Below are 1,153,433 nucleotides of genomic sequence, written 5' to 3' on the forward strand. Positions count from 1 at the left end.
CTCAGCTCTTGTCAGGATGTGGTTGGATTTCAACTTTCTGACCCAGCCTCCAAATAATTTAAAACATTGATTGAATATACAATTTTCCTTGCAAGAGTAACATGCTCTGTGGTAGTTCAGTGCATATGGAGCTCCTGCTCAGGTATAAATGGTTATTCTCACTATTAAAAAATGTTAATTTACAATTTAAATAAACATGCTCTCAGAGACTAAAAAATAAGTAATCAAGTAATTTCTTTCCAATTACAAAAGTAATATGCGTATTATTTTACTGATATTAAAATTGACCTTAGGACTCAAACATACATTACACTTAGAAAACATAGCAGTTTCAATATGTTTAACTTTTAATTCAATAAGCTTACTTATATTTCCTACGAAACTATTATATCTGCCTAAAAATGGTTTGCTGGTTGAACAGTGAACATGATATATTGCATAATCAGAATGACAACTGTTTTTGTTGAATGCAAACAATAGATTCAAGGTTCTAAGCGTGGAATTTGACACGTGGTAGTTTACTTGACACTCTTTGTTTAAGAATTAAGCTTTACTATGTTTGCATTAATATTTAACCATCTACTAGAGGTGATAGAATTATTAAAGAAAATTACTCCGGTCAAAGATTTAATACCTGAGTTTAACACACTGTGGACGAGATCAAAACTTTTAAAACAGAATCATATCTTTTTGCCTGAGCACAGAATAAGAGAAAGTGGAGAAAGTTATTTCCATTCATTTTTAAATAAAGGTGGTTTTTCAGTTGTGCATTTCCTTAGCTGTACATATTCTATCACCCTGCATTTGAAACAGAATACAGTTGCAAGACTTTCCAGTCTTCTAAGATTTTGATACCTCCTGACTAGTGAATTGAAGGAGAAATAAAGTAAGAATGGCTATACTGGGACAGATCCATCTAGCCCAGTATCCTGTCCTCTGACCAGATGCTTCAGAGAGAATAAATAGAACAGGACAATTTTGAGTGATCCATCCGTCCAGTCTCACCACCTGACGATTGGAGATTAGGGATACCTGAAGCATGGGGTTCCATCCCTGATCATCTTGGCTAATAGCCATTGATGGACCTATCCTCCATGAACTTCTCTAATTCTTTTTTGAACCCAGGTATACATTTGGCCTTCACAACATCCCCGGGCAATGAGGTCCACAGGTTGACTGTGCATTGTGTGAAGAAATACTTTCCTAAATTGACTCACTGAAAGTTTGTGGCCATCTCTCTTTCAGGTTCAGTGATGTGTTGTATATCTTTTGGTGATGTAAAAGCACTGCCACCATCCTTTGTTCCCTCCAACGGACAACAAGGCTCAGCCAAGGGAGTGTGACGCTCTGTTTGGAAAAGCATTCTAGCAGGCTGCCAGGGCTGAGTTTAAACTTCGGCCAGAATTTCTACGACTGAAACAATAATAAATCATTAATACCGATTTGTCACTTTCTCCTGCACTCCCTGAACTACCTCTGTGGCTCCTGCACTGATAAGGCCTCCCTTCCAGGGATATAATGCTACAGTTAAAGTCTAGGCAAATGTGGTCAAATGGACAGTTCATAACTTGTTCCCATAATCAAAACTAGAAAGCTGAGCAGTGCTTTATATACACTTGGCTTACTAGTTGCTTCCCACTACCAGTGCTGCACATGCTCTATTACAGCTATTAGAGCATCACCCTCGCCAGTTATAGGCACTCTGCTGTTTGACAGGAAAGTTTGTGTTTTGTTTAAAGATAAGGATCCTCAAACATGACCTTAAGTTATTACATTGAATTTTACTCTCATCAGTCCTTCAATAATCATCAATGTGCTGATACTACACAGTAGTATATAATTTTTTAAAATACAAGTGAGGGGTATTAACGATAAAAATTAGTAATCCACTGGCCAGAACATGCAATGATAAATGTTACTTTTATGCTTAGATATGCTGTACTAGCTATGCTGTACTATCTTTATTTAGTGATATTCTTTCTGAAATTCTGCCACTAAAATCAGGTAATAACATTTACAATAAATTGTCTTCTCCAATAATGCCATGGGTAGTTTGGAAAAAAAGGCGGGGGGGAGGTGGGGGACCTGACTTTGATGTTATATTTCACAATTTCTAAACTGGCTAGGCTGCATTTTAGCCCATTATCCTGCTGATTCACAACCCACTTTGAACTAAGGCAAGATGAATGTGCTGATTATTAAGGCAGAGATACATCTGGATTCTCAGATAGCAGCAGTGGTCAAAAGCCCGATAAACATATTTTTTTCTCTAGACATGCATCTCACCATAGGCATCCATGTCTTTGTCACCTCTAAGATTGGACTGTTGCAACACACTCTGCCCTAAGCTATTGTTAAAGACCAATCAGTAACTACAGCTACTACTGACATACTTAGTGTTGCCTTATACAGGGAGCATGTTATATCTGTTCCCTGAAAACTACATTTTGATAGAGTGGAAGCATCAGTGGGAAAGGGAGAGTCTAACACACTAGGAAAATTCAGGTGTCCATTGCTGCTCCTGCATTTGTCCATGTGATTGTACATACTGGAGTAGGCTCAACAGACTACTACTCATCCAGAATTGATGCACCCGTTTGGGCTTGTTTCCTCTCCTTTTTGTGACTGTGGAGCAGCATTACAGACAATAACTCAGGTGGTGGAAGAGTCCTCAACTTGACATTTGCAGAGAGTGGTTTACAATCCTAGTCTCCCTTCAGAGACTGTCCTCTGATTACAGAACCGGGATATTGAGCTCTGTCGTCTGCATAGAAGAGGAGGATAATTGTTCCCTAAAATCTGCCATGGCTATGACTGTTTTGGGGGTGGGAGAATTAGCTACCTGAGAAACAGCTGGTTTGCATATGGACTTTCAGAACAGCTCAGAGCACAGGACAGTGCTTTTGTTTATAGGTCCTAGATATAAACCACGAAGGAATGGAGGCAGGGCACTGTTGACAAAAGACCATTGGCTTTGGTATTCCCCTGTTGGTCTAACAAAGTCTGTCTGTTGATCTCCCATCCTGTAAAGCTCCTCTATTTAATCAGAATATTACCTGAGGGGATTGAAGATAGTTAAGATTTCCAAGCTGACCTCTCGGAAGTGGAAGGCTTTTGCTGTCATATGGACTTGTGTTTTTGAAGCATTTGTCCATATACTCACAGTGGCTTAATGGGCACTATTTATTAGTGAATAACTGGTCTGGCACTCAGGTGCTAACACCATATCAAAGATCACTTATTCCCCATTCTTAGGTTGGCAGGAAATGGCATTGCTGTGACGAAAGCAACTCCTGTGCTGATAGGAGCCAATCCTAAAAATGTAGCTGGCACATCTTGGATGGATGACCTACATTTTACATAGTATACTCTCTTTTACGTGCCAACATAGAGAAAAGAAAATCACAAAAGGCAAAATGATTCCGGCAAAAATGAATAGGAACCATTTGTCTTGATCCATACCCAAATCATCAATTTACGTAGATGGCAGAAGACACAATGATCAAAAAGCATGAAACCGGAAGTTTTTAACATAGTTGTCAGAAATATCACTGGCACTATAGTCAGATGTCAGGCAAAGCTCACGATTGTGGAAGCGAGGTAGGGGATAGCTGAGATTTGGTACCAGGAAGATTGTGCTATGAACACATTAGCTGGTTATTTATGTTAAAAATCAGCAATAAAATAGTTAATATTGATATAAAATTCTCATTTAACTTTCAGAGTTGGAGCTTTATATCACTCAGAGCTATCATTTAAGGTTCTTCTCAGACTCAGTTATACAACATTCATCTGTCTGTTCTCTGTTCATGAAGTGTAGTTGTATCCTCAGACTGACACAGCTACTAGAGAGAGACAACGAAGGTGAGGTAATATCTTTTACTGAACCAACTTCTGTTGGTGAGAGACAGAGACTTACCAACAGAAGTTGGTCCAATAAAAGCTATCACCTCACTCACCTTGTCTCTCTAGACTGTTTAGATTTTCAGGGTTATGATAAGGCTAGAAACCAATTTTTGTTTAAAATGACCACTTAGATTCTGCAATACAATTCTATTGCAAGGAGTGCAGAATCCCCCAAAATAGAGAGGGTGCTAGCTCTAAGCATCTACAAGTTTGGGGTTTTGCTCAGGCACACTCTGTGTACCTTAGAAAGATGACCACACACTAAATTGTTGGACTCTATGCAAAGCCAGCAAGGAAAATCTGAAAATATAAGGGAATAAGCCAGCGTGTTAATAGAGTAGTTGAAACATTTTGTATGTTATAGACTGAGAAAAATAAGAGAGAGCTAAAAGTGTCCAGAAATAGGGCCAAACACCCAATAAGTTGTCTGAAAAGTCACTTGAGAAGGATTTCAAATTGTATTCAAAATAGTGTTACATCCTACAACAATGGTAGTGATATTTTAATAATGAATAGATCTTGTCTCTACTTTACAATAATGCTATTAACAAATCATAAAAACCAATTCTGCTATAAATTATTCAACTTAAAAAAAAACTTTTAGAACAAGCAATATATTGCTATGAAGATGCATCATGTACCTGATGACTTTCCTATCACAATTCACAGCTTTGTTAAATATCAATAATAAAGTGAAAAGTAAATTATGAAAATATACCAAAGCCAAAAATCTGTTAACATACTAAGTGTCTCTGATGTCTTTCTTGATGTATAGCTGCCAGTGTCCTCTCTGTATTATGGAGGTCAGAGACACAAATAGCCACAGATCTTCAAGTTTCAGATGTAGTGATCTTCATCCTTCATCTGGGCTTGTGGCTGTGCAATGCCCAATAAAGAAGCTTCCTGAATGTTATTCTAACAGAACTTGCAGAATTCATTGCTGAAAACACAAAAAGGTTCTGTACCTTCATCCACTTCTGTCAATCAGAGATCACACATCTTATCTCTTCTCTTTCGAGCTTAAATTACTGACATTCTATTTAATTGTTTGCTCACATGTTCATTTATTTGAATCTTTCATCGGTGTTATATAGGGCCAAGATGTGTTAAAGACCTCTTTCTTGAGCTGTGCTCTGACTGCCATATTGAGCACTGATATAGTTTATCTTTTAGGAATCCCACTATTGTGTGTGTGTTTGAGGTCAGACAATGCTCATGCCTTTCCCAAAAGATGCCTAAAAACACCACCACTGTTGGTCCTCATAATATTTTATAAAGCACTTAAATCAACAGCTTAAGCAGTTGACTAGCAATAATTAGCTTAATGTGGGCTGCTCCACGAGGCATACCTTGAGTCAGTCCAGAAACTGAAGCTAGTGCAGAATGCAGCTGACCTTTTATTAGTGCGACAGCACATACCAGTGCTCCTTAGACTTCTGAAACTCACTGCTTGTCTGCCAGTTTTCAGCTGAACTCAAGGGACTCAAGAACAGGCATCCTGACAGTGGTAATCAGAGAGCTGTTTGCCCTAGAAATCCCTTAGTTGGGGCTGGGGGGAAGGGGCAAGAGGAAAGAGGAGAGGAAGACAGTGTGCTGGTATTTTATTCTCCATTAGGAGCCCTCATTTGTAGTGCTCACTGTCTACCTCTTGACCACCAGAGCCTGGTATTTGTTAATCTTTCATGTTTCCCCTCAGGTGTTCTTGGAGGGAGTGGGTTAAGGACTACGGGATGGGCAAATATGGGATTATAAATATACATCATGATGGGCCCTGATCCTGCAGTCTCACCAAGTTCATTATGTCTGCAGGATTGGGTAATGTGGTGAGCAAGTGCTATAATATTATATGGTTAGTTCATTACACATGCAGTGACTTTTTCATTTTGTATTATACTTTTTAATCTTGTAAAATCACCTAGGGCCACAGAGAGGTGCTTAACAGACATGTAAATACTGAGAATGACAGATAGTAAGTAAAATTGTTATGCAGGTTTATAAACTCATCAAGTTTACTCCTTAGTAAATTTCAACTGCATCTAAATTCTTTAAATGTTGTATTCATTTAATAGAGCATCTGTTTAACTTTTCACACTACATGTTGATGTGAATTGCTCCTCTGTCCCACACAAAGCATTGTGGAATGCAATTGCATTGGGTCATGTACTATTTCATTGCCCTGAGATCTTATTTTTGGTGGACATCAGACAATAGGTCTCAAATTAATTTACAGTGTCAAAAGATGATATTTGACAAGCCATTCACACCTCTCTACTTACTGTAAGGTCTACGCAGATTTTAATGTCAAGACACATCCAACTTATACTTTAAGAAGTTCACATCCAGCTGGTATAGACTAAATTCTGTATACACCAAAATCCCTAACATATGCATAAACTGCTCTTAACTAAATTCATTACTTTCACCTCTAAAAAAGGTCAGTCACCAGTTTTTTGAGGCTACCAGAAATCACCACCACTCCATATTAAAAAAAGAAAAGTATTTCTAAATCAAGTAGTTTTTGGTGTACTGTCAACTTGGCTCAAAACTTCCATAAAAATTCTACTCCAGCATAAGATCATAATGGAAAATTTCAGGGAGACTGATCTACATTTTGTAGAGAATTAGGGAAGTCAAAACCAGACTTATGGTAAAAGTTAGCTACCACTTCACCATGGACTGACACCAGCATAATCAATTAAAAAAAATTAATGATCAACTACCTGAGAATTGTTATGTAGTTTTACAAAATGTGGGAAATTTATCTTACAAATAAAATGTAACAAAGCAAGCTAAAATGGAAAATTTAATTCTTAATGACTAGGAAAGAGGATTAAAACCAATTCTGTATTAAACTTTTTATTAAAATTGAGTTTTTACATATTTAAAATATTTTTATCCAAATTACACAATATTTAAGAAAACAATTATATGGAAGCACTTGCATAAAATCTGTAAAATAATAACTGAGCAATATATAGCAATATATACCATGATCCAAAAATGTAGGTCAGGACACTAGAATACCTGAGTTTTCAATAGGCTGGTTTTCCAGATGTCACTGATTCTTACAGTTTTATTTCATAATGTATCTGATCTCATATAAAGAACACTTCTTTGGTTGGCAGAAACTGCACTGAAGAGGAAGATCAATCAGAAATATATTCAAGGTTTATCTTCAGAATCTTCTCCCAAATGAAGATCCACTGTTTGAGATGTCAGGAAGGACTCCCAGGTAGCAAGGCACTTAAAGAAAACAGATACTTATGAATAAGGAATATGGGTTCTTGGTAAAACTGGTAGCTAAGGAGAAAATAAGAAAAGACCTATATCTATCTATATCTACTACAAACAGCTTCTTGAGGAGTTACAGTGAGTAATAAATATGGTTTCTTAGACCGATCAAGGATGTACTGTTAGCCAACATGCTGAGCTACAAATAAATATCACTCTTAGATAATGACAAGCATACACTGCAAGCATCATAAGCGTACATATTAGCATAAGGGATAACACGGTAAGGAGTCTACCATTAATTATGCTCTTTTTTAATCTCTCCCTTTACATACAGGCAAAGATATCTTCCAAATAGACTCCATCAAATTAAAAGGAATGCAACATCAAACTGTAAGTTATAGTTCCTTATCAATCTCTAAGGATTCATACTTGGAGATCTAATATCCTTTCTCAGTTAAATTAAATCAAATCCATTTGTTTCTAAACACTCGAAGTCACAGATTTTTCTGTGTACTAAGGAATAGAATCAAAGGGAGGAGGAAAAATGTAGCTTTTCTAGGACAAACATATACTCCTCATGATGGCAAAACTTATTTTTAATGTTGAAAACAGTTTTTCATTTTAGGAACCAATGTTATACATATTCGTATCAAACTACTTTGATAAACCTTTTTTGGCTCAAGTTGATTTGTATGAATGTCTGTAGCTCAGAACACAAAGTTGCTTGGCAAACCATCTGAAACTACAGGTGAATGTTAAGATGTCAGTTCTCAGAGAAAACCCATGATTAATGATTGTTGTGTGCACCGTCAGTTACTTCCCAAAGCTTTCAAACTTTTCACGTTTGTCACCTAGAGTGAGCCATTACAAAGGTGCAAAACATTCAGTGCTGCCACTATGTTGTGGTAGCTTTACCACTTTTGATGCTACAGGAAAACATGAAATTGTGCGTGCTTTAATGAAATGTAGTTTTCTTACTCTTCTGTATTAACAGATATTTGGGTAACACACCTTAATTACTACTTCCTGTACACAATCTTTTCAAGAAGAATCTGCAAAACTGATATTAAATAAGTCTTCTGAACATCTGTAGGAAAAAGCACTTATATTAAATACCGAACAGCATGCTCCAATTATTCAAACTTTGTGTTAATTCCAATTGCCCTGAAAATGACATTGTTCCTTGTGTGAAAAACTTTTGGAATAAGCTATTTAAGCTACAGTAGTTTACTATACCTGAATAAAATAAAATACATAACATTCATCATTGCTTGGCAGAAGTAAAAAGATCAACAATAAGCTTTTGTCTTATCTGACATATGTATCGGAAAAAACTTCAAAATTCAGCCATGAAATCTCTATTTATTAATAGTGATAGATGTGTCTTTGTCACAAAAGCCCTGGATTCCATGATTTTCAGGGTTGTTTTTTTTTCTTTTAAAGTGACCAAATCTTGGTATTCCTCAACACCTGCATTAAAGCAAGTACAGACGCTCCCAGACTTACGCAATCATTCCAGTCTGGAACGCCTTGCGTAACTCGAATTTTGCGTAAGTTGGAAACATATACCTGACCATTATGCAAAACCCCCCCACTGTTTCTAGCTTATGGAACTTTTTCCGTAAATGCAGATTTGCCTAAGTCGGGTCTTGCATAACCCGGGGAGCGTCTGTAGGTGGGATGGTGAAAAGATCACAAGTAATCTTGACAGAAGATCCCAAAGGTGAGGACACAGGGAAGCACAGGAGGACAAAGAGCACGGGATGAATGACAACACAAGGGACCAGAACCATGGATTCAAGAAAAATGAAGGAAACCTTGGCTCAAAAGAATGACACTAAGATATAAGGCTTAGTATCGAAATGCCCAAGAGAGCAACAAAAGAAAACATTTAGAAGCCTTATTCTGTATGGATCCTTGGTTACTACAGAACATGTCAGTGACTCTATGGTTTGTATTTATTCACAAGGTGGCTTAGATCATCCCTTGTGCTAAAGAACCCTTGTGTTCAGAGACCCTCTGACCCTTTCTTGGTCATTCCCTGCTGACAAAATCCTCTACTGATTCCCATTTTCTCTGCTGCAAGCGGTAACCCTGTATCTCCACTCAGGAGATAGGCACCTCAGTTTCAAAGGAGGGAGGGGAATGAAACCATAAAATAGGATTCATGTGAAGAGCTGCATTTCTGTACTGAATGACTAGATTGGGGAAAAGGTTACTTTGAGATGGCGAAAGAGTGCTGAATATGAGGAGAGAAGCAGCAGAACTGTGCTAAAGGGGAGCAGTGGGTGCCAGTTGATTTATGGGTGGAAATTAAGGTTGGTTTTGACATTCTGTAGAGAGAGTCCCAAATAAATGGAGTTGTTATAGATTCTCTCTCTCCCCTATATATAATATCACAGCAGCTGAGAATATCTGAGATAAAACTTGAGTTGGAGGCTTCCTCTTGGTGTAAACTGACCAAGGGGTGGCTACTTGCTGGGTGCTTTCCAATGATGATCCTAGATTCTGGGATTTGTTTCCCCACCTTGGTTCACCAGTGCCAAGACTGGCTTATCTTCATGTAATGTTGCAAGGCACATCTATTTTCCTAAACTTTTTCTGGGAATTGAGAAGGGTGCTCAGTCAGGATGCGTGCTGAATGCTGTTTGCTGAAAAGTTTTTTGTTTTTTTTTTTAATACTAGATAACTGCTTTTTGAATTGTTTTAGATTTTGTCCATGTGACTAAAGACTTCACAGTTCACACATTTGAATCATTTAAATAAAAATAGCAGCGCTGGTTGGAAGATGAGTGACATCGTATTACCACTGCAAACTGAGACAAAACAGGTTTTTAAACTAATTCATACTACATTTGCTCATCATTTTTACAGAACCAGTTCACTGAAGTCTTTTCAAGCAAAGATATAAAGATCTTTTGTATGTTGTTCAATTTTTAATTTATTCTCATTTATATAACAAATTCATTTCCCAAAATATAGGAATTACTGTGGCTCATTTTGTTGTCAGACATCACTGTGGTGCTACAGCTGACAAGATTTATAATTAACCAACACAAAACTAGGTCTCTGTGCCTTAGGCTCGTGCTTTTTATACTGTGAAACATGAACTACATAAAATCACATTACTTTAAAAATATGTACTTTAACCATTCTTCTAGACTTATTTAGTTCTTCTGGTAGAGAGAAAAAGGATGATCCTTTATTTAGAATTTCAACAGGCTTCAACCAGGAAGACAGAAAAAATGTTAATAGGAAATTTAATTTGTACATATAGGCTTGTCATTTCGAGTGCAATTATTCATAAAACTACTGTAGATCACAGCAAAAAGCTAAATATGCAAAAATGAAGCAACAAGATCTTAAGTAATGCTACTTTATCTGAAGCTAAAATGAATGTGTATTTCATTAGAGCAACTGCCGAGTTACATATTTATATTGAATTATTTTTAGCAATAACACTGAAAAGGTCTCCACACTGCACAGTTGCATGTCTAATTCACGATAAAATATAAAAAACAGATTGCACAATAATAATGGCAGAAACAGCATGAAGTATTTAAAGATGCATAATTGTTTCCATTCCCATCCCCCTTATTTTCAGTGTCTAATGACGTTCTTAAAAAATCATTTTCGGGAAGTGATGTTCTCTAGGAGGAGTTTCTATTTCTTTTTATAGAGGATTGAGCGTGTACAGTTCAGCAGTTCTTGAGCACAAAAAAAAAAAGTGAGGGAGACAGAGGGGTAGGAAAAAGCCACTTTCCATTATAAACAAAAGAGCTTTGCTTTTAATTCCTGTAGCTGAAATGACTGGAGGTTGGAAGGTGAAATCTGTCATCCAAATTGCCCTCTTAGAGGAGAGTACCTTGTCTTCTGGAGGAAAACAGATTTTGATTTAACCAACTTTGGAAATTAAAAAAAAAAAACCACCACACACAATGCATTTGTTACGCTTATAAAGTGGAGCTCCTAAGGTAGGATGTGAAGCACGTGCATGTGCCGCTAACATAGCTGTGCCAGGATATGACTAGCCAAATGTGTCAATATGAAGACATTCAGGGTGCACTACAAATCAATCCATTTTTCAAAGGTTTTTCCTAAGAGGAGGAGGTTGAATAAAGTTTTGGAGTTGGAGAGAAGAAGTTACTTTGTTATGTATGTGGCTTTTTTGGCCCATTTCTGCACGTGTTTGACTGTACAGCACCTTGGGTTGGGGACAGGAACTTTTTTATAAATTTGAATCAATAAATAAGATGCTAGCTTAGAAAACTACTTAAATTCTCTGAGAATAGCAAGCAATGTTTGCACTGGTAAGGATCTCACTATGCTATCAAAGAAACTAGCTCTCCTTCTGACTAATCTGCAAAGGCTGAACAGGACTACAGTAGTCTGACACATGAAAAAGGTGAAATTAGAAGCTATCTTTTAAAAGAGAGGCTCACTCGTGCAGAAGAAAAAATACTTTTCGCTTAGTGCCAAAAATTAATTAAATATCACTTGTCACTGTACATTATGAACGGAATTCTACCTCTACTCAATGGAGTGTTTAACACACACTGGAAAACACAAGCTCTAGGACATACAGTCATTTGGCTCCACAAAGCCCAAATTTTTCTGGCCTTCAGGTTTTATTGCAAAGCCCAGCCATTTTACTCAGGCTTTTCTAGAAGGAATGGGTTACCAAGGCTCTTTTTCTTTTGATGGTGGCAGTTTTGTTAATGTGTTTTTAATTTTGTTGGTACTAGCAGAGATTGTGAGAAAAAGCATGTGAGGAAAACAAATAGGAGCAATCACAGTAGTTCTTTGAAGCCAGCGTTCAGTACTTCCAGTTATCTGCTTTGCTTTCACTAAATTGTATCATGTGATCTTTGAATTTTAGATGTATTAGTAACATAAAATAAAATGTTGTGTAGTGACCTTTTGTATCTTTCAGAGTAACAGTCGTGTTAAGTCTGTATTCGCAAAAAAAAAGGAGTAATTGTGGCACCTTAGAAACTAACCAATTTATTTGAGCATAAGCTTTCGTGAGCTACAGCTCACTTCATCGGATGCATACTGTGGAAACTGCAGAAGACATTATATACACAGAGACCATGAAACAATACCTCCTCCCACCCCACTCTCCTGCTGGTAATAGCAGGTATTAGCAGGTAATAGGAGGTATTGTTTCATGGTCTCTGTGTATATAATGTCTTCTGCAGTTTCCATAGTATGCATCCGATGAAGTGAGCTGTAGCTCACGAAAGCTTATGCTCAAATAAATTGGTTAGTTTCTAAGGTGCCACAATTACTCCTTTTCTTTTTGCGAATACAGACTAACACGGCTATTACTCTGAAACCTCTCCTTACAATGTGTATGATAATCAAGGTGGGCCATTTCCAGCATAAATCCAAGTTTAACCAGAACGTCGGGCGGGGGGGGGGTAGGAAAAAACAAGGGGAAATAGGCTACCTTGCATAATGACTTAGCCACTCCCAATCTCTATTTAAGCCTAAATTAATAGTATCCAATTTGCAAATGAATTCCAATTCAGCAGTTTCTCGCTGGAGTCTGGATTTGAAGTTTTTTTGTTTTAAGATAGCGACCTTCATGTCCGTAATTGCGTGACCAGAGAGATTGAAGTGTTCTCCGACTGGTTTATGAATGTTATAATTCTTGACATCTGATTTGTGTCCATTTATTCTTTTACGTAGAGACTGTCCAGTTTGACCAATGTACATGGCAGAGGGGCATTGCTGGCACATGATGGCATATATCACATTGGTGGATGTGCAGGTGAACGAGCCTCTGATAGTGTGGCTGATGTTATTAGGCCCTGTGATGGTGTCCCCTGAATAGATACGTGGGCACAGTTGGCAACGGGCTTTGTTGCAAGGATAGGTTCCTGGGTTAGTGGTTCTGTTGTGTGGTATGTGGTTGTTGGTGAGTATTTGCTTCAGGTTGGGGGGCTGTCTGTAGGCAAGGACTGGCCTCTCTCCCAAGATTTGTGAGAGTGTTGGGTCATCCTTCAGGATAGGTTGTAGATCCTTAATAATGCATTGGAGGGGTTTTAGTTGGGGGCTGAAGGTGACGGCTAGTGGCGTTCTGTTATTTTCTTTGTTAGGCCTGTCCTGTAGTAGTCGTACCAAAAGGACTGAAGGTAAAAAATCCATTGCAATCTACATAGCACACAGACTATGCTGACAGTTTGTGCCACATGCTCTCAAAGAAACTGCGGAATCACCTGATCAACATCCTCTACAGAAAACAGGGAAAGATTAAGAATGAGCTCTCAGAACTGGATACTCTCATAAAAAACCAACCTTCCACACAAACTTCCTCGTGGCTGGAATTTACTAAAACTAGACAAGCCATTTACAACGCACACTTTGCTTCTCTACAAAAGAAAAAGGACACTAAACTTTCTAAACTACTACATGCTACAAGGGGCCACAGCAATGGTTCCCTCAACCCACCCAGCAATATTGTTAACCTATCCAACTATACTCTCAGTCCAGTAGAAGAAGCTGTCCTATCTCGGGGCCTCTCCTTCTGCCCCTCCACCCCCACGAACATGATACAGTTCTGTGGTGACCTAGAATCCTATTTTCGACGTCTCCGACTCAAGGAGTATTTCCAAAATACCTCTGAACAACATACTAATCCACAGAGGCCTCCCTACCAACATTACAAAAAGGATTCTAGGTGGACTCCTCCTGAAGGTCGAACAGCAGACTGGACTTCTACATAGAGTGCTTCCGCCGACATGCACGGGCTGAAATTGTGGAAAAGCAGCATCACTTGCCCCATAACCTCAGCCGTGCAGAACACAATGCCATCCACAGCCTCAAAAACAACTCTGACATCATAATCAAAAAGGCTGACAAAGGAGGTGCTGTTGTCATCATGAATAGGTCGGAATATGAACAAGAGGCTGCTCGGCAGCTCTCCAACACTACTTTCTACAAGCCATTACCCTATGATCCCACGGAGAGTTACCAAAAGCAACTACAGCATTTGCTCAAGAAACTTCCTGAAAAAGCACAAGATCAAATCTGCACAGACACACCCCTGGAACCCCGACCTGGGATATTTTATCTACTACCTAAGATCCATAAACCTGGAAATCCTGGGCGCCCCATCATCTCAGGCATTGGCACCCTGACAGCAGGATTGTCTGGCTATGTAGACTCCCTCCTCAGGCCCTACGCTACCAGCACTCCCAGCTACCTTCGAGACACCACTGACTTCCTGAGGAAACTACAATCCATCGGTGATCTTCCTGATAACACCATCCTGGCCACTATGGATGAAGAAGCCCTCTACACCAACATTCGACACAAAGATGGACTACAAGCCATCAAGAACACTATCCCCGATAATGTCACGGCTAACCTGGTGGCTGAACTTTGTGACTTTGTCCTTACCCATAACTATTTCACATTTGGGGACAATGTATACCTTCAGATCAGCGGCACTGCTTTGGGTACCCGCATGGCCCCACAGTATGCCAACATTTTTATGGCTGATTTAGAACAACGCTTCCTCAGCTCTCGTCCCCTAACGCCCCTACTCTACTTGCGCTATATTGATGACATCTTCATCATCTGGACCCATGGAAAAGAAGCCCTTGAGGAATTCCACCATGATTTCAACAATTTCCATCCCACCATCAACCTCAGCCTGGTTCAGTCCACACAAGAAATCCACTTTCTGGACACTACAGTGCTAATAAACGATGGTCACATAAACACCACCCTATACCAGAAACCTACTGACCGCTATTCCTACCTACATGCCTCCAGCTTTCACCCTGACCACACCACACGATCCATCGTCTACAGCCAAGCTCTGCGATACAACCGCATTTGCTCCAACCCATCAGACAGAGACAAACACCTACAAGATCTCTATCAAGCATTCTTAGAGCTACAATACCCACCTGCAGAAGTGAAGAAACAGATTGATAGAGCCAGAAGAGTTCCCAGAAGTCACCTACTACAGGACAGGCCTAACAAAGAAAATAACAGAACGCCACTAGCCGTCACCTTCAGCCCCCAACTAAAACCCCTCCAACGCATTATTAAGGATCTACAACCTATCCTGAAGGATGACCCAACACTCTCACAAATCTTGGGAGAGAGGCCAGTCCTTGCCTACAGACAGCCCCCCAACCTGAAGCAAATACTCACCAACAACCACATACCACACAACAGAACCACTAACCCAGGAACCTATCCTTGCAACAAAGCCCGTTGCCAACTGTGCCCACGTATCTATTCAGGGGACACCATCACAGGGCCTAATAACATCAGCCACACTATCAGAGGCTCGTTCACCTGCACATCCACCAATGTGATATATGCCATCATGTGCCAGCAATGCCCCTCTGCCATGTACATTGGTCAAACTGGACAGTCTCTACGTAAAAGAATAAATGGACACAAATCAGATGTCAAGAATTATAACATTCATAAACCAGTCGGAGAACACTTCAATCTCTCTGGTCACGCAATTACGGACATGAAGGTCGCTATCTTAAAACAAAAAAACTTCAAATCCAGACTCCAGCGAGAAACTGCTGAATTGGAATTCATTTGCAAATTGGATACTATTAATTTAGGCTTAAATAGAGATTGGGAGTGGCTAAGTCATTATGCAAGGTAGCCTATTTCCCCTTGTTTTTTCCTTCCCCCCCCCCCGACGTTCTGGTTAAACTTGGATTTATGCTGGAAATGGCCCACCTTGATTATCATACACATTGTAAGGAGAGTGGTCAGTTTGGATGAGCTATTACCAGCAGGAGAATGAGTTTGTGTGTGTGGTTTTTGGAAAAGGGGGGGGAGGGTGAGAAAACCTGGATTTGTGATGGAAATGGCCCACCTTGATTATCATACACATTGTAAGGAGAGTGATCACTTTAGATAAGCTATTATCAGCAGGAGAGTGGGGTGGGAGGAGGTATTGTTTCATGGTCTCTGTGTATATAAATGTCTTCTGCAGTTTCCACAGTATGCATCCGATGAAGTGAGCTGTAGCTCACGAAAGCTTATGCTCAAATAAATTGGTTAGTCTCTAAGGTGGCACAAGTACTCTTTTTTTTTTGTATCTTGTTTTATTTTACTAAATATTAGTTTTTTTCCAGCATGGCTGTGAAGAACTTTACACGCCAGAATGAGAAAATATTTAACTGACACTTCAATAGGCCATAATCAGTTCTAAGCTATAGGTGACTTGCCGAGCTTTTGGACATGTTCGTTAACAACTTTATGTTTCCAGTATTTTGCAACTCGTCTGCAATCTAATACATGATACCTAGGTGGCTCCTGTGCCCAAGTCAATGGAGATACATATCGGTGCAACAAGTCTGCCTACATTGCTCCAAATGCAGGATCAGGGCTCTGTCCACTGATCCCACCTATATAATTTCTTAAAAGAAAAACAGTGATTTGTTACAATTCAGGAATAAAACTACTGTAACAAAAGATTTTTTAAAATATCTGTTATAGTTTCAGTATCTCCATCTAATGGAGAAAAATCTCTCTACATTAGACCTGCCATTTTAGTGATGAAAATTTGTAAGTAGTTTACATTTTGTAATTAGATAGAATGATCTGAGTATTTCATTGCACCACACTTTTCCACAACTAGTAACATCAAAAAAAAGTGCCAAATGTCAAAAGATTAAGCTCAGGCACTTCTGCTTTGCAACTATAAACATGCTTAAAACTTAAAGTTTTGCACTCTTCACTTCTCTTTAATGATATACTAGGCGGCTGTAAGGGTAATTTTATTTTTAAGTTCTTTGTTGGTTTATGACATTAGAAAATACCCGGCTCTGACTTTCCTGTTTTTGATGAAAGAACTAGGTTCAATATTTTGAGGACCTGGATGTTGATTGGATTTGGACTTGCTATAAATGTTGTATACAAACCTCACCCCCCTCATCCATCTCTCTAAATAAATTCTTTCAGGCATTATAATGAGGCAGAAAAGGGTACACAAACCATTTCAAAAATATAATTTGCAGGTCACCAACAGTGGTGCATTTTCACTAGGACATCTTCACAGGAGAGGAAAAGTGGCTTACAGATTCCTGTATGCTTCAGATAGCCACATGCTCCTCATCCCACCCAAACTTCTCAAACAAATCAGGAAATTTCTGTATAAAAAGAGCTTTGTGAGAAATTACCTAAAAAAGCCCTATTTGTTCAGTTGTATCAGTTTGATGATACTTGATAGAGGCCTTTACAAAAACTGTCTGTGATATTTAAATATTTAAATTAAAGTCCTAACTAAACTGAGACCATTTCTTTTCATAAAAGAAACTCTAGGGACTGTATCTGTGTCTCAATTTATCCAGAAGTTAACTAGATATTCCTTTATGGTTAACATTTGAACATATTCTTGATGTAGTCAGAAGTCACAAGATGATTGAAAAACAAGAGGATACCAAAAAACTTTAATGTCTGATTTCAGCAAATACTTTGATCTTAATATATAATGGCAGACAGTCAATGTCCAGGCCTCCCACGGACAATATGTTAATTAAGTGGACCTGATTATCATGAGTTCTGTCTTTTCAATTACATTCTATTGCGACGATTTGTAAAATCAGGACACAGTGATCCATTCAGAGTAAGCCACAAAAAGCTCAGAAAAAGGAGACTGCAAAGTATCAAAATTGTATTAATAAAGGATACAAATGATTTCTTTCCCAATTGACAAATAGCTTATTGGGCTGCAGCACATTTTTCAAAGTAAAGAGACGCTTTTAAACAAAAACAAAAAACAAAAAACAAAAAGATGAAAAAAAGCACTCAAATTTCTAGCCTACCAGGATTCTTACAAAATGTACACTAACAATACCATTTTTGATCATGAAGAAGCTTCACAGAACACGCTGCAAACCCTGTCAAATATTTTCTAGTTCCCCTTATAAATAAGTATATACACTCTGTTTAATCAGAAAGTGTATACACTTGTCAAAGGCATCATTACAAAGACTATTAGAAACCATACATTTGCTGATAAAAGTCTTGGGATGACACCGTTTGCTCTCTTTTTAGATTAAGGGAGACTTCAGTTATGCAAAGTCCCAAAGTATCTATTTGTTGTACACCATTAATATAAAAAGGACACAGCTTTAGTAGACTTTAAAAAAAAATTAAGTGTATAATACATTCTCCCTGTAATTTTCCCAAAACTTTATCATCACTATTTTGTGTTGATTTTGTTGCTTGTTTGCAATTTGAAGGACATAAGAGATCTTTCCTAGTTCATCAAGTACTGGGAATAAAGTTAATTTTAAAAGATGAAAGAAAAAAAATTAATAGTTTTCTTTTATACAAAATCATTTACATGAGTGAGTTTTCAGGGAAGCATCCTCATGCAGCCCCAGTAAAAGGTTTTCCCAACTGAAACACTATAGCTCACATTGAACAGAAAAAAATATATGTTCAAATTTTTGTGCTTAGTAAAACAAGACTGCCCTCTGTTGATGATGAACTTAGGATCAGCATGCCTGGGCTCAGGTAAAATACAGACCATGTGTACTGGCCAATTAAAGACCCATTTGACAAAAATAAATATTGAATTTGAACTTAACACGTTCAAATGAGGATACAGACAATTATTTTTAAAAACAATGCACTGACTTCTAAGAGGAACTGAAATAAATAAAAAGTAATAAAAATAAAACAAAAAGGTCTGTTTTACCTGTTCATAATAGTGGATATTATTTTCGGTCACATTAAGAAATGCTGTTTTCATATCATGTTGCATGTTTTGTTTCCATCTATCCCAGTCAGCTTTCAGAGCGTTATTGGCACATTCCACTCTATCTTCAAGATTTCCAATCTCTTCTGTAAGCTAAGTAAGTTATTTAGAGACAGTCATTATTTAAAACGTGCTTGAAACCTACTGGTCACAGTACAGTAAGATGAAAAGAATAGAACAGAACATAGCATAATATTAAACTCAGGGTGAAGAAAGTCCTGTGCTTTGTTGTTAATCTTAGATTTTATACAAATTTAGTACCTCAATACAATTTCTAAACTACTACTATGACACAAAATCCAGAAAAGAATTAAATGTTACCAAAAATAATCTTGTCAATTGTAAAGTTAGTCTTTGGTACCACATTATTTGCACTTAAGAACAGAAATGCATTTCCTCCTTGCCAAAAAATACAAAACACAAAACCACACCCACCACCACACCTCTGCGGGATGCAGAATGCAATTATCCAAACTGGAGTTTTGGCCAGGCCATCTGAGAAAATTGTGCTGGGGTCTTTAATGATCTATATTTTCTGAAAGACCATTCAGAGGGAAGGCAATGGAACTTTTATGCAGGAACTTTCCCCTTTCCTGTATTGCACTTTACAATCTGACTGAGGAACTAATCAGTGTGGGAGAAAAAAAATTAAAACATGGGTCTTTGCTGCAGGCTAACTTTTCATTTCTGCAGAAGCCTTCTCAGGGAGCCTGGATCTGCAGCCTTCAGGCTGGCGAGCCGATAGTTTCTTCTAATTACTATAGATGCCAAAACCGAGTGTTGAGCCTGGTGAAATATGAGACATTTAATGGGGTAAAGTCCTCTACCTAATGAGCCATCTAGCCCTTCCAATAACTGCTCTTACCTTTGTACCTATTGCAATTTCTGAATCAAGCATGATAAATCTGGCTGGCAGCAAATATGGAAACTGATAAATCTTCCACAGTCATGGAGCAAATTACTGTTCTGGGATTGCACAATGACCATTGGTAATATAGTCTCTTTTCTGAAGAAAGGATTTGTTGTTGTTGGGTTTTTTTGTCTAAGAGATTAGGTGCAAGTTCTTATCTTGATAGAATTTTTTTCTGCCAATTCTTCAATGCGCAAAGTGACAAGAATCAGAAAACTGAACACAGTAACTGGAACTTACTGAAGGAAAACAAATATACAAGTTACCCCAGTAGACCCTAATGAGCCAATGTTCTATATTTAGCAGGAGCACAGATGAAGAGCAGCTCTATAGTGGCTTAGCTGCAATTCTGCAAGACTGAAACTCAGCTGTGCCCTATGGACCTGGGAAAGTCAGGCTGAAATATTGCTATAATGCAGCTGGTAGTTTCAGCCAGTACTGGGGGAAACTCCACCTCCTTCTGTTCCCTTTACAAGGGCCCAGATGCTATTTATCAGGCATCCTGCATCTCAAACACTCTGCTCTGTTCTCAGGTCAAGAGCGCCATTGGTGTAAAGTTGAATAATTCCCCTGAAGCTAAACAGCTCAAAGGGCATAAGCTCTTGTTAATCTGAACCTCCAAAAGTTTGCAATAACCAGTGAGGCCTTCAGATAATTAGGGTTCAACTGTAATTTAACATGCAAAGAATGCGTATGAATCAAAATTCAGACCACACCACAGAGTATGGAGAGCTTAAGATATGCACCCACTGCTCTAAACAAGCCAGGAAGGACGCTGTTCCGAATTAAGTGATGCCTGTGGCACAACATACTTCTTTAGAACCTCAGAAAGTGTCCCTGTTTAATACCCTCACAGACCAAGAGACTGCATCTGCCATCCTAAGACTCTGTGCTGTGTCCATTGGTGCAAGTAGCTCATGAAAATCCCTTGCTGTAAGAAAAATACTGCCTCTGTAACCAAGCGGAGACAACCTGAATTAGTCAAGCAGCCCACTACCTGGAACATTTCCATTACAAAAGACTATGTGGAAATTTCTCTTTGCTTCCCATGTATTTTCAGCATGCACTTCACCAGTCCTTTATGATACAAATGGCTGGGCACATTATGAGACTGCTACCATCAATGCTCTCATGATTTCGCCACTTGCTTCAACCATCTCAAATAATCAGTAAAACCAAGATGACCTATGAGGCAATGCCATAAAGAGGACATTTAGAGCTATTGTATCAATAGTCATGGACATGATTCTAAAGCCAATCAATCCATCATTTTGCTGGGAAGACAGTACATTCCCTAACATTATCTGGAATCTATCAAGTTCTGTCTCGGAAACCAGACCATCAAAACAGGTCCTTCTTCCTGATGGATAAGAGCCCCCCAGGACGAAACTGTAGAACATAAAGGTTGATATGTGTATTAAAGTATAATCCTCACCTTTCTGACCTCCAATCTCAACTCAAAAGTAGATCCACAGTGGGGCAAGCTATAGGAGTAGAACCATATCGCCGCTCATAGCAGCCATAAACGCCTGGAAGGAACATCTTCTGAGAGGACATTGACATCACTAAGCCTTACCAGCCACTTCCCCTTGCATATCACCTTTAAGCCTATCCTTTCCCCATTCCAAGATTTATACCTGGGATGAATGTACTTAATTATATCCAGTTTCCTATGCTGGAGATTGGATCCTTCTACCCAGGCTCCTCTTGGTTCATGACTCACTAAATACCCAGCCAACACCAAGTACATAAATAATAGTTTTACAGGACTGAACACCCACCCTGTTCAAATAATGAACAGCAGTAAGAACGAACAGCAGTAATTCTATAGACCACCAGCCTTGTATTCAGCAGCATGAAGCAAAACAAGACCACAGTCAGTTAATAGCCTAGCTTCCAAAACTTCAATATGTGGTGAAGCTCAAGGAACCAAAATTACTCTTTTGGCCATATCCTGTATGATCCAATTGTGTTTTTCAAAAACACTAAAGTAGACTGCCTTAGAAATTAAAATATAGGTAGAAACTCTTGGGTTTTTTTTTTTCTTCAAAATACCACACATTTTTAATTGGTGGTTGCGTTACAGGAAGACAGTTTAATGAACTGGGCAACATACCTGCAAAATGAATTTTCTATCTCATATGTAAGCTGGGCAGAATTCAGTTAATTTTATTTGTTTGTTTGTAATTTCAAGAGTTAATATCTATTTTTATTTTTAAGCTTTTTTATTTTTATTTTTTAAATTTTCTCAGTTGTATGATATTATGGGTTTTAGGCATTTTTTTATTTTTATCAGTCTGAATTTTCACAGTTGAAAGAGGAGGTGTCAGATAGTAACTGTTTAATGACAGCAGAAGCTGTATGTAGTGATCTCAAAACGTAAAGCCACAAAGCAGGGAATGCAGAACTGCAGCTTCATCTCCAGTCCTAGGCATCACAGAACAGACTGGTCCAAACTCATTGTCCCACAGACATCAGCTGGAGTTTTGTTGATGGAAGGAGCAACAAACTGCTGCAAGATAGAGACTGTTTATCACACATTGTTCTGAGACATCCTGGTTTCACCGCAGCTGCACTGGGACTGGTAGCACGAATCAGCAAATCTTTAGTCTTTACAATCAGGATTGGTAATAGGAATATGCTGGGGGATGTGACTCTAGGATACAAAATAGGGTGCTGAGAGGCCACCCCACCACTGAGTGGCTCTGGCCCGGCATGGCAGATGGCCCCCTGCACTCCCAAGCCAGTGAATGAGTGCGGCTGTGACCACAGGGCAGCATGAGACTCCTTGGGTGGCCAAGGGGCCTGAGGTACCACATCCGTGTGGGAGGCTGCAGTTCTGGCTGGGTAGAGCAGAGACCCCTAGCCACAGGGAGGCCAATCCACTGCTGAATGGTTCCAGCCCAGGGGTGGTGGATGGCCCCTGCAACTCCCAGCTGGAGCATGAGTGAGGGGGGCCATGACAGGAGCATTGCAGGGGGCTTCCTGCCCAGCCTAGGCTCCAGGATACCACATCCCTGCAGGCACTAGGTGATGGGGGGAACTGCACTTGCCAACTCTATTGATGAGTATTTTTTTTCTTCAACTTGTGTGTCAGTTGAAAAACATGGTTTACTGACAACTAACAATTTAAACAGAATCCTTCCAAAACTAGAAGTTTTAGGTGCAGCAGCTTAGGCTGTCCTGGCTATCTGTGGCTGATGATATACCTTCACTTGTGTGGCACTTTCTAGGAAAGCATGTTGAATATTCTTGCAGTAATACATTTGCAGTCTTCACTGCAAATAAAAGGTGTGTTCTTAAATCAGGTTTGCTAACTTGCATTAGCAAACTTGGGTTAAATCAGCAGTGAAAACACAGAAATTCAGCTTTTAACTCGGGGTTAGTACCCCAAATTCAACCCCAGGCCTCCACTAGGCTTTCACTTGAGCTGCTAACCCAAGTTAAAAGCAGAGTTGTCATATCTTCACTTTAACCCGAGCCAGCTGAACACTGGTTAAGAACACACCCTTTTTTTGCAGCGAGGACATACCCTTAGACCTATATTCTGCCTCCAGATATGCAGTATACCCATCTTCCAGTGACGTCCATGGAAGAGTCGGAGCTGCAAGTGTGTCGAGGCCAGAATTTAGACCTTAAGGCAGTATGTTCCATTTTATCATTTTGGCTACGAAGCTTAGAATCTATTTGAAACATACCAGAAAGTAAACCAAGAACCACCACTCACTTTAGCAGACAAATTCTGAAGCCAAACAAGCCGGCCATTACAGTAGAAATCAGGGAATAAAGGCCTGGTCTCTAAACAGTAACATGCACATAGCATGGTGCTGATCTACAGGATACTTTCTTGCTGTTACAATTTATCCCCACAATAAAACTTGCCTATGAACATATTTTGTTTTGCCAGCCTTACTGAAGCAAGTAGTTTGATAGCTTAAATCTCTTACAGAGTGATCCCAGCAGAAAAAGAGTTAAACAGACGTTGCATTACTCACCAAGAACTCATATTCCAGACTATGGCCAGGGGAGAAAGCAATGGTTACTCCCAACAACAAAACAATGGTTACTCCCAACAACAAAAAGTCTTTATTTGAACTACAAGTTTCCACAGCAAAGCCACAACACACTGAAGAATACATTATGCACACTCAGCTAACCCAATTATAAACACACAATATAGCTTTCTTCTGACCCAGCATTTCTCAATAAAATTCATTTATTTCATTCAAGAGTTACATGAATTTCTATTTAGCTTTAAGGGTAGCATGTAAATTAGAGAAAATGGTTTATATTGCATACTAATATTAAACCCTTCCAGCCTGGTATTAAAGTAAAACACACAGCCCAAATACAAAAAAAAAAAAAAGGAATGTCAGGGAGCTATAAAGCCTCACTTCTGTGTTACTAGTTCAAATCCAGACCTGAACAGTAGAACCACAAAGTATCATTTAATGGTTATTTGATGGTCTAGGTTAAGTAAATTTCTGGTGTCAGTTCAGGCCAAACTAACTCCTCACGAAGTAACAAGGTATACTAATTAGCACATTTGTTGGTAATTCCAGGAAAGAGGCCAGGAATTACATAGGTATGAAGACTGAGGTCATCTCTCCAGAACAAGGCTGAGTTACGTTAGAGGGCATGACAGGGACAACTGCCAACATCTGTAAATTCTACAAATAAACTTGGATTCTGAAGGACACCACGTTCCCAGCCAATAGTGGGGTTACATGCCCTCTCTTGTTAATTAGAGGTTTTTTAAAATAATGCAAGTCTTTAGCTTCCAGGGCCTAAAATCTTAACATTTTTCAGACTGTTCCTAAAGCTCTGTTCTCCTATCAGAACAGTACCCCCCTGAATCCTATATTTTGTTGCAATGCAATGTTGCATCAATGTGTTTTTTCATCATGCAATGAAAAAATTCAAAACACCAACAAAGGTACATATAGTGCAACTGAGCACAGAATGGGACCCAGTCATATTATGCTATTCCTGTAGGGTTCCTTGTTCTCTTTGCCCAATATTGTCCCAAGAGGTTTCACATTTTTCTATCCCTACTTCCTCATTTGGTCAAGTGCGGTGGTGCACGCCTGTAATCCGAGCTACCTGGGAGGCTCAGGCTGGCGGATCGCTCAGGGCTTCTGGGCTGCCGTGCCCTATACCAATCAGGTGTCTGGTGCCACTGATATTCTGGCCAGCGGGTGGCTGAAGGACTGGCTAGAACACCACAAATGACGTGTTGGGACTGGCGCTCTCTCCGTGACGGCTGATGAACAAGGTGATCAAGGTGACTTCCTCATCTAGTGCCTCAGTTCCACCTCTTAGTGAAAGAGAGAACTAAACTTGTTGTGGCTAGTAACTGCCTAATGGCCAGTGGAACACAGTTGCCAACTTTCACACAGTAAATAAGCACCCTGGCTTTCACAATAAGCCAAAAATCAAGCTAATCCCATTTCAAAAGAAGGCCAAAACAAGCCAATCGCTAAGAACCACAACACTATGTGACTAGATCCCCCGGCATCCAATCTGGGACTGTGGTGGGCCTGGTGTGCTCCCCTGACTCTCTCTCCTGCTTGCCACTGGGAGCCGATCAAAAAAAAAAAAAAAGCCAAAAACTAGCCAACAAGCAATTTACAAGCCAATGAAGCCAAAACCAAGCCCAATATCTGTGTTTTTTCCGCGGGTTTGGCATGTCTGCAGTGGGATCTATTATCGACCACCTGACCAGGACAGCGATAGTGACAATGAAATGCTAAGGGAGATTAGAGAGGCTATCTAAATAAAAAACTAATTAATAGTGGGGGATTTCAATTATCCCCATATTGACTGGGTACACGTCGTCACCTCAAGATGAAATGCAGAGACAAAATTTCTCGATACTTTAAATGACTTTTTTGGAGCAGCTGGTACAGGAACCCACAAGGGGAGAGGCAACTCTCGATCTAGTCCTGAGTAGAGCTCAGGATCTGGTCCAAGAGGTAACTATAACAGGACCGCTTGGAAATAGTGACCATAATGTAACAACATTTAACATTCCAGTGGTGGGAAGAACACTGTGGAAAAACAGCCCAACACTGTGGCATTTAATTTCAGAAAGGGGAACTATGCAAAAATGAGGAGGTTAAACAGAAATTAAAAGGTACAGTGACTAGAGTAAAATCCTTGCAAGCAGCATGGACACTTTTCAAAGACACCATAATAGAGGCTCAACTTAAATGTATACCCCAAATTAAAAAACACAGTAAAAGAACTAAAAAAGAGCTATCGTGGCTTAACAACCATGTAAAAGAAGCAGTGAGAGATTAAAAAGGCATCTTTTAAAAAGTGGAAGTCAAATCCTAGTGAGGTAAATAGAAAGAAGCATAAAACACTGCCAAATTAAATGTAAAAATGTATTTAGAAAAGCCAAAAAGGAGTCTGAAGAACAGCTAGCCAAAAACTCAAAAGGTAACAAGAAAATGTTTAAGTACATCAGAAGCAGGAAGCCTACTAAACAACAAGTGGGGCCCCTAGACAATCGAGATACAAAAGGAGCACTTAAAGACAATAAAGTCATTGCAGAGAAACTAAATGAATTCTTTGCTTCAGTCTTCACGGCTAAGGATGTTAGGGAGATTCCCAAACCTGAGCCGGCTTTTGTAGGTGACAAATCTGAGGAATTGTCACAGATTGAAGCGTCACTAGAGGTGGTTTTGGAATTCATTGAGAAACTTAACAGTAACAAGTCACCGGGACGAGATGATATTCACCCAAGGGTTCTGAAAGAACTCAAATGTGAAATTGCAGAACTATTAACTATGGTTTGTAACCTGTCCTTTTAAATCAGCTACTGTACCCAGTGACTGGAAGATAGCTAATGTAACGCCAATATTTAAGAAGGGCTCTGGAGGTGATCCTGGCAATTACAGATTGGTAAGTCTAATGTCAGTACCGGACAAATTAGTTGAAACAAAAGAAAAGAATAAAATTGTCAGACACACAGAAGAACATAAATTGTTGCGCAAAAGTCAACATGGTTTCTGTACAGGGAGATCATGTCTCCCTGATCTATTAGAGTTCTTTGAGGGGGTCAACAAACATGTGGACAAGGGGGATCCAGGGGACATAATGTACTTAGATTTCCAGAAAGCCTTTGACAAGTTCCCTCACCAAAGGCTCTTATGTAAATCAAGTGGTCATGCGATAAGAGGGAAGATCCTTTCACGGACTGAGAACTGGTTAAAAGACAGGGAACGAAGGGTAGGAATAAATGGTAAATTTTCAGAATGGAGAGGGGTGTTCCCCAACGGTCAGTCCTAGGACCAATCCTATTCACCTTATTCATAAATGATCTGGAGAAAGGGGTAAACAGTGAAGTGGCAAAGTTTGCAGATGATACTAAACTGCTCAAGATAGTTAAGACCAAAGCAGACTGTGAAGAACTTCAAAAAGATCTTACAAAACTAAGTGATTGGGCAACAAAATGGCAAATTAAATTTAATGTGGATAAATGTAAAGTAATGCACATTGGAAAAAATAACCCCAACTGTACATACAATATGATGGCGGCTAATTTAGCTACGACTAATCAGGAGAAAGATCTTAGAGTCATCATGGATAGTTCTCTGAAGACGTCCATGCAGTGTGCAGTGGCAGTCAAAAAAGCAAACAGGATGTTAGGAATCATTAAAAAAGGGATGGAGAATATCTTATTGCCCTTATATAAATCCATGAATACTGCGTACAGATGTGGTCCCCTCATCTCAAAAAAGATATACTGGCATTAGAAAAGGTTCAGAAAAGGGCAAGTAAAATGATTAGGGGTTTGGAACGGGTCCCATATGAGGAGAGATTGAAGAGGCTAGGACTTTTCAGCTTTGAAAAGAGGAAACTAAGGGGGGATACGCTCGAGGTATATAAAATCATGAGTGGTATGGAGAAAGTGAGTAAGGAAAAGTTATTTACTTGTTCCCATAACATTAAGAACTAGGGGCCACCAAATGAAATTAATGGGTAGCAGGTTTAAAATTAATAAAAGGAAGTTCTTCTTCACTCAGCTCACAGTCAACCTGTGTAACTCCTTGCCTGAGTCCTTGTGAAGGCTAGGACTATAACAGGGTTTAAAAAGAGAACTAGATAACATCCATGAATTTAAGTCCATTAATGGCTATTAGCCAGGATGGGCAAGGAATGGTGTCCCTAGCCTCTGTTTGTCAGAGAGTGGAGATGGATGGCAGGAGAGAGATCACTTGATCATTACCTGTTAGGTTCACTCCCTCTGGGGCACCTGGCTTTGGCCACTGTCGGTAGACAGGATACTGGGCTGGATGGACCTTTGGTCTGACCCAGTATGGCCATTCTTATGTATAGCTGAATCAAATACCACAGTAGTAAACTGAAACAAATACAGACATTATACAACAAAGTGAAAAAGTGAAGTGAGAGAATGATGGAACACTTAAAACAATTCACTTACCACAATTAAAATTATAAAAGACTTATGTACTTCCTAAAAATGGTTCTCTGTAAAGTTGAATGTAAAAATTACATCCACAAAAAGAAAAAAGAACAGACATGTCAGGAGTTCTCTAAACATACACATAAGACCCGAAAGCCTACCAATATTTAGGCATTGAAGTAGTAGACCTGTCAGGGTTCCCTCCCCACTCTGAACTCTAGGGTACAGATGTGGGGACCCACATGAAAGACCCCCTAAGCTTATTTCTACCAGCTTAGGTTAAAACTTCTCCAAGGCACAAATTCTTTGCCCTTGGAGGGTGCGCTGCCACCACGAAGTGATTTAACAAAGAATCAGGGAAAGGACCATTTGGAGTTCCTATTCCCCCAAAATATCCCCCCAAGCCCTTACACCCCCTTTCCTGGGGAGGCTTGAGAATAACATCCTAACCAGTTGGTTACAAAGTGATCACAGATCCAAACCCTTGGGTCTTAGGACAATAGAAAATCAGGTTCTTAAAAGAAGGATTTTATTTTTAAAAAAAGGTAAAAATCACCTCTGTAAAATCAGGATGGAAAATAACTTTACAGGGTAACAAAAGATTCAAAAACACAGCAGAACTTCCTCTAGACTTAGTTTCAAACTTACAAAAAACATGAATAAACCTCCCTCCAGCAAAGGAAAATTCACAAGCAAAACAAAAGAACCTAACACGCCTTGCCTGGCTTTTACTTACATTTTTTGTCATATGAGAGACTTTTAGGATGGTTTATAGGAGAAGGAGTTTTCTGACCTGATGTTTCTCTGCTTCCCAAGAGAACACACCAAAAAGCCTCGCCCCCCCGCAAGATTTGAAAGTATCTTTTTTCCCCATTGGTCCTTTTGGTCAGGTGCCAACCAGGTTATTTGAGCTTCTTAACTCCTTACAGGTAAGGAGGAATTCTAGGCTACCCTTAGCTGTATGGTTATGACAAGATTTAACAGTGGTACTCATGTACTCAAGGACTTGATCCTGTAAACACTTACACACATGAGCAATCAATGAGACTCAGAATGAGATTGCTTTAACACATCCATAAGAATCAGGGCTTTAAACAAGACATAATGTATAGCGATAGCACTCTTTTCTTTCCCCCCTCAGTGACTACAGCAAGAGATTTCTGGGGAGGGGTGCAGGGTGAGAGAGGAGAGTATTATAGCATTTGTCATATTGCAATATTAGAAAGATGTGAGAGTATAAACTGAAACTCTACTCATAATTTATCAAATTAAAAACAAAACCTACATTAATGCAAACAGAAAGACAGCACAATTACATTTACAAAAAAACAAACCGAAATACTCGGTGCTAGAAGTGCTAAAATTAGCGTTGCCACAGCAAGGTTCACAGGCACACTGCACATATGAAACAATTTTCTCCCCATTTTTGTAAGCACATGATTATGTTATTGTTTGTATATTTAACTATATGGCTGCCAAATAAGTAAGACGTATCGTGCAATTTGGGGAACACTGTAGGAACCTTAGCTTTCACATGTCATGGGTGAAATCCTGGATCCATGACTTAATTTGAACTGTGCATCCTTAAATGTTGTATTCATAGTTTTGCTTTCAATTTTTTTTTTTTTTTTTTTTAAAGAAAAACCCCTACAATATTGTCTGTGGTTAACATTAGCATTTAAATGGTCCAAATTAATTACCTCAGTGGAACTGAACAGGGTGGAGGTATGTTCATGGCTTTGCCACTGCTATTTGGCTGAAGACAATTTTTTGTAAAGCTATGTTTGGAAAACAGCAGCACAGGATCACGCTGTGATACCTGAATTTCTGTAGCAGAATGGCAGAAAATTAATACTTTTAAAATGAAAGCTTAGAATCTGCAAAATATTGTAAAATACAGCAAAGGTTAGAAGAGGCATACTACTGAAGGATTTCTGATTTCCCCCTTATTTCCCACCTCAAAACTAAGCATGCAGAGTTAACTACTAAATAACTTAAACCTGGGATAGGTGTGTATTGCTATGTTCTCTACAAAGTACAATTCACTAATTATGAAATGACATATAAGGAAGTATACCAGAGCAATACCTTTTTTCTACCTTATGAAACTTTGATTTCAGTAAATTGTATCATGTTTGGTAATGTGTGACACTAAAATCTAGTTTGTGAAGGAGGAATAATCCACTTGACAAAAGCATTGCAAGAGACGGGACTGTCCCTCAAAAAAATAAACAAATAATGCAATGTTTCTGGTTTAAAAAATACAGTATTTTGAAGGTGCTGAATCAGTTGCTAAGCAAAAGGGATGAGGACAAGACAAAGGTGGTCTAAAACTACAGACTATCATGAAGATACCACAGAACCAATCAACCAATGAACAAATAAAAGGGGTGCTGGAGTGCAAACATCTGAATCTCACACATTTTACAGAGGAAAAGAAATGGACAATAAAATCCAAATAGCTACTGTTGAAAGATATAAAAAGTCAAGTCTAGAAACCCTGTAGGGCCCAGCTACCTTTAGTATATTACTGTTAATGGGAAAAAATATTCTACTGTAACTCTGAATTCTAAGCTAAGAAACACAAAGTTAACAGAAGTAGCCACCAGAATATTTCTGCTTTAAAACAATTGTCTTTTAAATGAGTTACCTTAAGGGTTATATGCATTCTTAGCTTTAAAATGTATTCATTTAAAGAAGTTTAATATGTTTAGCAAAGATTACAGATAAAGAGATCTTTATTCGGTGTATTGAATGAAATATAGATGCTTGAAAATTAGGCCTTAGAAATCTAGAACATTTACTGGCTAATTAAAAAAATATAATAAATACTATACTTTACCTGCAGTACCTTTAATAAGCATATTTATATAACACACTAAAATCAAATAGCGTAAGACTCCATAACATAAGTGATAAAATTAAGAATTATGATTATTTCAGTGGAACTGACAAAAACATCTGATGCACTTCCTCAGCTGGGTTCATAACATCATTGAGAGGTCTGTCATCTGACTTAACTCTTTCTAGCCTCTTTATATTTCAGGCCATGTCTTTTTGGCATCAGTCCATCAGTGGATATAAACCACAGAATAGTGGCAGCAAAAGCTAATTCATTTGTTCCAACAAGATTTATAACCGCAATTTCAGCATTTTAGATTTGTTTTCCAGATTTTTTTGAACAGTTATCTCACAATAAACCTTATGTTAAATCCCACACTTAAGCTGAATTCAGTTCTCTCTTGTATGAGAACACAGCTGGGGCAGCAATAGTCTATACTATTGGCTTTCTTTAGCTATATGTCAAATCCCATATTGTTATGCAGAGAGACAGGGTTAAATAAAATGAGTTTGTGTTCTTGATTTACTCAAACAGAAAACCTTAATGTCATGAAGTTCACTTTGTGACTCAACCTATTTGAATGAAATCAGAAAGCCTCAGCAGTAACAGCTGTATTGACCTCAAAATATTTTGTACCCTTTATAACCTCTTATTTTTTAAGCCATTCAGTGACAAAGAACAATTTAACAACTCATATAAAGATTTTGCACTAGCCTTTTATCAGCACTAACAGCAGTTTGTGACTCGACATGTATGGCAGAAATGCTTTTCTAATTGGATTAGAGTTCATGCCACTCATTGTCAGCAGAATTTTTGACCACTAGATTGCACTGACAAATTCAATCTGACATCTGAGTTGAGATCATCAAAAGCTATATAATATCTGCTTAAAAATAAATTTTGAAAACCATACAAAATGGAGCCAAGCTCAGTGGTGAATATTAATTATAATGAAAGCAGCAGGGTAAGGTGCCTTCTCAATCATAAGCTTCTGCTTTCAGGCACTTCTTTTTAACAAATAAACAAATTATTTTATGCTGAAGTCCCTGTTAAAAACTTTAACATTTTTTTTAAACATAGTAAAAGTCTTAACCATTTAAAATTCATCTGAATATGAAAAATGTTTCATAGATTTTACAAAAAGAAAACCGTTCCAAAAAGTGTTATGCCTCAATATGCTAAATCAGTTTAATTTTAAAACTTCAAACTTGTCATTGACTTAGTTTCCATTGACAGGCTGAATGATTTATGTTTGTTTTATTTAAAAGTAAGGCAAAGTTAATCATGGGTATTTTTAGTAAAAGTCATAGACAGGTCACGGGCTGTGAATTTTTGTTTATTGCCTGTGACCTGACCATGACTTTTATTATATAAATACGCCTGACTAAAACTTAGCAGCTCCTAGGGCCTGGGGTGCTGCTGCTCTGGGGGGCACCAGGATACCACTGCTGTGGGGGGCCGGGGGCTGACTGCCTCCAGTCACCCCTGCTCCAAGGCCCTGGGGACTGCTGCTCGGGTGCTTCTCCCACGCCAGCCGCCTGAGCAGCGGCTGGTGCGGCTGACCCTCGGCCTGCTGCTTGGGCATTCCCTGGGGCTGCCCCTAGGCCAGCTGCCCCAGACTGCCCAAGCAGCAGTCAGTGTGGCTGCTGTGGGGTGCCAGAGCAGCTGGCCTCGGGATCAGCTGCACCGGCCCTTGCAGGTGTGAGAGTCATGGAGGTCGCAGACATGACTTCCACGACCTCCGTGACAGAACTGCAGCCTTATTTATAAGGGTCCAGCTCAAGTCCAAATGCCTGCACCACAATTTCACAGCCCAAGCCCTGTGAGCCCAAGGCAGCTGAAACAGGCCAGAGTGGGTGTTTTATTGCAGTGTAGACAAACCCATACTGTACCACTGAAGTCAATGAGAATATTACTGTTGACTTCATGGAGAACAAAATCAAGCCCGGTGTGTGCTTAATTTTCCTGTGAAATGAAATTTAGTGGAAAAAACATTTATACAGACCCTGAAACGTGGTAGGTGCTCAACAGATAAATAAGATTAGGTCCCTGACCCAAGGGATGGGAGAAAAGGGATGCGACTAAAAGCAAAACTGGTGGAGTAGCGAAGGTTAGCACACATCTTGTTCGTTTTACTACTATGCTTATTTATTACAGAATGGTTGGGCACAGAACATATATACACCTTATCAGAAAATACAAAGTTGTGGTTCTCACAGTAGTCATAACTTGGTAAGTTGCATGTATATTACAGGAGAACCTCAGTTAGGAACAGCTCAGGAATGATGGTTGTTTGTAACTTTGAACTGTTCGTAACTGAACAAAACTTTATGGCTGTTGTTCAAAAGTTTGCAGCTGAACATTGACTTAATACAGCTTTGAAACTTTACTATGCAAAAGAAAAATGCTGCTTTCCCTTTATTTTTTTAGTAGTTTACGTTTAACACAATACTGTACTTGCACTTTTTGGGGGGGGGGCGGGGGGGGTCCTCTACTACTGCCTAATTGTGTATTTCTAAATGAGGTGTGTGGTCAGTTCATAACTCTGAGGTTCTACTGTATATGTCCTAAATTTACTTAGCATAAGCCATATTGCAAGTTATTACACATAATCGTAGCCAAGGAAAAGAACCTATTTATGACTGTTTCAACAATCATAATATTGAATATTTTGATTTGTACATAGAAATTCAACAATAATGTTCTAATACTACCTCTGCTAATAGCATGTTACTACTATTATTTTAAGTTTGACTCTAGGGTCAACAAAACAACAGTGCACCAATTTTTGTAGCCAAGACTACCTTCAAGAAAAAGGCGTTTAAGTTCTAATTAAGAAAAGTTCTTGAAAATACAATTGCCACTCAATTAGATAACATGGAATTTCAAGATCAGATTAGATCTGAAGGACATCTGTGCTAAAGCTATAATGAAACTGCAAAGCAGAAATAAGAGATCAGCAACATGATCTTCTAAAATGTGTGAGAAATAAGAGGATTCAAAGAAAGAATCAGAGGCCTGAACGCTGATTACCACACTGCTCGAGGCATTTATCTGAATTAAAATTAGGAAACAGAAATAGAGGAAAAGAACAGGCTGTACACAGGATTATCTTGAAAAATTTATTTTAAACAGAATAGAAATGATCACCACTATGATGCAACATTTTAACTACAAAAAATTACCCCAGTATAATCAATATTGTGATAAAGAAAATCTTTCCTTTTTATTTATAAATAGCTCTAATGCTCACAAATTCAACAAAATTGAGTTTGTTGGGCTACAAGTACCATTTTAGTATGTTAGAATACTTAATCAGGTTTTAAGAAAAATATAATCTTGAAAGAAAAAATTGCATGCATGGTTAGCCAAAGCAGCATGAATTTATGTATGGCTATACAGGGAATTGTTCTTAAACACAGAAAATACAATAAGCATTTGAGCATAATTCTGAGTAATATGACAATCAGGAAGCTGACGGGTATGTCCACACTATGAAATTAGGTCGATTTTATAGAAGTCGATTTTTAGAATTCGATTTTACAATTGATTGCATATGTCCACACTAAGCGCATTAAGTCAGCAGAGTGCATCCTCACTGCCGTGGCTAGCATTGACTTACGGAGTGATGCACCGTACGTAGCTATCCCACAGTTCTTGAAGTCTCTGCTACTCTGGGTTAAGCTCCCAATGCCTGATGGGGCAAAAACATTGTCATGGGTGGTTTTGGGTACATGTCATCAGTCACCCCTCCCTCCATGAAAGCAACAGCAGACAATTGTTTCGTGCCTTTTTTCCTGGGTTACCCATGCAGATGCCACACCACAGCAAGCATGGAGCCTGCTCAGCTCACTGTAACTGCTGCTGTTGTGGGAAGTCTACTGTGGGGGCTGCTGTGATCCAAGTAGCCAATGCAATCATTGATGTTGTGTTATCAAAGGTAGTGACTCTGGGAAATGTGCGGGGCCTTTTTAGATTTTAGGTGCATCATATTCCTGTCCTTTGTCGCTGGTGAAGGAGTCTTGCAGCCGTACATTCCAGTCCTGTCGGCACTGTAACACCCCATAGCACTTCTGTGGTTGACACATGTAACAGCTCCAGGGCTCTTGCTCTTTTGCCTTGGCCGAGGTACCTTGCTCTCCAAGCATTTGACACAGAAGCACCTGCAGCAGCGGTCATTGCTCATCGGACATGTAGCTTGGCCGGGGGTCCTGGGAACATCTTCCCTGCCCGGCTCCTAGCAACCTCCAGCGCATGGTGTATGTCTCCACCGCTTCAACTCTGCTCTCCTGCGAGCTGGGGGCTTCTGCCTCAGGCTGCTCTCCCAGGCGGCAGCACCACGCAGTCACGCCTACCCCAGCCTACCCCTTGCTCCCATGGCTCATGAAGCCTGGATAGTAGTAAGGAGCAGTTCAACCATAGGCTGAGCAAGTGCAGAATGGTGACAGAATGTGCCTTTGGACGTTTAAAAGCTCGCTGGCGCTGTTGGTCAGACCTCAGCACAACCAACGTTCCCACTGTTATTGCTGCTTGCTCTGTGCTCCATAAGATCTGTGAGAGTAAGGGGGAGACGTTTATGGCAGGATGGGAGGTTGAGGCAAATGGCCTGGCGTCCAGTTTTGAGCAGCCAGACACCAGGGTGATTAGAAGAGCACAGCAAGGCATGCTGTTCATCAGAGAGGCTTTGAAAACCAGTTTCATGACTGACCAGGCTTCGGTGTGACAGCTGGTGTGTGTTTCTCCTTGATGCAAACCCACCCCCTTTGTTCCTTTTAATTCCCTGTAAGCCAATCATCCGCCCCCCTTCGAAATAAAGTAATTATTGTTTTGAAACCATGCATTCTTTCTTTATTAATTAAAAAGAAAATGAGATAACAGACAAGGTAGCCCAGGTGGGGGAGGAGGGAAGGACAAGGCCACATTGCTTATTGTAGCCCCACTAAAAATCAAACTGTTTGAATGAGAGCCTTCTGTTGCTTGGACCATCCTCTGGAGTGGAGCTGCTAGGTGCCCAGAGACTCCCTCCCCCACGTTCTTGGGCATCTGGGTAAGGAGGCTATGGAACATGGGGAGCTACTCTCTATACAGTAGATGCAGCAGGCGTCTGTGCTCTTGTTGGCTTTCCTGCAGCTCCAACAGATGCTTCATCATGTCCGTTTGCTCCCCCATCAGTCTCAGCATCGCGTCCTGCCTCCGCTCTTTGCTCACTTAATTCTTTCCTGGCCTCTGCCACTGAATGTCTCCATGCATTAAGCTGTGCCCTATCAGGGCAGGAGGACTGCATGAGCTCAGAAAACAGGTCATTGCGAGTGCATTTTTTTTGCCTTCTAATCTGCGATAACCTCAGGGATGGAGATGATAGGGGGAGCGTAGAAACATCCTATGCACTACCATTCTGGGGGGACTGCATGGTCACCTGTGCTGCCGAGTTCACCAAGCTGACCAAACAGGAAATGAAATTCAAAAAGTTCCCAGGGCTTTTCCTGTGTACCTGGCTAGTGCAGAGTTCAAAGTGCTGTCCAGAGCGGTCACAATGGAGCACTCTGGGATAGCTCCCAGAGGCCAATACCATCAATTTGTGTCCATACTACCCCAAATTCGACCCAGCAAGGTCGATTTTAGGACTACTCCCCTCGTCGGGGAGGAGCATAGAAATAGATTAAGTGTCCTTTAGGTTGATGGAACGGGGTTGGTTGTGTGAATACAGTCATTTTTAAATCAACCTAATGCGGCTAAATTTGACCTAACCCCATAGTGTAGACCAGGGTGAAGTGAGAAACTAGTTTCTAACCAGCTTTAGTTACTCATCACTGTTAAAAAAAAAAGTGGCATTTAAACTTTACATTTTAAATATTCTATTTTAGGATTTTGCACAGTTGTCCATCAAATTTTAATCATCGGTTTCTCTTGACTGTTAGAGCAAGTTAGCAACTGGCTTGTGATCCTTTGAATGGGCATGCACATTGCCAACATCACAAATGGCATCCATTTGGCTGAAAATCAATGCATTTGTTCAGACATACAATTTTAATTGGAATTTTTTAAAAAATTCCATCAGGGAATTTATTTGCATAACAGCTAATTATATAAGCTCCTACAACAGGGTTGAGGGAAAAAAGGTGCAGTTTTCCTTTATTTTTTTCCTCTTTTGAATATGGTTCTTTCCTCACTCTTCCCTTTTGCATACTATTTTTCTCTGTACTTCCTATTGGCAATTCCACTATAGCACAGAGCAACTTGGGAAAGAATTAAAATTTCATACAACTTATAAAGGAGAGGCAGACAATATTTCTGTGCAAGAAGATTAAATGTATTTAGGCCCCAATTCAGGACTTCAGTAGTCTCACTGATTTCAAGATGTGCATTGACTTCAAAGGCACAATTCATATATGTGCTTTAAACACATAAGTACCAGACAGCGGCGTATTAACCCCTAGGCCAACAAATTTGCAGGGGTGGCAAATTTATAACAGCAGCCAGAGGCTGCTTCCCCCAGTGCCAGTTCGCATCCTCTGCCCGCCCCAACTCCACCCCTTCCCCGCCCCCCCCGCTCCTATTGGTCTCCTTCCCCAAATCCCCACCCCCCTCTCCTGAGCTTGCCACGTTCCCCCCTCTCCCCCCTTTGCAAAGCTCTTTTGCGCACAAGCACTGGCAGGGAGCGGGGAGAAGCAGGACCTGGCAGCGCGCTCAGGGGAGGAGGTGGAGTCGAAGCAGAGGTGGGCTGGGGTGTGTGTGCGTGTGTGTGTGTGCGCGCACACGCCAGCGCTGTACCGTGACTGCACGAGCCATGTTAAAGCACTGCGCAGCAGCGTTTTAATGTTGCCAGTGAATACATGCCCTCAGGCAGGTTTCGGTTAGATCACCTGCCCAGCTCCTCAGCAGCCTGGGCTTTCAGGCTCCCACCTCCTCAGACTAACTTCCCATTTCGGCAGCCCAGGCTCACAGAGCTTCCAAGATCCATGGCTCTGAAGCAGCCTGCTAGGTGGACGGCTTAGAGTCTGGGCACCCAGGGCTTCCCACCATTCATTTTCACAAATAATTTCTAAAGGTGGGGGGTTTGCCGCAAATCAGAATGAAACCAAATTTCAAAATAGTGAAGTCTTCCACACAATGAACTTAGCTTTCGCCATACAGCTCTAATAAACAGCTTCCTAAAACTTAGGCCTTAAGGCCTGATCCAAAGTTCACTAAACCAACAAGTCTTTCCATTTACTTTAATGATCTTGGACTAGGTTCTTAATCAGCAGCACCTCTAGTTTCGAAGTAGTTTTCATCCAGGTTTGTTCGTTCAAATATAGTAAGGATCATATAACAGTCTAGAAATTGTAGACTTTGCTGTGTCCAAGCAATTGCAGTAAGCTGAAGTTCATGCAACTACTCCAGTCACTGAGCATACTAGGATTTTTTTTGTTTACATTCCTCTATATTTTTAATGGCATACAAATTTGCTGTGTATACTAAGGAGAGAAGACAAGAGAAAGGAAGTACAGAGCAGATCAAAGACAGATGAAAACACACAGTGGCAGCAAAAGGAGGACAGTAAAAGATACAAGTAAAATAAATTCTTACTTCATGAAAACCAAATATATGTGTTGTCTCAAAAGCCTCCAGAGAGGCTAGAGTTCAGTTACAAACTACATAATAAAAAACATATGTACCTCATCCCAGAATATGATATCGTAGGTATCAAACGACACCAGATAGCAATATTTCATTATGTTTAGTTCACTGACAAGAAATCAAATGGGGAATACAAAAAAATACACATTTCAAATGTCAGAACAGTTTGAACATGAGACTTCTCCCAGTTTGTCTTTACATTAAACATATTATGAGACGTCTAACAGAAACCACTTGTGTCAAATCTTTGCTGTGCAGACACAAATGTTGTAACTTTTTAGTATTATTTTTATATACCGTTATACTGTACAGTATTTCATGCAAAAAACTACATGAAAACATTATTTAGATTGCAAAGTCAAGCACTCAAAAGGTTAGGAAATGCCAGAATTACGTTTCCAGCGCAACCTTAATTTTGCCCCCTTGCACGTCCATCCTGTGCACTGATTGAGACATGGGTCCTGTAGGAAAAATCATGTAAGCAAACAGTATCATAATGCAGCCATACACTGGGGCAGAATTAAAGTAGCACTGGCAACTATAAATCTGGCATCTCCTCACTTTCAATTGCTTTCACATGTCCCCAGTGGCCCATGTCCCCTCTCGGGGCACCACAAGGGGTAGGGGCTGGCCCCCCAACAAAGCTTCTGCCTCCAGAAGCCCAACTCCCCTGCATTGCATCACATGGGGCTGCAGATCCCTCAACTCTGAGGTGAGGGGTGGGTGAGACAGACCGTACCAGAGGTAGGCTTTTTCTTTTCCAGCAACCATCCCCACATCCAGCACCCAGCCCTCCAGTTTGGAATAACAGCCTAGACCTGTTGACAGCTACTGCACTTAGCCATGTAGCCCAACTAGTAGCAGTCTGATATGGGTCCTAGGTAAGGAACCCAGTTCAGCTCTCTTCCTCCACCTGCTTCAGGTGCTCTGGCAGCTCCCAAGTCTTCCCAGTGCCGTGTCTGCTGATGCTCCACTTAGGTGCACTTGCAGAACAAGCTCCACTTGGAGAAGGGGAGCTTAAAAAGATGGAAGAGGAAGTTTGCCCAGGTGCCGGAGAGGCTGCTAGGGACTGCTAATGTGATCCAGTAGCAAGGGGAGCCCTGCCTGGGATTGTAGCTAGCTTCCCCTTTTCCTTCTGTCATGTTTTTTTTTTTTTTTTGGGGGGGGGGGGAGCAAGGGCAAACAGACACTGGAAGCCTCATATAGGCAACAGGCTAGGGAGCACCACCAGGGACTACACTAGAGGGAATTGAACTCAACAGTGACCCTGTGAGTTAGCTGAACTCCTGCTGGGAACAGTGAGATTGCGCAGGAGTCGGGGCCTCCTGTTGGGGACCCAGGCAGAGCTGGCTAGCAGGGTAATTGCCTAGGCCCCACACCACAGGAGGCCCTCTGAAGCTATGTTGCTTGGGCTTTGGCTTCAGCCTGGGGCAGTGGGGCTCGGGCTTCAGCCTCAGTCCCGGGCTCCAGCGAGTCACTTAGTCTCACTGTGCCTTGGTTCTCCATATGTCAAATTGGAAAGGGCATCATATAAGTACTTCAGATAAACAGAAGCCTATCACATCATTCTTCCTTTCAGTAAGACATAATAAGCTCCAGTACATCCCCCTTCTGCACTAGCTTGCTTTTGCTAGTCACCCTTCACTGCAAAGAACAAACTGTGCTACCCTTTTATTGCAATCCTTCAACCTTTTCTACCTATTATTTGCTCATATAAATTAGCAATACTCATATCCTTTACAAAACAGTAATTTCTATCAGGATCACTGGTTGATCATTTGGACATTAAAAATAGTTTGGCTTGCCTGCTAATTTCCTGGCAATTCTAAAAACCTGTGTTATCTGGAGGAAGGCAGCACAGAGCTGTCAGTCAATAAGCAATTTAACACTTACTCCCCCATCTTCTTGACTGCACATAGCCTAAGCAAGGTCTCTGTAGCTGCAGAGTATACTAGAAAAGCAACTACCAAAACAAACAGAGCCATAACAAGAACCATTTAGAAAACCCATGGAGACAGATTGCTAGACATGTCCTCAGTAAAGAAATAAGCTAAATCTGGGTCAGCCATCTTGTCTGCCCTACAATGCAACTGCTCACATATTCTGAGGCAGTGAAGCAAAAGGAGCAAGATCTCAAAGTACACCAGAAATTAGATTAAAAATATAAAACCTGAAGTTCATTGCTGGAACCAAAATTAAGTTATTTATATTAAAGAACAAGCCTGAGAAGTGGCAAAACAGTAGCAGGAGCTTGGATACTGTTCTTCCCCTTGTTTGACAGCTATCTACTACCCACTGTCACTACCCTGCAGGAGGAACAACCCAATCATTCAATCTTGATACTCACAGAAGAAATGCTCATGTCATCTGACTGACTGTTTTGAAACCAAATATTAGGATTTTATGCAGAATACAAGAGTGGCTTGAAAATAAAATTTCTAGACTAACTTGTACTTTTTGCACTACAATTAAATAGCTGTCTGGGTTGGTAAATGATTCTTGAATTGAAAGTAATTAAGTTTTCAATCACAATTCTCTCTCAAAGCATAAAACTATCAGCTGATTTTTACATTATAGGATTGTTCTTGTTTGCAATATGCAAAATGGCACTGCATCAGTTTAGTATATGACACAGTGGGCCTGGTTTTCAATCTAGGCCTTAAACAGGCCTCTGGTTTGCACCTACAATTTTGCACAAGCTGTTATTTACACACCTAGGTATTTGACTGTCTCCCCAAATCAGGTACTTAAGATTTCCAAGTAACATCAATTGCACCCTCAAATTTATTACCAACTGCAAACATAAGAAAGCTGATCAAGCTTTCACAATCTTATCTAGTGTCAAAGGAGGAGATCTTACAGTCATTTTGTTAGAAACTATTTAAGACAGACATTTTCCCATTAAAGTCATAGGATGGGCTTTTCAAAAGCACTCAGTATTGGCCTAACTCTGCTCCCACTGAAGTCAACAGGGACTCTTACCAATTATTTCAATGGGAGCAGTTAGGCTGATGTCAAGTGCTTTTGAAATGCCCACAAATATTGTCTAAAACAAAATGAAAACCTATCAAGGAAATAAGTCCAAAAGTACATTTTTAAGGTCATTCCTTAAAAGTGATAAACACGAACTACTGTAACACTGATGCTGCTGCAGACAAAGGTAGCTAGAAGCTGCTGGGTGACACTTGGCCAGGCTCACAAGGTAAACAGATTGACACTAAAATGTGGAAGTCTAAAGGAATAAATGGCAGTCTTACAATGATAAAGTCACTAACTTACAGCTTTATTGCCAAATGTCAAACTCTGGCCCCTTGTTAGGGAGAAGCAACAAGCATGGAGATGCCCCACCAGTTCTGGTGACAAGAGCTCAATTAGCTTCACCAGAAGGGCAGGATCCCTCCAAAACAAAAACAAACAATGCACGTTTAAAAAAAAAAAAAAAAAAAAAGCATAAACAAGGACAGGTTTGACCATCCTAACTACCTCTTCTAGGGCACTTCCGCAGCTGTATCAATTCTTATTTCCTGTGCAGTGCATGAACAAATTTTTTTAGAATCGGTTAGGAAGTGTGCAGCCCCAAACCATGGCTTTTCAGGGCTTATTTTTGTCAGGGGAACTCCTAATTTTTAGTCAGAATAGGGTCCTTAGTGATAAAATTTAACATTCAGGAAGATTTACATACTTACCAGATCCTTTTCTGCCTTTTTATTGGATAAAGCATCAACTTTGGAATCAAGCTCTGCCTGAATTTGGTCTCTTCTTTTCAAGACACCCTTTAAAACATTACGATGAAATAGATTGTATTTAATTGTAATAATCTGTTTACAAAGACATCTTGCAATCAAGAGTACTTAACACTTTAGAGATTATGCCTTCACTAGAATTCTCAGATTTAAAAGGTTTTACTTAGATAACTTTAAAGCATCTATTGTAGGTTTGTTTTTATTACCTCCATTTTTTTTTTAAACTGAAAAATTGTTAGGAATCCTACCAAACCCAATGCTATGATAATCTGTCAGGCTATGTAGCTGTAAATTATAAAGAATTCTACAGTAAGTCAGTCTATGAAATAGTCATATTATTTTAATCCATTACAAGAATCATGATTTAGAGAAGTCCCAATATTGGAAGTATTTTATTTGAATAAAAGCAATAGCATAAGAGATAGGACTCAACTAAAATGATATACCAGATACTATAGGAAATATCAATGTAAGTCTGCTATTTATGTATTATGTACCACAGTCTGGTGGTAAAGGAAAAGGAAGATTATCTTCAGATAAAGAATTTTGATCGTCAGCTAAATCTATCAATGTTAGCAAGCCCACTTTTATTTAAAGTTAAGGCTAATTCAATAGATTTGATTCTTAGTAGAATGGCAAAAAACTAACATAAAAAAGGCAGGGAATATTGTCATAATTACTGGTCCTGTAGTCTGACAAGTTATATTCCAAACTGCTGTGGATTTGCTGTGTAACATCAAGTCAGTCAGTGAAAAGGTCTGTGTCTCAGTTTCCCCATCTGTAAAACTGAAATTAAACTTCTCTCATAGAACTATTGTGAAGCTTGTGTCTTTTTAAGAGGACTCAGAAGACAGACAGTATGTAAATATAAATTCAAAAACTCTTTGATAATCTTTTATTTTACCTTGTCCCAACAACTTTTACTCTTTAATTTAGGTATGCTTAGAGATTTACAGTATTCATATTTAGTACAGTTCATGTTGAACAGTATGGGGCATAACCAGTCCTAGTTAGAAGTTTATTTTACATCATGCTAGTTGCCAAAACGTTAATGTTGAAGAGGAAATACACTGCCACCCTGACTGGTACACATTGATAAATCATTCTCAATAAGATAGCCTTTAAAAAGGTATCTTTTGAAACAGACATTACACAGAATTTTTAGTAACAGTATTTGGTCAATTATAAGTAATACAACTATAGTACATACTTATAACAAAACTTGCCATTCGGTACCTTAAAGTATCTCCTGTCTGATTACAAATATAAAATATAAGGTTATAAGAGTAAAATTGAAACAAGAAATGGGTTAATATTCTTTTGTGTATTTTTTTTCCCTTTTACTTCCTCTTTTATCCTATATAGATCTACAGGAGAAACTATTAGAAATTCTCTGTTTGTCCGCCATTATAACAAATATCTATTCTAATTCCAAGGTAAAACTAATAATTTCAGTACTAATATGTGTATTATGTGTTCTTATTCACCAAGACAAAGTAAAGGTTTTCCTAGTTGTCTCCCACCAATGGGAGAATCTGTAAGAGAAACTCTTAGAAGGGCCTTGAATGGAACAGAATGCACAGTACTAGGCCCTGGCATAACATCTGCATGTCCATATGGCAGATGCATATCTATTAAAGAGGTTCATTGCTATTCTGGAAAAGTGAAGTCAGGATCTTAAGGTTTAGAAAGATCTCAAAGGAGGGAAAAACCTTGCCTTACCTTGTGTATCAGTCTCCATTCCTAGATGAGTCAATATTTTGACAGAGTGAAGACAGTTCTTCTGTATTAATCTTCATCATGAGTTGTAGTTCCTTGAACCCTTCTACAGTAAGGACAACTATTCTCTCCACTAGCATGTAAACCTTTCCTAAGGTGCGACAATTTCCAGGGAAAGGGACACACAACCCCTCAACCATTAATGTTGCTGTTATGGGGAGCTAGCTGCAGGAGGAAACTGGAGAGGAATCGCCACAGCGAAATAAATCATCTTTTTGAGACTGGACACATCTTACCTGATTAATAGGGGAGCCGGGGGGGGGGGGGGGGGGAGGAAGAGGGAGGGGAGGATTTGGTGCAAGAGGGCAGCCATTCTAAGGAAAATTATTCTTGCTTTAAAAAAAAAAAAAGCTTTTTTCCACTTTAACTCATTTGTTATGTTCTCAATTAGCAGCAGAAAGAAACTGTAGCCCTCAAAGAGTTAATGCAGTGTCTGCAAAATCAATTACATATAAAGCAGATTCTCTCTTCAAAGGTCACTTAATACACTGGTGTAAGCAACCTTTATGGTCTTACCGTTAATATTTCACTGTAGAGAACATATTCATGTAGAACAGGCAGCAAGTTTTCTGATAGTCCTGCCATCCGATTCTCAGTAGCTTTGCAGCACTTGTCAATGCAGCTGGCAACACCTTTTAATGAATCTACTAGATCTTCTTCTGATGCACACCAAAGAGTATGGATTGGACCATATTCCTTCATTTCACAATAATACCCTTAATACGAAGATTAGTGCATATTAGTACTCAAGTCAATGATAGATGCAAAGCACAGAAACTGAGGCTAGTTTCAAAATCTGGCCAAATGATCCTCAAAAAGATGTTGTTACAGGAAAAAAAGCTTTCTTCTTTTTTGTTATTTTTGGTCAATGGAAATATCTCAAACTTGTACTCATTAAGCTATTACCAACATATTGCTAAAAAACAAATCAATCAGTGAAAAATGATCTTTTTGAAATAATTGTATATGCACAATAGGTTCAGTGTGTGCGCTTAAGTTCATTCCAGTTCTGGAGTTGTCAAGGTTCCTCCCCCACTCTGAAGTCTAGGGTACAGATGTGGGGACCTGCATGAAAACCTCCTAAACTTACTTTTACCAGCTTAGGTTAAAACTTCCCCAAGGTACAAATTAATTTTATCCTTTGTCCTTGGAATATCCACTGCCACCACCAAACTCTAACTGGGTTTACTGGGAAACGTAGTTTGGACACGTCTTTCCCCCCAAAATCCTCCCAACCCTTGCACCCCACTTCCTGGGAAAGGTTTGGTAAAAATCCTCACCAATTTGCATAGGTGACCACAGACCCAAACCCTTGGATCTGAGAACAATGAAAAAGCATTCAGTTTTCTTACAAGAAGACTTTTAATAGAAATAGAAGTAAATAGGAGTAAAGGAATCACCCCTGTAAAATCAGGATGGTAGGTACCTTACAGGGTAATTATATTCAAAACATAGAGAATCCCTCTAGGCAAAACCTTAAGTTACAAAAAAGACACACAGACAGAAATAGTCATTCTATTCAGCACAATTCTTTTCTCAGCCATTTAAAGAAATCATAATTTAACACACACCTAGCTAGGTTACTTACTAAAGTTCTAAGACTCCATTCCTGGTCTATCCCCAGCAAAAGCAGCATACCAACAGACACAGACCTTTTTGTTTCTCTCCCTCCTCCCAGCTTTTGAAAGTATCTTGTCTCCTCATTGGTCATTTTGGTCAGGTGCCAGCGAGGTTACCTTTAGCTTCTTAACCCTTTACAGGTGAGAGGATTTTTCCTCTGGCCAGGAGGGATTTTAAAGGGGTTTACCCTTCCCTTTACATTTATGACAGAAGTACTGCTTTATTACTACCACTCTGGAAGTATTTTTAAGTACAGGAAATCTCTTCAGAAAACAATCATTAGCTCTGTAGCTCAATATAACTTTGTAATTGTGGCCACGGTATTCTCTCAGAAAAAGTAAGGTCCAGACACTGCCACTTTTATAGACCTTTACTCTGTAGCAGTCTCATTAATTTCAGTAAGGCACTAAAGATGAGGGAGGCAGAATATGGCCCTATACTGTGTGTTCACATTAGCAATGTTCATGTGTTATGGGCCAAGGTAAACTGAAGTGGCTATGATGTTGGATCAAGTCCACACTGCTCTAATGTGTCTTTCTAATTTAATTCTGACTGTTGAGGTTTTCACAGTCCCTCCGCTTTTTCTGCCCTCTACAGCTTGGTCACAGTTGACTTTATACTGAAGAAACATCCAACAAAGAGACACATGAAGTAGTGTATGCAGAGAGGGATGCTCGTTTTGAGTTTAGTTGGTCTAAAAAGCCTCTGGAAACTTAATGGAAAATCCCAGATTGGGTTACAACTAGCAGGAAGCATTACTGCTTGACGAATGGTTCACTGCTGAGACAAAATCAGCTTTGCACATGACAAGTGTTCTGCAGGTTACTGCTGGGAAAGGCTAGACGTAAACAACATCTGGCAGCACTTGAGAGTGAATAAAACTCTAGGAGGCTTTACCACCAGTATTTTGGTGCTGGTGCTTTAAATGTATACCCAGGAACTTCTCTTCACTATATACCGACTACTTCTAGTGGAATGAACTGCTAAGACAAAAAAAAAAATCCCTTTGAGCAATATGCATTTCTTTTATGCAAGGAACGCCCAATTTAGTCAGGGCATGCAGAGATCTGGACTGACAGAGTAAGCTAAAGGAAACAAAGCCTTGGTTATTATGGAACACAGCGCAGCATTTCAAAGTATTTTTACATGCAAGAGAAAACCCTAAAGTATTGACCAGTGAGATTTTTAAAACACAGGATCAGCATCAGATCAGATTCAAGCTCAGAAAAGTAAATATATAATTTAAAGATTCAAGTAAGTACATTCTATTCAGAACAAACTTTTCTTGAAAATCAAGGAAAATTCTAACAAGAGCATGAAGTTCAAACAAACCCATCTGACAGATGTTATGACCAACAAGAAAGGTAATATTTTTTTAAAAGAAGAAAGAGAAGAATGAGGGGGGATTTGATAGCTGCTTTCAACTACCTGAGAGGTGGTTCCAGAGAGGATGGTTCTAGACTATTCTCAGTGGTAGAAGAGGACAGGACAAGGAGTAATGGTCTCAAGTTGCAGTGGGGGAGGTTTAGGTTGGATATTAGGAAAAACTTTTTCACTAGGAGGGTGGTGAAACACTGGAATGCGTTACCTAGGGAGGTGGTAGAATCTCCTTCCTTAGAAGTTTTTAAGGTCAGGCTTGACAAAGCCCTGGCTGGGATGATTTAATTGGGGATTGGTCCTGCTTCGAGCAGGGGGTTGGACTAGCTGACCTCCTGAGGTCCCTTCCAACCCTGATATTCTACGATTCTATGATTCTCTTTCATGTGACACCGAATAAAGATGTACAATCAACCAAAAGAACAGATGTGATAGCGTTACATGTTGAGATTTAAGAAGGCATGTCAAATAAATAGAACTTCAACTGTGTTGGCTAAGACAGACAATCAATCAGTACTTACAACAACACTTTACAGAATACAGAAAGAAAAGTATACTTTACCAAACCTTCCAACTGGTGAAGAGTTGGGAGCTTGTTCACTTCCAATTAACTTCCCAATATTCATTACTTACATATTGGTTTAGGGCAAACAAAATTCCTTTGTGGGGGGGAAGGAAAAGCAACTTTCCCACAACTTATTCCACTGTGTTCAGTTTTTGACATTTTTATTTGCCTAATTATTTACTATGTCACGTTACATGACTAATAAGCTAAAGGAATTTCTAACGCAATCATATTACTAACACCTGGTGACAATAAGCAATTCCTAATGAGTTACAAATATACTTCAATGGATCATTCATAAATCACATAAAAATCTGCAGCAAATATTCCTTATTAATCACAGAACATATTTAGATTGTAAGCACCCTTCATCAATTACACCATATTGTTAATCACAACACATCTACAGTAACAGACATCCTTTGATAGCCATCAGGGATCCCTTCCTTAACATCTCAACATTTTCTTTGTTGATTCTATACCGGGGTCGGCAACCTTTCAGAAGTGGTGTCTGCCAGCCTGGGATTCCGTTCACCTAGGCCAACAGCAGGCTGAGCGGGGCCTGCAGCCGAGACCCCAGCTGGGAAGGGGCCAGCAGCCAGAACACCAGACCGGCAGTGGGGGGCAAGGCGGAGAAGAGTAGGCTGGGGCGGGTAGGATTTTTAATGGCATACTGCTACCTCCTGGGGTCCTGGCCACCGGCCCCACTCAGCCCGCTGCCGGCCTGGGTTTGGCAGCGGGCTGAGCGGCGCCAGCATCTGGGACCTGGCAGGCAGCAGGGGGCCATTAAAGATCAGCTTGCATGCCGTCTTTGGCACAGGTGCCATTGGTTGCCGACCGCTGTTCTATACGCTCCAGTATTTGGCTACACACACAGACTAAGGTTCAAAATAAGTACAAAGAACTTCTCAGTTTGACAGGTACAGAACACTATATCTGTAGATACAAAAAACTTTATATACGAAAGGGATTCTGGTTAACAGATATAAGAATTTGTAGGGGTTTGAATATCTACAAACAACTGGAATTCATAGTGTGATTGTCATTAGGAAATAAGTGTTTATATTTCCCTTTAAGTAGTAGTCATCTGTACACAACAAAAAGCATTCATAGTGTTCTTCCAATTAGTATGGTGAAAAACCAGCCAAACTTCTAGGTTTTCTTAGTTTTCAGTTTCTTGTCAGCATAGTTAAACTACCGTCCCTATTAATATATTATTTATGCTGATTATGTCTGAGGAAGTTCCAGGTATGACTCAGTAACAAGGAAGAGAAAGGTGAGGTTATCAGCAAGTTATTTTCCTTCTCTCGAGAGATAAGCATGCTACCTCTGCAGTCATCCTAACTTCAAACCAATGAAGAAGGCTGCCAGATGTGGACCTCTAATCCCCACATAGTTGCACACTGATCTGCCAATACGCCGAGGATTAGCCGTTGAAGGAAAAGAAGTTTCTTGTTCTCCAATTCTCTTGCTAGAAAGCAGCAATTTGTGCAGAACAGTGAAAGCAAACTAACTTTTCACAGTAATTTACTTGTTCAATATATTACTTTCTGAAGTCAATAAAACAAGCTTGTGTTCATCATTTCTACTTACCCCTTTCTTCCTTGTAAATTCTTTGGGATATTCTGTCTATCAAGTTTATTTTCTGATTAAATGTTTCCATATAGTCATTTATATCTGTAAACATATGAGGACGATTTTTAACTCCTCCTCCTCTTACTGAGGATGCTACAGCTCTTACAGTTTGTCCCATTCTGCTAAACAAGCCAGGGCCCTGCTTCTTGTGAGATGAAAGTTCCTGCAAGAACAACATACCCTTGTAAATATTTTAATGTTTTCTACCCATGGTTTAGAATTAAAGCAAAACAAAAACAATAAAACTACACAGGCATTTATAAAACAAACTACTTTAGGTTTTCATTTGCTGCCTAGATCTTATTGTAAAGTTATTAAATATGTAGCAATAAGACTCTCTTTCCCCACCATCCCTTTACTAATTTTCCTTTTTATATTTTGATTGAAGGTTGTATGGTCAAGGACAACCATTCTGTGTCATAGGCTAGCCACACTCTACTGAAGCAGGGAGCATGCAGGGTTAAGGATTAAGACCATACAAGCCTCTTCCCCTTTCAGTCTTAAAGCAGAGTCAGCCAGTATGCAGACTTTTGGGAAAGAAAACAGAGGCAAGCATGTGCAGAGAGAAGTCATCCATTGGGGAAAATTATGTTCTTACTGTAGAAAGCAGCCTCTCCCCTCCCCGCCTCCGTTTCCTTTCCCTGCACTTCTATAAACTGCTAGTGAAACATTTGGTTAAGTTCAGAACTATGCTCTTTGGAAGACAAAATTCTTGCTTTCTTTTCCAGTGAATACATTCTGCACAGCTACAGTGGGAAATTAAATGGTGGTTTATTGGCTGCATTGTCAATGAACAGATTATTACTATTATTTTTAAAGAATAAGGGCAAAAAGAGAGAAATATCAAAACAAAATAATTTAAAATCACATGCATTATATAATCTTAGGCATTTACATGGGATAGCAAGAACAGCCAGGATTAGAAGAGTGAGAATAGGAGTTTTGGAAGGGATACTAACCCTCATGCTTCAGAGCATAAAAAACAAACTCTGATGGGTATCAGAAAGAAATTTTTCCTATGGGCAAGTTATTCAATAGCTGTCTACTGCAGGATTCCTTGCACCTTCCTATGATGCTTCTATAACTAGCCATGGTTGGTAGGAAGATATTGAACTATGCAGGACCCTAGTAAGGCAGTTCATAATTTCTTATAACTATAAATCAGGAGATTTTTTTACCCAGGCTTGTGCAGTAAGAAATATTTTGAAGTCTTCATTAAAAGTCAAAGTTGGATGCTCAGCAATTCGGTTCAAAAATTTATGCAATGCTTTCCTTCGAGTCTCAATGAATTCATCACTAAATCGTTCCACCATTCCTTTCATTATAAATTTTTCAGGCAATGGCTGAGGGGGAAAATAAATAAACAAAACATTGTATAACATTGCATATTACATATATTACAAGTAGTCCTACTACCCAGGAGACGGTAGACACATTCTTGTACAATTCACTACACAGAAAAACTATAAAATTAACACAGTAAACACAGTGTTTCAATCTGATTCTAGCAATAGATAATGCATCAGAATAGATATAAAATCAAGAGAAAGGAAATGAACGGAGAATAGGTTAAGAAAAAGCGAAATGCCCTTATTTTTCTCTGAATTTTGCACATACACATAAAAGATTAATCAAACTACATTAGCTTCTTAATGGTTGGTAGAACCCAGAACCCTGAAAGAGACTTCTCCAAAGCTCACTACAAATAAATTTAAAACAAAAAACCAAATGCAACACAAAAATCTAGCAAGCCTACAGGAATAATCAGTGTTGGATGTGCTTCCTCAAGTCTGCTCTTCAACCAAAGGAAATCTTGATATCGTCTTCGAACTTCATATTCACTGGAGTCAAACTCACCACGAGATGTCTGAAAATCATAACCACAAAATTAAGATGGAAAAATCTAAAAGTATGTCTGCACTGCAGGTGGAAGGTGAGATTCCCAGCTTAGGTAGACAGATATACACTGACTCTGCTCGAGCCAGCATGCCAAAAACAGCAGTGTAGTGGGGACAGCACAGGAGCTGGAGCTAGCCTGAGTACCAACCCACCCAGGCTCCCTAGATACATACTTTGGGAGCTAGCTTGAGCCACCACTTGTGCTACCCCAACTACCTGGCTATTTTTAGCACACTTGCTCAAGCAGCACTATGCATGACTGTCTACCTCCCAGCTGCAACAGACATATACCCTAAGAGGAGTACTAAACATATATAATAGTGTAGATTGACCATTTTGGAATAAAAATGAGATCTCTGAGGGAAAATAGTTAATGTCATTCAGAACTTACCAATTATAATTTTTAGTAAGGTGATCTAACCTAGTAAGAGATGAAACAAAGTGAACTTCTACTGTGAAAAAAAAGCAAGTGCCCAACTGTGCATAAGAAGTGTCTTATAAGAATTGATCTAGTACAATTTTTTCCAAAGGGTTTCAATCATTACTTTAATGTGAGATTTTCCTTCCAGTTAAGATAGACGTGTTCTAAATTTAGGTTGGTCTCTTTAAAGTGATGACAAATCTGAGTTTAAGAAATGCCCATGTTGTAGTATTTGAATAAACTGAAAATAATTGAAGCATGTCTCTGATATCAGCTGCTATCAATCACCTAGCCACATGTTTCAGCCATGAAAACCCTGTCATTTCATACAGACCCTGGGTGCCCTGCCATTTCATATAGACTATGGCCCGCAGTCCGTAGGCAGCCCTCCAGAGCATTTCATAGATACCACAATATACTAATGGCCGATGATAAAATACTAATGAATCATGTTTACACCATTTGAGTTTACACAGGTGTGTAAATAGACAATACTGTACATACGAAACAAGCTGAACTTAAAATATAAATCAATACAGGTGAATTTAAATCTTATTAAAATATGTAGAATCTGTTTGGTCCACACAAGGTTGTTCTTAGATTGAGACCTGAGACCTGATTCATGATTTCTGAACGCTTAGGGTTGACAGAGCTGTTGTATCATCATGAATTTATACTTCAAATTAAATCACGGATAGGAGAGAAGGCAGAAAACATCCCTCCCCTTCCCCATCATTCTCCCCTCTTCCTACAAAAACCCTATTCCTCCTGCATAAACAAAGGGAACATTTTCATTTGAAAATTTGTTGTAAGTTAACCTTCTGCAAAAAAAAGTCAGAGTAAAATAAATGAATATAGCAGGTCTCAAAATGTAGGCTGTGAAGTTAAGGTTGCCAGACGTCTGGTTTTCGACCAGAACGCCCAGTCAGAAAAGGATCCTGGCAGCTCCGGTCAGCACCGCTGACCTGGCTGTTTGAAGTCTGGTCAGCAGGGCTAAGGCAGGCTCCCTGTCTGCCCTGGCTCCGCGTGACTCCCAGAAGCGGCCAGCATTTCCCTCCAGCTCCCAGGCAGAGGTTCAGCCACAGGGGCTCTGCACGTTGCCCCTGCCCCTACTGCCAGCTCCACTCATCCCACTGGCCGCGCTTCTGCCTAGGAGTCAGAGAGAAATGACGGCCACTTCTGGGAGCCACCTGAGGTAAGTGCCACCCGGAGCCTGCACCCTGAGCCCCCTCCCGCACCCAAACACCCTCCCAGAGCCTGCACCCCTCCTGTACTCCGAACCCTTCATCCCCAGCCCCACACCCTCAGCTGGAGCCCTCACCCCCCCACACACACACTCCAACCCCATTGCCTAGCCCAGAGGCCCCCCTGCACCCTGAACCCTCATTTCTGGCCCCATGCAGGAGCCTGCACACCCCACCCAGATACAGTACCCCCTCCCCTAGCCCAGAGCCCCCTCCCACACACCAAAACCCTCATTTCTGGTCCCACCCCAGAGCCCATACCCCCAGCCAGAGCCCTCCTGCACCCCAACTCTTTGCCCAGCCCAGTGAAAATGAGTGAGGGTCGGGGAGAGCAAGTGACAGAGGGAGAGGGGATTGAGTAAGTGGAGGCAGGGCCTCTGAGATGGGGCAGGGCCTCAGGCAAGGGTGTTTGGCTTTCTGCAATCGGAAAGTCGGCAACCCTATGTGCAATACTTGCTGATAATCCCCAGGGAACTGGCTGGTCTCATAATACTGGCTTTCCTCCACTCCAGCTGAGAAACTGAATTCAAAGACAGCTGAAAACACATTAAATAAATACTTTCCTAATATTACCTTTTCATTTAAGAAATTGCTGTAGCCATAACAAAAATGTTATTAACTGTGAATGGAAGGAGAACTTTTCTTTGTGCTAGCAAACAATCCAATTACAGGAAAGCAGAATTGAGAGGGGGTGTGGTGAGCAAGGTACCACATATTGACAGCCAAGCATAACTCCACTTCTCTATGGCCTACCCATGCTCGACAAATACTTATGCCAATATAGTACTTTTCAACTGCATCAGCCTTCCTCTTGTTTCATGTTCTTGTCAAGAGACACAACAGCAAATGCCAATTTCACACGAAAGACTGCTTTTGCAATCATTAAAATAACTTCAGCTATTCCTTAAATGATCTCTACAGCACTCAGTCATGCAAATATACACGAGTAACCTTAAAAGCGTTTTTTAGAATCTAACCCTGAGTTGGAAATAATTTGACTAAGCTGTTAACTCGCTGCAAAATCAGGATATAAAATTTTGAAATGTTAGAAAGGTTATTATTTGAAATCCTTTAAAACACTAACACTTGTATAGTTTTACTTTACACTTAAACTATCAGGACGATTAACAAACACTTACCTCTGTAACAACTCTATAGGTAACAAAAGTCTCAATGGCAGTAATGTGACTTTCAGGATCATCAACACTAATTAAGAGATCCCTTAATTCTGGCTCATCTTCAAACTTGTACTGGTTTATCATAGAAGAGGGGGATGTTGGTATCAAAGGACTGAATGAATTTGCCTCAGTCAGTGATGTATCCTATAGATAGATAAATAAGACATTTGAAGAAATTCTTAACATATAAGGGTGCAGGTTTCAGACATCAAAAACAATAGCTCTGAAGCAGTGGTGGGCAACCAGTGGCCCGCACACAGCCCATCAGGGTAATCCGCTGGCGGGCCGTGAGATGGTTTGTTTACATTGCCCATTAGCAGACACAGCCACCCACAGCTCCCAGTGGCCTCGGTTTGCCGTTCCTGGCCAATGTGGTTGCCCACCACTGCTCTGAAGTGAACAGTTAAGATGGTAAAAGAGATAGCTGATAAAACTGCAAAAATATACCACAAACATCCATGTCATCCTCTTCTCCTTTTCAGTGCTCAATTCAATGAATGGTTAAAAAAGAAAAAAAGAACAAGACCGATGAGAGAAAAGCAGAACACTACACTTGACAACATCATGGATGGCTGAAAACAGAAGTCACCTACAAATACCCAAACCAGTTAAACCAAGCACCCACTATACTGTACAGGACACTTACCAACCTAATTAAAGTTGTTAGAGGCCAGTCACCCAGGATTTGAAATCTAAATTCTCTCTTGCAAACTGACCAAGATAGCTACCCTCTTTTCCTTTCAGATGTTTTATGAAATTATATCCCCTTGTAATTTAAAGATGTTTATTATTAAAGACCTTCAGTATAGTTTATAATTGAGGAATCCTTGACGATGCAGAATCAGCAGTATAAGAACTAAGTGTGGTTTTTTTTTTAATCCAGTGGTAGTAAGGTTTATGAATTACAATTATATATACACATACACACACACCTAGGACAGAAAAAACAGCTCTCTCTGGAATTACGATAGTAGCTATTAAAAACCAGCATGCAGCTATGCTATGGTAAATAACAGTTTAGGACAAAGATGGAATGACACTATGCCCTAATAAAAAAAAAAATTTCTCCCCAATTTTAGTTAGAAAAAGTTTTATTATTCAGAAAGATTTAAGGCAGAAAGTCAGGACTGATTTGTCTTATCCTTGCCAAAAGAAAAAAAAAGTGCCATGCGTGTTTACAAGGTCACAGGTTGTCCGCTGGGACCTTAGTTTTAAGCCTCATCTGAAAGACAGCACTTCCAGTCACAAAATTACCTCCAACACAATACTAGGGCATCAGTTTAATAATGATTCAGAGAAAGGAGCACATCTACTAAATATCCCTTCCACCAAAATACAAGCCACACATGAGACTACGCTTATGTTAAGAAATCAGACAATACTGATACAACAAACCTCACACTCATTCAATGCTCAAACCAAACCATCAAGGTTTATGAGGTTCTTACAGCAAAAGGGAAGCATCTAGTCCATATTTCTGAAGTTAGATGTACACTGAGCACCTTTCTTCAGAAAGTGATAAGGGTATAAAAAAAAAATCACATTTACCACTTCCGTTGTCCGGCTATACAGGAAGACAAACAGGAGACAACAAGATGTGGTTTAATTGGGCCACAACTTTATTTCTAAATGCTAGGGAGTAACCAGCAGATAAAAGCACACAGTGCAGGTAATTCTAAAATCAATCTACCTACATCGGGGGGTGAGGGTGCGCTGCCAGCCCTCCTCCTTTACTCATCCTAATCCCCAGCCCACCCACTACTGGGACCTTGCTACTCCCACCCCGCAAATGAGGGCTAAGGGGGGCTATAAAGAAGGGGATTAGCTCCCTGCTGTACCAGTCATAGGAGTCCTGAACCCCCATTTCCATTCTTTTAAAGAATGCCTCCCTTAAATCCTTTCCCAATTCATTCTATCTGATCACTTTATCCCTTCCCTATGGAAAACCTGCACTGGACATCTACCACAAGGAGGCACCAGCAATTAGCTTGGCTGCCTCCCCGCATGCAACAATAATACCCTCTTTGATATCAGCCAAACAGTGTCAGCTCCCAAGTCTGACAGGTGGACCCCATCCTCCTGCTGCAGCAAGTCATTCTGGCCATCCAACCCTTAGGTTCCTGGGTTACTGTTTTTGTTGTGTGGTTGCTGGTGATTATTTGCTTCAGGGTGGGGGGCTGCCTGTAAGCAAGGACTGGCCTGTCTCCCAAGATCTGTGAGAGTGATGGGTCATCCTTCAGGATAGATTGTAGATCCTAGAAGATGCATTGGAGAGGTTTTAGTTGGGGGCTGAAGGTGATGGCTAGTGGTGTTCGGTTATTTTCTTTGTTGGGCTTGTCCTGTAGTAGGTAACTTCTGGGTGCCCTTCTGGCTCTGTCAATCTGTTTCTTCACTTCAGCAAGTCACTCTCACAGATCTTGGGAGACAGGCCAGTCCTTGCTTACAGACAGCCCCTCAACCTGAAGCAAATACTCACCAGCAACCACACACCAAAAACACTAACCCAGGAACCTATCTTTGCAACAAAGCCCGTTGCCAATTGGTGTCCCCTGAATAGATATGTGGACACCATCATAGGGCCTAATCACATCAGCCACAACATAAGAGGCTCGTTCACCTGCACATCTACCAATGTGATATATGCTATCATGTGCCAGCAATGCCCCTCTGCCACGTACATTGGCCAAACCGGACAGTCTATACATAAAAGAATAAATGGACACAAATCAGCCGTCAAGAATTATAACATTCAAAAACCAGTCGGAGAACACTTCAATCTCTCTGGTCACTCGATTACAGACCTAAAAGTGGCAATTCTTCAACAAAAAACTTCAAAAACAGACTCCAACAAGAGACTGCTGAATTGGAATTAATTTGCAAACTGGACACCATTAACTTAGGCTTCAATAAAAACTGGGAGTGGATGTGTCATTACACAAAGAAACTATTTCCCCATGTTTATTCCCCTCCCCCCCCCCCCAACTACTGTTCCTCACATGTTCTTGTGAACTGCTGGAAATGGCCCACTTTGATTATCAGTACAAAAGGTTTTTGTTGTTGTTGTTTTTCCTTCTCTCCTGCTGGTAATAGCTCACCTTACCTGATCACTCTCGTTACAGTGTGTATGGTAACACCCATTGTTTCATGTTCACTGTGTATATAAAATCTCCCCACGGTATTTTCCACTTAATGCATCCGATGAAGTGAGCTGTAGCTCACGAAAGCTTGTGCTCAAATAAACTTGTTAGTCTCGAAGGTGCCACAAGTACTCCTTCTCTTTTTGCAAATACAGACTAACACAGCTGCTACTCTGAAACCTGAGTTTAACTGTGTGTCTCGTATAGTGATTTTACTGACTTTACCTAGTCTCTTTCCAGACAATTCTACTTCATTGAAGAGCATACTGCCTTCAAAAGCATTCTATTTACTCTGGCACCTAACCAGCATTGGTTGGAAGTGTGGGGGAAGAAATAAGAGTTGTGTTTTTATAGTTGCATAACTCCATTTGGCTATGTATGGTAACTTACATTCAGAATGAAAGCCATTTCAAAATATGCTAGATCAGGACACTAGCACAAAATGGCCACGTGCTGACACAATTCAAGCCTTTTGGGGAGGGGAGAAGAGCACATCACCACAGAAAGGATTTGAGTAACCATGTAGTTGAAAGGGATGTTCAGTTTGTGGACCTAAAATTAGACAGCCAGCTGTGTTTTGGTTGGCAAGTTATGTTGTCATCACTCAGCCTACTTATAAAAGAACACAGGCAGACTATTCAAGTATGTAACAATTCTGCTGTAGGAATACAGAAGGAATATTACACATGTGAAAACTCTGTTGACTCACAGGAAAATAGGAAGGGTGAAGGGACAACAAAGTTATCCAGGATTATGAAACAAACAGCAACTTAGAGTTATTATTGTAGGGTAGTTTTAAAGTTAAAGTCATCGTCAATTTTGGTAGGCAAATATATCCTCCTTCAAAATCTACAGTTTTCTTATTTCATCCTCCTAAAGCTTTTTATTTCAGTTGACTCCCTAAAGTCTCTTTAAAGTCAGGTAGTACGATCACCCAAATATTACAACATATTGGAAATTGCACAGCAGATGTGCTTACAACAGGAGTGCAATCAGAGCCAAGCATCTGGAGCTTGCAGTCTGCCTCACACTACATGCCTGCGGATCTGGAGGGAAAAGAAGCTGCCATTAGAGGCCTCTGCAGATTAAGTGTTTGGGACTAGAGAAGCAAGAAAAAAATCATCATCAGTGGCCTGACCAACTGTTCTACTAAAAAGGAGTGCTGGTGACAGGCTACTTAAATACCTGGCTTTGTCCATATCAGATGTTTTGGAGATTTGGAAGTTTTCAGTAGCCATTTCAGGTATAGGATTTGTATAGAGCCTAGGGGAAACAAGTTCAGGAAGATATTGGCAATATGGAGGAAAATGTATGTAAACCAGTACTGGGGAGTTACGAGCAGGATTCACAAGGAAAAGTAAACATTGGCCTGGGCCTTTATGGTTTTACAGGTGTGACGTTATCTGATTAAAATATGACCATATAGATCATTATTGCAACCACTGTTCTATATTTGCAACAAATCTTGTACAAAATGTGGAACGTAAGATGTCTGTGGAAAGGTTATGATTTGCTGAATATAATTATGCTATTTGTATACATGTATTATTTTTGCATTTGAAGTTATGAGTATTGGCTCTATACCTGTATTTCAAATGTTTGCTCCTTGGGTAACGCCCAGAAGGCGGTTAGCCAGCACATCTTGCAGGGACTATTCAAATTGAGTGGCCCATCAAAAGAGCACAACTCACAATGGACTATGGGAGACACCCATCTACACTGAGTAGACATTGCATCTGAAATATAGGTAATGACTTCCTGCAATGACTAAGCGAAATCAGGCATGCACAGACGACTTACCCATGTGACTCCAAACTCCCATCTTGTCATCTGTAATTTTCCACTAGCTGTGCTGAGGGCTTTGTTTGAAACAATGGGTTTCCCTCCACATGGCAGAAGATGTAAAAGTTCCTGGAAACCCCTCCATTTTGCCTCTTTTCTGCTCCAGCCTCTGGACCATGAATTTATATTAATGGAAACATTCTAACCAAGGAACTGAGGACCTTCCAGTGATTTGGAAGCAGCCAGAGACTTGACTTAAGCCAGCAGTTTATTCCAGTTTATTGCTACAAGCCTGAACCAAGAACTTTGCAATTTTTGTATGTATTTGATTCCTTTAACCAATTTCAACTAATCTCGCCTTTTTATAAATAAACCTTTAGATTTTAGATACTAAAGGATTGGGATCAGTGTGATTTTGGGGTAAGATCTAAGTTATATGTTGACTTGGATGTGTGGCTGGTCCTTTGGGATCAGAACCACCTTTTATTTGAAGAGATTGGTTTTAAAGAACCACTCATCTCTAAGTCTAGTGTTTCTGGTGATAATACAAGGACCGGAATGAAAGGAAACTGCTTTTATGACTTTTTGTTAGTGTGGCAAAACAGAAGTTTACTTTTGTTGCTGGTTTGGTATATCCTATGGGGGATTAGCCACCAGTCTTGGGGTGTATCTGCTCTACTTCTCAGTAGTTTGTCCTGAATTTGACATCCTCAGCTGTGACCCACTGAGGCACAGTTGCAGAGGGAAATTACTGAAGCCACAATTTTGGGGAAGAAGCACAGAACACTAGGTTTTTTCATGATGTATGGGTAAGGGGCTGGTGCTTCTGGCCTTTAGGGGTGAAGAAAGAAGCAGGTTCTGATCCTGAAAGGGAGGGGGAAAAATCAGTTCCTGTGCACTAAATATATAAAAATAGAGCGTGAGAGAAAAGAGCATTTTAACACCCACATCGATGAAGATACAGCCATAAATGAAATACTGTTCCTTGTAGAGGAGTAAGAGAGCATACAGGTTTTTCAAGATGCATGTGAATTAGTGATCATACCATACCACATTTCGCCTCTGATCCACCCCAAGTAATCAAAGACAAACTGGAGAAGCAAGCTGTATAAACAGAAAATGAATTTACTTTGTATGTCAGTTTGAAGCTTAGTCAACTTCAGAAACGAGCTGAATGTTGCCAGTTTGTGACTTTGCAGTACTTTCTCTTTTTAATGTTTTCTTCCTTGTTACTGTACAAACAGAGGAATACTGATTAAAGCCCTGATCTGACACAGATGTCCCAATAAATTGGTGCATCCACTTGTACGAGCGGGGCGTAAATGCTATCTAAAATACTAGTCACACCATGACTTGTTAGTTTCACTGATTATTCAGGTTAACTGATGATGTGAGGCTTGATATTCTTATTATTTGTAAAGTTAACCTATATCTAACTTAAAGATGCATTTTCTCGCTAAAGGCCCTGTCATTTCTTTGCCATATTTTCTCAAGGCTTATCTCACTATTCAGATTGTTAAAGTAGCACAAAGACTATTGGTATTTTTTCAAGAATATAAATGTTTGTAGGTTATAGACATGGTGGTCTCTATGTGGCAATCCATCAAGATTTTATTTGTTCACAGCTTTCTGCAGGACGGGACACTTAGAAGAATACGGTTTGTAGTCAGTCCCTTTAAAAAGCCGCCAAATTAACAAGCAATTTATGTTAAGAAAGAATTGAATGTCAATAAGGAGAAATATTATGCATACATAAAACTGATTAACATCACAGTTAAACATATGACTATTGACAAATGCGATGTCTATGCTAGTTAACTGCTCAGAGATGTCTTGCTTTATTATTTCCTTAGATTACAGAAAATTTGAAAAACTATATTTTTTGTAAATAATTTTTACCAAGACATCCAATTCTAAAGACTCATTGCTGTTTCTTACTACAGCCATTTAACTTGATAGTTGTCACTGATAAAAGTTTTGCAAAAATTTTCAGATGTTTTTCTGAATTCCAAATAAGAATCCTTAATTTCTTTGCATTTCCATCATATACCTTTCACAAAAATCACCTCAAATAGACAAGGTTACTCAGTTCCACATTGTGTATTTACATGAAGAGTATCAAACTCCTACAGAAAAATCTTGAATATGTACATGGGGTAGATCTTCAGCAGCTTTAAACTGTCAGAGATGCTTGATTTACTTCAGCAAATTTATGGCAGTTTACGCCAGTTGAGGATCTGCTAAGAACTCAGGTGGAAAATTAACCGGTTGGGTTCAGTTTATAGATGACTGTTCCAACAACTAGTGAAGTGTAGTGCAAGTTTCAATACATAAGAGTATTTCCTGTCTCAATGTAAATTTCAGACTATTTGATAAAATAGATCACTCCCCAGAACAGACAGTCGGAACGGAATAGATTTTCCAAGCTCTCACAGAATCTGTGGCTGACAGAGAAGATTTCTCCGAAGGGGTAGACCTGGCCAGGCTTAGTGAAGTTTTGAGAGGAGAACTTGGTCAAGAATCTGAGTTGGTCAATAACCAAAGTCCTGGCGGCTCTGGTGAAAGCTATGTCATCCCATTATAACGTGGAACACAACTGACAGTATGGAGTATCACGTGTATCATGAAATTCAAGAAAGCAGAGGATGAAGGGAAACTGAAGACAACACTTTGATTTGACTTCACCTGACAAGTTGCCCTCTCTGGAACAAGTTTCAGCACTCTTTTTAACCATTGTAACAGAGGTTAATGTAAAAAAGAACAAGTCCTGCATCTTGAATATTACACAATGCCCAATCAGGCTGACAACACTGGGTGCTGGCCTTCGATATTCTCTCGCCAGATATTGGTCAAGGTTTCTATATTAAAGGGACTGAGACATGGCATGATTAGTAGCACGCTGTTCACTAATGCTCTCCAGCATGAAGAAGGCCACAAGCTCAGCTATGAGCAATTAAACCCTTTCTGTCGGGAATTATGAGCACCAGGGTAGTAATTACTGGGCTAATGATGTAATTGAAAGGATTTAAGCAGAAGCAAGGGGAAGCTCAGAAGGAAAGCTCAGAGGGTGAGTCTGGGCTGAGGAGTGAGGACTGTGGGGAAGCCTCATCTTGCTGTAAGCCTACATTATACCGTGATATTTTGCAAGGGAAGAATAAATACACAAGTGGTGAAAAGGTAACAACCTGGCGTCTGCGAGAAACCACAGGAACTGGTTATGCAGTCAAACACTGGGTAGTGACAGAGACGCCCTGTGACATGGACACTGTCAAGCTAAACATCCATGTGGTTTTTTACAAAATAAATGCTGTGTGTTTATATTCTGAGTAATATCTTTAGATTCTTAATTGTCAACTTTAATCTTTTTTCACCATTTAGCTATTTGGCCTATTTTCATTGCCTCAACTGAATTAAATGAAAAATGAAGTCAATTTCACTTTTAGATACTCATGTTTCAGCACAACACAACATTATTTAGGCTACAAACTCCACAGACTATATGTAAAGGAAAAAAATCACAGCTACTTTGCAGCTAGTTATTTTTATTGGGACCATTTTATAGATTTTGGAACAGTAAGTTTTCCATAAGTTAAATCTGAAACCAAAATCTGCCTCATACTTACCCCTTTAACAGTAGGTATAGAACAAGTACAAGGTATAATTCAGGACCAGCCAGTTAACAACACAGGTAGCCTGAGAGACTGGAAACAAGCAGCAAGTTGATTTGAGAATCAAGTAAAAGGGCCTGATCCTGCAAAGATCTGTGCGTGCACAACACCCACTGGCTACAGTAGAAGTTGAGAGTATTAAAAACCTTGCAGGAGACTTTCACTACCACAGAAAATCAGATCCCAAATTTGCATCTTAAGTAAATGGTCTTCCTCACCTATAAACAAAAGCAGTAAGTGTAAATGTTCAAGACAAAAAAGGGATACCATGCTTCCAAACATAGTGTGAAATGTTTTGTTTATAGAAATAGTTACCACTTTGCATACCTTTTAACAGCTGTTATGTTTTCTCTTTGATATAATTAGGGAATACATTTCTGCCACTTAGATTCTTAATTATAAAGTTTTTATTGCAATCTATATTTAAGGATAGCTATCCATATTTTATATCAAGTTTTTGATATAAGGTACCTTATCTCTTTCATAAGCAAGCAGCAGTATAACTGAACTAATTACAATGGACCAACAGGTATAGGGTATATCTACCCAGGGATAAAAGCTCTACGGCATGACTGTGGCTAGCCAGGGCCAGCTGACTCAGGCTCACAAAGTTCAGGCTGCAGGGCTAATAATTGCAACATTCGGGCTTGGGCTGGAGCCCGAGCTCTGGGACTCTCCACCCTTGCAGGGTCTTAGAGCTCAGACATCTACACAGCAATTTTTCAGCTCCAGAGCCCGAACGCCACAAGCCTGAGTCAGACATGGGTTTTTTTTTTTTTATGTCTACCCAGGGACAAATGAGTATTACTTCCTGAATAAATTTCCTAGCTTAGACCAGCAAAGCCAAAAGCCAAGATCACACAAATAAAAGTCAAATAACTCTTTATGTTTTTGCACTCTTTTGCACTAAATTGTTCAAATGGATTCTCCATTTCTTGATGTCCTCAAATCAGGATTGGACATCTTTCTGGAAGGTATGTGGTAGCATAACTATTGGGCTCACTACAGAGGTAAACAGCATGGTGTGGCATACAGGAGACAGACTAGGTGATTTAATGGTCCCTTCTGGCCTTACTTTATTAATATCAAGATTTTGCTTCAGTACTATCAAACACATAACTGTTTCATAGTAAATGTGAAGTCTCTACAGCAGTGATTCCCCAACTTGTTCCGCCACTTGTGCAGGGAAAGCTCCTGGTGGGCTGGGTTGGTTTGTTTACCTGCTGCGTCCGCAGGTTCGGCCGATTGCAGCTCCCAGTGGCCGCGGTTCGCTGCTCCAGGCCAATGGAAGCTGCTGGAAGTGGCGACCAGTACGTCCCTTGGCCCGCGCCGCTTCCAGCGGCTCCCATTGGCCTGGAGCAGCAAACCGCGGCCACTGGGAGCCATGATTGCCTGAACCTGCGGATGCATCAGGGGCTCTCTCTGCACAAGCGCAGAACAAGTTTGGGAACCACTGCTCTACAGTTACCATTCTAATATATTAATTTCTTCCCAGTCCTCTGTGCCCAGTGCCTATTTACAGAAACACTGGAAATGTGTGCTCAAGTAAATAAAAGTTGAATTACAATCCAAGTGCTACAGAAGTACATGCAACATCAATGCCAAATGAGTTTGTACTTAATTAGAGAGACAAGATGGGTTAAGTAATCTCTTTTATTGGACCAGCTTCTGAAAGAGAAGCTTTTGAGCCACACCGAGCTCTTCTTCAGGACGAAATATTTGCTGCTCCTACCACTGTACTCTTAGACATTCCATTGTTTCATTTCAGAGAGTTAGCAATCTATTGGGTTTACTTAAGAAGCCTCAGAGGGTAGGTGGTTTTCACCCCACATTCTATTTTTTGGAACCTGTTTGCTTTATCAAGACTGGCTCAGTGTATGCTCTATTCTTTATCAAGTTTGAGGGTCTGCTTGAAAAGGAAGATAACAGCAGACCTTGCTTTTACCAAATCAGACATAAACCAAACTATTACCATAACTGAGTCATATTTAGTGCACCAATACACAGATCTTCATATAGCAGTTGCAATCTTGGAAGAATTAAAGAATACCAGGTTAAAAAAAAATTACTTAATGAGATGGAGGGGTAGCCTATTTGTACTTCAACACATATGTCCGCACACACTTCTATTATTTCCTCTAAATTTATGTATTAGTCTACACTTTAGAACAAGCACTGGATATCTTTGAAAAACTATAATAAAACATACCAGTCAAGGCAAAAATAAATTAATCCATTTTTTATCGTTGATATTCAGAATGGATTAAGGTGATTTAAATCACCAAGTGGAAAAGCCTCAATTTAAAATCACCTTTCCTTTTGTATTTCAGTTATTTTCTAAAGAATGGTTATATCAATCAATGAGAATGCACCTTTCAAATTTGTTGATTTACAACAAAAAGAGAGCCTTTACACTAGATTTGGTAAATCTTTTTGCTACCTAGGAGGATACACTATAACTTTATACATTTATTTAAGAAATTATAAGGCCTAATATCATCATAGTCTTATTAACTGTACATTTTAGTATGTTAAGAAACAGTGAATGATAGATTGCTTATTTACTAGATAATTTACTTTGTGCTCATATTTGGATCAAGCTGCATAAGGATGGTAACTGGAATTTAAGGAAACACACAAAACAGTATATAAAATTTATTTCTATTAAACAAAACAAACGTTTTATTAAGAGACGATTATGTATCACAACATCTTGCACTTACAATTAAACGATTTATAAACAGAGGGATTAGCTGTATTCAGTGAAGTAAACTGAAAACTTTCCCAGACTGACCTGAACTAATCAAACATGTCTAAGCCCTGGTCTACACTAGGACTTTAGGTCGAATTTAGCAGCATTAAATCGATGTAAACCTGCACCCGTCCACACAATGAAGCCCTTTATTTCAACTTAAAGGGCTCTTAAAATCGATTTCCTTACTCCACCCCTGACAAGTGGATTAGCGCTTAAATCGATGTTGCCGGCTCGAATTTGGGGTACTGTGGACACAATTCGATGGTATTGGCCTCCGGGAGCTATCCCAGAGTGCTCCATTATGACCGCTCTGGACAGCACTCTCAACTCAGATGCACTGGCCAGGTAGACAGGAAAAGAACCGCGAACTTTTGAATCTCATTTCCTGTTTGGCCAGCGTGGCAAGCTGCAGGTGACCATGCAGAGCTCATCAGCACAGGTGACCATGATGGAGTCCCAGAATCGCAAAAGAGCTCCAGCATGGACCGAACAGGAGGTACGGGATCTGATCGCTGTTTGGGGAGAGGAATCCGTGCTATCAGAACTCCGTTCCAGTTTTCGAAATGCCAAAACCTTTGTGAAAATCTCCCAGGGCATGAAGGACAGAGGCCATAACAGGGACCCGAAGCAGTGCCGCGTGAAACTGAAGGAGCTGAGGCAAGCCTACCAGAAAACCAGAGAGGCGAACAGCCGCTCTGGGTCAGAGCCCCAAACATGCCGCTTCTATGATGAGCTGCATGCCATTTTAGGGGGTTCAGCCACCACTACCCCAGCCATGTTGTTTGACTCCTTCAATGGAGATGGAGGCAATACGGAAGCAGGTTTTGGGGACGAAGAAGATGATGATAAGTAGGAGGAGGAGGTTGTAGATAGCTCACAGCAAGCAAGCGGAGAAACCGGTTTTCCCAACAGCCAGGAACTGTTTCTCACCCTAGACCTGGAGCCAGTACCCCCTGAACCCACCCAAGGCTGCCTCCTGGACCCAGCAGGCGGAGAAGGGACCTCTGGTGAGTGTATCTTTTAAAATACTATACATGGTTTAAAAGCAAGCATGTGAAAGGATTACTTTGCCCTGGCATTTGCGGTTCTCCTAGATGTAGTCCTAAAGCCTTTGCAAAAGGTTTCTGGGGAGGGCAGCCTTATTGCGTCCTTCATGGTAGGACACTTTACCACTCCAGGCCAGTAACACGTACTCGGGAATCATTGTAGAACAAAGCATTGCAGTGTATGTTTGCTGGCATTCAAACAACATCCGTTCTTTATCTCTCTGTGTTATCCTCAGGAGAGTGAGATATAATTCATGGTCACCTGGTTGAAATACAGTGCTTTTCTTCAGGGGACACTCAGAGGAGCCCATTCCTGCTGGGCTGTTTGCCTGTGGCTAAACAGAAATGTTCACCACAGGGAGGGGGGGAAGGTTGAGGGGGTAGTCACGCGGTGGGAGGAGGCAAAATGCGACCTTGTAACGAAAGCACATGTGCTATGTATGTAATGTTAACAGCAAGGTTTACCTTGAAAGACTGTAGCCACTGTTTTATAAAATGTGTCTTTAAATACCGCTGTCCCTTTTTTTTCTCCACCAGCTGCATGTGTTTCAATGATCACAGGATCTTCTCCTTCCCAGAGGCTAGTGAAGCTTAGAAAGAAAAAAAAACGCACTCGCGATGAAATGTTCTCCGAGCTCATGCTGTCCTCCCACACTGACAGAGCACAGACGAATGCGTGGAGGCAAATAATGTCAGAGTGCAGGAAAGCACAAAATGACCGGGAAGAGAGGTGGCGGGCTGAAGAGAGTAAGTGGCGGGCTGAAGAGAGGGCTGAAGCTCAAATGTGGCGGCAGCGTGATGAGAGGAGGCAGGATTCAATGCTGAGGCTGCTGCAGGACCAAACCAGTATGCTCCAGTGTATGGTTGAGCTGCAGCAAAGGCAGCTGGAGCACAGACTGCCACTGCTGCCCCTCTGTAACCAACCGCCCTCCTCCCCAAGTTCCACAGTCTCCACACCCAGACGCCCAAGAACGCGGTGGGGGGGCCTCCGGCCAACCAGCCACTCCACCACAGAGGATTGCCCAAAAAAAAGAAGGCTGTCATTCAATAAATTTTAAAGTTGTAAACTTTTAAAGTGCTGTGCTTAAAGTGCTGTGTGGCATTTTCCTTCCCTCCTCCACCACCCCTCATGGGCTACCTTGGTAGTCATCCCCCTATTTGTGTGATGAATGAATAAAGAATGCATTAATGTGAAGCAACAATGACTTTATTGCCTCTGCAAGCGGTGATTGAAGGGAGGAGGGGCGGGTGGTTAGCTTACAGGGAAGTAGAGTGAACCAAGGGGCGGGGGGTTTCATCAAGGAGAAACAAACAGAACTTTCACACCGTAGCCTGGCCAGTCATGAAACTGTTTTTCAAAGCTTCTCTGATGCGTACCGCGCCCTCCTGTGCTCTTCTAACCGCCCTGGTGTCTGGCTGCGCGTAACCAGCAGCCAGGCGATTTGCCTCAACCTCCCACCCCACCATAAACGTCTCCCCCTTACTCTCACAGATATTGTGGAGCACACAGCAAGCAGTAATAACAGTGGGAATATTGATTTTGCTGAGGTCTAAGCGAGTCAGTAAACTGCGCCAGCGCGCCTTTAAACGTCCAAATGCACATTCTACCACCATTCTGCACTTGCTCAGCCTGTAGTTGAACAGCTCCTGACTACTGTCCAGGCTGCCTGTGTACGGCTTCATGAGCCATGGCATTAAGGGGTAGGCTGGGTCCCCAAGGATACATATAGGCATTTCAACATCCCCAACAGTTATTTTCTGGTCTGGGAATAAAGTCCCTTCCTGCAGCTTTTGAAACAGACCAGAGTTCCTGAAGATGCGAGCATCATGCACCTTTCCCAGCCATCCCACGTTGATGTTGGTGAAACGTCCCTTGTGATCCACCAGAGCTTGCAGCACTATCGAAAAGTACCCCTTGCGGTTTATGTACTCGGCGGCTTGGTGCTCCGGTGCCAAGATAGGGATATGGGTTCTGTCTATAGCCCCACCACAGTTAGGGAATCCCATTGCAGCAAAGCCATCCACTATGACCTGCACATTTCCCAGGGTCACTACCCTTGATATCAGCAGATCTTTGATTGCGTGGGCTACTTGCATCACAGCAGCCCCCACAGTAGATTTGCCCACTCCAAATTGATTCCCAACTGACCGGTAGCTGTCTGGCGTTGCAAGCTTCCACAGGGCTATCGCCACTCGCTTCTCAACTGTGAGGGCTGCTCTCATCTTGGTATTCATGCGCCTCAGGGCAGGGGAAAGCAAGTCACAAAGTTCCATGAAAGTGCCCTTATGAATGCGAAAGTTTCGCAGCCACTGGGAATCGTCCCAGACCTGCAACACTATGCGGTCCCACCAGTCTGTGCTTGTTTCCCAAGCCCAGAATCGGCGTTCCACAGCATGAACTGCCCCATTAGCACCATGATGCATGCATTGGCAGGGCCCATGCTTTCAGAGAAATCTGTGTCCATGTCCTGATCACTCACGTGTCCGCACTGACGTCGCCTCCTCACCCGGTATCGCTTTGCCAGATTCTGGTGCTGCATATACTGCTGGATAATGCGTATGGTGTTTAATGTGCTGCTAATCGCCAAAGTGAGCTGAGCGGCCTCCATGCTTGCCTTGGTATGGCGTCCGCACAGAAAAAAGGCGCGGAACGATTGTCTGCCGTTGCTCTGACGGAGGGAGGCGCGACTGACGACATGGCTTACAGGGTTGGCTTCAGGGAGCTAAAAATCAACAAAGGGGGTGCCTTTACATCAAGGAGTATTTCAGGCAGGACTTCACGGAGGGTTCCAATAAGAAATAGTGCACCTAAGTTATTGTTCTTATTGGAACAAGGAGGTTAGCCTGGCCTCTGATTGATACATGGCTAGATTTACCTCGCTGCACCTTCTCTGTGAGTGACTGCAGTGTGACCTAGAGGAATGAGTCCCCTAGACAGGGGAGGAGGCAAATGAGTACAAAACAAATCTGGTCTATTTCTTGTTTTGATCCACTCCATCTATCTTTTACATCTTTGGCTGGCAGCAGACGGTGCAGAAGGACTGCATGCCATCCACATCTCATGGCTGCTCGGCAGAAGATGGTACAGTACGACTGCTAGCCATCCTCATCTCTTGCCTGCCTGGCAGAAGATGGTACAGTACGACTGCTAGCAATCCTCATCTCTTGCCTGCCTGGCAGAAGATGGTACAGTACGACTACTAGCAATCCTCATCTCTTGCCTGCCTGGCAGAAGATGGTACAGTACGACTGCTAGCAGTCCGTATCGCCTGCCCGCTCACCATAAGACGGTTCAATAGGACTGACTGCAGGACTAAAGAGAATGGCCTGGTCAAGTCACTCCAAATTTAGTCCCTGCGCCCATGTCTGCCCAGGCGCTCCCAGCCGATGTGGCCAGGAGCACCTCGGACACGACGAGGACGACTACCAGTCGTATTGCACCGTCTGCTGCCAGAAGGCAATGGGTTGCTGCTACTGTGCAGCAAAGCTGTACCGCGTCTGCCAGCGCCCAGGAGACATAGGGTGACGGTTACCTGAGCGGGCTCCATGCTTGCCGTGGTATGGCGTCTGCACAGGTAACTCAGGAAAAAAGACGCGAAATGATTGTCTGCCCTTGCTTTCACGGAGGGAGGGAGCGAACGGGGGCCTGATGATATGTACCCAGAACCACCCGCGACAATGTTTTAGCCCCATCAGGCATTGGGATCTCAACCCAGAATTCCAATGGGCAGCGGAGACTGCGGGAACTGTGGGATAGCTACCCACAGTGCAACGCTCCGGAAGTCGACTCTAGCCTCGGTACTGTGGAAGCGCTCCGCCGAGTTAATGCACTTAATGCACTTAGAGCATTTTCTGTGGGGACACACACACACTCGAATATATAAAACCGATTTCTAAAAAAACGACTTCTATAAATTCGACCTTATTCCGTAGTGTAGACATACCCTAAGAGAAAGTGACTTAAGTTCCTGGTTTTGCCTAAGTCTTGAAAATGGTAATCTCCTAAATTACTCAGGCTGATTTATTGTGCCATATTTATAAAGCTTGTCCTCAAAAGTTAGAAGCAGGGGTAAACATCTAAGTTTTTGACAGAGGCTCATGGATTCAGCATATTTATATTTTATGTAAATGTTTTAAGAGAAATTTAGGCCTTAACATATTTTGTATTAAATTCAGATTTTATTTTACACGGGTTTATTTTAAAAAAGAAAAATATAATTTAATCAAAAGAGTCTAAATAAAACAATCCAATTTTTCATTTTTTTTAAAAAACACAATCATTGCTTTTTAAATCCACCTTTGTGATATTTTAGTCAACTTTTTTTCTTTTTAAAACAGATATCTACCTAATGTAAGGCGTCAAAGATTTTTTCAAAGCCCTAGTCTTACAACTGGAGCCATGTGAGTGGACACCAAGAGGATACAGAGGTCAACTAACGGATCGCCATATTTGGAGTCAGAAAGGAATTTCCCCTCAGATATTAGCAGAGGCCAAGAAGGCCAAGAATTGCGACTTGCATTTCTCTTCAGCACAGGGCATGGGTCACTTGCGAGTTTAAACTCGTGTAAATGGTGGATTCTCTGTAACTTTAAGTTTTGAAATTATGATTTGAGGACTTCAGTAACTCATCCAGAGGCTATGGGTCTATTATAGGAGTGGGTGAGACTAGATGATCATGATAGTCCCCTCTGGTCTTAGGCTAGGACTATAACTCTCATGAATCCAAATGCAAGATCAGGGCCCAAAAGCCAAGGAATTAGGCCCTGAGCCCACATGCATGCTTAACTCTATCACTATTGCCAACATCAAGAGTTCCAAAATTGTGAGTCAGACCTCAAAAATGGCTTAAAAGTTTCTGTTTTTAACAGAGTTCATTTTATTTTCTGGCTTCTAAGCTTCCACCATAGAATCATAGAAGATTAGGGTTGGAAGAGACCTCAAGAGGTCATCTAGTCCAGGGGTTTACAAAATTTTTTTTCTGGCGACCCAGTTGAAGAAAACCGTTGATGCCCGTGACCCAATGAAGCTGGGGATGAGGGGTTTGGTGTGCAGGAGGGGATCAGGGCTCTGGGCTGGGGGTGCAGGCTCTGGGTGGGGCTGGAGTGCAGGAGGGGGCTCTGGGTTTGGGGGGGCTCTGGGTGAGGCAGAGGGTTGGGGTGTGGGAGGGGGTCAAGGCTCTGGGCTGAGGCCAGGGATGAGGAGTTTGGGGTGCACAATGGGGCTCCAGGTTTGGGGGTGCTCAGAGCTGGGACAGGGGATTGGGGTGCAGGCTTACCTCGAGCGGCTCCTGATCAGTAGCGCAGCAGGGGCACTAAGGCAGGCTTCCTGCCTGTCCTGGCACTGCAAACCGCATGCGCCCCAGAAGCGGCCAGCAGAAGGTCCAGCTCCTAGGCTTCTAGTGCGCAGTGGCCAGCAGCAGGTCTGGCTTCTGGCCGCTACTGGGGCACAGCACGGTGTCAGAACAACTAGCACCGCCAATGGGACTTCTAATGGTCCGGTTGGCAGTGCTGAGCAGAGCCACCATGACCCAGTGCCTTCCATTCCACGACCCAGTACTGGGTCACAACCAGCTGTTTGAAAACCACTGATCTAGTCCAAGCCCCTGCTCAAAGCAGGACCAATCCCTCATAATCATCACAGCCAGGGCTTTGTCAAGTCATGACTCAAGTCATGTTTTCACATCTTTTTCCCCCACAACCATGAGGGCTAGAAACTTGTTTTAAATAAACACCTGTGAGAATCTCACTGTTGGACTTCAGAAGCTGTGGTGTTAAGAAAAACAATCACAAGATTCATCATAGTTCAGAGACTACTTCCATGCATGTAGTTAATCATGTGTGATAATGTTTGCCCAATCTAGGTCCTATACCAAGTTTCAGATACTAATCATTTTATTCCCTCCTCTATCAAAATAGATGTAAATTTAAATAAAAGAAGTACTTGTGGCACCATAGGACTGCGTGCATCCAGTGAAGCGAGCTGTAGCTCATGAAAGCTTATGCTCAAATAAATTTGTTAGTCTAAGGTGCCACAAGTCCTCCTTTTCTTTTTGCAGATACAGACTAACACAGCTGCTACTCTGAAACCTGTAAATTTAAATGATACCTATTCTCCATTTGATTTTCATACACAACAATGGTACACCCTCTCAAACTGTTTTGAATAAACTCAAGTTTGAAACTTGTATACTGGTGAGTATTTTTCAATATATTACTATATATAAACCATGCCTGTAGATTAACTATTTAGATATTATATTTGTTCTGTATTTTATTGGTACACATGACATATTACTGTAAATTTCAAGGGCTGTGCTTAAAGATAATAACTAGCGCTTTGATACTGCAATAAGATCTATACAGACAGGCCTCTGCCCCCACTTTAGGACTGTGCACTGACCCATGCACATCAGCCTGCAAGACTGGGGTTCTAGGTCAGTTGCCTGCACAATAATAGATTGGTGTTTGCCCCCACAGACAAATTTAGCAAACATTTTTACCTAGTTGCTTAATAATAACGACAAATGCCAATCATTGGTTACTGAGGAAAAACTGCTGATAGAGAGTCAGAACACACAGATTTCCAATATCCAAAATTACCATAACAGTTCCCCTATTACAAAAAGTGTAACAGCTGAGGATACTTTGATCATACAGCTGTCATAGAATCATAGAATATCAGGGTTGGAAGGGACCCCAGACGGTCATCTAGTCCAACCCCCTGCTCGAAGCAGGACCAATTCCCAGTTAAATCATCCCAGCCAGGGCTTTGTCAAGCCTGACCTTAAAAACCTCTAAGGAAGGAGATTCTACCACCTCCCTAGGTAACGCATTCCAGTGTTTCACCACCCTCTTAGTGAAGAAGTTTTTCCTAATATCCAATCTAAACCTCCCCCACTGCAACTTGAGACCATTACTCCTCGTTCTGTCATCTGCTACAATTGAGAACAGTCTAGAGCCATCCTCTTTGGAACCCCCTTTTAGGTAGTTGAAAGCAGCTATCAAATCCCCCCTCATTCTTCTCTTCTGCAGGCTAAACAATCCCAGCTCCCTCAGCCTCTCCTCATAACTCATGTGTTCCAGTCCCCTAATCATTTTTGTTGCCCTTCGCTGGACTCTCTCCAATTTATCCACATCCTTCTTGAAGTGTCCAACCCTATTACCGGCACAAACTGAATAGAAACTTAAAAATTAGCAACTTTTCTCTGAAAACTCATCCTAAAACTAGTACAGTACTTAATGGACGGTGAATCCCCATTGGGGAAAAAAACAAACACCTCTATGCATGCCAGAGAGCCATGAAATGCCAATTCCTGGGGAGGGGGCATCTTTCTCCTTGTTTTTAAGTGGTTGTTTGAAACATGAGTGGAAAAAACGACAGCTGTCTACAAGAATTAGAACACTACGTGCACTTTAACTTTTTATCTTCCCTTTATCTACTCAATTTACAATCCCTATTTTCTGCTCTTTAACATAAACTAGATGGTGACGACTCAGGTTAATGTGCATGCAACGCTTTGAAGAGGAATAGTGCTATTTCTCTGCCAAGCTTTTATTGCCATTACCTAGAGCCATTAACAACCTGCAGGACCGTGCCCAGGTAGCAGAGGTCACTGTACCAGGATTGTTGCTCCGACTACCCGTCCACAGGAACCTGCAGATAAGTGCAACGCTCCCCCTCTCCCGGGCACCTGACTCCCCGCCGCGCAGCAGGGTGACGGGGGAAATCACGTTAGGGCCGGGCCGGGCCGCCCCCGCGCGGGGTGTCTGCCCGGTGCAGGCTGCCCTGACCGCTTCGCCCAGCCCGAAGTGCAGGGGGCGATGAGACGCGCCGGGGGCAGCTCCAGGGCGCTGGGCGGGGGAGCCCCGCTTGCCCGTCACATCCCCGCCGCTCTGCAGACAAGCCCTGGCAGCGGCACCCCAGACGGGGCAGCGCCCGAGGCAAAGTGCAGCGGGCGGGGGGGATGAAGGGCGCGGGGCGGGCACCTCTCCCTCCCCCACTGCTCCGGCCCTTCGGAGCCCGGCCGCGGCGGGCAGGGGGCTCGGGGCTGCTCGGCGGGGAGCGGGGCCCCGGGCCGTACCTTGCTGAACACCTCCAGGTCTTCCTCGTCGTCGTCAAAGGCCAGCTCCTCCGGGGCGGCGGGGGGCGGCGGGGCCCGCGCTGCGCCGGGGGCGCTCGGCCGGGGCGCAGCAGCAGTAGCTCCACCCTCGCTGCCAGCGGGGGAGCCGGAGAGCGGCGGCGGCCCCGGTACCCTGCTCTCAGCCTCCATCCCTCTGCGGCAGCCCGGCCGGCGGCCTGTGCGATTGGCTGCCGGAGCCTGCCCCGCCCCGCCCCGCCGGCCGCACGCGCAGTGCGCAGGACGGGAAGCGGCTGCAGCCGGGGCGGGGCCGGGCCGGGCCGGGGCCGGGGAGCGGCGCGGGCGGGGGGAGGAGGGGAGCCGCCCCGCGGACTGGCGAAGCTGCTGCGTGTGGGCGTTGCACTCTGGCGGCTCCCCGCGGGCTGGTGGAGGCGGCGGGAAGTAGCTTCCCACCCCGCCTGGGCTGGGCTGCAATCCGGGAGCCCGCGGGCGGCAGGGCTCCCCGAAGGGTGGGGTGCAGACCGCCGCCCTAGCCGCAGGCCACTCCCAGCCTCTGGCGTCTGTGCGCTCCAGGCGTCCCGAGCCTGAAGCGTCTCTGCAAGGGCTGGCGGGGTGAATGCACCAAGCCAAACGGCGAAAGGCCAGCGCGAAAGCTGCTATAAAGCCTTACTGAAGAAGAGCGCAGCGCAAACGTGAAAGCTCGTCTCTCACCGCCAGAAGTTGGGCCAATGAAGATGTTGCCTTCCCGCACCTTGTTTCGCTAATAAAGCCTTGCAGGCAGAAGTGCCTCTCCTTCATTAGCGCCAGCTATTTCTCACGTGCTCTCCTGTGCAAAGTTTACTTAACGAGCAAACAGGCTGAAAACACAACGTTCGTTCTGTAGTTTATGGATAAATACAGCTAATGTTGCATGTTTGGTCCAAGCAGTTAGCTAATATTTGGGGTCTTGTTAGGGCTGTTTCAATTAGGAGGAAAAATTGATGCAAGTGAGGGGGGAGGGAGGTTGGTGTAATTTTATTTACGAAAAATGTGAACGCCAAGTCATGTTTACCAAATCACCAGTAGAAACAAACATCAGGAGGCATCTTCTTTGCTCAGAAATCCCCAAGTGTGCTTCCCGGAGCTCTGTGTCTACGAAGCCCTATTTCTTTTTCATCTCAGCGTCACAGTCACATCTGTTTCTCTGGCTTTCTGCCACGAACACAAACAGGTTGGAAAACCATTGCCAATATTCTTGTCCCTGTGTTTGCAATTTTAAAAAATACCCTTGTCCCACATGGTTGAGCTCTGACCTGCTATGTGCTTTGGGCGATCCCTCTACTGTTTGAAGCTGTCTCTATTGTGTGAAGGGCTTCCCTATGAGCCCAGAGAGTACTTGGCAAAATCACTGACTTTAGGAGGTCAGGTGTTCTTTAGATCAAAGACTCACTTGATAGCTGCCAGCCATCACCACCTTTCAGTATAATAATGTATTACACCCAAAGAAGGATATTAACATGAAGGTTACAAAGTCCAGCACTCCAAAATTAGAAAATGCCAGTATTAAGGTTACTCATGCAACCTTAATTCAGGCACCTTTTGTGCATGCATTATGATATAGTCTTTAATTATATGCTGCTTTTCCACAGGTCCCCTGCCTCATACAATGCACAGGTTGGATGGTGCTTTGGGAATGAATCAGGATTGTATTGAGGAGGAGGCCATTGCCTATAGAACCCCTGCCTCATATGTTGCAGGTGTTAGAAGGTCTGAAATGAATAAGACAGAGGACCACAGGAAAAGAAAGGGTGGTCTCAAGGTTAATGAAGTTAAATGCTGCCCTGTAGAATTGGAATCTCTCTCTCTTTTCCATAGGGTTCCTATATGATGCTATAAGGAAAAGCACTTAAACCAAATTTCACTGCTGGCCACAGGCCACTAATTGCATGTGACTCATTTGCTGGATGCCCAGACACTTGGCCAGATTTGTAGAAGTCCTGAGCACTAACAACTGCAACTGAAAAGTGGAGTGGATTGGAGCTGTGTTTTGAACACATGAAGGGCTAGAAAAAGATGAAGTACCCTAAATAATTGGGCCCTAGATATCGCAAGTTGTGCACCCAAAATTAGTAAACATTTTTCACCGTTTTTGCCTTAACACTCTTGTGCCTCAGCTATAAAATGGGAATAATAATAATAGTACCTGATCTGATGGGTATTGTGAAGATAAGTTATTCATATGTGATGCACTCAGTTATTATCGGGAGAGTACCATAGGAAAGACGTGAGGAAATTAATAATTCTGTATTCAGTAATGTGTATTAAATATTATCTTGAGCCACACAGTGAATGAAAAGAATAAAAATAAACATTGAATAAAACTCAGTGAGATAGGGGTCTGTAGAAAAAATAGTGTGACATCATGTAATTGGAGACTGTATCATAATGCAGACTCACGTTTAATTCTGGCATTTCCTGATTTTTGATTGCTTGACATTGCAGTCTTAACCGTGTCATTTTAATGTAGTTTTTAATGTAATTTCCTATTTAAAATAAACACACAAATGGACAAAAAACCCTCAGAAATTCTACCATGTGGAAATATATTGACCCTCAACTTGGGTCATGAACAAAGTTCAAACTTTTATACCCACAGCATAGACCCTTTGAGCTAGACAGAGGAATAATTGGTAGTAGTAGTAGGTGGTTGTCCTCTATGGAACAACCACTAGAAGGGAATGAGACACATTTTTTTCAGGGGGTTTCACAACTAATTGCTGACAGCAGAGAAAAGTAGAGTCTCAGGACTCCTAGGTTCAGTTCCAGGTTCTGGAGGGGAGTATAGCTGCCCCAGGTCTGCTTCCCTTCCAGTCTGCTCCTGATCCTGTGGTTCTTGCCCCTCTGCTCCTGCCTAGACCCCAAGAGCTCCTTCTCTTATGTTATTAGCCAACATCCCCCAACCCAGCTACTGATTAAAGCTGGCTAATGCGAGCAGGATGTTGGAATATTCCATCTTATTCTTTTCAACCTTATCCTTCCTGCATCAATGATAAGACAAGTTATAGCTAGTTTATCATCTGTTCATTTCTCTTTAATATGAGTGGTAGGTGAGTTTTTTGTTTCTTCTTCAGTTTTCTTTTCATTGGTGTAGAATACATTATACTGTGCCACATGCCTGTATGTCTTCTGTACAAAGAAAGTACCTACATGCTGTGTTATGCTATAATTACTAATTTGTTTATATTCAGAGATTATGCTGTGAGACAATATAAAAAATAATAAAAATAAAGAATTCCAGGCACAACACATCAGCAGTTGAGAAGCCTAATAAACTAGGGGACAGTCAATCAGTGAGAGTATAAAACTGATATAAAGTAGTCTCAAATACTAAAGCTATCATGTGTATCATTCCAATTTTTCAAAGTTTTACCAGTCTCTTTGGTTCTTTATTTCTGTTTGACAGAAATTTCACAAGATATTTTAATTGGATTTTTTTGTATTATAGCTTTTTTTATTATCTCATTAATCAAGTTTAGCAAGAGATTATATTTTAAAATTCCTGACTGGTAGCAACCACACACCGCACAACAGAACCACATCAAAAATTATAACATTCAAAAACCAGTCGGAGAACACTTCAGTCTCTCTGGTCACTCGATTAGAGATATAAAAGTGACAATTCTTCAACAAAAAAACTTCAAAAACAGACTCCAACGAGAGACTGCTGAATTTGAATTAATTTGCAAACTGGATACAATTAATTTAGGCTTGAATAGAGACTGGGAGTGGATGGGTCATTACACAAAGTAAAACTATTTCCCCATGTTTATTTCCGCCCCATCCCAACCCCCACTGTTCCTCAGAGGTTCTTGTCAACTGCTGGAAATGGCCCACCTTGATTATCACTACAAAAGGTTTTCTCCCCCCCCCCCCCGACCCCACTCTCCTGATGGTATTAGCTCATCTTAAGTGATCACTCTCCTTACAGTGTGTATGGTATCACCCATTGTTTCATGTTCTCTGTGTATATAAATCTCCCCACTGTATTTTCCACTGAAAGCATCCGATGAAGTGAGCTGTAGCTCACGGAAGCTTATGCTCAAATAAATTTGTTAGTCTCTAAGGTGCCACAAGTACTCCTTTTCTTTTTGTGAATACAGACTAACATGGCTGCTACTTGAAACCTGACTGGTAGTGTTTATCTTTCTAGATTTTATCTGTATTTGAAGTACATTCTGCGAGGAAAAGGTATTCATTGTACTTCACTTGAAGAAATTGTACTTTCCCTGTACTTAAAACAGTTGTTTGAATTTTAATTATCATTTTAATCACTGATAAAAATCCAGAAGCCATGCTACCGTTGCTGGCTCCATGCCTGCTGTGATCCCTCAAAAAAGGGGTCACAGAATGAGGAGTAAACATTAATTTAGAGCCATATCAACTTCACAGATGTTACCACTGGTATTTCCTCTGAGTCAGATGGGAGCCTGTTACACAGAGCAGCAGTTCCCTGGCTCCGTCCCAACCCATGCAGGCCCAGCCAGGGTTTGTGGGAACGAGCTTCTACGGATTCCAGAGGAGGGAGGAGTATGCTGCAAGTTTGCTATCCTTCTGTACTGGGATGACAGACTTCTAACTTTGTATGGCAGAATGATTGTGTTATTCAGATATACTGTAGATAACATAAACAGAGAACTGCATTCAGCAGAAAGGATTTATGAGTTTCTGATGCATTGTTATTCAAAAAACACATAACTGTGGATCTTCACTCTTCATCAACCAAACTATTCAGTTTGTTTGCACAGACCCACTTTCAGTAGGCTCCTTGTGTTCCTCAAGTACCTGGGACCTTCATGATTAATTTAAAATCACAAATTCCTGCTGTGAACATCATGGAATCAGTTTTGGAAACATTTTCAGCAAGATGGTATCATAGCTGTCAGGAAGAATTCAGAATGCCAGAATTACGCCCCATATTCTTCATAGAGATATGCTTATGATATTAACATGGCATAATTAAGATATGTTTTATGCAAGGTGGCTCATGTGAGGTTATTGGAAAGGTTATGAATTTCTGAATGTGATTATCCAATTTGTATGCATGTATCATTTCTGTATCTGGAGTTACAAATATTGACTGTATAATAATTACAACTGCTTTCACCTGGGCAATGCCCACCAGACAGTATGCAAACAGCCTGGATAGGCCATTAGGAAGGACAATAGGACTTTGAAGATATTAATCTCCCTCCTTCCTGAAAAGTTTTCTGGGATGCTGCTTTGACACTGCAGGGTCATGTTATCATGTCGCATTGTACCGGATACCATCTTGAAATGCTGGTATTTTTCCACTGGAAGAGGGTGGGGGTCAAACTAGGAAACAAAGAATTCCCGCCATATGTAAATCCTATTTAAGGCTGGGGAGTGAGTTAATCTTGATTCTTCTCCACTGCCTCCCCTCCCAAGAAGGAAGACTGCTGAAAACACCTGAAGAAATAAAGGAACTAAGCTGGGGTAGGGCAGGGCTGAGCCCGGGCTGGGAATGGTGTCTGGCCCGTGAAGGATGTACCTGGAGTTTTAAGCTGCAAGCAAGAACTGCCTGTCCACAAAGAAATTCTGCAACCTGCTTAAAACAACATTTAGGGTGAGAAATTATTATTTGTAGCCAGTATTCTGTAGTTTATTAAGCTTAGTTTGCGTGTTTATTTACTCAGTGATCTGCTTTGCTCTGTTTGCTATCCCGTCTAATCACTTAAAATTTACCTTTGGTAGTTAATAAACTTGTTTTTTGTTTATTCTAAAACCCAGTTTGTGGAAATCATAACTGCAAGGGGGGAAGCTGTTCATATCTTCCTCCACATTGAGGGAGGGAATGAATTTCACGAGCTTACACTATATAGATCTCTATATAGCACAAGACAATATAATTTTGGGTTTACACTCCAGATGGTGTGTGCACCAGAGTGCTGGGCAATCCCCCAAGCTGTGACTTCACACCCAGAGTTGATTGCGGACTCTGTGTGATTCTACAGGGTGTGTGTGTGTGGCAGCAGGACAGGGTGAGGGAGCCCAGGCTAGTGGAACAGGCAGGCTCAGTGGGACTCCAATACATTAGGTGGCACCCCAGAACGGGGGTCCAACACATCACGTTTGTATTTTAAATTAAAGTTCTGAATAATTTGTGTTAAATATGTACTTTGTTCAATGCAAATTTTGTATCTGCAGCATTTTGGAAGTTAAATGTATTTTCCCTTATATCACCAAAGTGATTTTAGATATGCTGCTGAAAGGGCCAATCTTATATAAATAGTAAACCATAATTAATAACATTACTGATTCTATATTCAATTGTCTAAATCTATATCTGTGTAGTTTCTGTATAGGTTTTCTTTGTCAACCTGGAGTCTTGTTTTTTCTCCTATTAAGTATGCATCCTACCTCAGGTGATTAATAAATGCATCGAACATTCCCCCTCAATTGCTTGAAAATTAAAAAATGTTCTCCCTTTGCAGGGTGAGGGAATCACAGCCCCCTTCCTAGGCCTAGAGATAGTGAAAAAGAGATGGAGTCTTAGGAAGCAATAAGAGGTGGCTATGTAGAGGGGAATGGCCAAAGAATATTAATAGAAGACCTAAAAGATGTTCATCCAACAAAAGGACAATAAATCAGACTTATTTTCATGTCATGAACAGTATTATTTCACTGTGTATTTAGAAAGATATATTTATGCATTGAGAAAAGATACTCAACAGTATTTTTAAAATCAATGTTAATATTTTGTAATATATATAGGTTTCTTAATTGCTGTAATGGCACTGTGAAATGTCCAATATCTTTAGGTCCTCCTATCCCTGAACACAGAGTAGAATGCAATTGTGATTACTGAACCAGCAGTGCCTACCCCTTTTATTTGTTCACCAGCAAAACTATTTTGTATAGCAATATTGTCAATATCACTCCTACTTGCATTTTCCCTCCCAGCTGAAATGGAGTTCATGCCAGCTAGTAATCCCTTCCAGAGTTTTTGAACAAATTAAATTCACTAACATTCAAGCAGAACCAAACTATTCCTTCTTTTTCATGTGCAGGCTGCATGTGATCCCTTTAGGCCACAATACCACTTTGAATACTTAATGTTGACTTATCAGGTTTCACTGACTGTTCAGGTATATGGGCAGGGTTAAATCTTGTTTTATTTTATCTGCTTTCTAACCAGGAATAGGAGGCTATAGCGGGATCAAATTGTTTCACTCTCTTCCACTGTTGAAGTGCAAATAATAAGCATATTCTTAAATCTGTTGACATTCAGCACCTTTCGGATGAGAAAATGTCCCTAGATTTGAAATACATTCAGAAGTGGAATTCTTGTCAGGGATCTGTACAGTTCAAACAGAAGTCATTATGTTTGCACCAACAACTATTGCAGTGGATTAAGACCTGACCTTTATATTGTGACATTTATTATGGCCAGTTCCATCTGAGGTTTCAAAACAAAGTTAGTTATTTGGGCTCAGCCCTCAAACTAAAACTGGAATGGGATAGTTGAAGCTCTCTAGCAAGTTGTCAGCATGCTCAGATTTTGAACTACCAATTATGTTTGAGTAGAAGGATAACCATCCAACCCTTTATTATTATTATTATTATTAAAATTGGTTTAAGATTGGAAGGTTCTTTAACTGGGACACTATAAAACAGTTAACCTGTCAGGCAATGGGTAACTTCAAGGTTTGTTTGTTTTTCATATTTTATTTTTCATTTTTCAATTTATACAAGAAAAAACATTAACAGACAGCCTGCATTTTTCTTACTGCCTGAGGGACATTTTAATGCATTGTAGCATAATCATGTTATCTGTTTTATAGCTGCAGATAATTTTTATGACACTGTAGATGTTTAAAGCCTTTGTTGAATCAATATCTCGAAGCTTACCATCCTTTTAAGTTATGTGACGCTGCCAAATTTTAGACATGAAAGTATTCCAGGTAAAACGTTTTTAGGTTCTATAATTTTAACAAGATCTAAAAACAGTTTCCAAGCTCATTGGAACTGAAAACATTGATTTTTGTAATGGTTGACACTTTTGTCAAATGGAGTCCATCCATTTAAATCCAACATCTGCTCTGCTGCTGAAGGAACAGTTTCTTGTGTCCACGTAATTACAATTCTCCTAATTTTTTGATGAATACTATGTTTTGTAATCTATACATTCGATCATGAAATATAATGTTGTCCTCCAGTCCAGAAGGTACAAAGATATCGGATAACAATATTAATACTTAATGTGTTTTAAATGGTTTATACAATTTACTTGATTCAGATTACAATATGTATACAGACACACATGAAAGAGTTCCTTCCCGCTTTTTTACATGTTAGAGACATCACTGTTTATGTTATAAACTGTTGTAGTTGGATGTAGATATGTCCTGTGATAGCATCCTACAATTTAATATTTGAGTAATTTCAAACACCTGATTCATGAGATTAAGCATTATGTTCTTGCAGTACAATTGTAGAAGGTGTCAGGGCATTTTTAGTCTGCACACAATGTAGCTCAACCATTTAAGTAAAATAAAAGAGCTTTGAATACTGTAGCTCAATTTAACACATCTAATTAGGCTCTTGTTAGTCCAGTTTGCTACAGCATGAAAAAGAAGACCCAAAAAGTGATTAATATTATTTATTTAGACATGTTTATTGATATTAATCACCAAGAATGTCAGTGCTTTGCGTCTGTAATGAAATTATGGAACAGCAAAATACAAGACTTTGTACCTCAGTTCCAGTAAAGCACCCCACATCTTGCAGCCACACTCATTCCATAACAAAATCCTCCAGCCAAACTAAAAGCTATGAACAGATTACAAATTAAGTCTTATACTGGGCCCTTAGTTCCAGGGAAACATTGGAGAAAACAGGTTCTGGAGGTGTAGGCCCTGCACCAAGAATGCTCTGCCATAAGCTAAGGGGAATTTGACAAGAGATACTGACAGTGAGAGCAACCTGCTGTTCCTACAATAAGAAAATAGGCAGTTTCTGAAATAACCGGTTTCCAAGCCATTTAGTGCTTTTCAGAGCATAACCACCACCTTGAATTGCACTCTGAAATGAAAATGTAGGCAGAGTATGAGAGTGGAGAACAGGTGTTATGTGCTTACAATGTCTCACCCCTCACTCAAAAGTGAGGCTGCTGTATTCTACTAGCTGAAGTCTTCAGGAATTTTTCAAAAGGAGACGTGCATTGCAGATATAGCTTGTTTGGAACAGTAGAGAGAATGGATGGCCTGTGGGTAAGGCACTGGAGTGGGGCTGCATTCAGTTCCTGTCTCTGCTGCAGACTCCCTGTATGACCTTGCACAAATCACTTAGGGCTTGGCTACACAAGAAAGTTTTACCAGTTTAAATGGTGTAATTATACCTGTATAACTCCTTTGTGGACACTCTTATTCCAGTATGAGTTGCATTTTTTCAATTTAGTTTAAATCCCTTTCCCACTCAACATAAGCTGAACCAAAAAAAAGACCCCCAATACCCTCTTTTATACTAGAATTTAGTTCTTCTTCTGTTTGTAAGGTTTTTGCAATCTTATGGTTTATGCAAATTTGTTTATTTGAAGTTGGTCAACATATAGTTTTAATGAATATATCTAAGCTATTGATTAGGCCTGTATGTCAGTTGCTAATTCAGTGCTCAAAAATCCTTATGCAAACTCTTTGACCGACCATCTTTGACTGGATGACCCAACCTACTTTTACCCAGAAACTGAATTTCATTTACTCAGAACAAATTTCTCTTGGTTAAAATAATATTGCCTACTGACCCAAAATATGCTGTAGGAATATTTATACAAATAAAATGTTAGTCATACAAGACCACTCACAAACAGCAAATAAAAAAGGAAGACTAGGCTGAATTGAAATCTAGTTTCTCTCATGAACTATTGACAGACATGATTTTACATTATTCATCCAGTTCTGATTGCAGTATTGCAGTAAAGTAACTTTGAAGTTACAAAGGTCTGGATCACTATGGTAAGGTCTGTAGTAGATGGAAATGGTCACAGCTTCTGCCAGAAATACATAAAAAAGGCATTATGTCAGTGGTTCTCAAACTAGGGGTGCCGCTTGTTCAGGGAAAGCCCTGTTTGTTTAACTGCTGTGCCTGCAGGTTCGGCCAATCGCAGCTCCCTCTGGCTGCGGTTCGCCGCTCCAGGCCAATGAGGGCTGCGGGAAGTGGCGCGGGCTGAGGGATGTGCTGGCTACCCTTCCCGCAGCCCCCATTGGCCTGGAGCGGCGAACCGCAGCCAGAGGTTAATGTAAAATCATGTCTGTCAATAGTTCATGAGAGAAACTAGATTTCAATTCAGCCTAGTCTTCCTTTTTTATTTGCTGTTTGTGAGTGGTCTTGTATGACTAACATTTTATTTGTATAAATATTCCTACAGCATATTTTGGGTCAGAGGGTTACCACTGGTTGTTTTAGGGTCACTGGCAAGCTGTCTTTACAAAATTCTCTTACAAAGATTTAACAGTTTGCTATATTACTGTCCACACCCATATTTAATTGTCCTAACAGATTTTACCAAAGATGTGTAGGTGTTGGTCGATAAGCTTTGTAAACCAATCTGAAACCAATCTGAAAGCCACAATAATGGTCCAATTAAAACCCCAGAAGTTATGATTTTTAAAAAAATAGTTTTTCAGACAGAATCACTATATGCCCCTTTTCAGGCTCTAGATTCGTGGAGGTTAGCTCTTTAGAATCCATGACCTTTTTGCATTCAAATCCCAACTTTGTACTTTAACAGTCAACATAAAATTGGGGTACTACAAGTGACCTAATTAATGTTTTAAGCTTCACTTATAATAATGGAAAAATATGAGTGGAGATATTGGTATCAAATAATAGATGCTTTATCTCCTGTAAAATGTGTAAAGAGCATATCTCACAAGACTACACTGCCCTGAAATCTCTCATTTTTAGGCTCAGCCTCAGTAAAATTTCCTCTTCCCACCCAAACATAAACAGTATCAATTGTAAACAAAAGTAGTTAGAGGTCACACTTGCTAAAAATTTAACCTTTTTTTCTATAAGACCAGATTTTTTTAAAGTCAGTTCTAGATAATATGTTGTGAACTAGAGACTAGAATGTGAGCTCTTCAACTGATGAGTGGAATTTCAATGTAGTATAAATGAAACTGCCAAAATGAAAATTGCAGTTGAAGGAAGTGAGCCAGCAGTTGAGCTATAATCAATACCCAGTTTAAGTAAACAATTGTCATCTCCCACAGTTAGAACAAGATCCACATAGTCTGACAGAAGTAAAATTTCTTGATATATAAATTCTGAATATACCTCATGGACTCCTTAGAGGCCATTTGCAACAAATAACTCTCATTTTCACATCTTCCAGGCAATGTCTTGTGTAAGTTTATGCTGAGACAATATCCAGTCCTTCCAAACAAGCTGAGCATTTTGGAAACATTGGAAGCTATGGAACGATGTTCACATGAAGTGAAAAGCGCTGAGGTTCAGAAGTGACCAAAAGGAGCTGCTTATATTACCAAATACACAAGATACCACAGGTAACCCTAACTGTAAAGGCAAATCAGTGGTGTCTGCAATGTTTCAGTAAGTAGTACCTTAATTAATATATAAAGTATTAAAAATGTTTCTCATGGAGTGAATTACATGAAAAAATTACAAACTCCTACATTATAAAAATGCCACTTCAGCAAAACAGAATGTTACATTTTTTCATGTTCTGTGTGTATATAAATCTCCTCACTGTATTTTCCACTGAATGCATCCGATGAAGTGAGCTGTAGCTCACGAAAGCTTATGCTCAAATAAATTGGTTAGTCTCTAAGGTGCCACAAGTCCTCCTTTTCTTTTTGAAATTATAGTTTTGTAGAAAAATATTTCTGGTTTTCACATGGTCCACATTTTGCAGAAAGGCATTTTTTTTAGTAAATTAACTGTGTTTAAATCAAATTTCTAAAATGTGATTGAATTCTGCTGTTTTATTATGAGATTTGCTAAAATTGTATAAAATATTACCAATACAATTTAAAGAAATGCTGCCATGTTGATATTCTAATGGAAAGCTTATTAGCTTTAGGCTTGATCTTACATTCCTTACTTGGGCAAAAGTATCATGAAGCTTCCAACTGCTTCCAGTTCTCCTCTCTGTGGATCAATATATGTGTAAAACAGAAAGTTTATGTGCGCAGCTTGTTTTCCAGCTCTTATCCTGTTCTAACCCAGCAAAACAGCTTCATACTTTAAAAATGGCAGTTGATCCTGATTGCATTTTTCTCCTCTCCACTGGCAATGGAGTGCATTCCAGCCAATAATGCTTTCCAGATTTTTTGAACAAATGAAATGTATATGTGTCTAATGCAGAAGCAAACTGTTCCCTGTTTCTTGTGGGTCATGCTGAATGCAATTTCTTTGGACCACAGTTCTCTGACTATTAATATTGACGATCAGATTTCAGTGACCATAGTTATATGGATTATGTGGACACAAATAATTCTTATTTGATTCTATTTGCCATGTAGCCAGGTAATAGCAAGATACAGTGTGGTCTTATGGCATTGCTCTCTATTTCATTTCTGAAATGCAAGAGATCAGTACGTTAGTAAAGCAGCTGACATTCTGGTAAGAATTCTCCCGAGATTGTCTAAACAGACACAAGTCATCAGGGGCAGGTATTTCTAAATACAAAATATTTCATCTGAGTAGATTAAAAATGGAACATTTGTTGTTCCTCTTACTAAAGTTAAGTGAGTTTGGTGATTTAAGTCCATTCTCAAAACCTGCACTAAGAAACAGTGTAACATATACAAGATTCAAACTGCATAGTAAGTACAGTAAGTAATCAGTATGTTGAGAAACTAACAACATTGTATCTCTAAGGGTCTGATCCTGCAGTCTGTAAGCAAAATTCCCACTAAAAGTCTTGCATTAACAAGTTTTTACTCTTAATGTATCAGCTTTTAAAAATTTGGGATGTTTTCAGTCTAACATCAGGAACAAATATTACCAAATCCCAGGAAAGAAAAGTTGCCAAAACTTATTATATTTAAGGGCTTTATACTAAGACAAAACCGAAGCCACAGTGCAGGTTGAGACAGGCCTATGAGTCGGCAGCTGCAAGAGCTCTAGGTCAGATTGGAAACGGTGTATTCCAAGAGGTGGGTCTAATTTATTTTAAAGGTGGAAGCACTTGCACCCAACCCCAGAACAAGTACCAGCAGTTCTGCTGCCAGGGGTAAGCGGAAACTGGAAAGACCACAGAGACCCAGCTGACTGGGAGCCCATGTAACTAGGCCCAGTTTTTTTTTCTTGAATCCCCCACCCTATGAGATTTTTGTAGGCTCTACCCCACTGAGGATGCCATCCATGTCTCTGAGGGGTGATGTAGTAGAGAAGCACCTAAGAGGCCTTTCACACAATGTGATTGCTGGAGAATTGACTCTGAATGAGAAGTCCATAGACCAGTCTTGATCTCTGAAGCACTTTCTTGTGATGTACAGCCCCATAGTACTGTCTCTCCTTGTTTGCAGCTGGGAGGGAGAATGAAATGAAAAGCAAAGGTGGCTAGTGTAAAAAGTATTTTTCCCAAAAGGACAAAACAGATAGATAAAAATACATATATGCTTTCTTTCCCTTTATTACTTTTTCTAGTAAGCAATTGCTGTGGTGGCCACAGGGATGTTACACCACTGTGAATGTGGAAAGGGATCCAAGGGAACCTGAATGGTCCAAAAAAGCAGAACCTATACTACAATGTATAGTGTTCCACACTGACATGGTTTGGGAAGCAGACAGGTCAGTTCCTTCCATTTTTAACTTATAATTCTGCTTTCCTTATCTGTAAAGAAGAGCCACACACTTTTCTGCTTGACTGATCTTCTGAAACCTAGCAGTACATTTCTTCCATGTCATATCACTTCAGACAACAAATGACTATCTACCATGTTGCATTTTCTTCAGCCTGTGGCCATCTTTGCTACAGTAGTTGATTTTAAGTTGGGAAGGAATCCTCTTTAAGTGGATTTAACAATCTACACTGGAGAATTATTCACATTTTTTTAAGTTTTATATTAAACTGCAGAAATAGGCGAGAATGTTAGATCAATATTCTGTATAAGATATCTGAGGAAAACAGCCATTTATTAAACACAACAATGAACAGAGAGCAGCTGGTGTAAAGTGTTCATTTTCAAATGCAACATCTTTGAGAACAACTTCTGGTTTGCCTAACAAGACAGTCTGATTTATATTTCCTAAAGTTTCTCAAGTTTAGGGGGCCTGAATTTTGGTGGTAGGCCAACTCTGCTGGATGCCGTGCCCAAGGAGATGGAGCAAAGGTAGCTATAATACCACCTTTGTACCCTCTCCTATCTTGCAGTCAGCTGGGGGTCATTTCAGCCTGTGGTACGTGTTAGAACAGCATTAGCAATGCCTTACTTTGTGCTCAGTTGTCTGTGCCCCAAGGAGCCTGTCTAGCAGCCAGCAAGGATTGTCCAGTGGTTAAAATGTTAGTTTGAGCTCTGGGAGACCCAAATACAACTCCCCTTAGCATGAACATCTGGTGTAATTGTGGACAAATCACCCTGCCTCCGTTTCCCATCTGTAAACTGTACCCTACTTCACAGGGACCATGTGAGAATAAATACATTACAAATTGTGAGGTGGTCAGATACTTTGGAGAATGGGGCAGCAATGAACTGGGTCTATTGTTTTCACAGGAGTGTACCACTGCAATGGCTGTCCCTTAAACCTGCAAGTCTGATAATATCAAACATTGTTCTACTTACTGGGGTTGAATGCAAAACAACAGACAAGAAAAGCAAACATGTCAGCCATGAACCAAAATGCTTTGGGAGAAAAATGACTATTATTTAGTGTATTGAAAAAGATACAGACTTTGTAGCTAATAGAAAAGAGTTTCTCTTTATTATTTTTATAGTACAAAAAGCAGATAATATATTTATGACTTCAAAGAAGATGCAGAAGGAATAGGTCTGAAATATAGGAAGGACCTGCACTCTTAAAACCAACCATGCCAGCTTACAATCAAGCTTTATAGGCAACCAATCTGCCACTTTATAGGCAAGCAATGTAAAGGGTGGAATGTGGGCACTTATACTCACAGCTGATCAAATCAGTGACTAAGAAAATGTGTGATTGCATCCTGAACAAGCTGAAAATGAGGAACTGAGAACTCTGTGAAGACAGAATTATAATAACCAAGCTTTGTGGTCATAAAGTGACTTTCTGACATTGTCAGAAGGTAAGAGCAAATTATACAACTGGAAAAAAGACTTTCATACCATGTTCAGCATGTAGGAGCTTGTCTTGAAAAGGCTTAATGCAGGGGTGGCCAACCTGAGCCTGAGAAGGAGCCAGAATTTACCAATGAACATTGCCAAAGAGCCTCAGTAATATGTCAGCAGCTCCCCATCCACTACCCCGCTTCAGCCCCCAGCTCCTCCTGCCCACTGGCAGCCCCGCCAATCAATGCCTCCCCTTCCCTCCTGCCCACTGCAATCAGCTGTTTTGCAGTGCGCAGGAGACTCTGGTGGGGAGGGGGGAGGAGCAAGGGCATGGCAGGCTCGGGAGAAGGGGTAGGGGCCTTGGGAGAAGGAGTGGAGTGGTGGCAGGACCTAGGGCAGAGCAGGGGATTGAGCAGTGAGCACCCCACAGCACATTGGAAAGTTAGCATCTGTAGCTCCAGCCTCGGAGTCAGTGCCTGGGCAAGGAGCCGCATATGAACCTCTGAAGAGCCGCATGCAGCTCCGGAGCCACAGGTTGGCCACCTCTGGCTTAATGTGACAGTGAGATTCTTAATCTGATCCATTACCTCCAAGTAAATTAACAAAGAGGGGTACTGGACTAGACAGACCTCTGGGCTGTCTCAGTAGGGCAGTTCTTATATGCCTAATGTAATCCTCAGAGTTAAAGCTCTCTGCTCCCTCTATAGGAGAAACATGAAAAAATAACTCTGGGGCTATGTCTGAATTGCAGTTAAACACTCCTAGCTGGCCCGTGTCAGCTGACAAAGGCTCTCGGTGTTCTGGCTAAGGGGCTGTTTTAATTGTGGTGTAGATGCTCGAGCTTGGGCTGGAGCCTGGACTCTGGGACCCTGTGAGTGGCGAGGGTCCCAGAGCTCAAGCTTCAGCCCAAGCCTGAACAGCTGCATTGCAGTTAAACAGCTCCTTAGCCTGAGCCCTGTGAGCTTGAGTCAACTGACTCGGGTCAGCCATAGGTTTTTAATTGCCCTGTAGACATACCCTAATAGGCTTAACTTACATAATTATAATTTTGCCCCAGTTCATTTCTGTGCGATCTTCTTTAAGTATTAGTTGGAGCTTGTTTGTGTTATGTTTTCAAAATGATGATCTCCTGCACATAAATGTATTTATATAAGGGGCAAAATTGTGAAAGGCATCGCCTGAGATAAGTGGGTCACCTGAGGTGACGGATAGTGAACTCTGATTAGCTAGGCAGCCCAGATTCAACAAGGGGAGTGGATGGGTGCTGTCTGAGGGGCTCGGGACTCTGTTGGAAAGATTGGGAATCTATCCGGGGTTTTCCTTTCCTCTGGGTTTCCTGCCTACAGACTTTCAGACAGCCCTACATAGAGCTAACTTTGTGGGGCAGGACTGGGCAACAGTAGAGCTGATTTTGTGCGACTGAACCAAGCAGTAGCAGAGCTGAAGAGAAATGCATCTTGACATCTACTTGGTCATCACTGAGTCTAATGGGATTCAGGAGTGCATCTTGTTTTGTAAATCAAATTTCTCTGGGCCTCAGCAAACTGGCAATTACTTACTGGGACTGTGCGGTTGTCGGACTCCTCACACAGTTTGGGTTTGCTAATTTTATTTTATGTAAATATATGGTTATTGTACATTTTTTTTCCAAATAAGAGGTAAATATGGCTTCGTGTTCCCAAGGACAACTAAGTACTTAAGAGTGAGGAAGAAACACTGGTAAACATCATGGTTGTTTGTTTTGGGTTTTTTTGCGGCGAGGGGGGGAAGGAGGGGTAAATTTTAAGTTCCTTATATCTGGGAGTGGATGAGTATGTGGGTGAGGCTTGAGTCAATCATTTTATTTACTTAGAAGAGATCCTTAGATAGCATTAGAATCTTAGAATCATAGAATATCAGGGTTGGAAGGGACCTCAGGAGGGCATCGAGTTCAACCCCCTGCTCAAAGCAGGACCAATCCCCAACTAAATCATCCCAGCCAGGGCTTTGTCAAGCCTGACCTTAAAAACTTCTAAGGAAGGAGATTTCACTACCTCCCTAGGTAACACATTCCAGTGTTTTACCACCCTCCTAGTGAAAAAGTTTTTCCTAATATCCAACCTAAACCTCCCCCACTTTGAAACTTGAGACCATTACTCCTTGTTCTGTCATCTGCTACCACTGAGAACAGTCTAGATCCATCCTCTTTGGAACCCCCTTTCAGGTAGTTGAAAGCAGCTATCAAATCCCCCCTCATTCTTCTCTTCAGCAGACTAAACAATCCCAGTTCCCTCAGCCTCTCCTCATAAATCATGTGTTCCAATCCCCTAATCTTTGTTGTTGCCCTCAGCTGGACGCTTTCCAATTTTTCCACATCCTTCGGGTAGTGTGGGGCCCAAAACTGGGCACAGTACTCCAGATGAGGCCTCACCAATGTCAAATAGAGGGGAACGATCACGTCCCTCAGTCTGCTGGCAATGCCCCTACTTATACATCCCAAAATGCCATTGGCCTTCTTGGCAACAAGGGCACACTGTTGACTCATATCCAGCTTCTCGTCCACTGTCACCCCTAGGTCCTTTTCTGCAGAACTGCTGCCTAGCCATTCGGTCCCTAGTCTGTAGCGGTGCATGGGATTCTTCCATCCTAAGTGCAGGACTCTTCACTTGTCCTTGTTGAACCTCATCAGATTTCTTTTGGCCCAATCCTCTAATTTGTCTAGGTCCCTCTGTATCCTATCCCTACCCTCCAGCTTATCTACCTCTCCTCCCAGTTTAGTGTCATCTGCAAACTTGCTGAGGGTGCAATCCACACCATCCTCCAGATCATTTATGAAGATATTGAACAAAACTGGCCCCAGGACCGACCCTTGGGGCACTCCACTTGATACCGGCTGCCAACTAGACATGGAGCCATTGATCACTACCCGTTAAGCCCGACAATCTAGCCAACTTTCTATCCACCTTATACTTCTTTAACTTGCTGGCAAGAATACTGTGGGATACCGTGTCAAAAGCTTTGCTAAAGTCAAGGAACAACACGTCCACTACTTTCCCCTCATCCACAGAGTCAGTTATCTCGTCATAGAAGGCAATTAGATTGGTCAGGCATGACTTGCCCTTGGTGAATCCATGCTGACTGTTCCTGATCACTTTCCTCTCCTCTAAGTGCTTCAGAATTGATTCCTTGAGGACCTGCTCCATGATTTTTCCAGGGACTGAGGTGAGGCTGACTGGCCTGTAGTTCCCGGGATCCTCCTTCTTCCCTTTTTTAAAGATGGGCACTACATTAGCCTTTTTCCAGTCGCCCGGGACTTCCCTTTACTACTTTCCCATTGGCCCTTTACTACTTCTAATGGCACCTGGTAGAAGGACTATACTTATATGGACTACCTTTATCCATCATCCAGCCTTCTGTGTCACTAGGGTTGAGAATGCAAGCACTGTGCCAGAGAAAAGACTGAAACTGCAGGGGCTATGGTGCAAGAGAAATACAGCTACATGCCTTCTGCAAATTGGTGATACTCCTTTTTAATTACGCCAGCATCAACAAAATAGACTCCAGGCTGTATGAGGAAGTGAACACGTGTGGAGCAGTATGTTCCAACCCTTTAGCACATGCACACAGCTTACCTTTTTGATCCAGTAAGTAGTTTTACATCAGAAATCCTTATACTGTTGAAACAGTGCTCAAAAATGGACTCTAGAATAATCTCCTAATCTTTGTAATTGGTGACAAGTTTTTATATAGTATATAACATAATTTTAATAAATTAAAAATAAAACACTGATTTAGAATTTGTTCATTAAAGCTGGTTTAATTTTTCAGTTTTCCTGAAATTAAACGTGCAGTTTTTTGACAGTCTGTAAATAAATGTTGTAAGAGTTTCAAATATACTCCTCAAAGGAGTGGTTTCATCAGTGTTATCAACTGAGGGGGTGAATGTATCATCTCCAGAAGAATTATTCCACATCATTGGCGTCTCTTGGCAGGCTGACATGTTTTCACTTGACATTGCTATAACCCCTGGGAAAGTAAACAAGACCTGCCTTGGCATGAATAATTAATCACTGGGAATTCACATTGACTAAGAGTACGTCCCTTTTTTTTTGGGGGGGGGGGAATCAAATCCCTGCAGTCAATTCTACTATTGTCTTGTCTATCCCTTTGAGCATTCTTCCATTTGGGGAGTGCACAGGGAGGGACTTTCAGCAAAGAGCTAACCCCTGCATCGGTGGTCTATAAATTAATCCTCATTATTTTTCACTGGATTCTGGGGCAGCCCAGTGGAAAGATGCTGACTTACTGAGGCCCTGCTGTGAACATTGGATTGTCTGTAGTTGGAGCAATGTCTGGAAAATGGACTCATTCTCAGAAACCCAGCTAAGATGCAGAATTTTTCTGATTTGTAAAATGTGCAAAAATATCTGTTAATCGTATGGTAGACTCATTGTTTTATTACCAGTGACCACAGGGACTGCATGATACACAGCTGGCAGATGTAGATAAAACACTGTTAGGACTATGGCAGGGATGGTCAAACTTACTGACCCTCCAAGCCACATACAACAATCTTCAGAAGTCTGAGAGCTGGGGCACACCTGCTGGAGCTCGGGGCTTCAGCCTCATGGGAGGTGCCTGCCAAGGCTTGGGGCTTCAGCCATGCTCCTGCTGAAACCCCAAGTCCCCACAGGCATGCCCCATGGGGCTGAAGCCCCGAGACCCCCCCCCCAAGCACACTGGGAAGAAGCTCTTACTCCACCACCCCGCTGCAAGGCAGAGGTCCTGAGCTCTTGCCCTCTTCCCCCAGTCTGGTAGGTGGAGAATGGGTAGGGGGGTGCAGGGGTCTCCGCAAGCTACACTTTAACTGTAAAAGAGACTCATGTGGCTCGCGAGCCATGCTTAGGCCACCCCGATCTATGGACTTCTTTATTCTAGAGAACTTGGATCTACTTATTCAGTCATACATTAAAAAGGGGACATTTAAATTGATGACCAACATGGTGACACCCCATCAGTCTGGCTGATTTCAAGTTTTCCCTACCTGTCTAACTTCTGCAGGTCTTCCAGTGTGAAAAATCTGTATTTTCCATGTAACTGGCTAACATCCCTGTAAACTCTAATGAGTTTATGAATTCTAAATTTCAGCATTAGACCAACTTGTATTTTTCTTATTTTAGCTCATTCTTTTTTAATGTGGCCATTTTGAAGGTATCACATATTTTCTACCACTGGCAGATTTTCTAATGCTTTTTGTTTTGTGTCAACAGGAGATATTTGACTCTTTTCTGTTTCTTCTAATATTTACTTTGTCTTGTCTGCTAAAAAAGTCAAGCTATCTTTTAAAGAATTTACTCGATAACAGGCAGCTGTGAGCTTTTTCCCTTATTCTTATGTATAGCATCTCGTATTCTAAGGGTCCTTTAGTGACCTCTTCCTCTAAGAAGCTCAAAGAATTTCTGGTATTTTTTTAATCTGTCAGAGCAGAGGTTGCTTCTGAATTTATCTTAGTATTTCTGCCTGAAACAGCTGTGCAGTCTATGTTTCAAATTGCCAGCGTTAAATCAACATTGTTTTCCTAGTCACTCTTCATCAATTTGTCATATAGATAAGCCCACTACCTGCACTAGCAATCTTCCATTATCCACAGTTCTTGCTGTTTTTCCACATTCTTTTATCAACACCCACAGAGGTTCTTTACCCCCAGATATGTTCTGTCTCTTTTCTTGTTGCTTTTTCACTGAGCTACCTAGGGAGACATCATCAAATACCTAATAATTCTAAAAATGGAGCCTGTCATGTGACTTATTTTGCTGGTGAAACAAGTACTTGAGAGCAAAAAATAAATAACAAAATTAAAATAACACAGAATAGGAAAAAACCCTAGACAATTTAAAAATAAAACAAGAGGGACCCAGACCCAGTTTTAACTATGGCTATAGCTGTGTGAGGTGTTTGCAAGCACACACTTTAAAAGAATGATTTTTTTCCTTCTTCAAATAGACAGGAGATGCTGGTTCCCTCTGCTTCCCTATGGCTGTTTCTGCCCCAAGGCATTTTGCTCTGTTGCAGCTGTGCTCCCCTGAAGTAAATAGCGCTTCCTGGAGATCACATCTTTAGTTACTGGTACAAGAATCATTGTAATGTGCAAGGAAATATTTTAAGAATAATTTCAAATGACTATTAAAACACAACACTGCATAATAAAATCACAACTGCACCATGCAGAAATAGCTCCTGAAGACACAGGATCCTAAACTATTCCCTTCAAGGGGATGCTGCTACAATACAGAAAAAATCTCAGTGCAGCAAAGAAATGGTGCAAAAAAGAGACACAGTGGTATGGCCTATCCCTTGTCTCCCCCCTGCCCACCACGCCTTCCATTTATCTATTTTGGGCCACTATCTCTCAGCACTAAGCTTCCACAATTCAACACAATATGTTGTCTCATATCACATAGGATGGTCATTCCTGGTAGAGGCAACATATGTTATCAAGAAATCTGCTGTCTGGACATCAGGGAAAGTATGTTCCAAAACCAATCTGGGTCTTCAAGGACACCTTTTTTTCTTGATAAAATATGGCGGGGGGTGGAGCGGGGCAAGAAACCATGCTCTAAGACTCCTTTCATCTTTTTTTTTAAAATGTATCCATTAAACAGTAATTAAATAATAAAATAAAGGTCTTTCACAAAAATTGACTATTTTATAATAAAGCCAAAGGAATTTCATTATATTTTGAGTCTGCTATAGACCACCGGACCAGGGGGATGAGGTAGATGAGGCTTTCTTCCGGCAGCTCACGGAAGCTACTGGATCGCATGCCCTGATTCTCATGGGTGACTTTAATTTTCCTGATATCTGCTGGGAGAGCAATACAGCGGTGCATAGACAATCCAGGAAGTTTTTGGAAAGCGTAGGGGACAATTTCCTGGCGCAAGTGCTAGAGGAGCCAACTAGGGGGGGCGCTTTTCTTGACCTGCTGCTCACAAACCGGGTAGAATTAGTGGGGGAAGCAAAAGTGGATGGGAATCTGGGAGGCAGTGACCATGAGTTGGTTGAGTTCAGGATCCTGACACAGGGAAGAAAGGTAAGCAGCACGATACGGACCCTGGACTTCAGGAAAGCAGACTTCGACTCCCTCAGGGAACGGATGGCCAGGATCCCCTGGGGGACTAACTTGAAGGGGAAAGGAGTCCAGGAGAGCTGGCTGTATTTCAAGGAATCCCTGTTGAGGTTACAGGGACAAACCATCCCAATGAGTCGAAAGAATAGTAAATATGGCAGGCGACCAGCTTGGCTTAATGGTGAAATCTTAGCGGATCTTAAACATAAAAAAGAAGCTTACAAGAAGTGGAAGGTTGGACATATGACCAGGGAAGAGTATAAAAATATTGCTCGGGCATGTAGGAATGTTATCAGGAGGGCCAAATCGCACCTGGAGCTGCAGCTAGCCAGAGATGTCAAGAGTAACAAGAAGGGTTTCTTCAGGTATGTTGGCAACAAGAAGAAAGCCAAGGAATGTGTGGGCCCCTTACTGAATGAGGGAGGCAAACTAGTGACAGAGGATGTGGAAAAAGCTAATGTACTCAATGCTTTTTTTGCCTCTGTTTTCACTAACAAGGTCAGCTCCCAGACTGCTACGCTGGGCATCACAAAATGGGGAAGAGATGGACAGCACTCTGTGGAGATAGAGGTGGTTAGGGACTATTTAGAAAAGCTGGACGTGCACAAGTCCATGGGGCCGGACGAGTTGCATCCGAGAGTGCTGAAGGAACTGGCGGCTGTGATTGCAGAGCCATTGGCCATTATCTTTGAAAACTCGTGGTGAACCGGGGAAGTCCCGGATGACTGGAAAAAGGCTAATGTAGTGCCAATCTTTAAAAAAGGGAAGAAGGAGGATCCTGGGAACTACAGGCCAGTCAGCCTCACTTCAGTCCCTGGAAAAATCATGGAGCAGGTCCTCAAAGAATCAATCCTGAAGCACTTGCATGAGAGGAAAGTGATCAGGAACAGCCAGCATGGATTCACCAAGGGAAGGTCATGCCTGACTAATCTAATCGCCTTCTATGATGAGATTACTGGTTCTGTGGATGAAGGGAAAGCAGTGGATGTATTGTTTCTTGACTTTAGCAAAGCTTTTGACACGGTCTCCCACAGTATTCTTGTCAGCAAGTTAAGGAAGTATGGGCTGGATGAATGCACTACAAGGTGGGTAGAAAGCTGTCTAGATTGTCGGGCTCAACGGGTAGTTATCAATGGCTCCATGTCTAGTTGGCAGCCGGTATCAAGTGGAGTGCCCCAAGGGTCGGTCCTGGGGCCGGTTTTGTTCAATATCTTCATAAATGATCTGGAGGATGGTGTGGATTGCACTCTCAGCAAATTTGCGGATGATACTAAACTGGGAGGAGTGGTAGATACGCTGGAGGGGAGGGATAGGATACAGAAGGACCTAGACAAATTGGAGGATTGGGCCAAAAGAAATCTGATGAGGTTCAATAAGGATAAGTGCAGGGTCCTGCACTTAGGACGGAAGAACCCAATGCACAGCTACAGACTAGGGACCGAATGGCTAGGCAGCAGTTCTGCAGAAAAGGACCTAGGGGTGACAGTGGACGAGAAGCTGGTTATGAGTCAGCAGTGTGCCCTTGTTGCCAAGAAGGCCAATGGCATTTTGGGATGTATAAGTAGGGGCATAGCGAGCAGATCGAGGGACGTGATCGTTCCCCTCTATTCGACATTGGTGAGGCCTCATCTGGAGTACTGTGTCCAGTTTTGGGCCCCACACTTCAAGAAGGATATGGATAAATTGGAGAGAGTCCAGCGAAGGGCAACAAAAATGATTAGGGGTCTGGAACACATGAGTTATGAGGAGAGGCTGAGGGAGCTGGGATTGTTTAGCCTGCAGAAGAGAAGAATGAGGGGGGATTTGATAGCTGCTTTCAACTACCTGAAAGGGGGTTCCAAAGAGGATGGCTCTAGACTGTTCTCAATGGTAGCAGATGACAGAACGAGGAGTAATGGTCTCAAGTTGCAGTGGGGGAGGTTTAGGTTGGATATTAGGAAAAACTTTTTCACTAAGAGGGTGGTGAAACATTGGAATGCGTTACCTAGGGAGGTGGTAGAATCTCCTTCCTTAGAGGTTTTTAAGGTCAGGCTTGACAAAGCCCTGGCTGGGATGATTTAACTGGGAATTGGTCCTGCTTCGAGCAGAGGGTTGGACTAGATGACCTTCTGGGGTCCCTTCCAACCCTTATATTCTATGATTCTATGATTCTATGATATAATTAAAATCAATATGATAAAGGAAACAGCTAAAGCAATTGCAGTATAGAAATCTGGCAGAAATTCCCCATTTCTATTCCCGAATGCATCACTGCATTAACACGGACAGAATTAACCAAAGGTAGGTAGTACATCCTAATCAAACATACCTTGGCTACTCAGGGCCTGATCTGTAACTTGCTAAACAGCTTCTGCTAAGTGCTTAGAGCCCTCAATCAAATTAACTTCAACAGGGGTTGAGGACACATAATTAGCAGAATCTGATTTTTTTTTCTGGGGTCGGGATGGCAGGGATACTTTTTGGGGGGTGTAGATTGTCAGATACCTTTAAATACAGGAAGCATTTGATGTCAAACTTGCATTTCAATTTTTATTTTAGAAACTTAGGTTGAAATCCTGGCCCCATTGAAGTCAATGGGAGTTTTGCCCCTAAAGTCAACAAAAAGGCATAGCTATGTTAAACACCAGGATTCTGGGGATATCTTTCAAGCAGATTCTATGCCCTCAAAAAGATGAGAATTCAGGCCTTTCCCAATAAGCGCCTTTCTTTAACACTGCCCCATCACCAGTGAAACTCCCTCATGTACAATAGACCTTCTACAGGAATTCTTCTCTCCGTGTTTTTGTGATAGCTGGCCCTTTACATTTTGGCAGACAAACATTTGCAGCTATAAAATGGACCTTTGGCAGCTGGCTGATGCTTGATGCATCTCACTCCATCTGCCAAGTATTCCCATTATGTTTCTCCTTTTTCTCATAATTGAAAATGTGATACATCCTCATGCAGATCAAGTACCTGCCTTCAAATTTGTTTTATTGCTAGGTTTCATTGCAATTTTCAAATACTCAAAAATCAAGACATTCCCAGTTTATGGTTTTTTCTAATAATTCAACCTCATCTATACTACTTACAGAGCTGAACAAATAATTCATAATGAATAATTTTACATTCCTTATTTATTTCTTGTTGAATTGATTCAGAAATAATCATGATTATCTCAAAATTATTTGCTTACTTTTTTTGTAACTAGGTCTTGGTCTGTAGCTAGTTTGAGAGCAGCTCACCGGAGTATTTGAATTTTGAAATGTATACTGCTTTGCTTAAACACACATCATATGCCATATTTCCGTACCCTGACTGGATGAGAGTCAGGTATCAAGCAGGAATAATCACAAATTCAGAAAGGGCACTTAACTTGCATTTTGTTTCTGCTAAGTCATTCCACCAGTTTACAGAGAGTTTTGCCTGAGTAAGAACTACAAGATCAGGCCCTAAATACTCTTGCAGTCTAATAGTTCTAATATATATATGTAGAACATTCATCCTTCAAAACAACCTAATTAGTTTTCCTAAAACTTGGATGGATTAATAATTCTCAGTGAAATTCATGAAACAGGCAAGGTTAGATGCTTCAACCATTCTTTTGAGTTATTTGAAAGAAAAAATCCTGACCAGAACACATAGAAAAAGTATATTGTTTTCACTCTCCAGTAATTTAAATGTATCAATTAATTTCATTCTAACTTCCCCAAAAATAAAACCTTTTGTACTTGAAACAAAGTATGGACAACTCAGTCTAAAGGAATTTGCTTGAGAAATGTATGAGCAACTGAGAAAGGGATTGTAGAATGTTATTCACTTTGCCCATACTAGTGACACAAACAACTGCATTAATATTGATACCTATACCTATCTCCTCCTGATGATTCATGGCAGTCTGGAAAATACTGTGGTTTTAAAGGTTAAATCCTTTTGTGGAGTTGTTGAAATCCTAGATGTTTGTGAAATAATCTGAATTATGCCTTCTATATTTAACTGGATAGACTGCTTTTCACATGCAGTACTGCACCCAGCTGAAAAACAAGTGCTAATGTGACTATCTATACAGGACCAAATTTTATCTGAAATCTAGGGTGTTACCATGGCAATTCCAATTAATGGAAAAATTTCCCTTTTGTGTTTCATTCTGACATTACATTGTGAAGTGATGGTTATGAAGAAATACACAATCCAAAAGAGGAAGAAGCAAGTCACACTTTACATTAAATCTGATTTTTATGAAATGCTGCATGTGTGAACAGGTTCCTGTGTGCTCCTGTTCTTTGTTGCCTTCATGCACATTTTTATTTTTCAGCTTGTCAAAATAATAAAAAATAATAAACAGTTCAGATGATAAAATCCCATTTCCTATTAAAGGGATTAATTTCCAATATACTGTACTATAATGCTAACATGGACATCAATATTACTTCCTTCAGTAAAACTACGTATGTGAGGGGCAACACATTATAGTTAAAATACAAATTTGCCAGCATTATATTTATTTACATATACCATATAATCCACCATACAGTCAACATATTTCATAACACTAAGTGGAACAATCATTCCATTTCTAAAAAGAAAAGGAGTACTTGTGGCACCTTAGAGACTAACCAATCTATTTGAGCATGAGCTTTCGTGAGCTACAGCCCATTTCTAGTTATAGTTGTCTTTCTATTCTACCAACACATCACACTAGCAGAAAGTTCAAAGAGATCTGAGATATTCCTTACTAAACCTTACTAAATCTTTAATACACAATAAATACTATATAGAATGTGGACTTTATATGTCCAACAAAGAAAAAATTGAAAGGGTAGAGCTAAGATTTGTGTAGTATTGTGAATCAGATGGGGTGAATGATGAAGAATTTTAGTGTTTAGGACTTCAGGACAGACACATTGGTCATCAGCTGAAAAATCACACACATGCATCATGGCGAAGAAAATCACAATCTTCTTCAAAGTTATTAACAACAACCAGAATCATGCACTTACATTGCACTTTTCATCTAAGGACCTCTAGGTGCTTGACAGTGGTAGGGAAGCATTATTATTCATATTTTAAAGATGGGGAAACTGAGGCACGGATCAGTTATGTGACTTGCCCAAAGTCAAAGAGCAGCACAGTGGAAGAATCTGGAATGGAAACCAGGTTCTCTTAGTTCCAGTCTGGTGCCCTAACCAGTACAATGTTGCCTCCTATGGTCAGAAAACTATAGACCTGTCAAATTTGATCTAAAAGAAAATCTTTGTTAGCCAGGCCAGTTATTAAAAGATAAGATAATCACAAGCTGATAAACATTACAGTACATCTGACATGCAGTACTGTGTGGTAGTGCACATAAAAAGCTGTGTGAAATATTCACAGCAAACGAACCCGCTGAATTTGAGTTATAGACTTTGTGGAAGGACTTTTGCATAGTGTAGATATTCATTAAAGCCATCATTTTACATTATGAGGCTCCATCCCTAGGACCATTAACAAAGACACCAGAAGGCTGCCACTCAGTTCAGGCATTATTAGCAAGGGGAAAGGCCCATTATACTCCCTTAAAGAGAACTGTGGGGGTTCTGTAGTTTACTGGTGAGTGGTCATGAAGTGTAGGTTGATGTCTCTGCTGTGGGAGAGGCGGGAGTGGGATGTGTTGCTGGAGGTTTAAGACTCACTGCCACCCCTTCACAAATGGAAATGGGGGGAGGGGTGGTTCAGTTTGCCAACAATATGATTAGAGCAGAGTAAATGATTAATATTGAAAAAATGTACTTCGTGACTTTACTTTTTTCTGTTCACAAACTGTCCAGGAACAGCCTACAATTTCTATGGATTTATTCATTATTTGAAATTATTCAATAGTTCATTCTTTATTTAGGTACTCAGATTTATATACAGCATGCACGACACCAGGGATCTAGGTGTAGCAAAACTACAACCAAACTAATAGAAACAAAAATATTAGGAATACATGTAGAAGCCTCCATAAAACCAGGACAAGGAAAATAACATCAATCCAGCCTTCAGTCACAGAGCAAGACAGTGGAAAAATCTGGAATGGAAGCCAGGTTGGCAACCTGATAAACACCCAGGGAAGTAAGCAAGGTTCTTCTTTTCACATGAGCAATTAATCACTGAGCGTTCACACTGAGCACAAGTACTTCCCCTTTGGGGGAAGACCAAAGCCAGAGAGCTAGTGTACTGCTGTTTTGCCCACCAGACTGCTCATGTGCATTCTTTCACACAGGGATTGTGGATCATTACTAACTCTTGCAGTGCTACATTGCTGCTCTATAAATAAATCCACATTGTTTCTTTATTGGCCACTGCAGAAAGTTGCTGACTCGGTGAGGCCCTTCCTGGAAATGCTGGATTCTCCAAAATCTGGTAAAATACAGGAGCCTTCACAAATTGAAGAAAGGGGTGAAAAAAACCTCTCTCTAATCAGAGGTCAGTCCTTGATGCATAAATCTCAGCCCTCAATTTATGCTTTTCCTTCTCAGTAGCTTGGGAGATGAGCTTTGCAATGTGCTCTGAAGGTCAATGAATATGGGCCATATACAACCAAGGGAGACAGGCTTCAATTTGCTGGCATAATTCACTATAATTTCCTAGTGAACTACCTGCTGTGGCTAATGCTTAGAATATTTGTTATTCATAATCCTTTTTATGCTGTTCAACTGGTCTCTTCACTGCTGTTTCTGTTTCCTGATTGGATGCGGGATCTGATATTTCTATGTGACCAACAAGATTTAGTGTATAACATTAAAAAAGCAAATCTTATCAAGATGTGCACATCCCAAAATAGGGTGACCATATAATCTTATAATAATTGTAACCTTTATTCTTCTTTAACACAAACTCCTGCTATTGCTTGTTACTCTCACTTGTTATATCACACCCAAAATTAGATTACAAACTCTTCTGGGCAGAGACCTTGTATCTTTGCTCTGTAAAGTGCATAGCAAATTATTGGGTATTAGATAAACAATAATAACTGAGGGCCTGCATTTCAGGACTCAATAACTGGCCTATTGGTTTCCTGAGTCTACCGTTCCTCCAGCAAAAAATGACAGAGACCAATAGAAACCAATGGAGTCTGATTAAATATTTCTAATGGTGTAGACAAGAATTTTCACTTTCTCTTGAAATATCTTAGACAAAGGGTCATACTAGATAGTGCTTTTAATAAGAAACCTTAGGTATAGCCACACTGGATCCGTCAAGAAGATGATGAGGGCTAAGAGTTAACAAAAGGTGGTTTAGGGCTAGGTGATCACTTTGGCAAAAGGTTTTACAAACCTACTGATGTCACAGGAATTTAACATCTGAACTGAATTTGAATCTCATGGGTTCAAATCTCGGCAGTCTTGTGATTGACCAAGTCTTGGGATGAACATCTCAAAGCTGTTCACTGTTGGCTGCTTTCATAGATATTTTACTCTTTCCTTTTGTTATTACTTTGTCCCAGGGTCATGTCCATCGTTGGACAGGCATCACTATATGATGATGTTTACCAAATGTTGTGGCTAAGTCCTGATCTCAAATCTGTTCAGGCCATGTACCACTGATATTGCCAGCCAGAAGTTTCAGTTGGTGCTAGAAAACAAAGTTCTTATATTTTAAATAAATATCTATATATCTTGACCAGTAGATATACATACCTGCAGCCCCTAGAATCTAAACTGAGACCATATTGGCCATTTAAGGAAAAAATCAGCAATGAGCTCAATGTTTTTCTAAAGTAGAGAAACTGACTGCTTCAGAATCACTTAGAAAAGAAATGCTTACTGACAATGTATTTTCATGTGTTCCATAGAGCACCTCGAACACTTTCAGCCACTATAAAGTAATAAGAAGAAAATACTTACCAGTAGCAATCATCTAAGTGTTGAGAAATGTAAGCAAAGGTTGAGATATATTTTATAGTGGCCAATGTGATGAAGTTTCTCATGCTGGATGGAAGTGGCTACAGCTCTTTGGAATACATGTGAATGTAGACTAATGAAATCCCTGAGATACATAGCAAAGACCAGGACTTTATGTGACTATGATAAGGAAACCTACTAACTGTTAACTGATTGCCTCTTTAGATTCCTAGAGACTTCAAAACTAACACACACAAATTCTGGCCAGTTCCTGGTGCATACACATGGGAGGAGAAGGGTTCAAGGACTGAGGGCTTAATAACTGTTATATACGACTACAGCTTTACTTTATTTCTCCCAAAGTCCACACTTGGTTAAGTGTCATATTGGTGTCACTACTAACTATTTTATTTTTTCTGCTACTATGACAAAAGATCTGATGTTACAGTGATGTATAACATTAGAAGTTATTACTTTAAATTGTTTTAGTTTATGAAATTCAATAAAGCACATTTCTTTTTTTTATTGTAAAAGGACAGTATCTCCCAGTATCCATCTTCCTGTTAGGCAACTAGTTTGAGCAGTGTCCACTAGATGACACTGTTGTATAAGGGCATGTTCAGGATAATGGCTTGAATAATTTACCTTGGGAACATATATGTATATAATTAGATATTGGCAATATCTTTTCTTTTAAAATAAAGTAAGTTTAACAAATCCAACTGGTTACATCCGATAAGCTGGACTTAACTGGGTAGAGTGATGCTACCAGTTTAAAATATGGCAAAAGCTACATTTATGTCTGCTCTCATAGTTTTCATTTTTTAGTTCTTACAATAAATTGATATGATTACAAATTTTAAACTGATGTTCTTTCAAATTGGAATCACATAAATGATTGTGTTGTCACTGTGGTTTTACGGCCATTGTTTTTATTGTGCTAGCTTTGGCAGTAATATCTCTTGCTTAATCTCTCTCTGTCTCTCCCTTATCCTAGTGATTCTGATCTTAGATCTGCACATTCTTAGCATCAAAAACTGAAGTAATCTATTTAAAGGGCCAGCAACAGCCTCTGCACAGGACTATAGCTCTGCCATGACACTGCAGTCTTTCAAATAGTCAGTGATCCCTGATTAATGCACCAGTGCTGAAAGCCACATTTGAGAAACAACTGATTTATGTTATTTTTTTTACACATATTTCCCCTAACTCACATTCTAATGGAAAAGCTAAAGTGTACAGATATAATTCATCACTGGCCTAAATGGACACAGCTCACATTGCTTTCCACAGGCATTTCATTTATGCCTGAATTCAGTTTATCATAGGAATTCGTGACAGAGCATAGAGAATTTTGTCTCTATAAGCCAATTAAAGGATTATGTTTACCCATTTGTATTGTTTTCACATTTGTGACAGATTAATATGGAAGATATTCCTCATTTAAGCCTTGATTCTGCAAACACTTCCAATTTTACTTTTGTGAGTATTTCCATTGGTCCATTGCTGCAGATATCTTAAACTTGAACCAGATATGATTTTCAGAATTGGCCCTGAGTACTAAATATTGCCATGATCTCTCAAATACAGATTAAAGTTCCTAGAACAAGCAATTTTTGCAACACTACATTGCAAAACAATGTCAGAAGAATTTTCAAAACATGATTTACCCAATATCTCAAATGTGGCTTTTCTAAATTATCTCACATTTGTGCAACATTTTCTGTCTGTTCACATGCAAAATATGATGTGGACATTTCCCTTCTTGAGGATATTATAGCAGGATAAAATCACAATCTTAATTATGGAGAGTAGGCATATTCTGCAAAACATATCTCATTATTGAGCAGAGCTGGGTGAAATTGTTTTGAGAATTAAAAATTTTGGCAAAAAACATCAAAAAGATCTACTATTGAATGTTAATGCCTTGATATAAGGAATTCCCTATCACCTAAGTCATTAAAATACAAATTAACCTATAGAGACAGATGATTTACATGGAATATTTGTGTGAATGTAATAGCTTCTTCTTGTATGCTATCACCTGATATAACTTTCAGAACACCATGTTTGAGAGAGAAGATATGGATAGAATGAAGAAGTAGAGATAATCACAATGGAAATAACTCATACAGAATGTGAGAGAACATTGCAGAATTTTGCTGCATGAATTGAAAGATGTGTCACACTGTTTTCTTTAGCTGAGACATGCTTTAGCTAATCAGCTAGTTGAGAGGTGTGCTTCATGTCAGAAAATGCTCCAACCCTAAATGGAAATTTTCTGAATACATATGTCAGGTTACAATAGTATTTTCTGAGTTTTATGTCATTAGAGATTATTGCAACAATGGTGAATAAGATATGAGAAATGGGGACAAATGGGACATACATGACAGTCAGGCCAGATGGGATCAGATTTTCTGATCTGAAAAGGGATTGGTATTCAACCTCTGATTAAGAGTTCTGCATCCACAAAAGACAAGAGCAGAGATTTCTCGTAGAGTTTGACCTACTGTTCTGTAAGTGATAACGGAGAGTCCAGTACAGAGTGTCTTGGCAATTCCTTTTAATAAATGAAGCTGCATTGATATAGCAGCTTGTGTAGTTTCCTCTGATCTGTACCAATTCTCTGCTGTGTTCATTCATGTGTACCTCTGTGAATTGCTGATGCACCTGGCCAATGAGTTTTCTGGGACTTCAAAACCAGATCTTCACTTTGCCTTGTATAAAACATAACCAGAGGCTGGGTACTGAAGAAAACAAACTGGAAAAGATTACTTACTTTAGATATAAGGATAACCTGAGAAAATGCTTTCCTAAAAAGCATACCAAAGCCTTTCTTTTCTTCATGATATGTTTTACATAGCCTTTTGGCTCTGTCACCCATATCAATCAAAACAGGAGACTTCTATGGTAAAACGATTGGCGCTATATAAATAAGTAGGGTAGCCGAGATTAAATCCATCTAAAACTGTTGGACTTCATTGATGCAGAGCTAAGGGACAAGAAGAGGTACCATTAAGAGCGAATGCTACTTGCTACTCCCTGGATAATCTAGGAAGCTAGATGAAAACCAGTTTGGGTCAGTCTTCAGAAAAAGGATAGGCAGCCATGTTGGCAACCATTGGCTTTTCCTAAAACTGTCAACTAGCCATCAATGACGCTAATGTAAGCAAGTTTGTTGGCTTTGATGATGTAAGTCACAGCGTGACTTTGTACATTGCTCTGGCAAACTAGTAAATTGGGACCTAGGGTAAAATGTTCAAGAGATCTAGGAGTCTATGGACTGGCCTGCACAACAAAGTTAGGGAAATCTAGCTATGTCACTCAGCGGCATGAAAAATTAACTCTCCGGAGAGACATAGGTCAGCTTAAGCCCGCACATAGGCACTGCTATATCGACAGAATAATTCTTCCATCAACTAACTACCTCCTGGATTTACTACAGCAATGGAAGGGATTCTTCCACTGCTTAGTAAGCATCTACACTGTAGTGTTTCTAGTGTACACATACGCTTAGTTTTATTGACTTTCAATGATGTTTAGGCTCCTAAGTGTCTAAGTCACTTTTGAAAGTGGGACTTGGGCTCCCAGTCTCTTAGCTGATTATTTCTAAATGACCCCTAGTAAATACAGTGCAACCCCATTTATTCAAAATGATACATGAATTATCCAAGAGCATTCAGATAAAATGGGTAATTATTTGGGCAACTAATTCAAATTGGGAAAAGGAGACAATCTAGATTTGGATAAAAGGGATTTTCAGGTTAAAAGGATTCAGATAAGTGGGTTTTACTGTGTAATGGCTGAAATCCAGCAAGGTATTTAAGATGGTGACTAACTTTAAGCATATGAGTAATCTTATTAAAGTCAACAGGACCACTTGTGTATTTAAAGTTGACACCTGCTTAAGTACTTTGCTGAATCACAACCTTAGGAATCTGTGGTCTCCAAATTATGGTTTTGTCTATCCTGGCAAGTGAAAGACAAAACTTTTGTCATTCTGAGGTGTTAAAAAAGCACCCCCCTGAAAGACAAAAGTTTTGCTGATGACAAGCACCGGTGTGAACAGCGCTTTGTCAGCAGGAGCGCTTTCCTGATGACAAAGTTAATGCCGCTTGTTGGGATGGAAGTTTTTTGTGGGCAGGAGAGCTCTCTCCTGCCGACAAACAGCAGCTACATTGCGCACCTTGTACTGGCACAGCCATGTTGCTAAAAGCTAAAAGTAGACATAGCCTATCTGTACCTTTTCTCTTGTTAGCATCCAATTTTTGTCACATGACCGACTCGTTAAAGATCAGCTTCCTAACTGTTTGGAACCAGCTCCTGTTTCCCTCTGCAATGGACCTTTTTCACTAATGGTTCATAAAGGTTTTTTTGTTTTTTGCAATAAGTCCAAGGAACCTAAAAAAAACCCCAATTTCTTTTTAGCTAATAAGTTATTCCTCAATTTTAATAATAAACAGGAAATTTTAGAGTTATTCCATTTTGAAGATAAGAAATGATGGACTTCCTCTCACTTACACAATTTTTAGACCAGTGTAACTATTGACTGCAGTAGATTTACTCCTCACTTACACCAGTGTAAATCAGAGGAGAATGTGACTGTATCAGAGATGAAGGAATAGTGTAAAAATTTGTCTATGAATATTCCTATTAATTCAGAAATGAATTCCAATTTGGTCATGTTTATAACCCTTTGTGTTCATTTTCTGTGAATATCCAAACACTCGAGAATTACTAGCATGAATATTTGCGAGAAGCAAATATTAAGTTTGAGCATTGAGATATATGTTGCTAGTGAACTTCAAAGTGCTGATAGTGCAAGCTATTCCACATGAGCATGTTGCTGCACATGTGTGGAGCCCCACTGACTTCCGTATGGGTCCATTAATGCTGAACAGTTGTCCTCCAATCTGAGAACAGAAACAATACCACAAGACTCCTGTAACTAAGCAACAGATTGTGAATTTCAACTTTCTACATCAGGGGTTTCCAAAGGTTTTTATACTGTGGAAGACATCTTAACACAGAGTATGTCTCCTGGACCAACCTCCCCTCCCATTCGTGGTCATGCAACCTCCTCTGGCAAGCACAACAATTGCTCATCCGGAAAATATTAGGAAAATATTTATGTTTTTAAACCATCTCAAAACACAAGGTCAAATATTCAAACTGAGTTTCTTTAAGTTAAGCAACTAAATCCATTTTTAACATATAATTGAAGTAGTCCACTTTTCAGAGGTGCTGAGCATTTTCAGCTCATAGTGATCTGAGTGCAACTAACCAACAGAGCATGCAAACAGTGAGTATTCCCAACTGTTTTCAAACAATCTGCAAACCAAAAATTATTTCACTGAAGAAATTTGGTGAATCATTAAAAATATCGAATAGATTTGAGAATTTCCCAATCTGTTTGTGGACTATTTACAATCAAGGAAAAATGGTGAAATGTATTGAATGCATAATTTGTTACAAATTATTCACTCACCTCTAGTCTCTATACTACAGGATTGAAAAAATGCCTTGAAGGCATATAAGGCTCGGGCTCTGATCTATATTAAAAGCTAGACAATATGATAATGCAGTTGTACTGCATATTCAGTTTTGATATGTAACCTTTGAAATAAATTGGAATATGCTTTTCTCCTATTCTGGCACACACTGAAAGATCATAAACAATAATCTTGTAAAGGTCACTTGCTCAGTAAACACAGCGCATGGCAAGAACTGTATAGGGCTATTAAAGGACTCTTTTTCTGTGGGTCTTAATTTTTTTTTTAATTGCTTCAAGCTCCATCAGACACACACGCTCTGTCTCCTTACATACTGTGGACCCAACTGTGCAAACTTTATGCACTTGGGGCCCTATTATGTCATGCTCCACATGTATTACTTTGTCCCACAAGTAGCTCTATCCAGTTCAGTGGGACTACTTGCAGAGTAAGGTACTACTCTACCTGAATTTGAATGGCAGAACTGATCCCCAAGTGAGTAAGGATTGCACAGGTAGACGGATAGCACGGAAGGCTATAGAGTTGGTATCACTAGAGTGTCAAAGCAGCCTGGAACTAGGGCTGTCACACTCCCTGGCTTGAAGTGGATTCCATTCCATGCCGTGTTTACAGTTTGGTTCAATGGCTTTCAGCAGCACCCCCACTATACAAATTGTGCCAGCACCCCAGAAAATGGTCTTCTCTTTTCATTGTCTTCTGTAGGCTGTGGATCAAGCCCTAAGTGCTTACCAACATGTAAGTGCTCACCAGCATAACTAAGGATTGCTCAACCAGGCCTAATTAAACCTGCAAAAGGTCCCAGATGGGGCCTCTGCACTCAGTAAAACTCCTGAGCTAAACAGCTCAGTATTTGTCTAGTGGCAGTTACTCTTCTATTCCTAGTAGATGCTAAGTTTGGCTGTGGAATCAATTTATATTGGTTTTATGGATACCTCCCCCAAAATGCATATCGGGATGGAAAACTCCAGTGAATGTGCCCTAACTGTCATTGTGTCAAGGCCAGGTTGTAGAGAGCCAGAGTGGTCAGAGCCAGAGTCCACAGTCTGGAATCAAGAGTCAGGCAGGGTCAGGATACTAGAGATTCAGAGGTCAGGAGCCAAGCCAGATCGAGATGCTGGGCAATCAAGCTGTAGGCACTGGAAGCAAAAGGTACCCCATCCAGAGCAAGGGGGATCCCAGTTGTTCAGAAAGCTTCCTGTTCCTGTTGTTGGCTTAAGCAGGGCTAGCAGGCCAATGGGCTGCTCCGGGATTCTGCCAGTAGGACATCAGGGGTGGAGCTTCAACTTGGAGTGTGTTTCATGGGTCCTATGTCAGCAGTTGTCAGCAGGCTGCTAAGTGGAGGGTTGAAGCATGGCTGCTCCTATGGACCTGGGTTCAAGGCCCATGGGTCATGGCAGTTTGTATCTTGCAAAACTTTTATTCCCATACATTAGTCTCAGATAAAAGTCAAGAATACCTGTACCCTCTGGTACCCAGAAACAAAGACATGTTTTGCTACAAACTAACCTTGCACAATACCTGCTGGGTCATTTTGTTTTCTGTCATAGGCAAGATAGCCTCAGTCAATACTCTTCTATTTTCAGACATCTATTACTTGAAGGAAATCTGCAGCTGTCTTGATGAGAGACAGCACTGGGAAAAATCATTCCCCCTTGTAGTGACATCAGAGGACTCCCTAAGTAGGCTAACCGGAGTCTATCTACTGCCATTAAACTGGACATATGTATATGGCATTCAAACAGTTCTGTACGAGGGGATAGCCGAGCAGAAGGCTAGAGTTGGCATGTTTTAACTGAATGAGGAGATAAAAATGTCATTTCAATCCACTGCTGTAAAGCCATCAAAATTCAACAAGCTTTAAAAAGGGACTGTACATTTATATGGATTTCAAGAATATCCCAAGTAGCCATAATTAATGGCAGCAAAGATTTTAAAACAGATATTAAACCTCATGCATCCTGGTTTAAGCTAATCTCTAGAGATCTGGATGAGACTCCTATGGGAGACAGATTATCCCACATCTGCCTGCTGTGAGGTTCATCAATCTTCCTCAGAAGTATCTGGACTAGATGGGCCTTGAGTCTGATTCAATATGGAAGTCCCTGTGTCCTAAAATCCTGAATCATCTCAATGAAGCCCACAAAATAATTGATATACAATGATTTCATTTCTCTTTCTGTGATAAATCCCTTGCTGTATGATTCAAAGCCCTTGTTTTCTTTTCAGGTTAGGGTCACAATCCTGCATCAGTCTGTACACAAAATTCCCATTGACTTCAGTGAGAGTTGTATGCACCAAACAAGGGGGAAGGTGGACCTGAGCATTTAAATCAACCAGAAGATTCTTACTGCCCTAGCAAATCTCTTTGGTACCGGTGTGGGGCAAGCCGATAAAGAATCAACATTTCCCATTTGTAAAACACAAATAAGAGTTTGCTGCTAGCACTTACTGTATGAGCAGAGAAAATCCTTTTAACAGATTATCCATTTTATGAGCATTTTTATATCTCTTGTAAATGTTACCATAGTCACATGTCAGAGTTTTAAGAACAGAAAGACATAATTTAAATGGCATAATAAAAATTGGTATCTTTATGTTTGGTTTCTCTTTAAGATCATAAAAATAAAATAATCTAAGGTTATATTTGCCCCACCTCAGTCCCCAAACCATAGCAAATTGATTTCTTCTGAAACTAAATGCAGCATATTTGGTCACAGTTTTGGCACCTTAACAGAACCTGATGTTCCTTTATTGGGGCTGACCTTACAGCTTTTACACAGGCTATATGCCCCTGACTCAGAGGGAGTTTTTTCTTAAGTATGAAACTACGTCATCTATACCATAAAGACAAGGACTTTGATCTCAGACAAAGGAAAAAAGTATGACAAGATATAGCTCCCATATGACTGGGAAAAAACCACAACATACAGTACATTTAAATGGATTATTCAGTGAACATTAGGACCTGTGGCTAGAAACTGTCAAAGGTGGCAGTTGAAGCAATTCAAAAAGGGGTCAGAAAATGAAAAGAATATCAAGTGCAGCCTACTGCAAGAAGAAAGTATGAAAATTCATAAATGAAGAATGCAAAAAGATTTTTTTAAATGTCAAGTTAGCAAATTAATCTTACTGAAATTGCCTTTAGTTTTGCACAGAAGTCTTCTCTGCAAAAGATTATCAAACGTTAACATTTTCTGCAAAAGGCACTAACTCTGCTTTCAATATAAAGGTTAATTTTTACTGTTAAGAATGATCTCTTCATGAGCATGATCTCAGGTGTATTAGGCACAAACATCATGCAAACATGTTTTATTGTTCCATCTACTTTTTAAATTACAAAAACATTGGTTTTGGAGCCAATATAGACAATATGAAATTTCTGTGAAGACTACTATATGTCTGAGTGTGTAACTAGTATACTAGAGTATACTAGCTCTTTAAGGCAGAGCAGAAAGTCTCAGGAGCCAATTTAACCCATTCCAGGAGTTCAACTTCAGACAGAGACACAGAGAATGACAAAGGCAGATACTGGAAGTGATCCCAGGGTAACAATTGGTGTCTGAATTAAAACACTGTTCTATTTGGGGCCTGGGACCAGGGCCTGGTAGTATAGGATTGGCTTCTCTCTCTCCGAGCCAACCAGACCAGGCTCTAGGAAAGAGGGCAGTATATGATCTGCTTCTTCCTTCATTGCAAGGGAGATTCTGGTAGGAAGAGGATGGGCTACTAGCTCTCCCATGGACAGGGACAATGAGAATGAGAGCTGACGGTATGGACACTGTTTTCCAAATCTCCTCAGCAGTCTGGAGCTAAACCCTGCCCCAGCAGCACAGGTTGAAAAGAATCCCATCAAGGGACACTTCTGAGGTGTGTAGTTTTCTTTCAGTTGTCTGTGCCTGTTAGATTTTGTTGCCATCCCAGGGAGCATTATGGTGGTAGAGATTATTTAAAGTGCCCACAGTGTGAGGCTGGCTGTGGGCTGGAGCTGGCTAGAGTTCCTCTGTTTCTTTTATTCTATCAGTGGACACTGATGCACTGCACTACCTTTTAAGTGTCTGTTATTCTGATTCTTTTTGTTACATAGATAGGAGGCAGACAGAATATTCTGAGCTATCAGTTACATGAGTAGGTTTCTGTATTCTTCCATTGCATGTTAGTGAGACCTATCACGTACATTCTACATGTTACACTGTGCCTTAAAACACAGCCCTGAGCAAGGAGTGGTGTGTGAACTGCTCTACCGCAAGAGTGGCCCTGTGGGTTACTGTACTCCAATGACATCACTCTGAGCACAGTTCCCTTCTTGCTTCTCCCTTGTTCTAGGGGTTAGTAATATGTTGCTGGCCTATACCAGCAGCAAATAGGACACCCACACTCACACTGGATCAGCATGTTTTGGGGTGGAAAAGTGTCAAAGCTATGCCCATTCTCCACTCCCCCGCTCTGTGGAGGAGTAAGCAGCACCCACTTACACTTGCTTGCCTGGAACAAGATCTAGGTAGGCCATGCAGCGGTGTAATGGTATTCTCCCTCAACTGCTCAGGCAGTAGTTTACGTTAACAGTCTAGCTCTACATTAGCTCTTGTGCAGTTACCTTATATAGCTAAAGGAAGTAGAGCCAACTTTTTCAAACTTAGGCACAAATCTATATTTAGGCACCTAACTCATTATCACACAGCTATTTAGCATGACATCTGAATGCAAAATCCATGCATCTACAAAATATTGCATATCTTGTAACCTTAAAATGTCTCATAAATATTTCTAACTAGTCTCACAAGCTAAATTCTCCAGTCTACTCTCTATGTATCTTTTATATGGACCCATCTGTGAGACCGTACCTTAGCAGTTAAACAGCATGCCATATATATCTCTCCAGTGATCATCTTCAGTAACTAGCCCTGTAACTAGAGGAAGAACAGGACTGAGAATGAATAAGAAATACAGAAGATAGAAGAACAAGAGCATGGGTTACATATTCTCCCTTTCCCTCCCTCATGCAAAATTTGGCAGGGAATTTGGTAAGGAGCTTGTTGGCTTTTACAGGAGAGACATAAACTTGGACCACATCGTCTCAGATTCAGCCAGCTTGTCATTCAGCAGATGCATTCAAGATGCTGTTCATTAATAGCAATCCCGGATGGTTAGGGGATATGGGTCTTTCCACCTAGGCAAAATAAGCCTCTTGGCACTAAGAAGTGCAAAAGAGGCCCATACAGGAAGAAAATGCACTCAAGAATTGGTCTGGACAGTCTCTGCACAGATGCTGCTGTGCAGATGCATATTTCATATGTTCCTTTTACTCATTAGCATGCAGCAAACACACCTGGTTTGCTGCCTAGAGGAATCACATTAGAAATGAAGAAACACCTGCATGAGCCAATTTTTTTCTCTTTATGATGCCAAGGTTATACAAATATCCACTGATATCTTTTCAGCCCTATTTCGCTGACTTGCATGGCCTTATAAACACACTTCTATATTTTTAGTATACTTCATACATGCTAAGGTGAAAGGGTGAAATCTTACCAGAAGTGTGCAAAGTAGGGAAGAGTGGGGAGATAATATGGAGTGGTCTTATGGTAGAAGCGCTATTGTATTGGTGGGTAGGAGGATGCATTGCCAGGACCAGTGTTGAAAAGTGTGCAATCTGACTTGCAAATGCTCCATGCTGCAGTGTACGTGCTGGACAGCTTGGAGCTTAGCTATGAACACCACGTCCGGGGCCATCTCCCCTCGAAGCTGCAGTGAGCTGGCTACCAGCCATGTCTGGATCCTCATCTTTGTGCTCCCTTGCATGCTACGGAGAGATCCTGCATGAACATGGGGAAGAGACTCCCTTTGCTCTTTCCCTCTCTACCCCACTCCAGCAGACCCCCATTGCATAGAGTAAGGTTTGGTCTCAATCATATGTTTTATGACATGATTCAGATGGATTACCTACATATGTGTGGGTGCGTGATGTAATTCACGGGGTGAGCCAGGGTTTGCTAGATGCTTTGCTGTTCTGCACAGGGCACATGCGTAGTCTGCGCTTTCAATTTTCAAAATTGAGAGGTTTTTTTCTGCTCAAGCTATTGCTTCTTCAATATGTTCCATATCTGGAGTTTGCAAAGTGCTCCAATGAACTCTAATTATGGGTAGAAGAAATGGTACCACTAAAATAAGCAAACCCCCTGAATCTATGGCCAATACTAGCAGCCAGCTGAACTCAAATGTAAACATGTTGGGAAGTTCAGTTAACCTAAAAAAAATTGCACACCTCTGCATTTCTTGATTTCTGGCAAGGCTGATGGCATGCATCCTGAAATACTACAACAAAAAAACTGTTCCTACGATATTCCTGGCCCAGCAAATACCCAGCATAAACCCGATCTTGTGAGATATACAGACTAAAAGAGTCTGGATATATTTTGATATGCATCTGGATTTTTGAATGCTCCTCTGAAATAAAACATCCGAAAAAATTGAGTTTTGCCCATCAGTACGTTTTTAAAAAAACCTCCAAATATTTTCTTGAGAAAACAATCTTCATAATTTATTAAAACTGAGAACAGTTTACAATCAGAAATCTCCAGTTTAATCCGAGATCTAAGATGGATCACACTGCAGTTAGTAGAGCCTGCTGTCTGATTGAAAACTGCTGTACGAGACATTTCTGACTCTAACACCAAGAAAGGAAATGCACGGCAGATAGGCCCTCTATTTTTCCTTAATCTGTCTAAATCAATTTGGCATTTGAGTTGTGGTGGTGTATTTCCAGGAAGCTTCATGGCTTTCTATTATCCACATAACAAAAATAACCATATCCTTTTGAAATTGTAAAGGAAAAGGAAAATGCATCCCACTGAGCTGATGCTGTGTGTGTTATATGCAGAAACGTATGAGTAATGAAAGATGAGAAATTATGGATCAAATAATGATGTCGAAGCCACTTTCATAAACGATGAAGAACGTTTTGGATAAACTCCAAATATCATTACTATGGTTTAATTTCAACTCCAGTCCTGCCTCTGCCTAGGCTAGTGTCAAAGATAATAATTTCACCAGGCAGATACAAAATACACAACTAAAATTACATAGCTCAATTATTCTGTTTACTAGTGGTGTTAAACCACAGGTTTCTATCTGAATGATTCAAGAGAGCTATGGTTTTACCCTTTAAATTCCTTTGAAATGCAGTAGTTTAGTATCAATACCTATTTCTTTCCAAATTATGTTGTACCAGTGAGTTTGATAGAAATCACCATGGTGAGGAAAGAATAATGGAATTTCAGGTAAGAGTTCTTCATAATGAATTCATTTCTAACATCTTGTTGACACCCACACACAGAATTATGGACCTTTGAAACACAATGCTGCAATTTACAAGAAATCACAAAACACCAATTATAGAATTGGACTGAAATTGGCTGCCAAATCATCTATCCCCAGTAAAAGAGAGAGAGACAAAAACATGCCTGCATATTTTAGCTCCTTCACTAAAACTTCATTTCTGCATGTTGTGTACTTTCCTGGTGGTATGTAGGCAGAATGCAAAGCCATGTGTATGACATGAAGGGCAAAAAAATACCCTAATATTTTATTAAGAATCTGGAATATGAACTTAAATCAGATATTCCTTATTACAATTTAACATGAGTTCATTGACTTTAATGGCATTTCTCCTGATTTACACCAGTGAAAGAGAGAGGAGAAGCAGTATCTATCTGTTTATGTTTGGATTTGGTAAAGGAAGGAAAACCTTTAAAGACTCAAGTGAAAGAAACGTGCACCAGAGGTTATTCAACTGAAAATGTTTTTAAAACACAGTTAACATTCTATGAGGAACTCCTGAATTCTAAGGATGAGACTTGTCTATTTTTACTGGTAGCAGAGCACCAAATGCTAAGCAGAACTGAGCGGGATCTGCTTTTCCATCACTGACAGTTAATAATTAAATCAAACATTATATTCAACAATAGAACATATGCATCAGCTTCTTTCAAATTGCATTTCCTTCCTGTTAGGTCCATTAGTGTAAACCAGACTGCCGTTAGAATACCCCTTATTGCTGCTGTCTTTCAGCGCAGTTCCTGAAATGGATAATGTGGTGCATATTATGGGCAATTACACAGAACTCCCTAGTGATAGGGTTTTAGAGTTTCAGAATAAAACAGCTGGAACCACAAGGCTGTAAACTAATCTGAAAAAGAGACAATAGTAAGACATTCAATGCACATTGTTAGAACATGGACAAAGACTAGACATGAAATACTGCATGGCCTTTAAAGATATCATACTTACCATATCATAGAAACAGCACAGACACTAACAAGTCTCATTTTTATGCTTGAAAGCAATGATAGTCCAAACCTAAGGATTTGACTATGACTGAAATAAATATACACATGCTCTATACACCTCAAGTAAATGGTGAGCATAAAGGAAACAAGGCCTGATACAAAGCTCAGTCTTTCAGTTGATCTTAATGGATTTTGAATCAGACCTACACAGACCATTTCCCCATAAACGTCTCCTAAAAGGGAGAACCTACTAATTAGTGGCAATATTCCTAAGTATTCCTAGGGCTATTTCTCCAGTCCATTTTCATAAGGTTTCATAAAATGCTTGAGATCTAGGATCCTCGCCTCACATTTATGTCTGGATATTTGAAAAATGGCCCTGAAGATTCGGGCGGGTTGATCCTGCCTCTGTTGAAGTCCATGGCAGAATTAAATATGTCATTGATTTCAATAACACAGGGCCAGAATTTCAGAATTGTACATGCATAATTTGCAAGCACAATTACCATGATTAAATGTGTAATCATGGTAATTGTGCAAAGTGTGACTGGTTTGGTATCTGACTGCCATTCAAAAATCAGTTACTTTGACTACTGGTGCAAATTCTGAGAATGGAGTATGAAAAATCTGTGTCATTGTGTTTGCCATCAAGATAAAATAGAAATAAAATCAGTCTATACCAATATTTGCATGGGATAGGGACATATATAATTTTGTTGTTGTTGGAGCATGAAAAACCAATAAGAAAATAAGGAACTAAACTAGCTGAAGTGTTTCATGTGGCAAGTGAAAATGGCAAATTCTGATTTTCAATCTTTGAAAAACACAATTATTTTCATTGGTGCCCTTTTTTGGTGTGTTTTCTTATCTGTGGAGACCAGTTGCTGTTGGCAAAAAGTGAATCTTTTGCAACGTTATAGCAAAATGACTGAACAAATGGAAAGTGATGGCTTGGCAATAAAAGGAAACAAAACCAAGTAGAACTAAACACTATAAAAACATTCAGAAACCACTTTTTCCGTTTTTTAAACTAGTCTACATTTTTTTTCTTTTTTACTGGAAATATTGCATAACCTGGAAACCAGATGTTTTGACTAGTTCTAGTTAAAATGCTATCCTTATATCTCAAAATATTGATTTTTATAGTCATAACAGTACATATAAATACATTTTTATACATAGTGGTACGGTTTCAAGAGCTATCCTTTTGTTCAGCAAAATGGCAGCAGGAGAAAATTTGACATAAAAATACTTTATCCAGCTGTCCCTTACAGTCATTGCTTCCTTTTGCCCTTGAAAGCAATTATTCTGATTTCCTTTTCCAATTAAAGCTTTATTACTGTGTGTCAAATTGAAACAAGGAGATATACAAATTGGACCTGATTGTGTAACATTTACTCTCTGGAGTAGTTTCACTGAAATCAGTGGGGTTCTTCATGTATGTATTGCAGGATCAGGCACAAAGCTAGTATAAGGAAAGAAAAAAAGATGAAAATTAACAGTGAGAACATGTCCTTTCACTGTAAGGGAATAATAATCACTGACATATAATAAAAATACATTTGTTTACATTATTGAAAATAGCATGATGATATTCTTTGGGGCAAAGGGGGCAGATTTTAGTCCTTTTGCCACTTACTTGTGTCACGCTGGCAATGCAAAGAGACTATATTGGCATACGGGAATTCCTACATCATACAGAGCCAGCCTGGGCTGGTTTGTCCTGGAGAGTTCCATTTGCACTCTCACCTTGCCATGCGGGGTCCTCTCTTCTCTGTCCATTTCATTCAGAACTGCCATTTTGGTCTTGTGTGTCCCTCCTCAGTATATACATGCCACTGCTACCCTACCTTATGACATCTGAATTGACAGCTCAAAGAGCTGACACACGCCTCAGAAAATGTAATGCTGCTCTCAGGTAACTGCTCGGGTGTGTTCATTAGCAATGAAGCACATATGCTTCCCCAAAGGATGAGAACATGAGTTCTAGCCACTGTCTGCCAATTTGCAAGAGTCCCAAATTTAGCATGAAATGAAACTGGCTCTTACACATGGCAGAGTAATACATGGTCTACTAAACTTTTAGCTGGTACTACATTGCACAGTGCTAAAATAGTCATCCAGAGTTTTTTACTGAGCAACATACACTGTATTTTCCAGAGGGGGAAAAAAGTACAAGTTGCTTGGATGGTTGTAATAATAGAAATATGTACAAGCTGCCAAGTTCAGACCGAGATGCTGACCATCCCAAATTTGGTGGGCTGGTGATGTTTGGGTGTTAAGTCCATTGCAGAGATTGGGACAAATAGTCAATTCAGATACAGATCTGGGTTTAGACTCTAACTAATCTTCATCTCAGAGTTTACAGTGTTTGGTTCTGGGTTTTAATTTAGGCCATTTATTGTAGACACACAAGGTTGCTAGGCAAAACACAGTCAGCTTTTAAAGTGAAAACTATATGCAACAATTCTGACTTGGTTACTGAATACATAGCTGGATGAGCATTATGAAATATGTACTTTGCTGTGTGAGTTCTCTATTAGAAGCACCAGCCAGTCGTGCAAGTTGAACATTCTCAGTACCACTTTTGTGAAAAGAGATGTAACCTTGTGTAACGGCATAGGAATGGAATGTGTCATTGTCACTGTTTGGAGAATTCCTGAATAGTTTTTTAAAACTTGCTAAAGTATTTGAATTACTTCTAAAAGTCTGAAAATTCTTTATTATGTATATGCTGATAATTGAAACAGATTTTTCTCTCAGTTACATTAGGGTAGATGTTGAATAACTTCATTTACACCAGTCAGAGGAAATTTCAGGTAGGGACATTCAGCGAGGCTACCTTCAGTCAACTGTATTGTTAATGCAAGTTGCATCAGGTGTGGACTGAGTTCAGTATAAAGCATTAAGTATCCCTTTATTCCTTTATTAATAGTAAAGGTCTGTCTACAGTCTTGGACCCTTAAAATCACACCTGTTCTGTAGGGAAGGAGTGTCTTGGATACAAGATTTCAGCAGTATTCAATGGCATTCACCCTATAAGGCAGTAAATCCCCTGAGAGCAAGAGGAATTTAGAGCTGCAGGACTGCAAGTGAGTTGCAAAATTTTCTGAGAACAGTGCGTACAGACACTTCAGCATATTTGTCTGTTATTGCTAGGTAATATGCCATCTCTAGAAATGTGGTGGCACCTTATCTGTTAATTCGAACATGAAAGAAATGAAGCTAAAACAGAATTTTCAACAGTATTTAATTTAAATATTATACTAAATGCTAACTAGCTCACTAATTGAATTAATGCAGCTCTCCAACTTGTTTTTTACTATAAAAAACTGTGTGGAAAATTTTAATACCCACAGATTGCTTTTGATACTGAGCCATGGATGGCATCCCACTCAATGTAAAATTATATGATAAAAGTTCTTGGAAGACCATTTTATATTAGCATTATTGAACTTCATATAGCACCATGAGAACTTTAGCTGCCATGGACATTGCAATCATGGAAGATATGCTAGCGGACAAGGGATGTGGTATGCTGTAAATCAAATAAATGTTCATTCTCCAAAATGTATATGTGTGTGGGTGTAAGTTTCCATCTACTTACGTTCAAGTTTGTTTTCCACAACAATATGGGTTGAAAAAACCTCAGTCCTTCCCACTTCCTTAGTTGTGGTACTGAGAGGTGACTATTTCTTATCCCTGTGACACTTGATTACTTTCAGAGTGGTAGCTGTGTTCGTCTGTATCAGCAAAAAAACCGGGGAGTACTTGTGGCACCTTAGAGACTAACATGCAATGGGTTTTAGCTCATGAAAGCTTGTGCTCAAATATATTTGTTAGTCTCTAAGGTGCCACAAGTACTCCGCATTTTTTTTTGATTATTTTAGTTATTCCGCAAATACAGGGGCAGATCTTCAGGCCCTCCTCTTATCTAATGCATATTGTACAATCAAAATAAGATAAAGTGAGCTACGTTTCAGTGTGTATACTAGGCTCTAATTATAATACTGCACAAAGTGGCTCGAATTATCCCTGAAAGAAGGCTTTTGAACTGGAGAGTATTTGCTGAGAAAGATCAAAGCTCAACGTTCCCGTCCTGGACCTGAACTAGTAAAGTCCTGAGCACCTCCTGCAACATGCTGAGCACCTTAAGTTGCCAGTGCAGTTTTATATAAACACACAGAGTTAAAATATGTCTGGGTCTGTGCAGGTGCATTATGAGGGGGAGAAAGTGAAAGGAATTTCCATTTGGAAAATGCATGCACGGGGTAGCCATTATTTGGCTGCAGGTGCTGGGGAGCACAATAGGGTATATGACAGCCAGTACTACCTCCAGTCCTCACGGCCTCAGAGGAAGGTCATGGCCCAACAACTTTGTACATCAATGTGCTGGCAGAATACTTGAGGGAGAGGAGAAAGATGCACCTCTTTAAAGGTACAGCAGATCTCGCAGTTCACTGTGCTCCCCTGCATCCATTAGACCAGAGGTTCTCAACCAGAGGTCCGGGGCCCCCTGGGAGGCTGTGAGCAGGTTTCAGGGGGTCCACCAAGCAGGGCCAGACTTGCTAGGGTCCAGGGCAGAAAGCTGAATCCCTACCGCATGGGACTGAAGCCTGGGGCCCTGAGCAATGTAGCTTCATGGGGCCTCCTGTGGCATGGGACCCCAGGCAATTGCTCCGCTTGCTACCCCCTAATGGCGGCCCCAGTTTTTATGTGCAGAAAACCAGTTATTGTGGCACAAGTGGGCTGTGGAGTTTTTAGAGCACGCTGGGGGGCCTCAGAAAGAAAAAGGTTGAGAATCCCTGCATTAGACAATAGAAAGAAATAATACATTCTTACACTGCAGCTCTCCTCTCTCCTCACGGCAGCTCTGCCTCAGAAGAAATGTAAATCAATCCATTTCAGGTTCCATCTACACTGTAGTACTTTTTCCATAGTCTTTTCTTTGTGTTTATAATATATTACTCTTTAATTGAGAAAGGAGGTGAAAGATTAGGTTTGACATTGTGCTTCTGCACTATAATTTTTACTATTATAAGAATGTGGCAAAGGTATAATAAATCCAGGTAATAATAATTCATGTAGCACCACTAGCAATAGTATTTGATGAGGTAGGTATCCTTATAAATACTTGTTTGTGACCATGTGATCATGCCTGATATTTTATCGTATACTATTTGTAACTTTGTCGTTAACTGCCTAAATTTATACATTAAATACACTGCTATAATTCATTTTGTTAAGATTATCTCACGCAGCATTAAACATAGTTGTGTAAATTTAGCTCAATAAGGCTATGTTTGCTCTTGTTAGTCACCAAAAGTCTGGTTATTTCAGTTAATTATCTGAATTTCTGGGCAGATAATAGATTTAGTCAGTGGTGTAGTGGTAAAAAAAAAAAGAAGTGGGTAAATTAAACTCCATATTCCCCAAATGAGAAACGGTAAACTATGTTTACCCATGTTTCAGAGTAACAGCCGTGTTAGTCTGTATTCGCAAAAAGAAAAGGAGTACTTGTAGCACCTTAGAGACTAACCAATTTATTTGAGCATAAGCTTTCGTGAGCTACAGCTCACTTCATCAGATGCTTTCCCTTGATTACACTACTGGATTGACTAGAAACATGTCAGGCATAAAAGACCTGACTGCTTTTTAAACATAACTATTTTGGAAGCGATTTATGGATATTTTCAACTGTGTTCATTAAAGGGAAAAATATTTTGAAACTATAGGCTCTATCCTTTTATCCCTTTTTCGCCTTACAGGCTGAATTGCAACCCTTTGATGTCTTTTTCACCAAAAAATAAAAGTAGTTATGAATTTATTTCTCAAAAGCACTTTTATTTTGTATCAGTTTGCCATTTTTATTTCCTTTCTGGCAGCCCAAATTACTGTATTTTGAGAAGAACTAGAGCCCATGGTTCTGGGTTTTCAGACCATGAGGATGGTTTTCTGGCTGCTGAGATTCTGCTGCCACTGCTTTTTTCCCCCCTTTTGTTAATAAAAGCTTAATAAAATGTATTCATACTTTGTTTAGCTGCTTTCTAAAGCAACCAACCCCATTAAAGGTTATCCAATCTAAATTATTGGAAGCCACTCAAATTGAGAAAGTTGACGTACATATTATTAATCTGCCCCAATAGGCATTAGTTATTGTAAGGACTCAGACATGAAAATCATTTAGGAAGCCAGATTCTACTATAGATTTAGGCATCAGCCCTGCAAATATTGATGCACCTGGTTGACTTTTCAGACTGGAAATCTGCTCCTGCTCCTGTGGATGTCAGTGGTAAAGCAGGTCCTTGGTGCCACCTTCAACACAAGTGAGGTCAATGGGAATCTTTCTGGTGACTTCAGTGGGCATTGGATTAAGCTGATGGAGTAGTCCCAAGTGATTGCAGGATTATTTAATTTATACGAAAAAGTGTATAAGCCATAAGGAAAATTCCAAGATTTGTGCATTTTTATCACTTCTGAAAAATATGAATCTCAACACAATCTGAAAACCAGCAGTCCTTGCTCAGCCAAAGCTCCCATGAAGTCTAGACGTTAAAGTCAATGGGAGTTTTGCCTGAATAACGACTATGGAACTAACTATGACAGTGCTCTTCCTTTCCAAATAATAGCAAGAGATAGAGAGGGAGAGATGGAGAAGTAGGAGAATCAGACAAAGAGGAATGCAAGGCTTTTCAGTCTCATCCTTACAAGGATGCATTTAATTTTAGATCAGAATTACTTATTAATTTAAGATCAAAATTACTTAATTATTTTGTGACCAGTTCAGCAGAGGAAAGACAGCTGCAAGTAACATTTTAAAGATTTTTATTGAGCTCACATTTCAAATGTTATATAATAAATTAAAAACCAATAAGTCAAAACTAACACAAGCCAAGATATCTTTATAAACAATACAACACAGCTGAAATTAATGTAGATATCTTTATAAAGAACACAATGTAGCTTACATCATTAATTCTTTTACGTCTCTATTTTTGTTCGTATATGAACAGGTTTGCACTAGTTTGTATTAATTAAATTTAAGTAGGATTTCTGAGACCAGATCACCATTAATTCTGTAGCCCTGAATTAAATCTGCAGTAAAACATTTCTCCATTTAGTCTGGTGCTTTTTTGTGTCATATTTCATATACTAGTTGTCTCTTAATTAAATCCATGATGGCCCACCAACACAGACTATTAAAATAACTGTACTTTGCAGTTGACATATTTATGAGACAGATTCATAAGAGTATAGACTGATACTTGAACTACTCACTGAGAAATGCTAATAAGATTATGATGAAGGTAAGATTAGAACATTCGTCTCTTTTCTCTTCTCTTTTTAGAGATTTATTTTTATAACTGCAATTCACTTTTTCTATTTCAAAAACATTGATGTTGTTGTACACACCAAGAGCTCTTTGAATGTGGAATTGCTGTGGAAGTGAAACTAGCTAACTTAATTTATAGCAGATCAGGAAAATACCTAAGTATAAATATATTCTCTTCTCATCCTGTTCCTGGAAATACAAATGTTTACAGATAGCGGTAAAATCTTCATATGGTTTGACATTTTCAAGATATTGTATATTAACAAATGAGATTACCTAAGGGGTTGGGCTGAGATAAAACATTTATTGTTACCTAGTGCCAAATTGCTTCTTGAGTAGTCCTGTTAAGGCTCATTCTAGCCCTGAGTGAGGAAGGACCTAACAGTTATAATGAACTAAATCTTTTGCTAGATATCTAAAACCTGTACAGTGCACCTCTTTTGTTTTCAAAACAGAACACACATTGGGATTTACAATCTATTATATGGATTTTGAATATTGTTTTAATGTTTTAAATTTTAAAACTGTATAAATGCACCCAGAGCATGGATTGGTACTTACAAAAAATAATGAGACAAATCAATAAAGTTGTATGACTTTAAGGGCGGCTTGACATATTTCTTACAATCTGACTTGTGTACATCTCCAAATACCCTTCTTTGTTACGGGCATTCAGTGATATTTCTGTTGCTATTTGTTTTAGAACTGCTGGAATACTAAGGATTTTGAGAGGGCTGAGTTCCAGACTTGGGCATTTCTGATTGGTTATTATAATTCAAGTGGGAGCAAAATAGATAGAAATAGAGATGTGGTTTAATTAAGTCATTTAAAAACAGCATGGCTATATCATAGTAGAAGTAAGACATTCACCGCAATTGTGTGCATCTCTCTCTCTCTCTCTCTCTCATATATATATATTAGATTTATACTCACTTTAAGATCCCTTTAATCTCTATATATGGGCCTCAATCACCTTTATATTAAGGGCCCTTAACACCACACTGGCAGAGTAAAGAGATCTTAAAGTGAGTATAAATGTAATTACAGCCCTTTACGTTTGTGTCCACATTAAGACCCCTTTGCAATGTCAGAGTGATATAATGGGGCTGTAGTATAAATAAGAAACAGGCCCATGTGTCCTTAAATCGTAATACACTCTCACATCATTACTTCATACCAATTTCCACTAATAAAAATGTCAGAAGTATTGAAAGTTGGACTTTCACTTAAAAATAAAAATACTTACTATATACTTCATCAGCTACAGTTAGGGAGCTTCACTAAACACATTAAATCTAAATAAAGCAGCCACACATACTCCTGACACTAGTAGTAATTAAAATAACTTGTTTCAGAAAATTGGTCCTATACAGGAATACTTACTGGCAATTATTTTTATGTTCTTCAAACCAAAGCTAACATAATTTAATTCACATGCAATGTTCTCATAAATGTGGTTCATATTGGGTTTTATATGCAGCTTAAGACTGTTAGTTGCCATTTTGAGCCTCACAGTAAAATAGAATTCAATATGTTGCTTTTTCTAAAGCATTGAGAAATGTTTGAGAAATGCTTGTCTTGGTCTAATCAACTGTGAATAATTTACATTCTGAGTCCAACTTCTCAGTATAAGTGAATCTGACTTTTCTCAAAGCTTATAAAGTCTAATTAACTTGTTACATTCATCTAATTAAAGAAATCAGTTGCAAACTTCCAGGCATGATTTCATACCAAAAAGCTTTTTGTTGTGCAAAAGTCACACTTTCATCATGGTTTTGTTTTGTTTATTTATAATGTCAGGCCACCTCTTCCAAAAAATTAATATATGATCTTATAATTCTATGAGTCAATGTATCTAACTAAAAATTATTTTTGGATTCTCCTACCTCCTGATGGACACACTGAATAGCTCTCTAACTTTATACAGATGCAGCTTTCCTGGTGGTTTTTTTTTAGGTTCAGAACAGCTCTCACTTCTGAAACAGATTACAAATATGTGAGAACAAATGTTCCCCTCCATTTTGAAGAGTGAAAGGATGTAATAAAGGAGTTACATACAAGAGTGTGGATAAAAGCATTACCTTATTTTCTGGCCCCAGTTCTCTGAAATAGGTAACAAAATGTTAATATTGATGTCACATGGCACAAGTCAGTATCCACTGACTCCAAAATTACAAAGAGGAGCACAAAGGTGCAAATTAAAGGGGTGGAAAGGAATTCCAGAACATGTTCACCTATCCCACAACCCAAGGAAGTCCTTCTGGGGACAGCATGTTCTGCAGATGGGGAGGAACAACTGATCTCTGTGGCACTGAATGAACATCTTGGTATAATTTAGCACTCACAATAACAGATAGGATGTGCTGGTTCCCCTGTCACACTTTCAGTTCCTTCTGATGGGGGACTGAGGGGTTGGGAGAACTGGCAAGCCAGAAATACATGTTAGCACATCTCTTGCAGCAGTCAGGCTGCCATGGAAGCTACTGAGAGCTGGGAGGTCAATGAAGACAATAGAATGTCCAGGGAGATCTCCCAAGATCCTCAGGTTTCAGGGGCCAAATCTCCTGCCAGTTCCTTATGTGAGAGACCAACCGCACTACCCAATGGACACATTAGACAGAAACTGTATAAGTGCTCAATCTGCCATTTCCCTACCTGTGGAAAATCCTTAATAGCAGACAATTTGGTTCATAAAGTGGACATATACCAACTATTGCTCAGCACATGCTCAGCTACATTACTTGTTTGTTGAAGAGCACAGAGACATAAAGAATTGTGTAGCACAATATAACTGAAAACTGCTATTTGTGTCTATGAATGCTAGGATTGCACTGCCATTCTGCTTTGCACACGGTCTTATGGATGGGAAAAGAGGGACATAGACTAGGTAACCTTGAATCGAATCATTTGCCTATTAAGCATCCTTTTATATGAGAATCATTTTAGATCCATGCATTATTGTCCAAACAATGAACTTATGCTTATATACTCTTTTTAACTCTAATTGATGAGAGAATATTTTCATGTACATATTGGACCCACACAAGCATCGTAGGCCTGATAGAATAGAACCACTAGAAAAATTCTGTTTATATATTTGTTTTGCCCCTTCGTTTTTTGATGATGGCAGCACTCTAAGTTGAAGCAATAACTACATAGAGGCATAAGTACCATCAAATGCTATACTAACAGTAATTGATGGGATTTACCACAGACATCTGGAAAACATCTGGAAGAAGCAGAGCAAGTGTCTTCAGCAGTATCAATAACTAGGGACATACTTAGCATTTGGAGATGACCAAGAGTATACAGAAAGACCCCCGGAAAAAATTGCAAAAATTATATATGTATAAATAAAATTATAAATGTATAAATGTATAAATTATATATGTATATTTTACAATAAAAACATGAATTCATTTCATTAGTCTCTGTGATTTCTTTTGTTTACTTTCTGCAAACATTTATAGAACTAAATATTTCTGAAAAGATTTTCATGAAGAGAAAAAGTCTTGACATTGCAAATGCTCATGTGTTCGTCTCAGAATTTTTAGCAGCCATCTTGAAAGCTCTTTGTGAGTTTGGGACATATTTACTCAGGGAGCATAAACAACATCATGTGACTTAGGTGGCCAATCAAACAGCAGAGCTAGCAAATAATCAAACCTGTAACCATGGTAAATTGTTCATAGATTGCATTATATTAACACAAACTGTTCATTGACTAATTCTAAACAATAAAATCAGAATTTCAGACAGGAATGGGGCTAAACTAGTCTAAAATATTTGCTGTAAATAGTGGGTGCAGCACTAAATGGGGATAATACCCTCTAGAACTGGGGCAAAGAGAAATCTAAAAGATAGGGAGGAGAGAACATAGAGCAAAAAGGCAAGAAGGCTGAGAGAAGGCAATACAAGCTGTCAGGGTTCCCTCCCCACTCTGAACTCTAGGGTACAGATGTGGGGACCTGCATGAAAGACCCCCTAAGCTTATTTCTACCAGCTTAGATTAAAACTTCCCCAAGGCACAAATTCTTTGCCCTTGAACGGTACGCTGCCACCACGAAGTGATTTAATAAGGAATCAGGGAAAGGACCACTTGGAGTTCCTGTTCTCCCAAAATATCCCCCCAAGCCCTTACACCCCCTTTCCTGGGGGGGCTTGAGAATAATATCCTAACCAAGTGGTTACAAAGTGATCACAGACCCAAACCCCTGGGTCTTAGGACAACAGAGAAATCAGTCAGGTTCCTAAAAGAAGGATTTTATTTTTTAAAAAAAAGGTGACAATCACCTCTGTAAAATCAGGATGGAAAATAACTTTACAGGGTAACAAAAGATTCAAAAACACAGCAGAACTTCCTCTAGACTTAGTTTCAAAGTTACAAAAAACAGGAATAAACCTCCCTCCAGCAAAGGAAAAATTCACAAGCAGAACAAAAGATAATCTAACACGCCTTGCCTGGCTTTTACTTACATTTTTTGTCATATGAGAGACTTTTAGGATGGTTTATAGGAGAAGGAGTTTTCTGACCTGATGCTTCTCTGCTTCCCAAGCGAACACACACACAAAGCCTTCCCCCACCCCAAGATTTGAAAGTATCTTCTTTCCCCATTGGTCCTTTTGGTCAGGTGCCAACCATGTTATTTGAGCTTCTTAACCCATTACAGGTAAGGAGGAATTCTAGGCTACCCTTAGCTGTATGGTTATGACACAAGCCATGTAATTTTGTATGAAATAGAGCATTATTTTGTACAGCACCTTGCAAAACAAGGACCTGGTCCATGACTGGGGCTCCTAGGTCTAGCACAACACAATTAATAATTAATCATAATAATAATTAATAATTAATACATGTCAGCCTGCAGTAAGTAGAAGGGATAAAGTGTGGGGACATGAAGGAATATGCTCACTATGAAACAATGTTTTAAGGTTGTCTCATTCCTTAATAATCAAAATGTCAGTAAACATTCTATATGTAAAATCTTTTCCTGAATTCACAAGCATCCACATTATCATTCACTTCAAGCACAGACTTTAAATTTCTGCTTATTCCTGTATTATCACAAGCACTTTTTCATATTTTCTTTGTTATTAAGGAAAATTATTTGCTTCCATGTGAAACACAACATGTCTAGCAAAGCTCTTGGGCTGAATAGACCATCTCCTTATATAGCACCTGATGGTTTTGACCTACATAATTGTACCTATTTTCTGAATTCATGCAAATATTCCTTCTATATTAAAATGAAAACTGTTAACCAGAATTAATTAAAAAATGTAGAATTTAAGAGTAACTTGGCCTATTCTAGTCTAGTCTATATAGCTTATTCCACCCTTATCACTGTAGTATCTGAAAGCCTTCCAGTAGTACATAATAGAACTTGGCTCGTGTTCATAAAGTCACACACAGAAGCATGGGGACAATAAGAACTTGTTTGTCACTCGTTTAACGTGGCTATTGAAATTGCTAATTTTTTTTGTATCTATAATCAGATCTTTATGCAGACAACTTTTATTTGTTCGTTCTTTAACTATCAGCATTCCTGACTTGGGAGAATACATTTAAGATTATCATCACTTGAATTTATTGCAGAGGGATCTCATGCACAGGTGACTCTGTCTCTTCCAAATTCTCTTCAAAGGGTCAGTCAGGTTCAGATCTCAGATTCATGGCACACATCATTATGTAGCTATGTGAGGATAACCGTACTTCTACTTCATGTCCATTTCTGCTCCAGTCACAGGCTCGGTCTCCACATACTTTATGAGTGAGGTTGGTGAAAGAATGGATGCTACTTCTCTGAAGCACTGGCTAGAAGAGCCTTGACTCTGTTCTGCAGTAGTGTCCATCGATTGTTGGATGATATCAAAATCACCAAAGCTGTCATTTGCAGGAGATTCCTTCCACTAGTTGATTAAAATGATTTATTAGTCACATAACACCATTGTTTTCCCAAAGAGCAGCTTATGCCCATTGTTTGTTTCTATTTGCATGCTTTTTAATAAATATAAAATGTAAATAATTGGTGGAAAAGGTTCAGAGAAGAAGTGAGATCAGAGCAGGGGAAGGGCGAGTGACTGGCACACAGGAATGGGAGCCACACAGAAAAAGGCACAAAGATGAGAATGGGAGAAGAAAAAAAAAAAAAGAATGTGTAAGCAAGGAGGCCTGTGCAAAGGGAAGATAGCAAAGGGGAAAGTAAGAGGAAATGCAAGTAAACATGTGAGCAGTTAATACTTTTAATATAAAACCACAAAACCCACTGCTATCTGACTGTCACTGTTGTTATAAAAGTTACTCTAACAATAGATAGAAATATCAGGTTTTGATTTTTCTAAACTGTCCATTGTAAGGCTTCAGTTAAAATAATGTAAGTGTACTGTATCTGATCCCAAAATGCCAGACAATATTAGGTTAGAAATAAAATCTTGCCTCATCCTCTAGTCTTATATGGAAAACTGAAAAAGTCTGAGTACTCTAAGTTAATCTATTGCATGTACATGCACATCTGATGGTTGCATAGTAAAGAACATTAGTCTTTAATCTCAGATTGTGCCACCCTTACTCAGGCTAGTCATGTGTAAATCACTTTGGGCTAAATTTCAAAAGGTATGTAGGTGTCTAAAAAGATGGGCACCTACTGGGATTTTAAAAGCGCTTATGCACCTAACTCACTTTGAACTTCTGTATTAAGGAGCACACAGCAAACTTAATTCAACTCCTTGTCATATCCATGAAATTCAGAGATGGGTCTAATCAGCAAAGTTCATATTGAAACCTGTATTTTTTTAAAGTTCCATTGGGGGTTGAATCAGGAGTTTAGTTCATTCTATTAAAATAAAGCTTAGAAGCTAGCCACAGAGTTTAAATCTGGCCCAACATTTCCAAAGCGTGAAGCTGTTCAGTGGTATCTCATTATAATAGGTCCTTTCATTACAGAATCAGAAAGTATTGCGCAATGTGACCTAGTATTCAGCAAATATTTATTTTGTAAACATAGGTTACTCAATAATTTCAATACAGTTTCTTAGTTCTATGGACACATACAGCAATCTGAGAAAACATGGCAAAATCTGTGTAAATGTTACACAGACAAAATAGTTATTATTCTTTACTTTAAAAAAATAAATAATAGATTATTAGTAGATGCAAGCCTAGGAGAGCGTGGCTAACATTTGCATGTTAATGAAAAACCATTAATTGCATATTATTTGCTATGTAGAGTAGTAGAACTATATATATATATATATGTTAGTGGCCATAAAAGCTGTCTCTTTCCTAAGACACACATGAAATCACCCTCTGCAATACCGCGGGAGGAATCCAACTCTTTAAAACAGCCTCAAAGTAAATGAGATAGATTTGTCTATGCTGCTTTGCAACATGGAAGTATGGCAGCTCATTTTAAATAAAATAGTTTTAATAATGTCACTACTAATGTCTATTTGGTCATTTCTCTGAAAAACTGAATTTTAATATGAATGTTTCATTTTAATAAATGACAGAAGAAGCAGGTTGCCCTGAGTCAGCAGGAAGTGGCTATACACCAGAGAACAGACTGATTGTGTTAGATTCATCCAGAACATTGAACAGCACACAGACAGTCCAAGAAAAAAACAACTGGCTTTATTCGAATGATTAGTCTTACTGCTGTTGTATAGTGCAGATTCACACATTCTTCTATCATTCCTTGACCTTGGGCCAAAAACTCCCACTTGAAGCAATAATTAGAATTAGTGTTTCCAGTGCATGCCTCCATCTACCAAACAAACAGTAATGAAATGTGGCTTTTATAAAATATGCAGTTAATTAAACTTTTTTTCTTTTGTTTGATTAATACAGTTCAACTGTACTAGCCCACTATTATGCCTGTCTATGTCTGCCATATGTTGTTAAATCACAACACATGCACTATTAATAATACTAGTGAGGTCTCAGAAATTTACCCTTTAAAACTACTTATGATATTTTTTTCTTTCTATTTGTCTCTTTTTTATTAATATAAAAAACTTGGAATAAACTGGAGAGGCAGCATGATTTAAATAGTTTATTTAATATTTAAAAGACTAACATAGTACCTGTATTATATAGCTATTGTGCAAATACACTTCATATGAAGATCAAGAACATACATACTAAACACTTTAAGACAAGTGGATGTCTGAGTGTGCCATTTAGAAACTGTAATATAGTTTATATGTGGTTCAATACTATACTGCATTATAACACTGTGCAAATAGCAATTCTGCTTCCATTGTTAATTATACTATTTCATGCTTTTTTAGTGACCACTCTAATCATCCCATTGCTGAAAAAGTCTAGTTTCTGATTGATTGAGAACGCCACACCCCAGCAGATATGCAGCTTCAAACTGTTAGTAATATAAATCACTACATTTTATAACTTAACTACTGTATGATCAGAGATGACATACATTGTTAGCTTGAATATGCATTGATCCTTAGTTATGAACATGTTAGGTCTAAATTCATTCACTCTGTTTGGAGAAATATAACCGCCTTCACATTAAGAAACTAATACATTTTAAATAAGCAATTCTTTAAAGCAACTGGAAATAATCATAATAGTCTTCTCTTTGCAATCTGCATTAGTGTGAGTTATTTCATCACTTAAGAGAAATCCTTTTAGACAAAAACAATAAAAAAAAGCCTCTGACAGCTAAGAAACTGTGGATCAGCCATTTTAGTAATGAGCCACAGTTTGCCCGACTTGTGAATTTCCAGATGATACGACAGGAAGCAAGTTACATCTTGGAGAAATTGCCCTCAGGAGAGAGGGAAAACTATTGCCAGGTTGATAGCACAGCCTTGTACCAGCACCATTTTCTTTCCCTAGTGGTTCAAGGAGTTCCAAGCACCCTTCTGTAAATCATCATCTCCCATCTATTTATTATCTTCCAGCCCAGTGCACAACACTATCAGTTACACACGGATACCGGCAATATTACAAGGTGGGCTCCAGGGATAAGAGACAGCAAGCACTGTACACCTCTTATTTCTGAGTCACACCCAGTATAAAGATAGGTTCTGTTCATTAAGTGCTTACTATTGTCAGCAATTAAATACTACAAAATATTATGTTTCAGAGGCATTTTCTTTAGTGATTTCCAGAACTGCTTGATCCCAACTGCTGATGCCTTTGTATTCAAACACAGAGCCAAAATTTATCAGCATAGCAATAGACACCAGGGCTATAAAAGTAGTGTTGTTCATTCAGTGACTTTTGGTGTCTTTGAAGGAGGCAATGGTTACACTCTGTAACACTTGCTCTGGAATATACAGAAATAAATAAGCTTACGTTCTAAACATTGAAAATGATTTCTTCAGTGGATGGCTCAAAATCACAGCAAACTTTTTTTTTTAATATTAAGATCAATGCCCCAGATTATCCCTTCAGTTTATTTTGAGCAGAGGAGATTCATAGTAGGCCTGGAATTTCCCTGGGCATTCAGAATGGGGGAGGGCCACACTGGGTCCCTCATCTCTGTGTCTGGGATCCCAAAACAGCCCCTCCTGGGGCTCACCACAAGGACTGGGCACAGCCTTTTGGAAACTGGTGTGACCTTGAGCGACATTAACTCCCATGGAGTTCCACCTAGAGCTACGGCTGTGCAGCTGCAGAGGACTCAGCCAATGGTAACATGGTTCCTGTGACAATACAGTGCTCCCAGGGTGTAGGTGAAGGAGCAGTGCAAAGAGGGAGCTCCTCCATTTGACTGTTTTTCTTATCAAATGAGGCTCCTCTCCGAAGGATTCCTATGATTCCTGAGATCTGGATTTCATGCCTCCTCCCTGTTCTGTGCCCATTGCCCAAACTCCATCTTCCTAGTAGGATGATTTTATGGAAACTTCACAAGGGCAAACTTATGGAATTTCCCAGCTCTGTCTCCCCCTTCAGTAGGTTCCTCCATAGTAAATGACTGAGCTCATTAGCCTGAGTGGCATGACGCATTGTAGGCTGCAAACATGAAGCCTACAAAGAAAATTGATAAAGATTAGATGTCTTTCTCAAAGACATGCTCTAGTTCAACCACAGGTTGTTGGGCTCCATACAGGAATCACTGCGTGTTATGTTAACCTGCATTTTCCAGGAGGTCAGACTAGATGATTTTAATCCTCCTGGCCTTAAACCATGAAATTAGCCGAAAGCTAAAATGCAGTACAGTCCTTTGTATTCTAATAGTACAATTGTGTTACAAGAGCTAAAATGGTAACATCAGAAGTCACTCAGGTACGCCTAGTCAGAAGGCCAGAAGAACAAGCACTGCAGGTATGCAGTGCTCTGTCTGATTAGAAAACAGCATGGCACAGATGTGATTTCTGCTCCATATATCAAGTAATGGCAGGCTTTTGCTGTTTCATCATGAAAGCATCTGAAGTAAAATAGGTTTTGGAACATAAAGAATGACAAATTTGGAAACAATATCTATATGCCAGATGGGAGTAGGAAGAATCCTTGTGGCAAACGTATTACAAAGGGAATATGCATGAGGAAAGAATCTGTGCCCAGCTTCTCAGAGGATGGACAGACAAGAATGTAACATCTCTCTTGCTCTTACTCTTTCTAATGCATTCGCATCTAATTTCATTTGTTTAATTACATTTCATCAAAACACAGATTATCTAGGACCCATATACAAGAATTTTAATGTATGCAGAGTCAGGACGAGCTCCACCCTGACATCTAGTGGTGTGTTGTGGCAAGTTGTGGAAAAGAACTTCAGGGGCTGATCTCATTTGCATAGGCACACCCACCCCACCTAGCATGAGCCCATAGCTGCCCAAATGGTCACTTTGGCTGCTGTGGGATCTCCAGTGTCTCTGTTATTGGGGCAGGAAGAATAAATTGTTATTATCCTGATTATGTGAATCAAGGACAGTGGAACTGTACTCGGCCTTTTGTTATGATGGAGGGACTCTCCATCAACTAAGTAGCACTCGCTAGGCAAGGGACATGGGTTCCAAAACCCAGTGAATTGAGAAAGACTGGGGACAAGTATTAGTACCTGGTGGTGTGGGTCTTTTGTGAGGGCCTGAAACATCAGTTGCACCTCTTTCTCTCTCCACTGTGGAATATCAGAGCTAATTTTGGGTCTATTAGGAGTCTAGCTACTGGTGCTGAGCTGAATTTGCTTTAGACTTGTGGTGCACCAGCACTGAGGCTCCCACTACTACAAGCTGAAATCACTAAAGAGCTAAAATTACTGAGCAATGTGTTAAGTAGTGGGGAGCCTGAAGATATATTGCTGGACAGTGAGCATAGCGGAGCAGTTTGTGGGATGGTGAAAGGAGTGGAGCAGTTTGTGGGCCGACTGGAGCGGCCCATGGACCGGCTGGTGGAGCAGTTCACGGGACGGCGGGAGCTGCTTGTGGGATGGCTGGTGGAGTGGGGCGGAGCGGAGTGGCTCGCGGGACAGCTGGCGGAGCCGAGTAGTTGGTGGAGTGGATCGGAGTGAAGCCCTATGGAGTGGCGGGGCAGTCAGCTTCGGATCATGTAAGGTGCCCCTTACCTCTTACACACACACACACATTTTTACCCAGACTGGGGAGTAACATTCTGAAGATGAATTTTTGAACTCTGGGGCTGGGCTTTTGGGTTGTTGGACTTTTGGGACTTCGGGTGATCTTTGGGTTGCTGGACTCAAGAACCAGAGGAAAAGGACATGGCCCAATCTGCTGGGGTGGGTCTTTGCTCATGGTTTGGTTGATGAACCTAGTTGTGGTGTTTTCCCAATTTAATGCTGATGTTATTAAAGATTTTCTGCTACACCAAGACTCTGTGCTTGCGAGAGGGGACGTATTGCCTCTTTGAGGCACCCGGGGGTGTGGGTAAGATTTTCCCAGGTCACTGGGTGGGGGCTCAAGCCGTTTTGCATTTGCTTTGTTGAGAGGGAACCCCTGTGTGCTGAACCCGGCCCTTGCTGCTATCAACTCGGCCTGGCAGAAGGGTTACATTAAGATTCATCAGGGTTTTGGCAAGATCATATGATTTTCTCCACTGTTGGCAGTTTTGTTTGCTTTGGGGGCTTGCAGGTCAGAGTGACCTCTCCACTGAAGAACGGCTGGTATAAACAGATGAGGCTTGTGCTGTGCTACGCAGGAGGCAAACATGACATGATCCTGTTCTCCTTTGTCACATATTTCCATAAGTGGGGACTCCAAGAATGCCTTATCTGCAGGTTTTATCCCAGAGCTGCATTATACCTGTTGATTGCAGTATGCTACTCATTGCACAGAAGAATATTTTTAAATAGAATTTATTTACTCCATTAGGGGCTTTGGAAGACATCCTATAATGAATGGAGTGCTACTTTAGTTAATGAAGCACCTGTATTATGTAGTCTCGTCTACCTGTTCCACTTAGGAGACAGGCTGCCACATTCTGGACCAGTTGCAGTGTCTCTGTGTCTTCCACTCAGCCCCAGGTAGAAAGCATTACAGTAATCCAGTCTCAGAATAACAAAGGCATGGCCAATGCTTTTGCCTGGAGGATCTGATGCAGTTTTCTTGTCAGCTGGAGTTACTGTAAGACATTATAGCTAGTTAAAGCACAAAGTCAAATCCAAGGAGGTCTAGTCATTTTAATTCTTTCTAGATATGGATGAATACCAAATTTGGATTAATATATACATGAATCCAGTGATAGCGAAGGTGTTCAAAAGCACTAAAAAAAAAAAAAGAGGGAGATATTTAGGATGTTATGATAAGGTTTTATGTCCATGTCTGATGTGCCAAGTCCCACGATTGATTTTTCGGTATTCAAAAGCAGCCAATTGAAGAGGGTTTTCCATGCAAGCTTACTGTTTTATTTTGCTTGGCACTCATGAGATGAAAATAATTGTAGTATTATCAAAGAGATTCGTCTGTAACTCTGATCTTGCAAAAATGTGCTTTAAAGTGAAGTAACACACTGTTGGACTACCCCACATTATCCATAGATAAGCCTGTAGAAATAGGGCATTTTAAGATTTAGGAAGATACTATGCAACAGACGTTGGAGCAACGTGTGTTTACAATAGCCAGGCAAACAACAGCCAAGCTTCTGAGAGTTCTAAAGAGGAATGGACATTCCAGAAGAGGCTATAGAAAATAGTTCTCCAGAGGCAATGAGACCTTGCACTGGATTAGGTGACCTGATGGGATGATTTGTGTTTTGAGCCATTTGTTAAACTATTGAAACCTTGTTATCCCAGGTACAAACAGAAAAGCTCAAGAGCAAAGAAAATTCTGATAAATCTGCAAAATGCTATTTATTTTTTGCAGATTTAAAGGCACAGAGCAACATTACACAGTGTTTTTGAGGGCTAACAGCACACTGGATAGCCAAGGAGTTTGTAAGAAGAGCAGTTGATCAGCAATTAGATTTTTGACAGCAAACACACAGTGTGATCTGTCTTTTATACACTGTTTTTTAAAAATCTCCTTGAGGGAAACGATTATCTTTAATCTATTAACAGCAGCCTGTTAGCACTAACTGTCAGTGCTAAACAGATTGCATTATTATTAATAATAACAACAATAATAATGCGATAACAAATGTAAGTTTGGAGGCATTTCTAAGCATACTTAAAGATGGCAGATTGCCAGAGAACCCATCCATATGGTGGCCCAAGACAACAGAACTGATATAATGAGAGGTTGCAATGACTGTAATACTTAAAAGTTTGCTGATCCTGGGGTGGACATCAGCAAGGCCAATTCCTAGGGTTTAATTAGAGCATTGCAGGGATCATTGGAGCAACATGTGTTTACAATAGTCAGGCAAACCACAGCCAAGCTTCTGAGAGTTCTAAAGAGGAATGGACATTCCAGAAGAGGCTATAGAAAATAGTTCTCCAGAGGCAATGAGACGTTGCACTAGATTAGGTGACCTGATGGGATGATTTGTGTTTTGATTACATTACATTTGTGTAATGATCCCTCCAGGCCCACAAACATGATACAGTTCTGTGGTGACCTAGAATCCTACTTTCGATGTCTCCGACTCAAAGAATATTTCCAACACACCTCTGAACAACATACTAACCCACAGAATCCTTCCTACCAACACTACAAAAAGAAGGATTCTGCGTGGACTCCTCCTGAAGGTCGAAACAACAGACTGGACTGCTACATAGCGTGTTTCTGTTGACGTGCACGGGCTGAAATTATGCAAAAGCAGCATCACTTGCCCCATAACCTCAGCTGTGCAGAACGCAATGCCATCAACAGCCTCAGGAACAACTTTGACATCATAATCAAAAAGGCTGATGAAGGAGGTGCTGTCGTCATCATGAATAAGTTTGAATATGAACAAGAGGCTGCTAGGCAGCTCTCCAACATCACATTCTACAAGCTATTATCCTCTGATCCCACTGAGGATTACCAAAAGAAACTATACCATCTGCTCAAGAAACTCCCTTTAAAAAGCACAGGAACAGATCTGTGCAGACACATGCCTAGAATCCTGAGCAGGGGTATTCTATTTGTTACCCAAGATCCATAAACCTGGAAATCCTGGATGCCCCATCATCTCAGGCATTGGCACCCTGACAGCAGGATTGTCTGACTATGTGGACTCTCTCCTCAGGCCCAAAGCTACCAGCACTTCCAGCTATCTTCGAGACACCACTGACTTCCTGAGGAAACTACAATCAATCGGTGGTCTTCCTGAAAACACCATCCTGGCCACTATGGATGTAGAAGCCCTCTACACCAACATTCCACACAAAGATGGACTACAAGCTATCAGGAACAGTATCCCCGATAATGTCACAGCAAACCTGGTGCCTGACCTTTGTGACTTTGTCCTCAACCACAACTATTTCACATTTGGGGACAATATATACTTTCAAGTCAGCGGCACTGCTATGGGTACCCACATGGCCCCACAGTATGCCAACATTTTTATGGCTGACTTAGAACAACGCTTCCTCAGCTCTCGTCCCCTAATGCCCCTACTCCACTTGCACTACACTGATGACCTCTTCATCACCTGGACCCATGGAAAAGAAGCCCTTGAGGAATTCCACCATGATTTCAACAATTTCCATCCCACCATCAACCTCAGCCTAGACCAATCCACACAAGTGGTCCATTTCCTGGACACTACTGTGCTAATAAGCGATGGTCACATAAACACCACCCTATACTGGAAACCTGCTTACCACTATACTTACCTACATGCCTCTAGCTTCCATCCAGGATACACCACCAGATCCATTGTCTACAGCCAAGCTCTAAGATACAGCCGCATTTGCTCCAATCCCTCAGACAGAGACAAACACCTACAAGATCTCTATCAAGCATTCTTAAAACTCTACAGTAACCACCTGCTGAAGAGAAAAAAACAGATTGACAGAGCCAAAAGAGTACCCAGAAGTCACCTACTACAGGACAGGTCCCACAAAGAAAATAACAGAACGCCACTAGCTGTCACCTTCAGCCCCCAACTAAAACCTCTCCAGTGCATCATCAAAGATCTACAACCTATCCTGAAAAATGATCCCTCACTCTCACAGATCTTGGGAGACAGACCAGTCCTCGCTTACAGGCAGCCCCCCAACCTGAAGCAAATACTCTCCAGCAACCACACACCACACAACAAAAACACTAACCCAGGAACTTATCCTTGCAACAAAGCCCGATGCCAACTCTGTCCACATATGTATTCAAGTGACACCATCATAGGACCTAATCACATTAGCCACACCATCAGGGGCTCGTTCACCTGCACATCTACCAATGTGATATATGCTATCATGTGCCAGCAATGACCTTCTGCCATGTACATTGGCGAAACCGGACAGTCTCCACACAAAAGAATAAATGGACACAAATCTGACATCAGGAGTCATAACATTCAAAAACTGGTAGGAGAACACTTCAGCCTCTCTGGCCACTCAGTAAAAGACTTAAGGGTGGCAATTCTGCAACAGAAAAGCTTCAAAAACAGACTCCAATGAGAAACTGCTGAGCCTGAATTAATATGCAAAATAGATACCATTAACTTGGGTTTGAACAGAGACTGGGAGTGGCTGGGTCATTACACATATTGAATCTATTTACACATGTTAAGTATCCTCACACCTTCTTGTCAACTATCTAAATGGGCCATCTTGATTATCACTACAAGAGTTTTTTTTCTCCTGCTGATAATAGCTCATCTTAATTAATTAGCCTCTTACAGTTTGTATGGCAAATTCCACCTTCTCTGTATGTATATATATATATATATATATATATATATCTTCTTGCTATATGTTCCATTCAATGCATTGATGAAGTGAGCTGTAGCCCATGAAAGCTTGTGCTCTAATACATTTGTTAGTCTCTAAGATGCCACAAGTACTCCTGTTTTTTTTGTAAAAGTTTGGGACCCCTTGTATCTCTGTAGCAAGGGTTCATTATTACATCAATAATCAATGGGGAATTTGATTGCAATTAGCCAAAAGTTAAAGGAAAGTATTTCAAGAACTCCTCTGTAACTATCTTCAAGTTTCAAAGCATACAGAGAGAATTAGACTTCTCGGTTACTCAGCTTCTACAAGATATCATGCCCAGATGGAAGTCCACTTGCCCAATAAAAAATAAACATGCTCTCCCTAACTAGGTGAGTCCATTCGAGTGGAGTCTTAAAATGTAATTCTAGTTCTCAAGCTATTTGAGGTGCTAACCCACAAGATACCCTCTGACCAAGTCAGCATATTTGTGCTGATCAGTCAGTTCAAGCAATGAGAGCTGACCTAAACAGTCAAGCCCATGCTTCTACAAAAGCTGTCACACTGAAACTGGCTAAGGAAAACATGTACTGAGACTGCTGAATTGGAGATCCCTCCAAAACAAACTACGAAGAACTGTCCAGCAACCTACAAAGGAAAGCAGAGAGGATACTACAAGTGCATGCAACTGCTAGGAAAATATATGAAATGATTCCCAAGACGACCTTCTCCTCTGATTTCCACCAGTTTTAGAGGTTATAACTCCATTAACTTCAGTGGAGTTATTCCAGATTAACAGCAGTGTAAGAGGATAGCCAAGAGCTCAGTGTCCAGTGTATGAAAATGCTATAAGCAAATGGCATTCTCCATAGCTGACAGATGACCGTAATATGTGGATCAAACTCCATAGAGAGCTGGAAACAAAACACAATCAGACTTCCAAATTTATTTGGTCATAAACTTTCGTGGGCTAAAACCCACTTCATCAGATGCATGCAGTGAAAAAAATCAGTAAGCAGAATATATATTATAGCAAATGAAAAGATGGGAGTTGCCTTACCAAGTAGGGGTTCAGTGCTAACGAGCCAATTCAGTTAAGGTGGAAGTGGCCTATTCTCAACAGTTGACAAGAAGAGGTGAATACCAAGGGAGGGAAAATTACTTTTGTAGTGCTAACGAGGCCAATGCAATCAAGGTGGTGCATTTCCAACAGTTGACAAGAAGGTGTGAGTATCAGCAGAGGGAAAATTACTTTTTGTAGTGACCCATCCACTCCCAGTCTTTATTCAGGCTTAATCTGATGGTGTCCAGTTTGAAAATTAACTTCAATTCTGCAGTTTCTCATTGGAGTCTGTTTTTGAAGTTTTGTTGCTGACGAATTGCCACCTTTAAGTCTGTTATTGAATGTCCAGGGAGACTGAAGTGCTCTCCTACTGGTTTTTGAAGTTACAATTCTTGATGTCTAATTTGTGTCCATTTATTCTTTTGCATAGAGACTGTCCGGTTTGGCCAATGTAGGTGTCAGAGGGGCATTGCTGGCACATGACGGCATATATCACATTAGTAGATGTGCAGGTGAATGAGCTCCTGATGGTGTGGCTGATGTGGTTAGGTCCTATGATGGTGTCCCTTGAATAGATATGTAGACAGAGTTGGCAACAGGGTTTGTCCAAGAAACTGCAGAAACTGCAGAACTGGAATTAATTTTCAAACTGGACACCATCAAATTAGGCCTGAATAAAGACTTGGAGTGGATGGGTCACTACAAAAAGTAATTTTCCCTCTGCTGATACTCACACCTTCTTGTCAACTGTTGGAAATGGGCCACCTTGATTGCATTGGCCTCGTTAGCACTACAAAAGTAATTTTCCCTCCCTTGGTATTCACCTCTTCTTGTCAACTGTTGAGAATAGGCCACTTCCACCTTAATTGAATTGGCTCATAGTACTGACCCCCCCACCTGGTAAGGCAACTCCCATCTTTTCATGTGCTATAATATATATTCTGCTTAATGCTTTTTCACTCCATGCATCTGATGAAGTGGGTTTTAGCCCGAGAAAGCTTATGCCCAAATAAATTTGTTAGCCTCTAAGGTGCCACAAGGACTCCTCGTTGTTTTTGCTGATACAGACTAACACAGCTACCACTCTGAGACTTCCAAATGTTTCTTATATCGAGCTGTTTTTAGATAGCTCTGAAAACAACATACCCTTAAACTGTGCCAAGAAAATCTATGCTGCTCACAGAAGCATATATCTCCTATACACTGCAGAAAGGTTAGTATTCTTAACATGTAATTTGCCAGTACATACATTCCAATATTAAATGCTATTATGCCTTTCACCTTTATCATTACTTATTGCATAATCAGTTGGGTTGAAATCCTGGCCCCACTGAAGTCAAAGACAAAACCCCCATTGATTTCAATGGGGTAAGGATTTCACCCTTGGTATGTAGTGTAGCTTTACTGAATTGCTCTTAGTGCACTTCTAATATGTCACTCCTGTTCAGTGCAAGTCACAGATGTGTGTGCATGCTTGCAAAGGTGGCTTAAAGTTCACCTTTACGCTTTGCTGATCCTGGGGTGGACATCAGCAAGGCCAATTCCTAGGGTTTAGTTACAGCATTGCAGAGTGGTGATCCCCTCTGTAACTGATTTTCTGTTCCTGCTTTGAGGGAAACGTTCACCAAAAGTGCATTCCAAAGCAACCACAGCCCACCTGAGGCTCTGGCCCACTGAACTTACAAATTAAATGACTTCTCTGGTGGTTTATTCCTTTTTCTTCAGTGCTGATGAACTGTAGAATTCATCATTTTTGCCCTGGTAAGCTTTAAAATGTGTTAATGTCCTCAGTGATTGACATTGTTTTTTTCCTTTCCCATTGCTATTGAGTTGTCTATAAAGCAGAAATGCTCCACAGACCTTCAATTGGTCATTTAAGCAGCACAATAGATTTTTTTCTCAGCTTCTGAAGAAAATGCAATAAGAAACATTTGGATTACCAGTTCTCTGAACTATTATGGAAGCAAATATTTTAAAGATATTCCATTCAAACACAAGAATCATCAGCAAATTCAGTGGCTTCTAAAACCATTACATTTTTGATTGACTGTTTGTTTTACATGCAGTCTTGGCATGCTTTCTAATTTTATACAGTGGCCAATTTATTCCACCTACAACACACATTTCTAACACAGGGTTTTCTCAAAACTAAAGATAAAGTACATTATACATCTTCCTGATGTGCCAGGTTACCATCAATCTGGTTCTATTTTCTGGCAATGGAAAAAACATCCCTTTTGCAGCCTCATTCTGCTCACTTTAAAGCAAAATTCACTTTGATTCAATGGGATCATGGTCTGGCTTTTTATGGATAATTCTACATGGTGGCTATCCAGATTGGAACAATATACCTAACAATGTGATATAAACTAGGTAAAGCAAATTGAAATGCAATGCTTTGAAAAATTGTAATACAATTATTATCAACTACAAGAAGATATTGAATGTTTCAAATGGAAATGCAGGAAAATATTATTATGCTGTAGAGGGTTTATGATAATGTAATGTTTGTAAATTCCTACAACAAAATTCTGAATTGTGCCAGCAAATGCTGAATAAGTGCTCAGGTTCCATATTACAGCTTTGATTTTTTTTAAAGGGCTCCCCTAGTGATTTTCTTGGGAATTTCTGCTTAGAAATCAATGCATGATATACCTCTAAACTCTTGTTTTTGCCAAAATGATACAAGAAGGGCCATTATTTTATCAAGTCATTCTTTTACAAATAGACATGGGTTGCTCAAGGTGAAAGGGGGCAACAATCATGCCATTTTAGGAAAAATATTAATAGTAATGGGTTTTGTTTTTTTACCCTGGATAACTTTTCCTGGCCTCTCCCTCCTTCCCCACCTCCAACCCCCTATATTAGATCAAACAACTAGAACTCTGTTTGTGGGATGATAACAGCAGACAGATTTGAATGTACTAGAGTAACGGCCTAGCCTAACTCTCCACATTTAGTTTTGAAGTCTTTGAGGCTGGAATGGTAATTTTCACAGAGAAGTCACCAGTCTGATCCTGTGTCATTGCAGTGTTGCCGCTGAATTCCTGCTCTCCTGTGCAGCCCAGGATGTTATGTGGCCATTCTCAATATATTCGTTTAAATTGGTTCAAGTGTTTACCCTCATGTCCACCTACCCCTGTGCACAGAATCCAAAGTAATAAGGGTCAGGGATTTTAAAAAACAAACCATGAAGCTCATGAACTCCATGGCTCCTTTGAGAGTCATAAATAAAAGGCAGCCACAGAAACAGTGACATTTAGCAACTGGTGCAACTAGAGGGTGGTTCAGAGCTCCACCACCTCAGGGAGAGCTCCTAAGCAGTTGGGTGCCCAGCAAGCGCTGCTCCCAGCTGTGCTCCCAGCCTGCTTTCTGGGGCTGATAGGGTAGGGAGAGAGAACAGTGGACCCACCTCCTCCCTGACTCTCCCTGTCCTCTATGGGGCATATGGAGGGAGTAATATTTGCAGTTTCCAAAGTGCAGGAACTTGACTTGTGACTGGTTTTTCTGCAATCCATGCAAGTAGGAGGGAAGGCTCCTCATACTCTCTCTGCTCCCTCTCCCGCATGCATCCACGTAAGGGTTAGCTACAATTTGGCCCTAACTTGAGACTGTGGAGCACAGTAGTTACAAGCTTAATAATGTTATTTGGAATGTTTAGGTACTGATCAGATTCCCATTACTAGAGGTTGGTGGTAGAACATTGGGTCTCCAGGAGGGTTCCTGAGCACTGCAACAGGCTACCACTCCTGAAAATAGCCATGGGGTAAATGGGACTTGGATTCCTATGTCAGTTAAGCGCTATTGAAAACTTTCCCCTAGTTCTGTTGTCCTTCAGAGCATCCTACAAGCTGCATCTGTTTGCATAGGCTGCCGCAGAGGATAAGGGTTAGAAGAGAGTTTTGTGTTCTGCAGGCTGTTGGGGAGTGAATAGCTGTTTTATTTCACTTCTGTTCTCGTAACTTGTGTCAGAGTTGGCATGAGCCTGGGATATGCCCGCCCCCTCTTTATTACTGTATAACTCTAAAGAAATTAAATAAATAACACCACAAGAAACTTGCAGATTGTATCCATGGGGATGATGAATAACAGCACAATGATCTACAACTTCATCCAAACCCAACTGAATTTGATGGGGAATTGTCTATTGAATTCAAAGGAGTTGGGTCAGGCCAAAATTGTTAAAAATGCAGCACCCCTCCTTCCTAAGGTCCTACTTTCAAGAAATGTTGTCACTTGTTGTGGCTAATTGGAATTTCTCATGTCTGAAATGAACATTTTAAAAAATGCCAGTACTCTCAGTAACAGCAGTAAAACATGTCAGTATTCACCCCCACTTGGAAGAGACATGGGCAGCAAAACATACCCTGTCATCTCTCAGGCATTCAAAGGCATCTCTTTTGTCCATCCTAAGTGCCTACATCCCTTTTGTAAATTATATTTAGGCTCCTAAATCAGTTAGGCATTGTGATGCTGAGCCCAGGAACCCCTATAAGCCTTTGAAAATCTGATTTCAGACCACAGCCCTAGCAGGTTTTCTAAAACATGATTCTTCCAAGAAGTCCTGATTTATTAAAATCGGTCTCGAAATTGAAGAATGCTTATCTGTCTACGTACCTGGCTTTCTATGGCATTTATAATGTGCCCATCTCCAGGGTAACTAAGTGTAAAACAGGGTGCTAGCTGCCTGAACGTAGTATTGAAAGGAAATGGGGAAAAAATGGGCCTCGTTCCATACAGTTCTTGCCGGAAGCAGCTGCCGAGTCAGGCCTTTACTGGTAGGGTTATTGGGCATCGTCTGTAAATGTATTTTTCACTTTTGCTTTATGTTGATTATCCAAACAGATTCAGAAAATTATGGGTCTCTCCTTGCATTTGGGGTGTGTAGATTCCCATTAAAATAGAACTGCACATTTTTCTGCCTTCTATATTTTGGGTAAGGGAATAGAAGGCAGGAAAACAAGGCTTTGGTAGCCAGGCAAAAGTCACAGCATTCATTTCATGATACATCTGGGATCTCACCACCTGGGTAGGCTTGAGAGACAGCCCTGCAAAATAGAAATAGAAGGATATTAAACAATAACAGCAAAAGCACTAGGAAGATATTTCTAAATGTACAGCTTAGAGAAGTAAAATCATGATTTCACAATATAAAACTCTGATTGGTGGAGAGTAGGGGAGTGTGGATGTGTGGGGGAGATGGCTCAAAAAGAAATCAACTCCAGAGAGCAAATGCAAAAACTGTAGCTACGGAAGCTAAGTCTGCTAGAAGACAGGCCAAATTTATGCATTTGTTCTGTATCCAGGGTTCACCTCCATGCTATTCAGGAGTCATTGATTAACTGACATTCATTTGAAATGGGGCAATTAGACAGCACAAAATGTCTACAGCATAAATTATACAAGGAAAAAGTGCTTAAAGAGAGCATCCTCTTTTGTCTCTAAGTCTTGCCAGCTGTTTCTTTTCCTTCCCCCATGAGTGTTTCTTACCTTTTTAGATGTGCATATTCCTCTTTTCCCTAAATTACTCTTACAAAACTGTATTGACTATATATCAAAAAAAATATAGCGATAAGACCATATACATTTTGAAAGTCTCAGCCAATTCAGTGGCACAACAGCAGCGAATTGTCCGACCATAAGATAAATTTGATCAGAAGCCGATAACACTGTGCCAGTACCTGCTACAGACATAGCGCCTGACATTTTTGGGTTTTACATCTGTGCTTAAGCCCCATGGGAGTCAATGGAACTTCAGCATGTGCTTCAAGTTAAACATGTGCCTAACTGCCTGGTTGAATCAGGGCCTCGGCCTTATATTGTGGTAAACTTATTTAACCATGAAAATTACACGTCATTTGAAGCCCTCATATTTATTTACAGGGAGAAATTCAAATCAAATAAAGTTGCTAATCTGCCCTCCTGGAAAAAAGAGAGCCTTGTATATCAATGCTTGGTTGCTGTGTTGACTAACTGCTATTACTACTGTGATAGACCCAGGCCAGTTGGGTACAACAAAGTAGTCCTATTGGGATCCAAAAAGTGGGCGGGCAAAGCCTGCCTACTGCTAAAGGATCCCCCAGCCCCCAGCCTAAGAGGGGGATCCACAGGACCTGGAAGCCAAATAAATACGGGGGACAACTAATGAAATAAACAGGGACAGGAGTGCGGTTAAAGGGTCAAACGAAGGGAACCAGATGGGGCCACCCAGCAGAGAACCCCGGACAGTGCCCACTGCTCCTCAAAGGCATCAAGGGAGTCAGTGGACGCCACCCAGAGGAACTCTGCCAGGATACATGAACGGACGGAGGATCGGAAATAGGCCCCCACAGTCACAGGAGACTCCACTGGCCAACCTCCTCACCCTGGTTTTATTGATGGCCACTTTAGCTAGGGCTTGGAGGAAGTTAACCAGGAGGTCCCATAACTTTGTGGGGCCATGGATAGGGAGTGCATAGATAAGGAGGTGAGGGGAAAGTGCAACCAAAAACATAACAAAATATTCGTGAGGAGGTGGAATAGGGGCTGCAGCATGGCACACTCCAAGTATATGTGTGCCAGGGTTTCCCTCAAGCCGCAAAAGGGCAGGTGTCTGGGATAGGGGTGAACTGCTCCAAGTACATGCCTGTGCTCATGGCCCCATGAAGGAGCCGCCAACTGATATCCCCAGTGGGCCTCGGGACCACGGTGGAGTATAGGCTGGCCCACCGGGGCTCCTCACCCTCCAGAGGTTCAGAAGGTCCCGCCATTTTGTGTTGGGGTGGGATGCGAGAGTGAGGACATGAAGGGTGTGGAGCATGAGCGTGTATAGATGTTTCCTTGGCACGGTCTGGAAGTGGACCGGCTGCAGATTGTGCAACCGGCTCACAGTGAAGGGGCGGGGGGGGGGTCGGTTGGGTCCACAGGGCAGGGGCCCGATGAAAAGGTCTGGAGGGCCTGGGGTGGAGGGTGGGCGGGGCGCGTCCTCATGCAGGACCCGGTCGAGGTAAACCCACACAGCAGGTGGCAAAGTGGCCCTCACCTCCTGAAGTACACGCTGGGGAGTTCGAGGCCTGGAGAACTTCATGCATTGAGCGAGCATCAGGGGATCCAGCCAGTCTCCCTGGTCATAGTCCAGGAGGTCTCCAACTCTTGTTACTTCTGCCAGGACCAACCTCTGGTACACTGAGGGGGACTCCGCCACCTGCACACGGAGCTGGGGGTTGTGTAGCACGGGCTCCGTGAGGAGATCTGCCCCCACAGTGGCTGCCATGGACCTGGTCACTGAGAACAGTTTCCAGGTCCGGAGGAGGTCCTGGTAGAAGACTGGCAGCCCAGAGAGGTCTCGCGGAAGACCTCTTGGATGGAGATAAAGGAGCTGCTGGTCATATCGGAGCCCTTGGAAGCGGTGCAGGAAGGTGTGCACCAGTATACTCCATGCAGGACTACCTGCACCATAAAGGAGCCTCTGCAGGGCCTGCAGGCAGAAGACATAGACCTGAGTGTGTAGACACTTCAGGCCCTGCCCTCCCTCCTCCTGTGGTAGATGGAGAACCCCTGCAGAGACCCAGTGCAGTCCTGACCAGAAGAACTCCAGAATCGATGTCCGGAGGTTGGCCAGGAAAACTGGGGCTGGGACCAGGGTGTTGAGCCTGTACCAGAGCACGGACAGGACTAGTTGATTAAGCACCAGCGCTCTCCCTTGAAGGGAGAGGCACCGGAGTAGTCCTGTCCATTTCCGGAGCTGCTCTGTCACCCTGCCCTCTAAATCATGCCAGTTCTCCAGCAGAGACAGATGCGTGGCAGAAAGGTAAATGTCGAGATAGAGCAGCGGACCCGTGCTCCACTGGATAGCCTGAAGCATGGGTGGGAGGGAGCTCGCTTGCCACCCATCTCCGACCACCAGGCCAAAGCTATTGACACAGTTGACCTGGGCAGAGGAGGCTGCCGAATAGATGGCCTGGCAAGCCTCCACCCATGCCAAGTCACCGGGGTCCTGGACCACAAGAAGCATATCATTGGCGTATGCTGACAGGACCAGCTGCAGCTCCAGCTCCTGCAGCACCAACCCCGTCAACCTCCTATGGAAGAGACAGAGGAAGGGCTCGATCGCCAAAGTATACAGCTGGCCCGAGAGGGGGCACCCCTGCCATACTCCTCATCCAAAGCTGACTGGTTCGGTCAGGGTCCAGTTGAGCCTGACCAGACACTCTGCAGAGGCATACAGCACCCGGAGAAAACCCACAAACTGGGGTCTGAAGCCAAACGCTCACAGAGTGCTCAGGAGATACCCATGGTCCACCCTGTCGAATGCCTTCTCCTGATCCAAGGACAGGAGGGAGAATGATAGACCATCCCTACACCCGAGTTCCAAGAGGTCCCGGAGCAGATACAGGTTTTCAAAGATAATGCAGCCTGAGATAGCGTAGGTCTGGTCTGGGTGGACCACGTCCGCCAGCATGAACCCTAGCCGCAGCGAGATGGCTTTTGCTACAACTTTGTAGTTCGTGCTGAGGAGCGAGACGGGACTCCAATTTTGTAAATCATGGAGGTCCCCCTTCTTCGGCAATAAGGCGAGCATGGCTCGCCTGCACGAAAGAGGGAGGACCCCATTCTGCAAAGAGTTGGCCCAGACAATGACTAAGTCTGGGCCGAGGACGTCCCAGAACACGTGGTAGAACTCCACGGTCAGCCCGTCCATGCCCAGAGATTTATTGGTGGGCATGCAGCGGAGGGCTTCCAAGAACTCAGCCAGCGTGAGAGGCAGCTCTAGCTGGTCTTGGTCGCCCACGCTGATCACAGGGAGTTTGTCCCAGAGCACTCTGCAAGTGTTAGGATCAATCAGATCTGGGGAGAAAAGGCTTGCGTAGAAGGCCCTGGCTCTCCTGCACATCTCCGCTGGATCTGTGAGGGGGGTGCAGTCCTCTGCCAGAAGGCAGGTGACGTGCTTCTTGGCCCCCCCTCCTTTTCTCCAGGACATAGAAGAAGCAGGAGCCGCGATCCATCTTCAGAAGGAGACAGATGCGGGATCGAACAAAGGCGCCCTGGGCCAGATGATCTTCAAGGGCCTGGAGCTCCTCCCATTTCTCCCGGCATGCTCTGCAGAAGGATGGATCCTCGGTCCTGGCAGCCAGACGCCTCTCCAGCTCTAAGACCTCCCGTTCCAACTGCTCTATTGCTGCATCCCTTCGTCAGCTGGCGCCTTGGTTGTAGTCACGGCAGAAGAGCCGGGCGCGCACCTTCCCCAGGTCCCACCACCGCTGTGCCAAGGAAAGGGCATGTTGTTGCCCTCACCAGGCCAGTCAGAACTCCTGGAAGGACATCATGAAGTGCACATCCTCCAGCAAGCTGTTGTTGAAATGCCAGTAGGCCGGCCCCAGCCTCTCCATGCAGAGAGAGGCCGTCACGGTGGCTAAATGATGATCAGAGAACGGGGCCGGCCAGATGCTGGAGGAATGGGCCTGCGAAAGGTGGAAACGTGATAAATAGATGCAGTCCAACCGGGAATGGTGCAACCGATGGGCCTCCACCTGGACAAAGGTGAATGTCAAGATGTCATCCGGGTGATGGTCATGTCAGATGTCCACCAGGGAGTGATGTTAGTTCGACTATCTCCCGGAGGACTTCCACAACGGCCGGGCACTGCTGTTAAAGTCCCCACCCAGGACCAGGCACTCATGAGTATCCAAGGTGCCAAGGAAGGCGGACGCCTGCTGATAGAAACGCAGCCGCTCTGGGCACAATGTCGGGGCATAGATGTTAACGAGGTTGACCACGAGCCCATCCATGCAGACCCGGAGGTGCAGCAGGTAGCCCAGCACAGCCTTGGTGACCCCCAGCACCTTGGGCCATAGGTCGGGGGAGAACAGGGTCGCCACTCCAGCCGTACGAACTTTGAGATGGCTAAAGTAGACCCTGTCCCTCCATTCCAGCCGCCAGCTGTCTTCGGCAGCTGGATCCGTATGGGTCTCCTGCAGAAAAACCACAGAAAACTGTATGGGTTATCTGCTGGAAAAGGGAAGGAGACAGCACTAGGGATGGCAATAACATTGTGGGAGGTGGAGGGAATAGGGACGGGATCGGCATTAGGGGCAGGGCCGGGATCAGAAATAGAGGCAGGGCCAGGGTCAGGGCCAGGGAGAGGGGCAGAGGCGAGATTCTAGGCTCCAGAAGCTGAGAAACTAGGTAGTGGCACCTCCTGGTCAGAATCAGGGGTTCGGGGGGTGGGAAGGGGGCTTACAGCAATGCCAGGCACAGGCTCCATGGTGGATTTGGCAGCCACGGCATCAGGAGGTGGACTATCTTCTGTTGGGCCCCCACCCAGGAAGGAGATCGATTGCTCCACCCCAACGAGGGGTGCCCCTGGTGGCTCAGGTCCCGGCCGCGTGGCACTGGCCGTCGCCTCAACAGGCTTGGCGGCCGTCAGCAGGGTGCCATCTGTAGCCAGGTTCGTGGAAGAGTCCAAGGGTTCGTCGGATGCAGGATCGGAAGCAATGGTTAGGGGGAGGGAGCATGGGGAAAGGGGGGCTGGAGTGAGGTCACCCAGATTGAGGTCCGCTGGCAGAGGGTCGTCCTTCCTCTGGGTGACCAGGGTCAGACCCAGGGCCTTGATCTCCTCATAAATGGAGGGGAGATCACCTCCGCCACCCCAGGGTTCTCCCCACCGGTACCCAAAGCAACAGTTGTCTCGGGGCTCATAGGGGTTTCAGATGGTGCCGGGGCAGGAGGGGCTCCACTGGGGAACTCGGAGGGAAGGGACTCCTGTGGAGGGGCGATACTACCTTCCGATGCTGCCACGTCTTCCCCAGTCGGGACCGGTGGATGGAACACACCCATGGGCAAAGCGGAAGGTTCGGCATGAGTGTCCCCCTTTCTGGTCTTCTGGGGGGCCTCTGCATCTGATGGAAGGAGTGGAGCTCGAGCCTTCCACTTGCCCCACTTCCCCTGTACTAGGAGCCAGCACTCCATGGCATCATCTGGGGACTGGCTCAGGTCGGGGTCGGGTCGGGGGGCAGGGGCGATGGCTCAGGGACTCTGGGAGGTAATGGTGGGGCAGCATGAGGTAGGGAAGATTCCCCCTGGGGCGGGCCATCTCCTATGCCCAGCGGTATCCCTGCCGCACCCTCCTCCACAGGCCCTGCCAGATTGCAAGCAGCAGAGGCGGAGCTTTCCCGCTCATCTGGGCATGCTGGGGGAGGTGCCCCGTGGACCTGAGGGGGAGTGATGGTGGGCTGGGAAGGAGGAGGGGTGGCTCCGGGCAGCAAGGGGCACCGGTGATGATGGGGCCGGCGCCCTGCCGGGGCTTAGGGGTCCTGGATGTCCCTCCTTGCTGGGCCAGGGGGCACTCCCTCCGGACGTGCCCCATCGCCCGGCAGAGGTAGCACCGGGCCTCCTCGTAGAGTAGTGCACCCAGTAACGGGCCCCCGGTAGGGGACCAGGAAGGACCTCTTGAGCGCCTCTCCATCACGCGCCGCCGGCAGCAGTTGAAGCTGCACCTGCCAGCGGAACGAGAGGACATGACAGAGGGCAGGGTTTTTGCAGCCCAGTGGGAGAGGGCTGACAACGGAAATGGGCTTCCCCTGGGTAGAGAGGGCGGGTAATAGGGCGGCTTTGGGAAGGAAGGGAGGGACAGAGGTCAGGACCAGGTCCTCTAGTGGCTCTAGAGGGACGAACATGCCCCCCACCGCCAGGCCCTACTCCACCGCCTCCTGGGCGGCTGCCTCCAATGCTAAGAAGAACACGACCTTTCCATACATTTTGGAGGCCACCACGATGGCTGTGGGCCCCACCACCCTCGCCAATGCCCACACTTAGGTCTCCGTGGGGCAAGGTGGGCACCAGGAGGCAACGGATGCCGTGTTTCCTGGTCAAGGTAGCGAAGGGGCCCTGGCCGCTATAGGTGGTAGCAGAGGCGGTGGGCTGGAAAGATGATGTAGCGACAGGCGGGGGGGGGGACTGCCACCACCTGGGCATACGCCCAAGGGGCACCCGTAGAGCTGGTGGAGGGAGCAGCGGGGAGGGATGCCATGGCCAGTGGCGGGGCCGCAGCAGTGGGGGCAGCCCCTGCCATGGAGGGCCTGGTCTTTTTAGCGGGGCCCTTCCCCTTCTTTTTACCCTGGCTCTTCCTGTTGGCTGGAGGGGCTTCCCCAGAATCTGAGGGGGTGAGGGATGTGGCAGCAGCGGAAGTCACCCCATTGCCTGCCAGTGCCCCAGCGGGGGTGGTAGCAGGTGGTTCGGCAGCGGCGGTTGAGGTAGAGGCTTGGGGGGTTGATGGAGGGACAGGCAGGGGAGGGGCAGCTGGGTCTGCTGGAGGGGCCCCACCCACCTTGTTCCCCACCATAATGAGCAGGGAGGGAGGGGGAACACCAGAAAGAGGAAGGGAAAAGGGGGAAGCAGGTCGACCACTCCTCCTCGCTAGGCTTCAGGCAGGGAAGGAGGGCGCCAAATGGGGTGGGCAATCAAGGGCTAGGGATCAGTTACCGACGACTCCTCTAGCTGCACTAGGGGAGGGGGGAATACAACAACATTGGGGGGTGCAGTGAAGGGGGTTCAAACTAAAATGGGGAGGGGCACAAGTGCATGGGAGGGGGCATGAGAGCATGGAGTGAGGGGCTAGGCAGGCTGGAGGTAGGACCGGGAAGACAAAGGGCCAGCTTCAGAGGCTGGGGCAGGGCAAACAATCAAAACCTGCAGAGGGAAAAGGGCAGGGCAGGCAAACAAACTGAAGCTAGTAAGGGGGGCTGGGGCGGGAAGGTGAGGAACAAAAGGCTGCAAGGGGCAAATGGGGCAGGTAGCAAGGGGCAAAGCTGTGGGATGGGCAATCCAAGGTGGGGGCACATGCTCCCACGTGCACTTGCACAAAGAGTCTGTTTAGGCTGGCTGCTGCTTCTGGCCCAAATGGTGGAAACAGGGCATGGCAAGCCAAGTAAGCAGCTGAGTCCAGAGGCAGGAGCTGAGTGAGATGGTAAACAGCTAGTGGGGGTGGTGGAGGGGCCAGCGGTGGTGGTGGGGGGGTCACAGATGGATCGGGGGGCAGGTTCCACACCACACCCCCCTGTGTTCCCACAAACACAGTCAAAACTCCCACCACAAGAGCACAGTTCAAAAGATACTCAGTCCACGATGGCCCCCTCCATGGTGGTCTGCAGAGTCTCTAGGTGCTCCCCCAATGGCAGATGGTCCTCTTCTTCTCCTCCTTGGGGCTCCGGCAGCTCCTCAGCAGCACACACAGCAGCAACTCCAGGCAGCAGTCCGGTGGCCAGGCAGGAAGGACCCCTCACAGGTGGTGGTGTCTGCAGCAGCAACAGGGAGGGCTAAAGTCCCTCACTCTCCTCCTCTGGGGAGCGGGCCAGTGGGCCCCCCACCAAAGGGGCTGTAGTTGGAGCAGTAGCAGCAACTGAGGGTTGTGGGGGGGTCCAGCAACCAGGTAGTAGAGAAGCGGGGGCTGGGGAGGGCAGCTGGTATCTGGCCCAGCCAGGGGAGGAGCAGGAGCCCGAGCAGGAGCAGGAGTCTCTCTCCAGACCAGTTGGGTACAGCAGAGTCATCAAAGGCAGATATACTAGCCACTGAATTAGCAGTTTTCTGTTCCCTGACTGACCAGAGCAGGGCCTGCTCCAGGCTAATGAGAACACCTGACTCCAATTAACCTGCAAAGAGTCAGTGTGAGGCCATTAAGGTAATGTGAACACCTGAGTCTAGTTAAGGCCATTCTGATGCTATAAAAGGGCTCACTCCAGTCAGGCTGAAGAGAGAGCTAGGGAGCCAGAGGAGAGGAAGTGCAGCTGAAGAGCTGGTTAATGAAGACCCCCCTCAAGCCATCGGTAAGGGTGAAGAAGAGAGAAGTGGGAGAGCTGTGGGGAAGTGGCCCAGGGAAATGTAGCAACTCTGGCAGTGAAAGGTCAGCTGCTAACATCTGCTACCATTAGGGTCCCTGGGCTGGAACCCGGGGTAAAGGAAAGGCCCAGGTTTCCCCCCAACCTGCCACTACAGAAACACCTCCTGGGAGGGCAAGACAGGCCCCGTCAGGACAGGAGGCTAAACTGTTCTGAAATAAGCCCCAAGGGACAACAGAGACTGAGGCAGTTCTCTCACCAACCTCCTTGCTGGCTTATGATGAAAAGGGCTCAGTAAACAGTATCCTGGCCCTAGAGAGAGAAGGGCTATGTGGAGGGTCACAGTGAGCCACTGAGGCTAGCATAAACCGCCTAGAAGCATGGGACCCATGGGGACAAGGTCAGAGCTCTGCCATAACTTGTGTTACGGGTGGGATCGTGATTGTTCACAGCATGGCGGAACAAAGAGGTTTTTTATTTAAAAAAAAAAGTGCCCTGGGGTTTTTGTTGTTGGGTTTTTGTTTGCACCACAATGGAGGAGGTGGTTAGAGCGCTGGTGCAAGCCACGGCAGCCCAGCAGGAGGCAACCTGGGTTCAAGCAATGGCGCAACAGGAGTCCATGGGGTTACAGCAGGAAACCAACCAATTATTAATGAGCCAGGCGACCCACGATTGAGCCCTCCTGCGTGAGGTAGTGGACCAGTTGAAGATCCTCACTGCCCAGGCCCGGGGGTCCGATGGAACGCAAACCCTGAGGGCCACTGGTTGTCTGCCAAAGATGATGGCAGAGGATGACGTAGCGGCGTATCTCTTCTCATTTGAAAGGACTGCTCAGTGTGAGGCATAGCCTAAGGAGCAGTGGGCCAGCATTCTCACCCCTTTTTTATGTGGAGAGGCTCAGAAGGCCTACTTTGATCCACCCACCAAGGATGCTGCTGACTATTCCCGGCTGAGAGCAGAGATCCTATCACAATTGGGGTGATGGCAGCGGTACAGGCCCAGAGGTTCCAGGAGTGGAAATACAGGGAGAACAAACCTCTGAGATCCCAACTATTCAACCTCATACACCTCGCTTGGAAGTGGTTACGGCCCGAGGCATGCAGCCTGGAAGAGATTTTAGAGACTTTGGTCATGGACCATTACATGCAGGGACTGCTGCCAGATCTCCACAAATGGGTATGCCAGAACGATCCGTCCACCTATGACAAAATGATCACATTGGTGGAAAGACGGATGACAGCCAGAGAATTAACCCAACTACCCAAGGAAGGCCCCTCACGAATCAAACACTTGACCATGACCGTGGAGCGTAGGGTGGCCAAACCCCAGGGAAGTCCTAGGTGGAAAAAGAGGGAGGCCGAAAACCAGTTGGGAACCCAGAAGGAAGGGAAAGGCCTGAGTGTGTGTGTTGGGTGGGGGGGCACCCCCCGACTAAACCCCCTAACCCATGTGATAGGGGAGTGACTAGAAGCAATTATAGGTGTTACGGGTGTGGGGAGTTGGGGCATATAGCTGCCTAGTGCCCCAATGTCGTAGAGCCAATACAGTGTAACCTGGGGGACGGGGCAGACCCATGCAGCCTACTCAATCTTGTAGGGGTTGCAGTCACCCCACATAAATATACAAGGCAGGTACAGTTGAATGGAGCATTGCCAAAGAACTAGTGGCAATCTTCGCCCGGGCAGGGCTACCAAAAGAAATCCTCACAGACCAGGGAAAACCATTCATGTCCAAGTTGATGAAGGACCTGTGTTCCCTGCTCCATGTCCAGACCCTGCGGACCTCTGTTTACCATCCACAAACTGATGGTCTGGTGGAAAGGTTTAACCGGACCCTCAAGGCCATGATAAGAAAGGTGGTAAGCAAGGATGGGAAAGATTGGGACAACCTACTACCATACCTCATGTTCGCCATCCGTGAGGTCCCCCAAGCATCCACTGGATTCTCCCCCTTTGCTGCTATATGGACACAACCCCCGAGGCATCCTGGACATAGCCAAGGAAATTTGGGAGGAGGAACCCAGTGAGGGGAAGAAAGTAATAGAGCATGTGCTCCGGATGAGGGACTGGATAGCCCGGGTCACTCCCATAGTGAGGGAGCACCTAGAGAAGGCCCAAGAATCCCAAAGAACCTACTACAACCATTAAGCCAAGGTTTGTCAGTTTCAACCCGGTGACTGAGTAACGGTACTGGTACCCACAGCCGAAAGTAAGCTGTTGGCCCAGTAGCAAGGGCCCTATGAAATAGTTGAACCCGTAGGGGAAGTAAATTACAAGGTGCGACGTTGGGACATCGAAAACTGGAGCAGGTATACCACGTCAACCTTCTGAAACCCTGGAATGCCCGAGAGGCATGCACAGTGGTTTGAGAAGATCTGCACCCAGGGAACAAAAACCCTGAACAAGTGAGGGTGTCTCCCGATCTAACGACAGCCCAGATGTAACCCGGATCGAACACTTGGGGTTGCACATCTGGGACATACCACTACGAACCCTGGGGCCAGAGTAATTATGAGGCCCTACAGGTGCCAGCAGCCAAAAGGGAAGAAATAAAGAAGTCAGGAAAATGCTGGAGATGGGGATCATTGAAGAATCCTGCAGTCAGTGGTCCAGCCCAATTGTGTTGGTGCCCAAAACTGATGGCACCACGAGGTTCTGCAAGATTTCTGTTGACCAAACAAGGTTTGATGCCTACCCTATACCCTGCATAGACTAACTAGTGGACTGTCTGGGGAATGCCCAGTACTTGACAACCCTAGACTTGACAGAGGGGTACTGGCAGATTCCCCTAGCTGAAGATGCAAAGGAAAAGATGGAGTTTTCTACACCAGACGGTCTCTTCCAATATACAGTCCTCCCTTTTGGACTACATGAGGCCCCAGCTACCTTTCAGCACCTCATGGACAAGTTATTACGCTCCCATGCCAGTTACGCTGCAGCCTACTTGGATGTGGTGATTCATACCCCAGACTGGGAAACCCACTTTCTTCAAGTGGGGGTGGTCCTTGATACCTTCAGGCAAGCTGGTCTTATGGTGAACCCTGTTAAGTGAGCCATGGGGTTCACAGAGGCCAGATATCTTGGCTATATGGTAGGAAAAGGTTGGGTAAAACCCTAACTGAATAAGTTAGAGGCCATCCAAAATTGGCCATGGCCAGGTCATAAGAAACAGGCCCAAGCATTCCTAGGGGTGGTGGGGTATTACTGGCATTTCATCCACCATTTTGCCACAAGGGGAAGTCTCCTAACAGACTTAATGAAGGCCCATGGTCCTGATCCAGTCAGATGGTCCTACGCAGCAGCGAGAGCATTCACAGACCTACAGACTGCTCTTGCAATAACGCTGTATTGATAGCCACGGATTTCACCAAGGAATTCATCCTGCAGATGGATGCATCCAAGGTGGGGTTAGGGGCCATCCTGCCGCAGATGGTTGGGGAAGAGGAACACCCAATTCTCTACCTCAGTAGGAAACTCCTTCCGAGGGAACAAAAATACACAGTGGTAGAGACAGTGCCTCACCATAAAATGGGCCATGGAAACATTGCATTACTACCCGCTGGGGCGCAGATTTGTCCTTGTGACTGACCATGCCCCTCTTCAATGGATGCAATGGAACAAGGAAAAGAACACAAGGGTAACCAGATGGTTCTTATCCCTCCAACCTTTCCAGTTCCACATACAGCACAGAGCAGGGAGTTGCCATGGCAACACGGATGGCTTATCACATGTACACTGTCTGGTGTCCCAAGCTGCCCAACCCCTTGGTGTTGAGCAGGGAGAAGGGATATGTGATAGACCCAGACCAGTTGGGTACAGCAGAGTCATCGAAGGCAGATATACTGGCCACTGAATTAGCAGTTTTCTGTTCCCTGACTGACCAGAGCAGGGCCTGCTCCAGGCTAATGAGAACACCTGACTCCAATTAACCTGCAACGAGTCGGGGTGAGGCCATTAAGGTAATGTGAACACCTGACTCTAATTAAGGTCATTCTGATACTATAAAAGGGGTCACTCCAGTCAGGCTGAAGAGAGCCAGGGAGCCAGAGGAAAGGAAGTGCAGCTGAAGGGCTGGTTAATGAAGACCCCCTCAAGCCATCGGTAAGGGAGCCCTAAGGTAAGGGTGAAGAAGAGAGAAGTGGGAGAGCTATGGGGAAGTGGCCCAGGGAAATGTAGCAACTCTGGCAGTGAAAGGTCAGCTGCCAACATCTGCTACCATTAGGGTCCCTGGGCTGGAACCCAGGCTAGAGGGCGGGCCCGGGTTCCCCCCAACCTGCCACTATAGAAACACCTCCTGGGAGGGCAAGACAGGCCCCTGTCAGGACAGGAGGCTAAACTGTTCTGAAATAAACCCCAAGGGACAACAGAGACTGAGGCAGTTCTCTCACCAACCTCCTTGCTGGCTTATGATGAAAAGGGCTCAGTAGACTGTAACCCTCAGTAGCCCTAGAGAGAGAAGGGCTACGTGGAGGGTTGCAGTGAGCCACTGAGGCTAGCATAAACCGCCTAGAAGCATAGGACCCACGGGGACAAGGTCGGAGCTCTGCCACACTACAAAGCAAGGATTCTTAGCTGTTAACACAGTATGCCTGTCTACAATGGAAACAAGAAAATTCTTTCTGTAAAACAAACATTTTTAAAAGGAGACTGGCAGGAAGCTCTTCTCTTCTGTGTTGTACAGTGCTGCACATTGTTGGCACTCAGCAAGTAATAACCTCTGCCTAAAGAAACACCTTATTACTCCCTTTGGGCTGTATATTTGAACAGACATCCTTTTATTCTATTTTCTTTGGTGCAATGGGTCCTTTCCATTTCGAAAGGCTTCCTTTCTAAGAGCATACTATTGCCAATGCTCCCCATCATTCAGCCTTATCATCCATGTGGCGTTTATGGCACCACTTCTCAGTCTCTTGATAACTGCTGTTGTTTTCATAGTGTTTTAGTTATAGGTCCTCACCCACTTAAATATCTTCCAAAAGTCTCTAACAAATGGTGGCAAAAGCCTGAACTGATCTTTTGCACAAAACTAAACACAGTCCTTATTAGAGACAGGCACAAGCTGCCATTTTCTGATGTATATTTCATAACACTTTCCCTTTTCCAGATCCAAAGGTGCTCAGATCGGGGGTTTTGATTACATCCATTTTACTATTACCTCCAAGGGATCAGTTGCAAAATCCCGATTGCTGTTTGCATTTAAATATCTCACAGCATTCAGGGGGATTTAGATCCAGAGTTTTGGGAATCTCCAGGCATAGGGGAACCCCTGAGTAGTGCAAGCTGACAAACGGAAGCTGACTATCCGTACCGGTTTCCCCCTGGGAGAGGAAGGCAGGATTTTAGCCTTTATCTGTCTCAGTAGCAGTAGGAAAGAAGGAAGATCAGAAGCCTGTACTATGCAATTATAGGTTGTGGACTGGCATTTTTTAAGTGAAACATGTCTTACATGCTAGTTTTCCAATTCCCCTTAATCACAACAGCAGACTTATGCAGACCCTCCTCTGTGCTGTGGCGTCAGCATCCTCTGTGATGGTTGCTACTTGAAGTGGCTTTTCCCCTCTTCTAGCATGGGTTGGGTCCTGGCTTTTTTTTGTGATGCTTGGTGCCTCCACCCAAAGTGATGCCTCACTGTGCTTGGGACATAAGGAGTGCAATCCCTTGGGGAAATGAATAATGCTACTACTGCTAGCAAGGAATGTAAAATCCAGGACACATGAAACAAAGTATATCAACATAAACCCCAGCAACGACATAATGCACTCAAAAATAACAGTATAATTTAATTCAAAGTTCCCCTGAGCCAATGGTTTATCAGGCTGATGCAGTTAAGGCAGATCAGTTTAATAGACAGCAAGGGAATGATATGTCCAGCATCACATCCATCAGGTTAGGGCAGTCAAAGGTGGTTGGATCAGGTACTTATTTTGCAGCAGGGTAAATTGGAGGTGGCCTTTACGTGTGAGATTGACCAAGACTCAAACCTATGATCTTCAGGATTGCGGTTGACTTCCCTCAAACAGGCTCTGGGATTAGGATTAAATAAGTACTAACATATCCACAAATCCCCCCCATCCCAACACTCCCCACTCTTCCCAACCCCCAGCTTCTTCCCAGGGATTGTACACTGAGGATGAGTCTGGAGACATGTTCTGCAGTGCTGTGAATGTTGGCTGGCTTAAACTAAAAATAAAAAGGGTCCTCTTATAATATCTTTCCACCTTGATGGGGGGTAGGATCCTTTTCTGGCTCTCTGGTCTGGAATCCTGTGGAGGTCTCGGCTGGCACTATGTATCCAGTGCTGGGTCAGATCTCGGTCATTCTGGACAATTATCTTCACAGGGCTGGAACTGCCTGATCTGTGCAACTTTGCCACAGCAGTTCAAAGACTCCCTTTGTGGAGAGTGGGAATTAATCAGACTCCCTGAGCTGTTCTGCTTCTCTCCCAGAAGATCTCTCTCAAGAGTTCCAAGCTCAAGCCTGAAACTAAAACTACTAATCTCTTTGTCTCTGAAGGTACATCTACCACTTGCAGTGCTGTGTAGAGTAGAGACAGTGCATGCCTAGTTCTCCTGGGTAGAAATAGCAGTCTTGATGGTGAGGCCCAGTTTAGATGAGGAGAATAGACTGCCCTACATGCCTGACCCCTAGGGTACATTCCTTACACATCTCTCTACACGCCCAAGCATGCCTCCCTCATCTACACTACTGTTTTTAGCAGTGTAGTGTCCTGCTGCCGCCCCGCTGCAAGAACCTTTTCCCGCCCCAGTGAAAGGCTCTGGCAGGGAGGAGGCAACAGAGAGAGGCACCAGCAACTCCCTGCTGCCAGAGCTTTCACTGCAGTAGGTAGGTACACACCACAGTGACAAGTGCAGATGCAGCTTGCTTTCACTGTGGCGTGTAGCTACATATGTAGTACCTATACTCTACACACCACCATAAGTGTAGACAAGGCATGAGTCTGGTGGTTCCCACCCAGTGAGGGGCTGACCAGCCCTGGCTCATCATTGCCCTGCAAATGGCTTCATCAAATCAGCCCATGGAGAAGCTTCCCTCTTGGCCCTAGCAGGAGTTTCCACCCCATTCTGTCCCCACCCCTCACTCCAAACATGCTGAGAAATAGTGTCCAAGGAGTGTGGTAGCCATTATTGTTGTAGTCCATAGGATAGGAGTCCCTAGAGGCTCAATTCAGAGTGCCAGGAGCTGGCAAATTCCAAGTGGTATGCTGTAAAATCTTCCGTCCGCATGAAGATGCGCAGTCTAAAGAGCAGGCAAAGCCAGTGGAGAACTGATTTTTCACAAAGAACAAGCCCTGTACTTCTGTTTACAAAGGGAAAATCAATAATATATTTTAACATTTAAAGTAGCTGGGTTTTTTTCTACAGAATATTTAAGCATGCATACAGTTATTCACTTATGCTGTATTTAGTATTCTAAATGGCTGAGCTTGTATTGAGCCGTCTAGCTGCTGGATGCTCTGTCTCACGTTAGCTTTTCTCCTCTAATATCCTGCAAATAGTCCTCATCTTCCCAGTGACATTTTTGTCCAGCCCCTTTTTGAAACTTCCTATAAAAGGGCCTGTGTTACCTTGATTCCTACAGAGTTTAAATAAATCTGGACACTGGTCTGAGGCTCATCCAAACCCTCTGACACATCACACATACAGCACACATGCATCACCCCTTCTGGAGGTTCAGGTGCCATCAGCTGCTGTACTAATTGAAAACTGCACAGAATTCAGATTTTATTGACAGGGTCCTTTAAAAGTCTGGGTTTTATGAGGATCAGCACTTCATCACAGTTATCAAAGTTTCATGTGTAATACAGTTAGCCCAACACAGTTAAAGCCTTGGGAGGAAATGAAATACACAGGTAGCCAAATACTATTTACACTTATTTCAGTATCAAGTTTGAGAATACATGTTCATGAGACACCCAGTTTACATTTTACAGCTGCATATCAAATTGCATATCAAAGCCTTCAGAATTACAAATTCATGACTGCATAATAATATTTTCTCTAAGCTAATGGGCTTTTAAAATAAAATGTAATATCTCACAATTGTGTTAAAAGATGTGTCCACTTATCTCTTCTAGTCCCGTCTGAAAGGGAAAAAATGCAGTTTTCCTTCAAATAGTCTAATTAAAATAGTCCGTAGAAAAGATGTGAGTTGTCCCTATAAACAAAATATAAATCCCAAGAAAAATGCATAGTAATCTAGTCCATTGTGGCTATATATAATATCTGTGCTTGTGTTGTAATTCTTTAGCTATATGAAGCATTTGTGCAGCCTTCAAAATATTTGAATATCACATGCAGAGCATGACAGTTTTGTACAGCGAACTCTCTCTTCTATGGCTCATTTGAAGTGAACCTGTCAGTCATCATTAATGGTCTGTGAAACCCTATCCCAAGCTTGTGCCAAGACTTTCCCAGATAATAGTTACATGGTGATAAGCTCAGCTGTGTTGCACTGTAAATCAGGGAGTTTCACAATGAAGTTACATGGTAAGCTGTGCTATATTAGACAGTAAATAATTGTGCTGAACAACAGTAACAAACTAAGCTCCCTTCGTTTCTCTCTTCCGCCCACCCCACTTCCCTCTCAGCTGCCGCCACCACCACCTTGCACACAACTTATGCTTCTGTATGTATGCTTCTCAGACACTGGAGACAGGGCCTAGGCTATGTGCACCTGGGCACAAGATTTAATATTTGAGTCTGGAGATAGCAGAAGACAGGGATAGGACAAAAGTGGCACATCCACATTTGGGAGATATCACTGGGAATGAGTTCAATTAGAAAGTGAGGCAAGACTCCAGTGGAGCTACACTGATTTACACCAGCTGAGTATCTGGTCCATAACATGTAGTGAAACTGTACTTAGCTTCCAGTAACATGTGCACAACAGATTCATTTAATATGTAAATATAAATATTCACTTTGTACTTTCTTGGTTCTCCTCATTTCATTCTTTCTCTTATTCAGCTTCTCCCTGGAGAGCTCCTCCTCCCCTTTCACACTCTACGGTGTTGTCTCACACAGGTCTCTTTACAGCCTGGTTCTCTCTACACATTCCCCTTATGTGACCAAACCTGCTGCCATGCCTTCCAGTACCATTGCTACCTTGATGACTCCCAAGTTTACCTATTTACTCCTTATCTCAGTCCACTTCTCCAGTTTCACATCTTTGGCTGCCTCCCTGAAATCTCCGCCTTGATGTTGCATTACTCTCAGCAGCTCTTCAGGGTGAAAACTGAGCTTTCTGTCTTTCATCTCAAACTCTTGCCACTCCATCCCTTCTCCACCAGCTGCTCCTTTCCTTGTCACCCAAGCTTACAAACTTAATATTGTATTTGATTTCTTTCTCTCCTTCTTCCCTCCCCTTTTCTCCATATCTTCTTTAATTTCTTCCTGTCTCCTATTCCATTGTCAACTGTGCCAGACATCTAATTTGTATCCTCCTTCCTTCTACTTAGTATTGTCTTTGATTCCACCCTTTATGTTTGAAACTCTCTCCCTGATCCCCTTGATAGCCCATCCTACAACATATATCTTCTGCAAAGCCTTTCAATGATAATCCAACCAAGATCTTTTTTTTTAAAAGCACCATTTCAGGAATGGACCTTTATATATATATGACCGTCAGTGACACAGATTGCTGGGATTGTGTCCTCCTCATAAAGCACAGAGGACCTTAAGTGCTCAGTGAATCCAATAATCCTGCCCATATAATGTACCATATGATTAAACATAATACTGTGTATATCAAAACTGTAGGGGCCAGATCCTCAGTGTAAGTAAATACGAGAAGTTCCATTGACTTCAATGGAGTTGCCCCAATTTACGTAGGGTATGGACCTGGCCCTATATGTTTAATATATATGTACCCAAGGAAGTGGCTAATTAGCCCACTTCATCCCTGGTGTAACTCTATTGATGGTATAACTTCATTGAACTTGACCTGACTTGTTCATGGAAACATTAGAGAATGGAGTTTGCAGCCTCTGAAAAAAAAAGGGGGGGGGGGAGAAAGAAAAGAAAAATCTAGACACAGTTCTTCTGCTTCATATTGTTTGTATTTCTGCTCCTTAATTTATTAATAAATCTTCATGAAAATAAAACATTGCTTCCCATGGGCTTATGTGATCCTGCTATTTACTGAACCCTCAGATAGGGAGAAACATGTTAGTACAAAGGATTGACTGGGCTGCTTGCATTCTGCAAAGTAAAAAAGCAGGGAACATGACCAAGTTTCTGCCTTTAAGATTGTTACAGCTTCTGAGACAGACATCCTAGGGAAGGAAAGTTTGCCATTCCTTTTTGCTGTACATGACTACCATTTTTTCTATGTATAGACAGTATATTTATGCATGTTGCAAGGGCAGGAACAAAGGAGAAAAGGTCACAGATGTGAAATGCTTGCTGGTCCACACTCAAGCAGCTCTTTTGGTGGTATGTATCACTAGTTTAAAAGCCCTTAGGAGAGTGCTCCAGGGCTCTAACATGGGCTCTAGTAATATGTTCATGCTCTAGGGCTCTTGATGAACTTTTAATCAACCCTTGCTTCCCTTACTTTAATTGTTCTAAGCAACATTCCAATATTTATTTACACTGATTTAATAATTCAAATTTGTATAAGTTATTATTAAGGTCCAAATTTTGAAAAGACTCCCCCATAGCCTTTATCTTGTCCTGGTAACTCATGTGAAAACTTCAAGCTGCCTTGTCTTCACCAGGATCAGCTAACTCAAGGTAAGTACACACTTTTTCCCCCTACTGTAGCTGGATCTTTTCATATAACATTCTTGTGATAATGTTGGGATCAAGATGTAAACTCATGAGTTACAAAAGTAAGACAGTGACTGCTTCACCAAACCAAGTAGCAGATAGAATAGTCATTCCTCTGATGGTACATTTTCTTAATAAGCTACAAGAAATATTATATAACCTGATTTTTTTTTTCACAAAAATGGGGGGCCTAATATTGTGTTTAAAATGGAATGTCAAAAAACTTGCTTTTTTGAATAGTTTTGCATTTCATTTGGCATACTTCATACACCTCTAGTAATTGCTGAGTGCCAAACAATCCTGATTACTACTGGAAGAATAAAAGACTCTAAATGTTCATTTAAATGAATTTAGTAATTTCATTTTGTGTAGTTTTTCACAGTCCCAGTGTTCAATTTGACAGAGTACAGGTGTTCACTTATTAAGTAAGGTCATATATACCACTATCCTCTACAAGACTTTCAACAAAGAAGTAGAAATATTTTCTTACTAAAATATATTAATGAATTCAGAGCCACCAAATCTATGTATCCTTGCAAGCATGGGTACAATCTGATGTTCCTCAAATTTTGGAGGAAGGTGAGATCTACCAGACAGATTTGAAATGAGTCACATTAGAAAAGCTCATATTTAGAAGAGGAACTGAATGGAACTCCAAGTCCAAAACTACACAAAAAGTGCAATATTTGAATTAACTGACTTCCTCAAAGCCACATTCTAACTTTCATGTTCTCTATGTGCACTTCTAGCAAAGAATTCCTGTGATACAGAATTACACAATTAAGTAAATGAGACGGTCAAACCAAGCCTATAAAGGTTCACCCCAGTAAGTTATTAGGTAAAATCATGTCATATTTTCCAGGGGCAGATCTTGTTGACCTGGGAGGTTGACCCCTGCCCAATTTATGACCTCAAAATTCTTCTCACTTGAGGGGTCATTTCCCAGCACTTTTGTTTCCCTCCCCCATTCCTGTGAATTTGTCTATAGGAAAGGGATGATCTAACTTCTAAGTGTCTCCATAATGAGCTTTGAGTTTGGAAATTTTACTCGTGCAGGGAGAGCTGACGTTCGGGTATTTGTTGTTTTACCTAGATCTGTAACTGTTGTGTGCTGCCCAAGAGTGAAGAGTGTGTCTCAGCAAAGCCTATGTTCTTTGCTTTAACCGCCATGTTGTCCCTGAAGAGCTGAACCATAGTTCAACTGGGGGTGGGGCTCTGGGGGAAGCATGCATAGGTGACTGGGAAGATTTAGGAGGTTCAGCACTGTCTCAGAGCCTAGGGCACTTGGACTGTGGAGGCCCACACATTAAAGAAGCGGGGGGAGGGACAGACAAGGATTCTGCACACAGGTGTGTGCCTTAAAGGCCTAAGACATGATTATATTTAAAAATCTTGCTGATGACACCTTGTAGGTTCTTTTGACTCTTTCTGGTTTATTTAATATTGTAATGCAGTTACCCTATCATGATGACTTAGAATCAGATTCTTTATTGTATGGTCCTGGAGAAATTGTTCCATTGGGCTCACAGATATGTAAATAAGTCCTCACTGATCAGAGAGTGGTGTGGGGAAGCTATATAGATAGTTTTCATCTGCCAACATGATTTTTAAAAAAAGGTAATGTTGGGTCACTGTATAATCTGGCCTATCACTCAGACGATGGCTGTTTTTTTATCAGACTAAGACACAGTTTCTCTCCCTCTACCCCAAGGTGCCCTTGAAACCTTTGCCCAAAACTCCAAGGAAACCTGTACTGAACATTTTTTGTGATTTGAAAATGTTCACTTAAATTGCCTCTCTCTCCATTTTGTATTACTATCTGCACATCTCCAGCTGACTCCAGACCCCAAAGTGTGGAAAAGCCATGAGAATGTCTCTTCTCCTGAGATTTGTGGCTCCACTCTGCAGAAGCTAAGAAGTTTGAAAAATAAACATCCAAACTTCTAAATGTTTTTCCTCTAACAGACCACAATTTCCAATCCTTTCAGGTTCACTCATCACTAATCACTAAAGAATTTCTATCTCCTTTTCCCATCTATCATCACTTAGGGCCTGATTTTGTTCCCACTTACTCCAGCATCAATCATGATGTAACCAGTGTAAGAGAGGAGAATCAGTCCCATCAAGTTTATGTTCTGTGTAAAATTCCTCTACCATTAGTTGTTGATGAATCATCTCCTCCATTGGGGCACAGTATCTCAAGAGGCTATGGGACCAATCAATCAATAAGAGAAAGGTCTTGTGCTTTCAAATGTCCATTTTGTTTTTTATCACTGACTCTCTCAAACATCTTCAACAAAGAGGTAATAGGGGAATGCTAATTGAAATGTTTGTAATAAAACTATGGAATCTTTCTTAGGGAATCTGAAATCTGCTCAAATATTTTGAGTTTGAAATGTACAGACGGAGGGTTGAGCTCTATTTACAATGCTGTTCCTTTTAGATCCAGTAGGTGTGAGGGATCATGAGACAATTTACTTTGGCTCAAATCATCCAAACAAATGGTAGCAGGTAGGTTAAGAAGTGATGTGTGGGTGTGGAATTTCTGGAGTGCAGGAGAGAGAGAGAGAGACTGGGTGGGGCTTGGGTTGGGGAAAGTGAGTGAAAGAAAGATGTACTGTCATGCAAGAGTAAAATTTCCAAACTCAAAGTTCACTACTGAGAAACTTTGAAGCTAGATCATCCCTTTCCTATGGAGAAAGTTACAGGAAGTGGGGAAGGGAACAAAGATGCTGAAAAATGATTCCTCAAGTGAGATTGGGCAGGGGCTCAGGCTGCCAGACTCACAGGTCAACAGGATCTGGAGGGAAGGGAATCCATGGATGCATGGAGACAGAGGGAGAGATGCTCCTGTTCTATCCCCAATCCATCTGGCAAGAAGGCTCCAGTAGGAGCCATTCTGCCATTGGTAGAGTCTGTACGCCTGCCCATTAGGTTCTCACCCAAAGTCCAATATAGTCCATAGAAACATTCCCCCTGACTTCAAGGGATTTGAGTCAGGCACTAGCAGCTGTAGAGACAGCTCCACAGGAATCCCTGCTGCTTCAGGGGACATGAGCTCCCACGGAGATACTTGCTCAGATGTCCACAGAGATGATTCTGCAGCAAACAGCTCACCCTCACATTCTGCTCCTCCGGTCCATGTCGGAAAAGACCATGGAGGCCTATCTCCATTATGGCTCTCTGGAGGGACTTGCCTCCCTCCAGGGCTGCCCAGAAGAGTTCCACCAAACTTGGACTCCATCTGTTTTCATATGCAGAATGGGGTAGAGGACTATCATATACACCCCATTAAATAAAAGGCAAAATGGGAAAAGCTCAGGGGCAAAGAAGGAGCCCTACTAATCAGAATTCTGATAAGGAATACAATAAACATTACAAAACCTCTCCAACACAGTGGTAGATTGGTTTTCCCAATAATTTTGTTACATTCTTAAGATTGGTATTATTTTTATAATGTCTTCCCAGGTTAAGGCCTCAGAAATGTAAATGGCTTTAAAAACGGTGCACAGACCCTGTGAGATTCTGTGTTGTATTTATCTCTTAAGGAACCTTGTCATTAGACTCAAATTAAAAATGAGCTGTCGGATTCTATTAATAATTAATGCTGAAATGTTAGCACTTTGAAAGACTTTCAAATGCAACACATTCCATTTAATGTTGAACAGTTTTATATTTACTGTAATTCCACCTTTCATCCCTTAATGTCAACCTCTAAATCTTTAATGCTTTAATCACACTTCTTATTTTGATATCCCAAGTGAGATGTTCTAACCTACGTCCACTCCTTTTCAAGAAGGGGCACATTTTATACAGGAAGGTTAGACAACAGCAATTGTTAATTATTAAGGAAAACAAAATGCTGCTGCTGGAAAATTGTGTTTGTTCCCAGCAGTATATGTTACCTTTAATCTGTATTGACAAGAAGCAAGAGGAGTCATAAAAAAATCAGGGAAGCCAGGAGATAGGATTGTTTGAGAAGAATATTACCGAGCAGAAATTTAAAGGATCTTGATTTGATTCCATAAATGAAACTAATTAGTGGATAATGTATTATTATATGGAAACAACATACCTGTAATGCACATAGATAAAATTAAGTACTGGTAAATACAAAAGCAAATGGTTTAAGCTTCAGAGTTTTGCTGCATTCTACATGTACATTTAATCCATCTTTGCGGACATAGATTTCTTGCCTTTTTAAATCATTTAAAAATAATTTAAACTACCATACAAAAATGTAGACCTGAAGATCAGCTCTGTGCAGCTCAAAAGCTTGTCTTTTCCGCCAACAGCAGTTAGTCCGGTAAAAGATATTACCTTACCCACCTTGTCTCTCTCATATCCTGAGACCAACATGGCTACAACAACACTGCAAACATATAAAAATGTACATTGATTTCTGTATTGCCTACTTGAACATAGAGGTTGTGGAGGGATACAGAGAAATACATCAACTAATCGTTTTAAGATCTTTTTTTCCCTGTGTGAATTCTTCTTGGAATTTTTTAGTCAATTGAAAATATCCCAATATATGACATCATACACACTAGAAGTCTTATTATGACCCATGCAATCAGCGGTAGTTGTGATGGGGTATATTAATTGAACAGCACCTGCGGGATTTCTTGAAAGGGAAGAGTTTTAAAATGTGTAGTTTTAAAACTTATTCCTGTGATTAGCTCAGTTTTCATTTTTGCTCTGCCATTCCTCTTTAAAATGACGTGTGAAAGCAGTGCAGCCTTTAACAAAATCTCAATGGAACAACACATCATAGCTGCTGGATATACAGTGTGCCCAGTATATACTGTCATAACATGCAATTTCAGCAGAAATATCATGTATAGCAGTTATAGTGGATAATCAAGTGTGTAATGGCTATTTTTTCTCTGTGGTCATTGAAAGTGGATATTCAGAGTGTTTTAAGCTAAAAATCAAATCATTCATTATTGAGTCTATGGCAGATAATGACATTCATAGTGAATATTATTTATCTTGTCTTTGGCTACACTTTTCCTGTTTTATAGGACGTGCATGGTTCTTCTTCCCCTCACTAATGGGTAAATATATAATGAGTATAGTTAAAAAGTAATCTTTTGCCCTTTTATTGATAGTGTAGCACAAATGGCCCATTAACTAAGTCACAGTGAGTAGCAACTTACTACATAGGTTGTCCCATATAAATCAATGAGACTGTACATGTACTAAAATGCTATTCCTTGTAAATAAAGGGTGAAACAATTGGGCTTAAGATGCAATTGGTTCTAGAGTTCTACCCCATTATGGACCTGATCCAAAGTCCATTGAAGTCAATAGCAGCCTTTCCGCTGACTTCAAGGGATTGTGGATTATGCCCTATAAATTTAGAATTTACCGGTCAATCTAATTCAAATAAAAAACTTTAAATTGTACCTACTAAACATATTTTAGGAATTTATCTGAGATTTAAGAGGACTGACACAATCCAAAAACCATAGGAGTGGATTTTTCACTGCCCTGTATCTTGTGTAGGCATTTACACCTCTGCAAATTGAATGTAAAACACTGCCATTCTGATCTGGTAGCATTTTGCACCCTCTTTGCACAGATGTAAGTGAACACATAAGGCGGAAAACAATGAAGTATCAGGATCATATAATGCTGATTCTGCCATCAGCTACACCCAGAATGCCGCATTTACTTCAGAGCGATTGTATTGGCATAAGACAGAATTTTCCACATCTCTTCTCTGTATGCTGGCTTGTTAAGTCTCCTCTATATTTTTGCACACTTCTATTATCATGCTTCCATGGACTCTGTGTTTTTTTCATAGTTGCATGGACAGTGGATAAAGTCCTCCCAGGCTGAACATGATCAGAATTTTACCACACTGATTCTTCCAGTCCATGCTGGCTTGCAGAACAGGCAGTCCGTGTTTACTGTTAGGAATCCCAAATCCAGCAACTTGCACATCAAAAAAGAAACAAAAAATTCCTGCTGCTGCATTATCATGCCAGCTTCTGAAACCATCCCTACACTCTGCAGAGACACATACTGTTCGAGAAAGCATTAAAGAATATTTATAAGATGCCCAACAGGACAAAAAATAGACATATATAATACGTGTACGTTGTTCGTTTTAAACATGGTTAGTTTGTATATGTAATGGATGTCTTCTTAAAGCACAGTGAGTTCTTGAAGTTTACAAGTTTGTTATGAATTGATTTATTCATGAAATGCTTTGTTTCTATGACAACTTTATTGGTTTGCCTGTGGTCTAAATACATATAGGCATGGCAGGAATTCCACAGTACAAAACAAATTACACACTACCACCTGAATTGCTTGCTGCCTTTAGGGAATGTACAGAATCAGGGTAGAAATCACCATATACTGTGCCAGTACAAGAATGATTACCTAGTGAAGAAAAATACTTAAAGTCCTCCACCGTTTCCAACTCTGTGTTTAAAAAAAAAAAAAAAAGCAACGATGGACATGAGGAAAGGCATCTTGTGGAAAAAAGATAAAAGGGACCCAAACCCTAGCTGCAGACATACTAGCATATGCAAGCAAAAGCCACAGATCAAAGATCAGCGTTCTTTACCACACATAATAGCCCTTACAGGAGGCCATTAATATTCATAACAGCTCTATAGCGACAAAGAAACTGGAGAGCCAATGTTTAGAGAAAAATTATTATGAAAGTATGGGACATTAGTTGATAAAAGGACAGAGAGGCTTATAGGGAAGACATACAAAAAGGATCTGAGAGCAAAAGTCAATAAAGGATCAAATGACAAAGGGACAAGTGCTAAGGTGAAGGAGTAATAATTGAGAGGTAGAGCAGGAATGGGAGTAAGAAGGCAGCAGTCTGAGGAAAAGGGATATAAAAAGTAAATTGGAGGGTCAAATGAAAAAGGCATGGAAAATAGAACTGAAATATAACATGGATAAAAGAGACCGGGGGAGAAGCCTCATTTCACTCACATTACCTTTGATTTTATCTTTAAAAGGGTAAACTAAAAATTTGTTAAAATAATGGTGCACTTTTTTACAGTAGGCTTGGTTCTTTTGTCCTATTTAATATTCTGCAACGATTCTTGAAAAATGAAATGCAAGAACAGTGAAGTCCATTATACCATCTTTCCCCTGATGCACAGCTTCTTTTTCCATGGTGCCTTCTACTTCTGAACGCCTTGAACATCAGAAGAAAATTGCATTTCTGAATTATGCATAGAAGTTATTTAGTAAATTCATAAAACAGAGCCATACAATATTCAGGATCAGATTTAGGAAAGTAAAGTGTAAATTTCAAGAGAAAAACAATAATTTACCTTTGGTCCCCTATTATTGCAAGCCATATTGAAGTCAATATACTATATATTGTCCTTAAATACCCAGAATGGAAACTCCTTAACATGGTGTGCTTCAGGGGCAAAATCGTGGCCCTTTCTCTGAAGGCACTGAGAGCACTGGGGGAGCAGAAGCAGTAGTGTTGCAGAATTGCTGAAGCAAGGGAAAGGAGTACTTGTGGCACCTTAGAGACTAACCAATTTATTTGAGCATGAGCTTTCGTGAGCTACAGCTCACTTCATCAGATGCAAGGGAGTCTTTATTCCCTATGTGTTGTGGACCTCAACGCCACATGCATTTCCACTGCTTCTCTGATTGGGACCTCATTGCACAGACCATACTTATATTGGTGAGCACTTATGCTGTTCTGTTCAGGTTCTTATACCATGCCCATCACCATGGTGTCTGAGCGCCTGCATAGTAATTTAGCACTACAGTTTAAGGGCCTTTAATAACACTGGCTTCAATCGTTTCTCATTGTTGTGAGTAACAGGTGCACAGTTTGGCCCTTGTGGAATTTAGAGGTGAGGTATAGACAGGTTTGGGAGGAGTGGGCATTGGGCTGGAGGTTCTGCCATTACAGGGCCCTGCTTCCCCTGCTCCCTTCATCACTACCATCATGTGGCACTCCCTTCCCCGTCAAACTTAGCTAATCAGTTTTTGTGTGGGGTAAGATTTCACCCAGGAATGCAGCATATGAGTAAGTCAAATAAACTTGATTTTCTCATTTATTAACTGCCCCCCCGACCCCTCCCCACACACACCCAAGTGAATTAAGCATAGATCACTTGAACTCTAAGGTTGCCAGGAAAAAAACAAAGATGGCTGTGTCCTAACCAAGGTTTTCCTGAGTCCAGGAAGCAAATAGATGAAAAGGAAATGTCCTCACTTGAAGTCACATGAGAGATTCAGCTGGGGCAGACACACTTTAATTCCATCCTGCAAGAACCTAAATCATTTTAGTAATTTGACATGTAAGCACTAATCAGATAAAAAGCTCATACTTGCCTATCCTATTAGTGCTTATTCTACATTATTTCTGACTCACGTTCTGACCCAATCTCATCCATATTCCCTGTAATCTATATTGTACTGATTAAAATCCTCTCCACATGTTTTTATTGTCTCTATTTTTTTGAAAAGATGGTGGGAACTTGTCAGTATTAACCTAATCTATTGAATGGAAATTATTGTATTATTTTAGCTGGTCAAATTCTATTTAATATTTACAAAAACATTCACATTAGACAGAGGGAATTGTCATCTTTATAGATATGTGGGGCCTGATTCTCATTTATTCTAGGACCCACTTTATCCACTATGCCAGTGTAAATGGGCCTTAAGGTAAGCATAAATTAGTTCCACCTACTTTAGGGCTCTTTTATAGCACCATAATGGTAGCTAAGAATCAGACCTATGATTTCTACAAAAGTAAAGTGCATCGATAATTAAGCCTATATTGCCCTTCTCCCCAACCCCAAAGTTCCCATATCTGTGTATATATACCATAGGAGGAGGGAAATGAATTGACTAGGAGCTTAACCACTTGTTTTCTCACTCCACTACTTTTGAACAGAGTAACAGATTTTGATTGCAATTGCATTGGTGCCACATCCATTGGCTTCAGTGAAGTTACTATACATTTACCCAAGTGTAACTGAGATGTGAAAATGAACTATCTCATTATGAGCCTCTGTGCTCAGACAAAGTACTTAAAAGTCTGCCAGATTATGTCCTCCTAACTGCACATTGTGTGTTTGGGGGGATGGGGGGCGGGGGGAGGGCGAGAGGGCATGTCTAGCCTTGGTTGTGGCTTCAAAACCTACAAGGTATAAGGTTATACCTACAGAAATCTGAAGTGCATGGGTGCTTCTAATTATGCATGATGGCCCTAATCCTGTGAACTGCTGAGTATTCACATCATATGTAAGTCATTGAATCTTCTCCCTAAACCAACCCTTGCAAACATCATCACCATCTTTTCAGTTAGATGTTTGGTTAGATTATTCTTTTGTTAGTATTATAGGACCTAATTCGGAATTCACACAAGTTTTACAGCAGTGTAATTCCATTGATTGCAATGGAATTGCTCCTGTTCTATACAGGTTGTAAGCAAGATCAGGATCAGGCCTGTGGATTCTAAATGATTGGTGAGCTACTATATGTAGCTCTCTAACTGAAAGGAAATGTTGTTATTCAGTGTACTGTACTTTTAAATGTAGAGATGCTGCCTGCCTGCTGCAAGGTAGCTGCCATTTTGTGTTTTATTTTGGATGCAAAATGCTACAGGAAGGTCTTGTTTTCTCTCTCTAACAGACACTTGATCATTATTTTTTCTTTGTTGGTTGTGGTACAGTTCCCGATTTCTTTAACTTATTTATTTTGACCATATATAAAGACCAAACAGTGTCATTTTTCACTTCTGCTTGTTTTTATTTCAAAGTAAGGAATCAGCAAAGGCAGTACAAATAGTGAGCTAAGGAATGTATTAAATCTCAACTGTGCTAATTCAGTGTTGCAAAGCAGACCAAAACTTGCCCTAAATGGCGAGTGGAGGATTCTCCCAGGAACTATCTGGGGTCTTAGGGCCACTGTAGTAGCTTCTATGAAACCCTATAAGGCCACCAATGGAGCGGGGGGGTAGGGGGACAGAATGACCAGGAAAAAGAGAGTATGTCCAGTATGTCCCTGAGTACAGCTGATCCCTGGCTGCCAGAATAGCCCTCATGGGCCTTGGCAGCTGCCCTAAGAATAGCATTTAGCTTGCCCTGTGTTGTGTAGGGAACAGACCTGCACCTGTGGCCCCAGAATGCAGAAGACAGCCTGTGTTCCATATATGAGACCATTCCTTTTGTTGCAGTTCTTGACCTGTGCTTCTTTCCCATTTCCCTTTGATTTTCACCAGTACCAGGGAATTCTAAACATATTACATGACAATGTATTGCCTGGTCCATTGCCACCTGGAGATCTTCAAAATCAGCAAGTTTAGGATTCACATAACGCACGTCTCAGAAATTCCAGTTGTCCCACTGCAGTACAGGCTCCGATACCCAGACCTGACACTTCCTCTGTGGAGGTGCTGTTCTCTCACAGTCAGCACATGAAAGAAGGGAAGAAGAACACACTTGCCTGAGGAGTTACAAACGACATTAAAGTTTTCAGGAGAAATAAATTGCCCCCAGCTCATAAATGCTTCTAATGCTCTTGTGCTATTGCTGAGGTACATTATAAATTGTCGTAGTTTAGCCCATAGCTGACCACAATATTCAATTATTTAATGATGGCTATAAAACATGTGTAACACAATGAAAACTGCTATGAACTTTCTTGACACGGTATACTCTTCAGATGCTTGCTCTTTATCTGACACACCATCATTTACACCTCAGAGGATAGTGGGGAAAGTGAACTATCACTGTGTTAAATGAAAAATCAGAGACAAGGAAAGCAAATTATGACATTTCAGAAACAATGGTTTGCTTTATCTGTTGCTTGGCACGTCTAATATTCAGTGAAAAGTCTGGAAGGGAGAAATTAATGCAGCTCCAGTTTCCATGGCAAATTATCAGATTGTGTGTAGTGTGTTACATATGTGCATCTGTACGTACCTATATATAGATACATACACATCTCTATGACAGACATATCACACACAATTCGATGATTTGATATGTAGTCTACAATGAACACACATGTACAGACGTAGGTCACTTGCTTAATAAAAAGTACCCTTTTACATAACCTCTCTAGGCTGGTGATTGTTATGTCTCTGTGTGTGCGCGCGTGTGTGTGTGTGCGTGCATGTACAGAGGTTATGAACAAGTACCTTTTTCATTAAGCAAGTGACATTTTCATGCGGGTGCAGCATCTATCTATCTTCTTTCTGGCAAAGCCGTCTGCCTTTCAGTCAGCATCTGACTAAAAGATCAATGAGAGAAAGCTTTTTGAAGGTGCTTTCAGGTCCTGCAGCAAGGGAGAGGATCAGAAAGCTGCCATAAGCTTCAGACCCACTTGACAAATGAGGAACTATTCTGGTGCTCTGTAAACTGCTGTCACATCATTTACCAACACTAATTAGAACTACTTTGCTATTGAAAGTGTCCAGTGCATTAAATACCATTTCTGCTTATTGCAATTATCTTATCCATTGACTTACACTTCATACCACAAGACTATCAAAGATGGAAATGCATAAGGGATTATTTAATAATGTATAAGTTAAATTAGGGCTGAATGGCAAATAGCTTTTGCCTGCTACCTTTGACCTTTCATTCCTTATATGGTATGAAGCTCACACATGAAAATGTGCTTATCCTAGTTTTTGTCTAATTGGACAATAGACAACACCTCAAGATATATCAATAGTAAACAGCTGGTTTTTAGCCTTCTGTTCCTCAGGATGACATCTGGATCAAGTGATATTTGCGGTTTTTGTGAGCTAATCAGCCATCAAAGCCATCATGATATCATGCAGGCTGCAAACCAAGAAGATTTTATGCTCTTCCCCATACTGCTCCCAATAATGGTTCTTATTATGATAAACTGGCAAGACTTTATTAAACAGTCCAGAGCGTGTTGATTTCTCAATAGATTAAAAGGCTTTTTAATGTCATTTTCATTCTTACACTGGGGCAAATCTGCCGTTCAGAAAATCTAGTAATAACTCAATTTATTAGTAAAGTCTGAGACAAAATAATCTCATAATTGTTTTATTTTTAAATTAAATTCCCAATTTTAGTGCTTCTGTAGGCTTCACAAACCAGAGAAATGGTGGCTAAAGTGTTCATATCGTACATTAGTAGACTGGTACTGAGGCTTGTTATGCCCAAAACATCTTAATTCTTCCATTCTTGTTCACCTTTTCGGGGGGTTATAGAAGGAGGAAAACATCACATGTTCTAGGTTCTAAAGAGCTCAGCACTTCTTAAAAAGTTATTTCACAAAACATAAACAGCCCTAAAATAGTCTAAGGTAGGAATAGAAACTAATCTGAATATGTTACAAATATATTTTTTCTAACTAAATGTGATCTGAATAATAAACATCAATGACGAGGCCTTCTTTTGCCTTGCTTACTGTTATTAACTGCCAGCCAACCCAGGAGCTGGTAGCTGGGACCAGGACTACCTATTGAGTGCCTGCCTCTAAAGGGAATAGTCCCACTGGCTGACTGTTGCAATACAACAGCCTAGAGGATGTGGATCTCATTCCAGACCCTGCCCCACTATCCTACACTGGCAGGGAAGGCCAGCATGCCTAATTTAGCAACAGTATTTATTCTGAGTTCTCTGTTTAAAATTGCCTATTTCACTCTCCTGCCAGTACAGCTGTGAGTTTGGGCAGGTGGATCGTTGCATCAATAGGAAAGGGGTGAGAAGAAGATAGTTCATCTCCCAACGGTAATACAGCAAATGATTTTTAAGTTAGGGTCCAAGTTTCAGAGCTGTGTGAATAATGATGTCCAGAGGCTGCAAAATTCCCTGCCAGCTGCAGCTCCCAGTGTCAAGTGGGGAAGAGGAGCCTGCTGGGGTTTGTGCCCAGGTAACACTGATGGGTCCTTCTGAGTCTGGTGGGGAAGCAGGGATTGGTTAGAAACTTCTGTTTTACACCTTGTGGGCTGAGATGTAACTGGCTGCTTTGGGGAAGGAGCCTCAAGGGTCACCTGTGGGCAAACAGTTAAGAGTGTTGTGGCTTTTCACTATAAGCACTGGTTTTCATTGGACAGAGAGATTAGGTCATTGAGTATATAAATGGATGGTCTAGTCAAATGAGCACAAGACTTGGCGCCACGAATTCCTCCGTTCTAGTCTTACCTCTCTCACCCAGGATAAGGCAGTTAACCTCTGCTTCAGAGTCTTGCTCCTAAAATAAGGGTATTAATGCCTGTTTTACTTACCTATTTCACAGGGGTGCTGTGAGGATTAATCTGTTAATGTTTGTAAGGTGTTCTAAAGATACATCCAGTGTTGTTGTTATTATATCTTTGCTTACATTTTCATGAGGCTGAAATTCAGTTTATATGTTATTTTCCCATATGATTTTTTTTTTGTGAAATTGTATCATAAGGCAACCAGACCACCTTCTGAGTTTCACCTTCAAACACTAATATTGTAGAGCTACATAAAAACTCCTTTCTATCAGCTTTCATTAGAAGTCCCAGACAGAAGACACAAAGCAGCAACAGGTGATTTTCCTCTAAAAGCTTTTAATGCAAAACCCCTTCAGAGATCCAGCTCTAAATCTATTAAACCTATCCTGACTTAAAACCTCTTAGTATGCTTGCCTGAGTAGATTGGAAGAATTACTTCTTGTGTCCTGCTTACAACATGTCTGCTAATACATCCCAGAATGATATTCATTTTTTATAGCAGTATTACAACGTTGTCCCATATTTAGTTTATGATCCACTGTAACCCCCAAATCCTTTTCTGCAGTACTCCTTCCTAGGTAGTCATTTCCCATTTTGTATCTATGCAAATGACTATTCCTTCCTAAGTGTAGTACTTTGCGTGAAGGAGAGGCTACAAATAGTAATTTGGGTAGTGTCTCACCTAAATTCTAGCTAAGTTTATTTTCTTTTAATATACACATTTAAATCCCATTAGTATCAACAGGTGAAAACCGTGTTGCCATTTTAAGTGCTATCTGTTCAAAGGTCTTCCCTCACTATAAACCCCTGATGCAAAACAGCTCACACTCCCTTCCTCAGCCTTTCACTCTCTAGAGTTGTTTAATGAAGTTTTGTCTCAAACTCGCAACAATCCTGAAAACAGTGCAAACCAGTTGGGTAGTTTTTTCCCTATCTTAGTTTACTTCACCATACATTGTTTCTGTTGATAATGTAGATGCAACACATAGTCAGCTAAAGGCCAAACTTGAAATGTGTTTGGAAAGACCATTGATTCACTGGTTTCAAAGGAACAGCCGTGTTAGTCTGTATTCGCAAAAAGAAAAGGAGTACTTGTGGCACCTTAGAGACTAACCAATTTATTTGAGCATGAGCTTTCGTGAGCTACAGCTCACTTCATCAGATGCATACCGTGGAAACTGCAGCAGACTTTATATATACACAGAGAATATGAAACAATACCTCCTCCCACCCCACTGTCCTGCTGGTAATAGCTTATCTAAAGTGATCAACAGGTGGGCTATTTCCTGCATAAATCCAGGTTTTCTCACATCCTCCCCACCCCCATACACACACAAACTCACTCTCCTGCTGGTAATAGCTCATCTAAACTGACCACTCTCCAAGTTTAAATCCAAGTTAAACCAGAACATCTGGGGGGGGGGGGTAGGAAAAAACAAGAGGAAACAGGCTACCTTGCATAATGACTTAGCCACTCCCAGTCTCTATTTAAGCCTAAATTAATAGTATCCAATTTGCAAATGAATTCCAATTCAGCAGTTTCTCGCTGGAGTCTGGATTTGAAGTTTTTTTGTTTTAAGATAGCGACCTTCATGTCTGTGATTGCGTGACCAGAGAGATTGAAGTGTTCTCCGACTGGTTTATGAATGTTATAATTCTTGACATCTGATTTGTGTCCATTTATTCTTTTACGTAGAGACTGTCCAGTTTGACCAATGTACATGGCAGAGGGGCATTGCTGGCACATGATGGCATATATCACATTGGTGGATGTGCAGGTGAACGAGCCTCTGATAGTGTGGCTGATGTTATTAGGCCCTGTGATGGTGTCCCCTGAATAGATATGTGGGCACAATTGGCAACGGGCTTTGTTGCAAGGATAAGTTCCTGGGTTAGTGGTTCTGTTGTGTGGTATGTGGTTGTTGGTGAGTATTTGCTTCAGGTTGCAGGGCTGTCTGTAGGCAAGGACTGGCCTGTCTCCCAAGACTTGTGAGAGTGTTGGGTCATCCTTTAGGATAGGTTGTAGATCCTTAATAATGCGTTGGAGGGCTTTTAGTTGGGGGCTGAAGGTGACCGCTAGTAGCGTTCTGTTATTTTCTTTGTTAGGCCTGTCCTGTAGTAGGTAACTTCTGGGAACTCTTCTGGCTCTATCAATCTGTTTCTTTACTTCTGCAGGTGGGTATTGTAGTTGTAAGAAAGCTTGACAGCTTGACAGAGATCTTGTAGGTGTTTGTCTCTGTCTGATTCACTGAGTCACTCTTCTACTAGGGCAGCGCTTCCCAGACTTGTTCCGCCACTTGTGCAGGGAAAGCCCCTGGCAGGCCGGGCTGGTTTGTTTACCTGCCGCGTCCGCAGGTTCGGCCAAACACGGCTCCCAGTGGCCGCGGTTCACTGCTCCAGGCCAATGGGAGCTGCTGGAAGCAGCGGCCAGTATGTCCCTCGGCCTGCGCTACTTCCAGCAGCTCCCATTGGCCTGGAGCAGCAAACCGCGGCCACTGGGAGACACGATCGGCCGAACCTGTGGATGTGGCAGATAAACAAACCGGCCCGGCCTGCCAGGGGCTTTCCCTGCACAAGTGGCAGAACAAGTTTGGGAACAACTGTACTAGGGTATAATTTTCTGCATTTGATCATCATGTCTAAATATAATACAATGTTATTTCAATTCACATTTCTGTTTCAAAGCAATTGTAGAATAAATGTGTATATAAATAACAAGATACCGTAGTAAAATACTAGAAAATGTCAATGTAAGTGGGAGGAGTCACAGGCAGTAAACTGTGTTGTAGAGTATCATTACTATTTGCTAACAGCTATCCTACTTTTAGATAAACAAAATGAAAATAAATGAAACTTTGAAACCATCATTTTTGTGCCACTCTTAAAGATGGCCTGAAAAATAAAAATAAAAGTGGCTTTGTGCCTTTCATACTTCTTTACGAATGATGTACAAATGCTGAGAGGCTATTTGTTTTGCTTTGTTTTCTTTATTTTCATTTTCTGCTTATTTTTACATTAACTTATTTTTCCTGGAAGACTCTAGACAACTGGATATACTGAGGCCTTGTCTACACACCAAGTTCCACAGGTTTATCTATTAAGTCCAATATAAATTAATCAAGAAATACAGAAATGAACTTGAATGGAAAGTAGCACATGGCAAGCATGCAGGATCAATGTATTGTACACAGAATATCATTTAAATTATTTCTTTAAATTCTCCCCCACCACTCTCATTATTAATTTTAAAGTGCCAGTTAGCTGATGAATTTAGAACATCCGCTTGTAGCATACCTGCTGTTGGGCAAAATACTGTCTTATCCTGAGGCAGCTACATAAAAAGGACAGCTGTGGGTAGGCAGCTACACATCTGATACAAAAGCCGCCCTGCTGTTAGGACTTCGTGCTGGCTGCTACTTGCAGTGCAATGCTGGCTGCTGGCTACTGCTCCTCTAAGTAGAAACTTTGTCCATGCCTATTGGTACCAGCCAGTGCATCCTGCCCAGAGTAGCATATCCTCTTACTGGCTGGGCTCCTGAAAGTGCCCTAATTTGAAGATTACATTCCCTTCAGCTTGTGGCAGTCAGGCCAAAGAGTTAGCAGTACTGAACTCTTGGTGCTCTCTTGAGAACTATGACCCTGCCTTTCTATTTCTATTGCAGAACAAGCTCTTGTGTGCCATCATAGCAGTGAATGGGATTTTGCCTATTGTGGCACTTGGGCATGTGTAACTATATAGTAATATTTTTTCCTGTATAACTTTGGTATATTTTACCAAAGTATATGATTAAATTTAAAAAATGCTATCTGCTTGGTATACAGAGTTCAATTTAAAATCCATCTGCGATCAATTATTTTATGTTACGAAGGAGCTGTGTTGCAGATTTTTGAGGAGTTGGCTTTGGAATACAATTGTTAATTGGAAATGGAATAAGTGGCTTAAAATTTCTGTAGATGCAGCAATTCTAGTTAATATTTTCTAAATGGTGCTTGAAAATAAATGTGTATCAAAAATACTTGATAAAATAAAAAAATTGCTAGTGCATAAAGATCTATAGATGCAATGATAGACTGATAGCCAATAATTTACAACTAATAAGTCCTAAAAAGTAGACGACAGCAAAGTGTTATATAAACCATTCTTCTTCAGTTGACACGCAGTTGGATTATGTGAACTGACTCACCATTTAAATGGGACTAGTGAGACTGGTGTGCTATTGATTCAGACAATCCTTGGCCTTAGGGATAACACTTGCTTTAGCAGAGGAAACTGGCTTTTAGGCTAGAATTCACTGTCTCTCTGTTATTTGACAACAGTGAAAACAAAAAGATTAGGAAAGCAAAGGACGAGCTAATACCGGCAAAGTCACACAGCTTTTCTTGGGCTGCACTTCTAATGAAATAGTGCCGATGTTCTTTCATAAGAACATTCAAGAGATATCGGGAGTTTACATGGTGATTCTGATCCTACATTGTGCCCCAATTTACCTTTTCTTTTATATTGAATTTTATTTTATTTATATCTATTTAATGTTGTTTTTTATTATTTACTAGAGTTATACCTGAGCAAAGATCCAGACCTAAGAGTGTAAAACCTCACATACATGTTTAACTTTAAGCACTCTTGTAAGTCTTTGCAGGATCAAGCCTAAATTAGGATTAATGCTTCATATCTTTATAATGGCCCACATCAAAGACCTACATGTGAATGCTCCCAAACATTGGTGTGGGGTTCAAAGTCTGGGTGTGAACCTCAACTTCTTCAAACTTTGGAGTGTTTGGATTAGGCCCACTGTGGAGATAGGTTTCCATTGTGAAATCATGTCTGGACCCATGGGTATAGTTTAAGCCTATAACTACTGTTTACAGATAAGCACAAGGTAAAAAGTGGCAAGCTAGATGGGTAATAGAGGAAAATCTGATCCTGCATTAATGAGAGCTGCTGCATGATAGCTAACTTACTGCACCCTTGTAGAAGTAAGGTCAAAGAGGAAAGCATGTAGCTATGCAAGGATTGCACTTGAGCCCATGACTCTTCAACCACACATCTATTTGCAGCACATGGGGCTTGATACTTACTTATGCTCGGTACAGAAGACTAATTCAAGTTACTTAATGTTACTTGTGCCCACCACAAAGTCAGCCCCATTGCTTTCACTGGGTTTACACAAGTTTAACTGCTAGGAGCTTGGTCTCTTAGCAGTGTTTTGTCCTGCAGGGCTAACAGGAGTAAAACCAGTAACATCTAGACAGCAGATAGGGCTCTGAATACTCTACACACAGGGAGCAAAAGGCGATGTTTTTAAACATAGTCACTTTGCTGTGGAATTTCACTTTAAGGGGCTGCATAGGACATTATGGCTAGGATTTTCAAAACAGCTTAAGGTAGTTGGGTGCTCAGTACCCACTGGATTTCTGAGAGATTTGGGTACCTAATTCCAATGGGTTCTTTTGAAAATCCCAGCATATGGGCCTGATCCAACATACAACAAAGTCAATGGAAATACTACTATTGACTTCAGTGAGCACGAATCAGGTGATATGTGGGCCCTTTGCATTGCAGTGAACTACACATGTAATGAATAAACAAAATAGCAAGAGCTGTTGCTCACAGTCTAAATGAATTTGAAACTCAGAACCTTGTAGGATTCTCCCATCCCAGGTCCTGGATGTGGTACCAGCACTGCAATCTACCTGCCATTCATCAGGTTCCTAATACTTATCAATCCCCAAACCTTAAGTGGTTAGTCTGGCATAACTCCAAAAGGTACCATATAATGCTGCAGCTGCTGAGCTAAGTACATTTTGTGGTATAGCAAAGTGCCTACTACTGAGAACATATTTCTATAGAAGGCCAAACCTCAGAAGATTAAGCAATAGTGCTACTTATCTGACAAAGCAGAGTATGGCCAAATAACATAAACCCTGTGAAAAAAAGTGAAAAAGAAAGAAAAGCTTCAGGTCCTGTTGGTCCCACATTACATTAAGTACTACAAAAATACATTAACTTGTACAGCCATGCAGTATAATTCATGTTTAATTTATTATAATGGAAGGCCCAAAATGCCACACTGCTGACACACAATGATTCCTGGATTAGTAGAAAATTACCGTAGAGCAGTTTAAGAGATTTAAGAAGTTGAGGTGGGAGTTTTACCTCTGGTTGCCATTATTTCCAGTTGATATAATGGCTCCCTGTTACTGAGAGCTTCTTTTTTCTATTTTTTTGTTGGTGTTCATGGCACATTTTTATGCATGCCATACTGCACTAATAAGGAACAGGTCACGTCTCCACTAAGTTAAGGTTCTCTCATTCATTCCATTATCAAAGCTTATTTTCTAGCTTTCATTTGTCACCCATTTCAAATTGCATGTTGCAAATTGTTTGAGTCATTTGTAGTTATAGGAGAACAAAACAAAATGCATCTGAATTTTTTAAAGCAATTATATTTCAAGTTTTTTCTAAAAAATGCAAACCAGTACAAACACCCACTCCTCACACCACACACGTGTATACCACAACACCCACTCCTCTTTTATTATTGTACGCAGACAATATGTCCATGTTATTGAAATCAAGCATAAGAATAAATCATTTAGAGGCAGATACTGATGTTCTTATTCCCAGTGACTAGTACCTTACTCTGTGAGTAGCAGCACTTATTGCAATGGGACTGCACACAGAGTAATGCAGTGTTTAACCTGAGTAAGGGGTTCAGAATTTGGCTTCTAGAGATTCACTTTTCTGACAAAATCAACATTCAGCTTTTTTATGCGCGTTTCCCAAATTCTTTGAAGAATGATTCCTGGCAATACTTATGTATAATTTTCTTTAGTCTCCAAATCTCACTGTAAATGTTTGAGTAGGACAATAGAACAAGTCCAATTCTCCCATAATCAGTCATATCTCCGCTATGTTGGGAGAGTTCCACTCATCCACACTGGAAGTAATGTGGCCAAATGACTTTATCTCTAGTTTGCAGATGGTATCCTGAAAAGATATTGTCTAGTAACTTCAGCAACTGCACATGGCTGTTTGAGATTGACATTCATTCTTTAAACAGTAACTGACACAGCTTTGAAACATTAGAGCACCATGCTGCAGGAAGCAGTCTAACATGGCGCACTGCAGTCCCCAGGTGTTCCACCTTCTGTGAATATTCCCCTTGCAGTTTCAGATAACTCCTTTTTGATCTCTTAGACATTTTGCTTTTGAGTTCTTAAAGTTTTTCACAATAGTCAAAGAGGGAGAGCTCTTGTATTAGATGCAACTTTCATTAAACAGATTAACTATTAAACAGTTTTATGCAGCTTTAAGATGGAGCTAATGATCCACTAGTGATGAGAGTGTGATGCCAAAAAGTTTATGAAGAATCAGTCTCACAACACTGTGTAGTAATGTCACGTGCACAAAGCATACTGATGATATTCCCCTCTCAAGACCTAGAATTCAGTTTTCCTCCTGGACAAATGGTGTCATCTGTCAAAGAAGAGACTGCCTCATGCCCTGATAAATTGCTGGACATGCCCAGAGAGGGATCTTTAACTCAACTCAAGTTACAGTTAGACAGTGTAGGTTAAGTATATTTTTCTGGTAGCAAAAGAAATCCAGTAACTTCTTTACAATTATTCCTAGACAGCTCAACATAGCATAAAAATAGCAGTCCACAGATCAGTATGAGACATATTTGAAGCTGAATCCATGCTGACAGAGAAATACTTTCACCAGCAAACGATTCAAGCATCTTGTTTCCTACAAGCTAGATTATCTTTTCATAAATTGTGGACAACAGATAAGATGAGTTTAGCCCCTGCCTTTGTTGCTGAACATGGCAGGCTGATCTGTGAGTAATGGACCAAACAGACCAATCTGTTCCAGAGCCCACAAGAAATTTTCCATTGTTTGGAGGAACGAATCAGTCCATTCTCTGAATGAAAGGGAGAGTCATGCTCAGGAACTTGATTTGTTACAATGATCTTCCTTAATGCATTGCACTAATAGTGACATTCCAACTGCTATTGAGGTCCTTTGTATCAGTTTTATTTTCTCGCCAGGACACTGAAGTGCCCATGTATGTAAAAAAATCAGCTTTTGATACTTTCAGGTGTAGAGGTGTGCATCCTAACCTGCTTCAGCTCAAAGAATACATCCACTGAAGGTACAGAACCAGATTGTGAACAGTTTACTAATTCATTTACCCCGTTCTTCCTGAGGTACCCCCTTATCTTAATGGGACCCATTTCGTTCTCTGGAGCACCAGGATTCTTTACTAGGTTGCTTATGACTACTGCTGTGTGAGAGATTTGCCCAGAAGCCAGGCCCACCCTTCTACAATGAACCGGGCTCAATAACAATATCAATACCTAGCTATGGTACAGCCCTTTTCATCAGTAAGTCTCCAAGTGCTTTACAGAAAAGGTCAGTACCACTTTCTCCAATTTGCAAGTGTGGAAACTGAGGCATAGAGCAATGCAGTGACTTGCTCGAGGTCACCTAATGGTGCCTTATGCAGAGGCCTTGTTGAACTAGGGGATATGGTATGGGGATTCATGAGTTAAATCCCAGCAGAGATTTTCCAAAGCTGGAAGTGCCTCTCTGAGCTGATGTAATCAGGCAGCAGCAGCTGAGCCTAATTGGGCTCAGCAATTTATAAAAAGGCTGTGCTCTAGTCAGGGCAGGGAGAGGAGGCTGCTGTCTAAATAGTGGAGGCAGAGATAGAATGGTCTATTTGTTAGTATTTAAAGATTTAAGCACATAAACAGCATGTACACAGACTGTTGGACGTATAGGGTTAGTTTATGTTTTTATTTCACAAGGAGTTTCTTGGAATAAACCTGAAATTATAGAGAGGAATTCCCCCTCCCCCCACCCTTAATCTGTGAAGTTTCTCTCCAGCTGTACAGGCCCAGGCCTTGCCACAGCTCCGTCACAGGGACAGAAGACAGTTATAAAATCTGGATCCCAATGTGAAAGCTTTCTCAAAAGTCAGGGTTATTCAGGCCCAGGTTTAATTGACCTAATGAGCATCAATTTGGCTGTGCAATGTGATTCACCATTGTACTTGAGCTAAATTAATTGCCCAGGTTTTTTTGGCAGTAACTTTCCTGTTCAGTTGAGATTGCATTCTGCAAAGGGTCGTTCAGCAGGGCCGAGTCCCCCAAAAAGAAAATTATTGAACTGCTTAGAAAAGCCATGAAATTGTATATACTGGATGCAACCCCAGGAGACCAATCCAGCTCCAGCTGCTGTCACTCTTAGATTTGTGTTTCATTCAATAAGTCATGAAGCTATAGATTATTTTTTTCCAGAAAAAAATCATTATTTTACCATCATTCTGAGTAACTTTCCATGAAGGCAAAATCTTTCAATAAAGCTCTGAAAATTTTGTGAAATACCTAGAATTTTTCAGAAAGGGATTAAACTGATTGTGAATTTAGTCTCTCTCACCTGCTTGTCATTTTTATTCACATTTAATCAAGACATAAACGTGCCTATTTACTCTGTATTTTATCTGTGGATTCCCTCATAATCCTGCCAAGATATTTCTCTACTTTAAAGGTTTCTTGCTGCTTATTGCTGTCTGAAGAATGCTGTCTCATTTTCTTGCATCTCCCAATAAATAGGAATGCAGGGCTATGACTCTTCTTCTAAAGCATGCAGATTCCTACATACTGTGTCAGTGTGTATATATATATATATATTTCTTTTTACCGGTATGTTTAGTACAATATCTGAAGCAGATCATGGCTTATTCTTCGTATCGGAGCTGTGTTGTCCTTGCCATTATCCCCTTTCCCAGTAAAGTAGTGCAATTCAGAATTGACTCTAGTTGTATTGCACTGCAGCAAATTAACAAAAGATGATTGTTGCATTATCAAAGCCTTCTTTGTTGCTATAATACCAGAATCAAAACCACCTGTCTTTCTCTTCTCAATCAATACTGCACCTGAGTTACATTCTCTTGGAAAACGCTTTAAAGATGTCCACTGCACGTTACTTAGATTTAACAAATGCATTATTCAGGCTCTCCATTTATTTTGATTACTAGAGATTGTTCTGACATCCTGGTGAGTTATATAGAGCCTGATATTAGATGCCACAGTAGACTAGTATGTCAGTAGCAATATCAAGTGACTTTTCTTTTGCAAAACAACATGACAGCTGAACAAGTACACTTTGTAAAACACACAGGATGGATGTGTGATCAACAGGGATGTTTCATTGCACTTCTCAGAAAAGGCAAAACAGGGCAGAGGGCCTTAGTTAATGGTTGGTGTTACAGAGATACTTAATTGGAAGCAGATTTTGAAAACATAATAGTTGTTAGATTTTAGAGGCTAAATTTTCAAAAAGATGAGCCAGTGTTGCATTCCTAAAACTGTCAGTTGTGTGCCTAATTGGGCATGCTCTTTAGTATTTTCAGCAGGCTGTGCTTAAGATCATAAAATTTACTGCATGTCTCCATAACAGTCTAAAAACTATTAAGCATCTAATAAGAACACAGAAATAAGTGGGCAGATCTAGAGACATGACCATGGTTTTAAAGAGTGTATTTACATATTCACTGAACACCTAAAATGAGTAGATTTATTTGGATGTTTGTAAATAATTGTAATTTATTTCATAATAATCCATTTACAATTCTTTGATTTCCTTTTCCTGCAAAATTAAATTACTGAGGGGTAAGTAAAAAGAAAAGGAGTACTTGTGGCACCTTAGAGACTAACAAATTTATTTGAGCATAAGCTTTCGTGAGCTTGATTTTTCAAGACATTTTGTTTTTTAGTTCCCTTCCATGAAGGCTTTGCCAAGTTTAATATACCAGCACCAAAAACTCAGCCATCTGTGACATGACATAAGAAAACAAACAAACAAAAATATGTATAACAGTATAAGAAATACAAAAGAATGTAAGACCATAAAGAACACTGTCACTCCCACTAACCATGGTCATAATAAATATACCTTCTCCATGGCCGATCTATTAAAGCAGAATTATTCAGAGTTTTTTGGAGGGTGACCTTCACCCATGCTCAGAGGGTAGGGCTAAGGCCCTCTATACTAATCAAGCTCTGTATAGAGACATATATCCAAGGTGGGATGAGGTGGGCTGAGGCCTGAGCGACTAGCCAGAGGTACAGCCACATGCCCGTATGCCATATAAAAGGTCTCCATGCTGGTCTTGCATTGACTGGCAAGAAAGACCACACTGATGGTGGGCCAGGAGGAACTGCAGATAAATGGCCTGAGAGAGACTGTGGCTGCTATTCCAGGCCATACGCTGAAGTAATTGCCACAAAGGTGGGGAGGAGTGAGAACTGCGTGGAAACCTCATACCCTGGCAATAGAGGAGGGTTGTTCTCACGTCCCTGTCTCATAGACGATCCATCTGGCAGAGCCCAAATATACTTGTACTTTATGCAGGTAGAGTGAATTTCTCCCAGAGAGAGAACCCAACATTCAGATTATACCTTGCACTTCAAATAAATACAAAAACACTCCCAAATCTCTCTCTGAAACCCCTAATGATCTTCTAAGTTGTCATCACACGTACTGGGGAAAATGAGAGAGAAGAGAGACAGCACTTTTAAACTTTTATTAGTGCTTAAAAGCATGGGGTTAAGGTCCAGCCCTGCGAGGTTCTGAGTGACCTCTACTCTGATTGAAATCAATGTCTGATAACTCATCTGTACGAGCTCTAGCCCTTTTCCTATGAGTTCTTCATGTCCTTATAACACTAATATAAGAGCTCTCCCACTGCCAGGCACAACTTGTGTTAAACAGGTTAAGTGTTCAAAACTACCTCTTCATAGCAAGTGCTCAGCAACTTGCTGCACTGAATCCTTCGGTCCAAATAATGTTCAAACTTGTCTCCCTAAAATTAGGCACCAGAGACACATTTAGACAGGGCTTTGGAGAGGAGCCCGCGGAGCAGCTCTGGAGCAGTGGAGCTGCAGGTTTTTGCCTGGAGCTGGAGCTGTAGCGGAGCCAGAGCACAACTCCAAAGTCTTGCATTTAGACTCCTTAATTAGTGGCCTGGTTTTCAGAGTTTCCAGTGCCGAGCACCCTCAACTGTTGTTAGTCGACAGGAGTTTTGCTTGCATGAGGACTGCAGATGATGGGCCAAATTCTGACCTCGCTCACACAGATATAAAATCAATGGAATAGCTCAGGATTTGCACTGGTATAACCAAGATCAGAATGTGGCCCAACGTCTATTTTGTGTTACAAAAGAATTTGGAGAAAACAAACTGGCCCCTATTTTGGTTGCAGCATTAGTAAAAATAGCATTTTGCCTGCTTCTCTTTGTTTAACTTTTGTTTATAAAACCTGTTATTTACTGGACTGGAGGGGAAAGCACTACGTAGGCCTTATACACAAGAATTAATTCTGATGCCATTGGTCACTGTGCAGTTACAACCACAAAACCTTTCCCCTTAATTATATTTTTTTAATCTTGATACTAATTTCAGTGCATAGTTGGCACCCCTGGTTTGAACTAGGTAGTGTGTGCATTTGGGCACACTATAGGGCATGCTTTGCTTGTTCGTAAATTATCTTATTCTCTACAACATGTCAGAAATGCATACCTTGCGCATCCAAAATAGCAGATTGTCAGTGAGATGTTGGGATGCATAAAAATAAAGCAGAGGCCTTAAAATTAAGCATCTTTGGGAAACTTAGGGCCTGATCCACATGTATCCGTAAGCCCCCGAAGTCACACTGAAGTCAGTGGTACTCACCCCTAAGGACTAAATTCTATCCTTGAATTCAGACATGGGACTCCACTGAGATTCATGGGAAGCAGAAGCACATATCCCATCTAAGTCTGGCCTAAAGATATACTTGCTAATGATGGGAAATGCTCAAAATGCTCAGAAGTCCAGTCTAGCCCAACTGAGAACACAAGAACTGGGATATTTACCTGAAGCTTATACAACCTCTCAGTACTCCTTCATTCGCCCATGCTGAACTGGTAACTTCATGAGGCCAGGCTTTCTTGTGAGGTCTTTGTACTCCCTATTCCCAATCATGAACTCATGGATCTCTGCTTCCAGGAGAGTTTTAAAAAATGGCATATTGAAGATTCCACTTCTGACTGCAGCCAGAGCCAGGGGAGAGCATAGGCACAAGAAAATCAAAACTGATGTGAAAGAAATGAAACTTCCCAAGGACTCACCTTAGGGTTGGTTTGAGTTTCAGGTGAAGAGTCAAGTTTATTCTTTTCTGTCTGAAGCAGCTTTGTCCATCCATATTCTCTTCTATCTCAGATTTTCTCTTATACTCATCACCATAGTACCAGAGAGCTTTTCTGAGTAGAAACATACAAATAGGATAATGCATCTACTTTAGTTCATTTCTGTTCCTCCCTCTTCCCCTGCCCCACCATGAATGCTGAGTAATATCCTGTGTTGTCGTGTGGCAAAGCAAGGTTGCATAGGTGGATTTTTACATTTGAACCTGAGAGCCATGATGTTCTTGGTTATTCCAGCATCCTGAGGAAGTCTTTCTAATTACCATAGTTGCTGGTTAGCTCCATCCTTTAACACCTTCATGTAAACTAGCAAATGAGTGAATACCTGGAGTCATAATTGGATTTTTTAAAATATTTTCCACCTATTTAAAATATGCAAGAACATTTCACCAGTGATTTTAAGAACCTGTGCTAACCCATTGGTTTGCAGCAGAAATTCTTTCTACTGTGTGTAAATTAAGCCATTGAAATCATTCTAGGCTAAATGTAGCTACATGTAGTAAATCAGTTAGTTTATGTCCTATTAAATTCCATCATTTTATGTTTGTAATTAAATCCACATTGGCCCAAAAGACTTTAACTGGCAGCCCTCTGTGCGTGTCTTTAGAAACAGCTAACCTTCCCCAAAGTCAATGTATTTTTGTTATTATTTTACAGTGATAGGTGCCTCACAGTGCAGGTAATAAATATTGCTATTATAGTAATGACTAGAGGCCCCACCCGAGATGGGAGCCCTGTTGTGCTAATCACCATACAAATGCATAGTAAGGGACAGTCCCTGCCTTGAGACAGGTTGTAAATGGCCCCTACTCTGAAGAGCTAACTAGCTAATTCCACATAACATTTTAACAAAGTATTTTTCCCCAGGAGCTCCCAGTCTTTCCTTCTTCAGTACTAAATCCTTGTGCTTTGAAGATGCACATGCTTAACTTTCCAGTTTGTGACCAAATATTCAATCTTCTGTTCACGCAGCACAGAATATGTCCCTCTGTATGCAACCAGGGCAGAAGCAATCACACCAAATTCTGCTCTTCATTTCCACAAATACACTAATGATTACCTGGTTATGGCTTCCATATTTACACGTCCGCCAGGCCTAGCTAGGGACAAATTCTGCTTCATTCCAACCCAGGAATCACCAGTGGCTGGGTTGCAGGGGTGACTGAAGACAAGATTGGCCCTTATAGTGTTTGAACGTGTAGAGATCTAAACACATGAACGTTAGAGTTACATTTTCTCAGGAGGTTGCTATAGGGACACACCAAAAATATCCCATATACACATACATATTTCCCCCACAATAACTTATATTTTCATACAAATGGATGTTTATAGACATAGACTTGGGTAATTGTATGCTTAAGTGCTTAGTTGTGTTTGCAAATGAAAATTTTTCAGCTATGTTATCAAAGGAGCCCCAGCTCCTTTGATAACAAATATGAATATGAAATATGAAAATACTTGTGGGGACTTTCAGAGTGTTCCTGTCAGTGACAGTGAGAGTGATTGAATTTAGTGTTCTTTGCCCAAAAAGAGTGCTATTTAAAACTAAGATAATATACTTGGTTATATTGGAATAATTGCAAGGGGGTTGTTTCATCTCATACTATTTAGGCTTCTGCTACATATGTGGCACACTATATCCTGTGACTGCAGACTCTGATTTTGAATTTAATATGAACCAACCCAGGCTGCAAATAAATCCAAATCCTCAGAAGGAGATTTTCTTCACTTTATCCAAACTTTGCATAATTATTTCTGTTCTGCTGTTCTAACATCAGTTCTTCCACATTCATTGAATTGCTCTCAGGTCCTTTTTTTGTAATCCACAAAATAGGAATGATGAATGAATGCAGGAATTCATTCATGCAGGATTAATGCATACAACAATGTCAATTTTTGCTGACCTCTAACTTCCTTTTTGGGAAGCTTCCATTACGTACATCAAGGACATACCTGTCTGGACATCCATGAATTTTTTAGGACAGTGGAACACTGGCAAACAAATGTTCCAGCTGGAGACTAGCACCAGTGCCTCAAACACATAACTTTCTTGTTTTCGTGGAAAGCAGTGTTGGTCCCTTAAAGGAAAATCTGTCCTTTTAAAGAGAGCTGAGTAAACTATGCAAAAATGATGCAAATATTAAAGCACATGTTTTAATTTTAGCTTTTTAAAAACATGAGAGTAGCTGATTTTCACGGACAGTTTTCTTGGCAGCCAGTTGATTGCAAAAATGCACATTCGAATATTTGTGAAAACTGAATTTTAAATTTGCATGTGTAAGTATTTAACCCAAAAGTGTGGGGGGGGTTCAACCAATCAAACAGTCAAAATCAATGCCACATGACATACCCAGCCAATCACAACTAAGCAGCCCACCTTGAATTTAAAATATTCTTGATTAATTAGAGTAAAAATATTAAAAGAAATTTGCTGAATATATTTGAATAATAAATATATTCAAGAAGAACATGATATACTTATGGATATTCCCTGAGCAGAACGAGGCTAAACTAATCAAATAAATTATTCATTGTGAATTATTTGTTAGCTCTGTTTACAAATGGAGGGCTAATGCTGATGTCTGTACTTTGCTGTTGCAGTAACAGATTTCTAGTATCATGTATCATATGCTACCAATAACCATTACTTTGTTTTATGCCTGGCTTCTTCACACAAGTTCATTGCATTTGCAGTGATAATGTAAAAAGAGTTGCTAAAAGCAATTAGTTCTTGATTAGGATGCACCAAAATCCTAACATGCTCATAGACCAAAAGGGATTATAAATTTAATTTTGCCCATTTGTACTAAATTATTACTGCATAAATAGTGCCACTCTATACGTTATGTGTTCTTTGGCCTTTGAACAGAGATGGATCTAGGTGAAAGTGCATCAGTACAATTATATGAAGAAGCACTCAATATAGCTACCCTTATTGTACCACATCCACCTAGCCTGTATTTAAATAGAGGAGTTCATGCCTCTACTCCTAGAAGTCCATTAACCTTTACTACATTTATTTTCACTACAAAAACCAATCAGTGTGCTCTTTATGTGATACATACAATAATTAAAATATCAATTGACTTTCTTTTGACAATGTAATAGGTGGATATTATTTTGGTTCAACTACATACTCATCTCAAGTTCACATAGTACAGAAACAGATACAAGCACACAGAAAATTACAGCATTTAAATACATTGCAATCTTCTGGAGTTAATAAAACATTTGATTGTACTTTAATATGAATATTTAGCTTTCATATAGCATTCTGTGTCTCCAGCCTTGGCATAAATATGAATCAGTCTTCCCAAACTCACTCGTCAGGAAGTTCAGTATTATTGCTTCAGTTTTACGGATGTAGAAGTTGAGGCAGAGTTGATAAGTGATTTTCCCAATGTAGTATCAGTACTAGTCCCATTGAAGTCAATGGAATTTTTGCCAATGACTTCAATGGTAGCAAGATTGGACCCAGTGAATCAGTTACAGAACTGGAAGTTTCACGGGACCACTGTGATCATCTAGTCTGACCTATTGTATATCACAGGCCATCAGACTTCCCTGAACTAATTCCCATTTGAACGAGAGCAGAAAAACATCCAGTCTTGATTTAAAATTTTTTAGTGATGGACAATACACCACAACTCTTGGTAAATAGTTTTGATATTTAATTACTCTCACTATTAAAAAATTGTCTGATTTCAACTTCCAGGCATTAGATCTTATTATATCTTTGTCTTCCAGATCAAAGAGCCCTCTACTGTAAAATTTCTGTTCCTCATGTACACACGTATAGACTGTAGTTATGTCACACCTTAACCAACTTTTTTGTTAAATTAAGTAGATTCAGCTCCTTGATTCTATCACTGTATGGCTTGTTTCCCAGCATTGCGTGGGAACTCATGCTCAGCTGAATATTCATCATGACTCCCAAATCTTCTTCAGAGTCATTGCTTCCCAGGATAGAGTCGCCTATTCTGTAAGTTTGGCCTACATTCTTTGTTTCTAGATATAGAACTTTACATTTGGCCATATTAAAACACATATGGTTTGCTGGAGCCCAACTTACCAAATGATCCAGATCGCTCTGTATCAGTAACCTATCCTCTTCATCATTTATCATTTCCCCACTCTTTGTGTCACCTGCAAACTTTTTTCAGTAGAGATTTTATGTTTTGCTCCATGTCATTGATAAAAATGTTAAATCGCATAGGGCCAAGAACTGATTCCAGCAGAACCCCACTAAAAAGATACGCAGTTAATGATGATTTTGTATTTACAATTACATTGTGAGACTTATCAGTTAACCTGTTTTTAATCCATTTAATGGGTGCCATGTTGTTTTTGTATCATTCTAGTTTGTTAGCGCCTACTCTCATACTTGGTCCATTAGACCACATCTATAACTACAGCATAATACTTGAGGTTTAGAATTTCAGTTGCATAAAAGCCAGAAATCACACCAGTGTTATGGAGTAAAACACCAAGATTTTAAGAATCATACTCTTCATCTGCCATGAAAAAGCAGTGAAATGAAAATCAATGCTGCATAACAAGCTCACCGAGGAGAATTTAAAGTACACGATTTTCTGTCTCTGCTCCCAGGTCTGTGTGCAAAGTTCAGCTCTTTGCTCATTTGTGTGCCAATAGAAAAAACAACACTGCCAATAATAGTGTTGGTGTCTGAGCTCTGGAAACAGACTAGTTCAGCATACATGCTCATCCAATCTTTGGCTTTGTTGAGACTGTCAGCAAGGATGTCAATTGCAGTGATGTTTTTTTGTGATGAGAACACCCAAAAATGGAATGGCACAGCCAACTTGTTTCACAAAAGCCACCAGATGATACTAATTTAATTGCCAGACTTTACTGGATTTGAAACCAAAAATCTAAATACCATTATCAGTCCCCTACAATCATATTTTTCACAGTATGCAGAACTTGCTCTGCTCCATATGTGTAGGGATTTTTAAATACCACTCAAAAGAGTGAGTGAAAAAACTCAGTGGAATTGTAGCATAATAATAGTACTTTATGCAAAATAGTGCTTGCATGCAATGGTCTCAAAGTGCTTTACATAGGTGGGAATATTCCCATTTTACAGGGTAAGAAACCGATACCTAGAGTTGCCTGTGAATAACATACAGTGAACAAAGTGAAGAATGTGTGCTGATCTCCAATACTCTACCCTAGCCATTAGACACAGTGCCTTTTTCATTGAGAATATTGCATTCTAACTACTTCATTAATGATCTTTTATTTCGCCAATCAAAACACAATCTCGTTAACCAATCATTTTCAACAGAAAAGATACTGTGGAAACCATTTTTTCTGCTTGCTCTCCTCTGCTCTCCAGGACATCCCAAAATGTCTGGAGCATGCTGGTAGCATGGCCAAGATTTAAAAGTAAAAATTCTGCATGCCTGCAAGAAAATGTATTCTAAATTAATTTATCCTTGATCCAATTGGTGTCTGCATAAAATCCATATATCTGCAGGTCTATGCTATAAAAATGGTTAAAAATGTGTGTACAATGATTGGATCTTTCAGGATTTATATGATTTGGAAGGAATCATTAAAACTTTAAAGTTTTGTTTAGACAGTTAACACAGAGACAGGTTCTGAGATGCAGGAATTAAATAAATTGTTGATCAAGGGATATTGAGGAAAACCTTCATTTATGGGTTATTGGATCCTTAAGGGTTATTGGATCCTTCCAGTTCATCAATACACACATTTATTCCTGCACATGGATGTTAAAGAAGACTTAGACAGAAGCCAGGAGCAGAAAGCTTCTTGTGCCAATAGATTAATTCTACATCTGCTGCCTATGGATAGATGGGATACAGGCCAAGTATATGTTGGTGTGAAGCAGCTTGCTGCTTCTGTTTTGGGAAAGTTCAGAACTGTAGAAATCTTGGACAAATTAGATTCTGAATTGAAATAGAGAGGGAACAATAGAGTTCAAAACTTCAACGGTACCAAAAATTCCATTCTAGATCATTTCATACCCTCCCATTTTTTGCTTTTTTGTGAAGTTTTGGGACTGTTTGGGGTGGATTGGGCTTTTCTGAGGGGTTTGGTTTCTTGTTTGTTTTTGCATTGAATCACACAAAAACATGCAAAACTCATTCCTCTCAGAGTCCCAACCCCCCCCCCCCCCCCCCCCGGAAATGTCAAGTGGACATGGAATTGGTCCCTTTTCTGGGTTTCTTTTAATGTAATTCCTGGGGGAAAATGGAAGTTAATGAGATGTACAATGCAGGATACATGGACAAAGTTGCCCTAATCACACACTGACTGGTCAGGGTCATAGAGCTGATAGAAAGAAAGGAATGGGCCACCCATTCATCTATAGATTTCATCTTGTGCAAGAGATTGCATGCAGTATGTGATTTCTGGAACCTGTGCATACTCATGTGAAATCCTACTGGATGCTACTCTAGTATTGATGACCTTCTTCTGGTCAAAGCTGAGCAAGTGGGCATTAACAGATTTAGTCCTAGTAATCTAACAGGTCCACCTGACCCTAGTAAGCCAATTATGGCTGCCAAGGTAGCTATATTGCACACTTAGACTTGACTCCTTGGGTCTGGCTATGGCTCCTTGTGAATGGTGCTTTCATGGAGAAATGCCTTTTCTTTCAGGAGTGCAGAACTCCGTCTATCACTGCTACTACTCCTGGTCCTCTTTATTAATGAGGAATGCCCATGATCCCACAGCTGCAGAGACTTTGCTCATCTTTCACATGCTCTATAGAACAGTATGCTAATAGTTAATGTGAATCTTACTGAGACTCTTAAACACTGGAAGAGGCAACCAGTTAATTCTGATACTACTCGGTCCATCAGTCAATGCAGACACCATCAGTGAAAAGGTGACCAGGGTGACCTGGCAATAGTCAGCAAGGTTGCTTTAAGAAGGCTGCAAAATTAAGAAAGATGCAATAATTTCCCTGGCTGTAAATCAGGTGAACTAAACAGAGGTAAGAGAAGCCTCAAAGATCTCTCAGTAAGATCCTCCTTGCGAGCTGTGTGCCCTTGGGCTCATACCCTCTCCTTTCCCTGATAGCAGGGGGTTGGACTAGATGACCTCCTGAGGTCCCTTCCAACCCTGATATTCTATGATTCTATGATTCCTTTAACCAGAGGCTACTGCTGAGATGCCCCCTGAACCAAGGACTCCAACTATGAAGGGGAGGGCAGCAGAAAGATAATACTGACAAGGGCCCTGATTCTGCAACTGGCATGCGGAACAGATCCCTGCAACTTCAACTGACTGATTCACCCTTGTTGATCAGTTGCAGGAACAGGGCCTGGCCTCCATACAGTTGATGGAAGAATAATCCATGTTCCCTTGGCCTGCCGTCTCCTCCCGTGTCCCCACTCCCTTCCAACTTCTGGATCACTGGACCTGCAAAACAACCCCCTTGGGGGTTTTGCCACAGTGATGAGGACACCTCTCCATGTGTGGAAAAGTGGGTTGATCTGCCTGGTGCACAGATGAGCCCAGGGATACTAGGCCTGTATTAATAACGCATGTTGGATGGCTACTCGGTTTAGAATATGACACTCTGTGAGGGGATGAACAAATGTGAAATAGTCATTTCCCAGTTGACGAGGTCCAGATCCCTGCCTGGCCGACCACTGGCACAAGGGACAGTGAGGGAGTAAGGGTAGCACCTTCTCTCCCTGTGGCACCTTAGAGACTAACCAATTTATTTGAGCATGAGCTTTCGTGAGCTACAGCTCACTTCATCAGATGCATACCGTGGAAACTGCAGCAGACTTTATATATACACAGAGAATAGGAAACAATACCTCCTCCCACCCCACTGTCCTGCTGGTAATAGCTTATCTAAAGTGATCATCAGGTGGGCCATTTCCAGCACAAATCCAGGTTTTCTCACCCTCCACCCCCCCACACAAATTCACTCTCCTGCTGGTGCTAGCCCACTTTGGATGGGCTAGCACCAGCAGGAGAGTGAATTTGTGTGGGGGGGTGGAGGGTGAGAAAACCTGGATTTGTGCTGGAAATGGCCCACCTGATGATCACTTTAGATAAGCTATTACCAGCAGGACAGTGGGGTGGGAGGAGGTATTGTTTCAGATTCTCTGTGTATATATAAAGTCTGCTGCAGTTTCCACGGTATGCATCTGATGAAGTGAGCTGTAGCTCACGAAAGCTCATGCTCAAATAAATTGGTTAGTCTCTAAGGTGCCACAAGTACTCCTTTTCTTTTTGCGAATACAGACTAACACGGCTGTTACTCTGAAACTTCTCTCCCTGTGTTAGTAAACGGCACCACTGCTTCCTGTGTGCTGAGGTGGAAGTAGGCCCTGCAGAGCAGCTGTGTTTCCCATTCATGACACTGGGCAGGAAGAGTCAGCCAGGAGAGTGACTGGAGCCTAGACTCCTCTCTACTAGCGTGCTTGGTGGCATAGTTATGCCACATGGCAAGGAGTGTCGACTGAAACATATGTAGACCCAATGCAGCTTACTTCCCCCCCAGAGCAGCCGAGAGTCATAATCTCCCTCTTGGGCTGCTCCAGAGGCTGCCCTTTCTCGACAGGCTAGACTCCAAACTGACAACACAGCCCTCCGAGAGACAAAGTGGGTGAGGTAATATCTTTAATTGGACTAACTTCTGTTGGTGAGAGAGACAAGCTTTTGAACCACACAGAGCTCTTCCTCAGGTCTGACACTGCTAATGAAAATCAGGACAACAGTACAGGCCCCGTGGTTATTTTATAGCAGAGAGAGAGCTGCCTAACTGCAGCCCTTCCATCAGAGAGAGAGAGAGAGAGAGAGAGAGAAAAATTGGCTTCTGCTTAATCTGCAGACCACCTGGGGTACGCTCAGCAAATCCAGCCTGAAACAAAATGCACTGTGGAAAGTGGCATTGAAGTTTCAGACATTCAGTGAAAAAAATGGTCATGCCCAGCTTTGTCAGAATGTCCATAAATTGAAATATTTTGCAAGAAACCTTAACATAAGTGTGGGCAACTATAGTGGGTTTTCAATTGCTCTGCAAATATTTAGCTGACTTCTAATTGTGAAACAGGGAGTGTTTTGCTAAAATGGAATCACTTGTTTCCCCCAAATGATATTAGCTTAAGTATACTTTAGTATGATTAAGTTGTGTGTATTTATTAACGGGATTCTATCAATTAGAGGCCAATTGATAGCACAGAGGTGTGTCAACATGGGCTTACAAGAAAAAAAAAGAATTGATAGCTTATCGATGTTATGGTCTGGTTATTATCTTTATTATTATAATCTAAAATTAACATTGGGCAAGTTTTTCAAGCACATTTTCTTTTTGACCTCTGCACAGTCATCTGGTGATGATGCCTCCGTAGTTTACATTTCCTTTCCCTTAGCTAGAAGGGATGCATAGAATAGTCTCAATTAATTAAATGTTTAAAAACATGATTTATCAGTTTGCTTTTTTCACTGTCAGAATGCCGGAGAGCTCCGCACAGACGGTCCTGTTCCATTTGCAATGGGGAGTTGCCAGTAGTCCTTGCTCAGTTTTCAGTGGTATATTTGTTGATTCTATTCCAGGGTATACTCTCGCTTCTCCTCCCAGCTATTTCACTTTAATCTGTGCACTAAATCAAGCACAACCAGTGGCAGTTCAGTGCAGTAGATCACAAATAGTGAAGATTATGCAAATCTAAAATAATATTTTCTGGGAATCTAAGGGAAAGCCAAATATTTATGGACCGGTTCATTAAAAATTGACTAAGCACATGAAAAAGGAACATCATACCTCTTTTTTCATCCAACCTCTCTGCATTTCCTGAGTGATTCAGAATAAAAATTATGCAGAGACGTTCCCTGATAAAAGGGCAGATTGTTTTCTGTATCCATGCAGATGCACAGAGGGGCAGGAGAAGGGAGGTGGGAAGGGGGAAGGTTTCTGTACGCTTCTCCTGCCCCAAATGAACAACACAGGCATTGCAATTATGCCTACTATCTGTCCTAAGCACAGGGACTGCTCCTTGAAAGCAGATAGCAAAATACAGACCTTGCCCCAACACGCTCACAAGCTAAATAGACAGGATGGACCAAAGGTAGGAAAGAGAAAATATCATTACCCCCATTCTATAGATGTGCAGCTGAGACCTAGAGTGATTAAGGGATTTGCCAAACATCAGACAGGAAGCCTATGGTAGTGTCTGGAACTGAACCCAGTCACCTGTCTCCCAGTCCATTTCCCTAGCCCCAAGAACACCCTTCTCTCAAGGCACAACCTGACCTCTGCTGGTTTGGGCAGATAACTATCTGTGAAAGGCAAATGTGTAAATTAGCCCTCTAGAGCCACTCAAACAGTGTGCTGATGTTGCTGCCACTTCTTTGTGTCTATTCAATTGTGCATTACATTTGCCTCTCAAATTTTAATAATTGTAGCTATTTTAATTTCACTCCTTTCTTGACAAGTTCAATGTACTGACAGGTAAAGGAGAAGTGAGATGCTCAGTCAGGGCAATAACAGTATGGAATAGCAAGCAACTAAAATCTAGAGAGTATGGAAAATGTTAATATAACACATATATTGTTTACCCAGAGAAAAAGAGTATGGCATCTGCTCGATTAAAAGGGGTGAGGAATCTGAATCAGACAGTTTGCAGCCAAGCACATTTGAGCATTTTGACCTGACCAAAGGGAATTTATAAGGGGACAAAATAAAAATGTTAAAAATTCACTTCTAGGGCAGAAAATTGTGAATATTCTGGATGTTTCCATCATAGACTTGAAATACAATAGAAAAAGCATTTTGGAAAATGATTTGCATAGATGCTGATAATCATATCAACTAATCTTCATTATTTAATATTAAAAAAAGGAATGGCCAGTGTAGTAAAGGGTTAAGCAGAAGGAGTAAGGCAAGTGCAATCCAGCTGCACAGAGTGGCTTACCAACTCTGTACCATGCACACGTTTGTCACGATGTACTCACACCTCCTGTGCTGCCTGATCTTTCTGGCTGTACCACCTTCAAAAAACCATGGAAAAAGTGTGTTTTTATTTTTATAATATATCAAATAGGTGCCAATCCTGTGCTGCTTTATATATGGGGAGAAAAGTGGGTGTGGCTTGGATTTCTCCCCAGTACAGGTCTGCTAACACAAGTATGCAATAGGCATCTTTAATTTTAAAAAAAGCTCTTCTAGTCATAAGGAGCTAGGCTCCTACTCCAGTCTCAGAACTGCAGGTAACTACCCTGGTGTTGGAGAACAAAGGTCTGATCCTGAACTCGGATCAACGTGGGTGAAGCTTTGCACTCACAAAGAGTTGCTTTGACTTCAACTCAACTAACCAAACAGATCCAGTCGCAGGATCAGGGTCTCCAAGTATGCAAATAAGGCACAACACACACATGGTCATATCACCCTGTCTCCTATGCCGCTTGAATCCCAGTCGGCATGCTGTGCCATCGTCAGGGAGTCAGCCCAACCAATTATACTTAGAGCAATATCCAGCCCCTTCCTTCACAGCTACAGATGTTATTTTTGGTATCGCTAAAAACTTTAAAAAAGAAAAAATTGGATGGATAAATTAAAACTGCCTCAGGCAGTTCTAACTTGTACAACAACACACACAGTACTTAGCACCCTAGATTTCATTATTTTTAACAGCAGCACTGGAGCCCTATTTTCACACATTAAATATTCTTGGATCCTTTTCCCAATGTCTGAGCAGAAAAATTATCTTCTGTTTTCTCTTTTTCTTCCCAGAAGAGCACATATTAGTTTTATCCATGATAAAGAAAGCTCCAATGCCCAATCCTGCAACCACTTATGCATGTGCTTAATTTTACTTCTGTGAGTAGTCAAGCTGTGTCTTTTCTCTCTACACCACATTAATAATATGAGGGACCCACAAGGATAGAGCTGGGTTCCAAATAACCATGTTTACTAACTGTGCAAACATACAAGGCTTAGCTACATATGTGCTTTTGTTGCTCTATTGGGATCAGGTGGCTTCTGCAATAGAACCCAGAAAGGACCACTTGAGGGATCCCAAATTGTTGTTCTGGGACGAGTTCCACTTAAGATTCAAATGTCATAATAAAGGCTGCATTATTTTCATGGTTGTCCAGCATTTCATGGAAAACATTAAATATGACCTTTCTGTGGAAAAAAATCAGAATTTCTTGGGGAGAGATGGGAGCACAGAAGGCAGGTGGGGGTAGGTTTGGGCCTTGGCTGGAGCAAGCTGACATGTTATTGAGCTTTCTCAGACAGCCTGTAAGGCAGTGAGCACAGCAATGGAATAAGGGGGAAAAGAAATTTCAAAAGCTTAGGAAAAAGGAATGGATAGTGTTATGGGGGCGTGGGGGTAACAACCCATTATTGGAAGGGAGATTGTGATGCATCCTGGGAGATGAACCCTGGTGGCCTTCCCAAATCAAAATATTTCAGTTTACAAATTTTCCCTGAAAAGTCAACATTTTTCATGAGGGAGGGGGAACCCACATGTTCTGACCAGCTCTAGCCAGCAGCAAATTACAAATAGCGAATGTTCTGAGAAGCAGTTGTGAATAATTTGCAAGCAATCTCTATGCTGGGGTGGGTTTGCATAAAGCATTCACTGAATAATTTCTGAGAACAAGAACACTGTAAAATGTGAAAGCCTGTGTGCATGGATAATTTGAAAACAAGAAAAGGGCTAACGTTGTCAAATAGCCTGTTTGCTGCCACTGGTTCTCCCAGCTCTGTCCTATGCAGTTGTGTATTTCGGATGTACTTTGGAACAAATACTCAGCTAGCAGAGCTACATGACCTGTAGAGGAAAAACAAAAGACATGTCAGTTATAAACGCTAGAGAATCAAGCTGGAATTCTATTACAAATGTATGTCGCTGTCAGTAGTGATCATTTGTAGAATATCCTATTTCAAGGGGAAGCATAGAGAACTGGAACATTACAATGAAATAGTCTTTTTTACTTGTGACTTTAGAACAGAAGCTACCCTGCCATTATTAATGAATGATGACAGTTGGATGAGGATTGTTGTTTTCAGGGTTTGGCATATGTTAGGGCTGTCGATTAATCACAGTTAACTCATGTGATTAACTCAAAAAATTAATTGCGATTAAAAAAATTAATCACAATTAATCACTGTTTTAATTGCACTGTTAAACAATAGAATACATTGAAATTTATTAAATATTTTCGATGTTTTTCTACATTTTCATATATATTGTATTCTGTGTTGTAATTGAAATCAAAGTGTATATTATTACAAATATTTGCACTGTAAAAATGATAAACAAAAGAAATAGTATTATTCAATTTGCCTGATACAAGTACTGTAGTGTAATCTTTGTCCTGAAAGTGCAACTTACAAATGTAGATTTTTTTTGTTACATTAGTGCACTCAAAACCAAAACAGTGTAAAACTTCAGAGCCTACAAGTCCATTCAGTCCTACTTCTTGTTGAGCCAATTGCTCAGACAAACAAGTTTGTTTACATTTACAGGAGATAATGCTGCCCTCTTCTTATTTACAGTGTCACCAAAAAGTGAGAACAGACATTTGCATGGCACTTTTGTAGCCGGCATTGCAAGGTATTTACATGCCAGATATGATAAACATTTGTATGCCCATTCATGCTTTGGCCACCATTTTAGAGCACATGCTTCCATGTTGATGATGCTCATTAAAAACATTGCATTAATTAAATTTGTGACTGAACTAATTGAGGGAGAATTGTATGTCCCCTGCTCTGTTTTACCCGCATTCTGCCATGTAGCAGTCTCAGATAATGACCCAGCACATGTTGTTCATTTTAAGAACACTTTCACTGCAGATTTCACAAAACGCAAAGAAGGTACCAATGTGAGATTTCTAAAGATAGCTATAGCACTTGATCCAAGGATTAAGAATCTGAAATGCCTTACAAAATTTGAGAGGGATGAGGTGTGGAACATTCTTTCAGAAGTCTTAAAAGAGCAACACTCCAATGCAGAAACTACAGAACCAGAACTACCAAAAAAAAAAATCAACCTTCTACTGGTGGCATCTGACTCAAAAAATGAAAATGAACATGCATCAGTCTGCTCCGCTTTGGATTGTTATCGAGTGGAACCCATCATCAGCATGGACGCATGTCCCCTGGAATGGTGGTTGAAGCATGAAGGGAAATATGAATCTTTAGCGCATCTGGCACATAAATATCTTGTGACGCCAGCTACAACAGTGCCATGAGAATGCCTGTTCTCACTTTCAGGTGACATTGTGAACAAGAAGTGGGCAGCATTATCTCCTGCAAATGTAAACAAACTTGTTTGTCTGAACGATTGGCTGAACAAGAAGTAGGACTGAGTGGACTTGCAGGCTCTAAAATTGTACGTTGTTTTATTTTTGAATGCAGGGGGGTTTTTGTGCATAAGTCTACATTGTTAAGTTCAACTTTCTTTATGAAGAGATTGCACTACAGTATTTGTATTAGGTGCATTGAAAAATACTATTTATTTTGTTTTCTTTAGAGTGCAAATACTTGTAATCAAAAATAAATATAAAGTGAGCACTGTACACTTTGTATTCTGTGTTGTAAATGAAATCAATATATTTGAAAATGTAGAAAACATCCAAAATATTTAAATAGTATTCTATTATTGTTTAACAGAGCGATTAATTTTTTTATCATGTGATTAATTGCGATTAATTTTTTTATCGTTTGACAGCCCTAGTTTATATACAATAAAGATGAACAGAGCTAAAATGTGTTCAGTGATGTGTGAGGATGAAGTCAAGATCAGAAGTACAATTTCCTAATTTTTATTTTCATTCAAAGTCCGTTCCTTTGTATTAACTCCTGCAGATATTTAATGATTGCTCAAAACCGCACACCGGTGTTTAAGGGTTCAATGCATTTTGCCTGGGCAATCTAATGAAAAGACTATCTGGGGGGTGGGGATCAAAATAGAACTTTCAGAATACCTACTGTATGTCTAAATACAATGAATATTTTGCACTGTACAGCTGGATTCACTCATTTTAAAGACTTCATTTGCTTTAGTTTTTATTATATTTTTGAATTGTGATGCATTAGATAAAGACTGTATTACTGGCTGTTTGTGATTCCATAAAATCCCTCAATTGTTTGTACAAAACTGACTGATCTACAGTTCATCTTTAAGATTAGAATTTTACATTTAACTCAACCTGTAATGTGTACATAGGCCCAAATCCTGCTTTCACTGAAGCAAATTAGAATATTGTCATTGATTCAAAGTCATAAAGTTTTGGCTCATATCTTGGATTACAGGATATACTGGGTATCTCATATTTAGAATTTGACCATGTATATGTTCAGTTATGCACAGAAGCAGTCAGCAGAAAATAAATAGCTGATATAAAATGAATATCTCAAAATATTAATTTCAAACTGCTGATATAAGGCCTGGTCCTCAGCAGGGGTAAACGGATCTTTTGACATCAATGGAGCCTAAAAGATTTAACAGATTAATCTCTACCTCACTGATCAGACTTGCATCTTTTGCTGCCTGTCCAATAGCTCCTTCTGGATGTTCCTGCTTAGCTCTTAGTAGTAGGGAGAATTATGACTAAAAAAAGTAATACAAGTGTCCAAGAGTGACACATCTCTCCTTTTTCCAGTAAGACTGTCATGGTTACTCCAGTGCCCAAGCTTATGTGATGCTTCCACTTCCTGATTACCCGGAGTTTTCTGTCTCATGTATAGTTTTTTTCCTTCCATTATTAGATTATAAGACTCTCAAAGCAGGGACTGTCTCCTTTGTGCTCTATGCAGTACTCACACCTTATCAGTCTAATAGTAATAATAATAATAATAATAATTAATAATAATAAATAATAAATGGGAATTATGCCCAAACAAATTTATAGAAATTCCAGATTTTTCCAAGCACACAAGAGCTGCAAAATCTCAGGATTCTCTGCTTCATGGTCCTATTGTGAACATATTATTTTATTTGATAAGCATTAGGCCACCTAAAAGCCAGCTCAGTGTAGCAGAGAAACAGAGATGAGTGTGAGTTGTGTTCTTAAACATCCCTCAGAAGGTATTGGGGGGGATTTTTTCGGTTTAGTTATTTGTTTGTTTGTTTGTTTGTTTTTTCAAAAAGTGTCCAGGAGAAAGAAAGAAAGAAAGAAAGAAAGAAAGAAAGAAAGAAAGTGCACTGAACAATAAAATGTTGACAAAATAGGTCTGCATGAATATATAAATATTCACATATTTGAGTTTTCCCATCTTCTGATCCTGAAAGGTGAAGGAAGGTTCATCTAAAAGCTAATGTATTGGACTGGGTCTTGATTGATCTGAGTCCAATTCCTGTCTCTGCCACAGATTTCATCTGTGACTTTGACCAAGGAACTTAATTTCCCTGTGCCTAATACTTGTGTACCTAAGAGAGGTTGTGTAGGAGGAGAAGTCTATTAATGATTGTGAGATGTTCAGATGCTATGGTGACAGGGGCTGTTTAAGTACCTAGGTAGGTAGGCGTTAAACATGCTTTGTATTTTCCCAAATGGACATAGATTAATTTCACCCAGGATTTAAGAACATTCCAGGATTATGGAATATTCTTTTTAGAACATGAACTTTTTTCTTAGGCAACACATATCACCAAGCGTGGTCAGCAAGATGAGGGATAGTTTTCAGTCCCCTATCTTCTTTTGGCCTTCTAAAACTGTGCAGGCAAATCTTGGACGTGGGCATCAGCAGATACCATTGACTTCAGCTGAGTTGTGGTTGCTCATCTCTTCTGAAAAGCAGGTACTTAATGTGCCTAAAAATGACATTTGAAAGCATAAATGGTTTAAGGAGATACGTTGTCATCTAAGTAAAATTCTTCTGGGAGGGGACTCTTTCTGTCTACATGGTTAGCTCGTGTATAACATGGTTTAGGTGCTACCTCATTATACATGTGGGCTTTGTGCGTGTGAGAAATGGCTCCACATGGAAAATTTGGGGTGTGAATTTAGAGGCATTTTTGAAAATGTTTCCAAGGATGTAGATTATCTACACTACTAAATATAAAGAAAACAGATCATTCAGCATGTGAAATAAATCAATAACATGAAACCTCACAAACAGAAAGGAGAACAGCACCAACTTCAGATCCACAGAGGGAAGTTCTAGAGACATGTTTTATATAATTAGTCTGAATTCTAATAACTAATCCTACTTTGCATAACTACAAGGGCTTCTAGCTAAGGCTTTACACTTCTCCATGTTCGCAATTTACAAACAATAACTAATGCCCGCAATGGGGCAAACCCTGGGGCCAGTGTACAGCCTGCTTACGCCACTGTGCACCAGAAATTGTACTGAAGAGAAGGAAGACAGGTATCTTCACCCCAGGCTGCAGAATTGTTCTCCTCCCTCAGAGCTGGAGCTTCTTGGATCACTGCTGCACAAACACATCCACATGCTGGGAAATAAGGCAAGTGGCTTATTCACACAGCAAGGTTTCAATAGAGCCATAACCTGAACCCAGATCTCTGGACTCCCCGTCCTCTGATGTAACTCCTTGACAACACTTCTTCCATGCTGGGCTTACCCTGACATACTTGAATATGTTGTTTTGTTTTTTCCAATGAATAAAATTCTCTCTGTTCTTTCATAATAATAAAAATCTGTGGTTCTCAATCTGATCCATGGGGCACCTACGGCTGGTCTGTGAAGAGTTGGTTGGTCATATAATGCTAACTGTCCTTGTTTCCAGCTGCTCATTATACAAAAAGACAGCTGAAAGAACTTTCAATACTCTGCTAATACTACTTTTCCACGGAAACAATAACTGTGCTTGCACCAAGGATCGCCAAGGGGAGGGCAGGTGGTCCGCAGGACTGCACATGACTCATGAGACAATTTGTACTAAGAACATGAGAATGTCCATACTCGGTCAGACCAAAGGTCCATCCAGCCCAGTATCCTGTCTGCCGACAGTTGCCAATGCCAGGTGCCCCAGAGGGAGTGAACCTAACAGGTAATGATCAAGTGATCTCTCTCCTGCCATCCATCTCCACCCTCTGACAAACAGAGGCTAGGGACACCATTCCTTACCCATCCTGGCTAATAGTCATTTATGGACTTAACCTCCATGAATTTATTCAGTTCTCTTTTAAACCCTGTTATAGTCCTAGACTTCACAACCTCCTCAGGCAAGGAGTTCCACAGATTGACTGTGCGCTGTGTGAAGAACTTCCTTTTATTTGTTTTAAACCTGCTACCCATTAATTTCATTTGGTGATCCTAGTTCTTATATTATGGGAACAAGTAAATAACTTTTCCTTATTCACTTTCTCTACACCACTCATGATTTTATATACCTCTATCATATCCCTCCTTAGTTTCTATTTTTCCAAGCTGAAAAGTCCTAACCCAGTGGTTCTCAAACTAGGGGCACCGCTTGTTCAGGGAAAGCTCCTGGTGGGCTGGGCCAGTTTGTTTACCTGCCATGTCCGCAGGTTCAGCCGATCGTGGCTCCTACTGGCCGCGGCTCGGCGCTCCAGGCCAATGGGGGCTGCGGGAAGGGTGGCCAGCACATCCCTCAGCCCGTGCCACTTCCTGCAGCCCCCATTGGCCTGGAGCAGCAAACCAAGGCCAGTGGGAGCCGCAATCGGCTGAACCTGCGGACGTGGCAGGTAAACAAATCGGCCCAGCCCGCCAGGGGCTTTCCCTGAACAAGCGGCGTCCCTAGTTCGAGAACCACTGTCCTAGCCTCTTCAATCTCTCCTCATATGGGACCCGTTCCAAACCCCTACTCATTTTAGTTGCCCTTCTCTGAACCTTTCTAATGCCAGTATATCTTTTTTGAGATGAGGAGACCACATCTGTACGCCGTATTCAAGATGTGGGCGTACCATGGATTTATATAAGGGCAATAAGATATTCTCCGTCTTATTCTCTATCCCTTTTTTAATGATTACTAATATCCTGATTGCTTTTTTGACTGCCGCTGCACACTGCGTGGACGTCTTCAGAGAGTTCTCCATGATGACTCCAATGATGACTCCATGATGACTCCAAGATCTTCCTCCTGATTAGCCGTAGCTAAATTAGCCCCCATCATATTGTATGTATAGTTGGGGTTATTTTTTCCAGCATGCATTACTTTACATTTATCCACATTAAATTTAATTTGCCATTTTGTTGCCCAATCACTTAGTTTTGTAAGATCTTTTTGAAGTTCTTCACAGTCTGCTTTGGTCTTAACTATCTTGAGCAGTTTAGTATACTAAGATGTGCCCTACACAATGAAAACATTTCAGGCCACCTCTATGGGTGAAATGTATTCCATTCAACCTACTGCCGTCATGGCCTAGTTCACATGCACCCACACCCACACACACACCTTTATTCCTGCACAGCTCCTCTATTAATTTCAATACTTTCACATATTTTTTGACCTCTATTCCTTACTATCAGCTTCACATGAATTCAAGATTAGTTATCATACACTGATTACCTAGACTAAATAATTATATGAAGAGAGGAGGGAATGGAGGAAGCATGTTTCTAGTTCTGCTATAGATACCAGCTTGGAAAATATTGTTTCCAAGGAGGCAGGGGAGTTTTTGTGATGTAAGTGTCTAAAGTGAGGAAACAACACTGTGATGCTCTCTCACTGTATTGTCAAGCTATGTTTTAACATTCCCAATTAACTTTTGGAGCACTTTCACTACAATGTCATCAGCCACATAGTTGTCTGGGGAAAAGTCTGCACGGTTAATGCACGGAGCAAAAATAACATGTTTTCTTCAGATTTTCAAAAAGTGAGAAATGTTAGCTTCATCTGGATTTTTTTTTTTTTTTACTGTATAGCACATGATCATTGTTATAGGTGACAATGTCTCTTTTAAGGTTCACTTCTGCCTTTGTAACCCCAGTGAGATGTAGCTGAAGACAGAATTTGAAACTTAGTAGTTATTCATTAACTGACAGTTCACTACCATTATATATCACATATTATCAGAACTAGGAGCTGTAGTGCCATCAAACTAAGGCAGGCTTGTAATTTTTCATGTTCTTATCCATCTTTTCCCCTTCTTTCTATGATTTACTAGTAACCACTACTTCAAACAGGATTCTGACTTAACCCCTCAGAGGTTTATATTTGTTCAGACAGGACCTGGTCATTTCCTTAGCAGATCCAGAATGGTGCCCATTATGTTCAAGACCCATGTGAAGTCATTCTGTTTACTTCAGTGCAAGATTAGGGTGCTTCAGCATAATATAATAAGTGCTCAGCACTTTCCAGGATCTGTCAAATAGTCTCCGGTTAATTTGATCTAAGACAACTCAGGGCCAAATTCATTGCTAGCATAATGGGCACAGCTACATTGACTTCAGCTCAGTTCCCACAGACCTGACCCCTCAGTTTGCAGTAGTATAACCTATACAGTTATGGCATAGCTCCAGAGTACGTGTGTTATCAAAGCAGAATCTCCAAGGGGCTGCAGCTAAATTCAGATCCTGATATTTGTGAATGCTACCCAAATGGAAACATCCTTCTGCTCACATAGATGCTTCTTCCTGCAGAAAATTTTCATAATCCATTTGATAGGATGGACGCTAGCTAAGATTATCAAACTGTGCCAATATTCTTTTTATCAAGCTAGCATCTCATGTCAAAGAAACAGCCCTTGATTAAACCCTGCTGAGCTGTTCCCCAAGTCCAGCTCTTTGAGTAAACTCTTATGCACAATATTGCCCTTCACATTTTTTCAGTCTTCACTCTTTACTGTAGGCTTAATCATATCACTTTCTATTTTTTATTGATTGGCCTCCAAATGCCCTCAGACTTCCAGCCAGTTTTGCACCCATATTTAATTGGTCCCACATATTGGCGCTTGGCCGTAATTTACTGCTGGTGCAAAATGCTAGGATTTAGCCAATCAACTCTCTGATTCAAGGGGGCAATGTGGTAATTAGATATGTAAATCCTATCCTTTGTGCCAGGAATGTAGAGGCCATCTTCCATAATCAGGCATTTAGTATTCTCCTTGATTAACTTCTGACCTCATTGAAAATACTCCAGATTTACACCAGTGCAACTTAGTTCAGAATCAGGTCGAACAAATGTTTTCCAATGAGTAATGTACTGTATCATTCTAAGTTCTTAAGACTTCCTAAACATTCAGTTTAATGAATGCAACTGTTCCACTTGAGTCCTTACTACCACTTTCTGTCTCTACCCCCATCTTCATGAGTTTCTTCTCCAAGTGAACCTTCTTTATTCCAATTTCTTTCTGTGTTCAGCTGGAAGCATTAACAAATGGTGCAGTGTGATACTGTCGCTCCAGTGCTATGTGTTGCCAGGCGATCAGGGCAGAAATAATTAACACACGAAAGTGGTTTGCCAGTATTCTGCTGAATGAAATTGGAAAGAGTTCAAATTAAAAAAAGATTTCTTAGCTTACCACTTCTGACCTGCACATACAGCAATAACCATTTGGAAGGACAACTGCCAGCTTCCATTCCAAGCTGCCTGACAACACTAACTACAGCATTGTATTATAAATTTTGAGTTGGGTCCTGTTTAACAAAGAAAATATTTGCTGTATTACTTCTAGTATCTTTCTCTGAGCAGCATGCATAGCTCCCATTGCTAGAGGTAATAACAGAGGGGGCTCTTAGAAGAAATATGATACCATCATGTATTATTATTTGTTTATTTATTGTGCATCCAAAAGTATGCTAGGCAACTCATTTTGATCTGAGTTCTGTTCCCCCATCTTCCCAACCTCCCCAGCTCTGTTTTAATTTTTCGTAACGGTCTATAAAGTCATGATCCTGCATTTAATGAATATGTAACCATGCTGACACAGTGGTGCTCTTTGTCCCCCTCTAGTGGCTAGGCCACTGTCACAGGGTAGCTAGCACCTGTAAATGAAAAAGGTCAACCTCCCCTTGCCAAAACAAGTGCTTCCAGTTTGTCCAATTAAGAAGTTGGGACAGCACCTGAGGCTATAAAGGATCAGGGAGAATACAAAGGGAGAGAGATCTGGTACGAGAGAGTCTTGCAAGCACAGACAGATGCAACAAAGGAGCAGCTGAGAGCTGCTTGGGTCAGAGAGAATCTGTGGGGAGTGGAAACCTCTATAGGTCCTCCCTGGGAAGCGGGAGGAATTGGCGGGGGAGCAGGTTGAGGGGTTTCTTTGCTTGCTGTCCTGAGCCAGTGCTGGGAGAATGAAAAGGATGGAGAGGTAGAAGCCTGTGGACCTTCTTGAGCCAGAGCTGAAAAGGGCTGAGAGCTAGGAAGCCAGTGGAGGGGCTAGCCTGCTGACCTTCGTCATCAAGACAGCCATGGCCTGAGGGCTGAAGGCTGAGAGCAGCTGAGGCAGATTTCTGTTGGTTTTCAGAGCAGGAGAGCTGCAGTCAAAGAGCCAGAGAGGGCTGTAGGCTGGAAATAAGGTGTGGTGAGGGATGCCGGAGCCGTACCGGAGAGGCGGGGCTCAGTGAGGGATGCCAGGGTTCTACCTGATGTGCTGCCTAGACTACGGTTGTGGGACTCGGTGTTGGGTCTTGTCTGTTAGGATTAGTTTATACACACAGGGCTCTTTTTTGTAATAAAGTAATCCCACAAGGGCCATTTTGTATTCAGAAAGACCATTTGAACTATTTCTTGGGTCACTGAAGGAAAGATACTGATGCAGGTGCACGTGTCATGCTGCTTTATGATTCAGCTCCAGCCATTGTGCTAAGGAAACTGGTTCTTTGGCTCAGGTAGCAGAGACTGATGTTTTTAAAACCAGAGGTCCCAAGTGCAGTCTACATTGAAATCAGCCTATCCAGGGTTAGCTAATGCTGTTAGTGTAAGTTGCAGAAACAGATGTTAAATTCATTTCAAAAGTCTCCTACCCAGCAAGCAGGGAATTTTCATCCCATCAAGTCTGCAATTAAAGGCAGGGAGGGAATTCCGGAGGTTCTTTCTTTAGATGTATTCCAGATCATTATAGATTGGCATCAACTATGAATTTTGCCTTCAAATTAAGGAACCTTTTCATAATATAATTTTTAAATTCTTTTGTTTCTTTTTTTGTTTTCCAGAGCAGCTGCACAGCAGTAGGACTGTTCTGTAATTTTGTATGGACAGAGGTTGAGCTCCTCACTGCCACTTTAGCCACTTCATGCCTGGTAAAAAAAATTTGTACTGACATAAGTGGGGGTCAAAGTGCTGAATCTGTCTGGGAAAAATTCCTGTGGTGCAGTCACTGCAGAAGACAGTCATAAGGCTCCTTCCAAAGGCCCCCTCATAAGTCATGGTGTAGGAGCCAGGCAAAGGTGGTGCTGGGAGAGGATGAGGTGGGTTGGAGGCTGGGCAATAGCATACAGCACAGCAGAGATTCTGGCCAGCACAGCAATCTAGACAGGAGCTCTGAGAGGTGGCTGTAACTAAGACAGGTCCTCAGGATTGTTTAAGTTACATCAGGCTTCTCTCCAGTCCCTGTAGCAGTCCAGATCAGGAGAGTGCAGAGATAGCTGAAAGGCACCATAGTTTCACTCTCCATGAGTGTGAAGTGCATTTTACACGGAGACTTTCCAAGTCAGTAGGTATGGTTGTATAATATTGAGTCAATTATATTTTTAAGGAGTAGATCTTTTCTGTTGGAATACCCCCCTTATGCCTTTTCAATTCCTCAATAAGGTTTTAGTTCCCTATTTTTATTTTATTGATTTATTATTATCTTATTATTTTATTTTGTAATTAGGTTTTAGGCATCTAATCCCACAGGAAATGTAAATATGTACTGCCACTCAAACACTCAGCAGCACTCCACCATGTTCTATGAGACAGCATCTTTCTCCAGGCACTCCAAGCCAGGGCTTTCCTGGATGATATTTCATCCCAAAGCTTCTATGGCACACTTTCTGTGTTTGATGATGTAGGAGATGAAATATGCCAAAACTCCCATGGCTTATCCACTATAAACTGTGTATCTATGATGGTAGATTTGCAGTTCTACACTAAATTTTTTGCAATTTATGTAGAGCATGGACCCTCTCTATTACCTTAATCTACCTTGTGTGTTATGTGATCAGAGGGCATCACCTGATTTCTTGTGTGCACAAATCTATAATATGCCTTGTGTTTTGATATTCTCAGGAATATCAAGTGACAGAGGTAGAGGAGAGTAGGTGCCTAGAAGGAGTGGAAGAGGAAGAAATGAAGTAAAACCTGCTCCTGTGATGTTTACCTTCCTCAAAATGTTTGGGAGCAGAGGAGATGGCAGTACTTATGGCAAGGCTAATATTATTGAGTTGCACTTGCCAGTTTGTACATACAATTAATTTTTCTTCCTGGAAAATTGTTCCTACTATCTTCTGATTCTTGGGAACTAGGTAGCTCTTCTCTGAGCCTGATCTTACCAATCATGAGTGTGAGGATGGTGTTACCTTTCTGGAGAAGGGGAGAAATTCTTGCCCTGTAAAAAGAGACTCAAAAGAAGGGGCAGGGAGAGATTGGAGTGTGGTTCATTTGGAAACACCCTATTCATAAACGTGGAGGAGATGAGATTATTCTTCTTCTTTGATTCCCATCTCTCAGTTAGCACTATGATGGGGACAAATTAAGTCTTTTCCATTCTTTGTTTGGTTTCTATGGCCTAGTATTCACCAAGTTTTTGACTGGCACTCCTTAGCATGCACTTGGAGGGCCAGACATGCCCTTCACTAACAGTTGCTGCAGCTGTTAGCTGCCCTCCCCACATATCCTGACCTTGCCAGTTCAGGCAAGGTCAGGGTATGCAGTGCATATGCAGCTACTTAGAGCCACTCCTGAGAATTGAGTGAGCTGCAGGATCAGCTGCAAACAAACTATCCTTATGGGTGCAATTGTCTGCTATGCAGAGGAGCTGCCTGTTAAATTCATCCTACACACCTTGAAGATGAGATTAACACCCTTTACAAGGCAGTGTTTTTCACCCATATCATACTGTTTGTTTTTACAGTGGGAACCCTAGGAGGTCTTGGCTTTTTAGGGGAGGAAGTGATTGGTGGGTTTTATTTGTCTGTTATTGGATGTGTGTGCTTAAAGTTAAGCATATGCTTAGGTCTCCTCCTAAAATGGGGCTACAATTATCACTCTCTATGAAGTATCTGTCTTTAGACTTTACTAACATTTGCCAACAGCTCTCCTTTTTCCAAATTCAAAACAAGCACATATATTTGATCTTTTATCATGTATTCTGGATTCAAGTTTTAAAACAAACATTGTTTAATTTGACCACATGCAGCTAATTTATCATCAGTCTGCATTTATAAACAATGTTAAACTGAGAACATTTCCTTTTTTCTACACAGTACCTAAGCCTCCTGGAAAGTACTAACCATTAAAAATGGGGATGCCTAGAGAATCTCCAAGAAAATAAGTGAACTTAATATAAATATTTGTAATCATGTCAATTTCACGTTTTAAGCAAATTCTTACAGCAATTTGCTGTAACTGCTAGTCCAGAAGCACAAAGGTTAGGTTAAGCTTTCATTAATGATTTGGCTCAATGCACCCACCAGTATAATGTATTTTATGAGTGGGGGAAATTATATTGGTTTGAGAGGTTTCATGTAACAGTCATATCCTGTCCAAATGTAATTTTGAAAACAATCAGAGCCATTATGGCTTACACAGAAAGAAAGATAAAGACAGATAGCAGTTTATGGGTTTTTAATAAGTAATTCACCCTGGGTCTTGAAACATCAGATTGCCAAGTAATATTGTTAATGTATAAGCATGTTCGTAAAATCATGTATTCTTTTCCATTGGTTGACTATAGATATGTCTCTGATGCAAATATCTTGTAAGTGTATTGAATCCAACTTATGTAAATAGACTATATAATACATCCATCAAGTATTTTACTTGATTATTTCACACAGTAGATAGCATTTTCTGGCATCAATCTACATTCTGCCTAAATATCACATTTTTCATCAATGATATTGTGCATCATTTGCTGTATATTTGATACTAATTGCTTAACGTATCGATCACCTGTCATTCTCTGAGTTTAGTGAACTTTGCAATGTGTCCTAGTAACTTAAAAGTTAAAAGGGCAGCTTCCTATTATTAGTAATACTTATGGCAAAGATTTCCTAGATGGCTCTGAAAATCTCACCCTGTACAGGTAAAGAAGTTAAATGAAAGACAAGATCCAACTAAAGTTGTACTGCAAAATGGAAAGTTCCAATTTTCACAGGGAGCAGGACATAATGGTATATAAACACACTGCAAAGAGCAAAGAATTTCACCTGCTAAAGGCCTACTCTTAAGTAGCAATTTATTATTAAAGGGACAGATTGTGGCCTAACCAATGGCATAGAGGGGCTGTAAGGTGCCCCCTTACACCAATGTGCCATACCACTGTTTCCTGTGTGCAGGGGGAAACAGGCTCTGCAGAGCTGCTACATCTCCATTCTTTCCCTTCCAGCTGTGCTAGGAGGAGGAGGTAGTACAAAGTGGGCAGAGCTTTGACTCCACACACCCCTAAAATGCACCCAGCAGTGTAGTTATAGATGGAGTATGACAGGGTATAAACCTTCCTTGGAGCTGTACGCATGCTGAGAAGGAGATTTTGACTTCCTAAGTCATGGTCTCCCTCCCAGGTGGCTCCAGGCACAGAGCAATAACATGCTGTCCTTGCAATGTGCTAGATCACAAGCTGATGATTCTTAAATCAGTTGGGCTGTTCACATGGGGCCAGACTCTGATATCTTTGCTCACACTGAGTAGTATTTTACTCCTCAATTAATGCCACTGAAATCAATGGAACTATTGAGGAGTAAGGTGTACTCCTCCCTATGAGTAAGGATATCACCATTTGGCCCATGAGTTAGGTGCTAATAAAAGAAAGTAAGGGTTGCAGAATAAAGCTCTACTGAACGATACTTTTCACAGTGAAAAATTTGTCTACTTTTCTTTAGCAAACAGCTATAAATTAGCAAGATATAGATTATTGACTCTTGGCTCTTATTTTAACTCTTTATTGCAGTCCATTCCACCAAAGAACAAACATGCCTAGAACAATGAATAGGAGCAATCTATCTGTGAATTTCTAATGCATCCATCATTGTGGCATCCAGGTGTAACATGAAGATATTACTGTTCAACTAGGACAACATTTTCTGCCTCACCTTTGATATGCTACAGATCATTCTTGGGTTCTGATTATGAAGGGAAAAGTTTTGGCAGCTTCCTTTGGCAGCCTCTGTACCAGATGATTGGTGCATAACTAAAGTAAAGCTGATTTAAAAAAAACACAAAAGTTTCCAGAGGCAAATCTGGCAATTACAGGCCAGTAAGCTTAACTTCAGTACTAGACAAATTGGATGAACTTATAGTAAAGAACAGAATTATCAGACACATAGATGAACACAGTATGTTGGTGAACAATCAACACGGCTTTTGTAAAAGGAAATCATGCCTCACTAATCTATTAGAAGTCTTTGAGAGGGTCAACAAACCTGTAGACCAGGGTGATCCAGTGGACATAGTGCACTTGAATTTTCAAAAAGCCTTAGCCAAGTTTCCTCACCAAAGACTCTTAAGCACAGTAGGCTCTCATGGGATAAGATGGAAGGTCCTCTCATGGATCAGTAACTGGTTAAAGGATAGGAAACAAAGGGTAGAAATAAATGATCAGTTTTCATTGTGAAGAGAAGTAAATAGTGGGGTCCCCCAAGGATCTGTACTGAGACAAGTGCTCTTCACATATTCATAAATGATCTGGAAAAATAGGTATTTAGTGAGCTGGCAAAGTTTGCAGAAGACAGAAAATTATTCAATATAGTTAACTCCAAAGTAGACTGTGAAGAGTTACAAAGGGATCTCACAAAGTAATGCATATTGAAAACATAATCCCAGCTATACATATTAAATAATGGCATCTAAATTAGCTGTTACCACTCAAGAAAGAGATCTTGGAGCCATGGTGGATTGTTCTCTGAAAACATCCACTCAATGTGCAGTGGCATTCAGTAAAGCTAACAGAATGTTTGAAACCATTAGGAAAGGGATAGATAATAAGACAGAAAATATCCTCATACCACTATATAAATCCATGGTACACCTGCATCTTAAATACTGTGTGCAGTTCTGGTAGTTCCATCTCAGAAAAAATATATTAGAAATGGAAAAGGTACAGAGAAGAGCACCAAAAATGATTAAGGGTATGGAACAACTTCCATCTGAGGAAAGATTAAAAAGACGGGGACTGTTCATCTTGGAAAAGAGATGGCTGAGGGACGATAGGATAGAGGTCTATATTATGAATGGTATGGAGAAAGTGAAGAAGGAAGTATTATTTACCCCTTCATATAACACAAGAACCAGGGGTCACCCAATGAAATTAACAGGCAGCAGGTTTAAAACAAACATAAAAAATACTTCTTCACACAATGCTCAGTCAACCTCCAGCATTCATTGCCAGGGGACGTTGTAAAGGCCAAAAGTATAGCTGGGTTCAAAAAAAAGAATGAGATAGCCTCATGGAGGGCAAGTCCATCAATGGCTACTAGCCAAGGTGATCACGAATGAAACCCAATGCCCTGGGTCTCTCTAAAACTCTGACTGTCAGAAGCTAAGACTAGCTGATGGGATGGAACACTCAATAAATTGCCTGTTCTGTTCACTCCCTCTGAAGCATCTAGCACCAACCACAATCTGAAGACAGGATATTGGACTAGGTGGAACACTGGTCTGACCCATTATGGCCATTTTTATTCTTATGTTTATTGTGGAAATCCTGCTCAAAGAAGCACGTCTTTACTTTGTGCTTTGGCAACCCACTAGTCAGTGTGCGATGCTTATCTTCTCCCCTGCCCCCTGAGCCTGAGCCACAGATGATGTGAGTCTGTTACAGGCCACAGCTGCAGAGCCTGGCTCTTTAGCTCAAGCTGTGCAGACACGCATTTAGCTCAGGAGGTCTCCAATTCCCTGTGTCAGCCACAATGGCAGTCATCACACTGTGAAGGTGGAAAGACCTGAAATCAGCTTGATCTCTAGCAGCATGATGCTCAACAGCTGAGGGCCTTTGGGCATTTCAGATGCAACATCCCTGTTGCTAAAGCAGAGAGTTGAGGTACAGTTGCTTGATCCTGATTCAGTGAAGACTTTGAAGATGAGAACCAAGATCTTGAAGTCAATCCATAACTGGATGGGGAGCATGCAAAGAGCATGAACATCTTTATGATGATGAGTAACACTTATATTGTTATAGCACCTTAAACACCTCAGCAAGGTTGCCCCATTGTGCTAGGTGCTGTACTAACATGCAGTAAATGAGAGTCCATGCCCCTTGGGTTTTCTCCTTTAGAAGATGATCGGCTGCATTTTGTACTAACTGAAATTACTGTGTGGTCTTTAAGGTTAGTCCTACATAAGATGTATTGTAATAATCTACCATGGAGGAGACTGTAAACAGAGCCCCCACCCCACACTTAACATAGCACAAACACTTACTGGGTTAGCGTCCAAACACAAACCCTTCCAGGGGATTGCTACTGTTAACTGAAATAATGACAAAACGTCAGATGAAACTGCCTCCTGTGCTCAACTTATTCCCACAGTTTCTCCCTGCAAGACTCTCTGCTGCTGCCCTAGTTCCTCCAAACTCAGACTAATATTCAAACTCTTGGATTGGAACTAATAGGACTTGTCTGGTCTTGTGACTCAACAGAAATAGCTTTACATCTGTATTCAGGGTCCTGGCACCTGACAATCTGTTACATGCCTTCTCATGAGCAGGCTATTTGTTTTCCTGCTCCTGAAGGATATAGCCTTAACTATTCCTCATAAAAGAAAAGAAAATAATTCATGTCCTTATCTGTTTAGCTGCAATATTTTGAACAACTGTTTCATGTATGCAGATGTGCTGAGATGTCCTTTAAATAAGTATATTGACAACAGTTGTGAATTTTTATGTTAATCATATTGTACTTTATCACAGAATGTATGTGACTGTATTGAAAAACTGCAGAATGCATAAGCTGTGTGCACAGGGAAAATATTGGTTTAATATTTTATTCTTTCAACAGTTCCTTTACAAAAGACTTATTACAATTTTTTATAGTTTGGAATATAGACTGTCTACTTGCTATACATTTTATTCTTTGAACAGTTTAAACCTTGATTACCTCTTCCTTCATAACATCTCCAAGTTTCAGGCTTTTCTCTCCTTCCAGATGGCCAAAGCTCTTACCCAGACTCTTAGCATTTAATGTCTCAGCAATTGTAACCTCTTCTTCTCTGGCCTGGACTACTGCAACATTGTCTCCCACAAATCAATTCAAAGCATTACTGCCAAAAATCATCTCCCTGGCTTGTCATTATAATATGTCTCTCAGCTGGCTCCACTTTCTCCACCACATCAGATGTAAGCTTCTTATCCTCTTCTTTAGGACATTTAATGACTTACCCACCTTATCAGATGTGCCTTCAATTTCCCAATATTCTCATCCATCATTGCCCATTAATCCACGCTCCTCACAGGCATCTCCACTCTTCCTCCCATTTTCCTCCTTATATAGGGCACAAACTGACCAGAAAATTCATAAAGTCGCTGTCTTTAACCACCACCAAATCTCTGTTTAAGATGCAGTTCTACAGGATATGGACTTTAGATTGTCAATTCTCTGGGAATAGGTAGTGTCTTCTAGTGGGTTGTAAATTACCATGTGCATTTCTGGCACTCATTAACAATAACTGTAAGCTTCTCATGGCAGAAATGGTTTGTTTATTTTCACGTAAAACACCATGTAGAACAATGGTGCTTCATAAATAATAAATGTTTAGAAATGTTAAAATACGCATCTGCAGGATTTAAAAAGAAAAATATTACTGATGGATCATCCAGACTGGCTGATCCACAGATACAATGTACTGTCCCTTCATTCTTCTCTGTAACAGTCACCAGTCACAGTATTCCTTACATAGCTGTTTACTTTTTCAGAAATCTTATGCTATAGCATTAAGACACAACAGGGAGTGCTGTACTGAGACATTAATAACACATTGGGTGTGTTGTGAGCCATGACTTCAAAGGCTGAATGACTCCAATAGTGCAAGAAATGTATTGATGATCCAGTAAACTACATTCTAGAGTGGTAATTCAAGTTTTATTTTATTAATGACACACATTACATGGTATTATATATCATGAATCCAGAAGCTCCCACTGTATCTGAAGTGATAATTCTATCAAGGAATTCCAGGGACATAAACCACAAGAGTGAACTTGGAGTATGTTGTTTATATCGTCAGCAAACAGTATAATTATTAAGAGGAATTACAGCATCATGTACATGTTTTGGAGGTGCATTGCTTCAATACTAGTGGAATCCCCTGGAACAATTACATCCGTGCACTGGTATTGCGGTTTATATTCTCTTCAGGATATAGACATGAGATGATCATACTGCATTTGAGCAGATCCGACATTGGCGTTAATCATATTTTCCAGTGGGGAAAAAGTAAAAGAGAAGTCAGGCGAGTGGGGGGGAAAAGAAGAACTACAGTTATATCACAAAGAGTGAGAGAAAGAAAGAGAAAGAGAGACAATAGTTTATAGGAAGTATCTCACACCATTAAGCAGCTTATTCCTTTTTACTGTCCGTACTGCACTGCAGCCTATAAGACGTGTGCATGATTTCAACATACCTGTGTGTCAACTGAGCAATTTTATAAATTGCTGAACCACATGTAGAACTGTATTGTTTGGTAGCATTGTCCAGTGTCATTCGCAATGCCATTTGGCCCTGATCTGATTTCATGCCTTTGGTTTGATATATGTTTAACCTGGTTTATATACAAAAGGATGCTAACTCGACGTGAGCATGCTTTCTTCTGGTTTTCAAATTAACTTGCACCTGTATAGACCTCCTAGTCATTACAATATGCTAAATAATTTGCACTGTATTTTATTCTAGTTCAGAAAAAGTTCATGGATAGTTTTACCATCATTTAGTAATCTCATTTGTTCAGGTTAGGTAAATGAATGAGAAAATCATAAAAGATACTATGTAGGCTGCTCAATATCCAAGAAGATTTAAAACAACAATAAGAAATGATGCTGTTCAGAAATTCAAGTAAATCCAATAATATCACTGGCAGAATTGATTATGATAATGCCAACACAACCTCTATATTCTTTTTGAAAGAGATTCCAGACATAAAGGAGATAATGACATATGTAACCTGTCAGTCGTAAATCCTACACTCAAACTTTCAAGGAGATAATTTAAAGATTTCCACTTGGAACATATCATTTAGTTAGTTATTTTATTTGATAAAAAATGCATTAGTGGTGGATTTTTGCAGCGGGACTTGCAAACAGCAAGGAAAACTTTTTTAAAAATTGCCAGAAGGGGAAAAATAAAATTACCATGGAAGATTTCTTCAAGGCACACATAGACCGGAGATATCCTGACCCAGACCTTTTCTTCACCAACCTTGGCAATGATAGCTAGCTCTTTAAAGGCCCAATCCAATGGAGTGCTTTATTGTCTTTCTCAGTTCCCATAGACTTCACTGGGATGCTGGGCACCTTGCAAGTTAGGGCCGTTAGATCCTTACTGGAATCTGTGAATGATGAACTAATAAACTTCATAATAAGCTTCTTAGAGAGCAAAGCTGACCCAGTGTAGTCTGAATTTACAGTGATAGAAAGGAAAACACATAGCAGCAGTCTGGATCAGTGGATGATCTACAGAGAGAGAGAGAGATGTTAATAGGCTGAAAAAAGTCCACTGTGTCCTCCCGTTCTGATCACGTTAACACTGGTGTAAATCAAAAGGAACTCCACAGCAGTTAGTGGACTTACATCTGTAGAAAACTGGTCTAAGTGAGATCAGAATCACACCCTGGGAATACAAACAAGTTGGGACAATTATTTAAAGTTTATTTAAATTTATAACTAATCCCTCATTTTTGAAACATCTAAGTCATAAGATTTTTTACATTTTTTAATGCACAGAATACTGCCTGCAGAGCGCAGAAGTGCTTACACTATGCCATGTGATATTATCTTAGCACCCCCTCTCTTTATCATCTCTTCCAGGTTGTGTAGATTGTGAGCTCCTTTATTTATCGATGTCATGTGCACCTGTGTAGCTGTATAAATAAATCATCATTATCAAAGAACATATTGTGTCTTTATTCCACACACAAAACTACCATTTATCTCATAATTTTAGTCGTATTGTGTGTCATCTTTTTCAGTAAATAACTATTTAATCTCATCATCTTTGTTCCAACACAAACTTAAACCGGGTTGTCCAGAGTTAGTTCTCCCTCCCTTTCATGTGCTTATCATCATGTTAAAGAGATACTGATGACTAGTTCTTTTTAAATAATATTTTTGTTTAGTCTCCATAGTTATACATTTCTAATTTTCTTCTACTTTCTTTTTTTAACACCCGCTTAAGGCTCTACTGAGTCTGTGCTTTTCCATTTCGCTTCCATTTGCTTATTATGAAACAAACGAACATACCTCTATTTTATTTACTTTGTTATATGTGCATCAGACTTCTCAATGATGTCGACACAACTGTGAGAATAGGGTTTGTGAATTACATATGCTCCCTCTGAAATTCTGCTTCAGCAAGCACAAAACATTATAGGTCCTACATAAAAAATATTGTTACTTTTAGATTATCAGTGAGAGACTGGTGGATTTAGAAATAAAAAATATGAAGAATATTTATTGGAAATTCAGACAACATTGCTCAAGACATTGTTAAATGTTTAGGAGAATGTAGTTCCAATATTTGCCTAAGCTATTTGGCAGTGTCCTTTTAACTAATATCTTTTTTACCTATAATGCAAACTTTTTCTTTTTATACAACCAAACAATACTCTGACTCTAAGATGGATAGTTAAAATACATCCAGGGCTGTGTTCATTTCAGAAAATATTAGTTGACTCTCTTTTGTCTGAGTGAAATGCTTACAGACAGATCCCCAGCCCTTAGAATCAAACTCTGGTAATAGAATAGCAACAGTGAAATTTTAAATCCTGTTTAATATTGTGTTTTCTAACCATGTGCTATGAAGACCTTCAGTTCCTTTCATTTGAAAGAGCCTCATCTCAGCTTATTATTACTATAAGTTAGAGTACTGATTGAAGTATGATTGTAAAGATGCTATCTACCCTGGTATTAGCCTGGCTACCTAAAAGAGAAGACAATACTTGGCTGAGACCCAACTCTTTTATGTCTTGCAAAAATCGACCTCCGATATCACTAGTGTTTATTGATCATATGGGATTCTGTACCACAGTGTGTAGAGTTTAATTTTGCTGTAAGAAATCTGCTTACTTTACTCTACAAATGAAACTGATCTGAGAAGTTTCTGAGCGTTGGTTAAAAAAAGGATTTCTCATTCAAGGTGAGACAACTGTCTCCAGAAGGAGGGTAGGGAATTATCGTCATCAGGTTCCCTGATGCCCAGAAGCTAAGATTAGGAAGAATGTGGCTGCCAGACCACCAGCAGGTGAAAAGGACCACTTCTTCCAGAAAAAAGTCTCACTAAGAGACGATCAGATATCCCAAAGTCCCAACTGCCAGTGAGAAACACAGTAGAACTATTTTGTTCAATGTGTCTCCATAATTACAAGCCTGACTGTAACCAGTTCGGAAAGCTAGATGTACTCTGACCTGCAAAACTACAATGGCCACTGTGCAGTCAGTGGGCCTGATTCACTACCACATTACTCCAGTGCAGTCAGTGGAGTGTTACCAGCACACCATTGGAGTAATAAAGTGGTGAATCAGGCCCACAAACTTCTGTTGATATTACAGATGCCTTTATTTCCCCTTTTACTTCCTTTTACGTGACCCTTAATACAGCACTATTTATTTCCTTTTTAATGGTTTATTTAAAAATACAATACTTTCAAGGGCATAAAAATAGTGTCATAGCTGCTATTTTAATTATTATTTAAAAGGTTAAAAAGCCCATGAAAACATATAGCTATGTGGAAACTAATAATGGTTTCTTGTAAACCATTACTGTCTATGTACCTTTCCACTCATAATGTTGTTAACATGTATAACATAGCACAGATGGTGATAACATATTTGATTTTACCTCGTATAAAGGGAAAATTTATGGAATTTAACAACATGGAAGAGAGGCAAAGGATGTCCCACGGATGGCAGAACCTTGTTCATGCCCTCAGCGATATCTGATGGCAAAGGAAGGACTCAGAGCTATATAAAGGTCAGACAAATATCTCCATCTGTGCTCTCTGTATTGATAATATCCATAGATTATTTCATCCATCAGAATATGCCTCTCGAAAGTTATTCATCTCAGCTCTATGATCTAAAAGTGCAAATATTTAAACTGGTTCAAAATCGGACTATTAATGAAAGTTGTATATTAGGAGTTCAGAAATAGTTACATTTTCCCATAGTGTTCCATACATTTTTCCATGATACTATTGTCACATTCCATGGTGCAGTTCAGACCAGCAAGGAGTCTGTCACCACCTGCCCTGCAGCTTTGGTTCTCCGGTCTGCTTGCCAATTTTGGTATTCACGCTCTTTGCCTTTTTGTTCTTTCTCCAACCTGGCCAGCTCTAGTTTTATAGTTGCTTTGCTGGCACTCATATTATGCCTTGCTATTTCTATTTTCCTTACCCAAAATAAGCAAACAGAAACCAAGCTGTAACCTGTCTTTGACTGTTCCCAGCCACCACACTTAAAACTTCCTTAACACTGTTACACCAGTGCTTAAACAATAAATCTCAGTTAAAATAGTATGTTCTGTATAAATCCTGTTTTGACTACACCCCTATCATATTCTGGGGTGCAATCCACACCAGTGAGGGGTTGTGTCACCACCTGCCCTGAAAATTTGAGTGCCTCACAGTGCTTTGCTGTTGTTGCATCCAAACTGGGCCAGTGATAAACATCATGCAGGTCATACTCTGAGTGTCTGTGTATAGCTGCAGTCCTAGTCCAGCAGCTCTGACCCCAGCAGCCTGCCAGCAACACACTAGTCACTCTCTGGCATCCACCAGCCCTGGTTACTACTTGCAGGGTGACCCCAGTACATTCTCAGGCCTGAATTTTCTCCAAAATATGTGTTCTGCACTGTCCAGCCCTCTCCTGGACAGTTCAGATATTTGAGGTCTGTTGTCCCTATAAGGAGTCAATATCCAACAGCCTGCTACTTTAAATAGTTATTCAACAGTTCAGTTTAAACACAACAGTGGATTAATTTAGATTAAAAAATGAAACAAGTTTATTTAACTACCAAGAGATAGGTTTTAAATGAGTACAAGTATAAGATATTAAAGTCAGAAAAGTTTACAAGAAAAATAAAGATAAAAAGCTTTCTAGTAGCTAAAACTTACCAAGTTAAACTTGGTACAAGGTAAAATCCTTGCCACATCTTCCCAGCAACATTGTTAAAATTTTCATGTCAGAATCTCTCCCAAAGTCAAAGGTCTGGTTCCTTTGTCTTCTTAGAGGAAAGAGAGTGAGATCAGAAGGGAGAAAGGGAGAGAGAAAAAGAGATAACCTGGGGTGTTTTTGTCCCCTCACTTTTATAGTCCAGTCACCATCTGAAAAGCATTTTCCTGAAGGTTACCTCTAGATGAAATTCCTTCCAGCTATGAGGATGGAGATATGGAGTCTCTTGATGAAAGAGCTTTCATGTTGTTGTTTGCTAAAATTCAGATCAATCTTTTCCTGCCCTCCTTCGTTGCCAAGAATGGCCACTTGACCAGTGATTGCCCATCAGTTTTGATGACACATGTCTAGAGGTAGTATATCCATTTTACAGAAGGTTCAACTGAGGCACAGAGAGGTTAAGTGATTTATCCTAATTGATAAAGCAAAATTGAAGATGAGAGGAGGCCGGTCTGCTTCAATCACTAGACAATACGTTCAGTTTTGTCTGGAAATTTAATTGCACCATATGAGTCAGTTATGTAGCAGCAAATTGTGTTTCCACTGTGCCTGAGCTTTTCTGCTAGGGATCCAACCATAACTCCCTGATTATACTCTGTCCAGCCCTATGATAACTTCCATAGTAGCTGCAGGGAAGCAGCTTTAAACTATGCTACTTGCATAACTGGCTCAATGAGAGTGAACATGAGTATGTCTACTCAATTTGGGAATAGCACCCACAGATCCAGCTGTGAATGTAGCCTCACATTCTCTGATTGCGGGAGTTACTTCTTCCCTTTAAATCACCCATTAAGAACCTTCCTATTCACTTCAGTTTATGGCTGACTCTTTCTAAAGTGGTTTGTGATGCTGTGTATGGATAATCCCTAGTATTGTATTGAGAACAAAATAATTAAAAACAGCTTGAGGCGGTTGTAGTTAGGCATACAAATCAATTACAGATAATCGTGTAAACAGAAACCAAAACAGCCATTTACATGGAAAACAATCACGGCCTTCAAGTTGCCCCCCCATTCTTGCTGCAGAAAATCTTTGTACAGAATTGGCAGATTACCCTCTTCACTTCCGTGAAACTAAAAACTGATGCCAATACAGCAGTCACTCTAAGATGGCACTGATAAACCCATGGTATGCAATACGGTAAATTAGCTGTGTCTGAGAATAGAAAGCCATACCATCATAATTGCACTAGATGCAATACATGTAGCATAAAAGATTGATCAGGAGAGAACAGGGAAGTAGAAAGCCAGCAGGAGGCAAGTAAATAATACTAAATGAAAAGACAGGTTTGGTGCATGAGTATTCAGCCCTGTATATGAAGCAGGAGGAGATGGCTAACTGTCTATTGCACTGACTGGCCTACCCTTCTGACATTTCCCTCTTCTAGTCCTCTGTTCCTAAGTGACTCTCATATATATGATTGAAAATCAGATCATATGATGTTTTGGTTGGTTTAAAATCAAGACGATACTTTTATTGTTGTGTGGAAATTATTTTTTCAGAAAGGTTAGCCATAAGTGTAATCAAACTTTGCACAATGGAATACAACAGCACTGCCTCCTAAAATGGAAGAGATATTAGTAATTAGTACAGATAATCTGCTCAAGCATTTAATGCCAATACACAGTGGAGAAGTATTATGAAGTTGCAGGCTGATCCCTCTGTGGATAGTAGCATATGATTGGTAAAGAAAACTTCACTGAGTGTACTATTGGGTTCCTGACTTTATGTAACTCATTTTCTGGTGACACATATTTTTCCATTTGATTAAAATATTTTATGAATTATTATATGAATGAAGCAGTAGCCACTTACCATAGCAGGTGTGTGTGGTGCTGATTTTGGGTCAATTTTGTCATTTTTTCAAAAAAGTTAATTTTTTATAAAATATTGACTTTAATTGACCAACTGACTCATGAGGAAGCCTCAAGAGAGTACCCCAAAACTGAATTGCGCTCTCACCATAATAGCTGGCCCTAAGAGTTATAAGGCACATTTGTGGGTCAGTATTGGGAATCTTCCATTCTCATTGTCTGCTCCGCATCTCTTTGTTATTAGAGGAGTTCATTTTCCAGTGCTGTTAATATGGCTTCCTTCACAGTCACTAAGGGTGAAAGAGTGCACACTTATGCATAGGATCTACAAAAGCTTGTGTATGAATTAAGCTGTTATCCTGGACATTCAGAAAGGCTGACAAGATACAAGGGATGTGGTTTAATTAGGCTGTAATTTTATTAACTCATCTGGGGACTATCCAGCAATAACTCTTACAGTCCACATCATTGTTCCTTACTTAATTGTTTTCACCTGATGGAGAGCTGCAGTCAGTCCCCCATCACCACAGCTGGTCCCCAACTCATTGCTGAGAACCCACCACCCTCCCTCCGGACAAGAGGAAAACTTTAATTTATTCCAGTTATGATGATAGTTGTTACACCATCACCAATTTAACTTGCACTTGCCATTAACCAATTTAACTGGTAAAAGGATAGTATTTATCAAACTAAGTATATATTGTAATATTCTCAAGATGGTAAAATATCAAAGATTACCTTGCATCAGACAGAATTATGACGCTATAACATCTTATCTTGTTACAGCTGATATCGATAGCTGTGTGACAGCAAGCTGCATAGAAGGTTTTCCAGTCAATATCCCTGACACATGGCAATGTCTGAAATACAGTAGCCAACTACCATGTGCTTTGGGTGTGAAAGTGAAAAAAAAGTGCTATAAATAAATGACTGACTGCATGATCCATATTACTTAATGTGATCACTTGGGAGCCTAACACATGCATGTGACCTTAACTCTGCCAGTGTATCATCATAAAAGAAGAAATAAATGCCTTTAAAAGAAACAGGGCTTGAGTTCAAATGACAGCAAGAGTGATGCAGTGTCGTGGTAGCCATGTTGACCTGAGGAAGAGCTTTGTGTAGGTGCAAAAGCTTGTCTCTCTCACCAGCAGAAGTTGGTCCAATAAAAGATGTTACCTTGCTCACCACGTCTCAGCAAGAGTGATGGTATTTTTAGCAACAATACGAGAGTGTGGCAAAGGCCACCTTATGATAATACTGCCCCAAAGGCTCATAGATCATCTTCCTTTCATCAGGAAGGTATAGGAAGGCAAGTCTGTAGCCACGGGTATCCAATTCTAGCCAACACTGGGCTGTGGGGATGTAAAGCACTGACCCATCTGCACTACGAAATGAGAATTGCTGACCATGCTTGCTCTGCCAATGTAAGCATCCTGCAGCTGTCCAATATCTGCCTTGCGTTAGTTGTTCTTTCACAAGGATTCACAGTCATGGTCTTGTTTAATATAGAAGTCAATCGAGACCCTTTCCAACATAGCTGTGAAGAAAGTAAGGATTCCTCCCTGCCCTCTTGTGCTGACCACATTAGGACTGTCAAGTATTACAGCTCCAACACTTGAGGAAGAGTAGAGACTGTGCCCAGATGCTTCTCTCTGGGAGTGACTGGGCAGAGAATGGGCACGGAAAAGTCAGAGACATGACTCTGGGCACTCCCCATAACAGCACCATCTTCCCTTACTGTATAACTGGAGAGCCCTGGGAAAAACTTTGTCTATGAACCACCCCTTATCCTGGGTGCTATGCCAAAAGCACAAGCTAGCCCTTGATGTTGTGCTCATAGTATTACAGTGTACAAAGTACATGGGTATGTATCTATCTTTAGAAGTAGCTCTTTTAGCAGTGATAATTGGTGTACAGTACTTTGTTGGGAAGCCAGTTATTCCATTCATATTAACATATCAATTTAGTAATATGCAGCTTCACTTAAAACATTCTTAGAATTGTTTCTCAGTCATTTCAATCCAGAAATGAAGCCTTTTTCACACAGGGAAAGAGAGGAGAAAAGAAGAAACAAACCAAATGCATCAAAAGTCCTTTAAAAGTACAAAGATTCAATAGATTTAAAAACATCTTTGGTCTGCTGGAATCTCAAGCTTTTTGAATAGAAAACTGCACTGTTTTATATAAATTACCCCGACTGCAATTTTTCAATCTCCTTTTTCTCTGTGCTGTAATAGCCACACACTGTACTTGGCAGTCAGGTACAAAAATACTCTAAAAACTTGCAGGATTATTTGAGAAAGGGCATTCCTAATTCCTTATGCATCAAACACACATGCATATTCATATAAAACATTTAGAAAGATTTGTACCAGTTATAATTAGCATGTTTTGTGCATCTATTTTCTTTGCTGTTAAATAACAAATTTGTGGTAACCATGGCAACTGAAACATCACATGGCACGGGTGCTATTTTGGTGATAACATAAGTACCTTTCTTAAAGAAGCACTCATACCTCTGAGCTATGAATTTTAATAATTTGCAAGAAAAAATCTAGTACAATGAGTTGTATTCATCCCTCTTCACAATGTTGATTTAACATAGAATATACTGCTTTGTTTTTCATTGTCTAGGAACATTTTTTTAAAACCTGATGTATCCTTTTTTGTTTTTGAAAAAGATAGAAAGCTCATTTCAGTGGGGACAAAAGAGAAAGCAGAAAGTGAAGCACGTATGATGTGAGCACATTTCTTTTTTTTTTTTTATGCTGTGGGAAAATACAACACAATGGTAGCTTTTTGTTATTGTTTTTTTCTGAAGAGCTAGCACATGGATTGTGCAACTCTTAGTGCTCAGGGCAAGTGAAAACAGATTCTTCAGTGTCTTCAATCTGGGTCCAACCCAACTCCCATTGATATCAATGGGAGTCTTCCCAAAGACTTTAACAGACCCTGGACAGACTCCTAATTTCTGCACAAACCTACACCTTCACTTAAGCGTGGCTTCAGGCAGTCCTACATGCTTCCAGCTACACTTGTTCTTTATGATTCAACTGGAGAATCCATAGCTAGAGTTACATACTAAGAAACACTGGAAAGAACTGAACTTTGTGTTTATTTTCTTAAACTCATCTTACTCTGAGTAAGAGAGGGCTTTAAATAACTGAGCTCTGTGGACACTTGCTAAGATTTATCCTTACTCTGCACAGCTGCCCACCTCCCCAGTTTATTAGTTTTCATCTGCATCATTTGCTTTTATTCATATGGCCGAGTGATTTGGATAAAGACTTGTCTTGAACAGTAAAGGGTTATATAAAGTTATTCTACTTCCAGTATTATTAGTAGTATTGTTATTGACAAGGGGGCTTGACTTCTGATATATACTGACTCTGTGTCACTAGCCTGCTTAATACAGTGGAGCCTGGAAGGCTGTTGTACAGGTAAACAGATTGTAACAGTAATGGAGAGAATTTGGGACTGTGTCTACACATTACAGGGAAATTGAATATGTCTCAACATTGGCAAACCCTGACTACTGCTCCAGCCAACTACAGCTTCAACATGCATCTGATATGACTGCAAAGACTAAAAGCTAATGAGAAATTTTATTTCAATATATTAGCAGTATTCTTAATAGCCTAGAGCAAAATTTTTCAATTCTCATTCAGGCAATGGCAGTTTACCAGCGTAATAACTGCGAGATTTTGCCTCTAGTGTTTGCTTTAGAGGCATCGATAGCAATGATGCTGGAACTAGGACAGAAGGGGGTGTGGCAGCACCCCCCCAGCAGGAAGTGGTTTCTATCATATACAGGGTTTACAGTTTGGTTCAATGGCTTTCAGCACCCCCACTATACAAATTGTTCCAATGCCACTGATTGATAGTGCTTCATATTTTTAATGTGTGTGTTCATTGTTGAGGCTACCAGAGCACAGATGCTTCCTGTCATTGCTGTCTTCTCTCCAAACTCTGCATTGTCTATTGACTGGGACTTGTGTGCTTCACTGTTTCACATTCTAAACTGTCATGATGTCTTTTACATCTGTAAGACAACACCTCTGACTACCACTTCTTGTTTTGCTCAGTAGTTAGTATGGCTGGTGCCTGGGAGATGTTGCTCCAACATTCCTTACTTACTGAAGGCCATTACAAAGTCTTCTCTTGCCTTTCAATTTCATTCCTTTCTTAAGAAAATTATTGGGAAAAGTTCTCACAAGGCAACTGCATCCTTATTTCAGCTCAAGACATGTGCATCCATGAGGTCCTGAAGTCTGAAACTAACATTAACCCATTAGAGGCAAAAAGTGAAAGCTGTACAATATTCTTTTTATTTCCCTCTCTTAATCCTTGCTGTGAAAAGGGAACCTTCTGTGACGCTTGCTGGGAATATCCAGGGTTGTGAAGCACCTTGCTACCACCAGCCGTTAGCATGAGGAAGCCTTGTCTGTACCTGCCAGGGGTCAGCTCCTGACATCCCCAGCCATAGGCAGCACAAGTACTTCCCTCTCAGCCTACACAGGCTCCACTGGCTGCCTGCAGGTGAGCAACAGAGGACTCGAAGGTTGGTGTGTATCTAAGCATCCTCCTGCAGTCTCCAGCCTCTGATCCATGGGATGCTCACTGAATTAACAGACCCACTGTTCTCAAATGGAGCCGTGTTGGTCCAGGATATTAGAGAGACATGAGACACGGTGGTTGAGGTAATATCTTTCATTGGACCCACTTACTTTGGGGAAAGAGACAAACTTTCAAGCTACACAGAACTAGAGAAAGCAAGTATAAATGTATTAACAGAGAATGGAGATTCAAATCATATCAAGCAGAAATATTGGAAACAAAGGGTTACGTACAATAAAATCACACTAGAGTCTAAACTTAAGTAATAGGAGATTATTATGTCATAAAAGCAAAAGCTCACCCAAAATCCTTCCAGTCGATTACTGCCAGGCTTGGCTGTTTGTTTCTGTTCATGAAGCAAGCCCATTGTCAGTTTACTTCCTAGGCAGAATATTGGGTGTCTCCTTGCATTCTCCTGATATACCAGACTAATTCTTTGATGTTAGTCATAAACTGGTCTATGTGTATGTTCCTCCCTGTAGATTTTGCGATCTCTTGTTGACCTGGTAATCATGATTAGCTGGTGATGTCATATGCAAACAGATTTCCATTGCAAGACACACAATACACAATGGTCAGCCAGGGAGATAAGCGTCTCCTATCCCTTGTCAGAACAGAACCTGTTCATCACCTTCTGACGACTTGTCTTACATACCTTCAGAACACAATTTTCAGTATACGTATGTAGGTGTGTTTATACAGACACCCACATACACACACAACTCTTTACATATTATCTGTACATAAGGTTCACAATGATTATGAAGATTAGTTTGACACAGGCTTTCAGTAGAGACCTTACATGGCACTCTGGTCATGTAGCTACCAGCCCCAGAGAATCCTTGTCACCCTCATGCACCTCTGTGCCTTCCGCCAGTAGGTACCAAGAGGTTCCTGGTACTCACCTTCCATTCCACCTTTCATTTGGAGGGGGAAAGAAGAAAAGAAGAGGAACTGGAAGAGGCCTGCCAAAGATAAAATACAAAGTAGCCCCTTTCCATAGGAATTAAATTAATCACTTTCACTGCCTTACTTTTCCTAGAAGCCTTAATCCAGCCTGGAAATATCCACCCTCCCTTTGGATAAAATGTTAGAAATAAGACCAACACTTCAGCTTTCAGCTGTGTTATAACACCTTTATTATTATTTGAATTACAGCATTGCTTAGAATGGAGCCCTGTTGTGCTAAATGTTGTACAAACCTCTAGTCCCCACTCCAAAGAGTATATAGTCTGATAGAGAAAGGATGGTAGAAAGGGAGTATAATTACCACCATTTTACAAATGTGGAACTGAAGCACAGACAAATTAAGTGAATGACACAAAGTCACGGTGAGTGGGTAGCAGAGCAGGGAATTGAACTAAAATAATCTAAGGTCTTGTGTACATTAACATTTAGCTGGCAGAAAGCTGGGGTGTGGATTAACTGTCTATGTAGACCCTGCTGACACACATTAACAGTTCATTAGAGTGCTTTGATTTAGTCCTCTTGGAAATGGGACTAGCTCAGAGCACTCTAACAACCTGATAATGCCTTCTGCACATGAACAGTTAGACCACAGCAGCCTAGTGCAGGGTAGCTTCACATTCCATCTTGCCACAAACTAACTGTTTGTGTAGACAAGCCCTAACTCTTTGGCTAGTGCCTTAACCACAAGACCATCCTTCTTTTATAAATGAACCATAATTTTTATAATAGCTGTGAGGGCTTATCCAGGATATCGACCTGGGACCTCTTGATCCTAAGGCAAGAATCCTACCCTAGAACCACAACTCCTATTTGGCAATTATTTTCTAAGGAAGAGAGAAGATGCTTAATCCCACAGTTCTTGTGCAAGCAAAATTTCCAACATACACCTTCCCCCATCTACTTTCTAGTTACTACATCTTCTGATAAATGTCAGAAGTTGTTGCTGGAAGCTGTGTAAGGATGGAAGGTAATAGGAAACACTTGAGATTTATATAATTTTGTTTGCACTGCTTCTGAATACATTGAAGTGATTCTGGGTTTTATTTTTTGCAAACCTGCTGAGAATGAGACACTAAGGAATCCCTGGCTTCCCAATTCTGCCTGCATATAGAATGCTTAATGAGGTGTGCTTGTCTCATATTTGTCTTCTATTCTTGAAATATACATTCTCATAGCTGATTTGGAAGTAATAGGATCAGAGGATCAGAAAATAGAAGATATAAGTCATATGTGGAGATAAATGGATGCATACTAGTGAACTCTCTCTTGCAGCGTTGTAAATACAGTATTAGCGAGTACAATAAGAGTGAAATTCACCATTATTCAGAACAATCTTTAAGCACCCAAGTTTGAAAAAAAACTTGGCCATTGTGTACCCATGTCATGTCCTGTTTCTGTCAGTATGCAAGCAGGTACGCCTTACAGGAGAGTAAATTGTGGAGCTGATTTAGACTGCAATTGGTGGCTGGCCTGTGACTCCCTATCCGATTGGTTGGGTAAGGGGGCTTATTCCAATCTGCGGAATGCTTGAGGAAACCACCAGTGGAGGATGGTGGGGAGATAGGGGGTGGGGGGCAGGGAGTGTTTTGACACATGTTCTGGGTCACATGACCAGGTCCAAGATATCAAAGGTTTAACAGAGTGGGACAATGCAGAGTACTTTGGAGGTCATCTGATTTTAATTTGCTTCAAGAACTTGTTCAGCTGATAGAAAAACAGCATATTCTTATGGCTGTAAAGATTGTTCACATTCATTGCTGTATTTCCTGAACTCTTACAATAGAGTTGTAGCTGTTTAGCCATTTCCTTATCATTGTGTCATGTTTTCCTTTATGTATAACCATGGCAACATATGGTTCTTCTCATGTTTTGGAAGAATTCTGACTAACAAATTCAGGCACCATGGAAAAAGTCCTGGAAATTCCCTTAGTTATTCTGTTTACAGAGATGCCCCTCACCAGGGGGGAAATTCTGAAATTTTTATTTAGTTTTTACTCACTTAATACTCTCATTGACATCAACAGGAATTTTGCCTGAGTAAGAGATGAAAAGAAAATAAGGATTTCCAACTATGGCTCTTATGGATTAAAGAACATAACCAAAATATATTTAACATAAAAATATAAAATATGTTCCCATAAGTTATTTTGGTTTTAATTAGTTGAGTCACTTGGCCTCTCTGTTATACATAAAAAGACTTACATGCTGTTTGATTTTACTTATATTTTCAGAACAGCTTTTTTCAGCTTTTTTTGTAATACTTACTACTCAAAATATTTTTAGAATAAATTATGAAGCAATGAGAAAAACTAAACCCAACGTGTGGCACAAAAATTTTGCACAGACTAGACAGTTCTGAGAAAGAGTTAAGTGTCTTCATTTCTTGCATTATTCTTGAGTAAACCAAGTGGAACCTTGAGGATCAATAGAAAGACTATAAAAGAAAAAAAAACTGAAGAGAAATTCACCTCTGCAGCCCAGATACATTTTACACATCAGCGGAAGTAATGATCAATATTTGTTGGCTAATACAGATTTTCTTCACAATTGAAAATCCTATCCAGTTAAACTGTAAAACATTTAAACAAGACAACGTGAGATATGGTTTTCTAAATGAGATAAAGAGGAAGCAAAAAGCTCCTTTACCAGTCACAACACAGCAATCCTGGCTTCCGGAACCCACCTCCAGAACTGTAAAGATAGGGTTGGTTGTCACTTTCAGTGCTTGTATCTCCCATCATGAGCAGTTGGGTAGACATCCAGATTCATATTTCTTTGTTCTTTTAGAAATAGTTATTAAATATAAAACATGCTCTGATTTCCTGTTTGTCTCATGTTTCTTTTAATGTATTGGTCTATGGTTTCTTCTCCATTGAAACCTTAGGAAACATTAAAAATGGTTGCAGGTACCTTTATTAATTAACTTGTTTCTGGTCAGCTGAAAATCAGAAATAGCCTCTTGCCCTCTTTTGAAGTAATTCTGAAAATATATTTTTAATAAAGGTGCAGTGGACAACGATCACTCTGCTGCATCAGCAACAATTGATTTGCCCTTTATTTACTGAATACAGTGATTCGATAGAAATAAAACCACTTCAATGTCTCCAACTTCAAAAATAAGTAAAACAATGGGGCCATAATGTTTCCAACAGCTCCAGTAAATAACTTATCTCATCTCAGCATTCATTTAGCATCATGAGACCATTGTTTTAAGGTGCATCTTTTCAAAGCAGGAGGCATTTACCCTGTGACAACATTTCACTTGAAGGGTTTCATTTCAACTATATTAAATCTCAAATACATTCAACAACAAAATAGAATATCAGGCAATAGTGCACTAGCATGTCAGTTGCTCATGTGCAACTGTGATAAAGTGGCTAGAGGTGAGAAATGGAATTGAGAGGGGCTAATCCAAAACCATGAAGTCTTTTCATTGGTTCCAATAAGCTTCAGATCAGGACCAGGACTCCTGCATTCCTGTTGTAGCTATCTGACTGATTCACTATGTAACCTGAGCAAGTCTCTTATTTTATCTCTGTTCAGTTATTCCAACTGTAAAATTGCTATAATAATACTTAGTTTATCAGGGTGCTATGAAGCAAAAATGTCTGTCAAGTGTTTTAGTTCTTTGTGTGAAAGGCGCTATACGCCTTGCATTGCACTGTACACAAACCAGGAAGAATTAGTAGGAGAAGCAAAAGTGGATGGGAACCTGGGAGGCAGTAACCATGAGATGGTCGAGTTCAGGATCCCGACACAAGGAAGAAAGGAGAGCAGCAGAATACGGACCGTGGACTTCAGAAAAGCAAACTTTGACTCCCTCAGGGAACTGATGGGCAGGATCCCCTGGGAGAATAACATGAGGGGGAAAGGAGTCCAGGAGAGCTGGCTGTATTTTAAAGAATCCTTATTGGGGTTACAGGGACAAACCATCCCAATGTGCAGAAAGAATAGTAAATATGGCAGGCGACCAGCCTGGCTTAACAGTGAAATTCTTGCTGATCTTAGACGCAAAAAAGAAGCTTATAAGAAGTGGAAGATTGGACAAATGACCAGGGAGCAGTATAAAAATATTGCTCAGGCATGCAGGAGTGAAATCAAGAAAGCCAAATCACACTTGGAGTGGCAGCTAGCAAGAGATGTTAAGAGTAACAAGAAGGGTTTCTTCAGGTATGTTAGTAACAAGAAGAAAGTCAAGGAAAGTGTGGGCCCCTTACTGAATGAGGGAGGCAACCTAGTGACAAAGGATGTGGAAAAAGCTAATGTACTCAATGCTTTTTTTGCCTGTGTCTTCACGAACAAGGTCAGCTCCCAGACTACTGCACTGGGCAGCACAGCATGGGGAGGAAGTGACCAGCCCTCTGTGGAGAAAGAAGTGGTTCGGGACTATTTAGAAAAGCTGGACGAGCACAAGTCCATGGAGCCGGATGCGCTGCATCCAAGAGTGCAAAAGGAGTTGGCGGATGTGATTGCAGAGCCATTGGACATTATCTTTGAAAACTCATGGCGATCGGGGGAGGTCCTGAATGACTGGAAAAAGGCTAATGTAGTGCCCATCTTTAAAAAAAGGAAGAAGGAGGATCCGGGGAACTACAGGCCAGTCAGCCTCACCGCAGTCCCTGGAAAAGTCACGGAGCAGGTCCTCAAAGAATCAATTCTGAAGCACTTAGAGGAGAGGAAAGTGATTAGGAACAGTCAGCATGGATTCACCAAGGGCAAGTCATGCCTGACTAATCTAATTGCCTTCTATGATGAGATAACTGGCACTGCGGATGAGAGGAAAGCAGTGGACGTGTTATTCCTTGACTTTAGCAAAGCTTTTGACACGGTCTCCCACAGTATTCTTGTCAGCAAGTTAAAGAAGTATGGGCTGGATGAATGGACTATAAGGTGGATAGAAAGCTGGCTAGATCGTCAGGCTCAATGGGTAGTGATCAATGGCTCCATGTCTAGTTGTCCGGTATCCATGTCCGGTATCAAGCGGAGAGCCCCAAGGGTCGGTCCTGGGGCCAGTTTTGTTCAATATGTTCATTAATGATCTGGAGGATGGCGTGGATTGCACCCTCAGCAAGTTTGCAGATGACACTAAACTGGGAGGAGAGGTAGATACGCTGGAGGGTAGGGATAGAATACAGAGGGACCTAGACAAATTAAAGGATTGGGCCAAAAGAAATCTGATGAGGTTCAACAAGGACAAGTGCAGAGGCTGCACTTAGGACGGAAGAATCCCATGCACCGCTGCAGACTAGGGACCGAATGGCTAGGCAGCAGTTCTGCAGAAAAGGACGTAGGGGTTACAGTGGATGAGAAGCTGGATATGAGTCAACAGTGGGCCCTTGTTGCCAAGAAGGCCAATGACATTTTGGGCTGTATAAGTAGGGGCATTACCAACAGATCGAGAGACGTGATCGTTCCCCTCTATTTGACATTGGTGAGGCCTCATCTGGAGTACTGTGTCCAGTTTTGAGCCCCACACTACAAGAAGGATGTGAAAAAAATGGAAAACGTCCAGCAGAGGGCAACAACAATGATTAGGGGACTGGAACACATGACTTATGAGGAGAGGCTGAGGGAACTGGGATTGTTTAGTCTGCAGAAGAGAAGAATGAGGGGGGATTTGATAGCTGCTTTCAACTACCTGAAAGGGGGTTCCAAAGAGGATGGATCTAGACTGTTCTCAGTGGTAGCAGATGATAGAACTAGGAGTAATGGTCTCAAGTTGCAGTGGGGGAGGCTTAGGTTGGAGACTAGGAAAAACTTTTTCACTAGGAGGGTGGTGAAACACTGGAATGCGTTACATAGGGAGGTGGTGAAATCTCCTTCCTTAGAGGTTTTTAAGGTCAGGCTTGACAAAGCCCTGGCTGGGATGATTTAGTTGGGGATCAGTCCTGCTTTGAGCAGGGGGTTGGACTAGATGCCCTCCTGAGGTCCCTTCCAACCCTGATATTCTATGATTCTATGTACACAGTGTTATTGTTTCTTGATAAAAGTTGCTTTCTGTCTGATATTGCAACTGGGATAGTTTCTTAATTGTTTTAGTTTCATTCTGTCATGAATTGGTTTGTTTCCCTGTATTTTCAAATAGAATTTATGGATGGAGTTTAAATAAGTAGATTCACAGCTAAGGAAGAGAAGAGAGAAGAACATGCTTTGGACAGATATGCTTGAATTACACACATTTCACCAAAGGCACAGTTCATGTGGACCAGACAAAATGTATGATGATTACCTTATAAGGAAGGGGGGAGAGAACTGAATGCTGGAGTTCAAATACATATAGTAATTAGAAAGGACATTTATTTTCAAATGTGGAGATCTTGACAGTAAGAAAATGACAGAGACTCAGTATTACAGTGAATTATAAATGTCAAATTACTATGATGCATGTAAAAATGTATGTAGCTATTAGGAACTAGACTCTACATTCATGCGAAACCTCACTGCCTTTATCATTCTCTTAAAAACCTCTAAGGTGTTCTATCATTCACTGTCAAATTTCCTACGTAAGGTAATAAGACACATGTCAGATAACGTCCAAAACTGCTTCTTTGCCCTTCTAGGGCACACAAATATACTTCCACATTTTAAGCAGAAAAGAACAGTAAGCAGGAGAGCTGCTTAATTATTAAAGGTAAATTACAGAATGTTTTCCTTGGATGTGAACAAATCTAATATATAGTGCACAAAGTGCAGAGGAGGGGGGAACTAACAATGTATTGGCTGTAGATTCAGTATACTGCTAGAGTGCCATAGGATGCACAATAAAAAGAGATGCTAACTAAATTTTGATGTGCAAGAGCATGTGTTTAATTTGCAAGATGCTTTGTTTAATTAAAAGGTAAATACCATTTATAATTCTTCTCACAGACAGATTTAGAGCAGCAACAACACCTACAGAGTTCTCAAGCTGCCTGCAGAATTTCTTGGATGCATCTAATCCATCCAAAGGAGGGCACATTTAAAAAACAATAATAATTCATTACTTTAGTTGGTGATTCATTTGTTTCCAAACAATATGGGCTATAGGTTCTATAGACAGATGAATGTCAGTTGTAAAATATTAGCTGCACAAAGCATGTAAGATAATAGATCATGGATACTGATGCTGAAAAATTATTTAATAAAACTTAATTTACTCATAAGGGGTAACATTCACCTTGGTGCAGAGAGCCTGCAGCAGGCTTAGTTCTCGAGCTTACTCACAACTGTCTGCCCAAAGCATGTTCTTACCTCCTCTATACCTAACGGTGGGGTTTGATGTTGCCTAGGCTCCAATTCATCCTTTTTTGAGAGAGAGGATTTTCATCCCATTGCTTTCCCTAGGCAGGTTATCTCCTTCTAAGCAATTCCAGAGGATAGCAACTCCCTTTCATATAATTTAAGGCACTCACACTCAACTTGTAATATTCAGTTTTGCAGTAGAGCCACATGCAGTTCTTTAGGGTGCAGTATATTTTTCTAGTAGACACCAGAGTCAGATCAGAGAGCTCATCTTTCTGCCTGATCTCACACAAAGCATGACTCTATGAATCTGTGCTGATTATAGGAACATTCCCTAAGGTGGCATGCCACATGTGAGGCAAAGTGACCAAATGGACCACAGCCATCAAGAGGCCAGGAAGCAAATAAGGGTCAAGAAGACCAAGGGGCCTGGAGGGGAGCAGTTGTAACAAATGGATTGGCAGAAAAAAGCAACAAATGTATTTTCATTGTTGTGTCATATCAAATTGGGAGGTCATATTACCCTATTTACATGGTAATGCTATACTGTCTGAGTGTCATTTAGAGGCTGTTCAGTGGCCTGTCTGTCCACAACTGATAAGTGTCTCTCTAATTTTGAAAAGTGAACCACCTCTGCTCTGAGGGATGATTTTTTTCTAACACAGCAGCTTTAGGGGTAACACCTTAGCCCCATGGTCATTTTCGACATTTTCCAATGGGAGAGTAGACACACTCTCATTTTGTTAGTGCCACTTCAGAAAGCTGCCAACAAGAAAGGGTAGGATGTTGAACACCCAGATATCTAATATGCTAGAGCTGGAGCCTGATCTGCTCAAAGGATCTGCTTATATCAGCCTCCTGAGAATTGGTGTCTGACACTCCCAGTCCAGTGTTCATTTAGGGTCAGTCTCAGCTGAGCTATTTCTTATAAAAATATATCTGAGAGAGTTACAATTTGCTGTACTCATATTTTTCCAGTTTTTCTCTGTGATAATTACTCCCATAAATATTGTTGCTTTGCCTCAACTCCATTCTGGGCTCTCTATTTCTGCTTTTATTCTCAAACCCTCAAACTTGTATGGCAAAAGACAATGATAGCATTTATTAGAATAATAGCACCTACCGGTACTGGCTGTAGCTAAGGATCTGTCAGCATTTCCCTTTTTAGTCTCATTACAGTAATGTATTAGTTGGTCAAAAGACTGTCATTTGGAATGAAACTTGGCAAAGAAAATCTCAGAGCGAAAGTGATTTTTTTTAATATATGCAAAATAACTCAGCATAGAAGCTGGCTTCAACCAACCAAAAGCTGGAAAATCAGAGGTAAGACCTAAACTTTTTCCTTAAATATATTTGATTCTACCAATGACTGCAGAGATTATATGTTTCTATGCAAATGATCTCAGAACATTTTTTTTACATACTGCTTGAACCTCAAATCCTCAGCACACCAAGGTGAGTGAAGGGTGGAATTTCAGTTCCAACTGTGTTTATTGACATCACCTTAACAGAGTTTTATATGACTAGCTGTTATATCTTAACTATAGTGTCTAAAAATCACAAATGAGTTTGGTGCTTCTTTGTTCTGGGTGCATATCTATACTTAATAGAAGACATTCTTTAGCCTGAAAGCATATAATATGAACATGCAAGGAAGAGGAAGGAGTATTATTATCCATATTTGGAATATGGGGAAAGGAGGAACAGAGAGATTCTATGACTTGGCAGAGGTGGGATTCAAACCTACAGCTCTTCTTGGGTTCCAGTCCAATGCCTTAAACACAAGATCCTCCTCCATATTTTGTGAAGTTACAAACCACAAACATTACAGGCCTATGTGTCCAGCTGATTGCAAAGGACTCAAAGCTGGGAAAACTGTGGCCCTTTGCCTGTGTGACCTTATGCCTCAGTCAACCCTAGCTGAAAAGGAAGCACAATTCATGATCTTTTTGAAAACCCGGTTTTCAGAGTGAAGATCAGAACTGAGGTTTTATAAGTTACACACTGAACATGACCAAGCTTAGACATCCCTGTGAATTTGGCAATATGGGTAAAGATATTGGAAGGATAATTAGACAGTCAAAACCATTCATCAATTAATATTTCATATATTATATCATATATGTTTTGGCACGCAAGGATCCCTGTTTTGACATTTTTTTCAGGTTATCATTCACTGCTACCACGTGGCAAGGTATGAGTCAAGATTAAACTTGCCAAACTAGGCTTGATTCTGGAATCCTTTATGACCAAGACCCGGCAGAGAAGTGACTGCTGTTGATGGCAGGCCAGGAGGCATCAGAGAGGTTCTGCTGAGGCAGTGTATTTTAGCCATCCCTGCACCTGCTTTCAGCTAAAACTGCTGACATCATTTCAGCCTTTTGTCAGGGTTCGTATGTCTTTAATTCACCAAAGAGAAAAGACACTGGGCAGAGCTTCTGGATGCCAGCAGACAGGCCATCCACTCCCACCGCAGAAGACCCTTGCTCCAATGACGTGTGTGGCATACGTGGCTTACAGACATCAGGTCCTTCTGCAAAGCTTTGTTTACACTGGATCTCCTCAATATGACCATTATTTCTTTGGCTGTTGCTGTTTTATAATAAATCTAGATCGTATTTTTTTTTCTGTCCCAAAAGGCAGTGAAATGTGTGCATATCCCAGTGGCAGGAGCCGTAATGTATAGGATTGATCTCATAGGCCCCTGTCCTGGTACTCAACTACAACTGGTCACTGTTGTTCGGTCTGCCTCTTTGAACCAGGTGTGGGGCTGATCCGCCTTCTCTCTGCATTCTCCTTGCCCTGTGCATAAGAGAGCGTCTCTTTCAGTAAACAACCACAGGCAATGACATAAACGCACATTAATGCATAACCACATGTCAAGGTTTGAGTGAAAAGTAAGGAACGGGGCTTCTAAGAACCTTTGCTGAACAGTGAATGCAACCGGCCGTTCGAAGCAAGTCAAACGCAACCCAGTTTGTAGCACTCTGCTTCCCAAAGACACTGAGCTGGTTTGCTGCGGTATAATAGCCCCTTTAGGCTTCTCCTAGAGACCTTGGGCAGCTTCCAGATGTCTGGATTAAACTCCAGCCCACGGATAGCTTGTATGCGGGGAGGACTCGAATATGGGGGGTGGGGGAATCTATTAGGACCAAACAGTAGCCGCAATCCAGCCTCCCTTCATCTAGGGCAGCGAGTACGAAATGTATCCCAGGCAGCCCGGTAAACTTTCCCCCATTGCCATGATTAGTGCTTCCAGGAACAGGAGCATCATGCTGGTGGCGGTGGACCATCGATTCGACCGCCAGAGCAGACTCGCCCAGCCCAGCTCCGCACAAAGCAGAGGGGAAAGACTGTTTTCGAGTCTGCACCCCCCAACCCCGCTCTATTCGGTGGGTGGGGGGAGAGCGGGGGAGCCCCGGGTCCCGCACACCTGCTCGGCATTGGAAGGTTCGTCTCTGCGCTTCCCCCAGTCAGGCCAGCAGGGGGCTCCTTCGCTCTGCCTAACGCGTTCCGGCTTTGGAGGCGACCAGGCTGGGGAGGGAGGGAGGCCAAGTGTAAGCGCTAACGATGCACAGTGAGGCGGCGTCATCGCCGGGCGGGATCGGAGCCTGGCGCGCAGGACTCAGCTCTGCAGGGCAGGCTGCTCCGTGCGTGCCGCTGCCACTTTCCCTCCTCCTTACCAAAGCTTTGCTCTGGCGCCCTGCTAATAATCCCTGCTGGGCTCCGAGGCTGGCAGCCTGGTCGTGGCAGGTGCCCCTAAAGGCAAGGCAGAGTCCTCTGCACGGGAGGGCCATTTGCAACGCGCGCACCGCTGGGGTGTGTGCAAGGACGTGTGCGTTGCTGGGGGGGGGGGTGCGCGAAGTGGAGCTGCAGAGGCAGCCACACAATGGTGGGGCACAGCGAGGCAGCGCTGCTCCTGGACTTGCACTTTGCTGCTGCGGCCAGCAGCGCTCGGTTTTCCCCACACACATTTCCTCCACGCGCACATTTCCCTCCTCTGGGAGATGCCGGGGCCCCTTAGCGCCGCCCGGGCGGCCTGTTCCAATGGAATATATGATCGGTCTTAAGCATTGCCCTTTATCTGCTCCGTGAGCTGCATCTCAATGAGCCAGTTCCTGCACCCTCCATCACTCTGATCTGTCTCTCAGTCCTGGATCTGAAGGGTACTTGAAGGGGGGGGGGGGGGAAGGTGTGACAGAGCTTAGTGGTTTTTCCCCCCACTGGGGACACGCCGGGCTAATGGGCCATGCACAGTTTGCATCTCGGAACACGTGGCCTTCCTCGGGAGATGCACTAGGGCGATATCCCCTCTCGGGAAGCGCTCCCCGTTTTAAGATCATTAGCTGGTATTGTGCCACACAACTTCTCTCAGCAGCACAAACGAAGGCATTTATAGCGCTTTAATGAGCGTCTCTCCGCCGGTTTGTCTGAAACATCTGTGGAGATGGTGCATTTTCCTACAGCAGCTTCTTTCCCTTGCGTTTGAAAATAGAACTCTGAGCTGAAAAGCTGCTGATTAAAGCGCGCGGGCGCACACAGAAAAACACCCGTCAGGGCAGAAAGTTCATTAAACAAAATGATCCATTTTGAATGTTAAACGTTACCAAAGGGACACGGAGGCAAAACTGCAATGTACTGCTCCGCTGGCCAAAGGGCTGTTGAACTTGGTGACTATCGAAAGTTCCTAACAAGGCAGCATTTTATTCCCCTTACATATTCTGCTCTCCTTGTAAAAATACCAAATGAGAAGGAAGCAGCATGTGCGAGCATTTTCTTGGAGTTCATTAGACTTAAATTGCTAGGAGGCTAGGGGAAAATTGCCTGTGCGAACATAGGAACGAACTTCAGCAGATCTTTACATCAGAGAGCGCGGATTGTATGGCGGGAATAATATTTGCATTTCATTAAAGTCAGAGGAAGAGCGGTCCGCCCAGTAGCAATGCATCTTTCCAGTACTTAAGATAGGAAGCAATAAGAGACATCTTCTTTCCTGTGTAGGGTAAATAAAGATTTCTCCAAAACAAGAGGCAAGGTAACATTAAAAACTCTCTAACATGGGGGAATTCTCCCCCTGGACGGTCTGCGAATTGGCCACGATTACATTATTGTAATCATAGCATAATTTCCCAGCTCCTTTGTGACATATAAGTCGATGCTTCTAAAGACAATATAAAAGACAATATATAAAAGACAATAAGATGCAATTTGTTTTTAGGGTTGAGGGGCACAGTTGGACTCTTTCCAGCAAGTGGCCTGCTGCGCTTTGGTGACGTCATTATGCTCCTCTTCTCAATGAACGTTGTCACTCAGTTTATGGAGGCAGTGGTAATTTTTTAAAAAAAAAATTAACATTGTCAGTATTGTTATTTGTTATTACAGAATTTTATGATAGCCCTTTGTTCAAACAGGACAACAAAGGGGGGAAAGGCTTGTTATCGTACCGCTGATCTTTGTAGAGGAGAGATGCTATCAAATTATCTTTAGCCTAGCAATTAATAATTAGACTGCTTTAGCATTTCCTATGACTCTGGCAGGGTATTTTGCATGCTATTGATTGGGTGGTCTGTTGTGATGGAGAATACAGGTCTGAAGTACAGCGAATTGTCACTGCGGAAGTCATACCTGACAGATAACCAAAAATTATAGAAATTTTCCTACAGAAATATGAAATGATCTCTTATCAAGAGGCAATGAACGTTCTTCTTTGGGTGGCTGGGAGGCGAGCTCTGTTGTTTCTCTATAGGCAGTTCTAAGCTGTCCAGTCTACAGTCAGAACGGCTAATTTAATGACTTGCTTGGTTTGCCAAGCGAATTCTCTGGGAGTGAGTCTGACAAACATTAGTTTTAATAGGGAGAAAGTTTCCAGCTACACTCGGAAAGTCGGAAGAGCTCCTTGGAGCGAGAAGAATCTCACACTGTTTGTGTGTTATGTCCACATTTTCCTGAGATACCCAGGGAAGAAAGCACCAGTGGGAATTTGTCCAGAGAGCTTTCTTGGCCTATACTAAGAAAACAAGGTTCAAAACTGGCACCTTGACTTTTTCTGGTTCCCTGGCCAGAAGTGAAAGGAGGCCATAAGATTGAAGGCACACATATTTTATATATATATATAATCTAACGCAATCCACAAAGAGCACCTGCTTCTAAAACATGGGTTCCCTGATTTACAACCTATAAAAGTCCAAATGGAAACAAATGTAATACGAAAAGTTGACTCTTTAAATATGGGGACAAAGTCTAAAATACCGTGATTGCCATACGTTTCTCTCGGATGTGCAATAGCTTTGCGTAGGTCTTGGAGCATGACCTGCAGAGGGCAATAGTTGGACGCAAATGATAATAAAGGCATTTTAGGCTCGGATCTGTGGCTCTGACCCAAGAATGCTGTGTAGCTAGGCAGTAGTGCTTAATTAATGTATACTGAAACAAAAGATAGGGTAAATTGTTTGATTTGTCTTTAGGCTACATTTTCAAGGCTAATCTAATTCATAACTGTTAGGTTTATTCTAAAGAGATTAACACAAACTTCCAGAAGACACATGCAGTTAACTCCAGAATTACCCTAAACACTAATTGTTTACTGGAACATTTACATTCAGACATTCGGATGATTATTTATTTACATATTTATTTATTATCTGCTGATTATATGGTAAAGGTGGAAATGAACCAGAGCTTCCTGATGATCCAGCGATGACAGGAGAAACGTGTAGACTCTATACAATGAGGATAAAATCACTAAGTGCCGTATTCAGTGCTAATAAGTCTGGGCACATGTGGCCATTGTCTAAGCTTTCCTTTCAGCACTAAGCATTTGAACAGCAATCATTTTATTTGCATTATTTTTTATTTTTCCCCTCTAAATTCTTCCTCAGAGAAATGCATCCCAAATTGTATTTGCTTTATGTTTAAAATAATTTTAAAAATCTGTTTTTTTCCTGTGCAGTGGGAACATTTTTTATTGTTAGTGATGTATTTATTAGAGACAAGAACTGAAAATAACGATGGGGTGTATATTCTTTTCATCTCGCTCTATCTATATATTTTAAAAAAATAATCGAGAAAGGCTAGAAACTGCAAGCAAATCGGAGTTTTGGCAGCAAGAGTGTCTGCAGATCTGAACACATTCACACACACCATCTCTCCGCCCTCCCTCAAAAATCATATTTAACTAAGATTATGTCAAATTTCAAGGATCGGAAATGTCTTGCCCAAAAGCCTTTCCCATAGGAAAAAGTCAAAAGGGTTCCTGGCATTAAAACGACCTTGCGTCAATCCTGATGAAATTAGCATCGCTGCATTTTTAGATACTTGCTACGGATGTACTTTGACCACAGTAAGAAGAATTATTTTTTTTTATCCCCCAGTTGAACAGGAGTGTTCTGCCTTTCTAGATGAGAATCCTGAGACAAACATGTTAAAGCCTTTTAGACTTACAGGCTGTATTTTACTTTTCTTTAAGTGCAAGCGATGGGAATTGCTAACTCTGGTCAAGAAAATTTCATTTCCCCCATCCTGCTAAACGGCTCTGGTCGACATATGTTTGTTATCAGAGAGAGGTGCTATGAACACAGAGCCATTTTCTTAGCAGCTTTTTGACTGTATGTTACCATAGTCCCACACGGCATTGGTCCTTTCCCATTGGGAAGTCATGAATAAGAGACTATGAAGCTTGCACGTCAGGTCTTCCTCAATTAATCCACCATTAGCATGTTTGGGATCCACTACTGGATGGTTAACAGCAGCTTTGGTAACTGTATGCTGCCCGTAGCCAATTATGCTCTGCTAAAAATGAACTCTGCAGACCAACCTTCTTGAGCTGTCAGTGTCTCCCGTTTTCCTATTTTAACGTTTGTATGTAGTGGCAGGCGACAGATGGTGTAGATCAGATCGATTTGATTGCATTAGGCGATTTTTTTCCTCCTCTCCCTCCGACTCCTTTTCTGGAAGCCCACATCGTCTGAACGGCGATCGCCGGGGACTCGGAAAGCACCAGCAGCCGCCGATGAGTGAAGGCAACTGGGCACGGCCAGCCAGAGGCGCCGGGCTTCGTTCCCAGGGCACAGTAATCCGGCACCAGGAGAGAAAGCCGCGTTCTGCTGCCCAGAGCCTATTCCCCGCCACATATCGGATGACTCCCTGGTTTTACACACAGTTGGAGTTCTGCTTGAAACCTGGATTTAAAGGGTAAGCGTCTCAATCGAGGTGGATTTGTGGCAGTTACTTGGGTATGTGGCGAGGAGCGATATCTCAAAGATTTTTAACGGAGGCAGCATATTTAACCAGGAGAAACCTTTCCTTTCTCCCTCTCCCCGCTGCCTGCGGACGCCCTAATTCCCAATAATATTCCGGACAGAGAGACATCGCGTCTCCCTATTGATTGATATCACCCCTCCCCCGAATTTCGCTCTGTTTGGCAAAACCAGGCAGCTCTCTAGCTCGGTTTAAAGCTCTATTCCCGATTGCTTAATTGTTAAATCTCCCCTTCCGCCCCTCCACCCCCCCCCCCCACAGTAATCGCAATGATATTTGAAGCGGTGTCTTCAAGGGGCATTGGCTGGAGGGCTCCGACACCTCCCGTTACTACGGCGGGGAAGCAGGGAGGGAGGTTCGAATAAACATGGCTTTCAGGAATCCAGGAACAAAGGTACTTAATAGCGACGCGAGCTTCGCTAAGGGCATCCACAGTCTGCAGAGGCAAAGGTGTAAATTGATCAGCAAAACGCCGGCGAAGGCAGGGATTTTTATTCCTGGTGTGTCGATGGGTACGTGTGTGTGTACTGGCTTGGGGGGGGGTACGGGTCGGGTGGGGGGAGATCCGACAGTTTAAGGAGGTTTGGATTGAATATGCACCCAGAGGCAGTGGTCTCGTAGGAAATGGTGTTCTCGTAAGTCAGGCTGCCCCAGTGAAGCAGCTACAAGCTTTGCTTAGTGCTCAGAGCTTTCACTTGCGTTGCTGGCGCTGCCGGGCGCCTCCAAGGACTGAACTGTCCACTCGCTCCGGGTGCTGAATGCATTCAACCATTTTGGTAGGTGCTGTATAGCAGGGAGGGGCGGAGGGGGGGGGGGGGGGGACGGGACGCGCAGAGCAAGGCAATCACTGCTTTGGAGTGTTAAACCGGGGGACTGCGTGATCAAGTTTAGGAAAGCTCGGTATTCGTGGGGAGGGGTGCTAAGGCATCGGAAAGAGAGGGGAGCAATCTGATAAAGGAAACTATAACATTATTCGCATTGTACAGGTCTTCTCTTGTGCAAGAATTATATTCGAAAAAAGTTTGGACGTCTATTTATTGATGCATTCGTGGAGGCGAGGGTCTTTATTCGAGGGTCTTTATTGTGGAGTTGTGTCTTTATTCGAATTTCAAAGAGTATTGGTCCAGCTTTAACTCTATGCAATGTTTTCTTCGTGAACTGGTGCATTTGACTTTCTCAAACGGCTTTTGTTCAAGCTGAAGGAAACCCGCTGCATCAGTTATTTTAGCTCGACTGCCGGAACAATCTGTCAGGCAGCCTTAAACGTTACAGTAGAGAAAATGATAATTTATTATTTATTTTCTATCTGCCATTTAAAATGCAACCTCAGAGCCTCCTGTGTTCAAGGTATATTAGAAAGTCCACCGAAATGAGATTAAACTATAGACGAGTGAATGGAAATTGTGTTTTCATGTAGCTACCAAAGCCATGTTCATTTTTATTTATTTATTTATTCATTTATTCATTCATTCATTCAGGAAACGGTCTGTGTAACAATCCACACACAAAAAATGCTAGCCTCTTGCATGTGTTTGTAGGAAGCATATGTCAGGAAAGCCAAGAAGTGATGTTAAAGAAGGAATATGAAATAATTGGAAATATTTTATATTAATTTCAATTGCAATCGGATCAACAAGCTGGTCAGTTACAGAACACACTGGATAGTAAGAGCCATGCATGCTGCATAATTACTCATGACTGAAGAAGTGTATAGTACCCACACAATTTGCAGAATCTAACTGTATTGCCAGGTTTCAGAGCCCTACTCCTTTTCTAGAAGGACGCCGCTCTTAGTATTAACAGCTTGGGTGAAACAAAATCGGGAACTTCCTAGTTTAAATGCAAAGTATATTGTGCAATGACGTTTCAGATATCCTTTCTATTTAGTAGGTGAACTATAAACCTTTATTATCACAGTATCCGCAGTAGGGTCATGAAACAAAGCCCCCACCCCCTGGAAAGAGCCATGCTGATAAGAGAACATTAACAGAACTACTGTCTCTGACTGTCAGAATCTCAGGCACAATTTGGGAATAACCTTTTTGCGATTCTCCTTTGAAAATGTTTGCAGGAATGTAGAGGTGATAAGGTGTCACTATGGAGGTGTTTTCGCCAGTTGCGCAGTAATGCATGGGAAGTGTATGTTAGAACGGCGACAGTGTTATCACAAGTTAGGATACTACAAAACGATGCCTGACCCATTCAAACGGAACCAGCTTGTCGATTCAATGGGTGCCAGATATTCTCCTCTTTCCAGACACATGGGTGAAAGGAAGTTTAATGATTTCACACTGCGAAGTATTTTTCGCCTTAGATTTTAGCTCATCAGACAGGCCTGAAACGAAGTGCCTAATCGTAGAGAGATCTAATGCTTTATTTAGTTAGCTAGTTTGTTTGTTTGTTGGATGATGCAGTGGGGGTGTGTAAGTCAGGGCTTGTACGATGAATTTCCAAATGCACAGATGAAATTCTCTCAGGCAGCTGCTTCTTTATCTGAGTTCCCTCAAAGCCACCTAAGCAAACAGATTTGAAAAATTTGTTTGCTTAACTGTGCATCTACTTCACAGGGATCTGTTGCTGTAAGTGACATCTATTCCAAGCACCCAGAGAGAACTGATGGAGCACACAGATGGGAATGGGATGCCAGGCAAGCACAGAGGAAGAAATCAGGGAATCACCAGGTAAATTTAACCTTACTTTTGTTTGTTTGTTTATTTCATTCCTTCTCACCTTGTCTACCAGAGCCTGCTGCTCCACTAAGGCAGCAGTACAGCAGAGGGGATGCAGGCGTGTGTATTAAAAGCTCGCTTCTCCCTTTTGCCTTTCCAGGACTGGAAGTACAGCAACCACTGGATAATGGGACGGGATCACTCGGCAACTCTGTGGATTCTCCTTCTCCTTCCTCTGTAGGGGAAATATAGTTATGGATTTATTGCCCCGGTGCAGCAGTTCCAGCAACATCATCAGCAGCAGCAACAGCCTCGGCAGATTTCTGACTCTCTTCGGTGACGGGTATTCTTGGGTGGATAATACGGATTACGTTGTTATTGCTTAAGAATACGCGTAGTCGAGGAGAGTACCCGCGGCAGGCAGGCAGGCAGCGGCCGCCCCCAGCCCAGCAGCTGGCTCCTAATCTACTATAGTTGCCAAGGTAGCCCCTTTTTGATCTTTTCCTGCACTTTGCTATGTCTCTATGTCTGTGATTAGGTGATCCCAGGGGTTGCTATGTACGCGGCAGGGGTAGGAGACTCTGGTGATGAGTCTAGTCTTCTGCATCCAAGACTAGTCCCGTCCCCCCTCCCCCCGCTTCTCTTTCCCCAAAGCGTGTGAGCGTGAGCGGCTGCAGAGCCAAGCCCAGGTCTGGCTGGGACAGTGCCGAGCCGGGGGCAGAGGGGGTTGTGACTATGACCTTTGTCCTCACGTGTCCCCCTTCCCATCAATGCTGTGAACTCCCGAGCGGCCTTTCTGATTTGGGCGTTTAGCAGAGCGCAAGGCGACGGCTCTGGGACAGGCAGAGCGGAGAGAAAACTGCCGCGACCTAAACCCCGGAGGGAGAAAAGGGGAGTCCCCTGAGATCGGCTTTGTAATCTGTTGCTTGAGCTGCACTGTTGCCAAGGGGTCTGTAGGGAGCTGCCTTGCCGGTCTCAGGATGCCGGCGGGCAGGTGTCGAGGGCTGGGGCCAGGGCTGAACGCCGGTTAGACGCGCTCAGAGAGGGGCCCTATCCCGCGACTCGTGCGCAGGCATCCTGCCCATTGGCTTCCCCTGGAGATTACACTGGTTTCCGTGGGAGGTTTGGGTGCGCAGGGGCCGCAGGGTGGAGACTTACGTTGTCCTCTACCCCTTGAACCCTCTTGCGCTGATTCCCTAGAGAAGGCGAGCAGGGAAACGCTCCCTGGTGCAGTGCAGACCCCGGCCTGGGAAGCGCGTGACAAAGCTGCGTCAGGGCGGGCACAAGCAGTTGTTTGCTGATGATCAGTTACACGTAGGTACCTTTATTCCTAGTGCGGGTCTGGCACTAGCCACGTGCTCAGCAAGCAGCCTAGGCACTATTTGGCCTGTGCAAATTCAGTTCGCAGGGCATCATACCCAGAACACACAGTCCGCCCGCACGCGCTGCCAGTGCATTGTAGCATTCAAACATGGTTCCGAGGCAGGCTTTTTATTCTCCTTCATAGGGGCTGATCCTGGCAGGCGAGGGGGCTCACTCCTCCGAGGGATTGGCCCCTTGTGTAAGAGACCCCACTACAGAGCTCACCCAGCTTCCCCCAGTGCTGCACTCTCCTCGGTGTGATGCTCCCGGGGTCTGGGACCGCACAGCGCACCCATCTGCCTGCATTCTCGCCCTAATCCTCCTCTACGGATTCAGGGAAGCTCAACTCAGTAGCTGGGCAAAGAAAAGACAAAACCCCACCTTTCCTGCTAAAGACAGAGACCTGGGAAACGCTGTCAAGTCCTGCACTTGGCAGGAAGCAACATGGGGCCACACGTAGCACCCCAGTGAGTGCCCTAGAGCCCCCGTTTCTTTTTTCTGTCCATGCTAATCGCTTCGCTGTACTCAATGCCAGGAATGCAGAGGAGCAAATAAACACTCCAAAGAGATCTCCTGGCCTCCAGTAGAACGCTACAGGTCGCATGAATTCCCGGGGAACTCAAGTGACAGGAGCTAAGCTAAAGGGCAGCTACCCAAAGATGTTACACCAGCTGGAGCATTCAGATAGGCACAGCTAGACAGCGATGGACGGGGAATTTGCTGTTGAGTTAAATCTTCCCCGTCTCAGAGTATTTTCTGATTTCTGCTCATTCCCTCGCTTCATCTTTTCCCTTAATTAAGCAAATGAACCTCCACCCTAAATTGCCAGCTTTCGCTCATAACTCTTTCCTGACAAGAACAGGGCAAACTTCTTTTCTTTTCTTTTCTTTTCTTTTCTTTTCTTTTCTTTTCTTTTAGCAAATCTGCCTCCAAGTCAAAGTACAGCCCCATGATCCGCTTTTTAACATTGCAAACTGCTGATATGGTCTGTGGCCTTCTGCAACCGCCGCCCATAGCCAGAACGGAGCCCTTTGGGGCAATGCAATATTAAGAAATAATAGGCAGATACAAGAAGGCCAAACAACAACAACAAAATCCTTCCGGGGTCTTTGGGGGGGGGGGGGTTGTTTCCCAGTCTGTTGAGCTCAAAAAGGCGATAGTTTCACGTAGATTTTGTCCCGCCGACGCGCTTCAGGGAGCCCAACTTTCTTGCTAGCCTGTCACTGTTCTTGCCATGGTGCCTGCCGCCCAGACGGCAGCTTTCGAGCTCTTCACAGCACCTTCTCTGGACTAAAGCGAGAGTTTGATGCACGTCGCCCAGGGTAGGGAAACAGAGGCAGGTACCTTTTGGAAGGAGCCTTTTATGGCGACAGCACAATAGGCACTGCCGAGCTTTGCTTTGGGTTTTTTGACTGGCAAGCTGCCTCCCCTTTTCAGAGAGGACACACGAAAGGAAAGAAAGGGGGTTCTGTCCATCTCGATACTTCTGCGATCGGTGCCGAGGGAAGTCCATTGTCCATCATAGCCGGGCACTGGCTAAAACCTGCCGCAAGGACTCATGAGAAGGGATTCTTGGGGGAATGTCAGAAAATTCCAAGGCGGGAGACGTAAATCGAAAGGAAATCACAGCAAACCCTATTTAACTGAACCACACAATATTCTGGACCTTGTGGTAGTGATTGATCTAGAACGATTAATCAACACCAATAGCCTTTCTCCAGCCTCACACCCAAGTTCCCAGCAGGATGCTGCACTGGAACAGTGCAGGTGGATTTGCCAGTTTAAGAGCTCTTTTTTTTTTTTTTAACAATATTATGTAGCAGCAAAAAGCGACTAGCCTTAGAAAGAGAGGGAGGAAATTAAAATCTTAAATCACAATTGGCTGATTTATCTTGGGAATTAACTCGTTTGCTTCAGGAAATAACCTCTTTGCATAGGCTGCCATTCCCCACTGGTCAGCCCTGCTCAAGATGTGAATCTGTAGAGTAAATACGTTGTATGTGCTGTTCAGCCGGATTCAGGTGTTGACACTGGCTGAGCCTGAATGTCCTGTCGTGTGTTGCCTTGGGACAATAAGCAGTCTTCACTCAACTGCAGCCGGGTGTGCAAAGGTTGAATAGTGCTAAAATGCGCTTTCTTTACTCCTAGCGCCGAACTAAATCCTGAAGTCCTCGTCTCCCAACACCATTTATGCTTTAGGTGACAGTAAAATAAATAGCCTGGCTGCTTAAGCTCACGTTTTCCTTCTTTTGTCAGTCAATAATCCCAGCCCACCACACAGCCCCGAAGTTTGTGGTTTATAGTTTGTGGCCCTGAAGTTCTCCACAGCCACAGAGCGGGGGTTGACAGTTTGATCTCTGTGTGTAAAATCAAATGTAGGCAAAGAGATCCCTGTCGGCTACATGGAAGGGGAAGGTTCATGTAGGGGCCTTATCCCAGGAAGTGTATGGAATACAGTATCCTGAATTGCAAGTGGCAGGCAGGCTGATGTGAAAAACCAAACAGGCTGCAGGGCTAAACTTCCCATGTTTATAAGGTAACAAAGGTGGGGCATAGTTTGGACAAAACAGGGGCACTCGGCCCATTTATTCCAGCCAACATACCTTAGCAGCACAGCTCCAGTTCGGGGTGGAAGGTGGGTTAGCCTTTAAACTGCAGGGCTCAGTTTGGAAATTAAAGACATGGCATTCATACCCCTCACTTTCTAGCTCACCTTCTCTCCGCCCCACCCCACAGACAGTAGACACAGAGACATTAGATAGGCACGCAGGCGCACTCATCCACATGCTTCTTTCTTTCTTTTCTTTCTTTCTTTTTAAACTGGTCATAGTGGGGAGCCGGGCATAATCCACCCAGACTTTTTTTCCTTCCCTCTTCAAACACATAGATAATTCCACTTTTTTTTGATGCTACCCATGTATAAATGTGAGCCCAGTGAATTAGATTCGTAGCCATTTTAAGGCAAACACAGGAGTGTGGTGAGGAAATAGGATTTTTTAGGATGGAGCCTTCCATACGCTCAGTTATTATTATGATTATTTTTAACATTGATAGTCAAGATTTTGGTGATGATGAATTTGCGCATATAAATTGGGGCTCGTCGAGAATTTCTTTCCCTTGCATAGCAGTCGAAAGACCATCTATGTTCTGCTTAATTATTTCAAACTGCCAACCTTCAATAGAGAGTGTAGCCCTCATTGTGATATAGACATACGTAGATCTGTTATTCTTTAGACATTTCTTTTGATAACAGCACTGTGATGATCTTGGTTGTCTAATACCACTTGAAAGCAAATTTTTTATTTGTAGTTTCCTATGTTCAGCGGCTGCAGAAATAACGTGAAATTGCACTTTAAAAAGTCACGCAGAAAGATAAGAAGATCAGTTGCTAAATGATAGTCAGTTTTAGCACTGTAACACACCTATGTTCATAATTGCTGCAAGAACAGCAATTGAAATGCCAGGTTTGTATTATAATCCTTCCTCTGATCTAAGCTTTTAGTTGACATTTTCCCTTGAGTCATGACTTAGAGTATTATCATGAGTTCCCCTTTCATCACACAAAGGATGTGGTTTTGTTTGCTTTTTTGTTTTGGTTGAGTATCTTGTGCAGTAAAGATTGGACTTAGTTTTATCCATAAATATAAGCATAGCAAAACATCTCATTGTACTTTGTTTCTTATAGCTACTTTCTCTTTAATACAATTAGCTGTTTCTGCTGAATAATGATAGGTCCGATGCATTTTTAATGCATGTACTCTTAGTCATTGTCTAAATTAACATTTTGATGATTGTAGATTTTTTTCCCCTCTAAAATCTTTAGGGGATTGCTATGTTATGTGTTTAATAACAGCTGAAATATAAGGTCTGATCAGAGAAATATTAGGTGGGTCATCAAAATTAGCTGGAAAATGTTGTAATTCTAGCAGCCGTTATGCTATTGAGCATTTAAACATTTCCCAACAGCCTTCTTAAAGAAACAACCTTTGAGTTTCAGTAGTAACTCTTGGGATCTGACACACACATTTTCATCCGAACTCATAAAAATCAGCTAGGCTTGACTTCCAACTAACACATCAATAAGAATAAACTGTGCATACTAAGGGCCTGATTCTGTGAACATTTGGCTTCAGTGGGACTTCTTGTGGGAACAAGGTTACTCATGTATACAGCTAAAGCATTCAGGGCCCAATTCTCCCATTCAAGTCAATGGCATAACACCAACTGACTTTATTGTCAGCAGGATAGGGTCCTAGTCCCAAAGGTTTTTAACAAGATTTACATCATTTATTTCATGACTTTTACCTGTGAATCCTGATCACTGAAAGTTTAATCTGTTCTGTAAATGTCGTAATCCTGTAAAGACTTGCATATTGGAGTAATTTTACACATCTGAGTAGTCAATAGGGCTATTGTGTGTCTAAAGTTACTGGTGTGTAATTCTTTGAAGGATCAGGGCCTTCTTTTGTAAACGTAACTGGCTTTAGGAGTAAGTCCATAAAAACAATCAAATGCTCCCCTGACTTAGAAGTCTAATCCTGCAAAGTGCTGAGCCATTCTTGAGAGATGCTGAATGCTTTCAGCTCCCACTGATTTCAACAGGAAGTGAGACCACTCAACCCTTTGTAGGAATGGGCCATTAAATCTGTATAACCCCATTGCATGGGCACATATGAAAGCAGAATATGTCCCAAGAGAAGATTTGCTTTATTAAAGATAGGAGAATTCATTTCTATTTTCCATTGCAGTCCAAGAAACACCCTGCTTAGGACTACTCACAGATAGCTAGCCCTGCCCTTGGTAGTAAGTGTTTTCCGGCCCAGGTCCTAAATTAATTGGTGTGCACTTCAATCTGATTTCATGTACTCTTTCCCATAACAAACACCTCTCTGATACATGTAAATACAATTGACAGAGGGGCAAATACATGAAAAATGGATCTTGCTGCTATAAGTCTGATACAAACGAAAAGAAGTCTCGTTCGTGCAGTCCCAACGTAGGCTAAAGTCCCACTGACCTCAGCAAGGACTGCAACATTAGCCTGTGATCTGTGTTCAATAGCCTCCTCCCACATGCAAATTTCTACAGCACAATAGTTGGATTGCATCAGGTTAGGCAGGTTTTATTCCTTTCTGACCAATCCTGCTTTCTGATGCATCCAAGAGCCTCACTGATTTCAAAGGGCATTTGGGGTTCACATAATATGTAGGAACAGGCACTAGCCATTCAGATTTTACGCTCAAGTTATTTCTATAACAATTAATTGCACTTCACCAGCCTAGGTGACTGCTAAGATTCAAAGAATTTTCTTAAAGAAACACACATAATCTGTCATCTATCCCTCTGCACCTTTAATTGTGCTTCTTGAGGACTGAACAAACTGGTCTTTTCCTTTAGATTTCAATCTCACATTATTGTATAGCTACACAGTTGGAATTTTATGCTTTATAAGCATTGTATACAATTATACAATGGGCTTTTGTATCAATTTTTTAAAATGTAACATTTTATTATAAAGCAAAAAGAAGAGATTTATTACTTTTAGCTATTATATTATCCGCTAACATTTTGTTGAAACCGTAACCATAACACCAATTACAAATTATCACAAAATGTTACAGGATTCAACCTTTATCCCCTCAAACATTTAAATATGTAAACATTTATTAGAGAATCTCCCCCCGAACCTTACATTCCTTTAATATTTATGATTTTGAAACCAAAGTTATTCAAAACTCAAATGTCTCATCGGTCTATTGTGCATTTTATCATATAACTAGCATTCATAGATATGAAATGAAACAATATGAAACAGCGGCCCCTAGAGAAATTAAGGTAATAGGTGGAAAATAACAAAAGGACTCAGATCGGAAAAAAATCAGAACTCTTACCAACTCTGAGAAATAGCCTGAAACACAAGTATTCAAAGGGAGAGAGAATCCTGGAGAAATGTAAAGTTGTAAAAGGCCTAGAGGTGATAGTGGAGAGCAAATTAGACATTACTTTGCAAAATGATATGGCAGCAAAAACCACTAATGACATTTGGGGCTGAATGTGCAGAGATATTGTGTCATAAAACAGAGAGGAAAAATCATGCAACAGCTGTGTGTGTGATCTCACTTGGATTATTACATTCAGTCTGGGGATTATATTTCCAAAAATATTGTGACCAGTTGGTGGCAGATGAGAGAAGAACAGAAAAAATAATCCAAGGGGTGGAGGGACTGATTTATTAGGAAAAAGTAAGATAGCTAAAGGAGAGGGAAGGATAGCTCAGTGGTTTGAGCATTGACCTGTTAAACCCTGGGTTGTGAGTTTAATCCTTGAGGGGGCCATTTAGGGATCAGAGCAAAAATTGGGGATTGGTCCTGTTTTGAGCAGGGGGTTGGACTAGATGACCTCCTGAGGTCCCTTCCAACCCTGATATTCTATGATTCTATAAATGGAAGCAATAAATAGCCAAGATTTCAATTCTAGAAGGGAGAGTGCCTTTTTAGGGTGGTACATGAGGGCATGTCTGGGACACGTGGGATGAAATTAAGAAAGGAACAATTCCAGCTGGATATCAAGAAAAACTCCCTTTAAGTGGGCCCAGTACTGCTCCCATTTTAGCCAATTGGAGACTTTTGAAAGCAGTGAAATAGCCTCCAAGGGGAAGCCCCTTGACTTGGGAAATTTAAAACTAGATTGGCCAAACTACTAGAAAAGGTACTGCAGGGAACAATCATCCTGCATTGTCAGGGAGATTGAATTTTGGAGGTCTTTCCCATCTCTAAGTTCTGTGATATGATTCTATGAAATTGAAATGACTCTGGTATTTCTCTCATATTTTGTGCCATTAGAAAGAAGTAGGGCCATTACTGTCTTTTTAAAGTTTCCAAGTAACTCTCTTAAAGTGAATATATTTCAGATGCACTGTAGAAACTCGTGTCCACCTTAATCTCTTATCTGTTTCAAAGTCAGTTGTCATCATAATATTGTTCTGTATTAGTTTATTTGAATTTATATGTAATGTATACCCCCTTTCAAATTATTAAACATTAGGTATGAAATCAATGTTGAAATACTCTAGCTGAATTTCCTTTAATATTAAAAAATGCTGATTCGTAACCTTTGTTTGTAATATTAACAGTTCTCTTGATAAGTTAGGAAAATACTACAAAATTCATTAATCTCTGGAGTTCAAACCAGTCTTTTAAATAACTGAAAATCAATGGCAAAATGATCACTGTGGGATTGGCCTTCCTTAATGGGAGATACAGTAATATCCTGAACTAGAACTGAACATTATTTAATTGTACAGTCTGTAACCAAAAAGAAGCATCTCGTTGCATCTTATATGAACATTTACATAGCAAATGTAGATCTCATATGACTCATATCACGTTATCAAATGGCAATGTCTTTGTAAGGATTCACATTACCTTACCAGGAAGTTACTGGTTGATTGAAAATTCATATTTTAAAAGTGTAACACTGTCATTATTCATTATAGACTTTTCTGAAAAGACAAATGGCAACAGATAAGAGCCAGGAGACTTGATTCATTAATATATTACACCCTTTGGAGACAAACATTTTAATAGTTATACTTTAAGAAATAATTCATACGGTTGTTCTAAGCATATGACCTCTTCAACCATGATGTAGAACAACCTTTCCCTAAAATCTATAATTATACAGTTCAGCAGCTGCCATTTTATTGAGATAACTGTTTGCGCTCCCTGCTATTGTAGTTAAAGGTGACCTGCAAAGGAAAAAATGTGCTTGTGCCTTTTCTCCCCTCTTTTGTGATGTAAGAGTTTTTATCAATTTGTATTTTACTTTAGAAATGTCAGGCACATTAAATTCCCTGTTTTTCCTAAAGGACGTGGGGAAATACTAGGAAAATGTAGTGGGAGCTTTGTCAGACATCAATTGAAGAAGCAGAGATTTTTTTGAATCTTTAAGAACAAGAGCTTTTCTCCCATGTTTGTCAAAATCTGAGTTAAGTAGGGATTAATAAAACAATGAAAAACAAAAGGTTTTTTACACAAATTGACTAAAAATCATTTCCCCTCTCAACTGCTCATGTTTCAATTTCTTGTCTCTCGTGATGTCATAATCACATTATGTCTCCTGTGATGTCATAAAACACTCGGTCTTCAGTCATTCATAGAGTTCCTCTGTAAAACCTGGACATACAAACTCTAGTATTTCTATGGTTGACACAAGAGAAAAACAACATTCAGGTCTCCTTTGTGCATCACAAAGACTATGGGCAAAAGGGCACAAACAAAACTTTATTTTTTACAGGTCTCCTTGAAAGTAGGAATTTACTCTTCATGTCTATCTGAACATTTAGCCACTCATGCTGCTCACTTTACTCATGCTAATAGGCTTGTTGATTCAATGGGTGTTTAACAGAAATATAAAGGAAGCAGGATCAAATTTGATCTGGAATAGCCCGGGAGGCCAAAAAAAAAAATTAGCTTGAACTTTTGGACTTTAACTATTACCACATTTAATTATATTTAGAATATTTCACATATTTATTTATTGCAAAACATAAACATTGGCTCAGCATAATAGCTCTGCTTTTTTTCCTATTAAAACCTCTCTTCTGAGATTAATTCCAGAGCTAGCGATTAGGTCAGAATTTTGTTTCATAGAAGTCAGCAGCTCATGCTGACAAGGCTTGGCCTTCTTAGTGATGGGCTGTTTGCTGCTCAGAAGTGTGAGGAATGGCTTTCTAAAATATCGACAGCTGGCTTTGTATTACACAATTCAGTATCAAACTTGTAGCTGACCAAATAGAACTTAACTTGCAAGTATCAATGTACTACAGCTAGAGTAGTGAGAGGCCCAATGGGTTAGAACCATATTCCTTCCTCTAGGAATTTTTATTTTTAAATAAGTGACCAAACTATCCATTAGTGTAAATCAGTGCAGTTCTCCTGACGTCAAAGGAGCTATGTCATTTATACCAGGCTAGGATCTGGCCTAGAGACTTTAAAAGGCATAGCAAAATTTGAGCAAAAGCATTGGATTTCTATGATAATTTATTTTAAAAAAATTATATGTGCTTTTTATTCCCATAGGTCCTTGACATGGCAATGTAGCTGCAATGGCTGCATACCATTTAACAAGAAACTAGAGTGCAAAATATTCATCCCCATGTGGTTTGACAGACATGTGCACAGATTTCAAATACAGGCCTGGATGCCTCCTTTCAACCATAAAAGGAAAGCAGGCAAGACTCACATCCAACCCAATGCATTATGTATCAATAATGTGAGACAACATCTATCTACACACTGAACACTGGAAATGATTGAGTTCATACATAGCTGTGTTAGGGAACCCTACCTGTACCTGCATCCATATCTTCTATTCTTAGACCCATGGCAAATATTCAGGCAATGGGGAGAAGGGACACACCATAAAGCTTAACATGCCAAGGAAAATCAACTCAGTGCTCAAAAGACGGATCTATGGTGAAGAACATCAATACATACTACCTAGTAGGACAGTGATATTCTGAAGGGGAAATCCAACCAAATAAATATCAGGGGGTAGCCGTGTTAGTCTGTATCCACAAAAACAACAAGGAGTTTGGAGGCATCTTAAAGACTAACAGATTTATTTGGGCATAAGCTTTCGTGGGTAAAAAACCACTTCTTCAGATGCATCAGGCATCTAATGAAGTGGGTTTTTTACCCATGAAAGCTTATGCCCAAATAAATCTGTTAGTCTTTAAGGTGCAACCAAATAAATATGGGTTTGCAGAAAAAAATACTAGTACTAAATAAGTGACCTGCTGAACCTAAACAGATGGTGAAATTTTCATTGCATTTACCAAAAGAAAACTGTGTTCAGGAAGGACCATGGAATAAGAGGGCATAAACAGTCTGATGTTCACCAAAATCTATTGTCTAATACACTGGAGACTTTGATCAGTAACATTTCATTTTTACCTACGATAAAGATTGCTGATGTAATAAAGCCAAGTCCAGTGTTTTATTGGCTGCATAAGTCTCTGTCATGGACATTGAAACGATTGTAATCAGGTACAGCTTTAACATGCACACTGGTATGGCAATGAATAGTCACTCACCTATGAAAAGTTTGTCATAAATTTGGCATTCAAAAATAATCCTAAAAACCAGTTCAACCTAAAAGGCACTTTTGTGTTATATTCTTCTTCTTTTTACTTTAGTGGGACTTGTCCGTACGCTCTAAAGCTTTTTTCTTCACCAATCCAGTATGGATAATATACATCTTATGCAAATAAGAAGAATCAGGATCCTCCGTGTTATATTATAAATTGGGTGGAAATTGGCCAAATCTTTTTAGAATATAACCATATATAATACAAAAAGTGAGAAATCAAACTTAGTATGCTTAGATAAAGGCATGGGGGTAGGAGGGAGCATTATAGCAGTAATTTAGGACATTTGACCTCTATGAATCCATCCTTCCTTCTACCTATTTACTTTAGCTAGGGTTTGTATCCTTTAGTATTTCTTTCCTCTAAAGTGTCTGTCCAATTCCTTTTGGAATATGTTCAGAGATGTAGTCTTTATTGGCTTAGGTAGTTAGTTCCACACATTTGTTATCCTTTGCATAAAGGAACTGCTTTTAATGCTTTTTGTGTTTTCTTATTTTAGGGACAAAATCTGCTCTCACATCAGAGTAAATCCAAACTAGCTCCATTGGTGAAAATGGATTAATTCTGGATTTTTTTCTCCACTGTATGTGAGAGAATAATTTGGCTTTACCATCAGTTTGTGTTCTGCTCTTTTCAGTCCATTACCTTCTTGGAGTTTCTTTGCATCCACCCTTCCTGTACCCCTCAAATTTTCATACACTTAAATTTCCTCCCATAATATTTTCTTCGGAACAGTGCACTTCGCTTCACAGTAACTTACAGAGCCATTTAAGAATGTGCTCCAAAGGTGCAGCCCTCCGGAGCTGGAGGTTCATGGTCATGCTAAGGAAATGTTGAAGGGCAAGTAAATTGGCAGGTATTTTTAGGACTCCATGAGAAGAGGTAGGAGTCTCTACATGACAGAAAAGAAAGTGTCAGATTTGATCTGATATTAGTCATTTCGGTCAAGATTTTAATAAACTGGGGCCTGAAGTTCAGCTCCTAAATTCATATTTAGGCATCGAAAAGTAGCCTGACTTTTGAGAGCTGCAGGGTGCTTGGAGGTTTATAAAACATACCAGATAACACATTTAGGCACCTTAAACATGATCTGAATTATGATCCTGACTTTACGATCCCATTTTTAAAAATTAGATTTTAATCTCAGACATAGAGATGTGCATCAAGGTGTACCTTGGAAAAGACATTATAGATTTGATGAAAATAGGCTCACTAGTGGGTATTTGACAAAAAGGTGATGTGCTGATGCATATCTGAGTTTAGAATCAAGCCTAGTGTAACATGTCATATGCAAACAAAATTGTCACATGAAGATAAAGGAAATGTTTGCAGATGAAGGGACACAATGCCAGTATTGTTCGTGATTCATCTTGGATACTTCCTACGGCTTTAGTTGCATATCACCTGAAGCTACAGGTCAGTGACTCAGAGACTATAGTTATATTTCTGCAGTCCTGCTGCAAGCATTTGTGCATAAGTTTTGGGTCCTATAAAGAAAACACCATGGCTTCTTTTTTCCAATTTGATTGTTGCTAAATTAAGAGTAAAAAGCGGTTAAGGAAAAAGCAAAACAGATTCCTGTGATTTCCTGCCCCTTATTTTAAAATGAATATGATTAATTGACTTTTTCATAAAAATGGGAGACTGACAGCGAACTCTGGGGGAACAAGGCATAATATGGGTATGCATCATGCCAGGTTCTCACTCAGTTCTGCCAAACAAGCTGAAATCTTGATTTAAAGCAACTCTGCTGTGTCCGTTCTGGCAATTTCACATAAACAGAGTCTGCCATTTATGGCATTTGGAGCCAAATTGTATGGTAGTGTTGTAAAGTGAACAAACATCCACTGGGAATTAGCCTAGAATACGAAACGCATTTTCATTATTTTAAATCAAATTTGAATACAGCTTCAGCAATCTCTGTGACTCTTTTTCCTTTTTGTTTTAAGGTAATTTATTTCTTATGAAAGGGAACACTAACATATCTGGAATTTGGTAGCCTCTGTTTCTACACAGAATAGGTCCAGAACAAGAAACTTCTCCACGCTACCCCATGAATGTACTTCCCCTCTGGCTGGAAAGAACAAGCTTTGGGTGACAGGGTATTTCAGATTCAAAGATCCATGCAAATCCTAAGTCCTAAGCATCTTTTTAAGATTGTCATTGAAGATGCCAACATTATGATTTCAGAGAAGAATTCTGCTTAAAACCTGTCAGTCTATGGCCCAATTTTGGTGTCATGGTACCAGCTCTGCAGAAATAGAAAAAGCAGAAAACACCCAAAATGTGACATTATAAATTGTGACATTCTAATAAAATATATAAATATGATGCTTTTTGGGGCCATGAATCAGTAATTCATCCCTACTCAGCAAAGCACTTAAGCACATGCTTAACTTAGGCAAGTGCTTAAGTCCAATTGACTTCAATGAGACTTAAGTGCATGCTTAAAGTTAAGAGCATGTTGAAACATTCTGATGAAGTGGGGCCTACCTGAATACATTCACTTAAGCAGGCTGATGCACAGCCTTTAGAAATATAGGACCAAATCCCTCACTGATGTAACCTGGGGCATCTCCACTGAAGGTCTGGAGCATAGTTGTTTGATGTCATACAATCTTTTATGTATTTTCTGAATAAATGCCATTTTTCCAAAGCCGTATTGTAAAACAAAGATGTATTATATAAAGCCTGAAGAGGTTGATATAATGATACATTGCAAGATGTTTTGTTTATTCTTTCTGTCTAATCAAGTGTTCAGTGAAAAGTCCTAAAAATGAGCATTACCACCTTGTGAGGTAGTTTGTTTTATTTCAAAGGCAAGACATAGCCCTTCATTTTCTGGTGTGAATTTTATGAGATCTGTCCTTATTATATTTGGCAGCTCACAAATAAATGCCCTACAGTTAGTGTTTCCAAACTAAGTATATTATAGAGATTTGTGACAGCATATAACTAAGGGTACTATGTCTTTAATGGCATAGAAAGATCATTTAAATCCTTAAAATAACTAACAAAAGCTTCAACCCAATACACAAAAAATAAGTTAACAGTAATTAATGTTGCCAGACTGGAACCTTAGCAAACTACTGCCAGCAAGGGTCTCTTGGTGCACTCAAGAGGATGCAGTTAGACTGTTGGTGCCTGCAAACAAGTTGGGAATTGTAAACACTGCAATTAGCAGTAAGTTTCTGTATCTTAACTTGCCAGACTAGTGGTCTGATTCTTGGAGCAGTTGCCTCAAGGGAGGAGGGAATTAGCGCAACCTTGCATTGCCTCACCAATGTATGCCGTGGATCAGTGTTTTTCTTGGCAAAGATATCTGATAAGGAATTAAAAAAGCAAAATTGCAGCCTTACCACAAACTGTGAAACTCACTGCAGGCACCAACCAAGCAACTGTCTAGCTCTTCCTCCGGCAAGCATAAATGAACTGTACAGTTTCAGGGTGTCTCTACATACTCTATTGTGGGATCCTATTTTGATAAGGTTATCAACAATAATGGGATTAAAAGAGTTAAAATCCAGCTTTGCAGTAATCCTGAAATACTCTGTTGTTGAGCTACCAAAGATTACGTTTATGGTAACCTTATTAACCCTTGGTGTTGTGTAAATAAAAAGGAAATGTCAACCTTAATGCCACCATAAAATTAAATCTTCACATCACTAAATGATAATTTAAACACAGCTTACTCCATCCAAACACATTTGATGAAAATACTGAACCTGGTTGATCTTGGAAAATTCCAGCTGGAGAGAGAAAGTGCTTATTTTTTTGTTTAAAATTAAAACAATGCTTAACAGGCATGTATGTCCACGGAAAGTTTAATCATAGACAATGGAGAATTCAAAAAAATAATAATGAGGGAGAAAGTGGATAGGAGACATTTTACAAGTACTTTACCTGGGGCCAGTGGAGGTTCTGCTGGCCACCGGCTAATAGTGCAACAGCACAACAGGGCGGGAACGAGGAATAGATTACAATGAGCAATTTTATTGTATCTACATGGAAGAAAGTTAGTTGTCATCTTCTAGTGGGAATCAGAGATGTTAAGTGTTGCTAAAGTGCAAAGTATTAATTTCCCCAAAATGAGTGCTTGAGTTTAGATCAAAGGATTGTCCCAGAAGCATTCTCAGTGCCAAACAGCAAAAGTGATAGCAAAGTGATAAAAATAAAGCAGTGGGAAGAAAATGATATGGTTATTAATCATTCAGAAAACTTTGAGGCAGATCCTGGGCTGGTGTAAATTGGCATAGTTCTACTGGCTCCAATGAAGCTATGCCAATTTAATTAATGGCCTCCTTTGCACACCCCTCACCATTTGTGTTAAGTGAAGCAACCACCTTGTGGTATGTTCAGCAGCTGACTTAGCACAAGCATACAAATTGTGTGATGTACAAGGTATTTCGTATGATATCTGTTGGATTTTTGGGGTGAGAACGACTCATATTTCTTGTGGAGACAGAGTAGTAATCCTGCACTGATATGCCTTCTTCACAATGGAGTCAGTGCTTGAAGAAGCCAGAACCATTCTCATATAGCACGTTCCATCCCGCCCCGCAAAAGAAAACATAAAAAAAATATAGGGCCTCATTCAGAAATTAATGGGACTATACCCAGATGAAGATACTATTCATAGTAAGTAACAGTGGCACATTGAGCTGTGATAAGCCTGGAACCAATCTTGGCACTCTTTATACACAGGTACTACGGGCAGTGCATCCACTGGATTACACTCCTTTTGCTAGTCAGGGGGACGGGAAGGGGGGAAACACAGATAATACTGAGCATCAAAGGGCTATCTTCCCTTCTTCCTTCTCCATTCTTCTCTCCATTGTCCAACTGTTGTAGAGATTACATAACTGAAAATCTCACTGCAGGTATCATGCATGGAGGCACTAACTCTTCAGGTGCCATCTGAACCCAGGTAAAGAACTCTTCAGAGGGCAGAAGGTGCTGCAGGAGAATAGTAGTGATTTCCATGGGACTATTTGCAGAGTAAGGTATTATGGCACCTGACTAAGGTGCAGAATAAGGCCCATTGTAAATAGGTATCTGCTATGTGCCAACTTGGAAATAACACCTCTACCGTAGGATGAGAGGAAGTTTTTCAGTAGAAGAGTAGGAACAAACTATTCTTCTACCTCCTTTCAAGCATTTCTTCCTTTATGTCCTCAACTTTATATGAGAGCTCAGTTCAGGGTTGCTGTTCTGAGGACATGGGCCAGATTCTGTGCTGGTATAAATTGCCACAGGCTGGAGAGGTGCCAATTTATGCCAGTGGCAGCAGCTGTGGCAGCAGAGAATTTGGCCCTCTACATCTGGACTGTCACTAGGACTGCGGCTGCTATCATTGCCACATACAGCCATTGCAAATTCTTTAGCTCTAGCTTATTTTGGTTTCTAACAGTTCATCCCATGGCAGAGGAATAAGCAGCAGGCCCTTGGGGTTCCTTGGGGATATCACCAGTTTCCAATATGGATATAATGCTATTTTCCAGGTATATCCCTTTTCTGGACAATATCTCAATAAAACCGTAAATTGCAGCAGCACAAGAAATAGCAACAATGGCATATCTGTTTGAATGACATTATAGTAATTGCAGTATGTGTGTATTTAGGATCCACAAGGGGCCGGATTCTCTCTTAGTCATTTTCCTGCACCAGAAAAGCCGCCTTTGTGCCTAATTCAGGCTTGGGCCAAGTGCCTGCTTACTTCCTGGTACAACTTAGAGCAGCTCCAGCATTGCTCCTCTGTGGCCTGTTATGATGCTGCTAAATAGCCAAAGCATTGGCCCCTCTCACCCCATCTTCACCTCCATGCTGTCCTTAACACACCACCTGCACTAGGGGCAAGGAAGGAAGGGGGCAGGCATAGACCCTTTAATCCTTCACATTGAATCTAAGATGGGGGTGAACTCATGGCATGAAAGCGGGATTTTGCAGGGCAGTTTACATAGTCTGCTTGGTGCAGAAGGATTCATAAGGCACCTTCATCCCCACAACGTTTTCCTGCTGTTGTGGCTTTCACGTCAGGTATTAGGGGAAGCTGAAAGGCAGACAGAGATCCCGAGAGGGTGAATAATGGCAGCACTTCTTTATAGCTACTGAAGGGACCATCTACTTTTGGAACTAATTATGTTTCTGGTTCTACAGGGCTCAGACCTTGACATGAGCTATTGTGGCTCTTTTGGAAACCTTTTGAAATGCCCAAGGCTCTGCACAAGAATGAGAAGAGTGATTTGTTTAGTCAGTGTACATTTATTTCTTACTCAATAGAAGTGATGCCATTATTGCCTTGCACCATCAAGGTCCACAAATCTAATTTGGCCCAAATCATTGTCAGCATTCGAGGAGTCTTGCCAGGTAAAACACAAACAAAGATTCCGGCTACCTTGTTCTCCACTGGGGCAGGAACAAAGGTTTCCTTTGATGGTCTATACTATGAATAGCTGTATGGCTGGCATCAAAAAAACAGCTGGAAAAAATGGGGTAACTGTTCAGAATTGTCAGAATAACTGAAACTAAATTCCTAACAAATACCAAGTGCTGCAGTTAATCAGAGTGGAGCACTGTGGGCCACTCAACTGTGGGGAAAGACTGTTAGAAAAAAAATTGCCCCCTATCTGGGGCAGGCAGGGAAAGAGGGTCCATACATTTTGTTGGCAGGATTATCCCTACCTTACAGACCTTGACATATAAATCCACCTCCCCAGACCAGTGTTTTAACCACTGAAAATAAAATCTATAAGGACAGAAGTTCCCATAATGTAATAGCTGTATATTTTCGTGGCAAAGATAAAATGGTGGCTCAGGACTGGAATAAACAAGACACTGCATTGGGCAACACATTGCCTTACCCATGTGCTCCACGAACCCCATCGGAGGGGGCTCATAAGTGCGAGCTGCTAAGGCAGAGTAAAATGTCAGCATGGTGCAGAGGCAGCTGTGCCATCTGGGAACAGGAAGGTGGCCAGAAAGAACACAGAGCCGGGAGTCCATGAGAGCAGCACAAAGGCCTAGAGATCCATCATACTTGAACCTGCTTCTCCCATAGATTCCTTGGCCTCTGTGTGCGTCTTTGGCCCCACATATTTCTTGGCATTTCTAAGCAGCTACTGATCCCTTTCCAGTGGGATTGTTCCTGAGATCCACATATGGAGGGGAAGTAGAACTCCCTCCTCCTATAGAGCATGTCTGTGGAAGTGGGAGGCTCTGTCTCTGCAACACCAGCCTTTCTTCACTGGATTCTTTAGCTCTGTCATCTACTCTGGAGAGGTGATGGAGACTAGTGGTGGGGCCAGGCTGCATCATCCCCACTCTGCTCCCACGGAGAGCCCCAGAGATGACAATGCAGACTATGCCTGTAGGGTCTTTTCCACACATCCCTGGCAGCCACATCAAGGGGGAATCCTAATGAAGCCACGCTGGGGTGTGGAGTGCTGCCAGGAGTCAAAGCCGGTGTGGAACTACAGGACCTCCACACAGATAGACTGGCCTCCCATGGACTTCTGGGAATTCACCAGGGCAGCCTTTTTCCAGGGGGAGGTCCCATAGCCAGGGCAGAAGTATCCTCTCTCAGACCCTGCCTATCCTTCAGATTTTACCACAGCAGGGCATGCTATGGCTCTACCAAAGGGAGCATATGGCAGAATGTCCAAGAGAAACAATTAACATGTTTACGTCATCTCTGTATTTGCACACGGTTGGGCTAAGGAAAGGAACATACAGTCCTTAAATACTAGATTTAGCCAAAGAGAGAGTGGCAGCATAGAAGCACAAGAGCACAGAAAGAACAGGCAGGCAGCCAGGCAAGCAGCTGAAACAAGGATTTTTACCTTTGAAAAATATGGTTAATTAAAATAGATTAAATGTATCTTATGAATATTAGTATTGTATTAGATATTTTTATCAAGCCAGGTTCTAATCTCAGGTGTGCTGCCGTAACTCAGGAGTAACTTCACTGACTTGAGTGGAGCTCCTCTGGATTAACAATGATGCAAGTGAGCTCAGAATCTGGCCCAGCATGTGTAGAGTGATCTGATAGGTGAAGAGGCTGTACATGCTTGATGATTGTGCTTGTTTGGATATCATTACATGGGACAGCATCCTCTTCAATCTCTCGTATGGAGGCTTTTGGCCAAACTACTACAGCTATAGTGGTGATACAGGGGGCGAAAATAATTATAAAAATGTAGCTCTACATCGTACCAAATTGCATCTTCTCTGGTGCTTTAGTAAAAATCCCTGCCTCTATCGGCAAATTCTCTATCACCCCTTCTCCTGGCAAAGCCTGTGCTTCTGGCTCTAGCATCTTCACTGAGTGCCTAGGTGAACAAACAAGGAGTTGCACTGATATTTGCCATTCTGTATCTGTTTCCTCAGACTTACAGGAAATACATTAAATACATGCTTTGGTTCATGCCTCCTCTCTGATGCTTGCAACCTGGAGTGGTTTCTCCCCTCTCCTAACATGGGTTAGGTCCTGGGCTCTTTTTTTGTGACACCTCGTGCCTCTACCCAAGGTGACTCCTTACTGTTCTTGAGACACTGGGTGCTATCCCTTGGGGGAAATGAATAATGCTACTACTGCTGGCAAGGTGTATAAAATACAGTACATGAACATAACCCTTGCGAAGATTTAGGACACCCAGAATATAACAGTATAACAAATCATGGACTTTATTCAGAGCAGAAAAATAGGATCTGAGGAAGGAAGAGTTAGGGATAAATAATAAGTACTAGAATATAAACAAATGAACAAGTCTCCCACCTCCCATCACTCACAACTCTTCCCTGGCACCTTCCCAGGCAGATGACATAGTCAGGATGAATCTGGAGATAAGTGCTGTGAACATTGGCTGACTTTAAAAAGGATATCCTTTACTCTGCCTTCGCCGCTTGGTGGGACAGGGCTTTCTCCTGGATCCTTGGTCTGGAGTTCTGTGCGGGGTCTAAACTGGCCTTTAGTACCCAGCTCTGAATCACCTCTCTGCCACTCTGGAGGCTGGTTTCTTCAGGGCTGGAACTGCCTGGCCCATGCACTAGATCTCACAGCAGTTCAAAGACTCCCTTTGTGGTGAGGAGTCTCTGAGCCATTCTGCTTCTCTCTCAGCTCCCAAACTCAAGTAGACAAAACTGAAACAAAACCTAGTTCCTTTGCCTCTGAGTCAGCATATTCCCTTGCACTGAGGGGGCTGAGTAGCCCTGGCTCATCATTGGCCCAGCAAACTCCCTGATCGTATCAACCCATGCAGAAGCCTCCCAATTGGTCTCAGCAGGAGTTTCCAGTCCATTCTGTCCCCATCCCTGACTCCAAGCATGCTGGGAAATGGTGTCCAAGGGCTCTGGTAACTATTATTGTTTTAATCCATAGGGCTGGATACCCTAAAGGCTCAATCCAGAGTGCCAGGAGCTGGCAAACTCCAAGTGGGAGTTACATTGAGGATGGAAAAAAAAGTAAGAGGAAAGAAAAACTTTTAGAGGCTTGATCTTGATTTTAGGTAAACCAGGGTAAATTAAGAGTAACTCCACTTAAGGCAATAGTGTCACACTGGTGCAAAACTAATGGCAGGCTTGCCTGAAGAAGGACTCCAGGATTGGGGCCAGTCTGATTAGACTGAAAGACCCTGGTACTTTATAAAATATTGTTCAAGGAATGAATGAATGTAAACGATCACTTGTGTTGGAATATAAGTGTGTGGAAATCTCATGTTAAATATCCTAACTAACAATGATCAGAACCAAAGAGAGAATATATGTTATTTACAGTATTAAATATTTCACCACAAGTATGTCATATGCTAGTCTTTCTTATTTGCTATTGTTTCTCCTGGACATCTTTTTGGGGTGATTAGTAATGCAGCCATTTAGTTCCTCTGTTTAAACTGAAAACACCAAGTTCTGCCCCTGTGGCCACGTGTCTAATGTCCAATGTCTAATCCTGAAGTCTGTACTCAAGCAAAACTCTCATTCATTTCAATGGGAGTTTTTCCTGAGTAAGAACTACTAGATTTCCTCATGAAAACGAGCTACTGCCCACTGGAAAACACATTACAGTAATAATTATTCCTGTTTTTAACAAGGCGTTAGTTTGAACTATAACCCTAATTGTTTTCCATTCACTGTCAGCATTCAGAAGATTCTACTTAAATGTAGAAGCTGACTGAAAATCACATTTATTAAACAATTCATGCTCTCCAAATTTAGATATCATGATTGACAAATGATATGAAATAAGCAAAGATTTTTCTCAAGCAGAAAGGCATTTGTTTATTATGACAAGTTAACATTTTAAGATTAAGAGTGTCTGTTTTACAAGAGATTGAAATACACACAAACACATATACACATTGCAGCAGGCCAGTAATACGAAGGGGGCAAGTTATTTAATTACACTAGCAGTATGAACTACATATATAGGTTAGGCTATAGTATCTGTGTGACAGAATGGAAAAGCCTATGATAAATACTAAAATAGAATTTATTCTTTTGTTTTCTTAATTAATTTTCTTGGAGTTTGCACTTCATAATCCTACTCTTTCCAGTTTATATCTGTGGGGGCTGGGAGGGATTCTGGCTCGCCCAACCAGAGCAATATAATATCTTGACTCCAGATAAAACGGTGCAGTCCTATACTGCATATATTGTGTGTCAAATACAAGGAACTTGTACTGATGTGCCACATAGAATGCAGGAGTAGGTGGGGAATCCTTGTATGAGAGCATACGAAGAATTTTGGTGTTGAGATGGACAGGATCAGTGGACTACGCAGCTCAACCAACAAAACCCCATCCTTTCATGAAACAACAATATGTAATCATTTGATTAAATACGTGAGCATGTGATTAAAGACAACATTATAAGGCTTATGCACAAGAGGGGCAGAGCTAAAGCTACATGGGTTGCTTTTATTCTCATGTCTTGTAACTTCTGAGTGTTATGCTTTGCAACCTGAATAATGTAGTTAACATAATATTAAAATTCCGTACCAAAAAGTATCATTTCCTAGGGCCAGTCTGTGATGGCCCTGAGTAGGTGTGCACAGGGGAGGGTACAAGAAATGCACAGGGATGGCCTTGCATGCCTTGATTAAGGCTGGTTCCCACATGGGAGCTATACTCTCCAAAAGGGGCAAGGAGACAGCGTGGGCATACCCACACCTTCCCATTCACACTAGTGGCCAGCCATAGAAGAGAGTGCCAGTTGTCCTCTGAAGGCAGCACCTCTGGTTCCCGGGAGCTTTGGAACAATGTCTTATAGGGGCAGTGAGGCTGACCCTTTCCCATACACAGGCTGTGTCCTTACAGCACAAACTGGCTCATAGTGCATTTGGCCCCAGGATTTCTCTTGCATGTGTGTAAAACGTCCTGTGTAATCAAAGAGCATTTTAACATAACATAGATGAGAGACTCAATGAATTATTTTCAATAATAAATGTTAACACTCCAAATCTAATGATTTGGTGGTGTTTACAAAAAACATTTGTCTCGGTTTAAAAGGGAAGAACTGAAAGTAATTGAAAGGTATAAAAGAGAAGGCATCAACTCAAAGCATCAGCAAATCAGCATCTTTCTTTTTATGCATCTGGTTGTGGTCCTGTTATTTATTTTATTTTTATTTATTGATTTCCCAACTGCATTAAAAGCTACATGCAGCTGAACGTTATCTGAAAAAGAAAAACAGCCATACTCTTACGTTGGCTCAATATTCACAAACCCCTTCTGCCTAAAAGTCTCCCTGATCCACTCCCATCCCTCCTTCAATTCAACCCATAGCAAAAATCTGAATAACCAGATTGACATGTGGGTGGCAGAGGATAGGTGTCATTTGCTTGTTGAGTCAAGGAATTCATATTTGTCCCTTATCTTGAGTTGTTTTTGATAACCTGCTCCCCCTTCTCCATTTAGCACCAGGCTCACAAGCAGGATTCAGGCAACATAATTGTTTAAGCATTTCTTCCAAATTCCATGGAAACAGAATAGGGAAAAAATATACACTTCAGCAAACTCTATTTTTTTTTTTTTGGATTAAAATGGATTGCTGTACATTGTAAATGTAACTCCCTAACGTTTTGGTAATGATTCATGAAACTATCTGACTGACAGCTCCGAGCAAAGTATTTTGTGCAATAATGTAAATCAATAAAAAACAAATCTTAATTGCATAGCAGATTTGAATACTGATAAATCTGGGTGTTGCAAGATTTTTAAACCAAGACTATTACCTCATTAAATGAAATACCAAGAAATACTTATAATAGTGTCCCCAAACACCTTGTAGACAGCTGAATGAGAACTAGGTACCTCAGGTCTGATTCTGATCTCATTTATACTGGTTTCACAATGGTAGAATTCTACTTATTTAAGTGCCTTTACTTCTCATTTCCACTGGTGCAAGTGAGATGAGAATCAGGCCCTTCAAATCTAACCAGAATAGTGATCATTGGAGATTATATATCAGGCACTGAGTAGAGGAAATTAAGCTACTTAAAATTCCGATGCTTCTCACAGGAAAAAAAAATGATTTTAGTGTGATTCAACATTCCAGTCCTGTGTAGAAACAATTATAAAATACAAAGGTTTATAAATTCCATTTGTCTTTTGCAGTGCTTGATATTAATCTTCAAAATAAACTTTAGATTTATTACCACCATGCCGCTTCCCAAACAAAGGAATTGGGTAACAAAGAGCATAATCTTCTCGGCTTTAAACAACACTTAAAAACCTGTCAGCGTGCTTGTAATTTCCGGCTTCTGAATGTTGTTCTCCAGACATTATTGTACTTGGGACTAGGCTTCTTGTATTAAGTCTGAGATATAAATTACTACATGGTATGAAAGATGTGATACAATGGGAATGGCTAGAGTGAACATTTTTGTGGGAGCTCTCGCTACAGCTGTGGAGCTCTGCACTTTCCTCAGTGCTGGACTGTGATTTAAAAGCAGAAATCTGAGACCTTATTGCATCACAAAATGTACAGAAAGATGCACCCTAATAAACAGATGAATTGATCTATTTCAGTGCCAATAGAGTGTGTTTGCACATGTGACTAGATAGATCGATAGAGCCATGTGATAAATACAGAGCTAGACTAACAATATTCATAAAATAATGTCATTAATTTTATAGCTGGCTTCAAAGAAATATTGTTCCTAGCATTTCACCAGCTTGTAGAGCCAGCTGAATCATTCATTTATATATTCCTTGAGTAATACATTTGAGGCCTGATCCAAAGTACATTAAATCAATGGAAAGACTTCCCACTGATTTAGGCTTTGGATCAGGTGCCTAAAGCATCTTGTGACATTTTTAAATAAAATATTTGACAAATCACTATTTTTTGTTATTTGCCCAGCTCCAGGTACATTACAGAGAGGTGAAATAAATTACACTGTCGCCCACCTCCCTTGCCAAGGAGGGAGAGAGAGCGAGAGCGAGATGCAACATTAGAGAAAAGGATAGGGGACTGGAGGAAAGAAAAATGAGGTAGAGGAGGGGGGAAGCACAGTTGAAGAGGACAGGAAATAACAAAGAGTGAAGAGAAAACTGTAGAAAAGAGGCAAAAGAAAAAAAGGGGAGATAAATGAAAGTGTGAAATAGGAGACAAGAAAGAGAAGGTACTAGAGAAATTGAAAAAAGCAAAGGAAAGGCAAGAATAGACAAACAGAATATTGAGATTAGTAAACTGTATTTTTATTTAATTCTTGGCTCTACACATCAGCCTGGACTTTAGGGGTAAGTAGCAAGGAAGTGACTTTGAGAATTTTTAGAAAGAATTATTTACAGTCCTTCCCCTACCCTATTTTTGATTTGGGTAAAGAGGAAGGGCTTGCAAAATTTCTTGATCTATGGTAGAAATACCTCTCAGGCTAACACTGTAAGGCACTGGGATTTTGCATGATCATATCTGTTCATGCACATTCGTCCAAACTCGTGCTGTTAGCTATATGAGTAAGCCCCATTTCCTTGTTAAATTTCAACATTTTTATAGTTTACAAAACCATCACAGAAGATGAAGCAAATGTGTTACCTGACCACTTTCTGGCATGTTCTGTTGGTTTTTATAAATGCATGTTCATCAGTGTACACCAGTTAGTTATACTGAACTATCTGAGACTTACAGTCGTGAAATTTACAGGTTATTGTGATTTAGAGGAATGAGCTTTTAAAAGTACAATATGTGTCCAGTGCTTTAATACAAACTGCCAGTGGGATATGGCTGACTAAAATCAATACGTCTCTACAAAAGCCTGCAGTTTCTGGATTTTTTTTTTACTGTGTTTATAGAATATCTTTGCTTTCATTGTGCTGGCCGTAGAACAGCAGCTATAAATGGTGGAAACTAACATTTCTATACCACACCTTAACACGTTATAAAAGCTGAAGATTAAACAAACCTCAATACAGAATAAGCTAATAAGGTGTCCTTCTGAAAAAGCAACCCAAAGAGCTTTACCATAAAACCAGAAAGTGCAAGGAGATCTCAATCAATAAAAATAAACCCGAGTTAAAAAGACAAGATTTAAGATCAGATTTGAATGAATTTATTGACTCAGCATTTCCTAACCTGGCAGGAGTGAATTCCAGATTTCAGGTGAACAAGAACTAAAAGCATGTGTTCCATCAAACTTTAACTTGTCTTTTGAAATAACCAAGAGGCCGTCTTCTGATGATCTCAACCATCAACTAAGCTCACACAAAGACAGTAGCTTTGATAAACACACTGATCCCAATTTGTGCATCGCTTTCCAAGTCATCAAAGCAATTTTAAAATCAATTTTATGTTTAACAGGGAACCAGTGTAATTCTCTAAGGACTCGAGTAACATTCCAAAGTCCACTTTGTGAGCGTTAGCATTTTAGAAGCAGCTTTTTGCACAAGCTTGAAACTATAAATAATTTTCTGGGAAGGCCATAAAACAAGACATTGCAATAGCCAAAGATGGAGATGTTGAAAAAAAGCAGCAGCAGCAGAAGCAAAAAGCATGAGGTGCAGTGTGAGGTTGTGAAATCAGTGTCTGAATTTGGGCAATAATCTGTAGATTATGAAAGGAAGTGATATCTATAGATGTTCAAAATGCAAGGCAGAATCCAGGGTGTATCTTGCATTTTTAGCAAAGGAAAGCTCATTTAAGGAATAATATTTTAATAACAAATACCAAGTGTGAAGACATGTCTTCAGCCAACAATACAGGCATCGCAATAGCATTTCTATTTTAGCAATCTATTATGGTGACCAGTCCTGGGAGTTTGCCCTGAGCAAGGATTGAGCCATTAGTTTTTAAAAGGGTTTGAGCCATTCTTAAATAACCGTCATTAGTTAGGATGGCACCGCTGAGTCTGCTTCCGTCTGAGCAGTAGGAACAGAGAAATAAAGTAGAGTGTCATCTACAACAGTGATAGTTTAACACAAATTGATTGAAAGCAGAAATAACAGGAAGCTAAGGCAGCTATGATGAGAAATGAAGGAGTTGGACAGACGGAGATGGAAACAAAGAGAAGAACAAATACCAGTTGGATGAGGACAAAGGAATATTTCTCTTTTCCATTTTAATCTGGGTAGGAGAATGATTCACATTAAAAAAAATGGAACGATCCTGAATGATAACACATCTGGGGATCGTGTTCATGTGTCATCATAAGCCCTTTGATTTTTGTTTTTATGGCTTGTTATGGTATCACATGAATATCCTATACTCAAACACCGACAAACAACTCTCTGATGCATTTATAGCATTTTATTTTACAATTAACATGTATGTGTGGAATGACAGCAGTATACTTCATGCTATATTTAATTGAAGGGCCTTTTAAGTGTTTCCATCATAGCCACCTATTTTCAAGAATTTTTAATCTGAGCTACAAAACATTTACTTCAGGCTAAAATTTTGTATACAAGATGGCAGAGCTAGGCTAAATCTCTTTTACCTAACTGGGAAAAAAGTATTTTGGCTTTTAAAAATTATTCCAGTATACAGGTTTTTTAGCAGTATTTTTAGCAGTTTGGGTTGCTTTTATATAATCTATATGCATAATAAAATTAATAGCTCATTAAAATTGATTACTGAGTCACAGATAGGTGGACAGATAGTAGATATTTTTAATCTTCCGTGATAGAATTATAAATAAATAAATAAATAAATAAATATATAAAATTATAAGAAATATTTGCTGGGCTCCAGTGTGTGCTGTACTAGTGTGTAGTTTAATTTAATCGAATTGAACATTAGGAGTCACTGAAAACTACTGTTGGCCTGATTGTCTTCTCACTTATGCTGGTGTAAATCATCAGTTACTCCACTGAGGTCAATAGAACTAGAGCAGAATTAGGTCCTTTGCTTCCAAAGCACAGAAGTTTCCAAAAGACACAACATTAGAGTTTTGGAGTACTACACAGATCAGGTTTAATCTGATGACCCACCAGCCTAAGTAAACTGCACAGACACAGAAACTACGTCCTACTTTATAAACTGGAGATCTGGGACTCTCAGTACATATTGTGATTGGCTCATCCAAAGCCAAGACGTGAGGCCTGTGCAACCTATGCAGCCGCTAAGGGCTGCAGTGTTCCAGCGGCCTCTTGCCACACACACAGACCAACCTCGTTCTCAGTTTGTGGTCCCGTTAGTCTCTGCCAACAAAAAGCTGCAGCAGTGATTACATTCCTTTGCTTCTCTAGTGCCTGTCTCTACTCCCAGCTTGTTAACTTTTATTTTGATTTCATTTCCTTGCTTGATGCCTGGTTTGCACACTCCAGCAGCCTTTATACACTGCACATGAAAGACAGGCATGAACACAAGGGCTGCTAGGTCTTGCAAGCATGTGAAGAGCCAATGCATCTGCTTCATGGAACAGAACAAGCCACCTGCAGCCCAAAGAGTACTTGTTGTGACCCAGTGGAGTCAGTGATGAGTACTGTACTGCCCATGTCAATTAATTCAGTTCACATCAGACAGTGAAGCAGTTCCTGAAAAGGGAACTAGATGTGGCCTCACTTGTCTTATTTCATATGGAGCTATACAAAATTTAAGCTCACCCTGTTGAAAGCTTCATCAAAGGTATATCTGAAATAGGAGGTCATCAGACAGAGAGCCAGTGGCCTCCAGTTGTCAGGTCAAAGGAATGCAAGAGAGTCTGCAGAGAATCACCCCTTCTTCCAGACTGCCACAGCCCAAGAGGTAGCTGAGGGTTTGTCTAAACAGACCGGCCATGCAGACTACAGGGGTGTGAACTGCAGCACTCACTAACGTGTTGTGCTGTAACTGTCCCATGAAGCTGTCCCCTGCTAGCGAAAACTAAAACTAGTTCACATTACTGTAGTCCTGTTTGGAATGGGAGTATGTTAATGGGAACTAGGCACCTTTTAGTTCATGCTAGCAGGGTCTACATAGGGCAATTACAACACAACCCTTCAGTTCACTCTGCAATTCACACCTCACTGCAGGACTGCGGAGACAAGCCAGGACTGCTTTCATAAAAGTCAATTTACCCGAGATTTTTTTTTAGACAGGAAATCGATTCCTTGCTGAGAGAAGGTTGCCTAAGAGGCTCTAACTGATTTGGCAAGCTAGCCTGACCACTTTAACACCAATGGACTTTGTCCTCAAGCCGGCCCAGAAGCTAAACACTTCTACTGTTGAGTAAATTCTGTCCCACAATAGGGCTGTCACTCTGAAGTGCAAAAAACTAGGACATTTACCTGCCCCCCCAACCAGGGCACTGTCTCCTCATCCCACCCCCAGGAGAGGGCACCAGCCCCCACAGGCTTGTGCTCCCCATGCTGCTCACGGCAGCAACCTCACTTAGCAGGATGCAACGACGGCTGGATCCAACCACTCTCCCCTGGTGGTGGCTGCCACGGTGATGATTGCGTGCTATAGTTCCCAAGCTCCCCCGTCACACTTGCTGTCCATGAGCCACCTCATCTTCATGTCTCCCAGACACTCCCAGCTCCCCCTGCACAAATGCCTCCACCCCATGGCTCCCTGTACTGCAGCCACCAGGGGCTGGAAGAGCCAGTGTGGGCATCAGCAGGAGTGTCACTAACAAAACCCAGGGCTTTTATTGTCCAGGGAGACACAGAGATTTCTGGGAATAGCCACCTAAAAATAGGACAATCCTAGGATAAGCGGGAAAGGTGACAAGCCCATCCCTCAAAAAGTCATGACAGAGTCATCAAGATAACATTTTGGTGCTATGTAATTTGTTTGTTTGCAGGTAGCAGCTTTATCCCTAGAGAGGTGATTCCAGTTAAAGAGAGAGAGACTTAGTCAAAACAGAATTTTTAGTAGTGATACGCTTAACATCTTAGCAGAAATGCATTACAGCCGATGATAAGCATCCTCTGAAGAACTAACTGCTTATACATTCAGATAAATAGAATTTATAACACTCTGTAATAGTGTCATCTGGGGGCTCCCAGGAATCTTATCAGTGCAAAGGTGTGGCAGTGTACATCCATCAGTACTAAAGACTAGGCAAACATGTTAAAGAGGTGTGGTGCTCTGTTACAATGGATAGTGACAGTACTAGCAACTTCATTATTGTAACAATGACTGCATCCCACCCGGTTATGGTACATGATCCAGTGCTTCCAATGGGAGGTGTCAAGGAAATACAGAGCTTCTTGGGACTCAATGCCAATAACAATGGGGAAGGAGGGAGAAGAGAAGCAGGAGAAGGAGACTGTGAGAAAAGGGGTAAGGAGAGATTGGAAGGCTAGAGGGAGATACTGCGTAGCAGTTTATTCATTTACTTTAATCTAGCCTTTGTGATATACTTTAGAGCAATTGGGCAAAGAATGGCATCCACAGGAAGATCCCCTTAACAGAGACCACTGGAGCACTTAAAAGCTCTTCAGGAAAGAGTGATAGCTTTCTTTCTCTGAAGTGGAAAGCAAGGATCAAGGTTACAATAATCATGCTCATGGCTGCTTGACACTTTCTGAAGATGTCAGGTCTGAAGCTCTGTATTCTCTCAAGAATTAGAGCCAAAAAGTCTTGACAGTCCGCAAACCCTAGAGAATTCCCCAGTTCAAACCACAACAGAGGTTTTGTAAGTAAATCAGTGAATCATAGTTTGCTAACAGGCATAGAAATGTTTAAACCATCAAGGTATTTCCCCCCTTCCCCCCCGGGATGCCACACATAACTCCAGAGACATGAGATAATCAAAGCAAATGTCATGAGAAAAAAATAACGTTTTTAACCACTTATTTTACTCCAAAACCAATAGATTATCAGAATATGTGACTACTGGTGCACTCATTGTAATGCTCTTTGCATTGCCATATAGAGAGCCAAGTTAATTTCCGAACACAATAAAACAGATATTCCCCACCTGTTCTGGTCCCGTTACACTGCTTACAACAGTGGTTATCAACCTTTTCCTATTTGCATATCCCTCAGAAATTTCAAATGGAGGTGCAGACCCCTTTGGAAGTCTTGATCTGCAGACCACAGGTTGAAAAGCACTGTTCTATGGTAATGACAACCTTTTGTGGACCCCTTAAACATTGTCTGCAGACCCCCAGAGGTCTGCAGACCCCCAGAGGTCTGCAGACCACAGGCTGAAAACCACTGGCACAGACAGCACAACAGGATCAGAATCTGACTGCAGCTGCTCTGCTGAGAATTCCACTGGTGTGGGTTGGGGGCTCAGCTGGTGTAAAACTGGGATCCTAAACCAGTCATCTCCCCAAGTCTGGTACAGGAGCATGCCAGAAGAGAGAAAGAGGGGACATGCTGGGAGAGGAGTGCAGCTGTGCTCTACCATTTCTCAGCTGGTATATGATCTCTTAGGACTCATAACCAGCTGGTATAAATTAAAGCATCCCCTAGGCTGTTCAAATGTATATTAGAGCTGGGGCCACAAGCAGCTGTGGCTTGAAAATCATAACTGGCTCCCTGATGGCCAGAGCACACTTTTCCCCTGTGCTGAGACAATCTCAGTGCAGGAGATAATCGGGCCTAGAGTTGCTCTTTTCCATGTCTAGCAGGAGCCAAGAGTGCTGTGGAGGGAGTAAGTCGGCCTTTTTTAGGAAGGACTATAAATCACATATAAACTGTGTGGTTTGCCATTTGCCTCTCTAATTAAACAAAGACTCAGTGGTTCAAATTCTCCCTGAGTTTCATGCAGACAGCTCCCATTGATCTTTGGTCAATCTGAGGGCAGAAGCTGATCCACAGCCTTTTCCTTTTACAACACACTGAAGATCTGGCTGTAGAGTTTGAGTCACTTCTCCACTCTAAGAGAAATTTCCAATTAACAGTAATTGCTCATGTGTTGAAGGAGTGGAGGGCTGGGACCCTCTCTACTAGATAGTATTTCAGCCACTGTGCACTCCAAGTATGCCTCTCACGAGTGATGAAATTGCCTCAGACTCATTAAGATACATTTCAGATCCTCAGTATATTATACTTGTGACAGTCCATACATATAGGGGGATATGTGTAAGCAATAGGGCACAACAGGATGTGTGCATTCACCAGTATAAACACAACCTGGATGTGCTAATGCACAAGTCACGGGTCAACACACCCAAAGTGCACATGCATTGGCTGATGAAAACTCATTCCTGAGTGTGTAAGTGAACTCTTCTCAAGACCATAATTTGTCCTACAGGGGGCAAACGTGTGCCATGGCTAACAGTACGGGAGTGGGACAGCAGATTGTCCAGGCTACGCAAGCAGATGAAGAGTGGGCAGTCACAGGCATGGACTGTGTGTTGTGAAGCCTTCACTTGACCCCCTCCCACCCCGCTGCCTCAGCACCACAGCCTGAGCAATTCAGCTGGCACAGAGGGAAGCAATCTGCTACTGGTACTGGAGCAAGTGGGGAACCATTACCTGAATTGTTACTCGGAGTCACAATTCCTTCCCATGTCTGTTGTAGGGACAGCACAGCTACCTGCTGCTACCTCTTACTCAGAGCAGATGGTCGGATCACAGTCGAGCCCAGGGAGGCTCCCAGAGAGGCTTACTGAACAAAATAAATAAACCTGACACATTTAAATATAACATGCCAGGTCCTCTGCCTGTGCAAATAGACATTGCTCCATTGGCATCACTGGCTGTATGCCAATTAATTGACCCCAGCCGAGGATTTGGCCCCCTACATTTAGAAAATATTCATCTGCCTAAAAGTGATTCCAAAACAAAAGAGTGTAAACAAGGTTGTTGTATAATAAGAAACTGCAGTGCAAACTGAAGAAGTCATAAAGATACAAATATTGAGAACAGGTTCCATTGTCTGTGGCTATTGCAGGGGATTATTAGAAAGTAGAGACACAAGAAAAAAAAATCTGCTTTTGTCTAGAGTGTCTATATTTCCACATTAAAATCCTTTCCATCCATCTCTTCCCTTCGTCTCCTCTCCTGATACTCTCTCCTTTGCTTCGTTCTACTTTCCTTCTGCCATGGCAATGGCATGAGCGGGAGCAGCTTTCAGAAGAGAAGCCACCACAGGTTCTGCTCCTCTAGCTGAGCAGCAGGAGCTGCTGCGTCTTTGAAGCCCACTGAGGATGCTGCTGCTCAGGGTGGGGGCATGAAAGCAGAAGGAGACAGTGCCAGAAGGAAGACAGAGAAAGAGTGGAAGGGTAGAGAATAAAAGAGGAGCAGAGAAAGGAGAAAAAGGGGAGGTAGAGGATGAAACTATCCCTCCCAGATTAGGGCCAAAACCAGCAATCATTTACTGGGCATAGTGCTCAAGGGCCTGATCCTGTAATCTCTCTTTGGATCAGACCCCGAAGCACTGCCCCAGCAGTAAGTGCTTTCAGGAGTACCAAGCCCTCAGGCATTTACTAGTCGCATTCCTCTGGTGCTTTGTGATTTACAGCACCTCTGTTATCACTCCGACAAACCAATGTTCCTGCCACCTTCTAGGAACTTAATCCAAATCAGAATCAATATATTTTCATTTCCAGGAAACCTATAACTACAAATCCCTTTGGCCCTTTTTCCTGATACTAGAATCCCTGATACTAGAAACCCTATATTAGCTGGGTAATTTTTTAAAAAAAAAGAATAATAAATCTGACTGTAAGATTATCACAAACAGCTGGATAGTATGACTGTCACATTTCACAAGCGTGTTTGGTTCTCATTCAATGTGTATTTACTAATAACTTTCTGATGAATAATGTTAATTAGTGATGCAAGGTCTGTTTTCATTTTATTCAGTAGTGCACAACATATTTTATTTTATAGAAACTAAAACTCATAATTCAACCATCAATTTTGTTTCAGATGGGGAAGTGCAGGTTCAGGTATTCTGCGAGCTCTGGTTTAAAGCTTGATGTCTCTAAAAGGACTGGAAATCATAAACACAGTAACTTGTGAATTTTATGTTTGAGAAAATTAGCACATCCTTGCATTACTTAGCAGGCAAACATTGAACAGTGCTTGATCAATAACAGGCATTGCCAGAGGTCTGATATAGTCTGCAACAGCTAACAGTAAGTGTTGCTGTAGGCTATGGAACTAGGAATATAAAATGTTGAATGACAGTAATAATTCATGCAACTTGGGACACAGAAAACCAACAGTATGTCAATAGCTATAGCATGCACTGCAGAAAATGTGGAGCATTTTGATGCTTCAGGAGCTTGTGTTTTACTTTAAAACATACTTTTCTTGGTGAAATATATACTTTCCCTAAAAGTATATATTAAAAGCATTTATTTTTCAGTTGCATGTTGCTACTTCTCCATTAAGATTCTAAAAGACGTGCAACTCACAAATGGGCTCAGAGACTCAGAGATTCAAAAGGCAAAATATATATATTTATTGAAGCAAATCACATAAAATTTATAAGACAGGAGGTGCAGAGGATCAGGCTGGCCAAAGCTAATTGAAAATATCTGGGAGTCATGTAGCATTTCAACATTCAGTATAGTTATTCTGGTAACGTATATGGTCCTCTTATTAACTTGAATGGGAGCAAGACCTTGCTATATAGCAGGGATTCTCAACCTTGTTCTTTCTGAGGCCCCCCAACAAGCTATAAAAACTCCACAGTCTACCTATGCCACAACAACTGGTTTTCTGCATATAAAAGCCAGGACCAGCGTTAGAAGGTAGCAAGCAGGGCAATTCCCTGGGGCGCCATGCCACAGGCCCCTCCACAAAGCTCCATTACTCAGACTTCAGCTTCAGCCCTAGGTGGTGGGGCTCAGGGCCCTGGGCTTCAGACCCAAGCAGTGGGGTATCAGCTTTCTGCCCTAGGCCCCAACAAGTCTAATGCTGGCCCTGCTTGGCAGACTCCTGAAACCTACTCGCAGCGTTCCAAGGGTCCCTGGATCCCTGGTTGAGAACCACTGCTATATAGGATACCCGTGAGATATCTGGCACCTTCTTAAAAACAAAACTCACTAAATTCACATTTTATTTTGTTTGAAAAGAAAATAATGTTTTGTGTCAAGTGAGCACATCACACATGTTTATTCCTTTGTAAAATACATTCTGCATAATTAATATTTCTCCTGTTGTCCATTGTAAAAAGATGACACAGCAGGTAAATTGTTACATCTGGCTGAAGGAAGAAAGAATGAGTCTCTCTGATGTGTTTTCCCCTCTGCGCTTCCATTTTATTGCTACTTTAGGAACGAAAAAGTGACTAGTGCTACTTTACTGAATAAGGCTCCCAGAAAAATTCCTCAGATGAATGTTTAATGAGAAAAAAAAAGAGATGTTCAAACAGGTCCATTCTTATGCATGCAGCTATGTGTTCTAAAACACCGCATCAACATCCTCAACTTCTCTGAATTTGTTGACAGTGACATCTGACTGGATAGGCAGATGAATTACATAACATTCATGATTTTTAAAATATGAATGTGGCCCTTAAAAATACAGGTAATACTTCTTTAAAAAATGTAAAATACTACCTAAAAAGAAAAGGAGTACTTGTGACACCTTAGAGACTAACAAATTTATTTGAGCATAAGCTTTCGTGAGCTACAGCTCACTTCATCGGATGCTGCTACTGTGAAACCAAAAAAGGAAACACACCACAAAGAAACCCACCATCCATTATTTAAATCTTCCCCTGTGAGAGACTGAAGACTGGAATGCATGCTGAATCCTCTCTTCTTCAACATGAAATGGATCCTTCCATTGCAGGGCTTAAGGTCTTGACTCCCAACCATGCACTCTGGGATTTTTTTTTAAGGATGCATATTCAAATAATAATTAGAATTGCTTAAATATCATTTCTATTTTTACAAGACCATAACGTGACTTTTATATGCACGGTACAGCACCTACTAAACCAGATATTTCAGTTACAGTGAGACAGATATGATAAAAGAACAAAAAATTAAGCCCGCTGACTCTTTGAGATATATTAAAAGAAATCTCTCAGTTTTGCACAGAATGTCTTTGCTCATTTGGTCTTTCAGCTTCGTTTAGGGAGAATACATTTTACAGTTTCCCCATTGATATTCAGCAAATCTACAGCTTTCACTGCTGATCCTGCTTATCTTTGAATTAAAAATGTCTATAGTATTTACACAGTGCTGAAAAATTACTATTTCAATTTATTGTATTTTCATTGTCTCTCTCCTTGTGACTGGTACAGCTTGCCTGCAATTGAGAGGGCATTTTGAGGCTTACTTTGATGCCATGATTTATTGTATTGCACAATGGAGCCTACTGATATCCTTTCTAATCAGAGATGGCACGTTGGGTAAAAAATAAAGCTTTTTATGCCTTTCTTTAATGATCACTATCTCATGTGCTTTGTATTTGTTGCGGCTGGTTGGATGGTGAAAAACAGCATTCATAATATCTATTTGAATTCCAAACTGTTGTTCATTTCCACTGTGGTTTTGCTCTTTTGTTCTTCCTTATTCACAAATATTCACATGCATGTTAGTGGAGTGGCTGTTCTTTGTATGGATACCAGCATTCATAAATGAACAAGGGGATACCTGCTCAGTCGAGAGTATGCATCACTATTCACTCTGCATTAATCATTATTCCCTGGCTTAAAAAGTTTGTCATCCATTCAGGCAGCAGAAGCAAAATCATGTGATTTAGGAGACACTCACACACCATGAATAGCAAATAGAAATAGAGGACTCACCCTGCCAGGGAGGATGGGAGGATTCAGGAAGTAGCACAGAGGTTTAGTCCTCTGTGTGAATGCCCCAGCCCAGTGTTTATGCCCTGAACTATGTGATTTCACCATGGATCTTGGGACATTTGTGGGGTTGGAGACCACACTCCCTGTATCTATTCCACAGAAAGGCAAATCTCACTTCATGCCACAATCTCACTGATCATTGCTTGGAAACTTCATGAAAAGATATGTGCAGAATATTAATAATATTAACTAACATTTATATATACACCTCTTTTCATCCAGAGATCTCAAAGTCCTTTCCAAAGGTGGGCATTTTAATCCCCATTGTAACAGAGGCACTCAGAGGTTAAATGACTTCCTAGGGTTGACACAGCAAGTCAGCTGCAGAGCAAGAGATAGAACTCACATCTCCTGACTTTCAGACAAATGCTGTATTGACCAGACCACACTGCATCTGATTTAGGAATTCCTGTAACTTCTCCATGGGTTGTTCTATGGGTTTTTTTCTTGCTGTGGTCTCCAGTGACATTGTTCCCATCGAAAAATTGTTCCTTCATTACTTCTCTCAGCATATTGCTAGGAACAGTGGAGAAAGGTGAAATGTATTATTCATCTCTCCAACTCCTAAAATCAATACCCATCAAAATACAAATACAATTCAAATCAGAGGGCACTTATTGAGCACAGATCCTCATAATTAGATATGATTTCTCAACAATGTCTTAAATTATTTATCCAAGAGATGGATACCAGGCACTCTATAGGCCCCAGAGTGAATATTATAAGCCTCATGTCATGATGCAGCAAAAGTGAAATGCTATTCACTGCAACATGATTTGTAATCTTGATTAACTAATGCAACATCGATTCACATCAATCAGTGCCAAAATTCTGTGTCATTATAACATCTAACGAGATATGTTGAAAGCCAATAACCTCATGAAATGGATGGGTGTCAATGAAGGATAAAAATTGTGCTCTTAGAAATCAGTTAAGAATGCACTACCCACCTCTGATAGAAGTCACTAAACCAGCACCATTAGAATTGAGGTTTACGTCATGCATGGACATTCATCATGAGAGCAGCTCCCCCTAGGTTGGCTGTGGTCTCCGTAAGCAATTCCATTATAAGTTTTTAAGTCTCATTTCTTATGGAGGTTATTTCTTAGCCAGCTACTCAGCCCCCAAACCATTTCACCTCCAAATCTCTTTTATTTACATTTGGCCTTTTTAAAAAATCTAGGCAAGAGAACCAAAGGGGTTTTGAGGTTTTGGAGCCTTTTGGTGGTGTTAGAATGTGGAAGAGCTTGCCTATAAAATAAAACATTTATAACTGCCAGTCTATAATGTAGAGTAATGTCTTTCAATATTTAATAAGAAGGATTTATCATATGCAATTTTCCTTGAAAATATAGTACTCAATGTTAACTTAAAAGTGCAAACATTTGCCACAATAGACCTTAGTGATGTATCATGCCAACAATCCAGGGGTTAAGGATCCCTGCTGCCCGTATATTGATATGACACATAGACATCAATTTCTCTAATCTCAGTGATCAAAGATTCAAAAGAATAGTCTCAACTATTGTTTTATGTATAAATGTTCGTTTTTTGTAAACTATCCAATTTTTAATAAATACCTTACTTGAAATTTGAAAATGTCATGATTTTATCTTTTTTTTTTTTACTTTGTCTTCATCAGCTGATAACAATCAAAAGTTGTATCCAATTCAGGGCCTAAAAAACCTGATATGGTCCTTTTAGGTACAGTAAAAGTGAACACTGAAGTACTGATCTATATCACTAGATCAGTGTTTCCCAAACTTGGGACGCCGCTTGTTCAGGGAAAGCCCCTGGCGGGCCGGCTGTGCCACTTCCCGCAGCCCCCATTGGCCTGCAGCGGCGACCCGTGGCCAGTGGGAGCCGCGATTGGATGAAACCTGTGGACGTGGCAGGTAAACAAACCGGCGCGGCCCACCAGGGGCTTTCCCTGCACAAGCGGCGGAACAAGTTTGGGAAACACTGCACTAGATAATGGATTCCTGAAAGATCTGTGAAATTTTCAGCCTTAATGTTGTGGTTCCTAGATATAAACTTACAAAATAAATTTTAATGGACTGCATCCATTCCACACACAACTCAATAACAATTCTGCATGGAGCAGCTATAACATCAGACCCAATAGTATGTAAGAGATTGACTTAAAGCCATTTGAGAAATTCAGAGCTAAGGTTTCTCAGATAGTGCCTCATCCTGTAGTCTTGATGGTGGTCAGACTCCCAGTGAAGCCAATTTGAGTTTGGTCTGAGTCAGTCCTGCAGGAATAGGCTCTTTAATTTTATCATGTCAAAGTGTCTGCATATTTCAGTTGTTAAGATCCTGTCTGTGATTTTACTTACTATTCTTCTGGAAGTATGGAGGTAGAAATGTATGAACTGAGGATGCAAGGAGTAGCCTTAACTCTGAATTTCATGTCATTTTAAATTTCAAGTCAGAATTTTAATGGTATTTTAACCTACTTTATTAGTAAGTAAGAATAGTGGCTGTTAAACTGTGGACCACAGTATCCTACTAGGTGGTCTGTAGGATGGAACATTTTGAGAACCAAGCAGTGGGGGATTGGGTGAAACCAGTGTAGAGATAGTCCATAAGCAGATCCCTACATATTGGAGTGGTCAGTGAAATGAAAAAGTTTGGAGAAGTAATGAGTTTAAAAAGTATGTACAATTAGGGACAGCATGGAAAGTCAGATTGATATCTTAGTTATTTATGATTAACTAATAAATTATTCATCAATTCCTATTATATTATTACTGTTATATAGTACCAATTATGTATTAGGTGTTTGTCAGGCATGTATGAAGACAAGGTCCCTGCCCCAAGTGTTTACTGTCTAAAGTCTACTCCTGTATATCACACTAACCCCTTGTCTACATTGCACTGCAATTCAGACAACAGGGCAGGGACAGAGAATAGCAGTGTGCACCAGTGTGCTGTGCTGTAACTCCCCCCATGTGGATGCTGCTGGCACAAACCAAAAGATTCCTAGTTCTCATCAGTGTGGTCTTGTTTGAAGAGGTCTACATTAATGCAAACTAGGAATCTTTTAGTTTTGGTGCGCATGTCTGTTCATACTCCCATAGTCTGAACTGTGGGGCAGCATAGACAAGCTCTAGTATGCCTTCCTTGAATGAGACAACTTTAATCCCTTCTACATTTTCCTCATCTCCATTTTGTTATTTTAAATCAACCATAAATAGTTTTAAAGAAAAATCAAACATTATAACCATGTTTTGTTTTACTTCTGTGTTATTGTTCTGCTTGATTTTTTTAAACGTTTTGAAAAATGTATAATAATATATTACTTAGTGCACAGACTGCCTAAATAAACATTTTGGACCAATTTTTCAAATGGAGGGAGACTATGTGCAAATAGCTTTGTGCAAACATGCAACTGCTTTTGTGAGTTCAAATTGCATAGGTAATGGCTTAAGTGATCAAGTACATACCCGGCTCCTTGATTTGCGCACACAACAGTGATAATTGCATTCTCTAATGTGAGTACCATTGCACTAATATTTTTGGTACACACAAACGGACCTCCACCCTATCAATTTAGCCCTATCTGTGTGTTTAGAGTACACTATAGAGCAGCATTCTTCCAAACTGCTGGCTTACTCACAGCAGATTTACCATTCACTACAGAATTGTGTAACATTTTATATGTCAAAACCTCCCTTAGAGATAAGCGTGAGATTTTTTGTAATCCTAACTAATATATCTTTTCATCCAGACACTACTAACTGCTTAAATTATAGTTGATGTAACAGAACTAAAGCAAAAATACTAGTTTATAGCTGCAGGATGGACTCAGAGGTTAAAAGTGAGTAATCTCTATTGCTGTTTAGCATTCTCACCACTTGACCATCTGTGACAGGGTGTATAAACCCCTCACTGGACAGGAGGGGGTTAAGGAACAGCTGTGGACCAAGGAGGCCCCTCCCCTCCACTCTTGCTGAGTGCGTTTGGGTTGGAGGTGGGGTTTAAAAGCCAGCGAGGCAGCTCAGTCTAGGCTGGGCAAACCAGGGAAAAGGATGTACCCTGGGAGCTCCTTGGGGAGGAATGGAGATGAGCCTGCATTGAGCCAGTGAGCAGGGGAGCCGGGGAGCCACAGCACCCAACAACTGGGACAAGGACTGAAAATCCAGAAGGTGACCTTTCTCAGAGAAGGGCCGTGACTGGATGGGATACGGCTTAAAGTAGGAAGTAGCCCAGGGAAGCTGACTGGTGGCTGACACCATTCAGAGACAGGTAAGCAGCAGAACCAGACTCATCGGGCCTGGATGGGAACTCAGTGGAGTGGGAGGGCCAGGGTTTCCCTACCCTCCCACCACCTGAACTGCAGCCACTAGGTGGGACTATTGCTCCCTGAACTGCAGCCATGAGGCAGGAGCCCCTGCAACCTCCAACTCCCCCGATCACACCATCCTTGCTAAATCCATTAACTATTAAAGTCTGGAAGCAAACATTAGTGGCCAAGAACATCATACTGATTGTCTCCAGGGAACATGTTCTCCAAGATTCCATGCTCGTAAAAGATAGAGTCCAGGTCCCATATGTTCCTTTTGATAGCATAAGAAAATATGCCCACATACTTCACAGGAGCACTCAAAAAATGCCTTACCTTTTAGCTGAATACATTAGTCTTTCAGAAACAGAGATTAAATTGATTGTGCATCAATACTCATAATGAGAGGCTAAACTGCCACTGTGGCCTGAACCAGTTTTATACACCATGTGCAGATTATGACAAAAATATTATCATTATGACATTTTTTTGTGCTGCATTTGGAGTAGGTGGTGTTGATACCTGTGAAGAGAAAAGAACACAGCACACCTGGAATGCAGTTGTTCCATCTCATCTTGCTGCCTTTCTCAGGTCACAGCTAACAGTTGGCATATAATATTCCGGACCAAATATCACAAACAACTATCAGATGTGTCAATATAGTTTCAGTCGATAACATGTATGTTACGTGCCCACATCACAGGCTTATCAAGACATACAGGTACCATCCCATGTCTTGGTGGGCTGCAGGTGTGTCTTTGTTCTGAGGCCTAGTAATCCTAATCAAACTTCCATGTAGGAAATGCACCATAGCAGGATTACAGGGAGCTTCTGGGTCTCATTTTAAGGAGACTAATTATATATAAGTAATCTTTTTCAGGTGTGGACAATCACTTTTCTATATGCATTTCTATGAATTGATTTCCAGAGGCATTTGGAGTGACTCTAACCAATAGTGTGGCTCAGAAGACTATATAATATTTATTTTTAACACTGACTGGCTAGAGGATGTGTTTATTGTGAAGCTCATTCTTCTGTGTGTTCATGAGGAAGCTCAGCAAAAGACTTGTACACTGTCATGCAAATATTCCTATTGTTTGTTTTATGTGATGTGTATGGAGTGAGATGTGTTCCTATGCTACTGTGTATGTGTTACTTGTCTCATGAGAGGTATAGTAGGTTTTGCCCTAATCTTGCCATTTCCACTTTTGTTCCAATAAAGCTGACTGATTACATTGTTACTGTGTGCACTGTTTTCTAGTATTGCACGTAAACTGCCAGTGCCAATGATCTGCATTTGGTAATAACACCTAGCAATTTTTATCACTAGATCTCAAAGTGCCTTACAAATGAGGTCAGTATCTTATCCCAGTTTTACAGATGGGGAAACTGGGGCACAGAGCAGTGACTTGACTCTCCCAATGTCACCCAGGAAAACGGTAGTAGAGCTGAGAATAGAACCCAGGCTTTTTTGAGTCCACATGTGATGTTCTATCCACCAGCCCTGCCCTCTGAGATTTGCCTGTTTGGTGCACATGCTTAGGCTGGACCTTCCAATTAATGACATAATCCACTATCACTTTATTTTCAAGTTTGATATTTAACCCCTCCTTCCCCCACACCCACCAGCACTATGGAGTCTGCTTGTGCCAGACAGGATGGTAACTTTTGTACACTTAGGTGGTAGTGAGGGGTTTGCCAGCTAGCAGCCACAATAGCTGTGAATTACCCTGTGTATAGGGTAAGCTATTTGCTGAACACTGACCATGTTCTGGGAATAGTGCAGATATAGAACATCTTCCCACAGCCTAGTGTACAAAAGCCAGGGCTACACAGAGGCTGAAAAGGATTCAAAATAACTTCTGCGGCTGTGGTTGTGCAGTGACTTGCTGACTCCTGAGTAATCGACACATAAATTTCCTAGTGAGATGATAGAGCCCACAGGTTGGGCCACTCAATCCCATTAATAAATCTGGTCCCAAATGTCTAGTGTGCTACTGGGCCTGGCATGCTCCTTCAAATGCCATAATGTCACTACATAGTAATGAGGATGTTAATTTTTAAATGAACAAAGCACCAATACTATGTGCTAATTGTTCAATTTTTGGCATTAGAATGTATATAGACTGTGAGATTGCTATGAGTTTTTGGTTTGGTCTTTAATGCACGAAGCTACTGGCTGAAACGAGTTTATCACTACTGAGTTCAGCGTGAAAGTGCATATTGGAAATAAAAACAAATTGTGCAGCAGATTTTTGTCCCAAATGCTGAAGAAAATGTATCTGATTCTGTCCAGTCTGAAATTAAAGAGTAAAAACAAAATCAAGGTCACTATAATGAAACCAGCAATCACACATTTCTCAGATTGTTAAGAGAAAAATGAAGTTTCTGAACTTCAATAACTTCCATATAAAAGGACACACAATTCTGACAGGATTCAGGAAATTATTGAAAGTCATAAAAGCAACGCCTTAAGCAGTCTGAGGGATCCAGTTAGAGCCTGGATATTTTCCTGAAATTGGGCTTCAGTTTCCCTCTGGGTTGTAACTGACAAAAAGCTCAAAAGGATCTTCTGGAGCCACTCCCCTCTGGATGAGATCAAGCACTTTGAGTACATGTTGTGATGAGACAGTCTTGGAAACTGAAGTGACTATCATGGAAGGACAAGGGTGTTACGTAGCATGTGTAATATATTAACACTTGTTAGTCAGACAGACAACAAAAGGTCATAGCTGTTTAAAAGCCTTAAATGCCATCATTAACTGACATCAGGATGGCTCATTGTGGCTTCTTTAAAGAAGCTTGATATATATATTTTTGAGCATTAGAAAAAATTGCAATTCTTAATCTGCCCCCATAACAGAAAGACAATTTCATATTAATTTTCTCTCCGAAAACAAAATAATTGCTTTTTTGTTATGACAGGGGATAATTTCAACATTTTCAATATAATATAATTCTGTTCTGGGATTCATAGTCTTAAAACTACAAAAACAATTAGCTGAAGTGACACAGAGGAGAAAATAATCTTAGAGTCCAGTGACTCCATACATCAGAAGAGGAAGGAGAAACCGTCAGTAGAATTATTTCTGAATGCATCAGTGCAGCCTATCTGTTATTCTCTTTGTAGCTAAGCCCTTTCTCTCATAGAGGCAAATGATGTTGGTTTGTGCAGGAGTGTTATACAAAAAGAAACTCAGCCAAAGAGCCTCACGTTATACCTCTTTGAGTATGTTAACTGTAATACAGGTGTTTCTTCACCCAGCATTTTCAAGGGCAAAATTTATCAACTTTAAAACTGTGACATAGACATATTGTAACAGTATTAAGAATAAGCCCAGTTCACTAAAGCTGTGTTACCTTATGACTCTAAAATTCAGTTCTCTTCAGTGGGCCCAGGTGATTTCCCATATATCTGTGGGACAGGTGAGCTCCTCAGCTTGTATAAAGCTGCATAGTTCTATTAGCCTCAGTGGAGCTTTAGCACCCAAAGATCTGGCCCAAAATTTATCTGGAGAGAATGACAAACATAATACAGTTTTAGAGAATGACTTCCCACCTTTGCAACGATTGGCTTTGCAAAGACACACGAGCTTAGGAATCATGTGGGCTGGATCATGTCCCACTAAACCTGATTCGCAGGTTTATTTGACATGCCCGGCTTCTTATCTCACCCACAAGTGATGCTCCCAGTATTGTGCATGCAATATTTATTGCCTGTATCCCAAATCATTCAGGATTCTATTCTATGTTTTAGACAGCTTCACTTCCTGCTTTTTCCTCTTCCATTTTTAGAATTTACCAAGGCATATCCACATAATTGTATTCCCTGTCCATCTTTGGGTTTTATCACCCCAAATTAGCATCTCCACATCACCCACAGTAGGACCAGCTCTCCTTTGTTCTCTGCTAACCGTCATGCTTTTACATATCAATATCCTTGTCACCCTGAAGCTTCTCTATGTTGTGCTGGGAGTTGTTTCAGCCTCTGGCTGGCTCAGGATCAGGGGATCAGAAAAGAGGTTTAAAGCCACTTTCTCCCCATGCTTTACCTACCCCAAATGAGGACTGAGCCCTTATATCAATTTTATAAGCCACTCACTCAACATTAATTTTCTCTGCATCAAATAATGAATAACAATGAATCTAGCACAATGGTAGGGGGAGGTGTAAATTACACCTTCCGGAGCCAGTTAAGCTCTTTGTGCTCCTGGAGTGATTCACCTCCACACAGAATAAGTGATATTAATTCTGCCCTCACACATCACTATCCCTACCAGAGATGTGGCAGCTTTAATTTCCACCAGGCTTCCACAGAAGTTTAATCAGTGGGAGTCACTAAGGAGAAACTCTGAATAAGGGTGCTCTGTGGCTATCTAACTAGACCCTTTTCCCAGCGAGTGCCAGCCACTTTTTGGATTCCACTGGCCCTCCAGGGTATAAATGAGACTTTCCACCTCCGCATCCTTTTCCTCTGGCAGACTATCCCCCTACCCCTTCACCAGAGGCTATGCTGGGTTAAGTCCTGAATAAATCTAGCCCAACGTGTTGTATTATGTAATGCTTTTCACCCTGAAGGATCCCAAAGCACTTTCCAAACTGTGCACAGGAATCACATCATCTACCAGTGAAATGCAAGCACATCTGGGTGAAAGAGAGTAGCTGTTTAATAGTGGGCAGTAACACCAGGCAGCATTTTAGGGAGTGAAGAAAACAGTGCCATATACAACTGAGATTGCCTGGAGTATTCAAGCAGCTAGAATGTAATTGTCCTAGTCAGAATGTAAAGAGAACCCAAGGGGTTAACACTTGTGAAAAGTGACATGGAATTTTTAGTGACCTCATTAGATCAGAACCTCAGCTTTATGTCTTATCTGAAGATCGGCACTTTGACCAGACTAGCTCATGATAGTGCAGTGCTGATGCATTGGCCCAGTAGTACTGACTCAGACGGGGAGTGTCACCTTCTGAGTCACCACCAGCACTTCTTCCTACAGAACCTAGGGGATCATCATAGATGTTCCATCAAATTACTGACCTATTCTACCTTGTGGAATCTGATGAAATCACAGGACAAAGCTGCACACCACAGCATGTTTTTAACATGTATTTATACATACATTGTGAAACCAGTATAGGGATAACATGAATAACATAAGATTTTTCAAGTCATAACTTCAAGTGGGATCATAATGGCTGAAACCATTGGGATAGTCAAATATACTTACAGACAATCAAATTATCTTTGGATAACAGCATAATTAATGCTTTTCAGCACTGCGCTGTACATCCTGATAGCCGAATAAATAATATTGTGACTGAATAAAAAAGGATCAGAATTTCAAAGAGAAAAGATTTCATAAACAGGATGCTCTCATAAGAGAATCTGACTTTTTGTACTATTCTGGAGGAGTTCTGGGGAATATTAAACAATGAAAAATAAAAAAAAACAGGTTTTTTTTGTGGCTCACAACTACATACAGTAACATCCTATAGTAAACAAAGCCTTTAGAACATTCATTTATTACATATTAACCTGCAAAGAATGTGTTTGTCAACATTAAATGGTTCATGTGGGGTTCTTTCTTTCTTTTACTATGAGTCATGCATTCAAAAATAGCATCTAAATTTGCAACCCCCCAAATCTGCAACTGTAAGCAGCATTAGCATGAGCAAATCAAGTAGCTAAGCAACTAGTGCTGTTTGTGCATTAAAAAAATTACAGGCACTTATTTAAAGGGAAGATTGAGGAAACTTTGAAATTTTGGGCCAAAGAATTATTCTACATTGCTGTTACTATCTCAGTGGAATATATGAAACACAACCCAAGGTGCCTTTAGGACTGTTCAAGATACATCAAAGGGCAATAAACCTCAGCAGAGCTAGACCTATCCCCAGCATGCATTGGTAAATATACACTCCTTACTTCCTTAATGTTAAATACCATACATTTTAAGAATTCATGCTAGTTTCATTGCTTTGGTCATTGAGAATAACCCATAGATTAAGCCTATTAGGTAAGGGTTAGCATCTATAACATCCTGCTAACATCTGCTTAGATGCCACAGTTTGCATCATATTTTCATTCGAGGATAATTTAACATGACTGGTGTCTGCATCTCTGTTACTGGATGTCTGAGAAATATTTCTTCTTGTCAGATTTCTTCATCAGTGCCCTTGCCAAGATGCTTTGCCATGTACTTTTTTAAGGGGTATCATGCAGACTGGGAAGTAAAGCAACGATTCATCATCATTTACATTTTATGAAACAAGGACACAGAAATGTTACATCAAAGACAATAAGCAATTAAAGGTGATGCTGTAATTCCTAAATTGGACTGTCTGAAACTTCACCTAAATGTCTTGCAGAAGCTCTGACATTAGCAGTATTTTAACAGCAAACATACAGCAATATTGTACTTAACTTTCTGAAGACTTATGCTTCCAGATCGTTTAAATTCTTTAAAAGCCTAACCGTAACCATTTTAACAATCCCAGCAAGGCTTAGTCTAAGAGTTAAATTAAAATTAGGGAAAATGAGATCATTTTTAATGAGCTAGTTACAACCCTGAATAATGCTGGTTGTTGGTTCTGCTTAATAAAACTGCCATCCAATGCAAAATAGATATTAAGTTAAATTATTTTTATCAACTCATGAATTCAATGCAGAGCTTTCCCACAAGCCTTAGAAATAACAAAGCTTTATTAACTTCTTCCTTTTCCAACTCCTCCAAAATATTTCAGCTTTTTAAAAGAACCCATAGTAAGGACTGATCCAAGCCCATTAAAGTTAATGGAGAGACTCACATTGACTTTAATAGGTTTTGGAGCTGGCTGTTACTAAATGGAGCAATATTGAAATACATTATGTATTACTTAATATCCCAACATTATTATTGTTAAATATGTATTTGTGGTCTCAGACTTCTGGAGCACAATTCACTGTCATATGGAAGAGTACACATATCCAAGTTGAATATTTGATTTTGGGGTGTATTCACTACAAGATTCTGTTTTTCACATTATTTCACAGTTTACTGCTGTGGACATTTTCAACATTTATCTTTACTGATGGTCTAGTATAGATTCAAAATCTGGAGCAAGTTTTATAGACTGAAGATGGAGCACTTAGGGGATAGAGCACTGGACTGGGATTCAGAAGACCTAGGTTCAATTTCTGGTTCTGTCCCTGCTTTGCTGGGTGACCTTGGGCAAGTCACTTACCTCCCTGTGCCTCAGTTTACCCATCTGTAAAATGGGGATAATAACATTGACCTCCTTTGTAAAGAGCTTTAAGGTCTATGGATGAAAAGCACTATATAAAAGCTAGGTATTATTATCCCTATCCATATATGTTTTGGGTGCATTTCACCCCAGACATGGGGCCCTGTATGTTGTGGAGTGGGCGCTGCACCAACCTCTCAAAGGACAGTGTGGACAGCAGGTCAGGGATAGGAATAAGGAGGGTCCCAAGTTTCATGATTGTTTAAATATAGTGGCCTCAGCAAGAGTAACCTGAAAGATTGCAGCCATTATTCAAAGCCATGGGATGGAGTAGTGATTGCTGTGGAGGGCTGTGCTGCAGTGCCATGCCCTGGCCCCAGTTTGAAGGGGGTTGGACTTCACATCCCCAGTCCTCATGGACTTCACCGCTTACAGTTTCACTTGCTGGATCTGGCTTTAAGTCCTGTAACACTGGCTCTGTGGGGATGATATGAATTTTACCCTTAATTTCCAAGGTGAAAACAATGAGGAAAGGTTGCAGCATGTACACAAAAAAAATGAAAATTTTTCTGGGAGAAAAAAAATAGAACCAAAATTGACAAGAGATAAAGATGGCCTGAAAAGGAAATTTCTATCCCATGGGAAATTCTGAGTGTTCCACAGTTTGTTCCATTCCAACTCAAAATGAAACATTGACCTTGGAATTTTCTGCAGAAGGGACTATTCCCCTTCAGGAATTACCACCACCACTTTTCCTGTGTCCCTCACAGCTTCTCACTACCACTTTGTCCTGTGTCACACTCTGATGACAGGTAGAATGTGCATGAAGACGGGGGGCGGGAGGGGGTGAGAGGAGAGAGACATAGGGATCACTGCTGCTTCCACCAACAAAACCTTTTTCGGTCAAAAAGGTTGTCAGAATTGGCACATTTCTGCAAACTGTTTGGATTTTGACAAAATAAACTTTTTGATGGAAAAGTGTCCGTACAAAAAGTTTCAACCAACTCTACCCAGCGGTAATCATTATACATAAAGTGATCAAATACCAGATTAGTCTATTTTATAGATTTCTGTAGCTGATTAAACAAGCAATAACAACATATGAGGAGATGTGTCATTGTGCCAGGAGATCTTCATTCTTTATCTAATCTATCTATCTATAATTGATTTCCCCTCCAACCTCCCCCACAAAATAAGGGAGAAACAAAAAAGGAAAGGAAGGAAGGGAACAGGGAGGGAAAAGGAGAGCAACATCGTGGCTTCCATCTGGTAGGAATTAAATCAACTCAGAAAGCTTGGTTCTCTAGAGCAATACTTGTAGCCAAATGACTCATATTACTTTAGATGGAAAAGCAGATGGCCTCCAGGGACGAAAGCCTGGCACAGCGACTTGGCTGACCTGACAGCTAAAGAGTGGGTAAAGTTTTGGAAAAGAGGGACCTCAGACAAATTTGAAGATTTCCTGACTTTTCAGAAACATTCATACTTCTTCTGCAGTGGGACATGGAGGGACAGTCCCTCCCTATCATCTGAATTCTAGTATAGAATTTCATCACAGGATGCAAAAAATGTCTAGTTAGTGAGACCAGACCCAGCAATGACCAGAGACATGACAGAATTTAGTAAATATCATACATGTCAAGATCTAACTCAAAATTGGGATACTTAGCTGCACTGTTTGTTGTGATATCTATCTACATTTGCCATCATCAAAGCACCTTCCCGTATTGTGACCATTGTATGTAATTCTGTTGCAGTGTCACAGTACAAGGCTGAAGTCTGTGCCATCAAGAACTTAAAAGAGCAGGTTTTCCTGTATAATCTCACTTCTTATAGGGTGCTGTTGCTCTTGCAAAAATAAATGTATTTAAAATTACACGAACAAGTCACAATGCATGTGGTTATAATATTATTACCACGGTTTGAAATATTTGGTGACTTGTAAGAGTCCTTCTTTTAGGCAGCCCATTTTATAAAGTTCCATAAACTGTCACAATTTCATTAACATTACATTGTTGCCATGGCAATGTGGTACTAAGTCAATGGATAGGTTTTTCATCATGGGCTTATTATAGAATTGCTCTTTCCATCAAAGACACATCTATAGGAAAACTGCCAGCACTCCCTATCATCTGAATTTCAGCACAGAATTTCATCATACGATGCAAAGAATGTCCAGTTAGTGAGATCAGACCCAGAAATGACCAGAGACATGAGAGAAGTAGGTAAATATCCTACATGTCAAGCTCTAACTCAAAAATTGGGATACTTAGCTGCACAGTTTGTTGTGGTATCTACATTTGCCATCATCAAAGCACCTTCCCGTATTGTGACCATTGTATGTAATTCTGTTACAGTGGTACAGTACTGTGGGTGATAATGTCAAAGGCAAAAAGCAGCAGCAGTAGGTAAAGCACAGACTGTGGAGTTAAAATACCTTAGCAGTATTTCTGCACTGCAATGGACTTCTTGTGTGACTTTGGACAAGTCACTAAATTTCTCCATGCCTGAGTTTCCCTGTCTGTATAATGAGGATAACAACACCGGTCCATCTTTGTGAAGTACTTTGAGATTTCAAGTGCTCTGTAGGAGCTAAGTATTGTTATTCAGCAAAACAGCAGTGTTTTTTTAACATCTCTGAGAAATAACCCATACAGCTCTACAATGTGGGAGAGTTCAGTGGCGGAATGTGGCATTTCCCACCAAAATCAGAAAGGCTGCTGGCATTACTGACCAGGTTGTTTGGTAATAGAACATGTGAACATACCTTAACAATATTCATATAATTAAAATAAGTATGATAGCTTTCTACAATTAAGACATTGCAGGTTACAACTTCATTTGCTACAGTAGTATGAACAAGAGGAGCAACAATGTCATATAAGGCAGCAGCAGGGTAGCTTGTTTATTGTATGTTCAAATATTTTTCTTCTGGATTTTCATTGTTTTTTTGATGATCATCTCCTAGTTAGATGCAAAATATCTTTTTCCTATCCTGACAAATACTTTGTAATCTATCATTTCTTTGCTTAATCATGTTGGGTCCTTTACTGCAGAGAGGGTAAATTGTAGACAAGGCAGTACTCACTATAATCAAAGATGTGTGTTCCTATTTATATGATAAGTTTTGTCTGATTTACAAAGCCAGCCTCTCAACTCCAGCTGAGAAAGCAAAGAGAGAACTTTGCTAAAGGATGAAGAGTCCCGAAAGGAGAGGACTTTCCTCCATTAAGACCCTACTATAGAAACGGATCAATTATTAGTATTATCAATTCATTTGTTTTTATGATGATGATTGTTATCATGATGAGCAACTAGAGGCCCTAACTGAGACTGAGGCCGTACTGTGCAAACCTACAGTGAGAACCAATCTCTGCCCTGAGAATCTTATAATCTTAATAGATACAAGACAGACAAAAGGAGAGAGGGAAAACGGAGGCACAGAGAGATTAAGTGATTTGCCCAAGATCCCACAGTAGGTCAGTGGCAGAACTAGGAACAGAATCCAGATCTCTTGATTCCCTGTCCAGTGCCCTTTCCATTGGACCCTGGTGCCTCCCCAGGTGACAAAATTGAACATTCCATTGAATTCTCAGAGCCACATTCTGCTACACATATTCACACTTAGTCATACCTTACTACACTGATTTCAAATAGACCAAGTATGAGGATACCCAGTATGAGTAGAAGCAGCAGAATTTGGCCTAAATATGGTATAAACAGAATAACAGACGAGACAATCAAGACTGTGGTGTCACAAGAAAAAAAATACTTCCAAACTGTGATGTCCTCAGATATTGGTGGATAGGGCATTGGTTACAGTGGTGTTTTTTTAGATATAGATTTAGAAAATCCATAGACTGTAAAATGATTAAAATAACTGGAAAGAAGCATTCATCTCTTGCTCAGTAAATACTTACTTTTGCTGCACTGGGCCTGCTGGCTTTATTGTTACAACCTTCAAAAAATGCTTCCAAGAAATCTCATCAGATTTTAACTGTCATATTTTTTTATTAAGGAACCTGAAGAGAGAGTTTATGATAATCCCAATTTAACCTTTTAATAAAAACTGAAAATAATATGCCAGCATGGATTTGACCTCATTTACATATCTGATACGAATTTTGACTGGCAGTAAAAAATTTGTTAGCCATATATCTGTTGTCATACTGCCAAATATAAAGGCTGGCAGCTTTACAATACGCATACATTTTATATAGGAGTTGTACAAAGTTCATTCAGAGTTGGTGAAGATTAAGATTTAGTGTGCAGAAGTAATGCCCATTATGATGGTATTGTCCACAGTAAATTGTATAGGAAATTTACTTAATTAAAAGTATTTATCTTGGATAATCTAAGTAATATGTCCTGCCACTGAACTGACTATCTAAATAAGTTTCCTGCAATAATATGAATACTGATGTCTCCCCGTACATTGCAGAGAAGATAGAAAAAGAAGAATAACAGAAATTACGAGATAAAATGAAAGAGGGAAAAAGAAATAAGCATATTGCTGTATTATTTTATCATTAAAAGTGACAATTCTTTGCACACATAATAACTCCTATTATCTGAGAATTTCCAAGAACTTTACAAACAATAATTAATTAAGACAGTAGCTGGAGCAGGAAATATGCATTATTAGATCTATGTTACAGATGGCTAAACTGAGGCAGAAAATGGTTTCCTTACTTGCAAAAAGTCACAATAGTGAGGGACACAAGACAGGAGCCCTAACTCTCAGTCCCAGGCATTTGCCATTTAGACCACTGGTATTCAGCTTCTTTCCACCCAGGACACAAAAACTACCTGCAGGTTTCTTTTACTGTGATATATTCAAATTACACAGTCCTTCAGAAGTCTGAGACATTGGGGTCACAGCAAGAAACATGGGTTACTTTAGCTGCTGGGCAGAGGATTCCTGCAGGCAGAATGGGTGTAGAAGTATGGATGGGGGCATGCACTCAGTGTGCAGGGTGGATCTAGTGGGATGGACAGCGATAAAAGGCTTCTCACTTATCCTCTGTATACACACAGTGGTTCCTCCCCCTTAATTGATGGGGTGGGCCTTTATTTATGGGCTGGCCTAGACCTGCCTGCCCCAGCACTACAAATAGTAAACTCTCACAGGAGTCCCAGTGCTACAAATAGTGTGCACTCACACAGGAGGAAGTGGGGCAGGGAACAATAAGGGGGGGGCACAGGGGTGACGCAGAAAGAAGAAAGGAAATGAGTTCCTCCTTGCTTTCCTGATTTGGCTTCTACTGGGCCAAGTCCAGTGTGATATTACTGATTTTTTTTGGAAGGGGGGAGATTCCCAACCAGTAGGGTGTGACTCAGCAATTGATCTCTGGGAATCCACTTCACGGTCATGCTCCCACAAATTAAGATGCCCTGAACTAGACTATTAATAGGCAGAAGGTTTAAAACAAACAAAGGAAGTATTTTTTCACACAACGCACAGTCAACCTGTGGAACTCTTTGCCAATGGATGTTGTGAAGGCCAAGACTATAACAGGGTTCAAAAAAGAACTAAATAAATGCATGGAGGATAGGTCCATCAATGGCTATTAGCCAGGGTGGGCAGGGATGGTGTCCCTAGCCTCTGTTTGCTAGAAACTGGGAATGGGCGACAGGGGATGGATCACTTGATGATTACTTGTTCTGATCATTCTCTCTGAAGTACCTGCCTTGCCAACTGTTGGAAGACAGGATACGGGGCTAGATGGACCTTTGGTCTGACTCAGTATGGTCATTCTTATGTTGTCCCTCCCTCTGGTATTCTGTAGTGAGGGTTCAGGTTCCAGTAGCATTGCTGTAGTACGTAGAGCCAAATATTTGCATATTTTGAATTGATTTGTTAGCCCAGACTTCCATCTGCTCAGTTATAGAACCTAGCACCTCCCACTTGAAAGACCTATTTGCCTGCTTCATGGATAAAATCACCTGCCTCTGTGACAGCACTTCAGGTCACAAGGATCACATCCTGGCCACATGAATAGATGTTATAAATCATAGAATATCAGGGTTGGAAGGGACCTCAGGAGGTCATCTAGTCCAACCCCCTGCTCAAAGCAGGACCAATCCCCAATTAAATCACTTGCTAATTAAGTTTGGTTGGGGTTGTGAGAAGGAACACATAGAAAAAAAGTTGACAGTGCAGTTAAGAAATATTTCATTTCTTCACACCACTCCCATTTTACCACATCTGTGGTCATTTGTCTTTCCACAGCAGCTAATAGGAAAAGATACTTCGTCCCAGTCTAGCCATTTAATTTGAGTAATTGCATTTAATTCTGATTAGGAATATTCAAATAACTGCCAGATACTTATATATGGTGTGTTTCTGAAATACTCTTTAAAAAACAGATGAATGGAGCAACTTGCTGTTAGCTTTGTATTTAATAATCCTCACGGCAACAGAAACTATCCAGCAAATGGATCAGAATTACTCTATAAAGGGTTGATTTTATGTAACAAAGATATTCACAGACAGCGACACATCACTTATCCTGCACCATGACATCATATGGTGTTATCACATCCTGAGTCCAGATTCTCTCTGACTGCTGCACTGCTTTATTTGGTTGTTGCCAGTCCTGCATGCCTTGGCGTGTCTGGCTCCATGGGCTACTAGGCCTTCTACAATACTGATTCAATCTGACTGCTATGCAGGTACATTCAGTTGTTGCCAGTGGCTCCCCTCTGTTGTTGCCTGCCTGTCTCGTTCTTCTGAGTTATGCCACTGACTACTCCCATCCCATTGTGATGCTGCCTCAGGGCTGTGTTGACTTTTCAATTATCACAATATACAATGCAGATGCCATGTAAAATAACTAGCATAACTCTAGCAGACTGAGCGCAGTAGAAATACAGTTAAATAAAAGCACTACTATAATACCAGGAGGCTGATTGGAACTACAAGATACCAGTGTCATATCCAGTAGTTTTTATGTAAAGTAAATATAGATTTTAGCCATTAGATTCCAGCTATCCAGCAGATAATAACCAGAGGAAATGTATCTGGATAGCTTCACTTGTGAATAATGGTTTTGCTTTTGCAAGTAAACTGAGGATCTGGTAGACTACTAGTAGAAAGTTTTGTGTTACCCAGGAACAAGAGCAGGCATTCTGTCTGCAGTAGATTTCCAATTAAGTATAACTAAAGAATACTTCAGAATATATGATGATGTGTTTCAAAACTATGTAGCCAATTTTAGAGCATGGGACTTGGAGTCACAATTCCTGGGGTCTATTCCTGGCTCTAATACGAACTGTGACCTTGGACAATGTAAACACTGTCTGTGATTTAGTGTATTCATAGGCACAGTAAGTGTAATTCTACTCAGCTAGCTCACAGGATTATCTTGATCCATAGAATATAAGGCCAGAAAGGACCACTATGATCATCTAGTCTGACTTCCTACATAACACAGGCCATAGAACTTCCCTGAATTAATTCCCATTTGAACTACAGCATATCTCTTACTAAAACTTCTAATCTTGATTTCAAAGTTGCTGTAGAAAAAGAATCCAGCACAACCCCAGGTTAATTGTTCATATGGTTAATTATCCCCACTGTTAAAAGAACTGAAACTCTGCCAGGATGCAAAGCCAGTACCTCTGAATCCTTTCACCCTCTAAAAGGCCAAGGCACTCTCCATTACACCACACAGCCACCTGAGACCTAATTATTTGTAAAACACTGTAAAAGCAGAAGTTTAAAGAAGACCTGGGAGTTAACCTAAATATAAACGACAGATAACGCACTGTGCCTGTAACGGATTACTAGAAAAACTCAACAGCTAGAATTTTAAACTGTGGTATTCAGACAAATCAGAGAGAACAATGCATTGTGTTCTCTGTTGCAAAACTCAATAGACATAGAGAGTAAATTATAATAATACTTTGCACTTCTAGAGTACATTCCATCTGAGAATCAGAAAGTAATTTGCAAATGTTAATGAATTAGTCCCACAACCTGCTTTCAGGTAGGGGATTACTATTATTCCGTCTTCACAGAGGAGGAAATTGAGGCTCAGAGAGGTTAAGTGACAAGTCCAAGGTCTATGTTTTAACCACATAACCATCCTTAATCTAGTATTATTACATCTTAAATTCACCCTTTTCAAATACAATATGTACTGTTCTGATACAAATAAAGTTTTATTGTAAAAAACTGTTGAAATTCTTTATTGAATTGTTGATACTAATCCAACTTCTCCATTTGCATTCTAGTACTTAAAAGAAAAAGCTTTAAAAAATCTAAAAGAAAAGAAAACATGAAAATCAATATCAACTCTGTCCAGGACCATATTGTACCTCTCTATCAGAATGCTGCAAAGATGTTACAGGGTGCGTTTGTCACTTTAATTTCAGTGTGTGATTGCTTTTCTTATATGAGAATTAATTCTGTATTCATTATGGTGAAATGTTAAATTTTGGGCAGCTGATCAAATCCTGCAAATCACTTTGTTCCTCTGCTGACAAACAGGAGACGGCAGTGTTCCTAATCATTGTGTGTGATCTTTCATTTGGTGTTATGTGTTCATACTTACAGACAAAGGGCGCTATCCTGCAAGATGCTGAATACCTTCACCTCTCCTTGATTTCAGTGGGAGTCCAGGGGTGCCTGCCAGATCGCTGCGGACCCTCAGCACCTTGCAGGATCAGGACCTATAGCACATGTTTTTGTTGAAAATGGGAAGCTGTGATAACCATTTGGAGTATTTTGGAAACAAATGGTTAGGCTCTATCCAAAGCTTAACAATACACATGACATGTGTTAGAACATCTATGTTTTTGAAAACATATAAGAGATTGGCACACTTATTTGTAGGTCATTTATCTCTCCTTTTCAGTCTCTGAATTCCTAAGACACCCAACATGTGCATTCTGCCCACATGCAATATTTTGAATTAACTACTGTAAACAGGAAAAATATAGAATTAGAATGATTTTAGCATTACATTTTCCCCTTTCCTTTTTAACCAATAGGGTATGCAAATGTTCAGTTAACTGGGCCTCATGTTTTCTCTTCAATAAATTGCTTTCGTTATGGCAAATAAATATTCATAAAGAAATGTGGACAATAAATCATTTTAAATAGTTCAAAGCCATTTTCTTTGTAGACTGCATATATTTTCAGCTGTGACTCGTCTTTAATATTTAATTCAAAAAGGATACTTGTAGAAGGACAATAGAGATAATGTGTCAAGTAGTAATTAAAACAGGGGGTAATGATTAAAACTGTTTTGATCTACATTGTGCTCTGTCAAATCCATAATCTTCTGTATTGGTTAATATGACTTTCTGCTCTGCTTCATATACAAAGTCAAAATAAACTTTCACTTAAAGGGACCACACAGCAAAAACACTGGGAGGGTCAGGTCTCCACCAGGGATGCAGAGGAAAGCTGCAATCTGGAGGCTAAGTATTGGTTTGGGAGATCTTGACTCAAATCTGAATGACAATGAGTTTGTGGACTTCATCATAGTCTTCAGGCCACCTAAAAAATCATATATTTGCAACAATTCATAATCTCCTTTGACAAAAGGCTAGTGTCAAATTAGCAGGGATGCTGCTGGTCACTGTGTTTAGACCCTGTTTCAGAAAAATATGTAAGTATGCTGTAAGAGGGTAGTCTGTCTCTTTAAGGTCCAGTGAGCCTGGAGCCAGATAAACTTGTTCTGAAGTGGACCCCTTTAGAAACAGATGTTTGGGCCTGTTGGAGGGGATTAGCACACCCCTCTGGGAAGGGATCAGGTGATTTCCTTATGAACACCTGATTCCCATAAAGGCTCAGTTGAAGCATAGAGCTACAGGAAATGGGGTGGTTTCTGTAGCATGCTTTACATTAGGGAGATTCTTTAGGTGGATAGCCTGTAGGAGGATTGAAGAAGAGTTGCCAGGCTCAGGAAGGTTCTGGTGTTTTGCTGAAGATTGTAAATGACAGTTTCTAGAAGTGGACTTCCTCTGCTTCATGTTCTAATGATGTCTGTCACAAAATGAGCCAAATCCTCAACTAGTATTGATAGCAGCTGAGCGATGCTCATTTACCACAGTTAAGAATCTGGCCTGTTAACTTTCCCCCCCTTTGTTTACTAAACATTTTAATTTTCATTTTAATGCATGGAGAACTATTTCACTGGGTCTCTGTGCATGCAGTAATGGGAAACATGTTCAACTGTAGATTAGACATCTCCATATCCTCCTAGTTTTTAGAGTATGTTTGTTTTACCAGCAGTTTAGTACTTACAGCTATACTTCCCCCATGGAGTAAAGATGTTGCATTCAGTGTGATGTTCCGTTTTAACTTCACACCTTGCTGCAGCACATTTGGTAATGGGAGGTGACATACATTGTGAAATACACCATAAATAAAAGTAATTTGATATGCATGAAATATTTCTTCATGTTTTCCTGTTGTGGCAGACACAAAGAAAAGAAAAGCTATATTATCCCCCACTGGCATGTTTCTTCTTCTAAGTAGCTAAAAATTGAGAAGCTAACTAGTATTTAAAATCATCCTGACTAGAAGGAACCACTAATCCATCCTGCATTGTGGCTGGATTAATTCCATTATTTCCAAACCTTCTCTTTCAGAACGATATTTTGTCAAGGCCCACTTTGGTGCCCTGGGCTATCTCCAAACAGAAGCCTGACTACCACTCATCAACATGTTGTGCATCCCAAGAGAGACAGGACCCATCAGACAGAAGGTAATGGATCTCTTCTTTAGATATAGCAGTCTTCCTTTATGCCCTGTGGACCTGTTAATTACTAGACTAAATACAGCAAAAGCATAAATAATACTTCCCAAAAAATCTCACAACTAGATGAAGCTTATATATAAAAACACACGGTTCATCTTAGGCACTACTTGAGCAAGGTATCCATTTATTTAAAAAAGAGTACTTACTTTTCCAATCTGGCACTGAGCTCACTCATTTTCTCTTGGATTGAGAAGAATGAATCCAAGACTAATAGGAGAGAAAGTAATTATGCTGAATACCAGGGTAGGGAAGAGCTTAAAGTCAGAACAAGCTGCAAGAGAGAATCACGAAAGCTAAGAACAGAGGCAGGGAAGGAACAACAGAATATGGGGTGGGGGGAATGTAAAGGGGAGACTGGGGAGAAGAGCACAGGCAGTAACGGGGTGCTACTCTGGCATTTAAAAGCATTGGGGGTGGAGAAGAAGAAGTAGGAAACCTAAACACAAAAAGCAAGAGGCTGGGGCAGGATGGAGAAAGTGGGAGGCGCAACAGAACATACCAAGGTCTTTCTTGGAAAAGAAAAAAGTTTGAGACAAACACACACAGGCATTTATCTGTATTTCTGAGAAACCTCCCACCGCTCTGTTCATTTGAGGTGGGCAGAGAACAGGTAGAGGATGATGGCTTAATGCTGCTGATGAATCTTGAGACTAATTTATTTTGCTTTGGACATCAGTCTGAAAGCTGGGGTGCAAGTCTCTTGTTTAAAAAAACCTAAAATAAAAAGTTCTTAAAATCCTAAATCAGTAACAGAAGTAAAAGTAACTTCAATGGGAGCTGCAGCTGCTCAGTGCCTGTGAAAATGATGCCAATTACTTAGAGGCCCACACATTAATTGAGGTGCCTAATGTTAGGTTACTGTGCACAAAATCTGGCTCAGATACATTTGAATTCTGAACACTGTACTGCACTTCTGTGTTTAATAATGTCATCGTCAGTAGCAAAGGAAGCACAAAGCTTTGAACTTCGTAATCTGGCCAACAAGCATTGGGGTGGATGGAATTTGAAATATTTTAAAATACATTTGCAGTCTTCAGTTCTCTATATAAGGTTTGATTGGGCCTCTAGTGAAGTTAGCAGGAGTAGAATCAAGCCCATATTCTGTTACTGATATAGTTTAGCTCTTACACAATGTTAGAAGTTCGCTCTTAAGTGTCTGATGTCCTATAAACAACGTTGGTAGTCTCAGTCCAGTCATTAGTGGACATCCATCTACCTCACAATAGGAATCACTGTCGGCAGCCTTGTGAGGAAGATCAAATGGACATGAACCAGACCCCAGTTCTGGACTTAGATAGCATTGGAAACTCTGCAGGGCTACTGTCTGTGCTGTACATGTTGGGTGATATCGTGGCCCCGCTGAAGTCAATGGCAAAACTCCCATTCGCTTCAGTTGGGCCTGCATTTCACCTCTTCTGTGCATTGAGGGCTGCCAGCACCATTCAGTCGTGAAAAAGTTAACCAAAAGTAAATCTGAAGTAAATCCTCAATCCCTCTGTATTGTTCTTCTGTTAACAGAAAACTGAATGATACTAGCATATCTCTAGAATTTCACAGTGCACATAAATCAGCTATGCTTTAAATGGGATATCTTACAATGTACAGAAAACCAAGGTCTTGATCTGTGGCTGAGCAGTACTCAGGAGTGTGAGGTTGCAGTGGAAGCTTTAACCTACCACTTCGGTTTCTGATTCTGACCTGGCTGTGAGTCAGTCCAGTCCCCCAGTGTAACTCAGGCTGCTCTAATGCCAGTTGCCGATGGTTCCCAATGGGTGGTCATAGTCACAGGGGAATCTCTGGCACCAGCAGGAAGCCCACTCACATACCCCATTGTAAGGTGCATGACAGCAAGGATAGGTTGGCAGATTAGCTAATAAACCATTGTGTTCTTCCTGTGGGTAGGGTTGCCAACTTTCTACTCACACAAAACTGAGCACCCTTGCTCTGCCCCTCATCTGAGGCCCTGCCCCTGCTCACTCCATCCCCCCTCCCTCGGTTGTTCGCTTACCCCACCCTCCCTCATTTGCACATTTTCACCGGGCAGGGGATTGGAATGAGGGCTCTGGCTGAAGGTGCGGGCTCTGGGGTGGGGTCAGGGATGAGGGATTTGGAGTGCAGGAGGGGGCTCTGGGCTGTGGCTGAGGGGTTCAGAGGATGGGAGGGACATCAGTGGGGCAGGGGGTTGGGGCGCAGGAGTAGATCAGGGTGCAAGATCCAGGCTGCGCTTACCTTAGGCAGCTCCCGGAAGCAGCAGCATGTCCCAACTCCGGCTCCTATGTGGAGGCATAGCCAGTCGGCTCTGCGTACTGCCCCATCTGCAGGCACCGATCCTGCTGGCTGCGGCTCCCGGTCAATCAGAGCTGCAGAGCTGGCGCTTGGGGCAGGGGCAGTGTGCAGAGCCCTCTGGCTGCCCCTATGCATAGGAGCCGGAGGAGGGATGTGCTGCTGCTTCTGGGAGCTGTGCGGAGCCAAGGCATGCAGGGATCCTGCCTTATCCCTGCTGCGCCACCAACTGGACTTTTAATGTCCCGATCAGCAGTGCTGACCAGAGCTGCCAGGGTCCCTTATTGACTGGGTGTTCCAGTTGAAAACCAGACACCTGGCAACCCTACCTGTGGGCAGTTACAATGGGATAGCATGAAGCAACCCTAACGGAGAGGAAATTCTGTCCTTTTATAGTCTCTTGTAATAGAAACATAAACGGCTTTGATTCCCCTCTTTTAAATGGGAAAAACTTAACTGAGAGAAAGACTTTAATCAATACTTTGTCATTTAAACCTCAGTCAACCAAATTGTCCATGTTTGCAAACACTCCATTGTAGAGTTTCTCAGTCTTTCCAGAACTCAGTGGTGTCTTGATGAATAACATTTCTAACTGGATAATTTTGTAGCAAGTTATCATCAAACACCTAGACAGATCTTCTGCAATATTAGATATGCTTTGAAACGATCCCTTCAGCAATGTGCATGAGGGAATTACAAATTCATCAGTATACAAGTTTTTCAATTTTTAAATGTAATGGTTCACTGTTACCCTAGTGATAAAATATAAACTTTATTCGTTGGTTGATAGTATAAGTAACTACTAAATTAACATTTCACAATTAAAAATCATAATCCATAGGTACTACCCTATTTATGAAATATTTTAAATTAAATAAAAGCTATGAAATCTTCTAACTGCAAATCATATTTTCCTCTAACACATTAGACAAAGGCATTCTAGACATAAAGTCATCTAGTTCAAATCTCCTGTTTCCACCTTTTTAAAAGATGTATAACAAGTCATCAGTAAATGTAGATCCTACAATATTCATATTCAGATACCCAATTTCTCTTCTGCATACAGCTCCAGTCTAGAATTACATTCTCATATATTACTACTTCATTTTGGTGTGGAAGCAGCATGAACTGGAGATGTAGATTTAAAAGAAACTGTGTTGTAGAGAAAGCAAAACCAGTTAGGACTCATCCCTGTAAGATATTGGGAATCCTCAAATCCCACTGACCCTGGGCAGTTTCAGCTCCCACTGGGGGTTCTCAGCTATATCTTGTATGATCACAGCGTGCATTCCTAACAAGTAGCACATATTAGGTGGCCCATTAATATATTCAACACAAGCAAGAGTTGCAGAATCAGGCCTAAAGCAAATTATATTATTTATTATGGAATCACCAAGGGGCCCCAGTCATATATCAAGGCCTTCTCTGTTATGTGTTAACACAGAGCTCACAATATAAGAATAAGATGAGATAACCGATAAATGCAACAAACAGATCCAACAGTCACTCTTATACCGTTGTTCAACTGCAGAAATGAGAGTATATTCTCAGTTGGTATAAGTTGTCATAGCTCCATTGACTTCAATGGAACTCTGACAATTTACACTGGCTAAGAATCTGCCCAATGGTGCATTGCTTCATTTGTTTATAATAGCTTCAGTTATGTGACCATTATTGATTCCTTCTATGACTACGGAAAGATTCTCATTCTGCGCTCTTTTTCTTTGATTATTTTAAATATGCCCAGCAGCAATGATACAGACTCTAATTTACAGTGAGTGTAATATCACATCACATGTTTTTGATCATGTTAGTTGCTGAAATTTTTTTTAAATTAAATTGCTTTGGCAGTATATGGGTGCTTAAAACATGCCAAGGAATATGGAAGATATTCTAGTGATTTTTGAAGTATATTTATGCAGGACTGGGGCAGTCATTCCACCGACAAAGGTTCGGCTGTCATAACAGGAGATTATTATGCAGTTTGGCAGGCTAAAATCTGGGAGCTTTAGGAGCTGTCATTGTGAGAGGTGATCATTCCTACAGATCTGGGAAAGGGAGTTTTTGGATATATTGGACATGGAATGTAAGAGCAAAAATCACATTATTTTGCTGGCACTTCTTTGTGAAATAAGCTTAACAGACAGCTTCAGCAACACCATGCAGTTGCTGCTTGGCTTAGATCCAGCACTGCCTGAGAGACAGTGCATGGTGCAAAAGGAATGGTGTGGCAATAGTAGATTCTGATTTTGTTCCTGCAAGTTGGGATCTTCTTGTGACAGCCCCTTTTATATAGAATCTGGTTGAAACAACAATTGTGTAAAAGAGAGGGACTTGCTCTGTGTAAAAGTTCTATTTGCAAATGTTGTGGTTGGCTGGACTGATGTTCTGCATAGGGTTTAATGGAAGATGAGACAGCACAGGGGAATTTGATGAAATGGTGTGGAATAGTGAGACTAAAGACTGGAGGCAAAGAACTGAGGCATGAGTGCTTTCTTGAGGGGTGGGGAGAAGGGAAGGTGTCAAGGTGGTTTATCCACCTGACAGCAGGCTCATACCATATCATATGGGGGAAGAGCAACCTTAGCAAACTAAGGGTTGATTGGCAGTACTTGTGATAATGGGTTACTTGCTATAGTGCAAATGAGCTTGGATAAGGAGAATTTTCTAATAACATTGACTCAGCTTGGCTTGATATAGTGATCTCTTGTTCAATTAATTAAATTCAAGGGGAAGTGATGATACAGGCTGGCTTATCCTAATGACTTTCACTAGAAAAAGCTGGGATGAAAGCTATTCGCTCTGGAAGCAGTAGTGAAAATTTCCCCCATTCATGTATTGTAGGCACCTTCTGCAGGAATTCATTCCTTCTACTTATTCCATGCTTAGTGTCTTTCTGCTGAGACAGTCAGCAAGGTGGTAGTTATTACCAATTGTAATGATAGTTACGATGTATTGCAATGTGCTCATGGAACTTTGTCAAAATGGTCCAATAGACTACATCAGCTGATTTTAGACTGTTAGTACACCAAGGACACTCACACTTGGAGAACAAATATTGCTATTATATATATGAGCATCAGTTATCCCATCTTCCATTAGGAAAGAACTTCACTGTCCTTTTTCCTTCTATATCCCCTAGTCCTTGGATGAAGCTGAATGTAATTTATAGGTATATCTTCTAACAGCTTTCCTTCATTTCCTGCATGTTCTTCCTGACCAGCTCTTGTAGAATTTGGGTGAAAAGAGGTCAGCTGGCTTCCAGGCAGCCTACTAGAGAGCAGCTCCCTCCTGGGAAAGTAAGAGTTACCTGGCCAATGGCAAGCTAATCTGAAAACAACTCCTTTCCTAAAGCTGCTGCTCTATGGAAAACCTCATTTAGGTTTTGTCTTTCTACTTTTCCCATTTGCTTTCTGGGCACCAAACTGCTAAGGGCCTATCTGCTGTGGAGGTGCTTCACTACCTTTCTTCACAGGTAAATTCCAACTGTTCATTATTGGGAAAGGGTGAAATAACATAAGAATGGATTGTAACTTATTGCTGCTTTCCCCTGTTCAGTGAAAGGGCTGGTTCCTATCACATGTGGATACTTGCCCACTAGGGACTGGAGTGAAATACCAACTAGGGTATTGAGCAGCCATCAAATAGGTAATCTCCACAGGACTAGATTTGAACTGGTGAGCCAGAAAGGAAGCTTCATGTCCCATTAATAGCCTTTGGAGTGATCCGGTATTCCAACAATGCTCCTCTTCCTATGTCTTTAAAATCAGACATAATTGTGGCCTTGTAGAACCATGAAGTTTTTAATTGAGACGCCCACTATTTAGTCTTCTCAGGAGCAGAAACTAATAAACTGAGTAAATTAGGGGGCACCTTTTCAAGTGATGGGACTGCAAGAGTCAGTTGACTTCTGTGTCAAATACTCTAGGGTATGGGGTTCAACCACTTAATTCTTCACAACAAATTAGAAATAGAACTCCAGCTGGTCCTGTCAAAAAGAGGCTGCTGTTTAGATTCCAATTCTTCAAGCTCCTCAAATGCTGGATTCAGATGAATGTATTAGAATTGCTGTTACTTGGTTGACAATTGCAGTGCATAAGAGAATTGTTTCAAAACGTGAATTTCTGTAAGGTATTAAAAAAGATGTAGTTTAAGGCATAAGATGTATTCTCCCCTTCATGGCAACTGTCTGTTAGTATTAATAGGACTTACATGTGCACATCAGAGCATAGCCTATTCTTCTTGTACATCTTAACATTCGTCAGTGGGCCTGGTCACACAGATTTTCTTGAACAATAATTAAACTCTGATTACTAAGCAAAATATGAATTTCCAGCATACAGACAGCACAGAGGAATAAGTTTCTACTGTTAGAATATTAACTCTTTTCTCCTAAGAAGAGAATATTTCCTGACAGTTGGCGAGAAGAGAAACTTCTTTTTGATATAGCAAAACAAATGAAAACCTTTTTTTAAGAGGTTCAGCATTAAATTCTGCTCTTAGCTCTTATAGTCATCAGCAGGAATTGTGTACCTGAGGTCTCTATTCAGATGCTGCCCTCCTTTATTATAGGTAAAGTTCCTAGTAGAGCCTATGGATAAGGCTGAGAGCCCAGTGGGCCTTTTCCACATACTTTTAATTCTATTTTTATTAGCGCAAATATAAGCATTTTAAATGCTTTGTATGCATTCTGGTTTCTACTACACAATAGGTTTTGTGGTTTTATATTAATGAGAATAGGCATTCCATCATACATATGCACCTATATATAAGTAACTTCATTTTTAATGTCCACTTCAGTGTGCATGTTATGATCTTAGAGGCTGTACATGCCAGGGGACTCTGAAGGAGTCCTGCTCTAATATTCCTCCATTGCAGCCAGCAGGAATGGATAGCTAAATTGATTCTAGCAACAGTAAATTTCCTAAGGAAGCATTCCATGGAGTGGCTATTCCTCAACCCTTCCTATCTTTCTCCAAAATTCCTACAGGTTTCCAAATGAAATTCATATGCAGAGGCAGACATGGGTTCTAGGGAGGAGGCAGGCTTGCAGTGGAACCATGATGGATCAGATTTTCAAAGGTAATTAGATTCCTAAAGAAGCAGATAAATCCCACTAGTGCCCTCCAAAGTGCCTAACCTGAAGTGCTTATCTGCATCTTTAGGTGGCTAAATACCTCTATTTTTACCACTTCCACATGTGTTGAACTTGCTTCGCTTTCCCCTGCTCAAGCACAGGGGAGGGGCTGGCTTCAATTTCCCTCCAACAGGTTCCTCTTTCCAGTCACTGGTTTGGCAGCCAGCAATAACTTATGTAGTCCTAAATTAAGGACCTTTGAGCACTTTCTTGTCCTAAAGGCTTTTTCCAACAGTGTCTCATTGCATGACCTATTACATACAGTGATCTGTTGTAGATGGTATATGAGGTGTCAGGCTCTGAAAGAGGCAGACCTCTTTGTGACCTCCCTCTGGATCGGAAGAGACAGGTAGCTTATTCTGGGCAGCCATGAGCTAGGCAGGGAATCATCTCTGAATATTTACCGGAATAAATGTTCCAGTTGTTACCTAATCAAGGATGTATTGCATCTGCTTCTCTAATAAGACTAGAGCATAACTTAATGGAAGCTTGTTCTGCATGGTTGGGGCACCACAGTCATGGGACTGGGTAGCTAGTCTTCAAAGCTGCATGTCACTTGAAACCTGAAAGCCCTTTTATATATCTGATAAGGTCCCCATTCTCCAACACACTCTTATTTTCTCTCCCCACACGCCCACCCTACCCCACACAGACACTGAAACTAGCTCCCAAAGTGGAGCTCATGCAAGCCCTTGGTGGGGGGGAGGCATATTGCCACAGGGGCTGTAGAAGTAGCACAGATGCACTCAGTCTTTGTGTGAATGGAACAACCCTACATGACTCTTCCAAAATCCATGAGACTTTTCCTATGGAGACCAGAAATTGGTCAGTTTGGAAGGTCACATCTTCTGCTTGTTCTACAAGGTGTTGAGAGAAGAGGGCAAACTACTTCACCCCTGATGGGGTAACTCTGTGGAAACTCAGTGACTTGAAATGGTGACATGGTCCTTCCATAGAGAAAAATCCACAGAAGGGATTTGGCCCAGCGTAACTGGGTTATTATTCCTTAGCATCTCTAAAATGAGGCCCAATATATTTTTCATACATATACAGTATGTTGGGGCTGATTTGCAGGGATGCTCAGCATACTCAATTACCATGTACATAGAAAGGATCTGCAGGTGCTCAGTACCTTTGAATAATCAGGCCTTGTGGGAGTTTCTGTTTACACACATGCATGCAATACATCCTCTCTACCTATATTCTAGCAACATAGTGACCACAGCATGTAGCGGGGAAGGGCAGGGAGAAGGAAAGTGTCGAACTGCAGATGGACAATTTGACAGAGGTGTGCATGGAGGACAGTCTTCTAGTTAGTCAATACAAGCAGTATGAACCTAGTACTTAGACTCAAACTCAGCAACATAGGATTTGCCTAAAATATGTCATTACCATGGACAGAAAGAATTGAGTGCCAAATCTTTCCACCTACCACAATATCTTAGAAGAAACATTTGGTGGCATTTAAATAGAAAACATTACACTATGCCAGAAGAATGCTTTACTTTTTAATACCTCTGAGTTGTGTGATGACCACTGTCAAAGATGTTTGTGGTGTGAAAATATGTGGGTTCTCTTCCCTCGTGTTTTTTGTTCATGATGATCATATTGAAGTTTTTAGTCCATGCTACATCTAAAAAGTATGAAGCATTTTTGGAGAAAAGCTTTTGTTTACACTGCTACAGATGGCTGGAATAAATTAGTGGACTCACTAAACAGCAGTTCATTTTAGTTTAAAATGAATTTGGATACTTCTCAAAGCTCACAGGGTGGCCATTTTATGTGACTTTACTTTTTTTTTATTTGGGTATGGAATTGTAAAGCACAAAAGCCATATCAAAGGAACGGTAAGGGTTTGTATTTACCATCCTGCCTCCTCCCCAAAAAGAGGAATTTATAGTTCCATCTACAACACACCCTGTTGTGCTTATGTACTGCAGGATGTAGTGGGTTATTCTGCATAGCTACCTTCTCTGTAGACCACTGCAAAATCCCACTGTAAAGGGGCAGATTTGCAATGCAGATTTAGGCTGAACATTTGCTAATGGAAACTTAAATCACACACTTACTTCTAAATTTATGAAGAGATGCACAAGGATTTAGTTACTTGTTGGAATTAGTGGGAGATAGGAGTCACACAACTACTCGTACACCACTGTGAGGCAATACTGACTGCTAGATTTTTTTTTTCCAGAATCACTATTGTCTGGACTACTTTATGATAGCTCTCACTTTAAACTCATGGAGGAGATCTGTGAAGGGACCATGCACAGCTCCTTGATTTTTTTTTCCCCCTTCAATCCTTCAAGGACCTTATTCCACTAGAAATCCAGTATAACAGAGCCTCACTACATTCCACTTCCCGTCATGCCTTGTAGGGTAGAAAGGATGTTGAATGCCAAATTTTATTCCAAAAATCACTGAAAATGTATAAACTTGACCTAACATTTCTTGTTTCTCTAATCTTAATGGTCTCTCAGTACCCTTTGAGGGATTTGACTCCCACTTAGTTACTTGGGGATCTTTGCCATGCCTTAGATGCCAAAAGTAAAATCATCACAACTAAATAGGAGTATCTTCTTAAAGAAAGAAATTTAACAAAACAGGTGTAATAAAACCTGGTTACTTCTGTTACAATCTCCTGTATGTGTCTCTGTAGAGAGCTTTTAACATAGATTACACTTTTGAGTGGGCCTACCTCTGATGGGGGCACTCCTTTCTAAATGAGTCAAGGTCAAAGGTATTTTATTTTCAAAATTAGTAGTAAGTCCTGGTTTATTGTATCATAGAGAATGCAAAAGGTTATGGATGGGTAAAGGAATCTTGTTTAATGGTTGGAAAGTCCTGTTTCAGTTAATATGGATAACTGAAACAGTTTATAAATAGGCAAAGGTGAGTGATCTTAACTAATCCTCATGAAACCAAAGAAAATATTTAAATTCAGTTACTCGAAAGAAGCCATTCAAGGAGCTCTAATGAATATTTTTAAATTCAAATTGAATCTATTTCTTTTTCAAGTTTAGTGTATGTGTCCTTTCCAGGAATACATAGTCTAAACCACTTTCCTGTTTAACAAGAGAAGCTGTTACTTATTTACAAAACTGTACTTCACTTGCATTTCAATATCCCACTCAAATTATTACAAGGAAACTTTAAATCTAATTCTTTAGTGTACTAAAAATTCTTAAATTTTATAAGGTAACAATTTAAGTTTGTAAGGGGGTTTCCTGGCACAGGAAGAGCCAGCCTGAAGCAAGATGTAGTGAGTTATGTGCCTTCGCCTTGGGAGCAGCCTGCTTTCTCTCTCTTTGATTCATGTGTGTTAAGGCTCTGGATCTTAAGAAATAACCTTTATGTTTATCTAACATCTGTTTATATGCTGTGAACGTAACAACTAGTGACAAGAATGGGATATTTTAAGAGTACATATACAAAATGGCTGTGCGTGGCAATATGGACTGCCTCCTCCAATTTAATGGAACAGGGAGGTTTTTGCAACATACTTAGATTTAAGCAGTGCTTTCATAAAAATGTTAGAGACTGATAAATAAAGGGTTGTATTCCTAACCCTGGTGGCTAAAACCACATGTATGTGCTTTTATAAAAAACAACAACAACAACAACAAAAAAACTTCTTTACACCAAGAACCTGGTGGTCTTGTGCAGTAAACTAAACCAATTTGTCTTTTGGAGTAAATTTCCGTGAATTAAGTGGTGACTGAATGTTACATACTACAAGGAAGTGCCACTAGAGGGAGCTGTGCACACTGCTCTTTAAATCCACAAAGAGAGGTGCCAAAATTTGAAAATAAACTGACCTCACTGTGGTGTGTCTGGGAAGAAAGGCATCAGCAGGCAGGTGAAAAGGATGATTATGCAGATCATTAGGTCTCTCTGGATTGTGGTGGGAGCTGTGTTTCTGCTGTTTACGGACATCACACTATCACGAGCAGTATTGCTTTAATGCATGGGAGTAAAAGTGCAATAAGAGGAGATGCCACACCAGGCTTGCCACAGTGCACTGTAGTACACCAAAGGATATGCTGAGAGGAAGCCTTCAGTGCCTACAACTCAAGCCACTGAACTAGTTACATGGCTGGAGGAGTTGGGACAACCTGCTTTAGAGCCCTGGATAAAAGGATGTGTGAGACAGTACATGATGGAAAATGAACATACAACTTGTCCCCTTCCCCCATATTATCTTAATGTAAAAGTAAATGATGTAATATTGAAAATGGAAATAGATACAGGAGTGGCCAAGTCTGTGGTTTCTGAAAGGGTGTACAAAAAATGCTTCGTGTGGTGAAACTTTTTACAGAATTATATGAAAATTTCCTGTCACTGTAACTTACAAATTGATTTAACAATTAACAGATACATTTATAATTGAAGAAAATGGCCCCCCACTGATGGGCAGAAACTGGCTATGTGAGAATAAATTGGATTGGAGTGTGGTACATCACATGACTGACATTGGGAGGAATAAAAAGAAAAATGCAAATCTGTATTTAGTACAGACATGAGTTTGGTAATGGGCATAATAATGAGGCTGGTTGTGTTGGGCAAGGCCATTCCCAAAGGCTAGACCTGTGCCATGTGCTCTGAGAGCCTGTGGAAAAGTAACACTGCAAAAGCAGGACATAACTTCATCTGTGGAGGTCAATGGATGGGCTACACACACCTGGTGCAGCTCATCCCAAAGGGTGATGGCAACATAAATTTTGGCTGCTGTTTAATGCTTTATTGTAGCTCTTTTGTCTTGTCACTGTTTGCTTGCTTGAAAGAGATGAGATGATAAGCTGAGATAAAAGTGAAACGGGAATGCAGCTGGAAGTGAAGAGATGGGAGTATTGTGCTGCTTGCTTAATTCAGAGATTTATACTCGACTCCTTCCATAGCTTCACTGGAGGGCGGTGAAAGACACACTCCTTCATGCTTGGCTGGATGTAAATATTTGTTGCTGTCACACTTTCATTGGTTTAAAACTGTCCTGGAATAGTCCTGGTAACATCAGCTCATGAAAATGTAATCTCTTTGCACATGCAACAGTGGTATTTTTCAGTTTTATGGGTGGAACTGTCTCAACAACCCTTACCATTTTGAACTTGTATTTAGCCCATCATTTGAGAGATTCCTTTATTTTTATTAGGCCTGAATAAGAGTTGAAATTCTATTTTAAATCCAAATATCCTTACTTTAAAATAAAGACTTTATATAATTTGTCTTTAGCTTAGATACACTTCAGATACTGTCTCAATTCTTGGAGAAAGTTCTTGTTCCCTTTAAGGACTACCAGATAAGACCCCATTAATTATATAATATTGTAATTAATTGGGTAACTTAATCTAGTAACTGGTTATTTTGATGCTATATTAATACACAAAACATCTTACTATTTATATGGCAATGGTATCAGGCACTTATAAGGCTTGTATTTACAAATTTTTATTTAAACAAACATTTAGAAGTTTACACCATTTCTAAGCACTTAAGGAATAAACAAACATCTTCCACAAAACATTTCCCAACTATACATGTGGTCCTTAAATGACATGAAGACCAAAATGTGTATAAATGTTTCTAATATGCATGCTCCTAGAATTCTTTGTGTATTAGTTTAAAAACTGAAGTCCCTCTTTCTGTAAAGGGGGAAGGAGGAGGCCTCTGGCTTAGTTTTTTTGTGGCCTTGACAAACCAGATGACTACATATGCCTTCTAACGCTTCTGTCTGAAATCCTAGGAAAAACAATATTCCCATAGTCATTAACAATGGGGAGGAGGCTGAGGGATTCTCTTGTTGGATGTTTGTAATCACACAAACTGTCTGATAAAAAGGCAATCTGAAGTAACTTTACTCCCAAGTAAAAACTCATCCCAAACACTCGATACGATAACTAACATTACATGAAATAAGCTATGTAGAATATTACAACAATATGGAAGTTATAAAACTGCATTTGAGTCTGCATTTGGACCTGGGGGTTATAAATAAAGATATATAGACAAGGAGGAGGTAATCTCCTTGAAGCTTCTTGGGCTTGTCACATATTAGGAAAAGGTGGAAATTTTTCTAAATTTCTTTAATTATGCTGAATATTATTAAATAAAACCAGCAACTAAAAACAAATATAAGCAGCTATTCTCCAAGCACCGTGTATCTACAAGTATGTAGAAAGAGTTCTTAAACTTGTCTCCACTGTTATTAAATCTGAACACCTAATGATATAAAGAGTAAATTAAAACAATGTTAATTTTGCATCAATCTTGAGACTTCCCCCAGCACATTCCATCTATCTCCTCCTGTTGACACCACCAGAGGGAGGGATTCCAGCACAGGAAACAGCAGAGTTGGTGTGGTGGCAGACAGTGGAGCTGCAGCCTCCAGTTTGCTCTAGAAGAGACTTGTCCTACAGAGTGGGAATCTAGATCTTATGGTCCATGCTCTTACGTGAACACAGAAATCCAATTAACCACATGATTAGTTCCAAGGAGCTTTCAGAACCGATAACCATTTCAATAGACCTTTCATAGCAAGTCCCAGTTCTTGTTGCTATTTTTCAACAATAATTCCATTTGTAGGTGAAGTCCAATATTAGGCAGTGTTAGAATTTACATCAATCTGCACATGCCATCTGTAGCAGTGAGTATGGATTATGGAGGCAGCCAGCAAAAGTTGCAGTGTAGCTTTACACCCTAGTTTGCTGTGTAGTAACTTTGTCTAGACAAATGCTGAGATAACCAGGAACCAGAAGAATGTGTAAATTAAAGAGTAGGGCAGACTACACATTCTTATATACTTCAGTTAGCTGCTTTTCTTGCTATTCTCCTCTTTTGGCCCCTCAGTAGATCAGTCAAATGAGTCCAAGGAAGTGTATGTGGCACTCAGTGGGCCAAATTTAGAGATAAGGAATAGGAGGAGCAAGTAAATCTGGGGGACAACAAATACTGAGGCACTCAGAAGAATGTGTACATTTTACCAACTTGGAATCCCTCCAGACTTTCTGGGACCCACCACTGAATTTGGCCAATTTACTGTTAAGTCACCAACTTAACAAACAAACAGAACAAAACCTACATTAAAATGTTATTTGAGTGCACGACTCGGCAGCCTAAAGTTACAAAATGCCAAATTTAAGGCTGTACATGTAACTTTAATTCTGCTCCTTGTTTGTCCATCGTGAGCAATGAAGCAAGCAGGGGATCTATGCCAATAAAAGGGAGCATATGGTTAAAGGCTATAGCACAATGTTATAAGCACAAGGGAGATGAATTAAGATGGTACTGGCATTCTTAAATCTGGCATTTCTTAATCTTTTGAGTACTGGACTCTACATACAAAAACACAACATTCAGGTTGAAATTTCCTCAGTCTTTTTAATAGAATTTGTATTCATCTTTTTCCTTTGTGTAACAGTAATAACCCCACGATCAGCAGGATTTGAACCTTGAAATTTTGGCACTTACCTCTACCATTTCAAATAAGTACATTGGCTTGGCAACAGGAAAAGCCTGTTATCAGAGAGTTGGGGATGGGTTGCTAGGGCCTACTTGCTGGATTGGGGGAAGCCAGGTGCAGCCCTGCCTCCCCCCTCAGCTACAGCTGCTCCAACAGCTCCCAGGCATTCCCAGTAGCGTGGTGGTGCTGCTGCATTGGCAGTATGAGCCTGGTTCTTTAGAATGTTCATGCATCACATTAGTAATTGCATGCTGCCAAATATTCCCTGCTCAGCATAAGCAACGGAAGGGGAATAGCAATTTTTTAAAAGTTCATAACTAAACTAAGCCTGACTTCGGGACAAGTGAATGGCATGGCTCTAGTCCCAAGGCTTTATCCGTGCTTCAAAGCCCTGCTGCAAATAATGGAGGTGTTAGTACTTAATCTTTTTTTAAGTTAGGCAACTTAAAAATAGAGGTTGCTACCAGCTCACTCAGAAGTGTAAGAATCAAACAATTGTAAAACTTGGGCACAGACTAGCTACTCAATTCATAACTTCATAGGCATGAGAAGATTCCCTAGAAAAATTAGTTGCAGGGAGGATGCATGTCCACAGCCAAAATACCGATGCTGTCCAACCTCTTGTAGATCAGGCATAAACAGAACGGGAAAACACTACAATAGGTGGAACAAGAGACAACTCAGCCAGTTATATGTCAGTATTAGTTATCTCCAACATTCAGAAGTATTTCATTATTTCATTATTATTTATAAGTATTTCTGATTTTTGTGCCAACACAGTACATGCTTTGCTGTAATTGGTTTGGATGATTGTAATCAGCAAGTATTTTCATGTGATACTTCTGAAACAGGGAATAAAGAGTCCAAGAAATGAAGCTCGCACATGTTGCCTGAACTATGGATTCTGTATTAATTATATTGATTACCTAAGAATTCCCAGTTACCACTATGAGGTTTGATAGGTTCTTGTTGCAAGATCAGGCTCAGTATTGGAATTACCGCTCAGTTACAACGTGCATGTCAGGGTTCCTAACACTCAGACTTAGGAAGAAAACCTTCTGTATTTGTAATAGTTTTATTAATATAGTCAGCAGAGTCACAAATACTGCAGTGCAGCAGGGTAGGTAGAAATCATATTGAATGTATGTCTGAATAGCCATATACTCTCACCCTCATGAAATGTTAGCCATTATCTTCCTCATCCTGGCACCACCCAAGAGCGACATCCTTTCCCCTCTCCTAAGCATGCAGGCTGGAGTACAACCTTTATACTGTGGTGTGCTGATGACACTATACCAATGCATACTTCAATAGCAGTTTCTGCCCTTTTTTCTTATTTGTATTTCCTCACCCTACTAATGCTGGGGTGCCCTTCTCCCATAGGTTACTAGGCCTCTTTACTTCAGCATTACAGAATATATGTCTGCTATTATGCCACTCGTATGGTCAGACATCTGTGGTTGTTCCCAACTTAAAATATCCCAATCTGCTATAGACTAAAATGTTGTGGTTGCCTATTAGCAATTTAGTCACTACAGCATTCTCTGATCTGGGGTTACTCCTGGTTAAGTGTGTATATGAAGGCTATTGAGCCTTATATGCCTAGCTTAGCTAAACTATTGTCTTACAGGCCTCAGGCCTGTAAGCACACTGCTTTGCCGCCTTACCTAGCAAATACCTACATCTATAGGCTACGAGTCTTCCCCTTCTCTGCTCTGCTCGATAGGGTGATTGTTAATAAACCTGCTCACATAAATTTAGGGCCTTACCCTTTGTTTAAACTCCTTATTTTCACCTAACACAACACAATGAAGATAACAGATACAGGGGGAATTGCCACATGCTCAGTCAATATGTGCTTTTGGGGTATAACAATTTTGAGTTTGCAGCCTTGCACTCAAATTGACCATAAAGTACCTGTGATGGTTGGTCACTACGCAATATTGGTAGTCTCCACTGTAGATCACCCTTTCCATAAGAGCCTCTTACTTACCCTGATAGAACATGACAACTGGTTCTGTTAGTACCCTTTTGGTCACACAATGGTGTCCATCACAAACCTACTGTACCTGAAAATGTACTGATGCCCCTTTTCAGAGCAACCGGACACTGGTGGAATTTTCCATGTTTTGGTCTTTTGGTGATCTGCTACCAGAAGTAGTACATTGATGCATTCCTTATAGATGATGTCTTCAAGGTGACCTACTAAGTGGGCAGCTGCCAACTGGTTGAACATATTCTTATCTAGATCAAATGCAGGCAAAGAGGCTCTGGCTAAGACATGGCTTTTTCCACAATGCAACTTTAATTAAATGAGTCTTGATTAGGGTGTGGTGTCAAACCCCATGTTCCCAATTGTTCCTAATGATAATTGTTGACAGGCATTTAAACAGGTGTCTTTTCCTGTTCCATGTTCTTGAAAACAGTGTCAACAGTACAAATTAGCAATTGCTAATCCTTGATAGGAACCTTCTAATTTTTAAAATCAAGAGGATATTAGTGATGGTTTTAACACATTTACCATATGCAGAACAAAGGATTCATGTACTGTACTCATTGCTGACAAGCAGTAATCCTATTCACAAGGTAGGATAAGTGAGAGGAAAAGAAGTCACCATGGTGTATTTACAAGAATTGAATTAATCCAATATGCCAAATTAACAAACTTAACAAAATAGGAATATGCATAAATTGAATGTGACTGATTAACACTCTGGATATAGGTGTAGCCACCTCCCATCCCAGAGATGTTGATTAGCGAAAAGACCTTTTCCCAGGTTACCAAAGGTGACATGGTTACATTCACAAGCTCATAGCCAAGGGTCACTTCTGCCTATTATGTTCTTTATAACTTGATAGGGCTTATTAGGGGTTGATTCCCTTGATTACACTACTGGAGCATGGGAACTGATTTAACCATTGAGACCCCTTTTAAGTACTTATCTTTTCAAATATATAAACTGACACCATTAGTCTAGGGGATAACTCAATACCGTCCCATGTTTTGGTTTATCAGTCTTCCCTAAATTCGGTATACTGCCATCTGAGAATGAGATCACACTGTTCCAGGGACAATATCAGCGCACAAAAATGTGTTCTTACAGCCGACTGCTGCCGTTGGCTCTAGACCACTGTTACAACAATGTTAGCGTTCACGCCGTTTGGAGGTCTATAAAAGTCCATTTGTTTCCTCCGCATGACAGTCAAATATTGGAAGTTGAGAGTCTGTATTTGGTTGAGTGGCCAGGTGCCTCACCAAACCAACTGTCAGGATATTAAGGCTGCTGCAGTGGAGGAAAAATGCTGCCAGTTACATTGTGCTGTGAGCCAGTTTTGGCTTGTTTCCTTTGAGGATCTTGAATTGTTGTAGGATACCTGCAAGGACATGTCCCTTTCCTGGTACAACCCTGGGGGAATTGATATCATAGGCATTTACCAGTTTTTAATTTGATTCTTTTCACTACCTCCCAAAAATGGTGGGTGATAAGGAAAGTGGAACTTTCCTTAAATTATATTATAAACAATTTTGAAATACATAACCAATAAAGTTGGTGTCTTTTTTTTTTTTTTAAATCAAAGTCCTCAGCTAGAAAACATCTGTGTTAATTTGTCTCTGTTAAGCTTCTGGTGTGTTAACCTTCAAGGGAAATGCTATTACCCACTTTGAAAAATATAGGATTTTAAATTGGGGATTAAGCCATTTTTGCCTTCCCTGAATCAAAGAAATTGAATGGGTGTGACATGTTGGCTCATAAATGTATGAGAGCCCCCGTTTACATCATGCCTCTAGATCTCCTTTTGGCAAACAACTTACCTTGCAAACATAAAGGAGTTCACTAGGGCAAAGGGCTGCTAAGTGTGTTTACATACTGGAGGGGTAAGCCATCTGAGTGGTGAACCCTCAAATACTAGAGTGACACAAATTTTATAAGGGCATTGCATGCCCAAACAAAACATTTTAAAAAAAATTAACAATTCTATTCCTGTCTATTGTACAGAGCATACCTGTACTCCTGCCTCCTGTGGAGGGGTGATAATCTTGATGATTACCCCACCACCATGTTGTTTGGGCTCGAACCAGATTTTTTTCCTATTTATATCAGCATTGCTTGTTTAACAATTTATAACACAGATAACCACACAATATACACTGTTACATTATAAAACATTGTGCCTTTAATATGGTTACACCTACATCAATATTGCAGTGTTGCGCTTAATGAACTTCTGAATTTTAATCTGGGTCCTGCCAAGTTGGCCACACTTGTTGATAAAACCTAAATCAAAACAGTTTACAATTTTTGTATATATAATTAAATTATTCATTGAGGCAAATATACCTATATTTGACTGATATTTGTCAAAAATTACACTATCGTTACTGCATTATAAAAATACACCAATGATGGTCATAGCCTAATTATAATACTGAAATAGTGTGGTACGCATTGCTTTCTAACATTTTTATACCTTTATGTGTGCACAGTGCTGCAACAAAATTAAACTCCCCAAAATTAAAGTCGTGACGTAAAACATATTACTTTTAATCAGGACCTAGAGTAATAACCATGACTTAAGCTGTGGGTAGCAGTTTTAGAGGCTTGAGTAATTGATTAAAAGAATAATTCCTGTGTAAAAAACAGATTATATGTTGCATGGCTTTTATCATGGACATGTTAGTTGCAATTCCAAACATACTTAGCTTGGGGTTAATGATGCACAACAACTGATTAGTTAAATCAAGAATAGGTTCATTAACTGAAAATTTGAACCCAGTAAGTTTTGTGGCTGCAATTTGGCCTATGCAGGCATCAGAACAATATAAATTGTAAGGGTTTTACCTTTTTGCTTCTTTTCCTGTTTCTCCCCAGGCCATACCTTTAAGGTTAGAGGGGTAGTGAGCAGGGTTTACTTTTACCTAGGGTGACCAGATAGCAACTGTGAAAAAACAGGACGGGGGGTGAGGGGTAATAGCCGCCTATATAAGAAAAAGTCCCCAAAAACGGGGCTGTCCCTATAAAAATAGGACATCTGGTCACCCTACTTTTACCCTACTTCTGTTTATGAAGTTACCTTTTTAGATTTATATCAGGTACAGCCTTGTCTAAAAGGATGCTGAATCTGATATGTTAATATTTTTAGATTTTTAAAATATATTTAATTAGCTATTTTAGGGGTCACCAGTTCTAACTTCATTCAGCCAAACTTAGGCTAGAAGCAATTTGCTTCACTTGCTTCCCTTCCGACCCCCTTCTGAAAATAAGAAGCAATTTCTCTTTGGCAACATATTGGCTACTGGCCAAATAGCCTTTGACTTTTTTCCTGTTAGCTTTTGTTGCTGAAGATTACTTAAGAATTACAAATTAAATGCACAGAAACTGTTGGCCTGCCTGACTACAGGAAATTTTCCATGGATTACAAAATGCACTGTCACAAGGTCTCTAAGACCTATAGGGAACTAAGCTTTTTATTTTTTCTGGTAATCAGAGATTTCTTTTTCTTTGGTCCTCCAATACATACCATATTGGATTTAGTCTCCTGGACTTTGTCACAGGCAATTAATGCACTTCCAAAGCAATGTGACACAGCTTCCTGGGCCCCCGACACATGGAACTCTCTGGATGAGGGTGATTAAAAATAGCTTGGCTATGTTCCATTCGTATTAAACCTCCTCCATGATCCTTAGTTTGTATTAGTACAAAACTACTACTGCCATGTTTCAGGCAACCACAGCTGGGTCACCAGAAGTCTTGGCTGACTCCTCACTCGCTCAATTCTAAGTCTGCATGATATTTGGCAATTAATGTGGAACTGTCCCTCCCAAAATGGTAACCCCCTTGCCTAGTTAACTGGCTTCAACAATTTCTCAACTCCGAATACTCCCAAAGGCTAAGCTGGCTCTGTCCCTATTAGACGGGGGCATACATCCTGAGTTAAATGCCAGAGGCTTCGGGGTTGCTTCCTCTCTTCCCTTGTCAGCTAGCATGTGGTCTAGTGGCACAGGGGCTATTTACCTTGTTGGGACCTACCAGGCACTGTGATACTTAAGTGCAAGCTTGCATGGTTTCTTCATGATGGATGGCTCTGGGGTATAGTCTGGAAAAGCTGTGGAACTTTTGCTAAACTGTGCCAGTCTACTCACAGATCTGGACAGATTCTAAATTACTGGGGCCTACTGGTGCCTAAAATAAAATCAGCTTCCCACCACCTCAGACTGTGGGTTACTGAGCCCTGATGCTACTGCTTATTCAACTTTAGGTACCTTTTACTTATTCTCAAACAATTCAATTTACCAGGCCCCCCTTTACAAGGGTGTATATACCCCCAGACCACATGGAATCCCCTTCTTGTGAGACGCTGAAGTCAAATGACTAGTCAGTAACAACAAACGAGAATGTAACTAGAGTGCAGACAGGCTGATGTCCCATGTCATCTCATGTGCACGCTCTCACATTAACAATTCCTATTAAGACCTAGACGTGGGAAGACAGGTGGTGATCCACAAGGGTCCTATCCTGTCTCTGGCATGCCAAGCAAGTCCAAAGCTGAAGATCTTGAGTGATCCTTCTCTATGGGGGGAGGGAGGGAAGAGTGTGCGACCACAGACTATTCCTCCCAGGAGTGTGTGACTACAGATTATCTATTACAAAGGTTGGCTGTGTAGGTTTTTTTTTGTTTTTAAAAACCCAGAAGTAATCTACTAGAAGCAAAGGAAACAGAAAAGGGGAACAGCAGCAGAGAAAAAGAAGTCCCATACTCTGGAGAATTAGTGTTTGTGACAGTCACCAAACTGTAGAAAGAGATGTGGATTTTAACTTAGATTTTTTTACCAAAGGTAAGCTAAATCTTCCCTGGGCGAAGCCACAGGTTGGGGGTCACCCCTTTGGGGTCCCAGTTCAGACATGATACCTGTTGCCTGATCCATAGATGGTGCATTAGTTACTTAAGAATTCTAAGTTAACACTGAGGTTTGATAGCTTCTTGTCCCAAGATCAGGCCCAGTATTAGAATTACTATTCGGTTGCAATGTGTGCAGTTGCAACACTCACACTTTTAAGACAAACCTGTATTTGTAATAGTTTTATTAATAATAGTTGAGAGTCACAAACACTCCAATGCAGCAAGGTAGGTAGAGGTAGTACTGAATGTACATCTGAGCGTTCATATACTCTCTCCATTCCTTGCAGAACAACCTGAAATGTTAGCCATTATCCTCCTCATCATGCAAGAGCTACATCTCTCCCGGCTCTTAAGCACACAGGCTGGGATACAATTTTTACAATGTATTACGCCAGGGATCGGCAACCTTTGGCATGTGGCCCACTAGGGTAAGCCCCCTGGCGGGCCGGGTTGGTTTGTTTACCTGCCGCGTCCACAGGTTCAGCCGATTGCGGCTCTCACTGGCCGCAGTTCGCTGTCCCAGGCCAATGGGGGCTGCGGGAAGCGGTGCAGGCCGAGGGATGTGCTGCCCACCACTTCCCGCAGCTCCCATTGGCTTGGTACAGCGAACCGCAGCCAGTGGGTGCCACGATCGGCTGAACCTGTGGACACAGCAGATAAACAAACCAGACTGGCTCGCCAAGGGGCTTACCCTGGCGGGTTGCATGCCAAAGGTTGCCGATCCCTGTGTTACGCTGATGCTGCTATGCCTAATGTATATTCAGTAGGGGTTTCTTCCCTTTTTCCTTATTTGTATTTCCCCATCCTACTAATGGTGGGGTGCTCTTCTCCCAGCCGTTACTCAAACGTATTATAACATGTCAGTTACCATGGTACTCTTGTAGTCTGACATTGGCACATGTTCCTCACTTAAAACATCCCAATCGGCTACAAACGAAAATCTTGTGACTACATGTTAGGAGTTTAGTTGCTACAGTGTTCTCGTAGGAACTGGGGCTATACACTTAACCAGCAGCATGTGAAGGCTTTTGGGCCTTATGTCTTGTTTAGCTAAGCCCGTGTTTCTCAAACTGGGGTCTGTGGACCTATGGGGGGTCCCTGAAGGTTCCCCAGGGGGTCCATGGGCCCTGCTAATCAACTTCTCCCCCTCCCTCTCCTTCTGCATGCTAAAAGTCCAACAGTGCAGCGAGACTAAGTCAGGCTCCATACCTGCTCCAGCTCCGTGCCACTCCTGGAAGCGGCTGGCATGTCCCTGCAGGGGGGGAAGCAAGAGGTCTCTGTGTGCTGTCCCTGCCCCAAGCGCCGCCCCCATAGCTTCCATTGGCCGGGAACTGTGGCCAATGGGAACAGTGGGGGGTGGTGCCTGCAGGCATAGGCAGTGCTTGGAGAACTCCCCTCCCGCCTAGGAGCTACTGCCAGAGGGGTGTACTAGTTGCTTTTGGAAGCCGCCTGAACTAAGCGCCGCCCGGCTGGAGCCCACGCTCCAACCCCTTGCCCCCTCCCAGAGCCTGCACCCCAACTCCCTCCCAGAGCCCACCCCCCCACACACCCCAACTCCCTGCCCCAGCCTGGTGAAAGTGAGTGAGGGTGGGGGAGAGTGGGTGACAGAGGGAGGGGAAGGGAAGGGGAAGGGCTGAGTCAGGGTGGGAGTCCCTGAAAATTTTTAAATCAAAATGAGGGTTCTTGGGTTGCTACAGTTTGAGAACTGCTGAAGTAAGCTATTGTCTTACAGGCCTCAGGCCTGTCAGCACATGGCTTTAGTGCCTTAACTTATGTCTGTGCCTTATCTAGCATATACCTTTAAGCTATGCAGAGGAGCTAAAAAGCAACAGAAGGTTATTGCTGCAGCTGGCAAGCAAGAAACTAAATCTACATGGGAAATCTCAAACTCTGCATATGCAAGGGTTGGAGGAAATAAAGTAACAGTATAGTGAGAAACACTTTTTACCCTCTAAAAGGCAAACCCTCAGCCCTTCAAGGGAGAGAAATGGGGAGAAGGGGATAAATAAGTGACCCAGAGGTACTATCAATGTCCAGAAGCTGTTTTTATGGGCTTTTTACAAAGGGAGAAAAGTTCATCCTCTTTAACCTTTGTCCTGAAAGAGACAAAGATAAAATCAAGAGCAGTTCTCATGAATACAGGGTGCCTATGCAAGGGGACTGTTGCCCCCTTACTAACATTCAGTGGGTGTGTTTTAGTTGCTAGCTCCCAGTACTAAAAGGGGAAAGGGTCGATGGGGAATGAAGACCCTGAGACTCCCCAGGAACAATGGGGAGAGGCCAATGCTCCAGGTCAGCCTGAATGACAGGGCGGGCAAGCTAATCAGGAGGCCAGGGAGGTCCCGTCCTCCATCCTCCGTGTGAGCTGGAATTGCCTGGGTCAGACAGAGTGGGGGTAGAGCTAAGGAGAAAACAGGGGCCCAAGCTGAGCTGGAGAGCAGAGCTGTGCCAGATCCAGAGGGACCAGAAAAGCAGCCCAGAGAGAGCAGACCCTGTCCTGGGAGCAGTGCAGCCCCAAAGCCAGAGGCACAGCTCAGAGAGAGCAGACTTGCCCTGGGAGCAGAGCTGCAGCAACCAGAGCCAGAGGGGCCAGAAAAGCAGCCCACGAAGCACGTCAGTGCTGGGAGCAGAGTCACAGAAGCAGCCTGTAGAGCAGACCTGAAGCAACCAGAGCCAGAGGGGCCAGAGAAGCAGCCCAGGGAGCTGGAGGCAGAGCAGCAGCAGTGCTGAGGCAGAGTGGAGCTGGAGCTAAGACAGAGTGGAGCTGGGGCTGGGGCTGGAGCAGTCCAGAGCTGGGTGTCATGAGCAGCTGGGGAGAGCAAGGGGGGACCATGGACAGTGGGCCCAGGGCAGGGAGACGCCTCGGCCAGGAGGCGCTGCAGGCCAGACTTGGAGGGGCATTGATAACCCTGACAATGCGGGGGCAATGCTGGTATCATAAATATAAAGGGAAGGGTAAACCCCTTTGAAATCCCTCCTGGCCAGGGGAAAGCTCCTCTCACCTGTAAAGGGTTAAGAAGCTAAAGGTAACCTCGCTGGCACCTGACCAAAATGACCAATGAGGAGACAAGATACTTTCAAAAGCTGGGAGGAGGGAGAGAAACAAAGGGTCTGTGTCTGTCTGTAGTCGTCTTGGCCAGGGACAGAACAGGAATGGAGGCTTAGAACTTTTAGTAAGTAATCTAGCTAGGTATGTGTTAGATTATGATTTCTTTAAATGGCTGAGAAAAGAATTGTGCTGAATAGAATAACTATTTCTGTCTGTATATCTTTTTTGTAACTTAAGGTTTTGCCTAGAGGGGTTCTCTATGTTTTGGAATCTAATTACCCTGTAAGATATCTACCATCCTGATTTTACAGGGGGGATTTCTTTATTTCAATTTACTTCTATTTTTTATTAAAAGTCTTCTTGTAAAAACTGAATGCTTTTTCATTGTTCTCAGATCCAAGGGTTTGGGTCTGTAGTCACCTAGGCAAATTGGTGAGGCTTTTTACCAAACCTTGTCCAGGAAGTGGGGTGCAAGGTTTTGGGAAGTATTTTGGGGGGAAGGACGCGTCCAAACAGCTCTTCTCCAGTAACCAGTATTAGTTTGGTGGTGGTAGCGGCCATTCCAAGGATAACGGGTGTAATATTTTGTACCTTGGGGAAGTTTTGACCTAAGCTGGTAAAGATAAGCTTAGGAGGTTTTTCATGCAGGTCCCCACATCTGTACCCTAGAGTTCAGAGTGGGGGAGGAACCTTGACATGGTGGCACAGTGGTGGGATTAACCTGAAATCATTTGAGATCCAGTTGAGATTTTTTGAACTAGAAATACAGATTTTAAAAAGGAAATTTTTTTTTGTTTGGAAAGAAAGTCCAGAAAGCAGCTTTGAAACTGAAAGCAGCTTGGTTTCTCTCTGCTTTGTGGCCAAGCAGAGACAAAAGGGGATTATCTTGTGAATTGCAGGTTTTCTTTGCCTGGAGGCAGGGTACTTAACTCCTGCAGGGAAATTCACAGTCTTCCAACCCAGAGGTTTTTTTTTTTTCTTTTCTTCCTAAAAGTAAATAGGGGGTGTGTGCTCTACCCATTTGCCTGGAGACAAAAGTGGCAGGGTTTTTTTTAGGATTTTGATTTTTTTTTTTTTTTGTTTTACAAGGAGCACAGGTTTGAAAAGGAATTTTTTTTTTCCTTTGGGCTGGGTAAGCAGGTTTCCAAGTAGTTGGAGGTTTTTTGCTTTAATTTGGGCCCAGAGCAGAGACAAGGGAATTGTCTTTTTCTGTAGGCTGACAATCACTATCAGAGAATAGGTATTCTATTCCAGCACAGCAAAATTTTACAGCCAAGTTTTGTTTGTTTATTTCTAAACCTCGGGTGTAAAGTTAGTAAAAACAGAGAGGTTAGAATGGCAAAATCCGCGGCTCGACTACAGCTCGAATTAGCCAAATTTCAGGCTGAGGAAAGACAAAGGGAACATGAAAGACAGATAGAACTCATGCAGCTGAAGAAGGAACAAGAAAGGGAGGCAGAACAACACCAAGAGGCTGCCCACAAGAGGGAAATGGAGGCAAGGAAGCATGTGGAGGAGGAGAGGGAAAAAGAGAGGAAGCATGTGGAGGAGGAGAAGGAAAAAGAGAGGAAGCATGTGGAGGAGATGGAGGGGATAAAGGCCCAGCAGAATATACCAACAAACCCTAGCAATCCTTCTCCAGGTACCACTTCCCATCCCAGAAAGTTCCCCACCTACAAGGCAGGTGATGATACTGAGGCCTTCTTAGAAAACTTCGAAAGGGCCTGCCTTGGGTACAACATCTCTACTGACCAATACATGGTAGAGCTGAGGCCGCAGCTCAGTGGACCCTTAGCTGAGGTGGCAGCTGAAATGCCTAAAGAACACATGAACAAGTATGAACTGTTTAAATCCAAGGCGAGAGTCAGAATGGGGATAACACCCGAGCAGTCTCGTCGGAGGTTCAGAGCCCTAAGGTGGAAACCAGACGTGCCATTTACCCGACATGCCTACCACATTGTAAAACATTGGGATGCCTGGATATCAGGAGCAAGTGTTGAATCTCCAGTAAATTTGCCCTTCCTAATGCAAATGGAACAATTCTTAGAGGGTGTTCCTGAGGAAATAGAAAGATACATCCTAGATGGGAAACCCAAAACTGTAATTGAGGCAGGAGAGATTGGAGCCAGATGGGTGGAGGTGGCAGAGAAGAAGAAAACTGGTCGCAGTTGGAGCGGAGACCAGAAGGGACCACCCCAGACCACACCCTATTACCGGGGGCCGCCCAAAGCCCCACCTACCTCCCAAAGAACCCTCCAGACCCCTTATCGTCCCACCACCCCGTTCTCCAGCAACCCTCCTCGCCCCAGTGACCCGTCAGCTGGACGATGTTTTAAGTGTAACGAGCTGGGGCATGTAAAGGCCAACTGCCCCAAGAACCCCAACAGATTACAGTTCATTGCACCGGAATCACACCAGAGTCCACAGGCCCAGATACCTCCCAGATACCCTTGGAGCGGAGGGAAACTGTGAGTGTGGGCGGGAAGAAGGTCACCGCGTGGAGGGACACCGGAGCACAAGTGTCAGCTATCCATGCTTCCTTAGTGGACCCCAATTTAATCAACCCAGAGATCCAAGTGACGATTCAACCCTTCAAGTCCAACTCTTTCAATTTGCCTACAGCCAAGTTGCCTGTCCAGTACAAGGGCTGGTCAGGAATGTGGACTTTTGCAGTCTATGATGATTATCCCATCCCCATGCTGTTGGGGGAAGACTTGGCCAATCATGTGAAGCAGGCCAAGAGGGTGGGAATGGTCACCCGCAGCCAGGCTAAACAAGCCGTGAGGCCTAGCTCTGTTCCGGAAACTTCTATCAGGACCCAGTCAGAGGTGATGGACCTGGACCCCAGGCCAATGTCTGCAACAGCAGTAGTGGATCCAGTCCCAGAGACCCAGACGGAACCAGTCCCAGAACCGGAACCAGCCGAACAACCAACACCAGACCCCGTGTCAGCACTGAATCCAGTACTTGCAACCTCAACACCAGAGGGCCCCACCGAACCTGAACTGGCAGCAGCCGATAACCCGACCCAAGAGGCTCAGCCGGAGCCTGAATCCCAACATAGTGCACCAGCGGAGAGCGGTTCACAGTCAACAGAAACAGCTCCATCCCCTATATCGCTTCCAGAGGGACCAAGCCTAGGTCCACAATCCCATGAGGAACTAATGTCTCCAGCATCAAGGGAACAGTTCCAGACCGAACAGGAAGCAGATGAAAGCCTCCAGAGAGCTTGGACGGAGGCACGGAGCAACCCACCGCCTCTCAGCTCTTCTAATCGATCCAGGTTTGTTATAGAAAGAGGACTTTTATACAAGGAAACTCTTTCTGGTGGACACCAGGAAGACTGGCATCCTCAGAAACAGTTGGTAGTTCCAACTAAATACCGGGCCAAGCTCTTGAGCTTAGCCCACGATCACCCTAGTGGCCATGCTGGGGTGAACAGGACCAAAGACCGTTTGGGGGGATCATTCCACTGGGAGGGAATGGGCAAGGATGTTTCTACCTATGTCCAGTCTTGTGAGGTGTGCCAAAGAGTGGGAAAACCCCAAGACCAGGTCAAAGCCCCTCTCCAGCCACTCCCCATCATTGAAGTTCCATTTCAGCGAGTAGCTGTGGATATTCTGGGTCCTTTTCCGAAAAAGACACCCAGAGGAAAGCAGTACATACTGACTTTCATGGATTTTGCCACCCGATGGCCGGAAGCAGTAGCTCTAAGCAACAGCAGGGCTAAAAGTGTGTGTCAGGCACTAGCAGACATTTTTGCCAGGGTAGGTTGGCCCTCCGACATCCTCACAGATGCAGGGACTAATTTCCTGGCAGGAACTATGAAAAACCTTTTGGAAGCTCATGGGGTAAATCACTTGGTTGCCACTCCTTACCACCATCAAACAAATGGCATGGTGGAGAAGTTTAATGGAACTTTGGGGGCCATGATACGTAAATTTGTAAATGAGCACTCCAATGATTGGGACCTAGTGTTGCAGCAGTTGCTCTTTGCCTACAGAGCTGTACCACATCCCAGTTTAGGGTTTTCCCCATTTGAACTTGTATATGGCCGTGAGGTTAAGGGGCCATTGCAGTTGGTGAAGCAGCAATGGGAGGGATTTACACCGTCTCCAGGAACTAACATTCTGGACTTCGTAACCAACCTACAAAACACCCTCCGAACCTCTTTAGCCCTTGCTAGAGAAAACTTACAGGATGCTCAAAAAGAGCAAAAAGCCTGGTATGATAAGCATGCCAGAGAGCATTCCTTCAAAGTAGGAGACCAGGTCATGGTCTTAAAGGCGCTCCAGGCCCATAAAATGGAAGCATCGTGGGAAGGGCCATTCATGGTCCAGGAGCGCCTGGGAGCTGTTAATTATCTCATAGCATTCCCCACCTCCAACCGGAAGCCTAAGGTGTACCATATTAATTCTCTAAAGCCCTTTTATTCCAGAGAATTAAAGGTTTGTCAGTTTACAGCCCAGGGAGGAGACGACGCTGAGTGGCCTGAAGGTGTTTACTACGAAGGGAAATGTGCTGGTGGTGTGGAAGAGGTGAACCTCTCCATGACCCTTGGGCGTATGCAGCGACAGCAGATCCAGGAGCTGTGCACTAGCTACGCGCCAACGTTCTCAGCCACCCCAGGACTGACTGAACGGGCATATCACTCCATTGACACAGGTAATGCTCACCCAATTAGGGTCCAACCTTACCGGGTGTCTCCTCAAGCTAAAACTGCTATAGAACGGGAGATCCAGGATATGTTACAGATGGGTGTAATCCGCCCCTCTGAAAGTGCATGGGCATCTCCAGTGGTTCTAGTTCCCAAACCAGATGGGGAAATACGTTTTTGCGTGGACTACCATAAGCTAAATGCTGTAACTCGCCCAGACAACTATCCCATGCCACGCACAGATGAACTATTAGAGAAACTGGGACGGGCCCAGTTCATCTCTACCTTGGACTTAACCAAGGGGTACTGGCAGGTACCGCTAGATGAATCTGCCAAGGAAAGGTCAGCCTTCATCACACATCTCGGGCTGTATGAATTTAATGTACTCCCTTTCGGGCTGCGAAATGCACCCGCCACTTTCCAAAGACTTGTAGATGGTCTCCTAGCGGGATTAGGAGAATATGCAGTCGCCTACCTTGACGATGTGGCCATATTTTCGGATTCCTGGGCAGACCACCTGGAACATCTACAAAAAGTCCTTGAGCGCATAAGGGAGGCAGGACTAACTGTTAAGGCTAAGAAGTGTCAAATAGGCCTAAACAGAGTGACTTACCTTGGACACCAGGTGGGTCAAGGAACTATCAGCCCCCTACAGGCCAAAGTGGATGCTATCCAAAAGTGGCCTGTCCCAAAGTCAGAGAAACAGGTTCAATCCTTCTTAGGCTTGGCCGGTTTTTACAGACGATTTGTACCGCACTACAGCCAAATCGCTGCCCCACTGACAGACCTAACCAAAAAGAAACAGCCAAATGCTGTTCAGTGGACCGGAAAGTGTCAGAAGGCCTTTAACAAGCTTAAAGCGACACTCATGTCTGACCCTGTACTAAGGGCCCCAGACTTTGACAAACCATTCCTAGTAACCACAGATGCATCCGAGCGTGGTGTGGGAGCAGTTTTAATGCAGAAAGGACCTGATCAAGAATTCCACCCTGTAGTGTTTCTCAGCAAAAAACTGTCTGAGAGGGAAAGCAACTGGTCAGTCACTGAAAAAAATGTTATGCCATTGTCTACGCTCTGGAAAAGCTACGCCCATATGTTTGGGGACGGCGTTTCCACCTGCAAACCGACCATGCTGCACTAAAGTGGCTTCACACCGTCAAAGAAACTAACAAAAAACTTCTTCGGTGGAGTTTAGCTCTCCAAGATTTTGATTTCGACATCCAACACATCTCAGGAGCTTCTAACAAAGTGGCTGATGCACTCTCCCGTGAAAGTTTCCCAGAATCAACTGGTTAAAATCGTCCTTGAGATGTGGAAAATATTGTTAGTCTTTATGTACTTGGTAGTATATTTAGAGATGCATGTGTCTTATTAACTCTGTTTTCCTAGAGCTCCAGGAAGAAATCCCAGCCAGTGTTTCACCCTAGCTGAGATTTCGGGGGCGTGTCATAAATATAAAGGGAAGGGTAAACCCCTTTGAAATCCCTCCTGGCCAGGGGAAAGCTCCTCTCACCTGTAAAGGGTTAAGAAGCTAAAGGTAACCTCGCTGGCGCCTGACCAAAATGACCAATGAGGAGACAAGATACTTTCAAAAGCTGGGAGGAGGGAGAGAAACAAAGGGTCTGTGTCTGTCTGTAGTCGTCTTGGCCAGGGACAGAACAGGAATGGAGGCTTAGAACTTTTAGTAAGTAATCTAGCTAGGTATGTGTTAGATTATGATTTCTTTAAATGGCTGAGAAAAGAATTGTGCTGAATAGAATAACTATTTCTGTCTGTATATCTTTTTTGTAACTTAAGGTTTTGCCTAGAGGAGTTCTCTATGTTTTGGAATCTAATTACCCTGTAAGATATCTACCATCCTGATTTTACAGGGGGGATTTCTTTATTTCAATTTACTTCTATTTTTTATTAAAAGTCTTCTTGTAAAAACTGAATGCTTTTTCATTGTTCTCAGATCCAAGGGTTTGGGTCTGTAGTCACCTAGGCAAATTGGTGAGGCTTTTTACCAAACCTTGTCCAGGAAGTGGGGTGCAAGGTTTTGGGAAGTATTTTGGGGGGAAGGACGCGTCCAAACAGCTCTTCCCCAGTAACCAGTATTAGTTTGGTGGTGGTAGCGGCCATTCCAAGGATAACGGGTGTAATATTTTGTACCTTGGGGAAGTTTTGACCTAAGCTGGTAAAGATAAGCTTAGGAGGTTTTTCATGCAGGTCCCCACATCTGTACCCTAGAGTTCAGAGTGGGGGAGGAACCTTGACAGCTGGGAAGAAGAGCTCTGCCACCTAGAGCCCGAGAGCGTGTGGCCACCACTAGAGTGAGTGTCCAACCCACAGCATCCCTGCAGCACAGCCAGGGCCTGAGAAGGAGGCCTGGGACTTACAAGGAACAGACTGAACTGCTCTGACATTCCAGAGACACTGTTTGTGATGTTCCCTGCCACAGAGCAGGCTGATGTTTTCCTTTAACCTTTCCCATTTTCCCTTAATCTTTTAAAAATTAATTGTTGATTAAATAACTTGCATTTGCTTCAAATTGTATGTAATGATCAGTGGGTCAGAGAAGTGCCTAATGCAGAGAGAGTACCCCGGAGTGGGGGACAACCACAGCAGGGTTGGGGGTCGAGCCCCCCAGGAATCCTGGGCCCAGCCTTGTTGGGGTTACAAGGACTCTGCCAGACAGGAGAGCGGAAGGGGAGCCCTCAAGGGCAGGGAGGCCACTGGGTGAAGGAAGTGGGAGCGAAGACTCAGATCCTTTTGCTAGCCCACTTCATCGGGGTAGTGCAGAAACCAGGAAAATTCCCCACAATAGCAGGACTATTCCCCTGCTTACACCTAGTTATCAGCATGGATATAAAACTTGCTCATATACCAAAGGGCAGATTGCTTCACTCAAACACCAATCACAGAAGTGCAAGGAGCCTCCACCTCATTGCATGCCCAAGGCAAAGACTGGTCATACTGCCCATCTCTCTGCTCTCATGAAATGCAGAAAAAAAATCTTGACAATATTAGTGGGTCATTTGGTGCTTATTGGGAAGGGCTGCTTAAAAGCCGGTGCCAGGCCTGGCTCTCTGTTGGCTGCTAGGGAACTTTCCAGGGGGTGCTCACTTCCATGCAATGGAGGCGTGGCCCTGTGGGTCCCAGGACAGGGAGAGAGGGTGAGTGAGGTAATACCACTGACGATGGGCCACTACACGCCATTACCTCGCCCACCTTGTGCGCTCATTTCAAGACACAGCACCTACCTGCACGTTTCTCTTGCTCTTTCTCAGGGAAAACTGCCCTAATTAGGCCTGAATAAACCCGGGCGAAGGTTGTTGACATAAACCCGCCCTGTAGCTGCGGGACTAGAGGCTCAGGGAACTCCCAGCGAGCAAACCTCGCTCACTAGAGGCAGGTGTAGCAGCCTGCGGGCGCAAACCCCAGCGCGCTTGCACGAAGTGGGTTCAGTGCCCCGGCTCGGGCGGGTCGTGCTTGTGCGGCGCTGGCTCTCTTCGTTTCCGTGAAGGAGCTGACTGCTCCGTACGGCAGAGGGGCTGCTTTCCCCACGCTCTGCCCCAGCTACGTGCTCGCCCCGTTAACCCGCGGCCTCGGCTGGGAAACCCGCCTCAGAGCCCGCAGCCGGGGTGAGGGAGAAGAGCGACTGCAGCCAGCGCAGGCGGGTGCCCGCCCCCGGGGCGGTGCTGGGCTCGCCCGCCGCTAGTCCTCCCCCGCTCTGCCGAGTCGGGAGCTCTGCGGCCCAGGGGACGGACGGGTCCTAGGAGGACACCATGGCTCGCATGCTCACCCGGGACCCGGTGGACATTGAGGTACCCCTGTGGGGTGGGGCTGTGCGCAGGCGGGGCCGCCCCCAAAGTTTGACCCAGGAAGCCGGCGGCTCCTCCTGCCCTGAAGGCGTAGCGCAGAGTTGGACATTGTAGCAATATAGGCTTTGCAGTACTCTGTCTTTAATCATTCTCCTGATCCAAAGCCTTCCCACACCTTGCATTTTGTTTCACGTTGTTTTGAGAAATGTGACTTAGAAGCCAACTTCGAGGTCGTTGAATGGTCATGTGTTAATAATTCAACACCATCCACGATAATTGTGCTGGTGCATTTGGGAAGCTACTTTGAAAGAGACTTGTATCTATCTCACTTTCAGGTAGAAAGTATAAACTTTATTTTTTTGTTTTTTAAGTACTCATTCAGATCAGTCAGGCAAGGAAGGTAATCTCTTTAACAAAATGAATTGTTCTTTGAAGTGTCTTGAGTGGTTGAAATCCCACAAGACCCTGATGTCACAGGTCAAATGTGGCCTCTCCTCACCCTTTTCCCTGTATTAAGTAGTCCATAAAAGATCCATGTACCAAATTTTAGGTTTCAGATTCAATGGAAACAAAGAAATTTATGATCAGTTACCTCATTAAGAGAGGTTTCAGAGTAGCAGCCATGTTAGTCTGTATTTGCAAAAAGAGAAGGAGTACTTGTGGCACCTTAGAGACTAACCAATTTATTTGAGCAGAAGCTTACGTGAGCTACAGCTCACTTCATCGGATGCATGCAGTGGAAAATACAGTAGGGAGATTTATATACATAGAGAACATGAAACAGTGGGAGTTACCATACACACTGTAACAAGAGAGTGATCACTTAAGGTGAGCTATTACCAGCAGGAGAGCGGGGGAAAATCTTTTGTAGTAATAATCAAGGTGGGCCATTTCCAGCAGTTGACAAGAACGTCTGAGGAACAGTGTGGGGGTGGAGGGGGGAATAAACTTGGGGCAATATCTTTACTTTGTGTAATGACCTATCCACTCCCAGTCTCTACTCAAGCCTAAGTTAATTGTATCCAGTTTGCAAATGAATTCCAATTCAGCAGTCTCTTGTTGGAGTCTGTTTTTGAAGTTTTTTTGTTGAAGAATTGCAACTTTTAGGTCTGTAATCGAGTGACCAAAGAGATTGAAGTGTTCTCCAACTGTTTTTTGAATGTTATAATTCTTGACGTCTGATTCCCTCTCCAAAGGTTCTTGAACAAAATAAACTGTTATGGGATAAGAGGGAAGGTCCTCTGGATTGGTAACTGGTTAAAAGATAGAAAACAAAGGGTAGGAATAAATGATCAGTTTTCAGAATGGAAAGAGGTAAATAGTGGTGTCCCCCAGGGGTCTGTACTGGGACCAGTCCTATTCAACATATTCATAAATTATCTGGAAAAAGGGGTAAACAGTGAGGTGGCAAGATTTGCAGATGATACAAAAATACTCAAGATAGCTAAGTCCCAGGCAGATTGTGAAGAGCTACAAAAGGATCTCTCAAAACTGGGTGACTGGGCAACAAAATGGCAGGTGAAATTCACTGTTGATAAATGCAAAGTAAACTATACATATAAAATGATGGGGTCTAAATTAGCTGTTACCACTCAAGAAAGAGATCTTGGAGTCATTGTGGACAGTTCTCTGAAAACATCCACTCAACATGCAGCGGCCGTGAAAAAAGCAAACACAATGTTGGGAATCATTCAGACAGGGATAGATAGTAAGACAGAAAATATCACATTGCCTGTATATAAATCCATGGTACTCCCACATCTTGAATAGTGCATGCGGATGTGGTCACCTTATCTGAAAAAAGATCTATTGGACAAGGTTCAGAAAAGGGCAACAAAAATAATTAGGGGTATGGAACGGCTTCCATATAAGGAGGGATTAATAAGACTGACTTTTCAGCTTGGAAAAGAGATGACCGGGGGGTGGAGGAGGGAAATATGATTGAGGTCTATAAAATCATGACTGATGTGGAGAAAGTAAATAAGGAAGTGTTATTTATTCCTTCTCATAACACAAGAACTAGGGACCGCCAAATGAAATTAATAGGTAGCAGATTTAAAACAAAAAAATGAAAGTATTTTTTCACATAACACACGCACAGTCAGCCTGTGGAACCCTTTGCCAGAGGATGTTGTGAAGGCCAAGACGATAACAGGGTTTAAAAAAGAACTAGATACACTCACGGAGGATAGGTCCATCAATGGCTATTAGCCAGGATGGACGGGGATGGTGTCCCTAGCTTTTGTTTGCCAGAAGCTAGGAATGAGCGACAGGGAATGGATCTCTTGATGATTATCTGTTCTGTTCATTTCCTCTGGGGCACCGGGCATTGGCCACTGTCGTAAGACAGGATACTGGGCTAGATGGACCTTTGGTCTGACCCAGTATGGCCATTCTTATGTTCTTATCCTTCAGCTTAGGAGACAAAGGAATCAAATGATTTGATCCCTGTGATGGGTCCCAGCCAGACTAGACAGTAAAAGCTGGAAAGGGGACGATACGTGAGAGATACAGAAACTGTATCTTGCTAGATTAAGTTTTACTCTTTTAGATGTTTGATTTTTATTTGATTCTAACCATTTCTACTTTGATTACTGCTACTTGGTGTCACTTAACCTATGTCCTCTTGTTAAGAAACTTGTTTTATTTTTACTAATAATCAACTCAGTATTGTGCTTCTAGGGCAAGGTGTATTTACTGCTGTTATGTTAATAAGCTGATATAACTCTTTAGAAGAGCAGCAAACTTGGTATCTTCTATGAACGAACAGCAATGGGGCCGTGCACTGCAATATCTGGGGAGCTCTGGAGTTCACAGATTGTTACCTGCTAGGTGAGGTTTGTGCCAGCAGAGCCCGTTTGCTGGTGAGAAAAAAAGACTGGTGTGGTGCGGCGCTCACAGACACACTAATCTCTAGCAAGGCTCACTTGTTGAGGCACAGAGGTAACAATGGCTCACAGTTCTGGGTGTCCCCAACAGTCTTACAACTGCATTCACAGTAATTTGGGGAAAGACGACCTTGGTCTGAACTGACCAAGAGAAAAGTGCCCCCCCTCCCTCAAAGGCGGTTCCACTCTCAAGTGTGTAATCACTGTTAAAAGCTCTCCACAGAGACATATAGAAGCGATTGTAACAAAAGTCACAGTTTATCATTATGTTCTGTCATTAGTGTTGTTTTGTTTAATGTTTTATTTTCCTTTCTTTAATAATAAAATAGCCATGGTTAATAATTTGTGATTGTTTTGTTGGATCTCAACCAAGGGTGTCCCCCAACGTATGTAAAAGAACTCCCATGACTAACATAGTGGGAGTCACACTCCTGAATTGTCAATAAGAGAAACAATTGGTAAGAGCTGGCCTCCGATTTCTTGTTTCTCCGGACTAAATATTTTTAGTCATTTTTTAAAATAAAATTCTTTGGCATCCAACAATTTTAAATTAACCCTTTTAGACCCCCAATGAGTTTTTAAAAGAACTCTTTCAAAATAGGAACAACAAATTTGGACTATAATCTTGCCTGATCTTTTACTAATCACACTATAATTATTGTTCTGTTCAGCTAAGAGTTTACTACACTTAAAAACAAAACAAAACACCTCTAAATGGGAACCCATAAAGCAAAATGGGTAAACAGAAAATTTCATTTCCTTACTGATCATTCATCACATGACCTTGGATAGATATGGTTAATTATATGGGAATAGTGTTCTGAGCAGTGAACAGACAGGGAACGACTAGTAATTTGAAGCCACAATTTCAGAACAACACTACAAATTAAACTGGTATTTTACCGTACATCTTCAAGCAAATGGCAGGTATTTTAATCATTCACAGGAGTTGCAACAATAGAAGCTTTCTGGAATTTAAAAAAAAAAATCAATCTGGATCAAAGGTAGCCAATTGCATAAATTTATTTACATAATCTTTGCCATGTTTTTAAGAGCAAGAAAGGGACATTCAGGACAACAGGGCTTCCCTTTTGTATTATCTTAATCCAGCTTTCCTATGTTTTCACACTATGCTCCCATCTCCCAAGATTTAGCCTACTTCTCCCTTAGAGGATGCTGTATTATAGTGCTTTGTTTTTAAGCAACCCCTTTTCTTTAATGCCCCTTCTCACTTGCTCTGGGAGCTATGAACCTACAAAGTGAAATTTGCTGCACTCTTTCATAAACTGCACTTTGCAGTGCCCAGTACACACACAGCACCAGAGAAGAGCACAACTTCTGCCAGCTCAGCTGCTCTACTGCTTTGTAATGCATACACCAGGCTGTAAAATGCAACTAAGAGGTGAGGGACACAGGGCACTCTGTACTGTGCACACACAACCAGGAGCATGGCACAAGAAACACCCCTCCTTCCCTCTATAATGGAGCTAGCCACAACTGTAGTCACTGAGTTTTGAGTGCGTTAATCATTTCCTGTGCTGATCCAGGACCCCATCCCGCCTAACATCAGCCTTCAAAAAACAGCATAGGCTGCAGCCCTGAAGGAGCACAGCTCCAGAAGGAACATGTCTTCTGTGAACCAAGTAGCTCTGGGAAACTCCGCAGTGCCCTTACTACTGACCTGTGCATATTAGACAAAATCTGGCCCTTCACAAGTTGCACTTTGCACATGTACTGCATACACACAGTACTGCTGGCCAAAATGGATTGCTTTTCTATGGATGAGAAGGTTCTCCGCAGGGTCAGTCTGGATCAAGAACTTAATTAAATGTGTCAACATGGAGGAAGGCAAACTATCTCTGATGAGGAAAAATGCCAAAACATTTGACAGTCTGGGACATCTTTCAAAAGTACCTTGGAACTGACAGGTTATTCATTTCATCATATATATATGGGCTAAACCAGAGACAGGGACATAAATCAAAAAATCAAAGTGCAGCAAGAAATACAACATGATGATGTAATAAACACAGATGTCTTATTAGTATTAACAGTAAGACAAATGAAGCCAAGGATAGGTTACATGTATACTGAATGACAAAAAGAGTTATGGGGGAAAGAAGTGCATCACATACTTACAATCTCTGGTTAATGAAACTTAAAAAAAAAAAAAGAAAGAAAAAGGAAAGTTTAAAACAGAAAGTTTCAGTGCTATTAATACACAGTACATTATATATGCAAGTAACAAAAGTTTACACGCTTACATGAGCAGATAATTCCCATGTAGCCACTATAAGGCATGGTCAAATAGAGTTTTAGTCCTTCAGACCTTTCAGTTCATTCCTAGAAGTCAGACATCAGCATGGATATTAGGAAATAGCTTTGAGAGTATTCTAGGCATTCATCTCATCCTTTAGCCAGGAATCACCACTGCAAAGCCTGGCTCCAACATATAGACAGCAGACTACTCACTGGGAAGGAAAGCCTTGTGAAATGCCCTTATCTCCTGCCCGCCTTCATCTCCCTGCCCCCGAACAGAATCACAACCAAATTTGATTCTGAGGAGCAAGTTGTGTTTTAAGAACATAAGAACAGCCATGCTGGGTGAGACCAAAGGTCCATCTAACCCAGTATCTGTGTACTTTTCTAAACTGACCATTTATTCCTACCCTTTGTTTCCTGTCTTTAACCACTTACCAGTCGATGACAGAACCTTCCCTCTTATCCCATGACTGCTTACTTTGCTTAATAGCCTTTGGTGAGGGACCTTGTCAAAGACTTTCTGAAAATCTAAATACACTGTATCCACTGGATCTCCCTTGTCCACATGCTTGTTGACCCCCTCAAAGAATTGTAGCAGATTGGTGAGGCATGATTTCCCTTTACAAAAAACAATTTGTTTGGGAAGAATCAACATGTGTTCATATATTTGTCTGACAGTTTTGCACAACCAGTTTGCTCTGTACTGAAATCAGGCTTACCGGCCTGTAATTGCTGGAGTCACCTCTGGAGCCCTTTTTAAAAATTGGCATCACATTAGCTATCCTCCAGTCATTTGGTACAGAAGCCGATTTAAATGATAGGTTACAGACTAGAGTTAGTAGTTCTGCAATTTCATATTTGAGTTCCTTCAGAACTCTTGGGTGAATACCATCTGGTCCTGGTGACTTATTACTGTTTAGTTTATCAGTTTGTTCCAAAACCTTCTCTAATGACACCTCAATCTGGGACCAGTTCCTCAGATTTGTCACTTAAAAAGAATGGCTCATGTTTGGGAATCTCCCTCACATCCTCAACCGTGAAGACCGATGCAAAGAATTAATTTAGTTTCTCTGCAATCGCCTTATCATCCTTGAGTGCTCCTTTAGCACCTCAATTGTCCAGTGGCCTCACTGGTTGTTTAGCAGGCTTCCTGCTTCTGATGTATTTAATTTTTTTTGCTATTACTTTGAGTCTTTGGCTAGCTGTTCTTCAAATTTTTTTTTGTCCTTCCTAATTATATTTTTACACTTCATTTGCCAGAGTTTATGCTCCTTTCTGTTCTCCTCACTAGGATTTAACTTCCACTGTTTAAAGGATGCCTTTTTGCCTCTCAGTGCTTCTTTTACCTTGTTGTTTAGCCACAGTGGCTCTTTTTTTGTTCTCTTACTATGTTTTTTAATTTGTGGTCTACGTTTAGGTTGAGCCTCTATTATGGCGTCTTTATGCAGCTTGCAGGGATTTTACTTTTGGTGCTGTGCCTTTTAATTTCTGTTAACTAACCTCCTCATTTTTGTGTAGCTCCCCTTTCTGAAATTAAATGCTACAGTGTTGGGCCGCATTGGTGTTTTCCTCACCACAGGAATGTTAAATTTAATTATATTATGGTCACTATCACCAAGTGGTCCAGCTATATTCATCTCTTGGACCTGATCCTGTGCTCCACTTAGGACTAAATCAAGAATTGCTTTTCCTTTTGTGGGTTCCAGGTCTAGCTGCTCCAGGAAGCAGTCATTTAAGGTGTCAAGAAACTTTATCTCTGCATCCAGTTCTGAGGTGATACGTACCCAGTCAATATGAGGATAGTTGAAATTCCCCATTATTATTGAGTTTTTTTATTTTAATAGCCTCTCTAATCTCCCTGAGCATTTCACAGTCACTATCACCATCCTGGTCAGGTGATCAGTAATGTATCCCTACTGCTATATTCTTCTTATTTGAGCATGGAATTACTATCCATAGAGGTTCTGTAGTACAGTTTGGTTCACTTAAGATTTTTACTTCATTTGATTCTATGCTTTCTTTCACATATAGTGTTCTGTCCTTCTGATATATTTTATAGCCTGGTATTACTGTGTCCCATTGATTATCCTCATTCCACCAAGTTTCTGTGAAGCCTTATTATATCAATATCCTCATTTAATATGAGGCACTCTAGTTCACCCATCTTATTATTTAGACTTCTAGCATTGGTATATAAGCACTTTAAAAACTTGTCACTTTTTAGCTGTTTCCCATTACATGATATAATTGAATGAGACTTTTTTTCATTTGAGTGTTTCTCATCAGATCCTACCTGTATTTTATCTTCCATATTCTCCTCCTTACTAGGACATAGAGAATCTCCATTAGTAGATCCTTCCCTAAGGGATGTCTCTGTCCGAATCACATGCTCCTCCACACCGGTTGGCTTTCCCCCAGCCCTTAGCTTAAAAAATGCTCTATGACCTTTTTAATTTTAAGTGCCAGCAATGTGGTTCCATTTTGGTTTAGTTGGAGCCCATCCTTCCTGTATAGGCTCCCCCTTTCCCAAAAGTTTCCCTAGCTCCTAATAAATCTAAACCCGTCCTCCCTACACCATTGTCTCATCCACGCATTGAGACCCTGCAATCTAACTGGACCTGCATGTGGAACTGGAAGCATTTCAGAGAATGCTACCATGGAGGTCCTGGACTTCAATCTCTTATCTAGCAGCCTAAATTTCGCCTCCAGGACATCTCTCCTATTTTTCCCTATGTCATTGGTACCTACATGTACCACGACCACCGGCTCCTTCCCAGCACTACACATAAGTCTATCTAGATGTCTTGAGAGATCCACAGGCAAGTCACCATGCGGTTCTCCCGGTCGTCGCAAACCCATCTATCTATGTTTCTAATGATCAAATCGCCCATTACTAATACCTGTCTCTCCCTAATAACTGGAGTTCCCTCCCCTGGAGACGTATCCTCAGTGTGAGAGGATACCACAACATCATCTGGAAGGAGGGTCCCAACTATGGGATCGTTTCCCTCTGCTCCAGCTGGATGTTCTCCTCAACAGCACAGGTGTTGTCAGACCGGGGGTGGAACCATTGTACTGTGTCCTGGAAAGTCTCATCTATGTATCTCTCTATCTCCCTTAGCTCCTCCAGCTCCGCCACCCTGGTCTCCAAGGCCCATACACGGTCTTTTGAGGGCCAGGAGCTCCTTACACCAAATGCACACATACACCACCTGCCCATCGGGCAGGTAATCATACATGCTGCATTGGGTGCAATAAACTGGGTAGCCCCTACTCTGTTGCTGGACTTATACCTACATTCTCTTTTTACTCCTGCAGCTTATTCCTTAGTTGTTGTTGTTTTTTATTAGGGGGTGGTTTTTCGCTTACATTTAATGTTCCTTAAACTTTGTTAAACTTATGTAGCCCCCCCAAACGCTTTTTAAAGCCCTGGTCTTCCTGAGTAGCCCTGCCCCCTCGTTAAGGGTTGATGGGTGCTAAAGGGCTTAGGGTTCAAAGCCTCGTTAAGAAGCTCTCAGCTGAGATGGAGTCTCTCTCTTTCTTATATCCACAAAGGGTTGTATTTGTCTTACAAGTCAGAAGGCATCCTGGTGACTCAGTCTCCTGTGTCTCTCTGGGGTGCAGGATCAATGTTAATTTTCTGTTTCATGTGTTCAGGATTAGAATAAACACTGCTGGTTTAGCTTGATGGCTTTGTTTATTGCTAATATGTAAACTGAGGTAAACTCACATTCCTTTGTATAGAACAGGCTGGTCATCACGTTGACCTAAACTGGGCTGTCTGGTCTTAAACATGTTCTAGTAATGTCATATAGAGGGGATTCATAACTTCACATATAAGCTTGACATATGCATTTTACAATGAGATTAATAACCGGTGTGGTGTTAGTTTTCAAATGATACCTCAGAAGGCTAATTTTGTGCCAATATCATTGTAGTAGTGTGTAGGGTGTCAGAGTGCCTAGGATGACTCAGTCTTAGTATAAACTTACATAGCTAAGAAGGCTTATAAATGGGCAAGAGGGTTTTGTTTAATGAAGGAGAGTTTTGTTTGTTTGTTGGTTATTGTTAGTAATCAGCCAGTTTGTAATTGTGCAAAGTAAGCAGTCATCACTAAATCCTATGAAATAAAAAAAATTAAATCAGCTGCTTAGAAGAAGCCATGAACTGTATTGAGACAGACAAATTATGAATATCAAGAATCTTAAATCCAATTAAATCCCCCTATTTCTCTGTTCACCAAAGGTTAGCCCTTGTTTCCTTTCTGGGAATACATGGTTTAACCATTTGTTGATTAACAGAAGAAACTATTAATGGTTTGTTATAATTGCATTTCAATAGTCAATAAAATAATTACAAGAGTTTTGAAATCTAATCCCTTGATAGTGTCTTGTTAACTTTCTCTCACTAATCCATCTTGAAGTCTTGGGGAGGTTTTCTTTGGGCTGGTTTCTTCTTGAGTCTTTTTCTGTTTCTCTGAGCTGTCATGGCAGTGTGCTTGTAGAGATGGACAGAATAAGTTGGTGAGTACTTGCTGTATTACCAGGGTAGCACGGAGTATGTGTGTGAGGGGTGCTTACTCTCAGAGATTTTATATCCTTCTGTGTCTTATTTTCTTGAAATTATAAGGGGAAAACACAGCTTTTTCAGGCTTTAAATTTAAATTTGGTTTCTGCCACCCTTTCATTGGCTCAGTACCCTCCTGGATTGTCATTAGGAGCATCTTTGTCTTATGAATATGTAGTTTGTTAATGCATATATGCATTGGAATTCTAATTATTTCTTGACAGTTCTATTCCTCTGTCTTTGTAGTGGGAGATTCTTTAAGATTAGCATTTTAACTTTAATATATTCAGGCCATTTTCTGAGATTTCTTGGATTTTTTTTTGTTAGACTTAAACTGGAATTACAATTCTGTTTTTAGAAAATCCAAATGCTTCTGTTTTTTATATAAACGGTTCTCAAAGCACTTATTTTTAAAGTAAATTACTGAAAGTTTTTAACTATTTAAGCTAAAGAAGTTGTGGATTCTTTTTAACAGTTTTTGGAGGGATGAGTGTTGTCTTACTGAGTTTGGGTGAGGGGTTGCTTGAGCACTGCTAGTAATTAATTAATCAATTTCATATTATTATAAATAGTCTATATTTAAATGGCATCTTACATTAGTAATTAGTTTTGCAAGGTCATTAGATTCCATGTTGATACATAAAGCATTTTACCATTTACATAGCAATGATATTACGAGCTTTATATTTATCTAACAGTTGCAAGTGCTTTTCACAAAGGTGTTTACCATTTCAAAACTCTGGAAATAAAAAGAGGCTTAAAACATTTCCAACTACATGGTTTTTCTCTGGGGTTCTAAGACAGAAGCAAAGGTTTTTATTGGAAAAGAAGATGAGGTTGATTCAGGCCCTCTTTACCCAAAGTTTTATGGTTTGACCAAATTGTTTACCAGTTGCAGTCTTTACAGTTAAAACTCCAATAAAATGCCTATAAAATATTCTTTATGAAGCAACAGTCACAACAACCAAGTTTACATCCATTTTTCAAAACATAGTATAAAAAAATTGGCATAGAAAGTTAAAGCAAAATAAAGTTTAAAATGTAGCTTTTCTGAATTTGTATAAGCATTATTAGAGGTAATACACGTGATTTTATGGCCAAGAAGAGGTTATCTTCCTGACATTTGTTTGTCCTTGTCCTCCTTTGGGCATTAAAAAGCAAATAACTACTGGGATTTCTTTAATTTGAACATTTGTAATATAACTAACTAGTTACATATATTATTCGATTATATTTTTAAGCATCCTAGCTATAACATACTTTATCTGTATCAAAATATTCAGTAAAGATGCAGAGAAGTTTGTAATGATCTATAATTAAAAACATTTTATTAATATAATTTTTGAATTGATATTGAGATCTCACACTTTCCAAGCACTGATTCTACTGTACACCTTCTAGATCTTATGCCAAGTTTGTTTTTACCTTAAAATAAAAGACAATCGCCATGTTGAGCAAGTAACTCGCTTTATTAACTATTCCAGAATATGGCCCTGATCCTGCAAACATGCCCATGTTTAAAGTTAAGCATGTATGTGAGTATTTGCAGGATCAGGTCCTTTATTTCCCAGAAACATGTCAACGAAATGGTGGCTCAGTCACTAGGCTGAAGCCTTGAATGAGTGGTAGAATGCGAAAGCCCTTCATTTGGGGCATATTCTGTCCTCGCTCTCATTATTTTGTGTATTCAACTTCTGTTGACAACCTGCAGCACCAAGTCTCTGAGCCCGGATCTGAGATCCCTCCACGCTCACAGCGTCTCAAAGCCCAAGGTCTACACTCCAAATTTATGGCCCCACAGCCCAAGCCCTGTGAGCCTGGGCCAGCAGCGGCCATGCTGTACATCTTTTATCTTAGTGTAGATGTGTCCCCAGAGTTGTATGCACTTTAGGATTTTGTCTGCACTACAAATACAGTATTGCTAACCCAAATATTCAGAACTTGAGTTAGGCACCACAAAGTCACAAGATTTAAAAAAAACCTTTTGGGTGCTTTTCACTTTCCTTCTGGTCTCTGAGCCTTTAAAATACACTTGTCACATTTACAAGCTTTTCTCTGCAACCAGTGAGGTCTAGAAACTACTTACAACTTAAAAAGAACGATTCTCACCCAATTGCAGGCCTTTAGGAGCTGGGGCTTTATGAAAAACCAAGAAAATCATGAGACTTGTGAAAACATCACAAGGGCTGGCAACACTGGACCTAGTTAAGGGACAACCATGTTTTAACTTTATAACCAGATTCCTCAACATAGATGTATGTGTATGCAGTATAGACAGGGCCTTGAATTGTAAAGTACCATATTTATACAGCTGGTAGAGATCATAGAATATCAGGGTTGGAAGGGACCTCAGGAGATCATCTAGTCCAATCCCCTGCTCAGAGCAGGACCAGTCCCCAATTTTTGCTTCAGATCCCTAAAAGTCCCCCCTAACAGGCCAATGCTCAAAGCACTGAGCTATCCCTCCCCTGTAAGAATGGTGAAAATCTGCACCCTGATAGCATCGAGGCAGAGCATCTGCACAGCCTTCAATAAAGCATAAAGAAAGGGGACTATGGTCTGCCTGGACCCAAGGGTGCATGGCCATCTCCCTCCTCCCCCACAAACTAGTTTACATGCATGATGCAGCGTGCAGTATGTGCTAGCCAGAGGCACATGCTGCTCTTCTTCAAACGGGCAGCATTTTTATTCTCCACTCACCTGTCCTGTGCCATCTTGCCCTGTGACATAGGGCACTCAGACACAGCTGACACTTCTTCTGCTTGTAACGTACCTCTGCTTAAAATGTTCATGAAGTCAGAGCTGAATTAATGATGACTGAAGACAAGCTGGATTAAATGTGCCCTGTTTGTTCTGACTATACTAACCCTTTGACAGCACAGAGTTCAAATCAAAAACTGCTTTCTCTTCCTCCCTGGTTGCCTAGCAACCTCCCTCCCCTCATTAGAATACAATTTCTATTCCTTTTTATTACATTACTGCAGTGTTATAGGCTTTGTTGCCAACCCAGCCCTGCTCCCAATAAGAAAAGCAGGATTTGGCCCTTTGTATGAGGTTTAGGGGAATATGTGCTTTGGTGCAGAAATCAAACATGTAGGACTAGGAAACCTTTGGCCATGAATGTCTTGTCATATGCTCAGCAGGTGGAATTTGTGTGGATATGCTATTCACAGTCATTTCATTTTCAGTTGAGATCATTTGTAAACCAAGGGCACAATTCTCTCCCCATCTGCAAGGCACAGCTCTCTGCTGGTACTCTCCTGCTATTACAGATGCAGAACTTCCAGTGATGACATATCTGTAGAAATCTGCTGTGCAGATCTGCCAGGAGATTTTTGCCACACATACCTATATCCAGGACAAACATGATGCTCTGACTCAGTTGGGGAAAATCAAGAAACTACCCATATCCACAAATATACAGCGTCCATGGGTGACAGTGGTGAAATAAATAAGACTCCCTGGCTCTTTCTTCAAAGTAATTGGCAGTGGAAACAAAAAATAGTCACTTTTGTCTTCAGAATAGACAAATGTATATTATAACCTGGCATAAGAGGCAATTTCAGGTCTGAGTGTCAATTTTAACCTTTAATTCCTTTCTTTTTTGTCAGTTTGCGTCATAACTAAAAACATGGCCTTAAACCTTTTTTTTGTTGACTTAAAATAGCGAATCACATAGGAAATTCTCTCCACAGAGATATATAAACAATTCTAGATAAGCAAGCTGGGGTTAAATATCAAAGCCAGTAACTTGAGGCCTGTCTGCACTAGGATAGAAGGTGTTGTTAAAAACATGTTACTTAATGTCTTTTAAAAAATATTAGTTAAAAATGTGGTGATAGGGCAAATTGTATTCTAACGTGTTAGCTGTTCCAGCCCTGTTCTAGCCCTGTCTAAATAAACCTACTATAATTTGAGTTAATTGATAGGCTACAGATAATTCATGGATGTGTTTGGTTTGCCTTAGGGTTTAGCCTAGGATAAACTACAAACATTCAGCTCTCTTGTGTCCAGGTTCCATAACCAGAGGATAGCCTGTGTATCAAGGGAGGTAAGGCATTGTAAATGACATTTTAGATGTCATGTTAGGCACTCTTCCACCACGAGTTATTGTTTGCAACACTCCCCCACTGTCACAGCATGGGAGGAAACCACGCCAAGCTGGCGCATAGTTGCGGCAACTTGGACAAGCCAAAGAGTAGCGTGTAGATCCTGATCAGGATCTACAATCAACTGGACAAGGAGGCAAGTGTAGCAACAGACTCTTGGATTTACTTATTCTGTTAGACTCTTTCCCACCAATGCTTCTACTCTGAAAGGAAATAGTTTTCCATTCCCTGGTATACTAAAAGGCCGGTATTGCTCTGGTCCAAGAATGTGTGAACTGTCGTAACAAAAGGGTGTTGAGAGATCAGCCATGGTGTCACACTCCTCATCCACAGGAGTGGGATTCTTTTCCTTTTTCAGGTTTCAGAATGATAGCCGTGTTAGTCTGTATCAGCAAAACCTTTCCTTTTCAGTTTTTCCATCAACTTGTAGATAACACACAGCAGGAAAATCAGTCAGTAGCTCTTTTGGTCTGACAATGGTTTCTTTGGCTTAGAAGCAGCTAAAAACATTGATGGAGTGTCTAGATTATCGTTTGCAAAGGTATTCGTAACTAGAATTAACTGGCAGTTAATCAGCGGCTTTTATACTGCAAACTTGAACTGAATTTTAATTTGAGTGTTGCCCTTTTGAGTCTTGTCCATACACAAAACTCAGTCAAGTGTGGTGGTGCTTCTGACAGGAATTGGGTAGCCCGAGAGGGGTTATATGCTAGAACTCAAGCAGGTACAACTCATCAGCTACTAACCAGTGTGAATGTAGGCTGGCACCACTTGACTGCTTCTAGTCCTCAAATGCCTTCTCACACTTCCCACCATGTACCCAGGAAGGACAGACAGGTTCTCCCAAAATTAATTCAAAAAAAAGTTCATAGAGGGCTCAGCTTACTGCAGCATTAAGAACCAGGTTGCTCAACAGCAATCCCTTTGTCTAATTAAGGAAAGTTATGTTGTGCTGTGAGGGGAAAGCCTTTCCAGTCTCCAAAAAAAACGATGAAAGCCAGAACATGACCTTGAGGTTGAGGGGAAATGGACTGATAAAGACATTGAGGAGGGAAGGGGGAATATATTAGACATTTTCCTCTATAGTTACTGCACTTCTAGTGTCTATATTAGCATCTAGCTCATTATAAACTGCTTGGCATTGCCTTGATTATGAAGGGTATTATCCAAAACCAGATTCTATTCTGTTCTAACAATAGAAGCCAAATATGCCCTAGCCAGTCACGCATAGCATCCATGGTAAACTCCAGAATACATGTGCAAAAGTAGGTGGAAACATTAGACTAGATCATTAAAAGTGTAGACCTGTAATATGAGTAAAAGGAAAGTATAAAAAGAGGTTTTACACCTGGAAGCTATTATAGTTATTTAAATTGAGAAAGAATAACCAATTGTTTTCTAAGATGTATGCCGCATTTATGAAAAACCTTGAAGGATAAATGGATCTTTATAGCATGCTCCTTCCTCAAAGGTTCTGTGAATAAAATAATAGTGAGAGAACTCTCAGTGGATGCTGAATGCTGCTAACTGATGAAATTATTACTTATTACGCTGCAACTGAACTCTGCTTAGAAACACCATTTTCAATATGATTTTTGAAGAATGACAGCTGACATGTAAGAGGCTTTGTATAAAAAATGAATAGTGATAATTTCCTGATATCTTTTGAAATGAAATGTATTTCAATGACAGTAAAATTGGGAAATGCATGACTTTAAATACTGAGCTCATGGAATGTTGCCTTGAAAATAAAACAAGCGTTTGCTTTAATCCATAAACTAATCTTGAAATGCTGAATTTATGAAGTATTTGTCATTTTAAACAGTATTATTTATAATAAAACAGACAGTGTCAGTACTTCCAATGTAATGTCAAATGAAATGCCAAAAAGAGAGTGCTACGGCTTTGTGTGATGGGGTGAAGCAGTCCCATTCATTAAGGTTAAAGGAAAACCCTCCTTAGAGGCAACCAATATCTGTGTCAAAGTAACTCACCTGCAGCTATTGGTTTGGTGAGAAGAGGGAGGAGTACAAAAGTTACATTAAATGTTTGATTTAGTGCAGAGGAAATGGAGCTCTGGTCTGCTGCTCTATCCTAACTCACCATTTTGAGCCTAAGTATTAGCTCTTAAGATATGTTACCACTAACTGATATGAGGGTATTGCAGAGGATCATAGATATTGTTATTTGCATATGTAGCTGTAGGTAACCTCGAGGTCTAATTTCAGCCTTAACAGATCTTTTTATGAATGGCTATGGTACAAGTACCTAAATCTTCAGTATTTTGGAGGGAGGGAGGAAGGTAATTTGCTAGCCTTAATTTAGGCACAAATGGTGAGCTCCCAGCAAAGGTTCATTGGAGAGCTTTAACACTGCTACTGCTTAAATCAGGAAGAACGTGCTTCCTTTTTACAGTCCTGGAGTCTACACAGGATGCGGACAAGTCTGTAACAACAGCTTTTAAACTGCCACTGAAACTTTAATGATGGACTGGTAAGTGGTCACTTTGTTCTAGAAATTCTGACCAACAAAATAATTCCAAAGAGAAGAAAAAGGACAGGTAATCTCTTCCAAGATGAAAAAGGTTGTTGAGACCAGTCTTAAAATCCAAGGAGAAAAGAGACTGGTCTAACCTCAGTGACAAAGAAAAAGGTTAAGGCTGGAATTGTAGAGCAAGAAGGAAAAGGTGAAGCTTAGAGTTGTAGAGAAGAAAATAAGATTCAGAAGAGAAAGAAGCAGAATTGTATTAGTAGAGATCCCTCTGAATATTAGGAAGTGTGACAAAGTTCCTCCTCTGCCTTGGTGGGTCCTGCGCTTATTGGTGGATTGCTTGCCTCAGAGATTCATGGCAGCCCTCAGTTTGGCCACTTTTACTAGTGGCTCAAACCTGCCATCCACTCAGCTAACCTCATCACTGGCCAGCATGGGGGAAACTAAGAACAATTCCCACAGTCTCTGTATCCCACCCAGCGGGTCAGGGACAGGACAGATCCCTTTCGAATTTAGACCTCCCCTTCTGGTGTTTCTCACAGACCAGGTCAACTCCTCCAGTGTCTGATCAGGAGTTGGGGGAATGGGGGGAACCTAGGCCCACCCTCTACACCAGCTTCCAGCCCAGGGCCCTGTGGATAGTAGTTATCTACAATGTTCCCTGTATCAGCTGCATGACAGCTACAACTCCCTACTTCCCCATGGCCTTCCCCCAGCATCTTCTTTAGCCTCACTGCAGGATCTTCCTCCTGAAGCCTGATCACACTCAACCACTTCACTACTCTAGCAGCACACTATCTCACTCCCTGCTCCTGCCATGTGCCCCTACTAACTGATGGGAGGTCCTTTTTAAACCAGGTGTCCTGATTAGCCTGCCTGCCATAATTGATTCCAGAAAGTTCTTAATTGGCTCCAGGTGTCTTGATTAGCTTGCCTGTCTTAATTGGTTCTAGCAGGTTCCTGATTGCTCTAGGGCAGCCCCAGCTCTGGTCACTCAGGGAACAGAAAACTGTTCATCCAGTGGCCAGTATATTTGCCTTCGACCAGACTCCTGTACTCCCCTGGTCTGGGTCTGTCACAGAAGAATAACCCTTTCATCAAGCTAGGAAGCTCAGATAGTCCAACAGTCCAGATTTTACCCTGGGTAATGTCACATGGGCATTTGTTTAGGATGACTTGCCTGTAATATGGCCATCTCCGTTTTTGCCAGTAAATCCATTATATACCAAACTGCATCACTTCTGTCTCTCACACACACAGTCATTTATATTCATAAGGTTTATATTTTGTAATTGCTGAATATGGGAAAAATGGGAATTACCTTTTATTCCCCACACCGGTTGACTCTCTGCTCCACTGTTGATCTGTGGTGCTCATGACCTCTTCAGAAGAGTGTATGCTGGGATGTCACAATTTGAAGCAAAGAAATGTAGAGATTACCACTTCGTGACTCTCACAAAGAGACGATGAAACAGTAAATGTAAAACTTGGTTGCAGTCCCCTGTTATCCTGTATGGTTCGGCTGTCACAGTTGGCTCTTTAAAGCTGGCCGTTGTTGTTGTTGTTCTTTTTTTTAATACTCAACTAGTTGAGAATGTTTTGATACATAATTACAAAGTTCAGACCCTTACTTTTTAAAATGTGTTATGATTAACCAATCCCTCTCTCCATATTTGTTTTCCTCTCCCCTCCTACCTGTTGACTCTTATTTCTTTTATGATCAGGGTCTGCTGAATGTATCAACAGATACCCACAGAAAATAAAAACAAAGCAGTATATCTTGTATAAGACATAACTGATGATGAATTATTTGTTTTGCATCATATTATATAGATACAATTGTCATTTTTATGTTTGCACTTCAATCATAACATAGGAAAGTTTTCCCCAGTTTGGTCTGGGACTTTTCATGGAACATCAGGGAGTTAGAAATTCTATGCTGATGGATATTTGGCACGTTCTTGGAACAGAGTCCAAATGATTATGCAATCTGTTTTTCGAGCACTTCATATGCTAGACCCACAGTATGTCACTGTGGATTGTTTGTGGATGGGGTTTATTTATTAGACTCTGGAAATCATGTTTAACAAGTTTTCAAAATGTTGCTTTGCTTGGTCAAAGTTCCACTAATTTTGCTGATGATTAAACTTAATACAGCAATAACGTCAATGCTAATTCCTCTCATGAACAAAGTCAGTGGAACATTCACTTTTCGTTAACTGACTCATCTCCAGTGCAAGTTTGCTTTTGTGTTGAGCAAGAATCTGTACTTTTTTATGGAATGGGCACTTTAATCAGTGCAGTTTGGCTGTTTGGGAGGTGGGGGTCCAGGACTTACTCCCAGTGTAAAGAAAAGCAGTACACATTTATGGTATTGCTTGAAAATTTAATTGCCAAAACAACTGAATTTGGTTTCTGTTTAGATCTGTATTGCCTCTTGAAATACTTCTATCTTTCAGCAGTATATTATAAGATGTAAATGCACATGCAAGAAAATCGTTTTTTACTGGCAGTGAACAATTCAATTAAATAAATTTACTTACAAGTTAGCGAGCAGTTACAAAGCTCTTGTGAGTTCCTTGTGCAACAGAGAAGTCATACAACTCGATGACAAGGGATTCTTGTACAGAAAAATGTGATAGAGTGGAGACAAGAAGTTTAAGCCCCATTACAGAAGTGTACGCTGTCAACATGGTTTCTGAGGTTTGAAATTGGTTCTTTGATAAAAAAAATTAAGATTAAAATTTTTCACAACAGTCAAGGAACTTGGAGTTAAAGCTACCATCTCTTTTATTCTTTTTGTGCATCATGATCTTTTGCATGATGAGAGAACAGTTGTCAATAGTTTTTTGATGACAAGGCTGCATGGTATAAAGGGAAGATTAAATATATTTAAATGTTAAAATTACTGTGTTTTAAAAATGTATAGTCAGTTCTCTAGAAATGTGAGTAAATTGTAAATACTGTAGTAGTATGAATGCACTGAAATTTAAACATTTCTTCTATTTTTAATAGATAAGTTAAATTGAATTTTTGGCCAATAGAATTAATACATAATACCAGAATCATCTCTGGTCTATGAGAATTTTGGTTGCTTATTCCTTGGCTGAATTTGGTATATTAACCCGAATTGAATTTCCCTGTGACTTTGAATGTACAGTGAAAGCTGACATATATCACGTGAAAGCAGTTATTTAAAATGTGGTCTGGTGGCAGGGCATGGCGTCCTCAGAGAAGGGTCAGACTTTGGAACTCTGTTCTGAGGTCGAATGGATTTGAATTTGTTTAAGCAGTTTAGACTCCTGTCCTGCAAACATCTATGTGCTTAATGTTAACATGTGAATAGTTCCGTTGAATTCAAAGGGAGAATTTGCATAGTCAAAATAAAGCATGTGTAAGTGTTTGCTTGATACAGGCCTTATTTTGTATAGGGTCAGGTCAAAGAAGCCTTTGTTATGGTCAGCTACCTTTCTGGTGATGTCCTGCTAAATACTTCTGTTTCAAGGAATTTACCAGTATACACTTCAATGTCTTTGCCAGTAGTTTGTGTAATATCTGCAAGACAAATATCACATTTTGTTGTTTGTCAACTCTCTTCTCTTCACTTTGCATTTATAAATCTGAGAGAATTTAAATGCAAAAAACCTAGCATTAATGCAATGTTAAGGTTGAGAAATCAAGCACTCAGTCAAGAGATTCCAAAAGTTTAAGGTTAGGCTAACACACTAATCAGGCCATGTTGCACATATGCTTGAATGGTAATCATCCATCTTAAATATGCTGGCAAAGAGGTTCAGTTTCTATGTGTTGTGCTACAGCATTGCGAGTTGCTGAAAAGTCCAATTCTTGAGCAGTGGTCCTTAACACAGATAATGCAGGTGTAAGCATAGGGCCAGAAGATGAAGCTGACACACTATTAGTGCTTCAGGCCTGCTGCGCTTTGTTCTCTCTCAACCACCTCTCTTAGACTTTTTTTCACTCACTGGTGTGGCGTAGCGCAGCCCTCCAGCATAGTTTGTTGCTAGCTGCATCTTCTGAGCTTCCAATGTCAATTATTGAAAGTTTTCAAGTCCCTCCTGCAAACTCCTTGAATCTGAGCCTAGACTGGCCCAGTGACCCTCCTCAAGTTCTCCATACAGGAGATCCTTTGGAATGTGTAATTGTCCATTTAATGCAGATGACTAGTCAACAGAGACGTCTGTTTGAAAATAGTGATTAGGCTTGGCAATTTTGCAAGTACATTGTTATCAGGAACTTTGCTTTCCCACTTGATTTAGAATATGGCAAAGACAATGGGTGTGGAAGGTGTTTAACCTTTTCTTATGCCTGCTGTAAGTGATCCAGGTCTTGCTACCATATGCATATATGTCACCCTTATTTTCTTTGTGAATATATATATATATATATATATATATATATATATATATATTCACACACGCACACCAATGTATTAACTTTTAATTCACATCTTATGTTATACAACTTCTTTAGTTAATGGAATTTTCTGAGCTTTGAGGGCTTGATTTCAGAAGTCTGACATTAAGATGTATTTACAGAGTATTTTGGGATCCTTCAGAATAAAAACCTCTATATTGTTATAAGACGGTGTTATTGCCATGCAGAAGGAATCCAGTTACTTTCTAAATGTCTGGTACTATTGATAGGAATAAACCTTTTAGCATGTCAAGGGATTGGCTCTTTACTGCGATAAACTATAGAGGACTTAGTGACTGAAATGTGTATATTGTCTTTTGTTCAAGTACCCTAAAGCATTATTTGGTATGTGAAGGAGTGGCCTCACCCATAATGTCTCAGATAAAAAGTGCCAGCCCTTAAGGAATGCATTGGAAGTGAAGATTACCATATATGAATGAAATTGTAAGTAAGCAGAATGCAATTACATACCTGGAATTGTGCCAGAATATGGTAGGGCTAACATTATCTACTCTTGTGAAAAATATTATAGGCTTTTTAATGGCCAAAAGTGGCCAAGATTTGGTTTCAATCAAGTGATCACAACCGCAGCATGCTCATACATGGGAGAGGTGGCCTGTCAAATGGGCAAATTCCAAACCCTTAGGGGTGTCAGGGAAAAAATATAATACCTCAATGCCTTTTTAATACCAACAGGCAGGCAGTACACACACTGATACTAAACTGGGAGGAGTGGTAGATATGCTGGAGGGGAGGGATAGGATACAGAAAGACCTAGACAAATTGGAGGATTGGGCCAAAAGAAATCTGATGAGGTTCAATAAGGATAAGTGCAGGGTCCTGCACTTAGGACGGAAGAACCCAATGCACAGCTACAGACTAGGGACCGAATGGCTAGGCAGCAGTTCTGCGGAAAAGGACCTAGGGGTGACAGTGGACGAGAAGCTGGATATGAGTCAGCAGTGTGCCCTTGTTGCCAAGAAGGCCAATGGCATTTTGGGATGTATAAGTAGGGGCATAGCGAGCAGATCGAGGGACGTGATCGTTCCCCTCTATTTGACATTGGTGAGGCCTCATCTGGAGTACTGTGTCCAGTTTTGGGCCCCACACTTCAAGAAGGATGTGGATAAATTGGAGAGAGTCCAGCGAAGGGCAACAAAAATGGTTAGGGGACTGGAACACATGAGTTATGAGGAGAGGCTGAGGGAGCTGGGATTGTTTAGCCTGCAGAAGAGAAGAATGAGGGGGGATTTGATAGCTGCTTTCAACTACCTGAAAGGGGGTTCCAAAGAGGATGGCTCTAGACTGTTCTCAATGGTATCAGATGACAGAACGAGGAGTAATGGTCTCAAGTTGCAGTGGGGGAGGTTTAGATTGGATATTAGGAAAAACTTTTTCACTAAGAGGGTGGTGAAACACTGGAATGCGTTACCTAGGGAGGTGGTAGAATCTCCTTCCTTAGAGGTTTTTAAGGTCAGGCTTGACAAAGCCCTGGCTGGGATGATTTAACTGGGAATTGGTCCTGCTTTGAGCAGGGGGTTGGACTAGATGACCTTCTGGGGTCCCTTCCAACCCTGATATTCTATGATTCTATGATTCTATGGAGCACTGTTATAATGTACTGACCACAAGATACCCTATCAACAATGGGGTTCCTTGTTCATTTTGGGGGTTTTAAAACACCACAGTCCAAGTTCAGGTAGCTGTAGATAAAAAAAAATAAATAGAAAAGATGTCATCTCTTCATATGTTTGGTCTTCATTAGCGAAATATATATTTGAAGTAAGGAGTGATCCTCCAAAAAGTAACCATCAGATATTCCATTACAGGAATAATTTTTTCCTGGGCAGAAAATCAGTTTTTTAGTATAGGAATGTGCAAAGCCACTAGATGGACTTACCTATATTCCTTGCATTATGAAACAGCCATTGGCAGAGCCGACCATACTGATATGTGCATGGTTTCACAGGTTGTATTTTTGAAATCTTCACTTTTCTTCCTGGATTATGAATTCTCATGGGACCAGACAGTTTCCTCATTCATCTCATAGTGAAACTTTCATTTTTATATTCATGATTCTCATGGATGGGGACTGAGGGCTGTATGTGGCTCATCGTCTCTATGTATGCTTTATTCTACATCTGTAAATCAGTTGAGTGGTTTAGGTGATGTGTATGGTGAAATGCTATTTTAGATCATATGTAACCCTTCTGCCCATCAGAGTTGGCAGCAACAAGGGCCGGGTTCAGTATCTAGAGGTTCCATTCCAATAACACAATGCAAAACCGGCTCAAGCCTCCACCCAGTGACCTGGGACAAATATATACCACCCCTGCTGCGCGCCTCTGAGAGGCAATGCTTCCCCTCTTGCAAGCACAGAGTCTGAGTGTAGCAAAAGCCTTTTAATAACAGAGAGAAACAATGTGGCATTATGTTGGGAAAACACCACCAACAGGATTCATAACACAACCCATGAGCAAAAAACCCACCCCAAGCAAATTGGGGTGTGTCCTTTCCTTTTGGTTCTTGAGTCCCGCAAAGTCACCCAAAGTCCCAAAAGTCCAACAACCCAAAAGTCTCTGTCCCTGGTCAGTGCCGCACCAGAGTTTGAAAGTTTATCTGCAGAGTTTTACCTCCCAACCTGGGTGGAGATGGGGCAGGGTTAAGGGGCACCTTACGTGGTGCAAAGCCGATTGCCCCACCTCTCCATGGGGCTCCACTCCGCCAGCCGTCCCACGAATCTCTCCGCTCTGCCAGCTGTCCCATAAGCCGCTCCAGCCGTCCCTGTGAACTGCTCTGCTCCAAGAGCCGCTCTGCTCTGCTCTGCTTGGCATCCCATGAGCCACTCCAGCTGTCCCGCGAACTGCTCCGCAATATATCTTCAGGCTCCCCCACTACTTAGCACAACACTCAGTGATTTCAGCTCTTAGTAAGTTTAGCTCTTTTGTGATTTCAGCTTGTAGTAGGGGAGCCTCAGTGCTGGTGCACCATTGGCCCACAGTGAATTCAGCTCAGCAGCCTGTACCTAGACTGCTAATAGAATCAGGTACTTGTTTCTCAGGGCTTGTCTACACTACCGGCCAGATTGGCGGGCAGTGATCGATCCAGCAGCGGTTGATTTATTGTGTCTAGTATAGACGCGATAAATTGACCTCTGAACACTCTCCCGTTGACTCCGATATGCCACTATAAGAAGCACAAGCAAAGCGCAGTCGACGGGAGAGTGTCAGCTGTCGACTTCAGCTACGCTATTCACGTAGCTGAAATTGTGTATCTTAGATCGATCCCCCCCACGGTAGTGTAGACAAGCTCTTAGAGTGTATCAACGCTCATACAGTACTGAAATTAACTCTTCAGAATGCTCACAAGTTTTAGGGAAACAGTAAAAATATTCTCATTATGCTCATTAGTAAAGATATATACCTTGCAATACATTTAATGTTTCTTGTTGTGAGAGATATTATAACTTCTTTTTAAGGAAATTGGGTAGATTAATGTAATGGGCTGGGCTAAATTGCTCTTCACATGCATTCCCTACTCTACTAGCAAATCTTACTTGATACATTTAAAGCAGTTTAGCTAAGGATGTTCTGTAAGGCAGTAAGAGTAAGATGCAGCATACCATATTTCTGTAAGGACTGATCTAGTTAAGCTTGTTTTTGTATTTATAAACAAACAAAATAACCCATGGAACCGAGTTCGCTGCTTATAATAATGATTGTGTCTCCAGTGACTTCAGTGGAATTGTACCTTTTTACGCCTGTGATGAATTTGTCCAGTGACATTCTGGTTGTCTAAAGGGTCTGAACTAGAGAGGATACTAAGAAGAATCCATAAGGTGAATAAATTGTTTTATGTGCTCCACCTATACTGCTTCAGTATTGCACCACATGATAGAAAAATTATGGTCTGACAGCAACTTTTTACACACTGAGTACTCAGTCTATCTTTAGTCTTTAATCTACCTATAGTAAGAAGAGTTACTGAATATTAAGGCATAAATTCTACTGTTAGATCAGTATAACTCACTGATTTCAGTGGGAGCTGGTTTTTTGGTGACTGTGTGTGTAATAGAGAACTAGTCAGAGGAACCAAAGGATTCACTTTTTTCTTGCTGATTACAATGTCTGGAATATTGCAGTCATTCTAAAAAGGCCTTCATTCTGTAATGAGCAAACCCCTCTAGGTTTTGTTGGATTTTTTTCAAGTTTTAACTGGGGACACCTGCTGCTAGTTTCCACAGATGAATATTTGACTACAAGGATGGGTTTCCTAAGATTACCTTGCTAATGGTATTCTGTAGTACAGTACTCTTTGTGGTGCCATGTATAGAAGATGCTGCATATAAAAACATCTTAAAATATAAAGAGAGGTTTTTAGGAGAGAATTGCATCAGCTATGGCAGAAAGATGGGACACACTGAACCAGAACAGATACTGATCAACAAACCGGCCTAATTCTAAGTCTAGATATCATAAAAACTAAAAGCTGGAAGCTGATTAGAGTTGATGGGATTGTGCCTGTTTACACTATGTTTGACATTTGGCCCATAGAGAAAGAAAAGCATACGGGTTTTAGCAGAGAGGATAGAAGAACATTGGTGCATCAATGATGTTAGATGCAACAGTTAATGTGCTACAGACACAAGTGTCACATACTCAAAGGACTTGGCCATGCAGGAATCTGCTGTGGTGTCCTCTCCTTTGGTTGAGGAATTTATATTTCAATAAAGGAACACCTCACTTTGTCCAAGAAATTGAGGCAGGGTCCAGCCTCCATTTTCCCCATCCTATGGCTTGGGGTCTCCCACTGCTGTCTGGATAGAGGTGAAAAGACACCCAGGACATTCAGACACTGACAGCAAAGAAGGAGCTCAAGAGTGTGCCTCTCCTGTCAATGCCATCAAATACTTACTCTGGTCATCCTGTTGCTATTAGAACATATGTGATAACCCTTAGCACTTCAGCAGCTGTACATTTTACAGTGCTGAATAGACATTTAAATAGAAAATTAATTGCTACAGCACCCTGTGACCTTGTTGGAAGGTGACTGGTTGCTGAGACTGGAATTAGTTGCAGTTTCATGTAATACCCATTTCACAGATGTGGGCAATTGAGATACAGAATGACTAAATGGCTTATCTAAGATCAAAAGCCTGTATTGGAGCTCTGCCGTTCCTGGTTTATCAAGTCGTCTGTTCAATTTACTTGAAAATACTGTGAGTGTGGTTGAATAGGAGACTGGGAGACAAGAATTCCTGTCCAGAATGACTACATTTACATTTAAATAATTTTAAATTGTGGGTTATTATATCAAAGTACTGATATATTGTTCACCCTAATGTATCTTGTTGTTTCATTATCCTCACATTTTCATTAAATCGTATAGAAGATTAGTTCAACATTTTACACTGTGTGTACTTTTTAATCATAGTTTTAAAGTAGGTGTGTAGCAATAAACATTTAGTGAATATTTTACAGTTTATTTATTCTCAGAAGTAATGTTCCCGCCCCTACGTAGATCAACATAACCATTTATCACAGCTGTCAACTTTTTTTTAAAAAATCAGTCATTATATGTCCCTGATTCTCTTGTATATTACATATGAGCAGTTTATAACATTTTAGAACTTTGCAACCTAAATCAATGTACATGATTCATAGTGAATATATTCCCATCTAGAAAGCAACGCATGATAAAATAAAAGTGTGTTTTAATAGTGTAGGCTTGGCTTGACAAGAATAATTGGACATAGGTGAGACCTCATTTCTTGGGTGACAGGATTAGGGCGGCTTCAGAGTAACAGCCGCGTTAGTCTGTATTCTCAAAAAGAAAAGGAGTACTTGTGGCACCTTAGAGACTAACAAATTTATTTGAGCATAAGCTTTCGTGAGTTACAGCTCACTTCATCGGATGCATAGGGTGGTAACTGGATCAGCAGGCTGGGAATAGAATGTCCATATGAGCTAAGATAAGGGGGAATGATTTACAATGGACAAGATAAGTCAGAACATAAAGCAAAGGTAAAGAGTAAGTCGTACATGGACAGTATGTAGACAGAGAATGCTGTACAAGAATTGGTTCCGATAAACTAATCAAGCCAATCCTAAAACATGTAATGGAATGTACAGTAAATGCAATGTAATATGTAAATGTATATAAAGAAAGAGGTTTGCTACGCAACTTTGGATATGTTGTGTGCCCTATACCCACCCCCTGGGCTTGAGTCTTTTCAATTTAGAGTAGTTTTGCTGTATGCCAAATAAAGGAACCTGAGTGATGAGACTGGAGTTGAACTGAGTTCTTGGGGAACCATGTGGAAGAGATCTTGGGGGAACCCCAAAGTAGTGGTGCCATGACTTAGATCCGCTTGTCTGGGGCAGGAAACATATACACCCCTTAGTATAAGGGTCGCAACCTAGCATTAAGGGAAATGGCATTGGAAAGGTTTAAAAGGATTTAAATAGGAGGAAATTAGTTCCATGCTGAAGAAGTGGTTTAAATTGAAGGGTGGATGCTACACACTCCCCAGAGAAGTGCTAGGGGGAGATTGGGACTGGGTGAAAAAGGAACTCCAAGAATTTATTTTAAAAAAATTCTTGGCAAAGCACATGAGAGGTCTATTAAAAATTATTGGCAGAGTACAGCAAAAACCAGTTGAATGCCACTGAAACTTTCAAAGAAATAGAGCCAACTGGTAGTCATGGAAAAAATATCAAGGTTTTTTTGGTTTTTGTTTATTCTACAGTAAAGAAAGCAAATCAAAGCAGCAGTGTTACAAGGATTATTTCTGGTGGCTAAAACTTTACAAATAAAATGTACCGTGTTAGGAAATGAATGCAAAAAGCATAAAAAGCAAATCAAAGTTGTAAAAAGCAAAAAAACCCACCTAAATAAAAACATACCTAAAAGGTCAGGGAAAACATAATGTCTGTTACCTATATCCATATAGCCAAAGTAAAAAGCAGCTGTCCTTCAAGAACTGAATTTAGTGAGTACAGCTTAGCTAGTACGGACAGTGTATTTCAGCCTGCTGATCCAGATACCTCCTTAATTCTGTCACCCAAGAAATGAGGTCTCACCTCTGTCTGGTTATTCATGTCAAGCCAGGCCTACACTATTAAAACACACTTTCATTTTATCATGTATTGCTTTCTAGATGGGAATATACTGATTATGAATCACGTATATTGATTTAGTACTAAGTTAAAAAATGCAAAAGACATAAAAGATAAGCTTAAAGCCACAAAGAAAAAGTCAGTTAAAAATGTGATACAATCCCAAAATTTAGTAGCTAGCAAGGTCTTGAAAAGTTTTTTATTAAACATTAAAAAATTAAAGTGATTTTTAAAAACGTATGTACAATTAAAAGAAGCTTATACAAATTAACATGATAGAACTTGGAGGAGACTAAATAGGGGTAGTAAAAGTAATAAAATGTTAAAAAGAACAGTGAAAGATTTAAAAAAAATGCTGAGTTGAAGAAAAAAACCTAGTTATGGCAGTAAAAGTCAGTGTAGCCATGCCCATGAGATCCTTAGTAATTAAAGGTTTCAGAGTAGCAGCCGTGTTAGTCTGTATTCGCAAAAAGAAAAGGAGTACTTGTGGCACCTTAGAGACTAACAAATTTAATTAGTCTCTAAGGTGCCACAAGTACTCCTTTTCTTTTTAGTAATCAAACAAATTATGCAATGGTCAAATGGTGACAAATACCACCACTATCTTTTTCCTTTGAAAGTATTTACAGCCTTCAGAAAAATGGGTCCTTCCCAAATATTGTGTCTATGGATAATCTGTTGTGTTGACTGTTCTCATATTTGCAGGAATCCAATTTACATTGTTTAACTCTGAACAGTTTAGTTAAAATCACTTTAAAAATTAGAGATTTCTACATGGCTTAACTGCTTCCACATGCACTAGTAGGGATATAACCTAAGCGCACGTGTGTACACAAACATTAATAAATAAATGGTAGTGCTAAGTTTAAAAATAAATAAATAACACAGCAGTTAAAACTGCCTGTCAAAAAAAGTTTTATGTGTAACAATAAGCTTACTAAAATCTCAAATAACTAAAATACAAAAATAAAATAAAAACAGCAGTGGAACAAAACATTGTGAAAATACTGAATAATTAGAGCCCAGGCCAAAAATGTTATCTTGCCTATATAAAACACAAACACACACAACCCCAAAACTTACTTAAAATGTAAATAATAAATAAAAAATTGTAATTTAAAAATGTAAGCAACTCAAATGGGTCATCTGCTCAAACTTGCAATTTACAAAAGGAAAATTTCAGAAATATAAAACCATATTAAAAAAATCAAAGGCTCAGCTGGCAAGGCTAAGCCAAGAAAATTTAAAATATTTATTTGGTCTCTTGTATAAACTGTTTACAACATAGCAAAAAAGGCAAAATTAAAAACAACCATTTTTTAAAAATGTTAAAAGTATATGTAAAATTTTTTAAAAAAATTCTACTAAAAATCCATCCAAATCTTTCATTCAGAATTGCAAAGCTAAGGCAGGCACTCTTTGGACAATAGGCAATGTCTCCTTTCAGTCTTAACTTAGTTAATGAACCCTTCTGGTGTTTCAATACTTTTACAAAGTTGAACATTTTTTTTAGGTTAGCTATGTAACTTTAAATGTGTGATATGCCCTATACCCTCCCTCCCCCCTGTACTCTTGAGTCTGATCAACTCAGCATGGCTTTGCTGTATGCCAAATTAAAAAAAAAATCAAAGTGATAAGACTGGAGCTGAACTGAGTTCTTGGGGAACCAAGCAGAAAAGATCTCTGGGAACCCAACCAATATCTTTCACATAGTATAATAATCTAGCCTTTGTAAAGCACTGACCATGCACAAGCAAGACACTAACAAACAAGTCACTGACATGGATTATTGTTAGTGGTCCCCTCTCCTCCTGCTCTTCCCCCCATAAGTGAATTTTAAAGAAAGTCAGAAATGGCACCATGGAGCTGTTCTGTTCATTAATCCATGACCAGCATCGGCAATCCTTTGATTTGAGGATAACCTTTACCACAGATTTACATATGGGTCCTGAGATGACTCAGGAGTCCGATCCTGGAACCGCAAATTTGCCCACAGTAGGTACAGACATTTCCTGGCAGGTCAGCTGCCTGCTGGGAGAAAGTTCTTTCTTTTTCCTTCCTTCTCTCTCTCTTTTCGCCTTCAAGGGCAAGGCATTTCTCCTCGAAGTGGCTCACTGCCTGATGAAGGATGTGGTGCCATTGAGGTTGGTTGGTAGCCTGCTCCTTCCAGCTTGTGATGTCCACATCCGTTTTCTTGAGGTACGCTTTCAGTGTGTCTTTGTAGCATTTCCTCTGACAACCATGGGATCTCTGACCATGGCTGAGCTGAGAGTAGAGGACTTGTTTTGGAAGGCAAGAGTCTGGCATCCGCACACAATGTCCAGCCCAGGGGAGTTGATGCATGATGATCATTGCTTCAATGCTGGTGACATTGGCTTCAGTGAGGATACTGGCGTTAGTGCAGCAATCTTCCCACTTGATGCAAAGGATCTTCTGGAGGCATCGTTGGTCGAATGTCTGCAGACTCTTGAAGTGCTGTCAATAGGTCACCCAGATTTCACATCCATAAAGGAGTGTAGGAATAACAATTGTTTCATAGACCTGGATTTGGTGTCCTACCATAGGTCATAGTCTGTGAAAACGTCTGGGAAAGCAGTTTCCCAAAGGAAGCACTTGTATACTGGATCTCACTGTCAATTTTTGCATTTTGAGAGAGTTGGCTATTGAGGTAGCAGAAGTGCTCGACTATCTCCATAGTCTGTCCCTCAATAGTGATTTGTTGTGGGTCATGTGGAATGCCTGAAGCAGGCTGATGGAGCACTTTCATCTTCTCAGTATTGAGTGAAAATCCTAGACTTCATTAAGTTTGTACAAAAAAATCCAGTGTGGACTGAAGGTCATTCTCAGTGTGTACAATGATGCACAGTCATCAGCATACTGAAGATCAATAAGAGATGCCCTAAGGACTTCGAGCGGAGACGTCGAAGATTAAAAAGCCGCCCACCCATTCTGTATTGAATGTCAACTCCATTGGTCTTTAACGAGGACCAAAATGACCTCTGAATAGATGGAGAAAAGGATTGGGACAATAGCGCATCCTTGCTTAACCCCAAAAGGGGTCCATCTCCAGGCCATTACAGAGAACAGTGGCAGTCATCTGATCATGAAGAAGCCTTTGGAATTTAATAAATTTTGGAGGGCACACAAATCTGGCCAGCACCTTCCACAGGGCTTCGCAATTGACGAAGTCGAAGGCCTTTGTCAAATCGATGAAGGTGATGTACAGGTCCTGATTTTGCTCCTGAGACTTTTCCTGTATTTGGCGGGCAGTGAAGATCATGTACAGATGTGGATTCTTCCTTTGTTGGTTTACCCCACCATTTGTTCCAAGTTTTAAACCAAATGGATCCATACCCAAAGGAGTACATCTGTTTCAGTATATTACTAGAAATGTGTAACTCATTTCAGAGCCTACTGAGAATGTGTTACACATAGCTAAGAATACTGTGTTACCCTATATCTTTTATAGTTGTGTAACATTTTCAAAAGTATCTGAGTGATTTAGGCTCTTAGAGTGACTTATTGAAAGTCAGTGGGATTTAGGTTTCTGTGTCACATTTGAAAATTGGATTTAGGCTCCCAAGTCACTTAGATATTTTTGAAAATTGAACCCCTTGTCTTTATCGCTCTGTAATTATTTTTTAAAAAGAAAGAAATTACTGTGATTGCTTGTGTATGTCTGTTTGTAGCAAGGCTTTTGAATTAGGTATTGATCTTACATTTTACTGAGTAAATTAGTACTCAGATTCTAGAGTAAACATGCAACATTCATTTAATTAGTATATGAGATTTTCATATTAAGAACACCTTGATCAATTGGTCCATCAGCCCTCACTGAGAGAGTGCTAATCACAACACATAATTTGTGGTGGTCTAGCCAGTCCTTCACCACTCGCTGGCCAGGCTGTCAGTGGCACTGGACAACCGATCTGCATAGCGCACCTCAGCCCAGAACCCCTGAGTGATCCACCAGCCTCAGCCTCCCAAGTACCTGGGATTACAGATGCATGCCACTGCACCCAATTTCATATTAAGAAAGAGGGAAAAAATCTACCTGAACAATCCTCAATAGAAAAAGCCTTCTTGAAGGGAGCACCCATCCATACAACCCCTTAGCAATAAGGAAATGCCCTGTCAGAGTCTTTGTGACACCCCCCCACCTCCTTGTATCACATTCACCACTTTCCTTCTAAGAGCCCCACACATCTTCGACATGTACAGTAGGAAAATACACACATCTCATTCCCAATGATGGGGAAGTATGGAGTTGGAGTTGTGTTTGTGTGTGCGCTTTTTTTGTAAAGGAAAACTAGAAAAAACTAAAATTCCAGTGAATGCAACCAGCAATGTTCCCCACAGGGGTCATCAGTAGGGTTTGAATCTGGGTCATTCGAATGCACACCGTCCATGTTGACCAATTGAAGTAAAGGGCTAACTGGTAACACTAGTAGTCTCTTATCCTTTATGTAGTTTAGCCACTAGAGGGGGACATAGACACAACTTTGCAAATGGGTGACATAACTATATGCTAGATGGCAATAGAGTATTAGGAATCCACCTACTGGCCTCTCATGCTCTAGGAGGTGGGTAAGATCTAGTAGTTAGAGAATGGTTATCAAAAGGGCAATGAAGAATGTAAATTTGGCATTCTGAAAGGTAGTGTGGCTAAATGGATTAGAGTTGGATCAATTCTCAGCTCTACCAGAATAACCTTTCAGTTGCTTTATTTATAAAATGTGAGGAATGATGCATGTAACCATAGGTAGGGGTATGAGGGGCCTATTGACAAAAGTTTAAGAAATTCACAGATATATTAACTAGGGCTGTCGATCAATCCCAGTTGATTTACACGATTAACTCAAAAAAATTAATCGCGGTTTTAATCACACTTTTAAACAATAGAATACCAATTGAAATGTATTAAATATTTTTGGATGTTTTTCTACATTTTCAAATATATTGATTTCAATTACAATGCAGAATACAAAGTGTACAGTGCTCACTTTATATTATTATTTTTATTATAAATATTTGCACTGTAAAAATGATAAACAAAAGAAATAGTATTTTTCAATTCACCTCATACAATACCATAATGCAGTCTCTCTATCATGGAAGTGCAACTTACAAATGTAGTTTTTTTTGCTGCATAACTGCACTCAAAAACAAAACAATGTACAACTCTATAGTCTACAAGTCCAGTTAGTCCTACTTCTTGTTCAGCCAGTAAGACAAACAAGTTTGTTTACATTTATGGGAGATAATGCTGCCTGCTTCTTCTTTACAATGTCACCTGAAAGTGAGAACAGGCATTTGCATGGCACTTTTGTAGACAGCATTGCAAGGTATTTACGTGCCAGATATACAAAACATTCGTATACACTTTCATGCTTCGGCCACCATTCCAGAGGACATGCTTCCATGCTGATGACGCTTGTTAAAAAATAATGCGTTAATTAAATTTGTGACTGAACTCCTTGGGGAAGAATAGTATGTCTCCTGCTCTGTTTTACCTGCATTCTGCCATGTATTTCATGTTATAGCAGTCTCGGATGATGACCCAGCATGTTGTTTGTTTTAATAACACTTTCACTGCAAATTTGACAAAGCGCAAATAAGATACCAATGTGAGATTTCTAAAGATAGCTACAGCATTCAACCTAAGGTTTAAGAATCTGAAGTGCCTTCCAAAATCTGAGGGGGATGAGGTGTGGAGCATGCTTTCAGAAGTCTTCAAAGGGCAACACTCCGATGTGGAAACTACAGAACCCGAACCACCAAAAAAGAAAATCAATCCTCTGCAGGTGGCATCTGACTCAGATGACGAAAGTGAACATGTGTCAGTTGGCACTGCTTTGGATCTTTTCAAGCAGAACCCCTCATTAGCATGGATGAATGTCCTTTGGAATGGTGATTGAAGCATGAAGGGCCATATGAATCTTTAATGCATCTGGCACATAAATATCTTGTGACGCTGGCCACAACAGTGCCATGTGAACACCTGTTCTCACTTTCAGGTGACATTGAAAGGAGAAGCGGGCAGCATTATCACCTGCAAATGTAAACAGACTTGTTTGTCTGAGTGACTAACTGAACAAGAAGTAGGACTGAGTGGACTTGTAGACTCTAATGTTTTACATTGTTTTATTTTTGCATGCAGTTATGTTTTGTACATAATTCTACATTGTAAATTCAACTTTATGATAAAGAGATTGTATTACAGTACTTGTATGAGGTGAATTGAAAAATACTATTTCTTTTGTTTTTATAGCACAAATATTTGTAATCAAAAATAAATATAAAGTGAGCACTGTACACTTAGTGTTCTGTGTTGTAATTGAAACCAATATATTTGAAAATGTAGAAAACATCCAAAATATTTAAATAAATGGAATTCTATTATTGTTTAACAGTGCAATTAGTCACGATTAATTTTTTTAGTTGCTTGACAGCCCTAATATTAACCCTTGTCACTGGAAGAACTGGGACTAAATTAATTGTCTGTCTTTGTCTGATTTTGAGTGCAGTCTTGAAGTGATCAATTAAGACTTTTATTTCTATGTTCCACACGTTTATTTGTGCTATACCACAGGAAAACCTACAGAGAGAGAAGGAATTAATTTACATTGTATAGCTTCTCACTAGGACATACAAGCATGTTCCTAGGGATTAGAAACAATGAAGCAACACTGTGTGGTCTTTATTCTCAAAATGTAGGGTTTTACCTAGAGCAATATAATGAAAAAGAATTACTTGGTATATGTATATACGGGAGGTAAGAAGTATACAACAATAGAATTTATTACAAATTCAGATTGGAGCTGCCACTAGATGTCATACTGTTTTGTTTTTTTAAAATGTAGCAGTACCTCAAATACTCAAAATCTAGAATGTATAAACTGGAACAGGAAAGAATCTAAACAAATTAATTTGAAGTTGATCTATCGAGTCCTGTTTTTTATTGTCTGTTTTTTAACATTGTTGTAAAACATTCATTTGTGCTTTGGTGAGGTGGGATCAGTTGAGCACTGTTCATTTTAAAAAATTGTATTAGCTGTTTGAGCTTTTTATCTGAATTTTAAAATATTCTTTTCTCTTTCTACAGAACCTTCTGGCTTTAAATCCCCGTATGCAAACTCATGCAACTCTATGTTCAAGTGCAGCAAAGAAACAAGACAAGAAACACTGGAAAAGGAATGCTGATAAGAGCGGTTCAGTAAGTACTGTACCTATGATAGATCTGGAAAATGTTAATTCATTGTTAAGGTTGGAAAAAAGTCAGAAAATTCAGAGTTACGTTTCCCACATAGTTAAGCAGCCATATGATTAGACCTCTGGAAATTGGGGGTAACTGCACTGACTTCAGTGATTTACTCCAGTGTAAATAAGATCAGAATCTGGCCCCAGATTTTAAATTATGCCTCTTTTTCTCTTTGTATGAAATAGGATTTTTCATCATAAACTTTCTGAATTCTTGTACGTCTCTGCTATTTTAGACACTATTGATCTAGGTATGTTCTTTGCTCCAATATGATACTTGACCAGTTTTATATGATAGTAGTTGTTAAGTCTTCCATTATATTTTATTAATGGTTGCCTCTTTGATCTCCCACCTGATCAAGGATGCCTGTCACGTATTTGTACTGTTTCTGTCCAGATTGTGCAGGATAGTCCTCTCAACTCAAATGTCTTATCTCATTAGGTTTTATGGAATTTTTTAGGTAGAGTATTACACCCCCACTCCTATGAACTAATATTTAGCCTTGCTATATAGTCTGTTGAGTGTAATCTCTATTATGATATCCAATTGTATGGGTTTTTTCCGAGTTCCACCATATTTTAGAAATACCTGCTATATTTAGGTCCTCTTTCATTGATAGCAGTGAAACATCTAAGCAAATGCCCCACTTTCCTGCTTCTTCCTCCTCCCCTTGGCAAGTATACTTCTAGTATGCACTCAAAGCTTCTGATGCTCTTAAACTTATAGGGATGTGCAAACATTATAAGCCCCAGGAAACATTTGTGGACCTTGGTAGGTGATGGAATTTGAAACAGAATCTGAGATATCATGTAACTTTTCATTCTTTCAGGGTTCTAGGTGAACCTTTTACATAATCCTGGGATTTGTTTATACAGTTGGATTCTGGGGGTGGGGAGGGTACTGCTCCTGTGTAAAGACCTTTTGTGTTCAATGGGACTCTGTACAGGCACAAGAGTCTGCCCACAAGTTGCTCATTGCATGATCAAAGCCTCAGTTGTAACCAGTATGTATACTCATATTTTAAAAATGGACTTGCATGGTAATATGCTGTAGTTATAGTGTGTGGCTATCTGCTAGAAATTCCCTATTTTTTAGTTCATAAATGGGGCAAAATTTTAAAATGCCAGTACAAAATTTGAAGGGAGTTTTGCATTTCTATCCAGAAAATAGTCCCTATTTTAAAACTTGGTTAAACATTTTCCCCTGTCACAGAGTTGTGTAACTACATTAAAAAACAAACCATCCCCTCATACATTCCCTCTTGCTTCAAAAAGCCCCCGACACAAGCAAGCAAACAAAATTTTATTTGGTAACCAGTTAAATGGATGGAGTTAGTGAGATACAAAAACTCACTGGAAATGTCTCTGCCTTTCTGGACTCTCTGTTCAACATAAATCAAATTGTAGAGAATTGTTTAACTCTCTTTGAGCCTTCTTCAAGTAAGGAAGCTATTGTAAACAAACATTGGGAGGGATGGGAATTGATTGCATAGGAAGGCATTTGCAGGTAAATTTCTCAATCAAAGAGCTTAAGGCCAGAAGGAACCACTGTATCATCTAGTCTGAACTCCTGTGTATTACAGGCCACCAACACGGCCTGCACTCGCATGCTAAACCCAACAAGCAAAAGGTAATATAACCCACAGGAGACTAGACTGTTATGTGCCACAGGCAAAGAATAGGAGGGACCAAAGTGCCCCAGTGCTTGAAGCCTTCCCAGTGATGGGGAAATGATTAAGTGAGATATACCCAGATAATCCTGGCAAGTAACCCAAACGTGTAAAAATATAATTAGGAAGGCCAAAAAATAATTTGACGAACAGCTAGCCAAAGACTCAAAGTAATAGCAAAAAAATTTAAATACATCAGAAGCAGGAAGCCTTCTAAACAACCAGTGGTGCCATTGGACGATCAAGATGCTAAAGGAGCACTCAAGGATGATAAGGCTATTGCGGAGAAATTAAATGAATTCTTGCGTCGGTCTGCATGGGTGAGGATGTGAGGGAGATTCCCAAACATGAGCCATTTTTTTTAGGTGACAGATCTGAGGGACTGTCACAGATTGAGGTATCATTAGGAGGTCTTGGAACAAATTGATAAACTAAACAGTAATAAGTCACCAGGACTAGATGGTATTCACCCAAGAGTTCTGAAGGAGCTCAAATGTGAAATTACAGGACTACTAAGTGTCATCTGTAACCTCTCATTTAAATCAGCTTCTGTACCAAATGACTGGAGGATAGCTAATGTGATGCCAATTTTTAAAAAGGGTTCTAGAGGTGATCCCGGCAATTACAGGCTGGTAAGCCTCACTTCAGTACCGGGCAAACTGGTTGAAACTACACTATAGTAAAGAACAAAATTGTCAGACACGTATATGAACATAATTTGTTGGGGAAGAGTCAACATAGTTTTTTTAAAGGGAAATCATGCCTCACCAATCTGTTAGCATTCTTTGAGGGGGTCAACAAGCATGTGGACAAGGGGAATCCAGTGGATATAGTGTAATTAGATTTTCAGAAAGTCTTTGACAAGTTCCCTCACAATAGCTCTTAAGCAAAGTAAGCTGTCATGGGATAAGAGGGAAGGTCCTGTCATGGATTTGTAATTGGTTAGAAGATAAAAAACAAAGGGTAGGAATAGATGGTCAGTTTTCAGAATGGAGAGAGAGAACTGGGACCAGTCCTATTCAACATATTCATAAACGATCTAGAAAAAGGGGTAAACAGTGAGGTGGCAAGATTTTCAGATGATACAAAACTACTCAAGATAGCGAAGTCTCAGGCAGACTGTGAAGAGCTACAAAGGGATCTCTCAAAACTGGGTGACTGGGCAACAAAATGACAGATGAAATTCAATGTTGATAAATGCAAAGTAATGCACATTGGAAAACATAATCCCAACTATACATATAAAACGATGGGGTATAAATTATCTCTCTTGACTGGTAACAGCTATCTTGGAGTCATGGATAGTTCTCTGAAAACATCCACTCAACGTGCAGCAGCAGTCAAAAAAGTGAACAGAATGTTGGGAATCATTAAGAAAGGGATAGATAATAAGAAAATATCATATTGCTTCTATATAAATCTATGGTATGCCCACATCTTGAATACTTCGTGCAGATGTGGTTGCGTCATCTCAAAGAAGATCTATTGGAACTGGAAAAGGTTCAGAAAAGGGCAACAAAAATTATTAGGGGTCTGGAACGGCTGCCGTATAAGGAAAGATTAATAAGGCTGTGACTTTTTATCTTGGAAAAGAGATGACTAAGGGGGGATATGATTGAGGTCTATAAAATCATGACTGGTGTGGAGAAAGTAAATAAGAAAGTGTTATGTACTCCTTCTCATAACATAAGAACTAGGGGCCACCAAATCAAATTAATAGATAGTAGGTTTAAAACAAACAAAAGGAAGTATTTTTTCACACTTCTTGCCAGAGGATGTTGTGAAGGCCAAGATTATAACAGGGATCAAAAAAGAACTAGATAAATTCATGGAGGATAGGTCCATCAGTACTTATTAGGCAGGATGGGCAGGGATGATGTCCCTAGCCTCTGTTTGCAAGAAGCTGGGAATGGGCGATGGGATGGATCATTTGATGATTACCTGTTCTGTTCATTCCCTCTGGGGTACCTGGCATTGGCCCCTGTCGGAAGACCGGATACTGGGCTAAATAGACCTTTGATCTGACTTAGTATGGCCATTCTTATGCAGAGGGAGGCAATAAAACTCCAAGGTCACTGCCAATCTGACCTGGGGGAAAATGCCATCCTAACCCCACGTATGGTGGCCATCAGTTAGACCCTGAGCATAAGAATCTGCCAGCCAAACACCTGAAAGAGAGAACGTTTGGTGCTATCTCAGACCAGGCCCACACTGCCCAATGCTGCATCTCTAGCCATGGCCAACCCTGACCCTTCAGAGGAAGGAGATTTAAAAAAATATATACAATGGGAAGAGATAAAAAATCCCTTCCTCACCCCAGCCAGCAGCTGGCTGACAACCTAAGGTACGAGTTTTAGGCATATAAGACAGAAACTGAAAGTGAGCCCTAGGGCTGTTGAAAACTGTCCCCCACTACCACAAGCAACCCCATTATACAGTTGCACTCATAAAATTGTCTAGCTTACTCATAAAACTAATTAAATTGTTTGCACCCACTACACCTTTTGGGCGGCTGTTCCAGAACCCCTCTGCTGGTTAGAAACCACCTTCTAGTTTCCAGCCTGAATTTGTTTGTGGCAAGTTTATATCCATTTGTTCATGTGTGGCAACATTATCTTTTAGTGTAAATAGCTCTTCGTCCTCCTTGGCATTTACCCCCGATATATTCATAGATAGCAATCGTATCTCCTCTCAGCCTTCTTTTTTTGCTGGACTAATCAAGCCAAGCTCTTTTAGTTTCCGCTCTGAAGATATGCCTTCCGTTGCTCTGATCATCCTAATAGCTCTTCTCTGCACCTGTTCCAGTTTAAATTACTCTTTCATGAGCATGGGTGACAAGAATTGTACACAGAATTCCAGATGAAGTATTCCCAGTGCCTTGTACAACAGCATAAATACTTCTCTATCTCTACAGGAAATGCCTCACCTAATACATCCTAGGATCTCATTTGTCTTTTTCATAGCCACATCACATTGGTAGCTCGTAGTCATCCTGTGATTGATCCAATTCTGACCTGTTTATAAGCAGGATTAACTCTATTTGAAGTCCATGGTAATTGCATCTGTTTGTATTTACATTAGGTCAGAATTTGGCCCTTAGCATCAGTTTTTCATCAAACTGTACTGATAGGGACTGGGTAGAATTACCACTGGAGGAAGGGTGGGTGTATGAAAATACAGAACTAATTAAATTAACAGCCCTCAAAACTCTGTGAACAAAAGCTGCATCTGCTGAGGCATGCACACAGTGACTTTGTAATGTCTAAAATGCTTCCAGATGGCAGACTTACATATTTTCTCAGAATACTCACACAAACAAAATTTTAACTCCTAGTCTGCTCTGAGACATTTTTGGTTGCCCTGAAAGTAGAAACTAAATGTTAATATCCTTCCAAGCACCAAAAAAGCTAAAATGTATTCTCCTTAAAGAAGGTTCCTTGTGCTTTAAGTGAGTATTGTGACTTGTTTATTATGTCAGACAACCAGGCTATTGTTTAAAATCGGTTTCTATCAGCAGATGGAAGCCAGTCAACGTCCCCTAGAAACTATAGGGGAAATAAGTCATTGGTATTTATAAAACAGCTTTCAGACTTTTAAGATCTTGTATAGGAATGCAGGGCTCGTTTGCTTAGTCACCTGAGATTTAGGTGATAAACAACTGTATTAAAGATTCAGGTAGTTACACTGATTCTTGCTGGCGGGTGGAACCGATCATTCCCAACCAGGATGTACAAGGGAAGTGTTTATTTGAGCCAGAGGGAGGACAGAGGCAGTCCTGGCAATCATCCTAAAAAAAGCCATGCTTGAGGAAGAAATTTAGGCTGAGGTTTTGGTTGTGTTACTGTCTTTGAATTACCAATAGACAAAAACCTAGAAAGGAGATGAGTTGTGACACTAATTCGAGATCTGTGGGCCCTATTGAGGGACTATTTCTGTTCACAGGATTGCTCTGGGTATCTCATATTTTTCCTGCCACAAAGGCTTCTTATCTGAGTAAACACTGTACCAGATGTGCATACTTTATTCTGTTGGGTGTATATTAGAAGGCATTTCACATTTCAATATGTATGAACCAAATTCTGTCCTCATTTAGATCTGTTGGACCCCATTGGATTGAGAGAGGTGCACTGTTGTAAATGAAAATGTTTTTTGACCCTACATATTTTTTTTATGATTTATTACTCACTGGAGAAGTCTGAGTTCAGTGGGACAGGACATTCTGTGCCCCAGGCTGAAGGACGCTTGTGAATATTGAGGAGAGGTTTTGATGAGGAAGAGGATATAATCCAAACCATCAATTCAGCATTTCTTCTCAAACACTGCTTGAGACTGCTTATACACTTTATTGATGTACCTATAGAACAATATTAGGAATTGCTTCAGATGGAAAAGTTGGATGTAATTCAACAAAAGAAAAAGGCAAGAAGGGGGACATTGGATTGTTAATTGCCATAGCCTTTGTCTGTATTGAACTTCTTGCAGTAGTAGCACTGTTCTTTGTGCTTGCATTTACTAAACCTGATCAACATCTTCCAAGAGCCAAACCATTTTTAAGTGCAGCTATTTCTTCCAAGGATATCACTTTTGGTCAAAGCAATTTGATTTAATTTTTCTGTAGCTCCTCTTAAATATTGGAAATATAAACAGATTGATTGTTTATTCTGTGACATGTTAAAGTACAAACTATTAAGTCTGTTTGTGCAGTGTGTTGTAGGCCAAGACATGCAATATGTTGCATGATGTACCTGGTGATGTTCATCTGAGTACTAATAAATACTTGTTCAAATGTCAAACAGCTTTTCACTTTGTATCTCTGTAATTGTTTGTGAACATTTGCACAAATGAGTTTTTATTAACACATATGTTTGAGGAATGACTACTGTTTGTACAAATTTCCATAAACACGCAGAAGCAAGGGTAGAAAAGACTATCCATTTTCAGCTATATGCTCTTTCTCTCCTCTTTTAAATATTTGTTGTCCAGTAAGGGAGCTGGAAAAATATGCTACTTTGGTGACCAGTTGTACACCACAGTTAGAGAATAATCTAAACAAACTGTTCACAGATAACTGGTGGCCTGAAAGATAAATTGTTCAAATTACAAATAAATAAATATCAGTCAGTTTACCCATAACTTGAGAACAGGAAACTTATTGGATAAATTATTTGCATTGAATAATTTGACCAGCTCCAAAGCTGTATAAATGAAACATTTAGTATATTTATAAAAATATTCCTAAATATTGTGAAATAGAGAGCACTTATTAAAGGAAATATGTTCAATTACCTTTACAACTTAAACCTATAGTTCACGTTTGCTAAATATTTATTTGTTCTCTCTCTGTGTGTGTGTGTGTGTGTGTGTGTACATATGCAAGTTTAGCTCTTTTCTGAAAAGGTATACAATAGCAGATGTTTATCTAATCGCTACCCTATTCAAATACTAATCGGTGGAACATACGTAGAATGCTACTAGTACGAATAGGTATACGATGGCAATAGCTTTTTAATCACATCACTATTCAGCCACTAATCGGTGTGATGATTAAGGGACATTAGGGGGAGCACTTTGACATCTGATTCTTGGAACTGATGTCTGCTCAGGCTGTGCTTTGTGGTATCATGGCCAGACTGATTTGCTTAAATGAAATGCTCTGATTCCCAAATGTGGAAAATGTTACATTAGGATCTGTTGACGTGATTAGAAAATTTGAGAATTTTTTTTTCTACTAGTGATTGACTGTATGTACAAACAATTTACATGAATAAAACATGGATTACTTTGAGTATCAGTAAGAGTTGAAAAGTAATGTCAAGAGATCTTATCTTTTACTCATAGTATCAATAATTAAATATTTATAGGGACTTTAAAATGTACCAGTTTAATCATTTAGCAAATTCCAACTCATGCATTTTTCAGACACACTAATTACTTTGCATTTCTTTGTATAGGTACCATACACTGTGTTTTCTAGACATTTTATTCAAGTGTGACTGTGGCTTACATTATATCTGTACATGAAAATGATTTATCCCAGCTGTTTCCATAAGATACACGTTACAGCACTTATCTTCTTTTTATCTTAGTTGGAATTTGTCCTTAAGACATAATCATCAGAATTTATCAGCTGTTATGAAATCTGCCTGCCTGCTACAGATTAGCCCTTTCCGTAATGTAACTTTTCTGTTATAGAGTCATAAGTACGTTATGGTGACATTGTGTCTGGTTCTTTTAATGAGTGTGCTGAGGGTGTAAGGATGTAAAGAGCTTTTTCCTTCCCTTGTGAGCCCCTCTTCATGCAGAGCACACACATAGTTGCAGGGCACTGGAACAGTGTCTGCCCTACCCCTAAGCAGTAGTGAGGGATTAGTAAGGCTGGATACTGGCAATTCCAACCAATCTCCCTGAGAATTAGGAGAGCTGTATAGGCTGAGGGATGTAATCTGCCATGAGTGCCATATTAATAGTCCTAGCTTCTGGAAAGCCATGCTGGGAAATAGGGCATAGATTATATATTCCCCTTTTCCTACAAGACAGAGAGAGACTCTGAGAGACTGAGGCAGGTCTGCTGAAAGATCCAGGTGAATAAACCCCCTTTGCTTTATCTTTTTAGTTTTCCAGTCCTTTGCTTCATATTGATTCAGTGGTGAATACCTCCCAAGGGAGTCTGAAACAGTCTGAGAGTTTGGATGCTTTTTTGCTGACTGTTGGCACACGATGAAATACAAAGTTCTCTTGGATGGGAGAGGAGGGGTACTTTCTGGGGTTTGGCTTGTTTATATTTTAAATAATCATGGATGGGTGATGCATCCATGTAATCACGTAATTAGAGACTATATTTTAATGCATGTGCACAAGAGGGCCAGAATATGGTTGCACAGGCTATCTTAATTCTGGCATTTCCTAAATTTTGAGTGCTTGGCTTTACAACCTGAATGTTGCTTCTCTATTGTGTTGGGCCATCTAAGAAACAATATTCCAGTGTGCTCTACTACCAGCAGCGTCTACCTCTCCTTCAGTGTTTAATTCCTGAAAGAAATCTTTCTTGAAATCCCCTCTTCTGGCCTTCAAACAACCCCTCAACCTCACCAAACTCAGCAGGAGCAGCAGCAAGCTCTCCACAAACCACAATCCACCAACTCAAAGCAGCACCAACCATAACAGAGGCAAAATCTGCGGACATATCTCCAGTGCTATGATGATCAATTCCCCCACAAAACACCTTTCAAGATCCATGGGTTCTACACATGTGATTTGCCTCATCCAGTGCAGTAAATGCCCCAGTAAATACTGTGTGGGTGAAACTAGACAATCACTATGCTCTAAAATGAACTTACATAGAAAAATGATAAAAGATAAAAATACCCTATCACCCATGGCAAATGCTTTTCACAAAATAATCATTCCATATCTGACTTCTCAATCTGCATCCTCAAAGAAGCCTGCACAACCCCTTCAAAAGATGAGCCTGGGATCTTAAATTTATAGCTTTGCAAGATACTAAAAATTGTGGTCTTAAACCATGAATCCCGTGTCTTTATTATTACAACAATCAGTAACCCACTAACCTCCCTTTTTTGTCCTATGAGTGGAGCATTGTTAATTGGCCACTTCACCTTGAATGGTTGCAGAATATGTGTTAACTACTTATACTAAACAATCTGTTGCACCTTGTGTTTAGTTGTGACACTCCTGAGTACCTTTCCCAGTCCTGAAGAAGAGCTCAGTGTAGCTCAAAATCTTCTCTCTTTCACCAACAGAAGTTGGTCCAGGAAAAGATATTCCTCATTTAGTAATATGTTACTGTTGTCAAGTGGTTTCTTAAAGATTATGTTGCACATACCTTTCTCCTTCCACTGATACTCTGTGACAGAAACATCACATTCCTTTGCTGCTGACTTAGCCCTGTACCCCCCACCCTCCAATAAAAATATCTGTAGCAATAATGCTATTTTCAGGGGACTTGAGGTTGGTGCGTGTGGGTGACCACCTTTCCCTCTCTGCAGGAGTTCCTTACAAAAGTTTTCTCTAGCTGTATTATATAGTTCTCCTTTCTTTCAGTGATTCTTACAGCTAGTCTGTGCTTGAAATGCTACAGTGGCACAGCTGCACCATTGTAGTGCTTTAGTGTAGACACTACCTATGCCCATGTGAGGAGCCCTCCCATCGGCATAGGTAATCCACTTCCCCAAGAGGCAGTAGCTAGACTGATGGAAGAATTCTTCTGCCAACCCAGCGCTGTCTGCGCAGGGGATTTTTCACACCCTGGGTGACGTGGTTAAACTGACATAATTTGCTAGTGTAGGCCAGGCCTTACCCTTGTTATGTTTTTTCCTTAACTCCAAATTTCTTAAAAGTATTTGCCTCCTATGGCCATACAGGCACATCCATTCCCATCCAAAGAGCAAGAAAATTCCTTTCTTTAGGCAAGGCTGCCATTGTCTTCTTCAAGGATTCCATCATTGTTGCCAGAGAGGGGAGCAAGTCTGATGTGAGTTTAGCATCTGTTCTCTTGAGCTGGAATCAAATGCCTTATATTGTTTGAAAAATATGAGGTCAAACATACATTTCTAACTCTCTAGCAGATCATGATAAATGAACCTCTAAAATCAGATATTCATCTATTGCAGAGCTACATGAGTGCTGTTGGTACCAATGAACTTTTCTAAGGGCATGTCGACATGTACAGCGCTTCAGCGGCACAGCTGTGCTGATGCAGCTGCACTGCTGCAGTGCGTCCTGTGATGATAACACCACCTCCATGAACGGCAGAAGCTATGTTGGTGGGAGAAGCTCTCCTGCTGACATAGCGCTGCACACACAAGTGCTTATGTCGGTGTAATTTATGTCACTCGGGGTCATTCACACCCCTGTGTGACATCAATTATACTGACATAGGCTGTAGTGTAAACATAACGTTAGCAAACTGGTCTATTTTTTAAATTGGGGGGGGTTACTGAATCTTCTACTTCTGTCGCATCTGAAGTCAGTGGGAATTGCAGATGATAAGTGTCTCTCAGGATTTTGTTCAAATGCTTTAGGAACAAACACAATTTCTTTGATAATCCCATTATGCTTTCAAGGCTTCACAAAGCTGTTTTGTACTTTTTTCTGTTTTGTAGAAATTGGAGAGTGCTCTTTGCCTTTATGTAGATTAAAGCTTTTTAGAAAGTTTGGAAGAAAAAGAAAGCTTATTTTGAATGTTTAATTGACTATTTATACCTATATATGTAAATCCAGTTGTCCGTGGAGATTTTTTTTAGTAACTCATAAGTGCTTGAATTGCAAAAGAAGAAATATTTTAATTTTATTTAAATAACCTAGTTACCTTGTGTTTTATAGACCATGTAACAAGGCAGGGGATCCTGCGCCAAAGAGCTTATTATGATCTGTTATGCTGGTTGGGACGCCTAGTTCCTGATGCTCACTTTGTAGAGTTTACCATTTTGTCTTTTATATCTTCCTGTGCATTTGTCAGCGAACAGCCAAACAGTGTGAATGAGATCTTGCATATGTTTGTAGCAATAAGTCTGAAAAGCATCCTTACCACCAGGGCGCTAGAAAAGATGTGGAGAGGCTCACACTGTTGCTAGGCAACACAACACTACCACAGATAGTATTTTTCTTTTAATTTATTTATTCTTCAATTTGAGAATGTCCTGCTTGGAGCCATTTGGGTAATAGTTAGGCAAGCACATAGAAATCAGAAAGCTGCAGAAGCAGAATAAAGGAATGCAATAACGAACTAAATAAAAAGTCACAACACATTTATAAAATGGAAAGAACCAGGAGACATGAAATAATTAGCGAAGAATAAAGGAGAAAGAAAGAAAGAAAAACAAACAAGGGGAAAGAGAACAAGAGGAAAAAACCCCAAGCAATAAAATGAAAAAAGAAAAGATAGGGCACTACTGAAGAAAAATTTGAAATGGAAAACGCAAATGAAGTAAACTCAAGGGAATGGGGGACATTGTTATATAAGAAAAGGAATTAGAAACTTACAGATGAAAAGGGCTTGCAGAGGAAAAAGCAGAAATTGTCTTAAGCGAATGACTGGTATCTCTAATTGCTCCACTTTTTCCTACCGCTCTGCTTAGGCCTTTGCAACAATGGTAACACCTTTTGGGAGTTGGGGAATGGCTAATGGATCCAATGTTTGCTACAAAAGGATACAATAAGAGTTTCAGGTTTGTTCAGAACTATTCAGTGTTAGAGATTTTAGGATAAAATTCAAAACTACCTGAGTGATTCAGGAGCATAAGACGATGGGACTAAGGCATCTAAGTCAATGGGACACAAATCTAAACATTATTATGCATTGTACTATTTAAATAATATTGGATTTAGGTACAAAAAGTACATGAATGTATTAAGAGTACAAAATTAGGCACAGATACAACAAACATGCTTATGATCCCATTGAAGAGAATGGGACTGCTCTTCTACTTACAGTTAAGCACATATGTAAGTGTTTGCAAGATCAGATCTTTCAACTCTTCAGTTTGGGAAAATGTTACAAGGTAGGATTTAATATGCGACCTTAACTCAGATTATTGTGCAATCCATTAGGGTTCTTTAATTACAAGATCATATCCTATTTCTCAGATAATACATTCCAATACCATACAAATCTATTTTGGAACTTCAGAGGCACATCACATGCAGCATTTTGTTAGACAGGAAATTTGACAGAAAAAAACAGATTAGGGAGTGGTCTGGATTTCAAAATGCTGAGCACCCTGTTGCTCCGTTTGGGGTCCATCAGAACGGCTGGATTCTCAGCACTTCTGAAGATCTGGCTGTAATATCTTACTGACTAGCAGGCTGGTTTCAAGATTGACCATTTGTTACGATCAGAAACTATATACAGAAATGAGGTAAACAAAAGTTCCTACTGCTCCATGTAGCTGCACTCTGCAGCTACCCTCTCCTGGGTTTCTTTCTTTCTGTTCCCTTGCTGAAAGTGTCACAGGAAACCAAAATCTACATGGAGAGTATACAGGCAATATGGTATCTGTACACTTCCTAGAGGTCTTGCTCTACAGGACACTGGCCACTTATTTAGTTGCCTAAATTCATATTTAGGAGCCACACTTCCAATGTCTCTTTTTGAAAATATGAACCTTAGATTTCCTTGCTTTCCTGGCAGTTGCTATGGAGAGTAGCTGGCGTGCCTCCTACTGCTCAATAGCACCCCTTCTGGTCTTTTATACAGCAGTTTAAAAAGGTTTCAAAGACAGTGCATTCATGGGGAAGGCAATATTCATGGGGCTCCAAAGCATGATTGTCTTGGAGAGGAAGGATCTTCAGGATAAGACTATGGATGCTCCCAGTGGGAGTGAAGACCATGCCAATCAGGCAGTAAATAGGAAAACAAAGCTAGCAAGCAATCATGATTGCCAAAATCAAGGTATTTCATTGCTAGATGTCCTTGTCCATCAGCTGGCACACGAAATTGAGGTCTTTTGTGGTGGTTTCTAATGGTCAAGGCTGTGTAAGGAGAAAGCATTGTCAAAGCTGTGTTTACCTACTACTATTACTGGCAGTATCATGTAATGTGTTAAGAGCTTTGGCTACCTTGATTATGATAGTCACTATATAAAATCTTGTTTTTTGCTCTGTGTGATTCCCGTGACCATTTTGGTCAGAGGAGCATCATTTCATGACATTTCAGTGGCTGTCGTTTTATCCCAGCGATACCCAGTCTCCTCTTTGGGACTTTTGTGAGGTATTATCACCATACGTTATTAGGGTGACAAGATGTCCCGATTTTAAAGAAACAGTTCTGAGTTTTGGGTCTTTTTATTATATAGGCTCATATTTCCTCCCACCCCCCGTCCTGATTTTTCACACTTTCTGTCTGATCACCCTATGCATTATCATCCCTGTTTTACAAAAGGGGAACCGAGGCACAAATAAGCTAAATGACTTGCCAAAGATCATGTGGGAAGTCTGTGGTGATGCAGGGAATTGAACCTGGGTCTCCCACATCCCAAGCCAATGCCCCAACCACCTTTCCTCTCCGTTCTTTGTGCTACACAGTAAAATTCTTATTTTTAAGTTGCTTCTCATGAAGAAAGAGAAATAAGTGTGATTCTTTTTCTCAGGATTTGTGCTGGAAAAATGTTAAGAATTATTAGAGAGCCGTAGTTTCTTATACAAAGAACATTATGCTTATTGAAAATGATTTTCTTTTTTCTCATTTAATTTTGACTGAAATACATTCTTAATTATTTATAATTAGGTGACAGATCAGATGGTGAAGATTTTATAAGTAGCACAGCCATAAAAATAACGTATGTCTCTGATCTTCTGAAAAAGGATTAACAGGAGCAAAGTATGTTTAGTAAGAGGAAAAAGTGTATTGTATATCATGTATGTTGTATGAGCATGTGACTTTCCTTTTTCCCGTGCCAGCTTTTCTTATTTTTTCTTGTAGCTGCATTCTAATTTCATGCTCTTTCTGGTCTTTTCCTGATACCATAGGGACAAAGAGGTTCTTGATTTACTGCACATTTGCAGTGGTATGCTCCAACAAGATCTCAGATACTACAGTCATGAATATGGTATAAAAACATATATAGCTATAATCCTCTTACATTGTGCAGTTTGTTTTCAAGGTGCTTCTGCAAAAATGGCAGCAACTTGTTCCTAGACTAGCTGTTTTAGAGAGAAATTAATGGAAGAGCTATCTAAATCCCCCAGGATGCTTTGAAAATCTCAAAGGGACTGTCTCCTCATCTCATGGAAGATGGAAATTGGTTAAGAATCTAGACTTTGATTTCTCCCCTAAGTATGTGAATTGTGGACTCACTCCAACATATGCTGTAATGTTTCTGGCTGACGTCAGAGTGAGCACAAGGAAAGCCTAAAATACATAAAAGGATCAAGGCATGATGACACTGAAAAACATCATTTGCGTTTTACATCTGTGACATTCTTCTGTCTCATCTGGTGTTGTTGAATGAGACAATGAAGTCTTCTGTCATTCAGTAATATGTAAACACTTTATTACAGCAAAAAATATGGATTCTGATGCAAATGTCTTTTTCATCGTCCTCAAGTATGAGAGTGCAGTACACAGAAATAAATTATATTATTTGTATGGTGATCTTGTCATATTTATTTTTAAATCTGTCTATTTGAGTAGATCCTGGGAGATGCAATCTGCTGGATTCTGTTCCATTTCCCAGATAGTACAGTAATTTGTAATCCAAAATTACATCAATTCAAATGTGGAAAAATATTGGAACAAATTATTAAAAAATCAATTTGTAAGCACCTTGAGAATGATAGGGTTATAAGGAATAGCCAGCATGGATTTGTTGAGAACCTATCATGCCAGACTAACTTAATTTCCTTTTTCGATGAGGTTACTGACTTAGTGGGTAAGAAGGAAGCAGTAGACATGATATATCTTGATTTTAGTAAGGCTTTTGACACATCCCACATCATGGTCTCATAAGCAAACTAGGGAAATGTGGTCTAGATGAAATTACTATTAGGGAGTACACAACTGGTTGAAAGACTGTACTTTAAAAATAATTATCAGTGGTTTGCTGACAAACTGGGTTAGAATATTTAGTGGCATCGCGCAGGGGTCTGTCCTGGTCAGGTATTATTCTATATTTTCATTCATGACTTGGATAATAGAATGGAGAATTTGCTTATAAAATTTGCAGATGATACCAAACTGGAAAAAGTTGCAGGCACATTGGAGGACAGGATTAAAATTCAAAATAACCTTGAAAAATGAGAGAATTGGTCTGAAATCAACAAGAAGAAATTCAACCAAGACAGGTGCAAATGCTCAACTACAAAAGAGGGAATACCTGGCTATGTGGGAGTATAGCTCAAAAAGATCTAGGGATTATAGTGGATCACAAATTGAATGAATCAGCAATGAGACACAGTTGGAAAAAAAAAAAAGCTAATATCATTAGTGCATTAACAGGAGTGTCGTTTATGAGACCTACTTGGCACTGGTTGAGGCCTCTCTGGAGTACTGTGTCCAGTTCTGGGCACCACACTTTATGAAAAATGTGGATAAATTGGAGAGAGTCCAGAGGAGAGCAACAAAAATGATGATAGGTTTAGAAAATCCAGCATATGAGGAAAGATTAAAAAATCTGGGCACATTTAGTTTTGAGAAATGCAGACTGAATGGGGGATCTGATAAATTGTCTTATGTGTGTTAAGGTCTGTTATAAAGAGGATGGTGTTCAGTTCTCCATGTCCACTGAAGGTAGGACAAGAAGTAATGGGATTAATCTGCAGCAAGGGAGATTTAGGTTAGAGATTAGGAAAAGCTGTCTAACTATCAGGACATTTAAACTCTGGAATAGACTTCCAAGGGAGGTTGTGGAATCCCCTTAATTGGAGGTTGGACAAACACCTGTCAGGGATGGTCTAGGTTTACTTGGTCCTGCCCTAAGTACTGCAGGCACTTGTAGAGCTGGAAGGGATCTTATATCTATGATTCTATTATATGAATCAAAATATGAGAGCTGGGTAGCATTTTTCTGATATCTGTTTATGGAGCCTATAGCTTTTTCACAAGCTTCAGCGCACTGACAGTCACAACCTTCCTCCTTCAGTTTCCTGGGAGGAATGGCAGTGGTGGCAAAATCTGGTATAAAATGCAAGTGGTAGTTTACCACAGCATCCTCACATAGGGAGTGGCCTTCACTGACTGCAGTCTTTTTCGGTTGGTCCAAGTTACTCTTACAGCCAGTAGGAGCAAGTTGCATGGTAGTTTTGTTTTTCTGACTGTTTGAGCCTATCCTGTGTGATAGAGGGTCACCGTCATTGGGCAAAAGCTGACTTCATCTGATTTTGGGGGTAGAGAAGCTGCATTTCAGTTGCACTGGAAAAATCTGGAGAAAAATATTTTCTCATAGTCCTAGTGCTTGTGCCTTTGACTATGGCAGGCAGTTTCCAAGTTCACTTATTACTTTTAAGTAATTCCTTTGACAACAGTCTTATTTTTATTTTATATTTGGCCTGACCTGTGGTAAGTGTCATTAGTTGTTGGCTGTGTGTGTGTTCTCTCTGTGTGCTGCAGTGGCTCTGGCCAGATAGCCTGTACAGCAGGCTCCAATCATACTGCCCCAAACACCACAGACTCGGTTTCTGTAGCGAAGGCATTCGGTCAGGTTTATTGTCAATGAAGCATGGTAATAACACCCGGCAGACTCTATGAGGATACTAAGACATGTATGTCCATTGCAATGGACTCAGCCCAGTGAATGGTGGGACTTTCCATTCCCCCTGGCTGGACAAAGACACTCCCTCTGAAACCCCTCTTTTATACACTGATAAAAACAGTTATGTATTGCCCCATGACGTGGTTAGTTACCACCCTTTACCTTGTACCTGTTGGTTTGATCAAAACCTCTCTATTCATCACCCTGTCATCCTGACCTTATCTTGAAGAGGGGTCAGTGTGGTCTGCATCATCTCTGAGGAGTGCATTTACACCATAACCCTGTATTGGGGTGTTCTGGCACTACCCTTCTGGAATGTATTTATGTGACTACTTAGTCCCTAGGAGTGCTTGTGTTTGTGCAACACCAGCTCTGTTCTCGCCAAGTTCTGCAAGTAGGTATGTTTTGTAAAAGGGCCTCACTTTTACTCAGAGCTTGACTCTTGACAACTTTGCTTTATATCAGCATGGCCTTACACCAGGACTCATATCTCAGGCTATCACTTTCTACTACAGTAAGGATCCTCAAATATCACAGGGGGAAATTTGTTTCATTGCTCTCAAAGTCTTCTGTTGTGTTGCCACAAGACTGCACTCGGCTTGTGTAGTATTCCAGGATACAAGTCAATCCACAGTCTGCTTTCTCTGCCCTTCATCCAGTTAGCGGGAAGTGCCTCAGTATTATTATGTCATATGTTGCCTCACATGATTGATGGTTTTCATTTGTACAAGGAGAATTTTCCAGATATCTGAATTTTCTTTGAGTGTTGGACTGAAGTGCGTAGTGCCCTGTTCCCAAAGGAGGGGCATCTTGCCTTCTTTACCAGTTACTGTGTCATATATTCGAGGGAGGGCGGTGGTTCTTGCAGAGTTCTCTCATGATTGTTCCATTGGGGTAAAAGCGGGGGGGGGGGCAAGGTTTGCTCTCCCCTCCTGCACAATGGGAAGGGTATTTAGAACTCAGAATTCATGGATCCTACAAAACGATCTGTGCAGAGGCCCTGACCCTCTGCATTCTCACCTGTTTTCCATGCTGTTCTCAACTCAACCCCAGCTGCTGTCCTTGGAGGCCCCTCTTTAAAGCAGTCTATTGTAATTCTGCCTCTATAGTTTTCTCGGTAGGCTTGCTTCATCGTATGCAGCACCCTGACCACTTGCTGATTTGAACTATCACAGTCATAATATTCCAGTGTGCTTTGCATTGGCTTGTTACGAAGTGGCAGATTTGACTTTAAATTAGCGCTTCTAGGTTTTAAAGACCTTAAGAGTGTTGGTCAGAGCTTCCTCCTTGAGCCGTGTTCTGACGAGTATTTGGGCTCACCCACTGTTTAAGGATTCCATTGATGTACCTGAAGTCAGCAGGTGATCTTGCTTTTGTTTGTGTTGAGTTCTGTGGTGTGGACCTAGCATCACACTAAGCTCTATCTAATTTCATCCCTCCCCACTTTTCAAAAGCCCTCTAAAGCTTTGTTGTTTCCCTTTCACGCGTGTGTTTAGAACAACCATTGTTGGCCCTCTAACTTCCCTTCCAGACCCTTTTCCAAATTGGACCCCCTCATTTGTTTTTGTGCAGTAATTCATTCATTTTTAGTCATTTGTTTGTTTCCAAGGGATGATTACGGGAGAGTACACAAGTGAGTTAGCCATTAGGTGCACAAATTATAGCTGAGTTTATACAGGGTGATATTTTATGTTACACTGTGTGAGTTTGCTTTTCTTCTCTTGCACTTGAGTGGGTGGGTGCTGTAAAATAATTCTATTTAATCTTTGATTTCCACAGTGAGTCTGTGCAGTCACATTCAATAAAGCTTTGGCTTCACATCAACAATGGTAGGATCCTTCATTCACATGCAGCTGTTAGGAGTTTCAGTCAAATGAGTGGAGTTAAACTCCTAGAGTTCTGAGTCTTTCAGTACCTAAAGGGTGCTTGGATGTGTTGTATGGAGGAGTTAATAAATCGAGGGACTTCTTGGAGGGAGATCTTTCTCTTGCTCTTGGTTGAAGCTTGTAACTGTCCATTCTGTTGAGGATAATATCCCCTAAGGGTATGGCATCATCAGAAGTTGCATTGCATCCACTGTGCTTGGTGACCTGCATGTTACCATGTTACCTACATGGAGGTCACCATGTGCTTGGTGACCTCCCCAGTTGCATTGCTTCCACTGTGCTTGCTGACCTGCATGTTACTGTCTCAGACACTTCAGGAAGAAAGACAAGACACCAGGAAATCTTCCACCAGTAATTTATACCACCTGGGAGAGGGCTCTTCTCAGTCTTACCCCCTATAAACCTTTAAACTGGTTCCAGCACCGTTGCTGGGACCCACCATCCTCCCCTCATTTGAGAGTTTGGAGAGTACGGGGAAAAGGGCTTGGCCACCCTGCTGCAGCAGACATTTGGGAGCCCCAACCTCATTCACCACCTTGTTTAGGAGATGCCGCCTCCTAATTCACTTCCGATTCTGGTTCATCAGAGAACTGGACTATTACTGAATAATTAATTCAACTGGGCACCTGCCAAATTGGAACTTTATGCATTTTACAACCTAACCTACCCAGTCCCTGGCTGCTCAGAGAGAGGTGAAAACCCTCTCCATGCCCAGGCCAATCTGACCGTGAGGATTAAATTCTAGCATAAAAGCATTGATTAGCAAAAATCAATGACTCGTAAAATGCTCACAGCAAGGCCTAAAAATCTGGTTGTATTTTAATTCCCAAAGAAGGAAGGTTGAGCTGTTGTTCCCAGTTATAAATTGGCCCCTTGGAAAGGGGAAAGGGATTAAAACTTCCCTTCACTAGCACAGGAGATATTGCATTACTGCTGCATCCTTCTATCCGGTGAACTGGCCAAGGACTCCACTCCGCTAGCCCAGAAAGAAGTTGAATGCCATGAGGAAAGGAGGAAAATCAGGGGGATTCAATCCTTGAGGGGAGTTAAAGGATTTTCTTTCCCCTGTTTGCTCAGATAAAGCTTCTCCACCTCTGAGGCTGCAGGCCAGTAGGCATTCTATTTAGTGGCATTTTTTGTCTTGTCTGCTTCTTTTGCTGGATATTGTTTTCAGCAATGTCTTTGCTGTCTTGCCACATTTTCTACAGGTTTTTGTTCTTCCCTCTTGAGTTCTCTGGTTTACTACTCTGTGTTAGTTATGCTGTGTGCTTTGTCCCACTGCTTATTTCAGACGTGTCTTTCTCCTCTTCACTGTATCAATATTATCAGATATGTTGTTCCCCAGCTGAAGCACATGGTGTCTGCATTTGCCCTGGCAACAGTTTGAATGGAAGCATGATACTCTGCATTTGTGTGAATGTGAACAGCTTTATGCATTTACCATTTGAAATTTGCACATGGACTACACTGACAGAAAAGTTAGCAGAATGCTGTCTCAACTGAAATTGGAAGGGTTTTCACAGCTTTCGTTACAGTGGAAATTATAGTGTGGTGCTTTCTTTTTTAAAAAAATTAATTAATTTACCTTGCGATTTAATTACTTGCCTTTTAGGTTTAAGGAATTCTGTTGTTGTTGTTTTTTTAAATTGAGAAAGTAAAATCTGAAGTGCTTTCCCACCCATTAGAAATTTCCAGTTACACTGGCAGCACTGATGACAGTTAACATATTATTAAAAACATTTCTAAAATTTCTGTAGAGTTCCAAAACAGCTCTCTCAGGAAAGCATTCTCCTATCAATACCATTCTTACAAAAATACTCTGGCTTTCGGGGACCACATGTTTATGTGGAAGACATTAAGAATGAGTTATATGGTGCATTTTCATATATGTACAATGCCACAGTACATTAAAGAGAATATTTTTCTGGAATACTGAGTGAACAAGGTAATGCTGTTAGGCTAATGAGGCATTGATTACCACCCAGGATCCTAGTTAACACATTTTCTTGTATTGACTTTTATTGATTACAAAAACTTAAGGCCCCTTTTCTATTGGAAGGGTATCTGCTATTGTTGAGGTATTGATAAGCACAGTTGTATATAGATGGCTCCTGTAGAATGTTCAAAATCATTTAAAGAACCCATTTGGCCAGGGTGACTGTATAAAGTAATGTAAAGATTGCTTTATAACAAATGTTCATATATTATGAATGATGTAGTGTCAAATGTTATGTAAACACCCAAGAGCTCAAGATGGTCTTTCTCAAGATAATAGGAATATGTACATTTAAAAAAAATAAAAATTTGATTTCTTTTCTTAGTGAACAGCTGGTCATGTATCGTTTTAAGCAGCCTCTACTCCCTGCTTTGGAATAAGAACCCCTTGAGAACATACCAGAAGGAGTCATAGCAAATTGGGAGGAATTTAGTAGGTCTTTATTATGCAGAATGTACAGTTTTACAATATGTATCAAACACGTTTTTTTAAAAAAGAGCATATTCCATGGATAAGTCAAATGGATGCTAGGTTACTCTTTAGCAAATGGCATCTGTGTGATCTAATTTATGTTACTATAGCAAAGTTTCTAGGGGTTTTCCTATTTAGAAATATAACAACTGTATAATTTTAATGAATCATAGCAGCAACACTACAATAAATGAAAAATATATGTTTTAATCATTTTATCCAATAGCAGATGGGTGCTTAATCTGTGAAAGGAGATCAATGACACCATTTAGCTTTTTGTGGTGTTTCAGAGTAGAAAGGCAATCTGTTCCAGGTCAAAAAAAAAAAAAAAAAGAGGAGGAAAAAGTAAGCTAAGAGTGTCTAGGTTTTATAGGAACAAAGCTTTTGCTTTAACAGTTATATAAGTTCATGTTGAAAGAAGTTGGCATAGACGTCTAAATTCATAACAATTGTCTATTAGTCTGTTTTTAATAATTTTTGTTTGGCATGTAATCCTGTTTAATTAGATTCCACTCTCTGTTGTTTCAAGATTCCATAAACTGGAGTCTTATATACCAGCTGATAAAGCAGGAGTTACTGTCTAAATGATATTCACAATGAGTATTTGGAAGGTTTACAATTATACCCTTGCTAATAAATTGTGCTATTTTCCCCAACAATTTTAAGTGCTAATCTTCAGAAGGCATTTTAAAATTAGCTAAAATTCTGTCAAGAGATTTACAAAAATTGTTAGCATGAAGATAATTATGTCACAGTCCTTGGACTCCATCTCTGATTGTGTGCATAAATCAGAAAATGTCAGCTGTGTTTTCCCTTAATAATTATCCTTGCAGCAATATATTACAGTTTAAATTCCTTTTATAAATTTGCTTCGGGTTTATAAAACACAAGGCAGTTATTTCTAAAGTTTTCTACTGATTAAATAATTTAGAGATTTTCCAGAATAACAAGTGATTATCAGTGCTAACATTTTATATATCACTAAGCAGATCAATAGGGAAATACACACTCCATATTCATTATAAAATTATCCTCAGAAGCCCACTGTCTGAGTGTAATAAATGTTTTTAAGGAGGCTGATTATACAGTATGCCCCAAATTTTCATGTTCACGGATATTGCTGTCCACATGGGTTGTTTTTGTTCGCCTTTTTTTGTTGTTGGTTTTTTGGAGCCCAAGTTGAGACATCTTTTGCCTGATTTGCAAAGATGTTGATGAATCTACAGAGGAAGCTGTAGGTCTTCAGCAGCTTTGAAAACCAAGCATAAGCTGTCTCAAATTCAACATCCAAAAATCTAGGTGCATATGCATTCAGTGTGTACTACTGAATACTCAGCTGCATGTCACTTTAGAAAATTAAGAGTAAACATGCCACATGTCTTTATGTTCTTACTTTTTATACTAGAGTGTGTCTGAAAAGAAACTCTAATAGGGCCTGATCCAAATTCCATTGAAGTTAATGAAAAAAGTTCCTTTGACTTCTGTGGGCTTTGGATCATGTCTATTTTGTATAGTGAGAAATACCTTTCTCTATGACTAATATTAATAATTTGCATTTAGACAAGACTAGAACCTAAACACAGAAATCCATATATTCCTGTGATCTGCAAGTGGTGGAGGGGAAATGAAAATAGCAGCTTTTGTTGGGAAGAGCTCTAAAAGAGCACTGCCCTGGGTAAAGGTAGCTAAGAAGTATGGTGAGGTACCACATTGAATTACAAGAATGTACCCCATGTGCCATACTATCTGTGATGTTTCCTTTGGCCTATGATCAAGTGGGAGGGGTCAAATGGTGCGGCACCCCAACCTGTAAACTTCAGTAACTTATGCAGAAAACGTTAGCAAGTTACTTATGATGGGTGGCCTAAGTACCAATATGGATGGAGCTCAGCAAGATTGTGAAAGTTCTGGAGAAAACTGAGGAATAGCATCAAGGGTGTGATGGGGCTGGAGGGGACGCATATTCTAGTGCTGTTTATCACTTTATTGACACTCCTGATTCACTTTGTGACATCAGGCCTGGCATGCAGACTCAGATCCATGCTGTTGAGGAACGTTCTCTCATTTTGTGCAGCAGATCTTTTCATGTCACTCCTGTCTTTCTGCACACATTGCTACAGAAATGGACATGTGGCTCAGAAAATGTAAAGTTGCTTTACCAATACTAACATTTTATAAGTAGCAATCCTAAATACTGAGTATTCTCTGGTATCTCTGGGCAGATCGGCCCTCCAGGAGAGAGAAAACAAAGAAAGAAGAAGTGGGACCTCTAAACATTGAGGATGGAGTGGAGGTTAACAATAATCTAGGCATGGCCCAATATCTAAACAAATACTTTGCCTCAGTCTTTAATAAGGCTAATGAAGATCTTAGGGATAATGGTAGCATGACAAATGGGGATGAGGATATGGAGGTAGATATTACCATATCTGAGGTAGAAGCGAAATTCGAACAGCTAATGGGACTAAATTGGGTGGGGGGCGGCAGATAATCTTCATCCAAGAATATTAAAGGAATTGGCACATGAAATTGCAAGCCCATTAGCAAGAATTTTTAATGAATCTGTAAACTCAGGGGTTGTACTGTATGACTGGAGAATTGCTAACATAGTTCCTATTTTTAAGAAAGGGAAAAAAAAGTGATCTGGGTAACTATAGGCCTGTTAGTTTGACATCTGTAATATGCAAGGTCTGGAAAAAATTTTGAAGGAGAAAGTAGTTAAGGACATTGAAGTCAATGGTAAATGGGACAAAATACAAGATGGTTTTACAAAAGGTAGATCGTGCCAAACCAACCTGATCTCCTTCTTTGAGAAAGTAACAGATCGTTTAGACAAAGGAAACACAGTGAATCTAATTTACCTAGTTTTCAGTAAGGCATTTGATATGGTACCACATGGGGAATTATTAGTTATATTGATCCCCATCTTTTCCAATTTGAAAATTGAAAGGTGGATAAGGAATTGGTTAAAAGGGAGACTACAGCAGGTCATACTGAAAGGTAAACTGTCAGGCTGGAGGGAGGTTACCAGTGGAGTTCCTCAGGGATCGGTTTTGGGACCGATCTTATTTAATCTTTTTATTACTGACCTCGGCACAAAAAGTGGGAGTGTGCTAATAAAGTTTGCGGATGATACAAAGCTGGGAGGTATTGCCAAGGATATCGTAGGACCGGGATATCATACAGGAGGATCAGGATGACCTTGTAAACTGGAGTAATAGTAATAGGATGAAATTTAATAGTGAGAAGTGTAAGGTGATGCATTTAGGGATTAATAACAAGAATTTTAGCTATAAGCTGGGTATGCATCAATTAGAAGTAATGGAGGAGGAGAAGGACCTTGGAATATTGGTTGATCATAGGATGACTATGAGCTGTCAATGTGATATGGCCATGAAAAAAGCTAATGCGGTATTGGGATGCATCAGGCAAGGTATTTCCAGTAGAGATAAGGAGGTGTTAGTACCGTTATACAAAGCACTGGTGAGACCTCATCTGGAATACTGTGTGCAGTTCTGTTGTCCCATGTTTAAGAAGGATGAATTCAAACTGGAACAGCTACAGAGAAGGGCTACTAGGATGATCCGAGGAATGGAAAACCTGTCTTACGAAAAGAGACTCAAGGAGCTTGGCTTGTTTAGCCTAACCAAAAGAAGGTTGAGGGGAGATATGATTGCTCTCTATAAATGTGTCAGAGGGATAAATACTGGAGAGGGAGAGGAATTATTTAAGCTCAGTACCAATGTGGACACAAGAACAAATGGATATAAACTGGCAATCGGGAGGTTTAGACTTAAAATTAGATGAAGGTTTCTATCCATCAGAGGAGTGAAGTTCTGGAATAGACTTCCAAGGGAAGCAGTGGGGGCAATAAGACCTATCTGGTTTCAAGATTAAACTTGATAAGTTTATGGAGGAGATGGTATGATAGGATAACATGATTTTGGCAATTAATTGATCTTTAAATATTCATGGTAAATAGGCCCAAAGGCCTGAGATGGGATGTTAGATGGGCTGGGATTTGAGTTACTACAGAGAATTCTTTCCTGGGTATCTGGCTGGTGAATCTTGCCCATATGCTCAGGGTTCAGCTGATTGCCATATTTGGGGTCGGGAAGGAATTTTCCTCCAGGGCAGATTGGAAGAGGCCCTGGAGGTTTTTCACCTTCCTCTGTAGCATGGGGCACGGGTCACTTGCTGGAGGATTCTCTGCACCTTGAAGTCTTTAAACCATGATTTGAGGACTTCAATAGCTCAGACATAGGTGAAAGACTTATTGCAGGAGTGGGTGGGTGAGATTCTGTGGCCTGCATTGTGCAGGAGGTCAGACTAGATGATCATAATGGTCCCTTCTGACCTTAATATCTGTGAATCTCTTAATTTTGGCACCAGTTTAGTTTCCTCAGTGGAATTGTAATCATATCTATTCTACTTTAACAGTATGCAATTTCAGCTGTCAACTTCTTGTGGCCGTGATCATTCTGAGATAAGCACAGGACTGGGAATTGGACAACTCCTCCCGAGTTCTAATCTTGGTTCTGCCACTGTCATGCTGGGTAGCCTTGGGCAAGTCACATAATCTCTCTCTCTGCTTTAGTTTCCCTCACTATATAATTGGGATGATACTTATCTACTTCAAGGATTATGTGAGGATTAATTATTTAATGTTTGTACTAAGATTTTGAGGTGTGAAATCCAACTATATTACAAGGCAAGAAATGAAAACACTTCTAAAGTGACTAAGATTCAGAGTGCCTTGCTAAACCTATCAAGTATTGGGTATTATATTAATAGTAATTAGGTGACTCGGTCAGTAACTTCATGAAACAAGGGGTTTGGCAATGTAAAGACAGATTTTGAAACAAGTTCAGGGCCAAATTTCCAAGTACTCAGCACCCACAAGTAAGGCTGATTTACCTGAGCTCTTTGGGAAAGAGCTCCATTTATCCACTTCAATAAGGGCCAGGTTTTTAAAAGTGATCAGCAACCAGCACCTGTCATTGTAACGTCAAAGGATACCTAATCTACTGAGCTCTTCTGAAAATCTGGTCACTTATTTTGGTGCCTACTTGGGATCTGAGCTATTTTGAAAATCTGGCCTTGAGTGATTTCCTTCTGAAAATTTTGGCCAGAAAGTTTCTGAAAGTGCTTAATAGTTTTTATGTAAAAGTCTAAAACAGTTTTTCTGGGATCCTATTCAAAACTGACAAAGCAGGTGAACCACAAACTACGGCTCCTCATCTTTGAAAGTAAGGGTAGGATGTTGAGATCCAGTGGTTGAAATCTAAATTGCAGATCGGTCTCTTGGTCCCATTTCTGTTGTTGGTTCTGTCTGATATGACACAGGAATAGAAAACTCGGTGTTCCCTATGATAAACAGAACAGAAGAGAGATGCAAGTGCTGATTTGTAACTTAGCATCCAGAGTTCTTTGCTTTAAAGGGGGTTCTCAAGTGCAAAATTGTTCATGCTCTTCCTCTGTTGTGGAACAGACAGGCACAGTTAGGCATTGCTGCTGAGGTTTTTCTGATTTAAGAAAAGGAAACGTCCGGTTATCATCCTGTGAATTGGTGGAAGATAAAAAAGGCAACAAATGAAAAAAAAATCGCTATTGGATACAACCTTGTTGTTTAATGGAAGATTTTTTTTTCCCCACAGAAATGTTCTTTGACATGTGCCTGTTGGAGTAAAGTGGGCAAAGAAAAAAAATTAATAAAACAGCATGAACATGTGGAACATTTTTATTAACATTGCAAAGAAGTAAACCTCCAGAACACAACAATTAACCCCACTTATGCAATGAGGATTTCACTGCTGAAGCAATACCTACATTTGGAACAAATCTCATATCGCTTCCCTAGGAACCAAGGCAACGTTTGAAAACAAATAACCCCATATACTCAGTATTTCTAAACTCAGAATATTGAAAATTATTCACCATTTGCTACAGAGGCAGGCTTTTGGGTTTTAAAATAAGGAATAGTTTATGTATAGGTCTTGTTTGAGGCTTTACACCGATGTCATTTGTCAGATGTAATGCCAGTTGAAGTGAATCAAAAGATTCCCATTGACTTCAGTGGTCTTGAGATCTGGCCATTAATGAAAAAAATTAGATATCCTCATATGTCGAATATCTGCAGAATATTATATTTGCAACTAAAACCATGTTTATGTACCCCTTTTTTAAGGTGGTGTGAAAGTGCACCCTTTGTAGCATCTTGCTCTAGCATCAGCAGCAACAGAAAATTCAAGCCCCAGAGCTTAGAGCTGCTTATTTTTTAGAGATAGGAACCACTGTACATTTCTTGCAATCTTTACTCAAGCAACATTCCCATTGATATTATGGGAGATTTTCCTCACTGAACATTGTAGGATTTGCCTCCATAAATATTTGGAGGAAGCTTGATCTTCCTAAGAAAAATGGTTAATATTTCTTAAAATAATGCTGTACCACTTAACTTAAAGAATTCAGTTGTCCCATGGGACAACAGTATTTCTACCCAAAGACACTCTCCACAAAAAGGTAGAGAGTACTTTAAAAAAAGATTTTTATTTGCAGCATGTCAAGTAGGATAAGATATCTACTCAACTTCAGTGATACAGGCAGCTTTAGAATAGGTCTTACAGCTATTGTCAGATCAAAAGATTTTTTTCCCCAACTACCTAGAAATGTGTGTAAGACCTTATCTGTAATACTGATATCTTTGAAATTCTTATGTAAAGTATTTCAGGGTACAGTTAAACTACCAGAAAATGGCTTAGAGCATGATCCTGCCCTCATCTGAGTCAATGAGAGATTTGCAATTGATTTCAATGGGAGTGGGATCAGTTCCTTGATCAGCAGTAGCTCACAGGATGGTTTTAGCTTGGGTTATGGGATAATGATCTTGTCAAAACTCAGACTCCTAAGCCCTCCATGGTGTAGTGTAGTAACAGTGCCTGCTGTGGCTTAGGGAGACTCTGTGTGATGACACTAGGCGGCAGAAGTGTGTTTTAGATCAGTACTTCTCAAGCTATCTGATGTGGGGGACTGGCAATTTTTCTTCCAATGTGCGCGCAGAGCGGCAGCCAATGGCTCGTGGTCTAGAACCGGTCCGCAGACCACCACTTCGAGTAGCACTGTTTTAGATAGTCTGTGAGTTTCAGAGCCAGGAGGTACTTCAGGATCCGGCTTTGAGCCTAGGAGTTTGAATAAAGAATCACTTTTGTAAAACTAACCGGAGAAAAGGCAGGACACCGCTAGGAAGTACAGACCACTTTACAAAAGCATGAGGCTGTTGAAGGGTTAGAAAGACATTTTTGAAAGTAAGACTTCACTTCTGTCACAACCCTAACACAGTGTTACCAGTGGAGTTCCCAGGGATCGGTTTTGGGACCAATCTTATTTAATCTTTTTATTACTGACCTCGGCACAAAAAGTGGGAGTGTGCTAATAAAGTTTGCGGATGACGCAAAGCTGGGAGGTATTGCCAAGGATATCGTAGGACCGGGATATCATACAGGAGGATCTGGATAACCTTGTAAACTGGAGTAATAGTAATAGGATGAAATTTAATAGTGAGAAGTGTAAGGTGATGCATTTAGGGATTAATAACAAGAATTTTAGCTATACACATGGTGTAAGAAATCTCATTAGTTCAACCATTGTTCAACCATCAGTCAAGGGCCTGATCTGGGAAATTCTGAATTTGCTCCATGTTTGAAGGTGTTTTGGAGTCCTTGGCCTTGCTCAGCCTGTTAGAGGCAGAGTCCCATGTTGTGAAGTTTGTGTCCAGATCTCAAGTTGCTATTATTTATTAGTTAAAAATGTGCTAGGTGTGGTACAAACATAGTTCAGGAAGACACAGTCACTGCCCAAAATATCTTACAATCTATATAGATAAGGCAAACAAATTGCAATAGACAAATGATAGCAAAATGTTCATGGTTATGCTAGGTACAGGTCATGTTAGTATTTGGGTTTTTTAATTCATCTTCCTTCTTCCCCCATATCCATCCTTCCTCTTCATCCCTCACTGTACAGTTGCTCCATCAATTTGCTCTGCTTTGCTCCCATAACATGCCTTCCTTCCTGTGTTCCCCATGGCATAGATTCAAGCTCCATTAGTGTGCCAGGGAAGTCATCAGATGATGCCAGTGTTCAGTAAGTCTGAAGGATGGGTATTTTCTGGGTTGAGACCAGGACAATTACCTGCCTCCTGCAGTCATTGGCAGCTCTTGGGTGGGGGTTGGGGGAGGGTGAAAAGGACTTTTCTGTGGTATTATTGTAATATTCTCTTTGTATTCAATGTTCTTATATGTAGTCTTTCTGTAGTAACCTGTATAATCGTGAAGAAGGTGTATAGAACGGTAAGCTTTTGTATTTTTTCATAATATGTGATAATGGGTTTATTTAAATGTGGTAATTATTATTATTTTGTAGAGAGACAGAATGAAATTTAATAGGTTCAATTTATTCCCTGTGGAAATGAGGTCTTGAGTCTCCAGGAATTTTTTTCCATTTTGATACAGTAAGCTTTAGTTCAGGTTTAATATCTGTTAAATAAATCACTTATTTATGTATCTGAACTTCTTTCTGATCCCTCTTGCTTCCAGTTCATTTCAGAACCTGAAACCTGACCTTTTATTTGAAGTGAGTTACGTTAGAATTTTTTAAAAATAGATTTTAGGGTTTCATTACCTTTTGGTTTTATGAACAATAGCACAACGTCTAATGACCTTGTTTCATTTAGTTTTGACTTTAATCATGTCTCCTTGTATTTGCTTTGCTGTCATAAACCTCTTTGGGATGTTGTTTGATTTGGTATCATATATCACTATACGAATGTTAACAGAACTAAGATATAAAATACTCTATAATTATTCCATTGCACTTGAAACTTTTAGGCCTTATCTAGACACATAGGGAATAACTTGGCAGAAAGCCACCAAAGACAATTTTTTTCATTGCTTGTGGTTACATTTTGTACTATAATTGCTGCTGAAGCCTGAACACCTGGGAGTTTAATTGCCCAGTATAGTTAAGTCTTTGCAGTGTGTGGACCAAAAAACCACAACTGTCCGATGCAAAATATTTATGATATTAATCTAGCCTTTACTGATATATACAGTAGAGTGAGCTTTATCCTTTTTTTTCCTTTTAGACTTCTGAATGTACAATTCATCCTGCTCATGGTTTGTCCAAGTTGTGGCATTTACCAGTGCTGTGGTTAAGAGCATGATTAAACTTGTGTTAGAACTTCCTGTTTTCATATGTTCATAACTTTTTTAAAAATCCTTTTTTGTTGGCTGAAATTTTTTATGCTTGTTCTCAGCCAAAAGCTGACTTTAATTTTTATTTACTTGTATCTTTGGAATCATTGGAACCAAAACTTGAAGGTAGCGAGTCACCAGTGGGCAGGTGTTCCATAAACATTTTTGTGGGGAAGCAATAGCCTGCTGCTGCTACTTCTGCCCATGTACTGCAGTAGTGGCCCTAGCTATTGTAGACCGAGGATTTCGTTTCTGATCCCCCACATATAAGTGGATAAGGTTGCTTGGGTTGAGTGTCCTTTTCTGAGTAGTTCATGGATATCCAGAAAATTCAAGGCTTTGAACAAAGTTTCTTTGATTATTGAATCCCACTAATTAGGAATGATAGTTGCAAACCATACACAATTGCTATTCTCCCCTGAAAAAGTATTTTTAAATAGCTGGTGGTGAAAGTCATATCTGAGCTTAACTGATCAACAAGGTCTTATGCTTGTATGTGTTTGCAAGGGGTGCTGAAAGGCTTTATGTATGATAACAATAAAAGACTGTACTAGTCTTGTGGGACAATAATATCCTTTCAGAGATGGTTAAAGAAATCAAGTGTCCATGCTGATTCTTGTATACTCCATAAAGGTGCACCTGGATACCTTGATAGGTGTGGACAGAGTGGCTCCATTCTATTTTCTCTCAGAGGACTGGATGATTGCTCTGCTGACCCTAGGGCTTTCTCCTGAGGTGTATTGCTATGTCCACTCACATATATGAAAAACCACAGAGGGAGATAATTTAGTGGTATGGGATGCTTGTCCTAGTTCACAGGATGCTTGTCCTAGTCTCTAGTTCATCTGCTCTGCATGGTGAAGCTGATGGCTCTTCCAGTGTCTAGCCAAGATTGGGCCTTGGATGAGAGCTAGTTGGTTGCAATTCAAACTGGGAAAGACAAAGGTAATGTTGGTTGAAAGCAATTGATGGAAATGACAGGAGTAAGATCTTCTGTCTCAAAAAAAGAGATTGCATGTATTGGTCTAGGTCTGTAAATTGCATGCTTTGTTATTCCTTGGCTATGCTTGGATGTCCAGGTATTAGTGGTCAAGGGGGCTTATTCTTTAGCCCTTTGCTAGGCTAGAAGATTGCAAACTTTTCTTTGAATGTGGATTTACTGCCTTTGTTACTCTCCAACTAAACAAATGTAATGTGCTCTTCGTAGACCATGAAGAAAGTTGGCTAGAGTAAACTTTGGTGGTACTTTCCAATTGGAATCTCTGGAGCACTGCTGGTAATGTATTCCAGTTTGTTTACAGTTGCAGTTGAAAGGGAGCTGATTTTTGCTCTGTAAAATCCTGTATTATTTTCCTGTGTGTTTCTCCTCATATTTTATACCCATAGTACGGATCGGCTGGGACATTCAAGCTCATGGTTCCTAGATGGTGTCCAACTGTGGCTGGAAGTAGGGTGTTCTCAATGAAGGGCCCTATGCTCTTGAATTTGTCTTCCTCCTTCACTTTTGAGCTACAGAGCTTGTGGCTGTTGAGTTTCAGGGTGTGACGTTGCACTCTATATGATTTTATGAAAATATACTAATGAGTTTGAATATAATGTAACTGAAATATGCTTCATGCAAAAAGTCTTTTCTAAGGTATCATTACAAAGCTTATAATCTACTGAGTGAGGTCATCCTATTTGTATAAATGTATCACTCTTGTATCTGAAACTAGAAATATGAAATATAACTCTGAGGGCCTATTGTAATTATGCAAAGTGTGGGCCATTAATGATGATTTGGAATCTTGATGGCTCCCATCAACCAGGACAACTGACTGCAGATGGCTCTGTTTTACATGTAAGTCTTCCTGTATGTGTGTGTGCTGGCAAGTGGGTAATGAAGTCTTACAGTGATATGTGATCATGTCACCTGAACTGAAATCCATCTTCAAACTGGTGCTTTTCCATTGAGAAGGAGGGGTGGGAACCCAGAGAGAGACAAAGGATTCCCGCCTTATGCAAAAGATATATAAGTGGGTAGAACAGAACAAAGTGAGGCAGCCATCATGAGATATCCCCTAACTACCACCTGAGCTGGAACAAGGGTTGTACCAGGGGAAAGGATTATGCCCAGACTAGGAAGGCATCCAATCTGTCAAAGAAACTTATTGAAACATCTCTGAGGGTGAGATTTTATCTGTATTCAGTTTTATTACTATACTAGACTTAGACTTGTGTGTTTTATTTTATTTTGCTTGGTAATTCACTTTGTTCTGTCTGTTACTACTTGGAACCACTTAAATACTGCTTTCTGTATTTAATAAAATCACTTTTTACTTATTAATTAACCCAGAGGATGTATTAATACTTGGGGGGGAGGGGCAAACAGATGTGCATACCTCTTTATCAGTGTTATAGAGGGCAAATAATTTATACGTTTATTTGGGGTTTGGATCCCATTTGGAGTTGGGCATCTGAGTGTTAAAGACAGGAACACTTCTGTACGTTGCTTTTAGTTAAGTCTGCAGCTTTGGGGCATGAGGTTCAGACCCTGGGTCTGTGTTGGAGCAGACTGGCATATCTGGCTCAGCAAGACAGGATGCTGGAGTCCTAAGCTGCCAGGGTAGGAAAGCAGGAGCAGAAGTAGTCTTGGCATATCAGTTGGCAGTTCCGAAGGGGGTTTCTGTGATCCAAACCATCACACAGGGCATGCCCCAAATCCTGTCTCTTACCACAGCTTTTTTGGAGGAGTAGAAGGTATGATTTGATTTGGTTGTGAAAGAGGCATTTAGTGTTGAATAGACCTGGAGAAAATGTGTTGCCCAAAACTTTTGTTGGCAAATAATACAGATTCGGGTCACCTGAAAAATTTCATGAATTTGTGTACATACAGCAAAAATGTTTGTTTAATTAAAAACAAACAAACAAAAAAGTTAAAAAATTCTGAAAAAATGAAAAGATTTTGTTTTGTCATTTTTGAAATAGCATTTAGATTCTTTGATTTGAAATGGCTTTTTGTGTTGAAATTTCCTTTGGGTTTTTTAAAATAAATATAAATGTCAAAATCAGAACAAAACATTTTGGTTCAGGTAAAAATAAATGTTTAATTTGACCCAAAATAAATTGCTTTTACTACTTGGTTTTCTGAAAAGTGTATTTGTGTGTGTGTGTGTGTGTGTGTTTCAGAATTGCCAGCAAATAAAAAAAAATCAGTTATTCACACAGCTTTGTTTGTGGGTTATGGTGGATCAGGAGTGCTTATATGGAATCGCCATCATTGGATGTTTTTAAGTACAGGTTGCACGAACATCTGACAGGGATAGTCTGGGTATTCTTAATCCTGCCACAGCCCTGGGGGATAGACTAGAAGACCTCTTGACAATCCTTCAGCCTTATATTTCTATGAAATACTGGCATTGCCAGATTGAATTTCTCAGATATATTTTATAGAAATGACCTGTCTGCATATGAGTTTACAGCCCAAAGAACAATGCACACAAATCTAAATAAAGAAATATTTTCTTGTAGGGCTAAATTCTGCTTGCCTGACTTGTACTGAGAGTACTGACTTGAGTCCTCTCATTAACCAAACGAGTGTGGTGAGAAGGATTTTACCATACAAGGGAGTACTGATTGTACTGCATGTGAGGAAAAAACTTAATCCAATGACCATCTTGGTAGTGTGGTAGCATGCGGTGTTTTTCAAATGGCATTTAAAAAAAGAGATGACATGGAGAAAGTTCTTTACACATATAAGTTTACTTCAGATTATTTTTACTGATTTTTTTTATTGCATATAAAGTAAGCTGTTTAATAGTATGTATTAATTTTTGTAGCATAGTTCAAAGAAAAGACTAATTCTGATATTAGCTAGATCAGCTTGTAAGACCTTTTAATAAAGTTACATACAGAAGACTGATTAGTATTCTTTCTTTCATGCAAGATATATATATGTAACAATTGTGATAGCCATAGATTGGATATAATTATGAAAATGTAAAATGTGTTGACAGAGGAGAAGGGTATTACGTTCATATGATCCATTTGTCCTTTTTTATCTTTTAAGATGTGTACTGTAAAATTCATCTAAATATTATAGACAATAATAAACTACATGTAAAATAAGAATAAAATGTAAATAATTAAATTCAAAATGTGAATTGTTTTGTGTAAGCTTAGTTTTGATTCTGATGAACATGTTACTTTAGCAATTATAAGTGTGGAATTAAAATAGTCATTGAATAATAGTAATAATAATTGTGTTGTATTTCTCTAAAACTATATTATGCCTTCTAAAAGGTACTCGCTTTTCAAAGTTATAAATGACTTCAGAAGGTACATAGCAATAGAGAATCAGGCCTATTGTTTCAATAGGAATTTAGAGAGGAAAACAGGGGCAGCACTCTGAATAGTGGAGCTTGCTATTTGTTTGCTAAGAATTAACAGGTTACATAAGGAGAAGCCTATTTTGGTTTTTTTTTTTTTTAATTTTTATTCTCACAAAATTGCTAATTTCATTTTAATGAAGTGGAAATACTAGAGTCTTTTCATTTGGAAATAATAGAGCCTTTGCTTCTTCAGTTTGGAAAAAAAAACTTAATCAGCTGTTGTGATATCTTTATAAACACACTATCTTAAAGTTTGAAACTCATAGAATTTAGGATGATTAGTCTTTTTCATGTAATACGGAATGTTTCATTGTACAGAATTTAATGTATAGATTATGATGTCTAAATTCAGCATATTGTATTTCTACTTTGCCACATTTGTAAGTTTGCCTGTTAGATATAACAGTAGTTTTGTAGCATTTTTTACTGCAAAAGAACACATCTGTTATTCCTTAAAAAAAAAATTGATATAGAAGAAAATTCTATATTCCACACTATAGAACACTGATAAAAGGACTTCCAGGACAACCATATCATAAGCTTTTGTTCTTACTTTGTTACCGAATTCACAGTGTCGCTTTTAATGACTTCTATGCAATTAAAACAGAATGCATAATTTGTGTGAATATATAAACAATATAAATCAGTTATGTTTTCACTACAGTGAATATAATTTATGATGGTAGAATGCTGCTTAAGAATCTAATGTGGATTTTTCCATTTATTGCAGAACTGTGAGATGCTAGAAAATAATTTTGATGACATCAAGCATACGACTCTTAGTGAACGTGGGGCACTTCGAGAAGCAATGAGGTAAGTCTGGGTCACCATAGCAACAGTCACAGATGTGGTAAAGAAAGAGTCATTCTTCATTATTGGGGGAACAAATGAGTTCATTGCCACCATTCAGCTCTATTCTCTAAGGTATTAATTTGTCAGTGGAGAGGCATCCCTTGAGGCTGTACTTTAGTTTTGAAGCTGCATAAATGTTAAGCCTCACTGCACAGTAAAAAACGTAAATGTTTAATTTGTTACTTAAAATGCTTAAGGGGTACCTTGTTTTATATTTATACTGAACTGTGTGAATGAATGAAAATATTGTTCATCTAAATTGTGTAAGTGTTAAAGAAATTGTACTGTGGTGCTTTGAATGTACAGTGGTGCTGTATTTGCTCCTAATTTGTATTTAACTTTCTATATATAGTGGCCCGTGTACTTTCTTTTTCTATTAGACTTTAACAGGATTACATTACTGTGTTTTTTAAAAAAATCAATGGTTTCCATCTTGCAAAGTAAGCACAATCTTTTTAACATAATACTTTATATTGAAGCTCCCTTTATTTTATACATTCAATATCTAGCATTATGCTTAGAATTTTTAAAATAAATTAGAATTGCTCAACGAATGGATCTAATTCTGCCATCCTTACTCACGCTGGGTAGTGCCTTGCTCCAAGAGTAGTCCAATTAAAGTCATTTGTACTGGGCCCAAAGCAAGGTACTACTCGATGTGACTAAAGGTGGCAGATTTGGGTCCAGGGTTTCTGAAGTATCTTTTATTCTTTGAAAACTAATTTGACCAATTTCAGAGGTGATGTAAATGATAATGGAAGTTATGTGCCAGTAAGTGACTCTGAAAGCAGGGCAGTAAAAGGAAAATCTTAACAGGGCAAAAATGTTTGGCAGTGCAGACCCCACTTCATTTAACTTCTCTTTGGTGTCAAAGAGAGTAATTTTAAGATTTGGACAAATTCAACAACAAGTCTGAGTCCGCTTGCAAACATATGCCACCAATTCATTTGGTTAGTATTCATAATCCCTTTAAATTTATGGATATTCAGATGAGCAAGTTTTTATCTACAGTCTTGTTCACAGTGCTCTTGCTTCCCAAGAACAAGAGTGTAAATAACTGTTCGCAAGAGTGTTCACACATGAAATCCAATCCTGGCTGTTTTGAAAGCTCTTATTACTTGAACAACAAATCCACTTCTGTCTGAATATTTTCACTTACTATTGTTCACATAACAATTGAAATGGAAAGATTAGATAAGTTATTTTCGGTTTTTCATTTTCTTTACTTCATGCATTTGAGAGCAGTCTCTGTGTAGTCATGTTTGGTCTTGCTTCTGTATAGCCAGTCTGTTTCCTCTGTTTGTGTGGGTCTTTCACACTGCAACAGGAGAGAGAAAACAACAGTAAACATAGAAAAGTGATTTGGGGGCAGATGTGGCATGTGAAACTACTTTTAAACACTTCCTTTTAAACAGGCTAGATTTCAAGAAGACGGTCTGTTTCTAACAGTCCATGTTACAACATTTCACAGTTACAGTGGCAGCATTTTGTGGCACGTGGCTCACCAAAGTTTACTGTTAGAATTTGCTGCATGCTTTCTCTGGTGGTCAAAATTCTGTGGCCATGGAATGACAGAATTTCAAAGGTTGTATACCTGATGCAAGGGGTTGTTTTGGAGGTGTATGTTGTTCTATATGGTAGGTTCGCTTAGAAGCACCAAAGTGGTTTAAGACTTGTCACAAACTTCCTTTTCAGCTGTTTCATCTCTTAGTGGACAAACCAGACTGGGAAATGCCTTTTGTTTCACTGAGAGGTGTGACACACATCATATAATATTAAATCCTCTTTTTCATCTTATAAGCAGCTTTCATTCAGCTGAATTTTCTTGTGTTGTTGAAGAGTTAAATAAAACACTTCTCACTTGTATTAGCAAGTTTCACTTGATCATGCTTGAATAACTTCATATAACACAGAGGTAAGTCCTCATATCTGTCACAAGCGAATAAACTGTATATATGGATGAACATTCATTGTTCTAGGGCACCACCGTTTTCAGCAGTGCCAGAAAGTCACACATGTCCCTGAATGCTTAATTTTCTGTTTTGGATCTCCGATAAACCTTAGATATGTGTAAAATGACAAGCAGAGAGTTCTGTATTAACAATACTGTGCACACCGTTTATTCCAGCTGTTACATTGGAGGAAAAAATCTTGTGCCTGGAAATGTGGCACAGCAACATGTTGTTTTTAATGACAGTATCAAAATAACTTGCTCCATAGGGCTAAAACTTCTCATAGTTTTGAGAACCACCCCTATTTTGGGGGGTAATTTAGTATCTTGCCTGATCACACACCCAGTGAAGCCAATGGCAACGCTTCTATTGACTTCAGTGGTACAGGATCAAACTCCATGAGCAAATTAGTCATGTATAATTATGCTTCCAAGTACATAAAAGGTTTTACAAGGAGGAGGGAGAAAATATGTTTTTCTTAACCTCTGAGGATAGGACAAGAAGCAATGGGCTTAAATTGAAGCAAGGGAGGATTAGGATGGACATTAGTTGGACAATCCTAACTGTCAGGGTGCTTAAGCACTGGAATAAATTGCCTAGGGAGGTTATGGAATCTCCATCATTGGAGATTTTTAAGAGCAGGTTAGACAAACATCTATCAGGAATGGTCTAGACAATACTTACCCCGTCATGAGTGCAGGGGACTGGACTAGATAACCTCTCAAGGTCCCTTCCAGTCCTATGATTCTATGCGAATACATCTTTGAGGATCAGATCATTGGAAAGACTCTTATTGACATCTAAGGACTTAAAATCAGGCCCTGAGAGGACAAAGATATATTCTGGCAAAGCTATTGTATATTTCTGAATGGGTGATACAACTCAGATCCTCAAATACATGATTTGCATATTTGGGAAAAGTGTGTAGTGAGGGGTTACACAGGGAGTCTCAGATTGTGTAGCTATGGTAAAACCAACCAATCAATAAACCTAGTTAGATAGTTAAGTAGATCTCAGATGAGCCCTAAGTTTAGTGGGAAGTCTGCTCAAATTTACTCTGATTTCCCAGAGTGTCACTGCTTGTCTACCAGATAAGAGCCACAAATGAATGTTTCTCCCCAGTGGCCCAGTTTGGAACAAGACCTCCCATTTTATCTTTCTTTTGTGGGGAAAAAACACTCAATTTAACATAGATTTAAACATGCTCTTAGAATATGAATATCACTGTACTTCTGTATAAAAAGGGTCTTCTGTCTTCTTCTCTTTGATTCCTGTCTGTCAGCTCAGCAGAGACGATGGGGCTGAATGAAGTGTTTCCCCCACTTTCTGTCTTGTATCAACTTTGTGGCTTTGTTAATCCTTAAACCTTTTTATTCTATGTCATTCTCCAACAGGTCAATCCAATGCATCATTGGTCTTCCTGTCTTCTACGTCCTTGCACTTTAGTATGTATTGTCATGGATGGCATCTTTTCCAGGTCCATTCTTGACACAAGTCCAAGCTATCACAATAGTCTGTTTTGGATCATCTGTAACAGCTTATCTTCTCATTTAATTTTTTAAGTTTTGCTTTCTTGAAACTCTCAGTATTTCCCTCAGCCACTTCATTTTTGCAGTCAGTATAGTTTGTTCATCAGCTTTCTTCATATTCCAGCAGTCCGACCTGTATGAGCAGCAGTATGACAATTGTCTCAGATATCCTGTTTTCATTTTTATTGAAATGTCTTTAGCCTTCCAGACCTTGCAGAGTTCTCCAAATGCAACACCAGCAAGTCTGGTGGTTCTTTTATGTCATCTTCACAATTCCCATTCTTCTGTACTAGTCCCCCAATGTACACAGATGTTTCCACTTGTTCTAGTTCTTTGTCACCATGTTGAATCTTTACCTCTTCCTCTTGTCTTACAGTTGCCATAATTATTGTATTCTCTGTACTGAGCTTCATTCCAAATTTTCTGCTTTCCTGGTCTACTTTGTCAGTTATTCTCTATAAATCCTCCTTGGTCAATTATGTGAGCTCAATATCATCTGTGAATCAATATCATCTGTGAACTCTCCGCCCACATAACATGACTCTTCCTGTTTCATGACTCTTCCTGTTTCTGTTCTCAGTGCTACAGCCATTATGGCTTCCAATACCAAGTTGAACAAATATGGCAATAACATGCATCCTTGTCTTCAATGGTCATTGTGAACCATTCTTTTAGCTTCTTGTGTACTCTCACCACCCTCATCAACTTGCTGTAGGTGTTTTCTAACAGCTTGGTCAATTTCTCAGGGTTGCCATGTTTGCTCGAGCCTTCCAAAACCCTTTTATGCCAAATGCTATTAAAAGTCTGTTTGAAATCTGTAAAGTAGTAACAGGTTTAGTTGTGTTCCATGTACTTCTCCAATATCTGTCTTATCACAAATAACAGATGTATTGTATTTCATCCTGACTAAAACCTGTTCCTCTGCAAGCACCACGTCCATGTGCCTCCTCATTCTCTTCTGGAACATCTTGGTGAATGCTTTTTCTGGCATGCTCAATAAACTGATTCATCTGTAGTTTTTCTTATCTCCTTTTTTATAGATCGGTACTATTATCGCTTTCCTGCATTTTCTCAGCACTTGCTCTTGTTTGTAAATCTTGTTAAATAGCTTGTGGATCACTTTTACTGTGTGTTTCCGGTAGCTCTGCAGTTATGTTGTCACTTCCCTTTTTCTTTTTAAAACTTTCTGTCAGGATTTTTACTTCTTAGAATTTTGGTATCTGTTCTCCCTCATTTGTACAGGGAAGTTTTCCCAGAACTGTTCATTTAGTGTGTTCTGTACATTGTACAGCTCTTCAAAATGTTTTTCAATCACTTATTCTTTGGTTGTTCATCCTCAATTATTTGCCCCTGCCTGTTTTTCACGGCCAACATCTTCAACTCATATGCGCCATTTAGTTCTCTTATCTTGCAATAAAACCCCTGTGTTTCATTTCTCTTCACATCTTCTTCTTCTTTTACATTGTTTGCTTGTCCAGTTGTTTCTGTCGCTCTTCACTTTTGATTTGATCTCTCTGGTCCCTACACTGAGATAGGACAGACACTGTGACATACTGACTTGCAAGCCTTCTTCAGTTCTAAGTCTAGTTGTTTGCACCGGAGAAGCTGACTGAATAGAGGATCAATCGTAACAACAGTTGATGCATGTGATGGGGTCCTTCCTTTGCAGTCTTGCATGTTTGGATTGACTCCAGCCTGTAAGAAGGACACTGTAATCTTTGTCATCTCTGACATCACAGCTGGCCAGTGCTTCTTGGAACTGCATGATGCCACAAGGTGCAGAGCAGTCTCCTGTTTTCCCACTGTAGCAACATTCACATGGGCACTATTTTTAATGAGAAAATTGGCAGCAAACTTATCTCTTCTTTGGAAGGCTTTGTGTAACAGACTCCAGCCTTTCTTGTTAACCATATCCACATCAATGCTTTCCAATCTTTGAGAGAAAGGGCTAGATCTAAAGCAGGGTCTCCTGTATGATCCAGTTCATTGAGCTTCCAAGACAGTTGTGAATTCATTTCAGGAAGATACAGGAAAACTGTGTCTTCCTCATCACCTTAATAGCTTTATGCAAAGGATATTCAGTCTTGGATTTGAACATTTTGTTCAACAGCTGAGCACTCATACTGCTGAAGTCTTCTTTCCACAAGTCATCCCAGTAACTAGCAATTATTTCAGCACAGTAGTTCATTAAAGTGCTAGTATTCAGCACCTCTGCAATCTGATAGAAACAACCCTACAGAAAATTGACTTAAATTTTAAGTATATTTAAATTCTGAATTTAAATATTTAAATTAAGAATGAAATGAAAAACACATTTCTTAGGGTTGTGTTGTGTGTTTGTACAATTATGTAAGATATTATGTATAATTTTAAACATGCAAAATATTTTTAAAATCAGAGAATATCTATAATACTAAAGCCTAGGAAATGCTCCTACTTCTAATTTGCATATTATTTTACACCTAGATCATGAAGTAGATAATGAGCTGCAAATAGTTAATACTTTTCAGAGTATAACGATTGGTATTGTGAGAATATGGTTTAATTTTAAGTACACATAATTGAAGTGCTGGTATGATTATAATGTTCTGTTAATCTTGTTAATAAATACACCATTGTGGATATACTATCATATTTTAATGTAATTGCTAAGCTTAAGTAAACCATAAATGGAAATTAATTTTTGAATCCATGTTTTACAAGTGGAAAAACTAGTGGTTTAGATATTTTGAATATGTATTACTTTCATCTTGTTTGGTATTTTATACAGTAACTTGTCAGAAACAATAGCATAAAAGTCTACGTATAATGTCTGTGTATAAGAATATTAAACATATCCTAAATAGGGCTCAATTTGATCTTAACATAGATCCAGTATAGAAGAGACAAATCCTGGTCCTCTGTAAAGCTTCTTTCTGCTATACTTAAGTGCTGCATCAAAATTTCTGTTTCCTTTATGCTATCTCCTGAAGCCTTGTCACATGTGGCATGTGGAGGGGCATGAGCTGGGGCGGGCAGGGAGTGCTGGTGTGCCTTCAGGTGTACAAGTTAGAGCAGTCCTGAGGGTGATTAGTATTAGAAATGTAAATTGGGTTTTATGAGAAATGGTTTTGGTTTTCCTTCTCAGGCAGGCTAAGGTTAAAAGAAAAATAGTAAACAGAGGCTTGGGGGCAAGAATCTATAATAAAGTCAAAGGTAAAATTCAGAAGGAAAATTTTTTTTGGCGGGGGAATGGGAAATGACAGAAGGTATTGTGTTACTCCCTTTCATTCCCTGTAACTGTATATTATTATTTTTAATGTAAGTGCTTCATAGCAGAGTCCTGAATTATTATATATCTTAAAAGGTTGTAACAAATTTTTGGGTACTACATAAGTAATATTCAGTTGGGCATTACATCTCATGTAAATTTTCTCTGTCCAAAAGTAGAGAACATTAGACAAACAGTGCCTCTATCAGTATCCCATGAGATCTCTCTGATGGTCTGCATGTGTTTGTTTACCTTACCAACAAGAACAAAATGGTTTATGTTGGCAAGCAGTGAGGTATCAAGAGTGGCTAAGTGGACATACATTTATGTATCCTAATTCTAGATGAATCCATCTCCTACTTTTGTGAATGGTATCCTTATATGGGTAGGTTGTTTCTTGGGGAGATTGTCTGAGTATGATTACAAGTTCATGAGTAGAAAATAAAACCATTAATTTTTGGATACCTGGTGTAGATGTCGCTAAGTCCCTCCTTATTAACTAGTTTAGATCTTTCTGTAGTTCCGTACAAAGATATTCAAATTTGAATTACTGGTATATACATTCCTGAGCAAGAGAGGACAGATATATTTCCATTTCCATCTGTAAGAGCTAGAGGAGGAAAATTGGACAAGATGGAATGGAATTAATTATGTAATGCATTTTTGACACACATGTCCCTTATTCTCTTATAAGAAGAGTGTGGATATGAGACTACGCCTCTCTACTACTTCACTTTGCTATGACCATAATCTACAGGGACTGATTCAGTTCTGTTCCTGTTTGTCATGGGGCTAGTAATAATCAGTTTCCTCTTAACGTAGTCTAAAATCTGGGATACATTTGAAAAGTGGTGTTACTCTAAAGGGTCTTGGTCTTGCCTTCTCCAGCAGATGATGGATTTCCTTTTAGGTGTTTCTACAAGGTCTTTATCAATAAAAATTCCCCATAGACAAACATTCCCATCCTTCCCTGATATCTTGCAAGTGTTCAGTCTTAATTTCCCCAACAGGAATGATATTGACAATGAGCAACTCCTTGCTAACATGATATTTATCATAGTTTTCATCCATCCATTTTTATCCATGCACATTGTTTATAATTTTATCTGTTGTTCAGATGCTGCTTGGGACATTTCTTGACTTGAGAGAGATAAGTGGTACTTCTTATGGATTTACTGAAAGTTGCTTTGTTTTCTCTTTCCTCCTAAGTGTAACTATGCTGTACTCCCTTATATGACTATAGCAACTCAAGAAGAAAAAATTCAGGGTCCTTTAAAATGTTTCAAGTTAAGCACCCAAAAAACACTGGGACCCAAAAATCACTGTTGACTTTTTAAAATCTTGGCCTTGATAAAGCAAATCAATCATTTGGACACTACTTTAAATTTGGAGATCATGTTGTGTTTTTGTTTTCAGCTGTGTTGAAATGTTCTCAAGTTCTAAATGTTACTCACTGTACACTTCTGATAGTTAAATATATTCTGTTTCTTCCTGGAAATTAAGATACAAGGTCATACTTTCCTTAGAATTTCCAATGTTTATCGACGTCACGTGATGAGGATCATTTTACGTAACTTTTATTCATAGTAATTAATTACGTGGCAATTTATGGAAGGTGCTGAACATGTCTGTGTATCCAATTATATTTTGTATGGTATTTTATATGCCCAATATAGGAATAGCTAGAGAACATTTGAAGCACTTTGCAACTTTTGGTAGTACTATACCTAAATGTATTACAAAACAAGGAGGAAGATCTATACTGTGTCTGACAGATAGGGTTAAGTTGTCTGGGTCGAATTGTGAACTCCATATTGTTTTGAGAACACCATTTTGTGATTGTAACATTCATTGTAGCCCTCACTGTGTGGTGGAACCTTGATGTTGGGTTGAGACATCTGGTGCTGAAAATCAGTCTAATCTTTGCAAGGTCAGTCTGTTCTAGACATTGTGCATTCATGCTAGATTGTGGGACACCTCGAAGAGGGCTAACAATGAGACAGCCATCAACGCTGAATGACTCTTCCCTACTGGAACAATAGGTTTTCTACCATGAGGGCCAACTTTGAATGATCGTCAATAACCAGTGCAAACCCTTGGGACACAGGAACACCGACACAAACCAGTGGGGTATGGGCCTGGGTCAGAAATGGGACAGACTGTTGTAAAATATGGCCACATTTTTAAGCGAGGAGGCCATTCCATCATCCCTGATAAGCAGAACTTGCTAGAGAGTAAAGACAGGAGAGACTGCGTTGCCTAAGGACACTGACCAGGACACTCAGGATGAGATCAGACCAGGGGATTGTGTTCAGGACTGTGGGTTATTTTCCATAGATCTATAACTTTCATGTGCTTTTTAACTTTCATGTGCTTTAATAGTAAAGTCCTGGTGGCTATGAAATTGCTTTGCTGACCCTGTGTTTGTTCGTCTCCCACAGCCAAATGGACTCTCAGAGAGCATGTCTAAGCTATGAGTGGTTTGGGAGGGCTGAGGCACTGGTTCCAGGGTCTAGGTGGCTAGTCTGCAGGATATCACTGCCCAAGAAGGGTGTCAAACATGGGGGTCTGCATCTGGGAGTGCATCTGAGAGACCCACAACTAGGAACGGTGACCAGTCGCTATCCAAATGCAGGGGTCTTACAAGCACATGCAATTGAGAGGTTGGAGCATATCACAACACAGTGGTGTGTCTCTGTCCAGAAAGCAGAGCTGGGTCGGGTTATGACACTGTACATTTGCTAAAAGCATCCTAGAACATAGAGTGGACCTGTAGCATTACATTGTTTGATTTCTAGTAATCTGCTGTCTTCAATAGATATTAGACCTTGTGCTGCATCTTTATATACCGCTTAAACTGCTAGTTATTATAAGAATAAATTAGAGTACTTAATATTTGATTTGCAGTTTCAAAAAACAATCAGCACAGTTTTGAAATATGGGGAGCACATGGTTCTAGTTGTAGTATAACTCACAGTGAGTTTCTTGTCATTGTATTCCCACAGTGTTTATCTCCAGTGCTTTAGAAAGTGATTGCACTGCCTTATATATAATTAAAATATAAATCAAGAAAACCATAAACTGTCTCGTTTTGAGCTTGATTGTGAGATTGATCTTCAACAAAGTAGTCTACTTTATAATACCTTGACATGAAATTTTGATGTTGAATTGTTTTTCCAAGTTTATATGGTCTTAGAAGCTTATATAGGTTTATGTGCTGTTGCGCCCATGTTGTCCAAGATATAGTATATAATTTCTGATTTTTCATTTGGGAATTTTAATTTACTTTGAGCTGGTGAGATAAATCGGAGAATAAGCCTGACTCCTTAGGGAATACCATAGTGAAGGGGATCAGGGGAGTTTAGAGAGATTGTGATTTCCCTTGAACATTTCTTCAATCACCTGTCTAGAATAAACTGAAGTTCTGTAATTTTAACTGACCTAAGGTGATGTACAGTACATGATCAGGACTCGTGGTCATAAATTTCTATTGAGTTCTGTAGAATATCACAGTGAAGTGCATCTTGCTTTGCAATCCAGACTTAATAATTGCTTTGTATCCAAGAACTGAGCTGCCCTTATAAGATACCTAAGGAATAAAAGCACCTAGCAGGAAAATATAATCTAAATAATAAGTTTTATTAATTTAAAAATATTCAATTGTTTAAAAATGTACATTTAAATCCCATATTATCATTACCAATCATGTGGTTATGTACAGTAACATTTTGCTTGTTTAAAACATGTTTCATATAAACTATTTCAGGAAGACCTAGTAAGATTTCTAATAAGAAAAGCCATTTCATCATCACTGTTGTGATTTACAGAAAAAAATAGATTATATTTTGTCTATTATGTCATTGATATTATTGAGACAAGATGGGTGAGGTAATATCATTTATTTGACCAACTTCTCTTGGTGAAAAAGACAAGGTGTGTAGTTTGAAAGCTTGTTTCTCTCACCAGCAGAAGTTTGTCCAAAAAAAATATATTACCTCACCCACTTTGTCTCTCTAATATCCTAGGACTGATACGGCTACAACAACACTGCATATTGATATTATTGTAATTAGTAATGAAATGCAATACTTGTGCTGTTGACAGGTGGGAATGTGACAGCTTTGGCAAATTGTAGAAAAGTTTACTAAGGTCTCTTCAAAGTTCTCAAGAAAAAATCAGCTTAGCTCATTAGCCATCTTTCAGGACCTATCAAATTCCTGTAAACACCAACTTGTGACGGCATTTTATATGTATGTGAATGCAATTAATACCGTGTGTTTTAGGCCCATATCCCGGGTTCCACCTATGCAGGTTATTAGTAATTTCCTATGAATATTAGAATCACCAGTGCTTTTATTTTTGCTAGAAGCACAATCTAACAACATAGTTCTGTTTAAACTCTGTCTATTATGTTGAAGGAACTGAAAGTAGAAGTTTAGCAAGAACAGAACTGCAGTTTTCAGCCTGGATTAAGTAAGTTTCTCTAGTTCTGAGAGGCTGTATCATGGAAACCTATTAAATGCTTTATTAATTTCCATCATGGCTCTTAGGGGCATGATCCAAATCTTATTTTTTTAAGTCTTTAGTGGAGCCTGTATCACATATATTTTTAAATGAGGCAGGGTGACTAGGAGTAAATATGCATAACCCCTGGACTCAAGCTGAAGATGGCAACAACAGGATGGTCAAAAGCTGATGGAAGGATGTGTTCCTCTCATTTCCTGTGGTTGTGCCTGTTATAATGACAGAGTAAAATCTTCAGGACCTTGTCCATGTACTGTAAGCACATCATTGACATGTGTGTACATGTGTCATTAATAACCATATCTTGGAGTGGAGAGAGAAGAACTTTTCTTGCAATTTGTGAGGATGGGGGAGAGAATCCTTTTTTGCTTTTTGAGCCCATTAGTCTTGATTTAAGTGAAAAACCATATTGGATAAGAGTCAAAATTTTTGCTTTTTAGCAAACTGCAGGAGCCTATGTCTGATGTTGGTTGTGAAAGAAACTTTTGAAAACCACTGTGACAGATGGTTTATCACAAAGACTCCAAAGAAGGAAGACATTGGTGCAGTGTCATACTTTCAGTAGCTGGATTGTTAGATATGCAAATTGTTAGAGTAGAAAAAAACACAGTAAAGCAAGCTGAGAGCCCTCCATCTATCTCCCTTTATTATTTTCTAAAATGAAGTTAGGCACTTTAAGTATTTCTTTAGATTTGCTTTCAGATACAATTAATGGCCAGGGATCAGAGATCTAGAGAACTCAAGCAATTCCATGTAATATGGACTGGCAGGATTTTAGCTCCTTTAGTTACACAGCTCATTTCTTTTGAAACCATTTGTGCTACATGTATAGAGTTCACAGTTGCTTTTCAGATGTGTATGTTCTTCCCCACACAACCTACTCATGGCTTTTTAGGTTTTACAATCTGATTTCATGTTTTGGAGGTGTGAACCAATAAATTTTCACCAGCCCCAGGGAGTTTGGCAGACAGTCACGAAGGTGAGTTGCTTCTCTGACAAAGTCGCAGATCCCACAGCTCCAAATGTGACCCAAGCCATTGCCTGGTGGGCCAGGGTGACCTGATCACCACAGAAAGGCTGGGGGGAGGTAAAGGATGCCAGAGGGACTGTAGGAGAACTTATTAAAAGGATGCATCAGTATTTTGCTTATCATCATCTCTACACAATTCCGCCCCCCCCCCCACCAAGTTCCTTTACCTCTGAGGCAAGTCCACAGTTCACTAGGGGGGCAGGCGCCAGCTCATGCCCAACTCTTCCCAAATTCCGTTCCTTTTTCTCAGGGTGATTACTGCTTCTCCTGCCCCTCTCTGGATCTGTTTTTTTCCATTGGCACTGCTTCAGTCTGCAGTCTTCTTGCGTGTTGCCACTGCTGCAGCTCCTCTTTTTCTGAGATGACTGTGTCTGGCTAATATAGACTCCTGACCTCTCCCACTCCCAGCGTCCTCTGGAAGAATTGTTCTACTGGAATCAAGTGGTTCCTCCTGCCCCGCCCTGTGACAGTTCAGACTGCCACAGATAATTTTGACAGTGAATCTATACATAACCCCCCACTCCACACACACACTGTGTTCTGTACTCTAATTGTGGTGAGTCATATACAGAGGTTGATGAGCCTGCTACAGCTTTGGCTAACACAGCTGGGTCTTTTAGTTCGGCAGTTAGAGGCTCATGCTTTTACACACAAGTCCTGGGTTCAGTCTCTGCTACCACCAACCCACCTGCAGTGTGATGTTATGTATTTCACAAAGATTGTTACTTACAGCCCTCTTTTTCTTTTAACATCTCCTCTTTGTGTGGTTAGAGACCAATTCTTTATAACTACTATTTTTGTAATAAATTTGCCAGCTGCTAGTTCTGTCTGTTCTTGACCGTCTTCGGTCCTTTATTTCATCCAAGCCACTCAATAAACCATCCATCCACTTTGTGTCTTTCTCCCACTCTCTTGTTCCTGTGAGCCTTTGTGGAGACCTGTTGCAGTCAGTAGACGCCATGTGGGTTCCATTATCTACATATTATGACAGGGTCAGACCAGATAGCTACAGGAGAGTAATTGAAGGCAGATATATTAGCCCCAGGTTAAATAGGTCCCTTTTCCCTGGGTAAGGTAACAGGGAAGGTTCCAGAACAATCAGGAACTTTCTGAAAACAATTAAGTCAGACAAGCTGATTAGAACACCTGCAGCCAATTAAGAAACTGCTAGAATCAATTAAGGCATGCTAATTGGGGCACTTGGGTTTAAAAAGGAGCTCACTTCAGTTTGTGGTGCGTGTGAGGAGCTGGGAGCAAGAGGCGCAAGAAGCTGAGAGTGAGAAGGAAGACTGAGAAGTACAAGTATTATCGGACATTGGGAGGAAGGTCCTGTGGTGAGAATAAAGAAGGTGTTGGGAGGAGGCCATGGGGAAGTAGCCCAGGGAGTTGCAGGTGTTACAGGAGCCACTGTAGACAGCTGCAATCCACAGGGCCCTGGGCTGGAACCTGGAATAGAGGGCGAGCCCGGGTTCCCCCCATTCCTCCATCCCCCCAACTCCCTACTTGATACCGGAGGAGTTGAACTGGTCTGTGGGTTCCACCAGAGGGGAAGGTCTCTGGCCTGTTCCCGGATCCACTAAGTGGATCAGCAGAAACTGCGGGGATTGTTCTTCTTCCTTTCCCCATGCTGGCCAGTGATGAGACTAACTGAGTGAACGGCAGATTTGAGCTACGAAAGTGGCCAAACTGAGGGTTGCCGTGAACCTCTGAGGTGAGAAAATCTGCCAATAAGCACAGGACCCACCAAGGCAGAGGAGGAACTTTGTCACAGCGCATATAACAGTGGAACTGCCGTACTTCTCCACAGAGATTCATGTTCAAGTCAACAGGGTATGAGTCAACTAGCTTTTGGGAACCTTGTGGATATTGTTAGTCAGATAAGTCCATATCATTTAGAAAAGAAAATCTACTTGATACTTCTTTATACACTTCACCTCTCCTCTTCATATGAGCTTCAAGTGTATCAATTATAGCGTAGTAATTAGATACGTGAAATTTGTCTCTAGGATTCAATGCTGTTTCTGTTTCTGTTGTATTGCTATCATTTGCTTGTTTTTTCCTGATTCACTTGCGGGACTGGGCTTCTTTGTAGTTGGTATCAGGTAAGATATCTTTTGATATGTTTTCAAATCTTTCGAAATCATTCCTCAAAGTGTGTAAGTGGTCTGCTAATGATTGATAGAGGTTTGCACATGTTTTCAAATCCAATTCTTTTTCTTGGAGAGCTTGACTTGTGTGGTAAAAGTGTGTTGTAAAATTTCATTCCATATGGACAACATGAATACAAACTCTAGTTCTTGCATCTTGTTTGCAATGTTTTTTGCCTATCGTATAGTTTCTCCCTTTTGTGAGTAGTCTTCAGCTATACTTTCTAATGCATCCACAATCTCTGAGTAGGACTCCAGAATTGCACTTGTTGCCACTGCATGTGCCTCCCGGCGAGTATTAGAAAGAGATTTCAACACACGATCATTGCCCAAATATGTTTTAAGAACTGCCCATCGGTGTGTTGAGGCAGAGAAGAATGTATAAAGTAACTGGACTGTTGAGAAAAAACTTACTGCCATCAGACAACAATCAACAGCACGGCGGCCAACAAGATGGAGAGAGAGTGCAGCACATGGTGTGAATATGGCATATTTGTTCTGTTCTAAACGCTTCTTTTTGTGAACAATATCTTGTTTGTTTACCATTGGTAAAAGTCTGACGTGATTTCTCAAATGGCCCAGTGTGGTGTTGACAGTCATTTGGTCCACGATCTATCCAGTAAGCTACAACATTGGTACTGAAATCAACCCACATACCAGAATCTTTTCTCCTATTGTTTACAGCATGAGCAGGTTCAGTCTCTGACACATCCACCCCTTCTAGAAAATGTCTGTTTTACCACCAGGAGTAGGATGATCAGTTACAGTCTGACACATCCACATGTTCTGGAATGGTGTTTGTTTCACCAATAGAAGAAAGGTCAGTCTCTGAAACACCTAGAGGTTTTGGAACGATGTCTGTGCTACTGAGAGAAGATGTTGCTTCTGATGGATTCGCTTTGAAAAATGATGTCAGCCTTGGAAGTTTTTGGAAAATTTCACTAGTTTTTTGTTTCTTTTCTTCCGCTAGTTTGTTTCTGTGCGCCACTCAGTTGGTTATGTTTCATCCTGCCCCTTATCTCAGTTATCTGAACTTAAAAAAAACCCAACAAATTACACAACGTACACTATTTTTATGTATATATAATATATATATGAAAGAAAAAAATGAATCAAGTACATATAACTCAGAAGAATATATCAATAATAAAATATAAAGTTATTGCAATACATGACGGGATTGGATTTCCTCGCATTATTTCGATCTACGTTAGTAGGGCACCCCCCTCCCCGGTTTAGGTGGAGATAAGTAATAAAAAGAAAACAGAAAAATGGGGGAAGTGTGTGTAGTGGAGTGTAAGGAAGTCTAACAAAGTTCTGGTTTTTCCCATGATGACTATTTAGATGCTTTTTTTGAAATATCAAATATCAATTTTTTTCCCCAAAAAGTCTCATTTTTTTAGGTGCCCCCTGCTTTGCTGGTGCCCTAAGCATGTAGTTAGTCTGCCTGTTGGGTAATCCATCCAAGAACTATTTACATCTGTAGACCCAGAGTACTCTCTCAGCATTGTACACACACAAATGCCATTTCAATCAATGGCAGGAACAGATGCAGCTGTTCAGCAACTTTGAAAATTAGGCCACTTTTATTTCTGTGCTTAAATTTAGGAGCTTAACTTTAAACAGTGGGTTTAAAAAACATTTTAGCCTCTGCTTTTCTTTAAAGAAAGGTGCATTGTAGCTAATGAATTCTGACCTAATCAAGTAGAATGTAGTAAGATATTTGCATAGATCAAATATTATTCAATTGGAATATAATGCAAATCAACCTATTTTATAGATACAACTCTGATAGAATTTACAATACTGAAAATCACTGATTTCACAGGTTTAAAGTTATTATTGGTCGTCTTGTTTTAATAACATGGAAAGACAGTTATTTTGTTCTCTCTTTTTTTAAGACCTGCTGTAGTACCTAAAATTGTTTATAACTAGTAACTGAGTGCTGAGGGAGTGCTTGGCAGTGCATAAAAAGTTAAGAGGTGGTCCTTGTCCCAAAGAGTTTTCAATATAACACTATTAACATCAGGTAAAAGGCTTGCAACTATTTATGTGAATGAGTTTTATTTTAGAAGCATTAAAATTTATGAAATAATATTTCACAGTTATCTAAGACCGCTCAGAAAAAATGGGTTTGTTTCTTTCCTATTGAGTATATAAAGCCATGAAGTAATCTAATTTTTCTCGTGACGAGCAAGCAGGTTTAACAGCATATAACCAATGCACTGATCTCCCCATAAACACACAACTCATTATTCCATTGGTGGCTGGCTTTGATCTCTGAGTTAATGTGGGGGTAACCCCACCTGACCCCTCCAGCTTCAAATCTTCTTAGGTAGCAGCTGCTGCTGTTTTTTAGTCTCTCTTCCATCTTTAAATAAGTGCTGCCTCCTGTGGCCTCCCCTCTGACATAATTAATTGAGATGGGAATTGCCCTCTTTCCTAGGATTTGGGAATTAGCAGGGAAACATTAAAAATTAAACAATTTATATATATATATATATATATATATAATTTTAAAAGATATTGCACTCAGTCTGGTCCCTATGGGATGTTATCTCTTACTGAAGTCTATATTGTGGCTGTTATGTCACAGCCTGCTTCCGGGAGAATTGTACAGCAGGCCCCTGTACCAGTGGTTGTTCTTGAAGGCATTCTCACTGACTCTGCAAACATTCCTCAAAGGCTGTTGAGGAAGCACATGCCAGAACACACGCAAACACATTTTAACTGGGTGCAATATATACTCCTCCTGTCCTAGTGCTATCCCAGAGTGGGAACAGTTGTGGTGCAGGAGGGAGAGGGAGAGCCCCTGACTGACAACACAGTAAACCTCTCTGCTTCTGTTGGGCAAAAATGTGTAGGGAACTCCACAAGAAGACATTACCCTCTACTCAAATGGTATGTTCCATTATTTTTATTTCTCTTACATTGTCTACAATTGTTCTGTTCATATTTCAACCCCAAACATACATTACAAACTATCAAGGCATTCTTAACTCTGCCCCTTGTGAGTATGCATTATCATAGTCCTTTATCACATGATGATATACTAGTTTTTTTGCAGGATCCCTCCCACAGTTGGTGTGCATGTTACACAGTGAATGAATCAGGGTTGTGTAATCATAGAATATCAGGGTTGGAAGGGATCTCAGAAGGTCATCTAGTCCAACCCCCTGCTCAAAGCAGGACCAATCCCCAATTTTTGCCCCAGATCCCAAATGGCCCCCTCAGGATTGAACTCACAACCCTTGGTTTAGCAGGCTAATGCTCAAACCACTGAGCTAGCCCTCTGAATTAGTCTGAATGAATCCAGAACCCACTGCATCCCTCAATGCACAAATGTGTAATGTATCAGGCAGGAACAGGAGAGCTGAGGTCAATTTAGCTAACCTGTGTTAGTTAACTCAGGTTAAAATATCCTGTAAAGACACTACAACTTGGCTTTTAACTCTGGTTAGCTGCTCAGTTTCAGTCCCCCGGCTGCCCTTAAGGGTATGTTGACAGTGAAGCTGGGAGCTAGCCTCCTAGCTCAGCTAGATGACTTGTGGTAGTGAGGCTCATGCTAGTGTGCTGAAAATAGCTGTGTGGATGTTGCTACACTGGCTGAGGCTTGGCCTAGCTACCCAAAGTCAGACCTACCCTGCCCCTTGGGTCTGAGCGCGGATGGTCAGCTCCATTGGCGCTGCAATGTCCACACAGCTATTTTTAGTGCTCTAGTATGATCCCTGCAGTGAAGCTCCCTTCCAGACATACCCATATAGGTTTTAACTAAAGCTGCTAACCTGAGTTAAAAGCCAAGTAGCCATATCTTTATTGCAGTTTTAATCTGAGTTATCTTAATTTGGATTAGCTCACCTGAGTTAAGAACGCACCTTATTTTTCAGTGTAGACTATCAGTTACAATCTGTTCCCTGTTTTCCCTCTGTTTGCTTCACAAAACTAGTAAACTTTGCCAGTTCTTTACCTGATATAGATTTTGCCCTCTAAGACAACTGTGCTGTGCTGATTCATGCATATGGGGTGGGGGCAGAGCCATGTCTCTACCTGTTCCCTGTTTCTTCCTGTCCAATCCCTGCCCTGGTGTGCAGGAGGGAGAGTAGTTGCCCCACTGAGGCTATTCTCTCCTCTGACCTGCTATCCACCTTATGTACTCTTATTCTTCTGCCTGGGCACCATAGGGCAAGTGAGAATCTTGCTGTTAGAATGGAAAGGCATAGGCAATCTCTACGGTAAGTGCTGCTACATAGTTCATCTATCATAAATGCAACAGTGTAAAGAAATGTGAATTTTCCTTTTTATTTAAAAAACCTGCAATCATGAACAGAGCTTTGAAATCAGACTTTCGATCAATGCTTTTCATTCTGTCATACTCTTTTTATCCTTGATATAAAACAGTAATTCCAGATGCCTTTCTGCTGAGAGCATGAAACCATAAGATTATCATGGTAACTCAATGTTATGGTACAAAGAAGCATCATTCCTGTAGTGTGGTCCAATTACAAAGTAGTAAAGCAGGGAAATCACGCAGCAATGCTGTTTTTCTATATGTTTCAGTAAGTTTAGCACAGCAGGCAATGTGGCCTTCTTCCTAGATAATGCATCAAATCTGCAGTTAGAATTTAGGTGCAAATGGAAGTTATTTTAAAGACTTCATATATAGGCTAATAACCTCAGTTGCATAAATGAGGTAATTGTATCTTATGTATCCTTCTATCCTTGATTTCATTTTGTGGCAAGGATTTCATACCATAATTTTAAGTAAGTAATGGTTTTCTGTAGAAACTTTAACAAACCTGCATGTGAATGATGTGCTACAGCATCACAAAAGATTTAGTTATTAAGTACTATTTCTAGCTGGATAGAACTTCAGTGTACACTTTCTCTTCCCCCTACACCTTATTTTTGTGAAACTGGTTCAGTCTGGAAGCAATAATCTTGTGGGACAATACAGATGTTCATCAATTTTTGAAAGAAGATCCTGCAGATACTAGAAATAATAACAGGAGTTAAAATATGAAGAGAATATAATGCTTTTTCCTTGGGTTCTGAGGACTGTGAGGATGCTTGATCCCAGCACTTTAGCAGCATAATCAGTCAACCATTGGCTAGGTAGCACAGGTCTAGGGGAGACAGGGTAATGAAGCAGTTTTTTCACTTGTGACTAACTTGCCTTCCAGAATTACCCTGCTGGGTCAAACTGGAGAATCTTGCCATTGGTCCACTCTTCCTCTTTAACAGATTTGCCTATAGATACAGAGCCTTTCCCTGAAAAGTTTTAAAATTAAAGTAGTTAGGTACATCTCCTCCTTTTTAAATTTATTCTTTTTCTGTTCGATTTTGCACTGGACAGAAAGTAAAATAATCTCTCAGCAAAAGAAATACAGTATGGGGAGGTTTCAGAGTAACAGCCGTGTTAGTCTGTATTCGCAAAAAGAAAAGGAGTAATTGTGGCACCTTAGAGACTAACCAGTTTATCTGAGCATAAGCTTTTGTGAGCTACAGCTCACTTCATCGGATGCATACAGTATGGGGAGTGGCTTTATAAACTTTGCACACTGTCTGTGAGCGTGCTTCAAATTTGACTTGGAAGACCCACACCCTAGGGAATATTAAGAATAGTTCAGGGTCTATATGAAATTAATCCTTCACCTCTTTACTGAGATTGCCAATGAGGATATCTAGTAATGCTAATATCTATGATGGATCTTTTTATGCAAACTTTTATCTACATCAAATAGTACTGGCACCATCAGTTTCAAGTAGTTCACTAAACCACCATCATATGCTAAGTATCCAGTCACCCTTAATGTGGTCTGGGTTAATTAACCCATTAAAATATGTAATGCCCCATAGCCACAAAAATGTTGCCAGAGACTACAAGTTCGGGCTTACAGTAGGAGTAGCAATTGCTATGAGTTTTCATAGCCTTCCATGGATCTAAAGTAATACACTTATATCTTTTTTTAAAGAAAGCATCTCTAGATGCCTTTAACATCATTGATCCAATGCAGGAAAGGTTGCTTGTCACCTGCAGCACTCATGTTTTTGAGAAATAAGTTCTAGCTGATTTATGCATTGTTTCAGCACTGATACCTGAAGAGCATAGAAAAGAAAATAAAGAAGAGAGTCTGGTGCATGTACAAGGGTTAAGATGCCAGCTAAATAAGCTTGGTCCATACTCCCTGAGCCAAAAGCAATGTCATGTAGGTAGAAGAAAATAACCACGGATTGCAAACTGAGAATAAAGAGTCTATAAGAGACTAGCACAGCAGGAAACTTGCAGACAAAATATTAATGGGTGATAATTCCCATGCGGAAAACTTAACAGCACCGAGACCAGCAGGCATCTAACCAGATAGGCTCAGGTAGCCAATGTAGTTAATGCAAAGTTTTCCTACAGATGTTATGTAGAGTTCATATGTGGATTTAAGAAACCTGAGGAGCTTTGCAAAAAAAAAAACAGGTCACATGATTGCAAATAGGTAAAGAAGAAATGCTTGTGAATGTTGGGAGAATGGGGACAGGTGTAGATTTGGCAGTGGGTGCAATTCAGTTCCTGGGGACCAGGAGTCAATGAGCTTATTGCCTTGTGGATATATAATTAATTAGAGGGTGGTCAAAGTTTTCCTTTGAGCAATGACATAATTTTAGTATGGGCATGTGCCTGTGTTTAACGAAGAATATTAGATTAGCCCCTTTTGGGACTCTGAAAGCTGGCTTAAGATCACCAGGGCTGCTTTTAAAGCTCAGAAAGCTCTGTTTTGGATTGAAAAAGCATATTTGAACATTGTCTGTCGGGGTTCTTGGGGCAATATCTTGTGGTAACAATCACAAAAGGAATATCAGTCGGAGATAAAGATCAAAACTGCAGTGACAAAACATGCTCATCCCTGGATATAGTAGATCAGAGTGTCTGCTCACCACCTTGCTTTGCTTTGATGACTAGCACTGACATTGAGATGTTGCTTTTTCTCAGGAACAAAATCCCACTGAATCTCTGTGTATAAGAAGTGCTGCTGTTGTTTCAACAGCTTTCTCACGGACAGATACAAACATAGCCTTAGCTACATGGGCTTCAGAGAGGCAAGCTTTAGGTTAAAGACGACTAAAATGTGTCCAAACTTGACATGAATAATAGTACCTACCTTCTCTTTATTACACTGCCTCACAAATACAGCTGTGTGATACCCAACAGAATGATAGAAAAGTTTATTTTGATTCGGTATTCCTATTATTGACCAAACATTTTGCTCCCACCACTGACTCCCCTTACACGGATTCCACTTATGGATATGTTTCTTGAATTCAGTGCTTTCCTGATGGTTTTCGTAAGGAGATGTTACTACCTGTTAGCACACAGTTTAACTTAAGGTGCCTTTAAAAACAAAGAAAGACGCTTTGGTAGGCAGATACTCACTCACTAACTAGCCCTTTGATCTTATTTTCGGTTTCTCCACAAATATCACTGCTACTGTTGCTACCAATTTATTGCTTCTGGTTATGTTGTGCCTTTATAAAGTGAACAATACTGCAAGGTGCTAAGAGCCTGCTGAGGTGGTTAGTATGCTCCTCTTCTCTTTACTTATTAGGCAGTGAGGGCCGTAGGTACCTCCTAACAAAACTGCTCAACAATTTACAAGATTGAACTTTAGTTTTCTAATGTCTTTGGGGCAGGGATGTTGTCTCTTATGTCAGTAACCCATTCTGCACATGTATAGTATTATATAAACAATCAGATGGCAGCTGGTAGGATCCAGTTCAATTGTGGGACCAGCCAAGGATAAAGAAAGTGACCTGACCATGATTCTGAAGAGAAACCATGAGGTGCGGGGGAAGGATCCTGGACACCTCAGATAACTCTTTCTAAGCTCAAAGGACTCTCCAGAGTGGTGAAGAACCTGAAGCAGGGGAATGCATGTAGGTGTGTTCAGTATTTTGTGTAGGTCAGTGTATATCTCTGTATATCTGCCTAAGTAAAGAGCAAGGGTGTTTTAGAATCCTAATGTCTGTGTGTCTGTTGCCTTTCACTGTCACATGCACCTGAGGAAAAAAATAGTAAACCAGAAGGCTCTCACATTTCCCAGGATCCCACTGAAGGTGTAGGAGCTGCTGGGATTGGGGAGGGGTCTTGGGAGAGACGGCACTAGTTTGAAGGCTGGGGAAGTTGGGCTGTGGGGTCCTCACTGTGAAGAGGGGTGTCAGAAATCAGGCCCAAAGTCAGGGTGGGCCTAAACTCTGCCCGGCCCAAGCAAGCTAAAGGCACATCACCAGATCTGTGACACCTGTATTTTTATCACTTAAAAATGTAACTTTTATTCTACTAAATATCAGAATTTGCTTTTATACTCAAAATAGTCATTTAACAGTTAATTTGGAAAATGACTCGATGGGGAAAAAAAGAAGTGTTCAGCATTTTTTGTACTGTTTCTTGGCTGCATTTTAAAACAATGGGGCTTTGACACTAAATACAATATAGTAATTTTCTCGCTTTGTTTTACATTTGAATTATTCCAGTCAATGGATAATGTTCAGTTAATAGCATAAACTCCCTTCTTAGAAAGCAATAGAGTCCTTTTCCTCATCTTCACTGATTGCCAGGTTATTTGTATATAAAGAGACGCTTTCTTCTTGTATAATCAGTTTGCTGCTGCCCATTTTACTGCCAAACATTCCTTTTCAATAGTAGCATAATGTTACCTAGGGAACAGCTTATGGCTGACACATACAGTGGTGCCACAAATTAATTTCACAGTTATCAGGATATAGGGTGATAATAGCAACATGAGCTACTGTGAAATTACCATTGTTCCCATGGTGTATCAGTGTAATTATTACTTTTGTGACAACTATGCAAATACTCATGCCATCCCTTCAGGATGGGATGTGCTTTCCCTTTTCTAGCTTAGTACTTTGTACTTCACAGAAATCTCTGAATGAATTTGAGTCTAAAGATGAACACACCTTTAAAAAACCTACCTGTTTTTTGTTAAACAAATGTCTGGCCTGAATCGTACCTGGATCGGAATATGAAGCAAATCAGAGGCTAAATTAGCGGAAAAAACAAGTATCTGCTGTTTTTCAGTTATTCCCAGTGTGAACATGCTGGTAGAAACAAAAGGCACCCTTGTGCTATTTCCTGCAAAGAAACACTCAAATATCAGCAGAAAGGAAAGCCTTGAAAAAGTTGTTCTTATTAAAGGACTCTTTTGAGCTTGTTCAGTGCTGTTGCATTGAGTCTGCTGTTTGTGCCACAGCCTTCTAGCAACAAAGAATGAGAAATTCAACACCTTTAGTTTTTTTACATAGAGATAGCAAGACACATCACTAGGGCTGGATTGAGTTGTTGCTCCTGGCCCTGTGCATGAGGCATTGTGTAATTGCATTACAAAATCACATGGATACAACAGTATGAAAAGACTGTGACCTCTGATTAAATAATTGGTTGATTAACAACCCAGGCATAAGCACATATGTGCTGGACAGCTCATCTCTGTCAGGGGATATATGGAGAAAGCAGAGGCTACGTGATTGCCACCTATGTCGGAGTTTCAACCTTTCTGGTAAAGAAGATTTTGATTTTTTTCCCATTTCAAAATGACATTTTGTTTCCATTTTAAATTTTTGTATTATGTAATATAATATAAAATAAAGTTGAACTCCAAACGAAACATTTCAGTTCTATTGAAACTAAACATTTTCATCAACTCCAAACAATATCTTTTCTGGAATAGGAAACTTCAAAATTTTTTGTTCAGTTTCAGAATGGAAACATTTTTGAAATTTCAGAATTTCCCATGAAATTGAAAATCCCTTCCTCCCTGGCTCCATTTATTTATGTTGCTTAGACTCAGATAAACCGAAAGCTAGGTAAGTTTGTTTCCGTGAGAATCGATTTGTGGAGGAATAAATGCAAATAGCATTTTGAAGTGCACACACACTGAGCATTTCTAAAAGTGCCTATCATTGTAGCATCACCTGGATTTAAGCTTCACAGATTTATTGTCATGTCTGAAAGTATAATAATTGTATTTTTTCTCGCATGAATGAATTGCACGACTATTGTCTGCTTGAGGTTGCTAAGAATGTGGTAGAACTGTTGAAAGAGTGGAAATAACATCCTAATGATGGGTGAACATAGAGAAAATAACCATGCTGACGTACTGTTCCAACACATGTTGTTATTCATGTTTTTCAGCCTAATAGAATTTATTCAGGCAATTTCTTCAAACCAAATGTCAAAAAAGAAAGTGCCCATATAATCACATTGTTACAGAGTGATGCTTTGTGTCTTTAGTGGAAATACTGCATTTTAGTGCATAAATCCAGAAGAAAAAAATCACTTTTCCATGAAGATGCCTCCTCAGATTCTCTCTTGGACTTGTGTGATACATTTAAAGAAAAACGATTAAAAGAGGTAGTTGTCCTTGCATTTTTGAGCAGTCTACCGGTGAGATTGTCTCTAGCAGAGAGACATTATGGTTCCCTCCCAGCCTTGTATCTTATGTTTTAGGTAAGTAGATCCTTCCACAGTTTGGGCTGAAGAAGTGGATCAGTACCACATATATGTGGATTCTGAAACTCAGTGGCAACATACAGTGCAAATAATCATAATAAAAATATTGGTTCACTCAGTGTCCAGATCATAAATGATAAATGATTAAAAAAAAGTTGGACAGTCTGATAGGAGGGCTTTGTAGAATGGGGCCTGTTTGCCGTATATTTGCCATTTTTTTTCACTGGTTTTGCTACAAGTATAGTAGTTCCAACGTGAGAGGAGCTATTAATATGTATTAAAAACAACGAGGAGTCCGGTAGCACCTTAAAGACTAACAGATTTATTTGGGCATTTAAGGTGCCACCGGACTCCTCATTGTTTTTGTGTATACAGAGTAACATGGCTACCCCCTGATAATTAATATGCATGGCTGTTAATAAAAACTTTGTGGGGCACACCTTTGAAAATCTGCCAATTTTTTTTTCTTACCTACCTACTAGATGTTGGAAATATGAGGCAAGATTTATTGCCCTGATAAAGTATGTTTAACCCAGATTCATTTGTGAGAAATTTCTTTAACTGATTATCAAGTTCTGGAATACTGGCTGCAGTCATTGGGTAATATGGAGGATATTCAAACAAGTGCTAATAAATCAGCCTTGTGACAGGCAGGTCCGAAAGGTTGGGAGCTGCTGGAATTGCTCATCATTATGCAATTGCTAGAAAAGAGGGGGATTGAATGAGTCATTGCAGTACTCCTAGGACCTTTTCTGCTTTCCATGTCCGGTAAGGCTCTCAAGTGGTGCATAGGCCTAAATTATGTTTGATGCTATCACAAGCCTGAATGGTCCCTTTTTAGGTCCCAGCAAAGTGGTTTGAGTTGGAGAAGCCTCAGTAAGGATATGTGTTTTATTTGATGACCCTCTTGTATATGAGTAGCTACAAGAAGGGTTTTTTTAAGGAGTAGAAGTTGAAATGTTTCATGGATTGTGTTTTATTAATATAAAAATGTAGCTTATTAGGCCAAAAATTGATTGGCTAAATAATTGGTGGTTTGCTGTGGAGCAACATTTAAGTTGAAGAAAATATCTTTAAAAATAAAGGTTTTGGTTGAATTACTATATCTATGTTGTATGAAAATTACTTTAAAAGTTCGTTAGCATTTACCAAAGTTGGCAGTATTGTAGTGTTGGTTGTGCATTGCTCGTGGTGTGTATGGACTGTTTTAAAATGGCACGGCTTTAATTTCATTTTAATCTGAGTGAGGGTGAAAGTAGGGGAATCTCTCCCTACCTTTTAAAATGGGGAAGATTTAAGTTTTTTGTTTATTTGTAGAAGGGAGAGTGGGATGGGAAGTTGCATTTCTGTATTTTTTTAGCTACCACACCAATTAGCAGTGCTAGCTACTGGATTCTGAAGTATAAAGAAACTGAGACACAATCCCTACAGTTCTAGTCTTAAAATGAAGCATTTTGCAACATTTCCCCCCAGCCCCAACATTTTCCCCCCTTGGATTCTACTCCCCAAGTTGCTTATCCCACACTTACCTCCTCCTATAACTTCTCTTCTAATTCCTTGGGGTTTTCTTTTCCTTTCATCTTCTTTCCCTGTCCTTTTCCCCCTCTCTCTTCCTTCTGCTGCCTACTATTCCTGCACACTCCTTCCCCCTCCAGTATGCCTTTCTGCCTTTTCCTCTGCCTGCACTCCATATTTCTACTTCCCTTTGCTTCACTCATCTGCTAAATCAGCTTTGCTGTAGCAGTGTTGTATAGAACAGGGGTCTCCAAACTGGGGTGTGCGAGATGATCCCGGGGGTGCGCAGCAGCAGGAATGCCGCCAGATGGCACTCCGCTGTTTTTTTCCTTCAGCAGCAGCTCTGCACATCCACGGCTGGTGTTCCCCTCTGGCGGCCCGCCTGTGGTAAGTCTTCTGTTCTTCTTCCGTCAGCAGCGTGTCTGTGGCAGGTCTTCCGGTCTTCACCCTGGGGTTGCGCGAGCCAAAAAGTTTGGAGACCGCTGGTATAGAAGATGTGATCTCTGAAACTGCTCCCTCCCTTGTCTGGCCTTACTGAATGAGGTTTAGCTGAGGAAGAGCTGAGGCCTCCTTTGAGTAGGCTGGCGTCGTAAGAATGGCCATATAGAGTCAGACCAATAGTCCATCTCGCTCAGTATCCTCTCTTCTGATAGTGGCAGGTGCCATATGCTTCAGAGAGATGGAACTCAACAGGGATCCATCCCCTGTCGCCCAGGCCTGCCTTGTGGAAGTCAGAAGTTTAGGGACACCCAGAGCATGTTGATGGACCTATCCACCCTGAACTTATCTAAGTCTTTTTTGACCCCAATAATACTTTGACCTTTACAACATCCCTTGGCAATGAGTTTCACAGGTTGACTGTGTATTGTGTGAAGAACTACTACCTATTAATTTCATTGAGTGACTCCTGGTTCTTGTGTTACATCAAGAAGGTAAATAATTCAAGCAGCTGACTGAGGAGATATCTGAGCCATTAGTGATTATCTTTGAAAAGTAATGGAAGATGGAGGAGAGATTCCAGATGACTGGAAAAGGGCAAATATAATGCCAATCTATAAAAAGAGAAATAATGACAACGTGGGGAATTACAGACCAGTCAGCTTAAGATCTATGATTCTAGAACACCTCCTTATTCACTTTCTCCACACCATTCATGATTTTATAGACCTCTATCGTATCCCCCTTTTGTCATCTTTTTCCTAAAATGAGCAATCCTGCTCTTTTTAATCTCTCCGCATATGGAAGTTGTTTTACACCCCTTGTGTTGCTTTTCTCTGTACTTTTTCCAATTTTAACATATCTTTTTTGATATGGGGCAACCAGAACTGCACAGTGTTCAAGGTGGGTGCGTACCATGCATTTATGTCGTGTTGTTATGATATTTTCTGTCTTATTGTTGATCCCTTTCCCAATGCATCCTAACATTGTTAGCTTTTTGATTGCTGCTGCACAGTGAGCAGATGTTTTTGGTGAACTGTCCATGATGACTCTCAAATCTTTTTCTTGAGTGGTAACAACGCATTTAGACCCCATCATTTTGTATGTGGAGGGAGGATTATGTTTTCCAATGTGCACTTTGCATTTATCCTTATTGGATTTCCTCTGCCTTTCTGTTGCCCAGTCACCCAGTATTGTGAGATCCCTTTGTAACTCTTCACAGTTAAATCCAAAACTGACTATCTTAAGTAATTTTGTATCATCTGCAAACTTTGCCATGCCCCGCGGCCCAGAGGAAGCCGGCGCCTATGCTTGCAGTACAGATCCTTGGGGGGACCCTGCTATGTACCTCTCTCCACTGTGAAAACTGACCACTTAGTCATGGGAGGATTTGGGGTGGGACATGGGGGGGAGCGTTCTCCCCTTCCCCCCCCAAAACTGCAAGCCTCAGGGAGGCAGCTTTAGTGTGCAATATAATCAGTTCTGCAGAGGAGACAGGAGAGTTCTCCCAACTTGGGCCCCTGAGGGGTGGACTCAGAGTTTGTTTATAACAAGAGTAATTGACAGGTGATTAAGATAAGAAAGGGCTGTTAGGCTATTTCGTAAAGTTAAATGGTCTGTTCCAAGCTTGGTGAACTGCAAAAAGTAATGACAGGTTTCAGAGTAACAGCCGTGTTAGTCTGTCTTCGCAAAAAGAAAAGGAGTACTTGTGGCACCTTAGAGACTAACCAATTTATTTGAGCATGAGCTTTCGTGAGCTACAGCTCACTTCATCGGATCCGGTGAAGTGAGCTGTAGCTCACGAAAGCTCATGCTCAAATAAATTGGTTAGTCTCTAAGGTGCCACAAGTACTCCTTTTCTTTTTGCAAAAAGAAAGTGGGTTTTAGCCCATAAAAGTTTATGCCCAAATAAATTTGTTAGTCTCTAAGGTGCCACAAGTACTCCTTGTTCTTTTTGCTCAATGATAGAAAGTAATTGTAGATTTTTCTACAATTGTTTCAATTGTCCTATTCAAGAGGTAGTGACAAAAGTTACAGATATCTTTCTTTGAGAAGATAACTGATTTTTTAGACAAAAGAAATGCAGTAGACTTAATCTACCTGGATGTCAGTAAGGCATTTGATACAGTTCCACATAAGAAATTATTAGTTAAACTGGAGAAGATGGGGATTAATATGAGAACTGAAAGGTGGATAAGGAACTGATTAAAGGGGAGACTGCAAGAGGTCATACTGAAAGGTGAGCTGTCAGGCTGGAGGGAGGTTACTAGTGGAATTCCTCAGGGATCTGTCTTGGGACCAATCGTATTTAACATTTTTATTACTGACCTTGGCACAAAAAGTGGGTATGTACTAATAAAATTTACAGATGACACAAAGTTGGAAGGTATTGCCAATTATGGAGAAGGACTGGAATATCATACAAGAAGATCTGGGTGACCTTGTAAACTGTAGTAATAGAAATGGGATGAAATTTAATAGTGCAAAGCGCAAGGTCATGTATTTAGGGACTAATAACAAGAATTTTTGCTATAAGCTGGGGACTTTTCCGTTGGAAATGACAGAGGAGGAGAAAGACCTGGATGTATTGGTTGATCACTGGATGACTGAGTCATCAATGTGATGCAGCTGAGAAAAAGGCTAACACAGTCCTGGCGTGCATCAGGCGAGGAGGTACTTCCAGTAGAGACAGGGAAGTGTTAGTACCATTATACAAGGCACTGGTGACACCTCATCTGGAGTACTGTGTACAGTTCTGGTCTTCCGTGTTTAAGAAAGATGAATTTAAACTGGAACAGATGCAGAGAAGGGCTATTAGGATGATGCTATTAGGCTGTTAGGAATGGAAAACCCACCTTATGAAAGGAGACTCAAGGAGCTTGGCTTGTTTAGCCTAACCATATGATTACTCTCTATAAATACATCAGAGGGATAAAAACCAGGGAGGGAGAGAAGTTATTTAAATTAAGCACCAATGTGAACTCCAGAACAAATGGCTATAAACTAGCCATCCACAAGTTTAGGCTTGAAATTAGGGGAAGGGTTCTAACCATCAGAGGAGTAAAGTTCTGGAGCAGCCTCCCAAGAGGAGCAGTGGGGGCAAAAAACCGAACTGGCTTCAAAACTGAGCTTGATGAGTTTATAGAGGGGATGGTATGACGGAACTGCCTAAAGTGACGTGTGGCCCATCCTTGTCTGTAGCAAAAATCCCCAATGGCTGGAGGCGGGACACTAGATGGGAGGGGAGGGGGGCTCTGAGTTACTACAGATAATTCTTTCCTGGGTATCTTCCTGGTGGGTCTTGCCTACTTGCTAAGGGTCTAACTGATCACCATATATGGGGTCGGGAAGGAATTTTCCCCCAGATCAGATTGGCAGAGACCCTGTTGTTGGTTTTTTTTGCCTTCCTCTGCAGCATGGGTCACTCTGCCATGTACATTGGTCAAACTGGACAGTCTCTACGTAAAAGAATAAATGGACACAAATCAGATGTCAAGAATTATAACATTCATAAACCAGTCGGAGAACACTTCAATCTCTCTGGTCACGCAATCACAGACATGAAGGTCGCTATCTTAAAACAAAAAAACTTCAAATCCAGACTCCAGCGAGAAACTGCTGAATTGGAATTCATTTGCAAATTGGATACTATTAATTTAGGCTTAAATAGAGACTGGGAGTGGCTAAGTCATTATGCAAGGTAGCCTGTTTCCTCTTGTTTTTTCCTACCCCCCCCCCCGATGTTCTGGTTTAACTTGGATTTAAACTTGGAGAGTGGTCAGTTTAGATGAGCTATTACCAGCAGGAGAGTGAGTTTGTGTGTGTATGGGGGTGGGGGGGATGTGAGAAAACCTGGATTTATGCAGGAAATAGCCCGACTTGATTATGTAAAGAGTTGTCACTTTGGATGGGCTAGCACCAGCAGGAGAGTGAATTTGTGTGGGGGGGTGGAGGGTGAGAAAACCTGGATTTGTGCTGGAAATGGCCCACCTGTTGATCACTTTAGATAAGCTATTACCAGCAGGACAGTGGGGTGGGAGGAGGTATTGTTTCATATTCTCTGTGTGTATATAAAGTCTGCTGCAGTTTCCACGGTATACATCTGATGAAGTGAGCTGTAGCTCACGAAAGCTCATGCTCAAATAAATTGGTTAGTCTCTAAGGTGCCACAAGTACTCCTTTTCTTTTTGCGAATACAGACTAACACGGCTGTTCCTCTGAAACCTTTTAAACTAGTGTAAGTGATGAATCCTTTGTAACTTGCAGTCTTTAAACCATGATTTGAGGATGTCAGTTACTCAGCCAGAGCTTAGGGGCTATTACAGGAGTGAGTGGGTGAGGTTTTTGTGGCCTGCAAGGTGCAGACTAGATGATCATGATGGTCGCTTCTGACTTCAGTAAGAATATCTGAGTAAGAATATACATTACAATTTTAAACCTAACCAGTGTCCCTTAAGTGACTTTCCGCCAGATGTCAGAACATGTTAGTATTAGAGCTGAGTGGGTCTAATATTTAATTTTAATTTTCTTTCTTGATACAGGAATTAGATAAAGTGCTCCTGTCTGATAAATTTTCACATTATTATCTTAAAACAAAGAAAACCCTAGAGTGCCTAAGTAGCCCCCTGGAATTATGGTTAAAGTTGCCTCTCCTAAAAATAAATAAATCTGAAATAGCACTCCTGTGGGCAGGTACAGAATTTTCTTCCCCCTCTCCCCCCAAATGTGGCCCCATTGGCCTGACTGGAGTGGCCCCCCCATATAGAAATCAAACTATTCCTATTCATTTAGTCCTTTTCTTTGTTTCCTGTCTTTTATTAACTTATTGACCCATGAGAGGACCTTTTTTCTTGTCTCATGACTTTGCTGAAGAGCCTTTCATGTGCGACCTTATCAAAGGCTTTCTGAAAGACCAAGTCCACTATATCAATTGGATCACTCTTATCCACATGCTTGTTGAATCCATCAAAGAATTCTAATAGATTGGTGACACATGATTTCCCTTTACAATAGCAATGTTGACTCTTCCCCAAGATATCATGATCATCTGTGTCTGATAATTCTGTTCTTTGCTATAATTTCAACCAGTTTGCCTGGTACTGAAGTTACACTTCTGGCTTCCAACTGCCAGGATTTCTTTAGTGTCTTTTTTAAAAATCCACATAACATTTTCAGTGGTTCTGTGGTTTCATATTTGAATTCCTTCAGAACTCGTGGGTGAATACCATCTGGCCCTGGTGACTTATTACTATTCAATTTGTCAATTTGTTCCAAACCCATCTCTAATGATACCTCAGTTCCTCTAATTTGTCACATAAAAACAATGGCTTGGGTGTGGGAATCTCCCCCATAGCCTTTGCAGTGAAGACTGATGCAAAGAATTTATTCAGCTTCTTTTCAATGGTGTTGTCTTTCTTAAGTGCTCCTTTATCACCTCACTGGTCCAGTGGCCTCATTGATTGTTTGGCAGGCTTCTTGCTTCTGATGTACTTATAAAAACTAACAGCATATTTCTCATCTTTAGTTAGTTGCTCCTCAAATTATTTTTTTGGCCAGCCATATTATATTTTTACACTTGACTTGCCAGAGCTTATTTCTATTTTGCTCAGTAGGAGTTGACTCCCAATTTTTAAAGGATGCCTTTTTGCCTTTCTCTACTTCTTTTTCTCTGCTGTTTGGCCTTGGGGCATTTTTTTGGTTCTTGTCCTGTTTTTTGGATTTGAGGTATACATTTAGTCTGAGGCAGTATCATGGAGTTTTTAAATAGTCTGCTTTCCTTTGTATGCCTTTCACCCTTGTGACCAATGTTCCCTCTAACTTTTTCCATCCATGTGCGGAATAAATTTTGTTATGTGCACTGAGGTATGTACGGATGTGCGCCACCAGTAGAAACAAAAACCTAGATATGACATATATATCTTTCAAGTTACCATAGGGATAATTACACCAGCCAGGACAAGTTAGGCATTTTATAACTCACTACTCAAAGAATTAAATTTAAGTGTAAGAGAGAAATAAAAATTATGAACTGCATAGACCAGTCAAAAAACTTAAGATAACACACTGTGAAAGAATAAAATTACAGAGAATATATGTGCACTGCAGGAAGTACCAAGAAGTAACAATAACAATAATACAAGTATGTGTTGGGAGGTGAGCGTGAAAGATTGTGTTTGTGTCTGACACAGAAACAGTATGTATGCTGGCTGCTGGGGAAGTTTCTGAGAGATCGTGTGCTGTTTCTTTAAGGCACTCACTCACCCACCCAAAAAGCTGGTTCAAACCTTAGACCACAGCAGCTCTCTCCTGCTCAAGTCCTGAGCCCCCAGTCCCTTGTCCCCTGCTCTGTGGAGATGGGATACAGGGGTGGGAGGGGGGAACACCCTGACATCAGCACCCTCCTCCACCCCTGCTCTGCACAGGCAGCAGGAGGGTCCTGAGAGCAGCTGCAGGAGCAATGTGGCTGAAAAGCAGCAGGGCGAGGGGCACCTGAACACATGCTGCTGTATGTGCGTGGCTCTGCTAATCAAGTGTGTGGCACTTGAATCACTCCTGAGTGGCCACGTGGCCACGCAGCTTAGACGGAACACAGCTTGTGACTGTTTAACTAGCTTCCTCATGCTTGTGTAGTTCCCTTTTTTGAAGTTAAATTCTACTGTGTTGGGTTTCTTTGACATTTTCCTCCTCTACAAGGGTGTTAAATCTAATTACATTATGTTTGCTATTATTGCGTGGTTCAGCTGTATTTACCTCATGGACAAGATCCTGTGCTCCACTTAGACTAAACAAGAATTGCCTCTCACTTTGTGCGTTCCAGGACAAGCTGCTCCAAGAAGCAGTCATTAATGGTATCTAGACATGTTATCTCTGCATCCCATCCTTTCTGTACCACATGTACCACAGGTGCCAGTTTCCTCTGGGCCCCAGAGATGCTCAATCCCCCCGCTCCATGCCTAGCTCCTATCCCACCCACCTCCTTCCCCAAGCCCCCACCTCCACTCAGGCCCTGCTGCCTCCGGCACTTCCTGCCCCCATTCTGCCAACGCCCTGCCTCTTCCCCGCCTCTTCCCACCCAATTCCACCCCTTCCTCTGAGCGCCTCCTTTCCCCCAGTGCATCCTGCATGCTGCAAAATAACTGATCGTGGCGGGCGGGAGGTGCGGGAAGGAGTTGATTGGTGGGGCTGCTCACGGTCAGGAGGCACTGGGAGAGGGAGCTGGCTGCCTGTGGGTGCTGAGCACCTGCTGATTTTTTTTCCATGGGTGCTCCAGCCCTGAAGCACCCACGGAGTCGGCACCTACGACATGTACCGAGTCAATATGAGAACTAGCATTTCTGTAGAAGAACTTGTATGTTTTATCAATAGTTAGTTGCGTGCCATCACACTTTTCCCATCAGTGTGTTACTGAAGAAACTGCTGATGGGGGTTGCCACTATGACTACTTCTTTCCTTGAATCCAGAGGCTGAGAAGCCGTGGAGCTGATGAGTCCAGCGTATTCAGTTTCTTTCTATCCCTTGCTGTAGAGAAACTGCTGGAGATGTGCAGTGTTAGACAAGGCAGATTTGCTACTCCCTCCCATAATTTACATCTGGCTAGTGAATGGTCATAGTGCTTAGCAGAGGCACAGCTAAAGCCCAGACACGGCTCTGATTTCTTCCAGTGGATGCAGAGTGTGATCTTCCTGTCTACAGGTAGCCCAGTATGCAGAAGCTGTTTTAAGGCTGAGTGATTCCACTACTGTACAGTCAATTTAAAACCCTGAATTGGAGATTATGGATAGGGCCACAGGAGAAATAGGGATTGGGATGGCTCTGCATTCCGTGCTCTTGTGCCAGTATTTAAAAAGGAGGCTCATAGACTGCTGTTCTTCCTTTTCCTACAATAAATGCTGGGCCCCCACAGTGCATGTGCTGGCTGACAAGGAGGGTTGGGGGACTGGGGAATATATTAATTTGTTTTCCCACTTGAACAAAAGCACTTTTTCATAACTGTAGCCAAGGAGGGAGGCAACCTCACTTGGCAAGCAAACCCAAGTTACATGCACTTGCTGCAAATGTGTGCACTTGGTACCTGAGTATATGTACAAGTGCTTATACAGAAATGCTTGAAGTCTAAATACAGAGATGTTGAGTATATTGATAATTGTGTTAGGGTAGGTAAACACATTTTTTTAGGAGTGTTGAGAGTTCATAGAATATCTTCACCTGGGATTTTTTAAATATATTTGTCTCTTGGTGCAATCTGGTGCTTAACACTGACCAAATGTTGCTCTTCAGAAATATTTCTTAAGTCTGTGGATAAAGTTCTCTCTGTCAGGGAAGGTTTAGCTGTATTAAGAGAGAGGGCGAGCTGCATGAGAATTAGGGAAATCATTACAAGAACCCTTTGTGCTGACTGATGACAAACTTTAAACACAGGAATCTGACATGCATCCTCCAATATCTCACAATACACGTTCCCCGAAACATATGGATATCAGAGCAAATGGAAAAATGGTATTCTTTAATGTTCTCCCCACGGGAAAAGACTCACAAAAGACTTTAGGGCTTCATGCACAACCATCTCTTTTTACTGTATTAGAAACCATGGCCCTCTAGCTTCTAGACAGTAAACCTATGGTCTCTTTATGCGAAGCACTGAAAATAAATAAATATGTTTATTTGCTCCGAAGAATATAAATAGTTCCTCTTATCCAGCAGAAAGTGTATGGGGTTGGTACTAAATTAAAACAAACAACCCATCTCCTTTCTGGCAGAGTTGGTTATTTTCTGTACCTTGGCTTCAGAGCTAATATATTTTTACAGGTTAGTGTAGAAAGATGTTCATGTCACTTCTGCCCCCACAGTAAATTACTAGCTGGATCCCCTCCTGAATACTGTCTCCTTAATGAGTTCCAATGGAATGCCATCCCTCCGTGCTTGGCAGCTCAGACAGATTTCCCAGGGTTGGCAGGGCAGATATTCTCCACTTTTCTCAGTGAAGGACTTTAACCCCTTCCTTGTCCTGTTAGATGTTGGGTACATGCACCCTATCACAGGGAAACATATGTGAAAGCAGTGGATAGAACATAGTTTTGGGATCTCTGTACCTGACTAGTCCTTGCATTTTTCAAGGATGGTTTAGTGGAGTCGTCAGGGTTCCCTCCCTACTCTGAATTCTAGGATATAGACACGGGGACCTGCATGAGAGACCCCACCCATCTTATTTCTACCAGCTTAGGTTAAAAACTCCCCAAGGCACAAATTCTCCCTTGTACCTTGGATTAGGTAATGCTGCCACCACCAAGTGATTTAGACAAACTCAGGGAAAGGACCACTTGGAGTTCCTACTCCCCTCTAATATCCCCCCAAGCCCTCACATCCCCTTTCCTGGGGAGGCTTGAGAATAAACAAGATGAGCACAGACCAACCTTGGTTTTTTTTAGGACACTAAAAAAAACCCCAATCAGATTCTAAAAGAAACAGAACTTTATAATAAAGAAAAAAGGTAAATTAAGCACCTCTGTGAAATTAGAATGGAAGATAATCTTACAGGTCAATCAGATTAAAAAACACAGAGGATTTCCCTCTGGGCCAAACTTCAAAGTTACAAAAAGAAAACCAGGAGTACACCTTCCTCTCAACACAGAGAAAATCACAAGCCAAAACAAAAATAAGCTAACGCATTGTGCCCCTTGGTAGTACTTACTAATTCTAATGGAGTCGGATTGCTTGCTTCCTTGATCTGTGTCAGGCAAGCACACAGAATAGACAGACCAAAACCTTTCCCCCATTTTCCCGCCCCCAATTTGAAAATATCTTGTCCCCTTATTGGTCCTTTTGGTCAGGTGCCAGCCAGGTTACCTGAGCTTCTTAACCTTTTACAGGTAAAAGGATTTTGTGCCTCTGGCCAGGAGGGATTTTACTGTACAGTATACAGGAAGGTTGTTACCCTTCCCTTTATATATATGACAGGAGTATTGGCCACTGTTACTTTACTTTTCTTTAGGAATTCTATAAAATTTTGTTTTTGCTCTTCACAAAGTGCAAGACAGGAGTTTTTTCACAGATGGATGTCATTGTGCCAAATTCAGTCTAGGAATCTGTGTTGCAGTCTTAAATTAGCAATCCCTAAAACATAGGACTTTTTTGTGAGGCTTTTCTTTGCTCAATAGTCTTTCTTTACAATTTTTCCCACAGAGATGTTAAAAGGTGGAATGCATCAAGGAAATTTAACTTCATCTCAGGATGCCAAGCTTAGAGCTAATTGTGTTGAACGAAAGGCAGCAGGGCAGATAAAAATGGAAGATTTTTTAAAAAAATCTGATTTTTTTTTTAAATTCAGGTTAATTTTCTTAAAATAAACCTATTTAAATTTAATTTGAGATTGACAAACTGTTAAGGGTTAAATTTATAAGCTATTATAATAATTTATATTAAATGCAAAAAGCTAATATTTAAACAGTACATGTTTGCTGCAAGTTATAAAGTCAAACGACTGAAATAGTGTTAGTTACTGGCTAAGTACTTGGAACCAGAGTCTGTTGAAGAGCTAAACCAGCTTTTGACAGTAGTATCCTCTTGTGCAGGTTCAGGAGGAATATTTTTTCCTTGTTTAGGTTTATTCAACTACTTCTGTTCAATGACTAGTTTATTCAAAGTCAAGAAATCAATTGGGAGTTGAAAAAGCAGAAAAGCGTGTTTTCTTCTTCCAGTTTGTGAATAAAAACTAGATTTACAGATAAGCTCTTCTAGGAAGAAAAACATAAAACCTCACTGATAAAGTTTGCAGGTAACACAATAGTTGGGAGAGTGGTAAATAATGAAGAGAACAGGTCACTAATAGAGTAATGTGAATTGTTTAGTAAGCAGAGTGCAAGCAAACAATATGTGTTTTTAAATATAGTTAAATCTAAATGTACACATCCCTGAAAACAGAATGTACCCCATATTTTGAGGATGGGGGACTCTATCCTGTGAAGCAATGAGTCTGAAAAACTTTGGAAGGCATGGTGGATAATCATCTGAGCATGAGTTCCCAGTGCGAAGCTGTGGCCAAAAGGGCTGGATGCATAAATGGCTGGATGCATAAATAGGGGAATCTCAAGAAGGAGTAGAGACATTATTGTATTTCTGTTTTTGGCATTGGTGTGACCACAGCTGGAGTACAGTTCAGCTGTTTACAATTCAAGAAGGATGTTGATATATTGAAGAGGGTTTAGAGAAGAGCCACAAGAATGATTAAAGGGTTAAAAAACATGCCTTATCCTGAAACTCAAGGAGCACAATCTAATTAGTTTAACAAAGAGAAGGCTATGGGGTGACTTGATTACACTAAGTACCTACATGGGGAACAAATATTTAATCTTCAATCTAGCAGAGAAAGGTATAACATGATTGAATGACTGGAAGTTGAAGCTAAACAAATTTAGACTAGAAATCAGGAGTGATTTTAATTTTTTTTACATTGAAGGTAATTAACTACTGGAACAATTTACATATGATTGTGGTGGATTCTCCATTGCTGGCAACTTTTAAATCAAGATTGGATGTTTTATAAAAGATATGCTTTAGTAATTATTTTGGGGAAGTTCTATGGTCTCTGTACAGAAAGTTAGCCTGCATGCTCACAGTAGTTCCTTCCAGTTTTGGAAATCTATTAATCTGTTAATTTAGTTCTAAAATCTTGAAGGACATGGTAACCAAAACGACAAGTTCAATTCACTAACCACAGAAAATACTACTTTTGTTTAATAAATTCAGTGAGCTTTAAATGCAAAGCATGTTTTGATTTAAAAAAAGATAAACTTTTATATACTGAGAGAATTTAATGTAGTTTTATTTAATAAAAAATAAAATGCAATTCTGTTTTTTGTGAATTTTTAATTTAATTTGAATTTCCATCGAAATAGAGCTTGATATAAATTGCAAGTAAAAATTTTACCTAGTAAATAAGAAATACATGATTCACCATTTTCTAGCATAATAAAATATGAAAATTAAGACTTAATATGTTTAAATTAAGCTATATAATTGCTTAAATAAATATGTACAGCTATACTGTATTGTCTTGGTTAGCAAAAAAAAAGCACAAAATGTAGTGCAAAAGTAATACTTAGACAAATCCCAGATCTACACTACAAACTTACCTCGGTATAACTATGTCACTCAGGGATGTAAAAAATCCACACCCTGAGCGACGTATTATATCAGCCTAGCTCCCGGGGTAGAGAGCGCTGTGTTGATGGGAGGGCTTCTCCCGTTAACATCGCTCCCGCCTCTCGCGGAGGTGGATTAAGTACACTGATGGGAGAAGCCCTTCCATCAGCGTAGTTGCGTCATCACTGAAGTGCTAATGCTCACAGCTGTACCAGTGCAGACCTGCCCTATGTCTGTACTACACATGGTGGTGTGTGAATAGCACATAGCTACATGCTGCAGTGAAAAGCAGGCTGCATCCACCCTGCTGTGTGTAGCTACATGGGTGAGTGAAAGGCTCTAGAGGGGGGGAAGACTCAACTTTTTCCCACTGCCTCCCCCCTGCTTGAACCTTTTCCTTATACCAGTGTTTTTCCCTGCAGCAGGAAAGGGCTTTCGCAGCATTGAGCTAGTAAAACATTTCCCCACTGCCTCCCCACTTCCGGAGTCCTTACCTGCAACAGGGAAAGGCTCCAGCAATGGGGGGCTAGTAGACCCTTTCCAGGCTCCAGAGCTTTTCCCTGCTGGCAAAGTCTTTTTCTGAAGCAGGGAAAGACTCCAGCAGTTGGGAGGCAGAGGGACACTACATGGCTAAAAATAGCAGTGAAGATGGGAAGGCCCAGAATGGGCAAGTGGAGAGCTGTGTGTAGGGTATGTATTCAGGTACATACTCATACACTTCAGATGTGTCTGTGTGCCGTGCCTCACCAACTTCACTTCTACTTAAACTCGTGCTGGGGGGCTACCCACGTACAGACACTACATGCCTGAAAGAGGTGTGCTGTATAGACATAGCCTTAGTTGTAAATCAGTATGCTTTAATAGCTACCAGCCAATGAGAATCAACCTCTCTTTAGGAAAATAACTGAAGTGCATGATTAAAATTGGTGATTTAAATCGTGTTAGTTTAAATCAATCCACCCTGGAAGGTGAAAGTCAGAGTCATGCAATGTAAACTCAAGGAACATGAGAATAAAGCAAGAATCAGGAACTGCATGATACTAGTGTTATGTGGAAAATGAAATGTGAGTATGAAACTTTCTTTGAAAAATGGCCCCTTTTACATAGCCCAGTGTAGAGCACTGAAGGCCCGGTTATTTATCTTTACTTAACTCATCTGTCCTTAATGTCTCATTATAAAGGACAGGACAGATCTGCCACACCAAGTGTGAGTATATAGCAGTGTGTTCCCTCTAACACCAGCTTGGAAGGTTGCAAACCTGCATTTTGGCCCAATCCAAGAAAGCACTTAATCACAAATTAAACTTAAATTTTCATCTGAAAGGTCCCACTTAAGTCAACATAACGACATAGTGCTTTAATTTAAGCACATGTGTAAGTACTCTGCTGGATCGTGCCAGTGCTCAGCCCCTTGCAGGGGCAAGCCCCTAAGTGTACGGCTTCCACAGTACACCTTATTTGTGATGTCTCACAGAATCAGACTCTGCTCCTGGGAATTCAACCTTTGTTTCCTGTATGACAGTACAGAGCCCTACCATACGGCCAGCAAGCTGGCCCTGAAACAGCTCATTTGTTGAGAGCACTCCAGGGATCCATTCCAAGTTCCATCCAGAGGCTACCTGCTAAGAACACTAATACTTCTGTCATGCCGAGGATGGTCCTGATCTTGTGTGAGTACATTTCTATGAGGAATAGGATTAATAATTAATGCATGTTCCCTCTGTGTAAAATAGGATAATCTCTGACAGATGGTGGTTTTTAACAAGAACAGTACAGTAATTCAGATCAGAGTAAGCATGTTTTATCTCTATGCCTCATTGAAATAAAAAGACATTTACATGGATGGGATGTAAATTTGCACGGATTTCTTGCATTGTAACTTCTAATTGTAGATTGTGGAACCCCTGATATTCAGAGATCATGTGAGATATTTGTTGTTGTTTTAACATCAAATTTCATATGATTATGACCTTCCATTAACTGTCAAGTGTGTGTAATCAAAGATTGCCAACTGAGAGGAAAAATTAAGTTGGGCAGGAACTTAGCAGCAATATTAGCAAGAAATAATTTTAAAATTGCAAGTATCTGGAAAAATGCTTTTGCTGCAAATTTATTATTAATTTATTATAAACAAAAAATGTTTTTTTCTTTAGAAATACCTAGAAAAATGTTTCTTATGGAAGCAGATACTTTTTTTTACTGAGGGCATGGTAACCTAAGATCTAAAGGGCACACTGGGTACCCATCCTTGTAGTCAGCTTGCACTGGCCTCCAAGGAAAGGTCATCTCTCTTTCTCTGGTAGTTGCAGAAATCTATTAATGAATACTAATGAATGTCTGATGTGCTGTAAACACATTGCATATTTAGGTTCTCTCATTATACGTAAAGAACCGCTATAAAAAAGCGTGCAGCAAGGGATATTGGTGATGGATGGGTGTCATTGCTTAAATGAAGGTTTTGAATCACAGATATATGTGCAAGTAGTTATTTCCTTCCATTTTGTAAAATACCATTCTAAGTGATTCCCCAGAATGAATCATGTACCATACATAGCATCAAAACAATGTGTGAAAGTGCTTCATATCATACTAAATAGATATATATATGTCTGCAGCATCTAGATTGCATCCTTGGAAGTGTCCATTTTGACCTTTTTCTCCAAAAGTGCTTTTTAAATACTATCAATCTGTTGTACAGAATATAGGTATTGTTCAAATCAATAGATTTGAAAAATGAAAGATTTTTGCTCTCTGAAGGCTACTTGAAAAGCAGAGGGTATTTTTTAAAGAAAAACTTTAAAATAAAGTTGAACAAATTACAGAAAGATGGTTAATCTTAAAATAATGTGTTCTTACATATTATAAGATCAAAGTGAAATATATTTACGCAATTAACCATTAATTAGATGATATTTTTGTTATCAATTTCTATTACATATTTGCATTGGTGTCAAGCCCAAGTCAGTGTTAGGGCTCCTTTTTAAGTCTCTATCCCCAAAAGCTTCCAGTCTAATTTGAAACAAAATGCAACAAGTGAGTGTAACAAATCATGGGTCAGATTATGGATCGTTTACACACACTGGTGGGCAGTTAATTGTATGAGGAGTCCCACTGACTTCAGTGAGGCTACATGGGTGAGTAGTTACTGATGAGTAATTCAGTGTGAATAGGGGGTTCACAATCAGACACAAAAGGTACAGAATGCATAGAGAGGGTAAGAATAATATAATAAGATCAGTTACAGTTTGTAAGTAATATGTAGTAACAGTATAATAGCTATGCCCACAAGTAGGCGTTTGTGGCTGGCATCATTGGAGGGGGCAGAGGGTGGTACAACAGACATTAGCAGATAAGTAGATAGGTACAACATTGTGAAGGGCCTTTCAAGGTGAGGCCCAGAAACTTGAATTTCACACACTGGAAAATGAGGAGCCAATAGAGGGATTCAAAGGGAATGGTAATGACATAGTCATAAAGACAATCTTAGTTGCTGCATTTTGAATGGATTGTAAAGGGAAGATGTGGGTGTCAGGATGGTCAACAAAAATGAGGTTACAGCAGTGATAATGTGAATAATGAAATAATGAAGATCTGATCAAGGAAAATGTTATGGAATTAAATGTTAGATTTAGAGGGTAAGATCCTCTAATGGTCTTTCATATAATTGAAACTCTGAAATAAGGGGCAAATCAATTAGCAGTCTGTCCCGATAAGTAGGTGTGGAATTATGAACTCTGTAGAACAGTTTCCCACTTTGCTTAACTAAAGAACAGCAATTCTGATACTGGTGGTACCACCACTGTTAAACCTTTTCATACAGTCCAGCTGTTCTGAAATTCTCAAGACAAGTGGGTCTAAATGGTAGAGGCAGGCTGGAAGAAGACGTAAATCATTCTGGTTTGGATTGCTAGATTCCCTTGGACTCAGATTCCATTAGACTCCTAGCCACATGCAGCTTGCATTTCCTTGCATAGTGGCTTAAATACTGAATGTCCTCAAGAGAGGAGTGCAGAGGGCAAAGCAATTACGAGGAGGGTGCTAGCTTATTTTTTTTAAAAGCCGGTGAGAGTCTAACAGTCTAAGAGGTGTTTTAACTTGCACCTTCTTTCAGCTTCCTTAGCATATAAATTAGATCAGCGTTGACTCACTTTCACTTCTGAATTTGGCCCAAAGAATTCAAATTAGCACTTACCTCACTGACTCAATATTTCAAGATGGAGTCTTATTCTCTCTAATACTAAATCAGACTGAAGACTTGTTATTGTGTACTCTTGATCTTTGAGACCTACACCCATGTCCCAATTAATTTTTGATATAACAGTTTCAGTTTTGGTCTGCCTTGTAGACTGTAACCCTACTAACTCTTTGTGCTTCAAAAAATTTGTTTTAGATAAAGACATGTCTATACTGAACTACCAGAGAGAGAAGATTTTGAGATAGGGCAGCACAGGACATAGAGTGGATGTCGCTTTTCTGTGTGGGCCTCAATGAATAGGGTCATTAAGCAACTGGTGGAAACTGACCTAGATCAACAGTGGGTCCACAGGGACAAGAATTGAACAATTGATACTCATAGTAGGAAGGTCCAGCAGATGGGTTTGTAAACTCAGCATGGCTTTGCCTGGTGACAAAGGATTGAGACATGACAGGCATGGGATGAAGTGTGGGCTTCTGGAAGAGGCTCGCTGCTCTCACCTTGGACTTTCTAAGGGGTCAGAGAGAGTCTAAAATGGAATCCACTATAGCTTGGCTGGTGGATGATGCTGGCTTGACCAGAATGGGCTAAGCTTTAGCCTTCATTTCTCTGTGCTAACCTAAGGACTTCCGATGCTGCATTCCAGTTGACTAATCAAAGCAGAGTAGGATTTAAAATGCAGCTTGGGATCCTGCAAATACTTGCTGAGGTGCATTCGTCTCTGCAGGGTGTACAAATCTCTAACTAGGAGTCTGTCTCAGTTGAATTCACTGACTGGAGCTCACAGTTTGAAGCAGGAGTGCTGGAGCCTAGAGGCTCAATCTCAGAGGCAGTGTGGCCTACTGCGAAGGAAGATTGGGACCCCTTCAGAGGTCTGGCAGACTGAAGGGGTTCCTCCAAGTGACTGTTTGATAGCGGGGGCATAGCACCGTTCCTGTGGATCTGTGACAGCCTCTTTTAAGTGTAAAAAAAAAAAAAAAAGCCATTGACCACAGCAAAGTTAATCATTTCTAAAGATGTTAGTCTGTAGTTTGGAGAACTATAAAGGGTCACCTTACACCAGGGATGTCAGTTATCTGGCCCACAAGCTAGAACCAGCCTGTGTGATATATTTATGTGACCCATGTGACATTCAGATTCTGAAGATTCTAATCTTTCATTTAAAAAAAAAGGGGGTGGGGTATAAGTTCAGCCTTCATGGCAGGCAAGGTAACATTTGAAATATAAACCAATGTTGTTTTCCCATGTCTTCAGATATCTTGAAACAATGGCTCTGAGAGGTGTGAATCCCTCTGCCCCGTTAATCTCATTTGGGTTTTAACTTTAAAGCTTGGTGATGACACTTTCATGTAAGCATGATTATCTATTTAATTGCTAATCATTCCAGCAGATATTACAGGGTCAGAGGTGAAATCTACAGAGGGGCAGGGACTGGGAGCTGCTTCCAGAAAGGAAATGTGGAAAAAAAAGAACATAGGTCATGTACAAAGCTGAATGAGAGGGGGGAGAAACAAAGTGAAGAAATAGTTATGTTCATAGGGGAGCATATTTCTCCATTAAGTTATGCTGAGTGCAACAATAAGACACTGAACAAATAATGAGCAGTGATAACTAACTTCATGAACCATATTCTATTCCTGATTTTTGTGCAAACTTCACATTGACATCCGTGGGAGATCCACTGTGGATTGAAGGTAATAAATTGTCATAAATGTAAACCTTCCGACTAGTGTTAAAATCGACATTTGAGCCTCTCCATAGAATGAGTGTGACACCTGTGCCTTACATGTGAAAGTTTCTCTCCCTAGGATAAAACTATCCCTGAAACTCTGCTGCCCACTGGAACTATTTACTGCAAAACAGCAGTTTGGAATCTTCTTGTTCCTCCTTTTTTTCTTTTTCATTGCACCAACCCAAGGTTGAGTTTAGGAACATTTAAAAAAAAATCTAATTGGCAAAAAAAATCATATTTGCTAATGCTAATGCTCTTAAAGCTTATATTGCGCTCTTATCCATAGTTCTCGGAGCATTTGCAGTAACACAAGGGAAATAAGGGAAATGCTGACACAGTGTTTGCAGTAGTAATAAATAGGGCTACAGCAGTATATTATGAAAAACAGCCAGTTCTCTCTCTCCTTGTGGTAGTATGTTCCAACCAGTTTTCATCATTAACTCTTATAGGATATGATATCTTATATTGGAATTGGAGTGGATTTGAGATGCATCTGCGAAGCTTTCAGTATTGCAGTATCTGATTTATTTCATAGCATTGCAGTATTATTTTACTTTAAAATATTCTCAGGCACAGGACTGACTCTTATATTTTGCATGGAGCTCATTGCCGGATTGGGGCCTTAAAAAGGGTCTGAGTAACTATATTTAAAAAAGAAAACACCAACAACACTAAGACAGCTCCTTGCACCTGCCCTTTTCTGCCACTTCTTATCAAGACTTATTTCAGTCATTTGGGGCTATATTTACTTGCTAAAAAATCTGGCAGGAACCTGACCTGCAGGAAATAGGTTGGCTGTCATTAAGCTGTTTAATGACATTCTCACAAAATTATGTACTACTTAGGAACAGTCTGAATAATTGCACTATTCTGGTTTCTTGTAGTGTTTGTGATATGCTCTGTAGGTTGGCAAGGGAGCCAAATACTTGTCTGTGTGGAGATTTTTGCACTTGTGTAGCTACACGGAAATAGCTGCAGTCACACAAACGCCTAGTGTGGACATACTGCATTCATGTAAACTGTGGGTTGCACTGATGTGGTTTACTCCGGGTTCAAACTGGGATAAGCTGCACCAGTACAAGCCACTTTTTACACCAGCATATCTTCACCAGGGCTTGCACCAGAGTAGTTACAGCAAAGCACTTAAGCCTATTCTTGAGTCCATCCCTATTCAGTAAAGTGGTTATGCATATGCTTAACTTTAAGCATTTGAATAGGTCTCATGGAAGTCAATGGCACATGCGTGCATACTTAACTTTAGGCACATGATTAAGTACTTTGTGGAATATAGGTGGACTGTTGTATAGGGGCTTGATCCTGCACTACTAAGGTCAATGGGAGTATTGCTATTGCCTTCAATGGGAGTAAAATTAGACCCTGGAGTCTATATCTAGAAAACAGACACATTCACATATCTGATGAGCAGGAGAAAGAGAGAGAGAACACCCACGAACTACAAAGCAAAGTGAGTTAGCCAGATGGTTAAAGCTGACCGTGTTCTGTAAGTATATGTGCTGGAACTAGGGGTGTTGGAGGTGCTGCCACACTCCCTGCCTTGAAGTTTCCATCATATACAGGATTTACAGTTTGGTTCAATGGCTCTCAGCACCCCACTATGCAAATTGTTCCAGCACCCATGTCTGCAATGTGGGGTTGGAGAAGGGAAAATGGCCTTTACTGCACGTTGAGTGTCTGAAAACTTTTGCACAAGAAGTGAAAAATAATAAACTATTTTGATCACTAAGTAGTTGTAGTTCCAGGGAAAAAGGGGAAAAGAAAAACAAACTGTTATACAAAAATTATTTTTTATCTTTTTCCAGATATGATTTATGCTAACATATCAGAGGTGTTATCAAAGTCCAGATAGTTAAGCTGATGCAAGAGTATCAAAAACAATTAATGAATGTAATAAGCACAAAGACTCAGTTTTTATGACCTCATGTATTAAATTACTGTATGTTTCATTAATAGAGAAATGCTGTTCAAATATTTAAAATCAGTGAGAATGGGAGTGGGAGGGAGAAGAGACTAAAAAAGCTAAAAATGAGAAAACTAGGGCCCAAAGATTATGCATGCACTTAACTGTACATGCTGAGTGGTCCTGTTGAAGTCAATGGACCACCCCCAATGTGTTAACTTAAGCAAATACATTTTTTCAGGATCAGGGACTGCCTCTTTACAGCTGATCATGTGGTAAGCCTTAGAACAAGTGTAGTGAATAGGTGGATCATGGGCCAAATGCAGACTGCCAGATGTTTTTGAACAGACCCCGAAATCTTTGTTGTTGTTGTTGTTGGGGTTTTTTATTATTTTCTCTGAAGTCTGGACCTTGATTGTATCTTGACCAAGAATTTTGGACTTTGACAAAAAATAGACTACCCCTGCCTTAGAAGCTTTGAGCTGTGTCAGTCCGATGCATGATGATATTCTTTTGCCATGTGACAAGTTGTATGGTTGTCACAGAGTTCCTAGTGCTTTTGGTAGAATTTACTTGAGAGGACAGAATGAATGTCTGAAGAATGCTGGTATAAGTCCGTGCGTACTTCCTTCTGCGGTGACAGCTGCAGCAGTAATTTTAAGAAGGATCCATGGTTCCTTCCCTATGGCTTCTCCAGGTGCTGCAGTGCCTGGAGGAGTTAAAAACAGCACTAACTTTTACAGATATCACCATTGCAATCTGCAGAGGAGTAGAATTCTGTTGATTTAAAACCAGAGTAGTCTAACAACAAAACAGTAATTAATCCTAACTGCATGTACTCAGGCACACGTGATGTTTTGGTGTTGTGTGGATTTTTTTTTCCTCTTGAGTTTTAAAAGAAACAGAAACTGTTTGATTTTTCTGGTGGGTAGCCTGTAGGAGCCCAAAAACTCTAAAGTGAAATATTTCCATGGCTATTTTTGTAGCATTTGCTCTCTTTCCTAATTATATTAACTTTTAATACCAGCCTGATTATTGAATTTGGTGTTACTTGTAAAAATAAAGAGACCCTGGAGAACATTGTGCACTTCCTTTACCTCAGCAGCTAACTGTTACAGAAAGATGACATTGACAAGGAAATTCAACACCGCCTTCAATGCACCACTGCAGCTTTTGGACACTTGAGAAAATGTATCTTTAAAGATCATGATATCAAGAATCAAACCAAGCTTCTTGTGTACCAGGCTGTTGTTAGCCTTGCTCTCTTCTACGGTGCCAAAACTTGGGTCATATACAGTAGACACCTCAAGGTTCTTGAATGATACCATCAATGGTGCCTCTGCAAGATCTTCTGAATCAAGTGGGATGACTGATGCACCAGCCCAGTGTTCTGTCCCCAGGCTAGAACTCCAGCATTGAAGCTATGATCATCCACTGCCAACTTGGTTGGGCTGGTCATGTTCTTTGAATGCGAGAAAATTGACTCTCAAAGCAGGTCATGTTCTCACAATTGAGCCCTGGCCAATGGATGAGGAATGGGCAAAAGAAGCATTTCAAAGACATCTTCAAAACGAACATGAAGAAGTGTAAGAGTGACCTCTTCATGTATAAGAGTGACATTAATTCACAGGAAACCCAAACCCTCAGCCAGCCAAAATGGAAAGGGGCCTTGTGGCAAGGGTCCCAGTATTTCAAGACACAGTAGAGATGACAGGAAATGGAGAAACAGGAAAGGAGGAAAGAAGTGCCGAAGCCCAACTCAAAAATTGAAATCTGCCCCTTCCATTGGGAAGTATTCCCAATTGTGACAAGAGCCTATCGATCCCAAAATGGTTTATTTAGCCACCTGCGGATTCCCTGGCGATAACTGGCTATCATTTTCTGAGAGACTGTCATCCTCAAACTCAGAGGGATTGTTGACTACTACTGTTATTTATAAATGTGAACATATTGTGGCTAAACAGGTAAAACATATGAAATTAACAAATAGTTGGATGAGGAAATTCTCGTGTAAAGTCATTTTACTATCCAACCAGAAAATCTGAAATTGTTCGATAGTGGGTGTGATTTTCAAAAGGTGCCTGACTTTCACTGAGAATTAAGAACCTCCCTTTGGTGCTTTTGAAAAGTCTTACCTTCTGTCTTCTTGCTCATTATTCTGAGCTAGGTCTATTTTTATACCCGTTGTAATGAAAGTTCATAAGCTCCTTTTGTGTAGCACAACACTGCTGCTGGAAAGGGTGGTCAGTGGAATTGCCAGTCCAAAAACTGTTTCCGTGGAACTGACATAGGATGATTAGAGCATGAAAGTGGCAAAGACTAATTAGAGGGACACACATAAGGGCTGTAGGATCCAGCTGGATGAGCTCATATTAGCTGCTCCAGAAATGCCAAAGGACTCCACTTAGATGCCTCAAATATTATCCGCCTCAGTGGCATAAACAAACTATCTAAGGGTGTAGAGGGAGGCTGTCTTTTTTTTTTATTGGCACACATGGCTGAAGGGAAAAAGCATTTGTCCCGCTTAGCTTCACCATGCAGAAAGTACAAATATTTTTTCTTGGAATATTCAGTATTTCAAACTATCTGTTCCTAAAAACATTTAAGATATTTTGGTATGAATTAACTCAGAAAACAGCTGGAGGGGGCCAGGAGAAGAAGAGAAACTGTTTGCTGTTGAATTAAACAGAGCCAAACCTATCTTTTTCTTTTTATATGACAGTAAAATAATGGTCATCCCCTGCATTTTGTACTACATGTAGATGAGCCAGTTCCTCATCCAGTATAAATCAGCATAGTTCCATTGATAAGCTGATTTATGCAAGCTGAGGATCTAGTCCATATATGTTTGACTTTGTTGGCTAAAAACTAGGTAAGCAGCAGAAGCATGCGTTTCTTTTGTCAATTTTCTTTAATGAAAAAAAGTTAAAGATTCTGTTTTTCTTTGCTATTCTGTATTGCCTGGCTGAAAAATGACCATTTTATTTTGTGCATAGTTAGCTCTGATTCTCATTCTATTTTGTTTCATTATTTGCTTACTGTTCCAGATAAAGTCAATTTACGTTTATCAAAGAAGGTGTAGAATTAATGCTGTAAAAGGAGAACTAATGTGAATACCTTCTCTTTGCTGATGATGCAGCAGAGACAGCCCACACAGAAGTTTATCTTTAAAGCCTAATGGACAGTTTTTCCAAAGCCTGCCAAGACTTTGGGCTTACTATAAGCCTAAAAGATTAACATACTGTGCCAAGGAGTTGAAGAAGCACCTTCCATCAAGATCAACAACTATGAACTTGAAGTGGTGAATGAGTTCACATACCTGGGGTCCCTTATCGCAGTCAACCTTTCACTTGAAACGGAACTCAATATCCACATTGGAAAAGCCGCCACAACAATGTCTAGACTGAACAAGAGGGTATGGCAAAACAACAAACTGACAGAACACACAAAGATCTGTGTGTATCGTGCATGTGTTATCAGCACACTTTTGTATGGGAGCAAGACATGGACCTTATACTCTCATCAGGAAAAGAGGCTCAACAGCTTTCATATGTGTTGCCTTTATCGAGTCTTTGGAATCCCCTGGAGGGACAGAGTCACCAACACTGAGGTGCTCAAATGGGCCAGCATACCCAGCATGCAAACAGTCCTCAAAAGACATGTGTGCTGAATGAATGATGGGCGCATCCCAAAGGACATCCTCTACGGCGAATTGGCATCTGGAAAAAAACCCAAAGGCCCCCCAGAATTGTGTTTCAAGGGTATGTGCAAGCGAGACCTCAAAGAAATGGACATGGATGTGGACCAAAGGGAAGATCACACTCAAGACCGCAGCCTTTGAAAACAAGAGCTTAACAAAGGTCTCCGGAGTTATGAGTGGAAGCAGTCCAGCTTAGCAGAGGAGAAAAGAGCTCGCAGAAGGCAGAGTCCAAAGGGTCGAAACATCACCTTTAAATGTGACAGATACGGCAGAGATTGTCTCTCTCGAGTGGGTCTCTTCAGCCACGTTCACGGCTGCCATAAAATCGAGTAAATTCTTTACCTCTTACGGGCGCATACCCATCTTGAGACTGAAGGATGCCTACTACTTCTATGTAAGGTGTTTTACTTGCATATCACCAAATAGTTGGGGGCTACTTTTCAAAACCACTTCTTTCCTTGTGTGATACAGGAGCTGATGATGCACCAACTGTCATCATTTTAAGCACTAATGCAGAGGTGGGCAAACTACAGCCCGTGGGCCACATCCAGCCTGCGGGACCGTCCTGCCTGGCCCCTGAGATCCCAGCTGGGGAGGCTAGGCCCTGGCCCCTCCCCCACTGTTCCCCTCCCCTGCAGCCTTAGCGCCCTGCGCTGCCAGTGCTCTGGCCCGCCGCTCCTGCTGGACAGCGCGGCAGCGTGGCTGGCTCCGGCATGATAAGGGGGTGGGGAGTGGGAGGGGACAGGGAGCAAGGGGCGGTTGGATGGGGTGGAGGTTCTGAGGGGGACGGTCGGGGAAAGGGGGGGCTGGATAGGCGTGGGAATCCCAGGGGGCCTGTCAGGGGGTGTGGGTGTGGTTAGAGGTCGGGGCAGTCAGGGGACAGGGAGATGGGGTGGTTGGATAGGGGGTGGGTTCCTGGGGGGGTGGTTAGGGGCGGGGGGTCCCAGGAGGGGGTGGTCAGGGGACAAGGAGCAGTGGGGGTTGGATGGGTTGGAGGTTCTGAGGGGGCCGGTCAGGGGGCGGGAAGTGGGAGGAGGCAGATAGGGGGTGGGGGCCAGGCTGTCTGGGGAGGCACAGCCTTCCTTACCCGGCCTTCCATATAGTTTTGCAACCCCGATGTGGCCGTCGGGCCAAAAAGTTTGCCAACCCCTGCACTAATGCCATAGACCTTGCTTTAAGTGGAAGGGGGCCGTGCTCATATTGCACCTTGGTCAGTCAACTTCTGGGTCTGATTACCTTCAGGGCATGCTGAAATCACCCTCTGTTTTCCTAGGCTTGTTCTGGGGAAAAGTCTTTGTTTTATGCTCTCTCCTAATCGTTGTATTAGAATTTCCTACAAGTGCTTAGAGATTTCATCAGCATCGAAGAAATTAGAATACACAATACAAAAATAAGCTATATCTGCTTGTTGACTTTCTGTTGTGTAGTGCTTAGGATAAATGAACTGAAAACTAAAGCTATTTAGCCACAGAAAAAATGAGACCATTCAATCCTGAGAAAATATACTATTATTTTGGATCTTAAATGAACAGGTTCACCAAACTCTGAAATTCATAATTACATATCGTTTTAATTCAGCAATTAGTTGAACACATTTGTGCAAGAAACTAAGATGATAATCTATTAGTAATATAAAGACAATTATTCTGATTTTAAAAGATTTTTATATATCAGCTGCAAAGTTAATCTCATTATTAAAAGAATTTGGAAAACTAAATTATCTATTTTGTAAATTTTGCTAAAGATGAATGGAAAACTTAGTTTAGTTTTTATCTGATCTCAATTCAGAATCACTTAAATTTCAAATATATTATAAAGCAAAATAGCTGAATTTAATTTGTGGTTTACTTACCAACCAGGGCTTTAAATTTAGAGGTCTGTGTTTCTCTGGCAACATGTGAAGTTATGGAAACCTAAAAGTACTAGCAATTCAGCCCTCTGTGCTGCTTTTAGACTCAGAATTCTGAAGTTTGATATGTCTTGGTCTAAGCAAGTAACATGTTTTTCAGTTCACTTTTAAGGATGTACAAACATTTTTAGTCTCAAATGTAAATATGTATTTGACCAACTCAGAATGTTGTTCTTGATGAATGTTAATGTCTTCACCTCAGTTACATTAATAAAACTGAATAATATATTTAAGAAAGAGTAATGATAGACAAACTATTTTATAATTGCATAATTTATAAAATAAAATATAATGGATTGCAGAAAAGCAAAATAATCCTTTATTACTGGAATCATAAGGTGGTGATGGTATAATTAATAAATGTAAAACAGACATGACCTTGACAGTATTTTTCACTGGTGCTTTAGTGTTACTTTTGGAAACTAATTTTTCAGATGAAATATAAAATATGAAAGGTTCTTATAATTTGTTGTCATTTAAATATAATTGTAAATAAAATGGGCAATGTTTAATTGTGGGAAAGATGTTTAGTAGTGTGTTAGGTCTGATCTCATTTAATATCTACACAGCTGACTTGGAGGAGGCAGGGAAAAAGCACATTTATGATATTTGCAGTTGATCTTAAATTGAAGGAGTTATGAACAATGTTCAGGACAAAGAAACAGAAAGGAACCTACAGAGAATGGAAATGGGTAGAACCTAAACTGTGATTCAACCATGAAAATTGCCTACTAATGTATCTGGAGAAACAGTACTATGAAATATGACTATTCAGTGGGGGAGAAACCTGGAAAGTAGAAATATTTTAGGGTTTATAGTGAATAGAAAATTAGTCAAGAATCTATTAAATTTGATGGGGGAAAGAAACCAATGAAATTTTGTGTCATCTGGAATACTGTGTTTTCATTTTGAGTGGGTCTTATCAAGGCAAATATTGACAAATGGAGGGAGAGGAAAAGATGCTTTTAAAAAAAGCAACACCCCACTATCTATATTTTGGGGGCTCCCTTCACCAGAGTGTTAGAGCAAACAGGAGTGGATTTATGATCACAACAACTTCTTAAGGTAGAGCTGTATTATTACTCCCAGATATAGACCTAGGACAAAGAGAGATTAAATAACTAAATCAAGATCTCACAGGCAGTAGGTGGCAGAACCAGAAATTGGAACCCAGACTTCTTGATTCAGGATCATCCTTTGCCAACTTGACTGGATTAAAAACTAGAAAATGTAGGAAGCAATCCTGAACTGAAGGAGATGGGACAGAGGAACTAACAGTTTGTTTCCGGGTCCATTGATTTCAGTGGAGCGACGCCCATTTACACCAGCTGAGGCTGTAGACCATGGTAACTAAGCCACCTAGCAATACAGCAGCAGGGATACAGCCCTAAAATAATGTTTAAAAACTTTCAAGAATTTTGAAAATAGCTTTCTTTAATGTGTGACAGATATAGAATACGTTATATGGTTGTGGGATACAAATTTTGTTGGCATTCATGGATAATACAGCCATTCAAAACTCACGCCAATAAAAATCTTTCTTTCTTCATCACCATAGATTTTTTCCTCACATATATTGCACTTTCATTTCTAATATATCTATTCATATAGGTAGTGGATTGTATGTATATTATTCAGTACCTTCCACTCTCCATTTTGTAGAAATCTCTTGCTACTACTTAGTCTTTTATAGATAAATTCTTGGAGGTTTTGTTTTGGGTTCCCTCGTCCCCCCGCCCGGTTTTGAGGTGTAGGAATTGATTAAAGTGCTTACCTGTAATTTTTGTTTTCAATTGGCACAGTATGTTATAAATTTTCCCCTCCCCCACCTACCTTCTCCACAGATCTGGAAATACTTTTACTGGAAATACTTGAACTGGTGCTCAGAAATAGGACTGTTGGCTGGAGGCATGAGTGACTGCTGTGCAAGGAATACACTGCCTTCCAGTCCCTCTCTGAGAGTTGGACCCAGGCATGAAGATCTGTTTACTAACATGCTTTTCGAGAACAGGAATTTTTATTAGCTCCACCCGTCCGGTACCCCTCCCAGTATAAATAGCCCACTTTTGTTTATTCACATTATATTTAGGATTTTTTTAAAAGAATAGTATGAACATGATTAGACTTTAAGTGCTTTAGAAGAATTTAAATTATACTTGTACTTCAGGAAGAAAATTGCCCCCTTCCCTCATTTGGAGGGCCTCCAGAAGTATTCAGTGGAATTATTAGATACTATGGTCAAGCCTTTCTCTGTTGTGTGCTGTAGTAGGGATAGACAAAACAGATGGATCTCTGGGAGGACAAGTAGAATTGTAAAGTTTCTTTCTGCATAGTGCTTTTTCAGAGGTCTTTATTTGCAGGCCATAGCTCCAAGATAACACTGCTACTTTTATTAACACTGATTAACCACAATAAGAATAAAACATTTGATTTGTGTATCTTACTGTAAACAAATGTGTACATGCTTGCTAACTTCTATCATAACATTTTGTCAACATGAAATATCCTTTTGATTTTTTTGCAGCACACAATGAATACCAAGGAAATCACTGTAGTAATTTGTAATAAAGTGTTGACATTAAACAATTCAATTTATTTATAATGAGAATATTTGCAGTTTTATTAATCAGGATTGTAAATCAGGTAAAGAAGTTACCTAACTTTAAGTCAAACTGGAAGTGAGATTATAACTCTGAGTACTGTTGCGTACAGTTGGAAAATTGGAGTGTTGTTTTACTCTATTGCTGATGGATTAATTTAGATGCCCAGTGAATTCCCTGTTTAGACTTCTGTCTAAAAAAACCATTAAAATGCATTCTAGTACTCTTTGATCTGATTCATTTTGATACAATATTTACAATTAAAATTTATCATCATGTACTAATCACAGTATACAAAGCACTACATTTTACTCAGGATATTCTGAAGACAGTAGATTAATAATAGTTTAATCTTCTTTAGTTCTGTATAGTCCTTTGGAATCTTTAGAACGAAAAAGGAAGCAGCTGTAAAAGATAATGGCTATGTAATGCTATGAGCAAACATGTATGCCTACCATATTGCACCTTAATGCTTTCCTTATCAATTTGACAGGGCATCTATTAGATACGAAGACCAGGGAGATTGTGAATTGGGTACTTAGATCTAATGGGAATGCCTATCAAATTGATAAGGAAAATCATTAAGGAAGAGATACTTTTAAAACACAACTGTAGGATCTGTCATCAGTTTAAAAGGCAACTCATGTTTACTGAAAAAAATTGGTGTTTCACTTAGATGCAGTGGAGTAGGATGTCCTGTGAACTGATTTTATTTATTTCTTTTTTTAAAGCCAAGCTATGAATTTTTCTCTTTAGTACCAATAATTTCAAACATGAGCTGTTTTTCCTGGAATGTAGTCTGCTCTCACTGGGGCTAGAGGATCAGACCAACAAGTTTTTTTTTTTAAATAAAAAATGCACAGTGCCAAGTTTGTTAGTCTCCTTGAACACTAGGAATTATCCAAGATAAGTTCTGTAGAAGATTTAAAAAAGAATCTTAGCACCAGTGTCCAACATAAATTTGCCACCATGTGTTAGAGAATGTAACATATTTGAAGCACTCTAATAAATTGTACCAGCATCATTTTAAATAGGAAAAGTATTTGCCTAATATCACTATAACTGTAGAGTTGGGACTACGTCTGTCTCTAGTATAGATTGAAACATGGTGTATTGGTTTCATATTGTAAGCTCCAGTTCTAGAAAGCAACTTTTTTGACATGCAAATAAATATAGCTGATTTTCTAGCTACTTTATGCAGTTTGTTCTCATGAAGGTGTTAAAGTCAATGCAATTACTATGGTATTCTAGTCAATGTTCATTCACAACAATGCACAATATCACAAGTGTAAAAAATTTGTTATTTCAAATTATTAAAACATCACCTTACAGAGTACAAGCATTTTAAAAATTGCACCATGGGATTCCATATTTGTCTCATTGGCTTCCTTATTTATTTTGCTCCATTTATAAGTTGGTTTTCCTTTTCTAAAAAAAGTCTACTAAAAGTTAGCTTTCTAAACTTCACTAGGGGTCTGGAAGACAAGTTGTACTTTTTTCTTGCTTTTGCATCAATACCAGTAATAAAGACTCTTTAGTTGAAAGTTAATAACTTCGTTGATGATGATGTGAGTCAGAATGGAATCCAGGTCACTCAGAGTTGTATGTACTCGCAGCTCTAACTTAAGTGAAATGTATTAAATATTTTTGGATGTTTTTCTACAGAATGCAGAATGCATTACAATACAGAATGCAAAGTGTACAGTGCTCACTTTATATTATTTTTATTACAAGTATTTGCATTGTAAAAATGATAAACAAAAGAAATAGTTTGAGGTGAACTGAAAAATACAAGTACTGTGGTGCAATATCTTTATCATGAAAGTGCAACTTACAAAGGTCGATTTTTTTTGTACTCAAAACCAAAACAATGTAAAACTTTAGAGCCTACAAGTCCACTCAGTCCTACTTCTTCTTCAGCCAATCGCCCAGAAAAACAAGATTGTTTACATTTGTAGGAGATAATGCTGCCTGCTTCTTGGTTACAATGTCACCTGAAAGTCAGAACAGGTGTTCACATGGCACTTTTGTAGCCGGCATTGCAAGGCATTTATGTGCCAGATATGCTAAACATTCATATGTCCCTTACAGAGGTAGTAGTTGAAGGACATAAATTCACACTGTGTAGAGGTCAAGCGCAGGAGTTTATTACGTACAGCGCTGACGGAGTGTCACCTTGCTTATTAGGCTCAGAGACACTGTCAATCAATCGATTACAATGGAATATATGGATTTTCCATGGGCGGGGGAAAGTGATGGGGCAGGCAGTCCCACTTCCCCACATAGGTCTAGCAGCAAGACATGATAGCACAGTAGCCAATGGTCAAAGGTTACATAATGTCTCTGCCCATGGTCTTAAGTTGACATATTAACATTTAACATTTTAATTAGTACTTTAATAAATGTATTAGTATAAAATATATTTGTTGAATTCTGATTTGGGGTCCATAGGAATGAAGTAGCTCCTTTTGATTGTCCAACAGATACATATCTAGGGGTAAAAGCAAAGAAACAGTGAAAGTATATGGAATAGAGATTCTTTCAAGTTGTTCATTTGTGTTTTAAGGCAGGCATTGGTCCCTGGGAAAGGGAGGTTGGGAGGAAGCCATATCTTATACTGACATGCTTGAACCTTTCATAAACTTAAGGTTGGATGTGTGGAAAGAACATCTCCCTACAGAAGAAACTAACACAACAGAAACAGGGCTTCTTTGTTCTATTTGCAACTTTGAATAAGACACAATTATTGCTCCCAACATCTGGCGTTTCGCTGACCAGGCATATCTTAGCAAAAGCAAGGTTATCTTTGGTTATTCTGCTTTCTCTTAGCTATTGCTAGGCCTCTGACCTCTTGACCAAACTCTGGACTTTGGGCCTGTACACAAATCCATATACCAGGTTATTACATCAGCAATGGATTTTAACCCTTCAGTAGTTCTGAAATTGCTGAAGACATAGCACACTATGCAGTTGCTATGCAGAACACAGAGCTATGCTATTGAAATGGTTCATATACTTTCATAAAACATGTGAAATATTATGCTTTTGGGAATATCAGTCAAGGGATTATCTACAGGTTCCATAAAATATATTGTTGCAACTCTGGAGAAGACTCAGCAATCGGGGGGGGGGGGGGTGGTCAACAAATTAACCTAATTAATATTGCAGTGGCATCGAGGGTCCCCTGTTGCAGAATTTGACTCCATTGTTCCTCAGAGTTCCCTGCGAGTAAGCCATGGGGCCTAAGTTCCTAGACTGGCTAATGCTCTGAGCTCTTCCTGTTTCTTTTTCTCTCTCTATCTCCCCTGCTCAACATTTCTGTCCCCTTCTCCTCCTCATCTTTCTTCCCCCTTCAGACACACAGTGTCAGTAATTTAATCTCTTATTTCTCCAAGAGTATGATGATAATGTCATACTTTATATTCATGGTAAATTAATAAAATATTTAGTAGATATTAGCATGAGCTATTATGAACTGACTGTGCAAAAAGGTGGAGTACTTGAGGGCATTTGTCACATATAGTTGATTGATGTCAGCTGAACTGATTCCATATCTTTTGGTTCAGACAGAGAGAAACTCCATGCTATGTAATAGGAGCAACACTGAAAATTCTAGAACCTTAGGTGAACTTTATTTTAGTTTTATAATAGTAAGTCAGAGTTAAATAATATAATAATAATAATGATAATAATTGATAGTAGTTCAATGTCTTTAGTGATGTTACAGCACAAATATATTGGACCTTGCACTTTACAAATAATCAGTCACAATAAAGGCATTGTGGTAGCACCTAGAAGTCCCAGTCATGGACCAGGACCCCATTGTGCTATGTGCTGTACAAAATGCGGGGCGGGGGGGTAGTCACTACCTCAAAAAGCTTATAGAGAACTAGAACAATCACTGCTACAAACTAGTATTTCAGACTAGTCTGGGACAATGATTTGATTGAGGAAAAACTTGTTTTTTCTTTAATTCCAATTAGAAATCTTTAAAACAGCTCCGTTTAGTGATTTATCTGCAAGTAGTGATTTACAAGGAATATAGTATGTAACAGATGTAAAGGCTAGCGAAGGTTTAAAAGATGTATAGCAATGCTGGAGTAAGGGTAATATGAGTCATCTAATTAATGAAGGCATTTCATAAAAATGATCTCAATTTAAGTAATATTTGGAAAGGAAACTATTTAGATGGTACCAACAGCAGTAATTCATGGAAACCATAATTCCCAAATCTTGTGTATCAGAAATACAGGTGATGGGAATAGTGAAGTCATCAGTCTGACCCAAGAAAAAGGGATATGCGCTAATCTAGAATTATTTCCAGATTCCAAGTGAGAATCCTAATCTCATTTCACCATGCAAAAATCTTTTTTCTTCTTCACACAAAAGCAAACATTCAATATAAATATACAAATTTAATCCACATTTTAATTATGCAGTAGAAGATTCCTAATTTGCACTAATGACAAGGAGACCTGTTATGAAGTGCTGAATTGCGCAAATTAGCAAATAAGTGAACAAACACAATAAAACCCTGAGAATAATGCATCACATAATGTACTTAATCTATTTGAACAATGGTGGTTCAGTGTTAACTATTTACGCTAATACTTCATAATGCACGTGTCAAGGTGCCTTCCCCACTCTGAACGCTAGGGTATAGATGTGGGGACCTGCATGAAAAACCTCCTAAGCTTATCTTTACCAACTTAGGTCAAAACTTCCCCAAGGTGCAAAAGATTCCACCCTTTGTCCTTGGATTGGCCGCTACCACCACCAAACAAATACTGGTTACTAGGGAAGAGCTGTTTGGAAACATCTTTCCCCCCAAATACTTCCCAAAACCTTGCACCCCACTTCCTGGACAAGGTTTGGTAAAAAGCCTCACCAATTTGCCTAGGTGACTACAGACCCAGACCCTTGGATCTTAAGAACAATGAACAATCCTCCCAACACTTGCACCCCCCCTTTCCTGGGAAATGTTGGATAAAAAGCCTCACCAATTTGCATAGGTGACCACAGACCCAAACCCTTGGATCTGAGAACAATGAAAAAGCATTCAGTTTTCTTACAAGAAGACTTTTAATAGAAATAGAAGTAAATAGAAGTAAAGAAATCCCCTCTGTAAAATCAGGATGGTAGATACCTTACAGGGTAATTAGATTCAAAACATAGAGAATCCCTCTAGGCAAAACCTTAAGTTACAAAAAAGATACACAGACAGAAATAGTTATTCTATTCAGCACAATTCTTTTCTCAGTCATTTAAAGAAATCGTAATCTAACACATACCTAGCTAGATTACTTACTAAAATTTCTAAGACTCCATTCCTGGTCTATCCCCGGCAGAAAACATATAGACAGACGGAGACCCTTTGTTTCTCTCCCTCCTCCCAGCTTTTGAAAATATCTTGTCTCCTCATTGGTCATTTTGGTCAGGTGCCAGCAAGGTTACCTTTAGCTTCTTAACCCTTTACAGGTGAGAGGAGCTTTCCCCTGGCCAGGAGGGATTTCAAGGGGGTTTACCCTTCCCTTTATATTTATGACAGCACGGTATTAGTAAATGGACTCAACTGTATTTTGTAAGGATACTGAAGTGTTAATAATAGGACAACTCACTACAACAGTATCCTCGCCTCTTTGCTGGGAAGCAGGAAAAGACCACCACGTCTTTTATGTAGTTTGCAAATTTTTAGCATTAGCAAACCACTTATGTATTTGTGTTCTCTGTAAAAACTACTGAATTATAGAATATCAGGGTTGGAAGGGACCTCAGGAGGTCAGCTAGTCCAACCCCCTGCTCAAAGCAGGACCAATCCCCAACTAAATCATCCCAGCCAGGGCTTTGTCAAACCTGACCTTAAAAATATCTAAGGAAGGAGATTCCACCATCTCCCTAGGTAACGCATTCCAGTGTTTCACCACCCTCGTAGTGAAAAAGTTTTTCCTAATATCCTACCTAAACCTCCCCCATTGCAACTTGAGACCATTACTCCTTGTTCTGTCATCAGCTACCACTGAGAACAGTCTAGAGCCATCCTCTTTGGAACCCCCTTTCAGGTAGTTAAAAGCAGCTATCAAATCCCCCCTCATTCTTCTCTTCCGCAGACTAAACAATCCCAGTTCCCTCAGCCTTTCCTCATAAGTCATGTGTTCCAGTCCCCTAATCATTTTTGTTGCCCTCCGCTGGATGTTTTCCAATTTTTCCACATCCTTCTTGTAGTGTGGGGCTCAAAACTGGACGCAGTTCTCCAGATGAGGCCTCACCAATGTCAAATAGAGGGGAACGATCACGTCCCTTGATCTGCTGGCAATGGCCCTACGTATACATCCCAAAATGCCATTGGCCTTCTTGGCAACAAGGGCACACTGTTGACTCATATCCAATTTCTCGTCCACTGTAACCCCTAGGTCCTTTTCTGCAGAACTGCTGCCGAGCCATTCGGTCCCTAGTCTGTAGCGGTGCATTGGATTCTTCCGTCCTAAGTGCAGGACTCTTCACTTGTCCTTGTTGAACCTCATCAGATTTCTTTTGGCCCAATCCTCTAATTTGTCTAGGTCCCTCTGTATCCTGTCCCTACCCTCCAGCGTATCTACCTCTCCTCCCAGTTCAGTATCATCTGCAAACTTGCTGAGGGTGCAATCCACACCATCCTCCAGATCATTTATGAAGATATTGAACAAAACCGGCTCCAGGACCGACCCCTGGGGCACTCCACTTGATACCGGCTGCCAACTAGACATGGAGTCATTGATGACTACCCGTTAAGCCCGACAATCTAGCCAACTTTTTATCCATCTTATAGTCCATTCATCCAGCCCATACTTCTTTAACTTGCTGAACACGTCTCTTGGGTTTCAGCAGGCTAAGCACACCAGGAGAGATTTGGGGAGAGAGTTTCAAAGGCACAAATGGCAATTCAACGAATTTGGAAGTGTATTTCTTTTTTCCAGTGGGAGTTGTGTGCCTGATTTCCACTTGTGCCTTTGAAAATTTCCTCCTGAGCTTACAAGAGTTAAGCCATGGACAAGAAACTGAACGAGATAAAGACAGAGGAGATTTTACCACCCAACCTCCACTAACGACTGCTGTAGAAAGGGAGAGAACTTTGTGACTATTGGCAGAATGGTCACTCACTCAATTTTCTGGATTGAGTGACAACTCGCTATTTTGGTCAAGTGGTTATTAAAAATTGTGAGTAGAGTCCGTTTCCTGGAATTCCTGACAAAAGATCCATACGTGCACACAGTATGTTTCAAACCATCAAACTGTATTTTCCACTTGAGCAGTGGAACCACTACCGTAAAGTGAAGTGTTACTTTGGATATACTTTAATTTTTTTTTTCATAGAGTATGTCTGCTCTGCAAGTCAACACTGGGCTTGCCCGTGCCAGCTGACTTGGGCTCATGGGACTCAGGCTAAGTGGCTGTTTAACTGGAGTATAGATGCTTTGGCTGGCGCCCAGGCTCTCGGACCCTGTATTGGGGGAGGGTCCCAGAGCCCAGGCTCTGGCCCAAGCCTAAACATCTACATTATAGTTAAACAACCTGATAACCTGAACCCCATGACCCAAGTCAGCTGGCATGGGCAAGCATTTAATTGAAAAGCAAATGTACCCTAAGACTCAGGATGGAAACCCTGTAGTTTCTGGTAGCTTCTATATTGGTCATCTAGTTTGGGGAATTCTTAATATCATTCAACCTGCTACAAGCATTTTGAAACATGCCAGGAACCGTGGTCACAGAAAATAGTGGTGATTTTGCCAAAGGTGGACTCCAAAAGAAAGCAGTATTTTTCTGCATCAAGAAATTTGTGGCAAGAGCTGGTTGGGAATTTTTCAATAAAATGGTGTTTTTTTTAAACTGAGAAATGCTGATTCATCAAAACTTTTTAGGGGGTAAGCATCAGTTTGGACAAAAATGTTTACTCTAATTTTGAAGTTGTCAAAATATTTTGACATTTTCTAATGGAAAATTCTGGTTTTCTGGTTCAAAATTATTTTTAATTGGGAAATGTAAGCTAATTAGAGCAAATGTGTTTAAAAAATAAAATGGGTCAAAATGTTTCAATTGAGCCAAACTGATTTTTTTAATTCCCCCTTTTTTTTTTTTTTTTGAGATTTCAATTTTTTGGTACGACTCAGGAAAAACTGTCAAAATTTTGAAAATTTTTATGGCATAGGAAGACCATTTCAGACCCACCTTTATTCATGCTGTTAGCTGCACATTGTGGGATCCTGGGTTCCTACAGAAAATAACTATAAAAGGGAATGTAAACTTGAAAATGTCTGTATCAAGAGTGTGATCTAATCTATCGTGTCTAAACTTCAGTGAGCTCCATGAATCTCCATTATCTGGAGATGGTTGTTCCAGAAGATGGGGGAGGTGCATGAGAGAAAATTGGGACTCAACACAGAGGCATACGCTGAGCAACCAATCTCTTCCCCTTCCCCCTGTGATTACAAGGGCGCATCTCCCAATACCATTTAGAGAAACAATCATCACATATGCAAGGCCGACTGGCTGGGAATCACAAGTGGGCATTATTCCAATACAAGCACAAAACTGTTCCCTATTGATGGACGCATTAGAAATATCTGAGAGAAATGCATATAACCCTGAACAATATCATTTGGCTTGAGTTCAGAACAATGAGACTAGCCTTTCTAAGCCTAGCTCCCTACAGAACATTGGTGGAAAGGCACATAGTGTCTGATGTCACAACAACACAGTTGTCCCTAAGGTGAGCAGGCAAGTGGCATAGGGGCCTAGAAGCAGATCTTTCATGAAAGGAGGGTTAGTTCCTGTTCAAATAGTTATGTAAAAGCCTATCCTCATTAAAAGCAGCCCACGTAAGGGAATTGCTCAGTGAAAGAGCGGAATGGTTTAGCAGCAGGTAAAGGATGCATCAAGACAGCTGGAGATCTAGGGCATGCACAACTGGCCTGTTCACTTCCTGAAATAACCCCAAGATACCGATGTACAATTCTAAAATAAAGTGCCACAAAACCAGTGCTGTGAACACAGTCCTCTATGTCTAGCCATAACTCTTCTCTTTATTCTCACTGCTCCCACTTCCATCTAAGGGGGTACAAAAGATCAAATCGCAAAAGGCATCTGTGATTCTGATTATAGCCTACTGCACAAGAAGGCTTGACTTTACAGAAATAGTAAAGAGGAAGACACACAAACTGATCAAATTCTTACCATGATCAGACATTCTTAAACAAGGCCCAAACATACACCCAGATCAATCAAAACTGAACTTAGCAGTCTGGCTGCTGAGAGCGAAATAAGGGGCAAGAGTGATGCCTATCAGGAAAAAGTACAGCTCCATCCCTCTAGAATGTTGTCTACAGCTATGGTATTCTCCAGAATATATTTTGAGATTTAAACATTGGGGTTTAGAGTAAAAGCTAAACCTCAAGGAAACACCAATTGCTCAAATCCTGCAGTTTCTGCCAAATGCCATGTCCACAAACTGCACAAGAGTACAAGTGATATACTGTATTGCAGAGTATGACTTCAAAATAAAAATCTCCAAACACCTTTGCCTCTCTAGGTTTCTACATATGTTGATGGCTACGTATGATGATCAACATCCCGCTTACTATAACTCAACCTGGAACCCGAATCTCATCTTAAAGGCCCCAAAATGAGCCAATGGGTTAGGTTTCCTTGTTTCTTGAGATTTAAGAGAATATTCCCAATAGCAAGAATCACCTTGGAACTAAGCACCTCGTCCACTGAAAAACAATGCTGAATTGTATGTGTGAACAGTCTTCCTAAAACTAAAAAAAATCTTTCACCCCAGCTCATCCCTTGTATTGCATAAATTGCAAGCAATCATCTTCTCCTTTTGGCATGCAGGTGGTATACCAGCACTCTCTAGACATCCCTAAAGGGCACTGAAATAGTATCTAGAGAGAATAATGTTGTACCACAAGTCTCAAACCTGTTCCATAGCCTATCACCTACACTATTAAGGAATAAAGTGGGCTAAGGACACTATCATCAGGTGGATCACAAGCTGCTTCACAGCAGCCTACAACGCCTAGGGCTTGAAACTGCTAGAAGTGATCAAGGCACATTGATCAAGCTTTAGTGTCTCTTGTGTAGAAAAGAGCAAAGATAACCCCAAGTTATAGGCCTGGGAAACGGGGAGGATTGTGATGTTATCAACCATCAATGGTAAACAGAAATAGTGGAGTGGATTATATACAGATGACCTTGTCCCTCATGTCTTTCTCAAACTTCCATTGATGTCTCTGGGAATTCTGCCTGAACTGGGAATACAGAATCTGGCCTGTAATATTGTACATGCTATATAATCAACTATAACTTTTTTCTTTAATTGTTTTCATATAACTACATAGAAGAAAGAATAGCCAAAAGGCAGACATCTGCTCATTTGTAGCAAAAGTGACTGAACTACTGAAAAGAAACATTTAAATCCTCCCAACATGATTTTAAAAATGCCATGCCTTTGGGAAATAGGAACAGTATAATTTTCAGCTGCACTAAGTTTACAGTTGTTGGATTGCTATATGCGGCATAAGTCAAACAATATGAGTATAGAAAAAGTAGTCTAATGCCAAATATTCAATAGAGTGATTTATCAACAAACCATGGAAGACAGAAAAGATTAATGTTTTTATTTCTCAGTCCTAAAATTCCCCTGAGCTGCATTGTTCTGAAAAACTGTCCCTTTTAACATTTTCAAGACAATACTTGACAGTTGAGACATCTCAGAAAATGTTTTGTCTTTGTTATACCAGTAGCTCCAATGGGTAACGTAGTGAGACAGATACATTGCTTTTTATATTGATTTTTTAAAAATCCTTTCCCCTCTGCTTGAGCTGTAGGACTGAAGACCAAAAATATTTTTTTTTAGACTTCCTTATAGCAAATATTTACTCTCACTAATCATAGTTCCGCTCAACATGTTCCAGTTACCACCTGTATGCCCGTTGGACATTGACAGACCCTGTCTGCCAGACATTTCCCACCCTCATTTGTTCAGATAAAATTATTCTCTTCTCTTGAATCTTCATCCATTTTTAAGTCCATGGGAATTGCTAAGTGGTCAGCGCTTTTGGACATCAGATCCTTTATTTAGGTACCTGAATATGGATTTAGCAGCCTAACTTTAGGCAACCATATTTGAAAATCTAGTTTTGTCTCATACGGTAACCAATTGTACTGGTTATTAGGTGGTGTTCTTTAATCTATAATATATGTCAGAGGTGTCTCTTTACATTTGATTTTTTTTTCTCTTAATGTAATCTTCATTGGGGAAAAAGAATGGGTTTATATTACAGAGAAAACAGTACTTAACTAGTCCTGTAATTCTAAAAATACTTAAACTCTGTAGAGTTTGCTTATCTCTGTGGTAAACCTCAACTAAAGATAGATAAGCAGGCATACATTTGCCATTCTTGAAGGTCATGATTGAGCAGAATAGTAGAAATTAGAGGTCAGATATATCTATTAGGTCATCTAGACCATCCTCTTGTCAGTGAAACTTTAAAATAACTTCTAGTTATTTTGACTATTAAATGTTTTGTAAGTATGAAGTTTATTTCTACTTTGGAAAGTTAAAGAATGATAAAGAAGGAATAGGTGCTGCACTTGCTTCATTATACTAGCCACATACTCAAAAGACCCAGGTTCTGATTCTGATTTGTCACAGATCGGAATGATTCAAATTTGTGGAGTGAGCCTTGGTATCCTCCATATTAACTGCATGTTTTGCTTTTTGATTTAAAATGAAGTTTAAATTATGTGTTGGTTTCATTTAAATACCCCAAATCTGGGTAGCTCCATGGGGAGGTATACTTCACCGAAGATGTTTGTAGCAAAATTTTGATCATGCAAATGTATAGTGATCATTCAGCTTTTTTTTGGGGGGGGGGTGGGGGTAGGGGGGGAGTGGAGTTCATGGAGATTATTAACTTTACTGAGGTTTGTAAACAGGTAACTAAAACTTTCATGTATTATCAGGCAAAATTGATTTATTATGGAATTCATAGGAGTTTCCTGATTCTCTGTGCTGGCCTTTGTAGTTTGCCTGTGTTATTTTTATTGCTGTGTCATAATGGCTTTTTTATTTGTATAGGGGGATACCTATTTTGAATCATGGGTTTTTGAATAAATTTAGGGCAGAAAAGCAAGGTCAAATTTAGGGCAGAAAAGCAAGGCCACTTTAACACTAGCACATATGTTGAAGCATACATGGAAATGCCATCTATTTCTGACTCTCATCTATTGTAAGGAGAGACATATTCCTTTGCTATGATTAAAAAGAATGTGTAAGTTGTGTGCAATTTGCAGAGTTAGAAATTTAGAAAAAAATATAGCAATCATATTTTCTTTTATGTCTAGATCTTTCTAGCCGAGCTGTATAAATGAAATGTTACCTTAGTGTCTTACTGTGCATTAATGACATAGGCAGCATCCTTTCTTTGTGAAAGAAAATGGAACAACTTGCTGTTACACATCTTATTATCTAGAGGAAACTAATTTAGAAATGGAATGTATGCCGTCTGATTACAACAAGGCCATTTTTGGATAGTCTCCTGTGGAAGATGCTCAAGATTAGCATATCATTCGAAAATATTTAATGGCCTTAATTTAAAATGGGGAGGTATAATAGGTAGAATAGAATCTTTGCTAATTTGGGTCCTTGGAGCTCAGTCCTGCAAGGTGTTCAGCAGTCTGGGTTGGTTCAGCAATTCTCTCAAGCATAGACTTAGCTTCAAACGTGCACAGTCCAGTTGAAGTCCATGGGACAACATACGTGTTAAAGCATGGTTAAGTGCTTTGCCAGTGTGGTCCACAGTGCTCGGAACCTTGCAGGGTTTATCACTGGATGAGTTGACACTGGCTGAGACATAGCACAACTAACACCCAGATAATGCTGGTTGATTGGGAATAACAATTAGAAGAAGAGGCAAAGATATGTGCTCTCTTGATTGGAAGGATGAACCTGGCTGTTATCGCTCAGGTTCACGATCTGAAAGTCTGATTAGACCCATGGGTCCTTTCGGAGGCTCAGGTGGCATCCACAAATGCTTTTCTTCCTCCAAATCTGACCAGGAGATTGTGACCTTTCCTTTCAGACATAGATCTCACTGTAGTAATCTGTGCTTTTGTCCCCTCCAAAATTTGTTACTGCAGTACACTCTACATAGGGCTACACCTTTAGACCACATGAATTGATTTGCTGGATTGCTTAGTGCCACTCACGATGGAGAAGTACTCCATGGTCTGAATTGGCTATCAGCTTGATTTTGAGTTCAATTTAAGATTTTGTTTTTAACTTGTAAAGGCCCAAATGGCTTACATTCTGGGTTCTTCAGAGGCCACATATCACATCACAACAGATAAAACTAGCTGAGGAGCTCAAACTAGCTAACCTTGTTCTAATCAGAAGGCGGCTGGGCTTTTTCAGTAAAGATTCCTCAGATGTTTGAAAAATACCATATTAATGCAAAGTACTCTTCAGGACAGCAAGTGAGAAGGGTGGGGTTAGGACTCAAGATTATCTGACTCCCAGCCCTCTGCCTAGCCTACTAGTTAATGTATTTTTAGGGGCATTATTGCCACCACCTCAATTTACAACTGTGAATTTGAATGAGAGTCATTTTCACTCCAGGTGATAAATATTTTTATCCAATTATTCCTATCATTCCTCATATTTCACAAATTCCCTCCAATTTCACATACTGAAAAAGGTTAACTTTGTTTAGGGGGTAATTGCTGTACATATTTCCTCTCGCTCTAGCCCTTTAGCTGTTTGAGTTGAGGCATATAGTCAGTGTGGCAGTGGTTAAAGAGAGTATCTGCATTGATAGTATGAGAGCATAGTAGGGCATTTAATAGATACATGGATTTCAAGGCCAGAAGGGACTGTTGTGATCTACTCTGACCTCCTGCATAACACAGGATATTCCAATAGTGGTGGCTGAACTACAGCATATTTTTTAGAAATACATCGAAATCTCTCTTTTAAAATGTCTAGTGATGGAAAATCAACCCACAACCCTTGTTAAGTTGTTCCAATAGGTGATTACCTTAACGTAAAATTGTATGCCTTATGTCTAGTGTGCATTTGTTTAGCTTCAACTTCTAGCCACTGGATCTTGTTATACCTTTGTCTGCTAGAATGAAGAGTCTTATATTATCAAATTTCTGTTCCGCATGTGTGGGTACTTATAGACTGAGAGTCACCCTTAATCTTCTCTTCCTTTTGATTAATTAAATAGCTTGAGTTCCTTGAGTCTCTCAAAAATGATACCAAGTTAGTTTGACAAGTTTTTTTCCATAAACCCATGCTGATTGACATTATTTATCTTATTCTCCTTTAAATTTATATTAAGGAAGTACTGTGTCAAACATTTCATTATTTTTACCTGGGATTGATGTCAGGCTGATAATTAGCTGGGTTGTCCTGTCAACCCTTTTAAAATATTGGTTCAACGTTACTTTACTTCTGGTTCCTCTGCAACTTCCCCAGAGCGCAAGACTTTTTGAAAATCAACATTAACCATCCAGAGAGCTGTAACACCAGTTCTTTTTAAACGCTTGGATTATCCAGACCTGCTGATTTTAAAATGTCTGACTTTAGTAGCTGCTGTTTAACATCCTCCTGAGTTACTGTTGGAATGGAAACTATATCACAATTATCATATGATGGTCTAATGTAGCATTCCACATATTCAGTGGAATATTTTTTTGAATTATGAAATTATCATAGCTTTTAGAAATTCCAAGGAAGTTTTAGTACTGAGACCTCCAGCACATGTCACTCAGATTGAAATCTTCCATAATGATGCAGCTTTTTTCTTACACGTCATAGAGAGGCTCTTAAGAAGCCAGTCATCCTGTTCTCTAGTGTGATTTGGTGGTCTGTAGCAGACACCAGCTGGTAACCCGTGTTTTGCTTTATCTCTTAGGTTATTGATACACAAGTATTCAAGATCATTTGCTTTCAGGTTGTCAGTGACTCAGAAACAGATAGTGACATTTTTGACATACAGTGCCACTTTCCTTACAGTTTTGCCTGCCTTATGCTTCCTAAAAAGGTTAATCAGTGATTTCAACATTCCAATCATGCAAATCACCCCACCAGGTTTCAGTAATACCAACAAGATCAAATTTATGCACATATGAGCAAGCCTCATGCCTTTCTTTTATTACTCAGGCTCCAAACATTGGTATATAGGCAATTAATAGATCTCTTCAAGTCCATTCATTTTTCTCAACATTTTAATTTTTGTGTTAAATGCTTGTTCATTCCCCTTCTTTTGTTGTTAAACACTCTCCTGACTAGTCTTACCTGCCTGTCCCCCTAAAAGACTGGATTCCCTTCTACTGAGGCCATCCTAACTGTACAACCCCATCTCCCCATAGGAGAAGGACCATTTGCCTTGTCCTTCATGGCATACATCCTAATGTACACAGAACCATTCAAAGCATTCAGCAGAAAATGTGAACAGGTGTGCATAGATGTTAAATACTGTAGACGTTGTGCACTGTCATAGAGCAGTCTCTCAGTACCGAGAGAAGGGAACTCAACTCACCTTGCACTTTGGAATCTAGGACTTGGAATCTGGGAATGTAGGGACAGAATTAGAAGATGAACAAAACATTCTACAAATACATTTGAAGCAAGAGGAAGACCAAGGACAGGGTAGCCCATTACTAAATTGGCGGGGAGGGGAGGTGGAAGATAATAACATAAAATGTGGAAATGGCAGAAGTGCTAAATGACTTTTTTGTTTCAGTTTTCACCAAAAAGGCTTGTAGTGATTGGACGTCTAATATAGTGAACGCCAGTGAAAATGAAGTAGCATCTGAGGCTAAAATAGGGAAAGAACAACTAAAAATTACTTAGACAAGTTAAAAGAAAAGGAGTACTTGTGGCACCTTAGAGACTAACAAATTTATTTGAGCATAAGCTTTCGTGAACTACAGCTCACTTCATCGGATGCATTAGACAAGTTAGATGTCTTCAAGTCACCAGGGCCTGATGAAATACATCTTAGAATATTTACGGAGCTGACTTAGGAGATATCTGAGCCATTAGCGATTATCTTAAAAAAGTCATTGAAGATGGGAGTTTTCCAGAGGACTGGAAAATGGCAATTATAGTGCTAGTCTATAAAAAGGGAAATAAGAATAACCCAGGGAATTACAGACCAGTCAGCTTAACTTCAGTACTAAGAAAGATAATGGAGCAAATAATTAAGCAATCAATTTGTAAATCCCCAGAAGATAATAAGGAGATAAGTAACAGTCACTATGGATTTGTCAAGAACAAATTGTGTCAAACCAACCTAATTGCTTTCTTTGACAGGATAACAAGCCTTGTGGATGTGGGGAAGTGGTAGATGTGGTATATCTTGACTTCAGTAAGGCGTTTGATACTGTCTTGCATTACCTTCTCCTAAACAAACAAGGGAAATACAGCCTATATGGAGCTACTATAAGGTGGGTGCATAACTAGTCGGAAAACCATTCCAAGAGAGTATTTAGCAGTGGTTCACAGTCAAGCTGGCTAGGCATATAGAGTGGGGTTCTGCAGGGATCGGTCCTGGTTATGGTTCTGTTCAATATCTTCAGAAATGAGTTAGATAATGACATAAAGAGTACACTTATAAAGTGTGGAGATGATGCCAAGCTGGGAGAAGTTGTAGTGCTTTAGAAGATAGAATTAAAATTCAAAATGACCTGGACAACCTGGAGAAAAGCTCTGAAGTAAATAGGATGAAATTCAATAAGGACATGGAGCAGGTCCTCAAGGAATCAATTCTGAAGCACTTAGAGGAGAGGAAAGTGATCAGGAACAGTCAGCATGGATTCACCAAGGGCAAGTCATGCCTGACTAATCTAATTGCCTTTTATGATGAGATAACTGGCTCTGTGGATGAAGGGAAAGCAGTGGACGTGTTGTTCCTTGACTTTAGCAAAGCTTTTGACACGATCTCCCACAGTATTCTTGCCAGCAAGTTAAAGAAGTATGGGCTGGAAGAATGGACTATAAGGTGGATAGGAAGCTGGCTAGATTGTCGGGCTCAATGGGTAGTCATCAATGGCTCCATGTCTAGTTGGCAGCCGGTATCAAGTGGAGTGCCCCAGGGGTCGGTCCTGGGGCCGGTTTTGTTCAATATCTTCATAAATGATCTGGAGGATGGTGTGGATTGCACCCTCAGCAAGTTTGCAGATGATGCTAAACTGGGAGGAGTGGTAGATACGCTGGAGGGTAGGGATAGGATACAGTGGGACCTAGACAAATTGGAGATTGGGCCAAAAGAAATCTGATGAGGTTCAACAAGGACAAGTGCAAAGTCCTGCACTTAGGACGGAAGAATCATAGAATCATAGAATCATAGAATATAAGGGTTGGAAGGGACCCCAGAAGGTCATCTAGTCCAACCCCCTGCTCGAAGCAGGACCAATTCCCAGTTAAATCATCCCAGCCAGGGCTTTGTCAAGCCTGACCTTAAAAACCTCTAAGGAAGGAGATTCTACCACCTCCCTAGGTAACGCATTCCAGTGTTTCACCACCCTCTTAGTGAAAAAGTTTTTCCTAATATCCAATCTAAACCTCCCCCACTGCAGCTTGAGACCATTACTCCTCGTTCTGTCATCTGATACCATTGAGAACAGTCTAGAGCCATCCTCTTTGGAACCCCCTTTCAGGTAGTTGAAAGCAGCTATCAAATCCCCCCTCATTCTTCTCTTCTGCAGGCTAAACAATCCCAGCTCCCTCAGCCTCTCCTCATAACTCATGTGTTCCAGACCCCTAATCATTTTTGTTGCCCTTCGCTGGACTCTCTCCAATTTATCCACATCCTTCTTGTAGTGTGGGGCTCAAAACTGGACGCAGTTCTCCAGATGAGGCCTCACCAATGTCAAATAGAGGGGAACGATCACGTCCCTTGATCTGCTGGCAATGCCCCTACGTATACATCCCAAAATGCCATTGGCCTTCTTGGCAACAAGGGCACACTGTTGACTCATATCCAATTTCTCGTCCACTGTAACCCCTAGGTCCTTTTCTGCAGAACTGCTGCCGAGCCATTCGGTCCCTAGTCTGTAGCGGTGCATTGGATTCTTCCGTCCTAAGTGCAGGACTCTTCACTTGTCCTTGTTGAACCTCATCAGATTTCTTTTGGCTCAATCCTCTAATTTGTCTAGGTCCCTCTGTATCCTATCCCTACCCTCCAGCGTATCTACCTCTCCTCCCAGTTCAGTATCATCTGCAAACTTGCTGAGGGTGCAATCCACACCATCCTCCAGATCATTTATGAAGATATTGAACAAAACCGGCTCCAGGACCGACCCCTGGGGCACTCCACTTGATACCGACTGCCAACTAGACATGGAGCCATTGATGACTACCCGTTAAGCCCGACAATCTAGCCAACTTTTTATCCATCTTATAGTTCATTCATCCAGCCCATACTTCTTAAACTTGCTGAACACGTCTCTTGGGTTTCAGCAGGCTAAGCACACCAGGAGAGATTTGGGGAGAGAGTTTCAAAGGCACAAATGGCAATTCAACGAATTTGGGAGTGTATTTCTTTTTTCCAGTGGGAGTTGTGTGCCTGATTTCCACTTGTGCCTTTGAAAATTTCCTCCTGAGCTTACAAGAGTTAAGCCATGGACAAGAAACTGAACGAGATAAAGACAGAGGAGATTTTACCACCCTGCACTTATCCTTATTGAACCAGTGCACCGCTACAGACTAGGGACTGAATGGCTCGGCAGCAGTTCTGCAGAAAAGGACGTAGGGGTTACAGTGGACGAGAAGTTGGATATGAGTCAACAGTGTGCCCTTGTTGCAAAGAAGGCCAATGGCATTTTGGGATGTATAAGTAGGGGTATAGCCAGCAGATTGAAGGATGTGATCGTTCCCCTCTATTCGACATTGGTGATGCCTCATCTGGAGTACTGTGTCCAGTTTTGAGCCCCACACTACAAGAAGGATGTGGAAAAATTGGAAAGAGTCCAGTGGAGGGCAACAAAAATGATTAGGGGACTGGAACACATGAGTTATGAGGAGAGGCTGAGGGAACTGGGGATGTTTAGTCTGCAGAAGAGAAGAATGAGGGGAGGATTTGACAGCTGCTTTTAACTACCCGAAAGGGGGTTCCAAAGAGGATGGCTCTAGACTGTTCTCAGTGGTAGCTGATGACAGAACAAGGAGTAATGGTCTCAAGTTGCAGTGGGGGAGATTTAGGTTGGATATTAGGAAAAACTTTTTCACTATGAGGGTGGTGAAACACTGGAATGCATTACCTAGGGAGGTGGTAGAATCTCCTTCCTTAGAGGTTTTTAAGGTCAGGCTTGACAAAGCCCTGGCTGGGATGATTTAACTGGGAATTGGTCCTGCTTCGAGCAGGGGGTTGGACTAGCTGACCTCCTGAGGTCCCTTCCAACCCTGATATTCTATTATTCTATTCTATGAATGCAAAGTACTCCACTTTGGAAGGACCAATCAGTTGCACATGTACAAAATGGGAAATGACTGTCTAGGAAGAAGTACTGCGGAAAGAGATGTGGGGGATATAGTGCATCACAAGCTAAATACGAGTCGTCAATGTTGCAAAAAAACCCCAAAAACAAAAACCCTGACCATCATTCTGGGATGAATTAGCAGGAGTGTTCTAAGCAAGACACAAAAAGTAATTATTCTGGTCTATTCCATGCTGATAAAGTCTCAACTGGAATATTGTGTCCAGGTGGTGGGGCAGCTGCCCCACACAGGCAGAAGAAGGATTAAAGCAGCCTTGGGGAGGCTGGGCAGAACCCAGCCAATTAGAAGAGGGCTTATTGAGCCAGCCAATAGGGAGAAGGCTTAGTGGAGCAGCCAATCTAGGGCCAGGCTGGCCCATATAAGAAGAGCTGGTAAGCAGAACAGAGCTCTCTCCCTGGAAGCCAAGGGAGGAGGACTGGCTGGCAGGTAGGTAGGAGGGTTGAGAGAGACAGCAACATGGACAAAGTAGTGCTGGGAAGGGTCAGTGTGCAAGAGGGAGCTTCAGCCTCACAGCTGCCAGATTGAGGCCCCTGATACAAGGGCGGAGAAGGTGCTAGGGCTGCGGGGAAGTGGCCTAGGGAAACTGACGGTGGAGTAGGAGGAGGGGCAGTACATGGCTACTGGCTATAGGGTCCCTGGGCTGGGACCTGGAGCAGTGGGCGGGCCTAGGTACCCCCATCCCTTTTGCCCACTGAGGGGAGTGGCCAGTGCATGAACTGCTGTTTGCCACTGAGGCAAATGGCTGGACTGAGGGCTGTCAGGTCCCCTGGAAGTGGGGGAGAGAACCGAGTGGGGCACAGCTGGAGGGCTGTGTCCAGAAGATGATGCCGTGGTCTGGAGAGGGACATGGGTCCTAGAGGTGGAGGCAAGAGTGACGATGGGCGAGACACTACTAGACGAGGGCGCTCTGGTGAAATGAGAGCTAATTTCCAGGACAGCCAACAGGTGGTGCTGCGGTGATGAGTTCCGCCCCATTACAGTCCAGTTCTGTGTACCACATTTCAGGGAAAAATTGGATAAAGTGCAGAGGAGAGCAACAAAAATGATTTAAGGTCTAGAAAACATGATATATGAGGCAAGGTTGGAAAAAAAACAGGTTTGTTTAGTCTGGAGATGAGAAGATTGAGAAGCATGGACAGCGGGTCCCTTTGGAGAGGCTAGTTCCTGGCTCCGCCATTTCTGCCCACAGCCAGAGGAGGCCTGGACTGGCCGGAGGCCCAAGCACCCCCTATACACAGTTGCCCAAGTGCCCCCTCCCCTCCGGAGGAGCCCCAGCCAGCTGCACTGCGCCTTCCCAGACCCAAAGCCGCCATGAGGAAAATCATCTCATACTCTCCTCTAGAAGAAGCTTTTGCTATTCCCCATGCATGTTCCGGAGTGGCTGAGGTGGCGGTATTTGCTACTCAGCTTTCAGGGTTGATCAGTAATCTCTCTGGAGTCCAGGGAGATTACTGATGAACCCAGGAAGCTGAATAGCACATAACACCTACTCAGCCGCCATGGAACCTGCATAGGGCATAATAAAACAAAAACTTCCCCTGCCAAACCCCGCAACTGGAGGTCCAGTGGCTGCAGCAGCGCCAGGGGAAGCTCGGCCTATTATACCCCCTGCCCATGCTGAGAGGCGACATAACAGTAATAAAAAGGTTATTACAAGGGGGATGACAAAAATGTTCTTGTTAACCTCTGAGGATAGGACAAGAAGCAGTGGGCTTAAGGAAGGCTTAAGTTGGACATTAGGAAAAACTTCCTAATTATCAGGGTGGTTAAGCAATGGAACAAACTGTGGAATCTCTGTCACTGGAGGTTTTTAAGAACAGGTTAGACCAACACTGGTCAGGAATGGTCTAGTTATTACATAGTCCTGCCTTGAGTGCGTGACCTCTTGAGGTCCCTTCCAGTCCTACAGTTCTATGATTCTATCACTTGAGGCAACTGTCTGGGTTTGCTCCCCAAACTCTCCTTCCTTCCCCAAACTCCTTCCTCTCTCTCTAGTAAAACAAATTCTCTACTTCCCTGACTGTCCTTGGGGCACAGGAAGAGCAAAATCTTCAAATAGGATTTAAAAAGTCTTTAAATGTCTTTCCTCTTCCTAAGGAGTATTGTATTGATCTCAAGAGCCAAAACAGTTAAAGGTGTTATAAACTCTTCCACTGTGCAATGTTAAAACATAGATACATAGCTTTGGGGCGGGGAGGTTCTACATAGGTTCTGGTTTACTCGATTTCTTGACAAACACTCAAAAGCATTCATTCTAAAGTTGAAAGTATACTGATTAAAAATCCACATAAGTTAAGACAAACATTTATATTGAAACTGAAATTGAGCAATTATGCAAAACCATTGTAATCAAAATCTATTAAAGTCCTCTTTTTAGAGGCAAAATATCAGTCTCTTAATTTCACTGACACTCTTTGTTTGATGAAAAGGAAAAGTTTAATTTTACTTGATGCATGAAGCATATTCACTTCTCCTGTTTTCAACAAACAGGCAGACACAAGGTGGAAGAGAGAAAGGATAGAAAAGATGGGGGAAATACAGCTTTTGTTGATGCTCTTGAAACACTTGCAGCTGGTCAATTATGAATGGATGCTTTAGGTGGGCAGGTCAGCCAGGACATCTGTTGCTTGGAGGCAGGCTCATGTTCCAGTCAGGGATGTTGTCAGTTTGGGCCCTTTTTCCATAGATATGGCAGGGTTGTGGTCATTTCATCTTACTATGCTGATTCAGTGCAGTTGATTTCAGGTTTCCCATGAAAAGAGAGTGAGCAATGGGATAGGAGGAAAGAAGCAGAAAAGTAACACAAAAGGGAAGGAAGACAGAATAAGATCTTACATGCCACTGTGGTGTTGGCAGTTAGGTTTCCCCATTGATGGACTAAGGACTGGATGTCATGATAATATGACAGGTTTCAGAGTAGCAGCCGTGTTAGTCTGTATCCGCAAAAAGAACAGGAGTACTTGTGGCACCTTAGAGACTAACAAATTTATTTGAGCATAAACTTTCGTGGGCTACAGCCCACTTCATCGGATGCATTCAGTGGAAAATACAGTAGGAAGATTTTATATACACAGAGAACATGAAACAATGGGTGTTACCATATACACTATAATGAGATTGATCAGTTAAGGTGAGCTATTACCAGCAGGAGAGAAAAAAAACCTTTTGTAGTGGTAATCAAGATGTGCCATTTCCAGCAGTTGACAAGAACGTGTGAGGAACAGTAGGGGAAAAAAATAAACATGGGGAAATAGTTTTACTTTCTGTAATGAGCCATCCACTCCCAGTCTTTATTCAAGCCTAATTTAATGGTGTCCAGTTTGCGAATTAATTCCAGTTCAGCAGTCTCTCGTTGGAGTCTGTTTTTGAAGTTTTTTTGTTGTAATATTGCAACTTTTAGGTCTGTAATCGAGTGACCAAAGAGAGTGAAGTGTTCTCCGACAGGTTTTTGAATGTTATAATTCTTGACATCTGATTTGTGTACAAGGCAGAGGGGCATTGCAGGCACATGATGGCATATATCACATTGGTAGATGTGCAGGTGAACGAGCCTCTGATAGTGTGGCTGATGTGATTAGTCCCTATGATGGTGTCTCCTGAATAGATATGTGGACACAGTTGACAATGGGCTTTGTTGCAAGGATAGGTTCCTGGGTTAGTGTTTTTGTTGTGTGGTGTGTGGTTGCTGGTGAGTATTTGCTTCAGGTTGGGGGGCTGTCTGTAAGCAAGGACTGGCCTGTCTCCCAAGATCTGTGAGAGTGATGGGTCGTCCTTCAGGATAGGTTGTAGATCCTTGATGATGTGCTGGAGTTGTTTTAGTTGGGGACTGAAGGTGACGGCTAGTGGCGTTCTGTTACTTTCTTTGTTGGGCCTGTCCTGTAGTAGGTAACTTCTGGGTACTCTTCTGGCTCTGTCAATCTGTTTCTCCACTTCAGCAGATGGGTATTGTAGTGGTAAGAACGCTTGATAGAGATCTTGTAGGTTTTTGTCTCTGTCTGAGGTGTTGGAGCAAATGCGGTTGTATCGTAGAGCTTGGCTGTAGACAATGGATCATGTGATGTGGTCTGGATGGAAGCTGGAGGCATGTAGGTAGGAATATCGGTCAGTAGGTTTCCGGTATGGAGTGGTGTTTATGTGACTATTGCTTATTAGCACTGTAGTGTCCAGGAAGTGGATCTCTTGTGTGCACTGGTCCCTGCTGAGGTTGGTGGTGGGATGGAAATTGTTGAAATCGTGGTGGAATTCCTCAAGGGCTTCTTTTCCATGGGTCCAGGTGATGAAGATGTCATCAATGTAGCACAAGTGGAGTAGGGGCATTAGGGGACGAGAGCTGAGGAAGCGTTGTTCTAAGGCAGCCATAAAAATGTTGACATACTGTGGGGCCATGCGGGTACCCATAGCAGTACCGCTGATTTGAAGGTATACATTGTCCCCAAATGTGAAAAAGTTATGGTTGACTTTCAGAATTCATAGATGAAAACCAAAGTTGTTTAAACAAGAGGAAGGCCTGTTGGCATTCCTCATGGTAAGAAAATCCTTTGATCTGCTGTGCTCCCTCTCCCTTGAGGTCTGGGAGAATGAGATGAATCAAAATGAGCTAGGATGAGACAAGCTGGGAAACTGAGATGAAAATGATGAGCTGCGTTGCGATGACATTTTTTTTCTAAGTCTTTTTTAAAGAACTCCAAAAGGGGGAAAGTGGGCAGCATATTATTTTGTCCATTATTTTAGACCTAATATTCATCAAACTAATTTTGGTCCATTAATTTCTGGACCCATTTCTTCTTCTTTATTAAATCCAATCTCAACCTGGTCTTTGAATCCTATCAATAGGCTTTTTGCTTTTGTTTGTTTGGGCTAATTCTCTCTCTCTCTTTTCTTGCACGTGTTCATAACATTCATTATTGAAAGAACTTGACTTATTTTCCATGGGTAATTCCCAAGCAGGCAAAAAGGTACAGCTTATTGTGACATCTTATGAATTTTCATCTATGTTTTACAGTTGAGCTTATAATTAAGAAATGCTTAGACCCAATAATCACAACAGAAGGCAAAATTAAAACCTTTTAACCATGTTGCAAACAGTCTTTTACTTTCTGCTCTGAAGGGGAAAGGTTTTACATAGATTGCAAACAAAGCAGGTACAAGTTGAAGGTTAGGAGTGTACTTCTGTGAGAAGCACACCTTCTTTATCCTAAATCCCTGCTGTTAGCTTGCATTTTCTTTTATGTGCTCCAGATTGGCTTCCTGAGAGGCTAATGGACTCCAGCTGTTTTATGGTTCTGCTGGCTAGCCTTTGCCTCTCCACATAGAATCCTGGCCAGAAACCTTGATGTTTTGTAAGCCAATCACACTCTTATCCCTTCTAGGACCCCAGGCAAGTAGCAAACATGCATCTGTGTGTTTTCTATAGTGCCCATCATGGTAGTGTCTATGTGCTTTCTCAAAAACTTGAATCTACATGCTGAGGTCTCTAGTAAAATTCAGAAAAGATTCCTGTCCTTCTGTCTTACCTGCCTTTTTTCTCTCTAATGCCATCATCATGCTGGTAGTGATGGGAATGTGTTAGTAAAGAGGAGGGGTTTTTAGTATATCGTGAAAGTGGTTATATTCTGGATTAGCATAATCTCCTATAGAAGACTGGTCCACAGCTGAATCAGTTGCTGAAAGACATGTGGTTGGTGATTGCAAGGGGAGGACTGGTGAATTGCTTGGCCCTCAAATACAAACTAAAGAAACATTATCTTATCCTGCTGCTCCAGCCCCTCCTGCAGCCTTACTTGCACAAATAATCTTTGAATTAGAGATTTACGTATTCATTTGAGTGGCATTACGGGCATGCATGACTTGCTGTACTAAGTATCAAGTTTTTGTGGTCTCTGTGGCACTGTTTTAAGGAAATCAGTCCCTTCAATATTTTTAAACCTTAACTGATGCCATTTTATTAAATTTGCAATTTATAGATTTTGGTTACATTAAACTTTATCATAGTTCATTAGCGTGTTAAATTGATGGATTTTCCCCACTAAATATTAGTGTTAAATAATGTTTCCTGCATAAATAGAGAGATCAGATGTAAACTATTGAAGTTAATGGCATATTGTACAAAACAATTTTTCTTTGCAAGTGGGGCATACAAGATGCAGGTTCTCCAATACAGAAAAATGTTTGTGACTTAACTTGCGGAAGAGTAATTCTTTTTTTTTTTTCTGAATTGAGTCCTTAAGGAATTCCACTGTCATTGAGATAGACAACAGGTGTTTCAAAATTTGAAAATATAATTTATGCAACATATGGATAATGCCACATAAAAATTTCTTCTTTCCTAAGAATACTAGAAATGATCCTTGATATAAGTCAAAAAGCCTATAAGACTGCTGGGAGAATAGTCCAGGTGAAAAAAGATTGTGTATTAGCAAAGCTATAATAAAAACTGTAATTTCTGTCAACCTATTCTGTCTGTCTGTAGAGAATTAAAAAAGGAATTTGAACATAATGTAACAATTTTCTCGTACGTGAAGGGGACTGCTATTATGGTGATCACCAGTATACTGGTTTAAAAACTCTGTAAAGCTTGGTGTGGTTGAAGCACAAACGCTTGGTATGGGAGGTGGAAAGTGCTGTATGTCCAGGGTTTTAGTAGAGTACATCTTGATTTCTAACTAAATAACCCTTCTTGGGTATTAATATGTTATATTGTGTGAGTGTGTGTATTTTAAGTATACCTACAAGTTAGGTGTAACGCCCAATAAAATATTCATAGAATGTGTTCTCAGGGTGGCTAGAAATATTGTTTTACAGAGTTTAGACTTAATTACTATTTCCAGACATTAAAAATATTTTAACAACTTTTGAATGTTAATCATGTCTAAATCAAAATGAGGTGAGTTGTATTGTTGTTAGCATTTTTATATTTATTTTATATTTTTAAAAGTTTATATTACGAACATAAGAATTGGACAGAATGGTCTGTCATGCCCAGTATCTTCTCTTTTGGCAGGGGCTAGTCCCAGTTGCTTCAGAGAGAAGGACAGGACAGGACAATTATCGTATCATCCGTCTCCTGTTGTCCAGCCCCAGCTTCTGGCAGTCAAAGGTTTAGGAACACACAAAGCATGGGGTTGCATCCCTGACCATCTTGGCTATTAGTCGTTGATGGACCTATGCTCCATGAATTTATATAATTCTTTTTTTTTTAACCCAGTTATACTTTTGGCCTTCACAACATCCCCTGACAACAAGTTCCACAGGTTGACTGTGCACTATATGAAGAAGTACTTCCTTATGTTTGTTTTAACTGTACTGACTTTTAATTTCATTGCTTGACCCCTGGTTCTTGTGCTAGGCGTAACTAACACTTCCTTATTCACTTTCAATGCATCATTCAGGATTTTATAGACCTCTATCATTTCCTCCCTGAGTGGTCTCTTGTCTAAGCTGAACAGTCCCAGTCTTTTTCATCTATCCTCATGCGGAAGCTGTTCCACATCTGTAATCATCTTTGTTGCCCTTCTCTGTACTTTTTTCCAATTCTAATGTATCTTTTTTTGTGAAGGGGTGTAGTGTAGCATGGATTTTGTGAAGGTGTGGGTGTAGCATGGATGTATATGGCGGCATTATGATATCTTCTGTCTAATTTATCCCTTTCCTAATGGTTCCCAACATTGTTAGCTTTTTTCAACTGCAGCTGCTCATTGAGCAAATGTTTTCAGAGAACTATCCACAATGACTCTATGCCCTGGTCTACACTAGGACTTTAGATCGAATTTAGCAGCGTTAAATCGATTTAAACCTGCACCCGTCCACACAATGAAGCCCTTTATTTCGACTTAAAGGGCTCTTAAAATCGATTTCCTTACTCCACCCCTGACAAGTGGATTAGCGCTTAAATCGACGTTGCCGGCTCGAATTTGGGGTACTGTGGACACAATTCGATGGTATTGGCCTCCGGGAGCTATCCCAGAGTGCTCCATTCTGACCGCTCTGGACAGCGCTCTCAACTCAGATGCACTGGCCAGGTAGACAGGAAAAGAACCGCGAACTTTTGAATCTCATTTCCTGTTTGGCCAGCGTGGCAAGCTGCAGGTGACCATGCAGAGCTCATCAGCAGAGGTGACCATGATGGAGTCCCAGAATCGCAAAAGAGCTCCAGCATGGACTGAACGGGAGGTACGGGATCTGATCGCTGTTTGGGGAGAGGAATCCGTGCTATCAGAACTCCGTTCCAGTTTTCGAAATGCCAAAACCTTTCTGAAAATCTCCCAGGGCATGAAGGACAGAGGCCATAACAGGGACCCGAAGCAGTGCCGCGTGAAACTGAAGGAGCTGAGGCAAGCCTACCAGAAAACCAGAGAGGCGAACGGCCGCTCTGGGTCAGAGCCCCAAACATGCCGCTTCTATGATGAGCTGCATGCCATTTTAGGGGGTTCAGCCACCACTACCCCAGCCGTGTTGTTTGACTCCTTCAATGGAGATGGAGGCAATACAGAAGTAGGTTTTGGGGACGAAGAAGATGATGAGGAGGAGGTTGTAGATAGCTCACAGCAAGCAAGCGGAGAAACCGGTTTTCCCGACAGCCAGGAACTGTTTCTCACCCTAGACCTGGAGCCAGTACCCCCCTGAACCCACCCAAGGCTGCCTCCTGGACTCAGCAGGCGGAGAAGGGACCTCTGGTGAGTGTACCTTTTAAAATGCTATACATGGTTTAAAAGCAAGCATGTGAAAGGATTACTTTGCCCTGGCATTTGCGGTTCTGCCTTTGCAAAAGGTTTCTGGGGAGGGCAGCCTTATTTCGTCCTTCATGGTAGGACACTTTACCACTCCAGGCCAGCAACACGTACTGGGGAATCACTGTAGAACAAAGCATTGCAGTGTATGTTTGCTGGCATTCAACCAAAATCCGTTCACGCGGTGGGAGGAGGCAAAATGCGACCTTGTAACGAAAGCACATGTGCTATGTATGTAATGTTAACTTTCAAGGTTTACCCTGAAAGAGTGTAGCCACTGTTTTATAAAATGTGTCTTTTTAAATACCGCTGTCCCTTTTTTTTTCTCCACCAGCTGCATGTGTTTCAATGATCACAGGATCTTCTCCTTCCCAGAGGCTAGTGAAGCTTAGAAAGAAAAAAAAACGCACTCGCGATGAAATGTTCTCCGAGCTCATGCTGTCCTCCCACACTGACAGAGCACAGACGAATGCGTGGAGGCAAATAATGTCAGAGTGCAGGAAAGCACAAAATGACCGGGAGGAGAGGTGGAGGGCTGAAGAGAGTAAGTGGCGGGCTGAAGAGAGTAAGTGGCGGGCTGAAGACAGGGCTGAAGCTCAAAGGTGGCGGCAGCGTGATGAGAGGAGGCAGGATTCAATGCTGAGGCTGCTGCAGGACCAAACCAGTATGCTCCAGTGTATGGTTGAGCTGCAGCAAAGGCAGCTGGAGCACAGACTGCCACTGCAGCCCCTCTGTAACCAACCGCCCTCCTCCCCAAGTTCCATAGCCTCCACACCCAGACGCCCAAGAACACGGTGGGGAGGCCTCCGGCCAACCAGCCACTCCCCCACAGAGGATTGCCCAAAAAAAAGAAGGCTGTCATTCAATAAATTTTAAAGTTGTAAACTTTTAAAGTGCTGTGCTTAAAGTGCTGTGTGGCATTTTCCTTCCCTCCTCCACCACCCCTCCTGGGATACCTTGGTAGTCATCCCCCTATTTGTGTGATGAATGAATAACGAATGCATGACTGTGAAGCAGCAATGACTTTATTGGCTCTGCAAGCAATGATTAAAGGGAGGAGGGGAGGGTGGTTAGCTTACAGGGAAGTAGAGTGAACCAAGGGGCGGGGGGGTTCATCAAGGAGAAACAAACAGAACTTTTACACCGTAGCCTGGCCAGTCATGAAACTGTTTTTCAAAGCTTCTCTGATGCGTACCGCGCCCTCCTGTGCTCTTCTAACCGCCCTGGTGTCTGGCTGCGCGTAACCAGCAGCCAGGCGATTTGCCTCAACCTCCCACCCCGCCATAAACGTCTCCCCCTTACTCTCACAGATATTGTGGAGCACACAGCAAGCAGTAATAACAGTGGGAATATTGGTTTCGCTGAGGTCTAAGCGAGTCAATAAACTGCGCCAGCGCGCCTTTAAACGTCCAAATGCACATTCTACCACCATTCTGCACTTGCTCAGCCTGTAGTTGAACAGCTCCTGACTACTGTCCAGGCTGCCTGTGTACGGCTTCATGAGCCATGGCATTAAGGGGTAGGCTGGGTCCCCAAGGATAACTATAGGCATTTCAACATCCCCAACAGTTATTTTCTGGTCTGGGAATAAAGTCCCTTCCTGCAGCTTTTGAAACAGACCAGAGTTCCTGAAGATGCGAGCATCATGCACCTTTCCCGGCCATCCCACGTTGATGTTGGTGAAACGTCCCTTGTGATCCACCAGAGCTTGCAGCACTATTGAAAAGTACCCCTTGCGGTTTATGTACTCGGCGGCTTGGTGCTCCGGTGCCAAGATAGGGATATGGGTTCCATCTATAGCCCCACCACAGTTAGGGAATCCCATTGCAGCAAAGCCATCCACTATGACCTGCACATTTCCCAGGGTCACTACCCTTGATATCAGCAGATCTTTGATTGCGTGGGCTACTTGCATCACAGCAGCCCCCACAGTAGATTTGCCCACTCCAAATTGATTCCCGACTGACCGGTAGCTGTCTGGCATTGCAAGCTTCCACAGGGCTATCGCCACTCGCTTCTCAACTGTGAGGGCTGCTCTCATCTTGGTATTCATGCGCTTCAGGACAGGGGAAAGCAAGTCACAAAGTTCCATGAAAGTGCCCTTACGCATGCGAAAGTTTCGTAGCCACTGGGAATCGTCCCAGACCTGCAACACTATGCGGTCCCACCAGTCTGTGCTTGTTTCCCGAGCCCAGAATCGGCGTTCCACAGCATGAACCTGCCCCATTAGCACCATGATGCATGCATTGGCAGGGCCCATGCTTTCAGAGAAATCTGTGTCCATGTCCTGATCACTCACGGGACCGCGCTGACGTCGCCTCCTCGCCCGGTATCGCGTTGCCATGTTCTGGTGCTGCATATACTGCTGAATAATGCGTGTGGTGGTTAATGTGCTCCTAATTGCCAAAGTGAGCTGAGCGGGCTCCATGCTTGCCGTGGTATGGCGTCCGCACAGAAAAAAGGCGCGGAACGATTGTCTGCCGTTGCTCTGACGGAGGGAGGGGCGACTGACGACACGGCTTACAGGGTTGGCTTCAGGGAGCTAAAATCAACAAAGGGGGTGCCTGTACATCAAGGAGTATTTCAGGCAGGACTGCACGGAGGGTTCCAATAAGAAATGGTGCACCTAAGTTATCGTTGTTATTGGAACAAGGAGGTTAGCCTGGCCTCTGATTGATACATGGCTAGATTTACCTCGCTGCACCTTCTCTGTGAGTGACTGCAGTGTGACCTAGAGGAATGAGTCCCCTAGACAGGGGAGGAGGCAAATGAGTACAAAACAAATCTGGTCTATTTCTTGTTTTGACCCACTCCATCTATCTTTTACATCTTTGGCTGGCAGCAGACGGTGCAGAAGGACTGCATGCCATCCACATCTCATGGCTGCTTGGCAGAAGATGGTACAGTACGCCTGCTAGCCATCCCCATCTCTTGCCTGCCTGGCAGAAGATGGTGCAATACGACTGCTAGCAATCCTCATCTCTTGCCTGCCTGGCAGAAGATGGTACAGTACGACTGCTAGCAGTCCGTATCGCCTGCCTGCTCACCATAAGACGGTTCAATAGGACTGACTGCAGGACTAAAGAGAATGACCTGGTCAAGTCACTCCAAATTTAGTCCCTGCGCCCATGTCTGCCCAGGCGCTCCCAGCCGACGCGGCCAGGAGCACCTCGGACACGATGAGGACGACTACCAATCGTATTGCACCGTCTGCTGCCAGAAGGCAAGGGGTTGCTGCTACTGTGCAGCAAAGCCGTACCGCGTCTGCCAGCACCCAGGAGACATAGGGTGACGGTTACCTGAGCGGGCTCCATGCTTGCTGTGGTATGGCGTCTGCACAGGTAACTCAGGAAAAAAGGCGCGAAATGATTGTCTGCCCTTGCTTTCACGGAGGGAGGGAGGGAACGGGGGCCTGACGACACGTACCCAGAACCACCCGCGACAATGTTTTAGCCCCATCAGAGCGCTCCATTGTGACTGCTCTGGACAGCACTCTCAGATGCCCGATTGTTTGCCATTGCTCTGACGCTGGGAGGGGCGCTTACAGGGTTGGCTTCAGGGAGCTAAAATCAACAAAGGGGGTGGCTTTACATCAAGGAGTATTTCAGGCAGGACTTCACAGAGGGTTCCAATAAGAAATGGTGCACCTAAGTTATTGTCCTTATTGGAGCAAGAAGGTTAGCCTGGCCTCTGATTGATACATGGCTAGATTTACCTCGCTGCACCTTGACTGCAGTGTGATCTAGAAGAATGAGTCCCCTAGACAGGGGAGGGGGGGGAAGCAAATGAGTACAAAACAAATCTGGTCTATTTCTTGTTTTGACCCACTCCATCTATCTTTTACATCTTTGGCTGGCAGCAGAGGGACTGCATGCCATCCACATCTCATGACTGCTCGGCAGAAGATGGTACAGCACGACTGCTAGCAGTCCGTATCGCCTGCCCGCTCACCATAAGACGGTTCAATAGGACTGACTGCAGGACTAAAGAGAATGACCTGGTCAAGTCACTCCAAATTTAGTCCCTGTGCCCATGTCTGCCCAGGCGCTCCTGATCGACCTCACAGAGGCGACCAGGAGCACCTCAGACATGACGATGACGGCTACCAGTCGTACTGTACCGTCTGCTGCCACAAGGCAAGGGGTTGCTGCTACTGTGTAGCAATGCCGTACCGCGTCTGCCAGCACCCAGGAGACATAGGGTGACGGTTACCTGAGCGGGCTCCATGCTTGCCATGGTATGGCGTCTGCACAGGTAACTCAGGAAAAAAGGCGCGAAATGATTGTCTGCCCTTGCTTTCACGGGGGGAGGGAGGGAACGGGAGGCTGACGATATGTACCCAGAACCACCCGCGACAATGTTTTAGCCCCATCAGGCATTGGGATCTCAACCCAGAATTCCAATGGGCAGCGGAGACTGCGGGAACTGTGGGATAGCTACCCACAGTGCAACGCTCCGGAAGTCGACGCTTGCCTCGGTACTGTGGAAGCGCTCCGCCGAGTTAATGCACTTAATGCACTTAGAGCATTTACTGTGGGGACACACACACTCGAATTTATAAAACCGATTTCTAAAAAACCGACTTCTATAAATTCGACCTTATTCCGTAGTGTAGACATACCCTATGATCTCTTCCTTAAATGGTAACAGCCCATTTAGATCCCATCATTTTGTATGAATAGGTGGAATTATGTTTTCTAATAAAATCAGTTTGCATTCATCAACATTGAATTTTATTTCCCTTTTTGTTGCCCCGTCACCCAGTTTTGTGAGATCCCTTTGTAACGCTTCACAGTCAGTTTTGGATTTAACTGTCTTGAGTAATTTTGTATCGTTTGCAAACTTTGCTACCTCACTGTTCATCTGTGTGTCTGATAATTCTGTTCTTTTCTATAGTTTCAACCAGTTTGCCTGGTACTGAAGCTAAGCTTCTAGCCTTCAACTGCCAGGATTATCTTTAATGCCTTTTTAAAAAATCTACATAATATTAACTTTTCTGCACTCCTGTATAGATCTTTCCTGCAGTTCCTGGTACAGAAACTGATATAAGCGATGGGCTACATACCACAGTTTGTAATTCTGTGGTTTCATATCTGAATTCCTTCAGAGCTCTTGGGTGAATACCATCTGTTCCTGGTGACTTATTACTGTTTAATTTATCAATTTGTTTCAAAACCTCCTCTATTGACACCCCAGTCTGTGACAGTTCCTCGGATTTGTCGCATAAAAACAGTGTCTTCAGTTTTCAGAGCAGTAGCCGTGATGAAGTGGGCTTTAGCCCACGAAAGCTTTGCTCAAATAAATTTGTTAGTCTCCAAGATGCCACAAGTACTCCTCATGTCTTCAGTGTGGTGATTTCCCTCATATCCTCTGCAGTGAAGACTGATACAAAGAATTCATTTAGATTCTTGGCAGTGGCCTCTTCTTTCTTGAGTGCTTTCGTAGCACCACTGATTGTTTGATAGGCTTCCTACTTCTGATGTACTTAAAAAAATGTTTGTTAGTTTTTATGCCTTTTGCTAGTTGCTCTTCAAACTCTTTTTTTGGCCTTCCTAATTATACTTTTACATTTGACTTGGCAAAGTTTATATTTGTTGGTACTTTCTATTTTCCTCAGTAGGGTTTTACTTCCAATTTGTAAAGGATTCCCCCCACCCCAACTGCCTGTTTTATTCTATTTAGCCGTGGTGGCATTTTTGGGGGGTCTTCTTTTTTTTTTAATTGGGGGTATACTTTTAGTTTGAGCCTCTATTATGGTGTTTTTAAAAAGTTTCTATGCAGCTTGCAGGCATTTCACTCTTGTTACTGCTCATTTCAGTTTCATTTATCTAGCGTCCTCATTTTTGTGTAGTTTCCCTTTTGATGATAAATGCTACTGTGGTGTGTTTCTTTGGTATTTCCCCCCCTACAAGAATGTTAAATTTAATTACACTTATGGTTGTTATTACTGAGTGGTTCAGCTGTATGAACCACTCAGACCAGATCCTGTGCTTCACTTAGTACTAAATCAAGAATTACCTCCCCTCTTGTGAGTTCCAGGACTAGCTGCTCCAAGAAGCAGTCATCAGTGGTATGCAAAAAGAAAAGCAGTACTTGTGGCACCTTAGAGACTAACCAATTTATTTGAGCATAAGCTTTTGTGAGCTACAGCTCACTTCATTGGATGTGGAAAATACAGTGGGGAGATTTATATACACAGAGAACATGAAACAATGCGTGTTACCATACACACTGTAACAAGAATGATCAGGTAAGGTGAGCTATTACCAGCAGGAGAGCGGGGGGAGGGGGTGACGGGACCTTTTGTAGTGATAATCAAGTTGGGCCATTTCCAGCAGTTGACAAGAACGTGTAAGGAACGGGGGGAGGGGGGTCAATAAACATGGGGAAACAGTTTTACTTTGTGTAATGACCCATCCACTCCCAGTTTTTATTCAAGCCTAAGTTAATTGTATCCAGTTTGCAAAGTAATTCCAATTCAGTAGCCTCTCATTGGAGTCTGTTTTTGAAGTTTTTTTTGTTGAAGAATTGCCACTTTTAGGTCTCAGAGTAACAGCCGTGTTAGTCTGTATTCGCAAAAAGAAAAGGAGTACTTGTGGCACCTGAGAGACTAACCAATTTATTTGAGCATAAGCTTTCGTGAGCTACAGCTCACTTCATCGGATGCATACTGTGGAAAATACAGAAGATGTTTTTATACACACGAATCTTGAAAAAATGGGTGTTAATCACTACAAGAGGTTTTCTCTCCCCCCACCCCACTCTCCTGCTGGTAATAGCTTATGTACAGTGATCACTCTCCTTACAATGTGTATGATAATCAAGGTGGGCCATTTCCAGCACAAATCCAGGTTCCTCCCCCCGCCCCCAAACAAACCCACTCTCCTGTTGGTAATAGCAGGAGAGTGGGGTGGGGGGAGAGAAAACCTCTTGTAGTGATTAACACCCATTTTTTCAAGATTCGTGTGTATAAAAACATCTCCTGTATTTTCCACAGTATGCATCCGATGAAGTGAGCTGTAGCTCACGAAAGCTTATGCTCAAATAAATTGGTGAGTCTCTAAGGTGCCACAAGTACTCCTTTTCTTTTTGCGAATACAGACTAACACGGCTGTTACTCTGAAACCTATCTTTTTTACAACCTTTCATGTTACAAATAATGGAAGAGTTCTTTCTGTTTTTAGACTAATGGCAAGAGGTTATCTAGCTAATTTATCTTCTTCCCATAAAGTGCAGGTCCATTCAGTCAGAATAATCTATAACTGGTATAATATCAGCCAAGTTTAGGCCTGGAGTCCCTGTTTGCAAATGTAATTGGCACCCTCAAAATGAGCTACACGCACAAACATCAATAGCTGCATCTTTTACTACTCATGTAATCCACAGCTGGGGATGAAACTAGCCAGAACTTCAGGTGTAAAAAGGAAAATGTAAATAAAGCTTGAGAAAGGTAAGTCATTTTTCTGAAAATTTACCCCATATTTTTTTTTACTTTGTTAAATTCAATTGTTTTCCCCTCTTAAATCATTTTTAATATTTTAAAAAATATTTGTCTGGAGATGTAAATCAGGTATAACTCCACTAAATACAATTATGTTAGTTCCTTGATGTAAAATTAGTATAAGATCAGAATTGGTCCCCTGGTTTTTGTTGGTGTGAGGGAGGGAGGACAAGAGAGAGCAAGTGAACAAACCAACCCACAACAGCTAACAGCATGGTGGTTAGGGTAGTCACCTGGAATCTGGGAGACCCAGATTCAAGTCCTTGCTCTGCCTGATTCATACCCACATCCCTGGCCTATAGGAATTGACTCTCAGTCTCTTCTGTTGGAGCGTTTCCACTTTGTATAAATAAATAAATGCTCACTGAGCGAGAGAGAGACCCAGACCCTATAGGCAGTGGTTAGGGGCAGTTACCTGGGCTTGGGATACAGGTTCAATACTTGGTCTGAATTAGGCAGAGCAAGTACTTGAAACTGGATCTCCCTTATCCCAGGTGACTACCCAAACCACCAGTCTATTTTGGGAGGGGTGCTGCTTTCTTCCCCTCCCCCCATCCAGAAATTCCCTCCTGGACCTGAGAAACCTTTCCCAACAAGAGTTTCATTGAAACTGGTATTTTTCCATAGAAGTTTTTGTTTCACTGAATCTGCATTTCTGACTAAAAAACATTTAGTTGAAAAATTCCCCACCAACAGTGCTGGAGAGAACAATAGATGTTTCCAGGAGTTTGAACAACAGATGAAAATGTGAGACTGGCAACCAAAGCACTATCTTTTTCAGAGCATCTTTGATTTCCAGCCCTTGGATATACATGAGTTTTTCTGTAATTGTGATTCAATGCAGTTATGGCTTTTTCAGCTGTTCTAAGCAAACTGCCTTGTAATTCAGTTAAACTTGTAGCATATCAATCTGGTAGTGAATCTGTGTTGTCATTTGAGCATGCCCTCAGCAATAGAAAAATGTACCACCTGAAGTAGTAGATCTCAAACTCACTTTTTGACTTTAAGTTATAGAGCCCTGAGGTGGAATCATCACTGCACATAAGAGGGCATAGACAGTTGGCAAAAGGAAGCTGTGTGAGAACATGAGTTTTTACATACTTGTCAGGAACTGTATACCTCAGCTATTCAAATGCAAAATCTAACACTCAAGGGGAGTAGCATGTAGGTTTGTGACGTTCACTGGAAGACACAGATACATAAACTGAGTGGATTATATTCCTTCACATAGGTAGCATTTTTTATTTGTGAGACATATTATCATAATAATTTTATTTATAAAGCCAAGGAACTCAGGGTGCTGTAGAGCAATATATAATAAATAGATTACAAAAACAAAATCTAGATTAAAAACAACACTAATAAAATCACCCTCCTAAAACTTCAAAAGAGGAAATCAGATGCGGGGAAGAGGGGAGAGAGAGAGGGAGAAAAGTACAAAACGTGGTCATACTAAAAACACTATTATAACAATATTATTGATTTGCTTATTAGGCCACACAAAACATATTTGCTAATAGAAATGTAAACTGTTTATGTTACTTGCCTGTTTACAAGGCACATCTGTGAGAAACCAGAACACAACGGATATGACTTTGCCTTATAGCTGAGAAAAGTAGCTGCCGCGATTTCTGATACATCTGAAGGATACTGGTTCTCTGCTGCATTGGCATGATATCCATGCCACTTGCTACAATATGCCTTAATCCACTGCGATTTTCTTTAATTAATTCATTTATAGAATATTCCTCATTCTGCAGCATTGTAAATTACTTGACGGAAGTAAAAGGAAAGTATTGATCTACATGCAGTGTAAAGTGAAGAGGGTGAAACATGGTAATCTTTGAGACTGTACTGCAACAGTATATTACAGTGTGAGGTAAGATAAAAAATAATACTGCGTCTGAATGAAATGGCAGAAGAAATTCAAAGAGGCAGAATATAATTACCCATTATGGAATTTGGCTAGGACCAGACCTATCACCATGGCTAGCTGTTAGGAGTACTGCCTCCCAACATACCCCTTGCAACTTCCCCAGGCTGAACTTCCAGCACTGAGTAGGGTTTTGAAAGAAATTCTCAGTACTTTACTTCTCTTCTCCTGCCAGCGGTAGCTGCGGTGAGGCAGCTAACTCTCTGCCTCCTCCCTTAGTCTGAGCACAGATGCAGAGAAGATGGAGCCAGGCAGGCATAGGAGACGTTGCTGGGGAGCTTACTGGAGTCAGAGCCTTGAGAGGACATGAGGGCAGGAAGAACTAGGACACAGGTATGGAAGGAATGGTGGTGGTTAGACGGAGCTGGTGCAAAGGTAACTATAGGGACTGTGTCATGCTCAGGCAGAGGGATAGTGTAATTGGGTCTGGAAGCAGGATATTAAGGGATTCCTGGTGGCAGGAAGAAAGGGGATGGAGGTAGAGAAGAACGAGTGAGTGAGTGAGACTCAATGAGTTAGACTAGTTTGAGACACAGAGAGAAACCCTAGAGATGGTTAAGAGTAGAGAAAGGTGAAAGAAGGAAAGAGACCCCAATGGGTGAGAGAGACCAGAAAAGCCAAAGACCAAAGGATGGGACCCCAGGATTGCGAAGAGGGTAATCACAGGTGAGGAGGGAAGAAGTTCAAGGGAGACAAAGAGAAGAGGGGCCACAGTGGAATAAAGGAGAGATTGTAAGAAAGGTGGAGGAGATACTCTGTGAAAGAAGGAGGATGGGGAGCTCAGATGAGTTGATAACAGAGACTGCAGGAAGTGGGGAGAGAGCCAAGGGGATACAGAAGGGAGGGGAAAGTTCCTAGATCTCAAGAGGGACACAGAGATGAAATTGAGAAGTGGAGAGAGGAAGAATAAAAAAGTGATCAGACAGGGAGTACCGGAGCCAGTAGAGAGAAAGGAGAAAAGAAGTGGTATGGGTGGAGGGAGAGATTTAGGGTCTATTTCTATATGGCTCATGTAGGCATATTCACTTTCATAGTCTCCCAAGGCCAGCTCTCAGCTCTGAGGAGGGCTTCCCTCCCCCTCTCCCCCTCATCCTTGCATTGTTTATCTCCTGGCAGCAGAGAAATTCAGCCTGCTGCTGCCTCTTCTTTTTGCAGCCAGCAGCAAATTCCTGTTTGTCTCTGCTTCTGCTGCTTGCCTCCCTCCACCTCTTTGCCCTCTGACCACCTTGTCTCGGCTAAGCGAGAAGGGAGAACAAAGGGGCACACTCCTCCTCTTCCCCACCATGACTGGATCCTCCGGCCTGTGTGAGACAGGAGGAGGTAGACGCACACCTACGAGGGAAGGGGGGACTGAATGGATAAAGGGTAATAGTGTGCGGGAGAGCTAGAGGTTTTTGGAAGCGTAGAAGGGCTGTGGAGTTCTGGGTGCGGGAAGAGAAGTGAGTGCTGTTCAGGGAGTTCTGTTTTTGAAGAAAGCAGAAACGGTCTTGCCAACTTTCATGATTTGATGTTTTTCTTTAACCCTCACCTCCTGGAGTCATGTTATTTCATGAGTGTTTCATATACCACATGCTTGGTAATAACATGAGGACTCATGTTTCTAAAACTAAACTTTATTAACAGAGCTATTTACAGAGATGCTGCAACTGAAGCTGGTATTCCAGCCTTGTACACTTCCTGGTGTTCCTCCAAACTCTTCCCTGTTTCAACTTGTACTGCTCCCTTCACATTCCATCAAGCTTGCTACAATGAGAATCTTAGATTATTTTTTTTTAAATGAGAGATCTTTCTATCACTCATGGCTGCAGAGGAAATCTTGGAATGTATCCCGAGTCCATTCTAAAAATTTAAATAACAGAACCACACTTGGACACTGCAAAAAAGTAACATGGAACCTTTCATTTAATAACCTTGAAATAGTTGGGACCTCAGTTATGTTTTGTCCAAAAGATAAAGTGGCACCTCCGCAATCAAGGGGTCCTAATATTGCTAGATATGTATATTGGTTGTGCATGAACCGTTATCCCACGGCAGACTATTGCCAGTTAGAGTCAGACCCCAGCTTTCCATTATCTAATTGTTTGTGGAGTCAAGCCCTGAACTTCGCTCCCTATTATACCCACACTCCATCTCAGTCCCATCCTTATTTCATTACAGGCTCCAAAGTAATCTTTCGCCATAAGCAAAAGCAGCGGAGCTTCTTCATGAATTGGGCTTGGGAGTTGTAGCAGTAGATCCGTGTCTTTTCCCTTTTCAAGGTTTCAGCAGTGTATCCTGCTATCTCTATATTTAGGCCTCTGTGTGTATGGATGTGTGGGAAAGGATTGCAACAGCAGATCCTCTTCTCCCTCCATAGGTACCTCATTACGATCACCCCAGTTGCTACTGGAGAAACAGTAAGAGAGGAGGAAGACAGCTGACCTCCAAAAGTCACAAGAGAGCTCTTAAAAGCCAAAGAATAAAACTGCAGAGGGAAGACATGAGTTAGGAAGCCCCATGGTGGCCTGTTTCTCTTAGGGAAGAGGGCAGTGAAGCTCTCTCTCCTCTCTAAGAGTGTCCCTTTGAAAGAGGTATCTCATATTTTTAACCATGTTACTCATCTCCTGTTCAAAGTTCAGGGAACTCATTCAGAAAGTGGCCCCAGACACTCAGAGTTCTTAGGAAGAATGCTGACATATAAAGTTGTCATGATTAGGCTTCAAAGTGAACGTTTTTTTGAGATGAATGAATAGCTTACACTTCTCTTAAAGCTAGTGGACCAGATCCTGAGCTGGTGCAAATTCAGAATAGCTACATTGATCAATGTGAAGGTACACACAAATACCTGACTCTTCTAAATAAGAAATTGAAAGTCCAAGTTTTTGTATGTGTATTATGTTGGAACATGTGGGCATCTGTCATTTACACAATTATATGATGTGGTGTTCCGGAAGGTGCGCTCTCTGGAGCCCATGCCAAAGATGTTACAGTAAGTCCCTCTGACCACTACCCCATGCCGCTCTTCCATGTGGGCACTAATGATAGGGCCAGGTATGCCTCTGAGCAGATTACCATTGCAGAGTTCTAGGAGCAAGGGTGAAGGGATTGGGAGTGCAAGTTGTGTTCTTGTCTATTGTACCGGTTGAGGATAAGGACCCTCATACATCCTGGAGGTGAATGCATGGTTGTGCAGATGGTGTTGCCAGGAGGGCTTAGGTTTCCTCAACCATGGGATGTTGTTCCTGGAGGAAGGTCTCCTGGGAAGCGATAAGAAGGGGAAGAGCATCTTCATGCACTGACTTGCCAGTGAGGAGAGCTTTAAACTAGGTTAAATGGGGGCAGGTGACAAAAACCCACAGGAAAGCATAAAACATGTTCCCTTAACTGAGGGTTAGATGTTGTAGGGGACATGGAAAATTACTATTATAGGATTTACTATTACTATTATATTAAGGATTATAGAAGCAACAAGCGGGGGAAATGTGCTCAACATCTTAGATGTCTATACACAAATGCAAGGAGTATAGGGAATAAACAGGAAGAACTGGAAGTATTAGTCTGTAAGCTAAATTATGATTTAATTGGTATCTCAGAGACTTGGTGGGATAAGTTTACGCCTAAAATGTTGGTATTGAAGGGTATAGCTTGTTTAGGAAGGACAGACAGGATAAAAAGGGAGAGGGTGTTGCATTATACATCAACAAGACATATACTTGTTCTGAGAGACCAGAAGGAGGTAGGAGGCAAACCAGTTGAAAGTTTCTGAGTAAAGATAAAAGCGGTATAAAGTACAGATGATATCATGGAAGGGATCTACTATCAACCACCAAATCAAGATGAGAAGGTGGATGAGGCATTTCTAGAACAAATAACAGAAATGTCCAAAATACAAGACCTGGTGGTAATGGGGGACTTTAATTACCCCGATATCTGTTGGGAAAGTAATACAGCAAAACACAAAATTTCTAATAAGTTCCTGGAATCTATTGGAGACAACTTTCTGTTTCGGAAATTGGAGGAAGTAACCAGAAGGACAGCCATTTTAGACTTGATTTTGGCCACCAGGGAGGAATTGGTTGTGAATGTGAAGGTGGAAGGTGATTTTGGTGAAAGTGATCATGAACTGATAGATTTAATGATTCTAAGGAAAGAAACATGTGAGAGCAGGAGAATAAGGATGATGGACTTTAAAAAAGCAGACTTAACAAACTCAGAACTGGTAAATAAAGTCTCATGGGAAGAAAATCTCAGGGAAACAATAATTCAGGAAGGCTGGCAGTTTCCCAAGCAGATCATATTAAAGGCACAATTACAAACTGTCCCTGTGTGAAGGAAAGATAGGAAGAATATGGCTCCATCACCTGACAATCAAAAAGGAAACCTACAAAAAAGTGGAAGGACTAGTTGGACTAATTGCTAAGGAGGAGTACAAAAGAATAGCACAAACATGTAGAGAGAAAATAAGAAATGCTAAGACACAAAATGAGCTATACGCAGCAAGGGACATGAAAGGCAATAAGAAGAGGTTCTTTAAAGGCATTAGGAGCAAGAGAAACACAAAGGAAAGCATAGGTCTTCTACTTAGCAGGGGAGGAGAGCTAATAACTAATGACATCAAGAAAGCTGAGGTGTTTAATGCCTATTTTGCTTCACTAAAAAGGTTAATAGTGACCAGATACTCATCACAATTAATATTAACAAAATGAAGAAGGAACACAAGCCAAAATAGGGATAGAACAGATTAAAGAATATTTGGATAAGTAAGAGGTATTCAAGTAGGCAGGGCCTGGTGAAATTCATTCTAGGGAATTTAAGGAAGTAGCTGAAGGAATCTCAGAACCATTAGCAATTATACTGGAGAACTCATGGAGGATGGGTGAAATCCCAGAGGACTGGAGAAGGGCAAACATAGTACCTGTCTGTAAAAAGAGGAACAAATGAAAACCTAGGAACTATAGACCAGTCAGCCTAATGTTGATACCTGGAAAGATACTGGAACAAATTATTAAACAAGCTGGGGGTCTGGGGAGTAACCCCTGTGACAGCCCCCTACATGACCCCTCCCTGTGTAACACCTTCCCGCCCCACCCCTAGCCCAGGACCCTCACACTCTTGCCATCCCATCCCTTCCCAACTTACCTGGGGCAGGCCAGGGAGAGATTTCTCTGGCCTGGCTGAAGCTGCTCCTGCAGGCCGGGCGGTGCGGCTGCAGCCTGCCAGCCACGGAGCTGCAGTTGCTTCGGAGACTGGGGAGAGAGCGGCGTGGCCATACGAGGAGAGACTCTGGCCCCACCTCTTCCCTTCTGGCACTGCTGGCTGTGCTGCCTCTCCTTGCCCACTCTGTTGGGGCACGGGGGCTGTGTCCCACCTCTCCCCCTCTCTGTACCCGTTCATAAGCTGACCCCCTTCTCTGATGCTTCCCTTTTTTTCTAAAAAAAAAAATCGGCTTATGAACAAGTATATACAGTAATTATTTTTTTTGGCAGGGTTACTGGATTAGTGGATGGAGGGAAGCAGTGCTCATGATATATCTTGATTTTAGTAAAGCTTTTGACAGTGCCACATGACATCTCATTGGCAAACTAAGGCAATATGGTCTAGATGAATTTACTGTGGGTAGGTGCACAGCTAGTTGAAAGACCTTACTCAAATAGTAGTTATCAATGGTTTGCTGACAAACTGAGAATGCATAACCAGTTGGGTCCCACAGGGATCAGTCCTGGGTCTGGTATTATTCAATATTTTCATTAATGACTAGGATAATGGGATAGAGAATATGCTTATAAAATTTGCAGATGACAACAAGTTGGGAGGAGTTGCAAGGATTTTGGAGGACAGAATTAGAGTTCAAAAGATCCTTGACTAATTGGAGAATTGATCAGAATTGAATAAGATGAAGTTCAAAGTGCTAAGTACTTCACTTAGGAAGGAAAAATCAAATACACAACTACAAAATAGGGAATAACTAGCTAGGCGGTAGTACTACTGAAAAGGATCTTGGGGTTATAGGGATCACAGATTGAATATGAGCCAGCAATGTGATGCAGTGGTGAAAAGGGGTAATATTATTCTGGGTATATTAACAGGAGTGTTGTATGTAAGAAACTGAAGATAACTGTCTTGTTCTACACAGCACTGGTGAGGTCTCAGCTGGCGTATTGTGTCCAATCCTGGACACCACACTTTAGGAAAAATGTGCACAAATTTGAGAGACTCCGGATGAGAGCAACAAAAATTATAAAAGGTTTAGAAAACCTGCCTATAAGGTAATGTTAAAAACTGGGCACGTTTAGTCTTGAGAAATGAAGACTAAAGGGGCACCTGATCAGTCTTCGCAAATGTCAAGGGCTGTTATAAATAGGACTGTGATTGATTGATCTCCATACTGAAGGTAGGACAAGGAGTTATGGATTTAATCTTGCAAGGGAAATTTAGGTTAGATATTAGGAAAAACTTTCTAACTATAAGGGCAGTTATTCTCTGGAATAGGCTTCCAAGGGAAGTAGTTGAATCCCCATCCTCAAAGGTTTTTAAGAACAGGTTGGATGAACATCTGTCAGGGGTAGTCTAGGTTTACTTGATCCTAGCTCAGCTCAGGGGGCTGGACTTGATGTCTTCTCAATGTCCCTTCTAGTCCTACATTTCTATGACCCTATAACACTAAAAAAGTTACACAACAGAGCATTCTCTTGTGTAAATACTTTGCAAAAATGGTTAATTGGTATAGATGTTTTATACCTAGCTTTATTCATATAGGACAATTAGTTTACCTGTGCATACTTCAAAAGTGAGAATGCAAATGCAATCTTATCTAAGGTGGGATTAATGATTGGGGTTTTTGAGTACATTTATGTTTCAAATGTGTAATTTTCTCTATATATGATCTTTTGTCTCATTTACTGTGGTTTCAACACAATACATTGTCTTCTCTCTGAGTTGGTTGCTTCACTTCCTTTTGGACTGCAACTTTCCAAATGACTATTTTCATGTCTGCTGCCTTGACCAGTGGCGGATTGAGAGTTAGTGGGACCCTGTGCGCAGCTTCATTTTCGCCCCCCTCCCCCCAGGACCCAGCCAAGAAAAAGAACATTCTCTCTTATCCCCCTCCCATTTTCATACTTTTTTCTTCTTCCTCCTCCTATATTATAAGTAATGGGAAGTAAATGAAAATAAAGTGAGGTACCTTGATTGGGGAAGGGGGTTGGGGTGCAGAAGGGTTAGGGGGTTGGGCTCTGGGAGGGAGTTTGGGTGCGGACTCTAGGAGAAAGTGTGGGTGTGGGGTGTGGGCTTTGGGCTGGGGCACGGGGTTGGGGTATGGGAGGGGGTGAGGGGTGTGGGCTCTGGGCTGGGGCAGGGGGTTGGGGTGTGGGAGGGGGTTAGGGAGGCGGCACTTACCTTGTGCAGCGTGGCTCCCAAACCAACTGGCACACACACCCCCCCTGGCAGCGGCTTCTAGGTGGGGAGGGCCAGGGGGTCTCTGCCCGCCAGTGCCCACAGGCACCACTCCTGCAGCTCCCATTGGCCACAGTTCCCAGTCAACGGGAGCTACAGAGTTGGCACTCCGGGTGGGGGCAGCATGCGGAGACACGCCCTCTCCCCCAGGGGCCACAGGGACATGCCACCGCTTCCGTTAGTGGCGCGGTGTGGAGGGAGTGAGCCACCTTCCCTCCGCCAGGGGAGCGCAGAGATGTGCCAGCAGCTGGCTGCTTCCAGGAGTGGCGTGGGGCCTGAGCCATGCGCTGCCGGCCAGGACTTAGGGGCAGGTTGTCAGATGAAATTTGTCCTGAATTTTGGGGGGCCCCCTGTTGTTGGGGGCCCCGTGCCACCACATGGTTTGTTTCCTGGTAAATCCGCTCCTGGCCTTGCCCCGTCTTACGAAACATTTTAAATATAGGTTACCATGGGTAAAACTCAGTCTAGAGTGGAACGCCACTTAAGGTCTCAAAATAGGGTTTTAGTAGTGCTTAAGCAGTGCATAGGTCTTGAGCTGGCTCTCAGAATAGTGAATAGCCTCTCTCTTTTAAAATGATACAATATCATAGAACTTTTATGTCTTTCTCAATGAGTTAATTGTCATTCCAAAGACAGATGTGGGGAGAAAGTATTTAACATGTACTGATAACTGGAAGAGTTGGTTGTATTTCATTGTTATGAAGATGTAAGTATGTTTATTTACATGTGTGATTTAGATATGCCTAAATATAAATATGTATATGGGTTTAAATTTTTGTTTTCTCTAGGATAGATATTACCACTAATAAATAAATCAAGGTAATTTTGCTTTATTTTAAAATGTGAATGTATTGTTATACGTTTAAATGCATTAGTTGTGACAAGTGGATTGGAGATTTTTTATTTATTGATTTTGTTGTTTATAGTGCATTTTAAACCAAGTACATAATAACAGAGTACTTTTGAAAAGTAAAAGGGGCTTTCACAAAGTAAAGGGGAATTTCAAAAAGGGCAAGGTAAAACAAAAGTGTAATCTTGGCCATTAATTTATAAGGGAAAATATATGTAGTATTGAGGTTTACAGCAAATGTTGGCATATTCCCCTAAGTACAGTACTGTCTCTGATTTTTCACAGTATCAGTCACTTAAAGCAATTTAGGTAATGATATTCTGGCATGCATTTCTACGATTCTATTTATGCCATTTGCCTAGCTCATTGGAATGCAGTACCTTTGCTGTTTGGTACATTAAATGCACTCTATAATATCTATTATGGCATGGTCAAAGGATAATTTATTGTCAAATAGAAAAATAGGTCAACACTAATGTCACTTGATGATCAACCCCCCAAGTTTAATAAAACATCTCACCAGCATACATTCCATGCAGTGGCTGATATTTTATTAGGACTACAGTACCTGACTATAGCAGTAGTGTAATTACTGAGCTGTCAGTGTGATAAGTGGGATTAATGGCAGCCTCATGCACTTTAGTCTGCAGAGCACTCAGAGAACTGGAGGATGGTATTATTATCAGAGAGAGCCTACTGGCATATTCATGGCACCCCCCTTCCCCCCTCCCCCCAAAAAAAAGCTATAATTCAGGTTTGCTTTGCCCTGCCTCATTAACCCCTGATGTTTTCAACAGCTGTTATTTGTGAACCATCTCAATAATAATAAAAACAGAAATTATTTGGTAAAGATAATAAACACAACCATTAATCTATACATTGGCTATCCTATTATGGGACCTTTCTATTCATTTTTAATATAAATATACTTTGTTTTAAGGGTAGTCCACGCAAACCTGCCTAAAGAGCTATTGCATTTTAAAAACTGTCTTGAGGTAGGGCAGTGGTGGAGAAAAGACATAACAGAATGGCTGCTTTTTTCTTACCTGTGATTCTGAAGTCTGTTCTCTCTGTTCTCACTTCTCTGTCTACACAGCCAAAACTGTCAGACAAGCCCTCATCATGTCACATCTCGATTACTACAACCTCTTCTTTTCTTGCCTTGTATACTGCAACCTTGCTCCCATCAAGTCTGCTTAGAGTTCTAAGATCACTTGTGCTTCCGTGCTTCCTCAAATGCATGGAAAAAACCCTCTGTGATAAAATCCGAACAACCGTTACCATAAGGTGACCAGATGTCCAGATTTTAGAGGGACAGACCCAATTTTTGGGTCTTTTTCTTATATAGGCTCCTACTACCTCCCACCCCGTCACGATTTTTCACATTTGCTGTCTGGTCACCCTATGTTACCATATCCTTCTCCAAATTCCCAGTTAATTCTTCTCTGAAATGATGTCCACAAAATACTGACTGCTAATTATGGTGAGGTAGGTGACAAGCTGTGACTATTTCCTTTTCTTACTCACTTACTTTACGACCAATTGGAACAAACCAATGAACGAACAAACAAAAAACCCCATAAACACCTACAATACATTAACTAACAAATCTCTACCAATTATTCATTATATGCATTTGCTTATATGTTTTATCCCTGCCCTGGACTCTGCAACTCATTGTGTTTTTAGACTGTAAGCCCCTTACGACTAGGATGATCTCTTGCTATGTTTGCACAGCACCCAGCATAATGGGACCCTAATCCTTGAGGCTGTACTATAATGGTAATATTTATTACTAAATAATAATGGGAGATTTGGGAATGCTGTATGAGTAGCCATGTTAGACCTGAAAAAATTTATTTTTTGCTATTTTCTATAAGTTGACATAGACATCTTTTATAACTATGCTGAAAAGTATCCAGAATAATTAAATGAATTCTCAGATTATGAGTAGTGTGGCATTTGGTCTATGATATTTCACTAAAGTGTAAAGCCAAAAAAAAAAACCCTTAGAAAAATATTGTAACAGGGTATCATTTTAACTCTTTAGCTGATGCTTGCTTTTTTTAAAATCATACATCAACTAGATTATTCTTTAGGGTCCAATCCTGTAAAAGGACTTGAGGAGGTGAACTTAGACCTGTATGCCCACATGGATGCTTTTGCAAGAATGAGTCGTTAATCACTGCTACTTAAGATTGTGTATTTTATTATATAATATAATTTGTCATGGGGGGAAAAAGGTTCCCATTCTGCCCTCAGATATTTTTTCAAAACTCCAGTCAACTTCAGTGCAAGTTGCCATAGGAGTGCTGGTTTGTACTCCTGAAGACACAGATTGTAAACCCGCAGTTTAGAAGTAAAAATTCATCCTTTTATCTTGTTTCAGAGTAACAGCCGTGTTAGTCTGTATTCGCAAAAAGAAAAGGAGTACTTGTGGCACCTTGGAGACTAACCAATTCTAACTCATTAAAGTAATTGTATTGCACAAAATAAGAGACACAATATTTAGCAGCCATTCTTCTTCCTTGGGACTGAAACATGGTGAACCATATAAATCATGAATTATTTTTATCGTCTTTCCTATAAAAGTATCATAAAACTGTACATATCTGATTATTCAGTTTTCAAAATTATACTCTCAGTTACATCTATAGAACTTCATTAATGAATTTCATCTGTTTTACAGTTGGGAAAACTAAGGCACACAGACCTTGCCTAAGATCACAGAAGAATTTGTTATAGAGCCAGGTCTAGAAAAAAAATATATTTTCAGATTGTGAGGATATATTAGCTGTTTGTGAAGCAGATACTACAGTGATGAATACCACTATGATGAAATTAATAATTCTCTTCAGAGCAGGGTTTGAATGGTATTTAGTAAATAAGGCCTGTGTCCATGCATTGAATAATGAGGAATACAAATAAAGAGAAAAATCAAATAGCTACTCATTCAGTGAGCACTATCCATCCTGTGTACTGAACAAGGCCGGGGTCCAATGGAAGAAATAGTATGATTATATAATAAGACTGTGAATGGCACAAGGGCTCCCAAATACTGTTCAATGGATAATAGAAATTGTGGCATTTCCTATCTTTTGAGTGCTTAACTTTTCAGCCTTAACATTCTTTTAACATATTTGTGTATGTAATATAGTAATAGATTGCACATTCAGAATAGTGGATTTTATGGATCTGCTTGTTATTGAAGAAGGATGCTCTTCTGGCTAAAACACCCAACTAAAGAGATCAGAGTTCTCTTTTTGGCTCATTGCAGCCTTCTTGTATGGCTTAGGCTATTTGTTTAACATATCTGTGCTTGAACATCCCCACCTTTAAAATGTGGATGATAAAACTTACCTCACTATATTGTTGTGAGAGTTAATTCAATAATGTTTACAAAGCACTTTGAAATACTTATATGAAAGTCTCTATAGAAATGTAAAGTATTATTTTTTTAGACTTATCAACTTATCCATGTGTACATGAAAAAACTTATGCTATTGGCAGTATTTGTACTGTATGTCTCCTTAACTCATTTAATTTTTTCCCTAGGTGCTTAAAGTGTGCAGATGCCCCCTGTCAGAAGAGCTGCCCAACTAATCTAGACATCAAGTCATTTATCACAAGTATTGCAAACAAGGTAAAAGCAGGCTCACAGTAGTAAATGAAACGCAAGAACAGCAGTTGCTTGCTTTCTCTTTGTGTGATTGAATTACAATCCTTATCTTTGTAGACTCTAATAAAATAATGTTGAGAACAGGAATGATCAAATTTAACAGATTTTTCTTAATTTTTAATTATTCTTACTGATATTGTTCTTTGGTGATATTGCAAATGCAAAGACTGTACGGTAAATCTGTTTCTTCAGCAGATTTATTTTTCTTTCAGATATTTGTTTTGGATGGATTTAATCAATTAATAGTATTAACAAAACGAAACACTTCAGTGTAACGAATTCACTGTATTGTTACCTGACTGAGCCCTTATAGTTACAAGACATTTTTTTTCCATTAGAGAATAAATATTTTCAGGAAATTATTATAATTTTCTTAATAAAATTTGCTTTGGGCTGACACTTGGCATGCAGGTGCTCATCTCAGGGATGAATGTTTTTCATTACTATGGTTCAAGTAAATAAGCTTTATCATTTTTTATTCACAAAACCCAATAATATTAATGAATTATTACAACAATAAATAGAATCAACTTTAATAAGGTGGAGTGTTTCCAGATGCTATCCTGTTAATGGAGAAAAAAGATACTTTCTGTTGCCTTCAGATGTGTAAGTACCTTTTAACAATCAAAAATACAAACGTTGAACCTGACTGCACAGCTAACATGAAAATATATGTCTGCATTAATCAGGCTATGAGGGACATTCTAATCCTGAAAAGATATTAGTTACCACTTACCTTTTAAAAACGCATTTAAGTCTTTTGGTGATGCTTGATTTGCTGTTACTCCATCCAAACTTGGTGACTACTGGGAGGGCTTGAGGCTGTTTTGGGTGAGAGGTTTATAGAAGCAGCTGGCCTCATCTCCTGCTACCTGTCTCAGACACACATCCTGCTGGTGCTGGAGTCCACATAGCTAAAATGAGAGAAAAGTGGGTTTCATTTACACATTGAGGGTAAGCCACATTTTGGGTGAGTTAACTTGTTTTTATTACATTATATGAGCTGAAACCCTCACAGTATATTCTATATATTGACAATCAACATTGGGACAAAAGGAGTTATTAAGACATATGTCGTTTATAACATAATTACATATTTACATGGTTAACAATTATTGTGGAATTGTGTCCGGCATCTACATATAGACTGCTCTGTTATATAATCTGTTATGCCAATGCAGCATTTATTTTTTTGAATGCCCGGCATCTGTTTCCACTGGTACTGTACTACTTTGAGGCATATCACTTCTTAATGCATCCTTGAAATACAGTGAAACAAAGAAGCCCTGAACAGAGAAGATTCAAAGCAGTAATGAATCTGCTGGTTTCCCTTCCCACTACATTATTGTACCCTAAAACCTAAAGCAAATTCAATATGGAAGCATTGTAGCACGGTGGTTTCTCCCCTTCAAGGGCAATGTCTCTTTTAAGAATTGGTGTTCAGGAAGAATTAGCAGAACCTAACTGGGAATGGGGACCAGGTGTGAGTCAGAGACCTGCTCTGAGCTCAGTCAAAGAGGGAGCTATGAGAGACATACAGGGAGGAGCTGTGAGGTAAAATGGATATCTGGGGCTTGTGGAAGTCTTTCTGAAGTGAAGCACAGCTTCAGGAAGGAGGGCTTGGTTGTCCTGTTCCAAGGGGAAGCTGGGGGCTGAGAGAAGCCTGCTAGGATTACAGTAAAGCCCAAGGAAGGAGGACTCTGGTAACTCTGTCCCAAGGGAGATGATGTTTAAACCCAGGATGGGACTAGGAAAGACCTGAGAGAAAAGACTCTCCAGAGAGAGTACATAGGTACATAAGAAGAGGTGCAGGGAGGGAAAGTGAGTGAATAAGGGTTTGAGTTACAGGGCAGATAGCCCAGTTGTTTAGGGTTCCAATGGCAGGGAACCCAGAGTAAAGGGTGCGGGTGGGTTCCCCCTATGCTATTACCCTGAGAGAATGTACAGAGACCCCTGCTGTTAAGAGGAGGAAGAAGTGATTGACGAGAACCCTGAAGGGCTGGAAGATGAAAAGTTGAAGGCTGTTGTGTGCAGCATGGGCCTGAGGTTAGAGGGAGAGCTGTTTTTCTTTGGACTTTCATTATCATGGTCACCTCAGCAACTGAACTATGCTGAAGTTCCAGAGAACCATCACCGATGAGGGGAAACTGAGGCATGGTGACTGCAGTGCCACAAGGACGGGATATGTTCTGGGATTGCATCCTGCTACAGGCATGTTGAGATAATATTAAGGGTCTGATATTAATGGTGTTGGGTAAAATCCTGACCCAGCTGAAATCAGCGGGAAGACTCCTATTGACTTAAATAGGGCCAGGATTACACCGGTTGTGTACGGGCTATATAGATCCAGTACTTTCCTTAACACTTAGTTCTGTGTGATTGTTTTATGTCACATCTCCCAGAGCTGTCATGGAACGTGTAGGCACTCAGTCAGTCTATGGTTTGGCCCAGTGTGAGTAACTTGACCAGTTGCAATTTTATCAGGAAGTTCTGCTTTAGAAAAAGAATGGCATAGCGCAGCCATTCTCTAAGGGTATGTCTACACTACGAAATTAGGTCGAATTTATAGAAGTCGGTTTTTTAGAAATCATTTTTATATATTCGAGTGTGTGTGTCCCCACAGAAAATGCTCTAAGTGCATTAAGTGCATTAACTCGGCGGAGTGCTTCCACAGTACCGAGGCAAGCGTCGACTTCCGGAGTGCTGCACTGTGGGTAGCTATCCCACAGTTCCCGCAGTCTCCGGAAATGAGATTCAAAAGTTCGCGGTTCTTTTCCTGTCTACCTAGCCAGTGCATCTGAGTTGAGAGTGCTATTCAGAGCGGTCACAATGGAGCACTCTGGGATAGCTCCCGAAGGCCAATACCATCGAATTGTGACCACAGTACCCCAAATTCGACCCAGCAAGGCTGATTTAAGTGCTAATCCACTTGCCAGGGGTGGAGTAAGGAAATCGATTCTAAGAGCCCTTTAAGTCGAAAAAAAGGGCTTCATCGTGTGGATGGGTGCAGGTTTACATCGATTTAACTCTGCTAAATTCAACCTAAAGTCCTAGTGTAGACCGGGGCTTAAGAACTTCAGTGTTCTTCAGGGGAAAATCTAAAACCTCAAATTACTCCGCAATTACTTACATGCAGTCATAGCCTGTCTTGCCTGGCTCTTAGGGACCCTCCATGCCCATAACTACAGTCTTCTTTCAGAAGCAGTAACTTTTACAGAGAAGGGCTCAACAATATTTTTTGCCTGACACTGGTGCCTGAAAAATGTGACAAGACTGACAGTATTGTTGAACACAGCACAATGATGGCTTAAAAAAAAATCAAGTGATTATGCTTTCCTCATTGTGCTGGCCAAAATGTTAGGACAAAGATATATAGTCATTTACTGCGTCTGTAAAATCAGCTCTGCACCTCAGTGTTCTCAGTTCCCAGAATGAAGTTACATACAGCCTTATGTTACACTCTCTTACCCTAGCCCATGTGGAGGAAATCTAAAGTTGCCCAGCTGTGTGAGTATCTCAGTGTTACAGGTGTACTGTAAATTAAAATTAACATTAGTAGTTTAAAAAAAAAGCCCCCAAAATGAAACAAACTGATATGCTCAGGAACCAGTCTAGGTGATGGTGCCATGCAGAAGAGACCAGAGAGATTCTCCCTTCTCCATCCTGCTCCCAAGTCACCACCAATGCCTATACCTCCCCGCCGTTCATGCTCCTACCAGCTTCCTAGGGACACAATACTCTACAATCTCTACTCCTCAAGAACCTTTAGATGCAAATCTCCCTGATTCCTATCATTTTCTAGCCCCTACTATTTTACTAACAGGCCCCAGTTTAGATCAGGATCCCAATATGCGAGGAACTGTACAAACACACAGAGAGACATTGTCCCTGCCTCAAAGAGTTTACAGCTTAAGTAGATAAGAGAGGCAAAGGGTGGGAGATAAACAGAGTCACACAAAGGTGAAATGACTTGCTCAAGATCACACAGAAGGACAGAGGTAGAGCTGAGATTAGAATCCATCTCTCCACCCTTCTAGTCCTAGGCCATTTCCTCTAGGTCAGGGGCCGGCAACCTTCGGCCAGGGTCAGGGTCAGGGTAATCTGCTGGCGGGCCACCAGACAGTTTGTTTACGTTGACTATCCGCAGGCACAGCCTTCTGCAGGTCCCAGTGGCTGTGGTTCACTGTTCCCAGTCAATGGGAGCTATGGGAAGTGGTACAGGCTGCAGGGATGTGCTGGCCACCACTTCCCACAGCTCCCGTTGGGCGGGAACGGCAAACCATGGCCACTGCAAGCTGCATGTGGTCACGCCTGGAGATGATCAACGTAAACAAAACGTCTCATGGCCCGCTGTGGATTACCCTGACGGGCCACATGCCGAAAGTTGCCAACCCCTGCTCTAAGTCACTCTGCTTTCTATGTAGATTTGTGGATGATTACAAGTATGTATATGACATTTGATATGACTGATCAAAAAGTAGAAAAGGTAGTTTTAGTGAATACATTTGAAATTTGTTTTCATTTTGAAAAATTTGAAATAGACTAAATTTTTGATTCCTCAAATTCTTTTGCAGAATTTTCAATTGGTTTTTTTCTTTGATTAAAATCATCACTGAAAGTGCCATCAAAACTTTTTTGTTGACTGAAAAAAATTAATATAAGATTTTAAAGAAACTCACATTTTGACAAACGTGAATTGATAATATCATGTGTTTTGTTAAAAAATCATTTTCTAAAGAGACCATTTTTGATGAAAAATATTTTACTTTGAAATATCTTCTGTCATTTGCATCTTGTAGATAAACAACTGTTAATAATTTTAATCTGATTACCTATGAAGACTCCTGTTGGTGTCTAGACAGAATATTTTCTTGACCAGTGAAAGGTTGAAACTTGGAAGATTCAAGTGTTTAGTAATAAATCCAGAAAATCTGGATGCTTAGCTGGACCTGTTGAGGTCCCCCTTCTTCTCAATCTACTCCTGTCCTTATACCATATTCCTCTCTCACCCTTCAACAAGCTCCTGTTCTCCCACAGTAGGTTCCTTCACTATCTCACCTTTCTAAGGCCCTCAAGCACATCTAGCCCAGCAACTTCCTCGCCCTCACTAATGGACAGTCTTCCTCCCTCACCTGCGGGAAGCTCCAGAGCAGATTATATATGCAGACAATACTGTAGCTAAGAGAATTTCCAGACTGGCTTAAATCTCAAAATGGTGATGTGCAGGGAGAAGGAAGTTTTCATGGATTCGAAGGCAGGAGGGCAATGTTGTAATCATCTAGTTTGACATCCTCTGTAACACAGGCTATAGAACTTCCCCAAAATAATTCCTAGAGCACATATTTTAGAAAAAAATCCAACCTCAATTTAAAAATGGTTAGTGATGGAGAAGCCGCCATGACTCTTGGTAAATTGTTCCAGTGATTGATTACCCTCCCTGATAAAAATGTATGCCTTATTTTCAGACTGAATTTGTCTAGCTTCAACTTTCAGCCACTGGATCTTATAATACCTTTCTCTGCTGGATCGAAGTGCCCATTTTAAATATTTGTTCGCCATGTAGATACTTGTGAATTGTAATCAAGTCACCCCTTTAACTATCTTTTTGTTAAATTAAAATGTAAAATACTTAAATGCCTGGTCTACACTTAAAAGTTAGATTGACCTAGTCATGTCACTCAGGGCTGTGAAAAATTTCTTGCCCTGGGTACTGTAGTTAGGCCAACCTAACCCCCAGTTTAGATGCAGCTAGGTTGATGGAAGGATTCTTTTGTTGACCTAGCTACCACCTCTCGGAGAGATGGATTAATTGCAAAGATGGGAAAACCTCTTTCATTGATACAGGCAGCATCCATGCTATGGCAGCATAGCTGGAGCACAGTAGCTGCTGTAGTATAGACATGCCCTAAATCATACTATACGAACCAGTTTGCCTACCCTTCATTGTGTCCATATTCTTTCACAAAGTAGTTGGTAGTATGATAGTCAGGTATTCTTTTAAACTGGTTTTATTATAAACAAAGCTGTTTAAACAGTGGCTTACTGAAAATGTATTATTTTGTCAGCTATTTAAGCCATTCTATGTAGTATGTTTTGTTTAAAAAAAAACTACTGAGCAATCATAAAAGGTCAGGGATTCTTGTTCTCTAAAGCCTGAGGCTTTTTAGATATTTACAGGCCATGTACAACGTAGGCCATTCCAAGGTGCTCTGCAAGTAGACCTCAACTCGGGGGGGGGGGGGTTCTTTCTGGGTTGAGAGGGTAATTGAATTGCTAGGCTCAATGAGCCTTGGGCCTCTTTGAGAAAAGGATGTCACTTGTGCTGTATTGTGTCAGGCTTCTGTGATTCAGTAGAGTTTATACCAAAACTTACATTCTTCCTGTTCATACAAACTGGATTACAGCTCTACTTTCCAAAGGTACAATCTATTCTATTGTATCTTCCCAGTCAGCATTACTCAGTAGCCTTCCTACAGACTGTTGTTTGCAATTGAATCTCTCAATAGGTGAGATGCAACTTTAGATTCACCATATTGTGAATAGTAGTTTATTTTTTTAAACTTTATTTTATTTTTTTTTAAAAAGATGACAGACAAGTATTCTTTCTAAACTGCTTTTTGGAGACCATTTATATTTAACTATGATGTTTAAAATGTAGTTGTTGAATTTTAAAAAAACTCATGCTAAAGATTAAGGGTGTCATGTTTTATTGATCTTGTCATTTAAAATTAAATCTGCAAAGATACAAGTACTTACAAGCTATAGGAGAAGGATTTTTTTCTTGTGTCTTACCTACTTGTAAGAGTGGTGTTAGGATTTTAGACCTAGCCAGCAGGCTTGTGCCCTGAGCCTCTGCCCCATCGCCCCATCCCAGTTTGTTGAGGCAGGGAAGACGGCATGGCAGAATGAAGCTCCCACGGGGTAGGATCCATTAAAGGACCTTATAGCTGTTGTGGATCTTATTGCTGCCCGGAAGCAACGTTAGGCATTGTTGGGGCCTCAGGAATCAGGGAGTCACAATCAACTCCCTGATGTTCCCCAACCCTGCTTTCCATCCTGTCCCACAATTGCGTAGTCTACCTGCCTGTGCAGTGAGACAGTCTCAGTGTGTCTCATTGTCTGGCACCTTCAGTATCTACCGGTTGTTCTGGCAAGACTGTGTTGGTGCTATAGATTCCTGTGAATGGTATTAGCCATAGGAATCAGTGGATACTGACTGTGACAGGATGCTATCAATTGATCCCTTTGTAAGCCAGCACCCTGGCAAGTGAGAACCCAGTAAAAGGACACTGGGTGTAGTTAGAGTAGGAGGGATTTAGGTAGTTTGTATTTTGGGAAGGTACAAGGGATTACTTGTACCTGTAGGGAGCCTGACGTGCTAATGAGGTAATTAGCTTACCAGCTAGGTAGCTCTTAGAAGAAAGCAAGCAGTATAAAAGTCTGAGCCAGGGAGCAGGAATGGGCTCCACATAACTGCTGCTATGTTAAGATGTACCTGGAGTACCGGGACTGAAGCCAAACTGCCCTGAATCAACAAGGGGCATCATTTCCCAACAGTCTTTGCATGTAGAAGTAAGTCTTCCCTTAGCAAAGATGCTTATCAACTCCCATTATTTTTAGCAAAACTGAAGCCTGGTTTCCCTCAGGAAAGATGTATTTTTTGGATAAGGGGCTGGACATGAAACTATGAAGAGGTAGGGGAATGTGGTGAGCATGAGGGAGCTTGACAAAGTGGTGGAGGAGCCAGAGAGGGTGCAAAGGGAAGTAGTGTGCAAGCGAGAGGTTCAGAGAAATGAAATGCATGGGGTAAGAAGAGACTAAAGGGCCTGGGGGGAATGTAGATTGCATAGGAGAGACGGAGAGATTGGGTAATATGGCGTGTAGGGAGGAAGACTGAGGGTTATGGGGAATGTGTACTGCTGGGGGGTGCGGGTTAAAAGAGAAGGGAAATGTTAGAGATAGGATCTTATAAATGAAAAGGAGTACTTGTGGCACCTTAGAGACTAACCAATTTATTTGAGCATAAGCTTTCATGAGCTACAGCTCACTTCTGTAGCTCACGAAAGCTTATGCTCAAATAAATTGGTTAGTCTCTATGGTGCCACAAGTACTCCTTTTCTTTTTGTGAATACAGACTAACACGGCTGCTACTCTGAAACCTGATCTTATAAATGGAAAGTGAGGGAAAATAAGGGTGCAGATGTAATAAGGGAAATGGGAGACAGGAAATAGTGAGGGAACAGGGGGAGAGAATGTGAATGGGAGAGAGGCTATGTGAGGTTGGAAGGGAGGTGGAGAAGAGAAAGAAACAGGATTGTGATAAGTGAGAGGAATGGAGAGAATGGAATAATTCCTCCTCCACTCCAGAGGGACATCTGCATCCCATTGAGAATGTCTTATAAAATCATGACTCAGAATTCAGATGTAAAATAGTATAATTGTGATACTGTTAATACAATTAGTAGATTGTAAAAGAGGCTTAAGCGGCTGTAAAATTGGTAAGAACTGCAAATATGCATTACAGTTTTTAAGAAAAATTCATGGGGCTCCATGTTTTTGAAAGTACAGTTTTACTCAGTTTTCTTTCTTAATCTCTACATATTTCAAGTCACTAAGTACAAAAAACATTTAAAAGAAAAATAGTAATGGTGTTAAATTGATGTACTTGAAACAGTGACTTTTCTTGAGAAGTCTATTTGTAGTTGGTGTAATGGAATGGCTGACAGCTGGTTTCAGTTGCCGTAGTATAATTATGTGGAATAGACTTGTTGCAATGACACTGTGTCAATTAAGGAATCTCTCACATTCTAAACTACAAAGAACAAAATGACAGTACAAGATATTCCTTTTCCTCTTTTTCATAAAAAGATAGTGACACTGTGTGAAATTACAGTCCTGTTATGATGACATAAGTCAAATGATGTGAAAGTTTTCTGGATTGATTAAATATCAGCAGCATTGTAATATAGAATATATGTGATATTTGATAACTCACTCTTCTGTTTTGTTCATTCTACTTTGAAATAATGGGGGGGGGTGAGTTTATTACAATTTGAACTGATGTGCATAGATATAAATATGTTGGGTTGTTGATACCTATCTTCTTTATCAGTATATGTTTTTCAATTGTTGTTCCTTATGTCATTTTAAACAACAATATTTGACCCAACACATTTTGATTTTTGTCAAAACTTAAGAAAACATAGATAACAGTGGACAGGAGGTGAAAGTAATTTTCTTGGAAATTTTGTTTTGTAATTGTGTCCATTTTTAAACATTTTGCCAAGAGACAAAAAAAGAAGTGAACACTGTTTTATTCCCTCCCCTCCCTTCCCCCCCTACCTTTCTGCTTTCACTGCACCCCATCTCCACATCCTGGCTAAGCCAGTGCTTTCATTCTTTTTATACAGAACACAATCCTGCAGTCACTTTGTTGTATCTGAGAAAACTACAATATCAGAAAGTCATGATCTATGTGAAATTTATATGAAGTGTGCTTAAATTAGATGAATGAATAGATGCTGTAAGAATTTCCTGATATTAAATGTAATTTCTTTTCATCTTACTGTATTGATCCTACATGTTTTAATAGGTTTTCTCAAGTAAAAAAAAGGCTCATTTGCATGCAAATTATGTAATACTTCCAAGTGATACATGTGGATATCCTCCTCTGCCTGCTTTCCACTGATTATTGATGTCTGTGTAAGGCTCGTTTCTGTTCTGTCTCTTACCAAGGTGTATTTATTGGCATTTTGATGAAGGAAACCAAAAAACATCCTATCCAGTTAGATTAATTTATTTCTGTGGAAGTGCCTAGGAAAATATATTTTATGCATCAAGGCATGAGGAGGCATTTATTCCATTTAAATAAAACAATCACCAATTTAAATAAAACAATCAATTTTAGTTCTCGACCTGCTTCCTCCCTGATGTCTACAGGAATTAGCCAACTGAGTCATCTGCTTATTTATTTGTATGTATTTAAAAATATCCCAAACTATTTTACTTCTAAATTATTTTTGTTTTAGGTTGTGTAGTAGCCTTTGCTGAGTCATCCTCCCTCCAACGGCACTGTCTAGCTACTCCCTGCTGCATCATGTCTGATATTAGTTCATAAACTCCGGGTAGGGGTCAGATCACTTTTCCTCTTTTGTGAGGGATCTAGCACATCCTTGGGCTCTGTAAAATAATTGTTATGGTTGTGTTATATGAATATGATCAAGACTCCCATTAATTTAATTGAGAATTGGAATAAGTGCTAAATAAGTGTTTGTAATTATATAATGTCAGTATTTTCAATATTAGAGGTACTTTCCTTATATAAGAAGTATCAGAAAAGACTGAAGATACTGAGGTAACTGTGTCAATTAAAATTGGCAAGATTTTAAGGGTTCCCACCATAAATCACTTAAAGATCTTCAGATGGATGGTGTCATATAAGTGCAAAGTATTCATATTCATTATTTGTTAATTTGTCTCTGCCATATGCAAAATGGCTTGTTGCTGTAGTACAATAGTACTATAATTTTCAGCAGCATATTAAAACTAGATTATACTTCCTTTCCTGATTAGTTTTTGTAAAAGTTTAGAAAAATGTATTCTCTCTAATGATGTCTGGCATGTGTTACATGAGAAATCAGTATAGTAAAGAAGGGATAAATACACAGAAACAAACCATCACAGAGTTGCAAAGTATTTTAGCTGTTGTACTAAGGATTTTCCTCTCTTTTCCGCAGTGTTTGTAGTTGATAATTAGTAACTTGAGTGCCTATAAAGTAGCATAGTTGGTCTTCAGCAAGCAAGCACTAATATAACTAGTAAGTCAACTAAGCAAAGGTGTGTGGAAAAATCCAAATCACCTACCTCCGATCTATAATTCTAAATTCTTCATATTTCTAAAATGTCTTTTACTAATACTATATGCTTCCTTAGGACAACCTACCTTGTGTTGTCCTAAAATTTCCTTTCTGGAATAAGGGTGCTGTTTCAGCAAATGACAGTTGTGCACAATTATGAGAAACATTATAGGTCTCCTGAAAACATAGCTTATAGCAGCAGGATCTGTATAACATCACAATAAAATTCTCCCAAATGGGCTAGTTAGCCGCTCATGATGGGTGAATTTGGACAGGATCAGAAATTGAGTATTTGGTTCAGTGACTGATTAAAAACTATGGTAGCTTATCTGAAACATAGTCATTATTTTAGAAAAATATGTTTAAAAGAAATACTGTTCCATATTATACTTAAATACAATACAGAAAACATCTAAATATTTTATTGTACTACAAAACTGGGGTAATAGAACATGAGAGCTTTTCACTAAGATTACCAGTTCAAATCAAGTACAGCTCAGAACAGACTGAAGGCAAATCCTAAGCTTGAAGTTACTTGGGCAGCTCATTTGGGAAGGTGACAAGGATTTCATCTTGAAAGTTACCATCTGATACCTGTTAAGTAGACCCTGTAAAATGACTTATACTAATCAATGAATAGCTAGCTCTCATTATAGTGGAGGCCCTTATTATCCCTGTTTCAAACATGAGGAGACCTGAGGCATACAGAAGTGAAGTGGTTTGCCCAAGGTCACCCAGCAGGCTAGTTGCAGGGCTGGGAATAGAATACAGGTCTATTGTGCCCCAGTCCAGTGCTCTATCCACTAGGTTGCACTGCCCATGATGTTGATACTATGTTGTTTCTGAGTAGACATATGTCCACATTACAGAATTGCCACCAGTAGAATTGACACTAATTGGCTTTCTTTTTGGCAGCCTAAGCAGAGAGGCTGAGTGAGCATTGAACCTAAATTCCCCTTTCACTTCTAGAGGTGATCCCTTTGCACCAGGTTGAGGCGTAGTGTTGAATCTGTGTGGAAAGCTTGCAGTGCTGCTGCTTTTGGTATGCTTGTTCTCTGAATAAATAGCACTCTATAAGCTCTAGCTTTGTCAGTTTGGTGCCTTTTTATTGATCACTACATTCACTTAAAAATGTTAACACCACAAAACATTTTATACTACTTGGCATTGTGATGTGTGGGGCATATCTCACAGTACTTGTGTTGTAAAAGTCTATATATATAAAGATATGTAATGGCTGGATATCAAATCAATAAGTAATGTTCCTCAGCTTAAATTTAATCAAGATCATAATTCAATAACACAGCAAACAATCAACATGATTGAAATTAAATAATGGAGATTTCTAAGGAGGGTGCCACTGAAGCACTAACTATTTTAACTATTATATATTCTGTCTTAAAAGAAAATATTGTGAACATTGTACCAACCTATGATAAAAATGATTCTTAAAGAGGAATAGTTAGCTAAAATGATAAACTAAGGATTTTAATTATCTGTATGCACCAATTTTAATTATGAAGCTTCAAAGATATATGAATCCTTAATTATCTTTCTTAGATGAAGTTACACTTGGTTATTGCAATTCTTTCTCTTGTACCAAAGTTGAAATCAACAAAGATAACCATCCTGGGCACAACAGCCCTCCTTCCCCTCCCCCACACAAAATATGAAGAAACCCAGCAGAATGTGAAGCAAAACCAAAATTTTAAAGTAATGAAAAATAGCTTGTTTGAATTCTGAAGACAAATGCCCAACAATTTAGCTCTGGGTGGTCCTTTTTCAGAGAAACAAGGAAACAATTCCTCTAGCCAATATTAAATATTGAACTTAATGTGCTGTATTCTCATTTACATTGAAGATCCGTTACACTACTCTGGCAGAATAAAGGAGCCATAAAGTGGGTGTAAATTACATTTTTAATCAGGTTAATTAAAAGCCACTTTTAGGCCCCTTTACATTGCCAGAGCAGTAAAAAGTGGACAACATAAATGGGAATCAGGCCCAATATCTCACTTTTATCTGTCACCACAGACAAAACATTTGAAGGAAGTCCTTTCACAAATGACTCGCTTAATTAACCAATTTTTTCCTATTTGTCCAAGACTAGAGCTTCCAATTGGTGTAGTAATTTAGGAGGAAACCCCATTGAAAATGTATGCATGGCTTTGTGATCTGTGTAATCATGGTATGGCCAGTGGAGTAGGCTCTGCAATATGTAGAAGAAAGGCTCAACTACTTCTACAAACTTGTTTTGTAAACATTGGAGCCCTACTGGAATTCACTGTCCCTGACTGCATCATCTGGTTGAGCCTCTGAACATTATGCCCAGTCCTTTAATGTGCATCTTGGTTAATTAGAACTTTTCCAATCATATATGACTTTTTTTTTTGTAATCCACATTTTGTTACATAATCAAATCTTGAAAATGCTCTGCATATTCACTACTTGAGTCTCATACTGTGGGATATTGTTCCCTTTGAAGATGCACATTGCACACATATTATCCTGCTAAATGTGAAGGCTGAAAATAAAACTCTCCAGCTCTTCACTGTGAAGGGCACCTGTCAATGAGCTCTACACCTCCCACTGGCTCTACAGCTTCTGATTCTTCTGAGCCAGTTATCGTCCTGGCTGGGAGAATGACTCCCTGGCACAGACCAGTGTAGTGTTAGACCAGCTCTGAAAACAATTTTCATTAAAAAGTTACTGGAGAATGAGATGTAGAAGAGGTGGCTGGAGAGAATGGAAAACAAGACCTTTCTCCTTGCAGTTGTTCATAGTTTGGAGAGGGTTGGAATGGTGCTCATTCTCATCTGCATTTGCCAGCACAAGCCCTCCAGGCCTCTTAATTAGTGCATGAGCCTGGTGCTGGTCCCCTGCATAGGTGTGACTTTCATCTTCCCATGATCAGTGGTGGTCTTCAGGGAAACCTCCGGCACACAAATGTTTCCTGGGCTCTTCTTGATAGTTGTTGTTGTTGTTATTTATTAGGAAGTGAGTGAATGGAGAGAGGAGTTACATAGTGTCTGTTCACCGGCTGCATAATTGACTTAGGAATGGAGAGAGCACTTACTGGAGTGTAATATGCACAACATGTTATGTTTAAAATAAAACTGTAAATCCACTACACAACCCTAGAAAAATAACTGCAAATCAACATAAAACAAATTAGAATATTTTGATAATAAAAAAAGAAATAATTGAAATATTCTTAGCCTGCCGTACAGTGAGATATATTCTGAATTTGTCCTCAATGCCTTTTCAGCCATGATTGGTAATACACATATATGACAAATTTGTTTCTTTAAATTTTATCAAAGGTGCAGTGTTATTTTACTAGCCACATAAAAGGAACAAAATTTTGGATTTCCTCTCTTGAATCTCCGCTTCCCTGTTATATGGCATTATTGTTGATTTTGTTTTCTTCATGCAGAACTATTACGGAGCTGCCAAAATGATTCTTTCTGACAACCCACTGGGCTTGACATGCGGAATGGTATGTCCAACCTCAGATCTTTGTGTAGGTGGATGCAATTTATATGCTACGGAGGAGGGACCAATTAATATTGGTGGATTGCAGCAGTTTGCTACTGAGGTATGTAAGACATACAGATGGCTGGTATTTTTACATATGAACCAAAGAATTTTCTAATGATTAAATTTCTTATTGGTGATTTCATTAAATTAAACATGTTGGAATATGCTATATTGCTAAAATAAAAATATAATGGATTAAAATAACTAGTACTTACCTTGAAGCACATTCAGTAATTTAGCTGTTGAAAATAGCTTTTCACAATAAATTATTTCATAAGAATATATAGAGAACTAGTTGTAATCAAGAAGGCAACTTAAAATTTGAGCTTGTCTACACAGCAGGTTACTGCGCAACAAACCAGCTTGCCACCCGGTAACATCCCATGTGGACACTGCTATAGCACAGTGAAAGTCCTGGAGTGTGATTTGACTCATTACACCACCACACTCTAAGATTTTTAATAGAGAGAGGAAACTGGATTCAACAGAATTTCATTTTTTAAATTATTTAAGGTGCTGTTAGAAGCTAGATTAAGACTTTTTTTATTTAAATATGTTTTTAAGTTCAGTGTCCTATATATATGTATGTACATTTATTTATTTATTTTATTTATGTATTGGAATGGCTTTACATTGCAAATATATGAACTTATTTAGGGCCAAAACCTATTTCCTTATGCCACTCCCTAACTCTTCCACATGGGGCAGAGAGAACCCAAAAAGGCAGCAAAAGTAGTGCACTTCCACTTTGTGGTGGGGAGAGGTGTTTAGTTTCAGAGAGCCTCCATAAGGGACCCAGGGGAGGGACACAGCTAGTGGATTTCTGATTGCATGGATCCAAATTTTCCCTTGAGAGGAAGGAAAAGGGTGGCAGATGCCACTCTAACTTATGAGCTGCTGTAGTGGCCATGGAGATGCTGTGTCAAATTCATGCTCTCAGGTGATATGAAGGATTCCATCTCTTCCGATCATTTGTACAAGACCTGCATACCTGGGCTCTGCAAAAAGAAGAGAGGGTGTCACTCTATATGAATAAAATGTGTGCTTATATAATGTTTACACCCTGTATATTTTATAATTAACCCCATAATTACAGGTTTCAGAGTGGTAGCTGTGTTAGTCTGTAAGGTGCCACAAGTGCTCCTCGTTCCCCCCCCCCCCATGATTACAGAATCAATCATGATCTTTTATATATGATGACCCATTTAATGGACCATATTTATAAATAGAGGGTGAAATTTTGGTCCCCTCCACAAAGCCTGGGAAAAAGGCCGACCCATAGGTCAAAGGATAGAAATCTTTATTCCCCCTCCCTGAGAGCATCTGATTGTGTATCTGCATTGGCAGGCTTTGCCTTTAGTACAGCTCATAGGCTTCATGTCCCCTTTGCACTGTTTATGGTCAAAGGATCTATCTGCAAAGGCCATTGGCCTACTCCCTCAACCTGTCTGCACATCTCCTTTCATGCTCCTGCTAAGACATGTCATGGAGTTTCTGTGTCCCCTCTGTGTTCTATTTTGAACTGCCTTTCTCCTCTGCTCCCAAAGCAACAGTCACACATTGACTGAATTAAAGTTTGGGCCTGCTAGAGTGGTATCAGGAGGACTTGGACCAGAATGCTCATCTAGTGGACTAGACCAATGACATCCAATGACAGTTTGTAATTTTTTGTCTTACCTTTATATTGAATGACTGGATCATAACAATCAAGGGACAATATAATCAGCTCTTTAATGACTCTGGCCCGTATGCATAAAACTATAACATTTGCTGCAAGACATAAGGCTTACATAAAAAAAATAGATTAAACGCTTGTCAAGTATATGATAGATATAATAGTGAAATATTACTGTTTAGAAACGAAATGCAAGTATATCTGTTAAAAATTGATTTGTCTTTCCCTTTAGTCTTAATGCCATGATTAATAGGAGGGAATTATGGCTTGATAGATTTTGCTAAATATCTGCCATTCTTCTTCAAAAATCTTTAGAAATCTATTAAAAAAAGCTCAGTGCTGGCACAATGATTGATGCTAAAACTGCAGGACAGAATGAATAGCTCAGAATGGCTTTCACCACAGTGTTTTAAGTTTTGTTTAAAGTGATATATTATTATCTGAAGCCCTAACACAATAAAGTGATGCTGCGTAATTCTGCGTAGTAGTTTTAAAATTTACTGAAATGCACCTTTTTGTATTGTCTTTTCTACATACAATTTCTTTATTTTTAGCAATCTGAAAATATAGCTATTGTTGATATTTTACAACTTAATAAGATTTTAGATTTATTGCAGTTTGTTGTTTTTGATGACTTTGTATACACTATAGTAATCATAACTAGCAGTAGTATGCCATCATATTTGTAATAAATATTAACTTTAGCACTGACAGTTTAATTTTTACCAGGTAAGTCGGAAGAGCTCTTTAGTATTTGAGTTGTAGAAATCTTGGAAGATACTCAGCTTATTCAATAGAAAGAAATGTCAGTACTAGCAGTTCTGTGTCACTGAAATTTAAAAAAAAAAGCAGTACATGCAACAGTATAAGTACTGAAGGAATCTTAAGTCATTACCAGTAACACAAATGGGTCCTGATTCTGCAAACATTTAAGTGTGTGCATACATTTATTTACATGAATGCTTACAAATTGTGTATTTTAGACAAGCAACATGTGGGGATATTAATGTGAGCTGCACATCAATAGTACTTCTCATGCACTGTGTAAAAGTTTTTTTTCCCCCTAGTGTCTTATTTACTAAAAACTACATTGTGTTTGAAACCAAGTTTCACAATTTTTGCATAAAATTAATCTGAGGATAATATATGTGATTCATTACAAGATAAAGTAATAATAAAAAGGCACACTATTCAGTTTGCTGAGATGAAGACTAATTTGCAGTGTAGCAGGAATGCAAATTAAAATGGGAAAATACATGGGTATGACGTATGTCCCTTTTGTGTTTCTGTACTGTGACTAATCTGTTCATACGGCAGATAAAACTCACTAACGTAAAATATTTGTCTTGCATATTTTAAAACAGAAAATATGGAACCTCCCACCGATTGCACTTTTCGTATTCCCCTCCCCATTTTTGTAACTATATGCCTTATTTTAAAAAAGATACTGTAATCAAATAAAAAAAGATAAATGCATTTAAATAAAAAGAATCTAGATCCTGACAGTTAAATGTGAAACCGGACAACATTTAATGTTATACACTCTGTGTTTGTGATATAGAATGTGTATGTTGTGTGCAGTTACCAAGGTAACAATTGCAGCTAGAGAATAGTGTGGAATAAAAACTCACTGTGATAAATGAAGGGAGTGTCAAGAGCTCAGGTTAGACCTTCTGCTGCACAGGTCAAAATTATATTAATGTCTGTCTCTCCCTTCATTCTCCCCCTCCTCCCCATTACCTAGTTGTTTTTAAAATCATGAAATATTTATATTTCTTGGAATGCAAGTTACGTGGAACTCTGCACTGTAGAGTATAGTGACAGTAAATACAGGTAGAGCTATATGAATATGAAACCCACAGAATGTACTAAAATGTACTTCTTTCTCAACCTTTAAGTACCTTTTTAGGCTTGGAGCAAAAGTGAAGTGCAATTTATTTGACTGTTATTTATTGATGTATTAGTGAGAAGTCTAACAAAAATATATTTCTGATTAATATTATTGAGTTTAAAAATAATTTTTCACGGTTTCCAGTGAATTATTCTGAATGGAACAGCAGAACCTAAATAAAAAAGTGGATTATTTCTATACTTAAATACTGTCTGGACCATGTTCTGCCCTGACTCTCTTTTCCTTACCCCATGGAGGCTTTGACCCTCTTTAAGGATATCTTCTGGTTGTTGTTACAGCATGAAGCAATTGGGAAAGGAGATTTAATAGAACATTTTCCTAGAGGCAAGTTATTTGCGGGTAGTTGCTGTTAGATAGATTTGATAGTGGCTTCTCTGACTTTAAGTGTTCACAGGGAAACTGGATTGCTATTCTGATACTTACGTCACCTCCTGAGGTTACCCATCAAAATGAGAACTGAGCATTACTCTCTGTTAATTTTTTTTATTTGTCTTGATGAAACCATTTGTCTTAAGGATTGCTTTCATTCTTAATCTGAAATCAAGTTGAAGTCTAAAAAGACTGAGTAAAATATAAAATCGTGCGGCTTGTTTGAAGTGATAGGCAGGATTTAATGCCCCAGCACAGGATGTGGATCCAGGGACTTCAGATTTCTCAATCCGGTACTAACACAGACTCTCTCTGAGTTCTTGGACAAGTCACTTCAACTATCTGGATGAAATTCTGGCTCTATTGACGTCAATGGGAGTTGTGATATTGACAGGGCCAGGATTTCACCTTCTGTCTCAGTTATCCAGCTTGTAAAACAGGTATAATGATATTCACTTAACTACTTGACAGAGCTGAGGATTGCTAACATTTGTAAAGTGCTTTGAAGATAAGCAGTATATGTTTTCTAAATATTATTTAGGCTTACAGAATTTGAGTAGTCTTTGTGTGAGGCCTTGGGCCTCAATTTTGTAGGCACTTACTGATGTTCACAAATGTGTGCAGAATTAGTGGTTTAATTTCTGCTGGTGAAAAAAAAAGTGGTCAGTTTTAAGTAACTGCTCTAGATATGGACTATGGAAAAGCCTTTATTTCCTGGACCATACATTGCTAGTAAATAAAACTACTTGAGTAAGAATAAAATTTTACAACTTCAGGAAGGCTACAGATACCTGTACTTTGCTTAATATTTTAGGTAATTAAAATTAATCCACATTGTTATTTTTACTTTAATAATATGTTCAAATGTACCTTAATAATGCACTCCTGCCTACAGCATTCATTCAGACAAGCTCCAATGGGAATTTATTGGAATGTGTGAGGATAGGGCAATCAGCTCTTAAAATTCACTGGCTTTATTACCTGGAAAATATATTTATTGTCAGTTGGTGAGCTACTAACAAAACAATATTAGAATAATTCAGTTATGTGCTAAAATATTTCAAGCTAAACTAGCTGAAGTCTGCTCTAATAGCTGCTTGGCATTATATTACTGTTAATGAAGTGTTAAAAAAGCACAGTTTTAAAAACTTTTTAATCAAGGTATCTTCACCTCCTGTTAAGTATGGGTCTCCAGATATGTGCACTACACAATGGTGAAGTTGGAGCTTAGGTTATTTACTAACAACTGAATCCTTTCAAGTGTCTCCTTACTTTTCACAGATTTTTGGAATCAGTTATTTTGTTGCTGAAGAGGTGGTCATGAAATTGAGGGTGGGTTATTAAATAGGACTGCTAATCATCCCAGAAGGTGTATTGCTGTGTAGGTGTACTGGGACTCCCAATTATGAATCCAATCTATTATATACTTCAGTTTATATTAGGGGTTATCAGAGCTGCAGTTCTAGTTTAAAGTTGAGATCCATCTTCCATTCTATCCCCACTTTTCCATAACTTTCCCAAACAAATTACTGGTCTCAGTCCAAAGATAAATTTGAGCAAAATTGTCTAGTCATCTTTGAATTATGCATGCATGGGGAGAAAAAAAATCTTCTATACTTTCCACTAAGGAATATGGTATTCAGAGAACTCAGAAGTTGTTGAAATGAGAATTGTTAAATTTGACTTATTTTGGAGATTTTGTTAAGACTTGAACCATAGGGCCCCTTAAACTGCTCTAAGGGCTTATAGTAGCTTTAACTTTTTAAATCACACTAAGAACTTAGTGTGGTATAAACAGTTTATTCAGCTTCTAGAGATTCAGTTAAGGACAACACAGCATTCAAGAGGCCTTACATAAGGAAAACAGCCCGTTTCAGGCGGTATCAAGCTAATTAACTCCAGAACAAGAGACTTACAAGCATGGCTTGGTAAAGTCAACAGAATTTATAAACTCTGAAAACTGAATGGCCTGGCTTTAATTTCCCCATCCCACACTTGTATAGATTTTGTTGTTGAAGTATATTGTTGTTCTTAAGGTGCCTTAAGAAAGTTTACCAGCTTTCAAATTCAAGAAAATGAATTGTACATATGTTGTTTTCTTTTGTAATACAATAGAGTGTAAACTCTTTGTTAGAATGTATGGGTTCCATTTTTAAAAAGCTAGCTGGGTATTTTATTCATGTGCAGTGCTGGGGAGGGTTGCGGTAGGGAAAGATAGGATAGAGGTCCTGGAAGCCAAATTTAGTCTGCTAGGTAAGAGATTAAAGTCCAGGGCCTTTATGGTAACATTCTCTCAGATGTTTCCAGTTCCACATGCAGGGTCAGTTAGGCGGAACTGCAGGGTCTCAATGTGTGGCTAATATGATGATGTTCAGAGGAGCGATTTAGGGCATGGCTACACTTGCAGGTGTAGAGTACTGTGAGTTAAATCTGCCTTTGTACAGCGCAGTAGGGAAAGCGCTGCAGTCTGTCCACACTGACAGCTGCAAGCGCACGGGTGTGGCCACATTTGCGGCGCTTGCAGTGGCATTGGGAGCAGTGCATTACGGGCAGCTATCCCACAGAGCACCTCTTCCCATTCTGGCGCTGTGGCTTGTGGGAAAGGGGCGGGGAGTGAGGGGAATTCTGCGTCCTGTCCCAATGCCCTGTGATGCGTCAGTTCGCATCCCACCATTCCCTTTGCTTCCGTCCACATTTGGCGCCATATTTCAACGGTTGTTGTACTGCGCACTCTGTCTTCCCTTTGAGTTTGCGGAAATGGAGCCCAAACAGCTGAGGAGTATGCTGATGAGTCTCGCCAGCACGTCACGTTTGGCAGTTGAGTTATTCCTTATCATCCAAAGTGACAGTGAGGACTTGAGTAACGCATATGATATGAGTTTGCTTGGGTCATTCACGGACATACTCACTACCGTGGAACGCCGCTTTTGGACGTGGGAAACAAGCACTGAGTGGTGGGATCACATCGTCATGCAAGTCTGGGATGACGAGCAGTGGCTGCAGAACTTTTGGATGAGAAAAGCCACTTTGTGAGGCTTTCGCCCCCACCCTGCGACACAAGGACATGAGATTGAGAGCTGCTCTGATTGTGGAGAAGCGGGTGGCTGTTGCAATCTGGAAGCTGGCAACTCCAGACCGATCAGGTGCTAACCAGTTTGGAGTGGGGAAGTCGACCATTGGAATTGTGTTGATGCAAGTTTGCAGGGCCATTAATCGCATCCTGCTCAGAAGAACCTTGACTCTGGGTAAGGTGCATGACATTTGTGGCTGGCTTTTCACAAATGGGTTTCACTGACTGCAGAGGAGTGATAGATGGCACGCATATTCCAATTCTGGTATCAGCCCACCTAGCCTCCGAGTACGTTAATCGGAAGGGGTATTTCTCAATGGTTCTTCAGGTGCTTGTGGATCACCGTGGGCATTTCATTGACATTAACACAGGCGGCGCTGGAAAGGTGCATGACGCATGCATCTTTTGGAACACTGGCCTGTTCAGGAATGTGCAAGCCCGGACTTTTTTCCCAGACCAGAAGATCACCGTAGGGGAAGTTGAAATGCCCATTGTGATCCTTGGAGACCCCGCTTACCCTTTAATGCCATGGCTCATGAAACCCTACACAGCGAGCCTTGACAGCAGCAAGGAGCAGTTCAACAACAGGCTGAGCTGGTGCAGAATGATTGTGGAGTGTGCTTTTCGATGTTTAAAGGGCCGCTGGCGCTCTCTATATGGGAAGCTGGATCTGGCCGATGACAGCATCCCTGCGGTTATATACGCATGCTGTACCTTCCATAACATTTGTGAAGGGAAGGGTGAAAGATTCAACTCAGGCATGGAACTCAGAGGTTCAACACCTGGAGGCTGAATTTGAACAGTCAGAGAGCAGGGCTATTAGAGGGCCCCAGCGCGGGGCTGCAAGGATTAGGGATGCCTTGAGGGAGCAATTTGAGGCTGAAAGCCACAAGTAACGTCTGGTGTCTTGCACGGGAGTGAAGTGTAGTGGTTCCAATGTTAGTAGGAATCTATGTTTGCTACGCTGACGTGCAGTGGCTGTTGCTTTCCTGGGCTAAGGTATCTTTTACTTTATGCAATAATAAAGAATGTTTTCAAAGCCAAAAAATCCATTTATTGAAAAGAAAATGCATTTATTGAAAAGAGACACAACTGCTTGGGAAACAGAAAGGGCAAGGGGGTGGGGAATGGTACAATCACAGATTTGTGTATTTCCTGTCTGGAGTGCTGTGCAATGAGTGCTGCACTTCAGGATGGCTTTACTGCATGGTGATGGGGGTTGAGTGCCATGAGTAAGAGTCATAGTTTTCAGGGCTGGGTGGTGAAGCTACAGGTGTTGGAGGCAGCTGGTGGCAATAAGAACCCGGATGTTGGGGAAAGTGGGTTGGAGGTGACATGGGGGCACAAGGGAAAGAGTTTTGGGAAAAGGACTGTTGGGGTGGGGCAAGTGCAATAGTGCTCCGCCGCATTGTAACGAGCGCCCATATCGAGTCTGCTTGGTGCCCCATGATGCTTATCAGCCGCTCCATGCTTTCGTGCCGGCCATCCGCATTCTGCTGGCAGACCCTGCTTTCACTCTCCCGCCACTCCTGCACTTTTTGATTTTTATTACTTGAATGCAGCATTACTTCATGCAACGTCTTCCTTGCTTCCACATGGCCTCTTTCTAATTCTTTGGAGTCTTTTGGCAGGTGATAACATGGACGGCTGAGATCTCAAGGTTGCATCTGTAAAGGCAAAATGCAACACTTAACAGAGGCAGCATTGTTCACACCAGACAGAGCAATGATTCCCCCATACTTAAGGGCAAACGCAGTCTACACAATAGCATAATTTGCCCGTCCCAAAGTGAGTGCTCATAACCCACGGGAGCCCCAAAATAGTGAGTAAGCACAGTGTGAAGCGTGACTGACTGTTTCACGGCTATACTGTCCTCTTGGTTTCTGTGCCTTGGGGAGACAGCAGCAAGGGGCCCCTATACTGAATACTGTTCCCACATTGTCCACAGGAGTTCATCCTGGAAGATATCTCGCTGCTGAGGATGACCTGGGAAGCAAGGGAGGGTCTTCTACTGCAATGGGGCTTCCGCCCTGGCCCATATGCAGTTTGCCTGTGTGCAGCAATGGTCCTACACCCCTCACGGCATAGTGGCATGGGCAAGTTAGCCTGCCTGGGACAAGGACCACAGTGGCTCTCCCGAGAAATCTGCACAAGCACATTGCCCAAGTTCAGGATGAGACCTTTGAAGAGATCACTGAGGCCGGTTACTGCGATGTGAGAGAGTACATCAATGCCCTATTCCGCATCTAGGCATGCATGCAGCCATAACCCTCCTCGCCCCAAGAGCCCGCACTAATAACTTCCTTCCCAAAATGAAAACCGCTTACTGGACACCTCCTCTGGTGTTTGTCCTTCCCCAAGCACCGGCCACTGTGACTGGCTACCTTTCTCCTAGCTTGAGAACAGCTCCTGGCTGCATGCATCTAGGGATGCCGGGGTGTCTTCCTCTACCTCAGCACCCTCGCTCCCACTTTGCTCCTCCTTCTCCTCCTCCTGCCTTGTTGGACTAGGCTCTGAAGTGTCCATGGTGGTCCCTGGAGTGGAGGTGGGGTCGCCCCAAGTATTGCATCCAGCTCTTTGTAGAAATGGCAGGTCGTGGGGGCAGCACCAGAGTGGCTGTTTGCCTCATGGGCTTTGTTGTAGGCATTCCGCAGCTCCTTCACTTGAACCCTGCACTGCAGTGCGTCCCGGTCATGGCCCTTTTCCATCATATCCCTTGATATCTGACCGAAGGTATCCTAATTCCTACAGCTGGAGTGCAGCTGGGACTGGACAGCTTCCTCCCCCCAAACACTGATGAGGTCCAGCAACTCGCCATTGCTCCATACTGGGGCTCGCCTGGCACATGGAGGCATGGTCACCTGGAAAGATTCACTGATAGCATGAGTAAACAGGAAGGGATATTTTAAAATTCCCAGAGAATTTAAAGGGCGGGTCTGATGGTTGGTCACCTGAGGGCAGGGCAGTAGAGTTCAAAGTGATGACCAGAGTGGCTAGCACAGGCATTGTGGGTCACTTCTGGAGGCTGATCAGAGTGCACTATAAGACCAGGGCGTCCACACTAGCATTGCAGCGCTCCAGCAGGGACGCAGCAAATGTTATTCCACTCGCCGAGGTGGAGTACCAGGAGCACTTTAGCCGCAGAGTCAGAGCGCTTTACGTGCCTTGCCAGTGTGGACAGGTAGTGAGCTAGTTTACCTGGGGCTCCTTTATTGCGCGGAAACTTGCAAGTGTAGCCAAGGCCTAGGAACTGGGGAACTTTTTAGAAAAGGAGGAGCCTGTACAGGAAGGGTGGGCTCCACCTAAACCAAAAGGGAACCAGATTGCTGGCATGTAAAACTAAAAAGTTTGTAGAGGAGTTTTAAAGTAAGGGTTAGGGAAAGCCGATAGGTGGAAAGGAGCACATGGTTTGGACAGAGACATCCCTCAGGGGAGGATTTATTACAGGGATGCCATATATCCTAGTAAAAAGGAGAGGATAGAAGTTGGTAAAGTACAGGTAGGAGCTGAAGAGGAACAGTCAAATGAAAGGTGAATAGTCACATGAAGGCAGCCAACTAAATATTGATGAATTTTATAAGTGGTTGCAAGCAACTGCAAGAAGTCTAAATATTAAGATGGGTGAATTTGAGTGTCTGGTGGAATGGTGATAATCAATGGGCCATGGTAACATCAGGGTACAAAATATATAGGATGACAGAGTAGGTTCTTCTGGTGGTGGAGTGGCACTATATGTGAAAGAAAACATAGAGTCCAATAAAGTAAAAACATTAAATGAATCAAACAATACTGTAGAATCCCTATGGTTAGAAATTACATTCTTGAATAATAAGAGTATAGCAGTAGGAATATACTACCAACCGCTTGATCAGGATGGTGATGGTAACTGTGAAATGCTCAGGGAGATTAGAGAGGCTACAAAAACAGAAAAAGCAAAAATAATGAGGGATTTCAATTATCCCCCATTGACTGGGATGGGATGCAGAGATAAAATTTCTAGACAGCATTAATAATTTCTTCTAGGAGCAGCTAGTCCTGGAACCCACAAGGGGGGAGGCAATTCTTGATTTAGTATTAAGTGGCACACAGGATCTTGTCCAAGAGGTGGATATAGCCGAACTGCCTGGTAATAGTGACCATAATGTAACTAAATATAACATCCTTTGGGGAGGGGGGAAATACTAAAGAAACCCTCCACAGTAGCATTTAACTTCAAAAAGGGTAACTACAAAAATGTGGAAGATATTTAAATGAAAATTAAAAGGAACAGTAGTGAGTTAAATGCCTGCAAGCTACAAGAAAACTTTTAAAAAAAACACCATCATGGAGGCTCAAACTATATGTTATACCCCAAATTAAAAAACATCAGCACAGGACCAGAAAAAGAAATACCGTGGCTAAGTAAAGTAAAAGAGGCAGCTAGAGACAAAAATACATCTTTTAAAAATTGGAAGTCAAATCCTGCTGAGGAAAACAGAAAGGAACATAAACTCTGTCATGTCAAGTGTAAAAGTATAATTAGGCAGGCAAAAAAGAAATTTGAAGAGCAACTAGCAGAAGGCACAAAAACTAACAGCAACAATTTTTTTAAGTACATCGGAAGTAGGAAGCCTGCCTAACAATTTGAGAGGCCACTGGACAATCAAGGTGCTAAAGGAGCATTCAAGGAAGAAAAGGCCATTGTGGAGAAGCTAAATTAATTCTTTGCATCGATCTTCACTGCAGAGGATGTGAGGAAGATTCCCACATCTCAGCCATTCCTTTCAGGTGACAAATTTGAGGAACTCTCACAGATTGAAGTGTCTGTAGAGGAGGCTTTGGAACAAAATAATGAATTAAACAGAAGTAAGTCACTAGGACCAGATGGTGTTCACCCAAGAGTTCTGAAGGAGCTCAAATATGAAACTGCAGAACTGCTAACTGTGATATGTGACCTGTTGCTTAAATCAGCTTCTGTACCAGATGACTAGAAATTAGCTAATGTGATGACTTAAAAAAAAAAAAGACTTCAAATGTGATCCTAACAATGACAAACCATTTAACTTCAGTACCAGGCAAATTAGATGAAACTATAGTAAAGAACAGAATTGTCACACACACACACACATATGAACATGATATCTTGGGGAAGAGTCAACACAGCTTTTTTAAAGGGAAATCATGTCTCACCAGTCTATTAGAATTCATTATGGTCATCAGCAAACTTGGACATGGAGGATCCAGTGGATATAGTGTACTTGGACTTTCAGAAAGCCTTGACAAGGTCCCTCACCAAAGGCTTTTAAGCAAATTAGGCAGTCATGAGATAAGAAGGAAGGTCCTCTCACGGATCAGTAACTGGTTAAAAGATAGGAAACAAAGCATAGGACTAAATGGTCAGGTTTCACAGTAGAGAGAGGTAAATAGCAGGGTCCCCCAAGAATCTGTACTGGAACTAGTGGTGTTCAACATATTCCTAAATGATCTGAAAAAGGGGGTGAACAGTGAGGTGGCAAAATTTGCAAATGATACAAAATTACTCAAGATAGTTAAGTCCAAAGCTGACTGAAAAGAGTTATAAATGAATCTCACAAAACTGAGTCACTGGGGAAGAAAATGACGTATGAAATTCAGTGTTGATAAATGCAAAGTAATGCACATGGAAAACATAATTCCACATATACAAACAAAATGAGAGGGTCTAAATGGGCTGTTACCACTCAAGAAAAAGGTCTTGGATTCATTGTGGATAGTTCTCTGGAAACATTTGCTCAATGTGCAGTGACAGTCAAAAAAGCTAACTGAATGTTAGGAGCCATTAGGAAAGGAATAGATAATAAGAGAGAGAGTTTGATAATGCCACTAAATAAATGCATGGGACCCCACATCTTGCATGCTGTGTGTCATTTGGGTCACCCCATTCCAAAAAAGAGACATTAGAATTGGAAAAAGTACAGAGAAGGGCAACACAAATGATTGAGTGCATGGAACAGCTTCCCTATTAGGAGAGATTAAAAAGACTAGGAGCGTTCAGCCTAGAAAAGAGAGGCAACGGGGGGGGGGGGGGCAAGATATAAGAGAGGTCTATAAAATCATGAATAGTGTGGCAAAAAGTGAATAGGGAAGTGTTATTTACCCCTTCACATAACACAAGAACCAAGGGTCGCTCAATGACATAGGTTTAAAACAATCATAAGGAAGTACTTCTTTACACAATGCACTGTCAACCTGTGGAGTTCATTGCCAGAGGATGTTGTGAAAGCCAAAAGTATAACTGGGTTCAAAAAAAGAAATAGATATGTTCATGGAGGACAAGTCTATCAAAGACTATTAGCCAAGATGGTCAGGGTGTGTCCCTGATGGTGTGTCCCTAAACTTCTGACTGCCAGAATCTGGGACTGGATGACATGGGTTGTGATAAATTGCCCAGTTGTGTTCATTCCCTCCAAATCATCTGGCACCGACCCTGCTGGAAAACAGGATACTGGGCATAGGTGCCAACTTCCCCTCTACCTGGTGGGTGTTCGACACCCCCCCCGCCCCTGCCCCGCCTCTTCCTGCCCCTCCACCATCCTCGGCGGGGTGGCAGGAAGCACTGGGAGGGAGGGGAAGGAGTGGGGATGCAGCACGTTGGGAGGTGGGGGGGAGAGAAAGGAGGCGAGGAGTGGGGAGCTTGGCTGCCAGTGGGTGCAGAGCACCCACAAATTTTTCCCCATGAGTGCTCCAACCCTGGAGCACCCACGGAGTCAGCGCCTATGATACTGGGCTGATCCAGTATGGCCATTCTCATGTTCTTATGATTCTTACGAATTAACTACAAGTTTGGAATATGTTTTCTCATTTTAGATTTTTAACTACTAAAAACAATAAAACTACCCAAAACAATTTTTCATTTTAATTCAGTTTTGTTCATTTTTAAAATAAATTAATTTTAGCTGTTCTGGAATTATAGTAGATTATGGGAAGCATTGTTGCTGTGATTTTCCCCAACACTTTGTGTTGGTTTATGTGTCAGATGTGCTGCTAAGAATAGTAAATCTAGAAATGAAATGAGCTGCCTAATCCAGATTTGCAATTCACAACATTGCTGTTGTTAATACAAAGAGCATTCTGTGAATTGAAAATAGTGACTATAAGAAAAATTTGTACTAAAATACATTAGAAATTAATTAACTCTTTAAACTGATAAAATGTAATAGACAACTAGAAAATTACTCATAGTTTGCATAAAATGAACAGTTTGAGGTATAAATTAACACTGAATGTACATTAGAGGCTACAGTTGTATAATGCATGTGTGCTATTACAAGCATTGAAGAATATTCAGTTTATATTATAGCACACACACAAACCTACATTAAAAATAATTTTATTAAGGTTACAAAGTCAAGCGCTCAAAAGTTTAGAAATGCCAAAATTTAAGTTGGCTATGCAACCTTAATTCAGCCCCCTTCTATGTCGGCATTGTAATGTTGTCTTTACTTACATGATCACATACTATTTTTCCCCCAAGAACTGTGCCTCATTCAGAGAACAGTATGACAGTGCTCACTTAGTGAGTTTTATTCAATGTTTTGTTTTATCCTCAGTGTTCAGTCTGTGGCCCCACGCTGCACACTATTCAAACTCTGCTCTGAAGATGGAACAGGTTGAGTCAGGACAGTGAGAGCACAAGAAAAACAGGCTTCCTGTTCTCAATTCAGAGCCTAGGCCCAGACCCGGTATGGCATGGAGAAGTCAGAAATTGCGGTTGCAGGGAAAATCCTGCTCAGCCCCCCTGCAGCTTTGGGCTGGAAAATGCCCAATGAAGATGGAAACTTTGTGGAAAGTCTAGTAAATTGCTACTGAGCATGTGCAAATGGACAGCAAAAGATACATCCCTTACACCAAAGCTACCTCTCTGCCAAATTTAAAGTCGCACCTTCAAAGCATGGTGGCATTAGATATCACAAGATCATGGGCAGGAATGGATAGAGCCCTTGAGGTGAGGCTGTAATGGAGATTTTGAAAGGGAAAATATGTGGATGATTTCACCCTTTCTTGGGGAGTGGGGGGGAGAAAATGGTGAAAAGGAGAAGAAAGAACAGGACAATTGGACAAACCCAGAAAACTCAAGCTGAAAAGCACATTAGAGAATTGGTTCACAACCTTTTGTATATACACAAAAGTAATGCATGAAGAGAACCTGGAGTTGAAGTGTGACCCTTTTGAAATATATGGATAAGGAGGCAATATGGCCTAGTGGTTAGGATGATGGATTGGGAATCAGAATACCTGAATTCTTACCCTGGCCTTGCAACAGACCTACTGTGTAACCTTGGGTAGGTGGTTTTTCTCATTTGGGCAGTGGAGGATCAGAGTTTGCTGTAGGAACAGCCAAGACCTATGGCTGAAATGCATTAAAGAAGTGGGGGGAGGAAGTGTTTTAATTCTTCATGCAGATACAAACATGCATAGGGAGTGTGGAGAGCAGGACGGCATTTGTTAGAGATTACAAGGGAAAGAGAAAATCCCTGACTGGTAAAAGTCCTACTAAGGATTGCACTTTACCTCTCTTTGCCAAGGTAGTCATAAAATTTCTTTATAACTTGCGCACAGTCAGGGCAGAGGAAGAAGGGGAGATGGTATTCACGTGTAAGGTGGTATTTTACACTTACTTGGTATGGAGAAATAATTACCTTCCAATAGGATTTGCACAGTGGAACCCAGTGAAATTTAATCTCTTGAATTATAATGTAGTGAAACTTCACTGTAAAATGGGTGAAAGTTTTTTGAAATGTACTGAAGCAATTTGCAATTTTCACACTATGGGCCTTAACAGCCTTAAAATGCAAAACTCCCATTGAACTCCAGATGGCAAGATATAGCAGGCTCCACTGTGTAAGGCAGTTTTAGCCTATGCACAACGAGACAGAATTAAGGTTGTGCATTCAGACTTAACTTTTAGAATTTCCTGCATGATTGCTTGATTTCTGAACCTTAACAGTGCAGTAATACCTGATTTCCACCCCCTCCACCATTTACTATAACAATTGGTTAGATTATGAGTCTGACGTAGGTCTATACCATTTCAGTTAGTGCTCCCATTTGCTGAACAATGTATTTAAAAATAAAGATAATGTACTTGAATAATATTTTCATATACATACTGCATAATTTATACATTAAATTGTGCTAGGTACATAGTTTATATTACTGACTAGCATTCTAATACAAGTGCATGTGCCTTTAATATATAAAAACTAATGGAAATGTAATATCATGGAAGTCGCTACCTCCTTCTATATGAATTTAATAAAGGACACATTTTACAAAAAATCCTATTCCATTTTAGTTAACACAGTCTGGTTTCACAGTACAATGTAAGCTTTTCAGCCTGTGAAATCCATTAATAACCACATTAAACCCTCCCATATTGAGTTGTCAGATATAAATGATTCTTTTTTAAACAATTATCTATCTCTTGCTTCTTGCAGTTTGTTAAAATGCAATGTCAATTTACAAAGGCTGGTAATTTTTTTTGTTTTTTAATCATTGGTTTACCTAGCTGAGAGTTCTCAAGTCAGTGTGAAGAAAACGAAAGTTCATTCAAACCATAAATGAAAATTTCAGTTCATAAGTTTGTGCCAAACTTTAACTTGAAAAGAATATGCACTTCCCCATTTCTGAGGAGACTGTGCTAGATGTCACCCACACTTATGGTAATGAGTTTATTAACAGTATACATTTATAAAGGGCTAGATGGTGCCTGTAGGGCACAGCCATGCATTGGGAGTTATATGGCGCTGTACTGCCCCTGGGAAATACTGAAAGGTGCTCTCCCTTAGAAAAGCAGAGTGATTCCCAGGGCTCTCTCTAGTGTGATGCACTGAGATTTTTTCATTGGCAGCAAAAACTGTTGCACCCATTTTAAATGTACGAGACTGCAGTGCTGTTACCAAGATACAGAACTGGGATCCAAAATGCCCCACAAGTGCCAGAGATGGAATGGAGCTATAACTCCCTTCCCCATATGCACAAGCTAGCAAGAGCAGGATGCTACATGGAAAATGCTTAGGGGCTGCAATTCTGCCTTGTCCTTACACAGTCAGCAGAAGGCAGAGAGGGTCCTTCTTCCTGCTGTTACACTCTGTGGTCATGCAAGGCAGAATCTGCTCCAATGAATCTAGAATCTGTCTCTGTATCTGATTTAAACTGTTTAAAAATGTGAAGCATGAACAGACTTTGTGATGTTTTTCATTGTAAAGAAATAACTGCCTAAGTGATATTTTCAGTTATAACTGCTAGTGGCTTTGTCCTAGACCCCAGAATCAGTGCTATGCCCCAGCTTTTAAACAGGAACCCCTTCAGTCTGCCAGACCCTCCAAGGGGCCCCAATCTTCCTTCAGGGTAGGCCACACTGCCTCCCGAACTCAGAGACCAAGCCTCTGGGCTTAAGCACTCCTGCTTCACACTGTGAGCTCTGCCCAGTGAGTCCAAGTGAGATAGGCTCCTCCTCGTAGGCTTATGCACTCTTCAGGGACTAATGCATATTTGCAGTGACACCAGGCAGTGTTTTCAAAACAGTAGGGGTTATTAGTCAAATGGAACACAGCATTGGAAAGTCCTTAGATTAGCATATAGAAATGAAGGTTAAGACATAGTTCATCTCGCCAAGCCAGAGCCATCCACCAACTGAGCTTTAATGGACTCCAATACCGCTTCTGTCTCTCTCAACTGGTAATGGGCTCCATTACTGCATCAGTCTCTCTCTGACCCTTTTGTCAGTCCCAGGTGAAAGCAGCCAGCCTCTTCCAGAAGTCCACTCATTTCCCATTGCCGATCATCTCTCCACCCTTTGTTCTCAAGCTGTTTTCTGCTCTGCTTCCCTGCTAAGACTGTATATGTGTGTGTGTGTGGAGGGGGGTTAACCTCCTTCCTCTTGGTCATTGATTGCTAGGTGTGAATGATCTAGTCCAGGGATCAGCAACCTTTGGCACGTGGCTGGTCAGGGAAATCCATTGGCGGGCCGGGACAGTTTGTTTACCTGCAGCGTCCGCAGGTTCGGCTGATCGCAGCTCCCACTGGCTGCAGTTCGCCATTCCAGGCCAATGGGGGCTGCGGGAAGCGGCAGCCAGTACATCCCTCGGTCTGCGCTGCTTCTTGCAACCCCCATTGGCCTAAATATTAGAGAAAATTCTCACCTGACCTCTGAAAATCAGTCCCATTTAAGTTATCCCAAATTAGAGACCCCCAAATTGGGGCACCGAAAATCACTGATCATCTTTGAAAATCTGGCTCTCAAGCCTACATTTTCAGAGGTCTTTAGGTACCAAAAGAAGCAGATAAGAACCACATGGGATTTTCAAGAGCACCTAACTCCCATTAAAATCAATAGACAAGTGCTTAGGAGCTTTTGAAAACACAACTAGATGCCTGTCTACTTCTTTAGACATCTAAATACCTTTGAAATCTGGACCTATGTGGCTTGCCCAAGAGACACACAGAAACTCTGTGGCAGAGACAGATCTTGAGTTTCCATCTAGTGCATTAATCACAAAAACATTTTTCTTTAACAATAAGGCTAATCTGGACCCTGTTTTGAAGGAGGCACAACAGCAAGGGGCTCCACATCTTTTGTTTTTTTTCAGTGTTCTCCTTCTCAGGTGGGGATTTTCTCCATCCCTGAATTTTGTTTCCCATAAATCTCAATCCTAAAGTAACTTTGGGACTCTGTGCAGACTTTCCATCAATGCAGGCTATATTTAATTTTGCACACTATATTATTATCTTTGGGTTCCCCTACTTTCTAATTACTCATGCAAACAGAGTAATTCCAGGTGTTTTAGTTTTTATTGTTGTATGACTTTGGTGGAAGTATAAAGTATCAGGCTGAAGGCCAAGTGATTTGATCCGCTGAGAAATGAAATAAAGAAATATTCCATGCATGGTATCTTATTACCAGGTATCCTAGTTTTCCATGATCAAAAAAACCAAAATTCTCCACTAAAAACCATAAAAATCCATGTTTTTCTGCTATTAAAATGAAATCTGATAGTGGGAGCCCCACAGTACAGGGCTGAAGCATCCCCATATCCCTGTGTGTGCACTGGTGGCATGGGGTTCTACTGTATGTTTTTTATTTTTTCACAAAATGTAAAAACTAAAGATTCTCTGTAAAAATTGCAAATTCCGCATTTCTTCCATGGCAAATGCATTTCTAGGATCCCTACTTATTACTATTATAAATTTGATATTATGAAGGGAAAAATAAGTGGTGAAGCTTGAGCATGTTTGACATATTGCTAATTTCTCCAATAATGTCTCCTTTTATGGTCATGTCCTTTGGTCCTTTTAAGGTGCCAATAGAGCTATGATGGTTTATACCATCTGAGAATCTCACCCCAGATTAGTAGCTTTGTAAAGACCAAAAAGAACCCCTAAAGAAACTAAAACTGAGAACACTATGCTGCTGTAACATGAAAGGTTACATGGGATGGGGAGTCAAGGGAGATTATTATAAAACATCCTGCAATTGTGTTTGCCATATTGATATAGTCTTTGATAACTAAATCCTGCTCTGAGCTGTACTGGTGCACAAAGGGTGAAGGGAGCTAGGGGAGTAACTTTTCAGACAGGCACGATTGACTGGCAAATTGGAGACGGGAGGAGGAGTCTATCTGCTGTGCAATGGAAGATTTTCCATAAGAAATCACTTTCCCTGGACAATTTTTTCCAAATGAACATTTGTATGCATTTATATAATGGTCGTCTATTTTAATGGACTGAAATAAAAAAATTGTAATAATACTAGCAGAAAATTACACTGTGATCAGTATTTTAAAGCCATTTGTAATAAAGTTTGAATACTGGGGTTGTCTTTGTACAGTATTTAACTACTTAAATGTATTTCTTTTCAGGTGTTCAAAGCTATGAATATTCCTCAGATTAGAAGCCCTTTCTTACCTCCCCCAGCAAAGATATCTGAAGCCTACCATGCAAAGATAGCTCTCTTTGGTGCTGGGCCTGCAAGTATAAGTTGTGCTTCTTTTTTGGCTCGATTAGGTTACTCAGACATCACCATATTTGAAAAACAGGAATACATTGGTGGCTTAAGGTAAAAACTGGGCAAATGGGTGTTTCCTATGGTTGTGGGTAGCATATGAAATACAGTTTGTTCACCTCTGGTCAAACCAGAAACTCAGGGGAGATAATGACAAATTTTAAAGATTCACTTAAAAAAACAAACAAACAACATTCCTCATCCATGTTAAATATTGTCCTTAGTTGCACATGTTCGAAAATTCCATTCAAGTTCAGTGACTGTAAAGAACCAAATTATGTTAAAAAGTAGACTAATATATGACTGTTATGAAGGGAAACATAGTTCTCACATCTGCAGCTTTTTCATTTAGCCATGGAGGTATGAAAAGAATTGGAACTGAGATCTGCCTTCTCAAAAGGGCATACACACTTTTGCCAGTGGAGGTTGGACAATCACATCAGTATCTGTGTATGCAAATCCTTGAGCTGTACATTTATATGAGGCTTTGCTCAGAAGCTTGCACAAAAAGTGGCTGTACATTTTTTTTAAATTTTGGCTGTAAATGGCCGAATGTTAACTATTTTAATGGCTCATTTATTGCATTAGTAAACAACAATGTACAGTGTTTCAGACTTTTAATACATTAGAATGTCACATGCTAAATGGCCTGATTCTTCACTCCATTACACCAGTTGAAAGAACAAAGAATCAGGCCCACTGTGTCTGCATATTTTAAAAAGATTAACGTCACATCTCTTTTCATTTAAATGGTAATCCAAGACACAAAATATCTTTTGTTTACTTCTGACAGCCATGAGTAGCCACTTCTGTGTGGTGATTCTGAGAAATACTGAATGGGTGTTCTCTACCCACTTTTAGTCTGCTCTGTAAAATACAAAGCTGCAGTATTCACAGGTATTACCAGATGAATCCTTTAGAAAATCTAGTAATGAACAGCCTCCCCAAATCCAAAAGTTATATTTAAAGGTTGATGAATTGCTGTGATTCTAGCTCTACCATGTGCAATAATGAATAGAGTTGTTTAACATAATTTAAAAGCATTTTTAATGTGGTGGAAATCTCTAAATTTAGAATGATTTTATGAAGTTCCCTATGCAAGTATACAGGAAAATAAACACAAAGCAATCATCACATACAGTTGGAGTGAAATCTGTGTTTACAACTTCCATAAATCATTCTGTAAGGGTGAAATTCACACCTGATCTCCCCAGCCTTTTACACAGCCCAAGTAAATGGGATTTTTTGCAAGTAACTATACAATAGAAGGATAGAATCCATTTCTTCAGTGGGTGCAGGGCAGTACTGCAATCTTTCTGCACCACTAGAACATCACTTACACCATCACGACACAGAAAGTATTTTAACAGGTGCTCTGCACTGAGGGATGAATTTCTCTCATTATGACTGTAATTGTGATTATGTCTTCCAAGACTGGTGGCACCTCTAAATGTGTGTTAATATATATTAGAATTTGAATACTGGCTAAATGTAATGTCAACACACAAGTAAAATATCACACATCTAAAAAAACACAGTGAAGTGTAAAAAAGGAGAACCAAATCTGTCCCTGGTGCAACACCACTGAAGTTAATGGAGTTGACACCAGAATGAATTTGATCCTCGGTGTCAAATACTTAATCCCTGGAGGTTACAGAGAGTTAAGCAATGCTAGAAAAGTAGAGCTGATGACTTCCATTTAGGTTCAAAACTGTTCTGCCTAATTATCAAAAGTGTTAATTTAGCTGATTGTGTTATAGACACTTCACCGCACAGACTCATTTTACTAACATCAACTGCCATAGGGGATTGCAGAGTTTATGCAAGATGTATCTGTCCACTTAATGAAGTAGAATGTTTTGGTTTTTAAAAATATTTTATTGAAAGTCAATTTAGTCACTTTTTTAAAAAAGGCTGTTTCTTACACTATCACTTTATTCTGTTGACAATTCACATCTACTTTGTGCTCAATGCTGCAACTTTGTTATTAATTTAAAGTAATCCTTTCTTCAGTTATGAAATGTATATCAATGTATATGTAATCTGAGCAATGTGAACTTTACTTTGTGTCCATTCATTACATTTCTTAGTGAATTAAATTTAAATTTCATTCAGTCACCTTGCCCCCTTCCAAAAGGCCTTACTTGAGGAGTCACCCATTCTCATGTGGTCCGTGATCTTCTCATCCACTTTCCATTCTGGAAGATCACAAGGTCAGTAGCAGCCCTAAATCATGGCGATGCTTTACTCTCATTCTTTGTGCAAAACACCCATTGACATTTAATGGGAGTTCCACATCTGGAATAAAGACAGAACATGGCCTTAACTACTTTTATCTCACTTTGACATTGGTTTAGAAGGGAAGTTAATCTGAGAGCTGTCACCCGTAACTGTGGCCACAGTACCTTGCTAATATTTTTTTAACAAATTCAACTGCCCTGGATTCTGTTTTAAGTGACTTAGTAAATAATTCAAAATGGCTAAAAAGGCCAAATTACTTTTGTATTTGGAATCAATTGCCTTATAGATGCAGTGTTGGTGGTTTTTTAGGCTCTTTTTTTTTCTGAGCATGTTCTTCCCATGTATATCAGGATTATAGTTAGTATGAAGAATATTTATCTGGGAGAAAGACAGCAGATTATTCCAATTTCTATAACATCAAAGTGCAACAGTATTGATCTCTCTCTCTTTCTCACACATACTCTCTCACACACACTCTCCTTTTTAAAGCAATTAAGGAAAATATTCTTGGGAATAGAGACAGCTACTGAATACTACCAGTGGTATACTGGGCCTCTCTCATATTTGAGAAAATGAAAGGCCTTCAACAAATATATTTATAGGTTGAGAAATAAGATTTTGTTATTTTAATGGATTTCTTTATTGAATCTCTATTTCGTTATCCTTTGTCTTGGCCCACTCTTTTCTTACTGTGACATGAAGTTGCATTGTCATGACACATACTTTTGAAATATAGAATGCTTTTAGTTCCATGCTGGGCAGAAGAGCATCAAGCTGGTCAGTATTTGAAACCATAAAAAAAAGTAGTGAAGTCAACTTTTTTGCTATGTATTTATGGTTGACAAGCCTTAAAATAAATGAAATCTGCCAATGAATCAGAGTTAGATGTAAAGGGGTTGGAGTGGCCAATAATAACATGTAAAATGGAGCCATTACAAATCTTTCTGTCCGAGGGCTTTGTTATGGAAATTATAACTATATTAATTTTAGCAAGAGATTAGTTTCCAGAAGCTTTAGGAGTATCTTTCACCTTCTGGATGTTGTATCATTTTATCTTTATTGAATGAAGACATTTAAAATGGCCTTCACTAGACTTAATGGGCCAGACTGTTAGCTGATTATAAATTGGGATAGTCCCATCAAAGTCCGTGCAGATTTATGCTAGCTGAGGATCTGGCCCTATATATTAATACCCCTGGGGCAGTAAATCTGTGGTATTCGGACACTGAAGAAGGCTTCAACACCCTCATTGAAAAAAGGAAAAAAGAAAAAAAGAACAAAGTAAGAACATACATTAATTTAAATAGTAAACGTGAGTCTGGAATAAGACCCTATTTCAAATAACTGACTTCGTACACTGTATTAGAATGTAAGGGAATGTGTAGAATATAACTGGAGGGTGAAATGTGCCCAGCATTGACTAGAAAATAATTTAGACATCCAACTTAAAAAAAATGGAAGTTTGACTATTAATTATTGGGTAACTTCATCATTTGTGGCTAGAATCTTTCTCTGTTAGGTGGACACATTCAGCATAGAATGTGTTTATAAATATAGAAAAGGATTAGCTATTGATGGTTACAACCTCTTGTGACGTATTTTTAACCTTTATAGAAAGCAAAAGTAGTTCTCTTTAGATATTGTTACTGAAGAAGATGTAGGAATATAGTTGTGATTCACTGAGAAACTGATCAACCTCTTGGTTTCTTTATCCAACTGGTTGTAGTTCCTGGTTAACAGAGATATGCAATAAACAGCACTGGACAACGTTAAACAGTATTTAGAATTCTTGTTAACAAGAAAAGGGCTTATGTAAAAAAGGATAAAAAATAATTTTTTGTTTCCTATTTCGAGGTGGATAATTTTGGTTTGTCAATACTGAATCTCTTTAATTAGATGAGTCATGTTCCTTCACAGTTCTGTTAAATACTTGAAAATCATCTTTGTACGGACACAAAATTCACAAGATTTGCACAGTATGTGTTTAATGTTCAGTAACTGAAAAGCCTTGGCTCTTTAATAACTGTCAATTGTTTCACAGTCTCTTTTGTTTTTTCTAGTACGTCTGAAATCCCTCAATTCCGGTTGCCGTATGATGTAGTGAATTTCGAAGCTGAGCTTATGAAGGACCTTGGAGTGAAGGTAATGAAAACTATAATCTGCCTATGTATAGCTCAAAGAAAAAGGAGCAAGAGCTCTGTCAAAGATTAACAGCAAAATGTCATGCACATTAGTGAAGAACAATTAAAAGCTGTACTAGGCAGAGGCAGGAAGATGCTTCCTCTTGCTCAGGGCATTTGTCTGTCTGCTGTCTGAATGCCACTAGTTTGGAAAAGGGCAATCAATAGTTCTCATCTGGCATGCCTGCATGTGATTAATTGTCTGTAAGAAACAAATTCCTAAATTGCTTTAGGGGTTCAATGTAGCTATTGGAATGATTTGATTTCTTTAATCAAGTTGTTTTCATGCATGTTTGGTACTACTTAATACATTCAGATTAGACACTTCTCCCTCCACCCCAGTTTTCTTTTAATGGCTTGTAATGCAATCTCACATTGATGTTTATTTTACTTATTACATGCATTAAATTAACAAAGTAGTGACATGATCTGTTATAAACAATAACAGTAATTCAACTTCTTGGAAAGCAATAGTTTTGCACTGGCTGCATTTTATTAAACAAACAACACTTCTTGATTATTTTTAGATAATGGGAATGTTGTTTTATTGTTCATTCAGTGTTTGTTGTAGAGATGTATTTAGTGTGTATAACTCCCACTCATTTTAATAGAAGTTATGTGTGTGGAACATATCTCAGGATCAAACCCTTACATAGAAGACTAGATAAAACTTTTTCACTGATTAAGGTCATATAAGAATCATATAAGTAATCCTAACTCATAGTCGTTTATATTGGTCCAGTGGATAGAGCAGCAGACTGGGAATCATGAGACCTAGAGTGAGATCATCACCCCCCCCCTTCCCCACTTCAACACCTCTATGCTCAGTAAAAGGCCTGGAGTGGTATAAAGGGACTGTAAGGTTAGTCTACACTATGGGTGGGAGCATGCCTCCCAGCTTGGGTAGACAGACCCATGCTAGCTCCATTTCAAGTAGCACAGTAAAAATAGCTGTGTGGACATTACAGTATGGGTGGAGATTTGGGGTCAGATGGATTGTACTCAGGTGGCTAGTCCATGCTGCTATCCTTGAAGCAATGTTCATGCTGCTATTTTTAGTGTGCTAGATCAGGGAGAGCTAGCACATGTCTGTCTATCTGTGTTATGAGGCATGTCTCCAGCTGCAATGTAGACATAGCATAAAAGCCCAGATCTTGTCAAGAGAAGATTACCCTGGTTCTGGACTGTGGAAGGTAGTCATAAAGCTGCCTTCTGAGCATCCCCTCACACACTCTGACATAGAGGGCATACTAGAGGCAAATCTGAAGGCATCGGGCATATCAGGGAGGGGTCACAGAATGTAGCATTACTGAGATTTCAGACAGTGCTGTGGGTCATAAGCAGCAGACGACAGGCTGCAAAATTTAGACCAGCCCCCAAGTCTCTCTGTTACTCCAGAAGTTTTGGAGCAGTACAAAATTGAGAGCTTAAAGCCAACATGGCCACTCCCTCTTCCCAAGGTGAGAGTTCTGTGCTGTGCCACTTAGATGTGCAGCACAGAATTTTACCCTGGAGTCTATTCTAAACTAGGCCATTGATTAGCTCTGTGACATTGGGCAAGCCACTTAACTAAGTACCTCACCTTTGTGCCTCTGTAAAATGGGAGTATTTTATGTACCTTTGTGTAAGCCATTTTGAGATCTTTGATGAAAAGTGCTATACTGTATAAATACTAAGTATTACTGATTTATGTGAGTAATTCGGTTGACATCAGTAGGAATTACTCAGATAGATAAAGGTTACAGGACTAGGCCTTAAGGGATTGCAAATCCTCACATAAAATTAGTAGTGAAGTTTAAATTCCATTATTAAGTTTTCATAATATATGTACATATAAGAATAAAAATGTATACTAAGTCATAGGTGGTATTTTATACCCATTGAATATGCAGTCTGTAGTCAAAAGGATCACAACTACACACAGCTTTTTATACCTAATCTATAAAAGGAGAAAATAAGAAAGGGTCAGTCCTTAAATAAAATATATTACATTTTCCATCCTCCATGTTTTCAGGGATGGGGAAAACACATCTTCATAAATTTCTAAACGGGAATTTAGATAAATTCAATAAGAGTGAGAGAGGCAGCATTATAAGAAGCATTTATACAGTGGAGCATCACAAGTATAGGAGTAACAATGAAAATGAAAAAACCAAAAACTGGAAACAATCATGCATGTATTTACAATTGTTCCTTTCCTATTTAAGCTAAATTCACCCTGGCGGGCCAAGCTGACTGTTTTAATCTGAAAGGCCACACGGAAATATTTAAATCTTAAACGAAGACAATATAATAGACAGACATTAAAAACTCTAGCCATTTGATTCAATGTAAGTTTTGTTGCACTGATGAAGGTCATGAAAAGTGGGGCAAAAACATAAGAATAGGGAAATACAGTTTGATACGCAAGAAACTAAAATTATGATTGTCCTGAATGAAGAAAATTTGAGAGACCTAGAATAAGAAATACTAACCACCAAAAGGAAGTAAGGTGTAGGGCAGACATGCATTTGAGCCTGATGTTCTCCTCTTAGATCTGATTTTCTTTTGGGTATTTATGCTGTGTGCAGATCCTCTGGCTGCTGCTCTGACATGCCCATTTTTGACCTGTGTTGTATGCGTTTCCTTGTGAGCTCTGCCATACAGTTACCTCCCACAGCGTACATGGAGACGCAGTCCCCCTCAGAAGTTCTTTACTGAAGTGCTCACTAGCACAGCACAATGAAGGCTGCATGAGCCCTGTTATGCCATTTAAGATGGAGACTAAACACACTAGCATTTTCTTTAATAACAAAAGGGCCAAATTTTGCCCTTACTTCTGCTGGTATAAATCCAAAGTAATTCTGCTGATTTCAGTGGATTTATACCAGTTAAACTGACGAATCAATTCCTCAGTCCACTGTCTTCTCCAGAAACAGGCCTAGGTTTCTCTTGAGCTCATTTATTCTCTTTGCTTCAAAACCCTTTTGTTTTGTTTTAAGATAAGTTTTAGATCATGCTCCTCAGGCAGCATGGTCCATTGTACAGAGCACAGGAACAGGAATAAGGAGACTTGATTGCTAATCACAGTTTTGGTAAAGACTTGGTGTGTGACCTTGAACAAATGACTTCCCATTTTGGGCTTCAGTTTCCTCAACTGGAAAATGGGGCACATGATTCTTATCCTTTGTAAAGTTCTTTGAGTTCTAACAACAAGCAGTGCTTTCTAAGTGCTTGTTGTTTTTATTTATTACTCTTTGTGAACCTACTACCAGTGAAATAAATTTGTCTGCATTTATTCCTATTTTTACATATTTTGATTCATTCCAGCCAATGAAGCAAGTGGCTCTGAGCACCATTGATCATTTAGAAGAAATACGATTAAACAAATGCAATTACAACCCTAGTGATTAATTCCATCCTTAACTGGTTAAAAGATGGGAAACAAAGGGTAGGGATAAATGGTCAGTTTTCAGAATGGAGAGAGGTAAATAGTGGTGTCCCCCAGAGGTCTATACTGGGATGAGTCCTATTCAAAATTTGCAGATAATGCAAAACTATTCAAGATAGTTAAGTCCAAAGGAGACTGCAAAGAGCTACAAGGGGATCTCACAAAACTGGGTGATTGGGGAACAAAATGGCAGATGAAGTTCAATGTTGATAAATGCAAAGTAATGCACACTAGAAAACATAATCCCAACCATATTTCTAAATTAGCTGTTACCACTCAAGAGAGCTTGGAGTCATTGTGGATAGTTCTCTGAAAACATTCACTCAATGTGTAGGGGCAGTCAAAAAAGCAAACAGAATGTTGGGAATCATTAAGAAAGGGATAGGTAATAAGGCAGAAAATATCATATTGCTTCTATATAAATACATAGTACGCTTACATCTTGAATACTGCATGCAGATGTGGTCGCTCCGTCTCAAAAAAGATATACTGGACTTGGAAAAGGTTCAGAAAAGGGCAACAAAAATTATTAGGGGCATGGAACAGCTTCCGTATGAGAAAATATTAATAAGACTGGGACTTTCCAGATTGGAAAAGAGACGACTAAGGGGGGATATGACAGAGATCTATAAAATCATGAGTGGTGTGGAGAAAGTAAATAAGGAAGTGTTATTTACTCGTTCTCATAACACAAGAACTAGGGGTCACCAAATGAAATTAATAGGCAGCAGGTTTAAAATAAACAAAAGGAAGAATTTCTTCACACAACGCACAGTCAACCTGTTGAACTCTTTACCAGAGGATGTTGTGAAGGCCAAGACTATAGCAGGGTTCAAAAAAAGAGCTAGATAAATTAATGAAGGATAGGTCCATCGAAGGCTAATAGCCAGGATGGGCAGGGATGGTGCCCCTAGCCCCTGTTTGACAGAAGCTGGGAATGGGCAACAGGGAATGGATCATGTGATGATTGCCTGTTCTGTTCATTCCGTCTGAAGCATTTGGCATTGGCCACTGTCGTAAAACAGGATACTGGGCTTGCTGGACCTTTGGTCTGACCCAGTATGGCTGTTCTTATGTTCTTAATTTTGAAAAAATCTATTAGGTTCCCTTGAATTCTTATCTTTTTCCTTGAGAGTAAGTACAGTCCCCTTAATCTTTCCACATAATAAAGATTCGTCAAACCTAATGTTGTTTTAAGCCCCAATCCTGTGGTTGACTCTGCATAGGTGGGCCCTTATGCCCACAAAGAGCGCCATTCACTTGAGCAGGGCTTCTTGGTGTGAGAGGTCCAGTTGCAGAATCTTAAATTAGTTTAATTTTTGCTGCATCCTCAATGAGGCTATATTACCCTTCCTTTGGTACAGTGACTAGTACTGCACGTAAGATCACCTTATTTGTTTGATATTCTGACATGCTGTTACTCCTAGCTAGTATCTTGTTTGCCTCTTTTTTCTTTACAATACACTTGGTGGCATCAATGATTTTTTCACAGTAACCCCCAAGACTTTTTCCTGACTAATGTGCTGGATGATTGTTCTGTTTACCACACATTCCCTAGACTGGTGCCTTGCTCCCAGATGAGGTTTCTTAAATCCTGATTTTCATGTGGGAATACTTCATTACCAAACCAGTATCAAATACAACCATTTAAAAGTGCTGTTTTGCTGTGCTGTTGTGTTCCATGAACAGGTTTTTTCTTTCTTTTTCTGTTTGTTTGCTTGTTGCTGGCTGCTGTTATGCCAGGAACCAAATAGACCCTCGGCTATCCCCCACTATCAGGGGAATACAAAGGTGACTTTAAGCCATTTTATGCCCACTACCCAACTTTGATCAGACCTGAGGATCAGGCCCTGTAAATTTAGCTTGAAAAAAATATTTTATTTATTTAATTAATTGATCATTATGAAACTTTTTGAGATGCCAGTAAGAGGAAGATGACAGAAATTAAACCAATTTTAATGATCAATTTCAAATTACTTAATAAATCTTTATAATGTTTTATGTTAGATAGTTTGTGGTAAAGGCCTTGGAATGGAAGGAATGACAATCAACACCTTGAAAGAAGATGGCTACAAAGCAGTCTTCATTGGAATAGGTAGGAATGTCTTATTCTCCTTTATTTTGTTTTGTTGAAAATGAGAATGATTTTCTGCCAGTAAATGGGCTGTATTTCAGTATCTTAGTAAGACAAATTTAAACGTCTTCAGTGTAAACCAGATGATGTGGTAAACAGAAAATTCTCTCATCTGTTTGAGTGGTTTGAATCTGGCTTTCCCTGGCAGTTACTGCAAGCTGTTGCTGCCTGATGGCAATTCACTGGTTAATGTGAAATGATTTGGATGGTTCTTAGTGGACAGGTGAGCATATAATAAATAAATCCATAACAATTGGCACTAAATGGCACTGTGTCTGGAAGTCTCAACAGAGAGCAAAGACTAAATAGTGTTATGCACAGACCTAACCTATTGTACCTTGGGCTCCCTGTAGATCAGGGTTGAAAGACATAGGTATGATAGAATCAAGAAGCTTACACTGCTGCAGCTCGTACTATATCTGTAACCAACAGACACCAATTTCAAAGACTTTTCATGAACTTTGAAAGTACTGAAATTCTTCTCTAATTACTTATCTAAACACTCTATGCAGCTTACTGTATATATGTGTGTGTAATAAATTATAAAACTAGGAACAAAACAGCTTACAGGTTTTCTCAGTTTGATGTTATGTACGCTTTTGAAAAATAGATATACTTCATGAGAGCTTACTAAGAGAGTTCAGTTGCTTCCCATGAGATGGCTTTCAAACCACAAAGTTAAATAACCAGAAGCAATGCTTTCCACTGTCACTTCCATTTTCCTTACTGATGGAGGAGGAACTTTGCATTTACCTTTATTCTTTCACTCTGAAAGTTGGAAAGAGAGTCAGCGTACCGTTGCAGTGGGTTTTTTGTTAGCTTAATTTTTTTGGGTGGGGAGGGATTATTTGTTTTAACTTAAGTTTGTTTAGACATAAACTTAAACAATTCATATGCTAGTTCAACAAGCCCTTCAGCAATTTAGTTTGATTGGCTTTACTTATTGTTTAGTGAAAAGTTTCAAAAGTGGATGTACTGAAAGTTACTAGCAATAATTGCCATTCTGGCCTGAGGGATATGCAAGCACAATTTTCAATTTTTGTGAACAGCTTACTATACCCCCATAATTAGCTAGTGAATATGTAAGCCGGTGATACTGTGCTTTATTGCTTTTTCTTTCCCCTATATGAAGAACCGACCATCCTTCAGAGGTAGATTTCAGAGCTAAATTGAATTATGGTGGGGGTTGGCTTTAACAAAATAAGTTGGCTTTGAATTCTACTTAAACTAAAATAATAATTTCATCTCCACTCCCATTATAAAAATACCCATCTGATATTTAAACCATTACTGCTAGCTTAATTATATTAGGTTATGTGTTAAAAGTATTTTGGAGTACAGCAGTACCCATCCCTAACATATGATAGCCATGCTGAACATATACTGTCTACAGTTGGCATGAGGCTTAATGCTCTTTATTGATCTAGACATGGCCTAAGTAACATAATAGGAAATAAGTTGTCCAACTGTTCCTTCCTATTATTGATTAGAGAGATGTAATTCTTAGTACAACGACAACTGTTGTTTACCATCTGGGTATTCAGTATAATAAGCTTTGCCAGGTTCATTCTCTCATGTGATTATACTGTACTACCAACCATTGTGATTTATATAATCCTAAATCCTCTCATTGTTAGAGACATTCCACACGTAGGAATTTCCATGTGGTCATATTTCTGTATAATTGTACACAGGGCAATATGCCAGGTTATCTCCTTTCATGTTTTAGTCAACATGACTATCCCTCTTCTAACTCTTTTGCTTTATAAAATCCTGGAAGTTAGGAGGGAAATGCATAAATGAGCATTTATTTTCTCAACATCTAATAGCTAGAATAAACAGCCATCCTTACAGCATCAGCATTGTTCGATATTACAACATAGATTTATTCAAACATTTGAAAATTTCTTTGTCACTACTGATTAATTGTCAATTTACCACTGTGTATTTTACCTGTAGAATGGCTAGATCTTATCTATAGAGAGACTGTCTCCTTGCTTACGCTCAATAAGGTTATCCTGGCACACAACATTTTTTAAATAAAGGCATTTAATTTTATGTAAATCTAGACATTATTGTGTCTCTCAAATAAATATACAGAGCCAAATAGTGGTTTTACTTCTGTGAGAAGTGCTGGGTAAGTGAGCAGGTGCAGAGTTCTAGTAGACAAGTGGAGGTACTGTGCACCACTTACTTAGGCCACATGTAAACAGAATGCATTAGGAAACAGAAGGGGAACAGAGTGTATAACACTCTATACATGGGCTGGTGAAAGGTACTGTGAACTCACAACAACCCTTGCTGCCAGAGGCTGGTAGACATGTAAGAACGATTGAGTCCTTGACTATGCCCCTAAGCCAACTTGTTACGCTCCCTTGTGAAGTGCTGACTGGAGCTCTCACCAGCACTTTCTTTTTGTGAGCAGTGATCACTAGTATCCTCATTCCACTTAGATCCTGAGCACGGGTGGGGGAAGATGGAAGGGCAAGTGTAAACTGAGCCCACAGTGTGTCTGGATCTGCTGGGTGTATAGTACAAAAGAATATTTATTATGCGCTCCACTAAAGATCTTTATATATGTTGATTCTGAGCACTGGTTTTTCTGTTTGTGTTTTTAGTCTACTAAACTTTTATGGGGGGGGGGGAAACCACAGGTTGGACATTAACTTGAATGTTGGAAGCAAAAATTTTTAATAACGTTGCTTGCATCAAATACAGTTTTGTAAGCTTGTAATAATTCAGTTCAAAAGATCAGTTACTTAGTAGAATAAGAGCAGGCTGTTCTCAATTTCCTCTACCAGAGGAGTGGAAGTAAAAGGGAATGGATGATTGAAAGAAGATGGGTGTCTAGGTGGGAACAGGAGTACGTGAGACTAAGTTTTTTACAGAGTAGTGGGTCCTTTCAAGGGAATGCCTCTTGGAAGTGAGGAACAACTTGGAGATATGGGAGTGAACAAGTGTCCAGAAGTTTTATGGGGTGAGTGAGCATCCATGTGGAAACAAATGTCTTGGAGGCAGATGAAGGCTGAAATTGCCTGGAGAACCCTGAACATCACATGGCTGGAATTTTGTATCAGGAAGAGGAATGTGTCATGGACTAGGGGGTGAAATGGGTCTAAGTGAGGAGGAGAGAGCACATGCGCAAAGTAGGCATTGTAGGAGGCATATTTAAGGTTGTATCCCTAATATTTAGCAAGCATATGGAAGAAAAGCATGTTTTGAGGCTTTTGTATGGGGTCAGAGATCACAACCTCTCCGTTTATTTCTTTAATAACTTTAGAATTGGGTCTTGTGCTAACCCTATGCAAAAGGGAACCCAACCAAAAGCTCTGGGAACCCTTTGCATATATTTAAAAGGAAAAGAACATTGGAGCCACAAAGTAGAATTCGACCAGAGCAGGAAGTACCACTTCTCTGAATCCTGTAACCCATCATCTGATCATTAACCATGTGGCCAGTACGCATTACAACCTGCACCATGTTTTTTTCAGCCAAACAAATCTTGTCCTCACCTGTGTCAGCCCTTCACCTATTGCCACTCAAACAGACAGGCTTTTCAGTATGCCCTGAACAAATTTGAGCTATTTCAGATCTTGAGAAAGGAACCCTTACAGAGAATGTTTTATCATTAACTCCCTTTCTTTTTATAATGAAACGAATCAAGCTTGAAGTCTTCTGTGGATTGCAGCTGTGACATACTGCCATAAGAAGAGGTAGTCTCTCAAGTAGGCAGATCCTATAGCATTTAGATGTTTATAGGGTAAAACAAACACCATAAACTCTACCTAGAAACAAATTGACAGCCAATATATGTCATGGAGCACTGATAATAAATGCTGTCTCCAAGAGTTATCACTTAATGTACGAGCTGCTGCATTCTGCACCTGCTTAATTTTCCAGATAAGATGTAGCCCACATAGAGTGCAGTGTAATAATTCATAGGGAGCATGAGGCGACAAATGCATGCATTACCATAGCATGGTCTGTATCCAAGAGAAAGCAAATAAGCAAAAAGCACGCCTGGACATTGCAGCAATGTGATCGTCCAACAGCAGATGGGGATCCAACACAACCTCCAGACTGCATACCCAAGTAACACATGGCAAGCATGCACTATCAATCAAAGGGGATGATATTAGCCTTCCCGTGTATTCCAGTTGCTTCCTTCAACCTACCATTATCACATTATGTGGACTGAGTTAACACTATGTTCCTGTTGTTTCTGGAGGATTCAGTGAGTTGCTTGCTTCATCCCTGCCCCTTACGTGGTCCTGTAAGCCCACTTTCAGTTTTCTTTCCACAGAGATCTCTGCTTAGCAGATTCTGGCGACACACATCACCTCATGTGTTTTACTGAACATTATAATTCAGAAGGGCAAAGTGATAGTGAATTACAGCTTTTTACCCTTGGACAGCTGAATTCACATCATGCCTCAAGTCAATAATAAAAGTTAATTTTGGGGTCACATCAGAGTTCCCGTTTGCATAGAACAAAAAATGATCATAGAAATTAGTACAATTGACAGTTTCTACACAGGCCTGGAATGCTGCAGCGTGGGGAGGAGAGGAGGAACAATTTAAATCAATACGGCAGGTTTCCATTGTGCTTACTCACCCTCAATGGTTGTTGCTTTTCACTTTCATTTAGCTAAATGCTCAATTTCTAAAGCTTTTGGCATTGTAGTTTAATACGTGTTTTTAAAAATTGCAATTAAGCATAGATACACATGGATGGTGGTGAATGCTTAAAAATGTCATTTTGAGACTCAAACTGTCTGCTAGCAATGGGTTTTAACTTGTAACATTTCCTCTACTGCTTTTAAAACCTAACCAAGATGAATTAAATCTTTCAGGTAAACTTTTATGGTTAAGTTTGCAAGTGGGTCTCTGAATTTATGGACCGAAAACTCTTATTTTACCCATCAGAATGAGATAGTAAGACTCAGTTACCTGCATAGTGCAAGATTTGCTTATGCAGAGAGATGCACAAGCAGAATTTCTGTGACCAAGTTTACAAATCAATTTGAAAACTTGGCCTTTACAAGAAAAGTTTCAAATCAGTAGCTGCCATGTGTAAGTATTATGGAGACCCATGGTCAGCAGAGAATTGGCATTTGTGTGAGAGAGATCATGGGGTGATGAATTAGGCAGAGTATGTAGCCCTTGAAGACTGCAGTATAGGGCAGCAAGAGGTAGGTGTGACCCAAGGACCTGTCAGCACTAACTGGCAGAGGTCACGGGGTGCATAGGTTTACAGGGATCCTCTGGACCTGGTATTTACATTCTAGTTCACCAAAGTGTGTCATGTAAGATTTCCACTGAAAGCCTGTGTCACAATGTTCATCATAATCTTTGTGAAAGACACTTATGTCCCAAGTTGACTATTGTATATTATGGATCTTTTATAATGAAAGTCTATTTACATACTGAGTCAAGTGCTAATGAGGAGATTGTGGGGACTTCAGAAAAAGAAATTAACAGGAAAAAAGTGAATGGGTAGAGGGGACTCTATTTACAAGTTAGGAACAAAGGACTGGTCTGATATATCTAGGGATGCAGAGATACACCCTGACATCCTTCATCTGGAGAGACAAAGTGCTAGCAGCTTGATTTTAAGAAAGGAGGGTCTCAGCCATCCTCGTTGCAAAATGCTGTTAAAAGGACTTTTAATAAGCAGTAGCTTATTAAATAAGAGAGCATCTTGGTACTTAAGTTTAAGCTCTAGAAAGTGTGTTATGATTTTATTTTATATGTAACCCTTTGTTTCCATTAATCCTACATGCTTCTTATTGGCTCATTAATCTTTGCTAAATAAACTTATTCTTGTTGTCACTATAAACATATCTAAATGTTGTGAGTGTAAGTGGAGCAGTGATCCTGAGGTGAAAGTGATAAGCTGGTGTGTACTATTCCTTTGTGAGTATTGAATGTGTGGATTCTGTGAGTGTTTAGAGGATCAGGGACTGGACATTCTAGGGGCGTGGTTGGAGGACTTGGAGGTTGGAGTGTGCCTACAGCTAACCTGCATGAGGGACAGCAGGATCTTTGTAGGGAGAGAGGGGAGTGCTTGTGTTGCCTGTGGCAGGGGTTGTTAGGGAGCTGACCCCTGGCAAGCACAGACAAGGCTTGCTGCTAAGAGCAGATGGTAACGAGGTGCTTCACAACCCTGGGTACCCTTGGCAAGTGTCACAGGAGGTCCTAAGGAGACAGAACAGCTTAAGTGCTCTGTGTTACTGTATCTTTTGGTTGATTTTTACGACTGAATACTTCTTTTTTTAATTATGTTTTTCTCTTGAAGGTCAGCTAAATTATTTGCAGGCCAGGACTCTTTCAGAACCTCAGAAAGCATTGTACAATCACTTTTGAAGAGAGAATACAACACATATTTGTATACACATATTTATTTGAATAAAAATGAAAAAGGGCATAAATATTTTAACAGCAGTTAAAATACTGTTAAATAACTTTTAAAACATGCAAACAGTAAAGATATGAGCATATCCTTTCTATGCAGACTTATGCAGAGACTGTTCTTATTACAGATACGGACTGTAACATCTACACTACAGTTTAGGGTTTCTAAATAACATTTACAGTTCCCTCCTAAGAAAATTATATATATATATATATATATATATAGTCTTTACATCTGATTATCTCTTTAGGCAAAAATTTTTGAAAAGTGCCTAATTCCCATTTTCAAAAGTGACTTAGATGCTTAAGTCCCATGGACTTCCAATGAGACTGCGAGTGTCTACACTGGATCTGGAGGTGTAATTTCCATTTCAGGTGAACACACCCACACTAGCATTGACCAAGCTAGTGTGCTAAAAATAGTAGTGTAGCCACAACTATACCAGCACTGGCTAGCTGACCTGAGTATAATGCTATCTGAAACCCTAGGTACGTATGTGGAATGGCTAGCTGATCCCGCTTCCCATGCAGCTGTGGCTACTGCAGGTACATCTGCTTGAGCTGGAAATCACACTGCCAGCTCCAGGGTAGACATACCTTAAGGCTATGTCTACACTATGAACCACTGGTGGCAGCCCGTAGTGTGTGTGTAGCTACATCTTGCAGTGAAAAGCAGACAGCACTCACACTTGCAGCATGTAGCAACATGTCAATGAAAGGCTCTGGAAGAGGAGAGGCAGCAGGGAAAGGCTTCAGCAGCTCCCCACTACCAGAGTCTTTCACTGCTGTGAGGAAAGGCTCTGGCAGAGGGGAAGCCGAAGGGAAGAGCTCCAGCAGTGTGGAGCTGCCAGAGCCTTTAACTGTGGTGGGGAAAGACTCAACAGTGGGGAGGCAGTGGGTCACTATACTGCTAAAAATGGCAGTGTAGATGGGGAGGTGCAGCTTGGATGAGTAGAAAGTGTGCATGGTATGTACTCACATACATATCCATATTTTTATTCTACTTGCTTAAACCATGCCTCTGCCTACCCTCTCTTTATACCCATGCTGGGGGGGCTAGGCAAGAATGTACTCTACACGCTGATGAAAGGAGCATTCAGTGTAGACTTACCCTTAGAATCCTAAATCCCTAAGTAACTTTTTATAATGGCATTTAAGCCTGTTAGGTGCTTTTGAAAATTTTTACCCTTATTCTATATCATTACCTAAAAGGTAACATGCTTCTTCAACTGACAAAGCAGAACTAGAAATAACATTCATATGTCTTTCAGTCCATATCCAAACATGTTGGCTCTATCAGCAAACAGCAAAAATCTAGTTTGTGAATCCTTTTAGCTAATAGCATTTAGTTGTCAGCTAATGGTTGACTTGATTTGCCTTAGAACATCTAGTCTGATAGAAAAATATTTCTATAAAAATGATGCATGTTTGAAACATCAGCACATAAAAAAGCCACTGCATGAATTTCAGTAGGGCATTCATTCCTACATAAAGCCCATTTGTTCAATCCTTACTAACATGAATGCACCCTTGCTCAGATGAACAGTCACGCTGACTTCAGTTGGACCACTTCAGTGAGTAAGGATGCACCCATCTGAGTATGGGTTATGCAGTTTGGCATTAAATATTTATAGCTTGGGCCAAAAAAACTTACTAAAAATATCCAAAGTGTGTGAACACTAAGGAGGAACATCATTGTTTAGGGTGGTCCAAGGAGTTAGGGTATAAAGCAAGGACAGTGAGATCAAAATGAGCATTTGGAGATCAAAATGAGCAGGAATTAAATCTGCCAAAGGAAGTGATGCAAGTTCCATTGCTTGAGTCTTTTACAGTTTGCCTGGAGAAAACACTGTAAAATATACAGTAGCAAATAATCACTCCTGTAGTTGCGGGGGGGTGGTGGTGAATAATTCATTATCTAACGGGGTATTTTCCCTCTCTAATTTCATATGAGTTTTGTTAGTTTTACATATGGTAAGATACTCTGTTGCACTTGGAAACACTTAACATTTGGTTTGTAAAAAAACCACAATTTCTTCCTTTATAGTGTGATATTGGATTGCTATAGCACCTGTTATACCATTCTAGATTCCCCAGAGGCTATATCATTTAATGCAAATTTAGTTAATGTTTTACATGAGCATACAAAATATATCCAAGAGAGAGCCCTTTATACTGTATAGTATGTCCTACCTGCAAGGGTTAAATCAGTATATCAAAGGGAATAAATCAAAGACCTCATGTACAGAACCTCTTCAGTAAATGCAGTCATTCATTGTTAATTAACATAGCATTAAAACAATGGTGTCTTCAAATAATCTCATTGATTGTAACAAAATTACACACCAAAAATAAATTAAAAATCCAAGCACTGGTGCACCTCATTTTTTAAAAGTTGTGAGATTACTTACTTTTTGGGGATAAGATAGTAAATCAATCTCCTCATGCCTGTTGTTATCTTCTGATTAACTATGCAGTGCCACCTGGTGTGCAGATGGGAAGAATATTACACATCGAGAGCTCTGTTCACACCCACACACCAAGCTACAAACCTATGTGGCAAAAAGTGAACAGATGTTCATTTTGCTGGTGCTACAGAAAGAAATTGTGCATCTTACTCCTGATCCATAAACTAAATTTGGAGGCCATGATGTCTGCATAGGAGGTGCATAGGCCCATGGCCAGCACACAGATTTATGGAGGAAAAAAATAGCATGTAAAATTGTTTTTCTGTCTCACTTCATTCTGTTTTTTTCCTTTTTCTCTGCTATTTGCATTTTTTCCTTTTTCCTTCACTTGCTACTAAACTTGTCACCTCCAAGAGAAGAGCGAGGAAGCCAGTTTCATTTGAAATTGCTTCCAGACTTTTCCCATTGGTTGCTGTATTTCAAAAGTGATAGATGCTGCTACTTGGTGCCTCAGTGTATCATCACTTAGGGTTCTGTTCTCTGAGCACTCTGATGCTGATCCAGTAAAGTGCATAGTACACGTGCTTAAAGTTAAGCACACACTTAGGTGCTTTGCTGGATTCAAGGACAAAAATACTGTGTACCTTGCAGGATTAAGCCATTAGACTCTGCTGGCTAAAGAAATGTTTCCCGTTTGTTTTTGTTTCTATGTCTTTATTTTGGTTTTGTGCAGCGTTATTTTATAGCACCCAACAGTATTCACAAAAGACAGACTCTGCCTCCAAAGAACTTACAGTCTAAATTTCAGACATGACACAGCGAGTGACAGAGAAAAAGATAGAGAGGGGATGGTGCCAGGACAAGTGAGGCTAATAGAGCGATGATCATGTGGTTATTCAAGATAAAACTTGTCCAGCTTGCTGGTTCTGGTCAGTTTTGATGACAGTTGTAGATAAACAATATCATAAATCACTTGCAATAGGCTTCAGAGAAGAAGGGAGTTTTCTGGGGGGATTTTTAATGAAGACAGTAGTGGTCTCATGGGCCAGCTCAGCTCTGCATATAGGAGCCAACATGAAAAAAGAGATACCTGTGGGAGAAGCAGATCAATTGGGTAATAAGGCTGGCATCACTGGTGCACCAGAAGGGGCATGGGGCAATCGACTGGGAGACAAGACCAGACAAGTGAAGCATGTCTAAAACATGCAGTGCATGGAAAGAGAGGATAGGAAGGGCCGTTTTCCCCACTATGCAGTGGTGTAAATAATAACACAAGTTGCAGAGCCATGGCAAATCAGTCTTGGAGTTTCGAGGTTATGGGATGCAGAATGAGGAGCCATTGAGAGATTAAAATCCAGGAAGATCATTTTAGTTGTGGAGGGTTTAGGAGGGCTTCAGGAAGACCAAAGATGCTGCTGCTGAAATAATCAAGACTGAACCTGAAGGCATAGATGAGTTTTAGCTGTCTGAATAAAGATGGATGTTGTGAAGGAAACAATGGCAGAATTTAGACATACCCTGGATGTGAATAGAGAATATACTACTCAATTGTTATCAGAGAGCAGCTAGAAACAAACTGACCATTAACATGCCCATAAAGTCCACATGGAAGCAGAGTTATTTATCTATTAACTACTATTTAAATTTAAAGTAATCTCTCCATCATGGGCTGTGTCAAAAAGGAGCTGCAGTTCCATCTATCCATTAACGGAGGAATTCCCCTGCACTAGATTGTGTACTTAAATCTAGAAGGACCAATGCAGAAGCTCAAACAAGCCTGTATGCACCACTCAGCCCCATGCTAATAGCTCAAAGAATGCATTGAACCTGAGTGTGGGCCCTGTGGAAGTAAATAGAATTTCACCTTAGTGTGATCTAAGACATAGTCTATTATCAAATTTCTTCCATATTGAGTTAATTTTTATTTTCACTACTATGATATGAAGGGCATTACAATATTATGGTTGTGCATCTGTAAACAAAACTGACCATAAATCAGTTCTAATACAATAAACTGTACATCTTTGACATAGTTGATATACTGTCCTTGTACAACACTTGAATCAAACATTTTTTTAAAATCTCCTCAAAACAAAGGAAACAGAATTGCATTAGAAGAAGAGCTCTGTACAAAAACCCATTCATATTGGGTGCTTTCACTTCTTTATCTATGCAATGTGAATTTATTTGTAGAGAACAACAATTTTTGTCCCTTTTCATAGAAAAAAGGAATTCTTATTTTCAAGGAATATTTCTGCTAATGGCATTCATTGTAATCTGCTCTTCTGAATCTACACTGCTCCTCTTGATATTAGTGGAACCTCCTTAATACATATCAGCAATGCTAGACATTGGAAGCTTTTTGGGCTCAGATGCACAAAACAGCTTATTTATTATTAATAATCTTAAGACACTTCCAGAAAATACTAAAAATCTGCCCTTGGGCATCCTTAACCTATTCACTTGCAAATTACACAGATTTTCATTCTCTTATTTACTTATCTTTCCTACCAAGAAACTACTTAGCATAACAATCTCTATTGCAGATGTTTCACAAAACTCTCTCCTATCTGTTTCTAAGATGCTGACTGCTTTCTGAAAGAACATGCCCATCTAAATGCAATGTGAAAATCAAGGTAGTGTTTACATTTGGTTCATATTGTTTGAAGCAGTTAAATGTATGAATACCTTAGAAAATTCATAGAGGCAAGATGGGTGACGGAAGTTGGTCCAATAAAAGGTATTACTTCACCCACCATGACTTTCCCATATCGTGGGAGCAAAATGGTTACAACATTAGAAAATTTTTTATTTAATACATTTTAACCATATTGTTTAGAATTTAGTCAAGAAATATATTACAATATTTTTACATTTGAAAAATTACATAAAGAAAACATAAATATTGAGTAAGATGGAAGGGTTAGATGTAAGGTAATTGTGTGTCTGATACACTACTTTTTAAGCTTTACTGTGCATGTGGAGGAGTGTGCTTTATGTCCTTTATTTATCTAAGTTTAGCTGTGATCATCTGATTGTCATACAGAGAAAACATGACTATGTGTGCTTGTGTGATGCTTCCAAATGTTTGTTCCTCATGGGTCATAAAGCTACATACCAATTTTTAACAATAAATTAGGCATTAGTTATAATGCCGGTTTTTAACTTCCCTGTTAAGGATCAGATACGGAATTAATAAACATCCATAAAGTGGACAAAATTCAACTCTGATACAAGTTGACTTTCACTGAGTTTTGCTTTCTTATAGCAGTGCTGCATTTGGCCCACTATATGTTTAATGCATCCACATACTTTTTGAAATGTTGTGTCATCTTATACCATATGAGGACTGACACAATACAAAATTTAAACAATGGATCCAAAAATGCCTATTCTTTTCTTCCCTTCATTTTACTTTAATCCTGAGGCTAGTTGGAAAACTAGGTTTGTTGGATTTTTTGAGACTGTGCAGAAATGGAAAATGAACCAAAATCTCACTTGACATTTAGTGCCAATTATTGGTGAGAAAATGGCAGGTCTTTTTCATGTTAATGAATAAAGTTCCAAGAAGTCTTCCTGTATAAGTTTGTGTCTTATAAATAGAAAAGGAGTACTTGTAGCACCTTAGAGACTAACCAATTTATTTGAGCATGAGCTTTCGTGAGCTACAGCTCACTTCATCAGATGTATACCGTGGAAACTGCAGCAGACTTTATATACACACAGAGATCATGAAACAATACCTCCTCCCACCCCACTGTCCTGCTGGTAATAGCTTATCTAAAGTGATCATCAGGTGGGCCATTTCCAGCACAAATCCAGGTTTTCTCACCCTCCACCCCCCTACACAAATTCACTCTCCTGCTGGTGCTAGCCCATCCAAAGTGACAACTCTTTACATAATCAAGTCGGGCTATTTCCTGCATAAATCCAGGTTTTCTCACATCCCCCCCACCCCCATACACACACAAACTCACTCTCCTGCTGGTAATAGCTCATCTAAACTGACCACTCTCCAAGTTTAAATCCAAGTTAAACCAGAACATCTGGGGGGGGGGGTAGGAAAAAACAAGAAGAAACAGGCTACCTTGCATAATGACTTAGCCACTCCCAGTCTCTATTTAAGCCTAAATTAATAGTATCCAATTTGCAAATGAACTCCAATTCAGCAGTTTCTCGCTGGAGTCTGGATTTGAAGTTTTTTTGTTTTAAGATAGCGACCTTCATGTCTGTGATTGCGTGACCAGAGAGATTGAAGTGTTCTCCAACTGGTTTATGAATGTTATAATTCTTGACATCTGATTTGTGTCCATTTATTCTTTTACGTAGAGACTGTCCAGTTTGACCAATGTACATGGCAGAGGGGCATTGCTGGCACATGATGGCATATATCACATTGGTGGATGTGCAGGTGAACGAGCCTCTGATAGTGTGGCTGATGTTATTAGGCCCTGTGATGGTGTCCCCTGAATAGATATGTGGGCACAATTGGCAACGGGCTTTGTTGCAAGGATAAGTTCCTGGGTTAGTGGTTCTGTTGTGTGGTATGTGGTTGTTGGTGAGTATTTGCTTCAGGTTGCGGGGCTGTCTGTAGGCAAGGACTGGGCTGTCTCCCAAGACTTGTGAGAGTGTTGGGTCATCCTTCAGGATAGGTTGTAGATCCTTAATAATGCGTTGGAGGGGTTTTAGTTGGGGGCTGAAGGTGACCGCTAGTGGCGTTCTGTTATTTTCTTTGTTAGGCCTGTCCTGTAGTAGGTAACTTCTGGGAACTCTTCTGGCTCTATCAATCTGTTTCTTTACTTCTGCAGGTGGGTATTGTAGTTGTAAGAAAGCTTGACAGAGATCTTGTAGGTGTTTGTCTCTGTCTGAGGGGTTGGAGCAAATGCGGTTGTGTGTATATAAAGTCTGCTGCAGTTTCCACGGTATACATCTGATGAAGTGAGTTGTAGCTCACGAAAGCTCATGCTCAAATAAATTGGTTAGTCTCTAAGGTGCTACAAGTACTCCTTTTCTTTTTGCGAATACAGACTAACACGGCTGTTACTCTGAAACCTGTCTTATAAATGTAATCATTCAGACTCCCTTCCTTTCACTGCCCACTCAATAAGGGAGTAGCCACTTCTTTGGCTGAATTGACAGGTTAGACAAAACTCAGATTTGTGAGGTGGATTTTTCGTAGATGTCCAAGGACTTCTAGGAATTGCTGTAGGAAACCTATTTTGTCTGTCTTTTCCCCTGGCTTTGTTATATCATTTGAAGCAGCAAGATCTCCTGTGGCCAGTGTAGCCAGGGCATCAGCGGAACCATGTGCAGCGCTAGCTGTCCCCGTAGGATGGCTGCTTCCCTGCAAACTCTAAGGTTTGTGAGGTTGAGAGATTTCATTTTAGTGAACTCCATGGGCCCCAAGCTCTTCTCAAAGAGAAGCTTCTTAGGTGAACTTCGATGAGTTTTCTTACTAAGTTTTCTGCTCCATCTGGCCCCTTCTGACAAGGTATTTCGCAGGAGAAGGGGAATCTCCTGATCCCTGGAAATGCTGGGGAGGGGAGCAGCTTTGGCCCTTTATGTAACTTGGAGCAGTCTCTGGTAGTTACAGTGTCCTGGGATGCCCAGAGCACAACATGCACTGACTTACGCCTTCTCCTACCTACAGCATGTTTCCTACACTAGAGAAAATCCCTGCTGATTGGTTCAGGCACAAGTCAATTACAAAGCTTTTCAAGTCCATTAGTATTTCTCATTTTCCTATCAGATACTTTTTCAGTGTTGATATAGTGCAACAGTTTTCGTTTTTTTTAATCAACAAAACAGTATGGGAAACACATGCTCGTGTAGCCAGGGCATAGTGCAGCAACAATCTATTGTAGTTTTAATGACATTGGCAACAAATACCTGCGAAGAAACATTCGAGTACTAAAACAATATGGTAAATGTTCTTATTAAGCTATGTAAATATTTTTGCTGCTATAGCTGGCACTTTGGTTTAATAGAGACTATCCAAGCTCTGAGTCAGTTGTCACTTTGTCATGTTGGATCTTACTTTAACACCTTTCTTTACATTTTAGCATGATTGACTGACCACTTCTACCATGGTTGGTTTTTTTGGTGTATGTGTTTTTCTAAAACACTGTGAAGGTAATGGGCATCTGGTAAATACACGTATTAATCAAACTGCTATATATTAATTTTTAAAAATAGGTATAAAGGGAAAAATACTGCATGGTAAATTCTTCAGGAGAAAATTTAACATGCACACACAAATATTTCTATGGCCATGGGTGGCAGAGCGATTTGCTGTATTAACCTACTGGCTTTGGACCAAGTTTGGCATTCCTCATAAATAAATCATTTTGGTATCCTCCATGCACATTGTACCACATTACAAACCCATCTCATAATTTAGCACAATTTACTTTTGCTGGTCAGTGGCCCATTCCTGGAATAGCAGGGATGTTGCAAGTGAGGGTTGGGGTGTTTTGGCTGATGTGTCTATAGTAACTATGGGCAGCGTACATAGCGTTGTCTACATTGTTTCTGAATCTACGCTGTGATGTTAGTGTTTTCATGGTGTTAGATCTAAAATTCAAAAACATTCTCAATTTTATTTTTAAAAACACTGAAAAAAATTGTTAGACAAAAATAAGAAAACTAAATAATCAAAGTGTTCAAATAATCATTAACAAATTACATGGTTATCTAACAAATATTTTCCAAATCTTTTGTCTTTGGCCATGTTTTCTTTTACAGGAAATCCTTTGACTATTGTTTATTTATTATGCAGAATAGAAATGAACAAAGTCTAGTTGATAAATAAGTCAATTTTCACTGTTCAAATTTTTACACATACTCCTTATTTCTTTACGTACAATGATTTTTATGCAATAGATTTGTGCTAGAAATGTCGCCTCTTAAACATGGACCATTATGGAAAGTGCAAATAGGTATCAGCAGTTCAGTATAATAGTTGTTCAAAATTCCCTCTAATTAATGGTCTTTGGTGATTAGAATTGCAAAGAACAAAATTCAGTGATAAGAATGTAAGGTTCAACAAGTTCCAGTAGATTAGTCTTTAATGCTGCTTTTATAATTGTGCTGAAGTTTATTAGTTACAAAAAGCCTCCTACTTTCTAAGTGACTTAGATAATAAATGTTCAATTTTTTCAAATGTAGTAAAAAAAGTTGCTTTTTGTTCACTCATGTCTCAATCGTGTAAGAAAAACCAGTATAATTGATTATTAATGTACATTTGTGGTTTCTTAAAAAGAAATAATGTATCATTGTATCTGTGAATATAATGAAGACAGATGGTTGTTTATTTACATATGGTGTCTATTTTAAAATAGATTCTAACAGTTTAGTGAGTATTGGAATTGAAGTACCTTGCCATTATTTTGGAAAGGACATCTTCAGCCTTTGTTACATATCACGTCTCAGTAATTCAAAATGTATAGCTTTTTTCTCTAGTAAGTTGGGTTTTTTGTGGGTGAAGAACATATACTGTGTAAAATAAACAAATACATAAAAATCATAATTAGTATAGCATTTAACACTTGTGCATTGAAAAATGTGCCACAATCCTGTCCATTATTTGAATGTAGAAGTGACTCAAGCATGACTATTTTGTACCTTTATTAAGAAGCAGAGGATTTACATTGTGGTCATGGCCGAGAGCAAATATCATTTTTTGATGAGGAAAAATAAAAGCTAGAGCTCTGAGAGGAGATTATCTGAATCGCCAAAAAAAAAAAAAAAAAAAACCAAGAAAAGGAGGTTTGAGAAAGCAAAACAGAGTTTCTTGGAAAAGGTTTCCACAATTTGGTTGTCTACTAGAGCCAAAACAGCTATTGTATATATGTTTCATGTTGTTTGAGGCTTTTCAATGTGATATGCTTTAACTCAGTTTCTAAGAGAAAATAGATACATTTTGTATCAGATGAGCTGGAAAAACATATTTAAGACAAATCCGTGATACAGTGCATTGTGAGAGCATGTTCTGAATTAGTTTTCTTTCTAAGTGTTTCAACATACTAAATTAGGACTGATTCCAGTAATCTTGTAATACCCCCATTGGGTGAGATTCTCCTCCACATATCAGGCCCTTTATACTGAGCAGAGGGGCTATAAAAGGGGGCAGAGAATTCCCCTGGTGCAGAAACTGAAGAAGACAGCCACATGCTGACTTCTGAGGACCCCTTCTACAGCCCTATAGGGTGTGGGAGAGGTGTGCTGGGATAGGAGAGCGGTAGTGCTCTCTAAATTAAACATAGGGCTACTCCAGCCCCTGGAGCAGCCAAAAATCACGAGGGCACAAAGGTATTTTAAAACCACCTTACCCTTATTCCACTAGTCTGTGAGTTCTCACTTATTTATGGCAGTGGGAGTTTTGTGTAAGTATGGAAGATTGGGACCTTAACTGGCAACTTTTGTGTGCCAGGGAGTGTGAGACAGTCAAATGTAGAATTTAATGTATACATTCTGCAGGTGTTCAGAAAAGCTCCTGTTGGGTGCATTGTGCTAAAGTAGGGGCTGCTCTATAGCAGCAGGTTTCAGAGGAACAGCCGTGTTAGTCTGTATTCGCAAAAAGAAAAGGAGTACATGCTCAAATAAATTGGTTAGTCTCTAAGGTGCCACAAGTACTCCTTTTCTATAGCAGCAGTTCTCAAACTATGGGGCGAGCCTCCCAAGGGAGGGGTGCGCTGTGTGCGTTTTGTCTTAAAAGAGCTCCTCCTGTCAGCCCTGGGTGGCTGGGGCTCATGCAGAAGGGCTGTGCGCACCCGGGAGGTGGGGGGATGGGATAAAGGGGACAGCTGGAGCGCCGCTGCCCAGGCTCTCTTCTCCCCCTGCCCCAAATTCCTCACCGGGAGGTGGCAGCAGGGCTCCAGCTGTCAGCCCTGGGGTGTCAGCAGCAGCACAGAAGTCAGGGTGGCAATGGGGCGCTAAGTCTGCTGTGAAAAGTGACGTTGACAAATTTCACTTTTCACATTACCAACCTGACTTCTGAACTGCAGCTTGTGTGGCTCCACCCTCAGAGCTGGGCACCTGGCCAGCAGCCGCTGCTGTCTGCTCTGCCTTCAGAGCTGGCCAGTGGTATATTTATTTGTGTTGGGGACAGCGTGACTACAGACACAAAGAAGGGGGGGCATGATCAAATAAGTTTGAGAACCACTGCTCTATAGTTAAGGTTGAAGTTGGTCTCACATAACAAATCTGATTTTTTTTAGCCTCTACCTCTAAAAACTCCAGAAAAATCATTCCAAAATTCCATATGCCAAATCTTCTTAAAATAGATATATCAGATATATAAAAATATATCTGAAAATTGCCATTAAGGTGAAGCTGTGTGTCCTAGTGCAGTGGTTCTCAACCAAGGGTGTGTATACCCCTGGTGGTATACAGAGGTCTTCCAGAGGGTACATCAACTCATCTAGATATTTGCCTAGTTTTACAACAGGCTCCATAGAAAGCACTAGTGAATTCAGTGCAAGCTAAAATTTCATACAGACAATGACTTGTTTATACTGCTCTATATACTATACACTGAAATGTAACTACAATATTTATATTCCAATTCATTTATTTTATAGTAATATGGTAAAAATGAGAAAGTAAGCAATTTTTCAGCAATAGTGTGTTGTGACACTTCTGTATATTTGTCTGATTTTGTAAACAAGTAGTTTTTAAGTGAAGTGAAACTTGTGGTACAGAAGAGAAATCAGGCTCCTGAAGGGAGTAGAGTAATCTGGAAAGGTTGAGAGCCACTGTCCTAGTGGACAGAGCAGTAGACTGGGACTTTGGAGATGTGGATTCCAGTCCCAGTTCTGCCACTGGCCTGCTGTGACTCTGAGAAAGTCATTTCACTTCTCCGTACCCCAGTTTCCCCATGTGTAAAACGGGAACAGTAGTATTTACCATCTATTGATAAAGCACTATAGAAGAGCTAAGTGGTATTATTATTAGAGGTTCAGCATATTTCTTGCTTGTGTATAATCCTCCATCTTTCACTTCAACCAAATTATGGTGTCCACCCAAATTTAACTTTTAGCCCCAAATTTGCAAAATTATGTGCTAAGGTCAAAATAACAAATTGACAGGAAAATCATGCAAAATGGGATTTAAAACATTTAAATGGGATTTAAAACAGTAATCTAATTTCTAACTGTTTGCAAACATAATAATAATAATAATAAATCTGATAACTTGTTGCTTCCATTGTTCCATTTTCTTTGTATTGTCAAAGAGTTATGTTCATAAGCGTATAGGGGTTCTGTTTTTAGAAATGAAGTTTTAATAATTTAAAATGGAAAAAGATATATCTTCCATAGTGGCTAATATAGAATTATTACAGCATTTCAGATGTGACAGACTATATCTTTGCTTACATGTTCATATATTATTTATGGGATGGAGAAGCGAGTTTTGAAATGGATCTTACTGTGTTTTAGAAGACAAGTATGATTTTGTTCCCTTTAATCCTAGGAGGAAAAATATTTTTCTCCTTTTATAACACACTTCCGAATTCCTTGTAGTAAAATCTGCTTCACGGTAGGGGTTTCAATATTTGTAACAAGCATCCAGTAGTAGTAAGGGTCAGGGACTAACCAGTGAATAAAAGTCAAAACTCAAAACGAACTGCCTTTCCTGTTTAGCACTGGCCACTTATAGAAACTGATAATGTTTGATTAATGAGCGGCAGCCTTGTAGCGGGTGAAAACATCTGTAAGAAATGATTTATTATTTCACAGGTATTGGAAGCTTGCCATATCTTGCAGATTTAACTATGTGTGCCTGAATAAAATAAATGAGATGCAACATGTGAAAAATGAAAACCCATTACTTGTAAAGGATGTGTCACAAGCAGAATATTTTTGTTCAAGTACACTTTGTCATGGGGATTTTTAATGTTGTTCTGAATACAAATCATTTAACTGGTTCATAAAATCAACTCAGTTGGAATTCTTGCATCTATCATCCAAGACAGAAATGAGGGTTAAACTTAATGTGGTGTAACTTCCCTTAAATGTTCATATTTTGCATTGTATACAGCTATTGAAATTACACATATGGACAAAAAAGCTTCTCTTTTAAAAAATATATTAGAAGTGAGAAACTGCACTGATGTAATGTTAAGGTTGAAGTCAGGAAAACTCAGATTTAGGGTTCACAGCAACCTTTGCTCTATCCTTTTGTGGTTGTGTTACAGCACACTATGCTTGCCACATGATTGGGCCTGAGTGTCCTCTAAGACTCAGATAAATCAGAGGTTCATTGAAGTCAGTAAAGTTACACTGATGTTAAACTGGTAAGAAGGGAGAATCAGACCCATTATTACAATGTGCATGCTACCTTATTTCATGACAAAATAATATACTATGATATAATTCAAGTGGTACACTTGCTCTTCCAGGAAGACTATGCTAATAGGTTTAATTTTGTGCTGATTTATATTTATGTGGCACCTTTTGTTTTAACTTTAAATGTCTACAGGGCTTTCCTGTGGATAAGCTGGGAGATCAGCTAATGAGATTTCCTAATGCAGAGTGTGCATACAAAAGAAGAGATTAAAGGAACCTTAACTCCAGTTGTCCTGACTTTTGTGTAATTTAACTCCTACTGTTTCATTAATGTAGTTGCTTATTCTCAATTTATTTTAAGAAAACAAGTAATTAAAAATTGGAAAAAATACTGTGTGTTTCAGTAAGGGTGAATTCTGCTCTCCCTGCACAAAGCTATACTAAATGGACTGCATGTGTGGAATTGAGCAGGGGCTGGGACATGTGGGTTTCACTTCCCTTAACCCTAGGACTAGTCTCTTCCACTGATGCTGTTTCAGGCTATGGGCTGGAATAGTAGCCTGATCCTTTCCACACTCTCCCTGTTGTGCAAGCACAGATCCGGTGTCCTTTCCTCGGCCTGTCCCTACTGGGATCCTTCCACATTGGCCTATTAAGAGCTGTCATGGAGCCTTCTTCCATAAGGCACAGGATGTTTCAGTTCTCCCACCTCCACAAGGCTGGCCTGTACCTCCAAAAATGGCAATGCACTGGGCAGCTGCACCAGTGTGAATTTCATCCTTTGGGCTTAGTTAATTTAGTCATTTAGCCTTTATTTGGGGGAGAGATTTTGGCAGTGATGAAAAGAAACATCTTCCTGTAGCCCAACCACAGTGCTCAACAGCGTTTTAGAATGGAGTGAACCTCTTTAAATTACACCCAGAGTGTTTTTTTGTAAGGTGAAGCAGGAACTATATTAATGCTCCTCATTCAGTTTCGTGACCAAAGAGGCCAGATTTAGGGCAAACATTTAGGTTCAGCAGTGAGGTAAGCTCTTTCAGTCTTGTGTTTCATCATTCAGCCAATGTGTGCGTTGTTACCCACTAATGAAAACCCTATTGTGTCTCATTGATATACAGGAGCTTATTTTGGCCATACAGTAATTTTTAATGTGTTTCTCTTGCAGGGGTTGGGGGGGGCGCAAAGCTATGTTTTTATTGTCTAGTTCAATCAGCCCTTAAGGGGTAGATCGTGCCTAGACTGAGCACTGGGCAAGGGATGGTGGATAAACCATACCATCTCAGAAGTTGTTTGGAAGGCAGTATGCTTCAGAGATGCCCCTGCCGAGGCACAAATTCTACTTCTTTTCCCCTGGGAGGAAAGTTGCTCCAGTGCTTGAAATGGTGGAGCGTACTTCTGCTCCTCGTGCCTGGCTAGTGACTGGGAGCAGACCAAAGCTCTGCCTACTTGCTCAAAACAGGAAGTATTCAGAGACCATGGTCTGCACTCCACAGCAAACCCATACCCAATATTTGGATAGGTCTCACTCAGCTGAGCAGTGGACTTAATCCCCCTCGCTCTTCTGCTCAGACAAATAAAACAAGGGCATCATCTAGCGCTGTGTCAAAAGTGAGTGTTTGAAATATTTTTTCTGCGGGCAGGGCGCTGATCTCTTGCATTGGGGTGAACTGGTAGCTGGACAGTGGGCTGAACAGTTGCAGAGACAGATCTTCATGGAAAAGGACAAAATGGTTGGGTGAAAAATCTGATTACATTTACAAAGAATGTGTCCTTTTATTAATATTACATACTGTGACAGGTTGCCCTCCTTAGGACGCCACCTGATGTGCTGAGATACCACTGAGCCTGCCTGTTATGCCAGCCTGGGCACCTGTCCTGCTGAGCCAAGCTATTAAGCCTCCGCCAGCACGCACACAGGCAGAGCCACACCCAACTGCAGAACGAAACAGACACTGAGATCAGTTCTGGGAAGGCTCAATTTAAGTGATTTGTTCCAGTACTCAGGTGTCCACCTCCCTTGGAGAGCAGACCCAAAGATATATTGTGAAATCCTCCTCCTCCCTCAATGTGGAGGATGGTATGCACAACCTCTTACCCGCCACCCAATTATAAATTGTACACACAGGGTTATATTATAAACAAGAAATAAATTTAACAACTACAAAAGGTGAATTTTAAGTGAATATAAGCGATAACAGATAGAACAAAGCAGATTACTGAGCAAATAAAACAAAATACGCAAGCTAAGCTCAATATACTTAAGAAGCAGGTTACAAAATATAGTTTCTTACCCTAAATGTTATTTTAGGCAGGTTGCAAAGTTTCTGTGGTTTAGACTTCCAGTTATATTTCTTTTCAGACTGGACTCCTGTCTCAGTATGGTCTCCCCCCTTACCTTCCCTTCAGGTGTCTTTAGCACTTTAGCAGTCTTTCTTCTTGGACAGACAGGCCATGGAGAGGAGGAGTCCCGTTTTCCTTCCTCTCCACCCTTACATAAGATTTACATAAGGTGGGAATCCTTTGTTTTCCAAATTTGACCCCCCTTCCCTTTCAGTGGAAAGTTACAAGAAGTCCCAGATAATGTTTAGTAGCAGGTGATAAGATCACCTGACATAGTAGTGTCACAGTTATGTACCAGGATGCTTCCCAGGAGGGAGAGACATTAGTATCTTCATGGTCTTGTTGTTCCTTCCTGATGGCCCATCAAATCTGATGGCCTGTCGTCTGGTGAGTGTCTTCCCAGTACACACCCAGTTGTAATTGTTACATAGTCCATATTCCTAAGTTTAGATACAGAAATGATACATGCATATAAATTGGATAATCACATTCAGTAAATCATAATCTTTCCAATGATACCTGACAAGACTCATCTTGCATAAAGTATATCTCAGTTATGTCATATCCATATTATAACCATATTTCCATAAAGAATATGGATTGTAATGTCACACATACCCTTTTTATATTGATCTGTTGAAGGGCTATAGGGTTTAGAGTTTCGTTAGCACAATGACCTACTAGTGAACATTGATTGCAGTATGTTTGGGTATTTAGGGAGAATTTTGTTTAGAAAAATTTTGTTTGTGATCCTGTTAGATTTATAATTCCTAGTCCTTATTTTCTCCAAACAGACTTATAGCTGCTTTTCTCCTCACGTTGTTCTAATCTTACAGGTTCCTCTCCAGTGGGAGTCAAATAGGGTAGGGGAAAAAAGGCCTTTTCATGTTCGATTCTCCTTCTGTGACATCTGTAATATGCTGCATATTTATAAATATAAAAATAAAAGAGGAACTTCATCTTTCCTCAGTCCATGCCTTCAGCCAGTTCTTAGGGTTCCTTGAGTTATATCTCTCAGCTTTGAGGTATAAGCATAAGTTCATGTCAAAGTTTGTTTCTCTTCTCCCTAGGCATTAGAAGTCATTTTCCTAAGATGTTCTACTTAGTTTAAGAAATTATGAGAGCAATGGACATCTGGTTTTACTGTTCCAGGATTTGACAAAGTAGCACTCCATCAGTGATAACAACTCCTTTCATTTAAAAGGGAAGCCGCAACCTGAGTATGCTGAAGTAGTGACCTTTCAACCTACAAGTTGAGTGCAATTATAGTATTATGCCAACGATGAGGTTTGGGGAGTATTTCTTCAGCAGATGTTCGCCCACAGAACATATGGAGTAACTGCTGAACACTAAAGTCTTCTGAGCTCTGGCAGTGCCCTAACCCTTGTAAATTTTGGAAAGAGATGAATTAGATAGTCATAGTTTACAGCAGTGCCATGGAGTTCTTCCTATAATTTAATTTTAAGAACCAAGTTGAAGACATCAGAAGCAAAGACGAGGAAAAGCAGGGGGTCAGCACAAAAGTATCTTGGAAGTCTATTGCAGTTCTTATCTATCCTTATAGTTAGCAAAGAATTTTTTTTCTAATATCTAGCCTAAATCTCCCTTGCTGCAGATTAAGCCTGTTACTTCTTTTCCTACTTCCAGTGGACATGAAACAGTTGATCACAGTCCTTTTTATAAAAGTCCTTAACATATTTGAAGACTATCAGGTCCCCCTCAGTCTTCTTTACTCAACAGCAAACATGTCCAGTTTTTTTAACCTTTCCTCATAGGTGAGATTTTCTAAACCTTTTATCATTTGTGTTGCTCTCCTCTGAACTCTCTCCAGTTTGTGCATTTCTTTCCTAGATTAAGGTGGCCAGAATTGGACACAGTACTCCAGCTGAGACCTCACCAGTGCTGAGCAAAGCAGGACAATTACCTCCAGTATCTTACATACAACTCTTCTGTTAATACACCCCAAAATGATATTAGCCTTTTTTCACACTGTTGATTCATGTTAAATTGTGATCCCACTATAAACCCCACATCCTTTTCAGCAGTACTACTGCCTAGCCAATTATTCCCCATTTTGTAGTTCTGTATTTGATTAGTTTTCCTCTCTAAGTGTAATTCTTTGTACTTGTCTCTGTTGATTTCAGACTAATTCACTAATTTGTCAAGGTTGTATTTAATTGTAATTCTGTCCTCCAAAGTACTTGCAAATTCTCCCAGGTTGGTGTCATCTGCAAATTTTATAAGCATACACTCCACATCATCATCCAAATAATTAATGAAAATAGTACCAGATCCATGGCAGACCCTGGTGGAACCCCACTATATGCATCCTCCCAGTCTGACAGTGAACCATTAATAACTACTATTTGAATATGGTCTTTAAACCAGTTGTGCACCTACTTTATTATAATTCCATCGAGACCACATTTCCCCAGTCTGCTTATTAGAATGTTATGTGGGACTGTCAGAAGCCTTCCTAAAACCAGAGTATATCACTTCTACTGCGTCCCCTCTTTCCACTGAGCCAGAGGGAAAATAAGTTGTTTTAGCATGATTTTTTCTTGACTAATCCATGTTAGCTATTACTTATAACACTATTATCCTCTAGCTGATTACAAATTGATTATTTAATATCTTTCCAGGTATCGAAGTTAGACCAACTGGTCCATTATTGCTTGGGTCCTCTGTTTTCACCCCTTTTAAAGATAGGTACTATGTTTGCCCTTCTCACCTATCTTCCCTGAGTTTTCAAAGATAATTGCTAAAGGTTCCAAGGTTGCTTTAGCTAATTCCTTAAGTATCCAAGAATGATTTTAACATAAGAGTAACTGGGGAGCTATAAGAATTGGGATGGTGCCAAAGTGGTCTAGAAGAAGCTGTTGCTCTGAAGGCCTGATGCTGCTCCCAAAGTAGAAGAACGGAGGTGGGGCCATGACAGGCTTAAGATATCCACAGTCCCTTTGTCAGAAAGAATTTCATCTAGGGCAGGGGTGGGCAAACTTTTTGGTCCGAGGGCCACGTCTGGGTGGGGAAATTGCATGCAGGGCCATGAATGTAGGGCTGGGGCAGGGGGTTGGGGTGCAGGAGGGGGTGCACAGTGTGGGAGGGGGCTCAGGGAAGTGGTGCAGGGAGGGGTGCAGAGTGTGGGAGGGGGCTCAGAGCAGGGGCTTGGGGTGCAGAAGGGGTGTGGGGTTCGGCAGGGGGTTGGAGTGCAGGCAGAGGGCTCAGGGAAGGGAGTTGGGGTGCAGGGGGCAGGAGGAGTTCGGCGTACAGGCTCCAGCCCGGCACCGCTTACCTGAAGTGGAGCAGGGCCCGTGGCACCACGGGGGTGGCAATCTCGCGAGCCGGATCCAGCCCACGGGCTGTAGTTTGCCCACCCCGATCTAGGGTTAAGACTTAGAGCTAGGAAATTTACATTTCAGTCTGAAGGAAGAAAGGAAGATAAATCATACTTACCTTTTACATAGATTTTATTCTCCCCTTTTAAAATTGTTTACGCTTAGGAGGATATGTCAGAATAGGGCACAATAAGTAAAGAGCCTTGGGTTTTATTGTTAGCTCTGCCACAGACAGACTTTGTGACTTCAGGCAAGTCACTTAATCTCTTTGTCCCAGTTATATGTAAAACTAATATAATACTTGCCTATCTCATAGTGTGGTGTTGAATTTAATTAAGTAATGTGTTTAAAATACTTGGTGTTCCTTGCATTCAAGAACTGACTGGCTTCCAGTTTGTTTTCCCAATGCAATTTAAAATTCCAGATTTAACCTATAAAGGCCTAACAGCCTGGGGTTTCTATACCTGCAAGACCCCCCTCTTGACTTTTGTGATTCTGCATCAGCTGTCATCAGCAGATATGTTTGTGCTAATAGGCCCTTGGTTTAAATATAAAGGGTCTGAAGGCGTGGTTCTTCAGTAAGGGGTCCTTGACTTCGATCTTGCTTCTCCTGCTAGATCTCCAGAGTCCAAATACTTCACCTGCAGACTGGGAGTCAATGTGCAGGAGAAGAGAAGTGCATGGGTGGGCCCGTCTGACTGCAAGGAGCCCCATTAAAGTCAGTGGGGCTCCATGGAATTTAAGAGTCACCTCATGTGGTTTAGCGGCAGGTTTAGGGCCTAAATGGAGAAGAGGAGATGTTATGATTATTTTAAATGGGGCTTTTGTGCGGCAAAGTAATCTCTGCTTTATCTCTGTGATAGACACAGCTCAGCACAACCTGCATGCACATGGTACACACTCATGAGGTAGCAATTTTGTTTTTCTTTAACAAAAAAGAAAACCGCCTTGTTGCAGTGGATAGCTGAAATAAATCACCTTTTATGAGACAATTATGACGTTTATTCATTCAATGGAGCAAAAACACCTTTATAGTAAATAATCTTGGGGGCTTAATAAAACACTGACAGTCTTTCTACCATCTATTCAATAATGTTTCAATTTCAAACACTTAAGAATAAATTTTAGACCTATTTTATTCAATTGGCAGGCCCTTAAATGTCGTTTTTTTATTGTTCTTAATGATTATACCTTCCCAATGAACTCAGGCTTGTTAACTTTTTGTAACAACTACTTATGCTAGGATCAGTTAAGGAGGGTTAGGCATAGAAATGTTGAATGCTGTGGACCTATGAAAAGAAGATCTTGGTTTTGTGAGGATCTAATGAGACTTGCAAATATGGCATTGATTTTTTTTAGCAGGCTTGTCTTTGAGTACCTTTTTGAAAAAAATCTATACAATGTCATCACGTTTAAAATCACTATAAAGAATCTAAATTAAAGCTATACAGAGTTTAAAATCTGTATTATTAAGAGCAAGATTGTGCCTATCGTATGTATGCAGAAATAGGAGGGAACAAGGAGCATCTCTCATCCTTGCACTCATATACAGGGGTCAGGCTGACACAGCACCAGAGGTGTAGACTGGGTGCAGAGGGAGTGGGTACTGTACATTCCTGAAGAGTGGGGTAGCCACTGTGCTTCCCAGACCTCCAAGGGTTTGTGGTTGCTTTGAGCTCAGTATCTCATGGGACTCTTGCTGGTGCCATGCACTACCTCATCACCCCCATGTAGGCTGTGCCTTAAAGGCATTGTGAAGCCTGAAGATTGTGATACAGACTAGCAGAAAACAGGTAATTCAAAGTTAAAAGGCCACATTCAGTCTCCATATGTGTGTGCAGAGCTCCCAGCTTTGAATGTACCACCTGCATCCAAATTTAGCCCAAGGCTCAACTTGAATTTTGGTGGATAAAAGGCAGAATAGTTGGCAGGGGTGGACTGGAGGATCCAAACAGTATGGACCTTAACCTCTGTAAAACCACAAAACTCTTTACCATTTTTTCTCTTTAGTTTATCAAAATTACAGTTATGCTTCTTTATTTCCTCTCTTCACCCATACTTTGCTCTAGGTGTGGGAGAGACATTCAGCCAGCCAGCCAGCCAGCAGCAAAATTCATTCTGGAAATGTGGAAGGCATGCCCCAGCAGGAATCCCGTTTATTTTCATTTCCATAGAATGAGACAGTTCTGATGCGATCAGATTCTTATCCTGTGATCCTTGCAAATATTGTGCAGATTCTTCTCTCTTCCTCCCCATAAGCCAGGGAGATCTTCTGTATGTGTGTGTTTTCTTCCTCCTTCTACACAAATCAGGGGAGGAGTCTGACAGGATCAAATTTCTTCCCACCGCCTGTCAGGGGAGACTGCAGCTGGTGCAGTATTCATCCCCACAGGCAAAGGAAGGAATCTGCTGGTAGGGGTGGATAGGATTCTGAGCAGTAGCTCAAGTCAGTGTGTCTTTAGCAGAAAAAGCTGAGCCTACTGATCAGCACTCAGCTCACTCTGTCTGCTGTATATTGAAAATAATTCGGAAAAACTGTGACTGAACACATGTTGGAGCCATTTTTCACATTTTAATTATACAACATTATGGCCTAATCACATGCCAAATTGAATATTTTAAATCAAAGTTGTGGTTGTTTTAAATTATAAGAGTGCAAAAAAGCTTCCTGAACTGCTTTTCACATTCGAATATTTTTTCAATACCCAAACTGATTTACTTTTTCTACATTGGGGGTGGAGAGTGGGGGGCTTAATGCATATTTTGTCTGAAACTTCTGTCATATTTGAATCTGGATGCATTTTTAATGACATTTTTAACCTGATAATAAAACAGATATAGGACTTACTCCTACAACCATATATGCACTTAAGTAACCTCACTTCTGTGAGTATTCTCATTGAAGTCAATAGAATAAATAACTGCAGTCTTTTCACCTTGTATCAGAAATGCTGACACAGCCTCAGTTACTGTGTTTCATTCCCACACCTGTACAATAGGCCAATATATAAGTCAATATGATTTTTGAAAAAGACTGATGATATTTGGAGCTATTTGACTCTCATCACAATTTCCTGGCCAAGCAAAAACATAAATCCTGGGTAATAAATTTATAATATGCATGCATTATGAACAAACAATTCAGGATAAACTTTATTATGTTGTGTGCTTTAAAATACTATGCTAGTTTTGCTCACGTTTGTTCCTCAGCAGGGAAGGAAGCATATCTATAACAGTATGACTGATTATCTTTACATGCATTTTCACTAAATAAACTTAACACAGGACAGCAAGATTGTTTACTTAAGCAGTATAATATTGAGAATGGTAGATGGCTCTAGAACATAGGATTACATTGCCAGAATGGCAGTATTTATTAAGCTATGATAACACTAATGTTCCTCTTTGATGTATAGCATGTGCGACTTCAGCTGAACTTGTAGAGAGCCTTAAGGATGTTTCATTGAACATTTAGTATGGCAGCAAGCCAGAATACATTTAGCCTAAGCCCAGATGACAGGTTGGTAATGAGGTAGTGATTGATGACCATTGCTTCCTTATGAAAACCTGCTTGATATGCTGGGGGGGAAATGCATTGCCAGCTCTTTTCATTTCACTCCCTCATATATTAGTTATTCTTACTGTAGAAGAGTTACATGGGCTTGTGGTTATTCACTCTTGGCTTCACTGTTAGATGAAAATAGAGCATGAGTGTGAGATTTTTGAAGCACAGCCCTATGACTATATTTATGTGTAATTCAGATCTTAATTTCAAGGGTTTTTATTATCCAAAATATCAGCAATTATGTTACCTATAAAATACATTATAATATTCTTATTACCTCCCTTCTGAATTTTACAAGTTCTGTGATTCTCCATCTTTGCCATTTCAAAACATTGCTTTTCTTTTTAATATAATGCGAGAAATTCGGTCCAAAGAAACCAACCTGAAAGAAAGTCTGTTCTTTATTTTCCTTCAGTCCTCTTGATGTTTCTTATTACTTATTCTTATTTCTTATTCTTTTCACTGTACTTATTCAGCTGGTGGGCTGGCTGGTGGGGCTCAGGTAGGCCATTGGCAGCTGTACGCCTGGAGGAGGGTATCTAAACCCTGTCCTTCTGGCTGGAGTCCCCCTCCCTCATTCCTGGAGTAACAGGAGAAAAAAAAAGTTGTGAGGAGGTAACAGAGCAGCCTGCTGCAGTTACATGTGCCTGAGTTTGGTGTCTCTGCTTACTGTTTGTAAACTGGCAGGCTTTTGGGACTTGGCGAGGAAGGCTGAGGCATCCAGGAAGATTAATTTGCATGAATACAAGCATGACCATCTTAATTTTCACACCCTGGGTGGTACCCTTGCTCTTGGCTATTGACTGTCTCCTCAGTCATGGCCAGAGAAAATATATTATTAAGGACATATTAAGAGATGGAGGATTTATTGAGTTTCGGACCATATCCGAAGCAGTGCAATAGCTTTTCTTTAAAGGAGGATTGGATGAGAGTTGGGCCTGAAAGCTGAAATGGTCCATGTTGGTAACTGTCTGTTTTTCAAGTCACTCAGAGTATGAGGTGGGAAGAATTTGAGAGTTGGTGCAGGAAACCAGCAAGGAGCCTTTTCAGGTGTGGATCGATCTCTGGAACCTCATTTCTTGACCAGTTCTGTCTTAATGCAATGCTAAAAGCACTTCGAAAGTGTGAAGGAATTCACTTCAACTCCACTTGAGGACATGAGTGAGCCTTCTTCGAATTTGACACTAGGGTCCTTGGTATCATGGGTACATTGACATCATAGGCTAATTTGGGTTGTTTACTGGGCTGTACACTTTGCAGGAGGATACTGGATTAACTGAACTTTGGTATCAGGTTTTAGTATGGCTGTTGGAGAAGTGGTCTTGATCAGGATAAACCAAGCTAAGTCACTAAACAAATTTAACCCCTTTTGGGGTAACAAAAGTCCAAATAAATGTCCAGACATATGATTCCTCTGTCCCTCTTGGGCTACCCTTCAGCCCACCTTCTAGGCTCAGTTCTCAGCCCATTCTAGACTACATTTAAGTCTTTCCCTGCTCTGTTATAGAGTGTAGACCCCCAGGGTGCTTTCCCTCTTCCTGCAGACCCTACCCCCAGAGCCTTCCAAAGCAGCCCAACCTGCTCCCTCTGGTTCATCTCACTGAGTCCTCTCAGCCCTTTCCATGAGCCCTTTCCTTTATCAGTCTAATTCCTGACCCCATTATTCCCGCCATCTCAATCCGGGAGGCACCTAATTTTGGAACAGGCAGGGCTATTTAACCAGGCCTGGCTGGCTCAAGGCTTCCTGTTACACAGCACATCCAGTCATTAGCTCCTGTGTCCTGAAGGATGGGGTAAACAGGAAAAGTTAGCACATATATACTTGCTGACCTCCATCCCCTTTGGATGCTGTCATTGGTAGGCATATCTTGTTGGGTTCTTCTTCCAAGCTGTTCTGTCGATGCGACCAATCCAATTCTCAACAAATGGGATCCCACTTCATCAAAGGAACCTCAGCAATACGTGCTCTCTGACATTGCCATGAACTGAAATTTCCTATTCTGGGATAATTCCCCTCCCAGTGAGGGAACAGTGGCCTGGCGCCAGAAGTGCCCACATTGTCTGTAGTTCTTTGGTTGGACCAAATTCCAGCCTTCCCCCACTTTTGTAGTACTATGACTCACCTTGCCAGCCCTTAGTTGTGTGGGGGGGGGGGATTGTTTTTTTTTTGGACACTGAGAGGGTGTCAGATCTTCACTCCACTCCATCCAGTGCCGATATATAAATTCCAAAGCCCTATCTAAATAAATGGGGGAAGTCAGACAAGCTAATTGCTGGCGTCTCTTGGTGGCAGGTGTCTGTGCAAGTGCTTGATCCATAGCAGGTCTAGATCCCTGATCAACTAAAATTGGAAGTCGACTTAGTGGAAGGCGTCCTCTAAAGAAGCTGAGGAATAGGGTTAGAGTTGCTAATGTCAGCTACAGTGAGGAGACAACATTTTCTCCCCAGCCCATGAACCCTCTTACGAGGGGAGGACAGTGGGATCCCAGCAGTGGATTGGGAGTGGGGAGCTGATAACTCTTACAGTGGAGGGCTGCCACTGTTGTGTAGGTCCCAGATGAGATATACCAATGAAGTTGAAGCCTAATTAAACTACATCCCTTGTATCTTTTTCTCTCTTTCTGCATGTCTGTGATAATCATCTTTCATTCTTCATCTCATGCTCAGCCCCTTTGAATATATATCTGTCTACATGATAAGCTCCTCCAGGAATGTTGTCCTCCTGTTTGTCTGGAAAGTGCCCATGTAGCACACATTAAGTGCCAGTAAATTAATAAATCTTTATAGCTAAATACCTCCTGCAGCTCATGTGAAATAATTGTTCACAAACTTTCATTTTGTGCTTGTAGTATCCTCAGGCCAGATGTGCTGTTTGAGTGAGAACTGCGGGATTTGTCCCCTCATGTTTAAATCAAACACTTATTTGCTTATGAACACTTTTGTTGATTCAGTTAATCAGACATTTATGGTTCTAAAATGCTGCTAATTGAGATGTCTGTCTTTTGTTGCCCACTGACCAGTGTAGTGACAGGAGTGCAGTATGTCTTTTTGATTTTTTTACTCTACCCCTGAAAAACCCTACGTGTTAACAACCAGTGGCATTGAGGGATATGGTGTGGGGAAGGAGACTAATGACCATGTGCTGTTATTGCTTGTACACTGAAAAGCATAGCTATTTCCTGCAAAATCTGCCTCAAAATTCTGTATGCAAAGCAAAGCCTCCTACTTGGTTTGCTGCCATACCAACATACAGGACCAAATTAGCAGCTCATAGTAGATCTCCACACTCTGTAATTAGGGATGAAGTCTTAAGAAATGTGGGAGCAGTTGTAGGAACTGAAACCTATGCACGTAAACACAAGCCAAGCCAAACCAAAGCCCACCACCTGAGGCCCCAATCCCACAAAGATTTTTATGCACATGCTTAACTTTATACACTGTGAGTAGTCCCATTGATTTTAATGGGACTTACAGTGCATAAGTTAAATATGAGCATAAATCTTTGTGGGGTCAGTGCCTATGTTATTATAGAAAAGTAATTGTTAGTTAACGCTGCTTAGAGTCTTCACTTCCTATGCCCAGAGGTCCCCTATGTACTAAGCAGAGGCATCTTCAAACAATGTGTGAGATCTTCTTTGATGGCATCAGGCTTGAAGAAGCTCACTGAACACTTCCCTACTCTTTGGCAACCCATTTCAGACATTGCCATGTGGTGGTGTAGGACATTTTTACATCTTCATTTAGCCATTTCCATAGCCATTTATTACAGAGATTTTTTTTTCATGAATGGGTGGCATGATACAAAATTTTATAGCTCATTTTTATCTTTATGATAAACTTTTTTGGAGATATTTTCCCATTTCACACATTTTTACTACATAGGGAAGCTAGTAAGCATTAGTCCCATCTCTAATACAGTGCGAGTGGCTGGACTTTTGGTGGCCAACAAATGAAAAGGCTGTTTTTCTTCCGTTTGTACCAGTGTAATGTCAACTTCCTACAGTAACAACACAAGGGAATAAACAAAGCACTTTTCAACTCCAGTGGTAATTAGGGGCTGCTATCTAACATGTGGGGGTACTATAACTGTTCCCAGAAAATGAGAATGGGTGGTCTTTGATCCCCAGTGAGAACACGTCAACATCCGTCTTATAATGTCACATCTTTGAGACTTGGTGCATGAAGGTAGAACCAAAGTATAATATCAACACTGCTCTTTCCCACTGAAGTCTGCCTCATCCACTCTGGCTTTTAGTAATGCAGCTACTTTCCAGGCCTTGAGAAGGGCATGAGGTTGTGGTGTTTTCTAATATATTTTGGCTCGTTTCAAAATTAGAGCTATACCAAAATACAATGCTTATTGCCATCCAATCTGAAGCTTGACTTTTATTAATAAGTTGTCTACGAATTTTGCCACTGTGCATTTTCTTCTTACTGGAGATATAAACTTACAATTTACTTCACTAGCAAAGTTTTGATAAGTCTGAAACAGACTTAACCTGTAATGCTTTGAGTTTTACTAGGGCAATGATGAAGCTGAGAAATAAGGAAATACCTTCTCCAAAGCAGCCTGAAGCAGACAAAACTCTGAGCTCTAAGCCCCAAGACAAGCAGCCATTGAGAGTCTTGTTAGTTTCAAGCTGCTGCTGAAACAACGTTGGTAGTATGTGCACAGAAAGAGAGGAGAGGTAGATGGGAAGACGGGGAGAGAGAGAGAATTGGAAAGCGAGAAAAGAGATATATAAGGGTATAAGGATATATAAGGATATATAAGGATATATAAGGATACACAAAGGAGGTAGATGAAAAAAACAGAACCACAAGGAAGTGAAGCTCAAGAAATGGAAGCAAAAAGAAAGAAAAGTTGGATATAGCAGCATGCAGCAAGAGAAAAAATAGAATTATGTGCATGCAAAAAATTAACACTGAAAAACGTAAGTAATACTTAGAAACAAACAAAAATTGAAGTAATGAAAATGTAATGCAGAAGGCTCATGTAACTATTTTGGCTACATTTTCCAAGATTTTCTTCCCTGGAAAGTGAGTAAAACGTGTTATATGGATGAAATGTGTGGAGCTATTTTAATACTAAAAGCAAACCTATCTACTTAATTTGGTGTATAAAATAGGTGTATAATATTTATAACATAGGTAAAATAATTGCACCTAATGTTTAAGTATCTCCTGAATCTCTCTCCTGGGCAATGTGCTATTATTACAGCTGGTTGAAAAATGGAAACAAAAATCTGTGCAAAATTGGTCACTTTTTATTTTTTTGTAAAAATTTCTACCAGCTTTACTTGCATAGAGTCATTTTTGATTCTTTTCTCCTAAGTGTACTATTGAATATTTATTTTCATTGAGCTGCTGGTGCCATTTACCAGTCAATAGAGTACTTACTGTGTTTTGCTTGCTATGATTTATTTTTGTCCTTAAAAAATAAAATCATCCCTCTCTATATCCAGTAGGTACTTGTTTCCATATTAATTAGTGAGGATTAATTTGGAATGAGTTTTCATATTAAAGTCAGTACAATTGTATGTTGATATATTTTTATATCATCAGAAATGATTATTTCAGATACCAGTGAGGTACATATTCTAGATTGAACTCATAGGCCATACACTTTTAAAAAGTCCAAGCACACGGAGCCCTAAACCCCTGTGATGTCCCTAATGAAATCAATAGCACTCTGTAACAGAGTGTTTTCATGAAAGGATCCTTTTGCAGGATCAAGATTATAGATTACTTGGCATGAAGAACTACTGTGGAAAACTATTGCACTGTTTTTGTTTGTTTGTTTTCTGGTACTGGTGAAATAATCTGATTTTTTGTGAAAAGTTCTTTCAGAGTTTATAGACCTAGTATATTCAGAGAGGTACTATTCATTTGCATTTTTCCTCCATTCTTGCTTATCTTTGTCAGAGATAGTGTCCTCCATTTCTTACCTCTCCTCTTCTATCTCTTGTGTAGCATTTTCATTATATTTAGTTATTTTATCATTATATCTTTAAAATAATCCATAAAAGCCACAAGATGAGAGGATTGTTCTTCGAGATACATTACTTTGTCAACCCAAAGAACAAAAATTTTCATATGAACTATCCATGCCAGTCAATATCTTTTATTTCAAAATTTCATAAAGTCACAATTAAGGTTGCTAAGTGAAATTCAAGAAAGGATCTACCATTAAACATAATTTAAAAAACCCAAATATTAAAAACTTTGTAAATCACAAGCAAAGTTTATAATTAACAATAACACCAACTTTAATATCAAATTCACATGTAGAGATCATTAAACAGAAGTCCTAATGCCCAGCACCCAAACAATTTTATCTCTGCCTCTTTAATTGAACGCTTCAAACTACAAAGTGTAACTGCCACAGATTTGGGAATGTAGGTGTCACAGTAAAACTACTAGCAGTAGTAAAAATAATGTGCAGGTGACATGGGAAGCAGAAACATGACATTTCTATGTGCACGAATAGCATGTCCTGAAGAGTAGCCCAGATCTGTGGGGCTATGGTGCCAGACCTTTAATCTATTCCAGTAAGAGGTGCTCAAACTCTTCCCTCTTCCTGCCCAATGAACAATTTCAGAGAAAATTCCATATGGGTAAACCTCACATTCTGTTCCCTTAGTCCTCTCCAGAGGTAAGGGGTGATCTTTCCCTCAATTAATTTCCCCTAAAAAAAACCACAACAAACCCCCCCCCCACCTTTGTTACACTGTGCAATAGTACTGAACATAACAGAATTGTAGTGGCATCAATGAAGGCTGAATTTAGAATAAGTTCAAAGGCAAAAATCTTTCAAGAGACAACATACCAAATTTGAACAACTTGAAATGGTCGGACCTGGAAAAGTTTGTCTTTCAGATTATAAATAAATAGCTTGGTGAGTAATAAAAAATATAATAAAATAAAAAGAAGAGTCCATGTTTGCTGTGGGTTATTAAATATGTAGGTTACAAAAGTTCCGAAAACATATGCATAGGGTGATACATGTTGTTTCTGGGACCGGTGGAAAAGGGAGATTAACTAAAGGGTCACTGTTGGATTTTCTGCATTGATAAACTCAGGTTGGAAAAAAACAGTGAGTGGGCCCCTGGCCTCATCACATGGTGTGGCCCTTTAGATTCTGAAGGAAAGAGCTGACCAGGACTCTTTTATATGCCCCTTTGAGCCCCACTGCCCGCCCCTGCAGAGTCATTGCACTCAGCACCCCCTTGGGTTCTTTCAGTTAATTACCCAGACTAAATTGGTTCAGTACATAATAACACAGCAGGGCACAGATTTTCCAACAAGTTCTTTGAATGTATTGGAGACAGTTTTTTATTTCAGAAGGTGGAGAAAGCTACTGGGGGGGGAGGCTGTTCTAGATTTGATTTTGACAAATAGGGAGGAACTGGTTTAGAATTTGAAAGTGGAAAGCAACTTGGGTGAAAGTGATCATGAAATGATGGAATTAATGATTCTGAGGAATAGTAGAATCATAGAATATCAGGGTTGGAAGGGACCTCAGGAGGTCAGCTAGTCCAATCCCCAACTAAATCATCCCAGCCAGGGCTTTGTCAAGCCTGACCTTGAAAACCTCTAAGGAAGGAGATTCCACCACCTCCCTAGGTAAACCATTCCAGTGCTTCACCATCCTCCTAGTGAAAAAGTTTTTCCTAACATCCAACCTAAACCTCCCCCACTGCAACTTGAGACCATTGCTCCTTGTTCTGTCATCTGCTACCACTGAGAACAGACTAGATCCAGCCTCTTTGGAACCCCCTTTCAGGTAGTTGAAAGCAGCTATCAAATCCCCTCTCATTCTTCTCTTCTGCAGACGAAACAATCCCAGTTCTCTCAGCCTCTCCTCATAAGTCATGTGCTCCAGCCCCCTAATCTTTTTGTTGCCCTTCATTGGACTTTTTCCAATTTTTCCACATCCTTCTTGTAGTGTGGGGCCCAAAACTGGACACAGTACTCCAGATGAGACCTTACCAATGTCAAATAGAGGGGAACGATCACGTCCCTCGATCTGCTAGCAATGCCCCTACTTATACAGCCCAAAATGTCGTTAGCCTTTTTGGCAACAGGGGCACACTGTTGACTCATATCCAGCTTCTCGTCCACTGTAACCCCTAGGTCCTTTTCTACAGAACTGCTGCCTAGCCATTCGGTCCCTAGTCTGTAGCAGTGCATGGGATTCTTCTGTCCTAAGTGCAGGACTCTGCACTTGTCCTTGTTGAACTTCATCAGATTTCTTTTGGCCCAGTCCTCCAATTTGTCTAGGGCCCTCTGTATCCTATCCCTACCCTCTAGCGTATCTACCACTCCTCCCAGTTTAGTGTCATCTGCAAACTTGCTGAGGGTGCAGTCCACGCCATCCTCCAGATCATTAATGAAAATATTGAAGAAAACCGGCCCCAGGACCGACCCTTGGGCACTCCGCTTGATACCAGCTGCCAGCTAGACATGAAGCCATTGATCACTACCCGCTAAGCCCAACGATCTAGCCAGCTTTCTATCCACCTTATAGTCCATTCATCCAGCCCATACTACTTTAACTTGCTGGCAAGAATACTGTGGGAGACCGTATCAAAAACTTTGCTAAAATCAAGGAATAACACATCCACTGCTTTCCCCTCATCCACAGAGCCAGTTATATCATCATAGAAGGCAGTTAGGTTAGTCAGGCATGACTTGCCCTTGGTGAATCCATGCTGACTGTTCCTGATCACTTTCCTCTCCTCTAAGTGTTTCAGAATTGATTCCTTGAGGACCTGCTCCATGATTTTTCCAGGGACTGAGGTGAGGCTGACTGGCCTGTAGATCCTCCTCCTTCCCTTTTTTAAAGATGGGCACTACATTAGTAGAGGGAGAACAGCACAATAAAGACATTGGATTTCAAGAAGGCAGACTTTAGCAAACTCAGGGAGTTGGTAGGTAAGATCCCATGGGAAGCAAGTCTAAGGGGAAAAACAATTGAAGACAGTTGGCAATTTTTCAGAGATATTATTAAGGGCACAAGAGCAAACTATCCCACTGCATGGGAAAGATAGGAAGTATGGCAAGAGACCACCCGGACTTAACCAGGAGATCTTCAATGATCCAAAAATCATAAAAGAGTCCTACAAAAAGTGAAAACTAGGTCAAATTACAAAGGATTAATATAAACAAATAACACAAGTATGTAGGGACAAAATTAGAAAGGCCAAGGCACAAAAGGATATCAAACTAGCTAGAGTCATAAAGTATAACAAGAAAACATTCTACAAATACATTAGAAGCAATAGGAAGACCAAGGACAGGGTAGGCCTGTTACTCAATGAGGGGCGGGGGGAAACAATAGCAGAAAATGTGGAAATGGCAGAGGTGCTTACTGACTTCTTTATTTTGGTTTTCACCAAGAAGGTTGGTGGTGATTGGATGCCTAACATAGTGAATGCCAGTGAAAATGAGGTAGGTTCAGAGGTTAAAATAGGAAAAGAATAAGTTAAAAATTACTTAGCCAAATTAATGTCTTCAAGTCACCAGGGCCTGATGAAATGCATCCTGGAATACTCAAGGAGCTGACTGAGGAGATATCTGAGCCATTAGCGATTATCTTTGAAAAGTCATGGAAGACCGGAAAGATTCCAGAAGACTGGCAAAGGGAAAATTATAGTGCCAGTCTATAAAAAGGGAAATAAGGACAACCTGGGGAATTACACACCAGTGAGCTTAACTTCTGTGCCCAGAAAGATAATGGAGCAAATAATTAAGCAATTTACAAACATCTAGAAGATAAGGTGATAAGTAACAGTCAGCATGAACTTGTCAAGAACAAATCATATCAAACCAGACTAATAGCTTTCTTTGACAGGATAACAAGCCTTGTGGATGGGGGGAAGCAGTAGACGTGGTATATCTTGACTTTAGTAAAGCTTTTGATCCTGTCTCACATGACTGTCTCATAAACAAACTAGGGAAGTGCAACCTGGATTGAGCTACTGTAAGGTGGGTGCAAAACTGGTTGGAAAACCATTCCCAGAGAGTCGTTATCAATGGTTCACAGTCAAGCTGGAAGGACATAATGAGTGGGGTCCCACAGGGATCAATTCTGTGTCCGGTTCTGTTCAATATTTTCATCAATGATTTAGATAATGGCCAGAGAGTACACTTACAAAGTTTGCGGAAGATACCAAGCTGGGAGAGGTTACAAGTGCTTTGGAGGATAGGATTAAAATTCAAAATGATCTGGACAAACTGTAGAAATGGTCTGAAGTAAATAGGATGAAAGTCAATAAGGACAAATGCAAAGTACTCCATTTAGGAAGGAACAATCAGTTGCACACATACAAAAAGGGAAATGACTGTCTAGGAAGGAGTACTGTGGAAGGGAATCTGGGGGTCATATTGGACCACAAGCTAAATATGAGTCAACAGTGTAACACTGTTGCAAAAAAAGCAAACATCATTCTGGGATGTATTAGCAGGAGTGTTGTAAGCAAGACAGGAGGAGTAATTCTTCCGCTGTACTCTGTGCTGATTAGGCCTCAACTGGAGTATTGTGTCCAGTTCTGGGCACCACATTTCAGGAAAGATGTGGACAAATTGGAGAAAGTCCAGAGAAGAGCAACAAAAATGATTAAAGGTCTAGAAAACATGGCCTATGAGGAAGATTGAAAAAAAAATTGGGTTTGTTTGGGAAAAGAGAAGACTCAGAGGGGACATGTTAACAGTTTTCAAGTACATAAAAGGTTGTTACAAGGAAGAGGGAGAAGAATTGTTCTTTTTAACATCTGAGGATAGGACAAGAAGCAATGGGCTTAAATTGCAGCAAGGGAGGTTTAGATTGGGCATTAGAAAAAAAACTTCCTAACTGTCAGGGTGGTTAAGCACTGGAATAAATTGCCTTGGGAAGTTGTGGAATCTCCATCATTGTAGATTTTTTAAGAGCAGGTTAGACAAGTACCGGTCAGGAATGTTTAGATAATACTTAGTCCTGCCATGAGTGCAGGGGACTGGATTAGATGACCTCTCGAGTTCCCTTCCAGTCCTAATATTCTATGTGTCCCTTTATGGGGTCTGCCAAGTGTAGCTCACTTTGGTTAGTTGCCCCAGATCACCCCACTCTAGGTCAAAATAAGAGTCTTGGTCTGCTCTCTGAAAAGCAGAGTCCCCAGCTTTCCTCCATGGAGCTGGTCTGTATTTTAACCAGTCCCTCTCCCTCTCTTTCCACAGGTGTCCTCAACTCCTGGAGCTGGGCTATAAATTGTCCAGATGTAGGGCTGTAGCCAGTGTCTCTCTCATTAAAGCCTTTACTCCAATTAATCCTCAGGTCCGGAGCACTCAGCAGGCCAGCCTCCTCCAGCTGTTTCTGTCCTGTCCTGAGGGAGGAGGCAGCCTTTATGCTGGTTCCCTTCCCGCAGCTCATTCCCAATTGGTTGGGTGAGCAGGGAGCTTCGCCCTGCTCTCTGTGCAAGTCTCTCGCACCCCAGGCCTTTAAAGACACAGTGACAGGATAGCCTACCAAGGGCCACTTATTTCCATGGTCACTTCCTCTCTCTCAGTGTCTTCAAGTCCTTGTGTGTATATATACATAGGATCTTTTCAAAATCTGAAAGGGCTATGCCACATGGTGGGCTGACTGCTTCCCTTAAGCAGGCAGATTACCCTGTCACAATGCCCTCGTTTGCTGCAGACCTCATTCTCTATTTATCTGCCTCCATGATCTGTTAATCCAGGTATTAGGTAATCTGAGTTTGATGTATGATTGCATGTTTCATTATTAGTTAATATGCCTCTCAGTTTTGTAAACATCTGCATACTGGGGAATCTGGGTTTCAGGACAATAATTTCAGCTGTTTGTGTAAATGATTGAATGAATAAATAATAAATATCCAGGGTCCCAAACTATCCCTATGTGGTTCAATACTAATCTTGTTTTATCTTGGAAGGATTTGCATTTAGAAACACATTCATTCATTTCATGCCTTTGAACAGTTATACATTCCAATATACTTGGAAATAATTTGACTTGTTTCATTACATTGCTCCTCAGCTGTCAACATCTGCAAATGACTTTATTTTTGTTTTTGAATTTATCACATTGGTTACCATTATAACACAAGCCAATACTTGATATTTAATTTGCACATTATACAGGTCATTACTAATTCCACCATTTGCCTACAGATTTGTGAGTGTGCTGCATGTTTTTCCCATAAAATAAATATGAGGGGAAAACAGAGGTATCTTGGACATCATTATATTTAAAGGGAGCTACTGTTTGTGGGCATATGGCTCTTGACATTCATTTTCTATATGGTACTATATGGTCGGTGTATTTATTTGTATTATACTTGTCACACACATACTATCAATGTTTGGGCCTGATGTGATTTTTGCATTTGAATATATAAATGAATAACGCAACTCTATGTATATATGTACTATAATCACTAATAAAGAAACAGTTTCCAGAATGCACTAGGCAGGAATAGGTTTTCTAAGTACAGAACAGGAGAACCACTTTATCCCAATCTAGTCATTCTTGTACTACTGATGACTATTAACTAAAGGCCTCTTGTGTCCATTTTTTGGCGGTTGATGCCTCTTTTCCCTGCAAAGCAGACATTCAAAGTGGGCACAGTCTGGAACTTCACATGAAAGTCAAACCAGTTTGCGTTTTCCTGCTTAGAATTACTGTTGCGGAGGGGTCACTATCAGTTGTTCAGTGATGCTAAATTGCTGAAGGACAGTTTTATAAATGTGGCAGTGGCTGTGCAAAGTGTGCTTTCCCATCTGCATCATGGGATATTTGCATAGAACATAGGCATAAAGCATGTCAGAGTTTCATAGTAGAAAAATAGGGGAGAACTATCCACAATCAGATACGAGGAATGGTACTGAATATGCTGATCAAAAGTAATTTTTTCATAGCAATGGTAATTATATTACAACACCCATGACTATAAATGATAATATTTAGGAAAGACACTTTTGAAATATTGTCTAATAGTTTAAATCATCTGAGAAGGAAAGACAAATGTATGAAGGTTTCATTTTGCATCTTCAAAGTCTTTAGCTCAATTCTGTCTCCTTACGTGGCTGGTAACTCTGCAAGAGTTAAGTGAATGAATAAGGCAAATAGAACTCAGCGGCTCATATACAAAGGGGCAGTGAGGTGGCAAGTGAATGTGGGTATTGTTAATCGGAGGCATAGAATACTTGCTTAGTGTCACTGGGACTTAAGCGCATTCAGCATGTTGCAGGATAATACACACGAGGAACTGTTATTTGGTTTAAAGTTAAGCCTGACTTCCAGGACTTCCCAGGAACATTGTCTTTATGAGAGTTAAAAAAAAAAAAAATTACCAAATACCCATTAGCTGGAAAACCTATCAGGCAAACGTGTTAATGAAAGACTATAGTTGAAGGCTTCATGTGTAAGGACCAGGTGCAGTGCCCTGGTGAGAGAAAATCTGAACTCCCTTATACCTCTAGCTGCTGGGAAGAGGGCTGATGATTTGGTTTCTGCTAGGTTGCTGCCTCTAGATTCTGACTGGAGACTTTTATATGAACTTCTGATCAATAGGTGTCTGATGCATTTGTATTTTTACCATCTTCTGGCTCTCTCTTCTCCCCGAATATAGCCTTCTGGCTGCTATGTAGGGAAGTCTTAATTAGGTTAAACTGTCCAAAACCTTCTGGCTGCTATGTGTGGTGTATTGAGGACAGTGTTGGAATTGCAAGTGTGTGTGTGTTTGTGAGGGGATGTGCGTTCGCTGATCTTTCTTGTAGGCTATAAGCTGTTTGTAAGGGCTAGATTTTTTTAAAAATGAGAGATTAAAGGAAACCTTTCCATTTACTACTGGTAAGTGGGTCAGTGATTTTTCAAGCCCTAGAGAAATCTTTTTATATAAAGTATCTAAGTGAATTAGGAGCCTAAGTCCCCTTTTCAAACATGGCATAGCACTTAGACACTTGAAAGTCAATGGAACTTAAACTCAGGAAGTCATTTCAGCCCTTTAAAATGGGACTTAGTCTCCTAATTCACTTCGTTTTGAAAATTTTACCCCTACTCTTGATTTCTACAAGAAAGCTTTTTTGTTTGGTTGGTTTTGGATTGCTTTTTCAGATATACCTGATCCCCACTAGATGTATCAACTTCCCTAATGAAACCATCTCAGTTAGAGCCAAGTTCTATTTGATTTATGCACAAGTAGTCCCAATGAAGGGAGATGAGGGAGTAGAATATGGCTCTCCATGGAAAGATTTTTCAATGCATAAAAACATTTTGTACAAATTCAGTATAACAGTGGCTGTGTAAGCTCTATCGACATGAAATGATTTCCTGCTATAAACACCATTTTATCAATTATTGAACACTGCCCAAGTGGCGCAAGCAATTTTTTACTTTTTCAGTTACAATATCTACACTGAAGAATTGTCTCTGCTCGGCCTCTTTTATGGCTTGTATGGATGATAGTTATGTTAAACAAGAGTACTGATAGACTTTAACAAAGCTAAAATGAATAGGAAATAATTCCTCTGCTTTACTAAGTTTTTGGTTAGCATGAGGGTCTGAGAGCTAATTGAAGATTGCAGATAATGTCAAAAATATGCAGTGGCCAATTGATGTTGGCATTAGCAAATTTGACTGCATTAGTGTTTGTTTAATGCCTACCACAAGGGGGGCAGTCTTGGTCCATGACTAGGGCTCCTAGGTGCTGTGGTAATGCAAAAAATTATTATTATTAATAATAATAATAATTAATAATATATAAATAAAATCCTTATGACTAAATTCTTGTCTTGCTGAAGTCAATGGGAGTTTTACCATTGACTTCAGTAGCACCTGGATTTGACCCTAAATATGCATTCTTTCATGGAGGACCTGATCCTGTGAATTGCTGAGCAAGTTTACCACTGCACTAAGTTCACTCTGCATTAAACTCTTTCAGCACCTCCATGGTTTGAGCCTCAATGCTGAGCAATTTGGTTTATCACAAGGTATATTAACAGTACACAGAGATTTTTGGTTTTGGTCTACTTTGTTTATCCACCACAGAATGTTTAGGTTTAGCTCAATACATTTTTGTAGACATGAAACTATATCATAAAAGCCCTTGATAATTCTGTGCAATTTTATCCCTGAGCTGAAAAGAAGACAAAGATATAAAAGATTACGGTTAACCCAAAATCTCTTCTTCATTCTAATAAAACTGATTTTTAGACACCAATGGAAAACTGAATTCTTACCCCTTGTGGATTAATAAAAAGGTTGCATTTGCTAGAACTACCAATTACCTGCATTTCATAAAAGCTAAATTTGTTTAAAAAAGAAAAGAAAAGACGAGAAGCTGCTTTTTAAATTTATTCTAAAGGCTTTCAACTTGGATACTAGAAAGTAATTTGAGGAGCACATTTACATACAATAGAAACCTGTAAGCAAATTAAAGTGCTGTTTAGGATCCATAGAGGAGCAAAATGTATACTCTATATCTGACATATTTGTCCTGAGATTTATGAATTTTTTCATTGGATATAACATTTAAAGTTAATTAAAGATATAATTTGCTATTTAATAAACAATCTGTTTTGTAACTTCATTAAGGATGCTGTCTTTCTTAATTGTTATGGTCCAAAAGGTTGTCAGAGAACTGTACATTAACTGCAGCGATAATAATGATTTTATATGCTAATAATTTTTAAATGAATAACTTGTGTAGTTTTTCAGCCACCTGGGGAAAATAAATTTATATTCCTAAAGCTTACTTTGGAGGGAGTGGATATCCTGGTGTAAAATGTTCATTTGTTCTACATTAGTGCTAATGGCAAGAATGTTAGACCCACTGGTGTGAAAGGATTAAAAGCATTAGCATTAGACAAGCGTGAACATTTCAGAGAGAAATCCTTGTTAGAGGGACCTATTGGGACCTTGTAACTTGATTTTCTATTTATTGATTAGATGCTTCTTGTTTTTGTTATGTGAATCTTATTGCTGTACAATACTGAATACAAAAATATGCATTAAGATAACATCAAGGGGTCTATTCTCCCCTGGATGGTTGCATGTAACTTCCATTAACATTAATGTGCGTTACACATGTGCATCAAGGGAAGAATAAATACTCTGATATTTGACTTAGCCAACAAAAAGAATGGACTCTTAAGGAGATATGTCTGTGGATCTTCCAGCAGATTTCTACATACCTGCAAGTGCCAGTTTTAAATGTTCAATATTCCCCGAAATTATGAGTGCTGAATATTTGGCTGAGGGAGAATTTGGAAGATCTGCACCCTCTTTACACCTGGTTAGTGTTCAACCAGTAGTTATCCCCATGTTGGAGATTAATTTGGTTTGGAGTGCCATGTTATAGAATCCTGTCTGAGGACAACAATGTATGAAGCACCAGGGAATAATACAGAAGACAGATGCCATACAAAAATATTGTAATCCACAAACAACTCTAGAACATTTATTCTTTAAGAGAAAATAACATTTTCTTCACTATGCACAACACGTTGCAATAAACAGAAGGCATACTACTGTTGAGACTAGGGTTGCTGGTGTCCGGGAACTGTGGCCAATGGGAGCTGGGGGGGCGGTGCCTGCAAGCAAGAGCAGTGTGCGGAGCCTTCTGGCCCCCCTGCCTAGGAGCTGGATCTGCTGCCGGCCGCTTCTGAGGTGCAGCAGGGAGCCAGGACAGGCAGGGAGTCTGCCTTAGACCCACAGCACCGCCAACTGGGATCCGCCCGAGGTAAGCCCGCACCCCAACCCCCTGCCCCAGCCCTGAGCCCCCCCTACCCAGAGACCCCCCCTGCACCCCAAACCCCACATCCCTGGCCCCACCCCAGAGCTTGCACCCCCAGCCAGAACCCTCACCCCCCTGCACCCCACCCCACTGCCCCAGCCCAGAGCCCCTTCCCACACCCTGAACCTCTCATCCCCAGCTCAGAGCCCGTATCCCATCCTGCACCCCAACCCCCTGCCTCAATCCGCAGCCCCCTGCCATGTTCCATATCCCTTGGCCCTACCCCTCATCCTGGAGCCCCCTCCTGCACCCCAAACCCCTCATCCCCAGCCGCACCCCAGAGCCCTCACCCCCTCCTGAACCCCAATTCCCTGCCTCAGCCTGGAGCCCCCTCCCACCCCCCTTATTTCTGGCCCCACCCTGGAGCCTGCACCCCCTCCTGCACCCTAACCCCCTGCCCCAGCCCAGTGAAAGTGAGTGAGGGTAGGGGAGAACGAGCCACTGAGGGAGGGGGAATGTATTGAGCGGGGGACAGGGCCTTGGGGCAGGAGACGGGACCTCGAGGAAGGAGCAGGGCTAGGGTGTTCGGTTTTGTGCAGTTAGAAAGTTGACAACCCTAGTTGAGATAGGGAATAAGGACCTAGTGTTCACCTTCAAACAATGGAAAAAGGAAAAACTTAAGAAAAACGCCATAACTGGGGTTTTTGTGATTGACTTCAGTCAGAAGAGGATTATCTACAAGGTATGATGATGCACTCTCATGTCATATATATGAAAGTACATAGATACATGTGCTACTTCTATTAGATATCTGTTTTGGTGTTTGACACCTTCTCACGCTGTGTAGTATGTTGTGTAGAGAGAGTACTTACATAATACTCTTACCTCAGGCCTGAATTCAAAAAAAGCATGTAAACATGTTCTAAGGATGGTTTTCTGAGTAAGGATACTTTCTTGAACTGGGTCCTCACTGACCTCCCCCTCCAGATTGTTACAAGAATTTCATATTTGTGATAGTGTTACCCATACTGATACATGGCATGTGGGAAAATAAAGCCTATGCTAATGCAGGCTTATTACTCCACAGCCATATATATAGATTCTGTATGCAATTTCTCTAAATTGATAGAAGATGTTAGGGACTAAACATGATGAAAGTGTCCTTGTAATGGTACTTTAAAAAGGTGAACAACAAAGTAAATTCACGTGCATAGTTTTGATAGGTGCAAGGGTTTGCAACTGTGAAGGAGCCATTGGAGCACCTACTGTAAATATATAGTTATAACGCTGGTAATGTGTAAAGTATTTCCTTGACCAATCCAGACAGTGCCTTCAGTGTAATAGTAATTTTCCAAAGTCACTTGTCTGATGTCCTGCATTCAGACACAGTTGGAAATGTTTTGGACTAATTGGCAGACAAATTTATTTTCTTTTAAACAAAACCAATTTTGGGTTATGAGTGCCAACAACATCTGAAACCAGATTTTTTCACAATAATTGTTTAATTTAAAAATGACAGACTAACTTTTATAATTTGTGGGGTTGGTTTGTTTATTTACAGTATATTCCAGTTTTCCACACGGAATGAATGCTAGCAGTCAATTTATAAACCTGTAAACAAAGCGACTATAATAGAAATACTGACACAAACTTACCTATAGTGGCATCGATGGATACCACTCTCATGAATAACTGTCACCTGGTAGGTTTCAGAGTGGTAGCCGTGTTAGTTGTATCAGCAAAAACGAGTTGTCTTTGTGGCACCATAGAGACTAACAAATTTATCTGGGCATAAGCTTTCGTGGGCTAAACCCTCTTCATCAGATGCATGAAGTGGAAAATATAAGAGCAGGTATAAATACATGAAAGGATGGGGGTTGCCTTTCCAAGTGTGAGGTCAGTAGTATTTTAACAGAGAGCTTTTTTTTAACCCATTGCATGTGTATTTTTCTGTGTTTAGTATTGTCAACTGAAGAACCAAACAGCACTAAGGGTAATGAGAAGGAATGATAGTTTAGATATAATATTTCCTTGAACTGCTGGTTGAATTAAATCTTTTGTTCTCTCTGCAGACATACAATCTATAACATCTTTTTGAGATGAATTTAGAAACAGGGGTCTGCAGTCTTTTATTCTTGGTCCAAAGATTAAAATTGATCACAAGAGACACAAGGGAGCAGGCTGTAGTATCACAGCTCAATGTGGTTAACGAGCATAGTGCATAGCTTCTGTTCTACTTAACTGCTCTTACAGGTTACAAATATTATTGATTGCAGAGGTCATTGGAGGCTGGAGAGGTTATGTTGCTTGATGCTATTTGGCAATTTTTGAGGGATGAGAGCTATGAGCCCTCATAGCAGTTGGGACAGGTATAGTTTAAACCTGACAAAAGGAGATATATTTTTGTGTGAGTTGGCAAAGCCCTTCAGGTATAAATAATGAATTGAAATTTGATAGGTTGTTTTATCATAGGTCAAATCTTGTGCTGTAGAGGGGCAGGGGGAAGACTTTAATTATTATCCTTTCATCAGAATGCACTGATGATAGGTTTTCAGTCCTAGATCTGAGCTGTAGACAAATTAATAGTGCTTAGAAATCTTTTTACAAGGCATCATTTTTAGTATATGTAGAGATGGTTTACCTAAACTTGAAAATACAGCATAGGTGGAATGATATGTGAATAATTACCTACCAGTCTTTAGAGTATGCTTTTTGTTCTTTCATGTGGACAAAACGGCTATATTAATATTCTCAAAATTTAAGTTAAACAGCAGTATTGTATGTTTTACTAAGTTTCCAAAGAACTGGTGGGGGGACTATTTGCTTCCTGTATTTAAATTTCAGATATAAGATTCTAGTGCTATGTGGTAGCACTTAAAAAAATTGCCCTTTTATAGCTCAAGGTCAACATACATTTGGATATTGCTGTCCCATTTGAGAAATTAGGTCCAGAACATGCCCCATATTTCAGTGTGATCAATGCCTCTTCAAACATGTAAAAATAGGAATTAGCTGGGTGTGAGGCCAGGGGCCATACTATCTACAATTAATATTTAGAGGGCCTAATTCTCTTATCAGGTTGTTAGCATTTTACAAATATTTTACACAAATGTAATTGACCACACTAGGTGCAAAGCCATAGATAACCTGGTCCACTGCTTATATGGTCTTCCTATGTATACAGTTTTAAGGACACTAAATAAATTATACTGAATAATAAATCATAATCCAAGTGGAGCTAAACTGAATATTAAAAAATTTAGATTTTTTTGCAATTCTCAGTTACTCTACTCAGTGACTTTAAGAAAAGAAATACAGAATTAAAGAACATTATAAATATCAATACATTTTACACTTGGTATACTTTAAATATTAATCGGGTGGTATATCTATACTGTATTACATACAGGGTCAGACCTTCAGCTGGTATAAATTGGTGTCATTCCATTTACTTCAGGGGAGCTCTGTCAATTTACACCTGCTGAGGACCTGACCCATAATATGATTCCAAAATACTACCATTAATAATAAATGTCACTAATACAGAGTTGCCACTATTGGCTTTCAACCTTTGCTTCTCAGCACAGTGAAGAACATTGATATTAATAGCTTTTCTTTCTGATGCCAACTGAATACATGTGACTTTTTGTCTTAAACTTCTTTCCATGTGAATGTGTTTTCCAGAGGCTTGCACTGATTTTACTCACCTCTCAGTACATTTACTGTATGTGAATTATATTGATCCAGCTTTAAAAGATTTTGTTCAAATGTTGCCATATCAATACTTCATATGAAGGGTATATTTCTATGCCCACATTTGATTGTCCCCGATGCAGGTTCCCGTTCACTTAGATCACTTTCATGTGCCAGTTTGGATCCCTATAAATTGGGAAAGGTGCATTGGTATGCAGTTTTTTAAGTAGATGAGCCAGCAATAAAAAGAAGTTGGATTTTCTCCAGTATTTCCCGTTCCTGATTTCCACCCCACTGCTTTTGGACGGAATACTACTCCTGAATCCCCGTACACACCCTCATTTTATATACTTTAATTTCACCCACACATGTTCAGACTTGCCATATCACATCAAATGTCCTTCCTGCCAAAGAGACCTGGATGTGGTTCCCTCCAGAGCATTTGGTGAATGGTCTTGGGGTATCTCTCTAGACTGCTGAAAGACAGTCCGCAGGGGACTGATTTTACTGCCTTTGTGCCTACTTCACCTACGTACTATTTACTGAATAATAGGAGGAACTGTGGCCAGTAAAGGCTCTTCCAGTGTGGTGTAGCACATCCCAAAGATAAATAACATCTGGCAGGTGTCTCTAAGAAATACAGCTCCCTAGTCTCCCGCCAATGTCTTTCTTTTGGTGTACTTAGTGGGGAGAGAGAAAAGAACCTGACAGCTTTGGTGTCTCAGATCTTTAACTGGAGCACGCATGCTACACCAACATGCTCGTCAGTGGTGACAGCTTGTGTGAAGTGACCAACTATCCAATAGGGACTAAAAGTCAAATTCAACCCTAGAATAATCAGTGTGAAGCTAGCGCTGTTTCCTTCAGTGGAGATGCACATGCTTACACTAGGGCTGACCTTGGCCCCAAGCTGAGATCACTAAATTCATTTTCCCTTGTGACCTTTACAGATTTGTAGCCAGTATAACAAACTTTGCTAAGATGACATAAGAAAGTTTTGCAGCAATCTTCCGCATTATTTTTAAGAGCAGATGTTTCGTCAGTTACTCTGTATTACGACTTGTAGAAGTCTCAGATTCAGCAAATCAAGAAACATAGCAAATTGTTTCAGCTCTTTTAGTCCTGCCATAAGCAATACTAGGCAGCACAGAACCCAGAGGGAAGGTAGGCAGATTCCCACATTCATCATTCAGTGTGAATAAGGCTTACTTCATAGAAGCCTTTCTGTTCCAGAAAGCCCTTTTTCAGAGGCTACTGTTTAATTTACTAGCATCCTTGATTTGATCCTTACTTCAAATACATGTGTGATGGGGTATATTCCCCACACTAGCCCTGCAAGAGCTGAATTAGGTCAGGTGGGCCCAATCAGCTAATTAGGCTGCAAGAAGGGGAGATATAGGCTGGAATCAGCTACTTATGGACAGGCTCACCTGTGCAGGAACAGGCAGGGACTATATAAAGCCAGGTAGCTGTCTGCTGCTGAGAAAGGATCTCTAAGAAGAGGGAGGAGTCTTTGGGGGCTGCTGGGGAAGGCTGCAGGAAAGCAGGTAGCAGTCACTCGCTGCGGGGAGGGATTGGAGCTGATATATCCAGAGGGAGAGGGGGAACCAGGTGTGGTAGGAAACCAGTCCAGGAAAGGCACAGTGAAGGCTAAGAGAGGAAAACTCAGAATTGCTGAGCTGAGGGAGGACTGGACTGGACTGGAATCCAGAGTAGAGGGTGGGCCTCGCTTCCCCTACTCACAACTGGGGAAGTGGCAAGAGGGTTGGAGGCACTAGCCAAACAGTAGGTCTGGAAAGACTGAATTCACCAGAAGGGGAGGACTTTAGTGACCTGGCCAGAGGGTCAAGCCACAGAGAGGAAGCTGCAGACTCAGGAATGAGTGGGGCAGCAGAGCGAGAAAAGACATACCAGAGGGAGAGCGCATGCTGGCACACCTGATCCTCAGGACAGCCAGCAGGAGGCACTGCTTGCAGTGAGTGGACCCTGTGACACATGCAATATTAAACATCAGCATTTCATTTAAGAAGAAGCACTTATTTTAGGGAGACTGTGTCTGTGACTATCTCAGGCTCGATATCTTTTCTTCAGATGGTCCTTTTAAAGATTGAAGAACAATATTTTCAAAATGTCGAGTGGTTGAGTGCTTCAGTTTTTTGGAAGGTCAAGTTTAAGACACCTTTAAAAGAACCCGATTTTTAGAGGGCATCTGCTCAGTACTTCCTGAAAATCAGGGCCTTTTTTTAAAGTGCCAGCACCCAAAAATAAAAGTATTCAAAATCACCTAGTCACTTTTGAAAATCTTGGCGGATCCTGTTGCCCTCCAATGTTATTTTTAAAGGTTCCGTAAAGTTTCCTTAATTCACACACTGTTGTTAGTCAGGCTGCAGGACTAAGTCCAATATGTTGACAGCAGTGGAATTAACACATACACACATACACACACACACACACCCCGCCGCCAAAAAAAAAAAAGAATATTCCAAAACTAGAGATGTTAGATTTATGTAAGGATATATTTGAAGCCAAATTAGGACTGGGGGGGAGGGAGGGAGTTTTAGATTTCATGATGCTGAAATGTTATGAGTTGTCCTTTTGACATTTCAGCCCACAACTGAGGAAGTCTTGTGAGAGCAAGGTTTTCTTAGAAGATTTCCAACATTGTGTGCCACATTTCCATGATAGCTCATGAGAATTCAGTGTTGTTTAATCCAAACCTAAACTTGTGCCCTGATTTGCTTTAACTCCAAACTGTAACATAAACATAGTTTACATCTAAACGTTGCCTGCTCCACCCACCTCTAGTTTCTAATGAATCTGCTCCTGTGAACTTTTGACCACATCTGAACTGAAACTGAACAAGAAGCTCCTTTGGGATTTTGATCCAGTCCATGGTTTGGGGATTCAGATCTGTTGCCACTTCTGTCCTGCTCTTGGTGTGAAATTCAAAGGAGTCAAGATGCAAGTTTCTGGTTCAAGGTGAATAATAGTTTCTGCAGGAGGCCTATGAACTGCACAATTTAAAAATTAGATTACAGTACTTATGCAGACTTTGAATGAGAGAGCCCTCAACCCATATACTGTTCAACTTACCACTTAGGCTTTGCTTTGACACTAAGTCTACACTAATTCTCATTAATAAACATATGACATCTTCCTTCACATACTCTACTTCACATACATTCTGACTTGAGCGCAAGAAAATGCTAACCCAACAGTGGTGCTGTTTCAGATTTCAATGGGGGGTTGGGAGCAACTTTCAGAAGGAGCCATTTTAGACCCTGGATGCTCTTCAATTTTTGAAGGATAAAGTGTAAAAATTAGTCTATTTCAGGAGCATTTGTTGTGATTATTTCCTATGGTATAATAACAATTCATATGGGTTTAAGTATCAAAGAGGTAACCTTGTTAGTCTGTATCCACAAAAGCAACAAGGAGTCCAGTGGCACCTTAAAGACTAACAGATTTATTTGGGCATAAGCTTTTGTGGGTAAAAAACCCACTTCTTCAGATGCATGGAGTGAAAATTACAGATACAGGCATAAATATACTGACACATGAAGAGAAGGGAGTTACCCTAGAACTGAAGAACTGGTGTTGACAGGGCCAATTCAATCAGGGCGGATGTGGTCCACTCCCAGTAGTTGATGAGGAGATGTCAAGACAGGCAGGTAAAGGGAGAACAATAAGTTGACAGAGTGCATCATCGTCTGTTTGGAAGTGATGTCCATGGTTGATGATAGCAGTGTGATGGGCAAAACTAATTAGGAATCAAAAAAACAAATTCTCTCTATATACCCCACAGCCTGGGGGCACTGTCCCTGTGCACCCACAGCACCATTCTTCTGTACACACATCTGTACACACATGGGGGTGCAGACTCCCATCCCAGGGCACCTTCCTCTGCCCATGTACACACTCCTCAGAGGCCCCATTGCTTTCCAAATATGCATCCACCTCCTCCCCCGGGCCTCCATCCATCTGCACATCTCCCCTGGGTTTGTTGGGCTCAGGCAGCAGCAGCAGCCACACCACAGGCTTCAGTGCGGCCAATGCACACGTGCTACCGTTCAGTGCTTGTGCATCAATGTGGAGAGCCAGGGAGGCAGGTTATGAGGTAGGGTCCCAATCCCCCTACACACTGAGGTGCTCAGCTCTACCTAGCATGAGGGACTTTTCTCAGGCTCCTCATGCACTGCTTTCCCCCCTGGAATGAAGCAAGGGAGGGAAGGGGGGATAAAACTCACTACCACAACCCTATCTAAGTCGTTCCTTTGTAACCCAGGTGCCTTGTAGTGATTTTCCTCCACATCTTCCCCCCCCCCCTTTTCTACTTTTTTTTATTAACAAAGTCCTCAGCTATGATTAGGGAATTACTCTTTAGAACTGTGCAAGTATACCCTATCCCAGGGTAAAGAAATCATTAATAAAAAACAGTAAAAAGAAGCAGTTATATTACAAAATAAATCTACCAGGCTTACAAAGAAAACAAATTTGAAAGAGCCACCTGCTGTGGAGATGAGGCAGTAATCTCAACAGCAGGAAATAAAAGGGGGAGAGGAGAAAAATACAAAAGCATAGACATTAAAAAAGTAATTAAAACACTTATCTCCATCAACATACATAACAAACAAAAAAAAATCAGCCACCTAAAAACATACTCTATTGAACTGCACAACAGGAAGTAACAAAGCTGCCACCATAACAAAGGCTTCTCCAGGAGAAAAGAGAAAGATCCTTTAAAAATATAAGCCTCAAAAGTATTTACTAATGCGCTAATCACTAATAGCCTGACCTTGAGAGATGTGGAGCACCTGCAGAGCACCCACAACTTTATTGGGAATTGCATCTCTCAGGATTAAGCCTTTAAAAATATACAGTGAGTAACTCTTTAGATACCAAAAAGAAAAGGAGTACTTGTGGCACCTTAGAGACTAACCAATTTATTTGAGCATAAGCTTTTGTGAGCTACAGCTCAATGCATCCGGTGAAGTGAGCTGTAGCTCACGAAAGCTTATGCTCAAATAAATTGGTTAGTCTCTAAGGTGCCACAAGTCCTCCTTTTCTTTTTGCGAATACAGACTAACACGGCTGCTACTCTGAAACCTGTCTTTAGATACCAACAACTTTCTGTTTAATATTATTCCAGTAGTTGTGTTAGAATGAATTTTAATACAGCATTAGTATAATCAGAAGTGTTCTACAGCTGGAATAAGCAGAAGCATAATGTTGCATTTTAGTACACCTAAATCATTGTTTAACATTGATGGATTGACAGCAAAATTGTCAGTACTTAATCCTGTTCATCATAAACGGATGTAAACAAATAAGTGGAGCATGTAAAACTGAATACACATATGGATCTTATGTCTAGGGAAAACTAAGTTTTTGACATTTATGAAAAGCTACTGTATTAATATTATCTTTTCCAGAAGTACTTTAATGTACTTCAAATGTGTAATACAGTTTGCACAGTGACATAGAATAAAGCAGATTTTTGTGCGTAGATTTTTGATCTCCTTTCCCCCGATCACAACCCAGACATGTTGAAGAGGAGTAGCATTCAAGAATAATAAAGGATTCTTACAGGAACAGAATTTTAAATATATATATTCTTCTCTGTCATGCACCTGTGCTGTTTGGTGATCATACGGTACCAGTGTCTGTTAATTTCCTGGCAAACTGAGAACTTTATCAAGCAGAGGTGCATATCTGAAATATTTGCTATGGAAGTATGAGAGGCCAATGAGAGAGCTGAGTGCATAAAAAGTTAGGGACACAGTGGAAACAAAGGTGTCTTTGGTTAATTCAAAAAGGCTCTTTTCAGCAGAAAAAAATAGGTATATGGATGCTCCCTGTGGGAGGCCAAGTATGTCATTTATTCATCTAGCCTAATAAATCATTTTAAGAAGGGAAGAACAGTGACAGTGAGGATGGAATCTTTGGAGATATTTAACTGCTAAAATCAAAATGTCTCTACTGATTATATACAAGCTGCCATTTTCCAGAGGTTTATAATGTGGCCAAATCTGGGTTGATTTTCCTGACACAAAGGCCGCACCCTGTTAGATTTGAAGCCCTGCTCCAGAAAATGGGATGCTAACACATTTCAGCGAAAAGGTGGTCAGAATTTTTTAACATGGGCAAAACAATGTGTTTTTTCCTAGCCTCAGTCTCAGAAATGGCTACATTTTGACTGACATTTTCCAAAAGTAATTCATTCTGAGGCAAACACCCGCCATGGAAAATTTCAGCCCAAATGGACAATGTTTGGCAGAGTTATAAGCAACTGAAAATGGATTTATAATGGCAGGTATAGATGAACCCCACTAATAGCAGTATTATCAACCCTGTCTATAATTATGGCGGTGCTGGTCCATAGCTGAGTCCAATGAGCTCCACCCTGTCCCTCTAGCCCAGACTGTGCTCAGCTCCACAACCTCACAAAGAAGACATCCCCATTTCTCCCCCGCACAATGCTCCACAGTCTTTCCCCCTGGTCAAGCAGGAATGAGGAGACATTTCCACAGACATTGTCCACTTCTCTGGGAATTTCTTTTCACTCACTGGTGGTTAGTTTGTGGGTTTTTTGGTTCATTTGTTCCTGGTTTTTTTTCAAGTTGTAAAATCCATAATTCAGTATATGTACAGGAGAACCTCAGCGTTGTGAACACCTTGGGAATGGAGGTTGTTCATAACTCTGAACACAACATTATGGTTATTCTTTCAAAACGTTTACAACTGAACATTTACTTAATACAGCTTTGAAACTTTACTATGCAGAAGAAAGTGCTTCTTTTACCTATCTTAATTTACATGAAACAAGCACAGAAACAGTTTCCGTACCTTGTCAAATCTATTTTTAAACTTTCCCTCTGTTTTTTTCAGTAGTGTACATTTAACACAGTTTCCTAATATATTTGCTGCTTTTGTTTTTTGTTTTGTTTTGTTTCTGCTGCTGTCTGATTGTATACTTCCGGTTCTAAATGAGGTGTGGTTGACACTCAGTTTGTAACTCTGGTGTTTGTAACTCTGAAGTTCCACTGAATGTAAATAAAAGTTGTGTTGATCATACTTAGAAAACAAGATGCACACATAAGTGAACAGTGATATTTTCCAAGGGTATGGGATTTGGTAGCAGAATTCACAACACATGATTGTGATTTATTAAAAATCTGGTGCCATGGAAATGCAAACCACTTCATTCCTCCCACAAGCCTCCCGCCCCCATGAATTTGCTAATTTTTCATTCAAAAAGGGTACTTGACAATTAAGTAAACTGTTACTGTCTAAAGCTCCACAATGAAAAACAGAGGAGAATTTAACTGAAATGTCTTTGTTAACAATTTACGTGACAATACAAAGGAAATGAAAGTAAAATAATATTCAGGATATCTGACACTGAACAGTGCTTTTATTCCCCCTAATCTCCCATCTCCACCCAACTTTACGACTGGCAACCCTGAGAGTACACAGCAGTTCCTTCCAGAAACTCCCCGAGAAGGAGTGTTCCTCAGTGCAGCGATGGGAAATGGCTAAGTTATTGTTAGGCTTTGGTATGTGTTACAGGCAGGAGATTTGGAGATGAATGATTGTTTCTGATCAGGGAATACTGAATACTGAACAAAAGAGTCTCTTTAATGGCTTACTCGGTGGATTTTGAGAGGTGAGAATATACTTACTAGAGCCTCTGTCGTTTATGTAGTTCTAAAGTATCTATTTCTTGGGTGGCTACTGGCTATTGTGCATCAGTATGGGAACACAGTCTCTCTCTAAAGCAGTGATAGTCAGACTGAGGCTTGTGAACCACAAGTGTCTCTGTAATGTGTCTCCTGCAGAAAATGATATTAAAACACTGTGATTTAAGTATTAGTCTAAGTTATTAACCAATCAGGATGCTTTTATTATGTTATTAACCAATTGTAGTTGATAAAATAATACTTCACAAGTCATTTTCTGTGTGAATAATATATAGTCAATGAAGTCACACTTCTGTGGCTCTTTTGGGTAATGTTAATCGCTAATTTGGCTCCTGAACCACGGAGGTCTGAGTATCACTGCTCTAAAGGATCTTTTTAATGCATCTTCAAAGGGTATTTCTCCTGGGTGGATAGTGTCTCCAAATCCTCTCTTTCCTGGATAGTTACTTTACCCTGAATTGTATCTATCATTGGTGACTGTTTTTTTTCCAAATTGACTTTCCTATGTGACTCTTTTGCTCTAAACTATATTTCTTCCATGTAACTGTGTTTCTCCAGATTTTCTCTCCTGAGTGGCTACTGGCTATTTATCAATATTTGATCTCTCTCTAAAGTGTATTTCTGTTAGGTGACAGTTTATTACGGAAGGGTATCTCTGCAGGATGGGTATTAGTTCTTGTATTTCTCTCTCTCTCTCTCTCTCCATATTATGTCTCTCTCATGGGTGGCTACTGGCTGTGTGAAGTACTTGGTCTCCTCCTTGTTTAATTGAAGTACTGTATCTGCAATCTTTACCATGGCAAACACCAGTGAGAAAGATTATATATTAGAATCCAGTACAGCCAGTGTGAAAGCATAGGAAAGCATTGTAACTGTGCCAGGCATATATGAGCATGTGAGGGGAAATCCCTAAGCATTTCCTTCAAATGTAAATATTATAAATGAGGTTTTCTTAGATGTGTCTGTGAAAAGAAAATGTGTCTCATGCAAATAACAATAAAATGGATGCTAAGCAGTAGATCCCTAGTATTCTATTTTGTTATCACAGTAGTCAGGATAAAAGCTCTTGGACCAAATTCATCCTGGATCCAGTTCCATTGGTTTCAGTGGTATTGGACCAGCAATGAATCTAGCCCATTAGCATTAGACTCTTGGCCTGATTCTGATTCTCTTAAGATTAGTTGGAGTTATGTCACTGACTTTAATAGGAGTAGAATCAAGCTCAGTTAGAAAGCGAGACTGCACTGGTAAAAAGGGATGAGAGTTCTTTTGGTTTGGGGGAGTATTGTTTTCATTTTTGAAAGTTGTGGGGGAGAGATTAGGGCCACATATTACCTTTAATTCACACTGGAACACGTTAATGTCAATGAGTTTTGCACACGGATCGAGGATGGAATGTCACCTCTGGTAGTGTAAAACCCAGTAATAGCAGTTGCTCAGATCTCTCTCTCAACTCTCTCCTCAGCCTTTTGGGAAGAGGCTTAAGCACTGAGAGTTAGAGAAAGGAAAGCGCAGTGCTGTAGGGCTGCTTATTGTGGTACCCATTTTAGAATGATAAAACAACATATGAGTAGCAGGGGAGAAAGAGCAATCACAATCTGTATAATTTTTGGACCATTTCATATACATATTTTACATACTCTTAATAAATACACACCAATTAACTGGCAGCACCTGAGCCTATCCCTTATTCATTGTTCATTAGCAAATGTTCTTACTTCCAAAGGAAGTATGATATTCAGGGGTTCTAATCTGTTATACACTGAATTTGCACAAGTATTTCCTTACCTGATTTTTCTCAACATCTAGCTATAGACGTGGTATTTCGAGCCACATGTGTTCAAAAATCATGAATCATGCCAAAAAAATAGTTTGAAGACCAACTAGCAAAAGAGACACAAACTAACAGCAAAAGTTTTTGTAAGTACATTGGAAGCAAGAAGCCTGCCAAACAATCAGTGAGGCCTACTGGATGACTGAGGTACTAAAGGAGTACTATAGGAAGATAAGGCTGTTGCAGAGAAACTAAATGAATTCTTTGCATTGGTCTTCACTGCAGAGGATGTGAGGGAGGTTTCCACACTTCAGCCATTCTTTTTAGGTGACATCTGATGAACTGTCCGAGATTGAGGTGTGAGTAAAGTAGGTTTTGGAACAAATTGATAGATTAAACAGTAATAAGTCACTAGGACCAAATCGTATTCATCTCAGAGTTCTGAAGGAACAGATACGAAATTGCAGAACTACCAACTATGGTATGTTACCTATCACTGAAATCATCCTCTGTACCAGATGACTGGAGATAGGTATTTTCACGCCGATTTTTAAAAAAGGATCCAGAGGTCCATTAAGCTCTAACTCTAGTACCAGGCAAATTGGTTGAAACTATAGTAAATAATAGAATGAATATAAACACAAATGATCGCAATATCTTTAGGAAGATTCAACACTGCTTTTGTAAAGGAAAATCATGCCTCACCAATCTGTTAGAGTTCTCTGAGGGTGTCAAGAAACATGTGGACAAGGGTGATCTAGTGGATATAATATACTTGTGTGACAGATTGTACCCCTAATGTTTACCACTTTTACAAGACTATGATAAATTATGTACAAAGTATGCCTTGTGAGGTATTGTTTGAAAATTCATAGTTTGCTGATCATTATTGTCTTGGTAAAATATGTGTGGCCACCTTGTTTGTAAAGTTATAAGATTCTATTGTATGATATTATTAAGGCATATTCCAAATCTGGGGAAGCAGCACAAATCAGTTCCTCAGAGATGAAAGGCAAACTGATGCCTCAGCCAAGTGTCAACAAAATCAAGTGGACAATCACTTGTTTAAGTGGCCATTCTTTGGCAGAAAAAAGGGTGTGAGTGAGTAATTTACATCTTGGCAAAGGAACAGACTGGTTGTCACCTGAACCCCAGGTGGAGAGGATCCTCAAAGAGGAGGAAAAGTAATAAAAAATGAGGAACAGAGGCTCCAGATTACCTCTCCCTGCTCATCTCTATTCATGGCATCAATATTTGAAAGACAAAGGAAGCATAATTGAACTGGGGGAGTGGTTCTTGGCTGAAGTAATCCAGTCAGACTGCTGTAAGCATATGGTGAGAGAAACTTTTTGCTTTAAGCTCACTTAGCATTAGTTTGCATTTTACCTTTTATTTCTTTGTAACCAATTCTGACTTTTGTGCCTCATTAATTGTAATCACTTAAAAGCTATCTTTCTGTAGCTAATAAACTTTTGTTTTATCTAAACCAGTGTGTGCTTGGATTGAAGTGTTTGGGAAATTTCATTTGAAATAACAAGGTTTGTGCATATCATTTTCTATTAATGAAACAATGGACTTTCTATGAGCTTGTATGGTCAAGGAGGGTATTGGAGAGTACATGATGCACATTTCTGGGGACAAGTCTGGGACTGGGAATTTGCTGGTGTCACTCTGCAATATAATGCAGGAGTGGGTGGCTAGAAGCACTGATATAAATCAGATAGAAGTAGTTTACACATTAGAGGCTGTCCGTGAGCCAGGCCAGGAGTGGTTGCTCTCACAGCAAAGCAGTGTAAAAGCACCCCATATTGGAGAATTGAGGGGCACAGCTGTTCACTAGTCCTGGGTACTGTTGTAACTTGGACTTTCAGTAAACATTTGACAAGGTCCTTCACCACAGGCTCTTAAGCAAAGTAAGCAATCATGGGATAATAAGCAGTCCTGGGAGGTCCTCTCATGGATCAGTAACTGATTAAAAGATAGGAAACAAAGGATAGGTCTAAATGATCGTTTTTCTTAGTGGAGAGAAGTAAATAGCAGGGTCCCCCAAGAATCTGTTTACTGGGACCAGTGCCATTCAGCATATTCATAAATGATTTGGAAAAAGGCATGAACAGTGAAGAGGCAACTCTCCCCCCGACCCCCAATTCTTTTTTCAAATTGGGAGATTGAGCAAAATCAACTTTTTCCCTTGAACAGTTTCAGTTTTTATGAGTCAGTACTTTCTGATAAAAAATTTTTTGCTCAAATTTTTTATACTATATAATTACTAATTATTTTATAATTACATACATCAATTATCTAATGATTTTAAAAGTTAATGTATTAGAGAGTATTTTGTTAATCTAAGTGTTTCCTCTTTAGATATAAAAGTCAAGACTTTTGTTGAAAATGTCGTGTTATTTCATTCAATTTGGATGAAAAATAACTTCCTAACTCCCATGCCATCTAATCCATTTTCTCTGCTACCCAGCTGCACAGAAATAGAAAGACATCTTTTGCAATCTTTTGGTTTAATTGTGAAGTCTCTCTACCTTATCGCATGCTGCTGTTGTACAACTATATGTTATTAATGACATAAATAAATAAATAAAGACCAATAAGAACTTGCGGGTTCCAGAAAATAAATCAAGAACAGCCATTGATGATGATGTACAAATGTGTTCAGGGCAGATATTCAATTTTGGTACTTATGCCCGTTCCTAATTGATTAAACTGACTGGTTAGCATTGTGGTGTTATTTTCAGATGCAAGGTGGTTTGGTAAGGCCCCTAGTTTGGTAAAACTGTTGGTATTTGGGAGGTTTTTAAGACTGTTTGTCCTGCTTAACTCTTGTTTTTAAATCTTTGAAGTTTTCTAAATGATCTGCTTAAAATTGTATTAGGTTTACCAGAGCCAAACAAAGATGGTATATTCCAAGGACTGAGAATGGACCAAGGTTTCTACACATCTAAAGACTTTCTACCACTGGTAGCAATGGCAAGTAAACCAGGTGTGTGTATATATAATATATAATTTTAAACAGGTTCAATAGATTGTTAGCAATATCGTTAGTAGTTAGTGGAGTTCCACAGTACACAGACACTTGTACAGTGGTAAATCCAATAAAGGGGCATGTGTAAATGCAGAAGGATGTATGGTCTAGATTGTTGTGTCGCAACCCTCTTAGGGATGATAAAAGACAATCAGGGAGGCTGCAAGTCATTGAACATTTGATATTCAATTCTGCAACAAAGAAAATGAAATAAAGTTAGAGCATGAATAAGAGAGAGATATAAATTACTATAAATAATTATATACTAAATTATAAATATTAACACCAAATTATATTTGGATAATGACATAGGCTTATCATGATTATCACTGATACATTTTATGCACTTTTCTAGTAAATGTAAGGTGGTCATGAAAACTTTTGAGGTTAAATAAGGGGTTGCCAGCTTGAAAACTTGAGAAACATTAGTCTATATAGATTATGGGTTGTGTTATGCCTTTTTAAACGTTAGGAATTGTCCTCTTTAAAAATAAAATCACACACTGCTTGACTGGGTGTGTCAGTATATGACCGTGTGTTAGTCAAATGATTATTTCTATATTCTTATATACAGTACAATCTGTATACAATAGTTACGCCATTATCACCTACAGAATGGATCAGTTCAATGTGCTCTACATTGAACTGCACCTGAAGACCGTTCATGGTCTTGAATGTGGTTGCCTGCTTACTTAACACAGTTCCCCACAAACAACATCTTGCACAAATCATCTGTTGCAGGGACTTTATTTTCTGCTTATAAAAGTGAAATTTTATGTTAACCCTTTTTAGTACAAAGTGGAAGTGTTGCAGAAAGGAAGATTTATCCCTTCTCTATTCCATCCCTCATCTGCTATGTTAAATAGGTTACTTTTGTCCATTTTCTTAAATTTATAATATAAATAAATAAATTTAGAAAATAAATTTAGAAACAAAAATGGGGGGAGGAGGAAATCGTTGAGAGGGACTTGGCTAAAAATAAGTGTGATGGAGAACTATAAAGCTATAAAACATTTCATGATTTAATAAAAATAAAACCATATAAAAATAAAAACCACTACCTTGAAACAGTTATAAAATACACAGATTTATATTCTAAAATACAATATAGAATTTGTATCCTTAAAGTTACTCACATACATACGTGTTTGCAAGATTGGGATCCATGTTCATTAAAAATGCCATCTTTCATTGAGATTGTATTTACTAGAAGATAAAATGAATTTTATTTCATTTATTCTAAAAAGATTAAGTATAAATTTTGAGGAAACAGACCAGTGTCTCAGATCACTGTAAAATACTGTCATCAATACTCTCCAGGTATTTGGTATCCTACATTAATAAATATATCTGTTTTACATACAGTACATTGCTTTTTCTGGTGCCTGTCCAAGGCTCTAAGCGCTTCATGCTATTTAAAACTAAAACTTCATGCTATTTAGAATTTGAAAATAATATTTGGTCACCGAACACAATTTTTTTTCTTATTTCCAAGATGACAATTCTCCAATGATTAGACTCCCCCACAATATATATATTTTCTCCCCATTTGCAGCACTTCCCCTAAACTCTCTTTCAATTTTCAGGTCCATTGCTTATGAATTTATATTCTCTCAAATTGGTTCCATGAAATAGGCCTCCACATTAAAATAAATGTTTGTGAAATATAAATATCTACACATGCCCCCTATTTAAACTCCCAATCCTGCAAAGATTTATACATGTGAGTATCCCCATTAACATTTAGGCCCCAATCCTACAAGTCATTACATGTGGGCAGATCCCTGCACTCATGTGGAGTCATTTGCAGGATTGGGGCCTTATCTGAGAGAGAAACCAAGATCTGAATGACATTGTGACTAAACTTTTGTTCATTTGAAGTGGTATTTCTAGGCATGTTGGAATGGTGTCATAGGCATGCATTGCACTGTCTTCTCCCATATTGTGCTTGTTCTTTGATAAAATAAAGGAGTTCATTTTCCATTGCTGTCAATCTACCACCTTTCATCAGACTGAATTCACTTTGGAGATAAATTATTCTAGACAGAAATAGATATAGTAAAGTAATCAAAGCCCCAAGCCAAAGCCACATGGAAAAATGACCGAGTCTTGCAGTATGTGGTACCGTTTCCAAGTGGAGAGGGTTTTGTGGATCAGGATATCTTTGTTTTTCTTTTGTGAATTTAAATTTAAAGAATTATTTTCTTGAAAGAAATTGATATTTGTGCTTCTGCACCCTTGCTGTGAAAATTCACAACTGGTATAGCACGAAGTTCAGACTTACAGAGCACTGATTATATGGTCAACACAAACTCTTCTGAATGAAACTATCACCAACTCATTGAGATTATAGCTTTATATTATTTATGCTATAATTTTAAAAATTACTGTAATTTGTCTAATCAGCAGTTAGTTACATTTAAACTGATGCTAAAGTGCAATCCAATATATGGAGCACATGCATTTTAGTTTTACTTAAGAATCTCTTATAAGTGAATTATCAAATAGAGCACCTTGGATAATGAATTCTTAGAAAGTCCTAATTCTCTCTGTTTCTTTTTGCAAATAAAGTCTGTAGAAAACCAATATAGATTAAGCACTTAGTTCAGAACAAGATCCCCTAGAAATTATTGTAAGAATAATAATCTTACCTCATTGTGTTCAGCTGCCATAGGGAATGGCTTATGAGAACCATGCCATAATCAGGATATATTCAGAGTCTTTTATAAAAGTTACTTAATTCTGATGGCTAAGAGACCAATATTATTAAATTATCAGATGGAGCAATAAACAAATCAAAAGCTGTTAGAAAAATACAGAGTGCCACTTTTTATAAACTATAAAGATGGTTTTTACTTAGGAGAATAATGAATCTGATGAAATTAGTCAAAAGTTTAATTTTTGAGTGATGACCTCAAATTGATTGAATCCAGTATGACAGATCCTACATTCTTAAAAATGTATTGTAGTTTATAACCCTCCATGATGGGCAGGCATTGCTGCTAAGGGTACTGACTATGAAATTACATATATGAGCATATCTTAAAAGTGGGAATAAAACTGTCTTTCAATGAAGCAGAATAATTTGATAGTGACACTCCATGCTCGGAAACTGCAAGATGCAATTTTACACTGCTTTGAGTACAAGTATCTTTTGAGTTGTCATGCAGAAATTGTTCTCTTCTTGAAAATGGGGTTTTCTTTTCATCATTCAGGAATGTGTGCCTGTCACTCTCCATTGCCATTGATACAGGGAACTGTAATTGTACTTGGAGCAGGAGACACTGCTTTTGATTGTGCGACATCTGCTTTACGCTGTGGAGCTCGCCGTGTATTTGTGGTCTTCAGAAAGGGATTCACTAATATCAGGGCTGTCCCCGAGGAGGTAAAACTGAACAATCAGAATGTTTTTGTAGTCGTAACAAGACTGATTTTATGAGCTGGAACGATGATTATCGTTGTTATTTATACAGGGCCCAACTTGTGCAAAGTACTTAAAACACTGTAACATAAGGTTTAATTCATCAAAATGAAATTGAAATTTGTAAATGTTTATTCTAATTCTGAGGCTCATTTTATGTTGTGTCTGTGTCAAATTATGCCCTCAGTTATGCTTGTGCAATTCTCCATGAAGTCAATGAAAGTTGCTCTTGCGTATCTGAGGGCAAATTTTGGTCCTTTGTTTATAAACTATAAAATATTTAGAAATGCTTAAACACACATATGCACCTGAGATATCAAATGATGAGGTGTACCTGAATCATTGTGGGCCATTCTAGTGTTACTGGTGACTTTTCAGGAATCTGATTTCCCAAAAAAGTTGCACTTCTGGGACATACTTAATGAATCACAGTGATCCAGACAACTGCTAGGAACTTATAAAGACATGTAAAAAGGTTCTTTGTGTGTTGAATGCCTATCAAAGGCTGGTGAGCGATGGCATTCAGCATATATTTCTGTACTTAACTTGATTTTGATAAACATTTTTTATTAAGAAACCTTTTTCATTTGTCTTCAATTATTAGATTTTGGTGGTCTTATTTGGTTATAATTTATGTGGCACATACTTTGGATTGTTGCATAATTTATACTAATGAGACACGTAATGTACCTCAGTCATGGAATTTATATGAAAATGGTCCTGTCTTTTCAAGAGAAAGTGTACATCTTTGGAGACCTAATAGTTACACATAGGGGATGACGGTACACAATAAGCAATGTAATATCTCAATGTGCATAATTTAATTCTGTTTTCCTTGCCGTAAAGCAAACACTCAAGTTGGGGTGGGGGATTCTTTAAATAAATAAATTAAATAAAGCTTATTGAGATAAAATGTAATTCATGTACTGATCTGTTTTTCAGTTCATCAGTATTCAGACTCCCATGATCTCTTTGTGAGTGTATGTGCAAATCTTTGTATTTTTTAAAGTTGTCATTCATAAAGTCTGTAATTATACCTATTAACTAAATCACACTACAGATTAGAAATTAATAAAGTAAAAATTGCCCCTAATCAAGCATAGCCATTATTGAGGTTTCAAACACGGCCAGATGCTGAAATGCTGTAGAATATCACAGATATGAAAGAGATTATTTGTCATATAATCACGTAGGGCCAAATCCTGACTGGAGAATTTCAAGTATAGTGTCTATATTTAAGAAAGGCGGGGGAGGGGAAAGTGATGCAGGAAACTACAGGCTCATTAATGGACCTCAATTGTATGCAAGGTCTTTAGAACAAATTTTGAAAGAGGTAGTAATTAAAGACAAAGGTAAATGGTAATTGGTATAAAATAAAACAAGATTTGACAAAGGTAGATCGTGCCAGACCAGCCTAATCAGTTTTCTAGACATAGCAAATGCAGTAGTTCTAAACTACCTGGATTTCAATAAAGCATTTGATATAGTTCCACATGGGAAATTATTAGTTAAATTAGAGAAGTTGGTGATTAATATGAGAATCCAGAGATGATAGGTAAGGAACTGATTAAAGGGGAGACTACTGCTGGTAAACCTGAAAGGTGAATTATCAGGCTGGAGGGAGGTTACAGCCGAGTTCCTTAGGGATCAGTCTTGGGGCGAATCTTATTTAATATTTTTGTTTATGACCTTGGTACAAAAAGTGGGAGTGTGCTAATACAATTCGCTGATGACACAAAGCACTGGAACAGCATACAAGCAGATTTGGATGACCTTGAAAATTGGAATAATAGAAAGGGGATGAAGTTTAATTGTGCAAAGTTCAAGGTCATACACTTAGCAAAAATTCCAGTTGCTAATATCTATAAGCGGGGGACAGATTATTTTTTCAGAGGAAAATTTAGTTTGTTTTTGATAAAACCCTACCCCCACCCCCAATTTATAACCACTTGTACCTTGCATTCAGTGCAGGCCTACCCCCCATCTAGGCTGCAGTCAGTTCTGAGTCTGTGCTCACCTAGACCTGTCCTTAAAAGACCAGCATACCTTGTTATGTAGGGTAATTCCATTGACATCAAAGGGACCACACCAGTCTAAATGCAGAGTAACAGAGGAGAAAATATGAAAAATTAATACTCTTCGCCATTGGTGGATATGCTGATCCATTCAATATCATTGGAGACTTCGGAGTAAGTATCAAGAATAGACCGTAGCCCTACACGGCAATATATTTTGCTAGATATGGAATATATGCAAACTTCATAAATCAAAATCTTTCTATGAAGACATCATAATCTTTGTATGACTTTTCTTTTTCCACAGATGGAACTTGCAAAAGAAGAAAAGTGTGAATTTCTTCCTTTCCTCTCACCTCAGAAGGTTGTTGTGAAAGGTGGACGAATCATTGCTATGGAATTTGTTCGAACTGAGCAAGTTGAAGCTGGACACTGGATTGAAGATGAGGATCAGATTGTCCGTTTGAAGACAGATGTGGTGATCAGTGCCTTTGGTTCAGTTTTAGGTAACCCTAAAGGTAATGCTCAGCTGTAATATGCTATATAACAGCCTGTTATTACTTTAGTACTATTACTATTTACAGTTTGGGAACTTTGGCTTTCCTCTCCTAAATTTTGTCCTCAACTACAACTGGATAAATGGGTTGTGGGAAGGTGGAATTGGGCTCTTAAGTCTAAATGTTCAAAACTGAGAAGTAATTTGGGCTGGATGCCTCTGTTTTTGTTTGCACAACTTGCGACATTTTAAAGAGTTTTTAGAAAGTGTTGAGCACCTGCCTTGTGATCTGTCTCTTTTATGGTATTTCAAGTTGAGTACTCAAAATAACTAATCACTTGAAGACACCTTTGCGTGTAAGTTATGGAGTGCTGTGTTAGAATGTGTGAGAATATTATTGTGCAACATAGTCCGTAAATTATAACAGAGTAAAAGAGATCAATCCAAAATCCAGTCTTTGGTAATTCTAAGGCACCACTCAGTGTGGTATCTAACCAAGAGATATTTGCAGATCATCAACCTTTCCAAGTTAATTTTGGAAAAGTGATCCTTTAGTGAATGACATTACAGCATTCCATTTTAAGGCTTAATCTTAAATGGTTCTTAGCCATTGCAACTCCCCCTATTTTCCTCCCAACATCTTACAGATTTAGGTACTTATTCCATATAAGTAACTTCCTTATTAAATTAATTCAGTCTGCAAGAGAAAATTTAAAATACACTAGGTGCCATAATTGCAAATTCAAGAGGTTGTCTGAAAATCAAGCTGCGTTCTGAATGCTTCATATATCACTTAAAAAGAAGGAATGTGGAAGCAGAACATAAATGGGCAATTCTGTTCTTAATGCAAGAAGAAATTAATACAGCTTGCCTATCCACAGCTATATAGGCTCTATAGTCTTCATCTTGACATTAGCAAACTAAGCAGATATAACTACAGGTGGGTCTGACCCAAAACTCAAGATCCAAACACCCCTCACAAATGAGATGTAGATGCAAATGTTACAATGCATACCCGTCTATAACTGAAAGACATTTGCAGTAGTATGGTGCTATTTTCTCTTTTTCTGACTGTAATCATTCCTTAAAAAGAACTAGGGGCTGCTGTGATGGGATGGATAGATGGATGGATGCCCTCTGTATTGCTCAGGACTGGACAGGGATCCCAGCTGTCTCACACATGCACTCCTTAAGGACTGGAGGCTGAAAAATCAGGAGCTGAAAACTGATGGAAGAAGCTTGGCTTCTCTTTGAACAGATTGAAAGATTCTAAGCTCCTTAAAAGCATCATACATCAAAAGCATATTAAATACCAAAGCCAGCTGACTCAGTAGAAGAGAGATGGACCACAACTAATTGAGCCTAAACTGGGGGGTATTCATAAACGTGATCTAGATGGTGGGAGTCCCAGAGATGGACCTGTATACCTCCTCCATGTATAGTAATACCAGGAAATTACTCAATGTCATGTCATCCTGAAATTTTGGGCATGGATGCTCTGATACAGAAACGGACCAGACTCATACTATGTACTCCTTCCCATTTGCTACTTTAAAGTGCTTCAGAGGATAAGGCCAAAAAAAGTTTTGGAAATCCTTGTAGCATCACACTGGCCACAGAGACTTTGGTTCTCTTAGACAGTGCAAAATACAGCTCAAAACCTCATAACATGGCAAAGACTTCTGTACCTTCTTAATCACAGACAAGTTGTAAATCCAAAACCATCCAAGCTGAGTCTAGCAATATATCTTGTTGCCTTGCAGCTTCATATAAGGACAAAACGTTAGGTAATGGAGAGGAGCTATAAGAACATTTTAAGAATTCCAGAATGTTGCTGACAGATGTCAGTAGAGCTGTCCTGTAACACAAATCAGATATCCAATACTTCCCATTCAATAATATTGATACTAAGGAACAATGTTTACAATTTTTAATCCAACGTATTATCACAGGGGGATTTTAGATTCTCTACTACAATAAAAGAAAGGGAGCAAAGCCATTCCTTTGAGGTATCTGTAAATTTAATTTACAGGTGTTCAATTATTGGGTACGTAACCAATGATTTTTGATAATTTAATTCAAGATGTGCTGTTATCTACAAGGTAATTGCATCCGTCGTACTCACAGTGATACTCATTCTGTGCAACCTTATGTAGTGCAGTTATCTAATGGTCAAAGGAGTAAATAAGAAGCACGTGGGACTCTGATGACTTTTTGTGAGTGGGGACTACCCTTCCACTTGGTGATATGTTGTCATATAAAGAATTTAATATGTGTATTGCTTATGGTCTAGTGATCAATCTCACCAAGGAAGTACAAAGAAAAGCTAGGGTTTGAATTTTTAATGGAGTCATGAGCCACTGTCTTGATGGAATTGACTTTAATTAGAGAATATTTTCAAAAAGCCATTTCAAAACCCTCATCAATTCTTGCTATTTAGAAGGTCTTTGGGAAGGTTTTCTCAAATCTTTTGGGGTAAATAAAACACATTGCCTGTGTCAGTGGCAAATTGTGTTGGTTCTTGGGTGCCAGGCTAAAAGGTTACTCTACTTGTGTATAGGTATTCCCACACTCAATCTTGCTTCAGCTTTAACTTGATGGGCTGATGGGGCCTAATGTGACAGTTTGTCATTTTGGCTGACACTGAGGTTTTGAACAAGGGACATCCAAACCTAAAAGCATGAGCTGCTACAGCTTGAACCTAAGCTCTATAGCTGATGACTATAACAAATCATATCCTTTGTGGATTTGCCCAGAGGGGGACCGATAACACATGCTTACCAGTGAATTACACTACCACTAACTATAACCCTTTCAAAAGATGGGGAACCTAATGCCCATTTGCCTGTTAAATTACCCATTTGAGTTCTGTGTAGCAACATGCTGTAGTCTGATAGGAACAAAATCATAATTCAGGTAGATTGCAGAATGAGTCCTTTTCCTTTGGATGGGCAACATACCTCAGTTTCACATGATATGTCTGTGGATACTGCTCCTGGTATATAAGCTGAGTGCAGAAATTTCTCTCACATACTGGAAAAGTTAAAAATAAATAAACTATGAAAATAAATTACTATCTTTTGTGGATACGTCATTTTCAATTCTTTACACCTCTTCGTTAACCAGCAGTCTTGAAGCAATTCAAATATACTCATGCTCATTGAGAACTTAAATCCTTGGCACATCAGAAGTTTAAAAATAAATGAAAACAGGATTTAAGCCCTGATTCAGAAAGTCATTCTCTCAAGACAGGACTGAAGCACATGCTTAAAGTTTAGCTCACTGGGACTTAAGCATATGGTTATCTGCTGCCCTGAATAGGAATGGAACTTAGGATGGAAAGGCTCTGTCAGTCCATTATTGTCATCATGATGTTTCTCGCTCTTGCAGATGAACTAGTAATTTTACAGCTCAGTTTCCTCATGCTCATAGGGAGGTATTTGCTGTTTGAAGTTTTCTTAAAATACAATGCTATTACATTTTCAAGCATTCTGGTTTTTACTTTATTTGCCCTTTGGGCTCAGAGAAATATATTTTTAATTTTTTCACAAAACCTTAGGAGAACTGCAGTCCATCCTATGCTTGGGAAGCTGGCTGAGAGAGCTGGACAGTTGCCATATAGAACTGTGTTAAAAACCTAAGCACCACTGGTGAAAAGCAGTTAAAAATCAGGTTGTTGTTTATACTAGATTCTTGAAGCGGAGAAATACTGGTCTGTGATGTTTTCTTGCTTGTTTGTTTTGGTGAAAGGAAGTTTTTGTGCAGGCACAGTCTGCATTTCCACTGAGCAGCACATTGGGGCCAGGAAACAAGTTTATGATTGGGCCTGAATAAAATAAACAGCCTCAGGGGAGCTTTGCACTTTCACTGACTCTCCCTGCTTTCCTGTTTTGCCATTTTGGAGCCTAAAATGTGTGAGTGAGTTACAGGAGTATCCTCTGGAACCATTCCAAATTGCAGTTTACCCAATAAATAAGAACATAATTCCTTGTATTAAAATGTATCTCTTAATGGTGCTGCATATAATTCCCTGTATGCTACTAAATAGAAGACCAGTTGATTTTAAGGCCCAGGCCTTACACAACAATTGTTTTCTTGAAAGAGAAGGGACAGCACCAGTTTGCTGCTTCAGATTTCCCCCTATTTAGTGGGGTGGGGGGAGGACAGGATGGTTTTTCCATGAAAAAATTATGAAGAGAAAATAGAACTTTTGCCACATATGTAGTCCAGAGCTAATACAGGAGATGCCATTGACAATGCTAGTTTCATTCAAAATTCTGTTTAGCAGGCAGGAGTAGAAAGGAGCTACTCCCACAATTTCTTGGTAAGAAATGTATGTTCTTTATCTTCTTTAACAAATTAAAAGAAATACTACAAAGGTCCAAACATAAATGCAGAAAAGTAAGTATTCTAGTATATACACAGCTGTGATAAATGAAGGAGGGGGGTAGCTTCCTTTTATGGACACCCACCCAGCCAGCCAGTTAACTATAAAATCCCTCTTAGTAGCTGTTCTCTACTTGCTTTGCCTATAAAGGGTTAAAAAGTCTGACTGCATGCATAGGTAAAAGGAATTAAGTGGGCACCTGGACAAAAGAGCGATGGGAAGGCTAGAACTTTTTAAAATTGAAAACTTTTATCTGTTTGTGGTTGTTCTCCCAGAGAGCAGGGACAGGGCTGGGACTATGCTGTAAGAAGCTTTAAGCCAGGTATGAAAAACCATCAAATCATACCTAGAAACTACTTATTTGAAAACGCCCAGATAAGTAAGTAGATCAGAGAATGTCTAGGAAGACGCGATTAGGGTTTCTCTCTTTTTTTTCTTTATGGCTTGTGGACTCCTCTGTGCTAACCCCAGGTGCTTTTGTTTTGCTTGTAACCTTTAAGATGGACCACAAGAAAGCAATTTTGATGCTTAATTTTGTAATAGGCTTTTTGCTAGATTAAAAAAAAAAGTTCCAGATGTATTTCCTTTCTTTTTGTTTTTAATAAAAGTTACCTTTTTTAAGAACAGGTTTGGAGTTTTGTGCATATGTTGTTTAATTAGCTGGTGGCAACAGCTGATTTCCTTTGTTTTCTTTCTCAGCTCTTCCCCAGAGGTGGGGGTGAAAGGGCTTGAGGGTACCCCACAGTGAGGTATTCCCAAGTGGCCTTCCTGGGTCAAAAGGGGTTTTTTGCAATTGGGTGGTAGCAGCATCTACCCATCCAAGGTCAGAGAGAAGCTGTAACCTTGGGAGTTTAATACAAGCCTGGAGTGGCTAGTATTAATTTTTAGAATCCTTGCGGGCCTCCACCTTCTGCACTCGAAGTGCTAGAGTGGGGAATCAGCCTTGAAAACAGCAAAAAATAAAAATATAAATCCTTTGTTATAATTAGCTATTAGCTATCAAAATCTTGTGTAGCATATTTGCTGGAATTGTATACCTTGGCACAATGATGCAAATTAGCAGATAATCATAACTTTCAGTTGTCTTGCTTTTACTTTTTATTTTTGTGTAGTCATCATGTTTCAGAACTTCAGTAGACAAAGCGTGTTTACCTAAGCACAGGGAGCCAAAATAACCCCTGGCATCACTCCACTGACTTCAGTGGTATAAATTTGTTCCAAATGTATGAAGTGGATTTGTATTTGCCCTACAGGCACATTGCTTTTCATTCCAGTGAAACAATGATGGGGGACAGCATGATAATATGGAGAATTTTCATGCAGATTTTGCCTCCTGTTTCTTTGGGATTGTTTAAAAGAGGGTAGGACAGATAGCAGTTACTAAACTATTTTGAGTCTAGCATAGGGTGACCAGATGTCCCGATTTTATAGCCTTTTTTTTATATAGGCTCCTATTACCCTCCACCCTCATCCTGATTTTTCACATTTGCTGTCTGGTCACCCCAGGCCAGCATAGCATTACTAAAGGTTGCCATAGACAATGCCTATAAAGCACAACATGTTCTATAATTGTTTTTTCTTTCCCTGATAACTGACCAAGAACAGGTTTTTCTCCCTTATGAATAACTATTCTGAGCTTTTACTTATTATATGCCAGCTTTCACTAGTAGTTGGTATCACATATGTTCTTACTCTGGGACAGTATTATAAACCTTAAGTTTGACATCGGTCTCTAAGATTGCACATGTTATGTTCTTCATTTATATAGAATATAGGCCGCATATGGAAAATATTTCCCTCTTTTTTGTTTTTTTCTTGTTTTAAATATGCAAAAGTATCCAATTTTGTGTTTCATTTTTTCCTAAACAAACATAAATTCCATAAACTTTATTGGCAGGATCTAGGATCTGCACCTGATTTTGTTTTGGGGTTTTTTTTGGTTTTATAAAGTGGTAACTTGCATGAGTGGGGATGTAGCATACAAATTATTTTTAAAAGGGAAAAGAAATAGTTTCATCTTCAATTCCATGCCATTTTAAAAGGGTACATTAAGCAATCAGGGTGACAGAGAGAACAGTATGTGATATAACAGCAATATTAGATAGAACATTTGCAAAATACAGTTTACATATTGGTTTGTGAGATCTTCATATTTACAGTTTTACAATTTCTAAATGATTGTTATTGCGAGGCCTTTGTCCAGGTTCCTAACTGATGTTTTCTAGACAGGCAGTCGTATATTTCAGAGGCAGAAAAGTTGCCAACTTTCGGAGTGTATTTTTTAAAAATAATTTAGTGCTTAGGAAAGATGACAGTGCTTAGGAAAGATGACAGATTTGCAGTCTTGGAGAGTAAAGTCTTCTATCTACAGAAATGTACACTGTGGGCAGAGTAATATCACAATTTACAAAGGGTTCAAATACTAGTCCCATTTAAATTGATAGGAGTTCGGCTATTGATATTGTTTGTGTAATGACAAGTTGTACACCCTTTCACCTGCAGAACATCTGCACTGGTAGAGGGACAATAGCAGAATTGCTGCCATTAATTTTACAGCCAGGCTTCCATAGGAGCTTTGCTGGTGGGGCTGCTTAGAGAACAAATAGGCACATTTCCCAGCATGTGTGGACCTAGCCTCACCTGCCTTGCCTGCTTTGGGAAGCTGATGCAGGTCAGGGCAGCCCAGAATTGGCCAGGGATGGTCGGTGGAATGTGCTTGTACCATTGCTTCTGCAGCTTACAATGTGGATTGTATTGGCAGTGAATCAGACTTTTTACATGTAAGGTAGCTATATTTTTACACATATGATTAAGTGAGTTACTGTATTTTCAGATTGTACTAAAGTACTTGATGCCCTTTCACAGTAAAGAAGTCTGTAAAATGGATATCAAAAATAACATTAATGAGTGTCTAAAGCCAAAATTACAGGAATTATGGAAATGGTTAAACATAAAAACCATTAAACTGTTTACTGAAGCTTCACAGATATACTGCAGCTAATGAGTATTTCTGCTATTTAAATAAGCTCAAATTGAACACACATTACATGGCAACATAATTAGTCATGGCAGTCAAATACACACAGACTCACTTTTAAAGCTTTATTTGAGGAATCTTTTCCATTCAATTTGTTTTGTTAATTAAAATATTTTTTCAGTAATCTTTTTTAATAATATTGTTTTTGCAAGTGGTATAGTTTGCTGCTGCCTTTCCATTTGTGTTTATTTGCACTATGAATACAACAAATGTGGACTACACATTAGATGCTTTCCCTTTGTGGTGTTTGTGATAGTGTCACTTGATGACAATAGAATAATTCAGTTGTATGCTGTCTTTCATCCAGAAGGATCCCTTTCAATTATATACATATATTTGATCAGAATTTTCAGAAGAATGAAACACAGACACAGGGATGGATTTTAAAGTGAAAGGCCACAACTTCTTAAATTTTAATGGGAGAGGGTAAACCACAAACAAAAACCGAAACATTTTATTTGGGTCCAGTTCAGTGTTAAAGCGCCCCTATGGCAAATAGCCTGTATTGGGTCATTCAGCCTGCCTCCAAGTATTCAGCCTGCTTCTGAATCCTCTCACCCTCCCTCTCTGGGGGGAGGGGGGTAATGAGGGTCCTCATGAAGGGCACCTCAGTCTGTGAAGACTTAAGTTCTTTGTGATGATTTGGGGATCACACAGATCAGGGTGTTCTGTCACCCCCTGCCCTGTAACCTTGGGATGCCTTAATATTGTGCTGCTATGGCTCAGATCCCTGACACCCAGTAGCCTGCCCACAATCACAAAGACTTACTGGCTTCCACCAGCCTAATTACTCCTTGCAGGGTGACACCAACAGCCTTTCCAGTCCCAAGTTTCCCCAAATATGTCCTCCTTGAGTTCTCAAGTACTAGACTTTTCCCCTCTGGTTCATCGCCCTCCAAAATGTGAAACCATTCCCCTAAATACCAGCTTACTTTGGTGCACACCCTCCACACAGTTTGCACTAGAGACCTGCTTGGGATAAAAATGAACAAAAGGTTCATTTAATAGAAAAACCCACAGATTCAAAGATGAAAAAGTAAGAGAGAGCCAACAGATACAAGTTACACAGAAAACAAACGTAAAGATGCAACCTCGGGCTTTATGCTTCTATATTAGATAAAACTCCTTGTCTAATAACAAGTTACCTAAGTATACCCACTAACTGTAGGTGGGATCCAACATTTCACAGCCAGATTCCCACTTGGCTGCTGGCCGGGGTGAAAGTAACTTAAAGGACTTACTGGTGCGCTGGAGTCCTGAATGAGGGTGTGGCCTCAACCGGAAGAGGTGGGGCCTTTAAATCACCCCCAGAGCTCCCAGCTGCAGAGGTGGCTGGGAGCCCCAGGGCTCAGGGGTGTGATTTAAAGGGCCCGGGGCTCCAGCCATCACCACGGCAGCGGAGCTCCGGGCCCTTTAAATCGCTGCCCGAGCCTGGCTGCCGGAGCCCCGGAGTAGCGGTGGCAGGGCTCTGGCGGCACTTTAAAGAGCCCGGGGCTCCTGCCGCTGCGGGGGAGCCCCGCCCTTTAAAGCGCCATCCAAGCCCAACTGCCTGAGCCCTGGGGTAGTGGCGGCAGGGCTCGGACAGTGATTTAAAGGGCCCAGGGCTCCCCGCAGTGACTGGGAGGCGATTTAAAGGGCTCGGGAGGTGATTTAAAGGACCTGGGGCTCCGGCCACTGAAGGGCCGGACGGGACCGGCTTACTTTCACCTCTGGCTGCTGGTCCTCAGTTTCTGAATGGTTTCCACTTCAAATCTCATCCATTTTGAAAGGCTTAGCAGGTTTTTTTCTTCAGTAAAAAGAGGAACAGATGATAATTAGATGTTGGGATTCAAAAGGTTACAGCTTTTTAACCATTAAAACACAAATTATCAATATCACACGTCAAAATATACAAAGATTTAGGACAGGGAAAGAACATTGATAACATCCAGATGAACCCAATGAGCGGAATTTAGGTTGGCAGGATAGAATTACTTAAAATAAGCACACAGGCCCTTATATGCTGAGATGGGCTGGCTTCAGGCAATAACTTATGTACTGTAAGGCCAGAAGGGAACATCATGATCATCTAGTCTGACCTCCTGCACATTGCAGGCCCCTGAACCTCACCCACTCACTCCTGTACTAGGCCCATAATCTTTGGCTGACTTACTGAAGTCCTCAAATCTTGATTTAAGACTTCAAGTTGCAGAAAATCCACCATATACTCTAGCTCAAACTGGCAATTGACCTGTGACCCACACAGCAGAGGAGGGTGAAACCCCCAAGGATCTCATAGAATCATAGAATCTCAGGGCTGGAAAGGACCTCAGGAGGTCATCTAGTCCAACCCCCTGCTCAAAGCAGGACCAATCCCCAATTTTTGCCCCAGATCCCTAAATAGCCTCTTCAAGGATTGAACTCACAACCCTGGGTTTAGCAGGCCAATGCTCAAACCACTGAGCTATCCCTTTCTGCCAATCTGACCGGGGGTAGGGAGGGAATTCCTTCCCAACCCTAAATATGGCAAGCAGTTAGACCCTGAGCATGTGGGTGAAACCTATCAGCCAACCCCTGGGAAAGAATTCTCTGTAGTGACTCAGAGCCTGCCCCATCTAGTGTCACATCTCTGAGTGTTGGAGATAGTTGCAAATAAGAGTCGCAGCCGGGACATATGTCATTGTAGGCAACCTCATCATATCCCTATGCCCATAAATTTATCAAACTCAGTCTTGAAACAAGTTAGAATTTTCCCCTCACTACTCCTCTTGGAAAGCTGTTCCAGAACTTCATTCCTCTGGTAGTTAGAAATGTCTAATTTCAAGCCTAAACTTGTTGATGGCCAGTTTATGTTCATTTGTTCTTGGGCCAGCAATGACTATTAATTTAAGGTTTCAGAGTAACAGCCGTGTTAGTCTGTATTCGCAAAAAGAAAAGGAGTACTTGTAGCACCTTAGAGACTAACCAATTTATTTGAGCATGAGCTTTCGTGAGCTACAGCTCACTTCATCAGATGTATACCGTGGAAACTGCAGCAGACTTTATATACACACAGAGATCATGAAACAATACCTCCTCCCACCCCACTGTCCTGCTGGTAATAGCTTATCTAAAGTGATCATCAGGTGGGCCATTTCCAGCACAAATCCAGGTTTTCTCACCCTCCACCCCCCCACACAAATTCACTCTCCTGCTGGTGCTAGCCCATCCAAAGTGACAACTCTTTACATAATCAAGTCGGGCTATTTCCTGCATAAATCCAGGTTTTCTCACATCCCCCCCACCCCCATACACACACAAACTCACTCTCCTGCTGGTAATAGCTCATCTAAACTGACCACTCTCCAAGTTTAAATCCAAGTTAAACCAGAACATCTGGGGGGGGGTAGGAAAAAACAAGAGGAAACAGGCTACCTTGCATAATGACTTAGCCACTCCCAGTCTCTATTTAAGCCTAAATTAATAGTATCCAATTTGCAAATGAATTCCAATTCAGCAGTTTCTCGCTGGAGTCTGGATTTGAAGTTTTTTTGTTTTAAGATAGCGACCTTCATGTCTGTGATTGCGTGACCAGAGAGATTGAAGTGTTCTCCGACTGGTTTATGAATGTTATAATTCTTGACATCTGATTTGTGTCCATTTATTCTTTTACGTAGAGACTGTCCAGTTTGACCAATGTACATGGCAGAGGGGCATTGCTGGCACATGATGGCATATATCACATTGGTGGATGTGCAGGTGAACGAGCCTCTGATAGTGTGGCTGATGTTATTAGGCCCTGTGATGGTGTCCCCTGAATAGATATGTGGGCACAATTGGCAACGGGCTTTGTTGCAAGGATAAGTTCCTGGGTTAGTGGTTCTGTTGTGTGGTATGTGGTTGTTGGTGAGTATTTGCTTCAGGTTGCGGGGCTGTCTGTAGGCAAGGACTGGGCTGTCTCCCAAGACTTGTGAGAGTGTTGGGTCATCCTTTAGGATAGGTTGTAGATCCTTAATAATGCGTTGGAGGGGTTTTAGTTGGGGGCTGAAGGTGACCGCTAGTGGCGTTCTGTTATTTTCTTTGTTAGGCCTGTCCTGTAGTAGGTAACTTCTGGGAACTCTTTAAATAATTCTTCTCCATCCCTGGTGTTTACCCCTCTGATGTATTTATAGAGAGCAATAATATCTCCCTTCAGCCTTTGTTTTGTTATGCTAAACAAGCCAAGCTCCTAAAGTTTCCCCTCTTAAGGTAGGTTCTCCATTCCTCTTATAATTCTACTAGCCCTTCTCTGCACCTGTTCCAGTTTGAATTCATCTTTCTTAAACATGGGAGATGTTATGGGGTGGACAAGGTCCGGAGGCCCCCTGATGAATGCCTCGCAGCCCTGTCTCACCTTGCTCCAGAAAAGAGCAGAGGAGAAGTCCTCCAGGTGGCCTAGAGTGGCTGCATGGGAAGCAGCTAATCAGAGGGGCTGCTGGAACAACCAGTTGGGCCAGGAGAGCCATATAAAAAAGGAGCAGCAGAGACAGTCATTTGTTGCTTGGAGCTGGAAGAGGGAGGACCGGGTGCCTGGATGGCTGGAAAAGCAACAGTGTGGACAAGACTGAGCCCGGGGAGGGCTGCTGAAGATGGGGGGAGATAAGAAGGAGCTCCTGGCTGGCTGAAGGAACTTAGCAATGTAAAAGCCCAGAACCTAGCCAGACCAGGCGAGGGTACTGTGATGGGCCCCGCTGATCTAGTTAAAGACTAAGCCCAGGGAGGGCTGCCGAAAAGGACATACCAATTGAAGGTACCGCGATGGATTGTTACAGGAGGGCAGTGTCTCCAGGGAGAAAGCCTTTGCAGGAAGTAAAGACTGTATACCCTGGAAGGGTTTTGTTTGTTTGTTCAACCCACAGACAGTGTGACTCAGGCAGAGGATTGAGTCACTGAAGACCCGCAGAACAAACCATCGGCTGGAGGATGGGGGGGGAGGAGACACTTGTGAGAGGTGAGTGCCACCCAGTTCCAACCCAGAACTAAGAAACAGCAGGCTCACACCCAAACAGAAGGGGGTGCTTGTGAGAAGCAGGTGCAACCCCGTTCCAAACTGAGAGATTGCAAGGATGCAATTGGCCAAAGGGGGGCGCTTGTGAGAGGTGTGTGCCTACCCTGTTACAGGAGACCAGAACTGCACACAGTATTCTAGATGGGGGTCTCACCAGTACCTTGTACAATAGTAGTAATACTTCTCTCTCTCTCTACTGGAAATACTTTGCCTGATGCATCCTCTGGTTGTCCAAATATTCTCATATGATATGCCAGTGCTCCACCATATAGGCAATACCTCCCAACTTCGTGTCATCCACAAATTTAATCAGCACACTCCCACTTTTTGTGCCAATATCATTAATGAAAATGTTAAATAAGACTGGACTCAAGACTGATCCCTGAGGAGCTCCACTAGTAACCTCTCTCTAGCCTGATAGTTCATCTTTTAGTATGATCCATTGTCTCTTGTATTTTATCCCAATTAACATTTACCAATGTTTTTAATTCCTCACCAGATTAGTAATTTTACTGCCAGTATTGCCTACTTGACGGTTACTGTAATTAGTTTTGGCACTATATTTCCCCTTGTTGTGCATTCTCCTACTCTCTGTTGTTCCTTTTGCCTTTCCTGTATTCTCTTCTATTTGACTTTCCTTCCACTCAATATCGGAATCAGGCATGGAAATTTCATGAGCATCTCCCAACCATCTCCCCCAAATTCCAAGTTTAAAATTCATGTAAGCAGTTGTGCCAACCTCCATTCCAGAAGCCCATTACCCTCCCTACTCAGATGGAGCCCATCCCGTAAAAACAGTCCATTGTCTGTGAATGCCTCCCAGTGGTTGAACATCCCAAAGCCTCCTTATAGCACCATTGCCTCAGCCATCTATTGATCATCATAATCTTGTTTTACCTTCACTCTCCTCCTCTAGAGACATGTAGAATCCCACTGAAGATCACCTGAGCCTCCTTTTTTTTAGGTATATTCCCCGGCCTGACATAGTCTTTCTTGATGTGTCCCAGTGAGACTTTAACAGTATTATTTGTTCCCAAATGAAGGACAATTAGTGGATTCTTTCCTGCTTAGGATTAGGATCTTCTTCAGCCCCAGGTCCACATCCCATATCTTAGCTCCCGGTAGACAACACAGCCTTCCGTTCTCCAGAAAGCTCTGGTCACAGGCCTAATGATCAAATACTTTCCAGAACCATAGTCAGTTTGAGATATTAAATGAAAGCTAATGTATTGCTGCATAAATGTTACTGAAGTATTCCCAGTAATACCACTATAGTTAAGGATCTTTTTGCATTTTCCTTATGAAACTTCCTTTTCAAAGTTGAAGAAAATGCCTCAGTCTGAAGGTTATGTTTGGTGTGATATTGTGATTGTTTAAATATTTTTAAATAAAACCTTCTCAGATATTTTTGTTTTCAGCTACTAGGAGTGTCCAGGCTTTAGTTTAGTTTTGGGTTTTTTTGCCAAATTCAACCACAAATGTATTTTTTGCAATCAGTAAGTCTTTAAACTTTGAATAATAAGCTAGGACACTAATGTTTACAAAGAATACTATGAAAAGCAATTATTTTGCATGTTTAGCAGCTATTTTTCAAAGTGAAATACTGTGTCAAGTTTCAGCACCAGAAGCGGTTACTCTATTTTATTGCTTTATACATAGATAAAGGCCCAAACTGGTACCATTTTCATTTAGTTTTGAGAGTGTGTTACAGTGTGGAATACTGAATCCAAACTGCTGCCTTTGATTTTGGATCTAACTTGGTTGCGAAAAGCACTTTGGATCTGGGTCCTAGGTATTTGAAGAGTGAAAAGAAATATGTGACCGAGTATATTGTGCTTGTATCTTTCTTTCCCAGTATAGTATTTTGACTCTGAATGTACTCCGCTCTCACACAAAGAGATACTCTACACCTGTTTTCCCGTCCAGCAGAAATCCCACCTGCTCCCAATTATCTCCATATCCCCAGAGAGTGTATGCTTCTGGAAGGGGTGGGCATGGTCTGGGGCCTGGAAAGGAAGTTGGGAGGGGATATGAAAGAAGGGCTGTAGGTTTGCTGTGTGCTTGAACGTATATTTGCGCAATACCAGGGGTGAAAGTAAGTTAGAGGACTTACCGGTATGCCGGAGTCCTGAGCAGGGGGTGTGGCCTCAACCGGAAGAGGCGGGGCCTTAAATCCCTGGGCCCTTTAAATCTTGATTTAAAGGGCCCAGGGCTCCAGCTGCAGTAGTGGCGGCTGGGAGCCCCGGGCCCTTTAAATCACCCCTGAGCTACCAGCTGCAGAGGCGGCTGGGAGCCCTGGAGCTCGGGGGTGATTTAAAGGGCCCAGGGCTCCAGCTGCTGCCACTGCCACAGAGCCCTGGCCCTTTAAATCACTGAGGTGCTCTGGGGACTCCCGGCTGCCACCGCTACCCTGGGGCTCAGGGCTCTGGCAGAACTTTATAGGGCCTGGGGTTCCTCTGTGGTAGCAGCTGCCAGAGCCCCGAGCCCTTTAAATCCCCGCCTGAGCCCTGCAGCCCGAGCCCTGGGGTAGCGGCAGCCAGGCTCCATCGGGGATTTAAAGGGCCCCGGAGCTCCAGCCGCTGCTACCGCCCCAGCCCTTTAAATCCCCTCCGGAGCCCTGCCGCCGCTACCCTAGGGCTTCGGCAGCAGGGCTCTGGGGAGGATTTAAAGGGCTGGGGCGGTAGCGGTGGCTGGAGCCCAGGGGCCCTTTAAATGCCGGCCAGAGCCCCACCACTGCTACCCCAGGGCTCGGGCAGCAGGGCTCAGGTAGGGATTTAAAGGGCTCCGGGCTCCGGCAGCCACTACTGCCCTGGCCCTTTAAATCCCCTCCAGAGCCCCGCCGCCGCTACCGCAGGGCTTTAAATTGCCGTTTGGGAAAGTCGGTCCCAGTACAGCGCACCGCCTCTTACTGGTATACCGTACCGGCTTACTTTCACCTCTGGGCAATACTAAGAGTTTGCTCTCATATATTAGTGCTGGTGGCAGACTCCCGTATGTCTGTGTCTTAGCAGTGTTAGAAGATGGCTAACAGTGTGCTTCTACATGTACTTTGGTAATGCCTGTGCTTGGCTTACTGCATGGACCTATGCATGTTTTGGCAATGCAGGCCGTTAATAGCATACAGTATGTGGTCCAACTGCTCCTCTATACTAGGTAGATTCATAATGTTCAGCCTGTGCGGCTGCATGCTGTTTTATTTTACCCCATTATAGTTCTAGGTGAAGGGTAAGAATTTTTTAAGTGAGGAAGGGGATTATGTAAATTGGCAACGTTGCAAATGAGCAGAGAAAAATGTGTATTCCAACATATTGCTAAATCTCTAAATCCAAACCTAAAACTACAGGTGGTTTTGGTTTTGACTTTGCAAAGATAAAACCTGACTGAGGTTTTGCCAACCCAAAATACACACACTTAGGCCCATCTCAAGTAAAAACACAACACATATTTGACATTTTTCTATAAATACTGAGAAATATTCTTGTCATATGCTAGCAGGTTTCTCTTTTACATATATGACAGCACAGCTACATCAGTTTAATTGACCTTGGCAATCTGCATCTGCTAGTGATATGTCCCTGAGGAACACTGCAGTTTTAAACTGCATTTTATTGCAGAAACTTAGGTGTCACAATATAGTTAAAGCTATATAAAAATAACTCATTTTGATACATGGCTTCAAGATTTGCTACAAGTATTTATTCGAAAATATTTTTTCATTATAAATTAAAATGTCTTTCTATTTATAAAGAAGCTAATTTAAAAGTTAAAGTAGGAAAATAATACACAGTTAAAAATTGTTTTGTATTGAGAAAGATGACTTTTAATAGATGGCGGTGGGATGACCTTAAGTTTCGTTATTTGTATTCATGTCCCATTTGTACTGTTCCATGCAGTACAAAAAGTAGTGTGGTGTTCTGTGCATTTCAGCTTCTGTTTTATGTACAATCTGTCCATCTGCTCTGTGTGTGTAACAAATAAGAGAACTAAGGATATCTTTTCTGCAATAATGTTCCATAGGAAAAGAGGAGAAAATAGTTGCTTTGTGTTTTAACAGCATATATTTCTTCCCATGTAATTTACACTTTGCGGGGTCTGATTCACCCTTGCATTACTCCAGATTTCCGTCAGTGTAACTCAACTGAAATTGCGATGGCATAAAACTGGACTAACATCGTGGTGAATCAGGCACTTGAGCTTCCCATTCTGTAGTTAACATTGTAACACTCCTATTTTAATTTTTTTATTTTTCAGTCGTCTCCAGGCATATAATTCATGCACACATGCACGCGCACACACACATACTTTTTCCTGACCTCTTCTCCCAAAGCAGGTGGTCAGTCAATGATACCACGCTGTGGGTGTTTTTTGGAGATTTTTTGTGATAGTATTCCTGCTTTTCCTGCTTTTAGTATTCCTAAAATAAAAAGAAGAGTGGATGGAGATTTATAGGCTGAGAAGGAACGGTAGTCCAGTGTCTAGAGTTCTAGCCAGGATCTTGGGAAACCAGGATTCAGTTTGCTCTTCCACCACGAACTTCCAGTGTGACCTAGGCCACATCTCTTTGTTCCTCATTCCCCATTTGTAAAATGGGTATAATTGCACCTCAAAGGGGCATTGTGAAAATAAATACATTAAAGATTGTGGGAAAAAAAGATTGGGAGGTTTCAGATGACACTTTGATAACGGTGTCTAAAATAGAAAGATTAAACAGAACAGCATGCTAAAAATTCCTAGAGTAATGTGGGAGATCCTGCAGTTTCGAAATCTAGCTTGCTTGGAACTGAAATGAATTTCAAAAAGTTCCCACACAACAAAATTCCCGAAAAAAATTGTTTGGAGTCAATGAAACATTTCATTTTGATTTTGACTTGCTATTTTTAAAATGTTTATATTTATAAAAAATAAAAAAAAATTCAATCCAAAAACTCATTCTGAAATGAAAAAGTGAAACATTTTATTCTGAAAATGTTGAGAGAAGGTTTCTTAACCCTGTTGAATTGCTTTTTTTATTAAAAAAAATTCAGAAGCAAAATTTTGTCAAAATCATCATATTCCCCAGGGAAGTTTCAGTTTAAATTAAACATCTTTTTCAGGTGGAAAAAGGTTTTGTCTCAAAATTTTCTACAATCATTGCCAAATAATTAACTTTCTAAAAATGGCAGACGGTCATGTCTGTTGTGAGGGAAGACTCTCTTGATCATTGCTGTGTATAAATATTGAAGATCTGAAGAAACTGTTACAAGAACAGATGTGGAAAATCATTCTTTCAGTTCTAAACTTCAAAAATGCCATTCATCTGCCTCAACAGGTGGGGGAACATGAGGGGCCTGATGGTGAAAGGGGACAGCCTCAGCAAGAAGGAAGGGAGACACTTGCTGAGGGTTACCAGGTAGCTCCTCCCCACCCCTTGGAGTCTCTGGCATTGATTGGACAGTAGGGGAGAGGGGTGCTGATTCGCCAGCATTCCCTAGCTCCCAGAATTTAACCTGGGGTGAGAGCCCTGTGGATCCTCTTTCAGCTCCATTTCAGCAGCCCCACACTATTCACTCTGAGAATGCATCCTGACAAATGCCGCGATCACCTGTTTGAGGGTCAGGAATGAATTTTTTCTCCTACGGGCCAATTGGCAGAGAACCAGGGTGTTTTTCACCTTCCTTGAAGCACCTTCAAGACCTAGTGGGTTAAGCAGGAATTCACCTAGTACTTAACTGAGGTACTTGGTTGAGTTGTTAATGTTTTGCAACTTGTGGCCAGTTTCCAATGTGGTTAAAAGGATAAAATGAATGGTTCCCAGAAGTAAAATACTGGGATGGTGGTGATGGGCTTTGGGCTTATGAGAGCTTGTGGGCCAAAGTCAGGTCAGACCTTTTGGCCCTCATGGGCTGAAGTCCCCACCCCTCTGTCTCTCTTAAGGAGGGGGGGTGCAGGGGAAGGATGGTAGGACTCAGAGCAAGCTGAGTCCTGGAGGGTAGGCTGAGGAGAGTCTACCCCAAGTTATGGGTTATATGGTAAGAGCCCTGTAACCCCCACACTGGAACCAATTATATGCCTGGTATAGGAAGCTCTGGGTGATGGATGAGTAGGGCCCCTCCCCTGTGTTTGTTTAATAAAAGTTGCAGCCTGCCACTTAAAATCCATCCATATGTCTGTCATCATTTCACTGCTGTGTCTGGATCAAGGGGACATGAGTCAGAGGCTGGGAGGGCAACAACTTTGAAAACTACCAAGTGTATATGTTTGTTGTGCTGGGAAGTAGAAAGGTATTTTGGATACAATGTGGATGAGTGCATAGACAAATGAGGATGGGATGAATGGATGATGCTAGGATAAAAGAAGGTGAGAATGCCCCTTGTTCACCAATGGTGACTAGGGCAGGATTTTCAAAAGTGCAGAACATTAGCCTAACTCTGTGTCCATTGATATGAATGGTAAAACTCCCAGTGATGTAGGTGAGGAAAGCCAGCACTGAGTATGCTTGTAAATCTCAATATAAAGTCTGTGCAGGATTTGTAGTTCGTGCTCAGGAAGTGATCAATAGCGTATCAGAGTCAGTTTGTTCCTTCTGGCGCAATTGACACCACCTCTTTCTTTCCCGCATGATATTCCTGTACAGTTAGCTCTTGCAAATACCTAACTTAGCAGACACATGAGAAATGGTTTCTGTTGTGACACTTGTTGCATATTCATTCCATATGCTAGACATTGGATCGGAGTGGCCAACCTGAGCCTGAGGAGCCAGAATTTACCAATGCACATTGCCAAAGAGCCACAGTAATACATCAGCAGCCGCCTATCCTCTTCCTCTCCCCCACACCTGCTCCCAGCGCCTCCAACCCACCAGCAGCCTCACCGATCAGCAGTTCCCCGCACCTCCCAATCAGCTGTTTTGTGGGATACAGGAAACTTGGGGGGGGGGGAGGGTGGCGAGGGTATTTCAGGCTCAGAGTAGGAGGCCAGAAGAGATGGAGTGGGGGCAGGGCCTGTGGCAGAGCCAGGGGTTGAGCAGTGAGCACCCCCCAGCACACTGGAAAGTTGACACCTGTAACTCCAGCCCTGGAGCCGGTGCCTATACAAGGAGCCGCATATTAACTTCTGAAGAGCCACATGTGGCTCCAGAGCCACAGGTTGGCCACCCCTGCATTGGACCTTTGCATGTGAATCGCCATAGTAAATGCACTTCTCGATTAACTCTACTGGAAGTCAAAGTAGAAACACAGTGATACAGACTGTAACAATGGTTCCCATTTCTAGCATAAGTGGCCAACCTTTTAAAACAATGTTTTATTTCTTACTTTTATCATTGTCTATATACAGTGGATTGTAGCAACAATTGCTTAGTAATGCTGTTAAACCATCTCCAGATCATCTACTTAGTACCTTTTTATCTTTCACTTAAATACAGTAAAAGAAGCCATGAATCCTATCCAGTTTAATAGATGGGGTCTTCCTGAAGTGGATCCAGAGACCATGCAAACCAGTGAACCATGGGTTTTTGCTGGTGGTGACATTGGAGGTTTAGCTAACACTACAGTGGAATCAGTGAACGATGGAAAACAAGCTTCCTGGTATATGCATAGATACATACAGGTGGGTGGTCTTTAAAAGTAGTTTTCCTTTCCAGCTGCAACTTAATATTTGTTTTCACACACACATTTATTGGTTTGATTTTTTCCTGGTTATTGAAATAATTGCCATGGATTTTTAGAATTAAATATGTAGGTTTTGAGCACATGCATTGCAAATCTGTTAGATCAGTGATTCTCAAACTTATTTTATTGTGCCCCCCTTCTTTGTGGCTGTAATAGTTTACACCTTCCCCTCCTGCCACACAAGTACATATACTGACAAAAAAAGAATCAACATTCAGCGCTCACTAAATATTAAAAACAGTAAAGCATTGATTCAAACAGAGCCAGTGATCCATTGTAATAAGAGCAAATGCAAAACTATGATTGTGTTTGATGCTTACAATTAAATGTGCACACCATGTCATAGCAAATGGATTAATGTACAGATGGCAACGGCTTTGTATAATTCTTTTCAAGCTTAACAGAAATCTGTCAAAATGCACAGCGCCATCTGAGGACCTGATATGTCGGGAGGAATCAGATGTACGCAGTAATTTTCCCCCCTAAAGCTTCTCATGCCCCTCTCCCTCTCTCCCCAAATGCATTGTGTGCCCCCCTGGGGGGCCCGCTTCCCAGTTTGAGAGCCTCTGGATTAGATAATTAAAACTATAGATGTATAGTAACAAAAATGGCTTTGGTACATTGAAATTAGATTTTTTTAAAAAATGTGTAAATCTTAAGAATATTCTTCTCTCCAACTCAGAGTTCCACCAAGGTCTCTGGTCTGCTATGGCTTCTTCCACAATAATCGATATATGCCGAAATATGATTTAGGTAATGTGGGGGGGGGAGTCCATCAATATTAAAAAGAACCTCTGAACAGCACAGAAGGTATAAATTAAATATGGTCACTCTTATTGCATGGGGAAGATCCTATTATTTATAGAGTGCAAGTGTACCAATGCTTGACAAAACATGTGTGCGCGCACACACACAAAAAAGGGATTGCAGTACAGCTCTGACAAATCTGATAATAGGGCTACTGGAGCAAGGCAAATACAAAACCTAATTCATGGAGAAAACCAGTGCAAAGAAATGGGGTTTAATGGGTTTAAACTCTTGAGCAACCAGGTGACTAAGCATTTCCCCTTCGCATGCTGTAGAGATGATACAGAGTGAGAGCTGTGATCTGTTCTTCTCTCCCCCTGGTTTAATGTAAAAACAGGCATAGTGAGCAAGCTATAGTCTTAGATCAGGTGCAGAGGGACCATAGCAGACCAGAGACCTTGGCCTTTGTGTGGAAAGGCAGCCACTAAAAAAATGTTTGTAGTACGAAGAATTCTTTGGAACAAACAGAAAAGAAAATATTTTCTAAAGAAAATGGATTTGAATAACTGAGGTAGTAGCAGTGCAATTCCTTCCCCCCCCCCCCCCCCACCCCTTATGAGACACTGTGTGTGTGTGAAGCTTCATATTGTTTCAGTCTGCTGTAGCTTCATAAAAATACTGTATGGCTCAAAACTCGTTTTCGCTATCTGTACATATATTTCTCATTTATACTGAAGCAGTGTTTGTCAGCTGTATTTTTAGACCCCGTCCAAATACTTAGTGTTAAACATTCTACGCTTTGATGTGTGAGTACATTTGTTTTGGCAACTCTGTGACCCTCTTTTCAGAGGAACAGCCGTGTTAGTCTGTATTCGCAAAAAGAAAAGGAGTACTTGTGGCACCTTAGAGACTAACCAATTTATTTCGTGAGGGTATCTCCTCCCTCTCTCCTTATTCCCTCTCCAGCTTCTCATGAAAACATGCATCACTCAAAGCATCTCTTATAACTGTATTGCCGTCGAAGGACATTTTTTTTTATTCCTCTGAAACATTCAGTATAGTGGAATATACTGAGCATTTTAAAGGGAGTTTGAAAAGTTGTGGCCTGAGAATTTAGAATTTTAAATCAAACAGACTTGATGTTAGAGTGCTTCGGTTACCCTTTGCAGGTTTGAGGCAGCTTATTCGACCTTACAGTCTCACCAGGAAGCTAATGGGAAAGCCTTGCAGCAATCTTCACAGGAAAGTTTCCAAATGTCAAGTGTCATCTTTCCAGCTGCTAGATGAATGGGTAGCCAAGAGGCATTTATTTGGATGTATGGTCCCTGTAAAATCTGGCTGCTGTGGTGGGGAAGACTATAATTTGGCAGTTACTTTACCAATATTTGCATCAGTTGCAATCTTAGTAACAGGATCAGGGACTTCATTTTTAGGGGAGTTGTGATTTAGAGCCAGATCACAATGTTCGAGCATTTATATGCCTAACACATTGCTCTGTGTGTGGGTACACATACATATATATGTAAATTGTTCCTCAATTTTGAACTAACTGTTGAATCCTCCCCTGCTTTAGATAAAAATACCCTCATGAAATAGATTGACTTTCTCTCATCTACAGGATTGTAAAGCTGACAATTTCTTCACACTCTTAGTGTTTGATTTAGTAAAAAGGCTCATTTTAGGTTTCAGCTGTTCCATGTACAATGTATCTATTTGTATTTATAAAAAATAATTGCCCGTTTCCCAAGCCACTGACTGTACTAGTACCACTAAAAATATAACTAGCATGCAGTCCGCGCTTGGCAGCATCAAAAGACCAATCCAAACAATTCTAGACCACAATAAAATGTGAAATTAAAAAAAACAGCATCCCAGTTAATTGCTTGTCGTTTCCTTTAAACAGCACACTCCTCACATCTCAGCCTAGTTCAGGCAAAAGGCTGAGCAAACAGATGGGCTTTACATGTGCCCTGAAGCTCAAATCATTCAAACTCTGGCATGCATTCAAGAGAAGTGTGAGTTCCAGAGTCAAGGGCTCTCCAAAGGGAATGCCTTATGTTCAAAACTAGGAATTATTTACAGAAGCATCTTGGCTGATCTCACACTTGACGTTCTCCATCAGTAACAAACCAAACATTCCTTGCTTCTCAGCATTCTTCCACCAGCTTGAAAAGCACAGGCTTGGCTGAACTCTGTATCTTTATGGTCTCTGTAAACAAGACCAGACAAAACCAACTGAGGATGGGAAGTACTTTTGTCCCTTCCTGGTCTGACTGTTCCATTAGAACTTTCCTCTACATTCTAAATAGAATCAATGTAATTCAAAGTTAGAGGAAGATAAAGATCCATGTAGAAGTAACCCCATTTACCAGGCTGCCCACCACTCAGACTATTTCCTGAGGTCTAGATTTTGTTTGTTATGCCATGAACATGTAATGGTTTCCGTGCTTAATTTATTTAGGGCTTATCTAAGCTTACAGTGCTGCAGGGGGTTAGTAAAGATGCAACCAACACAGACAGGAGAGCTGCTCCTGTCAGCATAGGTACTCCACCTCCCAAGAGGCAGTAGCTCTGTCAGTGGAAGAAGCCCTCACGTCAACATAGCGCTGGCTAGGAACTAGGTTGGTCTGACTGCGTTGTTGAGGGGGGTGGATTTTCCATACTCCTGAGTGATGTAGTTATACCAGTTGTTCCCAAACTTGTTCCACCACTTGTGCAGGGAAAGCCCCTGGCGGGGCGGGCCAGTTTGTTTACCTGATGCGTCTGCAGGTTCGGCCGATCGCAGCTCTCAGTGGCCGCAGTTCGCTGCTCCAGGCCAATGGGAGCTGCTGGAAGTGGCGGCCAGTACATCCCCCATTTTAAGGGCACTGGTATTGTTCTACTTAAAGCAGATCTCCCCCCAACTTTCCCATGCAATAAATAAATAATGTGAATTTTATATCTAGTGAGCCTGGACCGTATTTCTTTTATGAAGACTGGCTATTTCCTCAGGCTTATCTTTGAAGCTGTTGGCCATGTTGGCTGCCTTCTATTCAGGCTAAATGAGGGAACAATTAAATGTCCCCCTTGTGTTAGCCGAAACATTGGAAAATGCTGCCCTAGGGACTAAATTGTATGCAAACAGAAGGTAGCTGGTGAGTTATTTGATTTCAGCTGCATGTATATGTGAGTCAGAAACAACCAGGAAGCAGGTAGAAAGAAACAGAAAGGCAAGGAGACAGCTAGAAAAGCACTGGGAGTGTGGCCCTGAGAGAGAGCATTTTCTGTGGTGCTGGCTCGAAAGAGGCTTGGACTGTGAGCAAAAAAACCTCCTGTTGTTAATTCCTGCAGTGTTTAGGAAAATAAGACTTTGTACATACTTTGTAAATAAATAAGATTGCACTGAAGAAATACCTGACTCCATCATCAATTTCTTCTTTTAAACCAGGGGTTCTCAAACTGGGGGTCGGGATCCATCAGAGGGTCGCAAGGTTATTACATGGGCGGGTTGCAAGGTGTCAGCCTCCACCCTCAAACCACACTTTTCCTCCAGCATTTATAATATGTTAAATATATAAAAATGTGTTTTTAATTTATAAGGGGGGGGTGGCACTCAGAGGCTTCCTATGTGAAAGGAGTCAGCAGTACAAAAGTTTTAGAACCACTGTTCTAAAGGAAACAACCCCCAAGTCCTCAAATATTGGGTAACAGGTTGAGTCAAAAGGGGTATCAGTATGGTGTTAATTCATATCTCTGAGATATAGGACTTCTCCTATTGTGCTTCAACAAATATGTAATTTTAGAATGAATAAGTGCATATTTACAAAGCCTATTCAAGTTCTTAAAGGATACACAGGCGATAATACACTGCAATTCAATATAATTGTTTAATTTGAATAGTGTCTTTCATACAAAATGCTTTGGTGACTGATTGTAAATAATAGAATTACACAGCTAAATAATAGAAAAGAGAGTGAGTATGGGCAAGGAAGAATAGATGTGTTTTTGGATGAGATTTTAAATGAGAGAATCAATGAAGTGTAAAGATGCAGGAAAATTGTTCCAGGCTGCAGAGGAGAAGGCTCTCAGTAAACCAGTTGTGTTGATGAAACTTAGCATTTTTTTTAGTGCTCTGTGTGTTGAAGGCACCATGTAGACATTGACTATATATACTAATGCCATGAAGTAGGTGGTCAAATAGTTATCCACAGGTAGGGAAACAGACAGAGACAGGTGAAATTACTTGCTCAAGGCCACACAGCGAATCAGTGTGAAAGTTTTAATACGCAGGATCTTCCTGTCTCCTGGTCCTGTACTCTTCACTACAGAGCACACTGTCTTGTCTGCAGGAGTATCCAGATCAGAAGAAAGAAGACCAATGCATGCAAAATGTTTGTGGATTTTGGCATGCTTTTCAAAGAATCCTGGAGACACGGTAACCAGGTATCTGAATTCCCACGATTGTAGACTCAACTGGTTGACAGCAAATTAGAGAAGAATTGGCAAGCATTTTTAATCTTCTTTTTCTAAAGGTTTGCCTACAGGTTTTCTTTTACTGTGTGTGCAGTGTCAGGTCAATCTTCATTATAAAGCTTATTTTTTCCTATTAGGAACCTATATAGCATTTTAATTTTTTGAAAGGTTTGCTTTGTGAGAAAATAACACATCATGAAGTAGTAAATTTAATTCCTTTATGAGCATTGTGCTGAACAGAGAGGTTATGAGAAGCAAAACAAACATAAAAAAAGAGCAAAAGGAAGCGTGACAAGAGGAGGGGAAGATAAATCTGCAGGAAGCATTGCTACTGACTGTTGAACCCTCGGCCTCATCTTACAGCAGTGCATATTTTGTCCTTTTGATTTACTCCCCTGGATTCCCTAATTCTTGTCACCACCTATGCCAGTCTTTTGGGATGAAAGACGCATCTTAGACACCACCTTGTCGAGCCAGCGATCATCAGAAGTGTGGAAATGTAGTATCAGGCTGTTGGAGGTATTCAGGCTGTAAAAGTGGTTTCTAAACCACTATGACAAAACAGACAGCAGTGACCCTCGTTAACAGGGAGTAGAGCACCAGGAGTAGGCAGCTTCTGGTGGAGTCAATGCATTTTTGCATCTAGGTGGAGTCTCATCTTTTTTCTCTCTCCAGGCAGTTTACCAAGGGTGTAGAGAGAGTGCAGAATTCTAATGTCAGGGGAAAAGGTCTATGGTTGGAGGTGTTTCAGTGGATGGCTGGAAACCCTGGTGATCAACTAGTTTGCAGGCCAGCATGCCCCAAAGCTTTCCTGTTCTTACATGGGCACATTCAATCTGCGTGTCCCAAATTCCTTTCATTAGAGGAGGGTTTTTTGTCTTGCACAAGCCACGTTTTATTTATACAGAAAGCACCTTTGTCGCCTTTAGCTAAGATTCATTTGAAACCAAATTCATTTCATGTGGCAGTGGAAGTAGCTTTTGAAGATTAAGTCATGCGGCCAGGAAACAGAAACAGGACGACATGGCTTAAGCAACTAATCAAATACTGAATTTTGAATAACGACTGTTTTGAGGCATACCAGGACTGAGCAGTTCTTGAGCAGTCCACAGGCAGAGCTTGAGCTGCATCCCGCGCCCGAAAGCCTTCACTGCAATTAAACAGCCCCTTAGCCTGAGCCCTGCAAGACCAAGTCAGCTGGCACAGGCCAGCCACAGGCTTCTTATTGCAGTGTGGACATACCCCAGAGCTCTGGGGAGTATAATCTCTTGAGTGCACTGAGTGGCCTGTATGGAAGGAAATAGTTCAGTAATTCATTTTCCCCCATACTCTTGCTGTCTTTGTTATGGCTAGCAATGTAAAGGGCATTACCCAGAAAAAGGTCATTACATCAGGGAAATTTGGTCCCAAATGGCTGGAATCTAACGAAATCAGCTTTTCTCAGGTGATTTCTTCCATTTTAGAGAACATTCACAGCTCCAAATTTTCTGTTGGCATAGTTCCATTAACTTCAGTTGTGTTACACCAGCCAGGAGTCTGCCCCAGGAGTCATGCCACTTCTGGATTTGGACCCTACCTGGGAGGAAAATACAAAGGGTCAGGTGATTTGAATGTAGCTCTTTAAATTTCGGAGGACACGAGTAGATTTTGAGGTTCTGCATCAAGACTTTATTTAATTAAAACCCATGAAAAATCTATAGTAGTTCTCATCCCCGCCGCAGCCCTGTAGTAACATGCATAAGTGAAAAATGGAGTAAATAAGCTCTTTAAAAACAAAACAAAGGGCAGCAACTCAAGGGTTGGAAGATTTTACAGAGTTCTTGGAGTATCAGCTCTGTCCTTACATAAGAGATTTCTTTGTGTGTTTGTGCTACTCAAGGAGTTGAGAACCCCTCCACTTTTTTTTCCCCTTTGGCTTTACTGACTCAAGTTCAAGGTTCTTAGGTTATGTCTGCACTGCAATTAGATGCCTGCAGCTGCCCCGTGCCAGCTGATTCAGGCTTTCAGGACTCAGGATAAAGGGCTGTTTAATTGCAGGGTAGACATTCAGTCTCAGGCTGCAGCCTGAGCTCTGGGACCCTCCCACCTCACAGGGTCCTAGAGCCTGGGCTACAGCCTGAGCCCAAACATCTACACGACAATTAAATAACCCCTTAGCCTCAGCATCATGAGCCCAAGTTAACTGGCATAAGCCAGTCATGGGTTTTTAATTGCAGTGTAGATATACCGTTTGTGGCACAGACCGTAATTCCATCCATCATGAACTAGATAGGATTCTGCTCAGTGTCCATCCATGCAACTCCTATATTTGCCAGCTCGTTAGGGTGTTTCTTCTCCAAAGGCTGAGCCCGCTGCCTGCTCATTATGTTTGCCATGCTTAAGAGCAAGAGAACTCACCTGTAATGATCCAGGCATTGTGAAGCAAAGCCACTGATCTGGTCAGTTCTTAAGGATTGCTGTACTGTAACAACACCTTCAAAGTGATTATGGCTAATCAAATATTTCTATCGTTTGTAAATGGAAATTATTTGCTTGATAGTCAAAAGCCAGCTATGTTAGGGTTGATTGAGTCAGTTCTGGGGAATAAAATGTGCAATGAGTCCGTGTGCAAAAATGCCTTATAATTTTTTATTGACGCATGCATTCATATGTATATTTTCTCTTTTAAAAAAATCAACCGGCTGAGATATTTTTAAAACTGTTAGAAAACATAACTACAACATTTATATTGTTTGCTCTTCTTTGGTCCAGTTTCTAGCTACCAATCCAGAATTAGGGCCTGATTCTGACATCCTTACAATACTCACATCGAGTAGTACTTTACTACAGTGCTACTGTCAGTTATGGATGATTCACATTGTTTTTTTATGGTGTGTAGGCGCCTGGATGAATATTGCTGCCAGTGATGGCAGGTTGCTTATTGATACTGCGATGTGATGTGGAACACTTTCACTCTTTATGATTACTGGAGTCTTCCCTCTTTAGTGTATATAAGCAACAGTTGTGTCGTATGATACAGTTAATCCCAATATTGAAGCACTTATTCATGTGAATAGTCCTAGTGGTTCTAAAGAGGACCTCTTTCAATGAGTATAGATTGCAGCATTGAATGCCAGGTACCCTAACCGCCCCAGAGGTTGATCGGCTGTTAACTGATGTTTGTTGTCGTTTTGGAAATGGTATATTAACTCTTCTCTCCCGCAGTGTTTAAAAATATGAGAACATTAATAATTAAAATGCAAATAATGTGTTGCTGCTAGAAACGAGACTTGCACCAGTTTTTTTTTAAAAAATAGAGATCTATTTTAAAATTGATGGGAAGCAAAGATTTTACTTGTGAAAGAAAATAAATGTAGGTGTAAGACTGAGGCCTCAATTCTGCAAAGACTTGCTCACATTTAATTCACAGGCTGTGAATTGTTACACTGACTTCAATTAAACTTCAAGGGGCTGTCAAGGTTCCTCCCCCACTCTGAACTCTAGGGTACAGATGTGGGGACCTGCATGAAAAACCTCCTAAGCTTATCTTTACCAGCTTAGGTCAAAACTTCCCCAAGGTACAAAATATTACACCCGTTATCCTTGGAATGGCCGCTACCACCACCAAACTAATACTGGTTACTGGGGAAGAGCTGTTTGGACGCGTCTTTCCCCCCAAAATACTTCCCAAAACCTTGCACCCCACTTCCTGGACAAGGTTTAGTAAAAAGCCTCACCAATTTGCCTAGGTGACTACAGACCCAGACCCTTGGATCTTAAGAACAATGAACAATCCTCCCAACACTTGCACCCCCCCTGTCCTGGGAAATGTTGGATAAAAAGCCTCACCAATTTGCATAGGTGACCACAGACCCAAACCCTTGGATCTGAGAACTATGAAAAAGCATTCAGTTTTTACAAGAAGACTTTTAATAAAAAATAGAAGTAAATAGAAATAAAGAAATCCCCCCTGTAAAATCAGGATGGTAGATATCTTACAGGGTAATTAGATTCAAAAACATAGAGAACCCCTCTAGGCAAAACCTTAAGTTACAAAAAAGATACACAGACAGAAATAGTTATTCTATTCAGCACAATGCTTTTCTCAGCCATTTAAAGAAATCATAATCTAACACATACCTAGCTAGATTACTTACTAAAAGTTCTAAGACTCCATTCCTGGTCTGTCCCTGGCAAAGAGCAGCACACAGACAGACACAAACCCTTTGTTTGTCTCCCTCCTCCCAGCTTTTGAAAGTATCTTGTCTCCTCATTGGTCATTTTGGTCAGGTGCCAGCGAGGTTACCTTTAGCTTCTTAACCCTTTACAGGTGAGAGGAGCTTTCCCCTGGCCAGGAGGGATTTCAAAGGGGTTTACCCTTCCCTTTATATTTATGACACGCCCCCCAAATCTCAGCTAGGGTGAAACACTGGCTGGGATTTCTTCCTGGAGCTCTAGGAAAAACAGAGTTAATAAGACACATGCATCTCTAAATATACTACCAAGTACATAAAGACTAACAATATTTTCCACATCTCAAGGACGATTTTAACCAGTTGATTCTGGGAAACTTTCACGGGAGAGTGCATCAGCCACTTTGTTAGAAGCTCCTGAGATGTGTTGGACGTCGAAATCAAAATCTTGGAGAGCTAAACTCCACCGAAGAAGTTTTTTGTTAGTTTCCTTGACGGTGTGAAGCCACTTCAGTGCAGCATGGTCGGTTTGCAGGTGGAAACGCCGTCCCCAAACATATGGGCGTAGCTTTTCCAGAGCGTAGACAATGGCGTAACATTCCTTTTCAGTGACTGACCAGTTGCTTTCCCTCTCAGACAGTTTTTTGCTGAGAAACACTACAGGGTGGAATTCTTGATCAGGTCCTTTCTGCATTAAAACTGCTCCCACACCACGCTCGGACGCATCTGTGGTTACAAGGAACGGTTTGTCAAAGTCTGGGGCCCTTAGTACAGGGTCAGACATGAGTGTCGCTTTAAGCTTGTTAAAGGCCTTCTGACACTTTCCGGTCCACTGAACAGCATTTGGCTGTTTCTTTTTGGTTAGGTCTGTCAGTGGGGCAGCGATTTGGCTGTAGTGCGGTACAAATCGTCTGTAATAACCAGCCAAGCCTAAGAAGGATTGAACCTGTTTCTTTGACTTTGGGACAGGCCACTTTTGGATAGCATCCACTTTGGCCTGTAGGGGGCTGATAGTTCCTTGACCCACCTGGTGTCCAAGGTAAGTCACTCTGTTTAGGCCTATTTGACACTTCTTGGCCTTAACAGTTAGTCCTGCCTCCCTTATGCGCTCAAGGACTTTTTGTAGATGTTCCAGGTGGTCTGCCCAGGAATCCGAAAATATGGCCACATCGTCAAGGTAGGCGACTGCATATTCTCCTAATCCCGCTAGGAGACCATCTACAAGTCTTTGGAAAGTGGCGGGTGCATTTCGCAGCCCGAAAGGGAGTACATTAAATTCATACAGCCCGAGATGTGTGATGAAGGCTGACCTTTCCTTGGCAGATTCATCTAGCGGTACCTGCCAGTACCCCTTGGTTAAGTCCAAGGTAGAGATGAACTGGGCCCGTCCCAGTTTCTCTAATAGTTCATCTGTGCGTGGCATTGGATAGTTGTCTGGGCGAGTTACAGCATTTAGCTTACGGTAGTCCACGCAAAAACGTATTTCCCCATCTGGTTTGGGAACTAGAACCACTGGAGATGCCCATGCACTTTCAGAGGGGCGGATTACCCCCATCTGTAACATATCCTGGATCTCCCGTTCTATAGCAGTTTTAGCTTGAGGAGACACCCGGTAAGGTTGGACCCTAATTGGGTGAGCATTACCTGTGTCAATGGAGTGGTATGCCCGTTCAGTAAATCCTGGGGTGGCTGAGAACGTTGGCGCGTAGCTAGTGCACAGCTCCTGGATCTGCTGTCGCTGCATACGCCCAAGGGTCATGGAGAGGTTCACCTCTTCCACACCACCACCACATTTCCCTTCGTAGTACACACCTTCAGGCCACTCAGCGTCGTCTCCTCCCTGGGCTGTAAACTGACAAACCTTTAATTCTCTGGAATAAAAGGGCTTTAGAGAATTAATATGGTACACCTTAGGCTTTCGGTTGGAGGTGGGGAATGCTATGAGATAATTAACAGCTCCCAGGCGCTCCTGGACCATGAATGGCCCTTCCCACGATGCTTCCATTTTATGGGCCTGGAGTGCCTTTAAGACCATGACCTGGTCTCCTACTTTGAAGGAACGCTCTCTGGCATGTTTATCATACCAGGCTTTTTGCTCTTTTTGAGCATCCTGTAAGTTTTCTCTAGCAAGGGCTAAAGAGGTTCGGAGGGTGTTTTGTAGGTTGGTTACAAAGTCCAGAATGTTAGTTCCTGGAGACGGTGTAAATCCCTCCCATTGCTGCTTCACCAACTGCAATGGCCCCTTAACCTCACGGCCATATACAAGTTCAAATGGGGAAAACCCTAAACTGGGATGTGGTACAGCTCTGTAGGCAAAGAGCAACTGCTGCAACACTAGGTCCCAATCATTGGAGTGCTCATTTACAAATTTACGTATCATGGCCCCCAAAGTTCCATTAAACTTCTCCACCATGCCATTTGTTTGATGGTGGTAAGGAGTGGCAACCAAGTGATTTACCCCATGAGCTTCCCAAAGGTTTTTCATAGTTCCTGCCAGGAAATTAGTCCCTGCATCGGTGAGGATGTCGGAGGGCCAACCTACCCTGGCAAAAATGTCTGCTAGTGCCTGGCACACACTTTTAGCCCTGGTGTTGCTTAGAGCTACTGCTTCTGGCCATCGGGTGGCAAAATCCATGAAAGTCAGTATGTACTGCTTTCCTCTGGGTGTCTTTTTCAGAAAAGGACCCAGAATATCCACAGCTACTCGCTGAAATGGAACTTCAATGATGGGGAGGGGTTGTAGAGGGGCTTTGACCTGGTCTTGGGGTTTTCCCACTCTTTGGCACACCTCACAAGACTGGACATAGGTAGAAACATCCTTGCCCATTCCCTCCCAGTGGAATGACCCCCCCAAACGGTCTTTGGTCCTGTTCACCCCAGCATGGCCACTAGGGTGATCATGGGCTAAGCTCAAGAGCTTGGCCCGGTATTTAGTTGGAACTACCAACGGTCTCTGAGGATGCCAGTCTTCCTGGTGTCCACCAGAAAGAGTTTCCTTGTATAAAAGTCCTCTTTCTATAACAAACCTGGATCGATTAGAAGAGCTGAGAGGCGGTGGGTTGCTCCATGCCGCCGTCCAAGCTCTCTGGAGGCTTTCATCTGCTTCCTGTTCGGTCTGGAACTGTTCCCTTGATGCTGGAGACATCAGTTCCTCATGGGATTGTGGACTTAGGCTTGGTCCCTCTGGAAGCGATGTAGGGGATGGAGCTGTTTCTGTTGACTGTGAACCGCTCTCCGCTGGTGCACTATGTTGGGATTCAGGCTCCGGCTGAGCCTCTTGGGTCGGGTTATCGGCTGCTGCCAGTTCAGGTTCGGTGGGGCCCTCTGTTGTTGAGGTTGCAAGTACTGGATTCAGTGCTGACACGGGGTCTGGTGTTGGTTGTTCGGCTGGTTCCGGTTCTGGGACTGGTTCCGTCTGGGTCTCTGGGACTGGATCCACTACTGCTGTTGCAGACATTGGCCTGGGGTCCAGGTCCATCACCTCTGACTGGGTCCTGATAGAAGTTTCTGGAACAGAGCTAGGCCTCACGGCTTGTTTAGCCTGGCTGCGGGTGACCATTCCCACCCTCTTGGCCTGCTTCACATGATTGGCCAAGTCTTCCCCCAACAGCATGGGGATGGGATAATCATCATAGACTGCCAAAGTCCACATTCCTGACCAGCCCTTGTACTGGACAGGCAACTTGGCTGTAGGCAAATTGAAAGAGTTGGACTTGAAGGGTTGAATCGTCACTTGGATCTCTGGGTTGATTAAATTGGGGTCCACTAAGGAAGCATGGATAGCTGACACTTGTGCTCCGGTGTCCCTCCACGCGGTGACCTTCTTCCCGCCCACACTCACAGTTTCCCTCCGCTCCAAGGGTATCTGGGAGGTATCTGGGCCTGTGGACCTCTGGTGTGATTCCGGTGCAATGAACTGTAATCTGTTGGGGTTCTTGGGGCAGTTGGCCTTTACATGCCCCAGCTCGTTACACTTAAAACATCGTCCAGCTGACGGGTCACTGGGGCGAGGAGGGTTGCTGGAGAACGGGGTGGTGGGACGATAAGGGGTCTGGAGGGTTCTTTGGGAGGTAGGTGGGGCTTTGGGCGGCCCCCGGTAATAGGGTGTGGTCTGGGGTGGTCCCTTCTGGTCTCCACTCCAACTGCGACCAGTTTTCTTCTTCTCTGCCACCTCCACCCATCTGGCTCCAATCTCTCCTGCCTCAATTACAGTTTTGGGTTTCCCATCTAGGATGTATCTTTCTATTTCCTCAGGAACACCCTCTAAGAATTGTTCCATTTGCATTAGGAAGGGCAAATTTACTGGAGATTCAACACTTGCTCCTGATATCCAGGCATCCCAATGTTTCACAATGTGGTAGGCATGTCGGGTAAATGACATGTCTGGTTTCCACCTTAGGGCTCTGAACCTCCGACGAGACTGCTCGGGTGTTATCCCCATTCTGACTCTCGCCTTGGATTTAAACAGTTCATACTTGTTCATGTGTTCTTTAGGCATTTCAGCTGCCACCTCAGCTAAGGGTCCACTGAGCTGCGGCCTCAGCTCTACCATGTATTGGTCAGTAGAGATGTTGTACCCAAGGCAGGCCCTTTCAAAGTTTTCTAAGAAGGCCTCAGTATCATCACCTGCCTTGTAGGTGGGGAACTTTCTGGGATGGGAAGTGGTACCTGGAGAAGGATTGCTAGGGTTTGTTGGTATATTCTGCTGGGCCTTTATCCTCTCCACCTCCTCCACATGCTTCCTCTCTTTTTCCTTCTCCTCCTCCACATGCTTCCTCTCTTTTTCCTTCTCCTCCTCCACATGCTTCCTCTCTTTTTCCTTCTCCTCCTCCACATGCTTCCTTGCCTCCATTTCCCTCTTGTGGGCAGCCTCCTGTACCTCCTTCTCCAGCCGCATGAGTTCTATCTGTCTTTCATGTTCCCTTTGTCTTTCCTCAGCCTGAAATTTGGCTAATTCCAGCTGTAGTTGAGCTGAGGATTTGGTCATTCTAACCTCTCTGTTTTTAACTAACTTTACACCTGAGGTTTAGAAATAAACAAACAAAACTTGGCTGTAAAATTTTGCTGTGCTGCAATAGAATACCTATTCTCTGATAGTGATTGTCAGCCTACAGAAAAAGACAATTCCCTTGTCTCTGCTCTGGGCCCAAATTAAAGCAAAAAACCTCCAACTGCTTGGAAACCTGCTTACCCAGCCCAAAGAAAAAGCAAATGGGTAGAACACACACCCCCTATTTACTTTTAGGAAGAAAAGAAAAAAAACCCTCTGGATTGGAAGATTTCCCTGCAGGAGTTAAGTACCCTGCCTCCAGGCAAAAAAAACCTGCAATTCACAAGATAATCCCCTTTTGTCTCTGCTTGGCCACAAAGCAGAGAGAAACCAAGCTGCTTTCAGTTTCAAAGCTGCTTTCTGGACTTTCTTTCCAAAGAAAAAAAAATTTTCCTTTTTAAAATCTGTATTTCTAGTTCAAAAAATCTCAACTGGATCTCAGAATGATTTCAGGTTAATCCCACCACTGTGCCACCATGTCAAGGTTCCTCCCCCACTCTGAACTCTAGGGTACAGATGTGGGGACCTGCATGAAAAACCTCCTAAGCTTATCTTTACCAGCTTAGGTCAAAACTTCCCCAAGGTACAAAATATTACACCCGTTATCCTTGGAATGGCCGCTACCACCACCAAACTAATACTGGTTACTGGGGAAGAGCTGTTTGGACGCGTCTTTCCCCCCAAAATACTTCCCAAAACCTTGCACCCCACTTCCTGGACAAGGTTTAGTAAAAAGCCTCACCAATTTGCCTAGGTGACTACAGACCCAGACCCTTGGATCTTAAGAACAATGAACAATCCTCCCAACACTTGCACCCCCCCTGTCCTGGGAAATGTTGGATAAAAAGCCTCACCAATTTGCATAGGTGACCACAGACCCAAACCCTTGGATCTGAGAACTATGAAAAAGCATTCAGTTTTTACAAGAAGACTTTTAATAAAAAATAGAAGTAAATAGAAATAAAGAAATCCCCCCTGTAAAATCAGGATGGTAGATATCTTACAGGGTAATTAGATTCAAAAACATAGAGAACCCCTCTAGGCAAAACCTTAAGTTACAAAAAAGATACACAGACAGAAATAGTTATTCTATTCAGCACAATGCTTTTCTCAGCCATTTAAAGAAATCATAATCTAACACATACCTAGCTAGATTACTTACTAAAAGTTCTAAGACTCCATTCCTGGTCTGTCCCTGGCAAAGAGCAGCACACAGACAGACACAAACCCTTTGTTTGTCTCCCTCCTCCCAGCTTTTGAAAGTATCTTGTCTCCTCATTGGTCATTTTGGTCAGGTGCCAGCGAGGTTACCTTTAGCTTCTTAACCCTTTACAGGTGAGAGGAGCTTTCCCCTGGCCAGGAGGGATTTCAAAGGGGTTTACCCTTCCCTTTATATTTATGACACGCCCCCCAAATCTCAGCTAGGGTGAAACACTGGCTGGGATTTCTTCCTGGAGCTCTAGGAAAAACAGAGTTAATAAGACACATGCATCTCTAAATATACTACCAAGTACATAAAGACTAACAATATTTTCCACATCTCAAGGACGATTTTAACCAGTTGATTCTGGGAAACTTTCACGGGAGAGTGCATCAGCCACTTTGTTAGAAGCTCCTGAGATGTGTTGGACGTCGAAATCAAAATCTTGGAGAGCTAAACTCCACCGAAGAAGTTTTTTGTTAGTTTCCTTGACGGTGTGAAGCCACTTCAGTGCAGCATGGTCGGTTTGCAGGTGGAAACGCCGTCCCCAAACATATGGGCGTAGCTTTTCCAGAGCGTAGACAATGGCGTAACATTCCTTTTCAGTGACTGACCAGTTGCTTTCCCTCTCAGACAGTTTTTTGCTGAGAAACACTACAGGGTGGAATTCTTGATCAGGTCCTTTCTGCATTAAAACTGCTCCCACACCACGCTCGGACGCATCTGTGGTTACAAGGAACGGTTTGTCAAAGTCTGGGGCCCTTAGTACAGGGTCAGACATGAGTGTCGCTTTAAGCTTGTTAAAGGCCTTCTGACACTTTCCGGTCCACTGAACAGCATTTGGCTGTTTCTTTTTGGTTAGGTCTGTCAGTGGGGCAGCGATTTGGCTGTAGTGCGGTACAAATCGTCTGTAATAACCAGCCAAGCCTAAGAAGGATTGAACCTGTTTCTTTGACTTTGGGACAGGCCACTTTTGGATAGCATCCACTTTGGCCTGTAGGGGGCTGATAGTTCCTTGACCCACCTGGTGTCCAAGGTAAGTCACTCTGTTTAGGCCTATTTGACACTTCTTGGCCTTAACAGTTAGTCCTGCCTCCCTTATGCGCTCAAGGACTTTTTGTAGATGTTCCAGGTGGTCTGCCCAGGAATCCGAAAATATGGCCACATCGTCAAGGTAGGCGACTGCATATTCTCCTAATCCCGCTAGGAGACCATCTACAAGTCTTTGGAAAGTGGCGGGTGCATTTCGCAGCCCGAAAGGGAGTACATTAAATTCATACAGCCCGAGATGTGTGATGAAGGCTGACCTTTCCTTGGCAGATTCATCTAGCGGTACCTGCCAGTACCCCTTGGTTAAGTCCAAGGTAGAGATGAACTGGGCCCGTCCCAGTTTCTCTAATAGTTCATCTGTGCGTGGCATTGGATAGTTGTCTGGGCGAGTTACAGCATTTAGCTTACGGTAGTCCACGCAAAAACGTATTTCCCCATCTGGTTTGGGAACTAGAACCACTGGAGATGCCCATGCACTTTCAGAGGGGCGGATTACCCCCATCTGTAACATATCCTGGATCTCCCGTTCTATAGCAGTTTTAGCTTGAGGAGACACCCGGTAAGGTTGGACCCTAATTGGGTGAGCATTACCTGTGTCAATGGAGTGGTATGCCCGTTCAGTAAATCCTGGGGTGGCTGAGAACGTTGGCGCGTAGCTAGTGCACAGCTCCTGGATCTGCTGTCGCTGCATACGCCCAAGGGTCATGGAGAGGTTCACCTCTTCCACACCACCACCACATTTCCCTTCGTAGTACACACCTTCAGGCCACTCAGCGTCGTCTCCTCCCTGGGCTGTAAACTGACAAACCTTTAATTCTCTGGAATAAAAGGGCTTTAGAGAATTAATATGGTACACCTTAGGCTTTCGGTTGGAGGTGGGGAATGCTATGAGATAATTAACAGCTCCCAGGCGCTCCTGGACCATGAATGGCCCTTCCCACGATGCTTCCATTTTATGGGCCTGGAGTGCCTTTAAGACCATGACCTGGTCTCCTACTTTGAAGGAACGCTCTCTGGCATGTTTATCATACCAGGCTTTTTGCTCTTTTTGAGCATCCTGTAAGTTTTCTCTAGCAAGGGCTAAAGAGGTTCGGAGGGTGTTTTGTAGGTTGGTTACAAAGTCCAGAATGTTAGTTCCTGGAGACGGTGTAAATCCCTCCCATTGCTGCTTCACCAACTGCAATGGCCCCTTAACCTCACGGCCATATACAAGTTCAAATGGGGAAAACCCTAAACTGGGATGTGGTACAGCTCTGTAGGCAAAGAGCAACTGCTGCAACACTAGGTCCCAATCATTGGAGTGCTCATTTACAAATTTACGTATCATGGCCCCCAAAGTTCCATTAAACTTCTCCACCATGCCATTTGTTTGATGGTGGTAAGGAGTGGCAACCAAGTGATTTACCCCATGAGCTTCCCAAAGGTTTTTCATAGTTCCTGCCAGGAAATTAGTCCCTGCATCGGTGAGGATGTCGGAGGGCCAACCTACCCTGGCAAAAATGTCTGCTAGTGCCTGGCACACACTTTTAGCCCTGGTGTTGCTTAGAGCTACTGCTTCTGGCCATCGGGTGGCAAAATCCATGAAAGTCAGTATGTACTGCTTTCCTCTGGGTGTCTTTTTCAGAAAAGGACCCAGAATATCCACAGCTACTCGCTGAAATGGAACTTCAATGATGGGGAGGGGTTGTAGAGGGGCTTTGACCTGGTCTTGGGGTTTTCCCACTCTTTGGCACACCTCACAAGACTGGACATAGGTAGAAACATCCTTGCCCATTCCCTCCCAGTGGAATGACCCCCCCAAACGGTCTTTGGTCCTGTTCACCCCAGCATGGCCACTAGGGTGATCATGGGCTAAGCTCAAGAGCTTGGCCCGGTATTTAGTTGGAACTACCAACGGTCTCTGAGGATGCCAGTCTTCCTGGTGTCCACCAGAAAGAGTTTCCTTGTATAAAAGTCCTCTTTCTATAACAAACCTGGATCGATTAGAAGAGCTGAGAGGCGGTGGGTTGCTCCATGCCGCCGTCCAAGCTCTCTGGAGGCTTTCATCTGCTTCCTGTTCGGTCTGGAACTGTTCCCTTGATGCTGGAGACATCAGTTCCTCATGGGATTGTGGACTTAGGCTTGGTCCCTCTGGAAGCGATGTAGGGGATGGAGCTGTTTCTGTTGACTGTGAACCGCTCTCCGCTGGTGCACTATGTTGGGATTCAGGCTCCGGCTGAGCCTCTTGGGTCGGGTTATCGGCTGCTGCCAGTTCAGGTTCGGTGGGGCCCTCTGTTGTTGAGGTTGCAAGTACTGGATTCAGTGCTGACACGGGGTCTGGTGTTGGTTGTTCGGCTGGTTCCGGTTCTGGGACTGGTTCCGTCTGGGTCTCTGGGACTGGATCCACTACTGCTGTTGCAGACATTGGCCTGGGGTCCAGGTCCATCACCTCTGACTGGGTCCTGATAGAAGTTTCTGGAACAGAGCTAGGCCTCACGGCTTGTTTAGCCTGGCTGCGGGTGACCATTCCCACCCTCTTGGCCTGCTTCACATGATTGGCCAAGTCTTCCCCCAACAGCATGGGGATGGGATAATCATCATAGACTGCCAAAGTCCACATTCCTGACCAGCCCTTGTACTGGACAGGCAACTTGGCTGTAGGCAAATTGAAAGAGTTGGACTTGAAGGGTTGAATCGTCACTTGGATCTCTGGGTTGATTAAATTGGGGTCCACTAAGGAAGCATGGATAGCTGACACTTGTGCTCCGGTGTCCCTCCACGCGGTGACCTTCTTCCCGCCCACACTCACAGTTTCCCTCCGCTCCAAGGGTATCTGGGAGGTATCTGGGCCTGTGGACCTCTGGTGTGATTCCGGTGCAATGAACTGTAATCTGTTGGGGTTCTTGGGGCAGTTGGCCTTTACATGCCCCAGCTCGTTACACTTAAAACATCGTCCAGCTGACGGGTCACTGGGGCGAGGAGGGTTGCTGGAGAACGGGGTGGTGGGACGATAAGGGGTCTGGAGGGTTCTTTGGGAGGTAGGTGGGGCTTTGGGCGGCCCCCGGTAATAGGGTGTGGTCTGGGGTGGTCCCTTCTGGTCTCCACTCCAACTGCGACCAGTTTTCTTCTTCTCTGCCACCTCCACCCATCTGGCTCCAATCTCTCCTGCCTCAATTACAGTTTTGGGTTTCCCATCTAGGATGTATCTTTCTATTTCCTCAGGAACACCCTCTAAGAATTGTTCCATTTGCATTAGGAAGGGCAAATTTACTGGAGATTCAACACTTGCTCCTGATATCCAGGCATCCCAATGTTTCACAATGTGGTAGGCATGTCGGGTAAATGACATGTCTGGTTTCCACCTTAGGGCTCTGAACCTCCGACGAGACTGCTCGGGTGTTATCCCCATTCTGACTCTCGCCTTGGATTTAAACAGTTCATACTTGTTCATGTGTTCTTTAGGCATTTCAGCTGCCACCTCAGCTAAGGGTCCACTGAGCTGCGGCCTCAGCTCTACCATGTATTGGTCAGTAGAGATGTTGTACCCAAGGCAGGCCCTTTCAAAGTTTTCTAAGAAGGCCTCAGTATCATCACCTGCCTTGTAGGTGGGGAACTTTCTGGGATGGGAAGTGGTACCTGGAGAAGGATTGCTAGGGTTTGTTGGTATATTCTGCTGGGCCTTTATCCTCTCCACCTCCTCCACATGCTTCCTCTCTTTTTCCTTCTCCTCCTCCACATGCTTCCTCTCTTTTTCCTTCTCCTCCTCCACATGCTTCCTCTCTTTTTCCTTCTCCTCCTCCACATGCTTCCTTGCCTCCATTTCCCTCTTGTGGGCAGCCTCCTGTACCTCCTTCTCCAGCCGCATGAGTTCTATCTGTCTTTCATGTTCCCTTTGTCTTTCCTCAGCCTGAAATTTGGCTAATTCCAGCTGTAGTTGAGCTGAGGATTTGGTCATTCTAACCTCTCTGTTTTTAACTAACTTTACACCTGAGGTTTAGAAATAAACAAACAAAACTTGGCTGTAAAATTTTGCTGTGCTGCAATAGAATACCTATTCTCTGATAGTGATTGTCAGCCTACAGAAAAAGACAATTCCCTTGTCTCTGCTCTGGGCCCAAATTAAAGCAAAAAACCTCCAACTGCTTGGAAACCTGCTTACCCAGCCCAAAGAAAAAGCAAATGGGTAGAACACACACCCCCTATTTACTTTTAGGAAGAAAAGAAAAAAAACCCTCTGGATTGGAAGATTTCCCTGCAGGAGTTAAGTACCCTGCCTCCGGGCAAAAAAAACCTGCAATTCACAAGATAATCCCCTTTTGTCTCTGCTTGGCCACAAAGCAGAGAGAAACCAAGCTGCTTTCAGTTTCAAAGCTGCTTTCTGGACTTTCTTTCCAAAGAAAAAAAAATTTTCCTTTTTAAAATCTGTATTTCTAGTTCAAAAAATCTCAACTGGATCTCAGAATGATTTCAGGTTAATCCCACCACTGTGCCACCATGTCAAGGTTCCTCCCCCACTCTGAACTCTAGGGTACAGATGTGGGGACCTGCATGAAAAACCTCCTAAGCTTATCTTTACCAGCTTAGGTCAAAACTTCCCCAAGGTACAAAATATTACACCCGTTATCCTTGGAATGGCCGCTACCACCACCAAACTAATACTGGTTACTGGGGAAGAGCTGTTTGGACGCGTCTTTCCCCCCAAAATACTTCCCAAAACCTTGCACCCCACTTCCTGGACAAGGTTTAGTAAAAAGCCTCACCAATTTGCCTAGGTGACTACAGACCCAGACCCTTGGATCTTAAGAACAATGAACAATCCTCCCAACACTTGCACCCCCCCTGTCCTGGGAAATGTTGGATAAAAAGCCTCACCAATTTGCATAGGTGACCACAGACCCAAACCCTTGGATCTGAGAACTATGAAAAAGCATTCAGTTTTTACAAGAAGACTTTTAATAAAAAATAGAAGTAAATAGAAATAAAGAAATCCCCCCTGTAAAATCAGGATGGTAGATATCTTACAGGGTAATTAGATTCAAAAACATAGAGAACCCCTCTAGGCAAAACCTTAAGTTACAAAAAAGATACACAGACAGAAATAGTTATTCTATTCAGCACAATGCTTTTCTCAGCCATTTAAAGAAATCATAATCTAACACATACCTAGCTAGATTACTTACTAAAAGTTCTAAGACTCCATTCCTGGTCTGTCCCTGGCAAAGAGCAGCACACAGACAGACACAAACCCTTTGTTTGTCTCCCTCCTCCCAGCTTTTGAAAGTATCTTGTCTCCTCATTGGTCATTTTGGTCAGGTGCCAGCGAGGTTACCTTTAGCTTCTTAACCCTTTACAGGTGAGAGGAGCTTTCCCCTGGCCAGGAGGGATTTCAAAGGGGTTTACCCTTCCCTTTATATTTATGACAGGGGCATAAATCTTTGCAGCATTGTGGTCTATAGTAGAAAACTCAGTTGCTCAGTCCCATTGCTTATCTTTGGTGTTCCTTTAGTCAATACTATAATGTCTAGACTTCACAAGGCTCAATTAACCATGGCCTTGGAACATTAACTCAGAGTGTCTTTGATAAACTGTACGTATGCATGTTTCATTGTACCTGTTGTTTTAACAAAGTTATTTTATTTTAAAATAATATTTTATTTATTTATTTATTTATTTATTTCAGAGTAATACACTGAAATATTATTTCAGCATCAACACCATGTTCCCTTTTAAAATGAAGTTGTTTGATGTATGACTTTTTGCCCATGGCCAGCTAAATGTTTTCATCACTGCAAGCATAAATATTAGAATATTTTAAGTGTATCAGTGATTTTTTCCCCTCATGCTAACAAGAAATCATATAAAATTCAGATGACAAAAATATTTGTATATTTGTTTTTACAGTCTTTATACGGTGCTGCAGTTTCTACTACTCCAGAATTACCTCTCTTCTATACTCCTGTTGATTTGGTAGACATCAGTGTAGAAGTGGCTAGACTGAAGTTTCCAAATCCCTTCGGTCTTGCCAGTGCAACTCCAACGACTAGTTCCCCAATGATTCGAAGAGCATTTGAAGCAGGATGGGGATTTGCTCTGACCAAAACATTCTCTCTCGATAAGGTAAGGAAATATTTTAAGGCGTATGTAATTTCATGGTATGTTCTAGTCATGATCTAAAAGTTTTGAGAATATAAATAAGTATTAGATCCAGTCAGCTAAAAAGCTTTTAGGGGTCTATTAATATTCTACATACTTTTCCAGGGCTACTATTAACTCAGTTATTTGCTTCTGGCAGTACCCATCGAGTGCTACGTGCTGTAGACTCCAAACAAGGCACAGCCTCCATTCCAAAGCATTCCCAGTCTAAAAGAGACAAAATGAACAGATAGACAAAGTATAGCAGGAGAGGGTTCTGATTGCTTAATCAAGGGGGAGGTTGGCCTCCTTTTGATAAAACAATGTTTGATAACAATTTGTTTCCATTTTGCTGATAATACATATAGACTATCCCCACTTAACCCCCAGCCTTTCCATTACTAGTCAGGTAGTTCCTTTTAGGAATCATAATGGAAATAGGTTTTCAGGCAGGATTTGAAATGAACAGCTCACAAAGACCTTTCCACATGTAAGAGCTATCAGGAGGCAGTCAAAGAAATTACTGTGTGAGCAATGGATTTAGGTATCTATGTAGATGTTGGAATCACTAGGGGAGTTTAGGAATGGTAGCAATATAAGACAGGACAGAAAGATAGGGAAGAGCAAGGCTTTACTGAAGGCCTGGAATGCACGGACAAGAAGCTTGAATATGAAGCAGTAGGAGAGCAGAAGCTAGTGTAAGATGAGGTCAGAGTGATGGCCAAAGAAGATGATCTTAATGGCAGTATTTTGTACATATTGGCAGTGGGTTCAATGGGTGTTAGGCTAAGAGAAGGAGGAGGTTGTAGCAATCAAAATGAGAAACTGAGGGACTGAGCAAGAATTTTAACTGTAAACACTGAAAGAAAAATACAAATCTTAGAAATGTTTTGGAGGAAGAGGCAACAAGTTTTGTACATGGCTTGACTGTGTGGGGAAACGAAGAGGGAGGAGTCAAAGATGAACCCCAAGTTGCAGGTCTGAGTAATATGGAGCATGATTGTGGTGTTGAAAAGCAACAGAGAATAGGATGGACTTGAAGAGAGCTTGGAGGAAACATAAGGAGCTCAGCTTTGGCCATGTTAAGTTTCCTATGGCAGTGAGAAGATGTCAATGAGGCAGCTGAGATGCAGAATTGGATGGATGGGGACTTATCAAGAGGAAAGAGGCAAATTTGTGAGGCATCTCTGTAGAGATGGTAGTTGAAGTAATATGAGTAAATGAGATCATCCAGAGAGAGTGTAAAGTGAGAAGAGAAAGGGAGTAGCAAGAGTGTCCTTACAAAATATGTGTGGCCAAAATTTGATCTCAGTCATACAACCAAGATGAGGTAACTCCACAGAAGTCATTGCTACTCTGGATTTATACCTAAGTAATGGAAATCCAGAACTGTCCCATTGAGTACAACACAAGCAGAAATTTTTCTTATTGAAACATTTTAAGGGAAGAGGTTTAATTGAAGCATCCCCTGCCATCAGTATTTGCACAGAACTCCCTGTTAATTTCAGTTAATTGAGTGTCTAAGTTGATGGCAGGATCCAGCCAAAACTGAGAATTGTTTATTAATCACATATGCCTACAGCTATGTTACCTTGCACTGTGACTATATCAGATCTCATAAGTTAAGCAGGTGTGAGCTAGGTTAGTATTTGGGTAGGCTTCTTTGGAGGAATATACGTTACAGGAAGTATTGTTGGCCTTTCACTACGTGGCACTTTTGTCAGAGTCAGTACTGAACCAGTGACTTATCATGGGCTCCAGTAGTCAGTGCGCTACCAGAGGTGAGGCTTTTGCTTGATGTCTTTCAGATCAGATGTTCAGTAAAACCAAGGTTCTGAAAGTAGTCATTATTATTTTATGGTATTATTTTAATATAAGAGAAAAGGAGGTTGGGCAAAGTGCCCTTGACTCATTCAAACTTGGATTATTACAGTCTGCCTAGGTAAATTTTCCTGGGAGTCTTAGTTGGATATAGTGTTATTCATTTCTGGCCCTAAACTCTGGAGTAGCATTGCTGTGTTCTATAGAACAACTGTCATGACCCACCCAAGAGCTGACTGACGTGATTTTTATACCATTATACTCTTGACAACGCCTCCCAGAGGTGTTGAGCCTTAATGTATATGATGTGCTTTGAGATACAGAGATGTTAGGTGCAAAAAGAAATGCAATTGTTTCTGTTTATGTAAACAACAAAATATTAATACTATTAAAATACTAAAAATATTTCAAATAGGAAGACAAGTTCAGTGAGGTGCAACAGTTCTTATTTCAACAATGAGTATTACACAGAGATTCTCAGTCTAACACTGGAACAAATAATCACAATTTAGTCTGGAATAATATAGGTCAGTATAATGTACAATTGTATTTGATCTGTTTAGTTAGCTTCTGATTACACTGATATAAATCCTGTGCAATACTCAGAAGGGAGCTGGAAACTCTTGGCCTGTAGAACAAGGGTAAGTGGAGGTTATGTATGGGCACAAGTAAAACTGTGTGTTAGTCCTCTGCATGGAGTGGAAGACTCAGACTTGGCTTTGTGCGCCAATTTACTTACTCTTATACATGCTGGGTAATAGGGAGTTGGCTGGTGGCAGAGTGTTGGCATGTCCAAGAAGACATGGGCTTAAGCATTATCTTCAGAAAGCAAATAAAATCAGCTTTACCTGGCATTTACATACAATGCTCTGCACCTGCCCTATACAGGCTCAACCCTATAATATTTATTTTTATATACAGTAAAGGTAAATCAACTCTGGAATAAAAGACCCGTGGCGTAGTCACCGATGGCCCTGCTCAACTGACTCAGGCTTGAGGGGCTCAGGCTGCAAGGCATCACATTTAGACATTCAGGTTTGGGCTGGAGCCCAGGCTCTGGGACCCTCCCGTCTTGCAGAGTCCCACAGCTTGGGCTCCAGCTTGAGCACAAACATTTACGCCGCAATTTTACAGCCCCACAGCCGGAGCCCCATGAGCCTGAGTCAGCTGACCCAAGTTAGCCATGGGTGTTCAATTGTTTGGACACACTCTCAAGAGCCAAGCATAAAATAGCCTCTGGGGCTATGAGAGTTCTGCGGCAGCAAAAATGGTTCGCTCTTGCAAAATCTATGTACCTCTTAGTAGTGACTATATAATGCAATTCCAGCATTATGTGGCTGCCAGTGACTTCCCCTGTATCAGAGATATAGCCTGTGTGCCAGCACCTGGAAAGGACAGTTGTGTCTTTTGGTATTTAGTAAAAATGGGTGAGGGGAGGCAGATTCCCTGACCAATAGCTAGGGAAGAATATGTAAAGAAATCACACAGCCCAACCATAGAGTTTCCCAAGTTGACAACTGTCATGGAATGCAGTCAGAGAGAAGAACAGGGTGACAGAGACAGAGATGGAAAAAGAGTACAGTTGCATCTGAAGCCTTCGCCCCAGAAGGAGGGAGAAGACATGAGCCAAGATGAAGACTTGAAGCACTTAGTAGGCAAGGGCCTCAATTTACCTAAGCTTTACTTTCTCTGCAAGCAGCACATCAACTCACCAGCATGGGGTGCTGCTTCTTTTTTCCTTTCGGTTTGACTTTGTGCAGAAGGCCAGTGTAGACAGACACTCCAAACAGGTCGCACCAATAAATGTGACTGTCCAAGTCTTGGGCAGCCCAGAAGAATGGGTGTAAATTTTTTTTTTTGGCCAGAATTCCATTCGAGAACACCAGGGCAGCCAGTCCTACAACCAGTGGGAGCCAGCCTAGGTTTCTGTATCCCCTCTTACCCAAGGATTTTTGGACAGCAGATCTGCAGACATGATGCCACAGATGATGCTTCTGTTCCTCCAAACCCAGAACTGCTCTTGCCTCTCCCCTACAGTACCCCATGTGCCACAGAGAGCTGCAGCACTACTCCATGTCGTGTAGCATTAGGTCTCTCCCCAAACACTCACCCCCCATGCAGCAGAGCCACAGTAGTTCCACTATGCCTAGGACCTTCTGTTTGTGATGTGTAGGATTCAGCCCTATGTGTATCATTAGATGTTTTCTTCTGCAGTACTGCATTATAATTGTACCATACAGATGATCTAATGTAAGTCATATCTGAAATTCTCTCAGAACATTTATGTGCTTAAATACATGCTATGGTAAATATTTTAGAAGGTACGTGTTATTACAGTGTAAAACAGATGTTAATTATAAATTATTGGATTGTGATATATAAATATATGTATCTAAATGTAAAATTTGTGGATTTTAAGTTTACAAAATCAAAGTACAGTATATCTGTGGATATCTGTACTAATTAATATCAAGTAGCTCTGATCTTTTAAAGAAACAGGGATCACTAATTCTAAAGCAGATTCTCACTGGGCAAGGAAAACAGCAGAGAACAAATATGCACCTTTAAGCACACTCTCTTCCTTGTCCAGCTATACCGAAAGAAGGACAGGACACACTTGATATGGATTTAATCAGGCCGCAACTTTATTATTAGCTGTCTGGGACTGCCCAGCAGATAAAAGTGTACAGTGCAGGTAAACCCTGTTTATCTTGTAATTACCCTGGGGTGGAGAGATTCCACCGGCTCCCCCTCTTTTTTCCATTCAGGTCCCTCCAGCAAATCCATTGCTGGGACCTTACCATCCACCCCCCACCCTCGTAGGAGGGGTAAGGTGGGCTATAAGAAATGGGGAGTTCAACTATAGGAGCCCCAAACCCCACACCATTTCCGTTCCTTTAATCAGCATCTCCTTTTAAAGTCTTTTATCTGCACTGGACATCCACCCCACATTCACCAAATAAGTTGTGACATATAGCCTACCACCTTTTGTGCTCACCATAATAGGTGTTCCCTAACACCTGCTGTGGGGAAGGTGAAAAACCCCCACACCACTGAAGCCAATATGGGGGTGAGGGAAAAAATTCCTTCCCAGCCCCGCTAAAAAGGAGCGTCTAGCACAATGCCCCTAGCAGGTTCAAACCAGTGGTACAAGTAAAACCCATGTCTTACCGGTATGGGGGGAGAAGGGGATGCACCAGCTAAGGGGTGCACATGACCTCCCTACGTGACCCTCCATGTGACTCCTCACTGCCCCCCCCAGCCTGGGGCCCCCATGCTCTTTCAGTCCCCTCTCCACATCCCCCCCATGTTACCTGGGGAGACAGGGCTGGGGGAGGTGAGCCGGGGGGGGCGGGGGAGTACAGCCATCGGAGGAGCTGCTGGCATTCTGCTCCTTTCCCTGCTGCCCCTCCCAGCGGGGAAAGGAACAGAACCCCCAGCCCTCTCCTCTGGCCGGGCTGCTGCTGTGTGTTTCCAGCCTACTTGCACTGCTGGTTCATACCCACCAGATAATCACACCTCAAGAGGAGGGAGGGTGGGTGCTGCCTTGCCTGCTGCGTGGAGAAAGGGGTTGCCAACGCCCAAGCTTGCACCTTTAAAGCCTTCCACCCTTACGTTCCAAGGGGGTGAGTCAGTGCTTCAAAGCTGACCAACACCACCTCTTTGCCGCAGTTTCTGACTTTGTTCTCCCCCCACCCCCATAAAGCACTACTGTCTTCCTCAGCGGGCCTGGACAACGGCCCCCCTGCTTTCAGTGCAGGGCGGTCATTCTCCTCTCTTTCCCCCCAACTTCCTTCCTTCCCTGAGGTATTGCTGAAATACTATTTTTGTCTTATTCAGAGCTTCTGTGCTTCGAAGTTACTATGTATAAATTTGGTTGGTAAGAAATTAAAGGAAAAAGGTGGAGGGAAGGATAAGATAAAATAAAGTCCACAAAAAGAATTGAGTTACTAGTAAACCTATTTAAAATATGTTTACCTATATTCATAGACCAATCATTACTACTTTCAGAACCATTTCTGAAAAGCAGATAGCTACCTGCAATGGGAGAAATCTCTTAGCTTAATTAAAAAGAGTATCATCTGGTGATAATTCTTAAAATGATATATTGGAATTTGTTTGTTTTTTCTATCTGGATATTGCACCATACATAGAAATGGAATTTCTCTTAACTCAAAATCTATAGTCAGAAAATTTATACAAGACTGTTCTTTAATTAATTTTTTTAAAATGAAAATTTGAGACATCTGCTGCTGTTTCTACGTTAGAGTTCATTTTTAATATATTCTATTGAAGAATTTGTATCAAAATTTGTAATCTTTTAAAACTATGGATTCAGTTGTGGTTTCCTCACTTCACTGTATAACTAAAGGAGCAAGAGAAAAAAACAGAAGTGGAATGGCAGAATGTTTGCTTTGATTTTTAGATGCTTCCTTCACTTGTAAAAATTTAATTCTGATTAATCGGCGACATCTGTCTTTACTCTGTTGTGACATGCATTGATTTGTGATGCTGTTGCTTTCAATAACCTAGAAGCAGTTGCCTTTATGAGGGGTACCAGCAGAAATAAATGTGTAGACTAACTTCATTCTGAACCTCCACTATTTTTTTAATTTGTATGCTGCAGGTTGCATTGCCAGTTTTAAAAACAGACTAATGATTAAAAGTGAATTAAATTTCAACTAAAACATTATATTGCAAAAAAGTATTTGCTCCTCAATTTATATCTGTACAATACATAGTAATAAATTCTACACTATATTTTCACAAACCATATCTAAATGAAGGATGTTGTATATTGTGCATTAATTTGACCCAAAAGTACTACATTTCTGCATGCTGTTATTACAACACACTGATTCATGCTTCAGCTAGTTGAGTGTGTGTACATTTGTACTCCATTTACCTCTATAATTATAGGTGGTAAAATTGTGTTACAGTGACATATTGTTTTCCATACCATTAGTATTTCACTGAAGTGAACCTGTGTTTTATATATATATATATATATATTTGAATGATATTACAACACAATCCTTTTGATTAAAGTAGTTATATATATGGTGCCAAGCCAGAAAACTATTTAAGATGTATTAAAATGCAGAACCTTGACATTTGAAATTCTGAAGTTCTTAATATGACAAAGGTTATTCTGTGGAGTTTTGCTATAATATGAAATATTAATATTTCACAATACAGTTTTGATGAAGTACAATTTACCTAGCTTGCATATGATAAAGAAATTAAATGCTTACCAAGGGAGTTCAGCAAGAATTAGAGCCCTGCCTGAACATCTGCTTGAAATTTTATTATCCTGTCCTACTGACAGCATCACTCCCTCGTTGTTTTTCTAGATTGACAGCTGAATATTGCATTGATTTCTACAGCAAATATGTTTAGGTGAACTGTGTTTCCTTTTTTAGGAATTTAGAACTTGCTTTTGATTTTCATCCTATAATTTTTTTATATGCTCCTGACATTTGTAGATGCCAGATTGAGGTCTAGTATGCTGTAGCGAAGATAGACCATTGACTTGCTGTGAAATGCCAGTTGATATCTCAGTAAACAGAAATATTACTATTCTTTATTGTGTGGCCTGTATGGGCTTTCTTTGGGGAGACAAATGATCAGATTGTTAATGTCAAATATAAAAAAGATGGTTTGCCTTTCTACTAAATAACATCAAGAGCAACTTTTATTAACTACATTCTTGAACAAAAAAAAAAGCATTTTACAGGATTTCTTAGCACATGCAGCTTGCCTGTGACTTGAATTATTTATTGTTTTACAAATGCTCTACTGATTCTGAAAATATAAACTGTGAATTTGAGAAGAGTTGCAATGAGAAATATCGCATTCTATGGCTGACTGACTGATATTTAGATTTAGATGTTTAAAGTATATCAAAGATTAACAAATGAAGTAAAAATTATCCTGGGGACATAAAATAATATGCAGTTATTATTAAAAAACCCACTATGTCAAAAAGAGTCTATTTAACTTGTATATTTAAATAGAGAAGTGTTACTCAGTTACAAAGAGAAGGCATTCATGCTGAAAATCTGAGCAAAAGGCAGGAAAAAAAGTCTTTCGCATAATCTTTCAGTACCTCATTTTCCTGGTACAATCAGTTTAAGGGCCAAATTCTCTGCTGTGCCTAGCTTTAGCCCAGCCCTGTCAGAGTTTACAGTAACTTTTTAAAGCATGTTAGAGGCTGTTCTCAACTCTGACAACTTAACTGCTGCAAAGATCATAGTGCCAGCTGAGGAATGCCAGAGTGCTCTGCATTCCGACTAGTGCCACACCCTCTCCCCCCTACCCCTCTTACACCAGGGGTTGCTGGGGCATGGCATAAAGGCCAGCTAGGTCACCTCTAGACCCATTGGGATGTAAGAGGATGTAGCCTGTATCATGCATACTTTCAGCAGCACAATGGAAGTAGAGGGACCAGGGAATCTATCTGTGAATATTTAGTGTATTGGGTACTTAAGAGGGAGGGGGAACCTAAATTCATCCCTGGTGTAACTCCACTGAAGTCTTCCTCCCTGAGCAGGTGTAAGTATTGATCCTATCTTTGAAGTCAGTGGAAGGGGGGTGAGTATAGCCCCATATTTGTAAGGATAATTTTTGCCATTAATGAGTCAGATTATATTGTCTACCATTTTGAAGTACTGAAGATGTTGGAATATGTTTGTAAAAAAAGCAGAATTCAGAAGTCTTTTAAAGAAAAGAAAAATCCCCATTTGTAGAATGGATTTCTCATGGTGGCATTTACAGTTTTAGGAACACAAATAGCCACATCCTGGTGATTTTGTAATATTTTTCCAACTGCTGGACAATGGGATGCCCAGAGCACAAAACCCAAAGCACAAAACCCACAGAGAGGAGCTCTGCTATTCCCACAGGAAGATGCACAGCTCCATGACAACTCTGCAACGGAACACAGAGTGGGATGTGGCATGACAGGGTTATGGTCAGTGAATCTGCACACATCATAGCTCCACAAGCCCAGATTCCTACAAGGAGTGGGATGCCAGGCTGCATAACCTGTTCGCCTTTCTCTTCTCCCCCCGCCCCCTGAACCTGAAGTAGCAGCCTAACCCTGTGTGCTGGTTACTGTAAATTGGGACTGAAGATTCAGTCCCTCAGCCCTGTGCATTTTGAGCACATTTTTCTTTTTCGCAGGTTTTGAACCAAAAAGCCCAAATGCCTGGCATGAAGATGACCTCCTCAAGGCTTCAAGCAAAACTGACTATCAGTGGCAAGCTATGTATATTTTTAAAAGTAGTGAACATTTTCCTGGATAATTTAGTTTTGAATAATGCTTTTTAGGTTATGTATTTTCTTTCATTTAATCAGTGGTGAAGGCCAATGGGCCAGATTCAACAGAGTTTTATTCACTTACGCAAAGTCTAAAACTTTGGCCCTTAAACTTCAATCTTGAAAACTTTTGGCAGCTTAGAAATCATACTACATTCTAATAGAAGAGTTCATACATTTGAATGAGACTGATTCTGCTCTCACTTACACTGGTGCAAATCAGGAGCTACTCTCGTGAAGTCCATGGAAATACATCTCTATAAAACCATTGTTATGAGAATCTAGTATTGAATGTGCTGTTAAATACGTCATCAATGCATAGGGTCCAGTCCTACCAGATACCTATTCTAAATACTCCCAATGACTTCAGTAGGAGTTTCATGTGAGTAACAATGCTGCGATCTGTCCTACATAATATATGACTGTCTGACATGGAAAATGTTCAATAAAGATGTGATTTAATAATTCAGTGGCATTAAGAACACATGTAAATCTTTACAGTTAGCGAAATCTTGGTTAAAAGTCCCAAGCATTTCCCAGCAACTTCCTTTTTTGCAAATCATCTCAAACTAAACAAGCTGTATAGTCTTGTATTACTTTTGTATAAAATAACTGATTCTTCCTCCAATGTATGCCACATTTTTTTCTAAAATGGTTACAGTAGGTCTGATTTACAGAAGTGCTGAGCACCCGCAGCTCCTGTTGACTTAATTTGGAGTGTTCAGCGCTTCTGAATATCAGGCACAGTTAAGGTGACCAGATAACAAGTGGGGAAAAATAAGGACACTTTTCTTTTTTTTTCTTTTTTTGGGGTGGTGGGGTGGGAGGAGCAGCAGGTATAGTTGCCTATATAAGACAAAGCCCCTAATATCAGGATGTCTGGTCACCCTAAGTCCAGTATCTTGAAAAACACAAATGTGTAACATACTTATATTAAATTTTGCAGATCACAGTTGATCAGCTACAGTAAATTCATATCCTCTAAGGAGACTTACAGCACTCTTGACAAAATCAGAAATAATATTCTATAACAAAGGATTTCAGTTAAAAATAGGGGCTCTACATATGTTAGAAATTGACAGGGCTCATTTCTGAAATTGACATATCTTTTTTATTTTCATTTTCTTACAAAAGTTCAGCATTTTGTTGAACTATTTTTTGTTTCTCTGTCTATATTGACATGTAGAGTTTTTCATGTCACAATTCATTCAAGCTTTTGCTTTTGGAGTAACCATTCTGCCTTTTATCAGAACCCTTGAGGTCTGTAGTTTTAGCCAGGATTTATATGGCCCTTACAAGATATGGAAGTTTTCACCAAACTTTTTTTTTAATCATTGTGTGCACCCTGCTTTTTCACCAGTTTGTTTAGGGTACTTTTTCCATTGTTTGTACATATCCACATTTTCATGTCCATATCAAGTCACCTATCCTGCAAATGCTTATGCACTTGCTTAACTTTAGACAAATGAGTAGTTCCATTGACTTAAAGTTAAGCAATTGTATAAGTGTTTACATGGCTATGGACTAACATTGTATTTTTACTTTGTATCATTTTAGCACTAAACTTAATTTAAAAATGATTTGTAATGTAAAAGTATTGGTCTCATTTTGATTGAATTATTTTTCTTTCCCTGCCATATTTTTTTCTTCACTCTCTTCTGGTCTGTTGCTTCCCTTCTCTTCTGGTCTTGCCTATTGCTTCTGTTTTTTAACAATATTTAACCTCCTACAGCTTTACTCTCTCTGCTGACCACAGAAAAGAAGGAAAAATAATTGAGTTGTGCGACAAAGGAGATGGCCTAGATGTTGCTATTAGCCATAGTCTCTTCTGCAAACTCTGCTACCCAAATTTTCCTTGTTTCATCCAGCCACTTTGAGACTACCATACCCATGGGCAGTCTGAGAACTTCCTTGCCATCCCATCAGATGTATTATGGAGAGAAAACATGTGCCCCCTAATTGAATGCACAGTACATTCCACACAGTGGAGCAGATCATGCCTGTTGGAATATTGTGCCAGTTTAGCTAAAGCTGTGATTTTAAACTGATTTATTCACAGTGGTTCAAAATCCTGTGTGGGTACACTGAACTCAAAGTAAACCTGGTGTATTGATTCAGTTTGCACTGGTAAATTTACAGGCATAAGCTAAACTGATGTAACTCGTTTTAAAACGATGTGTGTGTCCACACAGTGGTTTGCAGTGATTTAACTCAATCAGTTTTCACACCGATTTTATTGAAGTCAGTGCAGTTTGTGTGTGTAGACTAGGTGCTTTTCTGCAAATTTATGTCTTTCCTCTTAACTCTTGAGTAATTTCCCAAATGAATTAGGCTAAAGCAAATTAAGGCCACTTTAATTCTGAATGAGAGTGTCCATGTAGGGGTTTAATACTGTTTAACTAATTCACTTTTAATTCAGATCTTCAGCTAATTCAGATTAATTTTTCTGAATGTCCTCATGGAGACCAGCTTGCCCTGACTTCAATAAAATTGGTGTAAAAACTAATTTAGTTCAAGTCAGTTAAATCATATCAGTGTAAAAGCAGTGTAAGGCACAGGAAACTCAAGCCCTTGCTCTTCTACATTCTTTGCTGGCACACCTGATAGTGACATTGGTGGTTTTACTCCTGATTGTCATTAATGGAAGAGCAAAATGAAGTCCCATATTTTTAAATACCTGAAGCACTGTTTATGTTAAAATAACTATAGCTAAAGTAAAGTATTGTGTTAGTTCATTCTAAACAACATTTCCCACCAATCTTCAATTCTGATTTGCAACTTTCATTATATTTTATCAAAATATTAATATAATGTGGTCATGGATTCTGGAGTCTATCACACAGTCAATTTGTGTGGGATTTGCACGTGTAAATATGTATACCCCTTACCCCAGGTTCACAGCACTCATCCAAAATACTATAGTCATATCAAAATACAATTTATAATCCATAGAAGAAGGAAAAAACAATCTTAATGTTGCTTTAGCATGTGCATTTTGATTGTGTTTAATTACACTATCACATAAAATTTCTCAGATGTTACAATATAAGGACATACAACTTTAGATTCATGTTTGTAACACCTTGTCATTTTTGTTCCATTTATATCCATATTACTTATACTGATATCATTGTGTTATGCCCCAGTACATATCTATTGTCTGACTTTTTATATCACAAAGTTAATCTAACTACAAAGTACATCTTGCAATTCAGAGTATAAATATAAACATAAGTAAACATAAAACAGTAGGTACAAAACTAACTTAGCTACATATTTAGATACCATCTACCAAGAAATTTTCACTGTAACTCTATATTGTATATTTAATCTGTAGTAAATTGTGCAAGTACATTTTACTATGTATTTTTTTCTATAAATTACTGCCAATGCCTCTGTTTGTCTGGCTTCTGCTATAATTTAATGCACTATAAAGGGTTTTACATGAAATTATCACACTAAAGCATGCTATAAGTAAAAAAAACATAACAATGTTTCCCCAGTTTTTTATTTCAGCAGGTGGCCGTCTAGTACTAAAAAATTCAAGCTGGTAAACAGTTCAATAAATGGACAAGCTACATATTGATTTTTTCTCTAGTTATATAATATTATTCACTTCTTTTTGTCCAGAACTCTGTTGTACAGGTGTTTGAGAGTGCTAGAAACATGGTGGTGGTTGTGTATTGGAATGTGCAGAGTAGGGAAGGCTGTCACAGCAGTCAATAAGATCTGAGAGGTGTTGACTAATTGCCTGCTAATTACACAGTAAATTGTCTAATTAAGCTGATGGTTAATTAGGGTACGCTTGCACAGCAGTCTTGTGGAATTTTTGTCTGATGTCTGGGAAGCAGCTTGTGTAATTGGCAAACTGGTAAGGACTGGCAGAGAACATGACTAGAAAGCACACTGCCAGTAGATGACAGAATAAGGATGTATTTGAACAAGGGTTGTCAACGAGAGTTGTCATGTGAACACTGAGGGTTTTGTTAGCCTTCTACAGCTATATGGCAGTGGGCAAATTAAGAAATGTATCTAAAAACTCTGGAAGCTCTAAATAAAACAAGGCTTTTTTACTTTTAAGAAATATTAGTCGTTTGCTGTTTTCATGTTTTATCCAGTATGTAAGTTTATATATAACAATGTACAGTGTGCACGTTTATTAGATTTCCTTAAAACAATGTTAGTTAAGAATCAAAATAGATGAAAAAATATGCCGCAGTTACTTACACAAGTTTATTCACATTCTGTGCAATGTATTATAATAAAATGTTGTGGAGGGCCAACCATTAGAGTAAAACTAAATCATTTAAATAGACATTTGAACATTGGCATTGCATTGTTAGAATAAGAACATATCTTACTACTGTTTTTTACAAAATGATATGATTTTCAAGCTCATCGCTCATGCGTATGAGCTATGCATAAATATAGTATGGTTACTGAAACAGTCCATATTCCACCCTAACAGCCTTCTGATGAGATTTTAGTATTATGGTTACACAATATTCTTTATTTTAGAAAAAAACTACTTTTCAAAATTCTAGTTAAAGTGCTATGGCAAACCTGCCTGATTTTGCTTATACAGTGCTTTATTTGGCCTGATCCAAAGTCCATGGAAATCAATAGGTAACTTCTTGCGGGCTGAAATGTACATGCTGAGTTGAAGCCCCCAATTCAGAAAATCATTTAAGCCTGTGAGTCCCAATAAAATAAATGGGCGTACTGACATACTTAAAGTTAAGCACATGCTTAAGTGCTTTGCTATACCAGGGCCTTGGCATCATGCAAGATTGAGCCCTAATGCAGATTTAATTTACTCTTATGTATTAGCAAAAAATAAACAAACAAAACCCTTCATAGGCATCATGGGACTAAATGTAGAAAACCCAAACATTCTAAATTAAATTTTAAAAAGATATATAATTTCTTCAGAATAATTATTTGTATTTAGTAAAATTTAGCATGCCTAGTAATCATTTCATAGTCACAGCTATGAAATATGATCTTGAAGGTCCTCATCTATTCATTTTTGCATATACACAGTATATAATAATTCATACGAATAATTCTCCTTTCTGGAAGAGTGGAGTGGTTTATCTTCACTATGTATCATAGAGTAATAGAACAAATTCAGAAATTAACATGGCTGGTGAAACTATTGAATTTTCTTCAGTCAAAACCATGAGTTATATGTTACCTATCACCTGGCAAAAAAGATAATAATCAGGTAATAAAGTGTAATAATCAGGCTGGAGAAGACCCTAACGTTTTTATTGTAAGGGATTGGGTCATTGGAACGCCTTCCATTCTGTGACTGTTACTTCTCTTTCCCTGAATATGCGCAACTAGTGCTGTGGCTCTGTATTGCAAGCTTCCCTTGCAAAACTGTGGAATACTGTATAATTTTTTCCTTGGAAAAATATTTGAGCAAACTCATAGAATAATAGCAGAATTCCCATGGACCTATCCATCCATCCTCAGGGCTCTACACAGCTAATTCATGAGGTCAGCAACTCATTTCCTTTGAGGAGATGACACATGTAGGTTTCCTCTTTTGTCAGTTTTTGCACAGTAGAGGATGATACTTGAATTAGATTGTCTGATTCTTTGCATAAAATCAGAGAGAGGGTCAATTCTTTGATAAATCCGAAGGGTCCTGATAAGGGCACACCAGCAGGCAATAAAAGTTGATAACTCCTTTAAATCAAAAATCCTTTAAAAATATTATATATTTTATTTCTTCTCAAAATTGTGAACTGTATATTTTAAACAATCCTTAGTGTAGCGCATGATGAGAACTGGTTTCAAGACATGGTTCACTGGCAAATACAAAATATAAATTTAATTCTGGGCTGAACTGAAAATTATATTTTTGAATGTTTGTCAAATTATTAATTTGGATTGAACAAAACATTTCATTTGAAACAAACAAACAAAATGTTTCGTTTCAACTTAGAGCAATTATTTTTATATTTTTTTTTTAAAAAAGGAAATTTCCAAACAAAAAGTTGTTTCAAATTGAAAAATAATAATATTTTGTTTTGAAAATGTCAAAACAAACACTTACATTTTGGGAGAATTTTTTGTAAGTTTTTTTTTCTTCCAACCAAAACAATTAAGCAAAATCAACATGAATTCATGACATTTTTCAGTGTATTTGAATATGAATCCCCCCGCCGCCAAAAATCTTCACTCAGTTCTACTGGTTTCTTTCCTGTGTGAGAAGCCCTTCACCTTGGATGGTTTGTTAATAGTGGTAAGTCAAATTTTATCCCATCCCCAATTTCAAAAGCATTTTTTCTTAATTTTTCACAGGAAGTGTTCCTTCATGTGTATAAGAAACTATTTTTTAAATCTTTGATAGTAGAATGCCAGAGCTCACTCTGCCAGTTTGCCATCAGACTACAGAAACTGAAAGCGCACATTGCAATCATCGTATTTACTTTCATTTTCTCTAGTGTGGCACCAAATGGAGGTGTTGCTCATGCATTTCACTTTCTGAAGACAGAATAAGTGTTAAGAGGATAATTGTTCCTTTTTTGCATCTTTCAAAAGGAGCGTTTGGCATATTCTAGAATGAACCATGATTTAATAATTCATGGGAAGGCTGAGAAAGATGAAGCTGGTAATTCATGTAATATAGTTAATATATTATTTTTCAGTCTAAGAAACAAAACCCAACTGCAACATCAGCGTCTTTGAATAACAACAAAAAGTTATTTTGTAGCTGAATTGCTGCTTCTACAAAATGTGCAGTAACTCCTAATTTCTCTAGAAACCATTGCTAAAATTATTCATAGTTTTGCAAGCAGTTATTAAGTGCTCATCATTATATCGTTTATGCACTTAAATTGTTTAGATTGAAAGCAAAAAATTTCCCAAGTACCAATTAACAAATTTTCTCCCAGTGCAAAGTGCCTCACCTGTCTCCTTTCTTAACTATACCTCATCTTTAAATAGCATAGACAGAGAAACTCATGTCAGCAAATTGGCGTTCTCAGATGTGTATTGGGTAACTGCTTCTTTTCTTTGGGTGTGCCCTGCTGTGGGGTTCCATCTTGTCACCCTTCTTAAGGGATGTATCTGGGAATTAGAAGGAATAAGTAAAGAGACATGGTTTGAAATGTGTTCAATGTGCCAAAACTCATCTTCATACCTCTCAGCTGATTCAGCTGGAACAGTCCTTGCATTATTCAGTGTTTGGGGAAGACACGGGCATAGAAGACAGCAAGCTGGGTGAAATGCCAATCCAAACATGACAGAGGTGATGCTGGTTAGTTGAGAGAAATGTCTAGAGGGTATGTCACGAGAAAGATCAGCCCCTTTGACTGAGGGTGTGTGTCAATCAGTTGTGAATGAGGTTCACAATCTAGGGATGTAATTAGACTCCCCGCTGCTATTAGAAGATCAGGCAGCAGCCTCAGCTAGGATGGCTTTTTCAGCTTCTCACAGCCAGAAGACTGCATCTATTTCTTTTGGATGCGGACCTGACAACAGTCATCTATACATTTGTTATTTCAAGATTAGACTACTAATGGGAGTGACTTCTTAAATCTATCCAGGAACTGCAGCTGGTGCAGAATCTGCTGGCCTACTTGTTAAGCAGTGTATCAGTTTGTGAGCATATTCAAGCAATGTTCTCTGATCTGCACTGGCCTCCTACTGGTTTCCGGATTGATTTTGTGGTTTTATTTTAGTTTTACCTAGAAAGCCCTAAATAGCCTGCTTATCTAAGAGACCATCTTTCTCCTTGCCGCCACAGTTGTGGTCAGTGGATGCACAGTGCTAAAGTTCCAGTGGTGCAAAAGAGAGGGGAGCTGCTGGAGGGAATTTACCAGATGGCCCCACACCTTCAGAGTTCGTATTCCTTCACTTTGGTCCATAACAACCTGAGCATGTTAACCTTCAGAACATGCTGCAAGGTTCCTCTTTTTTCCTTAGTTCTCATGGAGTTTGGAAAAGGGTGATGCTGGAATTCTGGTGGGGGTTTTCTTGATGGGAATTATTATTATATTTAGTTGCTGCGAGGGGTAGTGCTTTTGGTAGGTCAATTGATGACTCTATTATGTATGAGTTTTACTTTTAAGAGTTTGTCATGGATGCCCAGAATCTGAAATGGGCATTCTTGTATGCAGTTAATACAAATCTCAATGAAAAAATTCTCTTCTCTGATTCTCATGGCATATTTTAACTGTGATGAACTGTTCTACATTCATAGATCTCTCACTGATGTCCACAGAATATTGGAGTCCACATCTGAATTTTGTACGTGCATTTCATAAAGGACATAAATATTACATTACTTATTCCCAGGGGAAAAAATGTCATGTATCTGGAGCTAAGATTAAACAAATCTATTAATTATTTCAACCAAAATATCTTTTAGAATTTTATTGATTTCTCAGGAAAAACAAGGACTGAAATAATTTAGTCTAACCCAAGTTATCTGTCTGAACATAGTTCAGTTATCTCTAAACTGAGCAGAATTTAATGGAGGTCACACTAGGTGATCTAGATTGTCTCATGATCCCTTTTAGCCATAAATTCTATGAAGTTGTAAAGCAACTATAACCTGCAATTCTCCTTCGAGAGATGTCCCTGTGGGTGCTGCACTTCAGGTCAAGGTGCATCCCAGCACCTTTGATCGGAGATTTCTACAGCAGTACCCCCATGGGCTGTGCATGCGCTGTGCCTGCCTCTCAACCTGTCAGTGTTAGAATAGCACGTGCGCAGCCCGGGCTTCTCAGTTCCTTCTCTACCGCCCCTGGCTAGAGATGGAGTTCAGCAGTGGTCTTTGAGATTAGCGAGTTGGTTTGTTTCTCATTTTATTTAGGTAGTGTTTCGTCATTAGAGGTATCATTTAGGCAAGATATATCAGCTGTTACATTTATTTCTCAAAAAAAGAAAAAAAAACACCTCAGTGGTTACGGACATGCCTGGCTTCCCAGGCTTCAAGAGATGCACCTCCTGTAAGGATGCCATCCCCATCTCGTATGGTCATTCGCAGTGTGTATGCTGTTTGGGAGAGTCTCATGTACCCCAAAAATGCACCCACAGTGCCAAACTGAAAGCATGGACCCCCAAAGACAGGGAGCTCAGACTTACAATGCTCCTCCAGGAAAACTCTCTCAGATCTGCATCTGACCCTGGCCATCAAACCTCTGTGACACTCTCCAGAGGCAAAGCCAAAGCAAAAAAAGGCCAGCTTCCTCCCCACTCAGGGACCACTCCTCGGGGAATAAGTTAAAACCGGCTCTCCTGTCTCCGGTAACTGCCGCTCCGTGGCTCAGTACCTTTAACTCGGCAGGCACCTCAGGACTGACCGTGAGTCGGCTGCCCCACTACCTGGTGTCGAGGCTCAGGGCTTTCAGTTGCCCACCTCTTTCTGCTCTCCTTCGGCCACCTCTATCACTATGGTGCCAATTGCTGCTATGGTGCCGAGAACACAAGCAGTGGCCGTGGCACCGTCCTTTGATCATGCGGAATCGCTTTTGCAGCTGACGCTCTCGGAACCGAGCCTCCTGAGGTCTCCAGCCTCCCTTACAGTGCCTACCTCAGGGGCACCTACTCCTCTGAGGCAGCATGCACTCCCGGGACACCCTTCAGTGCATCAGCAGATGCCCCAGCAGGCTCTGCCTCTGCCATCTACACCGGCACAAGCCCCTGGTCAGTCAGCTCCACCTCAGTTTTTACAGCCAGAAAAATTAAGGGTGTCCCACTCCCCTGAGTCTCCTCGGCACTAGTGTATCACCGAGACCTTCAGCACCCTACCTTCAATACTCCCCTACTACATCAAGCCTCTCCGATGAGGAGGAGGAAGAGGAATACGATGAACAGATGTTTTCCTCTCGAGTATTCTCCCTGCGTTCAGTTACCTGGGAGACGCATTAAAGCACATTCTCCATATCCTCATGGCTATCCTCACTAGTATGGCAATCCCTGGATGGGACCACCTATGCCCGCCCACCAGGGCAATCGCCACGCTGGGGTCCATGGGCCTACACCACAGTACACTCAGGTACTCCGCGGGCTCCCCACTGCCAGCTTACACTGAAACCCAGATAAGACCTGAAGTGGCCGCCACCCCTACAGAGGACACTACCCTGCACACCTCCTCCACAGTGATACTACCACAAGATGCCATGGTACCCCCACCATTCCTCCCACTATTGATGAGCTCACTCACTTTCAAGAGTTGTTTAAAAGAGTAGTGGAGGAGCTGAAGATTACCCTGGAGGAGACACCTGAAACACACCATGAGCTTACCGACATCTTGCAAGCTACAATCTCCTCCAAAATAGCCTAACCAATCAATGGGGCCATTATGGAACCTGCTAAAACTATTTGGCAGACTACAGCCACAATAACGCCCACTAGCAAGAGACTGGACCGCAAATATTTTGTCCCATCTAAGGGTTCTGAGTTTCTATTTATGCACCCCTCACCTAATTCGCTAGTGGTTGACATGGCCAACCAGAAAAATAAATCCCAACACTTCCAATCCACCCCATCTGACAAAGATAACAAGAGATTGGACCCCTTCGGCCGCTAAGTGTGTTATTCTTCCACTTTGCAATTTAGAGTAGCAAACTATGCGGCGCTCTTAGCAAAATATGACCACAAAAATTATGCTAAAGTAATGCAATTTGTTGATGATGTGTCAGAGGATAAACAACAACAGTTTAAAGCAGTGTTATCCAAGGGCCAACTGATCTCCTGGACAGCTCTTCAAGCTGCCCTCGATGTTGCAGACGCAGTTGTCAGATCCACAGCCACAGCCGTCATCATGCGGTGGGCCTCAGGGTTTGCTTCTTCCTCCTTTCAAAAGGAGATACAGAATACTGTCAAAGATCTCCCCTTTGATGGAGATAAGCTCTTCACCTCTACAACCAATGAGATCCTTCACTCCATGAAGGACTCACATGCCACACTCCGATCCTTAGGCATCCAAACACCTGCCTCAAAGAAAAGACAATATAGATATCAGCCATGCCAACGACTGTGTTACCATACCTTTGCGCAATATCCACTTTTAAGACAATATGATACACAACAACAACGACATAGACCCAGGAACCAATGACATCACCCTCCGCAAACAACGGCGACCCACCCTCCTAACCCAAATTTGAAGTCTTGGTCGAGGATATAGAAAACCTCGCACCCTCTCCAGCACCAACTCCCACCAACCATTTCTTTGGACATAGTTTGTGTCCATTCCTGGCCAACTAGAAAACCATCACTATGGACAAATGGATCCTGGAAATTATCAGATCAGGTTAGGCCATCCTCTTCCTCTCCTTACATCCCACCCACCCTCCCATCCCGTTCCTCTTCAGGGACTCCTCTCATGAATAATTGCTCCGTCAGGAGGTACAACACCTCATACATCTTGGAGCAATAGAGGAGGTACCCCCTCAACACAGATGGAAAGGATTTTACTCCCACTATTTCTTGACGGAAAAGAAAAACAGTGGTTGATGTCCTATCTTGATCTTCAACGTTCAAACAAGTTTGTCAAGAAACAGAAATTCCGGATGGTTACTCTCCCAATGATAATTCTGACGCTGGAGCAAGGAGATTGGTTTTCAACCCTCGACCTCCAAGACACATATTTCCATGTCACTACCCACCCTGACCATCGATGTTTCCCCAGGTTTGCCGTGAGAGCGCAACACTACCAATACAGAGTCCTCCCATTTGGCCTCTCCACTGCACCACGTGTCTTCTCAAAGGTGCTAGGAGTTGTAATAGCACATCTCAGAAAAAAAGGGGTCCTCATATTTCTTTATCTGGACGATTGTCTTCTCAAGTCCCCCACACAGTTAGAAGTGAACCACGCAACTCTTGCAACCCTTCACTGCTTCCGCACCGTGGGCCTGCAAATAAACAAAAACAAATCTATCTTACAACCTATCCAACAAATCAACTTCATTGGCGCCCACCTCGGTTCCACCACTGGTCTTGCATCCCTTCCCAAGGACAGATTCCACACAATGGGTACCCTTATTACCCAGATAAGTGCCAGCCCACAGACCAAGACTCCCTGCAGCTCTTAGGACACATGGCTGCTTGCACATTTGTGGTCACAAATGCTTGCCTGTACAAGCGATGCCTTCAGGGTTGGTTAGCCATGGTATACAAACCAAACACACACAGGCTAAACAAGTTATTAACTATGCCCCAGAAAGTCAAGGACTCACTTCTGTGGTGGATCTCTCCCATCAACCTCTGTGCTGGGATTCCCTTCTGACAAGATCCCCTTCAATTACCATCACTACAGATGCATAGGATGAAGAAAAGGAGTACTTGTGGCACCTTAGAGACTAACCAATTTATTTGAGCATAAGCTTTCGTGAGCTACAGCTTCACTTCATCGGTTGCATACTGTGGAAAGTGTAGAAGATGTTTTATACACACAAAGCATGAAAAAATACCTCCCCCCACCCCACACTCCTGCTGGCAATAGCTTATCTAAAGTGATCACTCTCCTTACAATGTGAATAATAATCAAGTTGGGCCATTTCCAGCCCAAATCCAGGTTTTCTCACGTCCCCTCTCCCCCCCACACACACAAATCCACTCTCCTGCTGGTAATAGCTTATCTAAAGTGACCACTGTCCTTACAATGTGTATGATAATCAAGGTGGGCCATTTCCAGCACAAATCCAGGGTTTAACAAGAACGTTTGGGGGCGGGGCGGGGGGGTTAAGAAAAAACAAGGGGAAATAGGTTACCTTGCATAATGACTTAGCCACTCCCAGTCTCTATTCAAGCCTAAGTTAATTTTATCCAATTTGCAATTGAATTCCAATTCAACAGTTTCTCGCTGGAGTCTGGATTTGAAGGTTTTTTGTTGAAGAATTGCAACTTTCATGTCTGTAATCACGTGACCAGAGAGATTGAAGTGTTCTCCGACTGGTTTATGAATGTTATAATTCTTGACATCTGATTTGTGTCCATTTATTCTTTTACGTAGAGACTGTCCAGTTTGACCAATGTACATGGCAGAGGGGCATTGCTGGCACATGATGGCATATATCACATTGGTGGATGTGCAGGTGAACGAGCCTCTGATAGTGTGGCTGATGTTGTTAGGCCCTGTGATGGTGTCCCCTGAATAGATATGTGGGCACAGTTGGCAACGGGCTTTGTTGCAAGGATAAGTTCCTGGGTTAGTGGTTCTGTTGTGTGGTATGTGGTTGCTGGTGAGTATTTGATTCAGGTTGAGGGGCTGTCTGTAGGCAAGGACTGGCCTGTCTCCCAGGATTTGTGAGAGTGTTGGGTCATTCTTCAGGATAGGTTGTAGATCCTTAATAATGCGTTAGAGGGGTTTTAGTTGGGGGCTGAAGGTGACGGCTAGGATGGGGAGCACACATGGGCCACCTCACAACTCAGGGCCTGTGGGCTGCTTCAAAAACCAGGCTTCACATAAATTTGCTAGAACTCAGAGCCGTACGTAATGCCTGCCTCCATTGCCTTCCCATCATCCGAAACTGCTGAATTCGAATCATGACCGACAAGACTGTATGCATGTTTTATGTCAACAGACAGGGCAGAGGCCGGTCCTACTCCCTTTGCACAGAGGCGGTAAAACTTTGGAATTGGTGCCTTCAACACAATATCCGTATCTCTGCCACATACCTGCCAGGTTCTCAGAATACCACCGCAGACGAGCTCAGCTGTTTGTTCCCCATACAGCGTGAGTGGGAGCTCCATAACACCATTCTTTCCAACATTTTCCAGACCTGGGTTTATCCCCAACAGGATCTATTTGCCACAGCAACGAACAAAAAATGCCCGACATTCTGCTCCAGAGCAGGCCTGGGGAAACACTCATGGGGAGACGCCTTTATGCTCCCAGGGACCAAATCTCTCATGTATGCGTTCCCATCAATGCCTCTGTTGAACAGAGTAATTCAGAAGATATGAACGGACAGAGCCAACATCATTCTCATAGCCCAAGCGTGGCCCAGACAACCATGGTACCCCTTTCTCATGCGCATGTCAGTCAAGCCACCTATTCCCTTTCCCCCACTCAGCAACCTCCCATCACAACACTGGGGACAACTCTTTCACCCCTGCGTAAGTCTCCACCTGAGGGCCTGGCTAATTAATGGCTCTCTAATGAGGCATTAACATGTTCAGACCAAGTGCACACTGTCCTTCTACACAGCAGAACACACAACACGCTCACTACCTACTTGCATAAATGGAAACGGTTCACATCTTGGTGCACTGACAAACAGACTTCTCCAGTTTCTGCTTCACTCCCACTGATACTGGATTACTTGTTACACTTTAAGACATCTGACCTCTCCATGAGCTCACTCAAGGTCCACCTCACGGCAATCACCGCCTTTCACCATGAGATTCACAACGTTACGGTCTTTGCCCATCCAATCACCAAAAGGTTCCTGAAGGGTATCCAGACGTTATACCCAGACATGAAACCGCCTGCTGCACCTTGGGACCTACACCAAGTCCTCAAAGCCCTGATGGATAAACCCTTTGAACCAATGGCTACCTGCTCCCTTCTCCACCTATCCATGAAGACCGCCTTCCTCATACCAATCATGTCTTCCAGGCGAGTAGGAGAAATGGGGGTGCTTATGGCAGACCCTCCGTATACCACGTTCTTCCGCGATAAGGTCACTCTCCACACACATCTAAAGTTCCTACCTAAGCTAAACTCTTCCTTTCACCTCAATGAGCCTATGCACCTCCCAACATTTTCCCCCAAACCTCATGCTAACGCCTTTGAAACAGCAATGCACACTCTTGATGTTCGCAGAGCATTATCCTTTTACCTGGATAGAACAAAACCATTTAGAAAACCCCCCAGACTTTTTGCCTCTACTACTCAAGGCTCACAGGGAAACACTATCTCTACACCTAGACTTTCCAAATGGATTGCTGACTGCATACGCCTTTGTTACCAACTGAGGCAAATACACCCTCCTACATCAATTAGGACACACACTCTACAAGAGCTATCTGCACCTCCACAGCCTTTCTCCGTAATGTCCCACTGTCTGACAAATGCAAGGCATCGAACCTTACCTTCGCCAATCACTACACTCTCATCCACACTGCAGCGTCTGACACCAGATTGGGTAGAGCTGTCTTATCAACAGCCTTCTTGCCTCATCCAAAGTCCCAACCATCCTAAGGGATACTGCTTTTCAGTCACCTGAAGTGGAGTACCCACAGGGACATCTCTCAAAGAAGAAGAGGAGGTTACTTACCCTGTGCAGTAACTGACATTCTTTGAGAAGAGTGTCCCTGTGGGTGCTCCACTACCCGCCCTCCTCCCCTCTACTTTGGGATTCGTAACGCACTCAGTTGTAGAGAAGGAACTGAGGAGCCCGGGCCGTGCACGCGCTATTCTAACACTGACGGCTCAAGAGGCAGGCACAGTGAGTGCGCAGCCCATAGGGGTACTGCTATAGAAATCTCCGATCAAAGGCCCTGGGACACACCTTGACCTGAAGTGGAGCACCCACAGGGACACTCATCTCGAAGAATGTCAGTTACTGCACAGGGTGACTAACCTCCTCATTCCAAATAAAGCTTAACTTTAAAAATCCCTAAACAATTAAAATCATGCAAATACAAAGCTATGTTTACACAAGGAACCTTAATTCTGCCCTTGTAACATCAATTAGTTTTCATTCAATTTTATAACTGTTTTCCTAGTCACAATTTTTCAATACAGAAAGTGATGCTCTGTCATCATGGTAAAATTTGTTCTTTCTATAGAGGTGTCTTGATCTCTGCCAAGGAGATTTATATACTCCAGCTCTGTGTCTTATGACTTGTACATGGCGTCTTTGGGACCAGAGGTAATGATTTCCCCTCAATATGTTGTTTGTCCATTCACAAATTGTTAAAAATACATCTTTTTCATGGGCTATGTCTGGCTATGATGAAGGCTGGAGTCTACGCAACCACTCTGATTTGAGAATATGATATTCAGTAGAGCTGGTCAGGAATCCTTTGGCAGAACATTTTTTTCACTGGGAAATGCTGATTTGTCAAAACCAAAAGTGTTGGCGGAAAAGGGCTGGTTTTGATCAATTTCCCATTTCAGTATCTTTTCAAAGAAAATTTTCAAAATAGTTGTTCTGAAATTTTCTAAATGAAAAGTTCTGTTTTTTTTCCTAGTTTGAAGCAGTTTGTCGTTTTGAGATTTAAATTAATTATTGGTTGTGGTCAGTGGGTAGATTAATTTTTGTGAAGGTTGGATGAGGTTATCAATGGAGTTTATGAATGTTCATGATGGCAGTGCTAAAGGAAAAAGTTAAGTTGTTTAGCTGACCATAGCTGGTTATCTGTATACTGTTAAATGTGTCAGGAGTTCTCCAAAATGAACTTTGGAATTTCCAGGCTAACCCTTGAATATATTGATAACATAGCTTTCTCTTGGAGATGTTTTTGGTTGAGAAAGTAATAGATTATTTCTCTAATCCAACTAATAAAGTTTGTCCCTTGGAATTTCCTTAGGTGTCTAATAATATTGAAGAATTGCCTGATAGCAGCAGTCACTTTTCAGCCTGTGCACAGACTATATCTGACCTTGCAATCCATACATGGGATGGACCTCCTTTATTACCAGACAATCTCCACAAGTAGCGTTGCTTCCTCCTATTCTAGACCCCTTATCCTCAATGAGGCTGTCTCTTTCAGTTCTTCCTGGTCTGGACATACCTGCTTCATTTACCAACTCAATCTGATTTTTGCTTATAATTTCTTCCATAGTGGCCATACTCATCTCGGTCATGCAGATTTCATATAATGTGTATTGTGTCACACACACTTTCCAAAGCAACCATCATAGGTCATGTGTATTTAGCAGCATGCTTTGGATTGCTGGGTATTTATAATACATACTTTCAACTGCTTCATGTGCATAACACATGCAGACTTTACTATACATGGGAAAAGTGCTCACAGTGGTCTAGCCAATGTTTTCAGATGTTAACATTAGAGATAATGCGTAAACAATGCAACTTAATATAACTTCAAATGTATTACATTCAGTATTCATATTTACTATGAAATGTCTTTTTATATTTAACTGGTCATACACAAAAATATCAAGTACAACAAGCTGCATTTCTTAGAAGTGCTAAAATGAAAGTTGTTGATTTTAAGATGTTTTGTCCTAGATGGGTGACTGGGGGGATGGGAAGAGACCAAACCAGTATTTTTAGCCATTCCATGCTTGCATTCATGCATCGCTTCTGACTGGAGCTTTCCCCTTTAGTGCCATTAGCATTTTCATTTCGAAAAATGACAGTCTGCAGTGGAAGCAGTAAAAATGTTCAACCTGTGGTTTAAATTATTGATTTTTTTGAATATTGAAGCTGTATTTCAAATGGATTGTGCAAAAGTTACTCTGGTTGGGGGATTTCAGAGGTAATTTGACATACAAATGCCTGTGTATTTCAAAGATATTTCAGTCTTTTGAGTTTCTTCAGATGATCAGATGATAAAATATTTTATTGTCTTCTGAATCACACAAGCAATAGCTACAAGTGCTGCTTGTGGTTAGCACATAGACTAGCATATAAAACTCCTGGTGATTTATTATGTGAACTCAATCTCCAATCAACTAACAAAAAAAAAGCTCATTTATTTTTAATGTGGTAACTTATCTTCACTTAAAAAAGAAAGTGAGTCTTGATATGCTAGGATTGATGATTTAAAACAGAAAAATGCTCTTTTATCCATATAGTTGGTTAAATATTCAAAGTGATATCTAATGAGGAGAAGATGAGTTTATGGTATAGATTCTGGTAATGGTGGTTTTTTGTTTGTTTGTTTGTTTGTTTTTTTTAATGCAGATGTGCATGGTATACTCACTAACAATTTGTGTTATATTAACATGGAGAAGAATGACAGCAGAGAGATATAAAAGTCCTTTTTTTAAGTGTCTCAAACAGTCAGCACTTGCATTTGTATAGGAAATATTTTGACAAGGAGCAAGATTACTGATAGTGTGTGTACTGTGAAGGCAGTTTGCTATTCTCAGCATGCTTCTACTTCTGGGGAAAAAAGCTACTTTAAAAAAATATATTATTTCACAAGGGGTCTGATCTTGCAATCATTCCATGTATGAAGTGCATATGGAAGTTAAGGGGAGTTTTCAGTATGAATTGATTGCAGGACTGGGACCAATCAAGTACATGTGGCATCATCTTTGTGACCCAAATTATCACAAGGTAACACATTTAAAATAAAAAGCGAGTTTTTTTTTTCTCAAAGGTGGTAGTGGGTTATATAAGTGCAGTACAAAAAGTGGTTATTATATTAAAGGAATTTCCAAACAAGTTCTGAAATTAGGAATCTCATTTTCAGCATATATGTACTTTGAATACACAAAGATGGTTCATAGAAGGATGTGACCTAAAGCTGTCCATTAAACACCTGACTGGCTTACAGACCCAGTGATAACTCCAGAGGTTCCATGATTGCTGGCTACAGAATTTGGCAAGTGTTGTTCTTGGGACAAATATACTTCATCACTTGGCACAACAGTCTGCAAAAATCATTTTTAGTTTAAAGTAAACTATGACTCAAATGGCAGTGTAAGCCCTCGTGTGGCTCAGGGAAATACAGCTGAGGCAGGTAAAGATTGGCTGCATCTGGCAGCTAAATTTATTGCTCCTTCAAAAAAGGAGAAGAATGCAATCTCTTTTGTGTGCTCTTGACCACAATAAATGTAGATGGGACAGGAACTAGACCTTGCTCCCAAGGTAGCAGACCAAGTGTGCTGGGAGCCACACTTTTGTCAGCCAGGTTATATTCGCTTCCTTGACCAGTGCTCTATGGAGAGCTATGCTTGAAATCCTGCTCTCCTGCTTATGCCCTGAGGATCAAAGTTGGCCTCAGTGTTTTCAAAATCATGGTGACATCATAGTCTCAGAATAATTCAATTTTCACTAAATTTATTATATAGGTAGATATTTTAAAAGCGTACATAGGAGTAAAAGATATGTTTTGTTTGTATAACTCTCAACTAAGCTTTTAAAATTAGTCTCATGGAATATAAGCCATATATGCAGTAAAGCAACTAAAGAAATGTTCACTAAAATGCTAACGATATGTGGAAAACCTTAGCAAGAGCACATTCCAAATGTTTCTTTATAAAGAACTGAACATTGAGCTGGGCAGCATCTTTTTCCCCAGATATGTAATGGTCCAGATTCCCTGCACACTGAAAGCCCTTCGTGCTGGACTGAAACAAAAGAGCTGTAAACCTGGCTGATCTGGAGATTCTGCAGGCATGGGGTTAGTGAAATCTTGGCCCCATTAAAATCAATGGGAGTTTTACCATTAACTACAATAGAGCCAGGATTTCATCTGGGGAATTCTCTGCTGATGTGGCGGTTTCCTGTACCATTGGTGCCGGCCACCCTTCCCGCAGCCCCCATTGGCCTGGAGCGGCGAACCGCTGCCAGTGGGAGCTGCGATGGGCCAAACCTGCGGACACAGCAGGTAAACAAACCGTCCTGGCCCGCTAGGGGCTTTCCCTGAACAAGCGGCATCCCAAGTTCAAACACTGGTATAGGGGAGTGCATTGGGGGTGGGACCTGAGTGGCCCTTGATGGGTTACCAGCAGCTCAGGGCAACAGCCAGTTGGCATAGTCTTCAAAAGTCTTAAGAATACCCTAAGATACCCTGGGGGCTGAGCTAGAAGAAAACCGTCTGGGATTAGGATCAGGGAACCCTAGCACCTCCTTCGTGACCAGTGGATGTTAGATGGAGCTGAGAATCTGGGCTCACATTTTGCATGGAAATTCCTGTGTGTATATATTCCAGTATCTTTTAACACCTATGAATATAGATTCCCATCTCATACTTGCATTAAAAATGTGTAAACAAGATTGATTTATGTACTAATAGCCAAATCTGGGGAACCATTTTCAGCCCAGCACGCAGGGTATATATGCACTGAGACTGAGAAGAGGAATCTTGGACCCCAGACTGCAGATCCCTCCTGGGTAATAGAATCATAGAATATCAGGGTTGGAAGGGACCTCAGGAGGTCATCTAGTCCAGTCCCCTACTCAAAGCAGGACCAATCCCCAACTAAATCATCCCAGTGGGGGCTTTGTCAAGCCTGACCTAAAGTTCCTCAGGCGCCGGGAGAGAGGAGGGGAGCTGGCTAACCAGGCGCCACCCTGCCCTGGTGAACTCATCCACCCCCAGCCATCTTCCACAGAGCTGGACTCTAAGCAGCAGTGGTACACACATCCTGTGCGGCCACCATACACTCTTTCCCTGCTTTGTGCGGCAGAGCTGCACTGATTCCACTGCCTTGTGCGTCTCTAGTCATAAAGGTGAGGGCTGATTTTGCCCCCATAATCCTCTTTCCAAGCCAATGAGTGATTAAGAGTCCATGTTACAGTTATTAGGAGAACAACGATTACGGTTAGAACATTCATTTATTTCAGAGTGTGTGAAATATGATTTAAAAGCTTTTACAAATTGCTTCATAGAAAAATTACTATAAAAGAGTCTTCATCTTTCACTCACATAAACTGTGTCTTAATTTTATCTCTTCTGGTAACTAATTATTGACTTATGTTAGATTAGATCTATTGTGATTGTTATGTCAACTGTTTTCATTTTTACATCATTATTAAAACAAAATAAAAACAGGCCATTTTGTGGGCAGTACGGGTTTTTGACTGTGCATATTGCAATAGCCAATACATAAAGAAAAACATTGCTTTATTTAATGGACTTTTAAGTAGATGAGGCCTCTAGCCAAGATCAAAATCTATAATAAAGATCCTCTGTAACAGCAAGTATTGAATTAAAATGGTTTGAATCTCTTACAGAATGTAGAAGTGCTGGATTAGGATCAAGAATCAAATTAGCTGGGATTGACATTTTCATGGTTTATATTTTCCACAATTATGTTAACTATGCAGCACTGTAGGTAATCAGATTCAAAGAACAGTACTGGTAAATGGCCCAGTCTTGCAGTCCTTTCCCAGGCAAAACTCCCTTTGGCTTCAATAGGAATTTTGCCTCAGGAGAGAAGAAATGTGTTTAAAACAAATAAAGATAATTGAAAATCTTGTGATATCAAATTGGAAATTTAGTGAATAGCACTTATACTAACTTATCATGGGAACATAGAAAAATATTTCTTCTACTGTACCAAGCCCTCCTTCCTTTCCAAAAGTCAAATCAAGACCTCGTTCTCTGTAACTGGATCTGGTTAAGCACATACTGAAATTAAGCATATGCCAATTTAAGTTCATTCCCAACTGAATTTATATATTTTACACAGGTTTCTCACCCTAAATATGTAATGATGCTAATCTATGTCTATAGAATATAAACATTCTTAATCCTTGGTGGAAAGAGAAAATGTTGCAGGTAACTATGAAACATGCTTTGATAGTTGCCAGTCATCCCCAGCAGAAAATTTAAATATATGCTCAGAAGGTAATGCTGATTCTCTGTTTAATTGCTTCATCCAGCAATAAAAATATTGTGGATTATTCACATATTTTAAAAAAATAATTGGTCATGTTTTAGAGTGTCTGTAAATCGCCAACATTGATTCTTTATGTGCTAGGATTTTAACAAGGATTGTGCTTTTTTCCCCAAGATTTCTAATTTAGATTATTAAAGAAACAAAGTTTTGCTTCTCTTAAAATAGAAAGTCTCCCACCACCCCAGAGTAATGGAATGGACTTGATTTACTAATAGCAATCTGGAGGAAAATATTTTAGTGATGGATCACAATTTACTAATGGGGTTTTACAAAACAGCCTCTAGGAACAGCTATAAAAACATTGATTATATGGCTTTCCTAAGAGAAAACAGTAATTAAAATTATGCCACAGATTGGATCAAGATGTGTTAATATTTAATTAGGCAATAAATGTGCCTGGTACAGGTGTCCAGAGTTGATGACAGGAGCTTTGCTAAAACATGAAGTATTTTCTTAAATAAATAGTTGCCTCTTTGGTTTTTTTTTTCTTTTAAAGTATAAATTTTGATGTTTAATTTACTGATATTATAGCTCTTCGGTTTGTTTTTTCGCCTAATTTCCACATCTGTATGTTGACCATTACATTTTGGATGTTTGGAATTTATTCTTTAAAGAACCCCATTTCTCATTGCTAATCAGTTAACATTCCAATTATCTGCTTGTCACCTTTAGAGAGCTAGCTGCTTCTCTGTCCCCTTTCTGGTCTATCAAGTGTTAGTCTTATCTTTAACTGTCTCCGGGTGGAATCTCATGAGTATCCTAGCTTAGACCAGAGTCCTGCTCTGCCCTCTGTGTAGCAATTGCTTATCTCCCTCAAATCCAGCTGGGTTTCGGACACCTGTGTTTCATTCCTCCAGGAACCTATGGCCTGTGCTATTCACTAGCAGCCTTATTAAAACAAAGCAATTGGAATAGAATATTAGAGAAAAAAGATTTTAAAATAACAAACATCCTCCACTCATAGTGAGTCTCATCTAATCTGACTCTTAACTACAAGCTACATTAGATAGGGTTTCCTTATAAATTACAGGAAAGGAACAGAACCAACTTACATTCTGATAGAGAAAAGGTGGGTGAGGTAATATTTTTTATTGGACCAACTTCTGTTGGTGAGAGAGAGAGAGAGAAGCTTTTGAGCCACATAGAGCTCTTCTTCAGGATCAACACGGCTACAGCTACACTGCATTACGTTCTGCCTAGTAAGCCCATATCCTCCTGTGACTCCCTCCCCAACTCCTCTGTCATCACAGCATGTTCTATTGTTCTTCCCCACTTGCCTGCAGGGCGGGCCATATGGGCCCCTGCCCAGGGTGGCCCGCCCAAGGGGGTGCCATGCACAGGGTTTGGATTCCCACCTGACCTGCTGCAGAGGGCCACCCTGACAGAGGCGGCAGGCAGGCAGGCGAGCAGCAGCATGGGGGAGGGGGAGAGACCTGAGCTGCAGGGGGCAGTTGGACAACCAGCCATCCAAGCCAGGTGACTCCTCCAGAGCAGGGGGTGCCCCTCTGTCACCCTGCTCCACGTGTGCAGCCACCACTGTTCCTGCCCCCCGGCCTGTTCGTCCCTGGAGTCGCCCCTAGCCTTGGGTGACCGGACAGCATGCCTGAAAAATCAGGATGGGGGTGGGGGTTAATAGGAGCCTATATAAGAAAAAGACCCAAAAATCAGGACTGTCCCTGTAAAACCGGGACATCTGGTCACCCTACCCTGGCCACTCTGGACTGGGAGCGTCGTCCTGTCTGCTCTGCGTGGGGGAGGAAGGCCTGATGGCAGGGTGTCCCCCTCCCCCCACACCCGTGTATCCGATTTCCACTAAGCCGGGGAGATGGGACAGGGGGAATCTCTGTGCTGCTGCCTCTGGGTCCTGAGCTGCTGGCAGCTCCTTGTGTCTGAACAAGCCTAGTTCAAAGAGAAAAGGAGGACTTGTGGCACCTTAGAGACTAACCAATTTATTTGAGCATAAGCTTTCGTGAGCTACAGTCTGATGAAGTGAGCTGTAGCTCACGAAAGCTTATGCTCAAATAAATTGGTTAGTCTCTAAGGTGCCACAAGTACTCCTTTTCTTTTTGCGAATACAGACTAACACGGCTGTTACTCTGAAACAAGCCTAGTTCAGGCTCCTGACCGTGTGTTCTTTCTTAAAGAGACAGCACACTCATACACTCTCTCAGGCACACACACTCCCCTCAAGACACACAAACACACACACCTTCACCCACTCCCCCAACATGCACACCAAGGCTCCCTGCATCCAGGTCACTTCCCCACCAGGGCTGTGTTGAGGCATCAGGAGTTGCTGCTCCTCTGCCTTCCCCTTACACAGGCAGCAGGAAAAGTGACCTGGATGCAGAAAGCCCTGACATTGCTCCTTGCGGCCCCCTCCCCCCCCACAGCCCCCTGCAGGGCGGAGGAGCAGCAATCCAGGGAGGAGTGAGCAGTTCTCAAGACTGATTCCCCACTCTGGCACTTGGAGTGCAAGTCGGGGCCAGCAAGGATTTTAAAAATTAATACTTATCACTCCAGGCTTGTATTGCACTCTCAAGGTTACAGCTTTTCTCTGAGCTTGGCTTGGTAAATATTGCCACCACCCAAATGCAAAAAAACCCATGGACCCAGGTAGCCTCAAGCCCTTCCACCCCCCTCGGGGAAGAGCTGAGAAAGAAAAAACAAAGGAAATCAGCTGTTGCCACCAGCTAATTAAACAGCATACGCACAAACCTCTTAGGACACCAAAAATCCAATCCTTTTCTTCAAAGAGGTAAATTTTATTAAAAACAAAAAGAAAGAAAATACATCTAGAACTTAGGCTTCTACTAGATTTTTAAAAGAGCAATTCCAAAAATTAAGCAACCAAAATAGCTTTTTTGGGGGTTCAGCTTAAAGGTTACAAGCAGACAAAGCATCTGGGGTTAGCACAGAGGAGTCCACAAGCCAATAAGAAATAAAAGATATAACCCTAATCGCATTTTTCTAAACATTTCTGATCTACTTACACATTTGGAGTTTCAGATAAGTAGGGTTGAGGTATGATTTGATGTTTTTTTCATACCTGGTTTTAAAGCTGCTTACAGCATTCCTGCTCTGTGTCTCCGCTCTTTCCCGAGAACCACAACATACAGACAAAGGGAAGGGTTTTTTTTCCCCATTTTAAAAAGTTCTAGCCCTCTCATTGGGTTTTTTGGTCAGGTGCCCACTCCTTTTCCTTTACCTGGGGAACTTTGTTAACCCTTTAGAGGTAAAGCAAGCAGAGAACAGCCACCAAGAGGGACTTTATAGCTAAGTGACTGGCTGGGTGTCCATAAAAGGGAGCTATCCCCCCCCACACACACTTCATTTATCACAGCAGCAATGCCAGCTGCTTTATGCATCCAGCTCAGGTTCCCCATGTGGGTGCAGGAGGGAGATGCAAAGGGGGGACAGTGCAGGAGTTAGGGGCTCCGGAGAGAGGTGCAGCGGATAGGAGTGAAGGGGGATAGTGCAGGGTTAAGGGCACAAGAGGGGGCAAGTGTTGGAGTGAAGGGAGTATGCACAGTGCAGGGTTAGGGGGCAGGAGGGGCAGGGGTTGGTATGAAGGGGACACTGCAGGAGTTAGGGGCTCAGGAGGGAGGTGCAGGGGGTAGGAGTGAAGGGGATGCAGGCATTAGGACACAGGAGGAGAGTGTAGGGGTTGGGGTGAAGGGGCACAGTGCAGGAGTTAGGGGCTGAGGAGTGGGCAGGTGTTGGGGTGCAGGAGGAGGGCAGGGGTTGTGGTGAGAGGGCATGTGCAGTGCAGGGGTTAGGGGCACAGGAGGGAGGTGCAGGGATTGGGGTGAAGGTGATAGTGTAGGGTTTAGGGCATAGGAGGGGGCAGAGGTTGGGAGTGAAGGGGGTGTAGGGATTAGGGGTGCAGGAGCAGGTGGGGCGAAGGGGGCACAGTGCAGGGATTAAAGGGGAAGGGAGGGTGGGGAGCCTGGGGAGCACATGGATGCCAGGAGCAATGGGGGAGTGCCACGCTCACAGGGTTTCGGGGCACCAAAATGCAAGTTCAGCCAGGGTGCCGTTTTCCATAAGGCTGGCCCTGCTTGCCTGTGTGAGTTTTGTTTATCCGTATTAAGTGATTTCCAACAACTGTTGCACAAGCCAGTTGTATACACCTCATTGTTATTCTGTGATCAAGTAAATGTTGCCTCGTATTTTAGCTGCCACACACCACAACGCTGTTTTGCAATTAATGCTTAGCATTCTGGTCAGATCTGTATCCCATGGTGTGTTTTCTCAGCTGTGGATTTGTATGAATTCTGGGATTTTGTATGCTGTGCATTGTGGGAGTCTGATGGGAATGTGATGGAATTGTGGGATTTGGGGACAAACTAATAATTCCCATGATTCCTCCTCATCCTATCATCCTTCTTGTGACTGCAAGCCAGCGCTGTTTTCAAAGCAAGTGCTATCAGGCAGGCAGCATGAAGTAGTTTGGCTAATGTTGCGATCCCCATGGTGATGAATATAAACGTGCAGGATGCCTCACATGTGTCTGGGCAAAGTGGGGTACAGAACAAGGACTCTAAGCACACCATCTAAAGAGGTGGCTGACACTGAGCAGGCCCACTGCATAGATACTTTCCTAGAACAGCTCCATTCAGCGCTTTTGGTTTCTGACAACTAGCAGTGACTTGTGGGACAGGAGAGTGCTGGAGACCTGTGATGACCCTCAATGGCACCAGAACTTTAGAATGCCCAAAGTCTGGTTCTCTTCGACCCACATTATTCACACTGTATTTTTCCAGTCAGCAGGAGTATCCATTAGGATCTGTCCAGGAGAATGCTCCCATGATGGCTGTGTCGTTATTGGGTGGTTGGATCCATTCAGTCTCAATGAGTTGTGATCACTGGTCTGATGACAGTCTCCCCACTGTAGGGGCAAGGGTTGAAACTGACAGATCCCATTGACCAGGACAAGCAGGTGAACAATTGACAGATGGGCATGGGTGTGAATGCAGGCCGCAAGTTTATTCAAGATACTAGCCTCTGTTTGCCAGAAGCTGGGAATGAGCGACAGGGGATGGATCACCTGATGATTACCTGTTCTGTTCATTCCCTCTGGGGCACCTGGCACTGGCCACTGTTGGAAGACTTGATACTGGGCTAGATGGACCTTTGGTCTGACCCAGTAGGGCCATTCTTATGTTCTGACTTTGGGAAGGGGCATTACATTGGACACCAGCCACAAGTTTCAACAAATGAGAAGTCATAACAGCATGATATAAACCTCAAATTCTATTGCTTCTAACCCAGTTCTGCTATTGAAAGGCTGTGGGAAGGGTGAAAAAACCCACCAGGCCCAATAGGAAAAATTCCTTCCTAACCCCTAAAAACAGGCCATCAGTCAGACCTGCATCATCCCAAGTGGCACAGCTCCTAATCTACAGCGAAAGGGGAGGGAAGGCAGCATTTACAAAGCCAGGGCTTAGCTCAGATAGGCAAGGGGGGACACATAGTAGCCAATCAGCTGTCCCCATCCCCCTTTTGCCAGCCAATGGCAAAACAGAGAACTGAAGGGGGCTGAGAGCTAGCCTCCCACCCTGCCACATATGCGTTTGGGCTTCTCTCATTCCTTGCTGTCCAGTCAAAAGTCTTCCCAGCTAAAGGCAATAAGAAGGTATTTTACAATTCAAGCAGAGAAATCATATTTTGGGTTACAGCTCAAAATATGCAATTAATATCAATACTTATGGTCCTCTTTCATCACATTCTACCATCACACTAAAGACTAACACTGCAACCTCTTTCTCTGCGTCAAGATAGTAGAATCCAATCTCATATTGATATCCCTGTTTGAGCATCTGCTCAAGGTTATTATAATGAAATATTCACTTTTATTCTATTGCTTATCCATATTTAAGTAATGAGTTACAGGTATGGTTTTTTTTAGAAAGCTAATCAAGTACTTCAATACAAGCTACACAAATAGATTTTTAGGTATAATACCAAAGCCACAACTTGTAATTGATTAAATCTTAGTTGTTACTTAGTTTCAAGACATTAGAAAATAGTAGGACAGTCACTGTTTGTTTTATTGTAGCATTTAGATTTATTGTAGACACAAGCTTGTTAATTTGCTGATGACTGATTTTCAGAGTTCTGTATTTTCTGTGGCTGACAGTGTCAGTAAGAACAATTAGCTGGCTATCTTTGATTCTCAGTGAAATTGAATACTGCATTTCAGTAGCTGCCAAAAATATTAAAACAATTAACTTTTCAGCTTTTTGTTAAGTAATGATTTTTGGATAATTGTTAATAATGGTTATGATAATAAGTTAAGAAATCATCTTAAGAAGTCAGAGCAATTTATATTTCAATAAATTTCCAAAAGGTAAAAGTAAAATAAATCCCTACACTTATATCCTGCTTTGTTTGATGCACATCAAGGCTATATATCTCACAGGCTTGGGTTTTTTTCTTTTTATGTGTCTGATTTTTCTTCTCTGGTATTGTTTCTGGGTCATCTTTTACAGACAACAGGGGTAGTAACTGGGGAGATGCAAGCACTGCCCAGAGCATGATCAGATGACATCTCCCACTGATAGTTACATTCAATATTTGTGGAATCTCAGGAGTACCAAGACTTCTCTGGAAACAAGATCTGCCAGAAAATGTTGCCTCAAGCAATCAGCTCAAAGTGAAAATACACCAGGCTAGTATACACTAAAGCAGCTCATAAGTCCTGTTCAGAGTCAGCATGGGGAATCTGGACGTTGAAGTCTTCAAAAGTTTCAGAAATGAGCGATGTTCCCCTTACCCAGTCAAAACTGCATTGTTCATTATCCACTTTAGCACAAATCTCACTTAGCAGACCCAAGCAGCAGTTTGACATCTTTGAAGCAATCTGCTAGCTCATTTTTCAGAGCTCAGGAACCAAGCCGAAGCTGCTGTACTGTTGAGGTCTCAACAGAAATCTCTCAGAGGCTAAACTCTAAATCAGAGACTGAGGGGGAATCTTTCCCTTTACAAACAATTGATGAAGGCAAGCAGAAGTGCTCAAGTAGCTCTAATCTCTGATCACATTGAAACAGAATTCTGAAATTATTTGCTGACCCATGCTTCTCAGGTGTGTTCCTATATTAGATGTCTAGGTTCAGATCAAATCTTGAAAAATTATTGAATCCAATCCATTCATTCAACGGTTGTCCATGTAAAACTGTGTCTGTGCTGACATGATGTGTCCCATGTATATCAATAGGTTAGAGCATGCTCCTACAACTGAGATCACTTGAAGCCCCATGCACCTTGGATTTATTGTACAGGTTAGAACCATGGCATAAATAAGTATGGCACTGCTGTTATACCCTTAGTCATCTTTCTCAACACTGGCTATCTTGTCATTTTGGCTGCATAGATCCATTATTTTACCCTTGTGATTAAGGAGCCATTTAGGAGATTTAAATATGTTCTAAATGTCTCTCGTTTTTTCCGATAAGGTGTTGAGAGAGATCTTATTCCACTTTGCATTAAATAAGACCCAATCAAACAATGGAATTTCCATCTTGTAGGAAATTCCTGTATTTTGACATTTGTTTTTGGCATGAGTCAGGACCCAAAAAAAGGCAAGATATTGAAATATTTTGAGGAAATAAAGTTTCCAAAAAATGCAATTAGGAAATGTTGAAGTGAAATGTTTATTCATTTCAGAATCTAAATGTTTCATTTCAGTTTGTTGACCCAAAGATAAACAAAATGTTTTGAGTTGGGTCAGTGTTCATTTGCATCCACCTGAACCACCACAGTGCCTCATGGGAGTTGGGGACATGATACACCTAAACTACATTCACTCCTGTGGGCCAGGTTCCCTGGCCAAACTGTATTTCCCATGATGTGCCATAGTGCCCTCATGAGTCCTGTTACTGTGATATATCCTGGGAGATGAAGAATCCAGACTATAGGGGAGAATGGGGCATTACAGCAGCTTAGTGAGATTATCATTCAACCAACCAGAAACAAAGTAAAAAATCAAAAACATTTCTCATGGAAAATTTATATTTTGCAGAAATCACATTTTCCATTAAAAACATTTTGACAGACAATTCCCAACCAGCTCTATATTGAATGTTTATCTTGTATGTCATATTATATGCCAGTTGCTCTTCAATGATAGTACAGTACTATTTTTTTATTTCATTGATCAATTGGAGATATCACTGGACCATTTATGGACACCATTCCAAAGATACTAGTCTCCAAGTATGGGAATTCAGCATAACAGGACTTATATTTGGAGTAAAGAATCAGTCTTTAAGCTTTGTTTATAAAATGCATAACAATAGATTGTCAATTAACCACACACTTTCCTTGTAGAGTTTGAGATGTTTTATTGTGTTTTTTTGTTTGTTCTTCTGTCTTTTTACAAAAAAAAAAAATGATTATTTGAAACAATTACTGACTATTATATCTCATCAGTGGTTTAACCAACTGATTGATGGTCATGTGGTTTATCAACTCAGAACTTTAAGCTATAGGAGTTCTGTCTATAATGCAATGCAGGACCAGACACAAAAGTGGGTGCCATAATACACTTTATTACCTTTTAAGTTAAAGAATTCTAGGTCTGTTCCTCTTTTCTTCCATGGGTGAAATTTTGGACTAAACTGCAGTTTAATAGCAAAATTTTCATCATACATTATACCATGTAAAGTTCTGTCACAGATTTTATAAAATATGTGGCTATATAGAAAATAGACAATATGTTTTTCAAATACCCTTTTTCCCCCTTTTTTCCTCTTTCTTACTCCCCTCCCCTCAACCCGCTGTCAGAAGAAACTTGATATAAAGCAGTTTAGAGTTCGGAATTGCTTTGAAAGCATCTATTGTTCTAAGACTAATTTTAACCTTGTGATGGATTGCTTTTTTTATTCTGTTGAATGTGATATCTAGTAATTGTTTGTCAAGGCTAAGTGCTGTAGGACATAATACGTTTTAAAACTGATATTAAGTAATTACATTACAAACATCTTTACATCCTAATGTCTAGAAGAATATAACTGAATAAGCATATCAGACATAGGAGAAACAAAATATTGTAAATTTCTTTTAGTTTTTAAATTTTGCTACTATTTAACTTACATATTTTAGTTTTTCTTTAGTTTTTGCCCTACATCTGTTCAAGAGAATGTAATTTTGTGTGACAATGAAAAAGAATCCTCCAGATTCAGTGTAACTTTTTTTTTAAGTATATCACTTAGCTAGAAACTAAAAAAAAAAAATGCACACACATTTTTCTCCTAGATTTATCTGACTTTTATTGTTGATTTTAAAAAAAACTTCCTCTTAATGTATAGCCATTATAGACTTTTAGGTAATCAGATTGTACAGTTCCTCCTCTAATTAATGGGTGTAAGTTTCACAAGAGTCTTGTTCAGTTTTGGTTTTATTGTTTATTTTTTAGCAAAGGCACCAGAGTATTTTCTTTTACAAATCAAGGAAGCCAAGGATATGATTTTTCTGGGGTTTGTATGATTTTATTTTATTTTGAACTTTCTTTCTACAGAACACACATTCTTCACTGCACATTTTAAAGAAGTTTGTTTTCTTGTTTACCAAGTCCCTAATGGCCAGCAGTGATTCAGTTTTTTTCAATCTCCTTTCTTTAGCGGCTTTGATTTTTTTTCTACATTGACACACCTCTGCATTGTACTAGGTGGTGTAATAACACAAAGATTCTGCCCTGAAGAACATGAGGTTATGAAGAACCAAGAAAAAATACAAAACATAACAAAATGTTTAATGTCGGTAGTCCACTCTATCAGCTTGTATTACATGTCCCCCTGTAGTGGCTGGCCTCGATAAGAGCATAGTGCTGCAACCTGCTGAAGGATTACTCTTTTAGTGGACGTTCTGAGTTCAAGCATCCGTAATAGCCTATGGCGAGGAGTTGTTACATTTGCCTACAAATTTGTTTGGGTTACGAAATACAATTTAAATACCTCCTTATTTAAACATTATTTTATTTAAAGACACATTAGTGGCACCCACCACTTCAATGCCTGGCAGCAGCTGAATTTTTTGTTTAGAAACAATTACAGTTTCACTTATGGTCATGTCACATACTAGTTAGTAGCATATAAGTCCATTTAATAGATCTCTTTTTATTCAATGTGGTGACCTCCCCATGGGGAATCTTTTTTTAACATACAAAATAAAAAATAATACAAACCAAGCAGAAGTCAGTGGAATTATGTGATTCTCTTGTATCCTCACCAGGAGATACAAATTGTAGATAGCCACTGGATCCAGCACTTCCCTGTTCAAACTCTCTGCCCAGTGCCAAGGAATGTGTTTGGAACTGTAGTCCCAGAGCTGCTAAGAATTGTAGGCTACCATAACAAGGCATGCTGGGAAAGGGAGCGAAGGTATATGAATAACTTTCTTCTCTCATAACAATAAGATATTAGGAAGGAGCACAAGTTGTTGGCATTCTGTCCATTTAGGGCCTTGGAAGGAGTCTGGAGAGAGCTAGATAACTAAAGAAGGAATCCCTGGAAAGGGAAGTTGAAATCTATTATGAATCATAGAAATCTAGGTCTGGAAGGGACCTTGATAAGTTATCTACTCCATCCCTACATGCTGAGGCAGGACCAATTGTACCTAGACCATCCCTGATAGGTGTTTGTCTAATCTTTTCTTAAAAGCCAGTAATGACTGGGATTCCACAACCTCCCTTGGTAACCTGTTTCAGTACTAAACTATGCTTACAGTTAGAACATTTTCCCTAATATCTAACCTAAAACTCTTTGCTGCAGATTAAGCCCATTGCTTTTTACCCTACCTTCCATTGTCATGGAGAACAATTGATAACCATCCTCTTTATAAAAGCCTTTAATATATTTGAAGATTATAAGGTCTTCTTTTCTGGAAACCTAACAATCACATTTTTTAACCTTTCCTCAGAAATCAGGTTTTCTAAACCTTTTATCATTTTGCTGCTGTCTTGTGGACTGTGCAATTTGGCCAAACTGCATTGACTTCATCCCAAGTCAGTGGTATTTGAATGGGGATGAAATTGTCCCAGGAGCATGTCTAATATGAGCACAGTTCAAAAAACTTTTCCCATACTCTAATCTCATATGATTCTCTAAATGATTTTGACCTTGTGCTATCTTAATCATAAGTTGTCAGTTGTGATTTCTTCTTGTCTAAAAATTACAATAGACATTGAAGTGGTATTCTAAGGAAGTAATAATGATAGGAGCTTTTTTGGGAATGAAGCTAGGGGTCTCCGGGCAGGGGGTCGGGGTGCAGGAGGGGTGTGGGGTGTGGCAGGGGGCTCAGGGCAGGGGGTTGGGGTACAGGAGGGGTGCGGCAGGGGGTCAGGGTGAAGGAGGTGTGTGGGGTGCAGCAGGGGGCTCAGGACAGGGCGTTTGGCTGCAGGAGGGGTTTGGGGGGCAGGTCCAGTCCTGTGTGCACTGAGGACAGGGCAGGCTCCCTGCCTGCCTGCCTGCCCTGCCCCCGTGCCACTCTGGGAAGCGGCCTGGACCTGGGGGAGGGGGGCGGGCACAGGGGTCTGTGTGTTGCCCTGGCTGCTCCTCCAGGTACCTCCACCGAAGCTCCCATTGGCTGGGCAGACCCCTATGCTTCCCCTCCCCCAAATCCTGGCCTCTTCCCGGAGTGGCATGGGGGCAGGGTAGGCAGGCTGGGAGGGAGCCTGCCCTGCCCCCGGTGCGCGCCGGGCCGGACCTGCCCCCCGAACCTCTCCTGCAGCTGAACCCCCTGCCACGTGTTTGAGACCCCTGCTCTAAGGTGCCACAAGTACTCCTGTTCTTTTTGAGCAAATTAAGTCTATTATGAAAACACATATCAAGCAGATGTCTACAGACACTTTATTTCTGTGTGTTTATTTGTTTGTATATATTATCATAGCACCAAGGATCCCTACTCATGGACCAGGACCCCATGGTGCTAGGCACCGTACAAACACAGAACAACCAAAAAAGACCTTCCCTGTGCCCAAAAATTTGTAGTCTAGACAAGAGACAACAGATATAAACAGGTGGGGGAGTACAAGGAAAGAATGAGTCAATATTGCTTGTCATGATGGTCTGTGGACTAAGCACTCCAGCAGTTTAACTCTTAAGTTTTGTGTAAGCAAAGAATAGTTTTTTAGAAGGATTTTGAAGGTGGATCATGAGGTAGCCTTGCAGATGGGAGCACCTTAGTTTTTTTGGGAGCACCTCCTAGCATGAGGGGCAGCATGGGAGAAAACACAGAGGTGCTTGTTTGAAAATCTAACAAGTGGGCGATGGAGGCTGGCATCAAAATATTGTTACATTATGCACATACTTGATTCTACTTCAAGTGAAGTGTGAATGTTAGAGTTGTTTTGGGCTTTTTATCATTCAGCTATAACAAGGATCACTTTGGCACTCCCAATCCATATAAAATGGTTGAGGGGTCACTGTTTATATGATCATCCACTTTTAGAAGTGAATGAGTTTCAAGTTCTCCAAGTATTTGACAAAAATATCTGCGTTCCAAACTTCCTTGCCCTGTAACTGAAAGTCTGAAAAATACTATTTTTTTTAATAATGGAAAAATGGATAGTTAGTAATAATGGCAAAAATATAGGGTCATTGCAAGTAAGGCTGGTTTTATAACTTTAAAAAAACTGCCCAATGCTACTGGAAAGATCAAGACCCTCCTGCTTTAAGCAAATGAAATGCTTTTCCCATAGAATTTGTTTTCCCATGGACTTTATAAAATCTGGGGAAGAGGAATTCAGGATAATTTGCCTAAATTCATGTAGATTTTCTGAGACCCTACTCCTCATATTTTAATAATAAGGGTGGTACTGTATTCAGTGTAATATTCTGAGAATAGAAAATCTGTTCTTTTATACCACAATTAATTGTCTGTACTAACTTTGCCTACAAGTACATTGTACTTAGATAGTTTTACATACAGTAGCTTAATAAGATATTTATGTAGATTTATCCTCCTGTTCACAATGAAGCCATTGTGGCTCTCTTAGTTCCTGCATTGACATTTAGTAAGTAGGAACCACAGTAATGTTCTGAAACCTATCCACTTAGTGAACATAAAACCATAGCTCCCTGGATGAAAGAAAGGTCAAATAAATTAACTTTTTAAAAGGTAGTAATATGATCATTTGGTTAAATCTTTTCTCTTACCAATGAAAAGAAACTGGCAAAGATCACATTGTTCACTAAACACAATTTGGTTGGTTTCATGTTCTAAACTTGAGAAAAGCTTAGTTCTGAGCACTTAAATACTTCCTTTGGCTTGGGGGCCCAATGCTGCAATGTACTGAATTCCTTCAACATCCCTTGTAACCAGTGAGAGCTTTGAGTTCTCAGCACCTTTCAAAAGCAACCCAGAGTGAGAAAAGAATATATTATATCACTTTTTATAATGTGATTCAATTTCTTTAGCAAAACCAAAATTCTTATCCAACACCTGTGAACATTTGTAATGCAAAACATCTGTTTTTCAGTGACGAATACATGCATAACAAACTGAAGTTAATTTATTTGTAAAAGGGTACAGTGAATTCTTACCTTTTTATTTCCAGATCCTGAATATATTTGTTTATTGTTGGTTCCCTTAAGCTTTTTTAAAAATTCTTTTAGCTGTTTTTAAAGCTCTTTAGCTAAGATATTTCTTTTACAAAATGGTGCCTAAAAGCAAAGTGTGTCAAGATCAGTACCTTCAGCAAATTAATACAAAGGTATCAGAGGTCTGATTTAAACTTGCCAAATAAGCAAAATTCATATAGAAAGTTTCTTCTCTAATATGTTTGCACAATATAATTACATGCACTGAAGAGGCATGACATTAGGCTATGTACCTTTTGTGGGGGTCCCCTGTATTCTGCAGCTACAGAAATCACTCCAACTAGCCTCTTGCCACAAAATTTTGCTCCAGCTTTGATTTTAAAAAGTTTCTAGGATACATGGTTGTGAAGATAGAACTGTGAACTCTGTAAATGAAGTATTGTCTTCCTGAGTCCACATAAAGCCTAAAACAACAACTACATAATGCAGTTATACCTTGATAATGCAAAAATCTAGTGCAATCATTAACTGAAAATGGGGAACAGTGTAGAATAAGTTATTCATATAATAAAATAAGACATGGGCTGATATACCGGTTGTATACTTTGTTATTTAATTTATTGAAAACTTCCAGGTTTTTTAGTTTCATGAATTTGTCTCAGAATTCATGGACAGCTACATCAGAGTACTTCAGAATTCAGGAAGCTAGGTGGAAAATATTTGCTCCAGTGTGGCTGGAGCATGGTCTGGAGCACATGGACCTAGGTCAAGGCACTGGAATCAGCTCCATTTACTGTTCCTATTAAAAAATAAAAATTAATAGGTACAAATAGGAATCCCCAAATCTAGCATGGTGTCAAGTTCCCAGCATGCACCTTGTGCTCACAAGCAGAAAGAGGGTGGGGAAAGATGTTAAGCAATGGTGGTGTTTTCATCTATGAAACATTGCTTTCTTTACCAATATGATGAATTTCATTTGAGATGTGGGGTCTGTTTGGTGTCCTTTCTGAGAGGTAAAGAGACCCCCTCCGCCCCCTTTGTGTAGCCCCGGTGGTTCAGTGGCTGAGAAATTGCTGCCACACAGGCTGATCGCATTTGCAGCCAGTCCCTTCTCTGTCTTTCTCTTGGTTTGTTGTAGCTCCCCTGCATAATGTGTATCTTGTTGGAATCCACTGAGGAAGATAGTTTTTTCTAAACCTGAAATCTGTAGTGGTTTGAAAGACTTCCACTGGAAACAAATGTCCTGTGAGCCATTGTATTTATTTGCCTTTGTCGCTCTCATTTCCAGCTATAGTTTTTTCCATGGCTTTGTCTTTAATTACGCTTGGGACAAAAACAAGCATTGAATTGCCTGGGTGGCTCTTCATTAAGAGTCTTCTGTCCTTGCTTTTTAAGGGATATGAAGGTTTCATGCTGTTTAAGTGTAGTTTGGCTGGTTATTATTTCCATAGCATGTGGAGATAAAAGGAACTGGTGTCACCTTGGGTAATGTTTTTGTGGTTTTGGGGATGAGTATTCAGCACCTTTCCAACTCCCCACAGACGTCTAAAATTACAGCTGCATCCAAGGACCAGGGAAACTCCATTCATCTAGGTTACCCATTTGTCACAATGAGCCTTTTTAGAATCAGGATCAGGGCACAACGTGCCACATTTCAAGCTGTTTCATTTCTCTGTTTAGATTCCATTTTCATGTACTACTTTAAATACAGTAGCAGGAAAAAGAGATTTATATGGTGATAAAATTCTCTCCTTAAAGATTAAGAGATGAGCAGGAATCACAGGTTGTGGTATTTGCCCACACCATACTTATAACAAGAAGAAAACCATAGGTTGAAACAAAATGGCAAAAGAAATATCCTGTAACACTTTCTTGGGATGAAGCAGTGAGGATACCTGAGCTATCCTGAACTGAACTTCTAGTTTTGGAAGAGACTGTTTAAAAATCTTAGATAACATGATTTTCCATGTAATTAGGGCCTTAGCAAATGTCGGTGAGAAGCTGTGCTGTTGTTAGAAACACATTTCTGTCATTGAAAAAGAAAACAGGTTGGCTGAAACACAGCTCTGAACCAGTAATCTCTAGATCATCTGTCTAATGGATTCCCTATTGTGCTTTTGTAGTTGTGATGAGAGATTGGGAGGAGGAAGGTGATGGCAAAGGAGGTTCTGGATAGATACTCTATGCTAATTCTACTGGGAAGATTTTGTTTTCTTTTGCTTGTTTGATTTTATTTTACATACCATTCTCGCAACTCTGTCTATTGGTGAAAATGAAAAGGATCCTGGAAGAAAGAGAGAACAAAAATATTCATAGTAAGGTGGTAGACTGCAGGAGCTGTTATCATGGCCTACGCCTGTGTGGATATGTCTACACTGCAGTAAAAAACCTGCAGCACTGAATCTCAGAGCCCGGGCTCCACCCTGAGCCTCAGTGGCTACACTGCAATTTCATAGTCCTGCAGCTTGAGTCCCGCAAGGTCAAGCCATCTGACCCAGTCCAGCCACGGCCATACCGTGGGTCTTTTATTGCAGTATAGAAATACCCTATGAGGTTACTGACTAGCACCTTTTGCTTGCTGGGCTGGCGCCTTTTTCTTTCTGGATGATGTGAAACACAGGCTTGGTGTGGACACAACGGTGAAACGAGGACAGACACATGAATGTATTTTAAGCAGCAAGCCACAACTTTTATTAAATGTAAATACAGGGGAGGGGTGTCACCTGACCAGCACCCATACCCTCCTATACCAGATATTTAATTGGTTCCAGTGCAGGAGTTACAGGGCTCCTACCATATAATCCATAACTTGGAGTAGACTCTCCTCAGCCTACCCCAGATTCAGCTCAACCTACCTCCACACCCCATCTTCCTCAAGGGGGACAGAGGTTGCAGAAGGGTCATGACATCAGCCTGCGAGGGCTCTCCCTACCTCATGAGCCCAAAACCCATCACCAATATCCCAGGTCTTTTACTTCTTGGAACCATTCATTTTATCCTTTTAATTGCACTGGAAACTGCCCACCAGTTGCAACAAATTAACGACTCAACCAAGTATCTCAGTTGAATACCAAGCACATTCCTGCCTAACCTACTGTGACTTCAAGGTGCTGCAAGGCAGGCAAAAAACTCTGCAGTCCTCCACACTCCTGCCTACCCCCAGCTGGCCAATGGCTGCCAGAGACTCCAAAGGGGAGGGAGGAGCTATCCTATGTCCCTCAGCAAATGTCTCATACCCTTGCCACTAGGGCTGTCCCCTTTTCATCACTGGTCCCTACTGTTATGAGGAGCATCCTGGGCTGAGGTCAAAGCATAGGCATTTGTGAAGTAATTTAATAGGAAGACAATGGGAATTATTTACTAATGCTCAAGGGATGGGGGACAGGAGAGGAAAATATAATCCATGCCTGCTCTAAACTATCATGATATCTGCGTTAACCACAATATTTGCAATCCTGTTTTTCTCTCAGTCATGTTCAGAGGATTCACTGGACAATTTTTAGTGAAAGTGAAGCTGAGGTGTTGAGTGAAATATATGTTTGCAATATAAGAGAACATTATAATAGTAGGTAGACTGAATGGGTTTTGTTCTGAGATTACAGAATGTTTATGGGAATGGTAGTAGATTAACTAATGCAAATTACATGGTATGATTTCTGTGCATGTGAATGTACATATTTACCCAAGATATTTCAGTGTACACAGAGAGAAAGAAAAAGAGAAAATGATTCAAATGTGAAAACAAATGAAAATTACCAGACATTTACATACAATGTGAAGAAAAGTCCTTTTATCCTCTGCAACTCTAGCATTTGGCAGATTCAGGAATAAATAATCTTTTGTGGCAAGGGTATGCCTTATCAAACATATGCAGATAAGCGCTAATTAATGCTAATTAAGGTTTCCTGTCTATCTAGTTGGAAAAATGTCCAAATGTTATGAAATCCAGTTAGTATGCCTATTACCCTAATTGTTTTATAGGGGATGGTTCTTAATTAAAATATGTAAATTGACCTTAATTGCTATATACTAATGGGGGTTCATGTTATCTCACTAAAAGTGACAAGACGGTGAGGAGGGGTACTTAAACAAATAATTCTGATAAATCCTTAACCAACTGACCTTTATTCAAATTTATTTTTAATTAGAAATTGGCAAAAGAAGCATTTTTCCATCTATGTTTCTCTTTAATTTTAAATAATGTCAGAATATTACAGATCTTTAATATAGATATAAGGCATTTGTGAATTGTAGCTTAATTATTCCTAACAAACAAGTTAATTTTGTATTTGTTTACCGTCTGTTATGAAATGATGTGATGATCTTATATTAATCTGAGGGGGAAATGATGTTTTACAACACTGGATTTGAATTTTTAGCTACTGTTTATGTGTGTATGTATGTATTTATCTGTCTTTCTTACCCCATCATTATGATGATGAAGTCTGATGTACTGCTACTGCTAATACCCAGGGCCTTTCCTTTTGATGGCTGGAGCTTCAATGCTGCTCTTACATTCCTGGACCACTTTTTCTCATACAGATCCCCACTTTGACTTCAGTGTAGCATAAAACTCAGGGTTTGCCTTTACTGGGATGCAGAACTGTGCCTTGGTATATGCAGTTGAAGGATTGGGACCTACATGAAAGGTTTTTTGTACAATCATACATATATTCTACTTTAAAACAAAAATATATTGTTTAAATGATACTTTGTATGTGGTTTTTCTTATATAGCTTAAAAGGCTTGTAGTGGTATGTTTACACTTAAAGAGCAAAATATGTACTTCCAGTCTAAACTGAGGAAAAACAAAGGAGAACATAAAGAAAGTTTTCAGAGTAACAGCCGTGTTAGTCTGTATTTCGCAAAAAGAAAAGGAGTACTTGTGGCACCTTAGAGACTAACCAATTTATTTGAGCATGAGCTTTCGTGAGCTACAGCTCACTTCATCGGATGCATACCGTGGAAACTGCAGCAGACTTTATATACACACAGAGAACATGAAACAATACCTCCTCCCACCCCACTGTCCTGCTGGTAATAGCTTATCTAAAGTGATCATCAGGTTGGGCCATTTCCAGCACAAATCCAGGTTTTCTCACCCTCCACCCCCCCCCCCACACACACAAATTCACTCTCCTGCTGGTGATAGCCCATCCAAAGTGACAACTCTTTACACAATGTGCATGATAATCAAGTTGGGCCATTTCCTGCACAAATCCAGGTTCTCTCACCCCCTCACCCCCCTCCCAAAAACCACACACACAAACTCACTATCCTGCTGGTAATAGCTCATCCAAAGTGACCACAACTTGGAGAGTGGTCAGTTTGGATGAGCTATTACCAGCAGGAGAGTGAGTTTGTGTGTGTATGGGGGTGGGGGTGGGTGTGAGAAAACCTGGATTTGTGCTGGAAATGGCCCACCTTGATTATCATGCACATTGTAGGGAGAGTGGTCACTTTGGATGAGCTATTACCAGCAGGATAGTGAGTTTGTGTGTGTGGTTTTTGGGAGGGGGGTGAGGGGGTGAGAGAACCTGGATTTGTGCAGGAAATGGCCCAACTTGATTATCATGCACATTGTGTAAAGAGTTGTCACTTTGGATGGGCTATCACCAGCAGGAGAGTGAATTTGTGTGTGTGTGGGGGGGGTGGAGGGTGAGAAAACCTGGATTTGTGCTGGAAATGGCCCAACCTGATGATCACTTTAGATAAGCTATTACCAGCAGGACAGTGGGGTGGGAGGAGGTATTGTTTCATGTTCTCTGTGTGTATATAAAGTCTGCTGCAGTTTCCACGGTATGCATCCGATGAAGTGAGCTGTAGCTCACGAAAGCTCATGCTCAAATAAATTGGTTAGTCTCTAAGGTGCCACAAGTACTCCTTTTCTTTTTATAAAGAAAGTTGTCATGAGAGAGAGCACTCTGTGTTGTGTGTGCATATCCTCTTTCACAGGCTGCAGTAACTCTGAGAACAAGATGGTTGCTAAACTTGTGACACAGAAATTTAAAGATGTAGGACATAGAAAACAAAAGGCATTACAGTCTCATATCTGCATATACCACAATGAACTGGCATAAATATAATGAACGTATATTTTCAACAAAATTCATTGGCTCACAAAAGATCTGTGTAGACCCCTCTGCATACCAAGATGGCTGCACCCCCTGCATGCTGCAGAGGGGACATAGCTGGGATACTGAGGGGCTCTTGTGAGCCATAATTATGGAGTTACAATAACCCACTACACCTAGATAAGGGGGACAGAAAGTCACCAGTCACTATAGCAGTTTGTATGCTAGAATAGTGTTTACAAGCTGCACCTGTGTTTGGGGAATGGATTCCATTCCTATTCCCCATAATAGTTTAGTCAGTTTCATCCTTAAGACCAGATGCAATTTTGTGCATGTGAGTAACTCACAGATAACAGGGGCAGCCAGCTAATACAGAGGAAACAGTGAAACTGACTATGAATAAAGAACAGGAGTACTTGTGGCACCTTAGTCTCTAAGGTGCCACAAGTACTCCTGTTCTTTTTGCGGATACAGACTAACATGGCTGCTACTCTGAAACCTGACTATGAATAACCCACTGATGAATTTCAGAGCAGTAGCCATGTTAGTCTGTCTGAGCAAAAAGAAAAAGGAGTACTTGTGGCACCTTAGAGACTAACACATTTAAAGACTACTTCATCAGATGCATGCAGTACAAAATAAAGTAGGAAGATATATATATACACAGAGAACATGAAAAAATGGGGCTTGCCATACCAACTCTAATGAGAGTAATCAATTAAAGTGGGCTATTATCAGCAGGAGAAAAAAAAACTTTTGTAGGGATAATCAGGATGGCCCATTTCAAACAGTTGACAAGAAGGTGTGAGTAACAGTAGGGGAAAATTAACGTGGGGAAATTGTTTTTAGTTTGTGTAATGACTCATCCATATTTATCCAGTCTTTATTCAAGCCTAATTTAATGGTGTCCAGTTTGCAAATTAATTCCAGTTCTGCGGTTTCTCTTCTGCGGTTGAAGTCTGTTTTTGAATTTTTTTTGTTGAATAGTTGCGACTTTTAGGTCTGTAATTGAGTGTCCAGGGAGGTTGAAGTGTTCTCCGACTGGTTTTTGAATAATTCTTGATGTCTGATTTGTGTCCATTTATTCTTTTGAGTGGATAATGTCCGGTTTGGTCAATGTACATGGCAGAGGGGCATTGCTGGCACATGATGGCATATATCACATTGGTAGATGTGCAGGTGAACGAGCCTCTGATAGTGTGGCTGATGTGATTAAGTCCTATGGTGGTGTCCCTTGAATAGATATGTGGACAGAGTTGGCAATAGGCTTTGTTGCTAGGATAGGTTCCTGGGTTAGTGTTTTTGTTGTGTGGTGTGTAATTGCTGATGAATGCGTGTTACTGGTCCTCCTCTCTGCCAGTTCGGAGAGGATAAATTGTTACAGCCCCAAGCTACAGAGCCTTGGCCTTTAGCTTAGGCAGCTCATGCTTTTAGCTCTGGAGATCCCCTGTTCAGTCCCCAGTGTGTCAGCCAAGATAATAGCCATCATGTAAGTGTGGGCTCATTTAGGATTTATGTGACAGCCGCCATCTTGACTGACATACCAGGGACTGAATCAGGGACTTCCAAAGCTAAAAGCAAGAGCTGCTACAGCTTGAGTTAAAGAGCCAAAGCTCTGTAGCTGGGATCTGTAACAACTCATACCTTCTGTGATCAACATGGGCAGGAGCGGACTTGCAACTCACCAGTGGATTACATATGCACAGAGTGTTCTGGAATGCACAAAGCAATCAAACTGCAGGGGGACGATGACATTTTTTTACTTAGTCTCTAATCTTAGGTGTTACTTGCAACAAAAGTGCATATAACATTTTGGATGGAATTGTGTGTTTTAAATGGATGGTTTCCCTTTCATTAATACATTGTTGTATATACACCATTTATAGACACTATGGGAATGTGTTTTTTTGGTTTTATTACTTTGTAAATCAATCTGAAAGTTTTTTACTGTGTTTTAACAGGACATTGTAACCAATGTTTCTCCAAGAATTATACGTGGAATTACATCAGGCCCCATGTATGGCCCAGGTCAAGGCTCTTTCCTAAATATCGAGCTTATCAGCGAGAAAACTGCAGAATATTGGTGTAAAAGTGTCACTGAACTGAAGGCTGACTTTCCCAACCAGGTGAGTACAACTCAAACATAAGAATGCTGTATGTATATTGAAAGCATTCAGTTCATAGATTCATAAATATGGATGTATGTAATATATTTTATTAAAGAATCTGCCAATCGCTTTGCTGTTGTAAGAACAGACTACAAAAAAAAATAAACACCAACTTAAGAACTCATCAGAACAATCTCTACAATAGCAAGCTTGGTTAAAAGGATGCTACACATGTAACCCTTCTGCCCGTCAGAGTTGGCAGCAACAAGGGCCGGGTTCAATATCTAGGGGATTCATTCCAATAACACAATGCAAACCAGCTCGAGCCCCCACCCAGTGACCTGGGACAAATATATACCACCCCCGCTGGGCGCCTCCAAGAGGCAATACTTCCCCTCTCGCAAGCACATAGTCTGAGTGTAGCAAAAGCCTTTTAATAACAGAGAGAAACAATGTGGCATTATGTTGGGGAAACACCACCAACAGGATTCATAACACAACCCATGAGCAAAAAAAAAAACCCACCCCAAGCAAATTGGGGCATGCCCTTTTCCCTTTGGTTCTTGAGTCCAGCAACCCCAAATCACCCAAAGTCCCAAAAGTCCAATGCCCCCAAAAGTCTCTGTCCATGGTCAGGGCAGCCCCAGAGTTCGAAAGTTTATCTGCGGAGCTTTACCTCCCAACCTGGGTGGAAATGGGATGGGGGTAAGAGGCACCTTACATGATCTGAAGCTGACCGCCCCATAGCTCCATAGCGGTGCTCCGCTCTGCCAGCCGCCCCATGAACTTCTTCGCTCAGCTGCGCTCCGCTCCGCCAGCCGCCCCATGAACTCCTTCACTCAGCTGCGCTCCGCTCCGCCAGCCGCCCCACGAACTCCTTCGCTCCGCTCCGCCAGCCGCCCCACGAACTCCTTCGCTCCGCTCCGCTCCACCAGCCGCCCCACGAACTCCTTCGCTCAGCTGCGCTCCGCTCCGCCAGCCGCCCCACGAACTCCTTCGCTCAGCTCCACGGCCCACAAGCAGCTCCTGCCATCCACAAACTGCTCCGCGTCGAACTGCTTCACCAGCCGGTCCGCAAGGCACTCCAGCCGTCCCGCAAACTGCTCCACAATATATCTTCAGGCTCCCCCACTACTTAACACAACACTCAGTGATTTCAGCTCTTAGGTAAATTCAGCTTGTAGTAGGGGAGCCCCAGTGCTGGTGCACTGTCAGCCCAAAGCAAGCTCAGCAGCCTATAACTAGACTTCTAATGAAATCAAAATTAGCTCTGATATTCCACAGTGGAGAGAGGAGGAAGTGCAATTAGCATGTAAGGCCCTCACCAAGGGACCCATGCCACCAAGTATTAATACTTGTTCCCAGCCTCTCTCCCTTCACACAGTTTTGGAACCCATGACCCTTGCCTAGCGAGTGCTACTTAGTTGATGGTGAATCCCTCCATCATAACAAAAGGCCACGTACAGTTCCAAGCACAGTTCCCATAATCAGGGTAATAACAATTTATTCTTCCTGCCCCAATAACAGAGACACTGGGGATCCCACAGCAGCCAAAGTGACCATTTGGGCAGCTATGGTCTCATTCTAGGCGTGGTGGGTGTACCTATGCAAATGAGATCGGCCCCTGAAGTTCTTTTCCACAACTTGCCACACCTCACCACCAGATGTCAGGGTGGAGCTCATCCTGACACTGCTTACACACAGACACCACACAAACAGATGAAAAAAGAGACGCATTAATACTTGTTTTGGTGGACTGATTTTGCACTCCTGTGGAAAGTCTCCCAGCTGAGTGATGGTGTTTGTCTCAGATGAAACTTCATTGTTATGTGTGAAATTAAGGAACTGCAAGAGAGAGATCACCAGCAAGTGGGAGAATAAACTATAATGTAATCTAGTTCTTCTATCTAGAGTGTACAAGAACAGGGAAACCAGAACAATGAGAACAAGTTTCTACATATTTAAATATACTTTTCAAACAAGCTAACACTTTTTTCTTGCAAAAAAAAAAAAGAGGCATCTTTGTGGCACCTCAGAGACTAACAAATTTCTTTAGGCATAAGCTTTTGTGGGCTAAAACCCACTTCATCGGATGCATGCAGTGGAAAATACAGTAGGAAGATATATATACACAGAGAACATGGAAAAAATGGGTGTTGCCATACCAACTGTAACGAGGCCAATCAATTAAAGATGGGCTATTATCTGCAGGGGAAAAACTTTTTGTCATGATAATTAGGATGGCCCATTTCAAACAGTTGCAAGAAGGTGTGAGTAACAGTAGGGGGGAAATTAGCATGGGGAAATAGTTTTTACTTTGTGTAATGACCCATCCACTCCCAGTCTTTATTCAAGCCTAATTTAATGGTGTCCAGTTTGCAAATTAATTCCAATTCTGCAGTTTCTCATTGGAGTCTGTTTTTGAAGTTTTTTTTCTTGGAGAATTGCGACTTCTAGGTCTGAAACTGAGTGACCAGGGAGGTTGAAGTGTTCTCTGACTGGTTTTTGAATGTTATAATTCTTGATGTATGATTTGTGTCCATTTATTCTTTTGCGTAGAGATTGTCTGGTTTGGCCAATGTACATGGCAGAGGGGCATTGTTGGCACATGATGGCATATATCACATTGGTAGATGTGCAGGTGAATGAGCCTCTTATGGTGTGGCTGACGTGATTAGGTCCTATGATGGTGTCCCTTGAATAGATATGTGGACAGAGTTGGCAACGGGCTTTGTTGCAAGGGTAGGTTCCTGGGTTAGTGTTTTTGTTGTGTGGTGTGTGGTTGCTGGTGAGTATTTGCTTCAGGTTGGGGGGCTGTCTGTAAGCGAGGACTGGCCTATCTCCCAAGATCTGTGAGAGTGAGGGGTCATCCTTCAGGATAGGTTGTAGATCCTTGATGATGCGCTGGAGAGGTTTTAGTTGGGGGCTGAAGGTGACGGCTAGTGGCTTTCTGTTACTTTCTTTGTTAGGCCTGTCCTGGAGTAGGTGACTTCTGGGTGTTCTTCTGGCTCTGTCAATCTGTTTCTTCACTTCAGCAGGTGGGTATTATAGTTTTAAGAATGCATGATAGAGATCTTGTAGGTGTTTGTCTCTGTCTGAGGGATTGGAGCAAATGCGGTTGTATCGTAGAGCTTGGCTGTAGACAATGGATCATGTGATGTGGTCTGGATGAAAGCTGGAGGCATGTAGGTAAATATAGTGGTCAGTAGGTTTCCAGTGTGGGGTGATGTTTATGTGGCCATCTCTTATTAGCACTGTAGTGTCCAGAAAGTGGATCTATTGCATGGACTGCTCCAGGCTGAGGTTGATGGTGGGATGGAAACTGTTGAAATCGTGGTGGAATTCCTCAAGGGCCTCTTTTCCATGGGTCCAGATGATGAAGATGTCATCAATGTAGTGTAAGTAGAGTAGGGGCGTTAGAACAACACTTGCTCAGCTCTTGTCCCCTAAGTCAGCCATAGAAATGTCGGCATACTGTGGGGCCATGCAGGTACCCATACCAGTGCCGCTGACTTGAAGGGTGAGGGCAAAGTCACAAAGTTCAGCCACCAGTTTGCCCTGACATTATTGGGGATACTGTTCCTGGTGGCTTGTAGTTCATCTTTGTGTGGAATGTTGGTGTAGAAGGCTTCTACATCCATAGTGGCCAGGATAGTATTTTCTGGAAGATCACCGATGGATTGTAGTTTCCTCAGAAAGTCAGTGGTGACTCGAAGATAGCTAGGAGTGCTGGTAGTGTAGGGCCTGAGGAGAGAGTCTACATAGCCAGACAGTCCTGCTGTCAGGATGCCAGTGCCTGAGATGATGGGGTGTCCAGGATTTCCAGATTTATGGATCTCGGGTAGCAGATAGAAAACCCCTGGTCATGGTTCTAGGGATGTGTCTGTGCAGATTTGTTCCTGTGCTTTTTCAGGGAGTTTCTTGAGCAAATCGTGTAGTTTCTTTAGGTAATCCTCAGTGGGATCAGAGGGTAATGGCCTGTTGAATGTGGTGTTAGAGAGCTGCCTAGCAGCCTCTCGTTCATATTCCGACCTATTCATGTTGACTACACCACCTCCTTTGTCAGCCTTTTTGATTATGATATCAGAGTTGTTTCTGAGGCTGTGGATGGCATTGTGTTCTGCACAGCTGAGATTATGGGGCAAGTGATACTGCTTTTCCACAATATCAGCCTGTGCACATCACTGGAAGCACTCTATGTAGAAGTCCAGTCTGTTGTTTCGATCTTCAGGAGGAGTCCATGCAGAATCCCTCTTATTGTAGTGTTGGTAGGAAGGTCTCTGTGGGTTAGTATGCTGTTCAGATGTGTGTTGGAAATATTCCTTGAGTCAGAGGCGTCGAAAGTAGGATTCCAGGTCATTGCAGAACTGTATCATGTTCGTGGGGATGGAGGGGCAGAAGGAGAGGCCCCGAGATAGGACAGACTCTTCTGCTAGGCTAAGAGTATAGCTGGATAGATTAACAATATTGTTAGGTGAGTTAAGGGAACCACTGTTGTGGCCCCTTGTGGCATGTAGTGGTTTAGATAGTTTAGTGTCCTTTTTCCTTTGAGAAGAAGCAAAGTGTGTGTTGTAAATGGCTTGTTTAGTTTTGGTTTTTTCTTGTTTGTACTTCCTCCTGTTGACTGTATTTGTATGTTTCTTCTGTTTCTTCAAAGCAAACAATATATAGTTTTCCTGACAACTGGCTCCAATTCCTTGCTTTTATTATGCTTTCTTCGCATTTTCAGTTCTCATTCCTGAAGCGTGAATACAGGTAACTGCCAGGAAAAAAGTGTTTGAATGTTATGAATCAAGTAGTTGTCATTAAATGCAGAGCAAATGTCCCGTTTGACCTAGATATTGTTGCATGTGGAAGATTTGCTACTGTGCTGTAATTCTTCCATTACCAAGGCCCAGGTCAGAGTGTGAATATGAAAATAATTTTCCTAATTTTATCATTTTGATTTTAATGAACATCCTTTATTTGCATCCTTGACCATTCTGAGTGCTGTACACAATGGTTTGTCCAGGCAGAATTTATGACTCTACCTCTGGGAAAGACATTGTTCTACAGCTTTCACAAAATATATATCACAGCATTTTGTGGATGAGACCAATTTAGAATTAGTAGTATCTGCAACTGTTTAGTTTAAGAAAATTGTAGCACTTCTGAGAGCCAGGAGCTATATTAAAATGAGTCCAAGTCGTCACAGTTCTGAGGATTAACTTTTCCTGATCCAATCCCTCCTGTATGCGTTATTACTTTTAGAATATGAATTTTGCTTTAGCATTCTAACCCTGCCTGACTTCTATAGAATCTTAGAGGTTGTTTACATTACATATGGATATGCAAAAAGTACCCTCTAGCAGCATAACTCTGCTTTGCTCACACACCTTTTTTTTTTCCAAATTTGTCCCTGAATTAAACTAAGAACCATAATCATTATAATGGTAAATTCATTGCTAACTGAGAACAAATTTTTGTTCACTGAGTAGAAATCTCTTGATGCTTATTACGAAATGCTCTGTATAATTAGAACTTGCAGAAATTGTTTTTCTACCATCCTGTTCATTCCTCTAGAAAACCGTTTTAAACTAGACATGTTATTGTTTTGTTAGGTTTTTAAAAAGAGGCGGAAAAAACACTTTCTGAGCATTGTGTGAGTGAACTTAATTAACAAGCAAAAAATGACATTATCCAATCAAATGAAAGCAAAGCAGAGATGAGGACACAAAAGTGATTTACAATAAAGAAAATTATCTTGCTATAGTAAATATTAAAACCAAACAGAATTGAAATGTAATTACTTTTGCTTTGTAATACAGATAGTTTTAGGGAAAACCTCTTTTTCAGACAAAGGGAATATGAACTTAACTGCTTGCACACGGGGTTAAGCATTAACTCCCTAGAAAGTAAACCCTCATTAGCATCCTTTCAGTTGCCATTAGGCTGAAAGTCATCTACACTGCAAAGGAATTTCTGAAAATTATCCCAGCTTTGGCTCAGGTGAGTACTAGGTTTCCCAGGGCCTTGTATAAATTAAGACCTGTGGGCAGAGCTTAGTGATGAAGTCACAGCTAATAATATATTTGACTCTATGCTGAGTTTGCAGATCCCTTGTAGGGCACTTCCCTCTCACCCCATTAGGGGAAGGGACATCTGAAGGAAAGGAAGGAGTGCCATTGCCCTTGGCTCTCTCACACTTGCTTCCAACTCTCTTAGATTCATGATCTCGAGGCACTTCCTCTGTCCTCCATTCTAGGTGGTTGCTTCTCTTGCCCCTGAGTTCTGCAGAGCCCGCTGCACTATTGGGTACCTCGTTTAAGTGGATCCTGAGGGAATCTGCAGCCAGGGGAGGCCGTGTTAGCCTGGGTCTATTGAGGCCATGTCACCTTGAAGCAGGAAGGAATGAGGGATGTCGGGGATTGGAGCTGCTGCAAATGCATCAATTGTTATGGTAGATACCATTGGTCTTTGGCTAATCTGCAGGCATTTGGGCAAGGCCCCACAGCTTATTTCTGGGGGAGGCAAACCCTATCACTCTGCTGGAATAACGGGGGAGGAAAACTCTGAGGGGCTTCCTCTCTCTGAAGTGCATCCAGTGGGTTTTAATTTCTGAGAAGGTTGTTATGAAACATTCAGGGTCAGTCACATGGTGGGATAACACAAGAATGAATTATTTTGATTTAACAGAAGGGGTTTGTGTCATAACGTGGAGGTTCTCAATGCAGCACCAGCCAAACTGTGGCTGTGTGGTGTTTGTTTTCTCCTGAATTTGTTCAATATCCATACTGTTTGTTCTTTGAAAGGCAAAAATGAAAGAATGGGCACATTTGCTAAGAAATTTGATTTCATGAAAACTTCAGGCTTCAGTTAACTTTATCCTAAGTAACCTTTTAAAATGTAAATCAGTGCTTTGGTTCTCTGTTAACATAGGGTATGTCCACAGAGCAGTTAAACACCTGTGGCTGGCCTGTGTTATTTGACTTGGGCTCGTGGGACTCCGGCTGTGGGGCTGCAAAACTGCAGTGTAGACATTCGGGCTTAGTCTTGAGCCAGGGCCTGGGGACCCATAAGAGTCGCGGGTCCCAGAACCCAGGCCCAGCCTGAGCCCAAACATCTAAACTGAAATTTTACAGCCTGGCAGCATGAGTGTCACGAGCCCGAGTCAGCTGACGTGGGCCAGCCACGGGTGTTTAATTGTTCTGTAGACATACTCTATGTTGACAGAGGACCAAAGCATTGATTTAAATTGTGAAAGGTTACTTAGGATAAAATTAACTGAAGCCTGAAGCTTTGCAGAATATTGTTGCCAGTCAGTCAACAGGAACAATTCTGTAAATGCTGTCCCACTGGCACCTCATTCATATCAGTGAGGTGTTAATTGAAAACTTAGTTGTGGCCATTTAAAGAAAATATTATGTGGCATTAGATCCCCATCTGAGGCAGCCTTTCAAAACACAGGGTCCAAGATACCCAAGACAGTGTCACTTCAATCACTGTGGTTCTATGTGTGACCGTGCATTAGGCCTATCTGTATTTATGGCATCCTTCTCATTTCATAAGATGTCACTTTTTTCACTGGTTTGAATGGGCCACCTGCCTGTCTTGTCACATTGCTTGAATTGAAAGATTAAGAGGCTTTCAAAATGTGTTCACTGCAGTGTTGGCTATGGATTTTGGTCATGAACCTGTTCAGGTTTTTAATATTGTTTTTCATTTTTGTCCACATGTGGCATCTAGCACTTAAGGATTTATCAAAATGTACACTTATTAATGGGGAGAGTACACTCTAATAGACAAACTCTATTCCTTAGTACTATTCAGTAGTTGGCAAAAAATGGAGCAATTTGTTTTTCTTTTTCAAACAGTATTGAGTAGAAAAGGAGTGAGTCTAAATTAATACAATTCGGAAACCGTATCAATGCATGGGTTTTAAAGACAAAAAGATGACCTGACAGAGACCGTATAAATCTTAGAATTGGTCAGAGAAAAGTGAAGGAAGAGAGAAATGAAAACCAAAATTGTCAAATGGGAGTTTCAAATAAATGTGTTTGAGAGGAGATGAGAGTTTCAATAATGTAAATAAATGAAAGTGAAGAAAAAGAGGCTCCATGTGAAGTGACCATTAGGACAGAGGCCAAATAAAGTCTCTGTTCCAACATTACATGGAGTCATAGAATCATAGAATATCAGGGTTGGAAGGGACCTCAGGAGGTCATCTAGTCCAACCCCCTGCTCAAAGCAGGACCAATCCCCAATTAAATCATCCCAGCCAGGGCTTTGTCAAGCCTGACCTTAAAAACTTCTAAGGAAGGAGATTCTACCACCTCCCTAGGTAACGCATTCCAGTGTTCCACCACCCTCCTAGTGAAAAAGTTTTTCCTAATATCCAACCTAAACCTCCCCCACTGCAACTTGAGACCATTACTCCTTGTCCTGTCCTCTTCTACCACTGAGAATAGTCTAGAACCATCCTCTCTGGAACCACCTCTCAGGTAGTTGAAAGCAGCTATCAAATCCCGCCTCATTCTTCTCTTCTGCAGACTAAACAATCCCAGTTCCCTCAGCCTCTCCTCATAAGTCATGTGTTCCAGACCCCTAATCATTTTTGTTGCCCTTCGCTGGACTCTCTCCAGTTTATCCACATCCTTCTTGAAGTGTGGGGCCCAAAACAGGACACAGTACTCCAGATGAGGCCTCACCAATGTCGAATAGAGGGGAACGATCATGTCCCTCGATCTGCTCGCTATGCCCCTACTTATACATCCCAAAATGCCATTGGCCTTCTTGGCAACAAGGGCACACTGCTGACTCATATCCAGTTTCTCGTCCACTGTCACCCCTAGGTCCTTTTCCGCAGAACTGCTGCCTAGCCATTCGGTCCCTAGTCTGTAGCTGTGCATTGGGTTCTTCCGTCCTAAGTGCAGGACCCTGCACTTATCCTTATTGAACCTCATCAGATTTCTTTTGGCCCAATCCTCCAATTTGTCTAGGTTCCTCTGTATCCTATCCCTGCCCTCCAGCGTATCTACCACTCCTCCCAGTTTAGTATCATCCGCAAATTTGTTGAGAGTGCAATCCACACCGTCCTCCAGATCATTTATGAAGATATTGAGCAAAACAGGCCCCAGGACCGACCCCTGGGGCACTCCACTTGACACTGGCTGCCAACTAGACATGGAGCCATTGATCACTACCCGTTGAGCCCGACAATCTAGCCAGCTTTCTACCCACCTTATAGTGCATTCATCCAGCCCATACTTCTTTAACTTGCTGACAAGAATACTGTGGGAGACCGTGTCAAAAGCTTTGCTAAAGTCAAGAAACAATACATCCACTGCTTTCCCTTTATCCACAGAACCAGTAATCTCATCATAGAAGGCGATTAGATTAGTCAGGCATGACCTTCCCTTGGTGAATCCATGCTGACTGTTCCTGATCACTTTCCTCTCATGTAAGTGCTTCAGGATTGATTCTTTGAGGACCTGCTCCATGATTTTTCCGGGGACTGAGGTGAGGCTGACTGGCCTGTAGTTCCCTTCTTCCCTTTTTTAAAGATTGGCACTACATTAGCCTTTTTCCAGTCATCTGGGACTTCCCCCGTTCGCCACGAGTTTTCAAAGATAATGGCCAATGGCTCTGCAATCACAGCCGCCAATTCCTTTAGCACTCTCGGATGCAACTCGTCCGGCCCCAGGGACTTGTGCACGTCCAGCTTTTCTAAATAGTCCCTAACCACCTCTTTCTCCACAGAGGGCTGGCCACCTCCTCCCCATGTTGTGAGTCCCAGCATTCTAATGAAGAACTGAAAGAACGGACCCCCTTAAAGTTGAATAAATCACTTATCTGATAAAACATGAGGCATTTGATGGACAATATTGGGATTTTGAGGATTAAAATGAGCCCCAATCCATACTGAGAGCTATGACTCCGTTACCTCAACACAAGTATTCAGAATTTAATATATCAGTAGAATGACTGACTTGTTGAGGAATGTCAAAGATTATAAACCATGCAAGAGAGTTTTGTGCAAAAATGTTATGCTCACATTCCGGAGGTTAGCTGTCATGAGCCCATCAGTTTTGCTGCAGATTGCTGAACATTCATGGCAACAGTGCATCTTTGGTGTGCTGCTCATGTGCCAGTAATGCAGGGAAATCTCTTCACAGCCCTTCTGCAAGATTGAAATTGTGATATTGTCTTCAGTGACTGCAGACAGCAAGGATCTGATGGTGTTAACATGAATGGACATCAGCGAAGCTGTACGGACAGTTTATTCTCATCATCAAAACGTTTAATGTAGCTCTTAGTTGCCGCATTTAAACTTAAACCTCCTGATTTGTGTTGCTAAATCATCAGCTTACACTAAATTATTTTTTGGACTCTTCCAGCATGTGTATGTGTTTACATCATCTCATAGATTATGGGAGTTGTCATAAATATAAAGGGAAGGGTAACAACCTTCCTGTATACAGTACTATAAACAGCCAGAGGTACAAAATCCTTTTACCTGTAAAGGGTTAAGAAGCTCAGGTAACCTGGCTGGTACCTGACCAAAAGGACCAATAAGGGAACAAGATACTTTCAAATCTGGGGGTGGAGGGAAAGGTTTTGGTCTGGCTGTTCTGTGTGCTTGCCAGAAACAGATCAAGGAAGCAAGCAATCCAGCTCCATTATAAGTAGTAAGTACTAGCAAGGGAATGCTTTAGCTTATTTTTGTTTTGGCTTGTGATTTTCTCTGTGCTGAGAGGAAGGTGTATTCCTGGTTTTCTTTTTGTAACTTTAAAGTTTGGGCCAGAGGGAAATCTTCTGTGTTTTTGAATCTGATTGCCCTGTAAAATTATCTTCCATTCTAATTTTAAAAAACCCCAAGGCTGGTCTTTGCTCATCTTGTTTATTCTCAACCTCCCCAGGAAAGGGGGTGTTGGGGCTTGGGGGTTATTAGGGAGGAGTAGGAACTCCAAGTGGTCCTTTCCCTGAGTTTGTCTAAATCACTTGGTGGTGGCAGCATTACCTAATCCAAGGTACAAGGGAGAATTTGTGCCTTGGGGAGTTTTTAACCTAAACTGGTAGAAATAAGCTTGGGGGTCTTTCATGCAGGGCCCCACGTATGTACCCTAGAGTTCAGAGTGGGGAGGGAACCCTAACAGGAGTTTTTAGAGCCTGTCATTAAAATCAACCTCTCTGACACAGTGTGGGAGTGTAAGATTGAAAGCGTAAATGCTTTGGGATGGTATTACAATGATGCACAACACTCATTGCTGGCTCTATTAGAAAGTACAAGGCACCCTTTTGTCTAGTGGATGAAGTAATTTCCTCCACTTTTTTACAGCTCTAAATGACATCTCCTGGAGATCAAAGAACAGTAAGCAAAGTCATGCAAAATCTCAATGTGCAAACTGATGTAGAAAACAGAATACACACTAGAATACACTCTAGAGGCCACAGCAGTGCAGAAGAGGACTTTGAAGGGGCCCTAAATTATGGAAAAGAGCTTTCAGAAAAACTTGTCAGTCACTGCAGCACTGACAGAAATCCATGTGAAATGAGCAAAATGTCTGGAAAATTATGGATGTGAGGGTAAGCCTAGAATAGTTGCAAAAGGAGAATTCAGGGTTAAATATTTGCAGTATTATAGCAGGGAGAGTACTGAAAGTTTATGGGGAACTTTTTGGGGTCTTCAGAGAACACAAGTACATTTTGGGTTCTTGTGTTGGTCTAAGTACAAAAGTACCAGATGGTCAGCTGAGGCATAGATTAAGTAACTCTGATATAGATGTAAAGGATGTCAGGGAGTTGAGAAAACTCTTCTACTAGACTCATACCATGCTCTTGGACCCCAGAAGTAAATTTAATAATCCTGTCTTCCCAATGCTGCTTCTAATGTGTGTACTGCCCTCAGAAAAAAGGTGCACAGTAGTTTGTCAATTTCATCATATGGGAGCAATCCCTTCCAGGCCTAGCCCCTAGAATCATATGAGAGCCAGCATATATTAGTTTAAGAGTGGGAAGGGTAGGGCTGAAACAAGAAGCCCAAAATGGTTACCCCTTAGGAGCAGAAAACTTTATTGCCCTGCTCCCATTTCACCCTGCTCCCATTCAATTACTCCTGGACACACCAAAGCCCCATCCAGGCTAGTGGGGTGACTAAGGAGTTGTACAACTAGAAATCTGATTTACACACACATCTGCAGGTGGTTCCTGTGCACTTTTGCAAGCATAAATAGTATGTTCAAAAATGGGTGCGTAACAACAGAGGCTGGTTTAAGATTGGCAGAAAGGTTACCACATTATGCATTTGAGTTCTCATTCTTCTGTCTAAGGAGAGAAGCTCTGTGTCTCATCCTTTCTTCCTGGAGGCACAAAAAAATAAGTATTCAGGCTTCTTGTGATCTAAATATTAATAGAAATGGGATTGAGAGATACAAACTTTAGGTTTAGATTTTAAACTAGTTGAAGTTTAGATATTTAGAGTTGAAGGTTCAGTTGGGACCCATGGAAATGTCTTTGAATGTATTATTTTATTTTAACGTTTCATGTTGATAGTATTACTTTGAACAGGGAGTGGTGTGTTGATTTTGTTGTTGAACTGACATTTTTATTTTAAGCATCCAGCAAACACAGAACTATTTTTAGAATAGCCAGTACACACAGTTCACTTTTGATGTAGCTGTTTTGTAAATGAAAACATTTAGCCAAGCAAGAAAATCATCCTTCCTCCCCTCCCCCCCCCCCCCGCCTCACATTTGTTGCTGCTATTAGTTTTCGTGTTACAGTAGCACTTAGTGGGCCCCAACTGAGATCAAGGACCCATTGTTTTAGGCACTGTACAAACATATCATAAATACAATCTCTGCTCCAAAGACTTACTGTTTAAATATGTTCGACAGTCAAATGGTTGGAGGGGGGAAAGTGGTACAGCGAGATGAAGTGATTTACCTCCGATCACATAGCAGAACTATACCGGTATAATTCTGCAGGTAAATTTCCTGTGTAGACAAGCCCTTAGCGTTAGACACAGCAATAGAACCCAATTTTCCTAACGCCTGGTCAGGTGCACTAGCCATTGGACCACACTGCCTGTACTGTATTATGACATCAGAATTAAATTCAAATTGAGTCAGTCATGCGATCCTTGCCACCAGTTTGCCCACATGCTCAGGATCTAACTGATTGCCCTATTTGGGGTCAGGAAGGAATTTTCCCCTGGGTCAGATGGGCTGAGACACTGGCGGTTTTTTCCCTTCCTTTGCAGCATGGGGCACAGATCTCTTGCAAGTTTAAACTAATGTAAATGGTGAATTCTCTGTAACTTGAAGTCTTTAATCCATGATTGGAGGACTTCAGTAACTCAGCCAGAGGTGAGGGGTCTATTTCAGGAGTGAGTGGGTGAGGTTCTGTGGCCTGCAATGTGCAGGAGGTCAGACTAGATGATCACAATGGTCCCTTCTGACCTTGACATCTATGAGTCTGGAAGGTGATATATGCAGGTGAGGTTTCATATTGTTAATGAAAATGTTCTTTTCAAGTCTGCTAAGATCTGAAAGGCCACATTTTCAATAAGTCTCTGTAAGTGTTTCTACAATATTTGCAAAGTTAAGTAACCCAGCTGAAAATTTGGCCCCAAAAGAGCATGCTTTGCAGCTGGTCATTGTCACAATATCTTCTTTTTTTTTTTTTAAGTATTTTATTACTAATCTGATAGAAGAGCAGAGACTCTAATGCCACTAAGTTCAAATAGTTGTGGGACAAAATTGAATTTCAAGAGAACACACATCTTCTATCTGAAGTTGCAATTTGTGACTGAGACTGTTTACCCCAACAGTAAATACAGTGAAGGTTCTAGGAGTAAATCTGTGCATCAAGTGTACAGTTTTCTGGTGACAAATGAGGACCTTAAGGAGAAATGTGGTGAGATGTTTCATGATTTGGGTTTGAAAACTATTGCTTTGTTGAACAACCAGTCAAACTGTGTTAGTGCCGAGTTAAATTATTTTCATGTATTTTATAAAGTCATAGCTTATTTTGTTTGTTTTACTTTTACAGCCAAGTTTGACAAATAGTAAGTCATGATATGGTGCAGTAAGGCAGATGGGAAATTTGTACTTACACAAAGAAAAATTCTTTTGGTTTACAGTGTAAGTTATTGATCCTGTTAGAAAAGGACAATTTTCACAGCTTTATGAAGACTACAAGGGGGTCTTTAAAACTTTTGCCTCAGGGTGAGAGCTAGGAAAAAATTAAAGCAGTTTCTGGAATACTCCGCCAGACCCATCCTGGAAAATGTGCAGAGAGCTGTACTTGATTATTGGAAAAGACAAACCCCTTAAGGGCCAGAGTCAGCTGAAGCTGGTTTTGTGCTCACATTACTTTTAGCTATTGCCAGGGCTAAAAATTCCTTTTTTAAGAAACATATGAACAACCTTTTAGAATGAGTGCTGATAAGGGAAATGCTCTAAAAATATACACACTAATGTATTAAAAAAAAATGTTCCTGAATCTGATGATCAGTTATTGATGATCACATGATGAATTGCATATTTTTATTCATGTTATTAAGGTAGATTGTGATTTTTCTTTAGAGACTCTGTGTCTTCACAAGAACACATATAAGCACTTTTTAAAAAATAACCATCTTCTGAATGTTGTAAGTTGTTATATGTCCAATGGAATGTTGAGAAATGATTCCAGCAATCTGATTGGCTAATGAACAGAGCATTCATTCTTTCTAGAAATGCCCTGTATAAACCAGCTGGGGTCAACAGCTCTCAGCAATGCCTCAGGCCATCACCTCCTCCCAGCCCAGTCATTAATCTCTAAGAAATGCCCTGCTCCTGGATCATTGTTTTAATGTTAGGTTGTGGATATTGCCATATGCGGTAAAAATGACCTTGTGGCAATGTTCAGAAGTAAAAAAACAAAATGGTTAAATTTTATTATTTTTAAAACCATTAATAGCTGACGATCCATCAAAAACTAAAGTCTTAAAACAACCCATTGAACCGTTCTTAAAAATGATAAAATTCTGCCAGCCTTATTACCTATGCAAAGCATTTATCCACCAAATATTTCTTCCCCATTTCCATTCTGTTTGTTACAGTCAATTAAGTAAATTTCAAAATTAGACCTTTTAAAATGTACAATAGCTTTAAGAACTGACTGCTAATCTTTTAGAAGACACTGAGTGCATGTGATTTACATAATTCATTTTTTCTCTAAGCGGAATTTATATTATAATAATAAAAAAGCAAATTTACACTCAAAGGGCAAAATTATATGTTGCTCCCATAGTCCATATTCATTTTAGTAGTGATATTCTGTGCCCCTCATTAAGAAAAATACTTAGGCCTAATGTAGACTTAAATGGTGCTAGCATAGCTATGTTGGTTAGGAATGTGAAAAATATCACACTCAGTTTGACATAGCTGTGCTGGCAAAAGCACTAGTGTAGACAGTTATTCCAGCAAAAGAATCCTATTACTGGTATAGTTTATTTCATTCAGGGAACTAGTATAAGGTGTACTGGCAAAAGAACTCTATTAGATGTGTCTACACAGGAGTTGCTGGAAAAACCTTTCTAGTGTAGACAAGGCCTTAAACTCATATTTTAATCCATCATTTCGCAAAGCCTGTGATGTGGGAGTGGGAGGCTCTGAGACAATTATTTTTTTAAATATATTTCTACCTTTTCCACTGAGCAGAGTATGCATAAACAGTTACAATTCCCACTGTGCTCTGAACAGATCATACCCTTACTATATATATTACTAATACACTCATGATTTGGCTTTATTAGTAAATCAGATTTAAAAATTGCCACCATAAAATCCTGCCTAGCCTTTTTCTCCAACCTTGGCTGTACCTCGGGCATTCCCAGATTTTAGTTTCCATCTTACATAGACACTCTAGGTCTTTGTATATTCTGATTGGAGTTAAAAAAAATATATACCTCTTGAACATTAATTACCAAGCACCCTCATGCCAGGTTCAGGTGCCCAATATCAGCTTGACCCAATAGAGGAGCCCCTCATTTCTACACAGGGTCTTGGTGTCTGTTAGTCTGGTGCAGTAGGTATATCCAGAGGGAAGGAGGAGTGTCTGCTTTAATGTTTAAAAGAAAAATATCACACTAAACGCCTTTCTTTCCTGGAGGCTTACATTCAAGAGACTATTTGAAAGGCTCCTTTTCAATTCAGCTGCAAGTAGACATTTATTCATCTTTGTTTAAATTTAAAACTGTATTGTTGATAACATTAGCAAGTTCTCTTTTGCCTTGTCCGCTGCCACTTACATTGTTCCCTATAGGGAAATTGCTTCAGAGATTTGTGTTTTACACCTGACTATTTCACATTTTTATCCCTACGTTTCCTATTCCATTTCATTTTCTTTTTACAGTATTCTCTGTATTCTTAATGATTGTGGTAAAACTAGCACTTTACATTCATTTGTGTTAATTTATACAATAGCAGTTAAGTAGGGTCACAGTTTTGAAATCTGGGTGCCTAAAGTTCAGTTCCTAAATCCATATTTAAGCACCTCCACAGAAGTACACTCATTTGCAAGGGGTTGAGTATTTACAGTTGATTTCAGTGAGAGCTGGATTGCTCAACACCTCTGAAAATCAGACCACTTTTTTTCTAGGTGCGTAAAGGTATAGGAGCTTTACTCTGAGCCACATCCTGTCTTCTCCATGGGTCACAGCACCATATTAAAGGCTGAGTACACCTGCAAGTCCTGGACTCCTAAAAAGTGCATGAGACAGTTGAACAATATGTGGGTGGTCCTGGTCCACCAGAATGGCCCAGATCCCAGTCTGTGGCCAAGTAGCAGCTGGTGCAGCTCAAAAGGAGATTGCAAAGGTGGCTTTGAGCCAGCTTTGCATACCCCCAGTGCCAGGGTGATTTTCACCGATCTGGTCCCCTGGCAGAATTTAGAGCTGCCTAATGTTTATTATAAGTTTTGCCAGTTGACAAGTTCACAGGGTTACTATTGTTGCTGGGGTTCACTGGACTATAGGGACATCCCAGCCATGGCCTCTGTGCTAGCCTCATGGAAGGCAGTGGTGTGGGAGAAGCAGACTATGGGGAATTGGATGATCTCCATATTCTGTGATGTAATCCTTCTGTGCCTTGTTACACCATCTTTTGGACAGCTTTGGTGTTGGAAGGAAGGGCTCAAAGTTGCTCTAAAGTAGCCCATGATCTGATCTAGTGTATATTCTCAGTTTACTTACCTTTTTGGCTGAATGTCTGCCAATAAATAGGATGGTGCTAAAACCTCTCCTATACTGGATGGTGATTGGGCTCACATATTTTTCATTCTAACTAAAATATAGTCCCATAAACTATTACATTTTCACTTAGAAAAATGTCTGATAACACATCAGTAGTTCTGAACAAGTTAGATTACAGTTAAATGGATCACATATTAGTGAAAATTGTTATTGGTTTCTCAGCATTCACTGGTTTGCTTCCTTAAAAGATTAACAAGAAGTGGGTGGAACTGGCAGTAAAGGAGAAGAGATTTGTCTGAAGGGAATTGCCAGCTCCCTGCCCTTAATTTTGTGTCTTATTTGCTTCTGGAGTGCAGCCAAAAGACTGCTTGAGTCATCAAACATAACAGCTAGCTACTTAAGTAAATTAGAATATCTGTATGAAAAATAAAACTACCCACTCACGAGATTTCCAGATCGTATCTCTCAGAAGGGAATGTTGAAGTCCTACAACCTTGGGATTTGAATATGATGCTACATGACTCATTGGGTTTTCTTCCCACTTAGGAGAGACTGTGGAAGAGGAAATACAGAGAGAAAAAGTTCAGTGATGAAATAGAGAACCAGTGTGTATCTTATGCAGTTCACCCATTTGAGCCAGCCTATCTTTTTGAGGATGTAGTTCTTCTTTCCCTAATAGAAAGCACAGGGTTCTCTTTAATTAGGAAACTATTTTTAATTTAATTGCTCTTGAAGAAAATCCTGAGTTATAGGAAGAAAAGTTTTTGCAAAACTTGAGCTTGGGTTTGGTTTGGTTTGGTTTGGTTTGGTTTTTGAACGCTGTGAATCCAAAAAAGCTTGCAAGGTTCACAAAATCTTAGACACCACCACGTTCACGCATCAATAGTTTTATATCCTGTTCCATGTTTAATTTTCTTCAGTGTTGTCTCCACTTTTGAAACCTAATAAAATGGGTCTCATATTGCTGTGTGGCCATTTAACCAAGACTTAGAGGAAACCATGAAGTATTAAGTGCTACAATTATTCAAAAAGAACATTACGAAAATGATTTCTTGAGAGAAAAAACTAATGCTGATACAGGCAGGCAGCCAATTACTAGACACTAAAAAGTCACAAATACCAGTCTGTGCCCAGACGTAAAGCAGACCTTAGACTTGAGGAAGGATTAAATTCAGCATCATTTTCTTACAGCAATGTCCTTCAGGCAATGGCACATTAGATACCTTGAGGCAGTGGGACATAGCTAGTAGTTGCAACAATAGAGAATATTTGAATTTGGACTTCTTTTTTAGAGCTGAGTATTAATTCTGCTGTCCACAAAAAGTATGCCATGATTGAATCTGTAATTCCCTGTAATTCTCATTACCTAAAAGTTGTGGGGAATCATAGTATGAATCATTTTGTTTGAGAGGTAGGGCAATGGGAGGTTGCAGTATAGCTTATGGTATGATATTGATAGCTAAAGTGAACACTCTCCCATAATATGACTGGACTGTTATTCAGTGAAGTCAAAGTGGCAGAGTTGTTGTACCAGACCCTTTTGTGAAAGGATAGGAACATACGGACTTCACAGAATGATGATCATATCGAAAGTAAGTGTGTCCGTTTTAGCCGCTATTATTTCTGTACATACAGTTAGCATTCAATTAGCTATGGCCATACCTGCTCTATGTATGTTCTGTCTTGATTCGTATTGCTTACTTTCACTTGTGCTTTTAGGTCTCAGTTCAGCAAAGCAATTTAGCCCGTGCTTAGCTTTAAGTACATGATTACTCCCATCACAGTGCATGCTTTCCTGAATTGTGACCTAAAAGCACAGATGTTGAAGGTAAGGAAATGTGTGGCATTGGGAGGTAAAGTAATTGTAGTTTTTAAATTGAATAAAGCCATTCCAGAGCCTTAAAATCCCATGTGACCCTCAGTGGATTTCCTATTTTGCAGGATTGATTTCACTGAATAACAGTTTCTTTAAAGAGACAAGGTGGGTGAGGTAGTACCTTTTACTGGACCAACTTCTGTTGTGAAAGAGCCATGCAGAGCTCTTCTTCAGGACTGGGAAAGGTGCTCCCAGCATCACAGCAAAATACAAGGTGGAACAAGGTGTTTAGCATAAGTAATTAGCACACATTTTAAGTAAGGCTAAGATTTTGTCTCAGATATTTTTAGTAAAAGTCACGGGCAATAAAGAAAAATTAATGGAAGCCGTGACCTGTCTGTGACTTTTACTAAAAATATCTGTGACAAAATTGTGATCTACGGGTCCGCACACCGACTGATGAGCTTGGAGAGGTTGGGGGACTGTTTGAAAGCCAGAAGTTGGGTTTCAGGAAACATTTCTCTCAGGATGGGGTCCCCATTGAGTATAGGTTGTAGTTGTTTGATACCCTATATGGGTTCCAGTGTGGAGTAGTAGGTGATAACTAGAGGTGTGCAATCAGAGGGGATTCTATCTCTATATTGAAGCAGGTTCTCTTGGGGTATTTGGGTGGCCAATTACATGATGCGATCTACTTCTCTGGTGAAGTGTCCTTATTTGGTGAAGGCAGTTTTAAGTGTGTTAAGGTATATTTTCTTCAGGCAGGCAAAACAGCCTTTCCTCCTGTCCCTGACTTCACTCCTCACCCAATGGTGGATCCCTTCCCTTCACTGCATCACAAGGAGGAGAGCGGTGCAAGGAGCAGGGCATGGAGACAGAAAGAGTGGCTGGGTAGAGGAGGAAGCAACCCTGCATTCACCAACTCATGCATCTCTCCCAATCCCTGCTGTAACATTCCAGTGATGTGTAATGGGAGAAGGTGAAGAATAAAAGACAGTAGGGCACAGACGTGTTTCTCCTTTCTCCCTCAACCCTAAGATATCCCTTTAACCTCTGTCTGCCATGGGACTTCAGGGAGGTGTCGGTGAAGACAAGCAGAGGATAAAAGGGAGAAGGGTAGAGTAGGATAGACTTCTTTGGGATGGAAAGAGGAGAGTGATTACACCAGGGGAACAGCATATGTAGAGCTGACTCAATAACCGGGTTGAGAGGAGAACCCCCAAAGGATTATTCAGTGGGAAAAAAAGGATTATTCGTTTGCAAAATTTGATTGCTAAAAAGAGATTTGACCAGCTGTTCTCAGGGGCAGCGGGGGAAAGTAGATGAGACCTGTGTGTGTGGAGGGGGCAGAGGAGACAGCAAGAGGAACATTGGGGCAAGATGAACACAGCGAGAGAGAGAGAGATGGGAACCTGGGAAAGTGGTGGGGAAAAAGAGAGAAATGGTAGAGAGAAATGAAGGAAAAAGAAACATATGAAGAGGGAGAGAGCAATGGAGAGATCAGTGCTCAGGTCCTGTGGCAAGGGGGGCAGAATGAGTAGGAGATAAAGTGGTATACAGAAATATATCTAGTGCACTCCATGTACAAGAGTTTGGCCACTGTGTTGCTCCTTCCATGGCTATGGCTAGCAGGCAGCATAGGACCAGATCCTCTGTGGGGTAAAAGACTGTTGCACCATTAGCTACAAACTATATTTAAATGGAAAAATAAGTGAATCTATTTATTTTGTCTCCAAGTACCCAGACCTCTGGTGTTTGGGATCTACCACTGAAAATAGCTCTCTCATTTCAAAATGACTTGTGTAAATTTCCTGTGCAACCTTGACAAGTCATTGTGGCTTTCTGCACCTCAGTTTCCCATCTGTAAAATGAAGATTAACTTAAAATGGAGAGGAGTTAAGGCTGTGAGGAGCTCAGATACTAATGGGAGCTGTATAAGTACCATCGATCGATAGATGTTCAGAAATCCGTATTGGGGAAAAACCAACTAACTTGTGCTGCCTCTTCCCTGTTTTGTCTTTCCATATGTATCTTAAGAATCAATAAAGTGTCAGCACCCTGTTGGTAACTTTTAGCTGCGGGTTATAGTTTGTGTCTGAAATATTGTAAAACCAGATATAATCTCTTTCCATTAGCTCTTTCAATCGTACAATGGCCTCCCTTGCTTTCTCTTGATAGTGTCACTGCCCGAAAGGTACTCTTGCATAGGTGTTACAAACTTTGCAGCATCCTGCAGGAATTGTAAATTCCCAGCAGTGATTCACTAGTTATCTAAGAATGGAGTCGGACCCAAACCTTCACGTCTCTCCCAGATTCAATCTTGTTTAGACTGTGAATTTTTCCCTTCATTAATATTCATGTATTTACACATATGTATTTTGTTTCTGTTGAGTATCAAAAAGGCTGAGAGACTGAGGGAAAAGTTATTCCTTTGTCATTTTCATCCTTACCTTAAATATAAATCCCAAAGATCTTGTTGAATTTCCAGGCCAGTTTGCAGCCATCAGATAACTTTTGAGGAGTTTATCTGAACTGATGAACCTCTTGAGGCTCCCCCATATAACGACCCTGGATTTTCTGATCACCTACAGCTTTCCCGTCTCCCTAAAGTGTTTTCTCCAGGTGCTGATTTTGCCTTCGTTGGACATCTGCATCTGGGGACTTGTATTGGTGGCCTTTTTTCATTCATGCAAAATGTGTTCATTAGTGAGTGCCCTGAGAGGAGATGTGGTTGTTTCATAGTGTCTCATTGTTTTGGCCCTTCAGTTTCTTTTAATTTGTATTTCACATTAGTAAAGCCGATTAAAATGTTCTCTTGAAATTGCTTTTTGATGAAAAATTGGGTTTTTGATGAAACAAAAATTTTCACTGAAAGTGTCTTCTTTCCTCTAAAACATTTGATATTTTAAATCAAGAAACTGAACTCCTAAAATTTTTCAGTCTGTGGTCAATTTTTTTTCATTGAAAACGTTATGGATTTTAAACAATTTTTTCCCAGTTTTTCGGTCAACAACATTTTCCACAGGAAAAAAGTATAATTTTCCAGCCAGCTCTCCATGTAAATTCACTGGATTCCTGTGTTGCTGTGACTGCCAGATTTATTCACTGGTATTGTTCTATCACTTGGACCTATTGTGTCTACAATAAGCACTACATAGAACTTGTGATTAAGGCCTTCCTCATTTGTGCAGTGCTCCCACAACTCTGACTGATTTCAAGGGGAATTGTGAGTGGAGAACATCTCTGGAAATCAAGCTATTGGTCTATTATATCAGGTGACAGCTCATCAGATGTGGTCTGTTTAGCTTCCTGTTTCAACAAAAGCAACAACATTTTATTATTTTATTGAGAAATTGGCTTGTCTCCAACTCCCAGTTTTCATTTGCCTGAGGACTTACATTGGATCTTAGCAACTATGAGCCTTAATTTGGAGTTATATCCCAGTCTACCTCACCGACATCCATCCAGTAATCTTATTAAGTCTACATCTGTCATTTGATGTAATAGAACTGGAGTCATCATAACTGAACATTGTCACAGGATCAATTTTTTCCTGCTTTGAAAATAAACATTCCAGTTTAGGCTCAGAAGGGGCCCTTTTTGTTCTTTTCCATTCATGTTGATGTTTTCCCCCTGCAAACAAAAGATCCCATTTTTGTGCTTATATCTTTTTGGGTCTTATTTGTTTGCTGAAATATTCCCCTCCCCCCATGTGTGAGGTTTTGTTTGTTTGTTTGTTTTTAGCTGTACTGTATATTGTTTCCACTTCAGTTTGAAAAACCGGTGGAGAAGATATAAAGCAGAAAAGATAGGACTGTAAGCAGCTAGCTTTCTAAACAAAGACAGCTGGATAATAAATACAGCATTAGTCACTATTTGCATCCTTACGTAATTATTCAATCTTCATTGACATAAAAACTCTTGAAGATATTTTAAATACAAGATATGAAGAAAAACAAGGGAAAGTTAGAGATTGTTAAATTATTTAATATCCACTCTCTGAAAGATATTTTTTTTAAATAGGAGGACTGTAGGTCAGTAATGTCAAGACATTCTGCATTGCTTGTCTTTATCACCATGCAGAATCTTTTTATTAAGGCAGCATAGAAAGAATAGATTTATGGACTGAAGGTACAATGTTTAATATGTCCATATCCATCTAGATTGACAGTTCCTACAGACATGAATTTCCCAGGAGAGAGAGTGTTACTGGTGTCAGTGGATGGCATCATTTACTTCAATGTTCCATTATTAAATTGATAACAAGATAATTCCTCTGCTTCTCAGAGACATGACAGGGTTTACAATTGTTAACGCTCTTATTGCATGGGATTTGCTATTCTAGGTAGTTTTTAATAAGAAGCTTATTTTTATTTCAGTTCTGCAACAAATCAAAAACTGCAATGAAAAAGCAAAGTAAAATAAAAACCTGGACAGGTCTACAAGGCAACACAATTTAACTGGCTCCTAAAAGTAGTTTTTAACAACACATCCGTTGTATGCTGATTATTTTTCACTACTGTACATTTAAGTGTGTGTGTCTGTGTGTGTGTAATATTTATTATAAACAGAATATTCTTTCTGGTGAGATGTATTTTAGAAACTTTTTCATTGTATAAACTAGCAATTCAGATTGTAAGATTCCATGCAGCTGTGCACAAAAGAATTGTGTACAGCAGATGGAAACAGGTGAGACTCCGAGAGCCTGATAAAGAGGCAAGGTGGAGAGTAAAAAAAAATTATTCAGATCAATGATTTGGGAATAGGAAGCTACAAATATTTATTTATTGTCTCATTGTTTCATTTTGTGCTCCCACTTGTCTATCTGTCTGTCTGTCTTCACTTGTTGTCTCTTGCCATATGCTTTGATAGTAAGCTCTTTAGGGCAGGGACTGTCTTTTTCTTCTATGTTTATACAGCACTTAGCACAATGGGATTCTGGTCTATGAGTGGTACTGGTAGATGCTCCCGTAGCGCAAATAAGACATAATAATAGGAAGCAGCATGATAGTCTGACAAATCTTTGCCGAATTGCTAACATATGACACATTCATTCCAGTTTGATTAGTATTGTTTTTCCACCAAAGTGATGAGCTATACCTGAAGAATTCACAGCAGTTTTGGGGGAAAACCTTGAGTTTAATGGGCCAAATTCATATGGGAAAAAATTTAAGGCACCCCCACACCAGCAGAGAAGGGGTTAAGGGGTCGCTCCCGGCATGTGGGGTGGCGGCTCTCTGCAGACAAAGGCTGCCATCTCCCTGACTCTCCACCGTGGGATGTGAGCGCCCCCAAGTGGCGGAGGCTGGACAGCCCCACAGCGCAGGAGCGGGAGAGACTGGGGAAGGGGCTCGCCCCAGCACGCTCAAGGCAGCCCCCAGCCATGGCACCAGCTGGCCCTGCCCGGCTCCTGGGGCAGAGGAGGCTGCTGCTGCCAGAGGCCTGGCTCCCCTGCCCTACACGGCGCCCAGTCATGTGGTGCCTGATCTCCCTGCCCAGCGCAGCCGGTCACGCTTCCTGGACTGGGCAGGAAGCAGCATGGAGCTTGACTGCGGCTGCTGAGCGAAACGGCATCGGATCGGCCTCTGTGCATGGGGCCCTGGAGTGGCTGCTCAGATGGCTGCACAGCGCAGGTACCAGCCGCAGCGCGACCCCTGCCCCGAGACAGGATGTGGGGCCCCGCAGCCCTTCCATAGCCCCGCGCCCCCCAAACGGTGCTGCTTCATGCACCCCCCTCTAGCACGGAGCCCCTTCTCCAACCAGGGCCGGCTCTACAATTTTTGCTGCCCCAAGCAAAAAAATTTTTGGCCGCCCCCTGCTCCACCCTTTCCCAACCCCTTCCCCAAATCCCCAGCCCTGCCTCCTCCCCCGGGCGTGCCACATTCCTCCCCCCCCCCCGCATTGCTCCCTACAGCTTCCCCCCCACAACCCCCTGCACTAACTCACCTCCGCTCTGCCTGCTCCCCTGAACACGCTACAGCTCCGCTTCTCCCTCCTCCCTCTCAGGCGAGGGAGAGGCAGCACATTCAGGGGAGCAGGCGGAGCGGAGGTGAGCAAGGGTGGGTGGGGGAGCACAGGAAGTAACGGGGGGGGGTAGAGGAACCGCTCCCTGCGCCAGCTCACCTCCACTCCACCACTGCCGCCTCCCCCGACCGTGCTGCCGCTCGGCTTCTTCCTGCCTCGCCGCGCGAAACAGCTGTTTCACGCACGGCAAGCCTGGGAGGGAGGGGGGAGAAGTGGAGCAGCGGGGCGCTCAGGGGAGCAGGCGGAGGCGAGCTGGGGCAGCGGGGGCACACTTCTAGGGGCGCTATGACCAGCGCCGGAACGCTGCCCCTAGAAATGTGCCACCCCAAGCACCTGCTTGTTTTGCTGGTGCCTAGAGCCGGCCCTGTCTCCAACAGCCCCCTTCTATAACACTGAGCCCTACACCATGCACCCTCCCTAGCGCCATGAGTCGGGGCCCCCTCGGCCTAGGGGGCTGCCCCAGCCAAGCCCCAGCCTGGCTGGCACTTTGTGGGGCGGCGACTGCCTACCCAACCCCTCCTGTCCCCTGACCACCCCTCCAGAACCTCCGCCCCCTCCAACCGCTCCCTGCTCCTTATCCAACCCCTCCTCCCAGCCCCGGCCCAGCCCCTTACCATGCTGCTCAGGGCAGCGTGTATGGATGCCGCGCAGCCCGCTGGCGCTTACAGCCCCACCCCCTTACCGTGCTGCTCAAAGCTGCAGGCGCTGCAGAGCTGCCCAGGAGCGGTCCAGAGCATGCTGAGGCTCTGCGAGAGGGGGGAAGGTGGAGGAGGGGCTGGGGGAGCCTCCCCAGCTGGGAGCTCAGGGAGCCCTAACAACTGGTTCTAAAACTGCTTCTAAATTTAACAACCGCTTCGCGCGGACCGGCTCCAGCTCACCACTGGGTTGGACTAGATGACCTCCTGAGGTCTCTTTCAACCCTAATCTTCTATGATTCTATGTTTTCTTAATTAACAGCTCCTTGAAACACCATATATCTTGTTCCTCCTCCTTCGTATACTCCCAGTAGAATTTTCAGACTTCATTAATAACGCTTGAGGAAATCTAACTCATCTACTTATAATAATACTTATTCACCTTTGTTGCTCTACAGCTTTTTCCTGCTAAAAAAAATAATAGTTTAAGTTGAACTTGAATTGTTTCCTAGATTTCCAATGTACTTCAGATTGTGACTCCAGAATGTAAAAAAAAATTTTTTTTTAAATCTCATGTTGTCAGGATATCTTTCTTTTTTTAGTCAGCTTCCAGAAACTGGAAATTTCACAAGACATGGATTCTTGGCCAGCATCCAGCCAGTGCAGCATTTTATACAGTTCTTTATCCTTCAGTTTCTGAATATATACATACTTTCCTAAACTTAGTTTTCATAATGAAGTATGAAACACAATGAGCTTCAAGTTTTGATGCTCTTGGATATTTAATACAAAAAAAACTGCCTTGTTAAAAAGTATTTATTCTTGTTGATGTTTGTTTTATTAGCACTTAAGTCATCTTGAGTTTTCCAAGATAGTTTAAATGCTTATGAAATAGAGTTCATAGATTTCAGTACCAGAAAGGACAATTGTGATCATCGAGTCTAACCTCTGGAATAATACAGGCCATAGAACTTCCTGTCCTGTAACTATATAAAGATTTTTGCTTTTTTAAAAAATGTATTATAAAGGAATGTCATTATCAGAAATTGACATATTATTCCTCTCATATACTTTAAGGGGTGCAATAAAACACACCAACAGTGACTGCACATGTTTAATCAAGAATTAGTTTTTTATATTTATGCTAGTAGGTATGCAACTAAAGATATATACATTTAATATATTAACAGGAGAAATATAGTACTTCAAAATCTTTTATTTTGCCAAAAAAAAAAAGAAAAAGAAAAAAACAAAAGCAACTCTTTAGAGCAATGCAATTTTTTATTTTTATTGAAGAAAAAGAGAGATTTCTATTTCACATTTCTTCATTATAAAAGCATGAAACTGCTTTTGGCAGTTGAATTGTTCTTTGGGCAACTCCTTTTACTTTCCATGGAACTGTGCTCATTGTTTCTCCTGCCCCTTTCCCCCACTTCCCTGGAGAGCTTAAATATCTCATCTTCCACATATTTTCCAACCATCAAATTTGCACAGAGGGAACTAGATAAATTCATGGAGGATAGGTCTATCAATGGCTATTAGCCAGGATGGGCGGTGATGGTGTCCCTAGCCTCTGTTTGCCAGAAGCTAGGAATGGATGAGAAGGGATGGATCACTTCATGACTAGCTGTTCTGTTCATTCCCTGAGAAGCACCTGGTATTGGCCACTATTGGAAGACAGGATACTGGGCTAGATGGACCTTTGGTTTGGCCCAGTATGGCTGTTCTTACGGTGGTTTTTTAAAAAGAGACTTTTTAAACATCTCCCTCACATAAATGAGTAATAAAATCTGACCACGATAGCCTTTGCTGAGGGAAGGATTTTGCCCATAGAATCCAAACGCTATTCTCATCCCAGATACAAATAGAGATGACCAAAATGGTTCAGATCAATAAAAGATCCAGCCCAAACATCAATCCTACCTCTGAACAAAGCTACATCTCAAACTGTCTTAAACATTAAAAAAAAAGTATCTTCTTTACTGTCTATGGCTGTCCTTTTGTACACAAAATAGTCCACCACTATCCTTCTGTAATTTCTCTGGCTAATCTGCCTCAATGGACCTTTTAACTTGTGTGCCATGTTTCCCTTCAATTCTGCTTTTTTCCTTCTAACCTCTTCCTATATTTCTGCCCTCTGTAGGGTCTCTTGGGCTAAATTCTCTGCTGGTGTAACTCTATCGACTTCAGTGATTTATGCCAGCAGAAAATACGACACCCTCATTCTTCTGATGTCCCTCAAAGTATATGATGGAGTCTCCTAAGATCTGGCAGTCCAGGGCAGATGCTGTCTGCTAGTATCAGTTCACCGGATACTGTCACATAAATTGGAAATTGGCTGAAGGCCCATACCAACAATGTATTGAGTTGGAGAGAGGTATCTAGCTGGAGTATCAGAGACGACATGTTAGATCCAGTTTTATTTAAAACCTTTAATGATCTGGAAGCTGAGATAATCAGCACTTAATTATATTCACAGATACAAAAACTGAGAGGTGTAGAGAACAACAGGGAGGAAAGAGAAATAACAGACAAAGACCTTGAGAGACTGCAAAAATGGCCAGAAAATAAATGAAATTCACCTTGGAAAAATGAAAGCCAAATCGTCTTCAGGGAAAAGAATGCAAATAATCTTAGAGGGAGAAACCTGGAAACAATAGCACTGAAAATTGCCAGGAGGTGAAAGTGAACAATAAATTAGACCCCCAATCCTGCAAAGACTTAAGGCTTTTTGTAACTTTATGCATGAGTAACACTCTTTCCTACTGCCATTCCCTCATTAAAACAAACTTATTCCGAATGGCCTGCTATCCCCTCTCTTCCCTTCACGGAGGGGATTAAACGAGAGATTAGAAGATCCAGACATTTAAAAAATATATATTTGGTGGAGCTACTCAAAGATATAGCGAATATCAGTGTTATATCCCCCCAACCCTGGGTCAAATCCTAGCTTCATTAACATTAATGGGAGTTTTGTATTTCTGTGCTGCCAATCTAGATTGTTAACTCTTTGGAGCAGAGACATGTCTTCTTACCTATCTGTAAAGTTCCTAGAATACTGTTGATTTTGTAAGTAATAATAAACTGTTAAAATTACAGTTTTGTCCCCAGTAAACAGCTAGGTTCGGTAATGCACCTGTTAGATACCGTGCTTAGGCCTGCTTCTGTCTCATTGACTGTTTGGGAGCAGAATTGGGCTCTATATGTTGATGACAGTGTAAACTACTGTAAAATTAAGGTTGTGTAGTATTGCCAGCTTTGCTGAATAATTGTTTTTTAATACTGAAAACATTGATAAGCTGTGGATCTTTTTTGCCTTCTGTGATTTGGATGTGCAGATACAGTGCTATAATAGTTACTGGTTGGAAGTACAACAGGATTCTTTGTCATTATACATAGTAGTTATAATTCACATATACAGCAGCTTACAAATTATTGTATGCATTTTCTTTTCAGATTGTAATTGCCAGTATCATGTGCAGCTACAACAAGGATGACTGGACTGAACTTTCAAAAATGGCTGAGGTAATGGTTCCGTAATATGTTTCCTCATCTTTTTTGTCTTGTTTTTATTCTTCTTAAATAAAGAGCTGCAATAAGAAACTCTACAGAAGAAATAGATTCAAAGTAAAAAATGAACATTTAAAGCATGTCCATCATAATTTGTTTATTCTGTGTTTTCATTAAAATGAAGGAAATGTAAATTTAAAGAACAGCTATTCCATAAAAGCCGTCCCTTGGATTTTTACACACAACCTGAAAAGCCTTTAGTCTCTGAATCCACATACTTTTTATTTGCATTTTAAGCAAACTGTATATTATGATGAATGCCCTGATAAAATTTAATTCTACCTTTGAGAGCCTAACTTGATCTTACCTTGCCTACAGGCACACTAGTTTGACAGCACAGAAGAAATTTTGAATATAAACCTCTTGAATATTTAAAGTATAAAAGGCTCATTTAATGCTATTCTAGTTTTAATACAGACTTGCAAAAATGATAGCAAAGAAAGCCATTGTATATAATAGCAGTCAGCAGGTTTTCTGTAATATAAATCCAATCTTGCATAAATTCAAACAACCAACCATACGCCTGAAATTTGTATTTCAGTTTGAAGGAAAAAAGGCTATTAAAAATATGTATGTCCATGATGAATATCATAAGAAACACTTGATTAAGACAGGATATTTTTTAAATATGAAACAGATTTTATTCCTCACAGGTTTACAATGTCCACAGGAAATAAAGAGGTGTATTTCCAAATCTTTAATGCCCTTTATGAAGAAAAACCAATTAGCTCGTCCTATTCTTAGCTTTAGATCAGAATTAATTACATTAGAAATACCACACACATAAATAATTGGGGGAGTGCATATATTTATGAGTGTCAGGGCCGGCTCTAGGTTTTTTGCTCCCCCAAGCTTCAAGAGCACAACTGCCCAAGCAAAAAAAAAAAAGGATGGCCGAAATGCCGACCCTGGAATTGTGCCATCTCAAGCACGTGCTTGCTTTGCTGGTGCCTAGAGCTGGTCCTGATGAGTGTATATATATGTGTGTGTGTGCATATATGTATATAGCTAGATTCTATGTATATAATTGGTTTTTCTTCACAAAGCCTTCTAAAGCCTCTTAGAGTGATCTGGAATGATGCTTCTCTATTTCCTTTGGTCATTTTAAACCTGTGAGGAAAAAAATCACTTTGGGGATTTAGGGAAGTGAAATTAAACATTATCAGTAATTGGTTTTGTGATCTTCAACACTAGGTCCATTTTATACCTGTATTTACTTAATTGACCATGAAATCTTTTGCGGAATTCATGCTTGACATGAGCTTTACCACTTTTAAACTGACTATGATGAATGACTTTATCATGCTGCTTACTCCTCTTCTTTTTTTTCTATAAGGCAAAAATGCTTAGTGTTCTTTTAATCTGTAATTGCTATCAATTTGAAAAAAAAGATACATTTTGAATCTGCAGTTGTATTAGCAATAGCACTTTGGAAATGATGGAGTTGTTGAATAAATACATTTTGTAAAATGTGACGTAATTTACCTGGTCAAAGTATTTCTTAATGTGTGCAGCTTGGAAAGCACCTAGCGTGTTATGGACATGCATAATTAAATAATAAAATGCAGTAATATTTCTGAACCATATTTAAGACCCTATCCAGAAGATAATAAATGTGGCCTTCCGGAGTGCATAAGCCCCAGAAGGTTGTGAATTCTGTCTCCACAGGAGACCGACCTATTCATGTTAAAGGTCAGCTTGTCATGGAAGCCAATAACAAAAGTAACAACAGGTTCATAGTCACAAGTTGCAGAGCTGACTAGGAAGTAGAAGGCTCATGAAAATGATGGATAGCTTTTCCCATGATCACATTCATTCAAAGCTGCTTAAACGTGCCACACAGCAGGCAAAAGTTACTCCAGTTCAATAAGAAAAAATGTAAATACAGAACAGAATTGTAGCTTTGGGGCAAGTACAAGACAAAGGGAATGGATACTGTGTCTTGAGGTCTCTGCCAGAGTTACTTGGTGAGGAAATTAAATGTTTTCGTTTGCTGTCATCAGATCTGTCAGTATTTTTTTATTTTTAATTTATGCTAATTACCTTAAAGAAAAGGTCCGACACATTTTGGGAAACATTATTTATTCTTAATTGGACCTTGCATGGGCTTTTTCTTGTTCTCTACTCTTTAATTTTTATTTCTGAGGTCGACAACAAACACTATGCCCTGATGCAAGCAATTGTACAGCATATACAGTTACGGAATCCACTTCTGCAGTTGGGAAATATTTACCACTAACTTTCATGATTAGTCTTCGGAGCACAGGAGTTATCTGTGTGTACCAGCAACTACTGAACCTCTTTCTGACTTGTTGTCTAAATGTGCAGTGGCTAGTGTCTCATTTTGGAGCATTTCACAGTATCAACTCAAAGAGGGAACTTGGTTGATTTATTTTGAAGAACATTCTTTAAATAGTGTCTGACCTTTTAATTTCCTTGTAGCTTATTATAAATATCTCTTTGTGATTTTTCCCATGTTTTCATCTTTCTATTATATATTTCTTCTAAAAATGTTTCTGTCTTCCCTTCTTCCTACTAATCAATGGAAGCAAACATCAGCTTTTCCTGATGAAAAAATTATGCATCAATTTAGTTTAACTGCCATTTTAATGTTTATAGAGGGTTGATTCCAACAAAGTTTTCAAGATTATCAGGTCTGAGGCATAGAGAAGAGGTTGCAAACTGAACTACTAAACACCTCTCCATGCCAAGACAAAACATGAGCCAGGTATAATCTTTATAAATAGATCATTTTAGTGATTGAGACATTTGGGGGTTTATCCGGGCTACTAAGGGGTTCAGTCAATGTAGGTAATTGTAATTTGTAATCCTGGGTGTCTTGTGACTGTGCAACTTTGGTTCAGAAATCTGACCCAAACAGCCAGCCAGCAGCCCACAAGCTTCATCCTGGCTTTGTCCACTTGAATACTCCTTGCAGGTTGACCTTAGTACTTTTCAAGCCCCAGACTTGCCCACATCATCTTCCTGCAGGGTCCAGACCCTCTCGCTGGACTCTTACAGAAAAAGTATTAGGTTCACTACCTCTACAGAGACTATATAACAGGGGTGGGAAACTTTTTTGGCCCGAGGGCCACATCTGGGAAAATAAATTGTATGGTGGGCCATGAATGCTCACAAAATTGGGGTGGGGGTGAGGGCTCTAGTTGGGGGTGCAGGCTCTGGGGTGGGGCCAGAAATAAGGAATTCAGGGTACAGGAGGGGGCTCCGGGATGGGGCGGAGGAGTGGGGTGTGGTGGGGGTGAGGGCTCCGGATGGGGCTGGGGAAGAGGGGTTTGGGGTGCAGGAGGGTGCTCTGGGCTGGGATTGAGGGGTTCAGAGGGTGGGAGGGGGATCAGGGATGGGGCAGGAGGTTGGGGCATGGGGAGAGGCTCAGGGGTACAGGCAGCGCTTACCTCAAGCAGTTCTCAGAAGCAGCGGCATGTCCCTTCTCCAGCTCCTATGTGGAGGTGCAGCCAGGCAGCTCGGCACTCTGCCCCATCTGCAGGTACCACCTCCGCAGCTCCCATTGGAGCGCCGGAGAGGGCCATTGGAGCGGGGCCATTGGAGCATGTAGGAGCCGGAGGGGGGCTATGCTGCTGTTTCCAGGAGCCGCATGGAGCAGCCCCCCAACCCTGCTCCCTGGCTGGAGCACCGGAGCGGGGCAAGCCTCAGACATCACTCCCCAGCGGGAGCTCAAGGGCTGGATCCGGCCTGTGGGCCATTGTTTGCCCACCCCTGCTGTATAACATTCCAACCTATCAGCTTACTAAAATCACACACTTTACTGCGTTTAGCCAGCACTAATGATTTACAATGGAAGCAAAACAAGTTTATTAACAACAGATCATGGATTAAGAGATACCAAGTAAAAGAAATAAAGGAAGAGCAAATAAAAGTGAAAAACAGATCTAGAAGTATAAAACATAATCTAGCAAGGTACTGTCTTTGTTCAAGATGTTTTTTCTCTCAATCAAAGTGCTTTCAAGCTTTTTACTGGCCGGTCTGGCCAGGACCCATCACAGAGATCAAATTTCTTTGTTTCTTTGTCTCCTTAAAGTGATTAAGCAGCAGGATACGGACCCTGGACTTCAGGAAAGCAGACTTCGACTCCCTCAGGGAACGGATGGCCAGGATCCCCTGGGGGACTAACTTGAAGGGGAAAAGAGTCCAGCAGAGCTGGCTGTATTTCAAGGAATCCCTGTTGAGGTTAAAGGGACAAACCATCCCGATGAGTCGAAAGAATAGTAAATATGGCAGGCGACCAGCTTGGCTTAATGGTGAAATCCTAGCGGATCTTAAACATAAAAAAGAAGCTTACAAGAAGTGGAAGGTTGGACATATGACCAGGGAAGAGTATAAAAATATTGCTCGGGCATGTAGGAATGAAATCAGGAGGGCCAAATCACACCTGGAGCTGCAGCTAGCGAGAGATGTCGAGTAACAAGAAGGGTTTTTTCAGGTATGTTGGCAACAAGAAGAAAGCCAAGGAAAGTGTGGGCCCCTTACTGAATGAGGGAGGCAACCTAGTGACAGAGGATGTGGAAAAAGCTAATGTACTCAATGCTTTTTTTGCCTCTGTTTTCACTAACAAGGTCAGCTCCCAGACTGCTGCGCTGGGCATCACAAAATGGGGAAGAGATGGCCAGCCCTCTGTGGAGATAGAGGTGGTTAGGGACTATTTAGAAAAGCTGGACGTGCACAAGTCCATGGGGCCGGACGAGTTGCATCCGAGAGTGCTGAAGGAATTGGCAGCTGTGATTGCAGAGCCATTGGCCATTATCTTTGAAAACTCGTGGCGAACGGGGGAAGTCCCGGATGACTGGAAAAGGGCTAATGTAGTGCCAATCTTTAAAAAAGGGAAGAAGGAGGATCCTGGGAACTACAGGCCAGTCAGCCTCACCTCAGTCCCTGGAAAAATCATGGAGCAGGTCCTCAAAGAATCAATCCTGAAGCACTTGCATGAGAGGAAAGTGATCAGGAACAGCCAGCATGGATTCACCAACGGAAGGTCATGCCTGACTAATCTAATCGCCTTTTATGATGAGATTACTGGTTCTGTGGATGAAGGGAAAGCAGTGGATGTATTGTTTCTTGACTTTAGCAAAGCTTTTGACACGGTCTCCCACAGTATTCTTGTCAGCAAGTTAAGGAAGTATGGGCTGGATGAATGCACTATAAGGTGGGTAGAAAGCTGGCTAGATTGTCGGGCTCAACGGGTAGTGATCAATGGCTCCATGTCTAGTTGGCAGCCGGTGTCAAGTGGAGTGCCCCAGGGGTCGGTCCTGGGGCCTGTTTTGTTCAATATCTTCATAAATGATCTGGAGGACGGTGTGGATTGCACTCTCAACAAATTTGCGGATGATACTAAACTGGGAGGAGTGGTAGATACGCTGGAGGGGAGGGATAGGATACAGAAGGACCTAGACAAATTGGAGGATTGGGCCAAAAGAAATCTGATGAGGTTCAATAAGGATAAGTGCAGGGTCCTGCACTTAGGATGGAAGAATCCAATGCACCGCTACAGACTAGGGACCGAATGGCTAGGCAGCAGTTCTGCGGAAAAGGACCTAGGGGTGACAGTGGACGAGAAGCTGGATATGAGTCAGCAGTGTGCCCTTGTTGCCAAGAAGGCCAGTGGCATTTTGGGATGTATAAGTAGGGGCATAGCGAGCAGATCGAGGGACGTGATCGTTCCCCTCTATTCGACATTGGTGAGGCCTCATCTGGAGTACTGTGTCCAGTTTTGGGCCCCACACTACAAGAAGGATGTGGATAAATTGGAGAGAGTCCAGCGAAGGGCAACAAAAATGATTAGGGGTCTAGAACACATGACTTATGAGGAGAGGCTGAGGGAGCTGGGATTGTTTAGCCTGCAGAAGAGAAGAATGAAGGGGGATTTGATAGCTGCTTTCAACTACCTGAAAGGGGGTTCCAAAGAGGATGGCTCTAGACTGTTCTCAATGGTAGCAGATGACAGAACGAGGAGTAATGGTCTCAAGTTGCAGTGGGGGAGGTTTAGATTGGATATTAGGAAAAACTTTTTCACTAAGAGGGTGGTGAAACACTGGAATGCGTTACCTAGGGAGGTGGTAGAATCTCCGTCCTTAGAGGTTTTTAAGGTCAGGCTTGACAAAGCCCTGGCTGGGATGATTTAACTGGGAATTGGTCCTGCTTTGAGCAGGGGGTTGGACTAGATGACCTTCAGGGGTCCCTTCCAACCCTGATATTCTATGATTCTATGATTGATAACTTAGGGGTTCACTCCCCTCTGTTTGCATCCTCTAAAGTGAGCTGTAGCTCATGAAAGCTTATGCTCAAATAAATTGGTTATTCTCTAAGGCGCCACAAGTACTCCTTTTCTTTTTGCGAATACAGACTAACAGGGCTGCTACTCTGAATCCCCTCTGTTTATAGCTCAGTGAACCTTTGAAATGTATTCTTCTGAAGGGTAGCCACAGATAAAGTTCATTAGCTCATGCTGAGTAAAGGAGCCATCATGTCTGGAAGCTACAGATCCATGCTGGTTCCTCCCTCATTGGTAGATGCTACTATGCAAACTCTCTCTTCCTCCAATACAAATGAATGGCCCATTGAATTTGGGCCATACCTTATTGGCCTCTTTCCTTTGTCTGTAGAAACCCTGTTTATCAACTCCCCATGATGTGCCTGGTTTAAACACCTTTTAGTCATAGAGTTTAAAGCAAAATATTATGAGTATACATAATTTCATATGCAACATTGCTATACATACTTTACAGTGATATTATTGACCAGTGTAGTGTTAATTTTCAAGTGATACCTCACAGCACATATTTTGTGCAAAACTTATTGCAGTTGTGTGTAGTTTGTGAACACAGGGTTGCCTAGGATCATAGTGATGTTATTCACAATTTGTTTGTTGCACATATAATTTCAAATAGCTCAGGCTAAGAGCCTTGTTTAAGGTTTTTCTACACTAATTGTAGGATCTCTTTCAACGAATCCAAAAGACCAAGGGACTATCCTCCATCTCCTGCCCCTCTGAGAGTCCCTACCTATTCTTCAAAAAGAAAAGGAGTACCTGTGGCACCTTAGAGACTAACAAATTTATTTGAGCATAAGCTTTCGTGAGCTACAGCTCACTTCATCGGATGCATGCCGTGGAAAATACAGTGGGGAGATTTATATACACAGAGAACATGAAACAATGGGTGTTACCATACACACTGTAACAAGAGTGATCAGGTAAGGTGGGCTATTACCAGCAAGAGAGTGGGGGGGGGACTTTTGTAGTGATAATCAAGGTGGGCCATTTCCAGCAGTTGACAAGAAAGTGTGAGGAACCTTGGGGGGGGGGGAATAAACATGGGGAAATAGTTTTACTTTGTGTAATGACACATCCACTCCCAGTCTTTATTCAAGCCTAATTTAATGGTGTCCAGTTTGCAAATTAATTCCAATTCAGCAGTCTCTCGTTGGAGTCTGGTTTTGAAGTTTTTTTGTTGAAGAATTGCTGCTTTTAGGTCTGTAGTTGAGTGACCAAAGAGATTGAAGTGTTCTCCGACTGGTTTTTGAATGTTATAATTCTTGACGTCTGATTTGTGTCCATTTATTCTTTTGCGTAGAGACTGTCCGGTTTGGCCAATGTACATGGCAGAGGGGCATTGCTGGCACATGATGGCATATATCACATTGATAGATGTGCAGGTGAACGAACCTGTGATAGTGTGGCTGATGTGATTAGGCCCTATGATGGTGTCCCCTGAATAGATATGTGGACACAGTTGGCAACAAAGGCCATTGCAATGTGTAAGTAGTGCACAATAGGGCTCAGTATAGTTGTAGTGGGGGATGCCCTAACAACCACACAGTAGGAGGTGAAGCACAGTAATTTAATAGTATGTTTTTGTTTTGATTTGCCAGATGCTGCTCCAGGGCTAAGGTATCCCTGTGACATAAAATCAGAGTTAAAAGCTATTAATCTTCCTGTTAATCTGAAACAGGCACATCGTGGCAAATACGAAGAACCAATTTAGCAACGATGTTCTGCCTGTGGACAAAAGTTCAAAACTCTTCTGCAAAGAGGCTGTACAGTAGTGGAATTGAACAAGAGAAAATGAAGTTTTGTTGATGGTCTTCCTGCTGTTATCAGCACCTGAGCAGAGGTTCTGAGTTCCTGAGAGTGAGAACTGCATAAATAGTTTCTTCAGCTGAAGATAATGGATTTCATTTTACAGAATTGTGACTTCCCTAAACTCTTGCTGAGTTTTGAATAAAGTTCTTCTGGGCATGGCTTATTTAATCATAATGGATCCTTTAGTCCCTCTTCAGTTTTAGTCAGTTATACAGATGGGCAAACTGGTTACGATAAAATAAGAGCACCGTCCTGAATTTCAGCATATCTCAAACTTAAACACAGTGTTTTTTAACATATGAAGTTTGATTAACTTTACTTCCATTATTATGCATCCTCTCATTCCACTGCCTGTCCAGGTTCCAGCTGGGAACAGCAGCAGAAGTATTGAAATGCTACAAGGAAACCTGTTATCGCACAGTTTCCCAACTAATTTTGCAGAACCAAGAGGCTTCAGTAGAATTCAGAAAAGCATCCAAATGTTAGAGTGTTTGTTATCTGAGCCAAGCCAAACCCTTTGAGGTGTAAGCTTTCTATGCTGATACACTTGTATAAGTAAAAATTTATTTGAACTTGATGTAAAAGGCCACCCTATAAACTATTAGCTATCATCTTTGTATATATGCATCTTCTGTCTGATTCAAATATAAAAATCTGGTTTATTAAGTCTTATTTCTTACAGCTGTTTTGGTTTTCATGATACCAGAGCTATTCCTGATTTTTGTCCCACTCTCATAAAGAAATATTCCAATATCTTACCCATTTTTTCTGAGCCCAGCAATCTGAAAATTTGAAAAATAAAAATCACGTTTCAACGTGAGTAAACAATCTGAAAAAATTGGGTTTTGAAGTGTCCTTAAATATTTATATTTAAGTAAAATATTTACTTTTTTTTCTTTATAAATTTAATCTTTACTTTGAATTTCTGATTTTTCCTCAGAAAACTACAAAACCCTTTCACAATGGTCTCTCCCCTTAAGTGACTGATAGATACTTCCAAACAACTCTAGCTTATATTTATTTATTATTAAACACCAAAAGAAAAAAGGTTGACAGAAAAGGAATCTTACATTTAACGAGTGATCTGTGTCAAGTTCCAAAAGTACCTGAATGTAAGAGTATAAACTTTATGATTAATTTTGTGTATGTGTATGTGCATGTCTTACAGGCTTCCGGTGCAGATGCCCTGGAGTTAAATTTATCATGTCCTCATGGCATGGGGGAGAGAGGCATGGGCCTGGCCTGTGGACAGGTAGGACTTTAATAGCTATCTCTTTTATGTCAATGTGATGCTAGTGCATTAATAGTTATACCTCAGGGGCAAAGGCATACGGAGAAGATTACTGGCTTGAGATTTTCAGGTCTACCTTGTTTAAATATTTAGAGTGCTTAAAAAGTGGAAAGTGACAGAAGCTGAGATTACACAGAGTGTTTAGTTTTATTGAGGATGAAGATACGTTTGTATTTGAAAGAAAACAATATTAAAATCAAATAGTTTGTAGAAGTCAGAGAATTTGCTGATTTTTCAGTGCAATGTCTTTACTTATTAATTAATGTTGATCCATATCTTCTGGAACTACACAGTGCAAACTGTTTAAATTCAAAGTGGTTTTATGGTACAGGGAACACAACGCAAATAGTATTATACACTCTTTAGCATATGATCCTCATTCCTTAATTGTGTTTTGGAAATTGCAAAAGAATTTGAACTATATTTATTATTGGTGGGGTTGGTAGTACTAGAAGGGTTGTCCAACACTTTTCATTATAAAACCCTGCTTTCAGTACTTAATAATTAGGCTTGGAAGGATTACATTTTTATCAGTAAATGTTAGTAAATGTCAATTTCACCAAACACATAAAAAAATGTTTCCATCAATAATCGACATGTAGGATAGGCAAAATAAGAAAAATGCTGCTTGAGAACTTATTAGAGTTTGATTTTAGGATATTTACTTGGTATATTTTGACATGTGATGCTGACAATTTGTGTCTTAACAGTTATAAAGCTTTAACTTTTTGAATCTCAACATCTGTCATTAAATCACTATTGTCTGATTGCTGCATAATTTCTTGCAACTTAAAATTTGAATGGATAAAAATTATTAAAAACAAACATTGATATTATCCATCAAAATTATTTAAAAAATATCTGTCAAGGCTACTTATAACTTTCTGAAAATTTAACCATTTGGGCTGAAATTTTCCTTGTCCGGTGTTTGTGTCAAGCTGAATTATTTTAGAAATGTTCAGCAAAAATGATTCAGTCATTGCTGAAAGTGAGATTAAGGGAAAATGTTGTTTTGCCCTTGTTTAAAAAAATTCTTATTTCCTTTTCATTGAAAAGCTCTACTACCTCCATGCATTGGAGCAAGGGCCTGAAATGTGGTGGAGGTGGGGGAAGGAGGATTGTTTTGTGTTAGAAATGTGCCTATGCTGTTTTCTGGGAATACTCCTCAAATTTGGCCAAGTTATAAACCTTTGAAAAATCTCAGTTTGCACATGCGCAGTAGGGACTTTTTAGAGTTTCTCAGATAAATTTTCCAAAGATTCCCTCTGAACAGAGTGTGCTCCAGCCAAGGATGACACATGCTGAGCCAGACTTTACCTGCAATCATTGCTGCAGGCAATGAAACAGTCTCTCCTGTGCTCTCAGTTCTTCCCCTGCTGGTTGTCTGGCTATGCCAAAAGAATGACAGGAGACATTAGATACAGGTTTAATCAGGCCACAACTTTATTATTAGATGTCTGGGACTAACCCGGTGGATAAAATGTGCAGGTGAAAACTCCACAATTAACCAGAGGGAGGGGGGTGAGTGCTTTTTCCAGTGCCCCCCCTACCCCCACCCCTTTCTGTTGATGTCCCTCCAGAAGATCCACTGCCGGGAACCTCCAATTTCAGGCAATTCGGGGGGGAGGCGGGAGCGGACTTCCACCAGATCCCCCCACCCTTTTCATCCAGGTCCCTCCAGCAATTCCCTTGCCGGGACCTTACCGACCCCCCCCCACCACCATAGGAGGGGTTACAGTGGACTATAATGATGGGGGGTTGGCTCCCTGCCTACCAATCAGAGTAGTCCCCAACTGCCTCCAACACCTTCAATTACCAAGCACCTCTCCTTAATTCCTTTTCCAAGCCATTTATCCATTTATCTTTTGTGTCTTAATTTATGGAGTACCTGCACTAAACATCCGCTATTCACTTAAATAAAGAGTTGCGTCATATAGCCTACCGCCCGTCATGCTCTGCATGAACAGAGCCCACCTGAACCTGCTGCAAGGAAGGCAAAAAAAACCCAGCTGCACCTGGCCAATATGGGAAGGAATTTTTCCATTATCACCATAATGGCCAGGTGAAGTTGCGGGTTTTTCGCCCCACAGCAGATATTCATAGATATTTAGGTCAGAAGGGACCATTATGATCATCTAGTCTGACCTCCTGCACAATGCAGGCCACAGAATTTCACCCATCATTCCTGCAAAAAACCTCACACCTATATCTGTGATATTGAAGTCCTCATATCATAGTTTAAAGACTTCAAGGAGCAGAGAATCCTCCAGCAAGTGACCCGTGCCCCATGCTACAGAGGAAGGCGAAAAACCTCCAGGGCCTCTTCCAATCTGCACTGGAAGAAAATTCCTTCCCGACCCCAAATATGGCGATCAGCTAAACCCTGAGCATATGGGCAAGCTTCATCAGCCAGATACTGCAGAAAATTCCTTCCTGGGTAACTCGGATCCCACCCCATCTAATATCCCATCAAAGGCCATTGGGCTTATTTACCATGAATATTTAATTACCAAAACCATGTTATTCCATCATACCATCTCCTCCATAAACTTATTGAGTTTAATCTTAAAGCCAGATAGATTTTTTTGCCCCCACTGCTTCCCTTGGAAGGCTATTCCAAAACTTCACTCCTCTGTTGGTTAGAAACCTTTGTCTAATTTCTAGTCTAAATTTCCTGGTGGCCAGTTTATATCCATTTGTTCTTGTGTCCACATTGGTACTGAGCTTAAATAATTCCTCTCCCTCTCTGGTATTTATCCCTCTGATATATTTATAGAGAGCAATCATATCTCCCCTCAACCTTCTTTTAGTTAGGCTAAACAAGCCAAGCTCCTTGAGTCTCCTTTCATAAGACAAGTTTTCCATTCCTCGGATCATCCTAGTAGCCCTTCTCTGTACCTGTTCCAGGTTGAATTCATCCTTCTTAAACATGGGAGACCAGAACTGCACACAGTATTCCAGGTGAGGTCTCACCAGTGCTTTGTATAACGGTACTAAAACCTCCTTATCACTACTGGAAATACCTCTCCTGATGCATCCCAAGACCGCATTAGCTTTTTTCACGGCCATATCACATTGGCAGCTCATAGTCATCCTATGATCAACCAATACTCCAAGCTCCTTTTCCTTCTCCGTTACTTCTAATTGATGCTTCCCTAGCTTATAACTAAAATTCTTGTTATTAATCCCTAAATGCATGACCTTACACTTCTCACTATTAAATTTTATCCTATTACTATTAGTCCAGTTTACAAGGTCATCCAGGTCCTCCTGTAGGATATCCCGGTCCTTCTCTAAATTGGCAATACCTCCCAGCTTTGTATCATCCGCAAACTTTATTAACACACTCCCACTTTTTGTGCCAAGGTCAGTAATAAAAAGATTAAATAAGATCGGTCCCAAAACTGATCCCTGAGGAACTCCACTGGTAACGTCCCTCCAGCCTGACAGTTTACCTTTCAGTAGGACCCCTTGTAGTCTCCCCTTTAACCAATTCCTTATCCACCTTTCAATTTTCCTATTGATCCCCATCTTATCCAATTTAACTAATAATTCCCCATGTGGCACAGTATTAAATGCCTTACTGAAATCTAGGTAAATTAGATCCACTGCGTTTCCTTTGTCTAAAAAATCTGTTAATTTCTCAAAGAAGGAGATCAGGTTGGTTTGGCACGATCTACCTTTTGTAAAACCATGTTGTATTTTGTCCCATTTACCATTGACTTCAATGTCCTTAACTACCTTCTCCTTCAAAATTTTTTCCAAGACCTTGCATACTACGGATGTCAAACAGGCCTATAATTACCCAGATCACTTTTTTTCCCTTTCTTAAAAATAGGAACTATGTTAGCAATTCTCCAATCATACGGTACAACCCCTGAGTTTACAGATTCATTAAAAATTCTTGCTAATGGGCTTGCAATTTCATGTGCCAATTCCTTTAATATTCTTGGATGAAGATTATCCGGGCCCCCCGATTTAGTCCCATTAAGCTGTTTGAGTTTCGCTTCTACCTCAAATATGGTAATGTCTGCCTCCGTATCCTCATTCCCATTTGTCATACTACCATTATCTCTAAGATCCTCTTTAGTCTTATTAAAGACTGAGGCAAAGTATTTGTTTAGATATTGGGCTATGCCTAGATTATCCTTGACCTCCACTCCATCCTCAGTGTTTAGTGGTCCCACTTCTTCTTTCTTTGTTTTCTTCTTATTTATATGACTATAGAACCTTTTACTATTGGTTTTAATTCCCTTTGCAAGGTCCAACTCTACTTGACTTTAAGCCTGTCTCACTTTATCCCTACATGTTCTGACCTCAATAAGGTAGCTTTCCTTGCTGATCCCTCCCTTCTTCCACTCCCTGTATGCTTTCTGCTTTTTCTTAATCACCTCTCTGAGATGCTTGCTCATCCAGCTTGGTCTACAACTCCTGCCTATGAATTTTTTCCCCTTTCTTGGGATGCAGGCTTCCGATAGCTTCTGCAGCTTTGATTTAAAATAATCCCAGGCCTCCTCTACCTTTAGATCTATAAATTCTTCAGTCCAATCCACTTCCCTAACTAATTTCCTTAATTTTTGAAAGTCAGCCCTTTTGAAATCAAAAACCCTAGTTGCAGATTTATTTTTGTTAATCCTTCTGTTCAGTTTAAACTGAATTAGCTCATGATCACTTGAGCCAAGACTATCCCCTACAACCATTTCTTCTATGAGGTCCTCACTACTCACCAAAACCAAATCTAAAATGGCATCCCCTCTAGTTGGTTCAGCAACTAGTTGCTGAAGGAATCCATCAGCTATCGCATCTAGGAAAATCTGAGCCCTAATATTATTAGTAGCACTCGTCCTCCAGTCTATATCTGGGAAGTTAAAGTCTCCCATGATCACACAGTTTCCATTAGTATTTACTTTATTAAAAACATTAAAAAGGGCTCTATCCATATCCAAATTAGATCCCGGCTGTCTATAGCACACCCCAAGCACTATCCCAGGGGAGGCTCTAATAGTTTTCTTCCCCAATGTAATTTTTGCCCAGACGGACTCAGTCTTATCCATTTTATCGTTTCTTATTTCTTATTTCAGATATAGGTAAACACCCAGCATATTGGTGACCTAAATAGGGAGAGAGTAGGGGTGCTGCCCAGCCTGTTCCAAGTGATGCAGGGAGGGTCCAGTCCCTGGCTGACCTTTTTAAACCCCTCATTCCTAGGTGGTGAGTCATCCACCATACTGACTGCTTTTCCAGCAATTTTACATCTCCCCTCCTCCCCCTAAGCCAGAAAGCATTGCCCTCTTCTCGCGGCCAGACAGACAAACCCCTCCCTGCTTAAAGTGCAGGGTGGTGACTCTCAGGCAGTATGGAGGAGGAAGCTGCCTGACTTGAATGCAGGCAGGAATCCTGTGAGAAAAACAGTATAGGATCATGTCGTTAAAGACTATCACAGTGCATATGCACAAGGGGTCTGAACAAAGCTTAGCACTGCCACCTTTAAGTCTGGCATTTCCTAACTTTTGAATGCTTGATTTTGCCACTTTAATGTAGTTTTTATCTATCTATCTATCGGGGGTGCAAATCCAATAGATGCCCTCTAATTTACCCCTGCCTCTTCAGCTGAACCTAAAACAATCCAGAACCTAAGTACAATGAGGCAAGTTAACTATAAAGTTTTATTTTTAAACCCTCGACCTTGTATATAATAGGGGTCATAACAATTTCAATGGGACTATTGACACACTTCAGTTGATTCTCAGGTTTACAGTTCCACCAGATATAATATCTAGAAAAGATTATTTCCTGGAACATGGTATCAATATCCTTCATTGCCTATATTACTTTTAATGACTAGTAAAGTGTGTATGTACAGTGGTCAGTTCTCAAAATTATGATTTAAAAAAAAAGAGATGAAAATTTATAAAAGGTTCCAAGTCTGTCACAGCTGTTATAGGTTTTTTTACAAGGTGCATTTGGTCAAAAGCAACAACAAACATCTGCAATAACCATATCTGACTTGTTGATTAGCCAAATTCTGTCCTCAAATCTGCACTGCATATCTCATTCTGGGAACAAGTTATGCATTTGTGGATTGTCTCAATGTGTCATTCCATAGTCTCTTAAGGGGGTGTCATTTGGTCAGAGAGAACCCTGAAGGGCTTCTCATGGAAACAGAAATAGACAGATTTCAAGCTCATTTTTTGAGCATAAGTTACATCCAACCTTAGCTGGCTGGAGTAATGTATGCATGTGAAGCTGCTTAGAAGTGTAGTCAGTAGGGAGCTGTCTGCCTACATGAGTTTTTACATATCTTTCAACTAGTGTAAAATCAGAGAACCAAATGCAAAATTTGAGCACACCTGGATATCATGTGGATTTGTGACACTCCTCAGAGGAGTTTTGCTCTGTAAACTAATAAGATTACATTACATAGGCATATATGTTTGTATATTAATAGCATTTCTCTGTTCTCCATACAATATGGATTTTTTTAATGTTTATTCTTACTACTCTCATTTAAATATATATTTTTCTTTATTTAACTGCCTCGGAGCAGCAGCTGTGAGAGACCAGAACACAATTTAAGTTCTTTAGCCATATATATATATATATATATACACACACACACACACAAAGCAAAATTGTGAAATTCTTCCTCAACATTTTGGACCTAGCTCAGGCAAATTTTTATTAACTTCCAATGAGGTTTGCTGAAGTAAGGACTGAATAAAGGGGGTACCACAGGTCTTTCAGTGATCCACCAAAGGGGTCCCTTATCCAAAATGTAACCTTCCCATGTGGTACTCCATGGGGTACACCATGTTAAGTCAGACAGTGCCATGTAGTATTCTGAGTTAAATCCCAATAGGTGTTTTCAGAGGCACCCCCAGGTGGGAAGTAAGCGGATGCAGTTGAACCAAGTGAGACTGTGAATCTTAAAAAGGAGCTGGGATACTCTCCAGGAAAACAACAAGGTGGGGCTTGAGACAGTAGAGCTATCCTGTTTGTTCCATCCATCAGGAGTTCTCAGACTTTCTTCATAGCATGGGCCACATCTTAACGGAGAGACTGTCCTATGGGCTTCCTCCCGTCTCATTCATGACTGCATAATATCCTTAGGATAACTACAGCAGTTGCTTGCTTACATGGAAAGATAATGCTAGGAAAGTATATATGTATTTTAGCTGTGTTTAGTGTGAAAAAGATTGGTGTGTTTTTCTTCTTAAATGATAATCATACTGTCTTACATTTTTCGTTTCAGTCTGTACAGTTTGTGGGAATTGGGACATGTTTAGAAATCTGGGAACCGGTTCCGTTTTTCTCTGCCCTATTTATTGCCCACCCTCTGCCACCTCTATTGTTTTACACCTCAGTAAATTTTAAGAATTATTTCCAGATTTATTCAGAGAACAAGGAGGGGAGTTTGGCCTAAAATGGACATTTGTTTATACTGCATTATGACACTCAGCTCTTTATGTGATATTAATTCCAAGCCATTGATAAAGACATTCTGACACCTAAATAGTGTAGTTTGTCAGAGGGTAATTTTAAGAGGCATCTGTATTGCTGCCAATATGTTACTTAAAGCATGTATGAAATTTCAATTTCATTTTATTAACACTGGCTAATGGTAATAAAGTTTTAGTTCGTATTTCTTTTATAACAATTTACAAATATATCAGAGTCTGTTTTGAAATTTCAATTTCATTTTATTAACACTGGCTAATGGTAATAAAGTTTTAGTTCGTATTTCTTTTATAACAATTTACAAATATATCAGAGTCTGTTTATACTTAGGGCCCTACCAAATTCACAATCCATTCTAGTCAATTTCAGGTCATAGGATTTTAAAAATCATAAATTTCATTATTTCAGCTATTTAGATTTGAAATTTCACGGTTTTGTAAATGTAGGGGTCCTGACCCAAAATGGAATTGTGGGGTGATCACAAAGTTATTGTACGGGAAGATTTGCAGTACTGCTACCCTTACTTTTGCGCTGCTGCTGGCAGCGGCGCTGCCTTCAGAACTGGGCAGCTGGAGAGCGGCGGCTGCTGGCCAGGAGCCCAGCTCTGAAGGCAGAGCCACCAGCAGCAGCAGTGCAGAAGTAAGGATGGCATGATATGGTACTGCCACCCTTAGTTCTGTGCTGCTGCCTGAAGAGCTGGGCCCTCAGTCAGCTGCCGCCACTCTGCAGTCACCCAGCTCTGAAGGCAGCAGCACAGAAGTAAGGGTGGCATGGTATGGTATTGCCACTCTTACTTCTACTCTGCTTCTGGCAGGGCGCCTCTTTCAGAGCTGGGCATCCGGCCAACAGCTGCCACTCTCCAGTCACAGCTCTGAAGGCAGTGCAGAAGTAAGGGTGGCAATACCGCGACCCCCCCCCCTAAAATAACCGTGCAACCCCCTGCAGCTCCCTTTTGTGTCAGGACCCCTAATTTGAGAAACACTGGTCTCCCCCGTGAAATCTGTATAGCACAGGGTAAAAGCACAGAAAAGACCAGATTTCACAGTCCGTGACGCATTTTTCATGGCTGTGGATTTGGTAAGGCCCTATTGATACTGTTAAGAATGTCAACAGAAACTTCGTCGTTAATTATGTAGTGCAAGGTCTTCAAAAGTTTTTATGTTTCTCACTAGCCTAATGAGGAGTGGGGAAAGAGCAGAAGAGTTTGCTTTACTAAATTTCTAGCCAAGAGTTTTTGCAATGTTCATACTAGAAATATGTAAGGACTAGGAGACAATAAAAAGCACAAATATTTTCCTTGTAACTCGGGAAGAGATTACATTATGGTGAGGAGATCTAAGTGCACTTTTTCAAGAGTTCAGCGAAAACAGATACATTTGGTCAACCTCTGTGAGTAGACAGTATGTTTCTAAATTTTATTTTCAAAGAGACAGTTCGTTTATTATATGCAGGAGCAAAAACAGTGTGCTATTACCATACATTTTAAAGTTTACAACACTCTTGTTTATGAATATTTCCTAGCAACTAATCCTTACTATCTGCCCGTATACGGCATGCATATCTTTCAAATTCAGCTATAGGGTTTTATTTTGGGGGGAAGGGAATTAATTTCCATTGGCATAAATGTACTGTGAACACCAAACTCCAGCTCAGAACCATTTAAATAGTAATTTAACTATCCAATTCATATCTAAAAGAAGCTTGCTTTTGTAAAACTTTTCTTATATTTATTTTCATTTTACTTAAACTCCATTTGGCTGTGTTTATGGTATATTGCCTACAATTAGGAGGGCAGTTGAGCAGCTTAAAGCCTGCATTGCTTTATGCAAAAGTGCAGAAATCTTCAAAAAGAAAGCCACTGGTTACTCTACAGAGATGAAAACTAGCTATGTGACACCCTTAGATTTACACCATCCTCCCTTGGAAATAGAAATGATGAGTCTGCTTCTTAATTGAGGTGCACAATATTGAGGTGCACATTGCAAAATAATTTACTGCTGCTATGCCAGCAAGGAGATGTGACTATTTTAAATAGATGATCCCCCAAACAAAATGTGACTATATGTCTGCTTGTGTAGCATTCTTTCACCCAATAATGATATGTTGGTTTAGTTCATTCAGTCCTCCTTGCAGCATTAGTTCTATCTCTTCACTTTTATATCAATTACTGAAACAAATTATGCAAAGAACAATGGGAGTGTACCACATCAGTAGTGGGAATATTTTCTCTTATTGTTTCAGAAGTTTTGTGTCTCATTTTTCGCTTGTATTACCCATTTACTCCTTGCTTAGTGTAGGGGAGGAGGCAGGCAGGGTTTTGTGTGCTCTCTTTCTCACTTACCACATTTGATTTTCTTTAATCAGTGAATTAAAGGAAGACACACACACTAGACCAAATATTCTCTTGGGGAAAATCAGTGTACCTCCACCCAAGTCAGTGGAGAAGTGTCAGTTTACATCAGCAGAGAATTTGTATAGTCAATGCAGCAGTGTTTTGTGGTCATACTAACCACATCATGTTCAAAACACCTCTCTCACGCAAACAGACCTATAAAGTAAACTCATCAAAGTCGTTTCTCTAACAGAAGAAAGGACAAGAGAGAGAGAAATTATTGTTGTTTTCAACTGTATGGTCTTGGGAGGTACCCAAGCACTCCAGCAATGGAAATTGTATAAGTACTTAGAGAGAAGTAATTTCTTAACTATTAGGCACTGTATAAAGGATTAGAACTGGTGGTTTCTTGTTAAAACACTAGTGTTCTCAACTGAAGTGTCTTAGAATGAAAAGTGAATCTTTATTCTGCAAGTTCCCCCATTTCAGGTACTGTCTGAGACTCTCCATTACATTTTGTTACTCTGTGCAATAGGAATTTACGTTCATCACTGCTTTTATCAGTGATGATCATAGTGCTGTATTTGTGCCACATGCCTTTCTTTGTGACTGCTGCAAAGTGTAGGCAAAAGTTAGATCGGCACCTAAAATGACTAGCAAACAAGTTGGTACTCTAGAATGGTCATGTCAGTTCTACTGCATGAGAGGAGCAGCAACCAGGGATGTGCAATTTGCTTTTGGCATAATCATCTAGATTGCAGCTGCTGAATGCTGACTCATGGATTTACTTCCCCCAGTAAAGCAGCTGTTGTATTGCTACGCAGTTTACTTGGTCAAATAAAGCAAAAAAAATCTCCTGGTAAGCCAGCACATCCATTCAGAAGACATTCATCTTCATCAAGACAACAGTTTTAGACATCGTATAGACTAATGCCAAAGGCTGTCCAAACAATAGGGCAACTGGTACAAAATCCAATTTCTAAAATAACAAGGTTTTTGCAATGGTAGTATTTTCACTAAAGCCAAAAATTCAGTTTGTTCTGCTAAACAAACCATTCCACTCTCTCTTATCTGATCCTTACCAACATTCCTCCTTCTCTGACAGTTCCCAACAACTTCTGTGCTCCTTTTGCCACTTCTCTAATAGAATTACACTCCACCCACACACCCTTGTCAGTCACCTCTTCCCTGTAAAACCTATGAAGCATTGCAGGATCACATCTGGGTGAGTCCAGCCAGCCCTGGGCTGCTTTTCTGCTTTGACCTTAGTGTTTAGAAGTATGTGCTCTGAAACTGTGTACTTTAGATCAAGTTGCATTCCTGTCCATCCCCTTGTGGCGGCACAATGTGGGCTGAGATTTTCAGAGCACCCAACTCCCATTAATTTTATGTGTATCAGTATAATTGGGCATGCAAAAAATCTGTTCACCTTTGAAAACCTCATTCTTAATCTTCATTTTCTTATATTCTGTATGTATCTTACTTTTTCTCCTGTTCCATTATTTCCTTATCTACTTCTCTTACTCTGTTTTCCCAGTTTCTATTTTTACTACTTTTCCTCTTCTACTTTCCATGCTTTTGTGCATCTGTGTCATCTTTGTCTTTCTTGCCTGCTATGCTTCAATTTCCATTAACTCTGATTTTTTTTCTGTTGCTTTTTCTGATCTCTCTTTTTTGCTAGGAACACAGGAATTACTACAGTAGCTACAATATACCAGTGGTCCTGTCAAGGTTCCTTCCCCACTCTGAACTCTAAGGTACAGATGTGGGGACCTGCATGAAAGACCCACTAAGCTTATTCTTACCAGCTTAGATTAAAAACTTGGTACAAACTTTGCCTTGTCCTTGAACCCTATGTTGCCACCACCAAGAGTCTTACACAAAGACCAGGGAAAGAGGCAACTTGTAGATGTCTTTCCCTAAAATATCCCCCCAAGCCCTACACCCCCTTTCCTGGGGAAGGCTTGGTAAGAATCCTCACCAATTTGTACAGGTGAACACAGACCCAAACCCTTGGATCTTAAGAACAATGGAAAATCAATCAGGTTCTTAAAAGAGGAATCTTAATTAAAGAAAAGGTAAAAGAATCACCTCTGTAAAATCAGAATGGTAAATACCTTACAGGGTAATCAGATTCAAAACATAGAGAATTCCTCTAGGCAGAACCTTAAGTTACAAAAAGACACAAAAACAGGAATATACATTCCATCCTGCACAGCTTATTTTACCAGGCATTAAACAGAAGGAAATCTAACGCATTTCTAGCTAGATTACTTACTAACTTTCACAGGAGTTGTAAGGCTCCATTCCTGATCTGTTCCCAGCAAAAGCATCACATAGACAGACAAACCCTTTGTTCCCCCCCCCCAACTCCAGATTTGCAAGTATCTTGTCCCCTCATTGGTCATTTTGGGTCAGGTGCCAGCGAGGTTATCTTAGCTTCTTAACCCTTTACAGGTGAAAGGGTTTTGCCTCTGGCCAGGAGAGATTTTATAACACTGTATACAGAAAGGGTGTTACCCTTCCCTTTATATTTATGGCACGCCCCCCAAATCACAGATAGGGTGAAACACTGGCTCTGATTTTTTTCCTGGAGCTCTAATAAGACACATGTACCTCTAAATATACTACTAACTGTATAAGGACTAACAATATTTTCCACATCTCAAGGACGATTTTAACCAGTTGATTCTGGGAAACTTTCACGGGAGAGTGCATCAGCCACTTTTTTAGAAGCTCCTAAGATGTGTTGTATGTCGAAATCAAAATCTTGGAGAGCTAAACTCCACCGAATACGTTTTTTGTTATTTCCCATGGCGGAATGAAGCCACTGTAACGCAGCATGGTCGGTTTGCAGGTGAAAACGCCATCCCCAAACATATGGGCGTACTTTTCCAGAGCTTAGACAATGGCGTAACATTCCTTTTCATTGATTGACCAGTGGCTTTCCCTCTCAGACAGCTTCTTGCTAAAAAACACGACAGGATGGAACGCTTGATTTGGTCCTTCCTGCATTAAAACTGCTCCCACACCACGCTCGGTCGCATCTGTGGTTACTAGGAATGGTTTGTCAAAGTCTGGGGCCCTTAGCACAGGGTCAGACATGAGGGTCACTTTAAGCTAGTTAAAGACCTTCTGACACTCTTCAGTCCACTAAACTGCATTTGGCTGTTTCTTTTTGGTTAGGTCTGTCAGTGGGGTGGCGATTTGGCTGTATTGCAGTACAAATCGCCTGTAATATCTGGCCAGGCCTCAGAAGGATGGGACCTGGTTTCTTTGACATTGGGACAGGCAAAACCTTTATATTTATGACAGGTCCACTTAATCCAATGTCTTCATCTGATTGTGGATTCTTACCAGATATATTCAATTTTCTGCTATTACTATGTCTTTTCTCTTCACCTGTTTGTTTTCTCTTTGCTAGTTTCTCCTCCTCCTTATGTTCCTTTAATGTCTGTTCTCATTATGTTTCCCTTCCCTCCTCTTTTGAATCCCGTTTTTAAGATGCTCTTAAAATAATACCCATAACAACTGATTCCTGATATATTTCACTGAAAATCCCATGAGATTAAGCAAACTCACTGTATTTTCACTACTAGACAGACCTTGACCACCAAACTGTAATGCTTGGATTATTATAGTGCTACAATTATTCTTGTAGGATTCGGGAGTAGTGAGATGTTGTTTTTAAAGTGTATCATTTCCCTCCCTCCCCTGAAATGTCATTTGTATAAAACAGAGTGCTCATAAAGTATACATTTCATATCATGTAGGAGGAGACAATACTTAATAATGAGGTAAGGCAGTTAGTTGTTAATTTGCCTTAAGAATTGTGATTTTCACACACACTAGAAGAAATGTGAAGCTTAATAAATTCATTATCAAAGCATTATTCTGTAATTTTAAATTGGAGTTTGACAACATGGTCATTGTTATTGGTTTGTAGGATTTTTAATTGAATTACTCAAAACACAAAACAGAACATAGAAGTGGAGTATAGTTAGCATACTAATGTTAACAGTATTACCAGTATGTTCAAAATTTTAAAATCATGTTATATTTGGTAATAGGGCATTTACCTGTTGTGTGTGTAGTAACATTTTGTTTGTCTATGGAAAACATTCCCTGTGAATGGATTTTCTTAGAAACCTTAATTGTGACCCTGCCTTCAAGTTCATGCATATGTGAAAGAATGATGGTGATAGAGATCCCTTTATTTTCCTTTTTATTTTTATCATGATTACAGACTCTTCAGCAGGAATTGCCCATATGAATCATAGAAGGTATAGTGAAGGTGAATCTGGCCAAAACATCAGTCATGCTAGCCCACTTGGAAAGGACATGAGAAGGATTTGGGGGGGGGGGGGTTAATGAGAATTTTGTTGTCTTGGGAACCATCACAGAGGGTACAGGAAGTGAGTGCTTCACAAAGCAGAAGGGAAAGCACAGCTTTCTTAAAAGCTTCTGACAATTTGCTCTTACTCTTGTAGTCACTCTCTAAGACTCTGAAAGTCGTAATACTAATGAAATGTAGAAAATTCAGGAGACATTTCAGTAGACTACATAATTACAATGGTTTTTAATGTTCACAACATACTAATTACACATGCCTTGCTCCTAGCTTTGTGTAAAGCATTGGCGTTGTTAATGCCTATGGTACCCTATAGACAAGATTTCTTAGAAAGGATGTGATCAACAAGCAGGAGGCTATGAAAAGTTCAACAATTTGAAATCTTTCATCCTGACACATGGTAGAAGGTAACTAACAAAGGTTACACTCAGTACACATCATCTTAATATCAGTTACTTACTACAGATTTTATTTGTATGCCAACACTGGGTACTGTAAGTATGAATTAACAGTGTACTCACTAGTCTCTTCACTACCCATGTCTGAATTTTCTAGAATAGGCTCCAGCTTTATCTTTGCATTTTGGCTCAACTCATGCTATGGTTAGTGAAATTAATTTGAAAACAGACCATTTATAGTGTATCCAAACTGAATAAAGATGCAAATTACGACTATTTTTAAAAGCGGTGGGAAATTCTAGTCAATACATAGACTTTACATTCTTTAATTTGCCACTGGAGCATGAAAGATTTATGATTTTCTGAAGTACCTGTTATATTCTACCTATTTATTTATAGTAAAGGGACTAAGAGATTGCCTACCTGACTACAAGAAAAAGCTATTTGTAGCTACAGTGCTCGTATATTTAAAGGAGTGTTGTATTCTTTCCTTTAAAATTTCTCATGTACGACATAAACCTAATCAAACCTTTATGCCCTCTAGCAGGTAACCTCTGCATGAACTAAAGAGTTGAAATATTGTTTAATCATGCTGTATACCACTTTTTTACAGTGATATGAGAAGCATTATTTTGGTCATATAGAAACAACCAAGATGAAATATGTTCTTCTATGAGGGGAGAAATGTCTTTTTTATTAGCCATCAACTTAAATGTTCTGATAATGTCAATGAATAATTCTTTCTACTCACACCTCATAGTTTATCAGCATTTTAATGCACTGTTTCAATTTTTGAACTTGGAATATTTAGACCTGAGTATTGACTTAGTCTCTGAATGAAACAGTTTGCTAATTTCAGCTGTCAATCCTTGCTTCACTCTTACAGTCCAAAATTCAACTATTATTAACCTTTGTTGTGACAACTGATGAGAATAATGGTTGAATTTTGGTCCTTTAATGTTGAGTGAAATCAATAGCTGTAAATTGTAGTTACCAGTCCTACCTGATCTATCACAGTCAAACAGAAGGAAGCCTTTCCCAATGCATGGAAGATGGCTGTGGAAATTTAAAAAATCTCTATTTAAGATTAAGGGAATACAGTGCATTTTAAAATTAGTTTGTTTTATAGACATTGGTATGTTTGGGGGTTTTCACATTTTTAAATTAAAAAAGCCAAATCTGGGTTAACGAAATGCAGCATGGTTCCACTCTCTGCGTAGAAGCAAGGCTCTGTCATCAAAATAAATTGAATTGTCTTTTTCTTCATGGTGGGGAAGAAAAAAACCCAAAACAATAAAGCCTTTACCTGAGCTGAAAAAGGGAATAATTGCAAAGGCTACTAAATAAAGACAACTTAAAACATTTTGAGCTACCCCTGTTTTTGCTACTAACAATCCTCTTATCATTGTTTCAACTCTCAGCACTAATCTATTTTTTAGACTTTTGTGTATTTGGTCAGTCAAAACTTTCATGCTGATTTTTTACCTTGTCTTCAAGTTGGTTAATTTCCAGTCTTTAAATAGTACATTTTCAAAGCAATGTGTAGGAGTTTTGTGAACAAATCCTGCTAACAAGGAATTCAAAGTGGAGCTCCAATGCATCGCTTTGATAAACGTATTCTTGAGTTTGGATACTGACCTGTGTTAATATTGGCAGCTATTAGATGAGATATGTTAAAATGTGAAGCATAGTCTGTTGTGTTTTTTAACTGCTAACAGTGTTCTATTGTGCAGCTGCAATATTGTGTGCAAGTAAAAAATGCTATAGTAATTTTTCTCAGGTTTAAATTGTTCAAATTGTAATGGGGAAAGATGGTAAACAAAGTATTTATCACATATTTATGAAACCCTACAAAAAGGCTGTTTGAAAACCTAGAGAAGGGAGGGGATCAAAATAATGTTTTTCAAGATGATCTATATCAAAATTGTTAATTATAAGATGAAACATGGTAGTAAAACAGACTTTATTTCTGGCGCCTCCCAGAAATTAAATTAGCTGTTCAGGAGAGAGGGCAAACTAGATGGAGTTACAAGATTGAATAAAATTAAGAGGATAGAAGATGGGGATGTGCTTGAACGAAGCTTATTCAGAAGTCCTGTTTTCTGTCATAATCTTTTATGAATTTAGAGAACTGTATTTTTTTAATGCTCCACCAGAATTATGAGTTGAGGCTTTGTACTGGAGCTGAGTATTGTTATAAAGTCTTTAAATAAGCTATATGCATGCAGGGTTTCTTTCTGAACAACAGTAGGGTCGCTGTCCAGTTCTGGCAATGTCTTAGAAGCTGCTGTTGTTTCTTCTAATGATAGAATGGGACTCAGAACTTTGATGTCTCAACTCAGCCATGACAAAAAGCATGGCCCTAATCCAAAGTGACTTGATTCTGTCCAACGACAGTTGGTATGATTGGAAAAAGGAGAGAATCTATCTCCATTAGGCTCCACAGAGTGGAAATTAAAAGTGACTGATCTGAACAACACCTGCTCAAGTCATGACACCCTGCTTACAGCTTTACCTACATGTTGGGGCTTTATTTCTTTTAAGACTGAGAACAAAGCTAGAATCTGGTCTTTTTTTGGTTTTTATAGGGTAATTAAGAGAATAAGAATTATAGGGCTAAATCCTGATGCTCATCTTCAGTTTTTACTCATTCCTTACTCAGGCAAGCCTCTGTTGTTTTAATACAAGTTTATATGGGCATGATCTTTAAATAGTATTGTCTTTGTGTGAGTAAGAAAGGCAATTTTTTAAAAAATTGAGACTAGCCATGTTATACAGGAGGTTGTATTAACAGGAGTGTCACACGTAAGACACCTGTGGTAATTGTTCTGCTCTCCTCCGTGCTGGTGAGGCCCCAGTTGGAGTATTGTATCCAGTTTTGGGCACCATACTTTAAGAAAGATATGAACAAATTGGAGAGAGTTCAGAGGAGAGCAACAACTGTGATAAGAATTCTAGGAAATGTGACCTATGAGGAAAGATTGAAAGAATAAGGCCTGTTTAGTCTAAAGAAGAGAAGGCTGAGAGGGGATATAAGTCTTCAAATATAAATTGCACATTTTCAAAATCTCCTCTAAATTTGAGGCTGGAATTTTCTGCATGCAGAAAGGTATTTTGTCACCTAACTCCTATTGATTTCCCTGGGTTTTAGGCACCTAACTGCCTTTTTAGGAGCTAGGCCTTAGGCACTTTAGAAAATGTTACCCAACATTCATAAATAACGACATGTATAACTATGAGTACCATCAATCCTGCATTCGGTTAAGCTCCCCCTTTGCTGCCTCTTTTGACAGCTGTGGCTGGTGGAAGATGTTGACTGAATTCTCTCTTGTCAAATTTCCTGAGAAATGAGGAAATATTTTACTCCGACTATAAGGAGAGGGTTATTTGTCTCCCACCTTGGGAAATTTTCCCCCTAATTTGACAGGCTTTAAATAAATTGTTAGTTTTAATTAAGTTTGAAATGGGACAATGCATAAACTAAAAAGCCCCTTGCTAGGATAAGAGGATACAATAAGATTAGCTGTGAAATTCTCAAATTATATCTCTTTTGCTGTAGTGATTAATTGCAACTCTGTAATTAGATACTATGAAATTTAGGCAGTTTTATGAAGGTAATTTTGGACATCCCAGAGGTGGGAGGAGAAGAGATTACTTTTTTGTATATCACATGGAACAGAGTAATAGTAATCTGAAAAGCAGTACTTGGATAACTGGAAAGAGACTCTGAAGACATCAGTTTGGAATGATTTAAGGTGAACCCCTTTGCTTTTTTTATGAATGTTGGAAGCAAGGGCAAGAGAGTGAATCATCAAACACAGACACCATGAAACTTTAAAATGGTAATTCTTAAAATCCCAGTCTTTTAAAGGCTAGATCCTAGCCCTGGTTTATCTGAAGGGAAGAAGTGTGGTAGCCACATACATTATGTAAATTGGCTACACACTGGACCAACAAATCCTGTTGGCTTGGTGCACTGTGGAATGGGGATCAAAGAAATCCCAGATCTTTTCTGTGAGCAGCTGTCTTGGAGCTGCTTGAATGAAGGGGGAGTCTAGGGAAATGAGTATGCCTCCATCTCTCAAGCTTTCTATATGGATTCTAATCCTTACTGCCCCCAGCCCAACAAAGGTATGGAAGTTACTGCAGTACCCCTTATTCACCTCTAACAGGCACAACAAAGCAAGGCCAAGAACAGAGTCTCTTCATCAGAGGAAGCCACTAGAAGAGAGGGAGTGTCTTAGATGTGATGGGCCCACTGTGAGCTTCCTCGCTGACACTCTCCATGGTAGATTGTTGAGTTTTTTAGAGTTAGGTGAATACATTTCTAAAATTAAAATGTAATGGCCCAGTCTTGCAAGCACTCCATCCATGGAGCTCCAGAGGGAGGAGAGGGGTCCTGGTTATGTTAAGTCTCACTTTCGCTGGCTCCGTCTTGCTGCTTCCCTATCTTGCACCATACAAGCCATTCTTCCTTGTCCTAAAGGTACCCACACTACTTAGTGTAACTTTTTTACTATCCAGATTGAGGGAGTTATGTGCATTATTTTTTATAAATATCACACACGCCTTAGTTTACCTGTGTGATATTATTCTGCCTGGCTGCATAAAGTTAAATCAAAGGAGGCAGCAAGTGGTAGAAATGAAGAAATGGCAAAGATAGGTACTATTATAGAGAATGCTTTTGTGGGGAAACAACGGGGAAACTATTAGTTGGGGAATACTCCTGGCCTAGCTCCAACTGGGCTGGCAAAGTTTACTCTTCCTAGGCCAAACCAAGGAATATAGGAGATGCTAAATCTTAAATATGCTGAGCCTAGGGAAGAAGAGAGGGTTGAGTGGGCTGACAGCAGCTGCCCTGAAGGGAAACAATGAGGAGGACAAGAATGCAGAGGGTAAGTCTAGCGATGGAGATAATGAGATAACAGGGCTGAACGGAATTTACAAAGCCTGCAAGGAAAGGTTAAGATTTAGATGAGGGGAAAGATGCATTCAAACCTGTATTGTTTTTACCATATGCTTTGAGTGCTATTGACTTTTGGGGTGAATAGATAATGCTGTGTTTTTTGAAGGAGCTGGTTTTCAGTCACATTAATCAACCACTGTCATCAGCTCCTTCTGGAAGAGAAGTGTTAACAGGTGCCAGACACAGTTAGTCCTGTTGTACATCAGAGTTGTAAACAGGGGCTGCAGCCCAGAGACCCAGTCCTGGAGTGGTAGGACTGTGTGGTTCAAACTGAGAAGGCTGAAGATAGCAAAACTTGTGTAATGCGTAACTTGCCCTGTAACTATGATAAGTGCTAATTCCAAAATCCGCTTAACTTGTCCATAATAAGAACAATATAAGGAGAAGGGACACAATGAAATTGAAAGGCAAAATGTAATACTGTTAAAAGTATTTTTTTTATACACTGCATGATTAACCTGTAAAACTCATTGCTATAATATATCCTTAATAGAAGAGCTTTGTGGTATTCAAAAAAGAATTAGAGATTAATATAGATATCGACAGACTTGAAAATGTTTTTATCTTATCTAACGTAAGTAAAACCTTTCACTTCAGGGCATAAGACAGCTAGTAATTGATAAGAGTTGGGAAGAAAGTTCCTCGTAAGCAGATCTCCTACATGGTGTCTTGCATCTTTCTCTGAAGCGTCTGCAATTGACCATTATCAAAGACAGGATTATGCATTTAGATGAATCACTGGCATGATCCAGTGTGGCAATTCCTGTATTTCTAAATAAGTATGCATTACTGAGTAACAACATTCAGGATTTTGGCTGCCAGAAGAGTCACACTCTGCACTTTCTGTAATTGCAACCAGCCAAATCCTTCAATCCTTACCCTGTCCCTATACAGGCAAAACTGCTTCCATTAAAGTAATTAAGGACTGACTGAAGACTGTAACATTTGGTCCATTTTATGTAATTGTAAATACAATTACAAGATTAGCTAATGTACTGTATTGAACAATACAGTTTCTTTCTGAAATTCCTGGGAAAATTTCTCTTGTGGCTTCTAGTTTTCTGACAAATATCATCTCATTTTAAAATAGCAAATGTATATGAATTGTCTTCCAGATGTTCCCAAAATGCATTTGTCTGGCTGTGGTCATAAAATATTTTATCTTTTGATCCTATTCCTGTTACTCAAGCCACATCTCCTCAGCTCCCTTGATTAAACATCCTTACTGTGGGGACTACCACTATATCTCCACTTTCTTCCTCTTCTTTCCCCATCTTTCTTTCTGTTATTTCTTCCACTTCCCTGTTTTTTATGACTCCTCTTTTCTTACATCTGTATCTCGTTCCCTGAAGTAACTCTCAGTTCCTGGTATTCATGGGCTTTGCTGCTACCCCCTTCCATTTTCCATTAATTAAATTATTAATGCTAACACCAAAGTGTCATTACTGGGATTACGTTCAACATCCTCACCCCATACCAAGGGATGGGGAGTACACAGAACTAATGTTTCAAGCCATCGGCAGACTCAGAAAGACAAGAGGGTATCAATTTATGCACAATTCATTTGAAAGGTTATCTTTACAATCAAGTACTTTGGCAAAAATCTGATTTTTTTTTAATGAAAATTTAGATTCTGGAATCTGAGTATTTGATGCATTTTAGTGGCATTTGTTAATCAGGCTGTACAGATGTGGGGACCTGCATGAAAAACCTCCTAAGCTTATCTTTACCAGCTTAGGTCAAAACTTCCCCAAGGTACAGAATATTCCACCCGTCGTCCTTGGATTGGCCGCTACCACCACCAAACTAATACTGGTTACTGGGGAAGAGCTGTTTGGACGCGTCTTTCCCCCCAAAATACTTCCCAATACCTTGCACCCCACTTCCTGGACAAGGTTTGGTAAAAAGCCTCACCAATTTGCCTAGGTGACTACAGACCCAGACCCTTGGATCTTAAGAACAATGAACAATCCTCCCAACACTTGCACCCCCCCCTTTGCTGGGAAATGTTGGATAAAAAGCCTCACCAATTTGCATAGGTGACCACAGACCCAAACCCTTGGATCTGAGAACAATGAAAAAGCATTCCGTTTCTTACAAGAAGACTTTTAATAAAAATAGAAGTAAATAGAAATAAAGAAATCTCCCCTGTAAAATCAGGATGGTAGATATCTTACAGGGTAATTAGATTCAAAAACATAGAGAACCCCTCTAGGCAAAACCTTAAGTTACAAAAAAGATACACAGACAGAAATAGTTATTCTATTCAGCACAATTCTTTTCTCAGCCATTTAAAGAAATCATAATCTAACACATACCTAGCTAGATTACTTACTAAAAGTTCTAAGACTCCATTCCTGGTCTATCCCCGGCAGAAACCCAGCATATAGACAGACACACAGACCCTTTGTTTCTCTCCCTTCTCCCAGCTTTTGAAAGTATCTTGTCTCCTCATTGGTCATTTTGGTCAGGTGCCAGTGAGGTTACCTTTAGCTTCTTAACCCTTTACAGGTGAGAGGAGCTTTCCCCTGGCCAGGAGGGATTTCAAAGGGGTTTACCCTTCCCTTTATATTTATGACACAGGCCATGTAGGGTGGATTTTTGATGCTGCAGGTCTAATAGTAAGAATTCAAATTCCAACCTGTAAATGTAGACATTGGGGTAGCATGTAACTATTCTTATTTTGCACCTTTTGAAAAGCCCAGGTTAACTAAAAGAAGGTGACATGAATATTTATTACAAAAAACACACTAGCAAATTTTAATGGCTAGGATGAGGTAAACATGGATGTAATGATCTGTTCAAGGTGAATTAGAAGGACTGATATGTGTTTAAAAGCTTAAGTGTGTTGTAGTGAGACAGTACTTTTACGGTAGCATGGCAAGCGCTAATAGACCATCATTATGAGTTATATAGTGCAAACATCTTTTACATTATTGTCAGAATGTCTACGGGAAAGAATTAACATCATTCTTCTAGAGGTTCTCTTTCTTTACTAGGCCCAAGGAAATTTATAACTGAGAAATGAAACTCACAAAGATGCAACTGCTCTCATAATCCAGCTGTTATAAATGCAGCTGTTATAAATATTGCAGGAAAGTTGCATGTGCAGGGTAAATCACCCTTTTTATTAGTTGGAATTTGCAGAGCTAAGTCTCATGATTTTTCTGTCCATGAAAAGGCATTGTATGCTGTGTAGATGCACTGTATATATTGGTGTAATGTTTATATTTAATTGTTCAAGGTCAAATAAAAAAAGCAATGGCACATTTTTCCTATGCAGGAGGCCAAGATTTGTTAAACTGACATCTTCAAAATCAAGTGAACTTCATAATGTAGCCTCATCTTAAGCCCATTATATTTTCATAGCAATGACAATGTTGGATGTCTTTGCAATTAATATCCAAATGAGAATCATCTTTTTATGTATGACAGATTTAATGATCTGTGCCAAAGATAAAGAATTAGTAAATATAAACAATAACCAGGGTTGCAATTAAACTATATACAGGGAACAAGTTTATACTGCATCTTGTAATAGCACCTTTCACTTTTTCTGAAAACATTTTAACACACCTGAATCAGATTAGCAAAGTCTATAATGAGTTCAAAATTTTAGGATAACTTATTAAAAAGCATTATCAGTAATGACTTACGAGGAGAGGCTGAGGGAACTGGGATTGTTTAGTCTACGGAAGAGAAGAATGAGGGGGGATTTGACAGCTGCTTTTAACTACCTGAAAGGTGGATCCAAAAAGGATGGATCTAGACTGTTCTCAGTGATAGCAGATGATAGAACAAGGAGTAATGGTCTCAAGTTGCAGTGGGGGAGATTTAGGTTGGATATTAGGAAAAAAATTTTCACTAGGAGGGTGGTGAAACACTGGAATGTGTTACCTATGGAGGTGGTGGAATCCCCTTCCTTAGAAGTTTTTAAGGTCAGGCTTGACAAAGCCCTGGCTGGGATGATTTAGTTGGGGATTGGTCCTGCTCTGGGCAGGGGGTTGGACTAGATGACTTCCAGAGGTCCCTTCCAACTTTGATATTCTATGATTCTAAGTGTCAGGGGGAAAAGCTTGTACTAAATGTTATATTTAAAAACAAAAAACAAACAAACATCCACCCAAATTTATTGCATAGGCCAGAATCAAAGCACACTACTGCCACTGAAGTGAGCCTGGAAAGCATAAGAAGTCAAAGCATGAAGATTTCTATTTCTAACTTTAAAAGAAAAGATTTTGATTTTTCATTAAACTTTTTGCCATCCTAATCTATATTCTGAATTAATGGAGTGTGTAGAAATCTGAAATGCATAAGGGCTGGAAGGTTCAGGATGGTGTTATTTCATGTTACAGTGATTATTTACATGGAATAGCAAAAAGATAATTTTTATATTAATGGATTAAATATATTCCTTGTTGCCTGAAGTTTTATTTTATCCCATTGGCAAGTGAACATTCTACGGTATCTTTGTCTCTTGGTAAAGATTTCTTTTTCTTTGTTTTATGTGATCTAATTCTTCTGTAATGGATTTGCAGTTCACTTTTACTGTGTTAACCTAAGTTAACTAATGAGACAAGATACAACTGTGAAGTGTAATTTCAGAAAACCACAGTACAACAGATTGTCATAAAGTTTTGCTATTGCATATCTATACATTTAAATCATATTACTTTTAAATATGTCCTATATTTATCTTCCCTGTTTGAACAGAATCCAGAGCTAGTCCGAAACATCTGTCGCTGGGTTAGACAAGCTGTTCAGATTCCTTTCTTCGCAAAGCTGACCCCAAATGTCACTGATATTGTGAATATTGCAGTGGCTGCCCAGGAAGGTAACAAACTCAAATGCATGTAATTATACTGATTTGCAGCTTTATTGCTCAAAGCAGTAACAAATATTAATAAAAGCTAGAATGAAACAGATTGTTTAAAATATTTAGAGTAAGCATAGTGCTTGCTATTAAAGGCTGTCTATACAATTTTGCTCTCTGTATAATCTAGTTTATTAACATATAAAGTGAATACTGTAAACATCTATCTATCTAGAAACAACGGTTGGTGATATAGATATAGAGATATAAAAGCATGATTTTATATGTATAATGTGGCCAACATTTATTTACTGTGATGTAGCATTTTGGAGTAAGACCAAATTTTATGGGGTTTTTATATCCATTTTTTCAGTTTTCAAAATGCTCCGTCCTGGTAAATACAATTTGTCCAAACAGATAATAGACTCAGTCAGTTAGGCCCACTTAATAGTTTCACTGCATTTTTCTTTGTGTAACCATAATTTCTTCATTGAGTGCTTGTCCATCTGTGTATGCCACACATGGGTGTGCATGCATGCCATGCACCCAAGTCCAGAATTTCTAGCAAGCAGTGTCCTTTGGCCTGCATATACACAGTAGTTCACCTCATGCTTCAAATCGAGGTCATGAGAGGCAGTGCAAACCAATACCTCTCTAGTTCCTTCTTATTGCCGCGTGGCCTGAGTCAGAATCCCTGCATCCATGGGTTTCTCCAGCTTTTACTATTATTACTCTGCAAATAAGTTTGAAAATAGCTTATAGTTCATATTAGTATAGTTAGAGTTCTTAGTATAATAAGTATAGATAGTGTTTGTTCTAAGAGTCTGGGATGTGCCCGGAGTCCCAAGGTTCAAGAACTGTGTCCTCTCCCGCTACTCCTTTTCTGTGAACGACAAGCACCAATGTTGTCTCTACTGTCTGGAGAGACGAATATTGCTGCAAAATGCAGCATCTGCCACTCTTTTCCATCATAAATTCATGATCTTAGATTAAGAAAACACCTTATGGAGAAGGCTATGTGGCCTCGCTGTGTTTCAAGCCAGGGAGTCCCTCCCGTACATCCACATTTCCAAAGACCTCCAGATACCATCGGAGAAGGTTAAGGACTTCCAACATTGGCTCTTAGATATTCTGCAGCCCGACAGGCCAGAGCAAGGCGGTACTCCCGTTTAACAAGGCTATTGTAAGGTCTGGTACATCTCAGCCTCATGTACCAATATGCCTAAGAGGGCCAACAGGCACTATTTCATCTCCGTCAAAGAGGCTGAATTTCTCTTCTCCCCCACCCCAGCACCCAACTCCCTGGTGGTACATGCAGCCAGCGGAGAGCAAGGTTGCAGCATCCCAAGACAACTCCAGCTGATAAGGCCTTAAAGAGGTGGGACCTTTTAGGGAGAAAGATCTTTTCTTCTATGAGCTTACAGTTCCATATCACCAACTATCAGATCTTGTAGGAACATCTCAACTAGAACCTGATACCTTACTACAAGAAAACATGGACTCATTGTAGACAGCCAGGCAGCTGTCTCAAAACTCTTCAGGTATCCCACTCATTTTGGATAACCTTCAGTTTTCAAAGAACTCAGGTCTTTCCATTAGCTCACTGCAGGTCCATCTCCTGGCAAGCTCATATACTGTTTTTCACAAGAAAAAAGTCTTTCTTAGATTGCATCCTAAATTCCTACCCAATGTTATTTCAGAATTTCATGTCAACTAAGCTGTTCACTTACCTGTTTTCTTCCTGAAACCCCATGCCTTTGTTAAGGGGAGGAAGCTCCATTCTTTCCATATCAGACGCTCCTTATTAATTTACCTGCGGGAGACCAAATCTCTCAGAAAGTTTCCTGGTCTATTTCTCACCATAGCAGAGAGGTTGTGAGGACAAACTGTATCCTCACAGAGGATCTCCAAATGGGTTTCTGGGTGCATCATCATGTGCTACAAGTAGCTCATATCCCTCCAACTGGCAGAATAAAGGCATATTCCACCAGAGCATAATCTGCCCCTGTTGCATTACTGCAGGAATTACCATTGCTGGACATATGCAGGGCAGCTACCTGGAGTTCCATTCAGACTTTCACTAAACATTATTTGCTAGTTCAAACTTCCACCCTGGATGCAGCTGTGGGAACTGCAGTTTCATTTCAAGCATCTTCCTCACCAGCATCCTTGCACCCCCCTCAAATCTGAATACTGCTTGTCTGGAATACAGATAGGGACCAGCACTCAAAGAAGAAATGGAGCTTACTTACCTGTAACTAGAAGTTCTTCAAGTTGTGTGGTCTATATCTGTATTCCACTACCTACCCTCTACTTCACATCCTTCTGGATTTGCGGTAAGAGGAGAAACTAAAGGGACACCAGCCAATGTTTCCTCTTATGCCCTCAATCGCATGAGATGAATTACTGCGCATGTCTGGGCCAACAGACACTGCTTGTTAGAAGTTCCAGACTCAGGCACATGGACCACACATCTCTAAGAAAATCCAGTTACAGGTGAGTAACCTCCATATTCACAATGTGTAATAAGATTATGGTCCAGATCCACTAGCATAATACGGTCCATTAGCCAGTATAGCCAGTCATGAGAGCATCATTTCAGTGCAGGGGGATCTCCAATGCTATAGAGCTAGTGTGACAAATCCTATGTCTCATCCAGCAAAAGGAGCATGGCCAAGACCAAGAGAGATCTGTTTTAGGAGTTCCTATGCTCAACTGTCTTACTTTTTTGAGGGGACTAGCTCAATACCTAGCCAACCCAGGATTGGTTTTAAAGCCCCCTCCTGATTTGCACTGTGCTCTTTGGCCTCAGATGGGGATCTGGGCCTAAATATCTAACAACTTTACTTTATTTCTATGTTCATTTTCCTGTGTTGTACTTGTACAAGATGTTTAACAAAAAGTGAGTGTTATTTCTTTCCCAGGTGGTGCAGATGGTGTGACAGCCACGAACACTGTGTCAGGACTGATGGGACTGAAAGCAGATTGCACACCTTGGCCTGCAGTTGGTGGAGAAAAGAAGACCACATATGGTGGCGTGTCTGGTAAGTGTTGCCTTTTTGATCCATAATGCTTCCTTGGAGGCTGACAAAACATCGGGAGGTCCTTGTAGTGGGCTTGAATATCATGTCTGCAGTAGTGCTGAGTTCTTAAAGCTCACTGATGGTCAATGTTTCTAATAGTCATGACAGATGGAACAGATTGAGTGTGAAGACTCCTGTGTTGCCCTTTCCTTAATGGTAAAACACTGCAACAGAACACTGCGATAGGGTCACTGGTGAGGGAGGAAAATCTCTTCTCTTGTGACCCACAGTTTTCCTAGAATTTTTCATTCTGTCACAATTGTCAGGCCACATGTTAGACAGAGGCTAATGAAAGGGCATTGTAAGGGAAAAATATAAACATTCAATGCAGTATGTGTATTGTAGACTGAACCTTTCTCCTACCACACTGAAATCCACTTACGATAAATCCTTTTATTTTCTCTCCACCATGATAAAAACAATATATCACATTTACTAAATATATGCATATTGTGTATCCTGTTCCTTTGTAATATTTATACTTGTGTTTCAGTGTGATGATTCAGGATTTGATTTTAAAACCAGCAACAAAAAGTTTTATACTCAAATTCATTGCCTATCCTCACTAATGTATTAATCTGTTGACCTTGTGCACGCTGTCACTGTGACAACAGGAACTGGGTCCTGCAAAGACAATGCTGTGAGCTTCTTGACTGTACTGGCATGAAGATTAGTCTCCATGGTGATAGAGAAAGTGGTAAATATACATAACATAATAGCATGCCACTGTTCAAGTAAAGCACTGCTGAATTGATCCAAAAAATGTATTTGGAGGAAATTAGACAGACTAAAAATGCTTTATTTCATGTAGTTATGTTATACTTCGAGAACATAGAGTCAAAGACAATGGGTTGTTTTTTTTAATTGACTTTAATGTGTACAAATCATATACGGTGGTAAATTACCTGTTGCCTTGGATAACTAAATAACATCCAGAAGTTTTTAAGGGCACCTCTATACTACTGTGCAAGGATTTAAAAAATCTGCTTAATGTATAATGATTATTTCATAATGACTGTCAAACAAGGTATTAAAATATTATTGATATGCAGAATGGAGGATGCAGAGAGAGAGAGAGAGAGAAGATACACAATGTTAGGGGTTGTAGTACTCACTAGACTTTCTGTCAGTCCATTTCAATTTTTCCAGACTGCCATGTTGACAGCAAAAGAAAAAAGGAGGTCACAGTGGGTGCTGTGCATTAAAAATTAATAAAAGAACTATTACAGTAGTATTTTATATAACTAACACTATTCCCATTTTCTCGTTTAAGCTGCAATTTCTGAATATTCCTTCCTACCATAAGTCAGTCTAATAAAACCATAAAATTACAACATTATGAAAAGTGTGTCCTTTGTGTCACAAATTTAAAACATGTATATTGTGTAAATTATAGCAGCACCTGAATGCTCAGCTGTACCTAAGAGCTTCTCAGCATTTCTATATTTTCATGCTTTATAATTCTGCTATAAAAAATCACTTTTGGTATCATAACAGATCCCAATCTGGGAGAAGTTTGGGTTTTTAGTTTAAAAACATACATATAAAAAAGGGTTTTTTTCATTTCTCAAGCTATACACATATCAAAAGAAACAGAAGATAGTGGTTTGGGATGCAGTCTTACACTCATAGCACCAACCTGAGTGTCTTTAAGAAAAAGAAAAGGAAAGGAAAGGAAAAGCACTCAGCCCAGTCAGTTTGGGTATATTTTGAGAGTACATCTGTGCAGACAATTAAATAAAGTTCCCTGGACTATAAATAACATCACTAAGGTCCCAATCCTCCAACTCACTGTATGCAGGAATGCCATAGAGCTCCAATAAAGTCAAGAGGGCTATATACAGACACAGTGATACATCTGTGAATCGCAGGACCATGGCCTAATAATGTACAAATGTATAAAAGTGCTAAAATAATTCAGAAGAGAACTAACCAACTGTCTTAATAGGAACATAAAGAACAGTGGGAGTATGTCTAGTTCTTAGAGCAAGAAACTAGGAGGCAGAAGTCTTGCGTTCTATTCCTAGAAGCTTCAACAAGGTCCTGTTGTGTAGCCCTAAGCCAGACACTTGACCTTTCCATACTTTAGTTTCCATGTCTGTTAAATGGAGATAAGACCACTTACATGCCTATAGGCTTGATTTATATTATTTTCTTTTACATTCTATGCAGCCGTACAGATTTTTGTTGCTCTTTCAAAAGTAGAAAAAAAACATCAGATCATCTTTTGGGGCTAAAATTTATCTTTGATGTAAGTCCAAGTCAGTGGTGAATATGGCCCATTTTCTTTACAAGATTTACAAAAGCAAAATACTTGAGTGATTACTGTCTTTTTAGAAGATCCCCACCATACGGAACATACACACTAGTTGTGGAGAAGCTGTCTGAATCATAGATATTAGAGATGGAAAGATCCTATCTTGTGGTCATCTAGATCATCTCCCTGCCAATAAATGATTGTTCCCTGCAAGAGATTATGCGGTGCTTTGTTCACTCTAGTTTGAAATGGACTTGTGGTACTTCTTATCGAAGGTTTCCCCTCAGCAGGGATGTACAGTGTAAGGTAATATGTCCAGTTGTTGTGTTTTCTATGCTAGTACTGAAGTTTTCCATGCATGCCATGCTCTAGTATTTTATTATTCTTGTATTACTGAATGGAATACATTATTCTAATAGAATTAGCTCCAAATTATACATTTACAAGTTTAATAAAAACCTACATTACAGAGTGAATGGTAAAGTCTGTCAATGCCCTTATCCAGATGTGGCCTGACTTTTCTACTTCCTATATAGAGGATAAAGGATGTGCTCTGACTATGGTGAAAACTGCAGAAACTTCTTTTGTGAACTGTTCCCATTTGGCTGTTCCCATTTCTCTGCCTGGTACAGAAGTGACTGCATCTGGAAGGGCTGTAATTACCCATCCTTTCATGGGAAAGATCTCATTTGAAAGAAGTTATATTTTAAAATTCCTATTAAAGAATTAGGGTGTGGAAAATATTTTCCTTTGATTTATTTAAAAGGAATAAAAAGGCCAATCTAAACAGCTGTTTAGAGAATTCACTGCCTGGAATTACAGGGTAGTCTCAGAGATGTGCTTCTGTCATCTTTTTAAATCTCTTTCCAGAGACAGCAGTTTAATAATGTTCCTCTGAAAGTACAATTCAAATTGGAGTTGCTATATTCAGTGTTAACTTCCCAGGTGCTGAATGGGAAATAGATTCCTGTTTTAAGTGTTATTTAATTTGTTTTAAATTGCTGAACATCAATAAGCATTTTTGTTTCTCTCATTGTACTGTATTGTTGATTTGATTACTTTGACACTGGAAACTACTCCTTGGAGGTCAAATCCTAAACCCAGATCACAGATGAAATATAGTAACTGGGCTTTATGCTGAGAGGTCTATGGAGTTCAAGGAGAAAGAATCCTTCCCTCACAGTTTGCAGTAAAACACCATTGCTGCAATGCAACCACAACACAGCTCTAAGGCCAGAGTATACCCATAGTCTCCTGTGCCACCTCTTTAGGGAGGGAATAACATTATATTCATCCTAGGGTTGCCAGGCATTCAGTTTTCGACCAGAAGCACCCAGTTGAAAAGGGATCTGGGTGACTCCAGTCAGCACCGATGACTGGGCTCTTACAAGTCTGATTGGTGGTGCAGTGGGGCTAAGGCAGGCTCCTTGCCTACTCTGGCTCCACAGGGCTCCTGGAAACAGCCGGTATTTCCCTCTGGCTCCTAGGTGGAGGCACGGCCACCGGGGCTCCGCTTGCAGCTCCTGCCCTAAGTACCAGCTGCGCAGCTCCCATTGGCTGGGAGCCATGGCCAATGAGAGCTGTGCGGGCACTACCTGCAGGTGAGGGCAGCACGCAGAGCCACTTGGCTGTGCCTCTGCCTAGGAGCTGGACCTGCTGACCGCTTCTGGGAGCTGCCTGAGGTAAGCGCCACCCGGAGCCTGCACCCCAACTCCCTGCCCCATGTTGGAATCCCCTCCCGCACCCTAACTGCCTCCCAGAGTCTGCACCGCTCACACACTCCAACCCCCTGCCCCAGCCTTGAGCCCTCTCCCACACCCAAACTTCCTCCCAGAGCATGCAACCCCACACACTCCGAACCCCTCAGCTCCATCCCCACACCAGAGCTTGCACCCCCAGCCAGAGCCTGCATGCACCCCAACCCCCTCTCCCAGCCCAGAGCCCCCTGCACCCTGAATCCCTCATTTCTGTCCCCACCCCAGAGCCCACACCCCCAGATCAGAGTCCATACCCCCTCCCACACCCTATCCCCCTGCCCCAGCCTGGAGCCCCATCCCACACTCCAAACACCTCATTTCTGGCCCCACCCCAGAGCCCTCACCCCCTCCTGCACCCTAACCCCCTGCCTAGCCTGGGGAAAATGAGCAAGAGTGGGGGAGAGTGTGCGACTGAGGGAGGGGGGATGGACTGAGTGGAGATGAGGGCCTTGGAGAAGGGGTGGGGCATGGGCAGGGACTTGGGAAGCGTCAGGGTAGGGGCGGGGCAGGGGTGTTCGGTTTTCTGCAATCAGAAAGTTGGCAACCCTAATTCATCGACTTCCTTAAATGAGATCCCAGCAGCTGCATACTCCCTCACACAGTGCAACTGTATGGGTCAGAGCCTCCCATGGTTAGTGAAGGGAAGTTTCTCCTAACTGTTAAGGGAACAATACTGAGATCTGGGACTACTCACATGCATTAAACTGATCATGTGTGCTTGCAGGATCAAGACTATAGTTTTCTTTTATAAGACATTCAATAAGCATTTTAGTATTAGTACTTCCTGTACATGTGCAATATTAAATATTTTTAAAGTTAATTCTTATTACATGTATTTGCACAAGAAATAGTTATGGCTGGCTCTGAGAGAGATGTTACAGTCTACAATGTAAATAGTAAATAATTTGAAAATTGTGTGTTTTATAGGTACTAGAGGTGTTAGGTGTTTTTCCTTTTAAACTTAACTTTAAACAGAAAAAAAATCTGAAATTTTGCCATAAGCTTTCACATGGTATTTACATATTCCAGATGTGTTTTGTTTTTATAAAAATACAGAGTACCTGTTATAGGCAAAATGAAGTGGGTTAAGAATAAACTTTTGAGGTCTCTGGCTTCCTGTCTGCCCCCAGGTCCCCGCCCCCAAGCCAGATCCTTAACAATAAATTTATAACACCATGTGCTGGACTTCAGCAAAATACTGCTGTTAAAAGTAGTTAAAAAGCTAAAACCCTACACAATGTGCTAAGTATTTACCCCTTAATTGTTACTGTGATAAATATTCTGGCAGTATTCTACAGTAATGCCCTGAACCCATTTTACAATAGTGATATTGCCTTTACTGTAGAACACTGTAATATTTTTATAAGGTTACTATAATGTTGTTTTATGTAACTATAATATAGTGTACTAAAATTTATGTTTGTATGTGTGTCAGTATAAGGGAGAATGACAAAGGTATAGCTTTGTTGAACCTTTACAGTAATTTTTTTCTCATAAGAACTATGGCTGACCATCAGGAAATCTTGGAAGGAACATATCTATAGTAGGTTCAGTTAACAGATGTGAGAACATATAATTGTTACATTTCAGCACTGGTACTTAATTTTAGTTACCTTTCAAGTAATTTAGAGGAGCCGTCTCTTTTTATGAGAAACATGGTGAAACACCAATTGTGTCTTTTAAGGAAACACAGGGGTTACATATTCTATGAAATAATTGGCATTATTAATAGGAACATATATTCTAATCTATTTAAATGTATAAATTCAATTGAAGGGGAGAAAGTTGAATGTAAAAGTAGTATTGTTTTTTATTTTAAGTCAATGACACATCATTAAAAGAAAATCTGAAAAAAATAAGAGCTTTCACTTTCATAATCACATCTTTCTCAGTGACTGGATGGTGCTGATTTTGATCAATAGACATTAATCAAAATCTGTCTATCATTGGAAATAAATAATATATGTATATACACTTATGTTAGCCTAAATATACGTTGAGAAACATGTTAAAGAGTATATATTAAAATGTATTTAGAGAACAGTGTAGAACAGAAGTACAGAATAAATATATATTAGAGCTTTAATTTGGGGTTATTATTTCTCTTATGTGTAGCTCAGCCATTAAAGTCTCATTTACATATATTATGTACAGATTCACAAAGAATTCTCTTTTTTCTGTTATGTCTTTGCTGCAGCCTGATTTCTCTCAGTGTACTGCTGTCACTGGTCTGTGCAAAAGAGATCAGAGCCCTAATAATAGATTTTTGACAGTGAGCTCGCCTGCTACCTGCCCTACACAAATCCTCACTGTTCATGTTTGCTTCATGGCAACAAAGCAGACAGAAGGAAAATGCCAAGTGCTGAGTTTGAGGTACAGACCTGCCGTAGCTTGACATTTCAGCAGAATAGCAGTTTATGAGATGCATAATTTTTCATCTGGGACTCAGCTGCCATTTTCATAGAAGCTTGCAGCTCATCAACTGACTGGAACTAGGGCAAAGGTTTACAACATAGATCAAGGTCTACATCCTTTCCATAGCCATTTTTAAAATAAGAATTATTCTTCAGATAAGGTCACATAACTGAGCATCTTTTTCTTTCCACTTTTAATATTTCCTAGTATATTTACAGAAACTAAAACATTTAATAAATATAACCCATATTTTTAATAATCATTTTTAAAAACTAATTCAATTTATCCATTGAAGGACTAAACTAATCATCTATTAAGAGTGAAGCACAGGTGTTTGGATAAAGCATTTAAATATGGGAATATTTCCTCTTTCTGTTGGTTTCAGAGAGTTCATGCCTAACTTGAAATTAATAAAAAAAACCTTTACTCCAAAAGCAAAGTTCATCTGGCTCGTATCATTGTTATACACTGAATTTATATTTTCACATATTTGTGCACATCTACTGCACTTGGAAAAAATGCTGTGACTTTCAGCAGCAGTTCACCATGTCGCAGTCTCATCTAGAACAATGGTACAGTACACTGGATTAATTAACGAAGCCTTACAGAGAACTGATTTCTCAGTATGTCAAGATTTCAGTTTTATGTTAAATATTTTCTAAAGGCCAGACCCTTAAATCTCAGGGGCTGTACCAAGCAGTGAGCTGTGAATTTAACCATAGGCTAACTGCTAATGATAAGGAAAAGAGTCCAAGTTGAGGCAGCTGTAATACAGTCATTGGATTAGGCTATCAATCACTCAGTTCCCTGAGGAACAGGCAAAGAAGACAAAACAGAGAAAAGGGAAATTAGGAAAGGAGGGCATGACTAGAATGAGATTCTTCAGCAAGTTTATCTGTTAGTTGGTTTGAATCCCCCAACTATCAGACAGAAAGTCCAGTGTTGTTTTCAGATTTAAAGCAATGTATTTGTTCCAAACCCCTAGAAAACTATCCAATCAGCATTAACTATTGCTATTCTTTACAGGATAGTTTTTTAAAGTTGCAGCAAACAACAGTAGTTGGTCATACACTGCTGTTTTCATAGAATCATAGAATAACAGAGTTGGAAGGGACCTCTGGAGGCCATCTAGTCCAACCCCCTGCCCAGAGCAGGACCAATCCCAACTAAATCATCCCAGCCAGGGCTTTGTCAAGCCTGACCTTAAAAACTTCTAAGGAAGAGGATTCCACCACCTCCCTAGGTAACGCATTCCAGTGTTTCACCACCCTCCTAGTGAAAATTTTTTTCCTAATATGCAACCTAAACCTCCCCCACTGCAACTTGAGACCATTACTCCTTGTCCTGTCATCTGCTATCACTGAGAACCGTCTAGATCCATCCTCTTTGGATCCACCTTTCAGGTAGTTAAAAGCAGTTATCAAATCCCCCCTCATTCTTCTCTTCCGTAGACTAAACAATCCCAGTTCCCTCAGCCTCTCCTCATAACTCATGTGTTCCAGTCCCCTAATCATTTTTGTTGCCCTTCGCTGGACTCTTTCCAATTTTTCCACATCCTTCTTGTAGTGTGGGGCCCAAAACTGGACACAGTACTCCAGATGAGGCCTCACCAATGTCGAATAGAGGGGAACGATCACATCCCTCGATCTGCTGGCAATGCCCCTACTTATACACCCCAAAATGCCATTGGCCTTCTTGGCAACAAGGGCACACTGTTGACTCATATCCAGCTTCTCATCCACTGTCACCCCTAGGTCCTTTTCTGCAGAACTGCCGCCTAGCCATTCGGTCCCTAGTCTGTAGCAGTGCATGGGATTCTTCCATCCTAAGTGCAGGACTCTGTACTTGTCCTTGTTGAACCTCATCAGATTTCTTTTGGCCCAATCCTCCAATTTGTCTAGGTCCCTCTGTATCCTATCCCTACCCTCCAGCATATCTCCCACTCCTCCCAGTTTAGTGTCATCTGCAAACTTGCTGAGGGTGCAATCCACACCATCCTCCAGATCATTAATGAAGATGTTGAACAAAACCGGCCCCAGGACCGACCCTTGGGGCACTCCGCTAGATACCGGCTGCCAACTAGATATGGAGCCATTGATCACTACCCGTTGAGCCCGACAATCTAGCCAACTTTCTACCCACCTTGTAGTGCATCCATCCAGCCCATACTTCTTTAACTTGCTGACAAGAATACTGTGGGAGACGGTGTCAAAAGCTTTGCTAAAGTCAAGGAATAACACGTCCACTGCTTTCCATTCATCAACAGAACCAGTTATGTCATCATAGAAGGCAATTAGATTAGTCAGGCATGACTTTCCCTTGGTGAATCCATGTTGACTGTTCCTGATCACTTTCCTCTCGTCTAAGTGCTTCAGAATTGATTCCTTGAGGACATGCTCCATGATTTTTGTGAGGTTGACCGGCCTGTAGTTCCCAGGATCCTCCTTCTTCCCTTTTTTAAAGATTGGCACTACATTAGCCTTTTTCCAATCTTCTGGGACTTCCCCCGATCGCCATGAGTTTTCAAAGATAATGGCCAATGGCGCTGCAATTACATCCGCCAATTCCTTTAGCACTCCGGATGCAACGCATCTGGCCCCATGGACTTGTGTACGTCCAGTTTTTCTAAATAGTCCCGAACCACTTCTTCCTTTACAGAGGGCTGGCCACCTCCTCCCCATACTGTGCTGCCCAGTGCAGTAGTCTGGGAGCTGACCTTGTTCGTGAAGACAGAGGCAAAGAAAGCATTGAGTACATTAGCTTTTTCCACATCCTCTGTCACTAGGTTGCCTCCCTCATTCAGTAAGGGGCCCACACTTTCCTTGGCTTTCTTCTTATTGCCAACATACCTGAAGAAACCCTTCTTGTTATTGTTAACATCCCTCACTAGCTGCAACTCCAGGTGTGATTTAGCCTTCCTGATTCCATTCCTACATGCCCGAGCAATATTTATATACTTATCCCTGGTCATTTGTCCAATCTTCCACTTCTTGTAAGCCTCTTTTTTGTGTTTAAGATCAGCAAGGATTTCACTGTTAAGCCAAGCTGGTCACCTGCCATATTTACTATTCTTTCTACACATCGGGATGGTTTGTCCCCGTAACCTCAATAAGGATTCTTTAAAATACAGCCAGCTCTCCTGGACTCCTTTCCCCCTCATGTTATTCTCCCAGGGGATCCTGCCTATCAGTTCCCTGAGGGAGTCAAAGTCTGCTTTTCTGAAGTCCAGGGTCCGTATTCTGCTGCTTTCCTTTCTTCCTTGTGTCAGGATCCTGAACTCGACCATCTCATGGTCACTGCCTCCCAGGTTCCCATCCACTTTTGCTTCCCCTACTAATTCTTTCTGGTTTGTGAGCAGCAGGTCAAGAAGAGCTCTGCCCCTAGTTGGTTCCTCCAGCACTTGCACCAGGAAATTGTCCCCTACAGTTTCCAAAAACTTCCTGGATTGTCTGTGCAGCGCTGTATTGCTCTCCCAGCAGATATCAGGATGATTGAAGTCGCCCATGAGAACCAGGGCGTGCGATATAATAGTTTCTGCAACTTGCCGGAAGAAAGCCTCGTCCACCTCATCTCCCTGGTCCAGTGGTCTATAGCAGACTCCCACCACGACATCACCCTTGTTGCTCAGGCTTCTAAACTTAATCCAGAGACTCTCAGGTTTTTCTGCAGTTTCATACTTGAGCTCTGAGCAGTCATACTGCTCCCTTACATACAGTGCAACTCCCCCACCTTGTCTGGCCTCCCTGTCCTTCCTGAACAGTTTATACCCATCCAGGACAGTACTCCAGTCATGCGAGTTATCCTACCAAGTCTCCTTTATTCCAATCACATCATAATTCCCTGACTTTGCCAGGACCTCCAGTTCTCCCTGCTTGTTTCCCAGGCTTTGTGCATTTGTATATAGGCACTTGAGATAACCTGCTGATCGCCCCTTGTTCTCAGTATAAGGCAGGAGCCCTCCCCTCTCACACGCTCCTGCTCGTGCTTCCTCCTGGTATCTCACTTCCCCACTTACCTCAGAGCTTTGGTCTCCTTCCCCCGGTGAACCTAGTTTAAAGCCCTCCTCACTAGGTTAGCCAGCCTGCTCGCGAAGATGCTCTTCCCTCTCTTCATTAAGTGGAGCCCGTCTCTGCCTAGCACTCCTCCTTCTTGGAACACCATCCCATGGTCGAAGAATCCAAAGCCTTCTCTCCGACATAACCTGCGTAGCTATTCATTGACTTCCACGATTCGACTATCCCTACCCCGGCCTTTTCCTTCCACGGGGAGGATGGACGAGAACATCACTTGCGCCTCATACTCCTTTATCCTCCTTCCCAGAGCCACGTAGTCTGCAGTGATCCGCTCAAGGTCATTCTTGGCAGTATCATTGGTGCCCACGTGGAAAAGCAGGAAAGGGTAGCGGTCCAAGGGCTTGATGAGTCTCGGCAGTTTTAATAACATGTAATTAGATTAATGTGCATGCTGCTGTTGTAGTTTTTGTTGTTTGCATCAAAATTTATATAAAATGTCTCCAGTGAAAATATTTCATTTTCAAATGATGGGTTTTTTTTTAATGAACAGTTATCCATTGAAGTACCACATTATATTGATTATGGCAGTATCCCCTACTAGAGGTGAAGACTAGTGTCAAAGAGCCATTTGGCTGAAATGATGCATTTTATTCAGACACTTTCATATATGGTATGAAAAGAGAATAACGATGAACTTCTCTATCCAGAATTGCAGTGCAATAATGCATTTAGTTTTAATCCGGATGAAAATGGCATCAATGGTATGGGAGTTAATGCATGCAGTTAAAGTAATGAAATACATTGCACCAGGTTTCCTCATAAAACAGAACGTAGCATTTGATGTGATTAGGATAGACAGTTATAACATTTTACACTCTGCAGTTAGCAAGAACAATTTATGGATGTAACTAGTCTATTGAAGAAAATTATTAATTATTATTATTTATTGTTAGATGCTTCCATGCCTTGTGAACCATGAGGCAACCCCGTATTTCCACCTCCATCTGCCTAGTGCCACATTTCTTGCTCCATTGAAGTCTGCTTCCAGGAGAGCAACATCTTTCTTAATGGTTTTCTTATATATCATCTGTTGTCCTCCTATTTTCAGTTTTTCACAAAGTGGTATCCAATATAGAGGGCTTGTCTAGGAAAACACAATTTTTTTACATCTATACCACATGCCCAAAGCACATCAGCTTTTTTTTCTATAGTCCATTGGCCAGTCTTTTGTAATACCTCAGCATTAGTTACTTTATCTCACCAGCGGACACCAAATATTCTATGTAGGCATCTCTGATGGAATGTGTTGACTTTCCTGTTGTAGCATTTGTCAAGTTTCAGAAGCACAGAACAAAGTGGGCATCACAATGACATTGCATAACTTTATCCTGGTTCTTGCGTGAATCTCCTTATTTTTCAAAATATTTGCCAGTCTCTTCTGTTGAAGTAAAGGGAGGGGAAAATGAATAGACAAAGAAAATACGTTTAGGTTTATTTTTTTATTTTTTTTCAAAACTGCTTACAGTGGTTAATAGACATGAATGTACAAGATATGCGAACTTTGTTGTCGGCTATGTATGAGACCAATTCTGCTCCCAGTACCAGGAACAGGATTGGGACTATTGGTATTGGTTATGGCAGCAGGGTTAACATTCTGAGAAAGCACAACAGGTCCAGTAGAGAATTAACCTCTCTCTTACATTTTTGATTATGAGGCACTTTTAATTTTAAACAAGCACATGCAAAAAATCCTTCAAAATATTTTGGATCATTTCTTTTACTAGTAATACTGCTTAAAGCTATCTGTAAGTAGGGTCTGAATGAGCTCTCTAGTGATGAGCTGGGGGAGAAGACTTTAGGAACTGACCTTGTTTGCATAGACACACACATAGTCACTCTGCCTAGGTGTGCAGCATGATGGCGCTGCCTTGCCCAAATGATAGCTTTTGGCTGGCATTGGATTGTAAATCACTTTGTTGTTGGGTGCAGGGGTAATAAAATGTTACCCTTGTTGTGTAAATCAAGGGGAGCAGAACTGTGCTTGGCATGCCCTGATTGAGGGGTTCACCCTCAACTGAACTGTGCTTGCTAAGCAAGATGTAAGGGTGCCAAAGTCCAGTGGAAATGAGAGAGGTGGGAACAGGTGTTTCTATCTGGTGGTGTGGGCTCTGCCTCAGGGCCCTAAACACCATTTGACTCCCCCCTTCTCCCTCTGTAATGACAGAGCTGATTAAGACTTAATTGAGAGTCTTTTGTTATGGATCACTAGAGCTGAAATCATTAACAACCAGGTCTAAGCATTAGACCTTCTATGGAATAGTGTCTCTGGGGAAAGAGACTGCCCAACCTGCATTAGCAGTGAGGCTCCCCCACAAACAGATGAAATCACTGAGAGCTGTGTTAAGCGATGGGACCTCAAGACATCCCAGTAGAGAGGGCAATGGCTGAGTGAAGGATGATGGAGCAGCCAGCAGTGGAGTGAATGATGGCAGAGCAGCTAATGACAGAGCAGCCAATGGCAGAGTGAATGACGGTGGAGCAGCCGGTGATGGCATGAATGACCACTGAGCTGCCGGCGAAGTGGCCAGCGTGAGAATGAGTGACCATGGAGTGGCGGGTGCCAGTGGGTAAACGACACAGCAGCAGCAGCTGAAGGGTTGCTTGGTACCTCCTTCCCAGGTTGGGAGGTGAACTCCTGCGAACACACCTCTGAATTCTTGGTCGATGCTGACAAGTATGAGTCATGTGTGGTGGAGGGAGAGGGGACTAGCATGTTAAAAGAACATTTGTTGTTGGACTTTCACACCACAAGGTGACAGACTGAGCAAAGGAACACTGCCCAGTGTACTCGGGTGGGGGGGGAGGGAGAGGGATTGCTAATGATCATGTGTTTTCAAACCATGCTTGTGGTGTTTTCCCAATTTAATGCCAGGTTCCTTTCCTCTTTTAATAGAAGTTTTCTTTTCCGTACACAGACTCAGTGCTTGTGCGTGGGGAAGCATTGCCTCTTAGTAGCACCCAAGGGTCATGTGTAATTTTTCCAGATTACTGGGTTGGAGTTCGAGCCAGTTCAGTGTTGTATTGTCAAAAGGAACCCCTAGATATTTAACCCAGCCTTTGTTGTTGCCGACTCCACCTAGCGGGAAGGTTACAAATCAAACAAAACTCCTATTGAAGTTTACTTTTGAATTCATCCTACTTGTCATAGTTGATTTAAGTGTCTTATACAAAATTATTATTATTTTTGGAAAATCACTTGATATTTAAGTATTTTTCCATTCACTGTAATATGGCAGTTAAAGTAAAATATAAAAAATTTCAAATAGTAAAAAGTTTTGGTAAAGCCTGTTACAAAGTTTTTGCTTTGCACCAAGTCTCAGCACCTCATAAGATACATAGTATGTGTATGCCAGTCTTCAGGCCAAATCTTTCACACGTTACTCCCCCTGGTATCCCATGTAAGTCAATGGGAATTGTTCCAAATATAGAGTGAGGACTGGAGGATTTAGATTGAATAGACTGGTCAGATTGCCTGGGGCAACAGTGAGGGAGAAAAATAAAGGGGGAGGCGTGAAGGGCTGCTGTACAATTGGAGTATGGGGGGGGCGGGGTTAGCATTTATGGGGTGGATTTTCACTACCAGGAAGTGGGCCTAAGCTTTGGGGATAGGGTGCACTATGACTGCACCGGCTGCCTCTCCCTGATTAGGTGTGCTAAGGAATGCTAATCAGCTGTCCAGTCTCCAAAGCAGTAATAGGAGCTAGAGCCAGGTACAGGTCTGGTATCCTGTGGTAGTTAATACAAAATATAACATTTTATTAATTATTATTATTATTATTATTAATTATTATTATTCATTATTTTATTCATTGCAAGGAAAGAGGGGCAGTTAAACAGATGCACAGTATGTGTAAGCTGTGGAAGTGAGGTACATTGCATTTGGAAGCCAGCAGGAGTCACTCTTGCAGATTAAAAAAAAAAAAGACCCAGCCATGCAGATATTTTTAATGCAGGAGGATCCAAGCTTTTGGTATGAGAGCAGGTGCTGCTTATGAATCAGTATGTGTAAGTGGCTGGGACTGGTGTGTCAGTGCTATGATCTGGTGACCCAGATGAGCATTTTGGGAGGTGGTTTCAGCTTAATCAGGTGGCCAGCAAGTGTTTGCTGACCATGCACTGCTGCAAGCCTTTGTCAGTTGACAATGGAACCATACTAGAAGACAGGGTTTGAGAATTCACTGAGCCTTGATGTAAAAAGGAGAGGGAGGAGCTGGCCCAGGAAATAGGGTCTAGGTGTGGTTGAATTCAGATGTAGATATTACAAGATCCTTTGCTGCTGACTTTATCAGACCCGCAGGTGACCTTTCTGCTGACTTTGAATTCCACATGAAACCTTGTGGTAGAATTAACGAGAATGGTTTATTGTCTCCCATGGAACTTATACACTTTACTTGTTGTTCACAGTACAGATGTTTTCTAACTTTATCTCCAGCAAGGTCAAGGATATGGCAGAGTTGGTAAACAACTCTGGTGTACAGCTGTACTAGCAGATTTAAAAACTTTGAGTGCTGACCTGCTGTGGGTCAATTAGGTCCCAGTCTTTTCCAGGGCAGTACTTAATTTTGAATACTGATTTCTAGTATTTCATTGAATGTCATATGTTTCTTTGTATTCAGAGCAATAATCTCTTTGCATCAGAAAGATCTACAGCAAGTTCTTACATTTCTTCAAAGAAAACCATTTAAAGAACATTCTCTGATAGAGATACGTTAGGATGCAGTTAAGATTGTAAAGTTGTACCTATTACTTTGGCCGAATAAAAACCCCAACACATGCACCACATACATTCAGTAAGTGAAGAAGTGAAAAATGAAGAAGAGCCAGGAAAGTCTGAGTTAAGGATAAAGAATTAAGCATTTTATAATTCAGAAGTGCCTCTTCTCATCCTTTCCCATCCACACTCACTGACAGGAGGCAGCTGCACTTCCGAGAGATGTGGGAGGAGCTCCATTGTCACTGTTGAGAATGCGTCCCACCATCTTCTGTAACCAACATCAGCTGCTCAGCTGGCTCCTCCACTGAGCTGGCCTCTTCACTGATGGAGAACGAATTAACAAGACAGTGGTGAAACCAGCTCATCTGCAAGCAGCTGGCCGGTGACTGGGAAGGAAGTTGTGCAAGCTCTAGCCGCTTGTGCTCCCTTCCTTGAGTTCCTGCATGTAAACCGAGGCCCAGGAATTTCAGTTAAAAAATAAAAAAACCTCAAATAAACCAAGCATTAGGGAATTACGATGGGGATTGTGAATCGTGCATGTATTCTAGGAAAAACCGTCTGGACAAACTTTCGACTGGAGCTGGGCAAAGAATGGATTTTTCAGTTCACTGGCAATTCCAAAAAATTGAGAGAAAAATCTCTCTTCAGGTTGAGAAAACAACTAAAAACCACCTTTAAAAAAGCTAGCTAAGTGAAAAGTTTTTTAAAAAAGGTTATTTTGGGGGTTGAATAAAACATTTTGTTTAACTTAGAATAAAATGTTTTTTATTTTAAGAATTTTGTAACTTTTAAATAATATTACAGGAAATTTTGAGACAAAAAGTAATTTTGAATCAAAAGATTGAAGTCTCGTTTCAAAAAGTCAATATGAAATATAAATTGAAATATTTCATTTTTTAAAAACTGTTGTTTTGTTTTCACCTGAAAACATTTGATTAAATCAACACCAACACCAGTGTTGCTAAATCTGCATTTTTCACTTCAGTAAACGTTTTGGTCAGAAAATTTTGCCAAGCTCTACTTTCAAACCCAGGCTGCATTTTACATCTTATTAATAAAAAGGGTGAGAGGCTGTGAACTCCATACAGGTGAACAAAGGATTCATGGGAATCTGAGAGTCAGTTAGCCCACCTTGCTGCACCTGGAGGTTGTATCAGACTTAATTTGTTGTCAGACACAGCTGGGAAACAGTTGGGTCATCTTCATTAAGGAGGGAAGTGAAAAGTACCTGGGAAGGTCTAGGAGAGGGACCAAGGAAAAAGCCAAAGGAAAAAGCGAGTCACTCCCCAGAGAGGAACTGTAGAGAGGCTGTAGGAGAGGAGCTAGCTGTGATGGTAGGCCCTGAGAAAGGGGCAAGACTCCAAGGAAATAGCCCTGTGTGTTTATGTCCCAAACAGGAATAGGGAGCTGGGGAAACCCAACAGGATTGAAAACTCAACCCTTATGGGCAATGGTGGTTGTAGTGGGGTTTGGTTTGTTTGGGGTTTTCTACATTCTGTTTGGAGATTCTGGAGGGGAAGCCTGGGAAACTGTGAGGAGAGTGGGACTGCAGAGGAGCCTAGGATCGGTAGAAGACACTGCATTGATAACTAGAGTTGTATGGCACACTGATACCCTGGAAGGGGTGAGATTGAATGTGCCCAGGCTAGAGAGCTGAGTTTTAAGAAGGAGCCAGGGCCAGAACAGCTGTTAGCATGGGGGGGCAAAGAAAAAGATCCTACTACCCAACACCCAGCAACATGAGGGCGCTCCAGCTAGCGAGTGAGTTCTACAGAGGTTTAGTGTTTAAAAAAAAAAAAAAGTGTTCTGAGATTTTTGGAGGGAGCAGAAAGTTAATTATTAGGGGAGGGAGTGCTTCTGTTTCTGTTATCACCCTCCATCCCAGCACTCTTGTGAATCACCTTTGTAATTTCCCGAGCTTTAGTTAGCTCTGATTTGTTGTGATTTCACCCTAGTGAGCACATTTTTATTTGGCTAAATCCTGCTAGCATTCTGTATTTTTTAATATCCTACTTGGGTGGTGAGCAAATCCTAACAATGCAAGCAGAAAATAGAGAAGGGAAAAAATAGGCAGATTTGTTCTAGGAAAACTAGATCTTGGATTTGTATTTCATTGCACGTTACCACATCTCTGATGAGTTATCACCAAACGCGTTTACTACAGTATTTCACAACCACAGGGACATTTTTTTTAGCCTTGCATGTTTTCAAATAAATGCAACCAATATATAATAGTCAACCAAGACATTTGCATTTTAATATGTGTATATTCTTGCAAGAAACAGTATTGTACAAAATGAGCTGCATAAGCATTCTACTTAAAAGCAATAAATACGTACAAAAATCCTATAGGAAAACTACTGTAATAATTCTGTTTGCCAGTTAATCACCCATTTGCAATATCTGTATTCCCAGATAATTGCAGGAGTCTTCTCCATTAACATACACTGTATAAAGCTCATTGTTAAAAGACCTGACTTTAAATCCACAAGGGAGCTGACCGTTAAGGATTAAACCACCATTATTAAGTCACAGAGGGAGCAGGTGAACAACATTAAGATTGGTGCCCTGTTGAAACTAGTTACTTCAGAGTTTGAGTCATGCTCCCAGGTGACTGTGGTATGTACAGACGGCAAATGTGGAAAGGTATGTGAAAAAGGTGTGGTTAGTGTCAAGAGATCAGGAAATACAATTACTTGGTTTCTACAGTACCATACCAGTCTCAGCAAAGTTAAGACATTCCACGGACGCAGTGGAGCTCTTTGCCAGCTAACAAACCCAAAAGGGAGATTACCAAAAGGAGAGGCAGCCTTAACTTACATTTCACAATCATGTGCATTGGTGAAAACACAACACGATGTTCCGTTGTGCACAGCCATGCCTATGTGCTTCAAGGTCCTGTCAACATCACTGACTGAATTGGGGGGAAACAGGCTGATTATCAGTCCATGATCTGTTTGTGGTGAGCTTAGGGTTACTGATTTTATCGGTTTCAGAGTAACAGCCGTGTTAGTCTGTATTCGCAAAAAGAAAAGGAGTACTTGTGGCACCTTAGAGACTAACCAATTTATTTGAGCATGAGCTTTCGTGAGCTACAGCTCACTTCATCGGATGCATACCGTGGAAACTGAAGCAGACTTTATATACACACAGAGAATATGAAACAATACCTCCTCCCACCCCACTGTCCTGCTGGTAATAGCTTATCTAAAGTGATCATCAGGTTGGGCCATTTCCAGCACAAATCCAGGTTTTCTCACCCTCCACCCCCCCACACAAATTCACTCTCCTGCTGGTGATAGCCCATCCAAAGTGACAACTCTTTACACAATGTGCATGATAATCAAGTTCTGATAGTTGGGGCTTTGTCTTATATAGGCACCTATTACCCCTTCCCTTGTCCTGATTTTTCACACTTGCTGTCTGGTCACCCTAAGTGAGCTCATCCCAGCAACACTCATGCCCAAATATTGACTGCCACCCTTAACTATAGCGGCCACATCAGATGCATGACTGTTGATTGTGCCAGCCCTGGCAGTATTTCCACTGATTTGTGAAGAGTTGCCCAGTGCTCTGCTGCCTGTGTTTTAACAAGGGGTACTCCTTTTGTAGCCTTTGAGAAACTTGGTGTGTCAGGAGTGTACACTCTTGGGGAAAGATGTGGAATCTGCATAGTTGCTTTCTCTATTAAACTAAATGGTTTCCTGAAATCCTACCGAAGAGGTGATTTTGAAAGTGGGAATACGAAGAGACCATGTTCACTGCTGGTTAGTCTAGGCTGCTGCTTTGCCCCTCTGAGAGTATGCTGTGCAGCAGCATACTTATTGATGTGCTAGTAGTTTTAAGTGTCTAAGAAGGTCATCAGGGAGTGTGTCTTCCCCCTTATCTTCTCCCCCATCTCCCTGAGAAGCTTGTGAAAATCTCTGGAAGTCCTCAGTGGGTCATATCTGTGGGACTCCTCTCTGACAAACCACAAGAGGTCTGTCAGGTGGGGAAGGCATGGAAGCACTAGTGCTTTCCCACTGCTTTCACCCTCTGCATTGCTGAGCTGCTCCTGGGTGCCACCCTCCCCACTGGGACACCTTTGCTCCTGGCAGATCCTCCAAGTCTGCTCCCAACTGCCCCAACGGTGATTGGTGACATTTTCTTGGTGTTTGGGGAGCCTTACAGGCAGGAGTCCTAAAGGAAAAAGTGACATGCTGAAAGCCTGATGTATTGGCAAACAGAGCTTTGGCATGCAGGTCTCCTCACAGGCTGATAGGCATGAAGCTTGATCATTATAGAAAATTTGGGGGGCTTATGTGTCTCATCTGCATTACAGACTTTTTCCAAAGGCATCAAAGCAACTGATTCTAACTTTGCCTGTTTTCTAATCTCATGTCAGAGAGAAAAAAGTCAAAGTGGAATTGACATGCCTGATGTAAAAATATCCTGCAATAGGTTCATGTAAAATATCTAGTATTTTTCTATATTTTAATAAACCCTAATAACTGCATTTGCAATCCCTTAATGCTATTTCTCATATTCTTGCTACAGTAGGTGTATGGAAAACACGTTTCCTGGTTTAAAAAGCTCAAAACAAATTTCAGCAGTTTAATCTCAGTGTTAGAAAAAGGATCACAGCAGCTGCTGTAGTATTTTGTATTTAAGCTAGTTTTCGTAAAAACTCGTGACATGCTCCCTGGGAGCTAAATATTGACAGGCATGCTCTGGCAAGCAAGATCAAGCTTGCTGAATTAACGGAGCTCAAGTCTCTGCATTGACACCGTAACCCAAGTCTGAAAACTGTTATCCTACTCCATTTATTTTGGTTTTATAGGTGATACTGTCCACTTGAATTAGGGATTTCCAATGTATCTTAAATGCTGTAACTATGAATTAATTTGATTTGAGAATAAAATACTTCCAAGGCTGCTTGTATACTTAAGGTAGATAACATCTTTACTGTCATGTAGTGTGTGAAATGGCAAATGGTGCCATAAAACATGTATGATTTCAAACTTCCCAATGTAAAAAGTAACGATTAAAAGTAAAAGGGCTTATAGATATTAATAATCTTTTGTACTATTATAACAACCACATCCCAAACTATCAGTCCCTGAAAGGCAGCGGTCAAAAGCTAAGCTTAGACATAAATTCATTACAGGATATAATTAAGAAGATTATGTAGCTAAAAATACCACAAATTGTTATTTTTTTCTAATTGTAAATACATCCTGTTTATAAAGCTTACTGTTTACTTGTTAAATTTCTGAGTAAAGAATTTAAGCCTCTTTGGGCTCCTCAGAAATTTGGTGGATAAACTAAATTGATTACTAGATGTATTGTGCAACATATGGTATTGTACAGCCTTTGTGTGTGTTTCATAGTATTTTCTTAAATTACCAGTATTTGTTTTGATTCCAAAAATGCATTTGTCTAGGCTCTGTGGTGTGTTGGATTTAAATGCTGGCTTTACCATGCTGGACAGATGTGTTAGAATTTCACATTAAACATTTATGTTTTTGTGAGTTTTCCTCAATGAACATTCCATACAAAATTTATCAATGATAGTTCATACAAATGTTGTCTGTTATAAAAGTTTCTTTAGTAATAATATTCAGAATTCCTTCTCAATACTGCATGTCCAACAAGAAAAAGGAAACATCTTTTTGCTTTTGATTTTGCTTTTGTCCAAAGATATTTTTCTTAGGCTAAAACAAAGAAGTGCTTTCAATATGAAGGTCTTTCATTTTAGATTGACTGAAAGAAAGAAATGGAAAGTGTCCATGAGTGAGCACAGTAATGCTCCGATTCTTCAAGTTGTCGTGAATAGGAAGACTCCTATATTTGTGTGGAGCCCACTGACTTCAGTGGGTTCCGAGTGGACATAAGCATCCATCCATGAGGATCAGTTTGCAGGTTCGGACCCTTAGTGTGTAATTTACTTGGTAACAGCAGTCACCTGAGCTAGCTCACAAGGAATGTCCTGCTGGCATGTGAAGAGGATTGCTGTGTTCTTAATGCACATTGAATACAAAATAGCAACAAGTACCACAAAGTAGAGTTGCATTTGACTCCTGAATTGAACCATCAGATCAAAGAACACTCACAGATTTGGGAGCAGAAAGGTTACAATCCAAACCCAGGTTCAGAGATTTTTCTATGTATCTTTATTATGGGCTGAATTAAAATCCTAGATCCAAGCATAACTGAGCTTTTGGGGGCTCAAAATCTACATCCAGCTTTTGTAGTTCAGTCCATTGTTAGTGCTGGGCATATTAAGGAGATAAATGAAGTCACCTAAAGAAATGGAAAAAAAAATATGGCTGGTATCTGGTGGGTGAATGGGTTGTTAACTGCACTGCTTTGGCAGCAGTTTAGCATCCTTCATGGATTTACTGCTTTCCACAGTAACAAGTATTATTTATTTCACTGTTAATTAAAAACTGGCCCCTTTGGGGGAGACGGCAGTGTGATTTCTTGGCAAGAGCAAGGGAGATCTGGGCTATATGCACCCAACTCTTCCCCTCTGCACCTCAGTCTCCTCTTCTGTAATATCAGGTTTCAGAGTAGCAGCCGTGTTAGTCTGTATTCTCAAAAAGAAAAGCAGTACTTGTGGCACCTTAGAGACTAACCAATTTATTTGAGCATAAGCTTTCGTGAGCTACAGCTCACTTCATTGGATGCATTCAGTGGAAAACCAGTTTTCATGAATCCGATGAAGTGAGCTGTAGCTCACGAAAGCTTATGCTCAAATAAATTTGTTAGTCTCTAAGGTGCCACTAGTACTCCTTTTCTTCTGTAATATGAGATTCTAGTACCTTTGTAAAATGTTTTGATATTGTCTGCTATCAAAAGGTTTTATGTAAACAGCAAATATTGCTGGTCTTATTACAGTAGCCATGAGAAATATTCTAAAGTCTATTTTCAAATCAAATGGGTGTTTTCTTGGTGGGCCCATGGATTTGAGTTAATTCCGCTCAGTTCTGATCAGTGAACAGTGTTTCAAAGAAGACATTCACTCAGCACTCTTAGGGGCTGTTTTGTATTTTGTCAGGGTTTTTTAAATGGAGGTCAGGAGACTAAATATATATGAAAATTAAGTTCCTTACTCATCCTTTGAGATGCCTTCATTGGATAACTATTAAAATAATCAGGTGGACCAGTACACTGGTATTTCCCTGTATCCCTTAACCCTGATCTACACTGGGCTGGGGGGGATCAATCTAAGTTACGCAACTTAGACGTACTTAGATCAAGTTACCATGGTGTCTTCACCACGGTGAGGCAACTGCTGCTGCTCCCCCGTTGACTCCACCTGCTCCTCTCATGGCAGTGGAGTACAAGAGTTGACAGGAGAGCGCTCAGGGGTCGATTTGTCGCATCCAGACTAGATTGCTGCCCGCCAGTCTGGCAGGTAGTGTAGACATACCCTTAGTGCTGCTTCTGAATAAATTGAACAATTGAGTCCTTATGTCTATTAATCCTGTTATAACGGTCATTAATGCAAAAGCATGCAAAAGCCAGAATCAAAATACAATATCAGGTTCCATCTTGAAGTCAGTAGTGTCATGCTGACCATTGTTCTGAAGGTTGGTCATAAATGGGACTGATGTAAATATAAACTTACATTATTTATTATCCTGTGTTACATATCGAGAGCTTTTATAGTTCAGAAAAAATGAAGACTAAGGTTCTTTTACACTACTGACCAATAAAATATATTACCTCACCTACCTTGTCTCTCTATTAGATTATGTAGCTCCGACATGCTACTATTCCATTAGGGTATTACCCAATACCCTTCTGCTAACTAAACACTCTCAGCTAAAATAATGGCAGGAGTCTTTCAAAATGTTTCTTTTTTTAATTGATTTAGGCTATCTGTTGTACTCTTATCACTTTAGAGAAACAAGTCGTTCTGGGAAATTGCCATCCTTACATATAATACCCAAGTTTAATTAAAGGCAGAGGTATCAGCTGTCTCTTGGTTTAGTTTAAAAAAAAACAACTTAATGCTGTCATGTAAATTTCATTACAAAAATACAGAAATATAAGGAACTAAATATTTAGGAACTGATGTATCTAGTTATGAAACCATAATTATACAAGAACACTTCACATCTGTCAACCAGTGTTTTAATGCCCGTGGTAGTTATTCGCTGAATATTTCTATTATTACCATTCTGCAAGCAACTGCCATTCTTGAAACTGATTGATGTTTAGGAATAAAGCACATTTATTATATGTTGCCAACTTCTGAGGACCAATCTTATATCCTACAATGCCTTCAGAGGAATGATGATACCTCATCTTTCTGGAACTAATCACTGCTGAGGAAAGTAAAAGAGTGAAAACATAGTATTTTTTCCAGTGAAGAACTTCCATTGCATTGTACACCATTCCGCTATAAAATGATTATAGTATTTTATCTGCCAAAGGTGACACTGGTGGAAGATAACTTTATACTATATGTACTGAGAGAGAGATGTATATATAGAGAGAGTCTGTAACTGTGCAAAAAGAAAAGGATTACTTGTGGCACCTAAGGTGCCACAAGTAATCCTTTTCTTTTTGCGAACACGGCTGTTCCTCTGAAACCTGTAACTGTGCAGTGTCTTGGTTTGAGATAGTGAATTTGTTTGTAGGTTGCTGAAGCAGGGTGTCATCTTTCATTCCTCAGGGGCAGCCACTGATCAACACCAGTCCTCCTCCTCCTCATTGTCTAGCTGTGTTGCTGCCAGAGTCTCTCCTTGCTTTGGGTAGCTTAATTTAGGTTAGCCCTCCAGCCAAACCAATAAATAGCTCTTCCCTCCCAAGTAACCAAAAGTCCACAAAATGAGTTCTTTGCCCTCCTAAGGCCACATCCCTCTTGCTAGAATCTGTGCAGCCTTCTCCCCTTGATTGTTAGAGGTTTCCAAAGGCCTGTACCTCAGTTGTACAGGTTTACAAACTATCAAAACATATTACCCTGAGATGGCTCACTGAGGTTTTTGAATATTTTCTTGCTATCTAGTTGCTGCATCCTGCCTGCGCTGTTAACACAGATTGTTGTCAAAAGACACTATGCAAAAGTGGGGGCTTGCTGCACTTCCATTGTCCAGCTGTGGTGGAAGAACAACTGGAGACAAGAGGTGTGATTTAATTTGGCCACAAATGGGTTCCTAAATGCTTGGGAGTACTCAGCAGATAAAAGCGTGCAGGTAATTTCATAATCATTTACATATACCAGTAGTAGGAGGTGCTGCTGTCAGCCTTCCCTCTTTAACTGTCCTGGTCACCAGCCAATCCACTCCTGGGACTCTGCCATTCCCACCTCTCAAATGAGGGTCAAGGGTGGCTGTAAAGGGAAGGGATACAAGGCCAACCCTGCTGCCATACCAGTCATAGGAACCCCAAAACATCCCCTCCCCTATTTCCACTCCTTTAAAGAATACCTCCCATAACTCCTTTACCAGTCCATTTTATCTGATCACCATATCTCTTCCCTGCAGTGTACCTGCACTGGACATCTCCCTCTCACTTACATAATGAGTTGTGACATCATAGCCTAACTCCCACTTCATGTTTACCCCAACTAAGCTCCCAACCTGCTGTGAGGACAGCAAAAACCCCATCTCACCTTGGCTAGTCTGGCGCTGCAGGAAAAAATTCCTTCCCATCTCCCCAAGGAAGGAAAGGAGCACTTGTAGCACCTTAGAGACTAACAAATTTATTTGAGCATAAGCTTTCGTGAGCTACAGCTCACTTCATCGGATGCATGCAGTGGAAAATACAGTGGGGAGATTTATATACACAGAGAACATGAAACAATGGGTGTTACCATACACACTATAACAAGAGTGATCAGTTAAGGTGAGCTATTACCAGCAGGAGAGTGGGGGGGGGGGGAGGGAACCTTTTGTAGTGATAATCAAGATGGGCCATTTCCAACAGTTGACAAGAACGTGTGAGGAATGGTGGGGGGGCAATAAACATGGGGAAATAGAACCCCGACCAGGGGTATTCTATCTGCTACCCAAGATCCATAAACCTGGAAATCATGGATGCCCCATCATCTCAGGCATTGGCACCCTGACAGCAGGATTGCCTGTCTATGTAGACTCCCTCCTCAGGCCCTATGCTACCAGCACTCCCAGCTATCTTCAAGACACCACTGACTTCCTGAGAAAACTACAATCCATCAGTGATCTTCCTGAAAACACCATCCTAGCCACTATGGATGTAGAAGCCCTCTGCACCAACATTCCACACAAAGATGGACTAAAAGCCATCAGGAACAGTATCCCCAATAATGTCACGGCAAACCTGGTGGCTAAACTTTGTGACTTTGTCCTCACCCATAACTATTTCACATTTGGGGACAATGTATACCTTCAAATCAGCAGCACTGCTATGGGTACCCACATGGCCCCACAATATGCCAACATTTTTATGGCTGACTTAGAAGAACTCTTCCTCAGCTCTTGTCCCCTAATGCCCCTACTCTACTTGCACTACACTGATGACATCTTCATCATCTGGACCCAGGGAAAAGAAGCCCTTGAGGAATTCCACCCGGATTTCAAAAATTTCCATCCCACCATCAACCTCTGCCTGGACCAGTCCACACAAGAGATCCACTTCCTGGACACTACGGTGCTAATAAGAATGGTCACATAAACACCACTCCTATATCAGAAACCTACTGACTGCTATGCTTACCTACATGCCTCCAGCTTTCATCCAGACCACACCATACAATCCATTGTCTACAGCCAAGCTCTACGATACAACCGCATTTGCGCCAACCACCTCAGACAGAGACAAACACCTACAAGATCTCTATCAAGCTTTCTTACAACTACAGTACCCACCTGCTGAAGTGAAGAAACAGATTGACAGAGCCAGAAGGGTACCCAGAAGTTACCTACTACAGGACAGGCCCAACAAAGAAAATAACAGAACGCCACTAGCCATCACCTTCAGCCCCCAACTAAAACCTCTCCAACGTATCATCAAGGATCTACAACCTATCCTGAAGGATGACCCATCACTCTCACAGATCTTGGGAGACAGGCCAGTCCTTGCTTACAGACAGCCTCCCAACCTGAAGCAAATACTCACCAGTAACCACACACCACACAACAAAACCACTAACCTAGGAACCTGTCCTTGCAACAAAGCCTGTTGCCAACTGTGTCCGCATATCTATTCAGGGGACACCATCATAGGGCCTAATCACATCAGCCACACTATCACAGGTTCGTTCACCTGCACATCTATCAATGTGATATATGCCATCATGTGCCAGCAATGCCCCTCTGCCATGTACATTGGCCAAACCGGACAGTCTCTACGCAAAAGAATAAATGGACACAAATCAGACGTCAAGAATTATAACATTCAAAAACCAGTCGGAGAACACTTCAATTTCTCTGGTCACTTGACTTCAGACCTAAAAGTGGCAATACTTCAACAAAAAAATTTCAGAAACAGACTCCAATGAGAAACTGCTGAATTGGAATTAATTTGCAAACTGGACACCATTAAATTAGGCTTGAATAAAGACTGGGAGTGGATGTGTCATTACGCAAAGTAAAACTATTTCCCCATGTTTATTTCCCCCTCCCCCACGGTTCCTCACACGTTCTTGTCAACTGCTGGAGATGGCCCACCTTGATTACCACTACAAAAGGTTTTTTTTCTTTCCTGCTAGTAATAGCTCACCTTACCTGATCACTCTTGTTACAGTGTGTATCGTAACACCCATTGTTTCATGTTCTCTGTGTATATAAAATCTCCCCACTGTATTTTCCACTGCATGCATCCAATGAAGTGAGCTGTAGCTCATGAAAGCTTATGCTCAAATAAATTGGTTAGTCTCTAAGGTGCCACAAGTACTGCTTTTCTTTTTGCGGATACAGACTAACACGGCTGCTGCTCTGAAACCTGGCTCTACTGGTTCTTTCCTTGGCTGGTGAGAGCCTACCAGCTTACAAGCGCAAACAGATTCCCAGTACTTTCAAGGTGTCTCCCACTTATTGTTTTAATTTGTAAAGAGCATCCCAATCATCATGTACCACACAAACTTTTTTCAATTGTCCTGTGTTACCTATATCTCTCCTATTCCTGGTTTCATGAGTCTTGAGAAATGGCAAGTGTTGAAATACACGGGTATGACACGCAGAGTGTTGAAATAAACATTTATTTTAACACTTGTATGTGATGAGCCATTTATTTTAACACTTTTCACTTGAAGTGTTGAAGTAACAGGTTTTATCAGGGGACGTGTCATCCACTCTGTTTTATGTATATGTGAATATGGAAATATATCTGTCTACTGAGTGTACATATTTTACATTAGTGCATTGGCAAACAATCCATTCAACTAAAATAGGGTCATTTGTCCCACAATAGTATTGTATTCTTGCCTTCCTAGCAGTTCAGTAGTCTTTTGGTGGTGGTGTTTGTTTTAGTTTTATTTTTATTTTATTAACATGTCAAATTATTAAACCACTAGCAACTGCATGAGACAGATCCATAGACTAGATAAGCCTGAAAACTCTGATGTTTGGGTACATTAGTGGGGAAAGAAACCCTGTATTTGAGCTTTCTGAGCTTTTTAGGTCTTATTTCTTTCATTTTCTGTTGTATTTATAAGCTTGTTCACCAAACAGCTGGGAGCAGTCCTAGATAAATGCTGATTAACGTATATCTAAAGCCTTTTGAATACCACCAAGGTTATCACCACAAGGAGTTGTCACAGATGTTCTCAGCAGCATTAACATTTTAAAATGAATTTTAGGGACTTAAAGGTCCCAGTTCAGCAGTCCTGCACTGTTCCACCAAGCTCTTGGACACAGGGTTAAGACCCATTGTGTGCTTAGAGTTAAGCATCTGCTGACATATTTGGTTGAACAGGGATTAATTTAGACACACACACTTAAATGGTTTTTAGAACTGAAGCCATATTGTCCAGGGTAGGCATTGTCCAGTAGGGAGCTAAAGCCCATTCTGATATATCTAATGCCATCTCCCAGGCAAATATAGGCATTGCATCCCTAGAGCCAATCTGCAAGCTGCTGTTTGACTAGCAAAAATCTGTCTACAGTTAGATCTGGGGGTGCGATTCCCAACTCACATAGATACGCTTGTGCTAGCTCTTATCAAGCTAGCACACTAAACATAGTAGTATAGCCACAATAGCACAGGCAGCAGCCAGTGGCGGCACGGGCTGCCTCTGCCAAGTATGTACCCATAGGACTCAGGCGTTTTGTACCCAAGGTGGTTAGCCCATGCCACCACTCACCACTCCCTGGCTACTCTACTAATTTTAGCATGCTAACTTGGTGGGAATCAGTGGCACGATGTCTACACCAGCTGGAAATCACACCCTCACTCCAAGTGTAGATATATAGATGTGTTCAGCTCGGTGGCTATCTGCAGATGCAGCTTCAGGCTTCAGAATGAGTAGTGTCTGTGTACTTTGTGTTCTAAAGAAGTAATTGCGCCCTTTGGTTGAGTGAGTGAGGCACAGAACCTATCTAAGTAGAAACCAATCTGTCCTTTGGGAGACTATCTTGTAAGGCATCTATGAATGATGTTTCTCTGATGAACAAAGTATTCCTCAGATGTTCCTTCCCTTAGTGCTATTTTGGGAGTTTACCTCAGTGATGATTGCCTTTTTTATTTGTATTATTTTACAGTCAGGTACAATCAGGATCAGGGCCTCATTCTGGTAGGTGCTGCAAAAGACAGAGTAAAAGAAGATCCCTACCCCCAAAGACTTGCCTGTCTTTCTGGATAAAATTTTTTCCCTTTACCTCAGCTTGACTTCTCTAATCAGTTTTATTCTCACTGGGTCACTCACATTTCCCAGATTGTAAGTATGCGTGATAGTAAATACTGTGACATTCGTAGCTGGGTACATTAGGAGCACCCTCCAGAGGCCTTGTGTAAGCACCCCAAAATCCTTCAGCCCTGTTGTTTCCTCCTCTCTTTTAAAGTGTGATGTAAGTGAAAACCTATCAAGTTAGAAACTGATCTTGTCCACTAGGGAAATAACATTTACAGGTAAGAAAAATTTTCCTTTTCTCTCTGATCCCCAAATCTAACATTTATTAATTTAAAGAAATCTCCTATGACAACTAAACATTTATTGAATAAGAACTCTGGTGATTTTATGAACTTTACAACAGAAGGTTCATAAATAATCATCACTAATAATTCAGGAAGGGGGAAAACTGAAAAGGCCACTTTTTCCTCTTTGTTTTAGATCATAGTTGATGCCAACATTTCCTGCATTTTCATTTTTTGTTTTGAGGGAGAAAGTGGAGCAAAATAATTATTGGTGGTCATAGACATACACAGAATGGACTCAAAAACATTAAAATCCTGAAAAGGACAGCCTTTTGACACAAGGCAAAGGAAAAGACAAACAATTAGCAAAGAAAATGTAGACCCTCCTTCATGTCCATCTCCTCTGGAGGACATAACTGGCTGAGAATCTCATTAGCTGAGAATAAAAATGAGTGGCAGACTGTAGTGACCCAGACACCGTCCTAAATGTGGCAGGATGGTAATCCTAGTTCTGAAGTTTTGAGGTAAAATCCTGCCCTCATTGAAGTCCATGGGAATTTTGCCATTAACTTCATGGAACTGGGATTCACCATTGAAGTATGATAATTAAAACCAAATACCAGTCAGAGTCAGTCCTTGCTTTAAAGATGATGGCTAATTATCTAAGATATTGTAGGCACCATTCTGGTGTGGCCTATAAAGCAAATATTCCCTTCAAGATTCTTTTTGAGAAATGAACATGTAATTAAAAGTTTTGAATGGAAATACTCAGGGGCCCTTCTTTATTTTGGAGAACCCAGGGATTTACTAAAATGTCATATGCTGGACTACAATGCAAAATCAAAAAAATTGTTATTTGTTAACAAGATCTAGAATCAGTAAATAATTTATTAGTAAATTTAGCAAATATCTATTATTATATAAATTAGTGATGGACCAAAATGATTCTGGAAGAGATAGGTGCCACTGATAGAAGAGTTATCCAGGTTCCTTGATAAATCTGATTCTGAATTGTACGCCTAAACTATAGGCTGCATCCATCTTGAACATGACATTTTGGTGCATCATCTGTTTACTAGTACTTTGAGCATTATGTGGTACTAATAGCTTTCATTCTGGGGTTTTATACTAGCTGTATATCATATTTCTCTCCAGACATGTCTGTTCACTGAATTTTCTTCTGCATATAAATGTATTCACTGGCCATTTTGAAGGATGTGCTTGCTGCACTATTCCATTAAACTGCTGCATTATCGGGTAATTGTTTAAACATAATGCCATAGCACTATCAAAAGGAAAGGTGAACTAATGGCATTTGCAAATGTCAGGGATTATTTTAACACTTTTATTATAGTTCATAAAAAGTAGGTTCAGGGCATTCCATGGCAATTATTTCCACAGAAATTGGTTATTTAAATAAATTGCTAATTATCTGGATATGACAGTATTGAAAACCCTGCTAATGAGTGATTTGATAAGTGTAGTTTATGGTGGCCACCTACAGGAGGGAGAGAGAAAGAGTATATAGAATAATTATGACAAATAATGAATTAGATGCAAATGTCTTGTCTTGTACATTTGTCTGAGTTATTTAAAATATGGATTATCTATATAAAGTTTCTTTTAAATATCAGGATTATACAATACAATTATGTGCAGAATGTTCCCTTTAGATCAGATTAGATATCCTTTATTTGTTTTGGTCTAATCTTCAAACTTTCTCATTCTGTTACTATTTACAGGAAGTGATTATTTGCAGTAACTGAATGGTGAACTTTCCCGGATCTATTCCCATTCTACCTTTTTTCCCGATCTCTGATATTTGCTCTCTCGCATGTGTTCTCTCTCTCACTCTTTTTTCCCCCCTTCCCTGGTTTTATGAACTTAGCTTCTGGGAAGATAACAGTGTCAACTACCTTGCTAGAATATATATGCAGAGAGAGGGAGGTGGTGGGTAGATTTTTGTTTTTCTTTTCATAGCAGCACAATCGTCAAAAATATTTGTTGTTCATTACAAATAATGTGAATACTTAGTATCAGCTTCTTTTTTCTTTGTAAAGTTTAGTCTACTGTAGTACAAATCTGAATTTACATTTGTAAAGAAAATCCACAGTAATTACTGTAACATAAATAAATTAAAACTAAATTTTACATTGCTATACAAAGAACACTACTAAGAATTACGACCTAATTTCAGTGTTATGCCAGCTACTGCTTGATCGATATTAGGGGTTTTCTTGTTTGTCTGTTTCTTTGGTTAGTGTATATAGCTGAATTAAAAAGGCCAAATATACAATTTCAAGATTCAAACAATATCGTAGAAAAAATAAATATATGGGAAAATACAAATAATTATATAGTATTTGTGTGTAACTTTGCCATTATTTTCACAGGAGTTAGGAATTCCCACACTGACCCGTTTTTTTTTAAACGGGGGGGAGGGCTTGATTCTTGTTTATCCTAAGGCCCTTTTACAGCTGCTCTGGCAGTGTAAAGTGCCGTTAAAGTGGATGTACTTTACGGCCCTTTTATGCTGCCAGAATTGTGAAAAGTGGCCTTAGTGTAAAGGTGTATCAAGCCTAATATCCATTACTTCTGAGACAGAGGGATTTGTTTTCACATTGGTGGGTAGATGTGATGGTGAACAGCTGAACCAGTTTGACTGAGAGCTATCAGAGCTTCCAGGTGAAACTAGATTGCTTGGGAAGTCCTTGACATCAATGGGAGTCTTTTTACTGAACTCAAAGTGCATTGGGTCTGGCCTGGCACGCTTGATTCTGCAAGGTGCCCAGCAATTTTTGGCAGTTCCAAGTGCCTTCAGCTGCCCATAACTTCAGAGCTGAAGGAGCTCAACACTTTGCAAGACTGAACACTAACAATGAAAAGGAGCCCCATTGATACCAAGAACAAGACCAGTAAACTCTTGACAAGCACCTTAATTCCTCCAACAGAGGTGAAGTCTCCCTCCTCCCAGGAAAGAACAGCATTTTTTTTTAAGCAAATATAATCTCTGGTGTGGCAACCGCTACCACTATGTTGGTATCTGTTCACTGTTATCATAGCAGCACAGTTCTAGTTATTTGAACGAAATAGGGAGAGGAGATTATTTGATGTTCAAAATAATGCCTGTGACACTTGATATATTTTATTATGCTGCATTTCCGTGACTTCCCTCCATTTTAATCATGAACGTTGACTGTGTTTTAAAATGAAAAACAAAGCAGAAGCCCTAATTATTCAGCAGAAAACTAAATAGTTTTTCTAAAATTTTAGGATTTTTTTCATTGTTTAGCTTTAAATAATAGCAGTTGTATTGCATTTTAATGAGATACTGAAAAAGAGGAGTTTTCAACATGCAGTAGAATCTCATCTCCACCACATACATCTGTTTCTCTCTCTTACAGTCAAACCTTGGTCCTGTGTTTGAGGCCTGGATAAATGGGCTTTGCATATCAGACCTAGTAGTTCTTTATTTTACAGTAAGCTATATGGCATACCCCATCCAGCCCTTGATAACCACTCTCATGTTGCCATCAATGGAGTGTTGTGCTAGCAAGTCTCTTAGCTACTGACACTGACCTACTGGAATTATAAACCCCAGTACATCAAATCACTTTGTCATGTACGAAACTTTAAGCATGGGAGTAATTTCATTGAAGTCCCAAGTGCTGAAACGTGTTGCTGGATTGGGACCATAGTTAGTTTTTTTTTTTTTAAATTCCATCTGATTTACCAGATATTTTCCACTCTATGAAACCTTAGTGATGAATTTTTGTTAGTTTGTATTTCCTCTTGCCTGTCGCTAGATTTAGACTTTTTCTTCATGTTACGTCATAACTGCGCCATAAAGCCTGTTGGAAGACTGGAGTTATATTTGCTTTCCTCCAGTCCTCCTCTACCTCTCCTTCCTCATCAAGAGGCCATTATGAAATGGGACCAGTTATCCTTTCAACTTCCTTGGCATTCACATAAAAATAAAACTCTAGGCCAACATCACTGCCCATTTATTTTGCTTTTGCAAATATTTATTGAAATCACTCTTTATTTATTTATTTTATTCCTTTTTTTTCTGTGTTTCAGTATTTCAAAATACAGTATATTTTCTGCCACAAGTCAGTCAATTATGGTGCACTGTGTTCTAGACCTGGCACTTTTTCTGCAACACAAGAAGGCTTCCCTGTGTTTTGAGTAAGATGATAAAAGTGTGAAGGAAAATGTTTACAGCTCCTTGTATGTTCTTTTTGTGCCCTCCAGAATACTAAGAAAAAATTGTTGGAATAACAATGACACACATGTCAATCAGCCCTTTGAGTGTCATAAGAGCCATTTAATTGCTGTCATTAGAAGCAGTGTTGACATGATTTTGTTGTTCTTTTAGCTGAGTTATTGATGAATATTGTACCTTTGAAATTGGTGGTTGGTACCCAAACATTTATCACTAGATTTACTGATTACCAAATTTACACAACAACTTGCACAGTGGATAGAAAGACAACCGGTAACTCACTGGAAATGAGTCTGAGCTCCAGAAAAATATCCATTCATTACACTAGCTCATCAAAGCCCCAACCTATAAATTCAATGAGATCCACACAGCTTGCAACTCAGTCACTGTCTTCTCTGCTGTGTTGCTGCAGTCACATCACTGATATTGTTAAGCTGAAGGAAGTCCTTTCTGATTACTTTATTGTGCAAGCACTTAACAAATGGTCACTTGTTCCTTTCTCCCCGGTATCCATTGTTCAAGGGGAAATTTATTTAAATAGGCAGCAAATTAAAACAGACAAAAAGGACATTTCTTCACATAAAGTGGAATTCTTCTGTGGAACTCATTGCCACAAGATATTGATGTCAAGTGTTTGACATGATTTAAAAAGGGATGGGATATTTATATGAAATATGAGAACATCCAGAGTAACATCAATATTTTAAAAAATGGAAGGGGAATAACCTTTCCTGCCTTGAGGTATAAGCCAGCCTTTAACTGATGTGGATTAGAAAAATTTTTCCCCATGGGCAATATATATATAGCCTATTTGTGAGTTATTTGTACCCCACTCTGAAGCATCTGTTTTTGGACACTGTCAGAGACTGGATTTAGGACTATATGGCTCAATGGTACGGCATTTCCTATGTTCATTTTCAGTCTTGCTCAGAAAGATTGAGTTGTTGAAGCATTTTGTGAGCTTGTTTCTTGATCAGCTCACTTCTGAATGGTTTTGCTTGTGTAATGTATATTTTTGGTCGACATTTTAGATGACTTCATAAACGCATGAAAAATTTCTTGCGTGATGCCATCATTCTGAGCTTAGTCATTCTGTAAGACTTGACCATCATCTCCACAATGGTGCTGTGCTATGTCTAAGAGTAAGTGCCCATTGTCTCATTTTACAGATAATCTTTCAATCTCATCATGATTGATCTAGCTAAACCGACTGCAACTACCACACCATTAGTGCTCACTAGAAATTTTGGTGCCAGCAGGCTGCTCTCTTTGTGAGTCTGTTTTGCTGTGGTCTTTACTTAGGTTCTATTATGGATTTTCATTAAAATTCCCAGCTTTTGTGAACCATCATTCAGTTGCCCCTAAAGCACACCAGTACTGGCAGAAAACTCTCTTCTGCATATTCAGCTAAGTTGTCCATTCATATTTCTAAAAATGTTCATGGTGAAGATTTCATTTGTAACCTCTCTAATGTTGTTCATCAAGCAAGGCATAACTTCAGTGCAAAAAATGGTACCTATGCATGGAGCAGAACACCTCATATTCTCGATCAATAATCCAGATATTCAGGAACATCCAGCATACCTTGAAGACACACATTAACGAGGCAGACTTATCAGGCAGTGTGAAGGCTGCTTCTCACCCAGGTGTGGATGTGATGTAAAAAACGGAGTACAGTTGTTGGAAAGGGGAGGAGATGTCAGGTCGGTAAATAATGAGGTGGGATCAGTGCTGAAGCAGCTGGAGATGGCATAACTCAAGAAGATAATTCATATGCTGAGTCAGGAGCAGATGTCAGTAGAGACAATTTATCGAGGCATTTGGATGCTGATTTTGTAACGTGTGTTGATGGGACATGCTTGTCAGACAGCCTGTTTGTGAAGCCCAGTGTTGCCTGTATCAGTGGTTTGTTAGGGGGTGACATTTTGCTGGAGGCGACCTGAGCTGAAGAAAGAGGGGATTTGAAATGGTTAAAGCAAACCAAATTTTCAGTTTTCTGTTGGAAAACTTACATTGGCAAACAATGTCCTTTTGAAAATGAAAAATTCTGCTGGGAAACTACAGCTTCCCTGTTTAAAACAAACTGACAGGCCCTAGACCCTGTGCTGATGTGCAAAGCTGTACTGCTCATTCACTCTGTCTGCCGTACCCGGTGCGCTGTGATAGCAGTGAACAGATACCAACATACTGGTGGTAGTTGCCACACTACAGCTGACCATTGTTTAAAAAAAATAAAAAAGTGTGATGCATGAAAAAGGGTGGACAAGTCTCTAGACGGCAGACTGCTAGATTGACCTTAGGTCCTTTGGAGATCCCCAGCAGGGCAGCTACCTATAACTGTAGTATGCATGTGTTATGATTTTTACTTTGAGATGGGATGGTAGAGGGAGAGGAGAGTGCATCTGTTGCGTTCAATATTATGGGGCCTCCGCTTTCCCCCCGGTTACACAAATAAATATGTTATCCGTTGAAAATTAAAAGCTGCCAAAGACTATCCCTTTAGCAGATTAAAAATCCAGCAGACTACAAATCTAGCAGACTACAAAGTTTCTCTTTTAGAAACATAATCACACACATGGGTAAAAGACAACAACAGTCAAACCTCTCTGTGGTGAAAGAGAAAGCAGTTCCTTTCTGGAATGAGGACAATGGTGTAAACAGAGGAGGGCATGAGGAGGAACTGGAAACATCCTGCTCTTCTCATGCTTCTTTCCCTCCTTCTTTTTCTTCATCTTCCTACAATTCCTTGGTCCTCCCTCCTCTTCTTCCCCCACTGGTCTTTATTACTGACTGCCTCCATTGGTCCTTTGCCCCAAGAGCAGATCAAATGGGGACTCTGGGGCTCACCCTGACCAGCTAATACAGTTGTAATAGTGTTACATAGGGTCTGCATAAAGTGTTTGGGGTGTTTCATATCATGTTATTTACCTCAAATTAACTACTCAATATAAAAAACACCCTTTTCCCTCTAATCTAGATGGACCCCGAGTCAATCTCCTTGTTAGTGAAGTATTCTTCCCTATACTGCTTGCCAGTGCAATGTACAGTCCCTGCACTACTGCAAGACATCACTGTAATACACTGTATTTTTATTCTAAATTAACTGGATACTTTAATATAAAAAGCTTTTAGTAGTTGAAATACATCCCAAATGGTCTAAAAATATAAATAGTTGAATATGTGCGAGCAACCAGCATTATTTACTGTCTAGTACATGCTGTATTCTTATGTGTGTGTTAATACTCATGCAACATCAATATACTTTAAACAAAATGGACTAAATTGTCTATGCAGTGCACTAGGGTTTTATCATGATTCCCATAAATGGCTCAAGAAATTGAGTGGGCAAATCCCCATGTACCACTTTGAAAATTAAGGCCCCAATCCTACAAACATGTATGCATGTGAATAACTTTGCTCATGTGAATAGTACCATGCAATTTTAGGGAATAATCTGGTCAAAGCTTGGCTTCTTAAAGGAGTACCAATATCACTGAATGTATTCACAGGGGATATGTATAAAATAATATCCAAAATGTCAAAGTGCATTTGGAATGGTAGTTTTAAACCAGATGTTTGATTCATATTCTGTAAAACACATTCAAAATCTTCCCTTTATTTGCACACTATCTGTGTTCACACCAGCAGCCTTATCCCTTATGTGGAAATTTAGAGCTGTATGTCTATAATTTACTGTATGGAATTGTTTTCTGTTTCTAATTATATTGTTCCTTGTTCTTTTAAAACAGATGCTTAAATGTTGGAGCCAAGTTTTATGTTTTATCCAGTTAAATATGCAAGTGTTTCTGTCTGCAGTTTTAGGGTTATTACACCCACGTTCCTAACACTTTTACATGTAATAATACTATTCAAAATCTGATACATGTCGATTTACAAATTAATATATTTTTAGATATTAGAATTTGATATTAGTTCTTGATATTAATGGTTTGTCTAGTACAACACTGCCATCCCATGATGGGCATGCACACATCGTATCTAAGTGCTGAGTATTCCAACATGCTAACACTGTATTTTGATTTTCTTTAGGAAGTGCTATTCGGCCCATAGCCCTGCGAGCAGTATCTGCTATAGCTCATGCTCTTCCAGGATTTCCCATCTTAGCAACTGGAGGAATTGATTCAGCTGAGAGTGGGATGCAATTTCTCCACAGTGGTGCTTCTGTTCTCCAGGTAGTTGTTTTTTTCCTTTAAAAATTATAATTAGTAATTTATCACAGAACTGTAATTTATCTTAAAACTAAAGATTTCAGCTCAAAGTAGGAAAAAGGACACATTAACATAATTGATCCATTGGAACAAATGTTCGTATTGTTGGCTCCATGCTCATTGCTTGGAGCCATTCACTTAAGATGTTCAGTGATAGAGTGGATGCCCCATAATCTATGGTGCTGACCTGGGAAAAGCTAGCTTTTTAAGAGTGAAATAGTATCTTTTTCTCTAACCAAAAAAGTTTTGAAATTAAATCACTTTCCCTTGTTAAGCAACTGAAGTGAATACATTTGTGCTTCCCAGTACATCCTGTGTTTTCAGTTTCTGTCTTGGCCAGCATAAGCTCTTTGGAACAGGGAGTTTTCATCCTGTGTCTTACTGAGCACTGAAGGGAATTCCAAATGGCTTTACTTTTGGTCCCACCTGCATTCAGTTTGAAATAGCTATTCTTCATCCAGGCACCAGTCTCCCTCAAGCACTTGGTTTGGGTGACGAAAAATGCAGAGCTGTGCATCCTTTACATGTTGTTGGCATCACAGTCATGGCTAAGGAATGGGATGTTAAATAGTTTGCAGTAGTTGGTTGCATTGGCTGATGTTTTCTTAAGCACTAGGCATACTTTAGTCTGAGTGATAGATTTTTCATTAACAGGAGGTGTTGGTAGTATAGATCCTAGGAGGTCCATTGACACTTCAGCATTTTGCCTGCACTGAGCAGCTGTCTGAAAACCACTGTGATATGTAGAGGAGGAGGACAGTTGTTGTGGGTAGTAGGTGGTCATAGCGTTTCTTTCACCAGGACATAAACCCCATGGTGTTAGGGTGGAGACAAATCTTCTATGCCATGTATCGTTGGAAGCCTGCAGGATCGATAACGTAATCGGGGAAGGAACACATAGTGTAGGTTGCATCTAAATGAAGGGGGAAACTTAGTTTGGAGGAGGTGATAGTCAGCCGACAATAGGGGTGGGCAAACTTTTTGCCCGAGGGCCACATCGGGAAATAGAAATTGTATGGTAGGCCGTGAATGCTCACAAAATTGGGGTTAGGGTGTGGGATGGGGTGTGGGCTCTGGGGTGGGGCTGGGGATGAGGAGTTTGGGGTGTAGGAGGGTGCTCTGGGCTGGGACCGAGGGGTTCGGAGGGTGGGAGGGGGATCAGGGCTGGGGCAGGGGTGCGGGAAGGAGTGCAGCGTCCAGCTGGGGGTGGGGCTGAGGATGAGAAGTTTGGGGTGCAGGAGGGTGCTCCAGGCTGGGATCGAGGAGTTTGGATAGCAGGAGGGGGATCAGGGCTGGGGCAGGGGGTTGGGGCGTGGGGAAAGGCTCAGGGGGTGCAGTCTTCGAGTGGCACTTACCTCAATTGGCTCCCAGAAGCAGTGGCATGTCCCTTCTCCAGCTCCTATGCGGATGTATGGCTAGGCGACTCTGCATGCTGTCCCATCCACAGGCACTGCCCCTGCAGCTCCCATGGGAGTGTGCAGGAGCCGGAGCGGGGCCATGCCACAGCTTCCAAGAGCCGAGGAGTGCGGCCCCCAACCCAGCACCCCAGCTGGAGCTCTGGAGCAGGGCCGAGCCACGTGGTCCGGCCCCCAACCCAGCGCTTCGGCCAGAGCACTGGAGCAGGCCATAGTTTGCCCACCCCTGGTCTACAACATGACAATGGTGCCTTCATTTCCAATACCTCCTTTGGCACTGAAAATTAGATCCAGTGTGTGGCTGGCCTTACTGGATAGCTGAAATGACAGCAAAGGCCAGTCCCAGGTTTGCTGTGGTGGAGAGAAAGTCCTGGGCAAATTTATTGGTGAGGTTATTGACATAAGCCCTGAAGAGTCACGCAGTACTAGGCATTTGTGGGACCTCTAATAGGAGGTCTGATGCTACAGTTACTATCGCAAAGCTATCAGGGCAGATTGAATACCCCTGGAATCCCAAACTACTGTTTGTCGGGTAGCCCCAGAAGCAAGTAAGTGAGGTGAAATGTTCTGCATTTAAGGGGAGATAGTGGTGTACTCTGGAACCTTTTGGGGGAAGAGGTAGCAATAGGAGGTTCACATGCCCTGACAGCCAATCCTGAATTCTCTGTATAAGCATCAAAGAGGCAGAAGAGTACACAAGGTTATCCTGTAACTTGTTTTGTCTATCTGCTTTACTAATAATATTATTTTTTAAAACTTCTCTTAGGTTATTTCAAACTCTCCTTTTACAATAAAGGGTTCAGGGAGCTACCTTGTCTGGATAACAGTCTCAGTGCTACTTCAGTTCTGTGTCTCTTACACTTACACTTACACACGCACAAAACAATCGTATGATGCTACTTCTAGTACAATATTTGTCTACAACAAAAGTATGATCAACAAGGGAGTGTTTTCAGAACTACACATTCATTTCATTTATGGCCGCTAATTAGAACTGAACCTAGACCAAAATGTAGAGTTATGCACTTTTCCTTAATACAGATTGTGTATGTGTGTGTGGGGAGGGGTTTCTTGTGTGTAGACATGTCCCTGAAGATAATGGAGAATTCTAAAATGTAACTAAATACAAAGAGAGTGGAATGGGTATTGTCTCTGGAGTGGCTAATTAAAGAATCACTTGCTGAACCTAGAAAACCCAGATTAATTTTTGAATGCTAATTAAGTACTGGCTGATTAAAGTGATTCATGTTCAGTGTGGAGCTTTGTACCATAGAACACTGGGCTGGACACCTCCTTTAGAGAACATTGCAAGGCTCATCTATTTCCAGCATCGTTTCCTCAACGGAGACAATGACTATTTTCCCCTCTTAGGGTTTCTTTATACCAGAAAGTTGCCTTGCTTTAATTTAAATAATTTTAAAAACCGATTTAGATAAATGGGTGCAAAACCTTGTGTAGACACTTACTTTGGTTTAAGAGTGGCTTATTTCAGCCTAGCTGAAGTCAGTGAGTAATGGACTGAAGATAAATGGATGTAATCTGCTCTTAAACCAAAATGATATTGACCTTAGATATTTCCCCTGTCTAAGGGAAGAAGTAGAAGAGGGTGGGAAAAACATAAAACCTTCAGCAGAGGATGGTGCCAAAAATATCTGATCAGAACAACACTGACGTTCATATTTGATATCTAGATGGAATGAGATATAACCAAAACTGCAACTCCACCCCGCATCCAGCCCTGCTTCCCCCACACCTAGGGTCCCCAGAAGGGAATTGCCAGCACAGCCCAGAATGGGCAGGAACACGCAAACCAGGCACCTCTGCCCCAGTGGCAGTGGCTTCCCCTGCGCCACAACTCCCTGCCAAGGTGGGCTGTCAGGAGCTCATCTCAGAATGGTCAGCCCTTGGATGCTGGCACCTGCAGCAGGGACCAGCCTCTCTGTAGTCAGACCTATGTGCCTCTGCTCCCCACCAACATGGAGAACAGCCTCTCTGAAAATGGTACCCCTGCGTGGCAACCCCATGCACCAGGTCCAATGGCACTCATTGAAGTTTGGCCCAATCACCTCTTCATCGTTGATGTCATTTCAGTGTTTAGAAGTGCATTTGACCTAGCCTCTCTTTTGGGAGGAGGAGCACAACATTTTCGTATGTATAATTTCAAGGTTGCTTATACAATAAAGGAAGTTTATAATAGATGCAGATTAATTTAACTATTTGTAACTTTAGCACCTATGTGGCCAAGATGCAGTTTACTCTTCAGGCAGGCTCTGGCCAAGAAAAGGGGTGCTCAGGAATGCAGCAGGGAAAAACCTGTTTCAAGTCCCCTGGAGTGATCACACATGCACACCAGGACAGTACAATGAATACAGGGAAGGGAAATATTTATTTACAGAAGGATGAATGGAGAAAAAACAACAAGAAGGCAGAGTGGGGGAGTAGTAAAACAGGGTTACACTCAACATGAGGCCCCCAGGCCCAGTGGTACCACCATATGAAAGGGCAGACTCTGAGCAGTGTGTCTACACTCAGGCTATGTCTATACTACAGCCATGATTGATGCTCTGAGATCAATCCACCAGCAGTCAATTTAGTGGGTCTAGTGAAGACCTGCAAAATCAACAGCAGATCGCTCTACAGTTGACCCCTGTACTCTAACCACGACGAGAAGGGTAAGGTAAGTTGACGGGAGAGTTTCTGGAGGACCTCTGGGGACCTCTGGAGCTTAATGCATGAGCTTCTATAGCATGAGCTAAAAGCCAACTGGCTGTTAACTAAGGCCGTAGAGCAGACTCATTTTATCTCTCTCTCTAAGTGGTCTCAGTGCCATTAGATGGGACAGAACACCACACCCAGGTGTGTGGGTTACACTTGCTGTAGCCCTTTTGTCTGGAGCTACAGACACACACACCCTTCCACTCTCCCTCTCCCCATGCCCCTGGAACAACCAACATTCTCCTCCCCAGGAAAAGGTTTTAAAGGGGCCATGATCTCTAAACCCCAAGGCTTTACACATTATCTGGAAGTTAAAATATATAAAACAACAGATAGCTCTTCCAATTTGTGTAGTTTCAGGAATGGTTGGAAAGAACATTTATTTTTTATCTTTTCAATCAGATCTTGGATGCATTTAAATGCTTCCACCACTGATCTCTTAGTACTGTGCTTTGTCATAGCATATCTCAGTCTACCTATTTCTTTTCAACATAAACATGAAATAAGCATAAGTAACTATGTTATCCACATGTGCCCAATCCTGCATTTCGTGTATACCCAAAGCTCTCACTGATTTTTGACTGCATCATTTTGAGGTTTGATCTCTTACTGTAGGGTTGTTATAGAGTGCAGTGTCATGGAAGTAACTTCTTTTTTCTTTTTAAATGAGCTTTCTCCTAAAGTTTTGATTTATAAAAATAAGGTTTTCCATCTGTTTTTATGTGTCACTTGCATCATGTGTACTTTACCATGTCATGTTGATGGTCTGGTAGATTGTTTGAAAGGCCTTTGAGGAACAGACATGCATTTGCAGAAGTCATTACACTGTAGGAAACTAAAAATGGAGACAATTATAGAAAATTCCAGTGGAAAGAGAAAATGTATTGTGAGAAAAGCCATAAAAGCACAAAAATACTAAAGTAAAACTCACTTCACAGTAGCCTGTATGATTCAATTGTAGATCAATATTATGTAGTTAATGCATTAGCAGTAGAGCATTAATTTGCAATTACTTCAGGCGATCTGATCCTCTGTGTTTCGTCCATTGACATAAATGACCTTTTGTTGAAAGAGATTCTGCAGTCATTATTTCTAGTGGATATAACAAAAAAGGGATAGAACAAAGAGGTTACTTTCTGCAGTATGCATTTTTCATGGTAGAGGCTCCTGAATTTATACCCTGGTACGGCATATTTTTAGTAAATCTTTACTATTTAGTTGCGAAACTTGAAAAAGAACAATAGGTCTTTTCAAACAACTTTTTAGATTGTTATAAAATGTATAGGTCATGGTCATGCATGTCTCCATCACCTCCAGGCTGGATTTCTGAAAAACACTCTAGGGGTGTTTCTGTGCCACCTGGAATGCTACTGCTTCTGTTGCCTACCTCCTAAGAGCTAGACTCTGGCTTTGCCACAAAGCCCTGGCTAAGAGGCACCATATAACTGTTCTGCTTCAGAAACAGACTGCAGGCTAGATTGTGACTCAGAAAATCACAATTTAGTCCCTAGCTCCTCTCTTGCTGCAGGAAGGAAGTAAACTGTGTCAGACCCATACCTGACTTGTTGCTTTCCCTTCTGTGCCAGCTCAGATGCACTCAATAGCGCACTGGTGGGACTGACTCAAGGTTCTATCCGCTCCCCTACCTTGCTTGTCAACTCCTCACCCGTCTGTCCCAGAGGGGCTGTTATCTCCTCCCTGAGAGACTTCTATCCGCCTCATACTGTGCCCCATGATAGGGTTAGCCCACACATGGGATAACAATACCCTTGACCTCCCTTCCTGCTGTATGCAGAAGTATACAATGAAAAAAGCAATCTGCTAGTAAATGAGGCTGCCACTGTGACCATCTCACTGCCCCACATTCTGCACTGCCTACTTACGTCAAATTCAAGGTGCTGATTCAATGTATAAAGCCCCAAATGGTCAGGGACTTGATTAGTGAAAAAAAACTGCCCCCTCCCTTATATTCTGTCATGACACTGAAGACCAGCAAGGACACTTCTGCTGTTGGTTCCTGAGATAAACCCTCTCAAGCAAGGAACAGTTGGCTTTCTGGTAAGGGCCTGTTCCTGGGTACTTACGTCCTCTGGTAACTGGTAGCTAGAGGCTGTTAGGTTCTAGGACTCAGATTGACAGGATTTTTTCCCCAGCAAGTGTATTACTGAGGCATTTAACTGAGGGATTTTTAGAACAGCAGGACAGTTTTGTGTGTGAATAAACAAGCTTTTGCATAGCAAAATAGGGGAGGTTTCAACTGTTTGCAATTTTTGGACTTGTATTCACAACACTAAGTCATAAAACAAATAATCACCCAGAGAAGTGAGAATGCAGAAATCTGTACCTCTCTGAGAGACGAGGGAATGGAAGATTCATGGAGATGCCAGTTATGGAAAGGAAATGTGCATGTAAAAAAACTTTCCATTCTGCATCATGGCAGCTCCACTGATCCTTTGCTGCTGTGAAGTAGCAAACAATGAAAAGAAGAAAAGGAGAGTAAGGCACAGAAGTGTGTGTGTAATCATGAAGCATAGCACCTGTGCCATATGTAGACTTACTTTGGGGACCACTCTAGTTGAGTGATAATTCTGTATACTGTTGATCAGTTTGACTACATGACCAAGTGGCTGGTCTGCAGATTTTCTGTTTTAGTCAAATCATCTTCCCATGATGAAGCAAATAATTTGGAAAAACGATCCTTGATGCCTTAATTTTCTTGTAACATCATAGTCCTCCCTAATACAGCACTTGATCTATGTTGAGAGAGGTTCTTTTATCCATGCAATTAGAGCAAAGGAATTGGAATTAGAAGGAAACAGAGAAACAGATTATCTGAAACTCGCAGTACATTTAGGAAAGGTTTTAATTTCTCTCAACATCCAGGTTATGCCATTTCTTTTCCTTCTGATACTTACTATTTGAGCAGCGAAAGGGGAAAGAAAAATCTCTTGGGAAGTGTGAAAGTGAGTTTTTATCATAGGCCTCAGAGGGTCAGAACGGTTTTATTCACGTGAATTTCATTCTTCAACGGGAATAGTAGCTAGTTCACAAATTCCTACAGCCACGCTGATAAAGGATGAAAGCAATTGTAGCTGAAATAAAATAAAACAGTACTGAAGGGAGAGACTCACAGGGATGAGAGGTTAATCATTGCCAAACTAAATTGAGGTCCGAAGATGGAAAAATTGGTTTGCTGGTTGGTTTTGATAGATGTGCAGCTTTCAAAAATCAGGCCACCTGAGGATGTGCATCAAGAGAAGATGCTCATTAGAGCTAGTTGGAAATGTTTAGATGAAACTTTTTTCCATAGAAAAATGCCAGTTTGTTGAAACCAAAATGTGTCACGGAAACTTATTGATGTCAATGAATATTTCATCAGGTTCTCAGGTTGTTTGTGTGTGTGTGTGTGTGTGAGAGAGAGAGAGATTTTCTCTGTAGCACTATGGTTAGAGCACTGCCCTGGGATGTAGGTTCAGATTCTTTCATTGCCTGTTCAGAATGGTCTGGAATGAAAACCTTTTTTCTGAGTCACACAGAGCAGCTACTTGAACCTGTCTGTCCATGAGTTAATGATGCTGTTCATTCCTGAATGTGTCCTTTTACGGTGCTAACTCTGAGGGCCAAGGACAATCCATCCAGAGAGAAGTCAAGAAGTGATGGAATTCCTGACTTTCTAGCATTATTTTTTATTTAACTGCACTAATAATAATAATTTCTCCCTATGTGTGAATATGATTTTTGAGGTAGAAAATGAACTGGATTTTAGAAGGGTTACTGACTCTTTCAGAATAACCTGGATCTGCCTTTCAAAATTAAGCTGCCAGGTTTAGGGAGCTTGATGAAGAGGAGACCTATCTTTGGAGGACTTGAGAAGGCGGGTCAGGAGAATAGTGCCAATGGCCTTGTAACTGCATGACACAGCTACTGATCTGATGCTGTACCAGCTGCTGAAATGCATGTAGGAAGATTGGAGGATTTAATTTCCCTCCACCATATTTTCCTACTCCTTGGCACAGGATAGAGGTTTTTGCCTTCTGATATTCCACAAGTACATGATGAAGTTAAAGACAGGTGTAGAATCTAAACATGTGCTTGGTCTGTTTACATGCTGCTTTTTAGCGTGTCTGCCTACAAGCATCTCCTTTGCATTGCATACCACTGACAATACAATGGTACAGTTCTTTATGGGTGACTGACCATGAGATTATGGGGCATAGCTGTAATGCTCAAGGCATGTGAAATCATATTTGTTTTCCTAAATAGATGGGTGTGATTGTAAAATCCTGCATGTGCCCATGTACTGAACAGGGGTTCGCTCTGTAACTCCTAGAACTAACAGAATACCATAGTCTCACATGAAAGTAATGCAGAGCATGCCTTTTTAATCTGCAGATCAGCACAGCTCTCACAGAATTTGATCCCTCTAAGCTGCTTACTCAGAATCTAAATGGACAAACATTTATGTACCTTTGTTCAGTTGTAATGTTCAAAAGAAGGATAAGAAACTCTCATCCAACTCAGACTTGCATCTTGATACTGCGTTCTCAAACCTTGTTAAATAGCATCCCATCTGCTACCCTATATCCCTAGAGTAGTTTAGCAGCTAATGTGAATAAATCAAATAATTTCATCTATATTTTATCAATACTTAAGAAGATTTTTCTTAGTCATGAACTTGTCCTTTTAGAAGAGAGGTTCTGAAGCTTTTTTTAGAGTGTGAACCATTGTCTTATATACCACCTCCCCTCAGTCTCACAATCATGTAATGTCTTCCAGGCAACTACAGCAATTGCTTATATAGAGAAATAATTTTAGGAAAGTATACAATATATTTTTAGCTGTTGTAATTTAATTTACAGCTATAAAGGGGGAGGGGGAGCCAGAATTATGTGACCAGACAGCTCTCCATGGACCACCATCTGCAGACTACTAGCAGTCTAAAGATGACAGTTGGAGAACCTTTGCCCTAGAACATTATATTTGGATGCTTACATTCTTATTACACACACCCCACATTATAGGTAGATGCTGAAATAGTCTAGGGATGCTGGATGTGCTCTTTTTGATTTCCTGATTCGTTGAAGATTTTCTGTGTCCATCTAAATCATTGCTTAGAAACTGCAAAATAGATTTATTCATCTTCATGTGCAATGGTTATGCAGCATGTTTCACTATGTGGCAGAGAATGTTCTTCACAGTATTGAGTAGTCTGCTACTAGCTACAGAAGATACAGTTTTTAAAATCATATGTAAGCATTACTAAGATTTAAATTGCACGTTTACCGATCATGAATGTCCTAGTTTTCTCAGGAATATTAGATTACACCCATTAGCTGGCAAGGCTTGGGTAGGTCCCTTCATGAAGTACCTTGTATTGCTTTTATGTAGTACAGTCTGTCTTCAATATAACCTAAGCCAATAGAAACTAAACAAAAAGACAATGATCTCAACTGTACATTGAAAAAAATAGCCTAAAGATATTCATAAATACTTCTCAGACAAAAAGGTAGATTTATGTATTTAACAGTGCTCAGGAAAAATTTATAATGAAAAAAAATGCATTAAATGATGATGATAAATACGTTTAAGATTAGATACATATTCTAGTACAAAATCAAAGAGGCTGAGTAACTCTTTTCCTTACCTTCTGGGCATATCAGTGAGGAACATTTCAAAGCAAACTCATCCAAATTAATATAAAAGCAAAACTGCTTATCCATTGCAGAACCTTTCGAAGGTACCTAAGAGGAATTTTTGTTGTTTATCCCATTGCTAGAGTCAGAATATTAGAATGTGGGAAGTCACGGGCAGATTTTCTAACAGAATGGCATTCAGGAGCTATTTTATGTAGAGATCTTGTGCAGTTTAGTAGCAACGCTGAAATAAGTCTCTTCCTTCTGGGAGAAGTAAGATGGCATTCTGCTAAATGCTAGAATTTTATCACTTGGGGGAATAAAAAGCTGCCAGAGAGGTCTAAGAATATAAAAGCATTTGAGATCTCAGAAGGAGTTTAAATCAATGCACTGCCACAGTTACAGTGCAGATGAAAGAGCCTGCTGTCTCAATTGCCAGGAAACTACTTAGAAACTCTCCCTTTGATTTCTTTTGGTAGTCCATTAAATTACCGCTAAATGCAATAGATAGGGACATCAGTGCTTTGATGTTGTATAGCTACAACAAATGGAAACTAATATGGTAGAACAGTCAACCTTTGTGATTTGCATGTGTATATACAAATACATACCCATCAATCTCCTTATCTGACTGTGTATCTCCACTACCAGTCTGTCTACCTAGTGTACCTCTTTTCATTACAATTACTATTATTTTGTGCCCATTTTCCAACAGAGAGCAAAGCATATATTTTTGATGGAAGGAAAAATAAAATTGTCTCTCCCCGCTACTTCTAAGCTATGAATGGTGTGAATTCAGTAATGATAGAGAGCCACAGTAGTGCTTTGAGACAGGTTAGAGTAGCAGTTCTACTGCTAACCAGGACTGATCGTGATGGAGAATTAGAAACATTGCCTTGATGATACTCAGCACTGAAGCATTTTTGTTATCACAATCTAATCATTGCACAGATATTTACACCACTTGAAAATTAAGAGTGTAATAAAACATATAGGGTCAGATTATCTGGCTTTATCCAGCTCTTTGCTCCATGAGTGCTGGAAAGGGACAGTAAACTTTCTGCATGTCCTTAGCTGGGAATTGTATGGGGAGATACAGGGCAGGGATGAAACTGAAGGAGTGTGGAGCTAACGTTCACTGCTGCCTCTGTGGCACCAGCTCTTCCACAACCACCCTGGATTCTGCAGAAGTTTCTCCATGGACTCCAGAGTCCACCCTGGTGAGGAAGGTGAAGACTGAAGCTCCAGGGTGAAGAGAGAGGGGAACAGGATTGGGACTAGAGAGAGGTATATATCTTCCCCCATCCAACCCCACAGAAATTATATGAAAAAGATAATACACCTCCTACCTGAAATATCTTTTCCAAATAATCCTCTCCTCCCCTGCCACTTCTCCCAAGAAGGCGTTCACCATCTGGGGAAGTCTTTAAATGGAACTGCACAGCTAGTGAGTTGGTAGGGGCTATTCCAGGGTCCTGGCTCAGTGCAGGGGCACAGGCGCTTTGCATGGATGGCCCTAACCTCCCACAGACCCTGTGGAATATGATGAGTTTGGGGCAGCCCTGCAGCTTTTTCTGCAGAGAACAAAACAAAACATGACACGCTGATGTGTGGGCATTTCCCTCAAAAGCAGTTACTCTCGGCAAAATCCAGTGAACCCAGTAGGAAATGTGCCTCAGTAAAGTCTTCAGGATTTGTGTTTTGTAATGATGATTATAAAAACCCAGCAGGCCATTTGTGAAGTTTCATTATCACTGATGTAATAAATGCACATTATTGATAATAGCATTTTTTAAAAATACGGAATGTGAATTAAAATGTTTCAGATAGAAGCTAATTATCAAAAACAAACACGTAACAAGTAATAAAAAGAACTCTGCTGACACATTCTCTCTAGCTCGCTGCTGAGTTTTTTCCAGATCCCATTGACAAAGTTATATAGATGTATCCATGGTTATTTATCCATATATTAGGGTGGTAATTTCTTATACTGTACATAAATAGGGATCCTGCAATGTATGTGTGCCTCTCACACTTGCAGTTTCACAGAGTTTGATCCTGTGATGCATTCCAGAGGTGCATTCCCCAGTGAAATCATATAAAGTGCATTTAACTTAATGAGTTACCGTTGCATTATGCAGCTCAGGATCAAGACCTTAGAATTTATTCTTAGGTTATCTGAGATAAAATTTCTCAATATATTTATTTGTGTGTGTAAAGGATTGGAAGCACAGTCCCTCCATTCCCCAGCCCCCATCCTCCCAGTGGTGTTGTGCCTGTCACTGTCCAACATTAAATACTATTAAACAAGGTTCGGTATACGGAGAACTCAGCCTGCTTAGTACCATGACAAACATACTTTTAAAAATCCTTTTAACCTTTTATTAAAGATACAGAAAAGAAGGAAAAACAGCATTTGAAATGTTAAGTAAGGCTTTTATTTTAACAATATACCTTGTTCCCTTTCCCTTTAACTGGAGAGAGTTTGAGAAGGGGAAAAAACCCTTGTTTGACAGTCTTTTAAGTGATATCAAAGATGGTAATAATTATTCTTGTGAGTAATAGAGAAGAAGTTGGTTGAAATGAGCTGGAGCTTCTTGTTGCTGCTGTTTTTGTTAAAGCCCGATCCCATTTCATCTCAGGTTGTGTTTGGGATTCAACTCTGGCCAGTATCAGTGGCAATATTATCTAGGTCCCTCTGTCTGGCACAGGCTGGTCAGGACATCTCTCAGGATTAGGATGACGAAGGTCCAGGATCCCACGAGATAGTGAGGGTGGGTAGCCATGATGATGAAGTTTGCTTCAGTGACCCCTGGTTGTTCTTTTCCCCAAAAATCTCTTTAAGGATCCAAAAAGGAAATGATAAGTGGAATAGCCCCTCCCTTCATTAGTTTGTCCACCAGTGAGGCCTTATTTCCAGCACATCAGTTTTGGTTCATTAGTTTCCAGACAACATTCTGTTGTTTGCCAGGCATGATCGCAACACAGTCCTTGAGTTGTAGATGTAGTCTTTTTGTTTAGAGTAATTCAGCTTTTCCCAGCAACATTTTCATTATAGGTTATTGTGATATCTTATGAATTTTCACATTTTAGGGGAGGGATAGCTCAGTGGTTTGAGCATTGGCCTGCTAAACCCAGGGTTGTGAGTTCAATCCTTGAGGGGGCCAATTAGGGATGTGGGGCAAAAATTGGGGATTGATCCTGCTTTGAGCAGGGGGTTGGACTAGATGACCTCTTGAGGTCCCTTCCAACCCTGATATTCTATGGTTCTATGAATTTAGCTTAACAAAGAGAAGGTTAAGGGGTGACTTGATTACAGTCTATATTTTTACAGTTGAGCTCGCAATTAGAGTAAATTTAAATTATCACAACAACTCGTCTGATTTTTAGTTTGCTATCATCTTCTGTACATTCTTAGGTTATTTCAATTCATAATGTTGCACCATAATATGGTAAAAAGTAAAAGCCTCTCTACTTATAAGGTTATAACAGGTATCCTCCAGTGTATCTCATGTGTACACATCCTGTCAAAATATTTCAGAAATTCAACAACAGAATCTGAACTTGTTTTAAGTGACATGACATAGCATGGCTTTTAACTGTATTTTTTCTTACATTTTAAATATTTTTTAAATAGCTAATAAAAGTGTTACACATATGCTTAAAAAATAGAACCTTTTAGCGAAGAAAGAGGTTTAAATAAAGCATCAGTTGAGTTTTCAATTAAATAACCTGTGGAGGAAATTATTATGATGTTCTCTATAATTGCTCTGAAAAGAAAATCTCTAAGTCTATGGAAGGCATAACAGACCTAATTAATGCTCACCCTGTTTCTCCAGAGAAACAGATTTTGTGTAATGTAAATGGGCTGCATAGGAAATGTTCTTGTCCATATTTCATAGTTATTTCCCTTTTTTCCTGCAGAGCTGTGGTGTACGATATTTTAAAATGTACCTTTCTTCTTCTGAACTGCAGCTTGTATTAGTTTGTGAAACCATGTGTAAAATGCTGATATGTTACCTAGGTCTTTTTTTCCCCTAAGTGGTGAAATCAAATATCTTGTGAATCTTAGGATTTAGTTTTAGAGTATTGTGTGTGTGTTTATATTGTCTTGAAGTAGGTGACCATTTCATTGTTTTATTCATTACATGCATGTCTTATGCAGGAGTACTACTGCTTTTCTGATGTCTACATATGAATAAAAGCTTATATCAGTCCCTGAAAACACTGACTTAGCCTGGTGCCTGATGGTCTATCCAAAGATTTACCTAATATGTCTGCAGTTTGTACGGCAGGAAAATTGGTGGTTCCTCTTTAAGAGGATACAGTATTGATTGGGCTTCTTTCCCCTTCACAGTGCTTATTTCACCTTCATTGGATACTTCAGCTGACCCCTCCCCCTCATGTTCCTCATATGAGTTGGAAGGGAGCCAGCCAGTAAGGCCTAGCAATACAGAGTACTCATGCCAAGTGGTTGCAATTCTTTGGAAACAAAAACAAAAAACACACACCACAGCTCAGCAGAGCCAGGTCTACAGACTCGGGCTCACACTACAGCACTGAAAATAGACATTTGGATTGTCTAGCTCAGGCTGGAGCTCAGGCTCTGAAGCCTATCCCCTCTCGGCTTCAGAGCCTGAGCTCTAGCCCAATCTGCAATGTCTACGTGGCTATTTATAGCACCGTAGCACGAGCCTGAGTCTGTAGACCTGGGTTCTGAGACATTTATTTGTTTGCAGTGTAGACATACTTTTACAACCCCAGAATTGTAAATCTTTTCAATTGTAGTGCCAGCCTCACAATGTTTGGGGGTTTTTTGCTTCTTTATTTTTGAAGACCAAGTTCCTGAAATCCATTGATTATATGAGGATCTCAGTTTTTTGTGTTTATTTTTTTCAAGTACATTTCTAGCTCTCAGGGTCATAGAAGAGACCTTTAAATGTGAATCCTAAAGGCTCAAAAACCAGAAGATAAATTAAAACAATCCCATTTTTAAAAAAAATTCTCATGGTCTTGGGGTGGGATCCTGACTCATGCTTTGGTCACTTGTGCTCGGCAATACTAAGGACCAACACTTTGGGCAGGAATTGTGTGTGTGTGTGTGTGAGAACTCAACTTGGTTCATGGAGCCTGTTGATGTCTCCAGTTTATTTTAGTGCTCTGGTTGGGATTTCTGAAACTGGTATCAGATGACACTTATTGCCATATTTGATGTCTTTTGGAGATTTTTCATAGCTGAATTTGGGCTTTTAGCTGCCCAGGCTATATCCACTACGCTCTTTGATGGTTGGTGCCCATCAGACAGTCCAGTCACTGATGAGTGAGCTACGGCTTGGGCCCTGGGAGACAGTCAGTAGAACAGTCATGGGGGTTTTTGGTCAAGTGTTATCATTTCATTTCCAGGGTCGCTGTGGTTGGTTAGTTTTAAGTTGGCCTGATAGCCACGAGTTGGGCTTAGCAGAGATAGAAAAAGTTTCAGGTATTGGTCATAAGGGCATCCTTCTGCTGTTTCCACCTGTGTCTGCCAGGTCTTCAGAACAGGGACCATCTATTTGTTATATGTTTTTAGAGTGCCAAGCACAATGGACCCCTGACCTCTAGGTGCTACCACAATGCAAATTATAATACTAATACAGAGAGAGGGACCTTAAATCTTCCTGCACTGTAAAGTGTTCTTTTCCTGGATGGCATGTGCTGTTTGGGGAGGCCTTCTCCCACTTGTTTGGGTGGTCCTAGCTGTGTTTGGGGTGAGAATTCATGTTCCAGCTCTACACTGGTGGCGACACAAGGACAAGAAACTTGTTATCAGCTTGAATTCCTGAGTTCCGTTTATTCTGATGTTCATAATACAGTTGCATTTAAGGCCACTGAACATCAATAAGTTCAAACAGCATAAGTAATCTCATATACCATTGGAAATTTGTTGTTGATTGCTGGGTGTGTGTTTTGTAGGTGTGCAGTGCAGTACAGAATCAAGATTTCACTGTGATTGAGGACTACTGCACAGGACTGAGAGCCCTACTTTATATGAAAAGCATTGAGGAGCTTCAAGACTGGGATGGACAGAGTCCTGCAACCATGTGCCATCAGAAAGGAAAGCCAGTACCCAAAATTGCTGATCTGATTGGAAAGGTATGTCTAATGATACCACCTTTTGGCTTCAAGCATAGGTTAATAGGATGGGTTATGCTTTTTATCCCAATGGCCATATTTTGTCATCATTGCCATCAAATGGTATGAGGTCTTTTGTCTCCTTCTGAATAGTCACCAGGCAATTTGTGATGTCATATAACTACTGACTTGACATCATATTGTCCTGTTACCATTGACATGATGTCACCATTTCTTTGACAGTAGCATGACTTACTTTTTGTCTTTACATTCTATATTTAAAAATATTAGAAATTCTCTCTTCATTGTACTTTTTGATTCAGATTTGCATGGCTGATTTTGGGTCAGAATCCGTAGTACGTTCTAACCCTTTTGCAACACTCTGGTGGCACAAAGGACCCCAAAAACAAATAGATCGGCCATCTCAGAAATCTCCCAGCATGAGAGAGCTCTTAGCTGGCACAGAGCCAGTTTACCTGCTGGGTTCCATCTGCCCCATTACTGTAGTATCTGAGCTCTTCACAATTTCTAATGGATTTATCCTTAGAAGATCTGGGGTGGGAAAGTGCTATTATCCCCATTTTACAGGGCAGAAACTGAGTCATAGAGAGACTAAGTAACTTGCCTGAGGGTCTACCACAAGAAGTCTGTGGTAGAGCAGAGACTTGAACTCAGGTCTCTGAACTTCTAGGCTAGCATCCTAGCCACTAGATCATTCTTCTTCTTTGCTGCAGTAGTCCTGTTGAGGACTCTGGCCAGCTGCTGTGGATTGCAGCAGCCCCAAGACTGTTCTTCCTTACACTAGGCATCCTGCAGATCCGTGCTCAGAATCAGGGAGATATATCTGGCTCCCTAATGGCACTTTACTGCCCCCTGCGCCAATCAAAATCTCACCACAGCAGTGAGTCTGTGCCTTTGTTTCAAGTTACTAGAGGGGATCTCTTTGAAGAGTGGTTTCAGTTATGGCATCATGGCTATTGATTATCCTTCTAAAAGTCTAATATAACCCTGTTGAAAATGTTGTAAAAAGTAAAGAATTACAAAAGAATAGGATTTGCAGTGTCAAATGCCTCCAAATCTCTGCTTATCATTCTGTTGACTTTTCAGTAGGAGGCTACTGCTTTTTTTTTTTTGGTTCTCTGTGGTGGTCTGAAAATTATAATGTTATCTTTCGGTGGAAAAGACAATCCTATTCCTAAAGCTCTGAATACTAATGTTTAAAAAAATTCTAATCTGTTTCCTTTCAGTTGCTTACATTTATGTAGTTAAACTCCAGCTCAAAAGGTTATGTCCCAACTTTCTCTTTAACAGATACCATCAGAGAAATGCACATTGCATTTACACTTTGTATAATACAGTGATGTTAACAATTCTTCCCCTAAAACAACACTCAGTATTCTATCTTAGTATTACCTTTTTATTATACTAAATAGACAGCCATTGACAGAAGATAGTTTTCACGTCCTTCTGAATGAAAAGGGAAAAAAATAAAATTTTTACTCTTTTCAGCTTGTCACTACATCAATAATTAACTTTAAAAAGGTAGTATGAAAAGATGCTTTAAGGAAGCATTTAATAATTCAAAGAAATCTTAACTTGAAACAGGTCACATGAAAAAGAATAAAAACAAAGTCCTATGTAATCTAGTTTTCTGGCTTAAAAGAGCAAGAGATACAGATTATAACTGACTTTGTATTTGATTGCCTTTAATACAAAATTATATCATTGGACCATTGCTACCAGATGACAAAATGTAAAGTTTATCCAGGCTGTACCATTGAAGAGATAATAGTATATTATATTTCAGTCCCAAGTTCAGGGTGACTGCATGTCCAGTAACGAACAAATAAGAGGAAAAGGAAGAAAAATAATGCAACCTGGATATAAGGAAAATACCATGATGAATGACTCTACTAGAGGGAATCAACCACCCAGGCTAGATATCATTAATATTTATAAAATCATAATTAGCAAGACTGTGGTTAAGCAGTGTTATTAGTGTAACTAATTACGTTATCATAAACTAAGTTTGCAATATTATAGGAATCAGTGTTCTTAGCTTCATAAATTATCATCAGTATTGGATTCCATGTACTGTACCTACAAATTCAGCTAAGCACTATAGGTTCATATATATTCAAATCCAAATAGCTCCATACTTAGAATTTTAAGTAGCTGATAAAGCATGTTCATCTGATTCCTTCTCTAAATCAAATCCAAAACCAAGGAGAAGGTGACAAACCGAGGTACTGTAAAAATTCTTACTAATACAAAAGCTATGTAAGCATATCATGTAATAAAAATTTGACAGCCAAATCCTACATTCTGGTTTACAAATATTTTATAAAGAGTTATTCAAATGTGTCTTGGTTTTAATGTGACTTGAAAGCTAATTCATTCAGTAGGACCTATAAGAAAGACAAACAAGAAACAGTGACAGTATTGTGCATCCTAAAGCTATGTGGCTAATATATTCTACTAGTAAGAAAAACTGTCAGATTTATTGAACAGTCAATGTGAAAATGTAAGGGGCAGATACTCTTCCATTTAGTTAGTGACAAAATTCCTATTGCCTTCAGTGGGAACAGATGATCAGTCCCTGGACAGAAGTGGAGACCGGTGAGAAACAACTAGAAATAGGTATAGTTTTCAACAATAAGATCACAGAGGTGGTAGACTTTTTAGAGTTAGGACATGTCTACATCTGACAGAAGGAAATTTATGCTTGTATAGACACCAGCCCTGACCAGCTAGACCTGTTTGTGGTAGTATCTATTTCAGTAAACAGAATGTTGCCATCCACAGTAATTCCCTGTGCTATTAGTAATCCATTTCTTCCACCAGGTTCAGGTGAAAGCAGATGGTCTACTAGCAGATTATTGCTCTAGGATACTCCAGTGCTAGCTGATATGAGTAAAACGATGGATGCAAAGCTCCTTGTAAGAGATACTCATGACATTGAACTGGAGCTGCTTTGCAATGTCCATATTCTAATACAGTTCACAATGGTCATCATATTAGTTAAACTGATCATGGTATTTCCTGTTCCAAATATAGAGAAAACCACAAATACTTTGTTAAAGGCTCTTAAGCAAAGTAAGTTGTCATGGGATAAGAGGGAAGGTCCTCTCATGGATCAGTAACTGGTAAAAAGATAGGAAACAAAGGGTAGGACTAAATAGTCAATTTTCAGAATGGAGAGAGGTAAATAGTGATGGCCCCCATGGGTCTGTACAGGGACCAGTGCTATTCAACGTATTCATAAATGATCTGGAAAAAGGTGTCAAAATGTGCAGATAATACAAAACTACACAAGATATTTAAATTTAAAGCAGACTGAAGCGTTACAAAGGGATCTCTCAAAACTGGGTGACTGGGCAACACAATGGCAGATGAAATTCAATGTTGATAAATGCAAAGTAATGCACATTGGAAAACATAATCCCAACTATACATATAAAATGACGGGTCTAAATTAGCTGTTACCAATCAAGAAAAAGATCTTGACATCATTGTGGATAGTTTTCTGAAAACCTCCATTCAATGTGCAACAGCAATTAAAAAAGCAAACAGAATGTTGGGAATCATTAGGAAAGGGATAGAAAATAAGACAGAAAATATCACATTGCCTCCATATAAATCCATGGTATGCCCACATCTTGAGTGTTGCGTGCAGATCTGGTTGTCCTATCTCAAAAAAGATATATTGAAATTGGAAAGGAAAGAGCAATATTGGACAAATGACCAGGGAGGAGTATAAAAATATTGCTCAGGCATGCAGGAGTGAAATCGGGAAGGCCAAATCACACCTGGAGTTGCAGCTAGCAAGAGAAGTTAAGAGTAACAAGAAGGGTTTCTTCAGGTGTGTTAGCAACAAGAAGAAAGTCAAGGAAAGTGTGGGCCCCTTACTGAATGAGGGAGGCAACCTAGTGACAGAGGGTGTGGAAAAAGCTAATGTACTCAAGGCCTTTTTTGCCTCTGTCTTCATGAGCAAGGTCAGCTCCCAGACTACTGCACTGGGCAGCACAGCATGGGGAAGAGGTGACCAGCCCTCTGTGGAGAAAGAAGTGGTTCGGGACTATTTAGAAAAGCTGGACGAGCACAAATCCATGGGGCCGGATGCGCTGCATCCGAGAGTGCTAAAGGAGTTGACGGATTTGATTGCAGAGCCACTGGCCATTATCTTTGAAAACTCATGGCGATTGGGGTAGCTCCCAGACGACTGGAAAAAGTCTAATGTAGTGCCCATCTTTAAAAAAGGGAAGAAGGAGGATCCGGGGAACTACAGGCCAGTCTGCCTCACCTCAGTCCCTGGAAAAATCATGGAGCAGGTCCTCAAGGAATCAATTCTGAAGCACTTAAAGGAGAGAAAAGTGATCAGGAACAGTCAGCATGGATTCACCAAGGGCAAGTCATGCCTGACTAATCTAATTGCCTTCTATGATGAGATAACTGGTTCTGTGGATGAGGGGAAAGCAGTGGACGTGATATTCCTTGACTTTAGCAAAGTTTTTGATATGGTCTCCCACAGTATTCTTGCCAGCAAGTTAAAGAAGTATGGGCTGGATGAATGGACTATAAAGTGGATAGAAAGCTGGCTAGATCATCAGGCTCAACAGGTAGTGATCAATTGCTCCATGTCTAGTTGGCAGCTGGTATCAAGCAGAATGCCCCAACGGTCGGTCCTGGGGACGGTTTTGTTCAATATCTTCATTAATGATCTAGAGGATGGCATGGACTGCACCTTTAGCAAGTTTGCAGATGACATTAAACTGGGAGGAGTGGTAGATACGCTAGAGGGTAGGGATAGCATACAGAGGGACCTAGACAAATTAGAGGATTGGGCCAAAAGAAATCTGATGAGGTTCAACAAGGACACGTGCAGAGTCCTGCACTTAGGACGGAAGAATCCCATGCACCGCTACAGACTAGGGACCGAATGGCTAGGCAGCAGTTCTGCAGAAAAGGACCTAGGGATTAGAGTGGATGAGAAGCTGGATATGAGTGCCCTTGTTGCCAAGAAGGCTAACGGCATTTTGGGCTGTGTAAGTAGGGGCATTGCCAGCAGATCGAGGGATGTGACCTTTCCCCTCTATTCGACATTGTTGAGACCTCATCTGGAGTACTGTGTCTCCAGTATTTGGGCCTGTCATAAATATAAAGGGAAGGGTAAACACCTTTAAATCCCTCCTGGCCAGAGGAAAAACCCTTTCACCTGTAAAGGGTTAAGAAGCTAAGATAACCTCGCTGGCACCTGACCCAAAATGACCAATGAGGAGACAAGATACTTTCAAAGCTGGAGGGGGGAGGGAACAAAGGGTCCTCACTGTGTGTGTAATGCTTTTGCCAGGACCAGAGCAGGAATGCAGGTCAGAACTCCTGTGACGAGTGAGTAAGCAATCTAGTTAGATATGCGTTAGATTCTGTTTTGTTTAAATGGCTGATAAAATAAGTTGTGCTGAATGGAATGTATATTCCTGTTTTTGTGTCTTTTTGAAACTTAAAGTTTTGCCTAGAGGGATTCTCTATGTTTTGAATCTGATTACCCTGTAAGGTATTTACAATCCTGATTTTACAGAGGTGATTCTTTTACTTTTTCTTTAATTAAAATTATTCTTTTAAGAACCTGATTGCTTTTCATTGTTCTTAAGATCCAAGGGTTTGGGTCTGTGTTCACCTATGCAAATTGGTGAGGATTTTTATCAAGCCTTCCCCAGGAAAGGGGGTGTAGTGCTTGGGGGAATATTTTGGGGGGGAGACGTTTTTAAGTGGGCACTTCCCCTGTTATTTTTGTTAGACACTTTGATGGTGGCAGCATAAAGGTTCAAGGACAAAATGTAAAAGTTTGTACCTTGGGGAAGTTTTTAATCTAAACTGGTAAGAATAAGCTTAGGGGATCTTTCATGCAGGTCCCCACATCTGTACCTTAGAGTTCAGAGTGGGGAAGGAACCTTGACAGGGCCCCACACCACCAGAAGGATGTGGAAAAATTGGAAAGCGTCCAGCAGAGGGCAACAAAAATGATTAGGGGACTGGAACACATGACTTATGAGGAGAGACTGTGGGAACTAGGATTGTTTCGTCTGCAGAAGAGAAGAATGAGGGGGGATTTGATAGCTGCTTTCAACTACCTGAAAGGGGGTTCCAAAGAGGATGGCTCTAGACTGTTCTCAGTGGTAGCAGATGACAGAACAAGGAGCAATGGTCTCAAGTTGCAGTGGGGGAGGTTTAGGTTGGATATTAGGAAAAACTTTTTCACTAGGAGGGTGGTGAATGCGTTACCTAGGGAGGTGGTGGAATCTCCTTCCTTAGAGGTTTTTAAGGTCAGGCTTGACAAAGCCCTGGCTGGGATGATTTAGTTGGGGATTGGTCCTGCTTTGAGCAGGGGGTTGGACTAGCTGACCTCCTGAGGTCCCTTCCAACCCTGATATTCTGTGATTCTAAGATTTGGAATCAGTAAGGCTCCCTGAGCTAGGATTAGGGTTTGGGCTGGCAAGGCTCCACAGTCTAGAGTTAGGAATCAGGCTGGTAAGTCTTTCAAGGTTTAAAGTTAGTGTCAAGGTTTGTAGAGGTCCTAGGATTAGGATTCAGGACAGTAAGGTCCCTGAGGGTTAGGGTGGACTCAGCAATGCTTCATGGCAAGGGTTAGGGTTGTGTCCTGTAGAGGGCCCCTGGATGGGGTATGGTTGGGGCTGGTGTGGTCACTGGAAAGGATTGGATATACCTTATACCACCCTCCTCTTACCAGACCAGGTTTTAATCTTGCTGAGACAGCTTGTTCCCTGAGATAATTCTATTTGAAGCTCTCTCATAGAAGCCAGGGAAGCAGTTTCCAACTGGGTTAGTTGTTGTTATTCCAAACTTTCTTAAGAAAAAAAAATATATCAAAACCTCACAAATTCTTCCCTCAAAGTCTCTGCAGGCTGAGTAGTTCCTTCACCAAGTCACTCCATCACACCAGTAAGTTCAGAAAATGTTCTGGCTCTTACCTCAGAGCCTCAGTAATAAAAGGATTTCACACAGTCTCCCTTCTGTCCATTTGGTTTCTGGAGCAATTCCTCTCTCGGCAATAGCTCCAATAGCAGTCCATTGGGCACACAGCACCCGGCCCCTCAGCTTTCTGGAGGATATTGCAATCTTCCCCTTCATCTCCTGCTGCCCTCTTTTATAAGCATCAGCCAGTTAAGTTCCAGCTCTTTTTCCAGGTGCAGAAGGTGGATCTAATCAGCTAGCCAGCTAATTGCAGGCCTCTGACCCTGGACAAATGGTATCCCTTATACCTTCACATTCATCATTAAGAAGTCACCATGTAACAATAGTATCCATAGTGCTGTATCTGAGATACTGTAGTTAATTCCTGTTCTAAATATCAGGAATAACATCACTATTTAGGAAATCACAAAATTGTAATCTTTCGTAAATTTTAACTTTTAGCTTTTTATGGTATTTTTCATTCAGTGTCCTATAGGTTTCTAATACCATTAAATGTAGCCCCAATAATTTAAACTCTTCTTCTTTATGGTAGATATACTTTTATCCATGACCACTGCAGAGGACATAACAGCTTAGACCTTTTATCAGACTAGAAAAGAAAGACAAAACTTATCTTTTACCTCTGTGCTTTTCAGGACCACTTTTTCTTTTTCTGATGGGTAGTTTAAGATGCAGATACTTGAGGCCTTGGCACAGACAACTATTGTTAAGATCATCCATTACTACCAATCTATTGTTTAAATGCAAACGATAAATTGACTTAGGCTTGTCTCAGATATAATCTCATCGTGCAAATAACAGACACCAAAGTCAGAGGAAGGGGTGGTGGTGATGACATCAGAGATCTTTCCTACTGAGTCCCTCTAGGAAAAAAATAAACCTTTGTAAAAGCATACTTATCTCAGATGTCTTTAGGCATTTTTATCAGGTACATGACCCATTCAGACTGATGGATAAGATGAACAATGTTCTTTCATGAGCCAAAGTTATTACTATGACTGTAAAACAGATCTATAACATATGTTTGTATATAATTATATGTCTCTATCATCCAAACTGAACAGAATTGTGTTTTAAAATACATGTTCCTCCGTTTTTCCAAAAGGTGTAGTATAAGAGTGATTAAGATAAGTGTGTTGTCATAGGCTATCTAGGCAGGGTACAGTATTCCCCATGGGCATAATTTGATCTCATATGTGTAGTCACTGTCTCATCCTGTCTGCTTCTCCCAGAAATCTGTCATTAGTTGCATACTGATCTTACTCCAGAGACCTGAAGTAATTATGTCCAAGAAATACATTGGTTTCAGTTGGTGGTGACAAAAGGGTTATAGCATGTGTCTTTAGTGTGGTTTCACTAACATCAACATAAAATGTAAAACTCATACTTCACTTAGTGACCTGCATATATGCTAAGTAGTTAAATAGTGAAAATAAGCCTGCATATTAAATTGGCTAGTAGGGGCTTTGTAAAAGATATTAAACACACAAGGAAATGACACTAGATTTAACCCAGCATTTAGAAACTTTGCAAAAATCAAAGTTTGTTTGAGTAAATATCATCCAAAGGTGAGAGTTCTAGAAGACTCTATAAAGAAATGAGAAAGATAAATACATCTTGTTTAATAAGTATTTGAAAGGCAGAACAGATTGATTTTTATTTCAAAGTCTCATCATCAATTAGGACAGTGCTAAAAAGGAGATTTGAAGAAAGTTTATTATAAAAGCATGTCAGTAGTAGGTGGTCTCCATCTGCAAGTATATGAGAGATAATAATGTTCCAGGATATTGAAGATTCCATCTGGTGTGTAATCAGAGAAAATTCTCAGCACCCTAAAGTAAAAATATTAAGTATCTAGTTTGTTCTTTGCATACATGGACCTCCCATTTAAATTAAAATCTCTGTGCCTTCCAAATACAGCATAGAACCTAAAGTCTCTGTCTTCTGATCTGCAGAAGCCTGGTGAATTCTAGCCTTATGGCAGGCACATCTAAAAAGCCCTTATATTAAAATACTACAGCATTGTATAGAAATGATCCAAAACACAAAACGTTCTCTTATTTTAAAAAAGTACTTCAAATACAACAATCACTCCCCGGCTTGCAGTATTATATGATATAGGCAAAATCTCGGTCCCATTTAAGTCTTGATGGGAGCAAAATTCCCACTGAATTCACTTGGCTAGGATTTCACCCTAATGTTTGGGAACATTACTATAAAATACTGCACTACTAGTTTTATAAGAGAAGGAAAGGTCAGCCTGATATGGAAGCCTCAGATCAAACAACACCAAAGTGCAGTGATACATTTCTGAACTCCACATGGAGAAAAGAACCCATGCAAATTAGCTCCTTGTTTTCTGTCCTTCACAAGGAACGTACAGCCCAATGAAGGCAGGATTAACATTCCTAACCAGGAATGAGAAGACAAGCTGGCTCATGGCCTGGCTGATCAAAGGCAAAACTAAACAAGATGTATCTGTGAGTGCTGATGGAGAAATGTCTCCCTGTACCCTATCACTGCTTCTGGGGAGTGAGAAAAGAAAGACTGAAGTTCGAGCTGCATAACTCTTTTTTTTTATATTACCAAGCCTTTACCTCTGAAACAGAGCTCTGTCAACCAGCTAGATCCACATAAATGTAGTCTCATCACTAATCAAGGAAAAACTGACTCTTGTGTTAAGGTATTATGGCAACTTCCCATTGTAATTTCTAATGGTTATTTTAAAATATGGTTATTGGGCTGGAGAGAGTCAGAGAGGTGCTACAAAAATGTTTACTGGGATATTTCTGATCAATAGCGAAAGGTACTGCTCCCCCCTACTCCTCCTCTTCACACTCCTTCCCTGAAATAGGGAGAAACTTCCACAGTCATATAGCTTAACAATCTGATGGAACTGCGGTGGGGCAATCAGGCTGAAAGTTGTTGATGGACACCTTTGAGCAAGTAGAGTTTAGCAGGTTTGTTGCCCTGGGTGAACTTTCCCAGCATTTGCCAACCAGAAACACTTATGAGAAATCCCAGGCCCAAAAAATTAGTAAAAACAGTACTTCTGTAACATTAACTTTTTTTCCTAACTAGACTATTATGGAAGTTCATGTTGTGATTCTCTATGGTGTCACTTCTTACTGAAACTGCAGGTTGTTATATAAAAATATAACATCCCTAACAGCTAAGCCATTTGCAGGAGAAATGCATAAAACAAAAGCTAGGATTAATCTTTGTGGGGTTTATATATACTGTATGCTAAATTTGCTATAAGCACTGAGTGTAGGGGTTTATATTCTCAGTCACTAAATGTGGCCACTAAAAAACAATGTATCCATGTTAACTTCTTGACTGTGGTGATTTTACAGCATTCACTGCTGACAATGGACATCATGCTAGGATAATCCAACTCCTGATGCAAAAGATTTTAAAAAAGAGAAAAGAAGTCAGCCACTGCCAAAAATACATAATTTTTTTTGTACTCTACAGTTTGTTTTACTTAGGAAAACGGCCTGGTCATACCCTGCAGCATGCATTCATTACAGTGATCTTTGACTGGCAGATGTGGAGTAATAGGATGCATATTTTAATGCTTATTATAATACCCTGTCCAAAAACAACTTGACAAATTTGTGATTTCGACAGTATCTCATTTTGCTGGCTGCAGTGTTCTGTGATTGCCTGGTCCACGTGGCTTCCAGATTATGCATACTACCAATACTTCTCATTAAAATGGCCACAGTTCACCAGTTTCGGTAGCTTGGAACGAACTTGGAATGAATTATTATACAACAAAGAGGCTGCTGTCATGCAGAACAAAAGACAAGCAAAAGAGAGCTTTGGCTTAATGAGGCTAAGTGAGTGTTTCCCCTGCATCACCAGCTACTTGACGGCATTTGAGCATGGATTTTTTTCTCCACAGGCCAAAACCTTTGGTCTATTATTTTGTGTTTATGCACCTTGAGGCTAATATACATTTTAATATGCTGCACATGGAGAAAAAAAATCAGCCATTAGATTAGAACATGTGCACTCCCTGTTAAATTAATGACAGCCGAACATAGAGATAAATTTAGGTTTTCATATTTAATTATAGCACACTGCAGTACGTTTAGCAAGGATAAATTGCACTATTATTATGCTTCATTTTTTTGACATCTTTTCCTATTAACCATGCACAGTTACCCCCTTACCTCCCCAGTGCCACACATAACATCTTTGTATGTATCATCATTCCTTAACACTATTAAATTCTTAGTTACTTAGGGTTAGTTAGGATAAAACAATTCAAAATAACCTTTCGTTTAGGCTGTCTACATAAAGAAGGCAACCTAAATGATATCTATATATATATGAAAATGACAAGAAAAAAAATGACTGCATCGCTAGTATTTCAGACATATATTTTCAAGTCTGCAAAATATTTCCAATGACTTTATTTTTCCTGGGTACTTTTGGTGCAACTTTTCCCATATGTGAGTGCATAATCTTGTTCCTTTCTAAAACAGAAATATGATTTTGAAAAGTAAAAAGTAAACAATACGCTTAATCTTTAATTTGTTCTTTGGAATTTTGTGGTTGAATAATGTTTATATGGACATTGATAGAATTAGGACATTTTAAATTACAAAATGGTTGGATCATGAGGAATTCAGCATTATTTAAGCATATGCCATTTGTGTACAATTGAGGCTTGTTTGCCATGGCTTATGACACAAGAATAACACCAGAATTTAGGGCCTGTCCTTGGTTGTACTGAAGACAATACAAAACTCAAATGGGAGTGAAATTATTCCACCTCTCAGACTGTGTTCCTATCAAATTTACTCTGGAAATATGCAGGAGAATCAATGGATAGTTACTATACAGTTACGGGTTCTGTTACGTCGCTTAATGATTGTTACTACCTGTTAGGGCTTTTTATTTCTTTTGAAATACGTGCTGCTCTTTTCAAGTTGTGGTGCAAGCTGAAAAAACAGGTGGTTGTGCTGCAAAATTAAAGAAACGTTACTATTTTCCAAAGTGGGTTAGAACAGCTTATAACTCATAAGAAGGGGAAGATTTTCCTACTCCTACTGTGAGCGTAGGCAGGTATAAGATATTATGCTACAGGCTTATTCCTAGGTTATTCCTTATTGGATAGTTGTTTCATGACAAAAGACACTGTGGTTTGATGACCAGAGGGTCATGACAGGAATAATCACCATATTAAAGGATGTCTGGATCTTGGCGATAAAGCATTCTTCATAGCAATCAGTCAGCAGTTACAGGTGGAAGAATTTTCCTCAATGGCAGAGGAGGGCACATTTTTCATATTCATTGAGAGCAAGTCTCTCTCTCTCTCCTTTCAAATCTTCTGTTCTCTAGCAATTTTAGTGCTACAACAACTATGCACAAGTATTTTCCTTGCCAGGTGAAACTCACAAAATTTTTAGATCTTCATCTGTTTTGCAAAATGTTAATGGGTAAAACTCACATATTTTGGCCAGTGCCATGTTGGGAATTTGATTTACACCAAAAAGTAGTTTTTAGAAGACTGAATCATTCAAGGGATGTTTTTAATAGCTATAGAACCTTTCTCCTTGGGCTAACATATTTGAATACAACCCAGATCTGTAATGATTGATAATTGATTGTCTCAAGTTCAAGTATAGAATTTGTGCCAGCAACTAATGGAAAACTATTCCTTTGTAAGTGCAGATTTTGATCATGCAAATTGCACCCCCAAAAGGGAGATAGTGCTTTTAAATATTTAAACTATAATGACTAGCATGAGAAACTGATGTTGTATATAGTAGTCTACCTACAGTAGCTACCTCTTAGTGATAAGACTAGATTTGTAATGATTTGTATTTCTAAGATGCCCATCACCATCTTAGTATATGTTTTGCACTGATATAATACCTGATATTACATAAGACATAGCCTTGTATGAATAAATTCTATGTCCTAAAAATGTCTAGATGGCATAGAAATATTTATTATAATAATAATAAAGAAATAATAATAAATGGTTCATCCTCATTATTTACAGGTACTGTTGGTAAAGCTGTCTTCATGCATATGAGTGTTCCCAGTGAGTTGAATGGGACTAGGCACAGGCATAAAATTACTCGTGTGGAAAGAGCATTATCACTCTAAATTTTTGGTCTGGTGAAACATTTCAGACAAGTAATTAATAGCAACTGTGTTCAGTATAAGATAATTGTATAACTATTCTTGTGCTATTGATCACAGACACCAGAAGAGAGATTAATTTTAAACCTAAAAATCTGTTGTTCTAGGTATTACTTATCTTTTTTGTTTGTTAATTTCTGTTTAGTGTTCTCGTAATAGTCCATTATGCTTTGACTGTCATAGAAACAATTACAAATGTGTTTTTAAAGTTAATTATCTTGACTATAACACATCTTTTGCTCTTTTAGGAGTAGTTTGAGCCTGTAGGCACAGTCCCAAATGCGGGTGGTGGAAGGTGCACCAGGGGGCTGGAGGGATTGATTTATGGGGAAAGGTTAAAAGAGCTAAAATACATTTCATATATATACACAGACACAAACACACACTCACACTCATTCATACCCACACAGAGAGTTATCCTTTATACTGTATATATAGGATAACTATAAATGTGTGTGTAACATTATATATATGATGTATAAAGGATAACTATGTATGTGTGTGTTTTTGCGGGATGGGGATCACAACAGTCCACAAATTTTGGAAGGCACTAAACACCCAGGAGAGAGAGGAACCATTTGGTGTAGGGTTATGGGATATAATTAGTAGTAATGAGTTGAAATTAAGAAAGAATAAATTTTGGGTGAATATGAGGAAAATATTCCTGACAGGAAGATGGATTAAATTATATATTGGCCTCTTTGTGAAAGTGATGGAAGTCTCATGTATGGGTTCCTTTAAAACTAAATTGGATAAACCCTGGCAAATATACCACAGGGGCCAATCGTACATTGGCAGGAAGCTGTTTTAGTCCGTTAGCAAGATTTTTTTTTTCTGATTTTCATGGCCTACAGTGGCTACCCCTCCAGAACTTACAATTTTGTCCTAGATGTTACCACCTCAGTATTTACATATATATAAATAATACCTATATATATAAAAAATACCTCCGTATAAGTTGTACTTCCTATACTGTGCTAACATTATCTAGTTATCACGTGCCACTGACACATTTTGAAGACCATGCACTGTATTACGATAAGATCAGAAGGGTTGATAGCTGAATTCAAGCCTGCCAACTACCTCATAAAAATGGTTGCTTCTATGACTTCTACTACTGTTGGCCTTTCCCATCCTTTTAAAACTTCTTTATTCTGCCACACTTTGCAATAGTAGTCTACAATAATGCAGGATCTTTAAGCTTCTCTTCCCCCAACCACCATAGGTGGCGGAACTAGGGATGCTGGGCATGCTGCTACACCCCCTGGCTTGACATGGTTTCCATCATATATAGGAATTATAGTTGGTTCAATGCTCTCAGCTCCTGAATGATAAAAAATTGTTCCAGCACCCCCACCAACCACTTACTTTCTCTTCCATAACAAACAAATTTAAAGTTTTGTATATTTTCCTCTATTGTTGAGCCAGCCACTAGTTTCAGTTCTTGAGCAATACTTTGAATTGTGATGGACAAATTTACTAAAAATTTTCGATCCCTTCTACCACATGTTATTCAAATATTACCCAAGGATCAATGCCCCGAATCTCTGAAAGTTACTAACATAAAATGTTGGGATTCAATTTCTATATGAGGGAGTTGAGAGAAAAGGTTTCTGCACCCTACTGATCTATTCATACCATACAGAATTCATTAAGGCTGTGGAACCTAGTTTAGGCTGTTCCAGGGAGTAATTACCATCAACCTATAATCTGCTTCTCGGGGACCCATCAGGGCTCTGTAACAGTTTGAAAGGGTCTGGCAAGACTTTATTGATTTCCTAGAATCTCATTCACACTGATTGCACTTGGGTAGTCAGAGGGTTGATGTTTAAAGACACTAATTTAGCTATTATTAAGATGGTGGCTGTAATACTATGCGTAGTTGAGACCTTGTTTGCCCTTCAATTCAGCTCTGCAGACAAGTTTTAATGAATTAGCTCCCTTTATTTTTTTTGTATATCACATCTTTTATTTCAATCTTCATGTTGGAGATCTTCATGTAATTCATTGTATAACCCGTACATAATTGGCCAGGGTTTGTCATACCATGTGTCTTCATTCTCCCATTTATAATTTTGTTTCATGCCTTTTTGACTGCTTCGAATAATTAATGCATTTGTCTATTACTGTGTTAATCTGCTTTTTCCAAGTTGCTGATTTATTATACACAAAATCAATAAAGTTTTTTTTTTCTTAAAAATCAACACATATGACACCTGGATTCATGTGAAACCCAGAACTGCTCCGCTGCAATCAACTATACAATATTTTCAAATCCTTAGAATTGAGGCCTTTGATTTCAATGTACAATAGCTGGACTCTGGTTACTGTCTAATATATGGCACTTATCACTGTGGTATGTAGCATAGAATCTAAAATCCAAGGAAAGATAATGTCAATGTAGCTACTTTATGAATGAGCCTTTATCCTTTAATTTAAAATATTAAAATTACACTGCAATGCATCTTTCCAGCTTCAGGACTAAGAGCCTGATTTAAACTACTTGAAGTCAATGGGAGTCCTTTTTTTGTATTATAATGGACTTTGGATTTCAGTGCTTGTGAAATTGTTAATTGTCCATTTTAAAATTTTTCATGGAAACAAGAAAAAACACTTTAAAACTACAAAGGTCTATCAGCTCCAGTATATCTACATTTTCTTTTTTATACCTAAAAACTGTGACCAATGCATTTGCTATCTTTTAAGTCAGTTGTGAGGGATCATGGGTCTTGACTCTTGGTCCTCAGGCAGTCCTCAGATTGCAACCACCATCCAGAAGCTCACTGGGACGGGTAGGGAGTGTGGGCTTGTGGACCTATTTCACCATAGGGACTGCACATAAAGAAGGGAGATTCTCCAGTTGGTATAGTCTCTATTTAAACCAGAAGGAGGCACAGGAAGTTGTCTGAACAACTAGGTGAATCCTTGGTTGGTTGCTACATTGGAATCTGCCGTCTTGTCTGACTCCTGAGCCCTGCTTTCTTCTTGATCCTGCCTTCTCATCCTGTTCCTGGTTCCGGCCCTCCAGCCTTGTTTCAGATCCCTGCTTCTGTGCCCCACTCCGGACCTTTGGCTTGATTCCCAACTGCCTCCTTCTCTGGCTCCTGACCACTGGGCATGACTACCACTGCTCTGACCACAAGGTCTGACTGCCTACGTCCGACACCAATGTAAAAATGAGAAACTGCTGAAAATGATTAAAAAGGGAAAAGCCAAGAGTCCTTTAATAAATGTAGTGTGAGTGGCGCTCTCATAATCAAAATTTTGAAAGCGCACCCTCAAGGAATTAGCAATGGCCTTTCTGAGCTGCCATTCTAAATAATATGGACCACAGTCTTAATTAATTCCTCACATGCCATACATCCCGTGTCTGTCTGTACAAAGACATAATCATTGACTTGAAAGACTGCAATCATTGTAATAGAAAACTTTTCATAACTTAGGCTCTGCTCCTGCAGCACAACATGTAGGCAGACTTCTAGGCCTACCTCTGGCTTGTAGCCTTAACTATCAGGAGAAAGCGAATGGAGGAGAAAGCTTATGTTTACACGTTTTTAATATAATTATTGTATTCTCTGATGTTCAGCTTTGAAGTATCTGAGCCTGTGTGCCTCTAATTCTTTCTTTGCAAAGGAATCTGTAACAATTGTAATGACTATCAGAGATGTGTTAGCCATCATACTGCAGAAGGCATGCAAGACTGTTTCTCTGCATCCATTAAGATGGGGACAGTTCTATTACATCTCCCCCCACTATTTTTAATTGCCTAGTGTGATGATTTGGGGAATATATCTGTGTCAGCTTATGAATTCCATTTTGATTATGTGAATGCCTTCTTATAGTTCAACCTCCATTTTGAATGTAACTTTCAATGTGGCTTTGACGATTCATTTTGTAGCAAGAACTTGACACCTGGTGGATAGACTATGTCTTGGAAACTGACAGCGATCAAGGGTCATCACCATTAAATGGTACTACTCCCAATAGAATAATGAGTTTGCTACCAGCAGAACTGTTGACTTTGAATGTCTTTCAGCCCAGAAGCCTATCAGGAAGTTCACTGGTGAAAGCCCACGGACTAGAAAGGTGTCAGAAGCTCTTTTAAAAAGAGGAATGCTCTCTATGCAAAGCAGGCCATGTCACTGATGATAGAAGACAGGAAGGCAAAGACGACCAGAAGGACTGCCTGGTCTTAAAAAAAATCAAAGAAAATTGAGGACTCACGGGGGGCTGGAGGAGTTGAGGTCAGACTGAGCGGGGCTTGTGTTCAGGAAATTTTTGTTTTCCATAGATTTGTAACTCTCTTGTGCTGTTTAGGAGTAAAGTTTGTGTGTGTGTAAGAAATTCCTTTGCAAGGCCTGTGTTTCCTTGTTTTACTGTCATGTTGTCCCTGAAGGATGTAACTGGAACCAGCGCTCCCACAACCAGGTGAACTCAGGGGAGTTGGGGGACCATGCCTAAGCAAGTAAAGAATTCAGGAGTCTAAGACAGTTGTTCCAGGTTTCAGTGGCCAGATTGCGGGATCTCAGTGTCAAAAAGGATGTCAGACATGGGGTCTGCAACTACAAGTATGCTTGAGAGACCCAGAGCCAGGAGCAGTCACCAGTAACTACCCAAACACAGGAAGCTTAGATGTACATGGGATTCAGCAGTTGACTCTTCTCACAACAGACTGATGTCCCTCCAGACAGTGGGGCTGGACTGTGTTGTGACAAAGAAGATCGTTATAGCTAGGCAAGTTGAATATTTACCTCCACATCTCTGGTGAAAGCAGTATTCACTCAGTTCATTAATTTTTTTAAGCACATGATTAAATATACAAGGTGACTTATCGAGACACCAGAAACACCAAAAAGTGATATTATCTGGTATAATATGGTATATTTCTACATTCCCATTTCATGATGAAATAGAAGAGGCAGTGTTTAGGTAGGTAGTAACTGATGCACTATCTCCTCAGCACATAACCACAGTCAACTGTCCCTATCCTACTTTAAATTTTCTTAACATCTTTCAGCTCATAAACGTTTCCCTTCACAACACACACCATATGCCATTGGAAAAGGGTTGTAAAGTTTTATAGATATATTTCAGAATATTATAAGTATAATAAAGCAAAAATAATGCAAAGAAATGGGAATTATTGAACACTGAATTAAAACGTTAGGCACAAATACTTTTATTGCATTTGGTTTCTTTTTGAATGTAGCAGTCATGAAGAGCTAGAAATCTTTTTAGTATGAAGAAAATGAAAATATTTGAGTTTAGTTTTTAACTATCCCAGTAAATAGTTGTTTAAAGGAAGCTTACGTATTTGTTGGTGTATTGAAGAAATTACCTAGTTTTAGCTATGTGAAAATAAATATGAAACTGCTTTCTGATATTTATCTTTTTGCAATGTTTTGCTTATTCTAGGAAAACATAGTTCATATAACCATGTTTTTCTCATCAAAAATAGTATAAAAATAACTAACTCAATTTAAAATACCGGAGATACAACCGGACTAGCAGGACTGGATGTGATGTGAGCCATCAGTTCAGATTAGGACAAAGATGTAGTGACCAAAAGTGGGTATTGTTCTATGGATAAACTGTCCCCACAGTTGTCATCTGGAAAACAGTTCCTCTCTAAAATGTTAGTTAATAAAGTTAATAAAATAGGAAAATTCATCAACTCTAGTGATACAGTTTATGTTTTCATAAGGACCTTTATAAGGGTTTCTTTAGGAAAACAAAATCATGTTAGTAAAAAGCAAAGTAGCTTCCTTCTGCAGCTGTTTTGCGGTTGGGCTGGCAAATTTGCACATTCACCTTCATCCCTAGATGATGGCTATGAGAGTGCTGCTGCTGGGGATGCCCATTGCCCATATTTATGGAGTAGATTCAGAAGAATTAGGTGTGTATTGGTAAATATCAGTAAATGTCCATTTCCCCAGACACACACAAACCAATGAAAAAATATTTTAGTTGATAATCTAAATTTACCGATAGACAAAGTAAGAAATGCTGCTTGAAAACTTATTATAGTTTGATTTTAGGATATGTACTTTCATGTGATGTTGACACTTTGTGTTTTAACAGTTATAAAGCCTTAATTTTTTGAATCTGAATGTCAACTGTCATTAATTTTCTGACCCCCCATAATTCCCCACAACCGTGAAAATTTAAACTGATAAAAATAAAAAGATTAAAAATAAGCATCAATATTATCCATCAAAAATAGAAAACAATAAAAATCTAATTTTGCCAAGCCTCTTTATGATGCTCTAAGATCATTGATGTGAGTGTTCCACTTCAGCTCCGAAGGTTTACTTGCAAATTGCGCTTGACCCTGGAGTTATCTGGTCTATCTGAACATCATACACTGCAACCTTCAAAAGGGCCCACCTTCTTATAAATCCTGGGTAAGATTTGTTTGACCTCCCTGAGATTCATCTGAGGAAGTGCAACTGATTTTGTAGTCAAAGTCCTTGTACAACCCTAGCACTTACTTGCAGAGAATAAAAGAACGTCGTCAGTTCAACTGAACTGTGAAAAAGCCATATATCAACCAAAAGATGTCCTTGTCAAGTCATCTGTGCTTGCTTTTCCTTGATCTGACCAGCCTGTCACCATAGACATTGCTACCAGTTATGCTACCCTGTTTTCTGATTACCTCTGTGATAGTGACCGAATGGGTAAGCTATTATAGCTGGTCCCTGCTTTGGTGGGGACATGGTTACCGTGCTACCAGAAGAGACCTATTGGTAAGTTGTGAGAACGAGGATTAGTTCCACCACCCCTATCTTTATAGGTCAAAGTTGTTGTTATGAACTGATTGGCTATGACTATTGGATTCTACAGTTACAATCTCCAGAGGGAACTATGACTGAGTAGTTGTTAAAGAGACAACTTCCAGATCCACCAGTGCCAGAAAGGGGCCGATTCCAATGTTCTATCCTGGTGATGCTATGAGAAAGTGGGATGGCAGTATAACTAGAGGAGAAAGAGGTAGCTGAATTTGAGGACCAGCCCACAGAAGCAGTAATGGCTATTTGAATATAAGTTATACCTCTTCCAGAGGAAATTCCTGATGGAGATACAGAGCTTGCAAGAGGCTAACAGAAATAGAACTCTCAGTTTATTGGTACCCCTTCTTGAGGAAGTCATCTTGCTTTGGACTCAGAGAGATGTCATCATATTGACAAGTGGAAGGCTGACCCACAGGCTCAAAGAGTCCATCTGAAGATTATACTACAAACATCTAGTGGAAGCTGTGTTTCAGACTGTTTCTAAACTGACAATTACCAGGCACTGTGAGCTTTAATACCAAGGTCACAATCCCCAAAGGAACGAAGATGTGCCCAAATTGAAAAGGAATGTCCTTCAATACTTGTTTGCATGTGAAGTGTCATTGACCAGTATGTTCAAGCACAGGAAACCGTTCAAAAAGAAAGTGACCATGAACTATTAGAGAGCATTTTTAAAGAGCCACAGCTAGTCATCCCAAAATACATTCCGTGCATGCTACTGAAACTGCAACTTAGATGCTCACTACAAGAAAGATGCTCACTACTGAGATGTACATATTGATTTCTTATCCAGAGCAGCCTTGCAGCATGAAAATACAGTAATTGAACAAGAATATGAGATTTTGAACCTGACAGAAATACAGAAAACACAGAAAGACATAAAAGCATCAACAAGTTGGTTATGTGCCATTTTCAAGACAAGTACTAGAAATAATCTGAGATACAATACAAAACAAAGATCTACAAGTGTTCCCATCCATCATTCTATCTAGATGGCCAGACATCAGAGAAGAAGTCTTATCTTGCTTCCCAAAAATACTGTAATTATCAAAATGAATTGAGCATCCAAGATTGTATCATATATGAAGATAGTTGAATCATAATACCCAGATCATTGAGACGGAAATTTTCTCAAGGATACATTGCAGCCATTCTGGCATTAGAAGCATATATTTGGACAGCCAGAAACATTTATGCTGACCAAACATGACCAAGGATATTTGAGACCTGATAAGCAGTTGTAATATAAATGGGGAAATGCAGGCCAAGAAGCAAAAAGAAATATTGAGAATACACAGAATCCCCAACAGATCTTGGAGCAGAGTGGCAATGGACCTTTTCCCTGCAAACCACATAAACTATCTCATTATCGTAAACTTCTATTCATACTTTTAGGAACTAGATGAACTGTCAGAACCCTACTGCAGTGTCCATTGTAGACAAAGCAATGAAACATTTTAGCAGGCATGGTATCCCAAAGTCTGTAGTTTCAGACAACAGACCCCTGTTTACTTGCAGTGAGTTTGTGCAATTTTCCTGGGAATGGGAATTCAGTCATATCGCATCATCATCAACTAATTAAATGGCAAAGCTGAATCAGCAGTTAAAATTGCTCAGACCCTATTAAAGAGAGGTGAAAAAAGCAAAGAAAATATAAAGCAAGCCATCCTTGCATGGGGAGACACTCCACAGGAGTCATTAATAGTAGCTCAGTACAACATTTGTAGTCAAGACACCCAACCCTATAGCTCCAGCATCATTACAACCAGCAGTGGTAGAAGGAATAGCACACAAAAAGGAAGAGAGATATGTAAAGTCTACTATGACCAACAGGCTAAAGACCTGCCAGAACTACAACCTGGAGACCCTGTCAGAAGCAAACTGTTTCTTCAGGATAATCATGCACCTTGAAGCAGACTACATGTATTGAACAGATAAATCCTCATTCATATACTGAAGCAGTGGGTGGGCATATATTTTGTCAAAACTGCCAGTACATGTGCCCTCTAAGACATGGACATGGAGGATGGTGAAATATGCACTCACTGAGACTTGAGCAGCAGGACATGAAAGGAACACAAGCCAATGAGCAAATCAATTGATATCTAGACAGACTCTCAAAACACCACACCACCAGAAAAGCCAAGTACCAGGCAGTCTCTTGTTGTCACAAGAAAGTTTCTCACTCCCTCCAGCATCAAAGTGCTTCGAAAGTATACATAAGCTTTTGTACAATAATAAGGTGTGAAAGAAGAACCCACCACCCAAGCCCAGGGGAAAATCCTTGGTTGCCAAGCAACTTCTGAGTTAATCAATTTACAAAGAGTTAATGTTAAGTTTCTTTTTTTTATATATAGTGTGTGTGTGTGTGTATATATATATATATATACACACACACACAGACTTGGCAGGGGGTCTAATAGAATGTTAAGTAGTAAAGAAGGTTATGGGATTTGTGTTAAATTTTGCTATCTCAGCTAAAGGTGACTAAAGGGATGTGATGATAAAGTTTCCCCATAGGAGTTCTATAGTATAAGAACTTAAAGAATTCTGTTGCAGGAAGTATTTTATGTGAGAGAACAGCATCTGAGGAGGAAAGAATAAAACCTTAAGGTTGCACTGTGTTGGCTGTCTCTCTTTTTACACTTGAACACTGAACAATGTCTGCCTCAGTCTACAGACAACCTGAAATGATAAAGCAGAGTTGCCAACTGTCCCACTTAATTTAGTGGGTTGTTAATACTGAAACCTACTACTCTGGAGGCCCCCAACTCAGAGATGATTATTTAGTGTGTGACTTTCTGCTGCCACCTCATTGTGGCTCTGATGGAATGGTGTCAGCAGGGCTCCCGCACATACACATACACAGTCTCTGCTTGGGTGGGTGGTATCTGACTTACCGTTCCTCCAGGATGCCCCTCTGCTCACCTGAAGACAGAAGATGGTGATAGAGAAAGGTAGAAGGCCTCAGCTTGCTCAGACAGGAGTGGTGGCATGACCTCCACCAGTCAGCTCTTGTGAGAATGGCTCCTGCCACTACCTCCTCAAGAGGGGTGGGGAGGAGATCATGATGTGGGGGTTAAAGCCATGGATTGCCTTAATCCAGCTTTGACATTGGGCCCTGGCTCCTGAAATTGCCCTTTGGAACCATTTGAGGCTGGGCACAATTCAAGCAGTTCCGGATATCCATAGGGGCTATAGGTAAATGCATCAGATCTCTGTAAGATGAAGGGGAAAAAAAAGTCAGACACACAGAAGACATGTATCACCTGTAGAGAGGGAAATTACATCAGCTGAAGTCTTTGTAGAAGTAGTTTTATTGTACATAGCATTAACTTAGAGATTCTGTTCTCAGAAGTAGCAGATTTGTTTTTCTGTTCATCTTACAGCTGCAGTAGCCATGGATGATTTTTACAGAAGCTTTAGATTGAATCACTATAAATATCTGGCACAACCTCAAAAAGGTTACCTAAATTACCTAAAGAAATAAAAATCATTTCATTTTTTACAATTTAAATGAAGATGTGTTTTAAAATACTATGTTTTTGAATATACAAGCACTACAGGACTCCTATGATCACTCATCCAAAATAAAGTGTATTATTTAGGAGCTATGTGAATGCTGACAAGCTGAAGACATGTCTTGTTCTTTTAAACAGTACAAAAAAATGTACACTCTGGGCTAAATTCTGCTTTTCAGTGTGCAGCTATATAACTCCTGTAATGAAGTCTGCTGGAGCTATGCACACACACTTGAGGGCTAAACTTAGTATTCTACCATGAGATCTATGGCCCTGATCCTCCAGACTCTTACTCGGGTGCTGAACCTTAAGCATATGAGTAGTCCCGTTGAAATCAATGGAGGTACTCGTTTAAATTTCAGCCTGTGTGTCAGTGTTTGCAGGAGCAGGGCAGAAATTGTTTTTCTTATACATATATATTGTTTTCTGCTTCGTGCATATGGCTGTTTAATTGCATGAAATACTTCAATGAGCACACATCGCAAAGCAAAGAAGAAAGCAAATGTTTATATATTGTGGCAAACAGCTCATGCTACTGTGGTGGGTCCTGTGCTTTTCCTTGGTGGGGTGGGGCGCCACCTCATGTCCCTGTTCTTGGGTGCCACGGCCTCCGCTAGTGCCCCCGGAAGGCAGGAGAGGAAGGAAGCAGGGAAGGGGTCAGGGTCCACTCCCTATTCTGAGTCCCAGCCTCTTCAGCTCCACGGGCTTCTTACCCTCTTCTCCCTTGGGTAGGGTTACCCTTGGTCCTTGATGCTAGGGGGAGTCCCCCTGCTCTGCTTGGGCAGGGTCTCCTTTTCTCTAGTCCTTTGGTCTTCCACTTCACAGCAATACTCCTCCAAACTCTAGTCATCTCTCTTTCTTCCCCTGTCTGACTGAAGCAGGGGATTTTTATTAGCTCTCTGACAGGGCCTTAATTGGCTACAGGTACTCCAATTGACCTGTAGTAACCTTTCCCTAGTCTACAGGGAACCAGGCCTTGATCAACATAGGGCTTATATATCTCCCTCCGACTGCTCTCTGGCCCTGCTCTATCACAGTATGTTAATTATTTATACTTAAGGAGTGCATGTCCAATATCTAAGAGAATGGCCTAATATCATAGCCTTCTAAAAATGGAGAAACTGAGCCTGATTACATGCCTGCATAACTGTTTACACAAATCTGCGAAGTCAACTAATAAAATATTCAAAACTCATCTCACAGCTATTATAGGAATTGAAAATGTAACTTTTTTGGAATGCGCACAAATGTATGCATGTTATATTTATTTTCTTACTCAGATGATTTGCTTGTTAAATTTTTTAAAATCTAGTTCTTCGATTGACTGTCTTCAGTGAAAATCTAATCAAATTAGGATTTTAGAATACGGATGTTGTAATGTCACTTCTAGAAGATAGCTAGATATTCAAGAGAGGTTTTGTGGAAGATCTGAAAACTTGATTCTAATATACACTTCTCCGTCTACTTTTGGATTTTATATAGTATCTATCACTTTGGTATCTAAGCATTGGCATCTCAATGTTACTAGATGGAGATGCAGAAAAAGTTTGCATTCGTTTAATGAATCTGTAACTTTTGTAATGAGTTATGGTTATTTTATTCAGGAGAAATTTTATATAATTATTTTAAATGGTTTGTAGACTATTTATCTTCAGATCTGGTTAGAATTTTTAAGAAATTTAAATTAATCAAGATGGCATTTTGTGTAGTTTTACAACAAACAAAATACAATATGACCTAAAAGAGAACTGTTCAGCAACGAGTCACAAGCACCAGCTGGTTATCCCTTTATATTTGCATTCAGAGGGTATACAAGGTTCTTAGGAGTTGGACCCAGATTATAGAACTCATGCCCAGAAGAGATAAAAATGGTCATATGTATCCTACTGTCAGAACTAAATGCAAAACTACTTTCCTCAGCTATTTCCTGCATATGTTCTGCAGGTGCACACCAAGCTAATCAAATGGCTTCTCCTACAAGCAGAGAATAATAGAATCATAGGACTGGAAGGGACCTTGAGAAGTCTTGTAGTCCAGTCTCTGGCACTCAAGGCAGGACTAAGTATTATCTAGATCATCCCTGACAAGTGTTTGTCTACCTTACTCTTAAAAATCTCCAATGATGGAGATTCCACAACCTTCCTAGGCAATTTATTCCAGTGCTTAACCACCCTGTCAGTTAGGAAGTTTTTCCTAATGGCCAACCTAAACTGCCCTTGTTGCAATTTAAGCCCATTGCTTCTTGTCCTATCCTCAGAGATTAAAGAGAACAATTTTTCTCCTTCCTCCTTGTAATGACAATTTATGTACTTGAAAACTGTTAGCACGTCCCACCTTAGTCTTCTTTTCTCCAGAGTAAGACTCTCTTGTCCAGAGAAGGACAAACGAGGCCTCAGCTGGAATACTGTGTGAACAAATTGGAGAAAGCAACAAAAATGATAAAAGGTTTAGAAGACCTGACCTATGAGGAAATGTTAAAACAACTGGGAAAAGAAGACTGAGAAGGGACCTGGTAACAGTCTTCACACATTTTAAGGGCTGTTATAAGGAGAATTCTGATCTATTGTTCTCCATGTCCACTGAAAGCAGGACAAGAAGTAATGGGCTTCATCTGCAGCAAGGGAGATTAAGGTTAGATATTAGGAAAAAAACTTTCTAACTATAAGGGTAGTTAAATTCTGGAAAAGGCCCCCAAGGGAAGTTGTGGAATCCCCATCACTGGAGGTTTTTAAGCTTAGGTTGGACAAACAGCTGTCAGATGATCTAGGTTTATTTGGTCCTGCCATAACGCAGGGGGCTGAACTTGATTAATTTCTCGAGATCCCTTCCTAGCCGTCATTTCTATGATTCTGTCAAAAGTGAGGGATACCAATTTTTATTTCCCTGGGAAGACATTCAAACTGTACAGTGGTGCCAGCCCCAGAACTATTGAGGAAGTTAAGTAAAGCATATGGCTTTGATGCCAAGAAGTTTAGCAAATCACAGGAGCTGGAGGACTTAATTCTTATTGGTACTACTAGGGATCATAACTCCCTATGCTTATGCTCATAATAGACATGATCCACCCCACATTGTCATCCAACCCAACACCACATGTTAAGACTGAAAATTTCAAAGGAGCCTAAGAGATTTAGGTGCCCAACTCCCATTGATATTCAAGGGGATTTGGACACCTAAGTCTCTTAGAATCCTTTGAAAATCCCAGCCTAAATACAGTTTAATCGAAAAATTATTATATGTCTTCATTGGTGCTGGAGGGTAATTTCCAGCTCAAGTAGACATACCCACACTAGCTCTGATCAAACTAGTGTGTTAAAAATAGCAATGTGGCTGGGGCAGCAGGATTATGAACTTAGGGTTTCAGATGAGAGTGTCATTGGGTGGCTAGCACCGCAGCTACATGACTCTTTTTAGCATGCTAACTCGAGAGCTAGCATGATACATCTGCCTGAGCTGGAAATTACACTTCCACCTGTAGCATAGGCATATCCATAGAGGGAGAGTGGAGGGCTATGTCTTTCTCAAAGGCAAAGAGGAGGGAGGGGGGTGAGAAAATGGAGTTCAGTAGGCAGAGTATTCTGATATAGAAGCAGCCATGTTTGCTGTAGGTATATTGATGAGGAATTCTGAGGACAGTGGAAGTGCAGTCCATTAAATCTTCAGGCCTTCAGTAGCATCTGCAGCCTTCCCTGGTGCAGGAGCCAGGGGGCTTCTGATTAAGGGATTCACTGGCCCCATTCTTACTCCTCCCCTCAACCTACTTTATGTGATGGGGCATAGTGAGGTCCTGCAGATTTGGGCTCCACAGTAAACAAAGGGTCCACACTTCCTCCTTGCAGAATGTCTCCAAATTCAGCACTCTCCTCCCCCACACTTCCCCAAACCCAACATTGCAGAACCAGATAACAATACAACAGCATTGTCCTCTGCCTGGCTCCTCTAAATCCATGAAGAGAGGTATGGAATATGCCCCCCATGGCAGAATACAGTGAAAACAAATTAAATCTCTTCATTGTCTTTCATGGCCCACATTCATCCCACAGCGTGCAAGTAGTGAAAGTTCCATATGAGGCAAAGCTTTATCCTGGAATTGGCTTCTTATCCCCTCACCCCTTGTTCCTTGCAAATTTATAATCCCTCAAAAACTAGGGATTTATAATAGAAATCTGATACATAACCTGAATTGCATTGTCAATAAAAATGAATATCTGATTTATTTAGAATAAGCATAAAAAGCATGTACTTGGTGTTAACAATAGCTACTAAAGTACAAATAAACTACATTCAGTTTTAAAATGAATAGGCACTAATTTATCAGTTAACAAAATTAATGTGCTTTTGCACCAATGCATTTGACTCTCATGCAGAATTTATTAGGGGATCCTTATATGAATAAATCTGTTAAATGAATGACCCTTTCCCCTTTTACACTCAACAAAAATTAATGTTTAACAATGGATAAATCTCAACATTTAGCTGAAATTGCACATACGGTATTCTAAAGTACTTAAAAGATTTTACTTTCTTCTTGCATTAACTAGGTTTGTTAACAATATATGCTATTTTTAAATGGCTCTAAGCACCTTTGACAATTACAAAATACTGAAAAGAATCTTTTTCCTGGTATTCGTAATTAATAATGCAAAACAATTAAACTGAATAATTTATCCTGACTGACCACTGTATTTATTCATGTTCAACCACATTTGGAAGTTTGAATTCCACAATAAGTCAGCTATATTATAAAACACTATCCATTTGTTCTTTGACCCCAGGGTTAGGTTAAGCTGCTTCTTTCCCCATAAATTGCTGTAGGGGGCATACCATTCTGAACTGTCATTAGCACCATACTGTACGTTTTTTTAGAAAAAGTGTAGAATGACTTACAAGAGCTAAACTGACACACAATTGTCTTATATCAGGATATGTTATTGTATTCCAGAAGACGGTAAGATGGCCTGAAGATAATTCCCAGACTTTGCAATGACAGACATTCTGTGCAACCCCAGTGAAGTAAAGGGGCCTGATTCTCCTCCTGGTGTAAATGAAGGATGTTTTACTGAACTCAGCTATTTTAGACCAGGATAAAAAGGATATAATTGTGATCAGAATCAGTCTCAGTGACTTTATTATGCTTATATAGGGTATCAGTCAGTGCAGCCTTTATCCCAATAACTTCTATTTAGACAAAATTTAATTCCTGTTGTTATCCAATGACTCACTCATCATCTGTGAAGAAAGTCACAGCTTTAACCTGTGCAATAGAATGAAAGAATAGTCAGCCTTTTTGTTCTAGGTGTGTCTATTACAGAGGGGGTCCTGAGTGCCTCTGCAATATAAATAATGAAAAAAGGCCAAATCCTTCTGTCCTAATACTCTCTTCATGTAAACTCCCATTTGGAGATGTATGAAATAAATGTTCAATGAAAGGCAAAACTTCAAAATCTGTGTTTTTTTCAAAATTTGTAATGAACTTGAAAATGTGCTTATTTCACTAAAAGGTTTATTCTTCATTTTTTTTTGCTCAAAAATTGGTCATTTTAGTTCAAATAAAGATATTTCCTACCAAAAAATTGCAGAAACCAAGCAAATGATTGCTTCAACAGTTCATATTTTATATGATCAATCAAAATAGCCAATTATGTCAATTTTCCCAGGAAACCAATTTTTGTGGGGCATAAAATTGCCCACATGAAACAATAACAACAAAAATCATGGGAAAATGTTCACCGTCTTCTCTTAATTCTGCTCCCTCTGCCTTCAGTAGGATTTCTGACTAAATAGAGACTATTGGACTTGCCGCTAAATGTCATTCTTAGGGCTTATTTCTGCACGAATGTTAGCATAAAATGTAGATGAGGTCAGATAATCAACTGATGATTAAAATCACCATATTGTCTAATTTGTGCCTGAAAGATTTTAAAAGACAATGGTAAGCGCCTCAGTCTTAACCATAAGAGTTATTGTTTATACTAGGACTCTTTTGTCTGCAGTGAATATTTTACATTTAAATTAGAAATCTGTAAAGTAGAGGTAGAAGGATTACTGTGTATGAGAGATGAATAAGGAGAAGCATTATAGCCTGTGCAGTAAGCAGGATAAGTACAGCAGTTTATCCAGCATAAGAGATGGATTACAATGATTCTGAAGTGGAAGAAGGTTTACTTAGGAATTATTAGTAATGGTTTGCATTTAAATAGTCTATTAGTATTATATTATATATATAGAGAGAGAGAGTGTTATATAATCTACCAGGAAAAAGTGGAGTTTAATTCTAGATGTGCTGAGGTGCTTTGCTGTTTACAGTCTTGGCCAAATCATTCCCCTACACAAAAAAAAAAAAAAAGCCACACACGTTCAGGGAGGAAGAAACGATGGTCCCCTTGTGGAGTTTCCACCTGATTGTTCTTTAAAGTTGAAACGGTACACTCCCCCTCAACCACAAACAAGTCTTATCTACACCAGGGAACATATCTGTCACTGAACATAGATTGTCACTAGCTAAATTTGTAGCTATACCATGTTCAGCAATAGTTCAACTGTTCTTGACACCCTGGTCAGCCATGGATTCTTTGCCTAGTGTAGTCAAAGCCATATGGAATGGCCCTCAGAACATGTGGATTTCACGGGGTCTGCCAGAGGCCCAGGGACATCTATATAGATGCTCTCCACTGCCTCAGTCTTCTTGCTCCCTTGACAGAATGGTTCTGGTGCAGCTGTACTTACAAGGTTTCTGCTGTAGGAGGAGCTTCATGCAAAAGTTAATACATTTTGAAATTGTATTAACTTTTGTATGGATTCTCAGATTTCTGAGGGAAGAGACTGGTCCCCCTGTCCTGCTTTCAAACAGCTTCATGATTGTACAGTATGCTCTTCATGGATCCAGGGACAGGACATTATGATGTATCAAAGTCAACTCTCCCCGACTTTGTGCAGCCACAGTGAGATTGCACATATGGGTGACTTCCCGACCCCTATCCATATGCAGATCTTTGGGAAAGATTTGGGGCCAGGCTGCTGCCACATGAACTCAAGGGCTGGAAAAGGTCACCAGAGGCGACCCAACCTGAGCCCAAGAGGGTAGAGTTATTTTCCAATCTGTTCCAATTGTGACACATAATCATGTCCCACTGGATTCGGAACAGGTTACAAAACTCTATAACAGCTATCATTGGCATGCATGAACTGCCCAGAGATGATGTTCAGTAGGTCATTGGTGAACACATTAAATAAAGTTGGTGCCAGCATTGAGCTTTACAGGAGTCCATTCTTCTGGAATCTCAATGGTAAAATGCTAGTATGTTCTCGTGATCACCCTTCGGGGAAACTAAAACTCCTACCAGCTAACCAAATCTACTGGATCCCAGTTATTGTGGGCCTAGACAAGGAAATTTCATGATTGACAGTGCTCCAAACAGAACTGGCAGTATCAGCATGGATATGTGTCTTTTGCCAATAGACATAAAGAGATTTTTACTCTGATTTACCACTTTCATACTGTAATTGGTCTGAAACCTGTTTGGAAAAGGCCCAGAATACTCACAGATATTAGGTGCTGCTGGAGTTAGTAAACTACCATCTCCTCAGTAAATTTGCCTCAGAAAGGGAAGGTTAAAGCCATGACAGTGGTTGGTTTTATAAGGGTGCCCATCACTGTGGTATCTGAACATCAGAATTAATGACCAGGGTGGCAGGTAGGGCAGTCAAAAGTGTATAGTAATTATTGTTTTTCATTTGGCAGTGCAGTTTACTACATCAATATCACCAGCACATAAGCCAGGTGTGCATATGTGTAGTATGTATCCCATCCAAAAAAATTTGAATCTTGGGTTAATGGATTTTTTTTTAGGTACAAATAGATGATAAACTGGTATTTACACAAAGCATTCCCAATTCTAAGGCACAATTGATCTGTGTTTATTGAAAGAAACCACTTGAATACAGTTGTGTTTGCTAGCCTGTCAGCTATTTATTAATAGACATTCTGCTGTCATCCTTGGTACAGTGCTGCTTAGCTGACAGAATTTCATTAGCATAAATGGGTGGAGAGTCCTTTTCTTACATGTCCAACAAACTAGAGGCAAAGTGCCTGTCAATATTTTAATTTCTTTTTCATGTTCTGGTTAGGGAGTGAGAAGAATGCTTTCACTCCACAGTATCATGAATATGATAATCTATGGAAATCACAGAAAGCAGGTACTTAAGTTAAGCACATACTGTACTACAGGAATCCCTGATGAATTCAAGTCTCTTCTGTTTAGAGAAGATGTTGTTGTCTATTAAATGACAGACTGCCAGATGTTCATGAAGAAGCACAGTAATGTGCTCAAATCTTTATCTTCTGCTCCTCCTCCCCCCTCCGCCCCCTTTGAAGGTAACACTTTTGCATCCATGTTATTAAAGCTTTTGATTGTAAGCACAGAAGTTTGCTATGTTAACTCCTTTTTTAATCTAATGAATATTTCATGCTAGAGAAACTTTATGCTGTGGAACATAAAGATTTTGCTGCACTACAGCAACCAGGAATCCTAAAATCTTTCACTTTTCTCCATATAAAGTGGTGTAAAAACAAAACAGCTGTGTCACAACAGAGAGAATAACTGGGTAGTGATGTCTAACTCATGGAGAAAATGCTGGCAAAGACTGAAAAAACAGGATACAAGAGAATAATTGTATGCAGTTATTTAAAATAGCAGCTATAACACCCAGGCACAAAAGTGGTGCTATATACATCATTGTGAGACCATGATAATGTGGTTTCCTAAAATACAGACTAAAGTGGCATTTAGTCTTGTGTCCAGATCTCAGAATTGTAGCGGATGGGGGGTGAGCTCACCTGTTTGTGATAAACATGGTTTAGAGAACAGACAAAATGGTATCCACACAACGTTTAGAGAATAGAGATTACAAGAAACAAGCATCTGAGGAACAGTTGTATAGTATTTAGAAAGAAATGATGACAAAGCAGATAAAACAAAGGTACAAAGAGAAAACTCAAAGAATAACAAAATAACTAAAAGGCATAATACTCTGTAAAGAATTTCAGAATGCCTTTTCTTCTGTCTTTTATTCTGAAAGTAATTTCTTCCTCCATGAGGACAGTAGTCTAAATGAAGATTCAGCATAGAGAAACAGGGCAATGAGAGTGTGTGAATTGCTGAATTCAAAGGACACATTTTCTGCTCTGCCCAGTACTGCTTTGCATCGTAGGGGTAAGGAGCTTACAAAGGAGCTGTTTGCAGCACTGTGCTGGCCCTGGCCTGGCCATTGTTTAGAGCAGCTTTGGGGATCTAGTCTATAGCACCAAGGAGCTGTCTGTCAGTTGGAGACTGCTCAAGAGCAGCATGCTCCTGCCATGCCTCCTTGACTTGCCTCCTGCACATTTCCTATGCTTATTTGAGGCTAGGGATGGCTTGTATGAGTTGGCTATGCGGACCCTACACAACTCTTATGCCAGATGGATAACACCTCTGTTCTGTGGGAGTCCCCAGCTGTGGTAATTCAGCCAGTTGATGGTCCTTTTCCACTGCCAGATAAAAGGGCCATGGCTTTTAAGAGAATCTAGTCCAAAAGAATAAGAATTAATATTAATCAGTTTCATTTCTTCCACTGTCATTGATATTTGGTGTTCATTAGTTGTGCACTTTATGAGCTTACCAAGAAAAGTCCATGCAAAATGTTCTGTGTATGCACAATATGTCATTTTCAAAGGCTCAGAACTCAGACCCTGCAAAACCACTTTTCACTAGAACTCTCAAAGACAGTTTGTCTCAGTGACAACTCTTCCTGTGACAAATTACAACTTTCTACCCATAGCTCTTTTGGCTTAACAGCTTTTTCCAAAAACATCATAAAGCTGTTTTTATACTGGGAGATGTGTCTGTTTTCATGTTCTTCCTTCTTGGAAATAATAGAACCACTTTTCTCACATTTGGGGGGGAGGGAGGAGGGAAATCATCTTCAGGCAGACATCAATCCAGGAAAAATTTTACCATACAGGGCAGATGTTTTTGAAAGTTACAAGAGTCTGGAAATGGGGTTAGAATGGAAAATATTATGCAGCCTTAATTATCGTCAAGGTCTGGAGTACTATGCAACATGTTAGACTTAAATCATGTGGCAAGGACTGCAGCCATCTTAAACGCACATTGCTGTGAAGGAAACAGTCTAAGAGGTTTTCAAAAGCAGCTGGAGGAAACAATAAAACTGAAACCAGGTTCACTGGTAAAAATTTGTGCATCAGGCATACATAGTTTCCACATGATCAAGTGGGAGACAGACAATCTTAAAAACTTTGTGCTGTGATCCACACAAACCTGATTTACATTTTAATGAATCCCCTGGTGGGGGCAGCTGCCTAACTAGTTGAAATTTTAATGGTTCCCATGGCTCCCTTCCCTTCTGCTCCAAGTTTATTTGCCCACAGCCTTTCCTAATTCCTCTGGTAACCCTCTCCCCAATCTGGTCAAGAATCTCCATAGCTCCAACTCGCTTAGCTTTCTCTCCCCCAGCTGCCTGTCTCGCTAAGCTCCCAAAGCCAGGCAGAAGCCTTCACAGTTGCAGACCTTCTAAGAGTCACAGGGGGGAAACTCTGCTCTTTTACTGGTCCACAGGTAAGTTAGGTGTTTGTGGAGCCAGTGCAGTTAAGAACTGTCATAAATATAAAGGGAAGGGTAAACCCCTTTGAAATCCCTCCTGGCCAGGGGAAAGCTCCTCTCACCTGTAAAGGGTTAAGAAGCTAAAGGTAACCTCGCTGGCACCTGACCAAAATGACCAATGAGGAGACAAGATACTTTCAAAAGCTGGGAGGAGGGAGAGAAACAAAGGGTCTGGGTCTGTCTGTATGCTGCTCTTGCCAGGAACAGAACAGGAATGGAGTTTTAGAACTTTTAGTAAGTAATCTAGCTAGGTATGTGTTAGATTATGATTTCTTTAAATGGCTGAGAAAAGAATTGTGCTGAATAGAATAACTATTTCTGTCTGTGTATCTTTTTTGTAACTTAAGGTTTTGCCTAGAGGGGTTCTCTATGTTTTTGAATCTAATTACCCTGTAAGATATCTACCATCCTGATTTTACAGGGGGGATTTCTTTATTTCTATTTACTTCTATTTTTTATTAAAAGTCTTCTTGTAAAAACCTGAATGCTTTTTCATTGTTCTCAGATCCAAGGGTTTGGGTCTGTGGTCACCTATGCAAATTGGTGAGGCTTTTTATCCAACATTTCCCAGGAAAGGGGGGGTGCAAGTGTTGGGAGGATTGTTCATTGTTCTTAAGATCCAAGGGTCTGGGTGTGTAGTCACCTAGGCAAACTGGTGAGGCTTTTTACCAAACCTTGTCCAGGAAGTGGGGTGCAAGGTTTTGGGAAGTATTTTGGGGGGAAAGACGCGTCCAAACTGCTCTTCCCCAGTAACCAGTATTAGTTTGGTGGTGGTAGCGGCCATTCCAAGGATAACGGGTGTAATGTTTTGTACCTTGGGAAGTTTTGACCTAAGCTGGTAAAGATAAGCTTAGGAGGTTTTTCATGCAGGTCCCCACATCTGTACCCTAGAGTTCAGAGCGGGGGAGGAACCTTGACAAGATCAGTTGAACCCCTGCCCGTAAGAAGGTGGCCAGGTGTGCTGGCCATCTGTGTTTTCCTTGCAGCTCTCATGGAGGAAGCAGAATTTCCCTTCTCTGCTTCCCACTCTGTCCTTTCAAGGACTGCATTCTGGGAGCAGCTGCAGAGGACTCAGTGAGGGAAAGCACTCAACAAAGCAACAGGCAGGCAGAAAAGCAAATTGGCAGGGAGAGAAACTCAAGAACCAGAGAAGGCAGCATTTTGGTTGATTTATAGAGCGCTGCCAATGATTTATGCAGTGACTTTACAGAGAGAAGATTTATACAGCCATTTGCATAGCTATGTAATTGCAAAGTATGGGGGACCATGTTCCTGTAGTTGTCACTACCACTCCCATATATTTTTCTCTTTAAAACCATGTTGACTGTTTCTGCTATTCTAGCATTTCAGCAGATGTGATGCTTTTATTTCTTTGGTTGTCATGCTCTCTCTCACCAGTTTTGCTATGTGCAGAGTAATGTGTACACTTGAAAAAATATAAAATTTACTAAATAAGACAATTTGACTTCAATTCTGCTTCCAGATACACGGAGATTCATCACTGGGTATCATGTAAAATCATTAGAACTTATAAGTGCACAGGGTGAATTTACAAAATAAATGGCTATGTGCCTGCATATCTAAGAACAAGACCCTCATGTCATGGAAATTGGATAAATGAAGTTATGTCTGACATGGAAAATGTCTTCAGTCACGATGGAAAAAGGTTTTGTAAAGAGCTGTGACAAACCCCTCTTCCTCCTAAATCACCAGAAGTTTACAGACTGCTTATATAAATTTGAGGTCTTTCCTCTACTGTTCCCTATTAGAATCCTATTTATGAAAACAATTATTTTTCCGTGTTCTTTTTATATTAAGAAAATATGAGTAGGATACAAATATACCAGATCCAGCACAGTTCTTTAAAATGTGGTTATTTTTATTTGTATCATAGTAGTACCTAGAGGTCCCAACTGAACTCAGGGCGCAAGAGACACTTCCTGCCTTCATGAGTTTATAATCTAAACAGACAATACATAACAGAAGCACAGAGAGGTGAAGTGATTTGCCCAAGGTTACGCAGTGGGTCACTGGCAGAGTTGGGAATAAAATCTGGGTCTTCTGACTCTCAGTCCAGTGCGCTGTCCACTAGATCATGGTGTCTCCTCTCCATTTAGGCTACTTGCTGCTTCTCCTGTCAACATTATGACCATTTAAAATGTAAGCTACCCACTGCCTTTTACTGTTAGGAATGAGCACTTTTTCTAGTTCATAATATGCTCGATTACCTTTAGATTGAGCCATGAATACATTATAGTCAAAACAAACTTATTCACCTTAAAGCTTTGCTGGCTTAAGGTTTCATTGTTGATTCATTATGTTGTCAGTTCTCTATTGGCAGTGTAATGCTTTTTATATCTGGATAGAGACAGTTTTAGTGGGAGATACGGTTATCTTTAAATGAGCAGGATTTAGCTTCTCTGGTGAGAACAAATTCATCAATGATGAATCCCTATAGAAACTACTGAAACAAAAATCACAATGCTGCTAGAGACTTGTACTGTTCATCAGTTACAATGCAGCTTTTGGAAGTCTTTAGCAAGAAGTTTTTCCTTTCTTTAAAAATGTACAGCATAATACTTCCAGCGCCTTGTTTTGGATGGCAGTTACAATCTTACGGTATGAAAATAATGAACTGAGATTTTGAATACCTTTTACTGTCCCTTTTTGCTCCCCTTCCCCTCCCCTCCGCCCCACTGCTGATACCCCCTACAGTAGAAATAAACTATCTACAGAGGCAAAAATATGTTCTAACTGATCAGTTAAGTCCAGTGATTGCACATCCATGAAACAATTCAAATATTCACACTGAATCTTTTGTTCTGTGCAGGTATTAATGTAAAAAATATCCTGATCTGTAGGGAGTTTAGTTACATTTTTATTTTGGAAATTTAAAAAATATCTCAAAACATATATTCAAGAAATCTTGGGAGAAATTTCAAAAGCACCCAAAGGATTTAGGAGCGCAAGACCAAGTGAATGTGCTTTCAATGAGACTTGTATTCCTAAACACCTTGTGGGTTTTTTCAAAGTTCCCCTCTAAGTGAAGTGACAGCTTTAATGAAATCACCATCTTAAATATCCAGCTTTCCAGTAGTTAATTCAACAGCTCCATTTTTAGCATATCTAATAATTCAGTTCAATAAAAAATTGCATACTGCCTCAAATAGCATTCCAAGCCAAGCTGTCTGAAATGAAAGCATTGAAAGATCAGCAGTCTTATCACCTTTCTGACTGTCTGTACACTATTTGCAAGAGAAACCCTCTATAAACCACTTCCTGAGTTCCTGAGCTATGCAGTGAGGTGTTGTTTATAGTTAAAAGAAATACTAATTTTACTCTCTCAGAATATTAGCAAAAGTAATATTTTCAGATGGAAATTGTCTCTGGCTGACTGGGAAAAAAATCAATCATAAAGCATGTTTGATAAAATTTGGTTTATCTGTTGTGAGTTACCACTGGCCCTAAACTGAAATGATCAGTTTTTCCTTTTAATATTTAACACATCAGTAGAAATATCCTTATGGCACGAGAGAAATTAGACCCATTTCAAAATGGCCTCTCTCCATTCTACCCAGCAACTATGTAAATTGTAGTGTTTGAAACTTTCCATGTCAAAACTGATTTGTGCATTTCTTTGATGAAGAAAGGCTTTTGCCTCAATAATTCACACTTCTCTAATTTGCACCCTTAATTAATCACACAAACTGTGGACTTTCCACTTTCAGCAAAATTATTATTTTATATATTTATACTTCATATTTTAACATGTATTCTCACAGTTCCTGTCTTTAACTTTTAGAGCTTGTCAAATATTAAAAATATGCAAAAGTAAAAGTTCAGGATCAACAACACAAAGATTTGCTCATCATCCCCAAAGATGATCCGATTTTAGCAGCTGTCCATCGTCAGAACAACAAATATCCATCCCTGAGCCTGCCACTTCACTAAAAACCTGACAAAATAAATTAGACTTACAACATGCCCTTAAAGTCAGAAGATTGATTCCTTAACTATACAAAGGAAGAATCAAGCGCCCTTCCCAAAAATGCTGTCTTATCAGTCCCCTTCCCTTTTCATTCATAAGGTTTTATCTTCAGCACCACCATTGCATCAGTAGTATACAGAGGAGCAGCAGGCTCTCAGTTGCACAGGTATTACATCATTTATAGAGGTCAAAACCAATGCCTTAAATTCCTTCTGGAAACTAATCAGAAGCCAGCACAAGACTGTTTCAAAAATTTCTGAAGGCCATAGATGTACTTTTCTAGCTGATACAGCCTGACAATACTGCAAGAAAAGTTTCTGTCATCATTTGCCCTACTGAGGCTATGGTATCAGCCTTGGGTCTTTTCAATTTGCAGACAGCCCCATGTTCATTGCTAAGAATAGGGGATCTTTCTGTGATCTTTGGAGCCCATTGTTTAGATGGGAAGGATGCAAACTCTCCCTTCCCCAGCACTATCTGTTCAGGTTGTCTCTTTTCTGAACAGGCCTTCTTTAACTTTGGTGTATGTTACTCCTAAGGGAATTCTGTGCCACTGCACAATTTAGAATTTTGCAGAAATTAATGTTGTGCTCGCAGAATTTCCCTTTTTCCCCCGTAGAAATGGGCTGCAGTGGTGCTGGCCACCACTAGGGGCTGCTGGACCTGGCAGAGCCCCGCTCGCAAGTAGGAGACACTATCAGGGTGTGGGGCGGGGGAGGAGGAGCTGGAGGGTTCTTGGCAGCTGCAGATCCCAGCATTCCCTGAAGGAAGGAGATGGTGGCGCGCAGAAAATACCGTGCAAGCTCGGGACCCAGCATCAGGCTGTTTCTCCCTCTAGATCCCTGGGCTCTGGGGAGTAGGAGGTCTGGGCCGGGGAGGGCCCCCCATTGGGCTCAGGCAGGTAGGGAGTATGAGTGGCTGGGCTTGGGGGTTGGGAGGATACAACTGGGCCCTGTGGTGGAGGGGGCAGAGAAACAGGAACTGTGTTGTTATAGGGGTTTCTTTAACCCTTAACTCCTGGGAGAATTTTTGTGTGTGTCTGTATTGTTATCATACTTGCTGACAGGTATTTTGAAATAAATTACCAAAATAATTGAAACTGGGGTGATTATATAGTGTTATTTTGACAGATAGCATTTGCAGAATTTTTAATTTTTTGGTGCAGAATTCCTCCAGGAGTAAATATTAGTTCTGTTCTTACTTCTGCTTGCAGAAGTTTATACAAGTTAATTGTAAAACATTCCTCACTCTTTACTCTCCAAAAATGGGACTCCTGTGTTTTTGGCATCTGTAAAGAAAGGGAAATCTTCTTTGAAGTTGCCACACACATTTTCCGCTCTTTCACCCACCTCCCTTCAAAGTTAGAGTTTCTGTTTTGTAGGGGTTGTCAAGCCTAAGTTTATTTCCATTCTTGAGATGATCTCCATCTCCTGAATTCTGGGGAATGCACACAATGTACATAAATGAGATCTTTAAGAGGACTCTTGCTTCCAGCACACTTGAGAAATGAGAAGGTTCCAGGAGAACAGAAAATACACTTGTGCCAAACTGCCAGTTAGCAGACTTAGAGTGCCAAAAACCAAACAGCTTAGGGAGATCCACCCTTTGTCACTTGAGGAAGCTGACACTCCAGAAGTGGGACTCCTGTGTGGAAATAATTACTGGTGAGGAACTTTTCCATGTAAATACCAGCAGGGGAATAGAATAACTGTTAATATTATTTTTAATTAAAGTATTTAAAAATTATTCAGAGGACACTACTAAAAGGTACTGTGTCAAACCCTGGAATGTTTTTTAAGAATTTATTCTAAAAATTCATGTTGACGTTGTCCCTTTAAATTTATTGTGATGACATTGTTTCCAGTTGGACATGCTTGACATGCTGAAATTATTACAATGAATTAATGCTCACGATAACAATCTAGGATATTTATCCCCCGCTACTAAATACTAATTACTGTAATATAATTGCACTTAGACTAGACTCTGAGCTTAGTTTATCCACTCCATTTAAATGCGCTCAAATAATAAAAAAAACAAGTTTTCCCAGGGCTCATTCTGTTTCATAAGTAGGAACCAGGTTTTTCAGTTATTTTTAATTCACAGCAATTTACTCGGTCACGCGGACTTAGTAAGCAGTAGTTTTCCAAATCTCTACCATCTAGACAAATGATTGTGGGTGAGAGGGTCTCTAGTAATCTTTTGAAACTTGAACCAGCAGTTCTAGGATGTTGGCTGAGACAGAACATTTTGGCATTCAGAGATGTCTTCCAGCAGCAGTATTTGTCTAAGCAAGCCCAGACATTAAAAAGAGAGTGAGGACTGTGAATAGAGGTAGAATTATGAAATGAATAAAATTAAATCATCTTAGTGTTCACTTGGCATTTGTTAGCATTACTACAACAGGCCCTGATTCGAGGCATCATATCACAAGGATCTGTGTGTGCTTTATAAAGTCAATGGGCACATCCATGTACCTTTAAAACTATAGTTAGTATAATAGGGTATCATAGTGGGTGTAATATTGAACAATGGTGGAGTTTCTTAAGCTGATCTTTACTTTTATGATTATATAATATATAATACATATCTTTCCATGTACTGTAAAAATAAAGTTGAGTTTGAATTATTTATACAAGGTGATCAATATTTATATGTGTACAATACAACTGCACCATGGGAGGTTAGGAGTTTGTTGAATGTTGTCTGCAGTACAGCCATTTTTTTGTTAGTGTATTATGTTAGTGTATAATTCAAACTCTGTTATTGTTTTGAGGTCAGATTTTGAAGTTATGTCTCAGTTTTATTCATTTCTTAGTAAGAATCCCATCAACTTCAATGGGAGCCTTCCTGAATAAGAAATGAATCAACACTCAGCAAGACCTTCGGATTTGGCCCTTTGTTAATATTCATTTATGCGTTTTATATACTTGCTAAATAGCATATTTTCTGGTTTTCAATTTAGAAACTGCCTAGTTTTGGACCTTACCTTGAGCAGCGCAAAAAGATAATAGCTGAGAACAAGATTAAACTGAAGCAGAAAACCACAACTGTTGTACTGCCTGAGAAAAAGCATTTTATTCCCAAGAAGCCCATTCCAGCAGTCAAGGTAACAGAATTAAATAAATATATTTAATAGTGATCAGCCACCGCACTGCTGATGCAAACAATTATTATTGGCTGTTGAGTTGGTTATTGTGTTTGTAAGCTTCTTATACAACATGAAATAGAGTGTCAAGAAAAAGACAACCAATTTTCCTACGCAGGCTCTCAGAGCTTTTAAACAAAGTTGGTGGGAAAAGAGTTGTGTTTCACATGTAGAAGTGTGTGTTCTTCTCCCTAATGACACTTGTCAAATTCAACAGGCATCTGGGAAGCAGAACAAAAAAGGTGCATGTGGGGAGAAGATGGTATTTTGAGGAATAAATGTAAGGTAAAAATGTTCAAAAGTCTCCATTAATTCTGGATGCATCCATTTTTGGCTGCTCAATTTGAGACACCTAGATCTCGATTTTTAGAGGTGCTGAGTGCTCACATCTCTCACTGATTTCAATTGAAATAGCAGGTGCTCAGCATGTGTAAAAATCAGGACCTAGGTTTTCAAACTGGATACCTAAAACTTGAAAATTTTGGCCTAAGTGATTTCTCTGATTTCTCCTAAGTCACAGAGTGACTCAGCGATAAAGTCAAAATAAAGCCTCAACTCTCAGGTCTCATATGTCACAACCTAATGTTCATTCCTATATACCTGAGCTCTCCCTGCTCCTTCCCCACCATAATAATGACACAGTAGCCAATAATTCCAGTAGGGAAATTACAGAAGATAAGTGTTCTAAGGCCACTTCATATTGCACTCAGACAGACCCAAGGGCTAAAAAGATAAAAAAATCTATCTCGATCAGTGCAGCCTCCCCCTATGATACAAAATGAAAATGACTTCTGCTAACCTTCCCGATCACATAGAAGAATTTCAGTCAATCAAGGACAAAGGAGAAATACCATGTGACTTTCATTATGTGACCTCGTCTCTGTGAACTAACCCATCAAATGAAGCTTGAACTTGAAATACACCACAAACAGTGGTTTAATAAAATTTATAGCTATGCAGAGAGAGGGAAAAGTTTTGCAAAAAGTTTGCAAATACACATAACTTTCAGAGTTTGCCAACACAGCTAGAAGTCAAAAGTAGGATAATTTTGAGCACTTCTGCATCTTGTGTCAAACAGGTTGCATGGCTCTATTACCTCCACTTCTTTTTTGGTTTCATTTTGAGTTAGATCAGTAAGTGGATAGGAGGCCCACTATCCTCACCCAGGGTGCTGCAGGCAGCCATATATGACTCAGTAATGATATTCTTTCCTTTCTTCTGGTATTGAACCAGTGCTCCAGAATGGTGTTCAGACACTGTGCTGCTGTGACTAAAAAACTAATGTGGTCATTAAAAGATCCCATGTAAAAGTACTGGTGTTATTTCTGATTTCTTGGCCAAAATTCTAATATGGAGTATTTACAATCTGCCAAATTCCGCTTTTTGCCCCCACCCCATAATTTAAATTTGATGTGATATTCATCTCCTGACTCAAAACATTGTGCAGTTTGGTTGTGTGCTTATTAACAGCACCCAGAGATGGCTGTATTATATTAGTGGATGAAGTGATTCCTACATACCTACATAGAGAGAGAAAATGAGGGCCATAGAAATAGGCATACTGCATGAGACCAGTGGTTCATCTAGTCCAGTATCCTGTCTTCAACAGTGACTGGTCCAGATGCTTCAAAGGAAGATGCAAGAAAAACCATAGTGGACTATTATGGAACAAACTGCCAAGTGAAGTTTCTTTCTAACCGTTCCTTATCAGATCTATGCCCTAAAGAATGAGTATTTATATCCCTTCTTAAACAAATGTAACTCTGGATGTTCTCATTGTCCAGCTTGTGTCTAATCCCTTTCTGAATCCTACTGAGGCACTGATTTCAATGATATCTTGTTGCAATGAGTTCCAGAGGTAAATTGTGTTTTTAAGAAGTATTTGATCAATTTTCGATTTTGTTCTTTCAATTTCATCGATTGTCCATGTACACAGTTTTGCTGATTTATACATTTCATTATTTTGTACATCTCTTTCACTGCTCCTCCTTTTTCCATGGCCATAACGTCTTTCATTTTCTGTTTCTGAATCTACTCTGTTTTTAACATAACTTTTTAAAGATGGGATTGCTGGAACTAAACTGATTGTTCTAGGGCTTTGTATACTATTGATTTGTACAATGATATAATTGTAATATTGGTCATGTTTTCTTCTGTTCTGTTCTCTATGTATCCTAACATTTTGCTTGTTTTTTGAACACCATGACATACTGAACAGAGGTTTTCATTAAGCTGTCTACATTCATGCCCAACTCATTTTCCTGAGTGGCTTCAGTTAAATTATATCATCTCAACTGGCATAAGTAGTTCAGAGTATTCATTCTGATGTATATTATTAGCTTTTGCCAACATTGAATGTTACCTGCCATCATGATGCCCATTTACCTAGTTTTGTAAGGTAAATCTGAAGTATTTCAGGGCTTCTGTAATATTGTCTAATCTAAACGCAATGCAGATTTTGCCAGTTTACTGTTCATCCTCTTTTCCAGAGTACTGCTAAACATATTAAACATCACCCGTCCTAGAACAAAACCTCGCAGCATCCCCTTGTGTTAACCTTTTATCATTTTGAAAATTGATCATTTTATTTCGATTCTTTATTTTCTGCCTTTTAGCAAGATTCTAAGCCATCGCCAGGACTCTGTATTTTCCATAATAGTATCTAAAACAGACTTTCTGAAAGTCCAAATAAAAGTTGCCGACTGCTTCTCCTTTATTCACTACTTTTGTTGGCATGCTCAAGGAATTCTAATAGATTCAAGAAGCACAATTTTCCTTTACACATATTGTCTTGTGTCTATCATATCATTCTATGTTGTTGGCTTTTTTGTTTGTTTGTTTGAATTCTATATCTAGTTAACAAATCAATCAGTTGACTTGCTTTACCACAGTAAACCTTACAGATTTGTAAATCACAGAGCAGCCCTTCTTGAAAAGACGCAACATTTGCTATTTTTCAGTCTACTGGCTGATTTTCATGAGATTGCATATTTTTGTTAGCAGCTCAAGCTCACCCATCAGAACTCTCGGGTGTAGCCTTGAGGTCCTGGTGTCCAGTTCCTCTTTCATTTATCAGTTTGTTCCAGCTTCTCTTTTGATACTGCTATCTCTGACAGCAACTCACTTTCATTATCAGAAAGAGTAGGTATCTCCCCAGCATCTTCTGTGGTGAAGACTAATGCAAATCATTTAGCTTCTCAGCAATGTACTTATTCTCTTTAATTACTCCCGAATAGCGGGACTCCCCTGGAGTGACTGATTCTTTTTACAATCTATGGATGTATAGGTTGTAAAGCACTCAAATGCTATGATCATGAGAACTATACAAATGCCTATACAGAAATAAATAACTGATTTGGGATCCCTCAGGATAAATATTGTTATATAAACATAAGAATGCGTTATGAATACATTTATGGCTTGATGCTGAATCATTTTCTTCAGTGCTTACTTCATCATCACCATCATGTCTCACAGATTTGAGAACCTGTTTAGCCTTTTCGTAGAATAGGCTTTATTTTTCTCTTACACTAATTTAGCACCCACCAGTCTTCCACATTATATACTCCAGACTTTTACTCTGTGTCCCCCTACTCTCTGTTGCTGTTGACATGTGAGTGCTCAAAGAATCTAGCAGATGAACCTTTCATTCACTTGTGTAATATGCCAAAATGGATCTTTAGATCTGAAAATAAACAATAAGATCACAGACATATGTGCTCTCTTTGGATTTCATCTAGGAAACATAATACTAGTATTGTGCACTGTCCTGTAATAAAAGGATTCCTTTCAATGTATGTCCCTCATCTCTTGGGCACATTGTGTTTTACAATGTTTTACAACAGTAAACAGTAAACCAAGCATGAACTGTGAATTTTATTTTAAAATACAGTTTTGCTAATATGGTTAATGAAAAGCTAATCACCTTAAAATACTTTACAAGTTACCATTTAAAATGCAGTTATAGTAATAAAAGTCACTGTGTAAAACCAACACCATCTTACTCAACAGAACTGCTCCTTGTGTGTATTCAAAATCGTATCTATTTACTTTCATGACAAAATGAGTTTTAACTGTTTTTACTCTTGTTAGCACCAGTAAGTCAATAGCTAATGGATTCTACTCTGATTCACTTCTAAGCAACAGAATTGCTCATTAATTGCAGTTGCCGACCCAAATTCTGCTCTCAGTTATACCTGTGCATCCCTATTGATGAGAACAGGGCTGCACAGGTAAAACTGAGGGAAGAATTCAAAACCAGTGTGATTGCATATAGAATAATTAAGGACAGAATTTAGCTTGCAGGATTTTATTGCTGGTGGTAATGCACAAGCAAGAAAGAACACAGCTTGACTTTTAGAACCTGCCCTGTGTTTTCAGGGCTGGTAATTAGCAAAAACATCATCGTACTGTAAACTGCGAAAATTTAATCTGGAGGCCACTGAGAGACAATAAACATGGAACCCCTTGATGCCATTTAGAGTCATTTTTTTGGTGTGTAACTGCACTTTAAACAAAAAAGCCAGCTATTTTTTGCTTCACTATTTTTTTCCAAACATTTACTTTTTGATCCAAGCAAGAAGCTCTGAGGTATTTTGAGACATTGCACCTGTAAAACATCATGTAAGTACTATCAGTGTTTCTTTACTCATCTAAATATACATGGCACTTTACCGCTAAATAAAGACAAAGATCTTGCTCTAAAGATGACACTAATAAAAAAAAAGAACTGTCCAACGGTATAAAAAAATAATTTTCACAATATTTTGGAGCCACAACAATGACTCTTTACAGTTTGTAATATATATATGTTTGACACAGCATATTGTGGTAAACATCTCCTCCTCCATAGTTGAGATGCTAAATTCCCACCCCAGTGTATTCATGTGTGCTGTAAGAAGCAGCATGGGAGTTTGCTAAAAGTTTGAAAACTTAGCACAACACACACCATTTTTTAATTGTCATCTCTGGGGAAGATTCCTTAAGATTAATTTATTCCATATACTTATGGGAATGCCTAGTGTTCCTAACACTGGACTATTATGATCATCTAATCTGACCTGCTGCATAACACAGCCCATAAAATTACACAAAGTAGTTCTCGCATCAAGTCCATAAATGATTCTTGAACAAGAGCATAGCTTTCAGATAGACTCCAATATTGATTTAAAGCCTTCCCATGTTAGAAGATTCCACAACATCCCTAGGTAAATTGGTCCAGGTTAATTATGCACACTGTAAAAAATGTGCACCCTATTTCTGGTTTGAATTTGTCTAGCTTCAGCTTCCAGCCACTGGATCTTGCTATACCTTTGTCTGCTAGAATCTTCTACCCTCAGAAATCTCTCTATGTCGATACATAAAGACCATGAGCAGTCAATGGAAAGCTGCATCACTTATGATACACTGGTTTTATATAATTTCAACAACTCTAAAATGAAGATGTAAAATTTAGTACACAGAGACACCATGTGGATTCATGACACACAGTGGAGGATTCTGCATCTATTAGTCAATGAAGAGATCACATAGTATCTAATATTGCGATAGACCAATTGATTACACTATTTAAAACTGTGAGAGGTATAATACGAACAAGTGCGTATGTACTCTTTAGCAAGCATGGATCTGATTTTTGCAATAAGATTCCTTGGTCTCTGCAAGATTCCCAAACTGAATTCAGTAGCAACCTGGAAAATGCACACACTCTCTTTTTTCTAAGTTAAATATGAAAATACATATGAAAATTAATTTCTATTCATATTTATGCTATCCTCAAATATTCAGTGTGCCATATTTTTATGCTGAAAAGGCACTAATACCCTGTAATTGTTGTCAAGTGAGAGCTGAAGGTCTCAACTGTTGGCAAAGAACAGTTGAAGCACTTAAGCAGGCGCTGAGGTGTTACAGAAAAGGCAGTTGAGTAATTTGGCACTGGGAAAGAGATGCATCTGCACTTTCCTTTTCCTTCTGTGTGCGGATATGGTGGTTGACTTAGCAACCATTGACAGAAACTTCCCTCCCCATACCCCCACACAGATTCTGCTACTGCATTATAGTGATGGCTAGGTGCCTTAGCTGAAAATGTCACCTCATACTATATAATAATATTGTCATTTAAATTATCATTGTTAACTCTCAGAGTTCAGGCCAGCTTCTAGAGATGAATGGGAGCCATTCACACCCCTCAAACTCTATGCAGGCTCAGGAAGACCAGGCAGCATCAGTCTACATTTAATTCACATTTTAAAGCTTTCCTTTGCAGTCATAACAGCTAAGATTATATGTATCTTGTTTTGAGAGGTAGCATCCGGGTGATCTGGGAGTGCTGAGCATCTCTGAAAATAAGGTCATACCGAATAATAATAAAACCCCTTAGTTTTTGAATCCCAGTCCTGCAGCAATTTGTGGTTTCTGAAATTTTAGGAAAATAAGGCTTTGGATATGGTTAATTTAATAAGTAATACAAATATAAATAAAAGCAGATTATTAATATACATTTACATATTTCACAATGGACAGCATTTTTGAGAGATTACAATAGGATGGAACAGGAAATTGGTTATTCAAAAACTAGATGCAAGGTACATTGATAAAATACCTTGTATTCCTGGATAATAAGTATTTTTGCATGTTCCATTGAAGAGTACAAGAGGAAAAAGGGGGGAATTTTACATCAGATATTTTGATCATGCAGATGATAGCTAAACTGTTTAAAGTGCAGTTCTTGTGTGCAGTTCTAGACAGAGGTTGTCTATTTCTCAGATGTAGCTTAACCTGCGGGGGTTTCAATTGGCTCGGATCAAACCCATAATGATAATCACAATTATTCCCTGATCTAGTATGGAAAATTAGTAGAAATTCAGTACCGCTGCTCCTATAACGTACTTTTAGTTATGCATATTTTTGAAGCAAGAGATAAAATTTACCTTAGTGTCACACAGCTTTCATTATTTAGTCCAAATTTATCTTAATTATGTAGAATCTTTAACATTATTTTAACAGATTTTGCAACCTCTGGTCCTTTGTTAAAAGACAATTTAGAGAGCCCCTTCGCACAGTATCTAGGCACCTTACAGAACTATGCAGCTTTTAAAAATGTGTTGGTGTTCAATCCCCCCACAGTCAGAAAGCAGGAAGTTAAATAGCCTATAACAGCGTAAATCCCAAACCTGAAATTCACTGTGTTCCACACAAAGTGAATTGCCATAATCAACAACTTTCTGTCAATGGTTTTTAGCAAATCAGACAATGCAGCAAGGCATATTAAGTCAGAGGTATGTACAGGGAGTTGCCTTGTCCGATGGGAAAAATTGAGAGTTTTGTTGATTTCATGATTTGGTTGAATTCAGTTATATTTTCCCCCAAGATCACTGTCCATGAGGCTAGTAACACAGTAACATTCTTTTACTGCCAATGCCAGTACACACATTAAAAATATAGGGCATTAAAAATTCAGCATATGCTAACAGTTAGCACACAGCAGTATCTGAAATACCTGGTTTCCCTGTGCTTGGAATATAGAGTAACTATGGCAGCTTTTTAATACAAGCACTGTAGAATACTACTTTTAATATAGATATATATAACTACACAGTCTTCTTTTTGTGCAGACAGGATGTGAGACAGGGAATACTTTCCATGTGCTTTGGGCACAGTTGATTGTGTATATTGATTCAGGGCAAGATAGCGAATCACCCCATTTGCTTGTCAAGGGTGAAATCAGGTCACCCTCTGCAATGAGCTTTGTGCTAGAATGTTTCCACCAGGAATGTTATGGAGCAACCTTTGCAGCAGCTCCTCGGAGGCTACTGTAGCCCATCAACTACTGATTGGGCTGCCTGCAGCTGCTACAACTCCCTCAGGAGAGGGTTTTGGGCAGTGGAATGTCATTGTTATTGACCCAATGACCATGTCCCCAAATCACAGGCAAGTGAGCTGTAGCTCACAAAAGCTCATGCTCAAATAAATTGGTTAGTCTCTAAGGTGCCACAAATACTCCTTTTCTTTTTGCGAATACAGACTAACACGGCTGTTACTCTGAAACCAGACAGAGTAAGGAGTCTCCCTGCCCCTCACTGTGTGGGTTATCTGTATGGTTACTGCAAGGAAGAGACACAGAGATAGCAAGCCTGAGTACCGCTAAACACTGTGTTCTGCTATGCTTTATAAAACAGTTACAACTGTTTTTCTCTGTTGTTGAAGTATCTTGCCACTTAATCTGATGAACAAATAAACAAAAAGAACAATAAGAACAGGAGTACTTGTGGCACCTTAGAGACTAACACATTTGTTAGAGCATAAGCTTTTGTGGGCTACAGCTCACTTCATCGGATGCATAGAATGGAACATATAAGAAGAAAATACATATATACGTACAGAGAAGGTGGAAGTTGCCATATAAACTGTGAGTGAGAGGCTAATTAATTAAGATGAGCTATTATCAGCAGGAGAAAAAAACTTTTGTAGTGATAATCAAGATGGCCCATTTAGACAGTTGACAAGAAGGTGTGAGGATACTTAACTTAAGGAAATAGATTCAGTATGTGTAATGACCCAGCCACTCCCAGTCTCTATTCAAACCCAAGTTAATGGTGTCTAGTTTGCATATGAATTCAAGCTCAGCAATTTCTCCTTGGAGTCTGTTTTTGAAGCTTTTCTGTTGCAGAATTCCCACCCTTAAGTCTTTTACTGAGTGGCCAGAGAGGCTGAAGTGTTCTCCTACCAGTTTTTGAACGTTATGATTCCTGATGTCAGATTTGTGTCCATTTATTCTTTGCGTAGAGACTGTCCGGTTTGGCCAATGTACATGACAGAAGGGCATTGCTGGCACAATGAACAACGGCATGGGAATGTTCTGCATCATGTGAGAAAAACCAAAGACAATCACTGTAACATACTCTTACAGTGTTTTCTTTGGGGGATAGCTGAGGACAGTTAAATTAATCCCTAGAGACTTGAGTCCTATTCCCCTCTCTGCTATCAACTCACTCTGTAATCTTGGACATGTCATTGAACTTCTATGTGCATCTGGTATTCCATGTGTAAAATGGAAATATAATGCTTACCCACCCTACTAAAGTGCTGACAAGCACAACACACAGGAAGCACAAAGTGGTTTACATTAATGTTTTCTCCCTTTTGTTTATTAAGAGAGATGAACTTGTTTGCATCTGATGTGTCACATTTAGCCTTCTCTAAGTATAATTGCATGCATTTTATTCAGCAAGTATTTAGGGATCTGCAAACTTCCATTCACACAGGTAGTCCGCTTGAAAGCAAAAGTGCTGTTTCCTTGAATAAGGTTTTGCGGAATGAGGCCCCGGTATTGTAAGTTTGAAATACAGAGCTGATTTTCAAGCCATTTGCTTGTCTTTCTAAGGAGAGAAAAGCAATTGTTGTTCTCTTTGTCCTTTGTTGTTTAAGGATGCCCCTTTCTTTTCGTGCAGTGAGTTCTTAAATCTGTGCTAATGAAAAGTGACCAAGGACACCCAGATCGCATATGTCATGTCACTTCTCTTTTGTGTCCCATTTTGTCCCCTGTAGTGCTACACAATGTTGGCCAAGCAAAAATTAATTAAATAGTGCATTTAAAATCAAGTGCTAAATGTGGACAGACAGACACTTGTAGATCTTCCTGCAGTTTAATTTTATATACATTCAATACCCTTTATCTACATTTTACGATAGAGGAAGTGTGAAACTTGGCAAATTTTAACATTTATTTCAAAAACTGTAAACATTGCCGTAGTGTCTGCAAGAAACTCCCATGTTAAAATACTGTAGAATGCTCTTATATGGCCATAAAAAAACAACTAAACCATAAAAAAACCAAAACTTGGGTATCTTCTAAATGATTCTGTTTTTTCTCCCTAGGATGTAATTGGAAAAGCACTGCAGTACATTGGAACATATGGTGAGCTTAACAACACAGAGCAAGTTGTGGCTCTGATTGACAAGGAAATGTGCATCAACTGTGGCAAATGCTACATGACCTGTAATGATTCTGGCTACCAGGTAAGAACATGGCTGTAATTAGCAAAAAAGCACAGTGAGTTATCTTTCTGTTGCTGAGACAGAAACAATCCACCTTCTGTTAACGAGCATGTGACAAAAATAGCTGTATAAAATATTGGCTTTTAACACCAGCATGCTCCCAAGCTATACTGAGAGAACCCTGACTGATCCAATTGTAGGGGTTGTCCATGCACCAGTTATTGTGGACTTTGTCGGAGATTTGTGTTGAATAGAACTGAAACTCCACTTCACAGCCTCTTTTAGTCCCTCAGAAGTTATCTCTATGACATCTACATCATCAGGAGTTTTTTGTTTTACTTTGTTTTGGTTTTTCGGTTTTGATGGGAAGTAAATAAAGGAGGACCCAGTATGGACTGCTGCAAATTCAATTCTTCAAAGGTTCTCAGGTAACTAAGGGAGAGGGGGCAGGATTCGCCCCATCAAGCCCACAGGGCAGTGAGAAGAAACCTGTTCAAAAATCTAAACCTTGCCTGAGGTTTGTCAAACTAACTAACTTGGAATCAGCCCTGATTTGGGAAAAATTTCCAGTTCTCTGTGAATCAACCCTCCAATATGATGAACTAACTTCCACAGGGATTAAAGAAGAGACTGCCTGGTAGGTTGATACACCCAGAAATCACTGCACCTGGCATATGTCATTATTTTGAGTTGGGAGAACTGTTCAAAGCAAACTATGTATTCCTTGAATTCTACCATGTACAGTAACATATAGTTCTGAGAAATTCACTGTTAATTCTGTGAACTATTCCTTGCCCTACCATTGCATATCTGCAGGATTTTGAGGGACTTACCCATCCAATAAGAAGATAAGATAAGAGCCGGGATCAGCCATTTTAGGTGACCTGTTCTCTTCTCAAACCAAAGCAGGATCCACTAGAATCCCTATAGAAGTCAATACTCCTTGCAGTATTAATTTTCATGACTCCTGCACACCCAGTATAGGGGGCTGTGTTTTAACTAGGCAACAATGTTATATTTTTCAGTGGCTTTTACTTTATTTTGAATTCAGTATGTTTGGTAGTAAAACTGATTTTTAACTAAATATAGTAAGAGAAATAAACCTGTCTTTGTAAAAATCACTTACCACAACAATTAACCTGGGGAAAAGCCAAGCACTTAAAAGACTGCTAAGAGAAAATGAATATTTAATCTAAACCCAGACTTTGCTATGGCAGTAGACTAATTTTTTTAGTAATGATGCTGAGTGTTCCTCCTGGCCTAGGAGCCTGCAGGGCCCTCTCCCCTTAGCTGGATCATAAGTAGCAACGCTCCCCAGGCTTTCACAGCATTCTTCTGCTCCACTGCAGGGTCAAGCCCTATAGAGCAGAATTCCTTGGTTCAAATCTCCATTCAGTCCACCAAACCATGTCATAGTAATGGGAGAGTCATGAGACCTAAGCTTTCACCCAACTACCCTAAGCTATTTTATTAGCAAAAATTATCCCAATAGGAAATGGTTTTAATGTTGTAAATGCAAATGCAGTTTTAAAATTCAAATTCAAAAAGCCATTTTTGTCATTTTGAATCAAAATTTGTTTGGTAAATAAAGCAGTTAAACCATGATAAGTCTTTTAATCACTCTGTGTAAGGACATTAGCGGTCCTCTGGGTCCTTACACAAATAGAGAAACATGGATACACACTGGACAAGAAGTTCCAGATTACTAAACACGCACAAGGGCAGCACTTGTTTTCCTCTTACACAGCTATTGCTGTCAGCATGTCCATTGGCAGTTTTCAGGCTGGAGGAGTGTGAGTTTTCGCTGAGGTGGGGCAGGCAGATCAGACTGCAAGTCTGGCAAAGGTTACCTGGCAATATGCAGGATATCGTAAGTGCCTGCATGCACCAAGCAAGCAGTTTGTAAAGTTGATTTAGATAACAGAGGTTACCAGAAAATGAAGCACTCAGAGGCATCTGACGCCATAGAGGCATTTCCAAAAAAAAAAAAAAAAGGGGGGGGGAGGGCTAATGCACAGAAAGCAAAAAACCAAGCAGCGCTCAATATGATAGGACTGTGTGGGACACAGAGGACAAGACAGACCCACAATAACTATCTCTGTTACAAAAGATCATTATGGTGATGCCCTTATAAAAAGTTCTACAGTATTCTACAGTAACAATCTAAAATACTGGCCCTTACGATGACAATACTGCAGTGTTGGGGGATTTTACTGTAGAATAGTACCATATTTATAGTAAGGCTAGATACCCCAAACAATCTTCCATGGGCTAAAGTGGAAAAATTTACTTAAAACACCTGCCTAAATTACAGGTTCCATGTGCCAGACTAATCCAAAATACATAATATAAAGACCTTTCTACATAGCAGGTAGGAATATGCAGGTGTGGCTGAGGACCATGGTAGCATATCTCCAAACACACAATGGTGGCAAGAGTGTGAAGGGGGCCAGTGAGCCATGCATAGGAGAAGATACTCTGATTTAAGATAGAGACCATGGCTCAGATCCTCAGCTGATATGAATCTTCACATTTGTGAAGCTACACTGATTTACATCAGCAGGAAATATGGCCCTATATCTACTTGTGTCTCCTCACTCTCTTTGTGGTTAAAGAGGTGGCTGTTGCTGCCTCTTCGCTTCTAATTATTGTGCCCACGAAAAGGAGAAAGCAGCACTGCCTTTAGCAACCACAAGAAACTGCCCTTTCTGCTCTGAAGTGCATGGAAGTTTTGCAGTAATGTTTTCCCTTCCATAAGATTTCTCACCATAGGGGAGAATGTAGCCCTTAGGGAGGTAAGAGTTGATTTCACATTTAATGCAACTTGCTTTGATATAACTTTAAAAAATCAGCAATAACCAAAAAAAAAAACCAAACAAACCAGACAGACCCCTGAGGCTTTTCATGATGCAAAGAACGTTTTTTTCCATCTATTACTTGCAAAGGGATCAAACATAAAAAACAACCAATTTGTCTTCTGCTGAATGCAAATTTTTGTGTTTCCAACATATATTCAGCCTGCTGAAGTTTCTGCAGAGACTTCACTTAGTATGACTACAGCAAAAAGGTGTAATTAATGTGAAGTTGAGCACAAATGAATCAGAACTTCTGAGATAATCGTTGCCACATCGCCATGTACTATCCCCTTCAAGAAATGCATTGTCAATAGAGATAGATGAACTAGTCCTTCTAACATACAAAACCTTTATTTCTCTCTCAAACCAGACCAGAACTTGGAGGTTCAGGCTGGTTAAGTTAACACTTTAGAGAGTGAGATGTCAGCCTACTGCTACTATATTCATGGGCCTCTTTACTAGTGGAACACCAAAATACACATTGGGAAACTTCAGATCTCTTGTTCTCTTGAGTGTCAGAGCTTGGGAAGGCCCAGAGAAGGCCATATTTAAAGCAATCAGTGCTGCTGCTGGAGCAGACTGTAGAACCTCTCCTAAAAACACTGCCTGTGATTTCAGAAGGAAACGAATACTCCCTTTCCTCCAAAGCCTGCCTGCAAGTAATTGAAGAGAATCTCACCAAGTTCCCAATATTGGAAATACCTGCGTACGTTTCACTTTACACAGTGTCAGTAATTTCATTAAGGTCACTCTACCTACTCCCAGGGCATGAAGATGAGTGCCTGTGTAAGTCTTATGCCCCATGAGTCTCCTTTGATTAATGCTGGTACAGTAGGGTAGGAAAAGGCCACATTCAGAGCCCCAATTATCATACATCAGAAGATCTTACTAGTAATACATTGCAAGGGAAGAATGAAAGTTGTAGGGGAAACTTTTAACATGGAATTCCCTGACTTTTCCACTTTAGTTCTCAGCCGGTACAAAGTTTCCTCCTCTAATATACATAGCCAACATTTTGTTTGTTTCTTTTTTACTCAGTTTGTTCCTTAATCAATGAAGAGTGTGAAGTTAGTCTGATTTTGTTTTTTAAACTGGTCTTTTATAGGTGACTTATTGAAGCTACAGTTATGACTTTGAATTAAAAATAATTTTCACGCTAATCATTAATGAGGGCTCAGTCCTTGGAAACGTCAGAAATTAAGCAGCCCTGTCTGCTCCCGGCCCAGATATCCCTTTTAACTTTCTAAGGCTTGCAAATAAAATGAATCACAAGTGGCAAAGTATGTGCCATTCCTCACTAGATTTTATTAAATTAGATTGTTGCATCTTGCAGAGACTAAAAGTAAAAAAACCCCACCCATGATGGTATTTGCAGTCTGTCTCACGTAGAATCCATACAGGACTGGTCTGGATATCTCTTCTGTACCAATAAACCTGGTGAATTGCTGTGTTCTGAAAGATTTTCCTCCCATGAAGGAAAAATATCTTAATGGAAGTTTAAACTTTGTGGGCCATATTCATCCTTTGTGTAACTCAACTTACGATGCAGGGCTTTCAGCAGAGAGTAAACTGGCCCTACAGTTCTAATTTTCAAGTGTTTTTGCCCCTAGAATTTAAACTGTTGCTATAGCTGCAGTGCAGTATCACACACACACACGTCTTGAAGCACAGAGTACTGTAGTACGTAAAATGCAGATACTAAAATGGGGCTATTTCTGACCTTTTCGATAAGTGACATCAATACTATTTATTTCTCTTTGCAGGCTATACAGTTTGATCCAGAAACCCACCTGCCCACTGTTACTGACAGTTGTACAGGCTGCAATCTGTGTCTCAGTGTCTGCCCTATTATTGACTGCATCAGAATGGTTTCCAGGACAACACCTTATGAACCAAAGAGAGGCCTGCCCTTAGCTGTGAACCCAATGTGTTGAGGTGATCAGTCCAGCCGTTACTGTGAACTTTACATTTCCTGGATGCGGTAAATTTGCTTTCCAATTAGTACTTGAAATTTTAACTGTATTAAAACACGTAAGGTTGATAGCCCTTATAATGATGGCTATTTTCTCCAGTGATTATTTTAAGGCAAACGGTTTTCTTAGATTTCAGAGCAGCAGCAGTTAGTCAGTTATTAGCTGTCAGTCGTTCATTATGTAAAGCACAACTTTTTCTTTTGCAAATTGCTGTAGCTGATGTTTAAGCTTTATAGAGTTTCTAGTTTTAAACATAATTGAGCATTTTTTAACTAACTGCAATTCAGCATACAAGGAAACGGTTTCCAAGGAGACATTTTGTAATTAAACATTACATTTAATTTTTAAAAAGTTTCTTTGAAATTGTCATTAGCTACGTACTATGCAAACAAAGCAGTGCAGGGTGCTATTTGTCTATGAAAAGAAGTGAAAGGCGCTTTAAAATAGCATTTCCAATCTGGACTGATCGCTTTCAACTGCTACAGTGTACAAAAGAGTATTTTCTTAATGCTTCCTCAATGCAACTTTACATTAGACTCTTCTAAAAATAAATGTGCTAACTATTGACCTATATTGAACTCTTCACATTTATGACTTGAATTGGTGTCTAGATTTGGATTTCCTCTATTAAACAATCGCAGCACACTTCTTAAAATTGTTTAAACTGTGTTATTACAAAATCCAGGTGTTACCTCAGGTTTTGATTATTAGCAACCTGTTTTCTGCGTAGACGTATTCTAAATAAATAACTTTTTAATTATGCCAATTAATGCTTCAGCAGCTATAGTTCAAAGATTTCATTACTTGAGAATGGAATATTTACCTCTCTGTGTCCCTCGATGGCTACGTCTACACTATGAGTTAGGGGTGCGATTTCCAGCTCAAGTAAACACGTTCGTGCTAGTTCCCATCGACCTAGCACGAGCTGTGCCTGTTCTGTCTGTGCTACGGTGGCTACACTGCTATTTATACTCATGCTCGCACGAGTACGTGTATGCGAGCTGGGAATCACACCCCTAGCTCATACTGTAGACGTAGCTTCTATGGTACATGTACAGGGTTATTCCCCCCTCCATTATTCATCCTTAGTGGTTATGTTTGGCTACAGTAATGTTACAGCCCAAACAAAATATAGATTTGCCAGGATTGCTAAAGAGCCTTAGCCTATTTTTCATTCTCACTAGGAGCTGTCTCATACAAATGTATTGCTATTTTCTTTACTCATGTCTGCATACAAAGCCATACGTTTCATAATAATAATGTATCTGTTCAGTTAATTATGTGATCAGGAAAATTCATAACCTTTGATTATACACATTTCAGAATTTTCTGTTCTTCTGTTTGCATATGTATTCCTAATTATAAATAAACAGCATTAATCAACTTGGGGTTTTTTTGTATATATTCATTTACTGAACAGGTTTTCTTGTATGTGGCATCTTAAGTTTGCTGTCAGGTGGTCTTTCATGATCCTAAAATTCACTCCAAGATAATTAATAAGTTAAGTTACATATGCACGCTTATTGTTTAGGGTGCCATGTTACGTGCTCCTCACCCCTCTCAAAAATCTCTGTCCTCCTTTATCCTCATCCTTCTTTTCCATGCTCTGACTCCTCCTCCTCCCCCACACACACACATATTTTGCCTGTCTAGCTTTTTTTAATGGGTCATTTACCCTGCAGAAAGTATCTCCTCTACTCGGGCATAATCTGACAGCTCACTCGTACTTGATGTGACCCTTTGGCAGTTATGGACTTTAGTGACTCAACTAAAAGCTTTCTCTTGCTCTCTCCTTTCATTGTTTGCACACTGAGGTGGTAACAAATGTTTGTGTTGCTTATCAAATATTTCCATGGAATTTTGTTGGAGGCCTTGGGCCTCTATATCCCATAATAATATCTTATCCGTATCTCAGCTGAAGGGCTTTCACCATGAGAACAAACTCCATCTGTTGGGAGCATTATAGGAGGAGCTAGGTCTTGAGATTCTAAACATACAGCCTCTGAATCTTCTTCAGTCAAGAAGCTGGTTGAGAAGCAGTGTATGCTTGGGGGAGGGTTGCATAAAAATGCTACAGGAAGTCCTCGACTTTACGGCATTCGACTTAACGACGAACAGCGCTTACAACGTTTTTGAATTGCCCCCCGATTCAACTTATGACAATTGGTTTTGATTTTATGACCTCGGTCCTGCAATGGAGTGTATTGCGGTTCTGAGTTACAACGTTTCAACTTACAATGCAATGTTCAGGAACCAACTGTGTCATAAGTTCGAGGACTGCCTGTATTCTGAACCTCTGCAGCTATCATCTTATGACCATGGTTAGTAGATGTATGAAATGGTGGACATGTTATTCCAGGCCATATTGGTGCGCTTTAACTTTTCTATGGAATGTCAGAAAGCACACAGCCATCTTTGTCATGTTATGTAATTCTGTTCTGGGGTGCTACACTTGCTCAACTATCGTGCTATACATCCATTTCTTTGCCATACCTGACTTCACTACTCTACTGGAGACTGTCCCACTTGGTAAAATGGCTTGTCATCAATATATAGCACCATAAGAGACCTGCCAAAAGTATCATAAACATAGACAGCAGTAGATGGCATACTAGCAAAAACATCATCACATATGTAGCAGCCAAAATCCAGGCTTTTGCTACAATTCATTTACTAGGGAGGGTAAGAACAGTCATGCAGTTCAGGGGTTTTTTTTCCTCGTTATATCCACAATCTGAGGTAATATTTTTGTTTCCAAATGCATTTATTAACTAATGCTTTCTAACTTTGACAAACAATGGTAAATCACATTGTAGGAATCCATAGACAGGACTCCACAAGGAACTCCTACATTTCTTGCTGACTGTCCTTTGAGTCATCAGGATGCGGTGGCAACCTGGTTAACAAAGTCATGCCAAAGTCCTTCACCTTACAGGCCTTTGCATCTGTTTTAGGGACATTTTGGCCTTGTTTAATGAGCCAGAGAAACAAAACAAAGAATCTGACCTACATTGCAAATACTGTAGTCAGGCATGTGAATTTTCAACAGTGTTAGGGTACAAAGTGAGCTCCTATAGTTCAATGATTTACTTGCATGTTTAAGGAAATATGGATGGGTCAGATTCTTGACTAACACCAAGACAAGCAATCCTTATAAAATAGTGTAACCCCATACTTGACAAAGTAAATTATACTAGAAATACCATAGCTCATCCCAGTCTGCTCTACTAACGCATTCTTAGTCACATCATATTCCTGAATAGAGAGAGAGCTTCAAGTTTAATGTATGCATTGCAGTCCAAGAACTCCGTAGACTAGCTGCCAGATCTGCCTGTGTGAATCCCAATGCACTCATGCAGGTTCATTGGAAAAAGCTTTGCCCTGCTAACAAACTATATGTTTTTGGACTCACTAAGATGAGCAAGTACAATATTTTCAAGGTATAGGCTTGACAAAACATATTTCTGAAGAATTAAATGGCATTTAGAGAAAAAAGTGTTCATGTTTGTAAATTAAATAGTTTGAGCTGTCAACAAAATTAAAGATAGACTTTTGTGCATGGAGATCATGTTTGGACTATATTGATGAGCTTACAACTACACAGTGCATCGCAGTATACGTGTACATTAAAGACTTATCAGATGAAGTCTTGTTTATGTTCCCTTTCCTCCATAAAGCTGTGTGGAAGAGGAACAAACAGCATGACTTTTTTGGAACTACTGCTGCACTACATCATTTATTCCAGAGACTAGCACTGGTTACACACTGTAACCAAGGAGTAGGCTTGTCACCAGTTCTCAGATCATTCAAGGATCTGCTAGAACTAAATCATGTCTGCGCTCTCCTGATCCTGGGAAGCTGGTGCCAGAGCAGCCGAAAGGTGCCTGTCTTACTTGTGGTGCCTGTCTATGCGTTTCTGTGGCAGCTAGGGCTTTCCAGATTCATGGTCAATCCAGCCACACACCACATTTCCCATCCGTACGTCCCTGTGGTTGCAGCAAAAAAGATCTGGCCTAATGCAGTCCAAGATTACGCCTACAGTGTGTAGCAAGATATATAAATATAGTGACAAACATAGCTAATTAGAATGACAAACTATTCTATATGTTAAATCTTTCTGCTTCATTTTTATGAACTGTAACATGGGGGCTGGATATTTTGTTAATATTTTATATTTTTCCACATATAAAATAGTCTTTTTCAATAAAATATTTATTTTCTTGGCAGCAGTTTTACTTCACCATGCTGCTCTGTTTCTTTGATGAACTGTGGAAGATACGTTTTCATTGGCAACATCTGGCAACCTGGCACACTCTCTAGGCAGCTGGATTGGTAACTTTAGAGTTGCTTCTGGGTCTTTCCTATAATTAGTCTGCTTATGGGCCATCTGGGTTGCTTTGTCTTCACTGTTACCATTTTCTCTTTTTTCTGAAGAATTTGTGTATTGTACATTTAGTCATTTGAGAAAAGTTATTAATAAATCTATCCTCTGGTTTGTATGCAAGTCCTCTCAAATTTCCAGGCTACCTTTGCTTGCTCATAGAAACACCATTTGGAGTCCTAATTCTGCTGGGTTAGCCCTTTTTTTTTTTTTTTTTTTTTTTTTTTTGTGACATTGGAGTAAAATTTACAGCTTTTGCAGTGCAATGAACTTGCAGTTTTTTCTCAGCAAGTGAAAGCAGATTACTTCCTTGAGGATATGGTCCCTAAACAAAATAAAAATTATGAATGCAGAGGATTCTAGTTAAGCAAAATAAAGGTATTGTGTCAAAATACAGTCTTCTTTTCATTGTAAAGTTACTAATTATTTGCAAAAGGATTCTATGTACCCTAGCAGGTAAATAGGAATCAAACAATTTAAATTTACCCCTGGATGTGAAGAGGAGATCCCCTTCCCATTATAGCATGGCAGTTGGAAAACCTAATTTCTGTAAAATGAATCTCTCAAAACCACTAACAAAACTTTGGCTTCACTGGGGTTGTGTGTGTCCCTGCAGAACTGAAAAAACAGCTCTAGTCAGCACAGCACAGGGAGCTCCAACATAGGGTAGATTTACAAAGTTGGGAAGATTCAGCATAACAGCTTCTTCTAGCTCAACCCTCATGGCTGGAGGTGAAGGACCATGGACAGGGTTCCTGTGCATTGTGGCTTCTATAATGGTCCCTTGGGGCCACAGGAAGGTGAGATATGTTAGAACTCCCCTGCGGCTGCTTAACTTGTGCCAGGGGCACACAGCAACACCAATATGACAGGAGCAAATTGTGGTTTAAATCCACCAGTGTGCCACACCCTACTTGTGAGGTACCATGTAATCCTCAGTCACAGCCTGGGATTGGGGCCGTAAGCAATGTAATTTCATGCTTTTCAAATGCATGTTTATTACAGACAGTAGCAGCCATTGTTTTATAATATGTTTAAACAAAGTATTTTTGTTTTCAGGGACCTTAAAGTTGATATTGTTAAAACTAGTCCTCAGAATTCCTCCTTAAAACCTGAGAGATCTATTGTTACATTTCAATCTAGAAATGAGCAGGCAATGACAAATTTCTCTTTTGGATGGCCCAAACCTGCCTATCAGATTTACACATGAACAACTAGAACTCATCATCACCTAAAGAACATTTTCCTCACCCTTCTGTACTTGAGACTACTTGTAATCACAGCTTTTACTTGCACTTATTGGAGACAGGTTTAGGCCCAGTAACTGAAGAAAATGATATCCAATCGCTGAAGTTAATGTTTCACAGGAAATGAGCTGACATTATCATGCAAATTAGACAGCCTGAAGATAAAATCACCCACTTTGATTATGAGGGTGCTAGGTACAGAATTTTATATGTCTGATTTCTGTGGTTGGAGTCAACAGCTGCAGTTTCTTTCAAAGGAGAGTAATATTCTCTGTTGTTTTATGGAAATTTAGGCTGATTCCAAGTTTGACAAATCTTATTATAGCTGAAGAAGGGGTAAGTGCCAAGAATATAACTGGTCTTCCATTTTGATCTACAGTTGCATCAAGAGCAGAGGGCTTAGTGCTGCAAGGTGCTGACTACCCTCAAATCCCATTTACTTCCTTCCTAAGCACCCCACAGGATCCAGCCTAGGCAGTCCAAAGAAATGAAGAGAGAAGTAGAAATCACTATTTTCCCTTAATGTATCGCTGGATCTCAAGCAAGAATTAGTAGCAACTCTTCTCCCACACATAAACACTGCTGAAGAAGCAGAGGGTTTTCTTTTTTTGTCTAGAGACAAATGAAAACAAAAATGATCTTCTGACAACAGTTTTTATCATAATACGGTACTCCTGTTTTTTTAGCATTTGGGAGTTTTCTTAATAATTGTGTCTATGACCTTGTGTTTGCAAAATATAAGTGAAAAGAAAATAAAAAGTCTTACCTTTGTCAATGTGAGCCACCTTATAAGATTTTAAGTTCAATTATTTCTTAATAAATATCTCCGCTACCTTTCCAGTGATTTGATATGCAACAGTGCGTTTGATAATTGCAGCCCATTCCTCTTGTATATTTCCTGATTTGCCTTCACATTCAAAACAGTCTCTTTTTTCCTTTCTTTTATTTTCCCCCTTTTTAAAGAGCCCCTTTTTCTACTCTCCAGATCCTTCCTTATGATTGTGCACAGGTAAACCTCTTTCATAAGGTTTACTGTGTACAAACATATATGCCATTTTATACTACTGGTCTATTTATTGGATTAGCTAGAGGATTTGATGCTCAAGCTTAAGATGATATTGAAAACACATATCACTTCTATTGTAGCTAAGAAAATCAGCTTTAGAATTAGAGAAACCTTGAATCAGACATTATGTATAGACCTTTAGCTTTTTATCATGGCTGTTCTTTGTTGCTATGGCAACAGAATTAACCATTTCATTAATATAATAGAATAAAACACATTTATTCATTTCTACACTCCTGGATAATCCACATTCAGGCTTCAATACATTTGGTGAGTTTGTATCCTTTCTCTCCCTATTCCCAAATATTTTCTCAGTGCTTCAAAAGGTTGTGGAGGTTTAAAAAAAAAGCTATATATTTTATAATTAAATTTACCTTGGTTTCATTGGCTGGCTTCTGTTAAGTGTCCCCTGAGTAGAGAAACAAATTTCAGAACCAGCAACCTCTGAAAGCAGGAAAACAGTCATTTAACCTCATATAATAATGAAAAGCACTTGCTTCTGATCAGCCCTGTGTGCTAAGATTGACAAGATGTGTTCTATTGTAAATGCTAATGGGTCCCTCATCAATGTACGTTACCCAAAATGTTGCTAAGCCATAGTTTTAAAAGCAGGTGCAGTGATACACGCTATATTAGTATTAATGTGCTCCCAGTTGTGCCCACAGTTTGTGGTGGCGAATGAGAGCAAATGTCCCATTGCAAGGAAATTTTAATTTCAAAAAGTCCAGCAGAAAGGCACTACCAGTACAGCACTATACCATGTGGGGGGTCATTGCACATTTACATTTATACTGGTACACTTTTTTGGGGGGGGGGGTGTTGATCCTTAGTTCTGATGGGCGTGCGCACAGTGCACCTCAGAAGGGAGATGCAAAAATGACTTCATTCTCTCCTTTGCAGTACCTTCAGTGTAAGTCTGAGCAACTTAAAGCCTGCTCTATCTCTGAATGGGCCCAAGGAACTGCTATGGGACCTAAGGATCAGCCAGACATAAGAGACCCGTCTAATCACATCCCACTCCTCCCCAAATACACACCACAACAGAGAGGGAAGTGGTGGCACATGGACCTTATTTCTTGCTTGATACCAACGGTTTCTAAACCTAATTCATTTAACAAAATGGATATGTAAGAATGATGTCATTGTTGTATGTTAATTGTATTGTAACATACAATTGTATGTAATTGTATTGTTGTATGTTAATGTACTTTTAATTATATGCAGAAAGAAAGGGATTGGCCTATTCATTCTCACATGCTGCTTCCAAATGCCTTTACAGCTATTAATGATTATTTATGTATTTATTTGCACTAAGACAGTAACTGCATATCCCAGTCATGGACTGAGCATGCCTTGTGATAGGCACTTTATACACATAATGCAAAGCCAGCCCCTGAGCAACTGAGGTCTTGGGTTTGATCCTTGTATGTAAGGCTGTTTAAAATAACTAAGTAAATCATATATTTCCCATTAAAAATAATAAACAGGGACACTAAAGGTAAAGTAGTCTCATCAAAGTCCATGGTACTGCTCAGGTGCGCAGGATCAGGCCCCAAAATTGCATTAGCTGTACCAAATTGTACCATTCTGCCAGGATATGATATTCTTGGCGTTGCTTCCCTCTTCTGCACAAGAGGGCAGCGTTTCACTAAATCCAAGGAGCTCTGGAAGAGCTTTGTCAGTTTGCAACAAGGCTACCACATGCAATATCTCACTAATTGTTTGGATTTTCTAATTGTTTCAGTCACAAGTAATTTAATGCATAATGTAAGCTATTGCCTAGCTTATAGCTATTAACTAGCTATCTAAAGAAAGTATGTATCCCTAATGTGTCAGGAATTCCAAAGCTTGTTAACTATTTTCCTGTCAGCCCTAAGATTTGAGTGGTACGCTGCAATCCAAATGTTTATATTACTACTGACATTTTATCACCAATGTTACATAAATATTTGAATACCTTATTCCATGGCGGTCTACAGCTGTCTTTTTGCAATGAATGAAAAGTGTAACCTTCAGGTTATGATAACATACATGCTGCTGAGTCGCAAAACTTGAAGATATGTGTTTCTATGCTCAGATGTCTGCTTTATCCTAATTATCTATGATATGGATTTGAGGCCTTACAAGGAAAGTGGGTGGCATTGAAATGTCAGCATTTACCAACACTTACCACATTACAACATCAGTGATACTGTAGCATTTCTTTATTTAGTACTCAAAATTTACCAGCCATTTGCATACACTGGTATCAGAGATGCAGCAGTTATTATTTTCTATTCCAACTTTCTAGTGGACATCACTGTATGTGAAAAAAAATCATTTCTAGAAGGACAATTAAAATTGCAATTAGTAAACAAAATAAAATTGGTGACATATTCATAAAGGAGGGAAAGAAAACTGTTATTGTTGTTATATATGCACTCAATTAGCCAGATTTGACTATAAACAGAAATAAACTGATTATAAAATATTATAGAATTTCAGTGAGAAAAGACTCAGGGCCTTATCATTTAAACAGTGGTGGAACATTTCTGAAAGGAAGCTTAAGCAAACAAACAGGCTTACATGTAATTTATCTGTTGTACGTTCCTTATAGAGTTACACATTTCAAACTCCTATTTCTAAGCAAGTTAATTGAGCAACTAGTGAAGAGCCATCTCCAGGTATATTTGTCCAAAGCAAATAGCATAGATCTTTCCCTATTAGGCTTCAAGCCAGGTTGTGAAGGAGAAACAGTGTCAGAAGCACTAATGGACCTTCTCCTGTGCTCCCTGGCTAAAAAGGACACATCTGTACCCATACCCTTAAAATGGGCCATTGCAGTCACCATGGAACATCACTGGTTATTGCTGTCCTCCTGCAGAACTGTGGCAGGGGTGGGGGCACGGTCAGGGAAACTCTGATGTGGGCTGAATACTTTCTAGAAGCCCATACCCACAGGATGGGGATGAGCATCTGCCCCTTGGCAGAAGAGCCTTCATGTGTGGAGTATCACGAGGACCAGTACTCTCTCAAGTCCTATTCAATATTTACATGCTGCCACTGAGTGAAATTCTCTCTCTCTCTCTGGGTTCAAATAGCACCAACATGCAAAAGATACTCAACATTGTTAATTCTTTATGCATATGTGAACACTGCCATTTCCATCTATCCCACTGCATGGACTAGATCTGCAAATACCTGAGGATGTGTAGCCTGAAATTAAGTCCAAATGAAATAGGGTTATTGCTCGCAGCAAAAGGGAATGCTTTCAAGAGCTTGCTGCCATTATGATATCTTTATCAATAAAGAATGTCCTCATGGGGCATCTTTTGAAGTCCTCAAAGTCTGTAGCCTAGTGGTTCTTTAAAGTTCGCACCGGCATTAGATTCTCACATAGCACTGGTCACAATGTAAGCATTCTGCCTCCTGTGACCAACTAGTAAACTACACCCTGGACTGTCTGGGTGGCCTTGTCATACGTACTTTCAGGCTAGATTATTGCAATGCCAAATACTTTGGCTTGAAAACAGCCACCCTGAATACATTGCAATAGGAATGCAGGAGCACACCCTATTCAGCAACATGTGTCTCAGTGAGCACATCCATGCTGACGGCAGGAAAAAGTTTTGAATACAGGTGTTTGTCCTTTCTCCATTGATCACAGGCGAGCATCCATCAGTGCTGCCAATTTGTCTCTGATGCTACCTTAATCATCTTTGAGAGCTCCACTACTCAGGAACAGTGGAACTATCCACCTCAAGGGTGAGCCTCATGGACACAGGATACAGAGCTTTCTCAGCTGCAGGCCCAAGACCTTGGATTTCATTGCCATAAGAATGAAGACGGACCACAAACCGCACAATTTCCAGGTCCAAATGCATATTCCCTCTATGCCCTTGCTTTCCCATAGCGCAGTCCATAATTAAAGCTAGTTGAACATTTTCAATTTCTGAATTTTTTCTACAAAAAATGGGGGAAATTTTCCCACAAAAACATTAATGGGAATTCCCTCCCCCCCCCCCAGTCAGTTCCACTCGGATCCAATAGCGTCTCTAGACCAGAACAGGGACGGGAATTTTCAGGCTGCAATCTAGCGATAGCACCATAAGTCAGTGGCTGCATTATTTATAAGTGGAAGACAAAGCCAAGGGAAAGCAAACATACTTCACCCACACGAGCTGATAGTTTATTTAGTGTTTAGCATGGCATTTGTGGCATATTAGTGTTTTTTTTTATAGACACAGGGCATCTTTTGAAGCTGCAGCTACAACCGTAGTATTTGTCTGGAAATGAAGCTTTTCGGCACCTAAAATTTGCATCCCATATCCTCTAGAACTGTTGCACTGAACGTGAAAGGATCAACCCAAACGATAAATGACCCCAGAGCTTCGGTACAAGTTTTAGTTATCATTACAAAACAAGGGCTGCTTTCAAAGTACAAGACTCTTCTTTTCTTTGGAATCAGTAACATCCATGTGTTACAAGGGTGATGTCTACACTCTATTTGCACTCATGGCTATAACTTACTGGTGACTCAGTCGCAAGTCGTGACTAATGCAGTGCTACTCACCGTAGCTCTTTAAAGAAAAACATGGAACCCACACAGCAGATGTCTTTCTTAAATCTGTGGTTTTGTGTGTGGTGAATTTAGGCACAGCCAGAATGCTGAAATGCAAAACTGGACTGAAGTCTTTTGCAAACCTCATCCTGCAATTCTACGCGTTTGAACGCTGTATCATTTCCTTTTTTAATTGCTTTGACTTTTGTAAGCGTTCACTGCCTCAATCCATGTGTGTTTCCTCCCTGACTTTTATTATGAATTTAAATATCATTTTAATTCCATAGAACTATGTGGAATAAACAGAATAATTCAGCAATACTCGTGAGCTGATGCTGCTCTGTCAATTCCCCTTTATCCTTTTGGCACACAAGAGGCTGTGTTGGACTTCTTTACACCATTTGCCAAAACATGCTTTCAAAAAGGTACAGGCACAAGTTTAACTTGATGTGGCAAGGTAGTTGAGGGTTATTAAGCCATGGATAAGTATGGCAGAATGGAAGAGGGCATGTACAAGGAGGAGGCATGTGATGATTTCCTCCTTCATATAGCTGCAGGTGATCTAACTTATTTTTTAAAATATTAGCACTATTAATTGGTTAGAGTCTTAAGTGTTACTGTTTACAGATGGCCTAATTTGGCAGCCATAAACACTCTGAGAATTAGAAATCTGGTGGGAGTTAAAGGCTGCCAATACTGAAGTATTACAATTAGGACAAACTACCATTCAATGAATGTTTATCAGTTAGTACCACTACAAACTCCATACGGTGCTCTCCTGAACCAGCATCAGGTGTGTGTTAATTGCACTGCAGTTCAACCAAGCATCATCATTGAAGATTGACAGCTATACTTCCTCCCTTCCCCCACGCAGAGAGTTGGAATTAGTGTGTGTGTAATACAATTTATTTGTGGGCCTAAAGCCTGAGAAGAGTGGCACGTAAACAGATCAGCAGTGGCTGAACAGTGAGCAAGAAAAAAACCAGACACATTAGGCTATATTCCTATCTGTAGATTATAAAGTTCTTCACTTGTTGAATATATTCAGAAACAATACAGCTGTGTTAAGTGTGACCGACGTTTGATCTCCTTCAGTTCTGACCCCAGCTAGACATATTTTTTTGCTGGTCACCATTCATAGTACCAACTACCTATGTACCATTGCTGGTTACTATTCATGTACCTGTGGGCTCAAGAGGCAGGGACACACTTAGCTCAACAACCAGAAGGTGTAAGGGGAACCACTACACTGGTCCACATTACTACCAGAGAATCCAGCTACACTGGGGGAACCTCCTGGCTAGCCTAGATTTAGAACCAGTTTGCTCCAGCGTGTGCTGTAAACTAATCACAGCACTAGGGGGATTCTGGTCCACTAAGCTTTCAATAATCTGACTAAAGTCTTCTTCTGTCTCAGTTGCTCTGGTTTTGGAATCTTGTCTTCTGTGATTACACCAAACTCAAACTCACTAGTTCTCTAAACCACACCCTTTCAAGCCTTCTTTATAAATACACATACATCCTGAAAAAGCCACAGGTAGCACAAATACATTGGCTCTTCCATTGCAAGTCTCCTTTAATCACTGTTACCTGCAGAAACCCCCATTTGTGTGACACAGATAATATCAGCTTCTCTGCTCTTGATGCTTTTATGGTAAATTCAGATAGTGTGATGGGAAGAAGCAGTGTAGTAACAGCGGCGAAAAGCCCTGCTTGTTCAAACATGCCACATGACAAAACATGCTGGCGCCCTTTAAGACCAGGTGCCACCAAGCCTAGGAAGGTATACTAGAAGTCTACCAGTGAGGGGGGGTCAGAGTGAGGGGTAAAAGGCAAGTCAGCCATTGTAGGGAGCTTTTACAAGGACAAGTGAGGCAAACAGCCAGCTGCATTACTTATGAGATCCTTGGCGCAGGAGCGAAGGTAGAAGTACCAAGCCTCATCTACATTCCTACGGTGCCACCTGGCGGGGGAGAGGGGGTTGGGCAGAATCCTCTTCCACTAAGGAAGAGCTGATTAAAGGACCACTGAAGGAAGGGATGAAGATTTCTGTGTGTTTGGATTTTCTAATTTCCCCTGGAAAGAAGAGGAGTCTCTGGATGTGCCAAAGGAAAAAGCCTCTTCAAATCTCCTTTCTAGTCAGAGGAATATTTGCTGCCCAGTGAATGGAAACTGAGACAGCAGTTACACTTCCATGCTGGGCAGAATTATGCTGCTGTTACATGCCCCATTACATTTAACATTTATTTTCTCAGACCCACAAATTATTTGATAGGGTTGTGAAAACTTTCCATGAAGGGTGTTTGGAACAGTTTTGCAAACTACCTGGACCACCTATCAGAGTCCACCTGCTGGAATAACAAAGATAGTCACTTGATTTTTTAGGGGAACAGGTAAGTTTAAGATCCACTGTGCAGCAGATAAAGCACACAGTATCCATTTCCACCAATTCACGCTTGTAAATTACTTGCTAATTATATTTACGGGAACTCTTTCTGGGAGAAAGGGGTAACTCTTACAAACTAATGCATTCGTCCCATCTTTACATCATCAAAAACTGATGGCATGATGATGGTTTATCCAGCTGGGTGGTTTCTCATCTTTAAACACATGAAAGACTTTTTTTCATTACCACTTAAAAGATTAATGTAAAGGAAACGTGACCATGAACCCATAAAACATCCAAATGACATAGCAAGCATGGCCTAGTCCTAGTGATGCTAGCACATTATGAGTTAAACCCACAAAAAAAAGTGGCCGACTGTTACATCTTACAACAGCTAGGTATGGGATAACATCACACTGAAAGCAAAAGATGGGGCTGTCACAGCTTAAGATCTACAAGTTATTGCTAATGACAAAGACTACATTGGCAGTGACAGTGAGCATTCTAGCATTACCGGGACTTAAATTATGCTCTCAAAAGCTAAGGATCTACTTCATAGCTGGCCCCAGCTAAATGACACGCTCTAGAAATATTTATCACATTTTTTCAAAATAAATTCTAACAATTATTTAAAAACCTAACATTTTTATGCGTTAACATCATGACTGGCAAAATTTTTATATGACCTGTTATTAATTCATTGTAATAATGCTGGTACTTAATCAGCTGGATTCTCAGCATCTACTAGCTGTGGCTAAAGGAACTGGGAGTGCGGGGGGTGGGGGGAAGAGGAGCGACAGAGGGGACCATTTGCAGCTCTGATTCTGGAGGGAGGTCTGTACTGGGTTTGGCCCTGGTCCACTTTAGAGCAGCCTCAATGGTGCTCTAAAACATACTGGCTGGTAACAGATTGGTCACGGAGCTCGGAGAAGCATGGCCACAGCTCCTACACCAGAAGTTGCAGGGGAGTGGGAGTGCACTAGCTGGGGACTACCCAATGCAGAGGGATATCTGGCTGTTTTCTGGCCCCTTTGTGACACTGAAGTTGGGCTAGAGTGCAGCTTGGAATCTGTTCCAATAAATACAGTTCGGGACAGATTCTGTCTAATCCTCATGTGCAGCAGCCTACCGGATGCTGGAGCAAGCAGTAGAACCCTACCTATTCTTTTCTCTTCAGGTTCTTATACCACAGGCATCACTGTATAATACGTGAGCACCTTCCATAGTGCATCAAGCAACATGCCTAGCACCTCTCTCGTCGTCGTTTATTCTCCTATTCTCTCCCTAGGACAGTGGACTGTCTTGTTTTGGTTGGTTTGTTGTTAGTTTTTTGTACATATACATGCTGCTATTTGTTTGCCTTTCTAACATAAAGTCAAAGCAATGCACTTAGCCCTTGTCTACACTGGTGGCGGTGTGTACAGCACATTTAAGCTACCCGTGGCAGTGAAAGGCAGGCTGCATCCATGCTGCAGTGTGTAGCTACCTGTGGCCGTGAAAGGTTTTGGCGGGGGGAAGCAGCAGGACACTACACTGCTAAAAATAGATGTGGGTTGCAATGCTTGGGCATGAGCTATCTGTGTAGGGTATAAGCTGTAGCATTCTGGCACATGTGTACTCTACTCACCTAAGCAGTGCCTCACTGTCTACACTGTTATTTGTACCCATGCTAGCTGGTGTGCACTGTCTGTACTCTACACACAGCTGTCAGTGTAGACCTACCCCTAGAGTAGAAGATGGTGCGATTTGTGATCGTCCTTTGTTCCTGAGGAAGTTCACTCCATTGTCTCAGACTGATCCCTGAGACAAGCTTTATCCCTTATTATAGCAAGTGCTCTTGTGCCAGAGAAGCAGTGTTATTGACTCAAATCTTTATCCCAGAGCTTCAGGTGGTCTTTTAGATACCCTTGACCCAGGCCATTCAGTGCTTTGAAGATAAGGACCGAGACCTTGAAATTGATTTGAAATTCTATAGGAAGCCAGTACGGAGAGCGGGGAACAGGTTTAATGAACTCACAATAGCCTGTGCTGTTGAGGAAACTTCCTACAGCAATCTGTACTAGTTGGCGTTTCCTAAGCAGTGAAGGCTTTTCCATGCATAGGCCCATAGAATGAGACTGACAAACAGGGGGAAGAGGGCATACCCCATGAAGGCAGTGATTAAAGCAGCATGAAACAGGAGGTAGACCTCTCGCCTCATCAGGCAAGGAGGAGTGGAAAGTGTGTGGGCATGCTGCTTACCCAAGCCAGGGAAAGGAAGTCAAACTGTGCTCCTATGTGCTTCCACCAGTTATTGGGCTTGATGCAAGATTTACTGGATGCAATTGTGTAGCCCATGTTATTCATAAGGTCAGACTAAGTGATCATACTGGTCCCATCTGGACTTAAACTCCAAATGAATTTCTTTACTCTTTGCACACACACAGTTTGATATGTTTTGCTTAATTCTGAAGTCTGCAATATACTGTAAATTTTTATGTGGCACAAGGCTCTTAATAATGTGAACCCTCTAATATATCCTTTACATCTGCCTTAAAGTCTTTCATGCTAACACTTATTCTGAGTCAGTTTGTAAAATGTATATATGTGTGTGTGTACGTACATAGATATATATATTTAAAATGCACCACAAACTATGAAATGGAATAGAAAAGAAAAGTATTTCTGGCATAGTACAGGCTTTTTCCACTTAATGCACAGCTTTATCAAATTCAGGCAACATAATTCCAGTCTGATGCTAAATTCATAGTTGAAGCACTTGTGACTAGTAAAAAGCAACAGAAAAAAGAATATAGGTTAGGTGAAACAGTTTTAAGGTTATGTTTTTCCTTGTGTTAAAATCAGAATTTAAATGCGTTCATCATGTGAAGAAGCCTAAAAGATTACTGAAAGTAGAATAATCTTAATATTTAACTTAAAACACACTAATGTGGCTTTTGATTTTGAATATCTGAAAGACAATGAACTATACTGATATTTTTCCCAGAAAATTAAGAGAAAAAAAATCATCAGAGAGCTGCACTGGCAGGAATGTAAATGCTGTTTGCTAAAAAGTAAGCAATTCTGGCTTCTATGAATGGCCCACATTCTGTAGCAGGGACAGCAGGCTCATGGGAGATGCAGAATTAATCCATGTGTAACGATGACTTAAATCTACAAATATAAGAGCTAAAACTGAAAACTGACTGTCCAGTTCTCCCATGCACGATGGATATCTACTGACTTCAATGGAAGTTACTCATATCTTATATGTGGAAGATCAGGCCCTGTGTCTTTAACTGCTATGGTTTGGCCTAACCATTGCAAGAATTTCAGTTGTCCCTGAACACAACATGGTGAGGTAACCATAAATTTTCATTTCCCTATCTCTGCCCTGATGACGTCAGAATGCTTTCTCCAAACATGAATTAGGCATCACAACCCCAAAAGGCAGAGTAGAAGCATTTCATTCTAATTTTGAAGGTGGAGAAATTAAGGCCAAGTGACTTGTCCAAGGTCACACAGGAAGTCTGTAGCAGAGCCAAGGATAGAAACTATTCCCGTGTTTTAAACACAAAACTGTCCTTCCTCCTTGCACCCATTTACTGACCTTACTCTTCTCTTTTTAAAACAGATTAATTACATCAGTATGTTTCCCCTTAATCTATATTAGGCAAGAATCTCAGCTATCCTCGGAACAGCACAAACCCAGACTATCGCCCATTGTATTCTGTCCGTCGTTGTTTAATGCCACATTATGTGTATTTTTTCATCTATTTTGCACATTCATAGACCTGCTGTTAATCAAAGAGATGTTTTATGAGATACTGACTGCCAGGCATAGCAGCTGTCATCAGTCCACAGTAGCTGGTCAGTATAAATTACTCACAGGAGAGAGCACCACACTACCCTGCATTCATGCTGTTCACAGCTGGATGACTATAGTGGCAAAACCCAACCTACTCTTGCGTTTTCCATTAATAAACACCAGTGAGCAGCTATGGCAGAGGCCAGAGAACAATCTGCCATTGTTAGGAATACCACAGAAACTTCTCTCAAATACATTAATCTGTAATGTAATACTTAACTCAGCAGAGACAATTCTTTGACGCATGTTATGTCCATTCACATCAAGTGCCTTTAACCAAATGCATTACATCCTCCCTTTTGTCTACAGTTGCCATCCTTTAAGGTAAAAAGAGGCCCTTGTTTATTGGCAATCCTCTTCAGCTGATGCCAAAACTGCTTCACCTTACTTCAGTTTCTGACCTGTTACCACAATTGTTTCAGACTCCCATGAACTCATCAGTTGTTTATCCTGTCCAAGGATAATCTCATTATAGATAATCTTGTTTATCAGACCTACTCTTCTTCATAGGACAATGCTATTAACTCACTCTTCCCTCCTCCCCCCACATTCCAACCCTTTGAAGGTTTGTTACCTAGGACCCATCATATAACTGAATTCCTGTCACATACCATGGGCTACTTTCACAAAGGGAATTTCAATGCCTAACTCCTAGGTGCCCTGCTGCCTCATGGAAGTCACAGCCCCTAGTTAGGAGCCCAGAATCCCCAAGAATTGTATGGGTAGAGTTGGTCACCAAAGGCCTGGTCTACAGTACGCAGTTATTTCAGAATTAGCCAAGTTAATTCAAAATAAAACTGATTCTGTCCACATGACCAAACCGGTTTTTAAAATTTAAAGGGCTCTTTAATCCGATTTCTGTACTCTACTGCGGCAAGTGGAGTAGAGCTAAAATCGAGAATGCAGTTCCAGGTTCCAGGTACTGTGGATGCAATTCAACGTTATTGGCCTCCTGGAGTTATCCCAGAATGCTCCCTTGTGACCGCTCTGGACAACACTCTCAACTCCGATGCACTAGCCAGGTTGGCAGTAAAAGCCCTGGCAACTATTGAATTTCATTTCCTGTTTGGTCACCATCAGCACAGTCCGCCATCACAGGCAACCATGCAGAGTCCACCATCACAAGAGACCACGCAGTCCTGGATTCGCAGATGAGTTCCAGCATGGTCCAAACGGGAGGGACTGGATCTCATGCATGCTGGGGAGACGAATCCGTTATGGCAAAACTACATTCCAAAAAAAGAAACACAATTACGTACACGAAAGTCTCCAAGGCCACGATGGAAAGAGGCTACTCCAGGGACACGGAGCAGTGTCGTACAAAAATCAAGGAGCTCAGGCAAATGTACCAAAAAGCCAGGGAGGCAAACGGGCGCTCTGGGTCACAGCCCCGTACATGCCACTTCTACCGTAAGCTGCATGCAATTATGGGGGGTGACACTACCACTACACCACCACTGTCCGTGGATACCTGCAAGGGGCAGTTGTATGGAGCGAAGAGGAGGAGGACGACAGTGCACAGGCGGCAAGTGGGGAATCTGTTTTCCTCCCTAGCCAGGAACTAGACTTAACGCTGGACCCAATATCCTCCCCGCACTCCCAATGCGGGCTCCTGGACCATGACCCTGGAGAAGGCACTTCTGGTGAGCGAGAGCCTGATTGGAGCCATGCAGTCTGGGGGTGGGGGGAAACCCAGCCATGCTGGGCTGTTCGCGTTTAGTTTAAAGGGCTCAACCCTGCTCAGAGCCTCATCGGAGCCATGCGGTGGGTGCGGGGGCAGGGGTTGTGTGAAGTGATCATCCCAGAGAGCCCACAGGCCCTCCTTTTATATGGAAAACCCACCAGGCATTGCTTGCTACAGGAAAGGGGGCCTGGCAGTTTGAAAGCATTGAAATGAATGTGGAAGAAGCAGAACCTTCGTGCCCGTAGGGTTCACCATAGCTGCCTGCAAGCTGAATTCTGTTGCCCGATCGCATGTGATGGCTTACTCACACCAAAGTGGCAGGCACTTCAGTAAAGAGGCAAAATGCAACCTTGTACAGAAAGAACATGTGTCGTGTACTATGAATTGCCTGTTTCACTGAGAAAGAGTGTCCCCTTTGTTGTCTAAAATGTATCTTTTAAAATACTACCCTCCCTTTTTCTCCTCCCACAAGTGCAAATGTTTCAATGTGGCCCCTATCTACTCCGTCCCAGAGGCTGGTCCAGATTAGAAGGCAGAAAAAACGAACTCAGGATGACATGTTCACCGAGCTCATGCAGTCCTCCCGCACTGATAGTGCCCAGCTGAATGCATGGAGGCAAACAATTGCGGAGTCCCAAAAAGCGTTAAATGAACACGAAGACAGGAGGGACGCGTGTGATGAGAGCAGGCCGGATGCTATGGTCAAGCTCATGGGGGAGCAAACTGACATGCTCTGTTGTATGGTGGATCTAATGCGGGAAAGGCAGCAAGACCACAGACTGCTGCTGCAGCCCCTGTATAACCGCCCTCCTTCCTCCCCAAGTTCCATAGCCTCCTCACCCAGACGCCCAAGAACACGGGGGGGAGGCTACGGGGACCACACACTAAACCCCAGAGGATTGCACAAGCAGCAGAAAGCTGGCATATCCAACATTTTGATTTGGTTTCTGGACTTGTCCTTCCCTCCCCCCCCGGTCTGCCTTCTGATTTCTCTCAGTGTGTTGTGCAACAAATAATAAAGAACATTTTTTAAACAACTGTGACTTTATTTCTTTTCATATATATAGGGGGCAGGTAACTTCAAGAGAAACACACACATCTGTCACACCATACTGTGGCCAGTCGTGAAACTGGCTTTCAAAGCTGCTCTGATGCGCAGTGCGCCCTGCTGCACTCTTCTAATCACCCTGTTGTCTGTCTGGGTGAAATTGGCTGCCAGACGAGTTGCCTCAGCCTCCCACCCTGCCATAAATATCTCCCCCGTACTCTCACAGACGTTGTGGAGCACACAACAAGCAGCAATTACAATTGGAATATAGGTTGTGCTGAGATCTAACTGAGTAAGTAAACTGCACCAGCGCGCTTTCAAACATCCAAAAACACATTCTACCACCACTCTGCACTTGCTCAGCCTATAGTTGAACAGCTCCTGACTAATGTCCAGGGTGCCTGTGTATGGCTTCATGAGCCATGGCATTAAGGGATAGGCTGGGTCCCCGAGGATAACTATAGGCATTTCAACATCCCCAACAGTAATTTTCTGGTCTGGGAAGTAAGTCCCTTCCTGCAGCTGTTCAAACAGACCAGAGTTCCTCAAGATGCGAGTGTCATGCACCTTTCCTGGGCATCCCACGTTGATGTTGGTGAAACATCCCTTGTGATCCACCAGTGCTTGCAGCACCATGGAAAAGTACCCCTTGCAGTTTACCTACTGGCCGCCCCAGTGTTCTGAGGCCAAGATAGAGATATCTGTTCCGTCTTCAGCCCTGCCACAGTCAGGGAAACCCAGCGCATTAAAGCCATCCACAATGGTCTGCACATTTCCCAAAGTCACTACCCTTGATAGCAGATGGTCAATGACTGCATTGGCTACTTGCAGCACAGCAGCCCCCACAGTAGATTTGCCCACTCCAAACCTATTCCCGACTCACCGGTAGCTGTCAGGTGTTGAAAGCTTCCACAGGGCTATGGCCACTCACTTCTCAACTGTGAGGTCTGCTCTCATTTTGGTGTCTTTGTGCTTCAGGACAGGGGACAGCAAGTCACAAAATTCCATGAAAGTGGCCCTATGCATACGAAAGTTTCACAGCCACTGGGAATCATCCCATACCGTATGCAGTCCCACCAGTCTGTGCTTGTTTCCCGGGCCCAGAATCGGCATTCCACGGCATGAACCTGGCCCAATGCCACCATGATCTTCCAATTGCCACATGCCGTGCTTCTAGGAACATCTGTGTCCATGTCCTCATCACTATCGTAATCACGCTGTCGTCGCTTCCTTGCCCAGTTTTGCAGGTACTGCACATACTGCTGGATAATGCGCGAGGTATTTACAATGGTCAAAACTACAGTGGAGATCTGACTGCGCTCCATGATTGCTGCGCTATGGTGCCTGCATGGGTAATCCTGGAAAAATGGTGTGAAACGTAGGAGAACAGAGTGGCAGCGGAAGAGGTGCTGTTTGGTTCACAATAGCTGAAAAAAGGCAGGAAATGGCTGTCTTCTGTAGCTTTCACGGAGGCGGGAGCCCAGGACAGACAACATGGAGAAGCTCGGGAGCGCAGCAAGAATGGGAAAGCCGAGTTGGCGGCGGAAGCTGTGCTGCTCGGTTTACGATGGCCGAGCAGAGTTGGCAGTGGAAGCGGTCGATGAGGAAGAGAAAGAGTAGATACTTATAGAGATTACATAGAAAGACGAGAGAAAATGTGAGGTGGATTCAGAGTACCAGGAGAGAAGCGGTGCACCATACTGCACCGTCTGTTGAAAGCAGTATGGCGTCTGCACACCAAAAAGGTGCAAAATGATTGTCTGCCGTAGCTTTCATGGAGGGAGGAGCGACTGACGACACACACCCAGAAACACTCGCGAGAATGTTTTTGCCCCATCATGCACTGGGAGCTTAACCCAGAATTCCAGTGGGCAGCAGGGACTGTGGGAACTGTGGGATAGCTACCCACAGTGCACCGCTCTGACATTCAATGCTAGCCTCAGTACTGTGGACGCACTCCACCAAATTCACGCGCTTTAGTGGGGACACACAAGACCGAATGTATAAAATCGCTTCCGAAAATTCGAATAGAATAATTTTGAAATAATTTCGTACTGTAAATGTACCCTAAGAAAGGGATTCACAGAAGCTGCCAATTTGAGCCAGGAGCTGCCTCAACTAACCAGGAGTGAAATGCAGAGGAAAGGAGTGGAGTTCAGGGCCCAGATCCACAGGGAGACAGAGGTGCTTATCTAAGGTGGGGATTCTCAGCTATGAACCTATGCCTGGAGTTAAGCCTCTACACCAGGCCAAGTTTTTTGTAAAGAGACAGGTTTCAGAGTAACAGCCGTGTTAGTCTGTATTCGCAAAAAGAAAAGGAGTACTTGTGGCACCTTAGAGACTAACCAATTTATTTGAGCATGAGCTTTCGTGAGCTACAGCTCACTTCATCCGATGAAGTGAGCTGTAGCTCACGAAAGCTCATGCTCAAATAAATTGGTTAGTCTCTAAGGTGCCACAAGTGAGCTGTAGCTCACGAAAGCTCATGCTCAAATAAATTGGTTAGTCTCTAAGGTGCCACAAGTACTCCTTTTCTTTTTGTAAAGAGACAGTTACACCTTCTTCCTATTACAGCCCCGTGGTTAGGGCCCTCAGCCTGGATGTGAAACACCTGAGTTCAAATCCCTGCTCTGCCTGATTTTCAGCAGCAACTTGAACCCAGACCTCCCACATCTCAGATGAGTGCCTTAACTACTGGTCTTTTACACACATTCACTCAGGCCATCAGCCCCCAGGATTCCTGACCTGCTCACTTCCTCCTCAGACTCTTCAGGTTTCCTTTACTTGCTTAGGATAAAGCCTTTCTAGACAAGCGATAATCAAACACAGGAAAAACAAACAACGTGGATGAAGTAATATCTATTACTGAATCAACTTTTCTCTCCCACCAACAGAAGTTGGTCCAATGAAAAATATTATTTCACCCACCTCATCTCTCTAATAGCCTGGGACCGACATGACTACAACAAAACTGCATAAAAAGTCTGTTAATAGTATTTTCCCTTTCCCCAATCTGGCCACCCAGGACTGCTTCCCCCTCCCCTAACAGTGGGGACTGTAACAACTTTGTCCTTGTAAATATTACAGGCTGGGCTTCTCAGGGATTAATGAGCCCCAGCAGTTTATGAACTCTGTCCTTTAACTCTTGCCTCCCTAGTCTGGAACCCCACGGCTTTCCCACTTGGCTACACTACCTACCACCCCAAACACCTGGCTCCTACGTAGGTTTTTAAAAGAATAAATTTCTTGACTTAAATTGTAAATATTAACTTAAAGCTCCCTTGCTATGAGGGTAATTTCTTGAAAGAAGTAACGGTGCTAAGACTTACTGAGCATGATTTATTAGGAAGAGCTTTTTCAGAAAGCCTAAAGTAAATCATATTCATAAATATTTATTTAGAACATAAAGCTTCATCCATGAACAGTTATATTTAAAGTTAGTTACGATTTTCCCTCCTATCACACAATCCCTGTTTGTTAGTTTCTTCCACCTATGACATCTTGTTTTAAAACCATGGCCCCAATCCTGCAATAAGCTTTATGTGAACGGACCCTCTATCTGTGGAGCACCAAAGAGTGAAATGGGATTCTGTTTGGGCTCAGGAATCTCGCATTACAAAACTCAGTGCAGGGTCAGGGCCTGAGACTTTAAACCTTTGGAGCAGGGACCATCTTTTGATGTGTCTATACAGCTCCTAATACTATGGGTTTCCAACTGCGTTGGAGCCTCTCATCATTCCTACAATCAAATAAATAGAATAAACCCATACAATAGTGACCACCACCTCCTTTTTTGTCATTGAGAAATATGAAGTGCTTGTGTTACTTCTCAATTTTTTAAATCTGTGTGACAATTCATGTTAATAACACATTAGAATAAATATTAGTACACATTATTCATCATTATTACAAATCTCTTGCAGTATTTGCTAATGATAGTTTTCCTATCTCCCATCAAAAACAAAATTAACTATACAACCCTTTCACACCAAATTATACCAGCAATCTACAACCTGTTGGAATTTTCATTCTTATCTCTTATTCCTTCTTTGTTCTTTTCAGATTTTTCTGTGAAATGAACAGTTCAGCTATATTGTAAAGTCAAGCACAGTTGAACATTCGTGTTCAGATTATCACAAAGGGTCTATGAAACGAGTGACGAACTCACTGCTACAGATTTTCCAACATAGATTTAACAAACCCCTCCTTCTAAATTGGCGTACCTGTAATTGTGAAGTGAATAATGTTTTTCATAAGCCACGCCCTTCTGTGACAAAAAAAGGAGATAGGACATTATACTTGGTGGGCTCAATTTTGCTCTCAGGCATATAGAAGCAGCTCCACGGCGACTTCCAACTTCAATTTGGAGTTGCACCCATGTTCTAAAAGGTAGAACTGTGCCAGGGTCTAGCATAAGGAAAAACAGGATTATGCTGAGTATTGTCCTTTACTACCTATAGGGCCCTCTTAAAATACCTTTGTTGGTTTACTCTTGAAACTACATACCCTATCACAATTAAGTTGAATCTGGTTAAAACAGAACTTCAGTTCAGAGGATTTCACCACAAACATAGTTTGAACTAAACTTCAGGTGAATCAGACAGCAGTAATTTAGAAAATACACTCACAGCTGAAGACAGCTGGAAAGGGCAAAGCATTCCTACAGGATATAGGACATGCTTAGCAGGAGGTAATGCTTTGTAATAGGGGTCTCCGTGGGTCTCTGCATGATTATGCAGCCTGCAAAATTCCTCACTGCAGGTCTTGCAGGGAAATTGTACTTTTCAGTTGTCTCCTCAAATAATAATAATAATAATAATGATTCCAGACAAACTCCTTTGTCACATGTCTCTTTTTACAGCATAGATTATTTCATTTTGCCATATGGCCCTCGTCTCCCATCCTGCCTGGCAAGAGCCCTTACATAGGACACAGAACTTCATCTTAGTTCTTTGCCTTCTCCATTCTTGAATCACAAAGCATCAGCCACCTCGCACCCTGCTAATCCTATCTTGCTCTTTCTTTTCCCTTATAGGAAACCAGAGTGAAAGAGGAGAAAAGAAAAACAAAGGAGACCCAAGCAGCATTAAGTGGGTCCCCATTCTTTTCATGCCTGCGCTATCCAGGGTCCCAGCTACAGGAAGAAGAGCTGCCGAAGGGAGGCAATATTCCTTCTGTGTGCTATTCTGGGCCAAGTTACTGCTTTGTTCTCTTTTTAGAAGGGAAAACTTCACCCTTAATGCTGCTCCCCATGTAATCCCATGACAGTGTTATGCACCGTGAGTGGCTGTGCACACTTGTAGTTGATAATCTGAAGACAACTGATGTGGAGGCACAGCTGCCACTGAGGACTTAATATGACGAGCAGAGCCTTTGTTAGTGGTGATGATGTGAAAGATGGAAATAAATCAGTTTGCTAGTCAGGTGTATGCTGAGTATGGGATGGGGGGCAGATATAGATTTCTGTTGTAAAATGAGGAACTCTGGAATGCAAATCAGTAATATCACTGAATATGACACTTTTTTATGCTAGAACTACACTTCAAGACCAGGGACTCTTGAATCTCACCATCAAGTCCTCAATCTCTTTGGCATACATTAGAAAAGGATGACTCCATACACGGCCTCAGTTCCAACATAGACCTCAGCCTACCTGACACTCGTCGGGCAGGTCCCGGACATAGTTGCTTGGCTTTGTCAGGAGCTTTCCATAAATTATGTCGGGAGCTTTCCATAAATTAGGGGTAGGTGGGCCCTTAATTTTTCATGTTTCTTTCTATGTTACAAGGAGGTGGGTGGGTCTTGAAAACCATAAAAAAATGTGTTACATAAGTTATGGATTGTCCCTTACCTGGAAATGACTTCACCTGTATTCCAATTTGGAAATACTTCCACATTCCAAGTGTCTGGAAGCCCTGAAATCTCAGTCGCCTTCCTCCCACCCCACCTCCGACCCTGCAAAAAAGTGGCCTTCCTGATTTGCTCTTACATTTTGGGTGTGGCTTCTGATGGCTCAGAACCAGAAGTTCATTGATTCCTCTCCCACACATGGGAATATTCTCTTCCCCACATGGCTTTAAATTGAACTTTTCCAGTATGCAAGGTGGATGACAAGTTCTTGTCATCCTATGTTATAATGGACTTGGTCATCATTCTCAAGACACCTAAGGTTTTTATTGTTCAGAGTTGGGTAGTCATATCATGTGTATGGCAGGTGTTTTGTTCTAGGCAGCGTGAGTGTGACTATACTAAGGATCCTATTTTGTGCATTTGTAAAGAGCCCATCATGTTGGTGATGTATTTAGGGGAGATGCTAGCGCTAGTGAGGATCAATGTAAAAACATTAGATAATTGACTTAAAAGGTTGTTTTTATACAAATAGGGACATGCTATGTAAGCCACCATCATTTACTGTTCTAAATTATCTGTTCAGTGTATGCAAGACCAGGTTCAAAAAAATCGGAGGTATCTCTTAGCATCTGTGAATCTAGCTAGAATTTGCAGTTAAAGATTTTTTTTAGTAGAAGCAAGCCATTTAGCAATCACTGTGGATAAATATTTACTTTGCTAAGAAATTTAATTTTTACTCTAAAATGCAGTTGTTTGATTTTGGCCATCTCTTTTCCGCAAATTGAGCAGGGAAGTAAGGGCTTTCCATTGAATTATGGAAGATAGAGTTATAACTGATAAACGTAGGTGGGAGAAAACATTTTTGTTTTCCCTAGCTGGCTTTCAGCTACAGTTTTGTATTCATGTTAGTACACTGGACAGATCTGAAGAAAAATCATATAGAGAAACTGGAATATATGATAATTTAATGAAGGTTCAGGAAGGTTTGCTATGACTTTCTGTGTAAATGCTGGCAACTTTACTCAGTCTCTATATATTAGCTGTTGCAGCTAAGTGAGTGCATCTGCATGAAACGCAAGTACACATTAGTTTGCATCCCTAAGTAGGAAGAGAAACCAGAGGGGAATAAAAACTTTTTAATGGTGACACAGAGACTACACGGTTTTGTTATGACAGAAGCTTGCAACGTTCTTGAAGTACTAGCACTCTGCCTCTTGGAGTATCTGTGGGTTTAAAGTACAATGTCGATTGGGGTCAGAACTAAAAAGAAAAAATAAATAAAAAAGTATTATCTTGAATAGCTTCCTACATTTTATTGTAGTGCAGCCCCCACCCCAGGTTTGTAAACTCAGGATGTACAATCAAAGCTGTAAACTAGAAGAAAAATGTAAGGGGATTTGCGTAAAGTTGAACAGCAAGTCTAAACTGAGGAGCTGAGGGCACAAATATGATAAATTAAGAGTGATTAGGGTTAGACTGACAAATGCAGAACAGGCTCAGACAGACCAACTGCTTTCATTCTATCCTTATCCTTCCCTGCACCATTTCTTTCTTGTTCAAACAAACATGAGAAAAGTTTTCCTTTCAATTTCAAGGAAGTTATTGTTGTTTCTGAGTTCCACTCCTCCTTTTAAGTACTGAGTATGACAACACACCAGCCTGTGCCTTAACAAAGTCTTCTCTTTTGTCAGGGATGCAGAACATATTGCTTCAAATGCATATACTTCTAGGGATGACATCCCTCCACCCTGACATGAAATAGAGCATTTACTTCCTTTGGCATGTCTGGAAGATAAATATGTGAAGCAAGGGTAATGCATGAAGTGCAAACTGAAATAGCTGCATTCTGGTTATACATTTCATATGTTGTCTACTAATAAAGAATGGAAATGGCTCAGGGATATTAATGTCTCCAACAGATAGCATGATAGTCTTACCCACATTTCAGAGACATTTTTCTAGATGGAAGAGAAATAGGAGCAACATGAAGAGCACAAGAAGGTCAAAATGTTATCATACCCATTAATATCAATGGAAGGAGGAATGAGAAATTGAGTGTTGGCATGTCAGTTACTGCGTCAGTGAGGCTAGAGGCCAGGAGAACATTGTGTACTTTAAAAATGGCCACCTGGTTTGTATTTTTCTTTTAAATAGAGCGATCTCCCTTGTTTCCAAGTATGAATGAAATCCTTACCAGTAGAATAGTGGATATCTTTGAAACAATGTGATGTAATGGATCTTGAAGGTATGCAAAGGGCTGTCAATAAATTATGTAATGAATAAGGGGGTGCATGTATCCTTAATTCAGGGTGTTTCTTACAAGAAGTCAGGGGCTCTTGGGGAAAAAAGCACCCAGAAAATGTGTCATGTAATTTATGGACAAACCTCAACTGGATTGTCCTTTAATCAAGAAATTCCGAAGAGTGCAAAACATGCAAGATACTGTTTGGAAAGTTTCACATTCAAGAAAAGCAAAGCAAATGCTCCTAGGCTTTGTCTATTCTAAAAAGTTGTACTTCTTTAACTATACCAGTATATCTAGAGTGGTGGAACACCTCCACTCTCTCTCCCCCCAGTATGGACACGGTTATATCAGTATAAAAGTGCTTTATAGTAGTTAAGCTATTCCCATATCGGAAGAAGAATAAGCTATACCAGTATAAAGTGCCTTTCTATTGACATAACTGCATCCACACTAGGAGTTGTGCCATATATCATTACAAAAGTCACACCCCTAACTGAAATAGTTACAGTAGTACAAAAGCTCTGTGTAGACCAGGCCTTACAATAGTAGATGACCACTATAGATGATCGTTTAAGACAATAGACAATACATCATTTAAGATATGGGGAAAAAAAACAAATCAAACGATCATCAGCATCCATGGGGAATCTTATCCTTAAAGTAATTTACTAACCAATGTGGATTACACAATTATACTGGTCTCTGTGGTGTCCTGGGGATAGATATTCTTTCCAGATTCCTGACAAGGATAGTAGGATAACCAAAGAAAAGACTGCCCCCAGAGAAATGCTTCCAGTTTTTACATTGCACTCATATGCTAAGACATAATTGGAGTTCTAGGTACAGAGTTTTGTTGACCTTAATGGGCCCCTATGGCTGCCTAAGATTCCACGTTAATAGATTCTGATGCAAGATCTGTATAGTACAAACTGTGTAGTACAAACTTGGGCCACAGAATCTATTAATGTGGAATCTTAGGCACCCATAGAGGCCCATTAAGGTCAACAAAACTCTGTAAATGTGCAAAGGACCATGCTAGCTCATCCCAATGGAAACTGACAATACAGCCCTGCAGTGGGGACTGGGATCCTGCAGGACCTGCTGCCATAATAGCAGGAGCAGGATAGAAATTCAAGAAACCATGCAGGAGCAGGTAGGGATGGGAATTGCAGGGCAGGCTTAAAAAAATATAGTCCTCCTGCATCACAGACAACAACATGAACGCTGCCGCTCTCCGGCCACCCAGTTCTGAAGGCAACACCGCCACCAGCAGCAGCTCAGAAGGGTAGAAATGGGGGCTCTCCCTGCCTGGGCCTGGGGATGGCAGGGAATGGGGGCTTCCCATCCTCTTTGCATGATGATGTAGGGTCTCTCCAGCCATTTGCATGGAGGGTTAAAGGTTTCTAATCTCTTTGGGTGGGGAAAGGGAGATGCAGAGGCTGCTCGTCCACTTGTAGGGAAAGGACTCTGATCCCTCTGCATAGGTGAGTTGGGAGGGTTGGGGGTTCCTAAAAAACATATGTGGATCCTATTTTTGTCAAGATTCCAATTTGATACAAACTGCCACAGTCATGACCATTACATGCACTACAGTAGGTGCCCTCTACAATTTGTACACTTGTTTGAGATTCAGGATTGTGTGGCTCACACTCATACCCAGTGGAGAGACTAATACATATGTTTTGCTTGTGGAGGCATCACTGTAAAGTATATATGGAATTTACAGAAGCGAAAACTGACCACAAGTCATACAAAATCAAAAAACCTAACAGGAAAGAAGGATCACATTAACTGAAATGTCTCGGTATGAGAGAGCAATATATAAATTATTAGGTGTATAAGGACTTCTTTTGGAAATAAATACTAGGCCTGATCGTACACTGTTTATTCAGGAAAAACTCCCATTGAAATAAGTGAGTAAGGACTGAGTACAGGACTATAAGATTGAAAAATCTCTATAAAATTTTACTGTTATTCTTGCCTCTCCTGTTCTTGTATTAATTAATTTCCTTTTGGCTTATTCTTCCTTGTTCTCTTTCCTCTTTATATTATTGTCTAATTTAGTGATAGTAATATTTACTAAATACTATAGCACCTTTGTATTGTTATAATTTCAGAAGAAATATGCATATTTTCTTTAATAAAAAAAATCTACAAAGATAAACGTTATATAAAGAAAACTGAAATACCTCAAACAATTTGCAAGTGACGGCCCTTTCATCTGTACCTTCTGCTGACATTAAGTACCAGCACTGCCTCAGCTTGATCCAATTATTGTACTGTGTACATTATCACACTGTCCATTTTTCCCCTTTCCTGTCCTCAGATCTGAGCCTCATTACGGTAAAATCTGACAGGTTCAATCAATGCTAAATTAAAACTCCCAAAAAGTTTGTTTGGATACAATTTTAGGCTCCATGAACTTTCATTCAGATAAAAGGAGATGTGTCAGTATAAAAACCAATCTTGTATGATTTTCCTTCCTTGATGCATTTGTACAGTTGATAACAATGTAGCTCTTCATATTATTTCCTAGAGAATTTTGCCCACTCGGGGGACAAAGTAACTCCCTTGCAAAAGTCTTCCAATGACCAGGTAATAAATTACAACAATATTTTCTGATGCATTGAATTTATTTTTTTAAATAATTTCTGCCATTCTGACATGTCATAAATAGCAGTGGCTGATAATACAGTCACTTGTGGTGAAAATTCAGCTGCCTTTCCTTTGGTAAACTTGACTCACATTGAACTTGACAAGGCTCCTGTTGCTTACTAATCATTCTCCTCTTGGACTTGTAATGTACTATACGAGTTGCCTCTCAAATATGACAGGAAACAGGCTGCAGATGTGTTTTCCTTGTGAACAGTCCCTTGCTAAAGACAATAAAGAGTGTTTTAGTGAAGAAAAGTCTGGCTCAGAAAGTTTCAGCTCTGTGCCTCCAAACAACAGAGTAAATGCTTATAAGTGGCTCACATTTTAATCTATGATTCACACATACATTTATGACTTAAGAGTGAGAGTTAACCTTTTAGCAGTCATCTCCTCCTTCACTCATATGGTGAAGCTCACCTCACTGCATCTACTTGCCACTTCAGGGGTTCTTGTTAATGTTTTCCTTTCACGCTTTCTTAGATAGACTGTAGATACCCTCACCAACTGAGATGAATGGTTTATGAACAGAGCCATCACCCACTCTCCCCAGTACATTGTCAGCAGCTCACATGATATTTAGCTTTGGCTTGCTGGTAACCCAGTATAGTGTGAGAGATTCCCAGGTATTTAACCAGCCCTGCATCTTTGTTCTTTCATCTGAACATGTTGTATTTTCTCCCATCTGTGTCATGGCTTCAAAACACTTATGTCATTATCGGTGGTATAAAATACTGAGTTTTGCTTTTCATGATGTTTGTTGTGAAATGGATAATTTTCACTGGGGGGTGGGAGGGAGAGTCAGACCAAAATCAAGATATGGGGGAAAAAAATCATATGATTTGTTACATTTGGAGATATTTACTAAAACTCCAATGAATTGTGCTTACCTAAATTCATGGGAAAGAAAGAAGTAGGGTGGGTAATGGGAAAATCAGAAAAACTCTCTGTAGCATGCAGTGAGGAAAATAAATGAAAGAAACAAGAGGAATGCCAACACCACTAAAAATAACGACTTCCTCCCAGGAACCTGAGCACCACCAGCTACTTTCTTGACCTAATCCCAACATTAAATGTTCAAAGGCACAAAGGACATTTAGGGCCCCAGCTCTCTCTCACGGACCTCCACTGAGAATCAGGGGCCTCACTGCTTTTTATGCCTTTGAAATCTCCTCCTACTAAATACACAAGTAGTAGGGAGAGTGAAAAGGGAGACCTGAAACCTTGTAGCCTCACCTTCCTTTCCCTCCCCCACCCATTTGTTTGTTTCACCTACATATTATAGCTGGTCTTTTTATACTATAAGCTCTTTGGGACAGGTACTGTCTATATTACAGGGCTGTCCATTGTGCCTACCACCATGGGACCCTGTGACGGGGTGCAGCTCACCACTGCGGTGCCTCCTCGTGGCTGATACGGGATTAGCTCTGTGCCTTGCTTTGGTGGTGCTCTACGCATTGCCTCTTCTTCTCCGGGAGCCACATCCCTCCAAGGACTACAGTGTCCTCTTCAGTGATACAGCCCTCACTATGCCACTCTGTGCTGCCCCCTGCCCCTGTCTATACATTTCTCTCAGTGGCAACCACAGTCTACTGTCTAGCCACTTTCCCAGTGGCAAGTCGGAGGGGGGGTGCGGGGAGAACCTGGGCCACCCACTACTCCAGGTCTCAGCCCAGAGAGGTAATGGCTTGAAGGGTGGTTCCACTTCATCAGATTTTAGGCCTACTGACAGTATAGTGTGGAGAAGCTTGGGCCACTGCTGTCATTGTATACTTGTCCTATGAATAAATAAAAGGCTTCAGCCCCCAGGATAACCAACCAGCACCTCTCAGGGGTGCTAAGTTCACTTTGTAAAGGAAAATGATTACAAATGAGATACAGGTCAACTCCCTTTGGGCCTGTGGAGTGTTCTTCCCCAGGCCAGAATCTGGGAACCAATCTCATGGTGAGTCACTTGACTGAAGGGAGGCCATGAAGCTTGTGGAAAAACATTGTGCTAAAAAGAGGGGAGTTAATAACCCTGATGGGGATCAACTTCTCTTATTTTCAGGACTGTTTTTCAGCTTTGGCCACATTCCTCACTATGAGACCTTTAGAGCCAAAGGAATAGATTCTTTCTCTTTGTTGCTAATCATCTAACATGCAGTTAACAGACTTACCCTTAAGAATCTGTCTGTAGCATTCTAGGTCATCCTCACCCTGTGAGGAGAGCAGATACGGTGTCTTTGAATGTGGGAGCTAAAAAAAAATAGCAAGCATTTTGTACTCTGATTCTTTATTGTACTTTATGCAGGGGTCATCTTTCATTGTGACTAACATGATGTCCACTAAAGGCCCTATAACTACATCAGCTACTTTAAAGTGTCCCTGCATGAAGCAAAGGAAAGGGATGATCTCATTCACTTTGCACACCACTTCTATAGACAACTGTTAAAAGGAGTTTCACAATGGTACACAGACTTCCCCAAGTCTCTGCTGAGCCAGGTACGCATGTATAGTCTGCAGTGTTACTTAATCACATCTTTTATCCAGAATCACAGATGAATGGAGCAACAACATTCTACCTGGCTAATACTCTACCTGCCTTTTGAGGCAGAGGCAGGTTGTTTTGCCTCTGCAGTTTCCAAAAGGTCTAACTGGTGTAAGGTAATGTAAAAAGAAGAGATGTGGAAACCCCAAAAGTTTATATCAAACTTTCCCCTGTATTGATCCTCATAGTGCAGAAGAGTCAGAACTTGGTTGAAATTAATGTAATTTGCATCCAGCAGTCCAAGCAGACAGTTGCCTCTGCCTGATGAGCTCATAAAATGACTGTGATATCATAGTAGGGAGTGCATCTAACCACGTTCAGCTTAGAAGTTTTGGTTCATGCCCTTATTGCTTGCACCAAAACTACAAAATGTGGATCTTTTTTCTGAGCTCAGAGTTTGAAATCCAGTATCCTGTTTCTGATTCAAATCTCGAGTCAGAAATGGCAGCATGCTGTGTCCATGCAATGTTTTCCCCTACCATTATATTTGGAAAAGAATTTATGGACCTCAAATACAAAAAATTGTTTAGTCACTCAGATTGTAGGGTTTCGGTGGAGGGACTGTCTTTGTTATGCATATGCACTGTGCCTAGCACAAAGGGGCAGCAGCCCCTAAGCATTACCACAGTAATAAATGTGAATTGTCCATTCTTGAAGACATACTGTTGGCACATGTAATTTGCAGATTTATATTTTAATCCAGCATCTAAAGGATTAGTTATTTGTTTCTATTCCATGTGGATAATTAGAATACCTAGTGCCTGGGTTATTAAACTAATGTTCCAGCTTGCACCTGTGTCTAAGGCAGAAGAGGGAGCTGTGTTGAAAAGCCTGCTATCTTCTAGACTGGTTAGACTGTTCTGTTGAGTGCTAAACTCCAGAGAATCTTCTTCCTTGACATAAAGGCTGAGAATTTGTTAGGATAATTCAAGGTGGCAATTATTCTACACACAACACATGGAATACATTTATTACTTTCTCAGAGGAGACAAGCCCCAAGAAAGTAATATTCAGTTCTCTCCCCAAACTCTACAATTATATTCACAAAATGTGCTAAAAGCATGCTGCAAGCACTTTTGCACTGAAGAGCCCAATCCACCTTCTGCTGAAGTCAATAGGAGTTCATCTGGATTCTTATGAATATTAAAATGGCTTCTGCTGTATTTTATTCTCCTTGCAAATGTTTCTTTGATTCTCATGGAACCATCTGCTTCTCTGCTGTGCCTTTTTTATTCTATAGGATTTCTTTCCTTCTTACTTTGTCTTCCTACAGCCCTTAAAGCTGCCTACACTTACCCTTCTACTCAGCTACACCTACTTTGCTACTCTCATCCTTCAAAAATAGAAGATAAATCAGTTCATTTTATAGTTGGGAGAACAGTGCAAAACAAATGTTATTGAAGATTTGTTCCAATTTGTAAGCAAATTGCAATTTGACTGAATGTTTTTCTATTTGCCTTCACAAATTTGAGCACTCATCCCATTGGAGAGCAAGTGTCTTATGAAAAGCACATTCTTAGCTCGAATGCTAAATTTTGAATTCTACAATAAGGGAACAAAGAGTGTACATTTAAAACTTTACATTCTAATATGCCATTTGAAATTCACACTGTTGGCAACTTACATAAATCATTCAACCAGAGACCAGCAGCACTGTCACCTGACCTATGAAAGTAACCCATCTGGAAAAAAAATTGAATATTTGCAATTAATTAACAATGAACAAGAATTTGCTGAAGGATATGCAATCTGGTTTTGGACAATTTTTGAACAAAATAGTGCTGCTAAACCAGTAGTTATATGATTAGAAGATGTGGCTAAAAGCTGTTTTTTGTATGCCTCCTGCATTTCCCTTTGAGATTCATCGTTCTTTCTTACCACTGCCTCCCAGTGTGGTCCGAGGGTTCACCTTCTGGATTGGTCACAGACTATCACAGTGATGACTGAAGATGGCAATGGTTTTGAGAAAGCTATTGCCAGGCCTTATGTAGGTGATAAACCAAGCAAATCATGTCTATTCCTGCCTCAGCACAGAGTGTCTTTCACACATTTCAGAGTAGCAGCCATGTTAGTCTGTATCTGCAAAAAGAACAGGAGTACTTGTGGCACCTTAGAGACTAACAAATTGATTAGAGCATAAGCTTTTGTGGACTACAACCCACTTCATCAGATGCATAGAATGGAACATATAGTAAGAAGATTATATATATACACACACATACAGAGAAGGTGGAAGTTGCCATACAAACTGTAAGAGGCTAATTAATTAAGATGAGCTATTATCAACAGGAGAAAAAAACTTTTGTAGTGATAATCAAGATGGCCCATTGAGACAGTTGACAAGAAGGTGTGAGGATAGTAACATGGGGAAATAGATTCAATATGTGTAATGACCCAGCCACTCCCAGTCTCTATTCAAACCCAAGTTAATGGTATCCAGTTTGCATATGAATTCAAGCTCAGCAGTTTCTCGATGGAGTCTGTTTTTGAAGCTTTTCTGTTGCAGAATTCCCACCCTTAAGTCTTTTAGTGAGTGGCCAGAGAGGCTGAAGTGTTCTCCTACCAGTTTTTGAATGGTATGATTCCTGATGTCAGATTTGTATCCATTTATTCTTTTGCGTAGAGACTGTCCGGTTTCGCCAACGTACATGGCAGGGGGGCATTGCTGGCACATGATGGCATATATCACATTGGTAAATGTGCAGGTGAACGAACCCCTGATGGCGTGGCTAATGTGATTAGGTGCTATGATGGTGTCACTTGAATAAATATTTGGACAGAGTTGGCATCAGACTTTGTTGCAAGGATAGGTTCCTGGGTTAGTGTTTTTGTTGTGTGGTTGCTGGAGAGTATTTGCTTCAGTTTGGGGGGCTGTCTGTAAGCGAGGACTAGTCTGTCTCCCAGGATCTGTGAGAGTGAGGGATCATTTTTCAGGATAGGTTGTAGATCTTTGATGATGCGCTGCAGAGGTTTTAGTTGTGGGCTGAAGTTGACGGCTAGTGGCATTCTGTTATTTTCTTTGTTGGGCCTGTCCTGTAGTAGTGACTGGCTCTGTCAATCTGTTTCTTCACTTCAGCAGGTGGGTATTGTAGTTTTAAGAATGATTGATAGAGATCTTGTAGGTGTTTGTCTCTGTCTGAGGGATTGGAGCAAATGTGGTTGTATCTTAGAGCTTGGCTGTAGACAATGGATCATGTGGTGTGTCCTGGATGGAAGCTGGAGGCATGTAGGTAAGTATAGCGGTCAGTAGGTTTCCAGTATAGGGTGGTGTTTATGTGACCACCGCTTATTAGCACAGTAGTGTCCAGGAAATGGACCGCTTGTGTGGATTGGTCTAGGCTGAGGTTGATGGTGGGATGGAAATTGTTGAAATCCTGGTGGAATTCCTCATGGGCTTCTTTTCCATGGGTCCAAATGATGAAGATGTCATCAGTGTAGCGCAAGTAGAGTTGCGGGACAAGAGCTAAGGAAGCGTTGTTCTAAGTCAGCCATAAAAATATTGGCATACTGTGGGGACATGCGGGTACCTTGTTTCTGTGTGGTTTCTAGCGCCACTACCTTTCCTGTCACCATCTTTTGTGAAGAGTTGGGCAACTGGAGATAATACATTTACTGCTTTTATACAGAAATGGAAGATTATTTTCTGGTCTTTTCCCTCTTTAACTGAACCCAGGTTTTTGTAATAAATTTCTGAGTAGTATGTATTTTAACTCAATTTTCTCCCTACTTTAGGTTCAGCATCTAGGAGACAGATTTTTTTTCCCCAGAGCTGTAGGTCTATGCCAGAATCCCTACCTCAACTTAACTTATAGTTTGAGTATTACACTTGCTTTTTCAGCTAGCAGTAATACTATATACTCTTCCTCAATTAGCTAAAATGACTATGTTTGTCACCAGTCTAGTGTAGTCAAATCTGAGTAATTTGGTTTAGTTTCTAAAAAAAAAAAATCAAATGGAGTTTTTCTTAAGGTTCAAACTGAGTTCAGTTATTCTGCATTTCTTACCACAAGAGACTTTACTTTTCATGTTTTGAAGTCATGACTGTTTTGTATCAAGACAGACAGGCTACCTGGGTTTCATGAGGTGCACTGGATTACTCCACTGACTTTTGTCTACAGCAAGAGACTCTCATGTAGATTAGGATACCTTAAGAGGTTTTTTTAAAAAATAGATTGCATATTGTGTCACAAGTTCCATATTCAGTAAAAAAAAAAAAAAATCTAGCTAATTGTTCACTTCTTCCAGGATAACCTGAAAGATCATTGACCTCTGCAGAGCTGATCCTTAATAGGAAACTAACTAATTAAACTGAAGAAATGCATTTATCTTTCAAGATTGTCACTATATTTTCTTTAATTAACACCATATGAACATAAACATTTGACTTTAATTAAAAAATTAAAATTGGCTCCAATTTTACTTTGTTAAATCCACTAGATGAAAATCAAGACAGACTGTCAAGACATAGAAGAGGGATGAAATGTATCTTCTCCCTCCTCCAATTTACACTGTTAAAAAAAAAAAAAAAAACACCAAACAAGCAAGGTGGGATCTGCCTCAAAAATGTTATTCAGACTTCAAGGAGATTCATGGTAGGGTGTGGGCCACAGACTGTCGTAGTGGCTGTATACTACATAAATACAAAAAAGGTCACTGTCATAAAGTGATAGGTTTATGAAGCCCACGAAATTGCTCAGCATCTTCTTTATTAATTTAGTCTATTACTGTATAATCTCCTATGTACTGTAAATTTAGAGGACAATGTTTGAACTCCCCAAACAATAAAAAAGGTATGAGAAACCAACAAGTCCTAATAAAACAGGAATGTTAATCAATACACTACATGAAGCATTGTAGTGCCAATGATGCATGAAAATGTATTATTGTAGAACAGGCTATAAGAAGGGTTTTTTCCTACATGCCGGGATCTGAACAAAGCCATATATTTTGAGAGAAATACAACAGAAAAAAATATCTGTAAATATTAGACTATACAATGAACCCTTCCAAAAGGGCAGCCTTCAAAGAATAAGACAGTTCAATTAAAACCTATTTTGCACAAAATATGCATAAAAGAATGGAGCTATGATACTTTAAAGGAACACTTCACAAAGGGAAGTTCTGACTTGTATGTGCGTAGCAGTTCTTGTACTCATTCAATACCTGTAAATACCACATATACCTGGCATAAAACAGAGCACCTCTGACAACTCAGTTTAAATGACTAAACAAGGTGGAGAATTAATTCTAGACATTCACTGATGTACCAGGAAGCAGAATGTAGCACGCTAGTGCCTAATGCATGCTTTGCTGTATTGCTTTGTGGATATTTTGAAAATTACTTCTTTCCTGAAGTTTGCGTAAGCTCTTTCTAAACAGTTTTGTTGAATGTTAATGCAAAATTGTAAAACCATCTCTGAATTCTAAAAGCCTGTGGCATAGGCAGTATTCTGCATGAGCAATTTAGCTTTATTAAACAGCATGACACAGACTAAGTGAGCTAAGAGAAGCTTTGTCCAGTATGTTGCAGCAGAGGCAGCAGCAGCAGCAGGCAGTCAGCCTAGATCCTGATTGCTGAGAGCTGAGCTGACACTTAGCAAGGGAAAGAACAAAAACAAAAGAGAGCCATCCTTCTGTCCTCACTAGCTTAGCAGCCAAGCTAGACTGCCCATTCCACCTATGATATTATCAAAGGAATTTTCTAAGGCAGCAGAGGTTTCAGGACAACACTTCTCAGAAAGTACTTTTGTATTTCTCCATTTTCATTCAACCGCTTAAGAGCTATAATTGGCAGATTGGTTTTTACTTGTACAGTGTTATGTTGCCTAGGAAGAGTACTAACACTTATTGGAAAAGTCAGTATTTATTCCTTTTCAGCTTATAGGCCAAATAGAACATGGTAACCCAAGGAGTTAGAGCAGCTAGAGACAAGCCTTTAATTTTTTTGCTAATGTAAACATTTCCATTAGCTGCCCTGATCAAAGGAAGTGGGTTGGTTAGTTTACTCTATTAATCTGATGTGTTCCCAAACAAACTCTGCTCATGAATTTTCCAAGTACTGAATTAGAGGAACCTGTTTCTGAGAGACAGGCACAGGGGCTGGGAACAGTCATAATGACGACCTGTTAGGTTTCGGGGAAAAAACGGCATTATTCTTTCTGAGCATTTCTTTTCACTTTAAATCTTAGGCTGTCTCAGAGGTCATTGTAAGAATTTAAGAGACACCATTCTGGAAACTAAATTAGCCCTCATTTACTAGGAAGTTGAATGCAGCCAGACTAATGGTGGTGCAAGTATAATTGGTTCCCAACATGTGTCAGTGTGTATACTCCTCAAGCCATGGAAAAGATGCATTATGGGACTAATTTTTAAATGTTAATGGATATTGGACATTTGCCAGACACCCAGCTGTGCACAAAACATTGAGATGGTAAATAGCTCTTGATCTGTTTAGAAACAAATTATAAAGGCTGTTTGGATTCCACATGACTGAAGGCATGGTAACCAGCACAGACTCATAGACTTGACCCTATTAACTGTACTAAGGGGGAAATGTTCTGATTTTAAAATCAGAATAAGACAGAATAAGGTTATTATGTTGCCATTTAAATTATTTCAGATTGTTATGAAACAAAAACCTAACAACCCACAGCACCTGTTCATACTGCCTTGATTAGCTAAGCCCATTTAAGGGAGCTTTTTTTGTTTGTTTTGTTTGGCAAGAGGTCAAAAAGAAGATTCCTTCATCACTCAATTAACTTAATTCTAAAGCTGCATTCTGAATGAAAAACTCACCTGCACTTAGAGTAAAATCTCTCCTGCGGTACATTAGTCATAAATCTGGCTGAGGATCACCAGGGCACAGCCCTCCTTTCATTTGATGTGTAGTTCTTATATTTTTAATTGAAAATCAATGAATATCAGCATTTGCTGTAAATTCTCTTCTGGATTTGTCTTGCTAATTGTGTTCACTTGGTCAGCAAAGCCTGACAGGAAATTTTTATTACTTTGACTAGCTGCTTTTGATTAATCTACCATGCTGTTAAAAGACAGACCCATTGTACAACAATGTGAAGAGTGTCACGACTTTATAGGGTTTTTTTTAAAATGTGCTTATAGGAATAGGATTGTGCTGAAGTGCCATTTACAGAAATAAACAAGAATTATAACGAAGAATCTAAATATTACCCAGTTGGTCTTACTAGTGTTTTGGAAACATGTGAAAGATTTTCCTAGGAGGTACCAATTTGTTCCTTCTAGAACAGCAGTGTAGCCAGAAAAGAGTTCTCTCCCTCCTCCCTACATTATACACCCACTCTTGAAATGAGCTGTAAGGAAACGATATAGAACCCTAAAACATTCTGGGATTTTAAAGGTCTGAGATGCAATTTTAATATTAGTGTAAAAGATTTCTGGGGCATATCCCTCAGAAATGCTTTTTCTGTGAAATAAGTTCGTGGTCTCAGTCCAGTTCATAGTGAGAAAACACCTGCATCATAAAATCCAGCACCATATTAGGCTCCCTGTCGGCCTCATAGCAGGAATACCAAGGATTGAATGAGGGAGGAAACTAGACTATCATCTCACTCAAGAATGGTCCCTGAAAGTCAGGGCTCAGGACCATCATTGGGATGGCGGGGGGAAAGATCCCACTGCCTCTGTCTGTGCTGAAAGGGTTCTATGGGAAAGGGTTCTTCTTTATCCAACACTGTCAATCCAGCACCTTACAGAGGAGCTAAATTTACACACAAGTCAAAAATGAGGCACTCTGGAATCAAATTAAGCATAGTTGAACAAAGAAAAAGGAATACAAAACCATCTGTAAAAGTAAGTTACACTGACCTTGTGCATTAATAGGAACGGGAAAGCCATCTGACTCCTCTATTGTCTGCCACCTGGTTCATCCAGTCCTGCAGTCTGCATAAATGGAGATCACAGGGAGACATCAGCGAGCGGCTAGCCTGTAGCAAGCACAACAGAAGAGAGCCCCGTTGTGTCTATATGCATGTATGTAATTTTATATATGACAATATTGCAACTCTAAAGCATTCAAAATATGACTCAGGCCCCCAAATATTAGGAGATTAAAAAAACTTCATGATTTTTAAACTAAATACATTTGGGGGTCTTTATTTGCCTTCAGGTTTCTGAGTGATTTTAGGGGGTCATGTTTTCAAGCTTTTCTCCACAACTTCGAAGGCAAGAAGCTGAATTATTTTGAAATAATCAGGAATAGTAAATCAGAGCTAACTCCCTGCATGGATGCTCTTATTCCAGAATAAGGTTGCCTTGTTTCAGTTTAGTTTAAAAACACTTTGGAAGTAGATTAAACTAATTCAGAGAAAGGCACTCATTCCAGAATAAGATTATTCACACAAGGAGTTAATCAGGAATAGTTAATCCACTTTAAAATCACACCATCTTATACAAGAGTAACTTTCATGTTTAGACAAGCTCTTCCTTTTTTTAAAATGAAAAGTTGAGGTACTCCTGATATCACACCACTCCAAGACCTGGGCCTTTAAGAATTAAATTATGAGAGTTGGCTACATTGCCTATTGTTTCATGTGGTACATGTTATTGATCACCAAGCAGGGAGTGTAGGAACGAGCGGTGTTTGTATGAAGCAGCGCTCCTGAGCAACTGCATGTTGCACAGCACTACCAGTGACCATGGATATTAACGAAGTCGTTCTAAAATGATACAGAGGTTAAATTTCATGATCAGGAATTGTACCTTATATTTATACTGTAATTGCACTTTTTTCTTAATCGAGTGCCTTCTGCTAATTTTTGTATAACACTTAGATGATTCTAAATGTTAGATATATTAAGTTTAGAGGCTATGACAACAGGAAACCCCTTAAAATTGTTCAGACTTCTCAAAGCACTTTTCTTAGTTCTTTCATCCAGAAGCTTGTTGCGTAGAACAAACACAGAACATCCAGGATACACTATAAATTGCCTTCTCCGTAAAAAAATATAAAGCATAATGTTACACCATACCATAAAAGAAATGTGTTGAAGAAATTCAAATAGCTTAGGAAAGATCAAGGTTCCTGTACAGTAAGTCTAATTAATGCAGCTCAAGAGATTGGCAAATCCAACATTCAAAAATTGGGAAACGGGTCCACCAAAAATCATGAATTTAGCTTTAAAAAAAATCATGAGATTTAAATATAGTACATTTGAGGTTCATTTGCCTTCTGGTTTTGAGACATTAGGGTTCATATTTTGAAGTGTCTGTACAAGGATAAGGGCAAGAATGAGAGCTGAGATTTTCATTTAATTTATTCTAAGAACTGGGACTTTAAGAGGGAGGGAAAAAAAACCTCACTAAATATCTTCTGACTTGTAATTAGAAAAAACACAAAAACCAAACCAACCAATCACTACAAATATTGGTAAAAGGGGCATTTGCTATGTTTTTCACAATTATCAGTTACTCATTGGTTTTAGTGTTTCTTGTCCATAAAAAATTAGCTCCCCCAAAATCAGCAAGGGAGATGTTTAGTCAGACTAAAGGAACGATACCTAAAACTCCTGTGTGGCAGTGGGGGTTGAGGAAAACGGGAGCAGGGCCCCTTCCCCTATATCTGTGCATGGAGGAGGGGGGTTTCTCTGCCTCCCATTGACCAGATGGCAGGTGGGGGGGAGGAGATATCAAGGAATCAGTTGGTTATCATGCTCCTCTCTCTCCCATTTAACCCTGCCCAGGCATTCAGAAGCTTTATGATTGCAAAGAGGTTACACGTGGCTATGGCTGACACCTGTAGGAGGTGCTGGGGATGCCCAGAGGTATCTGGCTGATCAGCAAGGACCCCACTTAAGAACTGGCTGGAAGTCACCCCAGAGGCAGAGTAACAGCACAGACAGCCAAGGGCTAGCAGCCCACGCAGAAAGAGTGTTCCCCTTGGCTGAGGTCTCTCCTTGGCAAAGTGTGGGTGACTGGGCCTGGGGTGAAGTGGGGTGGGGGGTTCACAGGGCAGTTGATACTCTGGTCAAGTTCTCCCTCCGACTTCACCCCAGAACTGCAAGGGGCAGAAAAGAAAAGTGGGGAATAGATGGGAAATTTCCTAGAGGCTCAAAACTTGAACCTGTGGGAGCCAGAAAAGTCTATACACAGTGACCTTGCTCTGAACTGGGATGCCCATAGGATCCCCCTTCAATATGTTAGAATGGGCCATAAAGGGGAAGGGTAGTTGGATAATCTGCCAAGTCCCCTTCCCTGCTTTTCCTCCAGAGCAGAAAGCAGCACAGAAGGAGAAGTGGAGGAGAGTTAGGGACTTTTCCCAGGGCTGAAGTCAATGACATGTAGGGATAAACAGGAAGTTCCTCCTTAGGGAACTTTGGGAGATAGCACTTTTCAGATACAGGAGCTGACAGTGGCCAAGGGACCTTAGAGGTTGGATTTGGCAGGAAATAGCAACCGTGTAGTTTGAGTTTGGAGGGGTGACCAAGCTAAGTGCTGGTGTCCCCAGTGGCGAGTACCCAATATAGATAAAAAGCTAAAAAGGGAGAGCTCCCACAGGTAGAGGAGACCAAGGATTTTGCGGGTGGACCTTGTGCCTGTACAGAGAAGGGGAGACCCAAAGCCTTCAAAGACCATTATCCCACTTCGTACTCTTTACTCTCTCATGGAAAGCATTCAGAACTGAGCTGAGGCCTAGAGGTCAGCTGAAGAGGGTCTACCCAAGTTATTGGTTACATAGTGAGCACCCTGTAGCACTGCATTGGTCCCATTTAAATGCTTGGTATGTGAGAGGAGGTGGGCATATATCAATCTCCATCCCCAACAATAATAAAGTTGGGGTCTGCTGCTTAAATCTATCCCTGTATCTGTTTTTTATTCCTGCATGTCTAGATCAATATCGTGTATTCATACCTTTAACCCGTCTGGCATCAATACATTCTCTCTCACACACTTTGTGTTATATCATGTTCCATCAGGGCTGCTAATAGACCAACGATTGATACTTTTAATTCCTGGTAAAGAATCAGTTCTTAATGTTGGAAGTGTGAATATAAGTAAAAAAAAACAAGACCAAATTCTGCTCTCAATTACAGTAGTGTACAACCAGAATAACTCCACTGACTTCAGTGAAATTACTCTGGATTTTAACTAGCATGAGAGCAGAATTTCCCAACAGTATTCAGTCTTTGAATGATATATCTTCATTAATGATCTGGAGGATGGTGTGGATTGCACCCTCAGCAAGTTTGTAGATGACACTAAACTGGGAGAAGAGGTAGATACGTTGGAGGGTAGGGATAGGATACAGAGGGACCTAGACAAATTAGAGGACTGGGCCAAAAGAAATCTAATGAGGTTCAACAAGGACAAGTGCAGAGTCCTGCACTTAGGACGGAAGAATCCCATGCACTGCTACAGACTAGGGACCAAGTGGCTAGGCAGCAGTTCTGCAGAAAAGGACCTAGGGATTACAGTGGACGAGAAGCTGGATATGAGTCAACAGTGGGCCCTTGTTGCCAAGAAGGCCAATGGCATTTTGGGATGTATAAGTAGGGGCATTGCCAGCAGATCGAGGGATGTGTTCGTTCCCCTCTATTCGACATTGGTGAGGCCTCATCTGGAGTACTGTGTCCAGTTTTGGGCCCCACACTACAAGAAAGATGTGGAAAAATTGGAAAGGATCCAGGGGAGGGCAACAAAAATGATTAGGGGACTGGAACACATGACTTATGAGGAGCGGCTGAGGGAACTGGGATTGTTTAGTCTGCAGAAGAGAAGAATGAGGGGGGATTTGATAACTGCTTTCAACTACCTGAAAGGGGATTCCAAAGAGGATGGATCTAGACTGTTCTCAGTGGTAGCAGATGACAGAACGAGGAGTAATGGTCTCAAGTTGCAATGGGGGAGATTTAGGTTGGATATTAGGAAAAACTTTTTCACTAGGAGCGTGGTGAAGCACTGGAATGTGTTACCTAGGGAGGTGGTGGAATCTCCTTCCTTAGAAGTTTTTAAAGTCAGGCTTGACAAAGCGCTGGCTGGAATGATTTAGTTGGGGATTGGTCCTGCTTTGAGCAAAGGGTTGGACTAGATGCCCTCCTGAGGTCCCTTCCAGCCCTGATATTCTATGATTCTATATCCAAAGTGTATTTTTACAGATGTATAGCAACTTCTCTAAAGTATTCTGCCGAATCTTTTACTAGCATAACTAGCTTCCATTTCTCTGTAGTGTAATGAGAAATCATAATGAAAACCAAATACAATCTAGATTAGAAAAAGTGCATGTTACAGTGATTCTAATAAGTGCAATAACAACCAATAATACTGTTAGTTTTCATGAAATCAGCCTGCATAACCTCCCAGTACTACGTTCTGCTATAGGGCAGTTTTTTGTTAGACAAAAACCTGGAAACAGCTTGATTTGAAGAAAAGGAGAAACATGACTAATGCTTGTCTCTTGCTTTTAAATCATGAATATGTTGATACTTCCCTTCTCTTTTCAGCCAGTTATCAGTTGCTGTTGAAGTACCTTGACGACTGCAGTTAGCATTAGGATGAGTCACCAGACCCTGGCTTCTTTTTTTAAACCACTTTGTCCACTTGCTGAACATGGATGGGAAATTTTGCTTTGAAAGCAGACACACCATGCTCACTGATATAGAAATGAACATTAGAGTAAAACCCAAAAAAACCCAAGCATGCTGCATCAAAAAGGGATTAAAAATTCTCACAATCTGCACCCATCAGCTCTGGAAAATATGCATAAGTCTTTCAATCATATTTCACTGTCCACCTTTACCTTGCCCTGCATTCAGTAATTGGAAATATCAGGGTAAGAGGATGAGATAGGACATTTATAAAAGCAGAGACAAGAACGTACAAGCACTACAGCGTAAGAAGAACTGATTCATTGATATGCTTTGCTGCTGTGTGATATAGATAAGTAGCCTGAACTATGTAAGTTGGATACTATATCTATTTCAAGTTAAGTTCTATGTTGAAGTTTGCTTTCTTTTAAACAAGCTAATAAACGTAGAAAGCTTACAATATAATATCCCATGCACTAGTGAGCCATTATGTTTTCTCTTCCCTAGCACAGGGAGATGTTTCCCTGTAACGATCTGTCTTCTGAATGACCTGAGGAAATAATTTCAGGTTTCTTCAAAACGTATCCATTTGTTTCTTATTGGTGAGTTCAATTTCATTAAAAGTGATGGTGGGAGCAGCAGCGCCATTTGCAGCGTTGTGTGGCCAGAGGGTGTATCATTACTTCTAGCTTACCATTAAAAATAATATTTAAGTGAATCAATATGCAGTTGTAAGATTCATTTTTTTAAATGATGCACCATTTGCAGGCCTCCAGTTCAACATGAATCTTTTCTTTTGGGTAAGGTAGTTGGAGGGGGAGGGAGTTAAAATAAAGATGCAAAGTGTACCTTTGTTTCATTAAGAATATTTTCTTCAATATTCGAGTTTGAATTGCACATTCTTCAAAAATGAGAAAAAAAAATGTAATTTATATAAATATCTTAAAGCTATAAAGTAGCATTTTGTTTACATTTTGAACTGGATATTAAATGTATATATGAAGTAATAAGAAAATGTCTCTAAGCTACAGGCAAACATACATACAAATATGACTTGCGATTGAAATATACGAAATAACTGTCCGTTTCATGAGGGGATGAGGCAGGTCTCATTCTGAGGTTCCAGCAGCTTGTGTCTGTAGATTACAGGTATACAGTCCTGTTGCTACGGAGACTGGCTTGAGCGAGCAGGAAGTATTCTGATAAAGTTTTATTCTTGGGAGGAAATAATGGGACATATCCATTAAGCAGCACACATGGCATTTTTAACGTTTCAGGTACATGTTCTGTACACAATGGACTTATAGTAACCAGACATCAAATTTTGGCATCTTCAAAAGGCAACTTCTGAACTGGGTTATGTCATTGGGCTATGTTGTGATAGCTTGATAGAGAGAGAATTTCAGCTGTCGTGAAGTGGATCCACTGTCCAAGAGCACAACATATACCAGCACTCACTAAGTCCAGAGAGAACTGCTGGTAAGAAATTGACACAATTTAAAACAGTTTTCCTCTTTCTAGTCCATCTTTAGCTCTCTCCCCTCAGTGCTTCACCCACAACCCATCGGTCTCCCAGGGCAGCTATCAGGCTGCCTTCTCATGTGTCTTATACACTAAGTGTCCCCAGCACCAGTTCACCCCTTTGACTTGACTTTCTCTCAATAAGTGCTTCATGTTTCTACACACTTTTGGGGGAGTGGGATGGGGAGAAAGAATGGAGGAGCAAAGAGAAGGGGAAAAAGTCATTTTTAGGCAGAGAAGTGGGACAGAATTTTTGTTGTTGATTTATACAGAAGAGACTGATACCATAGTGATGAGGGCCATATAAGTACATACATGGGAGGCCTTGACTGCTGCTGGCCACTGGCTGATGTCCACTGTGCTACCTCATTTTGAAGGAGGTTCAAGGGAAGAACAATGTCCATCTAAGGGTAAAAAATAATGGAAGCGAGTGGCTGCCTGTGAATGAGGGGTGTGGGAATTTTTTGGGAAGCTCCTGAAATTTTGGTGGGTTCGAGCCCCATTTACCCTCAAAGTCTTGTTCATAGCTATTAATTAGGTCAAATCTTCAGGGAAGATTCAGCAACATAGTTTTATACCACAAGATTTTCCCTGCCCTCATTTGTAAATATTAAGGCCCTGTTTGCTATTCTTAGATTTTGCACAATGTTTGCAAAGCATGAGTCTATTAAGTCTGTTGACTGGGGGCCAAATTCTGGTCACCCTTACTCACTTTGAGTAGCATTTCACTCAAAAGTAGCCACTTTGAAATGAATATGGCTACTTGTATATATTAAGTACTACTCAACAGGACTAAGGGTAAGTCACACTGGAGCGGGAAGGTGTAATTTCCAGCTGGAGGAGACATACCACTACTCACACTAACTCTGCTGGAGCTAGCATGCTAAAAATAGAAGGGTTACCGCAGTGGCATGAGGGGCTGGAAAGTTAACTGCCCCAAATACATACCATCTGAGTTGCTAGGAATATCTCCTCAAGATGGAAATTATGCCTCCAGCTCAATGGACAGACATACCCTAAGGGTGGCAGAAGTGGACTCCGGGCTAGTAAGAGTCTCATTGGATTATATCTTTGCTTGCATAAATAACCAGTGAGGATAATTTTTTTGTGCACTTCTGTATTGTATCTTTTTGTTGGAGAAGGAGAAAAAAAAATCCCCTTTTCTAGCATAATCTGCCTCTACTACTCTATTTTACAAAATAAGTGGATTCTTTCCTCCTAGGTCCTCCTTCCCAAACTGAGCACCGACAATATATGCGGGGGGGAAAAGAAAGAATGAAGATGAAAAATAACTATTGACAGTTTTACTGAAAATTAGAAGTACTATCTTGGGGGGAACCTTTCATTAAAATAAAAATACCCAAAATGCTGTCAGTCAGCATGAAAATGAAGATGTCATGACTAAATAGGAATTTTCAGTCCCTCAGCTTTCAATAATTAATACATTATTTACACTTGCACATTCTCATTTCCCAGCTTTTGAGATTTCATTACACTCTGATCCTTTGCTCAGCAGCAAATTTAACATCATTGTGACCCTCTACCTAACACCATACACCTACCTAATATGTGCATTTATTAAAGCAGCAAGCGCCAGCTAGTGGGGGATGGGGGGGGAGAGAATGGCAAATGCCAGTGCTTTCCATGACTGGAAGAGAAACAGATTGTTCTTAAGGAATGATCAATTAACAAACCAACTCTAGAATTCTGTTCTTGGGAGCCCAGACATTTGCATATTATAGGGAAGTGTTTCTAATTAAAACCCAATGGAATTGGAAGCAAGTTTACAGTAACCATATAACAAACCAGTTAATAAGAAAACTTGTTATAGATGCACCAACGTGCCTACTTGAAGTTGAAACATTAAAATAATTGAAATATCACTTTCATCACAAACTAGAGAACTTATACATTATACATTCCCAGTAGAAACATTGTCATGTTTCTATGACACTGCAAGATACCATTTCATCACCATATAATAAAATTTGTTTAAAAATTCACGTATTATAATAGTATGCAAAAGTGTGAGAATAAAACTAGTATATGCTGGAACTGTGTGCTGTAAGCAAGCGTAGTTATAATGTCCATAACATGGTTGACATGGGGGGGAGGCCCTTCTGAAGTCAATACAAGTTTTCATATTAGAGGTTATATTTTCCAAAATGCAAGTATTATGGATCGTTAATGTCCTCCTGGAGACAGACACTGGCTGCTTTTGCACAGGTGGGAGTTTTACCACCAGTGAAAGGACAGCCAGAAACTTATTTCTTGTGCTTGTGCTTTCTGGGCACCTCTCTGGTCGGAGCCTTTCCATGGAATTCAGTGGGTTTCGGATTAAGCTCTGAGTGACACTGGAATGTATTGGGCTTGCCAGGGGCACTAAACACCTCAAGATGGTGATATGGCATTTGTTTAAACACTGAGGAATTCTATATGCTTATGCAAAAAAAAAAAAAACCACACACCCCACAATAGAAATGCTATAATTGTCTATTAAGTCCTGGAGGTTGTTGGGGCAATTTCTATTGAACCCTGTTTCTATAGAAAGCTATTGCTTTCATCCCTGTGCAATATGACTTCTCAGAAAGGAACATTACTTTATTATCTACACAAGCACACAGCTAATTCTGAGTTTGTCCAGGCTTCAGAAACATCTGGTTAACACTGGGCATGATCAATGGTTTAACATGGTGTCACAGTTCAGGGTTAGCTGTACTTCTTACATCTATCTTTGTGGGCATCCCTTCCTAGGTGCCCAGTGCCTGCACTTCTCAAAATGGAATCCCACTACTCAGCCCATTTTTAGACTGAGTCTCCAGGCTACAGCACCCTTGTTTATGAACTGTATTTTCTTAGCAGTCAACTGCGTTTGGCATCTCCCACAGACTTCCTTTAGGGAACCGCTATCAATGGGAAAATTCAGTGACAGCTTCTTCAAAAGAAAGCGTTATTTGTTTATCCATAGGAACATAGCAGCCAGAGAGCAGGTTAAAAATACCACACAGGCCTACATTCATACTGTATTAAAGGTTAGCATTTCTTTGATGATTTAGGCAAGTTCAACTTCTCCCAGATTCTCCTGCTCCTGTAGACTCACATCTCTGCTCCTGCAGACCCTACATCTCTTCATCAGGGCTTCCCTTTTAACCGTTTCCAAGTTTTGTTTAAGGTTCCTGCCTGAAGGGCCCTGGTCCTGTCCCAACTGGGAGGTTGTGCCCAACTTGGAAAGAGACAAAACCTCCAAGAATTGAAGCCTGTCTTGTCAGTTAAGCACCAATGACTGAGCTATTTAAAGCTACTGACTGGTTTCTGCAGACATGCAAACTCACCTAAAGATCAACTTACCTTAGTCATCCTTTAGCAAGAAACACAATAAGGGTCACATAAGTCAAAAAATATCAGATATCTTCCACATTCTTCATACATAGGCATTAACATAGGACTCTCATAGGCATGTAACAGAATGGCTTTTCCATCAACAGGCATTAGTGTAACTGCTGCCATGATAACACAACATCTCATTTGCATAAAACTTCCATTCCAGTTAACATGACACCTGTCTTTACAGTCCTGCTGCCCACATTTACATCAGCTGGTGGGCCATGGCTGGCACATGATGCAGATGCTATTGAACGCTCAGTATCCCCGGAGGCATTCTGCTGTCTCTCCCCTCCACATCTGCCTTACCACTGCTATACCACAATCAGGCCCTAAAATGCTGTAAAGAGTAGTTAATATTCAAACACAGTTTAAGTATTATTTTGTACTCTGAAAGTTAGCAGTATTCTTTGCAGATGTGTTTTAAGATAAACTCCTGCATTCCAGTTTTTAGCCTGGCGCATATTGTAGTGGTTGAATTACAACCTTCTTGTTATAGAGGAAGCCCTGGCAGCATCTTCATGACAGGGAAAAAAAAAAAAAAAAAAGCAGTGTTACATCCACTCTACCATAAAAGGTAATCATTTCTGGAACGCTCTTGCAGGGTGGAAATTCCAGGCTGGGGACTGATTTCAAATTGGTGTGTGCCCAAAATTTATTCAAGTGCCAGCATCACAGTAAGAGCTGTCCTGAGTTTCTCAGCAGTTATGTGAATTTAGTGATTCTGAGAAGTGCTGGATTGATGACACCTGACTATGATTATTCTTTTAGTCACACAGCTGGTACAACAGGGAATAGGAGTGCAGGTTTCCCTACACTGCCCCATCTCTGTGCCTCCATTCTGACATTAATGGGCCACCTCTAGAAAGTAAGAAGGTATCTCGGTCTCTGCTTATTCACTTCTTGTTCTCTCTGAGATGCCCAACAGGGATTTTAATTAGTGCCACTTATGGGTTTTATGACATAGATATGCACACTGAAAGCAGAATGAAGAGAGCTGTGCTGATTGCAAGGATTGCCGTAAGGGGGAAGTCTAACTCCTCCTCTGCTACTAAGAACACACATACAACTATTATTGCTATTTCTCAACTGGTGAATTGAGGACTCAGACACGGCAATTTGAAATGGGAGAAGCAGACAGAGATGGTTTCTCAGTGAGGGAGTTTCTTGGGCTCTCAGCCTTCCTGCTAGTAGGTGAAGCAGGAGCTATATCTGGGGGAAGGAGATGATGAGGTGTGGCCTATCTGCTTCTATTACAGCAAGATCATCCCCTCACCAACTTCCATTCCCTCCAGAGCATATTTGCCTGCAATAGGAAATTGGAAAGCCTGAGATTTTAAACTTGGCTCCTTCCCACACTTCTATCCCCAAAATTTCTATTTGCAATATGGACAAAGAAGAAATGGACCAAAGACAAATGAACGGTTTTTTAATCAGGAAAAACACAATCCCCTCCAGTCTTGAAAGCTTGAGCACTGTTTAGAGAGGTGGATTCTAGTATACATTCTTCCTGTATTCTATGCAGTATCACTTTTGCAGCTGCAGCACACAGATCTTAGAGGAGGCCTCAAGGGTCCAAGACATCCCACAAATACCTGGCTCTTGGCCTAAACCCTGAGGTTAGACAGGTATGCTCCAGGGTGGGTGGGTGTGGGGTAAGATAACTTTGTCTAAGAGGCAAATGGGAGAATAGAGGGGGCACCCTATACACTCCAGCTTTTCCTTTCACTTCTCAAGCTCTGTCAATTCCCCCTCCTCTCCTGGCACTCCTTAGCAGGATGGGAATGAGAGGTAAAAAGGTCAAAGGTGGTGCCACATCAGGGTGACTGGAGAAGGATGGTTGTGTGGTTAAGGGATGGGTGTGTTCAATGCCCAGCTGTACCAGTTTTACTGCATGACCTTGCGCAAGTCGCTGAATCTCTGTGACTCAGTTCCCCATCCATAAGCTGAGAACAACAATACTCTACTTCAGAGGTAGCGATATGAAGAGGAATTCATTGTTTGTGAGACACTCAGACACTATGGTTATAAGGGACATACAAGTCAGTGCACAGCTAGAATGGATAGGAGTAGTTAAAACAAAGTCAATCATAGAGGAAAACAGAAAGTGAGAAGGAATGGAAGAGCCAGAACAAGAAACGGTGTTGTTGCATGACCCTGCAGTCTTTCCTGCTGTGCTAACCTACAAGAAGAGTCCCTGGAATAATGACGAGGGTTTCTTTCTAGGTCAGGGGTCTTTCCCCTCTGGGGCTGTCTGTGGGTGAGAGACACAGACCCAACCAGCACAGTAACTACATTACACTACCTATAAAAAAATACACACTAGTTGTTACATAGAAAATGTGGTGCCAAAATACTGCAGTGAAATGCAATTTAATTTAAGTAGAGCAGATAGGATTCCAAAGCAGGATGGCTTGAGATGGGAGCTGTACCCAGTCTAAGGAACTTATCCAGCCCCAGCATCACTGTAGCATCTGACTGCATCACAATCTAATGTATTTATCTTCACAACTCCCCTATAATGTAGGGTAGGGCTATTACACTGAAGGGGAAACTGAGGCATAGAGGCTAGGTGAGTTGCCAAAGGTCACACAGGAAGCCTATAGTGAAGAAAGGAATGTCTAGAAAGCCCCAGGCTAGTGCCTTAATCCAGTGGTTGGTAAACTGCCGCCCACGGGCCACCAGACCAAGCCCCTGGTGGGACACCAGACTGTTTGTTTACATTTGCACAGCTGCCCGCAGCTCCCAGTGGCCGCAGTTTGCTGTTCCTGGCCAATGGAAGCTGCATGAAGCGGTGGCCAGGCCTGCGCCACTTTGCCATTCCTGGCCAATGGGAGCTGCGGGAACCGCGGCCACTGGGAGCTGCGGGCAGCCATACAAATGTAAACAAACAGTCTGGCGGCCCGCCAACAACTTGCCCTGACGGGCCGTGTGCGGCCCGCAGGTTGTCCACCGCTGCCTTAACCACTGGACCATCCTTCCTCTCCTGAAACAGAACAAAAAAACCCACACAAGCAGGAGCCCAATATTCTTACAGAAAAAAAGAGGGGAGAACCTGCTTTAGTTTTCTATGGTAGGGTCTGCTAGTTTTGATGGCTTTGGCACATGTTTTAATAAACTACAGCATGGCTGTAGAAAGCTATAGTTGAGGTCCTTTTCTTTTGCCTGTGTGTGTGGGACCTGGGGGTGGGGGAGCAGAAATCAGAATGTGAAATGTGAACAATGTGTAAAGACCTCATGACTCACCTTCAAAAGTGGATTTTATTTAAGTCATCATTGAAGACCTTACACTTGTCTATACATTTATCACACAGCATCAAGGCAGCAATCAGGAATTTGTCACCTTTTTTTTTTAATACCCTATTAATCGCAGATAATTTTTCAAGTGACATACTGAAACATTGTTCAGTATTAAATGTTATGCACAAATAAGTACCTAATGATAAATTTAAAGATGTTGCAGCAGTCCAAGTTTTCATTTTCCTGATTATGACATTTGCATAATGTATAAATTCAAACATTATTGCTATTAAATAATGCATAAATATTCTCTCATGCTGAAATACATCTATTTCCTCTCCATGAATTATTTTGAATGTATCATTCAGTTGTTCTATTTTAACATGTAGTTAAAACTCGGTATATATCAGTATTATGACTGGAAGAAGTGTCATCACCAGTAGTTGGATAACACTCCAAACTGTAAATGAAGTATACATTATTCAATGTGCCATATTTTCCCCTCTTTAGGGGGCATTATCTTCTGAACACAACACTTAGCATTTCAGAAGTGTCAGAAAGGAATGCAGATTCACATGTAATCACAAGATCATCTGGCAGGTCTTAGGGGGAAGCTAGCATTTCCTTAAGAGAGCTGAAAGGAATATCAACTCGGTCACATATTTTGGAGGTTTTCTTGAATTCTGTGTATAAGAGAAACAGATACATTCATAAGGGGTGGTCGTATGAGTTGTAGGTGTACCCCTGAAAGGCACTAAGCACCATCAACAGCCAGTAGCTTGCAACCTCCCCATCAGGACCAAGCCCTTTTATTTTAGTTTATAAAATGTGCCCATCCAACAAGCTGTTAGCTAAAGGTCAAATAAGCACAAATAATAATTAAAAAAAAAACCTTACAAAAAGGTGTATACCATAGTACACAAAAAACGTATGATTAGAAACTCTGACATGAAAATGATGCAGAACCTAGAATAAGTTCTACACAACTGGACACAAACACACTTTGTCAATTTTTTTCCTGTCATTTCCTCTCCCTCTCCCCTACGTACTGCTGTTGTCGGTACAGTAAAATGCGTTTTTAAAAATGTAAATAAGCTGATCCAATGGTAAAACACTTAGTGATTCTGCATATGCTAGGAAGCATTCTGAAATGGATCTGATAAACTTAAAAACAGCTATTTGTGAAGTGAAGATGTGTCACTTAGGCCGTAAATTGAATATACCTGTTAAAGCAAAATGGACTGAAAATGTATCAGTTTCTAGCAAACAAAATTCTCTAAAAATACTCGCTAAAGAACTAAGTTTTACCTTGAACAAAAATGCATAAGCTGTTCATTCTTCCAAAGATTTTAGTCAATGGAGCCATCAACATACAGTCAGCAAATCTCCCAGTTTTACTCAGTGTTGTGTTGCCATTTTGGCAGACAAGTCAACATTGAAAGGGGTTCCGGACGAATGGACTCATGGTACCTAACCTAGCTCTTCCACTAAATGCTGAGCCATTTTTAAAGTTCACCTTTCTTCCTGGACATTGATTCTTTTTCCTTTAATGTCAACAGAGACAGGACTTCCAAATGACTCCATTACTGGGCTCTATCACAGTACTATAGATAAACACAAAGCATGTTTTAATATTGGAAATTCTTAGGAAGCTGAAAATCTTCTGAATTAACTGAGGCTGTCAAGGACAACTTTCAGCAATTTTCTTAGCCATGAAGAAAGGATGGGGCAGGTAAAAATCACATACTACTAAAATGAGAAAATGCCTTTGTTTAACACAAACAAATACCTTTGTTTAACCAATATAAAACTCACTTCATTACCTTGTTGTGGATATTCTGCCATGAACAGAGGTGGCATGGCTTATAACTGTGACAGAAGAGAGTTATGTTTCAAACTCCACCTCCCGTGGGTCCCTCTATTTGATGTCTGCCTTTTATACTGATAAGAAGTGACAGTAGTTGGATAAAACAATCAAAACTGGAGTTGAAGAGCTTATAAACCTTCTGACACTTCAATAAACTAGAAGCCAATACAAACCTAAAAAGACACATCCATTTTGACTCCGAGTAGCTGCACAGGGTAATGATGACACCCGCTCAGAGAAAGATGTTCCTTCCTGATCTATTTTACTCTCATTTCATAAATTTTAAATAAAAAATAAATGCTAAATTCTACAAGGAGAGCTAAAACCTTTTATAATCTTTTAGATAGTTGCTGCCATCCCTCAAGAGAGCTGTATGCCTGCTGCTAAATGTCTACAAATCAATATTTAATATTTTGAAACATGAAGTCTTAATTATCCATTTCCCCTTCAAGCATCAGATCTGCACTCAGTGAAAATAAAACCATTTGTTGGCTGATGGATTGATTGCTGCTTATTAACACTTTTCTCAGTAGGTCAGATAGAAAGGCTTCTTATGAAGTCTTTTATGCCCTAATTTAGAAGATCAGAACCCACTAAATGTTAACTTGAAAATAGGTGAGCATCTTCCCCAATCTCATTCATTTTGAAAATGAAGCTAAGCCTAAAATTATCCTCAACCTTTAATTGATATTGTGGAACCAGAACGTATTTTTCATTTTCAAACTTAAATGCTAGTTTGTGTCAAATTCTGCATGTTGCTGAGTCCCATCTCCCTCATGCCTTTGAGAAATCTCATTAGATGCCTGAATGCATCTGTAGGTACCTAAATACCTTTGCAAATCCAGCCCTGCGTGCGTCTGAGAAGCACCCTAAACTCCCATCGATTTTATTTGAAGTTGAGGTTACTTTGAAGCAAACAGTCAGGACCCTACAATATTGGGTTCTTTGGCCCTGATGTACAAAGTGACTCAGGCATTGCAATGCAGAGTATTGCACTGCCTAACTGTTAGGTGCCTAACCACTCAGTAGAATCCACAAACCCTGAGTTAGGTGCCTAGGCCCCCTATCCAATGCATGGGGGCAGAGACACTGAGAATAGGATTCACAAGAACTAGCATGGTAGGCAGGGAGTTGCCTATGTTAGCCAACAAGAGATACTGGTGAGAGGTGCATGTTCTAAACCCCACACCTCTCAGGGAGTTAGACACACCTTAATCCCAACCAGAAGGAAGCACTTATCTCTGCTCGCAATCGACAGCTGGGACACCTCTCCTGGAGTCAGGCACCCAAGCTGTTTTTTGCAAGAATGGCCTCGGGGCACACTTAACTCCACACAACACATTGTTGAGGGGGAGGAGCCTCCCATATAAGCTTCACCCCAGGGCAGTGGTGAGCTGGAGCCAGTTCACACTGGTTCATGTGAACCAATTGTTAAATTCTGAAGCTGGTTTAGAACCGGTTGTTAAAGGGGTGGGCAAACTCCAGCCTGCGGGCCACATCCTGTCCGGTCTGCCTGAGCTCTCGGCTGGGGAGGCTCCCGTGAGAATCCCTTTTTAACTTTTAGTCACCCGGCGGCGCTCTGGGTCTTCAGTGGTACTTCGGCAGCAAGCCCTTCAGTCGCTCTGGGTCTTCGGCGGCACTGAAGGACCCACCACCGAAGTGCTCCCGAAGATCCAGAGTGACTGAAGGAACCACTTCTTCAGCTTTTGGCAGCTCATCACTGCCCCAGAGGTTACATACTCACCCAGGATGTGGGAGACCCCAGGTCAATTCCCATTTCTGCTTCTGAGGAGAAGAGATTTGAACAGGATTCCCCATTTCTGAGTTCAGTGAGTGCCTTAACCAGCGGGGTAGGGAGCAATTTTTAGTTGTTCTGTGGCCCAGTTAGTATTTAATACAAAGTGAAACAACTTTAATGGGAGAGATTGAGACCCTCACATCAGAATATCACATAGTCCAACAGTTAGGGCACTCACGCAAATTTCTTCTCATTAGGCAGAGGCAGGAATTGAAATGAGGTCTCCCACAATGCAGGTGAGTGTGCTAACCACTGGGCCCAAGATTATAGGGGATAGCTCCTCCCCCCTGGCTGTTTTGTGTGGAGACACCTACCGGATTGAGCCCTTCAAGCAAGATAGGTGAGGTAATGCCTATCTTGACCTGGTTCGAAGATCACACCGGGGCTTAAGCATCAAGTAAGTGTCTGGACACCTACCCGAGACAACAGAGCACACCCAGAGACAGAAACTTAGGCATGTAGTGAAATTTTACAGCACAGATGTATGTATTTACACAATTAGACAGAAGCTGAGCAGAGTGAGACACAGAGGCCCATTGGTGGTTCACTACTCAGTCAGCAACTCATCAGACCTGATGCACTTACTACACCTAAGACATTGCTCTCACAGTATTTAACTGTAAATAGTATCATGTGCAATTCATTTGCATCTGAGGTAAACGTTAGTACTGAGGATGAGGGAACAGCTTGGTGTCAACACAGTGATGGACACCACACAGTCTGAACCCCAAGGGCCACCCTGACTCTTGAGATAAAGACAATTAACTTTGGGAAATATAAGGAGAAGCAAAAGGACATCTTATCCATCATTGAGGAAGAAAAGGTCAGTACTCTTTGAATGGTGGATCCCCAACCATGTGGGTTGGCAACACTGAGGAGAGAAAACTACTTTAGGCAAAGCTTGGAGCCTGTTCAGGTTAGATGTAGTCTCGTAGAGGGATGTTATACTTGTTTGTTTGTAACCCTTTTCCGTTTCTATGATCTCTGCTAAGTATCACTTCAATATCTGGTCTTGTTTTATTAACGATTCTGCTCAGTGCTGTTATACTAAAGTAAGCTGGGCATCCTCAGCTCAGTAAGTGGTGCACACTCAGTCTCTTTGGAGACAGCAGACTTGGTATTTCTGTGGGCATCCAGTGATAAGGGCTGGATGCTGCAAGCAGATGCTTCTGGAGAATTTGGGAATCAGGGGCACCAAGAGTGACCTGCAAGGCAAGGAAAAGACTGGCAGACTCCTGAGGAGTTGGTTGGGCTGGCTAACAAATTGGAGCATCAGGGACATAGTTTAGCAGCAGCAAATTTCTCACACACCGAGGCAGAGGAGTAACAAGATGACTTAACAGTTCTGGATGACTCACAAAAGCATCACATACAGGTTTAGTGGGTCACAGTGGTGCCTAAAAGGTGCCTAAAAGTGGTGCACCTAAAGCCCAGACTGTGGATTGAGCCTTTAAGATCATGATATGGAATAAACGCATGTTATGAATATACATGAAGATCCAAATACCACCTATACTCCCACCTGATCCAAAACCCATTGAAATTAATGGGAATCTCTCGTAGTATAAATGTTTTGCTCCTGGGAGAAGCCTCTCCTTAAGATTTTTTTTTCTGATGTTAACTTCATTTTAGAAAAGTAGTAATATTTGCATATTCAGTGCCCAATAATCACAACAGGAAATGGTCTTGTCTAATCATGACCACCAGGTACTAGCATTATCAGTCATAGTAATCAGTCTCTGATTCTCTTAAAACTGATACAATTTATTTTCAAGCAGAATAAATTCTTTTGAAGGAACATTAGTGTGTGGGTCTATGTTGTATTGACGGTCTACAAAAGCTTGTTTGAATTCTGTGGTGGTGAATAGTTCCTGAACGGATATGAATCTGTTTGACATTCCGAAGTCTGAGCATGAGATGGCATTGGCACCATTAAAGAGGCTTTGAATTGCTGGGAAAAGGGGAGGTCCAGACACACCCAGGAAACTGAGTTAGGAGAATGATCCTGGGAAAGGGACCATTATCTGAGGCACTGAAAATGTACTAAATTCAAGGTACACATCAGGTTGGTTAAAATAGAACCATTTGGAACCTTTCACTAAACTCAAGCCTTCAGGGGTATGAAAAGTTAAAAGACTATCTTTTCTCCTCAAGTTTACTCATCTCCATTATCCTAATTCCACCTCACCCCTCATTCCTTCTGACTCTTTCCTGCTTTAAGGATATGAATGCATCACTGTAAGCAGGGTACTGGTTTTCTGTGTTCACCTGTGTCAAGGTTCCTCCCCCACTCTGAACTCTAGGGTACAGATGTGGGGACCTGCATGAAAAAACCTCCTAAGCTTATCTTTACCAGCTTAGGTCAAAATTTCCCCAAGGTACAAAATATTCCCCCCGTTGTCCTTGGACTGGCCGCTACCACCACCAAACTAATACTGGTTACTGGGGAAGAGCTGTTTGGACGCGTCTTTCCCCCCAAAATACTTCCCAAAACCCTGCACCCCACTTCCTGGACAAGGTTTGGTAAAAAGCCTCACCAATTTGCCTAGGTGACTACAGACCCAGACCCTTGGATCTTAAGAACAATGAACAATCCTCCCAACACTTGCACCCCCCCTTTCCTGGGAAATGTTGGATAAAAAGCCTCACCAATTTGCATAGGTGACCACAGACCCAAACCCTTGGATCTGAGAACAATGAAAAAGCATTCAGGTTTTTACAAGAAGACTTTTAATAAAAAATAGAAGTAAATAGAAATAAAGAAATCCCCCCTGTAAAATCAGGATGGTAGATATCTTACAGGGTAATTAGATTCAAAAACATAGAGAACCCCTCTAGGCAAAACCTTAAGTTACAAAAAAGATACACAGACAGAAATAGTTATTCTATTCAGCACAATTCTTTTCTCAGCCATTTAAAGAAATCATAATCTAACACATACCTAGCTAGATTACTTACTAAAAGTTCTAAGACTCCATTCCTGTTCTGTCCCTGGCAAGAGCAGCATACAGACAGACACAGACCCCTTGTTTCTCTCCCTCCTCCCAGCTTTTGAAAGTATCTTGTCTCCTCATTGGTCATTTTGGTCAGGTGCCAGCGAGGTTACCTTTAGCTTCTTAACCCTTTACAGGTGAGAGGAGCTTTCCCCTGGCCAGGAGGAATTTCAAAGGGGTTTACCCTTCCCTTTATATTTATGACAACCTGGTTTACGGATTTTGTAATAGAAACCTGTTAAGCGTATAATGTAACATTCATCTGACAGCGTACCTCAGTTTAAGGCAGGAAGGAATTAACCTGACACTGTTGTGGAAAAAGCAGTTCAATTTAAAAGAAGCAGTCACATCCTGAGTTTCAAAAGAAGGCCCTAATCCGGCAAAGTACTCAACTACATTCGTAACTTATTTGTAGTCAGTGGGACTATCACTTGCTTTGCTGGGTTAAGACCTATATCTACACAGGCAAACCACCTAGAAACAGATCCCATAATGATGAACTACAATCCAACTGCAGAAAGTGGATTTACCATTGGCATGCCCTCCATGACTGGTGTGATAGAGCAGCTCCTTCTGCTCTAGCAGCCCCTGCCAACAGTGGTCTCAGGTCACACTTTAGTCTAGAGGTGGGCAAACTACGGTCTGCGGACCACATCCAGCCCGCGGGACCGTCCTGCCCAGCCCCTGAGCTCCCGGCTGGAGATGCTAGCCCTTGGCCCCTCCCCGCTGTTCCTCCTCCCCCGCAGCCTCAGATCGCCACGCTGCCAGTGCTCTGGTCCACCACTCCTGCCAGGCTGCGCAGCGGCCTGGCTGAGAGATCCTGCTGCTCTGAGTGGCATGGTAAGGGGGCGGGGGAAGGGTGTTGGATAAGCTGCAGAGGGTCCCGGGGGACAGAGGTTCTCGGGGGGGCAGTCAGGGGACTGGGAACAGGGGGTGTTGGATAGCGTGGGTGAATAGGGGTCGGAGCACTCAGGGGAGAGGGAGCAGGGGGGGTTGGATTGGGGGTGGGGTCCCGGTGGGGCAGTTAGGGACAGGGGTCTCAGGAAGGGTCAGTCAGGGAACAAGGAGCAGGGGCTGGATGGGTCAGAGGTTCTGAGGGGGGCAGGAAGTGGGAGGGGATAGATAGGGGGCAGTGGCGAGGCTGTTTGGGGAGGCACAGTCTTCCCTACCCGGCCCTCCATACAGTTTCACAACCCCGATGTGGCCCTTCGGCCAAAAAGTTTGCCCACCTCTGCTTTTGGTCCACCTCTTCCGAGGCAACAAAGTCCAACAGAAAGAAGTGTCTTAGCCTTCTATCCAGGTTGTTGATTAAGATTCTGTGCCCAGTGGTCCATACACCATTTTCTCAGTGATGCCAGAAATCCATATTCCCCTCTGTGGGAGCTTCATGCCACCTTACCAATGGATGGTAAGAGAACCCAGAGCCACTGTCTATACTGGATTATAGTCCAGGGCCCCTAGGACATGCAAGTTTCATTTCACCAACCCCTTGCTTCCCCCTCCCTGGACTTCCTACTAAACCTGTCAGCAGGCCTCTCCCACAGCCTCTAAATTCTCCCTTCTTTCAGTACCAGGTTCTCCCTTGGAATTCCCACAACAAAAAATTCCAAAACAAGAGTACAAAGTAACCCAGCTTCTACCCTCCTCAGGCCTCAAGAAGAGCGCTGTGAAAGCTTGTCTCTCACACCAACAGAAGTTGGCCCAATAAAAGCTATTACCTCACTCACCTTGTCTCTCTAGTATTCTGGGACCAGCATGGCTACAACAACACTGCATACCCCTCCGACTTGACATTTCATCCCTCTAAATCTCCCTTACACAGTTCCTAAGCTGAACACTGCCCAAGGCTCTCTCAGGAAGTTCAGATCCTGCTCTTGTACCAGAACTGACCAACTTCCCCCAGTGTATTTATTCCCTAGTACCCAGAGAGTGACTGCAGAATTCTTCACTTACTCACTTCTGACACCTTCTTTCTGCTTCAGGGTTCCTTTTTTATATAAGCCACACACTCCCTCCTCTCTAGGAGTATTCTTTAATTGGACATGACCAACTCTCCAGGAGCAACCAGAGGGGTTACATGGCCGCTCAGGCCCACATTAACCCTTTCATTCCCTTGATAATGTACATATCCCACCACATCAACCGTCCTCTTAACTCCCAACCTGGGCTGCTAATGCTCAGAAAGGGTCTTCAAAACATCCTCAAGGGAGGGGTAGGACCTCATGTGTGTAGTGCCTACAGAACATGGATTCTTCACAGTAGCCTTGTAGCGTAGGCCTTTTTCAAAAAGGGATGGTTTCTTTAGTAGTTTTCTTGATGTATACACCATTATTATTAATCACATTTACATGGCAGTGCCTAAAGACCATTCAAGGGTGGGGCCCCATTGAGCTAAGCACTGTATAGAGACAGATAGTTACTGCCCCAAAGAGCTTACAATCTAAACAGACAAGTCACAGGGTGGGGGTAGAATAATGAAGCAGAGGGAATAGACTGATGGCAGCAAATGTCAAGTTCCATGATTTTAGGACGGGGCAGGAAGAAGTGGCATCAGCTAAATGAACAGAAAAAGGAAAGGAGGTGAGAGGAGACAGGGCAGGAGTTGATGTAGAGTGAAGCTGAGGTGAAGAGACTGAGGGAGAAGGTTGGACCAAACAGCCAATCAGCCAGGGCAAAGGAAGTCAGAACTTTCTACAGTTTTGACTGGAATGTCCAGACATCCCAGCTTTGGCTGTTTCCGTTCCTATTTGCTGGAGTCTCTGGCTGTCTCCAATCTAGTTTTCCCCCAAGGCCATGCAGTGTTGGAGGGAGGGAGACACCACCTGAATCCTTGTACCTGCAGAGCGTGGGAGGGCTCCCCTACCCAGATCTGGATGCAAAGGGTAAGAGGTGGTCCCAGCTCATTTTACCCCCTCCCCACCTAGCGCAGCAGTCCCAGCTTTTAGCTCTCCCTCATTATAATGTGAGAAGTTGTGTGGTCCTACAGCATCAGACAAGCGAAGACTATGTCCAAAGTGTATCCCTTTGGGAGATTTATACCTTTAAGCAAGTCAGCTTTCTACCATACTTGACCTTCTAAGTACATTTTCTCCTTGAACTCTTTCCCCAGTATTAAAAGAACCATATTATATAATGCAGCAAGATCCTCCACCTCATATAAATCAATATGGTTCCATTGACACTGAGTCATGGTGATTTATACAGATCGAAGATCTGCCCCCAGATTTCTTCACATAACTCAGTTTAGTGCCAGGAAAAATTCTTGGGAAGAATCTTTTTTCTTGTAACTAGGTCTCAGTGTCCTGAGTGGATGGTGGACACACTGAACTTTACTAGCCATTTGGTCCACTAATTAAAAGGACTCGGAGGATTAGGAACTAAGCAGGCTTTAGACAGCTCATATATAGTCAGCCACTAACCATCTGTACCTAACTCTAATATGTGGTAAGGTTTAAACATGAATTTTTGACACAAGAAATAAAGATATGTACTGAGCACACGGCCACGCAGTTTGTTTTATATTTGGTAATATATTCATTGAGGACTTGAATCCTGCACCATTCAGGTCGATGAAAGATTGTCTCTCATTGAGATGAATGGTAGCAGGATCAAGGCCTAAATATAAACATGTCTTCCACACTATGCCAGATATATGTTGATGTGAAAAATTGCTTCAACAAGTTGAAAAATGATCTGGAACTTCTCCTAGTTTTATTTTGTTTGCATTTTTCATACTCTATATTGACAGTTCCTAGATCTGCAACATTCTGTGACTGGTGACCCTTCCAGTGCCAATGTACTTTGCTGTCTACAACCCTGTAGACCTCAGATTTATTAGCTATTTTGTCAACCCCTACACTGCTAACTTCCCGAGAGGAGAACTCATCGCCATGTAAAGATACAGCCATGGAAAAAATAACTATGAAAAACACAGAATGAAAACCCTAACAGAAACACTAGATATATGTATATATAACAATTCACATACAGTATACACACATGCAGACATGCCCACCCATGGCTTTAAATTAAATCTATGATATATTTTGGTAACCTTGGTTTTCATTTTACCTGCAAGAGTATTTTATTCTCCCTTATATTGGTTTCTTACTTTTGGAGAAAGAGTGGACTATGAACAGAGCAGCCAGTTAATAATATTAGAACTGTGCAAATAGTGGATTTTTCATTATGCTGGCAATTAACAAAAATATGGGGGGAATGTTGGGTTTGGTCAAAGCATAAACAACATTTTCAGCAAATCAGGAAGTTAAAAAATTGTTTGGGTCAAAGTGTTTCATTCTTACACGTTGAAATGTTTTGTTTTGATCTTGATCATTTTTAAACATTTGATATACCGTAATATATTATAAAGGACATTTTAATCAAAGAAATTTTGAACCAAAAATGTTTTGTTTAAAAAATGTTGAAACAAAACATTGTTTTTTATGGAAGGGTTTTTGTTTGGGTTTTTTGTTTGTTTGTTTTGTTTTTACTGAAAATTTGGCAAAACCAACAAATACATGAAAATGTTTCAGTACTGCCCAGTCTGTACTTTTTGCTTAGAAAGTCTCAGCCAAAAAGTTACACCTAGCTCTATTAATAATAAAAGAAACAGATTGCTTTAAATTACTGGATTTGAGCTATAAAGTATGTTAATTGGTCCTCAGCTTGGCCTGTAAACTTGCATCTAGGTTGCAGTCACATGCTAAAACTTCTCATTTTACATATGCACATGCTGGTTGAACATGTACAGTTGGGGGTGGGTGTCATGTCATGCAAACATGCATATGTATTTGAAGAGCATTTTTGAAAATGTGGACTAAATGTCAACTGAGATTGGAAGTCAAAACAGCAGAAGATAGTCTATGCAACATTGACTCAGGTTCAAACACAGTGGAGTTTTAGGTTCACAGGTAAAGCAAGTAATGAGACTTTTTGACAGATAATGAACATATACATTTTCACTGTGTAGGTCAGACATTTATTTTTCAGAGACATGTTTCTATAGGTGGGATACATTTGAAATGTAGTCACTGTGCTCAAGGGCCTTCAAAACTTACCCTCTTCCTGTATGATTTACTCTAGGCTTAGTTCACTAAAAAATAATACAATATTATTTGTCTCAAGATTGCTCAGGTTATTTTAAACAAAGCTTCTTTTTGTTTTACTGGCTATATTTCTATGACATTTAAAAGAGTAGGGAAGTGGTTTTAGTATCACCTTGTGAAATAATTGTGACCACAAAGAAAGTGATGTGCAATATTACAGGTGGGTGGCAGCAGTGATGAAGAACATCAAAATTTCACATGCTAAAAAATTCAGAAAGCTACCTTTGAATCTGTGATTTTTACACTAGATCTAGCTATACTGTCAACAAACAGAAGTATCCTTTGCATTCAACCCAAGATGCAAGAAAAACTTGGGACAATAAAAACCTTTCATATAATTTGCACAAAGGTAAAGAGTTTGAGAGATTTGTAAGCAGCAAGTTATGAAAAGTATATATGAAAGCTTAGCACAAGTACAGTGTATGATGGGATAGTGAAGTAGTCCATTTTACTTACTTCAGAATATAGTGTTATTACCGAGAGCATGAAGGGGTAAGAAGAAAATGGAAATTGTAAGAAGTTTGACAAGTAGTTGACATTGATTTTAAATATTAGTCCTAGTGGATCTTTTTCAGTTGCATACTGTTTAGCTCAACAAAGTGCTTTTTAAAGACTGGAAGAATAAGTTGCAAAACATAATAAAGAAAGGAGGTGTTGCATTATACAATCAAGAATTTAATCACTTGTTCTGCAGTCCAGGAGGAGGTGAGAGACAGACCAGCTGAAAGTCTCTGGGCAGAGATAAAAGAGGGAAAATAGGAATGATGTCATGATAGGGGTCTACTGCAGACCACTAAATAAGGAAAAGGAGATGGATGAGGTACTTCTAGAACAAACAGCAGAAAGATCCAAAGACACAAGACCTGGTAGTAATGGGGGACTTTAACTACCCAGGTATCTCTTGGAAAATAAGGGAAAACACAAAATTTCTTGGAATGTATTGGGGCAACTTTTTGTTTCAGAAGGTTGAGAAAGTAACCAGGGAGACAGCCATTTTAAATTCAGTTCTGACCAACAGAGAGGAATTGGTTGCAAATCTCCAGTTGGAAGGCAATTTAGGTGAAAATTATCATTAACTGATTGAAGTCCATTGTTCTTATTCTTCCTGTGCTTAGAATCATTAAATCAAAGAAGCAGACTTTACCAACCTGAGAGAGCTGGTAGGTATGGATCCATGGGAAGAAAATTTAAGGGATAAAAGGATTTCAAGACAGCTGGCAGTTTCTGCAGGAGACAATATTAAGGATAACTGCAAACTATTCCAATGTGAAGGAAAGACAGGAAGAATAGTAAGAGGCCAATATGGCTCCATCAGGAGCTCTTTAGTGACCTGAAAATAAAAAATGAATCCTACAAAAAGTGAAAATATGGGCAAACTGATCAACAAGTAGGGAAAAAAAATCAGAAACGCTAAGGCACAAAATGAATTACACCTAGCAAGGGACATAAGGCAACACAAATAGGTTCTTTAAGTACATGAAGGGAGCAAGAGAAAGACAAAGGAAAGTGTAGGTCCTTGACTTAGTGGGATAGGAGAGCAAATAACTGATGACATCAAAAAGGTTCCAGAGGACTGGAGAAGGGCAAACACTGTACTTATCTTTAAAAAGAGGACCAAAGAGGACTGGGGGAATTATAGATCAGTCAACCTAACTTTGATACTTGGAACGATACTGGAACAAAACTATTAATAAATTTGTAATTACCTAGAGGATAATAGGGTTGTAAGGAATAGCCAGCATGGATTAGTCAAGAATAAATCATGCTACATCAAGCTAATTTCCTTCTTTGACAAGGTTACTGGCCTAGTGAATGTGGGGGTAGCAACAGATATCTTGATTTTAGTAACTTTTTTTACATGGTCCTACATCACATTCTCATAAACAATCTAGGAAAATGTGGTGTAGATGAAATTACTATAAGGTGGAGGCACAACTGGTTGAAACTCAGAGTAGTTGTCAGAGGTTTGCTGTCAAACTGGGAGGACATATCCAGTGGGGTTCGACAGGGGTCAATCCTGGGTCTAGTACTATTGAATAATTTTCATTAATGACATGAATAATGGGAGAGAATATGCTTAAAAAATTTGCAGATGACACCAAGTTGGGAGGGATTGCAAGCACTTTGGACAACAGGATTAGAATTCAAAATGATCTCAACGAATTGGAGAACTGGTATGATATCAACAAGATGAAATTCAGTACAGACAAGTGCAAAGTACTACACTTATGAAGACAAAAAACCAAACGCACAGCTACAAAAGGAGGAATAACTGGGTAGGCAGTAGTAAGAGAATCTGAGGGTTCTAGCGGATCACAAATTGAATATGAGTCAACAATAAGATACAGCTGTGAAAATGATTAATATTCTTATATTAATAATAAGAGTGTCATATGTAAGGCATGGGAGGCAATTGTCCCACTCTATTCAGTACTGGTGAGGGCTCAGTTGAATACTATGTCCAGTTCTGGATGCCACACTTTAAGAAAGATGTGGACAAATTGGACAGAGTCTAGAGGAGAGCAAAAAAAAAATAGTAAAAAGTTTAGAAAATCTGACCTACGAGGAAAGCTTTAAAAAACTGGGCATGTTTAGTCTTGAGAAAAGAAGACTGGGGGAGGGACCTGATAATAGTCTTCAGAATATGTTAAGAGCTGTTATAAATAGGACAACTGTTCTCCGTGTCCACTGAAAGTAGTACAAGTAGTACTGGGCTTAGTCGGCAGCAAGGGAGATTTAGGTTAGATATTAGGGGGAAAAAACAAACTTTCCAACTAAGGGCATCTTGGGTGAAAGTGATCATGAAATGATGAGTTCATGATTCTAAGGAATGGTAGGAGGGAAAACAGCAGAATAAAGACAATGGATTTCAAGAAGGCACACTTTGGCAAACTCAGGGAGTTGGTAGCTAAGATCCCAGAAGCAAGCCTAAGGGGAAAAACTGTTTGAGAGAGCTGGCAGTTTTTCAGAGAGACATTATTAAGGCCACAAGAGCAAACTATCCCACTGCATAGGAAAGATAGGAAGTATGGCAAGTGACCACCCTGGCTTAACCAGAAGATATTCAATTATCTGAAACTCAAAAGAGAATCCTACAAAAAGCAGAAATTAGGACAAATTACAAAGAATGAACATAAGCAAATAACTCAAGCACGTAGGGACAAAATTTGAAAGGCCAAGGCACAAAATGAGATTGAACTAGCTAGAGACAAAGGATAACAAGAAAACATACTACAAATACATTAGAAGCAAGAGGAAAACCAAGGACAGGGTAGGACCATTACTCAACGAGGTGGGGGAGAGACTAACAGAAAACGCGGACTTCTTTGGTTCAGTCTAATTGCTACTGACCTTTTGGTGAGAACCAAAAGGTCAGTAGCAATTAGACATCTAACATGATGAACACCAGTTTATGAAGTAGCGTCAGAGGCTAAAATAGGAAAAAAACAAGTTTAACATTATTTAGACAAGTTAGAGGTCTTCAAGTCAAAAGGGCCTGATGAAATACATTCTCTGATACTCAAGGAACTGACTGAGGAAATCTCTTAGAGATGACCTTCGAAAACTCATGGAAGATGGAGAGATTCCTGAGGACTGGAAGAGGGCAAATGTAGTGACAATCTATAAAAGGGGGAATAAGGACAACCCAGGGAATTACAGACTAGTCATCTTAACTTCAGTATCCAGAAAGATAATGGAGAAAATAATCAAGCAATCAATTTTCAAACACCTAGTAGATAAGACAAGTAACAGTCAGCATGAATTTGTCAAGAACAAATCATGTCAAACCAAACTAATAGCTTTCTTTTACAGAGTAACAAGCCTTGTGGATGGGAGGAAGCAGATGTGGTAAACCTTGACTTTAGTAAGACTTTTGATACGGTCTCACATGACCTTCTCAAACAAAGTAAGGAAATATAATCTAGATGGTGCTACTATAAGGTGGGTGCATAACCAGTTGGAAAACCATTCTCAGAGAGTAGTTATCAGTGCTTCACAGTCAAGCTGGAAGGCATATCAAGTGGGGTCCCACGGGGATCATTTCTGGGTCTGGTTCTATTCAATATCTTCATAAATGATTTAGATAATGGCATAGAGAGTACATTTACAAAGTTTGCAGATGATACCAAGCTGGGAGGCGTTGCAAGTGCTTTGGAGGATAGGATTAATATTCAAAATGACCTGGACAAACTGGAGAAATGGTCTGAAGTAAATAGGATGAAATTCAATAAGGATAAATGCAAAGTACTCCACTTAGGAAGGCTCATTGGGGCACATACAAAATGGGAAATGACTGCCTAGGAAGGAGTACTGTGGAAAAGTATCTGGGGTCATAGTGGATCACAAGCTAAATATGAGTCAACTGTAGAACACTGTTGCAGACAAAAAAAGCAAACATCAGCAGGAGTGTTGTGAGCAAGACACAAGTAGTAATTCTTCCACTCTACTCTGCACTGATAAGGCCTCAGCTAATGTATTGTGTCCTGTTCTAGGTGCCACATTTCAAGAAAGATGTGGACAAACTGGAGAAAGTCCAGAGGAGAGCAACAAAAATAATTAAAGATCTAGAAAACATGACTGATGAGGGAAGATTAAAAAAATGGGTTTAGTCTGGAGAAGAGAAGACAGAGAGGACATAGCAGTTTTCAAGTACACAAAAGGTTGTTACAAGAAGGAGGGTGAAAAATCAATCTACTTAAGCTCAGAGGGTAGGACAAGAAGCAATGGGAGCAAGGAGGTTTAGGTTAGAGATTAGGAAAATCTCCCTAACTGTCAGGGTGGTTAAGCACTGGAACAAATTGCTTATGAAGGCAGGGGAATTCTGTCACTGGAGGTTTTTAAGAACAGGTTATACAAACACCTGCCAGGAATGGGCTAGTTATTACGTAGTTCAGCCTTGAGTGCAGGGGACTGGACTAGATCACCTATTGACATCCCTTCCAGTCCTACACTTCTATAAGGCTAGTTAAGCTCTGGAATAGGCTTTCAAGAGAGGTTGTGAAATCCCCATCGTGGGAGGCTTTTAGGAGAGGTGCTAGTCCAACCTGTTCAGGGATGGTGTAGGTTTACTTTGTGCTGCCTCAGCATGGGGGGGGGGGGGCTGGATGTGATCACCTCTTGAGGTCCCTGCCTTTCTATGATTCTATGCTTGTGTAACCCACATGGTTGCACTGTAGCAGTTTAAGTCTAAAGAGGGAACTGAAACAGTGGGAAGGAGACAGATTTTTGTTGAATCCTCTGTCTCTCTTTACCACGTGCAGAGAGCAAGGTGGAGCACATTAAAGGTCCCAGAGTTATCTAGAGGAAGAAATGTGATTATTGGGCATACTCAGGAACAGTTTCAGAAGCTGTGCAGAGGGTTTCTATCAAGGTCAAGCAGCCTAGTAGGTTCCACACCTCCACCATCTGAGCTCAGTAGGAAAAGGTTATAAAGACAGGCATTGGTTACAACCTTGTGGGCTCACTGACTGAACAATGCAGGACTAAGATATGTCTTGTGAGAGCTGCATCCCAGAGCCTTTGCTACTTTGGATCCAGACTCTATCTTACTGGAAGCTGAGGAGCTGGGCAAGTGTTGACTCCAGCATTGGAATAGCTGTTGGCTGAGAGATCTCTGGACTGCTTTGCTGAGATTTTTGAGATGTTTGGAGGGGTAGGCATACTCCCCTGGCTCTGAGGAGTCCAAGTGACAGACAAAATACTTCGATGCCATGCTGCAGAGACTGATATCATCTATGTGAAAAGATTGGAGGGGTGTGAGTGTGTGTGTACGTACATTAAGATATACCTCATGCTGAAAGCTATGTAACAGCAACAAGCGGGGAAATCTGTATGGGAACACACCAATAGAGTTACCATATAATAGCTGCTTATGAAAAGTTTTCGCAAGTACTCCAAACACAAGTTGCAGATTTTATATATACACATGTACATGTTATTTCTTAATAAATTGTATGGCAGTCTTGGCCGTTCAATGATATAATCCTTTTTAAAAAAAGGCAATTAGAGTCCTAAACAGATGGCCCTCTAGACTGTGCTTCTGCAGATAAGTAGGCCAGGCTATGGGGAAAAGGGGAGTGTATTAGAATTATACATAACATAAGCGCCCCCCCCATTAACCCATTATACATGCTCCATCTGTGATTCACAGCATCAATTTTCAATATACAAAGAACTATATGTAGTTTGACCTGGATACTTCCATTAAAGAGCCCTACTCTAGTTGGATGATTTCACGTCATTGGTTGCTAGGTAATGAGTTTTTAGAATAAAAGTATTCCTTATTTTTTTTAAAAAAATCAAAAATTGTGCGTGCTAATTTTGAACATGATCTTCGTGGTCACTTTCAATTACCAGGAGAATTCACTTTTCACTAAAAAAAAAAAAAGTGCACAAATCTAGTTTCTGTCAATGTAGTCCTAATAATTTACTATGTTGGACATTTGCCGCTGTAGACTTACAATTGCTTACTCTTTGCTGTTGGGTTTATTGATTGAAATGACACTCATTTTGTGCAGATAAATGAAATGTGGCTTAGCCTACTTCTGTTTATTAAGACACAGCCACATAGAAATTTCAATTAATTTTTAAGAAGCTCAAATATTGTTTTTCTCCAATCTTTGCTTCTTATAGACAGCATATGAAACTCTGAAGAAAATTATTAAGCATTCACATTCTGCTCACTAGAGTCACTTTCATCAATACTGTTGCTTCTGGAATGTTCTTTGCTAATGTGTTATCTGTAGTGTATGCACATACACAAACTATGTGTAGACGAAGTTAGTTGATATTTTCCTTAAGTGCATTTTTGAACTAAGCTCAACAGATTCAAGAGAATGAAAGTAAGACAAAAGCAAAATATGGCTAGTTATTAGAAATATTCTTATTAAAGAAGCTGGGAAGAGCCGGGGAGGAGGGGAGCAAGGTCAAAGATAATGCTCAGTTAGCGGCTTAAGTGGCAGCATGCACGGTGGTGTTGTCAATAGTGACAGAAAATGCAGGAACAGATGAGGTTTTGGAAGGAAACACCAAGTCTAGCCATGTTAAATTGAGTTGATGGCAAGACATCCCGGATTAGATGCCAGATAACATGCAAATAGACAGGTGAGAAGTGAAAAGGCAGATTTATGAGCATAGAAATGGTTGCTGAAGTCATGTGAAATGAGAAAGAGGAAAAGGGGTAGTCCTGTGGAACCAACATGGGGAATGGATGAAGCACTGCTGTAGGGAACCCTGTTACCATGACTCATCACATCACAAGTTTAGACTGTGAACTATTTAGGACAGGGACCATGACGATTTGTTCTGTCAATCAGCTAGCACACTTTTGGGTACTGTGAAAGTAATGATCAACAATAATGTCAGTAACAACCTGTGTTGAAAAAAATCAAGCAGGAATCTGGACAATGTCAAATGCCTCAAAGTATCTCCTCTAACACATGAGCACCTAGTCAGTATTTTAATACCCACATTGCATAACCACAGGGCATGTCTTAATGACATGTCGTCTTTTTGGAAAGTGATACCTCAAAAATGAGAATTTAGATAGTGATCTTTTAGGATTAGAAACATTATTTGCGTGGCATGGTTGTTTTGCAGTATAGTGTTGCTAGTATCTTTGGGGTTTACCTGTAGATACTGGTGACTTAAAGTCACGTCTTAAAAATATTAGCTTCACCAGTTGTACATAGGGGCGATGATGAGATTTTGCAGAAAGAACATTTGAATTTAGGCTGTCAATGCAGACAAACACTCTGGCTAAAATTTGGATAATTGCACCTTGATTATTCTTCACGCAGTTATACGAGTTAAAGCCAAGAGTGACTAGGGATTTTCAGCTTTAATTCTGTATTTCCTTATTTTGTTTTTTGGATTTAAGACATTAATTTAAAACAGACTTTTTATGACTGCGCACCCTTTTCATTGTGGTTGCTGACATCTGAAAGTAGGTAGACAAACCTGACGCGTAAAGTTATGTTAACAGGCAGTTAGCCGCAGGTAAAGGCCAGATTTTAGCTGACAACACTAAACTTACCCTGGCCATCCTGGAGAGCCTCCTCACTTATAGTAGCAATTTAAAAATAAAAAAGTGGGTCTCTTCTCAGTCATTGCTTTAACTCAGCGGCAATGATTATCTCCTCCAAGTAAATGACTGGCTAGTGGAGTGGAGCACTTAGGTGTTGAACTATTACCATTAAACAAGAATTTTCTAGCTAGACTCAATTATTATATGAGGTTTGTAAACTTAAAAAAAAAACCCTAGAAAACAAAGCAAATAAAGGATGCCATGAGCAGGGATTCCTTTGTGCAGACCCAGCATCACAAGCTACCAACACAAACCTATTTTGATTTTTTTTTCAGCCATGTGCTATAGGCCCTTGAAGCTTCTTTTCCACAGTCCACTACCATAAACTATTAACTTGAAAAGAAGCTCTAAAATAGAATGGAAAAGGAAATACCATAAGAGACCATTGTAATACTGACATTATTTAAAAACCTATTCTGGGAAGGGATACTGTTATATATTTATCCTGAATACCAGTTGCTGTATGTATCTATAAAGATTCCTCTTTCTTTAATTGGCTTTCTCAGTGATCAGTCTAACTACAGTGAATGAGAAAGTGACTGTCAAACAACAGGTAAGAAACATGTTGAAAGTGCCTTGCAATAGTTATTCAAGTTAATACAAAGACCTTGTGATCCATCTAGGATTTACTAGCAATTTGGAAATGAATATTGTCCATCTCCTTCAGCTGTGTAAGGACACAATAAAGGAACCATCCATCCTCTTTTGAAAACCAATAGGTCTCTAGTCTCAATCTATAAATGAACAGCATAATAAATTAAATGTTTGATAGGGAAGATGTATGGGTTAGCACTATTGCATGATCTGTGTTTTAAAGGAAAAAACACTGAAACAATACCAGTCATTTAGATATTGATTACCAGAAAAAAAGTGTTCTTATAACAAAATATAGAACGTCTCCTTTTTCCAAGTCCTGGGAATTATTTTGATTCAGAATCCAAGGAAATATAAGAATGATGAGATTTAGTCAAATTTTATATTTGCACACACACACACACACACAGAGCAACTCCAGTTGGTTCTTCCAACACTATAACAGTCCTTTGTAATTAAAAGGGAAGAATATAGATGATGGGTTTCAAAAGGACATGTCTTGTTATAGCTGTGGAGATTAAGAGCCCAGTCCATCTGCCACTGAATTCAATGGAAAGACCAAAAAAAAAAAAAAATGTTCACAAGCCCACTGCAAATGTTAAGATTGACTATGGTAACAATTTCAGTCACAATGAGCCTTTAAAAAGGCTTAGCAAAAGCCTAAAATAACAAGCTGTTTTAAAAGTTTAAAACCTGCCACTCATGTACTGCAGACACCCGTATAGATAATGTTGAAAGCCATTTGTTTGGGATGATCAGCTGTTCACTGGGCCAACCTATGCAGGTAGCTTTAGATGTATTGTATTAGTTTAATGGGAGAAGTTTGACTATGTATATTAAAACATGAAAGTTATTCTGGTCATTATTAAATTAGTAATACTGAGGAACACGAACTGGTGTTCATTGGCCAACATTTTTAACATGTTTGTCTAAAGTTAGGCATCTAAACCCATAATGACTTCAACAAGAATTGTGAGTGTTCATTGTTACACAAGTGTTCCATAAACGAGATGTGTCAATTCATATGTAAATCATTGGTCAATAGATAAGGTGCCAAAAGATGGTCCTCAGGGACATGGCATAGTTCCTGGGTTCTGGATGACCAATAAAACTCATGCACTGCAGACGGCCTTTTTTTTTTAAACCACTCTTTACATGAAATGCTGAACACTCAGCACTTCTGAAAATTCAGGCTACGTGAGTGCTGAAATATGGATGTCTCTCTCTTGTTAGGCAACGATGGAAAATTCTGGCCAATGTGTCTTTCACTGTGTATCTATTTCAAGTCCAAATTAACCCACTACTTTCTCCACAAAAGATAAATATTACAGCATAGGGATGTTTATAGTAAATAAAATCTTTATTATGAAACACGTCATAGTTTCCATATTGTAAGGAGTCTTTTCTTGCCACATGAACTTTCACAATGCAGTGCTGAACAAAATAACTGCAATTTTCCATTAAGAACTTGGTAACAGTGGGTGGAATTGACAGATGGGGAGTGCATGATCAGCCCACTCAATTTTCTATTTACCTGCCAAAATGAGGCTACAGAATAAAAGCCTACCCTTATTTTCATTTTATTTTATTTTTTTTTTAAGAAAGTGGCAAAAAGATAAAACTCCGAAATGCAATGGAAGATGCAGTTGCAAACAAAACTTGATCTGATGTCAGCCTGATATTTGTTTAAAAAATGGGATGTTTCATACATTACTTAAAGAATGAAGTTTAGAGGGAGGAAGTGTTCCATGTGATTTAAAGTTTATTCAAAATATGTATTATTTAACACCCTCTACACCACTATTAAGTAACTGATCTGTGGGAAGTATAATACTTCCCACACAGATAAGAAGAGGACTATAATCCTACTACTTCTATTAGAAGTGATGAGCTCCAAGGGCTCTCCACCCCCACTTTTATCCATGAAGTCCTTATCCTAAAGGAAAGAACTGAAAGTCACATTATTCCAGAATATCTAAAAATAGCCCCTTTGATAAAAAGCTCTCTGTCTGGTAGCAAAATTACAGCACAAACATGTCTGCCTAAGTCACCCTCTTCACCAGTCATACTAGGTAATGAAACAAATACCACACTTTGCTCGCAGCCTGCAAGGAGAGGATAAAACATATCCCTGCTCCTCCTGAAATTCCACAACGGCAGGGAGTGACATCAAAGAAAAATTTGAATTTAGAAAAGGAAGGGAAGAGAGCCTAAGTTTATTCAGCCAGATTTTCCACAGCCTAGCACTTATGGTGGCATTTTTGCTCATGCCCAGTGAATGCAAAGTGAGCGTAAAGTGCTGCCAAATCAGAAGTCTCTCATTTAAACCAAAGGAACACGTCACATTGAAATAATATGCAAAGTGCAAGACAATGGAAAAACAGTCCTCTTTCTTTCCTGGGTCTGAATCTAGCAGAGCAGGGACTCGAACCCAGATTTCCCACATCCCAGGTGAGTGCCCTGACCGTTAGGATATTGGGTATTCTGGGGAGGCTGGTCACACACATAATCTCCCTCCCTCCCTCTCAACAAATCATCATTTTTGGATGAAAACCCAGAAAATTCCCAACCAGCTTTAATCACAACCCCTAGTGTTCTTATGATACTACATGTCTACACACAAACCTGCTACTAAGTGGGACTGCTCATATTCTCTCTCAGATTATTCCTGGGTGGGCCAGGATGACCTGATCACCACAAAAATGAAAGGGAGGGAAGAGAGTAGAAGGAAGCCAGAGAGCGTAGAAGTTCTTAAAATAAAGCTGTACCCGGATTTATTTTACCAGAGTTTTACATCCTTTTTGCTTTCAGACCCAAATCCTACCAAGTCCTCACTGAGAAGCATGGAGCATACAGAGTCCTTTTCCCTTTCAAGAACCCAAAGTTCAAGTCTTCAAAGGGAGGCAGGACCCAAACAAGGCTGGACCCAGGATTCCTGGGTGGTTTGACCCCCAACCTTGTTTTGGTCACTTAGGACAGAGGCTAGGGTGTCCCTACTCCGGGATGCTCTCTCTGCACTGGATGCTTCCCTGACCCACGGGATCATTACATACTGTTCAAAGCAAATATTTTTTTTAATTGATTGCTGTTTAAAAAATTGTAAGAAAAAAATGGAAAAGGTTAAAGGAAAATATGTCCCCATGCCACAGAGCGGGGTTATCACAACCTGCGTCTCTGGAATGTAAGGGAAGTTCAGTCTGTTCCTCACACGTCCCCGGCCTCCTTCTCATGCCCTAGCTGTGCTGTAGGGATGCTGCGAGTCAGACACTTGCTCTGGTGGTGGCCTCACGCTCTCAGGCTCTAAGTGGTAGGACCCTTCTTCCCAACATCACCCCCGCCCTGTTGGAGTTATGATCCCCTTCCAAGTCTGGCCTGCAGAGTCTCTTGGCTGAGGGCGTCCCCTGTGCTGGGACCACTGCCCAGGGTTCCCCCTTCCTCTCCCCAGCTGCTCACCGCACCTGGCTCCGGACTGCTCCAATTCCACTCTGCCTCAACGCTGCTGCTGCTCTGCCTCCAGTTCCCTGGGCTGCTTCTCTGGCCCCTCTGGCTCTGGTTGCTGCAGCTCCCCTCCCAGCACAGATCTGTTCTGTGAGCTGCTTCTGTGACTCTGCTCCCAGCAGTGACCTGCTTCCTGGGCTGCTTTTCTGGCCCCTCTGGCTCTGGCACGGCTCCCCAACTCAGCTTGGGCCCCTGCTTTCTCCTTAGCTCAGACCCATTCTGTCTGACCCAGGCAATTCCAGCTCACACCGAGGACAGGACCCCCTGGCCTCCTGACTCCTTGATTAGCCTGCCCACCCTCTCAATCAGGCTGACCTGGAGCATTGGCCTCATCCCATCGCCCCGGGGACTGTCAGTCTCAGGGTCCTGATTTCCCATTGACCCTTCCCCTTTCTTTTGGTACTGGGAGCTAGCCAACCAAAACACCCCCACTGAGTTTTAGTAGGGGGACAACAGTCCCGTTATATAAGTCCACTAACCTTTCTCCCCACACACTGATCAAGCCTCACCATTGTGCCATCCCTAATGTTTCACTCTGCATCATTGCAGTACCAGTAACAGAGTATTATTCTGGATCCACTAGAGCCATCAAGTCCTGATATAGAATCTGCAACTGTGTAATTAAGCATTCCAGTGCAATCCCACAATTCCCTTGCCCATCCTTTAATGAAGATTTGACAGCTTTGTCACCTGTGAAACTGGCTGCATCAGGCTGCGAGCAGATGAGCCTTGGTCTTGATTCTACCTGTACACTAAGCCCATCTGTCCACGGTGAGCCAGAGAAAAAGTGAGAGGAGACTCAGCTCTGCCCAGTCCTCCTACAGGGCTGGCTCTGCAACCTCCTCCCCAGTTTCCAGAACAGCAAAGAATACACAAATAGCATGAACAGAACAACTAGGCCTATACACCACCTAAAATGTGTACAGGATACACTGGTGGTTAGGTGGTAGATTTCACCCATCATCCTTCCTCACACAAGAGTTCCACTGAATCCCGAGCCAGAGCAATTACTCGACAGAGTAAGAATTTCCAGGCTCAGGCCCTAACTTCTTTAGCGCTTTATGGATTCACAGTTCTTTAGTTTTCATGGCTTGTGCTGCTTTACATGGACTTGGATAGCACAAACATAGGATTGAGATTTTTAATGACCTATGTCCTAAGTGCTTAGCCTGGAAACAAATCAGATGATATCAAACACTGCAGAATTAATGCCTTTGGGTTTGTTTTTGGCAACTTTAATTTTTAAACAGTATCTGGCTCCATCCCTGGATAAATTCCTTCCTGTCATCTTCCAGGAATGTACTGCTCACGAGTCATGCATGCACAGCCATTTACAGCCACATTCAGAATGCAGCCAGGCTTTTGTTCTAAATGCCATTTTAGGGCTCCAACAGTTTGGTTGGCTTCTTCACTTGCAGCACTTTCAGTTTCCTCCCTGCTCTGCAATGTGGTAGTGAGGATTTGGACTATCCTATTCACCCTGACAATCTCACATGTGCAGTCAGGACAGCTTATCAGAGCTCACATTTCTCAAGGATAGCTCATTGCAGCCATCCTTGTGGGCTCTTTTTTGACTCAGTCACCCTTTCCTTCAATCTACCATAGGCTGGCATCATTGTAACTTGCACATATGACTGGGCCAGTGCTAGCCAGCTGTGAATGTGTCTTGTGCTGGCCAGCTGCGCAGGAGTGAATGCCACCTTGTGTGTGCAAGTAAGGGTGTGAAGGACCAGATCTTTAGTGCTCAGAGTTTTTAAGGATTTAATAAAGTATTTCTAAGCTGGCTAAGGACACAGTGCCGTAGAATCAAGCCTGACTCAATAATCAAAACTCAGACCTATTTTGAGAGGGAAGGTTACTTATTTAACTGTTCATGTAAAGCATTTTGAAGACTCAGACAGTGGGGTGGGAGTTTGAAACACTTGCATAGATGCACCAATGTTCCAGGGCTGTAACATTCTAGCATAGACATGCTTCACGAGTGTAAGAAGTGATTTGCATGGGTATGGCTTACCCCAGTTTGAAACCAGTGCAGGACTCGCTTTTCACCAGATCAGCACAACTACACTAGGGATTTGTACCAGTATAGCTACATCAGTGGCTAATATCCCAGAGAAAACTAGCCAGAATAACAAATATTCTGATAAACTAGAATATATAAACAAAATGTATTTAAATCTATTACTCTGTTTGTGAACATAATTAGGACAAATCTGTATTCCAGAAACAGCATGGTGTGTACATAAACACACAGCCACTGTTGATTGATATTCAGTAATAACAATAGTTCAGTTACAATTTGTTTGTTCGTTTTGAATAAAAGCATTAATTCAGATACTTTGAAATGTAAAGGGATAAAATGTATTCAGAGTGAAGTAATAAAACTTTAAAGCCTGATTCTACTCTTTAAAAGTTACTACAAAACTAGAGTTCCATGTTCATTGTCCCTCAATTATTTCTATATCAAATTTACTCAATTTAAAAATAAAACTTTTTTAAAAACCTACCATGCCTGAAAACTCAGTCTGAGCTATCAGAGTCAAGCTGGGTTTCTATCCTTCTTGTGGATCACTGCTAGTCATAAAGGTTCTGTAGATTGAATTATGTCTTCAATTACACCTGTGCATCCCTAGTATCTCCTTTGAGTTTGAAGAGATCAAGCTTATGCTCAAATAAATTTGTTAGTCTCTAAGGTGCCAGGGTCCTCCTTTTCTTTTTGGGGTCCTATGCACACCATGATGCAGGATCTCCCTGTGGCTCTACTGCCTATTTGGGATGGCCAGACACAGAGGTGGGGCAGTGGCATGGGGTCCCTTTGTCCCCCTCTGTATTGGCAGCAGGGTCCCCTTCCTGCTAAAGAACAGCCAGGAAGTCTTCCATTACTTACTGCAGAAGCCAGGATGCGTCAGCTCTAGCATGCATATGGGAGGGACCTGTGCACCTCTCCTACAGTCACATGCACACAATCCCAGAGCGTTGGGTCTTGATTTTAACATCCCACTGAGGCCAACAGAGAAGTTCAACCTCTTGAGAGCTACTATTTCAGGCCCTCTGCAGACTCAAGCACGTGTCATAGCACTGATTAGTCAGATTTTCATGATAAGCATAAAGGCTAGAAACTTGTATTTTTGTTCTGTTTTGTTTTTAAATGGAAGCTGAGAGTCTGATGTAATCAAATAGACTCCATGAGCTGGGCCCCAGGCATTAGTCTACAGAACCTAAGTTTTAATTCAATCCTGCTTTTGTTTACTCATTGCCAGAGACTTCGTGGGACTGTGTCTCTTGATGCTGAAAGCAGGATCATAATTTTTTTTTTATTTCTTTAATAATATGGTAATTTTGTAATAGCCTGTTTAAGAATTCCACAGGATTGATGCTAATTTTAAGCTAAAGTACCACCATCTAGATTTGAATTCAGTTTGATAATTAGGTTGCTTTCATTTCAGAATATTAATAGTTCTCTCAGATTCTCTCTTTATAAATTTTGGGCCAGATCTTGCAACCCTTATGCATATCTAACTCATTGACTTCCAGCAGAAAAGAGGGTACTTATCTGTTACTGTTGTCCTTTGAGAGACTTTTCTGTGCATTCATCTATGGGATAGTTTCCTGGACATGGGACCCTAAAAGATCGCCCCAGCTAGCACTAAGTGAACCTCAGATCATGCCCGTAATGGTGTAACTCCACATGAAGAGCATAAGGGAATGCTGAAAGAGAAGGTCTTCAAAGGAGAGGCCAGGATTTTCACTGGGGACCTGGTACCCAAACAAGTGGATGTAAATGGGATTTTAGGGGTTCTCAGTGGGGAGATTCCTTCAGATGTTGGCGCCAAGAGGCTTGGCACTGGCATTTCTGTGCCAGCACTGAAGACATTATCCTGCAGCTTCCCACACCAAGTCAGGTGCAGGTGGTAATGTGCTTCTCCCTCTTCTTTTTAAGAAGCTCAGCACCAGAGTGCTTGTGTTTTCTCCTTACTTCTGCACTGCGGGAAAGGGACAGAAGGAGCTCTTGGAGACCAGAAGAACCAGTGCACTCTGCTGGAACCTGAAGTTGGGGCAACGACAGGGTAGTTAAAGAAGTCCCCTGAGCAGGAGTCACAGAAGTGGATGTGGGATAGCTACCAAAGTACGCAACACCAGAGTTACTTAAAGGCACCGGAACTGGCCTAGGCACCAACACTTCAATAGGTGCCATAGACAATGATGGGCGAGGGCAGGCGGAAGCAACCCCGATCTTAGAACAAGGAGACCCAGGTAGATATTACTGCCAAACCCAGAACTAGCATGTGTCTCTTGGGTCTCAGCAAGGAAGCAGGCCATTCCAGACAGGGTCTTTTTTGAACCCTGTTATAGTCGTGGCCTTCACAACATCCTCTGGCAAGGAGATCCACTGTGTGTTGTGTGAAAAAATACTTCCTTTTGTTTGTTTTAAACCTGCTACCTATTAATTTCATTTGGTGACCCCGAGTTCTTGTGTTATGAGAAGGAGTAAATAACACTTCCTTATTTATTTTCTCCACACCACTCATGATTTTATAGACCGCAATCATATCCCCCCTTAGTCGTCTCTTTCCAAGCTGAAAAGTCCCAGTCTTATTAATCTATCCTCATATGGAAGCCGTTCCATACCCCTAATTATTTTTGTTGCCTTTTCTGAACCTTTTCCAATTCCAATATATCATTTTTGAGATGGGGCAGTCACATCTGCATGCAGTATTCAAGATGTGGGCGTACCATGGATTTATATAGAGGCAATATGATATTTTCTGTCTTATTATCTATCCCTTTCTTAATGATGCCCAACATTCTGTTCTTTTTTTTTTTTTTTTTTTTGACTGCCGCTGCACATTGAGTGGATGTTTTCAGAGAACTATCCACAGTGACTCTAAGATCTCTTTCTTGAGTGGTAACAGCTAATTTAGACCCCATCATTTTATACGTATAGTTGGGATTCTAATTTCCAGTGTCCATTACTTTGCATTTATCAACACACACACACACACTTACTTACTTACTTTTTGGAGTCGCCAATGCACTGAAATATCTGTTATTTTTGAGCTGTACTCACAATCCTAACACTTAACTCTTGTATTAATCCCAACATATATTAACCACAGAACAGAAAGCTGTAAATACTTGTCTTCCATTACTGAATCTCTCATCCCTCTCCAGTGACTTAAGGAACAGTAAATCAGCTTGAACCAAAAGAAAGGTGAATGTTAAGTTAGTAAAATCTGTAAAACAGAGAAGTAACTGCTCTTTTCTTATGAAATTACATGATACTTGAGAGTTCTTTATGAGTCTTATGGGATTCTATTAGGCTTTTTCCTCACAAACCAGGATTTTAGTAGGTTGGACGGCTGAACCTAAGTGATTCACATTTAATCTTTTCATCCTAAATAACAGACAGACAGTGTAGGCAGGAAAAAAAAGGCCAAACAATCAAGAGCGTTAAGCCAGGTTTCTATGTAATGCCTCAACCACTCAGCAGCCCAAATTTAATTTAAAAAAATACACTAGACATGCACTATGTGACAAAAAAGAAAAACTCATCCAGCTTTTAGCCTGTGAAATTAAGAAGGAGAAAGACCTGTAGACTGATATTTTCAATTAACACCCTGTGTGTTTCCATGACCTGCCTAAAATTAATGAAGCATTTTCTGCACGCTGTACCAATTTATAAGAATCAATCCTGAGTACGAGGAAGGCTAGAACCAACAGCTTTCTTTCCTTTCACATTGGCACCTGCTATAAATGTCACAAAGACAAAGTAAGAATTTACTAAACAAAACAATAATGAGCATGAAATCAAATATTTCTTTCCTGCATACATAATGATAACCTAGGTCCCTATGAATTTACTGCTGGTTTTTGTTGTGTTTTTTTAAAACATAGTTTTCCCTCTGAATCTGAGACTCCATAGCAGTGTGGTTGATTATTCTTTTCAGATGGTTTCCTTCCCTAAAGTCCTGAGACTTAATTCCTGTTACAGTTCTCTCACTACCCTGAGGAGTGCAGATTCTATTGACCAATATTTCTGCTCAATTCTGATTATAATTGCACAGGCACCTGCATTGAGATTAAACCCCCGTACTTCCACGTCTCATGCACTGCAATCAGAGAGGGTTATTAAAATAGACTCTCTTCTGATAATCTCTATAGACTCTTTAATCTTACATTCTGTGTTTTTATACCCAAAGCTTGCTCCCTGCAGTTTTCTTAGACACAGGTGGGAAAAACATTAATTGAATTGAATGGGAGGTTGATTTGCTGGAGTACATTGGATCCAAGCAAAAGTATATCTTGTATATTGAAAAGCACTTACACTGAACTCTAACAAAATAAGCCCATTTTTATACTGCTCACCTCAAGGGGAAGAATGGGAAATTGCTCTCTTTTTCCCCTACTAGTGTTTCTATTATTGTCCTTAAAAACACAACAGGCCACTGGGAGAGGACAACAATGCACCTGAAGCATAGGGAAATGAGCACATTTTGTTTTTTCATGCAAATGTTGTTCCTAATATGCAACTGTGAAAGGCCCTCTAGTGGAATCAGTACAAATATTTTATACAACGAGGGAGGTGGGCAAGATTTAGAGAGCCCACATAGTACAGTGAGAGGGAGGAGGGGAGTGCACACCCACTGTGGAACGTAGGTCTCAATGAGCTGTGCAAATCAGTGCACAGAGGGAATGAGTGGGGAGAGATGAGGAAAGAGTGGAGATGCTGGATTCCTCCCTGGCATGGATCCATCTGTTGTCTCTTTCTCCTCCCCTCACTGGTCAATCAGCCCATGCAAGGAAGAGGAGAGGTGGCAGTGGCAAGAAAATGGGTCTATATAGGCTTTCAGAGAGAGGTCAGGGGACACAGCTAACATGGATACCACCATATTAGTAGCGTGATATTTTGTCATCACAACCCCAGTTATTTCTTCAGTGGCAGAATATGCACAGAAAAGTGTGTTGTTTTGAATTCATTGATTGGGTAAAACAGGAGATCAGGGACTGAGAAGCTCCTTTGCAGTACAGAGTGTGTGGTGCTGGCTGTCTCTAATCACATGCTGACCCAAGACAGCACAGTGTCTATGGACAGGTGCATTCATCTGTGAATGACACAAATCAGAATTTTTCTCCTTTAGCGAAAAAAGGAAAAGATAACAATGCTGGTAGCAGCTACTTCAGAGGAGAAGGAAGAGGAGGAGCATAAGGGCTGTAGTAGATAACACAGACATTGAGGAGAACAATATGGAGGAGTCTTTGATCGTTAACAAATGTGCACTCCATCATATGCTCCTTCATGGACACCTGTCAGTGAATATCTTATTTTCAAAGACAATACCTGCTGCCTTTTTGCTCATGGCCATTTGGCTGAGAAAATCCAGTGCTTAGAGGTTGGTGCTTAGTGGACAATATAGAAGACAATCTAGCACTCCCAGTCGGGATGTCAGAACTGTGTCTTATTCACTCTACAATTTGTTTTAGTTGAATTTGATTTATACAAGCATTGTATTAGTCTGAATTTTAATGCATAAAATATGGAGAGGAGGGAGTGGATTTGTTTACCAATTCATTTATGTATTCTACCTTATTAGTTTTATTTTTGCATGATTTCTAATGGACAATCACTGTATATTCCCTTGAACATCTGCACTCAGTTGTGGACATTCTTGACTATTCTCAACAGGCCAGCCCCCCACTGTGACTGATGTAAGGAGGCAATTGGGAGCACTGGGGAAGAAAGGGGACTGAGAGATCCAGTACCTGATGAGTGTGTTCCTGTGAGAGAGTTCGTGGTTCAGTGCCTCAGCATATACAACGTATCCCCTATTCCATTAGACAGCACTAGCTTTGGTAAAGCTTTGGTAATTGGATCAGGATGGCATTGACCACGTGTCTAGTGTGACAGGTCAGTGGTAACAGGATCAGATGTCATCCATTGGTTATGTTTCACTTAGTGCCTACATCTCTCATGAAGGCATTTATACAAGCCATGTCACCCTCTGCTCTTAAGAGTCAATGGACCAATTAGAATACAGAATACGTAAAGGCTACATCTACACTTGGATATGGGAGTGAGATTCCCAGCTCATGTAGATGTACCCATGCTAGCTAGTGTGATAAAAATATCAGTGTAGCGAAGGTAGCATGGGTGGTGGTTCAGGCTAGCCATCCAAGTATTTACGTGACCAGCTCTCCTGGGTACGTACTCAGGCAGCTAGCCCAAGTTGCTCCCTATGCTACACTGATATTTTTAGCATGCTAGATAGAGCAGAGGAGGCTCGGGTATGTCTACATGAGCTGGGAATCACACCCCTTGCTCCAGCTGTAGAGGTAGCCATGGTGAGAACTCCCAGTGAAAAGACTAGGCTGTGACATGAATCAAGAAGAGGAAACAAAAGTTTTTTTGGTTGGTTGTTTTAAGCAAGAGTGAATAGTGTATTATAAAGAGCAAATACTCAATGCAACAGTCATGACGAACACTTTGTGAGAAATCCATGGGTTGAAATCTAGTCACAGAAACATTCTTCCAAAAATTCTGAAGACTGAACACATTCAGAAAAGTCAAAGTCTTCTCTCAGAACTTGTTAACAGAAAAAGGGTTACGTTTGCAGCATAAATTGTGAGCTACAAAAAGTTCATTCTGCTCTGTTAAGCGGTATCTTTCCCCAAACTGAAAATTATTAGCTCTAGCCTTTAAGGTGCTGAGCACTTAAAGTCAATAGGAGTTGAAGGTCTCAGAACTTTTCAGAAGCGCTCAGCCCCTGGCAGAAAAGGGGGCAACATACTTGTGTTTGAAAACGTAACATTATTATTTCTCTAGCTAGTAACCTACAAAAATCACTGATCCAGGTGGAATGTCTTGATTAGTCAGATAGTCTGAAACAGCTGTAGTGTATAAGTATCATGGCTAGACCATTTTTACTTGGCAACTACATTAATGATGATGTTGTTACTAGCATCACACAGAACTTGTATATTCATATCCCGGGGTGTTTTCTGTTTAAGTAAAACCTTCTCATTGTTGGAAGAGCCTGTAATAGCCACATTAATGTAGTCAGTGCTGCTAAGTGCATTAGAGAAACCAGCCAACAAAAAGAAATCTTCCTTTGCTTTGTCTTGCTGATGGAGAGTGACTAGAAATTCATGATTTCAATACATACATACAATTCTGGGAGATGCATAGGTGGAGAACACGCATTTAGTACCAGATCAATGGAACCACACTTATTTATTCCAGCTAAGGATTTGGCCCAAAACCTTGGGGGAAAAAAGCTGATTTAAATAAGTTTGAGATGACTCTCACAATTCATGACACAGAGCAAAGAAAAAACACAGTATAAGTAGGATATGCACTGTAATCTTAAAATTTGTTTAATTGTGCTTGTTCCATCTCCCCCTATGCTGTGATAAGTGCTATATAGCCATCATTGAGGAGCAGAGTTGCCTCACAGGAATAACAATACATAAAACCAGGAGATATGTGAGACTGAATGAACCAAAAAATAAGAAAAAAAATGTACTCAATAGAAGCCTATTAAATGTATTATTCTAATTAATACACTAAATATTTTTGGTTAAAGTTCACGAATGCAGAAGACAAGGACACAGTTTTCTCAGTTCCATCTCACAGCCATGGATGGTCATAAGAAACTTAGTAGTTGTTGGCCTTGCTCTGACTTTTATGCCTTTGGGAGGCAGGGGTGCAAGGGCAATCAAGGCACAGCCTCAACAGACACTACTGGCCAAGAGAATCAGACCTCGAGAGCATGGGGTGCATGTGCACTAAGAGTCTAATATGTATGGACAAGCACACAAAAAACTGATTAACTTTTAGATCCCTTAGCCCAGCATTTGTAATAGTACCCATTTTCAAAAGTAATATTAACAACTACTCTGGTCAACATTTCTGTCTAGGCACTGGCAAAATAAGATTTTCACATAGATTTTCCTTTTAGTTGCAGAGGCCATTGCTGTCTTAATGAAAGGAAAATGAGCTGTAAAACCCTGTTTAATTAGTTAAAATAAGAGTGTTGACAAGAAGGTTTGTGTATTTAAATGACAAAGAGAACCATGAACAATATGCCATTGTGCAGGCAAAAAATATTACATAGTAGAAGAAATTCTGACAGTAACCATGAGCAATTACTTGGCTGTTTAAGTATACATGCATATATTTCCCATTACATTACTCCTTGATTCAATATTATACACTATTTCCTTTCATCTGCATGAAACGCTATAAATTAGTAACTAGGCCCCTGGCCTTGCAATGAGCTAAGCGTGGGAAGACTGCTATGTTCTCACAGAGCTTCATTGACTTTGATGGGGCTCCACGCTGGTGCAGGAGACCTACCATGAGTCAGTTACAGGATCACAGTCTTATTGTGCTTCTCATAAGACACTTTTTCCTAATTTATGTGTTAAATTTCCCCTTTATTGATTTCATAGTATCCAATGTAAATAGTCCTTTTCCTTCTTTTATATTGATTAAATATTTGTGTAGTTATCATAACCTTCTACCCCATGTGCCAATAAACTGAATTCCATAATCATTCCTTGTAAGTGATATCTTCAAGCCCCTGTAATGTTTTGAATGCTGTTCTGTGAAACATTTTGCTTTTCTTTATATTGTTCTGCCAGAAGGTATTGATGGCTTGTCCATTAGGGGTCATTGATGCATAAGCACCAAGGCCCTCATTAAGGAGTCCGTGTAGGTTAAAGAAATTTCCTTTGTCTGGCAGTTAAAGCGCTGAGGTTTCTTTGTATTGCAAAAACAGTTGCACAAAAAGAGGGTTGATACCCAGCTTCACCTTTGAAGGTCATGAGACCCCTGAAGAGGAGCTTTGAGCTAGAGGGGATTTTTCCAGCTCAGGGCTGAGGCTGGAAGCAAAAACTATTTGATGAGTAACTGCCGTGGCAACACTTTAACATGGCTGTGTAGTTGCGGCTCCAGCCTCTGCGAGGGGAAAACTTTACAGTGCTGAAACTTGCACTGGTCAGGGGGGAGTTTTTTCACACCCCTGAGCAAAGAATGTTTCAGCACTGTAAGTGGCAGGGTAGACAAGGCCTGAGATTGGGGATATAGAGATTTGTGAGAGAGGGGTCCATGGCAGCTGCTTTTTGGGACAAGAAAATGGTGTCTTACCTGAGGTTTCTGCAAGAGACACTTGGGTGTGGTTGGTTACCACTTCTGTTCAAGGAAACAGGACTTATTTACATTACACAAACAAACAAATTGCACTAAGAAAATACCCTGACTCTGTGCATCCATTTCTGATCCAAGCAGGAAACTGACCTGCAAGGTCCCAAAATCTGCTTCTCTTCAGCAAAGAGGTTGTACTTACCAGCATGTATCAGCATTCCAGCTGTAATCTCACCTACACAGCTGAGAAAAGCATGGACATTTCTTGCAATGGCATCATACTATACCCTCATAGTCAGATGATTATTTACCATTATCCCCAAATCTCTCTCTCAACTATTTTCTAAATAGTGCTCCCCATTATTCTCTCTCGAATGTACTATCTTGCCTAGCTTTACATTAAACCTCATTTCAGTTTTGTTCAATGTCTCTGAAATGACCATATTCCCTCAGTGTTTTTAATAAATCATGTTTATCTACTAGTTTTTGGCATTTGTAAATCTGATCAATATCAAATTAACCTTCCCTTCAAGGTCATTCATGAATGTGCTGAACAATACTGTCCCCTGAACCAAGCCCTTAAGAGCCCTACTTGACACAGTCTCACAATTTAATGTGCCACCACTGATCCTCCTCTTTCCTTTTCAATGATTCATCACTTCTTCTGATAATTCAGACAATGCATTCTTCAATACCTCAGTAAGTTTTCTGTGTGTTGACACACAGAAATCCTACCACATCCAAAATCCACCCATCTGCTTGTTGTGAGAAATGGGCTCAGGCAGTTATGAAAAAAACACAAAACAAGACCTTCCTCCATGGTCTCATTTTGCTCTCTCTCTGACAAACCCCAACCCAACACTGCCTCTAGGATTACAGAGTATTTTGTGCTTTCCACCTCCCCCCATTCCATTTGCAACATTATCCAGTAAAACAACAATCTCTGTCTTTTAAAACGCTTATTGTCTTGCTTCTAGAGTATTTTAGGACAATAAAATAAAACCATGCCAACCACCAGCGCAACATTACAAATCTACATCCAGCATAGTATCAATTAGACAGTGTACTGTACAGTGTAGGTAGCCAGCCCCCAAATTGCTCACATTCAATAAGGAGAACGGGCCACAGCTGGCCCACAACATCCTCTAGTACCTTCCCACACATCTCTTCAGGCTATGCATCCACTCTCCTGCTTGCCTTTCTGTCAGGCCCACACTGCCTCAAGCATCCTCCCTCCTTTTTACCTACCTCTCCCTTACTCTCAGCCCACACCACCTGGAATCCTCTGTTACAGGGTCTGTGCTGAAAGGCAGCCCCCCCGCCAGCTCAACCTTTTGTGGCAGTTTGTAGGTATAGCCCACCTTGTCCCCATCCATAGTCTTCTGGCTGGGGGAGAGAGAGAAAGGGACACCTTAAAGCACAGCCCGCTGTCCACTCCCCACTACAGCCATTTATCTACAGGGCCTAGAAGCCTAAGTTGCTGCAGGACTGCTACCTTGTTCCCAAGAGGATGCAGTGACATGGAGCGTGAGTGTGTGTGTGTAGGGTCACTTATGTGGGAGTGTCTGTGAATGACAAGAAAGCGACACTGGTTGTGAGTGTGCTCTGTGGGGCGAGCAGAAGAAAGCAGTAGAGGGTGGAGGATGGAACAAGCAGCTGGTGGGAGAATTAAAGATGATTTGAAGGAGGGGGATGGAAGTGGCAGTGGGTGGAAACACTGTGAAGGGGTCAACTCACCGCTTGGCGCCTCCTCGTGGCCAGGCCTGGCATGACAGCCCTCTCTGTACTGGCTGCTCCACCTCTATAGTAATCTGCCTCTATCTCTGACTTGGTCCTCTGGCTAGGTCACTTCCAACACTCTCCTCTTCCAGGGTACTCCATACACAAAAAGCCAGAAAAATTAACACAGACAAAGTTAGTATGAGAGATGGGGGAAATGCCTCCTTCTCAGGGTGTATCAGGATCAGGCCCCTCCCTTCCCTCAGGCAGGCACCTTCAGGCTATTGTTGGAGAAGCTTCTGCCTTCCTTGGCCCTTTCCTCAGGAGCGGAGGGTTAATGGTCTGTGCTTCTCTGGGGTCTGCCCCCAAGTGAACTGTTCTGCTCCCCTGTATCTCCTCCTCCAGTCTGTGGCTCTCTTCCAGGTGTGGTGGGGCTGAACGCAGAGCAGCTCTTTAACCCCTTGTTGTACAGTGTGGGGTTCATAAACGCTATCACACAGCCATTAGCTTCAGTTAGGAGTTGGGGTGTCTGTTTCAGAGCAGAAAAGTAGGGAAGGTTGTGGGGGAAAGAGAACATTATTGGTGGTAAGAAGTGGGGTATCTCAGGGAGGAAAGGAGAGCTGCACCTCATGGGAGCAGATGGGTTCTCTCTTGTGAAGGAAGCAGCAGTAGGTGGAGTTGGGGTGGAGAATAAAAACACTGATATGAATTTGTTTGAAATGGAAAGGGAGCAACTATGGCGAGGGGCTTCTAGGAGCCTCTTGGGAGAGCATGAAGGAAAAGGCAGTAGTTCAAGAGCAGGGGGGTTGGGAAGCTATTCTTGGTTTCAAAGTATACCATTTTAAGGACATCTTTATTTGGTGCCTCAGCTCTGTAACCAATAAAAAAGCATGCGATTGGATAAAGGATGGTTTTCAATAATCATGCAAGAGATCATATACTGTCAAACAAATGTACAGTTCTATACATGAATAAAATACTTAGGTGAAATGCTTTAAAAATAAGCTTTGTGCTGTATTTGTACATAGTTTTCAATTATTCTCTTGAAGTGCGGATAATCACCTCACTTGGGGATGGGGAGGGGGTGTTGAAAGGGCCAGCAAAGCAGAGGTGTTTCAGGAGAAGGGAACCAGTATCAGATGAGGTGAAGCAAGAGGAAGATTTCTCACGGATGAGGAGAGGCAGGGCCGGGGCAGGAGCGAGACACAATGAAGAAATACATGAAAACGGGTTTCCTCCCTGTCCCTCAGACCAGAGTTTGGAATTTGGGATGGATCCATAGCTGCAAAAGATCACTCTGTATCCTGCCCCTTTAATTTTGGCTGTTGAGACAACTGAGGATGGAACAGGCTCTGTGTATGTCAAAATGTTGCTCTTATTATCTAAAAAATGTTGTCTCATAACTATCAGTGGTAGATACAGGAAAAGGCCACCTAATTCAGCATGCCTGCCCTTACATCACATACCTTAATTCTGACCTGCTTTTCCACCAGTCTTTACAATTGCCCTTTGGCTTCTGTTCTCCACACACTAATCAAGGTGTCTCTAGAAATCATTTGTTCTATTAGTTCCAATTGCTTTCCCTGGTAACTTATTCTATGTTTATTACCCTTTGCATAAAATAGATCTGCCTGAGTTCAGTTCTTGATCTCCAGCCCTTCTTTAATTTGTTTAGTGAATTTCCACTCTACTTCTTCAGATTCAAAGATGTCTGTGTGCTTGAATTCCAGTGTGAATATACTCTTGTAATAAAATGCAGGGTGTTGGTCTTTGGTCAGTGGTTGAACTGGTAGCACATAAAGGGCTATGATTATGTGTCATAATGGTCTTATTCTGTTTGTCACCTTTATTCTCACGTCTGCGGTACATGGAGATATTTTCAATTCCTTTTCTATTTTACTGATTCTGTAAGAATTTCCATCAATGTAATGCCTTTAATTTGCTCATTGTAAGGAACTAACTTTGTGGAAAGAATATTTTATTTTGCCAAGGCAAATTCGCTCTATTTTTATTTTTGCTAAATAGATTACATTTTATGTTAATCTGGATCCCAAATAGGGCAGATATTTTAGGGGCTGGTCTACAGTGCAAAGTTAAATTGATGCGAGTCAGCTTGCATTTACCTAGATGTGCATGTGACTACACCAAAATTTGTCTCCATCCAACGTAAGTGCCCTATTAGAGTGATGCAATAACACCAACTCCAGGAGCGACACCACAGTCACTGTTTACCTACTTAGGTCAATGCAGTGCGAGTGTAGACACTGCATGACTGCGTCAACACAAACAGTCCTCCAGCAGCTGTCCCTCAATGCTCCGTCCCTGTGACTGTGGTCAGTGCAGTCACAATTTTGAACTCCACTGCCCAAGGCTCAGAGATCTCCTATCCTCCTCCCTTTAAAACACCCTGTGTTTTGAAATGCCTTTTGCTGATTGCCATGCTGGTTCCAAGTACACAGGTTTAGATGCACTTCTGCCTGAAGCAGGCGAGATGTCTTTGATATACTAGATCTGTGGAGAGAAGAGGCTGTGCAAGCACAACTATGGAAAAGCCATAGAAATAGTGACATCTATTTGCAGATTGCGTAGAGGATGCCGAAAGAGAGGCATGACAGGGCTGAGCAGAAGTGCCACGAGAAAGCACAGGAACTTCAGCAGGGATACCAGAAGGTGAGGGAGGGCACCAAGAAATCTGGAGCTGTCCTGCAGACCTGCTGCTTTTACAACAAACTGCATGGCATACTTGTCAGTGACCAGACCAGCACCCCACAGATAACTGTGGACATTTCGCAGGAGCCTGAGGCAGAGACCACTAATGCGAACAGCAAGGAAGAGGAGAGAGACACACACAGTGGGGAACACAAACCACCAGGAGCAGTTTGAAACTCTACCTGAGTGAAGCCAGTCATAGAATCATAGAATATAAGGGTTGGAAGGGACCCCAGAAGGTCATCTAGTCCAACCCCCTGCTCGAAGCAGGACCAATTCCCAGTTAAATCATCCCAGCCAGGGCTTTGTCAAGCCTGACCTTAAAAACCTCTAAGGAAAGAGATTCTACCACCTCCCTAGGTAACGCATTCCAGTGTTTCACCACCCTCTTAGTGAAAAAGTTTTTCCTAATATCCAATCTAAACCTCCCCCACTGCAGCTTGAGACCATTACTCCTCGTTCTGTCATCCGATACCATTGAGAACAGTCTAGAGCCATCCTCTTTGGAACCCCCTTTCAGGTAGTTGAAAGCAGCTATCAAATCCCCCCTCATTCTTCTCTTCTGCAGGCTAAACAATCCCAGCTCCCTCAGCCTCTCCTCCTAACTAATGCGTTCCAGACCCCTAATCATTTTTGTTGCCCTTCGCTGGACTCTCTCCAATTTATCCACATCCTTCTTGAAGTGTGGGGCCCAAAACTGGACACAGTACTCCAGATGAGGCCTCACCAATGTCGAATAGAGGGGAACGATCACGTCCCTCGATCTGCTCGCTATGCCCCTACTTATACATCCCAAAATGCCATTGGCCTTCTTGGCAACAAGGGCACACTGCTGACTCATATCCAGCTTCTCGTCCACTGTCACCCCTAGGTCCTTTTCCGCAGAATTGCTGCCTAGCCATTCGGTCCCTAGTCTGTAGCTGTGCATTGGGTTCTTCCGTCCTAAGTGCAGGACTCTGCACTTATCCTTATTGAACCTCATCAGATTTCTTTTGGCCCAATCCTCCAATTTGTCTAGGTCCTTCTGTATCCTATCCCTCCCCTCCAGCGTATCTACCACTCCTCCCAGTTTAGTAACTCCTCTGCAGTTTAGTATCAGTCCTTCCAGGTGAGTGCAGATGAGCTGCTGAGGAAGGGGAAGGGAGCGTGGGAAACTGCATAAATGCATTTTTCCTTATAATGTTTTGGTTTTCATTGCCTGAAATCTCATGTCCTTCCCCTTCCTCAACCCCCACAATTCTTCAAAGTGGTACCTATCCCATCCACAACAGAACAAAGGCATTGACTTTTGATTGCTTGTCTTATTGGTATAATGTTAGAAAATAAAATCAAAAAGCGGTATGGCCATCCAGTTACACAGGTCGGGGCACGTATAGCCACAGCTTACTAAATTGTAGTAGGTTTTACGTACATGATGAATGTTGACTTCTGTTTTTACTTGGGCTTTTAAAGTATGATTCATCCTGTTACCATGTTGATAAAAGATTTTTAAACTTGTATGTTTGCACTTAAATTTTTGTTGCCCATTTCTTTGCACACAAAATTCTAGGTTTGGAATTTTTATTAATTTACCCCAAGCACGATGGAATTCATATTAGGAGGCAAAGACTCACCAATATTTAATCTCCATATACACGAGAGACTATTTCATAAAAGCATCAGAAAACCACCACTGTGGCCGATTGTTGGAATGGTCTTTTAAGGCCTACCTCAGTGTATAGCTCCACAGTTGGCTCTTCTAATGGTCCTTGTGCCTGGCTATTCAAATTCAGCAGATAGCCTGTTCACCTTGCCCCTCCACCCTAACAGTAGCTTCTGTCTCACAGATACTGTGCAATCCCCAAACTGCAGCTAAAAGCAAGGGGATGTTTTACTCACGTAGGTCCAGTCTAATGACCCAACAGTGTCAGCAACCCTTCAATCTACCAAAAGCACATTCAACTGTCATTCTGCACCTGCTGAGCAGGTAGTTATATCTTTCTTTGCTGCTGTCCCTGTGGCAGTGCAGCTCTTATTCTGGTGCCTCTGTCCTGGAGATCTGGGGTGAGCTCAGGACGCAGATCCAGGGATGCAGCCCTTCACATCCAAAGCTTCTACACCCACTGCTCATCATCCCAAACCTGCATTATGATGGGACCCCACCAATCAATTTCTTGGGCCCAGAAGTGGAGCTGCTTCATGATAACTGCAGCAACCTGGCATTTTTTTCCCCACTGTCTCCAGCAGCATCCGGTTATTGTGTTTGAAGATCTATGCATCTTCTTCATCACCACCCTGATTGTACAAGCACTTGTTCATGTTCTGCAAACACAGGAGAATCGTGTGCTCTACAAGCAATGTTAATGAGAATCGTGTTGAGCTGCACAGGGTCCATGCTTCTGCCAGAGATGGCAAAGACCAAAAAGCAGCACACAGGACCATGGGAGTTTTCAAAAAGATGTGAAAATTATGGGATGTGGAAAGCATTATTGGATGGAGAAAGAGAGAAGGTGGCAATTTGACCCCTAGGTCCCAGAAATCTCTGGACTAATTGCAGATATCCCAAAAAACATGCAGCCGACAGCAGTGCACGATACACTGGGACACCTACCCACAGTGCACCGCATATTACATTAACGTAAGCACTTGCAGTGAGTATGTGCAGTGTCGACACAAGTACTCAAGTGTGTGCAGGCCTGGGCCATATGCAGAAGTCAGCAGCTCTGTGCCAGTGTAACTTGCGTTGATCAAACTTTGTAGTGTAGACATGGCGTGACTAGGAATACAATACACACCAGCCAGGTATTTAAAAAAGTGACTTCCCTGTACCACCTCAGAGCACTGGTCCTCCCCATCTGGTGTTGAATTGATCAGATTGATAAAGCAACGAATAGAGATAGTATTATACCTTCTAAGCGTAATAAAGTTGAAATTAGATGAGCTTTATGTAGCAAGAGACCTGTAATACTGTTGATGAAGGCAGAGTAGTAGCTGAAATGTAGTGGTGTCATTGGGGAACCATGAGATTTAATCATGATTAACTAAGTCGAAATTAGTTGTCTTATATTAGACTAATTACCTAGTCTACTCATTCTAGGCCTCCTTGAATTCATTTGTAAATGAGGCCTAATGTTAGAATTAGTAGGATGATGAAAGCTCAGATGTAAGTTGGTGAGGGGAGTTGAATAGCTCATGGTAGGGTTAGTAGTAGTGCAATTTCTAGATCAAATAAAAGAAATAGGATTGCTACTGAGGAAGAATCGGATTGAGAATTGTAAGCGGGCAGATTCTAGATGCATCAAAGGAAATAAACTCCCCTCCACCCCGAATACATTTGGCCAACCGTGCAGCTGAGAAAAATATTCCTTCCTGACCACTGCAGGTGACTGGCTGAAGCCCTGATACATGATATTTGATAACAGTTATTGTCTTAATGCAGAGCTGTAAGTGTTCTAAGCATGTTGAGGGCACTCCCCTCTTTACTCATGGCCCATGAAGGAAAGAGCAGAACTGGGGATTCATAGATTCCAAGGCCAGAAAAGACCACCAAGACCATCTAGTCCAAAACTGGATTAAAGCATATCTTTAAGAAAGTATCTAATCTGTTTTTAAAGACTCCACACGATTGTAAATCCACCACCTCCCCAGCAACCTGTTCCAATGTTTAAATTACTCTCACTGCTAGGAAATGGTGTCTTATTTCAAGTTCAAATTTGTTATGCTCAACAGAGCTTGTTAGAAGCTAGCCGCTAAAAATCTCTGAAAATTCCACGCACTGAGCATGCCCCCCTCAGTAGAGCTCTGATTATATGACCAGGTGCACTGAGCATGCTTCCAGACCCAAAATAAGCCTCAGGTACGATAGGCACAGAGCTCTGAACAGAGAACGAAGCAGTACCAGGAGCTGCCACCCCACTTTCTTGACTTGAGGAAGATTCATTCGTTGGGAGTCAAGAGGAAACTAGGAGTTCTAGTCTATGCACTTCACAGCCCTTACTATTGAGCAATATGCAATACCCTTGCCTTAGGAGACAAGCAAGTATTATTCACCCATTTTACAGACGTCACAGAGGTTGCTCAAAGTCACTTCTGGCAAGGTTGGGAGAAGAATCTCTGATATGGGAAGTCTCATTTTCTTCATTACACTTCCTTTCAGAATGAATGTGACAAATCTAAAGCACCTGTTTGTGTTCTCTATAACTATTAGGACACATTCCACTCCATTTCCCTCTCCCCGAGCCAGAAACAGAAACCTGGATTTCTGTGCAGATAGGATTCCAAACATCTCTCTGCTCTCTAGTAAAAAGTTGTACAAACCACTGGCAAAATATATATGTTCTTCGTTAGTGGATGGTCCATAGAGGATAACAGCTTACTATTGTTACCAGTTACTCCTTTAGCTCAAGTGGTAGAGTTCTGTGCTGTGAATTCACCCTGCTGATCACTCATACAGATGATGAAATATGGTTCCACATGATGGACTATGTCCAGTGGTGAGCTAGAGCTGGTTCGCACTGGTTTGCTAGAACCGGTTATTAAATTTAGAAGCCGTTTTAGAACCGGTCGTTCCGCGAGGAACAACCTGTTCTAAAAGGGTTTCTAAATTTAATCGGCCAAAAGTGGCGCCTTAGGCGCCGACTCCAGGGGTGCTCAAGCCCTGGAGCACCCAAGGGGAAAATTTGGTGGGTGCAGAGCACCCACTGGCAGCTCCCTTCCCTGTCCCAGCTCCCCTCTGCTCCGCCTCCTCCCCTGAATGCGCCGCCCCGCCCTGCTTCTCCGCCCCCCCAGGCTTCGCAGGAAGCTGGGGCAGGTTGAGAAGCAGGCCGCGGCTTCCCGCTCAGGCCCAGGAAGGCGGAGGTGAGCTGGGGCGGGGGGGGGGTGCAAGGAGGGCCACCCGTGCCGCAACATGTAACCGAGGGGCGGGGGCGCGCGCAGGGGAACCGCTCCCCGCCCCAGCTCACCTCCGCCACCCTCGGCATGAGCGGGAAGCCGCCATCTGCTTCTCTGCCCTCCCAGGCTTCCCGCCAAAGAGCTGATTTGCGGGAAGCTGGGGGAGGGGGTGGAGAAGCAGAGCAGGGCGGTGTGTTTAGGGGAGGAAGCGGAGCGGAGGTGAGGTGATCTGGGGCCAGGTGCGGAGCTGCCGGTGGGTGCTCTGCACCCACCAAATTTTCCCCGTGGGTGCTCCAGCCCCAGAGCACCAAGGGAGTTGGCACCTAAGGCGCCACTTTTGATGTGATCAGTGGGGGGAGCGGCCGCTCCCCCTGCTCCCTCCCCCAGCTACGCTCCCCCGCCCCTAGGAGCTAGAGGGACCTGCCGGATGCTTCCTGGGAGCTGCCCCAGGTAAGCACCTCCAGGACTCCCCACCTCGCCCCCCGGCAGGTGCCTCGGCTCTTAGGGGTGAGGTGGGCACCCACTACAGTGGACCACGAGACCCTCCTGCCCGGTTCTGGGGGCAGTCAGGGGACAGGGGTGGATGGGGCAGGGATCCAGGGGGGAGGGGTGTCAAGGAACGCGGGGGGGGGGGGGGTGTTGGATGGGGTAGGAGTCCCGGGGGGCAGGGGTGGGCAGCGAGGTGAGGAGGGAACCCGTTGTTACGATTTTGGCAGCTCATCACTATGTCTCTATCTGTTTCCATTTTTCTTTTTAAAAGATGTAGGAAGTTAAATAGAAAAACCTAAGTTAAAAAAAAGTAATGATTGCAAAGTCAAGCACTCAAATTGGGTAATGCCAGGAGGCAACCTTAATTTGGCCCCCTGGTATACATCAACGATAATGCAGTCTTTAATTACAATTTTTATGTGTGTGTTTGTTCAGGAGACAATATTGCATTGACACTACCTACTGCTTTGTCCTATTGCTGGGAGAAGAGCGGTCTTGCCTAAAATGGCTCTCTCCTACTGGAATTCTCCACTATCAAGGGTAGAGGCAGAAATGGTGAATCTCTACACAATTTTAAACAACGTTTGGAAAAATCATGGTACTGTAATCTCTGTGTTATATGGGCAATACACTAAACAGTGTATTCATACTTGTTTCTTCTTTGTGTTTACCACATTTGCTTTTAGTGAATGTAGCAGTTGAGGTTATATTAAAATTTGTATTATAATACCACTATCACATGTTCATAACCTCAGTTCTCCTTTTGGGCTGAATACAACAGCAAGTTCATGTTCACCTGGATGCTCATAAGATCTGTGAACACAGGCCATGTGGTAAACGGATCTACAGATTACGCCTTGTCTACACAGTTTTTATACTGGTCTAATTATTCTGGTTAGGGGTAGAATTTTCTTAAAACTTGTTTGGTTAAATCAGTATAACACTTAGTGAGGATGCAATTAGATCAGTATATATGTGTTTTACACTGGAATGGTTTATTTTACTTTCTGTAGAGGAATAGATATCGATAAAGCATCTTTATACAGGTATAACTGCATCAGCACAAGCGCGGTTGTACTTATAGTAGTATCATGAAAGTGATACAACTTTTGTGTATAGACAAGTCATAAAATAAACTCATAAGGGGAAAGGACATCAGCTTAGAGAGTGGGGTCATTAAATTTTGGATTTATTAGCAATTGAATGTTTGCGTTTTGCCTAAGGAAGATCATATTCACTTTCAAGAAACAGGCAGTTGTTATGAATTAAAGACTCTAAAAATCCAATTATGTAACAAGCATTAAATGTATTGCTTCTGACCTATTTAGAAATTTGTATAATCACAGCAGTTTTAGTAGTACCGTGCCCATAGAATGGTCATTTTTCAGCACTGTACTGATAACATACTTGTGATAATAAAACATGGTTATCAAAAAGTACTATATTCAAGAAGGTAGCAGTGTTAGAAATGGCAATCTGCTTTAATAGCAATCCATTATTCTTCCCTCCGCCCTACCCCATGGGTAAGTTATGGAGAGAGCTAAAACACTGCTCTATCTGTAGACATTCCCAATATTTTGATGTACCTTACTGATTTTTCAGGGGGAACCTGAATATTTTCATTGTTGAAAAATTGTAAATGCGGTTAACTTCTAGACAGCTCCTATAGGCCCTTGCATGTAGGCTATTTACCCTTAAGACCATAATCAAATTTGAGACGAAACTGAGATTCAAAATCTTCCAACTTTATGATTATTCCCTTTGCCTCATTGCTTGAAATAATTGTAAAGTCAAGGTTTTGAGGTTGAAAGTTAGCAACTCTCAAGGGCATTTTGATGTTGCAGTGCTTCAAAATATAAAGTCTAGGAGAAAAAATCCCAAACTGAAGGAAATCAATGAAACTGACACATCATACAAATCAAGTAATTAACAATATCAACAAAGTAGCAAATCCAAAGAGTTAGTACCTATAAAACAAAAAATGTTCAGCAACTGGCATGCTGTTATCTGCTGGAAGGTTGGGACTAATAATGTAAAAATACCATGAGTGCAGGGGACTGGACTAGACCTCTCGAGGTCCGTTCCAGTCCTGATTCTATGCTGATAACAGATTTTATAGATATACATAAATATGTTCAGATTGTGTATTAAAAACATGATAGCTTAAATCTCAAACGATATTTGAGCAATTACTAATCAGCAAAAGATTCTAATAAATCAATCAACAAAGTTTGCTCTTCATCAGCTAAATTCATGGTATCTTAAGTTATTTGCATTTTTAAATGGCTCACCTGGCTTAGCTTCAGATAATTTCCATAATGTCGCCTGACAAAGGCAACTTATAAATTGCTTATTCAATTTTTGATTTTTAACAGACATAAGGGGGATAAAAAAGTTAAGTTAGCTGAAGTTAGGTAGAAAATTCTGTGGCCCTAATCCTGCTGCCTTCCCACATAATGGTTGGAGAGTTTTACCTTCCATATCAAGAGCTGTCTCAGGATCTACAGGGAAAGCTCTCAGACACTAGGGCATCCACAGAGAGTTGGAGTATTTGTGCAGGAATTCAGTGTCGACACACTACTCCCTCAGCTCCCCTTCCTTGGAAACTGCTCACCACCACCACCTTGGTCAACTTTTTGTCTTCCTATTAGGGTGGTTTTGACATGGCTCTGCAGGTCTTGGTGTAAGATAATGCTGACAGAGACTCAGCATTCAGTAATAAAGAGATGATATGGCCTACACAATAATCTGGCAAACTTCCTAAGAATATCAAGGGCTCCCACATCCCTAGGAAGCTCATTAGGGTATCAATGAACTTTACAAAGCAAAAATCATTCAGTCTCAGAACAACAGGGAAGATAAAATCTTTTTAAACATTGTAATAACCATAAAAATTAGCAGAGGGACTAAAGAACAGGTGTAAGATCTGGACCTACTTTTAAACTCTTTTTTAAAATTTACTGACTAAAGGTAAAATTTTCAAAAGCATCTAAGTGACCTAATCACCTAAATCCCATTTAAAAAAAAAAGACTTAAGGCACTTAGAGCCAAAGTCACATTAAAAGTCAATGGAATTTAAGCTCCTAAATCACTTATGAAAATGGTACTTAGCTCTTGAGTCACTTAGGAGCTTTTGAAAATTTTACCTTAGACCTTCAGCTGACAGTATCTTTAACAACTGTTTTCTTTGTCCCAGATCTTTAGAAATTACTAATCCAGATAACTTCAAATTTGATCAAAAATTGTAGAGAGAAATCAATTATATAATTAACTGAAACAGCTTTGTCTACAAGAATCTTGGGATCCACAACTAGCACTCCTAAGCACTATCGTAATATAAATTAAAAAATTATAATAAATACATAAATGCATTAATAAAATAAAATAATAATAAACAGTTTAATCTGTAATTCTGCTTCTCCAAATACCTCATTTGATTAGATTCTCGCTCCTTAGGCTTGGTCTACACTAGCGCTTAAGTTGATGCAAGTTACGTCGTTCAGGGGTGTGAAAAAATACCCCCATGAGCGACTTAGCTTATATCGACCTAACACGGTGTCTACACTGTGCTATGTCTTACCTTCCAGCTCTCGTGGAGATGGAGTACTGAAGTCCATGGGAGAGCATGCTCCCATCGACTCATCGCGTCTTCACCAGACCTGCTAAATAGATGCCACTGCATTGATCACATCTGTTCTGATTTAGCGCACAGTATAGAGAAGCCTAAGTCTCAATTGCCTAGTATGAAACAGGCCAAAACTTTCTCAGCTGCACAGACGTTTGAACCTTTGAGAGACAGGTCTTCATTCTGAGACCAATTGTCAGTCCCTCAGGACCCTATAGAACTTTGTTTCAATTCCTTGATGAGAAGGCAGCAGATTTCTGCAAATTACAAATATAATAAACACAAAAAGTATATTTATATGGCAGGATGAGGCCATCAGGAAAACAAAAAGCACTGGAACATTATTGCCGTCCCCTAAATCTGATTAAGAATCCAGTCAAATATCATCTCCCAAGATGGAGAATTATAGGTAAGTAACTACCTCTCCTTTAAAGATCCCATGGGCTGACTGAAATCCTACTTTTGAATAGTAGTCAAATAGTCCTGAAAATGAGAGCAATGTAAGGTGTGTACTGAAAACTAGTTTTGTAAAAAGAAATAGATTCCACTGTGTTAGCAAAAATTCAAGCCTTAGACCAGATGGCAGACTTGACTATACCAGACATAAAAGCTGAAGGTTAAGGACCAGTTTAAGAGCATTCTCCACAAGAACATCTAGTTCAGAAGAGGAAAATCCATCAGGAGGGTAAAGGCTCTCTCTCACATATATGTAAACGTCTACTCAATTTGACAAATGCAACCTAGGTTCCACTATGAAAATAATTCTCAGTTACTATATGGGAATGGCGTCAAGAAGGGAATAGCTATAGACCATTTCTTTCAAGTAGCCCTAAAACATCTGCAGACAAACATCAATATTGTTCTGATTCTGTTGCAAATTAAATAAATTATCAAATATCGGTAAATACCTCCAGTCTTTTTCACAATACTAGTGGGTTATTTTGTTTTTGATACAACTCTTAGTGCAAAATCTGAGAAAACAAATGCTCAAATCTCTATAATTCCTGATGGACAGATGTACACTGAGGACTTCCTCAGGGACAGCTATATTACCATTACTAGGTTTCATCCATAGGGCTACACAGAAGATCCATTACACTCTATCTTTCACTGCAGTTAAGGATAGCGTTTGTTTTAATTCTCAGAGTTAGATACATACTAATGCAGTAACAGCTTGACAGCACTCGCACATTCATATTCAAAGATGAGTCAGGAGTCGAGTTACTTAAGACAAGAAATGCTCACTTAACATAACCCTCAGGTTACCTACATGACTAAACCCCAAAGGATCTGAGGACATCTTCAGTTCTAAGTGACAGGAGAATTTTAAAGTCATCACTTTCTGGTAATTTCAGCTTGGAAATATGATGCTGGGAGAAACACCTCATACTTTTTGAAAGCAAGAGAATAGTTTTTTCTCAACGTCTTAGTTGGCTACAAAGCAGTAGTGGAAGGTAGCCCACAGGAATCTGCACATCTTCTGTGGGAACAAAGACATAAACTAAAGACTTCACCCCTGAATATGTCTCATGTCTTCTCCTCTAGATATGACTGAAATAAGAACATAGAAACAGAATCTCATGATTCATAGAAGGTGCCAAAGTGAATGATTTAAATATGAAACTTTTAAAGCACTGAGACCATGAAAACACAACATGATGAAAAGGCGATTCTGATGGCAAAGCACTGAGGCTCACATTAACACGCTGAGCGCACTGGGGATTGTCAGTGCTTAAGAAAATGATGAGGCCAATGACCCTCATGAGCTGCAGCGGCTGTGAATCCCTCCCTGCCTCAAAAAAGGACAGCTCACAGATTATTTCAATCATGCAGCTATAAGCATTGAAGGAAGCTGGGGTTGTGAGGAGCCAAACCAGAGCACTGGAAAACTATAAGGGAAAAGATCAAATCAAATGAATACAGAAACACTGTCCAAACTGTTTTTATTGTTTCTCCTGAAATATCACATACATTTTCTTTTTTAAAAACTTCCAAGAATAAAAAAAAATGTTTTTAGAAGAGTTATAGCAGATGCAGAACTTTTGCAATGATGGACATATTGCTTTGAGCTAAGAGGCTGGTCTGCTTCCAAGCCAGGTAGAAGAATTTGGAGAGTATTTGCATCAAATCATGTCCTTCCTCATGGAAATATGCACTGAAGCTCATTTCTCTGCTTGTTCTGTCTTTGTTAGGGAGAAATAGCTATTGCCAACTTGCTATTCTTACAGAAGAGATCCTAGATACTTTTTAAACAACAGTAAACACAACTTGTTGTTGAGAACTGTACACACAGGTGTTGCTGGATTGCCTGCTTGGCTCCAAGTGCCATAGCAATGTGCCTCTGCTAAGGCTCACTACGTAATGATTCCCTTCATACAACATTACTGGTAACTTTGGTTTCCACTCCAAAGTTCCTACTGTCATTACGTAGGGCATCTAAACTGGGAAGACTAAGACAGATTCTGGAAAACAGTCTAGAAACTTTCAAAGGGGGAAAAAGAGCAAAGCTGCTCCCCCCCTGAACAATGAGTGGTATGTGAAGAAAGCTCAGCTAACAAGGCAGGAAACCTACACAGAAACAATAGCATACAGCTGAAGGACATTTTCCAAGCATCTTCGTAGAAACAATGCCAAAACTAGTCTTCAGTGATCAAGAACAATTCCTACCACCAGGTTCTTTGCATTTATTTAGATGTTTATACAAGATGCATGATTGATATTTTAAAAATTTCTAAATATTAACCTAAATATAACAAGTATTCCCTGGATTTTTGAATGAGCCAGTTTAAAACATACTGTTTCTCCTTCAACGTACAGTGGGCAATTCAATTTTAATGCAATTTCTGTGTGTGTAGTTTCCTAGGTTTTAAAAAAAAAATCAAACTGAAAAAACAAATTTCAAAATGTGACACCACCTACTTAGACAATGCTGATGACATCCACCAAGATGTAATGAAAGGACTCCTCCCTCAGCTTCTTTGTCCTGGTGTTGAAACCATGAGAAATGGAGCATCCATCTCTAACATGTTCCTTCCCCAAACACTTGAGACAGTGTATGAGGATCACTGACAGGCATAAACTTTGCTCAGGCTGCAGAAAGCCTAAAACCTGGGGATCTTGGCACAGGCTCCCCATGGGCCCTCCTGCCTGGAAAAAATGACATAACTAAAATTTGAAATAAAATAAAAAATAAACAAACAAAATTAAGATTTTTAAAAGACAAAAGGAGTACCACTGGGTATAAGTGAGTAGATACATAAGAGGGACATTGGATATCTGCAATTCTAATTCTTAATACTTATTGATATATCTAGGGAATCCATAGTTATTGTTGAACCATGCAAAGTTGTTAAGGATAATAGCAAGTCTAGTACAGAAAAATGACTAACAAACCAAACTGGACTTGAAGTGGAAATGTTCGACCATGAATTATAGTCTCTTGTAAAACTAATGTTGTACCATTTTTTTAAAAAAGTAAACAGCCTCAGGGTAATATAGGTAATTATAGGTAAGTTAGCATGATACTGATCCTGGACAAGATAATGGAGCAGCTAATACAGGACTTGATTAAAAATGAATTAAAGGAGAATAATGTCATTAATGGAAATCAACTTGTGTTTATGGAAAATTGATCCTGTCAAACTAACTGGATATCGTTTTTTGGATGAGATGACAAGTTTGGCTCATAAAGGTAATAGTATTGATCTAACATTCTTAGGCTTCTGTAAGGTGTTTGATTTGGTACTGCATGTCATTTTAATAAACAATAGAATATAAAATTAACATGGCACGCATTAAATGGGTTAAAAACTGTCTGATAGGTCTCAAAATATAATTGTAAATGAGGAATCATTATCAAGCAGATGTGTTGCTAGAGGGGTCCTGAACAGATTGACTCTTGGCCCTATGCTATAATATTTTTATTAGTGACCTGGAAGAAAACATAAAATCATCATTGATAAAGTTTGCAGACGATACAAAATTGGAAGGGTGGTAATTAATTAAGGAGACAGGTCACTAAATCTGGATAGCCTGATGAACTGGGTGCCGCAAACAATGTATGTTTTAATTTGGCTAAATGTAAATCTCTCTATCTAGGGAAAAAGAACGTAGGCCATACTTACAGCTTCTATCCTGGGAAGCAGTGATGCTGAAAAATATTTGGGAGTCATAGTGGATCATCAGGTGGATCATCAGCTGAACATAAGCTCCCAGTGTGATGCTGTGGCCTAAAAAAAAAAAAAAAAAAAAAAAAAAAAGCTAATATGGTCCTGAGATGCATAAACATAATATGGTCCTTAAATGCATAAACTGCTCTTGATTAGCAGTACAGTGGTTATTTTACCTCTATATTTGGCATTGGTGCGACCACTGCTGGAATCTTAGGTTCAATTCTGGTGCCCACAATTCAAGAAGGATGTTGATAAATTGGAGACGGTTCAGAGAAGAGCTCCGGGTATCTTAAAGAGGTTAAAGGGTGACTTGATCTCAGTTTATAAGTACCTATGTGGGGAACAAATAGTTAACAATGGGCTTTTCAATCTAGCAGAGAAAGGTATAACACAATCCAATGGCCACAAGTTGAAGCTAGACAAATTCAGACTGGAAACAAGGCATATATTTTTAATGGTGAAAGTAATTAATCACTGGAACAAATGTACCAAGGTTGTGGTGGATTCTCCATCCCTGACCACTTTTAAATCAAGATTGGATTTTTTTCCTAAAAAGACACATTCTAGACATTATTTTGGGGAAGTTTTATGGCCTGTATTAGACAGGAGGTCAGAGTCAGACTAAATTATCATGATGGTCCCTTCTGGCCCTGGATTTTATGAACTGTCTTGAATGAACCTGTCCCTCTTGAAAGGTTTAGATTTCAATGCAATGAAAGTGTCAGTGTCCTCCCATAATATTTGGGCTGCCTTCGTGGATGTTTATGATTAACAAGTGCATGACAGTTCAATTATAGCCTTCAGAACTCCTGTTGTAACTTCTAAAACTTGACATCTCTTTGAACTCGCTATACATTATTATATAAGGGCCATTATATATAGACGGACAATCTTTAGGGTGTTGTCATATTTGTGCTATATATTTACAATCCCTCATTTTCCATTTAATGTTTCCAAATTTCTTGTTCTGCTACAGGTGTTTTAATATTACTGGTTTTATTTAAGTATTACATTGGTATTGGCAAAACCAAAACTGCTAATTTAATTTTTCAAAACCCTCTGTATGGTAATTCAGCCATTTGACATCAGTCCTATCATGAGCAGATGGTGAAAAGAAAAAAATTGAATTCTCATGACATTTGTCAGAGGGAGATGGATGGATAGATGGTTTCTGCTCAGTGCAAAACATGCTGACTAAAAAGTCTATTAAAAAAACCACAAGGAAATATTCAGATAGCATCAACTCTATTGAAAGAGCAAACAGACAGGAATGCCTGGGCTGGGATGGAGGGACTTGAAGAAAAAAAAAATCAAGAAATTCTCCCATTTCCATCTACAGCAACCTAGCCAGAAGGAATTTTCAATAGTCAGACCAAACTTCAGAATTTAGGGTGGCTACTTGAGGGAAAGATAGCAAAGGGAAAATTACTTATGGGTAATACTTTTTGTTGTGAGATTTCTCTATTTGTATAAACCCTAGTCAGCCCTCTCTTTCCCCTCCAATTGAAGAGCTTCCAGGGATACATGCAAAGAGAAAGTTGAGAATAAAGCAAGAAGACAATAGGCTATTCAGAAGAGAATTGTTTTGCTCGGTGCAGGATGAGTACAGGGGTCAGTGTTGAATATTTAACTGCAGATTTATCAGTCTGCTGTGATTACTCTGGCTTTCTCTTGCTTGGAACCAGAAAGGAGGAGCAGTGCCAAGAAATAGACATGGAGCTGTGCTGCTTTCCCCCCACAAAGAGCAGCAGTAACTGACTACTCCAAAGATATCTGAGATTGCCTTTGAACTCCTAGGTGATGAATGAGCTCTCTGACTTCTGAAACCCTGAAGTGATGTCTCTTGTGGAAGGAGAACTCAGAGTGAGGTTTTGAAGGAGTAGGAATCACTTCTCTTGGGAGAACGTCTGAATCTTACATTTCCCCCTCAGACTTCTCCATCAGGAACCATTTAAGTGTGCCGCTCTGGCCTTTTAGATGTGTTTTGGAAATGATTTACACATTTTGCAGTGCTATGACCTTCTTCTAAACAAAAGAGACACTTAACATGTTCATCATTCAAAGGAATTGCTCCATTGCAAGATGGGTAGGTTTTAAAATTTGGACTTTTAATTTAGTCCTGGTACCAGGACTAACTAAGCCTACCTCTAACTATGTGTGTGCGCAAACACCAGCCTATGCACTAAGTTAATTAAAACATAACAGAGAAAAATTAAAAATAAAGTACAGCAACTATATAACACGTAGAGCTTCAGTAACTAAGAGGACACTGAGGTCGCTCCAACTCATTGCCACAGGCAATAAGAATGAACTGAGTGGAAGTTGGGGTTACTCCAGGCTTCATGCCCTGGGGAGAGCAGGGTGCCAGGGCATGGAGGATTCCAATTAACACTGCTGATTAAAAGATTCCTTTGCATTCACACCAAGTGTGGAATCACATGTACAGACAGTCAAAGAAAAATGACAGGCTGCAGAGGATAAGACGATGCAGGTCAGGATTCCTTGTGTGTATGGAAAAGTGCCCACCTTAAGGCATAGGTCAATAGTGGAGTTCAAGTCCATTTCCTGACACCTTCTTGTAAATTAGGCTCTGTGGCCACAAAGAGCACACTGGGAGTGGGACAGAAGAGCTCAGAAGAAAGCCTCTCAAAGCCTGAGGGAACACAGTGGCTAATATCTCATTGATGTAGACTTTGAGCTGGCCTGAGTGAATAAGGTAGAGGGACAGCTGAGAACTTCAAGTGATAGGAAGTCAACATAATCAGAAGCCATGGTTTACAATCTATCGTTAGAAAGTTTTTCCTTATATCTAACCCAAACCTCCCTTGCTGCAGATTAAGCCTCTTACTTCTTGTTCTATCTTCAGTGGACATGGAGAACAAATTTATCACTATCTTCTTTACAACAGCCCTTTACATATTTGAAGACTATCAGGTTCCCCCATGCCCCTCAATCTTCTTTTCTCAAGTCTAAACATGACCAGTTTAAGCTTTCCTCATAGGTCACATTTTCTAAACATTTTATCATTTTTGTAGCACTCATCTGGACATTCTCCAATTTGTCCACGTCTTTCCTAAATTGTGGCTACTAGAACAGGACACAGTACTCGAGCTGAGGGTTCACCAGTGCCAAGTAGAGCAGAATATTATCCTTTTATGCAACTATATCATATTGTCTTCTCATGTTCAATTTGAGATCCACTATAATCCTCAGATCCTTTTCAGCATTACTACTGCCTAATTAGTTATTCCCCATTTTGTAGTTCTCAGTTTGATTTTTCTTCCTAAGTGTAATACTTTGCACTTATCTTGATCTCATCTTGTTGATTTCAGACCAATTCTCTAACTTGTTAAAGTGGTTTTGAATTCCAATACTGTCCTTGAAAGTGTTTGCAACCCCTCCCCGCTTGCTGTCATCTGCAATTATTATAAGCATATTCTCCAGTCCATTATTCAAGTTAACGAAAATATTGAACAGTACAGGACCCAGGGCAGACCACTGTGGGATACCATTTGATATATCTCCTTATATGGTAACAGGAAGCAGAGCTGAAGTATAGCTTTCTAAATTCAAAATGGAGGACAGTTTGGGAATAAAATTTTCAGGAAATTTGGTGACAGAAAGGCCATGAATGAAGAACTAGTGATGGCATGTTAGCTGGCAGGCATCTTATGCAGCTGTACAAGTAAGAGACTACCGCCACATCTACTGAGTTAACCACGTGTGGAAAGTTAAGCGATATGTTGACAGTTGCCATTCTTATTCCCCTACACACATTTTGCTCTAGCTCAGACAGTCCCCTCCGGATTTAAGAACCCTAACAATGTGGGGGGTAATTAGGGACAGAAAATTCTTCTGCCTGCAAGACTTGGCATGCCTTGCCAGGAAGTCTCTGCTCTCAGCACCTGATGCTTGGTTGTCTTCAAATCTTGGATGAAGTGGTTAATTGTATGCTAAATCATTCCAGTTTCTAGAGAGCGGAGTTCCCTTTCTGCCAGCGATCAGTTTCTTGGCTATCCAAAAATTACTTGAGGGCTAGAACAACTATGGTACTCTGGATTTGCTGAGAGAGTGAGCGTGGGGTAAATACCTTTTTTAAAAGTGAAAAATACAACTGAGTAATCCACCACTTCTCAGACTAATTTCTGCCCATTAACTGGCTGGCTTTGAAATCAAAGGCATACTTTTGTTCATGGAAACAAGAGTCAATGTGAAGTTCAGCACCTCTGTGAACTTACACATCCATGATTACTGACTGTTAATGAGGACATGATCAACAGTCCTGGTGAAATTATCTGGGCTGTATCAAGTCTGCTTGTGAATCTTTGCGTGATGCAAGTGAGTCAGCAATCACCATGTCACTGGCAGCAGCAAACTCCAGAAGTTGCTGTCCATTCCTCTTCTTCTGCCCAATACCAAGCTTCCTGAACGTACTCCCCCAGGCGTGATTATCCTTTCCAATCTGTACATTAAATATGACCAGGATTATGACAACATCTTTTTTGGAGTTTCATTAAAGACTGACTGTAGTTACTGCTAAAAATTATCTGTATCCACATCATTGGCTTTGTTTTTGGTGGGACCATACACTGCAATGATGGTAAGATGCCCACAGCTGGTATAAAATATGACACTGATAAGTTGCTCATTAACACCAACCATCCCTGCAATGCCCATTGGACATTGGGTCAAAGTACAATAGCTACCTCTTGCTGAAGCAACCTGGACGGCCTAAGAACAAAAACACACAGTCCTCAACTTTCTTCTCATCACTTCCTGGATAGTCCCACTTTATGTAAAGCACAGATCTCAATGTTCAGGATTTTCATCTGCTTGACAAAGATTGCTTTAGCTGTTTCAGACAACATTCAAATGTAACAAGCACCAATTTTACATTTGCCACCAATACACAGGCTAGAAGAATGGCCTTTTCAGCTATAAGAACAATTGACCACATTGTCACAGATGGTTGGCTTCAGTGTAAACTGCATACTTCAGGGACTCTCAAACGGAGCTCCTTCCAGAATCACCCTCAGATCGGTCCACCACTGCAGGGAGGTAAGTACCTTCGGTGGAATTGTGGCAACCTTGTGGGGATGGGGTTGACAGCTGCTGCTGGAGGGGTTTCAGCCTAAGCCTCGCATGGCGGACGATGTAAGTGCACGCCGCCATGTGGCCCAGCAGCCTGAGGCAAACCTGGGCCATGGTGAGGGGACACGTAGAGATGCTTGCAATGACACTTGCCATTGTCTTGAATCTCTCCTGCAGCAGAAATGCTCTGGCACAGATGGAGTCGAGGACTGCTCCGATGAATTCTATCCTTTGTACCGGGACTAATGTTGATTTTTCCTCATTATCAACAGACCCAGAGCATGGCACGGGAGCTGCAGCACTCAGACGTTGTGTTGGACCTCAAACCTGGAATAGCCCGTGATGAGCAGTCGTTGAGGTATGGGTAAACCTGGATACCTCGCTGCCTGAGGTAGGCCATCACCACCGCCATGCATTTTTGGTAAAACACCCTTGGAGCTGTAACCAGACCAAACAGGAGCACCATGAACTGGTAGTGAGCGAGACCCACTGTGAAGCACAGGAATCGTCTGTGTCCCTGAAATATTGATACATGGAAGTACGCATCTTTCAGATCCAGGGTGGTGTACCAGTCTCCTGCATCCAGGAAAGGGATGATGGAGGCTAGGGAGACCATGCGGAACTTCAACTTCTTAAGATATTTGTTGAGGTCTCGCAAGTCCAGAATGGGTCTTAGAGGATTAGAAAGTACCAGGAGTAGAATCCCTTGCCCCTGTACTTCTGAGGGACTTACTCCACTTGCAGCAGGACCTGAACCTCCTGAGTGAGCAGTTGCTCATGAGAAGGGTCCCTGAAGAGGGAAGGGGAAGGGGAAGGGGGTGGGTGAGAGGGGGACAGAAAGAAATTGGAGGGTATAACCCTGCACCATGGTGTTGAGGACCCAGAGGTGCAAAGTTATAGAGGCCCATGAAGGGAGGAAAGGAGACAAATGGCTGGAAAAGTGCAGAGAAGCAGGATCCAGGCTGGTACGTTGCCCTTGGGCACATGCTCAAAACTGCCACCCTGTTGGTTGTAGGTGGAGCTCGACTGGGCAGAGGATGCTGGCTGGTGACCTTGCTGGTGTCTGTAACCCCTGCCCTTTTTATGGGCAGCTTCTGACCTGAGTTGGCTCCCAGAGCCCTGGACCTCTTGCAGTTTGAACCACTTTCTGGCCGGGCCCAGGGTCTTCAGTGTCACCCGGGAGTCCTTGAGTCCGTGCAGTTTTGTGTCTGTTCAGCAAACCAAACTTGGCCATCGGATGGGAGGTCCTGTATTGACTGTTGGACTTCCGTCGACAGGCCCAACAACTGCAGCCAGGATGTCCTCCTCATCGAGATGGCTGAGGCCATGGTTCTGGCTGCAGAGTCTGCAGTGTCTGATGCCGCCTGGAGGGCCGCTTTGGCTACTGGCTTGCCCTCTTCGAGGAGCACGTAGAACCCCTTCTTGGGGTCCTCAGGCAGCAAATCCCCAAACTTGGCCATGGACTGCAACATATTAAAATCGTAGCGGCCAAGCAAGGCCTGGTGGTTGGCCACCTGCAGCTGGAGGCTCGAGGATGAATAAATCTTTCTTCCAAACATATCGAGCCTCTTTGAGGCTTTGTTTTCAGGGTGGCACCTCGTTGACCTTGCCTTTCCCATTCATTAACAGCAGAGACCACCAGGAAGCTTGAGGCACGGTGCGTGTAAAGGTACTCATAACCTTCACAGTACTTGCATTCTGCCCTTTTTGAAATAGGAGGCAGCGATGAGGGGGTCTGCCACAGGGAACTGGTCATCTTTGCCACCCTGTCGTGCAAGGACAACGCCAGCCTGGCAGAGGCCACCGAGCTAAGGACATCAAATAGGGCGTCTGAAGGTTCCTCCAGCTCCTCAGCATGAAGACCCAAGTTCAAGGCAACCCTTCTTAGCAGCTCCTGATGGGCCTTAGCATCATCCTGTGGGACTGGATGAGGGGCCCTTGTAATCACCTCTTCAGGTGAGGATGAGGAAAAAGCTGGCACTGGAGGATCTGCCACCTCCAAAGGCTACTCAGCTGATTCCTCCATGGGAGTCGGGTGGAGCTGAGGAGTCTCTTCCCCAGAGCTCTCCACATCAGGGGGCGGGCAGGAGACTGTGGCCGATGGTTTATCCGAGGCCCCCGAGGCTTACCTGAGCACTTGCGAGGTCTGCAGGAATCCCCAAAGGTTCCAAGAGTACCAGGGAGCAGGCCACTGGCCCTGGGGCCACGATGCAATGGGCAGTGCTGCTTGTAGAGTGGGTACCCCCGGTGCAGGAGCCTGATCCTCTGGTATGGACTCCTGCTTGATACCGGAGTCCGAAGAGGAGGAACCACATATGGGAAACCAGGACAGTGCCGATCAATCGTCCTGGTTGCAACAGCACCAATGCCAGCGCTGCAACGGGGATCTGTCCGACGATGACGACTCCCTGTGCCGAGCTCCTGGAGACCAACAGCACTCGGTAGATCTGCGACAATGGCCCAGCGATTGATGCCTCACACTTCTTGAATGGTGCTGGTCCGTCAAGCGGGAGCAGGAGAGAGTTGGTCATCAACGTAGGGAGTGTGGACCTGATCACAACGAACCATACCAGCACTCTGGCAGCAAGGCTCTTGGGACCGTTGGCTTATGTCCCTGGAGCAGTGCCGCACAGTTGGGAAGTGACTAGGTAGGCCCTGGTATCGGGCCTCCATGGGCCTGCGCCAAGTCACCAGCACCCTGCATGTCGAACCCAGCGAGTGGTGCCCTTAGTCCGGAGACTGGTGAGGGTTCCTTCAGGCTGACCTCCCTATGTCCAAGGCCTGGCAGCTCCATGTTGGCAACTGCTGGCGGGACTCCATGAGGAGGAGAGTAGTGTCGCAAAGATGGGGACTGCTGGAAAGGTTCCATGGCAGGTTTGCTCTTAGAACAAGGCACTGCCGTGGCTGGCACTGGTAACAGTAAGATGTCCTGCGCCACCTGCAGGGCCTTGGGCGTCGACGGCATGTCCAGGGTGGCAGGTGTATCTTGGGATCGGCTAACCCACTCAACCTTATCTGGGGCCCAACTCCCGCACAGAGGTGAGAAGCCTCTCTTTGCAGGTCCTTGCTCCCCTCTGGCCCTCTCCTTCCCTTTATGAGATGTCAGAGACCATCCCCTCCCAGTCTTTCTTTGCCTCCTGGCCGGTGCCGAGGAGGGGGGTTGGCTATGGTCTGAAGATGGTACAGTAGTGCTTTGTACCAATGCCACGGTACTAGGAGCACAGTCTGACCTGGATGGCTCTGGTGCCAGTTAGCACCAACTCTGTAAGGAACACCCGGAGATGTATGTCTCGCTCCTTCTTTGTCCGAGGCTTGAACCCCTTGCAGATCTGACACTTGTCACTGATATGGGTCTCGCCCAGGCACCTCAGACAGCTACTATGAGGATCGCTGATGGGCATCAGTTTTTTGCAGCAATCACAAGGTTTGAAGCCTGGGGATCGGCGCATGCCCCGTCTCTAGGCTGAGTCCCGTCCATTACTAAACTTTAACTAACTAACTACACCAAGGGAAACTACTAAGAACTTTTAACTATTTACCAAAAAAGGTTTGTCTCAAAGGATTAAGAATGAGAAGGCTTGCAAAAGCAAGAGATGTTCCAGCACCATCATTGGCGGTAAGAAGGAAGTGAGGGTGAGGGGAGCCACTCCAAAGGGCGCCAGAGCCAGTCCCCTAGGGATACTGCTGAGGGAAAAGCTTCTGGCACCAGTGGTGTGGTGAGTGAGTACACAAACCTACAATGGAATGGACATGAGCAAGCACTCAAAGAACTAGAATATTCTAAACTGAACCCAGGAACTACCAGCCCATCTACACTGCTTTAGCCTTGGTATGGACATATTATAAATATGGAAAACTAATTCTGAAGCCTGTGTACCAAGGAAAGCTGCTACACACCCAGTAATCACAAGGGTGCCAAAAGCTTTGGTGGCTTGACAAAACTGCCAGTGATGGATATAAGCTGAATATAGAATCAGTGCACCTTAAACATCTTGCCAGAGATCGACCTGGGTGCCGCTCAATTTGTAAGGTCACGTCCCTTAGTGATTTGTCATGATGATGGTGAGAATTGGTTATCTAAGTAGTCCTGATTGAGCAAGTGAGCCAGAAAATTCTTGGAACCCTTCTAGTCAGCAGAAAAGCATCTCCTCTTTCCTCCAGAGTGCCATCTTCCAGTTACGGTGGATTGCTTCTTTTAAAATGGTTAACTTCAAAAATGATTTGAATGATCGTTGTCACTCCTCCATCACACCATATCCATTGAAGAAGAAAACCTTCTGCTTAAGACTATTATCCGCACTAAAGGTCAAAAGGTGAAATAAGCACTATTACAAATCTACTACAAATCTGAAACCACAAAAGGGAGAGGGGATCTGCCTTCTTGGCACAGGAAAAACACTTTCGGCAGGAAGAGTTGGGTACCCAGAGACCAGCAGTCCATCCAAGTGTTCAGACTCATCTAGGGATGAAGCCATAATAGTCTCCATGTGATGGACAAAAAGGGATAAACTCTCACATGGGGTTTAGGAAGGCTGCAGCAGAATAAGTATGCTGATGAAACACAGCTCTGTCTCATGTTCATTAAGGTCATATGGCTCAATGTCCTTTTTCCCCAGTACCTGGACAATAATAAAGAGAGGTATGCTAAATTGGGCAAAAGCCCTAAAGGGCAAGGCAAAATTAATGGGAGGATAGGGTTCTGTTATTGAGAAAATTCACCCCTCTTTTATCCAGGAGACTCACCATTTGGGCAGCTGCTGGAACTGATGACCAAGAGTTCCTTTTTCAAATGGCTGGTTATACGTTTGTGACCACTTCTCACAGATCTGTACTTCAACGTGGGATTTATGACTTTTAGATCCTCATTATTTAAAGAAATTTGTATCTTGATGGTTCATTCAGAATAAGAACGAGAAGAGTTTTTTCTTTATTTCTTAAACTAGTGCAGGTTTGCAATGTAACATTGTAATGTCTGTAGCCAAATATTTAAATCTTAAATTTAAGATTTTTAATCTTAAACTATATAGCAGCATAAATTTACATGGTAATTTACAAAACAAGTGAGATCAGTCACTTCCTCTGAAGAGCGAAGGTATGTGTTAGTAGTACACATTTTAAAATCAGAGTAAATAACATCACTTAAGAATGCTGAAAACCTTTATTTAAAGGGAGTAAGTTTGCCATATTTTTTTTTATTTCATACATAAATGCATTTGCACTACCGGACAAATAAGAAACCGCTTTTGGACCCATCTGTCCAATGTTGTCTGGCAAATTAATCTAGCTTCCTCTCCAAATGATGGAGATATCAGCATTCTACCTAAAACAACTTTTTTGCATAAAAGAAACATACTACAGCTATTTTAAAGCTGATATTCCAAAACAAAGAGTGTTAGGATATAGATATTCAGGCCTGTCTGCAAAGGCCTGTACTGTAAGAATTTAGGTGTATTCTGATCACTTGGCTAGTTATAGAGGTATAAAAGAAAGAATCAAAATCACTGTCTGCTAGTGTAAGGTCCTTGTCTTACTGTGACAGTTTGTGGCCCTGTGCTTAGGCTAAGGCCTTTGGCTAAGCAGCAGAGGCAGCCATAAGCTGGGAAGCGAACGGTCAGATCCTCACATTCCAAACTAGTCACATTGAAATAAGGTGCTATTGGGCAGTTAGGAATACAATCCTGTCCTGATAGTGCCTATCACCTCCAGAAAAAGGGAAGTGCCTAGAAGATGTAAAAGGAAACTTACTTTGATAGCATCCTGTCTGGCAAGAACTCACTTAAAAATAGCTGGGATGTGAAATCCTCACTTCTGTATTGTTTTGTCATTATAGTTCCCACTTTGCTATTGTTTGTCTGTATAATCTCTGTCTGGTTCTGTGATTGTTTCTGTCTGCTGTATAATTAATTTTGCTGGGTGTAAACTAATTAAGGTGGTGGGATATAATTGGTTACATAATCATGTTACAATATGTTAGGATTGGTTAGTTAAATTTCAGGAAAATGATTGGTTAAGGTATAGCTAAGCAGAACTCAAGTTTTACTATATAATCAGTAGTCAATGAGGAAGTGGGTGGGTGTGGGTGGGAAGGGGTGGGTGTGTGGGTGAGATGGGAACAGGGAATGGGAGTAAGAAAATTGGAATCATGTTTTCCTAAGGGAGGGGGAAATGGGAACAGGGAATGGGAGTAAGGAAGTTGGAATCATGTTTGGCTAAGGGTAGGAATGGGAACAGGGACACAGGTGTAAGGCTCTGTGGTGTCAGAGCTGGGAAGGAGGATACTAAGGAAGGAAACTGGAATCATGCTTGCTGGAAGTTCACCCCAATAAACATCGAATTGTTTGCACCTTTGGACTTCGGGTATTGTTGCTCTCTGTTCATGCGAGAAGGACCAGGGAAGTAAGTGGGTGAAGGAATAAGCCCCCTAACAAAGATCTCTGTATTTTAAAAAATCCAAGATGCCTATGGAACTGGAAAGTTCCAATAAGGTATCAGAGTAACAGCCGTGTTAGTCTGTATTCGCAAAAAGAAAAGGAGTACTTGTGGCACCTTAGAGACTAACCAATTTATTTGAGCATGAGCTTTCGTGATTTGTGCTGGAAATGGCCCAACTTGATGATCACTTTAGATAAGCTATTACCAGCAGGACAGTGGGGTGGGAGGAGGTATTGTTTCATGGTCTCTGTGTGTATATAATGTCTTCTGCAGTTTCCACGGTACGCATCCAATGAAGGGAGCTGTAGCTCACGAAAGCTCATGCTCAAATAAATTGGTTAGTCTCTAAGGTGCCACAAGTACTCCTTTTCTTTTTCCAATAAGGTAGCTTACGTGGGTACTGCATTATTTTTATGCTAAAAAGTTATTCAAACCTCTTTGTGTTAAGAATAATTTACATCTTAAAAATATGAATGTTGATTTTTCAAATGATCAACATTTTATATAAATTTAGATAATAATGCAAGAAAGATAATGTCAGCTCAGTCTTCTAGCAGTTCTTCCAGCAATTAGGACATTTAATCTTTGCATTATCTAAACAAATATCTTTACTTTTCACTCTTTATAGTAGGGCAGTTTTATTTTTTGTTTTTTTTGCATAATGCAGTAAAGAGTTGTGTTGATCATTATAATCTTCCCAATTACAGAAATTGTAACCATATTTCTATAATTAATAACCTTGTAATTGTCTATCACATCTATTAGAGAATTCAAGTTAGTCAAGAACTGAACAGTGATTTTCTTCATTGAGTTTATAGACGACACCTTTATGGCAGTTATAAGACCATCATTTTTTAATTTAAATGTATATAAACAGCCTCATAATGTGTGTTAATGGGTTTATAACAAATAGAATTTCTGCTTGAGTTTTTGTAACAGAACTTAACAACCTGAGAAAATAATTATAGCTACCTATTCTTAGAACAACAGGTTTGGAAATGTTCAATTAAACAAATAAAAACACCCCTAAATTTGTAAACATCTCACCAGATGCATGTACTGTAAAGTTATTTCTACATTATACATACAACTTTCACTGTACCGCTATCTGATACAGATGGTTCAAAGTATAAATAGTTCAGCAAGAGCTGAATACTAGGAATGGTAACTTTCAACTCATATTTCTCCTCAGATACAGTTGAGCACATTTTACCATGCATTCAGAAGACAAATTTAGTCTCATTACTTATTAGTTCTGGATGCTGTCAAACTAATTCATTAAAATTCTGCTTTTAAAAATAAAGGGGACATCATGCTGTTACAAGTGAAAGACTTTTAGTCTACAACAGGCTTGTAAATTAGACTTTGTAATATACAAAGCTTTAAATTGGTTCACAAAGTTTCAGACAGAGTTGAAATCATTTTATTTGTAGTTCAGTCTCAGTGATGATTGCAATATCTGAAGCATAACTTCAGAGCCATACTTAGGGCATGTTCCTGACCAAGCAGATTTCAATGCAATGCATTTTTATTTAGTATAGTGGAGACTAATGCAACACCGCTAGGTTATGTGGTAACCTTTAACTATTTGACAGATAGTTATTGATTATACAGTAATCCTAAAGAACAGACACCAGGTCACAAAGTAATCTGACATCAATAAACCTACAGTAGCTGTATGGAAGAAGTGACAAAAAAAAATGTTTTGAACCTTGATAGCTTTTACCAATACAGAACTTCAAAATTATACAGTTATTCTTTCAATGGGACTATGTGTTAAGTTATTTTTAACCTAGAAAAATTAACATTTATTATGCAGAAGAAAATAAATTTAAAATAAATGTGTAGAAACTAACTTGCCAAAAGAATTTTCTTGAATGTTTTTTCAGAACAGGTGGGAAAAAAGATCACCATCTATAATATGGTCCACTGTTCTAATATTTGCTTTAGCAACTTGGTCACTTGGGGGTTTTTTGTTTTGTTTTTTAACCTATGAGAATATTTTATGATTAGTAGAAAATCTTTAACAGACACAAAAGATGGAAGATGAAATTGCAGCAAGACAGCATGGCAAACCTGAGAGATCTATTAGTGCATAAATCTCCTTAAAACAGAAAAGAGAGAGAAAAAGAGCACTAACAAACCACAATAAAAGTTGTCCTCAAAGTAGTAGGTTATAACAGGGTGGGAAATGTGTAATATACATGTACTCCTCCAAAGCAGTTACTGTCTTTCTAAATATAAGGAGCTGATGTATTTTCACAGCATCAGATTTACTTATGGTATAAAGCCATACAATTGTAAAATGATTACTATGATTATTCTTTTCCCACCCTGGCACAGAATAAACATGAATTCAGAAGCACAGTGGGAGTGGAAAACAAAGAAGAGAAGAGAGAAAAGGCAGCAGAGAAAGACAGAAAAGGTGAATACAGAGCTACAGAAGTGTTTATTGAGCATGCTACAGAGGTAAGCAGAGTACACACAAAATGAAATTAAACGACTGTCAAACCTCCCAACTTTGTTAGAAAATTAATTTTTAATTGTGCCGCTTTCAAACTATACTGAATTTTACATTTCTAAAGATGTAAAAACTTAACTAATAGAAAATATACATGACCTTTTTCTACATAGATAACAGAATCTATGAATCTTGAAACTAAGTACATCAATTTCAAAAAGTATTGGTCATTTAAACAGAATCAGATTAAACAGTTCAGATTGACAGAAGAACTGTTGTCAAATTAATTTGATCTGTAGATTCTGAGCCATGTTTATAGTAAAGTCAGATCGATTTCTAATACAAAATATTTTGAAGAGATTTATTAAAACTGAATATTACAATGCAAGGTAAATTAAGACTAAAGGCACATAAACTTTGGTCCCACCTGGTTGTCAGTTTTAAAAAACTGCCACAAAATTAACCTTCCTGCAAGTGTTCGCAGTACACTTTCTTCATCTTTGAAAAATACATGCACCAGTTCCTGAACTAGCTAGACCAGTCTGCACATGCTCAGAAATCCACAACCATATTCCAAATCTTAATTACAAACTAAAGATGGCAATATATATTTAAATGCACATAAGTCATGTCAACTTCAAAAACATCTACGAAAAATATTCAACCACAAACAAGACATTACTTAGTGCTGACATTTATATGATACGTCCCACAAGAGTGTGTACAAAAAGGTTAAGATTCCACAATGCTTTCCACATAGGGCTCAAAAAAAAAAATCACAGAAATCACTTTTTTCTCCTTTAAGAAATTAATATTCTGTACCGTGTTCATTTTCTCTAATGCCTACATTCATAACTGAATCTAGACCAGAATCATGAAATACAGAAGGCCATTTACAAAAAAAAGTTAAAGTAGCAGAAATAAAATATGCTGTGTTTTAATCTTTCAAAGTAATGTATCTTATCTGATTAAAAAAAAAGATACGTGACAACCCAATAAGTAATAAAAGAGTTCCAAGCAGGAGAAACAAAAACCTTAACCTTTTTACACACCCCTGCCTAAATATATTTTAATTCTCATGTAACACTGTGCCCCAGCCAACCAAATTCATTTTACTAGCAAATGTAATTCTAGCAACACTAGTTTTCCTTTTTAAGGCACGTATGTCAACTAACTTGAAAAACTGTGGGCTTAACTTGAAACCCTTTTAAACAAAATGATGTTTCTCTAAACAGATGAAAAACCAACAGTTAATATCACTGCTTTTCTTTTCTTATGAATGTTTTTTTTAAAACAACCAAGGAATGATAACAGCATGAAAGACAGAAGTCAAACTCTGGTCCCCACTCTCCTGAACAGTCAATAGGTGACGACACTGAACAATGCGATACACCTTCATTTTTTATCTCCCATTTTAAATTGTTGATTTTGAGAAAGAAACTCTCAGATGGTGATTTTCTCCAAGATTGTAATTATGCAGATCAATCAAAGCCTGAATAGCTTCTTCCACTGTTGACATCTGAAGAAGTGCCATCTTGTGATCTCTTCTGAAACAAAACAACAACATTAGGAACTCAACCAATACTAAATAAGGGCCTAAAAACCTTTCTTCCCTCTCCAGAAGAGTATTTTTTCAAGACATTCTGTTAAAACATATGAAGTCAATCTTTTGTTCAAAACATAGGGATTCAAGGAAAACGTGCTTACTGAAAAAATTTAAATGCTTTCACAGTGCCTCCAGTGTTAGCAAACAGTGTGCGCAGATCATCTTCTGCTACTGATGGTCTAGAAAAATGAAAAACAAAAACACACATATAAGAATTAATTATCAGTGGATCTAGTATTTTATGGCTTATGTGAATCCCACTGGCTTATTGTCATACAACACTTACGGAATATTAGATAGGTGAAGAGTTGCAGATGGAGGGAATATATTCTGAAAATTTTTTGAGCCAGGTTTCTTGAAGCGATGCAAGGGTGAATTACCAAAATCTTTAGTTAGCCCTTGGTCATCAAGTCCCTCTCGAGGTAGCTGTACTGTCTGATGCTTGGAAAGGGTAACTCGAATAATCTTCCCATACATTTTTTGTCCATTAAGATGACTCATGGCTGAAAAAGACAAATTTATTAAATTCAGTGCTACATTTCAACACCCTGCAAGGATGGCATATACTTTCTCATTAAATCACTGATTTCAGCCAACACTGCAAGCTAGAAAAATAATTCAATTTCAAAGTTAGTTTGTAAAGTTTTCAAAACTGCACTGCTATGTTTAGCCATGTATTCAGTAAAACAAACATGGAAACACAACCCTATTTTATTCTGTTATTTGAATGGTCCAAATAACTTATTCCAGGTGAAAAAGCCCACCATGACACTAACCAACATACACACCACTACCTAGTATTATGATCAAACTTATTTTCTCTGATTTAATTGTGGTATTTTTGCATGTGCTATTGTGCTGATATGGCCAGTGAAGTAGCAGACTGATGTCCATAGGGTTAGATTAGAATTTGAAGTTAATGTTTAGTTCAGAAAATAAATTAACACCTCTTTCTCCTCCAACAACACTATTATTCTGTTCACATAAAGCAGCACATACACATACGATTTTTGGAATACAGAACGACTTGATATAATAAGTTTTCATGTCTCATGGATAGTCTGGGATCTGAGAAAAACTAGAATAAGAGTAGACTGACATATATGAACATGTTCATTTGAATTTCCACAATATTATTTCAAATACTTAAATTTACAGATTTAAATGAGGCATAAATTAATCTAATCTTACCCAGCTGTGACTGGTTCCCATCTGCCATCTGTATAAGAGCACTGTCTTTCTTATTGTATAAAATCTTCACACGCTGCACATCCCCATAAACACCTTTTTTAGAGTCAGAGAGGTAATCCAAAAGAATAATTAATTTTAAGTCTAACCAACTAAACAGCACATTTTGACATATCAATGAAACATTCAGACATCAACAAGATCACCCACTCAATCTCAACATTCACACAAATGAATAAAGAAGATCAAGATTTTGAATAGTGAATTTTGAAAAGAATAAATTTTTGATAAACCCTCAAAAGCTATGTGAATGATATTAAATTAAAGACCATGCAAAATATATTAGCATGCATTAAAAGAAAATCTTGTGTCTATGGAGAGTTTTTAAACAGCAAAAGAAAAATAGCAAAAGATTTACTATTCAACTTTAAGCCAAAAGTGCTAGCTAAAAATAAGAATTAAGGTGAAACAAAAATTAAATCAATAATAAAAGTATAGTGCTAACAATAACATACCGAAGAGGGTAAACAGACTTTGGGGCGTAACCATCTTTAGAAGGAGAGAAGAGCAAGCAGCGTAAGACAAGAAGAGAGAAGAGTCGAGGAAGAGCGGAGATGAACAGATCATCCATAACGAAGGGTGGTTCCCGCAGAATGGTGAGGTGGTCATGGATCATGGTTCAAGGCGGTTAATTGGGGCAAGTTGGTCCGAGGAACACATTTTGTTCAAGCACAGAAGCATGAACATAGGGAATGAAGACAGGGAACGTAGACAAGGATAAGGAAAATAAAGGATAAGACGGGGGAGGGCATGGGAATTTGAGGAAAGACAAGGAAAGGGAAGGTGAACACAAAAGGAGAAGGATGAAATGGGGAAGGGAAACAGCAATGCAGAAGAAAAAAAGGAAGTGGGGAACAAAAAAAAATAAAATATAGGTCAGTACATAGGAAATGCAGGAATTTGGTCAGAAAATGGTTGGTTTATGTACTGTACAAGGAAAAAAACTGAGTAAAATGTTGTCACCCAAGACAAATATGGGTAAAGTACATCCATATCAAAGAATAAATTACAGCATTTCATCTCAACATGAAAAAAAAAAAAAGCATGCAATAGAAATTTTAAACTTTGAACTTCAAGTGCATAAGCATGGCTGGGTATGAAATGCCGGCAAAAATCTTTCAAAATGGCACTCTGATCCAAACATTTTAACATGCAAGACTGTGGATGACAAAATAGTAACAAATGATAAATAAGCTTCATGAATCATATTAACAGAGGCCAGTTAAAAATGAAACAAGTATTCCAACTAGACAAACTGCTACATCAAACTTCCCACATTTCATACCAGCTTTCACAGCAATTAAAAAATTGTACAAGACAGTAAAAATGCAAAACTAAATAAAACCCCTTAGATTTTAGAGTTAGCAAGAAAGGTAACAGTATTAAGGTGAAAAATGTTTTTGAAGACAAATGAATAATAACTGCAAAGAAAAAATTACTAAGAGAGACTGGAAGAGTGCCTCGTCAAGATCTTTGGGAGAACCTTCAAAGAAAAACGTGTTAGAGCAGTTCACATAAATTAAGATTTTAAAAATGCAGTGACACATAAGCATGAAATGAAGCAGCAAATAATTAGAAAAGAAAAACACAATTCTACTTTACATAAAATATAATCTACAAGTTAGAATACATTTTGTTGTTTTTGTGAAAATATTTAAATTACAAATTGAAAATCAAACATGCAGTATTTACCATATTTTTTTTAGGAAAAATAGGTAGCCAAATATCAAAGGATATTTTAAGTTGTTAGCTACCTAGGAAAACAAAAATATTTAACTATAATAGAAAAAAATATAAAGTTTATAGTTTCAAAATTAATTTAGACATACAAAAAACAAGAAAAAATACTTTGATCTTAAAGTATGCGAGTGAAAATAGAGGCAAGTGCAAAAAAATGAAAACATTCACAAATGAAGTGTGATTAAAAAATAAGGAATAAAAAAGAGTTAATGGTTTCACTGACCTCTTCATTTAAATTGCTAACCAGGAGGACTGTATTGCCACCAGCTGAGACTCCAGGCATACCCACTCGGCCAGCAGCAGCAGCAGCTGCTGCAGCAGCAGCATTCGGAATAGCCAAAGGACTCAGCGCTCCTGGAACAGCTGCAACAGGAAGCCCTAATTTTAAAATAAAGCATATTTTACGAAATACACACAAGTCGTTTAAAAATATCTAAATCAGAAGTACAAACACTGTATTGTTTACACAAAAGAATTCATTCCACGATTCGTATTTTCCAACGCTTAGTGAAATGGATCAGTAATAAATATCAGGAGAAAAACCAGGGTTCTCGCTATTTTTCTTGCTTCAAAGCACTTCTTATGCCACTTCACTTTTCTAAAGACCATTTTGTTTTCAATCAAATGCAGTTCTTGTGAACCACACACATTGCTCTTTTTTCCTAGATTAAAGCAAAAATCCTCCCTAATAATATCTACAGTATCTGGTTTAGAAAAGGTTCAGAAAAGGGCAACGAAAATTATTAGGGTATGGAATGACTTCTGTATGAGGAGAGATTAACAACACTGGGACTTTTCAGCTTGGAAAAGAGATGACTAAAGGGAGATATGATTGAGGTCTATAAAATCATGACTGGTATGGAGAAAGTAAATAAGGAAGTGTTATTTACTCCTCATAACACAAGAACTAGGGGTCATCAAATGAAATGAACAGGCAGCAGGGTTAAAACAAACAAAAGGAAGTATTTCTTCACACAGCACACAGCCAACCTGTGGAACTCTTTCCCAGAGGATGTTGTGAAGACCAAGACTATAACAGGGTTCTAAAAAGAACTAGATAAATTCAGGGAGGATAGGGCCATCAATGGCTATTAGCCAGGATGGGCAGGGATGGTATCCCTAGCCTCTGTTTGCCAGAAGCTGGGAATGGGCGAGAAGGGATGAATCACTTCGTGATTACCTGTTCTGTTCATTCCCTCAGAAGCACCTGGTATTGGCCACTGTTGGAAGACAGGACACTGGGCTAGATGGACTTCTGGTCTGACCAAGTATGGCTGTTTTTATGTTCTTATCAAAATGATCTGAAGAAATCTTTTTGATGTTTAATTAATCTTGTTGCCTGAATACACCAGTCAAGTCAGTGAAACTAAATATTAATGCAAGTTGTCTTCACCACTATATTTCCTTTATATTACCCTTTGGTATTAGTTACTTTCTTCACTTCAACTTGATGCTTTAGGCTAGGTTACAACCTTGCAGAGCAAGGCAAATAGAGTAGCCTACATATTACCCATCGTGTTAGGCTCAGTGGGGGGGGTGGGGGGGGGAGGGAGTTCCAGCCATGAAGACGCAGGAATATTCAGTCCAGGGACATAGCTCCATAGTGGTAATCTTCCCTAGCCTCTCTGCCTCCTAAGAATGTTCATTCAGGAATTCAACTGCCATTGGCCACCCCATTGGAGCTCCTCCCCTCCAAAGCAGCTACGGCATTGTACAAGGATACTATTAATTTATGATGGGTTTTCCCAGTGGAATCCCTTGGGTACATAGTGAGCATACTGTCACCCAAGGATACACTCCTTCCCCACCATCCTGTGAAGCTGTGCCCCTGTGCTATGCCTGCACTACCTTTTACAGATAAATTAGATGTGCTAGTTTTATTTGTACAAGTACATTTTATTTAGTCTCCAACAAATAAAAAGACTAGCACAAAAATCATAATTGTTCAAATTATTACTTTGTTCTACTGCACATTATTTGCCACTACTGCACTAGGCCTTGCAGATTTCACAATGTGGTCTTCCGATGCCTAGATGATGATACTAAATAAAAATTTAACACAGGACCATTGTAACCTTGACCAGTTGGGCCCACCAACGCATCTAAATAGAAATCTTTGCTTTGTAGATGAGAATTGAATTTTCTCCCTTCTTCCCCAAAAGTGAGTTAATTTTGTTTAAAAATAAAAATAAGGGAAAGGCAAAAGAATTCTTCAGTCTCAGATAGTGAGTAAATACTGAGCAGCTAATTGTGACCGTACTCGTCAATAAAAAAAAGAAAATATTCCCAACACTACTAAAAATAGATATTGTAGCAAGAAGAAAAATGCAGAGGTGTAAAATAAGTGTGGTTACCAAGTTTATTTCACACAAAGTAAGTAAAATTTCCATGCTCCACCTCATTAATCATGTTTCTTTTACAGGGGGGAATTTATGGGAGATAAATAATTAACACATTGAGATTTTACTGTGCTGGACAAAAGGACTAGCTAAGTATATAATATTAATTTATTATTATTAATAGTGGGATAGCCAGTAACTATTATGCAGTAATGGTAAAACAAAACAACAAAAACCATGTTAGGGATAGAGATTAATTTTGAAAATATTTTTATGGCATTACATAAATCCAAGTTATATTCTCCCTTAAAAAACATGTTCAGTTCTGGTCATTCCATGTCAAAAGAGATACAGAAGGGTTGAAAGAAGGGCAATTAAAATTAATGATGTGAAAGGATTTTCAAAAGAGAAGAGAGTTTTAAAAGGTATTTGTCTAAAGCAGCGGTTCCCAAACTTGTTCCGCCGCTTGTGCAGGGAAAGCCCCTGGTGGGCCGGGCCGGTTTGTTTACGCACTGGCCGCCGCTTCCAGCAGCTCGCATTGGCTTGGAGCAGCGAACCGCAGCCACTGGGAGCTGCGATCAACCAAACCTGTGGACACGGCAGGTAAACAAACTGGCCCGGCCCGCCAGGGGCTTTCCCTGCACAAGCGGCGGTTCAAGTTTGGGAACCGCTGGTCTATAGTGTCATAACACAGGTATACAAAATAATGAACGCTACTGAGAAGGTTAACTAGACAATCCTATTTAGTCCCTCTTGTAACTCAAGAAAAAGGGGAAGGAGGCATCTAATAAAATTAAAGGGCAACACATTTAAAGACAATAAGAATGCTCTGGTTTTTAGCACAATGCATAGAGTTTAGTGGGATTCAACAAGGGATTAGACATTTTTATGAATAAGAACATCCAGTTATATTAGAAAGGCTAAATATGTGTAAATGGACAATCAAGCTTCAGGATATAAGCCAATCACTAGCTATCTGGGGGTTAGGAAAAAACTTCCCCCACGGACACAATATTGTAGAATTGTCCATAATGAGAGCTGTCTATAATCTTCCATTGAAATGTAGTACTGGTCGCTGTCAGAGAAAGTATATGGGATTAGACAGCCCACTGGTAGTTCAGCATGGCAATTCCTATATTCCTCAAAATCCACTTTTCTCTTTCTTTTCCACAGTTGACCTCCATGAAAATTTATACTGCTACATACAAATGTATCAATAAACAACAGAAAAGTAAGTTAGATGTAAAAATGATGTGCCGAAGTTTTCCAAAAGTCATAATTAAAGTTGTGCCCTGAATGTTTCAAATAGTAAAGGGCAGAGAGGCATCTGGCAATTAACTGATTTCCCCTTAAATAGCTATGTTCTGCTGTTATATCACAGAAGAAATGCACAGATATCAGGCACTGTATTAGAGCAACAGAACCAGCCAATAAAGAGGCTGAGATAAGTGAAAAAATCGAAAATATATCCAAAATATTGAACACTATTCAATACCTCCAGTTTTTCACATATCCCATGGAAGAAGATAAGGTGAACCCCTCATCCCCCAAAGCTACAAACCAGAAAGAACATAACTTTCATAAAAGTTTGTAGAGCAGACAGTTAGAAAAAAACATCTATTTGCTTACAAGATGAAAAAATGTGTTCTGGAAGTCACATTGATGCACACTTGGAATCCCATAATGCTACTTTCTGTCTCCTCAAAAACAGTATCAAAACTATTTTAAAGAAAAAAAGTACGCACAACCAATTTTTAAATAAACCTTATTTCAGAAAAAAGTTTAATTATAATAAAATGTTATTTTTTATGTTGAAAAGACTGATTGTTAGGATCAATTGTTGTATAAGTTGGATGAAATTTCAGGAGAGACCATTTATTAATAAAAAACTAAGTAATTCCTCTAGTACAGGAGTCAGCAACCTTTCAGAAGTGGCGCACCAAGTCTTCATTTATTCACTCTAATTTAAGGTTTCACGTGCCAGTAATACATTTTAACGTTTTTGGAAGGTCTCTTTCTATAAGTCTATAATATGAAACTAAACTCTTGTTGTATGCAAAGTAAATAAGATTTTTAAAATGTTTAAGAAGCTTCATTTAAAATTAAATTAATATGCAGAGCCCCCTGAACCGGTGGCCAGGACCAGGGCAATGAGAGTGCCACTGAAAATCAGTTCGAGGTGAGGAGGTGACAGGGAGAACTATGGGCTTCAAATATGTAATTTGTTTTTAAAAGTTTTTACTACTCCCTGTATTGTGAGAGCCACTACATTTTTGTGACAGCCATAAAAATGATACATTTACTCTCCTTGCTCCTATATTGTAGTAGTTGATTTAAGTATACTTTTGAATTATATTAGTATTTCGGATTTTTGTGATGTAAATAAGAGGAAATAGAGCAATGTACAAAACTTGTCCCCCTAGGAAACATATTTTGAAAGAATTTAATTCAGACATAAAAAAAATGCAGAAATAGATTTTTATATTGTACATACCCATTTTTCATGTCTGTTTTCGGTAAGCTCAAGAAGTGTAGTTAAAGAAGGTCACATATGCATACATTAGCTGCATAGTAAAAATTCAGTAAAGATGCACAAGACAAAGGGGCACGATACTATGTGCCCACTGCACAACTTTTTCCATGTGAAGTGGTAGAAGCCTAGCACAGTTTAAACATAGGCCATTTTTATCTATGAAAATGCCACAACACTAAAGAATCATTGCAGGAGCTAGAAACAGTAGCTTTGTACCATTGGAAAGCAGAGCTTCCCAATGAGACTTAACACCCACTTCTAGTCCTCAAAGGTCCTGAAATAACAACATTTTAAAGCATGGGAAAGCTATTTCCGGCCCTTTTTAGAGGTTTTTTACAACTAGAAATGGAGCCCTCTGAGCCCTCTACAGCTACAAATGTAGTATCTGATATTTTACAGGTAAAGGGATAAAAAATAGTCCCAATAATATTTTTTAAAACAGTCCTAAAATATTATTTTTGTATCCCCTGTGCAGACTACATAATGGCTTTCTTCTGGGATGAACCACATAACTCACCTTCTAGTTTTGCCATTTGCACAAGGCAGCCATTCCTAATTTATGCTGGAAAACACTTAAAACATACCAAAACATATTCCTATGCACCCTATATATCCAGGCATATAATTTATAACATATAATAATATGTAGCTACATTTATCTTTTCTGGTTTTGTATCTCCTACTATTGCATATCAATCGGTTCATGTCAAAATGCTGTGTTGTGTTATCAATTTGTTCCTGAGGTAATAATTAAGAAGATGGAAGAATAATTATTCAATGGAAGAATAAACATAGAAGCAAAGTGAAACTACCAATATTCATCTAAATGTCCTTACTAATTAAAATTCTCCACCACTACTGAAGGGCCTTTTCCCCTCTCAGAAAAGATATATAATAATGATTCTAATTAGAAATGATTTTTCTGTGTTTCTACAAAGCTTTAACCAACCTTAAATATACAGGTTTGATCCTGACTGGGGCTTCCGTGTACTACTACTATATTAAAAAAAACAGATGACTGCATTTTTATAATGTTCTTAACAATTAGCATAGTAAATCAGAATACAAAGGAACAGCTTACCAGGACCTGAAGCGGAAGCTCTCCAAAAGTTATATCCTCTAAAGTAGCGTTTCTCAAATGCATCCACTGGGGCCACATGCGGCCACCAGGGGCTTTTCTTGCAGCCACAGCCTCCTGGGCTGGGATGGGGGGAAAAATAGCGGCCCCTCCTCCTCCCTGTTGCTCCAGGATGCACCACCTTGGTGTTGATTGCTGGGGCCGCCAGTAGGGGTTCGGCCCTGCCCCCCCCCCCAAGACTGTTGGGGCACAACACTGGAGGAGCAGGCAGCAGATGAGTTCCCCACCTTCCCAGGGGTTGCGGGACTCAGGCATTGGCTTCAGCCCTCAGGTAGTGGGACGGCAGGCTCTGGCTCAGGGCTTCAGGCTCCATCCGCCGACCACGGGGCTTCAGGCTCCAGCCCCCTGCTGCCTCTCTTGCCCCCCAGCAATCCTTCTCCATTGCCCCTGCCCCCCTCTACCTCCCCTGACCCCCCATCTAGGGCTTAATTTCTCCCCCGGCTTGCCAGGGCTAAGTAAGGCTGCTGTGAAAAGTGATATTAACAAACATACAAGTATCACTTTTCACAACAGACTTACTAGCTAGCAATAAATAAATTACACTGATTTGGACATGTATATATGCATAGTTATTTGTTCTTCCTAACGCATTTTAGGAAAAATTGCCTGAGCGGCCACCAGTAAGAGTTGGTGGCAGCGCTCTGAGGCCACCAAAAAGATTTGTCCTGAGAACCCTTCCTCTAAACATCCACATTCTTAAGTCTTGTGTCCTCACACATGCACCTTCAAGAGCTGACTAGCAAAGCTTGTATTATAAAGTTTAGAATCCCTCAGATGGAAACAATTAAAGCATGTGTCTCAGGAGACATACATAGCACGTCATAGCCTTTTATGAGTAATTCTTTTTTTCAATCTAAAAAGATCTAGGTTTCTGGGGAATAAAATGGAATTACAACTCAAACAGGGAGCAGGATAAATGAATCAATCTATAGGAGGACCCTCCAAATAAAAGCAAGTTCTTTCTAAAAAGGTGACTATCTTTTAATAATCTCTATAAACGAAGAATGAAATGCTTGAAATTTGTCCCTATTAATGATTTAGACCAATCAATAAAAGAAACACCTTATTTTTGCTTTTATTGGGTAAAACTGGCACAAGAGATAGCCACAGTCTAGAGGAGAAAGGGAAATAAATATTTAGTAAGAATAAATTAGAGTCTGGATGATGTGGCGGATTGATAACAGAATACAAATTCACCCTATTGCCCCTGATTCAAATCTGGCCTGCGTAGGTAAGAAGTTGTCAGTCCAAACCGCGCTGGACAGCTTTTCCAAATAAAATAAGCAATCACAATGAAATCATTTTTAGCGATCTCATCAGTGAGGCTCCAAGTTTGTCACGGAGGTCATGGATTCCGTGACTTTTGCAGCGGCCCCTGCGGTTGGCCTGGGTGCTGCCTGAGCAGATCAGGCAGCCCCTGGGCCAGTCGCACTGGCAGCTGCTGGGGCAGTCTCAGGCCCCCCTGCCCCCAGCAGCAGAAGTTTGAGTGTGGAGGGACTCAGGGTACTGCTATTCTACAACAGATAATTACACAAAAAATGCCCTTTCAAAACGGTTGCTACCTACTATCATTCTCAATGGAGTGAGGTGGAGAGTTTCCTCTTTCAAAATGGCCACCAACTCATATTGGGAACAAAAGAAATGAAGCCAAACTGCCTTCGTGGAAGATGATGGCACCCTATCCAGTCACTTCTTTGTGGTATTCTCTGCAGAACATTATTCTTTAGTCCTTGTTGAAGTAACCAAGTTATGCAGGATGATGGCAAAAATGAAAATTATTTTCAATAACTACTCTCTGCACAATATTGACTTGACAGAAAGGTTAGGAAGGGGAACTCAGGGGGGATGTGAACAGAGAAATGTGAAGGACAATAGTGAGGAGGAAGTGGTTTGTATGTACGAAGTGAAATATGAAGCTTGGATGTTAGGAGATAATGGCCCTAAAAGTTGGAATAAAGTGAAGGTTTATAATATACATCTTCAAATCATCAGAAATATCACATTGTAACATTCTCTTTGGGATTCTTGTTTAGTGTTCATACATGAACATTTTAATTAAATAAAAAGGAAATTCCCAAATCAGAAATATGTTAAACTAGAGTTAAGGTTGAGAGTACACATCAGTAACTTAATGGTTGAAAACATTACTGGGATGGTCAGATCACCCCCCAAATGAGCATTAAAAACCCAGGATATTTACAGTTAATGTTACCCTTAAAAGAAACCCCAAAAAGTTGAAGTATGAAAATCAGTTAGGGAACTCTGCCCTGCAGTGATACTGATAACAAAATATATAATGTCTTTAAACATCAGTTTATCTAACCTGAGACCACAAACACTATTATGCATTCGTTATAACCGTATAGTTATTGCACAGCATCATTACAGGGTGGAGTTAAGGTTATTTGGATGCCTTTACAGTATGTTTCTATGTCTGAATTTCTTTAAATTTTAACCTTAACTGAATATCCAGTGTTTGTAATACTGGTATGGAGGATAATTATAACATCACTATAATACTTTACACTTACATTACTATATCTAATGAACCTTAGCTCCAGTTTGTATCTTGGAATATAGAATACACTGATATTGATCGGATATAACTGCTTACATATCAAAACACAGCTAGTGGTCTTCCCTGTATAGAGGATTTTTCCTATGTATTTTTTTTTCATATCATGTAAAAAATACATGCCACTCCAAAGGAACAACTATTGCTTTTGACAATTCACCTGAAAGCACTCCATTCTGTCCATTAATGAATTTTCCTTCTTTCAAAAGATAAAAGGCTCATTAAAAAGACATCCAATTTAAAATCTCAAGGATTTCTGATCACCTCATTCCTTCGCGGCAGAGAATGCAGTATATGAATGAATAATCATCTGCCAGGGCCAGGATTATCTTTTTGGATGTCAGGTTTCTAACTGATTATACAGCACAGAGACTTCATCGGTTAGAAGGTTCAGAGAAATTACACATCCAAGGAAAAAAAGCGATCCTTGTTCTGTAGATATTTACAACTGGCTATTCTGAATTATCAAGTAAAAATATTTTGATAAAAACCATGATCAATTTGTAGTATGATACACTGGTAATTAATCAACAGAATAGTATACATGATATGGAGCAAATCTTAATATATTTCAACACAGTGACCCTGCATTCCTGAATTTGCACTTAATCTTTCTAGATTTATGGATAATACATTTTGGGGGTGGAGGGGTTGTTTTTGTTTTTTGCCATTAGAGATGCAATCTTACCAGCTCTTTTTGCTAAAGTATACTTGGGCACAGCACATCAATGCTTTTTAAGTGTACATATATGTTGCATAATGAGCAATATTTGTAAACTAACATTTTTATCAGAGAGCTTAAAATCATTAAACAAATTAAAACCTTATAAAATAGAAAAGAAACTGTTTATATTAGGCTAAAAAACATGAAAGTAGTGCTAGGCTTGTGGTTAATTTACTTGACTAGGACTCTCAAGTTCTGGGTTCAGGTCCCAGATTTTCCACAGACTTCCTCAGTGACCTTCTACAAACTCAATAACTCTGTGTTTCACTTTCCCATGGGTTTGGTCTGCCTTGTATACTTATAGATTACCTGTCTGGAGCAAGGATTATGTCTTACTATGTGTTTGTACTATACCTAACACAGTCCTCTAGGCCAGAGATGTGCAAACTACGGCCCGCGGGACCCTCCTGCCCGAGCCTTAAGCTCCTGGCCCGGGAGGCTAGCCCCCCAGCCCCTCCCCTGTTGTTCCCCCTCCCCCACAGCCTCAGCTCACTGCGCTACTGGTGCAATGCTCTGGGCAGCACAGCTGCAGAGCCGCGGCCTGACCCGGTGCTCTGTGCTGCGCAGTGGTGTTGCTGGCTCCAGCCGGGCGGGGCAGCTGTAGCACCGCCAGCCACTGGTGTTCCAGGCAGCGCGGAAAGGCGGCAGGGAGCGGGGGGTTTGGATAAAGGACAGGGGACTTCGGGGTTGTGGTCAGGGGTGTGGATAGGGGGCGGGGTGCAGTCAGGGTAGAGGTCTTGGGGGGGACATCAGGGGACAGGAACAAGAGGGGTTAGATGGGGCAGGAGTCCTAGGGGGGCCATCAGGGGGCGACGGGGGACGTGGAGGTTGGATAGGGGGCGGGGGCCGGTCCACACCTAACTGGCCCTCCATATAATTTCAGAAACTCGATGTGGCCCTCAGGCCAAAAAGTTTGCCCACCCCTACTCTAGGCACTAGTGTAATACAAATAATACAAAACATATTCCCAAATAAAAAACAGCTTGTCAGTGTCCTAATAAAACCACATGTAGAGTGATACAATGGTTTTCCACTTATATAGTTTTAGATTCTCTACTCCTGGACTTTAATGCTAGTCAGACTGCTAAAACTATATTTAACTTTTGAAGAAGTGTCTATTAGGGCTCAACCCTTACATTCAACGTGTGGTTATGAATTAAAACTTCTCTTGTAAAATCAATAAATGATCTTGTGATAAATTCTCAAATATGTAATAAAATGAGCCATTGTGTCAGAATTGAGCCCTTATTTTTCCTATCAGAGTTTGATGATCTCACCCTACCTTCTACTTGTACATATGAAAGTAGCACAGTTTACTATCTGTTCTAAAAAACGAAACAAAAAAAAGGCCCAAGAGTACATTAACATGAGTGTTGCAGGTCAGAGCTGAGGTACATATGTACAGCAGTGTGGAAAAGCTTTGACTGCACCTATAATTATATCTGGCTCAATCCAGTGCAGTTATTCCTTCACTTTTATAAACACTTACTCTGCGAACAGAGCCTGTCATGTTCCCCTTGACAAAAGCCACACAGACTACTAACCGAGTTGACTTTTCCTGAGATATTCAAGATAGGCAGTAGCAGGAAGAACCATCCAAGATTCCACTACAATCAAAAAAATGTTTTTAAAAAAGAATTGAGGAGGAGGAGTGAGATAGGACTAAAAAATAGGCAAGATGATTGGTACAGTATTAAAGTTATTCCTGTTCATCATGTTTTCTCACCCCCTCCCATCTTACCACCACCTCCAATGATCTTTTAATTTCTTATTTTTTCTCTCCCTTTTCTATTTCAACCTCAAGTACCTTTACAAAAATGCTATTCATCAATCTGCACACATAGCCATTTAATCAATATCATGATCATTAGTCTATCCTAACACCCACTTCATTTTTAAGTCACTTGAATGTGTATACTTATACTGTAAGCTCCTCAGATGGGGACTTTGTTATATATTCTATATTCTATAAAGCACCTTGCTTATCTGTAATAGGGCTATCGATTAATTACAGTTAACTCACGCAATTAACTCAAAAAAATTAATCACGATTAAAAAATGTGCCAGATGTGCTAAACAGTTGTATGCCCCTTCATGCTTTTGCCACCATTCCAGGGGACATGCTTTCATGCTGATGATGCTTGTTAAAAAAAACAAACGTTAGTTACTTAGTGACTGAACTCCTTAGAGGAGAATGTAGGTCTCCTGCTCCATTTTACCCGCATTCTGCCATATATTTCGTGTTATGGCCATCTCGGATGATGACCCAGCACATGCTGTTCATTTTAAGAACACTTTCACTGCAGATTTGACAAAATGCAAAGAAGGTACCAATGTGAGATTTCTAAAGATAGCTACAGCACTCGACCCAAGCTTAAGAATCTGAAGTGCCTTCCAAAATCTGAGAGGGACAAGGTGTGAAGCATGCTTTCAAAAGTCTTAAAAGAGCAACACCAATGCAGCAACTATAGAATCCCAAACCACCAAAAAAGAAAATCAACCTTCTGCAGGTGGCATCTGACTCAGATGATGAAAATGAAAATGATCCAAAGCAATGTGGACTGACGCATAATCAAGCAGAACTCGCCATCAGCAAGGACACGTCCTCTGGAATGGTGGTTGAAGCATAAAGGGACATATGAATCTTTAGAGCATCTGGCATATAAATATCTTGCAACTCCGACTACAACACTGCCATGCGAATGCCTGTTCTCACTTTCAGGTGACATTGTAAATAAGAAGCAGGCAGCATTATCTCCTGTAAATGTAAACAAATGTAAACAAACTGAACAAGGAGGAGGACTGAGTGGGCTTGTAGGCTCTAAAGTTTTACATGGTTTTGTTTGAATGCAGGTTTTTTTTTGTTTTTGTTTTTTTTCCCCCCACACAATTCTGTGTTTGTAAGTTCAACTTTTATGATAAAGAGATTGCACTACAGTACTTGTATTAGGTGAACTGAAAAATACTATATCTTTTGTTTTTTACGGTGCAAATATTTGTAATAAAAAATAAATATAAAGTGAGCACAGAACACTTTGTATTGTATGTTGTAAAAGAAATCAATATATTTGAATATGTAGAAAACATCCCAAAATATTTAAATAAATGGTATTCTATTATTGTTTAATAGTGTGATTAATTGTGCAATTAATCGAGATTTTTTAAATTGCTTGACAGCCTTAATAATAAATAATACTGACTAGCTTTTATATAGCACTTTTCACTTGTACATCTCAAAGGGCTTTACAAAGTAAATCTGTACATTACACTCATTTTATAGACTGGGAAACTCAGGCACAAGAAAGAGACATGTCTTTCCCCAAGGTCATTCAGCAGGCCAGCAACAAAGCCAGGAACTGAACTCAAGGGTCCTGAGTCCCAATCCAGTGACCTATCCAAAAAAATTAACATGGGGGGGGGGGGGAGGGGGAATTATATAAATCTCCATACTCATGAAATAGATGATGGTAAGGGGAATTTATCATGTACCTAGGTTCTGTTAATTTTCTATTAATTATTAAAATAATTTGGAAAAATCATTTATGGTTTTTAAGATCAAATTTTTAAAAATCAATTTTTCTGTTTGCCAGAAGCTGGGAATGGTGACAGGCGATGGATCACTTGATGGTTACCTGTTCTCTTCAGTTCCTCTCGAGCACCTGGCATTGGCCACTGTCAGAAGCCAGGATACTGGGCTAGACTGATCTTTGGTCTGACCCAGTATGGCCATTCTTATGTTAAATAATTTTGTCATTAAATAGTAATTTAAATCTTATTAGAATAGGATAGATCTTTTAGAAGTGCCTCAGTCCAGTCTATGGGGGTTTGAACTGTAGAGCACCCTAAATACCCTGTATAGACCATGCTGGCATGAACTAAAAGGTACCTAATCCGTATTAATATAGTCCTTTTTGAAACAAACAGACTACATCAGTGCCTCATTTAGTGCACAGAATGAACAGTGCTCACAGAGTAGTTTCAATATTTTGTTTTCTCCTCATTGTTCATTGTGTGCCCACATTCCTTCTTTACTGCACACTAATTAAACCCTGCTCTAAAGACAGAATTATCAATTTCCTCATAGGCTTTTCTAAGGCAATCATTACTACAGTATCTGAGTACTTCACATTTATTTTCATTACAGCCTGTGAAATGAGGGATTATTATCCCCATATTACCTATGGGGAACTGAAGCAGAGAGAAATTAGAAGTGTTCACTAATTTTGGGTGCCCAATTTGAGACTCCCAGAACCTGATTTTTTCAGAGAACTTAGCATTCTATATCACTGTATATTTTCAAAGTACAGGTCCCAATGACTTTAATTGCAGGTGTCAGTGCTCAGAAGCTATACAACTCAGACCCTGGGGTCTCAAGTCAGGCACCCAGAAAATGAGGAACACACAATTACTGACCACCGTGGAAAGAAAGGTTTAAGCAATTTGCCCAGCATCACTTAGGAACTCTGTGGCAGGGGAAGGGATATAAACCAATTCTCAAGGGACCATTCAACTGCTTTAACCATAACACCCATTCTCTTTGTTCCTACAATTCCCTATCTCATTCATTACATACCTTTCAACTTCTGAAATAAATATGGCAGAGATTCTACAGACAATCTCTTATTACACAACCCTGATTCCTCCCCAGATCAGGTCCACTGAATAAGACAGAAGCCCTCTGGAATAAATGGTATGTGATCATTTAAAGATTGTATCATATGCATGTACACAAGAGGGCCAAATTAAGGTTACACAGGCAACCTTAATTCTGCATTTCCTAACCTCTGACTTGACTTATGCTCAAATAAATTTGTTAGTCTCTAAGGTGCCACAAGTACCCCTTTTCTTTTTGACTTGACTTTGCAACCCTACTAATGTTCTTTTAGCAGAGTTTTGCATATATGTGTAATCTGCTAGTTTTTAAAAAGCAAACTGAAGATACAGAAATTCAATCACAGAGTTGGACAGACCTTTGCTTCTTGAGCTTCCCTAATCTGGCCTTGTTCTAGTCCTGTCTCTTCCCTACCCCGGCTCCCCATCCCAGTCCCATTCTCCTCAGGTAACCAGTTTGTCTCCACTCATCAAGCTTCTCATTCTAGCTCAGTGGTTCTCAACCTATCATTATGCAGCCCACAATGTATTATATGGCTGCATCCAATACTACCTATATGGCCCTTAGGATGTCACATGGCTGCAGCTGTGTGCTGACTGGGCCAGAGGTGGTGCACGGGCCACAGGCTGAGAACCACTGTCCTGGCCCCAGTCTCATTGCCCAACAAATCCTTGTCATCCTTCCAGTCTGTCTTGGTCCCAGTGTCCCCACACAGCCACTCCCAGTTCTCCCACTTCAACCCTCAGCTCTTTGTTCTCAGTCTCTTTCCCAGCTCCCTGCTTCTCTTCATCCAGTCTTTCTCCTCTCGCTCCCCCACTCACATTCTCCACCCCCACTGGTGTGATGGCAAAAGGCACAGCCCTGACACAAAGATCACTCCCTGTCAAATTTCAAGTCCCTGCTCTAAAGTGAGGCTGGGGTGGGGTGGCGTGGGGAGCACTAAACTTTCTCAAAAGAAAAGAGCACCAGAATTTTTTAACAAGGCGAAAACAAATGTATTTTCCACTAGCCTTGTTCTCAAAAATGGCTGAGCCATTTTGGCTAAACATTTAAAAACAAACAAACATTCAGTATGAGACAGATATCTGGCATGGAAATTATCAGCCCAAATTATTGAAGTTTGGCCAACTGATAACAGGGTCAGAGCAACTGAAATCAGAAGTGTTGGGCAACCTCAGTAATAGGCGGTGCTGTCAGCTCTGCCTATAACCAAATACTTCAAAACAGAATGAAGCACTTTACGTGAATGGCTGATCTTTCCTTCTAGCTTCCCAACTCCAAAGGAAACAAACAATAAGTGGGTAAGATAATAAACACAGGACAGTTCACTAGGTATTGTAAAAAAATCTCTAACTCCAATCTGAACTCTGCTGACAAAATGAACCCTAAAACTTCAAAGTATAAAGGATATCCAGAACAGGAACTGGGTAATGCTTACTAGTTTATGCAATCATGAAATTTACAGCGTTGATACCAAATTAAAATGATAAAACAAAAACAAGATATAGTGTATTAAAAATTTCTCTCTCAAAACATAAGTACAGTAAGTACTGAATGTATCGCTTCTACCAACAAGCAGAGAAGACCGTTAGAAGCTAGGACATGTTTATCTATGCACTGCTCAGGGAATCTCAGTTGCTTCTTCTGATGGGTTCTAATATCTTATCGGCTCTTGAGATTGCATACCAGAGCACTAGAGATAAGAGTGCTGATCTATATAAAGGAAAAAAAATGCAATAATTATTAAAAAATAAAATACTAAGATGGAATTTCTTTATATACATGGTCTCCTTTCTGTTATCTGTTCTTTTATTTCTTTGGTATTTTTATAGAAGTTACAGGATGACACTTCTTCCTCAAAGCAACATGTCATCTTTCTTCGTTGAAGAAAATGGACACTGCAAACATGAAAGCAAGCAAAAATTTCATGACCTGCTTACAGTGCCAATAGGGACACAGATTCTGTTCCTGCTGAAATCAATAGAAAAGCTTCCTTGACTTTAACAAGGCCAATATCAAGTCCCAAAGATTTTGCCAAGAGGTGGGCAGGATGAAAGGAAGATACTTTAGGTCATCAACGGTGGAGCAAGTTGACTGACACCAGAACAAAAGGAAGGATTGTTTGGGGAAAGTTAAAAAATATAAGTAACTAGATACCAACTTTTGATAATGTGTACATTCTGTCTTGTTCTTGTTTCTCTCTCATCTATTTATATAGTAAGCTTACAGGGGCAGAAACTGTCTGTCTTACTACAATTGCACAGCGCAACTGAAAACAACCCTAACATATCTTTGGGCTCTACCATAATAACAACATTAAATAATTACAATGATTAATAATAAAAAGACTGCATTTGATTAATTGGGAATGGGGAGGGAAGAGTTTTGAAAATTAAAATCATACCTAGAAGTGAAGTCTCCTTTGCAAATGCTGCAGCAATAGCTGGGTCCAATGCTGGTTGCCCATCACCAGACGGAAGATCAGGTCTAGTATAGTCCCTACTTTTATCATTGTTGTACTTCACATTTAAATTCACCAGTTTGGAAAAATCAATCCGTAGGGTACAGCAAGCATTATAAATATTTTGACCATCTAATGCCTGAAAAAGGAAAATTGTATTTAATAACATAAAATATAGCTTGGTCACAACTGTTGAAGTCTGATAAAAGTGAGCACACATTTGTCCATTTAAACTAAAATTATTTAGTTTAAAAACCCAATAAAGATCAAATTCATTAGGTCATTCCTGGAAGCTTTTTAGTTTCCCTTACCTCGAAAAATTTTGCATACCAAAATACCTGGAGATTTACAGTAGTATTTTAATGCAGTAAAACTTGGGAACTAGTTTGTCAGATCTACTGAATCAACCTTGTTCCCCGCTGCTTGGTATTTAACTCAGATTTAATGCAGATATACTGTAAAGTTTTCAAAAGTTAAAACCTACTAAAAACAGTAAAGCATTCTTTTTAAAGGGGCATTAGAGAGAGAGATGACTAAATAGAAGGCATTAAAATAATATGTAAAAAGTGGTTATGTGGAGGATCACAGTATTTGCAGTGTTCTAGTAGAATGTTTTTTGTTCTACTGTTGAACAAGAGCAGCAGCAACACTTAAAAGGTAAATGAAAGATCTGCTACACCTATTTTAAGTTAATTTTTTAAAACAAACAATTCCTTACTGTTACTGTGGTTCGATATGTGATGCAGCAGTATTCCACTTAGGTATGTGTGTGCCCACCTCATCAGAGCTGGAGAATTTTGCCTAGCAGTACTCGCAAACGGATGGTGTTCGCGCCTTGTGGCCATAATCCTTCCCCGGCTATATGAGGTGGTGCCACTTCGACCCCCCTCAGTTCCTTTGCACAGAACACCCAAAGACTAGACTCCAATGCAGAGAGGACGTAGGATGGGTCATGGAATACATGTCTGCATCGTATCTTTAACCATTTCTTCTTCCTCGAGTACACGCAGCCATGTATTCCGTTTAGGTGACTCACAAACAGTACTCAAAAGCGATTGTTAGATGTGAAAGCGTATTCAGGCCAATTTACTTTTTATTAGGATAGATCAAAGTAATTGTTGAACGTATAGTATATATTCAGAGGTTTAAACCTCACAGAAACTAGTGGAATGTTTCTTGTATAGTTTTCACTTATCTATTCCTGTCATAATGTAATAGCACACATTTACATGGTAAATATCCTTGCAAATAAATTACCCATCAAAGAAATCTTGTGAAATGCTAATGAAGGACTTAAGGGCTTTACCAGAAAGTTAATTTCAAGCAAGTGGCCATTATGTATATCAGAAAACTTCAATCTGTGAGGTGCGGAGTAATTTTAGGGGAAGGGGCACAGCTAGGGCCCAGATTAACCCCAACAGGGGGTGGGGAGGGAGCTCCGCCCAGCTCCACTCCTGGCCCCGCGCCCGGGGTCCTGGCAGCCGGCCCTGCCGCAGGCCTTGGCTGCCAGCCCTGCCGCAGGCCTTGGCTGCTAGCATCCACCTCGGCCCCCTTACCCCTGTCCGCGCTCCCAGTTCCCTGTGCTGCTGAGATGGTCGGTAAGATGATTCTGGATCCTAGGTAAGTGGTCGGTTACCGGCATGATACTCTCCTCAATCAGAACTACCACAATCTGATTGCCTTCTGGCAGAGCATCCTGGAGTGTGCTCCCCCTTGCTTGTTCACATATACTTTGTGGTGGTATTGTCTGTAAGTATGTGAACCACTGAGCCCAAAATGGTCCAGAAAAGCATAACATTGTAGATGGCCTGAAGTGCCATCAGACTGATATGCAGCTCTGACGTTGACTTTTCAGCAGCCCCAGATGTGCTCCACAGCCCCTCAGGGAGGCCTCGGTGACAAAAGTCCTCGCTGGTGAGGGCTGGACAAAGAACAGCCTGACAAACATCCTCTGGAAGCATCCATCACTGTGAGATGTCCAGGACCAATGGAGGAAGATGGACCAATCTGTCTGAGTGAAGAGTTGGACAGTAAACTGTCCTGAGACACATTTGAAGGGGGTCAAAGATGCAACCTTGCAAACTGGACCAGCTGTGTGCAAACAGACCCAGAGTCCAAGAGCCTCAGGCACATCCGAATTCTTGTGAAAGGCTGAGACTCCAGACTGAGGCAAAAGTGGCAAATTGCCTGAAAATTGTCAGTTGGCAAAAATGCTCTCAAACTCTTAGAGAGTCTATAAGGGCAACAATAAACTCAATTTTCTGAATGGGAACCAAAGTTGACTTTCCAGTGTTTAGGATGAGACCCAGATGTTCGAGCAAGTGCATGTAGTGCTGACATGGAAAAGGACTTCCGCTCTAGACACTGCCACTCAGTAAACAGACATCCAGGTAAGGGAAGTTGTAGATTCCTTCCTTCCTGAGGTATGCCATCGCCATGACCATGCATATGGTAAAAAACCCAACAGGCTAAAGGGAAGCACCACATATTGGAAATGGTGCTCTGCTATGACAAAACAAAGAAATGTTCTGTGGCTTGGCAAAATTGCCACATGAAAACCTGCCAGAAGGTCCAGAGCAGTCAACCAGTCGTTCCAAGACAATGGGGGAGGATATGTCATGTTGAGGCCATGAAGGTCAAGCATCTTCCCTCTCCCTTAAATTTGGGCACCAGAAAGTACCAGAAATAGAAGCTCTGACCCTGGTGTTCCAGCAGAACCCCCTCCACTGCTCCCAAAGCCAGCAGAGAGCAATCCTGCTTGAGGAGCAGCATCTCATGAGAGGTGTCCCTGAATAGGGATGGAGGAGGGGAGGGGAATAAGAACGTAAGAATGGCCATACTGGGTCAGACCAAAGGTCCATCCAGCCCAGTATCCTGTCTACCAACAGTGGCCAATGCCAGGTGCCCCAGAGGGAGTGAACCTAACAGGTAATGATCAAGTGATCTCTCTCCTGCCATCCATCTCCACTCTCTGACAAACAGAGGCTAGGGACACCATTCCCTGCCCATCCTGGCTAATAGCCATTAATGGACTTAACCTCCATGAATTTATTCAGTTCTCTTTTAAACCCTGTTATAGTCCTAGCCTTCACAATCTCCTCAGGCAAGGAGTTCCACAGGTTGACTGTGCACTGAGTGAAGAAAAACTTCCTTTTATTTGTTTTAAACCTGCTACCCATTAATTTCATTTGGTGATCCTAGTTCTTATATTATGGGAACAAGTAAATAACTTTTCCTTATTCACTTTCTCCACACCACTCATGATTTTATATACCTCTATCATATCCCCCCTTAGTCTCCACTTTTCCAGGCTGAAACGTCCTAGTCTCTTTAATCTCTCCTCTTATGGGACCTGTTCCAAACCGCTAATCATTTTAGTTGCCCTTTTCTAATACCAGTATATCTTTTTTGAGATGAGGGGACCACATCTGAAAGCAGTATTCAAGATGTGGGCGTACCATGGATTTATATAAGTGAAATAAGATATTCTCAGTCTTATTCTCTATCCCTTTTTTAATGATTCCTAACATCCCATTTGCTTTTCTGACGGCCTCTGCACGCTGCGTGGACGTCTTCAGAGAAATATCCACGATAACTCCAAGATCTTTTTCCTGATTAGTTGTAGCTAAATTAGGCCCCATCATATTGTATGTATAGTTGGAGTTATTTTTTCCAACATGCATTACTTTACATTTATCCACATTAAATTTCATTTACCATTTTGTTGCCCAATTATTAAGTTTTGTGAGATCTCTTTGAAGTTCTTCACAGTCTGCTTTGGTCTTGACTATCTTGAGTAGTTTAGTATCATCTGCAAACTTTGCCACCACACTGTTTACCCCTTTCTCCAGATCATTTATGAATAAGGTGAATAGCATTGGTCCTAGGACTGACCCTTGGGGAACACCACTAGTTACCGCTCTCCATTCTGAAAATTTACCATTTATGCCTACCATTTGTTCCCTGTCTTTTAACCAGTTCTCAATCCACGGAAGGATCTTCCCTCTTATCCCATGACAACTTAATTTACGTAATAGCCTTTGGTGACGGACCTTGTCAAAGGCTTTCTGGAAACCTAAGTACACTATGTCCACATGTTTGTTGACCCCCTCAAAGATCTCTAATAGATTAATAAGACATGATCTCCCTTTACAGAAACCATGTTGACTTTTGCACAACAATTTATGTTCTTCTATGTGTCTGACAATTTTATTCTTTACTATTGTTTCAATTAATTTGCCCAGGAGGGACGTTAGACTTACCGGTCTGTAATTTCCAGGATCACCTCTACAGCCCTTCTTAAATATTGGTGTTACATTAGCTATCTTTCAGTCACTGGGTACAGTAGCTGATTTAAAGGACAGGTTACAAACCATAGTTAATAGTTCCACAATTTCACATTTGAGTTCTTTCAGAACTCTTGGGTGAATGCCATCTGATCCCAGTGACTTGTTACAGTTAAGTTTCTCAGTGAATTCCAAAACCACCTCTAATGACACTTCAATCTGTGACAATTCCTCAGATTTGTCACCTACAAAAGACAGCTCAGGTTTGGGAATCTCCCTAACATCCTCAGCCATGAAGACTGAAGCAAAGAATTCATTTAGTTTCTCTGCAATTACTATCATCTTTAAGCGCTCCTTTTGTAACTCGATCGTCCAGGGGCCCTACTAGTAGTTTAGCAGGCTTCCTGCTTCTGATGTACTTACAAAACATTTTGTTATTTTTTTATTACTTTTTGAGTTTTTGGCTAGCAGTTCTTCAAACTCCTTTTTGGCTTTTCCAATTACACTTTTACACTTAATTTGGCAGTGTTTATGCTCCTTTCTATTTACCTCACTAGGATTTGACTTCCACTTTTTAAAAGATGCCTTTTTATCTCTCACTGCTTCTTTTACATGGTTGTTAAGCCACGGTGGCTCTTTTTTAGTTCTTTTACTATGTTTTTTAATTTGGGTTATACATTTAAATTGAGCTTCTATTATGGTGTCTTTGAAAAGTGTCCATGCAGCTTGCAGGGATTTCACTCTAGTCACTGTACCTTTTAATTTCTGTTTAACCTCCTCATTTTTGCGTAGTTCCCCTTTCTGAAATTAAATGCCACAGTGTTGGGCTGTTGAGGTGTTCTTCCCACCGCAGGAATGGTAAATGTTATTATATTATGGTCACTATTTCCAAGCGGTCCTGTTTATAGTTACCTCTTGGACCAGAACCTGCGCTCCACTCAGGACTAGATCGAGAGTTGCCTCTCCCCCTGTGGGTTCCTGCACCAGCTGCTCCAAGAAGCAGTCATTTAAAGTATCAAGAAATTTTGTCTCTGCATTTCATCTTGAGGTGACATGTACCCAGTCAATATGGGGATAACTGAAATCCCCCACTATTACCGAGTTCTTTATTTTGATAGCCTCTCTAATCTCCCTTAGCATTTCATCGTCACTATCACTGTCCTGGTCAGATGGTCGATAATAGATCCCTACTGTTATATTCTTATTAGAACATGGAATTACTATTCACAGAGATTCTATGGAGCACGTGGATTTATTTAAGATTTTTATTTCATTTGATTCTACATCTTCTTTCACATGTAGAGCTACCCCCTACCCCTCTCGCACAACCTGTTCTGTCCTTCCGATATATTTTGTACCCCAGAATGACTGTGTCCCACTGATTGTCCTCACTCCACCAGGTTTCTGTGATGCCTATTATATCAATATCCTCCTTTAACACGAGGCACTCTAGTTCACCCATCTTATTATTTAGACTTCTAGCATTTGTGTACAAGCACTTTAAAAACTTGTCACTGTTTATCTGTCTACCCTTTTCCGATGTGCCAGATTCTTTATGTGAATGTTTTTTTCGTCTGACCTGGCCCATACTTTGTCCTCTTCCATCCTCTCCTCCTGACTAAAACTTAGAGATTCTCTATCAATAGACCCTCCAAGAGAAGACTCTGTCTGATCCACGTGCACCTCTACAGCAATCAGCTTTCCCCCCATCTCTTAGTTTAAAAATTGCTCTGCAACCTTTTTAATGTTAAGCGCCAGCAGTCTGGATCCACTTTGGTTTAGGTGGCGCCCATCCCTCCTGTATAGGCTTCCCCATCCCAAAAGTTTCCCCAGCTCCTAATAAATCTAAACCCCTTCTCTCTCTACACCATCGTCTTATTTACGCATTGAGACTCTGAAGCTCTGCCTGCCTACCTGGCCCTGCACGTGGAACTGGAAGCATTTCTGAGAATGCCACCAGAGAGGTCCTGAATTTCAGTCTCTTTCCCAGCAGCCTAAATTTGGCCTCCAGGATGTCTTTCCTACCCTTCCCTAGGTCACTGGTACCTACATGTACCACGACCACTGGCTACTCCCCAGCATTACACATAAGTCTATCTAGATGCCTTGAGAGATCCGCAACCTTTGCACCAGGCAGGCAAGTCACCATACGGTTCTCCCGGTCATCACAAACCCAGCTATCTATGTTTCTAATGATCGAAGCTCCCATAATTAATACCTGCCTTTTCCTAATGACTGGAGTTCCCTCCCCCAGAGAGGTAACCTCAGTGCGAAAGGATACCCCAACATCATCTGGAAGGAGGGTACCAACTATGGGAAGATTTCCCTCTGTTCCCGCTGACTGCTCTCCTTCTCTGGGCCTTTCATCCTCCTTAACAGCGCAGGGGCTGTCTGACTGGAGGTGGGACAAATCTTCATTGTCCCGGAAAGCCTCATCAACATACCTCTCTGCCTCCCTTAGCTCCTCCAGTTCCACCACCCTGGCCTCCAAAGCCCGTACACGGTCTCTGAGGGCCAGGAGCTCCTTGCACTAAATGCACACATACGCCACCCGCCCACAGGGCAGGTAATCATACATGCTACACTGAGTGCAATGAACAGGATAGCCCCCACTCTACTGCTGGGTTTCTGCCTGCATTTTCTCCTACAGTTACCTAGGTTAATGATAGGGTTTTTGTTTAAATCAAGAAGTTTTGATTATAGTTTAGTTTAAAGGTTTTAAAGAATGGCAAGTATACCTCGCCCCCTTTCCACTCCCCTTCCAAACTCCCTCTCAAAATTCCCTGTTAGCAGTCCCTGGTCGCAAAGCCCTGGTCACTTGCTCACGGCTTTATAGAGCCCGGGCCTTCTTGATAGCCCTGCCCCCAACTAAGGCTCAGCCAATGAACAGAGGCGTCTAGATTCCAAACCTTGTTTAGAAGCTCACAGCTTCCAACTGCCAGCCACAGCACATGGTCCTGTGCAAAGGAACTGGATGGCATAGCCGCATTTGACAGTGCTTAGAACCCAGATGTCAGTGGTGATCGAGACCCAAGCATTGTGAAAGCAAGCCAGTCTGTTCCCAAATGGAGTGTGCAGGGAGAAGGGAGCAATGACTGGAACATGGCTCTGGTCCAAGGAGTCAAAATGGGTACATGGAGGACTCTCGGGAAAAGCATGTTGACTGGCCAAACCAGAATGCCTCCTCCTCTGGGACTTATGCCCCTTTCTGGGGTAGTCCTGCTGCCTCAGGGAGGGAAAGGCTGCCCAAATGTAGATGATAGACGATGCTGCTGCTGACCACCACAGTGACATCTCTGCACTGGTGGCATATATACCCTCAAGGACTGTAGGATAGCCATAGAGTTCTTGAAGGAGTGCGGAGTCTTGTCTGTTTGGAAAAAAGGACTCCGCCGTTGAAGGGTAAATCCTCTATGGCCTGTTGTACATGGGGAGCAATACCCAGATTCGGCAGCCAGGAAGCCCTTCTCATGGTCACCACTGAGGCCATCACTCTGTGATGCAGCACGGACTGCAACGAAGTCTTAGCCACCGATCAGCCTTTGGTGATAAATGCCTGAAATTCCTCCCTCAGGGCTTCAGGGGACACATCAGGTCCAAACATTTAGAGTCTTTATTCTTGGGAGTTGACTTACATCTGCTCTGTCAAGCTCTATGGTTCACAGCAGTTACAACCAGGAAATCTGGGGCTGGATGCAAGTAAAAACCCTCAAATCACTGCACTGGAATGAAATAACATGTCTCCATATGCTTTACAATAGGCAGTACTGAAGCTGGATTGCTTCAGAGAACTTAGCAGGCTCTCAGAGCTCATCGTTAATAGGGAGGGCGACTAACAGGGCCAGGCAGCTGCAGGATATCCAACAATTTATGGGTATTCTCCTGCAGGAACTCTGTTTGCATACCCAGGGAAGCAGCCATGCACTGCGAAAGATCCTGGTATGCCTTGAAATACTCAACTACCAAAGGAGCGGAAGAGCCAGGCACAATGGAATCATCTGGGGATGAAGATAAAATGGTTAACTGTGCCAGAGCCAGATCCTACACCAGGACTAATGGGACCTGGATGGGAAAACTCTGGATGCGCTGCAAGGGAAATGTTCACTGGTGCCTGGGCCTGTGGCAGATCAACTGTCACCACCACAGACCTGCCCAGTGGTTTCACCTTAGACCGAGATGTAGAGTGGAACTTCTGCGACCGAGAAGCAGGGGTTGGAACCGGAGTCAACAGTACAGGGTCTCCATCCTCCCTGCATGGCACCAGGGAGTGGCTGATGGGTCCTGCTCCTTCCTGCATGCCAGCATTCACACCGTACTGGGCTGCACTTCTTCTGGAGGAACAGAGAAGACCCCACGCAACCTGGAGCAACCTTAATCAGTCTCATGCAACCTCTTCCTCGCCACACTCAATGGGGAGGGACTCCTCCGTCCCTTTTGAGAGGCTCCAGTTCCAGAGCAGGAAGCAGTAGAATTCTGAGAACCTGAGGGCGACCTCTGATCTAACAGAGGTCTCGGTGCCAAAGCAAGCTGCACTGCCTGTTCAAGCAGGTGCTGCTTTAGACAAAATTCCCTTGTCATCGGAGTCCATCTTGTGAATGATTTGCAAATCAAACACCAATTTTTGATGTGGGCTTTGCCTAAGCACAGCAAGTACTGTATGTGGGGATTGTTGTTGGGAATTGCTCCCTCACACGATGGACAGTGTTTAAACCCTGGTGAGGGCATCACCAGAGAAATACTTAAACTAAAGCTTACTAAAACTAACACTATATTAAGGGTACTAATTAACTGTATACTACTAGAAAGGTCACTAAGAAAGAGAGAGATTGTGAAGTTAAGAACCACACACAGCTCCAACCCCAGCCATGAGCAGTAAGAAGGAACTGAGGGGGTTTGCGGTGGTGCCGCCTCATACAGCCAGAGCAGGAGCTATGGTCACAAGACATGAGCGCAGCTCCTCTACAGGTCCTGCTTGGCAAAATTCTCCAGCTGCGATGTGCTGAGGGTGCACTCATCTAAGTAGAATACATGGCTGTATCAACTCAAAGAATTATGTATTTTTCTAATTATGTTCTTGATAATTCCAAATGGAGTTGATGCATGTATCAGGCCCGTTTACAGATTTCTAAAACATTGTACATCTATATATGAATTTTCAAATTTTATTTATGTTTAAAGAAAGCCACATCAGTGTTATTTTTCACTGAATGTCAGTGGTTCTTAAGAACTATTTCTGTACTTCCCAGCAACAAATCTCATGACTAAAAAGCTCTAATTAAAGAGCTTAATACAGGAGAGTAATAGTGGAGGTTTTCACAGCTGATTAAGTTTTATTATTTGTTTGGAAAAAATTGTGCTCATATTAAACCAATATACAATTAATACGTGATTCTATTAAATACAAATTATCTTGCATACAAACACAGAAGGCTACATTCAAATACTGTGTTGAAATCTATGTCACATGATAGTCCAGTTGACAGATGCCTGTTTCTTAATTCTTGTTTCAAGTTTCATTTTTTAATAACTAGTTGAAATAATTATGCATTGAAATTTTCCTATAAACAAAGAATGAGATCATTTCAAATTCTCATTTAGATTGATAGCACAGTGGATATTAACAATGAAAAATTACTCACCTGGAATTCTTCTTTTTTTTAACTATTATTTCACAGAATTCTTACTCTTGGATCTTCTGCTCCCAGCACAAGATAAGGCAGAATTTCCCCAAGTTCAAAGCTTTTGAGTGCTCAAAGGCTGCAGTAGCAGGACTATCCACCTAAGCCCTTCTCACTGATCATGGTCCAACAAACTACCATTACCTCAGTTCCTAGAATCGTCTACTCAGCTCTCTAATTATGGAGGATAAATCAAGACCTCTCAAATTAGTCACAGTTGTAAAAAAATTAACCGCAAAAAACTGCTAAAAAAATTTCTTAGGAAAAAAAAACCCCAATAAGAGAGATACACACTCTCTCCCCCCTTTGAAAAGGCATTATCCCCATAGGATTCTCACTCTGAATAAATGGATGTCTCAGAATGAAAGAATTAATACTGTAACAGGCACTGCACAAAAAAAGACAAATGACCAATATTCTAACTTTGAAAAACTGGCCAATTCAAATATAAGATGCCTGAAGAAAAACAAAACTAATAGAGGGTGAGAGAGTTTGGGCATTGGCTCAACAGCAATGAGGGACCAAACGGAAACTCCATCCACTGAAGCTGAATCTAGGCAACAACGCTTTGTATGAGGGCTGCTGCAATATGGCTGCTTTACATGTCAAATTAAAAACAGACTCAGGCTGGCATCAGAAACAGCCTTGCCTCACATTGTACAAACTGTGAAAGGGGTGGGCTGCAGGCCTGCCTGATGACAGCAATAGGAAATGCAGTCTGCCAGCCATTTAGATATGGTACCTGTGATAGAAATTTTGTCTGCTACACATAGAATCCCAAAAGCCTTCTAATGTGGCTTGTGGAGAAAGACCTCACTAAAACAGACAGGCATATACAGAAAAAGTGCCAGGAGAATGATTGGCTCAACAGGGAGGAATTCAGTCCCCATCTTTGGAAGAAATATTGGATGAACTAGCAATACCAACTGTACCTCTTGATATTTGGTATAAGGTAGATCCAGTCATTACAGCTGAAAGCTTACCCACTTAGCAAGCGAATGCCACTGCCACCAGGAAAGTTACCTTCCACATAAAAAAATTAAAATCTTGATCTCACAGACAGAGAAACAGCTATCATTAGCTATGTCCAAACCACAGTAATATGCCACACACACAAAAAAAAAGGGGGGAGGGAGGGAGAAGGAGTTTCAAATGTGTAAAGCCTTATATTAATCTGACGACTATGGGTTGCAGATAGATTTCCTTCAACTGGCTTACAATGGGCAGAAAGAGTTGTCATATTAAGAGAAATACAACTAGACTTTAATCCAGAAAGACAAAGGTAGTCAGGCATGTATGGAGGGTATTTGAAAGCATCCATATGTGCTTGTTTGTATTTTCAACTTAGAACTGTAATTCCTCCTGCCACCACCTGAAAGCGTAAGAACAACTTGAAGCATAGTTTCAGAGTAACAGCCGTGTTAGTCTGTATTCACAAAAAGAAAAGGAGTACTTGTGGCACCTTAGAGACTAACCAATTTATTTGAGCATAAGCTTTCGTGAGCTACAGCTCAGAACACTGAATCTTAGGAGTTCCTTCTTGCCAGGAGTGAGGCAAAGAGAACATGATGACCCCTTGCAGCAGACATGAAAACTGAAACTGCTTGGGGCAGTGTGGGGCACCTTCAAGAATACTGAAATCTTATCTCTTGACGTTAGGCAGAATCTTTCCTAGTACTGGTGGAGAGCACAGGTACTGATGATGGCAAATATGGTCATCTACTGGTATCATATGGAGAAATCCTTGATCCAGGAACCACTTGTAGCACATGTTCTTCTCCACGAAAATGAGAAATCCAAGACAAAGCCTGCTTTTGCATCTACTATGCTTCCTGACACAGGAGCTGCAATCCAGAGCTCCTTGCTCGCTTATACAGAAATAATAGCCTATTTAAAAAAAGATCACCTTTAGGATTCTGAATGTCTGAAAATCCTTAGTCCATTCCATGGTGACATCTCTTACCCATTATAAAATTACATTAGTTAAAACTGGAAGTCTAGTTCTAGCAGAAGAAGATCCATAGACTATCATCAGGGCAAAGTTGCCCTGAAGTTATTCAGATGGGATGGGAAAGTCCCTCTGGAACTTGCTTCCACTACGATTTAGGTTTTAATGAGGTTATCCATATGGAGATATGTCATAAGCACTATGTATACAGCTAGGGACAACCATAACACTCATAAGTTTGGTTCAAAATGACCAGCTATGACAAATAATCTTTACTAGACATATGATGTCCTCAATAGGTCTCTGAGGGACAACCTGGGACTTAAGAATTCAGATAGGGATGCCAGAACCATGGTGTTGACAAACTATTTTTGGGGGTCGTACATGGCAGTATCCTTGAATTAGCCCATCATCCGGAAAGAGAGACATATGAACTCCAGCCTGGCTCCAGGTAGGCCCTGACTACTGTCATTAAAATATGGAATACTCATACAAGTCTCAATGCCAATATAGAGAACTGGCAATGCTGTTCCTCTATAAATGTAAGGGTATTTCTACACTGCAATTGGATTCCCCCAGCTGGCCGTGCCATCTGACTCGTCCTCAGGCTAAAGGGCTCTTTAACTGTGGCACAGACATTTGGGCTTGGCTGAAACCCAAGCTCTGGGTCCCTCCCCCGTTACAGGGTTCCAGAGCCCAGGCTACCGCCTGAGCACAAACATCTACATTGCAATTAAGCAGCCCCTTAGCCCCAAGTCCCATGACCCTGAGTCAGCTGCAGTGTAAACGTCCCCTCAGACAATGTTTGTGACTGAAAAGTATCACTTTGTGCATGTCAGCATCTGAAAGGCATCTGCAAGGTCCAGAAGTCTTCCTCTAAAAGAGGCATGATAGTTTAGAGTACACCAGAGTCTTGTCTCAGTGTTTTTTATCTCTGCCCAGACGTAGCTTCCTGCATTCTGCTCAAGGTAAAGTTTGTGCTATCTTCACTTCATTTGCAGATACCATGATCCAAACCAGAGGCGGTGATAAAAACATAGATCAGCATGTCCAGAATCTATTCGAAGAGGAAGTGACATTTTCCAGGAAAACAAGTGGTAGGTGAATGCATTTTTCACTATTTATGCTATCTATCTGAATGAGTGAAGTTCCATCGGGCCAGAGGCTTCATAGCACGCATCCTTGTTAATATCTCACTATTTTCTTCAGAACACTCAGATAAATACCATCTCTTCCAAGTACTTACATCACTTAAGTTTTTCAAATTGCTCTTTAACTTCCTTACTAAGTCTTCAATTTCTCTTAAGGTCACATTCTCATTTCCTTTGAAGTCTGCCACTGGAAAATTAATTTCCCATTATCTTCTATAGTAAGAATGATGGAAAAATCATTTAACAACTTCACTATCTCATCATGCTTTTCAACTGACCCCCATGCAGCCCACTAGTTTTTTTTAGAAGGCCTAGTCAAACAGTCTTCTCACTTCTAATGTACTTCAAATGTCTTTAAATAGGGACAAGTCATTTCTTGTTCTCTTTTGTCTCCTTTCCAGTCAATTTTCAATTTAGCTGGCACAGTCTGTGTTGCTCAAGACAGATTTTGGCTTTTTAAAGGATTTTTTTTAACCCAATACTTTAACACTAAAAACTGTACTTATTCATTTTACTTACACAGTGAGGTCCCGATATCAGATTGGGCCCTATAGGTGCTACCACAACAGACAAAACAACAATTATTAGGGTATACGTCATCTCTGTATGAAGAAGATTACTCTCTTTAAAAAGCAGTGGAAGAGTTTAGGACATTACTAGATTAGCAACGTCTTATACTAACACTTTTTTCAAATATCTCTTGTAAGCCACACAGGATAAATATGAAATTAAAGAATCAGGGTTAGCTTAAGTTTGGTTAAAGAAATACATGTGTAGTAAAGAAAGGCCCTGACTAGCAAGCTGAAGGCAGGCCTTGAAAATACTAAATTATAAGGCCAGAAGGAATGAAGTAGAGAAGATGTCCTGTTCAAAGAACAACTAATAAGATAAGTGGAAGTCTCTAAAAACAAGGCCTCTGATGTTTAGGGGGGACTGCAGATGGTTTTAAATAAGACAAAAGGAATCTGTCTTAAAAGAAGCCAGCATAAGCCTTCCCACCATGCATACCAGTGTTAAAGCCTACATGAACCTGGATACAATGGAAAAACTGCTCATCAGCAAGGAGGGAAAGGACGGACTTGGGAAGAAAGGAGGTCGTAAATCTTATGTGGATTAAGACTAGAACTAAGGATGAATTGTCTCAAACTGTTCTTTATCTGAAGTTAGTAATTGGCAATGATTTTACCTGTTTGTTGAAGGGTATTTAAAAAACAAACAAACACACCTCTTAAAGGGTTCATTGCTAAATGACCATGTTGGAACCAATATGGATGTAAGCACCATGGGGTTTAGCCCGTTTGTACATATTTTGCTCAGATACTTATAAATGTTTTGTTACTGTTTGGATGTAGTAAATAGCTTATTATTTATGCTTTTTAGGCAAGTTTAGAGGAATTGTATAAATACCATTTGGCCTTCAGGTTTAATAAAGGAATGTATGGTTAAATCAGTGTCATGGTAATACCATGCACAAATAATAATTCCATCACCACAGGATAACTCAATAGCCCAAAAGTAATTTTGTACTTACCAGTTTTGCTTGCTGTGCATTTATTGGATCACCATATTGCAGTAAAGCTTGAAATTGGTTATTTTTTGTGAATGTGATTATCTTCAATACAGCACCAAATTTAGAGAATATCTGTCAAAAATAACAAGACTATATGTATCGAAATTTATTACAAATCATATAAACTAAAAAGTTACACAGACAACTGGCTTACTTGGTGAAGAACATCCAGGGTTACAGGGTAGTACATGTTGTCAATAATTATTCTAAGTACTGGACTCTGAGCTGGAGTCACTGCACTCTCACTAACAGTAGTTCCACTAATGGGAGTATTTGTTGTCTGTACTGCGGTCACTGCCTGAAGAACAGCTTGAGCCCGCTAAATAAAAAGAAAAAATACGTATTATAAAGAAAGTATTTCAAGAAAAAAGGTTCAGAAGCTTATTGATATATTCATATTGTTACTGCTAACAAATATTTAGTTACCTTTGGCACAATAAAAGTTCACCTCTTTAAAAATATACCTACTGACGTAACAATAGAATGATAAACATTTTAGATATTCCTTCAGTGGTATGGCAGCAAAACTAAACTATCTACTAGATCTAGACAATAAAGTGCAATGCCAAATTAGGGTAGCATAATGGAAACCACCATAATCTACCATCGGGGTGAAGGCAGTAATACTGAAAATAATGATTGGTTCTTACTGAACAACAGGAAGAGGCTTCAAATGAAGCCAATAACTGGCCTTTCTAGTAGCAAGTATGGCTCTACTAGTAGGAAAAAAGTGAGCTTTTGGGGGATTTCAGAAGAATATTTCCACAGGTTACAATGAGGAGTAAAACAACAACAAAAAACAAAAACTACAGAATCATAATGTGATTTACTGAATAAAAGAATTTTTTAAAAAAAAATATTTCCAATATTCATATTAAAGTTAATCAAAACAAAGCAAAAAGTTCTGATAGGAAAAGATAATGCAAGTATGGTACTTCTAAAATATTCCGATTTCTGTTTTAATGAAATAATACACAGTAACTGAGAACAGTCAGAACAAAGTGGTCACAGATGAGCAAACTACTTGCAGTCTGTATTATCCAACCTCTTTAAAAAACAAAAATCCCAAGAGTTTTTTAAAGCAACAAGCACAGTTTTAAAAATTCCTCGGATAATCACATAGTATCAACACATGAGCACATGTCTACATAACTACTTCTATTGCCAACTGATCAAATTTTAAAAGGGTTAGATGATTTTCTGAGGAAAAAATGCAAAAAAGAGGGTTTTCATTTCATGTTTTTTTACAGTACCTTTAAGAGGTAAAACAATACACAACAGAAAAGACAAAAGTGTGCATGCCAGGTAAAAATCATAATCAATCACCAACATATGAATGCATAGTGCATAATCTAAAGGTATTACCAGAGACAATACACAACTGCAGATCCCACAACTCACAATGAAACGAATTAAGGAATAAGGAATAAGGAAAGTAAGAAAAAAAGACCTGGTGAACACTACTTGGGACAAGAAAGTTTACTGTATCATGTCAAGCATTAGTTAATGCTACTCTGACAAAAGTATTTTGAAGACAATGTTAATTTCTTTTTAAAAACACATGAAACACACCTCACTTTTACGCCACTCAAACATTTGGCTGAGTTACTTCATTGTTTCAGTCTATTTTTTAAACAAATAGTAATGTGCCAATTAAAATTTATGTCTTAGGGTAACCTGGGAAGAAGTTTTTGCAAGTTCTGGTCCTTAGGCTGTACAACAAACTCTTACTCAGACAAGTGAGCTCAATCAGGACTATTCAAGTAAGATAGGATTTGTCTGCTCTGGCTTTCTACATCAGAGCCTGAAAACACTCTTTTTTCAGTGTGTGCTTATTCCTTACATTTAATTCCACTAAGGTCAACTGGACTGCATACCAGAGCAAGCATGATTGTTGGAATGAGCATTTGTACTGTAGCGCCTACAGCTTAGAAATTACAAGAGCAACAGATTGTTTTGGAGGAGGAAAAAATTCAGTTAATATTTTTATAGAAACCCTTCTTTTGAAGGTGTTTGAGAAAAATGTAATGTTGGAATAGGCAAAATCAGCTGCATATTTAACTTATGAAGTATTACATAAAATTGATTTATTTTAAAGTTTCATATTATTCTACCACATTTGACTATTTCACCTTATGATCCTAGGAACATCATAATACATAAGCCTATAAAAATACAAAGTCTATATTAAAACATTTCATTCTGACAAACTGACAATCAAGGAGATTCACAGTTATGGCAGTCATTCTGTTCTTAACTCACCTAGTTGTGCCTAGGTACTGCAGCACACAAGGTAAAAAATGTTTGTTTTAAATCCGAACTTTAATGTTATTTTGTTGTTGTGTTTACATGTCTTTTAGGACAAAATATCTTTACAAAATTATTAAAATGACATGAAACATTCAAATGACTTTTAAATCTGTTCTTTTAGTCAGGCATAAACCTATTGTGATTATACTTTTTCCATAGATAACCATGTTGCTGACAACCAATCATGGGAAATTCACACAGAGTCATAAAGGCAACTTGTTTTTACTTTCAAAGTTCAAAACTTGGCTGTTTAAGGTACCCTACCTTTTCTAATTACAGCTCCTTCTCTCCTCCCTTTAGCTTAACCATTTGTACTTTTCTCCTATTTTATCTCTGCAATGAATCTACTGATCCTCTCATTTTCTTTGCATTTCTCTGTCGTGAATGTAAGGAAAGGACCATTTTAAAAATGAAACTGCCTAGCTTTCAAATGTAACCTACAAATTTGGGTAACAAAATTATGTGGTGAATTCCCCACCAGACCAGACTTAATAGGATAATCTGCACATGACCCATCAACAACTCCTTTTTAGTTTTCCCAGCAGGTACGACAATGTCCATCCCCAACTGGCTCCTGCTCTGTATATTGCTCCATCATGCTGGTGATGTCACAGAATATTTACAGCATTGTACTGTCAATTAATTTATTATAAAGGGTGCTTACAAAACTGAGCCAACTTAGTGCTAAAACAAAGATGGTATGGAAGCAAGGATACGCCAAAAGGCTGACAGCATCACATCAGAACAGAAGACGGTTGACTGAAGCAGGCAGGACATTGCCACAGGACCCCAAAGAAAATGAAAGGCAAATACATGACTGATAGTGTTCCTGCTGTTTAAAGTTGTACATGAATCCACCACATATTGCCCATGCTGGCGTAATGTTTTATCATTCCCTTTACAAACTTCATTCTATTTACCTTTAAGTACTCATTTCTTACAGCTGGCACTTTTTATACTTACAATCTAAAATATTTCTTTAATGCGTAGGAGAATACTCAGAGATCCAAAAGATCTAGTATGTTTGTAGTGCCAGGCAGGGAAATTAATACCAAACTTAATTTTAGCAGAAAGCAAAACTATCAAGCAGGGAAGTTTCCAGAAAACTTCTCTTAAAAACATAATTAAAAAAATAAATTTGCTATTAACACACTATTATATCAAAAAGGACTTAAGTATGACAAGAGAGTAACAGAAATTGTAGATTGTCACAACAGACAGCATTAGTCTGATCGAAAAGGGAACACAAGAAATGAACATGAAGATATTAGCATTTGAACAACGAAGGGTCAATGCTTCTTTTCCCCATTCTTTGTAGGTTACAGCAACCTCAAATACTAGGAAGACCTTTACTGCCCGTTACGTTATCTTTGAAACAGTTCCCTGTTCTATTAAAAAAGTGTATTACAACTGTTTTGAAAGAATAATAGGTTCTACACACATCCAAGATCAAACAACAAAATTCTCAGTTACTGAATACATTTTTCCCAGGGTGATCGTTAATGCATTTTTCTTCAGAAATTGTACAGTGGGAAGAGCAGACTAAACAAACTGAGGTTAATAAAACTATTGAATTTATGATTCAAAACACTGGAAGTAGGATTCTGCATTAGTGTTAGGGCAATTCCATATGGTACTGAACTCTCAAATGCCAGAACCAAGAAACAAAGTTTTAGTTATGTAACTTCTAAACCAAGAATCAATATTAAGACTTATTTTATGAAAAAATTCAAATTTAATTAGAAACAATTAACCATGAAATACATGAATAAAATTCTAACATATAATTGCAACGTGTACAATTCCAAACTGTGTCTTTTATAATATCACAATAAACTGCAGCTATCAGAAATAAAGTTTAGTTTATACAAAAATATATTCATGACTACATAGTGTATAGTTGAATGTATGCTAAACTTAATTTGCTATTCTATGCATTTGTTATAATCCATAACAGTAAATATACCTGGTTTAGTGTATTATCAGTCTTTAGCTCTTTATGATTGGAGTACTGAATATAGATGGGTTGGTTACGAAGATGAGGTGTCACAGCAGAATAGTAATTAACCATAGTGATAGCTGCTTCTTCTGTTGCCAGCTCCAAAAAAGCCTAAAATGTAAGAATTAAAAAAAAAAATAATAGTATTTACACACTACACTTTGTATTGCTAGAATAAAACACATTCACATAATGCAGGGATTTGATAAGATTTCTAGTTTTCATGTTTTGCCAAAAAAAAACCAAAACAAAACAAAAACAAAAACAAAAAAAAATAAAAAAACCAACACAACAACAAAAAACCAAACCCCCCACTTCTCTGGAATGGGTCAGTAGTTGGCAAATAAAGCCCATATCTTCAAAGACATCATTTTATGTCTGCCCAGTTTAGCAAACTGGGGTTTGTGCACATAAAATGATACCTTTGAAGAGGCTGGCCTAAATGGTTAGCTTGAAAGCCATATATTTTGAGTGTCATCTGCTCTGAACTATTAGTCTTTTACGGCTTTCTAACACAAAATAGACTAGAAATAGTATGGAGCACATGGAAGAGGAGTACAAACTGAAAGAATGCAAGGTTTTTCATTTTAAATTATTTACATCTGGATTAATCTCAGTAAGATTTTACCAGTATATCTGGAATGAGAAAATACTTAGTCACTGTACTATAAATGGAACCCTGAAACAAGAAGAATACCTGATTTTTTCCTTTTAGCATCAGGATGTTGGTTACCTTACCAAAAGGTAAGCCTAAAGCAATAACTTCTGTTTCTGTCACTTCACCAGGCAATTTCCTGATATGAAGAACACGAGAAGGAGCTCCATCCATTTTATCCTCTGCTTTGAATTTCTTGTTGTCATTACCATTGGCTGAAAGACATTTTTAAACTCCATTTCATATTTATAAGTCAGTAGTATTTTAGAAAATATCTACACAAGCAAACTTTTCAAATAAGATCGTTTTGTACTTGAGGCTAAATATTCAAGTCACCATGTGAGCTATGCACCCTCCCACTCATGTCAGCAAAGCCATTTAACATTTACCTACAATTTCTAAAGAAACTAACAAGTGGATGAAAATTTGAAACTGCTAGAGATCATATGACAAAGTTTGTGGAGAACAAATGTGATTGCCAGAGGACTAGAGAAAAACCTATGTAATTGATAAACAAGTCCAGTTAATTTCACTTTGATATGTGTGTGTGGGGCGGGGGGGGGGGGGGATGACGACCTAGAATAAATCGATAGGCAGGCACTTATGTAAAAAAAAAAAAAAAAAATCCTCTCAGAGCCCAGCCTGAGTAATAAGAGTTGTTGTTGGAGAATTCCACAAAGGGAAGATAATGAAGAAGTCCGCCATCTTCAAGTATTCAGAGCGGTGACGGTAGCCTCTCAGTCTTACAGCATTATATTCATATATTAAGGTCAGAGGGAACCATTAGGCTTTCTAGTCTGCCCCATGGATAAAATGGCCATAGAATTTCTCTCACTTACCCCTGTACTGAGCCCAATAACTTGTATTTGATTAAACACATAAGGCATCCAGTCTTGATTTAAAAAACATCAAAAGCCGGAGAACCCTCCACTTCATTTGTCCCAATGAACCTCCACTGTTAAAAATGTGTACCTTATTTCTAATTTGTATTTGTCTGGCTTTAACTTCCAGCCATTGGTTCTTGTTCTGCCTTTCTCTGCTACATTAAAGAGCCCTGTAGTGCTTTATAGTCTCCCTGTGAAAATACTTATACACTAATCATAGACTTTAAGGTCAGAAGGGACCATCAGGATCATGTAATCTGACCTCCTGCACAAAAAAACTTACCCACCTACACCTCCTATCACCTCTCATTTTCTTATGATAAATTAACCAGATTGAGATCAAGTCTTTCACAGTAAGGCACTTTTCCAGGCCTCAAAATTGTTTCTCTCTCTTCTCTGCACCCTCTTCAATTTTTCAACATCCTTTTTAAAATGTAAACAGCAGAACTGGATGCAGTATTCCAGTAGTGGCACTCCCCAATGATGAAGTGGGAAGGGAGAATCCACACAGTAGCAGATGCTTTGCCCCGACCTCTTATGGTATGTCTACACAGCAAAGAAAATCTCATGGCTGGCCCATACCAGCCGACTCAGGCTCACAGGGCTTGGGCTGTGGGACTGTTTCACTGCTGGAGCTCTGGGATCCTTCCACCCTTCAACTGGGGCCATGAGCTGTTCTGGTATCTACACAGAGAATTATTCACTAATAGGACAAGCAGTAATACCAGAGCTAAGAAAAAAATATCTATAGGGTTCCCCCCCCCCAATGAATAAAAATTAAGTTGGCAAAACTCATGAAATTAAGCAAGTTTAAAAAAAAATCAAGATTATTCTATGAAAATTTAGCATAAAAGACATTTTTTTAATAAAATGTAAAAAAAAAAATTAAGTTACATTGTTTCATTATAACTAATTATGACTATATACTATTGAGTCCAGTTTCCTGACTGTGTTAACAAAAGCTATTTTGACACATTGACAGATGGGGTTATGCACCATGGGTGGACTCTATGCCAGCCCATAAAGAGGCTCTCTCAATGTGAACAGCAGGGAGTTGCTGCTACACTTGTTGTTTCTAAGGGCTTGAAGTCTTGTAAGGAAAGCGTTAAGTATCACTTCACGGATAGTAATTCCAGGAAGTATTATTTGACTTCATGTGTGTTATGTGCAGACTTATCAGTTATGCAGAAATATGCAAATTGTTGATCTATAATAATAAACAGCATTTGTCAAACTTCTGAAAGTTTCAGGAAAATGAAAACTATTGTGCTCCCTTCAGTCCTACCATGTGTTAAAAACATATCCATAATTTAATTTTTTTTATTAAATTAAGCTACATCTTAAAATACATCTTTACATTTTTATTTAAAGAACAAAAAGTATATTCAATATGGGATGTTAAGAAATGTTTGCATAAAATTATTTATTATTTAAACTGGAAGAAGATTTTCAAGTTTTCAATAGTATTAATTACCAGTGATTGTTTTATATTTGTTACATCTAAGTGGAAATTTCTTGTTTATACCAAACAACCCAATGTACTTTTAAATTAGTTAGCGATAGGATGAAAGAGCTTGTTGTTTAGCAGTCACTCAGATTTTCATACATAGTTTTCTCCTTTCTTACATGTTTTAATAAGCAGTAACATTATTAACAATGCTGACATTTAAACTAATATTACTGGCATTTGAGGGCAGTTCACAGCTCAAAGTTATCATTTCAGGCTCTCTGCAAACTCAGGCAGAGATCCTTGCATATGTTAAAAAATGTCTCATTTTGAATGTTTTCTTAGCAACCAGAACAGCCAGAAACTAACTTTATTTGTTTTTAAGGAATATGAAATCTGGGACTGAGAATGAAATATGGGACTCGGGAGTACAACTGAGAGATCAGTCCATACTCCCTCATCTCCAGCTAGTATTTCACAAATCTACAAGGATACATACAAAACACTTTGGAAACACCGTATTAAAGGAAATATAATAATTTTATATTAACATTAATTTGTACATATTTTAATTATCAGTTTCTATTGATCTTGTAGAAATAGAAGGGTAAATTTAAGATTAGATTTAAAACCCAATGTACAAACTTTTAGCCTTTCAAATGATTGTTTGCCCTCCCCACACTTTGAAGTTGCTTGATATTAGAGTTATATCTAGAGTCCTAAGTATAATAATGAACTTTTGTTCTGGTCACTTTATCTTTACATAAATACTCTGTGAGAAATTCCAGGTTGCTGACTGTTTAAAATGAACACATACAGAGATTCCCTTTAACTTGTGGCTCAGAGTGAGAAATGGATGGTTGTCTCCACCTCAGCTCATCAAATGAGGAGACTGTTGCATGTAACAACAGAAAGCAGTTTACCCAACATCTCATGGAAAAGGATGGAGTTCCAACAGATAAGACATGCAGTTTCTCAAAAATTCTAATTTCACCTGCTAACAGAAAGCAGTGATGTCTTGCTTCTTCGCTCTCTTTGCCAGCCAGCATAAAGCAATGTGTTTTATTTGAGTCATGGATTGAGTAACACTGCCCTTTGTAAATTTTTACGAAGTATATATTAATGTGAACTTTCAAAATAAAAATATTGAGTTTGAAAATATGAAATTCATTCAGTTTTCAAAACTGTTATTAGAAGCACTGAAGGAAACCTCTCCACCTTACTCTGCATAGTCTCTCACTTACCATTTTAAATGATACTTCTCAACAGGAGATAAAGCCCAATGATATATTGTGGGAAAAAGGGAATGATGATCCCATTTTAATACATGAAAAAACAGATGTTGTTCAAAACCACTAGAAGGTAAACTCAATTATTGTTAGAAAATGTTCAGTCATTTTAACAATGGTATACCTACGTAATCAACTATTGAGTGGCTGTAGCGATTATGTACTGTGGCTCATCTCAATCACAGATGGATTAAGGAAACAGCAGGCCAGCATAAAAGGTCCTCCCTGATGCAACAGGCTAAGTAAATAAATATGGGCAAGCCAGGAGAAATGTCAGTGTTTCAATTCTGCCAAAAAATACAATTACAGTACTTGGCACTTTAAATAGCTGACTGCCCACAGGCTTGTATCATCATGAAATCTAACTTTCACCAGATCTAAAAAGACTGATCAAGTTTAACCTCCTCCCCCATTGCTAATTTTCTGGACAACATAAAAATTAATGTTCAAAGGAAAAATATCTGCAACTCACTGTGGAAAAGCCAACATTATCCAAACGATCATTGTTACTAAGCTGAATTATTTGTTTTGTATTATCCCTGTTGCCAATTCCAAACAAATCCCATCTTCAAAAGACACATCTACAGGACGGGAAAATCCCAAAGCTCTCTCTAGGTAAAATGTACTCAATATTCAGTTACATACCATTTAGTAGTCTGTTAGTTAAAAGTAATCTCTACAATAGCTAACAAAATGATTATCGCTTGGAATTTCACTGAAGAAAATAAACCCACATACACACCCCTTCTCAAAAATACTGTCATCACTTTTCCAAATCTATACACAGAACCCCAAGATGCTGAATAACAAGCAACAATTTAAGAGATTGATGGGCGTGCTATACATATGCTACTATTTTAAGTCTAGTAGATGCAGAAGGTTCCTTGCTGCTTAATCCCCTCCCAAAGATTAGAAACGTTCTGTTTATTTAGCATAAACTGAATTCTTGAAGTTGCCTGTTTAAGAATAGTCAGGACCTTTCACTCCTTCAGCAAGGTATTGATAATTCCTATGAAGGGCAAAACAACCACTTAGCTTTCTTTTAAGCAACCAAGAGGGTCAGGGATCAGATCCAAAGAACAGAGAATCACGCACATCCTCAATAAAAGCCATGTTAAATGCAACCAATAGATGACAGATCATCTGGAGCATGTGGCTCTCAATCATACAGGCTGCAGAGACCGTCCTGGAGCCAACTCAGAAGTCAGAGCTGCTTTAGAAAGAAAACAGTGAATCCCAAAGCCCAGAATAATACCAAGCAATGAACAATGGGCCAACTTCATGTTGGAAATAGCTAAATTTGAAAAACAAAAACAAAAAACACTACCATGAATAGTCACTTTTCCTTTTTTGTTGAAGCATTAAAAAAATCCAATTTTGTAAGTGTTCTGAGGTCAAAACAATCTATGTTAGACAAAAATGTAATCCATCAGTAAAACTTTTGTATGGCAATTTAATTTAACGTTACTGTGAAAAACTGAGATGTAACTGAAGATTTAATCTGAAAATTAAATTTAAAAAATTAGACATCTCCTTGCTATATTGTGATACAAGTGACCCACTGTAAAACATTTTCTCTTTCTTCCTCCTACAGTAAATGCCCAGCAGTTCCCTTACCCATATTTGCTCAGCCTACATTACCTAGTCCATAGCAACTTCTGTGTAGTTTTGGGCAAGGTTTATGCCCTGGAAGAATACCTGTCTATTAAAAAAAAGTTACACTTTCACCTATTGTTTCTCTTGAGGAGTTATAATTTACCATCTCAATCTTAACTATAATTCTCTTGTATATATGCACAAATATAACAGTTGGTATTAGTTCATTGGCTAAAATCTGATAAATACAACTGGTGAACTCAAATAGCCTCAATTTCTTCAAAATGACCTCCTCACACAGAAAGGACAAAAGAGTCAAAATTGGGATTTTCCCCCTCTGTATTCATCAGTCTGAATAAATCAAGATTCACATTTTCAGCTGAATGGAAACATGAAAATTAATTTTGTCAGGCACTATGTTACAAACATCTGTATTATATTGGATGCATAATTAAATGATCCTGTTAAGATTGTAAATTAAATATTCTAGCATATTTCTTAATATGGATGATTAATTTTAATAGGTCTGATAAAGAGCCTGAAACTGGGAATAGGATCTCTCACATGCACAAATAGGTTCCCAGAATGAGGCAATTGTGGAGATAAGTTATTGTATTAATACTGCACACAGAATTCTTCAAAAGAGTTAGCTATTCCTTAGATGAAAACTGAATTTTTACTGTTTGACATTAAGATACAGATATAGAAAAAAAATGTCACTAGTGAAAATGCATTAAGCATAACTAAAATAACTGACCATGACTAAGACCATCACATTTATTACAAATTTTTACCTGAAACTAAACAATGCAAATATCTAATAGTTAAATAAAATGTGTGATCTACTATACCTTGGAGGAGCGTCTTGTAACCCCCATATTCCTCATCTGCATGTAATTGTAATATTGCATATAAAGCATGCCATGTGAGGTATCAGGGGAAAGGTTAGAACAGTGTCTTTCAGCAGATCATATCTAAATATGTGTATCACCAATGTATTTGAAATTATAAGAATTGTGTTGTATGATTTTCACTAAAATATGCTGGGTGATTGGGAGGCACCCAGATTGACAAGGTAGGTAACCAACAGCAAGGTGGGTGCTGTTGAACAGACATCACCAGCCATTGTTCAGCAAGGGAGCTACAATACAATGACTCATCTGCAGGAGGCCACATCAGGGGAATTGCTCAACCTTGCCTGGGAGACGCAGCAATGCCCATGAAACATGCCTGTACTTGTGTTCTACAAGCACATGGACTAAGGGTATAAAACAGAACACAGTGGCCACATGCTTGGCCTCCCCTTCCCCCACCTATGCTGCAAGCAACAAGGACACTGAGAAGACTTGAAGACTCCAACAGAGGAGACTGGCCCAGGTTTCAAGGGTGAAATCTGTGTACTATGAACTGCAATATCCAGTGGGGTGAGAAAAACTGCTTAATCTAGATGTTGCCCAGTCTAATAAAGTTGAGAGTTTAGACTGCGTGCTTATATTTTATTTTATTTTGGTAACTAACTCTGACTTTTTGCTTATCACTTAAAATCTATCATTTGTAGTCAATAAACTTATTTTACTGTTTATCTTTACCAGTGAGTTTGCCTGAAGTGTGTGGCAAACGTACTCAGGTTTGCAAAGGCTGGTGTATATCCACTTTCCACTGATGAAGCGGTGAACCAATTAATAAATTTGCACCGCTCATCTTCAGCAATGCAAGATGATATATTGCTGAGGTAGTGGTGGGAGCAGGTGGGATTCAGCCGATGCCTTTCTCTATGTGATTCATGAGTGGCTCAGGGAGCATTCATGCAACCTAGCTGGGATGGGGGGGCTCTACATGCGGTTGTGCTGAGTGATCATAGCACCTAGAGGGACTTGCTGCTTGTCACTAGCAAGGCATTGTGAGAGACGGCCCAGACTGGAAAGAGTTAAAGGGGGCACAGCAGTCCCACGGTCCCTGGCTGCACCCTGGGGATCCCGTCATAATTAGTTTATATCTAAAAGAGATACATGGCCCTGAAGTTTTAAGTGTCACGTCCAAGACACTTAGCATACTTAGAGCAATGTTTCCCAACTGGTGTACCATCAGGTCCGAACAGGTGTGCCACGGAATTTTTTGAAAAACTGCAAGTGAGAACAAGGCTGGCGAAGCTGCCTCACTGCCCCACCTCCTCCAGGGGCAGAGCAATCAGAGCTCAATCTCCCTCTCTTCCCCCCTCCCCTTCTGTATGAGCAACAGATCAGCTCCTCTGCCCCTCCCCTATCCACTGTCAGCCACAAGCCAGGATGAGGAAGAGCCCCTGGAGCTCAAGGTGTGCCATGGCAGAGAAAAGGTTGGGAACCACTGACTTAGAGGAAACGGAAAAGGAGCTGAGACTGCAAGTCTAAATTTCAAAAAGAAATAATTTTTGATTGCTAACTTGAGCTAGTGAACAGATTTACTTTTAACTTTCCTGAAAATTCAGTCTCAAGTCTCAGAAGCGGTGTTGACACCAAGCTCAGCAGTGAAATACCAAACATAAAAGAAAACGGATTTAATCTCTCCTATAATTTCAAATTTTATTGTAGACTTCATTATGGACTCACTACAGTCACCTCTGTAATGTACCCAGACTTTTTAGAGCCACTTAACATTTCAGGTTGCCACATTTTGGGGAAAACATTATGGACACTTAGTCATGGTCACACAAACACTTCATGTATATCAGTCCATTAAATAATGTGTATATTTACCAGTACTGTGCATATAACTCTACGCTTCATCTTAAAAAATGTATATAGATTTAGCATTCCTACAAGTTTCCAGCCCTGGTAATGAAGTCCTCTGCTTATCTATAGCACAGTGGCAGAGTAAGCTTCCCATATACACTGCCTTGCTAACATGCCTCAACCTGATCTGGAACTACTTTCTTTACAGGTAAATAGCTGCCCATGCAGTTCCTGGCTTATCTGAATTGGTCAGTAAAAAGCATGGTGATGAGTTTATGATTTAGGAGTTGGAACACAGTCACACAACATCCATTATACGGTAACTTTCAGTCCCTACAGAACCAGGCTGGATTCAAACTGGTGATCTTCACAGACCATTAGCAATATCTCAAGGCATCCACTTGTAATCACAACAGAGCCTATATAACTACTGTACCAACAACTGGGAATTTTGTTTAAAAAGACTACTTTTTAGAGTTTATAGTTTTATCTTTCATCCAGATTTTTGAATAAAAAATGCTGTCTGAATTTAGAAAAGGAGTACTTGTGGCACCTTAGAGACTAACCAATTTATTTGAGCATAAGCTTTCGTGAGCTACAGCTCACTTCATCGGATGCATACTGTGGAAAGTGTAGAAGATCTTTTTATATACACACAAAGCATGAAAAAATACCTCCTCCCACCCCACTCTCCTGCTGGTAATAGCTTATCTAAAGTGACCACTCTCCTTACAATGTGTATGATAATCAAGGTGGGCCATTTCCAGCACAAATCCAGGGTTTAACAAGAACGTCTGGGGGGAAGAGGGGGTAGGAAAAAACAAGGGGAAATAGGTTACCTTGCATAATGACTTAGCCACTACCAGTCTCTATTCAAGCCTAAGTTAATTGTATCCAATTTGCAAATGAATTCCAATTCAACAGTTTCTCCCTGGAGTCTGGATTTGAAGTTTTTTTGTTGTAATATCACAACTTTCAAGTCTGTAGTCGCGTGACCAGAGAGATTGAAGTGTTCTCCGACTGGTTTATGAATGTTATAATTCTTGACATCTGATTTGTGTCCATTTATTCTTTTACGTAGAGACTGTCCTGTTTGACCAATGTACATGGCAGAGGGGCACTGCTGGCACATGATGGCATATATCACATTGGTGGATGTGCAGGTGAACGAGCCTCTGATAGTGTGGCTGATGTTATTAGGCCCTGTGATGGAGTCCCCTGAATAGATATGTGGGCACAGTTGGCAACGGGCTTTGTTGCAAGGATAGGTTCCTGGGTTAGTGGTTCTGTTGTGTGGTATGTGGTTGCTGGTGAGTATTTGCTTCAGGTTGGGGGGCTGTCTGTAGGCAAGGACTGGCCTGTCTCCCAAGATTTGTGAGAGTGTTGGGTCATCCTTCAGGATAGGTTGTAGATCCTTAATAATGCGTTGGAGGGGTTTTAGTTGGGGGCTGAAGGTGACAGCTAGTGGCGTTCTGTTATTTTCTTTGTTAGGCCTGTCCTGTAGTAGGAGACTTCTGGGAACTCTTCTGGCTCTATCAATCTGTTTCTTCACTTCCGCAGGTGGGTACTGTAGTTGTAAGAATGCTTGATAGAGATCTTGTAGGTGTTTGTCTCTGTCTGAGGGGTTGGAGCAAATGTGGTTGTATCGCAGAGCTTGGCTGTAGACGATGGATCGTGTGGTGTGGTCAGGGTGAAAGCTGGAGGCATGTAGGTAGGAATAGCGGTCAGTAAGTTTCCGGTATAGGGTGGTGTTTATGTGACCATCGTTTATTAGCACTGTACTGTCCAGGAAGTGGACCTCTTGTGTGGACCAGGCTGAGGTTGATGGTTGGATGGAAATTGTTGAAATCATGGTGGAATTCCTCAAGGGCTTCTTTTCCATGGGTCCAGATGATGAAGATGTCATCAATATAGTGGAAGTAGAGTAGGGGTATTAGGGGATGAGAGCTGAGGAAGCGTTGTTTTAAGTCAGCCATAAAAATGTTGGCATACTGTGGGGCCATGCGGGTACCCATAGCAGTGCCGCTGATCTGAAGGTATACATTGTCCCCAAATGTAAAATAGTTATGGGTAAGGACAAAGTCACAAAGTTCAGCCACCAGGTTAGCCGTGACATTATCGGGGATAGTGTTCTTGACGGCTTGTAGTCCATCTTTGTGTGGAATGTTGGTGTAGAGGGCTTCTACATCCATAGTGGCCAGGATGGTGTTATCAGGAAGATCACCGATGGACTGTAGTTTCCTCAGGAAGTCAGTGGTGTCTCAAAGGTAGCTGGGAGTGCTGGTAGCGTAGGGCCTGAGGAGGGAGTCTACATAGCCAGACAATCCTGCTGTCAGGGTGCCAATGCCTGAGATGATGGGGCGCCCAGGATTTCCAGGTTTATGGATCTTGGGTAGTAGATAGAATATCCAAGTCGGGGCTCCAGGGGTGTGTCTGTGCGGATTTGATCTTGTGCTTTTTCAGGGAGTTTCTTGAGCAAATGCTGTAGTTTCTTTTGGTAACTCTCAGTGGGATCAGAGGGTAATGGCTTGTAGAAAGTGGTGTTGGAGAGCTGCCGAGCAGCCTCTTGTTCATATTCCGACCTATTCATGATGACAACAGCACCTCCTTTGTCAGCCTTTTTGATTATGATGTCAGAGTTGTTTCTGAGGCTGTGGATGGCATTGTGTTCCGCACGGCTGAGGTTGTGGTGCAAGTGATGCTGCTTTTCTACAATTTCAGCCCGTGCACGTCGGCGGAAGCACTCTATGTAGAAGTCCAGTCTGCTGTTTTGACCTTCAGGAGGAGTCCACCTAGAATCCCTTTTTTTTTTTTTGTAGTGCTGGAAATGGCCCACCTTGATTATCATACACATTGTAAGGAGAGTAGTCACTTTAGATAAGCTATTACCAGCAGGAGAGTGGGTTTGTGTGTGTGGTGGTGGGGGGGGGGGGTAAGAAAACCTGGATTTGTGCTGGAAATGGCCCACCTTGATTATCATACACATTGTAAGGAGAGTGGTCACTTTAGATAAGCTATTACGAGCAGGAGAGTGGGGTGGGAGGAGGTATTTTTTCATGCTTTGTGTGTATATAAAAAGATCTTCTACACTTTCCACAGTATGCATCTGATGAAGTGAGCTGTAGCTCATGAAAGCTTATGCTCAAATAAATTGGTTATTGTTCTCTAAGGTGCCACAAGTACTCCTTTTCTTTTTGCGAATACAGACTAACATGGCTGTTACTCTGAAACCTGTCTGAAGTTAAACTGCCAGCAGCAACTGTGAAATAAAGAAGGTCCAGTATGTCTGAAGAATAATTTTAATTCTAACTTTTAAGCTCAGCTTTGCACTTGAGTTATTTGTGAAATTTTTAAGTTACTTTATGAGACATGGTGACCTTGTTGACAGAGAATCTAAAGTCAACTTTTCCTAAGTTGATTGACTCTACCTGTATGCATCACAAAATACTTTTTTGATCTGTAGAATGACTGTCTGCCCATTTTTTCCCAAAATAAAATAAAATAATTAATTGTGGGACTTTCCAAGCCAACATTTACTGTAATGGGAAAGTTCTTCATTTGCATAAAGTTGACCCAATCAATCCCCATTGCGTGACGTCAGAGATTTCAGAGTGACAGTGCCACATTCTGATTTGCCAAAGAACTTCTAAGGATGGGTTTTCATGAGCCAGGCTGTCATCTTTAAGACCTGGAGGAAAAGGAAACTATAGTGCTTCTGGCTATATGATGTCAGTCCACGCTTGCCAAGAAGGCCTATGTTTTCTCCACTCCCTGCCTGGCAACCAACCAATGGGCAGGAGTCCAATAACTTGTAAAATTTAAGACTTGATAGCCACGAGGAATCAGCTTCTAACAATTCCATCAACATTAACAAGCTGTGTTGAAAATGTTACCAGCTAACCATTATTAGCTTCCTGAAGATGCATGAAACCATAACAATGTAAATAAATCTTCTATAAGTATCACATGTGTTTTGATTTTATTTTTTCTAGCAGGAAAACACTCCTAGAAAGGTCTGGTGTTCTCTCCTTATTAGGCACTTGATAGTTAAGTGAGAGTAAGCGTGTGTGATTATTTGTAAACCCATGTGAGGTCAGCTACAGGAACAAAAACTAAATTAAGTACCTTTTCTAATTAAAAAAAACGAATCTCACATTTAAATGTTATGGATTAAGATTATGTGCTTAAATCCTGACGAACTGTTCTCTTTACCTTAACTGTTTCATGTTTAACATGGAAGTGAATTAATCTTCATTGTGTGAGTTTTTGACAAACAAAATCATATAAATTGGGACTAAGAATGGAAATGCCCTCCTATTTTGTGACTGACAGCTAAACAAAGACTGCCATTTTACCAGATTAAAAGAGTTACAAGGAATTATTATCCTATTTGGTATTGTTTAATTAACTGATAATTAGATTTGATTTGTTTAATATTACATAATTGTGATTATTCATTTTAGTTCATTAATAAACTATATACGATAGGAAAATTGCGTCTTATTGAGCAATTTACCAGACATCAAGATAACAAAAACAGAGAAATCTAAGGCACAGATAATCCACCTAGTTGTGATGCACAGAACCTATCCTTCTATTGTTTCCAAATAAATGCTAATCAGAGGGGATCCCCTGGATATATTACAAACACAAAATATGTTAAGAATATTAAGATTGCAAAGTCAGGCATTCAAAGTTGGGAAATGCTAAAATTAAGGTTACCCATGTAACCTTAATTCTGCTCTCTTGAGAAAATGCATTATGATAGTATGCAATCAAATAATTACAGACCATTTTTTCCAGCACGTATCGCAAACAGGGTTTGATGCCACACCTTCAGATTCATAGGATAGATTTCTACCAATTGATCTAAAGAAATAACTGGCAGTGGGTTTGTAGACGAGCTACTAGAAGACATAGATGGCCGGCGATTTATACAACTGTTTATTAGACAGCAGTGGAATGTTGGGTGTGTCAGAATTCCTGGCTCAAGGAGGTAAATGTCTACCAGTTAAGCCAACCACACAGATTTACACACACACTGACATAAAAGCTGTAAGTCTACATTTCTATCTCTATTGTGTGTAGTACCTAGCAGGGAGGGATTTTGGCAGTGAGTAGCTGTGGGTATGTTAATGTTATAGTGAATTGGAAATGGATCCTATGAATACAGTATAGTACTATTAATATAGGAATTTTGAACTTTAAATCTATTTTTACAATGTTATGGATCAAAATTAAGGTTGGGTGTGAAATATAAATTAGGTGGGATAAAGATGAGTTAAGTAGCATTAAAAAGCAGTAAATCCCTTAAATATTCACTTCCAGATTTACTGTTTAGGTTTTTCTCTTTTGCCGTTATATAAGGTTTCATAAACAAAGTTACAGTTCTTCATGTTTTAGCTAGATTCCACTGAAAACACACTTTCAAGAATAAAGCTTATTTTTAAAGTTTTTGCTTGTGAGCTTAAATGTATGCACATGTATGCACAAGCACATCTGTATGATAATAAATCATAAATGCCACATTTACATTACTACATAATGATAATCTGGCTAATATATCACCAAAATTTAGGATGGGTAGTAATTTTTTTAAACTTCCAGCAGATACTATTAAAAATTACTATTTGTGAACTTAGTTACTCAAGTACTTGTATTTATAACAAGTTATTGTTAACCACTGTCAGTTTAGCTGTGGCTTTATAAAAACAGGACATATAAATTCATTCATCAATTTATAACAATGCATCTCTTCTTATAAAGGATGTCAAATTAGTATTGTTAAACCGAATTTTAAGATATACATCATCACTTGTATGTCACATTGCTAAGTGTTTTGTGAATGCAATTAAATATCTATCAAAACATATCTCTAATAAAACAGAGTTAAAAGTTACCGTAGACACTGGATTGTTAATTCCCCAAAGTTTAGTGGGTTTAATATCAATACATTTTCCCAGATGTTTTGCACTGATGGAGTTTTCTACACTGGATTATAGGAGTAGCAGCAGCCACTGCTACAGTTAAAGTTCAATAACTGTTTCCATTCTAATCCCTTGTTTCCAGTCCACTCAACTTTCAGGAACTTTAACCCCCTCAAGCTGAAATTTTCCATTCTGTGTGTCTGCCCACTGATTTATTTATGGGGGGGGGGGGGCAAGGGGAGGGAGAAGAGAGGTAAATTTTTGCAGATTTCAGAAAATACACAGTTTGGCTGTTTCCAAGGACAAGGAACTAGAAAACAGGCATACTTTTCCATACATAAAAATATTCCTGCAATTTTTATTGAGCAGCCCTATAGTTGAAAGGAATAAAGTTTCAGAAGATTAAATTTGGCAGAGAAATAGCACACCACAGAGGAGATGCATGTTTCCTTGTTCTATAGAAAATAAACGTGTTTTCTAGTTAAACCTTAGAATAAGAGCAATTTTTTCCCCCATATGCAAAGTACACAGTTAAGGAAGTATTTATTGGGCATGCAACATCTGCCTTCTTAGTTGCCTAGTGAAAAGCATAGGGAAGCATATTGTTAGAGACACCAGTTTAAGAGCAGTTAGTGCAGGACTTATGACCTAGATGACCTTGGTGCCCTGCAGAATACCCAGAACTGAGGTAAAATTCTAGTATTTCCTTGTTTACATTCTGGTCCATTTCCTAGAGTTCAGTGAGTCAATATCTGCCATACTTCAATATAAAAAGGATGATTTCATAAACTCTGGAAGGAGGCTCATGCTCTCCGAAGACTTCTGAACCTAAATAATTTAAAATAAGAAACAAGAATGGCATTTTACACCAGCTTCAGAATTGAAGAAGGACAACATTTACTCCAATAGCTTTTATCTGTGCTTTTGACAGGAGAAGTTAACACACAGTGCAGCTCTCAGCTGTAGGTGTAAATGTCGTCATCAACTATTGCTAGAAAAACTCAGGGCCCTGACCTTTAATCTTAAGCAAAGACAAAACTGCTTTCCAGAATACGTAGTGGTTGTTAGGTCAACTCATAGTTCTTGTCTTCACCTTTAAAATAATCTATTCTAGCATCTAGGATTTTCTTCTCAAATGTTATGTGCTTTTCATCCAAAGGATTCACAAATCACTTGAAAAACTAATTTTGATATAGTAATATAGCTTATGTGAAATACAAACACTTCTGGGGTTGACAACTGCACCCTAACACTTTGAGGAAATGGGAGATACAAGAGTGCAGAAGTAGGTGTAAAAGCATTGATACTAGAAATAACATGGAATAAAGAGATCTGGACCTCTGGACAACTGAGAACGAATTCCTTTCTGAAAGGAACATATTTAGAGTGTTTGATTTGAAGTCTATTTTGGTAAAGGTCTGTGTACTTTGGAAGCCAAGTACTCCAATTCCTTTGTATGTTCTGGTTGCAGAATGTTTACCACTGTTTAACAGAGTTGTTTCTGGCTCCATTCTCTTAGATTCTAAACTATTATTTTCAACTTGCCAAGGTCAGAGCAAAATGTTCAAGTTTTTCCACAGACATGTCTTCATGATCGTGGATGACGATGGCCTGGGAGACCAATAGTAATGCAATAAGAATTACAGATTCTTTACCTTGTTTTACTTTGCAAATCACCCAGACAATATGAAAAAATGGGAGAAAAGCACAGACATCCTTAAAAGGAAAGAGAAGGTATGTATCTTTCATATCATTCACCGTCTATTTGAAGAGAATTATGACGGGGATTTTTTCAAAAGAGACTATGGAAATTTGGTGCTCAAGTTCCACTGAATTAAATGGGAGCTGGATGCCTAATTCCCTTGGGTTCCTTTGAAAATCCCCATCTAAAAATTTAGACAAGTTTAAGTGAAAAAAAATCTGATCTCTTGCTTCTTGTCGTGCAATTATTTATTATTTTTACAAAAATGTTTTTCAGTGCTTTACAAGGTATAGGACCAGAGAGGGAAGAAATGATAGAGAAGGCTTTAAAGAACAAAAAATCCCCTCATTATGAATCACTGTTGGTAGGTAGACTCTTTGGGCTGTGGTACTAGTGGTAGGTAGACTTTTTGGGCTGTGTGAACGTAAGTTGCTTTCAGGTGCATTTTGACCCTGGTTACAGAAATGTAAATTGCCCTCTTCCGTCTCTTCTTCTATGAAGAATCAGCTTGGACAGTATTATGGAATCTGATGAAGGAAGTGACAAGGTCATAAATACACCTTGTTTCCCAGGAATAGTAGAAAATGAAGACCAGGACTAATCAGAAAGAGAAGTTCTTGAGAACTACACAGTGTAAAAGAGGAAGGTAGAGCCATTTCTTGAGTAGCTACTGTTCCAAATCATGCTTCCTTTACAAATAGAGTGATCATGGATTATATTCTCTCTTTATAAAAGGGCTTCACATTCATGATGCTTTGAGTGTGATCGCAGATCTCTGACTCATGACAATACTATTAAATATATATATAAATTCAATGGCAGAGAGGCCAGAAGAAAGATTAGATGGGAACCTATTAGTCTATTGACCTATAATACATTTTAAAATGACATTTCGAACACGTGCCTTAAGAAGACCCGGTCAAGAATTTGAATTTGGTTTCCCTTTTAGGCTTAATTATGCCTTAGTTGATCATTTATATTATGAGTGGTTGAAAAAGAACCTGTACTGACCTCTCGCTTGCAAAGCTGGAAAAATTTCCTCTGGCTCTTGATACAGCCAGAAGAATTGTCCATTAAATCTCACCAGACAAGATGTGGGAGTAAGTCTATATTTTCTGTTCAGAGGCTTATGTCTCATAAGAGAGCTGGACTGAGGAAACAGGTTACGTTTTGATGAATTCCTGAAAGTTTTCTCCAAGGATATTTTCAAGAGTCTCCGTTGAAAATGACATAATTGTATTAATGCATTCAGGAGCATCTTTGTTAGGGATGCTTATTTCTTTTAGAGTTCCCTCCTCTTTTTCCAATATTTACTATTACCATTAGAATGGGCAATGGATCTGGGCATGATAGAAGAGCTCAGGTTAAGATTATTCAGTTTGTTGAAATTTGTAGCTAATTTGACTGTAAAATATAAGTATGGGCTCAGATTTTCCAAAAGTGACTAGTGATTCTGAATAGCTACCTTGATACACTTTGAAAGGCTCTGATTTTCTCAAAGTGCCAAACCCCATTTCTCTGAAAAGCCCTATTATGTGTTTTAAGTTGGATACTCAAATCACATTTTAAAATCCTGACCATAATTTTTTTTAAAGCCCAATAGTGTGATAAATGAATATTTTTCAACAAAAATCTTGAGTGCATTTGTTCCATTTGAGTACATTAATATCTTTCACAACCAACTGGTGGCCCGTGTAAGAGCCTGGGAGGAAGGATCAATTTGGGAAGAAAGAAGTATTTCCATTTTGCAGTCAATTTAAACTAATTTAGTTCTCTCAAATTTGTATTTTAATATTGGCTCATTTGAAAAGTGACATTAACTCTCATGTAGCAGTAAAACTTGACAGTAATATAACACTTTTGTTCAGAATCTTCTTTGATTAAATAATGTGGATTTAGTCGTGATGGCATGCATGTTTCCCTTGGAAATGCATAGAAAGTTTGGGAGTAGGGGAGAAGGAATCATAGTTTTTCCCAGAAGATGGAAAAGACTGTAAAGAAAAGATGGCAAGTCAGGACACTTCCTAACTCAAACATACTATTATTGTGTCCAAGGATACCTAGAAAAGAAATAGGGACATCCTCCAGAAGCAAAAAGGAAACTAGGAGAGCTGGGTAAAGCACTGGTGTTCAGAAGCCTTTATTTAATCTAAAAATAATGTATAGGCTCTCTGTAGTGGTTTTAAAGCTATGCCACAGTCATAAGCACTCAGGGAGAAAAGTGCCACCTTTTACTGCAGGATTACTGATGATATGGTCCATTGATAGTAGGAGCTACTAGACAACCTGCTGCACTGCTGGGGAGAATTCACCAACTACAGTAAAGTGACAGGTTTCAGAGTAACAGCCGTGTTAGTCTGTATTCGCAAAAAGAAAAGGAGTACTTGTGGCACCTTAGAGACTAACCAGTTTATTTGAGCATGAGCTGTAGCTCACGAAAGCTCATGCTCAAATAAATTGGTTAGTCTCTAAGGTGCCACAAGTACTCCTTTTCTTTTTACAGTAAAGTGGTGAGCTACGGCTTCTTGATTACAACTATTTAGATCACCCACTAACAGATTAGAGGTATGAACTAAACCACTCTGCCACTAGAATGACAAAGACCTTAAGTGGTAGGTGTGCCAAAACAGTAGGCTGAGCAAAGCTCCTTTGACAGATACACTCTGAAATAGTTGTTAGGAAGTTATAAAGAAAAGGAAACAGGTTTCAATTAGTGAAAAGCCAATTTATTTGGAGTCCCCAGCAGTTTGACAAAGAAACACTAACACACACTGCATTGAAGTGCTGCTGTGAGCCTAAAGCTGCTTCCATACTAAGGCAGTGAACTAGGATCAGAGTCTAGAGCTGTGGCAGTCTAGCTGAGGAGTTATTAGAATTTTAATTATTCATAAAGTTACTCCACTACTGTGAAATGAGCTGGCTAATCCAGCAGGGATGCCCAGACAAATGGATGCCTACACATGACAAAGTTAAATTCCTATAGTGGGTCCTGTTAGCCACTGTTTGCTCTGTATCACTTCTTAATTTGAAGAGAATTTTATAACCCATTCCATATTAAAAAGTGTAATTATTTTCATGTCCCATCCATTCCCCAGCCCTAAGAATCGTTTCATCATCTGTAAATTTCCATTAATTTAATTGGTTTACTCTTTTCAAATATTTGTTGAGTGTTTCAATGTAGATACAGGGTTGCTAAAGTCTGGTGCATGCCAACAATTTATTCTTGTACAATAGGATGGAATCTATTTTACTATTTTCCCCTTGTAAACAGGAAAAGATTCTGAGATATAATGTTAGATTTCTCCTTTGAAACACTTACCAGTAATTACCATGCTGCTCATGTTAGAGTTCGGACTATTGAGTACACTGCCTGAAAGAAGTTCGTCAGATCCTCTCTAAAAAGAAAGAGACAGTAAGAGTTTTTTCCCCCTGTATTTTTGTTATCTTTAATGTTGATATTAAAAATATCAGTTTGACAGGGCAAATCCCTTCAGAGAGCTTTAAATGAACATTACATAACCTATTAAGATTTGAGAGATTCTCCCTTTTCAGAAAAGTGACAGTAAATAAAAAAATTAAAATCTAGATAATACAGTATATTTACATAGCATCTCTCAATTCAAATAATTCCATACACACAATCACTTCATCCACAGCTGAAATGCAACCTCCAGGGACCACAAGAGCTGTCCAACAGTACACAACTTCTGAAATATTTTAGAACAGGAAGTTATTAATATTTTATCCACTGAAACTAAATGGGGAATTCAGGCAAATAGTGCAATTAGAATTTGACCAAAGTGCTAGGGCAGTACTACTATTAGAAACAGTTCAAAGCAGACTGTGGTGTTTTGCACTTCTTTATAATACATAAAGGAACCGTGAAAACAATTTTTTTTTTTTGGTTGGAGGATGGATTTCTTTTTGGTTTAAACTTCACAAAAATAAGAAGAACATCATCTATTTTTTCTTAGTCTTCTTTTTGGATGATTTCAATGTAGAACGCAGATACCAGAGGAGATTTGGTGTTGAATCCTTAAAGAGGGATCCTTTTCCCCCAAGCATTTTGAGTTAAATAGGTGTTAAAAATAAGTCCGAAGCAGCCTAAATACTTAAAAATATATATATTTCACCTCTCAGTGATCAGGTTTCATTTCCTTCCAGGATAGAAAAAAACACCCAGACAAGTATGTCTAATGTAAAACAAGTATGATTTTGTGTTTGTTTGTTTTAAATCTTTCAGGCCTTCCTCATAAGCCAAAATGAATTTAAAAGGACATAAGCCTCCCCTCCTTTGCATGTCATCATTAAAAGGCTACTGGATTTTTCATGTCCAAAATAGGTTAGGACCTCACTTTTGTGTCTTAATTCAAAGGTATCTCCAATAGCACCAATGCCCTCAGCACCAACCCAGGCCATTGGGTCATTACTAAAAAGGATGAGTGCCAGCTACTGAATCACCAAATATTACTCTGCATGAAATCTATGTTTCCATTCTGAGTACTGGCCACAAACTGCTTTACTTACAAAATCTTTATAATAATCAAGATGTTTCAGACTGTGCTGCCTTGAGACAGGTATTATCTACCTCTGTTTGAAAAGCATCCTGTATATTTTGGATAGTTCTTCATTCTAAATAATAAATACATACTAAACTAATCTGAGGATATCACAATACTAAGTGGTATGCTTATACCAGGATGCATATAATCAAGCCCAAACTGTAATATTAGTGTATATATTATATATGCATGTGTATATGAAGAGGAATATCAAAACATATAACACATTTTGAAGTATTCCATATCTAAGATCCATAACATCCTAGACAACACACCAAGCCATTCCGGTCACTAAGCTTATTCAGTTTTGAGCACTAGTTCTCAAAGTTATTTACACAGACTATTCCTGAATAATTTTAGTTTGCCTCACACCCTTGTTGATTCTAGATTCTGCTCTACACATTTTTGGGTTCAAATTGGCAACGTGATTTGACTTAAATTTAATAAAAGAAAACAGCAGAGAGTCTTGGCACTGTGTCAAGGTTCCTCCCCCACTCTGAACTCTAGGGTACAGATGTGGGGACCTGCATGAAAAAACCCCCTAAGCTTATCTTTACCAGCTTAGGTCAAAACTTCCCCAAGGTACAAAATATTACACCCGTTATCCTTGGAATGGCCGCTACCACCACCAAACTAATACTGGTTACTGGGGAAGAGCTGTTTGGACGCGTCTTTCCCCCCAAAATACTTCCCAAAACCTTGCACCCCACTTCCTGGACAAGGTTTGGTAAAAAGCCTCACCAATTTGCCTAGGTGACTACAGACCCAGACCCTTGGATCTTAAGAACAATGAACAATCCTCCCAACACTTGCACCCCCCCTTTCCTGGGAAATGTTGGATAAAAAGCCTCACCAATTTGCATAGGTGACCACAGACCCAAACCCTTGGATCTGAGAACAATGAAAAAGCATTCAGTTTTTACAAGAAGACTTTTAATAAAAAATAGAAGTAAATAGAAATAAAGAAATCCCCCCTGTAGAATCAGGATGGTAGATATCTTACAGGGTAATTAGATTCAAAAACATAGAGAACCCCTCTAGGCAAAACCTTAAGTTACAAAAAAGATGCACAGACAGAAATAGTTATTCTATTCAGCACAATGCTTTTCTCAGCCATTTAAAGGAATCATAATCTAACACATACCTAGCTAGATTACTTACTAAAAGTTCTAAGACTCCATTCCTGTTCTGTCTCTGGCAAGAGCAGCATACAGACAGACACAGACCCTTTGTTCCTCTCCCTCCTCCCAGCTTTTGAAAGTATCTTGTCTCCTCATTGGTCATTTTGGTCAGGTGCCAGCGAGGTTACCTTTAGCTTCTTAACCCTTTACAGGTGAGAGGAGCTTTCCCCTGGCCAGGAGGGATTTCAAAGGGGTTTACCCTTCCCTTTATATTTATGACACGCCCCCCAAATCTCAGCTAGAGTGAAACACTGGCTGGGATTTCTTCCTGGAGCTCTAGGAAAACAGAGTTAATAAGACACATGCATCTCTAAATATACTACCAAGTACATAAAGACTAACAATATTTTCCACATCTCAAGGACGATTTTAACCAGTTGATTCTGGGAAACTTTCACGGGAGAGTGCATCAGCCACTTTGTTAGAAGCTCCTGAGATGTGTTGGACGTCGAAATCAAAATCTTGGAGAGATAAACTCCACCGAAGAAGTTTTTTGTTAGTTTCTTTGACGGTGTGAAACCACTTTAGTGCAGCATGGTCGGTTTGCAGGTGGAAACGCCGTCCCCAAACATATGGGCGTAGCTTTTCCAGAGCGTAGACAATGGCATAACATTCTTTTTCAGTGACTGACCAGTTGCTTTCCCTCTCAGACAGTTTTTTGCTGAGAAACACTACAGGGTGGAATTCTTGATCAGGTCCTTTCTGCATTAAAACTGCTCCCACACCACGCTCGGACGCATCTGTGGTTACTAGGAACGGTTTGTCAAAGTCTGGGGCCCTTAGTACAGGGTCAGACATGAGTGTCGCTTTAAGCTTGTTAAAGGCCTTCTGACACTTTCCGGTCCACTGAACAGCATTTGGCTGTTTCTTTTTGGTTAGGTCTGTCAGTGGGGCAGCGATTTGGCTGTAGTGCGGTACAAATCGTCTGTAATAACCGGCCAAGCCTAAGAAGGATTGAACCTGTTTCTTTGACTTTGGGACAGGCCACTTTTGGATAGCATCCACTTTGGCCTGTAGGGGGCTGATAGTTCCTTGACCCACCTGGTGTCCAAGGTAAGTCACTCTGTTTAGGCCTATTTGACACTTCTTAGCCTTAACAGTTAGTCCTGCCTCCCTTATGCGCTCAAGGACTTTTTGTAGATGTTCCAGGTGGTCTGCCCAGGAATCCGAAAATATGGCCACGTCGTCAAGGTAGGCGACTGCATATTCTCCTAATCCCGCTAGGAGACCATCTACAAGTCTTTGGAAAGTGGCGGGTGCATTTCGCAGCCCGAAAGGGAGTACATTAAATTCATACAGCCCGAGATGTGTGATGAAGGCTGACCTTTCCTTGGCAGATTCATCTAGCGGTACCTGCCAGTACCCCTTGGTTAAGTCCAAGGTAGAGATGAACTGGGCCCGTCCCAGTTTCTCTAATAGTTCATCTGTGCGTGGCATTGGATAGTTGTCTGGGCGAGTTACAGCATTTAGCTTACGGTAGTCCACGCAAAAACGTATTTCCCCATCTGGTTTGGGAACTAGAACCACTGGAGATGCCCATGCACTTTCAGAGGGGCGGATTACCCCCATCTGTAACATATCCTGGATCTCCCGTTCTATAGCAGTTTTAGCTTGAGGAGACACCCGGTAAGGTTGGACCCTAATTGGGTGAGCATTACCTGTGTCAATGGAGTGGTATGCCCGTTCAGTCAGTCCTGGGGTGGCTGAGAACGTTGGCGCGTAGCTAGTGCACAGCTCCTGGATCTGCTGTCGCTGCATACGCCCAAGGGTCATGGAGAGGTTCACCTCTTCCACACCACCACCACATTTCCCTTCATAGTAGACACCTTTGGGCCACTCAGCGTCGTCTCCTCCCTGGGCTGTAAACTGACAAACCTTTAATTCTCTGGAATAAAAGGGCTTTAGAGAATTAATATGGTACACCTTAGGCTTTCGGTTGGAGGTGGGGAATGCTATGAGATAATTAACAGCTCCCAGGCGCTCCTGGACCGTGAATGGCCCTTCCCACGATGCTTCCATTTTATGGGCCTGGAGCGCCTTTAAGACCATGACCTGGTCTCCTACTTTGAAGGAACGCTCTCTGGCATGTTTATCATACCAGGCTTTTTGCTCTTTTTTGAGCATCCTGTAAGTTTTCTCTAGCAAGGGCTAAAGAGGTTCGGAGGGTGTTCTGTAGGTTGGTTACAAAGTCCAGAATGTTAGTTCCTGGAGAAGGTGTAAATCCCTCCCATTGCTGCTTCACCAACTGCAATGGCCCCTTAACCTCACGGCCATATACAAGTTCAAATGGGGAAAACCCTAAACTGGGATGTGGTACAGCTCTGTAGGCAAAGAGCAACTGCTGCAACACTAGGTCCCAATCATTGGAGTGCTCATTTACGAATTTACGTATCATGGCCCCCAAAGTTCCATTAAACTTCTCCACCATGCCATTTGTTTGATGATGGTAAGGAGTGGCAACCAAGTGATTTACCCCATGAGCTTCCCAAAGGTTTTTCATAGTTCCTGCCAGGAAATTAGTCCCTGCATCGGTGAGGATGTCGGAGGGCCAACCTACCCTGGCAAAAATGTCTGCTAGTGCCTGGCACACACTTTTAGCCCTGGTGTTGCTTAGAGCTACTGCTTCCGGCCATCGGGTGGCAAAATCCATGAAAGTCAGTATGTACTGCTTTCCTCTGGGTGTCTTTTTCGGAAAAGGACCCAGAATATCCACAGCTACTCACTGAAATGGAACTTCAATGATGGGGAGTGGCTGGAGAGGGGCTTTGACCTGGTCTTGGGGTTTTCCCACTCTTTGGCACACCTCACAAGACTGGACATAGGTAGAAACATCCTTGCCCATTCCCTCCCAGTGGAATGACCCCCCCAAACGGTCTTTGGTCCTGTTCACCCCAGCATGGCCACTAGGGTGATCATGGGCTAAGCTCAAGAGCTTGGCCCGGTATTTAGTTGGAACTACCAACTGTCTCTGAGGATGCCAGTCTTCCTGGTGTCCACCAGAAAGAGTTTCCTTGTATAAAAGTCCTCTTTCTACAACAAACCTGGATCGATTAGAAGAGCTGAGAGGCGGTGGGTTGCTCCGTGCTGCCGTCCAAGCTCTCTGGAGGCTTTCATCTGCTTCCTGTTCGGTCTGGAACTGTTCCCTTGATGCTGGAGACATCAGTTCCTCATGGGATTGTGGACCTAGGCTTGGTCCCTCTGGAAGCGATATAGGGGATGGAGCTGTTTCTGTTGACTGTGAACCGCTCTCCGCTGGTGCACTATGTTGGGATTCAGGCTCCGGCTGAGCCTCTTGGGTCGGGTTATCGGCTGCTGCCAGTTCAGGTTCGGTGGGGCCCTCTGGTGTTGAGGTTGCAAGTACTGGATTCAGTGCTGACACGGGGTCTGGTGTTGGTTGTTCGGCTGGTTCCGGTTCTGGGACTGGTTCCGTCTGGGTCTCTGGGACTGGATCCACTACTGCTGTTGCAGACATTGGCCTGGGGTCCAGGTCCATCACCTCTGACTGGGTCCTGATAGAAGTTTCTGGAACAGAGCTAGGCCTCACGGCTTGTTTAGCCTGGCTGCGGGTGACCATTCCCACCCTCTTGGCCTGCTTCACATGATTGGCCAAGTCTTCCCCCAACAGCATGGGGATGGGATAATCATCATAGACTGCAAAAGTCCACATTCCTGACCAGCCCTTGTACTGGACAGGCAACTTGGCTGTAGGCAAATTGAAAGAGTTGGACTTGAAGGGTTGAATCGTCACTTGGATCTCTGGGTTGATTAAATTGGGGTCCACTAAGGAAGCATGGATAGCTGACACTTGTGCTCCGGTGTCCCTCCACGCGGTGACCTTCTTCCCGCCCACACTCACAGTTTCCCTCCGCTCCAAGGGTATCTGGGAGGTATCTGGGCCTGTGGACTCTGGTGTGATTCCGGTGCAATGAACTGTAATCTGTTGGGGTTCTTGGGGCAGTTGGTCTTTACATGCCCCAGCTCGTTACACTTAAAACATCGTCCAGCTGACGGGTCACTGGGGCGAGGAGGGTTGCTGGAGAACGGGGTGGTGGGACGATAAGGGGTCTGGAGGGTTCTTTGGGAGGTAGGTGGGGCTTTGGGCGGCCCCCGGTAATAGGGTGTGGTCTGGGGTGGTCCCTTCTGGTCTCCGCTCCAACTGCGACCAGTTTTCTTCTTCTCTGCCACCTCCACCCATCTGGCTCCAATCTCTCCTGCCTCAATTACAGTTTTGGGTTTCCCATCTAGGATGTATCTTTCTATTTCCTCCGGAACCCCCTCTAAGAATTGTTCCATTTGCATTAGGAAGGGCAAATTTACTGGAGATTCAACACTTGCTCCTGATATCCAGGCATCCCAATGTTTCACAATGTGATAGCCATGTCGGGTAAATGACATGTCTGGTTTCCACCTTAGGGCTCTGAACCTCCAACGAGACTGCTCGGGTGTTATCCCCATTCTGACTCTCGCCTTGGATTTAAACAGTTCATACTTGTTCATGTGTTCTTTAGGCATTTCAGCTGCCACCTCAGCTAAGGGTCCACTGAGCTGCGGCCTCAGCTCTACCATGTATTGGTCAGTAGAGATGTTGTACCCAAGGCAGGCCCTTTCGAAGTTCTCTAAGAAGGCCTCAGTATCATCACCTGCCTTGTAGGTGGGGAACTTTCTGGGATGGGAAGTGGTACCTGGAGAAGGATTGCTAGGGTTTGTTGGTATATTCTGCTGGGCCTTTATCTTCTCCACCTCCTCCACATGCTTCCTCTCTTTTTCCTTCTCCTCCAGTTCTTTGGCCCTTGCTTCCATTTCTTTGTCCCTTGCTTCCATTTCCCTCTTGTGGGCAGCCTCTTGGTGTTGTTCTGCCTCCCTTTCTTGTTCCTTCTTCAGCTGCATGAGTTCTATCTGTCTTTCATGTTCCCTTTGTCTTTCCTCAGCCTGAAATTTGGCGAATTCGAGCTGTAGTCGAGCCGCGGATTTTGCCATTCTAACCTCTCTGTTTTTACTAACTTTACACCCGAGGTTTAGAAATAAGCAAACAAAACTTGGCTGTAAAATTTTGCTGTGCTGGAATAGAATACCTATTCTCTGATAGTGATTGTCAGCCTACAGAAAAAGACAATTCCCTTGTCTCTGCTCTGGGCCCAAATTAAAGCAAAAAACCTCCAACTACTTGGAAACCTGCTTACCCAGCCCAAAGAAAAAGCAAATGGGTAGAACACACACCCCCTATTTACTTTTAGGAAGAAAAGAGAAAAAAAACCCCTCTGGGTTGGAAGACTGAATTTCCCTGCAGGAGTTAAGTACCCTGCCTCCAGGCAAAGAAAACCTGCAATTCACAAGATAATCCCCTTTTGTCTCTGCTTGGCCACAAAGCAGAGAGAAACCAAGCTGCTTTCAGTTTCAAAGCTGCTTTCTGGACTTTCTTTCCAAAGAAAAAAAAATTTCCTTTTTAAAATCTGTATTTCTAGTTCAAAAAATCTCAACTGGATCTCAGATGATTTCAGGTTAATCCCACCACTGTGCCACCATGTCAAGGTTCCTCCCCCACTCTGAACTCTAGGGTACAGATGTGGGGACCTGCATGAAAAAACCCCCTAAGCTTATCTTTACCAGCTTAGGTCAAAACTTCCCCAAGGTACAAAATATTACACCCGTTATCCTTGGAATGGCCGCTACCACCACCAAACTAATACTGGTTACTGGGGAAGAGCTGTTTGGACGCGTCTTTCCCCCCAAAATACTTCCCAAAACCTTGCACCCCACTTCCTGGACAAGGTTTGGTAAAAAGCCTCACCAATTTGCCTAGGTGACTACAGACCCAGACCCTTGGATCTTAAGAACAATGAACAATCCTCCCAACACTTGCACCCCCCCTTTCCTGGGAAATGTTGGATAAAAAGCCTCACCAATTTGCATAGGTGACCACAGACCCAAACCCTTGGATCTGAGAACAATGAAAAAGCATTCAGTTTTTACAAGAAGACTTTTAATAAAAAATAGAAGTAAATAGAAATAAAGAAATCCCCCCTGTAGAATCAGGATGGTAGATATCTTACAGGGTAATTAGATTCAAAAACATAGAGAACCCCTCTAGGCAAAACCTTAAGTTACAAAAAAGATGCACAGACAGAAATAGTTATTCTATTCAGCACAATGCTTTTCTCAGCCATTTAAAGGAATCATAATCTAACACATACCTAGCTAGATTACTTACTAAAAGTTCTAAGACTCCATTCCTGTTCTGTCTCTGGCAAGAGCAGCATACAGACAGACACAGACCCTTTGTTCCTCTCCCTCCTCCCAGCTTTTGAAAGTATCTTGTCTCCTCATTGGTCATTTTGGTCAGGTGCCAGCGAGGTTACCTTTAGCTTCTTAACCCTTTACAGGTGAGAGGAGCTTTCCCCTGGCCAGGAGGGATTTCAAAGGGGTTTACCCTTCCCTTTATATTTATGACACACTGTCAGAGGAAATAATTTTTAATTAGATCAAAAGAATGAACTTAAAACAGACAAAACTGAAAGGCGATTCAGAGAAGCTATGGAACCTTTCCATTATTCACTCTACATGACTGTTCTCAAATACAAAGATGACTGAAATATAGAAGATGGAACTCATTGAAATGTTCTCTCTCTCTCTTTGAAGATCTAAATTTCTACCCCAATATCTGCTAAGGAGAGGATATCATAGTTTGACATCAAAATTATGGAAGACAGGATAGTTGAATTTAAAAAAATATCTGCACTTCTGTGCCATCAGCCCACCAATATATTTCCACTGAGGGATTTTACCTCTGTTTGCAATGGACAAAAGTAATTAGTGATGGCAGCTATCATAAAAAAACTCAGTTATTACTTCTACTAAATAGACTACACACAGTTTAAAAACAAAACAAAAACAAAAAAAAACTATGGTAGTTCCTCAAAAAAACTCTAATATAATAGTACTTCAGTTTGCTTGTAAGACAGCCCTTCCACTGCATCCAAAGTGAATTCCCATGCTACTCACTGTACTGACCTGGATATATTCAGATTCTGTTTTCATTGCTTCATTTGAGGGCAATTACTTGCTCATTCTCATGCCTGAACATAGACAACACACAGGCCACATCTCTAGCAGTGCTGGATCTAGGCACATGCAATTTTGAGTCTAGAAGGCTTTCAAGTCCCTCACTTCTCAAGATTTTTTATTTTTGTTTTGGAAAGATGGATGCTATCTCAGACTTGGCAAAGCAACAACTCAAACTCACGGAATCCTGATCTGTCTTAAGTAAATGCCAGAACACTAACCCTACGTATTTACCCTACAAACGGAAGACTGTACAGAACGAACAAACTACTTGATGAACTACTAATTTTACTTAAACTACTTAAACATGGAGTTTATTAGACCCAGCCTCTTTTAAATGATCCTCACTCATGCCTGCAAATTCAGTTTTGTCCTTCCTATCTCATCCTGTACCCGTCAGTGCAGCCTTTCACCAGAGATGTGAAGAAAAATATTTAAAGTGTGGTTCTACCCAGAAAAGCAGCTGTGTAAAAGTGACATTGTGGGATTCCTCATGCAGGACCAAATTTTCAAAAAAAAAAAAGATTCAACTGTCAACTTAAGCCTTCAATATGCGACTCCAAAAAGCAATTTACAAACTTCAGAAGCATAAATTGCTTCATGTACTGTAAATATGAAATATCAAAATTAAAAGAAGTGGAATGTAGGCAATGTGTAACTGTGTATAATACCACTGGGCAACAAATACAATCAAATCTTTTAGTTCTTTCAAAAATTATAGGACAAAACTATAGGTAAGAAGGAAGTGCAGTGCAGTGACTAGCCACAGTGTCTAGATCTTTGCTTTAAATGTTGCAACTAATTTAGAACCCATATTATAATTAGTTTCAAAATGGTGTGTCCCAACACGCATTACTTTGAAAATGTGTCTAATCTGAATGCCAGAGGTTATGTTGCATACCTTCCTAGTTTTATCAGGCCATTACAGTCATCAAAATCCCCAGAAGTCTAACCACGAGTGAGGCTGGCAAAAAAATCTATTGTCAACTATTTTTCTGACATCTCCAGAATAATATATTTTAACTCTAGTACAAATCTCTTTCCACATTTAAGAAGCAAAGAGTAGAAATAAGCAGCAAATTCTCAAACTTTTTTTTTTTTTAAATCTATTACTGGACTTCATAAAACTTGGTAGCAATTAATTGCCTCATGAGGACCTGTCAAAAAATTTCTGGAAGTCTAAACCATAAGTTGTCTGCCCAATTTTTTATTAACTCTTAAGAAGAGAAAAACTTTTTGGAAGTCAATTATTGTACCTAACGTAACAGATTTGTTTAGGTTAAAGAAGGCTTATTAAAAGCATTACTCAAATTTGCAGTCTCTTGTGACAATGGAAATAAACAAAACACAAAGTGAACGGTGTTACGACAGTCAACAAATGAACAAAACTATCCCTCTATTTCAAACACAGTAGTAAAAGCCAACATTATCATCTACTATACAGTGACACAATTAATATCTGAACAGTTTTTAATTACAATCTGGTGATGGGGATATAATAATTATAAAATAAATTCTGTTAACTCTTGGGAGAGATTTTGATTTACCGATGATACATATCTACGTTAAGTAGAGCATAGGACACTTTTTTTCTGTAATGAAAGAAAGCAGAAAAATGTTAAATGGTAGTTTTAGTTACATTGTACATTTACCACAGTTCGTCTCAGCCTAGGCGCATATGTCAAACCATGAGCATAACACCACTGTGAAACACTCAGGGTATGTCTATATTGCAATAAAAGACCCACAGCAGAGCCGCAGCTGGCCTGAGTCAATTGACCAGGCTCTGAGACTTGCTGCCACAGGTTTTTTATTGAAGTGTAGGTGTACCCTTAGCTTCTAACAGCATCTACAGGCAACTGAAAACTAGTAGTATGATGGAGTAGCAGCAGCATTGAAAAAAAAGGGTTCAGAATAACCAGTGACTGCCATTCCAGTAGCTAGAGTCATCCTTCTTCAGGGTAAGTTTCTTGCCAATCCAACTATAAAGTGTCTTCAGGCATTAAAAAAAAACAAAAAAAACATTGCCTCCAGAGATGAAAATACTAAGAGTTTGAGTTAGTATATTGGGGGGAAGGAGAGGGCACAGAAAAATAATCGCTCATTTACATATTTCAATTTGCATGAGCGATAGATATGAATTTCATTAATATTCTGTTGTCATATGATAATTTTTTAGTGAAATACAGCATGCATATATTTTGTTTATGCTTATGTAGTGAAGAGGAAATGCATTTATGAATAGACATCTTACCTTACACACTGACCTCAAATAGCAATATCCCCAATCTGCTCCAAAAATAACTAACAGAAGCCAACTCACTTCGGAGAGCAACATACTATTACTTGACTTCCCAAGGCCAGGGCCCCTGGAGTATGCGTTACATCTGTACACATTCTTGTCCTACCTACAGTCCAAAAGAAATTCCATGCAGGTTCACAGGTATGCTACAACAATCCCTACTTTCATCTCTGCCACATCACCATATAGACAAAAGACTTGTCTAACACAGTTTTTACTGATTTAAATACCATTTAGTTAAATCAGGACAAAAACTGTGCATAGACCAGCCCAACAACTCTGTATTCCACCAACAATTGGTAATTCATTGCTGTAATTTGTTTTTAAATTCACTTGTCTTTCTGTAACTAATTGGACATTACACGAATACCTGTCGTCATTTGTCCTATAAATCCTCTCCCTCTTCCTCACTTCTCACCAAAATTTCCTGTAAGCTGCGCCGCTACGTAGCAGCCTATTTAGCACCGCGCGGGGGCTCAAGGAATCCGCCTGGGGACCTGCTGCGGTCAGTGAAGGGGTGCCCCTTCCCCAGCCCCCAAACTGGTGCAGCTGGGGCACAAGACGCCCCTCCTCCGTTCCAAACTATGCTGAGGTGCGGCTTGGGCCAGCCTCAAGCACGGCCGGAGTGACCCGGACCCAACCACGGCTGGGCAGCCCAGACCTGCTGCGGCGGGGCGGCACAGTCAAAGCGGCCAGGCTCCAGCCAGGGTGGCCCTCCCCTGGCCCAGACCTGCTGGGGCCACGGGATGGGCGCCTATCCTGCAGCTCCAACCCCAGAGCTGCCGTGGTGGGGAGAGGTGCCTCCCCACCAGCCCAGGTGCTGCTGCTGCGAAGAGAGAAACTTGTGGGGGTCCTCTCTCCCCACCAAAGCCCGTGAGCACCCTCCTGCACCTCAAATCCCTCATAGAATCACAGGATATCAGGGTTGGAAGGGACCTCAGGAGGTCATCTAGTCCAACCCCCTGCTCAAAGCAGGACCAATCCCCAATTTTTGCCCCATATCCGTAAATGGCCCCCTCAAGGATTGAACTCACAACCCAGGCTGAAGCTCAAACCACTGAGCTATCCTTCCCCCCCTCATCCCTGGCCCCACCCCAGAGCCCTCATCCCCTGTACCCCAATCCTCTGCCCTAGCCCTGAGCCCCTCATCCCTGGCCTTACCCTAGAGCCCACACCTCCAGCTGGAGCCCTCACACCTCAACCCTCATCCCCAGAGCCTGCACCCCAACCCTCTGCCCCAGCCCTGAGCCCCCTCCCACACTCCGAATTCCTTGGCCTCACCCCCACCACATGAATTTTGTTATGTGCTTCGATGTGAAGGTGATGTGTGACACATCACCTCCATATTGGTGCACATAACAAAATTCATTCCGCACATGGGTGGGAAAAATTAGAGGGAACACTGCTTCGCACCCCAGCAGACCACAGATCCTTTACATCTCCCTCCTACCATCCTCTCTCCTTCTCTCACATATTCTCCATTTCAACTCACTGCAGAAGAGAATATACCTCCTTTGGTTATAACCAATCACATGTTAAAAAGCCACCTATATCTGTATAACAGAGTATAAAATGAGATTTTCAGAGCAATCTAGATTTAGATACATCTTTCATTAAAATTAGATGTATCTGAATCACACTTAGGTCTTGGAAACTTAAACCACAATGTGCATATTTAAATATGTATATATACATATGCCTGAGGAAGGAGATGCGTCTTGCACTGTACCCCGAAGATCACTCAACCTGGGCTCTATCAGACCAGAAAGAAGAGTTGCAGAGTCAAGAACTAAACAGCTGCCAAGAATACATGCCACCACACTTACACCTACTGACTATGAGCTTGAACACTTCTGAGTCAACTACCATGAGAGAAAGAAGGCTGAAGCAGTTTCTCAGATAGCCAGAGCCCCACAACTTTAAGCATCCAGATACAAATATGTAGCCATCCTGATCGATTCTCTGGGGTAATACATTCCCTTCAGCCATTGCCAGCTTAAACGTGGGAAGCCACATTCTGTGCCAGCTGTAACTAAATAGTAATACCTTGGCCGAGGCAGTGAGACTAGGGAGAAATGTACTGCTGATCACGCCTGAGACAGAATATCAGTTTGAATGTGCTGATTTAAGCGACAGGTTATATACCACAGCTGTTAGATATGAAATTGCAGAACTGAGCTCCTTCAGAACTCTTGGGTGAGTACTATCTAGTCCTGGTAACTTATTACTGCTCAATTTAGCAATTTGTTCCAAAATCTCCTCTACTGACAACCTCAATCTGGGACAGTTCCTCAGATATGCTACCTAAAAAGAATGACTCAGGTGTGGGAATCTCCCTTACATCCTCTGCAATGAAGACGGATGCAAAAAATTCATTCAGCTTCTCTGTGATGGCCTGGTCTTGCTTGAGTGCACCGTTAGCACCTCAATCATCCAGTTGCCCCACTGATATGTTTGACAGGCTTCCTGCTTCTGATGTACTTTAAAAAAAAAAATGTATGCTGTTAGTTTGTGTTTTTTGCTAATTGCTCTTCAAATTCTTTTTTTGTCCTGCCTCATTCTACATTTACACTTGACTTGCCATAGTTTGTGTTTTCCTCAATAGGAAATTTTAAAGTATGTCTTTTTCCATCTAACTGCTTCTTTGTTGTTTAACCATGGTCCTCTTACTGTATTTTTTTTTATTATTTTATTTTTTTAATTTGGGATATACATTTTGTCTGGGTCTCTGCTATGGTGTTTTAAATAGTTTCCATGCAAGCATTTCACTCACAACTGTTCCTTTTAATTTCAATTTAACTAGCTTTCTCATTTTTGTGTAGTCCCCCTTTTTGAACTTAAAATGCTACTGTGGTGGGTTTCGCTGGTATTTTCCCCCTACAAGGATGAGAAATTTAATTATATTATGGTAGCTACTACTGAGCAGTTTGGCTATCTTGACCAGTTGGACCAGATCCTGTGCTCCGCTTAAGACTAAATCGCAAACTGCCTCTCTCCTTGTGGGTTCCAGAAGTAGCTGCCCCAGGAAGCAGTCATTAATGGGGACTAGCAATTTCTCTGCATTCCATCCTGAGGTGACATTTACCCAGTCAGTATGAGGATAGTTGAACTCCTCCATTATTATTGGGTTTTCTGTTTTTGTAACTGCTAATCTCCCTGACCATTTCACAATCACCATCACGATCAAGCGGTATTCCTATTGCTATACTGTAGTTATTCAAGAATGGAAATTCTACCCATATAGATTCTATGGTACTATCTTGAATTAATGAAACTTTTACTTTATTTGATTCTATGCTTTCTTTCATATACAGTGCCACCTCTCCTCTCGCCTCCTCCCCCCAGTGCGACCTACTGTCATTCCTATATATTCTGTACCCTGGTATTACCCTGTGCCATTGTTTATCATCATTTCACGAAGTTTCTGTGATTCCTATGATACCAATATCTTCATTTAACACCAGGCACTCAAGTTCACACATCTAAGTTTTTAGATTTCTAGTTAAGTATTTTTCTATCTGTCTAAGTTTTCAGCTAAGTTTTTTAGTTTTTAGTTGTCTGCCTTCATGTGATGTAACTGAAGGGAACTCTTTTTCATTTGACCGTTTCCCTTCAGTTCCTACCCGTACTTTATCAGCTTCTATCCCCTACTCCTTACTAAGACATAGGGTATCCCCTTTAATAAATACTCCATCTATGGGATGTCTCTTTCTGAACTATGTGCTTCTCCACACCTGTCAGCTTTCACCCAGCTCTTAGTTTCTAAACTCCTCTACGACCTTTTTAATTTTACTTGCCAGCAATCTGGTTCCCTTTTGGTTTAGGTGGAGCCCATCCTTCCAGGATAGGCTCCTCCTTTAGCAAAAGGTCTCCAGTTCCTAATAAACCTAAATCCCTCCTTCAAACACCAACATCTCATCCACACACTGAGATCCCACAGTTCTGGCTGCCTAACTGACCTTGCACACGGAGCTGGAAGCATCTCAGAAAATGCCACCATGGAGGTCTTGTACTTTAATCTCTTTCCTAGCAGCCCAAATTTAGCTTTCGGGACCTCTTTCCTACCTTTTCCTGTGTCACTGGTACTTACATGTACCACGACCACCAGTTCCTCCCCATCACTTCACGCAACTACATCTAAATTGGCTCAAAAGGTCCACAACCTTCACACTCTGCAGACAATTCACCTTGCAGACTCCCAATCATCATAAACCCAACTATCTATATTTCTAATAATCAAATCTCCCACTACTACTATCTCTTCCTAATAACTGGGGTTTCCTCCCCCAGAAGATGTATCCACTCACACTGAGGATTCCCATCATCATCTACAAGTAGAGACTCAACGATGGGCTCATTTCCCTCCACTCCAGCTTGATGTTTTCCCCAAGACTTTCGTTCTCCTAAAGAGCACAGAGGTTGTCAGTCTTTCCTTTAATTAGTTCAATCAGGGCCCTAACTCTCTCACCCAACACTCACTACTGTTCAGCTAGGTAAAAGTCATCATTTGTGTCCAGAAGACAATACCTTAATCCATGGTTTTGGGCAGGCTGCATTTTTAAAATCTTGGCTAATCAAATATATACAGTTCAGAGAAATGGAAAATTTGTAATGAGAAGAATAGCAGTACTTTCTCAGGTATGAAATATATAATAGTTAAGCTATATGAATGTTGGTTATAAAGAAGCCAGGTGAAATAGAAATTTCTGACGTATCCATTTTTAAAACTTACACTTGTAGAATTAGATGCATAGGTTATATATAAATATACAATGTATATAGACATCATAATTTCTTCAAGGAGATAAAATTAAAATATTTGATTGCGCTACCCTCAGGAGTGAGATATCAGCTAAAACAGAGGTGTGTAAACTATGGCCCATCAGCTGTTTTAATTCGGCCCTCGAGCACCCGCCGGGGAGCGGGGTCTGCGTCTTGCTCTGTGCAGTTCCCGGAAGCAGCAATGTGTCCTCCCTACGGCTCCTATGTGTAGGGACAGCCAGGGGGCTCTGCATGCTGCCCCCACCCCAAGTGCCACGCCCGCAGCTCCCAATGGCTGGAACCACAGCCAGTGGTAGCTGCAGGGGCGGTGTCTGCGGATGGGGCAGCACGCAGAGCCGCCTGCCAACACCTCCGCATAGGAGCCAGAAGGAGGACATGTCGCTGCTTCCAGGAGCTGCTTGAGGTAAGCGTCGCCCAGAGCCTGTACCCTTGACCTCCTCCCGGGCCCCAACCCCCTGCCCTGGTCCCTCTCCCACCCTCCGAACCCCTCAGTCCCAACCCTGATCCCCCTCCTGCACCTCCAACCCCCTCATCCCCAGCCCTACCCCAAAGTCTGCACCCCCAGCCAGGGTCCTCACCCCCTCCTGCACCCCAACCCCAATTTCGTGAGCATTCATGGCCCACCATACAATTTCCATACACAGATGTGGCCCTCAGGCCAAAATATTTTCCCACTCCTGAGCTAAAGCCACCACGGCCTGTGGAAAACAGTACCAGTATTCAGTGTCATTACACTATACCTCTAGATTCATGTAACCGAATAATTCCTTCCTCATTTCCCCAAACTCCAGCGAGGGCACAGGGGGCGGAGCCTACTCACTACAACTGGTGCTGTGACTGGCATGGTGCACAAACAATCCCAAGCAGAACTGAGAATATAGTGCCTAAAACTTTAGGAGAGCAAAGGGAGTGAGTTCTGCATCTTAAATTTTGCTTTCCATCGTGACTACACAGACAATGGTACAACCAAGTGTTTTATCTGCAGCTGTGCCCTTCAGAGTAGTCTCGTCCACACCCATGGAGCGCCTGAGCCAGATAAGCAGAAGAGAGAAGAGGACTCAGGATGAACAGCAAGCAGGAAAATTGCCTGGGAACCATCCAAGAGGAACTATGGTCAGTGCTCTTGAGATAGATACTGCATTAGTGGGGCTGTGTTGTCAGCTGGTGGGGTGAGTATTTGAGTGTCTGTCTGCTGTGACCATTTGTTTGACTATGTTTGCTTAGTGCTAACTGTAGGGACTGCTTGACTGCATGCTTGTTTGTTCGAAAAGTGTGACTTTGGAGAGCTTTGTTCCTGGTGAGTCCTAAGTAGTTGACTCAAGTGTGAACCAGGTGAGGCTTCAAGCCTAGGCAACATGCTTTGAGCCAGCAGCCTTATAAAAAGGCAGCCAGTTGCCAACCTAGTGAGGAGAAGCAAACAGGAGTTTGCCTGTGAGTTCACTTAGGGAGAGAGCCCACAGATTTTTTGCCTTTCAGGCTTCTGGGAACAGTAAATACCAGGAAGTAGAAAAATGTAGAATCAAATTAAGTAAAAATCTTAAATAAATCCACATGCTCTATAGAATCTCTATGGATAGTAATTCCATGCTCTAATAGATCCCTACTGTTATATTCTTATTAATCAACCACCTGACCAGAACAGTGATAGTGACGATGAAATGATAAGGGAGATTAGAGACGCTATCAAAATAAAGAACTCAATAATAGTGGGGGATTTCAATTATCCCCATATTGACTGGGTACATGTCACCTCAGGACGAAATGCAGAGACAAAATTTCTTGATACTTTAAATGACTGCTTCTTGGAGCAGCTGGTGCAGGAACCCACAAGAGGAGAGGCAATTCATGACCTAGTCCTCAGTGGAGTGCAGGATCTGGTCCAAGAGGTAACTATAACAGGACTGCTTGGAAATAGGGACCATAATATAACAATTAACATTCCTATGGTGGGAAGAACACCTCAGCAGCCCAACACTGTGGCATTTGATTTCAGAAAGGGGAACTATGCAAAAATGTGGAGGGTATTTAAACAGAAATTAAAAAGGTACAGTGACTAGAGTGAAATCCCTGCAAGCTGCATGGGCACTTTTCAAAGACACCATAATAGAGGCTCAACTTAAATGTATAACCCAAATTCAAAAACACAGTAAAAGAACTAAAAAAGAGCCACAGTGGCTTAACAACCTGTAAAAGAAGCAGTGAGAGATACAAAGGCATCTTTTAAAAAGTAGAAGTCAAATCCTAGTGAGGTAAATAGAAAGGAGCATAAACACTGCCAAATGAAGTGTAAAAATGTAATTGGAAAAGCCAAAAAGGAGTTTGAAGAACAGCTAGCCAAAAACTCAAAAGTTTTTTAAGTACATCAGAAGCAGGAAGCCTGCTAAACAACCAGTGGGGCCCCTGGATGATAGAGATACAAAAGGAGCACTTAAAAACGACTAAGTCATTGCGGAGAAACTAAATGAATTCTTTGTTTCAGTCTTCATGGCTGAGGATGTGAGGGAGATTCCCAAACCTGAGCCATCCTTTGTAGATGACAAATCTGAGGAATTGTCACAGATTGAAGTGTCATTAGAGGTGGTTTTGGAATTCATTGAGAAACTTAACAATAACAAGTCACACGGATCAGATGGCATTTACCCAAGAGTTCTGAAAGAACTCAAATGTGAAACTGCAGAATTATTAACTATGATTTGTAACCTATTCTTTAAATCAGCTTCTGTACCCAATGACTGGAATACAGCTAATGTTTAAAAAGGGCTCTAGAGGTGATCCTGGAAATTACAGACCAGTGAGTCAATACCGGGCAAATTAGTTGAAACAACAGTAAAGAATAAAATTGTCAGACACATAGAAGAATATAAATTGTTGCGCAAAAGTCAACATGGTTTCTGTAAAGGGAGATCATGTCTTACTAATCTATTAAAGTTCTTTGAGGGGGTCAACAAAACATGTGAACAAGGGGGATCCAGTGGACACAGTGTGCTTAGGTTTCCAGAAAGCCTTTGACAAGGTCCATCACCAAAGGCTATTACATAAATTAAGTTGTCATGGGATAAGAGGGAAGATCCTTCCGTGGACTGAGAACTGGTTAAAAGTCAGGGAACAAATGGTAGGAATAAATGGTAAATTTTCAGAATGGAGAGCAGTAACTACTGGTGTTCCACCAGGATCAGTCCTAGGACCAATCCTATTCACCTTATTCATAAATGATCTGGAGAAAGGGGTAAACACTGAGGTAGCAAAGTTTGTAGACGATACTAAACTGCTCAAGATCATCAAGACCAAAGCAGACTGTGAAGAACTTCAAAAAGATCTCACAAAACTAAGTGATTGGGCAGCAAAATGGCAAATGAAATTTAATGTGGATAAATGTAAAGTAATGCACACTGGAAAAAATAACCCCAAGTAAACATACAATATGATGGGGGCTAATTTAGCTACAACTAATCGGTAAAGAGATCTTGGAGTTATCGTGGATAGTTCTCTGAAGACGTCCATGCAGTGTGCAGCGGCAGTCAAAAAAGCAAACGGGATGTTAGGAATCATTAAAAAAGGGATAGAGAATAAGACTGAGAATATCTTATTTCACTTATATAAATCCATGGTACACCCACATCTTGAATACTGTGTACAGATGTGGTCTCCTCATCTCAAAAAAGAGAAACTGGCATTAGAAAAGTTTCAGAGAAGGGCAACTAAAATGATTAGGGGTTTGGAACGGGTCCCATATGAGGACAGATTAAATAGATTAGGACTTTTCAGCCTGGAAAAGAGGAGACTAAGGGGGAATACGATAGAGGTATATAAAATCATGAGTGGTGTGGAGAAAGTGAATAAGGAAAAGTTATTTCCTTGTTCCCATAATATAAGAACTAGGGGCCACCAAATGAAATTAATGGGTAGCATGTTTAAAACAAATAAAAGGAAGTTCGCCACACAGAGCACAGTCAACCTGTGGAACTCCTTGCCTGAGGAGATTGTGAAGGCTAGGACTATAACGGTTTAAAAGAGAAAGAATGGGTAAGGAATGATGTCCCTTGCCTCTGTTTGTCAGAAGGTGGAGATGGATGGCAGGAGAGTGATTACTTGATCATTACCTGTTAGGTTCACTCCATCTGGGGCACCTGGCATTGGCCACTGTCGGCAGACAGTATACTGGGCTGGATGGCCCTTTGATCTGACCGAGTATGGCCATTCTTATGTTCAGGGTGGATAAAAATCAATGTTTTTAAAAAAAAATTGATTTTTTTTGTATTTAAATAGTTTTTTTCCTCAAAAAGCATCTTATCAAAAAAATCCAATCTAAAAAGAGTTTTAATTAAAATATCTTTGAGCTATAATGTATCTCCCCATGGAATAGGGATTATAAATTCTAATTCTATAGTATGAGACAATACATTCATGTAGTTTTTAAGAAAAGTTTTGTAAATGAGTTCCAACAGTTCATGGATTAGGAACCCAATTTTATGAGGTTCCAGATGCTTCTGTATAGAAAGATTAACCTAAATAATCTATCTACCCAATGGGACTCAATGCTCAGTCTAGAAGATACCATCAGAGATGCTTAGTTTTACAGTTCTCAAACTGTGGATTTGTGTTTCCAGAGATAACATGCTTGTTAACAGCAAAAACGTTTTAAAATAAATATATAGAGGTGAGAAACAACAGACCTCAACCCTATTGTCCCTCTGCAAATTTGTGTACATAGAGTCACTCCCTTACCTCTCTCTAAGAAAGTGCGACCTTCCAAAAAGTTCAATGAATAGAAGATTGTTGGGGACAGAATAGATCTGGACAAGAAGTCTGGAGATAAATGTGAGAAGGGAGGGACAGGCAGTAGAAACAAAAGTGAAACTGTTTGAGCAGCACATTCCAGAAGTCTTGAGGTCTTTCTGAGTGTAGCCCTTCATTGATTTGAGATCTACCATACATTCTCTCACTAGAAGGGAAAACCTATAATGGCAGAAGGCTGTAAAAAGAGACCCAGTTTGGGAATATTTTAATGAAGTTCCTCTACCTGTGGGTAAGACAGGCATGCGTGCAAAATGCAAACAGTGCAACAAAGAAATGCAAGGCCTGATTGCCCGAATGAAACATCATCACGAGAAGTGTTCCTTTTCAGGAGGAAGCTGCGTTGAAGATGATGAAAGGAACATATCTGAACATGCAGGATCTTCAAGTTGGTAAACTTTTTATTTCATACTTCTTTCTTAAGGACTGCTTGTCTTCCTTCTGGACTATTCTTGAATTCTCATGTTTGAGCAAAAAATATAGTTGTTACTCTCTGGTACTATCATTTTAGATGCAGTGGTGATAAAAAATAAATAGCTGAAATAGGCAGAACTTCCTTTTAAAATTTCACCTTTAAAGTAGTACTGCGTGTCAGTGAATGCAATGAGTAATAGTAAATGAGCAGTATGGTAATAATAATTAAGTAACTGCATTGACTTATTTTGTTTACAAGAATCCATCCTCAACATACAGGATTCTGAAGACTATCCACCTTCAAGATCACCATCATTTTCTATAGTTTCAGAGTTATCTGCCAATGATAGTGTTTCAGTCACATCATGTATTTCACATAGCCACAGTATATCACCTGTAGCAAAAAGAAAAAGAAAAAAACCACCTCCATCATCTCCAGAAACAATCATAGATAAGTTTGTGATAAGAACCAGCAGATTACAAAAAGAGGTAATTGATGAAAAAATCTCCTGGTTTGTTTCTGCAACAAACTCTCCTTTCCGCATGATTGAGAACCCACGCTTCGTTAACATGGTTTAGTCATTAAGACCAGGATACAATCCACCCAACAGAGTAGATGTTGCAGGCAAATTGCTGGATAAAGTGTATGAAAGAGAAATTGAGCAGTAGGGAAAAGGTCTAGAGAGTAAAACTGTTAACCTGAGTCTTGATGGGTGGAGCAATGTCCACAATGATCCTGTTGTACGTGCTTGTGTGACGACAGAAGAAGGGAATGTCTTCCTTACAGAAACAATTAATACATAAGGAAATGCACACACAGCAAAATACTTACAAGAAGTAGCAGTAAAAGCTATAACTGTGAAAAAAAATTCAATTGTCTAGTACGCAGCTTGGTCACAGACAATGCTGCAGATGTATCCAAGATGAGAAGAAATTATTTAGAAGAGAGTCCCAAGCTAATAACATATGGTTGCAGTGCTCATTTGATGCACCTCCTAGCCAAAGACTTCAGTGTTCCAGAAATAAAGGCTAATGTTGTTGAAATGGCAAAATACTTTCGTAACAACCACTTTGCAGCAGCTGTTCTGAAAAAAGTGGGAGGAATCAAGCTAACTCTCCCACAAGATGTGCGATGGAACTCAGTAGTGGACTGTTTTGAATACTATATCAAGAACTGGCCTATCGGAGGACAGTTAGTGCCATCTATTTTTTTACTATTTTGTTCACAGTCACAGCCAAAGTTCCCAACATTGGGATTAATAGAAATGTTGAACACATGCGGAGTACCCTGAAGCCTATTTCTGTAGCCTTGAACAAAATGCAGGGAAATAGCTGTTTTATTGCTGACAGTGTTGAAATTTGCATATTTCTCTCTTTAAGATCTCACTCGGTTCCTTCCAATGACAGAGTTAAATTACAAGCATTAAAAAAAAGAATGGGACAAGCACTATCTCCAGATCATTTTCTTGCAAATATTCTCAATACCAGGGTCAAAAATTCATATGCTTGTTTTGTTAAAATGTTACATATTTGTTGTTTTAGTTAAATAAAACAATTTAAAATGTCTGTCTGGTGATGTTCTCTTCCCAATACAGCATGGCAAGAAAATCCTCCAAATATTAATGATTAACCTGTTGAACTGGAGATCAATATTTATGAAGTCATTGGGAGGTGAACTGCTTCAATTACCTTTAGTAATTGAAATAACCAATCATTCATTTTTTGATATCGCTGTAAAACGAATCTGAAAATTTTTCAAAATAAATCACTTTAAAAATGTATAGTGTGTACCTTCTAAAAATGAAACCTACATCTATCTCTGAATTGTGAAGAATATGTAGTAAGGTTATAACAACTAACAAGAATGCACTTTTATATAGCAATCCATGATTAAATAGAGTCTTCCTGACTAGTGATTTAAATCAAATCCACCCTGGTAAATACATCATCTGAAGAGGCTCTTGATACATTACAAGGAAAAAAAATATGGGCTATGAGAGATCAGCTGCACAGGATGTGTCCTATATGTCTTTCTCCCAGAGGATAGAAGCGATTTCCTTCTGCCCAAAGTGCAAGCTGGTCTCCATACTGCAAGAAAAGGTTAAAGGACTAGAGACCAAAGTATCGACCCTGCATTGCATCGGAGAAAATAAAGACTTCCTGGAGAGAAGTCAAGATTTGATACTGCAAGCACAGTATGCCCAAGAATCGGCGACAGCAGTGCAGGGGAGACTGAAGAACAGGGAAGAAAACTGCCAGTGTGTGACCTCCAGTAGAAGAATGAGAGCCAGTATACCCCCAACATATATAGAGGAAAAACAACTGCTTTTAGGCTCTCTGCACAGGTACTATTGTTGAGAATGCCTTGGAAGAGTCATCTGAGGGAAGGCTCCAGGAGACCGCATTGACCAGAAGGCATGGGATGCATTGTCATAGGGACGGGAGTTCCATGACCACCAACCTCAAGAGGAGGAGAAGAGTCGGGGTGGACAGGGACTCCCTCCTAAGCGGGAGAGTCATCTATCTGTCGTCTGAGACCAGGAATCCTGAGAAGTGTGCTGCTTGCCTGGAACTAGAATTCAGGATGTGACAGAGTTTTCCGAGATTCATCAAGCCCTCAGACCTCTACCCCTTCCCACTTATCCACATGGGCACCAACAATACTGCCAAGACTGACCTTGAGTGGATCACTACATGACTCTGGGAAGAAGGATACAAGAGTTTGGGATGCAAGTGGTGTTTCTCATCCATCCTCCCTCCGGAAGGAAAAGGCCTGGGCAGGGACCGTCAAATCATGAATGTAAATGCATGGCTATGCATGGTAATGGTGAGAAGGTTTTCGTTTCTTTGACAGTAAGCTGATGTTCCAGGAAAGAGGATTACTGTACTAGGATGAGCTCCATCTACCAAACACTGAGAAGAGCATCTTTGGACATTGTCTGGCTAACCCAGTAAGGAGAGCTTGAAACTAGGTCTGATGACAAAAAACTGGACAATTCACATCTAAGCTCAATTAATGAAGTCAAGGGGAAGGGGCTAAATTCTGGAGAAGGGACTAGAAACCACAACTGCATTAAAAAGGCAAGAAGAAAAGCAACAGGACAGCCTTCAAAATATCTTCAATGTCTGTATACCAATACAAGGAGTATGGGGAATAAGCAGGATGAACTGGAAGTCATGGTATATGTAGAAAATTAGGACTTAATTGGCATTACAGAGACTTGGTGGGACAACTCCAATGACTGGAGTACCAGCACTGAGGGATATAGCTTTTCCCAGAAGGATAGGAATAGGAAAAATGGAGGTGGTGTTGCACTGTACGTCAAGAATGCATAAACTTGCTTTAAGGTCCAAGAGGAAGTGAGCTGCAGACCTACTGAGAGTCTCTGGGTGAGGACAGAAAAGGAAAAGAACAGTAGTGATGTTATGGTGGGGGTTTATTATAGACCACCAAATCAAGCGAAGGAAGTGGACGAGGCATCCTACAAGCAGGTAACAAAATCAGCTGAGATGAGCTAGTATTAATGGGGGATTTTAACTTTCCTGATATCTGTTAGAAGACGATTACAGCAAAACACAGTATGTCCTGCAAGTTTTTAGCATGTATAGGGAACAACTTTCTGATTTGAAAAAGTTAAAGAAACAGTGAGGAAATCATCCATTTTGGATCTGGTGTTGACCAACAGGGATGAATCAGTTGCAAACATGAAGGTGGTCAGGAATTTGGAAGGAAGTGATCAGGATTTCATAGAATTCAAGATCCTAAGGAAAGGAGGACATGAGAACAGCAAAACTGGATTTCAGAAAGGCAGATTTCAACCAACTCAGAGAAATGATAGCCAAGGTGCCATGGAAAGACCAATTAGGAAGAAAAGGAGTCAAAAGGGGCTGACAATTCCTACAAGATATTAGTGGCTCAATATCAAGCTATTCCTATGCAGAGGAAAGATAAGAAGAGCCACAGGAGGCCAATATGGCCACACCAGGAACCTTTTAGCTATGGAAAAACCAAAAGGGATACATACAGGAAACGGAAGGAGGGGCATGTCACCAAGGAAGTATACATGGGAATAGCGCGAACATACAGGAACAAAATCAGAAAAGCCAAGGCAAAGAAATGAGAGAGACAACAAGAAGGAGATCTACAGATAAGTCACACAATAAAAGAAAGATCATGAATGGCGTGGGCCTGCTGCTCAATGGAGGTGGTGAGCTGGTAACAGAAGATTACAGGAAGGCGGAGCTGCTCAATGCCTACTTTGTTTCAGTCTTCTCACAATAACTTTGTTCATTGTCCAGTCACGTTATCATTGCCAATAAAGGGGAAGGGATGCAGATAAGGATAAGTAAACAATACGTCAGATCTTCTGACTAATCTGAATGAACACAAGTCAGCAGGGCCTGATGCGGTTCAGTTCAGGATGTTGAAGAAATCTCGAAGCCACTGACAAAATTCGCAAACTCATGGATGACAGGAGAGGTCCTGGAAGACAGGAGAAGCGCTAACACAATGCCCATCTTTAAAAAGGGGGAGAAAGGAGGAGCTGGGGTCAGTCAGCCTGACCTCAATACCTGGGAAGCTACTAGAGCAATGTATAAAACATTCAATTTGTATAACCCTGCATGGATACAAAAAGGTGTATCTGCATCTGATCCGCCAAAATTGTCCGTGGATAGCTGGGGACTTGAGGGCTCTAAACAGCTCCACAGGTCACTGTGCAGCAATGACACAGGACTGTGTCAAGCCCGCAACCGCCCATCCCAGCACCACTTCTCCCCAGAGACCTCCTGCCCTGCCACAGGCTCCGCCCCTGCCGTACCTGCTGTGGGCAGGGAGGCTACAATTCTATGTAGTGCTGCCCTCCCCATGGGGAGAGGGCTCGGAGACCCTCACGCAGTTGCGGATACTCTAATGCACGCAGCTATAGCCGCCTGCTCATTTAAAGAGCAACCACAGCTTCAAAATAGCACTTGGCTCACGGCTCACTCCCTTCTGGGAGTTGTAGTTTACCTCCTCTTTCCAAGCAAGCTGGCGACTACAACTCCCAGAATGCCCAGCCTGCTGCTGCATGATTCAGAGAGCCAAGCTGGAGCCTGCAGACTGGGTGACAGCCGCTCCATTTGGGTGAGTCTGTGCTGAGAGCCCTGTGCAGATAAAAGAATTTGTATCTGCATCCAAGCTGTGATGCGCAAAAATGGTCTGCCAATATCCACAGATACAAAGCAGACAGACGTAATTTGCGGGGCTCTCTTAATTTGTAGATACCCGGTAGATGAAGGGGTAATCACTAGCAGCCAACATGAATTTACTAAGAACAAATCATGCCAAACTAATTTGATTTCCTTCTTTGACAGGGTAACTGGTCTGGTGGAGAGGAGGAATGCAGTGGACATAATATACATGGACTTTAGCAAGGCTTTTGACACAGTTTCACATAACATTCTGGTAAGTAAGCTGGAAAAATGCAAACTCAGTGAAACTACCATTAAGCAGAAACATAACTGGTTAAATGACCTGGATGTAGGAATAAAGGGCATACTGATCAAATTTGCAGACGACACAAAGCTGGGAGCAGGAGAGTTGCAAACACTTTGGAGGATAGAGCTAAAATTCAAAGGGATCTTAATAAATTGGAGAACTGGGCTATAAACAACAACATTAAATTCAACAAAGCCAAATGTAAGGTGCTACACTTCGGGAAGAAAAACTAAATGCACAAATACAGAATGGGGGATAACTGGGTTGGCAGCAACACTGCTGAACAGGATCTGGGAGCTGTAGTGGATCACCACCTCAACATGAATCAACAGTACGATGCTGTTGCAAAAAGAAGCAAATGCAATTTTAGGTTGCATTACCAGAGGCATAGTACGCAAGTCACAGGAGGTGATAGTACCATTCTATTCAGCACTGGTTAAGCCTCAGCTGGAGTACTGTGTCCAATTTTGGTCACCAATGTATAGAAAGGACATGGAGAAACTGGGAAGATCCAGAGGCATATGACAAAGATATATCAAAGATGATCAAAGGGCTGGAAAGCAAGCCATATGAGCAAAGGCTGAAGGAACTGGGTATGTTTAGCTTGGAAAAGATGAGGCTGAGGTGGGGGGAGGGGGACATGAGAGTATTCTTCAAATATTTGAAAGGCTGCTGTAAAAAAGATAAGAGAAAAACTTAGGACAAGAGGCAATGGGTTCAAATTACAGCACAGCAGATGTAGATTAAATCTCAGGAAAAACTTCCTAACTGTAAGAACAGTAGGTCAATGGAACAGACTGCCAATGGAGCTTGTGAAAGCTCCTTCACTGGAGGTTTTCAAAAGGAGGTTGGATAGCCACCTGTCTTGGATAGTTTCGACTCAACAAATCCTGTATCTGGGCAGCAGATTAGACTAGATGACCTTGCGAGCCCTTTCTAACCTTATGATCTATGATTCCATGACATGTTCAATGAAATCCTGCAAGCCCGCTGCATTGGACCATGAGCACAGGGCCTGGAGGATGAACACTGCAGATAGTCTAGAGAAGGAAAGACTGGTAAAGGAGAAAGGCCCAGGAGTCCCAGCAGGAAAAAGGAGAGGGAGATGTACCAGAATATAATAGGGCTTCTCAGGCAGCAAACACAGATCCTACAGACTCTGGTGGACCTGCGGGTTCAACAACCCCGAGTTCGCCTCCCCCTGCAGCCCATTGAAAACTCAATATTGGGATCTCCCTATACCCCTCTCTTCCTCCCCCACCAACATTCCACATGGCATCAAAGATCAATGCACTCTCCCTACCACTCCGCCATGGGAGTCATTAAAGACAACACAACTTCACATACACAGACTTGCAAAAGCCCTGGTAGATATATGGGGTAGCTGAAATGGACATCAATGTTCTTTCTCTTCAAAAGTTCTGTTCTATTAATTTAGAAAGTTTTATTAAAATTTTCAATGTATGTGTTTTAAAATCGCAGGGGTTCTTTTGCACTGATTTTGTTACATAATACAATTCTATTATTTGGAACATAATTCATCTTTATTAATTCACAACATATGCTGCTGAGTGCTCAGCAGTTCAGAAAGCAACCAATTACCTGTTACTGCACTGTATCATACAACTCAGAGGATCAGTCACAAACCAGAATAATAGGTGAGCTGACAATGTTACATTCCTATGTAGAGTAATCACCACACAATTCCTACCAGGCCACAAAAGAGCGGGGCCAGATAGAGCATACAACACCCCCACACATTACTGCACTCACGGTTAAAATTGCCTTTCAAAGCCTCCCTGAGCTGTATAGCTCCGTGTTCACCTCTTCTAATAGCCCTGTTCAAATTCAGCAGACAGCCACTCCACCTCTGCCCTCCATCCCGGCAGAAACTTTTCCCCTTTTGCTTCACACATATTATGCAGCAGGCAGCTATAAACATTGGGATATTTTTCTCCCTGAGGTCCAATCTTGTGAGTAGGCAAAGCCAGCGACCCTTCAAATGACCAAATGCACAGTCAACTGTCACAATACCTGCTGAGCCAGTAGTTGAATCGTTCTTGGTGCTGTCGAGGTGACCAGTCTATGGCTTCATGAGCCGGGGAGCAAGGGGCGGCATTTCAATATTGCCAGTGGCAATATGTCAGAAAGGAAAAATAATCCATGCTTGTAGCTTTCTGAACAGTCCTGCGTTCTTAAAGACGTGTCATGCACCTTCCCGGACCCAACACTGATGTCGGTGAAGCGTCTCGACTAATCCACCTATGCTTGCATAACCATAGAAAAGTAGCCCTTTCTATTGATGTACTCAATGGCAACATGGTCTGGTGCCAAAATAGGGATATGCATGCCATCTATTGTTCCACCAAAGTTCAGAACCCCACAGCTGCAAAGCCATCCAGTATGTCCTGCAAATTGCAGAGTCACAATCCTGCACAGCATGAGGCATTTCAAGGCTCTGTACACTCGCATGACAACAGCCCCCGCGGGGGATTTCCTGACTCCAAATTGATTTCAGACAGGTAACAATCTGGTGTCCCAAGTTTCCACACTTGTGAGCACCACTCACTTCTCCACTGTCAGTGCAGGTCTCATTTTGGTGTCCTGTGCTGAAGGGCTGGGGTAAGCTCCCTACACAGATCCAGGCACATGGCCTTGTATATCCAAAAGTTCTGCAGCCACTGCTCATCATCCCAAACCTGCATTACGATGCGATCCCACCAGTCAGTCAGTGCTTGTTTCTCAGGTCCAGAAGTGGTGTTCCGCCATCTCCATCTGTTCCATGCATACCGCCAACAACATTCAATTGATTCTTGCTATGTCCCATGACAATCTGTCCTTCAAGGAATCGTTATGCCCCCCACACCGCCATTCAGGTCTTCTTGCGGCTATGCAAATACTACAGGATCGTGAACCCTGTGCTTTAAGTGCTCCTGACAATAGTACAGAATTGTGCAGGCTTCATGCTTCTGTCTAAGATGGCAGACAACAAGGAGGGACAAGCGGGTTTGTGGGATTTTGAAAAAAAGACACGAAAATTATGGGATACAGATACAATTATGGGATGGAGACAGTTGCAAACTGGGACATTGACCCATGCTCCCAGTCACCGCATGCGACTCATTTTGGCCCCATCATGCATTGCCAAAACTCCCCAAAAATTAGCGAGCTGGATAGTGTCGAGTTGCACAGTGAGATTGCCTACCCATTGTGCACTGTACTCTGCATTGACACAAGTACTCCTAGTGAATACACGCACTGCCAGCACAAGGAGTCAAGTATGCACGTGCACAAGCGATGTGCTAACTACAGCAGCTGTATGCTGATGTAACTCAAGTCAACATAAATTTGTAGTGTAAACATAGCTTTAGTCTGGCTCACTTATAAGAACATAAGAATGGCCATATTGGATCAGACCAATTGTCTATCTAGCCCAGTATCCTGTCTTCTGACAGTGGTGAATGCCTGCTTCAAAAGGAATGAATAGAACAGGGCAATTATAGAGTGATTCATCCCATGTCATCCAGTTTGTGGCAGTCAGAGGCTTAAGGAGACCCAGAGAATGGGGTTGCGTCCCTGACCATATCGGCAAATAGCCTGTTAGGGGTCTATCCTCTATGAACTTATCTAATTCTTTTTTGAAGCCAGTTATACTTTTGGCCTTTACAACATCCCCTGGCAACAAATTCCAAAGGCTGACTGTGTGTTGTGTGAAGAATTACTTACTTTTGTTTGTTTTAAAACTGCTGCCTATCAATTTCATTGGGTGACCCCTGGTTCTTGTGTTCTGTGAAGGGGTAAATAAAACTTCCTTATTCACTTTCTCTATACCATTCATGATTTTATAGTCTTAAAAAAGAGGCAACTAAGATCTAACAGTGCCATTCTTTTTAATCTTTCCTCATATGAAAGCTGTTCCATACCCCAATCATTTTTGTTGTCCTTCTCTGTCTTTTCCATTTCTAAGATACCTTTTTCAAGATGGGGCGATCAGAACTGTACAAAATAGCTGTGGGCATACCATGGATTTATATAGTGGCATTATATTTATTTATTATCTATCCCTTTCATAATGGTGCTTAAAGTTGTTAGCTTTTTTGACTGCCGTTGCACATTAAGCTGATGTTTTCAGAGAACTAATCACAATGACTCCAAGAGTTCTTTCTTGAGTGGTAACAGCTAAATTTAGGCCGCATCATTTTGTATGTTTAGTTGGGATTATGTTTTCCAATACGTATTACTTTGCATTTATTAACACTGAATTTCATTGGCCATTTTGTTGCCCAATCTCCCAGTTTTGTGAGATCCCTTTGTAACTCTTCGCAATCTGCTTTCGACTTAACTATTTTAAGTAATTTTATATCATCTGCAAACTTTGCCACCTCACTGTTTACCCCTTTTGCCAGATCATTTACAAATATCTTGACCAGCACTGGTCCCAGTACAGATCTCTCAGGGACACCACTATTTACCTCTCTCCATTCTGAAAACTGACCATTATTCCTATTGGTTTTCCATCTTTCAGCCAGTTTCTGATCCATGAAAGGACCTTCCCTCTTATCCAATGACTGCTTAGTTTGCTTAAGAGCCTTTGGTGGGAGACTTTGTCAAAGACTTTCTGAAAGTCCAAGTACACTATACCCACTGGTTCACCCTTGTCCACATGCTTGTTGACCCCCTCAAAGAATTCTAATACATTGTTGAGGCATGATTTCACCTTATAAAAGGCATGTTAACTCTTGCCCACCATATCAGGTTCATCTATATTTCTGTTCTTTTCTACAGTTTCAACCAATCTGCCTTAAATTAGGCTTACTGGCTTGTAATTGCTTTCTTCGAAGACTAGCTCTTATTCTGTACTTTCCCTGTCTGTGCAAATAGATGCTTTTTCCCTTTAAAAACACATACCACAAAGTCTATCTTAAAGAAAAGAAGAAGAGGTGCACGCCTCTTTAACACTATCAGGTGCCCATGACTATTTCCCTGTATATAAATTACTCTAGATCTCTGACCTAATTTTTGAGGCTTGTTCTCTAAAGGCTCCTCCCTTTATGACTATTGTAGTTTGCCAATCTTGCTTAAGCTCATGACACTACATCTTCCGCAATCAGATAAACAAAATAAATAGCCCCACTGAAATGTTTACATTTCATAGGCAGACGGATATCAGGGAATTTCACATTTATTTTAAAACACACTTCAGATAAGTGGCCTCAATTTGCTCTGAACATGTCACATCAACAGCTACACTTATCAACATGAACAACAACTTAGAATTCTAAGAATGTGATGGTCTTACAATGAAGGAAAGTGTTGCCTTTAAGTACCCAGGATGTAAAACAAAGGATCCTTTCAAACAATACATGATTAAACAGGAATTATTTCATTACTCATGACTCAGGGCATTCCTAAGAGACTGATACTGTAAGGGGTTAAAGTGCTGAACTTGTGCAGTTCAGTTGTTTCTAGTGCAGCTGAAACTTTATTTTATGGAGTGCTACTTTCAAGAGTCTACTTCATAATGAAAGAATGTTGCTGTGTTCACTCCATAATTCCAAATATGCTCTTCAACAATATACACACTAGAAAACTCTCATCTGTTCAGAAATCGTGCATGTGGCAACATATTTGTCTGTAGAGTTCAAGGCTAGCCCTGTGCCATTGTTCCCTTCATGCTAACTATATTGTTGTCGCATCCAGCTCCCACGAAGTATTGATCCGATTCCTGAATGCAAAATTCATTTCAAGAGTGAAAGAATCAGAGGGATAACTGAAATTAACTATATGAAAGTTCTTCAGTTACAAGAAGTGTACCAGTGAGGAAATCGGAGTTTGGAGGTAAAAACAAAAAACCCCAGCGAACTTCTGCTCTCAGATCTGCAGCTCAAAACTTCATTCCCATATTCTGCTCCCATTACAGCTATCCAATTCTTGTTGACCTCATCTGCAGTTGTTTGCAGGTAGGGAGAGGGGGAAAAATCAGCTTTTAAGGTCAACATGCAGCAATGAGAACAGAATGTTGCCCAAACATTATTTCTGAGAGAATACATCTGTTGGAATAATCTTTAGAATAAGTATATATCACTATATTAATCTACCACCCACTTGACTGGTCTTGATAATTATAACAGATTCTCTCATTTCTAGTCAGTTTCCAACTTAAAGTTTTCTGTTTATTAAAGCATATTTCGATGACAAAATGTCAGCTGACAATCACTTATTAAAATCTTGCAGTGCACTTCAACTCCACAAATTAACATATGTCATATTAACAGGTTGCCAGTTTATCATCAGCTAGATTCACATCCTACCTTCACGCCAACTGCAACATCAGTGACAATGCTGTAAAAAAAAAAAAAAAAAAACAAGAAACCTGATTTAACAGTAAGAAACATGCCCGAGTTTTCAATCCACAGATTGACTCTCAAAATAAGTATGATTTCCCCATAAAACTCAACTCTTAATATATTTTAATTAACTTTAGTATTTAAAAACATTGGTGGCTCTGCCTATTAAAATAGCAAAGACCACCCCCTCAAAAGAGGAGAGGGGTCAACAAAAAACAGAACAGGAATGAGAGTGGGCTCAAAGGTTCAGAATAGAAGATATCCAGAAGGCACACTGAACAGAGAATCCCTGCGAGTGCCCACAGCTACAAAAGGCGTCCATGATGTCAGTGAACACTACCCAAAGGAGCTCTGTCTGGACACAGAACTTAAGAAGTGAGAGGAAACAGGTCCCACAGTCAGAGAGGAAACACATCCATCTAGCCTCCTCCTTCTAGAGTCTGATAGATATCCATTTTGGCCAATGCCGGAAAGTCTGAAGAGGGGGTCTCTGAACTTTGTGGGACAATGGATAGGGTGAGAATAGGAGGATTTAAGGACAGGTGTAGTCCGTAAGAGAACCTTTTTGTTCATTCTTTAACAGTGATCCTTACAGAATAGTTCAGGGCAGAAAGTGATTAATACTATTTCTGAACTGAAAATGATGAGCACATTGAAGGCTAGATCCTACAAATGGCACCCTACACCCATGTGGAACAACAGCACAGACATGCTCTTATAAGAACATATGAATGGCCACACTGGGTCGACCAAAGGGCCATCCAGCCCAGTGGCCAATGCCAGGTGCCCCAGAGGGAGTGAACCTAACAGGTAATGATCAAGTGATCTCTCTCCTAGATCCATCTGCAGGATCTAGCCCTGGGTAGGCAGACTATAACAACCCAAAAGAGAATATAGCCAGGATACCCGAATTAACACAAATATCATAAAATGTTAAAAACAAAATGTGGTAAGTACAGCATGCCACTTCCATAGGTTTCAATGTGCGGGTAGCACAAAGGATTAACTTTTTAGACAGGGTTTGTAATACCACCATTATGTTGATAAGCAATCATAAAAAGACTTTAAAATCAAACTACCAATAGGTTATACTTTTATCACACAAACACAAGAGATTGTTTTATTGGTCTCAAAAGAGGGAGGCAAATTAAATGGGAGCAGTAAAATGCAGCACAAGTACAAGTGTTTATGCTGACAGTAGCTATAAACACCAGCCACGGTTCCCAGCCCCAATGAAAAGAGGGCCTTGTGTATAACTACCCACCCAAGCTCCCTGTCACGAATGAAGGCCCTTGCTGTCCCATATGGTTGACGCCTGCAAACCATTCCCTACTTGGGCTTTGGCTGCCTGTCTCCAGTATACACAAAGGCATCTTTCTACCTTAAATAATAAAAGCCAGGGGCCTATTAAGCAGCTATTGAAAACAAAAGAGCTTGACATCTGCCTCCTCCTGCCGCTGCTCCTCCTCCTCCTCTCTGGCCAGCTCTAAAAAAAGCAGGGGTCTTGTTCAGAGCGTTTCCCCTAACCCCACAAACGAGGGGAAGGGGATAAGAGAGAGGGGAATGGGGACACCCCCCTCCCACCCCATTTACAGGGCCACAGAATGAACAGGGCGCCAAATAACGGCTCACACAGCCCTGGGTGAGTCAGGAACGGACCCGCCCCAGCCACGCATCTGAGTCCGCGTTATACAGAGGCTCGCCCCCGCCTCCCGCCCCCATCCTCACTGGGCCCCAGTCGGTCTCCAGCTGCCCCACAGGGAGGATCCAGGAGCTCATCCCCATTATTCAGTGGGGTGTGCTGGGAACCCTGCTCCTCCCAGACACCCACGGGCAGGGGAGCGAGCCCCGCTCCGCCCAGCCCCCGACGGGAAGGCAACAATAAACCGGCAGGCGCGGCGGCGGCACCCGCTCCCCCACCGCCCAGTTACTCACCCGTCCATCGCCGAACAAGACAAAGCGCTGGCGAGCAGGGCAGGGAGCCGCGCGGGCAGCGAGAGGAGAGAGGCAACGAGAAAATGGCGGCCGGGCCCCCACGGAAACCGCCGAAGGTTGCCGAGTGCCAGGCTCTGCTCCCCATCAGATTGGGCTCCCTCGTTGTCACTGGGCATGCCCGTGCGATCTGCGCATGCTCAGTAGCAGCAACCCCTCGTCTCCTGCCTGTCTGAGCCAAACTCGTCTCCCCTCGGGGGGCGGGGCAAAGCAGGCAAAAGATGCTGGGCGTTTTCCCAGCCTTGCTGCCCACAAGGCCCACCTCACATCTGTCTCCCAGCTCTGCTGACTGGAGGCCCCCTCTTTGGATTTCCCTCAAAGTCTGGCTCCTGTAGCTGGGGAGAGACTTCTCAGCCCTGCTGCCAGGCTGAGTCTGAGAAGAGACACTGGCCAGATCTGATGCATGGGGATTTGGATTGGATTCCGCAGGCTCCAGCCCTGGTGCCAGGCATCACTTGTTGCAGGAAGAGACTGTCCAAACTTAGTGCCACATCTCCTTCATTTCTGGGGCGGGAGAGAGAGTAGTTAAAGTCTTTCTCCTCTTGTAATGGAAAATTTTGGAGAGGAATTGCCATCAATAGTCCATCTTCTGTAGTATCCTGCCTCTCCAATTCGCCAGTGCAGGGTACTTCAAAGGCAATCTCATCATGCACCTAATTTTGCAACAGTATTCCAAAGGAGAGGAAAGAAATTCTTCCTGTTTTAAATTGATAACCATTAGCTTATGTCCTGAAACACGAGCAGTGAAAAGGTAGACATATTATTGCACACAACATAATAATTATTGCAGCTAGTGCAGTTAGTCGTAGATATCAACCACTCTTAAGACACATGATGAACAAAAAAGCAAAAACATCAAGCATGCTATAATATGTTCCCCTCTCCCCCCAAGCAATTAAAGATTGCACACAATGGCTCGTACTTCCCTGTACCAATGTCAAAGCTGACAACAAATATACTTTAATTGGTATTAAGATGAACATATAATTTAAGGCCTAAATCCTGTATTGTACAATATGCAGGTGGATTAATGCACATTATGCAATACATGAGAGTCATTAGCGTTATTGGTCAATGATCCTTCTGAAGTCATTGGGACTCCTCAAGGCCACAACAGTCCTGCAATGTTGTACATTGCAGGATTTGGGCCTAAATCTAAAATAGGTATATTTACACTACACAGCCATTAAATAGCGTGTTTGGTTTCACAATGTTGCAAACTCTCTCTGTTGTAGCATGAGTCTTGCAATATTTGATGTTTTACTTATATGTAAGGCTCCTGGAGACAGCTGATTATGGGAGAATCTCAGCTTTTATTTCTTTGAAAAAAATAAGTTTCTAGCCTTTGTAATTATGGAGAAAAACTTAAAAAATGTGAACCAAAGGCTCAAAAACCAGCAGGGAAATAAAAAGAACTCAACATGCATTTTGTTTAAAAAAATATTCTCACGATTTTTAAGCCAATCTCATGATTTCTTGGGTCCTGCCTCATGGTTTTGGTAGGGACGTGCTGGGCACCGCTTTCTGCGGCTCCTATTGGCTGGTAACGGTGAACTGCGGCCACTGGGAGCTGCAATCAATGTCAACAAACAGTCTTGCGGCCCGCAGGTTGCCTACCCCTGGTCTACTCTTGTTCAACCGACTTTGATAGATGTAGTGTGAATGTAGATACTGCATGACCAGTGTCAACCCGAACAGTCCTCCAGCCACTATCCCACAATGCCCCAATCCCCACTACAGTGACCGCTCTGCTCATAATTTAAAACTCTACAGTTGAGAGGTCACATATACTGAAAGCCTTCCCCCCACCCTTTTAAAAAAAATTTAAAATGTACTTTGCTTGTTGCCCACCTTGGCGAACATACTTAGCAGCTCACCTTTGTGAGTGTGTCCGCCCAACAATGACCACACACACACATAAAGGTAATAGATGCACTAATGCCTGGAGCAGGCAGGAAGAACTCGATTTCCTGGGCCTGTGGGGAGAAGAGGGTATGCAAGCACAGATATGGAACAGCCCTAGAAACATGGATATCTCTGAGTAGATTGCATGGAGGATGCAGGCTAAGGAGTGCAATAAGGATCAGCAGCAATGCCACATAAAAGTAAAGGACCTTCACTAGGAATACCACAAAGTGAGAGAGGGCAACAGGAAATCTGATGCTGCCCCACAGACCTGCTGCTTTTACAACGAAGTCTGTGCCATACTTGGTGGTGACCACACCAGCACCCCACGGACCACTGTGGATACCTCAGAGGAGCCCAAGACGGAGACCACTGCCTTGAAAAGCAAGGAGGAGGAGGAGCAGGAGTAGGGAAATGCAGTGGGGGACTCCTACCATGCCATGAGCCAAAACCTGTTCGAAACTCCACAGAACTCTAGCCAGTCTTGTCAAGTGAGCTCAGATGAGCCCACTGATGAAGGGAAAGGGAGCTTAGATAAATGTGTACAGGCAATTTTCCTTACTTTTTATTTTATTTACTTTTCCTTCCTCTTCCCCCTTCCCCATGCCATTTAAAGATGACACCCAGACCATTCCCATATTATAAAACAAAAGGGACTGATTTTTCACCGTTTTACTCTGACAAGATAAGTTAGGAAGTAAATTCAAGCCAAATTCTCAAACAATACTATATGCAGAGTTGGTGTAGCCATGTCAATCCCACAATACCAGAGAGACAAGGTAAGTGAGGTAATATCTTTTATTGGACCAACTTCTGTTGGTGAGACAAGCTTTCGAGCTTACACAGAGCTAGTCTTCAGGTCCCTGAAGAAGGGCTTTGTGTAAGCTCAAAAGCTTGTCTCACTTCTGTTGGTCCAATAAAAGATATTACCTAACCCATCCTGTCTTTCTGAACAGTACTATGGCTGTTGAATTAAATAAATCACATTGATTCAGTGTCCTGTGCTCATTTTGAGGTAGAACAAACAGGAATATAGTCAGCATCTGCCAAGAAATCTTGATAAAACTTTCATGGAGATATTCTGCAGTCCTCTCCGGAAGGTTTCTAGCGATGTCAGCCTTATTTCTTTCTCCATGATAGGACACTTTCCCACACCACTCTGCGATGAATGTGGCTAGTGGCATAGAGGCCCTGGGAGCTTCGGGGTGAGATAGCCAAAATCTACCAGTTGTTTTCGCTGTGCCTTTGTGACCCTCAGGAGTGAGACAGCCAAAATTACCATTGCCTGTGAAAATAGTGTGAATATTCATTGCCATTACCCTGTACTTATACCATAGAACAGGGGCCAGAATTTTATAGCTTCATGCAAAAGAAAATCCACTGCCCCACCCCTAGTAGGCCATACTCACCATGGTTGGTGCTGGAGACAGTGCTGTGCCAAGGCACTCCAAAACTGAAGTGTCAATAAGCATTTCTTATTCAAAGTATTATTGGGAATAAGGGAAGGGAGTTTTGAAACTTATCTTTCCCTTTTAATTATGACTGTAAATCTAATATGTATGTGTGTGTTTTTATCAGCAGCTTCTGGTGTGGCGACCTTAAAGGTGCCCCCTCCACACCTGCAGAATGCCTGATCCCGAGGAGGAGAGCAAGAAGAGGTAGGACATAATCTGCAAGATCCGACAAGCCAGTGCTGCATCAGACCATGAATAAAGGGCTTGGAGGGCATACCATGTTGCATTATGAAATACATCCTAACCCCTCCCACTCCATGCTGGGGTACAATAAGGAAAACCACAGCTTCACATACACTGACCTGTGAAAAATCACATATTGGTGTATTTGTAGCCACAACAGACTAAGCTGAATTTTAAAAAGTTTCACCCTATTAAGTTATGTTAAAAGTTTGTATAACATTATGTGTGATTGTTTGCACTCCGATTTTGTGCACTCAGTTGTTGCACCTAAAACTTTATTATCCATGAAAATATAAACAATCACGATAGGGGGAAAAGGCATAGGTGCACATTCCCCTTCCTCAAGCCTGGAGATTGGTTTGACTTTTTGTCACAAACATTACACACTGATGACTAGGCCTGACATGGCTCCTTAACTTGGTGGACTCCTGCACACCTGAACCCAAGGAACAATTACCACACATACCAATGTAAAGGGGATCACAATCTAACCCTGAAATGGGTTAAGTCACTCAGGTTGGAAGTCACTCTTACACTGGATGTCTAATGCAGGTGTCTTTAATGGTGATTCTGCATTTAGCGCCCACACAGCATGCCCTTGAGAGTGAAAGGCGCCCCACCGGTACAGATCTAGGCTACAGCATTTGGTCTTTTTTAAATTCTGATTCAGTGGTCTTATTTTCAAAAATCCGATTGTTTACTGTCAAAGCACTATTTTCATGGATGTTGCATTTTTACATTGTAATAAGAAAGTACACAGTGATAATGTTTTTTATCGCAAGTTGTCTCCCATAGGTTTATCCATGGGAAAGGGTGATTTCGCTACCTTATACCAAGGACAGACAGCAACAGCTATAGCTTGATTGCCTTACATTTTCCATTATGATATCCTGTTTTCAGTTCCTTATAATTTTTTTCAAACGTAACTATTTTCCATCCAGGGTATGTCTCTCAAGTCAATTTTCTTTTCTTCCAGTAAAAGCAGTTCAGTAGTTTCACTGAATGAGGTCAGGAAAAATACATTACTTTGCCCATGTTAAAAAATCCTTATAACTGTTTGAGATGCTTTAGTGCCTCCATGTTTTGGAGCACGGTCTTAAAATTTGGCAAGGGGGAGGGAAGTCACGGTGGTGTCAGGCTCAGGGATATGCCTTTTTTCATCTCTGTGAAAATACACTCACCAAGTTATGAGCCACTAACAAAAACTGTTTGCACATTGTCAGCAGAGCCTTGTTAGAGTTTGGCTTCTAAATTCTTTAAAGATACTATCTGCACTGACCAGGGCCTAACCAAGGGTGCGGGGACTAGCACCATTTCCCTAAAATTGCTCCTCACAGCTGGGGCTGCTGTGATGCAGGGCACAAGAAATGAGGGCAGAAAAACTCTCTCTTGTGCTCTGAGTGTGCCCCCTGCTAGCACACAGGCAGCAAGGAGGAGCAGACTGAGCTGACTCATTGCTGGAGATTAAGGAGCTTGACCTGGAGGGAGTTTTGCCACTGATTTAAATGGGAGCAGGATCAACTGTACATAATCTTGATTCTTTCCCTGAGCACCATCCATCTTGTGCATTGAATGACATTGGGGTACCGTAGAAAAAAAGAGTGTGAGATCATGTAATTAAAGACTGTATCATAATGAATAAGTACAAGGGGCTGAATTAAGGTGACACAAGCAACCTTAATTCTGGAATTTCCTAACTTTTGATTGCTTAACTTTACATTTTTTTTAATTAAGTGTTTTTGTATGTATATATATTAAACGTAGCTTAGGTAGATACACACTTGGTTTACCTTCTAATGATTTAAAACACTGCAGACATTTAGTAGTCTACTGTTTGGGATTTAAGGAGATAGATTGCACCACAGGTACTGAAGTGAGGGGTCTAGAATGAGGTCCTTAAACTGCATGGGAAAGGGGGGAAAAGATACAAGAAAACTTGAGTGTATGAGTTAAATAGACAAAAAGCAGCTAATGGTCGGAAACAAAAATACTTAAAAGAAGGTGAAAATAGGGCAGAAGTCTTTATTATTCATTTAAACTAGCACAGCTGAGGTTCCAGTCAAGATCAGGGCCTTATTGTGCTAGGCCCTCGACAAAATATAGTGGTAGTCTCTCCCCTGACGATCTTACAATTTAAAACACAACAACATGACAGAAAAACCATGGGACGGGATACAAAGGCAGAGAGAGTTGCAGTGGCTTGCCCAGGGTCACATAGCAAGTTAGTAATAGAGCTGAGCCTGGAACCCAGGTCTCCTGACTCCCAGTCCAGCCCCTTATCAACTAGACTACAATGCCTAACACTGATGTGCTGATGTCAAGCACTCTGAGTGCATATTTTAAGATGAAAAGGAGTACTTGTGGCACCTTAGAGACTAACCAATTTATTTGAGCATGAGCTTTCGTGAGCTACAGCTCACTTCATCGGATGCATACCGTGGAAACTGCAGCAGACTTTATATACACACAGAGAATATGAAACAATACCTCCTCCCACCCCACTCTCCTGCTGGTAATAGCTTATCTAAAGTGATCATTCTCCTTACAATGTGTATGATAATCAAGTTGGGCCATTTCCAGCACAAATCCAGGTTTTCTCACCCTCCACCCCCCCACACACACAAACTCCCTCTCCTGCTGGTAATAGCCCATCCAAAGTGACAACTCTCTAAAGTCTGCTGCAGTTTCCACGGTATGCATCCGATGAAGTGAGCTGTAGCTCACGAAAGCTCATGCTCAAATAAATTGGTAAGTCTCTAAGGTGCCACAAGTACTCCTTTTCTTTTTGCGAATACAGACTAACACGGCTGTTACTCTGAAACCTATTTTAAGAGGCAATACTCCTTCATTTGTATCTCTTCTTAAGCCTCATTTTCTTGAGTACATCTTCATTGCCCCCTGACAAACAAGTTCTTTTTCAGGCTTCTTGCAAATTTCTGCACACAGAGATATTCTCATAACCCGCAAATACCATCTAGAGTGATGTGACACACCAGCCTTTAAAAATGCATGATACCTGTTTTATGGAGTGTGTGTGTGCGCATCATGCTCCAGTACTCTTCTTTAAATGCATGTATTATTTCATCCTGCATCCATAATTCTTATTTTAAACTGTCAAATTCATTACCAATTAACAAAGTAAAGCAAATATATGAATTTTTAATATAAGAGCTTCATTACTTAAAGCTATATACAATTTGTTGAGGAAGTCATTCTTGCCAGAAAAGGCAGCTTGACAGTACTATACTGTTGTACTTGCTTTGAGAGATCTAGTTTGAAGACAAGTGCTCCTTATATTAAGTAGCAGTACATTTCTTTTCTGCGTCAAGCAATTCTTTGGGATGTTGCACATGAAAACACAGCTTTTTTCCATTCATCCTAATAGGTAACAAAGAGTTCTGAGTTTTTAGGTTCAGAGACTGATGTAATCTTGCTTTGACCTTTCTCAACATGCTAAATGACCTCAAGTGCTCTGCACTGGAGTGTGGCAGTCACAGCAGAATTCTCATCAATCTCCCGAAGAGAGGCAGTACATCTGTTCTACAGCACAGTTTAAGAATGCTTCTCTAATAACTCGTAATATGAGGTTGCTGTCCATTTGCTGCAATGGGGTGGTGGGGGGGAGCTGGAGGGGTGGAGGATGCATCAGTATCTGCAGTTTGGCACACTGAATATTCAACAAGCAACTGATCCTTGTCCTCCTCAGTATCACAAATTCCCAGTTTACCAGCAATACCATTGATAAATTTTAATTGAGTGGGAATCCATAGTAGCCAGATATCTTAGCAAAATATCAACAGAAAACGTAAGTGTCTTTTCTGTTTGGATCCATTACTGCTCCTGGATTCTGAAGTGAGAACTATGGCATGAAGTGTCTTTTTCCAACTATGGTTGACTCAGAGGCTGCGATGCAGTTCTTGCCCTAGTAATCCATGCCTTTGAACTTCAAGCCTATAGCTACCTACAACGTTCTCTACCTGGGATTAAGCTAGAATAGGAATTGAAAAGATTAGTTAAGGCTGAATGCCAAATTTCCATAATTAATAATAATAATAATAATACTTAGCTCTGATATAGTACTTTTCATCTGTAGATCTCAAGGCACTTTACAAAGGAAGGGCAGTATCATTATTCCCATTTTAAAGATGAAGAAGCTGAGAAACTGAAGTGGTTAGCCCCATGTCACACAACCAGTCAGTGGAAGAGTAGATTATTACTTATATGCTCTGCGGTTCCCCAGATCAGAATCACCACAACACATGGGGTCAAAAATATGAACTTATATGACAAGAGATCTTTAAGACCCAGCTGAGGCTATGGACAGACAGACCTTGTTATCTATTTGGCTGGTATTTTGGAGGCACAACAGGCCTTGGATCAAATGGGAGAGAACATACCATATCCAAAGCCATCTGAAGGTGAACAAGTTTAGCAGAATCTGCCCCTAAATTGGAGGGCAAACAAATGTAAAAAATTCCAAGTATTGATTAGAGAGTCTAAAATACCTCAGTAGACTAGTGTCATTATGTTAACGATTGCATGCAACCTGCTGTCCCAGTTACCTTTTCAATTTACACACAACATGGATCAGGTTTTGACTTGATTCATCTGGTGTGCATTATGTCCTCAGGTATCACTGGATAAACGTCTGGTTTTAATTTTAAAACACAGGATACTCAACTACAACCAAAAATGCAGAAAACTTATGCAAAGGTATCTTAAAGCTCACTTTTGCAGTCCCGTGATCCTACAGCTGCTCATTGCAGGCCAGTGACCCTGTGCCATGGCTGCCCAAGAGCAGCAAGCCATAAGGTGTGCTGGTCACACTATTCATCCATCTTTAGAGCCAGGCTATGCTGGTACTGCAATACAAAACAGCCAGACCACAAGCATAGAATCTGTCCCTAAGTATTCAAGACAATATAAATTGCAATATAAAGTACCCCATGCTTACCACTTCAAAGCCATACAAGACTACTTTGATGGAAACTAAAATTATTTTTTTCTGATAGTGTTTATACTGTATCATTTGTAAGTTAGTTACAGCTACACCTCAAGCATTTCTACAGAACTTAATTCAATATTCCAACTCATTTTAAAAAAAATCTTATTATAGAAACCACTTACAGACTTTATAAACACATTTTCATACTATTAGTGAAGGACCTTACTAAAGAGCAATTTCCATGCTGAAAAATGCACATATACTGTTCTTTATAATAAAACTAACTAAACAGCATTTGCTTCTAGCAAAACTTCTAACTATTTTCTTCATTTTGGTTAGAAAATTTATTCCTTTGTGGTACCTTTTTGTGCATTTGGTTGAATAGTAAATTCTTGAGATGCTAATTTTTCCTTTTTTAATGGAAATATTCTACAATAGTATCCAGGTAAAATGATACTTATAGAAACAGCAATACAAACAAAGGCCCTGATCCTGCAAAGCCTAACAGCAATCAATGCGCATCATAGCACTGAGTGGTCATCATCTTCTAGCATTTGCAGTGCTTGCCATGCCACCTGACAGCAGCTTCATCAGTAGAATGAAGGACCCTAAGGCCACAACGAAGTGTGGTTAGTGGACATGCATTGACAACATGTGATAGAGATCACACTGACAAAGTGGGTCATTGCACAGACCTCATGTGAAGAGGCTGGCTGCTCATATTCCTTAGCCAGTTTGGAACCTATTCAGCAGAGTCCAAAGGTGACGTGGCAGGTTAAATCCCAGTGGTCAAACGGTCAGATCAGTGACAAGGAAACTATTCCAAACATCTCTAGCTGAACACTTATCATTCCATAGGGTTGCTTCTGACAGATTCCAATCTGACAATTAAGACCACACTGGACACCTCAATATAAGTTGTGCTCTGGGGTGACTGAAGATGTCTGTGTACAGTGGGAGACCTGGATTGGCACGTAGTTTTACCATCAATCTGGCTGTAGACTCTCTGCAACAAATGCGTGGAGGAGTTATGTTGTTCAGATATGTTAACCATGGAATAGAAGAGGGGCACAGGGTGCCTCTAATAATGCACATGGTCAAGTTCAATTTGATGTTGACCAATTTAGTGTGAGCAAATGGCACCACACAGGGGCACAGTATTCCACTGAGCAATAGCACAGAGCCAGAGCTTATGTGAGAAGTGTCTGTGCACCTGCACCCCATGTTGAACTGGCTAATTTGCGGATTAGATTATTCCTGGTTCTGACTTTGGCAGCAGTCCTTTTTAGATGGTCAGGGTAAGTCAAAGCGTGGTCCAGTTTAACACCAAGATAGACTGGTTTTTGCCTCATGTTCCATTCGTTCTCTGCAGAGGAAGATATCTAACTCATGGTTAGTGAGTATGTTGTAGAGGTGGAAGACACTCAAAACGGTCTTGGTCACACTTGGTTGGAGGCACCAACCGCTACAATAGTCTGCCAATTTGGCCAGGGTGGCATTCTAGATGTTCTCTAATCCAGTGAAAGAGCATTACTGGGTACTGCAGGAGATGTCATCAGCATAGATAAACATGCGTGACCGAGTCAACGGTAGGTCATTTGTGTAAAAATTGAACAAGGTGGTCACAAGCATGGAACCTTAGGGTAAGCCATTGGATTTTGCACTTGTTTTATGTCTCATGTGTATCCAAAAAGGCCTTTCATGAAGTAGGAGTTCAACACTGTCCACCACCCATGCTGGGAGAGCTCTTGCCAGTTTTACCAGAAGATCAGGATGCTATACTGCATCGTAGGCCACTGTCAGGTCTGAGACAACAGCTCCTGTCATCAAATTCTGTTGAAACCCATTTTTATATATTTAAAGAGAGGTAGAACTTGATTGCATGTGCTTCGACCCTTCTGGAAGCCAGCTTGGTTCATATTGAGTGTTGCCTCCACATCTGGAGATATATGCTGGAGGATAGCACTTTGAAGACGACAAATAGCAGAGAGATTGGTCAGTAGCTTGCTGCACTATGTAGGTCCTTTCTGGGTTTTAGAAGGGCAATCACTTGACATTTTCCAGATCCTTGGCAGGTTACCCTCATTAACAAGCCACGTCAAGAATTTGGATAACCATTGATGGGAGTTGGTTCAAAGGTGTTTCAGGAAATGTCATATTCCATTGCCATTCTGGGTTTGATGTTGCTCAGTACAGCACCTAGTTCAGTGTATGTGAATGGGCTATGCACTGATGAAGCAGATTACATCATCTGAATTGCCACCATACATCACAAATCTGCCTATCTAAGAGCTTATTTGGTGAGCTTATTGAGTGGACATGTGTATCTAACATACTCACATGCCCAGAGGTTGGAATTTTGCATTTGGATATGGATAACTGATAGGTATGTTTTTTATTTGTTTTGTTTTTTTATAAAAGTGCTGAATCCTTACAGGGCCATCTCGATTATTTTCTGAGAGCCCAAGCTTTGACTAACTTAAAATAGTGATCGTTGCAAATTGGGTATTTAATCAGTGCTTTATTTTTATCACTATTATTAGTTAAGTGCTGACATCGTGCAGTGAAGTACCAACATTATTCATTATTTGCTAAGCACTGTGTGCATATTTTAAGTAAATAAATAATTGTTAAACATGCAATGTACTAACAGTAATTGGTGAATAATTTGATGTACCATTAAAATAGAAAACAGTAACATTTCACAATGTTATCTGCATTCTACACTGACAGTATTGTAGTTGCTCTTCATGACAGTAAATTATTTTTATTCTTCCTGTTGTTTGTATTTTAACTGTATGAAGGACATTTATCCTTATGATTTTAATTTTGTACATTGCTTAGGGATCAGGTAGGAGCTATATTCAAATCTTAACTAAATTTGGTATTTGGACTAATACCAAAAAATGTTAATCTGCAGCTCCCTATTAGTCAATTATTATGAACAAAACTAATGCAAAAGTTCAACTAAGTCTCATAATTTCCTCATGACTGTGGATTGATCACAAAATTAATTTTGTTACTCCTCTGAAACTGTATGCAATAAAAAAAAGACTATAAATTCTGCCCATTAACACTTCATGCCAAGTAGAAGAGGGTATTAGTAAGAGCTAACCAGTATGAGACACTGTAATTGATCCTACGTGTAATCAGATTTAATTTTTTTTTTATAAACACCGAATTCTCCAGCTCACATGGAACTTCCATTAATATCAGTTGGAGTTAAGCAAACTGAGGTCCATTGTAGGGATCCTTAATCCGTGAATAGTGACAGGTTTCAGAGTGGTAGCCGTGTTAGTCTGTGTCAGGAAAAACAACGAGGAGTCCTTGTGGCACCTTAGAGACTAACAAATGTATTTGGGCATAAGCTTTTGTGGGCGAAAACCCACTTCATCTAATGCATGGAGTGGAAAATACAGTAGAGAGGTATAAATACACAGCATATGAAAAGGTGGGAGTTGCCTTACCAAGTTGGGAGGGGGATCAGTGCTAACGAGCCAATTCAATTAAGGTGGAAGTGGGCTATTCTCAACAGTTGACAAGAAGGGAGGAAAAATCACTTTTGTAGTGCTAATGAGTTCAATGTAATCAAGGTGGCCCATTTCAAAGAGTTGACAAGAAGCTGTGAGTATCAGCAGGGGGGGAAATTAGTTTTTGTAGTGACCCATCCACTCCCAGTCTTTACTCAGGCCTAATTTGATGGTGTCCAGTTTGTAAATTAATTCCAGTTTTGCAGTTTCTCGTTGGAGTCTGTTTTTGAAGTTTTTTCATTGAAGAATTGCCACTTTGAAGTCTGTTATTGAGTGTCCAGGGAGATTGAAGTGTTCTCCGACTGGTTTTTGAATGTTATAATTCTTGATGTCAGATTTGTGTCCATTTATTCTTTTACATAGAGACTGTCCTGTTTGGCCAATGTACATGGCAGAGGAGCATTGCGATATATGCCATCATGTGCGAGCAATTGAGAATAGCCCACTTCCACCTTAATTGAATTGGCTCGTTAGCACTGACACCCCACTTGGTAAGGCAACTCCCATCTTTTCATATGCTGTGTATTTATACTTCTCTACATTAAATGCATGGAGTGGAAAATACAGAAGTGGGTTTTAGCTCACGAAAGCTTATGCCCAAATAAATTTGTTAGTCTCTAAGGTGCCACAAGGACTCCTCATTGTTCTTGTTAATCCATGAAGTAATCCTCCAAGATGAACAAGAACTAGTTTAGCCAGACCCTTTTCCCTCTGTTTCCCACCGCTCCTATCTCCATTTGCCAAATCTTCCCCCACCACCCAGAATCTTCAAGAAGCAAATCAGGTATCTGAAATCACACAGGGCTCCCTGCCCATAGACTCCTCCCTTTTATTCTGAATGCAAATTCCCCCTTACCAGCCACAATGGTGATCATTACAGCTCACTGAGGACCAGTCCCACATATAGGCCAAATAGTGGAGCTAGGTACTAGGTCTGAGGGAGCAATTCTTCCCCCCATTCTGTGGATCTGTTCTGTAGAGTACTCTACCCTCAGCTGCATGGGCAGTGATAGATGCAAACCCTGCTGGCCTCAAGAGAAAAGGAACAGGATTTGCTCCTGAGACAATAAAACCCCAAATACTGTGTTTAATAATCATTGTTGCTTTTAACAAACTTTCTGAAGCAGGATTGTATGCTTATTTTAGTGCTATGTCCCCTAGTGCATTATCTCATGCCCCTTTCCTTTATCACAGCAATAACTCTCACATTTACAAGCATGGAAGACTTAAAAAGAACTTTAACCTTTTTGTTCTTTTCAATATCTATTTCCACTGATGCTGTCCTTATGGGTTTTCTATTGCCATACTTCACTCCCAATGCAAATTACATCATCAGATCAAAACAAACTTTAAGACTATCTAAAGGACTACCTAACAAAGTAGCTTTGCTTGCCTTTAGCAATTTAATATAGTTTCTGCATAGAACTTTGCTCACACATGGATGAAGACACTTCCACACATCTGTATTGCAGTCCTGAGCTGACTCTCCTCTGGGCCCATGGGCTGATCCAAAGGAAAATTTCCTGGTCCTCTTTTAAGTACATAGCCACAAAGTTCAAGTACAATCGATACCTTGTGATCACATCTTTGCTCAAGACAACAATGGAAGTAGCAGTGCCCTTACTAATTCTGGTTTTGTACAATGTCTGTTAGCAATGGGAGTTTGAAGACACATGGTACAAAAATTCAGAGGTGAGTTTCTTTCCTGTGATCACTTCTATTCTCCTGTGTCTCTGTAAATGCCTGATATTTAATAAAAGTAACAAACATTCATTCCCAGTACCTGGATTTAATACTATGCACCAAAAGAAGACTGAAAAAGACAACACATTTCAATCACCAACGCTACATTTTCTCAGGAAAATCACAAGGTTCTGAAGCAGAATGTTTAATTCTTCTAGGGCAGTGGTTCCCAAACTGGTTCCGCCGCTTGTGCAGGGAAAGCCCCTGGCGGGCCCGGCTAGTTTGTTTACCTGCTGCGTCCGCAATGGCCGCAGTTCACTGCTCCAGGTCAATGGGAGCTGATGGAAGCAGCGCGGGCCGAGGGAGCATTGGCCTGGAGCAGCGAACCGCGGCCACTGGGAGCCGCGATCGGCCAAACCTGCAGACGCGGCAGGTAAACAAACTGGCGCAGCCTGCCAGGGGCTTTCCCTGCACAAGCAGCGGAGCAAGTTTGGGAACCACTGTTCTAGGGTATCGGATATGCTATCCAATAGATCATCAAGTTCCTGTTTCCTACTGTGACATGCCAAGAAAACTAATTATATTTCTTCGAAGAGTTCCATAACAGGATGCTATATGCTGCTAATGTACTTTGGTTCACATAAATGCAGAAAGAAAATATGCAATATCACCATGTTATTGTAAGCCAAGTACATCCTTTATCTTACTTATTGCTATAGGAGCGCCACAACTGATCAAGAGTTGTGAGAGTGACTCAAATCCAGAGAGGGAAGAAAAAGTATTTCCATTACTCTGTGTACAGGTCATCCACCAAAAAACAGGATATGATTTAGATGATGGGTGAGGGTTTGGGATACTTTTATTTACAGTCCACCCAGCCCTGATAATGCTAGGATAGCGATACAACTAGATATGTTAGATAAGGACCAGCTGTTTTAATGGTAAATTTAAAAATACGGGGCAATCACAACATGGACATAGTACTACAGAAGTCAGTGGTTTGGAATCAGTGTCATTTAATTTGATCATTTAAATGACTAATCATTTCCTAAAGTGGTTCATTTTCCAGCTACCACATCTTCACAGGCTGAAGAGGTCTCTTTTCTTTTATGACATTTGAATGGGATATATTTGGGATCAGATTTTATTTACTACACTCACTTTCTGTAATCCAGTCAAATGGGCCCACCTACATGCTCTCAAAGCAAAAATAAATCCTGTTTAAACCACTGGCCAACAAATGCTTCCTGTTCATTATCATATTTAACAGTGCAAAGTATTTCATGTGATCATCAGTAGATCATCAATAGAAAAATTAGATGTTAGAGTTATCCAAGGAATTTACAAAACACCTTTAAGTATATTAATAGACGGGTATATGAGGATATTAAAGTCTTATAACAGAGAAAACAAATCCTAGAACCAAATTCTTGGTAGCATTGTCCTTTGGCTGCTCTGTCCCTGAAACAAAAGTCTGATGCAATTTATGTGGACAGTGAAGCTTATCTAATCTATTTCCTCACCTCATTTAAACACGCCTGCATCTTTCTCGCAGTTTTGCACTGGTTTAAAATGATTTATAGAATCCCAAGTTATAACAGCTTTAGAACACTCATTTAATTTAGAGATTTTACTGTTCAGACAATAGATTTAAGGGATTAGTGTTTGTGACAATCTGCTGGGGTCCCCAGAACTGTGAGCCACTGTGTTACCCCTTTCAGCCTGAGCAAGTGAGAGCTTTGTTGTTGCTAAACTGCATGCCAGGAAGCTAACACACTAGCTTGTTTGACTTGTCAACAAACTCTTCAGGACTCTGCCAGTCCAAACCTTGCCTACCAGGTAACCGTGAACCCTAATTCCTGAGTTCCTCAGAGATTTCTTTTGCTGCAGTGCTCAGCCCCTCTTGGCACCCACAAAACCTTATCAAGTTTGCTGCTCCTTAAAGAGACAGTAGCATGTTAGCTTAACTGGGGTTGACAAACCATCCACTTCAATTAAAGCACCGAGTTGGTTTATGGTAAAAGTAAAACACGTTTATTAACAAAAGGACATGGATTTAAGTGACAGCAAGTATAAGGTGTAATGTTAGAAACAGTTACTAACAAAAGTAAAAATATGCTTCTGAGACTAAAACTTGACAAACTAGAGCCCTTTGTTCAAAGAAGTTTCTCACCATAATCTTGCAACCTAGACCTTCAGCCAACTTAGGAATTCTCTTCCCTTCTTTTAGGTTCAGTAAACCTCTGAGGTATGTTTTTTGAGAATTAAGCCCAGACAAAGCTTTTCTCCTGCTATCTTCTTGCTGGCTTGTTAGCTTTGTTTATCTTATACATAAATTTATCGTCATTGTCTCTGCCTGATTCCCAGGCTGGTCAGACACACCAATACACATTTTTTGGCTAGGGCAGACTTGACTTATACATTGTTTTCCAGACACATTAAGAACATAATTCTGGCACATATTTATAACTTTGTCACACCCCATATATACACCACACAATAATTTTCGGGACCAGTATGTTACCAGTTTGTATAGGATACCTTACTTTGCACCTTTTAGGTACAGATTATGACAACAACGTGTTAGGTGTACTGAATACCTCAAAAGCCTGACAAGTGTTGCAGACACAGAGTAATGAACCACCAATAAGCATCTCAAAAAGAAAAGGAGTACTTGTGGCACCTTAGAGATTAACAAATTTATTTGAGCATAAGCTTTCGTGAGCTACAGCTCACTTCACATCGGATGTGAAGTGAGCTGTAGCTCATGAAAGCTTATGCTCAAATAAATTTGTTAGTCTCTGAGGTGCCACAAGTACTTCTTTTCTTTTTGCGAATACAGACTAACACAGCTGCTACTCTGAAACCTGTCAATAAGCTTCTGTGTCAGTATCTACTTTGGGGAACAGTTAGGGACAGACAGTGCGAGAGGGTGTCTGTCTAATATAGGGTGACTATATTTCCCAAAGGGAAAACGGGACACTGAGTGGGGCTAGCCCAAGTCCCTGACCCACCACTGCACGGGCTGGCCCAAGCCACTTGCCTCCCCTCCCCACCCCCGTTGCAGGGCTGACCCAATTCGCTCTCCTGAGCCCCCACTCCTCCCCCAAATGGGGCTGGCCTGAGCTGCTTGCCTGCGCTGCTTGCTTCCCTGCACAAGGCTAGGGCTGGTGTTGCTGCTCACCCAAGCCCTGCCTCCCCCTTTCCTGCTTGGGATGGGAATCGCCACTTGCCCATCCTGCAGGATGTCCCAGTTTTCTGACAAAAATGGGCATTTGTCCCATTTGCTCTTGTCAATCACGTCAGCAAGAGCAAACAGGACAAATGCCCACTTTTGCCAAAAAAATCAGGATGGCCAGGACAGGGCTTAAAAAAAAAAAAAAAAAGATTGTCCCAGTGAAAACGGGACATATGGTCACCCTAGTCTAATATGTGTCCTCAAATTGCTCTACAGAAGGATTTTCACCTCTTTTCCTCAACATCTTAGCTCACATACTTGATCTTAATTTGGAATTAAATTGATATTTACCAGTATTTCTATCAATGATAGGATGCACTTTAAAGCTTTACAACTCTGAGAGAAGCCAAGCTTCCCTCCCACATGTGAAGACTTCAGGCTTGGCTTAGCCAGTGATCGGAGTCTTTCACCTCACCTTCTTTGGATGGCTGGTCCAGGGCACAGGGCAGGATGCAACTTTGGGTGTTATCATCGATGCAAGACACATCATTTCCATGGTTTGGGTCTTTTGTGGGATCAGTTTCCTCTTACTCCTCCTCAGGGGATATGCTGATATCTTCAAAGACCAATTAGGTGTTACAGCCTGGCAGATGTAATTTGAGGGAGCCACTTAGAGTATGCACAACACGCCTCAGGTGGCATGTGACCAGGGTTCATCACCGAATTTGGCCGTTGGGTGGATCATTGGTTTCCGTGGCCCCAGCCGGGCACTGATGAGGAGCGTGACATGTACACTGATCCATGCCCCCTCTGAGAGCCAGTGATCTGGCATCTTGAAGTCACACTGAAGATTCCAGATTAGCTTTGTGTGTTTTGTAACCATTAATTGATAAAAGCAAATAGATGTCTCTCAACAAAAGGATACAAGAACTATCATGTGATAAGTAGCTGGTAGGCATACGGATATCTTGGACCTAAGGAGAGGTATCTCCATTGTTTACATATAATTAATGACTCAGCACCATTTGCACATCCACACTTCCTCATGACAATGAGTTAACAATGACAGTAGGAAAGCAACTCTGAGAAATGGGGGCAGAGGTTTTGGCAAGCAGATTACCTTACCCTAATATCCACTGGCCTACAAGCCAGAAAGCTGCTTCGAACATCTTTTAATAACGCTAAATATCATTGAACATTTGGCCAACTAAAGTTACTGAAGCTTAAATCCAAATACGGCCTACGTTCCCTACAAGAGTAAGGGATGAGTATCTGCAAAGCAGTAGATCCTCTAAGACCTCTATACTGCTTTGTGGGGTTAGGAAGGGGCATTCATACCTACTCCAGCTACATGACTGAAGTATCTTCCTCGGAGCAGCTGTGTGGTTCAAGGGCCAACATGCCTCTCACTACCCCTTCATATATCTTACAAGTTCAGCCTCATGGCTGGGGGTGCTTCACGTGCACATTTGGCCGTAAGTGACTTGCAGCCTCACATTTCCAAATTGCAGAAGTCTTCCCCAGTACAGGTGAAATGAGGAATACATATGAAAGCTCATTTGGCACTGTCATTTGAAATAAGACTTCCAGGGTGAGCAAATTGTTAGTTTTCTTTTAATTGTTTTTTAATGCCACACGTTCCATTTTCAAAGAATGCAACAAGCATATAGTAAAGTCATTGTCACATACAAACTCTCCTTCTTTCCAGTTGCACTGGTTGCATGGATTGCCATTATGAAAATATTTTGTTTACTGGTGTATTAAGTGGCATTACACCTTACTATGATTTAAGGCAGGGGTAGGCAACCTATGGCACGTGTGCCAAAGGTGGCACGATTTTCAGTGGCACTCACACTGCCCAGGTCCTGGCCACCAGTCTGGGGGGACTCTGCATTTTAATTTAATTTTAAATGAAGCTTCTTAAACATTTTAAAAATCTTATTTACTTTATATACAAGAAGAGTTTAGTTATATATTATGGACTTATAGAAAGAGACCTTCTAAAAATGTTAAAATGTATTACTGGCACGCAAAACCTTAAATTAAAGTGAATAAATGAAGACTCGGCACACCACTTCTGAAAGGTTGCTGACCCCTGATTTAAGGGCTAACATTTCAGTGTGATCTTTAGTTTTGAGCATGCACCACCATTTATATACATAGCTTCTGCATTTTGTGCACTCAGAGCTATGTACATGCAGAAAGTCAAGAAATGCAGAACTTAGGTAGCAGCTTGACAGACACTAACATGGTGTGTGTATGCATATAAAAGTTGAGGTGAAATGATATTTTAGCCCTTAAATTATATTCTTTGGCACATAGCATTTGTATTTCTGGCTACCCTCCTCTCCACTGTTCTAAAGCATTACTATCAACCTAGCTCCCACTATAATAGTCTTGCAGTTGACTACAATGAGAATAGAATCAGGACCTAGATGAGAAGATATCTGTCCTTCAGGAATTCATGGTTTATTATTAATATTGCCTGCTATTTCACCTTTTGCTAAACTACCAAGAGACTAGAAATCCTAATAACATGGTCCACCACGACTCACTAAGTATTAAACAAACTGCAGTACACTTAGGTTAATACAACACTCAGAGATGAGGTTCAAGCCCTAGATCTAAAACTAAGTGGCTATGTGACCTTGGGCCAGTCATGTAACTTCCCTATACCAAATTCAGCTCTGGTTTAAGAAGATGCAGCACCAAGTAACTTTAACAGTTGTTGTATCTGCTTAAACCAAAGCTTAATTTGCTCCAATGCAACCCTCTTTGTAAAATGGAAATAGTGTTTATCTGACTCACATGGGTGCTGTGAAGAATAGTTAAAACACTTTGAAGATGTGCTTTGGGCTATGCAAGTGCTAAATTCAGTGGGCCTGAGATAACGAGCACCAGCTGTTCTCATTGATTTCAATTGCAATTGTGTGAGTACTTAAAACCTCTGAAAATCAGACCCAGTGTCAGCTTAAAAAAATTGCACACGTTATTTACAACTAGTACATTAGACTGGATTAATTCTTCAACTGTAAATTCTTTGGGGGCATGGGCTGTTTTATGTGTTGACAGCACTTAGGACATCACCACAACACAAATAATATTTACTTAATGGTTTTAATTCAGTACAATGTATTCAATAACTAAAAAGAAATACTGCACAGAAATCACTAGTAAAGTTTCATCAAAATCTGAGTTCCTAACACAAAGATCATGTAGTAGAGGTTCCCCTTTAAGTATACAATTGTAATATCCATCCCATCCCTAATAAATCATTATATTTTAATCTAATGCTATAAGGTTTGGGGGGGGGGGGTGTTGCACAATTATTGGAGATTAATCTTTCCATTGTTGGTGTGAGGACCTCTTGTGAGGGAAGATTTTTATGAACAGCTGGATTAATATTTTTAATTCCAAATAAATTACTTAGAATTCCAATTTGTCCTGAATTCTCCTGAGTTTCCCCAAGGTCATATCCTGTCAATCTCATGCAACATCTTTGACTGAATCTGTCTCAATAAGGAGGAGGCGGGGCACTAGGTCAGATATGATCACCAGGTCGCTCCTGTTTATTATGGCAGAGGGCATTCTTAACCTGAGGGAAATGTGGTTTATCACTGTTCTCATTTTCTCAGTGTGTGCATGATAAGCAGCAAAGCAGATGAACTCTTAAGAAACAAAGACACTTTTTTAATGCAAATGTCTGCACTTACACAGAATAAGGATAAATAAATATGGAAAATATAGGCTATATAAGCAGAATTGTTTCACCACAATAAAGTGTCTAGCAACGCTTTCCATAAGGCAGCTGCAGCTCTGTAAAGTCAGCAAAAGTGTAAAATGACAACTTCCAATGTTTTATTGTTTATAATTAGAGATTTGTCTCACCACTTCAAATTCAGTGTCCATATTACCGTGTAGGAACTCAATCCAATTATTCTCATTTATGGATATTTCAAAATTATCCTCTTCTAGAGGTTATAATTCAAAATTATTCTGTAGATATGTGAAGATACTTGCTCTCCATATTCTTACTATTCTGATAGTTTCAAGAAGCAAAGGGATAGTTTTTTCAAAAAGTAGCTAAACTTTCTGGGGAACGAGTTCGTAATATCTTATATGTTTAAAGAATGGACAGCATGTTTTTCAATTGTGTAATAACGGAACCCAGAAACTAATCACCAGCTAAAGAGGCTGGGCTACTACACTGATCATGTGAGACCACCAAGGAACGTTGAGGTGTTTTAGGAAGTGGTGCTGGAGGTTCAGTAGATGGCATTCTTCACACCGAGTCAATATTGACAGAGTGCCCAAGCATGGTGTCGAGAGCAGTGTGCTCATGAAAATGCCACCTTTCACATGACACATAAAACCAAGATCTCGATCACTTATGGTCATTAAAGATCTAGTGGTACTCAGCCTGGAGACAAGCTCTGCAAAAGTGGAGGCTGGGCACAACTCCGATTGTTTCTGTAGCCCCTGGAACAGGGGCATGTATTTTAACCGGGAAGGGGAAGGGACAGAGCACATTGCCAACAGGCAGCTGATCCTTTGGGGAACATTGCCATTTAGTGCAGCTTAGAGCAGCCCTCAGACATGGCAATGTGAGGCTACAAGCTTGGCAGAGACTCAGGGAGACATAGCACGTCTTTGATAGTGCCCTTCCCCCTTCCCAGGTGCAGCACAATATGTGGCTTGTTAATTCTGTTTAAGTAAGCACATTCTGCCTGCCTAAATTCCCTCTGCAGACAGCCTGTCTCTCTTTCCATTGCTGGATGAATTGATACCTGTGTAAGTAGGGGAATGGTCTTGCTATTAAGGGGAACTTTCCTGGCTTCTGCACTACCCTGATGAAATGGGTTAGCGAAAGGATCTGAGTCCTCACTCCCACTTCCTTTACCCAGAGGCCTCCCTGCCCTCGAGGACTCCCCTTGCACTCTCCTGCCTGGCAGAGTCCTTGTAACCCCAACAAGGCCAGGCCCAGGATTCTTGGGGGGCTCATCCCCCAACCTTGCTGTGGTCACCTAGGACAGGGGCTAGGGTGTCCCCACTCCAGGCTACTCTCTCCGCACTGGACACTTCCCTAACCCCACTGATCATTACATATGATTTAAAGCAAATACAATTTATTTAATCAGCAATTAGTTTTAAGAGGAATAAGGAAAAATGAGAAAGGTTAAAGGAAAACATCACACTGCTCTGTGGCAGGGAACATCACAAACAGTGTCTCTGGAATGTCAGGGCAGTTCAGTCTGTTCCTGGTAGGTCCCAGGCCTCCTTCTCAGGCCCTGGCTGTGCTGCAGGGATGCTGTGGGTTGGACACTTGCTCTGGCAGTGGCCACACCCCCTCAAGCTCTAGGTGGCAGGACCCTTCTTCCCAGCATCGCCCCCACCCTGTCAGGGTTACGATCCCCCTCCAAGCCTGGCCTGCAGAGCCTCTTGGCAGAGGCATCTTCCTGCGCTGAGCCCGCTGCCGCTCCCCTTCACTCTCCCCAGCTGCTCACCGCACCCAGTTCCAGACTGCTTCAGCCCCACCACTCTGTCTCAGCTCCACTCTGCCTCAGCACGGCTGCTGCTCTGCCTCCAGCTCCCTGGGCTGCTTCTCTGGTCCCTCTGGCTCTGGTTGCTGCAGCTCCCCTCCCAGCACAGGTCTGCTCTGCAGGCTGCTTCTGTGACTCTGCTCCCAGCACTGACCTGCTTCATGGGCTGCTTTTCTGGCCCCTCTGGCTCTGGTTGCTGCAGCTCTGCTCCCAGGGCAAGTCTGCTCTCTCTGGGCTGTGCTTCTGGCTTTGGGGCTGCAGCTCTGCTCCCAGCAGAGAGTCTGCTCCCTGGGCTGCTTTTCTGGCCCTTCTGGCTGGAACAACTCTGCTCCCCAGCTCAGGTCCCTGCTCTCTCCTTAGCTCAGCCCCACTCTGTCTGACCCAGGCAATTCCAGCTCACACAGAGGCAAGGACTCACCCTGGCTTCCTGACTCCTTGATTAGCCTGCCCACCTCAGGGTGACCTGGAGCATTGGCCTCTCCCCATTAGTCCTGGGGACTGTCAGTCTCAGGGTCCTGATTTCTCATTGACCCTTCCCTTTTCTTTTAGTACTGGGAGCAGCTAAGCAAAACACCCCCAGTGAATGTTAGTAAGGGGACCACAGTCCCATTACACCTGTATAGTGTCTGTAAACATCCAAGCTCCTTTGTGACAAAAGCTCATGATCTTGTGACAAAAAGTAAGATCATTATCACAGGATATCATTTTCAAACTTTGCTTATTATAAGACAATGAGATGAGTATCCATGGGCTGGGGGAAGATGTATATCTCACACACACACACACACAACACAAAAAACAGAACCAATGGAAACAAAGTCCTTTTGTTAAGAAGAGTAACTTTGAGAAGACTTCTCAATACACTATGGAGGAAGTGGCACTTATTTCCCCTTACAGTGCCACCCAAAATGGGGTTGGGGGGGAGGTATCTATGAATACTGTGGCAGGCAGAAGTACTAAAGAACGGGTGTCCAGTCTAATCAGATGGAATGTGTTAGACCCTGAACACAAGGGAGGAATGAGAGGAATACACAGGCACAGAAACAGTCTTTTGGGAAGCTGAGCAGAACATTATTGCAGTAAGACTGAAACAGTCACTTATAGCAGCTTCTGGAGCTCCATAACTTAGGGTGGCTTAGAGTGAACCACACATCTGAGTGTCCTGACTTTCCTGCATTTAAGAACTCAACTACAAAGATTTTTGAATTTTTAAAAATAAAATGAGAATGGCATTCCTATGAGTATCAAATTTCACATTTTTCTACAAGAGTTGAAATTTATGGTTCTGTCCCATCCTTAGATGGTAGTGAAGTAGACCCTCTAGAAGCTCTGTACAAGCAAGCTTCCTGCATTTAGGCCCTGATTCAGGAAAGTATCTTTATTCAAGTAAGCACATGGTTAAGTCTTAATGAAGTCAGTGGGATTTAAGTGCATGTGCTTGAAGTTAAAAACATGTAATGTTTCCTGAATCAGGGCCTTCACATAGTAAGGCAAACAACATAATACTGGCAAAAGTGTACAGTAAAGGCTTAAGGCTGATTTACTGAAGCCAATGGGAGTTTTGCCACTAACTTCAATTGGACCTGAGTGCTTTTGAAAATTGAACCCACAACATGGTAAGCATGTCCTGTGCAGTAGGTTTCTTTATTAGCATTATTTAAGAAGTTCTCTAATGTAGTTCAACATCCTTTCCTCACTGAGGACTAGGCACATGCCAAGTTTGATGATTTAACAGTAAATCATTGTGTTATCTGAGCACGAAGAGGCATTTCGATATATTCTTACATGGTTAAAAATTGTTCATGTTTGAAAAATGACTGAATATATTTCAATACACCTTAGTTCCCCACTCAATTAAACAAAAATTGAATCTATGAGGAGAACAAAGATCAGAAATGTCTGTCAGCATAAAAGGTATTTTGGGAAGGAAAGTTAAAAACCACCAGAACATGGAGGGAACAGAATGATAGTGCTTCTGAGTCTATAGCAATAGCATTGCTAGTAGAAAACTCATGTAATAAGGACATTCATGCAGTGGAAGAGAAAGCGGAAAAAACTCAGATGGGTGTGATTTTTAAAAAGATTAGGCACATAAGTGTCTGCTGAGCAAACATGCACAATTGCATGGTTAATTTGCACACTCAGTTACAGTCATTGTACATGGTAATTGAATAATTACACATAAAACTAATTATGGTTATTTGCCTGCATAATTACTTGATTTGCACATAGTCAGGATAATTAGGCACACAAATTAGTCACAATTGCATGCCTAACCTTATTCAAAATCAAGCCCAATGCATTTATTTCAAATTGTACTTCTCCAACTTTGCTGTATTATGATTTTTACTACTGGTTTTGGAGTTGATATATGTGACATGGGCTAAACTCACTGCTGACTTAGGTCCTATCCCTACTGACTTCAGTGAAATTGTAAATGAGTGCTGAATTTGGCCCCCTCTGTTAAACAAGAGTTGTGAGGTACAAACCTGGCCAAGTAAAAACTGAGAAGTTGAGAGAAATTGGGACAACATGCAGATTTTGACTGGTTTCAGCTTCTCTGAGCGCAAAGTGAATGAATGAGAATTTTGATTCGAGCACTAGCAACTTGGGTTTGTGAACTAATAAGGGGGTAATTAAATAAATAGTTTGCACTTCCTTTCCATTTCTTCAAGAGGTATCCCTAAGAACTTTACAAACATTGATGGATTAATTTTTATAATGGTCCAGGAGTTAGGGAAGTATATGATCCCCATTTCACAGATATGGCAGTTGGAGAAAGGAGATGTTAAGTGTCCAAGACCACACAGGTACAGTGTTAGAGACTCAGGAATAAAAACCCAGTTCTCCTGATTCCCAGACTTGTGCTTTAGCCACGAGTCCATGTTTCCTCTTTTAATAACTGTCCTACCTACAGGTATCGTACAAGAGTTTATTCAGTATAGGCAATCACAAATTGTAAGTTCAAAAAAAGCCTGAAGAATTTATCAGAAAAATTATGACCCTTCCATAACAATAAATGAATGGGTGCTTTTAATTAGAACTTGGTACAGTCTCCCTTTGAAGAGGAAAAAAAAAACTATGAAAGATCATAACAATACAAATACTGATTCATTTTCATTGCTAGAACTTCAACAGGGTGGGACTTGGATGAAATGGGAATCTGGCTTGGCTTCCTGAAGTTACTGGAGGGGCTGTGTGGGGAAGGCTAGTATGCTCACATATACACCTAGCACTTGAATGAATGCCAAGTTAGTTGATGCTGGCAGAAATATAGGGGTTAAAACATATTTTGTCCTAGATACATTTTTATTATGTCCTTTAATTTAGTCCTTGCCTAGTGCACTTTAGAATGAAGTGTAATTCTTGTAATTGCTTTATTACTACTTGACATTAGACCTTATGTTAAGCAATCAAAATGGTATGGCAGGATGAACAAGAGGAGATGATAATCAAAATGTAGTGATGATGAGTTTGCATCTTTGAGGCATTAAGTTTGTACTCAACTCCCAGAGGCATCTTAGGACTTGAGTTGCACTTTCTTTAGATTATATATTACCAAAAAAAATCATGAGTGGGCAGCTATTTTTTTGTAAGCTTACAACTGTTCTGAGCAATTGCTCATTTTCTCTTTCCATTCCTTTTTGTCAGTATGTTTCTGACATTTTATAATAAAGTGTGCAACATTAAATGATAGAATATAATGCAGCAGGGTTGACTTGCCTCTAGCTACTGTCTAGCCCACCAATGGCTTGGAGACCTTCTGGTTAGACACCTCATGCAATATACAGTGTTCTTTTCCACCACCTTAACAGACTATACAACTGCATTCCAACAATAACATGGAGCTCTCAGCTCCTGAGGGAAGAAGGGGAAAGGTCACTCATGGTCCTGACACTACAAGTCTGCTTTTCTCTCTTCCCCACATCCTCCCCACCCCCCTCACACTTCCTTCCTGTGCCTTTTGTACCATCTGAGCAACAATAGAACTTTGGAGTTGCAAACACCAGCGTTACAAACTGATCAGTCAACCACACACCTCATTTGGAACTGGAAGGACACAATCAGACATCAGCAGAGGGGGGAAAAAAGCAAATACAGCACAGTGCTATGTTACATGTAAACTACTAAAAAAAAAAGGGGGGGTTAATTTTTTTTTTTTTTTCTTACACAAGGTAAGGAAACTTTCTGTGCTTGTTTCATTTAAATTAAGATGATTAAAAGCACTATTTTTCTTCTGCATAGTAAAGAAGCTGTCTTAAATCAATGTTCAGTTGTATACTTTTGAAAGAACATTGTTTTGTTCAGTTACGAATGTTTCAGAGTCATGAACGACCTCCATTCTTGAGGTGTTTGCAACTCTGAGGTTCTACTATAATAAGTTAATTACCTTCTTAACTCCTTCCAGCCCATCACAGTCTATCAGTTGGGGGCAGTTCCCATAGTCAGCTCCCTCAGGCACACCCATCTAGTTGGAAACGCAGCAATCAGACTGCTAGTTCAGCACTCTGTCACATCTCCCCCCACCTTACCTATCAGCTTTTTCTTTCCCCATGCTCTCCCTTGCTTATCAGTGGTGCCACCCTGCAGGATGGAGTCTAAGTCCCTAGGGCAGCAGTTCTCAAACTGTGGGTTGGGACCCCAAAGTGGGTTGGGACCCCATTTTAATGGGGTCACCAGGGCTGGTGTTAGATTTGCTGGAGCCCCATTGCCTGGGAGCTGAAGCCTGAGATCCATCGCCTGGGGCTGAAGCCAAAGCCTTCGGGGCAGTGGGCCTTGGGCAGGCTCAGGTCCCCACTCCTGGGGTCATATAGTAATTTTTGTGGTCAGAAGGGGGTCATGGTGCAATGACGTTTGAGAATCCCTGACTCAGGGTGATCAGCTAGGTCACTGTGGTGCCCACACATTTTCTAGCCACAGAAATCACACTTGGTGGGGAGAGGCCACCTCCATTACAGCCCACAAGTCATCACACCATGGGTGTTCTGGGGAATTGCTCTCCCTATTCTCCCCTGTTGTATCTGGTGGTGGATTGAGGGCACTCCCCTCCTTCCCTGATTGCTCAGGGCCTTGGGCTCTCACAACCACACCTGGGCTTCTTCTCCTTGGGGCTGCAGTGTGGAGGATTCCATGCATCCCTCTGTCTTTAAGGATCTCAGGTTGTCTATCCCCTACACTCAGTTTTTGGGGGGGCTCTTTTCTTCCCCTTTCAGCTGGGTAGGGCCAAAAGCTCTCGTCTAGGGCAGTGTTTCTCAAAGCCGCTCCGCAGCTTGTTCAGGGAAAGCCCCTAGGGGGCTGGGCTGATTTGTTTACCTGCCGCGTCCGCAGGTTCAGCCAATCGCGGCTCCCACTGGCCGTGGCTCACTGCTCCAGGCCAATGGGGGCTGTGGGAAGGGTGGCCGGCACACCCCTTGGCCCACGCCACTTCCCACAGCCCCCACTGGCCCGGAGCAGCAAACCACAGCCAGTGGGAGCCGTGATCGGCCGAACCTGCGGACGCGGCAGGTAAACAAACCGGCCCGGCCCGCCAGGGGCTTTCCCTGAACAAGCAGCAGACTGGCTTTGAAAACTACTGGTCTAGGGGTTTCTAAATTTGCCCCCACCAGTTTGGTTTTCCTTTCCTGCTCCATTTCCTCCTCACATTCTCGGTTTCTCCACCTGGGGCTCACACCACCACTTTCCCCTCCCCCAGTGGGCAGGGTCTCCAATCAGTTTAGGTAGAGGCAGTCACTCCACTACCCCACTGCGCTTTCAATTAAACCTTCCCTGGACTGACAGGAGTACCTCTGCCACAGTGCAGCACTCTTGTGCCCCCAGACACCCTAGTCTCTCACTTGCCTCTGGAATCAGTGGGGTTTCACTAACTCCCTCTAGATCAGGGAGCAAGTGGAGGCTGTGTCTATCAGGCTTTTTGGGGTTTCTTTCCTGCCATTACTGGAATGGTAGACAATGTCTTTCATTTGGCCTTTCCTGCAGTCTTGACCTAGCTTGCAAAAAATTCCAAAGTATGGGCAGTATTTTTTCCCCCATGGATCCCGGATGTCCATGCTGAAAACAGGTAATTGGAAGAGCTCCAGCTGGGGCTCAACCTTCTTCCCCTCCATGTCCTAGGTGGTTTTGGTTCCCTAAACTTCTGGTCCTCTATAGGATCAGCCCTCTTGCTGCGGGAAGGCAACCTCCATGAACTCCTCCATCATTTTACAGAGGCATCCAAAGTGGCAGGTTGCTGCTATCTAACCCACACCCATATAATCTCAGGGAGGCCCCAAATACACTGTTCCAATACCAGAGCCTTCATTATCTCCCCCACCATTTGAATGTCTGGCCTCAGCCAATGGATGGCCTAGTCTACCACCATTTGGTCAAAGGCCCAGGACCACACCACTCCAGTCCACCTCATACCTCAAAGGTTTTGGCTGTATTTCTCACTGGAGAGGCTGACTCAATCTAGGATGGCCACCTTGACCCTCTTAGTGTCTGGCCTGCTCATCATTCAGTGACAGAGGTGACTTGAGTTCCCTGGTCAAATAAGGGGCTAGCAACAAGGTTCAAGAACATGGCAGGGTCAGCTGCAGGGCCCATCTTACAGATCCCCATAGACTGTGCTCAGTTGCCATTCTCTACTAGAGGACTCACCACCTTCTGGAAAAGCTGCTGCATGTTGGCTTGTTCTCCTATTAAGTCCTGCCGGCTCTTCTGTTACTCAGCCTGCCTGGTGAGCAAGGCCTGCCTCTCCAGATGGTGAGACTGCTAGAAGCTTTTTAGAATCTTCAGCATCTCCTCCTATTGTTTTTCAGGGTCTCCTCCATTGCCCAAGCTACCACACCCAAATACCAGCTAAGATCCCAGACAAGCCCACATGTGTGGTAGGATAGACTTTCTCCTACTACTTTCTAGCCCGCAAATAGCTAGCTGCTTCTTCTGGTATAACACCCCATGCCATTTATTTACAGTGGTCTTTTCTATTACCTTTACAGTCTATGCAACCTATTCCAACAGTAACATGAAGACCCCAGCTCCTGATGTAAGGAGCTGAAATAGCACTCACAGCTCTAACTCTACAAGCTGCTCTTTTCTTTTCCTCCCCTTTATGCTGCCATCCTATGCCTTTTGTACCATCTGAGTGAATGAGTTAATTAGCCTTTTAACACCCACCCAGCCCATCAATTGGGAGTAGTTCCCATACTCAGGTGTGCTCTGAGGTAACTAACTGGAGTTGCAGTGATCAGACTGCTGCCTCAGGTGCTGTTGCTCAGCACTCTGTCACAGTATCATAATATGATTGTGCAAAGACTTAAGTAAAAAAAAGTTGTGTGTGTATGCACGCATGTGCATAAAAATATAC

General features: G+C 40.8%; 3 protein-coding genes and 2 long non-coding RNA genes across 19 annotated transcripts; 1 reads left to right on the plus strand and 4 right to left on the minus strand.

Moving 5' to 3' along the window:
- Positions 1-6,746: 6,746 nt before the first annotated feature.
- SNX7 (sorting nexin 7) lies at positions 6,747-74,848 on the minus strand. 2 transcript variants are annotated; one of them, XM_048861315.2, is made up of 9 exons: positions 74,635-74,846; positions 54,127-54,309; positions 51,180-51,290; positions 50,602-50,766; positions 49,382-49,586; positions 44,743-44,942; positions 42,391-42,477; positions 18,839-18,991; positions 6,747-7,149 (listed from the first exon to the last, which is right to left on the minus strand). In XM_048861315.2, the coding sequence occupies exons 1-9, from the start codon at positions 74,821-74,823 to the stop codon at positions 7,069-7,071; spliced, it is 1,374 nt and encodes a 457-aa protein (XP_048717272.2). In that variant the 5' UTR covers positions 74,824-74,846; the 3' UTR covers positions 6,747-7,068. The 2 variants fall into 2 exon arrangements, with proteins under 2 accessions (XP_048717272.2, XP_048717274.2); XM_048861317.2 differs by lacking the exon at positions 6,747-7,149 and adding an exon at positions 7,156-11,013 and having other exon boundaries at positions 74,635-74,848.
- A 177,600-nt stretch (positions 74,849-252,448) lies between these two features.
- DPYD (dihydropyrimidine dehydrogenase) lies at positions 252,449-909,127 on the plus strand. 8 transcript variants are annotated; one of them, XM_075131602.1, is made up of 26 exons: positions 252,452-253,554; positions 256,188-256,301; positions 256,450-256,771; positions 315,063-315,178; positions 383,490-383,600; positions 419,225-419,307; positions 523,982-524,069; positions 538,398-538,559; positions 558,406-558,602; positions 562,850-562,931; positions 568,407-568,494; positions 630,674-630,781; positions 634,039-634,208; positions 636,567-636,777; positions 656,587-656,771; positions 679,386-679,601; positions 731,854-732,018; positions 761,150-761,218; positions 770,545-770,628; positions 794,886-795,006; positions 797,910-798,029; positions 835,603-835,745; positions 851,497-851,676; positions 892,737-892,880; positions 902,796-902,936; positions 907,534-909,127. In XM_075131602.1, exons 4-26 carry the CDS (start codon positions 315,137-315,139, stop codon positions 907,702-907,704), a joined length of 3,081 nt encoding a protein of 1,026 aa, XP_074987703.1. In that variant the 5' UTR covers positions 252,452-253,554; positions 256,188-256,301; positions 256,450-256,771; positions 315,063-315,136; the 3' UTR covers positions 907,705-909,127. The 8 variants fall into 8 exon arrangements, with proteins under 8 accessions (XP_074987707.1, XP_074987703.1, XP_048715605.2 ...); XM_075131603.1 differs by lacking the exon at positions 252,452-253,554 and adding an exon at positions 254,288-254,396; XM_075131604.1 differs by lacking the exon at positions 252,452-253,554 and adding an exon at positions 254,951-254,967.
- LOC125640769 (uncharacterized) lies at positions 290,619-366,357 on the minus strand. The gene is made up of 4 exons (XR_007357898.2): positions 366,154-366,357; positions 313,016-313,133; positions 300,594-300,744; positions 290,619-293,461 (listed from the first exon to the last, which is right to left on the minus strand). It is a non-coding gene; the product is annotated as an uncharacterized LOC125640769 (long non-coding RNA).
- LOC125640768 (uncharacterized) lies at positions 831,143-845,921 on the minus strand. 2 transcript variants are annotated; one of them, XR_012669693.1, is made up of 3 exons: positions 845,556-845,921; positions 840,843-841,003; positions 831,143-833,496 (listed from the first exon to the last, which is right to left on the minus strand). It is a non-coding gene; the product is annotated as an uncharacterized LOC125640768 (long non-coding RNA). The 2 variants fall into 2 exon arrangements; XR_007357897.2 differs by lacking the exon at positions 831,143-833,496 and adding an exon at positions 835,748-836,643.
- A 119,414-nt stretch (positions 909,128-1,028,541) lies between the features above and the next one.
- On the minus strand, positions 1,028,542-1,123,763 carry PTBP2 (polypyrimidine tract binding protein 2). 6 transcript variants are annotated; one of them, XM_048860497.2, is made up of 14 exons: positions 1,123,554-1,123,763; positions 1,121,583-1,121,613; positions 1,088,018-1,088,093; positions 1,069,188-1,069,360; positions 1,068,458-1,068,601; positions 1,064,336-1,064,500; positions 1,064,143-1,064,253; positions 1,049,492-1,049,687; positions 1,033,390-1,033,529; positions 1,031,882-1,031,915; positions 1,031,370-1,031,462; positions 1,030,465-1,030,681; positions 1,030,280-1,030,357; positions 1,028,542-1,030,119 (listed from the first exon to the last, which is right to left on the minus strand). In XM_048860497.2, exons 1-14 carry the CDS (start codon positions 1,123,727-1,123,729, stop codon positions 1,029,987-1,029,989), a joined length of 1,767 nt encoding a protein of 588 aa, XP_048716454.1. In that variant the 5' UTR covers positions 1,123,730-1,123,763; the 3' UTR covers positions 1,028,542-1,029,986. The 6 variants fall into 6 exon arrangements, with proteins under 6 accessions (XP_048716454.1, XP_048716455.1, XP_048716453.1 ...); XM_048860498.2 differs by having other exon boundaries at positions 1,028,542-1,030,116; positions 1,123,554-1,123,762; XM_048860496.2 differs by having other exon boundaries at positions 1,028,542-1,030,116; positions 1,033,390-1,033,544; positions 1,123,554-1,123,762.
- Between the last annotated feature and the right edge of the window lie 29,670 nt (positions 1,123,764-1,153,433).

Source organism: Caretta caretta, chromosome 8 (genome assembly GCF_965140235.1).
Source record: "Caretta caretta isolate rCarCar2 chromosome 8, rCarCar1.hap1, whole genome shotgun sequence".
Lineage (NCBI taxonomy): Eukaryota > Metazoa > Chordata > Testudines > Cheloniidae > Caretta > Caretta caretta.

What these genes read in the sequence shown, in the direction of transcription:
- SNX7 (XM_048861315.2), bottom strand. Translation starts at nt 74,823, where the DNA reads ATGGAGGCTGAGAGCAGGGTACCGGGGCCGCCGCCGCTCTCCGGCTCC. An exon ending in ATCCAACACTGATTATTCCT is followed by an intron (nt 50,767 to 51,179) that starts GTAGGCTTGCTA and finishes TTTCCCCCTCAG; the next exon opens with CCATTGCCTGAAAAATTTAT. An exon ending in AAAAGGCAGAAAAGGATCTG is followed by an intron (nt 18,992 to 42,390) that starts GTAAGTATGTAA and finishes TAACTTACTTAG; the next exon opens with CTTACAGAAGAGATTGGAAA.
- DPYD (XM_075131602.1), top strand. Translation starts at nt 315,137, where the DNA reads ATGTTGTGCATCCCAAGAGAGACAGGACCCATCAGACAGAAG. An exon ending in CAGGACCCATCAGACAGAAG is followed by an intron (nt 315,179 to 383,489) that starts GTAATGGATCTC and finishes CTCTTTCTACAG; the next exon opens with AACCTTCTGGCTTTAAATCC. An exon ending in AGCAATGGCAAGTAAACCAG is followed by an intron (nt 630,782 to 634,038) that starts GTGTGTGTATAT and finishes TTCATCATTCAG; the next exon opens with GAATGTGTGCCTGTCACTCT.
- PTBP2 (XM_048860495.2), bottom strand. Translation starts at nt 1,123,729, where the DNA reads ATGCCCAGTGACAACGAGGGAGCCCAATCTGATGGGGAGCAGAGCCTG. An exon ending in ATGTTGCAGTTGGCGTGAAG is followed by an intron (nt 1,088,094 to 1,121,582) that starts GTAGGATGTGAA and finishes CTTTCTTTTTAG; the next exon opens with AGAGGATCTGACGAACTTCT. An exon ending in CTTCACCTATCTAATATTCC is followed by an intron (nt 1,030,358 to 1,030,464) that starts GTAAGTGTTGTA and finishes TCATTTTTCTAG; the next exon opens with ACCATCAGTAGCAGAAGATG.